Genomic DNA, 1,153,433 nt, shown 5'->3' with positions numbered 1-1,153,433 from the left:
AGCTCATAGATAAACTGGCTTCTGCTAAGTTTTTGAGCACATTTGATTTGACAGCTGGCTATTGGCAAATCAGGTTAGCTGAGGAGTCTAAGGCCAAAACAGCATTTTCAACCCCAGGAGGACACTACCAATTTTTGGTGATGCCCTTTGGTCTGAAGAATGCACCTGCCACCTTCCAAAGGTTGGTGAATCAAGTCCTTACTGGGTTGGATGACTTTTGTGCAGCATATCTTGATGACATTGCTGTCTTTAGCTCCACCTGGGAGGATCACCTGATCCACCTGAAGAAGGTACTTGAGGCTCTGCAAAAGGCAGGCCTCACTATCAAGGCTACTAAGTGCCAGATAGGGCAGAGTAAGGTTGTGTATTTGGGCCACCTTGTAGGTGGAGGCCAAGTTCAACCACTGGAGAGTAAGATACAATCCATCAAGGACTGGTCTCCTCCAACCACCCAGACTCAAGTTCGAGCTTTCTTGGGCTTGACTGGGTACTACAGGAAGTTTGTTAAGAACTATGGGTCCATTGTGACTCCTCTTAATGATCTGACATCCAAGAAGATGCCCAAAAAGGTTCAGTGGACAGTAAGCTGTCAAAAGGCATTTGATGACCTGAAGAAGGCCATGTGCTCTGCACCTATCCTGAAAAGTCCTGACTACTCCAAAGAGTTTATTGTCCAAACAGATGCTTCTGAGTTGGGTGTGGGAGCTGTGCTGTCACAACTTAATGTAGATGGTCAAGACCAACCCATTGCTTTTATTAGCAGAAGGTTGACCCCCAGAGAGAAGAATTGGTCAGCTATTGAGAAGGAGGCCTTTGCTGTGGTGTGGGCCCTGAAGAAGCTGAGGCCATACTTGTTTGGCACTCACTTCAAGATTCAGACCGACCATAAGCCCCTCTTGTGGCTAAATCAGATGAAGGGTGAAAACCCCAAACTGCTTAGGTGGTCCATTTCCCAACAGGGGATGGACTTTACAGTGGAGCACCGGCCAGATACAGACCATGGGAATGCAGATGGTCTCTCCAGGTACTTCCACTTAGGACATGAAGACGAGACTGGTCAAGGCTAGTTTAATGTCCCTGCGTTTGGGGGGGGTTGTGTAGGAGAGTAGAGTCTGCCATCCTATGGTCACCCCAAATTTTTGCTTTTTGCTTCACTGGCTATTGACATACTGAGGCTGTGGGCCTGCTAATCAGACCCCCGGCCTGCTGTTCTCTCTACTAAATTGACACTATGCACTATAGGTGCATAACCAATTGGACTTGGATCACCCTGTGAGCCCCTGTACCAGTGTACACTAGGTACCCAGGGCATTGGTGTATCTAAGGCCTACCAGGGGCTGAAGCATGTATTGTGCCACCCCTGGCCTGGCCTAACAATTTGACACAACTGGCTGATCACTCAGCTGGGGTAAGTTGGTGTAACCACCTCTTACTTAGGTGTAGTATACCTATACCTAACCTTAAATGGAACACATGTTAACCTATAAATCACTCCTATGGCAGGCCTTAACAATCCTGAAGGCAGAGTGCTTGGTTCCATGTGAGATGGTGCTCTGGCATGAGCTGAGCCTGTCTGCAGTGGTCGGAACAACTTCCTTCTACCGTTTCCAGATATCGCCATACCATATACTCTTAAGTGCATTATGAACCTCGCGGTTAAATGCTATCTTTGGTTTGGCTTTATCAAAAACATGTCGAGTAAGGTGTCATACGAATTGGAATACTAACCCCTCGCCAATTCTGGTGACGGGGTTAGCATTCCACCCTTCTAGAGGGACACGACATGTACAGTACCTGAAACCCGGGTAAAATCAGACATAGCCTCAGCTCCACAAAATGGATGCTGCCACCACAGACACAAGTCTGCCCTCCTGCTGCTGAGAGTCCTTCCAGCTTGGGAGACGTGGAAAAAGGGTTTCCTGCCAGGGGAGGTGCGAGCACCACCCCAGGCAGGATTTTGTGTATTGGTCAGGTAGGGCTTGAATGGAATCAGACATGCCTGAGGCTCACAAGGAGCCTCGGTGCATATGCCAGTTCAAACCGGTCCTGGGGCACACCAGCCCCAGACCTGGGGTGAGCTAGACAAAGGATTGGGGGTGTAACCACCCCCCTTCCTGGTCCCACCCTTAGGGAGGGACCTAGCAGGTAGTCCGGCCCCTAGAATCCGCTTAAAGGTAGGAGCTGTGTCCTAAGACTTCAGACATCCTGGAATCAACTTACTACAAAGAAGAAGACGGTAACTTCGACGATCTGCTGCACAGAGGACTGAAGGAAATCTCCCCTATGGTCAGGGAGTGACCATCTTGCTAACGCAAGCACCAACAAGCTACTCGACATCTGCTTTGCTGCCACCTCCTGCCGGAGCCGGAGCCCAGAGCCCGACAAGACCTGGACCTCCAGACGTCTCACTGCCCGATCCACAGTCCCTGAAAAGAAGGAACCCGTGGAGGCACCGAGACACGTGGAGCCAGCCATCTTGAAAGACCCACGACAAGCTGCAAGCGCGACAACAGAGGCTCCCTCCAAGTTGTGCTTTGGGTCCTGAGAAGCCCAACATCCGAGCAGCATCTGCACCAAAGGTGAGCCCTCCAGCATCTCCACGATCTGCGTGGGGCCCCTCTGCACTTTGCAACTCGACACGCCTGCTCGGTCCCTGGCCCGCTGGCTAGTGGCCATTTCGTCAACGAACCTTGAAATCTACGACACTGGTCTGGTTGCCCCAGACTGGCCCTTGCTCCCCTCCAAAGGAGCTGCCCCTCTGACCTTGCTGGTCAGAGTAATCAGCTTTCTTCATTCTTCACGACTTCTGCTTTTGCCAAGGCTTGTTTGCTTCCTTCGAGTCGACGACACTGCTGACAGCGAGAGCCTGCGTGGGACAGCTCGTGAACCGACTCCTGGATGTCGTTGACCTTCAGGGACCACGTGGCTGCGGAGACAAGCTACCCCTCATCACCTGTTTGCACCCGACATCGCCTGGTACCTACCTGGTGCCACGCTGGTCACTGGTTAGTGACTGTGAACACTGTCCCCTCTGCTTTCAGGTCTTCTACAACTCCGATCCACTCTTGGATCCACCGCATCTCTTTCTGGTCCGGCCGCCTGCAGCATCTTTGTCATCAGGCTCCATTGAACAGATAGACGAAACCCGACGCACTTCGAGACCTATGCACCCGCTTCCTGTGGGTGGAGTAAAGCTGGCACTCCAGTGCCCAAGTGTAGAGAAACATCTCTAGTGTCTGTGTTTTAAGTCTTAAGTTCGTAGTCCATCCAGAAGACCTTTCTAGCAGTAACTTTTGAACTTTTACGCACCCATTGAAAACCTATGGGAGCCCGCGTGTAACTTTCCTCACTGCACACGCGACCCGTGGACCTCCTGGTGACTAACTGAAGTTAGCTCCTTGTAGGCCCAGCGATTCTAGAGGCCCTAGGCCTTTTCCCTTTCCTGTTCGTGGTACTTATACCACTATTTTAGTATATGGTTTGAGTGGCCACCAGGGCCCAGCCATATAAAGTGCAACTTCTGTATATTGTAATACTTTCTTGTTTAACGATTTGTGCTCCTGTGCTCATAAAGAGTCTAGGGGATACTTTGAGTAATAAATACATATATATTTTGAATATATATCTGTGTGGTGTCCTTTCATTGGTATAAAGGGGGGTTACATATGGTAAAACAGCCTGCTTAACACGCTTTAACAAGTTTAGCCTCAAAGACTGCTTAGCCTACGCTACCACTAGGGCAGCTGGTCCGAAAAGGTTGACTTACAACCACACCATAAGGGTTGCTTGGCATGGTACAAGGTGGTCACTTTAACTAGTGAACATCATATACCAGGCCAACTTCTCACACTCACTAAATGCTATGTATGTACAGTGGTACTCACTAAATACCAGGTATTTACAGAGGTGCTTCCTAAATACCAAGTATGTTGAGTGGTACTAGCTAAATAACAAGTATTTACATTGGCACTCGCTAAATACCAAGTGTGTACAGTGGTACTCGCTAAATGCCATGTATGTAAAGTGATTCTCGCTAAATACCAAATATGTACAGAGGTACTCGCTAAATACCAAGTATGTACAGTGTTTCTCGCTAAATTCCAAGTATGTGCAGTGGTACTCGCTAAATACCAAGCATGTAGAGTGTTACTAGCTAAGTAACAAGTATGTACAGTGGTACTCACTAAGGAACAAGTATGTACAGTGGTACTCGCTAAATGCCATGTATGTACAGTGGTACTCTAAATACCAGGTATTTACAGATGTGCTTACTAAATACCAAGTATGTACAGTGGTACTCGCTAATTGCCATGTATGTAAAGTGATTCTCGCTAAATACCAAATATGTACAGAGGTACTCGCTAAATACCAAGCCGGGACAGTGTTACTCGCTAAATAACAAGTATGTACAGTGTTTCTCGCTAAATTCCAAGTATGTGCAGTGGTACTCGCTAAATACCAAGCATGTAGAGTGTTACTAGCTAAGTAACAAGTATGTACAGTGGTACTCCCTAAATAACAAGTATGTACAGAGGTACTCGCTAAAGACCAAGAATGTACAGTGGTACTATCTAAATGCCAAGTATGTACAATGGTACTCGCTAAATAGCAAGTATGTACAGTGGTACTCGCTAAATGCCATGTATGTAAAGTGATTCTCGCTAAATACCAAATATGTACAGAGGTACTCGCTAAAAACCAAGCCGGGACAGTGTTACTCGCTAAATAACAAGTATATACAGTGTTTCTCGCTAAATTCCAAGTATGTGCAGTGGTACTCGCTAAATACCAAGCATGTAGAGTGTTACTAGCTAAGTAACAAGTATGTACAGTGGTACTCACTAAGGAACAAGTATGTACAGTGGTACTATCTAAATGCCAAGTATGTACAGTGGTACTCTCTAAATAGCAAGTATGTACAGTGGTACTCACTAAATGCTATGTATGTACAGTGGTACTCACTAAATACCAGTTATTTACAGAGGTGCGTCCTAAATACCAAGTATGTTGAGTGGTACCAGCTAAATAACAAGTATTTACATTGGCACTCGCTAAATACCAAGTGTGTACAGTGGTACTCGCTAAATGCCATGTATGTAAAGTGATTCTCGCTAAATACCAAATATGTACAGAGGTACTCGCTAAATACCAAGTATGTACGGTGTTACTCGCTAAATAACAAGTATGTACAGTGCTGGTCGCTAAATTCCAATTATGTGCAGTGGTACTCGCTAAATACCAAGCATGTAGGGTGTTACTAGCTAAGTAACAAGTATGTACAGTGGTACTCGCTAAATAACAAGTATGTACAGAGGCATTCGCTAAATACCAAGTATGTACAGTGGTACTCACTAAATGCCATGTATGTAAAGTGATTCTCGCTAAATACCAAATATGTACATAGGTACTCGCTAAATACCAAGTATGTACAGTGTTACAAGCTAAATAACAAGTATGTAAAGTGCTGCTCGCTAAATTCCAAGTATGTGCAGTGGTACTCGCTAAATACCAAGCATGTAGAGTGTTACTATCTAAATACCAAGTATGTACAGTGGTACTCACTAAATAACAAATATGTACAGTGGTACTCGCTAAATGCCATGTATGTACAGTGGTACTCACTAAATACCAGGTATTTACAGATGTGCTTACTAAATACCAAGTATGTACAGTGGTACTTGCTAAATGCCATGTATGTAAAGTGATTCTCGCTAAATACCAAATATGTACAGTGGTACTCACTAAATTCCAGGTATTTACAGATGTGCTTACAAAATACCATGTATGTTGAGTGGTGCTCGCTAAATAACAAGTATTTACATTGGTACTCGCTAAATACCAAGTATGTAAAGTGGAACTTGCTAAATGCCATGTATGTAAAGTGATTCTCGCTAAATACCAAATATGCACAGAGTTACTCGCTAAATACCAAGCATGTACAGTGTTGCTCGCTAAACTCCAAGTATGTGCAGTGGTAGTCGCTAAATACCAAGCATGTAGAGTGTTAGTAGCTAAGTAACAAGTATTGACAGTGGTACTCGCTAAATAACAAGTATGTACAGAGATACTCGCTGAATACCAAGTATGTACAGTGGTTCTCGCTCAATACCAAGTATGTAGAGTGGTACTAGCTAAATAACAATTATGTACAGTGGTACTCGCTAAATAACTAATATGTACAGTGGTACTCGCTAAATGCCAAGTATGTACAGTGGTACTGGCTAAATACTAAGTATGTAGAGTGGTACTAGATAAATACCATGTATGTACAGTGGTACTAGATAAATACCAAGTAGGTACAGTGGTACTCACTAAATAACAAGTATATACAGGGGTATTCGCTAAATACCAAGTATGTACAGTGGTACTAGCTAATTACCAAGTTTGTACATTGGTTCTCGCTAAATAACAAGTATGTACAGTGGTACTCGCTAAATGCCATGTGTGTAAAGTGATTCTCGCTAAATACCAAATATGTACAGAGGTACTCACTACATACCAAGTATGTACAGTGTTTCTCGCTAAATAACAAGTATGTACAGTGGTCCTCGCTAAATGCCATGTATGTAAAGTGGTCCTCACTAAATACCAGGTATTTAAAGAGGTGCTTGCTAAATACCAAGTATGTTGAGTGGTACTCGCTAAATAACAAGTATTTACATTTGTACTCCCTAAATACCAAGTATGTACAGTGGTACTTGCTAAATGCCATGTATGTAAAGTGATTCTCGCTAAATACCAAATATGTAGAGAGGTACTCGCTAAATACCAAGTATGTACAGTGTTGCTCGCTAAATTCCAAGTATGTGCAGTGGTACTCGCTAAATACCAATCATGTAGAGTGTTAGTAGCTAAGTAACAAGTATTGACAGTGGTACTCGCTAAATAACAAGTATGTACAGAGATACTCGCTGAATACCAAGTATGTACAGTGGTACTATCTAAATGCCATGTATGTACAGTGGTACTCGCTAAATAACAAGTATGTACAGTGGTACTAGCTAAATACCAAGTATGTACAGTGGTACTCGCTAAATGCCATGTATGTACAGTGGTACTCGCTAAATACCAAGTATGTTGAGTGGTACTAGCTAAATAACAATTATGCACAGTGGTACTCGCTAAATAACTAGTATGTACAGTGGTACTCGCTAAATGCCAAGTATGTACAGTGGTACTAGCTAAATACTAAGTATGTTGAGTGGTACTAGATAAATACCATGTATGTACAGTGGTACTAGATAAATACCAAGTAGGTACAGTTGTACTCGCTAAATAACAAGTATATACAGGGGTATTCGCTACATACAAAGTATGTACAATGGTACTAGCTAATTACCAAGTTTGTACATTGGTACTCGCTAAATAACAAGTATGTGCAGTGGTACTCGCTAAATGCCATGTATGTACAGTGGTAATCGCTAAATACCAGGTATTTACAGAGGTGCTTGCTAAATACCAAGTATGTTGAGTGGTACTCGCTAAATAACAAGTATTTACATTGGTACTCGCTAAATACCAAGTATGTACAGAGGTACTCGCTGAATACCAAGTGTGTACAGTTGTACTCGCTAAATGCCATGTATGTACAGTGGTACTCGCTAAATACAAAGTATGTTAAGTGGTACTAGCTAAATACCAAGTATGTACAGTGGTACTCGCTAAATGCCATGTATGTACAGTGGTAATCGCTAAATACCAGGTATTTACAGTGTTACTCGCTAAATAGCAAGTATATACAGAGGTGCTCGCTAAATACCAAGTATGTTGAGTGGTACTAGCTAAATAACAATTATGTACAGCGGTACTCGCTAAAAACCAAGTATGTAGAGTGGTACTAAATAAATACCAAGTATGTTGAGTGGTACTCTCTAAATACCAAGTATGTACAGTCGTACTAGATAATTACCAAGTATGTCCATTGGTACTCGCTAAATAACAAGTATGTACAGGGGTACTCGCTAAATGCTAAGTATGTAGAGTTGTACTCACTAAATAATAAGTATGTACAGTGGTACTCGCTAAATAACAAGTATGTACAGTGGTACCAGCTAAATACTAAGTATGTACAGTGGTACTCGCTAAATGCCATGTATGTACAGTGGTACTCGCTAAATACCAGGTATTTACAGAGGTGCTTGCTAAATACCAAGTATGTTAAGTGATACTAGCTAAAAAACAAGTATGTACAGTGGTACTCGCTAAATAATAAGTATGTACAGTGGTACTAGCTAAATAACAAGTATGTACAGTGGTACTAGCTAAATACCAAGTTTGTACAGTGGTACTCGCTAAATGCCATGTATGTACAGTGGTAATCGCTAAATCCCAGATATTTACAGAGGTGCTTGCTAAATACCAAGTATGTTGAGTGGTACTAGCTAAATAACAATTATGTACAGTGGTACTCGCCAAATGCCAAGTATGTACAGTGGAACTATCTAAATGCCAAGTATGTACAGTGGTACTATCTAAATGCCAAGTATGTACAGTGTTACTCACTAAATAACAAGTATGTAAAGTGGTACTCGCTAAATGCCATGTATGTACAGTGGTACTCACTAAAAACCAGGTATTTACAGACGTGCTTACTAAATACCAAGTATGTTGAGTGGTACTAGCTAAATAACAAGTATTTACAGTGGTACTCGCTAAATAGGAAGTATGTAGAGTGGTACTAGGTAAATACCATGTATGTACATTGGTACTAGCTAAATGCCATGTATGTACAGTGGTACTCGCTAAATACCAAGTATATACAGAGGTGCTCGCTAAATACCAAGTATGTTGAGTGGTACTAGCTAAATAACAATTATGTACAGTGGTACTCACTAAATAACTAGTATGTACAGTGGTGCTCTCTAAATGCCAAGTATGTACAGTGGTACTCGCTAAAAATCAAGTATGTAGAGTGGTACTAAAGAAATACCAAGTATGTACAGTGGTACTCGCTAAATAATAAGAATGTACTGTGGTACTCGCTAAATACCAACTATGTACAGTGGTACTCGCTAAATAACAAGTATGTACAGGGGCACTCGCTACATAACAAGTATGTACAGAGATACTCTCTAAATACCAAGTATGTTGAGTGGTACTCGCTAAATAACAAGTATGTACAGTCGTACTAGATAATTACCAAGTATGTACATTGGTACTCGCTAAATAACAAGTATGTACAGGGGTACTCGCTAAATGCCAAGTATGTAGAGTGATACTAGCTAAATGACAAGTATGTACAGTGGTACTCGCTAAACGCTAAATAACAAGCATGTACAGTGGTACCAGCTAAATTCTAAGTATGTACAGTGGTACTCGCTAAATGCCATGTATGTATAGTAGGCCTGGGCGGTAAATTCCGTTCCGTTCGCGGAATTTGCGGAATTTGGGTAATTTCGCGTTCCGCGGAGAACGCGAAATTGCCCAAAAATCTGCGTTCCGCGACTTCGCGAAATTTTTTGCTTGTTCGCGTTCTCAATATGCGTGTTCACGAGATATTTCACCCCGAGCACGCAAACAGCGATCGCGAACAGGAAAAAAGTATCGCGAACAAGCAATTCCGCGTGTTCGCGGAATTTCTGCGTGTTCGCGGAGATTTTTTACCGTTTCGCGGAGATTTGCGTAACGCGATTACGCAAATTCCGCCCACCCCTAATGTATAGTGGTACTCGCTAAATACCAGGTATTTACAGAGGTGCTTGCTAAATACCAAGTATGTTAAGTGGTACTAGCTAAAAAACAAGTATGTACAGTGGTACTCGCTAAATAATAAGTATGTACAGTGGTACTAGCTAAATACCAAGTATGTACAGTGGTACTCGCTAAATGCCATGTATGTACAGTGGTAATCGCTAAATACCAGGTATTTACAGAGGTGCTTGCTAAATACCAAGTATGTTGAGTGGTACTAGCTAAATAACAATTATGTACAGTGGTACTCGTTAAATGCCAAGTATGTACAGTGGTACTATCTAAATGCCAAGTATGTACAGTGTTACTCACTAAATAACAAGTATGTAAAGTGTTACTCGCTAAATGCCATGTATGTACAGTGGTACTCACTAAATACCAGGTATTTACAGACGTGCTTACTAAATACCAAGTATGTTGAGTGGTACTAGCTAAATACCAAGTATTTACAGTGGTACTCGCTAAATAGGAAGTATGTAGAGTGGTACTAGGTAAATACCATGTATGTACATTGGTACTAGCTAAATGCCATGTATGTACAGTGGTACTCGCTAAATACCAAGTATATACAGAGGTGCTTGCTAAATACCAAGTATGTTGAGTGGTACTAGCTAAATAACAATTATGTACAGTGGTACTCGCTAAATAACTAGTATGTACAGTGGTGCTCTCTAAATGCCAAGTATGTACAGTGGTACTCGCTAAAAATCAAGTATGTAGAGTGGTACTAAAGAAATACCAAGTATGTTCAGTGGTACTCGCTAAATAATAAGAATGTACTCGCTAAATACCAACTATGTACAGTGGTACTCGCTAAATAACAAGTATGTACAGGGGCACTCGCTACATAACAAGTATGTACAGAGATACTCGCTAAATACCAAGTATGTTGAGTGGTACTCGCTAAATAACAAGTATGTACAGTCGTACTAGATAATTACCAAGTATGTACATTGGTACTCGCTAAATAACAAGTATGTACAGGGGTACTCGCTAAATGCCAAGTATGTAGAGTGGTACTAGCTAAATGACAAGTATGTACAGTGGTACTCGCTAAATAGCAAGTATGTACAGTGGTACTCGCTAAATACCAAGTATGTACAGTAGTACTAGCTAAATACTAAGTATGTAGAGTGGTACAAGATAAATACCATGTATGTACAGTGGTTCTAGATAAATACCAAGTAGGTACAGTGGTACTCGCTAATTAACAAGTATATACAGGGGTATTCGCTAAATACCAAGTATGTACAGTGGTACTAGCTAAATGCCAAGTATGTACAGTGGTACTCACTAAATAGGAAGTATGTAGAGTGGTACTAAGTAAATACCATGTATGTACATTGGTACTAGCTAATTGCCATGTATGTACAGTGGTACTCGCTAAATACGAAATATATACAGAGGTGCTCGCTAAATACCAAGTATGTTGAGTGGTACTAGCTAAATAACAATTATGTACAGTGGTACTCGCTAAATAAAAATTATGTACAGTGGTACTCGCTAAAAATCTAGTATGTACAGTGGTACTCGCTAAAAACCAAGTATGTAGAGTGGTACTAAATAAATACCAAGTATGTTGAGTGGTACTCGCTAAATACCAAGTATGTACAGTCGTACTAGATAATTACCAAGTATGTCCATTGGTACTCGCTAAATAACAAGTATGTACAGGGGTACTCGCTAAATGCTAAGTATGTAGAGTTGTACTCACTAAATAATAAGTATGTACAGTGGTACTCGCTAAATAACAAGTATGTACAGTGGTACCAGCTAAATACTAAGTATGTACAGTGGTACTCGCTAAATGCCATGTATGTACAGTGGTACTCGCTAAATACCAGGTATTTACAGAGGTGCTTGCTAAATACCAAGTATGTTAAGTGATACTAGCTAAAAAACAAGTATGTACAGTGGTACTCGCTAAATAATAAGTATGTACAGTGGTACTAGCTAAATAACAAGTATGTACAGCGGTACTAGCTAAATACCAAGTTTGTACAGTGGTACTCGCTAAATGCCATGTATGTACAGTGGTAATCGCTAAATCCCAGATATTTACAGAGGTGCTTGCTAAATACCAAGTATGTTGAGTGGTACTAGCTAAATAACAATTATGTACAGTGGTACTCGCCAAATGCCAAGTATGTACAGTGGAACTATCTAAATGCCAAGTATGTACAGTGGTACTATCTAAATGCCAAGTATGTACAGTGTTACTCACTAAATAACAAGTATGTAAAGTGGTACTCGCTAAATGCCATGTATGTACAGTGGTACTCACTAAATACCAGGTATTTACAGACGTGCTTACTAAATACCAAGTATGTTGAGTGGTACTAGCTAAATAACAAGTATTTACAGTGGTACTCGCTAAATAGGAAGTATGTAGAGTGGTACTAGGTAAATACCATGTATGTACATTGGTACTAGCTAAATGCCATGTATGTACAGTGGTACTCGCTAAATACCAAGTATATACAGAGGTGCTCGCTAAATACCAAGTATGTTGAGTGGTACTAGCTAAATAACAATTATGTACAGTGGTACTCGCTAAATAACTAGTATGTACAGTGGTGCTCTCTAAATGCCAAGTATGTACAGTGGTACTCGCTAAAAATCAAGTATGTAGAGTGGTACTAAAGAAATACCAAGTATGTACAGTGGTACTCGCTAAATAATAAGAATGTACTGTGGTACTCGCTAAATACCAACTATGTACAGTGGTACTCGCTAAATAACAAGTATGTACAGGGGCACTCGCTACATAACAAGTATGTACAGAGATACTCTCTAAATACCAAGTATGTTGAGTGGTACTCGCTAAATAACAAGTATGTACAGTCGTACTAGATAATTACCAAGTATGTACATTGGTACTCGCTAAATAACAAGTATGTACAGGGGTACTCGCTAAATGCCAAGTATGTAGAGTGATACTAGCTAAATGACAAGTATGTACAGTGGTACTCGCTAAACGCTAAATAACAAGCATGTACAGTGGTACCAGCTAAATTCTAAGTATGTACAGTGGTACTCGCTAAATGCCATGTATGTATAGTAGGCCTGGGCGGTAAATTCCGTTCCGTTCGCGGAATTTGCGGAATTTGGGTAATTTCGCGTTCCGCGGAGAACGCGAAATTGCCCAAAAATCTGCGTTTCGCGACTTCGCGAAATTTTTTGCTTGTTCGCGTTCTCAATATGCGTGTTCACGAGATATTTCACCCCGAGCACGCAAACAGCGATCGCGAACAGGAAAAAAGTATCGCGAACAAGAAATTCCGCGTGTTCGCGGAATTTCTGCGTGTTCGCGGAGATTTTTTACCGTTTCGCGGAGAGTTGCGTAACGCGATTACGCAAATTCCGCCCACCCCTAATGTATAGTGGTACTCGCTAAATACCAGGTATTTACAGAGGTGCTTGCTAAATACCAAGTATGTTAAGTGGTACTAGCTAAAAAACAAGTATGTACAGTGGTACTCGCTAAATAATAAGTATGTACAGTGGTACTAGCTAAATACCAAGTATGTACAGTGGTACTCGCTAAATGCCATGTATGTACAGTGGTAATCGCTAAATACCAGGTATTTACAGAGGTGCTTGCTAAATACCAAGTATGTTGAGTGGTACTAGCTAAATAACAATTATGTACAGTGGTACTCGTTAAATGCCAAGTATGTACAGTGGTACTATCTAAATGCCAAGTATGTACAGTGTTACTCACTAAATAACAAGTATGTAAAGTGTTACTCGCTAAATGCCATGTATGTACAGTGGTACTCACTAAATACCAGGTATTTACAGACGTGCTTACTAAATACCAAGTATGTTGAGTGGTACTAGCTAAATAACAAGTATTTACAGTGGTACTCGCTAAATAGGAAGTATGTAGAGTGGTACTAGGTAAATACCATGTATGTACATTGGTTCTAGCTAAATGCCATGTATGTACAGTGGTACTCGCTAAATACCAAGTAAATACAGAGGTGCTTGCTAAATACCAAGTATGTTGAGTGGTACTAGCTAAATAACAATTATGTACAGTGGTACTCGCTAAATAACTAGTATGTACAGTGGTGCTCTCTAAATGCCAAGTATGTACAGTGGTACTCGCTAAAAATCAAGTATGTAGAGTGGTACTAAAGAAATACCAAGTATGTTCAGTGGTACTCGCTAAATAATAAGAATGTACTCGCTAAATACCAACTATGTACAGTGGTACTCGCTAAATAACAAGTATGTACAGGGGCACTCGCTACATAACAAGTATGTACAGAGATACTCGCTAAATACCAAGTATGTTGAGTGGTACTCGCTAAATAACAAGTATGTACAGTCGTACTAGATAATTACCAAGTATGTACATTGGTACTCGCTAAATAACAAGTATGTACAGGGGTACTCGCTAAATGCCAAGTATGTAGAGTGGTACTAGCTAAATGACAAGTATGTACAGTGGTACTCGCTAAATAGCATGTATGTACAGTGGTACTCGCTAAATACCAAGTATGTACAGTAGTACTAGCTAAATACTAAGTATGTAGAGTGGTACTAGATAAATACCATGTATGTACAGTGGTTCTAGATAAATACCAAATAGGTACAGTGGTACTCGCTAATTAACAAGTATATACAGGGGTATTCGCTAAATACCAAGTATGTACAGTGGTACTAGCTAAATGCCAAGTATGTACAGTGGTACTCACTAAATAGGAAGTATGTAGAGTGGTACTAGGTAAATACCATGTATGTACATTGGTACTAGCTAATTGCCATGTATGTACAGTGGTACTCGCCAAATACGAAATATATACAGAGGTGATCGCTAAATACCAAGTATGTTGAGTGGTACTAGCTAAATAACAATTATGTACAGTGGTACTCGCTAAATAAAAATTATGTACAGTGGTACTCGCTAAAAATCTAGTATGTACAGTGGTACTCGCAAAATGCCAAGTAATTAGAGTGGTACTCGCTAAAAAGCAAGTATGTAGAGTGGTACTAAATAAATACCAAGTATGTACAGTGGTACTCGCTAAATACCAAGTATGTACAGTGGTACTCGCTAAATAACAAGTATGTACAGGGGCACTCGCTAAAGAACAAGTATGTAGAGAGGTACTCGCTAAATACCAAGTATGTTGAGTGGCACCCGCTAAATGCCAAGTATGTACAGTCGTACTAGATAATTACCAAGTTTGTACATTGGTACTCGCTAAATAACAAGTATGTACAGTGGTACTCGCTAAATGCCATGTATGTACAGTGGTAATCGCTAAATACCAGGTATTTACAGAGGTGCTTGCTAAATACCAAGTATGTTGAGTGGTACTAGCTAAATAACAATTATGTACAGTGGTACTCGCTAAATGCCAAGTATGTACAGTGGTACTATCTAAATGCCAAGTATGTACAGTGTTACTCACTAAATAACAAGTATGTAAAGTGGTACCCGCTAAATGCCATGTATGTACAGTGGTACTAACTTAATACCAGGTATTTACAGACGTGCTTACTAAATACCAAGTATGTTGAGTGGTACTAGCTAAATAGCAAGTATTTACAGTGGTACTCGCTAAATGCCATGTGTGTAAAGTGATTCTCGCTAAATACCAAATATGTACAGAGGTACTCGCTAAATACCAAGTATGTACAGTGTTTCTCGCTAAATGCCATGTATGTACAGTGGTACTGACTAAATACCAGGTATTTACAGAGGTGCTTGCTAAATACCAAGTATGTGGAGTGGTACTCGCTAAATAACAAGTATGTACAGTGGTGCTTTTTAAATGCCAAGTATGTACAGTGGTACTCGCTAAAAATCAAGTATGTAGAGTGGTACTAAAGAAATACCAAGTATGTACAGTGGTACTCGCTAAATAATAAGAATGTACTCGCTAAATACCAACTATGTACAGTGGTACTCGCTAAATAACAAGTATGTACAGGGGCACTCGCTACATAACAAGTATGTACAGAGATACTCGCTAAATACCAAGTATGTTGAGTGGTACTCGCTAAATAACAAGTATGTACAGTCGTACTAGATAATTACCAAGTATGTACATTGGTACTCGCTAAATAACAAGTATGTACAGGGGTACTCGCTAAATGCCAAGTATGTAGAGTGGTACTAGCTAAATGACAAGTATGTACAGTGGTACTCGCTAAATAGCATGTATGTACAGTGGTACTCGCTAAATACCAAGTATGTACAGTAGTACTAGCTAAATACTAAGTATGTAGAGTGGTACTAGATAAATACCATGTATGTACAGTGGTTCTAGATAAATACCAAATAGGTACAGTGGTACTCGCTAATTAACAAGTATATACAGGGGTATTCGCTAAATACCAAGTATGTACAGTGGTACTAGCTAAATGCCAAGTATGTACAGTGGTACTCACTAAATAGGAAGTATGTAGAGTGGTACTAGGTAAATACCATGTATGTACATTGGTACTAGCTAATTGCCATGTATGTACAGTGGTACTCGCCAAATACGAAATATATACAGAGGTGATCGCTAAATACCAAGTATGTTGAGTGGTACTAGCTAAATAACAATTATGTACAGTGGTACTCGCTAAATAAAAATTATGTACAGTGGTACTCGCTAAAAATCTAGTATGTACAGTGGTACTCGCAAAATGCCAAGTAATTAGAGTGGTACTCGCTAAAAAGCAAGTATGTAGAGTGGTACTAAATAAATACCAAGTATGTACAGTGGTACTCGCTAAATAATAAGTATGTACAGTGGTACTCGCTAAATACCAAGTATGTACAGTGGTACTCGCTAAATAACAAGTATGTACAGGGGCACTCGCTAAAGAACAAGTATGTAGAGAGGTACTCGCTAAATACCAAGTATGTTGAGTGGCACCCGCTAAATGCCAAGTATGTACAGTCGTACTAGATAATTACCAAGTTTGTACATTGGTACTCGCTAAATAACAAGTATGTACAGTGGTACTCGCTAAATGCCATGTATGTACAGTGGTAATCGCTAAATACCAGGTATTTACAGAGGTGCTTGCTAAATACCAAGTATGTTGAGTGGTACTAGCTAAATAACAATTATGTACAGTGGTACTCGCTAAATGCCAAGTATGTACAGTGGTACTATCTAAATGCCAAGTATGTACAGTGTTACTCACTAAATAACAAGTATGTAAAGTGGTACCCGCTAAATGCCATGTATGTACAGTGGTACTAACTTAATACCAGGTATTTACAGACGTGCTTACTAAATACCAAGTATGTTGAGTGGTACTAGCTAAATAGCAAGTATTTACAGTGGTACTCGCTAAATGCCATGTGTGTAAAGTGATTCTCGCTAAATACCAAATATGTACAGAGGTACTCGCTAAATACCAAGTATGTACAGTGTTTCTCGCTAAATGCCATGTATGTACAGTGGTACTGACTAAATACCAGGTATTTACAGAGGTGCTTGCTAAATACCAAGTATGTGGAGTGGTACTCGCTAAATAACAAGTATGTACAGTGGTGCTTTTTAAATGCCAAGTATGTACAGTGGTACTCGCTAAAAATCAAGTATGTAGAGTGGTACTAAAGAAATACCAAGTATGTACAGTGGTACTCGCTAAATAATAAGAATGTACTCGCTAAATACCAACTATGTACAGTGGTACTCGCTAAATAACAAGTATGTACAGGGGCACTCGCTACATAACAAGTATGTACAGATACTCACTAAATAACAAGTATGTAAAGTGTTACTCGCTAAATGCCATGTATGTACAGTGGTACTCACTAAATACCAGGTATTTACAGACGTGCTTACTAAATACCAAGTATGTTGAGTGGTACTAGCTAAATAACAAGTATTTACAGTGGTACTCGCTAAATAGGAAGTATGTAGAGTGGTACTAGGTAAATACCATGTATGTACATTGGTACTAGCTAAATGCCATGTATGTACAGTGGTACTCGCTAAATACCAAGTATATACAGAGGTGCTCGCTAAATACCAAGTATGTTGAGTGGTACTAAAGAAATACCAAGTATGCACAGTGGTACTCGCTAAATAATAAGTATGTACAGTGGTACTAGCTAAATAACAAGTATGTACAGTGGTACAAGCTAAATACCAAGTATGTACAGTGGTACTCGCTAAATGCCATGTATGTACAGTGGTACTCTCTAAATACAAGGTATTTACAGAGCTGCTTGCTAAATACCAAGTATGTTGAGTGGTACTAGCTAAATAACAATTATGTACAGTGGTACTCGCTAAATAACAAGTATGTACAGTGGTACTCGCTAAATACCAAGTATGTACAGTGGTACTAGCTAAATACTAAGTATGTAGAGTGGTACTAGATAAATAACATGTATGCACAGTGTTACTAGATAAATACCAAGTAGGTACAGTGGTACTCACTAAATAACAAGTATATAATATACAGGGGTATTCGCTAAATACCAAGTATGTACAGTGGTACTAGCTAAATGCCAAGTATGTACAGTGGTACTCACTAAATAGGAAGTATGTAGAGTGGTACTAGGTAAATACCATGTATGTACATTGGTACTAGCTAATTGCCATGTATGTACAGTGGTACTCACTAAATACGAAATATATACAGAGGTGCTCGCTAAATACCAAGTATGTTGAGTGGTACTAGCTAAATAACAATTATGTACAGTGGTACTCGCTAAATAACAAGTAAGTACAGTGGTACTCGCTAAATAGGAAGTATGTACAGTGGTACTAGCTAAATACCAAGTATGTACAGTGGTACTCGCTAAATGCCATGTATGTACAGTGGTACTCTCTAAATACCAGGTATTTACAGAGCTGCTTGCTAAATACCAAGTATGTTGAGTGGTGCTAGCTAAATAACAATTATGTACAGTGGTACTCGCTAAATAACAAGTACGTACAGTGGTACTCGCTAAATAACAAGTATATACAGGGGTATATCCTAAATACCAAGTATGTACAGTGGTACTAGCTAAATGCCAAGTATGTACAGTGGTACTCACTAAATAGGAAGTATGTAGAGTGGTACTAGATAAATACCATGTATGTACAGTGGTATTAGATAAATACCAAGTAGGTACAGTGGTACTCGCTAAATAACAAGTATATACAGGGGTATTCGCTAAATACCAAGTATGTACAGTGGTACTAGCTAAATGCCAAGTATGTACAGTGGTACTCACTAAATAGGAAGTATGTAGAGTGGTACTAGGTAAATACCATGTATGTACATTGGTACTAGCTAAATGCCATGTATGTACAGTGGTACTCGCTAAATACCAGGTATTTACAGAGGTGCTTGCTAAATACCAAGTATGTTGAGTGGTACTAGCTAAATAACAATTATGTACAGTGGTACTCGCTAAATGCCAAGTATGTACAGTGGTACTATCTAAATGCCAAGTATGTACAGTGTTACTCACTAAATAACAAGTATGTACAGTGGTACTCGCTAAATGCCATGTATGTACAGTGGTACTCACTAAATACCAGGTATTTACAGACGTGCTTACTAAATACCAAGTATGTTGAGTGGTACTAGCTAAATAACAAGTATGTACAGTGGTACTCGCTAAATGCCATGTGTGTAAAGTGATTCTCGCTAAATACCAAATATGTACAGAGGTACTCGCTAAATACCAAGTATGTACAGTGTTTCTCGCTAAATGCCATGTATGTACAGTGGTACTGACTAAATACCAGGTATTTACAGAGGTGCTTGCTAAATACCAAGTATGTGGAGTGGTACTCGCTAAATAACAAGTATGTACAGTGGTGCTCTCTAAATGCCAAGTATGTACAGTGGTACTCGCTAAAAATCAAGTATGTAGAGTGGTACTAAAGAAATACCAAGTATGTACAGTGGTACTCGCTAAATAATAAGAATGTACTCGCTAAATACCAACTATGTACAGTGGTACTCGCTAAATAACAAGTATGTACAGGGGCACTCGCTACATAACAAGTATGTACAGAGATACTCACTAAATAACAAGTATGTAAAGTGTTACTCGCTAAATGCTATGTATGTACAGTGGTACTCACTAAATACCAGGCATTTACAGACGTGCTTACTAAATACCAAGTATGTTGAGTGGTACTAGCTAAATAACAAGTATTTACAGTGGTACTCGCTAAATAGGAAGTATGTAGAGTGGTACTAGGTAAATACCATGTATGTACATTGGTACTAGCTAAATGCCATGTATGTACAGTGGTACTCGCTAAATACCAAGTATATACAGAGGTGCTCGCTAAATACCAAGTATGTTGAGTGGTACTAAAGAAATACCAAGTATGCACAGTGGTACTCGCTAAATAATAAGTATGTACAGTGGTACTAGCTAAATAACAAGTATGTACAGTGGTACAAGCTAAATACCAAGTATGTACAGTGGTACTCGCTAAATGCCATGTATGTACAGTGGTACTCTCTAAATACAAGGTATTTACAGAGCTGCTTGCTAAATACCAAGTATGTTGAGTGGTACTAGCTAAATAACAATTATGTACAGTGGTACTCGCTAAATAACAAGTATGTACAGTGGTACTCGCTAAATACCAAGTATGTACAGTGGTACTAGCTAAATACTAAGTATGTAGAGTGGTACTAGATAAATAACATGTATGCACAGTGTTACTAGATAAATACCAAGTAGGTACAGTGGTACTCACTAAATAACAAGTATATAATATACAGGGGTATTCGCTAAATACCAAGTATGTACAGTGGTACTAGCTAAATGCCAAGTATGTACAGTGGTACTCACTAAATAGGAAGTATGTAGAGTGGTACTAGGTAAATACCATGTATGTACATTGGTACTAGCTAATTGCCATGTATGTACAGTGGTACTCACTAAATACGAAATATATACAGAGGTGCTCGCTAAATACCAAGTATGTTGAGTGGTACTAGCTAAATAACAATTATGTACAGTGGTACTCGCTAAATAACAAGTACGTACAGTGGTACTCGCTAAATAGGAAGTATGTACAGTGGTACTAGCTAAATACCAAGTATGTACAGTGGTACTCGCTAAATGCCATGTATGTACAGTGGTACTCTCTAAATACCAGGTATTTACAGAGCTGCTTGCTAAATACCAAGTATGTTGAGTGGTGCTAGCTAAATAACAATTATGTACAGTGGTACTCGCTAAATAACAAGTACGTACAGTGGTACTCGCTAAATAACAAGTATATACAGGGGTATTCGCTAAATACCAAGTATGTACAGTGGTACTAGCTAAATGCCAAGTATGTACAGTGGTACTCACTAAATAGGAAGTATGTAGAGTGGTACTAGATAAATACCATGTATGTACAGTGGTATTAGATAAATACCAAGTAGGTACAGTGGTACTCGCTAAATAACAAGTATATACAGGGGTATTCACTAAATACCAAGTATGTACAGTGGTACTAGCTAAATGCCAAGTATGTACAGTGGTACTCACTAAATAGGAAGTATGTAGAGTGGTACTAGGTAAATACCATGTATGTACATTGGTACTAGCTAAATGCCATGTATGTACAGTGGTACTCGCTAAATACCAAGTATATACAGAGGTGCTCGCTAAATACCAAGTATGTTGAGTGGTACTAGCTAAATAACAATTATGTACAGTTGTACTCGCTAAATAACTAGTATGTACAGTGGTACTCGCTAAATGCCAAGTATGTACAGTGGTACTCGCTAAAAACCAAGTATGTAGAGTGGTACTATATAAATACCAAGTATGTACAGTGGTACTCACTAAATAATAAGTATGTACAGTGGTACTCGCTACATACCAAGAATGTACAGTGGTACTCGCTAAATAACAACTATGTACAGGGGCACTCGCTAAATAACAAGTATGTACAGAGGTACACGCTAAATACCAAGTATGTTGAGTGGTACCCGCTAAATACCAAGTATGTACAGTCGTACTAGATAATTACCAAGTATGTACATTGGTACTCGCTAAATACCAAGTATGTACAGGGGTACTCGCTAAATGCCGAGTATGTAGAGTGATACTAGCTAAATGACAAGTATGCACAGTGGTACTCGCTAAATAATAAGTATGTACAGTGGTACTAGCTAAATAACAAGTATGTACAGTGGTACAAGCTAAATACCAAGTATGTACAGTTGTACTCGCTAAATGCCATGTATGTACAGTGGTACTCTCTAAATACCAGGTATTTACAGAGCTGCTTGCTAAATACCAAGTATGTTGAGTGGTCCTAGCTAAATAACAATTATGTACAGTGGTACTCACTAAATACCAAGTATGTACAGTGGTACTAGCTAAATACTAAGTATGTAGAGTGGTACTAGATAAATACCATGTATGTACAGTGGTACTAGATAAATACCAAGTAGGTACAGTGGTACTCGCTAAATAACAAGTATATAATATACAGGGGTATTCGCTAAATACCAAGTATGTACAGTGGTACTAGCTAAATGCCAAGTATGTACAGTGGTACTCACTAAATAGGATGTATGTAGAGTGGTACTAGGTAAATACCATGTATGTACATTGGTACTAGCTAATTGCCATGTATGTACAGTGGTACTCGCTAAATACGAAATATATAGAGAGGTGCTCGCTAAATACTAAGTATGTTGAGTGGTACTAGCTAAATAACTATTATGTACAGTGGTACTCGCTAAATAAAAGTTATGTACAGTGGTACTCGCTAAAAAACTAGTATGTACAGTGGTACTCGCTAAAAACCAAGTATGTAGAGTGGTACTAAATAAATACCAAGTATGTACAGTGGAACTCGCTAAATAATAAGTATGTACAGTGGTACTCGCTAAATAACAAGTATGTACAGTGGTATTCGCTAAATAACAAGTATGTACAGGGGCACTCTCGCTAAATAACAAGTATGTACAGGGGCACTCGCTAAATAACAAGTATGTACAGAGGTACTCGCTAAATACCAAGTATGTTGAGTGGTACTCGCTAAATACCAAGTATGTACAGTCGTACTAGATAATTACCAAGTTTGTACATTGGTACTCGCTAAATAACAAGTATGTACAGTGGTACTCGCTAAATGCCATGTATGTACAGTGGTAATCGCTAAATACCAGGTATTTACAGAGGTGCTTGCTAAATACCAAGTATGTTGAGTCGTACTAGCTAAATAACAATTATGTACAGTGGTACTCTCTAAATGCCAAGTATGTACAGTGTTACTCACTAAATAACAAGTATGTACAGTGGTACTCGCTAAATGCCATGTATGTACAGTGGTACTCCCTAAAACCAGGTATTTACAGACGTGCTTACTAAATACCAAGTATGTTGAGTGGTACTAGCTAAATAACAAGTATTTACATTGGTACTCGCTAAATACCAAGTATGTACAGTGGTACTCGCTAAATGCCATGTGTGTAAAGTGATTCTCGCTAAATACCAAATATGTACAGAGGTACTCGCTAAATACCAAGTATGTACAGTGTTTCTCGCTAAATAACAAGTATGTACAGTGGTCCTCGCTAAATGCCATGTATGTACAGTGGTACTCACTAAATACCAGGTATTTACAGAGGTGCTTGCTAAATACCAAGTATGTTGAGTGGTACTCGCTAAATAACAAGTATTTACATTGGTACTCGCTAAATACCAAGTATGTACAGTGGTACTTGCTAAATGCCATGTATGTAAAGTGATTCTCGCTAAATACCAAATATGTACAGAGGTACTCGCTAAATACCAAGTATGTACAGTGTTGCTCGCTAAATTCCAAGTATGTGCAGTCGTACTCGCTAAATACCAAACATGTAGAGTGTTAGTAGCTAAGTAACAAGTATTTACAGTGGTACTCGCTAAATAACAAGTATGTACAGAGGTACTCGTTGAATACCAAGTATGTATAGTTGTACTATCTAAATGCCAAGTATGTACATTGGTACTCGCTAAATAACTAGTATGTACAGTGATACTAGCTAAATACCAAGTATGTACAGTTGTACTCGCTAAATGCCATGTATGTACAGTGGTACTCGCTAAATACCAAGTATGTAGAGTGGTACTAGCTAAATAACAATTATGGACAGTTGTACTCGCTAAATACCAAGTATATACAGAGGTGCTCGCTAAATAATAAGTATGTACAGTGGTACTAGCTAAATAACAAGTATGTACAGTGGTACTAGCTAAATACCAAGTATGTACAGTGGTACTCGATAAATGCCATGTATGTACAGTGGTACTCTCTAAATACCAGGTATTTACAGAGCTGCTTGCTAAATACCAAGTATGTTGAGTGGTACTAGCTAAATAACAATTATGTACAGTGGTACTCGCTAAATAACAAGTACGTACAGTGGTACTCGCTAGATACCAAGTATGTACAGTGGTACTAGCTAAATGCCAAGTATGTACAGTGGTACTCACTAAATAGGAAGTATGTAGAGTGGTACTAGGTAAATACCATGTATGTACATTGGTACTAGCTAATTGCCATGTATGTACATTGGTACTCGCTAAATAACAAGTATGTACAGGGGTACTCGCTAAATGCCAAGTATGTAGAGTGGTACTAGCTAAATGACAAGTATGTACAGTGGTACTATCTAAATGCCAAGTATGTACATTGGTACTCGCTAAATAGCAAGTATGTACAGTGGTACTCGCTAAATGCCATGTATGTACAGTGGTACTCGCTAAATACCAGGTATTTACAGAGGTGCTACCTAAATACCAAGTATGTTGAGTGGTACTAGCTAAAAAACAAGTATGTACAGTGGTACTCGCTAAATAATAATTATGTACAGTGGTACTCGCTAAATAATAAGTATGTACAGTGGTACTAGCTAAATAACAAGCATGTACAGTGGTACTAGCTAAATGCCATGTATGTACAGTGGTACTCGCTAAATACCAAGTATATACAGAGGTGCTCGCTAAATACCAAGTATGTTGAGTGGTACTAGCTAAATAACAATTATGTACAGTGGTACTCGCTAAATAACTAGTATGTACAGTGGTACTCGCTAAAAATCAAGTATGTAGAGTGGTACTAAAGAAATACCAAGTATGTACAGTGGTACTCACTAAATAATAAGAATGTACTCGCTAAATACCAACTATGTACAGTGGTACTCGCTAAATAACAAGTATGTACAGTGGTGCTCTCTAAATGCCAAGTATGTACAGTGGTACTCGCTAAAAATCAAGTATGTAGAGTGGTACTAAAGAAATACCAAGTATGTACAGTGGTACTCGCTAAATAATAAGAATGTACTCGCTAAATACCAACTATGTACAGTGGTACTCGCTAAATAACAAGTATGTACAGAGATACTCACTAAATAACAAGTATGTAAAGTGTTACTCGCTAAATGCCATGTATGTACAGTGGTACTCACTAAATACCAGGTATTTACAGACGTGCTAACTAAATACCAAGTATGTTGAGTGGTACTAGCTAAATAACAAGTATTTACAGTGGTACTCGCTAAATAGGAAGTATGTAGAGTGGTACTAGGTAAATACCATGTATGTACATTGGTACTAGCTAAATGACATGTATGTACAGTGGTACTCGCTAAATACCAAGTATATACAGAGGTGCTCGCTAAATACCAAGTATGTTGAGTGGTACTAGCTAAATAACAATTATGTACAGTGGTCCTCGCTAAATAACTAGTATGTACAGTGGTGCTCTCTAAATGCCAAGTATGTACAGTGGTACTCGCTAAAAAGTCAAGTATGTAGAGTGGTACTAAAGAAATACCAAGTATGCACAGTGGTACTAGCTAAATAATAAGTATGTACAGTGGTAATAGCTAAATAACAAGTATGTACAGTGGTACAAGCTAAATACCAAGTATGTACAGTGGTACTCGCTAAATGCCATTTATGTACAGTGGTACTCTCTAAATACCAGGTATTTACAGAGCTGCTTGCTAAATACCAAGTATGTTGAGTGGTACTAGCTAAAAAACAATTATGTACAGTGGTACTCGCTAAATAACAAGTATGTACAGTGGTACTCGCTAAATACCAAGTATGTACAGTGGTACTAGCTAAATACTAAGTATGTAGAGTGGTACTAGATCAATAACATGTATGTACAGTGGTACTAGATAAATACCAAGTAGGTACAGTGGTACTCGCTAAATAACAAGTATATAATATACAGGGGTATTCGCTAAATACCAAGTATGTACAGTGGTACTAGCTAAATGCCAAGTATGTACAGTGGTACTCACTAAATAGGAAGTATGTAGAGTGGTACTAGGTAAATACCATGTATGTACATTGGTACTAGCTAATTGCCATGTATGTACAGTGGTACTCGCTAAATACGAAATATATACAGAGGTGCTCGCTAAATACCAAGTATGTTGAGTGGTACTAGCTAAATAACAATTATGTACAGTGGTACTCGCTAAATAAAAATTATGTACAGTGGTACTCGCTAAAAAACTAGTATGTACAGTGGTACTCGCAAAATGCCAAGTATGTAGAGTGGTACTCGCTAAAAAGCAAGTATGTAGAGTGGTACTAAATAAATACCAAGTATGTACAGTGGTACTCGCTAAATAATAAGTATGTACAGTGGTACTCGCTAAATACCAAGTATGTACAGTGGTACTCGCTAAATAACAAGTATGTACAGGGGCACTCGCTAAATAACAAGTATGTAGAGAGGTACTCGCTAAATACCAAGTATGTTGAGTGGTACCCGCTAAATGCCAAGTATGTACAGTCGTACTAGATAATTACCAAGTTTGTACATTGGTACTCGCTAAATAACAAGTATGTACAGTGGTACTCGCTAAATGCCATGTATGTACAGTGGTAATCGCTAAATACCAGGTATTTACAGAGGTGCTTGCTAAATACCAAGTATGTTGAGTGGTACTAGCTAAATAACAATTATGTACAGTGGTACTCGCTAAATGCCAAGTATGTACAGTGGTACTATCTAAATGCCAAGTATGTACAGTGTTACTCACTAAATAACAAGTATGTAAAGTGGTACTCGCTAAATGCCATGTATGTAGAGTGGTACTCACTAAATACCAGGTATTTACAGACGTGCTTACTAAATACCAAGTATGTTGAGTGGTACTAGCTAAATAACAAGTATTTACAGTGGTACTCGCTAAATAGGAAGTATGTAGAGTGGTACTAGGTAAATACCATGTATGTACATTGGTACTAGCTAAAGGCCATGTATGTACAGTGGTACTCACTAAATACCAAGTATATACAGAGGTGCTTGCTAAATACCAAGTATGTTGAGTGGTACTAGCTAAATAACAATTATGTACAGTGGTACTCGCTAAATAACTAGTATGTACAGTGGTGCTCTCTAAATGCCAAGTATGTACAGTGGTACTCGCTAAAAATCAAGTATGTAGAGTGGTACTAAAGAAATACCAAGTATGTACAGTGGTACTCGCTAAATGCCATGTATGTACAGTGGTAATCGCTAAATACCAGGTATTTATAGAGGTGCTTGCTAAATACCAAGTATGTTGAGTGGTACTAGCTAAATAACAATTATGTACAGTGGTACTCGCTAAATGCCAAGTATGTACAGTGGTACTATCTAAATGCCAAGTATGTACAGTGTTACTCACTAAATAACAAGTATGTACAGTGGTACTCGCTAAATGCCATTTATGTACAGTGGTACTCACTAAATACCAGGTATTTACAGACGTGCTTACTAAATACCAAGTATGTTGAGTGGTACTAGCTAAATAACAAGTATGTACAGTGGTACTCGCTAAATGCCATGTGTGTAAAGTGATTCTCGCTAAATACCAAATATGTACAGAGGTACTCGCTAAATACCAAGTGTGTACAGTGTTTCTCGCTAAATGCCATGTATGTACAGTGGTACTGACTAAATACCAGGTATTTACAGAGGTGCTTGCTAAATACCAAGTATGTGGAGTGGTACTCGCTAAATAACAAGTATGTACAGTGGTGCTCTCTAAATGCCAAGTATGTACAGTGGTACTCGCTAAAAATCAAGTATGTAGAGTGGTACTAAAGAAATACCAAGTATGTACAGTGGTACTCGCTAAATAATAAGAATGTACTCGCTAAATACCAACTATGTACAGTGGTACTCGCTAAATAACAAGTATGTACAGGGGCACTCGCTACATAACAAGTATGTATAGAGATACTCACTAAATAACAAGTATGTAAAGTGTTACTCGCTAAATGCCATGTATGTACAGTGGTACTCACTAAATACCAGGTATTTACAGACGTGCTTACTAAATACCAAGTATGTTGAGTGGTACTAGCTAAATAACAAGTATTTACAGTGGTACTCGCTAAATAGGAAGTATGTAGAGTGGTACTAGGTAAATACCATGTATGTACATTGGTACGAGCTAAATGCCATGTATGTACAGTGGTACTCGCTAAATACCAAGTATATACAGAGGTGTTCGCTAAATACCAAGTATGTTGAGTGGTACTAAAGAAATACCAAGTATGCACAGTGGTACTCGCTAAATAATAAGTATGTACAGTGGTACTAGCTAAATAACAAGTATGTACAGTGGTACAAGCTAAATACCAAGTATGTACAGTGGTACTCGCTAAATGCCATGTATGTACAGTGGTACTCTCTAAATACAAGGTATTTACAGAGCTGCTTGCTAAATACCAAGTATGTTGAGTGGTACTAGCTAAATAACAATTATGTACAGTGGTACTCGCTAAATAACAAGTATGTACAGGAGTACTCGCTAAATACCAAGTATGTACAGTGGTACTAGCTAAATACTAAGTATGTAGAGTGGTACTAGATAAATAACATGTATGCACAGTGTTACTAGATAAATACCAAGTAGGTACAGTGGTACTCACTAAATAACAAGTATATAATATACAGGGGTATTCGCTAAATACCAAGTATGTACAGTGGTACTAGCTAAATGCCAAGTATGTACAGTGGTACTCACTAAATAGGAAGTATGTAGAGTGGTACTAGGTAAATACCATGTATGTACATTGGTACTAGCTAATTGCCATGTATGTACAGTGGTACTCACTAAATACGAAATATATACAGAGGTGCTCGCTAAATACCAAGTATGTTGAGTGGTACTAGCTAAATAACAATTATGTACAGTGGTACTCGCTAAATAAAAATTATGTACAGTGGTACTCGCTAAAAAACTAGTATGTACAGTGGTACTTGCAAAATGCCAAGTATGTAGAGTGGTACTCGCTAAAAACCAAGTATGTAGAGTGGTACTAAATAAATACCAAGTATGTACAGTAGTACTCGCTAAATAATAAGAATGTACAGTGGTACTCGCTAAATAACAAGTATGTACAGTGGTACTCGCTAAATAACAAGTATGTACAGGGGCACTCGCTAAATAACAAGTATGTACAGAGGTACTCGCTAAATACCAAGTATGTTGAGTGGTACTCGTTAAATACCAAGTATTTACAGTCGTACTAGATAATTACCAAGTTTGTACATTGGTACTCGCTAAATACCAAATATGTACAGAGGTACTCGCTAAATACCAAGTATGTACAGTGTTGCTCGCTAAATTCCAAGTATGTGCAGTGGTACTCGCTAAATACCAAGCATGTAGAGTGTTAGTAGCTAAGTAACAGGTATGTACAGTGGTACTCGCTAAATAACAAGTATGTACAGAGGTACTCACTGAATACCAAGTATGTACAGTTGTACTATCTAAATACCAAGTATGTACAGTGGTACTCGCTAAATAACAGGTATGTACAGTGATACTAGCTAAATACCAAGTATGTACAGTTGTACTCGCTAAATGCCATATATGTACAGTGGTACTCGCTAAATACCAAGTATGTTGAGTGGTACTAGCTAAATAACAATTATGGACAGTTGTACTCACTAAATACCAAGTATATACAGAGGTGCTCGCTAAATAATAAGTATGTACAGTGGTACTAGCTAAATAACAAGTATGTACAGTGGTACTAGCTAAATACCAAGTATGTACAGTGGTACTCGCTAAATGCCATGTATGTACAGTGGTACTCTCTAAATACCAGGTATTTACAGAGCTGCTTGCTAAATACCAAGTATGTTGAGTGGTGCTAGCTAAATAACAATTATGTACAGTGGTACTCGCTAAATAACAAGTACGTACAGTGGTACTCGCTAAATAACAAGTATATACAGGGGTATTCGCTAAATACCAAGTATGTACAGTGGTACTAGCTAAATGCCAAGTATGTACAGTGGTACTCACTAAATAGGAAGTATGTAGAGTGGTACTAGATAAATACCATGTATGTACAGTGGTATTAGATAAATACCAAGTAGGTACAGTGGTACTCGCTAAATAACAAGTATATACAGGGGTATTCGCTAAATACCAATTATGTACAGTGGTACTAGCTAAATGCCAAGTATGTACAGTGGTACTCACTAAATAGGAAGTATGTAGAGTGGTACTAGGTAAATACCATGTATGTAAATTGGTACTAGCTAAATGCCATGTATGTACAGTGGTACTCGCTAAATACCAAGTATATACAGAGGTGCTCGCTAAATACCAAGTATGTTGAGTGGTACTAGCTAAATAACAATTATGTACAGTTGTACTCGCTAAAATACTAGTATGTACAGTGGTACTCGCTAAATGCCAAGTATGTACAGTGGTACTCGCTAAAAACCAAGTATGTAGAGTGGTACTATATAAATACCAAGTATGTACAGTGGTACTCACTAAATAATAAGTATGTACAGTGGTACTCGCTACATACCAAGAATGTACAGTGGTACTCGCTAAATAACAACTATGTACAGGGGCACTCGCTAAATAACAAGTATGTACAGAGGTACACGCTAAATACCAAGTATGTTGAGTGGTACCCGCTAAATACCAAGTATGTACAGTCGTACTAGATAATTACCAAGTATGTACATTGGTACTCGCTAAATACCAAGTATGTACAGGGGTACTCGCTAAATGCCGAGTATGTAGAGTGATACTAGCTAAATGACAAGTATGCACAGTGGTACTCGCTAAATAATAAGTATGTACAGTGGTACTAGCTAAATAACAAGTATGTACAGTGGTACAAGCTAAATACCAAGTATGTACAGTTGTACTCGCTAAATGCCATGTATGTACAGTGGTACTCTCTAAATACCAGGTATTTACAGAGCTGCTTGCTAAATACCAAGTATGTTGAGTGGTCCTAGCTAAATAACAATTATGTACAGTGGTACTCACTAAATACCAAGTATGTACAGTGGTACTAGCTAAATACTAAGTATGTAGAGTGGTACTAGATAAATACCATGTATGTACAGTGGTACTAGATAAATACCAAGTAGGTACAGTGGTACTCGCTAAATAACAAGTATATAATATACAGGGGTATTCGCTAAATACCAAGTATGTACAGTGGTACTAGCTAAATGCCAAGTATGTACAGTGGTACTCACTAAATAGGATGTATGTAGAGTGGTACTAGGTAAATACCATGTATGTACATTGGTACTAGCTAATTGCCATGTATGTACAGTGGTACTCGCTAAATACGAAATATATAGAGAGGTGCTCGCTAAATACTAAGTATGTTGAGTGGTACTAGCTAAATAACTATTATGTACAGAGGTACTCGCTAAATAAAAGTTATGTACAGTGGTACTCGCTAAAAAACTAGTATGTACAGTGGTACTCGCTAAAAACCAAGTATGTAGAGTGGTACTAAATAAATACCAAGTATGTACAGTGGAACTCGCTAAATAATAAGTATGTACAGTGGTACTCGCTAAATAACAAGTATGTACAGGGGCACTCGCTAAATAACAAGTATGTACAGAGGTACTCGCTAAATACCAAGTATGTTAAGTGGTACTCGCTAAATACCAAGTATGTACAGTCGTACTAGATAATTACCAAGTTTGTACATTGGTACTCGCTAAATAACAAGTATGTACAGTGGTACTCGCTAAATGCCATGTATGTACAGTGGTAATCGCTAAATACCAGGTATTTACAGAGGTGCTTGCTAAATACCAAGTATGTTGAGTGGTACTAGCTAAATAACAATTATGTACAGTGGTACTCTCTAAATGCCAAGTATGTACAGTGTTACTCACTAAATAACAAGTATGTACAGTGGTACTCGCTAAATGCCATGTATGTACAGTGGTACTCCCTAAAACCAGGTATTTACAGACGTGCTTACTAAATACCAAGTATGTTGAGTGGTACTAGCTAAATAACAAGTATTTACATTGGTACTCGCTAAATACCAAGTATGTACAGTGGTACTCGCTAAATGCCATGTGTGTAAAGTGATTCTCGCTAAATACCAAATATGTACAGAGGTACTCGCTAAATACCAAGTATGTACAGTGTTTCTCGCTAAATAACAAGTATGTACAGTGGTCCTCGCTAAATGCCATGTATGTACAGTGGTACTCACTAAATACCAGGTATTTACAGAGGTGCTTGCTAAATACCAAGTATGTTGAGTGGTACTTGCTAAATAACAAGTATTTACATTGGTAATCGCTAAATACCAAGTATGTACAGTGGTACTTGCTAAATGCCATGTATGTAAAGTGATTCTCGCTAAATACCAAATATGTACAGAGGTACTCGCTAAATACCAAGTATGTACAGTGTTGCTCGCTAAATTCCAAGTATGTGCAGTCGTACTCGCTAAATACCAAACATGTAGAGTGTTAGTAGCTAAGTAACAAGTATTTACAGTGGTACTCGCTAAATAACAAGTATGTACAGAGGTACTCGCTAAATACCAAGTATGTATAGTTGTACTATCTAAATGCCAAGTATGTACAGTGGTACTCGCTAAATAACAAGTATGTACAGTGATACTAGCTAAATACCAAGTATGTACAGTTGTACTCGCTAAATGCCATGTATGTAGAGTGGTACTCGCTAAATACCAAGTATGTAGAGTGGTACTAGCTAAACACCAATTATGGACAGTTGTACTCGCTAAATACCAAGTATATACAGAGGTGCTCGCTAAATAATAAGTATGTACAGTGGTACTAGCTAAATAACAAGTATGTACAGTGGTACTAGCTAAATACCAAGTATGTACAGTGGTACTCGCTAAATGCCATGTATGTACAGTGGTACTCTCTAAATACCAGGTATTTACAGAGCTGCTTGCTAAATACCAAGTATGTTGAGTGGTACTAGCTAAATAACAATTATGTACAGTGGTACTCGCTAAATAACAAGTACGTACAGTGGTACTCGCTAGATACCAAGTATGTACAGTGGTACTAGCTAAATACTAAGTATGTAGAGTGGTACTAGATAAATACCATGTATGTACAGTGGTACTAGATAAATACCAAGTAGGTACAGTGGTACTCGCTAAATAACAAGTATATACAGGGGTATTCGCTAAATACCAAGTATGTACAGTGGTACTAGCTAAATGCCAAGTATGTACAGTGGTACTCACTAAATAGGAAGTATGTAGAGTGGTACTAGGTAAATACCATGTATGTACATTGGTACTAGCTAATTGCCATGTATGTACATTGGTACTCGCTAAATAACAAGTGTGTACAGGGGTACTCGCTAAATGCCAAGTATGTAGAGTGGTACTAGCTAAATGACAAGTATGTACAGTGGTACTCACTAAATAATAAGTATGTACATTGGTACTCGCTAAATAACAAGTATGTACAGTGGTACTCGCTAAATGCCATGTATGTACAGTGGTACTCGCTAAATACCAGGTATTTACAGAGGTGCTTCCTAAATACCAAGTATGTTGAGTGGTACTAGCTAAAAAACAAGTATGTACATTGGTACTCGCTAAATAATAATTATGTACAGTGGTACTCGCTAAATAATAAGTATGTACAGTGGTACTAGCTAAATAACAAGCATGTACAGTGGTACTAGCTAAATGCCATGTATGTACAGTGGTACTCGCTAAATACCAAGTATATACAGAGGTGCTCGCTAAATACCAAGTATGTTGAGTGGTACTAGCTAAATAACAATTATGTACAGTGGTACTCGCTAAATAACTAGTATGTACAGTGGTGCTCTCTAAATGCCAAGTATGTACAGTGGTACTCGCTAAAAATCAAGTATGTAGAGTGGTACTAAAGAAATACCAAGTATGTACAGTGGTACTCGCTAAATAATAAGAATGTACTCGCTAAATACCAACTATGTACAGTGGTACTCGCTAAATAACAAGTATGTACAGTGGTGCTCTCTAAATGCCAAGTATGTACAGTGGTACTCGCTAAAAATCAAGTATGTAGAGTGGTACTAAAGAAATACCAAGTATGTACAGTGGTACTCGCTAAATAATAAGAATGTACTCGCTAAATACCAACTATGTACAGTGGTACTCGCTAAATAACAAGTATGTACAGAGATACTCACTAAATAACAAGTATGTAAAGTGTTACTCGCTAAATGCCATGTATGTACAGTGGTACTCACTAAATACCAGGTATTTACAGACGTGCTTACTAAATACCAAGTATGTTGAGTGGTACTAGCTAAATAACAAGTATTTACAGTGGTACTCGCTAAATAGGAAGTATGTAGAGTGGTACTAGGTAAATACCATGTATGTACATTGGTACTAGCTAAATGCCATGTATGTACAGTGGTACTCGCTAAATACCAATTATATACAGAGGTGCTCGCTAAATACCAAGTATGTTGAGTGGTACTAGCTAAATAACAATTATGTACAGTGGTCCTCGCTAAATAACTAGTATGTACAGTGGTGCTCTCTAAATGCCAAGTATGTACAGTGGTACTCGCTAAAAAGTCAAGTATGTAGAGTGGTACTAAAGAAATACCAAGTATGCACAGTGGTACTAGCTAAATAATAAGTATGTACAGTGGTACTAGCTAAATAACAAGTATGTACAGTGGTACAAGCTAAATACCAAGTATGTACAGTGGTACTCGCTAAATGCCATTTATGTACAGTGGTACTCTCTAAATACCAGGTATTTACAGAGCTGCTTGCTAAATACCAAATATGTTGAGTGGTACTAGCTAAATAACAAATATGTACAGTGGTACTCGCTAAATAACAAGTATGTACAGTGGTACTCTCTAAATACCAAGTATGTACAGTGGTACTAGCTAAATACTAAGTATGTAGAGTGGTACTAGATAAATAACATGTATGTACAGTGGTACTAGATAAATACCAAGTAGGTACAGTGGTACTCGCTAAATAACAAGTATATAATATACAGGGGTATTCGCTAAATACCAAGTATGTACAGTGGTACTAGCTAAATGCCAAGTATGTACAGTGGTACTCACTAAATAGAAAGTATGTAGAGTGGTACTAGGTAAATACCATGTATGTACATTGGTACTAGCTAATTGCCATGTATGTACAGTGGTACTCGCTAAATACGAAATATATACAGAGGTGCTCGCTAAATACCAAGTATGTTGAGTGGTACTAGCTAATTAACAATTATGTACAGTGGTACTCGCTAAATAAAAATTATGTACAGTGGTACTCGCTAAAAAACTAGTATGTACAGTGGTACTTGCAAAATGCCAAGTTTGTAGAGTGGTACTCGCAAAAAACCAAGTATGTAGAGTGGTACTAAATAAATACCAAGTATGTACAGTAGTACTCGCTAAATAATAAGTATGTACAGTGGTACTCGCTAAATAACAAGTATGTACAGTGGTACTCGCTAAATAACAAGTATGTACAGGGGCACTCGCTAAATAACAAGTATGTACAGAGGTACTCGCTAAATACCAAGTATGTTGAGGGGTACTCGTTAAATACCAAGTATTTACAGTCGTACTAGATAATTACCAAGTTTGTACATTGGTACTCGCTAAATACCAAATATGTACAGAGGTACTCGCTAAATACCAAGTATGTACAGTGTTGCTCGCTAAATTCCACGTATGTGCAGTGGTACTCGCTAAATACCAAGCATGTAGAGTGTTAGTAGCTAAGTAACAAGTATGTACAGAGGTACTCGCTGAATACCAAGTATGTACAGTTGTACTATCTAAATGCCAAGTATGTACAGTGGTACTCGCTAAATAACAAGTATGTACAGTGATACTAGCTAAATACCAAGTATGTACAGTAGTACTCGCTAAATGCCATGTATGTACAGTGGTACTCGCTAAATACCAAGTATGTTGAGTGGTACTAGCTAAATAACAATTATGGACAGTTGTACTCACTAAATACCAAGTATATACAGAGGTGCTCGCTAAATAATAAGTATGTACAGTGGTACTAGCTAAATAACAAGTATGTACAGTGGTACTAGCTAAATACCAAGTATGTACAGTGGTACTCGCTAAATGCCATGTATGTACAGTGGTACTCTCTAAATACCAGGTATTTACAGAGCTGCTTGCTAAATACCAAGTATGTTGAGTGGTACTAGCTAAATAACAATTATGTACAGTGGTACTCGCTAAATAACAAGTACGTACAGTGGTACTCGCTAAATACCAAGTATGTACAGTGGTACTAGCTAAATACTAAGTATGTAGAGTGGTACTAGATAAATACCATGTATGTACAGTGGTATTAGATAAATACCAAGTAGGTTCAGTGGTACTCGCTAAATAACAAGTATATACAGGGGTATTCGCTAAATACCAAGTATGTACAGTGGTACTAGCTAAATGCCAAGTATGTACAGTGGTACTCACTAAATAGGAAGTATGTAGAGTGGTACTAGGTAAATACCATGTATGTACATTGGTACTAGCTAAATGCCATGTATGTACAGTGGTACTCGCTAAATACCAAGTATATACAGAGGTGCTCGCTAAATACCAAGTATGTTGAGTGGTACTAGCTAAATAACAATTATGTACAGTGGTACTCGGTAAATAAAAATTATGTACAGTGGTACTCGCTAAAAAACTAGTATGTACAGTGGTACTAGCTAAATACCAAGTATGTACAGTTGTACTCGCTAGATGCCATGTATGTAGAGTGGTACTCGCTAAATACCAAGTATGTTGAGTGGTACTAGCTAAATAACAATTATGAACAGTTGTACTCGCTAAATAACTAGTATGTACAGTGGTACTCGCTAAATGCCAAGTATGTACAGTGGTACTCGCTAAAAACCAAGTATGTAGAGTAGTACTATATAAATACCAAGTATGTACAGTGGTACTCACTAAATATTAAGTATGTACAGTGGTACTCGCTACATACCAAGAATGTACAGTGGTACTCGCTAAATAACAAGTATGTACAGGGGCACTCGCTAAATAACAAGTATGTACAGAGGTACACGCTAAATACCAAGTATGTTGAGTGGTACCCGCTAAATACCAAGTATGTACAGTCGTACTAGATAATTACCAAGTATGTACATTGGTACTCGCTAAATACCAAGTATGTACAGGGGTACTCGCTAAATGCCGAGTATGTAGAGTGATACTAGCTAAATGACAAGTATGCACAGTTGTACTCGCTAAATAATAAGTATGTACAGTGGTACTAGCTAAATAACAAGTATGTACAGTGGTACAAGCTAAATACCAAGTATGTACAGTGGTACTCGCTAAATGCCATGTATGTACAGTGGTACTCTCTAAATACCAGGTATTTACAGAGCTGCTTGCTAAATACCAAGTATGTTGAGTGGTACTAGCTAAATAACAATTATGTACAGTGGTACTCGCTAAATAACAAGTATGTTCAGTGGTACTCGCTAAATATCAAGTATGTACAGTGGTACTAGCTAAATACTAAGTATGTAGAGTGGTACTAGATAAATACCATGTATGTACAGTGGTACTAGATAAATACCAAGTAGGTACAGTGGTACTCGCTAAATAACAAATATAAAATATACAGGGGTATTCGCTAAATACCAAGTATGTACAGTGGTACTAGCTAAATGCCAAGTATGTACAGTGGTACTCACTAAATAGGACGTATGTAGAGTGGTACTAGGTAAATACCATGTATGTACATTGGTACTAGCTAATTGCCATGTATGTACAGTGGTACTCGCTAAATACGAAATATATACAGAGGTGCTCGCTAAATACCAAGTATGTTGAGTGGTACTAGCTAAATAACTATTATGTACAGTGGTACTCGCTAAATAAAAATTATGTACAGTGGTACTCGCTAAAAAACTAGTATGTACAGTGGTACTCGCAAAATGCCAAGTATGTAGAGTGGTACTCGCTAAAAACCAAGTATGTAGAGTGGTACTAAATAAATACGAAGTATGTACAGTGGAACTCGCTAAATAATAAGTATGTACAGTGGTACTCGCTAAATAACAAGTATGTACAGTGGTACTCGCTAAATAACAAGTATGTACAGGGGCACTCGCTAAATAACAAGTATGTACAGAGGTACTCGCTAAATACCAAGTATGTTGAGTGGTACTCGCTAAATACCAAGTATGTACAGTCGTACTAGATAATTACCAAGTTTGTACATTGGTACTCGCTAAATAACAAGTATGTACAGTGGTACTGGCTAAATGCCATGTATGTACAGTGGTAATCGCTAAATACCAGGTATTTACAGAGGTGCTTGCTAAATACCAAGTATGTTGAGTGGTACTAGCTAACTAACAATTATGTACAGTGGTACTCTCTAAATGCCAAGTATGTACAGTGGTACTCGCTAAATAACAGGTATGTACAGTGATACTAGCTAAAAACCAAGTATGTACAGTTGTACTCGCTAAATGCCATATATGTACAGTGGTACTCGCTAAATACCAAGTATGTTGAGTGGTACTAGCTAAATAACAATTATGGACAGTTGTACTCACTAAATACCAAGTATATACAGAGGTGCTCGCTAAATAATAAGTATGTACAGTGGTACTAGCTAAATAACAAGTATGTACAGTGGTACTAGCTAAATACCAAGTATGTACAGTGGTACTCGCTAAATGCCATGTATGTACAGTGGTACTCTCTAAATACCAGGTATTTACAGAGCTGCTTGCTAAATACCAAGTATGTTGAGTGGTGCTAGCTAAATAACAATTATGTACAGTGGTACTCGCTAAATAACAAGTACGTACAGTGGTACTCGCTAAATAACAAGTATATACAGGGGTATTCGCTAAATACCAAGTATGTACAGTGGTACTAGCTAAATGCCAAGTATGTACAGTGGTACTCACTAAATAGGAAGTATGTAGAGTGGTACTAGATAAATACCATGTATGTACAGTGGTATTAGATAAATACCAAGTAGGTACAGTGGTACTCGCTAAATAACAAGTATATACAGGGGTATTCGCTAAATACCAATTATGTACAGTGGTACTAGCTAAATGCCAAGTATGTACAGTGGTACTCACTAAATAGGAAGTATGTAGAGTGGTACTAGGTAAATACCATGTATGTACATTGGTACTAGCTAAATGCCATGTATGTACAGTGGTACTCGCTAAATACCAAGTATATACAGAGGTGCTCGCTAAATACCAAGTATGTTGAGTGGTACTAGCTAAATAACAATTATGTACAGTTGTACTCGCTAAATAACTAGTATGTACAGTGGTACTCGCTAAATGCCAAGTATGTACAGTGGTACTCTCTAAAAACCAAGTATGTAGAGTGGTACTATATAAATACCAAGTATGTACAGTGGTACTCACTAAATAATAAGTATGTACAGTGGTACTCGCTACATACCAAGAATGTACAGTGGTACTCGCTAAATAACAACTATGTACAGGGGCACTCGCTAAATAACAAGTATGTACAGAGGTACACGCTAAATACCAAGTATGTTGAGTGGTACCCGCTAAATACCAAGTATGTACAGTCGTACTAGATAATTACCAAGTATGTACATTGGTACTCGCTAAATACCAAGTATGTACAGGGGTACTCGCTAAATGCCGAGTATGTAGAGTGATACTAGCTAAATGACAAGTATGCACAGTGGTACTCGCTAAATAATAAGTATGTACAGTGGTACTAGCTAAATAACAAGTATGTACAGTGGTACAAGCTAAATACCAAGTATGTACAGTTGTACTCGCTAAATGCCATGTATGTACAGTGGTACTCTCTAAATACCAGGTATTTACAGAGCTGCTTGCTAAATACCAAGTATGTTGAGTGGTCCTAGCTAAATAACAATTATGTACAGTGGTACTCACTAAATACCAAGTATGTACAGTGGTACTAGCTAAATACTAAGTATGTAGAGTGGTACTAGATAAATACCATGTATGTACAGTGGTACTAGATAAATACCAAGTAGGTACAGTGGTACTCGCTAAATAACAAGTATATACAGGGGTATTCGCTAAATACCAAGTATGTACAGTGGTACTAGCTAAATGCCAAGTATGTACAGTGGTACTCACTAAATAGGATGTATGTAGAGTGGTATTAGGTAAATACCATGTATGTACATTGGTACTAGCTAATTGCCATGTATGTACAGTGGTACTCGCTAAATACGAAATATATAGAGAGGTGCTCGCTAAATACTAAGTATGTTGAGTGGTACTAGCTAAATAACTATTATGTACAGAGGTACTCGCTAAATAAAAGTTATGTACAGTGGTACTCGCTAAAAAACTAGTATGTACAGTGGTACTCGCTAAAAACCAAGTATGTAGAGTGGTACTAAATAAATACCAAGTATGTACAGTGGAACTCGCTAAATAATAAGTATGTACAGTGGTACTCGCTAAATAACAAGTATGTACAGGGGCACTCGCTAAATAACAAGTATGTACAGAGGTACTCGCTAAATACCAAGTATGTTAAGTGGTACTTGCTAAATACCAAGTATGTACAGTCGTACTAGATAATTACCAAGTTTGTACATTGGTACTCGCTAAATAACAAGTATGTACAGTGGTACTCGCTAAATGCCATGTATGTACAGTGGTAATCGCTAAATACCAGGTATTTACAGAGGTGCTTGCTAAATACCAAGTATGTTGAGTGGTACTAGCTAAATAACAATTATGTACAGTGGTACTCTCTAAATGCCAAGTATGTACAGTGTTACTCACTAAATAACAAGTATGTACAGTGGTACTCGCTAAATGCCATGTATGTACAGTGGTACTCCCTAAAACCAGGTATTTACAGACGTGCTTACTAAATACCAAGTATGTTGAGTGGTACTAGCTAAATAACAAGTATTTACATTGGTACTCGCTAAATACCAAGTATGTACAGTGGAACTCGCTAAATGCCATGTGTGTAAAGTGATTCTCGCTAAATACCAAATATGTACAGAGGTACTCGCTAAATACCAAGTATGTACAGTGTTTCTCGCTAAATAACAAGTATGTACAGTGGTCCTCGCTAAATGCCATGTATGTACAGTGGTACTCACTAAATACCAGGTATTTACAGAGGTGCTTGCTAAATACCAAGTATGTTGAGTGGTACTTGCTAAATAACAAGTATTTACATTGGTACTCGCTAAATACCAAGTATGTACAGTGGTACTTGCTAAATGCCATGTATGTAAAGTGCTTCTCGCTAAATACCAAATATGTACAGAGGTACTCGCTAAATACCAAGTATGTACAGTGTTGCTCGCTAAATTCCAAGTATGTGCAGTCGTACTCGCTAAATACCAAACATGTAGAGTGTTAGTAGCTAAGTAACAAGTATTTACAGTGGTACTCGCTAAATAACAAGTATGTACAGAGGTACTCGCTGAATACCAAGTATGTATAGTTGTACTATCTAAATGCCAAGTATGTACAGTGGTACTCGCTAAATAACAAGTATGTACAGTGATACTAGCTAAATACCAAGTATGTACAGTTGTACTCGCTAAATGCCATGTATGTAGAGTGGTACTCGCTAAATACCAAGTATGTAGAGTGGTACTAGCTAAACACCAATTATGGACAGTTGTCCTCGCTAAATACCAAGTACATACAGAGGTGCTCGCTAAATAATAAGTATGTACAGTGGTACTAGCTAAATAACAAGTATGTACAGTGGTACTAGCTAAATACCAAGTATGTACAGTGGTACTCGCTAAATGCCATGTATGTACAGTGGTACTCTCTAAATACCAGGTATTTACAGAGCTGCTTGCTAAATACCAAGTATGTTGAGTGGTACTAGCTAAATAACAATTATGTACAGTGGTACTCGCTAAATAACAAGTACGTACAGTGGTACTCGCTAGATACCAAGTATGTACAGTGGTACTAGCTAAATACTAAGTATGTAGAGTGGTACTAGATAAATACCATGTATGTACAGTGGTACTAGATAAATACCAAGTAGGTACAGTGGTACTCGCTAAATAACAAGTATATACAGGGGTATTCGCTAAATACCAAGTATGTACAGTGGTACTAGCTAAATGCCAAGTATGTCCATGGTACTCACTAAATAGGAAGTATGTAGAGTGGTACTAGGTAAATACCATGTATGTACATTGGTACTAGCTAATTGCCATGTATGTACATTGGTACTCGCTAAATAACAAGTGTGTACAGGGGTACTCGCTAAATGCCAAGTATGTAGAGTGGTACTAGCTAAATGACAAGTATGTACAGTGGTACTCACTAAATAATAAGTATGTACATTGGTACTCGCTAAATAACAAGTATGTACAGTGGTACTCGCTAAATGCCATGTATGTACAGTGGTACTCGCTAAATACCAGGTATTTACAGAGGTGCTTCCTAAATACCAAGTATGTTGAGTGGTACTAGCTAAAAAACAAGTATGTACAGTGGTACTCGCTAAATAATAATTATGTACAGTGGTACTCGCTAAATAATAAGTATGTACAGTGGTACTAGCTAAATAACAAGCATGTACAGTGGTACTAGCTAAATGCCATGTATGTACAGTGGTACTCGCTAAATACCAAGTATATACAGAGGTGCTCGCTAAATACCAAGTATGTTGAGTGGTACTAGCTAAATAACAATTATGTACAGTGGTACTCGCTAAATAACTAGTATGTACAGTGGTGCTCTCTAAATGCCAAGTATGTACAGTGGTACTCGCTAAAAATCAAGTATGTAGAGTGGTACTAAAGAAATACCAAGTATGTACAGTGGTACTCGCTAAATAATAAGAATGTACTCGCTAAATACCAACTATGTACAGTGGTACTCGCTAAATAACAAGTATGTACAGTGGTGCTCTCTAAATGCCAAGTATGTACAGTGGTACTCGCTAAAAATCAAGTATGTAGAGTGGTACTAAAGAAATACCAAGTATGTACAGTGGTACTCGCTAAATAATAAGAATGTACTCGCTAAATACCAACTATGTACAGTGGTACTCGCTAAATAACAAGTATGTACAGAGATACTCACTAAATAACAAGTATGTAAAGTGTTACTCGCTAAATGCCATGTATGTACAGTGGTACTCACTAAATACCAGGTATTTACAGACGTGCTTACTAAATACCAAGTATGTTGAGTGGTACTAGCTAAATAACAAGTATTTACAGTGGTACTCGCTAAATAGGAAGTATGTAGAGTGGTACTAGGTAAATACCATGTATGTACATTGGTACTAGCTAAATGCCATGTATGTACAGTGGTACTCGCTAAATACCAAGTATATACAGAGGTGCTCGCTAAATACCAAGTATGTTGAGTGGTACTAGCTAAATAACAATTATGTACAGTGGTCCTCGCTAAATAACTAGTATGTACAGTGGTGCTCTCTAAATGCCAAGTATGTACAGTGGTACTCGCTAAAAAGTCAAGTATGTAGAGTGGTACTAAAGAAATACCAAGTATGCACAGTGGTACTAGCTAAATAATAAGTATGTACAGTGGTACTAGCTAAATAACAAGTATGTACAGTGGTACAAGCTAAATACCAAGTATGTACAGTGGTACTCGCTAAATGCCATTTATGTACAGTGGTACTCTCTAAATACCAGGTATTTACAGAGCTGCTTGCTAAATACCAAGTATGTTGAGTGGTACTAGCTAAATAACAATTATGTACAGTGGTACTCGCTAAATAACAAGTATGTACAGTGGTACTCGCTAAATACCAAGTATGTACAGTGGTACTAGCTAAATACTAAGTATGTAGAGTGGTACTAGATAAATAACATGTATGTACAGTGGTACTAGATAAATACCAAGTAGGTACAGTGGTACTCGCTAAATAACAAGTATATAATATACAGGGGTATTCGCTAAATACCAAGTATGTACAGTGGTACTAGCTAAATGCCAAGTATGTACAGTGGTACTCACTAAATAGGAAGTATGTAGAGTGGTACTAGGTAAATACCATGTATGTACATTGGTACTAGCTAATTGCCATGTATGTACAGTGGTACTCGCTAAATACGAAATATATACAGAGGTGCTCGCTAAATACCAAGTATGTTGAGTGGTACTAGCTAAATAACAATTATGTACAGTGGTACTCGCTAAATAAAAATTATGTACAGTGGTACTCGCTAAAAAACTAGTATGTACAGTGGTACTTGCAAAATGCCAAGTTTGTAGAGTGGTTTTTGCAAAAAACCAAGTATGTAGAGTGGTACTAAATAAATACCAAGTATGTACAGTAGTACTCGCTAAATAATAAGTATGTACAGTGGTACTCGCTAAATAACAAGTATGTACAGTGGTACTCGCTAAATAACAAGTATGTACAGGGGCACTCGCTAAATAACAAGTATGTACAGAGGTACTCGCTAAATACCAAGTATGTTGAGTGGTACTCGTTAAATACCAAGTATTTACAGTCGTACTAGATAATTACCAAGTTTGTACATTGGTACTCGCTAAATACCAAATATGTACAGAGGTACTCGCTAAATACCAAGTATGTACAGTGTTGCTCGCTAAATTCCACGTATGTGCAGTGGTACTCGCTAAATACCAAGCATGTAGAGTGTTAGTAGCTAAGTAACAAGTATGTACAGAGGTACTCGCTGAATACCAAGTATGTACAGTTGTACTATCTAAATGCCAAGTATGTACAGTGGTACTCGCTAAATAACAAGTATGTACAGTGATACTAGCTAAATACCAAGTATGTACAGTAGTACTCGCTAAATGCCATGTATGTACAGTGGTACTCGCTAAATACCAAGTATGTTGAGTGGTACTAGCTAAATAACAATTATGGACAGTTGTACTCACTAAATACCAAGTATATACAGAGGTGCTCGCTAAATAATAAGTATGTACAGTGGTACTAGCTAAATAACAAGTATGTACGGTGGTACTAGCTAAATACCAAGTATGTACAGTGGTACTCGCTAAATGCCATGTATGTACAGTGGTACTCTCTAAATACCAGGTATTTACAGAGCTGCTTGCTAAATACCAAGTATGTTGAGTGGTACTAGCTAAATAACAATTATGTACAGTGGTACTCGCTAAATAACAAGTACGTACAGTGGGACTCGCTAAATACCAAGTATGTACAGTGGTACTAGCTAAATACTAAGTATGTAGAGTGGTACTAGATAAATACCATGTATGTACAGTGGTATTAGATAAATACCAAGTAGGTTCAGTGGTACTCGCTAAATAACAAGTATATACAGGGGTATTCGCTAAATACCAAGTATGTACAGTGGTACTAGCTAAATGCCAAGTATGTACAGTGGTACTCACTAAATAGGAAGTATGTAGAGTGGTACTAGGTAAATACCATGTATGCACATTGGTACTAGCTAAATGCCATGTATGTACAGTGGTACTCGCTAAATACCAAGTATATACAGAGGTGCTCGCTAAATACCAAGTATGTTGAGTGGTACTAGCTAAATAACAATTATGTACAGTGGTACTCGGTAAATAAAAATTATGTACAGTGGTACTCGCTAAAAAACTAGTATGTACAGTGGTACTAGCTAAATACCAAGTATGTACAGTTGTACTCGCTAGATGCCATGTATGTAGAGTGGTACTCGCTAAATACCAAGTATGTTGAGTGGTACTAGCTAAATAACAATTATGAACAGTTGTACTCGCTAAATAACTAGTATGTACAGTGGTACTCGCTAAATGCCAAGTATGTACAGTGGTACTCGCTAAAAACCAAGTATGTAGAGTAGTATTATATAAATACCAAGTATGTACAGTGGTACTCACTAAATATTAAGTATGTACAGTGGTACTCGCTACATACCAAGAATGTACAGTGGTACTCGCTAAATAACAAGTATGTACAGGGGCACTCGCTAAATAACAAGTATGTACAGAGGTACACGCTAAATACCAAGTATGTTGAGTGGTACCCGCTAAATACCAAGTATGTACAGTCGTACTAGATAATTACCAAGTATGTACATTGGTACTCGCGAAATACCAAGTATGTACAGGGGTACTCGCTAAATGCCGAGTATGTAGAGTGATACTAGCTAAATGACAAGTATGCACAGTTGTACTCGCTAAATAATAAGTATGTACAGTGGTACTAGCTAAATAACAAGTATGTACAGTGGTACAAGCTAAATACCAAGTATGTACAGTGGTACTCGCTAAATGCCATGTATGTACAGTGGTACTCTCTAAATACCAGGTATTTACAGAGCTGCTTGCTAAATACCAAGTATGTTGAGTGGTACTAGCTAAATAACAATTATGTACAGTGGTACTCGCTAAATAACAAGTACGTACAGTGGTACTCACTAAATACCAAGTATGTACAGTGGTACTAGCTAAATACTAAGTATGTAGAGTGGTACTAGATAAATACCATGTATGTACAGTGGTACTAGATAAATACCAAGTAGGTACAGTGGTACTCGCTAAATAACAAGTATATAATATACAGGAGTATTCGCTAAATACCAAGTATGTACAGTGGTACTAGCTAAATGCCAAGTATGTACAGTGGTACTCACTAAATAGGATGTATGTAGAGTGGTACTAGGTAAATACCATGTATGTACATTGGTACTAGCTAATTGCCATGTATGTACAGTGGTACTCGCTAAATACGAAATATATAGAGAGGTGCTCGCTAAATACTAAGTATGTTGAGTGGTACTAGCTAAATAACTATTATGTACAGAGGTACTCGCTAAATAAAAGTTATGTACAGTGGTACTCGCTAAAAAACTAGTATGTACAGTGGTACTCGCTAAAAACCAAGTATGTAGAGTGGTACTAAATAAATACCAAGTATGTACAGTGGAACTCGCTAAATAATAAGTATGTACAGTGGTACTCGCTAAATAACAAGTATGTACAGGGGCACTCGCTAAATAACAAGTATGTACAGAGGTACTCGCTAAATACCAAGTATGTTAAGTGGTACTCGCTAAATACCAAGTATGTACAGTCGTACTAGATAATTACCAAGTTTGTACATTGGTACTCGCTAAATAACAAGTATGTACAGTGGTACTCGCTAAATGCCATGTATGTACAGTGGTAATCGCTAAATACCAGGTATTTACAGAGGTGCTTGCTAAATACCAAGTATGTTGAGTGGTACTAGCTAAATAACAATTATGTACAGTGGTACTCTCTAAATGCCAAGTATGTACAGTGTTACTCACTAAATAACAAGTATGTACAGAGGTACTCGCTAAATGCCATGTATGTACAGTGGTACTCCCTAAAACCAGGTATTTACAGACGTGCTTACTAAATACCAAGTATGTTGAGTGGTACTAGCTAAATAACAAGTATTTACATTGGTACTCGCTAAATACCAAGTATGTACAGTGGTACTCGCTAAATGCCATGTGTGTAAAGTGATTCTCGCTAAATACCAAATATGTACAGAGGTACTCGCTAAATACCAAGTATGTACAGTGTTTCTCGCTAAATAACAAGTATGTACAGTGGTCCTCGCTAAATGCCATGTATGTACAGTGGTACTCACTAAATACCAGGTATTTACAGAGGTGCTTGCTAAATACCAAGTATGTTGAGTGGTACTTGCTAAATAACAAGTATTTACATTGGTACTCGCTAAATACCAAGTATGTACAGTGGTACTTGCTAAATGCCATGTATGTAAAGTGATTCTCGCTAAATACCAAATATGTACAGAGGTACTCGCTAAATACCAAGTATGTACAGTGTTGCTCGCTAAATTCCAAGTATGTGCAGTCGTACTCGCTAAATACCAAACATGTAGAGTGTTAGTAGCTAAGTAACAAGTATTTACAGTGGTACTCGCTAAATAACAAGTATGTACAGAGGTACTCGCTGAATACCAAGTATGTATAGTTGTACTATCTAAATGCCAAGTATGTACAGTGGTACTCGCTAAATAACAAATATGTACAGTGGTACTCGCTAAATAAAAATTATGTACAGTGGTACTCGCTAAAAAACTAGTATGTACAGTGGTACTTGCAAAATGCCAAGTTTGTAGAGTGGTACTCGCAAAAAACCAAGTATGTAGAGTGGTACTAAATAAATACCAAGTATGTACAGTAGTACTCGCTAAATAATAAGTATGTACAGTGGTACTCGCTAAATAACAAGTATGTACAGGGGCACTCGCTAAATAACAAGTATGTACAGAGGTACTCGCTAAATACCAAGAATGTTGAGTGGTACTCGTTAAATACCAAGTATTTACAGTCGTACTAGATAATTACCAAGTTTGTACATTGGTACTCGCTAAATACCAAATATGTACAGAGGTACTCGCTAAATACCAAGTATGTACAGTGTTGCTCACTAAATTCCACGTATGTGCAGTGGTACTCGCTAAATACCAAGCATGTAGAGTGTTAGTAGCTAAGTAACAAGTATGTACAGAGGTACTCGCTGAATACCAAGTATGTACAGTTGTACTATCTAAATGCCAAGTATGTACAGTGGTACTCGCTAAATAACAAGTATGTACAGTGATACTAGCTAAATACCAAGTATGTACAGTAGTACTCGCTAAATGCCATGTATGTACAGTGGTACTCGCTAAATACCAAGTATGTTGAGTGGTACTAGCTAAATAACAATTATGGACAGTTGTACTCACTAAATACCAAGTATATACAGAGGTGCTCGCTAAATAATAAGTATGTACAGTGGTACTAGCTAAATAACAAGTATGTACAGTGGTACTAGCTAAATACCAAGTATGTACAGTGGTACTCGCTAAATGCCATGTATGTACAGTGGTACTCTCTAAATACCAGGTATTTACAGAGCTGCTTGCTAAATACCAAGTATGTTGAGTGGTACTAGCTAAATAACAATTATGTACAGTGGTACTCGCTAAATAACAAGTACGTACAGTGGTACTCGCTAAATACCAAGTATGTACAGTGGTACTAGCTAAATACTAAGTATGGAGAGTGGTACTAGATAAATACCATGTATGTACAGTGGTATTAGATAAATACCAAGTAGGTTCAGTGGTACTCGCTAAATAACAAGTATATACAGGCGTATTCGCTAAATACCAAGTATGTACAGTGGTACTAGCTAAATGCCAAGTATGTACAGTGGTACTCACTAAATAGGAAGTATGTACAGTGGTACTCGCTAAATACCAAGTATATACAGAGGTGCTCGCTAAATACCAAGTATGTTGAGTGGTACTAGCTAAATAACAATTATGTACAGTGGTACTCGGTAAATAAAAATTATGTACAGTGGTACTCGCTAAAAAACTAGTATGTACAGTGGTACTAGCTAAATACCAAGTATGTACAGTTGTACTCGCTAGATGCCATGTATGTAGAGTGGTACTCGCTAAATACCAAGTATGTTGAGTGGTACTAGCTAAATAACAATTATGAACAGTTGTACTCGCTAAATAACTAGTATGTACAGTGGTACTCGCTAAATGCCAAGTATGTACAGTGGTACTCGCTAAAAACCAAGTATGTAGAGTAGTATTATATAAATACCAAGTATGTACAGTGGTACTCACTAAATATTAAGTATGTACAGTGGTACTCGCTACATACCAAGAATGTACAGTGGTACTCGCTAAATAACAAGTATGTACAGGGGCACTCGCTAAATAACAAGTATGTACAGAGGTACACGCTAAATACCAAGTATGTTGAGTGGTACCCGCTAAATACCAAGTATGTACAGTCGTACTAGATAATTACCAAGTATGTACATTGGTACTCGCTAAATACCAAGTATGTACAGGGGTACTCGCTAAATGCCGAGTATGTAGAGTGGTACCAGCTAAATGACAAGTATGCACAGTTGTACTCGCTAAATAATAAGTATGTACAGTGGTACTAGCTAAATAACAAGTATGTACAGTGGTACAAGCTAAATACCAAGTATGTACAGTGGTACTCGCTAAATGCCAGGTATTTACAGAGCTGCTTGCTAAATACCAAGTATGTTGAGTGGTACTAGCTAAATAACAATTATGTACAGTGGTACTCGCTAAATAACAAGTATGTACAGTGGTACTCGCTAAATACCAAGTATGTACAGTGGTACTAGCTAAATACTAAGTATGTAGAGTGGTACTAAATAAATACCATGTATGTACAGTGGTACTAGATAAATACCAAGTAGGTACAGTGGTACTCGCTAAATAACAAATATATAATATACAGGGGTATTCGCTAAATACCAAGTATGTACAGTGGTACTAGCTAAATGCCAAGTATGTACAGTGGTACTCACTAAATAGGACGTATGTAGAGTGGTACTAGGTAAATACCATGTATGTACATTGGTACTAGCTAATTGCCATGTATGTACAGTGGTACTCGCTAAATACGAAATATATACAGAGGTGCTCGCTAAATACCAAGTATGTTGAGTGGTACTAGCTAAATAACTATTATGTACAGTGGTACTCGCTAAATAAAAATTATGTACAGTGGTACTCGCTAAAAAACTAGTATGTACAGTGGTACTCGCAAAATGCCAAGTATGTAGAGTGGTACTCGCTAAAAACCAAGTATGTAGAGTGGTACTAAATAAATACCAAGAATACACAGTGGAACTCGCTAAATAACAAGTATGTACAGTGGTACTCGCTAAATAACAAGTATGTACAGGGGCACTCGCTAAATAACAAGTATGTACAGAGGTACTCGCTAAATACCAAGTATGTTGAGTGGTACTCGCTAAATACCAAGTATGTACAGTCGTACTAGATAATTACCAAGTTTGTACATTGGTACTCGCTAAATAACAAGTATGTACAGTGGTACTCGCTAAATGCCATGTATGTACAGTGGTAATCGCTAAATACCAGGTATTTACAGAGGTGCTTGCTAAATACCAAGTATGTTGAGTGGTACTAGCTAACTAACAATTATGTACAGTGGTACTCTCTAAATGCCAAGTATGTACAGTGTTACTCACTAAATAACAAGTATGTAGAGTGGTACTCGCTAAATGCTATGTATGTACAGTGGTACTCACTAAATACCAGGTATTTACAGACGTGCTTACTAAATACCAAGTATGTTGAGTGGTACTAGCTAAATAACAAGTATTTACATTGGTACTCGCTAAATACCAAGTATGTACAGTGGTACTCGCTAAATGCCATGTGTGTAAATTGATTCTCGCTAAATACCAAATATGTACAGAGGTACTCGCTAAATACCAAGTATGTACAGTGTTTCTCGCTAAATAACAAGTATGTACAGTGGTCCTCGCTAAATGCCATGTATGTACAGTGGTACTCACTAAATACCAGGTATTTACAGAGGTGCTTGCTAAATACCAAGTATGTTGAGTGGTACTCGCTAAATAACAACTATTTACATTGGTACTCGCTAAATACCAAGTATGCACAGTGGTACTTGCTAAATGCCATGTATGTAAAGTGATTCTCGCTAAATACCAAATATGTACAGAGGTACTCGCTAAATACCAAGTATGTACAGTGTTGCTCGCTAAATTCCAAGTATGTGCAGTCGTACTCGCTAAATACCAAACATGTAGAGTGTTAGTAGCTAAGTAACAAGTATTTACAGTGGTACTCGCTAAATAACAAGTATGTACAGAGGTACTCGCTGAATACCAAGTATGTATAGTTGTACTATCTAAATGCCAAGTATGTACAGTGGTACTCGCTAAATAACAAGTATGTACAGTGATACTAGCTAAATACCAAGTATGTACAGTTGTACTCGCTAAATGCCATGTATGTACAGTGGTACTCGCTAAATACCAAGTATGTAGAGTGGTACTAGCTAAATAACAATTATGGACAGTTGTACTCGCTAAATACCAAGTATATACAGAGGTGCTCGCTAAATAATAAGTATGTACAGTGGTACTAGCTAAATAACAAGTATGTACAGTGGTACTAGCTAAATACCAAGTATGTACAGTGGTACTCGCTAAATGCCATGTATGTACAGTGGTACTCTCTAAATACCAGGTATTTACAGAGCTGCATGCTAAATACCAAGTATGTTGAGTGGTACTAGCTAAATAACAATTATGTACAGTGGTACTCGCTAAATAACAAGTACGTACAGTGGTACTCGCTAGATCCCAAGTATGTACAGTGGTACTAGCTAAATACTACGTATGTAGAGTGGTACTAGATAAATACCATGTATGTACAGTGGTACTAGATAAATACCAAGTAGGTACAGTGGTACTCGCTAAATAACAAGTATATACAGGGGTATTCGCTAAATACCAAGTATGTACAGTGGTACTAGCTAAATGCCAAGTATGTACAGTGGTACTCACTAAATAGGAAGTATGTAGAGTGGTACTAGGTAAATACCATGTATGTACATTGGTACTAGCTAATTGCCATGTATGTACATTGGTACTCGCTAAATAACAAGTATGTACAGGGGTACTCGCTAAATGCCAAGTATGTAGAGTGGTACTAGCTAAATGACAAGTATGTACAGTGGTACTCACTAAATAATAAGTATGTACATTGGTACTCGCTAAATAACAATTATGTACAGTGGTACTCGCTAAATGCCATGTATGTACAGTGGTACTCGCTAAATACCAGGTATTTACAGAGGTGCTTCCTAAATACCAAGTATGTTGAGTGGTACTAGCTAAAAAACAAGTATGTACAGTGGTACTCGCTAAATAATAATTATGTACAGTGGTACTCGCTAAATAATAAGTATGTACAGTGGTACTAGCTAAATAACAAGCATGTACAGTGGTACTAGCTAAATGCCATGTATGTACAGTGGTACTCGCTAAATACCAAGTATATACAGAGGTGCTCGCTAAATACCAAGTATGTTGAGTGGTACTAGCTAAATAACAATTATGTACAGTGGTACTCGCTAAATAACTAGTATGTACAGTGGTGCTCTCTAAATGCCAAGTATGTACAGTGGTACTCGCTAAAAAACAAGTATGTAGAGTGGTACTAAAGAAATACCAAGTATGTACAGTGGTACTCGCTAAATAATAAGAATGTACTCGCTAAATACCAACTATGTACAGTGGTACTCGCTAAATAACAAGTATGTACAGTGGTGCTCTCTAAATGCCAAGTATGTACAGTGGTACTCGCTAAAAATCAAGTATGTAGAGTGGTACTAAAGAAATACCAAGTATGTACAGTGGTACTCGCTAAATAATAAGAATGTACTCGCTAAATACCAACTATGTACAGTGGTACTCGCTAAATAACAAGTATGTACAGAGATACTCACTAAATAACAAGTATGTAAAGTGTTACTCGCTAAATGCCATGTATGTACAGTGGTACTCACTAAATACCAGGTATTTACAGACGTGCTTACTAAATACCAAGTATGTTGAGTGGTACTAGCTAAATAACAAGTATTTACAGTGGTACTCACTAAATAGGAAGTATGTAGAGTGGTACTAGGTAAATACCATGTATGTACATTGGTACTAGCTAAATGCCATGTATGTACAGTGGTACTCGCTAAATACCAAGTATATACAGAGGTGCTCGCTAAATACCAAGTATGTTGAGTGGTACTAGCTAAATAACAATTATGTACAGTGGTCCTCGCTAAATAACTAGTGTGTACAGTGGTGCTCTCTAAATGCCAAGTATGTACAGTGGTACTCGCTAAAAAGTCAAGTATGTAGAGTGGTACTAAAGAAATACCAAGTATGCACAGTGGTACTAGCTAAATAATAAGTATGTACAGTGGTACTAGCTAAATAACAAGTATGTACAGTGGTACAAGCTAAATACCAAGTATGTACAGTGGTACTCGCTAAATGCCATTTATGTACAGTGGTACTCTCTAAATACCAGGTATTTACAGAGCTGCTTGCTAAATACCAAGTATGTTGAGTGGTACTAGCTAAATAACAATTATGTACAGTGGTACTCGCTAAATAACAAGTATGTACAGTGGTACTAGATAAATAACATGTATGTACAGTGGTACTAGATAAATACCAAGTAGGTACAGTGGTACTCGCTAAATAACAAGTATATAATATACAGGGGTATTCGCTAAATACCAAGTATGTACAGTGGTACTAGCTAAATGCCAAGTATGTACAGTGGTAATCACTAAATAGGAAGTATGTAGAGTGGTACTAGGTAAATACCGTGTATGTACATTGGTACTAGCTAATTGCCATGTATGTACAGTGGTACTCGCTAAATACGAAATATATACAGAGGTGCTCGCTAAATACCAAGTATGTTGAGTGGTACTAGCTAAATAACAATTATGTACAGTGGTACTCGCTAAATATAAATTATGTACAGTGGTACTCACTAAAAAACTAGGATGTACAGTGGTACTTGCAAAATGCCAAGTATGTAGAGTGGTACTCGCAAAAAACCAAGTATGTAGAGTGGTACTAAATAAATACCAAGTATTTACAGTAGTACTCGCTAAATAATAAGTATGTACAGTGGTACTCGCTAAATAACAAGTATGTACAGTGGTACTCGCTAAATAACAAGTATGTACAGGGGCACTCGCTAAATAACAAGTATGTACAGAGGTACTCGCTAAATACCAAGTATGTTGAGTGGTACTCGTTAAATACCAAGTATTTACAGTCGTACTAGATAATTACCAAGTTTGTACATTGGTACTCGCTAAATACCAAATATGTACAGAGGTACTCGCTAAATACCAAGTATGTACAGTGTTGCTCGCTAAATTCCAAGTATGTGCAGTGGTACTCGCTAAATACCAAGCATGTAGAGTGTTAGTAGCTAAGTAACAAGTATGTACAGAGGTACTCGCTGAATACCAAGTATGTACAGTTGTACTATCTAAATGCCAAGTATGTACAGTGGTACTCGCTAAATAACAAGTATGTACAGTGATACTAGCTAAATACCAAGTATGTACAGTAGTACTCGCTAAATGCCATGTATGTACAGTGGTACTCGCTAAATACCAAGTATGTTGAGTGGTACTAGCTAAATAACAATTATGGACAGTTGTACTCACTAAATACCAAGTATATACCGAGGTGCTCGCTAAATAATAAGTATGTACAGTGGTACTAGCTAAATAACAAGTATGTACAGTGGTACTAGCTAAATACCAAGTATGTACAGTGGTACTCGCTAAATGCCATGTATGTACAGTGGTACTCTCTAAATACCAGGTATTTACAGAGCTGCTTGCTAAATACCAAGTATGTTGAGTGGTACTAGCTAAATAACAATTATGTACAGTGGTACTCGCTAAATAACAAGTACGTACAGTGGTACTCGCTAAATACCAAGTATGTACAGTGGTACTAGCTAAATACTAAGTATGTAGAGTGGTACTAGATAAATACCTTGTATGTACAGTGGTATTAGATAAATACCAAGTAGGTTCAGTGGTACTCGCTAAATAACAAGTATATACAGGGGTATTCGCTAAATACCAAGTATGTACAGTGGTACTAGCTAAATGCCAAGTCTGTACAGTGGTACTCACTAAATAGGAAGTATGTAGAGTGGTAGTAGGTAAATACCATGTATGTACATTGGTACTAGCTAAATGCCATGTATGTACAGTGGTACTCGCTAAATACCAAGTATATACAGAGGTGCTCGCTAAATACCAAGTATGTTGAGTGGTACTAGCTAAATAACAATTATGTACAGTGGTACTCGGTAAATAAAAATTATGTACAGTGGTACTCGCTAAAAAACTAGTATGTACAGTGGTACTAGCTAAATACCAAGTATGTACAGTTGTACTCGCTAGATGCCATGTATGTAGAGTGGTACTCGCTAAATACCAAGTATGTTGAGTGGTACTAGCTAAATAACAATTATGAACAGTTGTACTCTCTAAATAACTAGTATGTACAGTGGTACTCGCTAAATGCCAAGTATGTACAGTGGTACTCGCTAAAAACCAAGTATGTAGAGTGGTACTATATAAATACCAAGTATGTACAGTGGTACTCACTAAATAATAAGTATGTACAGTGGTACTCGCTACATACCAAGAATGTACAGTTGTACTCGCTAAATAACAAGTATGTACAGGGGCACTCGCTAAATAACAAGTATGTACAGAGGTACACGCTAAATACCAAGTACGTTGAGTGGTACCCGCTAAATACCAAGTATGTACAGTCGTACTAGATAATTACCAAGTATGCACATTGGTACTCGCTAAATACCAAGTATGTACAGGGGTACTCGCTAAATGCCGAGTATGTAGAGTGATACTAGCTAAATGACAAGTATGCACAGTGGTACTCGCTAAATAATAAGTATGTACAGTGGAACTAGCTAAATAACAAGCATGTACAGTGGTACTAGCTAAATGCCATGTATGTACAGTGGTACTCGCTAAATAGCAAGTATATACAGAGGTGCTCGCTAAATACCAAGTATGTTGAGTGGTACTAGCTAAATAACAATTATGTACAGTGGTACTCGCTAAATAACTAGTATGTACAGTGGTGCTCTGTAAATGCCAAGTATGTACAGTGGTACTCGCTAAAAATCAAGTATGTAGAGTGGTACTAAAGAAATACCAAGTATGTACAGTGGTACTCGCTAAATAATAAGAATGTACTCGCTAAATACCAACTATGTGCAGTGGTACTCGCTAAATAACAAGTATGTACAGTGGTGCTCTCTAAATGCCAAGTATGTACAGTGGTACTCGCTAAAAATCAAGTATGTAGAGTGGTACTAAAGAAATACCAAGTATGTACAGTGGTACTCGCTAAATAATAAGAATGTACTCGCTAAATACCAACTATGTACAGTGGTACTCGCTAAATAACAAGTATGTACAGGGGCACTCGCTACATAACAAGTATGTACAGAGATACTCACTAAATAACAAGTATGTAAAGTGTTACTCGCTAAATGCCATGTATGTACAGTGGTACTCACTAAATACCAGGTATTTACAGACGTGCTTACTAAATACCAAGTATGTTGAGTGGTGCTAGCTAAATAACAAGTATTTACAGTGGTACTCGCTAAATAGGAAGTATGTAGAGTGGTACTAGGTAAATACCATGTATGTACATTGGTACTAGCTAAATGCCATGTATGTACAGTGGTACTCGCTAAATACCAAGTATATACAGAGGTGCTCGCTAAATACCAAGTATGTTGAGTGGTATTAGCTAAATAACAATTATGTACAGTGGTACTCGCTAAATAACTAGTATGTACAGTGGTGCTCTCTAAATGCCAAGTATGTACAGTGGTACTCGCTAAAAATCAAGTATGTAGAGTGGTACTAAAGAAATACCAAGCATGCACAGTGGTACTCGCTAAATAATAAGTATGTACAGTGGTACTAGCTAAATAACAAGTATGTACAGTGGTACAAGCTAAATACCAAGTATGTACAGTGGTACTCGCTAAATGCCATGTATGTACAGTGGTACTCTCTAAATACCAAGTATTTACAGAGCTGCTTGCTAAATACCAAGTATGTTGAGTGGTACTAGCTAAATAACAATTATGTACAGTGGTACTCGCTAAATAACAAGTATGTACAGTGGTACTCGCTAAATACCAAGTATGTACAGTGGTACTAGCTAAATACTAAGTAAGTACAGTGGTACTAGATAAATAACATGTATGTACAGTGGTACTAGATAAATACCAAGTAGGTACAGTGGTACTCGCTAAATAACAAGTATATAATACACAGGGGTATTCGCTAAATACCAAGTATGTACAGTGGTACTAGCTAAATGCCAAGTATGTACAGTGGTACTCACTAAATAGGAAGTATGTAGAGTGGTACTAGGTAAATACCATGTATGTACATTGGTACTAGCTAATTGCCATGTATGTACAGTGGTACTCGCTAAATACGAAATATATACAGAGGTGCTCGCTAAATACCAAGTATGTTGAGTGGTACTAGCTAAATAACAATTATGTACAGTGGTACTCGGTAAATAAAAATTATGTAAAGTGGTACTCGCTAAAAAACTAGTATGTACAGTGGAACTTGCAAAATGCCAAGTATGTAGAGTGGTACTCGCTAAAAACCAAGTATGTAGAGTGGTACTAAATAAATACCAAGTATGTACAGTAGTACTCGCTAAATATTAAGTATGTACAGTGGTACTCGCTAAATAACATGTATGTACAGTGGTACTCGCTAAATAACAAGTATGTACAGGGGCACTCGCTAAATAACAAGTATGTACAGAGGTACTCGCTAAATACCAAGTATGTTGAGTGGTACTCGTTAAATACCAAGTATTTACAGTCGTACTAGATAAATACCAAGTTTGTACATTGGTACTCGCTAAATACCAAATATGTACAGAGGTACTCGCTAAATACCAAGTATGTACAGTGTTGCTCGCTAAATTCCAAGTATGTGCAGTGGTACTCGCTAAATACCAAGCATGTAGAGTGTTAGTAGCTAAGTAACAAGTATGTACAGTGGTACTCGCTAAATAACAAGTATGTACCGAGGTACTCGCTGAATACCAAGTATGTACAGTTGTACTATCTAAATGCCAAGTATGTACAGTGGTACTCGCTAAATAACAAGAATGTACAGTGATACTAGCTAAATACCAAGTATGTACAGTTTTACTCGCTAAATGCCATGTATGTACAGTGGTACTCGCTAAATACCAAGTATGTACAGTGGTACTAGCTAAATACCAAGTATGTACAGTGGTACTCACTAAATGCCATGTATGTACAGTGGTACTCTCTAAATACCAGGTATTTACAGAGCTGCTTGCTAAATACCAAGTATGTTGAGTGGTACTAGCTAAAAACCAATTATGTACAGTGGTACTTGCTAAATAACAAGTACGTACAGTGGTACTCGCTAAATACCAAGTATGTACAGTGGTACTAGCTAAATACTAAGTATGTAGAGTGGTACTAGATAAATACCATGTATGTACAGTGGTATTAGATAAATACCAAGTAGGTACAGTGGTACTCGCTAAATAACAAGTATATACAGGGGTATTCGCTAAATACCAAATATGTACAGTGGTACTAGCTAAATGCCAAGTATGTACAGTGGTACTCACTAAATAGGAAGTATGTAGAGTGGTACTAGGTAAATACCATGTATGTACATTGGTACTAGCTAAATGCCATGTATGTACAGTGGTACTCGCTAAATACCAAGTATATACAGAGGTGCTCGCTAAATACCAAGTATGTTGAGTGGTACTAGCTAAATAACAATTATGTACAGTGGTACTCGGTAAATAAAAATTATGTACAGTGGTACTCGCTAAAAAACTAGTATGTACAGTGGTACTAGCTAAATACCAAGTATGTACAGTTGTACTCGCTAGATGCCATGTATGCAGAGTGGTACTCGCTAAATACCAAGTATGTTGAGTGGTACTAGCTAAATAACAATTATGTACAGTTGTACTCGCTAAATAACTAGTATGTACAGTGGTACTCGCTAAATACCAAGTATGTACAGTTGCACTCGCTAGATGCCACGTATGTAGAGTGGTACTCACTAAATACCAAGTATGTTGAGTGGTACTAGCTAAATAACAATTATGTACAGTGGTACTCGCTAAATGCCAAGTATGTACAGTGGTACAAGCTAAATACCAAGTATGTACAGTGGTACTCGCTAAATGCCATGTATGTACAGTGGTACTCTCTAAATACCAGGTATTTACAGAGCTGCCTGCTAAATACCAAGTATGTTGAGTGGTACTAGCTAAATAACAATTATGTACAGTGGTACTCGCTAAATAACAAGTATGTACAGTGGTACTCGCTAAATAACAAGTATGTACAGGGGCACTCGCTAAATAACAAGTATGTAAAGAGGTACACGCTAAATACCAAGTATGTTGAGTGGTACCCGCTAAATACCAAGTATGTACAGTCGTACTAGATAATTACCAAGTATGTACATTGGTACTCGCTAAATACCAAGTATGTACAGGGGTACTCGCTAAATGCCGAGTATGTAGAGTGATACTAGCTAAATGACAAGTATGCACAGTGGTACTCGCTAAATAATAAGTATGTACAGTGGTACTAGCTAAATAACAAGTATGTACTGTGGTACAAGCTAAATACCAAGTATGTACAGTGGTACTCGCTAAATGCCATGTATGTACAGTGGTACTCTCTAAATACCAGGTATTTACAGAGCTGCTTGCTAAATACCAAGTATGTTGAGTGGTACTAGCTAAATAACAATTATGTACAGTGGTACTCCCTAAATACCAAGTATGTACAGTGGTACTCGCTAAATACCAAGTATGTACAGTGGTACTAGCTAAATACTAACTATGTAGAGTGGTACTAGATAAATACCATGTATGTACAGTGGTACTAGATAAATACCAAGTAGGTACAGTGGTACTCGCTAAATAACAAGTATATAATATACAGGGGTATTCGCTAAATACCAAGTATGTACAGTGGTACTAGATAAATGCCAAGTATGTACAGTGGTACTCACTAAATAGGACGTATGTAGAGTGGTACTAGGTAAATACCATGTATGTACATTGGTACTAGCTAATTGCCATGTATGTACAGTGGTACTCGCTAAATACGAAATATATACAGAGGTGCTCGCTAAATACCAAGTATGTTGAGTGGTACTAGCTAAATAACTATTATGTACAGTGGTACTCGCTAAATAAAAATTATGTACAGTGGTACTCGCTAAAAAACTAGTATGTACAGTGGTACTCGCAAAATGCCAAGTATGTAGAGTGGTACTCGCTAAAAACCAAGTATGTAGAGTGGTACTAAATAAATACCAAGTATGTACAGTGGAACTCGCTAAATAATAAGTATGTACAGTGGTACTCGCTAAATAACAAGTATGTACAGTGGTACTCGCTAAATAACAAGTATGTACAGGGGCACTTGCTAAATAACAAGTATGTACAGAGGTACTCGCTAAATACCAAGTATGTTGAGTGGTACTCGCTAAATACCAAGTATGTACAGTCGTACTAGATAATTACCAAGTTTGTACATTGGTACTCGCTAAATACCAAATATGTACAGAGGTACTCGCTAAATACCAAGTATGTACAGTGTTGCTCGCTAAATTCCAAGTATGTGCAGTGGTACTCGCTAAATACCAAGCATGTGGAGTGTTAGTAGCTAAGTAACAAGTATGTACAGTGGTACTCGCTAAATAACAAGTATGTACAGAGGTACTCGCTGAATACCAAGTATGTACAGTTGTACTATCTAAATGCCAAGTATGTACAGTGGTACTCGCTAAATAACAAGTATGTACAGTGATACTAGCTAAATACCAAGTATGTACAGTTGTACTCACTAAATGCCATGTATGTACAGTGGTACTCGCTAAATACCAAGTATGTTGAGTGGTACTAGCTAAATAACAATTATGGACAGTTGTACTCACTAAATACCAAGTATATACAGAGGTGCTCGCTAAATAATAAGTATGTACATTGGTACTAGCTAAATACCAAGTATGTACAGTGGTACTCGCTAAATGCCATGTATGTACAGTGGTACTCTCTAAATACCAGGTATTTACAGAGCTGCTTGCTAAATACCAAGTATGTTGAGTGGTACTAGCTAAATAACAATTATGTACAGTGGTACTCGCTAAATAACAAGTACGTACAGTGGTACTCGCTAAATACCAAGTATGTACAGTGGTACTAGCTAAATACTAAGTATGTAGAGTGGTACTAGATAAATACCATGTATGTACAGTGGTATTAGATAAATACCAAGTAGGTACAGTGGTACTCGCTAAATAACAAGTATATACAGGGGTATTCGCTAAATACCAAATATGTACAGTGGTACTAGCTAAATGCCAAGTATGTACAGTGGTACTCACTAAATAGGAAGTATGTAGAGTGGTACTAGGTAAATACCATGTATGTACATTGGTACTAGCTAAATGCCATGTATGTACAGTGGTACTCGCTAAATACCAAGTATATACAGAGGTGCTCACTAAATACCAAGTATGTTGAGTGGTACTAGCTAAATAACAATTATGTACAGTGGTACTCCCTAAATAACAAGTATGTACCGTGGTACTCGCTAAATAACAAGTATGTACAGTGATACTAGCTAAATACCAAGTATGTACAGTTGTACTCGCTAAATGCCATGTATGTACAGTGGTACTCGCTAAATACCAAGTATGTTGAGTGGTACTAGCTAAATAACAATTATGGACAGTTGTACTCACTAAATACCAAGTATATACCGAGGTGCTCGCTAAATAATAAGTATGTACAGTGGTACTAGCTAAATACCAAGTATGTACAGTGGTACTCGCTAAATGCCATGTATGTACAGTGGTACTCTCTAAATACCAGGTATTTACAGAGCTGCTCGCTAAATACCAAGTATGTTGAGTGGTACTAGCTAAATAACAATTATGTACAGTGGTACTCGCTAAATAACAAGTACGTACAGTGGTACTCGCTAAATACCAAGTATGTACAGTGGTACTAGCTAAATACTAAGTATGTAGAGTGGTACTAGATAAATACCATGTATGTACAGTGGTATTAGATAAATACCAAGTAGGTACAGTGGTACTCGCTAAATAACAAGTATATACAGGGGTATTCGCTAAATACCAAATATGTACAGTGGTACTAGCTAAATGCCAAGTATGTACAGTGGTACTCACTAAATAGGAAGTATGTAGAGTGGTACTAGGTAAATACCATGTATGTACATTGGTACTAGCTAAATGCCATGTATGTACAGTGGTACTCACTAAAAACCAAGTATATACAGAGGTGCTCGCTAAATACCAAGTATGTTGAGTGGTACTAGCTAAATAACAATTATGTACAGTGGTACTCGGTAAATAAAAATTATGTACAGTGGTACTCGCTAAAAAACTAGTATGTACAGTGGTACTAGCTAAATACCAAGTATGTACAGTTGCACTCGCTAGATGCCATGTATGTAGAGTGGTACTCGCTAAATACCAAGTATGTTGAGTGGTACTAGCTAAATAACAATTATGTACAGTTGTACTCGCTAAATAACTAGTATGTACAGTGGTACTCGCTAAATGCCAAGTATGTACAGTGGTACTCGCTAAAAACCAAGTATGTAGAGTGGTACTATATAAATACCAAGTATGTACAGTGGTACTCACTAAATAATAAGTATGTACAGTGGTACTCGCTACATACCAAGAATGTACAGTGGTACTCGCTAAATAACAAGTATGTACAGGGGCACTCGCTAAATAACAAGTATGTAAAGAGGTACACGCTAAATACCAAGTATGTTGAGTGGTACCCGCTAAATACCAAGTATGTACAGTCGTACTAGATAATTACCAAGTATGTACATTGGAACTCGCTAAATTCCAAGTATGTACAGGGGTACTCGCTAAATGCCGAGTATGTAGAGTGACACTAGCTAAATGACAAGTATGCACAGTGGTACTCGCTAAATAATAAGTATGTACAGTGGTACTAGCTAAATAACAAGTATGTACAGTGGTACAAGCTAAATACCAAGTATGTACAGTGGTACTCGCTAAATGCCATGTATGTACAGTGGTACTCTCTAAATACCAGGTATTTACAGAGCTGCTTGCTAAATACCAAGTATGTTGAGTGGTACTAGCTAAATAACAATTATGTACAGTGGTACTCCCTAAATACCAAGTATGTACAGTGGTACTCGCTAAATACCAAGTATGTACAGTGGTACTAGCTAAATACTAACTATGTAGAGTGGTACTAGATAAATACCATGTATGTACAGTGGTACTAGATAAATACCAAGTAGGTACAGTGGTACTCGCTAAATAACAAGTATATAATATACAGGGGTATTCGCTAAATACCAAGTATGTACAGTGGTACTAGATAAATGCCAAGTATGTACAGTGGTACTCACTAAATAGGACGTATGTAGAGTGGTACTAGGTAAATACCATGTATGTACATTGGTACTAGCTAATTGCCATGTATGTACAGTGGTACTCGCTAAATACGAAATATATACAGAGGTGCTCGCTAAATACCAAGTATGTTGAGTGGTACTAGCTAAATAACTATTATGTACAGTGGTACTCGCTAAATAAAAATTATGTACAGTGGTACTCGCTAAAAAACTAGTATGTACAGTGGTACTCGCAAAATGCCAAGTATGTAGAGTGGTACTCGCTAAAAACCAAGTATGTAGAGTGGTACTAAATAAATACCAAGTATGTACAGTGGAACTCGCTAAATAATAAGTATGTACAGTGGTACTCGCTAAATAACAAGTATGTACAGTGGTACTCGCTAAATAACAAGTATGTACAGGGGCACTTGCTAAATAACAAGTATGTACAGAGGTACTCGCTAAATACCAAGTATGTTGAGTGGTACTCGCTAAATACCAAGTATGTACAGTCGTACTAGATAATTACCAAGTTTGTACATTGGTACTCGCTAAATACCAAATATGTACAGAGGTACTCGCTAAATACCAAGTATGTACAGTGTTGCTCGCTAAATTCCAAGTATGTGCAGTGGTACTCGCTAAATACCAAGCATGTGGAGTGTTAGTAGCTAAGTAACAAGTATGTACAGTGGTACTCGCTAAATAACAAGTATGTACAGAGGTACTCGCTGAATACCAAGTATGTACAGTTGTACTATCTAAATGCCAAGTATGTACAGTGGTACTCGCTAAATAACAAGTATGTACAGTGATACTAGCTAAATACCAAGTATGTACAGTTGTACTCACTAAATGCCATGTATGTACAGTGGTACTCGCTAAATACCAAGTATGTTGAGTGGTACTAGCTAAATACCAATTATGGACAGTTGTACTCACTAAATACCAAGTATATACAGAGGTGCTCGCTAAATAATAAGTATGTACATTGGTACTAGCTAAATACCAAGTATGTACAGTGGTACTCGCTAAATGCCATGTATGTACAGTGGTACTCTCTAAATACCAGGTATTTACAGAGCTGCTTGCTAAATACCAAGTATGTTGAGTGGTACTAGCTAAATAACAATTATGTACAGTGGTACTCGCTAAATAACAAGTACGTACAGTGGTACTCGCTAAATACCAAGTATGTACAGTGGTACTAGCTAAATACTAAGTATGTAGAGTGGTACTAGATAAATACCATGTATGTACAGTGGTATTAGATAAATACCAAGTAGGTACAGTGGTACTCGCTAAATAACAAGTATATACAGGGGTATTCGCTAAATACCAAATATGTACAGTGGTACTAGCTAAATGCCAAGTATGTACAGTGGTACTCACTAAATAGGAAGTATGTAGAGTGGTACTAGGTAAATACCATGTATGTACATTGGTACTAGCTAAATGCCATGTATGTACAGTGGTACTCGCTAAATACCAAGTATATACAGAGGTGCTCGCTAAATACCAAGTATGTTGAGTGGTACTAGCTAAATAACAATTATGTACAGTGGTACTCCCTAAATAACAAGTATGTACCGTGGTACTCGCTAAATAACAAGTATGTACAGTGATACTAGCTAAATACCAAGTATGTACAGTTGTACTCGCTAAATGCCATGTATGTACAGTCGTACTAGATAATTACCAAGTTTGTACATTGGTACTCGCTAAATACCAAATATGTACAGAGGTACTCGCTAAATACCAAGTATGTACAGTGTTGCTCGCTAAATTCCAAGTATGTGCAGTGGTACTCGCTAAATACCAAGCATGTGGAGTGTTAGTAGCTAAGTAACAAGTATGTACAGTGGTACTCGCTAAATAACAAGTATGTACAGAGGTACTCGCTGAATACCAAGTATGTACAGTTGTACTATCTAAATGCCAAGTATGTACAGTGGTACTCGCTAAATAACAAGTATGTACAGTGATACTAGCTAAATACCAAGTATGTACAGTTGTACTCACTAAATGCCATGTATGTACAGTGGTACTCGCTAAATACCAAGTATGTTGAGTGGTACTAGCTAAATACCAATTATGGACAGTTGTACTCACTAAATACCAAGTATATACAGAGGTGCTCGCTAAATAATAAGTATGTACATTGGTACTAGCTAAATACCAAGTATGTACAGTGGTACTCGCTAAATGCCATGTATGTACAGTGGTACTCTCTAAATACCAGGTATTTACAGAGCTGCTTGCTAAATACCAAGTATGTTGAGTGGTACTAGCTAAATAACAATTATGTACAGTGGTACTCGCTAAATAACAAGTACGTACAGTGGTACTCGCTAAATACCAAGTATGTACAGTGGTACTAGCTAAATACTAAGTATGTAGAGTGGTACTAGATAAATACCATGTATGTACAGTGGTATTAGATAAATACCAAGTAGGTACAGTGGTACTCGCTAAATAACAAGTATATACAGGGGTATTCGCTAAATACCAAATATGTACAGTGGTACTAGCTAAATGCCAAGTATGTACAGTGGTACTCACTAAATAGGAAGTATGTAGAGTGGTACTAGGTAAATACCATGTATGTACATTGGTACTAGCTAAATGCCATGTATGTACAGTGGTACTCGCTAAATACCAAGTATATACAGAGGTGCTCGCTAAATACCAAGTATGTTGAGTGGTACTAGCTAAATAACAATTATGTACAGTGGTACTCCCTAAATAACAAGTATGTACCGTGGTACTCGCTAAATAACAAGTATGTACAGTGATACTAGCTAAATACCAAGTATGTACAGTTGTACTCGCTAAATGCCATGTATGTACAGTGGTACTCGCTAAATACCAAGTATGTTGAGTGGTACTAGCTAAATAACAATTATGGACAGTTGTACTCACTAAATACCAAGTATATACCGAGGTGCTCGCTAAATAATAAGTATGTACAGTGGTACTAGCTAAATACCAAGTATGTACAGTGGTACTCGCTAAATGCCATGTATGTACAGTGGTACTCTCTAAATACCAGGTATTTACAGAGCTGCTCGCTAAATACCAAGTATGTTGAGTGGTACTAGCTAAATAACAATTATGTACAGTGGTACTCGCTAAATAACAAGTACGTACAGTGGTACTCGCTAAATACCAAGTATGTACAGTGGTACTAGCTAAATACTAAGTATGTAGAGTGGTACTAGATAAATACCATGTATGTACAGTGGTATTAGATAAATACCAAGTAGGTACAGTGGTACTCGCTAAATAACAAGTATATACAGGGGTATTCGCTAAATACCAAATATGTACAGTGGTACTAGCTAAATGCCAAGTATGTACAGTGGTACTCACTAAATAGGAAGTATGTAGAGTGGTACTAGGTAAATACCATGTATGTACATTGGTACTAGCTAAATGCCATGTATGTACAGTGGTACTCACTAAAAACCAAGTATATACAGAGGTGCTCGCTAAATACCAAGTATGTTGGGTGGTACTAGCTAAATAACAATTATGTACAGTGGTACTCGGTAAATAAAAATTATGTACAGTGGTACTCGCTAAAAAACTAGTATGTACAGTGGTACTAGCTAAATACCAAGTATGTACAGTTGCACTCGCTAGATGCCATGTATGTAGAGTGGTACTCGCTAAATACCAAGTATGTTGAGTGGTACTAGCTAAATAACAATTATGTACAGTTGTACTCGCTAAATAACTAGTATGTACAGTGGTACTCGCTAAATGCCAAGTATGTACAGTGGTACTCGCTAAAAACCAAGTATGTAGAGTGGTACTATATAAATACCAAGTATGTACAGTGGTACTCACTAAATAATAAGTATGTACAGTGGTACTCGCTACATACCAAGAATGTACAGTGGTACTCGCTAAATAACAAGTATGTACAGGGGCACTCGCTAAATAACAAGTATGTAAAGAGGTACACGCTAAATACCAAGTATGTTGAGTGGTACCCGCTAAATACCAAGTATGTACAGTCGTACTAGATAATTACCAAGTATGTACATTGGAACTCGCTAAATTCCAAGTATGTACAGGGGTACTCGCTAAATGCCGAGTATGTAGAGTGACACTAGCTAAATGACAAGTATGCACAGTGGTACTCGCTAAATAATAAGTATGTACAGTGGTACTAGCTAAATAACAAGTATGTACAGTGGTACAAGCTAAATACCAAGTATGTACAGTGGTACTCGCTAAATGCCATGTATGTACAGTGGTACTCTCTAAATACCAGGTATTTACAGAGCTGCTTGCTAAATACCAAGTATGTTGAGTGGTACTAGCTAAATAACAATTATGTACAGTGGTACTCCCTAAATAACAAGTATGTACAGTGGTACTCGCTAAATACCAAGTATGTACAGTGGTACTAGCTAAATACTAAGTATGTAGAGTGGTACTAGATAAATACCATGTATGTACAGTGGTACTAGATAAATACCAAGTAGGTACAGTGGTACTCGCTAAATAACAAGTATATAATATACAGGGGTATTCGCTAAATACCAAGTATGAACAGTGGTACTAGATAAATGCAAAGTATGTACAGTGGTACTCACTAAATAGGACGTATGTAGAGTGGTACTAGGTAAATACCATGTATGTACATTGGTACTAGCTAATTGCCATGTATGTACAGTGGTACTCGCTATATACGAAATATATACAGAGGTGCTCGCTAAATACCAAGTATGTTGAGTGGTACTAGCTAAATAACTATTATGTACAGTGGTACTCGCTAAATAAAAATTATGTACAGTGGTACTCGCTAAAAAACTAGTATGTACAGTGGTACTCACAAAATGCCAAGTATGTAGAGTGGTACTCGCTAAAAACCAAGTATGTAGAGTGGTACTAAATAAATACCAAGTATGTACAGTGGAACTCGCTAAATAATAAGTATGTACAGTGGTACTCGCTAAATAACAAGTATGTACAGTGGTACTCGCTAAATAACAAGTATGTACAGGGGCACTTGCTAAATAACAAGTATGTACAGAGGTACTCGCTAAATACCAAGTATGTTGAGTGGTACTCGCTAAATACCAAGTATGTACAGTCGTACTAGATAATTACCAAGTTTGTACATTGGTACTCGCTAAATAACAAGTATGTACAGTGGTACTCGCTAAATGCCATGTATGTACAGTGGTAATCGCTAAATACCAGGTATTTACAGAGGTGCTTACTAAATACCAAGTATGTTGAGTGGTACTAGCTAAATAACAAGTATTTACATTGGTACTCGCTAAATACCAAGTATGTACAGTGGTACTCGCTAAATGCCATGTGTGTAAAGTGATTCTCGCTAAATACCAAATATGTACAGAGGTACTCGCTAAATACCAAATATGTACAGTGTTTCTCGCTAAATAACAAGTATGTACAGTGGTCCTCGCTAAATGCCATGTATGTACAGTGGTACTCGCTAAATACCAAATATGTACAGAGGTACTCGCTAAATACCAAGTATGTACAGTGTTTCTCGCTAAATAACAAGTATGTACAGTGGTCCTCGCTAAATGCCATGTATGTACAGTGGTACTCACTAAATACCAGGTATTTACAGAGGTGCTTGCTAAATACCAAGTATGTTGAGTGGTACTCGCTAAATAACAAGTATTTACATTGGTACTCGCTAAATACCAAGTATGCACAGTGGTACTTGCTAAATGCCATGTATGTAAAGTGATTCTCGCTAAATACCAAATATGTACAGAGGTACTCGCTAAATACCAAGTATGTACAGTGTTGCTCGCTAAATTCCAAGTATGTGCAGTCGTACTCGCTAAATACCAAGCATGTAGAGTGTTAGTAGCTAAGTAACAAGTATTTACAGTGGTACTCGCTAAATAACAAGTATGTAGAGAGGTACTCGCTGAATACCAAGTATGTACAGCTGTACTATCTAAATGCCAAGTATGTACAGTGGTACTCGCTAAATAACAAGTATGTACAGTGATACTAGCTAAATACCAAGTGTGTACAGTTGTACTCGCTAAATGCCATGTATGTACAGTGGTACTCGCTAAATACCAAGTATGTTGAGTGGTACTAGCTAAATAACAATTATGGACAGTTGTACTCGCTAAATACCAAGTATATACAGAGGTGCTCGCTAAATAATAAGTATGTACAGTGGTACTAGCTAAATAACAAGTATGTACAGTGGTACTAGCTGTCGTGTACCCCACAATGCTTACCTCGGCTTGTGGAGTGATTCCGCAGGGATGACAAGAGCGCCCACCCCTGCACCCACCTACCCCTTAAGGACAGCAGAACCCAGCAGGGATGAGATGGAAGCAGGGAAGGGAGCCAGTGGGAAGGCAGGAGGCGGCGGGTTGGGTCGATGGACGGTGGCTGGAAGACAGGGAAACAGACCTAGTTAGTAGGTAACCCCACTCTCTCTTGTTCCACCACCGTAATCCACACACAAGAAGAACCTCGTTGTTTCCTCTAGCGAGGACTCACCAGTGTTGGACAGGCTACGGGCCTTAATCCTTATGCCGCTTCGGGCAAAGAAGGTGAGGGGCTGTAACGCTGATCAAATGCCCTCCAACTGTACCTCGCTTCTGAAGGCGCCCGACGGCGCTTGGACAAAGTATGTACGGGCTCTTCCCCTTGGCTGATGGTGAAGCAAAATAAGTAAAACCCAGAAAGCGCTCCTGCGCGATGCTAACAAAATAACTACGAGGCGCTCCTGCGCGGTTCTAACAAAATAACTAAAAAGCGCTCCTGCGCGGCGAATAACAAAAACAAGCCCCGCAACACTCCTGTGTTTGCTAGGCTCCAGTTGGGGAGGAGAGGAATTACCTCGCCTCGATGTTTGGCGTCAATTACCTCCCCTCGATGTTTGGCGTCGATCAGTCAGAAGGCTTACCCAACGGTTCTTCAGATGAAAAGGGTCGGCTCTTGATCGGCGCGACTGGGCTCCAGATACGATCTCCGCTCCTCGGGAATCAAGAAGGAATTCAAAGCGGTGAGTTGGCGGGAAGGCGCGATGATATGCGTTCTTCCCGGAAGTGCTTCTCATGACCTCACGTCCGTGGTGAGGACTAGACCGGGAACCTGCTTTGGACCGGAAGTGAGTCTCCCGGTTCGTGTCTGTGTGTGTGGATGCGGGAGTGCCGGCAAATGCCGCGACCATGACAGTACCCCCCCCGAAATAGATCCCCCACCCGCACCTCCGGAGACCCAGGAAGAGGAAGCAGGACGGGGGCTAAAGGGATGACCCAGATGGAATGCCCGGACTAGGTCGGGAGCATGGCGAACATGAGACAAAGGCTCCCAGGACCGCTCGTCCGGGCCATAACCCTTCCAGTCCACCAGGTAGTAAAGTTTACCCTTAGTACGACGGGACCCCAGGATGGCCCTGACCTCGTACTCAACATGACCCTCCACTACCACCGGAGATGGGGGAGACAGAACAGTGCCACCCGGGCGGACCGGCAGCAGAAGGGACACATGGAAGACTGGGTGGATCTTCATGTGCGGGGGCAGCGAGAGCCGCATAGCCACGGGGTTAACCACCTTATCAATGACATAGGGACCCACGAAACGGGGTAGCAGTTTCTTGGGACCATGCACGTTGAGGTGCCGAACAGAGAGCCACACCTGATCACCCACGCTGTACATGGGTTCTTTTTGACAATGAGCGTCAGCGTGAGTCTTGTATGTGTCTTTCGCTTTGGCCAACTCAAACCGAGCTTGCTGCCAAAGGCTGCGCAGGGCGTTGTGGTAGGCCCGCACTGTCGGCAACAAGCTGGCCCGCGGTACCTCCCAGGAGGAGGTGCGGGGGTGATAGCCGTGGAGACAAAAGAATGCCGACATACCGATGGCTGAATGTTTTCCGTTGTTGTAGGCGTATTCTGCCATCCAGAGTACTTCGGACCATTCCTTCTCGACAGTTAGCAGTAAACAACGGAGGTACTGCTCCATGGTGTGATTCGTTCTTTCGGCCTGCCCGTCGGTCTGGGGGTGGTATGCAGAGGACAGGCGCACCTCCATGTCGAGGATCTTGTACACCTCCTTCCAAAAGTGGGACACAAATTGCGAACCCCGGTCCGTTATGACGGCTGAAGGGATGCCATGGAGGCGCACCACCTCCTGTACAAAGATCAGAGCCAGCTCCGCCGCCGTGGGTAACTTCGCCAAGGGCACGAAATGCGCCATTTTCGACAGGTGATCGACAATGGTGAGTACCGTGGTATGCCCTGTTTTGGTACGGGGTAGGTCCACCACGAAGTCCATAGAGATCGTGTGCCACGGGTATGGTGGCACAGGGATGGAATGCAGAAGACCAACCGGGGGTTCCGAACTATTTTTACTCAATAGACAAACGGTACAGTTCTTTACATGGTTCTTCGTGTCAGACACCATAGACGGCCACCAGAACTGCCGTCGCACAAGTTCAAGCGTTTTGTGGAAGCCGGGGTGGCCTGATAAGACATGATCGTGGCACAGGCTGACTGCCGTCCGCTGGCTGGTACACCCAGGAAGGTATAACCTGGCACCGTGGTACAGCAATCCATCCACGCATGTTACCCCAGCGTTTTCCGCCACCAGAGCTCCCCGGTTTGCATGCTCCGTGTCCTTTTCCAGAAACTCCGAGGATGTCACAACTCCCTGGAAGCGATCCTCCGAGAGTATGGGACCCGGTTCGATGGGGTCGGGTTCCACGTCAGACTCCCCTAGGCGTGATAGGGCATCGGCCTTGGCGTTTTCCTTCCCGGGGCGAAACGTGATGACGAAGTCGTATTCGTTAAAGAATAAGGTCCACCGAAGCTGTCAGGCAGTGAGGGCACGTGCCGATCGTAGGAATTGAAGGTTCCTGTGGTCCGTGTAGATGGTGACCGTGTGCTTCGCGTCCTTCAGGAAATGGCGCCATTCTTCGAACGCGGTCTTGATAGCCAGAAGTTCCCGGTCGGACACCGTGTAGTTGCGTTCCGCTGGTTCGAGTTTCTTGGAATAAAAAGCCACCGGATGTAATAGTCCTGTGCTGGTGTTCCGTTGGGAGAGGACCCCTCCTAAGGCGTCTTTTGAGGCGTCAGCTTCCACCACGAAGGGCTGTTCGGTGACGGGGTGCATCAGAACAGGGGCTAGGGTAAACCGTCTCTTCAGTTCCCGGAACGCGTGGTCCGCTTCCTGATTCCAACCAAACGGCACACCCTTGCGCAACAAGCGTGTAATCGGGGCTACCATCTCCGAGAAACCTGTGATAAACCTCCGGTAGTAGTTGGAGAAACCGAGGTACCGTTGAACCCCCTTTACGGATTCAGGAGGAGGCCACGATAGGATGGCGTCTACCTTCTTATCGTCCAGCTAGATACCCGCAGGAGTGATGATGTGCCCCAGGAACTCAACAGAGGTGACATGAAAAGCGCTTTTTTCCAGTTTGACGTACAACCGGTGTTTCCTTAGTTGTTGAAGGACGGAACGGACATGCTGGACGTGTTCTGCGGAGGACTGGGAGAAAATCAGGATGTCGTCTATGTAGACAACACAGAAGATGTCTATGAATTCCCTCAACACCTCGTCTATGAAGTACTGGAACGCTGCGGGGGCGTTACAGAGTCCGAAAGGCATGACCTGGTATTCGAACAGACCGAACTTCGTCCGAAAGGCGGTTTTCCATTCGTCACCCTTTCGGACTCTGACAAGATGGTAAGCGCCCCGCAGGTCCAGCTTCGTGTAAATGGTGGCGTTTTTCACCTGTTCCAGTAGGTTGGTAATCAAGGGCAGCGGGTAACGGTTTTTCACAGTGATGGTGTTCATTGCCCGGAAGTCTATGCAGGTTCTTAAATCTCCCTCCTTCTTCGATACGAAGAAAAGAGGAGAGGAAACCGGGGACCTGGAATGGCGAATGAACCCGTTGTCCAGAAACACGTCCAAGTACGACCTTAGGTGGAGATTCTCTTTCTCAGTAAGGGAATATATTCTGCTGCATGGCAGCGTAGAGCCGGGAATCAGGTCTATCCGGCAATCAAAGGACCGATGCGGTGGCAGAGTGTTGGCCCCTTTCTTGTCGAACACATCGGCTAGGTCCAGATATTCTTCTGGTATCGCTGCTTGGGACACCACCCCCACACCCTGAAACGGCAGGGAGCGTGCTTGTATGGAGCGATCTCCCAGGATGTTGTCCGTAGCGTAACAGGTTCCACAACAATGTTCGGAATCCAAACTTATCACTCTGGTCACCCAATCAATGCGGGGGTTGTGTTTCACCAACCATGGTAAACCCAATATCACCTTGAATTGAGGAGCATCAATGACGTCAAAGCTGATGAACTCAGCGTGGTGATTTGCAAAGGACATAGTCATGAGCTCGGTTTGATGTCTGATAGGGCCGGAGGTCAAGTCCGTTCCATCGACAGCCTTAACATTTTCGGGTTGGGCCTTCGACACCTTGTTCATGCCCAACGCCCTCGAGTAAACGGCATCAATGAAACAGCCCGTAGCACCGGAATCCACCATAGCAGTCACCTGCCAGGTTCTGCCCGCCTGATTCTGTAATGAAACTTCCACCCCTATGTGGTGGTTACCGTCGAAAACGGCAGGGATCGCTATGGAGCAATACCGAGAACCCAGAGGACGGATCCCTTGGTCTACTGGGTTACCTCGTTTCCCTTCTAGTCGACTTTGGTGATAGGCAGGGCAAAGGGCCTTCGACCCCGAGGTTTTGATGGTTTTACGGGACATTCCCTGACGAAATGTCCGCTTTTGCCGCAGTATAGGCATTGGTCCTGCTTCCTCCTCCGTTCTCGTTCCTGACTGGTCAAGGGCCCTCTTACGCCCCCTATCTGCGTGGGTTCTGCCACCTCTCCCTGGGGAATGGGTTCCTCTCTGGCTTTGTCTGTTCCTCTGTCTCCAAGGGCCAAAAACCGGTTGTCACCGCCCTTTCCTTTCTCGGATCTTCGTTCCTGGAGTCGGAAGTTCATTTTTACTACGAGATCGATGAAGGGGCCGATTTCGTCCGGTGGGTCGGGTAGTTGCGAGATGAGATCCTTCAGGTCATCGCGTAGTCCCCGATAAAACACCGATACCTTTTTGTCCTCAGGCCAGTGGGACTCAATCACTAGTCTACTGAACATGGTGATGTAGTGAAGCAAATCCTGGTTGCCTTGCTTTAGGTTCAGCAACTCATTGTCCGCTGCTTGCACGAAGGTGTGACGAGCGAACATGCGTCGCATGGCTTCCGTGAACGTTGGCAGATGGTGTAGCATGGGATCATCATGTTCAACCAGCGCTATGGACCATTGAGCAGCTTCTCCCCCCATGTATGACAGGATGTAGGCTACCTTGGACGTGTCATCAGGAAAGGCTGAGTTTCTGAACATGAAATGCAGGTGGCATTGATGGATGAAGATACCATACTTGGTGCTGTCACCGTAGAAACGTTCGGGTGGTGCCAGCTGTACGGGATGAGGGGCGATGACTTGAATGGCATTGTTCGGGTTGGTGGTAGCGGTGGACCCCCCAAAGAGGAATGTGGGCTGTCTTAACACGCCTTCTTGCACGGCCCTAGGACTAGGGGTAGTTCCCCACGGGTTGGTGGCCCCAGCTGCTACCTGGCTCTGTAGGGCTGTCATATCTTGACGTAAGGCATGGTTTTCTGCCTGCATAGCAGCTAGCATAACGGCTATGTCGTTTAACGTAACCTCCGGGTCGCCCATGTCATCCAGGTGGAATGGTAAACGTGGGCTTCGAATTCTGTCGTGTACCCCACAATGCTTACCTCGGCTTTTGGAGTGATTCCGCAGGGATGACAAGAGCGCCCGCCCCTGCACCCACCTACCCCTTAAGGACAGCAGAACCCAGCAGGGATGAGATGGAAGCAGGGAAGGGAGCCAGTGGGAAGGCAGGAGGCGGCGGGTTGGGTCGATGGACGGTGGCTGGAAGACAGGGAAACAGACCTAGTTAGTATGTAACCCCACTCTCTCTTGTTCCACCCCCGTAATCCACACACAAGAAGAGCCTCGTTGTTTCCTCTAGCGAGGACTCACCAGTGTTGGACAGGCTACGGGCCTTAATCCTTATGCCGCTTCGGGCAAAGAAGGTGAGGGGCTGTAACGCTGATCAAATGCCCTCCAACTGTACCTCGCTTCTGAAGGCGCCCGACGGCGCTTGGACAAAGTATGTACGGGCTCTTCCCCTTGGCTGATGGTGAAGCAAAATAAGTAAAACCCAGAAAGCGCTCCTGCGCGATGTTAACAAAATAACTACGAGGCGCTCCTGCGCGGTTCTAAAAAATAACTAAAAAGCGCTCCTGCGCGGTGAATAAAAAAACAAGCCCCGCAACACTCCTGTGTTTGCTAGGCTCCAGTTGGGGAGGAGAGGAATTACCTCGCCTCGATGTTCGGCGTCAATTACCTCCCCTCGATGTTTGGCGTCGATCAGTCAGAAGGCTTCCCCAACGGTTCTTCAGATGAAAAGGGTCGGCTCTTGATCGGCGCGGCTGGGCTCCGGATACGATCTCCGCTCCTCGGGAATCAAGAAGGAATTCGAAGCGGTGAGTTGGCGGGAAGATGCGATGATATGCGTTCTTCCCGGAAGTGCTTCTCATGACCTCACGTCCGTGGTGAGGACTAGACCGGGAACCTGCTTTGGACCGGAAGTGAGTCTCCCGGTTCGTGTCTGTGTGTGTGGATGCGGGAGTGCCGGCAAATGCCGCGACCTTGACACTAGCTAAATACCAAGTATGTACAGTGGTACTCGCTAAATGCCATGTATGTACAGTGGTACTCTCTAAATACCAGGTATTTACAGAGCTGCTTGCTAAATACCAAGTATGTTGAGTGGTACTAGCTAAATAACAATTATGTACAGTGGTACTCGCTAAATAACAAGTACGTACAGTGGTACTCGCTAGATACCAAGTATGTACAGTGGTACTAGCTAAATACTAAGTATGTAGAGTGGTACTAGATAAATACCATGTATGTACAGTGGTACTAGATAAATACCAAGCAGGTACAGTGGTACTCGCTAAATAACAAGTATATACAGGGGTATTCGCTAAATACCAAGTATGTACAGTGGTACTAGCTAAATGCCAAGTATGTACAGTGGTACTCACTAAATAGGAAGTATGTACAGTGGTACTAGGTAAATACCATGTATGTACATTGGTACTAGCTAATTGCCATGTATGTACATTGGTACTCGCTAAAAAACAAGTATGTACAGGGGTACTCGCTAAATGCCAAGTATGTAGAGTGGTACTAGCTAAATGACAAGTATGTACAGTGGTACTCACTAAATAATAAGTATGTACATTGGTACTCGCTAAATAACAAGTATGTACAGTGGTACTCGCTAAATGCCATGTATGTACAGTGGTACTCGCTAAATACCAGGTATTTACAGAGGTGCTTCCTAAATACCAAGTATGTTGAGTGGTACTAGCTGAAAAACAAGTATGTACAGTGGTACTCGCTAAATAATAAGTATGTACAGTGGTACTCACTAAATAATAAGTATGTACAGTGGTACTAGCTAAATAACAAGCATGTACAGTGGTACTAGCTAAATACCAAGTATGTACAGTGGCACTCGCTAAATGCCATGTATGTACAGTGGTAATCGCTAAATACCAGGTATTTACAGAGGTGCTTGCTAAATACCAAGTATGTTGAGTGGTACTAGCTAAATAACAATTATGTACAGTGGTACTCGCTAAATGCCAAGTATGTACAGTGGTACTATCTAAATGCCAAGTATGTACAGTGTTACTCACTAAATAACAAGTATGTACAGTGGTACTCGCTAAATGCCATGTATGTACAGTGGTACTCACTAAATACCAGGTATTTACAGACGTGCTTACTAAATACAAAGTATGTTGAGTGGTACTAGCTAAATAACAAGTATTTACAGTGGTACTCGCTAAATAGGAAGTATGTAGAGTGGTACTAGGTAAATACCATGTATGCACATTGGTACTAGCTAAATGCCATGTATGTACAGTGGTACTCGCTAAATACCAAGTATATACAGAGGTGCTCGCTAAATACCAAGTATGTTGAGTGGTACTAAAGAAATACCAAGTATGTACAGTGGTACTCGCTAAATAATAAGTATGTACAGTGGTACTAGCTAAATACCAAGTATGTACAGTGGTACTCGCTAAATGCCATGTATGTACAGTGGTAATCGCTAAATACCAGGTATTTACAGAGGTGCTTGCTAAATACCAAGTATGTTGAGTGGTACTAGCTAAATACCAATTATATACAGTGGTACTCGCTAAATGCCAAATATGTACAGTGGTACTATCTAAATGCCAAGTATGTACAGTGTTACTCACTAAATAACAAGTATGTAAAGTGTTACTCGCTAAATGCCATGTATGTACAGTGGTACTCACTAAATACCAGGTATTTACAGACGTGCTTACTAAATACCAAGTATGTTGAGTGGTACTAGCTAAATAACAAGTATTTACAGTGGTACTCGCTAAATAGGAAGTATGTAGAGTGGTACTAGGTAAATACCATGTATGTACATTGGTACTAGCTAAATGCCATGTATGTACAGTAGTACTCGCTAAATACCAAGTATATACAGAGGTGCTCGCTAAATACCAAGTATGTTGAGTGGTACTAGCTAAATAACAATTATGTACAGTGGTACTCGCTAAATAACTAGTATGTACAGTGGTGCTCTCTAAATGCCAAGTATGTACAGTGGTACTCGCTAAAAATCAAGTATGTAGAGTGGTACTAAAGAAATACCAAGTATGTACAGTGGTACTCGCTAAATAATAAGAATGTACTCGCTAAATACCAACTATGTACAGTGGTACTCGCTAAATAACAAGTATGTACAGGGACACTCGCTACATAACAGGTATGTACAGAGATACTCACTAAATAACAAGTATGTAAAGTGTTACTCGCTAAATGCCATGTATGTACAGTGGTACTCACTAAATACCAGGTATTTACACACGTGCTTACTAAATACCAAGTATGTTGAGTGGTACTAGCTAAATAAGTATTTACAGTGGTACTCGCTAAATAGGAATTATGTAGAGTGGTATTAGGTAAATACCATGTATGTACATTGGTACTAGCTAAATGCCATGTATGTACAGTGGTACTCGCTAAATACCAAGTATATACAGAGGTGCTCGCTAAATACCAAGTATGTTGAGTGGTACTAGCTAAATAACAATTATGTACAGTGGTACTCGCTAAATAACTAGTATGTACAGTGGTGCTCTCTAAATGCCAAGTATGTACAGTGGTACTCGCTAAAAATCAAGTATGTAGAGTGGTACTAAAGAAATACCAAGTATGTACAGTGGTACTCGCTAAATAATAAGAATGTACTCGCTAAATACCAACTATGTACAGTGGTACTCGCTAAATAACAAGTATGTACAGGGGCACTCGCTACATAACAAGTATGTACAGAGATACTCGCTAAATACCAAGTATGTTGAGTGGTACTCGCTAAATAACAAGTATGTACAGTCGTACTAGATAATTACCAAGTATGTACATTGGTACTCGCTAAATAACAAGTATGTACAGTGGTACTAGCTAAATAGCAAATATGTACAGTGGTACTTGCTAAAAAACAAGTATGTACAGTGGTACTAGCTAAATATCAAATATGTACAATGGTACTGGCTAAATAACAAGTATGTACAGTGGCACTAGCTAAATACCAAGTATGTACAGTTGTACTCGCTAGATGCCATGTATGTACAGTGGTACTCGCTAAATACCAAGTATGTTGAGTGGTACTAGCTAAATAACAATTATGTACAGTTGTACTCGCTAAATAACTAGTATGTACAGTGGTACTCGCTAAATGCCAAGTATATTCAGTGGTACTCGCTACATACTAAGAATGTACAGTGGTACTCGCTAAATAACAAGTATGTACAGGGGCACTCGCTAAAAACCAAGTATGTAGAGTGGTACTATATAAATACCAAGTATGTACAGTGGTACTCACTAAATAATAAGTATGTACAGTGGTACTCGCTACATACCAAGAATGTACAGTGGTACTCGCTAAATAACAAGTATGTACAGGGGCACTTGCTAAATAACAAGTATGTACAGAGGTACACGCTAAATACCAAGTATGTTGAGTGGTACCCGCTAAATACCAAGTATGTACAGTCGTACTCGATAATTACCAAGTATGTACATTGGTACTCGCTAAATAACAAGTATGTACAGGGGTACTCGCTAAATGCCGAGTATGTAGAGTGATACTAGCTAAATACCAAGTATGTACAGTGGTACTCGCTAAATGCCATGTATGTACAGTGGTACTCTCTAAATACCAGGTATTTACAGAGCTGCTTGCTAAATACCAAGTATGTTGAGTGGTACTAGCTAAATAAAAATTATGTACAGTGGTACTCCCTAAATAACAAGTATGTACAGTGGTACTCGCTAAATACCAAGTATGTACAGTGGTACTAGCTAAATACTAAGTATGTAGAGTGGTACTAGATAAATACCATGTATGTACAGTGGTACTAGATAAATACCAAGTAGGTACAGTGGTACTCGCTAAATAACAAGTATATAATATACAGGGGTATTCGCTAAATACCAAGTATGTACAGTGGTACTAGCTAAATGCCAAGTATGTACAGTGGTACTCGCTAAATACGAAATATATACAGAGGTGCTCGCTAAATACCAAGTATGTTGAGTAGTACTAGCTAAATAACAATTATGTACAGTGGTACTCGCTAAATAAAAATTATGTACAGTGGTACTCGCTAAAAAACTAGTATGTACAGTGGTACTCGCAAAATGCCAAGTATGTAGAGTGGTACTCGCTAAAAACCAAGTATGTAGAGTGGTACTAAATAAATACCAAGTATGTACAGTGGTACTCGCTAAATAATAAGTATGTACAGTGGTACTCGCTAAATAACAAGTATGTACAGTGGTACTCGCTAAATAACAAGTATGTACAGGGGCACTCGCTAAATAACAAGTATGTACAGAGGTACTCGCTAAATACCAAGTATGTTGAGTGGTACTCGCTAAATACCAAGTATGTACAGTAGTACTAGATAATAACCAAGTTTGTACATTGGTACTCGCTAAATACCAAATATGTACAGAGGTACTCGCTAAATACCAAGTATGTACAGTGTTGCTCACTAAATTCCAAGTATGTGCAGTGGTACTCGCTAAATACCAAGCATGTAGAGTGTTAGTAGCTAAGTAACAAGTATGTACAGTGGTACTCGCTAAATAATAAGTATGTACAGTGGCACTAGCTAAATACCAAGCATGTACAGTGGTACTCGCTAAATGCCATGTATGTACAGTGGTAATCGCTAAATACCAGGTATTTACAGAGGTGCTTGCTAAATACCAAGTATGTTGAGTGGTACTAGCTAAATAACAATTATGTACAGTGGTACTCGCTAAATGCCAAGTATGTACAGTGGTACTATCTAAATGCCAAGTATGTACAGTGTTACTCACTAAATAACAAGTATGTAAAGTGTTACTCGCTAAATGCCATGTATGTACAGTTGTACTCACTAAATACCAGGTATTTACAGATGTGCTTTCTAAATACCAAGTATGTTGAGTGGTACTAGCTAAATAATAAGTATTTACAGTGGTACTCGCTAAATAGGAAGTATGTAGAGTGGTACTCGCTAGATTCCATGTATGTACAGTGGTACTCGCTAAATACCAAGTATGTTGAGTGGTACTAGCTAAATAACAATTATGTACAGTTGTACTCGCTAAATAACTAGTATGTACAGTGGTACTCGCTAAATGCCAAGTATGTACAGGGGCACTCGCTAAAAACCAAGTATGTAGAGTGGTACTATATAAATACCAAGTATGTACAGTGGTACTCACTAAATAATAAGTATGTACAGTGGTACTCGCTACATACCAAGAATGTACAGTGGTACTCGCTAAATAACAAGTATGTACAGGGGCACTCGCTAAATAACAAGTATGTACAGAGGTACACGCTAAATACCAAGTATGTTGAGTGGTACCCGCTAAATACCAAGTATGTACAGTCGTACTAGATAATTACCAAGTATGTACATTGGTACTCGCTAAATAACAAGTATGTACAGGGGTACTCGCTAAATGCCGAGTATGTAGAGTGATACTAGCTAAATGACAAGTATGCACAGTGGTACTCGCTAAATAATAAGTATGTACAGTGGTACTAGCTAAATAACAAGTATGTACAGTGGTACAAGCTAAATACCAAGTATGTACAGTGGTACTCGCTAAATGCCATGTATGTACAGTGGTACTCTCTAAATACCAGGTATTTACAGAGCTGCTTGCTAAATACCAAGTATGTTGAGTGGTACTAGCTAAATAACAATTATGTACAGTGGTACTCGCTAAATAACAAGTATGTACAGTGGTACTCACTAAATACCAAGTATGTACAGTGGTACTAGCTAAATACTAAGTATGTAGAGTGGTACTAGATAAATACCATGTATGTACAGTGGTACTAGATAAATACCAAGTAGGTACAGTGGTACTCGCTAAATAACAAGTATATAATATACAGGGGTATTCGATAAATACCAAGTATGTACAGTGGTACTAGCTAAATGCCAAGTATGTACAGTGGTACTCGCTATATACGAAATATATACAGAGGTGCTCGCTAAATACCAAGTATGTTGAGTGGTACTAGCTAAATAACAATTATGTACAGTGGTACTCGCTAAATAAAAATTATGTACAGTGGTACTCGCTAAAAAACTAGTATGTACAGTGGTACTCGCAAAATGCCAAGTATGTAGAGTGGTACTCGCTAAAAACGAAGTATTTAGAGTGGTACTAAATAAATACCAAGTATGTACAGTGGTACTCGCTAAATAATAAGTATGTACAGTGGTACTCGCTAAATAACAAGTATGTACAGTGGTACTCGCTAAATAACAAGTATGTACAGGGGCACTCGCTAAATAACAAGTATGTACAGAGGTACTCGCTAAATACCAAGTATGTTGAGTGGTACTCGCTAAATACCAAGTATGTACAGTAGTACTAGATAATAACCAAGTTTGTACATTGGTACTCGCTAAATACCAAATATGTACAGAGGTACTCGCTAAATACCAAGTATGTACAGTGTTGCTCGCTAAATTCCAAGTATGTGCAGTGGTACTCGCTAAATACCAAGCATGTAGAGTGTTAGTAGCTAAGTAACAAGTATGTACAGTGGTACTCGCTAAATAATAAGTATGTACAGTGGTACTAGCTAAATACCAAGTATGTACAGTGGTACTCGCTAAATGCCATGTATGTACAGTGGTAATCGCTAAATACCAGGTATTTACAGAGGTGCTTGCTAAATACCAAGTATGTTGAGTGGTACTAGCTAAATAACAATTATGTACAGTGGTACTCGCTAAATGCCAAGTATGTACAGTGGTACTATCTAAATGCCAAGTATGTACAGTGTTACTCACTAAATAACAAGTATGTAGAGTGTTACTCGCTAAATGCCATGTATGTACAGTGGTACTCACTAAATACCAGGTATTTACAGATGTGCTTACTAATTATCAAGTATGTTGAGTGGTACTAGCTAAATAACAAGTATTTACAGTGGTACTCGCTAAATAGGAAGTATGTAGAGTGGTACTAGGTAAATACCATGTATGTACATTGGTACTAGCTAAATGCCATGTATGTACAGTGGTACTCGCTAAATACCAAGTATATACAGAGGTGCTCGCTAAATACCAAGTATGTTGAGTGGTACTAGCTAAATAACAATTATGTACAGTGGTACTCGCTAAATAACTAGTATGTACAGTGGTGCTCTCTAAATGCCAAGTATGTACAGTGGTACTCGCTAAAAATCAAGTATGTAGAGTGGTACTAAAGAAATACCAAGTATGTACAGTGGTACTCGCTAAATAATAAGAATGTACTCGCTAAATACCAACTATGTACAGTGGTACTCGCTAAATAACAAGTATGTACAGTGGTGCTCTCTTAATGCCAAGTATGTAGAGTGGTACTCGCTAAAAATCAAGTATGTAGAGTGGTACTAAAGAAATACCAAGTATGTACAGTGGTACTCGCTAAATAATAAGAATGTACTCGCTAAATACCAACTATGTACAGTGGTACTCGCTAAATAACAAGTATGTACAGGGGCACTCGCTATATAACAAGTATGTACAGAGATACTCACTAAATAACAAGTATGTAAAGTGTTACTCGCTAAATGCCATGTATGTACAGTGGTACTCACTAAATACCAGGTATTTACAGACGTGCTTACTAAATACCAAGTATGTTGAGTGGTACTAGCTAAATAACAAGTATTTACAGTGGTACTCGCTAAATAGGAATTATGTAGAGTGGTACTCTGTAAATACCATGTATGTACATTGGTACTAGCTAAATGCCATGTATGTACAGTGGTACTCGCTAAATACCAAGTATATACAGAGGTGCTCGCTACATACCAAGTATGTTGAGTGGTACTAGCTAAATAACAATTATGTACAGTGGTACTCGCTAAATAACTAGTATGTACAGTGGTGCTCTCTAAATGCCAAGTATGTACAGTGGTACTCGCTAAAAATCAAGTATGTAGAGTGGTACTAAAGAAATACCAAGTATGTACAGTGGTACTCGCTAAATAATAAGAATGTACTCGCTAAATACCAACTATGTACAGTGGTACTCGCTAAATAACAAGTATGTACAGGGGCACTCGCTACATAACAAGTATGTACAGAGATACTCGCTAAATACCAAGTATGTTGAGTGGTACTCGCTAAATAACAAGTATGTACAGTCGTACTAGATAATTACCAAGTATGTACATTGGTACTCGCTAAATAACAAGTATGTACAGGGGTACTCGCTAAATGCCAAGTATGTAGAGTGGTACTAGCTAAATGACAAGTATGTACAGTGGTACTCTCTAAATAACAAGCATGTACAGTGGTACTAGCTAAATAGCAAATATGTACAGTGGTACTTGCTAAAAAACAAGTATGTACAGTGGTACTCGGTAAATAAAAATTATGTACAGTGGTGCTCGCTAAAAAACAAGTATGTACAGTGGTACTCGGTAAATAAAAATTATGTACAGTGGTGCTCGCTAAAAAACTAGTATGTACAGTGGTACTAGCTAAATACCAAATATGTACAGTTGTACTCGCTAGATGCCATGTATGTACAGTGGTACTCGCTAAATACCAAGTATGTTGAGTGGTACTAGCTAAATAACAATTATGTACACTTGTACTCGCTAAATAACTAGTATGTACAGTGGAACTCGCTAAATGCCAAGTATATACAGTGGTACTCGCTAAAAACCAAGTATGTAGAGTGGTACTATATAAATACCAAGTATGTACAGTGGTACTCACTAAATAATAAGTATGTACAGTGGTACTCGCTACATACCAAGAATGTACAGTGGTACTCGCTAAATAACAAGTATGTACAGGGGCACTCGCTAAATAACAAGTATGTACAGAGGTACACGCTAAATACCAAGTATGTTGAGTGGTACCCGCTAAATACCAAGTATGTACAGTCGTACTCGATAATTACCAAGTATGTACATTGGTACTCGCTAAATAACAAGTATGTACAGGGGTACTCGCTAAATGCCGAGTATGTAGAGTGATACTAGCTAAATGACAAGTATGCACAGTGGTACTCGCTAAATAATAAGTATGTACAGTGGTACTAGCTAAATAACAAGTATGTACAGTGGTACAAGCTAAATACCAAGTATGTACAGTGGTACTCGCTAAATGCCATGTATGTACAGTGGTACTCTCTAAATACCAGGTATTTACAGAGCTGCTTGCTAAATACCAAGTATGTTAAGTGGTACTAGCTAAATAACAATTATGTACACTGGTACTCGCTAAATAACAAGTATGTACAGTGGTACTCGCTAAATACCAAGTATGTACAGTGGTACTAGCTAAATACTAAGTATGTAGAGTGGTACTAGATAAATACCATGTATGTACAGTGGTACTAGATAAATACCAAGTATGTACAGTGGTACTCGGTAAATAAAAATTATGTACAGTGGTGCTCGCTAAAAAACTAGTATGTACAGTGGTACTAGCTAAATACCAAATATGTACAGTTGTACTCGCTAGATGCCATGTATGTACAGTGGTACTCGCTAAATACCAAGTATGTTGAGTGGTACTAGCTAAATAACAATTATGTACACTTGTACTCGCTAAATAACTAGTATGTACAGTGGAACTCGCTAAATGCCAAGTATATACAGTGGTACTCGCTAAAAACCAAGTATGTAGAGTGGTACTATATAAATACCAAGTATGTACAGTGGTACTCACTAAATAATAAGTATGTACAGTGGTACTCGCTACATACCAAGAATGTACAGTGGTACTCGCTAAATAACAAGTATGTACAGGGGCACTCGCTAAATAACAAGTATGTACAGAGGTACACGCTAAATACCAAGTATGTTGAGTGGTACCCGCTAAATACCAAGTATGTACAGTCGTACTCGATAATTACCAAGTATGTACATTGGTACTCGCTAAATAACAAGTATGTACAGGGGTACTCGCTAAATGCCGAGTATGTAGAGTGATACTAGCTAAATGACAAGTATGCACAGTGGTACTCGCTAAATAATAAGTATGTACAGTGGTACTAGCTAAATAACAAGTATGTACAGTGGTACAAGCTAAATACCAAGTATGTACAGTGGTACTCGCTAAATGCCATGTATGTACAGTGGTACTCTCTAAATACCAGGTATTTACAGAGCTGCTTGCTAAATACCAAGTATGTTAAGTGGTACTAGCTAAATAACAATTATGTACACTGGTACTCGCTAAATAACAAGTATGTACAGTGGTACTCGCTAAATACCAAGTATGTACAGTGGTACTAGCTAAATACTAAGTATGTAGAGTGGTACTAGATAAATACCATGTATGTACAGTGGTACTAGATAAATACCAAGTAGGTACAGTGGTACTCGCTAAATAACAAGTATATAATATACAGGGGTATTCGCTAAATACCAAGTATGTACAATGGTACTAGCTAAATGCCAAGTATGTACAGTGGTACTCACTAAATAGGACTAATGTAGAGTGGTACTAGGTAAATACCATGTATGTACAATGGTACTAGCTAATTGCCATGTATGTACAGTGGTACTCGCTAAATACGAAATATATACAGAGGTGCTCACTAAATACCAAGTATGTTGAGTGGTACTAGCTAAATAACAATTATGTACAGTGGTACTCGCTAAATAAAAATCATGTACAGTGGTACTCGCTAAAAAACTAGTATGTACAGTGGTACTCGCAAAATGCCAAGTATGTAGAGTGGTACTCGCTAAAAACCAAATATGTAGAGTGGTACTAAATAAATACCAAGTATGTACAGTGGTACTCGCTAAATAACAAGTATGTACAGTGGTACTCGCTAAATAACAAGTATGTACAGAGGTACTCGCTAAATACCAAGTATGTTGAGTGGTACTCGCTAAATACCAAGTATGTACAGTCGTACTAGATAATTACCAAGTTTGTACATTGGTACTCGCTAAATAACAAGTATGTACAGTGGTACTCGCTAAATGCCAGGTATTTACAGAGGTGCTTGCTAAATACCAAGTATGTTGAGTGGTACTAGCTAAATAACAATTATGTACAGTGGTACTCTCTAAATGCCAAGTATGTACAGTGTTACTCACTAAATAACAAGTATGTACAGTGGTACTCGCTAAATGCCAAGTATGTACAGTGGTACTCGATAAAAACCAAGTATGTAGAGTGGTACTATATAAATACCAAGTATGTACAGTGGTACTCGCTAAATAACAAGTATGTACAGGGGCACTCGCTAAATAACAAGTATGTACAGAGGTACACGCTAAATACCAAGTATGTTGAGTGGTACCCGCTAAATACCAAGTACGTACAGTCGTACTAGATAATTACCAAGTATGTACATTGGTACTCGCTAAATAACAAGTATGTACAGGGGTACTCGCAAAATGCCGAGTATGTAGAGTGATACTAGCTAAATGACAAGTATGCACAGTGGTACTCGCTAAATAATAAGTATGTACAGTGGTACTAGCTAAATAACAAGTATGTACAGTGGTACAAGCTAAATACCAAGTATGTACAGTGGTACTCGCTAAATGCCATGTATGTACAGTGGTACTCTCTAAATACCAGGTATTTACAGAGCTGCTTGCTAAATACCAAGTATGTTGAGTGGTACTAGCTAAATAACAATTATGTACAGTGGTACTTGCTAAATAACAAGTATGTACAGTGGTACTCGCTAAATACCAAGTATGTACAGTGGTACTAGCTAAATACTAAGTATGTAGAGTGGTACTAGATAAATACCATGTATGTACAGTGGTACTAGATAAATACCAAGTAGGTACAGTGGTACTCGCTAAATAACAAGTATATAATATACAGGGGTATTCGCTAAATACCAATATGTACAGTGGTACTAGCTAAATGCCAAGTATGTACAGTGGTACTCACTAAATAGGACTTATGTAGAGTGGTACTAGGTAAATACCATATATGTACAATGGTACTAGCTAATTGCCATGTATGTACAGTGGTACTCGCTAAATACGAAATATATACAGAGGTGCTCGCTAAATACCAAGTATGTTGAGTGGTACTAGCTAAATACCAATTATGTACAGTGGTACTCGCTAAATAAAAATTATGTACAGTGGTACTCGCTAAAAAACTAGTATGTACAGTGGTACTCGCAAAATGCCAAGTATGTAGAGTGGTACTCGCTAAAAACCAAGTATGTAGAGTGGTACTAAATAAATACCAAGTATGTACAGTGGTACTCGCTAAATACCAAGTATGTACAGTGGTACTCGCTAAATAACAAGTATGTACAGAGGTACTCGCAAAATACCAAGTATGTTGAGTGGTACTCGCTAAATACCAAGTATGTACAGTCGTACTAGATAATTACCAAGTTTGTACATTGGTACTCGCTAAATAACAAGTATGTACAGTGGTACTCGCTAAATGCCAGGTATTTACAGAGGTGCTTGCTAAATACCAAGTATGTTGAGTGGTACTAGCTAAATAACAATTATGTACAGTGGTACTCTCTAAATGCCAAGTATGTACAGTGTTACTCACTAAATAACAAGTATGTACAGTGTTACTCGCTAAATGCCATGTATGTACAGTGGTACTCATTAAATACCAGGTATTTACATACCTGCTTACTAAATACCAAGTATGTTGAGTGGTACTAGCTAAATAACAAGTATTTTCATTGGTACTCGCTAAATACCAAGTATGTACAGTGGTACTCGCTAAATGCCATGTGTGTAAAGTGATTCTCGCTAAATACCAAATATGTACAGAGGTACTCGCTAAATACCAAGTATGTACAGTGTTTCTCGCTAAATAACAAGTATGTACAGTGGTCCTCGCTAAATGCCATGTATGTACAGTGGTACTCACTAAATACCAGGTATTTACAGAGGTGCTTGCTAAATACCAAGTATGTTGAGTGGTACTCGCTAAATAAAAAGTATTTACATTGGAACTCGCTAAATACCAAGTATGCACAGTGGTACTTGCTAAATGCCATGTATGTAAAGTGATTCTCGCTAAATACCAAATATGTACAGAGGTACTCGCTAAATACCAAGTATGTACAGTGTTGCTCGCTAAATTCCAAGTATGTGCAGTGGTACTCGCTAAATACCAAGCATGTAGAGTGTTAGTAGCTAAGTAACAAGTATGTACAGTGGTACTCGCTAAATAACAAGTATGTACAGAGGTACTCGCTGAATACCAAGTATGTACAGTTGTACTATCTAAATGCCAAGTATGTACAGTGGTACTCGCTAAATAACAAGTATGTACAGTGGTACTAGCTAAATACCAAGTATGTACAGTCGTACTAGATAATTACCAAGTTTGTACATTGGTACTCGCTAAATAACAAGTATGTACAGTGGTACTCGCTAAATGCCAGGTATTTACAGAGGTGCTTGCTAAATACCAAGTATGTTGAGTGGTACTAGCTAAATAACAATTATGTACAGTGGTACTCTCTAAATGCCAAGTATGTACAGTGTTACTCACTAAATAACAAGTATGTACAGTGGTACTCGCTAAATGCCATGTATGTACAGTGGTACTCACTAAATACCAGGTATTTACAGACCTGCTTACTAAATACCAAGTATGTTGAGTGGTACTAGCTAAATAACAAGTATTTTCATTGGTACTCGCTAAATACCAAGTATGTACAGTGGTACTCGCTAAATGCCATGTGTGTAAAGTGATTCTCGCTAAATACCAAATATGGACAGAGGTACTCGCTAAATACCAAGTATGTACAGTGTTTCTCGCTAAATAACAAGTATGTACAGTGGTCCTCGCTAAATGCCATGTATGTACAGTGGTACTCACTAAATACCAGGTATTTACAGAGGTGCTTGCTAAATACCAAGTATGTTGAGTGGTACTCGCTAAATAACAAGTATTTACATTGGTACTCGCTAAATACCAAGTATGCACAGTGGTACTTGCTAAATGCCATGTATGTAAAGTGATTCTCGCTAAATACCAAATACGTACAGAGGTACTCGCTAAATACCAAGTATGTACAGTGTTGCTCGCTAAATTCCAAGTATGTGCAGTGGTACTCGCTAAATACCAAGCATGTAGAGTGTTAGTAGCTAAGTAACAAGTATGTACAGTGGTACTCGCTAAATAACAAGTATGTACAGAGGTACTCGCTGAATACCAAGTATGTGTAGTTGTACTATCTAAATGCCAAGTATGTACAGTGGTACTCGCTAAATAACAAGTATGTACAGTGATACTAGCTAAATACCAAGTATGTACAGTTGTACTCGCTAAATGCCGTGTATGTACAGTGGTACTCGCTAAATACCAAGTATGTTGAGTGGTACTAGCTAAATAACAATTATGGACAGTTGTACTCGCTAAATACCAAGTATATACAAAGGTGCTCGCTAAATAATAAGTATGTACAGTGGTACTAGCTAAATAACAAGTATGTACAGTGGTACTAGCTAAATACCAAGTATGTACAGTGGTACTCGCTAAATGACATGTATGTACAGTGGTACTCTCTAAATACCAGGTATTTACAGAGCTGCTCGCTAAATACCAAGTATGTTGAGTGGTACTAGCTAAATAACAATTATGTACAGTGGTACTCGCTAAATAACAAGTACGTACAGTGGAACTCGCTAGATACCAAGTATGTACAGTGGTACTAGCTAAATACTAAGTATGTAGAGTGGTACTAGATAAATACCATGTATGTACAGTGGTACTAGATAAGTACCAAGTAGGTACAGTGGTACTCGCTAAATAACAAGTATATACAGGGGTATTCGCTAAATACCAAGTATGTACAGTGGTACTAGCTAAATGCCAAGTATGTACAGTGGTACTCACTAAATAGGAAGTATGTAGAGTGGTACTAGGTAAATACCATGTATGTACATTGGTACTAGCTAATTGCCATGTATGTACAGTGGTACTCGCTAAATACCAAGTATATACAGAGGTGCTCGCTAAATACCAAGTATGTTGATTGGTACTAGCTAAATAACAATTATGTACAGTGGTACTCGCTAAATAAAAATTATGTACAGTGGTACTCTCTAAAAAACTAGTATGTACAGTGGCACTCGCAAAATGCCAAGTATGTAGAGTGGTACTCGCTAAAAACCAAGTATGTAGAGTGGTACTAAATAAATACCAAGTATGTACAGTGGTACTCGCTAAATAATAAGTATGTACAGTGGTACTCACTAAATATCAAGTATGTACAGTGGTACTCTCTAAAAAACTAGTATGTACAGTGGTACTCGCAAAATGCCAAGTATGTAGAGTGGTACTCGCTAAAAACCAAGTATGTAGAGTGGTACTAAATAAATACCAAGTATGTACAGTGGTACTCGCTAAATAATAAGTATGTACAGTGGTACTCACTAAATATCAAGTATGTACAGTGGTACTCGCTAAATAACAAGTATGTACAGGGGCACTCGCTAAATAACAAGTATGTACAGAGGTACTCGCTAAATACCAAGTATGTTGAGTGGTACTCGCTAAATACCAAGTATGTACAGTTGTACTAGATAATTACAAAGTTTGTACATTGGTACTCGCTAAATAACAAGTATGTACAGGGGTACTCGCTAAATGCCAAGTATGTAGAGTGGTACTAGCTAAATGACAAGTATGTACAGTGGTACTCACTAAATAATAAGTATGTCAGTGGTACTCGCTAAATAATAGGTATGTACAGTGGTACTAGCTAAATAACAAGTATGTACAGTGGTACTAGCTAAATACCAAGTATGTACAGTGGTACTCGCTAAATGCCATGTATCTACAGTGGTACTCGCTAAATACCAGGTATTTACAGAGGTGCTTGCTAAATACCAAGTATGTTGAGTGGTACTAGCTAAAAAACAAGTATGTACAGTGGTACTCGCTAAATAATAAGTATGTACAGTGGTACTAGCTAAATGACAAGTATGTACAGTGGTACTAGCTAAACAACAAGTATGTACAGTGGTACTCGCTAAATAATAAGTATGTACAGTTGTACTCGCTAAATAATAAGTATGTACAGTGGTACTAGCTAAATAACAAGTATGTACAGTGGTACTAGCTAAATACCAAGTTTGTACAGTGGTACTCGCTAAATGCCATGTATGTACAGTGGTAATCGCTAAATACCAGGTATTTACAGAGGCACTCGCTAAATACCAAGTATGTAGAGTGGTACTAGCTAAATACTAAGTATGTACATTGGTACTAGCTAAATACCATGTATGTAAAGTGGTACTAGATAAATACCAAGTATGTACAGTGGTACTCGCTGAATAACAAGTATATACAGGGGTATTCGCTAAATACCAAGTATGTACAGTGGTAGTAGCTAAATGCCAAGTATGTACAGTGGTACTTGCTAAATAGGAAGTATGTAGAGTGGTACTAGGTAAATACCATGTATGTACATTGGTACTAGCTAAATGCCATGTATGTACAGTGGTACTCGCTAAATGCCAAGTATATACAGAGGTGCTCGCTAAATACCAAGTATGTTGAGTGGTACTAAAAAAATACCAAGTATGTACAGTGGTACTCGCTAAATATTAAGAATGTACTGTGGTACTCACTAAATACCAATTATGTACAGTGGTACTCGCTAAATAACAAGTATGTACAGGGGCACTCGCTATATAACAAGTATGTACAGAGGTAGTCGCTAAATACCAAGTATGTTGAGTGGTACTCGCTAAATAACAAGTATGGACAGTCGTACTAGATAATTAGCAAGTATGTACATTGGTACTCGCTAAATAACAAGTATGTACAGGGGTACTCGCTAAATGCCAAGTATGTAGAGTGGTACTAGCTAAATGACAAGTATGTATAGTGGTACTCGCTAAATAACAAGTATGTACAGTGGTACTAGCTAAATACTAAGTCTCTACAGTGGTACTCGCTAAATGCCATGTATGTGCAGTGGTACTAGCTAAATGACAAGTATGTACAGTGGTACTCGCTAAATAATAAGTATGTACAGTGGTACTCGCTAAATAACAAGTATGTACAGTGGTACTAGCTAAATGCCAAGTATGTACAGTGGTACTCGCTAAATAGGAAGTATGTAGAGTGGTACTAGGTAAATACCATATATGTACATTGGTACTAGCTAAATGCCATGTATGTACAGTAGTACTTGCTAAATACCAAGTATATTCAGAGGTGCTCGCTAAATACCAAGTATGTTGAGTGGTACTAGCTAAATAACAATTATGTACCGTGGTACTCGCTAAATAACTAGTATGTCCAGTGGTACTCGCTAAATGCCAAAGTATGTACAGTGGTACTCGCTAAAAACCAAGTAGGTAGAGTGGTACTAAATAAATACCAAGTATGTAGAGTGGTACTAGCTAAATGACAAGTATGTACAGTGGTACTCGCTAAATAACTAGTATGTCCAGTGGTACTCGCTAAATGGCAAGTATGTACAGTGGTACTCGCTAAAAACCAAGTAGGTAGAGTGGTACTAAATAAATACCAAGTATGTACAGTGGTACTAGCTAAATACCAAGTATGTACAGTCGTACTCGCTAAATGCCATGTATGTACAGTGGTACTCGCTAAATACCAAGTATATACAGAGGTGCTCGCTAAATACCAAGTATGTTGAGTGGTACTAGCTAAATAACAATTATGTACAGTGGTACTCGCTAAATAAATAGTATGCACAGTGGTACTCACTAAATGCCAAGTATGTACAGTGGAACTCACTACAAATCAATTATGTAGAGTGGTACTAAAGAAATACCAAGTATTTACAGTGTTACTCGCTAAATATTAAGTATGTACAGTGGTACTCGCTAAATACCAACTATGTACAGTGGTACTCGCTAAATAACAAGTATATACAGGGGCACACGCTAAATAACAAGTATGTACAGGGGTACTCACTAAATACCAAGTATGTTGAGTGGTACTCGCTAAATACCAAGTATGTACAGTCTTACTAGATAATTAGCAAGTATGTACATTGGTAGTTGCTAAATACCAAGTCTGTACAGTGGTACTCGCTAAATGCCATGTATGTACAGTGGTACTAGCTAAATAACAAGTATGTACAGTGGTACTTGCTAAATAATAAGTATGTACAGTGGTACTCGCTAAAAAACAAGTATGTACAGTGGTACTAGCTAAATACCAAGTATGTACAGTGGTACTAGCTAAATGGCAAGTATGTACAGTGGTACTCGCTAAATAGGAAGTATGTACAGTGGCACTAGCTAAATACCATGTATGTACAGTGGTACTCGCTAAATACCAAGTATATACAGAGGTGCTCGCTAAATACCAAGTATGTTGAGTGGTACTAGCTAAATAACAATTATGTACAGTGGTACTCGCTAAATAACTAGTATGTACAGTGGTACTCGCTAAATGCCAAGTATGTACAGTGGTACTCGCTAAAAACCAAGTAGGTAGAGTGGTACTAAATAAATACCAAGTATGTAGAGTGGTACTAGCTAAATGACAAGTATGTACAGTGGTACTCGCTAAATAATAAGTATGTACAGTGGTACTCGCTAAATAACAAGTATGTACAGTGGTACTAGCTAAATACCAAGTATGTACAGTGGTACTCGGCTACTCGCTAAATGCCATGTATGTACAGTGGTACACGCTAAATACCAAGTATGTACAGTGGTACTCGCTAAATAACAAGTATGTACAGGGGCACTCGCTAAATTTCAAGTATGTACAGAGGTACTCGCTAAATACCAAGTATGTTGAGTGGTACTCGCTAAATACCAAGTATATACAGCCGTACTAGATAATTACCAAGTATGTACATTGGTACTCGCTAAATAACAAGTATGTACAGGGGTACTCGCTAAATGCCGAGTATGTAGAGTGATACTAGCTAAATGACAAGTATGCACAGTGGTACTCGCTAAAATAATAAGTATGTACAGTGGTACTAGCTAAATAACAAGTATGTACAGTGGTACAAGCTAAATACCAAGTATGTACAGTGGTACTCACTAAATGCCATGTATGTACAGTGGTACTCTCTAAATACCAGGTATTTACAGAGCTGCTTGCTAAATACCAAGTATGTTGAGTGGTACTAGCTAAATAACAATTATGTACAGTGGTACTTGCTAAATAACAAGTATGTACAGTGGTACTCGCTAAATACCAAGTATGTACAGTGGTACTAGCTAAATACTAAGTATGTAGAGTGGTACTAGATAAATACCATGTATGTACAGTGGTACTAGATAAATACCAAGTAGGTACAGTGGTACTCGCTAAATAACAAGTATATAATATACAGGGGTATTCGCTAAATACCAATATGTACAGTGGTACTAGCTAAATGCCAAGTATGTACAGTGGTACTCACTAAATAGGACTTATGTAGAGTGGTACTAGGTAAATACCATGTATGTACAATGGTACTAGCTAATTGCCATGTATGTACAGTGGTACTCGCTAAATACGAAATATATACAGAGGTGCTCGCTAAATACCAAGTATGTTGAGTGGTACTAGCTAAATAACAATTATGTACAGTGGTACTCGCTAAATAAAAATTATGTACAGTGGTACTCGCTAAAAAACTAGTATGTACAGTGGTACTCGCAAAATGCCAAGTATGTAGAGTGGTACTCGCTAAAAACCAAGTATGTAGAGTGGTACTAAATAAATACCAAGTATGTACAGTGGTACTCGCTAAATACCAAGTATGTACAGTGGTACTCGCTAAATAACAAGTATGTACAGAGGTACTCGCTAAATACCAAGTATGTTGAGTGGTACTCGCTAAATACCAAGTATGTACAGTCGTACTAGATAATTACCAAGTTTGTACATTGGTACTCGCTAAATAACAAGTATGTACAGTGGTACTCGCTAAATGCCAGGTATTTACAGAGGTGCTTGCTAAATACCAAGTATGTTGAGTGGTACTAGCTAAATAACAATTATGTACAGTGGTACTCTCTAAATGCCAAGTATGTACAGTGTTACTCACTAAATAACAAGTATGTACAGTGGTACTCGCTAAATGCCATGTATGTACAGTGGTACTCACTAAATACCAGGTATTTACAGACCTGCTTACTAAATACCAAGTATGTTGAGTGGTACTAGCTAAATAACAAGTATTTTCATTGGTACTCGCTAAATACCAAGTATGTACAGTGGTACTCGCTAAATGCCATGTGTGTAAAGTGATTCTCGCTAAATACCAAATATGTACAGAGGTACTCGCTAAATACCAAGTATGTACAGTGTTTCTCGCTAAATAACAAGTATGTACAGTGGTCCTCGCTAAATGCCATGTATGTACAGTGGTACTCACTAAATACCAGGTATTTACAGAGGTGCTTGCTAAATACCAAGTATGTTGAGTGGTACTCGCTAAATAAAAAGTATTTACATTGGTACTCGCTAAATACCAAGTATGCACAGTGGTACTTGCTAAATGCCATGTATGTAAAGTGATTCTCGCTAAATACCAAATATGTACAGAGGTACTCGCTAAATACCAAGTATGTACAGTGTTGCTCGCTAAATTCCAAGTATGTGCAGTGGTACTCGCTAAATACCAAGCATGTAGAGTGTTAGTAGCTAAGTAACAAGTATGTACAGTGGTACTCGCTAAATAACAAGTATGTACAGAGGTACTCGCTGAATACCAAGTATGTACAGTTGTACTATCTAAATGCCAAGTATGTACAGTGGTACTCGCTAAATAACAAGTATGTACAGTGGTACTAGCTAAATACCAAGTATGTACAGTCGTACTAGATAATTACCAAGTTTGTACATTGGTACTCGCTAAATAACAAGTATGTACAGTGGTACTCGCTAAATACCAAGTATATACAGAGGTGCTCGCTAAATACCAAGTATGTTGAGTGGTACTAGCTAAATAACAATTATGTACACTTGTACTCGCTAAATAACTAGTATGTACAGTGGTACTCACTAAATAATAAGTATGTACAGTGGTACTCGCTACATACCAAGAATGTACAGTGGTACTCGCTAAATAACAAGTATGTACAGGGGCACTCGCTAAATAACAAGTATGTACAGAGGTACACGCTAAATACCAAGTATGTTGAGTGGTACCCGCTAAATACCAAGTATGTACAGTCGTACTCGATAATTACCAAGTATGTACATTGGTACTCGCTAAATAACAAGTATGTACAGGGGTACTCGCTAAATGCTGAGTATGTAGAGTGATACTAGCTAAATGACAAGTATGCACAGTGGTACTCGCTAAATAATAAGTATGTACAGTGGTACTAGCTAAATAACAAGTATGTACAGTGGTACAAGCTAAATACCAAGTATGTACAGTGGTACTCGCTAAATGCCATGTATGTACAGTGGTACTCTCTAAATACCAGGTATTTACAGAGCTGCTTGCTAAATACCAAGTATGTTAAGTGGTACTAGCTAAATAACAATTATGTACAGTGGTACTCGCTAAATAACAAGTATGTACAGTGGTACTCGCTAAATACCAAGTATGTACAGTGGTACTAGCTAAATACTAAGTATGTAGAGTGGTACTAGATAAATACCATGTATGTACAGTGGTACTAGATAAATACCAAGTAGGTACAGTGGTACTCGCTAAATAACAAGTATATAATATACAGGGGTATTCGCTAAATACCAAGTATGTACAATGGTACTAGCTAAATGCCAAGTGTGTACAGTGGTACTCACTAAATAGGACTAATGTAGAGTGGTACTAGGTAAATACCATGTATGTACAATGGTACTAGCTAATTGCCATGTATGTACAGTGGTACTCGCTAAATACGAAATATATACAGAGGTGCTCACTAAATACCAAGTATGTTGAGTGGTACTAGCTAAATAACAATTATGTACAGTGGTACTCGCTAAATAAAAATCATGTACAGTGGTACTCGCTAAAAAACTAGTATGTACAGTGGTACTCGCAAAATGCCAAGTATGTAGAGTGGTACTCGCTAAAAACCAAATATGTAGAGTGGTACTAAATAAATACCAAGTATGTACAGTGGTACTCGCTAAATAACAAGTATGTACAGTGGTACTCGCTAAATAACAAGTATGTACAGAGGTACTCGCTAAATACCAAGTATGTTGAGTGGTACTCGCTAAATACCAAGTATGTACAGTCGTACTAGATAATTACCAAGTTTGTACATTGGTACTCGCTAAATAACAAGTATGTACAGTGGTACTCGCTAAATGCCAGGTATTTACAGAGGTGCTTGCTAAATACCAAGTATGTTGAGTGGTACTAGCTAAATAACAATTATGTACAGTGGTACTCTCTAAATGCCAAGTATGTACAGTGTTACTCACTAAATAACAAGTATGTACAGTGGTACTCGCTAAATGCCAAGTATGTACAGTGGTACTCGATAAAAACCAAGTATGTAGAGTGGTACTATATAAATACCAAGTATGTACAGTGGTACTCGCTAAATAACAAGTATGTACAGGGGCACTCGCTAAATAACAAGTATGTACAGAGGTACACGCTAAATACCAAGTATGTTGAGTGGTACCCGCTAAATAACAAGTACGTACAGTCGTACTAGATAATTACCAAGTATGTACATTGGTACTCGCTAAATAACAAGTATGTACAGGGGTACTCGCAAAATGCCGAGTATGTAGAGTGATACTAGCTAAATGACAAGTATGCACAGTGGTACTCGCTAAATAATAAGTATGTACAGTGGTACTAGCTAAATACCAAGTATGTACAGTGGTACTCGCTAAATGCCATGTATGTACAGTGGTACTCTCTAAATACCAGGTATTTACAGAGCTGCTTGCTAAATACCAAGTATGTTGAGTGGTACTAGCTAAATAACAATTATGTACAGTGGTACTTGCTAAATAACAAGTATGTACAGTGGTACTCGCTAAATACCAAGTATGTACAGTGGTACTAGCTAAATACTAAGTATGTAGAGTGGTACTAGATAAATACCATGTATGTACAGTGGTACTAGATAAATACCAAGTAGGTACAGTGGTACTCGCTAAATAACAAGTATATAATATACAGGGGTATTCGCTAAATACCAATATGTACAGTGGTACTAGCTAAATGCCATGTATGTACAGTGGTACTCACTAAATACCAGGTATTTACAGACCTGCTTACTAAATACCAAGTATGTTGAGTGGTACTAGCTAAATAACAAGTATTTTCATTGGTACTCGCTAAATACCAAGTATGTACAGTGGTACTCGCTAAATGCCATGTGTGTAAAGTGATTCTCGCTAAATACCAAATATGTACAGAGGTACTCGCTAAATACCAAGTATGTACAGTGTTTCTCGCTAAATAACAAGTATGTACAGTGGTCCTCGCTAAATGCCATGTATGTACAGTGGTACTCACTAAATACCAGGTATTTACAGAGGTGCTTGCTAAATACCAAGTATGTTGAGTGGTACTCGCTAAATAAAAAGTATTTACATTGGTACTCGCTAAATACCAAGTATGCACAGTGGTACTTGCTAAATGCCATGTATGTAAAGTGATTCTCGCTAAATACCAAATATGTACAGAGGTACTCGCTAAATACCAAGTATGTACAGTGTTGCTCGCTAAATTCCAAGTATGTGCAGTGGTACTCGCTAAATACCAAGCATGTAGAGTGTTAGTAGCTAAGTAACAAGTATGTACAGTGGTACTCGCTAAATAACAAGTATGTACAGAGGTACTCGCTGAATACCAAGTATGTACAGTTGTACTATCTAAATGCCAAGTATGTACAGTGGTACTCGCTAAATAACAAGTATGTACAGTGGTACTAGCTAAATACCAAGTATGTACAGTGGTACTAGATAATTACCAAGTTTGTACATTGGTACTCGCTAAATAACAAGTATGTACAGTGGTACTCGCTAAATACCAAGTATATACAGAGGTGCTCGCTAAATACCAAGTATGTTGAGTGGTACTAGCTAAATAACAATTATGTACACTTGTACTCGCTAAATAACTAGTATGTACAGTGGAACTCGCTAAATGCCAAGTATATACAGTGGTACTCGCTAAAAACCAAGTATGTAGAGTGGTACTATATAAATACCAAGTATGTACAGTGGTACTCACTAAATAATAAGTATGTACAGTGGTACTCGCTACATACCAAGAATGTACAGTGGTACTCGCTAAATAACAAGTATGTACAGGGGCACTCGCTAAATAACAAGTATGTACAGAGGTACACGCTAAATACCAAGTATGTTGAGTGGTACCCGCTAAATACCAAGTATGTACAGTCGTACTCGATAATTACCAAGTATGTACATTGGTACTCGCTAAATAACAAGTATGTACAGGGGTACTCGCTAAATGCTGAGTATGTAGAGTGATACTAGCTAAATGACAAGTATGCACAGTGGTACTCGCTAAATAATAAGTATGTACAGTGGTACTAGCTAAATAACAAGTATGTACAGTGGTACAAGCTAAATACCAAGTATGTACAGTGGTACTCGCTAAATGCCATGTATGTACAGTGGTACTCTCTAAATACCAGGTATTTACAGAGCTGCTTGCTAAATACCAAGTATGTTAAGTGGTACTAGCTAAATAACAATTATGTACAGTGGTACTCGCTAAATAACAAGTATGTACAGTGGTACTCGCTAAATACCAAGTATGTACAGTGGTACTAGCTAAATACTAAGTATGTAGAGTGGTACTAGATAAATACCATGTATGTACAGTGGTACTAGATAAATACCAAGTAGGTACAGTGGTACTCGCTAAATAACAAGTATATAATATACAGGGGTATTCGCTAAATACCAAGTATGTACAATGGTACTAGCTAAATGCCAAGTATGTACAGTGGTACTCACTAAATAGGACTAATGTAGAGTGGTACTAGGTAAATACCATGTATGTACAATGGTACTAGCTAATTGCCATGTATGTACAGTGGTACTCGCTAAATACGAAATATATACAGAGGTGCTCACTAAATACCAAGTATGTTGAGTGGTACTAGCTAAATAACAATTATGTACAGTGGTACTCGCTAAATAAAAATCATGTACAGTGGTACTCGCTAAAAAACTAGTATGTACAGTGGTACTCGCAAAATGCCAAGTATGTAGAGTGGTACTCGCTAAAAACCAAATATGTAGAGTGGTACTAAATAAATACCAAGTATGTACAGTGGTACTCGCTAAATAACAAGTATGTACAGAGGTACTCGCTAAATACCAAGTATGTTGAGTGGTACTCGCTAAATACCAAGTATGTACAGTCGTACTAGATAATTACCAAGTTTGTACATTGGTACTCGCTAAATAACAAGTATGTACAGTGGTACTCGCTAAATGCCAGGTATTTACAGAGGTGCTTGCTAAATACCAAGTATGTTGAGTGGTACTAGCTAAATAACAATTATGTACAGTGGTACTCTCTAAATGCCAAGTATGTACAGTGTTACTCACTAAATAACAAGTATGTACAGTGGTACTCGCTAAATGCCAAGTATGTACAGTGGTACTCGATAAAAACCAAGTATGTAGAGTGGTACTATATAAATACCAAGTATGTACAGTGGTACTCGCTAAATAACAAGTATGTACAGGGGCACTCGCTAAATAACAAGTATGTACAGAGGTACACGCTAAATACCAAGTATGTTGAGTGGTACCCGCTAAATAACAAGTACGTACAGTCGTACTAGATAATTACCAAGTATGTACATTGGTACTCGCTAAATAACAAGTATGTACAGGGGTACTCGCAAAATGCCGAGTATGTAGAGTGATACTAGCTAAATGACAAGTATGCACAGTGGTACTCGCTAAATAATAAGTATGTACAGTGGTACTAGCTAAATAACAAGTATGTACAGTGGTACAAGCTAAATACCAAGTATGTACAGTGGTACTCGCTAAATGCCATGTATGTACAGTGGTACTCTCTAAATACCAGGTATTTACAGAGCTGCTTGCTAAATACCAAGTATGTTGAGTGGTACTAGCTAAATAACAATTATGTACAGTGGTACTTGCTAAATAACAAGTATGTACAGTGGTACTCGCTAAATACCAAGTATGTACAGTGGTACTAGCTAAATACTAAGTATGTAGAGTGGTACTAGATAAATACCATGTATGTACAGTGGTACTAGATAAATACCAAGTAGGTACAGTGGTACTCGCTAAATAACAAGTATATAATATACAGGGGTATTCGCTAAATACCAATATGTACAGTGGTACTAGCTAAATGCCAAGTATGTACAGTGGTACTCACTAAATAGGACTTATGTAGAGTGGTACTAGGTAAATACCATATATGTACAATGGTACTAGCTAATTGCCATGTATGTACAGTGGTACTCGCTAAATACGAAATATATACAGAGGTGCTCGCTAAATACCAAGTATGTTGAGTGGTACTAGCTAAATACCAATTATGTACAGTGGTACTCGCTAAATAAAAATTATGTACAGTGGTACTCGCTAAAAAACTAGTATGTACAGTGGTACTCGCAAAATGCCAAGTATGTAGAGTGGTACTCGCTAAAAACCAAGTATGTAGAGTGGTACTAAATAAATACCAAGTATGTACAGTGGTACTCGCTAAATACCAAGTATGTACAGTGGTACTCGCTAAATAACAAGTATGTACAGAGGTACTCGCAAAATACCAAGTATGTTGAGTGGTACTCGCTAAATACCAAGTATGTACAGTCGTACTAGATAATTACCAAGTTTGTACATTGGTACTCGCTAAATAACAAGTATGTACAGTGGTACTCGCTAAATGCCAGGTATTTACAGAGGTGCTTGCTAAATACCAAGTATGTTGAGTGGTACTAGCTAAATAACAATTATGTACAGTGGTACTCTCTAAATGCCAAGTATGTACAGTGTTACTCACTAAATAACAAGTATGTACAGTGGTACTCGCTAAATGCCATGTATGTACAGTGGTACTCATTAAATACCAGGTATTTACAGACCTGCTTACTAAATACCAAGTATGTTGAGTGGTACTAGCTAAATAACAAGTATTTTCATTGGTACTCGCTAAATACCAAGTATGTACAGTGGTACTCGCTAAATGCCATGTGTGTAAAGTGATTCTCGCTAAATACCAAATATGTACAGAGGTACTCGCTAAATACCAAGTATGTACAGTGTTTCTCGCTAACTAACAAGTATGTACAGTGGTCCTCGCTAAATGCCATGTATGTACAGTGGTACTCACTAAATACCAGGTATTTACAGAGGTGCTTGCTAAATACCAAGTATGTTGAGTGGTACTCGCTAAATAAAAAGTATTTACATTGGTACTCGCTAAATACCAAGTATGCACAGTGGTACTTGCTAAATGCCATGTATGTAAAGTGATTCTCGCTAAATACCAAATATGTACAGAGGTACTCGCTAAATACCAAGTATGTACAGTGTTGCTCGCTAAATTCCAAGTATGTGCAGTGGTACTCGCTAAATACCAAGCATGTAGAGTGTTAGTAGCTAAGTAACAAGTATGTACAGTGGTACTCGCTAAATAACAAGTATGTACAGAGGTACTCGCTGAATACCAAGTATGTACAGTTGTACTATCTAAATGCCAAGTATGTACAGTGGTACTCGCTAAATAACAAGTATGTACAGTGGTACTAGCTAAATACCAAGTATGTACAGTCGTACTAGATAATTACCAAGTTTGTACATTGGTACTCGCTAAATAACAAGTATGTACAGTGGTACTCGCTAAATGCCAGGTATTTACAGAGGTGCTTGCTAAATACCAAGTATGTTGAGTGGTACTAGCTAAATAACAATTATGTACAGTGGTACTCTCTAAATGCCAAGTATGTACAGTGTTACTCACTAAATAACAAGTATGTACAGTGGTACTCGCTAAATGCCATGTATGTACAGTGGTACTCACTAAATACCAGGTATTTACAGACCTGCTTACTAAATACCAAGTATGTTGAGTGGTACTAGCTAAATAACAAGTATTTTCATTGGTACTCGCTAAATACCAAGTATGTACAGTGGTACTCGCTAAATGCCATGTGTGTAAAGTGATTCTCGCTAAATACCAAATATGTACAGAGGTACTCGCTAAATACCAAGTATGTACAGTGTTTCTCGCTAAATAACAAGTATGTACAGTGGTCCTCGCTAAATGCCATGTATGTACAGTGGTGCTCACTAAATACCAGGTATTTACAGAGGTGCTTGCTAAATACCAAGTATGTTGAGTGGTACTCGCTAAATAACAAGTATTTACATTGGTACTCGCTAAATACCAAGTATGCACAGTGGTACTTGCTAAATGCCATGTATGTAAAGTGATTCTCGCTAAATACCAAATACGTACAGAGGTACTCGCTAAATACCAAGTATGTACAGTGTTGCTCGCTAAATTCCAAGTATGTGCAGTGGTACTCGCTAAATACCAAGCATGTAGAGTGTTAGTAGCTAAGTAACAAGTATGTACAGTGGTACTCGCTAAATAACAAGTATGTACAGAGGTACTCGCTGAATACCAAGTATGTGTAGTTGTACTATCTAAATGCCAAGTATGTACAGTGGTACTCGCTAAATAACAAGTATGTACAGTGATACTAGCTAAATACCAAGTATGTACAGTTGTACTCGCTAAATGCCATGTATGTACAGTGGTACTCGCTAAATACCAAGTATGTTGAGTGGTACTAGCTAAATAACAATTATGGACAGTTGTACTCGCTAAATACCAAGTATATACAAAGGTGCTCGCTAAATAATAAGTATGTACAGTGGTACTAGCTAAATAACAAGTATGTACAGTGGTACTAGCTAAATACCAAGTATGTACAGTGGTACTCGCTAAATGACATGTATGTACAGAGGTACTCTCTAAATACCAGGTATTTACAGAGCTGCTCGCTAAATACCAAGTATGTTGAGTGGTACTAGCTAAATAACAATTATGTACAGTGGTACTCGCTAAATAACAAGTACGTACAGTGGAACTCGCTAGATACCAAGTATGTACAGTGGTACTAGCTAAATACTAAGTATGTAGAGTGGTACTAGATAAATACCATGTATGTACAGTGGTACTAGATAAGTACCAAGTAGGTACAGTGGTACTCGCTAAATAACAAGTATATACAGGGGTATTCGCTAAATACCAAGTATGTACAGTGGTACTAGCTAAATGCCAAGTATGTACAGTGGTACTCACTAAATAGGAAGTATGTAGAGTGGTACTAGGTAAATACCATGTATGTACATTGGTACTAGCTAATTGCCATGTATGTACAGTGGTACTCGCTAAATACCAAGTATATACAGAGGTGCTCGCTAAATACCAAGTATGTTGATTGGTACTAGCTAAATAACAATTATGTACAGTGGTACTCGCTAAATAAAAATTATGTACAGTGGTACTCTCTAAAAAACTAGTATGTACAGTGGTACTCGCAAAATGCCAAGTATGTAGAGTGGTACTCGCTAAAAACCAAGTATGTAGAGTGGTACTAAATAAATACCAAGTATGTACAGTGGTACTCGCTAAATAATAAGTATGTACAGTGGTACTCACTAAATATCAAGTATGTACAGTGGTACTCTCTAAAAAACTAGTATGTACAGTGGTACTCGCAAAATGCCAAGTATGTAGAGTGGTACTCGCTAAAAACCAAGTATGTAGAGTGGTACTAAATAAATACCAAGTATGTACAGTGGTACTCGCTAAATAATAAGTATGTACAGTGGTACTCACTAAATATCAAGTATGTACAGTGGTACTCGCTAAATAACAAGTATGTACAGGGGCACTCGCTAAATAACAAGTATGTACAGAGGTACTCGCTAAATACCAAGTATGTTGAGTGGTACTCGCTAAATACCAAGTATGTACAGTCGTACTAGATAATTACAAAGTTTGTACATTGGTACTCGCTAAATAACAAGTATGTACAGGGGTACTCGCTAAATGCCAAGTATGTAGAGTGGTACTAGCTAAATGACAAGTATGTACAGTGGTACTCACTAAATAATAAGTATGTCAGTGGTACTCGCTAAATAATAGGTATGTACAGTGGTACTAGCTAAATAACAAGTATGTACAGTGGTACTAGCTAAATACCAAGTATGTACAGTGGTACTCGCTAAATGCCATGTATCTACAGTGGTACTCGCTAAATACCAGGTATTTACAGAGGTGCTTGCTAAATACCAAGTATGTTGAGTCGTACTAGCTAAAAAACAAGTATGTACAGTGGTACTCGCTAAATAATAAGTATGTACAGTGGTACTAGCTAAATGACAAGTATGTACAGTGGTACTAGCTAAACAACAAGTATGTACAGTGGTACTCGCTAAATAATAAGTATGTACAGTTGTACTCGCTAAATAATAAGTATGTACAGTGGTACTAGCTAAATAACAAGTATGTACAGTGGTACTAGCTAAATACCAAGTTTGTACAGTGGTACTCGCTAAATGCCATGTATGTACAGTGGTAATCGCTAAATACCAGGTATTTACAGAGGCACTCGCTAAATACCAAGTATGTAGAGTGGTACTAGCTAAATACTAAGTATGTACATTGGTACTAGCTAAATACCATGTATGTAAAGTGGTACTAGATAAATACCAAGTATGTACAGTGGTACTCGCTGAATAACAAGTATATACAGGGGTATTCGCTAAATACCAAGTATGTACAGTGGTAGTAGCTAAATGCCAAGTATGTACAGTGGTACTTGCTAAATAGGAAGTATGTAGAGTGGTACTAGGTAAATACCATGTATGTACATTGGTACTAGCTAAATGCCATGTATGTACAGTGGTACTCGCTAAATGCCAAGTATATACAGAGGTGCTCGCTAAATACCAAGTATGTTGAGCGGTACTAGCTAAATACCAATTATGTACAGTGGTACTCGCTAAATAACTAGAATGTACAGTGGTGCTCTCTAAATGCCAAGTATGTACAGTGGTACTCGCTAAAAATCAAGTATGTAGAGTGGTACTAAAAAAATACCAAGTATGTACAGTGGTACTCGCTAAATATTAAGAATGTACTGTGGTACTCGCTAAATACCAACTATGTACAGTGGTACTCGCTAAATAACAAGTATGTACAGGGGCACTCGCTATATAACAAGTATGTACAGAGGTAGTCGCTAAATGCCAAGTATGTAGAGTGGTACTAGCTAAATGACAAGTATGTATAGTGGTACTCGCTAAATAACAAGTATGTACAGTGGTACTAGCTAAATACTAAGTCTCTACAGTGGTACTCGCTAAATGCCATGTATGTGCAGTGGTACTAGCTAAATGACAAGTATGTACAGTGGTACTCGCTAAATAATAAGTATGTACAGTGGTACTCGCTAAATAACAAGTATGTACAGTGGTACTAGCTAAATGCCAAGTATGTACAGTGGTACTCGCTAAATAGGAAGTATGTAGAGTGGTACTAGGTAAATACCATATATGTACATTGGTACTAGCTAAATGCCATGTATGTACAGTAGTACTTGCTAAATACCAAGTATATTCAGAGGTGCTCGCTAAATACCAAGTATGTTGAGTGGTACTAGCTAAATAACAATTATGTACCGTGGTACTCGCTAAATTACTAGTATGTCCAGTGGTACTCGCTAAATGCCAAAGTATGTACAGTGGTACTCGCTAAAAACCAAGTAGGTAGAGTGGTACTAAATAAATACCAAGTATGTAGAGTGGTACTAGCTAAATGACAAGTATGTACAGTGGTACTCGCTAAATAACTAGTATGTCCAGTGGTACTCGCTAAATGGCAAGTATGTACAGTGGTACTCGCTAAAAACCAAGTAGGTAGAGTGGTACTAAATAAATACCAAGTATGTACAGTGGTACTAGCTAAATACCAAGTATGTACAGTCGTACTCGCTAAATGCCATGTATGTACAGTGGTACTCGCTAAATACCAAGTATATACAGAGGTGCTCGCTAAATACCAAGTATGTTGAGTGGTACTAGCTAAATAACAATTATGTACAGTGGTACTCGCTAAATAAATAGTATGCACAGTGGTACTCACTAAATGCCAAGTATGTACAGTGGAACTCACTAAAAATCAATTATGTAGAGTGGTACTAAAGAAATACCAAGTATTTACAGTGTTACTCGCTAAATATTAAGTATGTACAGTGGTACTCGCTAAATACCAACTATGTACAGTGGTACTTGCTAAATAACAAGTATATACAGGGGCACTCGCTAAATAACAAGTATGTACAGGGGTACTCACTAAATACCAAGTATGTTGAGTGGTACTCGCTAAATACCAAGTATGTACAGTCGTACTAGATAATTAGCAAGTATGTACATTGGTAGTTGCTAAATACCAAGTCTGTACAGTGGTACTCGCTAAATGCCATGTATGTACAGTGGTACTAGCTAAATAACAAGTATGTACAGTGGTACTTGCTAAATAATAAGTATGTACAGTGGTACTCGCTAAAAAACAAGTATGTACAGTGGTACTAGCTAAATACCAAGTATGTACAGTGGTACTAGCTAAATGGCAAGTATCTACAGTGGTACTCGCTAAATAGGAAGTATGTACAGTGGCACTAGCTAAATACCATGTATGTACAGTGGTACTCGCTAAATACCAAGTATATACAGAGGTGCTCGCTAAATACCAAGTATGTTGAGTGGTACTAGCTAAATAACAATTATGTGCAGTGGTACTCGCTAAATAACTAGTATGTACAGTGGTACTCGCTAAATGCCAAGTATGTACAGTGGTACTCGCTAAATAACAAGTATGTACAGTGGTACTAGCTAAATACCAAGTATGTGCAGTGGTACTCGGCTACTCGCTAAATGCCATGTATGTACAGTGGTACACGCTAAATACCAAGTATGTACAGTGGTACTCGCTAAATAACAAGTATGTACAGGGGCACTCGCTAAATTTCAAGTATGTACAGAGGTACTCGCTAAATACCAAGTATGTTGAGTGGTACTCGCTAAATACCAAGTATATACAGCCGTACTAGATAATTACCAAGTATGTACATTGGTACTCGCTAAATAACAAGTATGTACAGGGGTACTCGCTAAATGCCGAGTATGTAGAGTAATACTAGCTAAATGACAAGTATGCACAGTGGTACTCGCTAAAATAATAAGTATGTACAGTGGTACTAGCTAAATAACAAGTATGTACAGTGGTACAAGCTAAATACCAAGTATGTACAGTGGTACTCGCTAAATGCCATGTATGTACAGTGGTACTCTCTAAATACCAGGTATTTACAGAGCTGCTTGCTAAATACCAAGTATGTTGAGTGGTACTAGCTAAATAACAATTATGTACAGTGGTACTTGCTAAATAACAAGTATGTACAGTGGTACTCGCTAAATACCAAGTATGTACAGTGGTACTAGCTAAATACTAAGTATGTAGAGTGGTACTAGATAAATACCATGTATGTACAGTGGTACTAGATAAATACCAAGTAGGTACAGTGGTACTCGCTAAATAACAAGTATATAATATACAGGGGTATTCGCTAAATACCAATATGTACAGTGGTACTAGCTAAATGCCAAGTATGTACAGTGGTACTCACTAAATAGGACTTATGTAGAGTGGTACTAGGTAAATACCATGTATGTACAATGGTACTAGCTAATTGCCATGTATGTACAGTGGTACTCGCTAAATACGAAATATATACAGAGGTGCTCGCTAAATACCAAGTATGTTGAGTGGTACTAGCTAAATAACAATTATGTACAGTGGTACTCGCTAAATAAAAATTATGTACAGTGGTACTCGCTAAAAAACTAGTATGTACAGTGGTACTCGCAAAATGCCAAGTATGTAGAGTGGTACTCGCTAAAAACCAAGTATGTAGAGTGGTACTAAATAAATACCAAGTATGTACAGTGGTACTCGCTAAATACCAAGTATGTACAGTGGTACTCGCTAAATAACAAGTATGTACAGAGGTACTCGCTAAATACCAAGTATGTTGAGTGGTACTCGCTAAATACCAAGTATGTACAGTCGTACTAGATAATTACCAAGTTTGTACATTGGTACTCGCTAAATAACAAGTATGTACAGTGGTACTCGCTAAATGCCAGGTATTTACAGAGGTGCTTGCTAAATACCAAGTATGTTGAGTGGTACTAGCTAAATAACAATTATGTACAGTGGTACTCTCTAAATGCCAAGTATGTACAGTGTTACTCACTAAATAACAAGTATGTACAGTGGTACTCGCTAAATGCCATGTATGTACAGTGGTACTCACTAAATACCAGGTATTTACAGACCTGCTTACTAAATACCAAGTATGTTGAGTGGTACTAGCTAAATAACAAGTATTTTCATTGGTACTCGCTAAATACCAAGTATGTACAGTGGTACTCGCTAAATGCCATGTGTGTAAAGTGATTCTCGCTAAATACCAAATATGTACAGAGGTACTCGCTAAATACCAAGTATGTACAGTGTTTCTCGCTAAATAACAAGTATGTACAGTGGTCCTCGCTAAATGCCATGTATGTACAGTGGTACTCACTAAATACCAGGTATTTACAGAGGTGCTTGCTAAATACCAAGTATGTTGAGTGGTACTCGCTAAATAAAAAGTATTTACATTGGTACTCGCTAAATACCAAGTATGCACAGTGGTACTTGCTAAATGCCATGTATGTAAAGTGATTCTCGCTAAATACCAAATATGTACAGAGGTACTCGCTAAATACCAAGTATGTACAGTGTTGCTCGCTAAATTCCAAGTATGTGCAGTGGTACTCGCTAAATACCAAGCATGTAGAGTGTTAGTAGCTAAGTAACAAGTATGTACAGTGGTACTCGCTAAATAACAAGTATGTACAGAGGTACTCGCTGAATACCAAGTATGTACAGTTGTACTATCTAAATGCCAAGTATGTACAGTGGTACTCGCTAAATAACAAGTATGTACAGTGGTACTAGCTAAATACCAAGTATGTACAGTCGTACTAGATAATTACCAAGTTTGTACATTGGTACTCGCTAAATAACAAGTATGTACAGTGGTACTCGCTAAATGCCAGGTATTTACAGAGGTGCTTGCTAAATACCAAGTATGTTGAGTGGTACTAGCTAAATAACAATTATGTACAGTGGTACTCTCTAAATGCCAAGTATGTACAGTGTTACTCACTAAATAACAAGTATGTACAGTGGTACTCGCTAAATGCCATGTATGTACAGTGGTACTCACTAAATACCAGGTATTTACAGACCTGCTTACTAAATACCAAGTATGTTGAGTGGTACTAGCTAAATAACAAGTATTTTCATTGGTACTCGCTAAATACCAAGTATGTACAGTGGTACTCGCTAAATGCCATGTGTGTAAAGTGATTCTCGCTAAATACCAAATATGTACAGAGGTACTCGCTAAATACCAAGTATGTACAGTGTTTCTCGCTAAATAACAAGTATGCACAGTGGTCCTCGCTAAATGCCATGTATGTACAGTGGTACTCACTAAATACCAGGTATTTACAGAGGTGCTTGCTAAATACCAAGTATGTTGAGTGGTACTCGCTAAATAACAAGTATTTACATTGGTACTCGCTAAATACCAAGTATGCACAGTGGTACTTGCTAAATGCCATGTATGTAAAGTGATTCTCGCTAAATACCAAATATGTACAGAGGTACTCGCTAAATACCAAGTATGTACAGTGTTGCTCGCTAAATTCCAAGTATGTGCAGTGGTACTCGCTAAATACCAAGCATGTAGAGTGTTAGTAGCTAAGTAACAAGTATGTACAGTGGTACTCGCTAAATAACAAGTATGTACAGAGGTACTCGCTGAATACCAAGTATGTGTAGTTGTACTATCTAAATGCCAAGTATGTACAGTGATACTAGCTAAATACCAAGTATGTAAAGTTGTACTCGCTAAATGCCATGTATGTACAGTGGTACTCGCTAAATACCAAGTATGTTGAGTGGTACTAGCTAAATAACAATTATGGACAGTTGTACTCGCTAAATACCAAATATATACAGAGGTGCTCGCTAAATAATAAGTATGTACAGTGGTACTAGCTAAATACCAAGTATGTACAGTGGTACTAGCTAAATACCAAGTATGTACAGTGGTACTCGCTAAATGACATGTATGTACAGTGGTACTCTCTAAATACCAGGTATGTACAGTGTTACTCACTAAATAACAAGTATGTACAGTGGTACTCGCTAAATGCCATGTATGTACAGTGGTACTCACTAAATACCAGGTATTTACAGACCTGCTTACTAAATACCAAGTATGTTGAGTGGTACTAGCTAAATAACAAGTATTTTCATTGGTACTCGCTAAATACCAAGTATGTACAGTGGTACTCGCTAAATGCCATGTGTGTAAAGTGATTCTCGCTAAATACCAAATATGTACAGAGGTACTCGCTAAATACCAAGTATGTACAGTGTTTCTCGCTAAATAACAAGTATGTACAGTGGTCCTCGCTAAATGCCAGGTATGTACAGTGGTACTCACTAAATACCAGGTATTTACAGAGGTGCTTGCTAAATACCAAGTATGTTGAGTGGTACTCGCTAAATAACAAGTATTTACATTGGTTCTCGCTAAATACCAAGTATGCACAGTGGTACTTGCTAAATGCCATGTATGTAAAGTGATTCTCGCTAAATACCAAATATGTACAGAGGTACTCGCTAAATACCAAGTATGTACAGTGTTGCTCGCTAAATTCCAAGTATGTGCAGTGGTACTCGCTAAATACCAAGCATGTAGAGTGTTAGTAGCTAAGTAACAAGTATGTACAGTGGTACTCGCTAAATAACAAGTATGTACAGAGGTACTCGCTGAATACCAAGTATGTGTAGTTGTACTATCCAAATGCCAAGTATGTACAGTGATACTAGCTAAATACCAAGTATGTAAAGTTGTACTCGCTAAATGCCATGTATGTACAGTGGTACTCGCTAAATACCAAGTATGTTGAGTGGTACTAGCTAAATAACAATTATGGACAGTTGTACTCGCTAAATACCAAGTATATACAGAGGTGCTCGCTAAATAATAAGTATGTACAGTGGTACTAGCTAAATACCAAGTATGTACAGTGGTACTAGCTAAATACCAAGTATGTACAGTGGTACTCGCTAAATGACATGTATGTACAGTGGTACTCTCTAAATACCAGGTATTTACAGAGCTGCTTGCTAAATACCAAGTATGTTGAGTGGTACTAGCTAAATAACAATTATGTACAGTGGTACTCGCTAAATAACAAGTACGTACAGTGGAACTCGCTAGATACCAAGTATGTACAGTGGTACTAGCTAAATACTAAGTATGTAGAGTGGTACTAGATAAATACCATGTATGTACAGTGGTACTAGATAAGTACCAAGTAGGTACAGTGGTACTCGCTAAATAACAAGTATATACAGGGGTATTCGCGAAATACCAAGTATGTACAGTGGTACTCACTAAATAGGAAGTATATAGAGTGGTACTAGGTAAATACCATGTATGTACATTGGTACTAGCTAATTGCCTTGTATGTACAGTGGTACTCGCTAAATACCAAGTATATACAGAGGTGCTCGCTAAATACCAAGTATGTTGATTGGTACTAGCTAAATAACAATTATGTACAGTGGTACTCGCTAAATAAAAATTATGTACAGTGGTACTCTCTAAAAAACTAGTATGTACAGTGGTACTCGCAAAATGCCAAGTATGTAGAGTGGTACTCGCTAAAAACCAAGTATGTAGAGTGGTACTAAATAAATACCAAGTATGTACAGTGGTACTCGCTAAATGATAAGTATGTACAGTGGTACTCACTAAATATCAAGTATGTACAGTGGTACTCGCTAAATAACAAGTATGTACAGGGGCACTCGCTAAATAACAAGTATGTACAGAGGTACTCGTTAAATACCAAGTATGTTGAGTGGTACTCGCTAAATACCAAGTATGTACAGTCGTACTAGATAATTACAAAGTTTGTACATTGGTACTCGCTAAATAACAAGTATGTACAGGGGTACTCGCTAAATGCCAAGTATGTAGAGTGGTACTAGCTAAATGACAAGTATGTACAGTGGTACTCACTAAATAATAAGTATGTCAGTGGTACTCGCTAAATAATAGGTATGTACAGTGGTACTAGCTAAATAACAAGTATGTACAGTGGTACTAGCTAAATACCAAGTATGTACAGTGGTACTCGCTAAATGCCATGTATCTACAGTGGTACTCGCTAAATACCAGGTATTTACAGAGGTGCTTGCTAAATACCAAGTATGTTGAGTGGTACTAGCTAAAAAACAAGTATGTACAGTGGTACTCGCTAAATAATAAGTATGTACAGTGGTACTAGCTAAATAACAAGTATGTACAGTGGTACTAGCTAAAAAACAAGTATGTACAGTGGTACTCGCTAAATAATAAGTATGTACAGTTGTACTCGCTAAATAATAAGTATGTACAGTGGTACTAGCTAAATAACAAGTATGTACAGTGGTACTAGCTAAATACCAAGTATGTAGAGTGGTACTAGCTAAATGACAAGTATGTACAGTGGTACTCACTAAATAATAAGTATGTCAGTGGTACTCGCTAAATAATAGGTATGTACAGTGGTACTAGCTAAATAACAAGTATGTACAGTGGTACTAGCTAAATACCAAGTATGTACAGTGGTACTCGCTAAATGCCATGTATCTACAGTGGTACTCGCTAAATACCAGGTATTTACAGAGGTGCTTGCTAAATACCAAGTATGTTGAGTGGTACTAGCTAAAAAACAAGTATGTACAGTGGTACTCGCTAAATAATAAGTATGTACAGTGGTACTAGCTAAATAACAAGTATGTACAGTGGTACTAGCTAAAAAACAAGTATGTACAGTGGTACTCGCTAAATAATAAGTATGTACAGTTGTACTCGCTAAATAATAAGTATGTACAGTGGTACTAGCTAAATAACAAGTATGTACAGTGGTACTAGCTAAATACCAAGTATGTACAGTGGTACTCGCTAAATGCCATGTATGTACAGTGGTAATCGCTAAATACCAGGTATTTACAGAGGCACTCGCTAAATACCAAGTATGTAGAGTGGTACTAGCTAAATACTAAGTATGTACATTGGTACTAGCTAAATACCATGCATGTAAAGTGGTACTAGATAAATACCAAGTATGTACAGTGGTACTCGCTGAATAACAAGTATATACAGGGGTATTCGCTAAATACCAAGTATGTACAGTGGTACTAGCTAAATGCCAAGTATGTACAGTGGTACTTGCTAAATAGGAAGTATGTAGAGTGGTACTAGGTAAATACCATGTATGTACATTGGTACTAGCTAAATGCCATGTATGTACAGTGGTACTCGCTAAATACCAAGTATATACAGAGGTGCTCGCTAAATACCAAGTATGTTGAGCGGTACTAGCTAAATACCAATTATGTACAGTGGTACTCGCTAAATAACTAGTATGTACAGTGGTGCTCTCTAAATGCCAAGTATGTACAGTGGTACTCGCTAAAAATCAAGTATGTACAGGGGCACTCGCTAAATGCCAAGTATGTAGAGTGGTACTAGCTAAATGACAAGTATGTATAGTGGTACTCGCTAAATAACAAGTATGTACAGTGGTACTAGCTAAATACTAAGTCTCTACAGTGGTACTCGCTAAATGCCATGTATGTACAGTGGTACTAGCTAAATGACAAGTATGTACAGTGGTACTCGCTAAATAATAAGTATGTACAGTGGTACTCGCTAAATAACAAGTATGTACAGTGGTACTAGCTAAATGCCAAGTATGTACAGTGGTACTCGCTAAATAGGAAGTATGTAGAGTGGTACTAGGTAAATACCATATATGTACATTGGTACTAGCTAAATGCCATGTATGTACAGTAGTGCTTGCTAAATACCAAGTATATTCAGAGGTGCTCGCTAAATACCAAGTATGTTGAGTGGTACTAGCTAAATAACAATTATGTACCGTGGTACTCGCTAAATAACTAGTATGTCCAGTGGTACTCGCTAAATGCCAAAGTATGTACAGTGGTACTCGCTAAAAACCAAGTAGGTAGAGTGGTACTAAATAAATACCAAGTATGTAGAGTGGTACTAGCTAAATGACAAGTATGTACAGTGGTACTCGCTAAATAACTAGTATGTCCAGTGGTACTCGCTAAATGGCAAGTATGTACAGTGGTACTCGCTAAAAACCAAGTAGGTAGAGTGGTACTAAATAAATACCAAGTATGTACAGTGGTACTAGCTAAATACCAAGTATGTACAGTGGTACTCGCTAAATGCCATGTATGTACAGTGGTACTCGCTAAATACCAAGTATATACAGAGGTGCTCGCTAAATACCAAGTATGTTGAGTGGTACTAGCTAAATAACAATTATGTACAGTGGTACTCGCTAAATAAATAGTATGCACAGTGGTACTCACTAAATGCCAAGTATGTACAGTGGAACTCACTAAAAATCAATTATGTAGAGTGGTACTAAAGAAATACCAAGTATGTACAGTGTTACTCGCTAAAAATTAAGTATGTACAGTGGTACTCGCTAAATACCAATTATGTACAGTGGTATTCGCTAAATAACAAGTATATACAGGGGCACTCGCTAAATGCCATGTATGTACAGTGGTACTCACTAAATACCAGGTATTTACAGACCTGCTTACTAAATACCAAGTATGTTGAGTGGTACTAGCTAAATAACAAGTATATTCATTGGTACTCGCTAAATACCAAGTATGTACAGTGGTACTCGCTAAATGCCATGTGTGTAAAGTGATTCTCGCTAAATACCAAATATGTACAGAGGTACTCGCTAAATACCAAGTATGTACAGTGTTTCTCGCTAAATAACAAGTATGTACAGTGGTCCTCGCTAAATGCCAGGTATGTACAGTGGTACTCACTAAATACCAGGTATTTACAGAGGTGCTTGCTAAATACCAAGTATGTTGAGTGGTACTCGCTAAATAACAAGTATTTACATTGGTTCTCGCTAAATACCAAGTATGCACAGTGGTACTTGCTAAATGCCATGTATGTAAAGTGATTCTCGCTAAATACCAAATATGTACAGAGGTACTCGCTAAATACCAAGTATGTACAGTGTTGCTCGCTAAATTCCAAGTATGTGCAGTGGTACTCGCTAAATACCAAGCATGTAGAGTGTTAGCAGCTAAGTAACAAGTATGTACAGTGGTACTCGCTAAATAACAAGTATGTACAGAGGTACTCGCTGAATACCAAGTATGTGTAGTTGTACTATCTAAATGCCAAGTATGTACAGTGATACTAGCTAAATACCAAGTATGTAAAGTTGTACTCGCTAAATGCCATGTATGTACAGTGGTACTCGCTAAATACCAAGTATGTTGAGTGGTACTAGCTAAATAACAATTATGGACAGTTGTACTCGCTAAATACCAAGTATATACAGAGGTGCTCGCTAAATAATAAGTATGTACAGTGGTACTAGCTAAATACCAAGTATGTACAGTGGTACTAGCTAAATACCAAGTATGTACAGTGGTACTCGCTAAATGACATGTATGTACAGTGGTACTCTCTAAATACCAGGTATTTACAGAGCTGCTTGCTAAATACCAAGTATGTTAAGTGGTACTAGCTAAATAACAATTATGTACAGTGGTACTCGCTAAATAACAAGTACGTACAGTGGACCTCGCTAGATACCAAGTATGTACAGTGGTACTAGCTAAATACTAAGTATGTAGAGTGGTACTAGATAAATACCATGTATGTACAGTGGTACTAGATAAGTACCAAGTAGGTACAGTGGTACTCGCTAAATAACAAGTATATACAGGGGTATTCGCGAAATACCAAGTATGTACAGTGGTACTCACTAAATAGGAAGTATGTAGAGTGGTACTAGGTAAATACCATGTATGTACATTGGTACTAGCTAATTGCCATGTATGTACAGTGGTACTCGCTAAATACCAAGTATATACAGAGGTGCTCGCTAAATACCAAGTATGTTGATTGGTACTAGCTAAATAACAATTATGTACAGTGGTACTCGCTAAATAAAAATTATGTACAGTGGTACTCTCTAAAAAACTAGTATGTACAGTGGTACTCGCAAAATGCCAAGTATGTAGAGTGGTACTCGCTAAAAACCAAGTATGTAGAGTGGTACTAAATAAATACCAAGTATGTACAGTGGTACTCGCTAAATAATAAGTATGTACAGTGGTACTCACTAAATATCAAGTATGTACAGTGGTACTCGCTAAATAACAAGTATGTACAGGGGCACTCGCTAAATAACAAGTATGTACAGAGGTACTCGTTAAATACCAAGTATGTTGAGTGGTACTCGCTAAATACCAAGTATGTACAGTCGTACTAGATAATTACAAAGTTTGTACATTGGTACTCGCTAAATAACAAGTATGTACAGGGGTACTCGCTAAATGCCAAGTATGTAGAGTGGTACTAGCTAAATGACAAGTATGTACAGTGGTACTCACTAAATAATAAGTATGTCAGTGGTACTCGCTAAATAATAGGTATGTACAGTGGTACTAGCTAAATAACAAGTATGTACAGTGGTACTAGCTAAATACCAAGTATGTACAGTGGTACTCGCTAAATGCCATGTATCTACAGTGGTACTCGCTAAATACCAGGTATTTACAGAGGTGCTTGCTAAATACCAAGTATGTTGAGTGGTACTAGCTAAAAAACAAGTATGTACAGTGGTACTCGCTAAATAATAAGTATGTACAGTGGTACTAGCTAAATAACAAGTATGTACAGTGGTACTAGCTAAAAAACAAGTATGTACAGTGGTACTCGCTAAATAATAAGTATGTACAGTTGTACTCGCTAAATAATAAGTATGTACAGTGGTACTAGCTAAATACCAAGTATGTACAGTGGTACTCGCTAAATGCCATGTATGTACAGTGGTAATCGCTAAATACCAGGTATTTACAGAGGCACTCGCTAAATACCAAGTATGTAGAGTGGTACTAGCTAAATACTAAGTATGTACATTGGTACTCGCTAAATAACAAGTATGTACAGGGGTACTCGCTAAATGCCAAGTATGTAGAGTGGTACTAGCTAAATGACAAGTATGTACAGTGGTACTCACTAAATAATAAGTATGTCAGTGGTACTCGCTAAATAATAGGTATGTACAGTGGTACTAGCTAAATAACAAGTATGTACAGTGGTACTAGCTAAATACCAAGTATGTACAGTGGTACTCGCTAAATGCCATGTATCTACAGTGGTACTCGCTAAATACCAGGTATTTACAGAGGTGCTTGCTAAATACCAAGTATGTTGAGTGGTACTAGCTAAAAAACAAGTATGTACAGTGGTACTCGCTAAATAATAAGTATGTACAGTGGTACTAGCTAAATAACAAGTATGTACAGTGGTACTAGCTAAAAAACAAGTATGTACAGTGGTACTCGCTAAATAATAAGTATGTACAGTTGTACTCGCTAAATAATAAGTATGTACAGTGGTACTAGCTAAATAACAAGTATGTACAGTGGTACTAGCTAAATACCAAGTATGTACAGTGGTACTCGCTAAATGCCATGTATGTACAGTGGTAATCGCTAAATACCAGGTATTTACAGAGGCACTCGCTAAATACCAAGTATGTAGAGTGGTACTAGCTAAATACTAAGTATGTACATTGGTACTAGCTAAATACCATGCATGTAAAGTGGTACTAGATAAATACCAAGTATGTACAGTGGTACTCGCTGAATAACAAGTATATACAGGGGTATTCGCTAAATACCAAGTATGTACAGTGGTACTAGCTAAATGCCAAGTATGTACAGTGGTACTTGCTAAATAGGAAGTATGTAGAGTGGTACTAGGTAAATACCATGTATGTACATTGGTACTAGCTAAATGCCATGTATGTACAGTGGTACTCGCTAAATACCAAGTATATACAGAGGTGCTCGCTAAATACCAAGTATGTTGAGCGGTACTAGCTAAATACCAATTATGTACAGTGGTACTCGCTAAATAACTAGTATGTACAGTGGTGCTCTCTAAATGCCAAGTATGTACAGTGGTACTCGCTAAAAATCAAGTATATAGAGTGGTACTAAAGAAATACCAAGTATGTACAGTGGTACTCGCTAAATATTAAGAATGTACTGTGGTACTCGCTAAATACCAACTATGTACAGTGGTACTCGCTAAATAACAAGTATGTACAGGGGCACTCGCTATATAACAAGTATGTACAGAGGTAGTCGCTAAATACCAAGTATGTTGAGTGGTACTCGCTAAATAACAAGTATGGACAGTCGTACTAGATAATTACCAAGTATGTACATTGGTACTCGCTAAATAACAAGTATGTACAGGGGTACTCGCTAAATGCCAAGTATGTAGAGTGGTACTAGCTAAATGACAAGTATGTATAGTGGTACTCGCTAAATAACAAGTATGTACAGTGGTACTAGCTAAATACTAAGTCTCTACAGTGGTACTCGCTAAATGCCATGTATGTACAGTGGTACTAGCTAAATGACAAGTATGTACAGTGGTACTCGCTAAATAATAAGTATGTACAGTGGTACTCGCTAAATAACAAATATGTACAGTGGTACTAGCTAAATGCCAAGTATGTACAGTGGTACTCGCTAAATAGGAAGTATGTAGAGTGGTACTAGGTAAATACCATATATGTACATTGGTACTAGCTAAATGCCATGTATGTACAGTAGTGCTTGCTAAATACCAAGTATATTCAGAGGTGCTCGCTAAATACCAAGTATGTTGAGTGGTACTAGCTAAATAACAATTATGTACCGTGGTACTCGCTAAATAACTAGTATGTCCAGTGGTACTCGCTAAATGCCAAAGTATGTACAGTGGTACTCGCTAAAAACCAAGTAGGTAGAGTGGTACTAAATAAATACCAAGTATGTAGAGTGGTACTAGCTAAATGACAAGTATGTACAGTGGTACTCGCTAAATAACTAGTATGTCCAGTGGTACTCGCTAAATGGCAAGTATGTACAGTGGTACTCGCTAAAAACCAAGTAGGTAGAGTGGTACTAAATAAATACCAAGTATGTACAGTGGTACTAGCTAAATACCAAGTATGTACAGTGGTACTCGCTAAATGCCATGTATGTACAGTGGTACTCGCTAAATACCAAGTATATACAGAGGTGCTCACTAAATACCAAGTATGTTGAGTGGTACTAGCTAAATAACAATTATGTACAGTGGTACTCGCTAAATAAATAGTATGCACAGTGGTACTCACTAAATGCCAAGTATGTACAGTGGAACTCACTAAAAATCAATTATGTAGAGTGGTACTAAAGAAATACCAAGTATGTACAGTGTTACTCGCTAAATATTAAGTATGTACAGTGGTACTCGCTAAATACCAATTATGTACAGTGGTATTCGCTAAATAACAAGTATATACAGGGGCACTCGCTAAATAACAAGTATGTACTGGGGTACTCACTAAATACCAAGTATGTTGAGTGGTACTCGCTAAATACCAAGTATGTACAGTCGTACTAGATAATTAGCAAGTATGTACATTGGTAGTTGCTAAATACCAAGTCTGTACAGTGGTACTCGCTAAATGCCATGTATGTACAGTGGTACTAGCTAAATGACAAGTATGTACAGTGGTACTCGCTAAATAATAAGTATGTACAGTGGTACTCGCTAAAAAACAAGTATGTACAGTGGTACTAGCTAAATACCAAGTATGTACAGTGGTACTAGCTAAATGGCAAGTATGTACAGTGGTACTCGCTAAATAGGAAGTATGTACAGTGGCACTAGCTAAATAACATGTATGTACAGTGGTACTCGCTAAATACCAAGTATATACAGAGGTGCTCGCTAAATACCAAGTATGTTGAGTGGTACTAGCTAAATAACAATTATGTACAGTGGTACTCGCTAAATAACTAGTATGTACAGTGGTACTCGCTAAATGCCAAGTATGTACAGTGGTACTCGCTAAAAACCAAGTAGGTAGAGTGGTACTAAATAAATACCAAGTATGTAGAGTGGTACTAGCTAAATGACAAGTATGTACAGTGGTACTCGCTAAATAATAAGTATGTACAGTGGTACTCGCTAAATAACAAGTATGTACAGTGGTACTAGCTAAATACCAAGTATGTACAGTGGTACTCGGCTACTCGCTAAATGCCATGTATGTACAGTGGTACTCGCTAAATACCAAGTATGTACAGTGGTACTCGCTAAATAACAAGTATGTACAGGGGCACTCGCTAAATTTCAAGTATGTACAGAGGTACTCGCTAAATACCAAGTATGTTGAGTGGTACTCGCTAAATACCAAGTATGTACAGCCGTACTAGATAATTACCAAGTATGTACATTGGTACTCGCTAAATAACAAGTATGTACAGGGGTACTCGCTAAATGCCAAGGGCTCGATTCACAGAACTAACTTAAGACAAAATCCTAAACTTACTACTTTTGGTATTCATAGAAGTTAGGATTTTGTCTTAAGTTTGTCTTAAGACAAACTTAAGACAGACTTAAGACAGTCTTAGGACAGACTTAAGACAGTCTTAAGACAGACTTAAGACAAACTTAAGACAGACTTAAGACAGACTTAAGACAGACTTAAGTTAGGATTTTGTCTTAAGTTTGTCTTAAGTCTGTTTTAAGTCTGTCTTAAGTCTGTCTTAAGTCTGTCTTAAGTTTGTCTTAAGTTTGTCTTAAGTCTGTCTTAAGACTGTCTTAAGTCTGTCTTAAGACTGTCTTAAGTCTGTCTTAAGTTTGTCTTAAGACAAACTTAAGACAAAATCCTAACTTCTGTGAATACCAAAAGTAGTAAGTTTAGGATTTTGTCTTAAGTTAGTTCTGTGAATCGGAACCCAAGTATGTAGAGTGGTACTAGCTAAATACCAAGTATGTACAGTGGTACTCGCTAAATAACAAGTATGTACAGGGGTACTCGCTAAATAACAAGTATGTACAGTGGTACGAGTTAAATGCCAAGTATGTACAGTGGTACTCGCTAAATAACAAGTATGTAGAGTGGTACTCGCTAAATACTAAGTATGTACAGTGGTACTCACTAAGTGCCAAGTATGTACAGAGGTACTCGCTAAAATTGCAAGTATGTACAGGGGTACTCGCTAAATACCAAGTATGTACAGAGGTACTCGCTAAATACAAAGTATGTACAGTGGTACTAGCTAAATACCAAGTATGTACAGTGGTACTCGCTAAATACCAAGTACCTTAGTCTGGCTGTGGCCCTGCTAATCAGGACCACAGCCTAGCTGCTTCCTTTCTAAAATGGTTTCCATGTACATTAGGTACATATATAATTGGATTCAGGAGTGCCTTATAAGCCCCTAGTATATGGTATACTATGTACCTAGGGCATAGGTTCCTCGGAGGCCTACCAGGGGCTGCAGCATGTATTATGCCACCCCTGCAAAGCACTCGAAAATAACACCACAGGTCTGCTACTGCAGCCTGGGTAAGGGTGTGCTTGCACCCCTTACTGTGGTATAGGCTACCTATATCACTACCCTATACAGACACATATAAACCTATAAGCCCCTCCTATGTCAGACCTTGACAATCCTGAAGGCAGAGTGATTGGTTTTATCGAGAGGGTGTTAAAGCATGAGCTAAGCCCCTCTGCAGCTTTCAGAAATTCTTCCTTATGGCTGGTCTGTGATACAGCCATACCATATACTCTTAAGTGCATTATAACCTCGCGGTAAATGCTAACTTTCGGATGGCTGTATCAAAACATGTCGTCTTTGGTGTCAAATACTTTGGAATACTTGCCCCCGCCAGTTCTGGCGGCGAGGGTAGCATTCCACCCTTCTAGAGGGAGAGACATGTTCACACTGGCTAAACCCGGCAGGACTTTTCTGAGCCCTGGCATCACAAAATGGATGCCTCTGCCACAGACACGGTTCTGGCCTCCTGCTGCTGACCGAAACTCCAGCAGGGGAGGCCTGGACAATAGGTTTCCTGTTGAGGGAAGGTGTCCCCACCTCCCCAGACAGGCTGATGTGTATTGGGGCTGGGCGGGAGCACTCTCTGGTGCTTTGAAGTCCTGCACTGGGGGCGCACTTGGTGTCCCTGTGCATACTCCAGTTCAAACCGGCTGCAGGGGCTACCTGCCCCTGCTCTGGTGCGAAACTGGACAAAGGAAATGGGTGTAACCAGCCCTCTTTCCTGGCCCACCCATAGGTGGGGCCTTAGAGTTAGTTCATCCCCTAAACTTACTATAAATATAGGAATCCAGTCCCTAGGACTTTAAATTAGCCTGGACGAAACTCTGCAATGGAAGGTAAAAACAAGGACCCCCTGAACAGTAAATAGTTTAATTCCTAGGACAGGGTAATTTTAGTATAGTGAGATAAATTCCTAGGCAATCATCGTACAATATGTAAAAAACATCTGTCGTATTATTTTATAGGGAAACAGGAAAGAAATTGTTCTAGACAATTTTCTAAAAGTAAATGATTTATTTTCACATTAATCTTTTCTTGAAGAAAGGAATCACATAACACATTACATGCAATCCTCCATTAAAAATTATATATAAAAATTCTACAGTAATCAAAAATCAATATGACATAAACATAAAGAGTGGCAGCTTTAGAATAGTCGACGCGCGTTTCGGCGTGAACAACGCCTTCATCAGGAGTAGCCACAAAAGTATTTCGAATTTAATTAATTGATTTTATAAAAGGAAGACTGCACTTCTGATATTTTCTTCCCACTTTGGACAATTGTTCAACAGAAGTTTAGTTCACGTCTTTCTTCTGAGTGTGACCTTATTTAGTTACGCATTTATTAAAAACCCTTTTGTTTGAAGAGGAATCGCTAATCAGGACTCCAAAATAGTCAGTATATAAAAATATTTTCCTTAGTTGATAATTCAGTTTGATGGATACGGAGGTTCTTAAAAGGCGCAATAGTATGGATGTGCGCTGGTGTGAAGGTCTTGTGTAGCTTCAGATATACATTATTAAAAACGTTAATTCTGGTTCCGTAGTAGTCGGGCTAAAAGATGGCCTCTGGCGTCTAGCGCACACAACGGGAAACGGGATAACACTGGTATATACTGACTATTTTGGAGTCCTGATTAGCGATTCCTCTTCAAACAAAAGGGTTTTTAATAAATGCGTAACTAAATAAGGTCACACTCAGAAGAAAGACGTGAACTAAACTTCTGTTGAACAATTGTCCAAAGTGGGAAGAAAATATCAGAAGTGCAGTCTTCCTTTTATAAAATCAATTAATTAAATTCGAAATACTTTTGTGGCTACTCCTGATGAAGGCGTTGTTCACGCCGAAACGCGCGTCGACTATTCTAAAGCTGCCACTCTTTATGTTTATGTCATATTGATTTTTGATTACTGTAGAATTTTTATATATAATTTTTAATTGAGGATTGCATGTAATGTGTTATGTGATTCCTTTCTTCAAGAAAAGATTAATGTGAAAATAAATCATTTACTTTTAGAAAATTGTCTAGAACAATTTCTTTCCTGTTTCCCTATAAAATAATACGACAGATGTTTTTTACATATTGTACGATGATTGCCTAGGAATTTATCTCACTATACGAAACTCTGCAATGTACATCCTGAACCTTCGACGTTCTATCCGGACTAGAAGACTGAAGAGATCTCCCTTGGGGTCAAGGAGTGACTCCCCTGCTTGGCAGGCACCAAAAAAGCAATTGACCGGTCTGCAAATCTGAAGCTCCTGCCGGACGCTGAAGTCTCTGTATCCCCAGAGGTGGATTTCCAGACTTCTCCGAGGCTACCCTGAGTCCACAGCAAAGCTGATGCCCATGGCTATCGTGGGTGACGTGGAACCGTGACCCCTGGACACCATGAACTGTTGCAGCAACAGTATCTTCCTGGTGCTCCTTGAAGTTGTGCTTTGGGCTCAGAGTAGCCCCAGCCTTGAGCACCTCCTGCATCAAAGATTTTTGGCCTCCACTCCACGAGTGACCCATGGGCCAGCTTCCAGTGCGACCACTCGAGGCTCCTTTGCGATCACTAGCCCGTTGGCTAGCAGGTCCCCACAAAGGCAACTCCTTGTCTGATTGAGTTTACCTGGTTGCTCCAGACGTGCTCCGACTTACCCTCACTGGGTGAGTCCCTCAGACCTTGCTGGTCTGCACCGCAGTCCTTTCTCTAAATTCCAGTGACTTGCCGTTGCCAAGGCTTGTTGGGTCCATTCTGGTCTCTGACACCACAGCACTCGACAAACTTTAAGGCACAGCTCGAATCTGGCTCGTGGACTTCGTCGACACCTCCTGGACCTCGTGGCTGAAGAGTCAAAACACCCATCAACTCACCTGAAGCACCCGACATCTGTGGGCATTGGTCCATCCTGCCGTAGGTCACTGGCAAGTGACCCAGACTCTGTCCCCTCTGCCTTCATGTTCCTTACATCCTAGATCCAGGCTTGGATCTCTCCGGACACTTTTCCCCTTTACAAGGCAGCAGCAGTTCTTTGCAGGCTTCCATTGAAGTAAACGACACGACCCGACACCAAAAGACACCTATGCACCCGGCTTCCCTGGGTGAGGTAACTCGAATACGCCGGTACTCTCGTGGGTGCTAGCCCTAGTACTTCTTAAGTCCAAAAGGTTTTGGTCCTGACTCGATTAGTGAGCTCCTTCCCTATAATTATGAGGATTTCACCTTTGCTCAGCTTAGGGCCTTATGTTCCATTAGGAAGCTGAAGACAGACAAAAGTCCATCCACCCAGCATCTCATAAAGATACTGAAACTGGATGATATCACAGGGCCAAGTGGGCCTTATGATGTAGACAGTGTGGGTGAGGCAGCACCTGAGGGTGGGTTTAGGGGTGGAAACTCCCCTGACCCTCACTCTAATGCTGGCCAGACTGGTGACAATGACCAGACTCTGGTGAACACAGACCACCAGGATGAGGATGAGGAGGAGGACAATAATGCCTCTTCCTTTATTCCTCCTGGTAGGCCTGACAACAGGGCTAGAAGGAATAGATCTCTGTCAAGGGGATCCATCCAGTCTAACTCCTCTATAGTAACCTCTGTTTCTTTTCACAGAGGGAGGGACACCTCCCAGGTGAGGAGAGAGAGACTGCTGAAATATGAGCAAGACAAGTTCAACCTCAGAAAGCAGCAGATGGCCTTAGATAGGGAAGCCCTGGAGCTCTACAGAGCAAGTAAAAAGGAGGGACTAGAGTCCCTTGGTAGCAGCAATTTCCCTAGAGATAGGGAGAGGTCCTATGACCATAGAAACCTAAATAAGATTGTCCCTCCCTACCAGAGTGGAGATGACATCCACAAATGGATAACTGCCTTGGAGGGTGCCAGTAAAGTACAAAAGATCCCTCCAGGTCAGTGGGCAGCAAACTTATGGCTCTCCTTTTCAGACAAAGGTAGTGGCAAGCTCCTCACTGTAAGAGAAGAGGATGCTGATGACTACAAAGTCTTGAAAAGTGCTGATAGATGGGTTTGGCCTAACCACTGAACAATACAGGTTAAAGTTCAGAGACACCCAAAAGACAAAAAATCAGGACTGGGTTGACTTTGTTGACTGTGCTGCTATGGCTCTGGAAGGATGGTTATTGGGCAGTAAAGTGTGTGACTTCAAAGGATTGTATAATCTGATAATGAGGGAGCAGATTCTTAATAACTGTCAAAATCAGCTGTTGCACCAGTACCTAGTAGACTCGGATCTGACCTCTCCCCAAGAAGTGGGAAAGAAGGCAGACAAATGGGTCAGAACCAAGGTGAGGCAGAAAGTACAGAACCAAGGTGGTGACCCTAAGAAGCAAGATTCCAAAAACTCTGATAAGTGTGGGGAAAAAGGTAAAGACCAGAAGTCTTCACAAAGGCCCCAAAAATCTTCTTCAGGTGGGGATTCACAGGCTAACAAAGGGAAAGGCCAAAAGAAACCTTGGTGCAAAATCTGTAAACCTAAAACTCACTGGACTAGTGACTGCACCCAGGCCAAAGAAAATACTCCAACCACCACCAATGCCCACAAGGCACCTGCTCCCCCTAGTGCAGTTACAATTGGTGGTGGGAATACACAGAATAAGGGTGTAGTAGGGTTGACCCTGGGTTCTGAGATGGACTCTGGCCTAGTCAGAGTACCAACTCAGGCTGTGCTTGTCAGTGTTTTGGGCATGGATATGTCCCCCTTTGTGAGCCCCAGTAACCTGGGCAAATACAGACAGCAGCCTTTAATTAATGGAGCAGAAGCTTGGGCATTCAGGGACACAGGAGCAAGTGTCACAATGGTGACAAAAGATCTTGTGGATCCTGGGCAGATTATACTTGGTGAAATGTAACAAGTGACCAATGCTAGCAAGGTCAGAACAGACCATTCTCTGGCAGTTGTTAACTTCTCCTGGGGAGGGGTAACTGGCCTTAAGAAGGTTGTGGTAAGTGCGGTCCTACCAGTACAGCTCTTGCTTGGCAATGATCTGGAAACTTCAGCTTGGGCTGAAGTGGAGCTTAGGACACATGCAGAAATGTTAGGGATCCCTGCACATGTCTTTGCTGTGACCAGGTCACATGCAAAAATGTCAACAGCTGGACAGGCCCTGGATTCGGGAATAATGGGGTACAAAAGGGGGTGGTGATGGACGGAGCATCAGAACCAATCAAACACTCACACCCAGTCAACAGATCTGGGTTTGATCCATCACTGTTCTTTAGCCCACTCTGTCACCCCAGTTCAGACATGGCCATATGCAAATCAGTCTGACCCTGTGCCACATGGGAACAGTCCAGCCCGAACTGCCAAGCCATGCCTTCCCTGGACCGGAAACAAGCTTCCTAGGACCGGTTTCTGGCATTTCAGCCGTCTTCAGCCAGGCTCGCTTGAATCCAGTGGCAAAGTGAGCAAGGGACTCACCTCTGAGCATACCCTGCCAACCTATGGCGAACAAAGCGGTACAAAAGGAAGTGGTGATGGACGGATCATCAGAACCAATCAAACACTCACACCCAGTCAACAGATCTGGGTTTGATCCATCACCGTTCTTTAGCCCACTCTGCCACCCCAGTTCAGACATGGCCATATGCAAATCAGTCTGACCCTGTGCCTCATGGGAACAGTCCAGCCCGAACTGCCAAGCCATGCCTTCCCTGGACCGGAAACAAGCTTCCTAGGACCGGTTTCTAGCATTTCAGCTGTCTTCAGCCAGGCTCGCTTGAATCCAGTGGTAAAGTGAGCAAGGGACTCACGTCTGAGCATACCCTGCCAACTTATGGCGAACAAAGCGGTACAAAAGGAGGTGGTGATGGACGGAGCATCAGAACCAATCAAACACTCACACCCAGTCAACAGATCTGGGTTTGATCCATCACCGTTCTTTAGCCCACTCTGCCACCCCAGTTCAGACATGGCCATATGCAAATCAGTCTGACCCTGTGCCTCATGGGAACAGTCCAGCCCGAACTGCCAAGCCATGCCTTCCCTGGACCGGAAACAAGCTTCCTAGGACCGGTTTCTGGCATTACAGCCGTCTTCAGCCAGGCTCGCTTGAATCCAGTGGCAAAGTGAGCAAGGGACTCACGTCTGAGCATACCCTGCCAACTTATGGCGAACAAAGCGGTACAAAAGGGGGTGGTGATGGACGGAGCATCAGAACCAATCAAACACTCACACCCAGTCAACAGATCTGGGTTTGATCCATCACTGTTCTTTAGCCCACTCTGCCACCCCAGTTCAGACATGGCCATATGCAAATCAGTCTGACCCTGTGCCTCATGGGAACAGTCCAGCCCAAACTGCCAAGCCATGCCTTACCTGGACCGGAAACAAGCTTCCTAGGACCGGTTTCTGGCATTTCAGCCGTCTTCAGCCAGGCTCGCTTGAATCCAGTGGCAAAGTGAGCAAGGGACTCACGTCTGAGCATACCCTGCCAACTTATGGCGAACAAAGCGGTACAAAAGGGGGGGTGGTGATGGACGGAGCATCAGAACCAATCAAACACTCACACCCAGTCTTTTAAATAGATCATTCAAGAGATTATAGACTGGTAATACAAGCTGCTTTACATTCCTTCAAGACTTAGCCTGAAGGCTGCTCTCCATAGGTACCACTACGATAGCTTTCATATAAGGTTGTCTTTAACCATTCACCATTAGGGGATGTTTGGACTGATACTAGTTGCCCACTAAAACTAATGGACAGCATATATCAGGTCACCTTCTCACACTTGCTAAATACCAAGTATGTAGAGTGGTACTCGCTAAATAACAAGTATGTACAGTGGTACTCGCTAAATGGCAAGTATGTACAGTGGTACTCGCTAAATAACAAGTATGTACAGTGGTACTAGCTAAATACCAAGTATGTGCAGTGGTACTCGCTAAATAACAAGTATGTACAGGGGTACTCGCTAAATACCAAGTATGTACAGAGGTACTCGCTAATTACCAAGTATGAACAGTGGTACTCACTAAATACCAAGTATGTACAGTGGTACTAGCTAATTACCAAGCATGTAGAGTGGTACTAGCTAAATACAAGGAGGTACAGTGGCACTCGCTAAATACCAAGTATGTACAGTGGTACTAGCTAATTACCAAGCATGTAGAGTGGTACGCGCTAAATGCCAAGTATGTACAGTGGTGCTCGCTAAACACCAAATATGTAGAGTGGTACTTGCTAAATAACAAGTATGTACAGTGGTACTCGCTAAATAACAAGTATGTCCAGTGGTACTCACTAAATGGCAAGTATATACAGTGGTACTCGCTAAATAACAAGTATAGTACACTGGTACTCGCTAAATAACAAGTATGTACAGTGGTACTAGTTAAATAGCAAGTATGTACAGTGGTACTTGCTAAATACCAAGTATGTACAGTGGTACTGGCTAAATACCAAGCATGTACAGTGGTACTAGCTAAATACCATGTATGTACAGTGGTACTCGCTAAATAACAAGTATGTAGCGTATGTAAAGTGGTATTGGCTAAATAGCAAGTATGTACAGTGGTACTAGCTAAATACCAAGTACGTACAGAGGTACTCGCTATATACCAAGTATGCACAGTGATACTTGCTAAATAAAAAGTATGAACAGTGGTACTAGCTAAATACCCAGTATGTACAGTGTTACGAGCTAAATAACAAGTATATACAGTGGTACGAGCTAAATAATAAGTATGTAAAGTGGTACGAGCTAAGTAACAAGTATGTACAGTGGTACGAGCTAAGTAACAAGTATGTACAGTGGTACTCGCTAAATAACAAGTATGTACAGTGATACTAGCTAAATAGCAAGTATGTACAGTGGTACTTGCTAAATACCAAGTATGAACAGTGGTACTGGCTAAATACCAAGTATTTACAGTGGTACTAGCTAAATACCATGTATGTACAGTGGTACTCGCTTAACAACAAGTATGTACAGTATGTAAAGTGGTATTGGCTAAATAGCAAGCATGTACAGTGGTACTCGCTAAATACCAATTATGTACAGTGGTACTCGCTAAATAACAAGTATGTACAGTGGTATTCGCTAAATGCCAAGTATGTACAGTGGTAGTCGCTAACTGACAAGTATGTACAGTGGTACTCGCTAAATAACGAGTATGTACACTGGTACTAGCTAAATACCAAGTATGTACAGTGGTACTCACTAAATAACAAGTATGTACAGTGGTACTAGCTAAATACCAAGTACGTACAGAGGTACTCGCTTTATACCAAGTATGTACAGTGATACTCGCTAAATATCAAGTATGTACAGTCGTACTAGCTAAATACCCAGTTTGTACAGTGGTACTCTCTAAATAACAAGTTTGTACAGTGGTATGAGCTAAGTAACAAGTATCTACCGTGGTAGTCGCTAAATAAAATGTATGTACAGTGGTACTAGCTGAATACCAAGTATGCACAGTGGTAGTCGCTAAATAACAAGTATGTACAGTATGTAAAGTGGTATTGGCTAAATAGCAAGTATGTACAGTGGTACTCGCTAAATAGCAATTATGTACAGTGGTACTCGCTAAATAACAAGTATGTACAGTGGTACTCGCTAAATGCCATGTATGTACAGTGGTATTCGCTAAATAACAAGTATGTACAGTGGTACTCGCTAAATAACAAGTATGAACACTGGTACTAGCTAAATAGCAAGTATGTACAGTGGTACTCGCTAAATATCAAGTACTTACAGAGGTACTCACTTTATACCAAGTATGTACAGTGATACTCGCTAAATACCAAGTATGTACAGTCGTACTAGCTAAATACCCAGTATGTACAGTGGTACGAGCTAAATAACAAGTATGTACAGTGGTACGAGCTAAATAACAAGTATGTACAGTGGTACTCGCTAAATAACAATTATGTACAGTGGTACTCGCTAAATAACAAGTATGTACAGTGGTACTCGCTAAATGCCAAGTATGTACAGTGGTATTCGCTAAATAACAAGTATCTACAGTGGTACTCGCTAAATAACAAGTGTATACACTGGTACTAGCTAAATAGCAAGTATGTACAGTGGTACTCGCTAAATATCAAGTACTTACAGAGGTACTCACTTTATACCAAGTATGTACAGTGATACTCGCTAAATACCAAGTATGTACAGTCATACTAGTTAAATACCCAGTATGTACAGTGGTACGAGCTAAATAACAAGTATGTACAGTGGTACTCGCTAAATAACAAGTATGTACAGTGGTACGAGCTAAGTAACACGTATGTACAGTGGCACTCGCTAAATAACAAGTATGTACAGAGGTACTCACTAAATACCAAGTATGTTGAGTGGTACTCGCTAAATACAAAGTATGTACAGTCGGACTAGATAATTAGCAAGTATGTACATTGGTAGTTGCTAAATACCAAGTCTGTACAGTGGTACTCGCTAAATGCCATGTATGTACAGTGGTACTAGCTAAATGACAAGTATGTACAGTGGTACTCGCTAAATAATAAGTATGTACAGTGGTACTCGCTAAAAAACAAGTATGTACAGTGGTACTAGCTAAATACCAAGTATGTACAGTGGTACTAGCTAAATGGCAAGTATGTACAGTGGCACTAGGTAAATACCATGTATGTACATTGGTACTAGCTAAATGCCTTGTATGTACAGTGGTACTCGCTAAATACCAAGTATGTACAGAGGTGCTCGCTAAATACCAATTATGTTGAGTGGTACTAGCTAAATAACAATTATGTACAGTGGTACTCGCTAAATAACTAGTATGTACAGTGGTACTCGCTAAATGCCAAGTATGTACAGTGGTACTCGCTAAAAACCAAGTAGGTAGAGTGGTACTAAATAAATACCAAGTATGTAGAGTGGTACTAGCTAAATGACAAGTATGTACAGTGGTACTCCCTAAATAATAACTATGTACAGTGGTACTCGCTAAATAACAAGTATGTACAGTGGTACTAGCTAAATACCAAGTATGTACAGTGGTACTCGGCTACTCGCTAAATGCCATGTATGTACAGTGGTACTCGCTAAATAACAAGTATGTACAGGGGCACTCGCTAAATTTCAAGTATGTACAGAGGTACGCGCTAAATACCAAGTATGTACAGTGGTACTCGCTAAATATCAAGTACTTACAGAGGTACTCACTTTATACCAAGTATGTACAGTGATACTCGCTAAATACCAAGTATGTACAGTCGTACTAGCTAAATACCCAGTATGTACAGTGGTACGAGCTAAATAACAAGTATGTACAGTGGTACTGGCTAAATAACAAGTATGTACAGTGGTACGAGCTAAGTAACAAGTATGTACAGTGGCACTCGCTAAATAACAAGTATGTACAGAGGTACTCACTAAATACCAAGTATGTTGAGTTGTACTCGCTAAATACCAAGTATGTACAGTCGGACTAGATAATTAGCAAGTATGTACATTGGTAGTTGCTAAATACCAAGTCTGTGCAGTGGTACTCGCTAAATGCCATGTATGTACAGTGGTACTAGCTAAATGACAAGTATGTACAGTGGTACTCGCTAAATAATAAGTATGTACAGTGGTACTCGCTAAAAAACAAGTATGTACAGAGGTGCTCGCTAAATACCAAGTATGTTGAGTGGTACTAGCTAAATAACAATTATGTACAGTGGTACTCGCTAAATAACTAGTATGTACAGTGGTACTCGCTAAATGCCAAGTATGTACAGTGGTACTCGCTAAAAACCAAGTAGGTAGAGTGGTACTAAATAAATACCAAGTATGTAGAGTGGTACTAGCTAAATGACAAGTATGTACAGTGGTACTCGCTAAATAATAAGTATGTACAGTGGTACTCGCTAAATAACAAGTATGTACAGTGGTACTAGCTAAATACCAAGTATGTACAGTGGTACTCGGCTACTCGCTAAATGCCATGTATGTACAGTGGTACTCGCTAAATAACAAGTATGTACAGGGGCACTCGCTAAATTTCAAGTATGTACAGAGGTACTCTCTAAATACCAAGTATGTTGAGTGGTACTCGCTAAATACCAAGTATGTACAGCCGTACTAGATAATTACCAAGTATGTACAGAGGTAATCGCTTTATACCAAGTATGTATAGTGATACTCGCTAAATATCAAGTATGTACAGTCGTACTAGCTAAATACCCAGTTTGTACAGTGGTACTCTCTAAATAACAAGTTTGTACAGTGGTATGAGCTAAGTAACAAGTATCTACCGTGGTAGTCGCTAAATAAAAAGTATGTACAGTGGTACTAGCTTAATACCAAGTATGTACAGTGGTAGTCGCTAAATAACAAGTATGTACAGTGGAACTAGCTTAATAGCAAGTATGTACAGTGGTACTTGCTAAATAACAAGTATGTACAGTGGTACTGGCTAAATACCAAGTATGTACAGTGGTACTAGCTAAATACCACGTATGTACAATGGTACTCGCTAAATAACAAGTATGTACAGTATGTAAAGTGGTATTGGCTAAATAGCAAGTATGTACAGTGGTACTCGCTAAATACCAATTATGTACAGTGGTACTCGCTAAATACCAAGTATGTACAGAGGTACTCGCTAAATACCAAGTATGTACAGTGTTGCTCGCTAAATTCCAAGTATGTGCAGTGGTACCCGCTAAATAATAAGTATGTACAGTGGTACTAGCTAAATACCAAGTATGTACAGTGGTACTCGCTAAATGCCATGTATGTTCAGTGGTAATCGCTAAATACCGGGTATTTACAGAGGTGCTTGCTAAATACCAAGTATGTTGAGTGGTACTAGCTAAATGCCATGTATGTACAGTGGTACTAGCTAAATGACAAGTATGTACAGTGGTACTCGCTAAATAATAAGTATGTACAGTGGTACTCGCTAAAAAACAAGTATGTACAGAGGTGCTCGCTAAATACCAAGTATGTTGAGTGGTACTAGCTAAATAACAATTATGTACAGTGGTACTCGCTAAATAACTAGTATGTACAGTGGTACTCGCTAAATGCCAAGTATGTACAGTGGTACTATCTAAATGCCAAGTATGTACAGTGTTACTCACTAAATAACAAGTATGTAAAGTGTTACTCGCTAAATGCCATGTATGTACAGTGGTACTCACTAAATACCAGGTATTTACAGACGTGCTTACTAAATACCAAGTATGTTGAGTGGTACTAGCTAAATAACAAGTATTTACAGTGGTACTCGCTAAATAGGAAGTATGTAGAGTGGTAATAGGTAAATACCATGTATGTACATTGGTACTAGCTAAATGCCATGTATGTACAGTGGTACTCGCTAAATACCAAGTATATACAGAGGTGCTCGCTAAATACCAAGTATGTTGAGTGGTACTAGCTAAATAACAATTATGTACAGTGGTACTCGCTAAATAACTAGTATGTACAGTGGTGCTCTCTAAATGCCAAGTATGTACAGTGGTACTCGCTAAAAATCAAGTATGTAGAGTGGTACTAAAGAAATACCAAGTATGTACAGTGGTACTCGCTAAATAATAAGAATGTACTCGCTAAATACCAACTATGTACAGTGGTACTCGCTAAATAACAAGTATGTACAGTGGTGCTCTCTTAATGCCAAGTATGTACAGTGGTACTCGCTAAAAATCAAGTATGTAGAGTGGTACTAAAGAAATACCAAGTATGTACAGTGGTATTCGCTAAATAATAAGAATGTACTCACTAAATACCAACTATGTACAGTGGTACTCGCTAAGTAACAAGTATGTACAGGGGCACTCGCTACATAACAAGTATGTACAGAGATACTCACTAAATAACAAGAATGTAAAGTGTTACTCGCTAAATGCCATGTATGTACAGTGGTACTCACTAAATACCAGGTATTTACAGACGTGCTTACTAAATACCAAGTATGTTGAGTGGTACTAGCTAAATAACAAGTATTTACAGTGGTACTCGCTAAATAGGAATTATGTAGAGTGGTACTAGGTAAATACCATGTATGTACATTGGTACTAGCTAAATGCCATGTATGTACAGTGGTACTCGCTAAATACCAAGTATATACAGAGGTGCTCGCTAAATACCAAGTATGTTGAGTGGTACTAGCTAAATAACAATTATGTACAGTGGTACTCGCTAAATAACTAGTATGTACAGTGGTGCTCTCTAAATGACAAGTATGTACAGTGCTACTCGCTAAAAATCAAGTATGTAGAGTGGTACTAAAGAAATACTAAGTATGTACAGTGGTACTCGCTAAATAATAAGAATGTACTCGCTAAATACCAACTATGTACAGTGGTACTCGCTAAATAACAAGTATGTACAGTAGGCCTGGGCGGTAAATTCCGTTCCGTTCGCGGAATTTGCGAAATTTGGGTAATTTCGCGTTCCGCGGAGAACGCGAAATTGCAAAAAAACTACGTTCCGCAACTTCGCGAAATTTTTTGCTTGTTCGCGTTCTCAATATGCGTGTTCGCGAGATATTTCACCCCGAGCACGCAAACAGCGATCGCGAACAGGAAAAAAGTATCGCGAACAAGCAATTCCGCGTGTTCGCGGAATTTCTGCATGTTCGCGGAGATTTTTTACCGTTTCGCGGAGATTTGCGTAACGCGATTACGCAAATTCCGCCCACCCATAATGTACAGGGGCACTCGCTACATAACAAATATGTACAGAGATACTCGCTAAATACCAAGTATGTTGAGTGGTACTCGCTAAATAACAAGTATGTACAGTGGTACTAGCTAAATACCAAGTATGTACAGTGGTACTCGGCTACTCGCTAAATGCCATGTATGTACAGTGGTACTCGCTAAATAACAAGTATGTACAGGGGCACTCGCTAAATTTCAAGTATGTACAGAGGTACGCGCTAAATACCAAGTATGTACAGTGGTACTCGCTAAATATCAAGTACTTACAGAGGTACTCACTTTATACCAAGTATGTACAGTGATACTCGCTAAATACCAAGTATGTACAGTCGTACTAGCTAAATACCCAGTATGTACAGTGGTACGAGCTAAATAACAAGTATGTACAGTGGTACTGGCTAAATAACAAGTATGTACAGTGGTACGAGCTAAGTAACAAGTATGTACAGTGGCACTCGCTAAATAACAAGTATGTACAGAGGTACTCACTAAATACCAAGTATGTTGAGTTGTACTCGCTAAATACCAAGTATGTACAGTCGGACTAGATAATTAGCAAGTATGTACATTGGTAGTTGCTAAATACCAAGTCTGTGCAGTGGTACTCGCTAAATGCCATGTATGTACAGTGGTACTAGCTAAATGACAAGTATGTACAGTGGTACTCGCTAAATAATAAGTATGTACAGTGGTACTCGCTAAAAAACAAGTATGTACAGAGGTGCTCGCTAAATACCAAGTATGTTGAGTGGTACTAGCTAAATAACAATTATGTACAGTGGTACTCGCTAAATAACTAGTATGTACAGTGGTACTCGCTAAATGCCAAGTATGTACAGTGGTACTCGCTAAAAACCAAGTAGGTAGAGTGGTACTAAATAAATACCAAGTATGTAGAGTGGTACTAGCTAAATGACAAGTATGTACAGTGGTACTCGCTAAATAATAAGTATGTACAGTGGTACTCGCTAAATAACAAGTATGTACAGTGGTACTAGCTAAATACCAAGTATGTACAGTGGTACTCGGCTACTCGCTAAATGCCATGTATGTACAGTGGTACTCGCTAAATAACAAGTATGTACAGGGGCACTCGCTAAATTTCAAGTATGTACAGAGGTACTCTCTAAATACCAAGTATGTTGAGTGGTACTCGCTAAATACCAAGTATGTACAGCCGTACTAGATAATTACCAAGTATGTACAGAGGTAATCGCTTTATACCAAGTATGTATAGTGATACTCGCTAAATATCAAGTATGTACAGTCGTACTAGCTAAATACCCAGTTTGTACAGTGGTACTCTCTAAATAACAAGTTTGTACAGTGGTATGAGCTAAGTAACAAGTATCTACCGTGGTAGTCGCTAAATAAAAAGTATGTACAGTGGTACTAGCTTAATACCAAGTATGTACAGTGGTAGTCGCTAAATAACAAGTATGTACAGTGGAACTAGCTTAATAGCAAGTATGTACAGTGGTACTTGCTAAATAACAAGTATGTACAGTGGTACTGGCTAAATACCAAGTATGTACAGTGGTACTAGCTAAATACCACGTATGTACAATGGTACTCGCTAAATAACAAGTATGTACAGTATGTAAAGTGGTATTGGCTAAATAGCAAGTATGTACAGTGGTACTCGCTAAATACCAATTATGTACAGTGGTACTCGCTAAATACCAAGTATGTACAGAGGTACTCGCTAAATACCAAGTATGTACAGTGTTGCTCGCTAAATTCCAAGTATGTGCAGTGGTACCCGCTAAATAATAAGTATGTACAGTGGTACTAGCTAAATACCAAGTATGTACAGTGGTACTCGCTAAATGCCATGTATGTTCAGTGGTAATCGCTAAATACCGGGTATTTACAGAGGTGCTTGCTAAATACCAAGTATGTTGAGTGGTACTAGCTAAATGCCATGTATGTACAGTGGTACTAGCTAAATGACAAGTATGTACAGTGGTACTCGCTAAATAATAAGTATGTACAGTGGTACTCGCTAAAAAACAAGTATGTACAGAGGTTCTCGCTAAATACCAAGTATGTTGAGTGGTACTAGCTAAATAACAATTATGTACAGTGGTACTCGCTAAATAACTAGTATGTACAGTGGTACTCGCTAAATGCCAAGTATGTACAGTGGTACTATCTAAATGCCAAGTATGTACAGTGTTACTCACTAAATAACAAGTATGTAAAGTGTTACTCGCTAAATGCCATGTATGTACAGTGGTACTCACTAAATACCAGGTATTTACAGACGTGCTTACTAAATACCAAGTATGTTGAGTGGTACTAGCTAAATAACAAGTATTTACAGTGGTACTCGCTAAATAGGAAGTATGTAGAGTGGTAATAGGTAAATACCATGTATGTACATTGGTACTAGCTAAATGCCATGTATGTACAGTGGTACTCGCTAAATACCAAGTATATACAGAGGTGCTCGCTAAATACCAAGTATGTTGAGTGGTACTAGCTAAATAACAATTATGTACAGTGGTACTCGCTAAATAACTAGTATGTACAGTGGTGCTCTCTAAATGCCAAGTATGTACAGTGGTACTCGCTAAAAATCAAGTATGTAGAGTGGTACTAAAGAAATACCAAGTATGTACAGTGGTACTCGCTAAATAATAAGAATGTACTCGCTAAATACCAACTATGTACAGTGGTACTCGCTAAATAACAAGTATGTACAGTGGTGCTCTCTTAATGCCAAGTATGTACAGTGGTACTCGCTAAAAATCAAGTATGTAGAGTGGTACTAAAGAAATACCAAGTATGTACAGTGGTATTCGCTAAATAATAAGAATGTACTCGCTAAATACCAACTATGTACAGTGGTACTCGCTAAGTAACAAGTATGTACAGGGGCACTCGCTACATAACAAGTATGTACAGAGATACTCACTAAATAACAAGAATGTAAAGTGTTACTCGCTAAATGCCATGTATGTACAGTGGTACTCACTAAATACCAGGTATTTACAGACGTGCTTACTAAATACCAAGTATGTTGAGTGGTACTAGCTAAATAACAAGTATTTACAGTGGTACTCGCTAAATAGGAATTATGTAGAGTGGTACTAGGTAAATACCATGTATGTACATTGGTACTAGCTAAATGCCATGTATGTACAGTGGTACTCGCTAAATACCAAGTATATACAGAGGTGCTCGCTAAATACCAAGTATGTTGAGTGGTACTAGCTAAATAACAATTATGTACAGTGGTACTCGCTAAATAACTAGTATGTACAGTGGTGCTCTCTAAATGACAAGTATGTACAGTGGTACTCGCTAAAAATCAAGTATGTAGAGTGGTACTAAAGAAATACTAAGTATGTACAGTGGTACTCGCTAAATAATAAGAATGTACTCGCTAAATACCAACTATGTACAGTGGTACTCGCTAAATAACAAGTATGTACAGTAGGCCTGGGCGGTAAATTCCGTTCCGTTCGCGGAATTTGCGAAATTTGGGTAATTTGAACTAATTTCGCGTTCCGCGGAGAACGCGAAATTGCAAAAAAACTACGTTCCGCAACTTCGCGAAATTTTTTGCTTGTTCGCGTTCTCAATATGCGTGTTCGCGAGATATTTCACCCCGAGCACGCAAACAGCGATCGCGAACAGGAAAAAAGTATCGCGAACAAGCAATTCCGCGTGTTCGCGGAATTTCTGCATGTTCGCGGAGATTTTTTACCGTTTCGCGGAGATTTGCGTGACGCGATTACGCAAATTCCGCCCACCCATAATGTACAGGGGCACTCGCTACATAACAAATATGTACAGAGATACTCGCTAAATACCAAGTATGTTGAGTGGTACTCGCTAAATAACAAGTATGTACAGTCGTACTAGATAATTACCAAGTATGTACATTGGTACTCGCTAAATAACAAGTATGTACAGGGGTACTCGCTAAATGCCAAGTATGTAGAGTGGTACTAGCTAAATGACAAGTATGTACAGTGGTACTCTCTAAATAACAAGCATGTACAGTGGTACTAGCTAAATAGCAAATATGTACAGTGGTACTTGCTAAAAAACAAGTATGTACAGTGGTACTAGCTAAATACCAAATATGTACAATGGTACTGGCTTAATAACAAGTATGTACAGTGGTACTAGCTAAATACCAAGTATGTACAGTTGTACTCGCTAGATGCCATGTATGTGCAGTGGTATTCGCTAAATACCAAGTATGTTGAGTGGTACTAGCTAAATAACAATTATGTACAGTTGTACTCGCTAAATAACTAGTATGTACAGTGGTACTCGCTAAATGCCAAGTATGTACAGTGGTACTCGCTAAAAACCAAGTATGTAGAGTGGTACTATATAAATACCAAGTATGTACAGTGGTACTCACTAAATAATAAGTATGTACAGTGGTACTCGCTACATACCAAGAATGTACAGTGGTACCCGCTAAATAACAACTATGTACAGGGGCACTCGCTAAATATCAAGTATGTACAGAGGTACACGCTAAATACCAAGTATGTTGAGTGATACTAGCTAAATGACAAGTATGCACAGTGGTACTCGCTAAATAATAAGTATGTACAGTGGTACTAGCTAAATAACAAGTATGTACAGTGGTACAAGCTAAATACCAAGTATGTACAGTGGTACTCGCTAAATGCCATGTATGTACAGTGGTACTCTCTAAATACCAGGTATTTACAGAGCTGCTTGCTAAATACCAAGTATGTTGAGTGGTACTAGCTAAATAACAATTATGGGCAGTGGTACTCGCTAAATACCAAGTATGTACAGTGGTACTAGCTAAATACTAAGTATGTAGAGTGGTACTAGATAAATACCATGTATGTACAGTGGTACTAGATAAATACCAAGTAGGAACAGTGGTACTCGCTACATACCAAGAATGTACAGTGGTACTCGCTAAATAACAAGTATGTACAGGGGCACTCGCTAAATAACAAGTATGTACAGAGGTACACGCTAAATACCAAGTATGTTGAGTGATACTAGCTAAATGACAAGTATGCACAGTGGTACTCGCTAAATAATAAGTATGTACAGTGGTACTAGCTAAATAACAAGTATGTACAGTGGTACAAGCTAAATACCAAGTATGTACAGTGGTACTCGCTAAATGCCATGTATGTACAGTGGTACTCTCTAAATACCAGGTATTTACAGAGCTGCTTGCTAAATACCAAGTATGTTGAGTGGTACTAGCTAAATAACAATTATGTACAGTGGTACTCGCTAAATAACAAGTATGTACAGTGGTACTCGCTAAATACCAAGTATGTACAGTGGTACTAGCTAAATACTAAGTATGTAGAGTGGTACTAGATAAATACCATGTATGTACAGTGGTACTAGATAAATACCAAGTAGGAACAGTGGTACTCGCTAAATAACAAGTATATAATATACAGGGGTATTCGCTAAATACCAAGTATGTACAGTGGTACGAGCTAAATGCCAAGTATGTACAGTGTTGCTCGCTAAATTCCAAGTATGTGCAGTGGTACTCGCTAAATACCAAGCATGTAGAGTGGTACTAGCTAAATAACAATTATGTACAGTGGTACTCGCTAAATAAAAATTATGTACAGTGGTACTCGCTAAAAAACTAGTATGTACAGTGGTACTCGCAAAATGCCAAGTATGTAGAGTGGTACTCGCTAAAAACCAAGTATGTAGAGTGGTACTAAATAAATACCAAGTATGTACAGTGGTACTCGCTAAATAATAAGTATGTACAGTGGTACTCGCTAAATAACAAGTATGTACAGTGGTACTCGCTAAATAACAAGTATGTACAGGGGCACTCGCTAAATAACAAGTATGTACAGAGGTACTCGCTAAATACCAAGTATGTTGAGTGGTACTCGCTAAAGACCAAGTATGTACAGTAGTACTAGATAATTACCAAGTTTGTACATTGGTACTCGCTAAATACCAAATATGTACAGAGGTACTCGCTAAATACCAAGTATGTACAGTGTTGCTCGCTAAATTCCAAGTATGTGCAGTGGTACTCGCTAAATACCAAGCATGTAGAGTGTTAGTAGCTAAGTAACAAGTATGTACAGTGGTACTCGCTAAATAACAAGTATGTACAGAGGTACTCGCTGAATACCAAGTATGTACAGTTGTACTATCTAAATGCCAAGTATGTACAGTGGTACTCGCTAAATAACAAGTATGTACAGTGATACTAGCTAAATACCAAGTATGTACAGTTGTACTCGCTAAATGCCATGTATGTACAGTGGTACTCGCTAAATACCAAGTATGTTGAGTGGTACTAGCTAAATAACAATTATGGACAGTTGTACTCGCTAAATACCAAGTATATACAGAGGTGCTCGCTAAATAATAAGTATGTACAGTGGTACTAGCTAAATAACAAGTATGTACAGTGGTACTAGCTAAATACCAAGTATGTACAGTGGTACTCGCTAAATGCCATGTATGTACAGTGGTACTCTCTAAATACCAGGTATTTACAGAGCTGCTTGCTAAATACCAAGTATGTTGAGTGGTACTAGCTAAATAACAATTATGTACAGTGGTACTCGCTAAATAACAAGTACGTACAGTGGTACTCGCTAGATACCAAGTATGTACAGTGGTACTAGCTAAATACTAAGTATGTAGAGTGGTACTAGATAAATACCATGTATGTACAGTGGTATTAGATAAATACCAAGTAGGTACAGTGGTACTCGCTAAATAACAAGTATATACAGGGGTATTCGCTAAATACCAAGTATGTACAGTGGTACTAGCTAAATGCCAAGTATGTACAGTGGTACTCACTAAATAGGAAGTATGTAGAGTGGTACTAGGTAAATACCATGTATGTACATTGGTACTAGCTAATTGCCATGTATGTACAGTGGTACTCGCTAAATACCAAGTATATACAGAGGTGCTCGCTAAATACCAAGTATGTTGAGTGGTACTAGCTAAATAACAATTATGTACAGTGGTACTCGGTAAATAAAAATTATGTACAGTGGTACTCGCTAAAAAACTAGTATGTACAGTGGTACTAGCTAAATACCAAATATGTACAATGGTACTGGCTAAATAACAAGTATGTACAGTGGTACTAGCTAAATACCAAGTATGTACAGTTGTACTCGCTAGATGCCATGTATGTACAGTGGTACTCGCTAAATACCAAGTATGTTGAGTGGTACTAGCTAAATAACAATTATGTACAGTTGTACTCGCTAAATAACTAGTATGTACAGTGGTACTCGCTAAATGCCAAGTATGTACAGTGGTACTCGCTAAAAACCAAGTATGTAGAGTGGTACTATATAAATACCAAGTATGTACAGTGGTACTCACTAAATAATAAGTATGTACAGTGGTACTCGCTACATACCAAGAATGTACAGTGGTACTCGCTAAATAACAAGTATGTACAGGGGCACTCGCTAAATAACAAGTATGTACAGAGGTACACGCTAAATACCAAGTATGTTGAGTGGTACCCGCTAAATACCAAGTATGTACAGTCGTACTAGATAATTACCAAGTATGTACATTGGTACTCGCTAAATAACAAGTATGTACAGGGGTACTCGCTAAATGCCGAGTATGTAGAGTGATACTAGCTAAATGACAAGTATGCACAGTGGTACTCGCTAAATAATAAGTATGTACAGTGGTACTAGCTAAATAACAAGTATGTACAGTGGTACAAGCTAAATACCAAGTATGTACAGTGGTACTCGCTAAATGCCATGTATGTACAGTGGTACTCTCTAAATACCAGGTATTTACAGAGCTGCTTGCTAAATACCAAGTATGTTGAGTGGTACTAGCTAAATACAATTATGTACAGTGGTACTCGCTAAATAACAAGTATGTACAGTGTTATTCGCTAAATACCAAGTATGTACAGTGGTACTAGCTAAATACTAAGTATGTAGAGTGGTACTAGATAAATACCATGTATGTACAGTGGTACTAGATAAATACCAAGTAGGTACAGTGGTACTCGCTAAATAACAAGTATATAATATACAGGGGTATTCGCTAAATACCAAGTATGTACAGTGGTACTAGCTAAATGCCAAGTATGTACAGTGGTACTCACTAAATAGGACTTATGTAGAGTGGTACTAGCTAATTGCCATGTATGTACAGTGGTACTCGCTAAATACGAAATATATACAGAGGTGCTCGCTAAATACCAAGTATGTTGAGTGGTACTAGCTAAATAACAATTATGTACAGTGGTACTCGCTAAATAAAAATTATGTACAGTGGTACTCGCTAAAAAACTAGTATGTACAGTGGTACTCGCAAAATGCCAAGTATGTAGAGTGGTACTCGCTAAAAACCAAGTATGTAGAGTGGTACTAAATAAATACCAAGTATGTACAGTGGTACTCGCTAAATAATAAGTATGTACAGTGGTACTCGCTAAATAACAAGTATGTACAGTGGTACTCGCTAAAAACCAAGTATGTACAGAGGTACTCGCTAAATACCAAGTATGTTGAGTGGTACTCGCTAAATACCAAGTATGTACAGTCGTACTAGATAATTACCAAGTTTGTACATTGGTACTCGCTAAATAACAGGTATGTACAGTGGTACTCGCTAAATGCCAGGTATTTACAGAGGTGCTTGCTAAATACCAAGTATGTTGAGTGGTACTAGCTAAATAACAATTATGTACAGTGGTACTCTCTAAATGCCAAGTATGTACAGTGTTACTCACTAAATAACAAGTATGTACAGTGGTACTCGCTAAATGCCATGTATGTACAGTGGTACTCACTAAATACCAGGTATTTACAGACCTGCTTACTAAATACCAAGTATGTTGAGTGGTACTAGCTAAATAACAAGTATTTTTATTGGTACTCGCTAAATACCAAGTATGTACAGTGGTACTCGCTAAATACCAAGTGTGTAAAGTGATTCTCGCTAAATACCAAATATGTACAGAGGTGCTTGCTAAATACCAAGTATGTTGAGTGGTACTCGCTAAATAACAATTATGTACAGTGGTACTCGCTAAATAACAAGTATGTACAGTGGTACTCGCTAAATACCAAGTATGTACAGTGGTACTAGCTAAATACTAAGTATGTAGAGTGGTACTAGATAAATACCATGTATGTACAGTGGTACTAGATAAATACCAAGTATGCACAGTGGTACTTGCTAAATGCCATGTATGTAAAGTGATTGTCGCTAAATACCAAATATGTACAGAGGTACTCGCTAAATACCAAGTATGTACAGTGTTGCTCGCTAAATTCCAAGTATGTGCAGTGGTACTCGCTAAATACCAAGCATGTAGAGTGTTAGTAGCTAAGTAACAAGTATGTACAGTGGTACTCGCTAAATAACAAGTATGTACAGAGGTACTCGCTGAATACCAAGTATGTACAGTTGTACTATCTAAATGCCAAGTATGTACAGTGGTACTCGCTAAATAACAAGTATGTACAGTGATACTAGCTAAATACCAAGTATGTACAGTTGTACTCGCTAAATGCCATGTATGTACAGTGGTACTCGCTAAATACCAAGTATGTTGAGTGGTACTAGCTAAATAACAATTATGGACAGTTGTACTCGCTAAATACCAAGTATATACAGAGGTGCTCGCTAAATAATAAGTATGTACAGTGGTACTAGCTAAATAACAAGTATGTACAGTGGTACTAGCTAAATACCAAGTATGTACAGTGGTACTCGCTAAATGACATGTATGTACAGTGGTACTCTCTAAATACCAGGTATTTACAGAGCTGCTTGCTAAATACCAAGTATGTTGAGTGGTACTAGCTAAATAACAATTATGTACAGTGGTACTCGCTAAATAACAAGTACCTACAGTGTTACTCGCTAGATACCAAGTATGTACAGTGGTACTAGCTAAATACTAAGTATGTAGAGTGGTACTAGATAAATACCATGTATGTACAGTGGTACTAGATAAGTACCAAGTAGGTACAGTGGTACTCGCTAAATAACAAGTATATACAGGGATACCAAGTATGTACAGTGGTACTAGCTAAATGCCAAGTATGTACAGTGGTACTCACTAAATAGGAAGTATGTAGAGTGGTACTAGGTAAATACCATGCATGTACATTGGTACTAGCTAATTGCCATGTATGTACAGTGGTACTCGCTAAATACCAAGTATATACAGAGGTGCTCGCTAAATACCAAGTATGTTGAGTGGTACTAGCTAAATAACAATTATGTACAGTGGTACTCGCTAAATAAAAATTATGTACAGTGGTACTCACTAAAAAACTAGTATGTACAGTGGTACTCGCAAAATGCCAAGTATGTAGAGTGGTACTCGCTAAAAACCAAGTATGTAGAGTGGTACTAAATAAATACCAAGTATGTACAGTGGTACTCGCTAAATAATAAGTATGTACAGTGGTACTCACTAAATATCAAGTATGTACAGTGGTACTCGCTAAATAACAAGTATGTACAGGGGCACTCGCTAAATAACAAGTATGTACAGAGGTACTCGCTAAATACCAAGTATGTTGAGTGGTACTCGCTAAATACCAAGTATGTACAGTCGTACTAGATAATTACAAAGTTTGTACATTGGTACTCGCTAAATAACAAGTATGTACAGGGGTACTTGCTAAATGCCAAGTATGTAGAGTGGTACTAGCTAAATGACAAGTATGTACAGTGGTACTCACTAAATAATAAGTATGTCAGTGGTACTCGCTAAATAATAGGTATGTACAGTGGTACTAGCTAAATAACAAGTATGTACAGTGGTACTAGCTAAATACCAAGTATGTACAGTGGTACTCGCTAAATGCCATGTATCTACAGTGGTACTCGCTAAATACCAGGTATTTACAGAGGTGCTTGCTAAATACCAAGTATGTTGAGTGGTACTAGCTAAAAAACAAGTATGTACAGTGGTACTCGCTAAATAATAAGTATGTACAGTGGTACTAGCTAAATAACAAGTATGTACAGTGGTACTAGCTAAAAAACAAGTATGTACAGTGGTACTCGCTAAATAATAAGTATGTACAGTGGTACTAGCTAAATACCAAGTATGTACAGTGGTACTCGCTAAATGCCATGTATGTACAGTGGTAATCGCTAAATACCAGGTATTTACAGAGGCACTCGCTAAATACCAAGTATGTAGAGTGGTACTAGCTAAATACAAAGTATGTACATTGGTACTAGCTAAATACCATGTATGTAAAGTGGTACTAGATAAATACCATGTATGTACAGTGGTACTCGCTGAATAACAAGTATATACAGGGGTATTCGCTAAATACCAAGTATGTACAGTGGTACTAGCTAAATGCCAAGTATGTACAGTGGTACTTGCTAAATAGGAAGTATGTAGAGTGGTACTAGGTAAATACCATGTATGTACATTGGTACTAGCTAAATGCCATGTATGTACAGTGGTACTCGCTAAATACCAAGTATATACAGAGGTGCTCGCTAAATACCAAGTATGTTGAGCGGTACTAGCTAAATAACAATTATGTACAGTGGTACTCGCTAAATAACTAGTATGTACAGTGGTGCTCTCTAAATGCCAAGTATGTACAGTGGTACTCGCTAAAAATCAAGTATGTAGAGTGGTACTAAAGAAATACAAAGTATGTACAGTGGTACTCGCTAAATATTAAGAATGTACTGTGGTACTCGCTAAATACCAACTATGTACAGTGGTACTCGCTAAATAGCAAGTATGTACAGGGGCACTCGCTATATAACAAGTATGTACAGAGGTAGTCGCTAAATACCAAGTATGTTGAGTGGTACTCGCTAAATAACAAGTATGGACAGTCGTACTAGATAATTACCAAGTATGTACATTGGTACTCGCTAAATAACAAGTATGTACAGGGGTACTCGCTAAATGCCAAGTATGTGGAGTGGTACTAGCTAAATGACAAGTATGTATAGTGGTACTCGCTAAATAACAAGTATGTACAGTGGTACTAGCTAAATACCAAGTCTCTACAGTGGTACTCGCTAAATGCCATGTATGTACAGTGGTACTAGCTAAATGACAAGTATGTACAGTGGTACTCGCTAAATAATAAGTATGTAAAGTGGTACTCACTAAATGCCAAGAATGTACAGTGGAACTCACTAAAAATCAATTATGTAGAGTGGTACTAAAGAAATACCAAGTATGTACAGTGTTACTCGCTAAATATTAAGTATGTACAGTGGTACTCGCTAAATACCAACTATGTACAGTGGTACTCGCTAAATAACAAGTATATACAGGGGCACTCGCTAAATAACAAGTATGTACAGGGGTACTCACTAAATACCAAGTATGTTGAGTGGTACTCGCTAAATACCAAGTATGTACAGTCGTACTAGTTAATTAGCAAGTATGTACATTGGTAGTTGCTAAATACCAAGTCTGTACAGTGGTACTCGCTAAATGCCATGTATGTACAGTGGTACTAGCTAAATGACAAGTATGCACAGTGGTACTTGCTAAATAATAAGTATGTACAGTGGTACTCGCTAAAAAACAAGTATGTACAGTGGTACTAGCTAAATACCAAGTATGTACAGTGGTACTAGCTAAATGGCAAGTATGTACAGTGGTACTCGCTAAATAGGAAGTATGTACAGTGGCACTAGGTAAATACCATGTATGTACATTGGTACTAGCTAAATGCCATGTATGTACAGTGGTACTCGCTAAATACCAAGTATATACAGAGGTGCTCGCTAAATACCAAGTATGTTGAGTGGTACTAGCTAAATAACAATTATGTACAGTGGTACTCGCTAAATAACTAGTATGTACAGTGGTACTCGCTAAATGCCAGGTATTTACAGAGGTGCTTGCTAAATACCAAGTATGTTGAGTGGTACTAGCTAAATAACAATTATGTACAGTGGTACTCTCTAAATGCCAAGTATGTACAGTGTTACACACTAAATAACAAGTATGTACAGTGGTACTCGCTAAATGCCATGTATGTACAGTGGTACTCACTAAATACCAGGTATTTACAGACCTGCTTACTAAATACCAAGTATGTTGAGTGGTACTAGCTAAATAACAAGTATTTTCATTGGTACTCGCTAAATACCAAGTATGTACAGTGGTACTCGCTAAATGCCATGTGTGTAAAGTGATTCTCGCTAAATACCAAATATGTACAGAGGTACTCGCTAAATACCAAGTATGAACAGTGTTTCTCGCTAAATAACAAGTATGTACAGTGGTCCTCGCTAAATGCCATGTATGTACAGTGGTACTCACTAAATACCAGGTATTTACAGAGGTGCTTGCTAAATACCAAGTATGTTGAGTGGTACTCGCTAAATAACAAGTATTTACATTGGTACTCGCTAAATACCAAGTATGCACAGTGGTACTTGCTAAATGCCATGTATGTAAAGTGATTGTCGCTAAATACCAAATATGTACAGAGGTACTCGCTAAATACCAAGTATGTACAGTGTTGCTCGCTAAATTCCAAGTATGTGCAGTGGTACTCGCTAAATACCAAGCATGTAGAGTGTTAGTAGCTAAGTAACAAGTATGTACAGTGGAACTCGCTAAATAACAAGTATGTACAGAGGTACTCGCTAAATACCAAGTATGTACAGTTGTACTATCTAAATGCCAAGTATGTACAGTGGTACTCGCTAAATAACAAGTATGTACAGTGATACTAGCTAAATACCAAGTATGTACAGTTGTACTCGCTAAATGCCATGTATGTACAGTGGTACTCGCTAAATACCAAGTATGTTGAGTGGTACTAGCTAAATAACAATTATGGACAGTTGTACTCGCTAAATACCAAGTATATACAGAGGTGCTCGCTAAATAATAAGTATGTACAGTGGTACTAGCTAAATAACAAGTATGTACAGTGGTACTAGCTAAATACCAAGTATGTACAGTGGTACTCGCTAAATGACATGTATGTACAGTGGTACTCTCTAAATACCAGGTATTTACAGAGCTGCTTGCTAAATACCAAGTATGTTGAGTGGTACTAGCTAAATAACAATTATGTACAGTGGTACTCGCTAAATAACAAGTACGTACAGTGGTACTCGCTAGATACCAAGTATGTACAGTGGTACTAGCTAAATACTAAGTATGTAGAGTGGTACTAGATAAATACCGTGTATGTACAGTGGTACTAGATAAGTACCAAGTAGGTACAGTGGTACTCACTAAATAACAAGTATATACAGGGGTATTCGCTAAATACCAAGTATGTACAGTGGTACTAGCTAAATGCCAAGTATGTACAGTGGTACTCACTAAATAGGAAGTATGTAGAGTGGTACTAGGTAAATACCATGTATGTACATTGGTACTAGCTAATTGCCATGTATGCACAGTGGTACTCGCTAAATACCAAGTATATACCGAGGTGCTCGCTAAATACCAAGAATGTTGAGTGGCACTAGCTAAATAACAATTATGTACAGTGGTACTCGCTAAATAAAAATTATGTACAGTGGTACTCGCTAAATAACAAGTATGTACAGTGGTACGAGCTAAGTAACAAGTATGTACAGTGGTACTCGCTAAATACCAAGTATGTTCAGTGGTACTAGCTAAATAACAATTATGTACCGTGGTACTCGCTAAATAACTAGTATGTCCAGTGGTACTCGCTAAATGCCAAAGTATGTACAGTGGTACTCGCTAAAAACCAAGTAGGTAGAGTGGTACTAAATAAATACCAAGTATGTAGAGTGGTACTAGCTAAATGACAAGTATGTACAGTGGTACTCGCTAAATAACTAGTATGTCCAGTGGTACTCGCAAAATGCCAAGTATGTAGAGTGGTACTCGCTAAAAACCAAGTATGTAGAGTGGTACTAAATAAATACCAAGTATGTACAGTGGTACACGCTAAATAATAAGTATGTACAGTGGTACTCACTAAATATCAAGTATGTACAGTGGTACTCGCTAAATAACAAGTATGTACAGGGGCACTCGCTAAATAACAAGTATGTACAGAGGTACTCGCTAAATACCAAGTATGTTGAGTGGTACTCGCTAAATACCAAGTATGTACAGTCGTACTAGATAATTACAAAGTTTGTACATTGGTACTCGCTAAATAACAAGTATGTACAGGGGTACTTGCTAAATGCCAAGTATGTAGAGTGGTACTAGCTAAATGACAAGTATGTACAGTGGTACTCACTAAATAATAAGTATGTCAGTGGTACTCGCTAAATAATAGGTATGTACAGTGGTACTAGCTAAATAACAAGTATGTACAGTGGTACTAGCTAAATACCAAGTATGTACAGTGGTACTCGCTAAATGCCATGTATCTACAGTGGTACTCGCTAAATACCAGGTATTTACAGAGGTGCTTGCTAAATACCAAGTATGTTGAGTGGTACTAGCTAAAAAACAAGTATGTACAGTGGTACTCGCTAAATAATAAGTATGTACAGTGGTACCAGCTAAATAACAAGTATGTACAGTGGTACTAGCTAAAAAACAAGTATGTACAGTGGTACTCGCTAAATAATAAGTATGTACAGTGGTACTAGCTAAATACCAAGTATGTACAGTGGTACTCGCTAAATGCCATGTATGTACAGTGGTAATCGCTAAATACCAGGTATTTACAGAGGCACTCGCTAAATACCAAGTATGTAGAGTGGTACTAGCTAAATACAAAGTATGTACATTGGTACTAGCTAAATACCATGTATGTAAAGTGGTACTAGATAAATACCATGTATGTACAGTGGTACTCGCTGAATAACAAGTATATACAGGGGTATTCGCTAAATACCAAGTATGTACAGTGGTACTAGCTAAATGCCAAGTATGTACAGTGGTACTTGCTAAATAGGAAGTATGTAGAGTGGTACTAGGTAAATACCATGTATGTACATTGGTACTAGCTAAATGCCATGTATGTACAGTGGTACTCGCTAAATACCAAGTATATACAGAGGTGCTCGCTAAATACCAAGTATGTTGAGCGGTACTAGCTAAATAACAATTATGTACAGTGGTACTCGCTAAATAACTAGTATGTACAGTGGTGCTCTCTAAATGCCAAGTATGTACAGTGGTACTCGCTAAAAATCAAGTATGTAGAGTGGTACTAAAGAAATACAAAGTATGTACAGTGGTACTCGCTAAATATTAAGAATGTACTGTGGTACTCGCTAAATACCAACTATGTACAGTGGTACTCGCTAAATAGCAAGTATGTACAGGGGCACTCGCTATATAACAAGTATGTACAGAGGTAGTCGCTAAATACCAAGTATGTTGAGTGGTACTCGCTAAATAACAAGTATGGACAGTCGTACTAGATAATTACCAAGTATGTACATTGGTACTCGCTAAATAACAAGTATGTACAGGGGTACTCGCTAAATGCCAAGTATGTAGAGTGGTACTAGCTAAATGACAAGTATGTATAGTGGTACTCGCTAAATAACAAGTATGTACAGTGGTACTAGCTAAATACCAAGTCTCTACAGTGGTACTCGCTAAATGCCATGTATGTACAGTGGTACTAGCTAAATGACAAGTATGTACAGTGGTACTCGCTAAATAATAAGTATGTACAGTGGTACTCGCTAAATAAATAGTATGTACAGTGGTACTCACTAAATGCCAAGAATGTACAGTGGAACTCACTAAAAATCAATTATGTAGAGTGGTACTAAAGAAATACCAAGTATGTACAGTGTTACTCGCTAAATATTAAGTATGTACAGTGGTACTCGCTAAATACCAACTATGTACAGTGGTACTCGCTAAATAACAAGTATATACAGGGGCACTCGCTAAATAACAAGTATGTACAGGGGTACTCACTAAATACCAAGTATGTTGAGTGGTACTCGCTAAATACCAAGTATGTACAGTCGTACTAGTTAATTAGCAAGTATGTACATTGGTAGTTGCTAAATACCAAGTCTGTACAGTGGTACTCGCTAAATGCCATGTATGTACAGTGGTACTAGCTAAATGACAAGTATGCACAGTGGTACTTGCTAAATAATAAGTATGTACAGTGGTACTCGCTAAAAAACAAGTATGTACAGTGGTACTAGCTAAATACCAAGTATGTACAGTGGTACTAGCTAAATGGCAAGTATGTACAGTGGTACTCGCTAAATAGGAAGTATGTACAGTGGCACTAGGTAAATACCATGTATGTACATTGGTACTAGCTAAATGCCATGTATGTACAGTGGTACTCGCTAAATACCAAGTATATACAGAGGTGCTCGCTAAATACCAAGTATGTTGAGTGGTACTAGCTAAATAACAATTATGTACAGTGGTACTCGCTAAATAACTAGTATGTACAGTGGTACTCGCTAAATGCCAGGTATTTACAGAGGTGCTTGCTAAATACCAAGTATGTTGAGTGGTACTAGCTAAATAACAATTATGTACAGTGGTACTCTCTAAATGCCAAGTATGTACAGTGTTACACACTAAATAACAAGTATGTACAGTGGTACTCGCTAAATGCCATGTATGTACAGTGGTACTCACTAAATACCAGGTATTTACAGACCTGCTTACTAAATACCAAGTATGTTGAGTGGTACTAGCTAAATAACAAGTATTTTCATTGGTACTCGCTAAATACCAAGTATGTACAGTGGTACTCGCTAAATGCCATGTGTGTAAAGTGATTCTCGCTAAATACCAAATATGTACAGAGGTACTCGCTAAATACCAAGTATGAACAGTGTTTCTCGCTAAATAACAAGTATGTACAGTGGTCCTCGCTAAATGCCATGTATGTACAGTGGTACTCACTAAATACCAGGTATTTACAGAGGTGCTTGCTAAATACCAAGTATGTTGAGTGGTACTCGCTAAATAACAAGTATTTACATTGGTACTCGCTAAATACCAAGTATGCACAGTGGTACTTGCTAAATGCCATGTATGTAAAGTGATTGTCGCTAAATACCAAATATGTACAGAGGTACTCGCTAAATACCAAGTATGTACAGTGTTGCTCGCTAAATTCCAAGTATGTGCAGTGGTACTCGCTAAATACCAAGCATGTAGAGTGTTAGTAGCTAAGTAACAAGTATGTACAGTGGTACTCGCTAAATAACAAGTATGTACAGAGGTACTCGCTGAATACCAAGTATGTACAGTTGTACTATCTAAATGCCAAGTATGTACAGTGGTACTCGCTAAATAACAAGTATGTACAGTGATACTAGCTAAATACCAAGTATGTACAGTTGTACTCGCTAAATGCCATGTATGTACAGTGGTACTCGCTAAATACCAAGTATGTTGAGTGGTACTAGCTAAATAACAATTATGGACAGTTGTACTCGCTAAATACCAAGTATATACAGAGGTGCTCGCTAAATAATAAGTATGTACAGTGGTACTAGCTAAATAACAAGTATGTACAGTGGTACTAGCTAAATACCAAGTATGTACAGTGGTACTCGCTAAATGACATGTATGTACAGTGGTACTCTCTAAATACCAGGTATTTACAGAGCTGCTTGCTAAATACCAAGTATGTTGAGTGGTACTAGCTAAATAACAATTATGTACAGTGGTACTCGCTAAATAACAAGTACGTACAGTGGTACTCGCTAGATACCAAGTATGTACAGTGGTACTAGCTAAATACTAAGTATGTAGAGTGGTACTAGATAAATACCGTGTATGTACAGTGGTACTAGATAAGTACCAAGTAGGTACAGTGGTACTCACTAAATAACAAGTATATACAGGGGTATTCGCTAAATACCAAGTATGTACAGTGGTACTAGCTAAATGCCAAGTATGTACAGTGGTACTCACTAAATAGGAAGTATGTAGAGTGGTACTAGGTAAATACCATGTATGTACATTGGTACTAGCTAATTGCCATGTATGCACAGTGGTACTCGCTAAATACCAAGTATATACCGAGGTGCTCGCTAAATACCAAGAATGTTGAGTGGCACTAGCTAAATAACAATTATGTACAGTGGTACTCGCTAAATAAAAATTATGTACAGTGGTACTCGCTAAATAACAAGTATGTACAGTGGTACGAGCTAAGTAACAAGTATGTACAGTGGTACTCGCTAAATACCAAGTATGTTCAGTGGTACTAGCTAAATAACGATTATGTACCGTGGTACTCGCTAAATAACCAGTATGTCCAGTGGTACTCGCTAAATGCCAAAGTATGTACAGTGGTACTCGCTAAAAACCAAGTAGGTAGAGTGGTACTAAATAAATACCAAGTATGTAGAGTGGTACTAGCTAAATGACAAGTATGTACAGTGGTACTCGCTAAATAACTAGTATGTCCAGTGGTACTCGCAAAATGCCAAGTATGTAGAGTGGTACTCGCTAAAAACCAAGTATGTAGAGTGGTACTAAATAAATACCAAGTATGTACAGTGGTACACGCTAAATAATAAGTATGTACAGTGGTACTCACTAAATATCAAGTATGTACAGTGGTACTCGCTAAATAACAAGTATGTACAGGGGCACTCGCTAAATAACAAGTATGTACAGAGGTACTCGCTAAATACCAAGTATGTTGAGTGAAACTCGCTAAATACCAAGTATGTACAGTCGTACTAGATAATTACAAAGTTTGTACATTGGTACTCGCTAAATAACAAGTATGTACAGGGGTACTCGCTAAATGCCAAGTATGTAGAGTGGTACTAGCTAAATGACAAGTATGTACAGTGGTACTCACTAAATAATAAGTATGTCAGTGGTACTCACTGAATAATAGGTATGTACAGTGGTACTAGCTAAATAACAAGTATGTACAGTGGTACTAGCTAAATACCAAGTATGTACAGTGGTACTCACTAAATGCCATGTATCTACAGTGGTACTCGCTAAATACCAGGTATTTACAGAGGTGCTTGCTAAATACCAAGTATGTTGAGTGGTACTAGCTAAAAAACAAGTATGTACAGTGGTACTCGCTAAATAATAAGTATGTACAGTGGTACTAGCTAAATAACAAGTATGTACAGTGGTACTAGCTAAAAAACAAGTATGTACAGTGGTACTCGCTAAATAATAAGTATGTACAGTTGTACTCGCTAAATAATAAGTATGTACAGTGGTACTAGCTAAATAACAAGTATGTACAGTGGTACTAGCTAAATACCAAGTATGTACAGTGGTACTCGCTAAATGCCATGTATGTACAGTGGTAATCGCTAAATACCAGGTATTTACAGAGGCACTCGCTAAATACCAAGTATGTAGAGTGGTACTAGCTAAATACAAAGTATGTACATTGGTACTAGCTAAATACCATGTATGTAAAGTGGTACTAGATAAATACCATGTATGTACAGTGGTACTCGCTGAATAACAAGTATATACAGGGGTATTCGCTAAATACCAAGTATGTACAGTGGTACTAGCTAAATGCCAAGTATGTACAGTGGTACTCACTAAATAGGAAGTATGTAGAGTGGTACTAGGTAAATACCATGTATGTACATTGGTACTAGCTAATTGCCATGTATGCACAGTGGTACTCGCTAAATACCAAGTATATACCGAGGTGCTCGCTAAATACCAAGTATGTTGAGTGGCACTAGCTAAATAACAATTATGTACAGTGGTACTCGCTAAATAAAAATTATGTACAGTGGTACTCGCTAAAAAACTAGTATGTACAGTGGTACTCGCAAAATGCCAAGTATGTAGAGTGGTACTCGCTAAAAACCAAGTATGTAGAGTGGTACTAAATAAATACCAAGTATGTACAGTGGTACTCGCTAAATAATAAGTATGTATCGTGGTACTCACTAAATATCAAGTATGTACATTGGTACTCGCTAAATAACAAGTATGTACAGGGGCACTCGCTAAATAACAAGTATGTACAGAGGTACTCGCTAAATACCAAGTATGTTGAGTGAAACTCGCTAAATACCAAGTATGTACAGTCGTACTAGATAATTACAAAGTTTGTACATTGGTACTCGCTAAATAACAAGTATGTACAGGGGTACTCGCTAAATGCCAAGTATGTAGAGTGGTACTAGCTAAATGACAAGTATGTACAGTGGTACTCACTAAATAATAAGTATGTCAGTGGTACTCACTAAATAATAGGTATGTACAGTGGTACTAGCTAAATAACAAGTATGTACAGTGGTACTAGCTAAATACCAAGTAGGTAGAGTGGTACTAAATAAATACCATGTATGTACATTGGTACTAGCTAAATGCCATGTATGTACAGTGGTACTCGCTAAATACCAAGTATATACAGAGGTGCTCACTAAATACCAAGTATGTTGAGCGGTACTAGCTAAATAACAATTATGTACAGTGGTACTCGCTAAATAACTAGTATGTACAGTGGTGCTCTCTAAATGCCAAGTATGTACAGTGGTACTCGCTAAAAATCAAGTATGTAGAGTGGTACTAAAGAAATACCAAGTATGTACAGTGGTACTCGCTAAATATTAAGAATGTACTGTGGTACTCGCTAAATACCAACTATGTACAGTGGTACTCGCTAAATAGCAAGTATGTACAGGGGCACTCGCTATATAACAAGTATGTACAGAGGTAGTCGCTAAATACCAAGTATGTTGAGTGGTACTCGCTAAATAACAAGTATGGACAGTCGTACTAGATAATTACCAAGTATGTACATTTGGTACTTGCTAAATAACAAGTATGTACAGGGGTACTCGCTAAATGCCAAGTATGTAGAGTGGTACTAGCTAAATGACAAGTATGTATAGTGGTACTCGCTAAATAACAAGTATGTACAGTGGTACTAGCTAAATACCAAGTCTCTACAGTGGTACTCGCTAAATGCCATGTATGTACAGTGGTACTAACTAAATGACAAGTATGTACAGTGGTACTCGCTAAATAATAAGTATGTACAGTGGTACTCGCTAAATAACAAGTATGTACAGTGGTACTAGCTAAATGCCAAGTATGTACAGTGGTACTCGCTAAATAGGAAGTATGTAGAGTGGTACTAGGTAAATACCATATATGTACATTGGTACTAGCTAAATGCCATGTATGTACAGCTAAATACCAAGTATATTCAGAGGTTCTCGCTAAATACCAAGTATGTTCAGTGGTACTAGCTAAATAACAATTATGTACCGTGGTACTCGCTAAATAACTAGTATGTCCAGTGGTACTCGCTAAATGGCAAGTATGTACAGTGGTACTCGCTAAAAACCAAGTAGGTAGAGTGGTACTAAATAAATACCAAGTATGTACAGTGGTACTAGCTAAATACCAAGTATGTACAGTGGTACTCGCTAAATGCCATGTATGTACAGTGGTACTCGCTAAATACCAAGTATATACAGAGGTGCTCGCTAAATACCAAGTATGTTGAGTGGTACTAGCTAAATAACAATTATGTACAGTGGTACTCGCTAAATAAATAGTATGTACAGTGGTACTCACTAAATGCCAAGAATGTACAGTGGAACTCACTAAAAATCAATTATGTAGAGTGGTACTAAAGAAATACCAAGTATGTACAGTGTTACTCGCTATATATTAAGTATGTACAGTGGTACTCGCTAAATACCAACTATGTACAGTGGTACTCGCTAAATAACAAGTATATACAGGGGCACTCGCTAAAATAACAAGTATGTACAGGGGTACTCACTAAATACCAAGTATGTTGAGTGGTACTCGCTAAATACCAAGTATGTACAGTCGTACTAGATAATTAGCAAGTATGTACATTGGTAGTTGCTAAATACCAAGTCTGTACAGTGGTACTCGCTAAATGCCATGTATGTACAGTGGTACTAGCTAAATGACAAGTATGTACAGTGGTACTCGCTAAATAATAAGTATGTACAGTGGTACTCGCTAAAAAACAAGTATGTACAGTGGTACTAGCTAAATACCAAGTATGTACAGTGGTACTAGCTAAATGGCAAGTATGTACAGTGGTACTCGCTAAATAGGAAGTATGTACAGTGGCACTAGGTAAATACCATGTATGTACATTGGTACTAGCTAAATGCCATGTATGTACAGTGGTACTCGCTAAATACCAAGTATATACAGAGGTGCTCGCTAAATACCAAGTATGTTGAGTGGTACTAGCTAAATAACAATTATGTACAGTGGTACTCGCGAAATAACTAGTATGTACAGTGGTACTCGCTAAATGCCAAGTATGTACAGTGGTACTCGCTAAAAACCAAGTAGGTAGAGTGGTACTAAATAAATACCAAGTATGTAGAGTGGTACTAGCTAAATGACAAGTATGTACAGTGGTAGTCGCTAAATAATAAGTATGTACAGTGGTACTCGCTAAATAACAAGTATGTACAGTGGTACTAGCTAAATACCAAGTATGTACAGTGGTACTCGGCTACTCGCTAAATGCCATGTATGTACAGTGGTACACGCTAAATACCAAGTATGTACAGTGGTACTCGCTAAATAACAAGTATGTACAGGGGCACTCGCTAAATTTCAAGTATGTACAGAGGTACTCGCTAAATACCAAGTATGTTGAGTGGTACTCGCTAAATACCAAGTATGTACAGCCGTACTAGATAATTACCAAGTATGTACATTGGTACTCGCTAAATAACAAGTATGTACAGGGGTACTCGCTAAATGCCAAGGGCTCGATTTACAGAACTAACTTAAGACAAAATCCTAAACTTACTACTTTTGGTATTCATAGAAGTTAGGATTTCGTCTTAAGTTTGTCTTAAGACAAACTTAAGACAGACTTTAGACAGTCTTAGGACAGACTTAAAACAGTCTTAAGACAGACTTAAGACAGACTTAAGACAAACTTAAGACAGACTTAAGACAGACTTAAGACAGACTTTAGTTAGGATTTTGTCTTAAGTTTGTCTTAAGTCTGTTTTAAGTCTGTCTTAAGTCTGTCTTAAGTTTGTCTTAAGTTTGTCTTAAGTCTGTCTTAAGACTGTCTTAAGTCTGTCTTAAGACTGTCTTAAGTCTGTCTTAAGTTTGTCTTAAGACAAACTTAAGACAAAATCCTAACTTCTGTGAATACCAAAAGTAGTAAGTTTAGGATTTTGTCTTAAGTTAGTTCTGTGAATCGGCCCCCAAGTATGTAGAGTGGTACTAGCTAAATACCAAGTATGTACAGTGGTACTCGCTAAATAACAAGTATGTACAGGGGTACTCGCTAAATAATAAGTATGTACAGTGGTACTCGTTAAAAAACAAGTATGTACAGTGGTACTAGCTAAATACCAAGTATGTACAGTGGTACTCGCTAAATAATAAGTATGTACAGTGGTACTCGCTAAAAAACAAGTATGTACAGTGGTACTAGCTAAATACCAAGTATGTACAGTGGTACTAGATAATTAGCAAGTATGTACATTGGTAGTTGCTAAATACCAAGTCTGTACAGTGGTACTCGCTAAATGCCATGTATGTACAGTGGTACTAGCTAAATGACAAGTATGTACAGTGGATACATAGGTAAATACCATGTATGTACATTGCTACTAGCTAAATGCCATGTATGTACAGTGGTACTCGCTAAATACCAAGTATATACAGAGGTGCTCGCTAAATACCAAGTATGTTGAGTGGTACTAGCTAAATAACAATTATGTACAGTGGTACTCGCTAAATAACTAGTATGTACAGTGGTACTCGCTAAAAACCAAGTAGGTAGAGTGTTACTAAATAAATACCAAGTATGTAGAGTGGTACTAGCTAAATGACAAGTATGTACAGTGGTACTCGCTAAATAATAAGTATGTACAGTGGTACTCGCTAAATAACAAGTATGTACAGTGGTACTAGCTAAATACCAAGTATGTACAGTGGTACTCGGCTACTCGCTAAATGCCATGTATGTACAGTGGTACTCGCTAAATACCAAGTATGTACAGTGGTACTCGCTAAATAACAAGTATGTACAGGGGCACTCGCTAAATTTCAAGTATGTACAGAGGTACTCGCTAAATACCAACTATGTTGAGTGGTACTCGCTAAATACCAAGTATGTACAGCCGTACTAGATAATTACCAAGTATGTACATTGGTACTCGCTAAATAACAAGTATGTACAGGGGTACTCGCTAAATGCCAAGGGCTCGATTCACAGAACTAACTTAAGACAAAATCCTAAACTTACTACTTTTGGTATTCATAGAAGTTAGGATTTTGTCTTAAGTTTGTCTTAAGACAAACTTAAGACAGACTTAAGACAGTCTAAGGACAGACTTAAGACAGTCTTAAGACAGACTTAAGACAAACTTAAGACAGACTTAAGACAGACTTAAGACAGACTTAAGTTAGGATTTTGTCTTAAGTTTGTCTTAAGTCTGTTTTAAGTCTGTCTTAAGTCTGTCTTAAGTTTGTCTTAAGTTTGTCTTAAGTCTGTCTTAAGACTGTCTTAAGTCTGTCTTAAGACTGTCTTAAGTCTGTCTTAAGTTTGTCTTAAGACAAACTTAAGACAAAATCCTAACTTCTGTGAATACCAAAAGTAGTAAGTTTAGGATTTTGTCTTAAGTTAGTTCTGTGAATCGGAACCCAAGTATGTAGAGTGGTACTAGCTAAATACCAAGTATGTACAGTGGTACTCGCTAAATAACAAGTATGTACAGGGGTACTCGCTAAATAACAAGTATGTACAGTGGTACGAGTTAAATGCCAAGTATGTACAGTGGTACTCGCTAAATAACAAGTATGTAGAGTGGTACTCGCTAAATACTAAGTATGTACAGTGGTACTCACTAAGTGCCAAGTATGTACAGAGGTACTCGCTAAAATTGCAAGTATGTACAGGGGTACTCGCTAAATACCAAGTATGTACAGAGGTACTCGCTAAATACAAAGTATGTACAGTGGTACTAGCTAAATACCAAGTATGTACAGTGGTACTCGCTAAATACCAAGTACCTTAGTCTGGCTGTGGCCCTGCTAATCAGGACCACAGCCTAGCTGCTTCCTTTCTAAAATGGTCTCCATGTACATTAGGTACATATATAATTGGATTCAGGAGTGCCTTATAAGCCCCTAGTATATGGTATACTATGTACCTAGGGCATAGGTTCCTCGGAGGCCTACCAGGGGCTGCAGCATGTATTATGCCACCCCTGCAAAGCACTCGAAAATGACACCACAGGTCTGCTACTGCAGCCTGGGTAAGGGTGTGCTTGCACCCCTTACTGTGGTATAGGCTACCTATATCACTACCCTATACAGACACATATAAACCTATAAGCCCCTCCTATGTCAGGCCTTGACAATCCTGAAGGCAGAGTGATTGGTTTTATCGAGAGGGTGTTAAAGCATGGGCTAAGCCCATCTGCAGCTTTCAGAAATTCTTCCTTATGGCTGGTCTGTGATACAGCCATACCATATACTCTTAAGTGCATTATAACCTCGCGGTAAATGCTAACTTTCGGATGGCTGTATCAAAACATGTCGTCTTTGGTGTCAAATACTTTGGAATACTTGCCCCCGCCAGTTCTGGCGGTGAGGGTAGCATTCCACCCTTCTAGAGGGAGAGACATGTTCACACTGGCTAAACCCGGCAGGACTTTTCTGAGCCCTGGCATCACAAAATGGATGCCTCTGCCACAGACACGGTTCTGGCCTCCTGCTGCTGACCGAAACTCCAGCAGGGGAGGCCTGGACAATAGGTTTCCTGTTGAGGGAAGGTGTCCCCACCTCCCCAGACAGGCTGATGTGTATTGGGGCTGGGCGGGAGCACTCTCTGGTGCTTTGAAGTCCTGCACTGGGGGCGCACTTGGTGTCCCTGTGCATACTCCAGTTCAAACCGGCTGCAGGGGCTACCTGCCCCTGCTCTGGTGCGAAACTGGACAAAGGAAATGGGTGTAACCAGCCCTCTTTCCTGGCCCACCCATAGGTGGGGCCTTAGAGTTAGTCCATCCCCTAAACTTACTATAAATATAGGAATCCAGTCCCTAGGACTTTAAATTACCCTGGACGAAACTCTGCAATGTACATCCTGAACCTTCGACGTTCTATCCGGACTAGAAGACTGAAGAGATTTCCCTTGGGGTCAAGGAGTGACTCCCCTGCTTGGCAGGCACCAAAAAAGCAATTGACCGGTCTGCAAATCTGAAGCTCCTGCCGGACGCTGAAGTCTCTGTATCCCCAGAGGTGGATTTCCAGACTTCTCAGAGGCTACCCTGAGTCCACAGCAAAGCTGATGCCCATGGCTATCGTGGGTGACGTGGAACCGTGACCCCTGGGCACCATGAACTGTTGCAGCAACAGTATCTTCCTGGTGCTCCTTGAAGTTGTGCTTTGGGCTCAGAGTAGCCCCAGCCTTGAGCACCTCCTGCATCAAAGATTTTTGGCCTCCACTCCACGAGTGACCCATGGGCCAGCTTCCAGTGCGACCACTTGAGGCTCCTTTGCGATCACTAGCCCGTTGGCTAGCAGGTCCCCACAAAGGCAACTCCTTTTCTGATTGAGTTTACCTGGTTGCTCCAGACGTGCTCCGACTTACCCTCACTGGGTGAGTCCCTCAGACCTTGCTGGTCTGCACCGCAGTCCTTTCTCTAAATTCCAGTGACTTTCCGTTGCCAAGGCTTGTTGGGTCCATTCTGGTCTCTGACACCACAGCACTCGACAGACTTTAAGGCACAGCTCGAATCTGGCTCTTGGACTTCGTCGACACCTCCTGGACCTCGTGGCTGAAGAGTCAAAACACCCATCAACTCACCTGAAGCACCCGACATCTGTGGGCATTGGTCCATCCTGCCGTAGGTCACTGACAAGTGACCCAGACTCTGTCCCCTCTGCCTTCATGTTCCTTACATCCTAGATCCAGGCTTGGATCTCTCCGGACACTTTTCCCCTTTACAAGGCAGCAGCAGTTCTTTGCAGGCTTCCATTGAAGTAAACGACACGACCCGACACCAAAAGACACCTATGCACCCGGCTTCCCTGGGTGAGGTAACTCGAATACGCCGGTGCTCTCGTGGGTGCTAGCCCTAGTACTTCTTAAGTCCAAAAGGTTTTGGTCCTGACTCGATTAGTGAGCTCCTTCCCTATAAATATGAGGATTTCACCTTTGCTCAGCTTAGGGCCTTATGTTCCATTAGGAAGCTGAAGACAGACAAAAGTCCATCCACCCAGCATCTCATAAAGATACTGAAACTGGATGATATCACAGGGCCAAGTGGGCCTTATGATGTAGACAGTGTGGGTGAGGCAGCACCTGAGGGTGGGTTTAGGGGTGGAAACTCCCCTGACCCTCACTCTAATGCTGGCCAGACTGGTGACAATGACCAGACTCTGGTGAACACAGACCACCAGGATGAGGATGAGGAGGAGGACAATAATGCCTCTTCCTTTATTCCTCCTGGTAGGCCTGACAACAGGGCTAGAAGGAATAGATCTCTGTCAAGGGGATCCATCCAGTCTAACTCCTCTATAGTAACCTCTGTTTCTTTTCACAGAGGGAGGGACACCTCCCAGGTGAGGAGAGAGAGCCTGCTGAAATATGAGCAAGACAAGTTCAACCTCAGAAAGCAGCAGATGGCCTTAGATAGGGAAGCCCTGGAGCTCTACAGAGCAAGTAAAAAGGAGGGACTAGAGTCCCTTGGTAGCAGCAATTTCCCTAGAGATAGGGAGAGGTCCTATGACCATAGAAACCTAAATAAGATTGTCCCTCCCTACCAGAGTGGAGATTACATCCACAAATGGATAACTGCCTTGGAGGGTGCCAGTAAAGTACAAAAGATCCCTTCAGGTCAGTGGGCAGCAAACTTATGGCTCTCCTTTTCAGACAAAGGTAGTGGCAAGCTCCTCACTGTAAGAGAAGAGGATGCTGATGACTACAAAGTCTTGAAAAGTGCTGATAGATGGGTTTGGCCTAACCACTGAACAATACAGGTTAAAGTTCAGAGACACCCAAAAGGCAAAAAATCAGGACTGGGTTGACTTTGTTGACTGTGCTGCTATGGCTCTGGAAGGATGGTTATTGGGCAGTAAAGTGTGTGACTTCAAAGGATTGTATAATCTGATAATGAGGGAGCAGATTCTTAATAACTGTCAAAATCAGCTGTTGCACCAGTACCTAGTAGACTCGGATCTGACCTCTCCCCAAGAAGTGGGAAAGAAGGCAGACAAATGGGTCAGAACCAAGGTGAGGCAGAAAGTACAGAACCAAGGTGGTGACCCTAAGAAGCAAGATTCCAAAAACTCTGATAAGTGTGGGGACAAAGGTAAAGACCAGGGGGCCGATTCACAGAACTAACTTAAGACAAAATCCTAAACTTACTACTTTTGGTATTCACAGAAGTTAGGATTTTGTCTTAAGTTTGTCTTAAGACAAACTTAAGACAGACTTAAGACAGACTTAAGACAGACTTAAGACAAACTTAAGACAAACTTAAGACAAACTTAAGACAGACTTAAGACAGACTTAAGACAGACTTAAGTCTGTCTTAAGACAAACTTAAGACAAAATCCTTACTTCTGTGAATACCAAAAGTAGTAAGTTTAGGATTTTGTCTTAAGTTAGTTCTGTGAATCGGGCCCCAGAAGTCTTCACAAAGGCCCCAAAAATCTTCTTCAGGTGGGGATTCACAGGCTAACAAAGGGAAAGGCCAAAAGAAACCTTGGTGCAAAATCTGGAAACCTAAAACTCACTGGACTAGTGACTGCACCTAGGCCAAAGAAAATACTCCAACCACCACCAATGCCCCCAAGGCACCTGCTCCCCCTAGTGCAGTTACAATTGGTGGTGGGAATACACAGAATAAGGGTGTAGTAGGGTTGACCCTGGGTTCTGAGATGGACTCTGGCCTAGTCAGAGTACCAACTCAGGCTGTGCTTGTCAGTGTTTTGGACATGGATATGTCCCCCTTTGTGAGCCCCAGTAACCTGGGCAAATACAGACAGCAGCCTTTAATTAATGGAGCAGAAGCTTGGGCATTCAGGGACACAGGAGCAAGTGTCACAATGGTGACAAAAGATCTTGTGGATCCTGGGCAGATTATACTTGGTGAAATGTAACAAGTGACCAATGCTAGCAAGGTCAGAACAAACCATTCTCTGGCAGTTGTTAACTTCTCCTGGGGAGGGGTAACTGGCCTTAAGAAGGTTGTGGTAAGTGCGGTCCTACCATTACAGCTCTTGCTTGGCAATGATCTGGAAACTTCAGCTTGGGCTGAAGTGGAGCTTAGGACACATGCAGAAATGTTAGGGATCCCTGCACATGTCTTTGCTGTGACCAGGTCACATGCAAAAATGTCAACAGCTGGACAGGCCCTGGATTCTGGAATAATGGGGTACAAAAGGGGGTGGTGATGGACGGAGCATCAGAACCAATCAAACACTCACACCCAGTCAACAGATCTGGGTTTGATCCATCACTGTTCTTTAGCCCACTCTGTCACCCCAGTTCAGACATGGCCATATGCAAATCAGTCTGACCCTGTGCTACATGGGAACAGTCCAGCCTGAACTGCCAAGCCATGCCTTCCCTGGACCGGAAACAAGCTTCCTAGGACCGGTTTCTGGCATTTCAGCCGTCTTCAGCCAGGCTCGCTTGAATCCAGTGGCAAAGTGAGCAAGGGACTCACCTCTGAGCATACCCTGCCAACCTATGGCGAACAAAGCGGTACAAAAGGAAGTGGTGATGGACGGATCATCAGAACCAATCAAACACTCACACCCAGTCAACAGATCTGGGTTTGATCCATCACCGTTCTTTAGCCCACTCTGCCACCCCAGTTCAGACATGGCCATATGCAAATCAGTCTGACCCTGTGCCTCATGGGAACAGTCCCGCCCGAACTGCCAAGCCATGCTTTCCCTGGACCGGAAACAAGCTTCCTAGGACCGGTTTCTGGCATTACAGCCGTCTTCAGCCAGGCTCGCTTGAATCCAGTGGCAAAGTGAGCAAGGGACTCACGTCTGAGCATACCCTGCCAACTTATGGTGAACAAAGCGGTACAAAAGGGGGTGGTGATGGACGGAGCATCAGAACCAATCAAACACTCACACCCAGTCAACAGATCTGGGTTTGATCCATCACTGTTCTTTAGCCCACTCTGCCACCCCAGTTCAGACATGGCCATATGCAAATCAGTCTGACCCTGTGCCTCATGGGAACAGTCCAGCCCAAACTGCCAAGCCATGCCTTACCTGGACCGGAAACAATTTTCCTAGGACCGGTTTTTGGCATTTCAGCCGTCTTCAGCCAGGCTCGCTTGAATCCAGTGGCAAAGTGAGCAAGGGACTCACGTCTGAGCATACCCTGCCAACTTATGGCAAACAAAGCGGTACAAAAGGGGGGGGGTGGTGATGGACGGCGCATCAGAACCAATCAAACACTCACACCCAGTCTTTTAAATTGATCATTCAAGAGATTATAGACTGGTAATACAAGCTACTTTACATTCTTTCAAGACTTAGCCTGAAGGCTGCTCTCCATAGGTACCACTACGATAGCTTTCATATAAGGTTGTCTTTAACCATTCACCATTAGGGGATGTTTGGACTGATACCAGTTGCCCACTAGAACTAGTGGACAGCATATATCAGGTCACCTTCTCACACTTGCTAAATACCAAGTATGTAGAGTGGTACTCGCTAAATAACAAGTATGTACAGTGGTACTCGGTAAATACCAAGTATGTACAAAGGTACTAACTAAATACCAATTATGTACAGTGGTACTCGCTAAATACCAAGTAGTGCAGTGGTACTCGCTAAATAACAACTACGTACAGGGGTACTCGCTAAATACCAAGTATGTACAGAGGTACTCGCTAAATACCAAGTAGTGCAGTGGTACTCGCTAAATACCAAGTTTGTACAGTAGTACTAGCTAATTACCGAGCATGTAGAGTGGTACTAGCTAAATAACAAGTATGTACAGTGGCACTCGCTAATTACCAAGTATGTACAGTGGTACTAGCTAATTAACTAGCATGTAGAGTGGTACTCGCTAAATGCCAAGTATGTACAGTGGTGCTCGCTAAATACCAAATATGTAGAGTGGTACTTGCCAAATAACAGGTATGTACAGTGGTACTCGCTAAATAACAAGTATGTACAGTGGTACTCGCTAAATGGCAAGTATTTACAGTGGTACTCGCTAAATAACAAGTATAGTACACTGGTACTAGCTAAATACCAAGTACATACAGAGGTACTCGCTATATACCAAGTATGTACAGTGATACTCGCTAAATAACAAGTATGTACAGTGGTACTAGCTAAATACCCAGTATGTACAGTGTTACGAGCTAAATAAGAAGTATGTACAGTAGTACGAGCTAAATAACAAGTATGTAGAGAGGTACGAGCTAAGTAACAAGTATGTACAGTGGTACTCGCTAAATAACAAGTATGTACAGTGGGACTAGCTAAATAGCAAGTATGTACAGTGGTGCTTGCTAAATAACAAGTATGTACAGTGGTACTGGCTAAATACCAGGTATGTACAGTGGTACTAGCTAAATACCATGTATGTACAGTGGTACTCGCTAAATAACAAGTATGTACAGTATGTAAAGTGGTATTGGCTAAATAGCAAGTATGTACAGTGGTACTCGCTAAATAACAATTATGTACAGTGGTACTCGCTAAATAACAAGTATGTACAGTGGTACTCGCTAAATGCCAAGTATGTACAGTGGTACTCGCTTAAGAACAAGTATGTACAGTATGTAAAGTGGTATTGGCTAAATAGCAAGCATGTACACTGGTACTCGCTAAATACCAATTATGTACAGTGGTACTCGCTAAATAACAAGTATGTACAGTGGTATTCGCTAAATGCCAAGTATGTACAGTGGTAGTCGCTAAATAACAAGTATGTACAGTGGTACTCGCTAAATAACAAGTATGTACACTGGTACTAGCTAAATAGCAAGTATATACAGTGGTACTCACTAAATATCAAGTACTTACAGAGGTACTCACTTTATACCAAGTATGTACAGTGATACTCGCTAAATACCAAGTATGTACAGTCGTACTAGCTAAATACCCAGTATGTACAGTGGTACGAGCTAAATAACAAGTATGTACAGTGGTACGAGCTAAATAACAAGTATGTACAGTGGTACGAGCTAAGTAACAAGTATGTACAGTGGTACTCACTAAATAACAAGTATGTACAGTGGTACTAGCTAAATACCAAGTATGTGCAGTGGTACTCGCTAAATAACAAGTATGTACAGGGGTACTCGCTAAATACCAAGTATGTACAGAGGTACTCGCTAATTACCAAGTATGAACAGTGGTACTCACTAAATACCAAGTATGTACTGTGGTACTAGCTAATTAGCAAGCATGTAGAGTGGTACTAGCTAAATAACAAGGAGGTACAGTGGCACTCGCTAAATACCAAGTATGTACAGTGGTACTAGCTAATTACCAAGCATGTAGAGTGGTACCCGCTAAATGCCAAGTATGTACAGTGGTGCTCGCTAAACACCAAATATGTAGAGTGGTACTTGCTAAATAACAAGTATGTACAGTGGTACTCGCTAAATAACAAGTATGTGCAGTGGTACTCACTAAATGGCAAGTATATAGAGTGGTACTCGCTAAATAACAAGTATAGTACACTGGTACTCGCTAAATAACAAGTATGTACAGTGGTATTGGCTAAATAGCAAGTATGTACAGTGGTACTTGCTAAATAACAAGTATGTACAGTGGTACTGGCTAAATACCAAGCATGTACAGTGGTACTAGCTAAATACCATGTATGTACAGTGGTCCTCGCTAAATGGCAAGTATGTACAGTGGTACTCGCTAAATAACAAGTATAGTACACTGGTACTAGCTAAATACCAAGTATATACAGAGGTACTCGCTATATACCAAGTATGTACAGTGATACTCGCTAAATAACAAGTATGTACAGTGGTACTAGCTAAATACCCAGTATGTACAGTGTTACGAGCTAAATAAGAAGTATGTACAGTGGTACGAGCTAAATAACAAGTATGTACAGTGGTACTCGCTAAATAACAAGTATGTACAGTGGTACTCGCTAAATAACAAGTATGTACAGTGGGACTAGCTAAATAGCAAGTATGTACAGTGGTGTTTGCTAAATAACAAGTATGTACAGTGGTACTGGCTAAATACCAAGTACGTACAGAGGTACTCGCTATATACCAAGTATGCACAGTGATACTTGCTAAATAAAAAGTATGAACAGTGGTATTAGCTAAATAGCAAGTATGTACAGTGGTACTTGCTAAATACCAAGTATGAACAGTGGTACTGGCTAAATACCAAGTATTTACAGTGGTACTAGCTAAATACCATGTATGTACAGTGGTACTCGCTTAACAACAAGTATGTACAGTATGTAAAGTGGTATTGGCTAAATAGCAAGCATGTACACTGGTACTCGCTAAATACCAATTATGTACAGTGGTACTCGCTAAATAACAAGTATGTACAGTGGTATTCGCTAAATGCCAAGTATGTACAGTGGTAGTCGCTAACTGACATGTATGTACAGTGGTACTCGCTAAATAACGAGTATGTACACTGGTACTAGCTAAATACCAAGTATGTACAGTGGTACTCACTAAATAACAAGTATGTACAGTGGTACTAGCTAAATACCAAGTACGTACAGAGTAACTCGCTTTATACCAAGTATGTACAGTGATAGTCGCTAAATATCAAGTATGTACAGTCGTACTAGCTAAATACCCAGTTTGTACAGTGGTACTCTCTAAATAACAAGTTTGTACAGTGGTATGAGCTAAGTAACAAGTATCTACCGTGGTAGTCGCTAAATAAAATGTATGTACAGTGGTACTAGCTTAATACAAAGTATGTACAGTGGTAGTCGCTAAATAACAAGTATGTACAGTGAAACTAGCTTAATAGCAAGTATGTACAGTGGTACTTGCTAAATAACAAGTATGTACAGTGGTACTGGCTAAATACCAAGTATGTACAGTGGTACTAGCTAAATACCACGTATGTACAATGGTACTCGCTAAATAACAAGTATGTACAGTATGTAAAGTGGTATTGGCTAAATAGCAAGTATGTACAGTGGTACTCGCTAAATACCAAGTATGTACAGTGGTACTCGCTAAATAAAAAGTATGTACAGTGGTACTAGTTAAATACCAAGTACGTACAGAGGTACTCGCTTTATACCAAGTATGTACAGTGATACTCGCTAATTACCAAGTATGTACAGTGGCACTAGCTAATTAACTAGCATGTAGAGTGGTACTCGATAAATGCCAAGTATGTACAGTGGTGCTCGCTAAATAACAAGTATGTACAGTGGTACTCGCTAAATAACAAGTATGTACACTGGTACTAGCTAAATAGCAAGTATATACAGTGGTACTCACTAAATATCAAGTACTTACAGAGGTACTCACTTTATACCAAGTATGTACAGTGATACTCGCTAAATACCAAGTATGTACAGTCGTACTAGCTAAATACCCAGTATGTACAGTGGTACGAGCTAAATAACAAGTATGTACAGTGGTACGAGCTAAGTAACAAGTATGTACAGTGGTACTCGCTAAATAACAAGTATGTACAGTGGTACTAGCTAAATACCAAGTATGTGCAATGGTACTCGCTAAATAACAAGTATGTACAGGGGTACTCGCTAAATACCAAGTATGTACAGAGGTACTCGCTAATTACCAAGTATGAACAGTGGTACTCACTAAATACCAAGTATGTACTGTGGTACTAGCTAATTACCAAGCATGTAGAGTGGTACTAGCTAAATAACAAGGAGGAACAGTGGCACTCGCTAAATACCAAGTATGTACAGTGGTACTAGCTAATTACCAAGCATGTAGAGTGGTACGCGCTAAATGCCAAGTATGTACAGTGGTGCTCGCTAAACACCAAATAATGTGAGTGGTACTTGCTAAATAACAAGTATGTACAGTGGTACTCGCTAAATAACAAGTATGTGCAGTGGTACTCACTAAATGGCAAGTATATACAGTGGTACTCACTAAATAACAAGTATAGTACACTGGTACTCGCTAAATAACAAGTATGTACAGTGGTATTGGCTAAATAGCAAGTATGTACAGTGGTACTTGCTAAATAACAAGTATGTACAGTATGTAAAGTGGTATTGGCTAAATAGCAAATATGTACAGTGGTACTCGCTAAATAATAATTATGTACAGTGGTACTCACTAAATAACAAGTATGTACAGAGGTACTCTCTAAATACCAAGTATGTACAGTGGTACTATCTAAATGCCAAGTTTGTCCAGAGGTACTCGCTAAATACCAAGTATGTACAGTGGTACTCGCTTAATACCAAGTATGTACAGTGGTACTTGCTAAATGCCAAGTATGTGCAGAGGTACTCGCTAAATACCAAGTATGTATGTACCACAGTAGAGTGGAACTAGCTAAAGAACAAGTATGTACAGTGGTACTCGCTAAATAAGAAGTGTGTACAGTGGTGCTCGCTAACTGCCAAGTATGTACAGTGGTACTCACTAAATAACAAGTATAGTACACTGGTACTAGCTAAATACCAAGTATGTACAGTGGTACTCACTAAATAACAAGTATGTACAGTGGTACTAGCTAAATACCAAGTACGTACAGAGGTACTCGCTATATACCAAGTATGCACAGTGATACTTGCTAAATAAAAAGTATGAACAGTGGTACTAGCTAAATACCCAGTATGTACAGTGTTACGAGCTAAATAACAAGTATATACAGTGGTACGAGCTAAATAATAAGTATGTACAGTGGTACGAACTAAGTAACAAGTATGTACAGTGGTACGAGCTAAGTAACAAGTATGTACAGTGGTACTCGCTAAATAACAAGTATGTACAGTGATACTAGCTAAATAGCAAGTATGTACAGTGGTACTTGCTAAATACCAAGTATGAACAGTGGTACTGGCTAAATACCAAGTATTTACAGTGGTACTAGCTAAATACAATGTATGTACAGTGGTACTCGCTTAACAACAAGTATGTACAGTATGTAAAGTGGTATTGGCTAAATAGCAAGCATGTACACTGGTACTCGCTAAATACCAATTATGTACAGTGGTACTCGCTAAATAACAAGTATGTACAGTGGTATTCGCTAAATGCCAAGTATGTACAGTGGTAGTCGCTAACTGACAAGTATGTACAGTGGTACTCGCTAAATAACGAGTATGTACACTGGTACTAGCTAAATACCAAGTATGTACAGTGGTACTAGCTAAATACCAAGTACGTACAGAGGTACTCGCTTTATACCAAGTATGTACAGTGATAGTCGCTAAATATCAAGTATGTACAGTCGTACTAGCTAAATACCCAGTTTGTACAGTGGTACTCTCTAAATAACAAGTTTGTACAGTGGTATGAGCTAAGTAACAAGTATCTACCGTGGTAGTCGCTAAATAAAATGTATGTACAGTGGTACTAGCTTAATACCAAGTATGTACAGTGGTAGTCGCTAAATAACAAGTATGTACAGTGAAACTAGCTTAATAGCAAGTATGTACAGTGGTACTTGCTAAATAACAAGTATGTACAGTGGTACTGGCTAAATACTAAGTATGTACAGTGGTACTAGCTAAATACCACGTATGTACAATGGTACTCGCTAAATAACAAGTATGTACAGTGGTACTCGCTAAGTAACAAGTATGTACAGTGGTATTCGCTAAATTCCAAGTATGTACAGTGGTACTCGCTAAATAAAAAGTATGTACAGTGGTACTAGTTAAATACCAAGTACGTACAGAGGTACTCGCTTTATACCAAGTATGTACAGTGATACTCGCTAATTACCAAGTATGTACAGTGGCACTAGCTAATTAACTAGCATGTAGAGTGGTACTCGATAAATGCCAAGTATGTACAGTGGTGCTCGCTAAATACCAAATATGTAGAGTTTTACTTGGCAAATAACAGGTATGTACAGTGGTACTCGCTAAATAACAAGTATGTACAGTGGTACTCGCTAAATGGCAAGTATATACAGTGGTACTCGCTAAATAACAAGTATAGTAAACTGGTACTAGCTAAATACCAAGTACGTACAGAGGTACTCGCTATATACCAAGTATGTACAGTGATACTCGCTAAATAACAAGTATGTACAGTGGTACTAGCTAAATACCCAGTATGTACAGTGTTACGAGCTAAATAAGAAGTATGTACAGTGGTACGAGCTAAATAACAAGTATGTAGAGCGGTACGAGCTAAGTAACAAGTATGTACAGTGGTACTCGCTAAATAACAAGTATGTACAGTGGGACTAGCTAAATAGCAAGTATGTACAGTGGTGCTTGCTAAATAACATGTATGTACAGTGGTACTGGCTAAATACCAAGTATGTACAGTGGTACTAGCTAAATACCATGTATGTACAGTGGTACTCGCTAAATAACAAGTATGTACAGTATGTAAAGTGGTATTGGCTAAATAGCAAGTATGTACAGTGGTACTCGCTAAATAACAATTATGTATAGTGGTACTCGCTAAATAACAAGTATGTACAGTGGTACTCGCTAAATGCCAAGTATACAGTGGTATTCGCTAAATAACAAGTATGTACATTGGTACTCGCTAAATAACAAGTATGTACACTGGTACTAACTAAATAGCAAGTATGTACAGTGGTACTCGCTAAATATCAAGTACTTACAGAGGTACTCACTTTATACCAAGTATGTACAGTGATACTCGCTAAATACCAAGTATGTACAGTTGTACTAGCTAAATACCCAGTATGTACAGTGGTACGAGCTAAATAACAAGTATGTACAGTGGTACTCGCTAAATAACAAGTATGTACAGTGGTACGAGCTAAGTAACAAGTATGTACAGTGGTACTCGCTAAATAACAAGTATGTACAGTGGTACTAGCTAAATACCAAGTATGTGCAGTGGTACTCGCTAAATAACAAGTATGTACAGGGGTACTCGCTAAATACCAAGTATGTACAGAGGTACTCGCTAATTACCAAGTATGAACAGTGGTACTCACTAAATACCAAGTATGTACAGTGGTACTAGCTAATTACCAAGCATGTAGAGTGGTACGCGCTAAATGCCAAGTATGTATAGTGTTGCTCGCTAAACACCAAATATGTAGAGTGGTACTTGCTAAATAACAAGTATGTACAGTGGTACTCACTAAATGGCAAGTATATACAGTGGTACTCGCTAAATAACAAGTATAGTACACTGGTACTCGCTAAATAACAAGTATGTACAGTGGTACTAGCTAAATAGCAAGTATGTACAGTGGTACTTGCTAAATAACAAGTATGTACAGTGGTACTGGCTAAATACCAAGCATGTACAGTGGTACTAGCTAAATACCATGTATGTACATTGGTACTCGCTAAATAACAAGTATGTACAGTATGTAAAGTGGTATTGGCTAAATAGCAAGTATGTACAGTGGTACTCGCTAAATAATAATTATGTACAGTGGTACTCACTAAATAACAAGTATGTACAGAGGTACTCTCTAAATACCAAGTATGTACAGTGGTACTATCTAAATGCCAAGTTTGTCCAGAGGTACTCGCTAAATAACAAGTATGTACAGTGGTACTCGCTTAATACCAAGTATGTACAGTGGTACTTGCTAAATGCCAAGTATGTGCAGAGGTACTCGCTAAATACCAAGTATGTATGTACCACAGTAGAGTGGTACTAGCTAAAGAACAAGTATGTACAGTGGTACTCGCTAAATAAGAAGTGTGTACAGTGGTGCTCGCTAAATGCCAAGTATGTACAGTGGTACTCGCTAAATAACAAGTATAGTACACTGGTACTAGCTAAATACCAAGTATGTACAGTGGTACTCGCTAAATAACAAGTATGTACAGTGGTACTAGATAAATACCAAGTACTTACTGAGGTTCTGGACTTTTAAGAGTCCAGAGGTGTCAGGGAAACAACACCCGAAGACCCCTGAGTTCCTTCCTGTCTCGGTGCACAAAATAAACAGAGACGCGGGTTTCTCGATGGTGGCGTCAAAGACCAAGGTTTATTTACTGCAGGGACACAGAAGTCATAGGAACCACACAGAGGCAGAATCTACAAGACTGTTCAAATTGCATTAAGTGGGTTGCGCCTTAAATACACGAAATATGTCTTTAGGCAACATTGCACAAATATTTCTCATGCCCAACCCGGTATCCCAAACAGACAATAAATATACATCAAACAATAATTAGTCGTAGGTTTTCGGTATTCGATCAGGTCTTCTTGTCACTTCTCCATTCTTTGCTCGATCCTCCCCATCATAAAAATCGTAACCTCCCCATTGTAAAAGCCCAGAAGGAGAGGAGGAGCAGCACCAGGTGTAAAGGATTGAAAAGTAGGATAAGAGGTGTTTATGGATCGTAAACGGGCATGGCTACCGTCTTCGGCCTCTTAATCATGATCAGGACAATGGACACGAGAACCAGTATAGCAGGACTGGCCTCAGGCAGGGGAGGCGGCTTGATTCTGCCTAGTCATGCAGCGTAAGCCTTTCTCGGGGCTCGAGCTTACGTGTCCCTAACAAGGTGATTCTGCCGGGGTCATCGTCCGTTCATTGACTATGTGAGGGCAAGAAACAAAATGGATGCCATATCTAAAATGGATGCCATGACTTAACAACAGAATGCCCTATTTCTCAGTGAATTCATGCTCGTTGCGTAGCGAAAACACTGTCATGTATATAATGGATCATTTGCGGTTCATTGGTACCAAAATCGTGTCAGTACTACGATACCGAATACACGGGTTCGGTTTGCTACGGAACCTCAGACCGTCCTTTTGCCCTTACATAGGCAATGGCTTACTCTATGTCAGAGTCCATTTCTATGTTCATCAGGTCACTGATATGTTGCTGAAGCATTACTCTATCCCGTGGCGTATCTCTAAAAACAGGTGGTCTTCTTACGCATGACGAAACACAAACGCTACATAAGGCAGGACCACACTGAACGATGAGACAGCACGAACGCAACACCAGTGACCATCAGAACCTTCCATCCCCACGCAGATAATAGACTCCAGAACCATCCCATTAATGACCAGTCACCTTCCTCTACATGAATGGAGTCAGAGATTTTGTGTAACTTAGAGATGGCCTTGTATACCGTTGGCGCATTATCTGGGATTAAAACACAGCAACTTGATTGGATCATCTTGCATACCCCACCTCGATCTGCAAGTAACACGTCAAGGACCATACGGTTCTGTAACGTCATGAGGCGATCCGGTTGAAGCTCAGCTGTTAGGTTACTAAGGGCACCCGCGGTTTCGGTAATAGTGGATTCAACTACCCGTGTTAGTTGACGTAAGTTTCTACTGTTGGCCATAGGCCCCCAGAACGGGAGGAAACCTTTGAAAAAGTCTCCTGCTTCTTGGCCAGCAGTATCTTCTTTACTGAAAACACCTCTCACAACTCTCGTTTTGTGATAGTCCGGTGCATCAGTGTATGTCGGAGGTAACAGTTGAGCGATATAACATGAGCCTGAGAAGTCAGCGGGCAGCCATGTGTATGCTCTGTCTTGACAAACAAAATAGGTACCCTTAGCAGCTAAAAATGCAGGGGAAGACTGTGACGGGAAAACGTATGTTTCGATACAGTCACTCTTCCCTAGTCGAGCTTTCGGATTCCTCCCATTTCCTTGCAAGCAGACTTGACCTTGGTGGGGTACGACCCAGATCGGAGTCAAGCTTTTACGTTTGTTCTCACCCAAAGTAATGCCATATTCCGTAACGTTCCACCCCATGTAAACTCGCAATTCATCCTTGGGAATAAACGGAGTGTTATTGACGTCTCTAACCATGTCAGTAATTCCCTTTACCAAGGCTCTGTTAGCGGAGTTATACCTAGTGGAACGCGGAGGTCGTGGAGGATAGGTCTCTAGAGCATAGGCGAACATGGTCTGAAATGCCCAGAATGATCCATTATAACTAAAGGGTAGAACTAGATAAGGGATGCCCTTATCCATGGTATGTGGTATCAAGCCACATACTGAGCAGTTCGTTGTGTTTACCACTAGTTGATGTTGGTGCAAGAGCTGAATGAAAGTGTTATTTATAAACTCGGAGCGTCGAGCTTGCTCGTGTGCAGGAAAAGGATGGAAAGAATAAATAGAACCAATAGTCGGGGAGACAGAAACATGGGGAGATATTGTAGACGTAACAGGTGCAAAGATCATTTGAATACCAAAAATAATTCCGCCTACCAAAGTTATAAAAACAATCAGAAGTGTCAGGGCACATTGCATTAGGAAACATTTGCTATATAATATATCATATAGTTTGGTCTTGTGCACATTTATGACGTTAACCCGTCGCAGTTCAGGAAGCTCCATCTTCTACAACCGTTCGCAACGGATGGTTTGTACCTGTTAAAAATTGCCTCTGTTTACCTTGGGAGTTCCCAAAGTAGACAGAAGAAACCGACCTTGTGTCTGGTTCCCTGCAAGTTTAAAACAAGGCACACGTTACGACCCTACGGTAACCCAGACGGCAAGGTGAGAGAACATCAAAAACAAAAAGATAAAGAATTTAAAGCAAACTTCCTGACTGAATGGAATGCGGCAAGATCAGCACAGTTTTCAAACAGAAAAGTAATTATGCAACGTCATTAGTTCATAGCATGAGAACGTAGATTATATCTGTACTTTCCAGGTCTTGTCTGGTCTTGAAATAGCTGGTCTACAGGTGCAGAAATGTTCGACTCCACAGGTGGCAAATGTTCACTTTGTACAACACTCTGTTCAGGGTTTGAAAGAGCAGTTCCTGCTGAGGTGTCAGAGTTTTGCGTTTCAGTTCGTTTGTCCGTTATGTACTCTGCACCACTGAAAGGGATGAGCCTAGGAACAGGTTCTGTCTCGGATACACCAAATCCCTGTCTAATCCAGTTGTCGTAGGGGAGTGGGAGAGGGACACGTTTTGTATGGCTAGCGTGTACCCAGTTCTTTTTCCCAGCTAGTCGTACAGCAGTTCTCGTTGCCAGGAGCACCTGGTACGGGCCCACAAATCTTGGCTGGAGGTTCCGAGTTTGTTCGAAATTCCGTACAACCCCCTGGTCGCCTGGTTTCAACGTGTGGCCTGGACTCTCTGGCAGTTTAGGCAAGGATTCGAATACCTGTTGATGAATAAGGCTTAATTTAGTAGTCAGATCAAAAAGGTAATCAATTAACATGGGATATTCGATCTGTTTGAATTCCTTTGGCCTAGGGACTCCCCAAACATTGGCAGGATGACCGAACACAATCTCATATGGGCTAAGCCCTACTCGAGAGTGTACAGTCGCTCTGGTGGACAGTAGAGCTAAAGGCAGTGCGTCTGGCCAGGAAAGACCAGTGGAAGCTTGAATTTTAGCAAGTTTCAGCTTCAAGGTACCGTTGTACCCTTCAACCAAACCTGCTGACTGTGGGTGATTCGCACTGTGGAACTTCTGAACAATCCCCAGACCCGCACACACACTCTTCATAACTTTCCCTACAAACTCACTTCCGTTGTCCGACCAAACAATCCGTGGCATACCATACCTAGGGAAGTACTCTTGGAGGAGGATTTTGGCAGTGGACATAGCAGTGTTATCCTTTAATGGATATGCCTCAATCCATCTTGAAAAGGCACAGACTACCACTAGGACATACTTAAGATTGTTACACCTGTCCATGTGGATATAATCCAACTGAATCACTTCAAAGGGACAAGAAGGGGGAGCAAAATGACCGACTGGGGTTGGGGTTCCCTTGCCAGGATTATGCGTCAGGCATATCATGCAATTTTTCACCACTCTTTCCGCACACTTAGTAATTCCATCATTCTTCCATACTGGAGCTAACATTTTACAGATCCCTTTCGAACTGATATGCGCCGCTCCGTGCGCCATCGTGACTACTGCAAGCACATACGCATCAGGTAACATCCAACGCTGCTGTTCAGACAGATCAACCCAACATCCACTCAAATCCAATTTACCCGTTCTTTCCCTCCACGCATTCTTCTCATTTTCAGTTGCTTCATTCTGGATTGCCTTCACACTTTCAATCGTGTTCTCACACATCCCTGATTCAGCAATCCATCTCGCAGACGTTGCAACGTACATCCGGCTCGTCATGTTTTTGGCCGTCTCTTTGGCAACCTCATCAGCAAACGCATTCCCACGGCCAACATCATCCGTAATCTTTCGATGTGCACTGCACTTCACAATCGCAACTTCATTCGGTAGGGTCAGAGATTCCAATAGATCGCTGACTAACTGTCCATGTTGGATCTTAGACCCATGGGACGTGAGAAAACCTCTTTCTTTCCACAGGCGTCCAAAGCTATGTGCTACGCCGAAGGCGTATTGGCTCTCAGTAAACACATTCACTCTCTTTCCCTCAGCTAAAACACACGCTCTTGTTAGTGCAATTAATTCTGCAGCCTGGGCAGAATTCTGACTCACTCTTGCGGTCTCCACAATTGTACTCAAAGTCGTAACTGCATACGCGGCCGTCACATCACCATTCTGTAGTTTAAAACAAGAGCCATCGACATATAAAGTGCCATCTGGATCTAGTAACGGAGTGTCTTTTAAATCAATCCGACCTTTTGTCTCTTCCTCAGTTCTGAAACAACAGTCATGAGGCTCTGAATCACTCGACTCCTGAGTAGTCGGCAACAGCGTTGCTGGATTCAGTATGTTGCATCGCTTGATCTGAATGTGACTTGCCAAAAGTGTCAGCTCATAGCCTGATAATCTAGCACTGGTGAGGTGCTGAGTTTTCGTTCGATTCATGAGTGTATCCACAGCGTGTGGGACCATAACTACTAACATGTTGTTCATGACTAGTCCAGCAGACTGTCGGATAGACACTGCAGCTGCTGCTGTAGCTCTCAAACAACTTGGCAACACTCTGGCTACCGGATCTAATGTAGATGAGAAATACGCACAAGGCCGCTGTTTGTCACCAAATTGTTGCGTTAATACACTCAATGCACAACCTTCTCTTTCATGGACATATAAAGTAAACGGTTTACTGTAGTCAGGAGTACCCAACACAGGAGCTGAACACAGCGCATCACGTAAGTTGGAGAAACTCTGTTGACATTCATCAGACCATGGCAAAGGGCTTGGAACACCTTTTCCAGTCAGGGCTACCAATGGTTTTGCCATGAGAGAAAAATTTGGGATCCATTGCCTGCAGTATGACGTAATACCCAAAAACGCACGCACTTCTCTCTGTGTGCTTGGTACAGTCATCTGCGAAATTGCTTTGATTCTCTCTGGGGTCAACCTTCTTCCCTCCTTTGACAAAAGATGACCAAAGTAGGTCACTTCTTGGCAACAATATTGCAGTTTAGAAGGTGACACCTTGTGATGTAAGTCGGACAAATGACGTAATAAAGAAATTGTAGCTGTTTTGCAAGTTTCCTTGTCATCGGCAGCCAGTAAAAGATCATCTACATATTGGATCAGAGCAACACCAGGAGGAAGTACAAGAGCATCTAATTGACTTTTCAATGCTTGGCTGTAAATTGAAGGGCTCTCACAATAGCCTTGTGGAGCGCGTTTGAACCTGAAACTGCGACCTCCTAGGGAGAAACCAAAAATGTCTCTACTTTCCTCGGCTATCGGGATGCTGAAAAATGCATTTTTCAAATCGATCACTGTAAACCATGAGGCCGAGGCAGGAATCAACGTTAATAATGCAGTATTATCTGGTACCACTGGAAACTGCGGAATCACAATTTTGTTAACCTCTCTGAGGTCGATCACAAATCTGTAGATTGGAGGTTTGGAAGGGTCAGTGCGTTTCAAAATCGGCAGAACAGGACTATTGCAGACATTTCCTCTGGTTTCCTCTATCACATCTTTCTGTATTAAGTCTTTCACAATCAGTAAAAGTGCACGTTCCCCTTCATTCGAGATCCGATACTGTGGGATTCGTGGGAATCTAACATTCGCTTTCAGACTTACCACATAAGGGGGAATTTCCAAAAGGCCTACATCGTTAGGACCAGTCGCCCAAAGAGTATCAGGGAGAGAACGCAGCTCCGGTGGGAGCTTATCCATCGACATGTACATTGGAGAAATAACTCTTTTGCCTAATGTGAGCTGCACTCCCGAAGGAGAACAGTACAGTGTCGCATGCAGGCGTTTCAACAGATCTAAACCAAGCAGATTCTCATTACAACCGGTTGTTAGAATAAGGGGTGCTTCTAGTTCGCATGGCCCAACAGAGATTGATAAAGGACTAGAAACAGGATTGTGAACAGGGGCGCCTGAGAAACCTACTGAAGTGTTCGTTAAGCCAGACAAAGGTGCGCCAGGGAGTTTCGCATGCATGATTGAACTTTTTGCCGCACCAGTATCCAACAGAAACGGTTCGACCACGCCTGATGTAACTACTGCGACATAAGGTCCACTCTGATCAACTGGAACTGATACTACTCCCTCTCTTTGCCTGTGGCTGTCCTAGTACTCGCTTCTCTGAATCTGTTCATTATGATCATAGTAATCCTCAACATGATACTGTGAAGATCTACCTGGTTGCGCAGGTTGTACATTTCGCTGATCGAAATAATTTGATGGGCGATCTGCCTGTGGTATCATAGTACCACGTCCTCTACCTCTAGGAGCTTGCATAGACCCAACACTACCTCTCTGAGCTGGGACACCACTGGTCTGTGCGTGCAGTACTGGACACTCGTTCTTATAATGGCCCTCCTTTTTACAATAGGCACACTGATTCCATGCTAACTGTTGTCGAGGAAATCCATAATTAAATCTTTGGGACGTTCCTTGCTGGAATTGTGGCTGTTGCTGAAACTGGGGTCGCTGCTGTAAATCTGACTGATTCGAGCGAGGCGGATATGCCTGTTGCAATAGTACTTTAGTTTTAAATCTTTTGTTTTCTTTTCTGACTTTTCCTTCTCTTCTTTCTCTCTATTCTCGTAATACTGAGCAGTTGCAAGTATCTGTGCTGTCGTCGATACTGCCCATGCGCTTTCGGAATCCTTTAACTTATTACTAAGCTCAGGTAGTAAATTAAACATGAACTTATCGACAAACAACCTCTGACCTCCCTCAGTACTCATATCTTGCCCACTGTGGTCTACGAAGGTCTCTTCAAATCTAGTGAAGAAGTCAGAGACGCTTTCGTCCTTCTTCTGTTTGCATGCCGATAGTTTATCCCAATTTACCCGTAACGCTGGCATCAGCGTTTTCATCAGATTAATTATTCTGCCAGGTAAGGCAGCAATCAGAGGTTCAGGTTTAGCACCGCCAACTTGTTGTGCGTCTGCCGCTACAATAGCTGGCCAATCACCTCCTAGGGCGACTGGGTGGTTCTCTTGCCGAATCTTGGCCCATATAGGCTGTGGCACTACGTTGCCAAATAGCATTTCAATATCTGCCAAATTCATGATACACGCTTGAACTGTCTGCGTTAACTCTTTATAATAACCAGCAGGATTTTTACGCGGGTCTGGTAACGCTTGTTTTACTGCTAATACTTCAGCTCGCTTCCAAGGGATGTGTATCCACACTCTCTGGAATTGTGCTGGAGCGGCTACGATACCATTAGCCCCATCAGCGGCAACTGCTTCGCGCCATATGGGCGGAACTTCCCTCATCGGATATTGACCTCGTCTTTTCCTAGTAATCGGTGAACCATCAGGGTCCCTTGGCGCTCGAAGATGGGAATCATCCCTATATGTTAAAATCAGTTCTATCGCTTTCCCTACTTCTGAACCTATCACCATTCCTGCGGCGAATTTCTGTTGAACATTTATTAAATCAGAGGGGACAGAATCTAAGTCATCATCATCCCATTCCTCACGCACAAGAGAACACATCACGTCAAAAACATAACGTTGAGTTGGTTCGTTCCATTGCATAAAGGTATCTAACACTCTTCGTGCATCATACCTCGCAGCTTTCGACATCCACCTAAGAGCTGTCGAGTCTAACATTTCTCGTTCCTGGGGACCAGGAAGCTGGCTACGTCTCTGTATAGAGTCAGAAACGGGGGTCCCAATTAAAGACCTGTAGAGAGGAGTTAAGATGTTAGTTACAGAGTCGGTTATTTTCCGACTAACAGAAAGCGGAGTCAGAATGTTTACAGGGTTCGGGAACAGGGCAGCTGGAGCAGATGAAATAGTAAGGGTGGGTGTAGCAGGTAAAGCAGTTTGCGAAACGACAGGCAAAGGCGGAATAGGCGACCCAGGAAGAGGGGGTGCCGTGGGAACATTACCCACAGGAAGGACAGGAGCTGGAATCAAAGGAAGTGGAGCACCTATTCCAGGCTGGCCAGCAGCTGGCTGTACAACAGGTAGTAACTGTGGTGCTGTAATACCCTGTGCATACGGTGGAGGTGAGCTCAACAGGTAAGACAACAGAGGATCCTTTTCAAGGTCCTCTATCGGCTTAGCAGGACAAGATGGCAATACAGGGTAACATTTATCAATTGCCAAATTATATTTTCTATTCGCCATCTCCATTGCTTTCTCAGTCTCGTTGACATGCAGCTGCCTAGCAGACTCCATTAAAGTCAACCCTTTCTCTTTCTGTTCTTTCTTCGTCTTCCTAATTTCTCTCTGTTTGGCTTCTTTACGCCATACGCGAAAAGAATCAAACATTGCCGGCCGGGCTTTCCTTTTAAACAACTTCATTTCAAGATTGTCTAGAATTTCACTTTCGAAGCTACCATGCGGTGGCCAACTAAGGACACCATCTTTTCTGGTATAACGAACCCATACTTCATTATACGTAATAGGACCTACACCATGTTTACAATAGAGCTCATAAGTAGGAGTTCCAATCGGAGGAACCGTACACGAGTCCTCCAACCGGGAATCCCCGTTGCAACGTAACCAGGACAAGAAACAATTACTACTTTTAGTCATGACAAACAAAGACAAATTCCAACCAAAATGCGCAGAGAACTTAGGCCTACCAAAATGAACCGATACCAAAGCAAAGATTATCCTAACAAGAGCAACCAATGATAATCTATGAATTCAAAACAAACGTATCCAGACAACCAAACTGAGCACGACCCACTTAATACTTAACTGAAATGTGGAAGACGTCACCAAGGAGAACCCGTCTACGTCTCGCCGTACTAAGGTCTGCACCTCGGGTCCAAGACAGGGCGACAGTCAGGGCAGCGGTCCTCTGTAGCCGTCTGGGAACGGGAACCCTCGTGGAAGAGATCATCGGGCCACTTTTACGACATGCAGGGATCGATGAAGCGGGGTACCTCCCTCCGGAATCTTCACACGAAGCTCCTCGAACTTTTCAGGCTTTGGACCAGTACCGGATGACGTCGCCCCACGTTGGGCGCCAATTTGAGGTTCTGGACTTTTAAGAGTCCAGAGGTGTCAGGGAAACAACACCCGAAGACCCCTGAGTTCCTTCCTGTCTCGGTGCACAAAATAAACAGAGACGCGGGTTTCTCGATGGTGGCGTCAAAGACCAAGGTTTATTTACTGCAGGGACACAGAAGTCATAGGAACCACACAGAGGCAGAATCTACGAGACTGTTCAAATTGCATTAAGTGGGTTGCGCCTTAAATACACGAAATATGTCTTTAGGCAACATTGCACAAATATTTCTCATGCCCAACCCGGTATCCCAAACAGACAATAAATATACATCAAACAATAATTAGTCGTAGGTTTTCGGTATTCGATCAGGTCTTCTTGTCAGTTCTCCATTCTTTGCTCGATCCTCCCCATCATAAAAATTGTAACCTCCCCATTGTAAAAGCCCAGAAGGAGAGGAGCAGCACCAGGTGTAAAGGATTGAATAAAAGTAGGATAAGAGGTGTTTATGGATCGTAAACGGGCATGGCTACCGTCTTCGGCCTCTTAATCATGATCAGGACAATGGACACGAGAACCAGTATAGCAGGACTGGCCTCAGGCAGGGGAGGCGGCTTGATTCTGCCTAGTCATGCAGCGTAAGCCTTTCTCGGGGCTCGAGCTTACGTGTCCTTAACAAGGTGATTCTGCCGGGGTCATCGTCCGTTCATTGACTATGTGTGGGCAAGAAACAAAATGGATGCCATATCTAAAATCGATGCCATGACTTAACAACAGAATGCCCTATTTCTCAGTGAATTCATGCTCGTTGCGTAGCGAAAACACTGTCATGTATATAATGGATCATTTGCGGTTCATTGGTCCCAAAATCGTGTCAGTACTACGATACCGAATACACGGGTTTGGATCACTACGGAACCTCAGTACAGAGGTACTCGCTATATACCAAGTATGCACAGTGATACTTGCTAAATAAAAAGTATGAACAGTGGTACTAGCTAAATACCCAGTATGTACAGTGTTACGAGCTAAATAACAAGTATATACAGTGGTACGAGCTAAATAACAAGTATGTACCGTGGTACGAGCTAAGTAACAAGTATGTACAGTGGTACGAGCTAAGTAACAAGTATGTACAGTGGTACTCGCTAAATAACAAGTATGTACAGTGATACTAGCTAAATAGCAAGTATGTACAGTGGTACTTGCTAAATAACAAGTATGAACAGTGGTACTGGCTAAATACCAAGTATTTACAGTGGTACTAGCTAAATACCATGTATGTACAGTGGTACTCGCTTAACAACAAGTATGTACAGTATGTAAAGTGGTATTGGCTAAATAGCAAGCATGTACAGTGGTACTCACTAAATACCAATTATGTACAGTGGTACTCGCTAAATAACAAGTATGTACAGTGGTATTCGCTAAATGCCAAGTATGTACAGTGGTAGTCGCTAACTAACAAGTATGTACAGTGGTACTCGCTAAATAACGAGTATGTACACTGGTACTAGCTAAATACCAAGTATGTACAGTGGTACTCGCTAAATAACAAGTATGTACAGTGGTACTAGCTAAATACCAAGTACGTACAGAGGTAATCGCTTTATACCAAGTATGTACAGTGATACTCGCTAAATATCAAGTATGTACAGTCGTACTAGCTAAATACCCAGTTTGTACAGTGGTACTCTCTAAATAACAAGTTTGTACAGTGGTATGAGCTAAGTAACAAGTATCTACAGTGGTAGTCGCTAAATAAAATGTATGTACAGTGGTACTAGCTTAATACCAAGTATGTACAGTGGTAGTCGCTAAATAACAAGTATGTACAGTGGAACTAGCTTAATAGCAAGTATGTACAGTGGTACTTGCTAAAAACCAAGTATGTACAGTGGTACTGGCTAAATACCAAGTATGTACAGTGGTACTAGCTAAATACCACGTATGTACAATGGTACTCGCTAAATAACAAGTATGTACAGTATGTAAAGTGGTATTGGCTAAATAGCAAGTATGTACAGTGGTACTCGCTAAATACCAATTATGTACAGTGGTACTTGCTAAATAACAAGTATGTACAGTGGTATTTGCTAAATTCCAAGTATGTACAGTGGTACTCGCTAAATAACAAGTATGTACAGTGGTACTAGCTAAATACCAAGTACGTACAGAGGTACTCGCTTTATACCAAGTATGTACAGTGATACTCGCTCATTACCAAGTATGTACAGTGGCAGTAGCTAATTAACTAGCATGTAGAGTGGTACTCGCTAAATGCCAAGTATGTACAGTGGTGCTCGCTAAATAACAAATATGTAGAGTGGTACTTGCCAAATAACAGGTATGTACAGTGGTACTCGCTAAATAACAAGTATGTACAATGGTACTCGCTAAATGGCAAGTATATACAGTGGTACTCGCTAAATAACAAGTATAGTACACTGGTACTAGCTAAATACCAAGTACGTACAGAGGTACTCGCTATATACCAAGTATGTACAGTGATACTCGCTAAATAACAAGTATGTACAGTGGTACTAGCTAAATACCCAGTTTGTACAGTGTTACGAGCTAAATAAGAAGTATGTACAGTGGTACGAGCTAAATAACAAGTATGTAGAGAGGTACGAGCTAAGTAACAAGTATGTACAGTGGTACTCGCTAAATTACAAGTATGTACAGTGGTACTCGCTAAATAACAAGTATGTACAGTGGGACTAGCTAAATAGCAAGTATGTACAGTGGTGCTTGCTAAATAACAAGTATGTACAGTGGTACTGGCTAAATACCAAGTATGTACAGTGGTACTAGCTAAATACCATGTATGTACAGTGGTACTCGCTAAATAACAAGTATGTACAGTATGTAAAGTGGTATTGGCTAAATAGCAAGTATGTACAGTGGTACTCGCTAAATAACAATTATGTACAGTGGTACTCGCTAAATAATAAGTATGTACAGTGGTACTCGCTAAATGCCAAGTATGTACAGTGGTATTCGCTAAATAACAAGTATGTACAGTGGTACTCGCTAAATAACAAGTATGTACACTGGTACTAGCTAAATAGAAAGTATGTACAGTGGTACTCGCTAAATATCAAGTACTTACAGAGGTACTCACTTTATACCAAGTATGCACAGTGATACTCGCTAAATACCAAGTATGTACAGTCGTACTAGCTAAATACCCAGTATGTACAGTGGTACAAGCTAAATAACAAGTATGTACAGTGGTACTCGCTAAATAACAAGTATGTACAGTGGTACGAGCTAAGTAACAAGTATGTACAGTGGCACTCGCTAAATAACAAGTATGTACAGAGGTACTCACTAAATACCAAGTATGTTGAGTGGTACTCGCTAAATACCAAGTATGTACAGTCGTACTAGATAATTAGCAAGTATGTACATTGGTAGTTGCTAAATACCAAGTCTGTACAGTGGTACTCGCTAAATGCCATGTATGTACAGTGGTACTAGCTAAATGACAAGTATGTACAGTGGTGCTCGCTAAATGTTAAGTATGTACAGTGGTACTCGCTAAAAAACAAGTATGTACAGTGGTACTAGCTAAATACCAAGTATGTACAGTGGTACTAGCTAAATGGCAAGTATGTACAGTGGTACTCGCTAAATAGGATGTATGTACAGTGGCACTAGGTAAATACCATGTATGTACATTGGTACTAGCTAAATGCCATGTATGTACAGTGGTACTCGCTAAATACCAAGTATATACAGAGGTGCTCGCTAAATACCAAGTATGTTGAGTGGTACTAGCTAAATAACAATTATGTACAGTGGTACTCGCTAAATAACTAGTATGTACAGTGGTACTCGCTAAATGCCAAGTATGTACAGTGGTACTCGCTAAAAACCAAGTAGGTAGAGTGGTACTAAATAAATACCAAGTATGTAGAGTGGTACTAGCTAAATGACAAGTATGTACAGTGGTACTCACTAAATAATAAGTATGTACAGTGGTACTCGCTAAATAACAAGTATGTACAGTGGTACTATCTAAATACCAAGTATGTACAGTGGTACTCGGCTACTCGCTAAATGCCATGTATGTACAGTGGTACTCTCTAAATACCAAGTATGTACAGTGGTACTCGCTAAATAACAAGTATGTACAGGGGCACTCTCTAAATTTCAAGTATGTACAGAGGTACTCGCTAAATACCAAGTATGTTGAGTGGTACTCGCTAAATACCAAGTATGTACAGCCCTACTAGATAATTACCAAGTATGTACATTGGTACTCGCTAAATAACAAGTATGTACAGGGGTACTCGCTAAATGCCAAGGGCTCGATTCACAGAACTAACTTAAGACAAAATCCTAAACTTACTACTTTTGGTATTCATAGAAGTTAGGATTTTGTCTTAAGTTTGTCTTAAGACAAACTTAAGACAGACTTAAGACAGTCTTAGGACAGACTTAAGACAGTCTTAAGACAGACTTAAGACAAACTTAAGACAGACTTAAGACAGACTTAAGACAGACTTAAGTTAGGATTTTGTCTTAAGTTTGTCTTAAGTCTGTTTTAAGTCTGTCTTAAGTCTGTCTTAAGTTTGTCTTAAGTTTGTCTTAAGTCTGTCTTAAGACTGTCTTAAGTCTGTCTTAAGACTGTCTTAAGTCTGTCTTAAGTTTGTCTTAAGACAAACTTAAGACAAAATCCTAACTTCTGTGAACACCAAAAGTAGTAAGTTTAGGATTTTGTCTTAAGTTAGTTCTGTGAATCGGCCCCCAAGTATGTAGAGTGGTACTAGCTAAATACCAAGTATGTACAGTGGTACTCGCTAAATAACAAGTATGTACAGGGGTACTCGCTAAATAATAAGTATGTACAGTGGTACTCGCTAAAAAACAAGTATGTACAGTGGTACTAGCTAAATACCAAGTATGTACAGTGGTACTCGCTAAATAATAAGTATGTACAGTGGTACTCGCTAAAAAACAAGTATGTACAGTGGTACTAGCTAAATACCAAGTATGTACAGTGGAACTAGATAATTAGCAAGTATGTACATTGGTAGTTGCTAAATACCAAGTCTGTAGAGTGGTACTGGCTAAATGCCATGTATGTACAGTGGTACTAGCTAAATGACAAGTATGTACAGTGGTACTCGCTAAATAATAAGTATGTACAGTGGTACTCGCTAAAAAACAAGTATGTACCGTGGTACTAGCTAAATACCAAGTATGTACAGTGGTACTAGCTAAATGGCAAGTATGTACAGTGGTACTCGCTAAATAGGAAGTATGTACAGTGGATACATAGGTAAATACCATGTATGTACATTGGTACTAGCTAAATGCCATGTATGTACAGTGGTACTCGCTAAATACCAAGTATATACAGAGGTGCTCGCTAAATACCAAGTATGTTGAGTGGTACTAGCTAAATAACAATTATGTACAGTGGTACTCGCTAAATAACTAGTATGTACAGTGGTACTCGCTAAAAACCAAGTAGGTAGAGTGGTACTAAATAAATACCAAGTATGTAGAGTGATACTAGCTAAATGACAAGTATGTACAGTGGTACTCGCTAAATAACAAGTATGTACAGTGGTACTAGCTATATACCAAGTATGTACAGTGGTACTCGGCTACTCGCTAAATGCCATGTATGTACAGTGGTACTCGCTAAATACCAAGTATGTACAGTGGTACTCGCTAAATAACAAGTATGTACAGGGGCACTCGCTAAATTTCAAGTATGTACAGAGGTACTCGCTAAATACCAAGTATGTTGAGTGGTACTCGCTAAATACCAAGTATGTACAGCCGTACTAGATAATTACCAAGTATGTACATTGGTACTCGCTAAATAACAAGTATGTACAGGGGTACTCACTAAATGCCAAGGGCTCGATTCACAGAACTAACTTAAGACAAAATCCTAAACTTACTACTTTTGGTATTCATAGAAGTTAGGATTTTGTCTTAAGTTTGTCTTAAGACAAACTTAAGACAGACTTAAGACAGTCTTAGGACAGACTTAAGACAGTCTTAAGACAGACTTAAGACAAACTTAAGACAGACTTAAGACAGACTTAAGACAGACTTAAGACAGACTTAAGTTAGGATTTTGTCTTAAGTTTGTCTTAAGTCTGTTTTAAGTCTGTCTTAAGTCTGTCTTAAGTTTGTCTTAAGTTTGTCTTAAGTCTGTCTTAAGACTGTCTTAAGTCTGTCTTAAGACTGTCTTAAGTCTGTCTTAAGTTTGTCTTAAGACAAACTTAAGACAAAATCCTAACTTCTGTGAATACCAAAAGTAGTAAGTTTAGGATTTTGTCTTAAGTTAGTTCTGTGAATCGGCCCCCAAGTATGTAGAGTGGTACTAGCTAAATACCAAGTATGTACAGTGGTACTCGCTAAATAACAAGTATGTACAGGGGTACTCGCTAAATAACAAGTATGTACAGTGGTACGAGGTAAATGCCAAGTATGTACAGTGGTACTCGCTAAATAACAAGTATGTAGAGTGGTACTCGCTAAATACTAAGTATGTACAGTGGTACTCACTAAGTGCCAAGTATGTACACAGGTACTCGCTAAAATTGCAAGTATGTACAGGGGTACTCGCTAAATGCCAAGTATGTACAGAGGTACTCGCTAAATACAAAGTATGTACAGTGGTACTAGCTAAATACCAAGTATGTACAGTGGTACTCGCTAAATACCAAGTACCTTAGTCTGGCTGTGGCCCTGCTAATCAGGACCACAGCCTAGCTGCTTCCTTTCTAAAATGGTTTCCATGTACATTAGGTACATATATAATAGGATTCAGGAGTGCCTTATAAGCCCCTAGTATATGGTATACTATGTACCTAGGGCATAGGTTCCTCGGAGGCCTACCAGGGGCTGCAGCATGTATTATGCCACCCCTGCAAAGCACTCGAAAATGACACCACAGGTCTGCTACTGCAGCCTGGGTAAGGGTGTGCTTGCACCCCTTACTGTGGTATAGGCTACCTATATCACTACCCTATACAGACACATATAAACCTATAAGCCACTCCTATGTCAGGCCTTGACAATCCTGAAGGCAGAGTGATTGGTTTTATCGAGAGGGTGTTAAAGCATGAGCTAAGCCCCTCTGCAGCTTTCGGAAATTCTTCCTTATGGCTGGTCTGTGATACAGCCATACCATATACTCTTAAGTGCATTATAACCTCGCGGTAAATGCTAACTTTCGGATGGCTGTATCAAAACATGTCGTCTTTGGTGTCAAATACTTTGGAATACTTGCCCCCGCCAGTTCTGGCGGCGAGGGTAGCATTCCACCCTTCTAGAGGGAGAGACATGTTCACACTGGCTAAACCCGGCAGGACTTTTCTGAGCCCTGGTATCACAAAATGGATGCCTCTGCCACAGACACGGTTCTGGCCTCCTGCTGCTGACCGAAACTCCAGCAGGGGAGGCCTGGACAATAGGTTTCCTGTTGAGGGAAGGTGTCCCCACTTCCCCAGACAGGCTGATGTGTATTGGGGCTGGGCGGGAGCACTCTCTGGTGCTTTGAAGTACTGCACTGGGGGCGCACTTGGTGTCCCTGTGCATACTCCAGTTCAAACCGGCTGCAGGGGCTACCTGCCCCTGCTCTGGTGCGAAACTGGACAAAGGAAATGGGTGTAACCAGCCCTCTTTCCTGGCCCACCCATAGGTGGGGCCTTAGAGTTAGTCCATCCCCTAAACTTACTATAAATATAGGAATCCAGTGCCTAGGACTTTAAATTACCCTGGACGAAACTCTGCAATGTACAGCCTGAACCTTCGACGTTCTATCCGGACTAGAAAACTGAAGAGATCTCCCTTGGGGTCAAGGAGTGACTCCCCTGCTTGGCAGGCACCAAAAAAGCAATTGACCGGTCTGCAAATCTGAAGCTCCTGCCGGACGCTGAAGTCTCTGTATCCCCAGAGGTGGATTTCCAGACTTCTCCGAGGCTACCCTGAGTCCACAGCAAAGCTGATGCCCATGGCTATCGTGGGTGACGTGGAACCGTGACCCCTGGACACCATGAACTGTTGCAGCAAAAGTATCTTCCTGGTGCTCCTTGAAGTTGTGCTTTGGGCTCAGAGTAGCCCCAGCCTTGAGCACCTCCTGCATCAAAGATTTTTGGCCTCCACTCCACGAGTGACCCATGGGCCAGCTTCCAGTGCAACCACTCGAGGCTCCTTTGCGATCACTAGCCCGTTGGCTAGCAGGTCCCCACAAAGGCAACTCCTTTTCTGATTGAGTTTACCTGGTTGCTCCAGACGTGCTCCGACTTACCCTCACTGGGTGAGTCCCTCAGACCTTGCTGGTCTGCACCGCAGTCCTTTCTCTAAATTCCAGTGACTTGCCGTTGCCAAGGCTTGTTGGGTCCATTCTGGTCTCTGACACCACAGCACTCAACAGACTTTAAGGCACAGCTCGAATTTGGCTCGTGGACTTCGTCGACACCTCCTGGACCTCGTGGCTGAAGAGTCAAAACACCCATCAACTCACCTGAAGCACCCGACATCTGTGGGCATTGGTCCATCCTGCCGTAGGTCACTGGCAAGTGACCCAGACTCTGTCCCCTCTGCCTTCATGTTCCTTACATCCTAGATCCAGGCTTGGATCTCTCCGGACACTTTTCCCCTTTACAAGTTAGCAGCAGTTCTTTGCAGGCTTCCATTGAAGTAAACGACACGACCCGACACCAAAAGACACCTATGCACCCGGCTTCCCTGGGTGAGGTAACTCGAATACGCCGGTGCTCTCGTGGGTGCTAGCCCTAGTACTTCTTAAGTCCAAAAGGTTTTGGTCCTGACTCGATTAGTGAGCTCCTTCCCTATAAAGATGAGGATTTCACCTTTGCTCAGCTTAGGGCCTTATGTTCCATTAGGAAGCTGAAGACAGACAAAAGTCCATCCACCCAGCATCTCATAAAGATACTGAAACTGGATGATATCACAGGGCCAAGTGGGCCGGATGATGTAGACAGTGTGGGTGAGGCAGCACCTGAGGGTGGGTTTAGGGGTGGAAACTCCCCTGACCCTCACTCTAATGCTGGCCAGACTGGTGACAATGACCAGACTCTGGTGAACACAGACCACCAGGATGAGGATGAGGAGGAGGACAATAATGCCTCTTCCTTTATTCCTCCTGGTAGGCCTGACAACAGGGCTAGAAGGAATAGATCTCTGTCAAGGGGATCCATCCAGTCTAACTCCTCTATAGTAACCTCTGTTTCTTTTCACAGAGGGAGGGACACCTCCCAGGTGAGGAGAGAGAGACTGCTGAAATATGAGCAAGACAAGTTCAACCTCAGAAAGCAGCAGATGGCCTTAGATAGGGAAGCCCTGGAGCTCTACAGAGCAAGTAAAAAGAAGGGACTAGAGTCCCTTGGTAGCAGCAATTTCCCTAGAGATAGGGAGAGGTCCTATGACCATAGAAACCTAAATAAGATTGTCCCTCCCTACCAGAGTGGAGATGACATCCACAAATGGATAACTGCCTTGAAGGGTGCCAGTAAAGTACAAAAGATCCCTCCAGGTCAGTGGGCAGCAATCTTATGGCTCTCCTTTTCAGACAAAGGTAGTGGCAAGCTCCTCACTGTAAGAGAAGAGGATGCTGATGACTACAAAGTCTTGAAAAGTGCTGATAGATGGGTTTGGCCTAACCACTGAACAATACAGGTTAAAGTTCAGAGACACCCAAAAGGCAAAACATCAGGACTGGGTTGACTTTGTTGACTGTGCTGCTATGGCTCTGGAAGGATGGTTATTGGGCAGTAAAGTGTGTGACTTCAAAGGATTGTATAATCTGATAATGAGGGAGCAGATTCTTAATAACTGTCAAAATCAGCTGTTGCACCAGTACCCAGTAGACTCGGATCTGACCTCTCCCCAAGAAGTGGGAAAGAAGGCAGACAAATGGGTCAGAACCAAGGTGAGGCAGAAAGTACAGAACCAAGGTGGTGACCCTAAGAAGCAAGATTCCAAAAACTCTGATAAGTGTGGGGACAAAGGTAAAGACCAGAAGTCTTCACAAAGGCCCCAAAAATCTTCTTCAGGTGGGGATTCACAGGCTAACAAAGGGAAAGGCCAAAAGAAACCTTGGTGCAAAATCTGTAAACCTAAAACTCACTGGACTAGTGACTGCACCCAGGCCAAAGAAAATACTCCAACCACCACCAATGCCCCCAAGGCACCTGCTCCCCCTAGTGCAGTTACAATTGGTGGTGGGAATACACAGAATAAGGGTGTAGTAGGGTTGACCCTGGGTTCTGAGATGGACTCTGGCCTAGTCAGAGTACCAACTCAGGCTGTGCTTGTCAGTGTTTTGGGCATGGATATGTCCCCCTTTGTGAGCCCCAGTAACCTGGGCAAATACAGACAGCAGCCTTTAATTAATGGAGCAGAAGCTTGGGCATTCAGGGACACAGGAGCAAGTGTCACAATGGTGACAAAAGATCTTGTGGATCCTGGGCAGATTATACTTGGTGAAATGTAACAAGTGACCAATGCTAGCAAGGTCAGAACAGACCATTCTCTGGCAGTTGTTAACTTCTCCTGGGGAGGGGTAACTGGCCTTAAGAAGGTTGTGGTAAGTGCGGTCCTACCATTACAGCTCTTGCTTGGCAATGATCTGGAAACTTCAGCTTGGGCTGAAGTGGAGCTTAGGACACATGCAGAAATGTTAGGGATCCCTGCACATGTCTTTGCTGTGACCAGGTCACATGCAAAAATGTCAACAGCTGGACAGGCCCTGGATTCTGGAATAATGGGGTACAAAAGGGGGTGGTGATGGACGGAGCATTAGAACCAATCAAACACTCACACCCAGTCAACAGATCTGGGTTTGATCCATCATCATTCTTTAGCCCACTCTGTCACCCCAGTTCAGACATGGACATATGCAAATCAGTCTGACCCTGTGCCACATGGGAACAGTCCAGCCCGAACGGCCAAGCCATGCCTTCCCTGGACCGGAAACAAGCTTCCTAGGACCGGTTTCTGGCATTTCAGCCGCCTTCAGCCAGGCTCGCTTGAATCCAGTGGCAAAGTGAGCAAGGGACTCACCTCTGAGCATACCCTGCCAACCTATGGCGAACAAAGCGGTACAAAAGGAAGTGGTGATGGACGGATCATCAGAACCAATCAAACACTCACACCCAGTCAACAGATCTGGGTTTGATCCATCACCGTTCTTTAGCCCACTCTGCCACCCCAGTTCAGACATGGCCATATGCAAATCAGTCTGACCCTGTGCTTCATGGGAACAGTCCAGCCCGAACTGCCGAGCCATGCCTTCCCTGGACCGGAAACAAGCTTCCTAGGACCGGTTTCTAGCATTTCAGCTGTCTTCAGCCAGGCTCGCTTGAATCCAGTGGTAAAGTGAGCAAGGGACTCACGTCTGAGCATACCCTGCCAACTTATGGCGAACAAAGCGGTACAAAAGGAGGTGGTGATGGACGGAGCATCAGAACCAATCAAACACTCACACCCAGTCAACAGATCTGGGTTTGATCCATCACCGTTCTTTGGCCCACTCTGCCACCCCAGTTCAGACATGGCCATATGCAAATCAGTCTGACTCTGTGCCTCATGGGAACAGTCCAGCCCGAACTGCCAAGGCATGCCTTCCCTGGACCGGAAACAAGCTTCCTAGGACCGGTTTCTGGCATTTCAGCCGTCTTCAGCCAGGCTCGCTTGAATCCAGTGGCAAAGTGAGCAAGGGACTCACGTCTGAGCATACCCTGCCAACTTATGGCGAACAAAGCGGTACAAAAGGGGGGGTGGTGATGGACGGAGCATCAGAACCACTCACACCCAGTCTTTTAAATTGATCATTCAAGAGATTATAGACTGGTAATACAAGCTGCTTTACATTCCTTCAAGACTTAGCCTGAAGGCTGCTCTCCATAGGTACCACTACGATAGCTTTCATATAAGGTTGTCTTTAACCATTCACCATTAGGGGATGTTTGGACTGATACCAGTTGCCCACTAGAACTAGTGGACAGCATATATCAGGTCACCTTCTCACACTTGCTAAATACCAAGAATGTAGAGTGGTACTCGCTAAATAACAAGTATGTACAGTGGTACTCGGTAAATACCAAGTATGTACAAAGGTACTAACTAAATACCAATTATGTACAATGGTACTCGCTAAATACCAAGTAGTGCAGTGGTACTCGCTAAATAACAAGTATGTACAGGGGTACTCGCTAAATACCAAGTATGTACAGAGGTACTCGCTAAATACCAAGTAGTGCAGTGGTACTCGCTAAATACCAAGTATGTACAGTAGTACTAGCTAATTACCGAGCATGTAGAGTGGTACTAGCTAAATAACAAGGATGTACAGTGGCACTCGCTAATTACCAAGTATGTACAGTGGTACTAGCTAATTAACTAGCATGTAGAGTGGTACTCGCTAAATGCCAAGTATGTACAGTGGTGCTCGCTAAATACCAAATATGTAGAGTGGTACTTGCCAAATAACAGGTATGTACAGTGGTACTCGCTAAATAACAAATATGTACAGTGGTACTCGCTAAATGGCAAGTATGTACAGTGGTACTCGCTAAATAACAAGTATAGTACACTGGTACTAGCTAAATACCAAGTACATACAGAGGTACTCGCTATATACCAAGTATGTACAGTGATACTCGCTAAATAACAAGTATGTACAGTGGTACTAGCTAAATACCCAGTATGTACAGTGTTACGAGCTAAATAAGAAGTATGTACAGTGGTACGAGCTAAATAACAAGTATGTAGAGAGGTACGAGCTAAGTAACAAGTATGTACAGTGGTACTCGCTAAATAACAAGTATGTACAGTGGGACTAGCTAAATAGCAAGTATGTACAGTGGTGCTTGCTAAATAACAAGTATGTACAGTGGTACTGGCTAAATACCAAGTATGTACAGTATGTAAAGTGGTATTGGCTAAATAGCAAGTATGTACAGTGGTACTCGCTAAATAACAATTATGTACAGTGGTACTCGCTAAATAACAAGTATGTACAGTAGTACTCGCTAAATGCCAAGTATGTACAGTGGTATTCGCTAAATAACAAGTATGTACAGTGGTACTCGCTAAATAACAAGTATGTACACTGGTACTAGCTAAATAGCAAGTATGTACAGTGGTACTCCCTAAATATCAAGTACTTACAGAGGTACTCACTTTATACCAAGTATGTACAGTGATACTCGCTAAATACCAAGTATGTACAGTCGTACTAGCTAAATACCCAGTATGTACAGTGGTACGAGCTAAATAACAAGTATGTACAGTGGTACTCGCTAAATAACAAGTATGTACAGTGGTACGAGCTAAGTAACAAGTATGTACAGTGGTACTCGCTAAATAACAAGTATGTACAGTGGTACGAGCTAAGTATCAAGTATGTACAGTGGTACTAGCTAAATACCAAGTATGTGCAGTGGTACTCGCTAAATAACAAGTATGTACAGGGGTACTCGCTAAATACCAAGTATGTACAGAGGTACTCGCTAATTACCAAGTATGAACAGTGGTACTCACTAAATACCAAGTATGTACAGTGGTACTAGCTAATTACCAAGCATGTAGAGTGGTACTAGCTAAATAACAAGGAGGTACAGTGGCACTCGCTAAATACCAAGTATGTACAGTGGTACTAGCTAATTACCAAGCATGTAGAGTGGTACGCGCTAAATGCCAAGTATGTACAGTGGTGCTCGCTAAACACCAAATATGTAGAGTGGTACTTGCTAAATAACAAGTATGTACAGTGGTACTCGCTAAATAACAAGTATGTACAGTGGTACTCACTAAATGGCAAGTATATACAGTGGTACTCGCTAAATAACAAGTATAGTACACTGTTACTCCCTAAATAACAAGTATGTACAGTGGTACTAGCTAAATAGCAAGTATGTACAGTGGTACTTGCTAAATACCAAGTATGTACAGTGGTACTGGCTAAATACCAAGCATGTACAGTGGTACTAGCTAAATACCATGTATGTACAGTGGTACTCGCTAAATAACAAGTATGTACAGTATGTAAAGTGGTATTGGCTAAATAGCAAGTATGTACAGTGGTACTCGCTAAATAATAATTATGTACAGTGGTACTCTCTAAATACCAAGTATGTACAGTGGTACTATCTAAATGCCAAATTTGTCCAGAGGTACTCGCTAAATACCAAGTATGTACAGTGGTACTCGCTTAATACCAAGTATGTACAGTGGTACTTGCTAAATGCCAAGTATGTGCAGAGGTACTCGCTAAATACCAAGTATGTATGTACCACAGTAGAGTGGTACTAGCTAAAGAACAAGTATGTACAGTGGTACTCGCTAAATAAGAAGTGTGTACAGTGGTGCTCGCTAAATGCCAAGTATGTACAGTGGTACTCGCTAAATAACAAGTATAGTACACTGGTACTAGCTAAATACCAAGTATGTACAGTGGTACTCGCTAAATAATAAGTATGTACAGTGGTACTAGCTAAATACCAAGTACGTACAGAGGTACTCGCTATCTACCAAGTATGCACAGTGATACTTGCTAAATAAAAAGTATGAAGAGTGGTACTAGCTAAATACCCAGTATGTACAGTGTTACGAGCTAAATAACAATTATATACAGTGGTACGAGCTAAATAATAAGTATGTACAGTGGTACGAGCTAAGTAACAAGTATGTACAGTGGTACTCGCTAAATAACAAGTATGTACAGTGATACTAGCTAAATAGCAAGTATGTACAGTGGTAATCGCTAAATAAAAAGTATGTACAGTGGTACTAGCTAAATACCAAGTACGTTCAGAGGTACTCGCTTTATACCAAGTATGTACAGTGATACTCGCTAATTACCAAGTATGTACAGTGGCACTAGCTAATTAACTAGCATGTAGAGTGGTACTCGATAAATGCCAAGTATGTACAGTGGTGCTCGCTAAATACCAAATATGTAGAGTGGTACTTGCCAAATAACAGGTATGTACAGTGGTACTCGCTAAATAACAAGTATGTACAGTGGTACTCGCTAAATGGCAAGTATACAGTGGTACTCGCTAAATAACAAGTATAGTACACTGGTACTAGCTAAATACCAAGTACGTACAGAGGTACTCGCTATATACCAAGTATGTACAGTGATACTCGCTAAATAACAAGTATGTACAGTGGTACTAGCTAAATACCCAGTATGTACAGTGTTACGAGCTAAATATGAAGTATGTACAGTGGTACGAGCTAAATAACAAGTATGTAGAGCGGTACGAGCTAAGTAACAAGTATGAACAGTGGTACTCGCTAAATAACAAGTATGTACAGTGGGACTAGCTAAATAGCAAGTATGTACAGTGGTGCTTGCTAAATAACAAGTATGTACAGTGGTACTGGCTAAATACCAAGTATGTACAGTGGTACTAGCTAAATACCATGTATGTACAGTGGTACTCGCTAAATAACAAGTATGTACAGTGGTACTAGCTAAATACCCAGTATGTACAGTGTTACGAGCTAAATATGAAGTATGTACAGTGGTACGAGCTAAATAACAATTATGTACAGTGGTACTCGCTAAATAACAAGTATGTACAGTAGTACGCGCTAAATGCCAAGTATGTACAGTGGTATTCGCTAAATAACAAGTATGTACACTGGTACTAGCTAAATAGCAAGTATGTACAGTGGCACTCACTAAATATCAAGTACTTACAGAGGTACTCACTTTATACCAAGTATGTACATTGATACTCGCTAAATACCAAGTATGTACAGTCGTACTAGCTAAATACCCAGTATGTACAGTGGTACGAGCTAAATAACAAGTGTGTACAGTGGTACTCGCTAAATAACAAGTATGTACAGTGGTACGAGCTAAGTAACAAGTATGTACAGTGGTACTCGCTAAATAACAAGTATGTACAGTGGTACTAGCTAAATACCAAGTATGTGCAGTGGTACTCGCTAAATAACAAGTATGTACAGGGGTACTCGCTAAATACCAAGTATGTACAGAGGTACTCGCTAATTACCAAGTATGAACAGTGGTACTCACTAAATACCAAGTATGTACAGTGGTACTAGCTAATTACCAAGCATGTAGAGTGGTACGCGCTAAATGCCAAGTATGTACAGTGTTGCTCGCTAAACACCAAATATGTAGAGTGGTACTTGCTAAATAACAAGTATGTACAGTGGTACTCACTAAATGGCAAGTATATACAGTGGTACTCGCTAAATAACAAGTATAGTACACTGGTACTCGCTAAATAACAAGTATGTACAGTGGTACTAGCTAAATAGCAAGTATGTACAGTGGTACTTGCTAAATAACAAGTATGTACAGTGGTACTGGCTAAATACCAAGCATGTACAGTGGTACTAGCTAAATAACAAGTATGTACAGTATGTAAAGTGGTATTGGCTAAATAGCAAGTATGTACAGTGGTACTCGCTAAATAATAATTATGTACAGTGGTACTCACTAAATAACAAGTATGTACAGAGGTACTCTCTAAATACCAAGTATGTACAGTGGTACTATCTAAATGCCAAGTTTGTCCAGAGGTACTCGCTAAATACCAAGTATGTACAGTGGTACTCGCTTAATACCAAGTATGTACAGTGGTACTTGCTAAATGCCAAGTATGTGCAGAGGTACTCGCTAAATACCAAGTATGTATGTACCACAGTAGAGTGGTACTAGCTAAAGAACAAGTATGTACAGTGGTACTCGCTAAATAAGAAGTGTGTACAGTGGTGCTCGCTAAATGCCAAGTATGTACAGTGGTACTCGCTAAATAACAAGTATAGTACACTGGTACTAGCTAAATACCAAGTATGTACAGTGGTACTCGCTAAATAACAAGTATGTACAGTGGTACTAGATAAATACCAAGTACGTACAGAGGTACTCGCTATATACCAAGTATGCACAGTGATACTTGCTAAATAAAAAGTATGAACAGTGGTACTAGCTAAATACCCAGTATGTACAGTGTTACGAGCTAAATAACAAGTATATACAGTGGTTCGAGCTAAATAACAAGTATGTACAGTGGTACGAGCTAAGTAACAAGTATGTACAGTGGTACGAGCTAAGTAACAAGTATGTACAGTGGTACTCGCTAAATAACAAGTATGTACAGTGATACTAGCTAAATAGCAAGTATGTACAGTGGTACTTGCTAAATAACAAGTATGAACAGTGGTACTGGCTAAATACTAGGGGTGGGCGGAATTTGCGTAATCGCGTTACGCAAATCTCCGCGAAACGGTAAAAAATCTCCGCGAACACGCAGAAATTCTGCGAACATGCGGAATTGCTTGTTCGCGATGCTTTTTTCCTGTTCACAATCGCTGTTTGCGTGCTCGGGGAGAAATATCTCGCGAACACGCATTTTGAGAACGCGAACAAGCAAAAATTTCGCGAAGTCGCGGAAAGCGGAATTTTGGGCAATTTTGCGTTCTCTGCGGAACGCAAAATTACCCAAATTCCGCAAATTCCGCGAACGGAACAGAATTTAGCGCCCAGGCCTACTAAATACCAAGTATTTACAGTGGTACTAGCTAAATACCATGTATGTACAGTGGTACTCGCTTAACAACAAGTATGTACAGTATGTAAAGTGGTATTGGCTTAATAGCAAGCATGTACAGTGGTACTCACTAAATACCAATTATGTACAGTGGTACTCGCTAAATAACAAGTATGTACAGTGGTATTCGCTAAATGCCAAGTATGTACAGTGGTAGTCGCTAACTAACAAGTATGTACAGTGGTACTCGCTAAATAACGAGTATGTACACTGGTACTAGCTAAATACCAAGTATGTACAGTGGTACTCGCTAAATAACAAGTATGTACAGTGGTACTAGCTAAATACCAAGTACGTACAGAGGTAATCGCTTTATACCAAGTATGTACAGTGATACTCGCTAAATATCAAGTATGTACAGTCGTACTAGCTAAATACCCAGTTTGTACAGTGGTACTCTCTAAATAACAAGTTTGTACAGTGGTATGAGCTAAGTAACAAGTATGTACCGTCGTAGTCGCTAAATAAAAAGTATGTACAGTGGTACTAGCTTAATACCAAGTATGTACAGTGGTAGTCGCTAAATAACAAGTATGTACAGTGGAACTAGCTTAATAGCAAGTATGTACAGTGGTACTTGCTAAATAACAAGTATGTACAGTTGTACTGGCTAAATACCAAGTATGTACAGTGGTACTAGCTAAATACCACGTATGTACAATGGTACTCGCTAAATAACAAGTATGTACAGTATGTAAAGTGGTATTGGCTAAATAGCAAGTATGTACAGTGGTACTCGCTAAATACCAATTATGTACAGTGGTACTTGCTAAATAACAAGTATGTACAGTGGTATTCGCTAAATTCCAAGTATGTACAGTGGTACTCGCTAAATAACAAGTATGTACAGTGGTACTAGCTAAATACCAAGTACGTACAGAGGTACTCGCTTTATACCAAGTATGTACAGTGATACTCGCTAATTACCAAGTATGTACAGTGGCACTAGCTAATTAACTAGCATGTAGAGTGGTACTCGCTAAATGCCAAGTATGTACAGTGGTGCTCGCTAAATACCAAATATGTAGAGTGGTACTTGCCAAATAACAGGTATGTACAGTGGTACTCGCTAAATAACAAGTATGTACAATGGTACTCGCTAAATGGCAAGTATATACAGTGGTACTCGCTAAATAACAAGTATAGTACACTGGTACTAGCTAAATACCAAGTACGTACAGAGGTACTCGCTCTATACCAAGTATGTACAGTGATACTCGCTAAATAACAAGTATGTACAGTGGTACTAGCTAAATACCCAGTATGTACAGTGTTACAAGCTAAATAAGAAGTATGTACAGTGGTACGAGCTAAATAACAAGTATGTAGAGAGGTACGAGCTAAGTAACAAGTATGTACAGTGGTACTCGCTAAATAACAAGTATGTACAGTGGTACTCGCTAAATAACAAGTATGTACAGTGGGACTAGCTAAATAGCAAGTATGTACAGTGGTGCTTGCTAAATAACTAGTATGTACAGTGGTACTGGCTAAATACCAAGTATGTACAGTGGTACTAGCTAAATACCATGTATGTACAGTGGTACTTGCTAAATAACAAGTATGTACAGTATGTAAAGTGGTATTGGCTAAATAGCAAGTATGTACAGTGGTACTTGCTAAATAACAATTATGTACAGTGGTACTCGCTAAATAACAAGTATGTACAGTGGTACTCGCTAAATGCCAAGTATGTACAGTGGTATTCGCTAAATAACAAGTATGTACAGTGGTACTCGCTAAATAACAAGTATGTACACTGGTACTAGCTAAATAGCAAGTATGTACAGTGGTACTCGCTAAATATCAAGTACTTACAGAGGTACTCACTTTATACCAAGTATGTACAGTGATACTCGCTAAATACCAAGTATGTACAGTCGTACTAGCTAAATACCCAGTATGTACAGTGGTACGAGCTAAATAAGAAGTGTGTACAGTGGTGCTCGCTAAATGCCAAGTATGTGCAGTGGTACTCGCTAAATAACAAGTATAGTACACTGGTACTAGCTAAATACCAAGTATGTACAGTGGTACTCGCTAAATAACAAGTATGTACAGTGGTACTAGATAAATACCAAGTACGTACAGAGGTACTCGCTATATACCAAGTATGCACAGTGATACTTGCTAAATAAAAAGTATGAACAGTGGTACTAGCTAAATACCCAGTATGTACAGTGTTACGAGCTAAATAACAAGTATATACAGTGGTTCGAGCTAAATAACAAGTATGTACAGTGGTACGAGCTAAGTAACAAGTATGTACAGTGGTACGAGCTAAGTAACAAGTATGTACAGTGGTACTCGCTAAATAACAAGTATGTACAGTGATACTAGCTAAATAGCAAGTATGTACAGTGGTACTTGCTAAATAACAAGTATGAACAGTGGTACTGGCTAAATACTAGGGGTGGGCGGAATTTGCGTAATCGCGTTACGCAAATCTCCGCGAAACGGTAAAAAATCTCCGCGAACACGCAGAAATTCTGCGAACATGCGGAATTGCTTGTTCGCGATGCTTTTTTCCTGTTCACAATCGCTGTTTGCGTGCTCGGGGAGAAATATCTCGCGAACACGCATTTTGAGAACGCGAACAAGCAAAAATTTCGCGAAGTCGCGGAAAGCGAAATTTTGGGCAATTTTGCGTTCTCTGCGGAACGCAAAATTACCCAAATTCCGCAAATTCCGCGAACGGAACAGAATTTAGCGCCCAGGCCTACTAAATACCAAGTATTTACAGTGGTACTAGCTAAATACCATGTATGTACAGTGGTACTCGCTTAACAACAAGTATGTACAGTATGTAAAGTGGTATTGGCTTAATAGCAAGCATGTACAGTGGTACTCACTAAATACCAATTATGTACAGTGGTACTCGCTAAATAACAAGTATGTACAGTGGTATTCGCTAAATGCCAAGTATGTACAGTGGTAGTCGCTAACTAACAAGTATGTACAGTGGTACTCGCTAAATAACGAGTATGTACACTGGTACTAGCTAAATACCAAGTATGTACAGTGGTACTCGCTAAATAACAAGTATGTACAGTGGTACTAGCTAAATACCAAGTACGTACAGAGGTAATCGCTTTATACCAAGTATGTACAGTGATACTCGCTAAATATCAAGTATGTACAGTCGTACTAGCTAAATACCCAGTTTGTACAGTGGTACTCTCTAAATAACAAGTTTGTACAGTGGTATGAGCTAAGTAACAAGTATGTACCGTCGTAGTCGCTAAATAAAAAGTATGTACAGTGGTACTAGCTTAATACCAAGTATGTACAGTGGTAGTCGCTAAATAACAAGTATGTACAGTGGAACTAGCTTAATAGCAAGTATGTACAGTGGTACTTGCTAAATAACAAGTATGTACAGTTGTACTGGCTAAATACCAAGTATGTACAGTGGTACTAGCTAAATACCACGTATGTACAATGGTACTCGCTAAATAACAAGTATGTACAGTATGTAAAGTGGTATTGGCTAAATAGCAAGTATGTACAGTGGTACTCGCTAAATACCAATTATGTACAGTGGTACTTGCTAAATAACAAGTATGTACAGTGGTATTCGCTAAATTCCAAGTATGTACAGTGGTACTCGCTAAATAACAAGTATGTACAGTGGTACTAGCTAAATACCAAGTACGTACAGAGGTACTCGCTTTATACCAAGTATGTACAGTGATACTCGCTAATTACCAAGTATGTACAGTGGCACTAGCTAATTAACTAGCATGTAGAGTGGTACTCGCTAAATGCCAAGTATGTACAGTGGTGCTCGCTAAATACCAAATATGTAGAGTGGTACTTGCCAAATAACAGGTATGTACAGTGGTACTCGCTAAATAACAAGTATGTACAATGGTACTCGCTAAATGGCAAGTATATACAGTGGTACTCGCTAAATAACAAGTATAGTACACTGGTACTAGCTAAATACCAAGTACGTACAGAGGTACTCGCTCTATACCAAGTATGTACAGTGATACTCGCTAAATAACAAGTATGTACAGTGGTACTAGCTAAATACCCAGTATGTACAGTGTTACAAGCTAAATAAGAAGTATGTACAGTGGTACGAGCTAAATAACAAGTATGTAGAGAGGTACGAGCTAAGTAACAAGTATGTACAGTGGTACTCGCTAAATAACAAGTATGTACAGTGGTACTCGCTAAATAACAAGTATGTACAGTGGGACTAGCTAAATAGCAAGTATGTACAGTGGTGCTTGCTAAATAACTAGTATGTACAGTGGTACTGGCTAAATACCAAGTATGTACAGTGGTACTAGCTAAATACCATGTATGTACAGTGGTACTTGCTAAATAACAAGTATGTACAGTATGTAAAGTGGTATTGGCTAAATAGCAAGTATGTACAGTGGTACTTGCTAAATAACAATTATGTACAGTGGTACTCGCTAAATAACAAGTATGTACAGTGGTACTCGCTAAATGCCAAGTATGTACAGTGGTATTCGCTAAATAACAAGTATGTACAGTGGTACTCGCTAAATAACAAGTATGTACAGTGGTACTAGCTAAATAGCAAGTATGTACAGTGGTACTCGCTAAATATCAAGTACTTACAGAGGTACTCACTTTATACCAAGTATGTACAGTGATACTCGCTAAATACCAAGTATGTACAGTCGTACTAGCTAAATACCCAGTATGTACAGTGGTACGAGCTAAATAACAAGTATGTACAGTGGTACGAGCTAAATACCAAGTATGTACAGTGATACGAGCTAAGTAACAAGTATGTACAGTGGTACTTGCTAAATAACAAGTATGTACAGTGGTACTAGCTAAATACCAAGTATGTGCAGTGGTACTCGCTAAATAACAAGTATGTACAGGGGTACTCGCTAAATACCAAGTATGTACAGAGGTACTCGCTAATTACCAAGTATGAACAGTGGTACTCACTAAATACCAAGTATGTACAGTGGTACTAGCTAATTACCAAGAATGTAGAGTGGTACTAGCTAAATAACAAGGATGTACAGTGGCACTCGCTAAATACCAAGTATGTACAGTGGTACAAGCTAATTACCAAGCATGTAGAGTGGTACGCGCTAAATGCCAAGTATGTACAGTGGTGCTTGCTAAACACCAAATATGTAGAGTGGTACTTGCTAAATAACAAGTATGTACAGTGGTACTCGCTAAATAACAAGTATGTACAGTGGTACTCACTAAATGGCAAGTATATACAGTGGTACTCGCTAAATAACAAGTATAGTACACTGGTACTCGCTAAATAACAGGTATGTACAGTGGTACTAGCTAAATAGCAAGTATTTACAGTGGTACTTGCTAAATAACAAGTATGTACAGTGGTATTGGCTAAATAGCAAGTATGTACAGTGGTACTATCTAAATGCCAAGTTTGTCCAGAGGTACTCGCTAAATACCAAGTATGTACAGTGGTACTCGCTTAATACCAAGTATGTACAATGGTACTTGCTAAATGCCAAGTATGTGCAGAGGTACTCGCTAAATACCAAGTAAGTATGTACCACAGTAGAGTGGTACTAGCTAAAGAACAAGTATAGTACACTGGTACTAGCTAAATACCAAGTATGTACAGTGGTACTCACTAAATAACAAGTATGTACAGTGGTACTAGCTAAATACCAAGTATGAACAGTGGTACTGGCTAAATACCAAGTATTTACAGTGGTACTAGCTAAATACCATGTATGTACAGTGGTACTCGTTTAACAACAAGTATGTACAGTATGTAAAGTGGTATTGGCTAAATAGCAAGCATGTACAGTGGTACTCGCTAAATACCAATTTTGTACAGTGGTTCTCGCTAAATAACAAGTATGTACAGTGGTATTCGCTAAATGCCAAGTATGTACAGTGGTAGTCGCTAACTAACAAGTATGTACAGTGGTACTCGCTAAATAACGAGTATGTACACTGGTACTAACTAAATACCAAGTATATACAGTGGTACTCGCTAAATAACAAGTATGTGCAGTGGTACTAGCTAAATACCAAGTACATACAGAGGTACTCGCTTTATACCAAGTATGTACAGTGATACTCGCTAAATATCAAGTATGTACAGTCGTACTAGCTAAATACCCAGTTTGTACAGTGGTACTCTCTAAATAACAAGTTTGTACAGTGGTATGAGCTAAGTAACAAGTATGTACCGTGGTAGTCGCTAAATAAAAAGTATGTGTAGTGGTACTAGCTTAATACCAAGTATGTACAGTGGTAGTCGCTAAATAACAAGTATGTACAGTGGAACTAGCTTAATAGCAAGTATTTACAGTGGTACTTGCTAAATAACAAGTATGTACAGTGGTACTGGCTAAATACCAAGTATGTACAGTGGTGCTAGCTAAATACCACGTATGTACAATGGTACTCGCTAAATAACAAGTATGTACAGTATGTAAAGTGGTATTGGCTAAATAGCAAGTATGTACAGGGGTACTCGCTAAATAACAAGTATGTACAGTGGTATTCGCTAAATTCCAAGTATGTACAGTGGTACTCGCTAAATAACAAGTATGTACAGTGGTACTAGCTAAATACCAAGTACGTACAGAGGTACACGCTTTATACCAAGTATGTACAGTGATACTCGCTAATTACCAAGTATGTACAGTGGCTCTATCTAATTAACTAGCATGTAGAGTGGTACTCACTAAATGCCAAGTATGTACAGTGGTGCTCGCTAAATACCAAATATGTAGAGTGGTACTTCCCAAATAACAGGTATGTACAGTGGTACTCGCTAAATTACAAGTATGTACAGTGGTACTCGCTAAATGGCAAGTATATACAGTGGTACTCGCTAAATAACAAGTACAGTACACTGGTACTAGCTAAATACCAAGTACGACCAGAGGTACTCGCTATATACCAAGTATGTACAGTGATACTTGCTAGATAACAAGTATGTACAGTGGTACTAGCTAAATACCCAGTATGTACAGTGTTACGAGCTAAATAAGAAGTATGTACAGTGGTACGAGCTAAATAACAAGTATGTAGAGAGGTACTAGCTAAGTAACAAGTATGTACAGTGGTACTCGCTAAATAACAAGTATGTACAGTGGTACTCGCTAAATAAAAAGTATGCACAGTGGGACTAGCTAAATAGCAAGTATGTACAGTGGTGCTTGCTAAATAACAAGTATGTACAGTGGTACTGGCTAAATACCAAGTATGTACAGTGGTACTAGCTAAATACCATGTATGTACAGTGGTACTCGCTAAATAACAAGTATGTACAGTATGTACAGTGGTACTTGCTAAATAACAATTATGTACAGTGGTACTCGCTAAATAACAAGTATGTACAGTGGTACTCGCTAAATGCCAAGTATGTACAGTGGTATTCGCTAAATAACAAGTATGTACAGTGGTACTCGCTAAATAACAAGTATGTACACTGGTACTAGCTAAATAGCAAGTATGTACAGTGGTACTCGCTAAATATCAAGTACTTACAGAGGTACTCACTTTATACCAAGTATGTACAGTGATACTCGCTAAATACCAAGTATGTACAGTCGTACTAGCTAAATACCCAGTATGTACAGTGGTACGAGCTAAATAACAAGTATGTACAGTGGTACTCGCTAAATAACAAGTATGTACAGTGGTACTCGCTAAGTAACAAGTATGTACAGTGGTGCTCGCTAAATACCAAGTATGTACAGTGGTACTCGCTAAATAACAAGTATGCACAGTGGTACTAGCTAAATACCAAGTATGTACAGTGGTACTCACTAAATAACAAGTATGTAGAGTGGTACTAGCTAAATACGAAGTAGTACAGTAGTACTCGCCAAATAACAAGTATGAACCGTGGTACTCGCTAAATAACAAGTATTTAGAGGGGTACTAGCTAACTACCAAGTATGTACAGTGGTACTAGTTAAATACCATGAATGTACAGCGGTACTCGCTAAATGACAAGTATGTAAAGTGGTACTGGCTAAATAGCAAGTATGTACAGAAGTACTCGCTAAATGCCAAGTATGTACAGTACTCGCTAAATGCCAAGTATGTACAGTGTTACTCCTGTATTACAAGCACTAGCACTTTTCTTTTCTTCTCCACCTTTCACTCTGATGTTTAATGTCTGAGAACACTGTTTGGAGCTCATCTTTCCGCTTAACTTTATCAATATGAAGCTTTGTTTTATTATGATATATGTAAGCTTAGTCGACTCTACTAAAGGAGCTACTCAGATGAACCAAGATAACTGTGCTTATTAGACGTTAGTTGCATGTTTTTAATATATGTTTATTGCTATTGTATGTTTTTAGCGACACGTTCCAATTTCTCTTTTTTCTTTTTAAATTCACAATGTTTTATCTATGTTTAACCTTCTTATGAAGATGTATTTATTGTCAGCTAATGTTGTTTATAATAACATCAGTAATCATTGTAAGTGTTGGTGAATCTACCATCCTGTACCCATTATACTTTGATAAATTTAGTTTTTTTGACTGACCTCTCACACAAACACTCACGCACGTGCACGCACACAGTCACACACACACTCTCTCCTCAACCACCTCTCTGACTCAGACATGCATGCACCTGCAAGCTCTCTAAGAGCTACACCCATGACGGAAACCGGTACGTGAAAGGCATCAAGCCTCTAACCCCTCTGCCCTCTACACATCTCTCAGCTCTGTGGTGCCCCCTCCAGTACCTTCAGTCCCTCCAATACTCCCAGTGCCTTTAGTATTTCCAGTACCTCCAGCCCCTCCAGTCCCTCCAGTCCCTCCAGTCCCTCCAGTCCCTTCAGTCCCTCCAGTACCTTCAGTCCCTCCAGTACCCCCAGTGCCTCCAGTCCCTCCAGTACCTCCAGTTCCCCCAGTCCCTCCTGTCCCTCCAGTACCTTCAGTCCCTCCAGTACCCCCAGTGCCTCCAGTCCCTCCAGTACCTCCAGTACCCCGAGTCCCTCCTGTCCCTCCAGTACATTCAGTCCCTCCAGTACCCCTAGTACCTCCAGTACCTCCAGTACCCCCAGTACCTCCAGTACCCCCAGTACCCCCAGTCCCTCCAGTCCCTCCTCTACCTCCAGTGCCACCAGTCCCTCCAGTACATCCAGTACTCCAGTACCCCCAGTACCCCTAGTCCCCTGTCCCTTCAGTAGCTTCAGTCCTTCCAGTACCCCCAGTGCCTCCAGTACCTCCAGTACCCCCAGTACCCCTAGTCCCTCCTGTCCCTCCAGTACCTTCAGTCCCTCCAGTACCCCCAGTACCGCCAGTACCTCCAGTACCTCCAGTACCCCCAGTCCCTCTATTCCCTTCTGTACCTTCAGTCCCTCCGGTACCCCCAGTGCCTCCAGTACCGCCAGTTTCTGTAGGCGCAAAAATGACGCATTGCTGGAGTGTGTCACAAAAGTGACGCAACTCCATTAATGGGTCATTACACATGGGCAAGTCCCATGTGAAATGTGCCTGCATCAGTCTTACACCTGCCATGAGGCAGGCATAAGATATTGACACATTTGCATCCTAGAAGTGACGCTGTGAAATCTCATAGATTTCACTGCGTCACTCCTACAACGCTTTCTTGCGTCGGAACGTCCACCCTGCATGCATTACATCTGGCGCAGGTAAAATGTGGCTCAGGGGTTAACAAAGTTACGCATATACCTAGATTAGTCACTTTTTATTTATGACGCAACATGGCACATTTTTTACTCTGCTGGTGTGTCACAAAAAGTGACGCACCGGTGGCGCAAAAGTGACACAGGGGCTCATAAATAAGCCCCTAAGTGCCCAACTGTGTGAGTATCCGCTACTCTGACTTTTACTTCTAAGTCTGTGGCTAGCCTTGTTCCTCAATATGAGCCATGGACTGTCCTGTAACCTGGAGGGACACAACATGCAAGGCCTCATGGTAGAAAGAGAGATTCAGTCCCTTTCCCGGGTATATCACATGAAACGATAGTGGAAGCTTACCTTGCTTTCGAGTCTGAGTACTGAAGCCAAAGGCAGCCAATGTGGATGCCCCTGGTTTGGCTTGGCCCAACTACCTCTCCTATCACTCACTGACTTTTTGCTTGTCTTTCACCCTGTTCAGTGCTCTGCTGCCTTTGGGCTTGGTTTGCACTATAGAAGTTGTTGGCAGGGCCTGCTGGTTCTGCCTTCCTGAGCACTGGTACAAGATTGATGGCAGGGATGAAATTGGGGCCTGCAGTTTCTGCCACTTCTAGGTCGGGCCCGCCCATTTGTAGATTCCTGATTAGCACTTCGAGAGGCTGTTAACGGGCCAGGTCCGATACCTCACACTACCGTGTGCCTGTGTTGTGAGTGCAATAGTTTGGATGCAACCCAGTGCTGACTGCTGTGAGAAACAGCACTCTGCACACAGGATAATAATGTAGAGCAGCCTGGCAAGGATACTAGGATCAAGACCCACCTCCACACTGTTCGTGTTGGAGACGGAGCATCCGAATTCCCTGTCTAGAAAATGTGTATGGAAGTGGGATCCAAGCTACACTTCTTTGTCACAGTTCCACATCCTTCATGGCCTAAGAAAAGAAGGGAGTGTTCTGCAGAGTACTCATAAAGGAGTGCTGTGTGACCCGGGGTGTTGTCTCCCTGCCAGCCAGTCTGCCCGAGGGGAAAGCACATCATCTGAAGTCAACAGATTCTGCTGGAGGAGCATGTCTAGTGCCTAGAAGACGTCCTACTTTCAGAGAGCGAAAGAATTTGCCTGGTCCTACAAGAATAGAGAATTCCAGGAGGAGAAAAACAGTGTGTACCTGGGACTGGAGCTAGGAGCAACCTATGCTGCAGAGAGGCCCCCGGTCAAACAAGACGGTTCCTGACTAAATCACTACAAGCTCTTGCGGTTGCGAATGCCTGACCAGGGTTTTAACTGCTATGATGATTACCTTGGTAGATCCAGACAACACTTTCCGGGGTGACTGTGAGGATCTGTACCCGTTTTGGTGAAAGCCAATTAGCCCAGTCAGGATTAGCACAATTTCTGTTGCCAGATTGTTGACAGTAACCAGCCGGCACCTGTGCATAAGTGCAGGTGCCGCCACTGACCTATGATCTGAGCCAAGGGGTAGAGGATGTAGCCATACGGCTAGAGCGGTCGACTTTGAAGCTGGGGAACCAGGTTCGAGTCTCAGGAAGTACGCTCAACATCCTGTGATTCTGGGCAAATAAAAACTAATGTGTCCATCTGTAACAAAACTAGTGCTCATGTAAAGCGCTCTGATACCCGATTTCTCGGTCTAGTTCGCGCTATATTAAACTCTAAAAAAAGAAGAAAAAAAGTGGATGTGTGTACACACTCACTAGCTGCATCTTGCTTCCTCAGTAGTCCTTAAGGCTCCCTTCAATCGTCGCTTTTAGTTACCTGTGGGAGGATGGCAAGGCCGCCGGATCTGCCCTGAATGAATGTGAGAGACAAACTCATTATCTACAAAACCACTACCTACAAGAACCCCTAACACATGACTTGAGTGCCCATTTGACTTGTGGTGTGCCACAACACTGCGCCTGAGCCTGGTACGTGCTTTTGCCAAAATTTGCCTGGGGGCAAGACTACTGGTGGTCCCTCTGGAGAGATTAACAAGAGGAGACTCAATGGGGGCAGCACCTCATGGGAGAATTGTAACCAGGATCACTGCTCTGCATGGGATTGAATTGTTGAGTGTTTAGTACTGCTGTGTCATTAAAAAGTACTTTCTTTCCTAAAAAAATACTAGCAGTGGGCATTGAAGCTATTGTGTCTGCTGGTTGATTGTTGAGTTCTGAGCTTGTGCACGCTCATCCTCGCTACCCTGAAAGTCAAGTATACAGAAAGCGTTGTGTTATCATGGTCCAGTTTGGTGTACCGTATTGTGGGGTTCAATGTGATGTTAGTGCTTGGAACTGTAACATGGAACATTGGAGAAAGGCGTGGGGTGGAATGTCGAGGGTGGCAGTTGGTAAGGAGTAGGAGCATGATGTACTATTGGTCGCAGTTTCAGATACGTGGATTCATAAACTTCCTCATCAGAGACATCCTTTTTGGTTGAGTATACTCCGTTTTACTGGCAACGAGCATACCTACATTGGATAACTACATTGAAAAGATGCTTTTGAGGCATATTTAGTTGCTTTCTATGGTGATACATTTACCAGTAAGGAAAAAAAGGCTTTATTGATTAATAATTTTGTTGCTGAAGGCAGGTTAAGATTGAGAACATCATCTTTATTTGAAGTATATACACAATTAGTTGAAGTGGGTGCATCGGGTGAAGTGATGGCATCTGTAGTAGTGGATGAATAATATTCATCAGTCATCAAAACATTCCACAAAACATTTTCAACGACCAAGAATGTTGTAGTAGAGAGGAATGATTATATTTTTGTTTCTTGTCTTTTGGAGGACCTTATAGGTACCTTTTGTGTCACTCAAAACGCCTTAAGTGATCACAATCCTCTCACTATCGAAATTAATATTAAGGCTTTGACGAGGGTTAATCCTCTGCCTACGATTGCTAACTTAAACTTAGTTTCTATAAATCAGGGAAGACGTTTGAGATAGGATGTTATCACCCTGGCTGATTTCCTCGAGAATTTGTACAATAGTAATATCTTGGATTTAAGTATATGTTTGTCAATAGAGTCGCAACCAGTGGAAATCCTTGGTGCTTTCGAGAGAATAACAAAACAGGTAGAGGGCAATTTAACCCACCACGGGAGACCAAGGCCTAAGAAATTTAAAAATTGGTTTGATCATGCCTGCTCTAGTGCTCATTCTGCACTCCTGTCGGCTCTAAAAGAAAGTGGGAAAGACGCAAGTAAGATTGTGGAGGCAAGAAGGTCCTATAAAAAAGTAATAAAGGCAAGGAAAATTTAGTTAAGAAATATGGCATGGGATGAATTATCAGAAGCAAGTGTTTTAAAAAATAGCATCCAATTCTGGAAGGTGATTAATAGTCCACTATTTGACGAGTTGGAGAACACAAATAGAGACTGTCTTATCCCACCAGATAAATGGGTGGCCCACTTTAGTGGTCTTTATTCTGAAATTCTTCAATTTAACCCAGTAAACTATGGGGATATTAACCAGGCCTCGAGAATTCATTTTAAGGAAGACGAAGTCCAGGACGCCATTGAGTCAATGGCAAAAGGTAAAGTGTTAGTAACTCAGGTCAATGTTCTGGGTTGTCTACACTGCCTCCTCGTGGTCAACATGTTTCTCGCTATAACTGAGGTGTGCTCAAGCGATTCGTCAGGACCTAAAAAGTTCTATCTACAAGTATATACAGAATGGGTTGTATGATTAACATTAAGCATTCTCCTATACAGCTGGTATTTTTACCTGCGGCTCGGTCTACCCTATATACTCCATAGGATAAACCACTGCAGTCCCTGGTAGGCTGCGCAAGGAGTTCCTTGCGTTTGACACGCCGAGTCCGTGTCGCCCGTCGACCTACCCCGCACTACCAGTCCTAGGGGGCAGTGTAGACAACCCAGAACATTGACCTGAGTTACTAACACTTTACCTCATATTTTTAATTAGGTGAGGAGACATCATAATAAAATTGTTGAGATAGTCCTTCCTCCCCTATTTTAATATTCATCTACATTATCAATGAGCCCCACATTTCCACTTGAACTATCGGCTATCTTGGATATAAAAGATCTCCACAAGAGTGCTCTCTAACAAGAGCCCGTCGGGTATTGCACCAGCCGACTCGACGTAGGAGCAGCCCGATGATGTTACATTACATCCTGAAGGGTATGTGATTCACAATATCCTGATGGCTGTGTGAGGGTTTCAATATCCATACCAGACCTTACATGGTACGTCCTCTTCCCATCCCATTTAGGAACAGCTTTGTCACTTTCATATCATTGTCTCTTGACAAAGCCATGTCTATTCCATGGTTTCGATATATCAAAACTAACTTGGAGTCACTTGGCTACCTCGAATTGTTTGATAAACGAAGCGCGCTGACTAAAATAGAAATAAAGGCCTTTAAGACTCAGTTCTTGAGTAGAGCAATGTTACTGAGGGAAGGAGGGGAACTGGGAGAGCCGGCAGTCAGGAGGTTTGTCACGCTAAGTATAGGTAGGGAGATTCAGCCATACCTGACCTATATAAACAATCCATTCCATCTGTTTTTGTTAATAAGGTTCAAGCATGGCATGCTTCCCTGGCTTTTAGCTTACCCTAAGGGTTTTTTCAAAAAGGGAACCCTGGGGCCCTGTCCTTGTGATAACACCTCAGAACAAAACACGCTGCATTTGGTTTTCTTTTGCAAATTTTACGCTTTGCAGCGTAAGAAATGTATCTTTCCTATTTTTAAGAACCGTAATTGTTAGCAAGTGAGGCCCGCACTGGTTTATCTGCAAATGCTAGGGTCACCACTGGTATGTTTTGGGGTAGCCAGCTACATCACAGGGGCTATCAGGTGTAGAAATAGGGCGCAGTCCTTTTAGTAATCTCCCCTTATTTTTAGTACTGTTTAATAGTTGGAGAATGTGGATTAATGAATTAGTTTTGGTTTTATGGGATCCGTAAAAACTGCAGAATCATTTGGATGATATACTTTTTATTGTGATTATGTGCCAATCATATTGTATCATTTATTATTCATGAAATGTTGTTAATTGTGTTTAATTGGTATTGTATTAGTGGACTTATTAGATTACTGTAACTGTAACTATTTGCAACATGAAATATCGTCGTATGCTTTGATGGTTTTAAAATTTTTAACCGAATAAAGCTATTCTTGATTGATTGATTGATTGATTGATTGAGAGGAATGCATTTTTTCAGAGGTCGCAGCAACATGGTGAATCTACTAATGATTTTGTATCTGCATTGAGAAAATTGTAATTATAGTGAGTTCAAAGATAAGATTATTCGTGACTAGTTAATCGAGAACATTTGTAACAGCAAAATCCAGGAACACCAACTCTCCAAGGAGGATCCAGATCCTAAGTCTGCAATATACCTGCATGGGCAATCGAGAATTTGGATTCCTACTTCAAGGAGATGTCAAAGCCCTGCGAACTAAGGACCAATAGCAAAGTGTATATGGTGAAAGCAAAGGAGAAGCACAAAACTATTAAGAAGGGACAAAACTCCAAAAGTAAGTAATATGTAGATAGCAAGACAGATTAAATGAAAAACAATGAAGGCAGTTTATGGTTTAAGTGTGGTAGCCTCACACATGTTGCCTCAGCAAACAATTGCCTAGCCACAGTTCAAGTGTGTTTAAATATCATTGCAAGGCACACATTACAAGAGTATGTGTCTCAGTTGGAAGAATGTAGTTTAAAGCATGAGAGTGAAGATAGTTGTGATGTGGTGTTAACTGTTGAAGTTATTGATGCCACATTTAACGAGTTTGCTGGTAGTACTGATAATAGGGACTTTAAGAGCAGTGTTGTAATGTTTAAACCACTTAGGAGGAAACCTCCTTATTGCAATGGCACATTTAATGGTGTGAGTGTGTGCTTAATGGCTGATTCAGGATCACCTTTTGTGTTGATTGATCCACAAGTTTTTAAGAAGTTTATACCACAAGCACACAGGCACTTAAAGGTTCAAATTTGAAGAGTCGAATACAAGTAAAAAGATTGAGAGTGAAGGTCAGTTTGATGGGTTGATTGATTTGAAGGGAAAGAAAGCATTGTGTGTTGTTTGTGTAGTAAAATAAGGGTCTTGCCTTTTAGGTTGGCGTGAGCAAGGGGAATTGGACATTATTCTAAATCCCAACCATCCTTACAGTGTCATTTCCAAGTCCAGGTGGATATGTTTGAATATTTCAGGTGAAAGCCAGTGGTTGAAGACATTTCCTGATGTTTTTCTAAACATCTAAACAGATTGGGAGGTTTCCAGCTCAAGATAATGTTAAAAACTTGATCCACGCCTTTTGCACACAATAACCCTAATTACAATGTCGGGCGGACTTGTGTCTGCTTGACACCGTTTCGGTGTGGGAACTGACCGACCGTAGGTCAGCGGTTCCAAAGACTCTATTACAATGTGACCGCACATGGTGCGGTTGCAAACTCCCATTTCCTTATGGGAGCTTGTGCAGCGGTCAGAAACCGGTCGCAGCACAAGCTCCTATAGAGAAATTGAAGTTCCTGGTAATCCCCTCACTGTGTGGCAGGCACCTGATGGTGCCTGCCACACGGTGCGGGGAATTCCAGGGTTTGGTGCCATTGGTGAATCCTGGCCCCAAACCGGAGGCCGCAGAGGCATGGGGGCCCTGCTAAGGGCCCCGAAAGTCACTTTCCAACAGGCTTTTCATGTCAGAAATCCTGACATGAAAAGCCTGTCTTAAACCGACATAATATTCCTGACGGCGGAGACGCCGTCCATAGGGGATTATGTTTGGCCTCCCACTGGTCGAAAGCCAGTCAGCCCGACCAGCCAGTTTAAACTCTGGCTGCCTACAATTAGGCAGTCTGACTTTAAACCAAGGATGTTGGAGGCTTTCTGACTGACATACTATGAGTCCCTATGTGTGCAAGGTACCTTTATCCTCAAGGGAAGATTTATGCAAGGAGTTGGATAAGGTGTGCAGCATGGATGTAATAGAGCCCATAAAAGGGTTGGAATGATTGGCTCCAATAGTATTAGCTCTCAAATGTGACAATTCACCTCATTTGTGTGTGGATTCATGTGATTTGAATCAAAGAATATGGGTGGATAGGGAACCTCTACCCAATATAAATGAGATGCTGAACATTTTAGAGGGAGTATCAATTTCTACTACAATTGACATGTGTAGGAGAGTAGGGTCTGCTATCCTATGGTCACCCCAAATTTTTGCTTTTTGCTTCACTGGTTTTTGACATACTGAGGCTGTGGGCCTGCTAATCAGACCCCCAGCCTGCTGTTCTCTCTACTAAATTGACACTATGCACCATAGGTGCATAACCAATTGGAATTGGATCACCCTGTGAGCCCCTGTACCAGTGTACACTAGGTACCCAGGGCATTGGTGTATCTAAGGCCTACCAGGGGCTGAAGCATGTATTGTGCCACCCCTGGCCTGGCCTAGCAATTTGACACAACTGGCTGATCACTCAGCTGGGGTAAGTTGGTGTAACCACCTCTTACTTAGGTGTAGTATACCTATACCTAACCTTAAATGGGACACATGTTAACCTATAAGTCACTCCTATGGCAGGCCTTAACAATCCTGAAGGCAGAGTGCTTGGTTCCATGTGAGATGGTGCTCTGGCATGAGCTGGGCCTGTCTGCAGTGGTCAGAACAACTTCCTTGTACCGTTTCCAGATATCGCCATACCATATACTCTTAAGTGCATTATGAACCTCGCGGTTAAATGCTATCTTTGGTGTGGCTTTATCAAAACATGTCGAGTAAGGTGTCATACGAATTGGAATACTAACCCCTCACCAATTCTGGCAACGGGGTTAGCATTCCACCCTTCTAGAGGGACACAACATGTACAGTGCCTGAAACCCGGGTAAAATCAGACATAGCCTCAGCTCCACAAAATGGATGCTGCCACCACAGACACAAGTCTGCCCTCCTGCTGCTGGGAGTCCTTCCAGCTTGGGAGACGTGGACAAAGGGTTTCCTGCCAGGGGAGGTGCGTGCACCACCCCAGACAGGATTTTGTGTATTGGTCAGGTAGGGCTTGAATGGAATCAGACATGCCTGAGGCTCACAAGGAGCCTCGGTGCATATGCCAGTTCAAACCGGTCCTGGGGCACACCAGCCCCGGACCTGGGGCGAGCTGGACAAAGGGTTGGGGGTGTAGCAGGTAGTCCGGCCCCTAGACTCCGCTTAAAGGTAGGAGCTGTGTCCTAAGACTTCAGACATCCTGAAATCAACTTAACTACAAGAAGAAGACGGAAACTTCGACACTCTGCTGCACAGAGGACAGAAGGAAATCTCCCCTATGGTCAGGGAGTGACCATCGTGCTAACGCAAGCACCAACCAGCTACTCGCCGTCTGCTTTGCCGCCACCTCCTGCTGGAGCCCGAGCCCAGAGCCCGACAAGACCTGGACCTCCAGACCTCTCACCGCCCGATCCACAGTCCCTGAAAAGAAGGAACCCGTGGAGGCACCGAGACACGTGGAGCCAGCCATCTTGAAAGACCCACGACAAGCTGCAAGCGCAACAACAGAGGCTCCCTCCAAGTTGTGCTTTGGGTCCTGAGAAGCCCAACATCCGAGCAGCATCTGCACCAAAGGTGAGCCCTCCAGCATCTCCACGATCTGCGTGGGGCCCCTCTGCACTTTGCAACTCGACGCGCCTGTCCGGTCCCTGGCCCATTGGCTAGTGGCCATTTTGGCGACGAACCTTGAAATCTACGATGCTGGTCTGGTTGCTCCAGACTGGCCCTTGCTCCCTTCCAAAGGAGCCGCCCCTCTGACCTTGCTGGTCAGAGTAATCAGCTTTCTTCATTATTCACAACTTCTGCTTTTGCCAAGGCTTGTTTGCTTCTTTCGAGTCGCCGACACCGCCGACAGTGAGAGCCTGCGTGGGACAGCTTGTGACCCGACTCCTGGACACCGTCGATCTTCAGGGACCAGGTGGCTGCAGAGACAAGCTACCCCTCATCACCTGTTTGCACCCAACATCGCCTGGTACCTACCTGGTGCCACGCTGGTCACTGGCTAGTGACTGTGAACACTGTCCCCTCTGCTTTCAGGTCTTCTACAACTCGGATCCACTCTTGGATCCACCGCATCTCTTCTGGACCGGTCGCCTGAAGCATCTTTGTCATCAGGCTCCATTGAATTGATAGACGAAACCCGACGCACTTCGAGACCTATGCACCCGCTTCCTGTGGGTGAGGTAAAGCTGGCACTCCGGTGCCCAAGTGTAGAGAAACATCTCTAGTGTCTGTGTTTTAGTCTTCAGTTCGTAGTCCATCCAGAAGACCCTTCTAGCAGTAACTTTTGAACTTTTACGCACCCATTGAAAACCTAAGGGAGCCCGCGTGTAACGTTCCTCACTGCACACGCGACCCGTGGACCACCTGGCCACTAACTGAAGTTAGCTCCTTGTAGGCCCAGTGATTCTAGAGGCCCTAGGCCTTTTCCCTTTCCTGTTCGTGGTACTTATACCACTATTTTAGTATATGGTTTGAGTGGCCACCAGGGCCCATCCATATAAAGTGCAACTTCTGTATATTGTAATACTTTCTTGTTTAACGATTTGTGCTCCTGTGCTCATAAAGAGTCTAGGGGATACTTTGAGTAATAAATACATATATATTTTGAATATATATCTGTGTGGTGTCCTTTCATTGGTAAAAAAAGGGGGTTACATATGGTAAAACAGCCTGCTTAACACGCTTTAATGAGTTTAGCCTCAAAGACTGCTTAGCCTACGCTACCACTAGGGCAGCTAGTCCGAAAAGGTTGACTTACAACCACACCATAAGGGTTGCTTGGCATGGTACAAGGTGGTCACTTTAACTAGTGAACATCATATACCAGGCCAACTTCTCACATTGGTGAGCAGCGGTTGGATTTGAGCTTGCTGTGTTTTACCTCTGTAATCTCTTTGTTACCAATTGAAAGATCATACAAGTACCTTTAGGTACATATAAAACAAGAATAGATATACTTAAGTTCTACTGAACTTAGTTTTTGTAAAGCAAAGGGAGTAGCACACCCTGACTACAACTACTAGATAGGTTTAGTAGGAAAACCCAAGTGTAGGTAGTTGCAACACATCCACCCACACTTAAGAGCAATGGCTGGGGCAGAGGGGTCCAATGTACCCATCTCTGTCGAGAGTGACCCCCAGAGGGCACCAACCATCTTTGCTACCCTAAATCAAAATGAGCTCAGGCAGTTGGCAAATATCAGGGGCCTTAAATAGCCCAGGAACCCTACCTCTGCTGAACTCAGAGAACTCTTACAAGCTGATGAAGATCAGAGAGCTCTCAAGAAAGCCTCCCAGTTAGACCCCTTAGGGACAGGAACAGGAGACCCTCCTTCTGAAGATGCCACTGAAGTACCCCTTTCCCACAGTCGCCCCTTAGTTGAGAATCTGACTGCAGGTGATGAGAATCAGCATAGGGACAGGGATGACAAAGGGGGTGAATCTGACAGTAGTAGTAGTTCAGATGGGAGAGATAGCCCAGTGCCAGGTGCCAGACCTGGCTCAGCTAACTTAAGGCTACTGGGGACTGATAATGGGTTCACCCCATTGGATCTCCCTAGTGGACTTAACCAGGGGTTTGGGAGGCAGAGGAATCACTCAGGTGACTCTAATGCTTCTCATGCCTCTAGAGGCTCTCACGGTCACTCCAGGAGAAGGATGACCAGCCCTCAGAGGAGGGAGCATGAGGCCAGAATGAAGGAAGCTCAGCTGAGGATCAGGAGCTAGAGGTAGCCCTGATGGAAGAGAAACTGAACAAGGCTAGGCAACCTAGAGAGAGTGGGTCTATACCCACTGGTGGCAGCATTGTCCCTAAGGACAAAGATAGGGTCTTTGACAATAGGAACCTGTCCAAGGTTGTGCCCCCCTACAAAAGTGGGGATGATATCCACAAGTGGATGACTGCTCTTGAGAGAGCCTGCAAAGTGCAGCAGGTTCCCGAAGACCAGTGGGCAGCAATCTTATGGCTCTCCTTTGAAGGTAGAGGCAGAGATAGACTCCTCACTGTTAGGGAGGAGGATGTCAGAAACTACAGAGCCCTGAAGAGTGTCCTAGTTGATGGGTTAGGCTTAACCACTGAACAGTACAGGTTAATGTTCAGAGATACCCAGAAGACACAGACTCAGGACTGGTCTGAATACATTGAATGTGCCACTAAGGCTTTGGAGGGTTGGTTGCTGGGAAGTAAGGTATCTGATTATACAGGATTGTACAATTTGATGATGAGAGAACAGATTTTAAATAACTGTCAAAACCAGCAACTGCATCAACACTTGGTTGACTCAGATCTGACCTCTCCCCAAGAATTGGGAAAGAAGGCAGACAAAAGAACCAGAACCAGGGCCAAGGGGGTGATCAGAAGAAAACAGACCAAAAGGGTGGAGATCAGAAATCCAAAGACCAGAAGTCTTCAACAGGGCCCCAAACTAGTACTAACGAGGGTGGGTCCCAACCTAAAGGGAAGAAGAAAGAAGGTCCAAAGAAACCCTGGTGCAAATCTTGCAAGAATACAACTCACTGGACTAGTGATTGTAAGAAGGGTGGAGCCCCCAACACTGTTGCCCCTAAGGCACCTGCTCCCAGTACTACTGTTAGCAGTGTTGGTCCCCAGACAAAGGGTGTAGTGGGAATCACTATGGGAACTGAAGGAGATTCTGACTTAGACAGAACCCTTACACAGGCAGTCTTGATCTGTGATGGGGACATGGATTTGTCCCTGACTGTGAGCCCCAGTAACCTGGGCAAGTACAGACAGACTCCTTTAATAAATGAAAAAGTGGTTCAAGCCTACAGGGACACATGTGCCAGTGTCACTATGGTGACACCAGGCTTTGTGGACCCTGGACAGTACATACCAGGTGAGAATTACCTGGTGACCAATGTGATGAATACAGGCCCCAGCTAGGCCCGTAGAATACTAGGGTTCGCTCTCCTGTAACGTAAACTAGAAGGAAGTTGGCACGGAAACTGCAAATACAAAGACAAAGTTTATTAACCCTTAAGGGTGGTCCTACAACCCATACAACACTCTTCAGTATTGCATAGAGTAGCACAAAGAACTTGCGTACACGGTCCCCTTTTATACACAACAGAGGGGCTCATAAGTGGGTGGATACAACATGAGACGAAAAGCATTACCTTTTATGGACATTTTTGATACATAATCAATATGTGGGCGGAGTTAACACACTCCTAAGCCCGCGAAAACATGGTCAAGCAAGGACTAACTGATAACAGATGTGGTCAAGTCTGGACATGCGCCAGACGGACAAAGGAACTATTTATAGACTGTTACTAGGCAGATTACAAGAGCAACTAACACGAAGATAGGACTCTGCTCGTGCTGGGCACGTGGAGACATGACAGTACAAAATGGAGTCCGGATATTAGGCAACATAAGACGAAAGACATGTTTTAACTGGAGAGAATTCATGTCTTTAGTGAATGCTTAATCATATCGCCATTTTAGTTTTCAACAGACGACCCTTTCAGCATTTACTGAAGACATTCGGCTTATTAGGATAATCATCATATATGTCAATTTTCATCATCTCTTCCACCTCTTTGGTTAAATGTTTCTGATAGGTGACATTGGCAATAGCTTTCTTATCAGGAATACAGAATGACACACATAAAGAACAGAGTAAAGGACCACACTGGACACAGATGCAGCAGGAAAACAAAATTGCCACAATAATGCAGAGACCAGTTAAAACCTTCCATCCCCATGTAGTGATCAATGCCCAAAACCATCCAGAAAAGGTCCAAGTGCCATTTTCTGTATGAATCTCAGCTGCGATTTTATGCAATTTATTAATAGCATTATAAACTGATGGCGTATGGTCAGGAATAAACACACAACAACTACTTCCGATAATTTTACATGCTCCACCTCTGTCAGCTAACATAACATCTAATACCATACGATTCTGCAATGCAACAATTCTAGTGATTTGTAATTCTTCCGTAAGATTCCCAAGAGCAGCAGCGGTTTGATTCGTCACAGCCTCTACAACTCTCGTTAACCTTCGAACCTTCCTACTATTTAGGGCAGCTCCAACAAAGAAAAACAATCCTAAGTTAAAATTAATATACTGCTGTAAGCTAGTATCAGTTTGATCAACATCATCAATAGATAGAGTACGTTTATATCTATTTACAGTTACATTGTTCAACAATTTCAAATCTCTATGATAAGATGCAGGTGCCAAAAATACATGAGGTAATAAGAACGCTACATAACATACTCCGGACCAGCCGGCTGGCAAACGATAATAACCCTTATTCCCACATACAAAGTATGTGTTATGGGAGGCTAAGAAAGTACTATTATTTAGACCATCTATATTCAAAACAATAATACAGTCACTAACACCAACTGGAATATAACCCACACTCTGGACATACAGGTCCGCTTGAGCTTGTGCCACTTGAATCACAAATTTTTCTTTCCCTACTGTGTCTCTAGTGTTCGTGAAAATGTAGGGGATCGATTCATTGTCTGGTCGATATTCTTCCCATTCCCATATTGTCCCATTCGCTTGTGGATAGCCTTCTTTATCCTGATGACATTCCTTATTAAGTCTGGAAGAGGAAGAGGTATAAATGGCGTTCCTCCTTTCTTCTGATGAGCTGGCATCATACCACATATCCAACAGTTCGTAGCATTTGTAGCAACATGGGTATGATGCAACATCTGGATGAAAGTGTTATTCAAATAAGACTGACGATGCTTCAATTCTTGATACGGGAGGGTATAAAAGTAGTGCTCCTCAGGCACTGGAGTGGTCAAGACAAGCAACTCACGAGCAGGAGTCACGTCTTCAACAAACCATGTGGTTATACCAACAATAGCTACACTGATAATAAAACTCGTCGCACAAACAATCTTCTTCTTTTCCATCTTGTAGTAAAAAAAAAGTCAATATCTTCCTGAAACTAAAAGGTTGTCAGAACTCTTCCCCTTAGGCAGCCGTTGATTTCTTCACCAGCGGGCCAAGACGGGTGTCACTACACTAATGCAGGGCTGATCCCCCCCCCTTGCCACATTGGCTCTCCGTTTCACTAACCTAAGGGCCGTTCTGACAACATCTTTGGATACACAAAGAAAATCACTTCCTCGGTCTGAGATGATATCTTCCTCCTCCAGGAATCGATTGGTCCGGGAAGAGCTCCTCAGTATCGTTCGGTTCCACAGCACGGCCTTTCTCTGCAGTCAGGATTTCTCGATGGTCGGTCAACACAGCAGGCTCAACCAATCCAGGCGGCACTTTACGACAGTGCAAAGAGTGGATACAGTTCTTCCGATTGGAAACTCGCACAGCTGTCCTCGTTGCAAGCAGGACCTGCTCAGGACCAACCCATCTCGGTTCCAGACTGTTCGTCCTTTCGAATACCTTGATCATAACCTGATCACCAGGTCGGAGATTATGACCTTCACCTGTGGACCGATCAGGGAGCGCTTCTCGAACCTGTTGATGAATAGAAACCAAATTATCCGTTAACTGTGCCAAATAATCATTAATCATTACACAAGGTACATCATACACTGACCTTGGTTCTGGTGGACCCCAAATATTCATTGGGCGTCCGAATACAATCTCGTAGGGTGTGAGACCGGTCCGAGAATGCGGTATCGATCTAATTGACAATAATGCCAGCGGTAAAGCGTCTGGCCAAGTCAAAGAAGTCGAAGCTTGAATCTTCGCGATCTTAAGCTTCAGAGTACCATTATATTTCTCGACCAATCCCGCAGACTGAGGGTGAAACACTGCATGAAATGTTTGGGTAATTCCCAGGCCTTTCAGGACATACTTAATAACGTCTGCTATAAAATGAGGTCCATTATCACTCCACAACAATCTGCAAACACCATATCGAGGGAAGAACTCCTTCAATAGCATCTTGGCTGTAGTCATTGCAGTATTGTCTTTCGTAGGGTATGCCTCAACCCATTTGCTGAAGGCACAAACCACTACTAGAACGTACTTCAGATTGTTACAGCGCTCAAGCTGAATGTAATCCATCTGCAAAACCTCAAAGGGTGCAGTAGGTGTCGCAAATCCTCCTGCTGGAGTTCGTGTACCCTTTCCCGGGTTATACCTCAGGCAAATCATGCAGGTCTGCACTACCCTCTTTGCCGTGCTAGCGATCTCCGGATGCTCCCAAACTCGTGTGAGTAATTTATCAATTGCGGAAGCTGCGACATGCGCTAGTCCATGTGCCATCTGAACCATAGGTTGTACGAAGGCAGTGGGTAACTTCCACTTATCCATCTGCTTACTTCTCCAACACCCTTCATCATCTAATTCTCCATCATTGGACCATTGCTCCCGTTCCTTATCGGAAGCGGTCCTCTGTATCTCCAGCACTTCTCTCCTAGCATCGTGCCGTCTTTCTGCCTGTGACTTCACAACATACATTGCAGTAGCACCAGGCTGCATCGCAGTCTCTCGTGCCACCCGGTCTGCTAAAGCATTCCCTTCTCCAACTTTATCAACCACTTTCTTATGGGCACTACATTTGACTATAGCAATCTTCTTTGGATATGTTAATGCAGTCAAAAGGTTGTGAACTAAATCCCCGTACATTATCTGTGCTCCATGTGACGTTAGAAACCCTCTCTCCTTCCAGAGTAGGCCGAAATCGTGCGCTACTCCGAAGGCATAGCGGCTATCTGTATAAACATACACACACAATCCTGCACTGAGCTCACATGCTCGTGTTAATGCTATCAGTTCCGCTGCTTGAGCTGATTTCTGCGGTATGCGTGCTGTCTCCACTATTGTTTGTAATGTGGTAATTGCATACGCTGCTGAAGTCGTACCATCGGGTAGCTTCAGGCATGATCCGTCCACCCACAGTTCTCCATCTACATCTGTAAAGGGCGTATCCTGGAGATCAATACGACCCTTTGTCTGTTCCTCAGTCACAAGAATACAGTCATGTGCTTTTCGTGCTTCAGACTGAGTTTCCGGGAACGGCAACAATGTGGCTGGATTTAACGTTGCACATCTCTTTAACGTAATATGAGGAGCCAAAAGCGTCAACTCATATCCCGTTAAACGAGCACTGGTCAAATGCTGCGTCTTTGTCTGATTAAGCAGGGCATCAACAGCATGGGGGACTAATACCAACAACTTATGGGATAACACAATTCCCTCGCTTTGGCGTATTGACACAGCTGTCGCCGCAACCGAGCGAAAACAACCAGGCAACGCTCGGGCAACAGGATCAAGTACAGCCGAAAAATATGCACAAGGGCGCTGCTTGTCGCCGTGCATCTGCACTAAAACTGAGAATGCACATCCATCTTTCTCATGCACGTACAGTGAAAAGGGCTTCGTATAATCAGAGGTACCTAACACTGGTGCTGAACAAAGGGCTTGTCGTAATTGCTGAAAAGCAATTTCACACTCATTTGACCAGGGAAGAGGGATCGGTGTGTCTTTTGTCAAAAGTGCTAACAACGGCTTAGCTATATGTGAAAATCCCAATATCCATTGCCTACAGAAAGAAGCAAGACCCAAAAATGCACGCACGTCCTTCTGTGTGGAAGGTACTGGCGTGTCCAAAATTGCTTGAATACGATCTGGTGTGAGTGCACGCCCCTCCTTAGACAAAAGGTGACCCAAATAAGTCACCTTTGGTCTACAGAATTGCAATTTCTTCTTCGACACTTTGTGATTGTGTGATGCCAAAAAGGAAAGCAAGGATAACGTACACTTTTCACACAACTCAGGAGTGTCGGCCGCCAACAAGATGTCATCGACATATTGTATAAGGGCGACACCCTCGGGCAGAACAAAGGAATCCAATTGCCTTTTCAATGCTTGACTGTAAATGCTAGGGCTTTCTGTATAGCCCTGAGGGACTCTACAAAATCTATAAGACCTATTATTCAGAGTAAAACCGAAAAGGTATCGGCTATCAGGGTGAATAGGGATCGAAAAGAAGGCATTTTTCAAATCAATAACTGAAAACGTGGTCGCCGTTGGCGGGACCAGAGTAAGTAACATCGTGATATCAGAAACCACTGGATACTGAGGTATCACTATCTTATTCACTTACCTTAAGTCAATGATAAAACGATAAACTCTGGTATCAGTATCTTTCTTCAAAATGGGTAAAATAGGACTGTTGCAGACATTATAGGGAACTTCTTCCACTACTCCCACCTTAATCAAATCCTGCACAATCTGTATGAGTGCCTCCTCCCCCTCCTGGGAAATACGATACTGAGGGAGGCGCGGTAACACCGCACCCTCCTGGACACTAATGTGGACAGGCGGAATCACCATCTGTCCCACATCAGTATCCGAAGTAGCCCACAAAGTACGAGGGAGGGAAGCTAAGACAGTATCCTCTGCAACCACACACATCCGTTCTGTCATGGGGTGATTATCATTTAAGATCACACGTACTCCAGTAGGGGAGCAGCGGATCGTTGCTCTGAAGTACTTGAGCATATCAAGACCCATAATGTTGTCGGGCGTGTTCGGGGCAAGCAGAAACGGACAGGACGCAGAAAGGTTGTCAACATGGAATGCAAGGGGTCGGGAAAGAGGGCTTCGAGAGAGTGTACCATCAAACCCTACCGATGTAACCATTAAGCCAGATGGGGGAGCCCTCGGAACCAATTGTTTGGACAGCGCACTGCGAGTAGCTCCTGTATCGACTAGGAACCGATCAGTAGAACCCAAAACATTTGCTGAAACATAAGGACCCTTCTGATCAACCGGCACTTCAACTGATTCAAACCCCCATCCAACGCAATCCTACGCATGCTGTGAGTCATGATACCCAGAACGGTCGTTCCCAGACATTTGATACTGGTGTTGCCTATCAAACACATTAGGCCTATCCCGTTGCTGTACGCTAGGCTCAAATCGAGTATGATCATTAGAGTTCCCTCTATAATTCGAAAAGCCCCCTCTACCTCTCGGTGATTCCTCACCACGTCCCTGACGAGATGCATACAACACCGGACAATCTCTGGCCCAATGACCCGACTGTTTACAATACGCACATTGATTTCTATTTACATCTGACCGACCCGAAGGGGGACCATAGAATCCTCCCCTACCTCTTTCTACACCCCGACGAGGCGGACCATATACTTGTGCTAACATCACCTTAGTTTTCAAATCTTTCGATTTTTTCTCCTCATTCCCCTTCGCTTCTTGTTCCTGACGCTCATAATACTGAGCCATAGTCAGGAGGGATGCCGGAGACGAGGTGGACCAAGAACTTTCACTCGCTTTTAAACGAGCTGCTATTCCTGGTAATAAATTCGCCACATATTTATCCACAAAAAGATGTCGGCCCGTATCATCCGTAAGCGACTGACCACTGAAATCATGAAATGTGTCCTCAAAGCGTGTAAAGAAATCTGAAACTGATTCATCAACCTTCTGTTTACACGAGGCTAACATATTCTAATCAATCTTTTTAGGGGGAATAATCGTTTTCAACTTGGTCAAGATAGCAGTGGGGAGATCTAAAATAATCTGGGGCGGTTTTTGCGCGGGTTTTCTCTCCCTATCCTCATCCTCAATCTCAGACCATTTGGCCTTAAAAACGGCTAGATCATCCACCTTCCGCACAGATCGCCACATATCCGGTGGTAAAATAAGCCCAAAGAACAAATCTATATCTGCTAAAGTCATAGTACAAGAATTCAAGGCCCCTTCGACTTCTTCGTAAAAGGCCGCTGGATTCTTGCGGGGGTCAGGCAATGCATTCTTTAATGCCATAACATCAGCTCTATGCCAGGGAGTATAAACCCAATTATACACAAAATAACCCCTAGCATCGGGGGAAGACATATCCGAGCTAGTTCCTGCTCCTTTAGGAGGAACATACAAAGGTGCTGCCTCTCGCATTGGTTTAGCATGCACTAGTTCGCTCTTATCTGAGTGGGAGGTAGATGATTGGTCGCCACCGATACGTGAATCCGATTGCTCCTCCTCCCCTGTCTTTAGGCGCGCTCTCTCTTTAAGTTCACTCGCCGCGTCCCGTAATGCAAACAGCCGCCGGACCGCATCAGGTGCCTTAGAGGGAGAAAAAACACCGTTACGTAATGCTTTAGCATCTAATACTACATCATCAGGCTCAAAAACTTCTGAATATTTCCGAAAGGCAGTAATCACTTCATCAGAAAAGGTTTCAAGAATATACAACTTCTCTCTATCCCGCCACTTTTCCAAAGAGTCCAACAATTCAGCAAGGGATAACTTGCCCTTAAGTGCACGAAGAGAAATTTTCCGAAGCTCACCCATACGCTCAACTGATAACATGGACCGCGTGTCTACCTTATCCAAAACCAATCCAGAATCCCGTGATCTCGGGGCAGACGTGCCAACATAAGGGGGCGGAGAGCGATCTAATAAATAAAAATCATCGTCAAGATTAGTAAGGACAGGATAAAGTGGCTGGCGGACAGCATATTAACCCGAGACTTGCAACCTACGTTCTTTCTCTTGTTTCCCCGCCAGTTCTCTTTCCTCCTGACGCTTCGCTTCCTGCGCTCTCACATGATCATTTTTCCGTTGCTCTTTATCCAACAGCGCTTTCTCACGTTTCTCTCGCTCACGCACTTCCTTCACCCATAACCGTACACATTCAAACATGTCTTGCCGAGCACGCCGTTTACACATACACTGTTCCACATACTCAATCTTGCGCATATCAAACGAGCCATACAAAGGCCATCGTAACTCAGGATCCTTTTTGGTGTATTTCCTCCACACTGTGCTGTACATTATAGAGGAAAGACCATGCTTCACATACATATCCCTATTAGGAGTCCCCTCTGGGGGGGCTGGAGCAGATTCCTCGAGGTTTAACCGGTTTCCAAAACAGCAGCACCACTTACGGAGTGCGCTAAAAGCAGGCATGCTCAAAAATAATGCAAAATATGCAGTATTATCAAAAAAATGGCACTTAAACTTTGCGCCGTTCAGATTTACACAGCTCCGGAGAAATATCTCCACATTACCTGCCTATATGTGTTGCAACGCATATATTCTCACAATAATCAATACAAAATATGACCAGTCATCACAAATCAAACTCAAATAGCCAACCCAGGCTTCAAAACTCGGAGCAAGTACCGTACAACGGTTCTTACCAATCAAGAGTGTCCAGGTTACAACTGCCAAGTTCCAAAATTCGCCCAAACGGCTGTCGCGGCAAACCGACAGAAGAGGTCTCAGTCGAGGACCGGCGCCACCCAGAAGGTAAGTTCGGAAGGGAAGGAAGAAAACCTCGGGATGCCAGGACTAAAAAAACGCCACTGGTAGTGATCACATCCCTGGCCAAATTCCTCACCTTCGTCACGACCAGTCCTTCGAGCATCCGAGTCGCCGATGAGCCCCACGTGACGGGCGCCAATTGATGAATACAGGCCCCAGCTAGGCCCGTAGAATACTAGGGTTCGCTCTCCTGTAACGTAAACTAGAAGGAAGTTGGCACGGAAACTGCAAATACAAAGACAAAGTTTATTAACCCTTAAGGGTGGTCCTACAACCCATACAACACTCTTCAGTATTGCATAGAGTAGCACAAAGAACTTGCGTACACGGTCCCCTTTTATACACAACAGAGGGGCTCATAAGTGGGTGGATACAACATGAGACGAAAAGCATTACCTTTTATGGACATTTTCGATACAGAATCAATATGTGGGCGGAGTTAACACACCCCTAAGCCCGCGAAAACATGGTCAAGCAAGGACTAACTGATAACAGATGTGGTCAAGTCTGGACATGCGCCAGACGGACAACGGAACTATTTATAGACTGTTACTAGGCATATTACAAGAGCAACTAACACAAAGATAGGACTCTTCTCGTGCTGGGCACGTGGAGACATGACAGTACAAAATGGAGTCCGGATATTAGGCAACATAAGATGAAAGACATGTTTTAACTGGAGAGAATTCATGTCTTTAGTGAATGCTTAATCATATCGCCATTTTAGTTTTCAACAAATGCCAGCAATGCCACTACTTCACATAGTGTGGCAGTTGTTAACTTCTCATGGGGAGGGGTAACTGGCCTCAAAAGGGTTGTGGTTAGTGCAGACCTCCCAGTAGAATGTTTGTTGGGCAATGACCTAGAGAGTTCTCTATGGTCAGAAGTGGAGTACAGGACACATGCAGAGATGTTAGGTATATCACCACATGTCCTTGCTGTGACCAGGTCACAGGCCAAAAAGTGCCTTACTGAACCACAGGTTTTGGATCCTGGAACAATGGACCAAGCACCTACCAATAAGAAGAACAGGAGGGTTAAGGCTGTGCCTTCCCCCCTGCCTCCAAGTGATGATCAGCCTTCCCAGGAAGATGATCTAGAGGACCCTGAAGGAACTGTTCCCGAAGAGCTTGAACCTGATCAGGTTGAGTTTCTGGGGACAGGGGGACCTTCCAGGGCTGACTTGGGGCAGGCTCAGTTAACCTGTCCTTCTCTTGAACCCCTCAGACAGCTGGCTGCTGCTGAGGCTGCTGGGAATGCTCAAGGTACCCATAAAGTGTATTGGGATGATGGGCTCCTTTATTCAGAGGCTAGAGACCCAAAACCTGGTGCAACCAGGAGGTTGGTTATACCTCTGCAATTTAGGGGCTTCCTTCTTACCTTGGCCCATGATATTCCTTTAGCAGGACACTTAGGCCAGAACAAGACTTGGGACAGGCTTGTCCCTCACTTTCACTGGCCTCACATGAATGAAGATACCAAGGAGTTTTGTCGCTCCTGTGTAACCTGCCAAGCCAGTGGCAAATCAGGTGGCACAACAAAGGCCCCCCTAATACCACTACCTGTGGTGGTGGTCCCCTTTGAAAGAGTGGGAATAGATATAGTGGGTCCCATGGATCCTCCCACTGCATCTGGGCACAGATTTATACTGGTGGTAGTGGATCATGCCACCAGGTATCCAGAGGCAATTCCCCTTAGGACCACTACAGCTCCTGTTGTGGCCAGGGCCCTGCTGGGAGTATTCTCCAGAGTGGGGTTTCCTAAGGAGGTGGTTTCTGACAGAGGTACCAACTTCATGTCAGGATACTTGACAGCTATGTGGAAGGAATGTGGTGTCAACTACAAGTTCACCACTTCTTATCACCCACAATGCAATGGGCTTGTTGAGAGATTCAACAAGACCCTAAAGGGTATGATCAAAGGATTACCTGAAAAGCTCAGGCGAAGATGGGACATCCTTATACCCTGCCTTCTGTTTGCTTACAGAGAGGTCCCACAAAAAGGAGTTGGCTACAGCCCCTTTGAATTGTTGTTTGGGCACCCTGTAAGAGGCCCACTGCGTTTAGTGAAGGAAGGATGGGAGTTACCTCTCAAAAAGCCTAAACAAGAGATAGTGGACTATATACTTGGTCTCCGCTCCAGGATGGCTGAGTATATGGAGAAGGCATCCAAAAACCTTGAGGCAAGCCAGGCCTTACAGAAAGCTTGGCATGACCAAAAGGCTGTCTTGGTTGAGTATCAGCCAGGACAGAAGGTATGGGTGTTGGAGCCTGTAGCCCCAGCAGCACTCCAAGACAAATGGTCTGGACCCCATACAATCCTGGAAAAGAAGGAAGAGGTTACCTACTTGGTGGACCTAGGAACTCCCAGGAGTCCCCACAGGGCACTCCATGTTAACAGGTTAAAAGCATATGTTGACAGGGCAGACATGGGCTTGCTCATGGCTACAGATGAGGGACAGGAGGAAGAGAGTGACCCTCTCCCAGACCTGTTGTCTCAGAACCCTGAAGATGGTTCAGTTGAAGGAGTGACCCTTGGAGGCAACCTCACTGATCATCAGCAGATTGAATGTAGACAGGTAGACAGGCCATGTTCAACCACTGGAGAGTAAGATACAATCCATCAAGGACTGGTCCCCTCCAACCACCCAGACTCAAGTTCGAGCTTTCTTGGGCTTGACTGGGTACTACAGGAAGTTTGTTAAGAACTATGGGTCCATTGTGACTCCTCTTAATGATCTGACATCCAAGAAGATGCCCAAAAAGGTTCAGTGGACAGTAAGCTGTCAAAAGGCATTTGATGACCTGAAGAAGGCCATGTGCTCTGCACCTATCCTGAAAAGTCCTGACTACTCCAAAGAGTTTATTGTCCAAACAGATGCTTCTGAGTTGGGTGTGGGAGCTGTGCTGTCACAACTTAATGTAGATGGTCAAGACCAACCCATTGCTTTTATTAGCAGAAGGTTGACCCCCAGAGAGAAGAATTGGTCAGCTATTGAGAGGGAGGCCTTTGCTGTGGTGTGGGCCCTGAAGAAGCTGAGGCCATACTTGTTTGGCACTCACTTCAAGATTCAGACCGACCATAAGCCCCTCTTGTGGCTAAATCAGATGAAGGGTGAAAACCCCAAACTGCTTAGGTGGTCCATTTCCCTACAGGGGATGGACTCTACAGTGGAGCACCGGCCAGAAACAGACCATGGGAATGCAGATGGTCTCTCCAGGTACTTCCACTTAGGACATGAAGACGAGACTGGTCAAGGCTAGTTTAATGTCCCTGCGTTGGGGGGGGGGGTTGTGTAGGAGAGTAGGGTCTGCTATCCTATGGTCACCCCAAATGTTTGCTTTTTGCTTCACTGGTTTTTGACATACTGAGGCTGTGGGCCTGCTAATCAGACCCCCAGCCTGCTGTTCTCTCTACTAAATTGACACTATGCACCATAGGTGCATAACCAATTGGAATTGGATCACCCTGTGAGCCCCTGTACAAGTGTACACTAGGTACCCAGGGCATTGGTGTATCTAAGGCCTACCAGGGGCTGAAGCATGTATTGTGCCACCCCTGGCCTGGCCTAGCAATTTGACACAACTGGCTGATCACTCAGCTGGGGTAAGTTGGTGTAACCACCTCTTACTTAGGTGTAGTATACCTATACCTAACCTTAAATGGGACACATGTTAACCTATAAGTCACTCCTATGGCAGGCCTTAACAATCCTGAAGGCAGAGTGCTTGGTTCCATGTGAGATGGTGCTCTGGCATGAGCTGGGCCTGTCTGCAGTGGTCGGAACAACTTCCTTCTACCGTTTCCAGATATCGCCATACCATATACTCTTAAGTGCATTATGAACCTCGCGGTTAAATGCTATCTTTGGTGTGGCTTTATCAAAACATGTCGAGTAAGGTGTCATACGAATTGGAATACTAACCCCTCGCCAATTCTGGCGACGGGGTTAGCATTCGACCCTTCTAGAGGGACACAACATGTACAGTACCTGAAACTCGGGTAAAATCAGACATAGCCTCAGCTCCACAAAATGGATGCTGCCACCACAGACACAAGTCTGCCCTCCTGCTGTTGGGAGTCCTTCCAGCTTGGGAGACGTGGACAAAGGGTTTCCTGCCAGGGGAGGTGCGTGCACCACCCCAGACAGGATTTTGTGTATTGGTCAGGTAGGGCTTGAATGGAATCAGACATGCCTGAGGCTCACAAGGAGCCTCGGTGCATATGCCAGTTCAAACCGGTCCTGGGGCACACCAGCCCCGGACCTGGGGCGAGCTGGACAAAGGCTTGGGGGTGTAACCACCCCCCTTCCTGGTCCCACCCTTAGGGAGGGACCTAGCAGGTAGTCCGGCCCCTAGAATCCGCTTAAAGGTAGGAGCTGTGTCCTAAGACTTCAGACATCCTGGAATCAACTTAACTACAAGAAGAAGATGGGAACTTCGATGCTCTGCTGCACAGAGGACAGAAGGAAATCTCCCCTATGGTCAGGGAGGGACCATCTTGCTAACGCAAGCACCAACCAGCTACTCGCCGTCTGCTTTGCCGCCGCCTCCTGCCGGAGCCCGAGCCCAGAGCCCAACAAGACCTGGACCTCCAGACCTCTCACCGCCCGATCCACAGTCCCTGAAAAGAAGGAACCCGTGGAGGCACCGAGACACGTGGAGCCAGCCATCTTGAAAGACCCACGACAAGCTGCAAGCGCGACAACAGAGGCTCCCTCCAAGTTGTGCTTTGGGTCCTGAGAAGCCCAACATCCGAGCAGCATCTGCACCAAAGGTGAGCCCTCCAGCATCTCCACGATCTGCGTGGGGCCCCTCTGCACTTTGCAACTCGACGCGCCTGTCCGGTCCCTGGCCCATTGGCTAGTGGCCATTTTGGCAACGAACCTTGAAATCTACAATGCTGGTCTGGTTGCTCCAGACTGGCCCTTGCTCCCTTCCAAAGGAGCCGCCTCTCTGACCTTGCTGGTCAGAGTAATCAGCTTTCTTCATTCTTCACAACTTCTGCTTTTGCCAAGGCTTGTTTGCTTCCTTTGAGTTGCCGACACCGCCAACAGCGAGAGCCTGCATGGGACAGCTCGTGACCTGACTCCTGGACGTCGTCGACCTTCAGGGACCAGGTGGCTGTGGAGACAAGCTACCCCTCATCACCTGTTTGCACCCGACATCGCCTGGTACCTACCTGGTGCCACGCCAGTCACTGGCTAGTGACTGTGAACACTGTCCCCTCTGCTTTCAGGTCTTCTACAACACCGATCCACTCTTGGATCCACCGCATCTCTTCTGGACCGGTCGCCTGCAGCATCTTTGTCATCAGGCTCCATTGAATTGATAGACGAAACCCGACGCACTTCGAGATCTATGCACCCGCTTTCTGTGGGTGAGATAAAGCTGGCACTCCGGTGCCCAAGTGTAGAGAAACATCTCTAGTGTCTGTGTTTTAAGTCTTAAGTTCGTAGTCCATCCAGAAGACCCTTCTAGCAGTAACTTTTGAACTTTTACGCACCCATTGAAATCCTATGGGAGCCCGCGTGTAACTTTCCTCACTGCACACGCGACCCCTGGACCTCCTGGTCACTAACTGAAGTTAGCTCCTTGTAGGCCCAGCGATTCTAGAGGCCCTAGGCCTTTTCCCTTTCCTGTTCGTGGTACTTATACCACTATTTTAGTATATGGTTTGAGTGGCCACCAGGGCCCATCCATATAAAGTGCAACTTCTGTATATTGTAATACTTTCTTGTTTAACGATTTGTGCTCCTGTGCTCATAAAGAGTCTAGGGGATACTTTGAGTAATAAATACATATATATTTTGAATATATATCTGTGTGGTGTCCTTTCATTGGTATAAAAGGGGGTTACATATGGTAAAACAGCCTGCTTAACACGCTTTTACGAGTTTAGCCTCAAAGACTGCTTAGCCTACGCTACCACTAGGGCAGCTAGTCCGAAAAGGTTGACTTACAACCACACCATAAGGGTTGCTTGGCATGGTACAAGGTGGTCACTTTAACTAGTGAACATCATATACCAGGCCAACTTCTCACAACATGTCAGCTGCATACCATCAATTGGTTTTAAATCAAAAGTCTAGAAATCTAAATTCCTTTGTAACTCTTGAAGGTGCATACAGCTTTAGGCATCTGCCATTTGGCTTGGCATCTGTCTCACCTCTATTTCAAAGGCTCATGAAAGAGTATTCAAAGGTGTGTAGGTGTTTCACTACTTTCAGGATGATATTCATGTGTTTGGCACCTGTGTGGCGCAGCACAACATATGACTGAATAAGGTACTGCAAATTTTGCAAGAGAAGTGTATAACTTTAAGACACAACAAATGCAAGTTTGAAAAAGATAGTGTTGATTACCTTGGGCACCATATATCTAAGTGTGGGGTTAAACCCCAAAATGAAATTATTGAGAGCAATTGAGGAAGCCGCACCACCTTCCAAAAAGGACCAATTAAGATCCTTTTCCATTTTGACAGAATTCGATTAAAAATGATTCCACATTTTGCCAGTAAAACTGAACCATTAAGCCAGTTACTAAAAAAAGGTATTACGTTTTTATGGAGTGAAAAGTGTTAGAATGCTTTTGATGATATACATGTGAACATAATTTCTGCTAAACCTTTGTAGTTTTTTAACATTAGGGATGCTACTATTATCAATCAATCAATCAAAAGGTACTTTATTTGGCAACTCAATGCCATAAAAGTGAATGCTTCTATCATCATTACTGATCCAGCAACTGTGGCTTGGGAGCTGTATTGTTGCAATGCAGAAGGGATGGTAGGGAGGGTATGGAAGCCTGTGCATCGAGAGCACCTAGGGGAGAAGAACATACTTACTCCCCTACTGAAAAGGAAGCTTTGGCTTTGTGGTGGGGTGCACGTCATTTTTTGACATACATGTGGGGAGTATCATTCGCTCTCTGCACCAATCATAAACCTGTAAAAATATCCCTACTTTCATGAGACTACAGTTATGAACCAACTGACCTTGCATTTTCATTTATTTCCCCGGTTTCATGAATTTAATATTCACAGATTAAACACTCTTTTTGCCTATGTGTTTCTATAGATACTGTTAGCTCCTGGGATTAAACAATTCATACACTTCAATAGTCACACTATGTCATAAAAATGTAAAGATACAAATGTGTACTTTAACAACTTGAAAGTTATTTTGATAAGGTATTGTTTTAACAGAAATATATTCAGCTGAGGGCAAAGTATTATCATTTTTTAACAGATTTTCTGTTCTTTATCATAACGATACATCTAAATGGGTTTCTTTATGAAGAGGAATATACTTTCATGCTCCTCGCTTTGAAGAAGATAAGCGCGCACCATCCGTGCGGCGGAAGTCCTTGGAAAAAAGGCACCGGTATCTGGGAAACCCCTGGTGCACTGGAGTGGATGCCGTAGACTGTGTACACTTGTGGCCCAGGGGCACTGTAAAGTGCAGCTACTAGAGAGCAATGCTAAAAAACGAGCCAGGCTGGAAATGCAAAGGCAGGGGGAACAACTGTGTGTAAGGACTGCTTGCATGTTGCTGCTCGTTCCCAAGCCACCACTATAGGAGAGTCAACTTTAAAAATAGCTGGGGCATGCAACACCCATCAGCTATCACAACACTCGCATTTTTAAATGACACTTCGATAAGCCAATACTAAGCAAAGGAGGAGTCCGACTCCACAAACTAGATACAACAGATCGCCTACAGCACAAGTGCTGTTTAGACTCGACCTAAAAAGTAAGGGTATCGGTTTATATTTATATTGTGAGTGCTCACGAGAAAAATCATGCACTACTCCGCCTCCTAGTGAGATTTCTCATTGCAGGCGGCCGTGGCAGGTTGCAACTGCTTGCACTGAGAAATCTGCCACTTGCATTGAGGAAGTTGCTGCTTGGGTAGAATGTTGAAGCAGCGCCATTTGGCACAACGTGTAGTGTCTTCACTCTGATTTTACAGTGTACGACAAACTCCTGGCACTAAAATTCAGCGCGAGCAGCGCGACTTACCAGACTCCGCAACTAGCGGAACTCTGCGGATCGCAACAGAGTTTTTCTGTCACTTTGCGGAGTTCCGCAGAGTAAAACTACGTGAACTCCACCCACCCCTACCCCTAGAGGTGACTGTGGGAATACATTCTTTGGAACTGTATTCCAACCAAAGAATAAAAATAATAAAAAATAAAAAAGATGGCAATAGTAACCAAAAGACGTGTCCCTGTGGCAAGGGCATCAGTTCCTTCCTGACTCCTGGGCATATGACACACTAGTGCAGCCAACTGAAGCCTGATTATGGCTGTATTTCATATGTCAAACAGCGGCCAGGGACTCCATTTCCATTCCGTTCTTGCACATGGGCCCGTGACTAGGGCTGGATTCAGCCCTAACGTCATCAGTGCAACAAATCTTTTTGGCACCCCTCTATGACCTCCTTATTCCAGGAGTCCCTCACAACCGCCCTCCACCAGTGCCCTTCATCTCCCATAGTCCCTCTCACATGCATTTCATTTGTTGTAAAGTGCTGGTGGTGGTTGACTTTGCTGATATTTCTACCCAAACTAACTCATTCCCTTTTCAGTAACATTAGAATTAGAAAATTAAACACAGGGGGAAAAACATAACATCCTATCCACTATGATGCAGTTTGCATGTAACTCTTTGATGACAGAACATAAGTCATTGTGACATATTAGGATTGCAACTTTTGAACTACAAGTAACGAAGGCATTTCTATGACAACAGCAGGAACCCACTGAGCTGTACACATAAAATCCAGTTCTGTGATATGTATGGTGCATGTTGTTTGTAGGCATATTAACACTCTGCACTACTTTAAGCGAGTCAAAACTGCCGCTAGCCGAAACTCCGATCTCTCTCCAGAAGGAACATTAATCACCAGAGTTCTATGAACATTTTTATAGTTGCCTGAAAACTGCTGGGCACACAGAAAACTCTGCAGCAAGTGCTTGTACACCCAAAATTATTTCTAACAAGAATTTGCAATGGAACAGGTCTCGCATTAACAAGAGTTCATGCTACTGGCAATGCAATAGCTTAAACTCTCGCAAATGCGAAACTTATTGCATTGCAAATATTTGTTTTTTACTAGCGCCCATGTGGCGCTTTCACATTCATGAAGACCGTGCCCCTTTGTTTAAATAAGCCGCGTCTAAAGAAAGGGGTGTGTCCGACATTAAAGTGACTCCGTGGCATGGGGCGCTTTGACAAAAAAAAGCATCTGTTTATCATGTTCACAAACAGATGTTTTTTGGGGGTAAAAGCGCCCAAGCAGTGATTTGTCTTTAATGCTGGCCGCATAACTTTCTTTAGATGCGGTTTGTGTAAAGAAAGGGGCGCGGCCTCTATGAATGTGAAAGCGTCACATGGGCGCAAGTAAACAAAATAAATAAGTAAGCACAGCCACTAAATGTTGACCGCGCTGCTAAATTTTTTTTTTTAATTCAACCGATATAGTTAAAGCGAACCGCCATTCGAAAAAATTTAAATAAAAGCGGGCGGCGTGCTGCGAGGTAGTGGGCAGAATAGGAGAAGAGCATTAAATAAAATAGTGCTCAGAACTTATAAAGCAAACCATGTAACAAGACAAGTAAAAGGTCCAGTTGTTGTGGGAGGGTACAAATGCAGATGAGGTAGTACCAATGAGGGACTAACAAGCCCATTAGCCACTCAGAAGACAGCGTTAACGAAGGACGATGACACCAGCCAATTGAAAATATGGGGGAAGAGTGGGTGGGACTACAAAGCCATACTCCACTACTGCATGCCTCGCAGCAGCGCATGCCTCACCCAGGCTCGACCTAAAAAATAGAGGCAGAAGAGTATTCAAAACGATATGGTAAGCAGGCATTGGCAAAGTCAACATATCTCATATTGACTTTGCTTGTTTTTCCCCTTTCTGTCAAATTTAAAGAAATAAAACCAAAATCCTTCTAAAGCCTTAGAAAGTAAGCAAGACCAGCAAAATGAAAGCAGCTGCCGCTGACCAATGAAAAGCAAAGGGAGGAGGGCAGCGAGCATGCCCACTGATGGTAAGGAACGGGTGAGCTATTTACAGAATAGACATCCAAGTGACATGCGCTGTCTCAGGCAAGAGTTCAAGAGGCTCTCACTGCACAGCTGAGACTGGTGTAGGCTGGTCTGAGACGTTTGCGTTTCTCGCCAAACACCCTCTCCATCTCAGTGAAAGAAGCTCACATTCAATCATCACAACTGTCAATAACTCTAGAATTGCGTCATCGTCTTGGTTGCCGACGTGAAATGTTGTGTTCACGAAAAGAGAATGAAATGGATAGATCTGGGGGCAGCTGGACTATTCCCTCCGGACCTTGAGTTTGTATTCACCATGGCCTGACCTAATCTCAATACAGCTCTCAGAGCAGCAGGTGGCCCCTTGCAGTGCCTGGAGTAGAGTGCGACTGGTGCTGCCTGAGACACCAGGGCTCTGGCACAGGAAGTGGACGCGCGGGGGCCACAGCTTTGGCCCGACTGTTGCCTGAAGTGGTCGAAGTGCTGTCCAAGTGCGATCCCACCACCTAAGAAAGTGCTCAATGAATACTGGTCACAGACACCTTGAAGGCACGGGCTCATTTGGCTGGAAAAATAGCAGCGTCTTCTGACATATGTAAAGTGAAAACATGACATGGTACCTCACAACAAAACAGAACACAACTCAAAACTGCACTACAACAAAACCGCATCACATTGCAATATTGCAGCGCAAAAAACAACGCAGCACTAGCACCACAAATTGTCGCACAACAAACGTGCACACACGGTCTTACCACGCATTGCCACCTCCAGAATCCTGTTTTCATACCACTGTGGTAAACGGTCTTAACACCAACACTACTTTAGTAGCACCAGTCAAAACTGTTTTGAGATCCTTCCGGAAATGTGTAATGTAGGCAAATCCAAGTCTCTGGTGTAATAAATATTAGCAGAACTTTCATATTTTGGAGTGGAATCACGGGTAATTATATTTTTACTGTGCAACACCTCCACAAGATGCTTGGACAGAATCCATGTTTAAGAAACAAGGGGCATATTAACAAGGGCCGGCGATAAATATCGCAAAGCGCACTTAGCGCTTGCATATTTATCGCCGGCTATCTCTGGAATTTATCGCCCGGTTAGCGCGTTATCAACAACGCGCATCGCCGAGGCAATAAAATTCCAGAGATAGATGGGATATCGCCGTTTTCCATGGTGGAAAAGGGCGATATCCTAGATAATAGGGCCTGTGGTCTTAGCCACACAATCCACCCCCCATGTTAGGTATAACTTAGTCAGGAATTTAACAGACGTTAAATTCCTGAGTTAAGGCATACTTAACGCGATTTTATTTATCGCTAACCCTCCTTGATAATATCGCGAAGCTTCCTTCGCGATATTATCCCATGTTTCTTTTCACAGCCACGCCTCTTTTGCATCTCATTATCGATGCGAGGCGAGGCGTGTGAAAAAGGGGCGATACATCAAGTAATCAAGCGCTAGCGTGCCCTTGATGATACTGCGATAATATTATCGCCGCTTTCCGCCCGAAAACGGGCTCCAAAGTGGCGATAATATTATCGTCGCCCCTTGATAATATGCCCCCACGTGTATTTAAAAAACAACAACTTTGGGGCATATCATCAAGGGCTTTATCTCCGCTTTTCTGGCTTTAAAAGCCAGAAAAGCGGAGATAAAACCAACGCCCTATCAGCAAGAGGTGCAAACATGCGTATTCGTATGTTAGCACCCATTTACACTACGCGTACCTTTGTATCTCTAATGCAATGCAAAGTGGGCGTTCCTGACATACACTACATGTCAGGAGAGGAATAACGTGTCTTTGCGCTATTAGCAAGGATGCCCTTGCATTTTAGCAGACGTTAGTTTTTGGAGAAGACTGCTGTTTTCTCCAAAAACTAACGTCTGCTAAAATCCTGACTAAGCCACCCCTAACAATGGGGGTGGATTATGCTGATACGACCACAGGGTCATATCAACAAGGTTATCGCCCTTTTGCAGGGAACATCGCTGGGAAACCAGCGATGTTCCCTGCAAAACGGCAATAACATCGCTATCTCTGGAATTTTTATCGCCCTGGAGCAGTGTGTTGATGATAACGCGCTACCAGGGCGATAAAAAGCAGAGATAGCCAGCGATAAGAAAATTATCGCTAAAGCACGGCCAGCGATAATTATCGCTGGCCATTGATGATATGGCTCTTTGTGCACAAAGCGTTCCTTATGGCTCATTACGCATGTGAACCTGCTGTTGTTTATGCTGCTGTTCAAAGCATTTACATTAATGCAACGTGGCGAAACATAACTCCTCTTCCTGTCCTCATGAGAGAGAGTTTCCCTGCTGACACTGCAGACACCAAGCTTCTACCATACCCATCCCTAATGCCTGCCCAGGCCACCACACTGTAGATGCAGGGAAAGTAATGAAGGCGGTGGGGTGGTGGCTGCCTCCTCCTGTAATCCGTGCATCTTTTTGTAAAACTAAAGAAAACAACACGATGAGTAATATATATGTGTGCTTTGTTTTCAGACTGCTGGATCTCTGGCAGCACCTGCTGCTCTGTGGGTGGCCCTGCCAGGAACATGTCATTTTAGAAACATCCAGTGTGACTGGCACACATGTAGAAGTACACAGCAAGTCCCTCAACAGAGTGAATACCTACACTGGCCTCAAGAGTGTGAGCTGAAGTCGGGCCTTTCTGCTGTGGCGTTTGAGTCAAATTTTGGAATTTCAAGCACAGCACAGTCACAGTTGCTTTCTATAATAACAGGAAATTATCCTGTCCTGTAAATTCTGCTCCACCCCTTTTCCAGCAGGGTGCCATGTCCCCAACCCACTCTTAGCATGATAACGCCAGGATCTTTTTCACGGTGGATGTTCTCGTGATTGAAGGGCTCAATATGAAAGTTGACCTTCCATCTGGATACGGAAATGGCACATGCCGAATCTTCCGACACACACAATATCGCCATCTTAACATGGGATAAAGAGCGGTAGAAAGGAATGTAACTACATTAAGAACAAGTCGCACCGGTCCCAGCCCCATCACCTCACGACATGCAGCAGCTCCTCGCTCCGCTGTAGTTCCCGGGAGAAAAATATTTGCAATGCTATAGGTTTCACATTTAAATGCGAGACCTATAGCATTACAAACAATCAGCCGCCATTGTCTCGGCTGCTTCGAAAGTGAAAGCGAGCATGGTCCGCTGAATTTGAGTAAAGCACTGCATCGTGCCTAATGTCGGAAAAACTGAATAAAGAAAATAGTACATGTACTGTGTAACAACCAAGTAAAGAGGCCAGCAGCCATGGGAGGTTACAAACCAAGAAATGGCCTTACGCAGGAGGGACCAACAAGCCTATTTAGGAGTCAGAAGACAGCTTTTAGGAAGGACAAAGACACAAGCCAATGAAAATAATGGGCGGGGGAGTGGGCGGGGCTTCTCTCCCATTCTGTACTACAACAGATCATCACCAGAGCAGCGCTTGCGCGCTGGCTCAGGCTCGACCTAAAAACACTGCCCCCCAAGGACACATTCAACTGCAGCTGCATCGACTGCCTATGGCACTCTAGGTCACTGCTGCTGGTCACGAGCTCCGAAGGTGAATATTTCAAAGGGGGCCCCGAGTTTACTCGAGTTGTGACAACTTATGACACCCCGCTCCCACTTTCATCTTTCACTCTCGTTCTTGTTCATATCAGGTGACTCTCGGCTTCAGTAAGATTCAAAGACACATTTGTTGAACTTGCTTTTAGATGAAGCTGTTTTGCTTTTTATTGAATAGAATTACCCTTTTACACAGCTTTATGAATTTTGACATTATAGTGTTTTCAAAATGTCATGAAAAAGAGAAGAGTTTATCAAATACCCGTGTTGAGCCTTTGTTTTATTACTGCAGATAAACGCGTCTTCCGTACCCAAGGCAGATAAAAGGATTTATTTTCTCTTTAAAAGTGGCGGTGTAGGTGTAGAGGTGCTGACGGTTTGTAGCGTCGTAGAAGGACACCAGTCCCTCCTCGTAGTCCACGAAAATCCCCACTTTGCTAAGCACGCCTATAAACTGGTGATCTCTGTCCATCTCATCGGAAACTTTGTACACTAACCGTTCTTGGCTGAGAAGCCAGAAGCCGTTCTTGGGGCTCGGGGTGTTCGTCGTTCCTTTTACGGATGCGCTGGTGATCCCCAGCCTCCACTGCAGGTCAGCCATATACTGGTTCCTCACTCCCTGGTCTATGGTCACCACCCAGTACCACTTCCCAGAGATGACCCCCGTGGACCCCCGGACACAGCATTTCGCATCAAGGCCGGTGTTGCGAAGCTCCCTCCCATCACTGCTGATGAAGAGGGACCTGACTGCAGTCTTCGGATCCACCGACAGGGGCGCTGCGGAGACACAGGAAATATCATGAGGACACTCACCCAACTTGTCAACACTTTCCAAGAATGCATAGAATTTTCTGGCAGAGAAAATATAATAATTACTAAGGGGCTTATTAATGAGCCCTTTATGCTTCCGTTGAGCCACTTTTTCTGGCGCTGCGGAACCGCAAAATACACGCCACACTGCGCCTTATTTAGAAAGTGACACATCTAGGTTGATGCATCACTTTGTAAAACCCTGCACTACATTATACCTGCATCAGATGTAATGTATGCAGAGTGGGCATTCCCCCACAAAAATGGCTTGTAGTAGTGGCGCAGTGAAATCTACCAGATTTCACTACGCCAATCCTAGGACACCACTTGCATCGAAACCTGCCTCACAGTAGGTGTAAGACTGATGTAGGTGCATTCAACATTAAGGCTTGCCTGTGTGTAATGACCCATTACTGGAGTTGCGTCACTTTTGCAACACACTCCAGCAATGCATTATTACTGCGCCTACAGATATGTCAGGAATGCTGACGTATCTGTAACTCCTATTAGAAAAGGGCAATTCCTGTCATTTTGCCCGGCCTCGGCGCACAATAGGCTGCCGTGCATCAACGCAGGCAGCTGTGCACCGTGGTGTAACGGTGCCTGCGTTGAGGAGATGATTGTTTTTGTGCAGAAAGGGAAATCTTTCCGTTCAAAAACAATCACAGCAGACTTTTTCCTCTTTCTATGTGTGCTGCCGAATGCACCACACATAGAAAAAGGAGAAATACAGACATTTTTCCTCTTTGTGTCTCCCATACGCCTCCCCTGGGGAGGTGTGAGTTTTTGGTACTGCCTCAGATTTATGTATTCTCCTAAATCTGGGGCAGTGTCAAAAAGCCATGGATGTTGCTGGGAACACGCCGAGCAACACCCATTGCACGCCCCTTTAATGCAAAAAGCTGCATAAAGGGAACACTATTTATCAGGCAGCATTAGACCCAAAAAAGTGGCGTACTGATGCCTGATAAATATCACGCAGGCTCCTGCACCACAAAAAGTGTCGGGAGGGGATTCATCATTTACAAGCCCCTTGCACCGTCTCTGCGTCACTTTTAATATGGGAAAAAGTGATGTACGGCAGCACAGGAATCTTGAAAATAAGCCCCTAAAAGCGCCAATGAATGGCGTGTCCCTCACTGGAGAATCCCACATTAACTGTGTGAGGGACTGACAGACCTCTTCAGATGAGTGAGGAGCCCTGGTGCAGCTGTTGCAGTGGCCCAAGGCACCAGCGGTGAGGCAGCACCTGTACCAGTGCAGTGTGAGCAGCAGCAAACCTATCAATGATTCAGCAGGTGCAGTGGCACCAGGCCCAGCTAGCCAAAGTCCTGGACTTGTGCAGTGCAGTCAGAGGCGTAGGTCTCAATGGTGCAGCAAGTGCAGTAGCACCGGGCACACTCAGTGGCACTCCTTTACTAGTGTGAGGGGCAGCAATCAATGGTGAGGAAATTGCAGTGGAACCAGCGGCGATTCCTCTGTGGGAGCGGGGGAGCACTGCCCCCCACACTTCTGGGCAGACAGTGACAAAATATAAAATGGTAATGAAATGATTTTATTACCATTAGATTTTTCATGCTTTTTGCCAGCAAACAGGGTACAAGGGCAGATCCAGTGTATCACTGCTGCCAATGTTTGGCAGCAGTGAGGAGTGGCCTCTTAACTTTGAAGTACGTATGTTGGTTTGTCCGACTACCTTATGAAAGGCCAAACTCACATGCGCAATTCAAACATCTCTAACCCGCCTCTCTTGGACAGCTGGGCTGGAGAGCAGGCACAGGCTTACAGTGATTTTTGTAGCATGGAGACAGCTCTCTCTGACCAATCAAGATGCTTTACGTATGCTGTTTCACAGAATGAGAACAGAGTCTTGATTGGATGAGAGATTTGCCTGTGGGATTCACACTCGTGCTGCTGCACACACAGTCTCATGTGATCTCACATTCTCAGGGAATGCCCATCCGCAGTTCTTTCTCCAGCACATAGGAAGGCCAAAAGAACTAATTTTTGAGGTAAGTAACACTTTTTAAGGCAGACACTGTGTGTGTTGCTGTGGTGAGAAAGTAGCCACCCACCCTTCTGGGGTGTCTCTCTAGACATGGAGAGTTTCTAATATATGTCTTCTGTGTAACAAGTGACATTTTTCGCATATGGTTGTGCATACTGTACAAGGCATAACTGTACCTCCGAAGGTTGTTGGGTCAAAAACACGACTCTCTGCAAAGATAAAAGAGAAACATAACAAGATATTATTTATAGATGTTATTCCTCGGTTTTACGCAGGTAATTAGCATTATTCAGCTGTATCCTTCTGCTTTCCTGCACCGCTTCCCATCCAGGGAGGCATTACTGTAATTACCATCCTCTCCATCCTGGGACCTAAAGTGAAGAATACATATCCAGTGGCGTAATGAAACCATTGGACCCCCTGCATAGTTCTCTGAGGGTCTCCACATAAAATTACTTGTCCACCCACCTGCACCCGCCCTTCCAAGGAGGCATTACCACATTTACCATGTTTGCTTCTCATGTCTAGCTCTCATAATGTCAACAATGAAAGGAGAGCCAGGGTCATTTATGAGTGGTTCACGCCGCCGGCGTCACACTCTTTTTGACGCTCCTGCAAAGCAGGCCTCTCACTCATATGTATGAGGCCATGCAAAGCAACTCTGAGGGGCTTTGCATGGCCTCACAGATATCGAGTAAGAGAAAGCAGCGCAAGTCACTGCTTTGCCTTGCTCTCCGCCCCAAGGAGGTGATCCACGGGCATTGTGGGGGGCTTTCCTATGCAGCACCGATGGAGTTTAATGCTGCTCCAGATTTATTTAATCACGTAAACCTGGGGGAGCGCCAAAACCTTACGCCTCCCCAGAGCAGGTGTAATAAGGAGAAATATGTTTATTTCTTCTAGTTATTTCCATTTTCCATGTGTGCTGCATTTATGCAGCATACAGAGAAAGAGGAAGAAGCCTTTTGGGCTGGTGTTTGTGCAGGAGGTGTCCTTTCCTGCACAAAAACAAACTTTCCTGCATGCGAAGCACCCTTGCACTAAATTGCAAGGGTGCCTACATTGGCGCTATGCAGAAAATTGTGCACCACTGCAGGGTGAAAGGCCACAAATGCATTCCTGCCCTTTCACATTGGAGTAGTGCGGCATAGTAAGGAGATGTGTAGCTCTGCCCTACATCAACTCCTCATAAATTAGGTCCTCAGTGCGAAACACCACCCCTAGGTTTTATTAAAAGATCTCTAATCCCACCAACCTAGTTGGTTGGATGCTTCATCATTGATGTCCCACCGCAGCACCTCGCACATCAAGGAAGTGCTTCAATGCTTGATTACACTGGAGCAGGTTTTTGGGGGCAAGGAGGGGGGTTGTTTATCTCACAAGTGGAAAAAGGAGAATTAAAGCTGACTTAGGGTTACCCACTGATGTGGTATATTTTTAATAGTGGCAACCTGGACAAGGGTTAAGAGCAGAGGTGGATGTGTTGTGAAAAACCAATAAACTCTCACATCCACAATAAGGGTCGATGTTTCAGCCATAATGTCTACCAACAAACTGAGGGGCTTATTTAGAAGTAAAAAAAGAAACCTTCCCAGGAAGGGAAAGAGAATCACCTGCCTAAGGATAAATTAGAGCGCTAGGTGTCTCTGGTGGACTGAAGATAGGTTCTAAACCCGGGGAGCAAAGTCAGAGATGTGTCAAAAAGAGACAGTAAATAACAAATAGTAAACTAAAGAAAATGGTAGAGAAAAATATATATTCCATTTATTCAACATATAAGAATTTCAACAAAAATAAATAATTTTTTATATTTTAGTTTCAAATGTGCATACATAGGTTGTCAAACAATACAAATAATGTCAAAGCAGTAATATATAATTACTTAAGGTCCCAACAGGAACAAGTGAGAATAAAATTGCAAACAATGGCATTTAGCAATACATTAATGGCAATGGATGATACTTAAAGTGGCATATACTTGGTATAATGTGTATTTGGTTGTTCTTGTATTTGTACCACCGTATGGTTTTTGTCCAGCGCAGTGCCGACGAGCGTTTTGGTGTGGGCTAGGGTCTAGCCGTCACCTTCTTCAGGGCACAAATATATAAGCAATCCAAACAATAGGCCATGCAGTTCGGGGATGGAAAACAGGATATATATCTATATCTATTCACTGAAAAAACCATAGGTTTCAGGCACGTTATAGTTAGGAATTAGCATTTAAGAAACCTTAGAAATTCACTGAAAAAACCATAGGTTTCAGGGGCGTTATAGTTAGATGGACTTTTCACTCGTACAAAACCATTGACATTACCCCGTTATAGTTAGTTCAGCTAACTATAACTCGTGCGCCCGCAATGCACTGCTGATGACGTCACATAATACATCACTCATGACATGGTCAGTGACATCACTCATGACATCACTGATGACATCTCAAATGGCATCACTTATGACATCACTGATGACATCATCCAGTGAATGTGTGTTTTTCTGAAAATTACATATGTTTTATATATGTATATCTCAAGGTCGATGGAAGAATACATGGGTATTTAAGTGTCTATATGGATGACTTGTTTTTGAAAAATTGATTGTATAACTGACTGATTAAGTGTATCTTAGTGAATACATGGCTTAATGAGTAATGTTTAAATATGTAAATAACTGTATCAGTCTCTCACTTTGTGTATAAGTGGCTGCATGGGTTGGTGAGTAGCTACATGAGTGTCTATATAGGTTATTAGTTGGTTTTTTGAGTAGCAGTATGAGTGTCTGAGTGTCTGTATGGTTCAGTGGGGGTATTACGTAGTGCATAGATCCATGAATGAGTGACTCACTGTTTGTATGTGTTGAAGACTGTATGGGTGGATGAGTGTGTGCATGGGTGTGTTAGTGAGTGAATGACTGTCTCAATAGTGTCTTTATGAGTAACTACATATGTTTTTGTAGGACCTGGGGTCACCTGGCCCTAAGGGGGTAACGTGACTCGAGCGGGTGGGCACCCGAAGGCTTAAGTGTAAAGCGACCATACAACACACACATCCCCTGAAGCAGGAAACGCACACAATAATGGACACCACACAATAGGTTCGATGAAAATCAATCAAGTTTATCTAAGCAGTTAGATGCAAATGCAGTTCATTAGATGGCAATGGGCATTGTTTGAGTACATTAGCGTCAGATTCACCAGCATTTCTTTATGGTGCCATAGGCAACACCTGTATACATTAGCGTCAGATTCACCAGCAATTCATTATGATGCAATAGGCAACACCTGTATACCTTAGCGTCAAGAGCGCTTCAACAGCGGACTGGGAAGCGTAGCGCCCCACCTGGGAAACTAATAGCGTTTCAAGGCACAACTTGCGGGCTTACCGCTACTCCTGACACCGCTGGCACTTCAGAGCAAAACTGGAGATCACAGCGCTACACGGAATAAACAGGCATTAAGCACCTCGGAGCAGAACTTGAGAACACAGCGCTACTCGTATTAATCAAGCATTAAGCACTTCAGAGCAGAACTTAAGAACACAGCGCTACTCGTAATAATCAAGCACTAAGCACTTCAGAGCAGAACTTAAGAACACAGCGCTACGTGTAATAATCAAGCATTAAGCACTTCAGAGCAGAACTTAAGAACACAGCGCTACTCGTAATAATCAGGCCTTAAGCACTTCAGAGCAGAACTTGAGAACACAGCGCTACTTGTAATAATCAGGCCTTAAGCACTTCAGAGCAGAACTTGAGAACACAGCGCTACTCGTAATAATCAGGCCTTAAGCACATGGTCCCCTTGTACGCGGCAGTCTAGAAGCAAGGGGGTAATCCCACGGAGGGGAACCAGAGTCTCGGTTGGGCACCGGGAAGCGGTCGCAAGTAGTGCGGTGCCGCTCCCGATCGCTAGGGGGTGCACCGGGTCCTCCTTAGACCTCCCGGGGAGCAGGGGGGTGAGTCCCAGGCCTCAGCACGGCCACGCTACCTCCCAGCCCCCGGGGGTTACCTTGATCTCGGCATCCTCCACAGGCAGACACTCTGGGGATCTTCACTGTTCCGGCCCCGCAGTCAGAGCGCTCAGCGGCGGGGGCGGCGTCGTGCAGTCCGCCTCTGTCACGTGGGTGCGGGGGCCGGCTTCACGGCCTTCCACGACTCTGGCAGCAGCTGCGACGGCAGCGGCGGGGCCCCGGGCTTCTCTGCGGGCCTCGGTTCGATGAGGGGCAGACTTCTGGGTCCTGGGCCGCGGCGGTGAGTGCGCCTCTGGTCCCCGCGCCAGGGGGGGTGACAAGTTAAGCAGGGGCGACGGCGGGCTCAGCGCTCAGCGCCCGATGTGGGACTGACACGGGGGGATCTCAGGCAAGGTCGGGGAGCGCAGGGGTCACAGCGCTAGTACCTGGTTGATCCCCCAGCAGTCCAGCAGTCACTTTCAGCTTAGGTTTCAATACGGAGCTTCAGCATTGGGTTGCAGCATTCAGTTTCAGCATGAAGTTCCAGCGTTTAGTTTCAGCATTCAGTTTCAGCATGAAGTTCCAGCGTTTAGTTTCAGCATTCAGTTTCAGCATGAAGTTCCAGCGTTTAGTTTCAGCATTCAGTTTCAGCATGAAGTTCCAGCGATCTTAATGGCGCAGATGTCTCTGGCGCCCTTAAGGGTTCTGTTTCTTGGGGTTAGGGATTGAGTTGGTGACTAGTTCCCTCCTAGTCAAGTTTGGCAGATGGCCCCTTGGTCCTCCTACCGCTGGGCTAGATCAGTGGGCTGTGCAGGATCCCTCACTCACTTAAAAGGCAGTACCTAAGTCCTGTCACTTTCAGAGGCATAAGTCCCTGGCTAGGCCCTACCGCCTAAAACTCCTGCGTGGATTCTCTAGGTCTGCTTTACCCCAACTGGCCAACTGACTAGAAAATGTTCCCTCCCTCTGTTAAGTAGCCCTAGGTCAGGTGACCTCTATCCAAGGCAGCAAAAGTAAAAACCCCACCTCCCTTCTAGAAGGTTCCAGCACATTCCAGGAGCTTCCCCATTCTACCTATGGGACAAAAAAGGCCGGCTGGTGTCGCAACATTGTTGTGGGGTTACAGCCAGCTCCTGGCAGCTAGGGTGCTACTAGAAAGACCACTCTGCAGTAGCAGGGGCCTGTGGCAGCCATCTTGGGAGAAGGGAGCACCTGGACCTTAACACTGATTGGCAATGAAAAGGCGCCTGGAGAGCTAAGTCCAACCTAAAAATGAGGGTGGAAAAAATGAGGCACGATCAAAAATAGAGGGGGAGACCACCCTAGGGCTGACAGGTCTAACAGTTTTAAACTAGCATATGTGACTATTGGTGTATATAAGTGAGTATATGTGAGAGTGAGAGATTGAAAGAGTTCCTGTATGAATAAGTATGTGTTTCTATAAGTGATTGTTTAAAAGACTAAGTATGTGTAAGTTTCTGTAGAAGTAAGTGTGGTGGTGTGTGTATAACTGTATATGCAAGTAAATGGATGTTTAATTCTTTATTAGCATGAGTGACTATGTGTGTGAGTTACTCTATGGATGAGTGGCGTTGTGTAACAGGATGTATAGGTGTATGAGTACATATGATGAGTGAGTACATGTATGAGTGACTGTATAGGACTGTTGGTGAATGAGTTTATGTGTATGTGGATCTTAGAATTACTGAATAGGTTGTTGTAACTGATATTGGTATGTCCATTGTTTTGAACATTTTAGTTTCTATTTTTGAATGTGTGAATCAAAGGTTATATTAGGGGGAGAGGAGGTCTGACACTCTATCACAAGGATGATGTCATCAGTGATGTCATTTGAGATGTCATCAGTGATGTCATGAGTGATGTCACTGACCATGTCATGAGTGATGTAATATGTGACGTCATCAGCAGTGCATTGCGGGCGCGCGAGTTATAGTTAGCTGAACTAACTATAACGGGGAAATTTCAATGGTTTTGTACGAGTGAAAAGTCCAGCTAACTATAACGCCCCTGAAACCTATGGTTTTTTCAGTGAATTTCTAAGGTTTTTTAAATGCTAATTCCTAACTATAACGTGCCTGAAACCTATGGTTTTTTCAGTGAATTTCAAAGGTTTTTTAAATGCTAATTTCTAACTATGCCTACAGAGATAGGACATGTGAAGAAAGAAGAAAAAAACGTACAGAAAGAAAAAAAATTCTAAGTGTACTTACTAGTGACTTGTATTTCCTTCCATAGGAATCCATTGTGTGGTTTTCAGCAGAAAAGTTTCTAAGTGTCTATTTTCACGAACTAAAAATATTCCTAAAAAATCGTATGTATGACTTAAACACATTCTTTCAACTGTTTACAGGAGATTCACCTGTGCTGGATCCAGGATCCACCACTGAGTAAGAAAAAGTAACGATAACACTACTTACCTGCTAAGTGAATTTTCTGCCATAAGATAACATTGGTGATTCTATGTGAAAACGTTTTCTAAGTGTCAACTTTTAAAATACAATAATAATCCTTAAAAATCACTACTGTAACCAAAACGCTTTTACTCAACTGTTTACAGGAGATGTCCAAGGATTGAATCTAGCATCCAGTCCTGTGGTTAGAAAAATAATCCAGAAAGTAACTAATTGCATTTGACTAGAAATTCACATTGAACTCAATGTTGCTTTGTGTTTGAAATTGTGTTGCCCATTGCAACAACTGTAACTACTGTACTTTAAAGTCTATTGCCTATTTGCAAAGTATTTAAACTAAAGTAATTCATTCTGAGAAAGTATATTTTGTATTGTAATGTATCATATAATTAAAAAAATAAAATATCTAAAAATAAACAGTTTATACAATGTAGTAAATCAGTATAAAAAAAATCAGTATAACAATTAATACATTAAAAATTGTCATTTACAAAACCTTTGAAATTCACTGAAAAAAACATAGGTTTCAGGCCTGATATAGTTAGGAATTAGCATTCAAAAAGCCTTAGAAATTCAATGAAAAAACAATAGGTTTTAGGGGTGTTATAGTTATCTGCACATTTCACTCGAACAAAACCATTGAAATTCCTCCGATATAGTTAGTTGTACTAACTACATCTTGCGTGCCCGCAATCCACTGCTGATGATGTCACATATTACATCATTCATGACATGGTCAGTGACATCACTGATGACATCACTGATGACATCACTGATGACATCACTGATGACATCATCCATGTGACAATCAGATACACCTCATCATACACTAGTATAACCTTTCATCACTCACTGTAAAATACAGAGTGCCAGATTTAAAACCACTGACACACCAATACAAGTTTCTAAACACCCACTCAGTGATTCCTAGATCTATACACACATCTAATCACTTACCTATCGATTCACTCATACATGCTGTCAATAATCAATAGAACACTATCAAATATACTTATACACCTATTTCGACATTACACACCAGCACACATCCTAATCACTTATGAAGTCATCCTACTCACTTATGCAAACAATAGATCATACATACTTTTACCTAGCTATACACTTATAAAAACACCACTTCATTTATTCATATAGATAATAGTTCATACTTAGTGTATTTTAAAATCACTATCACAACTATACAGTTATCCATACAGTCACTCATACAATCACTGAGTCTTATGTATACTTATTTATATACAACAACTGACACATACATTGGCTTTTATTTTTCTAGTTTGAAGTAGTAGTTTCAACCAGTAGAATCTCATGGCCAAAGCCCGTGAGATTCTACTGGTTGAACCATTATTCATAAGTCAAAGAGATTGCAACTCAAATTTAGTGAAAAAAATGTGCATCAGAGTGGTTCATTAAAATAGAGTGGCACGTTGTGTGAGTAAGAAAAATGATGTGCATCTGGGTGCGATTCCGATCCTGTAAAACCCGGGTACGAACCGTCGGACGGAGCGTTTTCTCCGTCCGACTCGTACCCGGGAAAAAGACCTTACAGACCCGCAAGTACGATTCGTACAGAAACACAATTTCCGTACGCATCGTAAAAAACACCGACCGGCTAAAATATACCCACAATTCCGATCCGGGAAACCGCGTACGCGACATTCGCACGGAGTCAGGCAGCGTTTTACGGACCAGAAAGTACGATTCGTACCCACAGCACTTCGCACAGCAATATTTTTACGGGACCCAAAAAGTGCCGGAAAAGCTAAGTACGCCACGATGCACGGCGAAAAGGGGCCCTGGTACACACTGTACCCCCATCCCTACACGTCCGCACCGTACCCCCAGCCCTCCCCATGTCTGCGCCGTACCCCAGCACCCCCCCATGTCCGTGCCGTACCCCAGCACCCCCCCATGTCTGCGCCGTACCCACAGCCCCCCCATGTATGCACTGCACCCCCACCCCACCCCCGTAGGTACGGAGCGTACCCCCACCCCCGTAGGTACGGAGCGTACCCCCACCCCCGTAGGTACGGGGCGTACCCACACCCCCGTAGGTATGGAGGTGTGGGTACGCTCCGTACCTACGGGGGTGGGGGTACGCTCCATACCTACAGGGGTGGGGGTACGCTCCGTACCTACGGGGGTGTCTTCCTTGAGTTTTATTCTTGAGACTCAGGAGCACATTTACAAGCCCTTATCGCCACCGGAGCATCACTTTTCGTGAAGCTGCAGTGGCATAGAGGCATAGCCCATATTCACAAGGTGGCGCTAAGCCACATAACTTGGCTTAACTCCATTTGTAAATTTGCCCCTTTCTGCCCTTTAAGGCAAAGGGGCATGCAATGAGTGTTGTAGTGAGCGTTCCACCGCAACACCCATTGCTTTTTGACACTGACCCAGATTTACAAGGCTGGGACATCGCCAAAAACTAACAACAAGAAATAGCTAGCCTTAGGATAGTGATAGGAGGAGAAATTATTAATTTCCCCTCGTAGTTTTTGATCTCTCTATGTGTGCTGCATTGTGCAGCACACATAGAAACAGCAAATCGTCATAATTGATTGTTTATGTCCAGGAAGGTGTCCCTTCCTGCACATAAACAATCACCCCTGCAGGGCAGGCACCCTTGCAACATGGCGGCAGGGTGTCTGCGCTGTTGTGAGGCAGCTTTTTTGCACATGAGCTAGGAAAAACACATGAGTGTGCTGAAAACTTGTGAATACGGCACATCCCTGTGTTTTAAAATGTCAGAGTGCGGTGTTGTCAAAGTTGGCGTAGCAACGCAGTCCGACAATCTTTTTTAAATATGCCCCTCAATCTCAAATACAGCTCTTTAACAAGAAACAACCATTCAAGGGAAGACAGAGTAAAGTGTGTAATTACTTGGAAATTGTGTTAAATGGGGAATTATTACACTACAATAAGTGCTTCATTTGGGCTGGTGCTCGCAGGTGGAACCCACAGGATCTCTATATTGGTACCTGGAATTATTTTTAATTATCAGACTTTGACCCAGAACAAGAGAGAAAAAGAAGCAAATGTGCAAGAAGGAAGACAAAGATCGGAAAACAGTGACAAACAGAGAAAGCACTAATGAAAAGGAACAAGCACAAGTTAGATAACAATGCAGGGAGAGTGTGTTGATGGAAGAAAGAGTCATGAGGTGAAATTAAACTGCACAGCCTTGGTATTCATCTATCCCATGGTTCTGCTCTGGCATCTTTGGTTCCGGCGCTTATTGTTTTACAAATTAATCACTGGTTGTAGGAAGGTGGATATCTGACTATGGTTACCCCCAACTTTTTGCCTAGTGTCTAGCTGGTTTTTCGACTTAGTTGGCCTGAGATCCTGCCATTCAGGATCTCAGCCTGTCTGCTCTCTCTTTAAAATGGACTCCATGTACCCTAGGTACATACACAATTGGTAAGGATCACCTTATTGGACCCTGTACAGTGTACCCTAGGTACCCAGGGCATAGGTGTACCCTAGGCCTCCCAGGGGCTGCAGCATGTATTATGCCACCCCTGGTCTGGCCTTCCAATTTGACACAACTGGCTGATCACTCAGCTGGGGTAAGTTGGTGTATCCACCTCTTACTTAGGTGTAGTATGCCTATACCTAACCTTAAATGGGACACATGTTAACCTATAAGTCACTCCTATGGCAGGCCTTAACAATCCTGAAGGCAGAGTGCTTGGTTTCATGTGAGATGGTGCTCTGGCATGAGCTGAGCCTGTCTGCAGTAGTCGGAACAACTTCCTTCTACCGTTTCAAGATATCGCCATACCATATACTCTTAAGTGCATTATGAACCTCGCGGTTAAATGCTATCTTTGGTTTGGCTTTATCAAAATATGTCGAATAAGGTGTCATACGAATTGGAATACTAACCCCTCGCCAATTCTGGCGACGGGGTTAGCATTCCACTCTTCTAGAGGGACACGACATGTACAGATCCTGAAACCCGGGTAAAATCAGACATAGCCTCAGCTCCACAAAATGGACGCTGCCACCACAGACACAAGTCTGCCCTCCTGCTGCTGGGAGTCCTTCCAGCTTGGGAGACGTGGACAAAGGGTTTCCTGCCAGGGGAGGTGCGAGCACCACCCCAGACAGGATTTTGTGTATTGGTCAGAGAGGGCTTGAATAGAATCAGACATGCCTGAGGCTCACAAGGAGCCTCGGTGATTATGCCAGTTCAAACCGGTCCTGGGGCACACCAGCCCCGGACCTGGGGCGAGCTGGACATAGGATTGGGGGTGTAACCACCCCCCTTCCTGGTCCCACCCTTAGGGAGGGACCTAGCAGGTAGTCCGGCCCCTAGAATCCGCTTAAAGGTGGGAGCTGTGTCCTAAGACTTCAGACATCCTGGAATCAACTTAACACTAAGAAGAAGACGGGAACTTCGACGTTCTGCTGCACAGAAGACTGAAGTAATTCTCCCCTATGGTCAGGGAGTGACCATCTTGCTAACGCAAGCACCAACCAGCGAATCGACATCTGCTTTGCCGCCGCCTCCCGCCGGAGCCCGAGCCCAGAGATCGACAAGAACTGGACCTCCAGACCTCTCACAGCCCGATCCACAGTCCCTGCAAAGAAGGAACCCGTGGAGGCACCGAGACACATGGAGCCAGCAATCTTGGAAGACACCCGACAAGCTGCAAGCGTGACAACAGAGGCTCCCTCCAAGTTGTGCTTTGGGTCCTAAAAAAGCCCAACATCCGAGCAGCATCTGCACCAAAGGTGAGCCCTCCAGCATCTCCACGATCTGCGTGGGGCCCCTCTGACCTTTGCAACTTGATGCGCCTAACCGGACCCTGGCCCGTTGGCTAGTGGCCATCTTGGCGACCATCTTTGAAAACTACGATGCTGGTCTGGTTGCTCCAGACTGGCCCCTGCTTCCCTCCAAGGGAGCAGCCCCTCTGACCTTGCTGGTCCGAGTAAACAGCTTTCTTTAATTTCTACAACTCCTGCTTTTGCCAAAGCTTGTTTGCTCCTTTCGAGTCGCCAACACCGCCGACAGCCAGAGCCTGCGTGGGACAGCTCGTGAACCGACTCCTGGATGTCGTCGACCTTCAGGGACCACGTGGCTGCAGAGACAAGCTACACTTCTTCACCTGTTTGCACCTGACATCGCCTGGTACCTACCTGGTGCCACGCTGGTCACTGGCTAGTGACTGTGAACACTGTCCCCTCTGCTTACAGGTCTTCTACAACTCCGATCCACCCTTGGATCCACCGCATCTCTTCTGGACCGGCCGCCTGCAGCATCTTTGTCATCAGGCTCCATTGTACAGATAGACGAAACCCGACGCACTTCGAGACCTATGCACCCGCTTCCTGTGGGTGAGGTAAAGCTGGCACTCCGGTGCACAAGTGTAACATCTCTAATGTCTAGATCTGAAGTCTTGATTTTGTAGTTCAACCAGAAGACCCTTTTAGCAGTAACTTTTGAACTTTTACGCACCCATTGAAAACCTATGGGAGCCCGCGTGTAACTTTCCTCACTGCACACGCGACCCGTGGACCTCCTGGTCACTAACTGAAGTTAGCTCCTTGTAGGCCCAGCGATTCTAGAGGCCCTAGGCCTTTTCCCTTTCCTGTTCGTGGTACTTATACCACTATTTTAGTATATGGTTTGAGCGGCCACCAGGGCCTATCCATATAAAGTGCAACTTCTGTATATTGTGATACTTTCTTGTTTAACGATTTGTGCTCCTGTGCTCATAAAGAGTCTAGGGGATACTTTGAGTAATAAATACATATATATTTTAAATATATATCTGTGTGGTGTCCTTTCATTGGTATAAAGGGGGGTTACCTATGGTAAAACAGCTTGCTTAACACGCTTAAACGAGTTTAGCCTCAAAGACTGCTTAGCCTACGCTACCACTAGGGCAGCTAGTCCGAAAAGGTTGACTTACAACCACACCATAAGGGTTGCTTGGCATGGTACAAGGTGGTCACTTTAACTAGTGAACATCATATACCAGGCCAACTTCTCACACTGGTGATGTTCCTTTTGTTTGTGTCAGTTTTCTTTGGTCCTTGGATCTACACAAAGCTGTGTCACACTACTTTGATTGATGTTAGTAGACGTGGAATTGCATTGAATCTGAGGGGTGCATGCACTGGGACTGCTCCATTACCTCCTCTTTGTACAGATTATCAGAGGTTTGGGCCTACATGATGCAATAGGGATTACTGCTGCACCCATCTCCTTTCGGCACAAACATCCGTTCATGTTTGACCCCTTCGCTGCGGCGGGAATTCCGCCGCAGCGCTGGGGGGTGCGGGGGGGCAGCGCGGTGGCGCTGTGCTCATGACGGAGCCACTCCGTCATGAGCCACGGTTGAGCTGTGCTCATGACGGAGCGGTTCCGTCATGACTCCGCCCAGTTGCGCTGTCCCCCCGCACAGGTGGGGAAACAGCGCCGCGTGGGCGGAGCGGCCGCCAACGGTCGTGGCATGACGGAACCGCTCCGTCATGAGCACACGGCAACCGTGGCTCATGACGGAGCGATTCCGTCATGAGCGGGGAAGGGGTTAAAATCCGACTTGCTGAACAGCTGGTCCACTCTGTGTCATGATATCACCTTCAATAAACTTTAATAATTATGGGACTCATGTATCAAAAAAGCATTTTGCGATTACCAAAATAGCGATTTTTACCGAATTGCTATTTGCCAATCGCAAAATGCTATGTATGCAAGGAATCGACAACGATTTAGCGATTACTTAAAATTACCAAATAGAGTTTCAGTAAATAGGTAATCACTACTAGGTAATACTAATCCATTCGCTCCTATGGTCCTCATCGGTAATCGTAAATTAGGTAATGCAAAGCCAAAGGTGCCCGGGGTCCTAAGCCCCTATGAAGCACCCCCCAAAAATAAAATTTACACATGTAAAGCACACACCTGCCCTAGGAGCATGTGTGCGCTACATGGCACCTTGAAAAATTTATTTTTGAGCATTTTTCAAAATTTGCACATGGTTGCCATCGACTTGGAGTTGATGGTAATAGCATTTTCCTAAAGGCGCAGTTGACATTTAGGAAATGCCTGATACATGTGCTAAGAAAATCGCAAATTGCGATTCCCTATTTGTAGTTGCAATTTTAGGAAATTGCTATTTTTACGATTACCTAAAATTGCAACCACAAAGCTTTTCATACATCTGGGAAAGCTATTTTGCATTTGCAAACAAGCAAAATTACCGATTCACACAGTTTGCGGATGCAAAATTGCTAGGCTACATTTGGCCCTACAAACATCTGCAGCATTCTGTGAAGAAAACTGAATTCAACTAATATCCACTGGATGGCACACTTTACCATTCAAATAACCGATGTTTGAGATTTAACGTTCCATATCAGTGCCTTGAGCAAAGCCTCAGGGGTGAAGTCACGTGTACTTAGGGCAGATCTAGATAGGGTAGATGGGACATCGACTATTTTTGACACTCCACATATTATTCTGTCTTTTTTGGCTGTGACTCCATAAAACATAAACCAATTATAATCAGTTTAAATGCAATGATTAAATTGGACCAGCATTGTTATAATACTGGCCTTATTCAAAGTTCTTGGTTAGGAAGCACTGTGATATGTCTTCTGAAAAAAAGCTCCCACCTCTCTCCAAGTAACTATTGGAAAATTGCCCTCCTAGATGCTACAGGGAAGATCTTTGCAACCAGTCTCTTAGACCATCTAAATGACTGTGCTGCATCCAGGAGGGCAAGCTCTATGTTCCAAGCAGATTTTCATCAAAACCATTCAGTAACTGATAACATCTCAATTTTGCAAACCATAATCAATAAATATGTAACCAGTAATTCTCAGGTAGTTTATTGTCTATTGATAAGGTGGACAAGCCCACCCTGTGGAGAAAATTAGTGAAAATGGAAGTCCCTGCAAACTTGCTGAGGCTAATAGAAGCCCTCCACACATTAACATGGTGTAGGGTCCAGATTGGAGGGGATAAGGGACTTTCACAGGAGATTCCCACTCGGAACAGTCTTAAGCAGGGATGAATCCTTGCTCTCCTTCTATTCTCATTGTTCCTTTGTGACTTACCTGATTGCTTTCTTGAGGTAAACCAATTTCCCACCACAAATAGCATCTAAAAAAATACATTTATTAATGTACGCTGATGACGTGGTCATCTTTGACCTCACTCCAATCAGTCTACAGCGCAACATGGAAGATCTTTTTAATTATTCAGAAACTAACTTTTTGAAAGTAAACATTTCAAAAACGAAAATAATACCACCTAGGGGAAGGAGAAATGCCAGATCCTTCGTTTGGATGTTTGAGGGAAACCCAGTTGAGGTAGTATCAATATACACCTACCTGGGGAGAGTGTTTTCTTAGTCACTTGAAACTGCTCATCACTTCGAACGTACTGAACTAAAAGCTGTAGCTCACCTCAGTGCAATACAAAAATTCTATCTATCTTCTGGGAGTTGGCACTTTACCGACCTCCTTGAGATTTAATGCACTAAGATTACCCCTATTTTAATTTACGCATTAGAGCATATTCCCATAAAAAGGTGGGGTATTCTAAATTTCAAAGAAGGAAATGAGGAAAACTACTATGTTAGTTCACTTCCACAGGACAAGCTATACCTGTACAAGTATGACGACTAGAACAAGAAATAATCAGTGCATACACAAGAGCTTAGGCAAACCTTATTAGATGGGTTTATAATCTGCTTCACGCACCTGAAGGCTCACTGAGAGCGCTTCTAAGACAGGAAACTTTTAAGGTGGTTCAGGGAAAAAAACCTTTAAAGGAAGCCTAGAGACTGCTATGGAGTCTTTTCAATGCTCTACTAAACTCCTACCCTCTTTGTCACCAGGACTTTTGATATTTTTCCTGAAAAATTCTACCCCAAGATTGAGATTTGACTCTGATAAGGCACATTGCTTACAGTTATCCGATTATAAGCTGTATATAGCTAGTATAGAATGTAAAGTGAGTCCAAAATATTTGAGAATTACATTAGAACATTAAGTCAGGTGTTACATCTTTATGCTGCGATTAAGGACTCTACCATTAGAAGACTTAACCAAAAACTGGGGTGGCACACTATATAAATCAGACTCATGTGATCTGTGTGGAGGAGGTGCTCAACATATGGTACATGTACTTTATGTTTGCCAAAATAAACTCCTGGTTGAAGCTTGTAGCCATTTTATAAATCCCATATATGTTAAAGTCAATATTTTTAGAACTAATGATTTGATTGAGCTAATAAGAGTCCTCCAGATGAATTTGTATTTTATAATTTGTTTACATTTTTTAAAACCTTTTTACCACTGTTTCAAAGGTGTCAAATCTATGAATAATTATATTATCTTTATATACTGTAATTTTATATTGTGGATCTCTGATGAGGTCTAAATCAATTTGAGAAAGAATCTTAAAAATATATAGATTTTTTTGTAGTGTTGTTAATCTGCAGCATCGGGGGCGTGGCTTGGACGGCAATGGGTTTAGACGCCTGACACCGGCGCTCCGCTGATCCTGGAGGCGAGCAACAAAAAGAACACGCAAGAGCTAATCACAACAAAGAAAGGAGCACACCAAATGTTAGCGGAACTATGAAAGAAGAGAACGACTCGAACTGCAAGTTTCAGCCACAACTGCAAAAACGAGAAAATTAATGAGAAGAGGAACGCCCGGAGCTAACGGCAGAAAATCAAGATGGTGCCCGCGAGGGAGCCCCTCCGCCGTTGCGCGATCTGCTGATGCTGAAGGTGCCCAAAATCTACAATTGAACACCGGGGTACGAATTGAGAGACAACGTAGGGTCAGTGCGGTAGACCGCCCATGGCGAGCATCGATGCATCGAGGATAATAGCAAGGAAACTATAGTTGAGGAGGATACACGCTCTATTATAATGAAAACGAAACCACCGATGGGGTCCGCCATCTTAGTTTTGTATATCGGGTAAACAACTCAGGACCTTACGATCTTGCTGATCGTTTTTAAAAGAGAGAGATAGGAGGAGCGCACCAGAGGTGGCACACCCAAGTAACCCCTTGAAGAGACACGCCGATACCACAAGCTCGGTGGCTACCGACAATCGCAAAGCTCCTACAAGTGAACAACGGAGGTCCGAGCACCGGAGGTCCGTTTGAGAGCCAAGTAAGGTCTACTACTGTAGGTGCCCAAAAACATACAAAAACGTACAAAAAGAACACCGGAGGTCCGTTTGAGAGTCAACGTAAGGACAGTGCTGTAGACCGCTTATGTGAACATCGTGACATCGAGGATAATAGCAGCTCCTACAAACGAACACCGGAGGTCCGATTGAGAGCCAACATAAGGGCGGCGGGTAAGGTGCCCAGAAACCAAAAACCTACAAGTGAGCACCGGAGTTCCGATTGTGAGCCAGCGTAAGGTCAGCGCTATAGACCACCCATGGCAAACAACAACACATCGAATATAATAGCAGGGAAGCTCTAGTGAAGAGGACACGCACGCATTTATAACGAGAACGAAACCACCGATCGGGTAAACAACTCTGATCTAACAACGTTGCTGAACATTTTAAAGCGAGTGGAAGAGACACACAGATACCACAGCACGTTCGCCCAGGAAATTCTACAACTTGACCACCGGAGTTTTCCGATTTCTACAAGTGATCACCAAAGGTCTACTACTGAAGGTGCCCAAAACATACAAGCGATCACTGGAGGTCCGATTGAGAGCCAACGTAGGGGCAGTGCTGTAGACCGCTTATGGTGAACATCGTGACTTCGAGAACGAAACCACCGATGGAGGCCGCCATCTTAGTTTTGAATATCGGGTAAACAACTCAGGATCCAAAGACCTTGCTGTGAACACCGGAGGTCTGAACACCGGAGGTCCGATTGAGAGCCAAGTAAGGTCTGCTGCTGAAGGTACCCAAAAACACACAAGTGAACACCGGAGGTCTGATTGAGAACCAACGCAGGGTCTGCTGCTGCAGATGCCCAGAAAAATCTACAACTTGATCACGGAGTTTCTGATTTCTACAAGTGAACACCGGAGGTCCGATTGAGAGCAAAGTAAGGTCTGTTGCTGAAAGTGCCCAAAAACATACAAGTGAACACTGGAGGTTCGATTGAGAGCCAACGTAAGGTCAGTGCTGTAGACCGCTTATGGTGAACATCGTGACCTCGTGAAGCAAAATCACCGGTGGAGGCTTATGGTGAACATAGTAACTTCAAGAACTAAACCAGCGATGGGGGCCGCCATCTTAGTTTAGAATATCTGGTAAACAACTCAGGATGTAACGACCTTGCTGAAGTTAAAGAGAGTGAATAGGAGGATCGCAGCAGAGGTGACACACCGAGGTAACTCCTGGAATAGACGCGCCGACTACACAACACTGTAGCTATCGATTTACGCAAGCTCCGACAAGTGATCACCGGAGGTCCAACTTAGAGCCAATCGTAGGGTCCGCTGTTGTAGGTGCCCAAGGCGATCAGCGAGACATCATTAATAATAGCAGGGAAACTCTAGTGGGGATACTCGCTCATCTATAACGGAAACAAAACCACCAATGGGGGCCGCCCTTTTTAGTTTTGTATATCGGGTAAACAATTCAGGGCCTAACGATCTTGCTAACCCGATAAAGAGAGTGGTTAAGAATAACGCTTTAGAGTGGGCACACCGGGGCTACTCCTGGAATAGGCGCGCTGGCAACACAAACACTGCCGCTAACCGACAATTGCAAACTCCGCTATCTCGCCGCGCACTCAAAAACGAAAGTAAAAGAGAAGGGCTAGCAGCCATTGCAGTCACCACAGGCAGTAAAGCGGCATACCCATTAAACAAAGGGGGCAATAATCAAAGTACAATCACACTAAGACTAGAGAACAAGAGGCAACAAAAAGAACCAGAATCTAACGCCAAGCTTGGGAGTCAAGAGACTAGCCATAGAGCTGTATAAGAGAGGAAGGGGCAGAGAGCAGCAAAAGAGAGGAAGGATACTAGAAATGGCTGGCGCAGAGGGTAGAATCACGCAGCAGACAAAAAAGAACAAGAGTGACCCTCTGGAATCTCCTATCAAACAAAAGAATGACATCAATACTACGCTGGACATGATCCTAAAAAAACTGGCTGATGTACACGACCTAGCAAAGTTGACTAAACTAACGACGCATGCTATACAGCTGGAACTGGCTGCAGTCAGAGCCGGCATCCACGCGGCGAACAACAGACTGACGGAAGTAGAGCAGAGGGTGAGCGATATAGAAGACGGTGACAAAAAAGCAAACAAAACCCTGCTAGAATTATCCAAAACAACAGCAGTACTTCTGAGACAAACAGCAGAATTAGATGATCGGAACATTAGAATACTGGGGGTCGCCGAGGGAGAGGAAGAGAAAAGTGTATCGTGCATCACTTTTTTCCAAAACATGATTCCAAAAGTAACAAACATAAAGTTTGACCTTCCTTTCCAGCTTGATAAGGCATACAGAGTACCGGCCTTCAAATCCTCAAACAAAACGACCCCGAGGCCCATTATATGCAAACCTCTCCGCTTACAACACACAGACGCCATTTTCGCAGTGGCCAGGAAGAACCATAACATACAGTGGAACGGACAGAAAATAATCCTCACCCAAGACTACTCCAAGCACACAGTGGACTTAAGGAAATGCTTTCGGTGCAGCGCGAAATGCTAAGAAAGGAGAACATCACTTTCTCTTTCACGGGCCCCTCAAAATTCAGAATCACCGACAAAGGAAGAACAAACGTATTCGAAGACCCCAAAGATCTGACTAGATACCTTCAAGGTCCTACTCAGAAAGAAATGGAACACTCTAAGGCAAACACGATCAAGAGAAGTGCCTCGCCAGACTTAAGAGTGGAATGAAGGAGTGTACGAAACCCCAAATAAGGACTAGGGGATCAGCCTACTCAACTTTGGACTTACCGCTACCTTTAGAGACGCGACACGCGATCTACCTCATACAAGACTCTATCCAAACACTAACAACCTCGAGTGCTCAAACGGCTGTGCCAACATCAACATAGAATCCGGAGACAGCTGCAGAAGCAAGGAAGAATTACATAAGAACAGTGTTAACACTAATATCCTTTTTATAACTTGTATCAGAAAATTATACAATGTGAATGTAGTAACCTTGCACATATGCCAACATAGATCTTTTAGAAACTCTAAGTTGTTAGACAAGATATGCAGTAATAACAAGGCTGGGAAATAGAACTATAAGACGCTTTGGCATACAAACATATGGATCCAGGAGATGGCGGAGCAGGATCTTTGCTGTCGCACGTTCAAAATTCTATGTGCAGGAACGGGGGGTTGGAGGGGAGGGGTATTTTTTTTTTTTTAATGTTTGTTATGTAATGTCAGTAATGTTAGTATTGTACGGGAGGCACTCGTGTTTCTTTTTCTACCCAACTACACACTTTCACTCAAGGCAGAGATCCACACCAGGCATTGGGAGGGTTCATGGAGGAGGGATCAATGGAGGTATCTCACACCCGAGGTCTCGAATGGAGGGGGACTATACCGATCGAAAAAGGGGGAAGGACATGATCAAACAACCGGTACCTAGCAGAGCAAAATGAAAATAGATAACACAAAATCACTAATGTCCAACCTAAAGATAGTATCCTTAAATGTTAAAGGGCTCCACCACCCAGTGAAAAGGAAATCATTTTTAGACTACCTAGCTAAAACTAAAGCAGATATCTTCCTCCTGCAGGAGACCAGATTATCCCTTGACGATGCAGAACGGATTAGGGCGAGATGGGTTGGGCAGATGGCATGCTCTCCAGCCGTAGGGAAGAAACGGGGTGTGATCACTCTGATAAATAGGAACTCCAAAATAAAGATAGAAGCCCAACATAGCGATGATGAGGGGAGAACACTGTTGACACATCTGAAAAGGGGGGAAGAAAACATCCATGTACTCAACATCTACGGTCCAAACGCTGGTGACTCTGAATTCTGGGTGGACATCTCTAAAAGATTGGAGGCAATCCCACAAAATGACCTAACAGTGATGGCAGGCGACTTCGATTTGACACTAGACTACACTTTAGACAGACAGTCTCAGTGCCACTCACTCCCACCAAGCGCACACAACATACTACGAAATGTATGTACAAGATTTAATCTTAAAGACACATGGCGGCTACAACACCCGGACACAAGAGACTACACATTTTACTCCAACCCACACAATTCATACAGCAGAATAGACTACATCCTGATCACAGGAACACACACCCACTTAATAGAACACATGGACATAGCCACGAGAACCGTCTCGGACCATTCCTGCATTAGTCTACTGTTATGTGGGCGGCACAGCGAGAACCACCCACGTAGATGGAGATTTAACACTGATGTCTTGTCAGACCAAGCCAACAGATTCAAAATAGAGGAGGCCATTAGAGAATATATTAACTTTAATGACAATGTAGGCACCGATCCTAAAACCATGTGGGACGCATTAAAAGCCACAATTAGAGGGACAATTATGGACATTAAAGCCAAGATGAACAGAAATGCGAAGGCACAACTACGCCAACTAGAGAAGGATATACAAAGATTAGAGACAATCCATATCTCAGATCCAAAGAATGTAGGTGCACTCACAGAACTCACAAAGAAGAAATATGAATTCAACAGAATTTTTGAGCGAAAGAGCGGGTATGTGGATAAACAAATTTAAAGCAATAAACCTATGCGAAGCTAACAAAGCGGGGAAGCTCCTGGCCTCTTACCTAAAACACAAACAGAGCCAACATACCATCTCATCAATCACAGACTCACAAAATATCTCACACACAAGACAAACAGAAATTCCACGGACATTTAGTGAATTTTATCAAGACCTCTACAAAAAAGATCTAACGCTAGAAGAAAACGGCTGCACTGAGTACCTAAACAGACTAAATCTTCCAAAGCTAACACCAGAAGATTCACACACCCTAGGGAGGGAGATAAGCGCTACTGAAATTGAGATGGCAGTCAAGTCCCTTAAAGCTAACAAGGCACCTGGACCAGATGGATACACAGCCGCCTTTTATAAGACATTCTTAACTCAATTACAACCCACTATGAAAAAAGTTTTTAACTACTGCGAATGGGCGGGGATGGTCTCACAGACCATGTCCGAAGCTAATATTATAGTTATCCCCAAAGAAGGCAAAAACGTTCAGCTGCCCCAAAATTACAGGCCTAGCTCTCAGATTAACGTTGATTGCAAGATATACGCAAAAATCCTGGCATCTAGACTTAATGAGGTACTGCCTCAATTGATAGGTAACTCACAAGTTGGTTTCCTCAAGACACGCAAGTCACACGACAACACCAGACTTCTATGTCATATACTAGATAATGCCGCCAAGTCCGACAAACAAGCTGTGACCATCACACTAGACGCTGAGAAGGCATTTGATAGGGTATCGTGGCATTTCCAAGAACAGTGCATGCGAGCCTTCTGCCTGGGGAACTCCTTCATGCGGAAAGTAATGGCACTATACGTAAAGCCCGTTGCCCGTTGCCCGTATCGTAGTCAATGGAGCGATATCAGAGCCCTTCAGCTTACAGCGAGGCACAAGGCAAGGCTGCCCCCTGTCCCCCTCACTTTTCCTGCTAGCTCTTGAGCCTCTGATTAAAGATATAGAGTCCAATGAAGAGATGAAAGGGGTCACCATCAACGAGACCACAATTAAACTAGCCGCATACGCTGATGACATTCTCATTGTCACAGAGAGCCCTAAATCCTCTATCACGGCCATCATGGACTCCATAGACAGATATTCAGGCTACAAACCCAACAAAAACAAGTCAGAATGCAAACCACTCAACATACACACCACAAAAGACATACTGGGGGACTCGGGCCTTGCCTGGCAAACCAACTTCATAAAATACTTGGGTATATACTTCGGGACTGACCTCAAAAGCACACTAGAACAAAATGAGAAACTAATGTTGGACAAGATAAAGGTGCTGCTGGAGGGCTGGTCTCCCAAATTCATTATTTGGTGGGGAACCTTTCAGAAACCTATCTGCCGCTAAAGTACTCCTGCTGCCTAGAACAAGCATCTGAGGAAGCCGAGTCTTCGCCCACCCGTCTCCCGCCGCCTGACCCTTGTTCCATCTGTGGGTCGGACCGCTGAGCGGAGCGCGGTGCTGCGGCTTGCCAAAACTACATTTCCCAGCATTCCCGGCGACGCTGACCGCGTCAATCGAGCGCCAGGAGGCGCATAAAATTGTTGTCACCCCGGTCGAGTGGGGAACCTTTCAGAAACCTATCTGCCGCTAAAGTACTCCTGCTGCCTAGAACAAGCATCTGAGGAAGCCGAGTCTTCGCCCACCCGTCTCCCGCCGCCTGACCCTTGTTCCATCTGTGGGTCGGACCGCTGAGCGGAGCGCGGTGCTGCGGCTTGCCAAAACTACATTTCCCAGCATTCCCGGCGACGCTGACCGCGTCAATCGAGCGCCAGGAGGCGCATAAAATTGTTGTCACCCCAGTCGAGTGGGGAACCTTTCAGAAACCTATCTGCCGCTAAAGTACTCCTGCTGCCTAGAACAAGCATCTGAGGAAGCCGAGTCTTCGCCCACCCGTCTCCCGCCGCCTGACCCTTGTTCCATCTGTGGGTCGGACCGCTGAGCGGAGCGCGGTGCTGCGGCTTGCCAAAACTACATTTCCCAGCATTCCCGGCGACGCTGACCGCGTCAATCGAGCGCCAGGAGGCGCATAAAATTGTTGTCACCCCCGTCTCGCGGGACGCCGGGCGAAGCCCGGGCCAAGGGCGGGCCCGTTTTAGCCCGTTCTAGACTGTGAGAGACTGGACTGGGCCAGCCCTCTTTCCCCTAACCTCAAATTCACCTGTGGTAAGACGATATATATTCATATTCAAAGTGTAATTGACTTATTATATTTACCATCAGGGCATTTCTGCTCAGGTTTGGCTGATCATAATGTCGAGACAAAAAACACCTGTCACCCTGGCAAACACAATGGACAATTATTTGGTCCAGGTAGTGGCAAAGATTAATAATGATCGGAGGTCTTCCCTGGGACTTATGGATTCCCCACCTTGTGCCCAAATTAACCAATCAGGGATATTCCAGTCTGCTAGAGATGAAATCACCACCATCGACCCGATTGAGGACCCCTATGATTCCTCCACAATAAATGTATCCACGGCTTCTATTGTCCAACAACTTGATCCCTTTGTTGATCTACTCATCCTACAAGAGCCAAATAAATCTGACACAATTGTGGAGCTAGATCCAGAGAGCAACACTCCTCCCACTCCTGTCCCTGCACCAAGAGCTAAAAAAGGGATTACTAAGGTACCTCCTAGAAGAGGTGGCCTACGTTCCTGTAAAACTAAATCTGTAACCCCACCAAGAAGAGCAAAGAAAAGGGTGGAAGAAGGGATAAGGAAAGAAGAGAACGAAAGTGTAGATTGGGAGGATACCTTTTTAAATAAGCTCATGGGAACACTGGAGTCCAAATTATCAGGGTTAATGAAACCTCTTATATCAAAAGTAGACCAATTAGCTAATAAAGTTAATAAATTAGAGACCCTCCTAAGAAAAACCAATGAGGGGGTGGGGGAAATATCAAACCTAATAATAACCAAATTTGAACATATAGAGGCTGCAGGGAAAACACTTGGGGGAATTATAAATACAGGCCTACAAATTCCACCTGACCATATTCATCAAGCCTGCTCTGGACATGGTGAGACTCCTAATACCGCCTCAACATTAGAAACAGTACAACCAGTAGGCAATACTACCTCTGAGACTCTTAATCCAGAAACTGGCCCAGTTGAATTAATCGTTGAAGCTTCCCCCTTGATTCTAGTACTCGCAAACACACCAACGCTGAAAATAGGGCAGATCGAGTCCTCGGACTCCTTACGAAATAAGGCTTTGCAGTGGCTTAGAAATAACATGCACATATCCCCCTGGGGTAAGGAAAAATTATCTGATGATCTGCTCATAGCAAGAAGGGTTAAGTGGATAGGCACTAAGGCAAAGAAATTTCAAGGGGATTGTGTGGTTTTGAATTTTAAGGGCCCTGAAGTTTTATCTGATGTCCTACGGAACATCTTCCCTCCACAACTTAGAACAGCAGAAATAATACCACTGACACTGGATTTCTTCTATAGTAGAAGAGGACTAGTAGCTAAACCTAGCATATTGAGAACAAAGTGGACAGTTGTGGGAAATAGAAGGGCCAGGACTGACCCATTATGCGAGTGGGGGTTAAGGTTGGATAACCACTACTCCGCGCTATCTGACCTAAACGAGTGTGATTGACTCGCATGTGCTTTTCCTGTCGCTCCTGAAATCCAGCTGCACCAGGGACATGATAGGACTCTTATTTCTAATGAGCCTGTATTAGATAAATTGACCCCGGTCTCTAAGGCATTCCCCACTCCCTCCCCAGAGGATCTAAGTAGAGTTTGGATGGGGCAAAAAAGAACACTAGAGGTAATTGAGAATCCACCAATATTAAATGGTGACTTAGTGCCAGGTATAGAACTCGAAGATCGAATATACACTTCTGATATTGATCAGATTCAGCACCAACTGGACATATTGCCATTATCTATTATTTCTTGGAATATAGCTGGCATTACAAACAAGCTAAACATCCCAGATTGGGTCGATTTTATCGACCTTTACGATATAATAATGTTGCAAGAAACTTGGGCGCTCACCCCAATTTTCCGGCAAGGGTATTTGAACTTTCATGTCCCAGCCATAAGAAACCGAGTGGGTCGACACTCTGGGGGCCTGTTAATTTGGGTACGTCAAACATTGAATTGCTCAGTTAAACAAAGGTCTATACCCTCTAATGATATTATAGCTCTTGACATTAGTTGGCAAAATGGTCAACAACTAGCCCTGTTCAATCTCTATTCCAGGGGAGTCGGTAGGGGTAAACCATCAGAGACCCTAACGACCCTCGAGCACTATATTGAAATGCTACCAGTGCTACCCCATGTAATAATAGGCGGGGATTTTAACACCACCTTCGAACCTTTGGGCGAAGAGGATAGGACCCTGGCCGAAGATGAGGATACCAAGTGGAGAATTCCCCAACTGGATATCCCAGCAATTAGAAAATGGAGCACAGTAGCAATCCAACTGAAGAGTCTTTGTCTATCAAGAGGGCTCAGAGCAGTAAATGGACGGGCATCCTCTGATTTAATGGGGAAAAATACATTCGATAACGGTCGAGCAGCCAGCAGAATAGATTATATACTACTGGACGTAAGGGCTTGGGATAAATTGGTGGATATGGAAGTGAAAGACAAAATAGAAAGTGATCACAATCCACTGTGCCTGACACTCCATCCCTACCATGGAATGTCGGATCTTCCAAGAGGGAACCAAATGGTGACGCAAGATCTTGTAAGCTCAAACAATCTTCGCCACCTGAAGTGGAGTATGCTCTTAGAAGATGTTGTCAATCTAGAGACTCTAAAGGAATTAGTGGTGACCGAGGTATTCAAGATTAAGTGCCATTATGGGAGGACTGATTTTACAGACTACATGATGGCTGCCCACGAGAAACTATTTTCGAAAATTCAAAGTTTCTTTGTCAAAACAGTAGCCTCAAATAAAAAGAAAAAAGTCCAAGAGAGTAAAGGGTGGTATGACAGGAGTTGCAGGATAGCACGAGATAACCTTAGCGTGGAACTGAGAACAGGAAATGCAACAGCAGTAAGGTTGGCGAGAAACCAGTATAGACAGGTCCAAAAACTGGCAAAGAAGCGTTGGGATGAGGAATGTTGGCGCGAACTCAAGGAGGCGTGTGCCTCCAAGGATTCTAAGCGCTTCTGGACCACAGTAAAATGGGAAAAGGGTGGCACAGCACTCCATCCTACGAACCATGTTCCGAAAAGCAATTGGGTGGAATACTTCCAACCACAGTATGCTTGTAATCCCATATTTATCATTGGTTGTCCGCCTCCACAAGTCTTCTACAAATCTCCAATATTTGTTGAAAAGGATGTGAGTATTGTACTGGATTGTGTGGCTGGGGGCAAAGCTCCAGGCATGGATGGAATTCCGGCTGATATATTTTTATCGGATCGTAATTCCTGGTGTACCTATTTTGCAATGCTGGCTAATGCGGTGGCAATGGGAGGGAAAGTGCCTGCCTCATGGAAGGGAGCCGAAATTATTCCCATATTCAAGAAAGGTGATAGAACCCTGGCCAAAAATTATAGACCCATTAGTCTGATTGATACAGCACAAAAACTAATGGGCCGATTAGTCCAAAATAAACTGCAGCAATGGATCAACGAAAATAATATCTTGTCATCTTATCAAGCTGGATTTCGCCCTCTAACTAGCAGCGTTGATCAAGTCCTCCACTTTTTAACCATCTACTGGAGAAACGTTACTCTAAAGAAGGGGACATTGTATGCAGTTTTTGTGGACCTAAAAGCCGCTTTCGACTTGGTCCCCAGAGAAAAACTCTGGCAGACCTTGGCGGACGTGGGCTTAAGCCAGGAATTGCTTACACTCCTTGTTCGTCTCCACGAAAATAATTTTGCAAGAATAAGGTGGGGCAAGCAAGGAGAAGTAACTGATCCCTTTCCGGTAGAACGTGGGGTGAGGCAAGGGTGTGTCCTAGCACCGACTCTCTTTTCAATTTATATAAATGGCATCGTTGAGCATCTAGAGAAGATTGCTAGTGACGCCCCAGTAATCGCAGGCTCTCGTGTACCTGTCCTCATGTTCGCGGATGACACGCTCTTACTTTCCCGCACCCCCAGTGGGCTTCAAAAAGTGGTTGATGCCTTTGGTATATTTTGTGACGAGAGGGGCCTTGAACTGAACACCTCCAAAACAAAATTCATGTGCCTCAACCAGCAGTCCACCTTCAAAGGTGTAATAAAATATAAAGGTACACCCTTAGAAAGGGTGGACTCTTTCTCTTACCTAGGTATCACTCTGCAAGGAAAAATGAGTTGGAAACCACACATAACCACAACTTTACTAAAGTTTAGGCAGCTAGCAGGCGCAATTACCCTAAAACACCGCTCCTCGCTGACAAAGCCAGTAAATTGTGTGTTGGAAATATATTCTATGAAAGTACTGGGGGCTTGCTTATATGGCTCTGAATTATGGGGGTTTTCTAATTTGAGAGAACTGGGCCGAGCAGAAAACAGGTTTTTACGAGGGATTGTGATGGTCCCCCAAAGCACACCCACAATCCCACTAAAATTGGATATGGGAAGAAAAGGAATAGAGGACATAGCGAGGCTACGCCCTCTTCTATATTGGAGACGGATTATGGTGACCCCAGAATTAAGCCATTATGCGGCGGCATTGACGGACGTTATTAAATTCGACCGTTTCCATACTATCCCATGGCTAAGGGAGCTCCGGGGACTCCTTATAAAATTGAATTTGAATCATCTATGGGACACCAAAGACGTAACCTGCTTTCCTACGAAGGCAAAGCTGAAAGATCTATATTGGGAAATGGTATATCTTACAATGTTTAGTGGCGGCACAAGCACAAGCCTAACATCTCGCTTCTTAGACATAAAAATGTACCCTTCTTGCGAAATTTTTTGGGATATTATTGAAAAACCCTATGATAGAAAACTTTATTTTCAATTTCGCATAGGTACACTCCCGGTGAATGCGTTTAAGAAGCACTGGTCCCCAGCATGGGATGAACATTGCCACCACTGTAATGAACAAATTGAGCACATTTCCCATCTTTTGTTCTGTTGCCCATTGTACTCGTCCCCCAGACGTAAATGGTTAAAACCTGTGTGCTCTAGTTTGGGAACCCGCAGCCAATCCGTAGCCCTAAGGATACTTGAAACAGATTGTTCCATATTGCTTGTGGTTGGGGTAGCAAAATTTCTGGCTTGGTCATGGTTAATTCGTACTCGTTCACTTATGGCAATTGCATCATAATGAAATTATGTATATTCCTAATCTTGCACTTTGCCATATGGATTATTGTATTTTATTTATAGAAAAATCTATATTTTAAGAAATCTGATAAATTGAAGTACTTGTATTCTTATTATGTATTTATTCGACATTTCATGTTTAATATGTATTTTTAGAAGTATTTTTTATATGTAGTATTTATTGTATTAGGGATAGGGGAATGCTTTTATGACAAATGTCGAATAAAGCTTTAAAACCAAACCATTATTTGGTGGGGAAGGATAGAGACAGTAAAGATGATGGTCACCCCTATGGTCAAGTACCTGGTAAACATGCTCCCTCTAGTACTCACAGACGATTTCCATTGCAAAATAGACAAGCTGCTGAATAACTTCAACTGGCGAGACAAAAAACCAAGGATGAGCCATAAAAAACTAAGACTGGGGAAAACTCTAGGGGGATTAAACCTAGCGGACTTGGAGAACTGAAAAGAACGATGAGGGGAGTATATTGAAAAGAGCTGCAAAAGACGACGTTTGGCCGAATAAAATAAAGAAATTGAGATATCGACTGACACGAGTAAATTCACCAAGGGCTGATCAGGTGAAAGAAGTGATGAGTCAGGAGAATTCAAAAGAAGAAGAAACAATTGTGATTAAAGAAGGCAAAAGGAAACCTAACCAAAAGTAGAAATCGCCAGAATGGACATATGTGGCCCTGCCTGAAATAGGAGAAGAGGCTGATAGCCAAGGAAATCCAGAGGTGGTTGTACCAGAAGTGGTTGAGGAAGACGAAGAATCAGAAATCCTGAGAGTTATCTTGTCCGATATTGGAGAAGAAGCGGATGTTCAGGACATTCTGTATACAGATCATGGAGGAAAAGTGAAAGATGATGAAATGCCAAACTGAATGAGTTAAGAAAACTATTGATGAAAAGACAATATATATACAAAAAGGAGAAAAACTGGTAGAACCAAGTAGGTGCTTAGAGCCTTGGGTTAGGAAAACTAGTTGTGAAGTAGAAGAGGCTAAGTCAAAAGACACGGTCCATTTTAGAGATAGTAGAAAAGGTAGATGTACATTTTTGAGGAGATGGTGTAAAATGTGTTGCTGTTGTACAGGATTACTAATGCTTCTGTGGAGCATACTTGCTCTTCTGATCTCCTTTAACGTTACTATAGATACACTAGAAGGACATAGTGGGAACAAAACTAATATAGGAAAAATTCAAAGGGTAGTACTGACTGAAATAGATAAAAACTATTTACATAAAGATAGGTCTATAACTCATTTTTCCAACAATGTGTTTTCAAAATTGTTGTATGAATATGTAAAGACAATGGACGTAAGGGACTGCTACGTTGGTGACTTATCACCACCTTCCACTAACATATGGAATAACATGTAGTGTAATAGCTAGTCTATTCTATCAAACAGGAAAATTAGAATATTATTTTTCAGATGTAGATACTATATTTTCACAAGTACCATCAATAAACAAGCTAAACAAGGTAAAACCTGCAAAGGTATTAGGTGAATGTTTCTTGGAAACTAAAGAATTAACATTAGAAAATATATTTAAGAACAATTTGACATGCAGTTTAAAGAAAGAGGAAAAGACATTTTTGGATATGGTTGAAGAAAGGAGACTGAAAATGCAACGAAAAGCATCTGAAGGAAGGGTGGAGAAGACAGTCTGGGATGTAGAAAAGGAAAAACATCTGAAAGGAGAAATTAGTCCAACTATGGCTTTAGATTGGCCTCAGAAAGGGAAATTGTGTATCAGAAGGAATCAAACTGCATATGATATTTATTTTTTAGGTAATAGTGAGTGCTATGATACATACCGAATCATGGGTGGATGGGGATTTAAAGGTGGAAAAGATCCAGATTTCCCTGGGTTATATTTTATTTGTGAAAACAGGGCATATTATCGTTTGCCAGACCATTGGTATGGCACATGGTATGTAGGCCTGGTTTCTCCAAAGATTTTTCATATGGATAGAGGAGAAGATGGTGTACATAGATTAGGTAGTTATTTAGCACGTAATAAGAGAGAATCTTGGACAGAAATTGTGGGTGACATCTTTGGAGCATTGATACCAGCAGTGGGAATATCTCTGAATGCAAACAAAATTAGAAGACTTTCCACAGTAGTGGATCGCTTATCAACAAGCACCGCTGGAGGATTTTTATTAGTAAACACTGAAATGGTTGTCATGCGTGCTATGGTAATGCAAAATCGACTTGCCCTTGATATATTATTGGCAAAAGTGGGTGGAGTCTGTGGAATGTTGAAAGTTCAACACTCTTGTACTTACATTCCTGATGAAAGTAAAGATCTGAAAATTTATATTAAAATATTACAGAATTGCATGATGAAATTGCACCACTGGAGGTAGAAGGGTTTTGGGAAAAGATTGGAAAGAAAATATTAGCTATTAAAGATTTTTTAGTATACTTTGGTAGTACGTATTTAGGTAAAATATTATTTCCATTAACATGTGTAATTTTCATAATATTAGTAACAAGATTAGGATGTATCTGTTGTAAAAAGAATAAAAATCAGAAAAAGTTAAAAAGAGAAAAATTAAGGAGAAGAGAGAAAAAACAAGAAAGAGAATTTGAAGAGATAGAATTGGAAGAGTTTAAGGAAAGCATGTACAAATCAGCAAAAAGAGAAGAAACAGGGGAAACAGAATTATGAATAAAAGCAAGAAATTACTTTGAAATTCTGTAAAAGAAATACAAAATGTTGATGGTGTGGTGATAAAATCACCAAAGGGGGGATTGATGGAGCGGGTAGTACAAAATGTTATATACCCCCCCAATTTGCATGTGCATACTAATTAGAATAATCAATTAATTATAACCATATTAATGTTTGAAGTGGAATGCTAACCAATCCTATTAATGTATGAATTACATGAGGGATTTGCATTTGCATGGCCAAAATAATTCGTAAACTAAAATATGTATGCATACTAATATTAGAAAATTAGAATATTGCATGATATATGTTGCTTAGTGACGTAATTGTAAGTCGCACCAGATGACATCACTGGGTGAATATAAACGCTTTGAATGTTGCTATTATGCTAGGTAATTACATACACATAGGGGAATTAGTGAGGGGTTAACATTTTATTAGCCATTTCCATGTTTTAATTACTTTTTATGTTTGTTTTCCTTAAGTTGACCGTTTGGGCCTATCATAAAATGGCCGCGTTTCTGACTCGACGCGACTGACAACACTCCACGTGGTTTTGGGTGAAGTGCGCCTGCGCCACCGAAAGCAACAGTGGCCTCGTCTTGACCCTAGGCAAGATGTACTAATTTAAGGACGCTACGGGAGAATTGCCAAGGCACACCACAACGAAGTGTCTTTAAACCGGAACCAGCAAGTGCGATGACCTAATAAACTGAACTATATCAGAACTTTACCGAATGACCCTAAACCATCCAATCAGGATTGCCGAAAACCAATATTTGTTACTTTTGACAGTGATTTTATTATAAAAAGATGCTAGAATAGTGAGTTGCGCGCTCTCATTTATTTTTCCTGACGTTATGCTGATGGAGAGGACGGTGACACTGCTGGACAGCTGTTTCCCCGAATCTTTGACAGACTGAATGGCGGCCTGACTCTGATGAATTTGACAGTTTTTCCACGACTTGATTAACTTAGAGATCGACAATTAGCCAGATTAGGTAAATATGATTGACTAATGGTTTATTGAACTTTACAATTAATTAGATAAATGAAGATTTGAATAATAACCCAGTGTGTCGAGTTGTTTATTGAAGAAATTAGATTCAATTTAAGTATAAAATAGATGAATTGAGTCACCAATTATCAAATAACTAACTGATCCATTGACTAGATGGAGGGAGTATCTCGAGATTCAGAGTCTTATAAAGGTATTTCAATTTATGTTTATGTAAATAAGGCTCTTTAGGTGAAAAGGTATTCCTTTCATTTACAGCGCTTAGAAAAGCTTATCCCTCCCGTGAGAACAGATCAGAGAAGTGTGAGTGTTGGTGTTATGGGCCCCACCAATCAATGTATTGAGTGAATGTGCTATTTGCGATATTTGGTCTGCAACGAAGGGAGGATTTGGAAGATTTCCACGCTGCATCACAACCAATCCAACTAATTGGTCCGTCGACCAAGTGGGTGGAGTGCCTTGATGTTTAGGATTAGGGATCTATAGACGATGAATGTTAATGTATACATTTTGTTGAAATAACTATTCTCTCCCTATAGGTTATAAGGTGTTCCTCCCACATGTCCAGCGCTTGAATTACTCATTCCTCCTGTGTGTGTAGACTTGTGAATGGTGACATGTGTGAGTTGGTGTTATGGGCCCCACCAATGAATGCATGTATGAATGAGTGTGTGTGACGATGGGTTTGCGACGCAGGGAGGATATCAGTGTATGTTGTTCCCTATTTCCCAGGCTTGCTCTGGATCAATACCATGTTTGGTACCAGCATAATGGTCATCATTTTTTGCCTAGGGCAAGTGTTCAACTCACTATTAACACTTAGCATCAATGGGAACCTTGCCCGACACCACCAAAGTGTAGTTCTGCCACATGTGCACTGAAGTTTGCATACTTTTCAGGGTTTAATACATAAGATCTTTGATCTCCAGTTGGCAAGGTCCTCGGCAGAGATACAGACTCTGGTCTGTACGAACTTCCCACTCCATTTCGGAGAAATGGTCCATCGTATCTTTAACATGGCTGATACGTGGGGGATAGTGCACTTATTTAAGAGCATTGGATCAGGTATGTTAACATCCATCATTCATACACTCCGTACATGTAAGCGTTTTTGGAGGGCTTCCTTTGGTCCTGCTTCAGTAGTGGGCATTCTGGTTTTAATTCTATTGCTTCACAATGGATGTCATCAACATCAATTGAGACATGAAGAGAACACTGCTGGAGCTACGTTGTCATGAGCGATTGGTGTTCTTTGTGGGTATACTTCAGCTACGAGAGCTGAGTGAGCATTGGTTCCTGTCTTGCAGACCGGCCTGGCTTGTCTGCATCCTGCCAGTATTCTCATCTTTTGCAGATTCGGACACGTGTTGGACCGCTGTCTAACACTTCCATCGGTTGGGCCGCCGGATATAGACATGCTCCTGGAGCCTTTGCAGGCCCATGTGCACAGTTGTCCACAGCGTATTCCCATGTTGATGATGGCATTCCTAGAGCCTCCACAGGATGCTTCAGCTCTGTTGGAACGGAGATCAGCTCCACCACGAATGTGCAGGCACCGGTCTCAGGTGAACAGGCATCTAATTCTTTCCCGACGGCTGCGTGGGAACCAGAGTTGACCACCTCTGCCTACTTGATATCATACTGGAAGTACTGGAGGGACTGCTTCCTGCGGATGCAATGTTCAGTGATGTCAGTGATGTTGAGTCTTCAGCGCAGGGTTCTTAAACAATCTCGCCTCTGCTGTGCTGGGAACCGTTTGGCAAATTTTTAAATTTGTAACAATCTGAAGGTCAAACTGACTTTATTCTTCTCCGCTCTATCTGAACATAGTGGGTTTCAAGGTGCTCAGAAAAACAATGACAATATATTCAAACATATAAAGGACCTTTTATGAACGCTTTTTAAAGAAGAACGATTTTAATATAGACCTTGCTTCCATGGACATCTTTAAGATTTTTTTTTTAAAGTGCTTTTAGTATATTTTAATATACATCTTTTTATGCCCTTTTTAGCTTTGCTAGCATTACTTTTCTAACCTTGTTGACCTTTTGATGAGAAGTGGGTGTCATGTCCTTTAGGATAGTCCATCATGTACATACTGATTACATACATTTTATCCCATCCACACGACATAACGGTCATACACAGGTGACCTTTTACCTAGTAACTTACTCCTGTCTCTCCTACATCAGGCTCTTCTTACTATATCCTAAACCCTGTACCTGACATACATAAACATGTCCCCAGGCACGGCAGATTTATTTTGCATAAGGGTCACCACTTTTTTCATCCATGGTCAACAGCCAGCTGTGCATTGGTGTTTTTGTATAGAAAAGGATTAGTGAATGTTTTAAAAAACATATTGATTCTTGAAGAATCCCTGGAGTAACTACTTTAGTATAAATGACCCTCACTGCCCCTTACAGAAGAGAGGAGAATTCCTTCCAGGCTAGACCGATGCTCTGCAGGCTGATCCTTAGACAGGCAGAGACCTGACATCCCTTGCGGGGTGCCATCCTCGACGCAGAGACGGAGTCCTTCTTTCAGAACCATCAGGTGAGGGGTTAGCACTTCCCTGGGGTATTCTTGGCTCCAATAGGATATATCCAAGCACTTACCTACACGTGCTTCACCTACATATCTAGGCTAGGTACATTTAGATGGGCTATGCATCGTAGCAGTACGCCAAATTGCGTTTATTCATATTATTAGCACTATGGTAGAAATGTATCTATCTTTTACAATATTGGAACTAGCTAACACATTTGTCTGCTCCTGTCTTTTGATTGACGCAGCGAATATGTTTCATACTAGACTGATGCTTGATCAATGAATAATTATTGAAACCATTCCAATCGTCATTCTATGTGTTTTCTGAGAAAAGTAAGCACAAGATTCAGTATTGTTTTCCACGATACCTGAGGAATCAGGGCTGTCATGTTCAGCGATTGCCAGAAACTACCTACACCACTGTATAATACAGGGGGGTGGCAGTGGCACTGTAGAGCTAGCTGGTCTAACGGCTGAGTCATCCCTTGGGGTCTCCAGAGTCTTTCTGCACACCAAGCCCTCAGTTTAGGTCATCCAAAATGTGCAGATCATGGGGGATCCTAGAAACTAAATGACACAAGAGACCCCTACCCCCGTTACATCTACCACAGAGCCCCAGCCATCATTGCCCTCAAGCTTCAATGAATCATCAACCGCTCCCTCGAGACTGCCTCCTTCCCCAATAACTGGAAACATGCAGAGAACCACCCTCTCCTGAAAAAACACTTGGCAGACTGCACCGACCTCAAAAATTTCAGACCGACCGCCATACTCCTGTATCCGGCAAAAGTCATGGAAAAAGTCGTCAATAGTCAAATCTCCTCCTTCATAGAAGAAAACGAAATTTCACAACTCCTCCTACTCAGGCTTCGGGAAGAATCACAGCACTGAAAATTCCCTTCTTGCCGTGCCAGATTACATCCGCTCCCTTCTCGACAGAGGAGAGACTGTGGCCCTCATCCTCCTGGACCTCTCTGCTTACTTTGACACAGTCTCACACTGCACCCGAGCCTGCAGACTTTATGATGCAGGAATCCGGAAAAAGGCCCCCGACTTGATCCGCTCATTCCTCTCTGGCTGAACGCAGCAAGTCAGACTCTCTCCTTTCCACTCAAAACCCTCACCTACCACCTGTAGAATCCCCCAAGGATCCTCCATCAGCCCCACCCTTTTTAATGTCTACATGGCCCGCTCGCATCCATCGTCAGATCTCATGAACTCAAAATCGTATCGTAGCAGATGACACCCAGCTCATCCTCTCACTATCCAACAACTTTCAAGAAGGAATGGAAGCAGTCACCAGATGGACGAATAACAGCTAACTACAACTCAAAGTATTCATTATGGGCTTGCACTCCGATGCCTGGAACAACACCTGGTGGCCCCCCGCCCTCTGGAAACCTCCCTCCCCCACAAACAACGAACAAAACCTTAGAATCATCCTGGACTCCGAGATCAACGCTGTCACCTCTTCCTGCTACCATACCCTCCACCTACTCCAAAAGACCTTCAACTGTATTCCCCTCGGACACAGGAAAACCATCACCCACGCATTCATCATCAGCAGACTGGACTACGGCAACGCACTGTATGCCAGGATCAACAAGAACCTCACTCGCCTACTCCAGAACATCCAAAACGCCACCGCCAGACTATTCCTCAATCTACCACACCACTGCCACATCAGCCAACACATACGGCCCCTAAATTGGGTCCCCGTCGAGAAGAAAATCACCTTGAAACTTCTCACCCACGTCCACAAAGCCCTCCACAACACTGGACCCGCCTACATGAACCATCGCCTCTTGTTCCACACATCCCAAAGATCACTCCACTCAGACCAGCTCTCTCTCATGACGGTACCACGCATCAAGAAGACCACAACAGGAGGACGCTCCTTCTCCCACCTCGCAGCCAAGGCATGGAACACCCTCCCTCTCCACCTCTGACAGACACCAACACTCCAAGTTCTTGAAGGACCTCAAGACCTGGCTCTTCCACGAATCACCGTGAACATCCAGGGGCTACGCATTCCCCGGCCCCTCTCCAGCGCCTTGAGACCCTCTCAGGTGAGTAGATGTGCTTCACAACCCCTTGATTGATTGTATGATATTTATTTGAAATGCCATTTAAAAAGTCAGAAAAATGATTTCAGCTCCTAAAATGTGAATAATACATATTTAAAAGCATTTTAATGGTTCCAAATACTGAATTGGAGCATTTGTGAATTCTTCCACTTTGTTACTTTGCTTACTAAAGAGTATGTTAAGAGTAGGGCTCCTGGTCCATTGCCCACTCTTAAACTTTTTTTATACATTTTTCCTACATTTTTGTTTTCAACAAAGAAAACTTTAAAAAACACAACCTTATTGGAAACAGGGTAGCGTAAAAAAAGTGTTTTTCTAAAGTTGGTTTTGGACTCGGCAGTGGTCCCCAGTTCCAATACTGATTCTTGAACAAGTTTAAAAAAAAGTTTTTTATGCATCCCTCTTTCCTGCAGGCTGTTTTTAAAAAAATGTGTTCTTTGCTGAAAAGCATTCACAGGAATGGTAGCCTGCAGACCCCTGCATCCCGTTGGATCAAATCAGATTGAGCCACAATTTATGGCCTACCCAATCAACATTAATAAGTTAGGTTGGAGTGCGACTCTATCTGAAACTGTTTTTATGAACCAACATTATCATGCATTTGCTAGTTTGCAAAATATTTACTAATTGCAAAAATATGGCTTACAAATTGCTGTCAATAAATAGTATATATATATATATATTCAAACTTTATTTCGGTCTTTTACGACCACAAAAGTGAAAATGCATATGGTACAATGTTGGGTGAGTCAGTTCATCAGAATAATACATTAAGTATGCCACAATCAAAAGTGCAAGTGCATAATACAAGTCTTTAAGTTTGAATACATGAAAAATGTCCACTCGATACATTTAAAAAATCGTTAATAAAAGTTATGTCAATCGGATAAAAAAGTAATCGGAATGCCAACTAAAATGGACAAAAATTGGTATAGCAAACATGAAAGCCTCGTTTGAATGCATTTGGTTTCCCACTGTAAAATGATTGCCATTATCTAGGCTTTGACACGACCGCTCATGTCGTAAAAGCTATAATAATGCCATATTTAGTGTATAAAACAATGTAAACTAGTTGCATCAGGAGCGTGTTACGACAAGTGCGTGCAACCGGGCCACACTAGTGTTGTGCTGAAACCGGAGAGTGTCATGCTGTCAAGGGTAACACTATCAATGACGCAAGTTAAAAAAAAATGTATATACGTAATTTACATTTTCAAAAGGAATTGGGTCGTGGCACTAAAAACTTCCTTTTTATCGTACAATTTCAAATAGACCCGACTAGCAAACACCCCTCCTGGAAGCATTATCAATAAGATAAGAGCAGTGAAGTGCACTTGCAAAACAAGTGAAGAGCCCTTGGTTTGTTATCTTGGGAATCCAGCAACAGCCACACGTGGGCCTTCTATGGCTATGGGCTGCCGCATTCCTGTCTCGGCCTTCCTCCTAATTAACCATCCATGGCTTAGGAACTTAGCCATACTGCAGGCAAAAAGCGGTCTAGGGTCCGATCTAAAAATGCGCAGGGCAACATGATGCTCCCGTGTGCCCAATTGCCTGCAAAGAGTATGCCTGGCAAACAAACAGAACATGGGAAACACTTTCCACAGGTGCCCTGGAGCACGGACAATCCTTAGACACTGGGCTGCATGTGTGCCATTTGGCTGTAGTTTCGTTGACAGGAAGTGTGCCAAACCTAAAATGGATATATAGGAGCCTATCCTGCGGGACCAGGATTATATCTAGAAAGGGTTCTAATAGCCTTTGCTGCTTGTGGAGATAGAATTCTGCAGTGAGTCTCCACAGTTTAGGGTTACTGGATTTTTGCTGGTCCACCCAATCCCAGTAGAGGCGCTTGAGTTCTTCCTTCCTCGGTGGATCTAGTTTGTCCCAATGGGCTCTAAGCCCTATGGCTGTCCTTAGTTTCTTAATGTTAGCAATCCAGCCCACTTTGCTACTCATGTTTAGTCTGATGACCTCAGAAAGGGCTTCCGCATAAGGCAGAAGCTCTTCACTTCTCCTAACGTAAACCCAAAAAAGCAGAGGTCGTAGCCTTGCTACGTCACCTATGGAACATCTGCTCATGTCAAGCATGAGGGGCGTGAGGGGAGCATATTTTGGCAGCATCACTATTTCCCTAAGAAATGTGTGGTCTGATCTGCAGAGATCATGGGTCTTCTCAAATCCCCACAGCTCGACCCCATACAATGCTGTACTCTCAGCCTTTGCTTCGTAGCCCTTAAGGGCTGGCACTACCAGTCTGCTGTGCAATGTGCAGTGTTCCTTCCTGAGTGATCTTGTTACCCTTTTGTGGTTCATTACCATCATTGCAAGATGTATTTTCCAGGACTTATCGTCTGCGAGGCGGATCTCTAGATAATCGAAAGTGCACACTCTTTCAAGAGGTTTTCCGCCAAGCAGAAGACTGCCTCAAACGACTTGTGATGGTTAAAGGCCATGAGTTTTGTTTTTGTAGTATAAATCACCAGCCCTCTTGCATTGCAGAAAAGTTTGCACTGATTTAAAAAACGTTGTAACCCCATTGGGTTCTTTGATGCCAACAAGGTGTCGTCTGCGAACCAGAGGGTCGGTACCTTAACTCTCCCCAAACTCGGTGCATCTGCGTGGTCTTCTTGCAGAAAGTTTACTACTCCGTTCACATAAACTGAAAATAAGGTGGGGGCCAGTGCACAGCCCTGTCGGACTCCCCTGCTTACAGGGACACGGTCGGTCAACTGGCCCTGCGTCCTCCACCTGATCTGTGCATAAGTATCATTGTGCAGTCTAATTAAGAGGTCGAGGATGAACTAAGGGATCCCCAGGTCTTTGAGCACTAACCATAGTTGTTTCCTCACAACTAGGTCAAAGGCGGTCTTTAAAGACTGCCTTTGCTAATCGCCACCTCGTTCCAGTAAATAAGTTGCAGCCTAAAGACCAGGTCAATAGTCCCTGTCCTGGTCTTAAAGCCGGCCTGAAACTGTGATAAAAGATCGTGATCGTCTGCCCACTGCTGGATCCTCTGTAACAAGACGCTACTAAACACCTTCTGGAGGGCATCGATGAGGCTTATAGGCTTATAATTTGAGAGGTCATCTTTGGCTCCCTTTTTATAAATTGGAACCACCTCTGCTCCTTTACAGGACATGGGGACTGGGGCACCTTTGGCTATTGCATTCGCCAAGAGAAGGATATAGCAGGCCCAATTAGGAATATCAGATAAAAAGAGATCACCCGATACACCGTCAGGCCTGCTGCCTTGGACTGCACTATTCTGACCATTGTAGCTTCAATTTCACCTAGGGTGAAGAGCTCATCATCTGCATGATGGCCTACAAGCTCAATCGGCTCCTCCAAGTGAGAGCCCTCCACGCCTGAATAGAGCTTCAGGAAATGGTCCTACCATACTTGGGCGGAGATGTAGTTAGGTGGTAAGGGTGCACCTAATTTGCTACCCCAAGTGACAAAAGTCCAAAATAGGTTAGCCTCCTTTGCCACACTTGCTTCCCTCAGTTTCTGCTACTGAGAATCATCCCACGCTATCTTTGCCGCATGCAAGGTGGCCTTATAGTGTTTCCTGGCAATTCGTATCAAAGGGCAATTTTTAACTTTAATTGCTGCAGCCAGAATGGATCCATCACGATAGCAATCCTTAGTACACCATGAGTAAACCCCTTTTGACTGCTCATTGGGCTTACGATCCGATCCAGGTACTTCAAAGTGGGCATTGATTCGATCAAAAGTACAGGAATGAACTGCAGTTGCATCGGCCGGATCGCTTCCGCTATCAACCGCAGACTCATGTTTCCATGTACCTACTGCCAAATTGTGCCGTATGGCTAAGATCTGTTCTCAGTGCAATGCCACCTTCTGCCATTTTAGTGATCTCTTGTTATTCGTAGGTAAGACATCCCTGGTAAATGTTGGGGCTGATCAAGTCATGGAATAATAAGGGGCTTCCTACAGGGGGTTCATAGTTAAACATTGAGGATTATGGTCACTCTCTGTGGTATTGCTGATGCTCATATCGACTAAATCTTCCCATAACCGTACATCTAAATAATATAATCGATTCGAGAGGGGCAGCTAACTCTATTGTATGTGTTAGCACCCTGCATGTCCGAAGAAGTTCTGCCATTTACTGCCCTTAGACCGAATTCCACACTTAGGGCATTAAGCTGTCTGTGTCCATTTTTAACTGGTGCTAAGAGTAAAGAACGGACAGCCTATTTATCATCGATGGCCTTGGTGCCCAACAGGTCTTCTTTGTCAAGTGGCTCAAAAGTGCTATTAAAATTACCTGTGACTATTACTCTAGAATGGGGATGTTAGATCTGGTACCATTGGCGTGGGTCTCCCTTCCATTTTTTGCTGTTGCCTCATGTGTTTTTGCTGGTTATAGATGCTTTGGGTACTGTGCCACTGCTGTTCAGTGCTCCCTATGGTAAATTGATGTATGGATTAGTGACTCCATGATTGGCTTGATTGGTTTACTTGTCAGACCCTAGTACAGTGCACTGCGTGTGCCCAGGGCTTGTAACCAATGCTGCTGGTGGGCTTGCAGCACTGATTGTGCCACCCACCGGAGCAGCTTGTAAAGTGTGTCTCAGGTCTGCCACTGCAGGGCCTGTGTGTAGTCTGGTACTGCCATGCTGACAGGGCAAGTGCACCCACTTGCCAGTTCCTAAACCTTCCGTTTTATACATATTAGTCACCCCTATGGTAGGCCCAAGGGCAAGGTGCATTGTAGGTAAAAGGTAGGACATGCCCTGGTGTGTGTGGCATGTCCTAATAGTGAATTACAGCCATTTTCGTTTTTCGCTATTGCAAGGCTACCTGTTCTCCATAGGCCAGAATGGGCAGTTTGATTATTACATTTTATAATCCTAACTGACTCAGGGAACATGGTAGAAATTCGAGTTTAGTATGCCTGATCTCAGAATGATAAAATACATCTTTTAGTGAGGTTGATTTTAACATTCTGTGTTTGAAAATGCCACTTTTAGAAAGTAGGCATTTCTTGTCTAACCATCCAAACCTGCCTCTGCTAGGCTGTGTATTCCTCGTCTGGAGTTTGAGTGACAGGGCTGGGAAATTCCAGGAGACAGGGTGAGTCAGCCCAGTGGTGAATAGAGAGATCTGCATCTAGATGGGAGGGAGGAGTTGCACCTGGGACCTGAATAGGGCTGTGCCTTCCCTCCGCAATGCTGGCTCCACCTCCTGTGGTGCGTCTGATGTCTCTTCCCTGCACTCTGAAAGGAAAGAAGGAGAGATGTCAACAAAGTGCTCCAGGACTGACCAGAACTGGTTTGGACTAGGCAAAGGCCTCTCTGCCTTCAGAGAACAAAGGAAAAAGGAGTATAAATATTGGGACCCAGACCCAAGAATTTAAGATCACTTCTGGGAATCAAGACAAACCTTTGCAGAGGAGAAGAACCAGGAAGCTGAAGGAGACTACCCCTGTGCTGTGGGTTTGGGGGTTGGCCTGCAGTGGTTGCTTCATTGCCAAAGAGCGGAGAAAAGGACTGAGTGTGCTTTCTATCAACTTGAAGAAGAATCTCCAAGGGCTTGAACTAGAGCTTGCCTCCTGCCTGAAGTCTCAGGGATACAAGACTTCACCATCCAGCTCCCCCCTGAATTCCCTTGCTGGAAATTGAAGTGCCTACTGTTGTGCTGGGCCTTCTGAGAGACTGCGTTTCGCTGGGAGCTGGAAGCGCGATGCAACAACGAGAAGCGTGTCATCTCCGCAGCCGCTGTCATCGCATTGCTGAGGAAGCGAGCTGCCACTGTCCTCATCGCATTGCCGAAGTGCGGCGCATCGCCGTAGAAGCGGGACGCTGCCACAGAGGTCATTGTCGCATCACCGGTGAAGTGCATCGCAGGGCCTGTCGTGGCTCCAAAGAATATCGAGTCGCCACACGGCACCATTTTTTTGCATAGCACCGGAGTGGAGTATTGCATCGAGGTGCCAGCGTGTCGCACCACACCGGAGAGCAGTAGGAAATCGACGCATCCACTCCCCTGCGTGTAAGGAACCGATGCATCCCCTTCCCGGCAACCCTTTTGTTTTCTTTGCGCTACCCATGTAAGGTACATTGAGAGTAAAGTGTTGCATTTACAACTTGAGAGAACTGAGCTATTTTATAGCATTTCAGAGACTATTTTTGAGTACAGTATTGTGGATTTGTGTCGTTTGGTATTGTTAAGTCTATATAAAAATACTTATTTTTATAATACAACCTGTGTGGTGTCCATTTGTAGGGTTGTCACCTATTCCTGTATGTGTTCACAAATACTTTACAGACTGCCTCTGAGATATGCCTGCCTGCCTGCTCATGCCAAACTACCAAGGGGGTGACAGGGGTTATTTTAGGAGTGTAGCCCCTTACCCTGACTAGACGCAAGGGTCCCTATTTGTCACAGGTACCTACCTATGCCAACTAGAGACCCCCAAATCTAACAGGAGTGAACATCTAGCTAAACTTTCTTTCATCAAGGTGATAGTGGGCAAGGTCCTACCGCCTTTGGTCCCTCTAGCATAGATGTTAAACAAGTAAATTTGAGCTCCACCCCTAGGTCCCCTGATCCTTAATCCCAAAATATCCGGATTTATGCTTGGATGGAGTGTAATCCAGCAGCCCAAAGTGATGCTCACCCAAATGATCAAACCCCCAGACGGGTGCCCTCTCCCTGATGTCATCGCGGGTAAGCAAAAGCACATAAATCCTGACTTAAACAGGGGGACCAAGCTCCATTTCTTCTGCAAAATACAGCTATCATAGCTCTCGACTAGGTTGTGCCAGTGGGGAAGAGCCATTTTGCTGTTTAACCCAGCCACGTTCCAAGAAATCACCCTAAGTTGGTGACAAAGGGCTGGGATAGGGGACTCTACAGCATTTGAGTTGATATGGCGATGACAAAGGCCAGTCGGGACCTGGGATGGAGCCTGAGGGCTATAACTTGTGCCTTGCTCTACCCGTGCCATCCAATTGCTGCTAAGGGGGGTGTGACGCGTGCCTGATTCACCTGAAAATCTATTATCCATTGGGGGAGATACCGACTGATGGTTCACATCAACTGGGCAGTTATCTATGCAAAGGGGAAAAGGAGCAAAAGGCCCGGAAGGCTGGTTAACTTCCTTTACAAGGTATACTATCGAGGTAACCGGTATACCGAGCTTTGAAGAACACGTTTGAGGCACGTCTTTTGTACCAAGATGGTCTTTCATCATTAGACTCATTTTGAAGAGAAGAATTAACCGATCTATTTATCAGTTAAAGAATCAATAAGAAAAAATAGAGCACAGCTCCACACTAATTCCTAGTGTAATTAGACACGCTTGGTCCCCCCCCTTTTTTTGCCTCATCGTGTTCCGTTATCAAGTAAATACATACCAAGGATGACTGGTAGACATCTACACTATTCATAAGTGAACTTCATATTTTTAATAACAATCTTTACAAAGCATCATCGTCTAATCCATTCTTACAAGAAATTTGTGTGGCTTTCCTGATGAAGGCGCTAGTGCGCCGAAACGCGCGTCGAAGACTATCTACTGCTGCATTTTATTTGTTACTTTTTATGAATTTTATATTTGTATTGTTGAGTTTGTACCTGTTTTTCAATAATTTCTTGATGATTATATTTGAAATATACAGTGTATTATTTTTATAATGTATGAAACATTTTGATAAAAACTTGTTTCTTTTTAAATGTGCTATCGTATAACATTTCTATATGAAAACACCACCTTTTTTTATAATAAAGAAAAAAAGTCTTTTCACTATTCCGTTGCGGTACACTGGTCCTTATTAAAAGTAAATCTGTTTTTTTTGGTTTTATAGAGCAGGTAAGGGTAGTATTCCCTGGTGAGAGTTGGCGCGAGCATATACGAGAGGGACAGCGGTCTCATCGTCAAGAATGCCTTCGCACTCACTAATCAGGCTGTCAATACGGTCCATGTGTTCCAGAACACAGTTGTTCTTTATGCTCTTTGCCGATGTTGAAAATGTCTTCCCTTTCCCTATCTGATTCCCCCCAGAACCCTCCATAGTTTTTTAGGTCTCGCCAACGCAGCGCACATGTGCTTCTTAGGAGGAGACCTCTTGATATCGATTTGCTTTTTGGGCCAAAAAAGTGCACGCATTGCATTGCTTTCAATGGCAACGCGTGCACGTAAGGCGATTCCCTTGTGGGAGCGAGCTTTGAAACCATCTGTTTGTAATTAACAGATGGTTCCTTCTCGCTCCCGCAAGGGAAACAGACGCAGGCCCCCTCCTCTCTCCCCTGCCCCTGCTGCCTCCTCCTCTCCTCGTGAAACTTGTTTTTTTTTTACTTTCAGCGCGAGACGCGCGTGCTTGTTGCTACATTTTCCAGATTCCATTGGAGACCATGGCTCCCTTACTGTGCATCTTCTGGCAACCAAAACACATTCAAATGGCCAACATTTTCCTTTCTTGCATCAGAGCCGCCATGATGTTCAGTTAGCCCTGATACAACATTGCCAATTCACTGCACTTATCATAAAAAACCTAATAAATGAATGCATGCTCTGCCTCGTGCTTGTCTGACGCATCACTACCTTGTTAGGTAACTTTTCTTTCTTAATTCTTTGCCTAATTTAATTTTCAAGCTATTTTTTGTTATCGAACTCCGATATGACTTTTACCATGGACTGGCTATCGAGTAATTTCATAATACATAATTGTAGCACGATGTTCCCAAGTTCGAAGCTGCCAAATCCTATCCATCGGTCAATGAAATGGAAATCGAGTCTTAATCGACCATACAACTGAGAAGGAAGGGAGAAATCCGCGCTCAGAATGTGCTGGTATTCAGAAAGTGTGGAATGCATGTGAATGAATCAAAAAGGGGCTGTTCCCACATTCTCTGCCTGCATCTAGAAAAGCAAGCTGCCTTCAGTCAGTCTGATGGACCATGTGACGGGGGACATCTCCGTCGAGACTCATCTGGTATCAATGAGGGCTTTCTGCCCGACCTTGACAAGCTCACTTTAAGCCCCATCACCTTCTCAGGAGGTCTCATCGCGCTCCCCAGGCACCAGATGATCAGACATGGATGGGCTAGCAGCGTCCTGCGGGCCCTCAGCAGGAGATTGCTGCTCAGCAATCCACTGCGGATTCGCAAAGCTTCACTACATCAAACATTCATGCTTTCAAGCTGCGCACGAGGAGAACAGCCTAGGATGCCCTCAACCTGAACTGTCCATAATTAGGAAATTAGGCCACCCCCGGAGATGGCGCCCTAGGTCCGCCTTGTCCGCCGACTATCGTGGGCTTTACTCTGCTCTCGGACCGCACTGTTTTTGGTTTTCGCATATTTGTGGAACAGGAAAAGCAGTGTATTGGCGTTGTAGACTTGTAACTGTGATGTAGAAGGTTTATCTCTTTAATAGAAAACAGCTTCCACAAAAACCTAGAAAGTCCACCAAGGAGGCCGATAGTCTCGGGATGTGACTCAATATTAGAGCCAATTGCAAAATATTTGGATTTTTTCCTGAAGCCATTTCTTGCTGAAGTCCCGTCATATCTATGTGATACGACCGACTTCATAACAAGGATTGAAGGAACTTCATTCAATGAACAAACTCAAATAATGGTGACATTCAACGTCACCTTCCTTTACACCCAGATATCCCAAGAGGAAGCCCTGGAAGTCATTCAGCTGTACCTGGAGAAAAGAATGCGACCCCATAGGGTCCCAACATCATTCATTGTCCAACTAGCAGAGCTGGCATTGAAGAAAAACTACTTTAAATTTGAAGATCAATTTTATATACAAGTGAAGGGGACCGCCATGGGATGTCCTTTTGCTCCAGAGATGGCGGTCCTCTTCATGGCTCAAGTTAATTGAAAACAACAATCCCTATGAAAAGAATATAATTCAACGGCTATGGTACATTGATGACGTCTGGTGCCTATGGCAAGGTAGCCAGACTGAGTTGACATCCTTCCATGAATGGATAAACTCAAGAGATGCAGACATAACATTTTCTGTACAATCCAGCATAACCAATTTACCCTTCCTGGACGTAGAGGTTATACATGTAGAAAATGCATTTATGACTACACTGTACAAAAAGCAGACAGATAAGAACACAATTTTACATTTCAAAAGCGCACACCCGAAGAGTCTAAAAGAGAACCTCCCATATGGGCAACTACGTCAGAATTCGAAGAGCATGCTGCGCGCTTCTGTGAAGACATGCAAAAGAGAGGTTACGCTAAAAAACTGCTTAAGCACTCAAGCAAAAGAGCCTGATTCACGCCCAGAGAATGTCTGCTCCAAGTAAAAGAAAAAAATACCTTGGAAAGACTAGTGTGTGTATCAACCTATGGCCTGGACACGAACAGATTAAAACAAACCACCTTGAAGAACTGGCATCTATTGGAGAACTTAGAATTCCCGTTTCCCAAACCACTCTTTGAATGGAAAAGAAATCCAAGCATTGGCCAACAAATAATTAGAGCTGACACCGCATTGCCTAAACCCAAAAGTGATTTAATGACTCAATGGAATTTAAAGCCTATTGAAGGACATCGAAGATGTGGAAACTGCATCGCCTGTGGGAACACCATAGAAGGTACAGAATTTGTTCACGACAGTATAAGATGGAAACATACTGAGTTCACAAACTGCAAGACAAAAAATGCAGTTTATGCAATAATCTGCCCCTGTAAAAAAATGTACATAGGGAAAACCAACCAACAGGTCAACACAAGAATCACCCAACACCGCTCCAGAATTAAGAAAAAAGTTTTGACGGCACCCATGGTTGAACACTTTGTGGAAAAATGCCACAATGAAACGCAATTCAAATGGATAGTATTGAAATGTAATAGCCCCACCGTGGGTTTAACAATATGACAGAATTGACAAGAATATAAGCACTACAACGCCCAGGATGCACTGCTCTGCTGCACCTAAGCTTGCTAGCCCAAATGGATGAATATGGTGATGAAAAACCATAACACCCATGATTCAAAGCTAGAAGCCATTACTGGGATGTTTCAAACTGAAAAGGCCATCGCCTCACTTCGAAAAACGTGATGAGAGCGAACAGAAGAATGTAAGGTACTGCGCTTGCCCCGGAGCTCCGCTTTTCAGATAAACACAAGCAACCTAATATTATGAACTAAACTCTGTTTTTCAGAAAGACGTGCCACATTAACTGAAAAGTACATCACAAGGACGGGAGCGCACACACGAAGCTTTTAAAGGTATGCCTTAGCCTCAAAGGATTTGAAAACACTGTCAGTAACCCCTAAATAATGAACACTTTAGTAAATCAAGCGTTATGCTTGTTCACAGCTCACAAATGTTCCTGTAAGTAAATTAACGCGAAGAAAAGTTCCCCGCTGTTTAATAGAGAACACAGCTTCCAGGTATGCTAAAAGCTTTTTAAGTATATTCATTAGCGAAAGCTCGAAGTCTTTACTTAATTAATGGCGTGTCACCCTTTAAACAGAATCGATAACTGAAACAAAAAATAGGCAGAAGTTAAACAACTCGGGCTTGAAGAAAAGGTAGGCTTTTTTATTTGCATGGTACAGTTTAGTAATGAACCACTTGCACATGCATACAATAGAAAGAAACAACACTAAAATGTGGCCTCTTCTCCTGTACAGATAGAGACAACTGAGCTGACAGAAAACACACTGCTGCCCAGGTGTACCTATCAGTGTGCAGAGCTAAAGAAAAAGTTAACATTTTAAATGGGAGCCAAAGTTATATGTTTCTTTAAAACATTTTTTTCTTTATACATCCTAGGGCAGATTTACAAGCCCCTTGCACCACTATTGTGTCACTTTTAACATGGGAAATGTGACGCAAAAGTGGCGCAAGGGGCTTGTAAATCTGCCCCCCTGTTTTTAGAAACAAGCAGTGCTGCCAAAAAATCAAGAGCCCTGATGAGAGTCCACATATTCATTATTAAATACTCGAAATGTGTTGGCTTAATCATGACATAGGGTACGAAAATGGAGGAATTATGAAATTATTTTTTGTCTATATAGAGAGCAAAGTCCCATGTATTTGACACCAATGTTTTCCCTGTGTTCCCTCTTTCTTAATTGAAACGTTGATGCAGATAACATCTTTGAAATGTCTGTGAAATAATAATTAGATATGAAATAATACTCAGACCTTGATGCTAAAGGTAACACAAGATCATCAAGATAATAGGATGTATGGTTTATGACTTTTCTCACTCATGTTTGTTTATATTGTGTATTCGAAACACAATATCGCTGCTTAATGTTTTGTGAACCACATGTACAAAAGCACTTTCTGTATAAGGACTTTATCGCCTCTTTCTGTTTCGAGTATATCATTTTTTTAAAGTGGAATAAAAGGTATAAATAAAGAACCAGATCTGGACTAGAGTTAATTTAACCCCTTCGCTGCTAGGCCTTTTCCCCTCCTGTGCTAAGCCCTTTTTGGGCTATTTGAGGTAGTGCGCGCTTAGGCCCCTGTAACTTTTTGACCACATTAGGTATCCACGCCAAATTTGCGTCCTTTTCTTCCAACATCTTGGGGATTCTAAAGGTACCCAGGGTTTGTGGATTCTCCTAGAGGGTTCCCAGAAATTAGTCAAAATACAGCAATTTTTTTTTTTTTTTGTGAAAAATGTGAAAAATGGGCTGCAAATGAAAGCTTCTGGGTTTTTCTCTGCAAATGGTATCAAAAAAGGGTTTGTGGGGCTGAAATCACAATTTCTCCAGCTTTTAGGGAATGACAGACTTTTGTTAGAAAACCAACATTTTTTACACAGTTTTGGCATTTTTCTGGGACATACCCTATTTTTGCTATTTTTTGTGCTTTCAACCTCCTTCCAGTTAACGGTAGAAAAGGGTAACAAAACAATAATGGATCCTGGAAAGCTATACATTTTTGAAAAGTAGACAAAATTCTGAATTCAGCAAGGGGTCATTTGCGTAGATCCATCAAGGTTTCTTTATAGAAATTTACAGGCAAATATATGAGAAATTAAAAATTTGTTGAAAAAAGCAGCCTCTTGAGTCAACGTTTTTACCTGTAACTTCTTCGAATTATGACATCTCTTTGAAAGCAATGTACCGTTACATCCGGTAGACCTTCCTGGTTGTGTGGACATATAGGACTTGTAGGTTCATCAAGAGCCCAACGAACCCAGAGTAGAAAAATGAGCAGCATTTTGTAATGTTTTTTTTTTTTGGTCCGGGTATATAGCAATTATTGTGGGAAAATGTATACTTGGAAAAATCGGTATGAAAGTCACCTATGTATTTCTGAAATGGGAACAAATTACAGAGTTCAGAAACAGTGCATATTTGCACATTTTCGAAATTGGGAATACTCATATTTGCATGACAATTATTGGTCATTTTTCAAAATGACTTTTTTTTTACACAATGTCTTTCATTTGGAAGGGAGAAATGCATCAAAAATCAACAGGTAATAACAGTAGCTTTACAAATTTGAACTACCCTAAGTCTCCCGAGAAAAATGGTACCTCACTTGTGTGGGTAGGCATAGTGCCCACGACAGGAAGTGGCTCAAAACCTAAGGTGAACACACCACATTTTCACACTGAAAATTTACACTTTTTTTGCAAAGAGTCTAGCTGTAGTTTTTGAACCCTAGCCCTGCCGGCACCTAGGGAAACCTAGCAAACCTATACATTTTTGAAAACTAGACACCCAGGGGAATCCAGGATGGGGTGACTTGACTGCCTCCCACCATGGTCTGTTACCCAGAATCCCTTGCAAACGTAAAAAATTGAAAAAAAAACCACATTTTCCCCACATTTCTGTGATGCAAAGTTCTGGAATCTGCGTGGATCCACAAATTTCCACCCACCCCGCGTTCCCCAAAGTCCTACAAGAAAAATGGTACCTCACTTGTGCGGGTCGGCCTAGTGCCCGCGACAGGAAACGGCGCAAAACGCAACGTGGTTTTGGAGTGAAAAATGACCCTTTTTTTGGCAAAGTGACTAGCTGTAGATTTTGTACCCTAGCCCTGCCGGCACCTAGGGAAACCTAGCAAACCTATACATTTCTGAAAACTAGACACCCAGGGGAATCCAGGATGGGGTGACTTGACTGCCTCCCACCATGGTCTGTTACCCAGAATCCCTTGCAAACGTAAAAAATTGAAAAAAAAAACACATTTTCCCCACATTTCTGTGATGCAAAGTTCTGGAATCTGCGTGGATCCACAAATTTCCACCCACCCCGCGTTCCCCAAAGTCCTACGAGAAAAATGGTACCTCACTTGTGCGGGTCGGCCTAGTGCCCGCGACAGGAAACGGCGCAAAACGCAACGTGGTTTTGGAGTGAAAAATGACCCTTTTTTTGGCAAAGTGACTAGCTGTAGATTTTGTACCCTAGCCCTGCCGGCACCTAGGGAAACCTAGCAAACCTATACATTTCTGAAAACTAGACACCCAGGGGAATCCAGGATGGGGTGACTTGACTGCCTCCCACCATGGTCTGTTACCCAGAATCCCTTGCAAACGTAAAAAATTGAAAAAAAAACCACATTTTCCCCACATTTCTGTAATGCAAAGTTCTGGAATCTGCGTGGATCCACAAATTTCCACCCACCCCGCGTTCCCCAAAGTCCTACGAGAAAAATGGTACCTCACTTGTGCGGGTCGGCCTAGTGCCCGCGACAGGAAACGGCGCAAAACGCAACGTGGTTTTGGAGTGAAAAATGACCCTTTTTTTGGCAAAGTGACTAGCTGTAGATTTTGTACCCTAGCCCTGCCGGCACCTAGGGAAACCTAGCAAACCTATACATTTCTGAAAACTAGACACCCAGGGGAATCCAGGATGGGGTGACTTGACTGCCTCCCACCATGGTCTGTTACCCAGAATCCCTTGCAAACGTAAAAAATTGACAAAAAAAACACATTTTCCCCACATTTCTGTGATGGAAAGTTCTGGAATCTGCGTGGATCCACAAATTTCCACCCACCCCGCGTTCCCCAAAGTCCTACGAGAAAAATGGTACCTCACTTGTGCGGGTCGGCCTAGTGCCCGCGACAGGAAACGGCGCAAAACGCAACATGGTTTTGGAGTGAAAAATGACCCTTTTTTTGGCAAAGTGACTAGCTGTAGATTTTGTACCCTAGCCCTGCCGGCACCTAGGGAAACCTAGCAAACCTATACATTTCTGAAAACTAGACACCCAGGGGAATCCAGGATGGGGTGACTTGACTGCCTCCCACCATGGTCTGTTACCCAGAATCCCTTGCAAACGTAAAAAATTGACAAAAAAAACACATTTTCCCCACATTTCTGTGATGGAAAGTTCTGGAATCTGTGTGGATCCACAAATTTCCACCCACCCCGCGTTCCCCAAAGTCCTACGAGAAAAATGGTACCTCACTTGTGCGGGTCGGCCTAGTGCCCGCGACAGGAAACGGCGCAAAACGCAACATGGTTTTGGAGTGAAAAATGACCCTTTTTTTGGCAAAGTGACTAGCTGTAGATTTTGTACCCTAGCCCTGCCGGCACCTAGGGAAACCTAGCAAACCTATACATTTCTGAAAACTAGACACCCAGGGGAATCCAGGATGGGGTGACTTGACTGCCTCCCACCATGGTCTGTTACCCAGAATCCCTTGCAAACGTAAAAAATTGACAAAAAAAACACATTTTCCCCACATTTCTGTGATGGAAAGTTCTGGAATCTGCGTGGATCCACAAATTTCCACCCACCCCGCGTTCCCCAAAGTCCTACGAGAAAAATGGTACCTCACTTGTGCGGGTCGGCCTAGTGCCCGCGACAGGAAACGGCGCAAAACGCAACGTGGTTTTGGAGTGAAAAATGACCCTTTTTTTGGCAAAGTGACTAGCTGTAGATTTTGTACCCTAGCCCTGCCGGCACCTAGGGAAACCTAGCAAACCTATACATTTCTGAAAACTAGACACCCAGGGGAATCCAGGATGGGGTGACTTGACTGCCTCCCACCATGGTCTGTTACCCAGAATCCCTTGCAAACGTAAAAAATTGACAAAAAAAACACATTTTCCCCACATTTCTGTGATGGAAAGTTCTGGAATCTGCGTGGATCCACAAATTTCCACCCACCCCGCGTTCCCCAAAGTCCTACGAGAAAAATGGTACCTCACTTGTGCGGGTCGGCCTAGTGCCCGCGACAGGAAACGGCGCAAAACGCAACATGGTTTTGGAGTGAAAAATGACCCTTTTTTTGGCAAAGTGACTAGCTGTAGATTTTGTACCCTAGCCCTGCCGGCACCTAGGGAAACCTAGCAAACCTATACATTTCTGAAAACTAGACACCCAGGGGAATCCAGGATGGGGTGACTTGACTGCCTCCCACCATGGTCTGTTACCCAGAATCCCTTGCAAACATAAAAAATTGACAAAAAAAACACATTTTCCCCACATTTCTGTGATGGAAAGTTCTGGAATCTGCGTGGATCCACAAATTTCCACCCACCCCGCGTTCCCCAAAGTCCTACGAGAAAAATGGTACCTCACTTGTGCGGGTCGGCCTAGTGCCCGCGACAGGAAACGGCGCAAAACGCAACATGGTTTTGGAGTGAAAAATGACCCTTTTTTTGGCAAAGTGACTAGCTGTAGATTTTGTACCCTAGCCCTGCCGGCACCTAGGGAAACCTAGCAAACCTATACATTTCTGAAAACTAGACACCCAGGGGAATCCAGGATGGGGTGACTTGACTGCCTCCCACCATGGTCTGTTACCCAGAATCCCTTGCAAACGTAAAAAATTGACAAAAAAAACACATTTTCCCCACATTTCTGTGATGGAAAGTTCTGGAATCTGCGTGGATCCACAAATTTCCACCCACCCCGCGTTCCCCAAAGTCCTACGAGAAAAATGGTACCTCACTTGTGCGGGTCGGCCTAGTGCCCGCGACAGGAAACGGCGCAAAACGCAACGTGGTTTTGGAGTGAAAAATGACCCTTTTTTTGGCAAAGTGACTAGCTGTAGATTTTGTACCCTAGCCCTGCCGGCACCTAGGGAAACCTAGCAAACCTATACATTTCTGAAAACTAGACACCCAGGGGAATCCAGGATGGGGTGACTTGACTGCCTCCCACCATGGTCTGTTACCCAGAATCCCTTGCAAACGTAAAAAATTGACAAAAAAAACACATTTTCCCCACATTTCTGTGATGGAAAGTTCTGGAATCTGCGTGGATCCACAAATTTCCACCCACCCCGCGTTCCCCAAAGTCCTACGAGAAAAATGGTACCTCACTTGTGCGGGTCGGCCTAGTGCCCGCGACAGGAAACGGCGCAAAACGCAACGTGGTTTTGGAGTGAAAAATGACCCTTTTTTTGGCAAAGTGACTAGCTGTAGATTTTGTACCCTAGCCCTGCCGGCACCTAGGGAAACCTAGCAAACCTATACATTTCTGAAAACTAGACACCCAGGGGAATCCAGGATGGGGTGACTTGACTGCCTCCCACCATGGTCTGTTACCCAGAATCCCTTGCAAACGTAAAAAATTGACAAAAAAAACACATTTTCCCCACATTTCTGTGATGGAAAGTTCTGGAATCTGCGTGGATCCACAAATTTCCACCCACCCCGCGTTCCCCAAAGTCCTACGAGAAAAATGGTACCTCACTTGTGCGGGTCGGCCTAGTGCCCGCGACAGGAAACGGCGCAAAACGCAACGTGGTTTTGGAGTGAAAAATGACCCTTTTTTTGGCAAAGTGACTAGCTGTAGATTTTGTACCCTAGCCCTGCCGGCACCTAGGGAAACCTAGCAAACCTATACATTTCTGAAAACTAGACACCCAGGGGAATCCAGGATGGGGTGACTTGACTGCCTCCCACCATGGTCTGTTACCCAGAATCCCTTGCAAACGTAAAAAATTGACAAAAAAAACACATTTTCCCCACATTTCTGTGATGGAAAGTTCTGGAATCTGCGTGGATCCACAAATTTCCACCCACCCCGCGTTCCCCAAAGTCCTACGAGAAAAATGGTACCTCACTTGTGCGGGTCGGCCTAGTGCCCGCGACAGGAAACGGCGCAAAACGCAACGTGGTTTTGGAGTGAAAAATGACCCTTTTTTTTGGCAAAGTGACTAGCTGTAGATTTTGTACCCTAGCCCTGCCGGCACCTAGGGAAACCTAGCAAACCTATACATTTCTGAAAACTAGACACCCAGGGGAATCCAGGATGGGGTGACTTGACTGCCTCCCACCATGGTCTGTTACCCAGAATCCCTTGCAAACGTAAAAAATTGACAAAAAAAACACATTTTCCCCACATTTCTGTGATGGAAAGTTCTGGAATCTGCGTGGATCCACAAATTTCCACCCACCCCGCGTTCCCCAAAGTCCTACGAGAAAAATGGTACCTCACTTGTGCGGGTCGGCCTAGTGCCCGCGACAGGAAACGGCGCAAAACGCAACGTGGTTTTGGAGTGAAAAATGACCCTTTTTTTGGCAAAGTGACTAGCTGTAGATTTTGTACCCTAGCCCTGCCGGCACCTAGGGAAACCTACCAAACCTATACATTTCTGAAAACTAGACACCCGGCGGTTTCCAGGGAGGTATGGCTTGCGTGGATCCCCCAACGTTTCCTTACCCAGAATCCCCTGCAAACCTCAATTTTTGCTCAAAAAATCACTTTTTTAACACATTTTGGGGTGGGAAAGTAGTGGCATCACCGGGCTCACACAAATTTACCACCACCCAGCGTTCCCCCAGGTCTCCCGGTAAAAATGGTGCCTCACTTGTGTGGGAGGCCCAAGTACCCGCGGCAGGCAAGGGCCCCAAAGGTAGTGAGGCCACCTCAAGATGGCCTATCGCCAAACCACCTGGTTTTGCAAGGGGGGTCACTTTGGTTTTTGGCCCGGTGCGCGGCGGCCATCTAGGGAAACCTACCAAACCCAGGCATTTTTGAAAACTAGACACCCGGCGGCTTCCAGGGAGGTATGGCTTGCGTGGATCCCCCAACGTTTCCTTACCCAGAATCCCCTGCAAACCTCAATTTTTGCTCAAAAAATCACTTTTTTCATACATTTTGGGGTGGGAAAGTAGTGGCATCACCGGGCTCACACAAATTTACCACCACCCAGCGTTCCCCCAGGTCTCCCGGTAAAAATGGTGCCTCACTTGTGTGGGAGGCCCAAGTACCCGCGGCAGGCAAGGGCCCCAAAGGTAGTGAGGCGACCTCAAGATGGCCTATCGCCAAACCACCTGGTTTTGCAAGGGGGGTCACTTTGGTTTTTGGCCCGGTGCGCGGCGGCCATCTAGGGAAACCTACCAAACCCAGGCATTTTTGAAAACTAGACACCCGGCGGCTTCCAGGGAGGTATGGCTTGCGTGGATCCCCCAACGTTTCCTTACCCAGAATCCCCTGCAAACCTCAATTTTTGCTCAAAAAATCACTTTTTTTCACACATTTTGGGGTGGGAAAGTAGTGGCATCACCGGGCTCACACAAATTTACCACCACCCAGCGTTCCCCCAGGTCTCCCGGTAAAAATGGTGCCTCACTTGTGTGGGAGGCCCAAGTACCCGCGGCAGGCAAGGGCCCCAAACGTAGTGAGGCCACCTCAAGATGGCCTATCGCCAAACCACCTGGTTTTGCAAGGGGGGTCACTTTGGTTTTTGGCCCGGTGCGCGGCGGCCATCTAGGGAAACCTACCAAACCCAGGCATTTTTGAAAACTAGACACCCGGCGGCTTCCAGGGAGGTATGGCTTGCGTGGATCCCCCAACGTTTCCTTACCCAGAATCCCCTGCAAACCTCAATTTTTGCTCAAAAAATCACTTTTTTCACACATTTTGGGGTGGGAAAGTAGTGGCATCACCGGGCTCACACAAATTTACCACCACCCAGCGTTCCCCCAGGTCTCCCGGTAAAAATGGTGCCTCACTTGTGTGGGAGGCCCAAGTACCCGCGGCAGGCAAGGGCCCCAAACGTAGTGAGGCCACCTCAAGATGGCCTATCGCCAAACCACCTGGTTTTGCAAGGGGGGTCACTTTGGTTTTTGGCCCGGTGCGCGGCGGCCATCTAGGGAAACCTACCAAACCCAGGCATTTTTGAAAACTAGACACCCGGCGGCTTCCAGGGAGGTATGGCTTGCGTGGATCCCCCAACGTTTCCTTACCCAGAATCCCCTGCAAACCTCAATTTTTGCTCAAAAAATCACTTTTTTCACACATTTTGGGGTGGGAAAGTAGTGGCATCACCGGGCTCACACAAATTTACCACCACCCAGCGTTCCCCCAGGTCTCCCGGTAAAAATGGTGCCTCACTTGTGTGGGAGGCCCAAGTACCCGCGGCAGGCAAGGGCCCCAAAGGTAGTGAGGCCACCTCAAGATGGCCTATCGCCAAACCACCTGGTTTTGCAAGGGGGGTCACTTTGGTTTTTGGCCCGGTGCGCGGCGGCCATCTAGGGAAACCTACCAAACCCAGGCATTTTTGAAAACTAGACACCCGGCGGCTTCCAGGGAGGTATGGCTTGCGTGGATCCCCCAACGTTTCCTTACCCAGAATCCCCTGCAAACCTCAATTTTTGCTCAAAAAATCACTTTTTTCACACATTTTGGGGTGGGAAAGTAGTGGCATCACCGGGCTCACACAAATTTACCACCACCCAGCGTTCCCCCAGGTCTCCCGGTAAAAATGGTGCCTCACTTGTGTGGGAGGCCCAAGTACCCGCGGCAGGCAAGGGCCCCAAACGTAGTGAGGCCACCTCAAGATGGCCTATCGCCAAACCACCTGGTTTTGCAAGGGGGGTCACTTTGGTTTTTGGCCCGGTGCGCGGCGGCCATCTAGGGAAACCTACCAAACCCAGGCATTTTTGAAAACTAGACACCCGGCGGCTTCCAGGGAGGTATGGCTTGCGTGGATCCCCCAACGTTTCCTTACCCAGAATCCCCTGCAAACCTCAATTTTTGCTCAAAAAATCACATTTTTAACACATTTGGGGGTGGGAAAGTAGTGGCATCACCGGGCTCACACAAATTTACCACCACCCAGCGTTCCCCCAGGTCTCCCGGTAAAAATGGTGCCTCACTTGTGTGGGAGGCCCAAGTACCCGCGGCAGGCAAGGGCCCCAAACGTAGTGAGGCAACATCAACATTGCCTATCCCAAAGGTCGCCTCACTACGTTTGGGGCCCTTGCCTGCCGCGGGTACTTGGGCCTCCCACACAAGTGAGGCACCATTTTTACCGGGAGACCTGGGGGAACGCTGGGTGGTGGTAAATTTGTGTGAGCCCGGTGATGCCACTACTTTCCCACCCCAAAATGTGTGAAAAAAGTGATTTTTTGAGCAAAAATTGAGGTTTGCAGGGGATTCTGGGTAAGGAAACGTTGGGGGATCCACGCAAGCCATACCTCCCTGGAAGCCGCCGGGTGTCTAGTTTTCAAAAATGCCTGGGTTTGGTAGGTTTCCCTAGATGGCCGCCGCGCACCGGGCCAAAAACCAAAGTGACCCCCCTTGCAAAACCAGGTGGTTTGGCGATAGGCCATCTTGAGGTGGCCTCACTACGTTTGGGGCCCTTGCCTGCCGCGGGTACTTGGGCCTCCCACACAAGTGAGGCACCATTTTTACCGGGAGACCTGGGGGAACGCTGGGTGGTGGTAAATTTGTGTGAGCCCGGTGATGCCACTACTTTCCCACCCCAAAATGTGTGAAAAAAGTGATTTTTTGAGCAAAAATTGAGGTTTGCAGGGGATTCTGGGTAAGGAAACGTTGGGGGATCCACGCAAGCCATACCTCCCTGGAAGCCGCCGGGTGTCTAGTTTTCAAAAATGCCTGGGTTTGGTAGGTTTCCCTAGATGGCCGCCGCGCACCGGGCCAAAAACCAAAGTGACCCCCCTTGCAAAACCAGGTGGTTTGGCGATAGGCCATCTTGAGGTGGCCTCACTACGTTTGGGGCCCTTGCCTGCCGCGGGTACTTGGGCCTCCCACACAAGTGAGGCACCATTTTTACCGGGAGACCTGGGGGAACGCTGGGTGGTGGTAAATTTGTGTGAGCCCGGTGATGCCACTACTTTCCCACCCCAAAATGTGTGAAAAAAGTGATTTTTTGAGCAAAAATTGAGGTTTGCAGGGGATTCTGGGTAAGGAAACGTTGGGGGATCCACGCAAGCCATACCTCCCTGGAAGCCGCCGGGTGTCTAGTTTTCAAAAATGCCTGGGTTTGGTAGGTTTCCCTAGATGGCCGCCGCGCACCGGGCCAAAAACCAAAGTGACCCCCCTTGCAAAACCAGGTGGTTTGGCGATAGGCCATCTTGAGGTGGCCTCACTACGTTTGGGGCCCTTGCCTGCCGCGGGTACTTGGGCCTCCCACACAAGTGAGGCACTATTTTTACCGGGAGACCTGGGGGAACGCTGGGTGGTGGTAAATTTGTGTGAGCCCGGTGATGCCACTACTTTCCCACCCCAAAATGTGTGAAAAAAGTGATTTTTTGAGCAAAAATTGAGGTTTGCAGGGGATTCTGGGTAAGGAAACGTTGGGGGATCCACGCAAGCCATACCTCCCTGGAAGCCGCCGGGTGTCTAGTTTTCAAAAATGCCTGGGTTTGGTAGGTTTCCCTAGATGGCCGCCGCGCACCGGGCCAAAAACCAAAGTGACCCCCCTTGCAAAACCAGGTGGTTTGGCGATAGGCCATCTTGAGGTGGCCTCACTACCTTTGGGGCCCTTGCCTGCCGCGGGTACTTGGGCCTCCCACACAAGTGAGGCACCATTTTTACCGGGAGACCTGGGGGAACGCTGGGTGGTGGTAAATTTGTGTGAGCCCGGTGATGCCACTACTTTCCCACCCCAAAATGTGTGAAAAAAGTGATTTTTTGAGCAAAAATTGAGGTTTGCAGGGGATTCTGGGTAAGGAAACGTTGGGGGATCCACGCAAGCCATACCTCCCTGGAAGCCGCCGGGTGTCTAGTTTTCAAAAATGCCTGGGTTTGGTAGGTTTCCCTAGATGGCCGCCGCGCACCGGGCCAAAAACCAAAGTGACCCCCCTTGCAAAACCAGGTGGTTTGGCGATAGGCCATCTTGAGGTGGCCTCACTACGTTTGGGGCCCTTGCCTGCCGCGGGTACTTGGGCCTCCCACACAAGTGAGGCACCATTTTTACCGGGAGACCTGGGGGAACGCTGGGTGGTGGTAAATTTGTGTGAGCCCGGTGATGCCACTACTTTCCCACCCCAAAATGTGTGAAAAAAGTGATTTTTTGAGCAAAAATTGAGGTTTGCAGGGGATTCTGGGTAAGGAAACGTTGGGGGATCCACGCAAGCCATACCTCCCTGGAAGCCGCCGGGTGTCTAGTTTTCAAAAATGCCTGGGTTTGGTAGGTTTCCCTAGATGGCCGCCGCGCACCGGGCCAAAAACCAAAGTGACCCCCCTTGCAAAACCAGGTGGTTTGGCGATAGGCCATCTTGAGGTGGCCTCACTACGTTTGGGGCCCTTGCCTGCCGCGGGTACTTGGGCCTCCCACACAAGTGAGGCACCATTTTTACCGGGAGACCTGGGGGAACGCTGGGTGGTGGTAAATTTGTGTGAGCCCGGTGATGCCACTACTTTCCCACCCCAAAATGTGTGAAAAAAGTGATTTTTTGAGCAAAAATTTAGGTTTGCAGGGGATTCTGGGTAAGGAAACGTTGGGGGATCCACGCAAGCCATACCTCCCTGGAAGCCGCCGGGTGTCTAGTTTTCAAAAATGCCTGGGTTTGGTAGGTTTCCCTAGATGGCCGCCGCGCACCGGGCCAAAAACCAAAGTGACCCCCCTTGCAAAACCAGGTGGTTTGGCGATAGGCCATCTTGAGGTGGCCTCACTACGTTTGGGGCCCTTGCCTGCCGCGGGTACTTGGGCCTCCCACACAAGTGAGGCACCATTTTTACCGGGAGACCTGGGGGAACGCTGGGTGGTGGTAAATTTGTGTGAGCCCGGTGATGCCACTACTTTCCCACCCCAAAATGTGTGAAAAAAGTGATTTTTTGGGCAAAAATTGAGGTTTGCAGGGGATTCTGGGTAAGGAAACGTTGGGGGATCCACGCAAGCCATACCTCCCTGGAAGCCGCCGGGTGTCTAGTTTTCAAAAATGCCTGGGTTTGGTAGGTTTCCCTAGATGGCCGCCGAGCCCTGGGCAAAAAACAAAAGTAACCCCCCTTGCATAACCAGATTACCTATTGTTACTACAGCGTGAGAATTTAGGAATAATACTGCAAAGAAAATGTGGCAGACAATTTGAGGTTTACAGGACAATGGGGATAAAAAATATTTTTCAAATCACTAGAGAGACATCACCATGAACTCCCAAAGGTTTTCGACAATATCTACAGTTGGTGGGTTATTCTTACATGGAAAGTGTACCTTGGCAGAGAAACAAAAAAAAAAGATTCCTGCACAACCATCTATTCCTCAAACACACACACATACTGGTTGGATTTGGCACGAGGGCAAGTCATGGTTCAGTGTATTAAATTTTATTAACAAGAGATTTCACAAATATGAAATGCACTGTCAATAATTAAATTCACAAAAATCCAAACCAATGACTTGCAGCTCGTGAGCTGTAAAGCCACGTCAAGGCACCAACCGCTTTACAGGCCATTCACACACCTTTCATACGTGATACAAACAAGACCATTCGCACCACCAGGTACAAAAGCAACACAGTACAAAAATCACCAAAAAGGGACAAGGTACACCCTGCTTCAAAAAAACAAATATTACTGCACAGTCATCTAACCCGCAAGCACACGCACATACTGGTTGGATTTGGCACGAGGGTGAGTGATGGTTCAGTAGATAAAATTGTATTACCAAGTGATTTCACAAAAAATGAAATGCACTGGTAATAATTGAAAGGGCAAGAAACTGAACCATTGACTCACAGCTCGTGAGCTGTAAAGCCACGACAAGGCACCAACCTCTTTACAGGCCATTCATACACCTTTCATACGTGTGAGACATACAAAACCATTCACACCGCCAGCCGCGGGCCCATCACATAACAAAACTCACACCGGCACACAGCGCCATTCAAGGGCCCATCACTTTCACACGCCCACAATCCAGACACAGCAACTACACAGGCAGAAGGATTGCGTGGAGTGGCACTCAGCTAGCAGTGTGTGTAGTGACCAGCAGAAAGTCACTACTCACACACAGCCAGCCAAGCACCGGTCGACACACACCGCTAGCCAAACGCCAGTCCACGCACACCGCTAGCCAAGCGCCAGTCCAGGCACACCACCATCCAATCGCCAGTCCAGGCACACCGGCAGCCAATCGCCAATCCACCTACACCGCCAGCCAAGCTCCAGTCCACGGACACCACCAGACAAGCACCATTCCACACACACCGCCAGCCAAGCTCCAGTCCACACACACCACCAGACAAGCTCCAGTCCACGGACACCACCAGCCAAGCTCCAGTCCACGGACACCACCAGCCAAACACCAGTCCGCACACACCACCAGTCCACACACACTGCCAGCCAAGAACCAGTCCACGCACAGCGCCAGCCAAGCACCATTCCACGCACACCACCAGCCAAGCACCATTCCACGCACACCGCCAGCCAAGCACCATTCCACGCACACCACCAGCCACGCACACCACCAGCCACGCACCAGTCCACGCACACCGCCAGTCCATGCACACCGCCAGTCCACGCACACCGTCAGCCAAGCACCATTCCACGCACACCACCAACCAAGTGCCAGTCCACACACACCAACAGCCAAGCGCAAGCCTACACACACCGCCATCACATTTTGGATTTTTTTAGAAAAAAATAAAAACACAAACAAATCGCAAATAGATACAAATTTTCTAACAGAAAATCAGCAACTAAATACATTGCACTAACACCAACCTTGAAACAGAATCAAATTATCCAAAGAATACAGACCAGCCAGTTCACTTTACCACTCAAGAATCCTCCCAAAAATTTTTTCGCGTGTGGTACGCTCTAAAACAAGCAGAGAGACACAGTGCAGGATGAGAGGGACAATCGGGGCAGTACATACGACACTCCTTCCGCGTACCTCTTCGCCAACAGACTCTACATCTCCTACTGGGAAAATCTTTTGCGGGTGTGGGAGGAATGTGATCTGGAAAGTGGCGTTCTTTCAATCTAGCAACATCCTCCACCAGTCCAACTCTAGGAACACTTGCCTGTTCCACTACAACAAGGCTGCCTATTACAGACTCCTGAAACTTAACAAAAGTCATCGTTGACTCAGGGCAAGAATCCTGGAACACAACAAAAGCATTAAACATTGCCAAGTGGAAAAGATGGATAGCCAACTTCTTGTACCAAATGTAAGCCTTACGAAGAGCAGTGTAAGGTTCCAACCTCTGATCTACTCTGTCAACACCACCCATGTACCTATTATAGTCTAAAACACATACAGGTTTGCGCGCTTCAGCGACCTGACCCCAAACAGTCACAGGTGCAGTGCTTTCATCATGGATGGAAGTCAGCATGTAGACATCTCTCCTGTCTGTAAACTTCACAGCAAGAAGCTCCTGGCAACGCAACGCACTGCACTGTCCCCGCACAAGCTTTTGACAAACAAGTTCTTTCGGAAAACCTTTACGGTTACAGCGGACTGTGCCACAAGCAAAAGTGTCCACTTTGGCCAATTCCCTGAACAACCGTACACCAGTGTAGAAGTTATCTACATATAAATGGTGGCCTTTGTTAAAAAATCCTCTTCCAAGTTCCCAAACAATTTTCTCAGTCACTCCAAAAGTGGACGGACAACCAGGGAGGTTAAACCTAGATTCCTTACCGGTGTACACCCTGAAATTGGAGACATATCCAGTCCTACTGTCACACAGCATATACAGCTTTATTCCATAGCGTGCCCTCTTACTAGGAATGTATTGCCTAAAAACCAAGCGGCCCTTGAACAACACCAAAGACTCATCCACTGCAATTTCTCTACCAGGGGCATAAATCTCAGAAAATCGATCAACAAAGTGATCAAGGACAGGCCTAATCTTAAAAAGACGGTCACAATCAGGGTGATCTCGTGGCAACGCTAAACCATTATCTACAAAGTGCATCATCCGAAGCAGAAGCAAATACCTGTCACGACTCATGACTGCCGGAAAAATAGACGTTGCCATCAAGGGACTGCTAGACCAATATGAAGCCAATGATGGCTTCCTTAGCAAGCCCATCAAAAAAGTTAAACCCAAGAACTTCTTCATCTCTTCAACATTTGTGGGAGTCCACCGGGTAGCTCTAGAGTGTGGCTTAAGACTGGCACTGTTGTCCCTCAAAAACTGTTCGGCATACAAATTAGTCTGCTCAACAATCTCTGCCAAAAACACATCGTCCATAAACAACTGAAAAAAATTTACAGGCAAAAAGTTCTCGGTATTCACTCTAGACCCTGGAACACCAGTAAACTCAGGAAATTCCGGCTGCACCATGCCAGGGGCAACCCAGAGGTCATCACTTTCAACGGGAAGACTTTCAGCCCCAGCCTGCAGCCCAGATGTCTCTTGCCGCACTACACCAACGGAAAGGCTTGCAGCCCCAGCCTGCAGCCCAGATGTCTCTTGCCGCACAACACCAACGGGAAGCCTTGCAGTCCCAGCCTGCAGCCCAGATGTCTCTTGCCGCACTACACCAACGGGAAGCCTTGCAGCCGCAGGCTGCAGCCCAGATGCCTCTTGCCGCACTATCGGCACATCAGTCTCCTCCTCTAACACAGGCACTTCATCCGCACTAAGAGTATCTTCATCATCCGATGACCCCATACGGAGAGAAAACTCACTGCCAGAATCTTCCCCTGCCCCCTCTCCCTCAGAAGCAGAGTCAGTCTCTGACCCAATATCAGAGGAAGACTCAAACAGCAAACCAACAACCTGCTGAGCAGTCATCCTGCGGCTAGCCATTATACCTACTAAGATGGAAGACTGCACAAACAAGTCAACAACAACCAACAATGTGCACACCAAGTAAGTAAAGAATTGTGTACCTTTATCACAAAGATCAATGTACTCAAAAACTATACAATCCAATTACAAGAGACAGCTGCACTCACCAGAAATAAACTCTGCAGTGACACAGCAAAGACCAACGATATCAAACTAGAAAGAAGAAAAAAAAACAAATTACTCACAAGACAACAAAATACACATCGAGCACCAATGCAAAAAGTTTTTGACACTCAAAAACCAAACATACTGCTATTATTACACCATTTGCAAAAAAAAAACAGGCAGAGAAATCAAACACATTTACATTGTACAAAAATAAGTCTCTTACCAAACTACACAAACAGCAGAACCACCAGCCACAAAACGGCAACGTGAAAAGAAGAAAAGCCTTCACCTAGAACAAAAAAGTAAACAAAAAAAAAACATTACAATTGGAAATCACAAAAAATATAACAATAAACATTCTAACATGCTATGTCACTACCCAAATGGTCAATCGGGTTGTGTGCCAGGTGGGGCAGAAAACAAATTGCACCCTGGAAGCGAGGGGTCACTTCTATTTTTATTTGAACTAATTCCCTGGGGTCTAGTGGGCTTTTCTGCCCCCCGTGGGAGCAGAAACGGCGAAAAAATAAAACCGATCCCCCGGGCAGAAAAGTCTTCAAAAAATTTAGGGGCCCAAGGAAGCGACCCTTGCCCAAGGGGTCGCTTCCTACAATAATATTTATATCCCTGGTGTCTAGTGGGCTTTTCTGCCCCCCCCCCCCCAGGAGCAGAAATGGCAAAAAAATAACACCGATCTGCCCCCAGTGGGGGCAGAAAAGTCTTCCAAATATTTAGGGGCCCTAGGAAGCGACCCTTGCCCAAGGGGTCGCTTCCTTCATAAATACTGATATCCCTAGTGTCTAGTGGGCTTTTCTGCCCCCCCCTGGGAGCAGAAACGGCGAAAAAAAAACACCGATCTGCCCCCAGAGGGGGCAGAAAAGTCTTCAAATAATAAATGGCCCCAAGGAAGCGACCCTTACCCAAGGGGTCGCTTCCTACATAAATACTAATATCCCTGGTGTCTAGTGGGCTTTTCTGCCCCCCCCTGGGAGCAGAAACGGCGAAAAAAAAACACCGATCTGCCCCCAGAGGGGGCAGAAAAGTCTTCAGATATAAATTGGCCCCAAGGAAGCGACCCTTACCCAAGGGGTCGCTTCCAACATAAATACTAATATCCCTGGTGTCTAGTGGGCTTTTCTGCCCCCCCTGGGAGCAGAAACGGCGAAAAAAAAACACCGATCTGCCCCCAGAGGGGGCAGAAAAGTCTACAGAATAATAATTGGCCCCAGGAAGCGACCCTTACCCAAGGGGTCGCTTCCAACATAAATACTAATATCCCTGGTGTCTAGTGGGCTTTTCTGCCCCCCCTGGGAGCAGAAACGGTGAAAAAAAAACACCGATCTGCCCCCAGAGGGGGCAGAAAAGTCTACAGATAATAATTGGCCCCAGGAAGCGACCCTTACCCAAGGGGTCGCTTCCAAAATAAAAAAAAACACATCCCTGGTGTCTAGTGGGGCATCCCTGCTCCACGATCGCGACGCTGTGCGCGATCGTGGAGCAGGAATGCCCTGTATTGAGACATCAGGGGAGAGGAAATACTCTTTCCTCTCCCCCGACGCCTCAATACACTCTACAAGGCCCCCGCCACCCCACCGGAGCAAACACCACTCACCTTCCTCTATGGACGCCTGGAAGCAAATGGCTTCCAGGCGTCCGAGCACTTCCTGATGACGCCAGCGCGCGCTGTGCGCGCTGACGTCACCAGGAAGCGTGGGGGGGCTCGGGGGTGGCAGCGGAAACTCTTCCGCTGCCATCCCCGTCTGTGGGGGCACGATCGGTGCCCCAGGGGGGGAGCGCCAGCGCTTCCCCCAGGGGCTGTCCTCATGACGGAGCGGTTCCGTCATGAGCACAGCCCAACTGATGCTCATGACGGAACCGCTCCGTCATGAGCATCCAAGGGGTTAAAGACGCCAAAACAAAACAGGTCCTGGCCTTCCCCCCTGTTACACGTTCATATACGGCCCAGTCCGAACCTAACTCCCCTTGTTACCTACTTTTAGAAAGTAGCCATTTTCTTCTCCAAACCATTTGTGTCTTCTCCCAGTGTCCTGTGTCACATGACTACTGCTTTTTTCCAAAAATCTTCAGGACAGTGATAAAATGGGCTTAGGTGTGTCCAGGATAGGCAAACTTGAACTTCGAAGGGCTCTGCCACACACACTCAAAGGAATCTGACAAGATGTGAGGGTAAGACAAGGAGTCCCCCCACACAAAGGCTGGTACCTGGTATAAATACTGGAACTATAACGCCTTTCATCAGAGAACTCCTGGACCTGTGAAAGACTCAGAATAAGGAATTCTTTTCTGCCCTGCTGCTGGAAAGACTGAGGAAGACTGGACCTGTTCCCTTCAACCCAGGACCACCACAGTGATTCTTAGGTCTAGCTGACCAGTCTCCTGTGTGAGCTACAGGGGCACAACAAGCTTCAGGACCTGCCCTGCATCTGCCCAGCTGACCAAACTCAACTGAACCAGCCTGTATCCTGCTGCTGGCCTCTGCAGGAGTGAGTCCTGATCCCCAAGAGGTGCCCCCCAGGCCCTGGACCTTTGCCTGGCATCGGAATGTACTCCTCCATGTCCAACTGATCGTTCCCTAAAAACTAAACTAAGAACTTGCATCACAGCACCTTGCAGCTCTTGACCGGTGGCCTCATCAGAACCAACGCAGGGGCGTAACACAGGCCCCCGCAGCCCCCGCGGTGCGGGGGGGCCCCCACGCTCCAGGGGCCCCCTCACTGTCACTGGGTCACCGTCTTCGGGAATCGGAAATAAATGGTTATAAATATGGTGCTTGGACTTCGTGCGTGCGGCGAGTGCGCAGTTTTGAGCACTGTCTGCCTCCTCGGGGCCCCCACCACGCTCCATTCAGGGGCCCCCTCACTCTCGGAGACGGGCAAAACTGAGCTCATGGCACGCACTGTCAGCCTCCTCGTGGCCCTGCCCCCACGCTCCAGGGGCCCCCGACCCCTCACTCTGGGCTGGCAGACTCACTGGCGGCGCGCAGAAGTTGTTGTTAATACGTCTGCGCGCCGTGCGCGGTACCGCGATTTTCCGGGTGGGTGCGGGGCTTGTGCCATTGTCATGCGCATTGTAATTTTAAAGTGCGTGCGCGTGACTTTGGGTGCGGCCGCCGAGGTGCCAGGTCAGAGCCTAGAGGAATTAATTTATAGAAAGAATAGACGAGTAGTAGTACAGTAGTACTACTAGCCCCCCCTGCCTGGTGGCTAGTCACTGGACTCTCTCGCCGACGCCAAGTGAAGTCGCCCTGTGTCTTCTGCTGCCCGGCCCGCTCGCCTCCTCCGAAGCTGCACTGCAGGCCAGCCAGGCCTAAGGAGGTGAGAAATAAAGAGGGAGGGATAAAAAGAGAGAGAGCGCGGCCCTGTATACACGGCGCTTTGAAGGGCCACACACTCCATGGGCTGCGGGCCCTTCAGATATAGAGAGAGGTGGAAAGAACGAGAAAACAGAACCCTCCCTAGAACGGTGCCCATAAGGGGCACACATTACACGTGATTCCTTACAGGAATACAGCGAGAAGGCAGGAACCTCTACGGGACCTGGACAGCAGGGTCACGCGTTACAGGGCCGCCGCCGCGGTGATCTTTAAAAGCAATACACAGAGGGGCCTGCGCTGCAGGCAGAGGGGCCTGCGCTGCAGGCAGAGAGACCGTGTGCTGGTGGGAGCCCATCATGTACGTTTCAATACCACACTTGCATCCTTAAAAGCAATGAGGACAGCTTGACATTGTCAAATTAGATGGGCCGTAATGGCCTGATATCTGCTGTATTCAAAGGAAAATTATCAAGCTAAGAATATAACCCTTACACTGTACAGATTGTTTGTGCGCTATTATGTACGGTGGCAACACTGTTGTAAGAAACATGGCTTATACAACGTCAAAATCGCTTTAGATTTTCGAACTTTAGTACTCGACTGATATGGAGCTATTGGCTCCATATCATTGATTTAATAATTTATCGGTTTTAAATATCGAGCATTCTTTAGATGATGTCAAGTCCCCTACATTAACAACAGAAAGTGAAACAGAATAAATCTGCAGTGGAGTGGCAGGGGGCATGGGGCCCTGCCACTCCACTGCAGATTTATTCTGTTTCACTTTCTGTTAGTTATACATTTGCGCTAGGATGCGCTTTCCTTCTATGCTCAATCTGTCAATCATGCTTAATTGAAGGTCGTACAGCCAGGGCCGGCTCTAGGGCAGTGCGATCGGTGCCACCGCACCGGGCGTTGACTTGGGGTGGGGGCGCCCTGTTTGCAAATATATTATGGCTTCGCCGTTCCGTGCCTCCAGCATTTTTCAGACCTCATTACAAATTTCAGGATAACTACGGTGATTAATGCTCTTCCTGGAGAAGAGAGAGGAGTTTTGTCTAGTGGAAGTTCGACTCCTCCTAAGGTAGCTCAGCAGGTTAATATTCCTGCTGCTAAGAACGTCTGCAATGCAGATCACGAAGTGCATATAATGTCAATAGGTCAATGGGTTACTGCTTTTGTCAGAGAGATCTTCTTGATACTTGCAGTTTACAAGTTAAAATCCTAAAATGGAACAATGAGCTATTAACTGTCTTTAAAGAGGTGCAGCAAACTGCAAGGTGTGTATATTAGACCTACATGTTTTTTTGCCCTGTCTTTCCTTAACCTAATCTTGCAAAATGGGTTCAGTTGGGTAGAAATGAATTATTATTATTAAAGAGAAACCCTAACAATTAGTGCTATGTTTTTAAATTCTGAATTTGTGCATTTCCAGACCAAGTACTCCTAAGCTATACTACCTACCAGCATGGATGACATTTGACTCCCACATCTTGTAATCCTCTGTCTTATTTAACATTTCCTATACACTGATTGATATGTGTGATTGTCTCTGTTAAATGTGCGTAAAATGTAAAGTGCTCTGATAATTCACACTGGTATGAGTGGCGCTATAAAACTAAATGAATCTGAGAGACTGGTGTTGGAGACTTGAGGAGCACTGTTAAAGGGTGGTTGTGAGGGAATCTTTAGCAGCGGCGGTCATTGGGGGGGCTCCAACAAACATTTTGCACAGGGTGCCACCAGTGCTAAAGCCGGCCGTGCGTACAGCAGGCCCGGTTCTAGAGGGTGGGCCGGGTGGGCCAGGCTCACCCAAAATGAGCCTGGCCCCGCCGCCCACCCAAACATGAACCTTGCCCCTCGCAGTGAATCTGCCAACGATGCACAACAACAATAAAACAAATTCAGATAACTTGAGATTTACGATCCTGCTGCAGAGCAACCATGTGTCTGTTGGTAGTTTTTAAATGCTGATAAACTGATTTTTATGAGAATAGCTCAGTGGGTTACTGCCTTTGTCACAGAGATCCTCGTGTTACTTGCAGTTCAGAAGTTACAATCCTAACATAGGACAGTGACCAATGAACTGTCATCAAAGAGCTGCATACAAACTTCGCTTTTTTGTGTTGTGATATAGTTAGAACTTCTCCAGTCTTTCATCATTTTAATGTTACTAAAAGGAGTTTGTTTGGGCAGTTATACATTTTTATCAGTAAAGCCAACCACTGGAGTACTCTTTAGTTTGTGTTTGTGCTTCTCCAGACCAAACCCTCGTAAAATATATTGCCCACCAGTATGGATGACATGCGATTCCTACACCCTGTAATCCTCATTGGCTTATAAAACATTCCCCGTAGACTGATTTATTGTCTCTGTATAATGTGTGCTGTTATGTAAAGCACTGTGACACCCTACACTGATATGAGTAGCGCTATACAACAAATGAAATGGATATGAGAGAGGGGCAACGGAGAGATGAGGGGCACTGGTGGAGGGTGACAGTGAGGGAAGCAGAGGAGGATGTCATGGGGCATGGGGAAACTACAGAGAGATGAGGGCACTAGAGGAGGGTTGCAGTGAGGGAATCCGAGAAGGAGGTCATGGGGTGGGTGGGGGGAGCTATGGAGAGATGAGGGGTGCTGGTGGAAGGTGGCAGTGAGGGAATCTGGGGGGGCGTGGGGGGAATACAGAGAGATGAGGGGCACTGGTGGAGAATGGCAGTGAGGGAAGCCGAGGAGGAGGCCATGAGGGGGAGGGGCTACAGAGTGATGAAGGGCAATGTTGGAGGGTGGTAGTTAAGTTATCTACAGATAAAGAGGTCATTGGTGGTGAGCCAAAAAAGAGCACTAAAGCCGGCCCTGTCATGGCCTTTCTGTTTTCCTTTATTTAATTAACAGTCAGGTGATTAGGACAACTTTGGAGCATACTTTAAAGTGCGTGCTAATTACATTCACTGCTGTATTCAATTTTTTAAGTTTGAAGATGATTTTATTATTGTTTTCTACTGGGAATAATGAAAGTGGAACTGGATGGTGGCTGATATTGGGCTGGGGCCCAAGGTCAGCTGTGAGATAAGGTGCAATGGAGAGGGGTAGTAGAAAAGTGGATAATCAAGCCTGTAAGGGAGCGTGCTGCAGAATCAGGGGTCAGGTGGAGATGAAGAGGGTTTCTCCCTGAAGGCTCGCACAGAGGGAGCCTGAGTTGTGTCACTTGCCTCATACTCCCACCTTAGAAACCTCCTCTTCCCATCAAAGGGACATTACATGGAAAAAAACACTTTTTGAGAGTGATTTTTTGTTGTTGTCTCAACTGTTGTCCTGCCTGGCATTAAATCCTCTTGTTCCAGCCTGAACAGCCGCCTCAGTTCACGTCACAGAGCGCTCAGGAATGGAGGTAGACGTGTATTTACAGTCACTCAGGGCAGCTTGTAAAATTCCGAGCCCAGTTTGCTGCTGCTAGGGCGTGCTTGATGGACTCTGGCATTTGTGTCTGTTCCTTCAGGCTCCCGAGATTTCAGCAAGAGTTTGGCCACTTTCCCTTCCTATACACATTCTGCATAAGTCTGACAGGCCAGCCCTTGATGAATTGGGGCATTTAATGTGGTGAGAACAGGGGGCCTCTGCATGCAGACATTCAGGCCAGCGAGGAATCCAGAGTAAGATGGGGTAGCACAGGCAAGGTGATACCATGAAAGCAGAGAGGGGGGGGGGTGGCGAGAGAGAGAGAGATGGGGAGAGAGAGAGGAGGGGTGATAGAGAGAGGGGGAAGAGAGAGAGAGAGAGAATAGACATGTTGATTTCTGGGACATATATAGGGTAATGGTGTGGACGAACATGAAAGATGCAGTATCTGTACAACCAGGATAGCCCCCAACAAGTGTAGGTAGGTGGGAATAGGAGAGCGTGGGCCAGGCATGACTAGAGAATGCAGGCAGCACAAACCATGGGCCTGAGGCATGATGACACCCGAAAGCCTAGGAATGCTGTGACCAAAAAAAGAGGGCCCCCACTCTGCCTATTCCTTACATTTGAAACTTGCATTTAGTGCTGTAGAAGTGTGGAAATGCTTGTCATGAAAAGGAATATAAAGTAGGGTTCCCAAAGAAAAATGCCAGCCATGATGATGTGTTGTTTAAAGACACTCAAAGACCTCGTCTTGACAGTAAATAGGGTTATCGATAAAAATGTATGTATTCATTTGAAATGGACTTTTCTGTATTTGTTCCCTTTAATTAGCAGTCATGGATCATTCAAGCAGCCCTAGAACACAATTAAAAGTGTTTTCTATTTTATATTTGCTGTTCGAAGTATGTCCAGATAAGTGCTGAAAATACAGCTTTAGGTGACTGCTTATTTTTGTCCTGTGTGGGGCATCAAAATAATGAACAGGCAACCCTAACCATAGGAGTAGACTGGAAGTTTGTTGCAGGATCAGCACATTATTTCCTTCACCCTCGATCCCTATCAGTGCCAGAATAACAATAGTTTAACTTGTACCTCAAACCTTACGCTGCCGTCAATAACATGCTGAGTTACTTCAAGTGTCCGGGAATGAACCCTGCATTCAGACAACTCACTCCTCATTTTCGCCCTTCATTTTTACGCTCACCTGCACTCACAGTAATCACAATGCACTCACACTGGCCACCATGCACTCACACCATTCACCCGCTCACCCTGCACTCAGTCATTACTCTGCACCCGCAATGCACTTGCGCTGTTCACCCTGTACCTCACCCTGCAGTCACACAAGCACACTACTCACCCTGCACTCATGTCACACTTCACTCACCTGTCCCCCTCACTGCTCAATCTGTAATCTCACTCAAATAAGCCCATTACTAACAATGCATTCTTTCGTCCAAATCTGCACTTGCATATGGTCACCTCACTCACCCTGCAGTCACTCCTATTACCCTACTCTCACACTGTTGCATCACTCACTGTGTACTCTTTAATCTATGGCTACTCAGGACCATTAACTTTAAACACTAGGCATAGTATTTTCAGAATGGACGACTCCGTGGAGTAATCACCAAGGTGGGATTATGAACAAAATATATACCATAAAGGGACCTGCAGAGATGAAAAACAAAATAGTGTGCATATCTCTCACCTCTTAAGCCATTGCTAAGCGCTGCATCCTATTGCACAATAAGCTGCAGGCACCCCAGTCAGTGGTCCCCATGCACAACATGGACTGGGAACACTTCTAACATAGCATCAAATTCAAAACAAATACAGCGCCCTTCCAACCACACACCCTACGCATATAGTAGCTTGCTACTCATGTAGGCAAGCGCTTCAGTGCTCCCCATGGGGGTAGTAAGCCCTCTATAAATATAACAATACAATGCATTCAAGACTGCTCCATCCCCTGTCTTCTTGGCTCTGTCCTTTAGCTCCTGCCTCCTTGCAGCCGTCCATTCAGTTCATGCCTTCTTGCATCTGCCTTCAACTCCTGCATTCTTCGCTCTCACCATCCTCATCCAACTGTTGAGTGATTACCTCCTCAATCCCATCCCTTCTGCTATTTCATTCTTGGTTTTTGTTCTGTTTTTTTACGGAGTTTTATATAGCACAAACTTGTCCCAAAGGTATTGGGGATCAGAGCGCTTTACATAGCACCAGTTGCGTTACATGAGGACACATTCATTTTTGTTAGGCACGGGGACATTAAGCGATTTGCCCAGAATCACAGGATGTTCAGCGTCATTGCCGAGACACAAACCGATTTTTGAGGTCGACCACCCTAGCCGTTAGGCAAACTCCTCTCCTCTCCTCTCTTGTATCTCTCCCTTGAGTAATTACCTTCTTGCATCCATTCCTCCAGTGCTGTAGTTATCAGTCACTTCGAAATATGTGTGCCTTTATGCACACACCAAACAGGGAATTGTTTAACTAACCTGGCTTCATTTTTGCATATTGCAGACTTGTTTTTACCATGCACTTTGAACATATTTTCACCTTGATGCAAGAAGAAAGTTGGATTGTTTTACAAAACATGCTTGATTTTTGTATATTGCTGGACTGGTGATTGCTTTATTGTGCACTTTGAAAGTATTTGCACTTTTTCTTTTGCTTTACCAACTACAGTTTGTATATAGATTGTCATTAGGTACTTGCTGATAGGGTTTGTTTTTATTCTACATGCAGTGTTATTTATGGTGTTGCTTGCACTTGTCTGTAATACGTCTACCTTAAATCTTGTATTTAGCATTGTTTACACTACAGAAATGATAAATCAAAGCAGACAAACATCTGAATCAATGTTCTGAAGCATCCAATCAGTTTTCTTCCTCAGCCTTGTTTGCCTGCGTGTTTTGCAGTGCTTACTAATAAAGTCATTATGATTGAAATTGCTTCCTCAGTACACGTTATTATCATTCACACCCCTTGACAGTCGCTAGTGTGTGGCATGCAGATAATTCACCAGTCTACTTCTCTTGACTTTCGCAGTATACTGAGTTATTGCTTGTGTACTTCTCATGTATATTGTCACTTGAGTTTTTATGGAATTTCATGTTTAGGTTGGTCTTTCAAAGTTTCAAGGTATTGTCAATTCTATTTGAGACCCTTCATAGTTGTTCTTTGTTCTCCAGCCATAGTCATTTCCTGAGATAATAGGATCGCTCCTTGGCATTGTTCTGATTACTGCCTCAGTTAAATAATCTGCTTTTGACAGTATTGTTACAAATGGCGTAGCTTGTATGCAAAGAGTGTTTCCCACTTTCTCATTAGAACTTAGAGAAAGACAATATGGAGGCATTTCATTTAAATGTTGGAGGTTTCAAATAAAAAATGACCGATTTCTGGGTGGTAGGGCAAAGTGGTAGATGATGGGCCGTGCCGCCGGGGGAGGGGGGCCCCCTCCATGTGCTTTGCAGGGGGGCCCCCTCAAGTTTCGTTACGCCACTGGTTTGCCTCTGTGCCCGGGTCCATAATAGGGCACGGGAGAAGAGGCAAAGTGATTCCCTCATTTACGTGGGGCACATCCCCATGTAAAAGAGCTTAATAACGAGGGAATGTCTTCTCAAGATAGTGCTAGCACTACATTCCACCAGCGCTATCAGTGATACAGAATGGGTCACACAAGAGTCCGCGGCCCCTTCTGTAAAATCACAATGACGTGGGGGCATACGGCTGTTGAGCTTCTGTGGCACTATGTATAATAAGGTTCCTGGCGGATTGTTGTCATAGGAGCTCCCTAAAGTCAGGGGAGGAAGTACATTGTTCCTGGAAAAGTGACCAGTTCCAGAGTTACTCCTCACAGGTTCTCCGCATAAAGTGACTCTAGACATACATCTCACAGCTCAGAATGGTGCAGAATTGTTATTTGGATCAAAGAGAAGGAAAGCTGAAGGGTTCTTCAAATAATGAATGTGGAGAAAGTTTCTTGTGGAAAATTACCAGCAAAGTATATTTCCTACAATGCGTAAATTATGTACACATAAGATTAGGAAGCACATAGGTACCCATGAAATGCATTTGAATTACTTAGCTATTACAAGTGGTTATATAGTGTAATCAAGTAGAGAACAAGATTTCCAGGCATTGAAGCATCTAGATTGCTATGTGCAATTTGAAATGATGGTTGTTTAGGGTCTTACAGAATAGTGGTAGATTACATTAGATTTAGCTTCTCTGGGAGTTGGTGATCTCTATCCCACCTGGCTCACCCCAAACCTCATTTTACTACTATGATCTCCCAAACAGCCCTTTCTAAATAGTTCCCTCATCTATATCTCCTTTGACTCATCCCAAACCTCATCTTACTACTATGATCTCCCAAATAACACTTTCTAGACTCTTCCCTCTTCTATCCTATTCGTTTATCCTATTCAATCCAACTAACAAACTCACGTGTCCACTGCTCAAATAAACTCATTTTCGAATACTAATCCACCACTAATCCTTTAGGGTTCCGGAGTAGTGAGCTACTTACTGAAAAGAGCTTAGACGCCTCGTCAGGGATAGAAAGCACTATATAATTACAATTTCATACTGGCATTGGGTGAGAAAATGGCAGTACAATAAAAGTTAATTCATTTTCAGTGTTTCAATCTGAAAAATATTCTCCAATTTACTCGCCTGGAAATATAAAAGATTCTTAAAGAATGCTCTGAGAAGTTCTCACATGGATTACTGCAAGTCTTTATGTCAGCATCACAACGTTGCCTCACCTGCAAGTGGGTGAGAAGGCAGCTGTCAGAATGATGTGAGGACGTAGCAGATGTGATCATCTGCTCAGCCCTAAGTTGCGCCCACTGACTCCCCAATGTGAGCAGAATTTCTGTGATGGCGACTTATCTGGTTAGAAAAGGTCTCCTTGCTCTTGCAACATCCCTCCCTGCCGACTTCCCCAACTTCAAACCTCACTGCAATGGGAAATGAAAATGACCTACAAATTATTAAGATTGCATTTCGAGCCTAAACTCGGGGGGGGGGGGGGGGGGGTGGGGGGGTGGGGGGGGAATAACTTGCAAACCTTTATTTATCTGTTCATCCTTTCCTTGAAGCAGTGCTGTCAAACTCATTAGCCCAACAGATAAGACAAGCAAACTCTCAACCGGTCTCCGGTAAACTCCTCACTGTGCAGTGATTTTTGTGATGAGGCAGGAGAGCCCAGCACTGGGAGTACACAGGCAGCGTAAATTACTCGGGCGGTGAAATAGTCGCCCATTGAAATTGTTATTACAAACTGGGATAGCTTAACACCATCAGCGGGTCATCGTGCCAGCTCCCCATGCAACAGTTCAGTTCTCCTGTCCAGCTTGCCCGCAGTCCGCTACTCTCTGCTGCCCGTCTGCCTGCTGCCCTCTTTTTGTGCCTCTTCTGCCTGTTCCTTGTTCTGTTTTGCCTTTTTCTCCTCATTTTTCTGCCCTCTGCTTTTCCTTTTCTACTCGTTTTTCTACCCTCTGTTTTGCCTCTTTCTGCTGGTTCCTTCCCTCTTTCTGAAGTTTCCTCAAGACTTGGCTTTCGATGGAGACCCCACACCCCAGCAACCAGATACCAGGTCACCACAAATGATGAACGGTAACCACTTTCCTGATAAAACGTTTTGCGGATCTCAGTCACCCTAAAAACGGAGCCTGCCGTTCCTTTCCGAAGCCCGGATGAGACACCGAGAAACAACTCTCCAATATCAATATGGAAAAATCTGGTCTATAACGATTGGGATTCAGAGCAGACCTCAGCATGAATTTCAGATCTAACACAAATGGGGTGTCACTGAAGTGCTTTAGGAATGTTAAATTTAAAGAATAAGGAGTATGTAACATTAAATAAGAAGTCAAGAACTCTCCATAGCCTAAACAGAAATAGCTGGTTTACATTTATTTCACAAAGACAGATTTAGAATTTTGACATGGTTATTTTCCTTTGGATTTATCATTTCATAGTCGTTTCTTACATGCGGCATATGACTTTTTTTTATTTACTAACTATCCACTGAAGACAAGAACCCATAAGAGGGCGTGCACATTATTCCCAATCCTGGCCACTGCACACGGTGCTCACCGTCACTTCCGCCCTGGAGTTCCTTCCTGTTCACGACCCTCGGATCCTGGGCTGAGCTTCAAGGATCAGGACTCCAGAGCCCATGGAAAGCCTGGCAGTGGGCGTAAGGGGCCGATCCAATAAAAACACAGCGCAAATTCTGTCGCAGTGCAAAGGCAAGCGGTGCTTTTAAGCATAGTATGTTAGTGCACCCTCGTGTCCAGCAGCACTGTGATCATGCACCATAACAACAGTGCACATTTATGACACGGACAAGAACAGCACCGGTAAGCGCTAGATTGCTCAGTGGGTTAAGTGCCTGAGTTAGAAGTGCGTGCCACCAAAAGGTCACAGATTTGACTTCCAGGAGGTCCAACTCTGCCCTGAACCTGTCTTGTGTACATCATTATGTCTTACTATATTAAGCCCGAGTAACTCCTAATACTTGACCTGTGACCCTGACCTTTGTCATACTTTCTTTTGCATATTGTCATTTGTGATGATGTAATGCGATTATTAGTTTGTATTTTCACAAGTGTGCTTATGTTTCATTTATAGTATGGCCTTCCTTTTTATAATCTACATGAGACAAATACAATAAATCAGTAAACCATAAAAGTAAGTACACTCCATCCGCGAATTTTCACCCTTCTCGTGCACTTTTTCCTTATGCAAAGAGGGCACATATTTGCTATTGGCAGCATAATTGTGATTTTTGCTACATATTTTCTGCGCTAGATTGGGTCATAAAATAGATCGATGGCATATCGATCTATACATCTGGTGTGTCTGCTACCCTGGGGGTTAGCTGAAGGGAGCTGACTGATCAATAACCTGCCGAGTATCACACAAGACGGGTTTGTACATCCCCATGTGATATGGTTGAAGCAGGGGGCAATGGCCAATGAAAAGAAACTGGCCCATACAGCTGGGATTCAGAACAGACCACAGCATGAATTTCAGATCTAACACAAATGGGATGTCATTCTCTGGGGTGTCATTGGAGTGCTTTAGGAATGTTAAAATGAACGCATCAGGGAGCAGTAACATTAAATAAAAAGTCAAGAACTCTCCAAAGCTGAGCGGAAATAGCTTGCTGAGTGGAGGAAACGAACAGGTGCTCCATGACTCAAGACTGGTGGGTATATCTTTTCATTCTGGGGGCCAAGAGAAATCACAAATCTCATCACATCAGGCTAAAGTAAGTAAACCATCCAGCAGGGGTGAGATGATTATTAACCCTTCCTAGACAATCCACTTTGGGGTGTATACTGTATATATGATCAAGATCTTTATGGCTGGTCTACACCACCAACAGAGTGTCTTTGGTTCAGACTGAATCGTACAGAATCACGTCGCAGAGTTTTTAATGTACAAAATGAGGAGGGGAAGCGCGGTGTACGTAAAGAAGGCGCCACTTCAGAATAACATAGGCACATTTTTGCTACTTTGAAGTTGAGCTCATTTGTGCAGTGGGTATTTTGAGTGATCTATTTTGTGTGTTTACTCCTCAGCGTAAACAATGCGTATATAGCAAGGATCGCATGCACGATAATAGGAAGCCTCCCACTCCCAGGCGAAATAGACATGGGATGCTCTTAGCTGTATCCCATTCCAAGGAGGGCAAAGCTGGTGTCCTTGTGGATACCTCACACCGCGGCCATGCACAGCTTCTCTCAGGCAACCACAGTGATTACAAGCTGGACCAAGACAGGGGAGGCTACCGCCCTTCACTGAATGTCCGCGGGGGCTGAAATAACGTGCTTAAGGGAAACATCCTAAAACTTACCAAACCAGAGTGGGTCACATGTTGCACACACCCTGAAAGCAATAAAGCTTGCCTCTTGCATCACATACAATACGACTAGGTTTATATAAAGTAAGTGACTGCTACATTTAATGGGAATTTAAGATACCTGCTTAAGCACATACAACAGAGTTCCCTTGGATTACAGGCAAGTAACTACCCTCACTTCGCCAGAAAAGGATCCCGTCGGAGCCCAACTGGTGCATTCATAGCAATAAACCAGCAGAAGAATCCCAAGACGGTCATTATAAGCTTCACGGAGGCAAAAGCATACGGGGCCCAAACTGAATTTGGAAGAAACGGATACAGGAAACCCCCTTCCTCACAACTCTAGGTCTACACGCCAAGAAATTAATATGTCACACCAACATTGTTGTTTAGGTGGGACTTCTACTCTAACATCTATTGGTCAAGAGACCGGCTGGTCACAGACTAGTTAACAATCTAATAAGAAGTGCTACATGACAGATCAAAATATGCATTTGTTCTTTAAAATCTTTATCAAGTGACTCGTAGTTAAAATAGGTAGACTTTGTGATGGGGGTCAGAACAGAGATTGCACACTTGAATGAGATTCTGAAAGTGACCAGTCAACCCACAACTGGGAGGTACATACAGTCAGTCTTCTTGGAACACTTCCCTTACTAGGATCCCAAAATGGAGGGTGGCCAGAGGTTGGAATACCAGTTCCAAGGCTAGTAGCGGATTTCAGTCTTCGACTAGCGAGCAGAAGTTCTGATGACGGAGGAAGAGGATTCAGAGCGCCCAATGCATAGTTAGCTCTTGAAAGATGCAAAAGGTTACTCAGGGTACTTATCATATTGAGGCTCGTCCATGCTGGAGTAACAGGAATCATTTCAATCTTTGATGCGAAGTAGTAGCAGTACAGTGACGAGATGGGGGTGGAAGGTGTGTACAAACTGTGTCAAAAGGAAACAGGCAGCCTCAAAATACACTGAACTGCTGGAACCTGTACTTCAGTTTATTCAAATGTGAAAAATGCGTGCATCAGCATGTGGGCACGTTTGTTTAAATATGTACATATTCATGAATGCACAATAACACATTATTACAACACAAATGAAATGTGTGGGCGCAGGGTGAAGCACGGCAAGCGGGAACATGGGATGTTCCGTGCAAGACCAAGATAAAGCTTGTACCAAACCCCAAAGTAGGTCACGGAGCAGTAACAGGGCGCCTAATAGACCGGGCATCAACGTCACAGAGTTTACTAAAAACATATGCTGAATCTCATTAACCTAAAACAACCTAGGAGAACAGAAGGGCCACGCCTCTCCTGAGGCTTGAGCCGGGAGACGGCAGGCTGGCTGGCTGTTTACTCGCGCTAGTTACTTTGCACATTTCCGTTGCTCTGAGGTACTATTGCTGCTATTTTGTTTTAACAACTTTTAAAATTTGGTTTTAATCTGGGGCAGGAATAGTTTTAACTTGCACTTAATTTTACCTGAGTCCCGGGGAGCTATACTTTACTGTAGGGGCGGGGGCTGCCATCTTGGGGGAATCGCGGTCGGCGGTTCAGTCTCTTTGGCCCTGACATCATTTAGACTTACATGACGCAAGCGCGCAGCGGGCGCTGCGAAGGCGCGCCTAAGGCAAGCCCGTCTGCGCTCGGAACGCGCTCTGCGCTAAAACCCCTGGTCGTACAATCATAGGTAAGATACCTTCCCGTATTTACTCTAGCGAGCAGTTATTGGCACTGAATAGGTGCACAAGGACATCTGGCTGTGTTTCTTTCGAGCCTAGTACAGAGTCTGGACCAATAATAAGGTCCTGTACGGTGTGTCAAACAACCCTCCCAGGGTTAGGCATTACATATTTATCCAGGGAGTCTCTGAAGATGGTTTCGAACAAAAAGGCTGATTCCGCACTTAATTGTTTACTGGTAAACGCACGCTCTTTGGTGAAACATAGTGTTGAATGCGCAACCCTAATAGAGGGTAGTAATGTCAAAATAGCTTTTATAACAGAAACATGGACTGATGAGGCGTCTGGCCCAGACCTTGTGAAAGCAACTCCTCCTGGATTTTTATGCTACACTGCAAATAGACCTTTAAAAAAAGGGAGGAGGACTGGCAGTTATTTATCATAGTTCCATCAAAGCTAGTTTCGACACAATGTTTAACTCTTTTTATGAAGCGTTATTCTTCTCGTTTAGCCTTTCTTATCATCACATGTTTAGGGGTATCCTAGTGTACAGACCCCCTGGTCCTAGCAATCCGTTTTTAGCAGAGGTCGGCACACTTTTGGAAGCTGGCTTGAGTCTTGACTCACACACAATATTGGGAGATTTTAACTTTTATTTAGAGGCTGACGCTGATAAAGACACGGTAAACTTTTTAGATTTAATGAATAGTGTCGAGTTAAAACAACTAGTGAAGGGACCTACTCACTTGGCAGGGCACACACTGGATGGGATTTTTTCAAATTCCCCATTCCTTTCTGTTACAAATGTACTGCCTCTATCCTGGTCGGATCATGCGGCCATTATGTTTGAGCTGGCCATCCAGGAAGGCCAGGGTAGGGACCCCTCTTCTAGGAAAAAAAAGGAAATTAGAGCCTGGAATAAGGTAGGAGGGAAAGAATTAATTGAGCTGCTCCTTTCAACGCAGGTTTCTCTGCCCTCGGAGGTGGAGGAAGCTTCCGTTGTGTATACTGCTTGGGTAGAGGACGCCTGCCACATTCTAGCTCCTAAGAAAGTAATTACTCCCAAAAGGACACAGCCCACGGCTCCTTGGTACTCTCAGCAACTAAGGACCCAAAAATTGAAATGTAAACAACTGGAACGGTCCTGGAGGAAGGACTATCATCCAGCTGAAAGAGCTTTATATAAACAAGGCCTCCTATACTATCAACAGATGCTTTTTGAAACTAAACGTGAGTTTTTTGCCGGACAGATTAAATTAGCTAGCAACTCTTCTAAGGAATTATACAAAGTACTTACTAGGCTTGCACATCCACCGCCTGCAACTATCTCTACCAGCCAGGAATTCTGCGAAGAAATTGCTACTTTTTTTCAATCCAAAGTGGAAGCTAGTATACCAGCTGATCGGACTCATGACGCCGAGGTAGGGCCTGGATTAAAATTTAGTATGGATTGTTTTTCTCCAATATCCTACCTAGACACACTCAAGCTTCTTGTATCTGCCAAATCAGGCTAACCCTACGATCCGTGTCCAGTAGCAATTGCAAAATTGGCCTCAGAACCTTTAGCTGGGACTCTTACTCCCCTTTTTAATGCTATGTTTTCTGAAGGACTTTTCCCTAAACTATGGAAAACTGCTTCTGTCCTGCCGCTTTTAAAAAAACCTAGCTTAGATAGTAAAGACCCAAGCAGCTTCCGCCCCATCTCACGCCTCCCTCTGCCCTCCAAACTGGTGGAGAAATACATGAACACTGAATTGAGCTCTTAGCTATGTGAAGCCAAGGTTTTGGACCCCACCCAATTTGGGTTTAGAGAAGGAACTGCCCTTCTTAAATCCACGGAAGAGATTAGGAGAGGGCTGGACCAGGGAGGAAAGGCGGTGTTGATCTTGCTTTACCTCTCCGCTGCCTTCGATACGGTCCATCATGGAGTATTGATGGATCGTTTATGGGATTGCGGAGTCAGGGATAAAGCCTGGTCTCTCCTTAAATCTTTCCTCTCAGACAGATGCCAGACAGTCTCACTAGGTGAGTTTGTTTCCAAACCTTTTTCGCTCCCTTGTGGGGTTCCTCAGGGGTCTTCCTTGAGCCCTACGCTCTTTAATGTCTACGTTTCCTCTTTGGCCCCTTTGATTGAATCCTTCGGCTTCTGCTTAACATCTTACGCCGATGATACCCAAATTGTGATCTCCCTGCAACCAGATCAGGAGAAGGCAACGGGTGAGAGTCTTCATGACTGTATGGGAGCAGTGGGAGGCTGGATGTTGCAAAATTGCTTAAAGTTGAAAGCTGGCAAAACAGAGGTGATACGGTTTGGGAATAACGCTAATCTCTGGACTCCTAGTTGGTGGCCAGAGGCCATGGGGACTCTTCCAGTACCCACCAGAAAAGTCAAGAACCTGGGGGTGGTGCTGGATGAACACCTTGACATGCGTGATCAAGTAAATGCCGTGGTCTCTGCTACTGCCTACATCCTCAGGACCACGAGGAAAATGTTGCCTCTTCTGCCGGCTGACTGCAAGCGTACAGTGGTTACGGCCTTGATTATGTCAAGACTTGACTATTGTAACAGTCTTTACTTAAATATCCATGAGCGCAGTCTACAAAAACTTCAAATGCTCCAGAATTCAGCTGCCAGGCTGCTCACGGGGACCCCGAAATTCGCTTCTATCTCGAGCTCAATAAAAAAACGTCATTGGCTGCCCATAAAAAAGCGAATACTTTTTAAATCCCTTTGTTTAGTTTTTCGAGCGCTTCAGGACACAGGCCTATTTCATCTGAAGCAACAATTCCAGTGGTATGTGCCCAGAAGATCGTTACGCTCATTAGGAGCAAAACTTACTGTAGTACCCACCACAAAGAGAGCTAGATGGGGAGGCAGAAGTTTTTCCGTTGGGGCAGCTAAGGACTGGAATGATCTTCCTTTTAGCCTAAGAAACTGCAAGGATCTATTTGCTTTTAGGAAAGCGCTCAAAACATGGCTGTTTTAATTCTGCTGGCCGGAACCTCAGTTAGGAGGACTGTGGCAAGTGCCAGGACACCTTTGGGTAACCGTGCGCTATATAAGTTTTACTAACATAACATAACATAACGCCCAGAAGAAACAACAAAGCATTGGCAAAGCCAATGCATCTAGTTTTAATGTGCTAATTGATACAATGAGAGGCGTGCATAAAAAAAATATTTTTGCATGCAGCAGCAATTTAAATGTAGATCTATTGGCTTTGCCAAATCAAATTCTAAGTTTTTGTTTTTTTTAGCAGATTTATATAGCGCAAACTCGACCTGAAGTTATTGGAGCTCTTTACATGAGCACCAGTTACGTTACACAAGGACACATTCATTAATTCATTCATCTTTAAACAAATGGGTTACATATTCTTGTACAGGCACAGTGTAGGTGCGCTTTCTTACTCCCCAAGAATGTAAGAGTGATTTTTCAAAAGGACTGCTATTATGCAGATCTCTTGTAGACAAGAATCGAAGTCTCTGCACATGATATATGCATATCCATCCTCAGGGAGTGGGGCAACTCGATGATTGCAGCGCAGTGCTTAATTTGAGCCGGTGCTTTCCTGTGCTCAGCAGTAAATCAACACCGGCGCTTTTCATGCGCACCAGTTAAGGACACGTTCATTCATGGTAGACAGGGGGATGATTAAGTGATTTGCCCAGAATCACAGGATAGGACCCGAGGCTCGAGCTTGATTGTCCAGCTCCGAAATCGCCCATTACACCATGTCCTCTGCCCACTTTCATGGTTAGTGGTTGGTTCTGTTTTTGGTGACTAACAGGAGAAATGGGCTGGTGAAACCTTCCTCCTGACGAGAGGCCCGGCACGTATGTTTTTTTTTTTACAAATTAACCACTGTCGCAGCAGCAAGGGGAAGATGGAGGAAGTAGCAGAGTGGAGACCCTGGCTGCCAAGAGAGAGGAAGACGGACCTTGTGTGTCCTGGTGGTGAGAGGAGAAGAGAGGCAGAGGTTGGGAGGGACCAGTGGCAGACCTTCAGCAAAGGAGAAGAGAGGAGGAAGGATCGGCAAGAGAAGGAGGGGACAAGGGCAGAGAGGAGTGAGATGCACCTAAGATCAGGGGGTGAAGAAGGCAAAGAAGTGCAGTTTCCCGAATCAAAGGTTGAGGACCAAAGTCTCACGCGTCTCAAGGCTTTGGGCAACTCCATTGGGGTCAAGTATCCCAATCTGCAAAGGGAGAATGCAGGATGGTCATATTTAGATCAAGCTCACAGTCAAGTGCTGGTAAAGGCACTAAAAGGCTGCTGTGGTGAAAAATAACCAAGAAAGGGTACAATAATTGTATGTTTGATGAATAAGTGCACTTTTTAAATGTAAAACAGTCCCTGATGCATAGCAAGCACTGCATAGGAGGCAGAATGATACCCCACCCCAAACAGTATGCGGTGAAAGAGTAATATTCACGTGGGTGGGACAGAAAGCACCCCGCTTGTATCTCTCTAACAATTAGTACCAGAACGTTTAAAGCCTGAAAAGAAAACAAGGGCAATAAAAGAAGAGAAGAAGGCAACTTAAATGACCATCGAATTGCGAGTTAAATGCAAACACAAATTTACTAGTATTTTTTATAAATCCCTTAATTGCAGCTCAGCCAATTCATAAGACACTGCATTTTTGTACGAGCATAGAACGCACGCAGAATTGTTGAGATTTATTTTTTCAGGATCACACAATGTGGTCAAACAGAAAAATGAGGACTTCCGGGGTCCTGGTTCTATAGTTAACAATGTAACATCGTAACAGGCGGCCATCGCTCCTTTCTATATAATGAGGTCAGTGGAAGGGTAATGGAGATTTAAGATTCAAGTTAGAGGAGATTAAGGAAAAGCAAAGATGGAACCACCAAGTAGTACAACAAGGGGCGAGGAAAAAGTTGCAGGAGACAAAGTAGGAGTGGTAGCCCTCATAGGAGAGAAGATGAGGGGAGAGCCCCTACGAGAGAAAAAGGAAGACTAAGAGAAGAGCTGCAGAAGGAGAGAGGAGCAGAAGAAGAGTCACAGAAGACAAAAGTAGGATCTAGGAACAGACACAGAGGAGGAAAATGACTAGCTACAAGCTTAAGGAAAATAAGAAGAAGGGGTGAAAGCTGGGAGGTTAAAAAAAAGACACAAGGGAAGAACTACAGAGGAGAAAGGGATACAGCAACTGAAGAGCCCAGGTGTTACAAAATATAAGATCCAGGGAAGCAGAGGAAAAAGGGAGGGATGGCGTATCCCCCCATGAAGAAAAGGAAAGTGAAGTAAGGGAATAGAAATAAAAAAACAAGCCTGGGGGAGGAACACAGAAGATAAACAAAAGGAGAAAAGTAACAGTTATAAGAGAAAAACAAGCTTTCAAAAATGCAAAATGTCTGGTTTCTATTATGAGCCCTCAGTAGGAGATAAAGAATATAGTTTATGATTCAGTGTAATTATGGGATGTGAACTAGGCAATGTCACACAAGCACTCCAATAGAGTCTGACTGATCCATCACACAGCCAATAGAATGAGGTGAGAGGATTACACTCCTTTATGGCAGTGCCAAAACCCCACTACGTAAATGTTAAAGAATTGGCAAAAATAGGTCCTATGCACAGTTGTGTGGTCTCGTAAACTGAAAGCGGGTGACAGGGAAGATTCTCCAGAGAAGATCAGCAATGATACATGTAATACATATGACTTTGTTACAGTGCTACTACGCATGTCTGTGTGTGCCTATGGCCTGGAATAAATACCAAGTATCAGAAGTCGTAGAACATAAAGTGCCCCGGTGGTGCAACAGGCAGGTGCACCGGGTTTGTGTGTCACTGGGGCTTACAGAGGTCGACGCAGACTCTTGTGCACAAGCATGAGCCCAAAGGACGTGTCCTTATTTGCATGGGGGCGTGACCTCATAAAAATGAGTGAACTATTACATTTGTGCCTGCAATGCACGACTACTGGCACAGGAGCAGAGGCAAATAGACCATCAGGAAGCATACTGACTGCCGTGTGCACTCCTTGGGAGGAGTGCACAAGGGCCCCAGGGATCCCACAGGCACCTGCAGACAGGTGCAGTCATTCACTGCTCCCCTTTGAAACACTGGCAGTGATGCTGCCGGCAGTGAACGGTGGCCAGTCCACCTTTGACTAATGCACTGTTCCTAGTGTAGGTTCGCACATGCACTGGGAAAAGCGCATTTACTGTAATAGGCCCCACTGTCCCAGCTGGGCTTAGCGCACCCAGCTGAAGGTGTGTTGTAGTACAGACAAGGGCAGCGTGCCCTAATATGAAATATGGGCCTAGCATTCTGTGGGATTGAGAAATCACACGTTCTAGTGTTTTACTTGTACTGTTGCAGCGCTATAGAAGCGCTGGATGCCCGTCTAGCTGCAGACAGAATATGAAGTTGTGACAGCAGGGCCTGGAGGACACAAAGTGTCTCGGACTTATCTCTGCTTCCCCTAATCTGCAGCAAAGGTACACAGGCACTCAGACCACGCGCACAGCAACCAGGCTAGATTCCCCTTCCACAGCCGATGGCCTATCTTGCCCCATTTGAGGACATTACACAATGGTTTAGGCGTGGCGGCCTCATCAGAACCGAAGCAGTGCGATGCAGGACCTCGCATCTCAGCCCCAAGTACAGCTAGGAACACTTTCCAGCGGGCCAAACTCATTCCATCGCAGTCAGCCTGAATTTGTGACTTTTTCCCAATCCAGCGCAACCAGATAACCACAATTGACATTTTCTTATTTTGGGAACTATTTTCCCTCGAAACTTTAAAATCAATAACTCTGGATATTCATTTATTCAAATTTACTACATTTTTCTAAATTGGTGTGGCATTTTCCTTGTGTTGTATTTTCATGTTATTACTGTTTGTGTGCTGCATAACTACTTTACACATTGCCTTCAAGTTAATAGTGCTTTTGTGCCAAGAAACCAGAGGGTAAACCAGGTTAATTGACTTTTTGTGGTTCACCCAAACAAGGATTGTGTTTAATATTTGAGTGGAGCATCCAACCCTCTCAACTAATAATTCAATTTCTTAAAAAAGGCAATATGACCTGTGTTATAAAGGAAACATAAGCCCTCAGCACCACTTTGTCAGGAACGTTGGAAGAAGGTGGTATACCGGGGTTGAAATGTCACTGGCTGCACCTCTTAAGTAGTGCGCTGAGTCAATCGCAACAAGAAACACTGTCTTGCTGGGGAGCAGCAGCAGAGAACAACTCTGCATGGACTCTTAAGAAGTGCATATCACGAAAGACCAAGTTAAGGTCCCACTGAGGCATTATGAAAGGAGTTAGTGGGCGCTGAAATATCAGTGATTTAAAAGCCCCCCCCCCTCCTTTTTTTTAACAACTTTATTGCGAAGTTGACAAGAGATTACAGGACGCCAGCAAAATGTTTACAATAAAGTGAATCTTCTCAAAACGAGCAGGTGACAGCCCGGTGCATCTTATAGGTCCATTGTTGTCATTGTAGAACGTGATGTCAGTAGGAGTCAGCTGTCCAGCCCACAGGACATATACCACCAACATACACACCAGCAAAACACACTACACACATATACCCCACCAACACACATCATATCGCAACTCACCACTACATTCTACACCATGCCACTGCCCTTACGTCACTGCACTAATCACAACTTACACACAAACTTTACAGTACTGAACACAGCAGCTACATTGCCCTACAACATACCTTAAAAACATTGCCAATATTGCTGATTAAACACATATAAGGTCCAAAAGGCGAGACCTATTGGCTATGCCAATGCTTGTTCTCTTTCCCATCGTCCCACAGCCTTAAACAACAATCTGAGCTGGCAAGGGCAGGCCAAAATCGACAACAGACTACCCCATGGTCAATAATGAATGCCAGGATATGACATCAAAGTGGCAATAAGTGGAAGGATAGGTGCAATTCCACCCTCGTAAGTACCCTCAAAGGATACCTCCTACGCCAACGGGTGTCTAAATTGGGGGAAGAGGAGCTCAACCAGGGCTATCTATTAAGAACACTTCATCAATTTAAGAAGGCGAACAATCAGTCAACATCAACAATAGCAGTACATGAAAATGTCCAAAGTCCCAGGATGATTTGAGAGGCGAATCCCACTATTTGTAGTCGGGGGGAACAGGACTAGGCCTTAACCAGTACCCACAATTTGTTGAAGAGGGAGGGGAGAAAACACAGTACCTTATAAATTAGGTGGCGACCTGGAGTTGGCTTCCGTAATGACGAGATGCAAGGGGGGTGGCCCTGCCCTGCCTCTTACTGGCCCGCCCTTGGCCTGGGCTTTGCCCGGGTGCGGCCCGCATGTGTCCCACGCCACGGAGAGACTGGTGTTTTTGAGCACGTCAGGTGGCCCCTCAATCCTGGGAGAATGAAGACTTGTGGGGTATGGAGTCCCCGGTGTAGCCACAGCGGCAAGGAAATCCGCATTCCACGTCCTGTGCCGCGGAGAGACTGCGGCACTTTTGAGCGTATCTGGTGGCCCCTCCTTCCTGGGAGAATGAAGATTTGTGGTGTCTGGAGTCACCGGTGCAGCTACAGCGGCAAGGAAATCAGCGTTCCACGTCCCACGCAGTGGATAGAGTGTGGTCCTTTTGAGCGCGTCTGGTTGCCCCTCCCTCCAGGGAGAATGAAGACTTGTGGAGTATGGAGTCCCTGGTGCAGCTACAGTGGCAAGGAAATCGACATTCCGCATCCTGCAGCGCAAAGAGACTGTGGCGCTTTTGTGCGCGTCTGGTGGCCCCTCCCTCCTAGAAGAATAAAGACTTGTGAGGTATGGAGTTCAAATTGCAGCTACAGCGCCTGAGGAAATTCGATTTTCAATCTCGCTTGTATTCAGCCAACATTTTTTTTTGTGTTCCACCGCCATTTTGTGTTGCCCTCACTCAGGCAGCACAATGAACGAAGTTTTTCTGCTGATCTTACTGCGACGTGTCAAATAACCTTCTGCCTCTGTTTACGAGACTGATGTCAGGGACTGGCTGAGTCCACAAATCCTCGTCTGGTTTGACTAAACCCTGTCTCAACTGTCTGTCGGTTCACACCATTCTTTCCTGACTTTATCTTATCTTCTGGCCTTCGCCATTCTCTACTTGTATTCTCTCATTTCACAACTGTCCTCCAAAGCATACAAATATGTCCTGCCACCTGCAAGTTTAGTTGTAGACACTACCACTGATTAACTTGTGGGGAGGGGTGACAAAAACAGTTGGAAGAGAGGTTTATTTGGGTTACTTGATATCTTGTTTTCAAACTTTTCTCATTGGTTATATCTTGTTTTCAAACTCTTCTCATTGGATAACCATGTATGCATTGGGAGTGTTCTTGGTGAATCTATGTGCTATAAAAGATTGTGCGCCACGGAGTAAAGTGGCAGTCTCCTAAGAACATACTGAGTGTACTTCTGGGACAACTGTACTTAGCTGCAGCTAACAAACCTGATCTTCTACGCTCAACAGAATGTCCTGTGTCTCTGTTCAACAAAGCAGGTGAACTCAGGAGATTAAGGCGTGCCCTGCGCCGCCAGGCCCATAAGGCCTTGGTTCTTCAATTGGTGTCCTCTGTGAAGCGGCTTCAGAGGTAGCGATTTTGCCTGAGGGTCGTGAGGAACCCTGCAAGCAAATTCTGGAGGAATCGCGAACCACGTCAAGCGACCCCTGTATGTCGAAATGGTCCGAAGATCTTTTTCAGCGCAGTTTCTCCTTCCTGACGCCTGCTGACGACTGCGGCCCTGACTGCCGCCTTGATTTGGCCCCTTTTGGTGATGTATGGTATCGCGAGACGTTAGACGGGCCTCTGTTGGCGTAAGAAGACACTTAGTTAAGTATTGGTGGGTAGCTTCCACTATTTCGTTTTTTTTGTTTTGGGTCTTTGATTCGGCTATTGCAAAAGCCAAAGCCGAGGGGTGAGTACAGATTGTGCTGTGTTATTTGATTTAACCCCTTGATGTTTGTGAACAGTCCAGTGAAATAACGATGCCTGGTCTGAGTAAGTTTAGAAAGTTTTGTTGTTTTGGTTGTGATAGGGATTCCCGGCTGGAGGACTCTTGTCCAATTCCTCCGGTTGGAACTCCCACTTATGAGCTTTATTCTAAACATGGTGTTGGCCCCATTGCCTTTAATGAGGCATCGATCCGATACACAAAGAACGATGGTGTTCTACAGTGGCCACAGAATGGTAGCTTTGAGCCTGACATATTAGATAATTTGGAAGCAATTTTGTTTAAAAGAAAAGCCCGGCCGGCAATGTTTGACTCTTTCCGCCTCTGGCGTAAGGAAGCCAAACAGAGAGAAATTAAACAGGCAAAACAAGATAAGAAAACACAAAGTATGACGATTATACAGGCTGCCCAGCAGTTTAAAGATAATGAGATTAATCATGAAATTGAAATTTCAGAGAGACAGCATCGTATGGCGATAGATAAATACTATCCGGTGTTGCCTATTTCCCCTTCTGATAAAAGTAAGAATCCGGAGGAAGACCCTTTGATGTCTCACTTATTGAGATTGCCTCCTCCCTATGTACAAGGTGCTAATGCACCCCCGTTGTTACAACCAGTTCAGCCATTAGTTGCGCCTCCGCCTGCTCCGGCTCTTCCGCATTTGTCCCTTCCGGTAGTGCTACCCCCACCTCTTCCGCCACCGACTTCTTTGCCTCCGTTTCCTGAACATCAATCTCCTTTGCCTTCAGCTCCCCTTATAACTGTTAATTCTTCTGTTAGTTCACCTAATACCTTGTCCCCTGTTCTTATGTCTAATTCTCCTACTGTGCGCAAACGAATCACAGATACTGTCTCTGGGTTTCTGTCTCCTTTCTTTGAGACTTTGAATATGTCTCCGGCTTTTTCTCGAAGACAGTCTCGTAGTCAACTCTCAGGTTCCGACGAACGGGTGGTATTGGACTCTCTCGCTCACAAATGGATCGAGAAGGGTCCCCAGTATAGTGTGAAAGATATCATGACCGCCTTTCATCAGTGGGAGGCGCCCACGCAGAGATATGTATTTAATGTTATGTGTGACACTCTCGCTAAAGAATGGGAGGATATGGATTTGGGTTTACTTCCTCAGGGTTTGTTAGATGTTCAGGCTAATTTCGATAAGGGACTCACTGTGGGTTCTAAGGTTGAGGATGCCGTAAGGACTCTTGTCACTTTTAGGTCCTTATTTCCCTCACAGACTTTTTTTGATTCCGATCCTGCTGTTAGGCTGACATCCAAACATTATCCCATGAGAGAGGTTCCTCCAGTGTGGAGAGAAGCGGTTGCACAAGCAGGTGCTAATCCAGCTGTTCCCGCGCACTTCCAGCATATATGGGTACATGTCCCCTGGTAGAGATCTGAAGTTTGGGCTCTTAAACAGTCTCTACCGGATCCCCGTAAAAACCCTGCTGGCTACTATAAGGAGTTGTCCCAGACTGTTGATGCCTGTATTATGAATTTAGCCGATATTGATATGTTGATGGGAAATGTAGTCCCACAAGCATTATGGGCTCGGATTCGTAGAGAGGATCACGCCCAAGCATTGGGTGGCGATTGGGCTGCTATAACTGCCACGGATGCAGCCCAAGTGGGTGGTGCTAAGCCTGATGTTTTGATTTCAGAACTCCCTGGTAGGATTATTACTTTAATGAAAACGATGATGCCCGCCTTGCGAGTTAATTGGGATAAATTAGCTGCGTGTAAGCAGAAGAAATATGAGAGTGTCTCTGATTTCTTCACTCGTTTTGAGGAGACGTTTATTGATCACAGTGGTCAGGATATGACTACGGAGGGTGGACAGCGATTATTTGTAGATAAATTCGTATTTAATTTGCTTCCCGAACTGTCACATAAGTTGAAAGACTCCGAGAGTTCATGGGCTGTTTCTTCTTCTGCCCAGATATTGGCTACTGCTCAATATTATGAGGACAGGGATAAAGAGGAGAAAGATAAGCAAGAGAAGAAGACGAAAGAATTAAAAATGAAGGTTCTTCTGCAACAAGCTTATCCTCCTCGTTATACTCAGCGCCAGTTTCAACAGCCTCCACAGTTTCAGAGGGTGTATCAAAAGCCTGAGCCCTTTATTCCACGACCTTTATTAGGTCCTAACCAATGTGCCTATTGTAGAGAGGAAGGTCATTTTAAGAATAGCTGCCCGGTTTTATTGCAACGTAAGGGAGAACTATCTGCTCCACGAGGCCTTGGTGGTTTCCAGATAATATACAGGGGTAGAGGTCGAGGTGTGATGCCTCAAGAACAGCGTTCCTTACCCCTTCCGAATTCTACGAACTACTTCGATCAGCAGAATACTCAGTCTACACATTATTACAATGATGATTATCATGTTGAAGGTGAAAATGAAAGCCTTCACGCTAACTAGGACAGCCATAGACAAAGTGAGGGAGTTGTATCGATTCCAGTAAATCAGGATGGGCCTTATGTCAATGTCACTACAATGGGTGTTTCAGAGCCATTTCTTTTAGATACTGGTGCGATGAGAAGTTCTATCATTCACTCTAAACTCCCTGGGGCACCTTTGTCTGGCTTAACAAATGTATCGGTAGGATTCTCTGGCGCCCCAGTTCGTAACCCGGTCTCCTGTCCTTTGCCTATTTCAATTGGCCCTTATGATATGGAAGCTCCTCTTCTTTTAACGACTGGTTGCGGCGAGAATCTGTTGGGTTTGGATCTATTGAAAAGAATGCATGCAACGATATATTGTTCTCCTTCTGGTGTGCATCTTACTTTAGGGCAGAAATTGACTTCTTCAATGTATTTGTCTAAAGATCAATTCCCACCTGAATTGCTCTCTTCCTGCAACGCTCTGGACTACGGGTCCAAATGATGTTGGTTGTCTTGAGATCCCGCCTTATGTTGTTACTCTCAAGCCCAATGCTAAATTGCCACGCATTCCTCAATACAGAATTTCCAATGAAGGTGAAAGAGCGCTTTTGGATATCATTTATGATTTGGTTCAGAAGGGTGTGATTGAGGAAACGAGAGGAAATGTATGTAATAGTCCTATTCTTCCTGTTCTTAAACGCACTGATCCTTCTAAGCCTCCTGTTTATCGTTTTGTGATTGATCTTCGGGAGGTCAATAAAATTGTTGTACCACAGTTTCCTGTTGTTCCAGATTTCACTGCCCTGTTAACTATGATACCTGCCTCAGCGGCTTGGTTTTCTGTTATTGATCTGAAAAATGCTTTCTTCAGCATTCCCATTGCCAAAGAGAGTAGGGATATTTTTGGTTTCTCTCTAGGAGGCCGAAGTTTCAGGTTCAAGCACGCACCCCAAGGCTAATGTGAAAGCCCCTCCATTTATAGTCAAGCTCTGAAATGTCAGCTTGATGCTTTTCCTTTGCCCCCAGGTGCTACTCTTGTTCAATATATGGATGATTTGTTGATTGCTGCTGATTCAGAGGATGTCTGCAAGAATGTGACTGTTGCGCTGTTGCGTCACTTGTCTGATCTTAATCATAAGGTTTTGCCTTCTAAACTACAATATGTCCACCTAGAGGTTACCTATTTGGGTCATCTCTTATCAAAGGAGGGAAGGCGATTAACCCCAGAACGTATTCAAGCAATTGCACAAATGTCTGTCCCATCCACACAAAGAGAGGTGCGTGCTTTTCTGGGCATTACCTCTTATTGTAGACAATGGATTCCAAACTTCTCCTTGTTGGCCAAACCTTTGTTGGCACTCACTTTGAAAGACACACCCCAACCCCTTCCGTGGACTGACGAATGTCAGAAAAGTTTTTCTGATTTACAACTTGGGAAATGTACTAAGTGATCTAGTGCTTAGATTTGCTAATTTTACTGTGTTAGGAGATCTAAACCTGCATCTTGATTCTCCTTCAGCTCCTGGAGTTGACTGCTTTATGGAGATCATTAATGTCCTGGGACTTACTCTCTTGACCCATGAAAGCACACATTCAGGAGGTCACCTCTTGGACTGTATTTGCTCTAACTTCACTAGACTTGTTGTAAAATCACCTTGTCCCCAGATCTGGTCTGACCATTTTTTTATACCTTTTTTTATACCTTTTCATATTTCATTAAATTACAAAAATATGATACCTAATACCAACAATAAACTCACTTCCAAGGTTATATGTAAACCCAATTGGAAGAAATTATCCAATAGACCTGATGTGATTGAATCTCTCACATCTAGTGCACCTAGGACAACAGGGAATACAACCGGAGACAATCAAGGTTTCTGCGATTGGTTAACCAAGGCAGGTCACCAATTAGATCCTATCAGGTCTCAGACCTCAAGCTCTAATACTAGAACAACAAAGAGGAGAGCCCCTTGGTTCTCATCTGCTTTGCGATTAGAACTGGAACGGAGATGGCGCAGGCTATATGAAGCCTCTGCTCGTGACAACTACAAAAAAGCAAGAAGAATCTATCATGCTAGCATAAAGTCAGCTAAGAAAGCCCACTTTCTTCAGGCCATTTCTATGGCAGCTCAAGGTAAAAAAGAAAAAGAAATTTTTAAAATAGTTAAGGACTTTACCAATCCTTCAGTCCTCCTGCAGGAAATCCCTCCATCTCAGAAACTCTGTGATGAAATCTCAGTGTACTTTGAAAATAAGATTCTTGACATTGTTAGGACCTTCCCCCAAACATCGTCCATTTTAGAAATCACTGAAAACACAGAGAGCAAGAAAAGTGTAACCATTCTGGAAACATTTTCTTACGTTCCGCTGGAAGATTCTCTAAAGGCCATTCTTGCCTGTAAATCGGGCTCTCCTTTTGATTCCTGCCCTCCATCAGTCTTACAGACCTTAGCTACAGTAATGAATCCCATTATCAACGGGATCATTAATTCATCTCTAGCCACAGCGGATGTTCCAAACGATTGGAAACTTGCTGCTCTTAAGCCTCTTCATAAAAAGGCACTAGCTGACCCGACCACCCTCTCCAACTTACGGCCAATATCCCTGCTCCCTGCTTTATCCAAAATGACTGAGAAGTTCGTGAATTACCAATTCACGAGTTTCTTGGAAGAAAATAATATTCTGCATCCTAATCAGTCAGGGTTTCGGTCTAATCACTCTACCAAATCTGCCCTGCCGTTTACAGCAGAGACCCTTCGGATGGCTTTGGACCAGGGCAAGAAAGCTGTATTAATCCTACTCAACCTGTCGGCAGCCTTCGATACGGTTTCTCATAACATCCTTCTGAACTGTCTGGCTGCCGCAGGAGTAGGTGGGGTGGTTCTGGCTTGGCTAAAAAATGTCCTCACAAATAGACGACAAATTACAGTGCTAGGTGATTTTCAATCGGAGGCCAGGCCCCTTAGCTCTGGAGTTCCCCAGGGTTCAAGCCCGAGTCCTCTGCTTTTTAACTTGTATATGGTCCCCCTGATGAAACTAATCACAAGCTTCCAGATTAGTAGTATCTCGTATGCTGATGATACTCAGCTTATTTTAGTACTGGATAGTGACCAATCAGATATCGAGGAAAATCTCAGACAGTGCCTAGCAGCTACTTTTCACTGGATGACGGACAATCACCTTAAATGCAATGCTGGCAAAACCGAAATTATTCCCTTTGGAAAACAAAATCTGTTCTCTCCAACAACTTGCTGGCCCGATGATACAGAGGCTCCCCCTATGACCATCACCTCTGCTCGAAACTTGGGCATTAGGTTCGATTGCCAGTTATCCTTCAAACAACAAGCGCTGACTGTAGCGGGCTCATGCTTTTGCATAATAAAAACTTTAAGGAAGTTTTTCGACCTTCTGCCCTTGCCAGCTAGGAAGACAGTCGCAGTTGCCCTGATTTCCTCCAGGCTGGACTATTGTAATAGTCTATACGCTGGAGCCAACAAATCAGTACTACGTAGACTACAAATAGTCCAGCATGCTGCGGCTCGTTTAGTACTACGCTGGCCTCGCAAATCATCAGCATCAGCGGCATTGAATACGCTTCATTGGCTTCCTATCAGTAAAAGGATTCTTTTTAAGATCCTTCTACTTACTTTTAGGGCCTTCCATCAACGAGGTCCTAAATATCTGTGTAATGGCTTTAAACGCTACCACCCGACACGCTGTCTGAGATCTTCAGGACTGAATCTGCTTACTATCCCTAAATTCAGGCTAGCCACTAAAGGTGGCAAATCTCTTTTTGTCTTGGGCGCTAAAGCCTGGAATAATCTTCCTTCTTCCATTCGATCCTTGTCTCAGGAGACTCAGTTTAGAAAGGCTCTGAAGACATGGATTTTTTCTCTTACTGATGCAGCCTGCTTAGCAATGGTGTAGTTATTGGTGTTAGCGTGAAATTTGTCTGCCTCCCCCAACCATTCCATCTGGTTGACTTAGCGCCAAGATACTCCTTGGAGTGGTAGCCGCGCTTTATAAATTCACCCTTACATTACATTACATTACATTACTGCTCTGTGTTCTGCTCCTGTGTTGGGTACTCCAGATTACAGTAAACCCTTCACGCACTATGTCCATGAAAGAGAGGGTTGTGTGTTGTCAGTCCTAACACAACGATTTGGAGACAAACAGCGGCCATGTGCCTATTTTTCAGCTACGTTAGACCCAGTAGCCAAGGCATTGCCTAGTTGTCTTAAAGCTACAGCAGCAGCAGCGATTTCTATTCGTCAGTCTGCTGGAGTGGTGCTAGATAATACTCTCATTGTTATGGTACCACATGCAGTGGATACCTTGCTAAATAGGACGAAAACACAACATCTTACAAGTGCTCGATTGTCTGGATATGAGCTGATGCTCTTGGCTAGTCATGTGCACATCAAACGATGTAATATTTTAAATCCAGCCACACTGTTACCTCTTCCAGAAGAGAAAGATATTCGGAAACAAGATGATTGTTTTCTCCATACTGAGGAGGAGACAAAAGGCAGGATTGATTTGAAAGATACGTCATTAGTGGATCCAGATGGGATCCTATGGGTGGATGGGTCTTGTTTCAAACTCCCAAATGGTGAGACAACTTCAGCTTATGCTGTTACCACCTTGTATACAATCGTGGAGACAGCACGCATCAGACATAATTCAGCTCAGGCAGCTGAACTGATAGCTTTGACCAGAGCGTGTGTGTTATCTAAAGGAAAGAGAGTGAATGTGTATACCGACAGCCAGTATGCGTTCGGTGTGGCGCATAGCTTCGGTCGTTTGTGGAAGGAAAGAGGATTCCTTACCTCCCACGGTACTAAAATACAGCATGGTCAATTGGTAACTGATCTTCTTGAGTCACTAGTTTTGCCTACCCAGATAGCAATTGTGAAATGTAGTGCGCATAAGAAGATTACTGATGATGTTGGTCGCGGAAATGCTTTTGCGGATGAGGTAGCAAAAAGGAGAGCCAGAGATGCTACAAGTCGCATGTATGTTGCGGGCCCTGCGAATTGGGTCAGGGAAAGAGGGATGTGTGAGGACACAATAGAAAGTGTGAGATCGATTCAGGGAGATGCTACAGAGAAAGAGTTGAGAAAGTGGAAAGAGAGTACAGGAATGTTAGACGCAACAGGATGTTGGATAGAATTGTCAGAACACCAGCGTTGGCTGTTACCAGACGCCTACGTACTGCCTGTAGTTACTATGGCGCATGGTCCAGCCCACATCAGTGCAAAAGGAATATGTAAACTTCTGGCTCCAGTGTGGCTGAACGAAGGGATTCCAAAATGTGGTGAAGCATTGTATCATTTGCTTGATGTACAATCCGGGAAAGGGAACCCCAACTCCGGCAGGTCATTTTGCTCCCCCAACATATCCTTTTGAGGTGTTGAAAATCAACTACATTCACATGGATCGATGTCACAATCTTAAATGTGTTCTGGTAGTGGTATGTGCCTTTTCCAGATGGATAGAGGCTTACCCCCTGAAAGACAACACTGCTTTGTCCACTGCCAAGGTTCTTCTAAAAGAGTTCTTCCCTAGGTTTGGTTTGCTGCGCATTGTCTGGAGTGACAATGGAAGTGAATTTGTAGGCCAAATTATGCAAAAGGTGTGTACCGGTCTTGGTATAAGGCAGAAGTTTCATGCAGCAAATCATCCTCAGTCCGCGGGTTTGGTAGAGTGCTATAACGGCACTCTCAAACATAAGCTTGCAAAAGTACAAGCCAGCACAGGTCTTAATTGGCCTGATGCTTTACCTTTGGCTCTCCTGTCCACTAGAACAGCTGTACATTCTCGTTTGGGACTCAGCCCATACGAGATTGTTTTTGGGCGCCCAGCTAATGTATGGGGAGTCCCTCGCCCTAGAAAGTATTCTGATATACAGTTTCCAATGCTGATTGACTATTTACATGACCTCACCACTAAAGAATTTGGAACCTCGCTGGAAGGCGCCTCGACAAGTTCTTCTGACAACTCGCACAGCAGTAAAAGTCGAAGGGAAAAAGAACTGGATCCACGGCGTGCACTGCAAGAAAGTGCCCTTGCCCCTGCCTTTTGATCAGTGGGTTCGTAAGGGTATAGGTGATTCTGAAGGAGAAAAAGTCCCCCGATTCATACCTTTCAGTAGTGCACACCTGGATGGAATTCGATCGGAGAAAGAAGATGACGACATTCTACAAGAAGCTGTACCTTCCCATCTCGGATTAAACACTACAGAGCCACAGACCATATTTCAAGACCAAACTGTACCAACAAGGACTAGATACAATTTAAGACCTAGATTGTTCAAGGACACCTGAGATTTCCATCTCTTCTGCTACATTTATCATCTGTCCAGGTTGCAGGGTCACGGTAGGAGTCTTGGTTTGTGACCTGTATAATGGCTAGGCCCCCAGGACTTGCAGTGTCATAGGACGGCTAATAATCACAGCCAAGTGAGTAAGGAAGATTGCCGTGAGCAACAATTTTAGAGGATGGATGTTAAATTAGGAAAGAAGGATAATAAGGAAGAGATGAGAAAGAAATATTGTAAAATATTGTACAGTCGATGTGGCGTAACATTGTGTGTTTCTATATTTTTGTGTATCTTATTGGCTTGTGTAGGTTGGGTTATTGATGCTATGCAGCAAAAAGTTGTCCCTAATTCTATCTCCTTGCCTCTTCATTCTATTATCTCCCCACATCAATTATATACACTTCCCCAACATGAACTAATCAGGAGAACAGAATATTTTAATAACTCATTTATCCAATTGTTGCACCAACACCAATTGGTAGTCAACACAACCGACTGTTGGGTGTGTGGACTTATGCCTCATACCACAGATAAAGGGATGCCATATTTAGTCCTTCCATTTTCTTATGAAGGTTCCACTTGGGCCTATTTTGTAATATTCTCAAATGCATATCAGAGCCGATTTAGACGTCCAGTGGTTCCTATGGTAGTAAGCCAGATTTTAGTCATAATTCTCTGATAAAGGTAATGGTGGCTATGACTAAAATTGTGGAGAATAATAAGGTTCCTGTTGACGAGAGACAAACATATACTAATTGGAACGTGACTCGTTACATTACTAGCCTTACAGATAAAACTAAACAGGGAAAATCTCCACCAATTTGGACTGTCCCTCATCAAGGTAATTTCTGTTTACAAATGAATGGCCAGACTACTGACACTGGACAAAGAAAAAGCTTTTGTTCCCATACATACATCTACACGTCTCAGAATTCACCGCCGTTAGTGCCATCCCAGGGCACATATTTTGTCTGCCACAATAGAGCTTACACGTGGCTACCAACGGATTTTTCAGGAACATGCTATATAGCTTTTCTTCTCCCTCCTACATACACTGCTACTTCAGGCCATCATAGAAACAGATATAGCAGAGGGATTATTGATTCTAAAGACACGGCAGGACAAGAGGGAAGTGATTTCCTCAAAGGATTTCTTCCTTTTTGGGGCCCAATGGCCAACAGCAGAAACATGAGACAGCTGGTTCATGTTGTTGAGACTACCATAGATGTCACTGTGGGAGCCTTGAGTAATCTCACAGCTGAACTTCAGGCGGATCGTCTCATGACTTTGCAGAACCGGATTGCACTACTGTCAGGGCTCCTAGGGGCGCTTGGACAATAGCGGGTACAGTGTTGGGCAGAAGTTATGGGTCAGGAAGAAGAATGCGGGCCAGAGGCAATGGCTGGACCAGGCTGAATCAGAAATGGAACCGAAGAAAGGCCGCCGCTTTCTAATCAACGCAGCGGTCTAGTTTATTTATTCCCCACAGGTGTTCAGAGGCAGCTTGAGGCGCGCGCGCTGGAGCCAACGCGCACTTCACTGAGGAAGTTTCAGAGCACGCAGGTTAATTCTTAGGCTCCTCAGATTTAGTCAGAGAGCAACCTCGTCGGGTTTCGCCCGGTATCTCGTCCGCTACCTCCGTCGGAAGTAGTCAGAAGCAGTCTAAGTTCGTAGCAAGGTTGAGAAGGAGAAGTTGCTGAGGTAACAGTTTGTGGCGCCTCTTCCCAATTTCTCGGCTTCAGCTGGTGAAAGCAACTCGTCGATGGATACCTAGCGCTACCAGAACCTGAAGGAAGAAAGAAGTCATAAGCTAAGTCACACAGAAAATTATAGAATTACTCTGAATGAAATGTAAAATAAAATGTTGTATATAGTTAGAGACAAGACAGTACTTACCAGAAAAAATCTAGATTAATGGCAAAATCCTGCTAAGAAGGAAAAGGTCGTCAAAAGGGAATTCCAGAACAGTTAAGAAAAGTCGTTAGAAAATAGATACTATTAAGAAGAGTCCTTACAAGTTAAAGGCATACACACTCAAGTAAGTGAATTAGATTACCTAAAGTGTAAGAGAGTTTCAAGGGGTAAATAGGAAATAAATACATTAAGCGATATCTTGCTGACAGGTAAATTCCAGAGGTGCCTTTTCAAGAAAAAGAAAGAACAGAAAGAGAGATAGAAACAAGAATGATAGAAGAGGGGCACAGTACTTGGAGCTAAGGGTAGGTAAAGAACAAGGGAGCGGAATAGAATATAAAGTTCAGCTAAGTGTAAGAAATAATAACTTAATGCTTGGTTTCTAGATTCTCTCAGTTGACACGCAGTCTGCAGATAGAACGAAGAAGTAGACGAAAGAGAGAAGACAAGCTTCAGGACCAGTCTCTTCTTGTTTATTATTTTATCCACTCCCCCTTCCCCCTTGGGGGTAGATTTGTGGGTCTAGAAATTAAACTGGACTGCAGAAATATCCTTGAAGGGGAGTTGGGAATCAGCGTCTCTGTTCCTGTGCAAGATACTGAAAGAATACTCTTAAACCCTTGACAGAGTGAAGTGCCCACGTTTAAAAACTTGCACCTGAGCAGAGATGGCTGAAGGAATAAATTTGCAAACCTTAGGAACAGTTTTAGAGACAATACAGAAGGAGTTGGTGGCAGTAAGGGAGGAAAATCAGAGTCTTAGACAGGAGGTGGTCAACTCTAGGAAGGAGACAGCAGAAGTAGCTCAGAGGTTAAGACAGCCATTTAGTACAGGACGAGAAACCGGAGACCCTCCTATAGAAGGTCCAAGTAGAATAGCAACACAAGTAATTCATTCTCTGTCCCCAGTCATACCGTTAGCTTCCCCAGAGCGATTCAACGGAGACCCACAAAAAGCACAGATATTCATCACTCAGTGCTCACTACACGTCATGTGCGGCCCTTCGATTTTCCCAGATGCACAGTCAAGAGTAGCCTTCGTGTTGTCATACTTAAGCGGAGACGCGGCGTCCTGGTCAATGCCCTTGGTCTCCCGTGATGAACCCCTACTGCATAATTACGAAGCATTCAAACAAGAATTTCTTCGGATCTTTGACAGACGGAGAATCTCTCAAGCGGTAGATAACGAATTACTTGACTTAAGACAAGGAAACCGAGATCTCGTGGCATACTTGGCACAATTTAACAAACTAGTGGTGGAGACTGACTGGCCAGAGAGTAAAAGAGCAGCAGTCTTCTATAGAGGGCTAAAAGACGAACTCAAAGATGTGTTGGCGCAAATTCCAAATCGACCCACCCAAATCTCAGAGCTGGTAGATCTGGTCTTAGAAATAGACTTCCGCCAAGGAGAGAGAAAAGGAGAAAAGAGAAGAGATTTTAAACCAATAGTTCCAAGATTTGACAGGGCTCGGTCAGAAGGAGTCAAGTTTGCGGACGGACAAGTGGTGTCAGAACCGATGCAAATAGGAACTATAAGGGGTCCTTTGACCAAGGAGGAGAAAGAAAAGAGAAGGACAGGCAATTTATGCATGTACTGCGGCTCCAGTGGACATTTCGTTAGGGGGTGTCCAAAGAAACCAAAGACTTCTTTCAAGCCGAAGGAAAACTTGCAGCACCACCAGTAGCGGGAGTTGGACCGGTGGATGCTAATCAAAAATCAACTCCAACTGAACATCAAGTAGCAAATACCCTGCAGTCATCGGCCCCACACTTGATTTTGTCAATGATAATTAAGTTTCGGCAAGTAACATTGACCGAGGTTTCAGTAATGATAGATTCCGGAGCTACTTGAAACTTTTGCGACTTAAATTTGCAACCAAGGTAGGGTTACGAGCAATATTGAAATCTAGGAGCGAACCCGTCCGGGCGGTGGACGGAACGAATCTTTCCTCCGGACCCATAGTGAGCCATACAGAGCAAGTACAACTGATTTCCAGTGACGGACACCAAGAAGTGATCCAATTCAATTTACTTGACGCACCCCAGTTTCAACTCATCTTAGGCCTACCCTGGCTTACTGAACACAACCCAACAATTAATTGGAGCTCCAGGACAATAGTAATGGATTCAGAGTATTGTAAGAAGAATTGTTTTGAAGCAAAAGAAAAAAACAATGGGTGTAATCCAGCTCATTCTTTGTGTATGACTGCAGAATCTGTTTGCGTCATCAATTCTCAAGAAATTCCACAAGAGTATCGAGATTTTGAGGATGTGTTCAATGAAACGGAAGCAGAACAATTGCCACCACATCGGGTGTATGATTGTAAGATAGACCTGGAACCGGGCTCAAATCTGCCTTGCAGTTGAGTTTATGCCTTAACAGAAAAAGAACATCGTCATTTAAAAGAATACTTAGACAAATATCTGGCAAATGGTTTCATCAGGCCATCGCAATCTCCAGTGTCTTCGCCTCTATTCTTCGTGCCGAAGAAGGAAGGTGATTTGAGAACTTGTATCGATTATCGCGCAATTAACAGAATCACCAAGAAAAATCGGTACCCGCTTCCACTTATTTCCGTCCTTTTGGATCAGGTGAAAGGAGCACAGATATATACGAAACTCGACCTTAGAGGGGCTTACCATCTTGTCCGAATGCGAGAAGGAGATGAATGGAAGACAGCTTTCAGAACAAGATTTGGGCTATTTGAATACCAAGTTATGCCGTATGGTCTCTGCAACGCTCCAGCAGCTTTCCAACATTTTATTACTGACATCCTCCATGAATACATTGATCAGTGTGCAATAGTCTACATTGACGATATTCTGATTTATTCATCCGACAAGAATAAGCATCGAGGAGAAGTGAGAGGCGTTTTACAGAAGCTCCGAGAAAATAAGCTGTTTGTGAAACTAGAAAAATGTGTGTTCAACGTTTCCCAGGTGGAGTTTTTGGGCTTTGTCCTTTCACCAACCGGAATAAACATGGACGAACGGAAAATCAAGGCAGTGGTCGACTGGAAGTCCCCCGAAAGTGTTAAGGAGGTTCAGAGCTTTATAGGGTTCGCAAATTTCTACAGAAGGTTCATAAGTGAATTCTCACGGAAAATACTTCCTCTAACAAAACTACTCAGGAAGGGAGTTCGCTTTGATTGGACAGAAGAAACCGAAGAAGCTTTTAAATCTCTGAAGAAAGACTTTACCACTGCTCCAATACTTTTACATGCAGATCCCTCGGAACCATTTTATGTTGAGACTGATGCCTCCGATTTAGCAGTTGGGGGAGTGCTATCTCAACGACACAAGGAAACAGGTCAGCTGCATCCAGTAGCTTACAGATCGAGAAAACTAACGCCAGCTGAAGTAAATTACACTATAACAGAAAAAGAGTTACTGGCCATTAAAGACGCCTTTAAAGAGTGGCGACACTACCTCATGGGAGCTCAGCATATCGTGACAGTTTTCACGGACCATCGAAATTTAAAATTTCTAAAATCAGCTAAGACACTAACAACAAGACAACTTAGATGGTCATTGTACTTTGCCGATTATGACTTTGTAATCACCTACAGACCTGGGGCACAGAATGGGAAAGCAGATGCCTTGTCCAGACTAGGAACCAATAACCAAAAAAGTAACACGGAAAATCAAGCCATAATTCCAAGTACCAGAATCATAGGCGCCACCACCTCAACTGACCTGAAGAAACAAATAATCGAAATCATGAGTCCAGAAGAAATGCAAGGTTGGGCCGAAGAGGGCGCTGGAAGGGAAATCCAACATCAGTTGCCATATTTTAAAGGAGCTTTGTATTTGCCTACCAAAGAGTTACAAGATCAAGCGCTGTACGAGTGCCATGATGCTCTTTTAGCTGGGCACAAAGGAGAAGCTAAAACCGAAGAATTAATTAAAAGACTTTATTGGTGGCCTCAAATGACCAGGGACGTGGAGCAGTATGTCAAGACCTGTGAAATCTGTGCTCAGGGAAAATCAGAACGGCAGGCTCCTAAGGGATTGTTACAACCTTTGCCTACACCACCCTTTCCATGGCATACAGTTACGTTAGACCTCATTGTAGATTTACCCCTTAGTCAAGGGTACAACACCATCCTAGTGGTGGTGGACACATTTTCTAAAATGGCACATTTTAGGGCTCTAAAAGGGGTTCCCACAGCTAAGCAACTTGCCAGACACTTCAGTACACAAATTGTGAAGATTCACGGAATTCCGAAGATTGTCATTTCAGATAGGGGTACACAGTTCGTATCCCATTTTTGGAAGGCTTTTCTGGAAGGTCTGGGAATCGAAGCTAGGTATTCAACCAGTTATCACCCAGAGACAGATGGGCAAACAGAGAGGGTGAACCAAGAATTAGAGCAGTACCTAAGGTTGTATCTTTTGAAACAAGATGGAGAGTGGGCAGATTATTTATGGGCAGCTGAGTTTGCACACAACAATGCCAGGAATGTTTCCACAGGCTATTCCCCATTTTACTTGAACTATGGCCGACACCCAAATTTCACCATAGGGCAGACTGATGTTCTAGTCCCAGCAGTGAAAGACCTAGTATCTCATTTGAAACAAGTCCATCAGACGGTCATACAAAACTTAGAACAGGCTAAGAAAAAATACAAGACCTATGCAGATAAAAAAAGACGAGAGGGTCCCCCCTTAGAGGCAGGAGATTGTGTTTGGTTAAGTACAAAGAACCTAAGGTTAAAAGGTAACAGGAAATTTCAACCAAGATTCATAGGGCCCTATCGAATAGAAGAAAAGATGTCTCCGGTTACTTATCGGTTGAAACTACCCACCAAATTGAAGGTTCATCCAGTGTTTCACGTATCATTGTTGAAAAAGGCACCACTAGAACTGCGAAAAAACAGAATTTGAAGTCAAGAAGATTTTAGACTCGAAGGAGGTAAAGGGCAAATTGTACTACTTGGTGGACTGGAAGGGCTATGGGCCAGAGGAGCGATCTTGGGAATTGGAGTCCAATGTGCATGCTCCGAGATTAGTAAAATCCTTTCATCAAAGATTTCCTACAAAGCCACGATTGAGAGGACCTCCTTTGTTGGGGGGTACTGTCAGGGCTCCTAGGGGCGCTTGGACAATAGCGGGTACAGTGTTGGGCAGAAGTTATGGGTCAGGAAGAAGAATGCGGGCCAGAGGCAATGGCTGGACCAGGCTGAATCAGAAATGGAACCGAAGAAAGGCCGCCGCTTTCTAATCAACGCAGCGGTCTAGTTTATTTATTCCCCACAGGTGTTCAGAGGCAGCTTGAGGCGCGCGCGCTGGAGCCAACGCGCACTTTACTGAGGAAGTTTCAGAGCACGCAGGTTAATTCTTAGGCTCCTCAGATTTAGTCAGAGAGCAACCTCGTCGGGTTTCGCCCGGTATCTCGTCCGCTACCTCCGTCGGAAGTAGTCAGAAGCAGTCTAAGTTCGTAGCAAGGTTGAGAAGGAGAAGTTGCTGAGGTAACAGTTTGTGGCGCCTCTTCCCAATTTCTCAGCTTCAGCTGGTGAAAGCAACTCGTCGATGGATACCTAGCGCTACCAGAACCTGAAGGAAGAAAGAAGTCATAAGCTAAGTCACACAGAAAATTATAGAATTACTCTGAATGAAATGTAAAATAAAATGTTGTATATAGTTAGAGACAAGACAGTACTTACCAGAAAAAATCTAGATTAATGGCAAAATCCTGCTAAGAAGGAAAAGGTCGTCAAAAGGGAATTCCAGAACAGTTAAGAAAAGTCGTTAAAAATAGATACTATTAAGAAGAGTCCTTACAAGATAAAGGCATTCACACTCAAGTAAGTGAATTAGATTACCTAAAGTGTAAGAGAGTTTCAAGGGGTAAATAGGAAATAAATACATTAAGCGATATCTTGTTGACAGGTAAATTCCAGAGGTGCCTTTTCAAGAAAAAGAAAGAACAGAAAGAGAGATAGAAACAAGAATGATAGAAGAGGGGCACAGTACTTGGAGCTAAGGGTAGGTAAAGAACAAGGGAGCGGAATAGAATATAGAGTTCAGCTAAGTGTAAGAAATAATAACTTAATGCTTGGTTTCTAGATTCTCTCAGTTGACACGCAGTCTGCAGATAGAACGAAGAAGTAGACGAAAGAGAGAAGACAAGCTTCAGGACCAGTCTCTTCTTGTTCATTATTTTATCCACTCCCCTTCCCCCTTGGGGGGTAGATTTGTGGGTCTAGAAATTAAACTGGACCGCAGAAATATCCTTGAAGGGGAGTTGGGAATCAGCGTCTCTGTTCCTGTGCAAGATACTGAAAGAATACTCTAAAAAGAGTCCCGTTTCTTTTGAAATATCATAGGATGGACTCCGGTAAAAAAGGGAACCACCTAATGGAGACTGCCAGAAACTTCAGGAATATCAACAGCGACTCTTTCAAGCCCTGGGCTGCAAGCCTTACTATCACTGGCCTTGATAACGTACAGACTGCAGTCACTCACTTTGAACAGGTCACCACCGAGGCCTTGTATAAACTGGCCCCAGTACAATCTCGGCGCCGAGCCAGAAAAAGACCATCTGCCCCCTGGTTCTCCGACTCCCTTAGGCTCCTTAGGCAAGAAGAGAGGCTTTGGCATACTAGTTGGGACCTCAAGAACAAGGAAGCTCACAAACTCCTTATTAAAAAATACAAAGCTGAAATTGTGCAAGCTAAACAAGAATACTTTGTTACTGTGACCACCTCGCTTTCCTCCCTGAAGGAGCTTTTTAAAACTGTTGATTCCTTGGTCAAACTGCAAGTCCCTGACCCTGTTATTCCTTCGCAGGATCTATGTGATAAGATTGCCTCCTTCTTCCACACCAAAATCCAGGATATCCACTTGGCCCTCGAGGAACAAAGAGCTGGTCTCAGTGCATCCACATCCGGGGTAGAGATGAGTTTAACCACCACAGAAATCCCCCCCTCAAGCACCCTGGACTCTTTTCCCCCGTTGGTCTTGCAAGATCTTGAGCTATTGCTAACTAAGTTCAAATCTGGTTCTCCCTTGGATACCTGCCCACTGAAAGTCATCAAGCAGTGTAGGGATACCCTCTTACTTCCGCTGCTAGAAGTAATGAATCTAGCCATTAGAGACGGTATTTTCCCTATAGAATGGAAGAAGGCGGTAGTAAAACCCCTGTTGAAAAAGGTCTCCCTGGACCCGGGGGTCTTAAAGAACTTCCGGCCTATCTCTCTGCTCCCTGCCCCAGCGAAGATGCTTGAGACTCATCTTAACAGGCATCTCGCTGTTTTTGTGGAAAGCTCAGGATGCCTAGACTCCTCCCAGCATGGATTTAGGAGAGAATTTAGCACCGAGTCAGCCCTCACCATCGTGCTTGATAAGATCCGCACGACAGTAGATGAGGGCCAGACCTCTCTCCTGGTCCTGCTCGATCTAACTGCGGCTTTCTATACCCTCTCCCCCTCAGTCCTTACATCTCGGCTGAGGGAGGTGGGGGTGAAGAACGCAGCTCTGGATCTTTTGACCTCTTTCCTCACGGGGAGGGAACAAAGGGTCAAGCTGGGGGAGTTCCTATCTCCATCCCGATCTGTGCTATGTGGGGTCCCTCAAGGGTCAGCACTTAGCCCGACCCTCTTTAATATCTATGTTACCCCACTAGCCAAACTTATAAGATCTTTCGGGATGGAGGTAGTCTCTTATGCAGACGACACTCAAATCCTCGTCTCTCTTCCCCATTCAGATGAACTAATCGCCTCCAGGTTTAGATCTTGTATGGAGGCGGTTGGTCATTGGATGATTCAGAACTCTCTTAAACTGAATGGGGAGAAGACTGAGGTGATGGTGTTCGGGGGGAAAGAAAACATCTGGTCAGCCAACTGGTGGCCTGACTCACTAGGAACATGCCCTTCCCCTACAACATCTGCCAAGAACCTCGGGGTGCTGATAGACCCTGCCCTCGATTTAGGCAGCCAGGTGAGCAGAACTGTCTCCACCTGTTGGGGTTTGATTCACACCCTACGAAGGATCAGGAAATATCTCTCCTTGCAGGCAAGAAAACAAATAGCTGTTGCCCTCATCGGATCGCGCTTGGACTACTGTAATGCACTGTATGCTGGGCTTAACAAAGGCCTGCTGCAGCGCTTACAGGTAGTCCAAAATGCTATAGCCAGATTTGTCCTGGATATCCCCAGATGCTCTTCGGCCACTGCAGCCAGGAAAACGCTGCATTGGCTGCCGGTAGAACACCGAATCCGGTTCAAAGTTCTATGCATGACCTACAGAGCCATTGCCAAAAATAGCGACATAGGAATTGGGTCCATCATTTCCCGCTATATCCCCGGAAGGAACTTGCGTTCCTCCGGGAAATTGCGTCTGACAGCCCCCCGTGTACGAAGAGCCAAATGGGGTGGTAGAGCTTTTTCCACTCTTGCTCCTAAGTGGTGGAATGACCTTCCCCTGGACCTGAGATCTCTCCAGTCTTTACAGCACTTCGGCTCTGCTCTAAAAACCCTTCTCTTTCAGCAAGCATATATGTAAGGTTTCCTGTCTCCTTCTTTGATCATTCTCTGATCATTTTTGTTAGGCGCCTTGATACCTGCGGGTTACTGTTCTGCGCTATATAAATCGCCATTCATTCATTCATTCATTCATTGAACCCTTGACAACTAGATGTTATTCTTGCAGATCGTGGTGGAGTCTGTAAATTGATCGGATCTAGCTGTTGTATTTATATACCTGACGACGCCCCTACGGTATACCAAGCCATCTCCAAATTACACATGATCTCCGAATCGATTCATAAAGACGAAGGAGATTGGTCTTTATTAGGATAGTTTTGGGGATTGCTAACTAAATGGGGATGGAAGGTACTAACCTTCCTTGGAGTGGTTTTGCCCATCATTTTTTCCTGTTGTCTCTGTATGCAGTGTGGCCCCGCCATCTGCGGTCGTTGTGCCACTCTGTGTGTCCCAAGACCTGAGTCACAGAAAACAGAGAACATTAAAATGATGTTGCAGCAACTGTTTGACGACCTCATGGCTATTGACATTGATTCAGATTAACGTGAATCTGTCTGTTTTGCCAGAGTTATGGCAAAAGGAGGGTCTGAGGAAATTCGATTTTCGATCTCGCTTGTATTCAGCCACCATTTTTTTTTGTGTTCCACCGCCATTTTGTGTTCCCCTCACTCAGGCAGCACAATGAACGAAGTTTTTCTGCTGATCTTACTGCGACGTGTCAAATAACCTTCTGCCTCTGTTTACGAGACTGATGTCAGGGACTGGCTGAGTCCACTAATCCTCGTCTGGTTTGACTAAACCCTGTCTCAACTGTCTGTCGGTTCACACCATTCTTTCCTGACTTTATCTTACCTTCTGGCCTTCGCTATTCTCTACTTGTATTCTCTCATTTCACAACTGTCCTCCAAAGTATACAAATATGTCCTGCCACCTGCAAGTTGAGTTGTAGACACTACCCCGGATTAACTTGTGGGGAGGGGTGACAAAAACAGTTGGAAGAGAGGTTTATTTGGGTTTCTTGATATCTTGTTTTCAAAATTTTCTCATTGGTTATATCTTGTTTTCAAACTCTTCTCATTGGATAACCATGTATGCATTGGGAGTGTTCTTGGTGAAACTATGTGCTATAAAAGATTGTGCGAAACGGAGTAAAGTGGCAGTCTCCTAAGAACATACTGAGTATACTTCTGGGACAACTGTACTTAGCTGCAGCTAATAAACCTGATCTTCTACGCTCAACAGAATGTCCTGTGTCTCTGTTCAACCAAGCAGGTGAACTCAGGAGATTAAGGCGTGCCCTGCGCCGCCAGGCCTATAAGGCCCTGGTTCTTCACGGCAAGGAAATCAGTGAGAGACTCTTGCGCTTTTGAGCGCGTCTGGTGGTCTCTCCCTCCTGGAAGAATGAAGACTTGTGGAGTATGGAGTCCCTGGTGCAGCTACAGTGGCAAGGAAATCAGCGTTCCACGTCCCTTGCTGCGGAGAGACTATGGCGCTTTTGAGCGCGTCTGGTGGCCAATAGTACATTAGGGGCCAGACATACAACCATACGAAGGGAAGTCGTCCCTTTTGTGACTACAAAATTGGTCTGCCCCATGTACAAATCCTATTTTGCGAATTGGTAATCTATTACTGACTCAAAAAAAATAGTGTTTGTGACTCGCTAATAGGAAGGGTAAAGCCAAGGGCATCCCTTCCTAATAGAGAGTTGCACTTCAATGTATGATTGTTTTGCGACTGCAATTGCAGTCGCAAAACACTCGCAGTTTACTACCTACTTCAAGAAGGTAGTTAGCCACTTGCAAATGGAAAGCGGGTCCCAAGTCGACCCCTTCGCCTTTGTGAGTGTGTGCAAAATATTTTTAAAGAGCGGGCAGTGGTTCCACGGACCACTGGCTACTCTCAGTGGCGGCTGGTGACATTTGAAAGTGGTGAGGCGTTAAATTATGACAGTTCTGCACTTCGGGGTGTTCGGGGATTCTCCCCGGAAATTTTTTTGAAAAAATAGAGGATAAATGGAGCATTTACAAGCAAATATGAGGAAGCAGGAAGGTTATTAATGCAATACACCCAGCAATGCCCCAGCCTCCTCCTTATGACCCCTATTACCCTCCCATCTCTCTCCTTTGCTTCTCTGCACCTCTCTCAAGGACCGGAAGAGCAGCAGCACTTTAATCAGGTACTCTGGAATTATGCAACAGGAAGTACCAAATTATGCAGCAGGGTTGACTACATTTTACAGTGTAATGCAGGGTAGTATTTCATTATTATGTCACTTTCTGCACATGTTAACACTATGTGAAGGGCCATCCACTGTGCAGCAACATATTACTGCATTTTTAGTAACATTTGATCCTTTTTCTGATGGTTTTTGTTAAAATCTTCAATTTAGGCTGTAGATGATGGATTATATAGCTAAGGTATCAAATCCATAATCATAATGGGCCCATAAAATCCACACTGGCATATCAAACCCTTGACTTCTCTGCGGAGAGATGTTCTCATATATGTCAATTGTGATTTCTATTTTAGAAATAAGTGTGTAAAGGAGTAATATGCACATTCTGAAATATTGATTGCATAAAAACTAAAATTGTGTGTTTAAAGTTAAGGAAAGAGCGAGTGGGTGCATATGTGGTGATGGGGCCATACAAGTGGTGCATGCAGGACTCAGTGAAAAACAGGTGAGGATGAGGAAAGAGATTACACAAGATTAAGGATTACAAAAAGAAGCAGAGAAAAAAAAGAGGCACCAAGTGGCTAACTGTGAAAGACTGCGGATGAAAGCAGTGTGAAGAGAGAACAGGAGCGATCTGACACTCCGAAGACCAGAAGCCTTTTCACAGATCTTGGTAATGGTCATGCGGCATTATGCTCGGCAACAGCTGTTGCTGTGTTTTTACTAACTTTTGAACCGCTTGAGCTAGAAGCAAGTTTTTTTGTTAAAATCTGCAGATTATGTAGCAGACTATGGATTATGTAGCAAATGGGGAAAATCTACAATCATGCGGAAATCACTGCAGCCACAAAATCGCATAATTCCAATGCACACTAAAACCACCAAAATGACACAATTGAGTAGTCTGCAAACTTGGCAGCTATGTTTCTGGTGCTTTGAATCAGTTTTAAAATCTCTTAGAGTTTCTAGTTGCTCAAATGGGTGCAATTTCTGATATTTATACGTTTCCCATGTCTTCATAGCTTGATTTCTGCTCGCGATAAAGTGTCACTCATAGTCGTTGAATGTCACTCGTAATTACAATGAAAATGTCACACTAAAGCTGTTTTAAACCTTGGCAGCTATGGAATAGTCTTACAAAGAAGTAAACCCTATTAAGATTTTATTTTACATATTGATATGTAACGGAGTACGAAGACATTCAACTCGTTCTTGACACGTCGGTTCTAACGATAGATAAATCTAATCTCACGACAACATACACATAATCTGTATACCTTACTTTCGTAATTGTCACAGCAAATGTGAAACACTTTAAATGTAATCATAGTAACAAGACATTGTCACTTTCTTTCTCAGACAACACAAACTAAATTCACTTCGTTAAATTTGCCCACACACACACCTTAGGATAAACTTGGCAATTTACACAGACTTTTTAATGATGCATTAAACTTACTTCACAGATAGGAACGAGGTGATCAGTCGTTTGTTTATAATCGCAACACCGACAAAATTAAAAAGCTCAGAACTGTGACGCTCACGCCCTAGAAACCATACCGAAATACTCCATTTCAAACAAACCTAATTTTTTGTTTTACATTAAAACAACTTGCCCCAAGTCACTCGGTCACCTGTACCGAAGTAACGTTGACACACCGAGCACAGAAATAAAAAAAATAATAATAAAACACAATTTCTTCCAACAACAAGAGCAGTCGCGGCTCGCAGTGAGTACTCGCGGGGGTGGGGGGCCGAGGGAGAAAATGTAAAAAATGAAAACTTACCTGACCGCCTCTCTCTGCTCCTGGTCCGCGTTGGCAATGGCGCCTCTTGGAAAAGGACTGGAGTGACACACACCCCTTCAGCCAATCCTGGCGCTGCTGCAGCGCCAGGATTGGCTTAGGGCACGGTTGCTCTTTGCCCGCCGCCTGCACATTAGGAGACCGAGGGGCTCCTAATGGGCATGCGCAAGCCAGTGGAAACGCAAGTGCGCATGAAAAACGGGTGAAAGATTCACTCACTTCCCCACTCATGCGCACTTGTGCTGCTGCCTGTCCCTGGCTGCTGGTCTGACAATGCATGTCAGTCAACATGACGCCGGACCGCCCACCCCCTTCAGACTCTGAAGGGGGTGGGCAGTCCGACGTCATGCTGACTGACATGATTGTCAGTTCTCCCTCGGCGATCTGAACTTAAGTAAACTAAGTTCAGAGACGCCGTCGCCGAGGGAGCTGTGAGTGCGGGCGGGGGGGCAACGCCCTAAATGGACGCACCGCCACTGGCTACTCTTATAAATGAAACAGTAACGTATAATATTTCTTTTCTAAATGCATCCAGTTTTCCTTTAAGGAAAACGGGTTGCATTTAAAAAACAGAAAAACTTCTTTATTCAAAGCAGTCACAAACATGGTGGTCTGCTGACCCCAGTAGACCGCCATCCCTGGGAGTGCTAGCCATTCCCAATGGGGTCGCAAATTGCACCTGCCTCATGAATATTAATGAGGCAGGCAATTTGCAGTCCCATTAGGATTTGCAAAAATTGTCTAAGACACTGCTGTAAATTACATTTTGTGAGTCGCAAATTGCGAATCACAAAACAACGTAATTAGCGTCTTGCAAATTGTAAGGGTCGTACATCTGGCCCAAAGCTCCATGTATTGGAAGATTCCATTTTTTAAGCAGCTTTTTTTCCAGGGAAGTTTTCAATTTATTAAGGATTTTGTACAGAAATATTAATGTTAACCTTAGAATGAATTTATAAACCATATAGAAGCACAGTTTGTGTCCATATATATCTAAGCAGAATGAGATAAAATCTCACCTGTTACTGCATCTGACGCAGGCAGGATTTAGACGAGTGCACAGCACAGAATCAGTCTTAGTGCCAGCTGTTGGATCAAGATGGCTGTGAAGCTTGGATCCTTTTTGAGCTCTTGGCCACCTTCAACATCACTTCCTATGGCATTTATTAGCAAGACTGAGGGACATTGCCCTCACTGATGGTTACAAGGCAATGGCTCGAATCCTATTTGTCTAATCATCAATAAAAAGTAAGATGGGTTCTTCACTGTCCAAAGCCTCAGGGGTGCTTCAGGGTTTGTCATTCTGCCCCACTCCTTTTAATACCTGTGTAACACGTTTGGCAAAACTCAAGATCAAATGAGTTGCAATTTATGAAGTTTGAAGACAATCAGCAGCTTAATATGGATGAAGCCAGGACTGTAGTTGTACCATTTCCAGATTCTGTTTATCAAATACAACGGCTCAGATTTACTGAATTCTCATACAGCACAGAAGCCAAAAATGCTGCTTTGCGTTGCGTGAGTTGGAGAGAGCAAGAGGGAGCCATATTTAAGAAATATAGCACTCTTTAAACATGTTCCCAATATATATGTACTGTACAGTGCCCCACACATGCAAAGTCGAAAATGAAAGGAGAAGCATTTCTCTAAACTTGTACCTATCCGAAATGGGTGCTAATTTGTACACAAAACCCTGTCTAGTACTTATTTTAGTAAATAGGGTTTTAGGTAAAAACCTTGAGCGGCTTCATGGGAACGTCCATGCACCACCCTTGTACTGCCCCCTTGGCACTAAGTAATGTGATTAAGCACAATGTACTGCTTTGCATTACTTTCACATGATTTTTCAGGTGCAAAACAAGTTTTATGCTGGAAAGTAAATAGGGAAAAAGATTTGCATCAACACAATGTGAAATCTTAGTGAATATACCCCATATATTGGATGGGGATCAATGCACTGAAGAATAAAATCAACAAAACAGAGGTTCTGATTGGGTGTCATGATAAGTTGGTCTGATCGGGCACCTGGGGGACATCAGATCAGGGCCTATTCTCCTTTCTAAAGAAATGTTGTTAAGGATATGTGGGGTTACTTAAGTGAGGCCCTTTCCCTGCAATTCTGATTTAGCATAGTTGTTTTTACCTACTTCCTTCATCCGAGAATTTTAAAGCGAATTTTCCCATTCCTTCGTTTAGAAGGTTAAAAAAATATTCAGCAAAACCTTAATTCTATTCCAGGAATGGTAATCACAAAATCATGTACTGGGGAGGGCCTAAAACAGAGATTAAGTGGCTTCCTCTAATTCAGAATAACCCTGGGCATAGGACTACGCTACGCTTGCGTAGTTTGCACAACTACGCGCTACGCAAATTGCAATTAGATATCAACATAAGGATGCGTCGGTTGTAACAGATGCACTTTCAGTTGAGGAAGGTGAACCACCTGAGGAAGAAATAATTAATTTAAATAAAAACAAATATGATTTACCTAACTGATAACTCAGTAAAAATAGCACTGTTCTTCAGCACATGTTTGGGGATATTTCGGCCAAATTCTATCAAAAAATCCTGGCCCTGCTTTGGTGTTTAGTGGATGGTACTCTGCCCATCAAATGGCAGAGGACATTACCTCAATCATGCTAATGCAGATGGACTACCGGCAGCTCAGTTGATGGAAAACGTAAGGGGCCTCATTTACGAGGAATTGACCTAGGGCAGCGCTGCAAGACTTCACCAATGTCAAAGTGCAGGAATTTATGAAATACTGTGAATTCTTGTCCTTCCCTGGAGGGGGGAGGATGGCTGCGCAGAACCACGCCTCCGCGTAGCCACCGGTGACCGCTGCTCCTCCCCCGGCAATGGAGTTTGCTGGTCTCCGTACCTGAGCAGTAACGTTGAACGCGGAATGAAGTTATCATCGGCTGCTGTCTTTGGTGTTTTCTGGTGTGCTCAGTGTGTCTAGTGTCCAGTGCGGCTCATGCGGAGATGATGGCGGAGCTGCACGGAAGGAGTCAAGATTGAGGATTCCACGGCCTCTTGGGCCTCTGGACGACTGGGTGAAGTGCGGCGTCTGAGCCGAGCTGAGTCTGCTAGAAGGTTGACGGCGACGTGCTGGAGGGCCAAGCCAATTTAGGGAGGTGAGCCTGCCTTGCGATGTTTCAGCTCCAGCTGATACAGGCTGTTTGACATAATTAGAACAGACTGGGGGAGAGCCTGCATCGTCTGCCTGAGGTCTGCACTTCCTTTTCTTTTTCTGGTGCGCTTAAGTTCTTGTGTTAGAAGCCTTCCCCTCTCCAGCACCTGAATTATGAGGCTGAAACCAGGACTCATTAACTAGTAATCACTTACTAATTTGGGTCATTGAATACCGCGCTAACTTGACTAAAATCCAGGATTCAAGGGTGAAAGAGAGGGAAAAAAACAGACAAATGCTATTTCAAAGGTTGACTCTGCGGCTGGGTTGAAAGCCAAAACTTGCTTAGTCCAGGCGAAGGCAACAACTGGGGTGGCCAGAACTAAACAAACATCAAATCGACCTGTCCTCAATTCTAGTTTTGAGAGCTCTGAAGAAGAGCCACCCATGTTGCAGTCACACTCAGAAGGTGGGTGCTTGCTACACAGAAGCAAATGGATGGGACAGTTAGTCTCGAGAAGGAACAGGTAGACGGGTCTACATCAGGGGTCAACAAGGACGAGATGAAAAGTTCTAAGGACTTTCCTTTATTCTTTAAAAAAGCATCTCAGTCGGCTCCTCCTAAAATTACAGCAAAACCGCAGCTATTAATGGAGGCCGGGCCAGAAGATGCACCAATTGGCTCTTTACATCTTCATCACCACAAGCTCAGATGCTTGGGCAGGCTCCCTCTACGGTTTCTCTGGTAGTACAAGAGTCCGGTCAACCCTTGGATGGGCAGGTTATACCTTCAACCCCAAAATCATCAATGTCACAGACTCAGCCAGTTCAGTCATCTCCTGAAGATACTATAATGCTGCAACCAGAAGCTCAAACACAGCCACAGATCCAGTCCCGGATGCCTTGTAGTCCCGGCTTGGAATCATCGGGTCAGCCTCCTGGGAACCAGAAGCTAGATGGTAGAGTACAACAGGACAATTCAGAATCCTCGATAGAAAGAGCTATTACTCAGCATATCGATATAAAGACCATGCTGAACCTTATCTTGGAGGACATAGGAGAAATGAAGAAATTTCAAGAGAATAAGATAGCCTCCCTCCATCAGCGTCTTGGGGACATTGAAGAGGCAGTGGCTTGTTTTCCAGCAAAAATCCAAGAAGCTGGATCAAGGATCACCCTGTTAGAAGATCAAATGAGTAATATGCTTTTGAAAGTGAACGAAGCTGCAAAAGATAAAATCATTCTAGAGAATAAGCTCGAGGAACTTGAAAATCACTCCCGACGGTCGAACGTACGAATAGTGGGGGTACCCAAGTGGAGTGTGGGATCCCACACTCTTCAATGGGCCGACTTGTTTATTAAACAGAAGGTCTTGCCCGAATTTACAGGAGACCTTACTATTACAAGGGCACACCGAGTCCCCGCACACCCTCTGCCTAACTCAAAGATACCACGTACCATCTTGATTAACTTTGCTGACTTTCTTATTAAGGAGAGGATTTTGGCCGAGACAGTAAAGCAAAGACAATTTTCTATCAATGAAGTCACAAAATGGCAAATATTTTCTGATATGTCAGCTGGTGCAGCTCGCAGGCGCAAGGAGTTTTTTAAACTCTTATATCTTTTCAAAGCTCAAGGGGCGCAGGCTTCAATAGTTCAGTAATCCAAGCTTCTCGTCCTCGTGAGGGGGAAATTTCATATGTTTTCAAATATGGAGGATGCTCAGGGATTGCTAAAAGAGATCTCTTCTCCAAATTGAAATTACATGTAGTGTGATGTGAAAGCTCTATACGGCACGGGGTAGGAGAGTCACCCAGGGTGTAGCATCACGACACCCAACAGTGAAGTGGGGGGGTGAGATCTAGCTAGAGGGGTTTTCACATTTCTGGGGCGGATCCCTGGGGGGGTGGATGGGTGGTAAGAGGGGTGTATCGCAGTAAAAAGAGCAGTAGCAAATGGGGCAAGGAAAACAGGGTTTTGAGTTGAAATGATTTTTGCCACAATTTAAATCTTAGAAATGGCTAGTAAATGTTGTATATGTCAGTAAATGTTAATGGGATGTTAAACAAACAAAAATATGGAGGGCTCCTAAGGTGGCTGGCCTCTTTTACACTGCAAGTTTTATTTCTTCAGGAAACCCACCTTAAAACAAATTCTCCTAAGCTCTTTCTCCCTAGAGTTTTTTCAAACGCTTTTTTTGCATCAGCTGGCCTGGCTAAGAGAGGAGTAGCTATTTACTTTTGTAGAAGTATGGCATGGTAGTTTGTCCAAGTCTGGAGAGACCCTCATGGAAGATGGCTATGGGTAATGGTTAAGTTAAATGGGACGATATTAAAATTTGTGAATTATTATGGCTTAGTCATGGACGATTCCTCAGCTTTAACGAAGGTTAGTGAGCAACTTAGGGGGGCTCCTGGACAGATTATTGTCAGAGGGGATTTCAACATTATCCAAGACCTGAAAAAAGATACTTCTAACAAAAATAAGAAGCAATTGAAGCCAAAAACTAAAAAAGTCCTAGATGCCATAAAGCAGGAGTATCAGTTGATAGATCCATGGCGTAAAGCCAACCAGACACTATGCGAGTATACATGCTACTCCCGTCAATTTCAAACAGTTTCTCACATTGACTTTTTTTTAATATCTCGGTCTTTGAATTATGTAGATGCTGAAATTGGGGCTAATTCATTCTCCAACCACTCCTATGTAAAATTAGATCTGGAAATTGAAGAGGGAAAGAGGATGAGATCCAAGTGGCAGATGGATTATCTCATCCTCCTTGATCTTTAATGGGTAACCGATTTAAGAGAGTGGATAACGGAATATTTTAAGATAAATGAAGGAACGGTGGAACCAATTTCAGTTTGAGTGGGTTCAAGGCGGTTGTACATGGGCAAATGATTACCTTTTCGGCTGCTCTGTTCAAAATACGTCACAATAAAATTGCCGAACTTCAGCAGGCTGTCGACAGTGCCTTGAACCAGAGAAATGCCCCTCTACAGGGAGACGGGGTAGCAGGGAGTCAGCTTGAAAGGGCTAAAAGGGCGCTTAGGGATTTTTTTTTAATTGAAGAAATAAATAGCTCCAGGACTTTCCAACAACACGTATATGAGGAAAGCAAAATGGTTGGTAAATTGCTAGCTGGGTTATCTAAGACTAGTCAGGAAGCGGCCTTAATTACCGAGGTCATAGATCCCAAGACTAGAGTTGCGGTAATGGATAGGGACAGAAATACCCAAGTCTTCATGGAGCATTATCAACAGCTCTATGATACCAAATACGCGGTTAGGCAGGATTCAATTCAGGAATCTTTTGAGAGTGTAAATCTTCCAAGTTTATCTAATTCCCATACGGAACATATTCAACTCGATATATCAGGCGCGGAAACTTTGGCAGCTCTGAATTCTATTGCGGGAGCTACGGCCTGTTGAAATGATGTGCTGCCTATAGAATTTTATAAGACATTTGCTAAGAAATGGGTCCCCTTCTTGATAAAGCTGTTTAATTTTACAATCTTCAAAGAAGCTATAATTGTAAGCTTTGTGAAGCAGGGTAAAAATCCCAAGGACGTTAATTCTTATAGCCGGATTAGCCTGCTAAATGCTGACTATAAAATTCTAATGAAAATTTGGGCCCAATGTTTCACTCCCTTAGCACAGGAAGAGATTCATAGAGATCAGTCTGGGTTTGTCGCCGGAAGCTCAATGTCCTCTAATACTGTGTTTTTAATTTAGGCTCTTGATGTTTTTTAATAATAACTATACTCCAGCGCTGATGGTGGAAGCTGAAAAGGCGTTTGACCTGGTTAATTGGCACGCACTCTTTTTTGATCTGGGCAAGTTTGGTGTCCCTTTCCAGGTCATAGAAATGCTTAGAAATATTTACCATGGGGCCCAGGCTCAGGTGGTGATAAACGCAAATCAAGCAGGGATAGTAAATGTCAATTGAGGGACTAGACAAAGGTGTACGCTGTCCCCCCTATTGTTCACCTTCTTTATTGAACCCCTGGCCATAAAATATGCGACAATGAGGAAATTAGAGAGCCGATACCGGGTATGGCAAGATTGAAGTTGTTCGCAGATGATATTATTCTATATCTAAGTCCTGTGAGCCTGAATCTTGATCAGGTATTAACAGAATTCAGTCAATTTGAATTGATTGGGGGCTATAAAATAAATCAAAACAAAACTGAGAGTTTAACTTTAAATACTGACTGTGATTGTCTTCCCTCAAATATTAAACATCAGGCTTTAAAATCGGAACCAATACATTATTTGGGGATATTTGTTCCCAATCATTATGGGCATCTATTTAAATGAAACTATCAAACAGTGCGGGGTAAAATTAAATATTGCTGAATAACTGCTCACTTTTGCCTCTAACCTTGACAGGTGTGTAGCCCTCATTAAAATGTCCATACTCCCTCTACTTGTTTTTCATTTCATAAACTTACCATTTTAAATCAACACTAGCTACTTTAACCTGTTCGTTGCGCCCGTCGGCCAACGGCCGTCGCGAGCACTACCTCAGTAGTGATGCACACGTCCGTTGGCTGACGCGGCCCCGCCCACTTAATGGAATGCTCCGCACCGCGGCGGAATTATCGCCGCAGTAAACAGGTTAAAGAGCTAGAATCTATGTTTAGAAAGTTTGTCTGGAGCCAGAAGGCTTACAGGGTTAAACTTCCAGCACTTAGATATTAATCAGGGTGGGTTAGCACTGCCGAAAATTCGAACATATTAGGAGGCGGCTATTTTAGATCTAACAGCTCGTTTGCTGGAATCAAATGGATTATTAAATAACTTTTTCTTGGACAAAATGGTACAGGAATCTGGTTCACAAAACCCGATATTTTTAAGAACATCTGAACTCCCAAAGAGGACTGGATGTAAGACTCTGCAGGACTATGCCTCTAGACCACAGTTCTTTTTTAAGCAAGCGGATTCTCCTGGATTCCACTATTTAAAATTAGGTGAATGCAAACGTTTGGGTTTTCAAATTCAATCCAGTCACCTTAGAAATTGGAAGGATTGTGGTTTGGAAGACCTGTGGCACTTTTTGATGAAGAATAAAGTAATCACCTGCCAAGAGGTTCAGACTAGATGTGGTGAATGGAACAAGCCTGTTTTTTTTAATATTTACAGATTATATATTATATAAACAGATCTAATCTATCGTCTAGTGGCGCCCCGACTAAGTTGGTGACCGCTCTATTTCGAGCCAAACTAAGAGGCTTGGGCAATTGGTACTCTCAGTTGTGCAATCAAAATAAATCTCCTCTGGTTGAGAAATTTCTAGAAAGAATAACTCGAGAAACTAATTCCACTCTGTCAAGTCAGGAGTGGCAGTCTATACCCCAGCTAGGGAGTAAGGCATTAAGAGTAGCCAATTTTAAAATAATGGCCTTCTTGTCCCGGTGGATGGCACCTGCTGAAATACTCAACAAAAAATATCCTGAAGTGGAGAATAGATGCTTCCGCTGCTTGGCAGAAGGGGAAGGGACTTGGCTACATATATTCTTCACGTGTCCAAAATTAGAGCCATTGTGGGTTAAGATTTATTTGGCCATAAGCCAGGCAATCCAGAAGAGGCTAGATCCAGAGGCCAAGGTAGCCCTTTTTTGAATTACTAGAGTTAGGGAAAACTCGTCAAAAGCAGAGGAGCTTTTTATAGCGATTTACTCCCTTGTTGCTCGCTCTCTAATTCTCCAGAATTGGAGGTCGGCGGAAGTACCATCATACTCGAAGTGGCTAAATAAAATGAAACAAACTATGATGTTTGAAGAAGCATACGCTAGGAGGGTGGACGCTATAAGAAAGTTTACTGCTGTCTGGAAATATTTAGGGAACCGCGAAACTACGGTGGAAATAGAAGTCCTATAGATATTTTAAGCAGGATTTAAAAAAATAACACACGTATTTGAATTCTGGCTTATCCTGTGGAGATATGTTGCTTGGTGACAGATAGTATGTTTATGGTTGTTTTGTGTTTTATAGCACTGTAGAACGTTTGCACTTTAGTATGCTAGATTTGCACATCTACAATAAGTAGGGTCTTTGACCAAAGCACTTCTGAAAATTGAGGATGCTGCCAGACTATTGTTGCAATTTGTTCTGTTGTACTTATTCTGTGTTGGTTTTATTTTGGGTAAAAGATAACTTATTCTGATTCTTTCCATTTATTATAGCACTTTAGCACCTTAGCACTTTAATATGTAGATTTGTCAGGATAAGTACTTTTGAAATTCAAGGATGTAGCCAGATTATTGTTGTAATATGCTTTTTTTTTCTTTTTCATTTTCTTCTTGTACTTTGGTTTTATGCATAACGTTCAGGTTTTGATCTTAGAATGTTAGATAAACTCCCTGTTATCGATTGTTCTTGCTATGTCTCATTTGCTCTGCTCAATAAAATGTAAAAAATAAAAACCGCTGGGTCGGTGACGTCAAGCGGATGCGGTGAGCTATACTGAAAGGGAAAGAGGAAGCACAGCTACAACCTGGATTGAGAGAACTGGCCCCAATGGGGAAAGATCTGGGGTGCTTTAGTGGGATGGGTGCTTGTGTTCTGTGGGCACTGTGATATATATAACAAAACGAGGTGTCTGGTGCTACGTACAGAGTGGAGAACATCACAGTAAATTGCAGGATCACGCTTTACCCTTGTTTACTCCGATAATGGGGCGCACCAAAACCAAACAACCGGATCCACCACTTCAGGAGGCAACAGAGAGCAACATGTGGGATACTTCGATGCGCAGTACAGAGGAGGATGTGATACCGCCTATGGGACCAAGTCGCCAGGATGACAAGCTGGACTTGATCTTAAAGAAATAAGAGACACGTATTCTGCTATAGATGCCCAAATAGGTACACCAACTTCACACTGTTGAAAGCGGACCACACAAAACTGGCGGACAAGGTCAAATCTAATAAAATAGCACTAGATGACCTCTTACCACAACAAACAATACATACCACGCAAATAGACCAGCTACAATGGCAATTGAAAGGCTTACAGGACAGAGTGGATGGGGCGGAAGGGAGATCCTTCCGCAATAACATGCGCATACTGGGAATACCGGAAAAGACTGAGGGGTCTAATCCTCCCCAATTTGTTGAAAAATGACTGTGTGAACAAGTGGCAATGATGGGCCTGACGGAGCACTATACTGTAGAGTGAGCTCATTGAGTCCCACTTAGACCTCCTGTCCCGGGTGCACTGCCCAGACCACTTATAGCACGGATACTAAATTATAAAGACCGAGACACAATACTACCCGCTGTTAGGGAGAACGCTCCAATAAAATTTGAAAACAAAACTATCTCACTCTATTCGGACTTTACTTTAGCGGTCCAGATAGCGAGAGCCACATTCCAAAACGTTAAAAAGTAACAACGGGCCCATAACTTAAAGTATGCTTTGTTATTCCCGGCTCGACTAAACATTATCTATGACCAGAAAACCCTGTTCTTTGATGACCCAGAAGAAGCAGCGGACTGGGTAGAAATTACTTTGACACCGCTGGCTTCACAGGCTTCCTCTCACACAAGTCAATAGCAGCAGTCCAAACCACAGCGCATTAGAGGATCGAGAACGGACAAGAGACGGCAACTGGGAGCTGGGTCCAGTGTGAACCCATTGTCAGAGCAGACCACGGAAAGTCAAAGAGAAGCCTTCCTGACAGCGGTGGCACTGGCGGAGCACGACTCCACGTCCGTTGCGGAAACTGTGAACTCTTCCGAAGATACCGCTGCTCATTCTGACTCCGAGAATAGCGTGGCGCTGTTCCCTCTGGTTACCCCACTGACTGCCAATGATTACTAAAGTTGAATGCTGAGATTTTTGTTACTTAGTCTGAAGCCTTTACCAGATGAGTATGTAACTCCCTATAATTTGTTGCCGGATCGTTTTGCCGATCATTGTAATTGTACCAGGATAGGGCCCTTGCTGGAGCTCCACAGATGTTAGAAATTGAGTATAGACTGATGTGTGTAATAAGGTTGATGGTTATCACTCCCCCTATAGCGAATGCACCATGTTATAGAAGTTATGAAGTTCCTGTTTAACTTTTTTTCATGGTTTGGTCCTCTAGTGTTTTATGGGGGAACCTAGTATTGGGAAAATTATCAGGATATGGGGTCTCAGCTGCCCTTAGGGTATTTTACAGCCAATATGCAGGGACTTGTGTCCATGTTAGTCCGTTCTATAGCGAAACCAATGACGCAGCCTAGTAAATATACGTACACATCCTAGAATGTTAGGGGCTTGGGCTCCATACATAAGACACAGGATTCTGGCACAATTCAAATGTAGGAAGACACATACAGTATTCCTTCAAGAATCCCATGTAACTAGTACAGAAGCCGCGAAGTTACAGAAGAAATAGAGGGGGCAATTATTTTACAGAACTTACTCCGCATTCGCCCATGGGGCTGCAGTATGGGTCAGGAATGGCACCTCCTTCACCCTACCAGAGCAGAGGGTTGACTCCAGTGGTAGGTATGTGCTGCTGCATGGTTTACTGGGCGGTGAGCACATAGTGCTAGGTAGTGTCTACGCTCCAAATACAGAGCACGATAAATTCCTTGAGGTACTTAGCAATGTACTGCTAGGGTGGGAGGAGTATCCTTGTGTGTTGGGAGGTGCCTTAATGCGGTGATGAATATCGAACTGGACAGGTCAGACCCCCCATATGAGGCCATGGGGTGCAGAAAGCAAGCAGATGCCCTTAAGAGCTGGGCGGAGGGCTGGGGCATGGGAGATGCATGGCGTATGGCGCATCCCGGTGATAAAGAATATTCGGGTTTTTTCGGCACCACATGGACTCCATACATGCATCTATCGAGTATTCTGCTTGTTAAATCTTATTGCTAATGTTACAGACACCATGTACCTAGGCAAAACCTACTTGGATCATAACCCCATTGAAGTCACACTAGTATGGGGCAAAGTCCCCACACCAATACCGACCTGGAGGTTACACCCATCATTGTTGGAGGAGCCGGTGTTTCAGAAGGCCATTTCCACAGCCATAGTTAATTATTTTAACGCCAATATAGACACTACTAGTACACGTCAAATCGAAAGGGATGCTTTTAAAACTGTGATGCGAGGGGTGGCGAATAGCACACGGGTGGGAGCGCACATTGTCTTACTGGAAAAACTCAAAGTTACAAGAGGCACATATTACACACGCTGAACTACTAGAAGACCTTCGTATTTTAGACTATCGCTCATACACACCGAAGCAGCATGCAATAGCAGATAGAGCAGGCCCATTACTCACTAGAATCATTAAAGATGCACCACCAATGTCCCCTATTCTTGAAATTAACACTATAGACAGTGATGCTGTACGTATCCAATTAGAAATAAATACTGCTTTTAAGAATTATTACGAAAAGTTGTATGTGGCGCCGGAAGAGCTTGGTGTTGATGAATACGAATCCTTTTTGAGAGACTGCAATTCCCACAGATATTAAACGATCACAAGACAGACCTGCAGAGGCCTATAACTAACATGGAAATAAGGGCGGCAATAAAGGCTCTCCCTCCCAACAAAACACCAGGCAATGATGGACTGTCCATTGAGTTCTATGCAACATATTCAGATGTTAGTCCCCCTTCTCCAGAGACTATATCAGGCCTCACTAGACACCTGTTCACTTCCTAACACCACACTACAAGCGACAGTGGTCTCGCTCCCGAAGCCAGGCAGGGATAATAAAGATATGGCAAGCTGCCGCCCCCTCTCACTTTCAAATACAGATTATAAGATCCTGAGTAGGTTATTGGCAAATAGAATCCTTCAGTTTATCCCTCCATTGATTCACATTGATCAATGTGGATTTGTGCCGGATAGAAGTACAGCCCTTAATATTAGGAGACTACATCAAATGGTGTCTTGTACACCGGCGGCAGCCACGGCACAGGGGTGTATCTCACTAGACCTACCTCAAGCGTTTGACTCGCTGCAGTGGCAATAAATGTTATGTACTCTCCCAAAGTTCAGAATTCTGGAGGAATTTGTGAATTGGATACAGCTGCTACATACAACCCCCACAGCACGTGCGCGCACGGGTGCTCATATCTCACAATCATACGCGATAGCAAAGGGGACCAGACTGGGCTGCCCGCTTTCACCTCTATTATTTATTTTGTCCCTTGAGCCTCTACTTCTTAAATTGCGTGCTCTGGCAGGACATAGGGGATACGAATGGGAAGAGAGACACTCATTGTTTCGGCATATGCGGATGACCTCATATTATATTTCAATAATCTGAATGAGTATTATGACCCAATTCCCGCAATTTTTGCTACATTTCAGCGGCTCTCGGGTCTTTCCATGAATGAAAACAAATCATATGCGTATTTTTTTAATGGCATGACACAAGTTGATCCGGTCTGGTTTGGACACTGGACATTTCAAACAGCGGCTGTTACCTTCAGATATCTGGGATTACTGATATATAGAGTAACGGAGGATATCCTAGAAGGAAATCTAAACTGAGGTATAGCGGCGCTCAAGGTGCAAATATGATTCTGGACCTCATTGCCACTATTGGTGCTGGGACGGGTAGCCATTGCTAAAATGGTGGTCCTCCCTAGGCTGTTATATTACTTCACCAATTTGCCTATTATTATTGCAGCACAGGTGTTTAAGCTCCTAGATTCTCTCCTAATAGAATTAATATGGGGTGCGGGCAGAAGACGGATAGGGCTCACTAAATTGAAACTGGATACGAAACAAAGGGGTCTGGTAGTGCCAGGTCTGAAAGCTTATTACTATGCAGGTCAATTACAGTGGTTGGCATATTGGATCACAGGATGCAATCTGTAAGAAATCGCCATGACGTGCCAGGCCTGGGAGCGGGGAGAATTATATAGGCTTTTAATGCCAAGCAGCAAAATTCCTCCGAAAGCACCACCCCTGCTAATAACTGTATTGTTGTACTGGAGAAAGTTGACACAATACACAAATCTACAGGCCCCTTATGCACCCAATATCCCTCTAATGGGACTCCCTTTACCAACAGGGATGGTAACAGTTAGGCATATATCGGTCTGGGAGGAGCCGGGTGTGAACAAAGTGGGCATGTTATTTACAGATGGTGCATTGATGAACCTCGACACATTCGTGAGCCCACAGGGGGGGCCAAATATACTAATTCCTGCTCCATGCAAATATCACTAGATACAGTTGAACCGTTTGGGCCCCAGAGAGGACAGAGCCTCCAAATCATGCGTTGACTCACATGCAATACTTGATGGGAAATGGTAGCCATCTGACACAATGGTTTTGCCAAGGGATCCGGTCACACGCTGCAGTGTCCCTTCAGACCACTCAAGATAAATGGAACATGGACATAGGTCGTATCCTCAATGATAAAGAATGGGGAAAATTACTAGAGTACCCACGGAAGGTATCCAGGAATCCAACATTTTAATTCATACAACTCATAATCGTCCACCGTGCCTATTTGACTCCGCACAAATTAAACTTAATGTTCCCGGACATGGCAGATACTTGCCCTAAATGCCATTCCTCAAATGCAAATTTACTACATATGGTATGGGACTGCCCGAGATTGATCCATTACTGGCCAACAGTATACCAAATAGTGAATGGTGTTGCCCCTGTAAGGAACAGGGACTTATTGGAGTATTGTATATTAGGATTAGGCCCAAGTGGAAGAAGGGAAGGCACGGTCTGCAAATTCGCAAATTTGGCTTTGATATTGGCTAAGAGAAATGTTACTATGAGGTGGAAGACTACCAGATCACCATTGGTACTTGACTGGTATAATGAAATGGTTAGATTGGGTAGGGCAGAGGGGGCGGAACCTATCGGGAGGAACATAGAGGACTTCGTAAAATCCCATTTCGTTGGACTGGAATGCGATGCTGGAAGAATTTATAGCCACGGATGTACAGATACAGTAAGGGGGCCCAATCACACTTACTGGGGTCAGTTGCAACAACATGTGTGGCAAGTTCCTGGATGATGTACAGACATTCTATTCTAGAAAGGCTATGGAATATGACTGTGTTTGTATATACCAATGTCCGTACTGCAGTGCTGGCTGCCGAATATACATAACAATATAAGGCTGAGTCTGTAAGGGGGTGGGAGTGGGTAGAATAGTTCTATATTTGTAATCGCTATTATAGTGTGATATACAAGCTATGCACAACTGTTTGTGTGAAATTGTACTGTCAAGAAAATTAATAAAAATATGTTACAAAAAAAAAGGTTTGAAAGAAAAACGAATCTGTTCCAACTCTTGATTGTGCCTTGCGATGGACACTTCTTCACCTGATAACCTGCACACACTGAAGGGACAGAATGACAAGGTCAGATGCTAGACATATGTCATCTGCATATAGGGTTCCCATGCTATGCCTCCTTCTGTATTTGTTGCCTTCTCTAGCTCCTAATAAATCCAATTCAGCTTATGAGAATGCTTTTCTGCATTTATTAAGATTAATATTGTCTTGTTTCATTCATTTTCTTTCCTATGATTTTCAATAGTAATGAGTTGTTGTTTTTTAAAAATCCAACTATTCTTTTTTTTATTAGTTTTTGACTTTTTGATGGAGTTGAAGGATTGCTGTGGGTTTCTCTTACCTCTGCACTGCACTCCACCATCGCTACTGGACGTGCAGCTGTTGAATCCCAAGGAAGCGCGTGGACAATCGAAGATAGACTTTTCTGCTCCTGTGCATTTGACGTCACTCATCCATACGGGGAAGACACCATTTAGAAATATAGTATTTCTTGTTTCTGCCCTGGATGCTGATCCACAGTTCAGTTGTCTACAGACCACCTCAGCATCCTTCACATCCCAGTCTCTATCACAGATCGTCCCCCAGCGATTCTCGTGTTTGATCTCCACCCTTCCGCGGCAGGCGTCCCCGGAATTCACCAACCGGATAGTATCAGCTCCCCCTATGAAGAAAGGACCAGAAATAACCAGGTCAGAAAATTGGTTTCAACGGAATCTCATTTGTGAGACATTTGTCATCAAATCATTTGAACATCCATCTGCCTCTATTGTCATCTCTTAGTGACTACTGTGACAAGTGTGCTGCCAGATTACACTCAGTGGCTAGTACTAATAATCAACTCAGAACTCTTTTGGGCTACCTAAATGACACAGTTTATGATGACTCAGTTGACTGGTCTGATGACCAATATTTTACAAGGCTATAGAAAGCACAAAATATATGTGTGCCTTTTGGAGAGCCCCCACTGGTGAACCCCCAGATTGATCACCTCTCTACAAACATGTTTTAAAAAAACATACAACTTGCACCCTCATCTGACCTCCTGTAGTTCTAGGTGGTTTATTAAAATCCATCTCAGACTGTGAAATCCAGTGTACCTGGTGGACTCAAATAAACCTTCAGAAATGACAGATTTATAGGGCTCAGAGGGTGGGTTGATTGAGACTTCTGTGGTAGAGGATAAGGGCCCTCTTTTAAGCACAGAGGGATGTCTGTGAGCCTTGCTGAGACGGTGGGAACCCCCTCCCTGCCATCACAACAGGTGGACAACCCACCTTATCTAGAGCTCTGTTCCTGTCTGACAGAGAGATCTGTGTAGTCAGCGGCTCCACCAGAGCAGGATATGCAACAAATGCTGACCTGGCCACCGTGCTTCTTTTAACCCTCCCAACATGTATTCAGTGTTCACATCTACACTCCCAACGCAGAGTTTATATGGGCCCTTCTTTGTATTCTATTCCTGGGAATGCCAGATCAGTCAAAGTTGCCCCACTTTAGATGGGACTGGGTATCCCTGAAATGTTTTACTTTTTATGGAACTTGGGGCAGACACTAGCTGTTTAATAGATAGATAGATAGATAGATAGAAAGATAGAAAGATAGATAGATAGATAGATAGATAGATAGACAGACAGATAGATAGATAGATAGATAGATAGATAGATAGATAGATAGATAGATAGATAGATAGATAGATAGATAGATAGATAGATAGATAGATAGATAGATAGATAGATAGATAGATAGATAGATAGATAGATAGATAGATAGATAGATAGATAGATATTGAAAACTTGGATGGATGGATCTATCGATGGATAGATCGATAGATTTTAGTAAATCACAATGATTTTTCAAACTTGGACCGATTTCTCTCTCCGCTGAGGGACTTTCACTCCTACATTGTGCCCAACTTTCACACACACATTCTTTTCCACCCTTTTTCTGTTATATTTTACCTTCCTTTTCCTGTCAAAATTCTTCCTACACCACTCAGCCTTCGTGTTCAATCTAACTAGATATGTATGCCATCTCACCCAATCTCTTTCAGACCCTTGTGTTGATTTTTTTCATTATCAATAGCTCCTGTGTGTTGTGTGGAGTCATTCTACATGTTACAACTCAATTCTGTAATTCCTCTCTCCAACTTATGCCTGTCAATCTGAATTTTTTAAGCAGCTTTTCTGAGTTTCCAGATCACCGTGTTTGCATCAGGATGGTATAGAGCACTCTATTTGTGCCTAATTTCCATTTCAGATAATTTTGTCTTTCTCAAGAAATAATGTGCACCTCATTCTCTCCCAGGATTGTTGTGCATAAACTTCCCAATCTGTAGGTCATATAAATAATGTAAAAAGATTGTGTTTTTAATATCATGATACAAAAATATTAGTGCATGAATATTGTGGTGTAGAAAGTATTGTCAAAAAGATTCTTGCAGGGAAGAATATAAATGTTTTAGTGTTATTTTCAACATACATGGTAAAATATATTGTTAAAAATTGTTGTTAGTAATATCATTTCTTTCAATATTACATTTTTGATAAAAATAGAAAAATAGTTTGATAGTATAATGATCTTCTTCGAGTGTTAGCCTATTAGTGCAGCAAATGATTTCTTGTGGAGGACTTTGAAAGTGCCAAAATACTTGATGGCGCATTCATATTTCCAGTTATTTCTCCCCCTGTTCTCGAGCATATGATATTCAGAAACAGAAATCAACACTTTTTGGGAAAAAAACTGAATTCATGTTGGGAATATAAGCTTATAGGAATATAAAGAATACATAATCAGCTTTAAATTCAACTCCTTCTTTAAATTTAATAGACATTATACATTGATCCTGTTTCTAAGAGAAAACTCACACAGCACAAGAGCTGAAAATTCAACAGTCAGAGACAATCATGTACTGTTCTACCTTGAGCTTAGTCTAGTAAATCCAAAATACTGCACAGCAACACTAGGAATAACTTTAAGAGCTGTAATCTCGTCTACAAATCTCAGTGAAACAACTGACCTTCAGTGTGCCTTCTCCCAGGAGGTGTTCATCCTCAGCAGTAATGCTTCCATTGTGATGGAGTATACATACCGCCAGCATTTAATTCGGGCTATTAGTCTCTTTTTTGGAAGTCTAAAATCTCCAGCAGGAAGAAGCTGCCATTTGTAGCCAACAAGGGCTCCTCAGGTCAGAGATCTCTTATGCAAAGAGACGTTAAACAGGATTTGCTGCTGAGGAGAAGAATGTTGTGGGAACTACACCAAAGTCAGGACAACCAGATTGCGCCTTGAGCAGATTGGTGAGCAGGCAGATCCTGGTCCCTTCTCAAAGCACCTTTTAGCTGAACATTTTTTAAGACCCACACTTTGGTTTTAGCCTGTTTGGGCACCGTCAGCACAATTTCCAAGGGTCCAGGATTGGCTGGACACCATGTAGAGGGTTGGAACTATTTTAGGCTGGGTCCAGTTGGAGGGTTCAAGTTGTTAGAGCTTTTTTGTGTCCCTGTAGCTGAGAACAGGAGGCCAGCCAAATAGCCCTTGGAGTCACTCTGGTAGTCTTGGGTTCAAGCAGCAAAGAAGGCCCCAAGTAGCAGGGCAGTCCTCTGAGGGTTTAAGGCAGACTTATAGCAGCAGGACAGTCCACCTAAGGACAAAGCTGGCCTTTAACAGCAAGACAGTCCTCTGAAGTGTAGGGTGCCTTCTAAGTGTTCTCTGCTGGCCCAGAAGTGAACTGAAGAGAGGGTCTGAGGGCTCAGTGTTTATACCTGATACCAGTTTTGCAGTGGAAAAAATTCTGAAGATTTGCCCCCATATGCTGCACAGACTTAAACTTGTCTGGGGTGACAAAAGGCTAGTATAAACATCTGTGTATGTGTGACCGAAGATACCAGTGTACAGGTTGCAGGCACCAGATTGTTATGGCAAAAAAATGACAACTTTGTAAATAGAAAAGGAACAAATGTTGGTTGGAATGCTGAAAAAACTCCTTTGGCATAGTAAGCAAAATAACGATGGATTAAACCTAGATCTGTGACTGTGGGTGAGTGGTTCTAAAGCTTCAGCACTCTGCCCATCATCTCCTTGTGTTTGCTATGTTCTCCCTAAGTGTCCACGTCTATGCCCAGATGTGGGTCCCTTGCTCACTGTGCCACTGGATTTAAGCTAGCCTGGCAGATGAGGGGTGAAACAGGTCCCAGGATGTTGGTTTCCGATCCACGGAGGACCTGGCCTAGCAGTTCAGGCTGGACTGTTCCCCTGACTGTTACTCCACTCATCCTGAGCAATTTGGTCTGCTGATTCCTTCTCTACCTGGCCCTGTTTTCCTGGTTCTCCTAGGTATGGGAATCCTCGTCCTTGTATGGATCATCCACATCATCCTCACCCTGATCCCTTTCCTCGTGGACCATCAGGTACTCCATTTTCTGGTCCTGATCTTTCTTATTAGGTCTTCTTTTTTTTAGATTCTTTTTTTTTAGATTTATATAGTGCAAACTCGACCCAAAGGTATCGAAGAGCTTTACATGAGCACTCTTTTTACAGACAGACAGATTGTTGAGCATGGGGAGATTAAGTGATTTGCCCAGAATCACAGGATGTTGCTTGTCCTCCCAATCTTCCTCACCCTGGTTTTGCTACTCTCACGGCCTGGTGCTTTTGCTCCGCTTGGTTCTCTGGGCTCTGGTCTTAAGGTCATGGTCCCTTTGGCACTTCTAGGCCTGTTCCTGGTCCTCATGTCCTGAGTCTTTGTTTTGACTTTATTGTTCATTTTCAAATACAAAACATCAAAAAACAAGGCCTTTCTCTGCAATCATCATACAGAAATCAATCTCTGACAATATGGAGACAAGGAGGGAGATACTACAAGTTGTGCTGCATACAGACAGACACATTGTAAAATTAATCATCAGGTGTTGGAGAGTGATGGTGGTCAAGTTATTTTACTGGCTCATAGGTCTGCAACTCCAATAGCACATAGTTGGTGGGGTAAAGCATGGGGTAACAGGGTTGAAGTTCTGGTTTGCTCTGCAGGGGAGGGAGTAAGCTTTCAAGTCAGCAGGCATATCTGCTTCCAATATAAGCAAATAGTCACATATGGGTTTCCAAATGTCTTTTGGATAGGAGTGGGTGGCTGTTATGCGTCCTAGATCTCGCTAGTAATGTCGCAGTATACCATACTTTGCAGCCATTCTGATTTAGTGGGACAATATTTGCTGCCCAGGTGCAATGCTGATCCTCATTTGGCAAGCACTAACACAATTGCAGTGAGTCTACTGACATTTTTCAGGACATCTTTGACACATCCCAAGAGGAACAGCAAGGGATTGTGTTTAAGTATGGGCTCAATCATGGTGGATATCAGGGAGACCACTCTCATCCAGTGTTCCTGTATATGAGGGCAGTTCTGGCCAGTAGCATGAAATCGGCATCGTCTGCCTTGCATTTGCGGCATTTGGATGTTCATGTGGGGTCAATTCTAGCCAGATCATGAGGTGTGGTATATGCATGGTATAAAAAATTACAATGTATAAGTTTATGTCTGTGATTATAACCCTGATCCTACCGCTCTGCTCGGGTTTCATGGCGACACATGCCTGGTACAGTCTGGAGACCAGTCACCCCCGTCCAACACAGTAATGGCGAATGTCAGTGGAGGGAAGACATCCTGGACCAAAGGGCACAGGGGCAGCCAGGCACACAATGTATTGTCTATATGCTGAAGTATAAAAAGATCCATATGTGTGGCCTCACCAAAGTGAGTAGAATCAGTGCGCGTGATGCCATGGGATGGGAAGAGGTCTCCAATCATGTGTAAATTATGGGTGAAGAGAGTACATGATACCAGCTTTTTTGTGTGAGGGTAAGCCAGGGTATTTGCACTAATGGAAGAAAAGATGATCAGAGAATACCACCAATGAGAAGGAGTCCGAGCTTCCTCTGACGTCCAGCTAGTAGTAGACAACGTCTGGTTATTGAAAGGGTCCCTGCCTGGTCCCTCTCTGATCTTGCATACAGTAGGTGGGTGGCGGCATGATACCAATGGTATACAAACTGACATTGTGCTGTAAGGGAATACAACTGTAGGTTGGGCACTCCAAACACCCCCCAACTCACAGGGGAGCTCCAAGGTGTCATATTTTCACCAAGGTCTGCGTCCTGCCCAAGCAAGTTGGGTCAAAAGGCTTCTCACAGGGCAAAGAAGATGTTAGGGGAATTGGTATGTTCATGAATAGGTATAGGAAATGAGGGAAGACGACCATCTTAACGATGGCTATGTGGCCCACTATGGGCAAGGGCAGCTGGATCCACCATTCTATCTGTGTGGTCAGTTTGTTAGCAGCTGGATCACCATGTCTTTCTGCCTATGTAGTACTATTCCCAGGTATTTCGTGGACAATGGGAATTCTAATGTGTCTGGAATTGTAGCTGTGGTGAAAACAAAGAGTTCCAAATTCGGCTCACTTAATGATGAGGCCAGAGATACTGCTGATGGGAATAATTTCTCATATTAGGGGGGCTAGATTGGCTGTGGGGTGTAGTGCAAAGAGCAGGATGCCGACTGCATACATGGATGTCAACAAGGGGCCCAGGTCAAATTGTAAACCATAGTGGAGGTGCCTCTCCAGTAGGTGGCGGTTTGTGAGGGTCCAGGGAGATGATGAAAAGGAGCTGTAATGGGATATCCCAAATGGGTCACTCTAAACACCAGGAATGGGTCTATGAGAGAGCCATTGACCCTCAATCATGCCATTAGGTGGGAGCAGATTAGCATGATAAGTTTAGTGTATCCACTAGGCAATCCCAGTTTGTTCAGAAAAGCCTTTATAAAGGAATTTACAAAGAGTCAAATGCCTTTTTGGTGTCTAAAAGGGCACCCGCCGCTGGGATGTACAGATCAATCCAGTTAAACACATTGAAGATAGTCCGTGGATTCATGGCAGTGAACATATGTGGGACAAAGCCAGTCTGTACAGGGGAAATGATCTGTTCCAGCATTTGAGCCAGCCTTGTTGCAATAACCTTAGCCAGTATTATATTAGCAAGGCTATGTAATGAGAGTAGGAAATATGAATTGTATAGGTAGGGTGCTGTCCTAGGCTTTAAACGTAGCATGATCACATCCTCCTAAAGTGTGGATGTAAGAACCCCTGTCTCAAAGGCCTCAATGTACACCTCCAGGAGATGTGGGTCAAAAAAATGCTTATACATCTTATAAAATGCTCCCATGGGCCCATCGAGCACCAGGGGTTTAGTCCCACCAAGGGCATCTATCACCTGTATCATCTCCTCACTAAAGATGGGCTCACTCGGGAACTGCCTCTGCCCCTTCGAGAACAAGAGCAATTCAATGCAATCTCAGAAAGATATTCTGTAATTTAGCTGCATTATCCTTGGTCTGGAAGGAGTATAAACCCTCGTAATATTGCAAAGGTTCTATAGTAATGCTTTGGTTTGTCATGACTCGTCCCTCTTCCCCTGATTACTATTCAGAGATGCATCTGCTGTGTCTATTAGGATGTAGTAACCAGTCAAAGGCTTGGCCTGGGTGTTCTCCTTCCCATAGGTTCAGGCCCAGAAATACTTCCCCATATAGGCCATCTGCCTGCCGGCCAAGGCTCGAAATTCATCCATTTGGATGGCACGGCAGTGCATCTGAGTCCTGCAGCATTGACAGGAGTCTTCTCAATCGATACAAAGCAACTCTGCTTCAATGCAGGAGAGAAAAGCACAAATGTCACGCAACATCTCCACATGCTTTGAGATTCTTAACCCACAAGTCGGTTGAAAAGCCTCTGACTGCTCATAGAAAACTTACCGATGCAGTCGGAGACTTTCCGACCGACATCATAATATGGCACATAATATAATTAATATACAAAATACCCTACACACACACAATGGTGCCGATTCCGATCCGTCAAAAATATTCCCCGTACGAATCGTATCCGTATTTTTTTACGTACGAATCGTATAAGTCCCGTACAAACTGGCAAGTACGATTCGTATGTGAAAAAATCCATACGAATCGCATTGGGAAAATTCCCCGACACGTCCTCGGGTCGGAAAAAGTGTCCGACACGTCCCCGGACATTTTTACGTACGAATCGGTAAACTGAAGTCCGAGCGCGCAAGTACGATCCGTCCCGTCCGTCCGAATGCACAACCGTATCGAAAAAACACCGTACGGAGCGAACTCCCATAGCAACCTTGGAGACGTCCAAACATGTGCCCGCATACGCGCCGAACACCCCCCCAGCCCACCTCCCCATGTACGCGCCGTACCCCCACCCCACCCCGTAGGTACGGAGCGTACCCCCACCCGTGTAGGTACGGAGCGTACCACCACCCCCGTAGGTACGGAGCTACCCCCACCCCACCCTGTAGGTACGGAGCGTACCCCCACCCATGTAGGTACGGAGCATACCCCCACCCCACCCCATAGGTACGGAGCGTACCACCACCCCTGTAGGTACGGAGCGTACCACCACCCCCGTAGGAATGGAGCGTACCCCCACCCCACCCCGTAGGTACGGAGCATACCCCCACCCGTGTAGGTACGGAGCGTACCACCACCCCCATAGGTACGGAGCGTACCCCCACCCCACCCCGTAGGTATGGAGCGTACCCCCACCCGTGTAGGTACGGAGCGTACCCCCACCCCACCCCGTAGGTACGGAGCGTACCACCACCCCCGTAGGTACGGAGCGTAAATGTAAATGTGTATGTGCTTATATAGCGCCGAATCACCCCTGGGGGTATCTCCGCGCTGTACTCATACCGCTGTAGGAACCCTTCCTGGCTATCCGTGTGAAGTTTCCACTCCTGGGCACCCCCATGGTGAAGCCAGGCATCCCAGCGCTGTTGGGGCCGTTGTGGAGACTAAGCAAGCTATTGCCCAGAGTTGCAGCGTGGGACCCATGATTAGGATAGGCACTGATGCGAGAATATCAGGTCCGAGGAATTTATAGCCCGAGACCCTGCCGCGTCGGGAATCGAACCCTGGTCCCGGACCAGTGCTCTGCATCGAGGTCTGCCACTCTTCTCCACCCGTACCTACGGGGTGGGGGTACGCTCCGTACCTACACGGGTGGGGGTACGATCCGTACCTACGGGGTGGGGTGGGGGTACGCTTCGTACCTACACGGGTGGGGTGGGGGTATGCTACGTACCTACGGGGGTGGGGTGGGGGTACGGTGCATACATGGGGGTGCTGGGGTACGGTGCGGACATGGGGGGCTGGGGGTACGGTGCGGACGTGTAGGGATGGGGGTACGGTGCGTACCGGGCCCCCTTTTCGCCGTGCATCGTGGCGTATCGGATCGTGCATCGTGGCGGATCGGAATTGTGGGTATATTTTAGCCGGTCGGTGTTTTTTACAATTCGTACGGAAATGGTGTTTCTGTACGAATCGTACTTGCAGGTTTGTAAGGTGTTTTTGCCGGGTACGAGTCGGATGGAGAAACCGCTCCGTCCGACGGTTCGTACCCTGGTTTTACCGGATCGGAATCGACCCCTAAATGATAAACTAAATATAATCCTTTTAATACTAAATAATACACCGCTAAACAATATCTAACCTCACTATCATAATCAAATAAATACATTTAACAAAAAAAGTAAATAAATAAAAATAAATATTTTATGCATATACTACATTAATACCTTCCATATAACAAAACATAAACATATAGCAAAATAAACCGTTATTTAAAATTTTCAAAATAAGTAAACAACTGCCAAAAAAGTGTAAACCCACACTTTAAAAACCAATAAAAAAGAAGTACAAACCAAATCAACCAATAAAAATGAAACTTCAATTAAATAAACAACATATAAACAAATCAAAAATCAACACAAATCTGTAATATTCCAGAAAATACAAGAGTGACCTAATCTTCCTATAAACTATATTTCCTCTACCGGTTGTCCCAACTACATTCTACTAACTACAAACAAGATCCAAGAACCTCCTCCAAAGAAAGTAAGTATAAATTAAATAAAGCCTATTCCAACAATTAAAACTCCTAAGCATAAATACCCTCTACCTACCCACTCTCCAAAATACAAAAATTATTATTGAACTAATTAATTAAAAAAACATTTTTCTTCAACAGAAAAAACCACAAGTACTGCAACCAAAGAACAACAGCAAACTTCACAAAACCCAAAATTATTAACAGTCCCAAACATGTAAGTAAATGGAAAAAGCTTACTCTTTTCAATACAATCAATGCATATAAAATATTGAACATTTTCTCTATAAATGTCTCATTACAGTACAAATATCAAAATGACTGAAGGTACAAAATTCATAACGTCGCAAAAAAGGAAACTTTTACTTTGCTACATGAGTTATGTCTATACGCAAGAGAAACAAACAGCTGACAAGAATAATTGGAAATGCACCAAATACTATTCCAATGCATGTTATGGGAGGGCAACAACAAAGGAAACTACTGTAACAAATGTGAACGAGCATAACCACACCTCTACCATAGCAGAAATAGAAGTTAGAGATGTTTTAGAAGCTATTAAAGAGGCTAGTACTAGCTCTGAGAAACCCACAACACAAATACTAAAAGACATCCTATCCCGTGTTCCTGAACATGTAACTGGGTAATTAACCTCCATCCCAACTTTAAAAAAGATTAATTACCAGAACTAAAAAAGCTGCTCCTGACACCCCACCTGCCCCCAAAACATTCAGTGAAGTTCAAATACCACCTGAACTGACTGTAACTCATAGCACAGAACAGTTCCTTCTTTATGATAATAAATCTCATGAAAAAAGAATTCTAATCTTTGCAACTACCATAAACCTACTAAAACTTCAATCCTGTGAAACATGGATGATGTATGGTACATTTAAAAAATGTCCCAAAACATTTTTCCAGTTATACACAATCCGTTGACAAGAGCATAATAGAAACATCCCCTTCATGTATGCACTGTTGCCTAACAAACAAACAACTACTTGGATAGAGCTGCTAACAAAAGAAAAGCAAGAAACTAATAACTACTACCCCCCCCAAAATTACCACTGACGTTGAACAGTCAATCATACAAGCCATCCTGAAAAATTACCCTCACACAGCAATACAACGTTGCTATTTCCATCTTAATCAAAGCCTGTGGAGACACCTTCAAAAATCTACACTTAGTATAAAATATGCAACTAACAGAAACTTTGCATATAAGATTTAAAAAACGAATTGCACTAGACTATATCCCAATAACAGCAGTCGCTGAACATTACAATTTATTACCTGAAAGCCCCTATTACTAAGCCAATAAACATAAACTAAGGGGCCCATTACGATGGAGCAACGATGCGACCGTCACGCCATCGCCAGGCCATCGTAACGTGAATTACCCACCGCCATATTACGATGGCGGTGGGTATCGCGGCGGACGGAAAGTCCATCCGACACTATTCCGCCGGTCAGCAATCGTTGAGATTGACGGCCAAGCGGAGCAGGGGCTCAAATATGGTGGCTGTGCCTAGCAGGCACTGCCAACCATATTAGGATGTAGAGATTTTAAGGCCTTTCTATGGAGGTGATGCCGCCATGGAAAGGCTGGCGGGGATTTGCTTTGGAGGCCCATTGCAGGCCCCTGGGATGGGGGGTGCACTTGGGGTACCTATAGTAACCCCCAAGGCGGCATTTCACCATTGCGGCGGGTGCTGCAGCCAGCAGCACCCAACGCAATGTTGAAATGCCAGATGCGACCGCCGCAGTGGCAGTCGCATCATGATAAGGGGGGCGGGCTCACCGCATGGCAGGTGGGCAGGCCCGTTCTGCTAGAATGGCGGGCGGACCTGAGTCCACCCGCCATCCTAATAGGCCCCAAAGTCTCAACTACTTTGAGGACACCTGGGTAGGAAGACTACATAGGTCTGGACATAGAAGACAACCAAAATTCCACTTTCCATGGTGGAATGTGTACAACAGTACCCTAGCCGAGGAAGCCAAAGCCAAGAATGTGCTGGAAGGATGGCATAATGCTTTCCAATCCACATTGGGAAGATCTCAACCCACCCTACATAAATTACTACAATCGATCCAAAAAGAACAAAGCTACCAACAACTAAGACTAGAGCAATCTGTAACACAACTATGGGGCTGAGTACAATGTCATGTGGAAAGCCTCCGACCAACAGTCGAATTTCCCTAGACCGTGTTGGAACCCTTCCGCCTGACTTGATCAGTAACAATTCCGATCGACCGATTAAGATGATGGCGATCGGAAGGGGAAACGTTTGGTCATTCCGAATCGGTTCTGACCGGTATCCAGGGAAGCTTATTCAGTCGGAGCCAATTTATACAGGTCAATGGACAGCGTTTACGACTGACTGATTACGATGTCAGATTCAGACAGCCTTTCCGAGTCAGCCTGTCTAACAAAAAAAAGGCTGTCGTAAACAGACTTTGGGGGCCACTAGAAGGCCCCCCTTCATTCTGAGGTCTTCAGTTGGGATCTATGGGGATATCCAAGGGACCCCCTGTAAAACCATACACAGTGTGGCAGGAACCATGAGGGGCCCGCGACAGGGTGCAAGGTTTTCTGCTGACACCCATTTTCCCCATCGGAGCCTGTGTTGTCGGTCAGAACACAGGCTCCCATTGAAGTCAATGGGAGTCCTTCCGAATGTTGTTTAGATTCATCATAATCGGTCGTGCAGAACCGCAGACCACGAGTCGGTCGGGTCCCAAATCTGAGCTGTTGTTGGGCGTAAAGTTTCCACCCGACATCGCAATGAGGACCATAGTCCTAAACTCACAAAACAAACTATAACAATGTATGAGCATTTACAATTCAAAGTAAGACTCTACTCAAACACTAAAGAACTGGAATACTTAGAAACCATTGTAAAATTCATGCTCTAAAAACTTACTACATCTACATAAAGAGCACTAAATTTAAAATAAAATTAATAAGTAAACCCTAAATATTTTTTAAGATACAAAATATAAAGATTGGGGCCGATTACAGTGTAGGTGGAAACCCTCAGACTGTGTCGGAAAATCTCCAATGAGCGTTCAGAGGCCTTCCGACCGACATCGTAATAAGCCGCTGTATATCCAACTTAAACAAGCTTACAATTACGCAACACATACTACTCTACATATTATTAACATTCTAAAACCTACCATGCCAGTAAAATTATGTTGCACTAACTTTACTTCACATAAAGTAGTACACTACATAACAACAACTGAAAGCACAACATAGAAACCATAAACAGTACCAAACTACCTTCTCTCCTTCAAAAGTAATTAAAATAAACGTACCTTAACCGATGCGACACAACTTCCAACCGCGAGCTTGTCCCATATGAAACAACCAAAAAAGGACACCGATAGCCTAAAAAAATCCAGCTTACTGAAAACTAAAACAGCTGTCTAATTAAAGTAAAAGAAGTCTATTCCCCATTGAATGCAAAATGAAAGGCTTAAATAAAAAATGTATTAAAAATACAGAACAATGTCAGAAGTTCAAAAATATTTTTAATGTTATACTACAAATTGTAGAATATATAGTAATAAATATTGCAACATAATATTTTTTACTATATATTCTAAAAATATATATATATTTGTATTAAAATATTAAAAATATCATTCACATACTTTCAAAAAAGTTGTAATGTGTTTACAAAAATATATTTTTATACTATGCTTTTCTAACTATGTAAAGTGTATGTTTCTTATACATTAAATAATATTATATAAAAATATAATAATATTTATTATCAAACATATTAAGTATAAAGCAAAAAAGAATATATCACACAAAAATATTTTTAAAATACATATTAAATAACAATATACATTCTATATATGTATTAAATATATTAATAAAATATAAAAAATTGTGTACAATGTTCCATAGGTATCTGTCACAAATTCAATATCAAATCAAATCAAATAATCTTTATTTTCGATCATTTAGATCATCAAAGATTTAAATACTTGACAATTATTAAAATTTAAAAGTTTCCAATGTTCTAAACATTTAAATATAAACAATGACTTTCAAAAATTTCATAGAACAGACGTTTAGAAGCATGAGAAGGGGTGTTCTAAAATCATTTAACATTATACGACCCCCCTTCTTTTTAAAAGACTAGATCGGACATACCACATGGCCATTAAAAACTTTGCCACTGCAAAGACAATCGGAGGTGACAAATCAGATTTTAATATTCTAAATGCAGGCAAGAATTTCCTAAACCCCATGTTTTTAAGAATGGGTAGGAGCCAGTGCTTCCTCGCTCTTCGATAGGCTTTACAGAAAAGGACCACATGTAAATCGCTTTCCCGAGGATATGTACAGGCTGGGCATTGTTCACTTGTTGGAGGTTGGGACCAAGTGGAGGTGAAAGCCCTCAAGGGTAGAGAGCCGTATCTCCACTGTAGGTAGAGCTTTCTTGCCAACACAGGTGCCATGCCATCCAAAACACTTTCCATTAGGTAGGAATCTTTTGATTGTATGAATAAATTAGTCAGTGAGCCCACCCGTGTGTTGTCTAAAGCGGTGTTCAACTTCGACTGATAGTAGAATTTAGAAAGTGTCTTTCGAGGGATCCTCGTGCATGAGTTTGCGGGGTCGGTCCATAATTCCGTTAGACCTAAGCTTTCACAAGATCTTTTTATGTAGGTTAGCCATGGGATATTACTAATGTTAGGTAAGGCCAGGAACTCCTGTAGCTCACTTCTGTAATCGCTTAGATCCTCACTACTCCATAATCATTGCCAAAAAGATAATGGTTTTAGGCCAAGTTCCTCGGCGATGGGCCTAAGTCCTAGGTCCAATCTCAGAGGGAACAAAGGCGTGCTAGGAGGGAGAGCCACCAACTGCCTGAGAAATTTATTCTCTGTGTTTGTTAGGTTTTTAGTAGGAGTGTGACCCCACAATTCGCCGCCGTATGTAACTGAGCCCCGAGCTTGGGCTTTATAAATCTGTACCATGGGGCCCAGTGGGCGGTATATAGATTTTCCCACCATTCTGGAAATACCACCCACTTTCTGTGAGAGCTTCATGTTAGCCTTGATGATATGTGTCCCCCATGTCATTTTCTCATTCAGGGTTACCCCCAAATATTCAAAAGTGGAAACCCTCTCCAAACGCACTGTGCCCAACAATGGGTTGGGACGTGTTGAGGGGGTAGGGTTCAGAATCAAATATTTTGTCTTGGAGGCATTAATTTCAAGGCCCCTCTAAGTACAAAATTGCAAGAACCCATCCACTATCCGTTGAATTCCCATAGGGGATTTAGACAGCAGCAGAGTGTCATCCGCAAACATTATAGCGGGCACCCTGCTGCCATTCAATCTGGGGGCGTCAGTGTCTTCTATCCTTTTCAGGTGGGCAATTACCCCGTTGACAAAGAGACAGAACAGGGTAGGTGCGAGTACGCATCCCTGCCTCACCCCCCTGTCAACGGGGAATCTTTCTGTTAAGCCCCCCATCCTGCCGCACCTGACCCGCGCATAATTGTCCTGGTGTAGTTTAATCGGGATGGCCAGGATGTCTGGCGGGACTCCCAGATCCTCAAGGACATTCCAGAGTTTGGATCTAGGCACCAAGTCGAAGGCGGCACGCAAGTCCATGAACACCGTGAACAAGCTGCCCCCCTCGACAAGTGCCGTCCTCCAATAGATGAGGTTGAGGCGAAAAATTTGGTCTATGGTGGATACCCCCTTTCTAAACCCGGCCTGATATGGGCTCAGGGTGGCGGTTTCCCCTATCCAATTCTGGAGACGATCTAAAATAAGTCTCCCAAAAAGTTTTTGGGACACATCTATCAGGCTGATGGGCCTGTAGTTGGATGGGAGCAGAGGCGAGCCTTTCTTGAAAATCTGAACCACCTCTGCGCCCAGCCAAGTACAGGGCACCTCCATCCCTTTTAGAACCGCATTGAACAATACCAGGAGATAAGGGGCCCATATATCTGGCTCCTGTTTGAAAAGGTCGCCAGGGAGACCATCCAGACCAGGTGCCTTGCCAGTTGACAGGCCTAATATGGCAGCCCGGACCTCCTTTTCGGTGAATGGGTCCCCTTCCGGGTAGTTATATACAAGCGGGGTTTTACAGTCTCCATGCCCTGCTTCCACTGTATATAGAGACTTGAAGTGCTCCTGCCATGACTTAGGGGAGATATTCGGTTCTATTGCCGAGACGAGTTCCTCAGAACCTGTGTTGACAATTCTCCAAAACCTCCGTGAGTCCATGGAGGCTAGGGAGCTAGTGAGTTCTTCCCATTTGTTCTGGTCCCACTCAATCTTTGCATTGAAGACCAACTTCTTGTATTCACGTCTCCTGGCTTGAATCTCAGGCCTACTTTTACGATTCTTGATACTTGACAAAAGATCCCTGTAGGAGAGTAGGGTCTGCTATCCTATGGTCACCCCAAATTTTTGCTTTTTGCTTCACTGGTTTTTGACATATTGAGGCTGTGGGCCTGCCAATCAGACCCCCAGCCTGCTGTTCTCTCTACTAAATTAACACTGTGCACCCTAAGTGCATAACCTATTGGAATGGGATCACCCTGTGAGCCCCTGTACCAGTGTACACTAGGTACCCAGGGCATTGGTGTACCCAAGGCCTGCCAGGGGCTGAAGCATGTATTATGCCACCCCAGGCTTGGCCTAGCAAATTTGACACAACTGGCTGATCACTCAGCTGGGGTAAGTTGGTGTAACCACCTCTTACTTAGGTGTAGTATACCTATACCTAACCTTAAATGGAACCCATGTTAACCTATAAGTCACTCCTATGGCAGGCCTTAACAATCCTGAAGGCAGAGTGCTTGGTTTCCATGTGAGATGGTGCTCTGGCATGAGCTGAGCCTGTCTGCAGTGGTCGGAACCACTTCCTTCTACTGTTTCCAGATATCGTCATACCATATACTCTTAAGTGCATTATGAACCTCGCGGTTAAATGCTATCTTTGGTTTGGCTTTATCAAAACATGTCGAGTAAGGTGTCATACGAATTGGAATACTAACCCCTCGCCAATTCTGGCGACGGGGTTAGCATTCCACCCTTCTAGAGGGACACGACATGTACAGTACCTGAAACCCGGGTAAAATCAGACATAGCCTCAGCTCCACAAAATGGATGCTGCCACCACAGACACAAGTCTGCCCTCCTGCTGCTGGGAGTCCTTCCAGCTTGGGAGGTGTGGACAAAGGGTTTCCTGCCAGGGGAGATGCATGCACCACCCCAGACAGGATTTTGTGTATTGGTCAGGTAGGGCTTGAAAGAAACCAGACATGCCTGTGGCTCACAAGGAGCCTCGGTGCATATGCCAGTTCAAACCGGTCCTGGGGCACACCAGTCCCGGGCCTGGGGCGAGCTGGACAAAGGATTGGGGGTGTAACCACCCCCCTTCCTGGTCCCACCCATAGGGAGGGACCTAGCAGGTAGTCCGGCCCCTAGAATCCGCTTAAAGGTAGGAGCTGTGTCCTAGGACTTCAGACATCCTGGAATCAACTTGAAACTAAGAAGAAGACGGGAACTTCGACATTCTGCTGCACAGAAGACTGAAGGAAATCTCCCCTGTGGTCAGGGAGTGACCACCTTGCTAACGCAAGCACCATCCAGCGAATCAACGTCTGCTTTGCCGCCGCCTCCCGCCGGAGCCCGAGCCCAGAGACTGACAAGACCTGGACCTCCAGACCTCTCACCGCCCGATCCACAGTCCCTAAAAAGAGGAGACCCGTGGAGGCACCGAGACCCGTGGAGCCAGCCATCTTGGAACGACTACGACAAGCTGACAAGTGCAACAACGAGGCTCCCTCCAAGTTGTGCTTTGGGATCTGAGAAGCCCAACACCCGAGCAGCATCTGCACCAAAGGTGAGCCCTCCAGCATCTCCACGATCTGCGTGGGACCCTTCTGCATTTTGCCACTCGATGCGCCTAACCGGTTGCTGGCCCGCTGGCTAGTGGCCATCTTGGCGACGAACTCTACGAAATACACCGCTGGTCTGGTTGCTCCAGACTGGCCCTTGCTCCCCTCCAAAGGAGCAGTCCCTCTGACCTTGCTGGTCAGAGCCATCAGCTTATTTCCTTTCCTACAACAATTGCTTTTGCCAAGGCTTGTTTGCTTCGATTAAGTTGCCGACACCGCCGACAGCGAGAGCCTGCGTGGGACAGCTCGTGACTTGACTCCTGGACGTCGTCGACCTTCAGGGACCACGTGGCTGCAGAGACAAGCTACACCTTTCTTCCTGTTTGCACCCGACATCGCCTGGTACCCACCTGGTGCCACGCTGGTCACTGGCTAGTGACTGTGAACACTGTCCCCTCTCCTTACAGGTCTTCAACATCTCTGATCCACTCTTGGATCCACTGCATCTCCTCCGGACCGACCGCCTGCAGCATCTTTGTCTTCAGGCTCCACGGAACAGATAGAAGAAAACCGACGCACTTCGAGGCCTATGCACCCGCTTCCTGTGGGTGAGGTAAAGCTGGCACTCCTGTGCCCCAGTGTAGTATTACATCTCTAGTGCCTGTGTTCCAAATCTTGAGTTCCTAGGTCATCCGGAAGATTCCTTTTGCAGTAACTTTGTACTTTTTACGCACCCATTGAAACCTATGGGAGCTCGCGTGTGACTATTTGCTCTGCACACGCAACCCGTGGACCTCCTGGTCACTAACTGAAGTTAGCTCCGTGTAGGCCCAGCGATTCTAGAGGCCCTAGGCCTTTTCCCCTTTCTGTTCGTGGTACTTATACCACTATTTTAGTATATGGTTCGAGTGGCCACCAGGGCCTATCCATATAAAGTGCAACTTCTGTGTATTCTGTGATAATCTTGTTTGACGATTTGTGCTCCTGTGCTCATAAAGAGACTAGGGGTTACTTTGAGAAATAAATACATATATATTTTGAATATATATCTGTGTGGTGTCCTTTCATTGGTATAAAAGGGGGTTGCTATTGGTAAAACAGCTTGCTTAACACGCATCACGAGTTTAGCCTCAAAGACTGCTTAGCCTACGCTACCACTAGGGCAGCTAGTCCGAAAAGGTTGACTTACAACCACACCATAAGGGTTGCTTGGCATGGTACAAGGTGGTCACTTTAACTAGTGAACATCATATACCAGGCCAACTTCTCACATTGGTGAGCAGCGGTTGGATTTGAGCTTGCTGTGTTTTACCATTGTAATCTTTTGGTTACCAATTGAAAGATCACATAGGTACCTGTAGGTACATATAAAACAAGATTAGATATACTTAAGTTCTACTGAACTTAGTTGTTGTAGAGCAAAGGGAGTAGCACACCCTGACTACAACTACTAGATAGGTTTAGTAGGTAAACCCAAGTGTAGGTAGATTGCAACACATCCACCCACACGTAAGAGCAATGGTTGGGGCAGAGGGGTCCACTGTACCCATCTCTGTTGAGAGTGACCCCCAGAGGGCACCATCCATCTTTGCTACCCTTAATCAGAATGAGCTCAGGCATTTGGCAACTCTTAGAGGCCTTAAACAGCCCAAGAACCCTTCCTCTGCTGAGCTCAGAGAACTCTTACAGAATGATGAAAATCAGAGAGAACTCGAGAAAGCTTCCCAGTTAGCCCCCTTAGGGACAGGAACAGGAGGCCCCCCTTCTGAAGATGCCACAGAGGTACCCCCTTCCAATAGTCACCCCTTAGATGGGATGCCTACCACAGAGGAAGAAAGTGATGGGGATACAGATGTGAGTGGGGATGAAGGGAGAACTAGCCCAGTGCCAAGTGTTATACTTGGCCCAGCTAAACTAAGGCTATTGGGGACTGACAGTGGGTTCACCCCATTGGATCTCCCCAGTGGACTTAACCCAGGGCTTGGGAGGCGAAGGAATCGCTCAGGTGACTCCAATGCTTCCCATGGCTCTAGAGGCTCTCAAGGTCACTCCAGAAGGAGACTGACCACCCCTCAGAGGAGGGAACATGAGGCCAGAATGCAGGAAGCCCAGTTGAGGATCAGGAAGCAGGAGCTAGAAGTAGCCCTGATGGAAGAAAAACTGAACAAGGCTAGGCAACCTAGAGAGAGTGGGTCTATACCCACTGGTGGCAGCATTGTCCCTAAGGACAAAGATAGGGTCTTTGACAATAGGAACCTGTCTAAGGTTGTGCCCCCCTACAAAAGTGGGGATGACATCCACAAATGGATGACTGCTCTTGAGAGAGCCTGCAAAGTACAGCAGGTTCCTGAAGACCAGTGGGCAGCAATCCTCTGGCTCTCCTTTGAAGGAAGAGGCAGAGACAGACTCCTCACTACTAGAGAAGAGGATGTCAGAAATTACAGAGTCCTGAAGAGTGTCCTAGTGGATGGGTTAGGCTTAACCACTGAACAGTACAGGTTAATGTTCAGAGACACCCAAAAGACACAGACTCAGGACTGGTCTGAATATGTTGAATGTGCCACTAAGGCTTTGGAGGGTTGGTTGCTGGGAAGTAAGGTATCTGATTATACAGGATTGTACAATTTGATGATGAGAGAACAGATTTTAAATAACTGTCAAAACCAGCAACTGCATCAACACTTGGTTGACTCTGAGCTGACCTCTCCCCAAGAATTGGGAAAGAAGGCAGACAAATGGGTCAGAACCAGGGTTAAGCAAAAGAACCAGAACCAGGGCCAAGGGGGTGATCAGAAGAAAACAGACCAAAAGGGTGGAGATCAGAAACCTAAAGACCAGAAGTCTTCAACAGGGCCCCAAACTACTGCTAAGGAGGGTGGGTCCCAACAGTCCAAAAAGAAGAAAGAAGGTCAAAAGAAACCCTGGTGCAATCATTGTAAAAATACAACTCACTGGACTAGTGATTGCAAAAAGGGTGGAGCCCCCAACACTGTTGCCCCTAAGGCACCTGCTCCCAGTACTACTGTTAGCAGTGTTGGTCCCCAGACAAAGGGTGTAGTGGGAATCACTATGGGAACTGAAGGAGATTCTGACTTAGACAGAACCCTGACACAGGCAGTCTTGATCTGTGATGGGGACATTGATTTGTCCCTGACTGTGAGCCCCAGTAACCTGGGCAAGTACAGACAGACTCCTTTAATAAACGAAAAAGTGGCTCAAGCCTACAGGGACACATGTGCCAGTGTCACTATGGTGACACCAGGCTTTGTGGACCCTGGACAGTACATACCAGGTGAGAACTACCTGGTGACCAATGCCAGCAATGCCACTACTTCACATAGTGTGGCAGTTGTTAACTTCTCATGGGGAGGGGTAACTGGCCTCAAAAGGGTTGTGGTTAGTGCAGAGCTCCCAGTAGAATGTTTGTTGGGCAATGACCTAGAGAGTTCTCTATGGTCAGAAGTGGAGTACAGGACTCATGCAGAGATGTTAGGTATATCATCACATGTCCTTGCTGTGACCAGGTCACAGGCCAAAAAGTGCCTCACTGAACCTCAGGTCTTGGATCCTGGAACAATGGACCAAGCACCTACCAAGAAGAAGAACAGGAGGGTCAAGGCAGTGCCTTCCCCCCTGCCTCAGAGTGATGATCAGCCTTCCCAGGAAGCTGATCTAGAGGACCCTGAAGGAACTGTCCCTGAAGAGCTTGAACCTGATCAGGTTGAGTTTCTGGGGACAGGGGGACCTTCAAGGGCTGACTTGAGGCAGGCTCAGTTATCCTGTCCCTCTCTTGAACCCCTCAGACAGCTGGCTGCTGCTGAGGCTGCTGGGAATGCTCAGGGTACCCATAAAGTGTATTGGGATGAAGGGCTCCTTTATTCAGAGGCTAGAGACCCCAAGCCTGGTGCAACCAGGAGGTTGGTTATACCTCTGCAATTTAGGGGCTTCCTTCTTACCTTGGCCCATGATATTCCTTTAGCAGGACACCTAGGCCAGAACAAGACCTGGGACAGACTTGTCCCGCACTTTCACTGGCCTCACATGAATGAAGATACAAAGGAGTTTTGTCGCTCCTGTGTGACCTGCCAAGCCAGTGGCAAATCAGGTGGCACAACAAAGGCCCCCCTCATACCACTACCTGTGGTGGGGGTCCCCTTTGAAAGAGTGGGAATAGATATAGTGGGTCCCATGGATCCTCCCACTGCATCTGGGCACAGATTTATACTGGTGGTAGTGGATCATGCCACCAGGTATCCAGAGGCAATTCCCCGTAGGACCACTACAGCTCCTGTTGTGGCCAGGGCCCTGCTGGGAGTATTCTCCAGAGTGGGGTTTCCTAAGGAGGTAGTATCTGACAGAGGTACCAACTTTATGTCAGGATACTTGACAGCTATGTGGAAGGAATGTGGTGTCAACTACAAGTTCACCACCCCTTATCACCCACAATGCAATGGGCTTGTTGAGAGATTCAACAAGACCCTAAAGGGTATGATCAAAGGATTACCTGAAAAGCTCAGGCGAAGATGGGACATCCTCCTACCCTGCCTTCTGTTTGCTTACAGAGAGGTCCCACAAAAGGGGGTTGGCTACAGCCCCTTTGAATTGTTGTTTGGGCACCCTGTGAGAGGCCCACTGTGTTTGGTGAAGGAAGGATGGGAGTTACCTCTCAAAAAGCCTAAACTAGACATAGTGGACTATGTACTTGGTCTCCGCTCCAGGATGGCTGAGTATATGGAGAAGGCATCCAAAAACCTTGAGGCAAGCCAGGCCTTACAGAAAGCTTGGCATGACCAAAAGGCTGTCTTGGTTGAGTTTCAGCCAGGACAGAAGGTATGGGTGTTGGAGCCAGTGGCCCCAGCAGCACTCCAAGACAAATGGTCTGGACCCCATACAATCCTGGAAAAGAAGGGAGAGGTCACCTACTTGGTGGACCTAGGAACTCCCAGGAGTCCCCACAGGGTACTCCATGTTAACAGGCTTAAAGCATATGTTGACAGGGCAGACATGGGCTTGCTCATGGCTACAGATGAGGGACAGGAGGAAGAGAGTGACCCTCTCCCAGACCTGTTGTCTCAGAACCCTGAAGATGGCTCAGTTGAAGGAGTGACCCTTGGAGGCAACCTCACTGCCCATCAGCAGACTGAATGTAGACAGGTTCTACAATCATTTTCACATATGTTTTCCTTGATACCTAGTCAAACTGACTGGTGTACCCATGTTGTGGACACTGGTGACAGTCTGCCTGTAAAGAACAAGCTTTACAGACAACCTGACCACGTCAGGGACTGTATAAAGGCTGAGGTACATAAAATGCTGGAATTAGGTGTCATTGAACCCTCAGAGAGCCCCTGGGCTAGCCCAGTGGTTCTGGTCCCCAAACCTCACACCAAAGATGGCAAGAGAGAGATGAGGTTCTGTGTGGATTACAGAGGACTCAATGCTGTCACCAGGACAGATGCACACCCTATTCCAAGGGCAGATGAGCTCATAGATAAACTAGCTTCTGCAAAGTTTTTGAGCACATTTGACTTAACAGCTGGCTATTGGCAAATACGATTAGCTGAGGAGTCTAAGGCCAAAACAGCATTCTCAACCCCAGGTGGGCATTATCAGTTTGTGGTGATGCCCTTTGGTCTGAAGAATGCACCTGCCACCTTCCAAAGGCTGGTGAACCAAGTCCTTACTGGGTTGGATGACTTTTGCGCAGCATATCTTGATGACATTGCTGTCTTTAGCACCACCTGGGAGGATCACCTGATCCACCTGAAGAAGGCTCTTGAGGCTCTGCAAAGGGCAGGCCTCACTATCAAGGCTACTAAGTGCCAGATAGGGCAGAGTAAGGTTGTGTATTTGGGCCACCTTGTGGGTGGAGGCCAAGTTCAACCACTGGAGAGTAAGATACAGTCCATCAAGGATTGGTCCCCTCCAACCACCCAGACTCAAGTTCGAGCTTTCTTGGGCTTGACTGGGTACTACAGGAAGTTTGTTAAGAACTATGGGTCCATTGTGACTCCTCTTAATGATCTGACATCCAAGAAGATGCCCAAAAAGGTTCAGTGGACAGTAAGCTGTCAAAAGGCATTTGATGACCTGAAGGAGGCCATGTGCTCTGCACCTATCCTGAAAAGTCCTGACTACTCCAAAGAGTTTATTGTCCAAACAGATGCTTCTGAGTTGGGTGTGGGAGCTGTGCTGTCACAACTTAATGTAGATGGTCAAGACCAACCCATTGCTTTTATTAGCAGAAGGTTGACCCCCAGAGAGAAGAATTGGTCAGCTATTGAGAGGGAGGCCTTTGCTGTGGTGTGGGCCCTGAAGAAGCTGAGGCCATACTTGTTTGGCACTCACTTCAAGATTCAGACCGACCATAAGCCCCTCTTGTGGCTAAATCAGATGAAGGGTGAAAATCCCAAACTGCTTAGGTGGTCCATTTCCCTACAGGGGATGGACTTTACAGTGGAGCACCGGCCAGGTACTGACCATGGGAATGCAGATGGTCTCTCCAGGTACTTCCACTTAGGACATGAAGACGAGACTGGTCAAGGCTAGTTTAATGTCCCAGCGTTTGGGGGGGGGGTTGTGTAGGAGAGTAGGGTCTGCTATCCTATGGTCACCCCAAATTTTTGCTTTTTGCTTCACTGGTTTTTGACATATTGAGGCTGTGGGCCTGCCAATCAGACCCCCAGCCTGCTGTTCTCTCTACTAAATTAACACTGTGCACCCTAAGTGCATAACCTATTGGAATGGGATCACCCTGTGAGCCCCTGTACCAGTGTACACTAGGTACCCAGGGCATTGGTGTACCCAAGGCCTGCCAGGGGCTGAAGCATGTATTATGCCACCCCAGGCTTGGCCTAGCAAATTTGACACAACTGGCTGATCACTCAGCTGGGGTAAGTTGGTGTAACCACCTCTTACTTAGGAGTAGTATACCTATACCTAACCTTAAATGGAACCCATGTTAACCTATAAGTCACTCCTATGGCAGGCCTTAACAATCCTGAAGGCAGAGTGCTTGGTTTCCATGTGAGATGGTGCTCTGGCATGAGCTGAGCCTGTCTGCAGTGGTCGGAACCACTTCCTTCTACTGTTTCCAGATATCGTCATACCATATACTCTTAAGTGCATTATGAACCTCGCGGTTAAATGCTATCTTTGGTTTGGCTTTATCAAAACATGTCGAGTAAGGTGTCATACGAATTGGAATACTAACCCCTCACCAATTCTGGCGACGGGGTTAGCATTCCACCCTTCTAGAGGGACACGACATGTACAGTACCTGAAACCCGGGTAAAATCAGACATAGCCTCAGCTCCACAAAATGGATGCTGCCACCACAGACACAAGTCTGCCCTCCTGCTGCTGGGAGTCCTTCCAGCTTGGGAGGTGTGGACAAAGGGTTTCCTGCCAGGGGAGGTGCATGCACCACCCCAGACAGGATTTTGTGTATTGGTCAGGTAGGGCTTGAAAGAAACCAGACATGCCTGTGGCTCACAAGGAGCCTCGGTGCATATGCCAGTTCAAACCGGTCCTGGGGCACACCAGTCCCGGGCCTGGGGCGAGCTGGACAAAGGATTGGGGGTGTAACCACCCCCCTTCCTGGTCCCACCCATAGGGAGGGACCTAGCAGGTAGTCCGGCCCCTAGAATCCGCTTAAAGGTAGGAGCTGTGTCCTAGGACTTCAGACATCCTGGAATCAACTTGAAACTAAGAAGAAGACGGGAACTTCGACATTCTGCTGCACAGAAGACTGAAGGAAATCTCCCCTGTGGTCAGGGAGTGACCACCTTGCTAACGCAAGCACCATCCAGCGAATCAACGTCTGCTTTGCCGCCGCCTCCCGCCGGAGCCCGAGCCCAAAGACTGACAAGACCTGGACCTCCAGACCTCTCACCGCCCGATCCACAGTCCCTAAAAAGAGGAGACCCGTGGAGGCACCGAGACCCGTGGAGCCAGCCATCTTGGAACGACTACGACAAGCTGACAAGTGCAACAACCGAGGCTCCCTCCAAGTTGTGCTTTGGGATCTGAGAAGCCCAACACCCGAGCAGCATCTGCACCAAAGGTGAGCCCTCCAGCATCTCCACGATCTGCGTGGGGCCCTTCTGCATTTTGCCACTCGACGCGCCTAACCGGTTGCTGGCCCGCTGGCTAGTGGCCATCTTGGCGACGAACTCTACGAAATACACCACTGGTCTGGTTGCTCCAGACTGGCCCTTGCTCCCCTCCAAAGGAGCAGTCCCTCTGACCTTGCTGGTCAGAGCCATCAGCTTATTTCCTTTCCTACAACAATTGCTTTTGCCAAGGCTTGTTTGCTTCGATCAAGTCGCCGACACCGCCGACAGCGAGAGCCTGCGTGGGACAGCTCGTGACTCGACTCCTGGATGTCGTCAACCTTCAGGGACCACGTGGCTGCAGAGACAAGCTACACCTTTCTTCCTGTTTGCACCCGACATCGCCTGGTACCCACCTGGTGCCACGCTGGTCACTGGCTAGTGACTGTGAACACTGTCCCCTCTGCTTACAGGTCTTCAACATCTCTGATCCACTCTTGGATCCACTGCATCTCCTCCGGACCGACCGCCTGCAGCATCTTTGTCTTCAGGCTCCACGGAACAGATAGAAGAAAACCGACGCACTTCGAGGCCTATGCACCCGCTTCCTGTGGGTGAGGTAAAGCTGGCACTCCTGTGCCCCAGTGTAGTATTACATCTCTAGTGCCTGTGTTCCAAATCTTGAGTTCCTAGGTCATCCGGAAGATTCCTTTTGCAGTAACTTTGTACTTTTTACGCACCCATTGAAACCTATGGGAGCTCGCGTGTGACTATTTGCTCTGCACACGCAACCCGTGGACCTCCTGGTCACTAACTGAAGTTAGCTCCATGTAGGCCCAGCGATTCTAGAGGCCCTAGGCCTTTTCCCCTTTCTGTTCGTGGTACTTATACCACTATTTTAGTATATGGTTCGAGTGGCCACCAGGGCCTATCCATATAAAGTGCAACTTCTGTGTATTCTGTGATAATCTTGTTTGACGATTTGTGCTCCTGTGCTCATAAAGAGACTAGGGGTTACTTTGAGAAATAAATACATATATATTTTGAATATATATCTGTGTGGTGTCCTTTCATTGGTATAAAAGGGGGTTGCTATTGGTAAAACAGCTTGCTTAACACGCATCACGAGTTTAGCCTCAAAGACTGCTTAGCCTACGCTACCACTAGGGCAGCTAGTCCGAAAAGGTTGACTTACAACCACACCATAAGGGTTGCTTGGCATGGTACAAGGTGGTCACTTTAACTAGTGAACATCATATACCAGGCCAACTTCTCACAATCCCTCCTTGCCCTGCGGCACGTTGCATTATACCATGAGCGCTGGGTCATACCACCCGCCCTCCTTGGTCCATTATTGAATAAGTCTGCAGTCAGAGTCTTAACGACTTCTTCATGCATAAACCATATTTGATTATTTTTCTCCCTTGAGCTAGGTTCTTCATTTAAGCTGCCCATTTTTTCCAATATAGGGATAAAGTTATTGTAGAACCGAGGGAGCTTAACTGTGCTTGCAGCTAATTTCTCCCACTTGATTCTCCTCCTGTTGCTTTCTAGGGCTAGGTCCGGGTTTATATTCGGCAATTCTGCTTCCCCATGATCCCGGCCAGGAAGGAGAAAGTCCAATTCCAAAGCATTGTGGTCGCTGTCTTCTCTGTCTATTACCCTAAAGTCAGTGACATGCGACCACGAGGATAATTGTACTAGAATGTAATCTAATCTTGACTCCCTTCCCTTCCGGTTGAACGTGGGTTTACTCGGGATATCCGATTTAACACGCCCATTACAGGCCCTCACCCCATGTTTCAGAGTTAGGGCAGTGATCTGGAGTGCAAGAGGGGTCCAAGCTTTGGGGGGTATAGATGCTGTCGGTGGTACTCGCCATCTTGCATCTTCCTCTAGGGAAGCCCCATCCAAGAGACCAGCTAGGGGCTCGAAGTGTGAGTTCAAGTCCCCACCCACTACAAAAGGGGTCCCCTTGGGGAGTTCACCCAGAACATCCGACAGTTCTTCAATGGTAGGGGACTCTTGCGAGATAGTAACCGGCCTCGAATATACATTTACCACTGCTAATCTGCAGCAGTTGGACCATTCCAGTATAACCACAAGTATGTCCTCTGATGCCACTGGGAAACGTGTAGCCTGACATCCCAAATGGGCTGCAACCCAAGTTTCAAGGCCTCCCGATGGATGACCCCTGCCCCCCCATTTCGCAGGAATGGAGAAAACTGCGAAACCCTGCCTTGGGTGTTCCTCCCTCTCCCAAGTTTCTTGGAACATGCATAAATCTTTAAAGTTGGTATATTCAATCCATTCCTGGCAATTGGACTTGTTTCCCAGGCCTGCCACATTCCATGACAGTATTTTTAGTGGGAGAGGCCTGTTGTTTGCAATAGTGGTGTAGATGGAATCATTCCCTTTGTCACTGGCCGTGGTCTCTGTATGTACTAGGGGGTAGCTTGTTTCTTCCCCCACATTGTTTCGTGACTCACCAGTAAAATTACCCAAATCGCCATAATGTGCTTGGGCATCGTCCAACTCTATCTCTGATCTATTTCCCACCACCACCCCCTTCGATGGTATATAATTCCACTGGCTGCTTGTACGTGTGGATAGTCAGTCTACCATATCCAGTTGGCTATACCTGTTCTGCATTGGGAGATAAAATGGCTCGGCAAATCTCCGGGAGTTATAATATTGCTCGTTTGAGCCCCAGTTGCCTCCCCTCCTATAGCATGTTTCCCATCCCTCGTCATCCATGTTCGTGGTGTAGTGGGTTTGCTGGTGTCTTCTGGAGTTGGGGAATTCTCTCCATCCACTTGTCAACCCCCCACCCCCTCTCTCTGTGTTGGTGGACTGAGCATTAATTTCAGGGGAACCTTGATATTGGCTTCTGGGATGATAAAAAACTCCCCTTCTATTCCCATCCTTCCAGCCAGCCAGTGTTTGTGTGCGAGGCCCCCAAATCTCGTCCTCTCTATCAAAAACCCGAGGGGGATAAAAAAAAGAAAGAGGTAAGGATTGAATGGTGCTCCCCTCATCCTCTGATATCCATCCGCATATATGCTGGACTGTCCTATGATCTCTAAAATTAACTATAACACAATCACCATTTATAGATTTAGTTGAGCTACCCAGCCAAGGCACCCTTCGAACCATGAGGACTGTGCTCGATATGCCTTCCGGGAGTGGTATGTGTGTAGATAGTCAATTTATCACCTTGTTCTTCAGTGAAGCGGTGGATTCTTTGGAGGAAGTATTCAATTCTGGTATCCCTGCTAGAACTACAGTATATGGTGCTGCCTCTGGGGGAAGATGTACTAGTCTAATCTTCGTTCTCTTATTAACATCCTCAGCCATTTGTTCTGCAACATTCCGTGGTTTGGTAGGGGCGGGGTTATTATCCCTGGTTTGTTTAGCACTAGTTGGGGAAGAGGATAAGTGGTTATACTGTTCTGCCGAATTTTGAGGGACAGTAACCTCAGGGAGTATATTAGTGCATGTGGGCGGGGTGGATTTTGCCTGCTGCGCAGTGTAAATAACACTTTTGGCCTGGTTAGTAGCCTGGGAAGGTCCCTCTTTAGTCTCTATGGCGGAAACCTTAGCCCCACCACTGCTAGCTGCTTTAAAACTATCAGCTAGTTGCACTGTCGACTTTTCTATGGCCACTAACCTGGCCTCAATTTTGATTAGCCTTTCTTCCAGGGGGCTTAAAAGGTTTCTTATAAGTACGCCTATATCAGCAAGGGTGATGTCCTCCTCAGTGGGCTCAGGAGAATTCTGATTGGGGTGGGTGCTTTTCTTCCCCTGTAAGTTCAAAGGCGTGGCCTGAGCTCTAGCAGTTTGCGTTCTTCCCCTTGTGTTTAGACATGGACTATTTAATAGCGGGTGCAGGGGAGAGATATTCGGCTTCCGACCACCCTTGTTCTTGGTCCCTCCTCTCTTTTTCGGAATTGCACCTTCTCTAATCCCCTTCCGCTTATTCACATTAGGGCCTGTAGAATTAACCTTTTCAGGGTCAGGATTAGGGGCGGTAGTAAGTATGAGGTGGGGTTGAGCTGGCAGGAGGGTTAGCATACTAAGATCTACAGAATCACTAAGATCTTTCATGCTTAACTGGGAGGTACAATTTAAAATGTCCAAAGTCCCAGAGGGGTCATTTGTGCCTTCTACCCCCATATCCAACACAATGAGATCTGGGCTTACCACAGGAGACTTTGCCTGAGCTAGAGGACCCATTGACGATCTCCTCACCCGGTCTAATTCCTGAGATATTCGCCTCTCGAGAAGCGTAATGTCCTCTATTAGTAGGGAGCCAGCTTTCACAAAGTAATTATCCAATGTTCCCTTTGTTGTAGCAGCAACAGCCGATACGCTTTTGCTCCTTGTTTCCCTGGTCGTCATCTCTGAAGTAAGTCAGCAAAAGTTACCCTTTCAATCCAAGTACAGTCCCGCAGTGGGTCAGGGGGGCTGGCACAGGCCCAATCTCTCACGGCCTCAAACGGCCCGCTCTTTGCCCGGTCTTCGCCCCGGACTGCGGCCCGCACGCGTCCCGCACGCTTCCCGCTCACGCGGTAGAAGGCTTGGCTTAAATAGGAGGGGGAGGAGGGGCCGGGAAGAGGCGCCAGGTGCGATGTCCAAAAGCACCCTGGGCCTCGCAGTCCCAGCGTCGGGTAACAGCCTTTCAGGTATAGAAGCGCCGAAAATCCCGATATCCCCGCTGCTCCTGGAAAGGTCACGGAACACCACAGCACAACCAGATGGCCAAGTCCTCTCCTACGAACGGCTCCCGCGAAGCGGGGGCCGTGAGGCGTATTAAAGGAGAGTTAATGAGGGGAGGGGCCGGGAAGAGGCGCCAGGTGCGATGTCCAAAAGCACCCTGGGCCTCGCAGTCCCAGCGTCGGGTAACAGCCTTTCAGGTATAGAAGCGCCGAAAATCCCGATATCCCCGCTGCTCCTGGAAAGGTCACGGAACACCACAGCACAACCAGATGGCCAAGTCCTCGCCTACGAACGGCAGAAACTAATTTCTTCAAGAAGGCTCATTGAGCAGAGAAAGTTTTAAAAGGACGAACCTAAAATAACACATTTTTTTTAATTAACAAAATTGGAAGTCTCGACATGTAGGATAGTGACGTACCCATAAGGTGTCAATATAAAATGTATATATGTCTTCTAAAAACTCAATTACATATAACTTTCTAAACATACTATAAATAATGTTAATTACCGAGTAAAATAAAAATGTTAATATTACATTTAAAATATTTCAAAATATGTTACATTCCTCAAACAAACAATTGACTATTATTTTGCTCTTTGAAAAATACCTAAACAATACTGTACATAAAAGAGAATGCACTCAACTACTTTTTTATCATTAGTTTAATAAACTTAAATGAAAAAACCAAATGCATTTTTTTTCTCTTTTATCTATTTCTATTTTGCTGTATTATAATTGCAATAAACTTCATTTTCTTAAATGCAAAACCTGTTTTGAATGATTGTTTCTATAAATAACAATATTATTTTTATATCATATATATAATTAATAAAACAAATGACAAAAACCTGCACAAACACAACTTAGAACACTCACCCTAACATATCTTCATTTATATATATATAGTGCTACAAACAACACATACATATTTTAATTTTTCCACTCCCACACTACTTACATATAAAAAAATATCTAATCATAAAATAACATAAACTACTGTTCCCCAGTCTAACCAAACTAAATTTTGGAAATTGCTGGACAATAAACATACATTATTTACTATTCCCACTCCAAGATACATTAAATCAGGGAGGGTGCTGAACACTAATATACACAAATTACTATTCCCACTCCAATTTACATTGCATCAGGGAAGGTGCTGGACACTAAACACATCTAATTTACTATTCCCACTTCAGCCTAACTTGATTTAAAGAAAGTGCTGGACACTAAACATACTTAATTTGCTATTTCCACTCCAACCTACAATAAGTTATGGAAGGTGCCGGAAACTAAGAGCCTGATTACCATGTCGGTCGGAAACCAAACTGTCCGACTCCTCGTCGGATTCTGTTCCGACTGACTCGCGATCGGCAGTTCCTCACGATCAATTACAATGCTCCCAAACACCGTTTGGAAGGACTCTCATTTACTTTAATGGGAGCCTGAGTTCTGTCCAACAACACAGGCTCCTAAGGAGAAAATGGGTGTCTGCGGAAAACACTTTACCATACACCCTGTTGTGGGCACCCCATGGTGCCTGCCACACTGTGCATGGTTTTACAGGGGCGGCTCTATGTGATTACAGGCCAACTCAGAAAGGCTGTCTGAAACTAACTTTGTAATCAGTCGTCAAAAATGATGTCCATTGAGCTGCACGAATTGGCTCCGACCGACTCAGACTCTCCAAATTCCGGTCAGGACCAATTAGGAATGACCGAACGGTTCCCCTTCCGAGCACGCGCATCGTAATCGGTTAGTCGGGATTGCTTCCCACCAAGGGACCGGAGTCTGTCCGACAGCGGTCAAGTACTGGAACCGAACAACCACTTGTCATTGGTTCCAGTGGTTCGGTCGCAATCCTATACTTGATAATGGTAGCATGCATTCCCAATGGAATGCATGCTTGCATTGTTAAGTGCAGAGGTGCAGTTCATCCCTGCACCCAATGGCAGGCACCCCAGGGTGTCTGCCACTGGGTGCAGGGATCAACAGGGGGGCACCATTGGTGTCCCCTCGGCCGCCATTTAGCAGTCTTGCACCCATGGGGGCCCTGCTGGGGGCCCAAAAGACAGTTTCTGAATGTATTTCTGTGTCAGGATGGCCGCCACAGAAAGGCAGTGGGAAACTGCCATCGTAATCCCTCAGCTGGAACCAGTCGGCGGGGAGAGTACTGAAGGGTTTCTGGATGGCAGACGGCCTCGGAGAGCCTGTCAGAAGCCATTCGTCAAACTGAATTGGCTTCCTTTCCGACCAAGCCCATTGGAATGGCTCAGCCGGAAAGGAATCCAAACAGGCAAGTCCGATGCAGTTAGGATGGCTCCGACCGAGGGTCAGAGCCATTCCTTACCGCATCAGATCGGGCCCCAAGTCGGGCAGATGGGTTCTGACATATCTATGGGAATCCGACTGTCTGTGGGAGCCTTTCCGCCCGACATTGGTCATAGGTCTTCCTAGGTTTTGCTCGGCCGGTCAATCTTTGCGAGCCTTGCATTGGTTACCCGTTAGGCAGCGGATCCACTTTAAAGTTTTGTGCCTTTCCTTCAAAATTCTGAAGGGCCTATCACCTCCCTTACTGCACCAACTCTTGCGCCCTTACATCCCGGGCCGCACTCTGCGCTCGCTAGACCAAGAATTAGCGGTAGCCCCTCGGTTCAAACTCAGTCGGGTGGGGGGTCGCTCTTTTAAGGTGCGGGCAGCCGCACTCTGGAACGCTCTCCCTTTGAAACTCCGGACCTTTGGTGACCTGCTCTCCTTCCGCAAGGCCGCTAAAACTCATTTATTTTCTGAGCTTTGTTAAATCCTTCACTCCCCAATTTCTTAATAATTATTTCTGTTCCCCAGTTGTGTTGTGTTCGCCACCTTGTCGGTGCGCCGGGACGCTCCTTCGCTGGAGCAGCCGTGCGCAATACAAATAGCACTAACATAACATAACATAACATAACATTGTAATCAGCCCATAAACATGCATAGTTGACTATTTCCAACTCAAAATCTTTTACACATTTTTTTCTATTTTCCATATTTTTTAACAATATTTTAAAATGCTCCCCACCCATATCCCCTAAAAACCGAACATCCCACTCCTAAATCTTTTTTAAAATATTTTTTTAATTAAAATAATTTAAAAAAAAATATTTTAAAACACTCCCCACCCTAATGCCCGATAAGCCCAAAATCCCACTCTTACAAATTTGTAAAAAAAATATTGTATTAAAATTAAATTTAAAATAGTTTAATTTTTATTTTTACTATTTTAAAACACTCCCCACCCTTATCCCCTAAAAACCCAACATCGCACTCCTAAAAAGTTGTAAAAAAAACATATTATATTAGACCTCAATTTAAAATATTTAACCTTTTTTTTTAAATATTTTAAAACACTCTCCACCTTTATCCCCTGTAAACCCAACATCCTGCTCCTAACAATTTGTAAAAATAACATTTAATTTAAATATTTAAAATAGTTGATTTAAAAAAATAAATATTTTACAATGCTCCTCACCCTTATCCCCTATAAACCCAATATCCCACTCCTAAAAAATCAATAAACCAAAAATAATATTGACATTATTAAAAAGTTCTAAAATAAAATATGAATTACTACACTAAAAACAATAAAACTACACAATTAAAACTATATAACATTAAACTATCAATATTTTTCACAACAATATTTTCTACTTCGATATTTTAAACATCGATATTTAATAAAAAACCTAATTTCAATATTCTTGACCACCATATTACATACCACATACCACAATATTTTCAAACAAAGATATTTTCAAAACAATATTTATGTCACATGATATTTTCAATTCAATATTCTAAATACCATCCCAATGCTTTTATTCTTCCAAATCTTCCTGAATCTGGTCCTGATCCTCTTGACCCAGTTTCTCCTACCCCTTATCGCGTGGTTTTAAATCAGCAGGTCCTTATGCCAGCTCCCCGAGGCAGTTTTCCTGTTTTTTGCTGAAACAACAAGGAAAAACAAAGAAACACATAGCAACTCCCTCTGGCTTTGCTGACAACGAGGTGGCCGGAAGTTAGCCTTGAACAAAATGGGGGTCCTTACGATAGCAGCACCATAGGGCAAATTACGATGCGATCCCCTCCGCGGTCACATTGACCATGTTTTGTATTGCGGCGGGTGCTTCGCTCTGCAGCACCTGCCACAAGACAAAACAGACAACCCACACATATCCTGCACTGCATGGCAGGCACCATGCTGTCCCTACAACATTGTATAGGGATATGTAGGGGGCACCATAGGTGCCCCCATGCCTATTTCCCTGGCCCAGGGGAGCCTGCTACGGGCCCCAAAAATCCGTTTCCACCTGCCGGTTTGTGCCGGGTTGACTGCCGCAGAACGAACTGCAGAAAGGGATATTGTAATCCCTACGGCAGTGCCTGACAGGCATCCCCCCATTCTGGGACTACAGGAAGGTCCAACAGGTGGTCGGATACAGACCACCTGCCGGGCTGTGGCAGTCAGAGTTTACGACTGCCACCTGTCCAGAAGCCATTCGGGGGCAGTTTCCCCGCCATTATAATCAGGCCCAATGTGTGTATCTACACCATTCAGTTCAGACTGAACGAGTAACATATTGCCCTGATGATGAACTCAAAACAAGTTTATATATACCCCAGCATGTTCTGAGGTCGAAACGCATTGACATATTCCTGGAGATTTAAGAGGAGAACCTTCTCTGCTTAGAGCCATTCATTTCAGTTATGAGATCTGAAAATTCACTGCACCTAAAGAAATAGGAATGCGATTGGTCTTGGCAGAGAAGCGATTATGGAAACGGGCCTTGAACCCCATGTGATAATAGGAGTAATAATTTGACTAGAATGAGTTTATTTGGACTCAACATCGATAACTCACAGAGTTTAGTAACTGCTGGATCTGTATATAACCTTTTCAAATCGTTTTATGAGGCTGAAGTGGCCACTCATGACCTGGCACTAATAAGCATTTATTCCTGAAAATCACTCTGCAACATGAATAGGATGAACAAATGTGTTTATTCAGCTTACTGCTGAGTGAATAGACACATCTAGGGTTGCCACACCTTCCAAGAGAAAAATACTGGTCACATGTCCATGTGTAAGATTCTGCAGAGGCCCAGACTTAATTCTTGAAAATAACTTTGGAAGAATTATTTCCAATTCTTGTTAAACATGTCTTTTCTGTCTTTGTATACATCAATTATCAGCCAGGTATCGTTAAGGCAGCACTAGAATTCATTTTAAAGTGTTTTCTTCTTACATTCACTATTTAAAATATGCACTGAAGAGGTGAAAATATACAGACTTCAGGTGATTTCTTCATTTTTGTACTAGCTGGGACACTAAAATACCAGTCATGTTGGTATGAAAATGGTCAGGTGGCAACCCTAGACACACCTCCCATGAATCAAGTCGATGCCCTCCTTACCTGTCGCCTGCTTCAACTTCCTCTGTTCCACAAAGTCTACATTATTTTGCCTCACTTCATTTACCTCCTGTAAATGTCTGAAAACACTGTGCTCCCAAGCACAAACTGCTACTTTAGGTTTCCCTCCTCCTGTGGCCCAGATGCCACCTGTATCACTACATTCCCTGTTCGCTGCTGCCCATTGACTGCTGTTGGGTTGCGAAGTTTGAAGTACAATCTTCCTACAAATGAAGCCTAAAACTAGCAAAAGACCTTCCATGGGAAGCCCAAAATGAGCACAGACCTCACAAATCAACAAAAAGAACACCATGAACATTAGAAATCAAGTACATGCTCATAATTGAAGAAAATATTGATGTAGCATGCTTCAAACCCATACTCATTGACTACAGCAAAAATATCTGTGTGATATATCCTGAAGAACATGAAACAGCATTGTGGTTTCTATATTTCATATTTTAATTTCATACTCACATAAATGACTTTATTAAAAATTGATTTTACTGTTTTCCATCTGTAAACAAATTACCCTATTTCATGCACTTGCCTTTGTACATACTCTTGGGGGTTTGTATATGCACCTACTATGAAATGCTCCACACATGCTACTAGTTTGAATCCAGTGGCAAAGTGAGCAAGGGACTCACGTCTGCGCATACCCTGCCAACTTAGGGCGAACAAAGCAAACACAAGGAGATGATGGATGGAGTGCTGAAACTTTTCAGTCACTCACCACTAGTCACTGATCTGGGTTGAAACAATCATCATTCTTTAGCTTGCTTCGCCACCTCAGTTCAGACCCAGCTATATGCAAATCAGTCTTGACCCTGTGCCTCATGGACACAGTCCAGCCCAAATTGCCAAGCCAGGTCTTCCCTGAACCAGAAATAAATATCCTGGGGCTGGTTACAGCCCTCATCAACTTGGTTAGCTTGAGTCCAGTGGCAAAGTGAGCAAGGGACCCACGTCTGGGCATACCCTACCAACTTAGGGTGAACAAATCAAACACAAGGTGATGATGGAGGGAGTGGTGAAACTTTTCAGACACTCGCCCCAAATTACAGTTCTGGGTTGAATCCATCATCGTTCTTTAGCTCACTTCGCCATATCAGTTCAGACTCCGCTATATGCAAATCATTCTTGACCCTGTGCCTCATGGGAACAGTCCAGCCCAAACTGCTGAGCCAGGTCTTCCCTGAATGGGAAACAAGCAGCCTAAGACTGGTTTTGGGGTTACACCCCTCTCCAGCCATGTTTGCTTGAATCCAGTGGTAAAGTGAGTAAGGGACCCACGTCTGGGCATACCCTGCCAAATTAGGGTGAACAAAGCAAGGAGATGGTGGACTGAGTGCTGAAACTTTTCAGACACTCACCCCCAGTCACACATCTGGGTTGAATCCATCATCGTTCTTTAGCATACTTCACCACTTCAGTTCAGACCCAGCTGTATGCAAGCATCCTGGGACCGGTTTTGCGGTCCTGGCTGATGAGGGGTGAAACCCCGAAACCAGTCCTAGAATGCTTGTTTCTGGTCCAGGGATGACCTGGCTTGGCAGTTCGGGCTGGACTGTTCCCATGAGGCAAAGGGTCAAGACTGATTTGCATATGGCCAGATCTAAACTGTGGTGGCATGGTGAGCAGAAGAATGATGGATTTAACCCAAACTGTCTCTGCAAAAAGAGACATTTACAACAATACAAATTAATTTTCTCAGTAAATCAGATAAAGGAATATAGGCATCAAGGACATAGAAAACAGAAATGTGCATAGATTTTTATTCATTGGCTGTTTTGCTAATATTGTAAGAAATGAGACACAGAATAAACAGAGACACTTTGGGGCTGATTCCAATCCTGGAAAAAGGCTGTACGAATCGTTGTACAGAGCATTTTCACCGTACGACTCAAACCCGGTAAACTTTCCGTACAACCTAGGAAGTACGATTCGTACAGAAAGCCTATTTCCGTACGTTTCGTTCAAAAGCCCGTACGGGTCAAAAAAACCTACGATTCTGATCCGGAACAGCTTGTACGTGACGTCCGGACGTATTCAGGCAGCTGTTTCCGGCCCAGCAAGTACGAATCGTCCCTACGTCACTCCGTACAGCTCTTTTTTTACAGGAGCCAAACACAGCCGGAAAAGCAGAGTCCTACGCGAACCGCTACGCAACGGAGCCCCGGCATGCGACGTACACGTCATGAACCCCGTCGTACGTGTCATCCCGGTCCTCTTGGCCTACGACCTGGTGCACTAGACCCGATGCACACCCCGCAGAAGGTGAGAACAACACCCAGGGGCCAGGGTGGGGGTGAGGGGCAGGAAACATACCCCATACCCAAAGTCAAACCTATAATATGGAGCCCATACATTACCACCAGGGTATGGTCACTTGGGGGGGGCGTGTCCAGCATCCCCTGCGTACCGCATCAACGGAAGTGGACATGTACGGTGCATTGCACACGTACCCCGAGGCACCATTAGAACTGTGATACAGACCGTACACACGCAGTGAATGCGTGGGTACGGTGCGTTTCACACGTACCCTTACAGCACCATTAGAACTGTGATACGGACCGTACACACGCAATGAATGCGTGGGTACAGTGCGTTTCACACGTACCCCTACGGCACCATTAGAACTGTGATACAGACCATACACACGCAATGAATGCGTGGGTACGGTGCGTTTCACACGTACCCTTAAGGCGCCATTAGAACTGTGATACGGACCGTACACACGCAATGAATGCGTGGATACGGTGCGTTTCACACGTACCCCTACGGCACCATTAGAACTGTGATACAGACCGTACACACGCAATGAAAGCGTGGGTACGGTGCATTTCACACGTACCCCTATGGCACCATAAGAACTGTGATACGGACCGTACACACAAAATGAAAGCGTGGGTACGGTTCGTTCCACACGTACCCCTACGGCACCATTACAACTGTGATAAGGACCGTACACACGCAATGAATGCGTGGGTACGGTGAATTTCACACATAACCTTACGGCACCATTAGAACTGTGATACGGACCGTACACACGCAATGAATGCGTGGGTAGGGTGCGTTTCACACGTACCCCTACGGCACCAGTACATATGGGATACGAGGCGTACAAACCCCAGTAATGTGGGCTTTACGGACTGGCCCTGCATGTTACCTTCATATTGGTGTGTGTGTAGGTCCAGGCCAGCAGTGTACTGCTCCAAGGGGGTGCGTGGGTGGGTGCAGAGGATTCCCAGCAGTGGCCAGCCATATGGGGGTGGCTGCAGATCAATACCAGCAGTGGCCACACATATAGGGGTGGGTGCATATGACTCCCAGCAGTGGACAGACATATGAGGGGTGGGTGCAGAGGACTCCCAGCAGTGGACAGACATATGAGGGGTGGGTGCATATGACTCCCAGCAGTGGACAGACATATGAGGGGTGGGTGCATATGACTCCCAGCAGTGGACAGACATATGAGGGGTGGGTGCAGAGGACTCCCATCAGTGGACAGACATATGAGGGGTGGGTGCATATGACTCCCTGTAGTGGACAGACATATGAGGTGTGGGTGCATATGACTCCCAGCAGTGGACAGACATATGAGGGGTGGGTGCAGAGGACTCCCAGCAGTGGACAGACATATGAGGGGTGGGTGCATATGACTCCCAGCAGTGGACAGACATATGAGGGGTGGGTGCAGAGGACTCCCAGCAGTGGACAGGCATATGAGGTGTGGGTGCAGAGGACTCCCAGCAGTGGACAGACATATGAGGGTTGGGTGCATATGACTCCCAGCAGTGGACAGACATATGAGAGGTGGGTGCAGAGGACTTCCAGCAGTGGACCGACATATGAGGGGTGGGTGCAGAGGACTCCCAGCAGTGGACAGACATATGAGGGGTGGGTGCAGAGGACTCCCAGCAGTGGACAGACATATGAGGTGTGGGTGCATATGACTCCCAGCAGTGGACAGACATATGAGGGGTGGGTGCAGAGGACTCCCAGCAGTGGACAGACATATGAGGGGTGGGTGCAGAGGACTCCCAGCAGTGGACAGACATATGAGGTGTGGGTGCATATGACTCCCAGCAGTGGATAGACTTATGATGGGTGGGTGCAGAGGACTCCCAGCAGTGGACAGACATATAAGGGGTGGGTGCAGAGGACTCCCAGCAGTGGACAGACATATGGGGGGAGTGTACATCATTATCAGATGACCACACCTACATGGTGGTATGGACGCATCCCTAACTTTGGACTATGATGATAGTGCTATTACAAAACATCACTGACAGCAGTGTCCCACTCCCAGGAGGATGGATGTCTTTCACACACTGCATGACACACCACATGTGGGTGTGAGGACATATAAAACATGCATACCCACCCATGGCGGATGCAGCACAATACACACCCTGATTTCATGCCACCAGACTGTATAGTCATGTAACTGCATACAAAACTAAGATAGCCAAAGGGAACACACACTGTCACGCACATCCTGGGAGTGATAGGAATGTTCAGGTGCTGGTCCAGCCACCAAGATGTTGTCTCTCATGGAAGAAATAGGGTTGAATTCCACTAGATACAATGCCCACAATTGTGAGTCAGGTGCCCAAATACCCTGCATAACAAGTACCATTTGTGTGGTAGGCCGTGATTACACACATGCATAGTGCTGAAAAGGGGCAATTTGTCCCTGAATGCATTCCTACATACCCAAAACACAAGTACAGTGACTAGCAAGGATGGCACAGACGATTCAGCAGGAGACATCGGTGAGCAGGCATGGCCATTGTTGAAGGGATCCGTCACCAACAAAGGAAATGTTGACACAGGTCAGCACAACAATTGTGCAACTGTTTGCAGGGAAGATGTCAGGTGCCACAGAGGAAGGAACACTCCTTGGGACAATGTCTTCAAACAAAATGAACACTCTCTACCAATGATTCTTTGCAGAGACATTGTGATGGCACACAGATACCATGGTCCACCTCATGACCATCATACAAAAACATTTCTCAGAACCCTAACACATTACCAGAACACCAATTCCCGGAGCCTCATCACCAACATCAAGTACCTGAAATGCAATAGTCTTGAAAGTAAAAGAAAAGGCTTTATTCAGCACAAAAACAAAACCCCCAAATATACTATTTACAAAGGCCAGTGGCCAGTCCATTTCTCAAGTCCAAGGGGGGACGTGGGGGACCGCGTCCACCCCTACCTTGCCTGCACAAAGGAACCTCAAGGTTTGTCGACCGGGGGGGGGCATCATCTGTGGCAGTACCAGGCACCGCAGGGACATGAGGGGGATGGGTAGGTGTGGTGCGTGCAGGGGTGGACGTCTCCACCACAGGGGGTGGGGCAGCGCCAAAGGTGGAGGTGAGCTCGGCACTGCACACTGCTGCTAGGACGTCCACCCTAACCTCTGCACCTGAAGATTCCCCAGGGCCAACGGAGGGTGTGGTGGGCGAGGGATGGGGTGCAGCGCTCTTGGGGGAGGGGGTGGACATGGTGGGGGACTCAACTCCCGTGCCCGGGGACTTCCTCGCCCGTTTGTGGGGTGGTGGCTCAGTGGGGGCGAGGTCAAGCCCACCCATAAAGATCTCCTTGGGTGAGAGTTTGGCAGGGGAGGTAAGGGGAGTGGTTTTGGAGGAACAGGGTTGTGAGGACCCTGTGGGTGTGCCTACATCCCCCTGAGTGTGCGTGCCAGGAGGTATGCGCCTTGCCTTACTTGGGGGTGTGCTGCCTGTGTCTGGTGAGGTGCGTGCCTGTGACTGTCTGGGTGTGCGTTGGGCAGGCATGGGAGAGGGCAGTGTGAATGGGTCTGGGGTAGAGGGGGGGGACGGAGCGCTGCAGGAGAGTAACTGCTGCCGTCAGGGAAGAGTCCATGGACCGCAGAATCCTGCGTTGGTCAGACATCGTTGCTGACATGCCCTCCATGAATGACACCTTCTTTGTGAGCAGTTTAGTGTGTCCATGGAGGACATTCAGCACCGATGCCTGCCCAACCTGCAACTGCCGCAGTGTGTCCACAGACTCTTCACTGAGGGCAGCAGGGGTGACAGGGGCAGGGGGTGTGGCGCCTGGGCCGAAGGAGACATGGTGGGCCTCTGCACGAACAGAAGGGACAGGAGCAACTGGGAGGGCGGAGATGGTAACCGAGGAGGTGGGGACAGATGTGGGGATGCTGCCAATTGGTGTTGCAGCCTCTGCCTCCTCAAGGAGGTCAGCCTCGGACCTGTCGGCGTCGTAGCTGCTCTCGCCTCCAGACAGGGCCTCCGACTGACTCCCCTCGCCCTCCGTGCCACTGGCTCCTTCTGACTCCACAGCACTAGTGGCACTGTCGCTGGGTCCCTCCTCCAGATCCATGCAGGTGTCTCCCTTGGTTGCGGATGATGATGCTGTGGGCAAGGAGAAGAAACCGAAATGCATCAGTCACCTGTATACATCTGAAACATGAGCACAAAAACAATTGGTCACAGTGCATATCAGGCAATGCATCATGAGTGACAACTAGATTACTCCGCACATATGTAAACCCTGTACTGCCCAGTTGGTAGACCCACTATGCCACTTGGACACCAGGAAAAATAGAACACACCAGGCCACAACTTGAATGAGAAATACACTGAGAAGCTAGTGTCTGTGAACCGGTGAGCACAGCAATACAATGAAGTCATGCCACCTCTTGTTTACCCTAAAAGAAACAGTAGTGGTGCACCCAAGGTAAACTAACACACCTCAATACTCAAGGTGTCACCACACTCAGAGACCTGTAAGTACTTTGGAACACAAAACAAAAAAATGTTGTTACCTTGGGACTCACAATACTTTACACAATCGACATGTTTTGAATGTTGCAATTCGCCATTTCGTGAAAAGAACACTCATGTGCCTGCATGAAATATGTCGCACAAGGCAGCACACAAAAGTACATTTGCACTGTCATTGAAGAAGCTGGCACCTTTTCTAAGAAGCCACTGTTAGAAATAAATGGTGTTGCAGAAAGTACATATACATGGGCCCAAGGAAGTCTGGATGTCTTGAGACTCGTTAGTTTGTATCACCAACAACAAAGGAGTCTCACAAAATAAAGACCACTGTGGGAACATGTATATGGAGAATCTGCAACACCATTTAATTCTAACAGTGGCTTCTTTGAAAAGGTGCCAGCGTGTTCCATGAAAGTGGAAATGTCGTTTGGTGTGCACTTCCTTGGGAGACATTTTTCATGCAGGCACATCAGTGTTCTCAGCACAAATCATCAAATTACCACATTTAAAACATGAAGAACTGTTGCCAAGTGTTGTGAGTGCCAAGGTACAATTTATTTAGAGTAACAACTTGAATTATGTCAGTTGTCACATGGCCATCCGTCACCTGATTACACAGTTGGCTACACATATGACCTACTGCCTGTCATCTGGAGTGGCACAACTTTCCACACCCAGGACAATGCATAAGCTAATGGGCCTGCAATTGGGTTGTAAAAAAGCCTAGCTGTACTGTGGGGACACCCTAATGGCAAGCCAGAATGTACCCACAGATGTCAGCACACAAAGTCCAAACTGCGTTGCATCTGAACCACACACAGGTGCCAAAAATGTATGAGCAGGATTCATGTTTTAAAATACTGAGACAGGCTGCAAAGCACGAACCTTAAGCACTGGCCAGTATCACAGGGGCACTGCATGCTGATTCTTTGTACAGCCAATTCTCACACACAGGTCAGACCTGGCAAGGAAAAATCAGGGTTGCCCAAGTAGGCCTCTCCCGCACCCCCACCCCCATACCTGAGTGAATGTGATTGATAAGATCAAGAAGTGACACCTCTTATTCAGGGTTACAAAAACTGTGCAGCTAAAATAGCTACATTTACACACCATCACCTCGTGGGGCTGGCAACACATATTTGTGATAAACAACGATCAACAGATTGTTGTGAATAGCCACACAGGCACTGTAGGATGGGTTAGCCACTCCCTATTTACAACACTAAGTTAGCATAACCGAGCCAACTGTTAGAAAGCCAGCTTGCCGTTTCTGCTGCTTTGCACGCGACACTGTTGTTATATGTTATTCATTTTAGAGATGCTTACTCGACTTTGCCTTACAGGATAACAGTTTGTTGTTTAACATTCTTTTTTTTTTTATTTTTTTTTTTAAGAAGAAACCTTTATTGCACATTAAAGAGATACAAACAAGGGCCTACAACCACAAGGGCCGGCCGCTAGAAAGCTCGGGAGCCAACAAGGCAACTCCATACATTCAAATGAACCAGAGGCAAAAGCTCCCGAAAGTTCGAAAGCACATATAACAGGCCGCGGCCATAGTCCAAGGGCAATCAAAAAAGGACGGTTTCATATTTTCTAAAAAAAGAAGGAAAAAAAACCAACAATAACACACAAACAAGGCAATGAGAGTCCGTAATAGCAGCGTGCGCTCCCCAGGACGGGGGAAGATCCACAGTATCTGGAATAACTCCTGACAGGAGGTGGTAGTGGGGGGCGGCGGAGAAGAGGACAAAGCATGCACAATTACGTAGAATGTGCGGCTAGGGGGACAAAGCGACGTCGATCTCTCGCGGCAGAGGCGGAGCGCAGATATTCCCATGATAGGAATTCCATGGACCCCACACCTTAGTCCACCTCCCAGGCTTGCCTCTCGCCACATACACCGTCTTCTCCCTGAACATACACCAATCCATATTCTCCTTCCATACCGAAATCGTAGGCGGCCTCGAGGAACCCCACAACTGTGCAATATTGCGCTTAGCCACCATGTACCCCAAAGTCACGCACTGCGTCTTCGCCGCATTATAGTCATTTGGTTCCCAGACATTCAGCAAACACCTCCTGGCCTCTGGTAACAAAGCGACATGCGTGACTTCCTCCATTACAGTATGTACCCCGTTCCAAAATCGTACGACCTCCGAACATTCCCATAGGATATGAAGTAAGGTACCCAACAAGCCACAGCCACGCTTACACTGTCCATCCCTCGAATAACCCATACGTATCAAACCAGGCCCTGTGACATACACTCTATGGAGTATCTTCAGCTGCACAAATCTAAGGCGGGCCGGGATCGCCACCTCTTTCGGGGAGGCCACCGCCGATACCCAATCCTCATCGTCCAGTTCCAATCCGTCGGCCGTCCACGCTTCCCGCAGATGGGTCAGCAAGTCCGTACGATCATTAATAAGTTTTTTATAGACCAGGGAAATTGTGCTGTCGGGCACATAGCCGTCTAACACCCTATCTTCCAACGGGGAATATTCTGGGATAGCAGCAACATCCGGAAAAACCGAACACAGCACATGGTGGACCTGTGCATATCGGAAGTACTCCCTATCATTTAATTTGTATTCAGTTTTGAGCATTTCAAACGTTTTAAAGGATCCTTTCGCCCAGAGGTCACCCACCTTACTTATACCAATCATATCCCATTTCTCAAAGCCTTTCGTTTTCCACAGACAACCCAAGCGCTGGGAGGCATACAACGGCGTCGCTCGAGTCAAGCGATCCCTCCACCCCATCGCAGCATTCGCCGCATGCCACACGCGTACCGCAACTTGTGTTGGTCCTGTCAACCGTGCATCCGGAGTCGCCGAATACAGTGCCCGATTGTAATCCCCGCCCGGAAGTAATAACTTATCCATCTCGAAGGCCGGATTCAAAGCAGGACCGTATATCCCGTGGTTCACCGCCGCCAATTGAGACGCCCAATAGTATCTTTTAATATCGGGGAGAGCAACACCCCCATCATACCAAGGGAGTGTCAACTCGGCGAGAGCGATCCTCGGTCGCACGTCCCAAAACAGTTGGCGCTGAAGACCCTCCACCTCCCGGAAGTAACGGGCCGGCACGACATCTAGCGTATTTTGTAAAGCGTACAAAAAACGAGGCAGGGACATCATTTTAAACAATGCCGCCCGTCCGAGCGGCAAGAGCGGAAGCCGTCGCCACCTCGTGACGTCGGCCTTCAATCGCTGGAGTGGAGGGAGAAGGTTTCGCTCATAGCGGACCGCGGGGTCCAGTGATATGAAGATTCCCAAATATTTGAACCGCAATGTAGCAATCTGAATAGGGCACCCCCGCAGCAGGAGAGGGGCCTCGCCCGAGAGGCCGTAAACACATGACTTGGCCCAGTTGATAACCAGGCCAGAATTACGATCGAAGGAGTTCAATACGTCCACCAATACAATTAGCGACTGTCGAGGAGAGGTGAGATACAGAAGAATGTCATCCGCATAAAGGGAGACACGGTCCTCAAATTCCGGCGTCCATCTAATGCCCCGCAACGACGGCTCCCAACACAACCAGGCAGCGAGAGGTTCCAAAGAAAGTGCGAAGAGAAGGGGCGACAACGGACAGCCCTGTCGCGTACCTCTCCCCAGCGCGAAGGAAGCCGACGCCCTACCATTCACCACAACCTGCGCCAATGGGTCAGCGTACAGCAATTTTACCCACCCAATGAATTCAGGGCCAAACCCGAATTTAGCTAACGCAGCCCAAATATACGGCCACTCTAAAGTATCGAACGCCATGGTAGCGTCCAAAGACGCCAAGATGGCCGGCTCACGCATAAACTCCGCTCTAGCAAGCACACCATGCAACCGCCTCAGGTTCAGGGCGGTATTACGATGAGGTATAAAACCGGACTGGTCCTGATGAATCAAGTCGCCCACGACCCGAACCAGTCGATTGGCCAATACCTTAGCCAGAATTTTGCGTTCCGCGTTCAACAACGAGATAGGCCTGTAGGAGGCACAGCAGTCTCGCGGCTTCCCCTCTTTATGTATCACAACTATGGTAGCGAGACATTGGTCAAGGGGGAGGGAGTCCGCCGCCCGTGCAACGAGGAACATGTCACGGAGATATGGTGCTTTCTTATCTGGACGCAACTTATATAGTTCAATGGGGAGACCATTGGGACCCATGGCCTTACCAGAAGCGATCGAGCGAATGGCCAGAGCAATCTCATCCGGCGACAACTTCGCCTCCATCAATATGCTATCAGCCTCCGAGAGGGACGGCAATGCAATATCTCTAAGTAACAGATGAGAGTCCTCCTCCGAGCACCCAGAGACCGGAGAGTATACCCCACGGAAGTAATCCGCAAAGCAGTCAACAATTTTTACCGGGTCAGTCACACACGCCATCCACTCTCTCCACAACCGGCACCACTCTACTCGCTCTCTCCTTCCTGTCCAACCAAGCAATCAACTTTCCGGCCTTATCTCCCACATCATACAGTCGTCCTTGTTGCTCTCTACTCATCCTTTTAGCAGCATCCGTGACCAGCTCTCTATAATTTGACTGTTTAAGGCTGAGAACGTGCAATTTCTCATCCGTGACACCCCGCTCCAAATCCCCCTCCATCTCAGCTATGTCAGTGTCCAGGCGGACCACCTCTTCCCTTCCGCACCTCCTAGCATGGGAAATAAGAGACAAGGCATGCCCCCGGATCACCGTTTTATAACCTTCCCATAGGGAGACAGCAGACGACACTGACCCTACATTATCGTTGAAGTAGTGATCAATGGACTTAACCAGTTCAGCGTGAACCTTAGGGTTACGTAAATACCAGGGGTTAATTGGCGCTACTCTTCCCTCTGCCCCAGGAACAACCTCCATCTGCAACAATAGAGGGGAATGGTCAGAAATACTTCGGGCCAAATGACGCACCTCCCCGATCATTCCAGCCTGGAACGCTGGCATAAGTATATAATCAAGTCTCGAGAGACTCCCGTGGGCCCCCGAGTGGAAGGTATATTGTGCCTGTCCCGGGTGCATCAGTCTCCAGCAATCTATAAGTCCTAAAGTATCTAGAAAGCCACTCAGCCAGGCCTGGGCTCTAGGGAGATCCCTGGGGGGGGTGACGGTCCTCCATACCGGATACAACAGTGTTAAAATCACCCCCTAACACCAGAACCCCCCCAGGGAGTCCCAGGACCAAACGCCCCAAATCCGCAAATGTAGCCGTCTGCAATCCCGGTGGCACATAAACAGCAACGAGCGAAACAGTTCTACCCTCCCATCTCCCCACCAATGCTGCATATCGCCCTCTATCATCGTGGAGCACCTCGTCCACCTCCAATGGGAGAGCGGTCCTGACCAAGATACCCACTCCCCTAGAGCCAGAAGTGAAACCAGAGTGAACAGCAAGGCGATAGCCCCGCCTATTCAGGGCATGGAAGGAGTTCCCAATCAGATGTGTCTCCTGCAGGAAAACAATGTCGGGCGAGATCCGTTTCAAAAACTGCAACACCACCCCGCGCTTAATCCTATCCCCCAGTCCGTTCACATTCCACGAAAGTATTCTTAATCCCTTACCCCCCACCCCGCTCCCGTGCATGATGCCCACATCCCGGAGAACACAACCAGGACAAATCAGCCGCTAACCTCACATTGCCTTGTGAAACAAACAAACATTCCCCAACTCCCCCCCTCCCCACCAACCTTCCCGTTACAACTCCCCCCACCCTGCACCCCTGCGTGAGCCCATGCAGCCCCCCCAACTTGCAGTGTGCCTGTCGCCCTAACATTAACTACGCTACAAAAGAAAACCCAGAGGAGGAAAGAGCCTCACTGAGCACCCCACAACCCCCGGGCATTGAAGGATAAGGCGCTGAATAGAAACACCAAACCAAAATATGGAAGTGCCATCACAATAGTCAGTCACCGGGAACCAAAAGTCTACTCCTGTTCAGCCGAGCCCACTCCGTTCCCTTCGGTCTGTCCCTCTCGACGTCGTTGCTGAGGCAAGGTATCAAGCCAATCTCCAACCTCCTCCGGCCGATCAAAGAAGTGCGTCCGATCCTCAAACTCAACCCGCAACCTGGCCGGAAAGAGCATTGCATATTTCAGGTCCATGTCTCTCAGTCGCCGTTTGACACCCATGAACTCCTGTCGCTGCTTTTGGACCAATTGTGTGAAGTCCGGGTAGAAACTTATATGAGTGTTCTCGAACTTCGTCGGCCCACTCACCCTCGAGGCCTGCAGTATAGATTCCCTGTCCCTGAAATGAAAAACTCTGGCGATGATGGGCCGTGGGGGAGCGCCCGGTTTGGGCTTACCACCCGGAACTCTATGGGCCCGCTCAACCGCAAAGAATTTACTCAAGCTTGTGGGTGCGAGATGGTTGATCACAAGGTCTTCCACAAAGAGGTCAGCTGCAGGGACCTCCGATTTCTCCGGCACCCCGATTATGCGCACATTATTCCGCCGAGCCCTACTTTCAAAATCCTCCAGTCGACGGACAGACAAAGCAGTGGACGTCCGCAGATTACGGACCTCGGCTTGCAGGTCTGACACGTCCGTTACCAGACTCAACGTCGTCAGACCCAAGGATTTGACCTTTTCATTCGTTTGTGAAAGGTCCGCTCTGACTAGTTTAACATCGATCAAAACTGTGTCCAATTTATGGGCCAATGTATCGAATCGCTGGCCGACCGTCGCTTTCATCTCCTCGATGGCACCCATGACGTCCTGCAATGTTAACTCCGTCGACGATCCCGGGCCATCCTTGGGTCTCTCCGGCGACTTATGCGGGCCAACAGGGGAACCTCTCGACTGGGTATAGCGGTCCATGTTGTTAGCTTGGGTATGAGCTCCCCGCCTAGTCGTCTTAGATTTTTGCTTGTCTCCGTCCAATCTAGCCGCCATTGTCTGATGGTCGTCAAGGGTGTCGGCCACCAACACGATGAGCGATCACCGGAGAACCAATCTAGGGAGCCTCGGAGATCCCAAGGGGTAGTCCCAGCTAGTGTCCAAGAGCAGGCAGGTTACCCAATCGTCCCACTATAAATGTGTGCTGACAATCCAAGGCCCCTCAGTTTCAGCGAGGAGACCCGAAACCGAAAGTGAAAGTAGGGGGTGCGCACCGGCCCAAGTCCTGCGTGCCGTTGTTGTTCACTTTCTGCCCGGGCACCATGCCAACTCGAGTCCGGAGCAAGGTCCGGAGTGGGCCGCCAACTTGGAATCGATACTATTCCGGCTCCCGATGTCCGATTTGAATTTGGACAGCAGGTATCACCTCCACGTAGGTTCGCCCGTAGAAGCCCGTCGATAGAATCAGGATAAATTCAGGATAGACGTGGGAAGTTGTGGAGGCCCTCGGTAGCCCTGTGCCTACGCGGCCATCTTGGTTGCGCGCTAGGCTCCTCCTCCCTTGTTTAACATTCTTAACAGTGTGCTGCGACCTTTGTCTGTACATCATGTAAAGAACAAGTCTAGGACTCTAGACGGTGCAGAGTGTTGTGTTCAGATTGATCGTACCACTTTTTAGACATATCATACATGCAGCTGCCAATATCTGAAGGACAAGTGCTTTTAATATTGCAGCACAGAATGTTTTAGATTCATTCGAACAGAAGAGCTGATGCATGAGAGAGCCTAGCTGATCCTGTGATGTGATTCTACTAAGCTGATCTATACGGTATGGGGTTCCCCCTGTTAGCCTAAGAGACCTTCTATTAGTATAATAAACTTATTAGTTACTAGAGAAAGGAGTGTGGCTGTTTACCATTGTCATTATTATTATGATTGCTCCTTTCATTGTGTATGGTATTGTAACAATGCTGATGGTTCTGATCTTAACCATTTGTCTACTAGTGTTAGCCAAAGTACTGCATCTTAGGACACGAGGTTTATACAATAAACTCTTTAAACTTTACCGTGTCTGTATTATTTTGTTGTGGACTGCTAAATAAGTACAAACAGGTATTTCGGATTCCCACCACTCCTGAGAAATATCTAAGTCGCATGTTCTGGGTTGTCTATACATTGGGACCGCCTAGCTAGATCTAGGCTAACGAATGGGACACTAAGCTAGTCGGATATGGGGTTCTTGGTTCTGAGGGGAGTTTCTGGTACACCACAATTCTCTGAGGTCCTGGTTTCCTGCGCATAGTTCTGTGCATAAGCAGAATCCCTGCAACATGGCGCCCAACGTGGTTATGATCTAATACGCCTTATTAGTACTTTTATTAGTCCACAACGCCCTCACTCTGGTTTCCGGATAACGGGAGTGACGGCTTAATCTACCTAGGTTTCGACTAAAGGTTCGTTCAAGCTTGATAATTAAAAAGATTCGTTTTTACTGAACCCAAGTGCTACTGTAGAACTTGTCGTTATTCTTTAGTGTGTCCTAATAGCAGTCGATATAGCCGCGCATAGTCGGGTTCCTCTACGTCAGCATTTTAGGACGTATGGAGTGCCTGATGACGGGCTGGCTGTGGTCTTTGTGGTTGCTGCTGACGCAGCACACCCTTATGAGTTGTTCTACTCTTGGGTGACTTTTCCAGAGGTGAATGTGGACGATGATACGTTCCACACCTACACTGCCACACAAGTTCCTGCAGCTTATGCTCCGCATAGGACACTAGAAATACCTATTTCTTCCTGGCAGCATACCATTTGGTTTAATGGCGCCCTTCCCCATACGGTGGCACCGCCAAGACTGGGCCCTTTGTCAATTGCAGGGGCTGATTGGCCGGTGCTGGCCGGTTTTACACCCCATACCAACTACTTGACGGTTGGGGTGGCAGACTTACAGGTACTACACACTGCCCTGATTACGGTCCATAGGACTTTAGTGCAGTACGTGCCTCGCAACGTGCAGGTGGGGGTACCTGCAGTTGCGGGTCACACGAATGAACACCGAGCCGTGGTCATTAGTCCTGTGATGGTTAATGCGGTTGTAGGCAAGCGCCCCCAAAGTAAGGATGAATTTCCTTACTGGCTTGCTGAAAAGTTTGATCAACTGGAAGCCGTGTTTCCAAACACTTCTCCTGTGGATAAACACAGGATACTCACCATTACTTTGCCGAAAAATCTAGTACCTGATATTGTCGATTGTAACAATTGGGGCAAGGTCTTTGCTGCGACCTATTCGAAGTGCTATGGCACTCCGTCTATGTCTGTACTACCCTCTGTCATCAAGAAAGTTCAGGAAAATCATGGTGCAGAGGCGGCCATTGAATTGGGAATGAGGCTTGTCGACAGCTTCGATGTGGTTAGTTCCATGGTGATGGGGAACCTAAAAGGAGATGCCATGCAGTTCCAAGTAGGCAATATGCTGGAACTTGTGGATCCTGCCGACAGGCCCAGGGAATTTGCAAAAATTATTGCAAAAGCCTACAGGATGGTGGGACGTAGCGCCCTAGGCGTGAAACCCACCGTTAAGATTCCTGATGTAGTACAGCAGACTAAGGTGAGTTCGTCTACAAAAGACGAGAAGCCCAAGTTTCCGAAGAAAAGTTGGCGAACCAAAAAACAGGGGAAACAGCAACAGAAGCGTAGGTCGCGTTCTGCTTCACCAGTTCAGTCCTCTACTGAACGTAAATACGATTTGCGCGATCTTTCTAATATTAAGTCACCTGATAGATTTCAGGTTTCTGAACGCTCTCCTCGTTCTTCACAGGAAACATCGGCTTCACAATCCGGTGGCGGAGACCGTGGAAGAGGAAGGGGTGCTCAAGGTCGTGAGCAACCCCGCCAGACTGACGTAAAAGGCAAGCAGGACGACGCTGCGCGTCAACGACCTCCGTTTCAGAAAAAGAGGGTTGCTGCTCTAACAGCGAGATATGCCTCAGATGGTACGGACACTGCTTCAGAACCGGACATGGGCTCTAACGGTGTTAGACAGCGCGGCGGAAGTTACAGTAGTGCGGCAAGCACTGCGTCCGTATCTGGAGGTGACAGCAACTGATACATATGTGAGTGTTGAAACTGCTGATACTCGCATAGCTCCCCCTGAACAGATGTTTGACATAATCCTTAAAATAGAGGGTGACATACATCATAGAATTAGAGTAGTTTTTTGGGATAATTTGTCCTCCGCTTATGACATTCTGTTAGCGGAGGAAGATTGGCCTCCGGCTTTCATTTTGAATGCTCCTAGAGGGGAGGTGGTGATCCTCCCCTCCTTTGGGCACACAGTGCCTATGGAACATTCTAACAGGTTGGCCGGGGAGTGGGCGCAGGTGCAAGCGCCTGCGTTGTATCGCAATCAAGTGGGCTGGGATAAAATTTCTCCCGACCATACGATTCCGTTGCGGTCCGATCCCCAGCCTCAACCCCAATATCCCATGCGTCGCGAGGCTAGATCTCACGTCGCGACTATCCTTGAGCAATTGGAATATCAGGGAGTTATTGAAACTTGTGTGTCACCTATGAATAACCCTTTATTCACTGTGACGAAGCCTGACGGGTCGTACCGCCTAGTTTTGGATTACCGGCACTTAAACTCTCACTGCCGGACTTGCGCGGTACAGAATACTCACGGTTCGGCTCTCGTCGATAGTCTTGTGAGAAAACGGTTTAAAACCACACTTGACATTTCCAATGGCTTTTACAGCCATAACCTGTCCCCTCAGAGTAGTGAGTGGACGGCTTTTACCTCGGGCGGTAAACAAAGAAAGTTTAAAAGGCTACCTATGGGCTATAAGAACAGCCCTGGGGTCTTTGCTGCTCGAGTGGTCTCGCTCCTAGAGTATATGGACCCGGATGCATACTCGTATGTTGATGACATCTATCTCACAGACGACGAGTTGCTTCCACACCTTGCTTGCGTGGATAACTTGGGGGCATATCAACAAGGGCTTTATCTCTGCTTTTTTGGCTTTAAAAGCCAAAAAAGGAGAGATAAAACTAGCGCCCTATCAACAACAGGGTGCTAACATGCAAATTTGCATGTTAGCACCATTTTACTCTACGCTTCCCCTTGCATCTCTAATGAGATGCAAAGGGGGTGTTCCAGAGTAAAATAATAGGAGAAATGTCGCTAAGCGACATTTCTCCTATTATCAAGAATGTCGCTAACCCTGTTAGAGACAAAAAAAGCAGCGCTAACCGCGGTTAACGCTGCTTTTTTACGTCTGGTATTTTTCAGACTTAGCCATGATATCCTATGGAAGAAGGATATCATGGCTAAGTTTGCCTGTCCCTATCAACAAGGTAACGTGAGATTATCGCTGGGTTTCCAGCGATAATCTCACGTTAGCCTGTTAGCGTGAGGATTTTTATCGCTATTGAGATAAGCGTTGCTAATAGCACGCTATCTCAGCGATAAAAATTCACGCTAGCCGGCGATAATTATCCTAGCGCTAAGTGCGCTTAGAGATAATTATCGCCGGTTGTTGTTGATATGCCCCATAATTACTATGTTTGTGGACTTCGGATACAAATTCAATTTTGCGAAGTGCCACATTGCCGAGCTCACAGTGTTGTTCTTGGGGTACGAACTCATTAGTGAGGGTCGCGGCTTGGCTCCGCACTTCCTTGAGAAGTGCGCACACCTTTGTACTCCTACAACGCTGAAGAAATTGCAATCATTGCTGGGTTTTCTGAATTTCGGTCGTACCTACATTCCTGATTATGCCCAGCGTATCAAGACGCTTTATGCCTTGGTACAACCTACTTTTACCAAATCATGCTGGCTGCCAGAGCATACAGCTGCATTGCAAACTTTGCAGTCTGATCTTCTTGCTTCAAAATACTTACAAACTCGTGATAACCACACTAACCAGGTCATTAGAATTGTGCCAGGCGCAGTGGGTTTCACGTTCTTAACGTTCAATGAGGGCGACACCGTTCCCATTGCTTACAAATCTCATCTGTACACTTCAGCTGAGCTGCGCTTTTCCGCTGTGGAAAAAGTACTGACAGCAGTTCAGATGGCGATCCTGAAAGAACGAGCGCTATCACAAGGAAAGCACATGCTGGTGGTAACACCGTGCCCTGCCCTCGAGGCAGTCACTAAAGCTAGTGCACCAAATTCTAAGGCTTTGCATCCAAGGTGGATACAATGGGCAACTTCCTTAGCTTCACAAGGCGTCACATATATCTATGACGCGGCGTTGCAGTCTCAGGAGTTCTTGGATTATGAATTTGTTCATCCGACTCCTTCGACGTTGCGCCCACTTGAGGAGTACCGTTGTGTCATTTACACTGATGGGTCTGCGCAACCCGCTACTGGATCGAAGCACGCCTATTCAGCTGCCTGCACAATCGTTGTGGGTACTTTCGTGAATGGAGAGTTCCAATCTGAAGCAGTGCATACACAGACATTGGGTGATTGTACCGCGCAGTTGGCTGAAGTTCGTGCTCTAGTGCTTGCACTGGAGTATGCTGATCTTCGGGTCCCCACTCTCGTGGTGTGTGACTCGTTCTATGGTGTTCAATCTTACAATGACAATCTACATTTTTGGATTCAGAATGATTTTCATGATTCCAAAGGTAGCACAATAAAGCATAAAACGCTTTGGGTTTGAGTGGCAGCACTTAAAGAACTGCTGCCACTCGTGAATGTAATTCACACTCTTGGTCACCAAAGAGTTGGCGTCCATGCTGTCGGTAACAGTTTGGCTGACGAGGCAGCAAAAACAGCAGTGGCGACATATCTAGTAGCATCAGTTACAAGATCAAAAAGTAAGATCGATGACGAAATCTTGGCGGCTATTGCTGCTTCCGAGACCGGGAAAAACTTTCCGAAGGGTTTCCCTTCTCGCTACCATTATCGCTTAAGTCCTGATAACGTCCCGTTAGTGAGGATTAACGACGTTGGTGACAGATTGATTCCCAACGCGGACTGCAGACCATCTTTGATATCAGCTGCCCACGAGGGTGTTGCGTCTGCGCATGCCGGAGTGTCGGCTACTATATCTCTTTTGCAGCAACGTTACTGGTGGTACGATTTGTACAAACAAGCGCGGGCATACGTTCTTGATTGTGACATTTGCCAACAGATTAAACCTTCTTCTGCAGCGCGTCCACCACAAACACAGTTGCATATATCTAATCAACCACTTGCGTGCGTTTATTTAGATCACTGCGGTCCTATTACCTCTGATACTGCATACAAATATATCTTGGTTGCAGTTGATTCGTGCACACGTTTCCTGTGGGTATGGCCACAAAGGAGTGCTGATGCCAGAACTGTCATCAAGGATTTGTGTGTCTTTATAGGGAGTTTTGCATGTGGCACCCTTCATTCTGATCAGGGTCCGGCGTTCGCCTCAAGGGCGTACAAGGAGGCCATGAGAGAACTGGGGGTCCAAGTCAAATTTTCGTCTCCATACCGGCCTGAGGGCAATAGTGTTGTGGAGCGGATGAACCGTGACCTAAAGCAATCTTTGACAGCGAGAGTATTAGGTACAGGCCGGAACTGGCTGTCCCACTTGTATGACGTACAACGTGCACTTAATAATCTCCCTAGAAGGTCTCTGGGTGGGAGGACCCCGTACATGATGCTCTTTGGAGTGAGAATGTTTGTCCCGGACCTTGATAGTCTAGACATGGCGGCAGCAGCCGCCCCTTTTGACCTAGATGACCACTGTGCTGTATTGCAGAATCTACAAGAAGCCAGAGACACTCTAGCGAAAGGACACGTACCCTCTACATCCGAAGCTGCACTCCAGATTCCGGTAGTCGGCTGGCTACCTCGAGTTGGTGATCTGGTCCGTGAGAAGTTGGAGAACAAGAAGGAGTTCGGCCCCTCTTATCGTGCACCGGTCCCGGTGCTTGGAGTCCTGGGTACGCGTACAGTTGTTTTACCTCCACTTCCTGGTCGCAAGGATAACAGGTACATCTCGATTGACAATGTCAAGCTACAGCGGGTGGCCAATTCTCCATATTATGACACCTTCAGTTTCTTGCCCTTCAATGCTGAGAAACTCTGATGTGGTGCCACCCTCTAACATCTTGCCTGAAGTTTCCATTGAGCTTGCAGTTACTGGTCCTTCTATGCCATCTAATGCTGGTGGTTTACCTGATGATCCTGAGTATGCTTATCCAACAGAAGTACCTTTGCCTCTATTACATTCAACAACAATTGCCCAGCCACATTCTTCCTTTGAAACTGAATCATTGACTTCCACAGCCCCTTCCAAATTTTCTAAATTTTTTGCCTGGTTCAAGAGACATTTTTTGGTTGCACCTTGGACTTACATCTGGCTGGTGCTAATAAGTATTTTTTTGTTCATGACCATTGGCTTTGTGGTAGTGTTTTTTAAATTGATCAATGGACACTACCTGAATGAACGATCTACAATTCGATTAATTGATGGAACTTTAGCTCCCCATTCCTCATCACACATCATGAAAAGGGACCAGACGTTTGTGAACATCACCGCCTGGCCTGTACGTGATGGAATTGCTTGGGATGCTGTGAACTTTCAAATTCATGGTCACACCGAAGTGATTAACGTACCAACTGTTTTTCGTGTTTCTATGGGTGATGTAGTTAAACAGAACATCCGATCAGATGATTGGGATGTACACGCGATAGAAGCACTGTTTTCTGATTTGAAATATTATGCTGCATTTGATGCTGAAGATTTATATTTAAATAATGCAAATTATGATGAACAATTTTGCTATCAACATTATGGCACACATTTCCTACACAGGGCAAATACCTTTCGGAATTTTGTTAATTTCACTCAGTGGGAACATTGTCCTGTCCCTATGCCTGGCAGTTCTGCCACTTTAGTGAAAAAATTCACATACTTTTTGGATTTTAGTGTGTCTCACCCTGCCTCTTTTTATTTTAAGGTGGCGGTAGATCCGGCTTCTAAGGTTAGACTGACACACACCAAATTATTATATTCCAAATCCTTTATGGATAAATTGGCTATTGGAGGTTATGACCTCTGGAAAGCTACTGTCGATCTTAAATCGGTTTGGGGAACTAAACCGTGGCAGGTACAAGGTGCAGAAGCTTTGCATCGTGCCTGTCTTATACCAAATCATATGTTATTTTTAAATTCAACTATTTTTCAGACCACCTGTTTTGGATTGGCTATATCTAAAAAAATGAATTCCCCCACAATTCCGGATCTGGGTGCTTATCCTAATTGGGTGAATCACACAGATCTGTCCCTTACTATGTTGCAGTCCCTCGTCTCCAATACCACCTTCAATATTTCAGCAATAGATCCCAAAGGATGGTTGGTATGGCAGACGGGTTCAGATTCCTGTCAACGTCGGTTTCTGGATTTGACATCAGGGTATACACAACTTAGAGTAGACCCTCGTTTTTCATCGTCACACACGGTAACTACCTACTCGGTAGGTAAGTTATGCCAGTCATGGTTGCAACATTCCACATTAGCTTCAGTTAAGATTCATTTATCACGGTTAAATGACAAAATAGATTTAAATGATTTTATTAAGGGTCCTGCGACTGGCAGGTCCAAGAGATGGGTTTATGCTATTTACAATGAAGTTTGGAAGTTATCGCAAATTGAAGCTGCTTCCAGGCTACGTGCTATTGACCAGGGCAATATGGAGAAAGTATTGGCTGTTATAGATAATAGTATTAACACCTTGTCTTCTAGAATTTATACATTAGATAATATTGTTTCATCTGTCGTAGACATTGTGCAAGATGATGTGTCTGTGTTATATCATGGTCAAAGTCAGTTTGCATGGACCTTGCAAACGTTAAAAGCAGGGAAAGTCCCTTGGGATTACATGAATACGTCTTCGTTATTCCTTCCTTTTAATTTGACCGATAAACAGCAGTTCATGTCCATGAAAGACGCAACTTACGCATTACTGCACATTGAAAAACTAGAACCTTTACCTTTTTCTATTGCTGAGTTGAATTCGGCTGTGTGGCTTGTACACAGATTGATCACGTTGCCTTTTTCTCGGTTTAAGTTTAGTTCGTTCATGAAGCATTATGCCATAGGCAGATATGAACAGCTTGGTAATGCCTTCCTGCACGAAGTTTGGTCACTTCCTTTCACATATAGATGTGTGAGGGATGGCAAGGAAGTTTACTTGAAAGGTGAAGAATGCACTTCCGCTCCTGATCATTCTGTGGTTTGTAGACATATACAATTACATGGCGCTTGCAATATACACGCTCCTAATTTAGCTTGTGTCCTAAAAGGTATTCCAATGCCAGTTATAACGTCTTCTATTAAGCTGCTTGCCAACGGTAGTTATTTGCTTTTAAATAATGAAGCTTGCTGTGGGATGCTAGTGGGTATTTCTTACATAGTCACCGTTTCACAAAGGGTGATTTGCTGTAATAACGTCCTTTTCCCACCCCCGCACGGCAGGATCGATATATCCATCTGGCCGGCGATTCCAACCTTGAACGCAGAGTTCAACAGGATGAGTAGAATAAGAGCTCTTTTGTCTCAGAAAGAAGTTTCTTTGACTTCGTCCCGTGAAACATTTCTTCTTCACATAGCAAACACACGCACTGAAGTACAAGCTCTTTTAAATACTGACCTCCCCCTACATTTTGGAACGTTGATACAGACTATCTTTAATGCTTCGTCTACGACTGGCCTTGTTCATTTTTTTAAAATTGTCGGCTCAGGCCTCGTGACATCTTTCCAAACTATTTTTGGTGTGATCCCAGCGTTTTTACATTCTATTTTTTCAAGTGTCTTCGGTGGGTTTCCCTTGCTCCTCGCTCTTGGGGCCGGGATTCTCTTGTTTATCTGCGCATTTCGTTATGGCTGCACGCCTGGGGTTACAAGACAGAATGCTCCGCCTGCTCCATCTTCATAGCCGGATGCTTGATTACTACGGCACTTTATGGATTGTCATTCCGGTTTCCTTACTTTACCTGTGTGCAGCCTGTCTTTCATTGCCTAGATTGTCCCTTCCAATGGGCTCTGGACTTGTGTCTGTCAAACTTGGTGTCACCTGACCCGGATTTTGATGAACTAATGTGTCCATTACTGGATCATGAGTTTGCTTGTTCTGGAATTGGGTTTGTGGCTTTGGGTGCTACACAAGGAGTCCTTGGTAACTGGGATATCAGAGAGGCCGCTATTGAATTCCTTGAACGAAGTTATCTCGAGGATGGTGACAGTTGTCCTGTTATGGTGCTGGATGCTCCGATAATTGAAGAACACGTGTGTTCCTTTCCCTTGCTAAATTGGATGGCAGATACTTTTGCGGCACGCTCCAATGATTTCCTCTTGGAAGCTGTTGCAACTTATGGTGCATATACCTTGATGGATTGACTGTTTCACATAGTCAAGACAGGCTGCATCCATAGATGTAAATTTTTTTTATCAATATTTTTTTAATGTTTTTTTCTCTAGGACATCGTTTTTATTTTTTTTTACACGATTTTTTTTTCTCGAACTTTACACTTACCTTATATGGACTTATAGTTCATGCCCTTGGTTCTGTTCTATATCACTTGAACTCTGCGTTCTTGATAAGTGCGCCCCTAGTGGTTAGTAGTCCGATCAAGGGGGGGGTGTAGGATGGGTTAGCCACTCCCTATTTACAACACTAAGTTAGCATAACCGAGCCAACTGTTAGAAAGCCAGGTTGCCGTTTCTGCTGCTTTGCACGCGACACTGTTGTTATATGTTATTCATTTTAGAAATGCTTACTCGACTTTGCCTTACAGGATAACAGTTTGTTGTTTAACATTCTTAACAGTGTGCTGCGACCTTCGTCTGTACATCATGTAAAGAACAAGTCTAGGACACTAGACGGTGCAGAGTGTTGTGTTCAGATTGATCGTACCACTTTTTAGACATATCATACATGCAGCTGCCAATATCTGAAGGACAAGTGCTTTTAATATTGCAGCACAGAATGTTTTAGATTCATTCGAACAGAAGAGCTGATGCATGAGAGAGCCTAGCTGATCCTGCCATGTGATTCTACTAAGCTGATCTATACAGTTTGGGGTTCCCCCTGTTAGCCTAAGAGACCTTCTATTAGTATAATAAACTTATTAGTTACTAGAGAAAGGAGTGTGGCTGTTTACCACTGTCATTATTATTATGATTGCTCCTTTCATTGTGTATGGTATTGTAACAATGCTGATGGTTCTGATCTTAACCATTTGTCTACTAGTGTTAGCCAAAGTACTGCATCTTAGGACACGAGGTTTATAAAATAAGCTCTTTAAACTTTACCGTGTCTGTATTATTTCGTTGTGGACTGTTAAATAAGTACAACCAGGTATTTCGGATTCCCACCACTCCTGAGAAATATCTAAGTCGCATGTTCTGGGTTGTCTATACATTGGGACCGCCTAGCTAGATCTAGGCTAACGAATGGGACATTAAGCTAGTCGGATATGGGGTTCTTGGTTGTGAGGGGAGTTTCTGGTACACCACAATTCTCTGAGGTCCTGGTTTCCTGCGCATAGTTCTGTGCATAAGCAGAATCCCTGCAACAGCACTGCCCAGTGTGAGTATGCACAAGCAAAATGGTGTATCCCTGTCCAGTGGACACATGTAGCACCCATTTTAAAAATACAAACTAGGCCAGGGAACAATGCCACAGAGGCAGACCCCTGCTGAACCCACAGAGAATGTGCACAGTGTTGGATGACACACATGATTAGGAGGCCAGGGTGTCTCAGGGGACTGTAGTGGGCACATGGCTCCGTGTTCCAGGAATGAGCTGACTGTACCATGATCAACCGTCATGGCACTATGCATATCTCCCACTCATGCACATCATGTCTGAGGCCACAACATTGGTCATGCATGGTGCAAAGGTGTTCAGTTGAAACCTCACACTCCTATATTGAGAATCATCATCAGTGCCAAAAAATATAGACCCCCAACATAGTGAACAGGTCATGGCACAGGCAAGGTACCAACACAAGTCACTGACCACCCTCCCACATGATGCAGAAAGCAATGTGCAATTGATTTCCTGGCAGCCTAGATGACCATGTGCAAATGTTATTACACACAGACCAGGGGACACATGTCAAGGAGGGGAACGGATGAAAAAGAGCACCAGGTGACATTGGGGAACAGAACATGCACTGCAAATATAAACTCTGGGAGTGTATCCAGGCTGCAGAGCACTTCCAAAAGCTGGTGACACATAACACAACATACAGCCATGTACCTACCCCCTACTTGCTGCAGTCTGTCCTGTAACTGCCTATCAAGGTCAGGGAAGACCACCGCCAGGACACGGCTCATTTGGGGGGTCAGGCATCAGCGGCCGCCGTGGGGGCGAGGAGGGTCGAGCCCCAGCTGGACCTGGGCGATCCTCCGGGTCCAGCACCGGATGTCCTGCCACCTCTTGCGGACCTGTGGCAGCTGCCGACTGCGCTCCCCCCGCAGATCTCACGGCCCTGACGATGTTGTGCCAGATCACACCCTTCTTGTAGGCAGTTACCTGTCAGGATGACAAAGTGACACAACATCAATACACCTGCTCCATGTCCCAGAGACACACATTTGAACATCTTTGAAATGTTGAACAGGGCATAGGATGCTGACAGGAATTGCTTCATTCACAATAGGAAATTGGCCTGTGTGCAAGCCCCAATGCACTACATGGCATTGAAAGTCAACAGGTGGCATGAGGGGTGCGACACACTCACTGATCATGCCACACACTGTGCAGCACATGCAACAGCAGGCTGATGGCCAGCACGTGCCAAGCACTCACATGTCCCACTCCACTGACGCACCCTCAGCAGACTAGACAGACACACCCAGGCACATATCACTCGCCTGTCATTGACAACAGCGGATACAACCCCCACTCTGCACATGTGCCATTTGCCAGTGGGGTGTCACAGGTGTCGTGCTAGCTCTGCAAGTCAGACACACAGCACGGCTTACTTGTCACATCAGATGGATAGATCTGTTGCCTCCTCCATGCAGCTGTGGTGCAACACTTCACATAGACACTCACCCACATGACAAGGAACATTCACACACATCAATGTCCATGAGGTCGTACACATCATTTGGACACTCTCACCACAGGTCCACTCAACTCATACACATCTGTGGGTACAGTCACCTGTCACACCGGGGGGACCACTGAATCACCTCAGGACAACAGGAAAAAAAGCCACCAAGGATTTGCCAGGCTGAATGTGTCATGCACTATGCAGTGAAAGTCACAGTAAGCACTATGCAAGTGATGAGTGCACACAGGAACTACATCATGCTCTGCATGAGAGACATAAGCATGTCCCCCCCCGGGACCCACTCTAAACAACATTGCATGTCTGTCCCACCTGGACACAATATTGACAGTCACACAACAGGTGCATAGGCAAAGGTAGTGGAGTCAGCACTCACCTGCTCCCCTGGTCTCCCATACAGCTTGGGGTACTGTCAGAGGAGGCAGTCCAGCAATGCTTCATTCTCCTCATTGGTGAATGGCTGGGCCCTCTCCACAGTACGTGACATGGTCCTGGAGAAGCAGAGACAGCAGCAGTGTGGTCGACTCTAAAGTTGTGCAGGCAAGTGCCCTCTCAGGGGTTCTGGCTGCCATATATTTGTGTTGCTGAGGGGCATTCATTTTGTGGAGTACATAGTGATTGGTCTGAATCATTGGCATCATACGTTTACTCCAATCTCTTTAACCCCTTGTGTGCGCATGACGGCTCCCGGCCGTCGTGCATTACGGTGGGCGTGTGCGCACGACGGCCGGGAGCCGTCGTAATCACGCACTCGTTTATTTCTCCCGCACAGCGGGAGAAATAAACTTGCACACAAGGGGTTAAACATACACCAATGACACGCATTCGCATCGTTCAAATTTTGAGCATCATGTCAAGTTAACAACCACTTTGCAACATTGTATTTTGTGGCCAACTGACTGTTCCAGGACACCTGATGGACACATTTCAACTGAAAACTCTGTATCCATGACAACCAGCATGCATTTAGGGCCTAAAACTTGTCCCTTATGTGTCCCCTATATAAATTTGAAATCCACACACAGGTACGGTGCGTTCCACACGTACACCTACGCCAATAGTTGTGCGGGGCTTCTCAAACGTACATGTGTGCACTAGTTGAACGGTGCGTTTCACATGTACACCTACGCCAATAGTTGTACAGTGCTTCTCAAACGTACATGTATGCACTAGTTGAATAGTGCGTTTCACATGTACACCTACGCCAATAGTTGTACGGTGCTTCTCAAACGTACATGTACGGACTAGTTGTACGGTGCTTCTCAAACGTACATGTACGCACTAGTTGTACGGTGCTTCTAAAACGTACATGTATGCACTAGTTGAACGGTGCTTCTCAAACGTACATGTACGCACTAGTTGCACGGTGCGTTTCACACGTTCGTGTACGCACTAGTTTCACACGTACACCTACGCCAATAGTTGTACAGTGCATTTCACACGCTTACAATGGTAATACAGGCGTACACATGCCAGGAATGGAGGGCTACGAGTCGCACAAGGATGTCCATCAAGTACTTGTCATTGCATACTTACATGTGCAGGCCCTAGGTGTGGCAGACATTGATATTGCACAGGTCATCTCATCTAGTTGCATAATTGGTGTGTGATGACCTGTGGACACATGTCATGTGTGATGGGGCACTATGTGGCACACATCACCTTGACACTTGACACATGTGTGTCTGTAGTCCAACTGTGTCATGCACAGCAGCAGTGGGATGGCACAGTCAACAACATCCGCACCTGTCTCCTGATGCCAGGGACAGGGACACTCTATCAACTGGCATGTCACGATCAGTGTGCCCCTTTGTGACTATGTCAGGTGTGTGTCATGTGTTCCCATGAGCTTGCTGTCAGTGTTCCGTCAACTGCATCTGCTGTTGGTGCATCCAACATTGGTCTGTGTGGAGATGGGCATGGCACACATCTACGCACACCATGCCACATGTTTATTCCCACGGCTGTAGGATCTGTGTGCATCGGACATCATATTTTCCCAGGCATACATGTCTGCGTTGTTTAAATGGCTGTGTTTTTCTATTGTCACGTGTACCCTTTCATCGCAATGTGTTTGACATGTACATTTGACATTCCATGTGACCTGTGCGTGTGCCTTGCATTCAGCTGTCTGGATGAGATGACATCCTTCCAATGCAGCTATGTGGTTGTGTGTCACTCCGATGATATCTCTGGCTGTTCACTCATACTGGCCCCCAGCTCATTTCAGGGCATGTCATGTAGACTTGACAATAAACAGGTGTATCTGGCTTTTTGTAGGAGTGCCAGCAAGCTGGCATATGTGTCCTGGAAGTATTGCACACACCCGACTCCATAGTTAACTGATGTGTATTAGCAGTGTAGCACGTGCTATGTTCATTGATGTTGCCCGACTCTCAATCTTCATTCTTCCAAACAATGTTTTGCAGGGCACCGCCTGTCCCAAGATCAATGCCAGACTTGGGTGCCATGAGGGAACGAGCCTGCATCCGCCGTTACAGAGTCACTCAACAGTTGATTGAGGACTTGACAAACAAGCTGGCACCACACCTCCAACCGCAACACAGGTATCCTACTGCGCTGACCCCCAAGATGAAGGTGATGGCAGCCCAATATTTTTTTGCCACAGGTACGTTTCAATTGACCATAGCTGATGTTGGTGGGATATCACAGACAATATTCAGCAGTGTCCTGCATGATGTTTTGACAGCCATGTTGGAGCACCTTGATGAATTCATCACATTTCCTACTCCTGAGGAGTTGACAGATGTGTAGGGTGATTACTATGCCCTGGGAGGGATGCCCCATGTAATTGGGTCCATTGATGGGACACATGTGGGACACATGTGGCTTTGGTACCACCACAGGCACAGGAGCAAGCCTATCGCAATAGAAAACATTACCACTCGATAAATGCCCTTGTGGTGTGTCTTGCTAACATGCTGGTTTCCCATGTCTGTGCACGTTTTCCAGGATCAGCACACGATGCCTACATCATGAGGCGTAGCAGGGTGCCACAAATGATGCTGCGGCTGCACAACAAACGAGCATGTCTTGTTGGTGGGTATACTCTGTTTGTCCTGTGTGTTGGGGTATCTTTGTCTCTTACGGCATCTCCTGACCCACTTATTTACATGATGTTTCCCTGTAGGGGACTCTGGCTATCCCAACATGCCATGGCTGCTGACACCGCTCCGCAACCCAAGAACAGCTGCAGATCACCGGTACAACAATGCACACGGGCAGACCAGGAAAGTGATTGAGAGGACGTTTGGACTCCTGAAGAGCCGATTCTGGTGCCTTGACAAAACAGGCGGGTCCCTCCCATATGCACCGGAGAAGGTCTGCCAAATCTTCCTCGTGTGCTGCATGCTGCACAACATGGCTATTGAGAAGGCAGTGTCACTCATCCTGGATCCGGATGAGCAGGAACATCCACCCGTGGAGGATCAAGGGCTTGGTCACGAGGCTAGTGATGAGGAGGAGGAGGATGATATCCGGAGTCAGCTCATACGCAACTTCTTCTCATAATGGTGAGTCACTGGGTATGAGTGTGCAAGCTTGTAGCATTGAGTGGCATGTGTTGCAATGTGTGTGTCCAGCTGACTGAATGCAAAGTGACTTTGATGTGTGTTCTGATGTGTCACTCAAGTGATGATGTCATGCCACACAGTTTAGAGGAGAGACTTTCTTTGAAATTCGCATGTGTTCAACATTGTTCATGTTTCGTAAATGTCCATGTGTGCGGCGAGAATTGTCTCAGGTGACTTTTTGTGTGTCTGTCATTCCCAGGGTTTTGCGCCTGTTGTCTGCCCGTGTCATCGTTGTCCTCCTGCTATTCCTCATGAGGATTGCAACGTGTGCTGAATCAGCGTTCCATGCACGGACATGTGGAAATGTCAGTTTGAGTAAGGATTGCAGCAAGGCTTTTTGGTGTTGGTACGGGTTGGGAATGTGTGGGCCTACTTCTGTGCATGTTGTGGTACCATGCATACATGTCTTCTCACCATGGAGCATATCACATGTAGCATCACTCCCATGATATTTAAGTCACCCTTCTTGACAGTCATCTGTAGTGGAGTGTGGCGTCTGATGAAGGCATCAATGTGTGTAAACCTTGCCTCTGAAACATTGCGGATGCTACGGGTGGACATAGTGTGGGACATCACAACAACAGGCTCTATGGGGAATTGCAGCCTCTCCGTGTGCAGCAGGATGTGTTTGGCTCATCCCCTTAACTTGTGTGCCAGTTCATTGGGAGTTACTTCATCCGAATTGTGAAGGGGGGTCCAGCGTATGTCCCACATGTTATGTCAACTGACCTGTGAGTCTCTTCATATGGATGCTTTTCCCTTTGTGTGTGTTTGTGGAATAAAGGTGTTCAGCACAATCCAAAGAGCCTCATCTCTATCAGTGCAGCTCTCTTGCCAGTTTGCATGCATCATCTTTGGCATAATTGTCAAAGATTGAGCATATGAGTGTATGTGTACTTCAGAAACATGCATGCAGTTCTTCATGGCTGATAATATCTATTGCGCATGAAGTACCTGGTTGTGTATGTATTTGTGCAGGTTGCTCCACACAACGGGACGTCAACGCCTGCTGACGGTGTGTCTCCTGTGTGCAGCTCTGCATTTTGTTGCCTGATCCTGTGTCCATAATTTTTGGGGATTGTTCATACATTTTGAGCCATGAGTAACCTGACACTCCTTCCTTTACTTTCACCTGTTGCACTGGGCCTTTCTGACCTCCTTGTCTTTGTGTGCTACTTTTTGCCTAATTTCTCACCCCTTCCGCCTGCTGCTGCCTCACCTGAGGCAACGCCCCACCGAGTGCCCAGATTCTGCAACCCGCACACCTCCAAAACGCTCCTCCCTTCCCCCTCCACCCATTCTAAATGCAGCCAGCAGTTTTTCTGTGCCACTGTTGCGCCAACGCTATGCCAAAGGCAGGGCCGTCTGCACCTACAACGTGCACAGTGCACGACCCTCTGGTCTTTGCATTACCCACGTCACACAACAGGCTCATGCTGCAGCCACCCTCCATGCAATGTCCTCCAGACAATCAACCGCCTGCTATCAGGCAACCCCTAAGCACACACACAACACCTTCGCATGCTGAGTGTGCAACACCAACTGCCTACACAGCGCTGCCCAGCCTACCAGACCCTGTCAGAACAAACAGGTCATGTGCCTCCAACTCCACACCCGCTCCGTCCACCAGCACACCATTGGACTCTGTTACCTCCTCAACACAACAGCCCCACACATCACCTTCATGACAGTAACCTGGACTAAAGCATCCTCAGCACACAACTTCTTCATTGCCATCTCAGACGGATACAAGATCACCCGCAGGGACGGCACCAACAATCCCGGAGGATGAATTGCAATTTATTCCCAAGTACACCCTCAGAGTCACAAATCCGGTTTAGCACCAACCCCCTGGCACCCCTCAGAGTAACACTCATCTACACATCTCCAGGCCTACATCCACAATTCTGCTGAGCCATCAACACGTACATCTGCACGCACGCCCTCACCTCCACAGGCTACATGTGGCTGGGGGCCAGTAACTTCTTGCTGGAGGAGAACCACACCACCATCCATCATTGGTCCATCAACATTTGCATCCACGTCTCCGACAAGCAACACACTGCCCCACACCCCGCTACCGATCCCCCAAAAATGCTTGATGTAAATCACTACAGACAAGCTGTGTGGGACACTCAAAACAACACCACCGCCACACCCTGCAACCTCACACACTGGATCAGCAACTGATCCAACAATCTTGCCACATTGACGGACTTTCCTGTGAATCACAACAACAGTTAAGCCACCTGGGACAAGGCAGACCTACTGGACTCATAAAGATCTAGCCGGACTCTTGTGCAAACCTTGCAACACAAAGAACTATCAGTTACCTTACAGCCCTTGAAAACACCACACACAGCCATCACCATATCATCAGCAAGGACAAGTGGAGATCCTTCAGATAGGTCCGAGGCACCAAAACACACGACATCAAGGTGCTCATCAGCATTGTGAGTGAACTGACAGCAGATCTCCATCAAAAAGACACCCCATCCTTGCAAGGCAGATCACATCCCTTGCAACTTTCTACCACTGCAAGCTTATGGTCATACACGGCTGCATTGACACACAGAGGCAGACAGCACTATTATCCGCAGGACAAACCCCACTCAGGTTCTGGAGTCCCGTCAGCAGCAAATACACCACCTGGCTCATCTGCACCATCCACTCTGGCTCTCCATCAGGCCCCTTCCCACAGAACATCTCAATCACATCATTACCCATCCTTGAAGCCCACGTCCAGCGCGTCATGAATGTCTCCTTTGAGTTAGCCACATTCCATGGGAGCTGGAGGCATGCAGAGACCCAGGCCCTTGTTAAACAACGGACAGCAGTCCCGCAATTTCTCCTGGGACATCACCCTGCTTCCCTACCCAGCAAATGTCTTCGGGAAGACACTCAACGAGCAACTGACAAACTTCCTCCATGCAACCAGCTCCAGGCAACCGGCACCAGACCATCTTCCACAGTAATCACACCACTGCAACCGCCATCATTGCCAACACCAATGACAACTTTGCCCTGCTCATCAATGGTGAGCCCACCCCCCTTGACCTCTCAACGGCATTCTACACCATGTGCTACCACACTGTCAGCTCACACATCTCCTGCACTGGTATCCAGAGGAGGGCCCAGGATTAAATCAACAAGTAGCTCACCAGCAAGGCCCAGGGAGTCGGCCTCCACCCTGCAGCATGTAGTACACTGGGGTCATCTGGCCCATGCCCCAGGGCTCTTCTCTCAGCATGACAATCTTCAATGTCTCCATGACCCCCCTCTCCATCATCACATGCGCACACGACCTCATCATCATCTCGTATGCCATTGACACCCAGCTGCTCCTCAAACTCACCAAAGACCCAGCCATTGCCAGATCCAAACTCCAAGAAGGTATGAGATCCGTTGACGAATGGCTGTACATCAGCCACCTTAGACTGGACTTGGATAGGACTGAGGTCATCATCTGAGGATTGTCCCCTTACGGCTGGGTCAACTCCTTGTGTCCCACTGGTCTGGGCACCGCACCTGCACCCAGTGGCCACGCACGCAAGCTGGTGTTCATCATGGACCCATCACTCACAATTACCATGTAACTCACCACCATCTGTACCTCATGCTGCAACACCCTCCGCATGCTGCAAATGATCCACAGATAGATCCACTCCAAGGCAAGACAGACCGTCCCCCAGATCCACAACACCAGCCGGCTCAACTACAGCACCGGCCTCTATGGAGAACAACAGCAAAACTGCAGGAGAACTTGTCAACATCCAGGGTGCATCGCACACCTCATCTTCAACATTACCCGCCCTAGCCACATCACCGTCCACCTGAGATAGCTACAATGGCTCACTGTCTGCAGCAGGATCACCTTCAGACTCCTCAACCACACTCATGAGGCAGTCCACAACCCCAGACCCAAAACAAACCTTGGACATCTGTCATCCAACACCCCGTTGGCCCAACTCCATGCAGCCCACCTTGCCCTGGCCACCATTCATCACATCCACATAAAAACTGCATGCAGGAGATAGTTCTCCCACCTCGCCAAACAGACCTGGGACTCCCTCCCCGGGCACATCAACATGACACATGACCTCTACACCTTCATGATACTCTTCCAAATTGGTCTGTCTGAGCAGTATTGCAAGCCCCCCCTCAGCAGCTTGAGGCCATCACGGGTGAGTATTGGGCTCCATTTCTGTATTTGGTGATACATAGTGACCCATGTGTGTCCTCGACCGGACTCAGATCCAAGTGTATGGATGGCTGGAGTTAGTTCCACACTCAGGCATACTTTGACATATCCCCACACGTATGTTGTGGACTCATGCTAAATGACTGCAACATAAAATTTCAAGTAATATTTTTTTAATTATAGCTCTGGGGCGTGATTTGTGCACAGAAAAAGGTGAAATGTAGGGACCATAGAATCTAAAGTTCACAGGGGGAGATGGGATCCTTGCCATTTGAAGTCATCAGAGTCCAGACCACAGCATCATTGGTCAGACTGTGACCAGCAGGTCCATGTGGCAGATGATGTCAGTCAATGAGGTGATGCTGTCGCACATGAAGGCCAGGTGCCAGGCCAGGTGTCCTGGGAGATGTGGATGGGCCTCTGCCTCTCACGGTCTTTTCCGTGGAGGACTCACCTTCCTCAGGGGACCCTCAGATGCAGGCCTTGACGATGCTTGGGACGCTCCGTTGGACGAATCCTCCTCCTCCTCCCTGCCTGTGGCTGGTGGCGGTCTTCACCTGGTGGCACAGGGAGGGTTGCCCATGTTGTCGGAAATCCGATGGAGTGAATGGCTTATGTCCCTTTGCACCGCCAGGAGCTCAACAAGTCTTGCCTCCATCCGTCCTTGGTGTTCTTGTTGACTGGCGTGTTGCTCGGCCTGCTGGTTCTTGATCTCTGTGAGGGTCACCACTACCTGGCTGAACTCCCTGGTGATACGCCGGTATGCATCCATGATGTTGTGTATGTGTGACATACCGGTCCCTTCAGCTGGCTGGTCAGGTTCTCGCCTCCGCCTTCCTCCACTCCCACCACCCCTGCCCACACGAGCCTGGCCGGCCGCTGTGGGCACATCGGGTCTAAGGAACCCCAGAGGGATGGCAGAGCCGGTGTTGTCTGCCTCCTCCTGGCTGCCCGCCGCACCTTGTCCCTCCTGGTCAGACTGGCTCAGTTGTTCACTGCGGGCAGGGCTCCTCTGTGTCTCCCGGGATGTGGCAGGAATGTGGGTGGTGGTTGGCACAGATGTTCCTGAACCAGGTTCTGCAGGAGCTTGGACACCAGAGGGTCCAGGTCGGTCGGGCTCATCCGCGGAGTATTGAAGGGCGTCGCTGCCGGTGGGATCAGGTTCCTCCCGAGCCAGGGACTGTGAATCTTCACCCCCATTGTTGGGGGGAGATTCATCAAGTTGCCCTGTGTGTGAGAGACAGACAATGTTAATGCTGTTTCATGCAACATGCATGTTTCATACACATTCAAGTTGGCACTGTTCCTCCAGGTAGTTGTATGTGCCTAGCATTCTCCTCTATGTTCACTTGTGGATGGGTATGTTGCGGGGGACAGATTGATATGTTCTCCTGAGTCTTTGACATGTAGATTTTTGGCTTGGATGCTTGTTCGGCTATGTATTGGTCTTGTTGTGTTACATGTCCATTGTGACAGTGGGTAAATCCATTGCCTGCCCCGGGGGTGTCTGCTTGTGTAAGGGGTGTGTGTGACAAGGCCTGCTGGTGTGTGTAGTGTGATTTGGCCCTGGGGCTCCCAGGTGATGTAGCTGTTCCCCCATGGAGCATGCTGCCATGACAGTGAGTGTGAGTTTCTGTCCTAGATATCTGACCTTGTTGTCTTGGTGTTTGTGTTTGCACTGGTCACAGGAGGGCCTTGTGCTGCCTACATCCGGTCCGAGTGTGAGCTATCTTGTCAGTACTTTCCCAATCCCTGTGCATTGCGCATGGTGCATGGATATGTACCTGTGCCATAGGGATGAGGGCAATTGTGTCTGATTTGGAGTTCAACAATGTGTTTTGTGCCACCCACCCTCCCAGCATACCGGACATCCATTCTTGGGTTGGTGCTTCGTGTAGCATGGGACATAGCATGGCCTTGCTTTCTCAATGGAGCATACACATGTTAGTGGCATTAGCGTTATTTTTGACTGTGGTTCTGGCCGGTGAGGGCTTGGGGGTAGTTGCGTGCATTTGGTGTAGTTGGGGTGTGGATGCCATTACCCCCATGTTACCTAAGTTGTTTGTGTACTCACCAGGCTCTGGAACTCCTTGCGGTCCATGTACTCTCACCGGCGGAAGCAGGGCCATCACCTTCTCCTCCCAGGGATGGAAATGTACTGGTCTGCGGGGCCCACCACCTCCAGTGATGTTGATCTGGGTAGTAATCATCATTCATATTGCACTTGACCGCCCTCCGCAGATCGTACCACCTGGCTTGGTATTCAGTCCTCGTCCTTCTGATAGGTGCAACAGCATTCACCCTATCAACGATCCTCTGCCACAGGCGTGATTTTTCGGCTATGCTGGTCTGTCTGACCAATGTTCCAAACAGCTGTGGCTCGACTCTGATGACTTCATTGACAAGGATCTCCAGCTCCTCCCTTGTGAACTTTGGATTCTTGTCTGTGGGCATGGTGTGGGCTGAGGGTGTGGATGGTTGTGGGTGTGTGGGTCTGAATGTGACGGCGTGGGTCTGAATGTGAAGAGGGGGTAAGTGTGAAAGAGGTTGTGTGAAGGTGTATATGTTGGTGAGCAGTCTATATATCGACTTTTTAATATCGAGGGACAGAAATATCGAGTCAAAAATATCGAATGTACAAAATATCGAAATAGATAATATCGATGTGAAAAATATCGTTTTTTTTTTTTACTTATATGTCGATGTAAGTAATATCGTTAGTAATAATATCGACATGTGAAAATATCGTCGTTGTATGTTTAGTAAATATTTTGAAGTTGTTTGTATAAATAGTTAAAATGTATATAATATGAGAAATATTTATATTGTTTTAGGGGCGGGATGTTGGGTTATAGGGGATAAGGGTGGGGAGTGTTTTAAAAAAGTTAATTAATTTTTTTAATATATTGTAAAATTTAATTCGAATTTTTTTTTTAAAATGTGAAATGTATATTTAATTTTAGGAGCGGGATGTTGGTTTATAGGGGATAAGGGTGGGAAGTGTTTTAAAAATGTTTATATATTGTTTAATTTACAAAAAAAATAATTTAGAAATTGTAAATTAAATTTATAATTTTAAAAATAATTTTAGGAGCGGGATGTTGGTTTATAGGGGATAAGGGTGGGAAGTGTTTTACAAATCTTTATATATTTGTTAATATAAAAAATAAAATATTTAGAAATTGTAAATTAAATTTAGAATTGTAAAAAAAATTTTAGGAGCGGGATGTTGGTTCATAGGGGATAAGGGTGGGAAGTGTTTTAAAAATGTTTATATATTGTTTAATTTTTTTAAAAATTTATTTAGAAATTGTAAATTAAATTTCGAATTTTACAAATATTATTAGGAGCGGGATGTTGGTTTATAGGGGATAAGGGTGGGAAGTGTTTTAAAAATGTTTATATAATGTTTAATTTTTAAAAAAAATTATTTAGAAATTGTAAATTAAATTTCCAAATTTAGAAATAATTTTAGGAGCTGGATGTTGGTTGATAGGGGATAAGGGTGGGAAGTGTTTTAAAAATGTTTATATATTTGTTAATTTTTAATAAAAATTATTTTGAAATTGTAAATTAAATTTATAATTTTAAAAATAATTTTAGGAGTGGGATGTTGGTTTATAGGGGATAAGGGTGGGAAGTGTTTTAAAAATGTTTATATATTGTTTAATTTAAAAAAAAAATAATTTAGAAATTGTAAATTAAATTTATAATTTTAAAAATAATTTTAGGAGCGGGATGTTGGTTTATAGGGGATAAGGGTGGGAAGTGTTTTACAAATCTTTATATATTTGTTAATATAAAAAATAAAATATTTAGAAATTGTAAATTAAATTTAGAATTGTAAAAAAATTTTTAGGAGCGGGATGTTGGTTCATAGGGGATAAGGGTGGGAAGTGTTTTAAAAATGTTTATATATTGTTTAATTTTTTTTTAAATTTATTTAGAAATTGTAAATTAAATTTCGAATTTTACAAATATTATTAGGAGCGGGATGTTGGTTTATAGGGGATAAGGGTGGGAAGTGTTTTAAAAATGTTTATATAATGTTTAATTTTTAAAAAAAATTATTTAGAAATTGTAAATTAAATTTCTAAATTTAGAAATAATTTTAGGAGCTGGATGTTGGTTGATAGGGGATAAGGGTGGGAAGTGTTTTAAAAATGTTTATATATTTGTTAATTTTTAATAAAAATTATTTTGAAATTGTAAATTAAATTTAGAATTTTACAAATAATTTTAGGAGCGGAATGTTGGGTTATAGGGGATAAGGTTGGGAAGTTAATTTAAAATGTTTATATATTTTTAAATTTGAAAAAATAATTATTTAGAAAATTTAAATATAATTTAGAATTTTACTAATCCCATAATTAAATATAGATTTCAGTCAGGATAGTAAATTAATTAAGTTCAGTGTCCAGCACTTATCTTAATTAAATATAGACTGGAGTGGGAATAGTAAATTAATTCAGTTCAGTGTCCAGCACATACTGTAATTAAATATAGGTTGGAGTGAGAATAGTAAATTTATTAAGTTCAGTGTCCAGCACTTATCTTCATTTAATATAGACTGGAGTGGGAATAGTAAATAATTTTAGTTCAGTGTCCAGCACTTATCTTAATTTAATATAGACTGGAGTGGGAATAGTAAATTATTTTAGTTCAGTGTCCAGCACCTACGCTAATTTAATATAGGTTGGAGTGAGAATAGTAAATTAATTAAGTTCAGTGTCCAGCAGTTATCTTAATTAAATATAGACTGGAGTGGGAATAGTAAATTAATTAAGTTCAGTGTCCAGCACCTACTCTAATTTAATATAGGTTGGAGTGAGAATAGTAAATTAATTATGTTCAGTGTCCAGCACTTATCTTAATTAAATATAGACTGGAGTGGGAATAGTTAATTAATTAAGTTCAGTGTCCAGCACCGGCTCTAATGTAATATAGACTGGAGTGGGAATAGTAAATTAATTAAGTTCAGTGTCCAGCACCTACTCTAATTTAATATAGGTTGGAGTGAGAATAGTAAATTAATTATGTTCAGTGTCCAGCACTTATCTTAATTAAATATAGACTAGAGTGGGAATAGTAAATTAATTAAGTTCAGTGTCCAGCATCTACCCTAATTAAATATAGATTGGAGTGAGAATAGTAAATTAATTAAGTTCAGTGTCCAGCACTTATTTTAATTAAATATAGATTGGAGTGGGAATAGTAAATTAATTAAGTTCTGTGTCCAGCACATACTCTAAGAAAATATAGGTTGGAGTGAGAATAGTAAATTAATTAAGTTCAGTGTCCAGCACTTATCTTAATTAAATATAGACTGGAGTGGGAATAGTTAATTAATTAAGTTCAGTGTCCAGCACCTACTCTAATGTAATATAGACTGGAGTGGGAATAGTTAATTAATTAAGTTCAGTGTCCAGCACCTACTCTAATGTAATATAGGTTGGAGTGAGAATAGTAAATTAATTAAGTTCAGTGTCCAGCACTTATCTTAATTAAATATAGACTGGAGTGGGAATAGTAAATTAATTCATTTCAGTGTCCAGCACATACTCTAATTAAATATAGGTTGGAGTGAGAATAGTAAATTTATTAAGTTCAGTGTCCAGCACTTATCTTCATTTAATATAGACTGGAGTGGGAATAGTTAATTATTTTACTTCAGTGTCCAGCACTTATCTTAATTTAATATAGACTGGAGTGGGAATAGTAAATTATTTTAGTTCAGTGTTCAGCACCTACCCTAATTTAATATAGGTTGGAGTGAGAATAGTAAATTAATTAAGTTCAGTGTCCAGCAGTTATCTTAATTAAATATAGACTGGAGTGGGAATAGTAAATTATTTAAGTTCAGTGTCCAGCACCTACTCTAATTTAATATAGGTTGGAGTGAGAATAGTAAATTCATTATGTTCAGTGTCCAGCATTTATCTTAATTAAATATAGACTAGAGTGGGAATAGTAAATTAATTAAGTTCAGTGTCCAGCATCTATTCTAATTAAATATAGATTGGAGTGAGAATAGTAAATTATTTAAGTTCAGTGTCCAGCACTTATCTTAATTAAATATAGATTGGAGTGGGAATAGTAAATTAATTAAGTTCTGTGTCCAGCACATACTGCCAACTCAGTGAATTGTGGTGTACCAGAAACTCACCTCAGAACCCAGAACCCAGTCTCCGGCTAGTATTAGTGTCCCATTCCTTATCCGAGATTAGGCTCAGAGATCCCAATGAAAAGACAACCCAGAACAAGTGACTCAGTATACTCTCAGGAATGGTGGGAATCGGAAATACCTGTTCGTATATTATTCTCACATCAGTCCACAACAAGAATCAACAGAGACACGGTGAAAATAAAAAGAGTTTATTTTTATAGACCACGTGTCCTAAGATGCAGTAGTTTGGCTAATACAAGCAGACAAATGATTAAAATCAAAACCATCAGCATCGTTACAATACCATAGAATATAAAAGGGGTGATCATATTATAATGACAGTGGATAATACCACCTTCCCTTTACTAAGAAGCTAATATTATTATTATGCTAATAGAAGGTCTCTTAGGCTTCAATAGGGGACCCCATACCTCAAAGATCAGCTTAGTGAAATCACATCACAGGAGCATCAGGAGTCTTCTCGCAGGAAGGCTCGTCTTCGGTCTGAATAATAATCATGATGTCTGTGTTATTAAAAGCACCAACTTTTAGGTATTTACAGCTGCCTGTGTGTTATGTCTAAATAGTGGGTCGATCAATCTAGAGTAGAAAACATGTATTGTCTAACAAACCAGACTGTTTTGTCACGCCATGTACAGACCAAGGTCGCTGCGCAGAGCTCGGGATGGTAACAACAGATTGCTTCCGTGTGAGGCAAAGCTCGAGTCAGCAGTTTGTTTAAGCAATAACATGTAAACGCAGTGTCGTGCGCAAAAGCGGCAAGATGGCTTTCTAACATCTAACGCGGTTATGCTAACTTAACAATGTATGTACGTATTAAGGGAGTCCTCACTACATGCCCCCTTGATCTAAGCACTATACAGTAGGCAAGAAAAAAGAGAATGCAAAGTTCAGTTTCGACAGAGCAGAACAAGGCGTATTCAATTAATAAACAATTTATAGTTCAGGCAAAAGCCGAAAACATGAAAACCGAAAAGGGGAGAAAAAAACCACAAACGTGTGATGGGAAAAATTAAAAAATGTTGCTGTGGACAGCAGTCCAAAGGCACGGGAGAAAAAACATAGAGGACCACAGTTTACTCAATCCATGAACGTATATGCAGCATACGTGGCCACTGCTTCCAACAAGAAATCGTTTGCAGAGCCACGAAAAGTTTTAGCCATCCAATTAATCAAAGAAAAGGAACATACATGTTCTTCAATGAGCGGAGCCTCTAGCACAATCAGAGGGCAACCCAATTGTTCCTCCAGATAGCTCATATTCAAGAAATCATAGGCTGCTCTTGCGATGTCCCAATTACCCAGGATACCATGCGCCGCACCACAGGCCATAATCCGAACACCAGAACAGGCAAACTCGTGAGACACTAAGGGCCTCATCAGTCGATCATAATCTGGCACCGGAGACACCGTGTTGGTTAAGCACAAATCCAAAGGCCATTCAAAGGGACAATCTAGGCAGTGAAAGACTGGCTGTACGCAGGTGAAGTAGGAATACCGGAAGGATAATCCATACGCCAGGCTCAAAGTCGCCAATGGCAGCGTACCATAATATTCAAGCATCCTGTCACGGAGAAGATGCAGACGGGACAGGTTGTCGTGTGGCACAGAAAGAGCAGCCATTTCGCAGTATGAAAAGTAAAAGCAGCACTCCTGCCACAAGCGCCAGAATCAGCGGGACACCTCCAAAGATGCTCGAGAAAATAGAATGAAAAAATGCCGGAATCACACCAAAAATAGTTTGGAAAGAGGTCACGAGGCCCGAGCCCACAAGCTTAAAAAAATGAGCCAGGCCCGTCGTGGACGAGGCATTGAAAATTGTTTGGATCAAAGCACCAAAATGTAGGGGGAGGTCAGTATTCAAAAGCGCCTGTACCTCAGTACGCGTATTTGCAACGTGAAGGACAAATGTTTCACCGGAGGAAGTCAATGGCACCTCCTTTTGGGACAATAGCGCCCTTATTCTGCTCATCTTGTTGAACTCTGCCTTCAAGGTCGGAATCGAAGGCCAGATGGAAACATCCAGCCGCCCATGCGGGGGTGGAAATAGAACATTATTGCAGCAGACAACTCTCTGCTATACAGTCACTATGTAAGGGATTCCCACTAACATCCCGCAGCAAGCTTCATTGTTCAAAATTAAATAACTACCGTTTGCAAGCAGCGTGAAAGATGGCGTAATCACTGGCACTGGGATACCTTTCAGGACGCAGGCCAAATTTGGAGCTCGTACATTGCATGCACGTGTAATTGAATGTGTCTACATACTACAGAATGATCAGGTGTCGTTGTACATTCCTCACCTGTCAGATAAACCTCAGTACCGTCCCTTGTACATCTATACATAAAAGGGAGGGACCAAACCTCATGTATGAAAGCGGTGCCCAGCTGTTCATATCTACCCAGAGCATAGTGTTTCATACAGAACGTAAACTTGAAAAGCGCGAACGGGAGAGTGATCAACCCATGTAATAACCACACGCCTGTATCCAATTCCGCTACAGAGAAAGCTAAAGGTTTTAATTTTTCAATATGTAACAATGAATATGTAGCATCTTTCATGGACATTAACTGCTGTTTTTCAGTAAGGTTAAAGGGAAGAAATAAAGATGTTGTATTAAAATAGTCCCAGGGGACCTTCCCTGCCTTTAACATTTGTAATGTCCATGTTATTGGTTGTTTTCTGTATGTGGCCTTTCTATTGGATGGTTTGATTTTTTTTTAGTTAATTGGTTTCCTTTTATGGAAAATGCTAAGTAAGAGTATATTTAGTTTTAAAGGAGGAGAGTTTTAAATCATTATATATAAAAAGATTGTTTATAATGTGTAGTGAATGTTTTTTAAATGTGTTCGAAATGCTATTGTGATAATTATTTCAGTGTTTTTTTATTATGTTGTTAAATATTGAGATCGCTATAAATGTTATGTTTATGTTTAACCTCTTCAGTGCCCATGACGAGATAGTCTCGTCATGGAGCACGGTTGCGCTGTGCCCATGACGAGACTATCTCGTCATGAACCCCACCCACTAATGCAACGCCCGGCACAGGAGGGGGAAAGGGCGTGGCACTGAAGGGGTTAAGTAGAATCTCATTTGAAAAATGTATGTTTTGGGAAAATATTGTTTTTATTAGTGTTAGAATTGTCGATATATTTTAAAAAAACGATATTCTTGATGTCTATATTTTGGTTATCGATATTTGTGACATGTGTCATATTTATTTACTCATGTCAATATTTAGTATTGCGATATTTATGTGTGTGATTTTTGTGTGATCGATATAATTGTATTACGATATTGTAGTGTCGATATTAGTGTCGTTTTTTAAATAAGTATACAATGTCGATATTTTTGATGTCGATATATTTGATGCGATATTTGTGTAGTTCGATAATGTGTCTGTCGATAATATGTCAGAGATCCGTATATGTTAAGGTGGATGGGTGCAGTTGTTGGTGTGTGCTCTCTAGCTGCAGTGAGTCTGTTGCAAAGGCTCATGGTTTGTGTGTGTGGGCCCTTTTTATTGGTCCATTTGTGGGTACGCCTCAGTATGAATTTTTGGTGGGTGTGTTATAAGGGGTGGTTGTGAGTTTGCCCCTCTGTTTGCCTGTTTGGATGTGTCCAGGTCAGCCATTTCCATTTTTTGTGCAGTGTAGACGTGTTTTGTGGTGTTGTGCGAGTCGAATAGACTCTCCTTGTGCTGTTTTACAGTGTCCGTGGTTCAGTAAGGTACAGGTGTACGAGTCGTACAGGCACACACCCCCATGCGTTGTGTATGTACGGTGCGTACATGGACATTGCTATGTATGGTGCGTACACCGCTATTGCGTATGTACAGTGCGTACACCGCCATTGCTATGTACGGTGCGTACACCGCCATTGCGTATGTGCGGTGCGTACTACAATATTGGTGCGCACAACAACATTGCGTATATACGGTGCGTACACCGACATTGCATATGTACAAGTCATTCCCCGTGTACGGGACGTTTTCCGTACAATTCGTAAATCGGAAAGCCGGTCCGGATCATACTTGTACGGTCGGACTGTATTTTTAGGCTTCGTACGGAAATGTGTCCGGGTCCGTCTCGTACAACTTTTCCTGATACGATTCGTACGGATCGGGCCGATCCGTATGTATTTTTCCCGTACGAATCGTACTTCACGGGTCGGACGTGACTTGCACGATTCGTACGGAAAAAATTACGGATATGAGTCGTACGGAAAAAAAAATACAGGATCGGAATCAACCCCTTTGTTACCTCCATTCTTGTGACCTATATAGTGATCATTTCACAGGTCCACTTTTATAATCATTTTCCACATGGGGATGTGGAGGCACTATTGAGGTTTGAAAACTGATTTTTCAATTATCATAACTCCTGTGCTGTCTTGGATCACAGATATGGACACTTTGAGGGTTTCGGATCTCAGTAACCAGGCTAGCATAAAATCTGCCTTATCACCCTCCACATGTTGCTGAGTCTCGATAGTCTCAGCAACTGAGTCTGCACTGCGCAGCTCTATAGTCTACCGAGGTGGTCTGTGTCTTTCTCTGAACAGCACATTCGTTGGTTCCCTGCTTAACATCTGTATTAACACATATGCTGTTTTAATACAGAGACAGCGGATCACTACCTTAAATATGTCCCACTGAGTGTATTTTTGTCAATTAATTAACCCGGAGGAGAATAAGTTGGAGATTAAACTGGTTTTCTAGAGGCATGGAAAGTGGGTGTAGCTCCTTTTCAGATAGCTGTGAATTCTATAACAACTTGCAGCAGTAGCCATGTTATGTCACTAATGTTCCAAGTCGAAACCTTATAACTAGGCCTGGGAAAAATTCTAATTACACCAGAGAAACCAAAGTCATTTCAGTAATTACGCATTACTCTTGTGATGCAAAATGACTCAAATTATGCTCTTATTCTCGCCTGAGTAAAAAGGACATAAATCCTACAGCAGGAGCACAGGAACAACAAATTAAGAAAGAGTGAGAAGTTGCAGTCTACAGCTTTAATTGTCCTCTGGCGTATTATCACAAAATGCATCCACAGGCCCATTTTGGATGCAAGGGTACATTTTACATTACGAAAATAGCTCCAAATGCTGGATAAAGCTAGTTGCATAATTATGCATAGTTTCAAGTCATTTTGCAATAAATAGGGAGAATTACGGCAGTTGTCCCTCCCTTACTTATAACAGGTGGGGATGTTTCTATAAATTCCTGCCATGAACTCTTAGGAGGGACAAATAGCCATCTACCTGCTCCTCTTTCCCCCTACCCTGCCCACGTTTCTACCTGATCATGAAAGGTGATAGTGGTCAATCCTGGCAAGAAAACAAAAACCCCCCTAATTCCATTCCCTGGTGGGGGGCACAGAACGTGCCTCACAATGTAGTAAGAATGGGAAAACTGTGCAATAACCTGATTAGGCATCCTGATGTCTCCATCCACAACAATATCTTTGCAATGTCCCCCTCCCACATGAAACAGAGGATTCTGAAATTAGGAGCAATCCTCAGCATCCGTTACAACCTCTCCCAAATGGGAAGCTTTGATGCCCCTTGGTGGCCACACTTATGAAATATACTGTGATTCTATTTCCTCTACTACTTTTCTCTAGTGGTTTGTCATCCAGCATAGGAATCCAGTAGTCCATTTGGTCATGACTCTCCTTTGGATTTAAGCCACGTCCAGACCTCAATTGGGGTGGTAAAGTATTTAGTGGTCGTGCCATCTAGTACGCAGAACTTGGCTGAGAACATCAATGAATAGCATATGTTCCGCTGGCATAGTCGCTTCTTGACCTCCAGGAACAATTTGTGTTTTTTCTGGTTCTCTGTCATGAGATCCTGAAGTATGTGTACTTTGCACATCTCAACAGTCCAGGATCTCTTGCTGTGAGAGACCTGGAGGATGTGGTTTCTATCTTAGTAGTTAAATAGCAGTGCAACCACTGGTCTGGGAGTGGCCCCATATAGTGGTGCTCATCCAGATACCCTGTGTGCTCACTCTATGGAGAAGAATGTGAATTGATTACTGGGTAGTACTGTTGTGGGAGCCATTTGTCCAGGTATAAATCCATGCTGGAGCCCTCCACTCTCTTCGGTAGCCTAACACGCACACATTATTCCTACGAGATTGAACCTCCGCATAGTCTGCTATCTCCACTTGCAGCGCCTGAATTTTTGTCTGCATGACTTGCACTGAAGGTTTCTTGGTTGCTATTGCAGATTCATTGATTGCCACATGATGTTTCGACAAAGTTATGTGATCCACTTTAAATACCCTAGTTTGCTCCTACGTAGACTTAACATTCAATATGGCTTGTAGGCTAGCCTCAAATTTGCCATGTGCTTTTTAAGGAAATTGCATCAGTAGCTGTGGGGGAGTCATTCACCTCCATCACAACCGGATCAGTGTCCCCCTGTTCCCGACATCTTTTGGGTCCCTAGGCTTGCCCATGATAGCTCATAAACCACCCAGTAAGGCAATCACTTCACCGGTATGAAATCAGTCCTCCAAATATGGAGGGGGTGGCAGCTATGGTCAGCGCTCACGATGCTTCATTGGAGGCAATTACTATGAGCTGCTATTAGCTTCCCAGTAAAGCAAACTTGTCGATGTGGCCCCAGTTTGAGGCTAAGGGTGCATATTGCGGTATATTGCTGCAGTCACACTATGCATAGATGCCTTGTGTGAGCCAATAGGAGCATAGGTCAAGGCAGGTATCAGTAGGGGATGGGGTGTTCCACTCCTCCAAGTGGGCAAGTGGGGAGCTTCAACCCCATGGCCAACAGAGGCAGAACACTGCAGGGTCCCGGTCGCTCACCGGCCCTGATATGGATCTGATGGCACCTCTCCTGTCTAAGTCTCAGAACGCAACATCACGGTCCAGTGTGGTGGGCTGAGCAGTAGTAGGAAAGTGCCCTTTTTGGATGTTCGCTGCCCACTTTTTGCTCCAGTGCTAATGGCTATGACTCTTAAAGTGCCCTGGAGGCTGCGGCCCAGGCCCCAGTGCTAGTGCTCACACCCTAAAACTGGGATGTGTGAATTGGAAATCCCAATTAACTCCTGTTATTGTAAGTCCCTACTATATGGTACATGTTGTACCCATGGTATAGGTGGTAAAGGGGTCCCCAGGGCTTGTGACACTGTTTGTGTCAACCTGAGGGACCCAAGTAAAATACTGACAGCAGACGTGACACTGAAGACTGCAAGAACAGTGTAAACTACTCCATTTTCAACTTTGCCCTCACCATGTGTGGCAAAGTAAATGTACTGCTTTTAATATATGTCAGTCACCCCTAAGGAAGGTCCCCTGAACCCAGGAGGCAGGGTGCCTTATATTGAAGGTTTGGGCATGTAAGTGCAAGTATATATGTCCCTATAATGGCCTTTACCATTAAAGTACACTATAAGTAATAATCAGTCCAGAGGATGACATGGACTTGCACCTGGCTGATCTGGGGTTTCTAGCTCCATTATGATACCACCTAAATATGTTGATTTTGGTTTCAAACAACATCCCTTCTTACCTCTGACATGAATCTGGTGCCAACGGCAGTGTGGCATAAACCCAGGCGGCTACCTTAGAGATTGCCCACCCGGTTGTCTCAACTTCTCTGTGCTCTGACTGGCAGCCTGTGCTTGCTTGCACCAAGACAGGATTCTGACCTCCTGCCAGGCAGTGTGATCACTTACAGGAGTCCGGAACAAGGGCCTAAACAGAAAGGAGGCCACATATCCTCCCTCCAGGAAGGCTAGTAAAGTGGCACATCAAAGCGGTGAGCCGCAAAAGCTGCACTGCCTCTGATATGCATCCAGGCTTTCTCCCAGAGGATTAAACAGCCCTCCCACTTCCCAGGCACATTTGCACCCAGGAACATGGGAACATTAGGTATCCTACATCTCTAGGATGGGCTGCATGGTCTGTACCCCCGAGGAAGACTTCTGTTATTTTTAAAAGTGGTAGAAATAGTGGGTTCCGAGTGCAAAAGGTGACCTACAGCCCCAGTTATGATAATCTCAGGGGCAGATTAGCTGCAGGGATTATAGCCCATTGATCACTAGCTTCTACCACAATCTCCCCTAAATCTAGGATTTAAAGGACCCCCAGTTCCATAACCTCAGATACAACTCAACTGCACTGAAGAGTATGCCTGAAGAGACCTGTGTTAACGTCAACAGGACTTTGCACAATGCAAAAGAGGGATACTCTGTCCCTTTGGCAACACACCTGGAACTGCCTCACCAAGACTTGTTTTAGGCAATCTCTTGGATCCCCCAGGCAGAAGAATACCTGTGAGAACCTGAAGCACCCTCAGGTGCCTATGGACTAGTGGCACTTGTCCCCTGTAAACTGCAGGTAAAACAACGCCCCAGATTCAAAGAGTGCTGATCATCAGGCTCCCAAGGAATCACACAAATTCAGATAGGCTAGTGCACTGTTTCAGGCAGTTACTGTGTTGCCTTGGACCATCGGACATTGAAGTAACCATATGCTCTACTTATGGCCGCCAAGACTCAGGTGCCGATCACGATCCGGCAAAAACCGGGTACGAACCGTCAGACGGAGCACAATCTCCGCCCGACGCGTACCCGGCCGTCAATTTCTACAAACAAGGAATTACGAATCGCACGGGTACACCATGACCGTACGATTCGTAAAAAAGCCCGACCGAACAAAAAAACACCTACCAATGCGATCCTGGAAAGCGCCGACCTGACGTCGGGACGCTCGCAGCCAGCCATTCACGAACCAGGAATCACGATTCGCACCGACGTCACCCCGCACGGTGAATATTTTGCGGCAGCCAAAAACTGCCGGGAAATCAGGACGACGCGAACAAGGACCACCAGTACGCGACGGACAGACGACGACGCGAACAAGGAGGACCAGTACGTGACGGACACACAGGACGACGCCACCAAGGAGGACCCGTACGCGACAGGACGACGCCACCAAGGAGGACCCGTACGCGACAGGACGACGCGAGCAAGGAGGACCCGTACGCGACAGGACGACGCGATTGGAGTACCAGTACGCGACGGACAGACATGGACCCGAACCTACGAGTCATCCCTGCCCTCATAGCAGTCCACCTCCTCTACAGGTTACGACGCAGACGCCGCAGAAGGTCAGAATAACTAAGGGAGGGGGGAAAGTGGGGTGGGGGGGGGGTGGCACGACCAGGGCAGGCCACAAAACAACCACATAAGTCACACACCACACATGGCCTGGACATACCTGACTCCCATGCCCTGGTCACCACGAGGGGGTGGGGGCGTGTCCTGATAAGCCCGCGACCGCCACAACGGAAGTCCGTCACCACGCGAACCGGCAACACAACCAGACAGGTACGTCCCGTACCCACGCCTGAAGAGCGTGGGTACGAGTCGTACCATGCCCACACACACGTCACCCCAACAATGGCGGGACGGATCGTACCCACGTGGCAAAGGCCTGGGTACGGCCCGCACAAGCATCACATAGCGTGGGGACGGATATGTACGGACCCTACCCCCACCCCGTACGCATGGAGCGTACCCCCCATGCCAACAGTGTAAGTACGACTCGAACCCTCACCCGCGGACCTACGGACCGTACCCCCACCCCAACAGTGTAAGTACGACCCGTACCCTCACCCGCGTATGCATGGAGCGTACCCCCACCCCAACAGTGTAAGTACGACCCGTACACCCAACCGCGTATGCATGGAGCGTACCCCCCACCCCAACAGTGTAAGTACGACTCGAACCCTCACCCGCGTATGCATGGAGCGTACCCCCCACCCCAACAGTGCAAGTACGACCCGTACCCCCAACCGCGTATGCATGGAGCGTACCCCCACCCCAACAGTGTAAGTACGACCCGTACACCCAACCGCGTATGCATGGAGCGTACCCCCCACCCCAACAGTGTAAGTACGACTCGAACCCTCACCCGCGTATGCATGGAGCGTACCCCCCACCCCAACAGTGCAAGTACGACCCGTACCCCCAACCGCGTATGCATGGAGCGTACCCCCACCCCAACAGTGCAAGTACGACTCGAACCCTCACCCGCGTATGCATGGAGCGTACCCCCCACCCCAACAGTGCAAGTACGACCCGTACCCCCAACCGCGTATGCATGGAGCGTACCCCCACCCCAACAGTGTAAGTACGACCCGTACCCCCAACCGCGTATGCATGGAGCGTACCCCCACCCCAACAGTGTAAGTACGACCCGTACCCCCAACCGCGTATGCATGGAGCATACCCCCCACCCCAACAGTGTAAGTACGACCCGTAGCCTCACCCGCGTATGCATGGAGCGTACCCCCCACCCCAACAGTGTAAGTACGACCCGTACCCTCACCCGCGTATGCATGGAGCGTACCCCCCACCCCAACAGTGTAAGTACGACCCGTACCCTCACCCGCGTATGCATGGAGCGTACCCCCCACCCCAACAGTGTAAGTACGACTCGAACCCCCAACCGCGTATGCATGGAGCATACCCCCACCCCAACAGTGTAAGTACGAACCGTACCCCCACCCGCGTATGCATGGAGCGTACCCCCCACCCCAACAGTGTAAGTACAACTCGAACCCTCACCCGCGTATGCATGGAGCGTACCCCCCACCCCAACAGTGTAAGTACAACTCGAACCCTCACCCGCGGACGTACGGACCGTACCCCCACCCCCACCAGTGTAAGTACGACCCGTACCCCCAACCGCGGACTCACGCACTGTACACCCACCCCAACAGTGGAAGTACGACCCGTACCCTCACCTCGAAAGCATGGAGCGCACCCACACCGTGTATGTTCCAAGCGTACATATCCAGAAATAGGAGGTGTGTGTGCAGAGTCCACCCAGCTGTGCCCAGACACAGGAGGGGTGGGTGCCTATCACTCCCAGCAGTGCCCAGAGACAGGAGGGGTGGGTGCCTATCACTCCCAGCAGTGCCCAGAGACAGGAGGGGTGTGTGCAGAATCCTCCCAGCAGTGCCCTGAGACAGGAGGGGTGTGTGCAGAATCCTCCCAGCAGTGCCCTGAGACAGGAGGGGTGGGTGTGGAGTCCTCCCAGCAGTGCCCTGAGACAGGAGGGGTGGGTGTGGAGTACTCACAGCAGTGCCCTGAGACAGGAGGGGTGTGAGCAGAGTCCTCCCAGCAGTGCCCTGAGACAGGAGGGGTGCAACACATGTGTGTGAGGGCGGAATTACCCACATCCATACTGCCTACAAGGGAACATGTCCCTATGAACTCATGTCAACAGACTCCACACACAAGTACAGTGAACACCAAGGATGCCACGATTGTTGCAGGTGGAGACATGGCCATGCATGCATGGCCAAAGTAGAAGGGCTCCGTCACACACACAGCTCATGTACACACAGCTCTGCGCTAAACATTAGGAACACCCTGCAGGGAAGAAATCTGGGTACACAGAGGAAGGAATACACCCTGGGACAATTGCACCATGCAGTAACTGCTCACATGAACAAAGAAAGTTAGCCAACACCTTGTGATGGCACACAGATCCCAGGGTCCCCCCAATGAGCAGCACACTACTACATATCCCACACACCCAAACCCTTAAACACCACCCAAAACCATGTAGCAGCCCCACCAACACCAATACCACCATAGCAGGAGTGTGAGAATGAAAACAAAATTAAGCTTTATTCAGCATGAGCACAATGTCCGTGGATCAAAGGCAGTTAAATTGTCACAGAGGCCATAGGGCAGTCAATGAGTCCCAGCTGGATGGGGGACACAGTGGGATGTGTGTCCCCTACCTTGCCTGCACAGTCAAATGGCATCGTCTTCCATACTGGTGAGGGCATCAGGGGGGGGGGAAGCAACAGGCACCGCAGGGACATCAGGGCAAAGGGGCGGCGTTGTGGGTGCAGGGATGGAGGACTCAACCACAGGGGGGGTGTCATGGCCAAAGGCGGAGGCCAGGATGGCACTACACACCTTAGCAAGGTCCTCCAGGGACTCCCCTGCACCCGAAGGGACCTCAGGCCCCAAGGAGGGGGGGGGGTCAGAGGGATGGGTTGCAGCGCCACCGGGGGAGGGTGGAGACAGGGGGGGAGACTCAACCACCCTGACCGAGGACTTCCTTGACCGCTTGCGTGGTGGTGGAACTGTGGGGCTCAGGGACAGAGCGGCCATGAAGGAGTCCTTGGGGGAGATGTGGCCAGGAGAGCTGAGGGGAGGGGATTTGGAGGGAGTGGATTGTGTGGAATGCGGACTCCCACTCTGGCTGCGTGTCACACGTTTGCCCCCCGACCCAGTGGGTGTGCCTATCTCACCCTGTGTGTGCGTGTCAGGAGGAGTGCGGTGGACCTTCCCTGCTGGTGTGGTGCCTGTGTCTGTTGTGGTGTGTGCATGCCGACGTCTGGGTGTACGTGGGACAGGCATGGGAGTGGGAAGTGTGGATGGGGCAGGGGTAGGTGGGGGGAGGTCGCGCTGCAGGAGACCCACTGCTGCAGTCAGTGTGGAGTCTAAGGACCTCAGCAAGTTGCGTTGGTCAGCCTGCAATGAATGAATGCCCTCCAAGAATGCCTCGATGTTGGTGAGGGTTTTCCCGTGGGCATGGAGGACATTAAGGATCGCAGCCTGACCAACCTGCATTTGCCGCTGGATGTCCATAGACTCAGCATTGGCGGCAGCAGTGGAGACAGGGGCAGGGGGTGCGGTGCCTGGCAGGAAGGAGACATGTGGTGACCGGGCACGTTGGGAAGGGACACGAGCAAGTGGGAGCCGGCTGATGGGATCTGAGGGGGCGGTGCAAGGTGTTGTTCCGCTGTCAGCTGCTGGTGCAGCCACCGCCCACTCGGAGAACTCCTCCTCGGACCTGTCAGCTTCGTAGTCTGACGTGCCAGTCGACAGGTCCTCGGCAGCACTATCCTCCACCTCTGTCCCACTCGATGTACCAGCCCCGATGTCACGGCTGGCACTGGTGCTCGGTCCCTCCGCCTTGCCTGTGTCCATGTCTCCCTCTGTGTCCCCCGACGATGCTGTGGGCAGGGTGGAGAGACAGAAATTAATCAGACAGCTGTACACATCAGTCACATGAGTCCAAACGACATAGGTAACATTGCATAGCCTGAAAAGGAAGACCCCTAACATCTGCAAAACAAGGTACCCATGTAGGGCATGAAACACACAGTTGGTTGAGCCACCATGCCACTGAAATACCATGAAGAGCATGAGACAATAGCTAAAGACAGGAAACGGAGTCTGACAAAGCACCCAGGCCCTGGGGACAATCCAGCACTGCATCTGCACCACACAGCATTGGCGAAAATACCGATGACCAGGGACCATATCCATGAACTTTAGACACATGCTGCATAGGTAATGCTGAAAACATGCCCAACATGACTCGGTCACTGCACCTTGCGTGTGTGTCCAGTAACATCACACACTGGCCAGACCCAGCAAGTAGGAATCCGGATTTGACACATAGGCATTGCCCGCCCCAACTAACACCCACACGAGGCAAATTGTTGAGACACAGGTGGCACCAACATCTCATAGTCTGGGTGATAAACACAGGGGCAGGCAAAAAGCAAGATTGGACGCCAAACAGCCAAGGTGCGCCTGAACAAATAATGAGGTACCAGTGCACATCCTCAGATGAGTATGACAAGACACACAGGCACTGGCAACTGTGAGTATGAAGAAGGACAATCAGGTCAGGCTGCACAGTGGACACCTGTACATAATAGCACGTCTATATACATGGTGACAGGGGACAATGGCACAGAGCACAACCTACGCTGTAGACAGTGAGAGTGTCCACGTTGATGATGACACAAACAACACTGAGGATAAGGTGCCCCAGGGGACAGTAGTGGGCACGCAACTACATGCTACTGAATGGTAATGACTGCTACACACGTCACCATCCCTGCACTATGCGTATCGCACAATTATGCACATCATGTCACAGGCCACTACATAGGACATGCGCGCTGTGAGGCATGACACATGAGAGGCCAACTCCCATGTCTGGAGTCAGCATCAGTGCCAACTGACATGGAACCCACATGCAGTGAACTTGACAGTGCACAGGCAAGGTCCCACAACCTGTTACACACCACCCCCACACATGATGCCACTGTCATTGTTCTCGTGGACAAAGCGCCAGCCTACATTACCTTGTGAAGGAGTGACTACACACAGACCAGGGAACACATTGCAAGGAGGGGAAGGGTTGCAGGGGCGCAGCGCTATACTGGGGCAAACTGGATCTGCACAGCACCCTTAAACCCTGCCAGTGAATTCATGCCACTGTGCCCTTACAAATGCCGGCGACACACAACAAACGCACATGTACCTACCCCCTTCCGGCTGCTGCATCGCCTGTAAGCGCCTCTCCAGGTCTGGAAAGACCACCGGCAGCACACGCCTGTGGAGGTGGGTCAGACGGCGGCGGCCGCGGTTCTTGTGGCTCTCAGGTGAGTCCCCCAGCAGGAGCCGTGCAATCCTCCGCGTCCAGCACCGGATATCCTGCCAGCGTTTCCTCACCTGGGACAGGCTCCGCCTCCGCCCATCCACACGCCTCACGGCACTGACGGCGGTCAGCCAGATCTGCTCCTTGGCAGTGGCGCCTACCTGTGAGGAAGTACAAGTGACACCACATCAATACACCAGCCACATGTCACAGAGAGACATATGAGAACATAATAGCTGGTTACTACATGGCATGTCATGCAGCCAACGCATTGCACCTCTGTCATAGGGACATCATCCTCTGGTGAGGGAAAAGGCAGTACGTGCCATAGTGGGTACACAGGTGGAATGATGGCAATGTCACAATCAATGATCAAGGCTCACACTGTGCATCACACCCACCCCTCCTGTCTCAGGGCACTGCTGGGAGGACTCCACACCCACCCCTCCTGTCTCAGGGCACTGCTGGGAGGACTCCACACCCACCCCTCCTGTCTCAGGGCACTGCTGGGAGGACTCCACACCCACCCCTCCTGTCTCAGGGCACTGCTGTGAGGACTCCACACCCACCCCTCCTGTCTCAGGGCACTGCTGGGAGGACTCCACACCCACCCCTCCTGTCTCAGGGCACTGCTGGGAGGACTCCACACCCACCCCTCCTGTCTCAGGGCACTGCTGGGAGGACTCCACACCCACCCCTCCTGTCTCAGGGCACTGCTGGGAGGACTCCACACCCACCCCTCCTGTCTCAGGGCACTGCTGGGAGACATCAGGCACCCCCCCCCTGGTACCCCCCCGACAGTACATGGCATGTGTGTCACACCAGGACACAATGCCTGAAGACACAGTCACAACATAGGGACAGTCTGTGGCAGTGGCCTATGCACTCACCTGATACCCTGGTCGCCCATACAGCATGGGGTACTGTGGGAGGATCACATCCAGCAGAGCCATGTTCTCCTCCAGGGTGAATGGCTGTGTCCTCTCCACAGCCCTTGACATGGTTCCAGGGAATCAGAAGCAGCAGCTTGGTCGACAAATGCAAAGATGTGCAGGCAAGTAATCCCTCATGGGACCTGGCTGCCTTATATGTGCCCTTCTGCCCAGTCTCATGCACAGGAGTACAGAGTGATTGGTCACTCACATTTGCATCCTATGTTTCCACCAATCCCTTCAAACCTAGCAGTCTGTGGCTTCTCTATCGGTTTCATTCTCCTGCATGATGTCAGCCCCACAAACACATTGCAACAAAGTAGAAGAATTCCAACTGACTTCTGCTGTGCACCTTCCAGAACAATTTCGAAATTTGAACCTGGTCTCCATGAGAACCAGCATGCATGTAGGCCTTAATACTTGTCCCCTATGTAATTAGGAGAATCACACACAGGTACGGTGCGTTTCCGGGCCCTAGGGCACCCCAAAAGCATGGCAACGGCCCGTACATGCATGCCTATGTTCAAAATCACTATGGGTCTGCACGCGTATGCGTACCCGTAGTGGTACGGACCGTACACACGCATGTACGCTCACTATCACTATGGGTCTGCACGCGTATGCGTACCCGTAGTGGTACGGACCGTACACACGCATGTACGCTCACTATCACTATGGGTCTGCACGCGTATGCGTACCCGTAGTGGTACGGACCGTACACACGCATGTACGCTCACTATCACTATGGGTCTGCACGCGTATGCGTACCCGTAGTGGTACGGACCGTACACACGCATGTACGCTCACTATCACTATGGGTCTGCACGCGTATGCGTACCCGTAGTGGTACGGACCGTACACACGCATGTACGCTCACTATCACTATGGGTCTGCACGCGTATGCGTACCCGTAGTGGTACGGACCGTACACACGCATGTACGCTCACTATCACTATGGGTCTGCACGCGTATGCGTACCCGTAGTGGTACGGACCGTACACACGCATGTACGCTCACTATCACTATGGGTCTGCACGCGTATGCGTACTCGTAGTGGTACGGACCGTACAAATGCCTGTATGCGCACCATCACGATGGGTACACATACGGCAGCACTCCCACAGTGATTTGGGAACATACACAGGCCCTCTTAGCAGCAGTACGGCGGTTTTTACACATCACTGTGGTGATAGGCGACACACAGGTAGGAATAGGGAGGACATACTCGTCCATGGATGGACATACTTGTCCAGGAATGGACATCAAGGCATCGTCTGTGCATTACTACATGTGTGGGGCACAGGTGTCACAGGCTGTGATGTGGAACATGCCTCCTGAGTGGAGAAGGCACCAGATGTATGATGAGATGTGTACAGGTGTACTGTGTGAGGGTGCTATGTGTGCCAGCCATGCCCTTGACTCCTTTGACATGTGTGCATGTCGGACTGCGCACTTGGGGTGAGCGTCACTGGAATGGCACGGACAACAACACACGGAAGTGTCCCATGATGCCCGGAACAGGGGTCATGACACATGACTTGTCACTACCCACAGTGCACAATGTGACTATGTCATATATGTGTCCGGGATTTACATCAGGTTGATGTTGTAGCACCCTCAAAAGCTGCAGCAGTTGCAGCAACCAACATGTGTCTGTGTGTAGATTGTCATTGCACACTGTTCCGCACACCATGCCACATGTGTTATTGGATGTGAGGTGCACATGTATGCATGGGACACGGAGTAGCGTGACAAGGCCATGTCAGCATCCTCACAAGGAATGTGTGGTGAGTCATGACATGTGCACCTTCATGGCAAGGTGTGTGGGCTGGACTAGTGTAATGTCATGTGACCTGTGGCTCCAGTGTTCCGCTACCAGTCTCTGCAATCGGCATCCCACTTCTGCTGATGTGTGGGTGTATGTCACTCCTGTCTTGCGTCGGGCTGTTCACTTGCACTGGGACACAGCCATTCCCATGGCGTGGCATGGGGAGGTTCTCAATCACCTTGTGTAGCTGGGTCTTGGAAGGAGTGTCACCATGCATCCATACGTGTCCTGGGCATGTAGCACATACCTCACTCCCTATGTAGCATGTGTGTATTGCCAGATTTACATGTGCTCAGTAGACATGAGTTGTTGTGGTAGTGCACTCACTCTTCCTTGTCACTTCCTCATTACTGCAGAGCACCGCCTCTTGCCCGGATAATGCCAGACTTGGCTGCCATGCAGGGGAATGACAGCATCCGGCTCTACCGCTTCACCCAACCGTTGATTCAGGAGTTGACGGCGAGACTGACACCACACCTGCAACCGCAGCACAGGTATCCTACGGCACTGACACCCCAGCTGAAGGTAATGGCTGCCCTACATTTCCTTGCCACGGGTACCTTTCAAAATACCATAGCGCATGTTGGTGGCATGTCCCAGAGCACGTTCAGCGGTGTTCTGCATGATTTCTTAGAGGCCATGTTGATTCACCTGGATTACTTCATCAAGTTCCCAACCCCTGAACAGATGACTGAGGTCAAGCGTGGATTCTATGCCCTGGGAGGGATGCCCCATGTCATTGGGTCCATTGATGGGACACATGTAGCTTTGGTACCACCACACGCACGGGAGGTGGCGTACCGAAATCGGAAGCACTACCACTCCATCAATGCCCTTGTGGTGTGTCTGTCCAACATGGTGATTTCACATGTCTGTGCTCGTTTTCCAGGATCAGCACACGATGCCTACATCATGAGGCGTAGCGGGATGCCTGATATGATGATGCAGCTGCGCAACGAACGGGCATGTGTTGTTGGTGGGTACAGTCTGTCTGTCCTGTATTTTGCATAGCCTACCAGCACGACCGCTTCGCCAGTTCTAACGATATCCATGTGCTTTCCATGTAGGGGACGCTGGCTATCCCAACATGCCTTGGCTGCTGACACCTCTCCGCAACCCCATCACGCCGGCCCAGCTCCGCTACAACACCGCCCATGGCCGGACAAGGAGGACGTTTGGCATGCTGAAGAGCCGATTCCGGTGCCTCCACAAGACCGGCGGTGCACTCCCATATGCCCCGGCGAAGGTTTGCAAGATCTTCATGGTCTGCTGCATGCTGCACAACATGGCAGTTGAAAGAGCTGTGCCACTCATCCTGAATCAACATGACGAGGACCATCCACCCGTGGAGGACGAAGGCCTTGGCAATGGGGCTAGTGATGTGGAGGATGTGGAGCCGCAAGAGGACATCCGGACTCGGCTCATACGCGACTTCTTTGCTTAGTGGTGAGTACCAGTGTCTTGAGTGTGCACGCCTTGGTCCCCGTGTGGCATGTGTTGTGATGTGTGTCTCCACCTGCATGTATGGCACGTGAGTCAGAGGTGTGTGTGGGTGTGTCACTGGAGTGATGGTGGCAGTGATGGCAGTATTTCCCCACTCATAATTGTGACCTAGCATGTTGTCATCCTAACATGTGTCGACTACATGCACATGCAAGTGGCTGTGCTTTTTGTGGCTGACTTCTTGTGTGTCTCTCTTCCCCAGGTACCTGCGCATGCCATCTGCTGGTTGCATTGTTGTGGCACTGCTATTCCTCATGGACATGGCATCGTGGGCTGACTCAGCGTTACAGGCACGGACACGTTTGGAAGTCTCCATGGGGTAAGGGATGCATCAGGGGTGTATTGGGTGTGGCAGTTGTTCACGATGTGTGCACACTGCCCCGGTCGGGGTTTGGTTCCTCTGCAGACATGGGGCATCCCCATGGGACACGACATGCAGCTGGGTACACCAGAATAGATGGGCTGCCTGGTTGTCAGTCATCAGTGATGGGATAGTGGATTGTGATGATGGCATCAATGTGTGTGACACTGCCCTCGGACACATACGGTTAACATTGGCTTGACATGGCGTGGGACTTCCACATCAGCGGATCTATGGTGTATGTTAGGCTCTCCGTGTGCAGCTGTGGGTATTTAGCTGTTGGCCGACGCTTGTGTGCCAGTACCATGGCTATCACGCATTTTTGCTGCAGAAGGGGGGTGCCAGTGTTGGACCCACATGTTACTCCACATGAAGTGTTCATGTGTACTTCAAGTTGCCTCTGCAATCCCAAAAACATGACTAATAAAGGTGTCCCTATGCCTCCAAGGTGCCTCTTCTCAGTCAATGCTGGTGTGTTGGCACGGTGCATCCTGCATGTCTGGCATGGTATTCCCTGATTGTGGCTATGTGTCAATGTGTCGAGTGGCGAGATGCAAGCTGTGTGTGTGGGCTGACACTGTGTATTGGGCATGATGTCCATGCCTGCGTGGGTATTGTGACATGTGCCATCCCCATGCATCCAACGTTGGACAGGCCCCCATTCTCTGCATCCACCGGACTCAAGCTTGCAGGACATGGTTCTGCCACCTGTCTACACATACCTGGGTGCCCCCCAGGACACTGGACAGGATCCCTGACCTCTGCGCATGACTGTTGCTGTACTGAATGTGTCTGTCAGCACGGTTGTTCGGCCACCCCCTCAGCTGGTTGGGCCCATCACGGGTGTGTATGGTGCTCCATGTCTGTCTTGCCTAATAGACTGGGACCCATGTGTCCTGTGCCAGACTCAGGCCCCAGGGTGTGGATGGTTGAAGAGAACAGATAACTCAGGCATGTTTCGACTTTACAAGACACATGTTAGGTAATAATGCTACCAGCAGGCATCTACTCTTAGTAGTGTGATTTATTATTGGGGGGGGGGGGGGGGGGACAAAGTGAGGTGCTTTCCGGGATTAGGGAATCCAAAGTTCAGTAGGGGAGTTGGTGTCCTTGCCATTGGAAATCCTCAGAGTCCATGCCACAGTCTTTGTCAACATTGGTCAGCCAGTGACCAGCAGGGCCATGTGGCAGAGAATGTCTCTTGATGCTGTGATGCTGTTGCTCCAGTGGGCCAGGTGCCAGGCCAGGTGTCCTGGGAGATGGTGATGTAGCAGCCACCCTCACGGTGCTTTCCGTGGACGACCCGGCCTCCTGCGGGGAACATCACCAGCAGGCCGTGACGACGTCTGGGATGCTCCGTCGGATGTTTCCTCCTCCTCCTCCTGATCCCTCCCTGTGGGTGGTGATGTTCTCCGCCTTCTGGCACAGGGAGGGTCGGCCATGGTGTCGGCCATCCGACGGAGTGTAGCGTGAATCCCCTGGAACGCCGTCACTTGCTCAGCCTGTCTGTCCTCCATCCTCCGTTGGTGTACCAGTAGACAGGCTATTAGGTCCGCATGTTGCTGGGCCTGCTGGGTCTTGATCCCCTCGAGGACGGACACTACCTGGCCCATGCCCGTGGTGTCCTGCCGGTATGAGTCCAGGATGTTACGGACATGGGAAAATACCGGATCCCCAGCCAACTGGTCAGGCTCGCGCCTCCGCCGTCCTCCACTCCCACCACCCCTGCCCACTTGCGCCTGGCCTGCACTTGTGGGCACATCGGGTCTCCGGGACCCCTGAGGGGTGGCATTTGCGTTGTCGCCTGCCTCCTCCTGGGTGCCCGGGACACAGTGTCCCTCCTGGCGAGCCTGGCTGCATTGTGGTGTTGGGGCAGGGATCCTGGGTGTCTCCTGGGATGTGGCAGGAGTGGGGGTGGTGGTTGGCACGGTTGTACCTGACGCAGGTGCTGCAGGTGGTTGGACACCAGAGGGGCCAGGTCGGTCGAGGTCGTCCGCAGAGTGGTGAGAGTGGTCGCTGCCGGTGGGATCGGTCTCCTGCAGATCCGGGTCCTGTGAGTGTTCCCCCCCAGTGTTGGGGGGTGCAGCACGACGTTGACCTGTGTGTGAGAGAGACAATGTTAATTTTGGTCCATGAAACATCCATGTTTCATCAGTTTCAAAGTTGGCACTTTTCCTCTTGGAATTAGGATCTGTCTTGCATTCCACTCACAGTGCACTTGTGCATGGGTGTGTCCCTTGGGCACCACTTTGGCCCCTTTAACTATGTGTGGCACAGTCTTACTTGCTGCGTCAAGTGTGACTGCAGTCAGCAGTGGAGTGTGCAGGTGTGGCGAGCCATGCATTTGCGCCTTCCTTGTAGCACTGTACATGTGCACATGGAGTGGATCCACACACTTATACGATGCAGGTAGCTATCCTTGTGCTCGTGTACAGGTTGTGACATGGCCCTGCGTTTGGCCCTGATGAAGAGGGGGGGTTCTTGCACTGGCCACCCATGTCTACATGCACGCGGTCCACCTGCTTACGAGCAGACATTCCCACACACCAAAGGACTAATTTGCTCTCCCTGTGTCTCCCTCCTTCTCTGTCCCCCTCTCCCTCCCTCTCTGTCCCCCTCTCCCTCCCTCTGTGTGTCAGCCTCCTCCCTCTGTCCGTCTCCCTCCCTCTCTGTCCCCCTCTCCCTCCTTCTCTGTCCCCCTTTCCCTCCCTCTGTGTGTCCCCCTCTGTCACCTCGGCCCAGCTTCCTGGGCACAGACTGTTAGCAGATCTTTGAGTGGCCCTTGGCTTGTTGATGTGAGTTTGTTTCTGATCTCCAGGCACCCATTTGGTGTGATGTGTGTCTGTGCGCTGCTGCTGTGGTGGTGTGTGCTGCCACTCTTTCACAATGTTGGCTGTTCATTAGCTGCCGTCATGTGCAAACCAGTGCCTTCACCCCCATGTGTTGATGCAAGGCGTCCGCCATTTGCTGGCAAGTCATTCCTGTGTTGGGACACACTGTTTGTCTGGCTGTGACCTAGGCCATATGGGCAGAGGGCATTGTTGTCTGCTTTGGAGTCGTACTATGTGATTTTTGGTGCCCAGCCTCCCGCCATCCGGGTTACCGTGTCATGTGTTGTTGTCTTCTGTGGCCTGTGACTTGACATTGTCCAGCTGGGTGCATGGGGCATGGTGGCAGCAGTGGCATGTGCCTGCTCATGGAGTGTGGTTGAGTCATGCGATGGCTTGTGGTAGTTGCGTGCCTGTTAGTAGTTTTGGTTGTGGTTGCAGTTCCCCCCATGTGAGGTGCGTTGTTTGTGTACTCACCCGGGTCTCGGAGTCCTTCTAATCCTTCTACTGCCTCCACCGGCAGTATGGCCATCACCCTCTCCTCCCAGGGATGGTACTGTACGGCTCTGCGGGAGGGCCCTCCTCCGGTGGCGTTGGCCTGGTCGTGTTCCTCCTGTCTCTTGGCTCTGACCCTCCTCCGCAGATCGTACCACCTGTTCTGGCAATCCTGCTTGGTCCTCCTGGTGTCCGCAACAGCATTCACAGCATCGACGATGGTCTGCCACATGGCTGTTTTGGCTGCCTGGCTGGTGCTTCTGACCAATGTTCCAAAGATCTGTGGCTCGACTCTGAGGATTTGATCAACAAGGACCTCCAACTCTCGGTGACTGAACTTTGGATTCTTGGTAGTGGGCATGGTGAGGGGTGTGGGTGGGGATGGTGTGGGTGCGGGTGGTGTGTGGATGTTGGGGGTGTGTGTGGATGGTTGTGTGTGTGTGTGAATGTGATGAGAGGGTGTTTGTGAGGGTGGTTGTGTAAAGGTGTGCAAGTGTAAGGTGTGGTGTAGCTTGTAGTGTGGTTCTGTGGTGTCTGGCAGCAGTGAGTCTGTTGCAAAGGCTCATGGTTTGTGTGTGTGGGCCCTTTTATTGGTCCATGGGTGGGTGTGGCAGTGTTTGAAGTTTGGGTGGGTGTGTTATAAGGAGTGGTGGTGTATTGGGCCTCTGTTTGTTTTTGGCAGTTGCAGGTCAGTGATTGTGTTATTTTAGTGGTTGTTGGCCATGTTTAGTGGCTTTGTGCCTTTCGAATGGTGTATTCTTGTGTTGTTTTGTTTTGTCCTGGTTGTGTCCGTGCGTTTTGAGCGTGTGTACGGTGTGTACATGGGCCATTTGGTTGTACGATGATGTCCTTGTGTGTGGCTTTGTACGACTCGTACATGCGGTTGTGATGTTGGGGCATGGGGTGCGCTCCGTACTTAGGTGGTTGTGTTGGGGGTGCGCTAGGAACTACTGGGGTGTAGGTACACGGGGGGACGACACGTACTGGGGTGTGGGTACGACTGGAACGTACTGGGGTATGGGTAGAGGGGGGATATGACACGCACTGGGGTGGGGGTGGTGCTCGAACGTACTGGGGTGTAGGTCCACGGTGGTACGACACGTACAGGGGTGGGGGGGTGTACATTGACGGTGGTACGACACGTACCGGGGTGGGGGGGTGTACATTGACGGTGGTACGACACGTACAGGGGTGGGGGGGTGTACATTGACGGTGGTACGACACGTACTGGGGTGGGGGGGTGTACATTGACGGTGGTAGGACACGTACTGGGGTGGGGGTACGACTGGAATGTACTGGGGTGTCGGTAGACGGGGGATATGACACGTACTGGGGTGGGGGTACGACTCGAACGTACTGGGGTATCGGTAGACGGGGGATATGACACGTACTGGGGTGGGGGTACGACTCGAACGTACTGGGGTATCGGTAGACGGGGGATATGACACGTACTGGGGTGGGGGGGTGTACATTGACGGTGGTACGACACGTACAGGGGTGGGGGGGTGTACATTGACGGTGGTACGACACGTACTGGGGTGGGGGGGTGCACATTGACGGTGGTACGACACGTACAGGGGTGGGGGGGTGTACATTGACGGTGGTACGACACGTACTGGGGTGGGGGGGTGTACATTGACGGTGGTACGACACGTACAGGGGTGGGGGGGTGTACATTGACGGTGGTACGACACGTACTGGGGTGGGGGGGTGCACATTGACGGTGGTACGACACGTACTGGGGTGGGGGGGTGTACATTGACGGTGGTACGACACGTACTGGGGTGGGGGGGTGTACATTGACGGTGGTACGACACGTACAGGGGTGGGGGGGTGTACATTGACGGTGGTACGACACGTACTGGGGTGGGGGGGTGTACATTGACGGTGGTACGACACGTACAGGGGTGGGGGGGTGTACATTGACGGTGGTACGACACGTACTGGGGTGGGGGGGTGTGCATTGACGGTGGTACGACACGTACTGGGGTGGGGGTACGACTGGAATGTACTGGGGTGTCGGTAGACGGGGGATATGACACGTACTGGGGTGGGGGGGTGTACATTGACGGTGGTACGACACGTACTGGGGTGGGGGTACGACTGGAATGTACTGGGGTGTCGGTAGACGGGGGATATGACACGTACTGGGGTGGGGGTACGACTCGAATGTACTGGGGTATCGGTAGACGGGGGATATGACACGTACTGGGGTGGGGGTATGACTGGAACGTACTGGGGTGGGGGTACACGGGGGGTACGACACGTACTGGGGTGGGGGTACGACTCGAACGTACAGGGGTGTAGGTACACGGGGGTATGACACGTACTGGGGTGGGGGTTCGACTGGAACGTACTGGGGTGTACCTAGACGGGTGGGGGTATACATACACGGGGGGTACGTGTCGGATGTACGGGGGCTGGGGGGAGTGTTGGGCGCGTATGCGGGCACATGTCTCCATGGTTGCTATGGATGTTCGGTGCGGACGGTGTTTTTTTCCATACGGTTGTACGCTCGGACGCACGGGATGGATCGTGATTCCTCGGTCGGACTTGGCTTTTCACGTTTGTAAGGTAAATCGTCCGAGGACGTGTCGGACACATTTTCCGACCCGAGGACGTGTGAGGAATGATTACCAGTGCGGGTCGTATGGACTTTTTACCATGCGAATCGTGATTGCCAGTTCGTACGGCACTTGTACGATTCGTACGGTAAAAAGACCCGATACGAGTCGCACGGGGACATTTTTTGCCGGATCGTGATCGGCACCCTATTCTTTGCCAGTTACTGGATGCTGCACCAAGAGGGCACTCCATCCAATGCTCTTCTGAGCTGCACAGCTGTTTTGCTTTTGCCCCTTATTCTCAGCAGCACCGTGTAAGTAGTAAAAGCAGCTCTTAAGCTGTTCCTGTTTAGCATCAAGGACAGCCACAAATACTCTGCACCAGGGGCTCTACGGGCCAGGTAAAATTGAACTGACTGTCATAGCTGTACCCTGTAGGGGTTCCACGCAGTTTGACCTGTCAATAGTGATTCTTCCCATTGACCGCAATGATAACGTTTCACAGTCTTATATTGGATTGACTTTTTTTTGTTTCTAAAATCGATAACTCTGGCTATAGGTATTCTATCTCATTTATTTTGGTGTCTAAATTAAGATAGAAATACACTTTATTTTTATAAATTTGTATAAGATATTTATCGAGTCGTCTCAATTACTTATCGTCCATGATCCTCTAGTAAAGCCTGGCTGCTCTTTGCCACTCTACCAGGGCTTAGCTAAGGATTTATCAGTGTGAGTCTAAACAGCATCTTTGGGGTCTACAAAAGTATTGCATGGTGAAGTCTAACCGGCAGTGCAGAGAAAGAATATCGATGTAAAAATATCGAATGGCAGAAATATTGTGGTAAAAATAATGTGGGTCAAGAAACTTGACAGTAAAATCCTCGTGGTCAAGAATATCGATTTTAGGTAAGTGATATCGATTTTTTATTAATGTTATGTATTTTAGTATATATTTTATATGTGTGTGATGTTTGTTTTTTTGTATAAGAATTATTTGTATTTTTATTATATGTGTTGAAATGGTAGTAGTTAATAAAACAAATTATAGAATTTTGCGTTTTTAGTTCTGTAGCGGGTTGTGGGTTTATAGGGGAATAGTGTGGGAAGTAATTTAATTATATAAAATGCATTGAATAATTTTCATTCATTAATATTTGTTTAATTGTGATGTAATAGTGTAAAATGTGTAAATTAATTTATTCAGAATTGTTTAATAATTAGTTGTTAATTAATTTAAATTAATTAATTACTAATTAATGATGGTAATCATGTAATCATTTTAGGTGTGTGTTGTGGTGTTAATGGTGAGAAGGGGAAGACATTTATTTTTTATTGATGAATTATTAATTTGTTGTTAATTAATTTAAATTAGTTAATTAGTAATTAATTATGGTAATTGTGTAATTAATTTTAGGTGTGTGTTATGGTGTTTATTAGGTGTAAATGGTGAAAAGGGTGGGAAGAAATTTATTATTTGTTGATGAATTATTAATTAGTTGTTAATTAATTTAAATTAGTTAATTAGTAATTAATTATGGTATTTGTGTAATTACCTTTAGGTGTGTGTTGTGGTGTTTATAGGTAGAAATGGTGGGAAGGGTGGGAAGTAATTTATTTTTTATTGATGAATTATTAATTATTAATTATTTGTTAATTAATTTAAAATAATGTTCTCGCAATTAATATTCGTAATTGTGTAATTAAATTTTAGATGTAAGTTCTGGATATTATAAAGTTAAAAGAATGTGTACTCAATGAATGTTTATTATTATTTTTTATTAATAATATATTTTAAATTCATTATTAATTATGTTAAATATGGAAATACATTTCAATAAAAATCTTGATTACTTTTTTTATTGGTGTGGTATTATAGGGTAGGAAATAAAATAAATACATTTACATTTTAAATAATTTGTGTGTGAATATTTTTTCCTTTTAAATAAATATTGTTTATAAATGTATTTATTATTTTTTTATATGTCATATTTGTAGGTTTTTGTTATATGTAATTAACATTATAATATATGTTTAAGATATTGTATATTTACTTTTAAGATTATTTAATTTCATTAAATTGTTTAAATGTTATTAGTTATTTTTGTTTTTCTGGTATCCAATACTTTCCCTACTGTTGCACTCACTGGAGTTGGGAATTGCAATTTTTACCTCTCTACTATCTAATACTTTCCCTACTGTTGCACTCACTGGAGTGGGAATAGTAATTGTTAACCCTCTGCTTTCCAGCACTTTCCCTACTGTTGCACTCACTGGAGTGGCAATAGTAATTTGTACCCCTCTGCTATTCAATACTTTCCCTACTGATGCACTTATTGGAGTTGGAATAGTCAATTTAATTGTTTCGCTATCCAACATTTTCCCTACTGTTGTATTTAATGTGTTGTGAAATGTATGTTTCAATCTTGTTTTAATAGTTTAATGTTTTCATTAATTAGAGATTTTTTTAAAATAATTGATATATGTGTATATTTTCTTTTATATAATTTAAAAGTTTAAAAATTAAATGAAGATAATAGTTAATAAATGACTTTAAAGTAAATATATGTAAATGCTTAAAATTATGTTTGTGTGTTTATATATTTTTTTTAATTGTTTAATTTTGATATTTAGTTAAAATGTATATTACATTTAATTACTTTTGTTAACTATAATATCAATATTTTATATTTGTAATATATATTATTTCATTTATATTTTTAAATCGATATTATTTACATCTATATATTTTCTTACCTGTTTAGGTATAGGGAGTCAATATTTTTTCTCTTTATTTTTACCATCAATGTTTTTACCATCGATGTTCTATCAGTGAACCTTTCTGTGGTGCCATTTGCTTTACTGAATCATTAGTACTTTCAGATCTCATTTGTTACTGCTCACTATGGATATGTGTTATGAGCAAGTTGCAAATCTACTTCACTTTCTGTCCATACATTGCTAATTTGTGGTTGGCCAGGGTGTTGCTCTACACTCTCCATTTCCACTCTTCATTTGAATGGACAATCTGAGTTGCATTGCCTTTGAGCAGTGTTGTGAAAAAAGTGTACAAAGCAGTGCTTTGCGCTGCGATGTTTTACACTGTGTCAGGGGAGGAGTTTTGAATGTATTTACTGAAGCAGCAAACCTGGTTTTGTGGAAAGATGGTGTGCCCACCCAAGAGAGGCATAACGAGGAGAAATATCTTCATTTCTTCTCATTAGTTCCTCTAGTGTTCTGCAGCAGACATCGAAAGTGGACTATGTCTCTCAGGATTTTGTTTTGTGCAGGATGATATCCCTGCCTGTAAAATAGGCACAATGAGAGAACGGAAGTACATCATATCTTAGTGCAGAGTGCTCTCTCTATCACTCAATTCAGCACAGGAAGTTATGTTATGTTGCACTGCATGAAATGTTAGTAAATTGGGCCTGGATTTATGCCAAGGTTGCAGTGGTCATTCTGGTGTCTACATATCAGAGACAGAGCAGAAGGAATGCTATAGAGACCATCACGACTAGCTCGACATGTGTGGTGATCCCTGCACTGAAGGGCCTATGGAAGGCTCTGATCCTGGGGTGCCCTCCTGGTACACATGCCCAGGTTAAGCCACACCAGGTCAGGGGGTGTTCCATCTTGGTTCTGGCTGCCGGGGAGTGGAACTCCCTTCTTGTCCAGTTTTGCCATATTAACAATGAGTCTTCACACAAAAGATCCTTAAGACAAGACTATTCACTATGGTTTCATCAGGAATTGGTGGCGTGATTTTTGTGCCTTTAGAATAGCGCCGGGACACCCCATAAGGTAGCTGTCATGCTCTATAAAACCATTCATTCATGTTTTTTACTCATTTATTCATTCCTGTTAAGTCACACACTGGATTTATGAGTTTTGTGTTTTCATCAGACTCACGTGCAATAAAAAATGCACATCCTGTTAATTGATGAAAGGGATATGCAGATTTTCTTTTGGTGAGCACCAAAGTGTGCACATTTCTCCTCATAAACCCATAATAGACAGGTCTCATCCGCATAATGAGGGCCTTTATCTCATGAGATTCCTCCTGACTGCCACTCAGGGGTGAGGGTTCACTAATGCTGGCGTCTCCCTGACTTCAGGATTCCTTACACTGTCAAGACCCTTGCAGGGCCCCACTCTAGGGCCACTAGAGAAAGCTAAGGTGGTTAGCTGCTTCCCCATGGCGGAGAGAGGTGCCGATCACGATCCGGTAAAAAATTCCCCCGTGCGACTCGTATCCGGTCTTTTTACCGTACGAATCGTACAAGTGCCGTACGAACTGGCAATCACGATTCGCATGGTAAAAAGTCCATACGAACCGCATTGGGAATCATTCCCCACACGTCCTCGGGTCGGAAAATGTGTCCGACACGTCCTCGGACGATTTACCGTACATACGTGAAAAGTCAAGTCCGACCGAGGAATCACGATCCATCCCGTGCGTCCGAGGTTACAACCGTATGGTAAAAACACCGTCCGCACCGAACTCCCATTGCAACCATGGAGATATGTGCCCGCATACGCGCCCAACACTCCCCCCAGCCCCCGTACGTCCGACACGTACCCCCCCGTCCATGTACACCCCAGTACGTTCGAGTCCTACCCCCCACCCCTGTACGTGTCACACCCCCGTGTACCTACACCCCAGTACGTTCGAGTCCTACCCCCACCTCTGTACGAGCCGTACCACCGTCTATGTACACCCCAGTACGTCCGAGTCGTACCCCCACCCCTGTACGTGTCGTACCATCGTGTACCTACACCCCAGGACGTTCGAGTCCTACCCCCACCCCTGTACGTGTCGTACCACCGTGTACCCACACCCCAGGACGTTCGAGTCCTACCCCCACCCCTGAACATGTCATACCCCCGTCAATGTACACCCCAGTACGTTCGAGTCGTACCCCCACCCCTGTACGTGTCGTACCACCGTGTACCCACACCCCAGTACGTTCGAGTCGTACCCCCACCCCTGTACGTGTCGTACCACCGTGTACCCACACCCCAGTACGTTCGAGTCGTACCCCCACCCCTGTACGTGTCATACCCCCGTGTACCTACACCCCAGTACGTTCCGGTCCTACCCCCAACACAACCTCCTAAGTACGGAGCGCACCCCAGGCCCCAACATCACAACCGCATGTACGAGTCGTACCAACCCACACACAAGGACAGCACCGTACAACCAAATGGCCCATGTACACACCGTACACACGCTCAAAACGCACGTACGCAACCAGGCCAAAACTAAACAACACAATAATACACCACACGAATGGCACAAAGCCACTAAACATGGCCAACAAACACTAAAAAAACACCTTCACTGACCTGCAACTGCCAAAGACAAACAGAGGCCCAAAACACCACCACTACTTATAACACACCCACCCAAACTTCAAACACTGCCACACCCACCCATGGACCAATAAAAAGGGCCCACACACACAAACCATGAGCCTTTGCAACAGACTCACTGCTGCCAGACACCACAGAACCATACTACAAGCTACACCACACCTTACACTTGTACACCTTCACACAACCACCTTCACAGACACACCCTCATCACATTCACACACACACACACCCACAACCATCCACACCCCCCCCCAACATCCACACACACCCCCCACCATCCACACCCACACCCCTCACCATGCCCACTACCAAGAATCCAAAGTTCAGTAACCGAGAGTTGGAGGTCCTTGTTGATCAAATCCTCAGAGTCGAGCCACAGATCTTTGGAACATTGGTCAGAAACACCAGCCTGGCAGCAAAAACAGCCATGTGGCAGACCATCGTCGATGCTGTGAATGCTGTTGCGGACACCAGAAGCACCAGGCAGGAATGCCAGAACAGGTGGTACGATCTGCGGAGGAGGGTCAGAGCCAAGAGGCAGGAGGAACACGACCAGGCCAACGCCACCGGAGGAGGGCCCTCCCGCAGACCCGTACAATACCATCCCTGGGAGGAGAGGGTGATGGCCATACTGCCGGTGGAGGCAGTCGAAGGATTAGAAGGACTCCGCGACCCGGGTGAGTACACAAACAACGCACCTCACATGGGGGGAACGGCATCCACAACCAAACCCACAAACAGGCACGCAACCACCACAAGCTATCGCATGACTCAACCACACTCCATGAACACGCACATGCCACTGCTGCCACCATGCCCCATGCACCCAGCTGGACAATGTCAAGTCACAGGCCACAGAAGACAACAACACATGACACGGTAACCCGGATGGCGGGAGGCTGGGCCCCAATAATCACATAGTGCAACTCCGAAGTAGACAACAATGCACTCTGCCCATATGGCCTAGGTCACAGCCAGACAAACAGTGTGTCCCAACACAGGAATGACTTGCCAGCAAATGGCGGACGCCTTGCATCAACACATGGGGGTGAAGGCACTGTTTTGCACATGACAGCAGCTAATGAACAGGCAACATTGTGAAAGAGTGGCAGCACACACCACCACAGCAGCAGCGCACAGACACACATCACACCCAATGGGTGCCTGGAGATCAGAAACAAACTCACATCAACAAGCCAAGGGCCACTCAAAGATCTGCTAACAGTGTGTGCCCAGGAAGCTGGGCTGAGGTGACAGAGGGTGACACACGGAGGGAGGGAGAGGGGGACACAGAGGGAGGGAGAGGGGGACACAGAGGGAGGGAGAGGGGGACAGAGAGGGAGGGAGAGGGGGACACAGAGGGAGGGAGAGGGGGACAGAGAGGGAGGGAGACGGACAGAGGGAGGAGGCTGACACACGGAGGGAGGGAGAGGGGGACAGAGAGGGAGGGAGAGGGGGACAGAGAGGGAGGGAGAGGGGGACAGAGAGGGAGGGAGAGGGGGACAGAGAGGGAGGGAGACGGACAGAGGGAGGAGGCTGACACACGGAGGGTGGGAGAGGGGGACACAGAGGGAGCGAGACACAGGGAGAGCAAATCAGCCGTGTGGCATGTGCGAATGTCTGCTCGTCAGCAGGTAGACTGCGTGCATGTAGACAAGGGTGGCCAGTGCCAGAACCCCCCCTCTTCACCATGGCAAAACACAGGGCCATGTCACAACCTGTTCACGAGCACAAGGACAGCTACCTGGATCATATAAGTGTGTGGATCCACTCCATGTGCACATGTACAGTGCTACACAGAAGGCGCCAATACATGGCTCGCCACACCTGCCCACTCCACTGCTGACTGCAGTCACATTTGACGCAGCAAGTAAGACTGTGCCACACATAGTTAAAGGGGCCAAAGTGGTGCCCAAGGGACACACCCATGCACAAGGGCACTGTGAGTGGAATGCAAGACAGATCCTAATTCCAAGAGGAAATGTGCCAACTTTGAAACTGATGAAACATGGATGTTGCATGGACCAAAATTAACATTGTCTCTCTCACACACAGGTCAACGTCGTGGTGCACCCCCCAACACTGGGGGGGAACACTCACAGGACCTGGATCTGCAGGAGCCCGATCCCACCGGCAGGGACCACTCTCACCACTCTGTGGACGAGCCCGAGCGACCTGGCCCCTCTGGTGTCCAACCACCTGCAGCACCTGCGTCAGGTACAACTGTGCCAACCACCACCCCCACTCCTGCCACATCCCAGGAGACACCCAGGATCCCTGCCCCACCACCACAAAGCAGCCAGGCTGGCCAGGAGGGACACGGTGTCCCGGGCACCCAGGAGGAGGCAGGCGACAACGCCAATGCCACCCCTCAGGGGTCCCGGAGACCCCATGTGCCCACAAGGGCAGGCCATGCGCAAGTGGGCAGGGGTGGTGGGAGTGGAGGACGGCGGAGGCGCGAGCCTGACCAGTTGGCTGGGGATCCGGTATTTTCCCATGTCCGTAACATCCTGGACTCATACCGGGAGGACACCACGGGCATGGCCCAGGTTGTGTCCGTCCTCGAGGGGATCAAGGCACAGCAGGCCCATCAACATGCCTGTCTACTGCAACACCAACGGAGGATGGAGGACAGACAGGCTGAGCAACTGACTGCATTCCAGGGGATTCACGCTACACTCCGTCGGATGGCCGACATCATGGCCGACCCTCCCTGTGCCAGAAGGCGGAGAACATCACCACCCACAGGGAGGGTTCAGGAGGAGGAGGAGGAAACATCCGACGGAGCATCCCAGACGTCGTCACGGCCTGCTGGTGATGTTCCCCGCAGGAGGCCGGGTCGTCCACGGAAAGCACCGTGAGGGTGGCTGCTACATCACCATCTCCCAGGACACCTGGCCTGGCACCTGGCCCACTGGAGCAACAGCATCACAGCATCAAGAGACATTCTCTGCCACATGGCCCTGCTGGTCACTGGCTGACCAATGTTGACAAAGACTGTGGCATGGACTCTGAGGATTTCCAATGGCAAGGACACCAACTCCCCTACTGAACTTTGGATTCCAAAATCCCGGAAAGACCCTCACTTTCCCCCCCCCCCCCATAATAAATCACATTATGAACAGTAGATGCCTGCTGGTTGCATAATTACCTAACATGTGTCTTGTAAAGTCTAAACATGCCTGAGTCATCTATTGTCTTCAACCATCCACACCCTGGGGCCTGAGTCTGGCACAGGACACATGGGTCACAGTGTATTAGGCAAGACAGACATGGAGCACCATACACACCCGTGATGGGCCCAACCAGCTGAGGGGGTCGCCGAACAACCGTGCTGACACACACATTGAGTACAGCAACAGTCATGCGCAGAGGTCAGGGATCCAGTCCAGTGTCCTGGGGGGCACCCAGGTATGTGTAGACAGGTGGCAGAACCATGTCCTACAAGCTTGAGTCCGGTGGATGCAGAGAATGGGGGCCTGGCCAACGTTGGATGCATGGGGATGGCACATGTCACAATACCCACACAGTCATGGACATCATGCCCAATACACAGTCTCAGCCCACACACACAGCTTGTATCTTGCAACTCGACACATTGACACATAGCCACAATCAGGGAATACCATGCCAGACATGCAGGATGCACCGTGGCAACACACCAGCATTGACTGAGAAGAGGCACCTTGGAGGCATAGGCACAGCTTTATTAGTCATGTATTCGGGATTGCAGAGGCAACTCGAAGTACACATGAACACATCATGTGGAGTAACATGTGGGTCCAACACTGGCACCCCCCTGCAGCAGCACACATGCGTGTTTGCCATGGAACTGGCACACAAGCGTCGGCTAACAGCTAAATACCCACAGCTGCACACGGAGAGCCTGCCATACACCATAGATCCGCTGATGTCGAAGTCCCACACCATGTCAAGCCAATGCTAACCGTATGTGGCCGAGGGCAGTGTCACACACATTGATGCCATCATCACTATCCCCTATCCCATCACTGATGCCTGTCAACCAGGCAGACCATCTATTCAGGTGTACACAGCTGCATGTCGTGTCCCATGGGGATGCAACATGGCTGCAGAGGAACAACACATCGACAGGGGCAGTGTGCATACATCGTGAACAACTGCCACACCCAATACACCCCAGATGCATCCCTTACCCCATGGAGACTTCCAAACGTGTCCGTGCCTGTAACGCTGAGTCAGCCCACGATGTCATGTCCATGACGAATAGCAGTGCCACAACAATGCAACCAGCAGACGGCATGCGCAGGTACCTGGGGAAGAGAGACACACAAGAAGTCAGCCACAAAAAACACAGCCACTTGCATGTGCATTTACTCGACACATGTATGGATGACAACATGCTAGGTCACAATTATGACTGGGGAAATACTACCATCACTGCCACCATCACTCCAGTGGCACACCCACACACACCTCTGACTCACGTGCCATACATGCAGGTGGATACACACATCACAACGCATGCCACACGGGGACCAATGCGTGCACACTCAGACACTGGTACTCACCACTAAGCAAAGAAGTCGCGTATGAGCCGAGTCCGGATGTCCTCTTGCGACTCCACATCCTCCACATCACTAGCCCCATTGCCAAGCCCTTCGTCCTCCACGGGTGGATGGTCCTCGTCATGTTGATTCAGGATGAGTGGCACAGCTCTTTCAACTGCCATGTTGTGCAGCATGCAGCAGACCATGAAGATCTTGCAGACCTTCGCCGGGGCATATGGGAGTGCGCCGCCGGTCTTGTGGAGGCACCTGAATCGGCTCTTCAGCATGCCAAACGTCCTCTCTATCACTCGCCTTGTCCGGCCATGGGCGGTGTTGTAGCGGAGCTGGGCCGGCGTGATGGGGTTGCGGAGAGGTTTCAGCAGCCAAGGCATGTTGGGATAGCCAGCGTCCCCTACATGGGAAGCACATGGTCATCGTTAGAAGTGGTGAAGCGGTCGTGCTGGTAGGCCATACAGAATACAGGACAGACAGACTGTACCCACCAACAACACATGCCCGTTCGTTGCGCAGCTGCATCATCATATCAGGCATCCCGCTACGCCTCATGATGTAGGCATCGTGTGCTGATCCTCGAAAACGAGCACAGACATGTGAAATCATCATGTTGGACAGACACACCACAAGGGCATTGATGGAGTGGTAGTGCTTCCGATTGCGGTACGCCACCTCCCGTGCGTGTGGTGGTACCAAAGCTACATGTGTCCCATCTATGGACCCAATGACATGGGGCATCCCTCCCAGGGCATAGAATCCACGCTTGACCTCAGTCATCTGTTCAGGGGTTGGGAACTTGATGAAGTCATCCAGGTGAATCAACATGGCCTCTAAGAAATCATGCAGCACACCGCTGAACATGCTCTGGGACATGCCACCAACATGAGCTATGGTATTTTGAAAGGTACCCGTGGCAAGAAAATGTAGGGCAGCCATTACCTTCAGCTGGGGTGTCAGTGCCGTGGGATACCTGTGCAGCGGTTGCAGGTGTGGTGCCAGTCTCGCCGTCAACTCCAGAATCAACGGTTGGGTGAAGCGGTAGAGCCGGATGCTGTCATTCTCCTGCATGGCAGCCAAGTCTGGAATTCTTCGGGCAAGAGGCGGCGCTCTGCAGTAATTTGGAAGTGACAAGGAAGAGTGAGTGCACTACGACAACAACTCATGTGTACTGAGCACATGTTAATCTGGCAATACACACATGCTACATAGGGAGTCAGGTATGTGCTACATGGCCAGGACACGTATGGATGCAAGGTGGCACTCCTTCCAAGACCCAGCTACACATGGAGATTGAGAACCTCCCCATGCCACGCCATGGGAATAGCTGTGTCCCAGTGCAAGAGAACAGCCAGAAGCAACACAGGAGTGACATACGCCCACACATCAGCAGCAGTAGGATGCCGATTGCAGAGACTGGTAGCGGAACACTGGAGCCACAGGTCACATGACATTACACTAGGACAGCCCACACACCTTGCCATGAAGGTGCACATGTCATGACTCACCACACATTCCTTGTGAGGATGCTGACATGGCCTTGTCACGCTACTCCATGTCCCATGCATACATGTGCACCTCACATCCGATCCCACATGTGGCATGGTGTGCGGAACAGTGTGCAATGACAATCTACAAACAGACACATGTTGGTTGCTGCAATGGCTGCAGCGTTTGAGGGTGCTCCAACATCAACCTGATGGGAACCCCCACACATACATGACATAGTCACATTGTGCACCGTGGGTAGTGACAAGTCAGGTGTCATAACCCCTGTACCGGGCATCAGGGGACACTTCCATGTGTTGGTGTCCGTGCCATGCCAGTGACGCTCACCCCAAGTGCGCAGTACGACATGCACACATGTCAAAGGAGTCAAGGGCATGCCTGGCACACATCGCACCATCACACAGTACATCTGTACACATCTCATCATCCATCTGGTGCCTTCTCGACTCAGGAGTAATGTTCCACATCACAGGCCGTCACACCTGTGCCCCACACATGTAGTGATGCACAGACGATGCCTCGATGTCAATTAATGGACAAGTATGTCCATCCATGGACAAGTATGTCCGCCCTATCCCTACCTGTGTGCCGCCTGTCACCACTGTGATGTGTGAAAACCGCTGTACTGCTGCCAAGAGGGCCTGTGTACGTTCCCATATCACTATGGGAGTGCTGCCGTATGTGTACTCGTAGTGATAGGGAGCGTACAGGCGTGTGTACGGCCCGTACCACTATGGGTGGCCTCGCGTATGCGTACTCGTAGTGGTACGGGCCGTACACACGCCTGTACGCTCCCTATCACTATGGGTGGCCTCGCGTATGCATACTCGTAGTGGTACGGTCCGTACACACGCCTGTACGCTCCCTATCAGTATGGGTGTCCTCGCGTATGCGTACTCGTAGTGATAGGGAGCGTACAGGTGTGTGTACGGCCCGTACCACTACGAGTACGCATACGCGAGGCCACCCATAGTGGTACGGGCCGTACACACGCCTGTACGCTCCCTATCACTATGGGTGGCCTCGCGTATGCATACTCGTAGTGGTACGGTCCGTACACACGCCTGTACGCTCCCTATCAGTATGGGTGTCCTCGCGTATGCGTACTCGAGTACGCATACGCGAGGCCACCCATAGTGGTACGGGCCGTACACACGCCTGTACGCTCCCTATCACTACGAGTACGCATACGTGAGGACACCTATAGTGATAGGGAGCGTACAGGCGTGTGTACGGCCCGTACCACTATGGGTGTCCTCGCGTATGCGTACTCGTAGTGATAGGGAGCGTACAGGCGTGTGTACGGCCCGTACCACTACGAGTACGCATAAGCGAGGCCACCCATACTGATAGTGAACGTAGTCACGCGTGTACGGGCCGTTGCAATGCATTTGGGGTGCCCTAGGGCCCCGGAACGCACCGTACCTGTGTGTGAAGCTCCAAATTACATAGGGGACACATGAGGGACAAGTATTAAAGCCTACATGCATGCTGGTTGTCAGGGAGACCAAGTGCAAAATTCGAATTTCTTCTGGAAGGTGAACAGCAGAAGTCAGTTGGAATTAAGATACTTTGTTGCAATGTGTTTGTGGAGCTGACATCATGCAGGAGAATGAAACCGATAGAGTACACACAGACTGCTAGGTTTGAAGGGATTGGTGGAAACATAGGATGCAAATGTGAGTGACCAATCACTCTGTACTCCTGTGCATGAGACAGGGCAGAAAGGCACATATAAGGCAGTCAGGTCCCATGAGGGAGTACTTGCCTGCACATCTTTGAATTCGTCGACCCAGCTGCTGCTACTGATTCCCTGGAACCATGTCAAGGGCTGTGGAGAGGTCACAGCCATTCACCCTGGAGGAGAACATGGCATTGCTGGATGTGATCCTCCCACAGTACCCCATGCTGTATGGGCGACCAGGGTTTCAGGTGAGTGCATAGGCCACTGGCACAGACTGTCCCTATGTTGTGACTGTGACTTCTGGCATTGTGTCCTGGTGTGACACACATGCCATGTACTGTTGGGGGGATCCCAGGGGGGGGAATGCCTGATGTCTCCCAGCAGTGCCCTGAGACAGGAGGGGTGTGTGCCTATCACTCCCAGCAGTGCCCTGAGACAGGAGGGGTGTGTGCCTATCACTCCCAGCAGTGCCCTGAGACAGGAGGGGTGTGTGCCTATCACTCCCAGCAGTGCCCTGAGACAGGAGGGGTGGGTGTGATGCACAGTGTGAGCCTTGATCATTGATTGTGACATTGCCATCATTCCACCTGTGTACCCACTATGGCACGTACTGCTTTTTCCCTCACCAGAGGATCGTGTCCCTATGACAAAGGTGCAATGCGTTGGCTGCATGACATGCCTTGTTGTTACCAGCTAATTTGTTCTCATATGTCTCTCTGTGACATGTGGCTGGTGTATTGATGTGGTGTCACTTGTTCTTCCTCACAGGTAGGCGCCACTGCCAAGGCGCAGATCTGGCTGACCGTCGTCAGTGCCGTGAGGGGTGTGGATGGTCGGAGGCGGAGCCTGTCCCAGGTGAGGAAACGCTGGCAGGATATCCGGTGCTGGACGCGGAGGATTGCACGGGTCCTGCTGGAGGACTCACCTGAGAGCCACAAGAACCGCGGCCGCCGCCGTCTGAGCCACCTCCACAGGCGTGTGCTGCCGGTGGTCTTTCCAGACTTGGAGAGGCGCTTACAGGCGATGCAGCAGCCGGAAGGGGGTAGGTACATGTGTGTTTGTTGTGTGTCACCGGCATTTGTAAGGGCACAGTAGCATTAATTCACTGCCAGGGTTTAAAGGTGCTGTGCAGATCCAGTTTGCCCCAGTATAGCGCTGCGCCCCTGCCACCCTTCCCCTCCTTGCAATGTGTTCCCTGGTCTGTGTGTAGTCACTCCTTCACAAGGTAATGTAGGCTGGCGCTTTGTCCACGAGAACTATGCCTGTAGCATCATGTGTGGGGGTGGTGTGTAACAGGTTTTGGGACCTTGGCTGTGCCCTGTCAAGTTCACTGCATGTGGGTTCCATGTCAGTTGGCACTGATGCTGACTCCAGACATGGGAGTTGGTCTCTCATGTGTCATGCCTTACAGCGCGCATGTCCTATGTAGTGGCCTGTGACATGATGTGCATGAGTGTGCGATACGCATAGTGCAGGGATGGTGGCGTGTGTTGCAGTCATTACCATTCAGGAGCATGGAGTTGCGTGGCCACTACTTTCTCCTGGGGCACCTTTTCATCAGTGTTGTATGTGTCATCATAAACGTGGACACTCTCAGTGTCTACAGCGTAGGTTGTGCTCTGTGCCATTGTCCCCTGGCACCATGTATATAGACGTGCTATTTTGTACAGGTGTCCACTGTGCAGCCTGACCTGAATGTCCTTCTTCATACTCACAGTTGCTAGTGCCTGTGTGTCTTGTTATACTCATCTGAGGATGGGCACTGGTACCTCATTATTTGTACAGGCGCACCTTGGGTGTTTGGCGTCCAATCTTGCATTTATCCTGCCCCTGTGTGTATCACCCAGACTATGAGATGTTGGTGCCACCTGTGTCTCAACTATTTGCCTCGTGTAGGGGGTGGTTGGGGCGGGCAAAGCCTATATGTCAAATCCAGATTTCTACTTGCTGGGTCTGGGCAGTGTGTGATGTTTGTCTGGACACACACGCAAGGTGCAGTGACCGAGTCATGTTGGGCATGTTTTCAGCATTACCTATGCAGCATGTGTCTCAAGTTCATGGATATGGTCCCTGGTCATCGGTATTTTCGCCAACGCTGTGTGGTGCAGATGCAGTGCTGGATTGTCCCCAGGGCCTGGGTGCTATGTCAGACTCCGTTTCCTGTCTTTAGCTATTGTCTCATGCTCTCCATGGTATTTCAGTGGCATGGTGGCTCAACCAACTGTGTGTTTCATGCCCTACATCGGTACCTTGTTTAGTAGATGTTAGGGATCTTCCTTTTCAGGCTATGCAATGTTACCTATGTAGATTGGACTCATGTGACAGATGTGTACAGGTGTCTGATTAATTTCTGTCTCTCCACCCTGCCCACAGCATCGTCGGGGGACACAGAGGGAGACATGGACACAGACAAGGCGGAGGGACCGAGCACCAGTGCCAGCCGTGACATCGGGGCTGGCACATCGAGTGGGACAGAGGCGGAGGATAGTGCGGCCGAGGACCTGTCGACTGGCACGTCAGAATACAAAGCTGACAGGTCCGAGGAGGATGTCTCTGAGTGGGCGGTGGCTGCACCAGCAGCTGACAGCGGAACAACACCTCGCACCGCCCCCTCAGTTCCCATCAGCCGCCTCCCACTTGCTCATGTCCCTTCCCAGTGTGCCCGGTCACCGCATGTCTCCTTCATGCCAGGCACCGCACCCCCTGCCCCTGTCTCCACTGCTGCCGCCAATGCTGAGTCTGTGGACATCCAGCGGCAACTGCAGGTTGGTCAGGCTGCGACCCTTAATGTCCTCCATGCCCACGGCAAAACCCTCACCAACATCGAGGCATACTTGGAGGGCATTCATTCATCGCAGGCTGACCAACGCAACTTGCTGAGGTCCATAGACTCCACACTGACTGCAGCAGTGGGTCTCCTGCAGCGCGACCTCCCCCCACCTACCCCTGCCCCATCCACACTTCCCACTCCCATGCCTGTCCCACGTACACCCAGACGTCGGCATGCACCCACATCAACAGACACAGGCACCACACCAGCAGGGAAGGTCCACCGCACTCCTCCTGACACGCACACACAGGGTGAGGTAGGCACACCCACTGGGTCGGGGGGCAAACGTGTGACACGCAGCCATAGTGGGAGTCCGCATTCCACCCAGTCCACTCCCTCCAAATCCCCTCCCCTCAGCTCTCCTGGCCACATCTCCCCCAAGGACTCCTTCATGGCCGCTCTGTCCCTGAGCCCCACAGTGACACCACCACGCAAGCGGTCAAGGAAGTCCTCGGTCAGGGTGGTTGATTCTCCCCCCCTGTCTACACCCTCCCCCGGTGGCGCTGCGACCCATCCCTCTGACCCCCCCCCCCCTCCTTGGGGCCTGTGGATCCTTCGGGTGCAGGGGAATCCCTGGAGGACCTTGCAAAGGTGTGTAGTGCCATCCTGGCCTCCGCCTTTGGCCCTGCCCCACCCCCTGTGGTGGAGTCCTCCATCCCTGCACCCACAACGCCTCCCCTTTGCCCTGATGTCCCTGCGGTGCCTGGTGCTTCCTCCCCCCATGATGCCCTCACCCCTGTGGAAGACGATGGCATGTAACTGTGCAGGCAAGGTAGGGGACACGCATCCCACTGTGTCCCCCATCCAGCTGAGACTCATTGACTGCCCTATGGGCTTTGTGAATATTGAGCTGCCTGCGATCCACGGACATTGTGCTCATGCTGAATAAAGCAAAAAAATGTTTTCATTATAACACTACTGCTATGCTGGTATTGGTGTTGGTGGGGCTGCTACATGGTTTTGGGTGGTGTTTATGTGTTGGGTGTGTGGGATATGTAGTAGTGTGCTGCTCATTGGGGGGACCCTGGGATCTGTGTGCCATCACAAGGTGTTAGCTAACTTTCTTTGTTCATGGAAGCAGTTACTGCATGGTGCAATTGTCCCAGGGTGTATTCCTTCCTCTGTGTACCCTGATATCTTCCCTGCAGGGTGTTCCCAATGTTTAGCGCAGAGCTGTGTCTACATGAGCTGTGTGTGTGACGGAGCCCTTCTACTTTGGCCATGCATGCAGGGCCATGTCTCCACCTGCAACATTCGTGGCATCCTTGGTGATCACTGTACTTGTGTGTGGAGTCTGTTGACATGAGTTCATGGGGACATGTTCCCTTGTAGGCAGTATGCATGTGGGTACTTCCAGCCTCACACACATGTGTTACACCCCTCCTGTCTCAGGGCACTGCTGTTAGTGATAGGCACACACCCCTCCTGTCTCAGGGCACTGCTCTTAGTGATAGGCACACACCCCTCCTGTCTCAGGGCACTGCTGGGAGGACTCCACACCCACCCCTCCTGTCTCAGGGCACTGCTGGGAGTGATAGGCCCCCACCCCTCCTGTCTCAGGGCACTGCTGTTAGTGATAGGCACCCACCCCTCCTGTCTCAGGGCACTGCTGGGAGTGGTAGGCACACACCCCTCCTGTCTCAGGGCACTGCTCTTAGTGATAGGCACACACCCCTCCTGTCTCAGGGCACTGCTGGTAGTGATAGGCACACACCCCTCCTGTCTCAGGGCACTGCTGGGAGGACTCCACACCCACCCCTCCTGTCTCAGGGCACTGCTGGGAGGACTCTGCACACACACCTCCTATTTCTGGATATGTACGCTTGGAACATACACGGTGGGGGTGCGCTCCATGCATTCGAGGTGAGGGTACGAGTCGTACTTACACTGGTGGGGGTGGGGGTACGCTCCATGCATACGGGGTGAGGGTAGGAGTCGTACTTACACTGGTGGGGTGGGGGTACGCTCCATGCATACGGGGTGAGGGTACGAGTCGTACTTACACTGGTGGGGGTGGGGGTACGGTCCGTACGTCTGCGGGTGAGGGTAGGAGTCGTACTTACACTGGTGGGGGTGGGAGTACGGTCCGTACGTCCGCGGGTGAGGGTAGGAGTCGTACTTACACTGGTGGGGTGGGGGTACGCTCCATGCATACGGGGTGAGGGTAGGAGTCGTACTTACACTGGTGGGGTGGGGGTACGCTCCATGCATACGGGGTGAGGGTAGGAGTCGTACTTACACTGGTGGGGTGGGGGTACGCTCCATGCATACGGGGTGAGGGTAGGAGTCGTACTTACACTGGTGGGGTGGGGGTACGCTCCATGCATACGGGGTGAGGGTAGGAGTCGTACTTACACTGGTGGGGGTGGGGGTACGGTCCGTACGTCCGCGGGTGAGGGTAGGAGTCGTACTTACACTGGTGGGGTGGGGGTACGCTCCATGCATACGGGGTGAGGGTACGAGTCGTACTTACACTGGTGGGGGTGGGGGTACGGTCCGTACGTCCGCGGGTAAGGGTAGGAGTCGTACTTACACTGGTGGGGTGGGGGTACGCTCCATGCATACGGGGTGAGGGTACGAGTCGTACTTACACTGGTGGGGGTGGGGGTACGGTCCGTACGTCCGCGGGTGAGGGTAGGAGTCGTACTTACACTGGTGGGGTGGGGGTACGCTCCATGCATACGGGGTGAGGGTACGAGTCGTACTTACACTGGTGGGGGTGGGGGTACGGTCCGTACGTCCGCGGGTGAGGGTAGGAGTCGTACTTACACTGGTGGGGGTGGGAGTACGGTCCGTACGTCCGCGGGTGAGGGTAGGAGTCGTACTTACACTGGTGGGGTGGGGGTACGCTCCATGCATACGGGGTGAGGGTAGGAGTCGTACTTACACTGGTGGGGTGGGGGTACGCTCCATGCATACGGGGTGAGGGTAGGAGTCGTACTTACACTGGTGGGGTGGGGGTACGCTCCATGCATACGGGGTGAGGGTACGAGTCGTACTTACACTGGTGGGGGTGGGGGTACGGTCCGTACGTCCGCGGGTGAGGGTAGGAGTCGTACTTACACTGGTGGGGTGGGGGTACGCTCCATGCATACGGGGTGAGGGTACGAGTCGTACTTACTCTGGTGGGGGTGGGGGTACGGTCCGTACGTCCGCGGGTGAGGGTAGGAGTCGTACTTACACTGGTGGGGTGGGGGTACGCTCCATGCATACGGGGTGAGGGTACGAGTCGTACTTACACTGGTGGGGGTGGGGGTACGGTCCGTACGTCCGTGGGTGAGGGTAGGAGTCGTACTTACACTGGTGGGGGTGGGAGTACGGTCCGTACGTCCGCGGGTGAGGGTAGGAGTCGTACTTACACTGGTGGGGTGGGGGTACGCTCCATACGTAGGCGGGTGGGGGTAGGGTCCGTACATATCCGTCCCCACGCTGTGTGATGCTTTTGCGGCCCGTACCCAGGCCTTTGCCACGTGGGTACGAGCCGTCCCGCCATTGTTGTGGTGACGTGGGTGTGGGCGTGGTTCGACTCGTACCCACGCTCTTCAGGCGTGGGTACGGGACGTACCGGTCTGGTTGTGTTGCCGGTTCGCGTCGTGACGGACTTCCGTTGTGGCGGTCGCTGGCTTATCTGGACACGCCCCCACCCCCTCGTAGTGACCAGGGCATGGGTGTCAGGTATGTCCTGGGCATGTGTGGTGTGTGACTTTGGTGGGTGTTTTGTGGCCTGCCCTGGTCCTGCCACCCCCACCCCACCCCACTTTCCCCCCTCCCTTAGTTATTCTGACCTTCTGCGGCGTCTGCGTCGTAACCTGTAGAGGAGGTGGACTGCTATGAGGGCCGGGATGACTCGTAGGTTCGGGTCCATGTCTGTCCATCGCGTACGGGTCCTCCTTGTTCGCGTCGTCCTGTGTGTCCGTCGCGTACTGGTGGTCCTTGTTCGCGTCGTCCTGATTTCCCGGCAGTTTTTGGGTGCCGGAAAATATTGTCCGTGCGGGATGACGTCGGTGCGAATAGTGATTCCTGGTTCGTGAATGGCAGGCTGCGAGCGTCCCGACGTCAGTTCGGCGCTGTCCCGGATCGCATTGGTAGTTTTATTTTGTTCGCTCGGGCTTTTTTACGATTCGTACGGAAATGGTGTTCCCGTGCGAATCGTAATTCCTTGTTTGTAAAATTTGACGACCGGGTACGCGTCGGACGGAGATTATGCTCCGTCCGACGGTTCGTACCCGGTTTTTACCGGATCGTGATCGGCACCAAAGTGTACAGAGGCAGGAGAGGGGAATCCTCCTTGTCGGAACTAGAGTCCTCACACACCAAGCAAGCTAGATAGGTGTCATGCTTCATCATATGGGCCTGCTCCTCGTCTGGTCGGTGCTGCAATACCCGACGGGCACCCATAAAGGGGCTCTTTAGCGGAGATCTTTTGTTCCTTGCCATATGGTGCAGTGCGTGTGAGGGGCCTAGTGCTGTAGATGTGGTGTGGGCGACAAGGGCAGGGCAACTGTAATCCAGTCTACCACAGACTATGACACAGAATGTAGATGCCAGCTTGAGAATACCAGACATTACACACCCCTGTCATTAGACCCTCAGAGATAGCGATAATGGTCTTCGAGGCTGAAAACAATGGCTGGATCAGAAAGAAGGAGGCTGACTTCCTTATAACAAAAGATCCCAAGACACCATACTGCTATACCCTCCCTAAAATTCACAAAAACACAACACCAGTGCCAGGGAGACCTATAGTGTCTGGGATAGGGTCACTGCTGGAACCACTGTCCAGGTTCTGCGACCACTTCCTCCAGCCCTCGGTGAGGAAAATACCCTCCTTTGTGCAGGACACAACAGACGTACTAAGTATCATTGATAACACTGAGAGCCTTAATGAGGTTAATATTTTAGTGACACTTGACGTGGAAGCGTTATACACTAACAATTCACAACGAGCGACCCTGGATGCCATTGAGGTCAGTCTATTGAAGGAAGAATGGGATTCACCAACTCCGGTCTCCTTCATCATGGGGTGTGCTTCATTAGCACTAACGGAAAATTTCTTCGAGTATGAGAAACAACTATTTCATCAGTCCCAGGGTACTTCCATGGGGAGTACATTCGCCCCAAGTGTGGCCTGCCTGTACATGGCAACTTTTGAGGAGGAAGTCATCATGAAACCCAACAACCCCTACAGAAATAACCTGACTCTATGGAAAAGGTTCATAGATGATATCCTTATTCTGTGGAGGGGTGAGTTAACAACTTGTGAGGCATTCTGCCAATTGGTCAACACACATAATGTGTTCCTCAAATTCACTTACACTATATCAGACACAAGTATCCCCTTTTTAGACCTAAGGATAAGACTTACCAATGAAGGACTGAGTACCACCCTCTATAGAAAGGAAACAGACAGGAATAGTCTCCTTCTATACAATAGTCATCATCCGATGGCCCTCAGAAACAACCTGCCGTTTGGACAGTTTTTCCGCATCAGGAGGAATTGTAGTACCTTGACTGACTAAAAGACAGAGGCCCAACTCTTACAACAGAACCTCAGAGAGAGGGGTTACCCTGCACGCCAGGTCAGGAAATCTTACAAGAGGGCTATGAGCAACCCTCAAGAATCATTACTCCACGGTACTACCAAAGAGCAGACTGAAGTTCTAAGGTGCGTCACATCCTTCACATCCCATTCCACACGAATCAAGAGTATTATCAACAAACACTGGGGAATAGTAAACACAGGAGACCTGAACCTCCCTAGACCCAGGTTTGCTTTCAAACGCACACAAAATCTTAAAGACATCCTATAACACACCAGGCCCAAGGTTAAGGAATCAATGGTCCAGAGAACATTATGGGACCTCCCGCCTGTGAAGGGGCACCATCCCTGTGGTACATGCTCAGTGTGTGACCAAACTGGATCCGTCAGAGAGATTACATTGACTGACACGTTCACATGGAGGCTGAAGCGGCATACCAACTGCAATACATCAAAATGTATATACATGATGACATGTTCCTGTGAAAAAAGTATGTAGGAATGACAATGAGGGCTGTGACGTTACGCATCACTGAACATAAGAGCAATGTTAGATGCATGAGAGTAACCACCAAATTGTACAACACTGCAAAGACCTAAACCATTCCGCAGAATCCCTAAAGTGGGTGATCTTTGAGGCACACCCCAAGATCACACAACAGGCCCTCTTTAAAATAGAACAAAGATGGCTACACCGACTATCTACCAACACACTCGGTCTCAATGATGACATACATTGGGCCTCGCTGGCTGGGAGATAGTCGCATCCCTATCCTATGCATTTCGCAGTAGTCCTTCATCTAGTCTATGGCCATGGCCAGTCGACAGCTGTGTGTATGCATACTTGACACATGCCCCTACAATGCATGGGTCACACCTGCACTCTTGCTGCACCACATGAGCGCATGGGTGAACGTGCCAGGCAGTCATAACGTGTGTGGGCATTGCTGGTTGGGGCTTCTGTGAAAAACGATCATGTCTCTGTGCCTACAATGTATAGAGTTCTCTGGTGTGCGTACCGTTGGCCAAACAGACTGTTTTGATGACACGTGCACATTGGTGTCCTGACGCCGTGAAGGACCTCGCATTGGTTGTCTTAATTGTATGATCACTATGACCCGTCAGTATACGGGAAACAAGTAGCCAGCTTTAATATTCACCTATAACAACATACTCCCCATACACACTCTAAGATGGCCACCCTGTTTCCAGTGCTAGCTCTTGCCAGGCAGCTGAGACGCTACCTGTACCACGTGTCACTACGCAGCGTTACGCGCCCCCCCAACTTTACGGGCCGCGGGAAACATGGAATTCTTAAAGCACCACCCGTATGCAAGCACCTGTATTTTCTGGCTTTGCGGCTCGGCACGCTGTAGGTGGACTGGCGCACGTCCCATGAGGGCAGACAAGAGATTGGGCTGCTTTGGGGAGCCGCACAAATAGATCAATTGTCGTACAGACCGAGTGGGTCGAGTATGGATGGAGGTCGGGATGCCTTGACAACATCGTGACTCCTGCCACGGCTAATTTTGTGGCTTTAGGTCGCTGTGGCTTCCGGCGCGCACTTGTGGATGGAGGCAGGGCGGGCTACCTCTCTCCCCCAGGCTGCAGGTAGACCCACCATGGATGCCGCAGACCGTACTTGCTTTGCTGGGGGCAGCCGTGTTACACAGCTTCTGTGACAGGGGAGGGGTGGTCAGTGTGTATCCAACCTCCTCACCCATATTTAGACACCATATTCAGCCGTGATCCATGTCTTGCTGGACTGGTTAACTAGTGTTAACTTACTGTTATTTACCTTGCCTCCAATTTTTTAGGACACCACGATACTGGTGTCTGGAGCCCAAATACCGAATGGAGTGAGTTTTGCCTGACAGTTCGGTGAGTTATCCTCTGGAAATTTGACTCCCTATCTATGGAATACTATCAACATTTTTTACCACTAGCCTCTCTTTTAGACTTCTTAGCAATCCGGTCTCCCATCGCTCCCCTTTTTAATCATACTACGCTTTCTAGTAGGGGTTAGACTACACAATTTCTGTTTACTCACTAGATGGACAACAGTTACGAGGATGTCGAGGTGATATGACCTGTCTGCACGATCAAAGTATCTAGTGACAACATACTGTTTTCATGTCATCCCCTTATAGGTCACCACTAGGATTGGTGGGACTTCACGCTCACATCCATGAAGTGTGGTAGGTAGGAGCTTACCCACCACCTCGTGTAGATAGTATAAACACTAGGTCCTGATGAAATGCGATGGATCAGTATTGACCACAATGCATGAAACATGTCGACCATACTATGAGAGTTGAGCTAAGCTCCACTGGACCATAGAGCCAGAGAGCAGCCACTCTGTTTTCTTTTAAGAGGGTGGATAACCACCCCAATAAAAGTTTATGTGGAATATCCAACCTTTTTTAACGTCACTCACAGACACCACATCTACACTGTTTTAGGGCCCTCACACCCACAGCACCATACGGCAAGAAACAAAAGATCTCTGCTAAAGTGCCCCTTTATGGGTGCCGGTCGAGTATTGCAGCGCCGACCCGACGAGGAGCAAGTCCATATGATGAAGCATGACACCTAGCTTGCTGGGTGTGTGAGGACTCTATTTCCGACAAGGAGGATTCCCCCCCTCCTGCCTCTGTAACACGTTGTCCGCCCTGGGGAATGGCATACTCTTCTTGTAAAGTATTGACTGGGCACGTTTGCTGGACCCCGTTAACAAGCCCTAACAGTCCACTCCTTTGCGAGAGGTCTGTCTGCAAGATTCCAGGTTACACATCGCAGTAACAGCTGTTCTCAGAGCAGGGTTAATAAAAACCCTTTTCTAAGGATGTCCCGCAGATTCAGATCAGCTGAGGAAGCCTTGCCACCTGCATGCATCTGGCTTGAAATCAATTAGTAGAATTTGAAATCAACATTCAGTCGTTTGAGATTCAGGTGGCGGCAGCAAGAAAAGATGGCCACTCACTAGAGCCCCTTCGAAGCATCGAGGAGCCGTCTTTCATAGAGGGACATCTAATCAGCACAACGCGGCTGTAAAATCATGAAAAAGGATGTCGGTAGCTCCTGGGAGCGGCGAGGTAGGTTAGTAGACCCTTAATCGGTCTAGTTGCTACCTTTTTTCTTTTTTTCTTGACGCTTCCGGCGCGCTCCGCACATCAGTCGCCATTTTACCTTCTCCGGCGATCGTTTCACCTCAAGAGTCAGCTCACTAGTGATTTTTTCTATTACCCCACTAGAATTGTGGGCTTACTGGCGATAATAAGACTATCCAAATTGGACAAACACATATTCATCCTTATTTTCTTGCCCTCTCCATGGTTTTTGATATTTTGGGGCAACTTTCAAAGACTTCAAGATAGGTGTATTTCAAGGAAATTCTATGAGAGCGTACTAGTTCCTACTGATTAGTTTGCTTTTATGGTGACTCAATACAATATTTCTCACTAAATAAGTCTATCTTTATCAGACCACTTGGTCAACAGCTGCGCATCCAGTTTCAATTTCGCCTTGGTGGTTATTGAGGGACTATAAAAGCTATCCTGCTGCTCTTTGGCTAACACAAACATGTATTCTATGCACTCAAGTAAATCTCAAGCTTCTATCAATTCTAATGCCAATGGGTGCAAGGAATATGGTGGCAACACTAAAAAAAGGGATAGAAAAAGATGCCTCTTCTCCAAAGAAATCACCTCTGCCTTTGACACTGAGGACATTGTGGATGAGCTGAGAAATATACAACCTTTTATGGCAGATAATACTACGACGCTTCAAAGAATTGAGGAAAAGTGGTCACATTTGGATTCAAGACTTACTGAGGTTGAAAAAAGGATTAGTGATGCTCAGGATGTTGTCAATAAGGTGGATATTTTATCTAAAGAGGTTACTCAGTTAAAGAAGTTATCAGAAGATTGGGACAACCGTAACAGATGCAATAACGTATGAATTTATGGCATAGCTCAATAAATGTATACACATGCACGAAGGAGAAGACAAGGAGCTTAGTAAATCTTAAATGTTCTCAATCTCTTATTTACCAGTCAGTCTGTTCTTTTTCTCTTTGCAGGTCCCTATCCTTCCCTTCATATGATGAAGATATCTCTGTTCAATATTCTCCATTTATTCCAATGTCCATGTCGCGCTGTCTCATTAAAGTATGCTAAGTCCCTATGGTGCCATGTTGGTTACGTTTTCTTCTGTTTCACATTGTCCTTCCACTACTTTTTCTTATCATTTGCACTTATATACGGTGCTTCATTTCAGAGCGGTGTCTGTTTTTCTTGTTCCCCCCTTCTCAATATTATTGTTCTTTTTGTTCTTGAATTTCATGGGATGCATTTAAAAAAAAATATGTTTTTGTTTCATTTTTTAAGGGCAGGCAGTGGTCCCTGGGACCCCGTACCCCCCCCAGCCCCCGTGAGTACGCGCCGAACCCCCCCGTGTATGTACACCCATGTACGTTCGAGTCGTACCCCCCGTGTATGTACACCCGTGCTACGCGCTGGGGGTACGCACCGTACATACACGGGTGGGGGTACGACTCGAACATACACGGGTGTACATACACGGGGGGTTCGACACGTACACGGGTGTACATACACGGGGGGTTCGACACGTACACGGGTGTACATACACGGGGGGTACGACTCGAACGTACACGGGTGTACATACACGGGGGGGTTCGACACGTACACGGTGGGGTTCGACACGTATACGGGTGTACATACACGGGGGGGTTTGACACGTACTCACGGGGGCTGGGGGGGTGGTTCGGCGCGTATGTGGGCACATGTCTCCATGGTTGCAATGGGAGTTTGGTGCGGATGGTGTTTTTTCCATACGGTTGTGACATCGGGGCACACGGGATGGATCGTACTTGCGCGGTCGGACTTCACTTTTCACGTTTGTACGGTAAATCGTCCGGGGAAGTGTCGGACTCATTTTCAGACCCGAGGACGTGTGGGGAATTATTCCCAATGCAACTTGTATGGAGTTTTTCCCATGCGAATCGTATTTGGCAGTTTGTACGGCACTTGTACGATTCGTACGGTAAAAAGACCGGATACGAGTCGTACGGGGAATGTTTTTTACAGGATCGTAATCGGCACCAAAGTATTGCAGACGCAATTAGGAAGGGATTGCTACTTCCTAATTGCGACTCGCAATTCCTAAATAGCAAGTCTCAAATAAATTGTGACTCGCTATTTGGGAATTGTAAATGGCCAACAGTGATTTTCCATGCGCAAACAGGTTTGCAAACCCGTTTGCGCATGCAAAATCATGTAGTACATCTGGCACTTAGAGATTCAACACAAACTAAAAACCTAGAACATGAATATATTTTTCAAATCACACAGATACCTTGCCTAAACTCATTAAAGCTAAAATGCAATATAATAAGCAGTCCTGGGATAGTACTTGCGGTAGTTTGCTTAAGTTTAATGCTAAAATAAGGCTGGCAAATCTCTGGCTCACTACCTTAAAATTAAAAAAACAAAAGTCCAAGATTGTTGCTATTACGGATAATACTGGGGCCAGGCACATTAGTGACCCCAAGATATTAGAGTGCTTCACAACATACTACACTAATTTAAAACCCCCGAATCCTCTCCTTCAACTGATCAGATTGATGCTTATTCTCAATCCAATTCCCAAATCTCCAGAAAACACTGTTGACTTGTCATCTCTTAATAGTCCAATTTCGGAACAAGAAATTTCAAGCGCCATTCATCACCGGATGTATGACGTAACAACGCGAGTCATTACAACGCGTGCAGTTACATCGCGGTCGTTACAACGACTGCGATGTTACTACGCTATGCCATTACAACGCAAGTCTTTACATCGACTTGCGCTAGATGGCGTGCTAACATTAGAAAAGCGTAATTTACTATTCCAACTCCAGTCCACTTAACAGTAGGGAAGGTGTTGGGATAGTAAACTACACTATTTGTAATGTTAGCACGCCATCTAGCGCAAGTCGATGTAAAGACTTGCGTTGTAATGGCATGTGTTGTAAATCCACTTGCATTGTAAAAGTTTCGTTATAATGGTAGTGCGTTGTAAAAGTTGCGTTGTAAAGGTTGTTTACCTTCATCACCTTTCAAAAGATAGACCTCCTGATCCTGAAGGTTTTTCTGTACGTTTTTTTTTTCATTTCAAGCACATGTTTGTTTGTAAACTGTTGATTCTTATGACTTATTTTTCAAATATGGGAAGGACACAAGGCTCTTTTACTCAGGCCATACTTTGTCTCATCCCTAAGAAGGACAAGGATCTATCTCAGTGTAGTAACTACAGACCTATCTCATTAATTAACATGGATCTTAAGATTTTTGCCAAATAATTGGCTCTCTGTATTAATCAGGTCATCCCTGATTTAGTTGATAAACATCAGTCAGGGTTTGTGAAGGGATGTTCTATTGTGGACAATTCTAGATCTTTCCTTAATATAAATCATTTGGCTTCAAAGTTGAGCTCACCTGTGGCTGCCATTACTCTAGCTGCTGAAAAGGCATTCAATAGAGTGACCTGGGAGTTCACATCATTTAATACATTCAGATAATATACTCTGCACCTTCCACCTCTATTTGAGTTAACGGAGATCAGTCCAATTATTTTTCCCTCCAAAGGGGAACTAGACAAGGTTGCCCTTTATCTCAACTTTTATTTATTTTAACTTTAGAACTCTCCTTGGAAAAAATGTGCTGTTCTCCAAAGTTCACTGGCTTTCAATTTAAGAACATTGACATTAAATTTACAGCATATATGCGGATGGTATCTTATTATATCTATCTAACCCAAACACGTCTGTACCAACATATTTCTCTTTATTAAATGAATATTTTATAGTTTGTAGATATAAAATTATTATAGATAAATCAAAGGTCCTGCCCCTAAATAAATATTGGCTACCAGATACGTTTAAAGTTACAGGGTTTACATGGAATTCAAAAAGTATTAAGTGTTTAGGTATCCTATATACAAATAACATAAAAGAAAACATTAAGATTAACCTTAATGAAATTATTATGAAAATCACAGCAATGATGGAGGGTTGGTCCCCATTATTTCTATCTTGGTGGGGTAGATTAGCAACGATTAAAATGATGTTGCTACCAATAGTTAATTTCTACTTGTCCATGCTACCTGTTACTCTTCCACTCTCTTTCTTTAAAACCTTTAACCTTTCCCTGATTAAATTCTTGTGGAACAAGTGCAAGCCTAGAATCTCATTAAACCGTCTTCAACAACCCTAAAACTCTGGAGGGGTCATTCTTCCTAACCTTAGTCGTTCCGCCTTTATACTGACACAGAGTTGGACTTCTCTTTCGGCTAACCCACACACAACATTAACTACCTAGGGCCAATGGGAGCAAGCCTAACTTACTCCATTTTCTTTAAACATGGCGGTTCATATCTCTCAATCCCCTTGGACCTTTTTTTCTCCTATACTTACCCATTCTGTAGCTGTTGCTAAACCTTTAATTGGCTCCTATAATTCCCATATAGATATTTTTTCACAAACTCTTATTTGGTACAATACATACTTAAAGCTAAATAATAGAGTTCTTTCTTGGAAAGAATGGATTAACAAAGGTATTATAACCATTGGTCATATACTCACTGATGGCTCTCTTATGGACTTTTCCGAGATTCAGAGAAAATATGGCACATCCTTCATAAAAAGACTGTTGATGCTCCCAAAATGTGCTCCCACAGCATTCTGCCATTCTGAGGTAGAGATGGGCTTTATTGAAGATCTGATTCATGTTGCCCCTTTGATTCTGTGGGCCAAAGTCTGGCAGTCATTAGATTTGCAGGGCCTTGGATAATGCCAAGGCCATTCCCTGGCTTACATACGTGAAAGGTACATTTAACAAAATAGGCCTAGGACAATCTTATGATAATCCTTGTTGTATTGACAGAAATATGAAATCGATCATAAAAAACACCTACTTTGCTGAGCTGGATAACCGGGAACAGCATTCAGGTGTGCACCCCCATACAGACCGACACCTTTCTCACCATCAACAATTTTACCTGTCTTTTACCATGAACTGTCACTATAGATTTTTATTGACTAGGTTTCGGCTTTGCACATTGCACTTTTTGGTGGGCTTCCCCAAACAGGCCGGCTGGTGCAATAATCTTACTCCTTGCCCCTGTGATGGCTAAACTCACCAAAGCACTCTGCACTTTATTCTCTTCTGCGCACTGTAGAGTGAGCAAAGGTCATGGTTCCTTAACCCTTTTTTAGGAAAAGCCCGCACTCGCACTTACCAAGAAGGCTTCAACCTCCTGTGTTCATTGTCCTCTGAAGCTATTTGCTCTGCAGTATTAAATTGTATTAGATCTGCATTTCTAATAGGGAAACAATATGAATTGTAAATGAAATGGCTGTTTGTCCTTTTAGCAATTTGATTTTTAACTTTTTGAACAAGAAGACTTTTTAGAGCTTTTGAGTCAAATGTTATATGGTGGACATGTGCATTTTATCGATTCTATATGCATGTATGAACGTTATACTTTTATGGTCAATTGTATTGAACCGAATAAAGTTATCCTTGACTTGACTTGACACATCCTCTCATCATGTCACTCTTTATCTACATCTTAAGACTTCTCTTCTCCTTCTCCTCTCCCAGGATTCCTCCTCGGTCCCACAAAGTCAGCCTCCCTCTCTCACATTGGATCTCTCCTCTCATATGAAAGCATCTGGCTCCAGGCGTTCTCTTTCCAGACCTGGGGCTTCATCTGGGCTAAGATTCATACTTCCTGTCACTTGGCAAGCACAACACAAACGTTATACTATTTTTATAATAGGATTTTCCTGATTCCTGAAGACCTTCATAAGTTCCACCTGACTAATAATGCAAAATGCTGATTTTGTTCCCATGATAAAAGTGACTTTTTACACATGTTTTTTCTTTGCCCTTTGGTTGAAAAGCTTTGGCTGCTTGAAGCTGAACGAAATGTTGCACACAACCACTCTTGTGATATTTTGCATATTTTATTAGGATGCTCTTCCCCCACATGGTGCTCTCAAGGGAGTGTAGGAAAGTGTATTGATTTGATAATAGCTATTGCCCTACAGATTATTGACACAAATCGGAAAGACGCCACTAAAATTAATTGTTCTGGTTGGTAGAATCTTTTATGTCATCAGCATAGATTGGACAGGGCACATGCTACTTCTACTCCTTTAATGATAAAAAAAGATTTATTATGGTTACCACTTACATCACTCTTATCCAGACAAGCTGTTCTATCCACATCTAATATTACCAGTTATCAGCCTCCATAAATATTGAAAAAGCTTTAAATGGTTAATACTGTTATAACTGCAATGCTGTTATTGCTTATTATTTGCTTTTCCTCTTTCTCTTTTCCTTTCTTTTTCTTCTCTTTCTTTTCCTTCTCTGTCTCTTTCTCTTCTCTTATTTTTTTAAATGAATATTGTTTTGTTATTTGTTTATATTTTTCAATTTGGGTTCTGGTCTATGGAACTGATAGGCATTCATATTTCTTTCTTTTATTCACCATGCTTGAATTGAATTGTTTGAATATTAGGTGTATATTTTGTATTTGCTTCTCCATATTACCTCAATAAAGCATTCTGAACAACAACAAAAAACATTCAGTCGTTTCTTAGAAGACACCTTGCAGTCACCACAAGTCACCAATCTATGGTACATCCAGGCGTTAAGCAGCGAATTAAAAGAAATACTTCATACAACTTCCAGTCTCCTCTCCATGCAAGAAGACAAAGCGACCCTAAAACCGAAGCTCTATTTCCACCTTTGGACCCCATCTCATGCAAAGCTCAAGTTCATGTGTCTTCGTTTAGGAAACCAACCAGCTCCGGAATACCTACCCACCTGGTGTAAAACTACAGAGAGCCCAGAATGCAGACCCTGTGGCCTGAGAAAGGAGACCCTCACACATGTCCTTAGTACTTGTCCAGCCATGCTGCTCAAATGATAAAGATGCTGTGTGGAGCTCTCAGCCACCCTGCCATTCTACTACGCAGGCAAACCCTCACTGCCATATTTAATCCAGGACAAACATGCCTAAATATACATATGATAAAGTTCCTAAGAATATTCAAAGCTAGAACAAAGGCCAACGTGGGCTAGTGATGAGCTGCTTTCCCACTATTGATGAAGTAGTAACTGCGATTTTATAACTGTAGATAAAAAAAGCGCACAAGGCTTTATGAGGCCCTGACCTACAGCAGGACATCAGCTACCCTTAAAGGATGGTGTGGCCAGGCATTGCCATGTTAGTAATCTCTGCATAGCAGCAGTTATGCCTCATTTATTCAACTTCAGCAGTTGAAAATGGTGAATTTCTGTAATATGGCCAATAGGAGCACAATGGTCCAGCAAAGGCCGATATGGCCGCAGGGGTGGCCAACATGGCTCACGGGTGGGGGGCAGGCATGGGGGAGGGAAGAGCAGGGGGCAGAGGCTGCTTTAAAAAAATAAAAAAATAAAGGAATAAAACTTACCTTGCTGCCGCTGCCGGGTCCCGCATCTTCTTTCCTGCTCGCCTGTGTCCGACTTCAGGAAGCAGGCAGGGAGGCTCCCACCCCTAAGTCAATCACAACGCTGCAGCTTTGCGATTGTTCTGAACGCTGTGATACGGCGCTCAGCCAGGGTTGGAGGGGTGGGCATTTTCTCCATGCAGGCTGCATTGCATGGGGACCAGGAGAGTGTGCATGACTGTTTTGGGCAGACCAAGAGGGCCGACCCAACAGTCATTGCACACAGGAGTGTTCTACCACTCGTACCTTGCAGCTCCACCACGCTCCCTCATGTACTGCTGCAGCAGGAGGAAAATATAAAATGATTATGACATTCCATTATTATCATTTTTTTTTTCTTTGTTTGGTGCTCCTGGGAGTGGGCGACACTCCTCCGCCTTGGCAGACACTGTATTGCCAAGTTCTGACACTTTAGTGGATAGTTACGCAAAAATAGTTCATCCTATGCCCTTGATTGCAGTCTTAGACTTGAACTATATATTTTTATCTTTCAGTGTTTTACTTTGTGAAAGTGAAACGGTTTAGTTAACTTTGCAAATTGAAATAAATTTGACATTAACGTTGCAGTTGGAAACCTCTGTTGAATCCGTGGTGCAATCCGAGGGTCAGATGTATGAAAAATCCATTTTGCAATTTCCTAATTGCGACTTTTAGTGACTCACACGTAGGAGATCACAAAACAGCATGTACACAAGATGCCTGGCCTCAAAATGTGACTCGGAAAAGAGTCACTTCACGAAATAAGAAATCACTAAGTGGAATTACCAATTCAGTTGCACATAGCAAATTTATTCGCAAATAGCAACAGTATTATACCAGTAGTAAAGCTGATTCCTGATTCAAGGAGATGATCCCCAGAAACTGGAAGTGCAGGATCCAGCAGCCAGGAAGGGAAGCAGGGGGGACAAAGCTGAAAGTCACTGAAAGCCCAGAATCACATCATTTTGAGCCGATGCTGAGTCTCCTTACCCCCATGTTGAAGATGGAAGGATTGTGCAAAAAAATATAAAAGCAGCAGCGCTGAGGGAGTTAGTGAGGGACTGATCAAGGAAGTAAGCAGTAGAGGATGAGGGAATGGGCAAGAAATGATAGAGAGGGTGGGGGGAAGCAACACATCAAAACCACCTTAGTTGAAGCAGGATCAGCGACAAAATGAATGTGTCATTGTTGAATGTAACTGGCGAGCACTTAAAGTGCTCCAATAGCATTGGTTCGTGTTCACACTATGACAATACAGAGGATGGAGTGAGGGCTCCAATACCATCGGCTCGTGTTCACTCTACAAAAATACAGAGGATGGAGTGAGTGCTCCAGTACCATCGGCTCGTGTTCACTCTACAAAAATACAGAAGATGGAGTGAGTGCTCCAATACCATCGGCTCGTGTTCACTCTACAAAAATACAGAGGATGGAGTGAGTGCTCCAATACCATCGGCTCGTGTTCACGCTACGACAATACAGAGGATGGAGTGAGGGCTCCAATACCATCGGCTCGTGTTCACTCTACAAAAATACAGAGGATGGAGTGAGTGCTCCAATACCATCGGCTCGTGTTCACGCTAAGACAATACAGAGGATGGAGTGAGGGCTCCAATGCCATTGGCTCTTGTTCACTCTACAAAAATACAGAGGATGGAGTGAGTGCTCCAATACCATCGGCTCGTGTTCACTCTACAAAAATACAGAGGATGGAGTGAGGGCTCCAATACCATCGGCTCGTGTTCACTCTACAAAAATACAGAGGATGGAATGAGTGCTCCAATACCATCGGCTCGTGTTCACGCTACAAAAATACAGAGGATGGAGTGAGTGCTCCAATACCATTGGCTCGTGTTCACTCTACAAAAATACAGAGGATGGAGTGAGTGCTCCAATACCATCGGCTCGTGTTCACGCTACAAAAATACAGAGGATGGAGTGAGTGCTCCAATACCATTGGCTCGTGTTCACTCTACAAAAATACAGAGGATGGAGTGAGTGCTCCAATACCATCGGCTCGTGTTCACGCTACGACAATACAGAGGATGGAGTGAGGGCTCCAATACCATCGGCTCGTGTTCACTCTACAAAAATACAGAGGATGGAGTGAGTGCTCCAATACCATCGGCTCGTGTTCACTCTACAAAAATACAGAGGATGGAGTGAGGGCTCCAATACCATCGGCTCGTGTTCACTCTACAAAAATACAGAGGATGGAATGAGTGCTCCAATACCATCGGCTCGTGTTCACGCTACAAAAATACAGAGGATGGAGTGAGTGCTCCAATACCATCGGCTCGTGTTCACTCTACAAAAATACAGAGGATGGAGTGAGTGCCGCTGCCCGCGTCCCACGCAGTGGGACATCAGCGGGGCAGCTCTCTAGTGGCCGCCCGTCGCAGCCTTCCCCCTCCCCTTGTTCCGCCTCGTGAGCGAGGCCGCGCCCAGGGAGGGGATCTCCCAATGAGTGTGCCGGTAGGAGGCGGGCCGATAGGGGGGCGAGGCTAGCCCCCCCCTACTTAGGCATCCCTCTCGCCCAGTTCCTCCTCTGCTTCCTGCGCGCCGCTCCTGCCTGGACACACGTATTCTGCTGTCCGCACCACGCGATTGCGACCGGGGCCCATTCAGCGTCGTCGTGCTCGTCGAAATACCAACTATACTGCTGGTGAGTCGTGCTAACCTCTCCCACCCCGGCCCTGTCCCTGGGCATGACCAGGTGAACGGGGCCCTGTGGCCCGGATGGCCATGGGTGTGGGGGGCGCAAGCGGTGCTCCGCGTCCCCGAGGGGTGATGCGGCTGGTTTATGGGCATCTTGCGTGGTGCGGTTCCGGTGGGGCAGGCGATGGGGGTGGCCACAATAAGGGTAGGGCGGCAGGTTGCGAGTGGGTCGGTTCGGCCACGTGCGGTTTTCGTGTTGGATGTATTAACGTGGCAGAACGGTCTAAGTAGCTGGATTTAGGCTCCCGTCTCTCTGGAGGCATGGATTCGGATCCCACCGCTGCCAAAGTCTATCACCGTCGCATCCAGCGCGGCTATCTTCCGGTGTAGCCATCTGGTTGTTTTCGAGCAATGTCCCCCTTGATCTCTATACACGAGACAAGAAATCAAGCAATGTGCCCGCTTACAGCCCGAACTTCCTCTCATTGGCCCGCCTCCCCATGCTCACCTGTCCTGCTGCAGACTGCTTGTAATCTGCTGTTCCGGGGTGAGTGCTCCCGCGGGGGGGGGGGGGACATTTGAGGCGGCACGTCTGCGGGAGGGCACCCTGCTCGTTTGCCGGGAGTGGGGGGCGCGGCGCTCGCTTGGGGCGCACAGCCGGGGCAGTTTGGGGCCTTACCTGGTCGAGGCTTCGGTTGGGTCTTGTGGACATGGGCAGTGGAGATCTTGTCGATGCCGTGCTCGCCCACCAGTGGGCGGTGCCGATTGCGGACCCTCGTGTCGCGGGGTGGTCCTGGGCTTGGGCGGGCACCACGGCGGGCCGGTTTGGGAGTCGGGAGGAGGGCGCGTTCGCTAGCTTGCTACAGGTGCGGGGCTGCCCTGCGGGGAACAGAAAAAGCAGCCTGCTTCCTGAATACGGAGAGACGGGGTGGGCTCCCACACTCCGCCGTGCGTCCCGGCGTCGGGTTTCCCTCGCGGGGCTTCCCTCCCTGGAAGCCCCGCCCTCTGAGCCGGACAGCTCATTTGATACGCGGTAAGCGCGACTTGACAAGGTGCGAGGGTGAAGCGGTACGAGCTGGGCCTGTGTGGGCCATGTTCACCGGTGCACAGTTTTGGTTTTACAAAGGGGGCTTCGAAACGGATACCTAGCGGCCTCGTCCAGTGCCCCGGCACAGGCAGTCCGTTTGTCCCGGTGCAGTGACAGCAGGCACATCCGTGACATCCGTGTGCGGTCACGGCTCACATCGCACTAGTGGAGGTTACGGCAGGACGCATGCCGGTGCACGTTCTCCATGGAATATTCTCCTCCTTTTGAAGCACAGGAGCAGCAACACTTACGTGGTGTCACCAGGGCTTTAAGTGGGAACTTCTTGCATATTAGATACATTACGGAATCGATAGAAACAATGACGGCGACTTAACACAGGGGGGCACCTAATCAATTATAAATAAATAAAAGCATAAGGTCAGCAAGAGCCTCACCACAAATGGCAAGTTATGGCATCTTATACACTGGATGCCCACTGCAGGCAGAGGGTTCGAATCGCGACCGGGCAACGTCTTGCATCCCCCCGGGCACACCCACGATCATGCAGCGCAACCCGCCCCCTCCTGCGCCCACGCTCCTATGAACTGTAGCGTCCTCCCCCCTGCCACATGCACCGCGGTTAGACCGGCGGCCCCATGGTGCGCGAGTGGTGGCAGTCACTGGGTCACCGTGATGTATATGTGGCTTGATTGTACGAGGATAACCAACGGAGGGAAGCGGTCTCGTGGGTCGTGACTGCGCTGTATAAATGTGCAGAACATTTGTGGTCTAGCTGATCCCGCGTTGGGGCCTCGGACGCACGGACATGCCTCCTTGAATGCACCTGATCTCGCCCGATCTTTGGTGCTAAGCAGGGCGGGCATGGTCAGCTCTGGGATGGGAGACCACCTGGGAATACCAGGTGTGGTGAGCATTTCCAATACCTCAGTAGCGATATATCAGTAGGCAGCATTATATTTAAAAGCCAAGTTCGCATATTTAGTTTACTATGCTGGCCTGCTGCCTGTACGCATTGTTTTTTGCCATGATAGCATACGTTTTAGTTTTCTTTTGATTCAGACCGTCGGGGATCTGCGGTTGCACAATCTGCAAGTGGAAGGTTTTGGGCTTATGTTACTTACCTTTACTTGAGCTGGGCCATGTTCAGTGTATCCCATTCTAATCTTGCGGTTCCCGGTGCCGGGGCAGCAATGCGGCAACTCTAAACGCACTTTTGCTTGCGCCCAAACCAGCCTTGCTTTTATTTACTGGGTACACCCAGACACTTCTGTTACTGGGGAAGGGGTAGGTGTGTGCACCCAAACCACACTAAATTGGGGTACACCTTGGGGCATGACAATGCACTCAGATTTTAATTACTTTTGCTGGTGTTGGGCCTTTACACTACAGTCCGAACCATTCTTGCATTTACATACTACTGGGCATATTTCTTGCACCCTAATGTTGTTTGGTATTGGGTTTTGTTTTGTTACTTGCAAGGTGTATCTTAAAGCCCTAATACTCAACAGTGAGCTACGACCGCTCATCCTAGAGCTGCACACACACCGCAAAACATTCATTATCAGAACATTGCTTAATGTTGCAAAGGGGGTTATTTTGGAGAGAAACCGCCTGAGCTTGTGCTTCTCCACACCAAGCAACCTTACACTACACTGGGTGATCTATGATGAGTCTGTACCCATTACGGTTTATGGTAAGCGTTTTGAGAAACATAGGGCTAGCTAGGGCTGTAGGCAGACAGCATTTCTCGTCCTAGAGCAATTCCAATGTGCATCCCCTTTGCAACTCTTCCTTGTGGGGCGGCCAGGAATATTCAGACAATATGGTGGGGCTCTCGCATAATTATACAGTGCATGGCGGCCGAATTCTAACGTCTGCGGTTGCAAATTTAGGCAGGACAAGCGTTGGGAAGCTCAATGGGTCTAGTTTTACTGGTTTTCGCTTTGGCCAATGGTAGTTGTCGTTAGCCAGATTCGGAATAGATGACATGGCAGGACGCTAGAAGCGGATGTCGGTATGTCCAAGTTGGGGCAGGTTTTCTTGTGATACAGGCAAGCTTGCATTGTGGCGCACCAGTGCCAATAGCCTTCGGTATCGGCCCGGCAACATCGTGCATAGGCACGCATTTAATAGGAATAAAAACCCACATTGCTTATGCCCTTATGCAGTGTCTTATGCAGACTCCTGCGCCGCTGGCAATACAGCAGCTTTTCCGTAGCTCCACATGGAGGGCTTCATCTTTGTGTTGTCAGTTAAAATAAATTTTGAGGGCCAGCCGTACACAAAAGTCGTGAGGCCACTTCACCCAGCCATGTCTCTGGAACCATGCAACGCCGTGGCTCATTTTGTATATCCTTGGGCCGGCCACATATTCCTTCATTTCCAGCATGCTTTGCTGATTAATTGATTAAATAAATACCGTTGCATGTTCTAGCTCGAACAGAGCACCAGTTACTAATCGCAATGACATGGGTCACACGCACTGGCGAGCCCCTTTGCATTTATTCCCTGGTATCTTTGTCCCAAAATACAGCATTTATTAGGATTATCCGGTACTAGGGGGGAATCTCTTTGGCATTAGTTCCATGCCGGTAGGTACGAAGGGACGAAGTTATGTGTCCCAAGTGGTGCAACAGGATAAGAAAAGGTATATATATATATATATAGATATATGTTCCCTTGGCAGCAGGAGTACGAATATGCCAAGGTTCAGCCTAAAACCCAGTCTCAACCATGATGCAATGGTCAGCTTGTGGGAAGGTGTAACACAGAAATTGAGCTAACAATGTTATTATTGTAAGATTCAACGCTTGAGTCACGAGATGCTGCTGTCTTTCAGCTTTGCCTTGCTATTAGAAAACAGCTGGGGGAAGGTTTCTCTCAAATCAGTCATAGTGGCAGCTGAGTCTGTAGCGAAAAGTCAGCAGCCTGAGCTGTGTTGAGGCAAGTTGTAGGCCTGGGTTTGTGTGTTATACAGAACACCTTGAAGGTATTTTTGTGAGTTCCACGCTTAAGTCAAGAGATGCGGCTGCCTTTCATCTTTAGCCTTGCTATTCGGAAACAGCTGGTGTGATATTTTCTGCAACTCAGTCATAGTGGCAGCTTAGTCTATACAGGAAAGGCAGCAGCCTGAGCTGTTTGAGACATGCGGAAGGCCGGGTTTGTCTATCATACTTAACATCTTTGAGGTTCTTCTCCCTGTTCCACAGGGAGGCCAGGGAAAGCTCAGATTGACATGGTTTACCGAGACTTAGCCTGGCTTGCCGCTTCTGCGACCTTGTGAGGTTTGTTTATGTATTGTATGAAGGTAACAGAGGCTGTCACTGTTGTTTGATAGGCACCAGGGCCAGATGACATTTAAGTGCATTGTGTGCTGGAAACTAAAGGAGCGGGTCCATTTAGTAAGCACAAGGAGCACGGGGGGCGCTTCTAGCTCTAAATGGAAAAGTTGAAGACAACCCAGTTAAGTTTCAGTGCAAGGCCACATTTGGTGGGGCAATACCAGGCGTAAAGCATTAAGCCAGACAGCCCTGGGAATTAGGCAGGCGTACGATTAGCTAAGATTTTGTTCAAACTGAGGGAGAGCATATCGACCACAATAAATTGGGGAACCAGAAAAAGCGTTACAAAGCAATGCTGTAGATTTCCGGTAGAATGCTGTATGGCTAGGCTTCAGGGATAAGGCCATGACCTTTCCGGAAGGGGCATTCTTCTTCGACCTGTGTCGAACTGGGAAAGGAAGTAAGGCGGGTGGATAACTCTTTATTCTACCTGCGTTGGCGCATCTTGCCAGGAGTGATTGTCAAAGGTTTTGCCTTCAGCCAGTCTAGGTCAACCCATCCACTCCAAGCCAATTGTTCATGGTGATATTGGGCCGCATTTACACAGCCCAGTATCTGGCCCCTGGGGTTGTCAGTGTCGTGAATTACTAAATTTCACTGAACTGGAGGTGGGGCCGGGTTTTACACTAGCAGAAGTTTGGACGTGCAAACCTCCACCTAGGGGGTGGCTGGCTGAATTTGATGAACTACTTCAAACGTTTCACAGCACTGCACGTGGGAGAGTGTCAATGACCTGTGCATACTTCAACCAGACACCCCAGAATGAGTGTCAATTAACTGTGCATTCTTCAACCAGACACCCGTGAATGGCATGCCCTCATCTACATAGTAATAATTGAGAGCGCAGAGAGCGACCATACCTCTTGAATTTTGCACTTAAACTTTCTAGTAAGGGAAAGGGCTTAACACCTCCTGAAATGAGCATGACCAGAGATGTTCTGCTCTCCACTGACATTTGACAGGTTAATGGGCAAGGCTAGCGGAAAAGCCAGATGTATTGTCATCATTTAAGGCAGACGTGACCCAGGTATTGGCAAGATAGAGACACTGTCAACTATGAAGATATGAACGAAATCATAACTGGGGCTCACAACAAATTATTTGATAAAATAAGAAGTTTCCTTTTCAAGCCACTATGGCGGTGCCACGAATTACCTATAGCACAGCAACACCGGTATAACAAGGACTGTAGGCAAACCTATTGACCCTTTCCAGCAGCAATAAAGTCCGAAAGCTAGCTTCTATTCAACAAGCAAGGCAATTGGATACGCTGTCCCAGTGGAGAGCAAGAAAAGATTGGGATGGACAGCGGGACTAGTATAAGACTCTATCGTCCAATTTAATGTAACTTAATTTGCAAGTAGAAAGGCTAAAACGAGGAGATGTTGCTAAGATATGGGTCAGTTTGCAGTAAACAATAGGATAATACCATGTGAAAGGAAGCAAATTTATATACCCGTGATGTCAGCTTGTGTTTATATACGTAGGTAAAGTGGCTGACTCACACGCTACCTTCACCCTGCTTGTTGTGCTGTAGCTGTTGGGAACACAATTCCAAGCCAGGAAGGCACTTAATTTGGCCAATTGAAAAATCTTAATAGGATTGCAGGTCCATAAGCGCCTAATTGACCTATGCCTTGTTACCAATGCCATATTGTCCAGCCTGAGAAACAGATTTAGGTGTTGCTCTTCTCGCTCAGCCTTTCTTGGAGCCAGGGAGTTGGGAAACATTCACAAATTTGGGTCCCCGGGCTGAGAGATGTATTCTTCGGCAGCTCAGTCAGTCATATTGGCTTTATCCGGAGTCATGATAAAAGGCGTCCGATTAGCAGTTGCGTTAAAAATGTTTTGCCCAGCCGAGAAATCATGCAATCCTCGCAGTAGCAGCAGCAACTCAGGAACCATGACGCTATCAATACATCACCTTTGTAGATAGAGTGGAAATTAAAACCTTCGTGCTAGGATATGAAGGGAATCGATGGATTAAAGAATTCAGCTATGGTTCAGTTCTGGCTCCATATGCAGGTGCTAGATCTTCCCATAATTACGTTAGGATGATCTGCTGTGGCATCGCTTAGAAGGTTAGGAACACCAGTCACGTCTAAGCTTACGGCAGTGGGGCCAAAAGACATCCTTTGTTAGTCTGCCCTGGGCTTCTGAGTAATGTTGCAAATTAATGCCGTCTTTTACGGGTTACAGAACAGGACCCCTAATTTAGCCCATTATAAGCTGGCTCACAGGGGCAGGGCACATATAACAGCAAAGGGAGGAAGGGGGGGCTCTGGCAGCGACGGTAGCCTCCCCAGAGCTGTGGCGGAGTTACTGGGCGATCTGGATGCAGACGGGTACAGTAAGGGTACCTCTGCGACAGGCGGTACAGTAAGGGTACCCCTGTCCGGCACAGTAAGGGTGCCCGAGCCAAGGTCCACGAGCCGAAGGGGGTTCTGGGAAGACCGCGACGGCGCCCCGTTAGTCCTTCGGGCGGTTGGGGGGCCTGACCAGCCGGGGGTGTGCCACAACATGCTCCGCCCCTGTCAGAAGGGGCGGGAGTAGGAGACAGATCACGTGACCCAGTGGATGATCTGAAAATAAATATGTGCCGCACGGCCGGGCATCGACCCACCGTGCGTGCTGGCTCACCAGGCGGGCGGAGCAGCGAGGGGCTGCTTGCCCTGGGTCGCCCGTAAGATAACCCATTTATCGTCATACTTATGTTGTATGAAATAAACCTGCAGCAGTTCTTCACCCACAATGAAATTGTCAGTGTAATCCTTGGGTGACGTCTGTGCATGCGTGTTGAATGAAGCGGATGACGGTGTGGTCACTATGCTCCAATACCATCGGCTCGTGTTCACGCTACAAAAATACAGAGGATGGAGTGAGTGCTCCAATACCATCGGCTCGTGTTCACTCTACAAAAATACAGAGGATGGAGTGAGTGCTCCAATATCATCGGCTCGTGTTCACGCTACAAAAATACAGAGGATGGAGTGAGGGCTCCAATACCATCGGCTCGTGTTCACTCTACAAAAATACAGAGGATGGAGTGAGGGCTCCAATACCATCGGCACGTGTTCACGCTACAAAAATACAGAGGATGGAGTGAGTGCTCCAATACCATCGGCTCGTGTTCACGCTACGACAATACAGAGGATGGAGTGAGTGCTCCAATAGCATTGGTTCGTGTTCACACAATGACAATACAGAGGATGGAGTGAGGGCTCCAATACCATCAGCTCGTGTTCACGCTACAAAAATACAGAGGATGGAGTGAGTGCTCCAATACCATCGGCTCGTGTTCACTCTACAAAAATACAGAGGATGGAGTGAGTGCTCCAATACCATCGGCTCGTGTTCACGCTACAAAAATACATAGGATGGAGTGAGTGCTCCAGTACCATTGGCTCGTGTTCACTCTACAAAAATACAGAGGATGGAGTGAGTGCTCCAATACCATCAGCTCGTGTTCACGCTACAAAAATACAGAGGATGGAGTGAGTGCTCCAATACCATCGGCTCGTGTTCACGCTACGACAATACAGAGGATGGAGTGAGTGCTCCAATACCATCGGTTCGTGTTCACGCTACAAAAATACAGAGGATGAAGTGAAGGCTCCAATACCATCGGCTCGTGTTCACGCTACAAAAATACAGAGGATGGAGTGAGTGCTCCAATACCATCGGCTCGTGTTCACTCTACAAAAAATACAGAGGATGGAGTGAGTGCTCCAATACCATCGGCTCGTGTTCACGCTACAAAAATACAGAGGATGGAGTGAGTGCTCCAATACCATCGGCTCGTGTTCACGCTATAAAAATACAGAGGATGGAGTGAGGGCTCCAATACCATCGGCACGTGTTCACGCTACAAAAATACAGAGGATGGAGTGAGTGCTCCAATACCATCGGCTCGTGTTCACTCTACAAAAAATACAGAGGATGGAGTGAGTGCTCCAATACCATCGGCTCGTGTTCACGCTACAAAAATACAGAGGATGGAGTGAGTGCTCCAATACCATTGGCTCGTGTTCACGCTACAAAAAATACAGAGGATGGAGTGAGTGCTCCAATACCATCGGCTCGTGTTCACGCTACAAAAATACAGAGGATGGAGTGAGTGCTCCAATACCATCGGCTCGTGTTCACTCTACAAAAAATACAGAGGATGGAGTGAGTGCTCCAATACCATCGGCTCGTGTTCACGCTACAAAAATACAGAGGATGGAGTGAGTGCTCCAATACCATTGGCTCGTGTTCACGCTACAAAAAATACAGAGGATGGAGTGAGTGCTCCAATACCATCGGCTCGTGTTCACGCTACAAAAATACAGAGGATGGAGTGAGTGCTCCAATACCATCGGCTCGTGTTCACTCTACAAAAAATACAGAGGATGGAGTGAGTGCTCCAATACCATCGGCTCGTATTCACGCTACAAAAATACAGAGGATGGAGTGAGTGCTCCAATACCATCGGCTCGTGTTCACGCTACAAAAATACAGAGGATGGAGTGAGTGCTCCAATACCATCGGCCCGTGTTCACGCTACAAAAATACAGAGGATGGAGTGAGTGCTCTAATACCATCGGCTCGTGTTCACACTACGACAATACAGAAGATGGAGTGAGGGCTCCAATACCATCGGCTCGTGTTCACACTATGACAATACAGAGGATGGAGTGAGTGTGGAGTTTCTATTCAATGCTGTAGAACTCAGTGATGTCATTAGAGTGACATCACTGAGAGACTCTGTGAATGCTGCCAGTTGAATAAGCTGGAGGTTACTCTATTGATGTGTACTGATCATCTTGAGAAATAAAGGACTTAAACTACAACAACTGTCCCTGTGGTTACTACATTTTTATGGCGACGAGGAGAAAACTGCGCAGGGGGCAGATAATTGAGTGACCTCCACCCCTGGAAAAGCAGGTTGACATTGGAAGTACTGCTGATGAACTGAGAGTAAAAGAAATATTTCATCTTCACATTGAGTTTGTCAATGCTTGTTTATACGTGAAGCAACAAGCAAAAGAAGCTGTATATTTAATTGATTTTACCAAATTTATACATAATGGGAAACTTCAACATATTGAATAGAAGAAGTGAATAATTGTGGAGTTTCAATATTCATATTTACAGCCAATGGTGAAGATAATTTAATTAAACTTGATGTTAAATTGTGGCCAAACGTAAAAAAAGAGTTAAGTGACACAAAGCTGGTGAAGATTTAATTTATTAAACTTCAAATCAAACGTTTTGTCTGAAAACTGTGAAGATTTAAACAATTCTGAAGCACTTAACCTTTCAAAATACAAAGCGTGTGCAAGCAAGCGTGTAGAAAGCCATTAGCAAGGAGGCTAATGTAAAGTAAACAAATAAGCACTCAAAATACTAAAAGTCAACATCGCATCTAGCGCGGGACTGCTAATGGAGCTAAGCACTCAGGCAAATTAAAAGTAAACATCGCGTCTAGCGCGCGAGCTTGAAAGGACACGAGGCATCCAAGAACAAAGCCAAGCACTTAGGCTAATTGAAAGTAAACATCGCATCCAGCGCACGAGCTTAAGGAACAAGTTTAAAAGGATTTCAATTGACAGTGTGAAACAGAACAGAGGGAAGCAAGCTTAATAGCTATTTAATGGGAAATGAAGCCTAAGTGAAGTCGCGTGTGAAAAAACATCACGTTCCGAAGCAAATATTGTCAAAGTGAAATGTATACTGCTGGTTATCATAATAACTGATCCTTCTTCAACAAATTATTCACAACACTGACTCTTACCCAAATTAATTATTTTTGGAGCTCTGCAAAGTAATCCATGTCGTCTGATGTGACTCCCTGAAATAGGTGAAAGGAAAGAAGGACTTATTCTAAAGTACTTTTAGTTGTGGAAAGAAAAGAACGACTTATATCTACAACTTATATAGAGAAATATATGCAGGAATGTAATTATTTTAGATTGTTATTTTAGATTGTTATTTTAGATAATTATTTTAGATAATTATTTTAGTCTATTTTTATAGATTATTTTTTTAATTAATTTTGTTAGCTTGTTATTTGTCTTTTGAATTGCAGGAATGTCTGATCAAGGTATGTCTGCTCCACCTTCGTTCTTACCGATACCTGGTGAACCTACAATTCCATGGAAACAGTGGAAAAACATTTTTTTAACTTATATTTTAGCCATTGGTGGTGATAAATATGGACCATTAAGAAGACAAGCTATTTTATTACATCATCTAGGGACAGAGGGAAGGAGAATATATGACGATCTTCCCGGAATTTCTTTAGGTGTAGGTAATGGCCAACCTATAAATGTTTATGAGATGTCAATACAGATGCTGGAGAAACATTTTACCCCAAAACTCAGTGTGGTGTTTGAAAGACATAAATTCTTTTGTCGTGTGCAAGCACATGATGAGGATATAATGACTTATGTGGCATCATTACGCGGACTAGCTGTAACATGCGAATTTCAAATGCTGACGGAATCTTTGATTCGCGACCAGATTGTGAGGTGCACCAACAATAGAAAAATAAAAGAAAGACTTCTATCTCTAGATCCTACCTTAGATGAAGCAGTACAGATTGCTAGAAGCTTAGAACACACTGATGTGTGGATGAAAGAAATTGACATTGGGAAATTAAATATGAAATCTTCAGAAAAGGAAGTAGTTAATCTTGATGTGGAAGAAGTAGGTCTGAAAAAAGTAACTAAACCAGAAGTTTCACATTCTCATTCATCTAATTTTAAAAATGAAAAAAGTACTAATATGCTCAATACCTTTAATGCATCGAGTGGAACTGTTAGAAAAAGAATTACATGTTACAGGTGTGGGTGTCCTGGACACATTGCGTCTAGCCTAGCATGTGGTGCTAGGAGCGTAACGTGTAGGTTGTGTGGAAGAAAAGGTCATTTAGCGAAAATGTGTAGAACTAGAGGTCAAACTTCCAGTGTAAAAATGGTGGAAAATTTGGGGGAAGTAAGAGAGGAATTAATGCTTTCCATTGATGAATGTGATCTATCAGAACGTAAAGAAAGTATTAGTGTGGTTAGTAACAATAATATAAAAATGGAAAGTACTGAGAAATTAGAAAAACCCCATTGTGACATTATTTTAGAAAAGACGGAAGTCAAAGTGTTAGCAGACTCAGGTAGTTTGTTTACACTAATTTCAAGGGAATTAAAGTTGAGTTAAAGAAAAATTTGGCTGAATTACAAAATTCGGATATAAGTGCTGTGGGGTATGGTGGAAAGAGAATAAACATCATAGGGATGTTGTGGATGGATATCTTTTTTAAAGGTAACAGCGTTCATGGTAGAATATACATAACTGAAGATGGATCAAATCTTTTAGGGTGGCGACACCAAAAAGATCTCAATATAATTCTGGATCCCAATGCCAAGGAACCAGTCATGATAGTTGAACCTGCTCATGAATGTAGTTTGCCTATTTCTGATGGTAATTCTGAGTGGGGAAGAAAATTAATGTTGTCATTTCCGCAGGTTTTTTCTGATGATTTGGGCATGCTCAAGAATTTTAGTCACCGGATTATTTTAAAGAAGAATGCTCGCCCAGTGGTACATAAGGTCAGATCCATACCTTTACTAATGAGGGAACCTTTACAGAAGGAACTTGACAAACTTTTGGAATGTAAAATTATTGAACCCATTGAGTCATCGGAGTGGCTTTCTCCGATCGTTGTCGCACCGAAGGATGGAAACAAAATTCGTCTCTGTATTGATTTAAGAGATTTAAATCAAAATATATGGGTGGATCGACAACCATTGCCAAATATAACAGAAATGCTAAGTGTTATGGGTGGTGGAAAAGTATTTAGTGTCTTAGACATGTCAGCTGCTTACCACCAGATAAATCTGCATCCTGAGTCACGAGCCCTAACCTCTTTTGTTACACCGCTGGGGGCTTTCCGCTATCGACGCATGCCTTTCGGTCTAGCTTCGGCATCTGCCGTGTTCCAAAGGATCATGCAAGATATTTTTAAGGGGATGGATGGTGTGTTGTGCTTTCAGGATGACATCATGGTGGTGGGAAGATCTTTTATGGACCATGATGAATTGTTAAATAATGTTTTGAAAAAGATTGCTAGTCATGGGTTGACCATCAAGAAAGAAAAGTGTCAGATAAGAAAGGAAAAAGTGGATTATTTAGGGCATGAGATATCTGCTGAGGGGATTAAACCTAAGAGAAGCATAATAAAGGCAATTGTAGATGCTCCACAACCAACTGATAAAGATTTATTGAAATCATTCCTTGGGTTAGCGGAGTATTGCTCAAAATTTATATCAGGGTTTTCAGAGATTGTGGAACCTATGAGGATGTTGTTAAAAAAAGGAGTATTATTTAATTGGAATGTTTCATGCGAAGAGGCGTTTGAAAAGATTAAATCGTCATTGGTTAGTGCTCCTACTCTAGCCCATTTTGATGTGACTAAGAAAACAATTCTGACAACTGATGCAAGTAATATAGGATTGGGTGCTGTATTAACTCAAAAATCAATGGAGGGTGAAAGTGTGATTGGGTTTGCATCGAGACGTTTGCAGGGAGCAGAGAAATCCTACTCCGCCATTGAGAAGGAAGCGTTGGGTTGTTGTTGGGCAATAAACCATTTTAAATTTTATTTGTGGGGTTTACCATTTGTTCTAAAAACAGATCACAAACCATTGGTACACATTTTTAAAGGTGGAAAGGGGCTTGAAGGTGGTGTGACTCCAAGGATATCCCGGTGGCTTTTATCAATATTAGATTATAATTTCTCGATTGAGTTTGTAAGAGGTAAAAAAAATATCATTGCTGATTGTTTGTCGCGTATGCCAGTTGAGGGACAGGAGGAAGATTCATTCTTGGTATATGAAGTAGAATCTATGTGCGACATTAATGATTTGAGTTTAGCATTAAAACAGGAAGAATGGAATGAAGCTTTAGACAAGGATGAAGAGTACATGGTGCTTAAAAAAGTCATACGTGATGGTTGGAACAGTGAAGTTGATATAAATGAAGAGTTGAAAAAGTATTTAAAAGTTAAGGACCAGTTAAGCATTCAAAAGAACAGAGTTTTGAGATGCAACCGGGTGGTTCCTCCTAAGATGTTGAGAGGAAAGTTACTTAAATTGGTACACGAAGGTCACCTAGGTAGAAGCATGTGTAAAAGAAGGTTGAGGCAGAGTTTTTGGTGGCCTGAAATGGACAGAGATGTGGAAGCAATTGTAAAAGAATGTCAGCCATGTTGCAATAGTGATAAATGCAGAGTAATTCGTCAGCCTCCTCTGGGCTCCCTTGACGTTCCGGATCGGCCATGGGAGAAAGTGGCAATGGATTTTTTGGGTCCTATTAACAGGCTGGGTATGAGAAGTAGATTCTTAATAGTTCTAGTTGATTACCATAGCAAGTGGTTTATGATAAAGCCTGCAGAACATATTACATCTGAGGTGGTCATTGATTTTTTAAAGAGTGCATTTTTGGAAGAGGGAATACCTAAATGCTTAGTTACAGACAATGGAGTGCAACTTGTTTCCACGATAATGGCAAGGTTTCTTTCTAATCTTGGTATCAAACATGAAAGGGTGGCAGTATTCAGGCCTCAAGCTAACGGGTTGGTTGAGCGAGTGAATCGTATTATAATGGACAATATCCAATTGTCATTAAGTAATGGATTGAGATGGAGAGAAGAGTTAAATAAAATGGTGTGGGCACACAGAGTAACTCCACATTCTGTCACAGGTGTATCCCCTTTTGTGGCTTTAAAAGGGAGAGAACCAGCAACAAAAGAGTCACCTGTATGGTTACAAAAGAAAAATCAGGTGTGGGTAGATCGAGAAAGAATTGCAGAAAGAGTTAGAGAGTCTCAAGAAAGAAATAAAGATGATTATAATAAGAGAAAAGGAGTGAAGGATATAAAAATTGTAGTTGGTGACTGGGTGATCACTAAAAGAATGGGCTTGGTTAAAAAAGGGGAAAGTAAGTTTTCCAAACCTCAAAAAGTGGTAAAGGTAATGAATTATGTGGTAACTCTTGCTGATGGGAAAATATGGAGCATGGGGAACTTGTGCAAGATTGATGTCCCAAATTCTTTTGAATGATTATATTTCTGTATCTCTTAGGATTAATGAGTGTTTTGTTATTCCTATGAATGCTAACCTGTACAGTTCTTGTTGTTTTTGGATTGTTTTATTGTAAACGCTTTGTAAGGGGGGAGATGTGTGGAGTTTCTATTCAATGCTGTAGAACTCAGTGATGTCATTAGAGTGACATCACTGAGAGACTCTGTGAATGCTGCCAGTTGAATAAGCTGGAGGTTACTCTATGGATGTGTACTGATCATCTTGAGAAATAAAGGACTTAAACTACAACCACTGTCCCTGTGGTTACTACAGTGAGGGCTCCAATACCATCGGCTCGTGTTCACGCTACAAAAATACAGAGGATGAAGTGAGGGCTCCAATACCATTGGCTCGTGTTCACACTACGACAATACAGAGGATGGAGTGAGTGCTCCAATACCATCGGCTCGTGTTCACGCTACAAAAATACAGAGGATGGAGTGAGTGCTCCAATACCATCGGCTCGTGTTCACACTACTCTACTTCTGTGAGTATTTATTTTCTTTCACTAGAACTACACCCTCCTTCCCTGTCGCCTCTTGCTTCCCTCTGTCCTGCAAGTGCCAAGCTTATAGAGGTCCCAAGAAAATAAAGATGGGAGGGAGGGAGCGAGGGAGGGAAGGACAGAGGGAAGGACAGAGAGAGGGAGGGAGGGATGGAAGGGTGGAGGGAAGGCGAGATGGACAGAGAGAGAGAAGGACAGTGGAAGGGAGAGAGGGAGGGAGGATAGGAGGCAGGACATGATGGACAGAGGGATAGAAGAACAGTGGGAGGGAGGGAGTGAGCGAGGGAGGGAAGGAGGCAAGACAGGACAGAAAGAGAGTGGAAGGAGGGCAGGATAGATGGAAGGAGGGAGGTAAGAAGGCAAGGGAGGGAGGGAAGGGGCAGGATGGAAGGAGGGAGGGAAGAACAGAGGGAGAGAGGGAGGGAGGGAAAGAAGGAGGGAGGGAAAGAAGGAGAGAGGGAAAGAAGGAGGGTGGGAAGGTGGGGTGGGCAGAGGAAAGGGAAGGACAGGGGAAGGGAGGGAATAACAGAGGGGGAGAGCAGAAGGAAGGAGAGTGGGAGGGAAGGGTAGAGGAAAGGCAGGATGGACAGAGGGAGGGAAGGTAGGATGGAGGGAGGGAAGGAGAGACAGATGGAAGGGTGGAGGGAAGGCAGAATGGACAGAGTGAGGGATGGAGGGTAGTAAACTATGCTGGGTAAGACTCGGGCTCAGGGTAGTGAAGATTACCGATAAGTTTTAGTATCATCACTAGGTGCTTCAAATTGAACAAAGCGTCAGTAGATGATGTCGACTAGACTCAGGCAAGAAACCTTATAGGTGGATCGACACAGAGCAGTGATTGACTGGTGAGGAAGGGGTCTTTAACTTCACCCTTGGCTCCAGAGTGGAGTTATGTTTAATGAAGGGCAGTCATGGTTCATCCAGCCCCACCTGATGAAATGCTTGCCACCAGAGGTCACTTTTGTGTTTTGACAGTAGTGTTTAAAGTCTTCACATGCGAGCAAGTTTGTTTTTAGACACAGGTTCCACCTCTTACCTGTACAGGTCACTCCAGCGTTCCTCCCCGTTGGACAGGTATTAACATTCCAGCCTCGCTGGGCACATTTCCAGAGGGCATGCTCATCTCCTTGGCATTGGACATTACTCATCAGAACTGGTGATGGGCTGACCCCGAATGATGAATTATACTGATAGCTTTGTACAGCTCCACATCCAAGCTGTCTGCAGACCACCGACGCGTCCTTCTGATCCCAGGCGTCGTCACAGACTTTACCCCACACTCCATTGTGCACGATCGCCACTCTCCCAGCACATAGAGAGGGGCCGTTTATTAACCTGATCTGATCTGGACCTGGGAAGAGATTAAAAAGGCATTGGAAAGGAATGCAAAGAAAATGAACGAATATAACATAATATTTTTCATCAATAAAAAAGGTTCTGTTCAATGACATAGAATGTGAGTATAAATCCTCTCAAAATGTAACTATTCTTTTTTTATTCTTCAATCAGATATGTTGGCAGCATCCTCTATTTGCACCCATGCATTCCTCATTTGAATGGAATCTAAGGCATGGGAACAGAGAGTCCATAATCCATACATTGGGCGTCTCTCTGGACACAGCTCCACTCATCAGCTTTTTACCATGGTGGTCGCAATGATACAATCCTTCTGACAGGGACATTGGTCATTGGTCAGCGATTATTCCCTCGACACCCTCACACTTCTAAGATGTTATCTCAAGTGTGAGATTCTAACATACGTCCATATGGCGGTGAGATAAACCTTTCTGATTGACTTTGAATATGAGAGCAGGAAGGCTCTACCTACGTGTAAATGTTTGCTGCCCTGCATCTATCTTGGCTCTCAATCTTTACTGAAGACTTGGTGAATCTTGAGGGCTTGATACCTGTCATGCTCAGATGACACTTAACATCAACAGCACACTTTCACTGTGATAACCCTTCCTGCATCAGCAATAAAATACAAACACACAGCCCTCCCCTTTAACTCCTGCGTCAGGGCTGTTGCTGAATGGATGGAACTCAACTCTTTAAGAGTCAACTCTGATTTATGGGGCTTTTAGCACTAGGAGTGCTATAGGTGCAGGGGTAGGCACATTAAGAACAAAGGCATTTTTTAATTCTAATGCTCTTTAGGAGTCTTGGGTGGTGATGGTGACTAACCTCTGAGGACCCCATAATCCTTAAGGATTTACCACCAGTTATACTATGCCTGGGTGTAATTTTTATTATACAGCATAGTTTTCCAGGATCTGGGGAATTTTGTGATGTGAAAATGTCATGTAATACCTGAGAGTCTGTCATTGCACTGCCTCATGTTAACAAGATGTCAGTTTGAGGAAACATTCTCCTTCGAGCAAGGAAACAGCAGCATTTCCTAAATGTGTTCACCAATAATATTACTCGAAAAGTCATGTAGTGTTTTTTTTGTTTTTACCCAAGCGGACTGTGGGTGGATGAGTATGTGAGTGGGTCCATGAGCGGGCTCAAGAGTCTCTAAGTAGGTATGAGACTATACACATGAGTCTATTACTGAGTCTCTAAGTAGGTGTGTGAGTCTGTACATGGGTGTGTCACTCTCTGATTGAGTCTGTAAGTGGGTGCATAAGTACCTGGATAGTTATGTGAGTGAGTGCATGAGTAGCTGACTGGGTATGTGACTGGTTGTGTACATATGTGACTAGGTATGTGAATGGGTGTATAGATATCTGAGTGAGTTTGTGAGGGTATTCATTAGTGTGTGACTGTGACCAGCAAGGTTGTGTGTATAGAGATATATACTTTTTGCTTTATATTTCCACCAATATTCGCAAAAATATTGCATGTGATTAAAAAACTCAATTTTGGACACATATTTTGTGTCACTAACACCCCCATTTTCAACCATGGGGTCAGAGTACCTCTAATCTGACCCCATCTGTAACCAGTAGTGTGCCCCAGGAGGCCCCATTGCAAAGTGGTTGAGAAAGGGGACAGGGCCTCTGACGAGTTCTGAGCAATTCCGCTGTGAGGAACTTACTTTGGCAACAATATTGGTTCTTCACCTCAAATGACCCTCTGCATCCAAGGGGAATTCATCCCCAACCAGTAGTGCACCAGAAGGTCTCTTCTTACAGTGGTTGAGAAAGGTGACCAGGTCGTAGCAATCCTGCTGTGGGGGACTTACTTGTGGGTGTTACTTAGACCTGGTAAGGTGGTTGTCCGCAGGGCTCAGGGGGTCTGCGCACTCCCATTGATCTTTCTTTAGCCCCGGGGCGGTGGTGGTCCCCATATGTATATATATATATTATGTTCAGGTGGCCTATAATCAGAGATGCTGGACTTATGCAGCAGGGGAACAACAAATTACATGGCATGGCTAAGTAAATTAAGTGGAAGGAAAGGCAAATTATGAGGCATAATGCAACACATTTTTTGAAAGTATTACTTCATTATTTTGTCATTTTTACACAAGGTGATACTGTCTTGGCAACAATTTCACCACTGGCAGCCGGTCCCAGCACCACTAGGGTGGCGGGTGGACGGAAGTCCGCCCGCCATCCTATTGGGCCTCCAAGGGAGTTGTACGTGCTAATATACAATTTGTTGTTCCCCTGCTGCATAAGTCCAGCATCTCTGGTTATAGGCCACCTGAACATAATATATATATACATATGGGGACCACCACGCAACGCGGCCCCCAAGGCCAAAAAATTAGAAAAAGAAGGGGGGCTACACAGCTGCAAATGTGCCCCCTGGTGCGTTTGCAGAGGGGGAACAAATTCCCCTTGAATACTGGGGGTCCCTGGGGCCAACTAGCCCACCAGGTACCTCCAGTATGCGCCAGGGAATTGCGTTGCAGAGAGTTGTTTTGAAGCCATGCCCCTTTTTACACCTCTCTACAACGCAGCTCTGTTGCTCTTACTGGAGGTAGCTGGTGGGCTAGTTGCACCCCAGGGACCCTCAGTATTCAAGGTGAGTTAATCCCCCAACTTAAAACGCACCACGACACATGTGAACTCAGGCCCCACCCCCTCCCTTCACCACTGTGTAAACGCGCCCCGTGGCGCGTTTTAAATTGGGGAATTAATACTCTTTCAATACGGACGGTCCTTGAGGGCCAAATAGCCCAACAGTTATCTCCAGTATGCGCCAGAGAGCTGCGTTGCAGACAGGTGTTCAGAGGCCACGCCCCTTTTTACACCTCTCTGCAACCCAGCTCCCTGGCGCATACTGGAGGTACCTGCTGGGCTAGTTGGCCCCCAGGGCACCTCAGGATTGAAGATGAATTAATTTCCCATTTTAAAAGGCGCCACAGGGCGTGTTTGCACACGTCACCTCAGGCCCCGCCCCCTTCCATTACCATTGTGCAAACGTGCCCTGTGGTCAGAGACATCTTAAGGATTTTGGGGGCCCTGGGCCAAACATATTTTGGGGGCCCCTGTGCAGAACAGCTTTGAATTTATGATACAAATTGAGCCCCTGTTTCCCACGCAGTTTCCGCTTCCTCAGCTGCGTTAGCGATCTAGTTTGCATCATGGGCATTAGGCTATATTTTCCCCGATGTAAACAGATGCGCGTAGCTGACAGCGGTAGGATTTAGTGTTCCCTGCCCTGCTACTAGGTTTTTAATACTTTTTAACTTGTATATATGTGGCTGAATTACTCTGTGCTTTTTAACAATTTCTCCTACCTATGCGCACTTGCACTTTACTTGATTCTGCTTGCCTACACCTCCTTAGCTGCTCCGATTCGCATCTCGCTTTTCCTCCAGTCCTTGTCCGCCGCGGCTGATACACCGATTGAGCGGAGGGCTGGGGCTACTATTGGGGCCCTCACTTCCGCCGTCACAGTTTCCGCTTCCTCAGCTGCATTAGCGATCCAGTTTGCATCATAGGCATTAGCCTAAATTTTCCCGATGCACACAGACGCCCGTCAGCATCCTGGAGGCGTCCGGCGCCAGCCATGCTGCCCAGTTCCCCCCCAGTGAGTTTCTTCCACTATATTACATTAGGGAAAAACCGCTTAGCCTTAGGCAGCTACCATTATGTCAGTGTACAGCGGCTGATCCGAGCTTGGAGGTAGACTTTCAACGCAATAAGTGCAACTGGTCTCGTCCAGCCAAGGAAACGTGTACCCAAGATCCTCCCACGCAACAATAAGTGTAAAAACAATAAGAAAACAGAGGACTTAAAGGCCACACTTTTAAATTGTCGCTCCATGCAAATGCATGAACCACACATTTATGACCTACTTTTAGATGAACAGCCTTATCTCTTATTTCTCACTGAGACCTGGCTGTCTGAAGCCACCAACCCTACTATCACCTCCGCCATCCCTACGGGTTATAAAATCCTTAGGAGGGAACGACCGAGTGGGAAGGGGGGCGGTGTCCCCATAATTTACAATAAAAAACTAGACGGCTCTCCCATCCCGATGGAAAACATTGAGGGCGCAGAGTCCTTAGGCTTCCGCTCAACCTTATCCCCCCATCATAGCATAGCTGGTTTTCTGATTTACAGACCTCCCAGTGCAATTGGAAATTTTATTACTATGCTTAATACATCCACCACCTCCCTGGCCTTAAAATACAACTGCCTTGTTGTGGGAGATCTCAATATACATATGGATAATAGAAAAGACCCTCAAACAATTTCCCTTATTGGAGACGCTGCAGGCCTGCAACATGTTTCCATGTATTTCTTCAGCCACCCATGAGAAGGTCCATACCCTCGACCACATTTTTCACAACTTTGACAGATCAGTAAGCTTACTTCTTCTCATTACCTGGTCTGACCACCACCTATTAAAATTCATCATTCCCAACTCTGCCACTGCCCCTCGGGCTAACGCAGGGCAGAGGGTCCCTAATTACAGGACATTCCATAAAATATCCATCCCAATGTTAGCAGACGCCCTCAGTTATTCCTCACCGGAGCTGTCTGGCTGCCCCGACTCGGACGCCCTCTCAATAGATTCTTGGCTCCGTACCAACATTGGTACAGTGGTACCGGTTGTTTCCCGCTCCTCAAAGAGGTGGGCCCCACCAGCTCCATAGTTTTACGGTTCCCTTAGATCTAGCAAAAACAATTGTAAAAAAATGGAAAGGAAATGGCGTAAATCCTATGCACCTTAGGACAGGAAGGTGTATAAAGACACCTTAAAAGCTCATTACATTCTCGTGAAGGCAGCCAAGAAAAACTTCTTTCAAACCAAGATAGAAAATGCCCAAAATAAGAGTAAGGAAATCTTTAGCATAGTTAAATCCTTTACCGCCCCGAAAGCCGGGACAAAGGAAGGGCCATGCACAGAAGAATGGTCTAAGCAAATAGCTCAATTCTTCCACAAAAAGCTCTCTCGTGATCAAACAAGCATTCACTAACATCTCAGAGGAAGAACTGACCTTCTACCTTAGTTCTAATAACAAATTTCACCTCTTGGATCCTCCATCTTTACTAGCTTTCCCTAAGTTTCAGCTTGAAGAGTCACTGACCCTTCTCCAAAGCATTAAGTCTGGCTCTCCTACTGACCCATGTCCAGGGAATATCCTGAACCTATTAGCTCCCACCATAAACCCCACGGTAAAACAGCTCTTTAATGCTTCCCTCTCCTCAGGGAACATGCTGAAATTATGGAAGAATGCTAAGATTCTTATACTGATAAAAAAGGCTAACACCAAACTGACGGACCCTGCCAACTACAGGCCAATCTCCCTTCTTCCTGCTCTCTCCAAAGTATTAGAGCAGCATGTAAACAAGGCCCTCCAAAAACACATTGAAGATGGGAAGCTCCTTCCTGAGTCCCAATCCGGTTTTAGGGCTATTTACAGTACGGAGTCCGCTTTGCTGGAAGTGTCTGAATTTATCAAGGGTAAGCTGGAACAGGGAGGCAAGGCAGTCCTGATAGTGCTCGATCTGTCGGTGGCCTTCGATATGGTCCCACATGAGAGGCTCCCGGAGAGACTTGCTAACATCGGTCTGGGGGGGGGGGACCGCCTTAACATGGATGTCATCCTTCTTGGCAAATAGATCTCAGGACATCTGGCTCCCCCCTTTCTTATCCCCGGTTCCGGCCATGAATGTAGGTGTCTCTCAGGGCTCCATTCTCAGTCCTACCCTTTTTAATATATATCTATCCCCCCTTGCATTTCCAGTAGAGGAAGAGGGCGTCAAAATAGTTTCCTGTGCTGATGACACTCAGCTGAGTTTTACATGTGAAAAAGGAACCAACTTTGACGGGCAATGATTAGGACTTTCCTCACAAAGGTTTTTAACTGGCTTAAGATCCATCAGCTGAAGTGCAATCCTGACAAAACTGAAGTTGTTTTCTTTGGTAATCCAGAAACGCTCTTGGTGACAAAAAGATCAGCCACCCCCGCCTGCAGAAAAGGAGAAAGTCAAAAACTTGCGCTTGCTTTGGCATGCTCCGGATGGCAACAAAATTCCTGCCACTGTTACCGCTTGAGAGTAGAAAGATTGTGGAGCAGGCTCTGATTACATCAAAGCTTGACTATGTCATCAGCTTGTACCTCGGTCTTCCCAAATCCATAATCCAGCGTGGGTGTTACCCCGCAAGAAGCCTTGCAGAAGTGGCGCATTGAAATCTATGAGAACTCAGTGCGCCGCTTCTTGGACCCCATTGCGTCAATATCTTACCCCTGCCTCACGGCAGGTGTAAGACTGATGCATTCTCTTTCACGTGGGGCTGTCCCATGTGAAAAGACACATCGCTAGATTTGTATCTATTTTCAAACACACCCCAGCAATGCATCACTGTTGCGCTTACAGATACGTCAGAAATACTGACGTATCTGTAACTCCTTGCGACATGATGCGTCATACAGTAACTATGATGCATCCATCATGTCGCAAGGAGGGCGCACTAAGAATTGACGCATCCCTGTTTTCACACAGCGATGCATCACTTCTCATAAATAAGGCCCTGAATGTGTTTACATCTAATATTCAGGGATAGTTATGTGTGTTTTAAATATTGTACCACACCAGCAGCTCACCAATATTACTGCAAATAATCCCTGTGATGCCCTCCCATTTCTTATATGTTAGGCCTTGTTTGATATAAAAGAAACTTTTTTTTATGTATATTGCATGAAACATAAACACAACATTTCTCTGCAAAATGGCTGTACTAGACTCTCACACACCAGCTACATAAAAAATAAAGTAAAGGAAAACAGTATTTAAAACAATCTGTTTAAGAAATTTGCAAGGTCATGAGGGCAAAAGTCTGGAGAATGGAGATGACTGCCAGGGGGCCCCCTGAAAGGCTGGGGCCTGGGGCCAGAGCCCACTTGGCCCATGCATTAAAACGTCTCTGCCTGTTGTGCATTTTAAGTTGAGTAATTAATTCCTCTTCAATCTTGAGGGGTCCCTGGGGGCCAACTAGCCCACCAGGTACCTCCAGTATGCGCCAGGGAGCTGCGTTGCAGACAGGTGTTCAGAGGCCACGCCCATTTTTACACCTCTCTGCAACACAGCTCTGTGGCGCTTACTGGAGGTACCTAGTGGGCTAGTTTGACCCTAGGGACCCTTAGAATTGAAGGGGACTAATCTCTCAACTTAGAATGGTGACAGGGTGCGTTTACACAGTGGTGAAGCGAGGGGACGGGCCCTTACGTGATGTGTGCAAACATGCCCTGTGGCGCGTTTTAAGTTAGGGAAAAAATTCCACTTCAAACCTGAGGGACCATGGGGGCCAAATAGCCCACCAGGTGCTTCCATGAGGCGCCACTTCGCTGCGTTGCAGAGAGGTGGTGCAGGCCGTGCCCCTTTTGACATCTCTCTGCTACGCAGCTCTGTGGCGCTTACTGGATGTACTACGAATTCCGATTTACTCACCTGTTATCAGGAGAGACCTCAGTGCTGCATCTTTGAGCCCAGTACTGATCCTGAAAAGTAATTCTAACCATACTTACCTGTTACTTGAATTTCCTTCCATAGGCTAACATTGACTGGTTTCACTTGGAAATTCTTCTAAGTGTGGAGTTTTGGAATTTTTAAATTTTCACCTAAAATCATCCGAAGAACAAATTCCAAATTACTCACCTGTTATCAGGAGAGAACCCAGTGCTGCATCTTTTAGCGCAGCACTGACCCTGAAAAGTAATTCTAACCGTACTTACCAGTAACTTGTATTTCCTTCCATAGGAATCCATTGTCTGGTTTTCAGCAGAAAAGTTTCTAAGTGTCTATTTTCACAAACTAAAAAAAAAACTAAAAAATCGCCTGTAAGACTTAAACGCATTCTTTCAACTGTTTACAGGAGATGCACCAGTGCTGGATCCAGGATCTACCACTGAGTGAGAAAAAGTAACGATAACACTACTTACCTGCTTAGTGAATTTCCTTCCATAGGGTAACATTGTCTGGTTTCACTTTAAAATTCTTCTAAGTGTGGAGTTTTGGAACTTTAAAATATTCCTATAAAATCAGCAGAACTACGAATTCCGATTTACTCACCTGTTATAAGGAAAGACCTCAGTGCTGCATCTTTGAGCCCAGTACTGATCCTGAAAAGTAATTCTAACCGTACTTACCAGTAACTTGAATTTCCATCCATAGGCTAACATTGACTGGTTTCACTTGGACATTCTTTTGTGTGTGGAGTTTTGGAACTTTAAAATATTCACCTAAAATCATTCGAAGAACGAATTCAGATTTACTCACCTGTTATCAGGAGAGAACCCAGTGCTGCATCTTTTAGCCCAGCACTGACCCTGAAAAGTAATTCTAACCGTACTTACCAGTAACTTGTATTTCCTTCCATAGGAATCCATTGTTTGGTTTTCACCAGAAAAGTGTCGATTTTCACAAACTACAAATATTCCTTAAAAATTGCCAGTATGACTTAAGCACATTCTTTCAACTGATTACAGGGGATGCACCAGTGCTGGATCCAGGATCCACCACTGAGTAAGAAAAATTTGCGATAACACTACTTATTTCCTCCCATAGGATAACATTGGTGATTCGATTTGAAAAAGTTTCTGTGTCAACTTTTAAAATACAATAATATTCCTTAAAAATCACTACTGTAACCAAAACGCTTTTACTCTACTGTTTACAGGAGATGTCCCAGGACTGAATCTAAGATCCAGTCCTGTGGTTAGAAAAGTAATCCATAAAGTAACTATTTGCATTTAACTAGAATTTCCCATTGAGCTCAATGTTGCATTGTGCTTGAAATGTTGTTGCCTATTGCAACAACTGTAACTACTGTACTTAAAAGTCTATTGCCTATTTGCAAAGTATTTATACTAAAGTAATTCATTCTGAGAAAGTATATTTTGTAATGTAATGTATAATATAATTATAATGTAATTTAAAAAATAAAATATCTAAAAATAAAGTTTAAAAAAATGTAGGAAATCAGTATCAAAAAAATCAATATAACAATTAATACATTTAAAAATTGTAATTTACAAAACCTTTGAAATTCACTGAAAAAACCATAGGTTTCATGCACGTTATAGTTAGGAATTAGCATTTAAAAAACCTTAGAAATTCACTGAAAAAACCATAGGTTTCAGGGGTGTTATAGTTAGCTGGACTTTTCACTTGTACAAAACCATTGAAATTCCCCCGTTATAGTTAGTTCAGCTAACTATAACTCGCGCGCCCGCAATGCACTGCTGATGACGTCACATATTACATCACTCATGACATGGTCAGTGACATCACTCATGACATCACTGATGACATCTCAAATGACATCACTGATGACATCACTGATTACATTATCCTTGTGATAGAGTGGCAGACCTCCTCTCACCATAATAGAACCTTTGATACACACACTCAAAAATAGAAACTAAAATTTTCAAATGAATGGACATAGCAATACCACTTACAACACACCAATTCAGTAATTCCAAGATCTACATTCATATCCACTCATTCACCAACAGTCCTGTACAGTCACTCATACATGTACTCACTCATCATAAGTACTTATGTAACTATACATCCTGTTACAAAGTGACACTCATCCATAGAGTTACTCAGACACATAGTCACACATGCAAACAAAGTATCAAACATCCATTAAATTGCATATGTACAGTTATACACACACCACCACACTTACTGCTACAGAAACTTACACATACTTACTCACTTAAGCAATCACTTATAGAAACACAGACTAATTTATACAGGAACTCTTCCAATCTCTCACTCTCACATATACTCACTTATATACACCAATACTCACAGATACTAGTTTAAAACATATGTAGTTACTCAAAAAGACACTATTGAGACAGTCATTCACTCACTAACACACCCATACACACACTCATCCACCCATATAGTGCTGCACACATGCTGTCTTCAACACATACAAACAGTAAGTCACTCATTCATGCATCTATGCACTTTGTAATACCCACCACCGAAGCATACAGACACTCAGACACTCATAATGATACTCAAAAAACCAACTAATAACCTAGATAGACACTTATGTAGCTACTCACCAACCCATGCAGCCACTTATACACAAAGGTGCCATTTCCGATCCGGTAAAAACCGGGTACGAACCGTCGGACGGAGCCTTTTCTCCGTCCGACTCGTACCCGGTGCGAAATCCATCCGAAAATGCAAGTACGATTCTTACGGAAACACCATTTCCGTACGAATCGAACAAAACACCGACCGAACAGAATCGAAACACAATTCCGATCCTGAAAAGCGCCGACCTGACGTCGGTACGCATCCAGCCTACGTTTCACGAACCAGGAAGTACGATTCGAACCGACGTCATCCCGCACGGAAAATATTTACCGGCTGCCAAAAACTGCCGGGAAATCAGGACGACACACGCAAGGAGCAGAAGGACGCGACGAACAGACATGGACCCGAACCTACGTGCCATCCCTGCCCTCCTAGCAGTCCACCTGGCGTACAGGAACTGACGCAGATGCCGCAGAAGGTCAGCACAACAACCAGGGGCAAAGGGGGGGGCAGGGGCAGGACACACAACACCAACACATGGTACCAAATCACACATGGCCTGGACATACCTGACCATCAGGGCCTGGTCACTTCCAGGGGGTGAGGGCGAGGCCAGCAACGCAAGCGTCCGCCACAACGGAAGTGGATGGTCACGCGAACCGGTACGTACCCTACCCAGGCCGCAAGAGCGTGGGTACGGAACGTACCACACGTCCCCCTACGTCACTCCAACAATGGCGGTACGGCCCTACCCACGTCAGAAAGGCCTTGGTACGGCTCGTACCAGCATTGCTGGGGTCATGTAGGGGTACGCGTGGTTCGACCCGTAGCCACGCCCCCAAGGCCTGTGTACGGTGCGGACCCCACGGCACCACAACAATGGGGGGACGCACCGTACCCACCCACCAAAGGCATGGGTACGGGCCGTACCCAGGCACGCAGAGCGTGGGTAGGGGTATGTACGGACCGTACCCCCACCCGTGGAAGTACGGCCCGTACCCCCACCCGTGTATGTACGCCCCGATCCCCCACCCCAGCAGTGTATGTACGCCCCGACCCCCCACCCGTGTATGTACGCACCGAACCCCCACCCCAGTGGTGTATGTACGCCCCGACCCCCCACCCGTGTATGTATGCCCCGAACCCCCACCCGTGTATGTACGCACCGAACCCCCACCCCAGCAGTGTATGTACGCCCCGAACCCCCACCCGTGTATGTACGCACCGAACCACCACCCGTGTATGTACGCCCCGATCCCCCACCCCAGCAGTGTATGTACGCCCCGACCCCCCACCCGTGTATGTACGCCCCGATCCCCCACCCCAGCGGTGTATGTACGCCCCGACCCCCCACCCGTGTATGTACGCACCGAACCCCCACTCGTGTAAGTACGCCCCGATCCCCCACCCCAGCAGTGTATGTACGCCCGACCCCCCACCCGTGTATGTACGCCCCGATCCCCCACCCCAGCAGTGTATGTACGCCCCGACCCCCCACCCGTGTATGTACGCCCCGATCCCCCACCCCAGCAGTGTATGTACGCCCCGACCCCCCACCCGTGTATGTACGCACCGAACCCCCACTCGTGTAAGTACGCCCCGAACCCCCACCCGTGTATGTACGCACCGAATCCCCACCCCAGCAGTGTATGTACGCCCCGAACCCCCACCCGTGTATGTACGCACCGAACCCCCACCCCAGCAGTGTATGTACGCCCCGAACCCCCACCCGTGTATGTACGCACCGAACCACCACCCGTGTATGTACGCCCCGAACCACCACCCGTGTATGTACGCACCGAACCCCCACCCCAGCAGTGTATGTACGCCCCGAACCCCCACCCGTGCATGTACGCACCTAACCTGCAATAAGAATGGTGTGTGCCTAACACCCCCAGCAGTGCCCAGACATAGGAGGGGTGGGTGCAGAGTCCTCCCAGCAGTGCCCAGACACAGGAGGGGTGTGTGCAGAGTCCTCCCAGCAGTGCCCAGACACAGGAGGGGTGTGTGTAGAGTCCTCCCAGCAGTGGCCAGACGCAGGAGGGGTGGGTGCAGAGTCCTCCCAGCAGTGGCCAGACGCAGGAGGGGTGGGTGCAGAGTCCTCCCAGCAGTGCCCAGACACAGGAGGGGTGGGTGCAGAGTCCTCCCAGCAGTGCCCAGACACAGGAGGGGTGGGTGCAGAGTCCTCCCAGCAGTGCCCAGACACAGGAGGGGTGGGTGCAGAGTCCCCCCATCAGTGCCCAGAGACAGGAGGGGTGGGTGCCTAACACTCCCAGCAGTGCCCAGAGACAGGAGGGGTGGGTGCAGAGTCCTCCCAGCAGTGCCCAGACACAGGAGGGGTGTGTGCAGAGTCCTCCCAGCAGTGCCCAGACACAGGAGGGGTGTGTGTAGAGTCCTCCCAGCAGTGGCCAGACGCAGGAGGGGTGGGTGCAGAGTCCTCCCAGCAGTGGCCAGACGCAGGAGGGGTGGGTGCAGAGTCCTCCCAGCAGTGCCCAGACACAGGAGGGGTGGGTGCAGAGTCCTCCCAGCAGTGCCCAGACACAGGAGGGGTGGGTGCAGAGTCCTCCCAGCAGTGCCCAGACACAGGAGGGGTGGGTGCAGAGTCCCCCCAGCAGTGCCCAGAGACAGGAGGGGTGGGTGCCTAACACTCCCAGCAGTGCCCAGAGACAGGAGGGGTGGGTGCAGAGTCCTCCCAGCAGTGCCCAGACATAGGACAATATACCCCATCAACAAGTTCAGTGACCAACAAGGGTGAAACCCCAGATGCAGGTGGAACCATCGCTGAGCCAGCATGGCTATATTGAAAGGCAACCCTCACACATCCAGGAAATGTAGACACAGCACAGCACAGCATTTGGAAGACACCCTGCAGGGAAAATGGCCTGCTCCACAAAGGATGGAACACACCTTGGGACAATGTCACCATACAGTGAGAGCAAACATGACCAAATACCATTGGCAGAGACCTTTGTGATGGCACGCAGATGGCAGGGTACACCCCATGAGCAGCACACTCCAACATTTCACAGACCCCTAACACATTATCACCACCCCAACTCAGGTAACACCAGCACCAACAGCAAGTCCAGGAAAGCATCAGTGTGCAAAACCAAAAGAAAATGCTTTATTCAGCAGGAAAATATCTCTGAGAAAATGTCCACTATGTACAAGGGCCATGGGCCAGGCCAGCAGCAAAGTCCGGGGGGGGTACACATCGGGACGTGTGTCCCCTAGCTTGCCTGCACAGTTCACATGTCCATTTCATCCACAGAAGAGGGGGCATCAGGGGGGAGGGTGGAAACAGGCACCGCAGGGACAGGAGGGGCAAGGGTAGGTGTTGTGGGTGCAGGGAGGGATGATTCTGCCACAGGGGGGGTGCCAGCGCCAAAGGTGGAGGACAGAATGGCGCTGCACACGTCGGCAAGTTCCCCCAGCGACTCCCCCGCACCCAATCGAACCACAGGCCCCAAGGAGGGGGGGGGCAGAGGGATGGGTCGCAGCGCCACTGGGGGAGGGTGTGGACAGGGTGGGGGACTCAACTCCCCTGGCCGGGTCCCGCCTCCACCGCTTGCGGGGTGGTGTCATCCTGGGGCTGGGGGGCACACTTGCAGTGGATGATGCTGTCACCGACTGTTGGCCAGGAGAGCTAAGGGGAGTGGATTTGGAGGGAGTGGGTTGTGTGGACTGCGGACTCCCACTGTGGCTGCGTGTTGTACGTTTCCCCCCCGACCCATTGGGTGTGCCTTCCTCACCCTGTGTGTGCGTGACAGGAGGTGTGCGCTTCGACTTCCCTGGTGGTGTGGTGCCTGTGTCTGTTGGGGTGCGTGCACGCTGACGTCTGGATGTGCGTGGGACAGGCACGGGAGTGGGAATTGGGGATGGTGCAGGGGTAGGGGGGGGTAGGCAGCGCTGCAGGAGATCCAGTGCTGCAGTCAGTGTGGAGTCTATGGACCTCAGCAACTGCCGTTGGTCAGACTGCGCAGCCGACATGCCCTCCATGTATGCCTCCATCTGGGTCAGCACCTGGGTGTGGGCATGGAGGACATTTAGCATCGCAGTCTGACCAACCTGCAACTGCCTCAGGATGTCCACAGACTCCGCACTCACCGCAGCAGTGGTGACAGGGGCAGGGGGTGCGGAGCCTGGCAGGAAGGAGACATGTGGGGACCGAGCACGGAGGGAAGGGCCACGAGCAGGTGGGAGGCCGGGGATGGAAACTGGGGTGGCGGAGGGATGTGGAGGGCTGCCTTCAGCTGGGTGGGCAGACTCCGCCACCTCTGGGAGCTCAGCCTCGGACCCGTCTGCGTCATAGTCTGTGTTGGCAGTCAACAGGTCCTCTGCCTCACTCTCCTCGGCCTCCGTGCCACTCCATGTGCCAGACAGGACAGCACTGCTGGCACTGGTGCTCAATCCCTCCTCCCGGTCCGTGCTAGTGTCTCCTTCCGTGTCCCCCGGCGATGCTGTGGGCAAGGTGAAGAGACAGGAGATAATCAGACACCTGTACACATATGTCACATGAGTCAAATATACATAGGTCACATTGCATAGCCTGAAAAGCAACAGGAGTTACACCTACAAAACAATGTACACATGTAGGCCATGGAACACACAGTTTGTCGACCCACCATGCCACTGAGAAACATTGGAGAGCATGACACAACAGCAAATCACTTCACTTCAAATTTTACAGAGGAGCCAGCCTCTGGGGACAAATGTGCACAGCATCTGCACCACACTGCGTCGTCAAAAAGGGATGAGCAGGAATCATATCCATTTACTCTTGGCACATGCTGCAAAGGCAATACATGAAACCATGCCAAACATGACTGGGTCACTGCACCTTGAGCGTATGTCCAGTCAAACATCACACACAGGCCAAACCCAGCAAGGAGGATGGAGCTTTTGACATGTAGGCCTTGTACGCACAAACCACCCACACCTGAGACAATCTCATTGAGACGGAGAAAGTATGTACACCTCTTACTCTGGGATGAAAACACATGGCCTCCACTAATTCATGACTGTACACACACTGCCCCTGGTGCGCCTGTCCACACATCATTGACAAGCAAACATCATCAGATTGTCTTAACAACACACACAGGTAATGCCCACTGTGAGTATGCACAAGCAAAATGGGTCCCCCTGTACAGTGGACACATGTAGCAACCTGTAGGTCATAACAGTTGAGCCCAGGGTACAATGCCACCCTACCCAACCCCTGGCAAAGACACAGTGAATGTCCATATTGTTGGATGAGGCACATGATACCTAGGAAGAGGTGCCCCAGGGCACAGTAGTGCCCACACTCCTCCATGGTCCAGGATGGACATGACTGCAAATTAAGCAACCGTCCCTGCACTTAGCAGGCCTCCCACTCAGGCACATCATGTCAGAGGGCACACAATTGGACATGCATGCTGGAAGGCTGTACACTTTGGAGACACACCCCTATGTCGTGATTCACAATCATTGCCAAGTGACATGGACCCCACAATGACTGAAATTGGCCATGGCACACGCAAGGTCCCCAGACCTGTGACACATCACCCCCACACATGATGCTGCTAGCATTGGGCACCAGCATAAACTGCCTGCCTAAATAACCTTGTGCAAGAGTGGCTACACACAGACCAGGGAACACATGGCAAGGAGGGGAAGGGAGGGAGTGAGAACAGCACCGGGCTACTTTGGGGACAAGTTGACGCACTGCACAATCAAACCCTGGCAGTGTAACCATGCAACTGCGCACTTACATTGGCTGGGGACACACAACTGACACACATGTACCTACCCCCTTCCTGCTGCTGCTTCTCCTGTAGGCGCCTGTCCATATCGGGGAAGACCACCGCCAGCACACGCTTCTGGATGAGGGTCAGACGACGGCGCCCACGGTTCTTACGGCTCTCAGGTGAGTCCCCCAGCAGGACCCGTGCAATCCTCCTCGTCCAGCACCGGATGTCCTGCCAGCGTTTCCTCACCTGAGACAGGCTCCGCCTCCGACCCTCTGTACCCCTCACGGCACTGACGGCTTCCCTCCAGATCTCCCCCTTGGCAATGGCGCCTACCTGTGAGGATGCAAAAGTGAGAATACATTAATCCACATGAGCAAAGACACAGAGACACACATATAGAACAATCCTCTTTATGAACAGGCCATGGTATGCATGCAACTCATTGCACCTTTGTCATAGGGACATTATCCACTGTGGAAGGCCAAATGCACTACGTGCCATTGAAAGTACATGGGTGGCATGAGGGGTACCACACACTCACTGACCAGGGATCACACTGTGCCTCACAGGCTACACCAGGATTATGTACAGCAGTCACCTGCCCCAGCACACTGATGCTACCTCAGCAGAGTACACAGACACACACAGGTACAGGACAATCACATGGCATTGCCAACTGCGGGTTCACACCTCACTCTGCCCATGTGCCAGTAGACGGGGGGTGTCACAGGTGTGGGGCTGGCTCAGCACGGCATGCACACAGCACTGCTCCCTGCTCACATCGGATGGCCAGGCTATATCCATCCCTCATGCTGCTTGTGTGCAACACTCCCCATATGCACTCACCCACATGACAGGGGACTTACACACACACCAATGTGCAGGGGACGAACACGGCCTTTGGACACTCACAGCACAGGTACACTGAACAAACACACATCCATGGGTACTGTCACCTGTCACACTGGGGGGAACACAGGATCACATCAGGACTGTGGAAACAACATCCCCAGGAGGAGTATGCAGGCAGAATGTGGCATGCACCATGCATTCATTGTCACAGTAGGCACTATGCAAGTGAGGAGTGCACACAGGAAACACAGCATGCTCTGCATGGGTGACATGAGGCCTTCCACACCCTGGGACCCACTCTAAACAACAGTGCATGTCTGTCACACATGGACACAATGCCAGAAGTCACTGTCACACAAAAGGGGCACAGTCTAAGCTAGTGGAGTCTGCACTCACCTGAACCCCTGGTCGACCATACAGGCTCTGGAACTGTGGGAGGATCACATCTATCAGGGCAAGGTTCTCCTCCTGGGTGAATGGCTGTGACCTCTCCACAGTCCTGGACATGGTGCCAGAGGAATCACTATCAGCAGCAGTGGTCATGGATGAATGGATGTGCAGGCAAGTGCTCTCTCATAGGACCTGGCTGCCTTATATATGCCTGGCTGGCCTGTTCATGTACAGGAGTACAGATTGATTGGTCAATCACATTTGCATCCTACGTTTCATCCAATCCCTTCAAACCTACCCCAGTGTGTGGCTTTGCATGGTTTCAGTTTTGATGATGATGTCAAGTCAACATCCACTTTGCAACAATGTAGATTCTTTCAAACTGACTTCTGCTGGGCACCTGGTGCTCAAATTCAAAAATCTAACTCAGTCTCCATGGCAACCATCATGCATTTAGGCCCTTATACTTGTCCCTCATGTGTCCCCTATGTGTTTTCATACATTTACACACAGGTACGGTGCGTTCCACGCCCTAGGGCACCCCACAAGCAGTGATACGGACCGTACACGCGCTTGTACGGTCCGGATCACAATATGGGCGCTGGCGTATGCGTACGCCACAGTAGTACGGACTGTACACGCGCTTGTACGGTCCGGATCACAATATGTGCGCTGGCGTATGCGTACGCCACTGTAGTACGGACTGTACACGCGCTTGTACGATCCGGATCACAATATGTGCGCTGGCGTATGCGTACGCCACAGTAGTACGGACTGTACACGCGCTTGTACGATCCGGATCACAACATGGGCGCTGGCGTATGCGTACGCCACAGTAGTACGGACCGTACAAGCGCTTGTACGGTCCGTACTACTGTGGCGTACGCATACGCCAGCGCCCATGTTGTGATCCGCACCGTACAAGCGCGTGTACAGTGCGAACTACTGTGGCGTACGCATACGCCAGCGCACATATTGTGATCCGGACCGTACAAGCGCGTGTACAGTCCGTACTACTGTGGCGTACGCATACGCCAGCGCCCATATTGTGATCCGGACCGTACAAGCGCGTGTACAGTCCGTACTACTGTGGCGTACGCATACGCCAGCGCCCATATTGTGATCCGGACCGTACAAGCGCGTGTACGGTCCGTACTACTGTGGCGTACGCATACGCCAGCGCCCATATTGGCCCAGGGACCCTATACACGCACTCAGAGCGTATGTACGGTGCGTTTCACACCTGTCAGTGGTGACAGGCAGCACACAGACAGGAATGGAGCGGTCAGATTTTGCCAAGGGTGGACACCAATGCATTGTCTGTGCAATACCACATGTGTGTGACACAGGTGTGTCAGGATGTGATGTGGCACTTTACCCCTGAGGTGTGGGCAAAGCATATGTACGATGAGCTGTGTACACATGTCGTGTGTGATGGTGCGCATTGTACCACACATCCCCTGCACTCCTTTGACATGTGTGCATGTCGTACACACTAGTGGAGCCATGAGTCACTTGCATGTCCCAGTCACGGACACCCGCACCTGTCCCCTGATGCCAGGTACACGGAATATTACACATGACATGTGTATGGCTGCGTTGCAGCCATGTCATGTGTGTGGCATGTGTTTCCATGATTTTGCTGTAGGTGTGTGGTCCAATGCATCAGCAGTTGCTGCTGCCAACATGTGTCTGTGTGTAGATGGCCATGGCACACTGTTCCGCACACCAGCCCACATATGTGATCTGCCATGAGGTGTGTATGTATGCAACTACACGGAGTATCAAAACAAGTACATATCCACATGCTCTCTATGTATGTTCTGTCTCGACATGTACTCCTCCAAGGCAATGTGTGTGGCCTGTCCTTTTCCTATGACATGTGACCAGTGCATATCGCATCCACCAACCTGTCTGTACCATACGCATACTACTTCTGCACATGTGTGGATGTCTGTGAATCCTGTGATGCGTGTGCATGTTCACTTACACTGGCCCACAGCTAGTCTCATGCCATGTCATCGTGAGCTTGCCCCACTCCGTTAGTGGCTGTCCCTTGGTAGGAGTGTCACCTGACTGGCGTACGTGTCCAGGAAATGTGGCACAGACCTGACTCAGAATGTGGCATTTGTGTATTGGCTGTGTAACATGTGCTCAGTGCATTGACAATGTCGTTGTACAGTGCTCACTCTTCGGTGTTCCTTCCATTTCACTGCAGGGCTCCGCCTCTCCCTCGACGTATGCCAGACATGGCTGCCCTGCATGAACGGGACTGTATACGCCGCTACAGATTCAGCCAACGGTTGATTGATGAGTTGACTGGCCGGCTGGAAGCACAACTTCTCCCGCGCCACAGGTATCCCAGTGCACTGACACCCAAGTTGAAGGTGATGGCAGCCCTACATTTCCTTGCCACGGGTACGTTCCAACATACCATTGCTGACGTCGGGGGCATGTCCCAGACGATGTTCAGCCGTGTTCTGCATGATTTCTTAGAGGCCATGTTGGTTCACCTGGATGAGTACATTAAATTCCCAATTCGTGAGCAGTTGACAGATGTCAAGCGTGAGTTCTATGCCCTGGGAGGGATGCCCCATGTCATTGGGTCCATAGATGGGACACATGTTGCGTTGGTACCACCACAGGCACAGGAGGTGGTGTATAGGAATCGCAAACATTATCACTCCATTAATGCCCTTGTGGTGTGTCTGTCCAACATGGTGATTTCACATGTCTGTGTTCGCTTTCCAGGATCAGCACACGATGACTTCATCATGAGGCGTAGCAGGCTGCCTGAAATGATGCTGCAGCTGCGGAACGAGCGAGCATGTATTGTTGGTGGGTAGACTCTGGCAGTTCAGTGTTTGGCGTCATCTTCCAATCTCACTGCCTGTGCTGACACACTTCTGTCCATGATGTTTCCTTGTAGGGGACACTGGCTATCCCAACATGCCATGGCTGATGACGCCTGTCCGCAACCCCAGCACGGCTGCCGAGCACCGCTACAACAACGCCCATGGGCGGACCAGGAGAGTCATTGAGAGGACGTTTGGACTTCTGAAGAGCCGATTCCGGTGCCTCCACAAGACCGGCGGAGCACTCCCATATGCCCCGGTGAAGGTGTACAAGATCATCATCGTCTGCTGCATGCTGCACAACATGGCAGTGGAGGAAGCTGTTCCACTCATACTGGATCAAGATGACCAGGACCATCCACCCGTGGAGGATGAAGGCCTTGGTGACGGGGCAAGTGATGTGGAGGAGGAGGAGGCTGTGGAGGACATGCGGAGTCGGCTCATACGCAACTTCTTTGCTTAGTGGTGAGTTCCAGTGTCTGAGTGTGCACGCATTGGGCCGTGTGTGGCATGTGTTGCAATGTGTGTGTCCATCTGCATGTCTGCCAAGTGAGTCAGTGGTGTGTATTGAAGTGTCACTCGAGTGATGGCGCAATGGAAGGATGTTGTCAGAGAGTCATCATTGTCACCTGTCATGTTGACAACATGATACGTGTTGAGTATATGCTTGCGGATGTGCTCCTTTGGGCTGACTCCTTGTGTGTCTCTCTTCCACAGGTCCATGGGCATGCTGTCTGCTGGTGGCATTGTTGTGCTCCTGCTACTCCTCATGAACACAGCAACATGTGCTGATTCTGCGTCACATGCACGGGCAAGTTTGGAAATCTCCTTAGGGTAAGGGATGCCTCACGGCGTTTTGGGTGTGTAAATTGTTTGTAGTCTGTGTGCACTTCTCCGGTTCATGTGTGGTCAATTTGCATACATGTGGATCCTACATGGGGAACATGACATGGGGCAGGCTTCACCTGGAGCCATGGTCAGACTTGGTGACTGTCATGTGTCAGGGGATTGGGGATTGTGATGAGGCCATCAATGTGTGTAACACTGGCCTCGGGAACATACAGGTTGCACCGGGTTGACATGGTGTGTGATTGCCCCATCAGGGCCTCAATGGTGTATAGCAGCCTCTCCGTGGCAGCAGGGGGTGTTTAGCTGTTATCCGTCACTTGTGTGCCAGTTCAATGGAATACCAGCATCTGTGTTGCAATGGGGGGTGCCAGTGTTGCTCCCACATGTTCATCCACATGACCTGTGTATGTGTTGACAGAGTATCATTGTCATTCCAACACACATGACTAATAAATTTGTCCCTCTGTCTCCAAGGTGCCTCTTCCCTGTCAATGGTGGCCTGTTGCCACTGTGCGTGCAGCATGTCTGGCATAGTTTTCAGAGGTGGTGCATATGTGTCTATGTGTAGAGTGACAAGATGCTAGCGGTTTGTCAGGGAGTGGAAACTGTATTATGCACAAGATGCACAGTTCCATCCACCTCAAGGCAAGAGAGACCATCCCCCAGGGCAACTACAACATCCGTGTCGAATCCTACCCTGCAGTCTACGGACATGTGCCTTACGACTCCCATGATACTTGTCCATATCCGGAGTGCATCTGCACAGCTCTGCTACTGCATCGGGCAACCAGGCCACATCAACATCCAAACGGGATGGGGGGAATGATTCACAGCCATCTGCAGGATGACCTTCTCGATCCACGCCCACACTCATGATGCAGCCCACAACCCCAACACAACCATGTGGCACTGTGATCCAAAACTGCATTCTGGCATCTCCATGCATCCAACCTTGGCCTAGCCACCATTCTCAACATCCGCCTGACGCAAGCATGCAGGACATGGTAGGGACACATGTCTAGACATACCTGGGAGCGGCAAGCCAGGTCACTCCACATGATCCCGGACCTCTGCGCATGACTGTTGCTCCCCTGAATGTGTCTGTAGCCACAGTTGTGCGGGAACCACTCAGCTGGTTGGGCCCAGCACAGGTGAGTATGGTACTCCATGTCTGTATCAGATGATACATTGGGACCCATGTGTGTCCTGGGCAAGACTGAGACCCCACGGTTTGGATGGTTGGAGTTAATTCTGAGATCAGGCATGCTTTGACTTTACGACACACACATGTATTGTAATAATGCAGAATCACGGCATCATCTTGTAAGTGTGATTAATTTATTTGTGGTGGGGTACGGGTTTGTGGGGATGACAAGAGGTGCACAGCGGGAGTGTAGAATCCAAAGTTCACTGGGGGAGTTGGTATCCTTGCCGTAGCAAAATGTCAGAGTCCATGCCACAGTCTTCGTCAACATAGGTCAGACAGTGACCAGCAAGTCCATGTGGCAGAGAATGTCATGTGCTGCTATTGGGCCAGAGGGCCAGGTGCCAGGCCAGGTGACCTGGGAGATGGTGATGTTCTGCTGACTCTCACAGTCTTTTTCGTGGACGACCCACCTTCCTGTGGGGACCCTCGGAAGCAGGCCGTGACGATGTCTGTGACGCTCCGTCGGATGAATCCTCCTCCTCCTGATCCCTCCCTGTGTCTGGTAATGGCCTTCGCCTGGTGCCACAGGGAGGGTTGCCCATGTTGTCGGCAATCCGACGGAGTACACCGGTCATTTGGGTTTGCACCGCCACGAGCTCAGCCTGTCTATCCTCCATCCTTCCTTGGTGTTGCAGTTGACAGGCATGTTGCTGGGCCTGCAGGGTCTTCATCTCCTCGAGGGTCCCCTTGATGTCATTGAGGGTGGACGCAATCTGGTCCATGCCCCTGGTGTCACGCCGGTATGTATCCAGGATGTTGCTGACCTGGGACACTACCGGGTCCTGAGCTCCCTGGTCAGGTTCGCGCCTCCGCCGTCCTCCACTCCCGCCACCCCTGCCCACGTGCACCTGGCCTGCCGTTGTGGGCGCATCGGGTCTCCGGGACCCCTGAGGGATGGCATCTGCGTTGCCGCCTGCCTCCTCCTGGGTGCCCGGAGGACCGTGTCCCTCCTGGGCAGACTGGCTGGGTGGTCGTGTGCGGGCAGGGCTCCTGGACGTCTCCTGGGATGTGGCAGGAATGGGGGTGGTGGTTGGCACAGTTGTACCTGACGCAGGTGCTGCAGGTGGTTGGACACCAGAGAGCCAGGTTGGTCTGGGTCATCCACGGAGTGGTGAGAGTCGTCGCTGGCGGTGGGGTCCTCATCCCGCGGAGCCTGGTCCTGTGAGACTTCCCCCCCAGTGTTGGGGGGTGATCGTCGACGTTGACCTGTGTGTGAGAGAGACAATGTTAACAGTGTTACATGTGGCATCCATGTTTCATGCATTTCTGATTTGGCACTCTTCCTCTGGGTAGTTGGATCTGTCTTGCATTCCTCTCACAGTGCACTTGTGCATGGGTATGTCCCTTGGCCACAGCTGTCAGGGCTTTACGCATGTGTGACACAATCTTAGTTGATGCATCTATTTGGGTACACAGTCAGCAGTGTGGTGTGCGGGCGTAGCGAGCCATGCAGAGGCGCCTTACGTGTTGCACTGTACGTGGCCAAATGGTGTTTTGCAAAGGCAATTTGATGTTGCAGGTAGGTGACTGAAGCATTTGTGACAGGGTTCTTACCGACACAGTGGGTGGGTATACTGGGTGTGTGGTTAGGTCTGTGCCTGCAGCACGGATGGACTCGTGCACAGATTGACACATGGACCGGTCTTCATCTACGGTAGGGGGGGGTTGAGGCACTGCCAGACCTTGTCTGCATGCACACAGTCCACCGGCTGACGAGTGGACATGGCCACACCACCCAAGGGTGATTTAGTCTCCCTGTGTCTCCCTTCATCCCTCCCTCTGTCACCCTCCTCCCTCTGTCGGTCTTCCTCTGTCACCCTACTCCCTCCCTCTGTCTGTCTCCCTGTGTCCCCCTCTGTCTCCTTCCCTCTCATTCCCCCTCTCCCTCCCTCTATTTGTCACCCTCTGTCACCTCAGGCCAGCTTCCTGGGCACACACAGTTAGCCGGTCTTTGAATGGCCATTGGCTTGTTCATGTGAGTTAGTTCCTGTTCTCCGGGCACCCATTGGGCAGTGTGTCTGAGTGTAGGCTGCTGCTGTGGCGGTGTGTGCTGAGACTCTATCAGAGCGATGCATCTTCATTGTCTGCTGTTATGTGCAAATTGTGCCTTCAGACCCATGTCATCCTGCATGGCAGCCACCATTTGCAGGCAAGACAGTACTGTGTGGGTACACACAGTTTGTATGGCTGTGCCCTGGGCCATATGGGCTGAGGGCATTGTTGTGTGCTTGTGAGTTGCTCAATGATAGTTTTGATGCCCCCACTCCCAGCATCGGCCACATCCTGTGTTGTGTTGGTGTTTTGTGTGGCCTGTGACTTGGCATGGCCCTGATTGATGCATGGGGCATGGAGGCGCTAGTGGCATGTGTGTGTTTGTGGAGTGTTGTTGTGTCCGGTGGTGGCTTGGGGGGGGTGGCATGCATGATTGATTGTGTATGGCATCCCCCCCATGTGAGGTGAGTTGTTTGTGTACTCACCAGGGTCTGGGAGTCCTGGTAGTCCGTGTAGTCCCTCCACCGCCAGCGTGGACATCACCTTCTCCTCCCAGTGATGGTATTGTACCGGTCTGGGGGGCGGCCTTCCTCCAGTGATGTTCCCCTGGTTGTGATTGTCAGTCATCTTCCTCTTGACCGTCCTCCGCAGATCGTACCACCTGGATTGGCACTCGTGCCTGGTCCTTCTGGTGGTCCCAACAGCATTCACAGAATCGACAATCCTCTGCCACATGGCCGTTTTTTCGGATATGCTGGTCTGTCTGACCAAGGTTCCAAAGAGCTGTGGCTCGACTCTGAGGATTTCGTCGACAAGGATCTCCAGCTCCTCCTTTGTGAACTTTGGATTCTTGGTGGTGGACATGGCGTGGGGTGTGGGTGTGGATGGTTGTGGGGGTGTGGGTGTGGATGGTTGTGGGTGTGTGGGTGTGGTAGTGTAGGTGTGTGTGTGAATGTGATGAGGGGGTGTTTGTGTAGGTGGTTGTGTGAAGGTATGCAAGTGTGAGGTTCAAGTATGGTGGTGTGGGTCGTCTGTGGGCTCTGGCAGCAGTGGGTCTGTTGCAAAGGCTCATGGTTTGTGTGTGTGGTCCATTTTTATTGGTCCATTTGTGGGTGTGGCTGTGTTTGAAATTTGTGTGGGTGTGTTATGAGGAGTGATTGAGTTTTGGGCCTCTGTTTGGCAGTTTGGCAGTTGCAGGTCAGTGTATGTGATGTTTGTGGGGTTGTTGGGCATGTTTGGTGGTGTGAGGAAACTCTATTTGACTCTCCTTGTGTAAATATGGTTTGTCCTGGTTCAGTACGTGTGTTTTTGGCGTCAGTACGGTCCGTACATGCACTGGTGGGGGTACGGTCCGTACATTCCCTGGTGGGGTGTGGGTACGGCCGTACTTCCACGGGTGGTGGTTCGTTGCGTACATACACGGCTGGGGGTTAGGTGCGTACATACACGGCTGGGGGTTAGGTGCGTACATACACGGGTGGGGTGGGGGTTCGGTGCGTACATACACGGGTGGTGGTTCGGTGCGTACATACACTGCTGGGGTGGGGGTTCGGTGCGTACATACACTGCTGGGGTGGGGGTTCGGTGCGTACATACACGGGTGGTGGTTCGGTGCGTACATACACTGCTGGGGTGGGGGTTCGGTGCGTACATACACGGGTGTGGGTTCGGTGCGTACATACACAGGTGGGGGTTCGGGGCGTACATACACTGCTGGGGTGGGGGTTCGGGGTGTACATACACTGCTGGGGTGGGAGTACGGGCCGTACTTCCATGGGTGTGGGTACGGTCCGTACATACACGGGTGGGGGTTCGGGGCGTACATACACGGGTGGGGGTTCGGGGCGTACATGCACTGCTGGGGTGGGGGTTCGGTGCGTACATACGCGGGCGGGGGGGTGGTGGGGTGTTCGGCGCGTATGCGGGCACATGTCTCCATGGTTGCTATGGGAGTTCTGTTCGGACGGTGTTTTTTGCGTACGGTTGTGAAATGGGGAGGACGGGAGGGATCGTACTTGCGCTGTCGGACTTTATTTTTCCGCACGGTGGGTTTTTCGACCGGGGACGTGTCGGTGAATTTTCCCGACCCGAGGACGTGTGGGGAAATCTTCCCAATGCGATTCGTATGGACTTTTTTCCGTTCGAATCGTACTTGGCAGTTTGTACGCTACTTTGACGAATCGGACGGAAAAAAATCCGGATACGAGTCGGACGGGGAATTTTTTTACCGGATCGGAATTGGCACCAAAGTGAGAGACTGATACAGATATTTACATATTTAAAGATTACTTACTAACCCATGTATTCACTAGGATACACTTATTCAGTCAGTTAAAAAAAACTTTTTTCCCCCAAAAATTCATCCATTTAGACACTTATATACCCATTTATTCTTTAATCGAACTTGAGATATACATATATAAAACATATTTGATTTTCAGAAAAACACACATTCACTGGATGATGTCATCAGTGATGTCATGAGTGATGTCATTTGAGATGTCATGAGTGATGTCATGAGTGATGTCACTGACCATGTCATGAGTGATGTCACTGACCATGTCATGAGTGATGTAATATGTGACGTCATCATCAGTGCATTGAGGGCGCGCGAGTTTTAGTTAGCTGAAATAACTATAACAGGGGAATTTCAATGGTTTTGTAAAAGTGAAATGTCCAGCTAACTAGAACACCCCTAAAACCTATGGTTTTTTCAGTGAATATATATATATATATATAAATATATTACCTACTGGCGGTCGCCAGTAGGTAGTTATAGTTAGGACCACGTTTCCATAGGAAATCCGCAACATTCTATTTTGAATAACTTTGGCGCCGGTCGACGAATCCTCGCGAATTTTTCAAAATAGGTGGGGCGCTACGCTCCGCTCCTTCCCTGAAAGTCTCGGGGGGATTCGTCAAGCGGGGGCTGAGATAAAAGGGGGGTCCCAAAACGCGTTTTTCCCATGCATTTTTCCATAGGACCTTTAGACAGGGCTACAGCCCGAACGGCTGAACAGAATTACTAGAAATTTGGCAGAGAGGTAGTCCTCAGGTCAAGGAAGTGCCTTTTGTAGGTTTGGTGTAAATCTGTTCAGTAGATTCTGAGAAAATAGCCTTTAAATCAATATATATATCTGAGCCAGCTTACGGTGCGCTTACGGTACGCTTACCGTACGCGTACGGTGGCGTGCGCGAGCGCGATTCTGATTGGCTCTTAGATCTTAGTAAACATTCGAATCGGTCGAAACCAGGAAGCGGCGGCCGCCATTTTGTGTTTCACTCAGAAAAAAAAGAGTGATAACAAGAAAAGGGGGCAAGGAGGAGAGTTACAGACCCCCTAACATTTGTAAGGGGGTCAAAGAAGGACAGAAAAGTACAAAGAAAACATTTATTGATTTTAAAAAAAATCGCGGGGTACGCGTACGGTAAGCGTACGGTAAAAAAAAAAAAAAAAGTAATGAAATGCAGATTTAAGTGTTTAGATATTAGGGGGCTCTAAAAAGAGCCGTTGTGTTTATGAAGTGATTTTTTAGTGGTACCTACAAGTAAGTACCGATGCAGAGTCTAAGGTTCAAGAGGAAGACTCTGTTCCCTTCATCATTGAAGTGCACACCATCTCCTCTATAAATGTCTTGCATGTCGTAACGCAAGTTGTTGTGGTAAATGGAACCCATACCATAGTCACGGAGGAAAGCAGAAACAGATTTGTTGACGTGCTTTCTTGCTTTGTCAATCTGTGGACAGAAATGATTGGACCAGTTCCATTTTTGCCTTTGGCATATGTTAGAAAACACAAAGGCAGTTTTAGGGAAAAGTGAAAACAGTTGTGCAAAGGTGTCCTTCATAAGCATTTCCAGACCTACCCCAGTCAAAGTGCCTGGGTCATTGCCACCGCAGTGCACTATTATGAGGTCAGGGTGTTGGATTTGCATGAAGGATTTCACCAATGGCATCAATTGGTGCCACTTTAACCCTCTCTGACCTATCCATTTAATGTCTACATTTGGCAAAGCAAGGTCTCTCACCATACCTGTTTTCTCTGCAAACTTTTCACTCCAGAAGACATAGCTGTGTCCTACAATCCACACTGTGAACATCTTCAAAGGAGATCTGGATGCACTCAGGAGGTGTATTTCAGTAGAATGGTAAAAAGAAATGAAAGACAGTTTGGAAATGGAGGCATACATGTTTTTTTTTTAAAAAAAGAACTGATTGGCTGTTTCATACCATTCTACACTAAAAACTAGGCTGTATGTGTAAATTTATAGAAGCATGTTTTGTATTGGTACAGAAAAATGTGTTACCAAAGAACAGTACTATGGATTTGCTGTTAGGTTAGAAAAGTCAAGCACTCTTGCTCTGTGGAATTGAAACATTGTTTGGCGAACTTCTGACCTAACTCCACACAGCAGTGTTCCATGAGCTGTTGCTATGGTAGCAGGCAGAAGTCAAGTTGGGGGAAGGGTACTAGGCAGAAGTCAAGTTGGGGGAAGGGTACTTTTGGAAAAGGGTTGGTTTTCAACCAATAGAAATGTGTGATTACATTTGAAAAAAAAGGGAAGCACTGAGATTTGAAATTAACATGTATATATGTGGAAAAAGAGAGGGAAAGTTTGCCATTATCTGGTTCTGCTGAGAGGAGAGAGGTGTAAAGAACAGAGATCCTGGCTCTGATAATCTGCTGTTTGAGTGCCACATTTCTTTCACAACTAACTAATTTTAAAGGTGAGTTTAGAGTTTGAGAGGGGATGTATATGGTAAATTAAGAAATGAATAATAGAAATGCAATTCTTTTTGTTGAAGTTGTGTTTATTATTTTCTGTTTTGGGAGAAATTTAAATGTGAGGAACATGTAAAATAATATGGACTATGTTTTCACAATAAATTAAGGTGTACTGGTATAAAAAAAGAATAGTTTAAGGGTTTGAGGTTGGACTCAGTAATGCAAATACATTCAGCATCACTAAGGCTGGTTGCCCTTGCTGGAATGTAGGCAGTCACCCAGGTTACACATGGTGGTGGACTGAAAAAGCAGTTTGGACATGTGCTTTTTAAAAAATCTGAAAAGTGGATTCATAATGTGTCAGTCTGTAAAAGTGATTATCACTTGCCAAAAAAAAGAGCAGTAAGTGTGCTTTCAAATTGGCAAAGAAATTTCGTTTTGTGACTAATGTGAAAACATGACTCTGTGTGCAAATAGGAATTACAGGCAGAGATTTATTGCGTATTGCTCTGGTGATTTCACAGTTGCATTAGATGGAAAGGGGGAGGCATTTTTTGGTGCAGAAGCAGACTCTTAGCACACACCCAGCTGCTTACCATGTGGAATCATGCACAGTATTTACAAGCGAGTGGGGTTTGAGGTTTCAGTCAGTAATGCAAATACATTCAGCATCACTAAGGCTGGTTACCCTTGCTGGAGTGTAGGCAGTCACCCAGGTTACAAATGGTGCTGGTCTGAAAAAGCAGTTTGGACATGTGCTTTTTAAAAAATCTGAAAAGTGGATTCATAATGTGTCAGTCTGTAAAAGTGTTTATCACTTGCCAAAAAAAAGAGCAGTAAGTGTGCTTTCAAATTGGCAAAGAAATTTCGTTTTGTGACTAATGTGAAAACATGACTCTGTGTGCAAATAGGAATTACAGGCAGAGATTTATTGCGTATTGCTCTGGTGATTTCACAGTTGCATTAGATGGAAAGGGGGAGCCATTTTTTGGTGCAGAAGCAGACTCTTAGCACACACCCAGCTGCTTACCATGTGGAATCATGCACAGTATTTACAAGCGAGTGGGGTTTGAGGTTTCAGTCAGTAATGCAAATACATTCAGCATCACTAAGGCTGGTTGCCCTTGCTGGAGTGTAGGCAGTCACCCAGGTTGCAAATGGTGCTGGTCTGAAAAAGCAGTTTGGACATGTGCTTTTTAAAAAATCTGAAAAGTGGATTCATAATGTGTCAGTCTGTAAAAGTGATTATCACTTGCCAAAAAAAAGAGCAGTAAGTGTGCTTTCAAATTGGCAAAGAAATTTCGTTTTGTGACTAATGTGAAAACATGACTCTGTGTGCAAATAGGAATTACAGGCAGAGATTTATTGCGTATTGCTCTGGTGATTTCACAGTTGCATTAGATGGAAAGGGGGAGGCATTTTTTGGTGCAGAAGCAGACTCTTAGCACACACCCAGCTGCTTACCATGTGGAATCATGCACAGTATTTACAAGCGAGTGGGGTTTGAGGTTTCAGTCAGTAATGCAAATACATTCAGCATCACTAAGGCTGGTTACCCTTGCTGGAGTGTAGGCAGTCACCCAGGTTACAAATGGTGCTGGTCTGAAAAAGCAGTTTGGACATGTGCTTTTTAAAAAATCTGAAAAGTGGATTCATAATGTGTCAGTCTGTAAAAGTGTTTATCACTTGCCAAAAAAAAGAGCAGTAAGTGTGCTTTCAAATTGGCAAAGAAATTTCGTTTTGTGACTAATGTGAAAACATGACTCTGTGTGCAAATAGGAATTACAGGCAGAGATTTATTGCGTATTGCTCTGGTGATTTCACAGTTGCATTAGATGGAAAGGGGGAGCCATTTTTTGGTGCAGAAGCAGACTCTTAGCACACACCCAGCTGCTTACCATGTGGAATCATGCACAGTATTTACAAGCGAGTGGGGTTTGAGGTTTCAGTCAGTAATGCAAATACATTCAGCATCACTAAGGCTGGTTGCCCTTGCTGGAGTGTAGGCAGTCACCCAGGTTGCAAATGGTGCTGGTCTGAAAAAGCAGTTTGGACATGTGCTTTTTAAAAAATCTGAAAAGTGGATTCATAATGTGTCAGTCTGTAAAAGTGATTATCACTTGCCAAAAAAAAGAGCAGTAAGTGTGCTTTCAAATTGGCAAAGAAATTTCGTTTTGTGACTAATGTGAAAACATGACTCTGTGTGCAAATAGGAATTACAGGCAGAGATTTATTGCGTATTGCTCTGGTGATTTCACAGTTGCATTAGATGGAAAGGGGGAGGCATTTTTTGGTGCAGAAGCAGACTCTTAGCACACACCCAGCTGCTTACCATGTGGAATCATGCACAGTATTTACAAGCGAGTGGGGTTTGAGGTTTCAGTCAGTAATGCAAATACATTCAGCATCACTAAGGCTGGTTGCCCTTGCTGGAGTGTAGGCAGTCACCCAGGTTACAAATGGTGCTGGTCTGAAAAAGCAGTTTGGACATGTGCTTTTTAAAAAATCTGAAAAGTGGATTCATAATGTGTCAGTCTGTAAAAGTGTTTATCACTTGCCAAAAAAAAGAGCAGTAAGTGTGCTTTCAAATTGGCAAAGAAATTTCGTTTTGTGACTAATGTGAAAACATGACTCTGTGTGCAAATAGGAATTACAGGCAGAGATTTATTGCGTATTGCTCTGGTGATTTCACAGTTGCATTAGATGGAAAGGGGGAGCCATTTTTTGGTGCAGAAGCAGACTCTTAGCACACACCCAGCTGCTTACCATGTGGAATCATGCACAGTATTTACAAGCGAGTGGGGTTTGAGGTTTCAGTCAGTAATGCAAATACATTCAGCATCACTAAGGCTGGTTGCCCTTGCTGGAGTGTAGGCAGTCACCCAGGTTACAAATGGTGCTGGTCTGAAAAAGCAGTTTGGACATGTGCTTTTTAAAAAATCTGAAAAGTGGATTCATAATGTGTCAGTCTGTAAAAGTGTTTATCACTTGCGAAAAAAAAGAGCAGTAAGTGTGCTTTCAAATTGGCAAAGAAATTTCGTTTTGTGACTAATGTGAAAACATGACTGTGTGCAAATAGGAATTACAGGCAGAGATTTATTGCGTATTGCTCTGGTGATTTCACAGTTGCATTAGATGGAAAGGGGGAGGCATTTTTTGGTGCAGAAGCAGACTCTTAGCACACACCCAGCTGCTTACCATGTGGAATCATGCACAGTATTTACAAGCGAGTGGGGTTTGAGGTTTCAGTCAGTAATGCAAATACATTCAGCATCACTAAGGCTGGTTGCCCTTGCTGGAGTGTAGGCAGTCACCCAGGTTACAAATGGTGCTGGTCTGAAAAAGCAGTTTGGACATGTGCTTTTTAAAAAATCTGAAAAGTGGATTCATAATGTGTCAGTCTGTAAAAGTGATTATCACTTGCGAAAAAAAAGAGCAGTAAGTGTGCTTTCAAATTGGCAAAGAAATTTCGTTTTGTGACTAATGTGAAAACATGACTCTGTGTGCAAATAGGAATTACAGGCAGAGATTTATTGCGTATTGCTCTGGTGATTTCACAGTTGCATTAGATGGAAAGGGGGAGGCATTTTTTGGTGCAGAAGCAGACTCTTAGCACACACCCAGCTGCTTACCATGTGGAATCATGCACAGTATTTACAAGCGAGTGGGGTTTGAGGTTTCAGTCAGTAATGCAAATACATTCAGCATCACTAAGGCTGGTTGCCCTTGCTGGAGTGTAGGCAGTCACCCAGGTTACAAATGGTGCTGGTCTGAAAAAGCAGTTTGGACATGTGCTTTTTAAAAAATCTGAAAAGTGGATTCATAATGTGTCAGTCTGTAAAAGTGATTATCACTTGCCAAAAAAAAGAGCAGTAAGTGTGCTTTCAAATTGGCAAAGAAATTTCGTTTTGTGACTAATGTGAAAACATGACTCTGTGTGCAAATAGGAATTACAGGCAGAGATTTATTGCGTATTGCTCTGGTGATTTCACAGTTGCATTAGATGGAAAGGGGGAGGCATTTTTTGGTGCAGAAGCAGACTCTTAGCACACACCCAGCTGCTTACCATGTGGAATCATGCACAGTATTTACAAGCGAGTGGGGTTTGAGGTTTCAGTCAGTAATGCAAATACATTCAGCATCACTAAGGCTGGTTGCCCTTGCTGGAGTGTAGGCAGTCACCCAGGTTACAAATGGTGCTGGTCTGAAAAAGCAGTTTGGACATGTGCTTTTAAAAAAATCTGAAAAGTGGATTCATAATGTGTCAGTCTGTAAAAGTGATTATCACTTGCCAAAAAAAAGAGCAGTAAGTGTGCTTTCAAATTGGCAAAGAAATTTCGTTTTGTGACTAATGTGAAAACATGACTCTGTGTGCAAATAGGAATTACAGGCAGAGATTTATTGCGTATTGCTCTGGTGATTTCACAGTTGCATTAGATGGAAAGGGGGAGCCATTTTTTGGTGCAGAAGCAGACTCTTAGCACACACCCAGCTGCTTACCATGTGGAATCATGCACAGTATTTACAAGCGAGTGGGGTTTGCGGTTTCAGTCAGTAATGCAAATACATTCAGCATCACTAAGGCTGGTTGCCCTTGCTGGAGTGTAGGCAGTCACCCAGGTTACAAATGGTGCTGGTCTGAAAAAGCAGTTTGGACATGTGCTTTTTAAAAAATCTGAAAAGTGGATTCATAATGTGTCAGTCTGTAAAAGTGTTTATCACTTGCGAAAAAAAAGAGCAGTAAGTGTGCTTTCAAATTGGCAAAGAAATTTCGTTTTGTGACTAATGTGAAAACATGACTCTGTGTGCAAATAGGAATTACAGGCAGAGATTTATTGCGTATTGCTCTGGTGATTTCACAGTTGCATTAGATGGAAAGGGGGAGCCATTTTTTGGTGCAGAAGCAGACTCTTAGCACACACCCAGCTGCTTACCATGTGGAATCATGCACAGTATTCACAAGCGAGTGGGGTTTGAGGTTTCAGTCAGTAATGCAAATACATTCAGCATCACTAAGGCTGGTTGCCCTTGCTGGAGTGTAGGCAGTAACCCAGGTTACAAATGGTGCTGGTCTGAAAAAGCAGTTTGGACATGTGCTTTTTAAAAAATCTGAAAAGTGGATTCATAATGTGTCAGTCTGTAAAAGTGTTTATCACTTGCCAAAAAAAAGAGCAGTAAGTGTGCTTTCAAATTGGCAAAGAAATTTCGTTTAAGGGCCTAATGTGAAAACATGACTCTGTGTGCAAATAGGAATTACAGGCAGAGATTTATTGCGTATTGCTCTGGTGATTTCACAGTTGCATTAGAAGGAAAGGGGGAGCCATTTTTTGGTGCAGAAGCAGACTCTTAGCACACACCCAGCTGCTTACCATGTGGAATCATGCACAGTATTCACAAGCGAGTGGGGTTTGAGGTTTCAGTCAGTAATGCAAATACATTCAGCATCACTAAGGCTGGTTGCCCTTGCTGGAGTGTAGGCAGTCACCCAGGTTACAAATGGTGCTGGTCTGAAAAAGCAGTTTGGACATGTGCTTTTTAAAAAATCTGAAAAGTGGATTCATAATGTGTCAGTCTGTAAAAGTGATTATCACTTGCCAAAAAAAAGAGCAGTAAGTGTGCTTTCAAATTGGCAAAGAAATTTCGTTTTGTGACTAATGTGAAAACATGACTCTGTGTGCAAATAGGAATTACAGGCAGAGATTTATTGCGTATTGCTCTGGTGATTTCACAGTTGCATTAGATGGAAAGGGGGAGCCATTTTTTGGTGCAGAAGCAGACTCTTAGCACACACCCAGCTGCTTACCATGTGGAATCATGCACAGTATTCACAAGCGAGTGGGGTTTGAGGTTTCAGTCAGTAATGCAAATACATTCAGCATCACTAAGGCTGGTTGCCCTTGCTGGAGTGTAGGCAGTCACCCAGGTTACAAATGGTGCTGGTCTGAAAAAGCAGTTTGGACATGTGCTTTTTAAAAAATCTGAAAAGTGGATTCATAATGTGTCAGTCTGTAAAAGTGTTTATCACTTGCCAAAAAAAAGAGCAGTAAGTGTGCTTTCAAATTGGCAAAGAAATTTCGTTTTGTGACTAATGTGAAAACATGACTCTGTGTGCAAATAGGAATTACAGGCAGAGATTTATTGCGTATTGCTCTGGTGATTTCACAGTTGCATTAGATGGAAAGGGGGAGCCATTTTTTGGTGCAGAAGCAGACTCTTAGCACACACCCAGCTGCTTACCATGTGGAATCATGCACAGTATTCACAAGCGAGTGGGGTTTGAGGTTTCAGTCAGTAATGCAAATACATTCAGCATCACTAAGGCTGGTTGCCCTTGCTGGAGTGTAGGCAGTAACCCAGGTTATAAATGGTGCTGGTCTGAAAAAGCAGTTTGGACATGTGCTTTTTAAAAAATCTGAAAAGTGGATTCATAATGTGTCAGTCTGTAAAAGTGTTTATCACTTGCCAAAAAAAAGAGCAGTAAGTGTGCTTTCAAATTGGCAAAGAAATTTCGTTTAAGGGCCTAATGTGAAAACATGACTCTGTGTGCAAATAGGAATTACAGGCAGAGATTTATTGCGTATTGCTCTGGTGATTTCACAGTTGCATTAGAAGGAAAGGGGGAGCCATTTTTTGGTGCAGAAGCAGACTCTTAGCACACACCCAGCTGCTTACCATGTGGAATCATGCACAGTATTCACAAGCGAGTGGGGTTTGAGGTTTCAGTCAGTAATGCAAATACATTCAGCATCACTAAGGCTGGTTGCCCTTGCTGGAGTGTAGGCAGTCACCCAGGTTACAAATGGTGCTGGTCTGAAAAAGCAGTTTGGACATGTGCTTTTTAAAAAATCTGAAAAGTGGATTCATAATGTGTCAGTCTGTAAAAGTGATTATCACTTGCCAAAAAAAAGAGCAGTAAGTGTGCTTTCAAATTGGCAAAGAAATTTCGTTTTGTGACTAATGTGAAAACATGACTCTGTGTGCAAATAGGAATTACAGGCAGAGATTTATTGCGTATTGCTCTGGTGATTTCACAGTTGCATTAGATGGAAAGGGGGAGCCATTTTTTGGTGCAGAAGCAGACTCTTAGCACACACCCAGCTGCTTACCATGTGGAATCATGCACAGTATTCACAAGCGAGTGGGGTTTGAGGTTTCAGTCAGTAATGCAAATACATTCAGCATCACTAAGGCTGGTTGCCCTTGCTGGAGTGTAGGCAGTCACCCAGGTTACAAATGGTGCTGGTCTGAAAAAGCAGTTTGGACATGTGCTTTTTAAAAAATCTGAAAAGTGGATTCATAATGTGTCAGTCTGTAAAAGTGTTTATCACTTGCCAAAAAAAAGAGCAGTAAGTGTGCTTTCAAATTGGCAAAGAAATTTCGTTTTGTGACTAATGTGAAAACAAATGTAGTAATATATTTAAATAAAATAAAGGAATTTTTTTTTAGTTTTTTTCAGGTATTGCTGAAGAGCAGTGAACAAAATTTAAGATGCCTACAAAATCCAGAGTAAAAAAAGACCACAAAAAAAACCTATATTTGAAGACAACTGGAGGACCTAAGTTAGTTGAAGATGCTCATGTTGGGAAAAAGAAAAAATCTTCTGGTAAGCAGACAAAAAATTTTCTAAAGAACATATTCAAAAAAAGGAAAAATGTACAAAATGTCTGTACTGGAAAGAATGATTTCAATCGAAAAGGACAGGAAAAAATTGAGAATTTAGTTAATGCAAATATACCTTCTGCAACTAAAAAGATTAACTTAAACAGAAAAACAGCGTTTAAAGAGATACGTAGAAAAATGTTTCAGAGAAGAGTTATGTCCAATTTGATAAAGGATGTGAAGAAATATAAGCAAAAGGCTAAGTTTTATAAGAGAAAAAAAGAAATTGAAGCCATTGCAGCAAAGGCATTAGAATTAAAAAGGAAACTATTCATTTTAATTTTGAATAGGATGCGTACATTAGACAAAATGGTTAATGTACTGAAATCACATAGCAAAAGGAAAAGAGTAGTGAACAGAACAAACTTTTCTAAAGTGTTTTTAGGAAAATGGATGCATAGTTCAAGTAGTGAACCTTTTTTTAATGAAGAGAGTTATTTTCAAAGTAATAGTTTGCTGCATGCAGTTGACACCAGAGGTCGTGCTTATGAAGTGAAAAATGGTTGCATAATGGAGAATGAGATAATGGTTCCAAGAGATGAGGTACAAGTGATGGCGGATGAGGCTATGGGGAGACGTCCTAAAGCCCCAGTGTACACTTGGAATTGTAGTAGTATTTGCACTGTGCGTCAGGAATCTATTGATAAATTTCCTGAGTTTCTAAGAGAATATAGTAAAAAAAGTGTAAAACAGAAGATTAAGGTGCTTCAAAGTCTGGATCCATGCAGAGTGAGAGAGAATACTGGTTTGCAGGGTCATTCTCTGGCTTGTCTATCTAGAAAAGTGTGTAATAGTGTTTTCCATCATTTTAGGATGCTGGCTGTTCATCATACTGAAATGAGAATGTTAGACCTGTCAGCCCTTTGGGTGGTCCCTCCTCATCATTATTTATTTTGTCCCACTTTTGCCTCAAACCCTGTTAGTATTTTTCCTTTTTGGGAACCACCAGACTTTTTAGTGTTGATGCAGGGTCAGGGAGCCATTTTCCCTACCCCTGGAACTTCTGTCTGAGGGCCTGAGACACAAAATGGTGGCCACCCATTGTCACCTGTGACATCATCAGAACCCACTGGAACCTACTAGAACCTTCTGCAACATTCTGGAACCCTGTGACAGTTGGAGGCGGTTTGGAATGTTGGGAAGCTAAGCCAGAGTTGACAGTTGGAGCTGGCAGTTGGCACCTGACTGGTGAAGGGAGAGCAGCAGAAACCTGAAGGAGGAAGGAGTGAGGCAGCAGGGGTGGAAACTTGTGCCTGGAGTGGGGTCCATAAACCCACCCTTGATACTAGTCCCTACTGACTGAGCCCAGCCTGGAGCCCTGTGTGGGAAGAAGCAAGAAAAACCATCTTAAGGACCTGGACAGCAGGAACAGGCCTTAGAAGCAAAGAACAGCAAAGTCCTGACCTGATTATTGGTTTTCCTGGAGTCCGACGTCGAGAAGCCTGGAGACCTGGAGCCCGAGGTGGAGAAGCGGCGCTGACTGGAAAAGCAGACGTCGTACCCGGAGCCGCCAGAGGTCGAGAGAGGACGCCGGCGGAGGTCGTAGAGAGTACCAGAGGTCAAGGAGGAAGTCACCCGAGGTCGAGTGAGCGGCGTCGACGGGGGAGTGAAGTCCGCCCTCCGGAGTCGCCGGAGACCGAGGTGAAGCGTGCCGGAGGTCGGGAGTGGAGATCGCACTCCGGAGTCGCCGGAACCTGAAGAGAATCGTGCCGGAGGTCGGGAGTGGAGGTCGCACTCCGGAGTCGCCGGAACCCGAGGAAAGGAGCACCGGAGGACGGGAGTGGAGGTCGCACTCCGGAGCCGCCGGAAGTCGACATCGAGCCAAGGCCGCCCGACGTCATCGAACCGGAGCCGCCCGAGGTCGACATCGAGCCAAGACTGCCGACGACATCGAGCCGAGGCCGACGTCATCGAATCGGAGGTCGACATCGAGCCGAGGCCGCCGACATCGATCCGGAACCGACTACCGGCGTCGTCAAGAACTGACATTGTGCCGAGGCCGCCGACATCGAACCGGAACCGCCTAACGGCGTCGACACGACTCCAGCGGCGTCGGAGCTCCATAAAAAGGGCAGTAAGTGGAGTAGAGGGCGCCTAAGGCCCTGTGGAGCCCTAAGAGACTATCCTAAGGGGCTAGAGGGGTGTTGGGACCAGCCTGAGAGTGCCAGGGGTGGACTGAGACTGATACAGTGACCTGTGTGAGGGGTTGTGTAGTTTGGGAGAGCCAGATTCCTAGATTACCTTTGATCTACCTCAGTTTTAGCCTCAGCCTTATCCAGGTTAGGTGAGACACCCTCAGGCCATCCACATAACCACAAGCTGTGACTGGGCCAAATCAGCCCATAGTATTTTAAATGTGATCTGATTTTACAAATGTTATTGTTGGCTGATATTATTTATTGAGGGTACTGTATTTATTGTATTTATCTAAGTTATTCCTGTAATGTATTTATTGTCCTGAGCTAACTTATTCCTGCACAGTATTTATTCCCTCACAGTATTTATTTGACCTGATCCTATTTATTGCACCTGTAAAGTGTTGTTATTTATTTGACCTGCACTATTTAAGGAGAAGCCTTGTGTATTGTGATTGTATCATTATTTAATTAATCAGCAACTAAGAGAAAAGAAGATAAAGAGAGATATTTTCATAATTTTTACGGTGTAGAGTCGTTTTTGGAACGGATGCACGCATGGTTATTGTATGGGTATGGCGTATGCTTAGCACGGTGCCTGATTCCTGACCACTCGAGCCAAGCTACCACAGAGTGTCTGGGAGACCACCACCACCACCCTTCTGGTGTGGGAGTGGGTTTTTCCAACAGAGAAAGTTTGTGAGACGGTTGTATTTTGCTAAAAGTCCAGCAATAAAGTTAGATGAATTGAATAGGGCTCTGTTCCGTGGAACGGTATCAGATGTAGAGAAGGTTGTTGATGAAATTCAGTTTTGTTACTTTGGTCCTGAACAAAACAGTGCAGAGAAGGACACAGTAAATGAGGAAGAAGTGGAAGAGAATGTAGAACCCTCTGTAAGTAAGACATTTAATGATCACATAACAAAATTTGCAATAATCTCTAATGAAAGACCAAATATTACTTGTATTTGTTGCCGCAGAACTCATTATAGAAAACAAACTAGGAATGTTGATCTCTACAGAAAGAGTGAAAATGAAGATAATTATAAGTGGAAGGATTTTGCCACATATATATTTCTTGAAAATTGTTTTGAATTGGGTGAAGATCAGCGTATTTGTAAATACTGTTACAACAAGTTAGAGGAAAATAGAATGCCGACCAGAGCTGTACATAATAATTTAGAACTGGATGCTATTCCTGCTGAACTTTCTGAATTAAATACATATGAGTCTATACTCATTCAATGTGTTCATCCGTTCCAGACCATAGTACGTATGGAGCCCAAAACTGGTAAATTACCTCCTTCAGATTTACTGAGAGGTTTAAAAGGTAGAGTGGTGTATTTGCCCTTGGATTTGAAAAAAAATATGGAAACTATTGATGTGGATACTTTGGAAACTGAACCATTAATTATTCTGGTTAATGGTGTACCTACAAAGAATAAGAAGATTTGGCAGGAGCTGGTAGATGTACGGAAAGTACAAAGAGCAAATTTGTATTTGAAAAGGAATAACAAATGGTATGAATCAATTTATATAGAAGAAGAAGAAGAAGAAGATTTACAAGAAGACACAGAAACACCAACTGGACAAATTGAAAAAGTGGACAAGTCAAAGGAAGAAGAAATTTATGAACATTTTAGCATACATCCTCTTCATTCAAAAGAAGTTATGGGAGACAATATTGATCTATTTCAGATGAAGAAAGCAAAAGGAACTCCCGTGAGTGTATGGGAGGAGAGCTTGGAAGCTCGATGTTTTCCCCAGCTGTTTCCTAAAGGAAAAGGAGGACGATACGATGAACGTCCGGAACAGATTCCAGCTTCTGAGTATCGGACTACAAGACTATATGCTGAAGATCCCAGATTTCGACAAAGTATTCCTTATTTGTTCCATCTTTTATTTGAAAGCGACTTGTCTGCATTGTCTTATGCAGTAAATCACATTTTAAAAAGTGGAGTACATTTGCAAAATGTGTCTGCTAAGGATTTTATGGAGAAAGTGCAGCACCGAGATGATCATTTGGAAACACAACTGATCAATCTGATGGCTTGTCAGCGTGGGACAAATGAATATTGGTACCGACGCCATGGTGAATTAAAATGCATGTTACGGAATTTAGGAACACCAACATGGTTCGTTACCCTAAGCTGTGCCGAGTACGCTTGGGATGATTTACTGGATTTTCTACGAGAGGCAAATTCAAACATTAAAAACATCGAATACAAGACAGCAGGAGAACTGTGCTCATTGGATCCGGTTAATGTTTGCAGATATTTCAATCATAGATTTGAGGCTATGATGTCCTTCATCTGCAATAAAAAAAATCCACCTCTAGGAGAAGTAGTGGATTTCTTTTGGAGAAAAGAGTACCAGGCAAGAGGTGCTCCTCATATTCATATGCTGTTGTGGATCAAGGATGCCCCAAAGTTTGGAACAGATACTGATGAAGCAGTGTTATCTTACATTGAAGAATATGCAACATGTGCTATACCAAAAAGCACAGAAGAGAAAAAGTTAAAGGAGCAAGTTTTACGTTTCCAAAGTCATCGGTGTGGAAAATACTGTCGACGGAAATACAAGAGCAAAGATAAATACTACACTAAATGTCGTTTTGGATTTCCTAGACCTGTTCTTTCAAATGGAAGAGTTAACAGTTTTATGTCATCTGTGAGACATACTATCACAAGAAAATCACCTAAGAATACCTACAACCTTAAAAGAAAAGAAGAATCAAAAAATATAAATGACTACAACCCAGTGATTTTATCCATGTGGAACGCTAACATGGATATACAGTATGTAGCTGACAATTCCATTGCTGTTGCTCGATATGTAACGTCTTACATTACGAAATCAGAAAAAACAGAATTGAAGGAAATGTGGGAAGAGATTTCTCACGAGAAAACTGTCAGTAAGAAGCTGTACAGTTTCAGTTTGAAGATGTTATCGCATCGAGAAATTGGATCCTACGAATGTTCAGATAGGTTATCTTCTGCAAGTCTCTACTCGAAATCAAGAAGAATAATTTGGGCAAGTTTAGGCCTTGCAGCAATGAGAAATCGGGTACTGAAATCTGTTGGAGAAATTGAATATTTGGCCGAGAATGACCCAGAAAGTACAGATATTTTGAAATCAAACATGTTGGACACATATTATCCCAAGAGAAGTCATCATCTGGAGAACATGTGTCTCTATGAAGTGCTGCAGAACTACATTTATTCACGGAAAGCCGCAGAAGACATCAACAATGGAAAATATAAAGTCATTGGTGAGGAAGGATGTTTGGTGAAGCAAACAAAAGGAAGTTTGATAAATCACAGGAAGCTTAGTTGCGACACTACTGACAAAAAGGAATTTTACTACTTGGCTCTTTTACAGCTGTTTAAACCGTGGCGTACAGAGGATGAACTACTGGGAGAATTTCAAAGCTATGAAGATTCTTTTAATGCTTGCAAAGACAGCATACAATGCAGTACATTCTCAACTTATCTGCAAATGTTAAATGAAGAAATTGAACAGGAAACTACAATTGCAGCAGAAATAGCTAGAGACAGTTCTCAGGACAGCCAAAGTTCAGGAACACTCAGTCAAGATCCCCTAGGACAACCAATCGTTGAAAATGAAGCATCAATAGCCATGAATGAAGTGGAAACGGCTATGAATCAAGCTCAAGAAGAATTTATAGACTTACAAAATTTGGAAAGACAACTGAACGAAGAGCAGCAACAAATTTATGAAGAGATCAGAAACAAAATTGATCACGGATTTCTACATGTAAAAAAAGAGTGCTCATGCACATCATTTCATCCAATCAGGATGTATGTAAGCGGACAAGCTGGAACTGGAAAAAGTTTCCTAATAAAAGTCATCAGAAGCTACCTACAGCAAAAAACGGATTCTACTTTGTCTTGTGTGGTTACTGCTCCAACTGGGTTAGCAGCATATAACATAAAAGGAATCACTTTACATCGTTTGCTAATGTTACCAGTGGAGCATGAGAACAAAATACAATACAACAAGCTAACTGGAGAAGCATGCTTGGAAGTTTCAAGAGTATTGAAGAAGATGCAAGTTCTCATTATTGATGAGGTGAGCATGGTATCAAACTTAATGCTTGCCTTTGTGCATTTAAGAATGCAGCAAATTCTGAAGACAGACTATGACGTGTTATTTGGAGGAAAACACGTCATAGTTTTTGGAGATCTTTTGCAACTTACTCCAGTTAAAGGACAACCAGTGTTTAATACTGTGACACATGAAGACACGAAGAAGTCATTGGGAAGCATTGGTAATACAAATATTTGGTCCTTCTTTGAGTACAAGGAACTTACTACTAATATGAGGCAAGCAAACGATGAAGAATATGGAAGTATTCTGAAAGATATCAGAATTGGACTACTCACTGAAGCTGGCAAAAAAGCATTACAGAGTCGGCTGCTACATAATTTATTTCCAAAGGAAGAAATAGTTGCAGAGAAGATATACAAGAACATTGCAGAAAACAAAAGTGTCATCTGCTTAATGCCAACTCTACGTGAATGCTCAATATTCAATGAGGAGCTTTTGAAATTGGAAAAGGAAGATATCAGGAAATTGGAAGCAGTGGACAAAATTGAGGATGGAAGAATTACTGTCACATTAACAGGCACACTGAAAAATAAATTGGATTTACTAGAGAAGAACATTTCCAAAACAGCTGGATTAGAAAAAAATCTATATGTTTGCATGAACTGTAGAGTATTTTTAAGGAGAAATTTGGATGTTGAAAAAGGTTTAGTTAATGGAGCTATGGGAAGAGTTGTGGGTTTTATTAATTATCAGAAAAAAGATGGAAGTGAATGTTTAAAAATAAAATTTGATCAGATAGAAGAAGTTAAAGACATTTGTCGTTGTTCAGTTCGTTTCATGCTTGTGAAAGACTTATATGTACGTAGGAAGCAGTTTCCGTTTTCGCTAGCATATGCTGTAACTATTCACAAGTCTCAAGGATTGACTGTAGATTGTGCATTTGTGAACATTGGTTCAACTGTGTTCAAAGAAGGTATGGCATATGTTGCTTTGTCACGAGTGAAAACATTATCAGGTTTATTCATGATAGACTTTGATGATTCAAAAGTTAGTGCTGATACAAATTGTGTAAAGGAGTATAATAGATTAAGAAGAAGCTATGCTCCTCATTTAGGTCAGTATCCTGTGTTGGAGAAACGTGTAGTTTCTCGTAAAAGGAGAAATGAGAATATCTTTAATGAAGATGTAGAGAGGAGGAAAAAAAAGAGGAGTGATGTAATTGCAAGCAAAAAGAATAAGGAAAATGAAGAACAGGTTGTAGGATGTCATTTTGAAAATAGCTCTGGTGTCAACTGCTACGCTAATGTAGTGCTGAATGTTGCATTTTATCTGGAAAGTTTGCAAGAGCAGATAATAGTAAATCGGGGAGAAAGATTCTGTTCTGTGCTGAGTCTCCTTTTTGAAAAGCTGAGTAATGATAAAACTCAAATAGAAAGTGCTACTGAAATTAGAAAACTTTTAGATGTATGTTCAGGACGAACACAGTTTTCTCAAAATGTACAGCAAGACGCACAGGAATTTTTGATGTATTTTCTTCAGGTACTGGAAGAAGAAGGGGTTCCCATTGAAAATTTATTTGGTCTCTCTTATAAATGGGAACATAGTTGTGAAAACTGTTATAATATATGTGGCTCTAATGTTGATAATGAAAGGTTTATTTATTTAACATTGCCAGAGAGTAAAACAGTCACTTTTGCTAAATTAGTTAAAGATGCTAATCATAGCATGCAATGCGGTGAGTGTAAATCTGACATGTTTTCAACGTTAATTTTAAAGGAATACGGACAGTATGTAATTTTAATAATGCAACGATGTAGAGCTGATGGTTCAAAATTGGATACTTTAATAAAGAATTTACAGGACAGCAATTATCAATTTCAGGAAAAACTTTTGTAACAGTTGCAATAATTTTCCATGAAGGACCTACTGTTACTTCTGGACATTACACAGTTTATCTTAAATGTGAAAAAGGCTGGACACTGTGTAATGATTCCCAATTGATTTTTAAGCAACGTTTGCCTTTTGATTTAGCAAATTCCTATCTAATCTTCCTGAAACCTAAATTTTAGAGAGATTTGGCAACATCTGGACAAAACAATTTTACCATTTTATTGGATTACCATTTGGAATTTACAAATAAAAAGATTTAACAAATTATCATTTGGCCTAATGGAAAGGTAACCAATTGTAATGTGGAATTTTTCCATTTTTTAAGAAAACTTTGGAAAACCAAAAATTTAGAAAAAATCGGTAACATCTGCACAATTTAAATTTTGGAATGTTATTGGATTGCCATTGGAAATTTTTTCAAAAAAGATTTTTAAAATTACTATTTGGCCATGCGGAAAGGTAAACAATTCTATTGTGGACTTATTTAATTATTAATAAATCTTTCGGAAACCAAAATGTTACAGAGAATCGGTGAGATCTGTACAATTTAAACTTTAGATTTTTATTGGATTACCATTGGAAATTTAACCAAAAAAGAATTTTAAAATTACTATTTGGCCTAAAGGAAATGGAACCCGATGTATTGTGGAGTTATTTGAGATATATTATTGTGATTATACTTCTGAAACAAAAATATCAGACGGTATTTTAAAGAAATAAGTATTGATATTAGATGATATTTTTTAAGAATATTATGCATTTCTATAAAGTTATGTTTATGCAAAAAGAGATTGTAGGCTTTTTTAAAACAATCTTTGAGATTGTTAATTTTTTTTTTGCCTGCTGTTAAATGATGAATGCAATTGCTTTCACAATTTATAGTGAAATGCAATATATTCTGAAAACAGCAAAAAAAAGGCAAAAATATTTTTTGAAAAATATGTAAATATGTGTACTGTATTATAAAATGTTTTATTAAATATTAATACTTTTTTCTTTTTTTTCAGATTGAGATAGAAAATTTTCGAAAACTAGAACCATTTTTAAAGCAATTACAAAAAAATTTAAATGAATAAATATTTTTTTGAGTGGGTATGGTAAGTCAATAATATCATGGTCCCTTTTTTCCACTTCTCTACAATCACATTTTCAGTTTTTCATTGTAGTCTCTCAAGGACCTTGTAATGTGATAATTGATTTTTAGTGTTTTTTTAAAAAAAATTACGTGCACCGTACGCGTACGGTAAAAAAAAATTAAAAAAAAGTTTTTAAAAACATATATAAAAAATAGATGAAAGGTAAGGTTGGCTCTTAAAAGAGCCGTTGTGTTCATGCAGGGACAGAGGAAAGAAAGATTGGGAATATTAGATGGTACGACAAGTGTGCTGATCTATTTTATTGTTCACTAGGGAAATACTGGTCTCCCTATAAGTAATTAGATCATGACAAGTGGCGCACCGTACTTCAACCCTCGCAAACCGAGGGTTAATTTCCAGAGGACCAGAAAAAGGAGATGCTCCCCCCACAGATGAAGGGCTCACCTGACCTGCAGAAGAAGGACTCGGCCCTGCAGATGATGGTCCAGGCTGAGCTGCTGTGGATGTGCTTGGTTGATTTACTGAAGGGTTACCTTCAGTAAGTCGAGCATGTGTCCTTCTGTGTACATCCTTAAGGTGTCTCATCATGGTGTGATTCCCAAAGGAATACTTCCTGTCAGGATTCCCTCTTGAAAGTACACGCTTACACAGCTTACAAGTCACTAAGGGTGCATTTACCTTTTGCTGGCCTTCTGGAAAAGTAAAATAATCCCATACGTAAGAGGTCTTTTGTTTCCTCGCTCTCTGCCTCAAGGTAGTGCTGCTAGCCTCACTCTCAGAAGAGCTCTGCTGTTCTGCCATCGTATCACAAAGACAACCCAGCTCCTTCTCCTAAGGGATCACAAGCAGAAATGAGGGGAATGGGTGTGGTGTAGGAGAGTTCTAGAACTGAAAGTAGTTTCAACCAATCAAAAGTTGTGTTTCATGATCACATGACCTACCGTACGCTTACGGTACGCTTACGGTGCGCTTACGGCAAAAGTACGCATGCGCGTAAAAAAGACACACGCACGCGCCCATGCGCACAACAGGCACGCCCCTTCACTTCCGCGTAACGTGCGCGTGCAGCGTACGCGTTACGCGCTGTGCGCGCGTGACGTGCGTATACGCAAATTGCGTAAACAAACGCAAACAGCGTAGAAATCTAACATAATTAAAGCAACACGTGCGCTTACCGTACGCGTACGTTAAAAAAATAAAAAAATAAAAAAAAAGGAAAAACAAAAAAAAAAGTTATACTAATAAATCTTACCTGTTTATTTTATAAAAATGGTAAACAAAAACATATTGTAGAATTTTTAAAACTTAACCATAGTCTTTAAATAAGGATAGAAAATTAAAATAAAAATATGTAAAAAAAAAAAGAAAAAAAAAAAAAATTAGCATTTTAAAAACCTTGCAAATTCACTGAAAAAACCATGGGTTTCACTCACGTTATAGTTAGGAATTAGCATTTAAAAAACCTTGCAAATTCACTGAAAAAACCATGGGTTTCACACACGTTATAGTTAGGAATTAGCATTTAAAAAACCTTAGAAATTCAATGAAAAAACCAAAGGTTTCACACACGTTATAGTTAGGAATTAGCATTTAAAAAACCTTAGAAATTCAATGAAAAAACCAAAGGTTTCACACATGTTATAGTTAGCTGGACATTTCACTCGTAAAAACACCAATGAAATTCCCCCGTTATAGTTAGTTCAGCTAACTATAACTCGCGCGCCCGCAATGCACTACTGATGACGTCACATATTACATCACTCATGACATGGTCAGTGACATCACTCATGACATCACTGATGACATCTCAAATGACATCACTGATGACATCATCCTTGTGATAGAGTGGTAGACCTCCTCTCACCCTAATATAACCTTTGATACACACATTTAAAAATAGAGACTGAAATTTTCAAAAAAATGGACATACCAATAACAGTTACAACAACCTATTCAGTAATTCTAAGATCCACATACACATCCACTCATCCACCAACAATCCTATACAGTCACTCATACATGTACTCACACATCATATGTACTCATACACCTAAACATCCTGTAACACAATGCCACTCATTCATAGAGTTACTCACACATAGTCACTCATGCTAATAAAGAATCAAACATCCATTTACCTGCATATACAGTTATACACACACCACCACACTTACTTTTACAGAAACTTACACATACTTAGTCTTTTAAATAATCACTTATAGAAACACATACTTATTCATACAGGCACTCTTCCAATCTCTCACTCGCACATATACTTACTTATATACACCAATAGTCATATATACTAGTTTAAAACATATATAGTTACTCATAAAGACACTATTGAGACAGTCATTCACTCACTAACACAACCATACACACACTCATCCACCCATACGGTCCTACACACATGTTGTCTTCAACACATACAAACAGTGAGTCACTCATTCATGCACCTATGCACTACATAATAACCCCCACCGAACCATGAAGACACTCAGACACTCATACTGATACTCAAAAAACCAACTAATAATCTATATAGACACTCATGTAGCTACTCACCAACCCATGCAGCCACTTATATACAAAGTGAGAGACTGATACAGGTATTTACACATTTAAACATTACTCACTTAGCCATGTATTCATAAAGATACACTTAATCAGTCAGTAATACAATCAATTTTTCAAAAACAAATCATCAATTTAGACACTTATATACTCATTTATTCTTCCATCGACCTTGAGATATACATATATTAAACATATTTAATTTTCAGAAAAACACACATTCACTGGATGATGTCATCAGTGATGTCATTTGAGATGTCATCAGTGATGTCATGAGTGATGTCACTGACCATGTCATGAGTGATGTAATATGTGACGTCATCAGTAGTGCATTGCGGGCGCGCGAGTTATAGTTAGCTGAACTAACTATAACGGGGGAATTTCATTGGTTTTTTACGAGTGAAATGTCCAGCTAACTATAACATGTGTGAAACCTTTGGTTTTTTCATTGAATTTCTAAGGTTTTTTAAATGCTAATTCCTAACTATAACGTGTGTGAAACCTTTGGTTTTTTCATTGAATTTCTAAGGTTTTTTAAATGCTAATTCCTAACTATAACGTGTGTGAAACCCATGGTTTTTTCAGTGAATATATATATATATTCACTGAAAAAACCATAGGTTTCACACATGTTATAGTTAGCTGGAAATTTTACTGATAAAAAACCAATGAAATTCCCCCGTTATAGTTACTGTAGGCAACTATAACTCACGCGACCGTAATCCTCTGCTGATGACATATGTGTCTTTATGAAAAAAAATATTTGTAATATATGTATAGCTAAAATTTAATGGAAGAAGACATGGGCAAATAAGTGTCTAAATACAGTATTAGCATCAGCAGAGGATTACGGTCGCGTGAGTTATAGTTGCCTACAGTAACTATAACGGGGGAATTTCATTGGTTTTTTATCAGTAAAATTTCCAGCTAACTATAACATGTGTGAAACCTATGGTTTTTTCAGTGAATATATATATTACCTACTGGCGGTCGCCAGTAGGTAGTTATAGTTAGGACCCCTTTTCCATAGGAAAACCTCAACATTCTATTTTGAATAACTTTGGCGCCGGTCGACGAATCCTCGCGAATTTCTCAAAATAGGTGGGGCGCTACGCTCCGCTCCTACCCTGAAAGTCTCGGGGGGATTCGTCAAGCGGGGGCTGAGATAAAAGGGGGGTCCCAAAACGCGTTTTTCCCATGCATTTTTCCATAGGACCTTTAGAACGAGCTACAGCCCGAACGGCTGAACAGAATTACTAGAAATTTGGCAGAGAGGTAGTCCTCAGGTCAAGGAAGTGCCTTTTGTAGGTTTGGTGTAAATCTGTTCAGTAGATCCTGAGAAAATAGCCTTTAAATCAATATATATATCTGTGGAAGCTTCCGGTGCGCTTACGGTGCGCTTACGGTAAGCTTACGGTACGCGTACGGTGGCGTGCGCGAGCGCGATTCTGATTGGCTGTTAGATCTTAGTAAACATTCGAATCGGCCGAAACCAGGAAGCGGCGGCCGCCATTTTCTCTCTCGAACTGTCAGGGGGGTGAATAAAAAAGGTGGATAATGTGAAAAGGGGGCAGGCTCGACAGTTCCTGACCCCCTAGCCTTGGTCAGGGGGTCCCAGAAGGACCCTCAAGGGCAAAAATGAATTTTTTTTTTTTTTCAAAAAATCGCCGTTTGCGCGTAGCGTACGCGCACGGTGACCTGCGGAATTACGCGTACCGTGCGCGCACGGCAAAAAAAAATTTGCGAAAAGGAAAGCTTAAAAACAAATAAAAAAAATTGTGAGGTAAGGTTGGCTCTTATAAGAGCCGTTGGGTTCATACAGGGATGGAGGAAAGAAAGAATGGGAGTATTATGAGCGTCTACAAACATGCTGGTCTATCTTATTGTTAATAAGGGGAAGACTGACCTCCCCAAAAACAATAAGACCACCACATTTTGTACACCTCATTTCAACACTCGCAAATCGAGGGTTGATGTCCAAAGGAAAAGAAGAAGGTGATGCTCCAACAACCGAAGGAGGGCTCAGCTGAGCTGCCGATGATGTACTCGGCTGAGCATCTGAGGCTGGGCTCTGGTGACTTACTGAAGAGTTTTCTCCAGTATGTCGAGCAAAGGTCCTTGGGTGTTTGTCCTGAAGGTGTCTCATCATAGAGTGATTTCCAAAGGAATATTTCCTACTTGGATTTCCTCTTGATAAAACACGATCACAAAGTATGCAAGTGACCTTTGGAGCATTGACCTTTTTCTCCCCCTCTGGAAAAGTGAAATACTCCCATACAAAAGAAGTCTTTTGTTTCCTCCTTCTCTGGATCATGGTGGTGCTGCTGGCCTCACTCTCAGAAGAGGTGTGCTGTTCTGCCATTGTATCCCAATGTCAATCCAGCTCCTGCTCCTAGAGAATCACAAGCAGAAATTAGGGGAATGGGTGTGGTGTGGGAAGAATCTGGAACTGAAAGTAGTATCAACCAATGAAAAGTGTTCTTTCAAGCAGTAAAGAGGGGAAGGGGTGTGGTGTGGGAAGTTTCTGGAAGTGAAAGTAATTTCAACCAATAAAAAGTGTTCTGTGTAAGTCACATGACCTACCGTGCGCGCACGTGACGCTTACGGTGCGCTTACGCAGCGCTTACGTCACTTTTGCGCATGCGCATTACACGCCCCTGCGTAACCGCGACGTTGCTTCCGGGTGTACGCGTACGGCACGCACGTATCACGTATCGCGCATGCGCATTACACGCCCCTGCGTAACCGCGACGTTGCTTCCGGGTATACGCGTACGGCACGCACGTATCACGTAGGCGCGCTGCACTAATTACGTTCAGAGCGCTTACCATACGCGTATTTTACAAGCGCGTAGCGTCAGCTTACCGTACGCGCACGGAAAAAAATGCATAAAAAAAAACCTTTCGATAGTGCAGGATTTAGTACATAAATTATTAAAATAAAAAAAAATTGCATTAAATTATAATGAAATTATAAAATCGAAATAAAAAACCACTATCCACATTGACCCCACCCCCTGTGCTTTTGGTGGCGTTAAGTGGGCGCGCTTGCCACGAATGGCGTAAAGTAACTTAGCATTTAAAAAACCTTGCAAATTCACTGAAAAAACCATAGGTTTCACACACGTTATAGTTAGGAATTAGCATTTAAAAAACCTTGCAAATTCACTGAAAAAACCATGGGTTTCACACACGTTATAGTTAGGAATTAGCATTTAAAAAACCTTAGAAATTCAGTGAAAAAACCATAGGTTTCACACATGTTATAGTTAGCTGGACATTTTACTCGTAAAAAACCAATGAAATTGCCCCGTTATAGTTAGTTCAGCTAACTATAACTCGCGCGCCCGCAATGCACTGCTGATGACGTCACATATTACATCACTCATGACATGGTCAGTGACATCACTCATGACATCACTGATGACATCTCAAATGACATCACTGATGACATCACTGATGACATCATCCAGTGAATGTGTGTTTTTCTGAAAATTAAATATGTTTTATATATGTATATCTCAAGGTCGATGGAAGAATAAATGGGTATATAAGTGTCTAAATGGATGATTTGTTTTTGAAAAATTGATTGTGTAACTGACTGATTAAGTGTATCTCTCACTTTGTGTATAAGTGGCTGCATGGGTTGGTGAGTAGCTACATGGGTGTCTATATAGGTTATTAGTTGTTTTTTTGAGTATCAGTCTGAGTGTCTGTATGGTTCGGTGGGGGGTATTACGTAGTGCATAGGTGCATGAATGAGTGACTCACTGTTTGTATGTGTTGAAGACAGCATGTGTGCAGGACTGTATGGGTGGATGAGTGTGTGTATGGGTGTGTTAGTGAGTGAAAGACTGTCTCAATAGTGTCTTCAGGAGTAACTACATATGTTTTAAACTAGTATATGTGACTATTGGTGTATATATGTGAGTATATGTGAGAGGGAGAGATTGAAAGAGTTCCTGTATGAATAAGTATGTGTTTCTATAAGTGATTGTTTAAAAGACTAAGTATGTGTAAGTTTCCGTAGAAGTAAGTGTGGTGGTGTGTGTATAACTGTATATGCAGGTGAATGTATGTTTGATTCTTTATTAGCATGAGTGACTATGTGTGTGAGTAACTCTATGGATGAGTGGCATTATGTAACAGGATGTATAGGTGTATGAGTACATATGATGAGTGAGTACATGTATGAGTGACTGTATAGGACTGTTGGTGAATGAGTGGATGTGTATGTGGATCTTAGAATTACTGAAGAGGTTGTTGTAACTGGTATTGGTATGTCCATTGTTTTGAAATTTTTAGTCTCTATTTTTGAATGTGTGTATCAAAGCTTATATTAAGGTGAGAGGAGGTCTGCCACTCTATCACAAGGATGATGTCATCAGTGATGTCATCAGTGATGTCATTTGAGATGTCATCAGTGATGTCATGAGTGATGTCACTGACCATGTCATGAGTGATGTAATATGTGACGTCATCAGCAGTGCATTGCGGGCGCGCGAGTTATAGTTAGCTGAACTAACTATAACGGGGCAATTTCATTGGTTTTTTACGAGTAAAATGTCCAGCTAACTATAACATGTGTGAAACCTATGGTTTTTTCACTGAATTTCTAAGGTTTTTTAAATGCTAATTCCTAACTATAACGTGTGTGAAACCCATGGTTTTTTCAGTGAATATATATATATATAGATATATATATATATATATTCACTGAAAAAACCATAGGTTTCAGGGGTGTTATAGTTAGCTGGACTTTTCACTTGTACAAAACCATTGAAATTCCCCCGTTATAGTTAGTTCAGCTAACTATAACTCGCGCGCCCGCAATGCACTGCTGATGACGTCACATATTACATCACTCATGACATGGTCAGTGACATCACTCATGACATCACTGATGACATCTCAAATGACATCACTGATGACATCACTGATGACATCATCCAGTGAATGTGTGTTTTTCTGAAAATTAAATATGTTTTATATGTGTATATCTCAAGGTCGATGGAAGAATAAATGGGTATATAAGTGTCTAAATGGATGATTTGTTTTTGAAAAATTGATTGTGTAACTGACTGATTAAGTGTATCATAGTGAATACATGGCTTAGTGAGTAATGTTTAAATATGTAAATATCTGTATCAGTCTCTCACTTTGTGTATAAGTGGCTGCATGGGTTGGTGAGTAGCTACATGGGTGTCTATATAGGTTATTAGTTGGTTTTTTGAGTATCAGTCTGAGTGTCTGCATGGTTCGGTGGGGGGTATTACGTAGTGCATAGGTGCATGAATGAGTGACTCACTGTTTGTATGGGTTGAACACAGCATGTGTGCAGGACTGTATGGGTGGATGAGTGTGTGTATGGGTGTGTTAGTGAGTGAATGACTGTCTCAATAGTGTCTTTATGAGTAACTACATATGTTTTAAACTAGTATATGTGACTATTGGTGTATATATGTGAGTATATGTGAGAGTGAGAGATTGAAAGAGTTCCTGTATGAATAAGTATGTGTTTCTATAAGTGATTGTTTAAAAGACTAAGTATGTGTAAGTTTCCGTAGAAGTAAGTATGGTGGTGTGTGTATAACTGTATATGCAAGTAAATGTATGTTTGATTCTTTATTAGCATGAGTGACTATGTGTGTGAGTAACTCTATGGATGAGTGGCATTGTGTAACAGGATGTATAGGTGTATGAGTACATATGATGAGTGAGTACATGTATGAGTGACTGTATAGGACTGTTGGTGAATGAGTGGATGTGTATGTGGATCTTAGAATTACTGAAGAGGTTGTTGTAACTGGTATTGGTATGTCCATTGTTTTGAAAATTTTAGTCTCTATTTTTGAATGTGTGTATCAAAGGTTATATTAGGGTGAGAGGAGGTCTGCCACTCTATCACAAGGATGATGTCATCAGTGATGTCATCAGTGATGTCATTTGAGATGTCATCAGTGATGTCATGAGTGATGTCACTGACCATGTCATGAGTGATGTAATATGTGACGTCATCAGCAGTGCATTGCGGGCGCGCGAGTTATAGTTAGCTGAACTAACTATAACGGGGGAATTTCAATGGTTTTGTACAAGTGAAAAGTCCAGCTAACTATAACACCCCTGAAACCTATGGTTTTTTCAGTGAATTTCTGAGGTTTTTTAAATGCTAATTCCTAACTATAACGTGCCTGAAACCTATGGTTTTTTCTGTGAATTTCAAAGGTTTTTTAAATGCTAATTTCTAACTATGCCTACAGAGATAGGACATGTGAAGAAAGAAGAAAAAATGCACAGAAAGAAACAAAAGAAGTGCAGAAAGAAGCAACAGAAGTCCTCAAATACGAAGATAAGTGCAGGAAGAAGGATAACGTGCAGAAAGAACAAAAAGAAGAGCAGAAAGAAGCCTTGTTGCAAAATCATCCTGTACCCTCAACTTTTTCAGACGGATACTGGTGGTAACTGAGTCTGACTAACCAGTCCTAGAGCCAGTGCTATGTTAAAAGACACTTAGAATACAGTGAAAACACCTACATACACTAGGGAACATTATGCGTTGGGGTCCCCCTGTGATTAGCATGACCTCCTCTGTAAGCCCCTAGTATATAATAGGGCATGGGGATTAAAACTACCTCTTAAAACAGGCCACAGGGCGTTTTTGCACACGTTAACTCAGGCCCCGTCCCCTCCATTCACCACTGTGTAAACACGCCCTGTGTCCATTTTTAGTTGGGAGATTAAGTTCATTTGAATCCTGAGGGTCCCTGGGGTCCAACTAGCCCACTAGGTACCTCCAGTAAGTGCCACAGAGCTGCGTTGCAGAGAGGTGTAAAAAGTGGCACGGCCTGGACCACCTCTCTGCAATGCAGCTCAGTGGCGCTTACTGGAAGCACTTGGTGGGCTAGTTAGCCCCCAGGGGCCCTCAGTATTGAAGGGAAATTATATCCCCAATTTAAAACGTGCCATAGTGCGTGTTTGCACACGTCACCTCAGGCCCCGTCCCCTCCCTTCACCACTGTGTAAACGCGCCCTGTGGCTGTTCTAAGTTGAGAGATTAAGTCCCCTTGAATCCTAAGGGTCCCTAGGGTCAAACTAGACCACTAGGTACCTCCTGTAAGCGCCACAGAGCTGCGTTGCAGAGAGGTGTAAAAAGGGGCTTGGCCTCAGAACACCTGGCTGCAGCGCAGCTCCCTGGCGCATACTGGAGATGCCTGTTGGGGGCGCGTTTGCAGAGTGCTGCACGGAGGGGGCATGGCCTCCGGCACGATGCCAGTCTTTTATTTATTTTAGTTTTTTAAGAAGGGGGGCTGTTTGGTTCCCCTTCTTATTCTAATTTATTGGCCCTGATGACCCCATCCCCCAGGGCCAGTCTCCTAATTATATTTTTTTGACCCCAATCCCCAGGGCCGGCCACTGTTTTTTATTATTTTTAAAAAATATATATTCATAGACACACCTAGGACATGCTGGACAAACCGTACGTACCTATCACCATGACGATTTGCGTGATATTCATTAAAAGGCGACTATGCATGCAATGAATCCACGTGGAATGTATTTACACCACTAGTGAAGCTCTGACATGTCTGATGCCCTACCGTGCCTAATCCTGGTAGACACCCTTGTCGTTTATTTATACAAACATGGGTAGCTATTGACGGGCACATTTAATACACATGCACACCAAGCCATTCAAAGGGGATTCGACAAAAATTCGACCAAAACTATGCAAGAAACCCCCCTCCCGGTTAATAAAACACACATCCACTGCCGGATGTGTAATACTTTTTATTTTACTCTCTGGAAAGGGGACGAACATCACTTGAGAGTCACAGCGTGCTCCTGACAGAGCCCAATGCTGTGTTACACCCACCATTGCCTGCCGAGTGCCACACACCTCTGTGTTGTATTCCACTAGCTAGTGCATATGCTATGACACTCTCTAGCCCATGCGCACTGTAACACCACCCCGTGAATATGTCATGCCACACTTGTCTTCGCACGGGTTATATTGCCCCATCTAACGTGCCTTTCTCGATGCCTATGTTATAACGCACAGTGCTATGCCATACATATTACAATCTGGGATCCATATCTTTGTCACAGTGCATATGCAACGTTACACTCCCCAGCACATATTTTATATTACAACTTTAGAGACTAGTTAGGTTACACAACACTGCCCTGTGCATATTACACTCCAAGGCGCATATCGCATAGCACGCGCTAGTGCCTGTGCTATCTCGCGCTCTCCAATGAATCTGTCATTGCGCACAATGTATTGCATATTATATTTCACGCCCGGTTCATCTTATATCACACTTTTTGGTGCATAGTTTATACCATACACTATATCTAGTTTTCATTTTCAATCGTGCTCTCAGGACTATGTTCTATATAACACTGTGTTCACCTACCCTTTTCACGGGCATTACATTTTGCGATAGGGGGTGGAGGGTCAGGGGGTGTTTCTGCCAAGTGAGCCCGGAGTCACAGTCACAAACGTCCTCTTCTTCCTGAATAAAAGTGAGATTATGCTGCATACTTGTTCATATTTTAAGTAGTTCGCACAGACACAATGTTTTAAAAACAATAAAGTTCCTAATACCCGCCTTCTCTGAACAGTTAGCTTGCTGCCCCATCCCCTTCCTCCCTATCCTCTGTTGTGTGAATCCATGGACTAGCCTCCTCCCTCCTGCCATGCATGGTCTGATGTGCTGCCACTGCCCTCAATTTAGTATGATGTACCAGTCCACTCCTCCTGCCCTCCATTGCCCAATTCTATGCCCCATCATTGACCTCCTGCTTAAACTCTGTGCTTAGCTTGCTGCCCCTATTCTCCTTCCCCCTGCCCTCCGATGTCTTTGTGCATGCCCCTGCTCCATCCTTTTTGCCCACCATGTCCCATGGACCTGCCACTCCTATCTACTCTGAGTGTTCTGTTGAGCTGCCACTCCCCTCCCACCTGCCTAGCATTGTCAGATGACTGTAACCTGTCCCTGCCACCTCCACCCTGCCTGTCCACATGCCATGCCCCTATCCTCTTCCTCCTGTCCTACATGGTCCATTGTACTGCCACACCCTTCTGCCCTCCCTGGTCTGTTGTGCTGCAACTGCTCCTCCTGCCTGCCCCGTGTGGTCTGTTGTGAGGTCCCTTCCCCTGAACTTTCTTGTCTGTGCACAGGTCCTGACCCTCCCTTCTATCCTCCATCGTCCTTTGTGCATGCCCCTCCACCCTCCTTCTTGCCCATCATAGCCATTGTGCTGCCACTAACCCTCCCACTTGCCATGCATGGTCTTCTGTGCTGCCATGGCCCCTCCCACCTTCCCTGTGTGGTCAGTTAGCTGCCCCTGACCCCCTCCCACCTTCCCTCCATGGTCTGTGTGTATGCCATCACAGTCTCACTGTTGCTCTTCATGGTGTGTCTTGCTTCTAGTGCCCATCCTGCCTGACCTCCATGGCTATCTTGCTGCTCCTGCCCTGCCCCCTTGCCCCCAGCCCTACTCCCTCCCTCCTGGCTTGTCTGTTCCATTGTAATACCCCTGATCCGTCCCTCCTGCCCTTTATGGTCTGTTATGCTGCAGCTTTCTCTCCTGTCTGTCCATTATGGTCAGTGTTAGAATGGGGAACCTCTGGTTGGCACAGGCAGGTGCTTGTGACAAGCAGTGGTCCCTTCTTCTATTCAGGGCGAGAGGATTACCCCTTCAGAACAACCCCTGCTCACCCTATAGGTAGTGTGGCGCGAGCAGTCAGGGCTAAACTTCAGGGCGCTAGTCAGTTAAGCATTTATGATAACACACAGTAAATCACAACGATCCCCCACAAACGGACACCAGGCGTAAGTTGTATCAAAAATACGGATGCTTTATATAAAAGATTCTTTGTTACGCAGGCATGTACAAGACCATAAATAACGGTTGCGAAATGGAAGCCACAAGATGATAATTAGGCACTGTTCTTAGTCTTTGGTATGTTCTTCGATCACGAGCGCTTCACAGGGCTCGGTTGAGTCGGTCCAGTCACGGTGATGCGCAGGGCACCCGGGATACAGTGATACGGGGAAATCAGAACGTTGCGGACCCCGAGTCCGATAGAGAGTTCACTGTACCTGGGGACGTGCGATGTGTTTGGACGAGTCTTCAGGAGAGATGCAGGTGCTGCACCTCGTGGGTCTCCGGATCAAGAATTCAGCGGGCGGCTCTCGGTAGACAGGTGCGGCCCAGGGCCTCCGACACGGACTGTGCGGGAGGTCACTGCAGAGGGCGGCACGGTCAGACTCAGGCTGGGAGGTGAAGCGGGGCGGCCGGGTACGTTACGACGTACGGGCGGCCGTCTGAGGCTTGAGTTCACTTCCCCACTAGAAATCCGGCGGGAGGGCGAGAGGGCACCAAGCGCGCTCCAGTAGCAGGCAGGTGACAGGGAAGCGGGACGGCCAGACTCGATGGGTCCAGAGCGACTCAGGTAGAGCGGGGCTCTCGGCGAGTGGAGGCGGCCAGGCTTCTGGGTGTCACGGCCCTAGGAGGGATGCGAAGGTGCGCAGAGCACTCCGGCGGGAGAAAGCACACGGCTCGAATTCTCAGACGAGCGGAGACACGGTGAACCCACTGGTCCTGGGGTTCAGTTCAGGGGGCAAGCTCTTCTTTCAAGCCCTTGGAGATCGTTGAAGAACAAAGTGCAAAAGTCTCTTTCAGTCTTTTTCCTCTCCTTCCTCAGCAAGGCACCTACTGCAGGCCAGTCCCTCAGGTCAGGGAAAGTTACTCCTCCTTCAGCTTCTTCCAGGTCCTTCTAGTCGGGCAGAGTTCCTTCGTGGTTCAATCTGGATCTGATTTCTTAGGAGCCAGGCTCCTACTTTTATACAGGGATTCTTTTGTTCTTTAGCGCCAGGGGGCCTGGGCCTGGCTCAGTCCAGTTTTGGAGCACTCTGTTGTGGTGACTCGGCTTGTTCCTTTCAGCAGCAGGGCAGAGACATCAGCCGCTCCACAGGGGGCGGCGCCGGCTTTGTGGTGGCAGAGCACAGGTCTATTCAAGAGTCAGGGTGTACTCCTCCCACCCATCCTGGTGTAATCTCTCTACCCACCACCTGGCAGCCAACCTGTCTCCTGGAATCCCCCAGCCCTGCTCCTATACTGTTGCTAGGCAGAACACACACACACAGCAGAGGCGGACTGAGATGGTTAGGCACGCAAAGGCTAACTTTCTAAAAGTAGCATTTGCAAACCCAGGATATTAAAATAACCTTTACTAAAAGATGTATTTTATTATCCCGAGTTCAGGCATACTAAACACGACTTTCTACCATGCTCTCTGAGTCCACTGGGGTCACAGCGTGTAGCGATCCCAGCAGCCCATTCTGGCCTATGGAGAGCAGGTAGCCTTCAATAGTGAAAAACGAAAATGGCTGTAATTCACTATTAAGACATGCCACACACATCAGGGCATGTCCTACCTTATGCCTACAATGCACCCTGCGCTTAGGCCTACCAGAGGGGTGACTAACATGTAGTTAAGGGAAGGTTTAGGGACTGGCAAGTGGGGACACTTACTCAGTCAGCGCGACGGTACCAGACCGCGCGCAGGTTCTGCAGTGGCAGACCCTAGACACATTTTACCCCGCTGCTTTGGTGGGTGGCACAATCAGTGCTGCAAGCCCACTAGCAGCATTTGGATATACAAGCCCTTGGCACCCCTGGTGCACTCTACTAGGGACTGATAGTAAACCAAATAAACCAAACGTGGAAGTCAATTCACATAATACATTTTAACATCGGGAGAGCATATGCACCTTAGCACTGGTCAGCAGTGTTAAGGTGCCCAGAGTTATAAAACAGCCAACACCAGGTCAGAAAAGATACAGGAGGAAGGCAAAAAGTTTAGGGATGACCCTGCAAAAAGGGCCAAGTCCAACACAACCCCCTTCCAGCCAAAACGCAGGGTAGACCAATCACCACCGTGATGGTCTTCCCTGCTTGGGGCGATAGAACAAGGACCTGGCCCGCAACTGCAGGGGCAGACTCCAGTTCTACGCCAATCTGAACCTATTGGCATCCCTCTGTCCATACTCTCAGGGCTCACCAAGCCAATCCATGGGGAACCCTTCTCCTCACCTGTGGACACCACCTGTGCAACACCTAACCTTAACCGGCCCACAGGTGTGTCCCAACAGACAGACAGCAAAATGCTACAGTGGCCACTGACAGTAGTCAGGGATGAGACCCAGGCCGTATGCCTCTCAGGGCTCTCAAACCTCTGTGGCGCCAGGGAGCGGGGGGCAGTAGCCCCAGGTGCTTGGCACCCTTTGTCTATTCTCCCCCTTGTCAGGTCAGGTATGACATCCTGGCACTGACCCACCAGCCCCAGGACTGTACCCGGCGGCTGGACTAAAGACTGGGGTGGCCTGTCCCACACCCGGTCTTCCCTCTTGGGGCTCTGTACCCTCCCACCTGGAGTGGTACCCCCTTCCAGAATTGCCAGGGCACCTGGGGCAGGTGTCCCGCGCAATTCGCCCACCAGTTCAGGGGTTCTATCCTGCAACTGGGCGTCCAGGTCAGGGGGGACACCCTGAACCTGGCCCTCCAACCTAGGGTCTAAACCCTTCAGTTGAGCCGGGGTCAGAGGCGAGGACTCCCTCCCTCTGCACCCCCTTCCAGAGTACTGCCCACCCCCAACTGGCGTGGTACCCCTAGAAGCAACATGGGTCAGGACACTGCTTACAGTGGTCCCACCCTCCAGGTCAAACAACACCTGAACCTGGCTTCCCAACCCTGGGTCCAACCCATGCGGTTGAACGCTCGCCTGGCGCACCAGGACTTCCCGGGGAGCACGCATGCCCCCCCTGAGGGTGACACATAACTCATGTGTCGTGTGACAGTCTGCCTGGCGCTGATCTCCCGACCCCTGTCCATCTGACAGTGCCTGAAGATCCCCCAGGACAGAAGTGGTGTCACCATGGTCATTCACTGGTGACACAGCCCTTCTGGCTGGCCCCTGACCCACTGGTTCTTCCACTGGGGACTCTTTCCCCCTCTCACCCCTCACTCTGGACTTCTGCACCCTCCCAACTGGAGCGGTACTGCCAGACACCAGAACCGAGGGAGGCCTGCTTACAGACACTCCCCGTCCACTAGACACTAGGGGATCCCCCTCAACGGGCGGCCCATCAGGACAGCCTAGGCTCCCCGCCCGGTGTTCCCTTAAAGATCCATCCAGGCCCTGAGACTGGGTTTCGGGCACCTGGGGGCACGCAGCCCCACACTCACTCCTTCTCCACTGAGACAGGACGTGAGCCCCTACACCCCTCCCACTACCAGAGGACCTAGCTGGGCTACTCTGCACCACTTCCACCACTCTGGGTTGGAAGATACCTGAGCCACTCCCCACGGGGTCACTCCCCAATGCCTCTCCAGACCCTCTGGAATCCACCAAAAGGTCTGCCTCCAATGTGGGCTCTCTGCGGTCAGAGAACTCACCCTCACACAGGTGTTGGCATAGCTCTGGAAAACAGGGACTTACAATATGCTCTCCCACAATTGGATCACACAGCCCCCTAGCAGGGTTAACCAAACTATCCTTCACCTTACCATCCAGTGCCTCACACACGTACTCCACACCACTCTCCTGAGACTGGCAAGACAGTATCTGACTGTCTCTGTCACACAACCCACACTCTTCTGGGCGGTCTTCACACTCACCCACCAGGACTTCAATTTTGGGGGAACCCTTCTCCCTGCACCTCTCAGCTAGAGTCAGTATAGTGTCCCTCCCTCCACTAGGACTATGAACCCCTGCGCCAGTTACCCTATTCCCTTCAGGGATACTGCGCACTACTGGAGCTACCTCATGCCCTTGAACCTCCTGGTGTATGTTAACCCCCTCCTTCAAGTCAGGCGCCACATCTCTGGGTGTGTGTACTACTCTCTCAGCACTATAAAATTCAATATTGCTGCCACCAGAGGGAAAGTTGTCTAAACTCTTGGCCTCGAGATCCAACTCCCTCATTCTTACTTCATGCTCCATGGCCAGCCTTTGTCTTTCCATTTCCATTCTCAGTTTTGCCATCTCCACTTCATGTGCTCTTGCAGCCCTCCTGTCGGCCATCTCCTCTGGCGAGAGGCCTCTGCCAGGCTTAGAAGCACCTTCTGGGGGTGTCACCTCCAGCACATTCTCTGGGAACTTGGATTCGTACCAGGCCCTCAGCGCCTTTGTGTACTGCTCCTTGTTTTTCAATTTAGTTTGTTTAATTCTGTACTTGGAGAGGTATCCTTTCAAGACTTCACTTGTGCACTTCAGCAGTGCCCTCTCCTCCCAATCTATGTCATCAACTCCAGAGAATGTAGAGGGCGCTCCGCCTCCACTGACTGAGCTAGGCATGGTTTCTTAAAGTGGAGATTCTTCTTTAGCAACAACTGTCAATCAATCTGTGGCTGCGTTATCGGTCTGCTCTACGTGGTGATCAATAATTCACTGTATGTAAATCATAAATGCAAATTCGAAATCCCACCGCTGCCACCAATGTTAGAATGGGGAACCTCTGGTTGGCACAGGCAGGTGCTTGTGACAAGCAGTGGTCCCTTCTTCTATTCAGGGCGAGAGGATTACCCCTTCAGAACAACCCCTGCTCACCCTATAGGTAGTGTGGCGCGAGCAGTCAGGGCTAAACTTCAGGGCGCTAGTCAGTTAAGCATTTATGATAACACACAGTAAATCACAACGATCCCCCACAAACGGACACCAGGCGTAAGTTGTATCAAAAATACGGATGCTTTATATAAAAGATTCTTTGTTACGCAGGCATGTACAAGACCATAAATAACGGTTGCGAAATGGAAGCCACAAGATGATAATTAGGCACTGTTCTTAGTCTTTGGTATGTTCTTCGATCACGAGCGCTTCACAGGGCTCGGTTGAGTCGGTCCAGTCACGGTGATGCGCAGGGCACCCGGGATACAGTGATACGGGGAAATCAGAACGTTGCGGACCCCGAGTCCGATAGAGAGTTCACTGTACCTGGGGACGTGCGATGTGTTTGGACGAGTCTTCAGGAGAGATGCAGGTTCTGCACCTCGTGGGTCTCCGGATCAAGAATTCAGCGGGCGGCTCTCGGTAGACAGGTGCGGCCCAGGGCCTCCGACACGGACTGTGCGGGAGGTCACTGCAGAGGGCGGCACGGTCAGACTCAGGCTGGGAGGTGAAGCGGGGCGGCCGGGTACGTTACGACGTACGGGCGGCCGTCTGAGGCTTGAGTTCACTTCCCCACTAGAAATCCGGCGGGAGGGCGAGAGGGCACCAAGCGCGCTCCAGTAGCAGGCAGGTGACAGGGAAGCGGGACGGCCAGACTCGATGGGTCCAGAGCGACTCAGGTAGAGCGGGGCTCTCGGCGAGTGGAGGCGGCCAGGCTTCTGGGTGTCACGGCCCTAGGAGGGATGCGAAGGTGCGCAGAGCACTCCGGCGGGAGAAAGCACACGGCTCGAATTCTCAGACGAGCGGAGACACGGTGAACCCACTGGTCCTGGGGTTCAGTTCAGGGGGCAAGCTCTTCTTTCAAGCCCTTGGAGATCGTTGAAGAACAAAGTGCAAAAGTCTCTTTCAGTCTTTTTCCTCTCCTTCCTCAGCAAGGCACCTACTGCAGGCCAGTCCCTCAGGTCAGGGAAAGTTACTCCTCCTTCAGCTTCTTCCAGGTCCTTCTAGTCGGGCAGAGTTCCTTCGTGGTTCAATCTGGATCTGATTTCTTAGGAGCCAGGCTCCTACTTTTATACAGGGATTCTTTTGTTCTTTAGCGCCAGGGGGCCTGGGCCTGGCTCAGTCCAGTTTTGGAGCACTCTGTTGTGGTGACTCGGCTTGTTCCTTTCAGCAGCAGGGCAGAGACATCAGCCGCTCCACAGGGGGCGGCGCCGGCTTTGTGGTGGCAGAGCACAGGTCTATTCAAGAGTCAGGGTGTACTCCTCCCACCCATCCTGGTGTAATCTCTCTACCCACCACCTGGCAGCCAACCTGTCTCCTGGAATCCCCCAGCCCTGCTCCTATACTGTTGCTAGGCAGAACACACACACACAGCAGAGGCGGACTGAGATGGTTAGGCACGCAAAGGCTAACTTTCTAAAAGTAGCATTTGCAAACCCAGGATATTAAAATAACCTTTACTAAAAGATGTATTTTATTATCCCGAGTTCAGGCATACTAAACACGACTTTCTACCATGCTCTCTGAGTCCACTGGGGTCACAGCGTGTAGCGATCCCAGCAGCCCATTCTGGCCTATGGAGAGCAGGTAGCCTTCAATAGTGAAAAACGAAAATGGCTGTAATTCACTATTAAGACATGCCACACACATCAGGGCATGTCCTACCTTATGCCTACAATGCACCCTGCGCTTAGGCCTACCAGAGGGGTGACTAACATGTAGTTAAGGGAAGGTTTAGGGACTGGCAAGTGGGGACACTTACTCAGTCAGCGCGACGGTACCAGACCGCGCGCAGGTTCTGCAGTGGCAGACCCTAGACACATTTTACCCCGCTGCTTCGGTGGGTGGCACAATCAGTGCTGCAAGCCCACTAGCAGCATTTGGATATACAAGCCCTTGGCACCCCTGGTGCACTCTACTAGGGACTGATAGTAAACCAAATAAACCAAACGTGGAAGTCAATTCACATAATACATTTTACCATCGGGAGAGCATATGCACCTTAGCACTGGTCAGCAGTGTTAAGGTGCCCAGAGTTATAAAACAGCCAACACCAGGTCAGAAAAGATACAGGAGGAAGGCAAAAAGTTTAGGGATGACCCTGCAAAAAGGGCCAAGTCCAACAGTCAGCTAGCTACCATTGCCTCTTGCCCCTCTGTTCTCTGTTGTCCATGTGCATGGTCCTGTCCCCTCCCTCTTGCTTTCTATGGATTGTTGTGCTGCACTCCCGTCCTGCATGCCCTGTGTGGTGTATTGTGCTGCTGCAAACCCTGATGCCTGCCCTGCAGGGTCAGTTTGGTGCACCTCTCCATGTCCCTCCTGTCCTCTGTTATCCAAGTCCATGTCCCTATCCCATTTCCTTCCATGATCCAATGTACCATACTTGCGAACATTTTGAACTTGGTAAGAGGGAGATTTTGAAAAAAAACTGGGGTATTGATTTTCCCCTTTGAGTTACATTGAAAAAGAGGATATTGTAGACAGGAGACAGATCAAATAAAGCCCATTTGAGCTTAAAAACATTGGACGTTTCCTGGCTGAATCGGGTCTGTTGGCATGTATGGTTGTACTACCATTGCCTCTTCCTTCTGCCCACAATGGTCTATTACATTGCCACAGCCTTGAAGGAGGGTAGATTTTGTATCACAGGGGGCCCCTGGCCCGTTCTGTCCACACCTGAAGTATGAGACCCTTGTCCTTGCCCTGCCAGCTGCATTTGTAGGCCGTATTAAATTGACCAGCGGGTCCTGTGTTGCTATATAATTATCCTGAGACATCCTTACCACTCAGCCAGCATAAAACCCCTGTGTAGGCCCTTCTGTTCAATATGTAGGCCTCTTTGTTAAATTGACCATAGCTCTGCAATTTTAGTGTATAGCAGTCTGAAGGCAGGTCTGCGAGGCCTTCTGATCCAAACTAGTAGCCCCCACCCTACCCGAGTGCTCCGTGCTCGGTATCAAAGTTCAACATCCCCCTGAAGCTGTCGACATACAGTAGGCTGCATCCTGGACTGGTACTTGCTTCCTGGGCAGGTTTCCCGCTTTTAAGGAAGTGGCAACCGCAGAGCGTCAAGTTAGGAGAACTGAGGAGATTTTATACATGAATATATTGAATTCCCGTACAATACCCATTATTTTCTGCTTGCTCTATGGAACTTACGATAAGCGATTGGCCTGAGAGACTGACCTTTTCACCCAGTCCATTGTCAGCATTAAGTGGGTAAATGACGAAATGTCTGGTAAAATCTGCAGACGAAGCTTTTGGGTAGCATACGTAGGTAGATGTAGCGTGCAAGGGAGCCCACAAAATGATATAAAAAGGGAGCACCCACAGATATCGACGGACTACCTCGCCGTCTGTATGTAGGTTAACAGGCAGTGCAGGTTTTCCCCAAGAGCTGGGAGCTCTTGTCTTCCTTTGCTTAAAATGTCTTGCTCTGCTTTGCTTGAAGTATCTTATTCTATTTTACCTATATGAAATGTCATGTTATGTTTAACCATTGTTCTCTTTACTTTTGCATTTAAAAGATTTTGTATTGTAATTGCAGGAATGCTTGCTCTAAGAGTAAACGTGAGTGTTCCTAGGTAACATTTTCCTTGGTGTAACTTGTTTCTCATGATGCATTTATAGATGTGTTTTCTCTCTCTCTCTGTCAGTACATTAATTGAGATACAGAGAATATTATGACAGCTGTATGATTATCTGGATTCTGTATTTTGTACTTTATGTCTCTATTCTGCGGTTTCTTTGAAGTTGCATCTTCTCATTAAACTGCCATTGTATTCTGCCTCCAATTCCATGTCTCATATGTCTGTTTTCTTCATTTTTGGAGCAAGCGTTCCTAGGCACCCCGGCTCAAATTAAGGTGCCCCTTTTGTCCCTGACTCACTCTCCTGCTCAGTTCTGTGGTGGCTCCCGGGGATCTGGGGACCGCCCCTAGCTTCCTTGACCCGTAATAGATCTTCCCTCCAACAGCCTCTCTTGCAAGTCCTGTATTGTTGGTTTGTTGCCCCTGCCCCCCTTTCCACTGCCCTCCATAGTCTGTTGTGCTTCCACGGCCCTTCCTGCCTGCTCAGTGTGGTTAAATTGTTGCCTTTGCACCCTCCTACCTGCCTACAATTTTCAGAGTCCGTGCCCCTGGCCTCTGCCTCTCAACAGTATCCTAATGAACAACTAGATTGCTAACATTCTATATTTATTACAAAAGTGTGGAACGCCTGACATCATCTTGATGTAATCAAAACTGTAATACCTAGAGCATTTCCTTTAGAAATTACATATATGAGAGGGTCTTATTGGCATCAAAATTATGGTTAGTGCTCTAAAAGACTAAAATAAGGACATATTTTCTGAGTTTTCAAATAGCGACAAAGCACTTTTAAATTATTTGTTATCTTTATGTTTTTTTATCCAGTTGACCACTTGATTAAATGTTGCACTTAGGGGAGAGGATGTGGTGTTACTTCCAGAACTGCAGACTTTGCAACTGGGGAACCAGGTTGAAGTTTCTGCTTCACCTCGACATTCTGTGATTCTGGTCAAATCACTTAGTCTCCCCATGTCTACAACCAAAATGAATTTGTTCTTGTGTGATGTAACCAATGCTCATGTAAAGCACTCCAATACCTGACAAGTCTGCACTATATAACACTGCAAAAACACAAAATAATAAGTGTTTTGCACACTTCTGTCATTGGGCTATATTTGGGCTACATCTGGGTGATTTTGGGCTACATTTGGGCTCTTTTGTCTCCGGTGGCCATCTTGGGAGATTTATTTGTTATGAAGTTTCCTAATTTCCTCATGTACTGCAGTCTCCTCAGTAGGAAATGCTTTCAGTTTTTTACTTTGATTCCATCATGAAGGTATTCAGATATGTCACACATTTGCCATAAATTCTGAATGTTAGCACTCTAGTTGCTCATTAGATCACTGTAGTAAAACTACTGCACCATGGAAGTCTGCTCCTGGTATTAAAAGTGCATGTTTCAGTCTGCATGTCAGAATTTTTTAATGAAATAGAAGAGGATTTGAGAAGTCACTCAAAATGTGCCCTCATTTTCTTTCTTCAGCATTAATCATAATTTCTATGGCAAAATGAACCTCCTCATTGTGTTCCTTTTTAAATTAAATGTTTTAAGTGTTACCAGTTTATTCCAATCAAGATGGCTTCAGGTGTGCCATACTTTTGTCATAATGAAGACAGTAAGCGCTCTAGTTGTTTTTAAGAACATTCTGGGACATTCTGTCATTGGGCTATACTTGGGCTACATCTGGGTGATATTTGGGCTACATTTGGGCTCTTTTGTCTCTGGTGGCCATCTTGGGAGACTTATTTGTTATGAAGTTTCCTAATTTCCTCATTTACTGCAGTCTCCTCAGTAGGAAATACTTTCAGTTTTTTACTTTGATTCCATCAAGAAGGCATTCAGATGTGTCACACATTTGCCATAAATTCAGAATGTTAGCACTCTTTTTGCTCATTAGATCACTGTAGTAAAGCTACTGCTCACCAGGGAAAACTGCTGCTGGTATTGAAAGTGCATGTTTCAGTCTGCATGTCAGAATTTTTTAATGAAATAGAAGAGGATTTGAGAAGTCACTCAAAATGTGCCCTAATTTTTCTTTCTGCAGCACTAATCATACTTTTTATGGAAAAATGAACCCCCTCATTTTGTTCCTTTTTAAATTAAATGTTTTAAGAGTTACCACTTTAATCCAAGCAAGATGGCTTCAGGTGTGCCATACGTTTATCATAAGTAGGACTGTTAGCGCTCTAGTAGTTCTTTGGAACACTCTGGGAAGCTGCAGTAGAACACAAAGAAATCAACTGACAGTCTCTGCCCTTGTTGGATGTACATGTTTTACTGAGAATGTCAGACTTCATTCTCACATGACTGAGAAAGATAATGTGAATTTACAGAAAATAAGCTCTCAGTTTAGCCTATAGATCACCTTCCAAACCTCTGTGGTAAAAGCATGAGAATATATTTTTCTCTCAATCATGATATCCCAGCAGAAGGCTTTTTCACATGGTGAAATCACCTTAGAACATACCACAATTCCTAAAATGAGTATGGTACCATCAACAAATGATTTATAATGTAACTAAAGTCTTAAAACCTTCTATTAACTGCAATGCTTTTTAATGAGGTGCTATCATGTATATTGGTCCCAAGATGGCTGCCAACACTTCTTGGATGAAGTGCTGACGGCCAATCAGATCTCAGGATGAGATGTGTGGTTAGGCTCCGCCCACATATATATATGCTTTTAAATGCTATTTTCTCAGGAAATACTGAACAGATTTACACCAGACCTGCAAAAGGCACTTCCTTGACCTTATGGCTACCTCTCTGCCAAATTTCAAGTAATTCTGCTCAGCCGTTCGGGCTGTAGCTGTGTCTAAAGGTCCTATGGAAAAATGCATGGGGAAAACGCGTTTTGGGACCCCCCTTTTTTCTCGGCCCCTGCTTGACGAATCCCCCCGAGACTTTCAGGGTAGGAGCGGAGCGTAGCGCCCCACCTATTTTGAAAATTTCGCGAGGATTCGTCGACCGGCGCCAAAGTTATTCCAAATAGAATGTTGCGGATTTCCTATGGAAACAGGGTCCTAACTATAACTACCTACTGGCGACCGCCAGTAGGTAATATATATATATATATATATATATATATATATATATGGCACTGGGTGAAGTTTAATGTAGGACACTTAGATATATGGCACTGGGTGAAGTTTAATGTAGGACACATACATATATGGCACTGGGTGAAGTTTAATGTAGGACACTTAATGCAGGACACTTAGATATATGGCACTGGGTGAAGTTTAATGTAGGACACTTAGATATATGGCACTGGGTGAAGTTTAATGTAGGACACATACATATATGGCACTGGGTGAAGTTTAATGTAGGACACTTAGATATATGGCACTGGGTGAAGTTTAATGTAGGACACATACAGATATAGCACTGGGTGAAGTTTATGTAGGACACTTAGATATATGGCACTGGGTGAAGTTTAATGTAGGACACATACATATATGGCACTGGGTGAAGTTTAATGCAGGTCACTTAGATATATGGCACTGGGTGAAGTTTAATACAGGACACTTAGATATATGGCCCTGGGTGAAGTTTAATGCAGGACACTTAGATATATGGCCCTGGGTGAAGTTTAATGTAGGACACTTAGATATATGGCACTGGATGAAGTTTAATGTAGGATACATACATATATGGCACAGGGTGAAGTTTAATGTAGGACACTTAGATATATGGCACTGGGTGAAGTTTAATGTAGGACACTTAGATATATGGCACTGGGTGAAGTTTAATGTAGGACACTTAGATATATGGCACTGGGTGAAGTTTAATGCAGGACACATACATATATGGCACTGGGTGAAGTTTAATGTAGGACACATAGATATATGGCACTGGGTGAAGTTTAATGTAGGACACATATATATATATATATATATATATATATATATATATATATATATATATATATTCACTGAAAAAACCATAGGTTTCAGGGGTGTTATAGTTAGCTGGACTTTTCACTTGTACAAAACCATTGAAATTCCCCCGTTATAGTTAGTTCAGCTAACTATAACTCGCGCGCCCGCAATGCACTGCTGATGACGTCACATATTACATCACTCATGACATGGTCAGTGACATCACTCATGACATCACTGATGACATCTCAAATGACATCACTGATGACATCACTGATGACATCATCCAGTGAATGTGTGTTTTTCTGAAAATTAAATATGTTTTATATATGTATATCTCAAGGTCGATGGAAGAATAAATGGGTATATAAGTGTCTAAATGGATGATTTGTTTTTGAAAAATTGATTGTGTAACTGACTGATTAAGTGTATCATAGTGAATACATGGCTTAGTGAGTAATGTTTAAATATGTAAATATCTGTATCAGTCTCTCACTTTGTGTATAAGTGGCTGCATGGGTTGGTGAGTAGCTACATGGGTGTCTATATAGGTTATTAGTTGGTTTTTTGAGTATCAGTCTGAGTGTCTGCATGGTTCGGTGGTGGGTATTACGTAGTGCATAGGTGCATGAATGAGTGACTCACTGTTTGTATGTGTTGAACACAGCATGTGTGCAGGACTGTATGGGTGGATGAGTGTGTGTATGGGTGTGTTAGTGAGTGAATGACTGTCTCAATAGTGTCTTTATGAGTAACTACATATGTTTTAAACTAGTATATGTGACTATTGGTGTATATATGTGAGTATATGTGAGAGTGAGAGATTGAAAGAGTTCCTGTATGAATAAGTATGTGTTTCTATAAGTGATTGTTTAAAAGACTAAGTATGTGTAAGTTTCCGTAGAAGTAAGTATGGTGGTGTGTGTATAACTGTATATGCAAGTAAATGTATGTTTGATTCTTTATTAGCATGAGTGACTATGTGTGTGAGTAACTCTATGGATGAGTGGCATTGTGTAACAGGATGTATAGGTGTATGAGTACATATGATGAGTGAGTACATGTATGAGTGACTGTATAGGACTGTTGGTGAATGAGTGGATGTGTATGTGGATCTTAGAATTACTGAAGAGGTTGTTGTAACTGGTATTGGTATGTCCATTGTTTTGAAAATTTTAGTCTCTATTTTTGAATGTGTGTATCAAAGGTTATATTAGGGTGAGAGGAGGTCTGCCACTCTATCACAAGGATGATGTCATCAGTGATGTCATCAGTGATGTCATTTGAGATGTCATCAGTGATGTCATGAGTGATGTCACTGACCATGTCATGAGTGATGTAATATGTGACGTCATCAGCAGTGCATTGCGGGCGCGCGAGTTATAGTTAGCTGAACTAACTATAACGGGGGAATTTCAATGGTTTTGTACAAGTGAAAAGTCCAGCTAACTATAACACCCCTGAAACCTATGGTTTTTTCAGTGAATTTCTGAGGTTTTTTAAATGCTAATTCCTAACTATAACGTGCCTGAAACCTATGGTTTTTTCTGTGAATTTCAAAGGTTTTTTAAATGCTAATTTCTAACTATGCCTACAGAGATAGGACATGTGAAGAAAGAAGAAAAAATGCACAGAAAGAAACAAAAGAAGTGCAGAAAGAAGCAACAGAAGTCCTCAAATACGAAGATAAGTGCAGGAAGAAGGATAACGTGCAGAAAGAACAAAAAGAAGAGCAGAAAGAAGCATTGTTGCAAAATCATCCTGTACCCTCAACTTTTTCAGACGGATACTGGTGGTAACTGAGTCTGACTAACCAGTCCTAGAGCCAGTGCTATGTTAAAAGACACTTAGAATACAGTGAAAACACCTACATACACTAGGGAACATTATGCGTTGGGGTCCCCCTGTGATTAGCATGACCTCCTCTGTAAGCCCCTAGTGTATAATAGGGCATGGGGATTAAAACTACCTCTTAAAACAGGCCACAGGGTGATTTTGCACACGTTAACTCAGGCCCCGTCCCCTCCCTTCACCACTGTGTAAACACGCCCTGTGTCCATTTTTAGTTGGGAGATTAAGTTCATTTGAATCCTGAGGGTCCCTAGGGTCCAACTAGCCCACTAGGTACCTCCAGTAAGTGCCACAGAGCTGCGTTGCAGAGAGGTGTAAAAAGTGGCACGGCCTGGACCACCTCTCTGCAATGCAGCTCAGTGGCGCTTACTGGAAGCACTTGGTGGGCTAGTTAGCCCCCAGGGGCCCTCAGTATTGAAGGGAAATTATATCCCCAATTTAAAACGTGCCATAGTGCGTGTTTGCACACGTCACCTCAGGCCCCGTCCCCTCCCTTCACCACTGTGTAAACGCGCCCTGTGGCTGTTCTAAGTTGAGAGATTAAGTCCCCCTGAATCCTAAGGGTCCCTAGGGTCAAACTAGACCACTAGGTACCTCCAGTAAGCGCCACAGAGCTGCGTTGCAGAGAGGTGTAAAAAGGGGCTTGGCCTCAGAACACCTGGCTGCAGCGCAGCTCCCTGGCGCATACTGGAGATGCCTGTTGGGGGCGTGTTTGCAGAGTGCTGCACGGAGGGGGCATGGCCTCCGGCACGATGCCAGTCTTTTATTTATTTTAGTTTTTTAAGAAGGGGGGCTGTTTGGTTCCCCTTCTTATTCTAATTTATTGGCCCTGATGACCCCATCCCCCAGGGCCAGTCTCCTAATTATATTTTTTTGACCCCAATCCCCAGGGCCGGCCACTGTTTTTTATTCTTTTTAAAAAATATATATTTATAGACACACCTAGGACATGCTGGACAAACCGTACGTACCTATCACCATGACGATTTGCGTGATATTCATTAAAAGGCGACTATGCATGCAATGAATCCACGTGGAATGTATTTACACCACTAGTGAAGCTCTGACATGTCTGATGCCCTACCGTGCCTAATCCTGGTAGACACCCTTGTCGTTTATTTATACAAACATGGGTAGCTATTGACGGGCACATTTAATACACATGCACACCAAGCCATTCAAAGGGGATTCGACAAAAATTCGACCAAAACTATGCAAGAAACCCCCCTCACGGTTAATAAAACACACATCCACTGCCGGATGTGTAATACTTTTTATTTTACTCTCTGGAAAGGAGACGAACATCACTTGAGAGTCACAGCGTGCTCCTGACAGAGCCCAATGCTGTGTTACACCCACCATTGCCTGCCGAGTGCCACACACCTCTGTGTTGTATTCCACTAGCTAGTGCATATGCTATGACACTCTCTAGCCCATGTGCACTGTAACACCACCCCGTGAATATGTCATGCCACACTTGTCTTCGCACGGGTTATATTGCCCCATCTAACGTGCCTTTCTCGATGCCTATGTTATAACGCACAGTGCTATGCCATACATATTACAATCTGGGATCCATATCTTTGTCACAGTGCATATGCAACGTTACACTCCCCAGCACATATTTTATATTACAACTTTAGAGACTAGTTAGGTTACACAACACTGCCCTGTGCATATTACACTCCAAGGCGCATATCGCATAGCACGCGCTAGTGCCTGTGCTATCTCGCGCTCTCCAATGAATCTGTCATTGCGCACAATGTATTGCATATTATATTTCATGCCCGGTTCATCTTATATCACACTTTTTGGTGCATAGTTTATACCATACACTATATCTAGTTTTCATTTTCAATCGTGCTCTCAGGACTATGTTCTATATAACACTGTGTTCACCTACCCTTTTCACGGGCATTACATTTTGCGATAGGGGGTGGAGGGTCAGGGGGTGTTTCTGCCAAGTGAGCCCGGAGTCACAGTCACAAACGTCCTCTTCTTCCTGAATAAAAGTGAGATTATGCTGCATACTTGTTCATATTTTAAGTAGTTCGCACAGACACAATGTTTTAAAAACAATAAAGTTCCTAATACCCGCCTTCTCTGAACAGTTAGCTTGCTGCCCCATCCCCTTCCTCCCTACCCTCTGTTGTGTGAATCCATGGACTAGCCTCCTCCCTCCTGCCATGCATGGTCTGATGTGCTGCCACTGCCCTCAATTTAGTATGATGTACCAGTCCACTCCTCCTGCCCTCCATTGCCCAATTCTATGCCCCATCATTGACCTCCTGCTTAAACTCTGTGCTTAGCTTGCTGCCCCTATTCTCCTTCCCCCTGCCCTCCGATGTCTTTGTGCATGCCCCTGCTCCATCCGTTTTTGCCCACCATGTCCCATGGACCTGCCACTCCTATCTACTCTGAGTGTTCTGTTGAGCTGCCACTCCCCTCCCACCTGCCTAGCATTGTCAGATGACTGTAACCTGTCCCTGCCACCTCCACCCTGCCTGTCCACATGCCATGCCCCTATCCTCTTCCTCCTGTCCTACATGGTCCATTGTACTGCCACACCCTTCTGCCCTCCCTGGTCTGTTGTGCTGCAACTGCTCCTCCTGCCTGCCCCGTGTGGTCTGTTGTGAGGTCCCTTCCCCTGAACTTTCTTGTCTGTGCACAGGTCCTGACCCTTCCTTCTATCCTCCATCGTCCTTTGTGCATGCCCCTCCACCCTCCTTCTTGCCCATCATAGCCATTGTGCTGCCACTAACCCTCCCACTTGCCATGCATGGTCTTCTGTGCTGCCATGGCCCCTCCCACCTTCCCTGTGTGGTCAGTTAGCTGCCCCTAACCCCCTCCCACCTTCCCTCCATGGTCTGTGTGTATGCCATCACAGTCTCAATGTTGCTCTTCATGGTGTGTCTTGCTTCTAGTGCCCATCCTGCCTGACCTCCATGGCTATCTTGCTGCTCCTGCCCTGCCCCCTTGCCCCCAGCCCTACTCCCTCCCTCCTGGCTTGTCTGTTCCATTGTAATGCCCCTGATCCGTCCCTCCTGCCCTTTATGGTCTGTTATACTGCAGCTTTCTCTCCTGTCTGTCCATTATGGTCAGCTAGCTACCATTGCCTCTTGCCCCTCTGTTTTCCGTTGTCCATGTGCATTGTCCTGTCCCCTCCCTCTTGCTTTCTATGGATTGTTGTGCTGCACTCCCGTCCTGCATGCCCTGTGTGGTGTATTGTGCTGCTGCAAACCCTGATGCCTGCCCTGCAGGGTCAGTTTGGTGCACCTCTCAATGTCCCTCCTGTCCTCTGTTATCCAAGTCCATGTCCCTATCCCATTTCCTTCCATGATCCAATGTACCATACTTGCGAACATTTTGAACTTGGTAAGAGGGAGATTTTGAAAAAAAACTGGGGTATTGATTTTCCCCTTTGAGTTACATTGAAAAAGAGGATATTGTAGACAGGAGACAGATCAAATAAAGCCCATTTGAGCTTAAAAACATTGGACGTTTCCTGGCTGAATCGGGTCTGTTGGCATGTATGGTTGTACTACCATTGCCTCTTCCTTCTGCCCACAATGGTCTATTACATTGCCACAGCCTTGAAGGAGGGTAGATTTTGAATCACAGGGGGCCCCTGGCCCATTCTGTCCACACCTGAAGTATGAGACCCTTGTCCTTGCCCTGCCAGCTGCATTTGTAGGCCGTATTAAATTGACCAGCGGGTCCTGTGTTGCTATATAATTATCCTGAGACATCCTTACCACTCAGCCAGCATAAAACCCCTGTGTAGGCCCTTCTGTTCAATATGTAGGCCTCTTTGTTAAATTGACCATAGCTCTGCAATTTTAGTGTATAGCAGTCTGAAGGCAGGTCTGCGAGGCCTTCTGATCCAAACTAGTAGCCCCCACCCTACCCGAGTGCTCCGTGCTCGGTATCAAAGTTCAACATCCCCCTGAAGCTGTCGACATACAGTAGGCTGCATCCTGGACTGGTACTTGCTTCCTGGGCAGGTTTCCCGCTTTTAAGGAAGTGGCAACCGCAGAGCGTCAAGTTAGGAGAACTGAGGAGATTTTATACATGAATATATTGAATTCCCGTACAATACCCATTATTTTCTGCTTGCTCTATGGAACTTACGATAAGCGATTGGCCTGAGAGACTGACCTTTTCACCCAGTCCATTGTCAGCATTAAGTGGGTAAATGACGAAATGTCTGGTAAAATCTGCAGACGAAGCTTTTGGGTAGCATACGTAGGTAGATGTAGCGTGCAAAGGAGCCCACAAAATGATATAAAAAGGGAGCACCCACAGATATCGACGGACTACCTCGCCGTCTGTATGTAGGTTAACAGGCAGTGCAGGTTTTCCCCAAGAGCTGGGAGCTCTTGTCTTCCTTTGCTTAAAATGTCTTGCTCTGCTTTGCTTGAAGTATCTTATTCTATTTTACCTATATGAAATGTCATGTTATGTTTAACCATTGTTCTCTTTACTTTTGCATTTAAAAGATTTTGTATTGTAATTGCAGGAATGCTTGCTCTAAGAGTAAACGTGAGTGTTCCTAGGTAACATTTTCCTTGGTGTAACTTGTTTCTCATGATGCATTTATAAATGTGTTTTCTCTCTCTCTCTGTCAGTACATTAATTGAGATACAGAGAATATTATGACAGCTGTATGATTATCTGGATTCTGTATTTTGTACTTTATGTCTCTATTCTGCGGTTTCTTTGAAGTTGCATCTTCTCATTAAACTGCCATTGTATTCTGCCTCCAATTCCATGTCTCATATGTCTGTTTTCTTCATTTTTGGAGCAAGCGTTCCTAGGCACCCCGGCTCAAATTAAGGTGCCCCTTTTGTCCCTGACTCACTCTCCTGCTCAGTTCTGTGGTGGCTCCCGGGGATCTGGGGACCGCCCCTAGCTTCCTTGACCCGTAATAGATCTTCCCTCCAACAGCCTCTCTTGCAAGTCCTGTATTGTTGGTTTGTTGCCCCTGCCCCCCTTTCCACTGCCCTCCATAGTCTGTTGTGCTTCCACGGCCCTTCCTGCCTGCTCAGTGTGGTTAAATTGTTGCCTTTGCACCCTCCTACCTGCCTTCAATTTTCAGAGTCCGTGCCCCTGGCCTCTGCCTCTCAACAGTATCCTAATGAACAACTAGATTGCTAACATTCTATATTTATTACAAAAGTGTGGAACGCCTGACATCATCTTGATGTAATCAAAACTGTAATACCTAGAGCATTTCCTTTAGAAATTACATATATGAGAGGGTCTTATTGGCATCAAAATTATGGTTAGTGCTCTAAAAGACTAAAATAAGGACATATTTTCTGAGTTCCAAATAGCGACAAAGCACTTTTAAATTATTTGTTATCTTTATGTTTTTTTATCCAGTTGACCACTTGATTAAATGTTGCACTTAGGGGAGAGGATGTGGTGTTACTTCCAGAACTGCAGACTTTGCAACTGGGGAACCAGGTTGAAGTTTCTGCTTCAGCTCGACATTCTGTGATTCTGGTCAAATCACTTAGTCTCCCCATGTCTACAACCAAAATGAATTTGTTCTTGTGTGATGTAACCAATGCTCATGTAAAGCACTCCAATACCTGACAAGTCTGCACTATATAACACTGCAAAAACACAAAATAATAAGTGTTTTGCACACTTCTGTCATTGGGCTATATTTGGGCTACATCTGGGTGATTTTGGGCTACATTTGGGCTCTTTTGTCTCCGGTGGCCATCTTGGGAGATTTATTTCTTATGAAGTTTCCTAATTTCCTCATGTACTGCAGTCTCCTCAGTAGGAAATGCTTTCAGTTTTTTACTTTGATTCCATCACGAAGGTATTCAGATATGTCACACATTTGCCATAAATTCTGAATGTTAGCACTCTAGTTGCTCATTAGATCACTGTAGTAAAACTACTGCACCATGGAAGTCTGCTCCTGGTATTAAAAGTGCATGTTTCAGTCTGCATGTCAGAATTTTTTAATGAAATAGAAGAGGATTTGAGAAGTCACTCAAAATGTGCCCTCATTTTCTTTCTTCAGCATTAATCATAATTTCTATGGCAAAATGAACCTCCTCATTGTGTTCCTTTTTAAATTAAATGTTTTAAGTGTTACCAGTTTATTCCCATCAAGATGGCTTCAGGTGTGCCTTACTTTTGTCATAATGAAGACAGTAAGCGCTCTAGTTGTTTTTAAGAACATTCTGGGACATTCTGTCATTGGGCTATACTTGGGCTACATCTGGGTGATATTTGGGCTACATTTGGGCTCTTTTGTCTCTGGTGGCCATCTTGGGAGACTTATTTGTTATGAAGTTTCCTAATTTCCTCATTTACTGCAGTCTCCTCAGTAGGATATACTTTCAGTTTTTTACTTTGATTCCATCAAGAAGGCATTCAGATGTGTCACACATTTGCCATAATTTCAGAATGTTAGCACTCTTTTTGCTCATTAGATCACTGTAGTAAAGCTACTGCTCACCAGGGAAAACTGCTGCTGGTATTGAAAGTGCATGTTTCAGTCTGCATGTCAGAATTTTTTAATGAAATAGAAGAGGATTGGAGAAGTCACTCAAAATGTACCCTAATTTTTCTTTCTGCAGCACTAATCATACTTTTTATGGAAAAATGAACCCCCTCATTTTGTTCCTTTTTAAATTAAATGTTTTAAGAGTTACCACTTTAATCCAAGCAAGATGGCTTCAGGTGTGCCATACGTTTATCATAAGTAGGACTGTTAGCGCTCTAGTAGTTCTTTGGAACACTCTGGGAAGCTGCAGTAGAACACAAAGGAATCAACTGACAGTCTCTGCCCTTGTTGGATGTACATGTTTTACTGAGAATGTCAGACTTCATTCTCACATGACTGAGAAAGATAATGTGAATTTACAGAAAATAAGCTCTCAGTTTAGCCTATAGATCACCTTCCAAACCTCTGTGGGAAAAGCATGAGAAAATAGTTTTCTCTCAATCATGATATCCCAGCAGAAGGCTTTTTCACATGGTGAAATCACCTTAGAACATACCACAATTCCTAAAATGAGTATGGTACCATCAACAAATGATTTATAATGTAACTAAAGTCTTAAAACCTTCTATTAACTGCAATGCTTTTTAATGAGGTGCTTTCATGTATATTGGTCCCAAGATGGCTGCCAACACTTCTTGGATGAAGTGCTGACAGCCAATCAGATCTCAGGATGAGATGTGTGGTTAGGCTCCGCCCACATATATATATGCTTTTAAATGCAATTTTCTCAAGAAATACTGAACAGATTTACACCAGACCTGCAAAAGGCACTTCCTTGACCTTATGGCTACCTCTCTGCCAAATTTCAAGTAATTCTGTTCAGCCGTTCGGGCTGTAGCTGTGTCTAAAAGTCCTATGGAAAAATGCATGGGGAAAACGTGTTTTGGGACCCCCCTTTTTTCTCGGCCCCTGCTTTACGAATCCCCCCGAGACTTTCAGGGTAGGAGCGGAGCGTAGCGCCCCACCTATTTTGAAAATTTCGCGAGGATTCGTCGACCGGCGCCAAAGTTATTCCAAATAGAATGTTGCGGATTTCCTATGGAAACAGGGTCCTAACTATAACTACCTACTGGCGACCGCCAGTAGGTAATATATTACCTACTGGCGGTCGCCAGTAGGTAGTTATAGTTAGGACCACGTTTCCTTAGGAAATCCGCAACATTCTATTTTGAATAACTTTGGCGCCGGTTGACGAATCCTCGCAAATTTTTCAAAATAGGTGGGGCGCTACGCTCCGCTCCTACCCTGAAAGTCTCGGGGGGATTCGTCAAGCGGGGGCTGAGATAAAAGGGGGGTCCCAAAACGCGTTTTTCCCATGCATTTTTCCATAGGACCTTTAGACACAGCTACAGCCCGAACGGCTGAACAGAATTACTTGAAATTTGGCAGAGAGGTAGTCCTCAGGTCAAGGAAGTGCCTTTTGTAGGTTTGGTGTAAATCTGTTCAGTAGATCCTGAGAAAATAGCATTTAAAAGCATATATATATGTGGGCGGAGCCTAACCACACATCTCATCCTGAGATCTGATTGGCTGTCAGCACTTCATCCAAGAAGTGTTGGCAGCCATCTTGGGACCAATATACATGATAGCACCTCATTAAAAAGCATTGCAGTTAATAGAAGGTTTTAAGACTTTAGTTACATTATAAATCATTTGTTGATGGTACCATACTCATTTTAGGAATTGTGGTATGTTCTAAGGTGATTTCACCATGTGAAAAAGCCTTCTGCTGGGATATCATGATTGAGAGAAAAATATTTTCTCATGCTTTTACCACAGAGGTTTGGAAGGTGATCTATAGGCTAAACTGAGAGCTTATTTTCTGTAAATTCACATTATCTTTCTCAGTCATGTGAGAATGAAGTCTGACATTCTCAGTAAAACATGTACATCCAACAAGGGCAGAGACTGTCAGTTGATTCCTTTGTGTTCTACTGCAGCTTCCCAGAGTGTTCCAAAGAACTACTAGAGAGCTAACAGTCCTACTTATGATAAACGTATGGCACACCTGAAGCCATCTTGCTTGGATTAAAGTGGTAACTCTTAAAACGTTTAATTTAAAAAGGAACAAAATGAGGGGGTTCATTTTTCAATAAAAAGTATGATTAGTGCTGCAGAAAGAAAAATTAGGGCACATTTTGAGTGACTTCTCAAATCCTCTTCTATTTCATTAAAAAATTCTGACATGCAGACTGAAACATGCACTTTCAATACCAGCAGCAGTTTTCCCTGGTGAGCAGTAGCTTTACTACAGTGATCTAATGAGCAAAAAGAGTGCTAACATTCTGAATTTATGGCAAATGTGTGACACATCTGAATGCCTTCTTGATGGAATCAAAGTATTTCCTACTGAGGAGACTGCAGTAAATGAGGAAATTAGGAAACTTCATAACAAATAAGTCTCCCAAGATGGCCACCAGAGACAAAAGAGCCCAAATGTAGCCCAAATATCACCCAGATGTAGCCCAAGTATAGCCCAATGACAGAATGTCCCAGAATGTTCTTAAAAACAACTAGAGCGCTTACTGTCTTCATTATGACAAAAGTATGGCACACCTGAAGCCATCTTGATTGGAATAAACTGGTAACACTTAAAACATTTAATTTAAAAAGGAACACAATGAGGAGGTTCATTTTGCCATAGAAATTATGATTAATGCTGAAGAAAGAAAATGAGGGCACATTTTGAGTGACTTCTCAAATCCTCTTCTATTTCATTAAAAAATTCTGACATGCAGACTGAAACATGCACTTTTAATACCAGGAGCAGACTTCCATGGTGCAGTAGTTTTACTACAGTGATCTAATGAGCAACTAGAGTGCTAACATTCAGAATTTATGGCAAATGTGTGACATATCTGAATACCTTCATGATGGAATCAAAGTAAAAAACTGAAAGCATTTCCTACTGAGGAGACTGCAGTACATGAGGAAATTAGGAAACTTCATAACAAATAAATCTCCCAAGATGGCCACCGGAGACAAAAGAGCCCAAATGTAGCCCAAAATCACCCAGATGTAGCCCAAATATAGCCCAATGACAGAAGTGTGCAAAACACTTATTATTTTGTGTTTTTGCAGTGTTATATAGTGCAGACTTGTCAGGTATTGGAGTGCTTTACATGAGCATTGGTTACATCACACAAGAACACATTCATTTTGGTTGTAGACATGGGGAGACTAAGTGATTTGACCAGAATCACAGAATGTCGAGCTGAAGCAGAAACTTCAACCTGGTTCCCCAGTTGCAAAGTCTGCAGTTCTGGAAGTAACACCACATCATCTCCCCTAAGTGCAACATTTAATCAAGTGGTCAACTGGATAAAAAAACATAAAGATAACAAATAATTTAAAAGTGCTTTGTCGCTATTTGAAAACTCAGAAAATATGTCCTTATTTTAGCCTTTTAGAGCACTAACCATAATTTTGATGCCAATAAGACCCTCTCATATATGTAATTTCTAAAGGAAATGCTCTAGGTATTACAGTTTTGATTACATCAAGATGATGTCAGGCGTTCCACACTTTTGTAATAAATATAGAATGTTAGCAATCTAGTTGTTCATTAGGATACTGTTGAGAGGCAGAGGCCAGGGGCACGGACTCTGAAAATTGTAGGCAGGTAGGAGGGTGCAAAGGCAACAATTTAACCACACTGAGCAGGCAGGAAGGGCCGTGGAAGCACAACAGACTATGGAGGGCAGTGGAAAGGGGGGCAGGGGCAACAAACCAACAATACAGGACTTGCAAGAGAGGCTGTTGGAGGGAAGATCTATTACGGGTCAAGGAAGCTAGGGGCGGTCCCCAGATCCCCGGGAGCCACCACAGAACTGAGCAGGAGAGTGAGTCAGGGACAAAAGGGGCACCTTAATTTGAGCCGGGGTGCCTAGGAACGCTTGCTCCAAAAATGAAGAAAACAGACATATGAGACATGGAATTGGAGGCAGAATACAATGGCAGTTTAATGAGAAGATGCAACTTCAAAGAAACCGCAGAATAGAGACATAAAGTACAAAATACAGAATCCAGATAATCATACAGCTGTCATAATATTCTCTGTATCTCAATTAATGTACTGACAGAGAGAGAGAGAAAACACATCTATAAATGCATCATGAGAAACAAGTTACACCAAGGAAAATGTTACCTAGGAACACTCACGTTTACTCTTAGAGCAAGCATTCCTGCAATTACAATACAAAATCTTTTAAATGCAAAAGTAAAGAGAACAATGGTTAAACATAACATGACATTTCATATAGGTAAAATAGAATAAGATACTTCAAGCAAAGCAGAGCAAGACATTTTAAGCAAAGGAAGACAAGAGCTCCCAGCTCTTGGGGAAAACCTGCACTGCCTGTTAACCTACATACAGACGGCGAGGTAGTCCGTCGATATCTGTGGGTGCTCCCTTTTTATATCATTTTGTGGGCTCCTTTGCACGCTACATCTACCTACGTATGCTACCCAAAAGCTTCGTCTGCAGATTTTACCAGACATTTCGTCATTTACCCACTTAATGCTGACAATGGACTGGGTGAAAAGGTCAGTCTCTCAGGCCAATCGCTTATCGTAAGTTCCATAGAGCAAGCAGAAAATAATGGGTATTGTACGGGAATTCAATATATTCATGTATAAAATCTCCTCAGTTCTCTTAACTTGACGCTCTACGGTAGCCACTTCCTTAAAAGCGGGAAACCTGCCCAGGAAGCAAGTACCAGTCCAGGATGCAGCCTACTGTATGTCGACAGCTTCAGGGGGATGTTGAACTTTGATACCGAGCACGGAGCACTCGGGTAGGGTGGGGGCTACTGGTTTGGAGCAGAAGGCCTCGCAGACCTGCCTTCAGACTGCTATACACTAAAATTGCAGAGCTATGGTCAATTTAACAAAGAGGCCTACATATTGAACAGAAGGGCCTACACAGGGGTGTTATACTGGCTGAGTGGTAAGGATGTCTCAGGATAATTATATAGCAACACAGGACCCGCTGGTCAATTTAATACGGCCTACAAATGCAGCTGGCAGGGCAAGGACAAGGGTCTCATACTTCAGGTGTGGACAGAACGGGCCAGGGGCCCCCTGTGATACAAAATCTACCCTCCTTCAAGCCTGTGGCAATGTAATAGACCATTGTGGGCAGAAGGAAGAGGCAATGGTAGTACAACCATACATGCCAACAGACCCGATTCAGCCAGGAAACGTCCAATGTTTTTAAGCTCAAATGGGCTTTATTTGATCTGTCTCCTGTCTACAATATCCTCTTTTTCAATGAAACTCAAAGGGGAAAATCAATACCCCAGTTTTTTTTCAAAATCTCCCTCTTACCAAGTTCAAAATGTTCGCAAGTATGGTACATTGGATCATGGAAGGAAATGGGATAGGGACATGGACTTGGATAACAGAGGACAGGAGGGACATGGAGAGGTGCACCAAACTGACCCTGCAGGGCAGGCATCAGGGTTTGCAGCAGCACAATACACCACACAGGGCATGCAGGACGGGAGTGCAGCACAACAATCCATAGAAAGCAAGAGGGAGGGGACAGGACCATGCACATGGACAACAGAGAACAGAGGGGCAAGAGGCAATGGTAGCTAGCTGACCATAATGGACAGACAGGAGAGAAAGCTACAGCATAACAGACCATAAAGGGCAGGAGGGACGGATCAGGGGCATTACAATGGAACAGACAAGCCAGGAGGGAGGGAGTAGGGCTGGGGGCAAGGGGGCAGGGCAGGAGCAGCAAGATAGCCATGGAGGTCAGGCAGGATGGGCACTAGAAGCAAGACACACCATGAAGAGCAACAGTGAGACTGTGATGGCATACACACAGACCATGGAGGGAAGGTGGGAGGGGGTCAGGGGCAGCTAACTGACCACACAGGGAAGGTGGGAGGGGCCATGGCAGCACAGAAGACCATGCATGGCAAGTGGGAGGGTTAGTGGCAGCACAATGGCTATGATGGGCAAGAAGGAGGGTGGAGGGGCATGCACAAAGGACGATGGAGGATAGAAGGGAGGGTCAGGACCTGTGCACAGACAAGAAAGTTCAGGGGAAGGGACCTCACAACAGACCACACGGGGCAGGCAGGAGGAGCAGCTGCAGCACAACAGACCAGGGAGGGCAGAAGGGTGTGGCAGTACAATGGACCATGTAGGACAGGAGGAAGAGGATAGGGGCATGGCATGTGGACAGGCAGGGTGGAGGTGGCAGGGACAGGTTACAGTCATCTGACAATGCTAGGCAGGTGGGAGGGGAGTGGCAGCTCAACAGAACACTCAGAGTAGATAGGAGTGGCAGGTCCATGGGACATGGTGGGCAAAAAGGATGGAGCAGGGGCATGCACAAAGACATCGGAGGGCAGGGGAAAGGAGAATAGGGGCAGCAAGCTAAGCACAGAGTTTAAGCAGGAGGTCAATGATGGGGCATAGAATTGGGCAATGGAGGGCAGGAGGAGTGGACTGGTACATCATACTGAGGGCAGTGGCAGCACATCAGACCATGCATGGCAGGAGGGAGGAGGCTAGTCCATGGATTCACACAACAGAGGATAGGGAGGAAGGGGATGGGGCAGCAAGCTAACTGTTTAGAGAAGGCGGGTATTAGGAACTTTATTGTTTTTAAAACATTGTGTCTGTGCGAACTACTTAAAATATGAACAAGTATGCAGCATAATCTCACTTTTATTCAGGAAGAAGAGGACGTTTGTGACTGTGACTCCGGGCTCACTTGGCAGAAACACCCCCTGACCCTCCACCCCCTATCGCAAAATGTAATGCCCGTGAAAAGGGTAGGTGAACACAGTGTTATATAGAACATAGTCCTGAGAGCACGATTGAAAATGAAAACTAGATATAGTGTATGGTATAAACTATGCACCAAAAAGTGTGATATAAGATGAACCGGGCGTGAAATATAATATGCAATACATTGTGCGCAATGACAGATTCATTGGAGAGCGCGAGATAGCACAGGCACTAGCGCGTGCTATGCGATATGCGCCTTGGAGTGTAATATGCACAGGGCAGTGTTGTGTAACCTAACTAGTCTCTAAAGTTGTAATATAAAATATGTGCTGGGGAGTGTAAGGTTGCATATGCACTGTGACAAAGATATGGATCCCAGATTGTAATATGTATGGCATAGCACTGTGCGTTATAACATAGGCATCGAGAAAGGCACGTTAGATGGGGCAATATAACCCGTGCGAAGACAAGTGTGGCATGACATATTCACGGGGTGGTGTTACAGTGCACATGGGCTAGAGAGTGTCATAGCATATGCACTAGCTAGTGGAATACAACACAGAGGTGTGTGGCACACGGCAGGCAATGGTGGGTGTAACACAGCATTGGGCTCTGTCAGGAGCGCGCTGTGACTCTCAAGTGATGTTCCTCCCCTTTCCAGAGAGTAAAATAAAAAGTATTACACATCCGGCAGTGGATGTGTGTTTTATTAACCGTGAGGGGGGTTTCTTGCATAGTTTTGGTTGAATTTTTGTCGAATCCCCTTTGAATGGCTTGGTGTGCATGTGTATTAAATGTGCCCGTCAATAGCTACCCAAGTTTGTATAAATAAACGACAAGGGTGTCTACCGGGATTAGGCACGGTAGGGCATCAGACATGTCAGAGCTTCACTAGTGGTGTAAATACATTCCACGTGGATTCATTGCATGCATAGTCGCCTTTTAATGAATATCACGCAAATCGTCATGGTGATAGGTACGTACGGTTTGTCCAGCATGTCCTAGGTGTGTCTATAAATATATATTTTTTTAAAATAATAAAAAACAGTGGCCGGCCCTGGGGATTGGGGTCAAAAAAATATAATTAGGAGACTGGCCCTGGGGGATGGGGTCATCAGGGCCAATAAATTAGAATAAGAAGGGGAACCAAACAGCCCCCCTTCTTAAAAAACTAAAATAAATAAAAGACTGGCATCGTGCCGGAGGCCATGCCCCCTCCGTGCAGCACTCTGCAAATGCGCCCCAACAGGTATCTCCAGTATGCGCCAGGGAGCTGCGCTGCAGCCAGGTGTTCTGAGGCCAAGCCCCTTTTTACACCTCTCTGCAACGCAGCTCTGTGGCGCTTACTGGAGGTACCTAGTGGTCTAGTTTGACCCTAGGGACCCTTAGGATTCAAGGGGACTTAATCTCTCAACTTAGAACAGCCACAGGGCGCGTTTACACAGTGGTGAAGGGAGGGGACGGGGCCTGAGGTGACGTGTGCAAACACGCACTATGGCATGTTTTAAATTGGGGATATAATTTCCCTTCAATACTGAGGGCCCCTGGGGGCTAACTAGCCCACCAAGTGCTTCCAGTAAGCGCCACTGAGCTGCATTGCAGAGAGGTGGTCCAGGCCGTGCCACTTTTTACACCTCTCTGCAACGCAGCTCTGTGGCACTTACTGGAGGTACCTAGTGGGCTAGTTGGACCCCAGGGACCCTCAGGATTCAAATGAACTTAATCTCCCAACTAAAAATGGACACAGGGCGTGTTTACACAGTGGTGAAGGGAGGGGACGGGGCCTGAGTTAACGTGTGCAAAAACGCCCTGTGGCCTGTTTTAAGTGGTAGCTTTAATCCCCATGCCCTCTTATATACTAGGGGCTTACAGAGGAGGTCATGCTAATCACAGGGGGACCCCAACGCATAATGTTCCCTAGTGTATGTAGGTGTTTTCACTGTATTCTAAGTGTCTTTTAACATAGCACTGGCTCTAGGACTGGTTAGTCAGGCTCAGTTACCACCAGTATCCGTCTGAAAAAGTTGAGGGTACAGGATGATTTTGCAACAAGGCTTCTTTCTGCTCTTCTTTTTGTTCTTTCTGCACGTTATCCTTCTTCCTGCACTTATCTTCGTATTTGAGGACTTCTGTTGCTTCTTTCTGCACTTCTTTTGTTTCTTTCTGTGCATTTTTTCTTCTTTCTTCACATGTCCTATCTCTGTAGGCATAGTTAGAAATTAGCATTTAAAAAACCTTTGAAATTCACAGAAAAAACCATAGGTTTCAGGCACGTTATAGTTAGGAATTAGCATTTAAAAAACCTCAGAAATTCACTGAAAAAACCATAGGTTTCAGGGGTGTTATAGTTAGCTGGACTTTTCACTTGTACAAAACCATTGAAATTCCCCCGTTATAGTTAGTTCAGCTAACTATAACTCGGGCGCCCGCAATGCACTGCTGATGACGTCACATATTACATCACTCATGACATGGTCAGTGACATCACTCATGACATCACTGATGACATCTCAAATGACATCACTGATGACATCACTGATGACATCATCCTTGTGATAGAGTGGCAGACCTCCTCTCACCCTAATATAACCTTTGATACACACATTCAAAAATAGAGACTAAAATTTTCAAAACAATGGACATACCAATACCAGTTACAACAACCTCTTCAGTAATTCTAAGATCCACATACACATCCACTCATTCACCAACAGTCCTATACAGTCACTCATACATGTACTCACTCATCATATGTACTCATACACCTATACATCCTGTTACACAATGCCACTCATCCATAGAGTTACTCACACACATAGTCACTCATGCTAATAAAGAATCAAACATACATTTACTTGCATATACAGTTATACACACACCACCATACTTACTTCTACGGAAACTTACACATACTTAGTCTTTTAAACAATCACTTATAGAAACACATACTTATTCATACAGGAACTCTTTCAATCTCTCACTCTCACATATACTCACATATATACACCAATAGTCACATATACTAGTTTAAAACATATGTAGTTACTCATAAAGACACTATTGAGACAGTCATTCACTCACTAACACACCCATACACACACTCATCCACCCATACAGTCCTGCACACATGCTGTGTTCAACACATACAAACAGTGAGTCACTCATTCATGCACCTATGCACTACGTAATACCCCCCACCGAACCATGCAGACACTCAGACTGATACTCAAAAAACCAACTAATAACCTATATAGATACCCATGTAGCTACTCACCAACCCATGCAGCCACTTATACACAAAGTGAGAGACTGATACAGATATTTACATATTTAAACATTACTCACTAAGCCATGTATTCACTATGATACACTTAATCAGTCAGTTACACAATCAATTTTTCAAAAACAAATCATCCATTTAGACACTTATATACCCATTTATTCTTCCATCGACCTTGAGATATACATATATAAAACATATTTAATTTTCAGAAAAACACACATTCACTGGATGATGTCATCAGTGATGTCATCAGTGATGTCATTTGAGATGTCATCAGTGATGTCATGAGTGATGTCACTGACCATGTCATGAGTGATGTAATATGTGACGTCATCAGCAGTGCATTGCGGGTGCCCGAGTTATAGTTAGCTGAACTAACTATAACGGGGGAATTTCAATGGTTTTGTACAAGTGAAAAGTCCAGCTAACTATAACACCCCTGAAACCTATGGTTTTTTCAGTGAATATATATATATATACATATATTATCTACTGGCGGTCGCCAGTAGATAGTTATAGTTAGGACCGAGTTCCCATAGGAAATCTGAAAATTCTATTTTGAATAACTTTGGCGCCGGTTGACTTATCTTCGTGAAATGTTCAAAACTAATGGGGCGCTCCGCAAAGCTCCTACCCTGAAAGTCTCGGGGTGATTCGTCAAGCGGGGGCTGAGAAAAAAGGGGGTCCCAAAACGCGTTTTCCCCATGCATTTTCCCATAGGACCTTTAGTCGAAGGTACAGCCCGAACGGCTGAACGGAATTACACCAAATTTGGCAAAAAGGTAGCCCTTGGTTCACACTCGTGCCTTTTGCTTAAATGGTGTAAATCCGTTCAGTAGTTCCTGAGAAAATCTAAAGTAAAATCACATATATATCTGGGCGGAGCCTAACCACACATCTCATCGTGAGATCTGATTGGCTGTCAGCACTTCATCCAAGAAGTGTTGGCAGCCATCTTGGGACCAATATACATGATAGCACCTCATTAAAAAGCATTGCGGTTAATAGAAGGTTTTAAGACTTTAGTTACATTATAAATCATTTGTTGATGGTACCATACCCATTTTAGGAATTGTGGTGTGTTCTAAGTGATTTTAAAATGTGAAAAAGTCTTCTGCTGTGATATCATGAATCATGTTTGCGAGATAAGTATTTTCTCATGCTTTTCCCACAGAGGTTTGGAAGGTGATCTATAAGCTAAACTGAGAGCATTTTTTCTGTAAATTCACATTATCTTTCTCAGTCATGTGAGAATGAAGTCTGACATTCTCAGTAAAACATGTACATCCAACAAGGGCAGAGACTGTCAGTTGATTCCTTTGTGTTCTACTGCAGCTTCCCAGAGTGTTCTAAAGAACAACTAGAGCGCTAACAGTCCTACTTATGACAAACGTATGGCACACCTGAAGCCATCTTGGTTGGAATAAAGTGGTAACTCTTAAAACATTTAATTTAAAAAGGAACAAAATGAGGGGGTTCATTTTGCCATAGAAAGTAGGATTAGTGCTGCAGAAAGAAAATGTAGGGAACATTTTGAGTGACTTCTCAAATCCTCTTCTATTTCATTAAAAAATTCTGACATGCAGACTGAAACATGCACTTTCAATACCAGCAGCAGACTTCCCTGGTGAGCAGTAGCTTTACTACAGTGATCTAATAAGCAACTAGAGTGCTAACATTCTAAATTTATGGCAAATGTGTGACACATCTGAATGCCTTCTTGATGGAATCAAAGTAAAAAACTGAAAGTATTTTCTACTGAGGAGACTGTAGTAAATGAGGAAATTAGGAAACATCATAACAAATAAGTCTGCCAAAATGGCCACCAGAGACAAAAGAGCCCAAATGTAGCCCAAATATCACCCAGATGTAGCCCAAGTATAGCCCAATGACAGAATATCCCAGAGTGTTCTAACGAACAACTAGAGCGCTAACAGTCTTACTTATGACAAAAGTATGGCACACCTGAAGCCATCTTGATTGGAATAAAGTGGTAACACTTAAAACATTTAATTTACAAAGGAGCAAAATGAGGGGGTTCATTTTGCCATAGAAATTATGATTAGTTCTGCAGAAAGAAAAATTAGGGCACATTTTGACTTCTCAAATCCTCTTCTATTTCATAAACAAATTCTGACATGCAGACTGAAACATGCACTTTGAATACCAGCAGCAGACTTCCCTGGTGAGCAGTAGTTTTACTACAGTGATCTAATGAGCAACTAGAGTGCTAACATTCAGAATTTATGGCAAATGTGTGACACATCTGAATGCCTTCTTGATGGAACCAAAATAAAAAACTGAAAGTATTCCCACTGAGGAGACTGCAGTAAATGAGGAAATTAGGAAACTTCATAACAATAAATCTCCCAAGATGGCCACCAGAGACAAAAGAGCCCAAATGTAGCCCAAATATCACCCAGATGTAGCCCAAGTATAGCCCAATGACAGAAGTGTGCAAAACACTTATTTGTTGTGTATTTGCAGTTTAATATAGTGCAGACTTGTCAGGTATTGGAGTGCTTTACATGAGCATTGGTTACATCACACAAGATCAAATTCATGTTGGTTGTAGACATGGGGAGATTAAGTGATTTGACCAGAATCACAGAATGTTGAGCTGAAGCAGAAACTCCAACCTGGTTCCTCAGTTGCAAAGTCTGCAGCTCTGGAAGTAACACCACATCCTCTCCCCTAGGTGCAACATTTAATCAAGTGGTCAACTGGATAAAAAAACATAAAGATTACAAATAATTTAAAAGTTCTTTGTCGCTATTTGAAAACTCAGAAAATATGTCCTCATTTTAGTTTTTTAGAGCACTAACCATAATTTTGATGCAAATAAGACCCTCTCATATATGTAATTTCTAAAGGAAATACTCTAGGTATTACAGTTCTGATTACATCAAGATGACGTCAGGCGTTCATCACTTTTGTAATAAATATAGAATGTTAGCAATCTAGTTGTTCATTGGGATACTGTTGAGAGGCAGAGGCCAGGGGCACGGACTCTGAAAATTGAAGGCAGGTAGGAGAGTGCAGATGCAACAATTTGACCACACTGGGCAGGCAGGAAGGGCAGTGGCAGCACAACAGACTATGGAGGGCAGTGGAAAGGGGGGCAGGGGCAACAAACCAACAATACAGGACTGGCAAGAGAGGCTGTGGCAATATAATAGACCATTGTGGGCAGAAGGAAGTGGCAGTGGTAGTACAACCATACATGCCAATAGACCCGTTTCAGCCAGGAAACGTCCAATGTTTTTAAGCTCAAATGGGCTTTATTTGATCTGTCTCCTATCTACAATCTCCTCTTTTTCAATGTAACTCAAAGGGGAAAATCAATACCCCAGTTTTTTTTCAAAATCTCCCTCTTACCAAGTTCAAAATGTTCGCAAGCATGGTACATTGGATCATGGTAGGCAGGAGGAATTGGGGTAGGGACAGGGACTCGGATAACAGAGGACAGGAGGGACATGGAGAGGTGCACCAAACTGACCCTACAGGGCAGGCATCAGGGTTTGCAGCAGCACAATACACCACACAGCGCATGCAGGACGGGGGTGCAGCACAACAATCCATAGAAAGCAATAGGGAGGGGACAGGACCATGCACATGGACAACAGAGAACAGAGGGGAAAGAGGCAATGGTAGCTAGCTGACCATAATGGACAGACAGGAGTGAAAGCTGCAGCATACCAGACCATAAAGGGCAGGAGGGACGGATCAGGGGCATTACAATGGAACAAGCCAGGAGGGAGGGAATAGTGGTCTGCACATGGAAAAAGAGGGCTGGGGGCAAGGGGACAGGGCAGGAGCAGCAAGATGACCATGGAGGTCAGGCAGGATGGGCACTAGAAACAAGACACACCATGGAGAGCAACAATGAGACTATGATGGCATACACACAGACCATGGAGGGAAGGTAGGAGGGGGTCAGGGGCAGCTAGCTGACCACACAGGGAAGGTGGGAGGGGCCATGGCAGCACAGAAGACCATGCATGGCAAGCGGGACGGTTAGTGGCAGCACAAAGGCTATGATGGACAAGAAGGCGGGTGCAGGGGCATGCACAAAGGACCATGGAGGATAGAAGGAAGGGTCAGGACCTGGGCACAGACAAGAGAGTTCAGGGGAAGGGGCCTCACAACAGACCACGCGGGGCAGGCAGGAGGAGCAGTTGCAGCAAATAGACCAGGGAGGGCAGAAGGGTGTGGCAGTAAAATGGACCATGGAGGACAGGAGGAAGGGGATAGGGGCATGGCATGTGGACAGGCAGTGTGGAGGTGGCAGGGACAGGTTATAGTAATCTGATAATGCTAGGCAGGTGGGAGGGGAGTGGCAGCTCAACAGAACACTCAGAGTAGATAGGAGTGGCAGGTCCATGGAACACGGTGGGCAAAAAGGATGGAGCAGGGGCATGCACAAAGACATCGGAGGGCAGGGGGAAGGAGAATAGGGGCAGCAAGCTAAGCACAGAGGCTAAGCAGGAGGTCAATGATGGGCCATAGAATTGGGCAATGGAGGGCAGGAGGAGTGGACTGGTACATCATGCTAAATGGAGGGCAGTGGCAGCACATCAGACCATGCATGGCAGGAGGGAGGAGGCTACTCCATGGATTCAGACAATAGAGGATAGGGAGGAGGTGGATGGGGCAGCAGGCTAACTGTTCAGAGAAGGTGGGTATTAGGAACATTATTGTTTTTAAAATGTGTGTCTGTGCGAACTACTTAAAATATTTACACGTATGCAGCATATTCTCACTTTTATTCAGGAAGAAGAGGACGTTTGTGACTGTGACTCCGGATTCACTTGGCAGAAACACCCACTGACCCTCCACCCCCCATCGCAAAATGTAATGCCCGTGAAAAGGGTAGGTGGACGCAGTGTTATATAGAACATAGTCCTGAGAGCACGATTGAAAATGAAAACTAGATATAGTATATGGTATAAACTATGCACCAAAAAGTGTGATATAAGATGAACCGGGGGGTGAAATATAATATGTAATACATTGTGCGCAATGACAGATTCATTGGAGAGCGCGAGATAGCACAGGCACTAGCGCGTGCTATGCGATATGCGCCTGGGAGTGTAATATGCACAGGGTAGTGTTGTGTAACCTAACTAGTCTCTAAAGTTGTAATATAAAATATGTGCTGGGGAGTGTAACGTTGCATATACACTGTGACAAAGATATGGATCCCAGATTGTAATATGTCTGGCATAGCGCTGTGCGTTATAACATAGGCATCGAGGAAGGCACGTTAGATGGGGCAATATAACCCGTGCAAAGGCAAGTCTGGCATGACATATTCACGGGGTGGTGTTACAGTGCACATGGGCTAGAGAGTGTCATAGCATACGCACTAGCTGGTGGAATACAACACAGAGGTGTGAGGCACTCAGTGATGCCATGAGTGATGTCACTGACCATGTCATGAGTGATGTAATATGTGACGTCATCAGCAGTGCATTGCGTGCGCGCGAGTTATAGTTAGCTGAACTAACTATAACGGGGGAATTTCAATGGTTTTGTACGAGTGAAAAGTCCAGCTAACTATAACGCCCCTGAAACCTATAGTTTTTTCAGTGAATATATATATGCTTTACATTTTATACAAAACACACACTCTTTGTGACTACCGACATCACCGCAATTACGTCGTTATTAGCAAATATGAAAGTTCTTTGTAAAGGTGGATTTCTCCTCAATTGATCACAGAAAGAAAAGTTACAGCAATATCTTACTAAATATTTAGACTTACGCTTTATTTAAATTATGTCTGTAAGTTTATTTATCAGTATGTCAAATGCTTTGCTGATCACAGATTCTCCACAGAAATGTGACAATGTTATACCTCCTTCAAAAATTCTTAAACAAAAATGTTTCTGATAAACACATACCAAATAAAAAAAGAAGTGCCATATAATATAAATATCATATACAATATCAAATAATTGAAAGTAAATACTAAAATCTTAGAGGTCACTAATGGATATTACAATTATAAACTAGAATTTAAAAAACCTTAGAAATGTACTGAAAAAGCGAAGGTTACAGTGATGTTATAGTGAGGAATTAGCATTAAAAACCCTTAAAAATTCACTAAAAAAACAAAGGTTACAGGTCTATTATATTTAGGCTGACATTTAATTTGTGCAAAACCAGAGAAATTCAGCAGTTATAGTTAGTCAAGCTAACTATTATTCATGCACTGCTTATGACCTCACATATTACATCACTCATGGCATGGTCAGTGATATCACTGAGGGAATCATCCAGTCACTGTGAGTGTTTCTAAAAGGTTTATGAGTGTTAGAAATAAACAGCAAGGTGTATTGGCGAATCAGTAGGTAAAAGTGCCTGTATGGATGATTCAGTGGGTGCGTGACTAACTATAAGTGAATGATTAGGTGTCTATGGTATGTATGGGTAAGTGACTAGGTTGTTTGAATTTCTGTATCAATCTGTCAGTTGGTGTCTAAGTGGCTTTATGGGTTGGTGAGTGGGTGAGTTGCTGTATGGGTGATTGATTGGTTGTCTGAGTACCTGAATGAGTGCCTATGTGGGTGAGTGAGGGTGTGTGTGACTGCAGCATGGATGAGTGAGTGGGTGAGTCAGTGGCTGTATGGATTTGTATTTGCATCTGTGAGGGGCTAAATGGGTGACTGAGTGTGTGTATGGATGTGTCGGTGAGTGAATGGATGTGTTAGTGGTATATGGGTGAGTACCTGGGTATGTGAAAGGCAGTATAGATGAGTTTTGGAGTATATGAGTGACTATATGTGTGAGTGAGGAATTGTGATACTGTTTGTATGTGTTAGTGAGTGTGTGGGTGGGGGGATGTATGGATAAGTGATTGTGTTAGTATCTGTATGAATAAGTGAATGGATGTGTGTATAACCGTATAGGTGAGTAAATGGCTCTGTGATTGACTCTATAGGTGAGTGAGTAGGTGTTTGAGTAGCTCTATGAGTGACTGACAGTGTGTGAGCAGCTATATGGGTAACAGAGTATGTATGTGTAGACCTATGAATCAGTGAGTATGTGTGTAACTACTGGTATATGTGTGTCACTGGTTTTGAGAATGCTAGTGTGGAAGTTGGAGTGGGTGTATGAAAGGTTATATTTGGGTGTGAGAATGTACATCAGTTATTCTGTGGATGATGTCATCGGTAATGTCATCAGTGATGTCATTTGATAGTTCATCAGTGATGTCACTGACCATGTCATGAATGATGTAATATGTGAGGTCATAAGCAGTGCATTGCGGGGTGCAAGTTATAATTAGCTCAGCTAACTCTAACTACTGAATTTCACTGGTTTTGTATGAGTGAAATCTGACCCTAACTATAATATCCCTGGAACCTTTGTTTTTTTCAGTGAATTTAAAAGGTTTTTAAATGCTAATTCTTAACTATACTGTCCCTGTGACCTTCGTTTCTTCAAAGAATTTTTAGTTTTTTTTTTAATTAGTAGTCACGTTTGCAGAATGGTGGAGAAAGGGGGGATGGGCCTCTGACCAGCTCTCAAGAATCCTGCTGTGTAGGACTTACAGGAGGTACCAGGATAGCTTCTTGGCCCCCAAGGTCTCTAGTAGTAGTGCTCCACGTGCCGCATTTGCAGAGTTGTGGAGAAAGACCTCTTAGCAATCCAGCTGTGTGGGACTTATCAGAGATAACAGGTGGGGTAGTTGGCCCCCAAGGATGTCCTTGGGGCCAACCATGCCTCCTGTTACCTCCAGTAAGACCTACACAGCAGGATTGCTAAGACTTGGTAGGACACCATGCCCCCTTTCTCTACCAGCACTCTGCAAGTGACATCCCCTTGGCTCTTGAGGGTCCTTGGGGGCCAACTAGCTCACCTGTTACCTTCAGTAAGACCCACACCATGGGATTGCTGAGACGTGGTTAGAGGCTACGCCCTCTTTTCCCACCACTCTGCAAACGCGCCTCCTGGTGCACTGCTGCTTGGGGAAAGAAGTCCACTTTAGTCCTGAGACCCTCAGGAGGCCAGGGAACCTGTAAATATACTGTATGGTCAAGTGACTAAGGGGCTCATTACGATGGCGGATGGATATTGTCCACCCGCCACTGTTACAGTAAACGGGACCGACCGCCAGGGGTGCGGTGGTCCCGCTATGCCAATTAGGATGCGCCCACCACCCTGGTGGTCGCATCCTGCATATTATGCATTGTGGCACCCAGTGCTGTCAGCAGCACCTGCTGCAATGCACAAAATGTATGTTTTGCATTGGCATGCACAATGTGACAGGCACTGCGTGGTTCCTGCCACCTTGTGTATGCCAATGATGGGGGGTACCATAGGTACCCCCAAGTGCACCCTCCACCCTCCAACACCCTCGGGGCCCGCAACGGGCCCCCAATTTTAAAGAACGCATGCCTTTCCATGGCAGAATCGCCAGCATGGAAAGGACTATTCCTACATGCATCATAAAATGGATGACGGTACCTGCAAGGCACCGCCACCATGTTATATGCCTTTTCCGCCCAGCCGGCAATCCGACTGGCGGAAAAGTGGCAGACGGTCTTTCCGTCCGCCGCGGTGCCCCTCGCCATACTAATATGGCGGGGGGCGTCACAGCGACATTTGGTGGGCGGCGGTGGCGATCCGCTTGTGATCGTAATAGGCCCCCAAGTGTTTGAGTAAAAGTTTGGTTAAGTGAGTTGCTGAGAGAATGATTGGACTGGAGACTATTTCAAATGGGTGTACAGGTGAGTGAGCGGATGTGTGAGAACTTGTATAGAGGTGTGAATGGATATATTGATGGTTATGTGGGTATGTAAGCAAATGTGTGATTGGTTGATTGAGTGAGTGACTGGGTGTGTTGAGAGGCTGCAAGGGTGAGTGAAAGGGTGTGTGAGTGGCTGTATAGGTGAGTGACTGGGTATGTCAGTACCTGTTTGTATGACTATATGGCTGTGTGAGTGACTATTTGTGTGACTGACTGGTTGCATGGATAACTATATGGGTGAGTAACTGGTTGTGAGACTGGTTGTTTGAGTGAGTCAATCAATCAATCAGGGGTTATTAGAATCCGGGTTCTCTGGTTGGCACAGGTAGGGACTTGTGACAAGCAGGGAACCTTTCCTCTAGTCAGGGTAAGGGGTTACACTACTAAAACAACCCCTGCTCACCCTCTAGGTAGCTTGGCGCGAGCAGACAAGGCTTATCTCAGAGCGTTATAGGTTAAGCATTTGTGAACACATACAGTAACCAAGTGACAACTCTACAAATGGACACCACACAGGTTTTTATATTAAAGATAAGGATTCTTTATATAGGATTATCACAAGACCATTAAACGATTAAAAATACACAATACGGTTGCTTAGTTGGTAGAAGATTGCTTAGTTTCTCTTAAGTTCTTAAATGCGACCCTTTAAGTCAATGTACCTTAGATGCAACACGCAGGGCAACGAAAGTGTTGCAGCGATGCAGATGCGTTGAAGTTCTTGGTGCAAAAGAAATAAAGACGGGATCTTCCAGATGCGTTACGCTTCTCCGATGTTGCGAGAAGGCTCGACTCGATGCGTCAGCTACAGCGGCGTCAACTTTAGCGAGATGCTACGACAGCGGCCTTGGCAGCGGCACTCTTCTCTGACACTGTGAGACGCTTCCGCTCGATGCGATGCTGCCGCGGCGACACCCCTTCTGCGAGATGCAACGACAGCGGCTCCGACGGCGGCACGCTTCTCCGTGGATGCGAGGCGCTTTTCTGGATGCGGTGCAATGCAACAACTACGATGGCTGCGATGGCGACACGCTTCCTCCTCGATGCTAGACTCTTCTCTCGATGCGGTGCAATGCGACAGCTACGATGGCTGCGATGGCGACACGCTTCTTCGGCGTTGCGAGACACTTCCGGAATGATGCGAGACGCTTCCGCTCGAAGCGATGCTGCAGCGGCGACACTCTCTGCGAGATGCGACGGCAACTGCTCCGACGGCGGCACACTTCTCTTCCTTGTGTCGCGCTTCCAGCTCCTGCGACACGCAGTCCCTCAGAAGACCCAACAACAACAGCAGGCACTTCCAAAAAGACTCTGGGGAGCTGGGGGTGAAGTCCACTGGTCCTGGGACTTCGTTCAGGGGGCAAGCTCAGTTCAAGCCCTTGGAGATCTTTTTAAAGCACAAGTTGAAGCAAAGTCTTTAGTAGTCTTTCTCCTCTCCTTCAGCAGCAAGGCAACCACTGCAGGCCAATCCCCCAGGTCAGGGACAGTACTCCTCTTACAGCTTTCCCAGTTCCTTCTCCTCTGGCAGAGGTTCTTCTTGTTTCAGCAGGATCTGATTTCTTGGGAGCAGGGTCCCAATACTTATACCCCTAATTCCTTTCTTCCTCTGGGGTAGAGGGGCCTTTGCCCAGTCCAAACCAGTTCTTGAGCACTTTGTTGATATGACTCTGCCTTTCTATTCAGGGTGCAGGGCAGAGACATCAGCCGCTCCGCAGGAGGTGGAGCCAGCATTGTGGTAGCAGAGCACAACCCTATTCAGAGCCCAGGTGTACTCCTCCCACCCATCTGACTGCCAATCTTCCTATTCACCACCAGGCTACCAAGCCCTGCCCCTCTGGGTTTCCCCAGCCCTGTCACACACACAACCAGACAGGCAGATACACATCATAGCAGAGGCGGGCTTCAATGGTCAGGGGAGCAAATACCAACTTTCTAAAAGTGGTATTTGCAAACAAAGAATATTAAAATAAACTTTACTAAAAGATGTATTTTATTATTCTGAGTTCAGGCATACTAAACTCGAATTTCTACCATGTTCCCTGGGTCTGTTAGGATCATAGGATGTAACAATTCATACAGCCCATTCTGGCCTATGGAGAACAGGTAGCCTTACAATAGTGAAAAACGAAAATGGCTGTAACAATTCATACAGCCCATTCTGGCCTATGGAGAACAGGTAGCCTTACAATAGTGAAAAACGAAAATGGCTGTAATTCACTATTAGGACATGCCACACACATCAGGGCTTGTCCTACCTTATGCTTACAATGCACCCTGCCCTTGGGCCTACCGTAGGGGTGACTAATATGAAGTTAAGGGAAGGTTTAGGGACTGGCAAGTGTGTGCACTTGCCCAGTCAGCATGACAGTACCAGACTGCACGCAGTCCTTAGATACATTTTACCAGGCCGCTTCTGTGGGTGGCACAACCAGTGCTGCAAGCCCACCAGCAGCATTTGCAAGCCCTGGCACTCCTGGTGCACTTTACTGGGGTCTGACAGTAAACCAAATAAGCCAATCATGGAATCCAACATTTTAAATAGGGAGTACTTGCACTGTGGCACTGGTTGGCAGTGGCACAGTGCTCTGAGCAGCTAACACCAGCAAAACACATGAGGCACAGCGACAAAAAGTGGAAGGGAGACTCACGCCAAGGTGCCAGGTCTAACACGTGTCCCCTCCAGCTGAAAAGTGGGGGAACTACCCTACCCCAGGGAGTTCCTCATCACTAAGGCAGATAAATCTGGACAGACCGTCAGCATTGGCGTGATCTGTACCAGGGTGATGTTCCACCGTGAAATCCATACCCTGTAGGGAAATGGACCACCTCAACAGCTTTGGATTCTCACCCCCCATATGCATCAACCATCTGAGGGGCCTGTGGTCTGTCTGAACCCGGAAGAGAGACCCAAACAGGTATGGTCAATCAATCAATCAATCAATCAATCAATCAATCAATCAACAAAATTTGTATAGCGCGCTACTCACCCGTTAGGGTCTCAAGGCGCTGAGGGGGGGGGGACGGACGCTACTGCTCGAACAGCCAGGTCTTGAGTTGTTTCCTGAAGGAGAGATGGTCCAGGGTCAGCCGTAGGTGGGTGGAGAGGGAGTTCCATGTCTTGGCCGCCAGGTAGGAGAAGGATCTTCCTCCGATGGTGGATTTGCGGATTCGTGGGACGGAGGCGAGGGCGGGGCTGGCGGAGCGGAGTTGGCGGGTGGGTGTGTAGAATGTAAGTCGGCTGTTGAGATACTTCGGGCCCGTGTTGTGGAGAGCCTTGTGTGCGTGGGTGAGGAGTCTGAACGTGATCCTCTTGCTGACGGGGAGCCAGTGCAGGTCTTTTAGGTGGGCAGAGATGTGGCTGTGGCGGGGGATGTCCAGGATGAGTCGTGCTGAGGCGTTCTGAATGTGCTGGAGTCTTTTCTGGAGTTTGGCAGTGGTTCCAGCGTAGAGGGTGTTCCCGTAGTCCAGACGGCTGGTGACCAGGGCCTGAGTAACGGTCTTCCTGGTATCAGTGGGGATCCATCGGAAGATCTTTTGGAGCATGCGCAGGGTGTTGAAGCAGGATGAGGAGATAGCGTTGACTTGCTTGGTCATCGTGAGGGAGGAGTCCAGGATGAAGCCTAGGTTGCGAGCGTGGTCCGTTGTCTTGGGTGCAGTTCCCAGGGCGGGGGGCCACCAGGAGTCATCCCAGGCAGTGGGAGATGGTCCGAGGATGAGGACTTCCGTCTTGTCTCAGTTCAGTTTGAGCCGGCTGATCTTCATCCATTCCGCGACGTCTTTCATTTCTTCCTGGAGGTTGGCTTTGGCGGAGGCGGGGTCGTTGGTGAGGGAGAGGATCAGCTGGGTGTCATCGGCGTAGGAGATGATGTTGAGGTTGTGTTGGCGTGAGATGGCTGCGAGAGGGCTCATGTAGACGTTGAAGAGGGTGGGGCTGAGTGAGGATCCTTGCGGAACGCTGCAGATGACTTCGGTGGCCGAGGAGCGGAACGGGGGGAGGTGGACTCTCTGCGTTCTTCCGTCGAGGAACGAGATGATCCACTCCAGGGCCGCTCCTTGGATTCCGGTGTTGCTGAGGCGCTGTATCAGGGTGAGGTGGCATACGGTATCGAAGGCTGCTGAGAGGTCCAGGAGGATGAGGGCGGTTGTTTCCCCGTTGTCGAGCAGGGACCTGATGTCATCGGTGGCTGCGATGAGGGCGGTCTCGGTGCTGTGGTTTGCTCGGTAGCCGGACTGTGAGGGGTCGAGGGATCCGTTGGTTTCGAGGAAGGCGAAGAGTTGTCTGTTGACGGTCTTCTCGATGACTTTGGCTGGAAAGGGAAGGAGCGAGATGGGGCGGAAGTTCTTGAGGTCCGTGGGGTAGGTGGTGGGTTTCTTCAGGAGGGCGCTCAGCTCGGCATGTTTCCAGCTCTCCAGGAAGATGGCGGATGCGAAGGAGCTGTTGATGATGTTCCGGAGTTGGGGTGCGATGATGGAGTCGGCTTTGTTGAAGATGTGGTGTGGGCAAGGGTCGGTAGGGGAGCCGGAGTGGATGGTGTTCATCAGGCGGGTGGTGTCTTCAGTGTTGATCGGGGTCCAGGTGCAGATGGTGGTGGTGGGGGGCATTGGTTCGGTGGTTGGGTTCGTGGTCTGCGCGCCGAAGCTGTTGTGTATATCGGCGATCTTGCGGTGGAAGAATGAGGCGAGTGAGTCGCAGAGGTCTTGTGAGGGTGTGATGTTGTTGTTGCAGGCGCTGGGGTTGGAGAGCTCTTTGACGATGCTGAAGAGTTCCTTGCTGTTGTGGGTGTTGTTGTCCAGACGTTCTTTGAATGTTGCCTTCTTGGTGGTGCGGATCAGCTGGTGGTGTTTTCGGGTGGCGTTCTTGAGGGTGGTCATGTGTTCTGCTGTCTGGTCGTGGCGCCAGGCTTTCTCGAGGGTGCGGCAGGTTTTCTTGGAGTTCTTGAGTTCGTTGGTAAACCACAAGGCCTTTCTGCTGCCGGGTCTGCTTGGAGGATTCTTCAGTGGTACGAGTTCGTCGGCGCAGTTGATGAGCCCCTGTGTGAGGTTGCGGGCTGCTTCGTTGGGGTCCGTCGTGTTGGTGGGCGGGTTCTGGCTGAGGGCGGTGCTGAGCTGGTCGGTGGTGATCTTGCTCCAACTTCTGCGGGGAACCTGTTGCAGATGGTGGTGGGTCGGGGTTCTCCTGAAGCTGAAGTGGACGCAGCTGTGGTCTGTCCAGTGTAGTCCTGTTGAGTGGCTGAAGGAGATGTGCTTGCTGGAGGAGAAGATGGGGTCGAGCGTGTGGCCGGCGTAGTGGGTGGGGGTGTTCACCAGTTGCTTGAGTCCGAGGTTGGCGAGGTTCTCCAGTAGGGCGGCGGTGTTGCAGTCCTTGTTGTTCTCCAGGTGGAAGTTGAGGTCCCCTAGGAGGATGAAGTCTGTGGAGGTGAGGGCGTGCTGACTGATGAAGTCGGCGATGGCTTCGCTGAATTGTGTGCGAGGTCCTGGGGGTCTGTAGATGAGAGTGCCTCTGAGGGTGGTCTTGGGGTCGGTGTGTATCTGGAAGTGTAGGTGCTCGGCGGCAGTGAGGGTGTCGTCGTAGTTGGTCATGATGCGGATGGAGTTCTTATGGACGATGGCGATGCCTCCTCCAGTTTGGTTGACGCGGTCCCTCCGGATGATCTTGTAGCCCTCCGGGATGGCTATGGCGATGTCGGGTGCTGAGGAGGCGTTCATCCATGTTTCAGTGAGGAAGGCGACGTCTGGAGATGTTGAGTCGAGGAGGTTCCAGAGTTCGATGGCGTGCCTGTGGGTGGAGCGGGTATTGAGCAGGATGCACTTGAGGTGGTTGTTGCTGGTGCTCGGCTTGGCGGGTGCGGTGCAGGTTCAGAGGCAGGTGAATTTGCAGACTTGGCAGGTAAAGGGTCCGTGGGTGCGTTTCGGGGTGGCTCGGTAGCAGGCGGGGTTCCGGCCGGCGTTGAGTGCGAGGAGGGATGCGGCATTGTAGCTTTGTCGGGTGCGCTGGCATCGACGAGGACCAGGGGTTCTGGCGCTGGGCGCGGTCCAGGCGCGGACGGGCGTAGACGGGCTTGCCTTTGAGGCGCCTTCGGCGCACAATCGGTGCTCCCGCTGCGCGTGACCGCTGCGCGTACGCGCGGACTCCATTTAAGGCGAAGTGGGAGGGAGGAGCAGCTGGGAGGTAATTGAGTCCTCAAGCAGTCCTTGGGCCAGCCCAGTGGTCTTGGTCCCAAAGGCTGCAGCGCCGGGAGCCACACCCGAACTTCGGTTCTGTGTGGACTACAGAGGACTCAATTCGGTCACCAGGAGACCTCCTCCTTGATGCAGGCCCTTACCCTGTCAGTCACCCTGTAGGCCTTGTGCCTCACAGGTGTACCATCCCCAGTGTCCACATCATGGACGCACCAATCAGTGACACCGGGAACCAGGGAAAACAGATCAGAAAATTGTCCCAGCAGGTGGCGACAATCATTCTGTTGCTCGGGGGTCAGGGCGGAAGAGAGGATGACACCATCCACTGACCCATCTTGCTCCTTGACTGACAGGAGGTCAGGAAGAGGCTCGGTCTCCTCCTCCATCCCAGCATCTGTCGCTAAGAGCATGCCCACTTGGGACCTCTCCAAGTGGGGCTTGAGGCGGTTGACATGGAGGACCCTTAAGGGGTTTCTTGGAGACCGCAAGTCCACCAAGTAGGTAACCGGACTCTTGCGCTCCACCACCTCAAAGGGACCGGTCCACTTATCCTGGAGCGCACAGGGCACCATGGGGGCCAAGACCCATACCTTCTGTCCAGGCTGAAGCTCTACCAGAGTGGCATTCCGGTCATACCACCGCTTCATCTCTTCCTGGCTGGCTTCCAGGTTTGCCTCAGCAAGTTCCCTGAAACGCCTAGTCTGGTTTCTGAAGGCCAGCATGTAGCTATATACATTCTGGGGAGGTTTCCTGGGAGATTGCTCCCAGCCTTCCTTGACCAGACTTAGATGTCCTCTCACTGGGTGTCCGTACAGAAGCTCAAAGGGACTGAACCCTAGAGACTTCTGTGGCACCTCTCTGTAAGCAAAGAGGAGGCATGGTAAGAGGACGTCCCACTTACGCCTCATGGGTCCTTCCAGGCCCATTATCATGCCTTTGAGGGTTCGGTTGAATCTCTCAACCAACCCGTTTCCTTGGGGGTGGTAAGGGGTGGTGAACTTGTAGGTTACACCACACTCTTGCCAAAGGGATTTCATATATTTAGATATGAAATTGGCATCTCGGTCAGACACCACCTCTAGAGGGAATCCCACTCGGGAGAAAATTCCCATCAGCGCACATCCCACCACGGGGGCCGTCACTGTCCTCCGAGGGATGGCTTCCGGGTACCGGGTGGCATGGTCCACCAGGACCAGGATGAACCTATTGCCCATCGCTGTCCTGGGGTCCAGTGGCCCTACAATGTAAATCCCCACTCGCTGGAATGGGGTAACGACCACAGGGAATGGTTGGAGTGGAGCCTTCTGCTTCCTTCCACTCTTCCCACTTGCCTGGCAAGTTTGGCATGTTCTGCAGTGAGTATCTGAACTACTGCACATTTGGGGCAAAAAGAAGTGGGTGACAAGCCTTTCAAAGGTCTTTTCCTGCCCCAAATGTCCTGCTAAGGGTACATTGTGAGCCAGCCCCAGTAGGAAGGCTCTGAAGCGCTGGGGTACCACCAGCACACGGGCTGACCCAGGCTCAGCAACCTTAGGCTCAGAATACAGGAGGTCGTTCTCCCAGTAAATGAAATGTGTTCCGGACTGATCACCGTTGGCCTGGTCTGCAGCCTGCTGCCGCATACCCACAAGAGAAGGGCATTCTTTCTGCTCCCTGCAGAACTCTTCCCTGGAGGGTCCTCCTTCTTGCTGCCAATGGGGCAGCTCAGGCAGGTCCCCCAGTTCAGCTATCTGTTCCCCTGTAGGTTCCAGGGCATCCCCCTCAAGGTCTGCTTCCTCCTGGACCGTGGGAACATCAGGGGCCGGTTTCCCGCGCCCCCTGCTCCTTCTCTCTAAGGCCGGTCCCTGGGCCTCCCTCTCAGGCTCCAGGTCCTCTTGAGTACCTCTACTGGCTGCCATGGACCGTGTGGTGACACACGCCCAATCCGGCATACCCAACATCTCCAGGTGAGCGCTCCGCTCCACCTTAGCCCAAGGTGAGCTCTCCTAGTCGTTCCCTAACAGACAGTCTACAGGCATGGCGGGCCTCACAGCTACCTGAAGAGTACCAGAGACCCCCCCCCCACTGAAAGGGAACCTGAGCCACTGGGCAGTGACTCTCGGTGTTATCGGCGGCAACAACCGGATAGAATGCTCCTGGGACAACCTGCTCCTGAGACACCAGGTGGCGCTTGACAGCCGTCACACTGGCTCCTGTGTCTCTGAGAGCTTCAACCCTATGGCCATTTATGGTCAACCACTGCCTGTATTTTTTAGTGTTCTCAGGCAGCTGGGTATGGGGGACCACTTCACAGTCTCCTAATGAGACAAGGGACATCTCTGTGGGACCCCACCCACCTTGGACACCCATCTCCTCCCCCAGGGCTACACTAGTCACCTGCCGGGAGGGAGCACCAGTGGGTGCTGGTTTACCAAACAATGGACACTTCACATCAGAGGCAAAATGCCCCATGTTACCACACTTGTAACATTTGATGGGCCCCTTCTGAACAGGTGTACCTGTCGGGCCCCTGTCGGTTTCTGTGGTGGGGGAGTGTTAGAAATGGCGATTTCTGGTTGGCTAGGGCTTGCGCCAAAGCCAGGCAGAAACCACCACTCTAGTCAGGGCTGGGGAGTTACACGCCAAAGATAACCCCTGCTCACCCCCTTGGTAGCTTGGCACAAGCAGTCAGGCTTATCCCGGAGGCGATGTGTAAAGCGTTTGCGCGCGCACCCAGCAACAACACCCAAGGCCCACCGCAAAGGAAACTCCACACAAGGTATTATATAAAAATAACCTTTGTATTATACCAACACATTAGATAAGAACACACACTCTACAATGTGCCAACAGGCACGGGCAGAATTTACAAGGGATTACATGTACAGGGGACAGGGCCACATGGACCACTGTCAGGAATTAGCACTCTTAGAACATAAAATTACTATAGCACAAAATAACGTATGTAGCACACAAACCAGTAACTACTGGTATCAGGTAAGTATCACCTACGCAACCCTAACCACCTTAGGAAAATATTACGCCTGGAATCAGGACCTCACTAGTACCACCTGTACTAGGAGAAAAGCAACCACCTAAGTATCACAATACCTGTAGGGGTCTAAGCACATAAACACATGATGCATAACATTCAGAGGTGTAAAACAAAGCACATGACGCATAAAAACACATTCAGCGGTGCAGGTTAGGAAGAATAGCGCAAGAACTCACATAAGCCACCACCTGTGGCAGTCCCTAGGCCAACTGGCCTTGTAGGGGGCTAGGACGCCCTGTGTCCCAATGTCAGGGCAAGACTGCGCACGCAGTCAGGGCAAAGCACAAGGGGCCCCAACCTAAACGTTGCAGCTGCCCACTAAGTGCTGGGCAGCTGTGGAAGGACCCTGGGCACCACTGTGCCTGTACATCAATTGTGCAGCGCGAAGGGGGGGGGGGCTCATGGGCTTTAGTTCACCCAAGGAGAAATACGCCCCCCATCATTGGAGCGGGCTGCTCTTATCACACTGAAAATGCCCCCGTAACGTTGGAGCCTTCTCGGGGCTCGTGAGCCTTCCCCAACTGGAGCCTCACTGGGCGCGTGCACAACACTGCGGTGCGTGGGAGCCTCGTGGGCTCCACACACCAACGAAATGCCCCCGGTTGTGTAGAGCGTCCTCGCTCTTTAAGGCAAAGAACACTAGCCCCCGTCGTTGGAGTCCCTCTGGACTCTGAAACACAATGGCCCCAACCGTTGGAGCGCACTTGCGCTGTTAGCAAACTCTGTCCCCAAGCGCTGCCAATGCCCACTGTCAGGCGGGGCAGCGGGAGGGATGAATGAGCACTGCGCCCGCAGTGCTCGACTTCAATACGGGGACGGCACCGGACGACGCGCCTCACCACACCCCCAGCCACCCAAGCTTCGCCGCACTCACCGGCTCACGGGCAGGAAACACATGGAGGCGGGGTGGGCTCCTGGTCCTCTTCTCGACGGAGCTGGGGGCAGTCACGGCGCTTCCTCTGCACCGGCGAAGGCGGGGTAGGCTCCCACCCTTCTACTTCCGGTTGCGAGTGTCCCAGAGGCCCGCCCCCGGCCCGCCTGACTTCCTGGTCGGGCGCCGGAGGGCGATTCACGGGGCAAATGCCGGGTGGGCACCGGCGCTTTTCGAATTCAATAAATCGAGGTGGGCACTCGATATTGCGGCAATGTCCCTGGCAGGGTGGGCACCTGCCAGGGGACCTCAGGATCAGTCCAGAACGGGGCAAATGCCGGGTGGGCACCGGCCTGCAGCAACAAAGCGCTCCTGAGCGCTGAAGGAAAATAAAAGCGCTTCCAGGTGCTTAGGGATGCCCAAAGACACCAAGTCCAGCAAAGTTCTCCCCTGCATGCAGCAGGGGTGGGGGGCAAGGCTGGACCCAGAGCCAGCTCACTGGGCCTCCAGGCAGGGAAGTAGTCCAAGTGGCGGTCCTCTGGTCCAGCGGCAGCAGCCCCCCTCCGGTAAGATCCTGGCAGAGAACAGTTTCTGTGGGGACACAGCCCCATTTTTATACAGTAAAACCGTTTGTTCTTGGTTCAGGGTGAGGGGGAAAACCAGTCGCAGCTGGTTGGGGAGCACCCTTGATGTGCTCAGCCCCTCACTCTATTCACTGGCAGGGCTAGGGTCGTCAGTCGCACCACAGGGGGCGGAGCCAGCATTGTGTGGCGAAAGCCCTGCCCTATTCAGGTCCAAGGTGCACTCCTCCCCAGCCATCAGCATGCTAATCTCACACTCACCACTGGGGCAGACCCAACCAGACTCCTGGAGCCAGGCTCACCAGCCAGCTCCAGCCAATCACACGCCAGACACACTTTACACTAATATGCCAACCCCTAGAAGTGGCACTTCCGCACATGACATAGTCATGCATTATATATCATTGCGAAGCATTCGATCACACGAGTCCGCACATACCAAACTCGGGCCTGCACACCCCACGCATCAGGAACTACCAGGGACACATACATTCCCCATGCATTCCTATGGGAGGGCAGGCCTATCTCACCGCATGCACTCAGAGTGCACACGCACTTTACCCTGGGACACAGGGAAAGTGCGCAGAAACCAAAACCACTATCACCAAGTCACCAATAAAAGAAAAAAAGTTCAGGGGTGAACCTGCCAGAAGGGCCAAGTCCAACACAACCCCCTTCCAGCCAAAACGCAGGGCAGACCAATCACCACCGTGATGGACTTCCCGGCTTGGGGCGACAGAACACGGACGCGGGCCCGCAACTGCAGGGACACCCTCCGGTTCTACGCCATGGTGAACCCATGGAATTTTTTCTAAAACCACTGTCTGGACCAACTGGGCTACCCCACTGGTACTCCCAAGCTGTCCGCGGCCAAGACCAGGCCCTAGGCCACCCAGGTGCCACCGGTCCTTGCCTAATCACAGAGTGGGGGGTAGTAACCCCTGGCACATAGCATCCATTCTCCACTCTTCCTGTCTGCAAGACAGGACTAGACTGCCACTGGTTCTCCAGCCTAGGTTCTACACCCTCAGGCGGACCAGGAGTCTCAGGGAAGGCTCTCCTCCCCCTACCTCTTCTCCTAGGGTTCCTCCTCCTCGGGCGAGGGGTACGCCTAGAACGCCATTCCAACCCAGGGTTTAACCCCTCAGGTTGTACCGGGGCCAGAGGTGGGCTCTCCCACCCTCTGCACCCCCTTCCAGTGCCCTGCTCCCTACCAACTGGGGCGGTACCTCTGGAAGAAGAATCGGTCGGGACGCTGGTTACAGACATCCCACCCTTCAGGTCAGGCTGATCCCGAACCTGGCCTTCCAACCTCCGGCCTAGAACCTTTGGTGGAATAATCGCCTGGCACTCCAGGACTTTTGGGGATTTACACTCCATCCCCCTGAGGCTATCAAATGACACATATGTCGAGCGACTGTCTGTCTGGCGCTGATCTCCCCTCCCCTGTCCACCTGACAGTGCGCGGAGATCCCCCAGAACAGAAGTGGTGTCCCCATGGTCACTACACGGGATCCTAGCCCAACTGGGAAGTCCCTGACCCACCAGCTCTTCCACTGGGGAACTCATCCCCCAATCACTCCTCACGCTGGACTCCTGTACCCTCCCTACCGGAGCGGCACTGCCAGACTCTAGAACCACAGGAGCCCTGGTTACAGGCGCTCCAGGTCCTCTACTCACTAAGAGATCTTCCTCAAGTGGAGTAACAGGACAGCCTAGGTCCCCAACTTGGTGTTCCCTCAAGAAACCATCCAAGTCCTGAGGCAGGGTTTCGTGCGTCTGGGGACCCTCGGTCACCCTCTCACTCCTGCTCCACTGAGCCAGGCAGTGAGCCCCTACACCCTCCTCGCTATCCTGGGACCTAGCTGGGCTACACTGAGCCTCTTCCACCACGCTGGGCTGGAAGATACCTGAACCACTACTTTTGGATTCACTCCCCAATGACTCTAGAGAACCTCTAGCCCTTTCCCAGCGCTCTGCTTCCTCCGCAAGCTCCCAAGGACAAAAAGAGTCATACCTCAGCAGGTGTTGGCGCAACCCTGGAGAACAACTACTGAGCATCTGCTCTTTGATAATCATTTTGACCACTGCCTTCAAATCCTCTTCCGGGTTAACCATCAGCCACTCCACCAGTGCATCCTGACAGTCATCCACAAACTCCTCCCAAGACTGGTGAGACAGTTTCCTACTGCCCCTGAATTTCAACCTATACTCCTCCTCTTGGGAAACAGGTACCATACCCGGGGAACTGGGCGTGGGACTTCTCGCACGGGACTCTATATAACTGCCCCCACTGGACTCAACCCTCCCTGGGGAGCCCAGAAAATTAAAACTGCGCGCAGGGGATAGTCTACCCTCCAGAGCTACTGTGCCTCTGGTGGAGGCCCTCTCAGCCTCCTCTATCCTCTCCTGCGCCAAGACCCTCTCAGTCTCTAGCTGTTGCTTCTTGACCTCCAGCTGCGCCATAGCCTGAGCATGCTCTAACCTGAGCTTTTCTAATGCCAGCTGGTGCTCTCTTTCTTTCCTCCTATCTTCCCACTCCTCTGGGGACAGGGAAAGGGATGAGGCGCTGCCTCCTACGCTGGACCCAGCAAGGGACGCCCTACCTATGGGGTCCTCACTCTCTACTGGCGTCCAGGTACTGTCATCTTCTTCCTCCTCTTCTGGATCTTCAAGGCTCCCCACAGACCCACCACCCTCCAGGTGTGAGGCCCGGGCCCTTTCCGTACTGCGCTCAAGATCCCTTTGATTCGTAACCCACTGGATCAGGTGGTACCTAAGGTCGTCCGGAGTGTCTGACTCTCTCACCCCTATGTCTCTCTCTCTACAGAACCTTTCCAACTCCTGCATATTGTACCAAACTAGATCACAGAGATCAAAAGCAGGCTCCATTCTGGCGGACGTTCTGGTGAAAAGATTACACAGGGAACCTAGGGGTCTGAGCTTAACAGGAGCACACAATTCACAAAAAGGATTCAGCAAGCTCTCTATCCCAGAGAACTCACACTCACTTGCCTAGTGCCACACACCATTCATCCACACACAACCCTCCCCTCGGACTGGTAAGGCAGTTTCTACCACCCCTGATCCCTCAACCTGACCACAAGTGACACAGGTACCAAACTCTGGGCGCAGGGCGGGGGACAAATGTACTGGACACTATTACGATGCCACCACTGGATCCCACCCTCTGGTGAATCCAGAAAACACACTTAAAAACAATTTAGCACAATAATCCCTATACCATGTGACTATCTATTATTATTATTATTATTTAAAGATTTGTAAAGCGCCTGGTGACCCGGAGGCATCCCCGCGCTGTGAGAGCTTGAAATTGGCCAAGAGGGGAGGAAAAACTTTTTTAGGGAAAAGCAGAGTTTTAAGCTGCTTGCGAAAACGCAAGTAGCAGGGTTCCAACCGCAAACTGCGGGGAAGCGAATTCCAGCGTGTGGCTGCCTTTACGGAGAAGCGACGGCCTCCAGCACGCACCCTCCTAAACTTGGGAACAATTGCCAGTCGCTCATTGTCCGAGCGCAGAGATCTCGCGGATTTGTACGGGGTAACCATATCTCCTAGGATCGAAGGGCCTTGTCCATTAAGGAGCTTGTGAGCGATGCACATTGCCTTAAACTCGATCCTCTCTCGCACTGGCAACCAGAGGAGAGCCTTAAGCGCAGGTCTGGCAGAGGTTCTGGAAGGAAGACCCATCAGCATCCGGGCAGCTGCATTTTGGGTTCGTTGTAGCTTGCCCAGAGTAGCTTCGGGGGCTCCTAAATAGACAGCATTGCTGTAGTCCAAACGTGCAAGGACCAGTCCTTGAACCAGGAGTTTCCTGGATTGAAGGGGAAGCAGAGGAAGGATCTTGCGGACTGACCGCATAAGTCCAAAGCAGGTTCCAGCTGTTTTAGTTGCCTGGGTTTTCATTGATAAGTCCGGTTCGAGCCAGACCCCAAGACTCTTGATTTCTTTCTTGGGGGCGGGTGCCTCACCCATAATATCGGGCCAAACAGATGATGGAATTGCTGACCACTTCTTGCCCATCAGCATAACTTCTGTTTTGGACCCATTAAGTTTGAGTGAGGACTCGCACATCCAGAGATGGATTTTCTGGAGGCAGTGCAGGAGATTATCTGGGCATTGATCAAGATGTGAGAGAGAGACGACCAATTGCGTGTCTTCCGCATAACTCACAATCTTGATGCCGAAGGGGGCAACTACATCCTCCAGATGGGCCATATATGCGTTAAAAAGAGTGGGACTAAGTAAGGAACCCTGGGGAACCCCACTTGTTAAAGGAAAAGAGTCAGAACGGGAGTTGCCATCCCAGACCTGGAACGAACAGCCCGACAGGAATGACTCTATCCAGGCCAACGCAGTGCCCCCGAGTCCTGCCCTGGCCAGCCGGTGGAGCAGGACACGGTGATTCACCGTGTCAAAGGCTGCACTAAGGTCCAGGAGGATCACTGCCACTGACCCCCCTGAATCCAAAATGCACCTTGCCTCCTCGATGACGGCGAGGAGGGCAGTGTCCGTACCTTGGCCAGGGCGAAACCCCGTTTGGGAACGTCGCAGCAGGTTGTTAGATTCCAGAAACTGGGACAGCTGGACGTTAACCAGTTTTTCAGCAATTTTGCTGATGCCCGGGAGGAGCGAGATCGGCCTGTAGTTGGCCAGATCAGCGGGGTCCAATTGGGGTTTTTTGAGAAGGGCTTTAACTACCGCCCCCTTCCAACTAGGAGGGACGGAGCCTTGGGACAGTGAGGCATTAATCAACTCCAGAACTGAAGGAACAATCGCAGAGGCGACTGCTTTCAAAAACCTCATGGGAGCAGGGTCACGGGGAAAGCCACTTTTCATCTTGGCCAGAGTTTTTTCAACTTCGTCCGATGAGGCCGCCCTAAAAGCATTAAGCTGCGGGCGAGGGTCGCCTACTGGACAAGTGTCAGGCGTAACGTTGTCCCAGCAGGGTAGCTGGTTAGGCTGTGGAAGTGAAGTTAAAATGTGGGCGACTTTAGAGTCAAAGTATTTTGCAAGTTCATTACTCCTGTCCAGTAGGGCCCTGGTCAATGAAGGGGGTTGTGGTATCTTTAGGAGTTCTTTGACGATGAGATAGGATTCTCTTGCGGGGTTTGTGGCATTTTTTATCCTATCGTCATAATAAGAGGCCTTAGAAAGTTTCAAAGCAGATTTGTATGCTCTCACAGTCCTCCGGTAGGAGTCTTTACTAGAGTGGAGCCAGTCCTTCCTCCACAGTCGCTCCGCTTTCTTACATTCCTTGCGGAGGGCTCTGAGTTCCAGGCTAAACCAGGGGGCCGAGCCTGTCTTTCCGCTCTTGTCTTCACGGGCTTTTATAGGTATGATAGAGTTGAGTGAGTCGGAAATCCACTTCCTAAAATTGCTATCAGCTACGACAAGGTCCCCCGAGGGGGCAGGGGTCGTCAATTCCAGAGCTCTGGCCCAGTCCTCAGTTGAGAGTCTGGACCATGCCCTGTCCTGGGTGTATGTGACGGGCTTGTGGAGCTTCCTGAATTCTCCTGGCCAGAAAAGAGGAACCAAAAAATGGTCTGTCCAAGGGAGGGGGCAAGAAGGTTTGGCCTGGAGGGTGCGAACATTTGTAAAAACTGGGTCTAGCAGGTGGCCCTTGATATGGGTGGCTCCGGTATTGGCCAGTTGGAGGCCGTAAGCAGCCAGGTCTAGTATCAGATCAGCCGCCCCTGTGTCTAGGGGATCATCAAAGTGAATATTGAGGTCCCCTAGCACAGTAAAGTTAGGTGTAGAGTGGGCAAGTGCTGAGATAGATTCTAGTAGGGCGCTAACAAAGGGACCAGAATGGCCGGGGGGGCGATACACCAGAAGACCTACCAGAGAGGTTGTCGGGGCCAGATGGATGGTAAAATGGCAGCTCTCTGAGTCTGTGATATGAGCATCGCTAATTCTGCAAGAGAAATAATCTCTGTGCAAAATGGCCAGTCCGCCCCCTCTACCAGAGGGACGTACTTGGGACTGGATAAGAAAACCTGGGGCCAGAGCCAAGACCACATCCGAGTCCGAGTGTGTTGTAAGCCAAGTTTCCGTAAGAAACAGGATGTCTAGCTCATGGTCCACGAGTAGGTGGTTAATAAGCAGGGCGTGCATGGGGGGCGACCTACAGTTCAATTCTGCTAATTTCAGGCCAGAGTGTAAAATTGGTGCCTGAGTCAGTTGTAAGTTGACCGGGTGGCAGAGTACACAATTTATAAAATGTCCATCTGATTCGTGTACATAATTACACTGTGCGTTCTTAGTAGGTCTAAAACTTAGTAAGGCACGACGCGAATAGCTCACCCTACCGGTGTCCACGCCTGGCATAGGTTCTGGCCCTAACCCCGTTCGTGCGCGGACGGGCGCAGACGGGCTTGCCTTTGGCGCGCCTTCGGCGCGCTGTCAGCGCGCCCGCTGCACTCGTCCGCTGCGCTTCCGCCAAAGGCACATATCTAACGGCAGGGGGAGGGCACTAGTTGGGGGGTGTGGCCTCGAAGGGGCGTGGCCTCAGTGCACGCCGTCAATGGCGTCCGTCAGAATAGTTTGTTGACAGAGACCGCGATCAGCGAAAGGATCCGCTGTGCGGGATGTCAAGTAGGATGCTAGTCCTAGAAGGTGCCCAAGGTAAGGTGGGGTTAAAATCAGACAAGCAAAGTGACACTCAAAGGTTAAAAACAATACAGTACAGTACCGCTCCCGGCTTCCGCCTCAGGAGTAAATGTTCTGAAGGCGCGCTAAATCTCCGCGCCTTTAAACAACGAAGGGGGCGTGGCCTCTAAGGGGCGTGGCCTCAGTGCACGCCATCAATGGCGTCCGTCAGAATAGTTTGTTGACAGAGACCGCGATCAGCGAAAGGATCCGCTGTGCGGGATGTCAAGTAGGATGCTAGTCCTAGAAGGTGCCCAAGGTAAGGTGGGGTTAAAATCAGACAAGCAAAGTGACACTCAAAGGTTAAAAACAATACAGTACAGTACCGCTCCCGGCTTCCGCCTCAGGAGTAAATGTTCTGAAGGCGCGCTAAATCTCCGCGCCTTTAAACAACGAAGGGGGGCGTGGCCTCGAAAGGGCGTGGCCTCAGTGCACGCCGTCAATGGCGTCCGTCAGAATAGTTTGTTGACAGAGACCGCGATCAGCGAAAGGATCCGCTGTGCGGGATGTCAAGTAGGATGCTAGTCCTAGAAGGTGCCCAAGGTAAGGTGGGGTTAAAATCAGACAAGCAAAGTGACACTCAAAGGTTAAAAACAATACAGTACAGTACCGCTCCCGGCTTCCGCCTCAGGAATAAATGCAGAGTTTTGTGGTGCAGCCAGTCGCTGGTGCGATACAGCGCAAACGCAAGTCCAAATCCCACCGCTGATCACCAATGTTAGAAATGGCGATTTCTGGTTGGCTAGGGCTTGCGCCAAAGCCAGGCAGAAACCACCACTCTAGTCAGGGATGGGGAGTTACACGCCAAAGATAACCCCTGCTCACCCCCTTGGTAGCTTGGCACGAGCAGTCAGGCTTATCCCGGAGGCGATGTGTAAAGCGTTTGCGCGCGCACCCAGCAACAACACCCAAGGCCCACCACAAAGGAAACTCCACACAAGGTATTATATAAAAATAACCTTTGTATTATACCAACACATTAGATAAGAACACACACTCTACAATGTGCCAACAGGCACGGGCAGAATTTACAAGGGATTATATGTAATCGTGGAGAAGTGTGGCTCACTGGTTAGAGTAGGCAGACCTGGAAGCAGAGGTCAGCCCGGGACCAGGGTTCAATTCCCGGCTCGGCTGGGTCTTGAATCCATAAATTGTCCATGGACTCGATAATTCTAGCTCCAGTGCATACTCGATTCATGGGTTCACACTCTGCGACTCTGGGCAATAGCTTGCTTAATCTCCACAATGGCCCCTCGCGGCGGGATGCCTGGCTTTCACCTTGTGGATGCCCTGCTGGGTTATCTCATAGGGGAATACTAGGACGGGTTCCCTAAGCAAGCGCTTAGAGACCAGTTGGTGATTTGCGCTATATAAATATCTTTACATTTACATTTACATTTACATATGTACAGGGGACAGGGCCACATGGACCACTGTCAGGAATTAGCACTCTTAGAACATAAAATTACTATAGCACAAAATAACATATGTAGCACACAACCAGTAACTACTGGTATCAGGTAAGTATCACCTACGCAACCCTAACCACCTTAGGAAAATATTATGCCGGGAATCAGGACCTCACTAGTACCACCTGTACTAGGAGAAAAGCAACCACCTAAGTATCACAATACCTGTAGGGGTCTAAGCACATAAACACATGATGCATAACATTCAGAGGTGTAAAACAAAGCACATGACGCATAAAAACACATTCAGCGGTGCAGGTTAGGAAGAATAGCGCAAGAACTCACATAAGCCACCACATGTGGCAGTCCCTAGGCCAACTGGCCTTGTAGGGGGCTAGGACGCCCTGTGTCCCAATGTCAGGGCAAGACTGCGCACGCAGTCAGGGAAAAGCGCAAGGGGCCCCAACCTAAACGTTGCAGCTGCCCACTAAGTGCTGGGCAGCTGTGGAAGGACCCTGGGCACCACTGTGCCTGTACATCAATTGTGCAGCGCGAAGGGGGGGGGGGCTCATGGGCTTTAGTTCACCCAAGGAGAAATACGCCCCCCATCATTGGAGCGGGTTGCTCTTATCACACTGAAAATGCCCCCGTAACGTTGGAGCCTTCTCGGGGCTTATGAGCCTTCCCCAACTGGAGCCTCACTGGGCGCGTGCACAACACTGCGGTGCGTGGGAGCCTCGTGGGCTCCACACACCAACGAAATGCCCCCGGTTGTGTAGAGCGTCCTCGCTCTTTAAGGCAAAGAACACTAGCCCCCGTCGTTGGAGTCCCTCTGGACTCTGAAACACAATGGCCCCAACCGTTGGAGCGCACTCGCGCTGTTAGCAAACTCTGTCCCCAAGCGCTGCCGCTGCCCACTGTCAGGCGGGGCAGCGGGAGTGATGAATGAGCACTGCGCCCGCAGTGCTCGACTTCAATACGGGGACGGCACCGGACGACGCGCCTCGCCACACCCCCAGCCACCCAAGCTTCGCCGCACTCACCGGCTCACGGGCAGGAAACACATGGAGGCGGGTTGGGCTCCCGGTCCTCTTCTCGACGGAGATGGGGGCAGTCACGGCGCTTCCTCTGCACCGGCGAAGGCGGGGTAGGCTCCCGCCCTTCTACTTCCGGTTGCGAGTGTCCCAGAGGCCCTCCCCCGGCCCGCCTGACTTCCTGGTCGGGCGCCGGAGGGCGATTCACGGGGCAAGTGCCAGGTGGGCACCGGCGCTTTTCGAATTCAATAAATCGAGGTGGGCACTCGATATTGCGGCAATGTCCCTGGCAGGGTGGGCACCTGCCAGGGGACCTCAGGATCAGTCCAGAACGGGGCAAATGCCGGGTGGGCACCGGCCTGCAGCAACAAAGCGCTCCTGAGCGCTGAAGGAAAATAAAAGCGCTTCCAGGCGCTCAGGGATGCCCACAGACACCAAGTCCAGCAAAGTTTTCCCCTGCATGCAGCAGGGCAGGGGTGGGGGGCAAGGCTGGACCCAGAGCCAGCTCACTGGGCCTCCAGGCAGGGAGGTAGTCCAAGTGGCGGTCCTCTGGTCCAGCGGCAGCAGCAGCAGCCCCCCTCAGGTAAGATCCTGGCAGAGAACAGTTTCTGTGGGGACACAGCCCCATTTTTAAACAGTAAAACCCTTTGTTCTTGGTTCAGGGTGAGGGGGGAAACCAGTCGCAGCTGGTTGGGGAGCACCCTTGATGTGCTCAGCCCCTCACTCTATTCACTGGCAGGGCTAGGGTCGTCAGTCGCACCACAGGGGGCGGAGCCAGCATTGTGTGGGGAAAGCCCTGCCCTATTCAGGTCAAAGGTGCACTCCTCCCCAGCCATCAGCATGCTAATCTCACACTCACCACTGGGGCAGACCCAACCAGACTCCTGGAGCCAGGCTCACCAGCCAGCTCCAGCCAATCACACGCCAGACACACTTTACACTAATATGCCAACCCCTAGAAGTGGCACTTCCGCACATGACATAATCACGCATTATATATCATTGCGAAGCATTCGATCACACGAGTCCGCACATACCAAACTCGGACCTGCACACCCCACGCATCAGGAACTACCAGGGACACATACATTCCCCATGCCTTCCTATGGGAGGGCAGGCCTATCTCACCGCATGAACTCAGAGTGCACACGCACTTTACCCTGGGACACAGGGAAAGTGCGCAGAAACCAAAAACCACTATCACCAAGTCACCAATAAAAAAAGAAAAATTCAGGGGTGAACCTGCCAGAAGGGCCAAGTCCAACAGGGAGGCGGAGAGCCGTTCCCTTGGTTCCCTTGGGGATTACTTTGGGGCCTCTTCTGGAACTCCCTCTGTTTACCCTTGTCCCCCCACTCTTCTGCTGGGGACCCTGCCCACCTTTGGCGGAATCTTCCACTTGACCCTTGTGGACCCTGGTACTGACCCAGCGGTCCGCCTCCTCAGCAAGCTTCCTAGGGTTAGTCAGCCTACTATCAATCAGGTGCTGGCGTAGCTCAGGAAAACAATTACTAGACAAGTGCTCCCATGCCATTAAATCAAGAAGCCCTTGAAAATCATTAACTTTGCTACCCTTTACCCAACCATCCAATGCTCTGCAAAAGAATGTCACATACTCAACACATTTACTGTTTGGAATCTTGGTGCAACCCCTGAACCTTTGCCTATACAACTCAGGGGTCAACCCATACCTAGACATCAAAGCAGCCTTCATATGGGATAGGAATTATAATCATCTGAAGGAAAATCCAGCAGTGTGTCCCGCCCCTCACTAAGGAACCGTCCCCACAACCCCGCTCCCCAATCTTTCTCAGGGACCCGGTGGGAAGACATGGCTACCTCATAGGCCTTAAATCACTGCCCTATATCATCATTTTTGAAAAATTCTTTCACCACATCTTTGGGTATGTATACTCTTGGTTCCGCCTGCACTGATGGTGTGCTGCCACCAGAGAGAGCTTTTCTCTAAATTCTGGGCTTTCAGCTCCATCTCCCTCAAAACTTTTTCATGTTCATATTGCAGCTTCTTTTCTTCCAGGGCTAACTTCCTACTTTGCATTTCAAATTCTAACTGCCCTAATTCATGCATCCTACACTCTTTTCTATCTGCCAGCTCCGCTGGAGATAGACTGTGGTTAGAAACACTGCTACCAGCAGGGGAAGGAGTTCTTCTTCCAATTAGACCTCCTGGCCCATCTAACTGTTCCTCTGCATTATCATCATCAATGGCATTCCTTGCTTCTACCCAGGCCCTCAGCGCCTTGTAGAACTCTGCCTTGTTTTTACATCCAGTTGTAGAAACTTTAAACTTTTTGCAAAAGGATTTCAGCTGCTTGGCAGTGTAGTTTTCCAATTTCTCTTCTTCCCATTCCAACTCAGTATTCACAGAGACTATGGATGCTGCTTTCTCCACCATGGTTAAGTTTGGCAGTACTCAAAAATAGAAAGTCCCAAAAAGAAATCTACCAACAAGTATTGGTTGCGTTTAAGGTCTGCACTCACTAACTAGTGTTCACCCATCACTGTACATGAGTCACAAATGCAAGTCCAGAATCCTCACCGCTGACCACCAATGTTAGAATCCGGGTTCTCTGGTTGGCACAGGTAGGGACTTGTGACAAGCAGGGAACCTTTCCTCTAGTCAGGGTAAGGGGTTACACTACTAAAACAACCCCTGCTCACCCTCTAGGTAGCTTGGCGCGAGCAGACAAGGCTTATCTCAGAGCGTTATAGGTTAAGCATTTGTGAACACATACAGTAACCAAGTGACAACACTACAAATGGACACCACACAGGTTTTTATATTACATGGGGGTTGCCTTCCTGGACACCGAGAAGGCTTTTCATAGAGTGTCATGGAGCTATTTATGGAAGGTTTTGGAAGTTAATGGCTTGGGGGATTCATTTGTCAATGCGATTCAGGTTTTGTACACCAACCCCACAGCACGTCTACGAATAATGGGGGAGGAATCGGAGGCATTTTCAATCGGCAGGGGGACTAGGCAGGGCTGCCCGTCCTCATCCTTGCTATTCACACTATATATAGAACCCTTTCTTAGACGGTTGGAGACCTCCGCTGATATTATTCCTGTTAGTTTGCATGGTTGGGATACTAAGCTCCTGGCGTATGCCGATGATGTGGCCATAATTACATCTGACCCCGATGGAGCAATGTGTGCTGTGGAAAACATTGCAGAAGATTTTGTGACTCATTCGGGCTTTTTGTTGAATAGAGTTAAAACACAGATTGTGATAAATAGATTTGCTGCAGCTTCGGATACTAGGATTCTGGAGAAAGTGGCCTATCTAGGGATATACATTACTGCGAAGCTGGAGGATATTGTAGAGCTAAACGTGGCTCCCATAATGGGGAAAGTTAAAAATGACCTCCAGTGGTGGGACAATTCGAGGTTGTCAATAATGCGCTGGTGTAATCTCATCAAAATGATGATCTTGCCAAAACTGTTGTATATATTCCGCACAGTCCCCTTGGAAATACATATTTTATGGTTTCGGCAAATTGAGAGGGAGGTAGCGAGATGTATCTGGTCCTATGGCAGAATGAGGAGAACCAACGCATTCCTATCACTCGCAAGGAAGAGAGGGGGATGGGTACTCCCTCATTTTAAGTTATATTATTTATCTGCAGTTTTGCAATATTATGGGCCTCTCCTTGGTGTCAAGGCTAGGGATGGAAACGGCCCTAGTTATGTCCCCTCAATATATGAAATTTTGATAGGCACATGAGCTAACGGCTGCCCTTTGCAATTCTATGATCCAAGTTACTTTAAAAAAACTTGGTTTAAGGTCTTAATTACTGCCTTTCATAACTGGGCTGGTGTAAGGAAAAAACTAGGGATAAGTAGGTTTAGTAGGTATAGCTCCTTGATTGGAAATTATCAGCTCCCGATGGCCCTACAAGATGTGTGCTTGGCAAGGTGGGAAAGAAGTGGCTTTTATAGGATCTGGCATCTTCTGGCTGGGGAATACATAGCTTCGTTTGACATAATTTGGGTAAGATTTAGCATAGGCCCCAGGGGATTTTCGGAAACTTTTTACAGCTAAGGGACTTCCTTCTTAAAAAGCTGGTGGTGCTGCGGGCTTTGGGGAGGTGGCTTTAATTGAATTGTTAATTCGTAGCACGGGTTCCTCAATTTCACAACTTTATTGCTGCCTGCTGGAAGGGCTGCCAGACAATTTAGATAAGCACAGGTTGAGATGGCAGGACAAACTGGGGGTTGTGGATTCTTGTTTTCTGAAATCAGCAGAAATGGGGAATTCTGTGCTGTGCTCTGCTAATTTGCAGTCACAACATTTTAAGACCCTGTTCGACCTCTACATCACGCCTGCGAAAATTGTGAAATGGGGAGGAGTGGAGGAAATTTACTGTTTTAGATGTAAGGCGCATGGTGCAGATATAATACACATTTTCTCCACTTGTCCCTGCATTGAGCCATTAGGCCGAGAAATATCCACTTTTTTACAGCAGGTATTAAATGAGGAGGTTCCTTTGTCACCTCAATTTATGCTATTAGGGGTGAATGAATTAATAGGGAAAAAGGGAGAAGAGCTTATCTTTATCGCGATGTGAGTTTATAGACTTTGGAGGATATTCACAAGGAGCTATCGCCAAATTAACGGCACTTTATCGCAGCCAAAGTAGTGATAAATTTACCTCCCCATTCACAAGCTGGTGGTAACAGCCCACAGCGCCAGTTTACCAGCGATAGCAGCCACAAAAAACATCGCCACAGAGGACCCCCGCAACTATCGCTAATGAGATGCAGAGTGGGCGTTCCCATGCCAAAAGCCGCAACAACATCATACTTCAACATTCTCAACGACCAGCCACATCGGCGATAAGAACACAAAACAGGCGATAAAGCACGTTAGCACCAGGAAATTTACACCTGCTCTGATCTGGTGTAAAGTCAGATGGCAGCCTGTACCACAAAAGGAAGCACAGCCCAGAGCCACACATGGAGAACAACAGATGCCCATGAGCAACTGAACATGCAGCACGGACACCCAAGAGGGCCACAACACCAACCAACACCACACCCAGGCCCGCAACAGCCCCCCCCGTCTGTCCCCCCCAACCCTGGACTAAGAAGCTGCACACCAACACCACGAATCCCAAAACAAACATTTTGCCTGATGTCACACAAGCAGGAAAATCAACATACATGCGTGGCCAGAAAATGGAGAATCAGTCATACAGCAATGCAATCACCAACACAAAACATAATACAAACAAAAGTCAAAACAACCATTCGGATGAGTCCTAGCAGGTCCTCACTGGACAATCCGTAGCACACAGCCTGGAAGACCAAATCCAAGAGAAGAAGGTGTGTCATGCGACCAACAAAGGAAAGAGAGAAAGAGAGCGAGGGAGAGAGACAGAGTGAGATTGCACAAGCAGCGCAATGCCCTCAGGCACCTGGCTACACATGCCAACATGTGTGTGTGTATTGCCATCTGTGCACCATGAGCCCAAGGCCGTATCCCAATCTCAGTGCCAAAGCCACATCACATTCCGAAAACGCAAGTAGTAGTCAGAAAAATATCAGGGATGAAAGCCCCATTGTCCCAATGCAGAAGGCGGGAGGACACCTGCACCTCTGACCTTGGTCCAGAACGCGCCTGGAACACCCCGAGAGAGATGCCATGGCAGATGGGGACGACTCCCACACCATGCATTCCGCAAATGAACTATCCGACTCATCCACACCCCACACACAGAAGCCCCTGCCTGTGGTACCCCCGCATGGGATGCTCTTGACACTCACGGAAAAAGCAACCCATTCTCCCCAATGTTGCACACACATTCGAATCATTGCTCAGAGCTGTGGCATATCCTCCACACAACTGCCACAGTTCAGAAGAGTGCCAGTTCCACGAGACACGCCAACGCAATGGCAGGCCATACCGGGCACATGCAACACCCCCGTCACGTGGAATAGTACCGTGCACGTATGCTGCATTTACTGGGCGCACTGCCAATGGGTGTGCTGCGGATCAGTTACCGGCTCAGCTTCCGCATTGCCTACGTCACCTGCGCCCAGCCCTGGTTCCACTGCCGAACATGCACATTCGAGTGTCCCATGGATGTCTGCCTATCCAACACAACTGTTGATGAATTGGACTATGACTTGTGTTTGAGCCCCCTGTTTCACGAACAGGAGTGTAACCGAGACAGCATGCATGGGATGCCTTGACATACTGCGTATGTATTGGTAGTTGTGCATGGGAGATTGCACAATTCCTCCTGTGCAGTGACCACATCGAGGCGCACCACTATTGGGCTGTGTTGCAGATTGGTGAATTGGCATGGGCTGAGCACACCTGCCCGGACCACTTAATGGATTGGCTCACCCTGGTGTTCCTTAAACACGACAACAACGTACTATTGGAACACATTGCACATGAAGCTGCACTGGCATTCTTGGACAAGTAACTATGTTCCTGCAGCCACATCCGATTGTCACCCACAGCACATGTCCCGACAACCTGTTGCATCGTGGGGATTGCTCACATATCCCACCACAACAGGGGACATGTCTGCCTTCATCCGGGCTCTGGATGCATGTGCATGGAACAACGCATGTGTACACACACATGTGCAAGGTGATGCAGGTCCATGGTCGGAGCAACATAGCGTTGTTTGTTAATTTTGCTAATTCCAACACACTGTTGGGGGAGAGCACACACATGGCAATGTAGTACGACATGTGAACCTTCCGGACCCTCACACCTGATCGCTGTCAGCAGAGCAGACAATCGGGGCACTCCGGAGGCAGAGCACCATGCAGATCCCATGTGCAGTGAGTCATGCCCCCTCGCACGGGGCAATGGGCAGATGCCAAACAACACATGACTCATCCAGCAAAGCAAGGTGGGCTGAGAGCGTTGCCATCCGTGATGAATGTTCTCCATTTCAGCCCCAACATTTACTGAACCTAGACATGTACCCATGCTGCGTGTAAGTGCCTTAAGCATGTCCCTGCCTGTTGTGGCCGTTGCCTCGTCCGTACTGACACACACATGCCAATAAAGTCTTTGCCACTCCACTGCTAACTGTGAAGTGTGTTGTGTCGATTGTCCACTTGTGTGCCACAATGAGAATCGTCCCTACACAGGGAGGAACTGACTGACGCATGTGCAATGGGGGGGTGTCCCTTTGGCAAGCTCCACCTCTGTGGGCCAGACATTGTTTTTGGATAGGGGCTGGACGACATGTGCACTTACATGACTTCAGCAATGTGAGTATGCTGTCCAACCTCTGACCATGTGGAGCAAAGTCATATATCACAACAGAATGTGTCCACACAGATGTGTGCAAGTAGGTATGCGATCTGAAGTTCTGTTGTCACACGTGGTGTAGGACACCACTCCTGGCCTGCTACCGTTTTGGTCACTCCTACACACAGCCCTATTCAAGACATGTACCTGTGCCTACGTTGGGGGGTTGTGAGATTGTTGTTGATGTGCAATGGGGACACAGCTAGTACTCACCTTCACAGCCATCCAATTGGCCATGTGTCTCAGGGATAGACATGAGCATAGATGTCACTTACCAGGGTGTACCTTCATGTGCATTCATTGTCCCTACATCCAGCCATACTTCCATATGTGAGTGAACATAGTGATGACACAGATCTGTGTGATTTAGAATGTTTAATTCACATTCAGGTGATTGGTGGAGCTGGAGCTGTACATGGCCATCCAAGCCCACATCACATGGAAGCCCAGTGGTGGGCCAACCAGAGTCCTTTGGGGATTGCACAGTGATTAGGAAGAGGGAGAGTGCAGTCCACAGCAGAAAAGTTGTGTAATTGGCCAGCAGTGAAGAAATGGCAGTCCGTGTCGGGGTCCGGGTGAATGTCGCTGAGTGTTCCGGGGGTCCAGTAGGAGGTATTGTATTCTATTCATGGAACCAGCGAGGTCAGCCAAGGTCTGTGGTGTAGCATGGTGCGTACAGGGGTTATCCGATAGGGACTGTACGTGGTCCCGGATGGGACTCAGACACCCACATATGGCATCGAGTTTGGCTGCCACAAGCTCGAAACCCACCCGCAGCTGATCAGCCAACTCCACCTGACAACCCAACACACGCTGCTGGAATTCCATGTATTGGTCGGTGGGTCCTGGGAGACAGCTGTGGTGGTGTGTGTTTCCTGCTGTGTGGTCTGTACAGGTGGTGGGGTCACCTCGAGGCAGCTGCTCCTGGGAGTGGGGTGCTGAGACTGTCCATTATCCGTTGGAGGGTGTCTTAACATATGTGCAGGTTGTCATCCTCCTCATCAATGATTGGAAGGGTGGTGTGCTCTGCAGGGAGTGTTATTTGTCCCTCTGCAATGTAAAGGGGAGATGCAGGTTAACAGAGTTTCACATGTATGTTGATGCTTTGCATATGTTTACATTCAGACTGCATGCCAATGTACATTGTCACTGTTTTGGGTGAGCTGGCTTTTTAATGGCAGTCAATGTGTTTTTTGACTACATGACGGATGTCTGGTAGTATTCGTACATTATCATCACACAGTGTCAGGCAATGCCATATGTGAGTGGACAGTTACTACGAACGAGCGGAACCTGTTGTGAGCTCTGTCCTGTGGTGCTGGTGTTGCACTTTGTGCCACATTGGCATCATTGCTGATGTTCTGTGATTCCTATGTGTGTGTGCTGCATTGTGGGATAGTTTCCCCTGCAGCTCTGATTTCGTGTAGCCTTCTCCCTTTGAGGCTGGGTGCCTTTGAATTGTGTGCTTTTTGGGGCATGATTTGCCTTTGAATTGGGTCATATGTGCTTTCGGACAGATTTTGTGGCCTGTTGCATTGTTTGTCTGCTGTGTGTATTGTATGGTATGGGTTGTGGGTGCACATGGACATGTCAGAGTGTGACCTGCTCCTTTATGGATGTGATCCACACTGGGCTACCTCCATGTCGATTCGTGGGCCATGTCATTTTTTTCTGCTGCTGCCATGCTATCGGGCATGCAGTGTTACTTGTATAGTCAGTGTGGGTCACAGAGACGCTGCGTTGCTGGATTCAGCACATGTGCATGGATCGGTTGTGATATTGGTGATATGGGGGGGCCCTCTGTGCACATTGTGGATGGGGGCCTACATTGCGTTTCTATGTGTGCTGCAGTGTGCCAAGGCAATCCGGGACATGTTCCACGATCATTGTGGGTGTGCAGTGTGCTACAAATATTTGTGCATGTGTGCCATTGCGCCCTTCTCCCCCCATCCCCCCGTCCCTGGCGGTTACTCACCCTGTTGCTGTTGGGTCAGGTCATATCGTGTTGTGTCCAGGCCCCCCAATCCTGCCTCCATCTCCAAAATGCTGACTGTGGCCACCATTTGCTCCAGCTCATCCAGCTCCTCCTGTGCCGCAGGACTCCCATCTTCAGTCGGCGTTGCTGCCTTCCAGTTGGCGGCGAGCTTCTCCTTGGTTTGGCTGTGCACTTCATGCCAGCGCCTCTTGACCTCCTCAAGTGACCTCCTCGACACTCCTACTGCGTTGACATTGGTAACGATGGCCTGCCATATTTCCATTTGGGTTGCCAGTGCCGCAGTGGAGGTGCCGAACAGTTGCTGATGGTGTTCTGTCACCTCCATGATGATGATCCGGTCTTCCTGCGGACTGAACCCCGTCTTCCTCATCCTCTTGTCCTTGCCCTTCCCCGACCCCGGGGTTCCTGGCTGGTCCTCCGTGGGGCTTGTGGAGTTTGACTTTTCCTCTGCACTCGTTTCGGGTGCATCCATGTTGCTATGCAGTTTTAATTGGTTTTTGGCTTTTTTTTTTTTTTTCTTTTATGGTGCTTTTTCCCAACAGAGGTGTGGAATTTGCAGGCATGTGGCTGGTGTTCGCTGACAAGATTAACAAGATTGGCCTCATCGCATGTTTTTTTGCGTTACGCATTTTTGCGGCATCACGTTGATTTTCACGCTGACATTTGACGCGTTATCTGGTGACTATCGCATGCTACTGGCTTGTTGTGAATTCGGCGTTGTTATGAGGTTATTTTCCCGCGATGGGCTGCAATGCTGAAAGTTGCGTTACGTTACTCTTGCTGTAGTTATCACATGTTCTTGTGAATATACCCCATTGTGTGGACTCAGCCTGGTTAGATCTGCAACCCCCAACTTTTCAACAGTGGAAAGGCGATTTCTACACATTTACAATTTAGAAAAATCACTTTATGAGAGAAGAGGTAGAAAGGGTAGGACATTCACCTAGTCAGAATGAATTGTATAGTAATAATTATGGTAATAACTATTTAGGAGAAGGTCTATATAATGAATTGTTGATATATCCTTTCTCTTTTATTTTCTTTATTGTATTTAGCTCTGTTTACCTGAAGAGACAAGTGTAATTGTTATAACCTTTAAATATTTGTACTGCCTGTATATAGCCTTTAATATCTTAATTTCTCTAGCCTTTGGAATACTGTTTTAGCTGATTATGGTTTTTATTAGCTATATATTGAATTTTTATTTATGGTATAATAAGCATCACAATTTATTGCTGCAGTTGCACTGTTCTTTATGGCAAAATAAAAATATATTTAAAAAAAATAAAAAAATTGTATACAGAAATATACCGGGTCTGTGACTTGTTAAAAGGGATACTTCTATGCATTGTTTAGTTGTAAGTGTCAATTTTTTACTAGATTTATGAATGGCCGCCTCAGTCCCTACGTAGGGGTCTGTTTCTATATGTAGGAATGTTTCCTGGTACATTGGTGGCTCTTGTTGTAAGTGTATGGCTGTGTAAATGGATATGTTGGAAGTGGCATGATTGCCTCTTGGTTGTGTTACTATTGGGTTACTCAAGTGAGTATGCCATTGCCTCCATTAGTGCCACATGCATAAGATTTAGTTAGTGCATGTGAGTGAATGTTTAGATAGCCGTGAGAGTGTCTGAGGAGATGATTTAGAGGATGTGCCCTTTTGTATGTGCTTACATGAGATTGAAATCAGAGTGAAAGTCTGGATACATAACTCAGCATGTGGGCCTGAAAGTGTGAATGTAGGTTAGTGAAATGTCTAACTACATGTGTTAGCTTTTTTGCACATGGGAGCATAATGTATCTCTGCCAGACTCCCTGGCTGCTTTATCGTGCCTTAAATCAGGCTCTCCGCATGATCATTGCCCCGCAAAACTTATGGCTACTGCTGCGGTTGTGGTTAATCCCTTTGTGAACCAATTGATTAATACCTCACTTTCTCTTGCTTGCGTGCCTATTGACTGGAAACAGGCGTTGCTTGTTCCTCTCATAAAAAAAAACACTCTTGATCCCCATCTCCCCTCCAGCTATCGCCCCATCTCTCTGCTCCCTGCAATTGCCAAAGTCTGTGAATAAGTGGCTAACAAGCAGCTTACATCCTTCATAGAACAGCATGGCCTTCTCCACCCTGCACAATCAGGCTTCAGGGCCACTTACAGTACTGAGTCTGCCCTTGTGGAAGTGGCAGAGGCTATCCGTGAGACCTTGGATCCAGGGGGCAGGGCTGTTTTGGTCCTGCTGGACCTCTCGGCCACATTGATACTGTCCCCCGTTCACTTCTCCTTGCCCGTCTGCATATGCTTGGCATCATTGGCACTGCTTGGGAGTGGTTAAAATCCTTTCTGGAAAATAAAACTCAACAAGTTTGGATTCGCCCTTTTGTGTCAACATCTTAAGATCCGCTGACAGGGGTTCCTCAGGGGTCTATTCTTAGTCGCCTATTATTCAACCTTTATATGACCCCTCTTATTCAACTGGCTGAGGATCTGGGTGCCAAAGTGGTTGCCTATGCAGATGATACGCAACTCCTGTTTACCTGAAAGAAACACAAGGTTGACACATCTTATGTCAAGCTTGCTTGTCTGTGGTATTCAGCTGGCTTGTGTCAGCTCAGTTAAAATGTAACGCAGACAAAACTGAGATTCTTTTCTTTGGGGACTTTCCCCCTCTGTTTTGGCATCACTTCTGGGCGACTGAGTCTCCCTGTCCTTCCCCTTCTGGCCATCCTGTGAAAAATCTTCGCATCTGGTTTGATGAGAAGCTTTGTTTTGGTAACCAGACTGGCAAACTTACTGGCATTTGCTTTGGTATTTTAAAACTTCTCCGTAGATTTCTACCACTATTGCCTCTCTCTGCGAAAGAGACGGTTGTCCGTGCTCTGGTCACCTCTCACATAGATTATGCGAATGCACTTTATGCCGGTTTGCCCTGTAACCTGCTGGACAAACTTCAGGTGGTTCAGAATGCCGCCGCTCATCTTCTACTGGATCTTCCTAAGCTAGTGTCAGGCATCACTAGCGTAATCTACACTGGCTGCCAGTTAAGGCTAGGATAATTTTTAAGGCTGTAAGCATTGCTCACGCTGCACTTTACGAGTATGGCCCTGCCTATTTTAGGAAACGCTTTCAGTTTTATACCCCTGGCAGGTGTCTGCGCTCTTCGAATATGCTTCTAGCATCTGTCCCCAGGTTTCGATTGAAACGTAAGGGTGGCAGTTCTCTATCCTATCTAGCAGCAACTCACTGGATCTACGTAACCTTAAGAATCCCTCCCAGTTTAGGAAAAAGCTAAAAATGTTCTTGTTCAAGTAGCTTGTCCTCTGCTTTCTCTGCTTTGGTTTCCTCTGTTGATTTGGCTCGCGCCGGGACACTCGATTGAGTAGCTGTGCGCGTTATAAATCCCATAAATAAATCGTAAATAAATGTATGGACCAGCCATAGGCTACCTTAGCAGTGACGTATATGTGGTAGAACAGCAGGTTGACACTAGTCAAGAGGTTTGAATTGCCAAATCATCCGAGTGGTTGATCTGGATGCACAGCTGAGATATGTTTAAAGAGTTTCTTCTCTGGATGTGTGACTTGGTAGTGTTAGTTGTTTACTAGATGAATGTGTATCTCAGACCCTATTTGTGGGTGTCTTTATATATGTAAGCAAGTTGTTTGGTAAAACACTGGCTCTCTTTGTGAATGTATTGCTCTGTAAATGCATATGTAAGGGGCAGCAATGGATAGGCTCTTGGGTGTGTTAGTGCATCTCCCTTTTTCTATGTGTATATGAGATTCAAATTAAAGTGGAAAACAGGATAAATAATTGATTATATGGGCATGTAACTGCATTCACTTCACTGACACTTCTACTATATATGTTTCATTTTATATATATAGTAACCCTGGGTGGAGTTTGCATAGTTGCTCCTTGAAGTGAAAATAAAAAACTCTGCCGCATTACGTGGAGCTCCGCAAGCGCCGGAGTACAATATAAAAATACTGTTCATGGTGATTTCACAGTGCTGGATGCTTGTGTGCACTGTGCAATCATTGCGAACTGGTCCATGCACAGCGCAAGCGGGCGCTGCTTTCCTTTTCTGCCGCTCAAGTAGATTTTTACTCGAGCGGCAGCTTTCTCAACTCGAACGGGCAGCTTTCTCAACACAAACAGGCAGTTTCTCAATGTGAGACCTGCCCCCCCTGCATTGAGAAATCTCACCGGGAGGTTGATTTTCCTCACTCGCGCTCGCCAACTTGACGTTGAGGAATGCGAGTGAGGAAAAAAACTAAATCCCCGCTAGTGGAGCAGAGATCACAGCCCAGGCTTAATATATAGTAGTCTACTATATGACATAGGTACAGGCTACTTTAGAGGTGACTTTTATGTGGTAGGACAGCAGGTTAACATGTGTGAAATAGTTTTAAATACCAAGTTGACTTAGCAGTAGAACTGCTTGCACACGGGTAAGTGCACTAGGCCTGTAACGTTGAAAATTCTACTTCTCTGAATGGTTTACATATCTTGATAATTGTATATGTAGTAACGTCTGTTTGTACATTGCTGTTTGTGACTGTTTGGTTTTGTTAATTTATGTGTAAGGGGTGGAATTGATTGTGAGTGTCAGTTCACTTGCTACTTTCAGACCTTTTCTAGATATTATTTTAATGTGTCAGTTTGCATGTGAAGTTGTTTTTGTGTAGGTACTAAAGTTTCTTAGTACATTGATCACTCTATTTGTCTATGTATAAGAAGTACTATGGATTGTGCCTAGGGTGTCTTAGTCATTAGAGGGTTATTTAATTGAGTATGTCACTATGTGTGTTAGTGGTACATACATAACAGTTGCGTCTGTGCATATGTTTACCTGTTTGTTCATGGTAGCTTGCTGTTTAAGATGGAATCAAGGTTGGGGGTGTGGTCTGTTTGTTGAGACCCTGTGTCATTCCATGGCAGGATATAGTTCCAAAAGATGAAGACTTCGATTTAGTCCATGCTTATGCTGAAACAGTTGTTTCTATGCAGTTGGCGATGTTCAGCGGACATCTGTAAAAGTTGGCTTTGGTGGTTGGAGGATCTTCTGATAGATCAACCTCTCCCTACATATGTTAGCTTTTATGCACATAGGTGTGTATAATACGCACTACCTACAGGCAATATTATGGGTGATTTTTAAATGGTGGAACAGCAGGTAAACATTATGAAGGAGTTTTAAATACCAAGTAGAACTGGGTCACATCCTCTTTTGTACCATGCCTGAGACTTGTTTAAAGGACTACTTTTCAGGATGATTCACTTGATAGTTTGAGTGTCTCAGTTCTTATCTGCAGGTATGTTTGTAAATGCAAATAATTTTAATGGTGCATCGTTGCTTCTGTTCCTATTACGTTTAAGCACATATGAGTGTGTCATATTGGATAGCTTCAGCTTACATTGGGGTGAGATATAAGTGGTAGAAGACCAGATGAAAATGTATTATGCCACTCATGAGAGGCCATGCAAAATGGAACTACAGACCTGCCATTGCAAACTGTGTATGTTGGTGCATGCACCACTTACTTAAGATATAGGTTTACTATATCTAAGGGTCACTCCACTTAAAACCTATAAGTCACCCCTATAGCAGGCCTTTACAATCCTGAGTGCAGGGTGCATGCTTCTAAGTGAGAGGGTGGCTGTGTACGAGCAGGACACCCCTGCAACCTTCGGAGTCCATGCACCATGCTTCCCTGGGATAGGTAACTTGGGTACCTTGGTATCCACGGGTGGGGTGACTCACCAACCTTCTGTCTTCCACGGGGTTTCTTCAAAGTCCACTGGGAAGGGTCCTTAAACTCTAAAACTTCAACCGTTACTTTCCCATAGACTTGTATGGAGTACCCGGTCTTGTTCCCACACTACACATGCACTCCTTGGGGTCCCCATCAACTTACCTTGGGAGGTTCCTTAGGGTCCCAGCAATTCTACATCCTCTCAACACTATCTTGATGCGAATCATGGTTTTTATACCACTTACTTAGTATATGCTTTAGTCCCCCCCCCGGGGCCCACTGTGTTTTAGTGCAATTTCCTGTCATTTCTGTGCTTAAGTATTGTATGATTTGTGTAAGAGATACTGTGTCATATTAGATAGTGTTAAACTAATAAATAAATATTCTTATAACTACTGTGTGGTTCTCCTTTCATTTAGTCAATACTATAAGGTTGCATTCTGGTACAACATGCTGCTTTACACTCCTTGAAGACTAAGCCTGAAGGCTTCTCTCCTCTGCTAACACTTGGATAGCTTTCTAAGGTTATCTTTGACCTTTTAAATCACCATAAGGGTTGTTTGGACTGGTGCAAGGTGCCCACTTTAATAAGTGGACAGCCTACTCCAGGCCAACTTCCCATATTGGGGTGCAGCAGTTGGGATTCAAGCCTGCATTGTTTTAACAGAGAAATCTTTGTCTTGATTAACTGAAAGACCACTAGTACTAGGTACATATAATACAAGCTTAGAATAAGTAAGTTCTACTGAACTTAGGTTTCGGTAAGTCAAAGGTCTAGCACACCCTTTCTCCAACCTCAGAGAGTTTAGTTCCCACTAGGTTAGGTAGGTGCAACACCACACCATGCTTAGTATGTCTGCTAAAGGAGATGCCGGTGGCTCTCTGCCTTCTAGATACAGTGAGCTTTTGTTCCAGGAACTGAAAGCCCTGTGTGCCTTTAGAAAGTTGAAGACAGGGAGAAGTGCAAACACTCAACGCCTGGCAGTGATGTGACTTCTAGATGACGTAAGGAAAACAACTGGGTCAGATGAACAGGAGAGAGTGGGTGGGACAGGAAATGAGGACAGGTCAGGAGGTGATTCCTTTTATGACCTAGACTCTAACCCCGACGAGGGGGAACCTGATGGCTCTCACCTAGATAACTCAGATCTTCAAGAGGGTAATGGAGAAGGCCATGAGGCCCCCCCCTTTACCCCTCCTGGAAGAGTGCAGTTTAGCAGGCAGATCTAGATCTCCCTCTGCAGAATCTAATCACTCAGGACAGTCTGTAGGGACCTCTGTATCTAGCAAGAGGGACCACGCTTTTGATAAGGAGTACCAACTTTTTGAGCTTGAGAAAGCTTGGCTCAGGCAAGAGCAGTTGGCGCTTGACAAGGAGTCCCTAGAAGTCCAGAGAGCTAGAAAAAAGTTGGAACTAGAGTCCCATGGTGGCAGCAACAGTGCCCCTAGTGTTAAGGAACATTCCTTTGATAATTGGAACCTGAGCAAGATTGTTCCTCTCAACCATGGTGGGGATGACATCCACAAATGGATAACTGCTTTAGAGGGGGCCTGTAAAGTACAGAGGGTCCCTCAAGAGCAGTGGGCAGTTATCCTGTGGCTTTAATTTGCTGACAAAGGTAGAGGTAAGCTCCTCACTGCTAGAGAAGAGGATGCTGACAATTACTCAGTTTTGAAGAGTGCTCTCATTGATGGGTTTGGCTTAACCACTGAAGAGTACAGGAATAAGTTTAGAGACACCCAGAAAGCACAGACTCAGGACTGGGTAGACTTTGTGGATAGTGATATTAAGGCTCTGGAAGGCTGGTTGCTTGGCAGCAAAGTACATGATTTTGATGGATTGTATAATTTGATTATAAGGGAGCAGATCCTTAATAATTTCCAAAATCAGTTATTGCATCAATACCCGGTGGACTCTGATTTGACTTCTTCCCAATAATTGGGAAAGAAGGCACATAAGTGGGTCAAAACCAGGGTGAAGCAGAAAACCCAGAAGAATGGTTGTGACCAAAAGAAATAGCATTCTAAAACTCCAGATAAGGGTGGGGATAAGGGTAAAGATCAAAAACAGTCTTGATCAGGGCCCCAAAAACATGCATCTGGGGGGGGGCGGGGGGCTGGAAGGTAAAAAGAAACCTTGATGTTACTTTTGTAGAGTAAAGACCCTTTGGACAAAGGATGCTGATCGTCCAAAAGCCAGGGAATATCCTCCCACCACCACTGCCCGTAAGGCAGCAGTGCCCCCTAGTACAAGTTCAAGTAGTGGTACAGGGAACAAGGGATTAGTAGGGTTAACCTTGCACTCTGAGATAGGTTCTGACCTTGTGAGAACTCCAGTTCAGGCTGTGCTTGTCTGAGATGGTGGCATGGATATTGCCACCCTATTTGTCAGTCCCAGTAATCTGGGGAAATACAGACCACAGCCTTTAATAAATGGTAAGGAGGCCACGGCATGCAGAGACACAGGTGCAAGTGTCACTATGGTGACAGAGAAGCTTGTGGCCCCGACCAAATCATACTTGGAGAAATGTCCCAAGTGAGCAATGCAAACAAAGTCAGGACTGACCATTCCTTGGCAGTTGTTAATTTCAGCTGGGGAGGGGTAACTGTCCATAAAAATGTTATGGTAAGCTCGGACCTACCAGTAGAGTGTTTGTTGGGCAATGATTTGGAAACTTCAGCTTGGGCTAAAGTGGAACTGAGGACTCGCGCAGCAATGTTGGGCATCTCTGCAGATGTGTTTGCTGTGACCAGGTCACATGCCAAACTGTCAACCACTGAACAGATGCTGAATCCTGGAACAATGGACCAGGAGCCTTCCAAAAGAAGGAGCAGGAGGGATAAGGCTGTGTCTTCCCCCCAGACTCAGTGAGTGAGGATCAGTCTCTTCAAACAATCAATCAATCAGGGGTTTTATAGAGCGTAATACTCACCCATGAGGAAGAAGACTCTTTCGTTGAGGTATTTGGGTGCGATGTTGTGGAGGGATTTGTAGACGTGGGTCTGTAGCTTGATGGTTACTCTCTTCTCAATGGGGAGCCAGTGGAGGTCTCGTAGGTGCTGGGTTATGTGCTCATGTCATGTGGTTCCAAGAACAAGTCTGTCTGCTGTGTTCTGGATGGTTTGGAGCTTGTGTAGCAGGGTTTTGTTCATTCCAGCATAGAGGGCGTTACCGTAGTCCAGTCTGCTGGTTATGAGTGCATGGGTCATGGTCTTTCTGCATTCGGGGGGATTCACTTGAAGGTCTTGTGGAAGATGCAGAGGGGGATGAAGCAGGTGGAGGCAATGGCGTTGATCTGGCGGGTCTTGGTGAGGGAGGAGTCTAGAATGATGGTGAGCTTTCGGGCATGGTCTGATGGAGTGGGTGGGTTTCTGAGGTTGGAGGGCCACCAGCTGTTGTCCCAGGCAGTGGAGGAGGGTCCAAGGACGAGGACCTCTGTCTTCTCAGAGTTGAGCTTAAGGAATATGTTGTTCATCAAGGCTGCAACCTCTTTCATTCCTTCCTGGAAGCTGAGTCTGGTGTTCTTCAGGTTCTTCATGAGGGAGAGAATGAGGTGGGTGTCATCGGCGTAGGATACTATGCTGAGCCCCTGCTTTCTAACAATGGCGGCAAGTGGGACCATGTAGATGTTGAAGAGCATGGGGCTGAGAGAGAATGCTTGGGGTATTCCGCAGTTGATCTCTGTGGGTTCAGAGAGGAAGAGTGGGAGTCTGATCCTTTGGGTTCTGCTGATGAAAAAGGAGTGGATCCAGCCGAGGGCGGTTCCCCGTATGCGGGCATCATGGAGTCTGGTGTCGAGAGTCCGGTTGGGAGATGGTGTCGAAGGCTGCAGAGAGGTCTAGTAGGATGAGGGCCGCTATGTGGCCCAAGTCGAGTAGCATGCGGATGTCATCAGTGGCAGCGAGGAGGGCAGTCTCGGTGCTGTGGATCCTGCGGAATCCGGACTGGGAGGAGTCAAGGATGGCGTTCTCTTTGATGAAGGTTGTCAGCTGGGTGTTGCCAAATCTCTCGGTGACTTTGGCTATGAAGGGAAGGAGAGAGATGGGCCAGTAGTTTCTCAGGTCCGTCCGGTCAGCTGAGGGTTTCTTGAGGAGGGGATTGACCTCTCTCCGCTTCCAGTCATCAGGGAAGATGCCAGATTCTAAGGAGGTGTTAATGGTCCGGCATAGTTCGGGTGCGATGTGTGGTGGACAGGGGTCCGTGGGGGCTCCTGAGTGGGTGTTCTTCATGGTCATGCCAGTGTCTTCGGTGGTAGCTGGTTTCCAGGTGGTGATGGTGGGCTGGCTGTTGGTGGTGGTGAGGAGGGTGGTGTCTGTAGTCTGTTCGGTGAAGTTGTCGTAGAGGGCCTTGATTTTCAGGTGGAAGTAGGAGTTGAGCTTGTTGCAGAGGTCCTGGGATGGTGTGACATCCGTGGCTTTGGAGGGTTTGGTGAACTGCTGTGTGACATTAAATAGTTCTTTAGCATTACTGGAGTTAGTGTGTATTTTGTTCTGGATAAAGGTCCTCTTGGTGGCTCTAATGCGCTGGTGGTATTCAGTCATGGCGTTCCTGTAGGTGTTCTGGTCTTCAGTGGTTTTCCTGTTCCTCCAGAGTTTCTCACAGCATCTGCAGGAGCATCTGGCTTCTTAGAGGTTTGTGGTGAATCAGGCGGCCTTCAGGGGGTATTGTCTGACAGGGTGGCGGAGGGGTGCAAACTTGTCTGCGCAGCTGGTGATCAAGCAGTGTAGTTCTTTGACTGCAGAGTTGGTGTCGGTCGTGGCAGAGAGGGGTCGTGGAAGAGGGTGGTGTTGAGGTGTTCCTCTGGGTCCTTGCTCCAGCTACTTCGTGGTGAGTACAGTGGGGGCTTGAGTGCGATGGTGGTGTTGAGGGTGAAGTGTACACAGTGGTGGTCTGTCCAAAGGGGCTGCGTGGTGTGGCTGAAGTAGATGTTTTTCCCTCCTGCGAAAATAGGGTCATGGATGTACCCGTCTTTGTGGGTGGGGGTTGTGACGAGCTGCTTTAGTCCGAGGTTGGTGTGGTTGGCCAGAAGGGTGGTGGAGTCGGGGTCGCTGCAGTTATCGAGGTGGAAGTTCAGGGTTCCGACGAGAATGTAGTCCGTGGAGGTGAAGGCGTGGGGTGCGACAAGGTCAGCAATGGTAGTGGCGGAAGAGGTGCAAGGCCCAGGAGGTCTGTAGGTGAGGGTCCTGCGCAGTGTGGTTTTGGGACTGGTCAGGAATCAGAAGTGGAGGTGCTCTGTGTTGGAGAGGTGGGTGTTCGTGCTGAGATGGAGAGTCGGATGGAGCTCTTGTGCGCAATGGCGAGTCCTCCTCCTGGGTGGCAGTCCTTTCTCCGGATCTTGCATCCATCAGGGATGGGGGTGGCGATGTCTGAGGCAGAGGTGGTGTTGGTCCATGTTTCCTTGAAGAAGGCAAAATCTGGTGAGATGGTGTCGAGCAGGTCCCAGATCTCTACGGCGTGTCTGTGTAAGGAGCGCACATTGAGTAGGATGCACGTCAGGACTTCGGTGGTACAGGCGTCCAGCGTGGGTTCAGCGGTCCTGGGGGGGCTGTCGATGGTGAAGGAATGTCAGCAGTCACAGCAGGAGAACTGGCCGAGGGTGGTGTTCAGTCTTACTCACTAGCAGCTGTCGTTCCTTCCGGGGTTGAGTGCAAGGAGGGCAGCAGAGTTGTAGTGGTGGGAGGTCGTAGAGTCAGGGTTCCTGGCCCTGGCCAAGGTCGGGTCGTGGACGGGCGCAGACTGGCTTGCCGTTGGCTCGACAGTGGCCCGGCCGCGCAGCAGCCGCCATTCAGTAGAGGAGGCGGAGGGAAGAGCAGCTGCGAGGCAGGAAGCAGGAACCAGCAGGGGGGAGGGGCCGCAGGGTCAGTGGTAAGGGTACGAGAGGGCAGAGGGGCACGGAGACAGAAAACAGCTAAATAGCACAGGGGACACACGTACAATAACTGGCACAATAAAGGCAGGTACAATAGCGATAGAGAGAGGAGGCTAGAAAGAAGACAGAAAATGGACAGAGCAAGACAGAATAACAGCACCGGCACATTTTGAGATGCAGTGAGAAGGCTGGAAGAAAAACGGCCACAGAAAGACAGAAAAATAGCACAGAGACAGAGACAGGCACAGAAAGACAGAAAAACAGCACAAAGACAGACACGGACAACAGCAGCCAGCAGTAGAGCAAGGCTCTCCCACTGGACCACCAGGGATGAGGCGCAGGCAGGAGCCTACGGGTGGAGGAGGGCCTCGAACATCTACCTTAGCGAGCAGGTCTACTGTTAAGTCTGCGGGAGGGAGATGACCTTAGTCCTTGTGAAGGAACTGTCTCAGATGAACTTGAACCTGACCAGGTTGAGTTCTCGGCGACATGGGCCCTTTGCAGGATAGACTTGAGTTTGGAGCAGCAAACCTACCCCTCTCTTGAACCCCTAAGACAGCAAGCTGCTGCTGAGGCTGCTGGGAGTGTCAGTGGATCCCACTGGACCTATTGGGATGAGGGACTCCTTTACTCAGAGGGTAGAGACACCAAGCCTGGTGCCACCAGGAGGTTGGTAATACCTCTGAAGTTTAGGGGCTTCCTACTTACCTTGGCACATGACATTCCCTTAGCAGGACACCCAGGCCAAAGTATGACTTGGGACAGGCTTGTCCCTCACTATTGTACTGGCCTCACATGTCTGAGGACACCAAGGAGTATTGTGACTGCTGTACCACCTCCCAAGCCAGTGGTAAGTCCGGTGGTACCACAAAGTCCCCCCTCATCCCACTACCAGTGGTGGGGGTTCTCTTTGAGAGGGTTGGGATTTATATCATTGGTCCCATGAACCCTCCTATAGCTCCTGGACACAGTTACATACTAGTGGTGGATGACCATGCCACTAGGTGTCCAGAAGCAATACCCCTTAGAACCACCACAGCCCCTGTGGTGGCAAGGGCCCTCCTGGGAATCTTTTCCAGAGTGGGTTTCCCTAAGGTACAAACTTCATGTCAAGCTATATAACTGCAATGTGGAAGGAGTGTGGAGTGAACTATAAGTTTACCATTCCCTATCGCCCAAAATGCAATGGGTTAGTTGAAAGGTTCAACAAAACGGGCATGATCATGGGCCTCCCAAAAAAGCTTAGGCAAAGATGGGATGTACTGTTGCCCTGCCTTCTCTTTGCCTATGCAGAGGTCCCACAGAAAGGGGTTGGCTACAGCCCTTTTGAACTTCTGTTTGGGCATTCAGTTTGGGGTCCCCTGTGTTTGGTGAAGGAGGGATAAAAGTTACCTCTCAAACTTCCCAAACAAGACATTGTGGTCTATGTACTTGCTGCTCCAGGATGGCTGAGTACATGAAGAAGGCCAGCAAAAACCTTGAGGCTTGGTACATCCGGACCAATCGGGGTTCATGCCCCATCGGAACACCGCCTTGAATTTGATAAGACTACACAGTGTGCTGGGGCGTAGGGAAACGATTCAAGAAGATGCGGTTGTGGTCTCGTTGGATGCAGCGATGGCCTTCAACACAATAGAGTGGGTGTATATCTTTGCTGTCCTGACCAAAATGGGTTGTGGGCCCAATATCATCGGATAGGTGCACCTTTTATATGCAAAGCCCTTGGCGAAAGTGGTAGTTAATAATAAGAAATCAGAGGTCTTTGAGCTGAGTAGGGGGATGCAACAGGGGTGTCCGCTGTCTCCCCTCCTCTTCGTCCTTACACTAGAGCCACTGGCGGCCTGGATCCGTAGAGATCCAGTAATCCGGGGGTTACAGTGGGCTGATACATGGGAGGACCACATCTCCTTGTATACAGATGATATCCTTCTATAAATTGCATCCCCCAGGTCATTGCTACACAGAGTTCTGGATATCTTCACAATCTTTGGTAGGTACTCTGGATACACGATTACTTGAGCAAATCTTTGATGTTTGTTCTAAGTGGTGTGGCGCCTCCATTGCCTAGAGGCTGTCCCATGCAGAAACCGAAAGATGGCTTTCTGTACTTGGGAATTTTTATCACAATGGATCCCAAGACTAAATATGATTGGAATCTATCCCCCCGCTGCAGAGGCAGAAAAATAATGTGGCCAATTGGAGGAACTTGCCGCTTTCATTACTAGAGAGGGCGGCATTGTGTAAAATCATGTCCCTTCCGCGGTTCATATATGCGCTCCAGAATTTCCCGGATCTAGTCCCCATGGGATACTCTAAGGAGGTGGAAAGTCTCCAGAGGGAATTGCTCTGGGATTTCCACCCCCGTATTGTTCCTCTAAACCTAGTATTGAGTTGGTATGATGGAGGGATCGGGCTACCGTATATCAGGAAATACTATTGGGTGGCCCATTTGGCTGCCAGAAATCAATCCACCTATCGAAGGGGAGACAACCCTGGCTGCAGTATGGACAGGTGGTTACTGCCTGGGTGCAACTACAACTCAGCCCTTTATTCCAAACCCAAGAGCGTTCCCCTCACGGGACCAACCAGGCATTCAGTGCAGGTGTGGCACGCAGTAAATAGGAATCTGGGGTGGGATCAAAAGCTAACGATGGTGACCCTTTTGTGAGACTCGGAACAACTGGGCACCTTGAGACGCTCGAAGGAATTCAATAAATGGGATCTAATTGGGATCACTAAAATAGGAGACCTATAGAAAAAAGGAGATGTGCTCTCCTTCACCACTTTGCAACAAGAATACAGATTAGCCAACTCTGAATACTTTTGGTATTTACAGGTGAGACATGCATTGACAACTAGCCTGAAATGGGGAACATCCCTCCCAGATGCTTCACTGTTGGAGGACAGATTGCTAGACAGGTACTTACCGGCTAAGGCGGTGTCTTTGACATACAAGAAACTGGTCAACAACACACTAGACCTCCTCTAGGTGTTTCGTGACCGCTGGGGGAATGATGGGTTGGAATTTGACGATGAGAAGCGGCAAGAGGCAGTGGCCTCTCTAAGGGGAAGTGGCAATTTCATCCAGGCTAAGTTTGGTCCAACTGATCATCCTACATAGAATTTACGTTACGGGAACTCAGCTTTTCCGTATGGGTGGAACGGGTGGGGGCCTGTGCAGGAGATTGTGTGGACGGGAAGGCACGTTCCTCCATATCCTGTGGGAGTGTGAGCATATCCAGGGGTATTGGAGGGAGCTGTACACCTGCCTGGGGGAGGTCCTTGTCCTCCCTAACCTAGGGAGAGAACCAAGCAGATGCCTGGCAAGTGGCACAAAAAGCACATCATGCTGAATGATTCGGTGGTGGTCCCATCCTCCTGGGACCACCCCAAACACAGTTATGGGCAAAAATACAATCCAAACCGAAGGCCCTGCAAAGCATTACGGGACGAGATTTTAGAGTGCAGTGAATATTATAGTATCCAATATCAAAACATTCCTCAAGGGGCAGCAGGTCTCCCGGCTCAGCTGAGAGCTAATACTATAATATTCACTGCACTCTAGAATCTCGTCCCATAATGCTTTGCTGGGCCTTTGCTTGGCATTGTGGCCCACGGTCACCCGGGACAGGGTAGGCCTCTGATCTTCAGAGAGATTCCTGCTGGAGGCCTGGACAACACGTGGTCTGTGTTACCACCCATTCTAATATTGACCATAAGATCAGGCAAATCATCAATAATGATTGGCATATTTTGAATTCTGATCGCTCTAAAAACATCATACCGAAACCCATCTTTGCGTTCAGACGCAACAAAAATCTAAGGAACTCTTTGGTTAAGTCCAAAGTATCTACTGCCAACCCATTTGTCCAGAAATCCATCACTGGAGCTAGACCCATAAGTGGAACACACAAATGCGGTAGTTGCCATGCTTGCCAGTTTGCCATTGTAACCAGCGAACTAATCTGGGACAAACGCACCTTTTCATTCAAGGACATGACTAATTGCCGCACCCGCCATGTGGTCTACCTTATCCTTTGTCCATGTAACAAAGGATACGTAGGCGAAACGAGCAGAGAATTTCGTGTACGCTTCAGCGAACACAAGTCAGCTATTCTGAATAAACGCGAAGGGGCCCCACTGGTTGCCCACTGGACTGAGAAGCAACACACCATTTCTGACCTCAGGTGGCTAATCTTGGAACATGTACATCCATCTAACAAAACCAATGTGGATGCCATTAGACGCAAAAGAGAGGTCTTCTGGATATATGTCCTTCGGACACAAGAGAAAGGACTTAATGAACATCTCCCTTGGGAAAATGCAATTATATAAATATATGTATATATTTTTTCCAACTTGTCTGTCATCACATGGAAAATATACACATTATCCGTCCACTCTGGTCCCTAAATCATACCCTGAGACCTATGGTCATTCTACATGATGCCTTGTACCTATCCTTTGGCCACATACCACACTTTTTCAATTTCCATAATTGCTCTATACACACATGTTTCTGTACATTTGTGATACAAATAGGAGCTAATATAAAAATGATTATGCTCTGTATTATAATTTATCATGTGTTCGACTGTATTCTGTTTATCACGTGCCACTATTTTTCAAACGCTCACTTTGGTAGCTTTTATCAATCTTCAATGGAGTTTCTAGGCAGTTTGAGTTACCTATCTCCATACGCTAGCAAACTCGTTCGTAGTCCGTTGTTCATTTTAAGTAAAACTCCCCTACAGACATTCTGAGTCCCACCTTAGTGTCTATGACCCCTTTTCATCACTTCCTGGTCCTCCATATAAGGAAGACGCCAGAACTCATACCGTTCTATGCAGAGAGCGGCAGCAGCGGTACCTGTGACTTGTAACTTTGAGAATCTCCGGTAAGGACTTTATCGACGCGTTCAGAAGCCGTTTTATTATTCTTTTGAATTATGCTCACGCCATCAGTCTATGCGTAGTTTACACTACGTGTATTTCTTGTTTTATAAACAACTCAAATGGTTCGTACCACATACGTCCAGTCCCTTTTCCACTTTCTTAAAAATACCGGCTTGTTAAATTATTGCATAGAAATCTACTCAAGTATACTATGTACCGTCTATCTAATTACTAGAGGCTATAACCTGCAATTACTTCCCTCATGGTGTAACAGTCTGTTTTATATACTTTCAGGCCTGGCTTAACCCGGCGAATATCCATATCCTTGTATTTTTACACCGCGACGGGACTACGAATGTTAATAAGAAATCCCTCTGACTGATTCTATATATATCCAGGTTCGGACACAACTAACGTGGTCAGTTTTGACCCAGAATGGTAAGCAATTTAGATTGTATACTATTACGTCAACCTTGCTAATACATCGCGCAAGTTTTTCTTTCACTCAGTTTGTTCACTATATACTTTCAGGTTATTGCTAACTACGTGACTATTCATATCCGATTCCTTTGGTACTATTAAGTCTCTGCACTATCAATCTGGACAAATTCAGTTACCGTCTTTGAAGCCCATTGGCTCGAACACTGCCACCACACCTGATGATAACCTAACTGAGTAAGTTATTGGGTTAGTAATTTTCACCCTCTAGCCCACTGAGCCTAACGCGCCACCCCCATATCGTTGCTCGAACATATCATCACAGTTAATCGCCATTCATGGTTTTAGTCCTAGGCATACCTTTAGGATAAACATGTTCGCTGACTATTCTTTATAAAATGTGCTGTTAAACGCAGGTTAGTCTTATAATCTTAATCACGGGTACAGCAGCGGCTGGCAATCCTTTCCATGTTTGATAAGACCCTGCGTTAATATATTACGATAATTTATCTCCATCTATATGCTTAGTTCAAATCTACTCTTAGAAGAAAACATGTCACTGTACTACTCTTGGTAAACATGTTATTAGATGTAGGTTTGCTATATCCTCTGAATCACGGGTATAGGTTTGATAGGTAACTCTTCCCACCTTCAATAAGAACCCGTTTTATACCTACAGGCAAGGTCTGGCCACTCTCAGAGGTTTCCAAACCCTCACACTTAACTTCCCAGATATACACTTATGTACCTGTTATGTCCTTAGATTTCTAAAGGGTCATTGTCTTGTTTCTTTCATTTATTTTTCGAGTCTCTTTTATAAAAGCTAAAACAAAGAACGAAGTGGCTGCCCACCTGTTATCCTCTCATAAAAAAGTCGTTGTATGACAAGTATGTGTTTATATATTTATTCTAATAGTCCTGCTATGTGCATTTAGGTGATTGGCACTTGGATCTTTGCTTCCTCACAAAAATGTTTTCCTTTCTTGGTGACCGTTCTTGATCACGGGTCTATATGAGTTTCTAATTTCTTTATTCTCTGATTAAGCTCCCTCTACCCTCCCTATAAAATTGAAAATTTAAATGATTATTATAATTACTTATTGAGGTTCTTTCTACCCACAGACCAACGGCTGTTAATGTTGAATTTGTAATTTTATCGTATGAGGTTGGACACCAAACTAGGCCTCGAAGCCTTGTTTTTTTTGAAAGACCACCTAAACACGCCCTGAAGAAGGAGCCTGTAAAAGCCACATATGAGCTCCGAAACGCGCGTTGGCGCTGGTCTCATGTTTATACCTTACAACCTATGGTTTTAACCACCATTACATTGTTGTCTTTGTGTTTTTCAGGCCTATTGTCTTGATTGTTTAGCAATTTATGTTGTATATATGTTTTAAAAAATGTCATGATTGTATATTGTCTTAGATTGTTACAATTGTGTTCCATTATTGTGATGCTATATGCACTTTATGCATCAAGAGATATTTCCAAACATATGTGTATATGTGTCCAGAAAAAACAATGAAAAAATGAAAAAATGAAAAAATGAATTAATAAATGAAGTAATACTGCTTTGTACACCATTGTCTGTGGGTTCTATCTTATCTTGTGGACATATTGCCTTTAAGAATTAAATAAGTGTAGGAAGTTTTGTTTTTTGCACAACACGTGGTCCAATGCACAGGTTTGTAGAATGTTGTGAAGGGGTTTCACTCGAAAATAGTGCATGGTACCCAGGTATTGCGGTTCCTCGTCACTCGTGAGGTCCACTTGCCTCAGCATCGCTGGGGACTCACGATGGCCTTGGAGAAGTCAGGAAATCCTCTTTCTGGGCTGCAGGGACTTCGGGCTCCAGCTGGAGCGATCGAGTTTGCGACCGTTGATTGCAGTTTTTGGTGCCGGCCAAGCAGGGGAGTCCCTCCTTGACTCAAAGGGAGATTCTTCCATCTTCCAGACGTAGTGGAATGTCGAAGGTCCAGGATTCTTCTTCAGAGCATCGTCCAGGGATATCTAGTTTGCAATGGCAAGGGTTCCCTAACTTATACTGAAAGGAAGGGAGGGACTAGCTCTACGACCACACCTATGGAAGGGTCAGGGGAGTGGGTGGCTACACCCACTTCCCTTTGTCCAGTTTCACGCCAGAGCAGGGGCAGGTAGCCCCTGAGCTGGTTTGAACTGGTGTATGCACAGAGGAGCCTACTGCTCCCCCAGTGCAGGACTTAAAAGCACTCTAGGAGTGCACCCACCCAGCCCCATTACACTAAACCCTGTCTGGGAGGTGGTCACACCTCCCTGTGACAGGATACCTATTGTTGGGTCTCCTCCACTGCGAGTTTCGGTCATCAGCAGGAGGGCAGCCCAGTGTCTGTGACTGGTGGCATCCATTTTGTGATGCCAGGGCTCTTCAGGATTCTACCGCGTTTCCACAGTAGGTACATGTCTACCCCTCTAGAAGGGTGGGATCATACTCCCACACCAGTTACTGGTGTGGGGGTATGATTCCAAAGCGTTTGACACCAAACACAACATGTTTTGATGCAGCCATTCCAAAGTTAGAATTTACTGCCAGGTTATAATGCACTTAAGAGTATATGGTTTGACCGCATTCACAAACAGCCCCAGAGAATGGACTCTGAGAGCTGCAGAAGGGCCCTGCTCAGACAGAGGCACCCCCTCACATGGAAACCAAGCACCCTGCTCTCAGGATTGTTAGGGCCTGCCTTAGGGGTGACTGATAGGTTTAAAATGTGTCTGCAGGGGAGATATAGTGAACTTATATCTCAGTGAGGAGTGCTAACACTACCTCACCCAGGCTGCAGTAGCAGGCCTGTGGTGTCAGATTGAGTCTGCTTCCCAGGGGTGGCATATTACATGCTTCAGTCCCTGATAGGCCTGTGAAGTACCTTTGCCCTTGGTACCTAAGGTGCCATATACTAGGTACTCATAAGGCACCTCAGTATCCAATCACTAGTGCACCTAATATGCACTCCATGTTGTTTAGAGAGAACAGAGAGGCTGGGGCCCTTATTAGCAGGGACCCAGCCAGACTATAGCCAGAAACCAGTGTTAACATCAGAAAAAAAGTGGGGGCAACATAAGAGGCAGTTCGTACTCTCCTACAGCATCCTGTCACAGGGAGGTGTGACCACCTACCAGACATGATTTAGTGTGTTAGGGCTGGGTGGATGCGCTTGCCAGTGACTGAAGGTCTGCATGAGGGACACATTTGGTGTCCCTGTGCATAGTCCAGTTCAAACCATTCCTGGGAGCTGTTGGCTCCTGCAGTGGTGCGAAACTGGACAAATGACATGGGAGTAACCTCTACCCTGTCCAGACACTCCCCTGGGAGTGTCTCCTGAATCTTTCCAACACTGTCCCATGGGTACTTAAGGGCTTACCTGGCTGTAGGTCCTTAGATTCGCCGTGGATAAGATTCTGAACAAGAAACCACTGCACTTCCACCTTCTGGACACTCTGGACTTCGCTGGACTTTGTTTGCGGCCGGCTATGTCTTTCTCTCAGTCTGTTTCATCCTCTGTGCCGGTGTACCATACAGGATCCGTGTTCGGACCTGTGGAGCATCAAGGACAACTGAAGATAATCTCTCTTGAGTGAAGGAGTCACTCGCCTGATTTCACAGACACCTTTACACTATTGACCGGTCTGCTGATCCTGAGCTCCTACAGACTCTGAAGGGTCCAGCAACACAGGAGGTGGGTTTCTATGTCCCTTAAGGCACAAGCTGCCCTCTTACTGAGCTTGAGGCCAGTTTCCCTCATGGACACCCGAACCCCTGTGCATCGTGTGTATTTGCACATGTATGTGCTTGTTGGCAATTCCTTAACAAGTGCATTGGGCTCCTAGTCGCCCTAACCTCTGGTACAATTTCCTAACAAGAACTTTAACCTCCTCACGCTGAGTGCTCCTTGGGCTGTTATTTGGTGAAATCGCTCAAGGTCCTCTTGCGACTCCTGTGCCTCCGGCCTGTGGGTCCAATTGAGAGTCAACTTTGTTTTCCTTGGGCACCCCTGATTGCTCAGGGCCTGCCCTGACACCCCTGTGTGTGGTGAGAGTCCTGGGCCTTGCTGGTCCAAATCGTTCACTTCCTTGACCTTCTGCGTGGGTTGCCATTGCCATGGCTTGTTCGTGCTCCTGCCAGACACCGACCCCTCACCAGTCAGTCAGTCAGTCAGTCAGTCAGTCAAAATACACTTTATTCGATTTTTAAAATCATAAAAGCCATAAAACAGCAATATATACAATTTAGAAAATACATAGCTCTTGATTTAACACGTCGAGGCACAATCATCATATACAAGGATACAAATACAAAAATACAAATGTGGAGTGCAAGACAAAACAGAATTATATTGTCACACTTCACAATTTTCCCAGTTCATACCATTTCCATAGTGGGCAGAGCCCTTTTTTTAATTCTATATGCTGCTACCAAAAAACTAGCCACAGAAAATATAGTGGGAATACTGCCAAGAGACTGCAGATAAACTAGGGCTGGCCTAACTTGGACAAACCCAGCTTCTTTTAAAATGGGTAACAGATATTTGTTCCTGGCAACCCTATAAAAACTGCAAAACATCATAAAATGCATAGTGTCCTGGATGGAGAAATCATCACATTTACATGGCGGGCCCCTTTCTGGTTTGCTCCAAGACTGATAGCAGCCTAGGGTATATGGGATTAAATTAAATCTGAATTTAATTAACAAATATCTGTGGAAGGGCTTTGTTACAAGAGTAAGATAAGGCTCTAGGGACGGGGAAGATAACATATATTGCGATCTGACTGTTGTTTTTGTAAGTTCGTTTTCCTCACGAGCCAGTCTCGCCTTTCCCATAAAATTAATTTTAATCCAGTTAATATCCTCCTTCCTAATAGAAGACGGTAAATTAAATAGATTGGGGCGTTCTAACTGGGCAAAAGTGTGTCTCACGTACTCCAACCACGGCATTTTATTCATGTGATCGAGAGACATAACATCCTGCAGGATGGCTTGGTTAAGGGATAATTCATTGTTTAACCATGTCTTCAGCCAGCATAATAAGGGTGCCAGTCTAAGCTTATCTGTTACATAGTCTAATCCCACTTCGCCGTGGATCGAGAAGGTAGGAGTAGACTGGGGAACAGAGAGAAGATGTCTTAAAAACTTATTTTCCACTCGTTGTAAAGTTTCCTGGGTAACATACCCCCATAATGACGAACCATATGTAGCTATGGAGATACACTTAGCGTTATATATTTTTAAAAGGGCCTCCATGGGCCTTGCCCCCAACCTATTAGCAAACCCCAAAAGGGCCGATGTGGCTCTCGCCATTGAAAGATTCTTTATCTTAATCTGGGGACCCCAGGTACCCCTCACATCGAATGTTACCCCCAGGTAGGGAAAAGATGCAACCCTGGACACTACCTCGCCCTTGCAAGAAAAGGAGATATTTTTACCCTTCTTACAGTGGCGAGTCGCCACCATAGTATGGGACTTGTTGGCATTAATTTTCAGGTCCAGCTGGTCCACGAACACCCCAAATGAGTCCAACAAACGCTGGAGGGCCACCCCGGTACGTGCTAACAGGACTGCATCGTCCGCTTATAGGAGAGCAGGTATTCTTATCTCTCCTACACGCGGCACGTCCCCCTCCATGGCCTCAAGATGTTTACCTAGGCCGTTTATATAGATGGTGAAAAGGAGGGGAGCCAAGATGCAGCCCTGCCACACTCCTCTCTCCGATATGAAATGGCTGGTGCTTCTTCCCTCTTTTGTAACCCTTACTTTTGCAAAAAGTTCCTGGTGGAGTGATGCCATGAAGTTCACAAGCGACTTATCAACCCCTAGTACTAATAGGGCAACCCACAATTTTGACCTATTCACTAAGTCGAATGCCGAGGAGAGGTCCATGAACGCCTTGAACAAGGACCCCTCCTTGGCAACTGTGTATTTAGATATTAACATGTGGAGGTTTAAGCACTGGTCCACAGTGCCCCTCTTTTCCCTGAAGCCATATTGCACATTTGAAAGACCTCCCCTCCTCTCGATATTTCCTCTAAGTTGATAGAGTAAGACTCTGCCTAAGATCTTAATAGCAGAGTCTAGGAGGGAGATAGGCCTATTGCACCCCGGGTCATCGCTCTGGCCCGTCTTAAAAATTGGCACGATGACTGATGTGACCCAGCTGCTAGGAAAGATGTTACTGTTAGCAGCTGTAAAAACATGGCTCAAAACCCCTGCCCAAAGTTTTGGGGAGTGCATATAAAAGTCGCCCGGGACCCCGTCCGGCCCAGGGGCTTTATTTTTGGACGTCTCCAAAATTGCTCTCTCCACCTCCGCTGGAGTAAAAACTAATGGAGCACACTCTTAGGGCTCCCACCCATTGTTGGTGGTGCCCAAATCGCTAGCACCATAGACTCTTCTAAAGTGGTTAAGCCATTTTTCGTCCGGGATAACACAATCCATTGCTTTATTATCCACGTCTGAAAAAAAGGATTGATTCACCGTGGCCCAAAACTGAGAACCATTGCGCAGAACGTCGTTTGACATTAGTTTCTCCCACGCCGTCTGCTTTATAGCTTGCTTTCTCCCCGTAATGGTGGCCTTATATACCTTTCTTGCTTTAGTGATCTCGGTCCTAACTCTCGGGTTTCTTTTCAGAGCCGTCATTAGCGCCTTATGGGGTTTAGAGCACTTTACATCAAACCACCTATGCTGTTTTTCCACCCCCCAGGTGCGTTTAGCCGTTAGAGCGTTGGAAACCTGTGCACAGATTCCTTCAAATGCCCCCATGACTTCATGTGCTGGGGCACCCTCCTCCTGACAAATCCCCATAAGCCCCTCTATTTTAGGGAGTAAATCCTGCATAAAATTTCCGGGCACCACATTGGTCCATTTAAGCCTTCTCCCTTGATCTATAGGGCGTAGGGCTGGTCCCGGAATGCTAAGGTGAGACTTGACGCCCAGCCGTTCACCCCATATGACTACAAGCAAAACAGGGTTATGGTCACTGTGGATTGATACTATTGCCCCGTAAGACACTACTCTAGGTAGAAAGCCTGCGCTCCAAAAAATAAAATCGAGTATGGAGCCAGGGATTGATCCTTTATAAGTGACAATTCTTGCGCCTTTCTCCGAAGTAACGGCTTCATACAAATTGTGATTAGCGAGTTTCTCCTCAAGGGCTTCTCCCCCCTTGGAGTGCTCTAAGTGGGGTATCTGTGAGGCCATCAAGTTCTCCTCATCTACTACCACACACAGATCGCTACATGGGTGAACATTAAAATTGCCTAATAAAACCAACTCACAGTTCGTGTGATTGTTTTGACTACACATAGAAAGGAAAGTATCCAGGCAATCTAGGTGACCTGTTTCCGTATCTCTATCCCAAGAATTGTACAAATTAATAATGAGGACGTTGCGGTTCGCTGAAACGGCCCATTCTACAACTAAAAGGTTTAATGAACCACTTCGAACCTGCCTAAATGTACCTTTCAAATTCAGAGAAAAGAGGGACATAAGGCCTCCCTTAGCCCTACCAGACTTACTAGGGACATCTGGAATAGCAAAGGTAATAAAACCATCTAACCAGAAGTCAGGAGAAGTATCCCAAGTTTCCTGGCACGCTATGATGTCATGGGCACTGATAAAGTCGGTCCAGTCTACATCTCCCCTCTTGGATCTTGCCCCTGCGATATTCCAACTAATCAATTTACATACTTCAGGCTCACCAAGTGTCAGAAGTGTCTCCAACTTGCGTAGGACTGTACAGGAGCAGAATGCTGCTAGATACCAATGCTCCTCTCAGAACTTCTCGCTAGGTTTTAGAATTCCATCGCAGGTAAGTTCCAAGGGGGGAAAGGGGAATGGGACAAGAAGAGACAGCTCCAAAAACTCTGCCAAATCTGCTTCGTCTTCTATTGTTCTTTTTCTTCTGGCTATAACATTTATCTTAATTATTAACTGTCCTTTGTTTACACTTAACTTACTGTATCTTTTACTATAGATAACTTATCTTACCAGGGTGGTGTTTTTGGGCTTGCTACTCTTCTACCTCTCTTGTGTGTAGTTCTACGTGAGGTGACATCTTCACGCTGTTCTCTTGTTCTTTTCTTTTACTGGTTAAATCTCTCTCGTCTGATTCAGCACTGTAGTGAGAGAAAATCAGGGTGAGTATATTCCTATCACTGACATGTGTCTGTGGCCTCTTTTAATTCCTCTCTCTTTCCACTCACTGTATGAGAACTGGTGAAGCCTTGGTATGAATGTTGCAGGATGATTGATTCAAATCCCCTATATCTGCAGAGTCCAGGAATTGCTCCTCTGTTATTCTGCTAGCAATGGTTTAATGTTACTGGGCTGAGAAGAAAAGCTTTTGACCTTTATGGGTTCTTTGACGTTCTTTTTACTCTCATTAATCGCCTTACAATGCGCCTCCTAACATAATAGGGTTCTTTTATTTGGACGCGTTTATTTGCTCTACACGCGTTACAAATATCACCTTTTGAACTTGGCAACTGAAGAGTAAATTGCCATAGAGCCTGCCTCGCGTTTCTTTATATATATGCCTTTCTTTTATCCAAATAACACGAGCCCTTCTCAATATCACACTTTTATGTTTGCCTTCCGATCAAACGCTGCTTAAAATACGCGAGCGTTTATCAGTTATTCTTCCGGTTTGGTTTTTGCTGTGAGGAGACCGCCTGCGTAGTCTCCGTCTCAGGTTTCAAGGACCTTCGCATACGAGCCGACTGTCAGCTTGACAATGGCTCCCTCTGGATGACTGCGTTCAAGATTAACTGGAAGTTAACCTTGAACGCTTACTCTGAATTCTTTTGTCAAGTGCAGCGTAATAAATAAACGGAACGCTCGCATTTGAATTACAGGATTAATATTATGCTGCAAGGCCAATAGGAGGCTCAAGTAAAACTACAGTTTCTGAAGTGCTCAAGAGACGATTTAAAAATCGTGAAAACGATTTTTAACAGGTTGAATTTTATTAGAATAAATTCTCTCTGATTAGTTTATTTCACAGATGGATATTAATGCTAACCTGAATCTTGAAATGTATGTTGACCGGCGAATCTAACCCCGAGAAACCGCTTCTACCCTGACTATCTTCCACGACGACTTGTAAACAGGTGTTCTTCTGGTAATCTCTTCAGGTGAAGTGCACTGAGGAATGTCGAAGAACATTCCTCAGGCATTTGGTACTAAAAACACTAGACTGCTAAACAGGATTGTCAAGGGGTTTTAAATGCCTAGTTGGCCTAACAGCAGAACTTGATGCACAATCTTAAGTGTACCAGGCCTGAGGAGTTGGCCTAATGGCTAGGGCGGACAACATCGAATCTGGGGAACTGGGTCTGAGTCTCAGCAATGACGCAGAGCATCCTGTGATTCTGGGCAAATCACTCAATCTCCCCGAGCCTAACAAAAATGAATGTGTCCTCATGTAATGCAACTGGTGCTATGTAAGGCGCTCTGATACCGGATTCGGGTCAAATTTGCGCTATATAAAATTCTGTAAAATAAATAAAAATAAAGGTCTACTTCTATGGATGAGTGACTTGGTAGTGGCACTTCTTTACTAGATATGTGAATGAGTGTCTCAGTCCCTTTGTGAGGGTCTGTGTCCATGTATAAATATACGTTTGTAGGTACATTGCTGGCTCCGTTGTTTACCGTATGGTTCAATTAAATGTATATGTGAGTGTTGGCATGGATTGGCTCTGGGGAGTGTTAGTTACTATAGGGGTTATTTAGGTGAGTGGGCCATTAGCTAACATGGGGGCATATTTACAAGCTGGCGATAAAAAATTATCGCCTAATTAGCAAGGCCACGCTAACGCGTGAAACCTTGCTTTAGCGTGGGGATGTCTAACGCCCAGCTTTGCATCTCTAATGAGATGCAAAGTGGGCGTTCCTGACCTAACATGAAAGGAGAAATGTCGCTAAGCGCCATTTCTCCTATCATCAAGCCCCACGCTATGAAGCATAGCGGCAGGAAAAGTAGCGATAACCCCTGTTATCGCTACTTTCCTTATGCCTGCTTCAGGACTGACTTAGCCATGATATCCTATGGAAGGTGGATATCATGGCTAAGTTTGTGAGTCCCTATCAGCAAGCTAATGCCACACTACGTGAGATTATCGCTGGATTTCCAGTGATAATCTCACGTTAGGCAGTTAGCGCTTGGATTTTTATTGCTGAGGAGATAAGCGTTGCTAATAGCACGCTATCTCAGCAATAAAAATCCACGTTACCCGGCGATAATTATCCTCACGCTAAGAGTGCTGAGCAATAATTATCGCCGGGTGTTGCTGATATGCCCCTTACTGCTAGATACATAAGAGTTGTGTCTGTGCATCTGAGTGCATTTTTAAATGCTTCTAATAGTGTGTGAGAGGTTGTATTAGTGCCTCTACTCTTTTGTATGTGCTTAGATGAGATTCAAATGAAGGTGGAACTCTGGATGTATGACACAGCATATGGTCCTAAAAGTGTGAATGTAGCTCACTGAAACTTCAATCAACATATGTTGGGCCTCATCTACAAAAAAATGACACAATGCAGTCTTGCAAGCCATTCAGCTGTGCCATGCTACGTCATTTTCAAAGCACAGGGATGCGTCGTATTAACAACAATAAAATGTATCCTATGCTTTCCCCTGTACTGACGCACAATTGGCTGCCATGCGCCAGCACAGACACCCTTGTGTCATTTTAAGGGTGCCTGTGCTACGGGGGTGACAGTTGTTGTGCAGTTAGGGACACCATCCTGCACACAAACAATCAGTAAAGCATTTTCTTCTTTCTATGCATGCTGCAAAATGCAGCAAACAGAGAAATAGGAAAAAATGAGGAGAAATAAAAATATTTCTCCTCGTCGTGCCATTCCTATGGCTCAATGGGGAGGCATAGAATTCTGACACACTCCCAGTATTGCGAATTGTTGTACATCTGGGAATACGTCAAATTCCATGGATGTTGCCTGGAAACACCCACATTAACACTCATGAAATGCCCGATTAATGCAGAGTAATGCATGAAAGGGGCCCATATTTACAAGACCATGATAAGTCACACATGTTGACATTTTACGTGGCCTTGAAAATATGGGCAAGCCCATTGTGCTACCAGTGCGTCAGAAAAAGACACACAATGGTGGCGCATTGGCTCGTAAATACGCCCTGTTATCTTTTAAGCACATAGCGGCATACCGAATGGAATAGCTCCAGGGTAGCTTAAGGGTGAATTATATGTAGTAGAAGAGTAGGTAAAGGCTTCTGAAACAGGTTTAGATGCCAGCTCAGCCAAACAGTAGAACTTGACACATAGGCCGAAATGTACCAGGCCAAAAACATATTTAAAGACCTGCTTCCCTGCATGGGTGACTTGCTTTTGTCGTTTCTTTATTAGATATCTGTAAGAGTGCCGCAGTTCCTATGCGAGGGTGTGTTTCCATAAGTAAGTAAGTTTGTTGGTACATTACTTGGTTTGTTTGGTATTGCATGGCACCGTAATGTATAGGTAAGGGTGACATGGATTATCTCCTGGGTGTGTTGGTTACTATTGGGTTATTTAACTGAGTGTGTCTCTGCCTCCATCAGTGCTATATACATAAGAGTTCTGTCTTTGCATGTGAGTCCATGTTAAGACACTTTTGAGAGTGACTCAGGGGGTGTTTTGCGTATTGTAGCGAGTCTCCCCATTTGTATGTGTTTATATGAGATTGTAATTAGTAGGGGTGGGCGGAATTTGCGAAATCGCGTTACGCAAATCTCCGCGAAACGGTAAAAAATCTCCGCGAACACGCAGAAATTCCGCGAACGCGCGGAATTGCTTGTTCGCGATACTTTTTTCCTGTTCGCGATCGCTGTTTGCATGCTCGGGGTGAAATATCTCGCGAACACGCACATTGAGAACGCGAACAAGCAAAAAATTTCGCGAAGTCGCGGAACGCAGATTTTTGGGCAATTTCGCGTTCTCCGCGGAACGCGAAATTACCCAAATTCCGCGAACGGAACGGAATTTACCGCCCAGGCCTAGTAATTAGGGTGGAAGATTAGATGCATAACTGAGCATATGGGCCTGTCAGTGTATATATCTCTCACTGAAATTTCTAAGTACATTAATGAGCTTTTATACAGAAAGGAGCGTACCCTATGGTCTAGCTATGGGATACCTTAAAAAGGTTGAAACTTCAAAGGGGTTTTAAATGCCAAGTTGGCCTAGCAGCTGAACACGATACACAGCCTGAAGTGTACCAGGCTTGAGATATGTTTAAAGGCCCACTTCCCTGGATGGGTGACTTGCCTTTGTCAGTTGCAAGATATCTGAATGAGTGTGTCAGTTCTTATGTGGTGTGTGTGTTTCCATATGTCAGTAAGTAAGATACAAAATGTATTTTGTACATCTTAGAATGCTGAACTTTTATCATTATTAAAAAGAAAAATGCAGAAATATATTAGCATGTGACTTTTAAAAATACAGTATTATTACAATACATATTTCTTATACTGTACCACTATATTAAAATGTGAGAAAAGTGTTACTTTCCTGTTTTTACTGTTCTCAACTTTCATACTACTTTACCCTAAACAGTGGTCTGTATGTAGCTTAATCTTCGCCCAGTGGGGAAAAAAACTATCCTATAGATTGTAGAAAAAAAAACAGAACTGTGCAGTACATCATTGTAAATATGTGTTGCTATGATTGAACTCCCTACAATCTGCTAATTAGTTCATATACCTAGACTTAGTATACTATTGAACACAAATGCATTAACATTTTCTATTATTATTATTATACCTGGTACAGTACTATAAATAAATTCATACTTTAGTTACATTTCCAAATGTTTTATCAAATTATCCCTCCAAGTGGGCTGATTGAGGTGTAAAATACTTGTAGTTCATGCTGATCAAAAACAATACATTTTTTGTAGAACTATCATGAAGCACATTCTTTGAAGGAAGAAAACATAACTTATTCGTACTTCAAAAGATATTTTTCAAATCAATTGAAGGTTGCTATGATTCTATTGCGTTCTTCCAGTATTAAACCTTAATTAGACAGTGTTATCTATCCATGTTATATGAACTCCTTTGCAAAAGATAAAAGGACTGTTGCATTGGAGACTACTTTTTAGGCACATCACCCCCAATAGGCCGCAATAAGTCCTTAGAACTTTGGTTGACAAATCAAGAGATAAGAATTTCATAGTTTGAATGGTAGTTTAGCTTTGAATTTAAGGTAGCTATCATTAAAAGTCGTCCTTCCACAGTCAGTTTTTAAATAAACAGTGTAGTGTACAGATGTTATATTAAGTCCTTAATGAAAGATGATAGCCATTGTTGTGTACGTTTTCCCAGAAATTAATACATGACCTGCTTTGAAGTTTGTAATTTCAGTTTCCAACTTAGATCCATCTGTTCTACATCATTGCAGCACTAAAATGAGGTATTTTCCACTTATCTGTTTTTGCAACGTAGACATCACATCAAACCTACAATTTAGACACGTCATATTTTGGTTTGCAATTTTAATCCATCTTTCAAAAGACACTGTTTTTCACTCTGGTAGTGTTAAGTATAAGAATCGCTCAGCAAATATTTCAGTAGTAGATGTCAGTCAGTTAAAAAGATTGTTTATTTAGACCGTAGGTCCTTAAACGTTTACGAACATACAAACATAGCAGTCTTTGATTTAAAAACGATCTCAAGCTATAGACTATATAACAACTGTATAAAACTACAAATCCATTAAAAAAATCTTCTAAAAATATATTCCATATAATAATTATTTAAATTCCAAGTATCATTTATAAAAACTGGAGAATATTTCAATACCAGTGATAAAACATCCACTCTACACATTTTTAAAAACTTTTTTAACTTCAAGCATAAACTTCCCTATTGCATATGCTACATCTAGTGAGTACATTTCAGTTAAAAGTCTACTGCCTGTGCATGATTCCTAATCTCATATTTCAGGAAGATTGGTCATAGCCACCGTTGCGTCACTTTTGTGATGCAGCGGCGGCGCAATCCTGCACCATGGTGCGGGGTACTTACAACGTGACGCATCTGGGAGATGCGTCACGTTGTAAAGCCCTGCGCCACATGTAGGCGTTCCTGTGCAGGGGGGGCGTTCCAGCGCAGGAACGCCTCCTAAAAGTGGCTGAGTGAAATCTATAAGAATTCACTCAGTCACTTTTAGGCCCATGCTGCGTCAAAACCCTGTGCCTGCCTGAAGCAGGCGTAAGGATTGACGCAGCATTAGCAAGATAGGGCCCCCCAGAGCATTGCTGAGCTGCGTCGCGCTTGCGTCGCAACTCCAGCAATGTGCCACTTTTACGGCACAGATGCGTCACGCATCTGTGCCGTTTTTGCCCCATGGTAAATGCAGCGCATCCCTGGTGGCGGAGCTGTGGTGCACAATAACTGGCGCATCCCTGCTGATATGCAGGGATGCGCCAGGTATTGTAAATATGCCCCTTTGTGCCTAGGTAACTGGTACACTTGCCTTCGTGGTAAGTCACGGTCCTCTTTTTTTTTTTTAAAGAATTTTAGATAGCGCGAACTAGACCTGAGACATCGGGTATCAGAGCGCTTCATATGAACACCAGTTTTGTTACATGAGGACAGATTCATTTTTGTTGGGCACAGGGAGATTAAGGGATTTCCTTGAGTGTTGTTGTCAAGATTGGAACCCGGTTTCCCAGTTTCCAGGTTGACAGCTCTAGCCGTAAGGCTACATCCTCTCCCCAATCATTCATATAACATGGATTATTCCCAATCCTTATTTTTAATAGTTCTTTCCAAAACCAACGATTTGGAAGTAAATCGATAAATGGGAACTGTTGACCGTTTTAACAAGATTTAATCAAAAAACATACATATATTTTCCCTTGCAAGTATTGCCTATCCTGGTCCCATGATATTTCCTTCCCTAATGTTCTAAGTTCCTTCTTGCTTGTGGTAGGATGAAATTTCTGCTGGCATACGTCAACCCTCAATTCCCTACATACCATAACAACCATTTCTTTGCCCACTTCATTTCACTCTGTAGTGTCTCACATTTACATCAAAAGGAAAAATTTAGCTCCTCTTCACAGCCGAGGCGTTGCCAGATTCTTATTAGTGCCATACTGGCCATTTTCTCCCATGAAACCATTCTGGTTTCTAATCTTATTGCCTGGATCCTGGAAGATCTGGGTAAGGACAATCATTTATCTAGGCATTTCCCTTCGTCACCATCCCACTTCCTCTTACCACTTAAGAATAGCAATTCAGCTCTGTATAAGAACTGAGGAGGTACCATAGCCATGTAAGCTTTCAGAGCTGGTCAATCCGTTATTTCTCCATAGGTGTTATTAAATTTACTCAGGCCACTAACTGAGGATGAGACCCAAATTCTTAGTGTATACAGGTGTACTTTCCAGTTCATAGATTTCTCAAACCAGATTCCTAGGTATTTGTACTCCTTAACTATCTCCAGTTTTATGGAGCATAGGAACTAGCTACAATTCTTCCTCTTTTTGCTTAAGTACAGAATCTTAGTTTTTTTTCAAGTTTACTGTTAACTTCGTATGACTACAGTACTCACCAAACACTTTGAGCTTTCTTTGCAACCCTATCTCTGTTTGGTCCACAATCACCAAGTCGTCTGCATAAAGTAAGCATGCAATATATTTCCCATCTATTTTTGGGCTGGCACCTGCACCATTCTGGGAATGGCTGGCAAATCCGCTATAAATAAGGAAAAAAGCAACAGGGCCAAGACACACCCCTGTCTTAAGCAATTTCCATTCGATATCTTCTGTGACAGTGTTCCCTCTGTGTCCAGAATAACCTTGGCCCAATACTGACTATGTAACCCTTGTATTATGGACAGGAGACTCTTAGGGATATCCAGGTCACCTAGCATCTTCCATAGCCATTCTCGGTCTACCAGGTCAGTGGCCCTCCCTGAAGCCACCCTGCTCTGGAGTTACAATTTGATTGTCTTTGTCCCACTCCTTAAATTTTTCCTAAATTATTTTTGCAAACACCTTTTCACTGATATCCAAGAGATTAATTGATCTGTAATTTTTGGGTAACATTATATTTCCTCGTTTATGAATAGGTCTAAGAATTGCCCCTGTCCAGTTTTCCGGCATTGTCCCAGAATCAAGGATGCTATTAAACATTTTGCTGAAGAAATCTGCCCACCAATCTGGTTTATTTTGTATAATTACTGCCAGGAGATTATCTGGGCCAGCTGCCCGGGTTAGTGTTAACTTGGATATAATTCGTCTTACATTGCATACTGTGAAATATCTTGTTCCACCTCTTTCCATGATGTATCTTTCTGTCTTTCTTGCCCAACGCCTTTCCCATATAGTTCTCCCAGGTAACTCTCCCAGGCGTCTTCAGTCACCACACTGTTCATAGCCCCCTGTTTCCTACCGGAGCCATCTTGGACTAATTTCCAGAACATTTTTACATTTCTTGTTTCTATAGCGTCCAGTAATCTTTCCCAGCACTTCTCTTTATATATTCTTTTGTGCTTTCCAATGGAGTTTTTATATTTTTTCCTTAGTTTCTGTAGGCTATTAAACGTGTATAAATCATACTTTAATCTCAAATGTATTTCCTTTTTCCTTATATTCAATTATAGTTTCCAACATTCCTTATTAAGCCAGTTCTTATTTTTACACTGAGTTCCCCCCTTTCTATAGTCCGTGTGACTATTTCTTCTTAGGTCCATCCTTAAACATTTCACCGTTTTGGAAATAACATTTTTAACCATCCTATATTTTCAGTGTTAGGGATGATCTCTGGTGTCTGGACCTGCTGGAACGCCGCTAGTTTTCCTATACACTCCTCTGTCAGACGAGTAGTGAGTCGTGTGGGGTAGTCCTATTTCAGAGGGATAATTGAGTATCTTGAATTATTATTGCGTCCTACAATCCTAAGTATTAGTGGCCAATGGTCACTTCCCTCCTCTTTCCTTACCTCAAAAGCTGTAATGAGTTCAAAGTCCCAAGCATGGATAAAGATGTAATCTATAGGACATAGTTAATTACCTATCCTGAATGTGCGATTTGCTGGCCGATCTAATTCCATTCTTCCATTTATACAAACTAGGCCCAATGAGCCCAGAATTTTCCCATGGGCTATATCTCGTGCTAAACATCCCCCCTAGGAAAACAAGCGGGTGTAATCTTGCAAGCTGCCAGTAACTCTTTATACTACTGGTCGACTCCATGACAGTCTAGTTTATGGTTAAAGTCTCCCATCAGTATAAACAGATCTCTATGGTGTACAACGATTATACCTTGCACATTTTTTTCGAATTTTTCCAGTTCTAATTGATACTTTTTATCTCCAATCCCCTGCATATACACATTAACTATGAAGATACCTTCATACTCTGGGGTGGGATACAAGAGAGTCACTCTACCTGCCACTAGCCATTTACACATTAATTTCAGGGAGACCACCTTCTTGGCTATTTTAGTCGATGAATTTAATTAGGCATAACCTTGAATCAGAGGGGTTTCATCCCATAGCTAAGTTTCCTGTAGGCATACAATTAATTTTTTTTAATTTTTTGATTTTGATATCCTGCTAAATCTATTTATACTCCAAGTAAGCATGTCCAGGCTATGTGGCGACCCTCCCCTCTCATCAATTTCACTTAGCCAGCTTTTTTCCCAATTTTCTGACAGTGCTAACACGTTGTATCTATTTGCTAAGGTTAAACCTCCTCCAGCTGCATCCATTGCATAGGGTCTTATAACAATTTTGAGGTCCTCCTTATCTTTGCATCCCTACTTAATCAGCCTAATGTGTCTTAATTCTAGCCGTGCATGGTTTAACAGAAAGGGTTTTTCACATTTATCCCCTACCAACATTTCTTGTCTGGGGGTAAATCTAATCCCTTCTGTAAGTAACTCCTTCTCCCCATTTAATAGTGCTGACTGAACCAGTCCGGAGTAAAACAAGACCTTTGTTATTTCTTTTACCATGCTGTTTACAATGAATCCCACTTGTCTTAGGTCATTAGTCCCTATATCACTCAGGTTTGCACACTTGGAGAAGGAGAAAATAAGATGAGACCGATTTAATGTGCTCAATTTCTTTACCTTTTTTCCCTCTTTCTTTTGATGTGTTATTTCAAGATGTAGCCATAAGCCATTGTCTCATGGAGTTTCTTTACCATTCCCTTTCCCCTTTTTTATTTTCTCTCGTTACTTTCCACTGATATATTCATACCTTTAGCACACTCATTTGCACTTGTAGCCTATGATCCGGATTCTTTGATCTATTTAACAATTTATTTACTCACTGCCCTTCCACTCCGTATCCATTACAATCCCAATGCCCTTTTTTTATCTCTGCATTTCTTACAATGTGCTCTTTTGGTGAGGGTTTACTGTCTCACTGAACCCTCCTTCTATATTAGTGATTTTCTTTTCCTTATATTTTATATCCATATTGTTCACCTTCCTACACCTTTTCACGAATATCTTTGTCCAAGGTATGTATTAGTTATATCTCCTTGCTACTCCCAGTTTCTTTATAAGCATTGGATATTGTGAAATAAACACACATTGTTTTTCAATCTGCGGAGATACTTCTTTCTCCCCTCCCCTCTGATGATGTATACCTTCCACAAACGTTTCTTCAATAACTGGTCTAACTATAGAGGGCATATGATCTTTAATTTGTTTCAGTTCCCCCACAATCAGTTGTTACTACTCTTTCTGGGTTTTTAAAATGTCATTGTTCCTCATCATACTTCAAAAAGTCCTTGCAAAGTTTTTTGAAGGATCAGCATTACTTGCAGCATTGAGACACTTTAGGTAGCTGTCAACTCGAGGTTTGATATTGAGCCTTCTGTCAGGTCATTCACTATAGCTGGGGGCGATTCTATGCTTTTATTTATCTCCATGTGAACTCCTTCTTGGTTAGTTGACCTCATGCTACTATGTTCTCTATGTATGCTCCTCTCCCCCTCTGAGTTGCGTAGCTCAAGGTTGGTGAAGAAGCAGGGCAACAAGGACAGTCTTGGCTCTAGCAGAAGATCACTTATATTTGGTATATAATGCTGGCAAATGTAAGAGGACTCTTCATAAAGTGTTTACCTACAAACTATTTTATCGACATGGTGACTGATGCTCCATTTATTGTTCCTTTTATTTTGTATTGTTTGGGAGTTTTAGACTGGGGTTGTTTGGTGTGGCTTTTACACAACTTGTCCCTGGGGTAACTTCCTCCACCCAGCTGTTGTTCCCTTCCCTCTTATTTTTTGTTCCTTCCAATGCTTTTCCGTCTTCTAAGGTTCTGGTGGCCTTTATACTGGTATTTTGTCCCTAGAGCCATATCTTTCTTTCTGTTAACTTGCCCACCCTGGCTCGAAGGATATCCACTGACCACTTTCTCTGGATATAAATCATGCTTTTTCTGTGACCGCACTGCTCAGGTTAGGGTAGGTTAGGATAGGACAATTGGCATTCACCAGCCATTTTCAGACTTATCTCTCGCTCTCATATACTTTCCATGTACTTTCCAGGTACATACCTCTGCTCACCGATCGCCTTACCGACTGACTGCCTTGCGACCCGTGACTCCACTGTCCGAAGAAGTAACTTCACTTGAACCTCCCAAATTCCAATTTTAATATCCTGTCCTTCAGTAGGCAGCTGCTCCCCACAGCCCCTTGCTGGGGGGCCACTCAAGTGAACCCCTGTCTCTGCTAGGGGTAGATGGCACTCGATCTCCAGATACTCAATCTGCGGACTCTTCAGGGTGAGTACCAGTCCTGCTTGGGGCTGGCTAATGCACCAGGTCTCTTCTGCAGACTGGTACCTTGGTGGCAGGGCATTTATGGAGACCGTGGGCTCCACCACATGTCTCCTATATCATATTCGGCTTCAGCGGCCAGCCACCAGCAAATTTGCGGACTCAGGCTGCCAGTATCCGCGGTCTGAGGCCTCCGGGGTTTCAACGTTTTTGGCCGCTGGTGTTTTGCCATTTTCGGCGCCTTGACACTGCTTCCGGGTTGCAGGTCATGTGGGTTATGTCAGCGGGTTCACTGCCGAGTTCTTCAGCAGTCAGCGATCAGGTGAGCAGAGATAGATGACTCACTAAACCAGCCAAAGAGCTGCCAGTAGTAGATCTAATTAAGCAATTTTCTCAGTCATGCATCCATTTGTAGTTTAGCCCACATAACTCATCAATATTTACTTGTTTTTCTTCTAAAACTGCATGCTTATCCATTATAAGTTACTCTGCATCTTGCTGAATGCTGAGACTAAATCTTACTGATCAACAAAATGTATCCAAAATATCTCGAATACCTGAAGTAGTATGTATTTTACTTCTGTCTCTGAGTAAGTGTTCAAGTACATCGTACAGTAAAGAACAGAACCTTTTTTTAAATTTTTGTTCAACTTCATTAACAAGATATGGTAAATTAAATACCACATTGAGAACCACATTTATGTAGCTGTTGATATCTGAACTGTTTTTCCAATTGGTATCCTACAATATTTCCTTCAATTTCCACTTTTTTCTTTTTAGCATCTTGTATATTGTTCCTGCTTCTTTTCTTCTGTTGGACTTCAGTTGAGTGTTGTGTATGTTTTCGTTTTGTACATATGATCTGTTTATCGTAAATAGGATACTAACCTAAGTGAAGAGCATTGAGATGTCTTCATTAATTGTACTCTCTTAGACAATTTCCATCCACACTGATTTTCTTGTCCTCAAATTCCATCATATTTAAACACACTTCTATCAATGTTTATAAAAGCTCTGTCTACACTTAAATCTTGAGAATTGTGGAGGGTTACATCTTATGCTAGAGACAGTGGGAACTGCTTCAGTCAGACAAACCAGTTCTTTACAAGCAAAATACATACAAAACATCACCCAATTTGCTTTAAGCTATCAATCTAATCACATTTTACTGACAGGATTTCTATCGGATCCCTATTTGGAAAAGTAAGAAAATCAATAACTTTACCCATAGCACCATTAACTAACCCTTCTAGGTTCAAATTACTTGCAAAATAGTTTTTCTAAACCTGCAGCCTTTGATACAGACTTTCCCAAGGAATCCAATTTTGCTTGAGGTTTTTCAGTTAGTACTATTGTTCCTCCCTGGTGTTCCATTTTATCAATAGCTGTAATTTCCAAAATATATTGGTTTTCCATGTTAGTAGTTCTTCATTACAGTTACAGCACTCTTGTAGTATAGGCATTGAATAAAGCATAGATCTGTCTTCTGCAATGAAATTATATATATTATATGTGCTGCTGTGTTTTGAGATATAACCAGTCTTAATTAGTGGACTTTCCAAAGGTCTTTTATTGCCTTTTGATAAAACTCTTATTCTTATGTCCTTTAGAATATTTCCATATTCCACATCAGACGCTTGTCTCATATCCTTTACCAGTTCCTTGCATTCAAACTTTAGCCAAATATTTACATTGTCAATGCTGCCCAAATAATTTCTTGTTTCATTATGGAGAAGAGTCTTGAAAACAGGTTGTCCTTTACCAGGAGTGAGTTGTAGTAGGTCACCGAAGACAATTAAATATTTTCCGTCAAACAGCACGTTGTACTCTGTTTTTAAAATCTGCTGCATTCTTTAGTGTACAAAGGCAAGCATTAATGTTGAGACCATGCTCACCTCATCAATGTTTAAGAGCTTCAATTATTGTTCGAAGACAGCCAACGCTCCGTATAGCGATCTGCTGCATCCACAGTCAGTATACTAACAAGCTACTCAACAGCTGTGATCTTGACCTCGAACACGATTAAAACGGACAAGACTACATTAATCATTCTATGTAGTTCTCTTAGGGTCATTCAACATATGAATTTACCATCCTGAAGATGATCTAGCAGATGCCTTCACAACATAGACCCAAACATCGACAACTACACCTAATTTCTTTGTGACATTTTTCACTTAAGGATTCGTTTTCTGTATGATCAGTCACAATTTCCTTTTGTACATACTTTTGGGAATAGGTGACCACATTAGTGGCAACAAGATGACTAGAGTAACAAATATCTTCCAAATCTCAGACACTGTGTGATGATGTATGTTCATATATGTAACATGTTTTGTATCCTTTAATATTGTCTCAACATACATTTTTGTTTCAAGAAGCATACACCCGTCTGGAATATTTTCTGCAGATCTGTTCATGTTGAAATAAGTAATTTAGCTTCTGAAATAACTTAATGTAAGCTACTGTGTAGAGCTTATGACTGACGATTGTTTGAAAACATGAAAATAATTCTTGAAAAAGAATCCCTTTTAGGCACGTTTACCGGTTGATACATTAATCACCCAAGCCTCTAAGGGTCTATTGGGTTTTCCACCCCTCCTTTCAAGGTATTTTCAGCAACGTGTTTGGGGATTATACATGTTACATACTGTTTGATGAAAGAGAAAACAGCCTCATCAATATCTGTCCCAACTTTTGGTGCATCCTTTATCCATAATAGCATGTGTATATGAGGAGCACCTCTGGCTTGGTACTCTTTTTATCAAATGAAATCAATTACTTCGCCAGGAGCAGGATTTCTTTTATTGCTGATGAAAAACATCAATACTTCAAACCTGTGGTTAAATTATCTTCAAACATTGGCTGGATCTAAGGAATACAGTTCTCCACTGTCTTCAGTTTGATTTTCATTATGTTTTAATGCACTTCTTGCAAGAATTCAAGCAGGTCATTTGATGATTACTCAGAACAACTGAGTGTTAGAAACCAAGTATATGCTTCTATTTTTCACAACATGGATTTGAGTTCCCCATGGTGATGATACCAATACTTGTTTGTGCCACGTTGACACGCCATCAAATTGATTAGGCGATATTCCAAGTTTTCATCCCTTCCAGAATCTTTGTCCATGAATTCTCTTGCAGAGAGATTTTGGAGATTTAGTCTAGTCTTCAATATATGGTTAATTAGATAAGTAAAACCAGATAAATCACTTCAAATGGAAGATGAAATATGTATGGGATGCAGTGCTGATTTCTTGGATCTTCTGAGTATAATCTTGTTGACCGGTATTCATATGACAGTGTGGTCATCGAAGCGTCCATCTTCTCCACTGGGGCAGAGTTGTGGAAAACACCCAGCTTCCAAACTTTTCTCCCATATACTCATGGGAGTTCCTTTTGCCTGCTTCAATTGAAACATTTCAATGGCATCACCAATCACTTCTTTTGAATGTAGAGAATAGATGCTGTAGTGTTCATAAATCTCTTCTGATCTGGATCGATCTACTTTTTCAAAGTGCCCACTTAATGATAATGTTTCATCCTGTACATGTCACATCTTCAAGAACATCAACATTCTTATAAAAAACATTATTTAATACCAGGTATAATGTTGCATTTTTAACTTTATTAATATCTACTATCTCTTGCCAAATTATTATTTTCTTTTTGGGCACACCATTTACTAAAATGACAAATGGCTCATTATACTCCCTGTCTACATCAACAGTTTTAATATTCTGATTAAAATCTAAAGGTAAGTACACAACTCTTGCTTTAAGGCCTTTTTGAAGGTCAGTTTCTGGTGCCTTTCCTGTTTTAGGCTCCATATGAACTACAGCCATACAATGGGTGTACACATTGGATCAGAAGAGACTCGTAAACATTTAAATCTGCTTGTTCTTGAGGAATGGGTACCAACTCTAAGTTGTACTGCTTTAACTGGCATTTTATTTTCTTCTAACTTGTTGTAACAGTACTTGCATATAAGTTAATGAATGGATATGTCAAAAATCATTTTTCTACAAAAAAAAGCAAATTGTTGCCACTTATAATTGTTCTTTTTTCATGTTTTAAATAAAAAACAACATTCCTAGTTTGCCTTTTGTAGTGAGTGCTTCGACAACAAATACAAATGCAGTTTGATTTTTCAGAGGAAGCTATGCTGAACTTTGCAATCTCTTCTACAAAGTTATCAATAGTAGTCTCTTTGTCCTCTTCTACTACAGCTGCAGATAACAAGTATTCACTTTTTGTACACTCCTCCTCAAGCCCAAAGAAACGATACTGAACATCATCACAAACTTTTTCCACATCTGCTACTCTACCATGCAAAAGAGCTGTATTCATTTCTCCCAAATATAGTGCAGAAGTTTTAATTTAGTAAAGTCTCCTAACTAACTTCCACATTTCAGAGTGATGAACAGCTAACATTCTCAAAATGATGAAAAACACTTTGACGTACTTTATTGTATGACATGCCAGTGAATTTCCTTGTAAATTACTAAACTTTCTCACTTTGCATGGATCTAAACCCTTCAAAATCACAGTTTTTTCCCTAAACGTTCTGCAAGAAAACTGACATAGAAAATGTCTCATTACATCAATAGATCCTTGTTGAACACTACAAATACTGCTACAATTCCATTTATATACAATTTTGTACTCACAGAACATGATTACTTCCGCTGTCTTTAAGAAAGAACCAGTAATGACAATTGTCCCCTCTCTTTTTCCACTGATACACATACACTTATGTCTCCAGCAGTTAGGGGTTGAAATCTTCAACTATGCTGATGACATGCAGCTAATTTTCACTCTGGAGAGCACTACTGAATTGAATGATTTTGTCAGGAGCTCCATGATGCATGTACAAACCTGGATGGACAAGAACCAATCGAAACTCAATTCTGAAAAAACTGAGATAATCATTCCCAACAATATTGGACACCCTCCTACTGGCCCCCTGCGCTAGGTCTGGCCCAATTCCTAAACATGTGATAAAGAGCCTTGGTCTCCATATTGATTCAGACCTCTCTATGAGCGCCCAAATCAGTTCCGTTACTTCTGCCTGCTTAGTACAACTCCGCAAATTGCATAAGATTAGACGGTTCTTTAGTAAAGAGGCCAGTATTCAAATCGTGATTGCCTTTGTTCTCTCAAAAATCGATTACGGTAATGCCCTCTACCTTGGTATCCCACTTTATTTGAGGCATCATCTTCAGATAATTCAAAACCAAGCAGCAGAATCATCTATCTTAAGGATAGAAGATGCCACATCACTCCGCTGCGTAAAGATCTCCACTGGCTTCCAGCGGAGCAGCGCGCGATGTTTAAAACTGGTCCAAGGTTCACTTCCTCATGCATTAGTAAGCATCTGCCCAAGCGTGCTCTGAGATCAATGCATCTGAATCTTTGGACAGTCCCCAAAATCAGACGCAAGCACATTGGTGGGACCCGGTTCCCTTTTTTGGGCCCGAAGCTTTGGAACTCACTGCCCACCTCTATTAGGCTTGAGGCGGATTATGTGCGGTTCAGGAAACTTCTCAAAACGTTGCTATTCACCCTGGGGTATAACTAGCTGTTTCTTTGCTCTTCCTTCTCTGTGCCCCCTTAGCACCAAGAGACCTGTTGGTGAACGAGTGCTCTATAAATCACCATGTAACATAACATAACTTATCAAATGAAAACATTACCTTCAGTTTTTTTCATATTTGTATACTACTTATTGGTCAGTTTCCTTTAACCCTGTATTACCCTTATTAATAGTGAACTGTGGTGGCAATGACCCAAGCACTGCTACTGGGGTTGGTTTGGAAATGCAATGAAAGAGGCCTTTGTCCAATTAATGAGACATTTGCCTCGCACTGTCCTGGTGTATTCCAACATATGCAAAAAGCAGAAATGGAAGTGGTCAAACCATTTCTGTCCACAGATTGACAAAGCCAGGAAACATTAATAATGTGTTCCCCTTCGCCAGGCTGCTTTTAGGTGCCCTGGTTCCACCCAGAGCACCCAGTTTTTCACATATGGGACCACGGGGGAAACCTGAAGGCCCATGTTGTGCCTGCTGGCTCTTTGCTTCAAGAAACAAGAGCAACCCATACGTCCTTGTGAACTGGGTAAGCACTAATGCCAAAAAAACAAATGTTCACAAGGAACTCATTTGGTTAAACAATTTTTGATATGCAAAATAGAATTATTTGCTCAGACTTAATCAAAATCACACTATTTATATTCAATACGACCTTTGGATAGGTCCAGGTACGCATTACCATAAATTGTGTCTTAAAAAGCCCATCACATCAATAAATCAATTTTAATTCAGCCGAAGTAAGTCACATTTATTTTGCATTCACCACTCATACCAAAAATGTAATCGCATTATACAAAAAGCATTTGGTAGTTATGCATATAATAGCACATTGTGTGTGATACGTGAGTCCCAGTGAAGTGACCATAACCTAACTTAGTGAACATTGAGTGAAAATAAGTGAAGAAATGGGGAATTGGTTATTGGAAAAACAACATCAAAAGGAGAGCTGTATACAATAAGGAATACATTATTTTAGGCTCTCTCTTCTGTTTTTGTGTCGACGACGTTTCGACCCTCTCTTGATACGGGGTCTCTTCAGGACAGCGTTTCTGGGGACAGTACAGCACAGGGCATCTATTTCTGGAAGGTTCTTAGCAGAACGGATAAATGCTGTGGAATCTTAGGGAACCGAGGGTCTGGTCAGCATAATAGCTGAACTTTGGAAGGAACCCTTGAATATAACCTTGATGCAATGTTTTTCACAAAATGCAGTGCCGGGACAAATAAAGCGTCGCTATGGGGACCTCTCAATCGATCGATATTCCTTGAGTCCTGTGAGAGCCGGCATTGCTATAGGACAGAGGGAGCTGCTGTACATGCAGCTTCCGCTATCAGAAAGCAATTCTGCTCTGCTTTGAGTAAGCAGGAGCATTTGACATGGTCTCGCTTAGTCGAAGCAGAGCAGAATTTGCTATGGCTTTAATCAATCAATCAAATTTTCTGAAGTGCGGCTAGTCACCTGTGAGGGTCTCAAGGCACTGGCTTGGTGGGAGTGGTGCCGCAGTTGTTGACTTTGGTGCGCACATGGACAAAGGCCTGCACTTTATGGTGGACCACTCCTTTACACATGGGGCTACCAACTTTGGCATGTGGACTACACATCTGAACTCGAACTCGAATGTCTCAAAGATTGCCCAGTACTATCTATTCCAAGATTTCTGCTGGGTCTTGCTTCCCGGGTGCTCTCCTCCTTCTTGCAGGATCCAGTGGTCTTGGCAGACAGTCAAAAGTCTCTTGCTCCAGGCTCAAGGCAAGTGGTCATCACTTCCTAAGGGATAGCCCCTCACCCAGAAGAGAGACTAGCAGATCTTGGTCCATAGTCCTTGTTCCACCTAGAAGTCGTGGTGTTTTCTTGGTTGATGAACAGTAATGTTTAAGGACTCATGCCTCCACCACAATTGTCCCAATCCAGACACATATGCGGTTTTGTGTCTGAGCCTTTGAAATTCGAGTTGTGGGTATCAACTTCTTTGAAGTGCTCTCCTCTCTGCTCTTTCCTGAGTCAAAACGAAAATCTGCCACAGTGAGAGGGACTACAATTCTGATTGACCTTCAAATCCCACCAAGGAAATAACTGGAGATGACACCTGGCTGTCAGCTTCCAATCAAATATGACCCATAATGATTCAAAGCATACGTTTTCCTCCCTATAAAGGTTTCCTTGTCCACTGTATCAGTCCCATCATGTTCCTGACAATGAGCCCAGGCAACAGTAACCAGTAACTCTTCCTGAAACCGAAGTGACATTTGATACACTGAGGATGCTATGCTCCCCTACCTTCAGGGTGTATTCCCACCACAACATTCAGGAATGCCAGTAATCCACATCTCCTGTCTGGAGGTTACAGTCCTCACCTGCACTAGCCTTTCCAGGTCCTGAGATTCCAAAATGGAAACCACAGGCCTTCCTGTTGTATAGCATGAAAAGTCACCCATACATCCCAGCATGTACATGCAAGTATCACACACTGTCCTGAGCTACACACAATTTGCTCAGGCCAAAGATGAGTTAAGCATGCAACCATGGAACTTTACATGAGTGGACCGGTGAGCACCACTCTAGTAACACAGGTAGAAATGTCTCTTCACACTGATTCCAATGAAAAACAAAGTGGGTATGCTGCCACTACTGCTCTCATTTCACTTAACTCCAGGTAAGGGCAGTAGCCCTCTACTACTAGGCAGGTGGACCTTGGTGTGCTGTAACAAGGCTGCATTACTATGAGACAGGTCCACCTCATAGCGCAGGCGCCCTGTTCGTCCGTGACTAAAAATCATCATTAGATATCCATGCAGCTGGGGCATGTATATGAGTTACCATGCAGAGAAGTTTTCAGTCCCAACACTTGGACATATCCCTTGGTGGTTACAGAGGCTCTGCACAAGGGAGGAAGGGTTCCCGCATTTTGGATTTTAGGAGTAAGAAGTACTGTGGGATTGTTTTCAAAAGGGTGAAAAGGAACTGCTGAACACGTGGGTAAGATAAACCCTGAGAACGTTTACCCCATAGGTTAGAAATGAGCGAGAAATCACCCCAACCATTAGCTACTGCAAACCATAATTGTGGTACCCAAAGGCACCCTCCTCAGAACTCTTTATGAAGATGAGAAAAGGACTGAACCCTCATAGCTGTAACCAGAAATGAGCCCTCAAGGTCTGCACCTGCTCTTTCTCGTACCCATGGCAAAGAAGTAGTCTTCAAGGGTCAGTTTGCTGACCTTCTGCTTATCACTAGGGACACAACAAGCTGAAGGACCACATTTTGCTGATTTTCCTGATTGTTCAGTTGGCCATTCTCAACTGGATCTTTACTGAACCAAAAGTGACAGCTCTGCTGGAATGTCCTGACCTTGTGTGCATAGGCTCTGGTCTCCTAGACTGATTTCAATGGTTCACCGTCTTTGATTATTCTTGTTATGATGACATTCTTTTTACTAAAATCTACTCTATTGATCACATTAAGTTTATTACTGTTTTGATACTGCATAAATTCTGTATGCATTGCCCTAACTTGAGCTTCATGCTGGTGCCAAAGCCACAGGGGGCTGAGCTCAGGCTAGTCTTGTGGCTTTGGCTTTTACTCTGAGAGGTAGTGTTATTATTCCTTGCAGCAGGAGACTGCCCACTCCAAAGAATATTCCCCCTTGTTACTTACTTCAAATGTGGCTCTGCAGATGGAAATACAATCACATTATTCAAAGAGCTTTTAATTATAAAGGCAAGACCCCCTCCTTTCTTGTCAGAGCTCTGATCTTGACAGATTGAGAAGCCCTCTGGTGTAAGGTCTTTGCAAAGGTCTGATGTAGAATCAATTTTGAATGCATTTATCGTTACTTTTTTGTACCTCTCATTTTGAGATGATGCACCTATGATGCACTTATGGCTATTTGCACTTTTGCATGTTGAGATGATGGCTAAACTGAGTCTTCTGTTTTTTTCTTTAATGATCTTATCTGTGGGTGTTGTGATGAAGATATCGCTCTTTGTAAAATGTGACGATTGTTTTTACATATGTTTTTATATTTTTATTGTGCTTTTATGGCAGTATGCCGAAATATAGTTTTCAAATGGAATAGAACCGAGTATCCAGATTTCGGTGTGAGTTGAAATATCTAAGTTAAGAACCATAATAAGTTCTTTAATAGAGGTAGCATTTCGAAAAGCTGATCAAGCTTGAATAAAAGACCATATTTCATAAAGATATGACTGGATGTGGAGGGAGGAAGGGGGAAGGGAGGTGGAAGCATTTCAACATTCAGACCTGGATCCCTCAGACTTGATTCAACTCCTTCATCAGCCCCATAGAGAGGGGGGTGGAGTAAACACACAGAGGCATGGATGACAGGGAGAAGCACAGGAGACTGACACAAGCTGGGATGAAACTGGCCACTGTCTCTGGCAGTTTCAATCTACTACCCCCCTCAACAGTGATAATTACATAATTATGGTCTATTTTGCAAAATCTAAGATTTGCTAACCAGCTTTTAGAAAAAAAACATGTTCCATGAGGGCACAAAATGGAAGGACAGTAGCCGGGAGAGCCAGATCTTTATTGCCTCAACCAAAGGACTCTCCTCCTGGTTAGAATTCGGGAAGTGGGAGGGAGTGAAGAGTTTGTATAGAACAGACCAAAAAAACAAAAATGTCACAAACCAGCACTGTACAAGAAAGGAAGAGGAAAGACGCACAGGAAGCTGTCTGGTTGTCACAATTTACTACCATAGAATTTCACCTACATTTGGATAAACGTCTGATTTGTTGAAATTACCTTGTAGAATCTGACGCATTTTCTTACCTGTGCAGTGTACCGACGCATCCCGTCTTTGGTAACAAGATGGTTGTGGATTGGAGCTGTAGGAACACTGTAACACGCTGGACTCGTCTCCTCTGCAGCCCACATTGCTTATTATAGAAAACGTGTTTCGGGGGGCTCCAAAGACAGACCCTCCAGGCGCTGAGATTGGTGCTCCGCACCCCAGCTGTCTGCAGACCACAGCGGCATCGTTCATATCCCAATACAAGTCACAAATTGTTCCTTCAATGAAGTTTATAGTAACCAGCACAACCCCAGCACAAGGATCCGCAGCATTAGCGAGGCGAACAACATCTGTATCAACTGCAAAGAAACAGAGAGAAATACAAAGTTCACTTATATTTCAAACCATAAGGGTATGTATTATGTACATCTCCCAGTACAGTGTCTCCTTATCAATTTCACCCAATTACAGGGAAGCAGGGTGAGAGAAAGAGAGGATGGAAAAGACAGAGAAAGTTAAAGAGAGCCTGACAGATAGCGAGGGGGTGAGAGAGATTAAAAGGAGGAGCAGGAGAGAGATGAGAAAGCGAGGGTAAGACCAAGAGAGGAAGAGAAAGAATGAGAGAAAGGGAGAGTGAGCAAGAAAGAGAGATGGAGAGAGAAAGAGAGAGAATAAGAGAAGGAGAGAGAGGGAGAGAGGACAGGGAAGATGGAGAGATAGATATGGAGCAAGAGAAAGAGGGGAACAGAGACCAAGAGAGGGAGGAAGAAAGGGAATCACAGAACACAAGAGAAGGAGTGAGAACAAGAGATACTGAAGGGCAAGAGACAGAAAGAGATAAGAGAGAGAACAAGAAAGGGAGGCAGAGTCCAAAAGTGTGAAATAGGGAGTGAGAGATAACAGTATAAAGGGAAAGAGAGAGAGGGAAGGGAGAGAAAGAAAGAGAGTGATAGAAAAAGAGAGAGAAAGCAAGAGTGTTACTGAGGGAGAGAACAGAATGAGAATAGGAGAGAGCATGAGAGAAAGAAAGAGGGCAACATAGAAAAAGAGAGGGAGGAAGGGAGAAGAAGAGAGATAGTGACAGAGAAATAAAGAGAAGTGGAGCAAAGAAGAGAGAGATAAAGAAAGAAAAAGATAGGGAGAGAACAAGAGATTGAAAGAAAAATAGAGAGGGCAGAGTAAAAGAGTAAAGGAGAGAAAGAATGAAAGAGAAGGGTCTACAAAATAAATCTTTGCTTTTCACAAAACAAAGAAATAGAATGTGAATGCCATGGATGGAGAGATCAGGATATTTGATACAATTCATATTACAAATCTGTATTTAGAGTGTTGTGATGTTTACAAAAGCAGGCACTCAGGGGAATAGCACACATACAAAGAGCCCTTAAGGGATGATGATTTGGCCCCAGGTCCTGTCATAGAATTTGAGAAACTGAGCAGAAGCTCAAACACTGCGCACCAACATCTTGGGGAGAAACTGGAGCCCACATTCATAATACTTTCCAAAGTTGCTGAACTGCATTGTGTGAAGAGGGGAACAGCATGAGGCCATATTGACCAGGACTGGCCTGCTGTCTTTTCATCCCGTGGGCAGGCGCACTGGAAAGGCTGCTTTGTAATGCACAAACTGACACCAAGGTGCAGAGGTTAGCATGTTCTGTCTAGCACAGGAGTTGTACTGAAAACAAACCCATCAATTGCGTAGTCCGATGGTACGAAAAACTATCACTTCAGCACACATGCAATTCATGGGTTGCTTAGAGAAATGGAAGATTTCCCTTTTTTACGTTGTCTTACAATGAAGTATTATTTATTGACCCAAACTCAGCCTGGTTTGCCAATCTTAGCAGATTGGACTTCGCTTCCAAAAACTATGGGCATTTGCGCTGAGCTGTCCAAGTTACACCTTTGACGCAAAATGACACAAGGCAATGAAAAGTAGTTATAAGCACTATTTTCACTGAGAACGAGGCACATTTCCATCACAAATACCCAGTGCTTCAGAACAGAGGATTGGGGCAGTGTCATCACAGTTAATTGAAGAGGGCCTTGGTCAGCCAGTTGCCTTTATTAGCAGGAGGCTTCTTCCCAGAGAGCAGAGGTGGAGTGCCATTGAGAGAGGGGCCTTTGCTGTGGTGTGGACCATATTTGATTGGGACTCACCTTCGTGTTCAAACTGACCACAGGCCTCTCAGATGGCTCATGCAGATGAGAGGGGAGAATCCCACGCTGCAGTAGAACACAGACCTGGGGATGCCCATGCCAATACTGGTAGACTTACCAGGTTTTTCCACTTAGCTGATGAGGACTACCTGAGTGTAGGCTAGTAACCCATCACCTTTCGTTTGGGGAGAGCGGGCAATGTTGCAAAGTTATCCTGTGACCTGGGCACCCTCAACTTTTTTGCTGACTGGTACTGATGGTAACTGACTCTGACTGACCCTGGGATCTGCCTAACCAGCCCAGGCCAGTGCTATGCTGAGAACACACTTTGAATACAGTGAAGACACCTACACTAGGGTACACTATGGGCTAGGGTACTCCTGTGATTGGCATGACCTCCCCCATAAGGCCCTGGTATAAATATGCCTGGGGGATTGAAACTACCTTTAACCCCTAGTATAGAGTAGGGCATGGCAGTTTAGAGGCCATCAGCCCTTTCTGCACTTGCATGTGTGCACTGCGAAGGCCTGAGGTCAGTTGAAAAGCAGCCCTGTGTTGCGGGAATGCTTCTAAAATGCAAATTGTGCCCAAACTTGACGTTGTTGTTTGGGGCACCTAAATATGAATACACTACAATAATTTGGCATATTGGGTACCCCATGGGTCTCCCCTAGGTGTCCCAGGGATGGGGGATCAAGTACTTATAAGGAGGACGCCAATAAAATAGGTTTTATGTGCCACGGGGGTTAGTGAAATTGCACATTTCATTCACCAATCGTACTAAAGGGCTTCCCAAAATCAACTCTTGTGCCTGCAGCACTGCGGAGTGAGGATCTCCAATATTTGTACATATTCAGAACCCCTTAGGTCTTCCCTAGCTGTTCCAGGGGTGGGGGATCCTGTAGATCTAGACAGGGCCTTGATTGCCCCGTTCATTTTCCCAATTGCAGATCTCCAGCCACATAGGTCAACATGGCAAGAAGTTAATCATTAATAACTAACGGCAGGGATGCCATAAAAATATAATTCAAGACTTACTAGAACGGTATAGATACATCCAACAATATGCCATTGTTGAATTTATCCTAAAATGTACAGACAAGAAGTTACAAGACTTTCTTGTCTGTAAGCCAAATTCAGCCTTCACGTGCTCTGGCCTTAATTGGCCGGAGTTAAGTGGATTAGCCAGGCTTCATTGAAGACGTGATAAGTGGCCCCTTGACTTAAGGATCCCTTCTGGGGGTAGAGTGTGCTGGTGCATAGGAATGCCAGAGCAAGGGGTAGGGGCAGTAAATAGTGCCTTTAAAGGGAGGAGGGACAGGCTGAAGAAACCAGTTTCTTTTACACCTCTACTTTCTGCCCGCAGCTAAATAGCAATCTTAAGGAATTCATGTGAAGATTACCAGGGGGAGGGAGAATATGGAGATGAGCCATCCTGAGGGTTGAATTTAGCCGGCTCTGCTGAGAAATTAGCCATAGTGAATTTTGGAGAAATGGTGCTCTCTGAGAGACTATAGTTCCTCACTTTAGAGGATATCTTCATACTCTGGGGTGTTGTCCTGCACCTCATTGGACATGAGTGCCCTCCTGCATGACCCACAGAACCTAAATGAAGTATCTGAGAGGGACAGAGCCTCTCTGATCTGATGCTTGAAACAAGAAGAAGAAAAATGGTCCATGCTGAGAAGTTTGATTTGCACCAACCAGGCCCTGCACGCCGAAGACTGAACCTGCTACACAATCTGGAACTACAGCTCTGTGGACCTAACTTGCTTCAAAAGAACTAAAGAGTGGACTACCTGCAAGCTATAGGTTAATAGAGCTCACCAGGACCATTATCGCCAAGAATCCCCAGCCTGGAGTACTACCAGTGGATTTGCAAGGGCTCTGTCCAAGTGGATTGTGGGAACAATAGTTCCAAACTTTCAAGGACTATCTTGCAGCTTCTAGATTCTTGGAGAAAGTTTTGGACACTTTGGGACTCTCTGGGAAGCTCCGGAGGTACAACTTGACCGGGAGCTTGCCAAACCAAAGCAGGTGAACCCTCACAGAATCTGGCCTGGTGAAAAGCAGTAACAGACCCCTGGAGAGAAAACTCTGTAATTGTTTCTGAGTATGAACATAAAGGAGGTGAACTGGACCAACCACGAGAGTCAAGCCGCCGACATTCAACCGTGCACCAGCCTGGATATCTGGTTTGTCCCTCTGGAAAGCTCCAGAGGACTTGGTTCCGTAAGTTTGACTGAGAACTTGTTGCAAGGCAAGCCAGCAAACTCTCATCGAATCCAGACTGGCTAAGACCTTCAAGGGACTCCGGGAACAAAAGCTTCAGAAACGATTCTAAGTCAGAAGGTTAAAACTTTGACCAAGTCCTACCGTGAGGGGCAGCCGTGCAGGGCTCCATTGCTGTCAGCCTGAAACTTTGACTTTGTCCCTCTCTAGCGTGACCAGATGTCCCAATAGGCACTATACGTTTCTAAGTGCTATATAGTGCTAAATCTTTAAAAATGTATATTTCTGGTGCCCTACATTGGATTCTTTTTGTTTTGGTGTCATTTTAAAAGTAAACATATTTCCTATTGTTATAAATTGATATTGGATTTTTATTGTGTGTTCTATCTTAATTATTTACTGAATTGGTGTTTTTAAATACTTTACATACCTCTCTCTGAAGTTAAGCCTGCCTGCTTGCAGCCAAGCTACCAAGGGTTGAGCACGGTTATAATTTTCTGAGATCTATTCTGAGCCCTAGTTTGTATTTGTGGCCTTATTGTCAGTGGTAGATGTATATTTACCACTACTAATAATTCACTTTCCAACATGTTGTCTCTCCTTTTTAAGTGTGTGCTCTGTTGTTACCTCTTTGTGCATTTTTCTGCAGTTTTTAAATAGTGGTAAATAAACCTGAAGTTGTGGAGGTGCTGCACACGAGCATCAGTTACCTGACATAAGGTCACATTCTTTTTTATAGGTATGGGTAGATTGAATGCCTGATTAGGACTTTGGCAGTGTGGGAGTAGGCCGCCACACTGCCGCCCCACTCCTACACCACCAAAGCTCCCTGTTGGCCTCCCACTAGACAACAAGCATTTGTGTAGTCTGGCGGGCAGTCCTTCGGTGTTCCCACGGTGGTCCCTTTCAAAGGCTGTTCCTGCACTGTTAACAGTCCATGCCGTGCAGGAACAGGGGTGCTTGTACACAGTGGGTCACCCATGTGCCCCCCTGCATGTGTCTCCAGGCTGACAGGCACAATGGGATCCTGGATCAATGGTGTGGCAGTTCACGACTGCCGCCGCACCTCCATCGCGGGTTCGACGATCTAATGGATCACCAAACTCGTACTCAGCTCATTATGGGCTTGAGGTTTCAACAGGGCCTTGAGCTGAGCAGGGCCGACCTTGGGCATGGGCGAGCTGGGCCCAGGCCGTGGGTGCCTGGGTTTAGCGCGGACACACAATGGGCTGATGTAATTGCTTATTTTTATTTAATTTTCTTATTACTCACTGCCTGAGCAATTCATTTTCTCAATAAATGATTCCACTCTCTTTCACTCTTGTACCTTCTATGGCCTCTCACCTCCAATTCAGCACCCTAATAGGTGACTCAGGAAGGAGGGACTTGACTGACTGTGAACACAAAAGGCTCCCCCATAAGGTCAGGAGCGGTGAAGGTGGCTCAACATTGCCCTGTTTCTCCCCCGGGTTTGCCCCACAACGCCCCTGCTAGGGATCTGCTGATGAAGATAGTGGATCCAGTTAGAATTGCAGCAGTGAGTATTTTACTCATGCATTAATGAATGAGTAATATCTATGCAGCACAAAGTTACCCTCAGGTGGCAGTCCTGGATCTATGCAGCCCACTTGGGTACCACATACAAGATCATCAGACAGCACAGCATGGGTTTCACACTCCCATGCAAAACATAACACAAAGGCAGCAGGATTAAATTGTGTAATAGTCACCACTATTATATCCTGAGCTTGCAAAAGGCTCAAGTGCAGCTGTGAGGAAGGGGGTCGTTGAGGGGGGGTGGGAAAGGAAGGAGCGCCCGAGCCGAGCCAGGCTTCAGGCTCAAGTGCAGCTTTGAGGAAGGGGGTCATTGAGGGGGGTGGGAAAGGAAGGAGCGCCCGAGCCGAGCAAGGCTTCAAGCTCAAGTGCAGCAGCGAGGGAGGGGGCCATTGAGGGGGGTGGGAAAGGAAGGAGCGCCCGAGCCAGAGCCAGGCTTTAGGCTCAAGTGCAGCGGTGAGGGAGGGGGTCATTGAGGGGGCTGGGAAAGGAAGGAGCGCCCGAGCCCGAGCTAGGCTTCAGGCTCAAGTGCAGCTGTGAGGGAGGGGGTCATTGAGGGGGTGTAGGAAAGGAAGGAGCGCCCGAGCCGAGTCAGGCTTCAGGCTCAAGTGCAGCGGCAAGGGAGGGGGTCATTGAGGGGGGTGGGAAAGAAGGTGCGCCTGAGCCGAGCCAGGCTTCAGGATCAAGTGCAGCAGTGAGGGAGGGGGACATTGAGGGGGGGTGGGAAAGGAAGGAGCGCCCGAGCCGAGCCAGGCTTCAGGGTCAAGTGCAGCGGCGAGGGAGGGGGTCATTGAGGTGGGTGGGAAAGGAAGGAGCGCCCGAGCCAGAGCCAGAGGCAGGCTTTAGGCTCAAGTGCAGTGGCGAGGGAGGGGGTCATTGAGGGGGGGTGGGAAAGGAAGTAGCACCCGAGCCGAGCCAGGCTTCAGGCTCAAGTGCAGCGGCGAGGGAGGGGGTCATTGAGGGGGGTGGGAAAGGAAGGAGCGCCCGAGCCAGAGCCAGGCTTCAGGCTCAAGTGCAGCTGTGAGGGAGGGGTCTGGGAAAGGAAGGAGCGCCCGAGCCGAGCCAGGCTTCAGGCTCAAGTGCAGCGGCGAGGGAGGGTGTCATTGAGGGGGGGTGGGAAAGGAAGGAGCGCCCGAGCCAGAGACAGGCTTTAGGCTCAAGTGCAGCCGAGATGGAGGGGGTCATTGAGGTGGAGTGGGAAAGGAAGGAGCGCCCCAGCCGAGCCAGACTTCTGGCTCAAGTGCAGCGGCGAGGGAGGGGGTCATTGGGGGGGTGGGAAAGGAAGGAGCGCCCGAGCCAGAGCCATGCTTTAGGCTCAAGTGTAGTGGCGAGGGAGGGGGTCATTGAGGGGGTGGCAAAGGAAGGAGCGCCCGAGCCAAGCCAGGCTTGAGGCTCGAGTGCAGCGGCGAGGGAGGGGGTCATTGAGGGGGGTGGAGGGGGGGGGGAGGAAGGAGCGCCCGAGTTGAGACAGGCTTTAGGCTCGGGCCTGGATCCAGATTTCAGTGGCTCGCTCGCCTCTGTGCTAGTTCTCAATACGAGGTACACCCTCAAGTACAAATTCAAATCCAAAGGTAGTCATCCACAAGTAAGCTGCGTAAAATGATGTATGATGCGTTTACATCAGAAAGCATCTCCTTGTGCAGCGCAAATGCCTTCAGAATTGTCTAGTGATGCTGGTTCCAAGTGTCCTGTTAGTGCCCAGGTACAAAATATCTGCCTCAAGGAAATGAGCGCCCCTTGCACTTTTTAGGTCTGGCCTGAGCCAGCGCTTTAGCGCTGCTCTGGCGAGAGTTTTAGTAAGCAGGATTTGGAAGTGCAAACTAGTGCATGTGCGCCGGGCGCGTGCACCAATTGTCAGCCTGCGTGATCACTTTCGCGGCTGCTTTGATGTTCTCAGTGAGCCATGCGGCCACTGAGAGCATCAAAGCTGCAGCGAAAGTGCACACCATTTGCCAGCCTGCGTGCCTCTCTCCGCCTACCCCCTCCCTTAGCCCCCTTCCTGCTTGTCAGCTGTTTTCTCTTGTATCGCGTGAACCTCCTGACATTTGTTTCTTCTTTGGGCCATAACTGCATCTTCACAGTGTGGGATATTTTTTAGAGCTTGTCCCAACAAACTGAGGAGAACTGCCTCAGACCCACCCGCCCCTACCTTCAGCTTCCGGTTACTATTACTGAAGACAGACATCAGTTAAAGTGACACAGGCACTTTACTGTCGGATGGTAATATCCTAGTGGCCAACTTTAACTATGTGCTGCAGTGGACAAATCCCTCCTATATGGTATATTTCATTTTATCACTTAGTCCTTTCTCAGATATTATACTTCCTTCATCCCTCTCTTCCTCATGGCCTCACTGTTTTCCTTCTTTATTTTGCATTTCTATCACACCTTGCACATAACTGGTCCTCTCACAGTAACCCATGAGAGACAATTTAAAGAACAATCAGGGATGGCAATGAACGAGAATGCGGGGGACATCCTGCTACACAACTGGGGGTCGAGGAGGACTTCAAAGTTGAGATTGCTTAGCTGTTTGTCTGGAGGAGGCGGGTCCCTGTGCTATGGCACTATGAAGCGCACTTCTATCTACCGCTGCACTGGAGGCGCATGGGATGCGCCTGGGCACTGCCCGGGTGAATCTCAGGCTAAGACTGGGAACATCTGTACCCGTCAGCCCCCTGAGGAGACTAAAAAGGCCAATCCCCGTTCCATCTTAAATCTCGTTCTTACACCTCCCGACAGGGGCAAATAGAGAACTGCTCATAACTCAAGCCCTCATACGAAGGGGTCAACTATTGATAATTGTTTTGAGCGCCCTGTCTCTACCCTAATTAAGGAGATTGAGCTCACAGAAAGGAGACTCTCACTTGAAGGGGGTGCGCTTTTGTGTCAACAAGCACGTGTTTTAGAATCTGTAACTTGTGCCAAAACTGATGTTTTTGATAAGCTTAGCTCACATCTGGGTACAGCAGGTATTGCTACCTCACTCTCTATTGAGCACAGAGTCAAGTATAAACAAGCATTGGCATAGCCAATAGGTCTCGGTTTTGGGACCTTATAAGTATTTAGTTATGCAGCACAATATTCTTGGTGCAACAACATCAACTGTTGCATGGCTAGACACTTATAAGGTCCCAAAGGCGAGACCTATTGGCTATGCCAATGCTTGTTTCTTTACCTTTCTATAACTTGCTACTTGGCAGTGACTTGGTTACACCAACGGCCATTCATGGTACTGCACTGAAGCTGAGGAGACCAGGGCACTGGTGACCCACAAATCAGAAAAGCATACACTGAACAAGTGACATCACTGTGTGTGGCTTAGCAAACATGGTTCAGTGAATCGATTGAGGAGGGTACACCCTGGTGTCGTGGCACGGCCAATCAGCTACAAGCAGCAGCTGAGCAGCAAAGACAGCAATAAAAGCAGCAGGGGGAAGACTGATGCATTACTAAACTGAACACGTCATGACAAATCATTAGCTGCTTCCTTCCGGAACTTTACGACTCAGGTGTTCAAGGAATAAAATTCCATTTCAGTTTCATAAATACGGTTTGAAAAATTAGCACATGCCATAAATACATTTATGAAACTGAAAATAAATGTGACAGCCCGGTAGGCCCTAGCTGTGTATTTTCCACAGTTTATTCTAAGATGGGAAACTGTGCTAGTAGTATGCTTTCCAAGATGTTGGTCAAAGATGTATTTATCTCTTGAAATACATATTGTACGGCTCTCATCTTTGTGTTCCTTAAGTCCCCATCTGGGGGATGGGGCACAAATGGGCAGAGCCAGCTCTCCGGGCACGTCTGCCTCTAACTGCAGCTGCCTGGGAGATTTCCGGGTGATGAGGAGGCGTGAGGGGCATTATGACTATAACCCACTTTGCCACCCAGTCCCGGCTCTAGTACTGTGTTGTACCCTCGTGAAGAGCGTCATCCTCTGCTCTCTGATATCCCCGATAAAGCAGGCTTAAAAAACAGGCTTTTCAATAACAGAAAAAAAGCTATCTTTAGACACCCACAGTGATATACACTAGTGGCACAAAGCAGGTTAAAGTAAGAGAGGGATGAACTGGGAAGCTTTTCACTCAGATGCTGCCTGTGACCATCTCATTGAATATCACGATCACTGCTGGCGAGGCATGAAGGGAGGCTCTAAGAAGCAGTGAGGGCCTTTCACTCCGAAAGGTCACCAGGCATGTCCCATGTGCAATATTCATGGTTTGTAAACAATGAGTGACAATGCTCCAGTTACTTTATATGTTGCAATCACGAATGATTGTTCAGTGAAAATCTATCGATAGTGATTGAGCAGCTGCTCTGTCGCTGTTAGTACACCTTTCCATAGTTAGTGACAAGCATAATGGCTGCTCTTTGTTGCTGTCAGGTGTCTTTTCCATACTCAGTGAGAAGCGTCATGGCAGCTCTTTGTTGCTGTCAGTTTTCCTTTCTATAGTCAGTGAGAAGCATCATGGCTGCTCTTTGTTGCTGTCAGTTGCCCTTTCCATAGTCAGTGAGAAGCATCATGGCAGCTCTTTGTTGCTGTCAGTTTTCCTTTCTATAGTCAGTGAGAAGCATCATGGCTGCTCTTTTTTGCTGTCAGTTCTACTTTCCATAATCAGTGAGAAGTATCATGTCTGCTCTTTGTTGCTGTCAGTTGTTCTCTCCATAGTCAGTGAGAAGCGTCATGGCTATTCTTTGTTGCTGTCAGTTTTCCTTTCCATAGTCAGTGAGAAGCATCATGGCTGATCTTTCTTGCTCTCAGTACTCCTTTCCATAGTCAGTGACAAGCATAATGGCTGCTCTTTGTTGCTGTCAGGTGTCTTTTCCATACTCAGTGAGAAGCGTCATGGCAGCTCTTTGTTGCTGTCAGTTTTCCTTTCTATAGTCAGTGAGAAGCATCATGGCTGCTCTTTTTTGCTGTCAGTTCTACTTTCCATAATCAGTGAGAAGTATCATGTCTGCTCTTTGTTGCTGTCAGTTGTTCTCTCCATAGTCAGTGAGAAGCGTCATGGCTATTCTTTGTTGCTGTCAGTTTTCCTTTCCATAGTCAGTGAGAAGCATCATGGCTGCTCTTTGTTGCTGTTAGTACACCTTTCCATAGTCAGTGAGAAGCATCATGGCCGCTTTTTGTTGCTGTCAGTTGTCTTTTCCATAGTCAGTGAGAAGCGTCATGGCTATTCTTTGTTGCTGTCAGTTTTCCTGTCCATAGTCAGTAAGAAGCATCATGGCTGCTCTTTGTTGCTGTCAGTACACCTTTCCATTGTCAGTGAGAAGCATCATGGCCGCTTTTTGTTGGTGTCAGTTGTCTTTTCTATAGTCAGTGAGAAGCGTCATGGCTATTCTTTGTTACTGTCAGTTTTCCTTTCCATAGTCAGTGAGGAGCATCATGGCTGCTCTTTGCTGCTGTCAGTTCTCTTTTACATAGTCAGTGAGAAACGTTATGGGTGTTCTGTGTTGCTGTCAGTTTTCCTTTCCATACTCAGTGAGAAGCATCACAGCTGATCGTTGTTGCTGTCAGTACTCCTTTCCATAGTCAGTGAGAAGCATCATGGCTGGTCTTTGTTGCTGCCATTTGTCTTTTCCATAGTTAGTGAGAAGCATCATGTCTGCTCTTTGTTGCTGTCAGTGCTCCTTTCCATAGTCAGTGAGAAGCATCATGGCTTCTCTTTGTTGCTGTCAGTTGTTGTTTCCATAGACAGTGAGAAGCATCATGGTTGTTCTTTGTTGCTGTCAGTTTTCCTTTTCATAGTCAGTGAGAAGCATTATGGCTGCTCTTTGTTGCTCTCAGTTGTCCTTTAAATAGTCAGTGAGAAGTGTCATGGCTGATATTTCTTGCTGTCACTTGGCTGCTCTTTGTTGATGTCAGTTGTCCTTTCCATAGTCAGTGAGAAGCATCATGGCTGCTCTTTGTTGCTGTCAGTTGTTGTTTCCATAGACAGTGAGAAGCATCATGGTTGTTCTTTGTTGCTGTCAGTATTCATCTCCATAATCAGTGAGAAGCATCATGGCTGCTCTTTGTTGCTCTCAGTTGTCCTTTAAATAGTCAGTGAGAAGCGTCATGGCTGATATTTCTTGCTGTCACTTGGCTGCTCTTTGTTGATGTCAGTTGTCCTTTCCATAGTCAGTGAGAAGCATCATGGCTGCTCTTTGTTGCTGTCAGTATTCATCTCCATAGTCAGTGAGAAGCATCATGGCTGCTCTTTGTTGCTGTCAGTTGCCCTTTCCATAGTTAGTGAGAAGCGTCATGGCTGCTCTTTGTTGCTGTCAGTACTCCTTTCCATAGTCAGTGAGAAGCATCATGGCTGCTCTTTGTTGCTGTCAGTATTCATCTCCATAGTCAGTGAGAAGCATCCTGGCCACTCTTTGTTGCTCAGAGGAAAAAGGGGGAAAAAAGGTCCCAAACCCTTAGTAACCATATTATTGAGTTGAATATAAGTGAGGTATTTGCCCTTGACAGTGGGAAATCCCCTTTCCCACTGGCGAAAACAGATTTTTAAAGGGGTGTCAGGACAAATCTTGGTTATTTTTGATTTCTTGCGGATCATTTTTTATCAGAGGGCAGTTTCATCTTTTGCAAACGTGATTTTTTTGCAGTTTCTGGGATACTAATACTTTCTCTTGAGTGAGCAACACCAAGTTACAGCCAACACATTTTTCACCCCTCTACATGGCCATCAGGCCTGGGGCTTTTTCACGGCGTACAGTAATATCGAGGCACACCAAATTGTCCCGTGTTGTCTGATGAAAAGTCCTTTGTGTCTAGTATCATGAAATGAAGGGTGCATTGCCTGCATGCAGTCTGTCCTTTCGGTCGGCATCACCCGCTCTTTGTTGCTGTCAGTTGTCTTTTCCATAGTCAGTGAGAAGTGTCATGGCTGTTCTTTGTTGCTGTCACTTTGCCTTTCCATAGTCAGTGAGAAGCATCATGACTGCTCTTTTTTGCTGTCTGTTGTCCTTTTCATAATCAGTGAGAAGCATCATGTCTGCTCTTTTTTGCTGTCAGTTCTCCTTTCCTTAGTCAGTGAGAGGCATCATGTCTGCTCTTTGTTGCTGTCAGTACTCCTTTCCATAGTCAGTGAGAAGCATCATGGCTCCTCTTTGTTGCTGTCAGTTGTTCTTTCCATAGTCAGTGAGAAGCATCATGGCTCCTCTTTGTTCCTGTCAGTTGTTCTTTCCATAGTCAGTAAGAAGCGTCATGGCTGCTCTTTGTTGCAGTCAGTTGTTGTTTCCATTGTCAGTGAGAAGCATCATGGCTGCTATTTGTTGCTGTGAGCTGTTCTTTCCATAGTCAGTGAGAAGCGTCATGGCTTTTCTTTGTTGCTGTCAGTTGTCCTTTCCATAATCAGTGAGAAGCATCAAGGCTGCTCTTTGTTTCTATCAGTTGTCTTTTCCATAGTCAGTGAGAAGCGTCATGGCTGATCTTTCTTGCTCTCAGTACTCCTTTCCATAGTCAGTGACAAGCATAATGGCTGCTCTTTGTTGCTGTCAGGTGTCTTTTCCATTCTCAGTGAGAAGCGTCATGGCAGCTCTTTGTTGCTGTCAGTTTTCCTTTCTATAGTCAGTGAGAAGCATCATGGCTGCTCTTTTTTGCTGTCAGTTCTACTTTCCATAATCGGTGAGAAGCATCATGTCTGCTCTTTGTTGCTGTCAGTTGTTCTCTCCATAGTCAGTGAGAAGCGTCATGGCTATTCTTTGTTGCTGTCAGTTTTCCTTTCCATAGTCAGTGAGAAGCATCATGGCTGCTCTTTGTTGCTGTTAGTACACCTTTCCATAGTCAGTGAGAAGCATCATGGCCGCTTTTTGTTGCTGTCAGTTGTCTTTTCCATAGTCAGTGAGAAGCATCATGGCTATTCTTTGTTGCTGTCAGTTTTCCTGTCCATAGTCAGTAAGAAGCATCATGGCTGCTCTTTGTTGCTGTCAGTACACCTTTCCATAGTCAGTGAGGAGCATCATGGCTGCTCTTTGCTGCTGTCAGTTGTCTTTTACATAGTCAGTGAGAAACGTTATGGGTGTTCTGTGTTGCTGTCAGTTTTCCTTTCCATACTCAGTGAGAAGCATCACAGCTGATCGTTGTTGCTGTCAGTACTCCTTTCCATAGTCAGTGAGAAGCATCATGGCTGGTCTTTGTTGCTGCCATTTGTCTTTTCCATAGTTAGTGAGAAGCATGATGTCTGCTCTTTGTTGCTGTCAGTGCTCCTTTCCATAGTCAGTGAGAAGCATCATGGATACTCTTTGTTGCTGTCAGTACTCCTTTCCATAGTCAGTGATAAGCATCATGGCTGCTCTTTGTTGCTGTCAGTTGTTCTTTCCATAGTCAGTGAGAAGTGTCATGGCTGTTCTTTGTTGCTGTCAGTTTTCCTTTCCATTGTCAGTGAGAAGCATAATGGCTGCTCTTTGTTGCTGTCAGTTTTCCTTCCCATAGTTAGAGAGAAGCATCATGTCTGCTTTTTGTTGCTGTCACTACTCCTTTCCATAGTCAGTGAGAAGCATCATGGCTTCTCTTTGATGCTGTCAGTTGTTGTTTCCATAGACAGTGAGAAGCATCATGGTTGTTCTTTGTTGCTGTCAGTTTTCCTTTCCATAGTCAGTGAGAAGCATTATGGCTGCTCTTTATTGCTGTCAGTATTCATCTCCATAATCAGTGAGAAGCATCATGGCTGCTCTTTGTTGCTCTCAGTTGTCCTTTAAATAGTCAGTGAGAAGCGTCATGGCTGATATTTCTTGCTGTCACTTGGCTGCTCTTTGTTGCTGTCAGTTGTCCTTTCCATAGTCAGTGAGAAGCATCATGGCTGCTCTTTGTTGCTGTCAGTATTCATCTCCATAGTCAGTGAGAAGCATCATGGCTGCTCTTTGTTGCTGTCAGTTGCCCTTTCCATAGTCAATGAGAAGCGTCATGGCTGCTCTTTGTTGCTGTCAGTACTCCTTTCCATAGTCAGTGAGAAGCATCATGGCTGCTCTTTGTTGCTGTCAGTATTCATCTCCATAGTCAGTGAGAAGCATCCTGGCCACTCTTTGTTGCTCAGAGGAAAAAGGGGGAAAAAAGGTCCCAAACCCTTAGTAACCATATTATTGACTTGAATATAAGTGAGGTATTTGCCCTTGACAGTGGGAAATCCCCTTTCCCACTGGCGAAAACAGAGTTTTAAAGGGGTGTCAGGACAAATCTTTTTCCTTATTTTTGATTTCTTGCGGATAATTTTTTATCAGAGGGCAGTTTCATCTTTTGCAAACGTGATTTTTTTGCAGTTTCTGGGATACTAATACTTTCTCTTGGGTGAGCAACACCAAGTTACAGCCAACACATTTTTCACCCCTCTACATGGCCATCAGGCCTGGGGCTTCTTCACGACGTACAGTAATATCGAGGCACACCAAATTGTCCCGTGTTGTCTGATGAAAAGTCCTTTGTGTCTAGTATCATGAAATGAAGGGTGCATTGCCTGCATGCAGTCTGTCCTTTCGGTCGGCATCACCCGCTCTTTGTTGCCGTCAGTTGTCCTTTCCATAGTCAGTGAGAAGCATCATGGCTGCTCTTTGTTGCTGTCAGTACTCATCTCCATAATCAGCGAGAAGCATCATGGCTGCTCTTTGTTGCTGTCAGTTGTCCTTTAAATAGTCAGTGATAAGCGTCATGGCTGATATTTGTTGCTGTCACATGGCTGCTCTTTGTTGCTGTCAGTTGTCCTTTCCATAGTCAGTGAGAAGCATCATGGCTGCTCTTTGTTGCTGTCAGTTGTTCTTTCCATAGTCATTGAGAAGCGTCATGTCTCCTCTTTGTTGCTGTCAGTTGTTCTTTCCATAGTCAGTGAGAAGCGTCTTGGCTGCTCTTTGTTGCTGTCAATTGTTCTTTCCATAGTCAGTGAAAAGCATCATGGGTGCTCTGTGTTGCTGTCAGTTGTTTCCATAGTCAGTAAGAAGCATCATGGCTGTTCTTTGTTGCTGTCAGTTTTCCTTTCCATAGTCAGTAAGAAGCATCATGGCTGCTCTTTGTTGCTGTCAGTTGTTCTTTTCATAGTCAGTGAAAAGCATCATCCGAAGAAATTGAATTAGCATTATTCAAAATGCCCTCGGGCAAGGCTGCTGGGCCAGATTCTCTCCCGATGGAGGTTTATAAGGTATTTTTTTCTGAACTGCGGGAAGATATGTTATGTGCTTTCGAGGCGGCCAGACAAGGATCTCCCCCCCGTTCTTGGGATGAAGCACATATCGTTATTTTTCCTAAAAAAGGGAAGCCTACGGATCAACCAGGGTCTTACCGCCCGATTTCTTTGATCAATTGTGACGGTAGATTGTATGCTAAGCTTCTTGCTAACCGAATGGCTCCGCTTGTCCCTGAATTGGTTTCACCACTGCAGCACGGGTTTGTCCCGGGCCGAGGTACAGTCGACCATGTTGGCCGGGTTGTCACTCTCCTCGACGTCGCGCGGGTCGAATCCAGACCTCTGGGTCTCGCCCTGCTCGACGCCGAGAAGGCCTTTGACCGGGTCGCATGGCTGTTCCTTTGGGAAATAATGAAGCGCATGGGATTCGGTGCCGGTTTTATACGTGCTCTCCAGATATTCTACCGAGCCCCCACAGCAAGGATTTGTGCAATGGGAATCAAATCGGAGGTGGTTCAGATCTGCAGGGGGACCCGTCAGGGATGTCCTTGCTCTCCTCTCCTTTTTGCTTTCTACATTAACCCTTTTGTGAAAATGCTTGAGTTGAATGCCCAAATTCCCCCTTTTGTAGTTCAGAATCTGCCATATATAATCCTTGCTTATGCGGATGATATTACGGTTATCACCTCCAATTTAGAGGTCGCTCTTCCAGTTATTGAACAGCTTGCGGCTTCCTTCGGTAGATACTCTGGTTACAAATTAAATACCACCAAGACTCAATGTCTTTGTTTGAATTTACCCACAGTTTCCGATCCCAGGTGGTCGAAGAGGTGGTGTACCTTGGAATTAAGATCAGATCCAACCTGGACGATTTGGTTTCTGTCAATTGGAATGATATCTTGGACAAAACCAAATCCACGTTGGAATCTTGGCAGAGTCTACATCTTACACTTGTGGGCAGATCCAACCTTCTAAAGATGGTTATCCTTCCAAGAGTACTTTATTTTTTCCGCGCCGTCCCTCTATTGGTTTCCAAGTATCAGATCCAACAATTGCAATCCCTTTGTGAAAGATACATTTGGGCTCCGGGGAGAATTCGGAGAGCTTCACGTTGGATGACATTACCATTTGATCGTGGGCGATGGAGAATCCCGGATTTTGCGTTATATCAAATCTCTTGTTTACTCTTAAAGATGCGTATTTTGCTTACGGGGGAGGAGGTTAGTAATTTGGCAGAAGCACCTTCAATCTATCAAATGGCGCTTGGTAGCTATACCAAGAATTGTCTGCAAATTGAAGTTGATGGCAGCTACTATAAGCGCACCCGCTTTAAGGTACTCTCCTCTGCTTTTTCTGTTTGGAAAACTCTTAAAAAGATGTTTCATATCCCCAAATACACTATTTATACTCCTTTAATTGCTTCACATCTCCTACCCTCTATCTTCTACGATTCAGTTGGTCGACAATGGTATTTCAAAGGGATTGTACGGTTAGGGGCTTTCGTTTCTGCAAGGGGAATTTGTCTTTCTATTGACGAATTTAGAAAGAAATTTGATTTAGCTAATAATCAGTTTTTTAAATTTCTTCAGATCCGGGATTTCCTTCACAAACATACTTTTCATCTAGTCTCTATCCGTATTATTGATGCCATAAGCTCTCAGTTACGAATTGGCTCTATTTACCATATACTATTGGATTCTAGAGTAGATGACTTGGATAAAATCAATTTGAAGTGGAGAACCTGGCTAGCCTCTCCTCTTATCCACGTCGAAGACTCTATCGGTGACCCACTGTGCCCTCACGGCCGGTCACTCCTTACCTCTGCTCTGCTCCGCTGACGACGCCGCCTGCTGCCTGCCACTGCCTGCTGCCTGCCGCCGCCCGCTGCCTGCTGCCGCTGCCTCTCTCCCTCAGGTGGGGGTCTACTCCTGCTCCCCGCCGGACGCGTAGCTTCTTTTGGCGCCTTTTCCCGCCACCGCTGCCCCTGGTGAGTCGCTTCTCCCGCCGCTGACCCCAGACCCGCCTCCCCTCGCCTCCCATTGGTCGCCCAGCCTCCCGCCTCCCAGCCGACCCTCCCACACGGCTACCTACTTAAGGGGACCACGGGGGACCGGTCAGTGTGACCCACTGTGCCCTCACGGCCGGTCACTCCTTACCTCTGCTCTGCTCCGCTGACGACGACGCCTGCTGCCTGCCACTGCCTGCTGCCTGCCGCCGCCCGCTGCCTGCTGCCGCTGCCTCTCTCCCTCAGGTGGGGGTCTACTCCTGCTCCCCGCCAGACGCGTAGCTTCTTTTGGTGCCTTTTCCCGCCAGCGCTGCCCCTGGTGAGTCGCTTCTCCCGCCGCTGACCCCAGACCCGCCTCCCCTCGCCTCCCATTGGTCGCCCAGCCTCCCGCCTCCCAGCCGACCCTCCCACACGGCTACCTACTTAAGGGGACCACGGGGGACCGGTCAGTGTGACTCACTGTGCCCTCACGGCCGGTCACTCCTTACCTCTGCTCTGCTCCGCTGACGACGACGCCTGCTGCCTGCCACTGCCTGCTGCCTGCCGCCGCCTGCTGCCGCTACCTCTCTCCCTCAGGTGGGGGTCTACTCCTGCTCCCCGCCGGACGCGTAGCTCCTTTTGGCGCCTTTTCCCGCCACCGCTGCCCCTGGTGAGTCGCTTCTCCCGCCGCTGACCCCAGACCCGCCTCCCCTCACCTCCCATTGGTCGCCCAGCCTCCCGCCTCCCAGCCGACCCTCCCACATGGCTACCTACTTATGATGCCCCCTCAGCGACCGCGCAGCGGACGCGCGCAGCGGGAGCGCCGACTGAGCGCCGAAGGTAAGCCCGTCTGCGCCCGTCCGCGCCTGGACCGCGCCCAGCGCCAGAGCCCCTGGCCCCCGCGCCCGCCAACCCCCCCGCAGGACCTACGATGCCGCCACACTCATCGTGCTCAAAACCGCCCGAGCACCCGGGTGCTACCGAGCGTCCCCACGACGCACCCATGGACCCTTCGCCTGCCGATCCTGCAACTTCTCCTGCCTCCAAACAAGCACCACGCCCACCAAGACGGACAACAGCAACCACCTCAAGTGCATCCTGCTCAACACCCGCTCCATCCACAGACACGCCGTGGAACTCTGGAACCTCCTCGACACAGCATCTCCAGACGTCGCCTTCCTCACGGAAACCTGGATGAACGACTCTTCAGCCCCAGACATCGCCATAGCCATCCCGGACGGCTACAAGATCATCAGGAAGGATCGCGTCAACCAGACCGGAGGGGGCATCGCCATCGTACACAAGAGCACCATTCGCATCTCGACTGACGCCATCGACGTATTCAACGCCGCCGAATACCTGCACTTCCAGATCCACACCGACCCCAAGACTACCCTCAGAGGCACCCTCGTCTACAGACCCCCGGGACCACGCGCACAATTCTGCGAGGACATCGCAGACTTCATCAGCCCTCACGCCCTCCCCTCCGCCGACTACATCCTCCTCGGGGACCTCAACTTCCACCTGGAGAACAACAATGACCGCAACACCACCGCCCTGCTGGATAACCTCGCCAACCTCGGACTTCAGCAACTGGTCAACACCCCCACCCACTACGCCGGCCACACGCTCGACCCACTCTTCTCGTCCAGCAAGCACGTCACCTTCAGCCACTCCACCGGACTTCACTGGACTGACCACAGCTGCGTCCACTTCAGCTTCAGAAAGAACACGGTCCACCATCACCCGAAGCAGGCTCCCCACAGAAACTGGAGCAAGATCACCGCCGACCAGCTCGCCACCTCCCTCAGCCAGAGCCCACCTGTCAGGACTACGGACCCTAACACAGCAGCCCTCGACCTCACGCAGTGGCTGACCTCCTGTGCCGACGACCTCGCCCCACTGAAGAACCCCCTCACCAGGCCCAGAAGCAAGAAGGCCCCCTGGTTCACCGACAAACTTAAGGACTCCAAGAAGGCCTGCCGCACCCTCGAGAAGGCCTGGCTCCTCAACAAGACCGCCGACAACAGAACAGCACTCAAACTCGCCACTCACAGACATCACCAGCTCATCCGCACCACCAAGAAGAAATCTCTGAGGGAACGACTGGTCAAGAACGCCCATGACAGCAAGGAGCTCTTCAACATCGTCAGGGAGTTCTCCAACCCCAGCACCGGCAACAACGACATCACTCCCTCACAGGACCTCTGCGACTCCCTCGCCTCGTACTTCCACCGCAAGATCGCCGACATCCACAACAGCTTCGACATTTCACCCCCGCACCCATCGGTCGAACCTTCGCACCCCGCCGCCACCCTCCAGACATGGACCGAGGTGACCCCCGAAGACACGTCACGCATGATGAACACCATCCACTCCGGATCTCCGACCGACCCGTGCCCCCATCATGTCTTCAACAAGGCAGCCTCTACCATCGCACCCCACCTCCGAGACATCATCAACACCTCCTTCAACACAGCAACCTTCCCGGAGAGCTGGAAGCACGCCGAACTCAGCGCTCTGCTGAAGAAACCAACAGCGGACCCGACCGACCTCAAGAACTTCCGCCCCATCTCGCTCCTTCCTTTCCCTGCCAAAGTCATCGAGAAGGTCGTCAACAAGCAACTGGCAGCCTTCCTCGAGGCGAACGGATCCCTCGACCCATTGCAGTCCGGATTCAGAGCCAACCACAGCACCGAGACCGCCCTCATCGCAGCCACCGACGACATCCGAACCCTGCTCGACAACGGCGAAACAGCGGCACTCATCCTCCTAGACCTCTCCGCAGCATTTGACACTGTCTGCCACCGCACACTAGTCCAACGCCTCAACGACACCGGCATCCAAGGGAAGGCTCTGGAATGGATCATCTCATACCTCTCCGGCAGAACACAGAGAGTACGCCTCCCTCCGTTCCGCTCCGAGGCCACCGAAGTCATCTGCGGCATCCCGCAAGGATCATCGCTCAGCCCCACTCTCTTCAACATCTACATGAAACCCCTCGCTGCCATCGCACGCCAACACAACCTCAACATTATTTCCTACGCCGATGACACCCAGCTGATTCTCTCCCTCTCCAGAGACCCCGACACCGCCAAAGCCAGCCTGCACGAAGGGATGACAGACGTCGCTGAATGGATGAACATCAGCCGCCTGAAACTGAACACGGACAAGACAGAAGTCCTCATCCTGGGACCATCACCCTCCGCATGGGACGACTCCTGGTGGCCTCCGGCACTAGGCACCGCACCTGAACCGACGGGCCACGCACGCAACTTGGGCGTCATACTGGACTCCTCCCTATCGATGACCAGACAAATCAACGCCGTCTCCTCAGCTTGCTTCCACAACCTCCGCATGCTCCGAAAGATCTTCCGATGGATCCCGACAGAGACCAGGAAGACGGTCACCCAGGCTCTCGTCACCAGCAGACTAGACTACGGAAACACCCTCTACGCCGGTACTACAGCCAAGCTTCAGAAAAGACTTCAGCGTATCCAGAACGCCTCCGCCCGACTCATCCTGGACGTCCCCCGACGCAGCCACATCTCGTGCCACCTGAGAGACCTGCACTGGCTCCCTGTCAACAAGAGGATCACGTTCAGACTCCTCACCCACGCACACAAATCCCTCCACGACCTAGGCCCAAGGTACCTCAACAGCCGCCTCACCTTCTACACGCCCACCCGCCAGCTACGTTCCGCTAACCTCGCCCTCGCCATCGTCCCTCGCATCCAGAGAGCCACCGCCGGAGGAAGGTCATTCTCCTACCTGGCAGCTAAGACTTGGAACTCCCTACCCGTCCACCTGCGGATGACCCAGGACCACCTGGCCTTCAGGAAACAGCTCAAGACCTGGCTGTTCGAGCAGTAGCAGACCCCCTTCCCCAAGCGCCTTGAGACCCTTACGGGTGAGTAGTGCGCGATATAAGTTCCATGATTGATTGATTGATTATCAGTATTGCCCACAGAACTTTGTACTCTGCCTCATTAAAAGCCCAGCATTTTAAAACCTTGTTTAACTTATGTCGCACCCCTGCGGTTATTAGAAAATGGGGCAATTCTTGTCAATTCCCCAATTCAGTAGTTTGTTGTCATTGCCAAATGGACAATGCCGATATTGTACATGTTTTTTACTCCTGCCCTTCTCTACGATGTTTGTTTAACCAAATTGAAAGCTTTTTGTCTCAAATTTTAGGCAAACCGGTCTCTGTTTTTTCAAGCTGGATCTTATTAGGGATTGGAGGAGAGTTATCGGAGGGACAATGTTTATTTAATTTTCGATACTTTTTGTTTATTGTCGCTGCTGTAACCCGACTCACTATTGCAACTGCTTGGTTACAACCTGAGGCTCCGAGCTTTGATCAATGGCGGGCCAAACTTTTCAACTTGTATAATTTAGAAATCAGTATGTATAGGCTAAAAAAAACACGCAAGAGGAAATTTGGTATTACAATTTGGCAACCGCTAATTGATCATTTTTCTGACTAATCTTTTTCTTTTTGTAATATTTTTCTGTTTTTATCTGTCTTTGTAAAATTCAGTTGTATTGTTTTCCTCGTGTGGATTTCTGTGGAGCATTAATACAAAAATCAAAAAAAAAAACAAAAAAAAAGAAAAGCATCATGGCTGCTCTTTGTTGCTGTCAGTTGTTTCCATAGTCAGTAAGAAGCATCATGGCTGCTCTTTGTTGCTGTCTGTACTCCTTTCCATAGTGTGAGAAGTTAGCCTGGTATATGCTTGTCACTAGTTAAAGTGGCCACCTTGCACCAGTACATTTCGACTCTTATGGTAGATAGGTTTAAGACAACCTTTTAAAGAAAGCTATCCTAGTGGTAGCTGTGGAGAGCAGCCTTCAGGCTAAGTCTCTGAGGAATGTAAAGCAGCTTGTTTTACCTTATAATCTCTTGAATTACCAAATGAAAAGGACACCACGGAGGTATATATATCAAATATATATGTATTTATTATTTCTAGATACACTCTACTAATCTCTTTATGAGATTAGAACCCAGATACACATTCAAATGTAAACAGTTCTCAATAAATTAAGCACAAATATGGCTGTAGCCCTAGGGGCGTACCAGACCATATACTAAGAAAATGGTTTAACAAAGTTGACTTGCAAAATGACAAAGCCTAGGGCCTTAGGAATCGCTGGGGCTTCACTACTGCAGTGTTAGCAGGTAAGTAACAAGCCCATGGGAGACGCGTGCAGTGTCTAAACACAGCCGCGGGTTTCGCATAGGTTACAATGGAGCAAGTCGCGGTTTGTATTTTAAAGTTTTAGGGCACTTCGAAGAAGTCAACAAGCAAGCCACTTACAGGGTAAGTATTTCGAGGGCCAACACACACTTGGGCACCAGAGTGCACGAGTTACCTCACCCACGGAAGCCGGGTGCATAGGTGTCTTTTGGTGTCGGGTCGCAATGCTGTTTTCAATGGAGACCAATGAAGACTTGCTGCTTGAGACGACTGAAGAGGTGTCCGCTGGAATCCGAAGGTGGAATAAAGATGAAGAGGACCTGAAAATTGAGGGGACAGTGTTCAAAGTCACTTGCCAGTGACCGGTGGCCAGCAGGATGGATGACCACTGATGTCGCGTCGTTTCATGTCATCGATGGTGATTTGTCTCTTTGCTCACGAGGTCCAGGAGGGATCGGAGACAACCAGCAGCTGGATCCGGAGTGTCCCACAACGTTTGCAGCTGATGACGGTGACGGTAACCGGATTGGACCCAACAAGCCTTGGCAACTGCAAGTCTTGTGTGGACTAAAGATTGGCGGTGATGCAGACCAGCAAGGTCTGATGGACTTACCCAGCGCGGGTAAGTGAGGGCTGGCCTGGAGCAACCAGAAGAGCCCTTGAAGTTGGTTAGAAAGTCTTCGGGTGAGTCACTAGCTAACGGGCTAGTAACTGCAAAGATGCCTTCACAGGAAAAGTTTCACAGGAGCCCACGGTAACTTGGGATGGGGTAGGCCACTGATTTTTAGAACAAAACCTGCTAGGGACTTGGACTACAGATGGTTCAAAGCACAAGTTCGTAGAACGTTGTTTAGGGTTTGCACTCAAAATCAGTGCACGGTTCCCTGGTATTGCAGTTCCTCATCACTCGTGGGGTCCAGATGCAACAGCTTCACTGGGGACTCAAAATGGCCATCAAGAGGTCAGGAAATCTACTTCAGGGGACGCAGGGACTTCGGAATCCGGCGGGAGCGGTGAAGTTTGCAACTGTTGATTGAAGTTACAGGTGCCTGCCAAGCAGGGGAGTCACTCCTTGACTCCAAGGGAGATTCTTCAGTCTTCCAGAGATAGTGGAACGTCCAAGGGCCAGGATTCTTCTTTGTAGAGCATCATCCAGGGTAATCTGAATTGCATTGGCAATGCTTGGTATCTTATAGTGAAGATAGGGGAGGGACTAGCTCTATGACCACTCCTCTAGGAGGGTCAGGGTAGTGGGTGGTTACACCCACTTCCCTTTGTCCAGTTTCGTGCCAGAGCAGGGGCAGGTAGCCCCTGAACCGGTTTGAGCTGGCATATGCACAGAGGAGCCTACTGCTCCCCCAGTGCAGGACTTCAAAGCACTGTAAGAGTGCACCCACCCAGCTCCAATACACTAAATCCTGTCTGGGAGGTGGCGACACCTTCCTGTGACAGGATACCTTTTGTTGGGCTTCCTCCACTGCGAGTTTCGGTCAGCAGCAGGAGGGCAGCCCAGTGTCTGTGCTGGTGGCATCCATTTTGTGATGCCAGGGCTCTATGAAATTCATCCCGTTTAGTACAGTGGGTACATGTCATCCCCTCTAGAAGGGTGGGATCATACTCCCACACCAGTTACTCGTGTGGGGGTATGATTCCAAGTTGTTTGACACCAAAGACGACATGTTTTGATGCAGTCATTCCAAAGTTAGCATTTACCGTGAGGTTATAATGCACTTAAGAGTATATGGTTTAACCGCATCCACAAACAGCAGCAGAGAATAGACTCTGCCAGCTGCAGAGGGGTCCTGCTCATGCAGAAGCACCCCCTCACATAGTAAACCAAGCACCCTGCCCTCAGGATTGTTAGGGCCTGCAATAGGGGTGACTGATAGGTTTTTATGTGTGTGTATGGTGAGATATAGGAACCTATACCTCAGTGAGGAGTGCTAACACTACCTCACACAGGCTGCAGTAGCAGGCCAGTGGTGTCAGATTGTGAATGCTTCCCAGGGGTGGCATAATACATGCTGCAGCCCCTGGTAGGCCTGTGAAGTACCAATGCCCTAGGTACCTATGGTACCATATACTAGGGGCTCATAAGGTACCACAGTATCCAATCACTAGTGCATCTAATATGCACACCAAGTTGTTTAGAGAGATCAGTGAGACTGGGGCCCTGATTAGCAGGGACCCAGCCAGACTATTGCCAGAAACCAGTGTATAAGTGGGGGCAACATAAGTGCAGATCCTACTCTACTACAATATTTGTGCTGCATTTGGGCTCTTTTGTCTCCGGTGGCCATCTTGGGAGATTAATTTGTTATGACGTTTCCTAATTTCCTCATTTACTGCAGTCTCCTCAGTAGGAAATGCTTTCAGTTTTATTACTTTGATTCCATCAAGAAGGTATTCAGATATGTCACACATTTGCCATAAATTCTGAATGTTAGCACTCTAGTTGCTCATTAGATCACTGTAGTAAAGCTACTGCTCACCACGGAAGTCTGCTGCTGGTATTAAAAGTGCATGTTTCAGTCTGCATATCAGAATTTTTTAATGAAATAGAAGAGAATTTGAGAAGTCACTTAAAAGGTGCCCTAATTTTTCTTTCTTCAGCACTAATCATTATTTCTATGGCAAAATGAACCCCATCATTGTGTTCCTTTTTAAATTAAATGTTTTAAGTGTTACCAGTTTATTCCAATCAAGATGGCTTCAGGTGTGCCATACTTTTGTCATAAGTAAGACAGTAAGCGCTCTAGTTGTTCTTATGAACACTCTGGGACATTCTGTCATTGGACTATACTTGGGCTACATCTGGGTGATATTTGGGCTACATTTGGGCTCTTTTGTCTCTGGTGGCCGTCCTAGGAGATTTATTTGTTATGAAGTTTCCTAATTTCCTTATTTACTGCAGTCTCCTCAGTAGGAAATACTTTCAGTTTTTTACTTTGGTTCCATCAAGAAGGCATTCAGATGTGTCACACATTTGCCATAAATTCTGAGCACTCTAGTTGCTCATAAGATCACTGTAGTAAAGCTACTGCTCACCAGGGAAGTCTGCTGCTGGTATTCAAAGTGCATGTTTCAGTCTGCATGTCAGAAGTTTTTTTACGAAATAGAAGAGGATTTGAGAAGTCAAAATTCGCCCTAATTTTTCTTTCTGCAGCACTAATCATAATTTCTATGGCAAAATGAACCCCCTCATTTTGCTCCTTTGTAAATTAAATGTTTTAAGTGTTACCACTTTATTCCAATCAAGATGGCTTCAGGTGTGCCATACTTTTGTCATAAGTAAGACTGTTAGCGCTCTAGTTGTTCGTTAGAACACTCTGGGACATTCTGTCATTGGGATATACTTGGGCTACATCTGGGTGATATTTGTGCTACATTTGGGCTTTTTGTCTCTGGTGGCCATTTTGGGAGACTTATTTGTTATGAAGTTTCCTAATTTCCTCATTTACTACAGTCTCCTCAGTAGGAAATACATTCAGTTTTTAACTTTGATTTCATCAAGAAGGCATTCAGATGTGTCACACATTTGCCATAAATTCAGAATGTTAGCACTCTAGTTGCTCATTAGATCACTGTAGTAAAGCTACTGCTCACCAGGGAAGTCTGCTGCTGGTATTCAAAGTGCATGTTTCAGTCTGCATGTCAGAATTTTTTAATGAAATAGAAGAGGACATGAGAATTCACTCAAAATGTGCCCTAATTTTTCTTTCTGCAGCACTAATCATACTTTCTATGGCAAAATGAACCCACTCAATTTGTTCCTTTTTAAATTAGATGTTTTAAGAGTTATCACTTTATTCCACTCAAGATGGCTTCAGGTGTGCAATACGTTTGTCATAAGTAGGACTGTTAGCGCTCTAGTTGTTCTTTAGAACACTCTGGGAAGCTGCAGTAGAACACAGAGGAATCAACTGACAGTCTCTGCCCTTGTTGGATGTACATGTTTTACTGAGAATGTCAGACTTCATTCTCACATGACTGAGAAAGATAATGTGAATTTACAGAAAATATGCTCTCAGTTTAGCTTATAGATCACCTTCCAAACCTCTGTGGGTAAAGCATGAGAAAATAGTTTTCTCTCAAACATGATTCATGATATTACAGCAGAAGGCTTTTTCACATGGTAAAAATCACCTTAGAACACACCACAATTCCTAAAATGAGTATGGTACCATCAACAAATGATTTATAATGTAACTAAAGTCTTAAAACCTTCTATTAACTGCAATGCTTTTTTAATGAGGTGCTATCATGTATATTGGTCCCAAGATGGCTGCCAACACTTCTTGAATGAAGTACTGACAGACAATCAGATCTCACGATGAGATGTGTGGTTATGCTCCACCCAGCTATATCTATCTTTTTAACTCAAATTTTCTCAGGAACTACTGAATGGATTTACACCATTTAAGCAAAAGGCACAAGTCTGAACTGAGGACTACCTCTTTGCCAAATTTGGTGTAATTCCGTTCAGCAGTTCGGGCTGTAGCTGCGTCAACAGGTCCTATGGGAAAATGCATGGGGAAAATGTGTTTTGGGACCCCCCTTTTTTCTCGGCCCCTGCTTGACGAATCACCGTGCAATTTGCAGGATAGGAGCGGACCGGAGCTGGCCAAAAGTTTGGAAAATTTCGCAAAGATTTGACAATCGGCGCCAACATTATTCCAAATAGAATGTTGCAGATTTCCTATGGAAAATAGGTCCTAACTATAACTACCTACTGGCGACAGCCAGTAGGTAATATATATATATACACAACCCTACTTAATAGTGGTACAAAGTAGCTTCTCTTGTATGCTTTTGGCCCGTTTTCGCAGTGGGTCTTTCTTTAGATTGGTTACTTTCCCTGAGGTTAATGACTGATCTAAACGTCATCCTATATGCCCCTGTGACGATACCTCCATCATGACCACTATGCATTGCACTTTATTTTGTAAATACTATGCTGTACCAAGGAAAATATTTTTATTGCCCATACTTAGAAGCTGGAAATTAAAACAATGCAGAATAGCCTTCCTAAAACTTCAGATGCTGGAAAATGAACTTATAATGATGGCCATTTCCTCTTTTTTAAAAGCCGTTTTCAGATTTCGGAATACCATGTGAAAAGAAAAAAATTGCAAATACCTGGCACGTCAACAACCCTCCGCTTTTAATTATGCATCTGTGTTTTTATAATCAAATGTATTTTTATGTTTGTGTTGAACAGTGCTTAACTTAAAAAAATTGTACATATGACCTAGCGTGGCTCTCAGCATGGCCCTCTAGTGTGCACACGAGGGGTACACGGCTCCTACCGCGAAAAGCTATATGGCCCGAAGGTTTCGGGGAGCCGACAGGACCGTGGGGGCATTGGGGCTCCCCCCACGGCCCCCAACGTATCAGATAGGCCCCGGGGATGGGGTCCCCGGGGCGAATAGAAATTAATGGTAGGAGCTGGGTTTTTTTAATGGGAAAATAAGGAGTCGTGTACCTAGCGCGGCGCTCAGCGCGGACCCCTAGTATGCACGCCAGGGATATGCGACTCCTACAGGGAGAAGCTATGCCGGCTCCCGAAGGACGTGGGGAGCCGGCGGGATCGTGGGGCATTGGGGCTAGTGTGCACGCGAGGGGTACGCGACTCCAATTCGCGCTGGGTGCGCGACTCCAAGCAAAAATATGTAAAAATTTTTTAATAAAAACCTAGGTTATATGTTATGATATTGGGTGGCTCTAAAAAGAGCCCTTATGTTTATTGGGAGATTTTTGTAGCTACATGTAAGTGCCAATGCAGAGTCTTAAGTTGTTGAGAAGGACTCTGTTTCCCTTATCTGTGAAATGTACACCATCAGTCCTGTAGATGCCATCCATATTAAAACGCAGATTGTTGTTGTGTATGGACCCCATACTATGGTCTCTGAGATAAGCAGAAACAGCTTTATTGACATTTTTTTCTAGCTTTCTCAATCTGTAGACAAAATTGATTGGGCCTGTTCCATTTCTGTCTTTGGCATATGTTAGAGAACACAAAGGCAGTTTGGGGGAAAAGCAACATCAATTCTGCAAAGGTGTCCTTCATTAGCATTTTCAGAGCTAACCCAGTCAATCTGCCTAGGTCATTGCCACCACAGTGCACAATCATGAGGTCAGGTGGTTGGAGATGCAAAAAGGATTTAACCAATGGCCTCAATTGGTGTGACTTTAATCCTCTCTGTCCAATCCATTTAATGTCTACATTTTGCAAAGCTGGATCTTTGTCAATAACCTCTGCTTTCAGCATACCTTTTGCACCAGAAAATATAGCTGTGTCCAATAATCCACACAGAAAGCATCTTGAAGGGATATCTGTAGGTAATCAGAAAAGGTCTGCAGCTGAGGTAGGCAGGTGGAAGATTAAAATGGTGGACAAGATGCTGTTTTTAAGAAAGTAGAGATTTGATTGGCTGTTTCACAACACTCTACATTCAAAAACAGGGTGCATTTTACTTTGTTTAGAAAGCATGTTTCTTATTGGTTATTAACAAATGTTGGAAAAGTACAGCAGAAAGGATAAGGGCAAGCATTGCAAAGCCAACCACACCTGCTGTTGTCATTTGTAACATTGTGTGGTGAACTTGTGATCTGGCAGCTAAGTTGAATGTGGCATGATCTGTTGCTATGGAAACTGACATTAAGGACAAGGGGTGAAGATGTCAGTTGAAAAGCATTATTCTCTATGACCAATGGAAATTCATTTTTCAATTTGAAAAACACTGGGAGCAATGCCATTTGTTGTTTATGTCTATAAGTATGGAAAAAAAGAGGGAACATTTGCCAATACTGGTTCACCCTTGCAGAGTGTATTGATCTACATTCTCTGTGTGAAAAAGTAAATCCTGAGTGAGTGTGTGAGATTTTTCATTCAACCGATTTATTTAAAGGTGAATTACATATTTTTTAGGTTACTTTAAAAAAGATTTGACATTTTTATGAAACTATGTTGTTTGAAATATATTATAAAATGCACAGATGTATATTGGGATTATTTCTATAGTACTTGAAGTTTGCTTAAAAAACAGTATGTACAGTAATATATTTATTTAAGTGTGTTGGAAGATATAGTTGAATGAAGGCTCTTATTTACTATTAATTGGTTAAATGTGTCCTAAGCAGGTGTATTTTCAAAAATATTCATATAAGGTGTAGTTTATTAGGCATGATTATTTCTTCTGTGTAAAAAGGTATAGTTTAAAAATATTGCATTATTATAGATAGTGTGGTGAAATGAGGTACAATTGTGCTGTTTGCAAGATGATCATATAAGGTGTTAATAATTATGAATCTGTTATTAGTTGGTACAGTTTCTGCAGTTTTAAAAATCCTTATAAAAAAAGTGTTCTTTATTACTGTTCTTCATTAAGTCTGTTGAGAGGTACAGTTTGATGAAGTTGCATATTTGTAGATTTAAAGGACAATATGAAGCTCCAAAGAAAGTCAGTACATTTTATTCTTTCTAGTATGTAGTAGTTGGTATGTCATGAGTCAGGTATTTGTTTATATTTATATTAGTATGAATTAATGAGAGGTATCTAATATATTAGAGGACTGCAAAGGTGGTGAAAATGTGATTTTATAAGTGCACGAGAAGTGATTTTGTGGCTTTATAATGTGTAATTTCATAGTTAGTATATAAGTAAATGTGCACATTCTATGCAGTGCTTTAACCCCCTGCACACTACTGATTCACTCCTGCAAAAATCCATACAGTAGCCATGCAGATAAGCAATCACACTGTCATTCCCTGTCCAATCCTCCTATCATCCTGACAGCACCATGTCTGTATCTACTCTCCGTGCTGAAACACACGCACTTACAAACTCACCCTTCTGTCAACTACCACCACTCTTACTATCTAGTCACTGTGCATACACCTGTAGAATGCCTCAGGCATTAAGACACACAGTGTACAGTGAAATATGCGCAATGTATGCAGGCTTGTAACCCCCTGCAGACTACTGATTCACCCTTGCAATAAGCCAGGTAGTATTCATGCAGTGCTCCAATCAGCCTATCAGACTCTGTCCACTCCTGCAATTATCCTGACAGAAGCATGTCCTTATCTAATCGCTGTGCCAACACACAAGTACTTATAAACTGTCCCTGCTGTCAACTACCACCACTTTAACTATCCTCTCCGTATTCATGCACTTGTAGAACGGCTCAGGCATTAAGACAAGCAGTGGTACAGTGAAATGTGCACAATCTATGCAGGTCTCTAACCCCCAGCAGACTACTGATTCACCCTTGTAATAAGCCAGGTAGTATGCATGCTGTGCCCCAATCAGACTGTCACTCTCTGCCCACTCCTGCAATCATCCTGACAGAAGCATGTCCTTATCTAATTTCTGTGCCAACAGACAACTACTTAAAAACTCACCCTCCTGTCAACTACCAACACTCTCACTATCTAGTCACTGTGCATACACTAGGGGTGGGCGGAATTTGCGTAATCGCGTTACGCAAATCTCCGCGAAATGGTAAAAAATCTCCGCGAACACGCAGAAATTCCGCGAACACGCGGAATTGCTTGCTCGCGATGCTTTTTTCCTGTTCACAATCGCTGTTTGCGTGCTCGGGGAGAAATATCTCGCGAACACGCATTTTCAGAACGCGAACAAGCAAAAAATTTTGCGAAGTCGCGGAAAGCAGAATTTTGGGCAATTTCGCGTTCTCAGCGGAACGCGAAATTACCCAAATTTCGCAAATTACGCGAGCGGAACGGAATTTACCGCCCAGGCCTAGCATACACCTATAGAATGCCTCAGGAATTAAGAAACATAGTGCTACTGTGAAATATGCGCAGTGTATGTAGGGCTGTAACCCCCAGCAGACTACTAATTCACCCTTGCAATAAGCCAGGTAGTATTCATTTAGTGCCCAATAAGCCTATCAGTCTCTGTCCACTCCTGCAATTATCCTGACAAAAGCATGTCCTCATATAATCGCTGAGCCAACACACAAGCACTTAAAAACTCACCCTCCTGTCAAGTACCAGCACTCTCACTATCTAGTCACTATCCATACACCTGTAGAATGTCTCAGGCAATAAGACACATAGTACTACAGTGAAATGTGTACAATCTATGCAGGCCTCTAACCCCCTGCAGACTACTGATTCACCCTTGCAATAAGCCAGGTAGTATTCATGTAGTGCCCCAATCAGCCTGTCACTCTTTGTCCAATCCTGCAATCATGATGACAGAACCATATCCTTATCTAATGTCTGTGCCAACACACAAGCACTTATAAACTCTCCCTGCAGTCAATGACTAGCAGTGTAACTTTCCAGTCACTATCCATGCACTTGTAGAGCGACTCAGGCATTAAGACAAGCAGTGCTACAGTCAAATGTGCACAATCTATGCAGGCCTCTAACCACAAGCAGACTACTGATTCACCCTTGGAATAAGCCAGGTAGTATTCATGCAGTGCCCCAATCAGACTGTCACTCTCTGTCCACTCCTGCAATCACCCCGACAGAAGCATGTCCTTATCTAATATCTGTGCCAACACACAAGCACTTAGAAAGTCTCTCTGCTGTCAACTACCAGCAGTGTAACTATCCAGTAACTATCCATGTATTTGTAGAATCACTCTGGCATTGAGACAAGCGGTGGTACAGTCAACTGTGCACAATGTATGCAGGCCTCTAACCCCCAGCAGACTACTGATTCACCCTTACAATAAGTCAGGTAGTATTTATTTAGTGCCCCAATCAGACTGTCACTCTGTGTCCACTCCTGCAATCATCCACACAGAATCATGTCCTTAACTAATCACTGTGCAGAAACACAAAGGTTTAAAAATTTACCATTCTTTTTCATTGCAGAACTCAAATGATCCAGTCAGTACCTATGTACTCATACAATGACCCCGAAACTAATACATGTAGTATTGCAATCTTCTATTCAGTATTGATCCACTCCTCTAAACACGTAAATAATAGTTATTGAGTTCTGCAATTACCCAGGTAGTACCTGTGTCTTGCAATAAATGGATAGTGATTTTAAAAGAAAACAATTAAATGATTTTTAGATACAATGTCTTTGTTTAGTAATACAATAGTATATTTTATAAATTTATATATATATTTTTAAACAGATATTGCTCATCTTCAATTAAAAAAAAACTTACAATGACTAGAATAACTCAAAAGAAGGAACAACAAAGAAAGGAATAATATTTGAAGGAAACACAACAGAAAAATTTAGAGGAACTACAACATGTGGTAAGAGAACCAAAGAAGTTATTAAAAAACTTTCAAAGGCTGGAAACAGTGTGCATAATATGAAAAGTAGAAAGAATGCCTCAATAATTAACAAGAATAAAAAGAAACAAGAAGACATTAATGGGAAAATATGTTCAGATAAATCAATGTATGGTAAAAGAAGAAAGAATCAGTATGAAGAAATTAGAAAGAGAATGTTTTACAATAGAGTTATCTTTAATTTGTTGAAAGATGTGAAGAAATATAAAAGAAGACCAGCATTTTATAAAAAGAAGAAACAGATTGAAACTATTGTTCAAAAGGCTTTTGAATTAAAAAGGAAATTATTCATTTTAGTATTAAACAGGATTCGAACACTGGATAAACCAATACGTTTTATGAAAGCTAAAAGTAAAAAAAAAGAGAATAATTAACAGAACTAACATTTGTGATATTTTTTTGGGTGAATGGAAACACAGTTCAAGTTCAGAGCCTTTCTTTAATGAAGAAAGCTATTTTCAAACCAATAGTTTATTGCATGCGATTGATACCTTTGGTTGTGTTTATGATGTTAAAAATGGTTGCCCAATTGAAAAAGAAAAAATGGTTCTTATAAATGTTGAAGAAGTGGTACTGATGAAGTTCTAGGGAGCCGTACTAAAGCCCCAGTGTATTATTGGGATTGTAGTAGTATATGCAGTATACGTCAGGAATCTATTGATAGTTTTCGGAATTTCTTACAAGAGTATAGTAAAAAAAAGTCTTAAACAAAAGATTAAGATGTTGCAAGGACTAGATCCTTGCAGAGTGAGAAAAAATTCTGGTTTGCAAGGTGATTCTCTGGCTTGTCTTTTAGAAAAGTATGTCAAAGTGTTTTTCATCATTTTAGAAAGTTAGCAGTACATCATTCTCAAATGGGGAAGTTAGTCACAAGATTTTATTATGCAAAAAGTCCAGCAATATTTTTAAATGAATTAAACAGTGCGCTTGTGCATGGGTCAGTATCAGATGTAAAAAACGTTTGTGATGAAATTGAGTTTCGTTACTTTGGTCCTGAAGAAGAGAGTAGACAAAGTGAGACATTGATAGAAGTAGGCATTGAAGAAAACATGCAAAAGATTAGTACAGAGAAATTTGAAGAAGAAATTACAAAGTTTAAGGTAATTTCATGTGAAAGGCCAAATTGTACTTGTATTAGTTGTCGACTACCTCACTATAAGAATCAGACTAGGACTGTTGATCTGTATTTAAAAAGTGAAAAAGAAAATAATGATAAGTGGAAGGAATTTGCAACTTATTTGTTGATAGAGGATTGCTTTGATTTGGGTACTAATCAACGTATTTGTAAATATTTTTATAACAAATGAGAGGATAATAAAATGCCAGGAAGAGCTGTCCATAATGATCTGCAGTTGGTACCTATTCCTCAAGAACTGATGGATTTAAACACGTATGAGTGTTTTCTAATTCAATCTGTGCACCCGTTTCAGGCTATTGTTCATATGGAGCCTAAAACAGGTAAATTGCCTCCCACAGATTTACAGAGAGGATTAAAAGGAAGAGTTGTATATTTAACTCTAGATTTAAAGAAAAATATTGAAACTATTGGTCTAGATAAAGAAGAAAGTGACCCCTTAATTATTCTTGTGAATGGTGTTCCTACTAAGAGTAAGAAAATCTAGCAGGAATTAGTGGATGACAGGAAAGTGCATAAGGCAACATTGTATCGTATAAAGAATAATGAATACTACAAAAATGTGTATGTGGAAGAAGAAATACTTTTAGGGGATGATAGTGAAATGTCAAGTGGTCAAATTGAGAAAGTGGACATATCCAAAGTGAAGAAATGTATGAACATTATAGTGTACATCCTTTACATTCTAAAGAAGTGTTGGGGAATACTATTGAATTATTCTAAAAGAAGAAAGCAAAGGAGAATCCCTTGAGTGTTTGGGAAAAGAGTTTGGAAGTTCGTTGGTTTCCCCAGCTGTTTCCAACTGGAAAAGGTGGACGATATGATGAACGATCAATACAGATTCCTGCATCAGAATATCGGATAACAAGATTGTCTGCAGAAGATCCTAGATTTTGACAATGTATCCCATATATTTTTCATTTTTTGTTTGATAGTCAACCATATATTAAAAAAGGAGTACATCTTCAAAATGTTTCTGCAAAGGAATTTATGGAAAAAGTACATCAGAGAGATGATCATTTGGAATCTCAACTGATTAATTTGATGGCATGTCAGCGTGGTACTAATGAGTATTGGTATCATCATCATGGAGAACTTAAATGCATGCTAAGGAATTTAGAAACTCCAACGTGGTTTGTTACACTAAGCTGTGCTGAATACACATGGGATGATTTACTTCAATTTCTTCGAGAAGCAAATTCAAACATTAAAAACATTGAATTCAAAGACTCCTGGAGAATTGTGTTCTTTGGATCCTGTAAATGTATGCAGACATTTCAATCATAGGTTGGAAGCTATGATGTCTTTTATCTGCAACAAAAAGAATCCTCCACTTGGAGAAGTTATTGATTTCTTTTGGAGAAAGGAGTATCAAGCTAGAGGTGCTCCTCATATACATATGCTTATATGGCTCAAGGATGCACCCCAATTTGGAACTGATTCAGATGACACTGTTTTATCTTTTATTGAAGATTGTTTTATATGTGCTATACCTAAAAGAACAGAAGAAAATACCTTAAGGCAACAAGTTTTACGATAACAAAGTCATCGATGTGGGAAATACTGGAGACGGAAATACAAGTCGAAGGAAAAGTTTTATACCAAATGTCGTTTTGGATTTCCACGTCCAATAATAGCCAAAGGAAGAGTTAACAGTTTCATGTCAGCGGTGAGACATACCATCACTAGAAAATCTCCAAAAAATAAGTACAATTTGAGAAGAAGTGAAGAATCAAAGTATATAAATGATTATAATCCAGTTATTCTGTCAATGTGGAATGCTAATATGGATATCCAGTATGTTGCGGATAATTCCATTGCTGTGGCTCGGTATGTAACATCATACATAACAAAATCAGAAAAGACGGAGTTGAAAGAAATGTGGGAAGAATTTCCCCACGAGAAGAGTCTCAGTAAGAAATTGTACAGCTTTAGTTTGAAGATACTGTCACATCGAGAAATTGGATCGTAGGAATGTTCGGATCGGTTATCGTCTGCAAGTTTATATTCAAAGTCAAGAGGAATTATTTGGGTTAGTCTAGGTCTTGCTGCAACGCAAAATCGAGTACTTAAATCTACACAGGAAATTGAATTTTTAGCATTAAATGAACCGGAAAACACAGATATAGTCAAAACAAACATGTTGGATACATACTCTCCAAATAGAAGTCCTCATCTTGAGAACATATGTCTCTATGAAGTACTGCAATATTACAGTTTTAAGAGAAATACTACAGAGAATATAAATGAAGGAAATATGCAGTGATTGGTTCAGAAGGATGTTTGGTGAAACGTACTAAAGGAAATATCATTAATCATAGAAAACTGAGCTGTATTACTCCTTATAAAAGAGAATTTCACTATTTAGCACTTTTACAACTCTTCAAACCTTGGCGTACGGAACTGGAATTACTTGGAGATTTTGAGTGCTATGAAGATTCTTTCAATGCATGTAAAGATAGCATTGAATGCACAGTTTTTACAAATTATCTTAAAATGTTGAATGAAGAAATCAATCAAGAAGCTACTATTGCAGCTGAGATTGCTAGAGACAGTTCTCAAGAGAGGCAAAGTTCTGCTCCACTGAGTCTGGATCCTCTAGGAGAACCAATTCTTGAAAATGAAGCAGCCATCTCCATGAGTGAAGTGGAAAGAGCAATGCATCAAGCTCAAGAAGATATGATGGACTTGGGAATCTTGGCCGAACAACTAAATATTGAACAGAAAGAAATATACCAGCAAGTGAAACAACAGATCGACCATGGTTTTCTTCATGAAAAGAAAGAATGCACATGTACATCATTTCAACAAATCCGAATGTATGTCAGTGGTCAAGCTGGTACAGGAAAAAGTTTCTTAATTAAAGTTTTGACCGGTTATCTACAGAAAACAACGGACTCTGATTTGTCTTGTGTTGTAACTGCTCCAACTGGGTTGGCAGCACACAACATTAAAGGAATTACATTGTTTACTAATGCTACCTGTAGAGCATGAAAATAAATTGGAATATCACAAGCTATCTGGAGAAGCTTGTTATGAAGTTTCAAGAGTGCTAAAGAAAATGAAACTTCTAATTATTGATGAGGTGAGCATGGTCTCAAACTTAAGGCTTGCCTTTGTGCATTTAAGAATGCAGCAAATTTTAAAAACAGAATACGGTGAGTTATTTGGAGGAAAACATGTCATAGTTTTTGGTGATCTACTTCAACTTACTCCTGTAAAAGGACAACCAGTATTTAAAACATTTCTGCATGAAGACACCAGAAAGTCTTTGGGAAGCATTGGAAACGTTAACATTTGGTCTTATTTTGAATACAAAGACCTTATTAAAAATATGCGACAGGCAAATGATATAGATTATGGAACTATTATTCAAGATATAGGAATTGGAGTATTGCCAGAACATGGCAAACAAGCTTTGGAAAGTTGGCTACTTACTACCTTGTTTGCAAATGAAAATATAGTTCCTGAAAAAATATACAAGCAAATTTCAGATAACAAATCTGTAATCTGCCAAATGCCAACACTGCGAGAGTGTTCTACATTCAATGAAGAACTTTTAAGGCTTGAAAATGAACAAATAATAAAAATGGAAGCGATTGATAAAATAGAGCATGAAGGAGTTACTATTATTTTAACAGAAAAATTACAAGCAAAATTGGACAATTTGTAAAAATCTATATCTAAAACTGCTGGTTTAGAAAAAAAATTATATGTATGTGCAAACTGTCGGGTCATTTTAGGGCGTAATTTGAATGTAGAAAAAGGTTTAGTAAATGGAGCAAAGGGAAAAGTGGTTGAATTTGTCAATTATCAAAAAAGAGATGGGATTGAATCTTTGAAAATCAAATTTGATCAGATTGAAGAAGTAAAGCAAATTGGTCGTTGTTCTGCTCGTTTTTTGCTAGTTAAAGATTTGTATGTTCGTAGGAAACAGTTTCCTCTTTCTTTGGCATATGCGGTGACTATTCATAAATCTCAAGGTTTAAGTGTAGACAGTGCTTTGGTAAACATTGGGAGTACCGTATTTAAAGAGGGTATGGCATATGTTGCTTTGTTCCGAGTCAGAACTTTATCTGGCCTGTAATTGATTGATTTTGATTAGAGAAAGATTAGTGCAGATTCAAATTGGGTAAGAGAGTATAATCGGTTAAGAAGATTATATGCTCCCAATTTAGGTGAATATCCTGAATATGAAAAGCATGTAGTTGGTCGAAACCGGAGATTTGAGAATATCTGTAGTGAAGTTAATGAGAAGAAAAATAATCAAGATAATGTTGAAATTCCAAGCAAAAAGCACAAGGAGACTATTGAAGAGACTGTTGGATATTAATTAGAAAATAGTGCAGGTATCAACTGCTATTCAAATGTAGTGGTTAATGTTGTATTTTCTTTAGAATATCTGCAACAGCAAATGATGGAGCATCGAGAAAAACAGTTTCGTTCTTTGTTGCAATTCTATTTTTGAAAAATTGAAAACTGATAAAAGTAAAATCCAAAGTGTTTCTGATATTCAGAATCTTCTGGATATATGTAGTGATTCTACACAATTTACACTGAATGTGCAACAAGATGCTCAGTAATTTCTAATGTATATGCTTGCAGTATTGGAAGATGAAGGAATACAAATTGAAAATCTATTTGGACTTCGTTATAAATGGCAACATGAATGTGAAAATTGCATATTTACTTCTACAACTAACACACACACTGAAAGATTCATATATTTGACAATACCAGACTGTAAAACAGTGTCTTTCAACAAATTAGCTAAAGCAGCAAATCAAAACATGGAGTGTAGCCAATGCAAATCAGAAATGTTATCAACATTATTTATAGAAAGGTTTGGAGAATATATAATTTTAATTATACAACGTTGTACAGCTGATGGAAGAAAATTGGAAACTTTAATTAAAAAAATTGTAGCAAGTCAACTATCAATATCAGGAAAAACTTTTGTAGCAGTAGCAATTATTTTCCACGATGGACCTTCTACAACATCTGGACATTGCACAGTCTATTTAAAATGCAATAAAGGATGGACATATTGTAATGATGCTCATTTGGTTTTTAAATATTGTTTGCCTAAGGAATTACCAGATTCATACCTAATATTTTTAAAGCCAGAGTTCTAAGAACTTAATTCGGCCTATTGGGAATATGTTAATATGTATTAATACCAATACTTTGGACAATTTCAGTATGAAGGATTTCAGGAATATCATTTGGCCTACAGGAAAGATATTAATATAAATTAAGCGGTTTTTCAGAGATATTCTGTCAGCAAATATTTTAAATGACATCATTTAGAGTATATGGAAATTATAAAGAATTGTTGATTGAATTATTGTTTATCTTCTTTGATATTATATTGACAAAATTATCATAGAAAGAAGCATTTTATATATACAAGAGTTGCATTATATACTATGTTATTGAGGATATTATTTATATGCAATGTGCAGAGATAGTTGACTATGTTTAAAATATTTTTGACACAGATTTGTTTTTTTTTAAACAATCTTACTGATTGTTTTGCCCGCTGTTATGTGATGAGTAACATTGAAATCACTATTAATAGTGAAATTCAATATATTCTGAGAACAGCAAAAAAGGCAAACTAAATCATTTATATAATGGTAAAATTATGTTGTGTTGCAAAAATTATAAGATTATATTTCATAACTGTATTTTTTCTTCTCTTTTACAGATCCTAATTCTAAATTTGCACAATGACTCAGTAATTAAGATACGAAGTGCTCCAGTCAAATGTGCGCAATGTATGCAGACCCCTAACCCCCAGCACAGTACTGATTCACATTTGCTATAAGCTAGGTAGTATTCATTTGGTGCCCCAGTCAGACTGTCACTCTCTGTACACTACTGCAATCATCCTGGCAGAAGTATGTCCTTATTGAATCTCTGTGCCAACACACATGCAGTTATAAACTCTTCCTGCAGTCAACTACCAGCAGTGTAAGTATCCAGTCACTATCCATGCACTTGTACAACGACTCAAGTATTAAGACAAGCAGTGCTACAGTCAAATGTGTGCAATCTATGCAGGCCCGTAATCTCCAGCAGAATATTCACCTATATAGTTATACACACACCAGCTCACTTACTCATAAAAATACTACCACATTCTTACACTCTTATACAATCACTGATACAAGCACACACTCATCTATACAGCCACTCTCACAATCACACACTGTCACTTATAGCCATTTATATACTCTAACACACATATATACTGCCTGGTTGTCTGCGTATCTGTATGGGTGCCTGAGTGTTTGTGTGGGTGAGGTGTGTGTGACTCTGTGCATAGATGTGTGAGTTGGTGATTCTTTGGGTGCATGGTTTCAAGAGTGCATCTGTGATGAACTGTATGGGTGGGTGAGTGTGTGTATGGGTGTGTTAGTGAGTGATGTTTTGATTTCTCTGGCCTCTGGTTCTTTAATCATATGAGCCTGAGCTTCCTTTGTCCCGAGGCATCCCTTTTTGTTAGCTTTAATTGGTACTATGTTTGTCGGATCACATGTTTCATATTCCGTGGGTCCCTCAAGAGATTGTTTATCTGGGCCCTGCGTGGACTTTTGAATTTGAGTGCACAAGTCATTCAGCATTGCTGGGAGTGAGGTCAATTTATCAATAATTGGACCACATCCACAACTTATATTTACACCTTGTGAATGGTCGTACTTATTTTGTAGAAGTGTGTTTAATGTACCCAACTTCCCATTGATGGCAACCACAAAGACAGCCAAGGTGTCTAATAGCGTCAGTTGGCTGTCCATTTTGTCAGATTGGTAATGGAGGGCCTCTACCAAGAGTTGCATTGTTTTTAGCAAACTAGGCCAAGCACTTTCCAAATTTTTATTCATTAGTGATCCCTCCTGGCTTACTTGATTTATTGTCACATTTTGGTCTTCTTTGCATTCCCCCCCCATATGTTGTTTACATTCAGTTGTCATTCTCGAGGTATTCACAGTAGGCCCACTCCTGCACTTATCCTGGGAATAGGCGGCCATGAGATCTTCCCACTCTTCCTTTCCCAGGTATGAAGAGACTTCTGTCATTTCTACTGAATCAATGGCTGGCATATCCTCTTTTTCTCTCCCCCCCCTGCCTTTAGTGTTCTATTATAAACTGTTGCTTGTTCGTTCTGATGAAGAAATGGAGATGGGGCTGCCAGAGAAATTTCTATTCCTCTCCGTTCCTCCCTTGCCCTTGTTTGGTTAATTTTATTATTCGTGGAGTGCAATTTTGCCTCTGGCCTTTGCAGATCGTTGGTACATCAATTGTGCCACAGTTACCAATAATATTTTTGTTTTGGGTTGGTCCACTGGCACCAACTGTATCATCGACGTTTGTTGGCTTGTCTTCTAGATCCTCTCCAGACATTCCTTGTGCTTCCATTGATCTGTGTACTTGGATCAAATCAGTGTCAATTGTCAGTTCCTTGCCGGTGGTAATAGTATCATATGTCGTCCGAGTTTTGTTACAGTGTGGAGTTGAGGTTACTTGTAATCAGCTGATGGCTGTCGTAATAATCGTGCTAGGACTTCTCTTTTTGTGAGTAAATCTCTGCGCGACAGTACATTGTAACGGTTGTATTGGCTGTACTGGCTGAAGTGGTGATTGAAGGCCCGGTACTTCTCTCACGTTTGAAAAAAGAGTGTCCCCTGCATTCTTGAAAAAGCAAAATTTCGTGTAGATTTTTGGTTGGAATGAAGTTTGGCAGTTTTTTGGTTTATTGATTGTTTCCGAATTTGAAGGCTGCCCACTCTTTTGTATCCCTGAAATATTTACATCTGTAGTTATTTCAATTAGGGAGCAGTCCTTCTGTGTTGCAGGCCTGGTTGTGGGTGGTGGTTCATGCCTTCAGCCCTCAAGCATCTTAGAGGTTCGCTTTCACTTCTTTGTACCTCCTTTATCCATTGTGCCTCTTCGGACCAGACCTGACCTCATGTTACTCTTTGGTCCAACGATATCCAACTATATTGTTCCCTGACAGTTGGTATCTGTTACTAAATTTGGGTTGGATTTGGAGAACGGCCACGTCAGACTTGACAGAGTTGACAGGCTTGACAGCCTCACCGGTCCCTTGTTGTAGACACAGCTACAGTTGGTTGTCTCTTATGTAGCGTGATGCTGCTACTGCTTCTGCCGATTCTGCCACTCGCGATTTCTGTTCACCGCACACAATAGTTTACTGTGGTGCCAAGAACGGGTCTATGACTGTAGCTTAACTTAACTTGTGGCAGTTGTTTCCTAACAATTGATTGGCTACAGATGTTGGGAGTTTAATTTTTCTTCCACACAGAGCGGGGCCTCCTAGTCCTGAGCCAGGATCCAGGCGAGGTGAGGTCCGTTCCTCGATCATTACGGGTAAGCCCCCTAACACAAGGCTGGGTACGAATACTATATTGGGAGTACTCTTATTTTTAAAGACTGAGACACTTTCCATTTGTTCTCTTGACAGATGCACGCTGCATCCTTTTGAGGCAGAGGATCTACCTAAGGTGGTACATTGTGCCACTTTTATATGATAGTGAGATAAATTCACATTTTTATCTTTCCTTTTCTTCACTATACATTTTCACTTGTTTGCAGTAGCGAAAATCTAACAACAAGGGTCCTGAAGAAAGCCGCAGGGGTAAATGTATCTCATTAGGCTGAAACATGTCGACCTCTCTATACAGCAGTTATTTGTTTAACACTGCTTTTTGCACTGTTGTTTTACTTAGAATGCGAGACACATATTAAATTAGTAGTGTTTTCTCACAATTCTATTTTAACCCACCACTCTATTTTCTTTTGTTAGCACTGCACTCCTTTCGATTGTTCTATCATCCTACTATGGTTGGTCTTCTTACTCCAATCCGCTGACAACCTTGGACCATCCTTGAGGGAAATCACTTCCATTTAGATGCTCTCTATGATCAAGAGAAGCATCTTATTTTGGATTGGATGACCAGATGATAAGATTGATCACACAGACAATTGATGGGTATCCAAATTTCCGCTCTAAGGTCCTCTTAGATTGCATTTGGTTGTCTCTTTCTCTTTCTTTTTTTTTTACTCCCTCCTCTGCTATGTGGGACTAATCAGCCCTCTATTTCATATTTCCGCTCAATTTGCAGGATTTTACGAGACCCCCAGTTCCTTGATTTGTTTTTCAATTATAGGATTAGGGGATTAGAACTGAGGCAGGTCATTAAACTTTCCCTTAGACCCTATCATACTTTTTTAGTGCTTGGCTACAGATTCTGCAATATGCACTGTGCACTATGCACTATGCATTATTCTGCACTATCCTGCTTCCTCAGCTTCTGCAGCGTCTGCCGTTTGCTGTATGTTTGCTGTATGCTGGGTGCTAGATGCTGGGTACTGGGTACTGGGTGGTGAAAAGGCAAGGCAAGGTATTCTACTTGTTTTCAGAGTGGACCCCAGCTCTCTCTGCTCACCTCTGCTTTCCCCTGCCCTCCTCAGTGCACACCACGCTGGAACCTTTGGCCTTTGGCTCACGCACACTCTCCTAGGTGGCTCTCGTGGCTTCCCCTCGCTTCCTCTCGCTGCGGGGGAATCGCGGCTCCCACCCTAGCTGCTCCAGCTGGTTCAGGTCACACCGCTGCCTGCCTCCTCTGTGAGGACACTCTCCTGCCACTGCGGGGAATGCTTGAGGGCTTTTAGGGCTCCTGCTCCCACTGCCCACCGCCATCGCCGCTGCCGCCAGGCTCCCCCGCCTGTTAGCAAGGTCCAAATCCAACCCGGCAGCCCTTAAGCGGCAAGCGGCAAACCGCGGACACCACCTGCGCGTGAAGCCCCAGCAGAGCCCCAGCTCAAGCTCGAGCTGCGCTCAATGTATCCCTGATGGCAACGGCAGCGGCTGAGCGCCATAAGTAAAAGGGAGCTGCAGGAGCGGAGCGGCGTGGGGCGGCAGCCTCCTAGCGCCTTGCTCTCACTCGATCGCTCGCACAACGTCTGGCATGTGGCATCTGGCGAACCACAATGCCCGGCAACTGGAGTAACTCCGATTAGGAAATGGCCAAACTGGTAGGAAAGTATGGGCACCACTGGCCCTCAGGACCCCCACTGGGGCCCTTAAAAACAAATAGGCCATCGTTGGAGCGCCCTGGCTCTTAAAACAAAACATGCCCCCTCGTAGGAGCGGCCCGCAATGGTGGAACCGCTCAGGCACCGACAATTTGCCTCGGTCTCGGGGCCCTCAATTCCCAAAGAAACTGCCTCCCAAATGTTGGAGCGGCCCGCTGCCAGACGGGGCCACTCAGACTCTCAACACTCAGGCCTCAGCACAAAGAGCGGTAACTTACCCGCTCTCCGGCTCCCTTGCGCTGGGTCTGCCTTGCTGCTCTTCACCCGGGTCTCCTCCTGGGACCCGAGACTTCTCTTTTCTGGCGGCCGCCACCGCGGGGCTCTCCCTCTCTTATGGGAGCCCCGTGTCACCACCTGCGCCAGACTCCTTACTCGCACGGCTTCCTTTCCATCTCGGAAGCCATGCCCACTGAAACACAGCCTTGCCTGCCTTCCGGGTCATGCTGGGCAGCGGCCTGGAAGATATTCCTTTAGCGGCTCGGGGCATGGTGGTGATTTTGTCTTGGGCAATGCGGGGTGGGCTCCCGCTAAGTAAATATGCAAAAGCGGGGTGGGCACCCGCATTTCTAAATCCATAAGCGGGGTGGGCTCCCACGTTTCAAAATAATCTATAAGCGGAGTGGGCTCCCGCACGATACACAAAGAATGCGGGGTGGGCTCCCGCCTCAGCCGCATCACGAGGGATTCCCTCACGTCGGGATTCCCTCGATCTCCACGTGCAGTGCTGTGGTGCAACAGCCCGCGCTCTCTTCTTCATTCAAAATCAAGCGCTCACAAGGCGCTAGAAGCAGGCAAAGGTCCTGCAGCAAAAAAATCAGTCCTTAGATGAAGGGGCAATGCAGGGCCCAGGGAGGCAGGCCCTCCTGGCAGCTCCCTCTGGGCCCCAGCAGCAGCAGGCCCCACAGGTTTGGGAACAAATACAGAACCACATTAAGGGGCCACAGCCCCTACTTTTATACACCCTTTCTCCTTTGTTTCACAGCACAGGGCTTGGGAATACCAGTCAGAATTGGTTTAGGGGGGATTTGGAGCACTTTGCTTGCCAAGCTCCTCTTCCCCTTTGTCAGGTGGGGGCTCGCCATCAGACACACCACAGGGGGGCGGAGCCAGCATTCACCAGGGAAGCACCATCCTATTCAGAGTCTGGGCATTACCCCTCCCACCACTCTTCATCCAGGTGTCCCATTCAGCTCAGTGCTGACTCACTCTGCACCTCTTGGAGCCACCCACACCTCCAGCTCCTGTCAGTCACAAGCCAGACATGCAATTCACATCAGGCAGGCAGACACATAGCACACAGAAATGCCAACTTCGAAAAGGGGCATTTCTCCTCCAGTCACCATAAATCTGCACACACCATTGCGCAGCATTTATCCTCACGAGTTCATACATACTCAACTCGACCCTGCACTCCTCTCACCAGGAATTACCATGGACACACATATCCCACATGCATTCCTATGGGAGGGCAGGCCAATCTCACCACACGTACACAGAGAGTGCACGCACTTTACACTGGACCACAGTGCTAAAGTGCCCAGAGACCTAAAACCACCAATACCATGTCACAGAAAAGGCAAAAAGTTTAGGGGTGAACTTGCCAAAAAGGGCCAAGTCCAACAATGCTGTTATACACTATTATTTCACATCAGCATTAGTACTATTCCATCCTAGAGTCATTGAACACTCTTCCTAGTGCCCTGGAGAGGATGTGAGGCAACAAATGCTTTTGCTGCACAAAGCTCACAATACATACTTACAAACATTAGATCATCACTTTAATTGGGGAGTTCTCTTACACTAAAAGCTGTACATGTACAAATCATCAGACAGTGTCATTAAGCTGTCAGACAAACAGCACTTACCACAATCAGGACAGAATGCAGACGCCCTCAGGGCAAGAAGCAGGAACACAATGTGCCCCCACATTTTGAAGATCTGAAAGAAAGGGCACACTTTGTCAATGTTAGTGCGAATGTCATCGTTTGCTCCTGTTCCTTAGCCACTCTCGATTGGTGATGTTGTAGATTGAATGATTTTGGTTATCATTGATGTAAATATGCACACCTCTCCTCTCCTGCCTTTGTACAATCCTAGTGACCTGGACACATCAGGTGATGGTGAGTGTCCAGTGCTGTGGGACATGCTCTGCGTGAGATGAGCCTCACCACTTCTAGTCTTTGGTGGATGACTGCCCATGTCTCCCCATGGACAGTGAGCGACACAGATGGAGCCAAGGGTTACATGGGTCCAGCGTGACTTCATTTCTTATACTGCAGATGTGTCAGGCATGAAGCAGAGATGCCAATGTACACTACACATATCTAGGGCTACTTGGTAACTTTGACATGTGTAGGTGCAAGGGTAAGCAGATGGGTGTTTGTGAGGTGTAAGTTGAGAGAGTTTGAGGTAGGCATTAGCTTTGTGTACGTAGCTGTCAGTAGGGGTAAATTATTAGAAATGTGTGATGGTTGTGCACTGACCCTTATGGAAGTGAGGTTATTATTTGTTAGCCCCCTCCTCAAATCTATTTATTACCTATGTCACTCTATTTAGATGTGCGTTGTACCTGCTACTACCATTGTAAAAGTAGTTGTAAATACTTGCAATAAAATCATCTGTAAATTCATTGTAAGCTCATTAATCATATTATGGGAGATCAATATACATATTCCTACATTACACCCCTAAAAGGTATGCACGCTCTATATTTGTTTTGTGAGAAAATGCCAAAGTTGCATTGTGTGGTCTTTAAATGACCACCTCTCTGACCCTGTCTTAGGTGTGTCCATGTGTTGAGCATTTAAATCGGAATGTAAAGCTGCTTCAGTCTTGCATTATATTAATATAGGCTCATATACTGTACATAAATACTGCGTAGATTGTGTTAATTAAATAGGCAGTCATATAATATTTTGCATACATCTAACTCACTCTTGCATGACTAGACTGAGCTCAGAAATCTTTGAGAATTATAACTAATTTACACATCTGTTCACCATATGTTGAGATATGACTCTTTGCTGCAGTCTTGAGTCCTACTGCCAGCATATCATTCTCAGAGATTTAAATGTCATTGACCTATTCACCTGCTCTCTCCATTGCGCTGCCGTTCCTGCTGTCACTCCTCCGAGAGGTGAACCCCACATACTCACTTTGGGGAAATCTCCTGCGCTGTCCAGAACACTGCTGCCGCTTAAGCGAAGAGGAGCATTTATATCTTACTAACTTACTCACTCTGCTGTTATCCCCTCAGGAAGATAGATACCTCCCACCCACTCTGCTGTTACCCCTTAGGAAGATAAATACCTCCCACTCACTCTGCTGTTACCCCCTCAGGAAGATAGATACCTTCCACTCACTCTGCTGTTACCCCCTCAGGAAGATAGATACCTCCCACTCACTCTGCTGTTACCCCCTTAGGAAGATAAATACCTCCCACTCACTCTGCTGTTACCCCCTCAGGAAGATAGATACCTCCCACTCACTCTGCTGTTACCCCCTTAGGAAGATAAATACCTCCCACTCACTCTGCTGTTACCCCCTCAGGAAGATAGATACCTCCCACTCACTCTGCTGTTACCCCCTCAGGAAGATAAATACCTCCCACTCACTCTGCTGTTACCCCCTCAGGAAGATAAATACCTCCCACTCACTCTGCTGTTGCTCCTGCAGAGAGGTATGTACCTCCTACGCACTCTGCTGTTACCCCCTCAGAAAGATAAATACCTCCAACTCACTCTGCTGTTACCCCCTCAGGAAGATAAATACCTCCTACTCACTCTGATGTTACCCCCTCAGGAAGATAGATACCTCCCACTCACTCTGCTGTTACCCCCTCAGGAAGATAAATACCTCCCACTCACTCTGCTGTTACCCCCTCAGGAAGATTAAATACCTCCCACTCACTCTGCTGTTACCCCCTCAGTAAGATAAATACCTCCCACTCACTCTGCTGTTGCTCCTGCAGAGAGGTACATACCTCCTACTCACTTTGTGGGAATGGGCAATATCTCAGGCACTTCCATTTCTTTGGAGAGAGTTAAGTTCCCCCTTCTTGATGTCTTAAATCCACAATCATGCATATCACTTGTTTATCCATTGTCTCAGGAACATTAAGAAAAGAAAACTGTGGTGCAAGTTCTTGTACTCGATGATGCTAAATGTGTGCTGTGTCCTGTCCTGTATCTAATGTTGACATCTTTTTCTGAGAGAGTTAAATACCACAAATGCACTCTCTCATATCCTGTACTACCTCCAACTCTTCCATCTCTTTCTTATCGAATTAAATACCCCATGTACACTGTCTGATCTCTTGTACCCCACAACTGCAATTCTACCATTTATTCTTTATCAGATTAAATACCCCATACTCACTGTCTCTAATCTCTTATACCTCATACTCATTGTCTCTAATCTCCTGCACTGACTACAATGCTACCATATCTTCATTACCACTTTAAATATTTAATACTACTGTCTCTGTCCTCTTGTACCCCATATTCATTGTCTAATCTCCTGCACTGCCCCCAATGCTGCCATATCCTCATTGTTGAGTTAAATACCCCATACTCACTGTCTCTATTCTCCTGTAGCCCATACTTACTGTATCTAATCTCCTGTACACCACACTCACTTTTCCTAGCCTCATGTACCCCATAGTCATTATCTGCAATCTCCTGTACCTGATACTCACTGTCTTTAATCTCATGTACCTCATACTCACCGTCTCCTGCACTACCTTCAATGCTATCATCTCTTTCTTATTGAGTTAAATGTCCCATACTTACTGTCTCTGCTCTGTACCCCATACTCACTGTATCTAATATCCTGTATCTCATACTCACTCTCTCTGGTATGCTGTACTCCATACTCACTGTCTCTAATCTCATGTACCACATACACAATATCTGTAATCTCCTGTCCCCCACATTAAATGATTCTTATTTCCTGTATCCCCTACTCACTGTCACTAATCTTGTGCTGCAATCTCTTTCTTATCAAGTCACTGTCTCTAATTGCCTGTACCCTTAATGCACCATCTCTTACCTCTTGTACCCCTTACTCTATGTTTCTCATCTGTTGAATCTCATGATCACTTGTCCTAATCTGTTATACCTCATACCCTTTGACTGTAAACTACTGTACTCACTAGTTCCAATCTCCGATATGCAATATTCACTGTCTCTAATCTTTTCTTCCCCATACTCACTGTCTCTAATCTCTTCTACCCGATACTCACTGTCTCTTATCTCCTTCACTACCTCTAGTCTTATCATCCCTTCCTTATTGACTTAAATACTCCATACTCCCTGTCTATAATCCCCTGTATTCCCCATACTCACTGGGGTATGTGTACAAGAACTGCCGCTAACTAGCATTAGAATTAGTTAGCTGCATTTTTCTTAACGCTGCCTAGCACCAAAACCTATCACCCTGTTAGCAATGTATTTACAATGCATGGCTACATGGCAATAATTTCAGGTAGCCACGGTGCAAACTGCCGCTAACATTAGTGTGAAAGTGATACAAAGTCTGACGTCAGCTGGCGAAAACTGACGAAAGGTTGATTTGCGGGCTGAAAACTCATGTTAGTCAGCAGAACTTCACCTTTTAGCCAATAAGTCCACCTCCAATGAAAATCATACAAGAAAAACAATGGAATGCAGAATGGAGCAGGCAGTGACAAGTGCAGCACAGATCAACAACATTCCCAAACCCCACTACAGCCAGGATAACCAGACAGAGTCCCAGGGGAAGAGGAAATACAGATTCCGGGCTATATATATGAAAAGAGGTGCATCGCTGGGGAAAACCTGTGATGCATCAGATTTCATAGTGACCTCCTCCCAACATCATGGAAGCCAAAACCTTGAAAGCGCGGACAGTCCCTGGGGCCCGCAGGCCTCTCTGTGCCTGCGTCTAGGACTCAGAGTGGGATGCGAAGGGGCTGTGAGTTCCTTGGCCGTAGTGGTAGACATTGAGGTGTCGGCAATCGCCCTAACATGGTGGTGAAGTCTGCTAGGTCACATGGAGACATGTTGCTGACCTGTGTGATAAGTCCGCCTGGTGCCCCTGGAGCTGTGAATGGTGGAGGCGCTCCTGCGCACCAACATAGGGAGGTCAGCATTGCATACCACGTGCCACCACTACACCGGGGTGCATGGAGGAGATTTACCAATGGGGGGCAGCGACTCTCTGAATCACAGGCCGGAAGATGTTGAGCTGGCTGGACGCTGTGGAGGGTGAGGCCCCTGAGCTGCACAGAACTCGTGTGGCAGGAGTGCTGCATCTTCATGCATAAGGGGGCCCTGTTGCATCACCTGCATTGGGAGGTTCCCCAGCAGACTTGGTGGTGACTGCCGTATTTAGGCTTGTGAAATCCCGCCTGGCTGAGGCTCCAGCTGGCTGAGTCACAGATTTGGAGAGAGTGCAGTGGATTGCGCCATGTTGTCAATGTCTAGGTGAGGAGAAGGGTGGATACATAGCAGAGGAGGCCCCAGTGGTCAAGTCGGGCCCAGGCCTAGCGGCTGTGGGTGATGCACCCCCAGTGGCGGCTCCTCCGCTATGGCAGAAAAGCATCGCCCCACTGCTTTCAAGCCATGCAGGAAGGGGAAACATAACATGATGATAACTTCCTGATAGTCTCATGCTATGTTTCCTTTGTGTGACGTTCTCCTGCTGCCCAGCCGACCAACAGCACAGCAGACCGGCTCTACTGCATACTCCTCAACGTGCAGTCCCTCCACAAAACATGCAACAGAAATGTGGTCCTCTATGCCACCTCTTCAGAAATCGCCTTGTTCATGGAAACCCGGACCAACCTCTGCTCTAGACCAAACATCGCCATCACCATCCATGAAGAGATACAAGTCACCTGCACGGACCACCCTGAGCACCCAGGAGGAGGGATTGCCATTGTCTAAAAAAGCACACTCCGACAGACCAAGCACTCTAATGACCCGACAGCTACCATGGAACACCTCCACTTCCAGATCCTGACCAATCCAACCCCACCCTCCGAAGCATCCTCGTCTACAGGCCCCCCAACCCAGAAACCCCAATTCACCAATGCCATTGTAGACCTCATCGCACCCCAGGCTCTCCCATCCACTGACTACATCCTACACGGACACCTCAACTTCCTACTGGACAACCCCACTGACCAGAACACCATCACCCTCCTTGCAAACCTCACCAACATCGGATTCAAGCAGCTAGTCACAGCACCAACCGACATAGCCGGACACACGCTCGACCCCGTCTTCTCGCCAGCCAGAAATCCAACTAGAGAAACACCCAGAACTCTCCTGGACCGACCATCATTGTAAACATCACGCCTTCATCACACCCACCTTACACGACTGCCATCATCGCCCCCCCAGCCGCAGATGTATCAAGGCCATCAAAGAAATCTTCCGCAACTCCCTCAGCACCACCACTACGCCAACACTTACAGATGCCAACACCGCAGCACGCAAACTCCACCGATGGAGCTCCAACTGCACCGACACCCTGGCAGCTCCTCTGTGTCAGTGGACCGAGCATCTGGGGGTCACTGGCCGCCGGGTAAGGTGACAGCAGACACCTTGGACACCGAACTAGACTCTGTACAAAGGGATACATCTAGGCATATGCGTGACCTTGTGAACACCTATGCCACATTATACCTGCGTCAGGTAGGATGTATGCAGGGTGGGCGTTCCCATGTAACAAGGCCTCATAGGATTAGCGCAATTCTAGGATGCCACTGCGTGAAAACCTTACGTCTGCCTCATGGAGGGAATAAGGGTGACCAGTTCCATAGGGATAGGCCTGCCCCATGCATTGCTGAAGTTGCGTCATGCTTGTGATAAAATTGCAGCAATGCGTGACTTTGGTGCTGACAAATACATCAGGAATTCTGACATATCTGTAAATCCTTATGAACTGGAGCGCCGTACAGAAAATACGGCGCATCCATGGTTGTCTGAAGGGGGAAAATTGAAAAGTGTTGCATTACTGTTTTGTCGCAGTGATGCAACACTTTTCATGTATGAGGCCGAGGACTGTGCCCTATCTTATTGAGGGGCGCATTGCTGAGCTTATGTTTTGGCGCAGGGCAGCGCAGCAATAGTCTTTGCTGCGCTGTCCAGCACCAAAACCTCTAAAATGAGGCCCCAAGTGGTTGCACCAATTGTAAGAGCAGCTATTTTCTGGTCTTAAACAACTGCCTCTAACTGAACTAAGAGGCAGTTTTTTGGGTTTTGCACCATACAAGGAATTCCTTGTAAATAGCGCAAAGTGGGGTTAGTGGCATTTTTTTCACACGAACGCCCACCTTGCATCTCATTTTCGCTAACTCTCACTAACAAAAGTGGCGATCTTTAAATTTGATGTTTTCATCGGAAAAGTGCTGCTATCTTCAGTTAGCGACAACTTGTAAATGAGGCGATGAAAAAAAAACCCGCCGTAACATCAACAAACTGACGCTACGGCGGCAATATGTCCTTGTACATATGCCCCTCTGTCTTTAACCTCCTCTACCCCGTGCTCAGTGTCTCTAATCTCTTGTATCCCATACTCACTGTTTGTAGTCTCCTGCACTACCTTCAATGCTATCACCTCTCTCCTATTGAGTTAAATACCCCATACTTACGGTCTCTAATCAGCTGTACCCAGAGATTAATTTGCAAAATATAAGTGCCAGGGCCCTGGTCAGGAGGCCACCCCATCTGGCACCACCCATTACCACTGCCAGAGCTGCAAATGACAGTACATACACAACTACCACGGTTACAATACAGATTGTTCGAGGCTCCCCAAAGCTGTGAGAATGGCTTGAGAGGTCGGTATTAGTAGTTTTAATGTCTGTTTGACTAATAAAATACTCCTGTGACAGCTGCCATAACTGCCGGTGCCAAGCACCGGAAACCACCGGCTTAAATTAAACATAGCGCACCCCATGTTCACTGCTTTAATCTCTTGTACCTCATACTCACCGTCACTAATCTCCTTTCCCATACACACTGTCTGTAATCCCCTGCCTTACCTCCAAAGGTGCCACCTCCTTCTTATCGAGTTAATACTCCATATGCACTGTTGAGAATCTCCAGTCATATCTGACAAGTTCAACTCTTGCTCATACTGGGAAATGTGGCACATTCTGAACATCCAGATCTCTTCCTCGGGGTGAAACCCATCCCCTGTCTGGAATTGTCTTTCTAATCTCTCCCTGTCTGGAATAGTCTTTCTAATTTCTCCCTGTGTGGAATTGTCTTTCTAATCTCTCCCAGTCTCTCTCCCAGTCTGGAATTGTCTCTCTAATCTCTCCCAGTTCCACCTCATCCTATAAAATTGAAACACATAATACTCACTCTCCGGAGATCTACAGGTCTGTCCGGTACCCACAGATGTGCAGTGATGGCGGGAGTGTTCTATACCTTATTTTGAGGCAGACTGCCCTTATATACCTGACCCTGCACGTGGGAGGGACCTGCCACTCCTCCAGCGTCCAATTGTATCCCTTAATTGTTTCAATCCTTTGCAGCTTCATCACTGACATCAACTCCACCCACCTACATCTGTTTGAACATGTGGATCTCTTCCACGCGTTACCTACCTGGAAAAACGCCTTTTCATGCGCCCACGAAGACACACACAGAACAGCATAGACACATACACTCACATACACTCACACACGTGTGCTCATGAGAACAGATACACACAAACATAAGGAACACAGGTACATTCACTGGAACACAAGAGCAAACAAACATACATGTGCATACACACTAATTCCCACAGCACCTCAGACACAAACAAATGCATATGCATACAGAGGTACAAACTAAAATATATATAATTAATGGCACACTTCTTATGGGCCATATAAACACAAACACACATGGAGACAAAGAGGGTAATTTAGACTTTGGGGGAGCTCCCCTCCTCCCACAAAACTCGAAGTTCTTCTGCTTCAATCGGGTGTGTGGGGGAGTTTGAGCGAGTTCTTGAGCTGGTGTCTATTGGCCATCAGACACCATGTCCTTGTGACAACTGCACACAAATGCAGGCCTGTTTGTGTTTCTACTGCAGGTTTAGCGCTCTCAGATTCAGAAAGTCATATTAATTCAACTTAGAAATATTTCCATGCATTACATTTTTAATTCAAAATACATTCGATAGAACTGTAGAAGTTTTCTGTATTCAAAGTAAATGCATCTAATAATTGACATTATCATGTTGTGAAGACATATTTTGAATATTTCATTTTAATAAGAATAAGTGTTCTTATTTTCCACAATACTTTACAATGCCTAGATCCCCACCGCAGCTGTGCATTTCCCTATGTTACTGTTGAAACATACACTCAGAGGGCCTGTTTCACAATGGTAATTTACACTTTGAGCAGTTTGCTCTGTGAGTTCCACTTTTGACTTATTCACAAACTCTGAGTGTATGCTTCTGCTAAAAACAAACACATTGTAGTAAATCCATCACCGCTGGCTCTGTGACACCTCCCATCAGCGTTCCCCGGGCTCCGGCAATTCCGAAAATCCCTCAATTTTCCAAATGAGTGTAATCAGCGCCAAGACACCCTACGGGTAATTGAGCGCTTAATAAAATTACAACATAACATTAGAAAATAAGCGGCATATGTATCAAACCCTTTTCCCGTTCGCAAACGGGCCGATTCTCAGAATTGGCCCGTTTGCGAACGGGAAAAGGCCTTTTGGGATGTATCATCCCAAAAGGGCATCGCAAATTAAAGAATCGCAAAATTTGCGATTCTCTATTTTGCGATTGCATTTAAGGAATCACAAATTGAGATTCCTTAAATGCAATGTATGAAGCCTAGAAAAATTGCAATTTGGCCGTAAGAAATCGCAAATTACCACCAACTTCAAGTTGGTGTTAATTTGCGATTTCATTGAAAAATGCACTTTCTGGCATTTATCAAAGTGCCATGTGATGCACAGACATGCCCTTAGGGCATGTATGTGCGCCACATGTGCATACATACATATTTCAGGGGTGCAACAGGGTGTCCTTTTGACACCCTAGCACCCTTGAAAATTCCATTCTCATTTTGTGATTCTCAAATTGCGAATCGCAAAATGAGAATGTCTTCCCATTCATTCCTATGGGCCTCCTAGCCCATAGGAATAAATGGGAAGGTTTTCCTTAATTGCGATTAGCAATTTGCTAATCGCAATAAAGGAATGCCAAGGAAACGAAAAACATTTGCAAATTTTTTATTACATACCGTTTTGAAATTCTCAAATAGCGATTCCTTAAATATCGCTATTTGAGAATTGTAAAAACGGAACTTGATACATATGCCCCTAAGAGAGGTAGGATTTAATCTGATAGCCTCTGCCCAGGGGTGTCCCAGAATGAGAGCAAATATACCTAAAACAGCAATTATTGAGGACAACCATAGAATACAACAGGTAAATACTGGCTTATGTCCTTTAAGTTTATTAGCAGAAGAATGCCAATTAAAATTAATATAGTAATAGTTTTGTACACATTTGGCACACATGTGTACATATCATGCTTGAGTCCATTTATGTGCAATTATACAGGGATGTTACTTCAGGCACACTAGAAATCAGTGGGTAGAGACATTGGGGCAGATTTATGTTAGACTTGCGCCACTTTTACGCCGCCGTTGCGTCACTTTTGTGACGCAGCGGTGGCGTAAACCCTGCGCCACGTTGCGCCCTATTTACATCCTGACGCATCTATGGAGATGCGTCACGGTGTAAAGCCCTGCGCCACATTAAACCTGCGTCAGGTTTAATGTTTGCAGGGTGGGCGTTCCGGCGGAAAAAGCCTCGGAAAAGTGACGCAGTGAAATCTACAAGATTTCACTCAGTCACTTTTCCGATGCTGCTGCGTCAAAACCTTGCGCCTGCTTGAAGCAGGCGTAAGGCATGACGGAGCATGTAAGGTATGGGCAGCCCCTAAACATTGCTGGAGTTGCGTCATGCTTGCGACACGACTCCAGCAATGCGCCACCCTTATGCCATCAGATGCGTCACGCATCTGTTTATCCTTGTGCCACGATGTGCTGCATTGTAAATGCGGTGCATCTGTGGTGGCGCAAGGGTAAACTTGCGTGACGCATCTTCCCTGGCGCATCCCTGCTGATTTGCAGGGATGCGCCAGGAAACATAAATCTGCCCCATTTACTGTAACTGTGAATGGGGGAAGAAGGTGGGAGCAGTGGATTCCAAAGACGCTTTCTGCCAGCCCTGTATGCGTCTAACTGCACCTATAGCAGGCACTCACCCCGGCACTTCAACAATACAGCCTGCCCACTAACCTGGTATCAATATGTTTCAGCTGCAGCCATCACCACAGGCTCCTTTTGGCATTAGGAAGGTAATGTGACCCTGAGACTCTGCACAATCTGTCAGTGATTACAATTTGACTCAATTCTCCTTTCAGTGTGTACCACTGATGTTTGCTCAAACTGCTTTAGACCACAAAAAGCATAGGAGAAATACTGTTACTTCTTGGTCACAATATGACCCTGGCAGTGTGATGCTCAGGGGAGAACAAGAAAGAATGGTTCAATTGCATAGATTCTCTCAGGTATACCCAGAGGGATTGGAACCACTGTGCATCTTTGTGCAAATGTGCACCCTGGACAGATTCCCACAAGTCCTCAAATGTCAGGTCTGTAGTTGGAGAGGATATCCATAAGAGCCAATCAGAGTACATTTCTCTTTGCTTCTCCCCTTTAAACATTTGACTCATTGTAACAATAAAGAGCCCCCACAATGTCCTTTGTGCAGTGGCCGGCCAGACACAATCCGGCTGCCAAGGTGTAGAACGCTTGAGTCCAGAGGCCTGCTGAGAAAGGGCTGCTAGTGCCTGCATTTTCAAGCTTTGTTACGTTATGCAATGAGGAGTTGTGTAGCACACTGTCCCTGGGAAGAGGGTCCTGGCACTGAGCAGCTGTGAGCCAAGCTCCTCCTAGGGCAGAAGAGAAACTCTTTGAACAGCTTCTTCCAGACCTCTGGAAACTATGATGGAATCTAGCAGGTCATTCCATCACAGAGTCTGACTGCCAGATTTGGATCTGCGCATGCGTGGGGTGTGTGCAGGTAGTGCTTGAAAATATGATTGAGTAGTTTGAACTATTTTTGTTTGTGTATGGGAAGCTCGTGGAACTCCATGAGGTGTGGTATGATGAATGTGTGGAATGGGAAGTTGAGAGTCATTCTTGCTGCTGAGTTCCGAATGGTTTGCAGTCATCTGGGCCTTCGCTTACTGATTCTGGCGTAGAGGGTGTTTCTATAGTCCTACTTGCATGTGCTGAGAGAATATGCGATGGTTTTTCGGGTACTGGTAGGTGGCCATTTGAAAAGAGTCTTCAGCATCTTCAGAGTGTGGAAGCAGGAAGCTGTGACTGCACTGAACTGGGCAGTCATATTGTGTTGATTGTCGGTGATGATACCAAGGTGAGGATACTAGTTTAGAAAGGTAGCGTCGCACTCTGATGTGTTAGTCTTGAAGATTATGACTTCTGTCTGTCAGTGTTCAGTTTGATGTTCATACCTTTGAGACTTCCATCAGACAGACACTTGTTTGGGTGAGGGGAGTCTTGATCGAGAGGGAGAGTATAAGTTGACTTCCCTGTCATGGGCTTGGATGTGCTTGCCAGTTGGGTCTTGGGTGGGTTGAAAACGTGCAAGCTAAGTGATCATCTTTAAATACACCATGGCTAAGGGCACAAGACTCCGATGAGTAGGCCATTAGTGAACAGCAGCCCCAGCAGAGCGCGGGTTCTTGGATTCCAATGTCATGCAAATGTTGAATGAGGATGGGGTGTGAAACTGTGGTGAATCTGCAGACAGGCCCATGTATTTCCTCTGCCTAGGATTTCCTCTCTGACTGGGATTACGGCTGTTTCTGTGCTGTGGTTGGGTCTGAATCCAGACTGTGTTATTTTGAGAGGTTGGTTGTCACTGAGGTGGTCAGTGAGCCATATATTGACAAGCTTCTCTAAGTCTTTAGGTGGGTCGAGTAGCAGAGAGATTGGCCTGTACTTCATGCGCATTGGTGGGCCTGTGGAAGGGTTCTTGAACAGTGTGAGCAGTGTGGCATGTTTCCATGTGTCTGGGAAAATAGCTGCTGAAATTGAGGAGTTCGGGATGGGTGTCTTTGCTGCACTGATGGGTTTGTAGTCGTATGGTGAAGGCGTGGTGTGGCAAGGGACGGATCACAAGGGTCCAGAGTGGATGGACGGCATGATGGTAATGGTTTAATCCGTGGTGATGGATGGCCACATGGTAAAATGTTTTCTTTAGATGCGAAGGGGGGACGGACACCTTACGAGGTCTTTGGGATACAGGGTCTTTCAGCTCAGAATTAGAAAATGAAAGTAAGGGATGAAGATAGGGGTCATATGTGCACACCACACTCTGCTGTCTTTGAATGTCATTAAGTCATCAGACAAGCTGCGGCTGCCTCTGATGACCCTGGAGCATGGAGCCTGCATAATCACTGCTGCTGCACAGGCCCGGCACAGGCTATACCTTCATTTCCTCCTTGGACACAGCAGTGTCCCCACCCAGGGTGGTCATGCCGGTGTGATTCTTCAAATATGCCCAACTGGGCTCTATGATGATCTGAATTGCAGCTCATGCAGTTGCCTACCTTCAAGCTTCCTTCCACCTGTGCCAGCCTGCCAGCATCACCAGTGCAAGGAGAATGAGACTGGTATTTTCTCTTTAATTCCTTCTTTAATTTCAGGCTTTTTTGTGAGAAATATGTCTTGTGTTTGATTCATATTCCATGGGATCTGTGTATTTGTTTCAGCTCTTGGGAGAACCAAATAAGAAATGCTGTCCTTTAGTGTTAGTTGCATTGTTGTACGCGCTGGATGCCAACAGAGCATAAATGAGGCCCTAATGGATGTATTGTTTATATGGCTTTTCATAACCCTAATGAGGCCTCACGCGCATTCCTAGATGGTCCAGATCATAAGTTATATATCGTCTCATAGCCTTGGTGAGGTCACCAATGTATGGGCATCAGTGGGGGATTCTCCCCCCTGCTCTGCAGATGCGTGAGGTTTTGGTGAGGAGGGGGTTTGTAGATCAGAGGTTTTGTTTGGATACGTGGAGGGTGACTCTGTCGTTGAGGTATTGGGGTGCAGTGTTGTGTAGGTATTCATAGGCATAGGTGAGTATCTTGAAGGTGACTCTTTTCTCGATAGGGAGCCAGTGGAGACTTTGTAGGTGTTGGCTGATGTGTTCATGTCGGGGGATGCCGAGGACGAGTCTGGCGGCAGTGTTCTGTATTGTCTGGAGCTTGCGCAGGAGGGACTTGTTGATGCCGGCGTAGAGGGCGTTTCCGTAGTCCAGCTTGCTGGTGATGAGTGCGGGGGTGACTGTCTTCCTTGCCTCGGGGGGATCCATTTGAAGGTCTTACGGAGGATGCGGAGGTTGTTGAAGCATCTGTAGGTGACGGCGTTGACATGTCGATTCATGGAGAGGGAGGAGTTGAGTACGATGCCGAGGTTATTGCCGTGGTCTGTGGGGGTTGGTAGTCTGCAGAGGGCGGTGGGTCACCAGGTGTTGTTCCATGCTGAGGGGGTGGTTCTGAGGACGAAGACGTCTGTCTTCTCCGAGTCGAGTTTTAGGCAGCTATTGCTCATCCAGGTTGTAACATCCCGCATTCCTTCCTGGAAGTTGAGTCTGGTGGTGGTGGGGTCCTTGGTGAGGGAGAGGATGAGCTGGGTTTTGTCGTTGTAGGAAACTATGCTGAGGCTGTGCTGTTGGACGATGGCGGCGAGTGGAGCCATGTAGATGAGGAACAGTGTTGGACTCAATGATGATCCCTGTGGGACTCCGCAGATGATTTTCATGGGTTTGGAGAGGAAGGGTAACAGTATAATCCTTTGGCTCCTGCCGGTGAGGAACGATCTGATCCAGTTGAGGGCGGTGGCTTGTTTGCCGGCTTTGTGTAGTCTGGTTACGAGTGTGCGGTAGGAGACTAATTTACACTCATATCACTCTAGCAATTTGGGGGAGGTCCAGTGTGGTGGTGCAAAAGTCCAAATCCATCACTAAGATCCCTTATAAAGGGAGGCATTCTATTCCCTGAAATGTAATTATTTGTGTTAAATATCAGCGGACCAACCCTTAAAGCTTTCAGTCTCCTGGCTGAAATTCCCCTTTCTTGAATCCCTCAAAGGGCAAACTCATCCGATCATTCTTCTGAGAATAATAATTTGAGTATCATTAAACTGGGCAATATTAACATCAAATATAATGCAGTTTAAACAAGCACTGACTAAGCCAAATTATTTAACTTTTTTGTTGAACGTGCACAAAAAATATACATGTTCATTTACATAGATGACACATGCCTGCAGAACAGAAATACGAAAACACCCAGTAGCGGTGCCTCCGCTAATGCAAAGAAGCGTCACCCCATTGTTAGGAGCAGAAAAGAAAGGAAAAAACATTATCATTTTATTTTTTCCCTCAGCTGCGGCAGTGCGTGAGGGGGCAGAGCTGGGCGGCATAGGAGGAGAGGTAGAACACTCCAGTGTGCAATGACTGTTTGGTCGGCCCTCCCTGCATTGTAGCGTTGTGATTGGCTTTGGGGCAGGAGCCTGTCTGCCTGCTTCCTGTTCTGACCTGAAGTCGGACACAGGTGAGCAGGAGAGAAGACGTGGAACACAGCAGCCACAGCAAGGTGTTTTATTTTATTATTATATATTTTTTTAAGCAGCCCGTAACACCCCACCCCCGTGCCCACCCTTCCATCAACGCGCTCTTCCAGCGGCCCCTGAAAACACCTAGAGACATCCAAGCACATAGATCAACAGAAAAACATGCACCCCTGCAGACAGACCCACAGGCACCCCTACACATAAACAACCTAGCGAGCAATCACCCATACACACAGACCACATGATATGTGTTTAAATAGCACTTAATGCTGTAGGAAGGCTGTTGAAAAGTGCTGGATGTGACAGGAGAGTAGACAAAATGGAAGAAAAGTGAGGGAGTGAGGAAGGAGCTTAATCAACAGCATGATGCTTTCTGCTATAGAAGAAAGCTGCACTTTATAAATAAAATCAGTTTTCAATAGTGCCACTAGAATTCTCAAATATAAATTAGAGGTAAATCCTCACGTACATCATTTAATACATAATTTAATAAATATTTTACTTAAAAATGATTGAGTGAGGAAGATAACACTCCCATGATCTATCAATGCAAACAAAATACTGATTGCTGGAAACTCTTACAGGTATTGCAGAAGTGTGTTATACAATTGTAAGTTATAAAACTCACTGCAGTTGCATGTTATGGATTGGAGCACATAGTACCTCAAAGCTGCAGAATGCGCTGATTGCCTTTTGTCAAGGAGGCATCCTGACGGTGGTGCATGGGCATTCCAATGTGTTTTATGCAAATCCCCCTCTACAAAGAGATGCCAACAGTGATTTGCACCAAAATCCTGCACCTCCACTAAGCCACCATAAAAGGAGAATTGTTAACAATATGCCTCATTTTATCCTCTTTGCATCTGTGTTGCATTCTGCAGCACATGTGTAAAGTAGAAACACCTTAAAGCATAGTCTTTCAACTTGGAGAACTCCTTTCAGTAGAAAAGGCTATGCTGCACACAACATAGACACTATGTTAATAAACAGTTCACCAACTATGTTGAAGGTTCTGGCCTGCTCCATTTTGCCCAATCGGGCTTCAGAGCCTCATATAGTACTGAAGAGGCCCTGGTCGAAATCTCTAAACCTATTCGGGATTGTTTGGATGCTGGTGGCTCTGATTTTGTTGGACCTCTCTGCGGCATTCGATACTGTGCCTCACCCCTTGTTACTGGCTCACCTCTCGGATATCAGTATCTCTGGGTCTGTGTGGAACTGGCTAAAATCATTCCTTGAGGACAGATCGCAGCAAGTTTGGCTTCCCCCTTCTTCATCGGCCCCTCAAAGTGGGACTACAGGAGTGCCTCAGGGCTCCACCTTAAGCCCCCTCCTTTTCAATATATCTGTCACCCCGCTAATTCAGCTGGCGCAGGGGTTGGGTGCCAAGATCATCACATATGCTGATGATACCCAGCTCCTATACACTTGGGAAAAAAATGATTCATCCACCTCTCAAGCTAAAACATGCCTTACGGCTATTTTTCAATGGCTTCTCTCCACGCAGATCAAGTGTAACACGGACAAATCAGAGATCCTTTTCTATGAGACTTTTCCTCCCCCGTTTAGGGAATCCCTCTAGCCGGTTGACTATCCACTGCCCAAATCTTGGGGTCAGCCTACCAAAAACCTCAGAATTTGGTTTGACGAAAACCTCTGGTTTTCCACACAGATTAAAAAGCTGGCTGGGCAGTGCTTTGGCACCGATAAATCACTTAGGAAATTCCTTCCCCTCCTCCCTAGGGCAGCCAAGGAAATGATCACTCGTGCCTTAATCCTCTCACACATTGATAATGCGAATGCCCTGTATGTTGGCCTGCCAGGGTACCTGCTGAGGAGGCTGCAGGTAGCCCAGAATGCTGCAGCAAGGTTTCTTCTTAACTTTCCGGTGAGATCTAGTATAAAGCGACATCTACACGATTTTCACTGGCTTCCTGCGACTGAAAGAGTAACATTTAAAGCCCTTACTTTGGCTCACTTAGCCCTGTATGAACTTGACCCTGTTTACCTCAGAAAGCACTTTAAGTTCTATGTCCCCACGAGACAGCTGCGCTCAGCGGCGCAGCACCTGGTGGTCATTCCACAATTTTGCCTTACGAGAATTGGTGGTAGTTCTGTGGCTTATAATGTAACGGTGGCTTGGAACTCTCTTCCCCTGGACCTTCGCAGCATCCAGGACCCGAAGCTCTTCAGGAAACAGTTGAAAACTCTGCTTTTTATCTGACGATCCATTGATCTCCGCCCTGTCTGTTTTTGCGCTGGGACACTCTTTGAGTAGCTGTGCGCGTTATAAATGCTAATAACAGAACATAACGCTATGGCACAAGGGTGTCGGTGTTGGTCCATGGTTCCCAAAAGTGCGCCAGAGAAGGGAGAGAGAGAACAGTGCCACATGTTAGTAGATCTGGTGCTGTTCTGATCTCTCTCCCGTTCATGCAAAACAGCAGAGTGCTGCAAATGTATTTGCTTCACTGAGTTGCATGATTTATACATGAATCTGGGCCTTGGTGTTTTCTTTACAAAAATCCCAGTTTAGATAAACATAACAGAGTGAAAGATGGGTGTTAAATGTGTAGTTTAAAACCAACATTTCTGCTTTCATCTCATGTAACACCTAGGTAAACTAATTCATCATAGAGTTAATGACAGGTATGGGCAGTGGAGCTCAGATAATAATGGGCGTTACTCGCGTAATTCTCTCTAGTGTCATTACTTGTAATTACAGCGCAATCACACTTAATTGTGCGTAATTAAGCGAGAAGTGTAATCCAGCATTTAGTGCTATTGTCTTGGTGCAAAATACACCATTGCTTCCAATATTGGACAGAGGGTGTTGTTTGAGCTCAGAAAATGGCACTATATGCTACAGGACATGAACAGCAGTAGCCGGCAGCGGCTCACTCGCTCTTAGAACGTTGCTCCTGTGTACCTGTTCTCCTGCAGTAGGTTTTTTACCCTACATTACTTTTAATTACTCTCACAGGCATAATTGCATAATTTCTGTAAATCTGCATGACGAGTAATGCTTAATTACTGAAATTACTCTGATTACTCCCAGGAGTAACAATAACATGCTTGGATGCATTATTCAAGTCTGAAGAACTCATCTCCATCAATGCAGGTGGTTTGAGTGCCCAGTGACTATTCAAGATGGTACACCAGCAGCACTGCGCAGATCTAAGAGCAACAAACAATGCCCGTCGGTGCAGAACTATCCTGGTCGTCAGTCCTCATTCTGCTAGCAATGTACCATTCACACTGTTCCTTATACACAGTACACACCGACCAGGGGAGTCCACTCTGCTTTGTTTGCTTTCATCTGTCATTACTAGGTGCAGATGACACATTATGGTCACAGACGTCATTGTTAGATGGTTAGCAGTACCCTTAGTGCCTTCTGCAAGAACAGAGTGTCTTCAGTGCCACCGGCAGGGACAGAGCATCCTTAGGGTCACCGACAGGACAGAGCATCCTTAGGGCCACCGGCAGGGACAGAGCATGCTTAGTGCCACCGGCAGGGACAGAGCATTCTTAGTGCCACCGGCAGGGACAGAGCATCCTTAGGGTCACCGACAGGACACAGCATCCTTAGGGCCACCGGCAGGGACAGAGCATGCTTAGTGCCACCGGCAGGGACAGAGCATGCTTAGTGCCACCGGCAGGGACAGAGCATCCTTACTGCCACCGGCAAGACAGAGCATCCTTAGTGCCACCGGCAGGGACAGAGCACCCTTAGTACCACCGGCAGGGACAGAGCATGCTTAGTGCCACAGGCAGGGACAGAGCATCCTTAGTGCCACCGGCAGGGACAGAGCATGCTTAGTGCCACAGGCAGGGACAGAGCATCCTTAGTGCCACCGGCAGGGACAGCGCATCTTTAGTGCCACCGGCAGGGACAGAGCATGCTTAGTGCCACCGGCAGGGAGAGAGCATGCTTCGTGCCACCGGCAGGGACAGAGCATGCTTAGTGCCACAGGCAGGGACAGAGCATGCTTAGTGCCACCGGCAGGGACAGAGCATCCTTAGTGCCACCGGCAGGGACATGTCAACCTTAGTCCCGCAGGCAGGGGCATGTCAGCGTTAGTGCCTCCGGCAGAGACAGTTCTTCCTTAGAGCCACTGGCAGGAACAGCGCATCCTTAGTGCCACCGGCAGGGACAGAGCATGCTTAGTGCCACCGGCAGGGACAGAGCATGCTTAGTGCCACCGGCAGGGAGAGAGCATGCTTCGTGCCACCGGCAGGGACAGAGCATGCTTAGTGCCACAGGCAGGGACAGAGCATGCTTAGTGTCACCGGCAGGGAGAGAGCATGCTTAGTGCCACCGGCAGGGACCGAGCATCCTTAGTACCACCGGCAGGGAGAGAGCATGCTTAGTGCCACCGGCAGGGACCGAGCATGCTTAATGCCACCGGCAGGGACAGCGCATCCTTAGTGCCACCGGCAGGGACAGAGCATCCTTAGTGCCACCAGCAGGGACATGTCAACCTTAGTCCCGCAGGCAGGGGCATGTCACCGTTAGTGCCTCCGGCAGAGACAGTTCTTCATTAGAGCCACTGGCAGGAACAGAGCACCCTTAGTGCCACCGGCAGGGACAGAGCATGCTTAGTGCCACCGGCAGAGACAGAGCATCCTTAGTGCCACTGGCAGGGACAGAGCATGCTTAGTGCCACAGGCAGGGACAGAGCATGCTTAGTGTCACCGGCAGGGAGAGAGCATGCTTAGTGCCACCGGCAGGGACCGAGCATCCTTAGTACCACCGGCAGGGAGAGAGCATGCTTAGTGCCACCGGCAGGGACCGAGCATGCTTAATGCCACCGGCAGGGACAGCGCATCCTTAGTGCCACCGGCAGGGACAGAGCATCCTTAGTGCCACCAGCAGGGACATGTCAACCTTAGTCCCGCAGGCAGGGGCGTGTCACCGTTAGTGCCTCCGGCAGAGACATTTCTTCCTTAGTGCCACTGGCAGGAACAGAACATCTCTTCTGTTTGAATGCAGTAAACACCTATTGGCCACTTTTCAACTTTCAGCAGCCGAACATGCTTTTTATTAACCTGAAACCAGCAGTGCTAGAATTTCTCACCTATCCATTTTTTTATATTTAGAATAAATTATTTATTACTCACTGTAAGGAACTGTAAAAGTCACTATATTAACCTGAGCCTACCCCCATAGTAGCTATGGCACAGTGCAGACATTCTTAACTTGGAGGTAATGAGTAAAGTCTGTATAGTACGTCATCGTGGGCATCCTTTACTATTAGTCCGATTTTTAAAAAGGGCCAGAGAGGGGACCCTCGTTGTTATAGGCCAATTTCACTAATGGACTCCACAGTGAAAGTCTTAGGGAGAGTGAATTTAACGAAATTAATGGACTGGCTAGAAGAAAACAAGGTTTTATATAATCTACAATATGGATTTAAAAGTGACAGGGGTACCATGGATCAGTATCTTAATTTATATATACTAGCAGGCAAATACACTATAGCTGAAGCAGGGACGCTACAGCTGGCTATTATGGATCTCTCAACGGCTTTCGACCTGATAAATAGATCGAAACTTTGGCATATCCTATTAGATATGGGCATCGACCCAAGCTTAGTCTACTTCCTGGCTGACCTACACAGGGTACTCACCGCAAGGGTGAGGGTCAACCAAGAAGGAAAATGCACAATACACTTTACATTGGGTAGAGGTGTTCACCAAGGCTGTAGCACCACTACTTTTTACCTTGTATATCAATAATTAGGGCAAGGTTTTAGAATTGGCTAGCTTGAACATACCCCAGGTAGGGGACAGGCTCATTCCTGTGCTCCTCTACGCGGACAATGCCGTTCTATTAGCCCACACAGCTGTAGGGCTCCAAAGGCTTTTAGACTCCTTTGGGGCCTACATGAATTCTTTGGATATAGTGGTAAACATAGCCAAATCCCACGTAATGACCTTGGGCAGGAAACCTAAAAAACCTAAAACGTTTTTCTGTGAAAGTGCAGAATTGACCAGGGTGATCTCTTTTACTTATCTAGTAGTACTTTTTGATGAGAGGGGTTCCTGGGTACCTCAACAGAAAGTAAAAGTAAATTCGATGGCAAGGTCAGCGACCACTGTGAATAGATTTGCACAGCGACTGGGGGCTAAACCAATGGGTGCACTGCTTAATATTTGTAGGTCTAAATGTATAGCCATTGCATTATATGGCTCGGCTATTTGGGGATATAATTCAATGGAGGGGATACAGACAGTTGAAAATAGATTTCTACGCACCCTCCTGTCTGTACCTCAATCCACTCCTACGTTTTCAATTCACCAGGAATTAGGGGTTGGATATGTGGCAGACAGGTTGAGGCTGGCTCCGGTGCTTTGCTGGCTTAAAACCTGGCTTAACCCCCAATTAACGCTGAACCATAAGATAATAAGGGATTGTGTCACTCTGGACCGAGCTAACAAAATTCCATGGCTAAACTATGTTAAGAATACTTTAACTAAGCTTGGTCGTCCAAACTTATTTGATTCCCCGGATAAAGTAAGAAAAGATGATTTGGCATTGGTAAAACACACTTACTTGAATGGATGAAGGTAGAGCGGGAGGAGAGCTAATTAAAGAAACCGACAGTTAAAGTCCTTATTTTGCTAAAAAACACCCCTGAGACTGAACCTTACCTAAGGATTGTCACGAAACCGTTCCACCGCCTGCTTTTAACCAGATTTTGTTTTAACCTAATTCACTTTTTTTCTGGGTAATATGCAAGGCTGGAGTGGGACTTGTGATTCAGGTCCTTGTACCTGTGATCATTTTTCAATACAGGATACAATGCATTTTATTGTTTTGTGACCACTATAGCGCTATCCGCAGGAGGTTCGTAGTCCCAATTTTAAAAGGGAAAGGTTTTATTTAGGTTAAACCCGCTTTAATGTACTTACAAATGCTTAATGATCCATGGGAGATTTTTAACATTGCAAGCTTTATCGCAGCTGTGAGACTTAGGGAAAATCGGCACCCTACGTTAGCATCAGAGTATTTGTAAAGTTCATGTTAATACTCTTTTAATACTTGCCTTTCTATTACTAAATTATTTTTATTGCAATGATGTACTGTTTTAATGGTTTTAACCACAGTCAAGATTTTTAAGGAACCTCGTGAACATTGTCTTATTCCTTCCCTTATTTTCTCAATTCGCCCTATTACTGATGATTTGGTTATGATGTTTTACTGTGTAATGTATGTGTTTTTATTGGGTACCGTATGTGTTTTACGTATTGTATTGAGATTAAATGCATGATACTTTTATGGTTTTTAGAAACCGAATAAAGTGGTTTTGAATTGAATACTAAGGCCCACATGCATCAAAGCAAAAATCAGAATCTTCCCCTTTGCGACCGGTATTTTTGCATTTGGGATGCATCATCCCAAATGCAAAAATCGCAATTTAAGTAATCTCTAAATTGCGATTACTTAAATTGCGATTGCATTTAAGGAATCTCAAATTGAGATTCCTTAAATGCAATGCATTAAAGTAAAAATATTAGCGATTTCGCTAATAGGGGGAGCAAATTACCATGAAGTTGAACTGTGTGCAAGATGTACTCATATGCAGATTTCAGGGGTGCAACAGGGTGTCCTTTTGATACCCTGGCACCCTTGAAATTGCATGAGCAATTTGCGATTCTCTTTGAGAAAGTCTTCCCATTCATTCCTATGGGCCTCTAGGCACATAGGAATAAATGGGGAGGTTTTCCTTAATTGCGAGTCGCAATTTGCGAGTCGCAATTAAGGAATGTTTAGAAATCACTATTCTGTAAGCAATTTCTACATGCATACTGGCACATGCATCAAGCAAAAATCACCTCGCAAAAATACCGAATAGCTAAAATCTCCCGTTAGCGAGTGGCAAACAACGAATTCCAATGCATCAACACCAATAGCGAAAAAATAAAAAATCGCAAAAATAATCCCCGTTAAAATAAAGAATCGCAAAAATTATCCCCGTTAAAATAAAGAATCGCAAAATAAAGAATCGGCAATGCCGAAAATACAAATAGCGCCTGGCATTAGCGAATCGCAAATAAAGAATCGCAAAAGAATGCATCAAAACTCACAAATACCAAAAATCTCCAAAATCACTATTTAGCATGAGCAGATTAAGGGGAATCAGAACCAGGAGATAGAGTTGCAGAAAAAGAAAAAAAAAATGCACAAGTGTACCACAGATGCAATCAATCAGCAAGCCATAAAAATGGGGACTGGAGACTAGGCCTGGGCTAAAATTCCGTTCCGCTTGCGGAAATTGCGATAATTTGACATTTTTGCGTTCCGCAACCCGCATTTTACCGGAAATGTTTTGCTTGCTCGCGCTGTAAAATAAAACATTCTCGCGTGCGCGCGATCGCCTTACCTGAATCCCCGCGTTCGCCGACAAGTTTTCCCGATCCCGTCGCGTTCTCCACGAGATGTTGGATTGTTGGTAGCAATTTGCGCTGTCTCGCGACAGTTCGCACCTGCAATAATGTCATTCGTCGCGCGATCACGTCTTTCTTCTCGCGATCATGCACCGCGAGACAAGTGAAAACAAGATGGCCGCGCCCGCGAGCTACCGCATGGGTAAGTTGGCGAGCCGCGACCACGCAGAAAATACCGCGAACTGGCGGGAGAAAAACTTCCGCATCTTCGCGATATTTCCGCGTGTTTGCAGAGATTTTTAACATTTTCGAGATAATTTGCGAAAGTGAATTTCGCAAATTCCGCCCACCCCTACTGGAGACCCTGTTTCCTTTCACAAAATGGCAGCCCTCTACGTGCTTGCAAGGAGGATGAGAATAAATGCAGCAGCACAGCGCAGGAGAAGGATCCAGGAGAGAGTATTCAGAGTGCGCATTACATTGCTTGGCCAAAATGAGGATGAAGTATACGACAAGTACCGTCTCAATCGTGCAATGATAATGCGCCTAATTGCTGACCTGGAACCACTACTGCAGCACCAGACACGTTGGACCAAAGCCATTCCTGCGCACGTCCAGGTCCTATGCAGCCTGCACCTACTGGCGTCTGGAAGTTTCCAGGTGGTCATAGCGGTAGCGGGAGGCATATCACAAAGCGCACTTTCACGCTTCTTCTGTAAATTCATTGATACCATGCTGACAATGATACATACCCACATCAGCTTCCCCACAACCCCACAGCAGATGCACCAAACCAAACAGGAATTCTACCAGGTGGCCCAATTCTCCCATGTCATAGGATGCATTGACTGCACGCATGTCCCCATCTGTCCCCCCTCAGCCAATGAGTACATCTTCCGTAACAGGAAGTCCTATCACTCCATCAACGTGCAGGTCGTGTGCGATGCCAAGCACATCATCACGAACATAGTGGCACAATTTCCAGGGAGCACACGTGACTCCTATATATTCAGACACAGTGGCATCCACAGGCGTCTGCTCAATGGAGAATTCGGAGAGGGACTCCTGCTTGATATGTACTCATACCTATTCATAACATCTGTATCACACATGTATCATCATAACTGACGCTAAGCCTGTGCTTCCACCCTGTAGGTGACAGTGCATACGCCCTGCGTGTATATATACCCCCCCCTACATCAACCCAGCTACACCACAGGATCAACGCTACAATGCAGCCCATATTAGCACCAAAAATGTGATTGAGTGGACATTCGGGATCCTGAAGAGACGCTTTCGGATCTTACATAAGACTGGTGGTGCTTTGCAATATAAACCAGACACCTGCTGCAGGATTTTAGCAGTATGTGCCATGCTGCACAACATTGCAACCAGAAGGGGGATACCCATAGAGGTGGACAGGAATGACAACTATCGGGATGATCAACCACCCGCACAACACCGACAGTCACACGTTCCAAACACAGCTGAAGGTCAAAGGAGGCGGACATACATCACACAACATCATTTCAGAGCCTGGTAAGAATGAGCCATGACGATATCATTAGGAGTGCTACTGTTTACTTCACATGAGCACTCATGTAAGTAATGTTACATTAACATGCAAATTAGAGTTCCCCCACACATTGTGGGCAAAAACATGACCGTTGGCATCATGGGAGTGCAAATGCAAAATTAAAGTGGCCCATGGTTACCCCACCATGGTCAGGGATGCAGGACTAAATGTCTAGTGGCGCTTCCCACGAACACCCAGCCTCCTATCGCGTGTCTCCTCCACCTCACCACGCTGTGTCTCTGTGGCTGTGGAGCAGCGTGAACTGCACCTCCTGGTGCAGGTCTCCAGCACCGACACGCTGCTCACACTGGATGCAGCCTCACTGCCATCCTCGCCTCCCAAGTTGCTGCCACTGAATGTCCCTGACTGCAAGTGTTCCACTGCAGTGGTCACCTGGCCTAAGGCCTTCGCCACGTCCCCACAGTAATGGCCGAGGTCCACCAGCAGTGACACGGAGTGGCAGGATAAAACAGCAGTGCTATTGCAGAGCTATATGATGGCCCTGGTCGATGCTGTGGTACGGAGCAAGTTCTGCCTATGCCTCCTGCGCTCGCTGTGTTGTCCTGCTCGGATGGCACGGGTGAGCTCCTGGAGGTTCTGACTTATGTCCCTATTGCCCTCTGCCACAACTGTGGTCATGTGCCACACCGCGTCAGTTAGTGTGCACATATGTTTAGCGAGTTTTGAAATATTGAGGTTCATTGTCCCCATGTGTCTTCTCTGCAGGCGCTGAACACGCAGCATCTGGGCCTCGACACCACCATAAATGTTCCTTGGCTGGTCGCCTCCCTCTGCAGAACTGCGCATGGACATGCGCCGCTGCGTGACTCTGCCACGTGCTGGTGGTGGTGCTGGCGGTGTGACACGTGTCTGACTTTGCCCACTTGTGGGTGCAGGACTCGGGCCTGCATCCATCACCTGCAGGGAGGGGACATGTGCCCTGCGTCTTGGTGGTATTATCGCTGGTGGTGTTGGTGGTGGTGGTATTGTCACTGGTGGTGGTGGTGGTGGTATTGTCGCTGCTGGTGGTGGTGGTGGTGGTATTGTTGCTGGTGGTGGTGGGGATTGGCCTTCCTGCGGAGTGTCGCCATCGGTATCTGCCGGTGTCTCGGAGATGACGAGGCGCTCACTATCATCAGAATCCCCAGGAGATGCATCTGTGTATGAAACAGTGCATTGTTAGTTTTTTTGGTGACTACTTCTGTTTGTCATTCTGCATTTATTTCCTACAATGAATTACATGAATTGACACTCTGTTGGCCCTGTACTGCTGATCTCATTTATTGTGCATTGGTGACTATACATGCACACTTGGCTGACATGACTACGACTCCCATGATGCAATACTAATGTGAGGGCATATGTGTTATGCACTTCTCCCTGCACACTGTGATTGACCTGGGGGGATGGGGATGGGTATACGATACGCAGCGTATGGGTGCAGGCATGCATCTTACCTTGTTCTGTGGTAGCTGCGCCGGAGGTGTCCATCTGCGTTACTCCGATGATGGCCTCTGGCTCAATGGTCCCCTCAACAAGCTCCTCCAGGGCAGTGTGTAGGCAGGTACTGTGGATGGCCCCCCTCCTGTGCCAGCTGCCTCCTTGACCCTTTCGGCAATTCTTTCCTTTGCCCTCTTCCTGAGGTCATACCACCTCTTCTTTAGGTCATCGATGCTGCGGTGAGTCACTCCTACAGCATTCACCCTCTCCCTGATGCGAAGCCAAATTTTCCTCTTCTCAGCCTCGGGCACCTTGAGTGACAGCTTGCCAAACAGCTTGTCATGCTTGCTGCTCACCCCCTCGATCAGGTGCTCAATTTCCCTGTCAGAGAACTTTCTCTTCCTCTTCCTGGGCGTGTTTGAAGTGGCAGGTGCATCCTTGTCTATCCTGGATGAAGGTAGGGTGGATGGTTTCAATGTGTGAAGTCTCTTGCCTCAGCCTGTATGCTCTGCCTCCTCCTGTGAGCTCCTCAGGGCAGTGAATGAGGGTGGGGCTGGTTGACTTCCTGGTTGTGATGTCATCAGCCCGCTTCTTGTGCGACCCGTTTTTAGCGAATTTGCTAATTCCGAACTCGCTAATACCGAATTCGGTAATACCGATTTCGGTAATTGCTAATCTTTATTTTCAGGAATCGCTATTGAGTTTTCGGTAAATATTAGAGATTTTAAGGAAACGCTAAGAATTACCGAATCTGTTCATGCATTCCGAAAAGCGAATCCTTAATAGCGATTCTTTATTTTTCGCAATTAAGGATTCGCTTTTCAGGATGATGATGCATGTGCACCATAGCCTTTTGCTATTCCTTACTAGCGAATCCTTATTTTTCGCTAATAAGGAATCGCAAATGGCGTTGTTGATGCATGTGCCAGTAAATGAATAATACAATCAAAATGCACAACAATAAAAATCCCAAACTGGATTAGAAAATATAAACTAAAGTTTACTAAAGAAAATTACACCTAATAAAAATCTAATAGGGGTAAGGTTTATGCAAAAATAATACCGAGAAGCAGTAAGTGCTAATGATAGTCAATGGTTGGTTAAATTACTACAAATGAGCATAGGTTGGATACAATAATTAAGTTCACATCAGTCAAAGAATTTGCATTTAGACTTTTAGTCAATCAAGTGCCAATTTACCACAGGAGCACACTTCTAAAGCCCTCCAATACCTCAGGGGAGGCACTGAGAAACTCAGAATGTGTCAGACTGAGGCCAAACAGTAGGGTCCATGACAGGTCTAGTTGGCACTGGTCAGCTGGGCAGTTGCAGGAAAAGGCCTCTTAAAGTTTCATTTGTCCTTGTAGCTTTAAAAGGAGGTCAGCCTTATGACCCTTGGAGATTGTTTCGTTGTTCTGGGCACAGAGGGAAGTGAAGGTCCTGTTTACTAGGCTGTTCTCAAGTCTCAGCAGGTCTAATCCTCTTTTGATTTTCCACAGGAATGTTCTGGAGGGTAAACAGTCAAAATATCAAAAATAAAATTTCGACCTACACTAATATCGAGTTTTAAATATCGAAGGGACAGAATATCGATGTCAATAATATCTATGGACAGAGTATCGACCCTAAGGTAAGTATTTTTATATCGATGTTAGTAATATCGAAGTTAGTAATATCGATATCAAATATATCGATGTTACTAATATTGATGTTACTAATATCGATATTTATATTATTGTTATGTATTTTATTATGTATTTAATATGCATGTGTTATATGTTTTTTGTTAAGTGTTTTACTGGTTTTAAAATATATGTATACAATTTTTATATGTTAATAATGTTATTTTAAGTCAATTTTGTGTTTTACTACTGTAGCGGGTTGTGGGTTTATAGGGGAATAGGGTGGGAAGTAATTTAATTATATGAAATTAATTATATATTTTTAGGAATTATAAATTAATTTTAATAAATTTTTGCGTTTAAGTTCTGTAGCGGGTTCTGGGTTTATAGGGGAATAGGGTGGGAAGTAATTTAATTGTAATTAAGTAATAATTTATTTTCATTTATTGGTATTGATAATTATATTATTGTTAATTAAGTATTCATTGGTAATTAATTTTTATTAATTGGCAATTAGTTTTTATTAATTGATTAATTGATAATTATGTTAAGTGTATTATTTTATTATTGGAGTGTGTTGTGCGTTTATAGGGGAATAGTCTTGGAGGTAATTGAAATCTTATTAAGTAATTATTAAATTTGTTGTTGGGTGTTGATAATTAATTAATTGGACATTAATTATTAATTGGTAAATATTTTAAATTATAAAATTTTGGTTATGAAAAATAATTTGTTGTTGATCAATCATTAATTGTGAATTAAATATGATTAAATATTATGGTGCCGATTACGATCCTGTAAAAACCGGGTACGAACTGTCGGACGGAGCATATTCTCCGTCCGACGCGTACCCGGTCGGAACAATATACAAACATGGAAGTACGATTCGCACGGAAATACTATTTCCGTACGAATCGTACAAAACCCCGACCGACGAAAATAAACATACAAATGTGATCCGGGAAAGCGCCGACGTGACGTCGGGACGCACGCAGCCTGCCATTCACGAACCAGGAAGTACGATTCGCACCGACGTCATCCCGCACGGAGAATATTTTCCGGCAGCCAAAAACTGCTGGGAAATCAGGACGACGCGAACAAGGAGTACCTGCACGCGACGGACAGACATGGACCCGAACCTACGTGTCATCCCGGCCCTCATAGCAGTCGACCTCCTCTACAGGTTACGACGCAGACGCCGCAGAAGGTCAGAACAACAAAGGGAGGGGGGAAAGGGGGGTGGGCAGGAGCAGGGGCAGGCCACAAAACCCCCACCCAAGTCACACAGCCCACATGCCCTGGACATACCTGACCTCCATGCCCTGGTCACTACGAGGGGGTGGGGGCGTGTCCAGCAAAGCCAGCGTCCGCCACAACGGAAGTGGTTGACGACGCGAACCGGCAACACAACAATACAGGTACGTCCCGTACCCACGCCTTAAGAGCGTGGGTACGAGTCGTACCACGCCCACACGTACATCACCCCAACAATGGCGGGACGGCTGTACCCACGTGGCAAAGGCCTGGGTACGGCCCGCACAAGCATTCCACAGCGTGGGTATGGATATGTACGGACCGTACCCCCACCCCGTATGTATGGAGCGTACCCCCACCCCAACCGTGTATGTATGACCCGTACCCTCACCCGCGTACGTATGGAGCGTACCCCCATGCCAACAGTGTACGTACGGACCATACCCCCACCCCGTATGCATGGAGCGTACCCTCCACCCCAACAGTGTAAGTACGACCTGTACCCTCACCCGCGTATGTATGGAGCGTACCCCCACCCCATCCGTGTATGCGACCCGTACCCTCACCCGCGTACGTATGGAGCGTACCCCCATGCCAACAGTGTTTGTACGGACCGTACCCCCACCCCGTATGCATGGAGCGTACCCCCCACCCCAACAGTGTAAGTACGACCCGTACCCTCACCCGCGGATGTATGGAGCGTACCCCCACCCCAACCGTGTATGCGACCCGTACCCTCACCCGTGTACGTATGGAGCGTACCCCCATGCCAACAGTGTACGTACGGACCGTACCCCCACCCCGTATGCATGGAGCGTACCCCCCACCCCAACAGTGTAAATACGACCCGTACCCTCACCTGCGTATGTATGGAGCGTACCCCCACCCCAACCAAGTATGCAACCCATACCCTCACCCGCGTACCTATGGAGCATACCCCCCATGCCAACAGTGTACGTACAGACCGTACCCCCACCCCGTATGCATGGAGCGTACCCCCACCCCAACAGTGTAAGTACGACCCGTACCCTCACCCACATATGTATGGAGCGTACCCCCACCCCAACCGTGTATGTACGACCCGTACCCTCACTCGCGTATGCATGGAGCGAACCCACACCCGTGTATGTCCTAAGCGTACATATCCTGAAATAGGAGGGTTGGGTGCAGAGTCCTCCGAGCAGTGCCCAGACACAGGAGGGGTGGGTGCAGAGTCCTCCCAGCAGTGCCCAGACACAGGAGGGGTGTGTGCAGAGTCCTCCCAGCAGTGCCCAGACACAGGAGGGTTGAGTGCAGAGTCCTCCCAGCAGTGCCCAGACACAGGAGGGGTGGGTGCAGAGTCCTCCCAGCAGTGCCCAGACACAGGAGGGGTGGGTGCAGAGTCCTCCCAGCAGTGCCCAGACACAGGAGGGGTGGGTGCCTAACACTCACAGCAGTGCCCCTGCAAAGAAAAGGGTGGAGTACCCACAGATCCAATGCCCACAAATGTCAGTCAGGTGCACAAAGATCCTGCAGTACATGTACCACACGTGGGCGAGGCTGGGAGTATACACATGCATAGCGCCGAAAAGAAAACATGTCCACATGAAGTCATGACAACAGTCTACATACACAAGTACAATGACCACCAAGGACGCCACGAATTATGCAGGTGGAGACATCGCTCAGCATGCATGGCCCAAGTCCAACAAGTCCGTCACACACCCAGCCAATGTAGACACAGCTCAGCACCACATATTGGAAAGACCCTGCAGGGAAGATGTCAGGTTACACAGAGGAAGGAACACACCTTGGGACAATGTCACCATGCAGTAACTGCTTACATGAACAAAGTTATGTAGCCAACAGCTTGTGATGGCACACAGATACCAGGATCCACCCTATGACCAGCACAAGACTACAATTCCCACACACCCAACACATTATCACCACCCAAAATAATGGGGCCGGTCCACCAACAGCAATACCAGACAGACAGTAGTGTACTAAAGAAAAAGAAATTGCTTTAATCAGCATCCAAAAAACTGTTTGTCCCTTGAAAGTTCAAAATGTACAATGGCCATAGGGCAATCCAAAGTTCAAATCCAGGTGGGGGACACAGTGGGACGCGTGTCCCCTAGCTTGCCTGCACAGTCAGACTCCGTCGTCTTCCAGAGGAGGGAGGGCATCATGTGGGGGGGAAGGACCAGGCACCGCAGGGACATGAGGGCGAAGGGTAGGCGTCGTGGGTGCAGGGATGGAGGACTCCACCACAGGGGGTGGGGCAGGGCCAAAGGCGGAGGCTAGGATGGCGCAGCACTCCTTAGCAAGGTCCTCCAGCGACTCCCCTGCACCCGAAGGAACCACTGGCCCCAAGGAGGGGGGGACAGACGGATGGGTCGCAGCGCCACTGGGGGAGGGTGTGGACAGGGGGGGGGGGACTCAACCACCCTGACCGGGGACTCCCATGACCGCTTGCGGGGTGGTGTCACTGTGGGGCTCAGGGACAGAGCGGCCATGAAGGAGTCTTTGCCGGATATGTGGCCAGGAGAGCTGAGGGGAGGGGATTTGGAGGGAGTGAATTTGGTGGAATGCGGACTCCCACTCTGGCTGCGTGGCTTACGTTTTCCCCCCCGACCCAGTGGGTGTGCCTACTTAACCCTGTGTGTGCGTGCCAGGAGGTGTGCGTTTGACCTTCCCTGCTGGTGTGGTGCCTGTGTCTGTTGTGGTGGGTGCATGCTGACGTCTGGGTGTACGTGGGACAGGCATGGGAGTGGGAAGTGTGGATGGGTCAGGGGTAGGGGGTTGAAAGAAGCGCTGCAGGAGACCCACTGCTGCAGTCAGTGTCGAGTCAATGGACCTCAGCAAGTTGCGTTGGTCAGCCTGCGATGAGAAAATGCCCTCCAAGTATGCCTCCATGTTGTTCAGCACTTGGCTGTGGCCATGGAGGACATTAAGCATCGCAGCCTGACCAACCTGCAACTGCCGCTGGATGTCCACAGACACGGCATTGGCAGCAGCAGTGGAGACAGGGGCAGGGGGTGCGGTGCCTGGCAGGAAGGAGACATGCGGTGACTGGGCACGCTGGGAAGGGACACGAGCAAGTGGGAGGCGGCTGATGGCAATGGAGGGGGCAGGGAGAGATGTTGTGCCGCTGTCAGCTGCTGGTGCAGCCTCCGCCCACTCGGAGAGATCATCCTCGGACCCGTCAGCTTCATATTCTGTGGTGGCAGTGGACAGGTCCTCAGCCTCACTCTCCTCCGCCTCAGTTCCACTCGATGTGCCAGGCACGATGTCCCAGCTGGCACTGGTGCTCGGTCCCTCCGCTCCGTCTGTGCTGATGTCTCCCTCCGTGTCCCCCGACGATGCTGTGGGCAAGGTGAAGAGACAGGAATTAATCATACACCTGTATACATATGTCGCATGAGTCCAATCTACATAGGTTACAGTGCATAGCCTGAAAAGAAAGATGAGTAACATCTACAAAACAAGGTACATATGTAGGGCATGCAACACACTGTTGGTTGACCCACCATGCCACTAAAAAACTGTGGAGAGCATGACACAATAGCAAATGACATGAAATGGATTTTGACAGAGGAGCCAGGCCCTGGGGACAATCCAGCACTGCATCTGCACCACAAAGCGTCGCCGAAAATAGGGATGAGGAGGAACCATATCCATGAACTTGAGGCACATGCTGCATAGGTAATACTGAAAACATGCCCACCATGACTGACTCACAGCACCTTGAGTGTATGTCCAGACAAACAGCCCACACTGGCCAGACCGAGCAAGGAGATTTCAGGTTTTGACATGTAGGCTTTGCCCGCACCAACCACCCCCTACATGAGACAATTAGTTGAGACACAGGAAGCATTTACATCTCTTAGTCTGGGTGAAATACACATGGGCTGCATAAATGCAAGATTGGACACCAAATACCCAAGGTGCGCCTGTCCAAATAATCATGTACAAATGGTCATCATCAGATGATTGTAACAAGACACACAGGCACTGGCCACCGTGAGTATGAACAAGGAAAATCAGGTCAGGCTGTACAGTGGACACTTGTACTACATTTTACGTCAATATACATGGTGCCAGGGGACAATGGCACAGAGCACAACCTATGCTGTGGACACTGAGAGTGTCCACATTTTGTGATGACACACATGACACCTAGGAAAATATGCCCCAGGGGACAGTAGTGGCCACACAACTCCATGGTCCTGAATGGGAATGACTGCAACACATGCCACCATCCCTGCACCATGCGTATTGCACACTCATGCACATCATGTCACAGGCCACAACATAGGACATGCGTGCTGTAAGGCATGACACTTGAGAGACTAACTTCCATGTCTGGACTCTGCATCAGTGCCAACTGACATGGAACCCACAAGTACTGAACTGGACAGGGCACAGGCAAGGTCCCAAAACCTGTTACACACCACCCCCACACATGATGCAACAGGCATTGTTCACGCGGATAAACTGCCAGCCTAGATAACCTTGTGAAGGAGTGACTACACACAGACCAGGGAACACATTGCAAGGAGGGGAAGGGAGGCAGGAGAGCACCACTATACTGTGGGTAACAGGATCTGCACAGCACCTTTAAACCCTGGCAGTGTATCCATGCAACTGTGCACTTACAAATGCTGGTGACACACAACAAACACACATGTACCTACCCCCTTCCTGCTGCTGCTTCTCCTGTAAGCACCTGTCCAAGTCTGGAAAGACCACCGCCAGCACACGCTTGTGGATGTGGGTCAGACGGCGGCGCCCGCGGTTCTTATAGGTCTCAGGTGAGTCCCCCAGCAGGACCCGTGCGATCCTCCGCGTCCAGCACCGGATATCCTGCCAGCGTTTTCTCACCTGGGCCAGGCACCGCTTGCGACCCTCCGTCCTCCTCACGGCACTGACGGCGTTCATCCATATCTGCTTCTTGGCAGAGGCGCCTACCTGTGAGGATGAACAAGTGACACTACATCAATACACCTGGCACATGTCACAGAGACACATATTAGAACAAATTTGCTGTTTACAACAAGGCATAGTATGCATCCAACGCATTGCACCTTTGTCATAGGGACATGATCCTCTGGGGAAGGGCAAAAGCAGTACGTGCCATTGAAAGTACACAGGTGGAATGAGGGCAACGACACAATCAATGATCCAGGCTCACACTGTACATCAGAAGGTACACCAGGATTATGTGCAGCACCTCTAAGCAGTCACATGCCACAGGCCACTGACGCTACCTCAGCAGAGTACACAGACACACACAGGCACAGGACATTCACCTGCCATTGCCAAATGCAGCGACAAACCTCACTCTGCACATGTGCCACTAGACGGGGGGGGGCTCACAGGTGTGGGGCTGGCTCTGCACGTCAGACACACAGCACTGCTCCCTGCTCACATCAGATGGGCAGGGTATACCCATCCCTCATGCAGCCCGGGTGCTACACTCCACATATGCACCCACCCACATGACAAGGGACTTACACACACACCGATGTCCAGGGTACCAACACATCATGTGGACACTCTCAGCACAGGTACACAGAACTAACACACATCTGTGGGTACAGTCACCTGTCACACTGGGCTGACCACATAATCAAATGAGGACTGTAGAGGCTACATTCCCAGGAGGACAAGACAGGCAGAATGTGGCATGCACCACGCAGTGATTGTCACAGTAAACACAATGCAAGTGAGGACGGCAGACATGCACCACAGCATGCTCTGGCTGGGAGACATCAGGCATTCCCCCCCTGGCACCCCCCCTACAGTACATAGCATGTGTGTCACACCTGGACACAATGCCAGAAGTCACAGTCACACAAAAGGGACACAGTCTGTGCTATTAGACTCTGCACTCACCTGATACCCTGGTCGCCCATACAGCAGGGGGTACTGTGGGAGGATCACATCCAGCAATGCCAGGTTCTCCTCCAGGGTGAAAGGCTGTGCCCTCTCCACAGACCTTGACATGGTTCCAGGGAATCAGGAGCAGCAGCTGGGTCGTAGAATCCAAAGATGTGCAGGCAAGTGCTCCCTCATGGGACCTGGCTGCCTTATATCTGCCTTGCTGGCCTGTTTCATGCACAGGAGTACAGAGTGATTGGTCACTCACATTTGCATCCTATGTTTCCTCCAATCCCTTCAAACCTAGCACAGTCAGTGGGTTTTAATTGTTTTTTTTCTTGAGCATGATGTCAACTCCAGAACCACATTGCAACAAAGTAGATTCATTCAAACTGACTTCTGCTGTGCACCTTCCGGAAACAATTCAAACTTTAAACTTGGTCTCCATGACAACCAGCATGCATGTAGGCCTTTATACTTGTCCCTCATGTGTCCCCTATGTAATTTGGAGTTTCACACACAGGTACGGTGCGTACCGGGGCCCTAGGGCACCCCAAATGCATAGCAACGGCCCGTACAGGCGTGTGTACGGTCCGTATCGCTATGGGTACGCATACACGAGAACACCCATAGTGATAGTGAGCGTACAGGCGTGTGTACGGTCCGTATCACTATGGGTACGCATACGCGAGAACACCCATAGTGATAGTGAGCGTACGCACGCGTGTACGGTCCGTATCACTATGGGTACGCATACGCGAGAACACCCATAGTGATAGTGAGCGTACGCATGCGTGTACGGTCCGTATCACTATGGGTGTGCTCGCGTATGCGTACCCATAGTGAGACGGACCGTACACACGCCTGTACGCTCACTATCACTATGGGTGTTCTCGCGTATGCGTACCCATAGTGATACGGACCGTACACACGCCTGTACGCTCACTATCACTATGGGTGTTCTCGCGTATGCGTACCCATAGTGATACGGACCGTACACACGCCTGTACGCTCACTATCACTATGGGTGTTCTCGCGTATGCGTACCCATAGTGATACGGACCGTACACACGCCTGTACGCTCACTATCACTAAGGGTGTTCTCGCGTATGCGTACCCATAGTGATACGGACCGTACACGCGTGCGTACGCTCACTATCACTATGGGTACGCATATGGCAGCACTCCCATAGTGATAGGGAACGTACACAGGCCCTCTGAGCGAATGTACGGTGCCTTTCACACATCACAGTGGTGACAGGCAGCACACAGGAAGGAATAGAGCTGACATACTTGTCCATGGATGGACATCAAGGCATTGTCTGGGCAGTACTACATGTGTGGGGCACAGGTGTGAAAGGCTGTGATGTGGCACATTACTCCTGAGTCGAGAAGGGAACAGATGTATGATGAGATGTGTACAGATGTTATGTGTGACGGTGCAATTTGTGCCAGGCATGCCCTTCACTCCTTTGACATGTGTGCATGTCGTACTGCACACTTGGGATGAGCGTCACTGGCATGGCACAGTCAACAACACACGCAAGTGTCCCCTGATGCCCGCTACAGGGGTTACCACACCAGACATGTGACTACCCACGGTGCACGATGTGTCTATGTCTTTTATGTGTGGTGCGTTCCCATTAGCTTGATGTTGGTGCTCCCTCAAAAGCATCAGCTGTTGCAGCAACCAACATGTGTCTGTGTGTAGATGGACATGGCACACTGTTACGCACACCAGGCCACATGTGGCATCGGATGTGAGGTGCGTATGTATGCATGTGACACGGAGTAGCGTAACAAGGACCTGTCTGCATCCTCTCAATGAATGTGTGGTGAGTCATTACATGTACACCTTATTGGCAAGGTGTGTGGGCTGTCCTAGTGTAATGTCATGTGACCTGTGGCTCTAGTGTTCCGCTACCTGTCTCTGAAATCGACATCCTACTTCTGCTGATGTGTTGATGTATGTCACTCCTGTGTTGCGTCTGGCTGTTCACTTACACTGGGACACAGCTAATCCCATGCCATGGCATGTGGAGGTTCACAATCTCCGTGTGTAGCTGGGTCTTGGTAGGAGTGTCACCTGGCAGCCATACGTGTCCAGGGCATGTGGCACATACCTGACTCCGTATGTAGCATATGTGTATTGACAGATTAACATGTGCTCAGTACAAATAAATTGTTGTTGTAGTGCACTCACTCTTCCTTGTCACTTCCAAATTACTGCAGAGCGCCGCCTCGTCCCCGACCAATTCCGGACTTGGCTGACATGCGGGAGAATGACTGTATACGGTGCTACCGCTTCCCCCAACCATTGATTGAGGAGTTGACGGCAAGGCTGGCACCACACCTGCACCGCTGCACAGGTATCCTACGGCACTGACACCCAAGCTGAAGGTAATGGCAGCCCTACATTTTCTTGCCACGGGTACCTTTCAATATACCATAGCTCATGTTGGTGGCATGTCCCAGAACATGTTCAGCCGTGTGCTGCATGATTTCTTAGAGGCCATGTTGCTTCACCTGGATGAGTTCATCCATTTTTCAACTCCTGAACTGTTGACTGGGGTCAAGCGTGGATTCTATGCCCTGGGAGGGATGCCCCATGTCATTGGGTCCATAGATGGGACACATGTGGCTTTGGTACCACCACAGGCACAGGAGGTAGCGTACAGGAATCGCAAGCACTACCACTCCATCAATGCCCTTGTGGTGTGTCTATCCAACATGGTGATTTCACATGTCTGTGCTCGTTTTCCAGGATCAGCACACGATGCCTACATGATGAGGCGTAGCAGGGTGCCTGAAATGATGACGCAGCTGTGCAACGAACGAGAATGTGTTGTTGGTGGGTACACTCTGTCTGTCCTGTATTTTGCGTAGACTTCCAGCACGACCGCTTCTCCTGTCCTACTTATGTCCATGTGGTTTCCATGTAGGGGACGCTGGCTATCCCAACATGCCATGGCTGATCACACCTCTTCGCAACCCCAGCACGCCGGCCCAGCTCCGCTACAACACCGCCCATGGCCGGACAAGGCGAGTGATAGAGAGGACATTTGGCCTCCTGAAGAGCCGATTCAGATGCCTCCACAGGACCGGCGGCGCCCTCCCATATGCCCCGGCGAAGGTCTGCAAAATCTTCATGGTCTGCTGCATGCTGCACAACATGGCAGTTGAGAAAGCTGTGCCACTCATCCTGGATCAAGATGATCAGGACCATCCACCCGTGGAGGACGAAGGGCTTGGCAATGGGGCTAGTGATGTGGAGGATGTGGTTCCGCAAGAGGACATCCGGAGTCGGCTCATACGCGACTTCTTTGCTTAGTGGTGAGTACCAGTGTCTGTGTGTGCACGCATTGGTCCCCGTGTGGCATGTGTTGCAATGTGTGTGTCCATCTGCATGTATGCCACGTGAGTCAGAGGTGTGTGTGGATGTGTCACTGGATTGATGGTGCCAGTGATGAGTGTATTTCCCCAGTCATAATTGTGACCTAGCATGTTGTCATCCTTACATGTGTCGTGTACATGCACATGCAAGTGGCTGTGCTTTTTGTGGCTGACTTCTTGTGTGTCTCTCATCCCCAGGTACTTGCGCCTGCCGTCTGCTGGTTGCATTGTTGTGGCACTGCTATTCCTCATGGACACGTCATCGTGTGCTGACTCAGCGTTACACGCACGGACAAGTTTGGAAGTCTCCTTAGGGTAAGGGATGCATCAGGGGTGTATTGGGTGTGGCAGTTGTTTACGATGTGTGCACACTGCCCCTGTCGATGTTTGGTTCCTCTGCAGACATGTCGCATCACCATGGGACACATGACATGTAGCTGGGTACACCTGAATAGATGGTCAGACTTGTTGACAGTCATCTGTGATGGGATAGTGGATTGTGATGATGGCATCAATGTGTGTAACATTGCCCTCGGACACATACGGTTTGCATTGGCTTGACATGGTGTGGGACTTCCACATCAGAGGATCTATGGTGTATGGCAGCCTCTCTGTGAGCAGCAGGGGGTGTTTAGCTGTTATCCGACACTTGTGTGCCAGTTCCATGGCTATCACGCTTTTGTGCTGCAGAAGGGGGGTTCCAGTGTTGGACCCACATGTTACTCCACATGACCTGTTTATGTGTACTCCGAGTTGCCTCTGCATTCAGGAATACATGAATAATAAAGGTGTCCCTATGCCTCCAAGGTGCCTATTCTCAGTCAATGCTGGTGTGTTGCCGCGGTGCATACGGCATGTCTGGCATGGTTTTCCCTGATAGTGGCTATGTGTCTAAGTGTCGAGTAGCAAGATGCAAGCTGTTTGTGTGGGATTAGACTGTGTATTGTGCATGATGTCCATGACTGTGTGGGTATTGTGACATGTGCCATCCCCATGCATCCAACGTTGGCCAGGCCACCATTCTCTGCATCCACCTGACTCAAGCTTGCAGGACATGGTTCTGCCACCTGTCCACACACACCTGGGTGCCCCCCAGGACACTCCACATGATCCCTGACCTCTGCGCATGGCTGTCGCTGTACTCAATATGTCTGTCGGCACGGTTGTGCGGCCACCCCCTCAGCTGGTTGGGCCCATCACGGGTGTGTCTGGTGCTCCATGTCTGTCTTGCCTAATACATTGTGACCCATGTGTGTCCTGTGCCAGACTCAGGCCCCAGGGTGTGGATGGTTGAAGTCAAATGAGGCATGGTTAGACTTTACAAGACACATGTAAGGTAATAATGCAAAATGTAGGCATCATCTCTTTATCGTGTAACTTTTTATTTTTGTTGGGGTACGTGGGGGGGGGGGGGTATGACATGCGGGGCTTTCCGGGTGTGTGGAATCCAAAGTTCACTAGGGGAGTTGGTGTCCTTGCCATTGGAAATCCTCAGAGTCCATGCCACAGTCTTTGTCAACATTGGTCAGACAGTGACCAGCAAGTCCATGTGGCAGAGAATGTCTTTTGATGCTGTGCTGCTGTTGGTCCAGTGGGCCAGGTGCCAGGCCAGGTGTCCTGGGAGATGGTGCTGTTGCGCTGACCCTCACGGTCTTTTCCGTGGACGACCCGCCCTCCTGCGGGGACCCTCAGAAGCAGGCCGTGACGATGTTTGGGATGCTCCGTCGGATGTCTCCTCCTCCTCCTGATCCCTCCCTGTGGGTGGTGATGTTCTACGCCTGGTGGCACAGAGAGGGTTGCCCATGTTGTCGGCTATCAGACGGAGTGAACGGTTAATTCCTGTGAGCACAGTCACGAGCTCAGCCTGTCTGTCCTCCATCCGCCCTTGGTGTCGCAGTAGACAGGCATGTTGCTCCGCATGTTGCTGGGCCTGCTGGGTCTTGATCTCCTCGGGGATGGACACAACCTGGGCCATGCCCGTGGTGTCCTGCCGGTATGTCTCCAGGATGTTTCTGACATGGGAATATACCGGTTCCGTAGCCAACTGGTCAGGCTCGCGCCTCCGCTGTCCTCCACTCCCACCACCCCTGCCCACTTGCACCTGGCCTGCCCTTGTGGGCACATCGGGTCTCCGGGACCCCTGAGGGGTGGCATTGGCGTTGTCGCCTGCCTCCTCCTGGGTGCCCGGTACACCGTGTCCCTCCTGGCCAGCCTGGCTGCATTGTGGTGGTGGGGCAGGGATCCTGGGTGTCTCCTGGGATGTGGCAGGAGTGGGGGTGGTGGTTGGCCCAGTTGTACCTGACGCAGGTGCTGCAGGTGGTTGCACACCAGAGGGGCCAGGTTGGTCGGGGTCGGGTTCGTCCACAGAGTGGTGAGAGTCGTCGCTGCCGGTGGGTCCGTCATCCCGCCGAGCCGGGTCCTGTGAGTCTTCCCCCCCAGTATTGGGGGGTGATCCACGACGTTGACCTGTGTGTGAGAGAGACAATGTTAATTTTGTTCCATGCAACATCCATCTTTCATACGTTTCTAAGTTGGCACATTTCCTCTGGGAATTTGGATATGTCTTGCATTCCACTCACAGTGCACTTGTGCATGGGTATGTCCCTTGGCCACAGCTTTTGCGACTTTACCTATGTGTGGCACAGTCTTACTTGCTGCGTCAATTGTGACTGCAGTCAGCAGTGGAGTGAGCAGGTGTGGCGAGCCATGCATTGGCGCCTTCCGTGTTGCACTGTACGTGGGCACATGGAGTTGTTCCACACACTTATGTAATGCAGGTAGCTGGCGTTGTGCTCGTGCACAGGTTGAGACATGGCCCAGTGTTTTGCCATGGAGAAGAGAGGGGGATTCAGGCACTGGCCACCCTTGTCTACATGCACGCAGTCCACCTGCTGACGAGCAGACATTCCCACACCCCCCAAGGCTGAATTGGTCTCCCTGTGTGTCCCTTTCTCACTCACTCTCTGTCCCCCTCTCCCTCCCTCTGTGTGTCACCCTCTGTCACCTCAGCCCAGCTTCCTAGACACACACTTTTTCCAGTCCTTTGAATGGCCCTTGGCTTGTTGATGTGAGTTTGTTTCTGATCTCCAGGCACCCATTGGGTGTAGTGTCTGTGTCTGCGCTGCTGCTGTGGTGGTGTGTGCTGCCACTCTTTCACAGTGTTGGCTGTTCATTAGCTGCTGTCATGTGCAAAAACGTGCCATCAACCCCATGTCTTAATGCAAGGCGTACGCCATTTGCTGGCAAGTCTTTCCTGTGTGGGGACACACTGTTTGTCTGGCTGTGACCTAGGCCATATGGGCAGAGGGCATTGTTGTCTGCTTCTGAGTTGCACTATGTGATTTTTGGGGCCCACACTCCCGCCATCCGGCTTACCGTGTCTTGTGTTGGTGTTTTCTGTGGCCTGTGACTTTGCATTGTCCAGCTGGGTGCATGGGGCATGGTGGCGCCAGTGGCATGTGCGTGTTCATGGAGTGTGGTTGAGTCATGCGATAGCTTGGGGTGGTTGCGTGCCTGATTGTGAGTTTGGTTGTGGATGACGTTCCCTCCATGTGAGGTGAGTTGTTTGTGTACTCACCCGGGTCTCGGAGTCCTTCTAATCCGTCCACTGACACCACCAGCAGTATGGCCATCACCCTCTCCTCCCAAGGATGGTAGTGTACGGGTCTGCGGGGCGGCCCTCCTCCAGTGACGTTGGCCTGGTTGTGGTCGTCGGTCATTTTGGCTCGGACCCTCCTCCGCAGATCGTACCACCTGGCTTGGCATTCATGCCTGGTCCTTCTGGTGGCCGCAACAGCATTCACAGCATCGACAATCCTCTGCCACATGGCTGTTTTTTCGGACATGCAGGTCTGTCTGACCAATGTTCCAAAGAGGTGTGGCTCGACTCTGAGGATTTCGTCGACAAGGACCTCCAACTCTCGGCTAGTGAACTTTGGATTCTTGTTAGTGGGCATGGTGAGGGGTGTGGGTGTGGATGGTTGTGGGGGGTGTGGGTGTGGATGGTTGTGGGTGTGTGGGTGTGGTTGTGCAGGTGTGTGTGTGAATGTGATGAGGGGGTGTTTGTGAAGGTGTGTGTGTGAAGGTGTGCAAGTGTAAGGTGTAGTAAAGGTTCAAGTATGGTGCTGTAGGTTGTCTGTGGGGTCTGGCAGCAGTGAGTCTGTTGCAAAGGATCATGGTTTGTGTCTGTGGTCCCTTTTTATTGGTCCATTGGTGGGTGTGGCTGTGTTTGAACTTTGGGTGGGTGTGTTATAAGGAGTGGTTGTGTTTTGGGCCTCTGTTTGGGATTTTGGCAGTTGCAGGTCAGTGAATGTGTTGTTTTTGTGCTTGTTGGACATGTTTTGTGGGTTTGTGCCATTCGAATGGTGTATTCTTGTGTTGTTTTGCTTTGTCCTGGTTGTGTACGTGCGTTTTTAGCGTGTGTACGGTGTGTACTTCGGGAATTTTGTTGTACAGTGCTGTCCTTGTGTCTGGCTTGGTACGACTCGTACATGCGCGATGTTGGGTGAAGGTGCTGGTGTTGGGGCCTGGGGTGCGCTCCGTACTTAGAATGTTCTTCGACAACCGGAGCCTCTAGCACCATCAGAGGACAACTTGCGTGTACTTCAAGATAACTTCTCGCCAGGAAGTCATATGCTGCCGCATATATATCCCAATTCCCTAGGACTCCGTGCGCCGCTCCACAGGCCATAATCCGAATACCAGAATAGTCCAACTCATGAGCCACTAAGGGACTTATTAGTCGATCATAATCCGGGGCAGGAGACGCCGTGTTCGACAGGCACAAATCCAGAACCCATTCGAGTGGATAATCAAGGCAATGGAAAACTGGTTGCACGCAAGTAAAGTATGAGAACCGGAAGGATAATCCATAGGCTTCGCTTAAAGTGGCCTGTGGTAATGTTCCATAGTATTCTAGCATCCGGTTGCGCAGTTGAAGCAGCCGGGGCAGGCTGTCTAGTGATACAGATCGTGCAGCCATTGCGCAGCAAGCAAACCAACAGGAGCACACCAGCAGTCAAGGCGAGAATCAACAGAAACCCGCCAAAGACGCTGGAAAAAATAGAAAGAAAAATGCCGGTATCACACCAAATATTGTTTGGAAGGAGGTCGCAAGGCAGAAGCCCACAACTTTGAAAAAATTTACCAAGCCAGTTGTTGACGAAGCATTGAATATAGTATGAATCAGAGCACCGAAATGAAGGGGGAGATCAGTATTTAAAAGCGCATGCACTTCGGTGTGGGTGTTTGCTACGTGAAGGACAAATGTTTCACGGGAGGAAGTCAGGGCGACTTCTTTTTGAGACAATAGAGCCCTTATTCTGCTCATCTGTTGAACTCTGCTTTCAAGGTTGGTATGGAAGGCCAGATGGATACATCCAGTCTCCCTTGCGGGGGTGGGAAAAGGACATTCTTACAACAGACTATTCGTTGAGAGACAGTTACTATGTACGGAATCCCCACTAACATCCCCCAGCATGGTTCATTAATTAAAAGCAAATAAGAAACGTTAGCTTATAACGTGAAAGTGGGTGTAATTGCTGGCACAGGATTTCCCTTCAGATGCAAATGCAAGCTAAATTTGGTGCGTGAACGTTGCAAGCGCCATGCAATTGGATGTTTCTACAGACTACTGAGTGATCAGGTGTGGAAGTGCATTCCTCTCCTTTTAAATAAACCTCTCTCACGCATCTGTATGTAAATGGGAGTGACCAAACTTCATGCAGGAAAGCGGTACCCAATGTTTCATACCTGCCTAAAGCATAGTGTTTCATACATGAACTGAACTTAAACAATGGAAATGGTAAAGTGATCAATCCATGGATAAGCGACACAGCTGAGTTCGATTTGGCCACAGAGAATGGTAAAGGTTCCAACTTTTCAATATGCAATAATGAGTAAGTTGCATCCTTCATGGACATGAACTGTTGTTTATCAGTCAGATTAAACGGCAGGAATAAAGATGACGTGTTCATGTAGTCCCAGGGAACTTTCCCAGCCTTCAATGTTTGTAAAGTCCATGTAAACTGCATTATAGAACGCAATTGATTTTGACCATGGTATAAAACAGACATATCATCCTGAACAATATCCAGATGAAACAATATTATCTAACGTGTAAATTCTGAAAGAAAGGGTGGTAATGCTATTTCAATGACAGCTACCACCTTTTCTAAATTGGCTTGATCAATAGCTCTTAATCTAGAAGCAGCTTCAATTTGAGATAATTTCCAAACTTCGTTGTAAACAGCATATACCCATCTTTTGGACCTGCCACCCACAGGGCCCTTAACAAAATCATTCAAATCTACCTTGTCATTCAATTTGGATAAATGAAGTTTAACAGATACCAAGTTGGAATGTTGTAGCTAGGCCTGGGCAAAATTTCCATTCCGTTCGCGGAATTTGCGATAATTTGGCATTTCCGCGTTCCGCGGAGAGCGCGGAAATGTCAAAATTTCCGCATTCCGCAGCTTTGCGATAATTTGGTTCTTGCTCGCGCTGTAAAATAATACATTCTCGCGCGCGCGCGCGATCGCCTTACCTGAATCCCCACGTTCGCCGACAAGTTTTCCCGATCCGGTCGCGTTCTCCATGAGATGTTGTATTGTTTTAGCCATTTGCGCTGTCTCGCGACAGTTCGCGTCCGCAGTGACGTCATGCGTCACGCGATCACGTCTTTTTTCTCGCGATCATGCACCGCGAGACAACTGAAAACAAGATGGCCGCGCCCGCGAGCAACCACAGGGGTAAGTTAGCGACCCGCAACCATGCAAAAAATATTGCGAACGGGCGGGAAAAAAACTTCCGCATCTTCGCGATATTTCCGCTTGTTTGCGGAGATTTTTAACATTTTCGCGATAATTTGCGAAAGTCGCTTTCGCAAATTCCGCCCACCCCTAGTTGCAGCCAGGTTTGACATAACTTTCCTACAGAATAGGTAGTAATAGAATGGGAAGATTCAAATCGGGGGTCCACCCTAACCTGTATATAGCCGGGGTACAGACCCAGAAAACGATGTTGACAAGAATCTGAACTTTTCAGCCATATTAACCATCCTTCAGGATCTAAGTTGGAAATGTTGAAGGATGTATTTGTAATGAATGATTGTAATACATCAAGGGACAACTCTGTGCGATTATACCATTTCGGATAAGCACCCAGATCAGGAATAGTAAGGAAATTCATTTTTTTAGAAGTAGCCAATCCAAAGCAGGTGGTCTGAAAAATGGGAGAATTCAAAAACAACAAGTGGTTTGGGATAAGGCACGCACGATGTGGTTTGGGATAAGGCACGCACGATGCAGAGCTTCTGTACCTTGTACCTGCCAAGCTTTAGAACCCCAAACCGATTTAAGATCAATGGTATCTTTCCACAGCTCATAGCCCCCTCTAGATAATTCATCCATAAAGGACTTGGAATACAATAATTTAGTGTGGGTCAGTCTAACTTTGGAAGCTGACTCAGCAGCCATTTTAAAATAAAAGGCTTCAGGTTCAGATACACTGAAATCAGTAAAATATGTAAATGTTTTCACTAGAGTTTTGGAGCTGCCCTCAATTGGAGCTGGACAATGTTCCCATTGTGTATAATTGACGATATCTCTAAATGTATTAGCTTTATACAGGAAATGATTACCATAGTGTTGGTAGCAAAACAACTCCCCATAATTTGCTGTGTCTAAATACAAATCTTCAGCATCAAAAGCAGCATAATATTTCAAATCAGAAAAAAGAGCCTCTACATCTTGGACATCCCAATTATCAGGACGTATGTTTTGTTTCACAACATCCCCCATAGAAACACGAAGTACATTGGGGACTTTAATCATGTCTGTGGGACCCTGAATTTGAAATTTCACAGCATCCCATACAATCCAATCCAACACAGGCCAGGCAGTAATATTTACAAAAGTCTGGTCCCTCTTCATGATGTGTGATGAGGAGTGGGGAGCCAAAGTTCCATCAATTAATCTAATTGCAGATCTTTCGGTGAGATAATGTCCATTTACTAGACGAAAAAATACAACCACAAATCCAATCGACAGAAACAAAAAAATAGATATGAGCACCAGCCAAATGTAAGTCCAAGGGGGAATTAAAAAATGTCTTTTAAACCAAACAGCAAAAATAGAAATTTTCGATGGGGCATTTGAAGTTATAGAGTTAGTGTCAAATGAAAAGCGTGACTGGTCAACTGCACTTGATTGTAAACCAGGCAACAACACATCTGTGGGGTAAGCATTCTCAGTATCTTCAACTGGACCACCAGCCGGTGGAGGCAATAAAGGATTTGTAACTGTATGCATCTCAATGGCAACGTCAGGCCTGATGGTATTTGCTGGAGCCAAAACAGAATTTCTCCGCATTGCTGGAGAAGAGACCGCTGGAGTCATACTAAGAAGAATCGGCCACTCGTTGTAGTTTGACATTCTCAATGGAGATGTACCTGTTATCCTTGCGACCAGGAAGTGGAGGTAAAATGACTGTTGTACCCTGCACGCCAAGCACTGGAACTGGAGGATGATAAGAGGGGCCAAACTCCTTCTTGTTCTCCACCTTCTCACGGACCAGGTCGCCAACTCGAGGTAGCCAGCCAACTACCGGAATCTGAAGTGCAGCATCAGTTGTGGAGGGCATGTGTTCCTTTGCAAGACTGTCTTGGGTCTCTTGTAGATTCTGTAATACAGCAGAATGATAATCTACGTCAAAGGGTGCAGCAGACGCAGCCATCTCTAGACCATCAAGGTCCGGGACAAACATCTTTATGCCAAAGAGCATTTCATATGGGGTCCGCCCACCCATAGACCTTCTAGGGAGATTATTAACTGCATGTTGAACGCTATACAAATGGGCCAACCAGTTCCTGCCAGTACCTAAAACCCTAGCTGTCAGGGATTGTTTTAAGTCATGGTTCATTCGCTCCACAACACTGTTGCCCTCAGGCCGGTATGGAGATGAAAATTTGACTTGGACCCCCAAAGATCTCATTTCATCCTTGTACGCCTTCGAGGCGAACCCTGGACCCTGGTCTGAATGAAGGGTACCACATGCAAAAAATCCAACACAGACACGCAAATCCCTGATGACAGTTTGAGCATCAGCATTCCGTTGTGGCCAGACCCATAGAAAACATGTGCACGAATCCACTGCAACTAAGATGTACTTATACGCAGTATCAGAGGAGAAAGGACCGCAGTGATCTAAATAAACACACCCAAGTGGTTTATTAGATATGTACAACTGTGTTTGAGGTGGACGCTGTTTATACAATCCGCGCCACCAGTAACGTTGTTGTAAGATAGTAACAGTCGCAGAAATGCCAGCATGGGCAGAAGCCATACCTTTGTGAGCAGCTGTTGTCAAGGAAAGTCTGCAGTCTGTGTTGGGAATCAATCTGTCACCAACGTCGTTAATTCTCACATAGGGAACATTATCAGGACTTAAATGATAAGAGTATTTAGAAGGGAAACCCCAAGGGTAATTATCACCCTTCTCTGTCGCAGCAATTGCTACCAAGATGACATCATCGATTTTACTTTTGGATCTTGTAACTGCTGCTACTAGATATGTTGCCACTGCTGTTTTCGCTGCTTCGTCAGCTAAACTGTTGCCAACAGCGCGGACACCCACGCGCTGGTGCCCAAGAGTATGAATTACATTCACGAGCGGCAGACGTTGTTTAAGTTCTGCGACTCAAACCCAAAGCCTTTTATGCTTGATTGTGCTACCTTTGGAATCACGATACTCATTTTGAAACCAAAAGAATAAATTGTTGTTGTAAGACTGAACACAGTAAAAAGAGTCACTCACTATAAGAGTAGTCACACGAGGATCAGCAAACTCCAGTGCAAGCACCAGAGCACGAAGCTCTGCCAACTGGGCAGTACAATCCCCCAATGTCTGCGTGTGCACGACATCAGACTTGAATTCACCATTCACGAAAGTACCAGCCACTATTGCGCAGGCCGCTGAATCAGCATGCTTAGAATCCATCGCCGGTTGCGCCGAACCGTCAGTGTAAATGATACAATGGTAATCCTCAAGCGGGCGCAAGGACTGAGGAGCTGGATGAACAAATTCATACTGCAAATACTCCTGAGTCTGCAATGAGGCATCACAATTATAAGTGACATCCAGAGATGTCAATGAAGTGTCCCATTGTATCCAACGCGGATGCAAAGCTTTAGAATTTGATACACTGGCTTTCGTTACTGCCTCTAGGGCAGGATACGGTGTGACAACCAACATGCGTTCCCCTTGCGACAGCGCTCTCTCTTTCAGAATCGCCATCTGCACTGCAGTCAAAACTTTTTCGACAGTGGAAAAGCACATTTCAGCCGTAGTGTACAGGTGTGACTTGTAAGCAATAGGGACTGTGTCGCCCTCATTGAACGTTAAGTACGTTAAACCCACTGCGCCAGGCACAATTCTTATTACCAGGTTTGTGTGGTTATCAAGCATCAGTAAGTATTTAGAAGCAAGAAGATCAGCCTGCAAAGATTGCTGAATGTTCTGGCAGCCAGCTCGATTTGGGAAAGGTAGGTTGTACCAAGGCATATAGCGGCTTGATACGCTGGGCATAATCGGGAATATAAGTATGCCCGAATTTAAAAAAAAACAGCAAAGATTGTAGTTTATGGGAGCACGCAAACATGCGCATTTCTCCAGGAAGTGAGGTGCTAAACCTCAACCTTCGTTGTTTTGTTCATAGCCCAAAAACAACACTGTACACTCTGCAATGTGTGATTTAGCAAAGTTGAATTTGTAACCGAAGTCCGCAAAAATAACAATGATGCGGTCAACGCAAGACAGATGCGGCCATAATTCGTCGTCTGTGAGATAGATATCATCAACATACGAGTACGCATCAGCGTCAATGCTCTCCAACAGAGAGACTACATGCACGGCAAAGACACCAGGGCTATTTTTGTAGCCCATGGCCAACCTTTTAAACTGTTTCTGTTTGCCGCCTGATGTAAAGGCTGTACATTGACTACTAATAGAGGACAGGTTATGGCTATAAAAGCCATTGGAGATGTCAAGTGTGGTTTTAAACATTTTTCTCACAAGACTATGAACGAGGGCAGAACTGTGGTTAGTCTGTACTGCGCACGTTCGACAATGAGAGTTCAAATGCCGATAATCCAAAACCAGGCGGTACGACCCATCAGGTTTAGTTACAGTGAAAAGAGGATTATTCATGGGTGACACACATGTTTCAATTACACCTTGATATTCCAATTGTTCAAGGATTTCTGCGACGTGAGATCTAGCTTCGCGGCGCATGGGATATTGGGGTTGTGCCTGGGGCATAGACCGTAATGGAATCTCATGGCTCGGCGACAATTTATCCCACCCAACCTGAGTACGGTACAACGCAGGAGCAAGCACCTGTGCCCACTCTTCTGCAAAGTTCCGAGCTTGCTCCTTCGGTACAGTGTGCGCAAAAGATGGGAGGATTACCTCCTCCCCTCTAGGAGTGGCCAAAACGACAGCTGGGGGCCAGTCTGCCTCTGCTAACAGAATGTCTTACGTAGAGGTCAGATATTCCCCAAAAATTCCTTTTATTGTTTGTTGTATGTCACCTTCAATTAAAAGGACTATGTCATATAGTCTATCTGGGGGAGCCACTCCAGTGTCAGCAGTTTCTACAGTAATAAATGTGTCAGTTGCTGTCGCCTTCAGATATGGACGCAGTGCTTGCCGCACTATTGTAACCTCAGCTGCACTGTCTAGCAGCGTTAGTGTCCATTTCAGGTTCCGAAGCTGTGTTCTCACTATCTGTGGCATGCCTCGCTGGTAGTGCAGCAACTTTCTTTTTCTGAAACGGGGGTTGCTGACATGCAAACTCTTCTTGTTTGCCTTTACCGTCAGCTGGGCGGGGCTGCTCACCTCCTTGTTGGGCACCCCAACCTTTGCCAAGTTCTCCTCCACCGGACTGGGATGCTGATTTTTCCGTGAAGAACGAGGAGAACGTTGTTCAGGAACCTGAAATCTATCAGGACACCTAATTCTAGTGCGATCGCGCAATTCATATGTGCGTTCAGTAGTCACTTGTACTGGTGACGCGGGTCGAGATACCTGTTTCTGCTTCCCCTGTTTCTTAGTTTTCCAATTTGTTTAGGAAAAACTGGACGGTCGTCTTTAGTAGATGTAACAGTCTGAGTTTTGCGCTGTTGTTTTAGCAAAAGGCTTAAGCCATAAACTATTGCGGCCAATGGTTTTATAAGCCTCCGCAATATTTTTTGGCAACTGTCGGGGTTTATCGACGTCGGTGACTAGGCGCGGTTCATTCGACACTTGAAAGTTAACCGCATCTCCTTTGACATTAGCAAAGATGAGATCAGCAATTACGTCAAACACACGACAAGCCTCATTCCTAACTCGACCTCCGCCTCCGGACCGTGTTGATCCTGAACACGCTTGATCATGGAGGGCAGTACAGTCATAGACGGGGTGCCAAAGCACTTCGAGTAGACTGCTGCAAACACTTTACCCCAGTTCTGACAATCATTTACCTCTGGGACCAAGTCTTTCTGCAAACTAATGGTAAGGATCCTGTGTTTTTCCGCGGAAGTAGAATTTGGAAATACTGCTTCCAGCTGGTCAAATTTCTCAGCAAGCTAATAAGGCATATCGTCCTTATTCTGGGGGCGCTTGCCCATTACCGAATTAACCATGACGGGACTAATAGTAATCCCGGCCAGGCCAGCTGGTTGCGCCGCAACTCCAGGTGCCCCCACCTGGACATTGCGAGAGACGTATTGTACTAAAGCCCTATGTACCGTAATCAGGGCGGAATGGAGCTGACGTAAGTCATCTAGCGGGGCTAGCAAATAACGTGGATGTGGTGTAAACCCAGCCAAGACTGGCCAAGTGGCCCCTAGAATGGACAAACATACCGGTGTAACGGTGTGCGGGAGGGCGCCATTGAACCAAATATGATGCTGCCAAGTAGAAATGGGAATTTCCTGCATCCTATATGGCATGTAATTAGCTGGGACTGCCGTAGGAGTGTATGTGTGAAATGTGTTATCATCCACATTCACCTCCGGCAAAGTAACCCAAGAGTAAAACAGCTCATAGGGAAATGATGCATCGGCACTCACTACAAAGATAATAGACATCCCATCATCAGGCACCCTGAACTGCGTCAAATGACGCCGGAGAGGTGCGCGACTATGCGCTGCAATTGCAACTTCAGCCATAAGGATGCAAAGAAGAAAATCAATCTATATTAAACTGTAGCACAAAAGGGTATAATTTAAAATGAAACCTTTTTAATTGTCAAGCTTGAGAGAACCTATATATTAACTATTTAGGTAGGTTAAAACCGTCACTCCAGTCAACCGGAAACAAGAGTGAGGGTGTTGTGGACAAATATAAGCACTACTAAGGCATCTCAATCATAAGACCAAAACGTTAGGTGCCTCATGTTGCGGGGATTCTGCTCATGCACAGAGCTATGCACAGGAAACCAGGACCTCAGTGAATTGTGATGTACCAAAAAACTCACCTCCGTACCCAGAACCCCTATCCGACTAGCATCAGTGTCTCATTCGTTCTCCGTATCATCTCGAAGCTATTAATGATTAGACAACCCAGAACAAGCGACTTAGAGTACTCTCAGGAATGGTGGGAATCAGAAACACCTTTTTGTTATTATTCTCATATCAGTCCACAACAAGAGTAATCAGAGACACGGAAATCTTTATTTTTAACTACATGCTCTAAGGAGCAGTACTTTGGCTAATATAAGCAGGCAAATGATTAAAAACCAAACCATCAGCATTGTTACAATACCATAGAAAATGAAGAAAGAAATCATATTACAAATGATAGTGGAAAACAAGTCCTATAATACTTTGTGAACCACCCTCCCTTGGCTAGTAAACTAGTTTTATAAACAAATAGAAGGTCTCTAGGTTTGAATGGGGAACCCCATACGTCAAAGATCAGCTTAGGTGAATCACATCACAGGATCAGCTCTGCTCTCTGTGTCTGGAAAGGTTTTCTCCAAGTGCCTGAATCATGCATCCAAATGCAATATTAAAGGCACCCGAGTTTCAGATATTTGCAGCTGTGTGCGTGTTGTGTCTAGAGCGTGGGCCGATCAACCTAAATTCAACAGCATACATTTTTATTTGACCTTGACGGCTTCTGCACACAGTGTTCAGACTAAGGTCATGGTGTACATCTAGGGATGTGAACAACAGACCGTTCTCATGTGAAGGAAAAGCAAGCAAGCAGTTTTACTTGTAATAACAGATACCTGTAGTGTTGTGTGCAAAAGCAGCAAAGTGGCAAGATGGCATTTAGCTTCTAAAACGCTTATGCTAACATAGCAATGTGTGTACATAAAACCCTGTCTTCACTACATGGGGTGGTGTCTGGCATCTGTTCGCTGACGTTGTCGTAAAGCGCCTTGATTTTCAGATGGAAGTAGGAGCTGTGCTTGTTTCAGAGTTCCTGGGATGGTGTAATGTCCATGGCTTTGCTGGGGGGTTTGGTGAATTGCTGTATGACATTGAAGAGTTCTTTAGTGCTGGTTGCGTTGGTGTGGAATCGGATTCTGTTCCTGAAGAACGACCACTTGGTGTCTTTTAAACGCTGGTGGTACTCCTTCAGGGCGTTCTGGCAGCTGTTCAGGTCTTCCGTGATTTTCCAGTTTTGCCAGGTTTTCTCGAGGCGTCTGCAGGAGCACCTGGCTGCTTGGAGAACAGTGTTGAACCAAGCTGCTTTCAGGGGGTGTTGTTTGCCAGGGTGGCAGAGGAGTGCGAGCTTGTCAGCACAGCTGGAGATCCAGCAGTGAAGTTCTTGGGCTGCAGAGTTGGCTTAGGTCGTGGCGCAGGGTGGGTCTAGGAGGAGGGTGGCGTTGAGGTGCTGTCAGGAATCACGGAAGGTTTCCTCCTCCCACTGCTTCCGTGGCCTCTATGCTCTCATTACAAACTGAGAAAGCAGTCAATCCTTTGAGTTGGAGTGCTTGTTGGCATCGTAGAAATTCCAACATGGCTGCCAACTTGCTGCAATAGCATATTGCTGTTTAGCAGTCTAGTCTTGCAGTGAATGACAGTTGGTGAGGTGTGCTCAAACATTCCATGGTGCACTTCACCGAAGATTCTTCAGGAGCAGCACCTGCTTCTTGCATCGAGGAAGTTAGTCAAGGTAGTGGCGTCATTCTCGGGGTTAGTTTCGTCGGTTAAAATCTAAGGTCAGTGTGAAATATTAAAATGTAATTGAGCATTTCTGAATTAGCATTGAATATTCAAAACTCGTCAGGTGATAAGTCTAAATATAATTATCATATACCTGCAGAAACAAAAACTGTGAACAACTATTAATTTACGAAAATCCTCCAGCAGAAGGCTTTCTGAATTAATTAAAAGAAAACTGTGGTTGAAGCATTAGGAAAGAAACGCGGGCGATTACTTTCATTTTCGCCGCATTTACAAATAATTCACTCAGTGTAAAATAGTTGCATAAACGAAGAGCATTTCAGGCACAGAGTCTTGGTGCCTTTGTTCAGAGGAAGAGATTTAACACACGCGAGAGAATTAATTCGTTAACGTCTTGATTGTCTGACAGGAATTCTTGTTGGCTAAATGTTACAAGTGAGCTTAAAATAAAGGCTTTTCTCGCTCTGGCAGAAACACCAGCTGGCAATAATAAAACCATTAAATAGATAAGGTCACGTTTGAAGCAATCTTCTGAAGTTGAGGAAATATTCTCGCTTGCGTTTCTAAAAATATACTTTAAAGACTGTGGATGCTTGCCAGTCCCCTTTAAGTCATAAATACCTTCTCGTTGGCTAAACCTATAATAACGTGGGGGTCTTTTCTTACATCTGAAAATATTAAACCAAGTTAAGAATAGTTCCAAAAGAAGTCAAGAGAATACTCTGGAACTGTTTACCAATAGACTCCAATTATAAAATACAACTCTATAACTATCCAGTGAGTATACATAGTGAAAAGGAAAAGACGCAATTCACAGATTATGTAAAAAACAACGATGCACACTTACCTTGTCTTCTCATTTTCCATAGAGCAGGGAATACATGGCTTCCTGTGAAGATAGAACAAACATAGAGTTAAACTTCTCTCCAGACACATACAACGAAGTTGAGAAGTAGAAGAGGGGCAAGTCCAAAAACACTTCCTGGTAAGATAAGTTATCTTAGATTTAAAAAGTAAGTTATAGTTGTTTCGCCATTTGATTCATGTCATGTTTGCAGCAGACACTACCAGAGAGGAAGGAGGTTCGTACTGAACCGCAGTGTTTTGGAGCTGTCTCTTCTTTGTCCCATCTCCTTTCCCCCCTCGGTACTCACTTTTTAAGGTGAAATTAAAGAAGCCTGGTGTGGAAAGTTCCGAGAAGGGCATTGGGAGCTAGCGTCACTCTACTCTTGTGTGTTCGCAATAAAAGGACGCCTCTGACAGGTGCTCCTCTGTGATCTTGCTCCAGTTCCATTGAGGTGGGTGTGAGGGGGGGGTTTGGATCCAGTGGATGTGTTGAAGGTGAAATGTATGCAGTGGTGGTCCATCCAGGGGGGCAGCGCGGTATGGCTAAAATGGAAGTTTGACCCTCCTGCGAAGATGGGGTCAAGAGTGTGTCCGGCTCTGTGCGTGGGAGTGGTGATGAGCTGCTTCAGTCTAAAGTTGGAGAGGTTGTCAAGGAGGGTGATGGAGTCAGGGTCGATGCGGTTGTCGAGGTGGAAGTTGAGGTATCCGAGTAGAATGTAGTCCGTGAAAGCGATGGCGTGGGGTGCGACAAGGTCGGCGATGGTGGTTGAGGACTGGGTGCGTGGTCCGGGGGTCTGTAGGCGAGGGTGCACCAAAGCGTGGTCCTGGGATTGGTCTGGATCTGGAAGTGGAGGTGTTCTGTGTTAGAATAGGGGTCGCTAGTGTTGGAGGTGAAGAGACGCATGGAGGTCTTGTGAGCAATGGCGAGTGCTCCTCCCGGGCAGTGGGGGCGGTCCTTTCTCTGGATCATTTATTCGTCAGGGATGACGGTGGCGATGTTGGGCCCAGAGGTGGCATTTGTCCAGATTTCTGTGAGGAAGGTGACGTCGGGTGAGAGGGTGTCGAGCAGGTCCCAGATCTCTATGGTGTGTCTGTGTAGGGAGCGTACGTTGAGGAGGATGCATGTCAGGGCTCCTGTGGTGCGGGCATCCAGCGGGTTTTCGGCGGTCTTGGGTGCGCAGTCAATGGTGAAGGCTCGTCGGCAGTGTCTGCAGGAGAACTGTCCTTGGGTGGTGTTCGGTGTAGCTCTTTGGCAGCTGCTGATTCTTCCGGGGTTGAGTGCATGGAGGGCGGAGGACATGTATCGACGGGGATCTTGAGATCCAGGGTTCCTGGCACTGGCCACGGGCGGGTCGCAGACGGGCCAGATGGACTTGCTTAGGCGCTCCTTTGGGGTTCCAGCAGCGTGACCGTGCAGTGGCCCCCATTAAGTAGGGGAGGGGGGCGGGACTAGAGGAGGGGAGGCAGAAGCGGGGCTGAGTCTGGAGTAGAGGACGCAGGGGCAGCAGCGGCGGGAACCGGCTGAGTCCAAGAGTGAGAATAGATTTAAAATAAAATTAAGGCAGTGGCGGAGAATGCCAGAGAGGATTGCAATTAAAATTAAAATAAAATGAAGGCAGTGGCGGAGAAAGCGAACAAAAGATAAAAGTCAGAATAAGCACGCAGCACTTTGGCTGACTTCAGCGCGGGAGAAGGTCACGGCGCAAACCCTGCTCTGGGGAGACTCTCAGATCACAAGCTGAGTGGCGTGGAAGGTGGAGCTGCTGGGGAGAGTGCTGGCCTTGACCGAGGTCGAGGTTCCTTATTTACACGGCAGCGTTAAGCCACGTTAAGTGGCTTAACGCTGCCTCGTAAATAAGGAGAAGCCCCTATTGCCACAGGAACATCGAAGTGACGTTCCTGTGGTGATAGAGGCTTGTAAATATGCCCCCAGTCCCGAACTACTACAAAGCTGTTTCCTCTAGGTTTACAATGTGAGTCTGTAAAACTATTTAAGATGAATGACTTGTTTCAATACTCTCTTATGATGAATGACTTCTATTATCTTGCACTGTTTTTTTAAGGAAAATCTTTCAAAATAAACCAAACTACCTTGGAACCAATGGTTAGTAAACTGTCACATTGCTTTAAGTTGACATGTGCACTGCGAGAGCTGACCCAAAAAATTCAGAAGTAACACATCTCCCCATTATGTATCAGTCAGGCCTGCCATACAATCTGTTGTGGTGCAATGCAACAATTAAATTGCTTTGGAAGAAACTTCCAATCATAAGGAACAACAAATGGAAAGTTGTATGGGCAGAGGTGTTCTGTTTTATCATTTGTATTTGTTTTAATCCTCCACAGAGTATATGAGTAATGATGTACATTAGAAATGAGCTGCATAAAAGAAAAATCGAAGTCCCAATAACCACACATGTGCAATGATACAGTCTCTGACCCTACCACACCTCTTTTCGTTCATAACTCAAAGACATCTCTAAGGCCCTTGTTCTGAAGAGAGCGGCCCAGTCATCACAATGGGGCTCGTAGCAGAAGTTACTGGTGCATCAGGATGAAAACATTGATTATTTTGCTCAGAGTCTTTAGTTGCATAAGTAATAGACAAAAATATTAGCCATTGTGTGCGGAAATACTGATCCTTGCGTTTCGTTTCCTCAAATCCTGTATATTTGGCCAGGGAATGCTCAGACGTGGGTCCTTTGCACACTTTGCCACTGGATTCAAACTAGCCTGGCTGATGAAGGGTGATACAATGAAACCGGTCCCAGGATACTTGTTTGTGGTCCAGGGAGGACCTGGCCTGGCAGTTTGGGCTGGACTGTTCCCATGAGGAGCAGGGTCAAGACTGATTTGCATATAGCTGGGCCCAAACTGGGGTGGCATGGTGAGCAAAAGAACAATGATGGATTCAACCCAGATCTGCGACTGGGGATGAGTGTCTGAAACGTTTCAGCGCTCCATCCATCATCTTCTTGTGTTTACGGTATACCAAATGTAACCATGTTTAGAAGAGAGAGCACAGGCACTTTAGCACTGGTTAGAAGTGATAAAGTGCTCAGCGTCCGAAAGTCAACAAAAAGGAGGTCAGAAAAAGAGGAGGAGGAAGGCAACAAGTTAGACAAGAGGCATATTCCATTTGATACACAGTAATTCCAATTCTATTTGCACAGTTGTTACCCATGTCCCATGCTATTGCAAAGTACAGCATTCTTGGTCCAATCTAACTTGCAGAGCCATGGAGGAGGCTGGTGACTGCCCAGGGGTGTTTCTAGGATAAAGAACAATCCCTCCGACCACAGTTCCAAAGGTTCTGCTTCATTGGGAATAGGGCTGGGGTAGCTGGAGTGTATCCTGCGATCAATGGCCCTTTCTACCTTAGGTCACTCTCATCACTTAACTATGAATGTTTGACTGCACCTTGGTGCCTTTCAAAATAATAACATTTCTGAACCCTCCCAACTGCCCTTTCTAAGAATAACGGCTAGGGTGCACAACCTCGGACGTGGGGAACTGGGTTCGAGTCTCGGTAATGACGCTGAACATCCTGTGATTCTGGGCAAATCACTTAATCTCCCCGTGCCTAACAAAAAAAAATGAATGTGTGTCCCCAAGTAACATAACTGGTGCTATGTAAAGCGCTCTGATACCTGATTGGATTCGGGTCAAGTTTGCGCTATATAAAACTTTGCAAAAAAAGAAAATCGTGCGAAAAGGCCCATTTTAGCTTTACCCCTCAGGGAATGAAGCACTGTTAGTGAGCACAGCCAAGGCAAGGTAATGCTAACTAGCCTACTAAACCTTCAGGTAGGAAAAATCTAACTTTTAAAAAGTTTGTTTCCAGTATATTTATTAAAATTCAATGTCACCATCAAATTGTATTTTTAATAAATATTATAAACAGCAGTTGAATGGACTTTGTCTAGGGACCTTTACAGTGAAAATAGCTTATTACATCTGCCAAGTGCCAATGCAGGCACCCTTGCACCATAGTGCACCGGGGCCTATGTTGTGGGAATTATTGTTTATGTGCAGGATGGTGTCCGTTCCTGCACATAAAAAATCTTAAATGGCGAGTTGTAACTTCTATGTGTGCTCCTTTGTACAGCACACATTGAAGTTGAACTCATCATTTTTAAAAAGATTGTTTATGTGCATGAAGGGACACCTTCCTGCACATAAACAATCATACATAACGTTTTGCTGTTTCTATGTGTGCTGTGCAGCACACATAGAAACAGCAAAATGAGGAGAAATAAAGCAATTCTCCTTGTTGCCCCATGTTAAGACCATGTTTTATTTGGTTTTAATTTTGGCGCCGCCCCATATTGACGCCACCCTCGTAAATATGGTGCAGCGTTAAAATCAATGAGTGTTGCGGCAGAATGCCCACTGCAACACCCGTTGCCCTCCCCTTTCATGCTACATATAGCGTGAAAGGTTCCTTATAATGAATATTAAAAACAGCAGTTGAATGGACTTTGTCTAGGCTTTAGGGAGCTAGCCACAGTAGGGAATTCCAACCTTACATTCTTACATTTTTCTGCTTTTAAATATCAGGTACTCTACCTTGTGGGCTCAATTATCTGCGAAAAAATTATGCGTAATTTCACAAAATACAAATCTGTCATTTAGCGTTATGATTTAGTACAAAAGGCTAAAACATAGATAGTGGCAAAAACATAATTGCGGTAAACAACAGTCACTCGTGTTTTGGTTGTTTGCATGGTTCCTGCATTCCTGCACATGTATGTTGCACCAATGGCCAGTGTAACCATGCGACTTCATGTCATAGCATTATACTGGTCATTTTGTGTAATAAACATAACACTCAAATACAATATGAATGCATTATTTTGTCCCGGCCTAATGTTGACTGGAGAATGGGCAGGAGATTTCTGTTTGCCCCCAACTATTTCAGAAAAGAGGATTGTCTTAGACGCTCAGAGAAGACCAGGAGGTGGCCCCTTATTAAACAAGGGAGGGTTTCTACAGCACTCGACTGCGCATTTTGCCATAGTATATACACTGGCGTAACGAAACTGGAGGGGGCCTCCCTGCAATGAAGGTGGAGGGGCTTGAACAGGAGCTCTGCAGCCAGAGTGCTGTCCTGAGGGGGGCCCCCCACGCACTGCGGGGGCTGCGGGGGGCCTATGTTACGCCCCTGAGTATATAAGTGACACCAGCTAGGACGCGAATCCTAGACTCTGAGCCTTGACAAAGATCATCCAGTCATGAGCAATGTGAGCATGCCTCATTGCATCTTAGATTATCTTGCCGCACCAGACTCTGCCGGGTTCAAACTGATGTCACAATGAGCATGCGCGGTATGGTGAGCGAGGCTCCAGGCAGATACAGCGCGAACATAAGCTCAGGGACCGAAATAAAGCAATGTTTCTCAGATTCAAACAACGGGCCCATCTACACACACATTCACACACACCTTCCAAGTCCCTGAATAATTTGGGCTGTGAGAGATTCTTTGCTACGGGCTCATCTAAGTACCTTAACCAAAATAACTGAACCCGCTGATCAACTCTCTTCCTTTTGGCCGACGGAGCAATTAGTTGAGAAGTTGATGGTAATAATATGTACTCATCTAGCTATCTATTAAACTATGGGCCATATTATCAAGAACGGGCGATAACACTACCGCCACTTTAGCGGCAGGAAACTGCCGCTAAAGCGGAGATAAGGGGCTTGATAATATGCCGCAGAGAATTCCAATAGAAGCCCAGTTTCCGGTGGGAAGGACATCAAACCTGGGCTTCTATTCGAATTCTCAAGGGCATATTATCAAACCCATTATCGCCGCTTTAGCAGCAGTTTCCTGCCGCTAAAGCAGCGATAATGTCATCGCCAGTCTTGATAATATGCCCCCAAATGATCACAGACTCTTGATAAGTTTTATCCCAGAAATAAAGTTAACTAGTGACTCATTTCTACATACAGGTTTCAGTGAAAACAAAGGAAACCACATGAGAGAAACAACAAATATTACATAAATGCAACTTATAGATTCAATGTCATCCAAACAACGAAATAAATGAAAGAGTGGATAGGCGAAGAGACATACGGTTTCAAAGGGAAAATATACATTTGCAGAATTATGCTACATACAATTTGTGCTATCTAATATACAAACCTATCAGTATTTCAGAGAGAAAACTACACCCATGGCCATTGGGAATAGTGGAGGTTTCCCCAAATAGGGTCAGCGAAACAAAGAACAGCAGGACAGGATTCTGGACGGGATCGGACAGGAACAGCTAGGCCTCTCTGCGGGGCATATCAACAAGGGCTTTATCTCTGCTTTTTTGGCTTTAAAAGCCAAAAAAGGAGAGATAAAACTAGCGCCCTATCAACAACAGGGTGCTAACATGCAAATTTGCATGTTAGCACCCTTTTACTCTACGCTTTCCCTTGCATCTCTAATGAGATGCAAAGGGGGCGTTCCAGAGTAAAATAATAGGAGAAATGTCGCTAAGCGACATTTCTCCTATTATCAAGAATGTCGCTAACCCTGTTAGAGACAAAAAAAGCAGCGCTAACCGCGGTTAACGCTGCTTTTTTACATCTGGTATTTTTCAGACTTAGCCATGATATCCTATGGAAGGAGGATATCATGGCTAAGTTTGCCTGTCCCTATCAACAAGCTAACGTGAGATTATCGCTGGGTTTCCAGCGATAATCTCACGTTAGCCTGTTAGCGTGAGGATTTTTATCGCTATTGAGATAAGCGTTGCTAATAGCACGCTATCTCAGCGATAAAAATTCACGCTAGCCGGCGATAATTATCCTAGCGCTAAGTGCGCTTAGAGATAATTATCGCCGGTTGTTGTTGATATGCCCCTGCAACCCGACGAACAGCGACAGTCGCCCTCTATCTCTGCTCCTCGATGGACGCTTACTACCTCACCCGCCAAAGGTACCCCAGATATATCCTTAGATTTACATATCCATCCCACAAATGTTGCTAAACTTTTGAAAACTCATTCTGGGATTGGCCAATTTGGTGGGTGTTGAAGTCATACCACTAGGTTCTCATGCATTAAAACATCCCCATTACGTCTCTTATTTCTTATGAATGCCTGCAACATTATTTTATTTTAACAACAATACTGTCGTTCACATTTGGACATTTCGATGGGGCACGATTTCTTGGCAGACAAACAAAGACTTCCGCCGAACTGTCCTTGACTTCTGGACATCTCCTACCGTGTTCAGCAGCACATTCATGCTCGCGCTTCTAATGTTTGCGCATGCGCTCTGTGGCCCTTGCTCACTTGCGCGACGCTTAGTCAGGCCTCATTTTATCCACAATAACAGAACAAACAAACAATTATTCATTTCGTGAATTATAGTTTTCACTATTAACAACCCACCATAATGTTCACCCATGTTAAGAATCCTTCAGCAAAGCGTTAATTTAAAGCAGTATTTCTCACTGTTAGTGGAAAACTCAAAATGTGCAAAGTACAACATAACTTATTCATGCAGGGTTATGGTTTTTCAATGCGTAAATTAATAAAACATGAACTCGTGCTCTAATGCATTAGTTATATTATTGCGCACATGCAGAAAGCAGTCTACCCATGTGTATATGTTGATGTGTGCATTAGTTACACTTCACTCATATTAGTAAAATTACGGGGGAGTTTAATCCAAGCAGGTTGACTTTCTGCATACCTGCTCCATCACTATGGGGCATATCAACAACAACCGGCGATAATTATCTCTAAGTGCACTTAGCGCTAGGATAATTATCGCCGGCTAGCGTTGATTTTTATCGCTGAGATAGCGTGCTATTAGCAACGCTTATCTCAATAGCGATAAAAATGCTCACGCTAAGTGGCTAACGTGAGATTATCGCTGGAAACCCAGCGATAATCTCACGTTACCTTGTTGATAGGGACAGGCAAACTTAGCCATGATATCCTCCTTCCATAGGATATCATGGCTAAATCAGAAAAATACCAGACGTAAAAAAGCAGCGTTAACCGCGGTTAGCGCTGCTTTTTTTGTCTCTAACAGGGTTAGCGATATTCTTGATAATAGGAGAAATGTCGCTAAGCGACATTTCTCCTATTATTTTACTCTGGAACGCCCCCTTTGCATCTCATTAGAGATGCAAGGGGAAGCGTAGAGTAAAAGGGTGCTAACATGCAAATTTGCATGTTAGCACCCTGTTGTTGATAGGGTGCTAGTTCTATCTCTGCTTTTTTGGCTTTTAAAGCCAAAAAAGCAGAGATAACGCCCTTGTTGATATGCCACTATATCTTCTGATTTGTGTGATGAGATAACAGCATCTTCTAATCACCACCTCACCAACACACAGACACACAGACCAGGTAGTTGTGAGTCCTCTCTCTATCACAATGTCCAACTCCCTGCCCACTACATCCTCATTTACGCAGGGATCAGAGCCCTGCCCCATTCCCTACATCCTCATTCACGCAGGGATCAGAGCCCTGCCCCATTCCCTGCACCCTCATTCACGCAGGGATCAGAGCCCTGCCCCATTCCCTACATCCTCATTCATGCAGGGATCAGAGCCCTGCCCCATTCCCTACATCCTCATTCATGCAGGGATCAGAGCCCTGCCCCATTCCCTACATCCTCATTCACGCAGGGATCAGAGCCCTGCCCCATTCCCTACATCCTCATTCACGCAGGGTTCAGAGCCCTGCCCCATTCCCTACATCCTCATTCATGCAGGGATCAGAGCCCTGCCCCATTCCCTACATCCTCATTCACGCAGGGATCAGAGCCCTGCCCCATTCCCTACATCCTCATTCATGCAGGGATCAGAGCCCTGCCCCATTCCCTACATCCTCATTCATGCAGAGATCAGAGCCCTGCCCCATTCCCTACATCCTCATTCCTGCAGGGATCAAAGCCCTACCCCATTCCCTACATCCTCATTCACGCAGGGATCAGAGCCCTGCCCCATTCCCTACATCCTCATTCATGCAGGGATCAGAGCCCTGCCCCATTCCCTACATCCTCATTCACGCAGGGTTCAGAGCACTGCCCCATTCCCTACATCCTCATTCACGCAGGGTTCAGATCCCTGCCCCATTCCCTACATCCTCATTCCCTACATCCTCATTCATGCAGGGATCAGAGCCCTGCCCCATTTCCTACATCCTCATTCATGCAGGGATCAGAGCCCTGCCCCATTCCCTACATCCTCATTCACGCAGGGTTCAGAGCCCTGCCCCATTCCCTACATCCTCATTCCCTACATCCTCATTCATGCAGGCTTCAGAGCCCTGCCCCATTCCCTACATCCTCATTCATGCAGGGATCAGAGCCCTGCCCCATTCCCTACATCCTCATTCACGCAGGGATCAGAGCCCTGCCCCATTCCCTACATCCTCATTCACGCAGGGTTCAGAGCCCTGCCCCATTCCCTACATCCTCATTCACGCAGGGATCAGAGCCCTGCCCCATTCCCTACATCCTCATTCACGCAGGGATCAAAGCCCTGCCCCATTCCCTACATCCTCATTCATGCAGGATTCAGAGCCCTGCCCCATTCCCTACATCCTCATTCACGCAGGGTTCAGAGCCCTGCCCCATTCCCTACATCCTCATTCCTGCAGGGATCAGAGCCCTGCCCCATTCCCTACATCCTCATTCACGCAGGGATCAGAGCCCTGCCCCATTCCCTGCACCCTCATTCACGCAGGGATCAGAGCCCTGCCCCATTCCCTACATCCTCATTCACGCAGGGTTCAGAGCCCTGCCCCATTCCCTACATCCTCATTCACGCAGGGATCAGATCCCTGCCCCATTCCCTACATCCTCATTCACGCAGGGTTCAGAGCCCTGCCCCATTCCCTACATCCTCATTCACGCAGGGATCAGAGCCCTGCCCCATTCCCTACATCCTCATTCACGCAGGGTTCAGAGCCCTGCCCCATTCCCTACATCCTCATTCACGCAGGGATCAGAGCCCTGCCCCATTCCCTACATCCTCATTCACGCAGGGATCAAAGCCCTACCCCATTCCCTACATCCTCATTCACGCAGGGTTCAGAGCCCTGTCCCATTCCCTACATCCTCATTCCTGCAGGGATCAGAGCCCTGCCCCATTCCCTACATCCTCATTCACGCAGGGTTCAGAGCCCTGCCCCATTCCCTACATCCTCATTCACGCAGGGATCAGAGCCCTGCCCCATTCCCTACATCCTCATTCCTGCAGGGATCAAAGCCCTACCCCATTCCCTACATCCTCATTCACGCAGGGATCAGAGCCCTGCCCCATTCCCTACATCCTCATTCATGCAGGGATCAGAGCCCTGCCCCATTCCCTACATCCTCATTCACGCAGGGTTCAGAGCACTGCCCCATTCCCTACATCCTCATTCACCAGGGATCAGAGCCCTGCCCCATTCCCTACATCCTCATTCACGCAGGGTTCAGATCCCTGCCCCATTCCATACATCCTCATTCCCTACATCCTCATTCATGCAGGGATCAGAGCCCTGCCCCATTTCCTACATCCTCATTCATGCAGGGATCAGAGCCCTGCCCCATTCCCTACATCCTCATTCACGCAGGGTTCAGAGCCCTGCCCCATTCCCTACATCCTCATTCCCTACATCCTCATTCACGCAGGGTTCAGAGCCCTGCCCCATTCCCTACATCCTCATTCATGCAGGGATCAGAGCCCTGCCCCATTCCCTACATCCTCATTCACGCAGGGATCAGAGCCCTGCCCCATTCCCTACATCCTCATTCACGCAGGGTTCAGAGCCCTGCCCCATTCCCTACATCCTCATTCACGCAGGGATCAGAGCCCTGCCCCATTCCCTGCACCCTCATCCACGCAGGGATCAGAGCCCTGCCCCATTCCCTACATCCTCATTCACGCAGGGTTCAGAGCCCTGCCCCATTCCCTACATCCTCATTCACGCAGGGATCAGAGCCCTGCCCCATTCCCTACATCCTCATTCCTGCAGGGATCAAAGCCCTACCCCATTCCCTACATCCTCATTCACGCAGGGATCAGAGCCCTGCCCCATTCCCTACATCCTCATTCATGCAGGGATCAGAGCCCTGCCCCATTCCCTACATCCTCATTCACGCAGGGTTCAGAGCACTGCCCCATTCCCTACATCCTCATTCACCAGGGATCAGAGCCCTGCCCCATTCCCTACATCCTCATTCACGCAGGGTTCAGATCCCTGCCCCATTCCATACATCCTCATTCCCTACATCCTCATTCATGCAGGGATCAGAGCCCTGCCCCATTTCCTACATCCTCATTCATGCAGGGATCAGAGCCCTGCCCCATTCCCTACATCCTCATTCACGCAGGGTTCAGAGCCCTGCCCCATTCCCTACATCCTCATTCCCTACATCCTCATTCACGCAGGGTTCAGAGCCCTGCCCCATTCCCTACATCCTCATTCATGCAGGGATCAGAGCCCTGCCCCATTCCCTACATCCTCATTAACGCAGGGATCAGAGCCCTGCCCCATTCCCTACATCCTCATTCACGCAGGGTTCAGAGCCCTGCCCCATTCCCTACATCCTCATTCACGCAGGGATCAAAGCCCTGCCCCATTCCCTACATCCTCATTCATGCAGGGATCAGAGCCCTGCCCCATTCCCTACATCCTCATTCACGCAGGGTTCAGAGCCCTGCCCCATTCCCTACATCCTCATTCCTGCAGGGATCAGAGCCCTGCCCCATTCCCTACATCCTCATTCACGCAGGGATCAGAGCCCTGCCCCATTCCCTGCACCCTCATTCACGCAGGGATCAGAGCCCTGCCCCATTCCCTACATCCTCATTCACGCAGGGTTCAGAGCCCTGCCCCATTCCCTACATCCTCATTCACGCAGGGATCAGATCCCTGCCCCATTCCCTACATCCTCATTCACGCAGGGTTCAGAGCCCTGCCCCATTCCCTACATCCTCATTCACGCAGGGATCAGAGCCCTGCCCCATTCCCTACATCCTCATTCACACAGGGTTCAGAGCCCTGCCCCATTCCCTACATCCTCATTCACGCAGGGATCAGAGCCCTGCCCCATTCCCTACATCCTCATTCACGCAGGGATCAAAGCCCTACCCCATTCCCTACATCCTCATTCACGCAGGGTTCAGAGCCCTGTCCCATTCCCTACATCCTCATTCCTGCAGGGATCAGAGCTCTGTCCCATTCCCTACATCCTCATTCACGCAGGGTTCAGAGCCCTGCCCCATTCCCTACATCCTCATTCACGCAGGGATCAAAGCCCTACCCCATTCCCTACATCCTCATTCACGCAGGGATCAGAGCCCTGCCCCATTCCCTACATCCTCATTCATGCAGGGATGAGAGCCCTGCCCCATTCCCTACATCCTCATTCACGCAGGGATCAGAGCCCTGCCCCATTCCCTACATCCTCATTCATGCAGGGATCAGAGCCCTGCCCCATTCCCTACATCCTCATTCACGCAGGGATCAAAGCCCTACCCCATTCCCTACATCCTCATTCACGCAGGGATCAGAGCCCTGCCCCATTCCCTACATCCTCATTCATGCAGGGATCAAAGCCCTACCCCATTCCCTACATCCTCATTCACGCAGGGATCAGAGCCCTGCTCCATTCCCTACATCCTCATTCATGCAGGGATCAGAGCCCTGCCCCATTCCCTACATCCTCATTCACGCAGGGTTCAGAGCCCTGCCCCATTCCCTACATCCTCATTCACGCAGGGATCAGAGCCCTGCCCCATTCCCTACATCCTCATTCACGCAGGGTTCAGAGCCCTGCCCCATTCCCTACATCCTCATTCCTGCAGGGATCAAAGCCCTGCCCCATTCCCTACATCCTCATTCACGCAGGGATCAGAGCCCTGCCCCATTCCCTACATCCTCATTCATGCAGGGATCAGAGCCCTGCCCCATTCCCTACGTCCTCATTCATGCAGGGATCAGAGCCCTGCCCCATTCCCTACATCCTCATTCACGCAGGGTTCAGAGCCCTGCCCCATTCCCTACATCCTCATTCCTGCAGGGATCAAAGCCCTGCCCCATTCCCTACGTCCTCGTTCATGCAGGGATCAGAGCCCTGCCCCATTCCCTACGTCCTGATTCATGCAGGGATCAGAGCCCTGCCCCATTCCCTACATCCTCATTCACGCAGGGTTCAGAGCCCTGCCCCATTCCCTACATCCTCATTCACGCAGGGATCAGAGCCCTGCCCCATTCCCTAAATCCTCATTCACGCAGGGATCAAAGCCCTGCCCCATTCCCTACATCCTCATTCATGCAGGGATCAGAGCCCTGCCCCATTCCCTACATCCTCATTCACGCAGGGTTCAGAGCCCTGCCCCATTCCCTACATCCTCATTCCTGCAGGGATCAGAGCCCTGCCCCATTCCCTACATCCTCATTCACGCAGGGATCAGAGCCCTGCCCCATTCCCTGCACCCTCATTCACGCAGGGATCAGAGCCCTGCCCCATTCCCTACATCCTCATTCACGCAGGGTTCAGAGCCCTGCCCCATTCCCTACATCCTCATTCACGCAGGGATCAGATCCCTGCCCCATTCCCTACATCCTCATTCACGCAGGGTTCAGAGCCCTGCCCCATTCCCTACATCCTCATTCACGCAGGGATCAGAGCCCTGCCCCATTCCCTACATCCTCATTCACGCAGGGTTCAGAGCCCTGCCCCATTCCCTACATCCTCATTCACGCAGGGATCAGAGCCCTGCCCCATTCCCTACATCCTCATTCACGCAGGGATCAAAGCCCTACCCCATTCCCTACATCCTCATTCACGCAGGGTTCAGAGCCCTGTCCCATTCCCTACATCCTCATTCCTGCAGGGATCAGAGCCCTGCCCCATTCCCTACATCCTCATTCACGCAGGGTTCAGAGCCCTGCCCCATTCCCTACATCCTCATTCACGCAGGGATCAGAGCCCTGCCCCATTCCCTACATCCTCATTCCTGCAGGGATCAAAGCCCTACCCCATTCCCTACATCCTCATTCACGCAGGGATCAGAGCCCTGCCCCATTCCCTACATGCTCATTCATGCAGGGATCAGAGCCCTGCCCCATTCCCTACATCCTCATTCACGCAGGGTTCAGAGCACTGCCCCATTCCCTACATCCTCATTCACCAGGGATCAGAGCCCTGCCCCATTCCCTACATCCTCATTCACGCAGGGTTCAGATCCCTGCCCCATTCCATACATCCTCATTCCCTACATCCTCATTCATGCAGGGATCAGAGCCCTGCCCCATTTCCTACATCCTCATTCATGCAGGGATCAGAGCCCTGCCCCATTCCCTACATCCTCATTCACGCAGGGTTCAGAGCCCTGCCCCATTCCCTACATCCTCATTCCCTACATCCTCATTCACGCAGGGTTCAGAGCCCTGCCCCATTCCCTACATCCTCATTCATGCAGGGATCAGAGCCCTGCCCCATTCCCTACATCCTCATTCACGCAGGGATCAGAGCCCTGCCCCATTCCCTACATCCTCATTCACGCAGGGTTCAGATCCCTGCCCCATTCCCTACATCCTCATTCACGCAGGGATCAGAGCCCTGCCCCATTCCCTGCACCCTCATTCACGCAGGGATCAGAGCCCTGCCCCATTCCCTACATCCTCATTCACGCAGGGTTCAGAGCCCTGCCCCATTCCCTACATCCTCATTCACGCAGGGATCAGAGCCCTGCCCCATTCCCTACATCCTCATTCCTGCAGGGATCAAAGCCCTACCCCATTCCCTACATCCTCATTCACGCAGGGATCAGAGCCCTGCCCCATTCCCTACATCCTCATTCATGCAGGGATCAGAGCCCTGCCCCATTCCCTACATCCTCATTCACGCAGGGTTCAGAGCACTGCCCCATTCCCTACATCCTCATTCACCAGGGATCAGAGCCCTGCCCCATTCCCTACATCCTCATTCACGCAGGGTTCAGATCCCTGCCCCATTCCATACATCCTCATTCCCTACATCCTCATTCATGCAGGGATCAGAGCCCTGCCCCATTTCCTACATCCTCATTCATGCAGGGATCAGAGCCCTGCCCCATTCCCTACATCCTCATTCACGCAGGGTTCAGAGCCCTGCCCCATTCCCTACATCCTCATTCCCTACATCCTCATTCACGCAGGGTTCAGAGCCCTGCCCCATTCCCTACATCCTCATTCATGCAGGGATCAGAGCCCTGCCCCATTCCCTACATCCTCATTCACGCAGGGATCAGAGCCCTGCCCCATTCCCTACATCCTCATTCACGCAGGGTTCAGAGCCCTGCCCCATTCCCTACATCCTCATTCACGCAGGGATCAAAGCCCTGCCCCATTCCCTACATCCTCATTCATGCAGGGATCAGAGCCCTGCCCCATTCCCTACATCCTCATTCACGCAGGGTTCAGAGCCCTGCCCCATTCCCTACATCCTCATTCCTGCAGGGATCAGAGCCCTGCCCCATTCCCTACATCCTCATTCACGCAGGGATCAGAGCCCTGCCCCATTCCCTGCACCCTCATTCACGCAGGGATCAGAGCCCTGCCCCATTCCCTACATCCTCATTCACGCAGGGTTCAGAGCCCTGCCCCATTCCCTACATCCTCATTCACGCAGGGATCAGATCCCTGCCCCATTCCCTACATCCTCATTCACGCAGGGTTCAGAGCCCTGCCCCATTCCCTACATCCTCATTCACGCAGGGATCAGAGCCCTGCCCCATTCCCTACATCCTCATTCACGCAGGGTTCAGAGCCCTGCCCCATTCCCTACATCCTCATTCACGCAGGGATCAGAGCCCTGCCCCATTCCCTACATCCTCATTCACGCAGGGATCAAAGCCCTACCCCATTCCCTACATCCTCATTCACGCAGGGTTCAGAGCCCTGTCCCATTCCCTACATCCTCATTCCTGCAGGGATCAGAGCTCTGTCCCATTCCCTACATCCTCATTCACGCAGGGTTCAGAGCCCTGCCCCATTCCCTACATCCTCATTCACGCAGGGATCAAAGCCCTACCCCATTCCCTACATCCTCATTCACGCAGGGATCAGAGCCCTGCCCCATTCCCTACATCCTCATTCATGCAGGGATGAGAGCCCTGCCCCATTCCCTACATCCTCATTCACGCAGGGATCAGAGCCCTGCCCCATTCCCTACATCCTCATTCATGCAGGGATCAGAGCCCTGCCCCATTCCCTACATCCTCATTCACGCAGGGATCAAAGCCCTACCCCATTCCCTACATCCTCATTCACGCAGGGATCAGAGCCCTGCCCCATTCCCTACATCCTCATTCATGCAGGGATCAAAGCCCTACCCCATTCCCTACATCCTCATTCACGCAGGGATCAGAGCCCTGCTCCATTCCCTACATCCTCATTCATGCAGGGATCAGAGCCCTGCCCCATTCCCTACATCCTCATTCACGCAGGGTTCAGAGCCCTGCCCCATTCCCTACATCCTCATTCACGCAGGGATCAGAGCCCTGCCCCATTCCCTACATCCTCATTCACGCAGGGTTCAGAGCTCTGCCCCATTCCCTACATCCTCATTCCTGCAGGGATCAAAGCCCTGCCCCATTCCCTACATCCTCATTCACGCAGGGATCAGAGCCCTGCCCCATTCCCTACATCCTCATTCATGCAGGGATCAGAGCCCTGCCCCATTCCCTACGTCCTCATTCATGCAGGGTTCACAGCCCTGCCCCATTCCCTACATCCTCATTCACGCAGGGTTCAGAGCCCTGCCCCATTCCCTACATCCTCATTCCTGCAGGGATCAAAGCCCTGCCCCATTCCCTACGTCCTCGTTCATGCAGGGATCAGAGCCCTGCCCCATTCCCTACGTCCTGATTCATGCAGGGATCAGAGCCCTGCCCCATTCCCTACATCCTCATTCATGCAGGGATCAGAGCCCTGCCCCATTCCCTACATCCTCATTCCTGCAGGGATCAAAGCCCTGCCCCATTCCCTACGTCCTCATTCATGCAGGGATCAGAGCCCTGCCCCATTCCCTACATCCTCATTCACGCAGGGATCAGAGCCCTGCCCCATTCCCTACATCCTCATTCACGCAGGGATCAGAGCCCTACCCCATTCCCTACATCCTCATTCACGCAGGGATCAGAGCCCTGCCCCATTCCCTACATCCTCATTCCTGCAGGGATCAAAGCCCTGCCCCATTCCCTACGTCCTCATTCATGCAGGGATCAGAGCCCTGCCCCATTCCCTACATCCTCATTCACGCAGGGATCAGAGCCCTGCCCCATTCCCTACATCCTCATTCACGCAGGGATCAGAGCCCTACCCCATTCCCTACATCCTCATTCACGCAGGGATCAGAGCCCTGCCCCATTCCCTACATCCTCATTCCTGCAGGGATCAAAGCCCTGCCCCATTCCCTACGTCCTGATTCATGCAGGGATCAGAGCCCTGCCCCATTCCCTACATCCTCATTCACGCAGGGATCAGAGCCCTACCCCATTCCCTACATCCTCATTCACGCAGGGATCAGAGCCCTGCCCCATTCCCTACATCCTCATTCCTGCAGGGATCAAAGCCCTGCCCCATTCCCTACGTCCTGATTCATGCAGGGATCAGAGCCCTGCCCCATTCCCTACATCCTCATTCATACAGGGATCAGAGCCCTACCCCATTCCCACAGTGTTTTCTATTTTTGATGCTGCTCAAGTTGGTTTACAGTGTCAGCATCATGGGATTCAAGAAGGTGCTACTGTGAGGGACCAAAGCATCTTAGTCAGGGTGAGGTAGACACCGGTTCTCCAGCACTGAACCTGCAAGTGGATGTCATTGAACAGTGGTGGGCATCCAATTGTGTAAGCAAGAATACCGTCCCAAAGTCCCATTAACAGCATAAAAGAATGTCTCTGAGCAATCAGTCGCTTGTTCCATGTCCTTCAGCTGAGGAAAATTCAGCAATGGATAAAGGTCCCAGCCGTTTCAGCAGAATTCGCTCTCCATCTATCCTTTTCTGCCCCATCTTGCCATCTGAGATCTCTCAGGAAAGGACAGAGTTACTCCCTTTCTTCACCAGTGCCTGTCACACAGTAGGGTCTCACTGCAGTGGAGCTGTGAACTCTACTCTTATCCACCATCTATCACTGTGGTGCAAATGCTGAGACTGTGGGATGAACAAACAGGGTTGATAGCAGACCTTGGCTCTTTGGTTGCTGTTTCATTCTCATGTGCTTCACATTGGAGTCGGCCACAGATTTGTAAGTGCCCTCTTTCCTGTGCAACATCGAATATTACCTCCAGATCACTCACCTTCCCAGTATCAGCCCAAAAAGGTCACTGCAAAGACAGAACTCAGAGGTACGAAGCTATTTGAGAAACTGACAAGCCCCACACATTGAACAGAAACAGGGCAAGCCATGCGTTCCACAATCACTTTCCTTATAAAAATCTAATTTCCACAGGCTTCTACCAAGACACCAATGTTAAATTGAGGGAAATTCGGGCCTTGCACCCCTTACTACCAAATTGGACATTAGGGGTCTGATCTGGAGTTTTGACACCTTCCTGAACAAAAGCAATCCTAGAGGCATTTTTATTTCTGTAAGTGTTCTGCAGAATGCATCACACTTAGAACAAGGAAACAACGAGGAGAAATAATGTTATTTCTCCTTGTTACGCCTCTGGTAGGAAGGTGCACAATTCTGACATATTTCAAGGTCTATCAGTGTTGGAAAATCTGGAAATGCTTCAGAATACATGGCTGAATGCCTGGGAACACCCATGCTCCACCCATGTAATGAACCCACTACACAGAGGAAGGGAAGGCAGCGACTTGCTGCCTTTCGTTTTTCCAGATTCACCAGGCCACACAGGATCGGCTTCACTCGATTCCACTCTTCACACCATTACACAATCTCTCTACTGTTCACCAAGTACACCCTCTACTATTCCGGTCATCAGATTGAGTACTCACCCGCCACCCTCAAAAAAAGTGAATCCCCAGAATCTTAAACATGTCACTATCGCCTTTGCACTGAAGTGTACATCCATCCCCACATCTCTCCATTCCCTACACAAAAACAATCCTGCCTGTAACACAGGCACTGTTGCTCCATGGTGCAAGTGTCCAAGCAAAGGTGCCCTGCTGCAGATTGTGTGCCAGTGCAGGCAGAGAGCAGGAGTGCGCCATAGCTACATAGATATGGCACATTCCTGCCCTCTCCCTTTTAAGCAGCACAAAAACTTGTCTTGCTGCGTTGTGTGAAAACTTTATACATTTGGCCCTCTATGTGGAACTGAAGGTGGACATCTGATAAATACTGATGTGGGTGTATGCACCTGAAGAAACCAAACCTTTCATTCATGACTACAAACTGTGACACACTCCCTGGTCCTCTCCCAGATTGACTATGGAAACTCACTTCTGGCCACCACCCCCAAGTTGACTTGGGGCCAATGAGGGTGACACTCCAGGCCGCAATGAGACTAGCAACTAGAAAGGTCTGAGCACATGCATAAAACACCCCTGTACTCTTCCTGGTTCTGACCAGTGCTTCATAAAAATCACAAATAAATAAAGAAATATCTCTGAAGCGCTGAGGGAAACCATTTACCCTCCCTAAACCTTAAGAGAAGAATGGGGCACAGTGCACTTATGAATATGTGAATGTAATATCATGATGCAGTTCAAATGTGTAAATCCCTGATTAATGTACACAGTTGTATAGTTTCCTAGGTCCTAGATTAATGTACTTTAATGTACTTTGCTCTTGCTAGACAGCTGGGTCCATACTTCATAAACACTACTGTGCACAAAATGCACACGAGATTCAACCCCCTGCTTGGCACAGACTGAACACAGAATTGGGAAATTACATTTGACCTGTGATATCTAGGCTGCTTACCTCTGAGACAGTTACAAATGCCTTGTGCGGGTGCTCGTTCAGCGGGTGTTGCCCTGGGAGAGGTCCTGTTCCTTCAGTGCAGGAACAGGACCTGCTTTCATACCCCCACTGTGTACGTACTTCAGTTTACAGAAGAGGGGTCATACTTTAAGGAGTGAACACAAACCCCTTACAGCTCTGGCACTCTGAGGACGGGGTCATCATGAGATAGATTCCGACAGAGAGAACAAAACAAGCACTCCAACACCTTGGGGCATATCAACAAGGGCTTTATCTCTGCTTTTTTGGCTTTAAAAGCCAAAAAAGTAGAGATAAAACTAGCGCCCTATCAACAACAGGGTGCTAACACGCAAATTTGCATGTTAGCACCCTTTTACTCTACGCTTCCCCCTGCATCTCTAATGAGATGCAAAGGGGGTGTTCCAGAGTAAAATAATAGGAGAAATGTTGCTAAGCGACATTTCTCCTATTATCAAGAATGTCGCTAACCCTGTTAGAGACAAAAAAAGCAGCGCTAACCGCGGTTAACGCTGCTTTTTTACGTCTGCTAATTTTCAGACTTAGCCAAGATATCCTATGGAAGGAGGATATCATGGCTAAGTTTGCCTGTCCCTATCAACAAGGTAACGTGAGATTATCGCTGGGTTTCCAGCGATAATCTCACGTTAGCCTGTTAGCGTGTAGATTTTTATCGCTATTGAGATAAGCGTTGCTAATAGCACGCTATCTCAGCAATAAAAATCCACGTTACCCGGCGATAATTATCCTCACGCTAAGAGCGCTGAGCGATAATTATCGCCGGGTGTTGCGGATATGCCCCCTTGTTCTTTCTCCAATGTCATTTCAACGTTTGTGCAACAAGGACGTGAATTGATTCCAGCATCCTTTATTTCCTTTGCATCAGCTTCAGAGCACTCATCCTCCGGGGAACGTAACACAAGACAGTTGCACTGCGATCCACGAGCAGGAATCCCCACTAGGGAAACTTAGTGAGTGTCAGCCCTTGGGAAATCGGCCAGCTCCCAACCCGGGGGAACATTTTTTTTTTTTTTAAACTGTTTTTTCAAATGTAAAAACATTAATATAAAATTGCCCTCTTACACACGATCTGACCCCCTGTGGGCCCCAAATTCCTTTGGGGGAAATATGTGGTTCCTCTCTGGTTCGCAAGCAGCTCCCAGATGAACCACACCCTTCCCTCCAAAAATTAAATAAAGCAATGTTGGGGGATATATATATATATATTATCTACTGGCGGTCGCCAGTAGATAGTTATAGTTAGGACCGTGTTTCCATAGGAAATCCGCAACATTCTATTTGGAATAACTTTGGCGCCGGTTGACGAATCCTCGCGAAATTTTCAAAATAGGTGGGGCGCTCCGCTCCGCTCCTACCCTGAAAGTCTCGGGGGGATTCGTCAAGCAGGGGCTGAGAAAAAAGGGGGGTCCCAAAACGCGTTTTCCCCATGCAATTTTCTATAGGGACCTTTAGTCCAAGGTACAGCCCGAACGGCTGAACAGAATTACTTGAAATTTGGCAGAGAGGTAGTCCTCAGGTCAGGGATGTGCCTTTTGCAGGTCTGGTGTCAATCTGTTCAGTAGTTCCTGAGAAAATCAAAAGTAAAATCATATATATATGTGGGCGGAGCCTAACCACACATCTCATCCTGAGATCTGATTGGCTGTCAGCACTTCATCCAAGAAGTGTTGGCAGCCATCTTGGGACCAATATACATGATAGCACCTCATTAAAAAGCATTGCAGTTAATAGAAGGTTTTAAGACTTTAGTTACATTATAAATCATTTGTTGATGGTACCATACTCATTTTAGGAATTGTGGTATGTTCTAAGGTGATTTCACCATGTGAAAAAGCCTTCTGCTGGGATATCATGATTGAGAGAAAAATATTTTCTCATGCTTTTCCCACAGAGGTTTGGAAGGTGATCTATAAGCTAAACTGAGAGCTTATTTTCTGTAAATTCACATTATCTTTCTCAGTCATGTGAGAATGAAGTCTGACATTCTCAGTAAAACATGTACATCCAACAAGGGCAGAGACTGTCAGTTGATTCCTTTGTGTTCTACTGCAGCTTCCCAGAGTGTTCCAAAGAACAACTAGAGCGCTAACAGTCCTACTTATGATAAACGTATGGCACACCTGAAGCCATCTTGCTTGGATTAAAGTGGTAACTCTTAAAACATTTAATTTAAAAAGGAACAAAATAAGGGGGTTCATTTTTCCATAAAAAGTATGATTAGTGCTGCAGAAAGAAAAATTAGGGCACATTTTGAGTGACTTCTCAAATCCTCTTCTATTTCATTAAAAAATTCTGACATGCAGACTGAAACATGCACTTTCAATACCAGCAGCAGTTTTCCCTGGTGAGCAGTAGCTTTACTACAGTGATCTAATGAGCAAAAAGAGTGCTAACATTCTGAATTTATGGCAAAGGTGTGACACATCTGAATGCCTTTGGAATCAAAGTAAAAAACTGAAAGTATTTCCTACTGAGGAGACTGCAGTAAATGAGGAAATTAGGAAACTTCATAACAAATAAGTCTGCCAAGATGGCCACCAGAGACAAAAGAGCCCAAATGTAGCCCAAATATCACCCAGATGTAGCCCAAGTATAGCCCAATGACAGAATGTCTCAGAGTGTTCTTAAAAACAACTAGAGCGCTTACTGTCTTCATTATGACAAAAGTATGGCACACCTGAAGCCATCTTGATTGGAATAAACTGGTAACACTTAAAACATTTAATTTAAAAAGGAACACAATGAGGGGGTTCATTTTGCCATAGAAATTATGATTAATGCTGAAGAAAGAAAATGAGGGCACATTTTGAGTGACTTCTCAAATCCTTTTCTATTTCATTAAAAAATTCTGACATGCAGACTGAAACATGCACTTTTAATACCAGGAGCAGACTTCCATGGTGAACAGTAGTTTTACTACAGTGATCTAATGAGCAACTAGAGTGCTAACATTCAGAATTTATGGCAAATGTGTGACATATCTGAATACCTTCATGATGGAATCAAAGTAAAAAACTGAAAGCATTTCCTACTGAGGAGACTGCAGTACATGAGGAAATTAGGAAACTTCATAACAAATAAATCTCCCAAGATGGCCACCGGAGACAAAAGAGCCCAAATGTAGCCCAAAATCACCCAGATGTAGCCCAAATATAGCCCAATGACAGAAGTGTGCAAAACACTTATTATTATGTGTTTTTGCAGTGTTATATAGTGCAGACTTGTCAGGTATTGAAGTGCTTTACATGAGCATTGGTTACATCACACAAGAACAAATTCATTTTGGTTGTAGACATGGGGAGACTAAGTGATTTGACCAGAATCACAGAATGTCGAGCTGAAGCACAAACTCCAACCTGGTTCCCCAGTTGCAAAGTCTGCAGTTCTGGAAGTACACCACATCCTCTCCCCTAAAGGCAACATTTAATCAAGTGGTCAACTGGATAAAAAAATATAAAGGTAACAAATAATTTAAAAGTGCTTTCTCGCTATTTGAAAACTCAGAAAATATGTCCTTATTTTAGTCTTTTAGAGCACTAACCATAATTTTGATGCCAATAAGACCCTCTCATATATGTAATTTCTAAAGGAAATGCTCTAGGTATTACAGTTTTGATTACATCAAGATGACATCAGGCTTTCCACACTTTTGTAATAAATATAGAATGTTAGCAATCTAGTTGTTCATTAGGATACTGTTGAGAGGCAGAGGCCAGGGGCACGGACTCTGAAAATTGAAGGCAGGTAGGAGGGTGCAAAGGCAACAATTTAACCACACTGAGCAGGCAGGAAGGGCCGTGGCAGCACAACAGACTATGGAGGGCAGTGGAAAGGGGGGCAGGGGCAACAAACCAACAATACAGGACTTGCAAGAGAGGCTGTGGCAATGTAATAGACCATTGTGGGCAGAAGGAAGAGGCAATGGTAGTACAACCATACATGCCAACAGACCCGATTCAGCCTGGAAACGTCCAATGTTTTTAAGCTCAAATGGGCTTTATTTTATCTGTCTCCTGTCTACAATCTCCTCTTTTTCAATGTAACTCAAAGGGGAAAATCAATACCCCAGTTTTTTTTTCAAAATCTCCCTCTTACCAAGTTCAAAATGTTCGCAAGTATGGTACATTGGATCATGGAAGGAAATGGGGTAGGGACATGGACTTGGATAACAGAGGACAGGAGGGACATGGAGAGGTGCACCAAACTGACCCTGCAGGGCAGGCATCAGGGTTTGCAGCAGCACAATACACCACACAGGGCATGCGGGACGGGAGTGCAGCACAACAATCCATAGAAAGCAAGAGGGAGGGGACAGGACCATGCACATGGACAACAGAGAACAGAGGGGCAAGAGGCAGGACCATAATGGACAGACAGGAGAGAAAGCTGCAGCATAACAGACCATAAAGGGCAGGAGGGATGGATCAGGGGCATTACAATGGAACAGACAAGCCAGGAGGGAGGGAGTAGGGGTCTGCACATGTAAACAGAGGGCTGGGGGCAAGGGGGCAGGGCAGGAGCAGCAAGATAGCCATGGAGGTCAGGCAGGATGGGCACTAGAAGCAAGACACACCATGAAGAGCAACAGTGAGACTGTGATGGCATACACACAGACCATGGAGGGAAGGTGGGAGGGGTTCAGGGGCAGCTAACTGACCACACAGGGAAGGTGTGAGGGGCCATGGCAGCACAGAAGACCATGCATGGCAAGTGGGAGGGTTAGTGGTAGCACAATGGCTATGATGGGCAAGAAGGAGGGTGCAGGGGCATGCACAAAGGACGATGGAGGATAGAAGGGAGGGTCAGGACCTGTGCACAGACAAGAAAGTTCAGGGGAAGGGGCCTCACAACAGACCGCACGGGGCAGGCAGGAGGAGCAGTTGCAGCACAACAGACCAGGGAGGGCAGAAGGGTGTGGCAGTACAATGGACCATGTAGGACAGGAGGAAGAGGATAGGGGCATTGCATGTGGATAGGCAGGGTGGAGGTGGCAGGGACAGGTTACAGTCATCTGACAATGCTAGGCAGGTGGGAGGGGAGTGGCAGCTCAACAGAACACTCAGAGTAGATAGGAGTGGCAGGTCCATGGAACATGGTGGGCAAAAAGGATGGAGCAGGGGCATACACAAAGACATCGGAGGGCAGGGGGAAGGAGAATAGGGGCAGCAAGCTAAGCACAGAGTTTAAGCAGGAGGTCAATGATGGGGCATAGAATTGGGCAATGGAGGGCAGGAGGAGTGGACTGGTACATCATACTAAATTGAGGGCAGTGGCAGCACATCAGACCATGCATGGCAGGAGGGAGGAGGCTAGTCCATGGATTCACACAACAGAGGATAGGGAGGAGGGGGATGGGGCAGCAAGCTAACTGTTCAGAGAAGGCGGGTATTAGGAACTTTATTGTTTTTAAAACGTGTGTCTGTGCGAACTACTTAAAATATGAACAAGTATGCAGCATAATCTCAATTTTATTCAGGAAGAAGAGGACGTTTGTGACTGTGACTCCGGGCTCACTTGGCAGAAACACCTCCTGACTCTCCACCCCCTATCGCAAAATGTAATGCCCGTGAAAAGGGTAGGTGAACACAGTGTTATATAGAACATTGTCCTGAGAGCACGATTGAAAATGAAAACTAGATATAGTGTATGGTATAAACTATGCACCAAAAAGTGTGATATAAGATGAACCGGGCGTGAAATATAATATGCAATACATTGTGCGCAATGACAGATTCATTGGAGAGCGCGAGATAGCACAGGCACTAGCGCGTGCTATGCGATATGCGCCTTGGAGTGTAATATGCACAGGGCAGTGTTGTGTAACCTAACTAGTCTCTAAAGTTGTAATATAAAATATGTGCTGGGGAGTGTAACGTTGCATATGCACTGTGACAAAGATATGGATCCCAGATTGTAATATGTATGGCATAGCACTGTGCGTTATAACATAGGCATCGAGGAAGGCACGTTAGATGGGGCAATATTACCCGTGTGAAGACAAGTGTGGCATGACATATTCACGGGGTGGTGTTACAGTGCACATGGGCTAGAGAGTGTCATAGCATATGCACTAGCTAGTGGAATACAACACAGAGGTGTGTGGCACTCAGCAGGCAATGGTGGGTGTAACACAGCATTGGGGTCTGCCAGGAGCGCGCTGTGACTCTCAAGTGATGTTCGTCCCCTTTCCAGAGAGTAAAATAAAAAGTATTACACATCCGGCAGTGGATGTGTGTTTTATTAACCGTGAGGGGGGTTTCTTGCATAGTTATGGTCGAATTTTTGTCGAATCCCCTTTGAATAGCTTGGTGTGCATGTGTATTAAATGTGCCCGTCAATAGCAACCCATGTTTGTATAAATAAACGACAAGGGTGTCTGCCGGGATTAGGCACGGTAGGGCATCAGACATGTCAGAGCTTCACTAGTGGTGTAAATACATTCCACGTGGATTCATTGTATGCATAGTCGCCTTTTAATGAATATCACGCAAATCGTCATGGTGATAGGTACGTACGGTTTGTCCAGCATGTCCTAGGTGTGTCTATAAATATATATTTTTTAAAAATAATAAAAAACAGTGGCCGGTCCTGGGGATTGGGGTCAAAAAAATATAATTAGGAGACAGGCCCTGGGGGATGGGGTCATCAGGGCCAATAAATTAGAATAAGAAGGGGAACCACACAGACCCCCTTCTTAAAAAAATAAAATAAATAAAAGACTGGCATCATGCCGGAGGCCACGCCCCCTCCTTGCAGCACTCTGCAAACGCACCCCCTGGCGAGTTGTAAGTTGGGGAATTAATTCCTCTTCAATACTGAGGGTCCCTGAGGGCCAACTAGCCCAACAGGCATCTCCAGTATGCACCAGGGAGCTGCGCTGCAGACAGGTGTTCTGAGGCCAAGCCCCTTTTTACACCTCTCTGCAACGCAGCTCTGTGGCGCTTACTGGAGGTACCTAGTGGGCTAGTTGGACCCTAGGGACCCTCAGGATTCAAATGAACTTAATCTCCCAACTAAAAACGGACACAGGGCGTGTTTACACAGTGGTGAAGGGAGGGGACGGGGCCTGAGTTAACGTATGCAAAAACGCCCTGTGGCCTGTTTTAAGAGGTAGTTTTAATCCCCCTGCCCTATTATATACTAGGGGCTTACAGAGGAGGTCATGCTAATCACAGGGGGACCCCAACGCATAATGTTCCCTAGTGTATGTAGGTGTTTTCACTGTATTCTAAGTGTCTTTTAACATAGCACTGGCTCTAGGACTGGTTAGTCAGACTCAGTTACCACCAGTATCCGTCTGAAAAAGTTGAGGGTACAGGATGATTTTGCAACAAGGCTTCTTTCTGCTCTTCTTTTTGTTCTTTCTGCACGTTATCCTTCTTCCTGCACTTTTCTTCATCTTTGAGGACTTCTGTTGCTTCTTTCTGCACTTCTTTTTTTTCTTTCTGTGCATTTTTTCTTCTTTCTTCACATGTCCTATCTCTGTAGGCGTAGTTAGAAATTAGCATTTAAAAAACCTTTGAAATTCACAGAAAAAAACATAGGTTTCAGGCACGTTATAGTTAGGAATTAGCATTTAAAAAACCTCAGAAATTCACTGAAAAAACCATAGGTTTCAGGGGTGTTATAGTTAGCTGGACTTTTCACTTGTACAAAACCATTGAAATTCCCCCGTTATAGTTAGTTCAGCTAACTATAACTCGCGCGCCCGCAATGCACTGCTGATGACGAAACATATTACATCACTCATGACATGGTCAGTGACATCACTCATGACATCACTGATGACATCTCAAATGACATCACTGATGACATCACTGATGACATCATCCTTGTGATAGAGTGGCAGACCTCCTCTCACCCTAATATAACCTTTGATACACACATTCAAAAATAGAGACTAAACTTTTCAAAACAATGGACATACCAATACCAGTTACAACAACCTCTTCAGTAATTCTAAGATCCACATACACATCCACTCATTCACCAACAGTCCTTTACAGTCACTCATACATGTATTCACTCATCATATGTACTCATACACCTATACATCCTGTTACACAATGCCACTCATCCATAAAGTTACTCACACACATAGTCACTCATGCTAATAAAGAATCAAACATACATTTATTTGCATATACAGTTATACACACACCACCACACTTACTTCTACGGAAACTTACACATACTTAGTCTTTTAAACAATCACTTATAGAAACACATACTTATTCATACAGGAACTCTTTCAATCTCTCACTCTCACATATACTCACTTATATACACAAATAGTCACATATACTAGTTTAAAACATATATAGTTACTCATAAAGACACTATTGAGACAGTCATTCACTCACTAACACACCCATACACACACTCATCCACCCATACAGTCCTGCACACATGCTGTCTTCAACACATACAAAGAGTGAGTCACTCATTCATGCACCTATGCACTACGTAATACCCCCCACCGAACCATGCAGACACTCAGACTGATACACAAAAAACCAACTAATAACCTATATAGACACCCATGTAGCTACTCACCAACCCATGCAGCCACTTATACACAAAGTGAGAGACTGATACAGATATTTACATATTTAAACATTACTCACTAAGCCATGTATTCACTATGATACACTTAATCAGTCAGTTACACAATCAATTTTTCAAAAACAAATCATCCATTTAGACACTTATATACCCATTTATTCTTCCATCGACCTTGAGATATACATATATAAAACATATTTAATTTTCAGAAAAACACACATTCACTGGATGATGTCATCAGTGATGTCATTTGAGATGTCATCAGTGATGTCATGAGTGATGTCACTGACCATGTCATGAGTGATGTAATATGTGACGTCATCAGCAGTGCATTGCGGGCGCGCGAGTTATAGTTTGCTGAACTAACTATAACGGGGGAATTTCAATGGTTTTGTACAAGTGAAAAGTCCAGCTAACTATAACACCCCTGAAACCTATTGTTTTTTCTGTGAATATATATATATATATATTCACTGAAAGAACCATAGGTTTCACACAAGCTATAGTTAGCTGGACATTTCTCTCGTAAAATACCATTGAAATTCCCCCGTTATAGTTAGTTCAGCTAACTATAACTCGCGCACCCGCATTCCACTACTGATGACGTCACATATTACATCACTCATGACATGGTCAGTGACATCACTCATGACATCACTGATGACATCTCAAATGACATCACTGATGACATCACTGATGTCATCATCCATTGAGTATGTGTTTCTGAACAATTTTAATATGTTTAATATATATAGGGAAAGGCCTGTTGAAGAATGAGTGGGTGTACAAGTGCGTAAATGTATGATTTTCTTTGGTGCGTAACTGACTCTATAAGTGAGTCATTAAATGTATCTTACTGCAGACTAGTGACTAAACTGTGTGAATGTCTGTATGTTTCTGTCTGTTGGTGTATAAGTGGCTGCATGGTTTTGTGAATAGCTATATGAGTGTCTATATGGGTTATCGATTGGTTGAGTATCTGTATGGGTGCCTGAGTGTTAGTGTGGGTAGGCTGTGTGTGACTCTGTGCATAGATGTGTGAGTGGGTGATTCTATGGGTGCATGGTTTTAAGAGTGCATCTGTGATGGACTGTATGGTTGAGCAAGTGTATGTATGGGTGTGTTAGGGATTTAATGTATATCTCAGTGGTACATTTGTGACTAACTACATATGTGAAAGGCAGTATATATTTGTGTAAGAGTATATAAGTGGCTAGATGTGAGAATGTGTGATTGTGACAGTGACTGTATGGATGAGTGTGTGCTTTTGTCAATGATTCTAATAGAGCATAAAAATGTGATACTATTTTTGTGAGCAAGGGAACTTGAGTGTGTATAACTGCATAGGTGAGGAAATGGCAGTGTGATTATTTGTATGAATGACTAGGTGTGAGAGTACCTCTATGGATGATTGGTAGTGTGTGAGTGTCTATATAGGTGTGTGTATAAATTCATATGATACTTTTTTATGGAGTGACTGTAACTATGAGTGACTTTACAGGTGAGTGTGTGGAGGTGTATGAAGACCTAAAAGTTAATATGTGGGTATGCAGTTATTGATATTGCACTATTTATGGATATGAGAATGGAACTCTGTAATTTTGAGTTGGTATATCAAAGGTTTTATAAGGGTGTGAGAAGATGTGGTAATTTATCACATTGATGACGTCATTAGTGATGTCATCAGTGATGTCATTTGAGATGTCATCAGTGATGTAATGAGTGATGTCACTGACCATGTCATGAGCGATGTAATATGTGACGTCTTTAGCAGTGGATTGCGGGTGCGCGAGTTATAGTTAGCTGAACTAACTATTTCGGGGGAATTTCAATGGTTTTTTACGAGAGAAATGTCCAGCTAACTATAACGTGTGTGAAACCTATGGTTTTTTCAGTGAGTTTGCAAGGTTTTTTAAATGCTAATTCCTAACTATAACGTGTGTGAAACCTATGGTTTTTCCAGTGAATTTGCAAGGTTTTTTAAAAGCTAATTTCTAAATATAACGTGTGTGAAACCAATGTTTTTTTCTGTGTTTTTGCATGGTTTTTTGAATTCTAATTCCTAACTATAATGTGTGTGAAACCTATGGTTTTTTCATTGAATTTGTTTGTTTTTTTACATAATTTTTTTTTTTTCCTTTAAACACTATTCTACTTATGTATATATTCATGGTTTTAATGCATTCTTCAATATAGAAAGATTCACCTTTTTTAAATAAATGGTTAGATATAGTTGTATAACATAGTTAATATCTTCAACAAACCTTTATCTTTTTTTTATTTTTAAGTTTTTTTACCGTGCGCGTACGGTAAGCTTACCGTAAGCGCACGCTTCGCTTTATGTACGGTGAGCGTACGTAATATTTATACTCCGTGTGCGCATGCTTACGCAATTTGCGTACGCGTCCGTACTTCCTACGCGACGCGTAAGCGCATGCTTCATACGCGCACTCGCGTGCGCACGTTACGCGGAAGTGTACGAGCGTGCCTGTAATGCGCATGCGCACGTGCGCGTGTCTTTCGTACGCGCATGCGTACTTTTACCGTACGCGCTCGGTAAGCTTAACGTGCGCGTACGGTTGGTCATGTGATCAAGAAACAACACTTTTGATTGGTTTAAACTACTTTCAGTTCCAGAATCTTCCTACGCCACATCCATTCCCCTCATTACTGCTTGTGATTCTCTAGGAGAAGGAGCTGAATTGTCTTTGGGATACAATGGCAGAGCAGCAGACCTCTTCTGAGAGTGAGCAGGGCAGCAGCATCATCAGACAGAGAAGGAGGAAACAAAAGAATTCTTTTGTTTGGGAGTATTTCACTTTTCCAGAGGGGCAGAAAAAGGTAAATGCTCCATTAGTCACCTGCTCACTTTGTGAGCGTATCTTATCTAGAGGTAACCCAAGGAAGAAGTATTCCTTTGGTAATCACACTATGGTGAGACACATTAGGGATGTACATCCCAGGACTTTTGCTCGACATACTGAAGCAAACCCTTCAGTAAGTCACCCGAGCACACCCGCAGAAGCTCAGCCGAGTACATCTTCGGCAGCTCAGCCGAGCACTTCCTCTGCGGTGGGAGCATCACCCTCTTCTGCTCCTCTGGAAACGAACCCTCGATTTCAGAGGGTACAAATGAGGTGCACCAGATGTTATGGTCTAATTGTTCATGGGGAGACCAGTGTTTCCCTAATAAACAATAAGATAGACCAGCACATCTGTGGTCCTTGTTAATATTCCCATTCTTTCTTTCCTCTGTCCCTGTATTAACACAACGGCTCTTTTAAGAGCCAACCTTACCTCACAACTTTTTTTTAATTTTTTTAATGAATTTTTTAATTTTTTTTTTTTAACCGTGCGCGTATGGTACGCGCATTTTTTTTTTTTTTTTACCCTACAAGGTCCTTGAAGGAGTACAACGGAAATGAGAAAAGCAGAGAGAGGAGAAGTGAAAAAAAGGGAGCATGAAACTAAATGTGTGATAAATACAGAAATTTCGCACTTACCTGACCAACAAAATAACGTATTTATTAATAAATGGTTTATTTAAATCGCTGGAAAAAAGGTTTATTTTTTCCTAAATTTTCTTTCTCAATCTGAAAAAAAAGAAAAAAGTATTAATATTTAATAATACATTTTAGAATACAGTACACATATTTTCATATTTAAAAACAATTGTTTGCCCTTTTTTTGCTGTTTTCAGAATATATTGCATTTCACTGTAAATCGTGAAAGCAATTGCATTCATCACTTAACAGTGGGCAAAAAAAAATAACAATCTGAAAGATTGTTTAAAAAAAAGCCCAGAATCTCTTCTCACTAAAACATACCTTTATAGAAATGTAACATATTCTTTAAAAATATCATCTAAGAACAATAACTATTTCCACTAAATATCATCTGAAAATTTTTGTTGCATAAGCATAATCACCAAAATAATATGTGTCAAAGAAGTCCACAATACAAATTGTTACCTTTCCTTTAGGCCAAATGGTAATTTTTTAATTCTTTTTTGATGAAATTTCCAATGGTAATCCAATAAAATTGCAAAAATGATTTGTACAGATGTTGCAAATTCAATCTAAAATTTTGGTTTCAGAAAAATTAAATAGGAATTTGCTAAATCAAAAGGCAAACGTTGCTTAAAAATCAATTGAGAATCATTACACAGTGTCCAGCCTTTTTCACATTTAAGATAAACTGTGTAATGACCAGAAGTTACAGTAGGTCCATCATGGAAAATTATTGCAACTGTAACAAAAGTTTTTCCTGAAATTGATAATTGCTGTCCTATAAACTTCTTTATTAAAGTGTCCAATTTTGAACCAGCAGCTCTACAACGTTGCATCACTAAAATTACATACTGTCCGTATTTCTTTAAAAATAACGTTGAAAACATGTCAGATTTACATTCACAGCATTCCATGCTATGATTGGCATTTTTAACTAATTTACTAAAACTCACTGATTTACTCTCTGGCAATGTTAAATAGATAAACCTTTCTGAATCAACATTAGAGCTGCATGTGTAGAAACAGTTTTCACAAGTATGTTCCCATTTATAAGAGAGACCGAACATATTCTCAACATCTATGCCTTCATCTTCCAGTACCATAAGGACATATATCAAGAATTCCTGTGCATCTTGCTGAACATTTTGAGTAAACTGTGTACGTCCTGAACATACATCTAAAAGTTTTCTAATTTCAGTAGCACTTTCTATTTTAGTTTTATCAATACTCAGCTTCTCATAAAGGAGACTTAGCACATAACAGAATCTTTTTTCATGATTTACTATTATCTGCTCTTGCAAATTTTCAAGATAAAATACAACATTTAGCACTACATTAGCGTAGCAGTTGACACCAGAGCTATTTTCAAAATGACAACCAACAACCTCTTCAACATTGTCCTTTTTCTTTTTGCTTGCAATCACATGACTCTCTTTTTGTTTTGTCTTCTCTACATCCTCATTACAGATATTCTCAAATCTCCTTTTCCGAGAAACAACACGTTTTTCCAACACAGGATACTGACCTAAATGAGGAGCATAGGTTCTTCTTAATCTATTATACTCCTTTACACAATTTGCATCTGCACTAACTTTTGAGTCATCAAAGTCTATCATGAATAAACCAGATAATGTTTTCACTCGTGACAAAGCAACATATGCCATACCTTCTTTGAACACAGTAGAACCAATGCTTACAAAAGCACTATCTACAGTTAATCCTTGAGACTTGTGAATAGTTACAGCATATGCTAGAGAAAACGGAAACTGCTTCCTACGTACATATGTCTTTTACAAGCAAAAAACGGACTGAACAACGACTAATCTCTTTAACCTCTGCAATCTGATCAAATTTTATTTTTAAAAATTCAATTCCATTTTTTTCTGGTATTTCACAAAACCCACAACTTTACCCATAGCTCCATTCACTAAACCTTTTTCAACATCCAAATTTCTCCTTAAAAATACTCGACAGTTCATGCAAAGATATAGATTTTTTTCTAATCCAGCTGTTTTCGAAATGTTCTTCTCTAGAGAATCCAATTTATTTTTTAGTTGGCCTGTTAATGTAATAGTAATTCCTTCATGCTGAATTTTGTCAACTGCTTCCATTTTCTTAATCTCTTCCTTTTCCAATTTCAAAAGTTCCTCATTGAATATCGAGCATTCACGTAGTGTTGGCATTAAGCAGATTACAGTATTATTTTCTGCAATGTTCTTGTATATTTTCTCTGCAACTATTTCTTCCTTTGGAAATAAATTATGTAGCAACCGACTTTGTAATGCTTTTCTGCCAACTTCTGTGAGTAGTCCAATTCTGATATCTTTCAGAATACTTGCATAATCTTCATCGTTTGCTTGCCTCATATTGGTAGTAAGTTCTTTGTACTCAAAGAACGACCAAATATTCGCATTACCAATGCTTCCTAATGACTTCTTCGTGTCTTCATGTGTCACAGTATTAAACACTGGTTGTCCTTTAACTGGAGTAAGCTGTAGAAGATCCCCAAAAACTATAACATGTTTTCCACCAAATAACACGTCATAGTCTCTCTTTAGAATTTGCTGCAGTCTTAAATGCACAAAGGCAAGCATTAAGTTTGATACCATGCTTACCTCATCAATAATGAGAACTTGCATCTTCTTCAACACTCTTGAAACTTCGAAGCATGCTTCTCCTGTTAGCTTGTGATATTCTATTTTGTTCTCATGCTCCACTGGTAACATTAGCAAGCGATGTAAGGTAATTCCTTTTATGTTATATGCTGCTAACCCAGTTGGAGCAGTAACAACACAAGACAAAGTTGAATCTGTTTTTTGCTGTAGGTAGCTTCTGATGACTTTAATTAGGAAACTTTTTCCAGTTCCAGCTTGTCCACTCACATACATCCTGATTGGTTCAAATGATGTGCATGTGCACTCTTTATTTTCATGTAGTAATCCGTGATCAATTTTTTTTTCTGACTTCTTCATAAATTTGTTGTTGTTCTTCATTCAGTTGTTGTTCCAAATTTGGTAAGTCTATTAAATCTTCTTGAGCTTGATTCATAGCCGTTTCAACTTCATTCATGGCTATTGCAGCTTCATTTTCTACGATTGGTTGTCCTAGGGGATCTTGACTGAGCGTTTCAGAACTTTGGCTGTCTTGAGAACTGTCTCTAGCTACTTCAGCTGCAATTGTTGCTTCCTGTTCAATTTCTTCATTTAACATTTGCACATAATTTATGAAAGTACTGCATTCAATCGTATCTTTACATGCATTAAATGAATCCTCATAGCTTTGAAATTCTCCAAGTAGTTCGTCCTCTGTACGCCATGGTTTAAACAGCTGTAAAAGTGCCAAGTAGTAAAATTCATTTTTGTCAGTAGTGTCGCAACTCAGCTTCCTATGATTAATCAAACTTCCTTTTGTTTGCTTCACCAAACATCCTTCCTCACCAATGACTTTATATTTTCCATTTTTGATGTCTGCTGTGGCTTTCCGTGAAAAAATGTAGTTCTGCAGCACTTCATAGAGACACATGTTCTCAAGATGACAACTTCTTTTTGGGTAATACGTGTCCAACATGTTTGTTTTCAAAATATTACTTTCCGGGTCGTTCTCGGCCAAATATTCAATTTCTCCAACAGATTTCAGTACCCGATTTCGTATTGCTGCAAGGCCTAAACTTACCCAAATTATTCTTCTTGATTTCGAGTACAGACTTGCAGATGATAACCTATCTGAGCATTCGTAGGATCCAATTTCTCGATGCGATAACATCTTTAAACTGAAACTGTATAGCTTCTTACTGACAGTTTTCTCGTGCGAAATCTCTTCCCACATTTCCTTCAATTCCGTTTTCCCAGATTTAGTAATGTACGATGTGACATACCGAGCAACAGCAATAGAATTGTCTGCCAAATACTGAATATCCATGTTAGCATTCCACATGGATAAAATGACTGGGTTGTAGTCATTTATATATTTTGACTCTTCTTTTCTTCTTAGGTTGAACGTATTTTTTGGAGATCTTCTTGTAATAGTATGTCGCACAGCTGACATAAAACTGTTTACTCTTCCTTTTGAAAGAACAGGTCTGGGAAATCCAAATCGACATTTTGTGTAGAATTTATCTTTGCTCTTGTACTTCCGTCGACAGTATTTTCCACACCGATGACTTTGGAAACGTAAAACTTGCTCTTTTAGCTTTTTCTCTTCTGTGCTTTTAGGTATAGCACATGTTGCATATTCTTCAATGAAAGATAAAACTGCTTCATCAGCATCTGTTCCAAATTTTGGGGCATGCTTGATCCAAAACAGCATATGAATATGAGGAGCACCTCTTGCTTGGTACTCTTTTCTCCAAAAGAAATCCACAACTTCTCCAAGAGGTGGATTTTTTTTATTGCAGATGAAGGACATCATAGCCTCAAATCTATGATTGAAATATCTGCAAACATTTGAGGAAATATGAATTTTATGATCAATTATGTCCCCTATCTTAGACCCCAACGGCTCCATGTACATGCTACAAGTACATGTATGTTCCCTCCAGTTCCAGCTATGAAGACGCAAATACATGTGCGTCCAACGTCAACATGTCCTCTTTCAGATCCGCCATGAATGGGTCGGATATTCCGTTCCTAAGTATGATTGGCCACCGACTTTATATGGTACACTTTTCACGTTTTACAGTTCAGGCGAGTAGGCCCTGAATTCTGCCATCAAGCCTTTTTCTCTCTTTTTTTGTGTCTGAAAGCTCCAGCCTGAGCTTGCATCTGTATCCATGAACTTTGTCCTACTCCCTGCGCGGCTAACGGTGCCTGACGCGGCCTGTTGCCTGCCAAAAGACTATATTTCACCTTCAAGTTATCTGCTTCGCTCCTCATCCAATGCATTCCTGTCTAGTAGTTTAGGTAAACATCCTTCCAGCTACCGAGCAAAGGGCCCGGCTTCACTGTCTTTATGCAAGTAATTCATAGCCCTGTTACCATGCCCCCTCGCATCTCATGTAGACACTTAGACGCTTGTACACGCACTAACAGTTAGTATAGAATAGATTCTGTCCGAGAGATCTTTCCTTTTGGATAATACAGTTCCTTAAACATAAGATATTAAATATGATTTAGGATTAGGTTGACCTGACCCCCCAGACTTCTGTCTCCACATGTAGAGCTAAATGTCAAGTCCCCTGCATCCTCTAGTTGCACGTCAATCACACGTCATGCGGCTGCGCGCGCATCTCTGCCAAGTATTTCTGCTGACATTGCAGGATTCTCTTATGGATCCACCCATTTGTGACATCACTTTTAATGACGTTCCTAATATACGCCTATTGTCACGCCTTTCTTCATTACGTATGTGTATGCTTATCTGTATTATCAGCTGTTACGCCTCCTGCATCTGTCTCAATGTAATGCTTTTCTTATATATGTCGTTACTTGTCAATAATGTATCGTCTATCCCTTCTTGAACCTTCGTGGTGATGGAATATGATACCTATGGTTCGAACCATAATTCCTTTGTAAAGGAATAAAGCCTTTTAGAACCTCTAATACCACGGATTCTGCCTCTTATTTTTACTGAGTTATTCTTACTAGACTTTACCGCATAAAAAAATAGTACAGGTAATTAAATATTTACCACATAAATTGGCGCCCGAACAGGGACACTTTCCCATCTCACGCGCCGGAGGTGCGTTGCAGGCCCGGTCTCCTGCCACAGCTGGACGGACAACTACGCGTACCCGCAGGATTCCTGTATCTCCTTCCGGCCAAGCGGGGGTGACTGAGGCTGCGATCAACACCCAGACGAGGCGGTGAGAAGTGCGAAGTATCCCGACCAGAGCCTAGCTGAGAGAGCAAGATCCGAGGTATACAGAGGCCCGCCAGGTTCCGAAGTTCCGAGTCGAGTCCAGTCCAGTCCAGTCGGGTCCAGTTCAGTTCCGAGGCCTTCCGTTCCGTGCTACCCGGTGAGTACCGTTGCCGGGGAGGCATTTAGACGTGCACATTGGTTCGTGCCGGTCAAGACGGGTTTGGGTACACAGATCCGGTCTGCACTGTTTCAGCAGTGTATCTGTACTGTTTAGCAGTATATCTAGTATGTCTTGTATATGATCCAGTATTATTTAGTATTAGTATTATGTCAGTAACTAGTTTTCTTCTAATTATCATCGTTCGTTCTAAATGTTAAATGTTTTTATATGTTTTAAAATTGTGGTATGAATGATTGTACATTATTGTGTTTATTGTTGTGTTCAAAATCAAATAGCAAGGTTTAAAGATGTCGTTCTTTTCAAAATTGAGACAGATCAAAACTAGAAAAGGGGTACTCGAAGAAGCTGTTCCCATTCCACCTAGTGACACTCCAGGGTACTTTATGTATCATAAGCATGGCCTAGACGCCGTATTATTTCTTGATTTATGGGTGGACTACACCAAGGATTTACCAGAAAATCAGAGATGGCCCGCAGCTGGGACATGGGATGCAGATTGCATCATGAGAGTAGAAGAAGAGTTATGGAAAAAGAAAGCCAGACAGTCACAGAAAGATGCCATTGAATTATGGCGTAAAGAATCGCATAGACGCGCAGAGAAAGCGTTCAGAAAGGAAGAGAAAAGTAGGGAGAAGTCAGACAAAGCCCGAGAAAATATATTAATTGAGGAAGGTACCCGAGTAAAAGCAGAACAAGTAGATAGACAACGAAAGACTCTTATGAATGGTATGTATCCTCTTCTGGCCGAAGGTTTACCTAAGGCCACCCCGGAAATACCGAAAGATCTGCCCCCCCCATTACTCCCGATAAAAGCACATCCCAAGACCGCAAAAGATGTTTTCCTTTCTTCCTATTTAGACGATGTAGCTCCCGAATATGTTAATATTCCACCACCCGCGCCGCCTGTCGATGGTGCTCAACGCCAAGATCATCCGTCCCTACCTCCGCAACAACAAACTCCTCCGCACATTTCCGCAGGTCCATCTGTTTCTACCGCTTTTCCTGCATCTACAGTTTCTACCTTACATCCAACAAATCCTTTCGTGCCTAGCACCTCAGACGGTGCGACAGGAGGTGCGACAGCAATTTTTTCCACGCCACCGCGACGAAGTAAATTGTCCCTTAGAGATTTAGCATACCAACGTACACCCCAAATAGCAACTTCCGACATGTTTAAGGAACATCTTGTGGATTGTAGATATGATCCAGTGCCCGGTAAACAGGACAGAATGCTGCTGTCATCGCTACGTATACGACGAGCTTCAATGTATTTAACGACGCTACCAGGAATGGTTGCATATCTAGACAATATATATCATTTTGTCCAATCAGGGCGAGGCCCTGAAAGTATAGACGAAGCCATGAAATACCAGAAAGTGGATATACAGAGACAACTGTTACGCTTCTTCATAAACTGCGTGATCAGAAACCAAGACAGGGCTGGGGTAGATCAGGATGAAATGCAAGTACTTACCAGATGGGGTCAGAATATATCAGAAGGGAAACATGATAGACAGACGTGTATAGTAGTTATGTGCCGAAAGATCCGCAAGGAAGTAGAACGAATACATAAAGACAGATTAGAGGCAGACAAAACTGAATCAGAGGGAGAGGAGGAGGAAGAATCAGAATTGCCCACAGGACAATTAGAAACGATGGCTTATGTAGGTAAAGGAAGATCTTTTAATAATACCAGATGCTTTAATGATCCAATACGTCCGATACGTCCAGAATGTAATAGAAATTTTCAAGCCCCTATGTTAAATACAAGGTCCCCTGAACACTTATTCCAGGCTGCTGATAAATTACTCCGAGACCGAAGGGGGTATCATATACTCGATTCTATGGATGAACAAGAATTAGCCAGGTCAGCAGTACAATGGGCTGACAGTTCTGAGAAATACAGTGATGATGCGCTAGCACACACGTTTCTGAATCTTACCCCAGACGAACAGCGTTTAGCTGGTATATACATGATTCAACACCTCCTTATATTATATAGAAGCCAACACTCCGATCCAGGTCCCCTACCTGACATATTGATAGAACTACTCACGAATAAATGGAGAGGTTCAGGTACTGATCTAATTAAAGAAATTCTAGAATATCGAAACCAGTACATTGTTTTTGTATGCCCAGACCATGTTTCAGTTCCCATCAAGGAAAGAAAAACGTATTACATAGACAGACAGAATCCCTTACGCGAAGTGCACCCAATCAAAGGTGATGACAATATTTTTAAACGCGTGTTTGTGTACACGCCCATAACTAAAATTGAATTATTGGAAATGAAGAAAGTAGTACCTAGCCATGACAAAGACCCAGCAGGTTTCCACCGTGAGATAAAAGACATGTTACTCATGGGAGAGTATACTTATCCTGACATTATGAAAATATTAAAAGTATTAATGCCTGCCGGTATTTACGAGAAACTCAAAGAAAAGGAATGGGAGGTGGGAGACCAAAAGATAGATTGGACAGCATTAGAAAACGAAGAAAAGGCCCGAGCTGCAGGTTCAGGGCTTGGGGAAAAGACTACAGCATTACCAGGATTACTAGTGCAAGTATTGCCACGTTTATTAACTACGAAAAAGGAAGACTGGGGTGCAATCTCAGCCTGTAAACAAAAACAAGATGAAGACACTAGTGATTTCTATTCCCGTTTTGAAAAATGTTTTGGTATTAATAGTGGCATAAAAGCAAATAGCGAGTCGTATCCACATCTGTTTGTGACAAAATTAGTTGAAAATTCCCTGCCCCAAGTTAAGAATAGAGTATTAAAATTTGAGAGTACCTGGCAAGGTAACACCCCGTCACAGATGTTACAAATGTTACAATATCACCACAATAGAATTAGGGAAGAACAAGAACATGAACAAAGACGTATGAAAGACACGAAAATGAAAATGCTTGTTGCTCAGTCAGTTCCAGCTGACGGTCATAGAAAGGGTATGACACAGTCCAGTGATTCAGCGGGTCCTGTAAAAGGGACCTGCAACTATTGTAAACAGCCAGGTCATTATATACACGATTGTGCAGTTCTGAAACATAATATCTCTACGGGTAAAACCAAGGAGAGACCACGTCCACCTAGACAGGATCAGATCCAACAACAAGTCCCTCAGCATGTACAATCTATGCCAGCTCCGCAACAGGCAGCTCCACGACAGACCGTAGCAACATCACAGGCGCAGCCTATTGCTGCAACACAAACTACGACACAACAGATGTACCAGTATGCACAAGCTGACTATCCCGATTATCAGCGATACACATGAAATAGCCTAGAGAAGGAAGTTGGCTTACCCCTTATTGAGGTTCCTGTAGACCAAGAGGGACCTTATGTACACAGTCAAATATTAGGGAAAGACAGAAAGTTTTTACTTGATACAGGGGCAAGCAGAACAACTATAAGTCACAGCGAAGTTCCAGGGGCACCCCTCTCAGGCTCACAGAATATTTCCCTTGGATTCTCAGGAAAGCCTATTATTAATGAAGTATCACTACCTCTTCCACTTACGGTTGGTACATTGACACGAACTACAGATTTATTACTTACTAAATCATGTCCAGAAAACTTGTTAGGTATAAAAACATTGAAAGCTCTAGGAGCTATAATATGTTGTTCTCCGGAAGGAGTACGACTATTTTTGCGTGACTTTAAAGGTCACTACGTGTCCAGAGACATGGATCCCCGGTTACAGAGTTTACCTGCACATTTATGGGCACAAGGCCCCACTGATGTAGGTTGTATGCACATTACACCATATCGAGTCACACTCAAAGCAGGAGTGGTATTACCACGAATGCGACAATACAAGTTACCGCCAGTTGCTGTAGTGGCTTTACTGCAAATCATTGACGAGCTCATTGCACAAGGAGTGGTTGTGGAAACAGACTCCAATGTATGTAATTCCCCGATAATTCCGATTCTTAAACGAACTGATCCAAAGACACCTCCAGTTTATCGATTAGTTATTGATCTGCGCGAATTAAATAAATGCATTATACCACAATATCCCGTGGTCCCAGATATCTCTTCATTATTGACAGCTATTGATTCAGAAGCAACGTTCTTTACTGTAATTGATCTCAAGAACGCCTTCTTTAGCGTCCCAATCGATCCGGAAAGTCAATATTTGTTCGGATTCAGTTTAAATGGACGAAGTTTTAAATTCGCACGCGCACCTCAAGGATTCACAGAAAGCCCCAGCATCTATAGCCAAGCACTGAAAAGAGAACTTGACAGTATCCACATGCCAGTTAACACTGCCTTGCTTCAATATGTCGATGATCTACTGATCACCGCCCGAAGCGAACCCGAGTGTGAAAAAGCATCACTGACGGTTTTACATTTTCTGGCCGACAAGGGACACAAGGTGTCCCCTTCGAAGCTGCAATTCTGTGTCCAGCAAGTTGTGTACCTTGGGCACTTGCTGTCCAAGGGGGGAAGACAGCTCACACCTGACCGCATCCAGTTAATTATAAACATGCCAACACCCAAGACACAAAAGGAGGTACGGGCCTTCATAGGCCTCACTTCATACTGTAGGCAGTGGATCCCCCAATATGCATTTCTAGCAAAACCACTCATTCAGTTGACAACCCAGGAGGCAGCGACATCGACTGTCCTCCCTTGGACTCAAGAACATACACAAGCCTTTGAAAGCTTAAAGAAAGCTTTATGTCAAGCACCTGTTTTAGCAACACCATGTTACAGTAAGCCTTTTACACTATTTGTTACAGAACGAGAAGGTACTGCATTGTCAGTACTCACTCAAGAACAAGCAGGATCACACAAACCGTGTGCTTACTTTTCTAGCACATTAGATCCAGTAGCTCAGGCTCTTCCTGCGTGCCTGAAATCAGTCGCAGCAACAGCTTTAGCAATCAGACAAAGCGATGCCATAGTATTAGGACATCAATTGACAGTACAAGTACCACACGCAGTAGAGGTTCTTTTGAATCGAACACAAACACAACACTTGACTATAGCAAGACTGACGGGCTACGAACTAACATTGTTTCAGCCACACATAGAAATTAGACGTTGTAGTACATTAAATCCTGCCACACTTTTGCCATTAAGTGGAACAGACCCATTGGCACATGATTGTATTGAAGTCATTACTATTACGACGAAACCCAGACAAGACCTGACAGATATTCCATTACTAGATCCAGATCTGACATTGTATGTAGATGGTTCATGCATGAGAACAAGTACAGGAGAGTTAGTGGCCGCTTATGCAGTAACGACAGATACTGAAATCATTGAAACAAATTGTATTAACACCCTGTCAGCTCAAGCAGCAGAGCTCATCGCTCTGACACAAGCCTGCATTCAAGCTAAAAATAAGAAAGTCAACATATACACAGATTCACGTTATGCATTCGGAGTCGTCCATGACTTCGGCGTGCTTTGGCGAGAGAGAGGTTATTTAACTTCTCACGGTGCCAACATTCAACACGGTCCCCTCATTCAAGCCCTATTAGATGCAATACATTCGCCTACTGCGATATCTATTATGAAATGCAAGGCCCATACGAAAGTGACTGACATTATTTCTCAGGGTAACGACCTAGCTGACAGGACAGCTAAACAGACTGCTCAGAATCAGACTCATACAACTGACTTGACAAAGACAATAGTTCCGACACCGACACATTGCATGACAGTTAAGGATCCCGCTCTTGATGTTATTGACATACAGACACATGCTACACCAGAAGAAATAAAGAAATGGACTGAATTAGGAGGGATCCAAACAGATCAGGGATGGATGACGAAGGGAAAATCTATATGGTTTCTCCCCGACTCCATGGTTCAAGTTATTATTAACACAATACATAGTCCAGCGCACCTAGGAGAAAAAGCTATGCTAGATAGTATTCAACACATTTGGTTCAACAAACACCTACGAGCAGCAGCCAAACAGAAAGTGCGTACCTGCATGATATGTTGTCAGTTCAACCCAGGAAAAAGCATTCCCGTAGATCAAGGTGGATTTCAACCTCCCGATCACCCTTTTGAAGTCCTCCAGATGGATTATATCCAGATGGAACGATGTCGAGGATTCAAATATGTTCTCGTAGTTGTCTGTGCTCTTTCCCGTTGGACAGAAGCCTACCCGGTTTCAGATTACACTGCCCCGACTACTGCCAAACAGTTAGTTCGAGAATTCTTCCCACGGTACGGTTTGCCCCGTGTCGTGTACTCAGATAACGGTCAGCCATTCTCATCCGAGCTCATGAAACACATTTCACTCTTGTTAGGCTATCAATGGAAATTCCACTGTGTCCGACATCCCGAGGCAGCAGGTCTCGTGGAGCGGCATAACCAAACTCTGAAAATAAGACTCTCCAAAGTATGTAGAGAAAAAGGTGTCGACTGGATAGTAGCCTTACCAGTTGCGCTCTTTTACATGAGAATGGTAGCACACTCTCGAACAGGGCTATCCCCGTATGAGGTGATCTTCGGTAGACCACCAAATATGTGGGGGACGCCTATACCTCGTAAAATTACTGATGTTGATTGTAATATGCTGACAGATTACCTGGCTTCCTTGATGTCTGCACTACAATCTTGTCGTTCACAGGTAGCTGCAGCTTTTCCCGATAACACTGAGGTGAAGCCGCATGAAGTGGTTCCAGGTGACCTCGTGCTTGTAAGGAATTTCGACAGGAGGAGCCAGTTGGAGCCTCGCTGGCAGTCGCCGAAACTCGTTTTACTGACCACAAGGACTGCCGTGAAGATTGAGGGACGTAAAGGGTGGTTGCACTCGAGCCATATCAAAAAATTTTATGGACTACCGTCTGATGTGAACACTAAGCCCTGCATTCCTTCACAGACTGACTCAAAACTCCCCCTGGTTGAAAAATCAGATAAAGAGAACTATAAACTGAAACTAAGGTCTAGCAAGTCAGACAATTTGATTGTTTAAGTCCTCTCCAAGGTGAATCAGTTGAATTTGTCTCTGACATGTATGCTCTAGACCGAAATAGAGAGAGAAATAGACAGAAACAGCTCAAGAAAAATGCGTATTGTAAATCACTTCGTAGTCACTGTACCGTGACATTATTAATTATGTTTTTTCTATGTCTTCTCATCATCGCTGCAAGTATACTGCTACACATGTATTATCCTATTTTCAAGCGTGCTTTCAATGTTACTGCCGAACATTCTTTTAGCGAATTACCTCCGCATGAGTTGTCCTATAGATTTGCGCTGCGCAACAACACATTCATTAGTATGTTACATCATTCCCATCAGACCAGCAATGCGACCAATTGTTGGATATGTGGCCGACTCCCTCCCTACCAGAAATACAAGGGAGTTCTGCCCCTCTTCCGGTATCCATTCACACACAATGGCTCCTGTGGAGCATGGTTTAGTTTGATTAACTCCTTAGATTCAAATTCCGTAATTTACCAAGACAACTGGGTATGGGGAAACCTGAACCTAGTTTTGCTTAAAGTCTGTTACCCTAACAAGGAGGGACGTCCCAAAAGAACAGGAACTGATCTAGAAAATGAAGTATATGGATTAGGTAACTTTACACTTAACCTCATGATTCTGAACGTTGAATCCGAAGCGGTACCAGTCTTGCCCGTTATGTCAGTATTTCCAGTTCAAGGTGAATTATGCGTAAGAAAGAATGGTTCAATATACATGGGTCATAGTAAATGCACTACTGTGATCGAATTCAGTGATCAAGGCAAGTCTACATTTAAAGCTTCTCGTCATTCTTACTTCGTATGTGGTCAGACCGCATATATACGTTTACCTCTAGATTGGGATGGTACCTGTTACATTGCATTCCTTCTGCCACCTGTTTTCCTAGCACCTCCTGATTACCATAGGAATACCCATTTAGTACATAATAGACAGCAAAGAGATCTCCCGATTGTCGACTATACTGAAACGGCATGGGAGCAATACACAGATTTCAATAAAGGTTTCTTTCCTTACATAGGTGTTGTCACTAATAGTAAACTGATACGTAGATTAACTAGAACCCTTGAAGCAGTAGTGAATGAAACTACTTCCGCCCTAGGCAACTTAACAGAGGAGCAGTCTGCGATGCGGATAGTTGTTCTTCAAAATCGTCTTGTCCTTGACGTCATCCTGGCTGATAGGGGCGGAGCTTGTAGGGTCATCGGATCAAGTTGCTGTGTTTTCATTCCAGAAAACGCGCCGTCAGTATATAAAGCCATAACTCGCCTTCACAAGATTGTAAGCCAGATACACCAGAATCCTGGCACCTGGACTTGGTCCGGTTGGTTCTGGAGCGTGTTGTCAGCCTGGGGATGGAGGATCCTATCCTTCCTAGGTATTGGCTTTCTCACACTATTCAGTTGCTGCTTGTGTCTCCAATGTGGGCCAACGATCTGTGGTCTGTGTGCCACATCGTGTATCCCGCATTCAAGTGTTCATTCAAGATCCCGGAAGAAGAAAGAAGAACAAATTATGCTATATGAGCAGATTGATGGATTAATGAAGATCGATATTTCATGAAGGGTCCGTAGGGGACAAGGAGGGAATGAGGAAATATGAATTTTATGATCAATTATGTCCCCTATCTTAGACCCCAACGGCTCCATGTACATGCTACAAGTACATGTATGTTCCCTCCAGTTCCAGCTATGAAGACGCAAATACATGTGCGTCCAACGTCAACATGTCCTCTTTCAGATCCGCCATGAATGGGTCGGATATTCCGTTCCTAAGTATGATTGGCCACCGACTTTATATGGTACACTTTTCACGTTTTACAGTTCAGGCGAGTAGGCCCTGAATTCTGCCATCAAGCCTTTTTCTCTCTTTTTTTGTGTCTGAAAGCTCCAGCCTGAGCTTGCATCTGTATCCATGAACTTTGTCCTACTCCCTGCGCGGCTAACGGTGCCTGACGCGGCCTGTTGCCTGCCAAAAGACTATATTTCACCTTCAAGTTATCTGCTTCGCTCCTCATCCAATGCATTCCTGTCTAGTAGTTTAGGTAAACATCCTTCCAGCTACCGAGCAAAGGGCCCGGCTTCACTGTCTTTATGCAAGTAATTCATAGCCCTGTTACCATGCCCCCTCGCATCTCATGTAGACACTTAGACGCTTGTACACGCACTAACAGTTAGTATAGAATAGATTCTGTCCGAGAGATCTTTCCTTTTGGATAATACAGTTCCTTAAACATAAGATATTAAATATGATTTAGGATTAGGTTGACCTGACCCCCCAGACTTCTGTCTCCACATGTAGAGCTAAATGTCAAGTCCCCTGCATCCTCTAGTTGCACGTCAATCACACGTCATGCGGCTGCGCGCGCATCTCTGCCAAGTATTTCTGCTGACATTGCAGGATTCTCTTATGGATCCACCCATTTGTGACATCACTTTTAATGACGTTCCTAATATACGCCTATTGTCACGCCTTTCTTCATTACGTATGTGTATGCTTATCTGTATTATCAGCTGTTACGCCTCCTGCATCTGTCTCAATGTAATGCTTTTCTTATATATGTCGTTACTTGTCAATAATGTATCGTCTATCCCTTCCTGAACCTTCGTGGTGATGGAATATGATACCTATGGTTCGAACCATAATTCCTTTGTAAAGGAATAAAGCCTTTTAGAACCTCTAATACCACGGATTCTGCCTCTTATTTTTACTGAGTTATTCTTACTAGACTTTACCGCATAAAAAAATAGTACAGGTAATTAAATATTTACCACACATTAACCGAATCCAACGAGCACAGTTCTCCTGCTGTCTTGTATTCGATGTTTTTAATGTTTGAATTTGCCTCTCGAAGAAAATCCAGAAGGTCATCCCAAGCGTACTCAGCACAGCTTAGGGTAAGGAACCATGTAGGAGTTCCTAAATTCCGTAACATACATTTCAATTCTCCATGGCGTCGGTACCAATATTCATTTGTCCCACGCTGACAAGCCATCAGATTGATCAATTGTGATTACAAATGATCATCTCGCTGCTGCACTTTGTTCATAAAATCCTTAGCAGACACATTATGTAGATGTACTCCACTTTTTAAAATGTGATTTACTGCATAAGATAGTGCAGACAAGTCACTTTCAAATAACAGATGGAACAAATAAGCAATACTTTGACAAAATCTGGGATCTTCTGCATATAATCTTGTAGTCCGATACTCAGAAGCAGGAATCTGGACTGGACGTTCATCGTATCGTCCACCTTCTCCTGTAGGAAACAGCTGGGGAAAACAACGAGCTTCCAAGCTCTCCTCCCATACACTCACGGGAGTTCCTTTGGCTTTTTTCATCTGAAACAGATCAATAGTGTTTGCCATAACTTCTTTTGAATGAAGAGGATGTATGCTGAAATGTTCATAAATTTCTTCTTCTTTTGACTTGTCCACTTTTTCAATTTGCCCAGTTGGTGTTTCTGTGTCTCCTAGTAAATCTTCTTTATCTTCATCTATATAAATTGATTCATACCATTTATTATTCCTTTTCAAATATAAATTTGCTCTTTGTACTTTCCGTACATCTACCAGCTCCTGCCAACTTTTCTTATTCTTTGTAGGTACACCATTAACCAGAATAACTAATGGTTCAGTTTCCAAAGTATCTGCATCAATAGTTTCCATATTCTTTTTCAAATCCAACGGCAAATAGACAACTCTTCCTTTTAAACCTCTCTGTAAATCTGAAGGAGGTAATTTACCGGTTTTGGGCTTTATACGTACTATAGTCTGGAACGGATGAACACATTGAATGAGTATAGACTCATACGTATTTAAATCAGAAAGTTCTGCAGGAATATCAACCAATTCTAAATTATTATGTACAGCTCTAGCTGGCATTTTATTTTCTTCTAACTTGTTATAACAGTATTTACAAATACGCTGATCTTCACCCAAATCAAAACAATTTTCAAGAAATATATATGTTGCAAAATCTTTCCACTTAAATTATCTTCTTCTTCACTTTTTTTGTAGAGATAAACATTCCTTGTTTGGATTTTATAATGGCTTCTCCGGCAACAAATACAAGTAATATTTGGTCTTTCATTAGAGATGATAGCAAATTTTGTCATTTGATCTTCAAATTTCTTACTTACGGAGGGTTCTTCATTCTCTTCCACATTTTCCTCAATAACTGTGTCATTCCCTGCACTTTCTTGTTCCGGACCAAAGTAACTAAACTGAATTTCATCAGAAACCTTCTCAACATCTGATACAGTTCCACGGAACAGAGCCCTATTCAACTCATTTAACTTTAGTGCTGGACTTTTAGCAAAATAAAATCTTCTCACAAATTTTCTAATTTCAGTATGATGAACTGCCAGCATCCTAAAATGGTGTAAAACACTTTGACAAACTTTCCTAGATAGACAAGCCAGAGAGTGTCCTTGCAAACCAGTATTCTCTCTCACTCTGCATAGATCTAGTCTTTGAAGCACCTTAATCTTCTGTTTAACACTTTTTTTACTATATTCTCTTAAAAACTCACGTAATTTATCAATAGATTCGTGTCGCAAAGTACAAATACTACTACAATTCCAAGTACACACTGGGGCTTTAGGACGTCTCCCCATAACCTCATCCGCCATCACTTCTTCCTCATTTCTTGGAACCATTTTCTCCTTTTCCATTATACAACCATCTTTCACTTCATAAGCTTGTCCACTGGTGTCAACTGCATGCAGCAAACTATTACTTTGAAGATAACTCTCTTCATTAAAAAATGGTTCAGTACTTGAACTATGCATCCATTCTCCTAAAAACACTTTACAAAAGTTATTTCTTTTCACTACTCTTTTCGTTTTGCTTTGTGACTTCATTACATTGACCATTTTTTCTAATGTACGCATCCTGTTCAAAATTAAAATGAATAGTTTTCTTTTTAATTCTAAAGCCTTAGCTACAATGGCTTCACTATCTTTTTTTCTCTTGTAAAATTTCGCTTTTTTCTTATATTTTTTCACATCCTTTAGCAAATTGGACATCACTCTTCTCTGAAACATTTTTCTACGGATCTCTTTAAATGCTGTTTTTCTTTTTAAGTCAATCTTTATTGCCTCTGATTGTACATTAGCATTTAGTAAATTCTCACTTTTGTCCTGTTGTTTTCTACTTGAAACAGTTTTTCCAGTGAGGACATTTTTAAAATTTTTCCTTTTTTTGAATATATTTTTAAAGAATTCCTTTGTCTGCTTACCAGAAGACTTTTTCTTTTTTCCAACATGAGCATCTTCAACTAACTTGGGTCCTCCAGTTGTCTTCAAATATACATGTTTTTTCTGTTCTTTTCGCTTTCTTGATTTGATAGGCATCTTAAATTTGCTTCACTGCTCTGCAGCAATACCTGAAAGAAACTAAAAAAAAATACCTTTTTGTAATTTAAATATATTACTATATTTTTTATGAGCTTTTCAAATCTTATAATACTATCTACCCCTTTCCTACAAGTGAAAAACACAATAAAACCAACACAAATTAAATCTCTAAGAACAATTCCTGTATGCACACAGACTCTTGGTGTGATTCTAGGCAGAAAACGATATTTGATTTGCAATTCAAAAGCACACTTACTACTGTTTTTTTGCAAGTGATAATTACTATAACAGTCTGACACATTTTCATTATAGTTTTCAGAAGCAGAAAAAAGAACATGTCCTAACAGCTACTTGAGACTATAACCCGGTGTAACCTGGGTACGTGACTACACTCCAGCAAAGGAAATGAGCCTTGGTGATGTTGAATGTATTAGTGTCACTCACTCCAAACTGAAACACCACACAGTGCTGATTAGTAAGTATAACTGTGCATAAGAAGCTGCTGGCTGTGTGCTAAGACTGTACTTCTGGAGACTGTTTATTGTGAGGTGCAAGAGACATTTGCATTGACGCTTGCACAACTGCCTCATCACTAGATAGATATATGTAAGAGTACATGTGTGATAAGGGTTAATTTGAGTTTTGAACATGTGGGAACTAGATGACCCATTCCACGAGTGGAAGGAAAATATACCATGTTGATTTCAAATATGTTAGCATTTGCCTCTCATTTGAGAGATACTGATTTGGGCTGAATGCTAACCAACACACTTCATGAAAACAAGCTTCCCCTTTCCTACGAATGCAATTCTAAAAGAACCAGAGTAATACGAATTAAATCTCTGACAACAATTCCTGTGTGCACACAGACTCATGGTGTGATTGTAGGCAGAAAACGAAATTTGATTGGCAATTTGAAATCACACTTACTACTGTGGTAGAGCAAGTGATAATTACTCTAACAGTCTGACACATTTTCCTTATAGTTTAGAGAGGCAGAAAAGAGCACATGTCCAAACAGCTTTTTCAGACCATGTACATGTGTAACCTGGCTGACTGACTACACTCCAGCAAAGGTAATGAGCCTTGGTGATGTTCAATGCATTAGCGTTACTCACTCCTACCTAAAGCACCACACAGTGCTGATTAGTAAGCATGAGTGTACAGGAAAAACAGCTAGCTCTCTGCTAAGAGTGTGGTTCTGGAGACTGTCTACTGTCAGGTGCAAGAGAGACTTGAATGGACCCTTACATAACTGCATAAACACTGTAAACATGTATGTAAGACTACATGTGTGGTAAGGGTTAATGTGAGTTTTTAGCATGTAGCAACTACATGACCCATTGCACGAGTGGAAGAAAAATCTACCATGTTGATTTCAAATATGTTAGCATTTGCCTCTCATTTGAGACACTGATTTGGGCTGAATGCTAACCATCACATTTCCAGAAAACAAGCTTCCCCTTTCCTACGAATGCAATTCTAAAAGAACCAGAGTGACACGAAATACATCTCTGACAACAATTCCTGTGTGCTCACAGACTCATGGTGTGATTCTAGGCAGAAAACGAAATTTGCTTGCCAATTTGAAAGCACACTTACTACTGTTTTTTTTGCAAGCGATAAGTACTCTAACAGTCTGACACATTTTCATTACAGTTTTCAGAAACAGAAAAGAGCACATGTCCAAACAGCTTTTTGAGACCATGAACATGTGTAACCTGGGTGACTGACTACACTCCAGCAAAGGAAATCAGCCTTAGTGATGTTGAATGTATTAGCCTTACTCACTGATACCTGAAACACCACTCACTTGTGAATACTAAGCATGATTCTACAGGATAAACAGCTGGGTGTGTGCTAAGAGTGTGCTTCTGCAGACTGTGTATTTTCAGTTACAAGAGACATATGCATGCATGCATCCATAACAGCATAAACATTGTAGTAATGTATGTAAAAGTACATGTGTGGCAAGGGTTGATTGGAGTTTTGTATATGTGGGATCAAGCTCAGCAATTGCATGATTAGAAGCAAAATCTACTATATCAATTTCAAATGTGTTAGCATTTGCCTCCCATTTGTGTGATACTGATTTATGCTGAATGGAAACCATCACAGTTCCAAAAAAAAAGCTGACCCTTTCCTACAAATGCCATTCTTACAGAACCAGGCCAACAGAAATAAAATCTCTGACAACATTCAAAACCTCCCCTTTCCTACCAATGCAATTCTAAAAGAACTAGAGTAACACAAAATACATCTCTGACAACAATTCCTGTGTGCACACAGACTCATGGTGTGATTCTAGGCAGAAAACGAAATTTTATTGCCAATTTGAAAGCACATTTACTTTTTTTTTTTTGCAAGTGATAAGTACTCTAACAGTCTGACACATTTTCATTACAGTTTTCAGAAACAGAAAAGAGCACATGTCCAAACAGCTTTTTGAGACCATGAACATGTGTAACCTGGGTGACTGACTACACTCCAGCAAAGGAAATCAGCCTTAGTAATGTTGAATGTATTAGCGTTACTCACTGATACCTGAAACACCACTCACTTGTGAATACTAAGCATGATTCTACAGGATAAACAGCTGGGTGTGTGCTAAGAGTCTGCTTCTGCAGACTGTGTATTTTCAGTTACAAGACACTTATGCATGCATGCATCCATAGCAGCATAAACATTGTAGTAATGTATGTAAAATTACATGTTTGGCAAGGGTTAATTGGAGTTTTGTATATGTAGGACCAAGCTCAGCAATTGCATGATTAGAAGCAAAATCTACTATATCAATTTCAAATGTGTTAGCATTTGCCTCCCATTTGTGTGTTACTGATTTATGCTGAATGGAAACCATCATATTTACAAAAAAAAAGCTGACCCTTTCCTACAAATGCCATTCTTACACAACCGGACCAACACTATTAAAATCTCTGACAACAATTCCTGTGTGCACACAGACTCATGGTTTGATTCTAGGCACAAAACAGTATTCCTCAGTGATACCAGTACACCTTAACTTATGATGAAAACATACTCCATAATATTTTACAAGTTCAAGACAGTTAAATATCTCCCAAACCACAAAATGTTAAACATAACTTTTAAAGAAGAATCACAATTCTAATATTTATATCAAAAATCACCACATACATCCCCTCTCAAACTCATATCTCACCTTTAAAATTAGTTAGTTGAGAAAGAAATGTGGCACTCAAACAGCAGATTATCAGAGTCAGAATCTTAGAGCTCTACACCTCTCTCCTCTCACCAGAACCAGTAAATGGCAATGTTTCCCTCTTTTTTTTCACACATATACAAGTTGATTACAAATCTCAGTGCTTCCCACATTTTTTCAAATGAAATCACACATTTCTATTGGTTGAAAACTTCAACCCTTTTCCAAATGAACCCTTCCCCCAACTTGACTTCTGCCTGCTACCATAGCAACAGCTCATGGAACACTGGTGTGAGCAGAGAGGTCAGAAGTTCAGCACACAATGTTTCTATTCCAAAGAGCAAGAGTGCTTCACCTGTCAAACCTAACAGCAAATCCAAATTAATCTTCTGTGGGAACACCATTTTCTGAACCAATACAAAACATGCTTCTATAAATGTACACATACAGCCTAGTTTTAACTGTAAAATGATTTGAATCAGCCAATGAGTTCTTTTTATTTAAAAAAAATATGTATGCCTCCATTTTACAACTGTCTTTCATTTCATATTGCCATTCTACTGAAAGAAACCTCCTGAGTGCATCCGGATCTCCTTGAAAGATGTTCACAGTGTGGATTGTAGGTCACAGCTATGTCTTCTGGAGTGAAAAGTATGCAGAAAAAAGAGGTATGGTGAGAGACCTTGCTTTGCCAAATGTAGACATTAAATGGATTGGTCAGAGAGGGTTAAAGTGGCACCAATTAATGCCTTTGGTGAAAACCTTTCTACATCTCCCACAGCCTGACCTTATTATTGTGCACTGTGGTGGAAATGACCTAGGCACTTTAACTGGGGTAGGTCTGGAAATGCTTGTTAAGGACACCTTTGTGCAATTGATGTCGCTTTTTCCTCAATCTGCCTTTGTATATTCTAATATATGCCAAAGGCAAAAGTGGAACTGGTCCAACCAATTTTGTCCACAGATTGACAAAGCAAGAAAGCACGTCAACAAATCTATTTCTGCTTTCCTCAGAGACTATGGTATGGGTTCTATATACCACAACAACTTGCGTTACAACATGCAAGGCATGTATAGAGGAGACGGTGTACATTTCACTGATGAAGGCAACAGAGTCTTCCTCTTGAACTTTAGACTCTGCATCAGTACTTACTTGTAGGTACCACAAAAAAAACACTTCATAAACACAACGGCTTTTTTTAGAGCCCCCTAATATCTAAACACTTAAATTTGATTTTTACTTCTATTTTTTTTATTGTTTTTTTCTACCGTGCGCGTACGGTAAGCTTACCGTACGCGCACCCCGCGATTTTTGTAAAAAATTTTTACATGTATTTTTCATACTTTTGGGACCTTCTTGGACCCCCTGACAAACGCTAGGGGGTCTGCAACTCTCTTCGTTGCCCCCTTTTCACGTTCTCCACCTTTGTTTATCAGTGTGAGACACACAAAATGGCAGCCGACACTTCCTGATTTCGACCGATTCGAATGTTTACAGTCATGTAACCACCAATCAGAATTAAGCTCGCGCACGGCAGCGTGCGCGTACGGTAAGCTTACCGTACGCGCACGGAGCGCGCTTATAGATATATATATTGATTTAAATGATATTTTCTCAGGAAATACTGAACAGATTTACACCAGACCTGCAAAAGGCCCATGCCTGACCTGAGGACTACCTCTCTGCCAAATTTCAAGTAATTCTGTTCAGCCATTTGGGCTGTAGCTTGGACTAAAGGTCCTATGGTAAAATGCATGGGGAAAACACGTTTTGGGACCCCCCCTTTTTCTCAGCCCCTGCTTGACGAATCCCCTCGAGACTTTCAGGGTAGGAGCGGAGCGGAGCGCCCCACCTATTTTGAAAATTTCGCGAGGATTCGTCAATCGGCGCCAAAGTTATTCAAAATAGAATTTTGCGGATTTCCTATGGAAACACGGTCCTAACTATAACTATCTACTGGCGACCGCCAGTAGATAATATACATATATATATTCACTGAAAAAACCATAGGTTTCACACATGTTATAGTCATTTGAGATGTCATCAGTGATGTCATGAGTGATGTCACTGACCATGTCATGAGTGATGTAATATGTGACGTCATCAGCAGTGGATTGCGGTCACGCGAGTTATAGTTAGCTGAACTAACTATAACGGGGGAATTTCAATGGTTTTGTACGAGTGAAATGTCCAGCTGACTATAACATGTGTGAAACCTATGGTTTTTTCAGTGAATTTGCAAGGTTTTTTAAATGCTAATCCTAACTATAACGTGTATGAAACCTATGGTTTTTTCAGTGAATTTGCAAGGTTTTTTAAATGCTAATTCCTAACTATAACGTGTGTGAAACCTATGGTTTTTTCAGTGAATTTGCAAGGTTTTTTATATGCTAATTCCTAACTATATTGTGTGTGAAACCTATGGTTTTTTAAGTGAATTTGCAAGGTTTTTTAAATGCTAATTTCTAACTATAACGTGTGTGAAACCTATGTTTTTTTAGTGAATTTGTAAGGTTTTTTAAATGCTAATTTATGTATGTATTATTATATTTTTTATATGTTTATTTTACAATAAACTACCTATGTATATAGTTATAGATTAACTGTATCCTGTAATATGGAATGGCTCAGCTCTTTTTTTTTTAATTTGGATAAAGTTGAACAGCATAGTTAATATCTTCTATAAACTTATAAACAGTTTAAAAATTTTTTTTTTAAGGGTTTTTCACGGTGCGCGCACCGGCAATTTTTATTTTTATTAAACAAAATGTTTTTTTTTTATTTACGAGGTCCTTTAGGGACCCCCTGAGAAGGTCTAGGAGGTCAGGGAGTGTCTTCCCTGCCTCCTTTTCATGTTTTAGAAATCGGGTTAAAGTAATTCATAACTATATACTGGCGACCGCCAGTAGATAATATATATATATATATATATATATATATTCAGTGAAAAAACCATAGGTTTCACACACGTTATAGTTAGGAATTAGCATTTAAAAAACCTTAGAAATTCAGTGAAAAAACCATAGGTTTCACACATGTTATAGTTAGCTGGACATTTTACTCGTAAAAAACCAATGAAATTTCCCCGTTATAGTTAGTTCAGCTAACTATAACTCGCGCGCCCGCAATGCACTGCTGATGACGTCACATATTACATCACTCATGACATGGTCAGTGACATCACTCATGACATCACTGATGACATCTCAAATGACATCACTGATGACATCACTGATGACATCATCCAGTGATTGTGTGTTTTTGTGAAAATTATATATTTTTTTTATTTATGTATAACTCAAGGTTGATGGAAGAATAAATGGGTATATAAGTGTCTAAATGGATGATTTGTTTTTGAAAAATTGATTGTGTAACTGACTGATTAAGTGTATCTTAGTGAATACATGGCTTTGTGAGTAATGTTTAAATGTGTATATATCTGTATCAGTCTCTCACTTTGTGTATAAGTGGCTGCATGGGTTGGTGAGTAGCTACATGGGTGCCTATTTAGGTTATTAGTTGTTTTTTTGAGTATCAGTCTGAGTGTCTGCATGGTTCGGTGGGGGGTATTACGTAGTGCATCGGTGCATGAATGAGTGACTCACTGTTTGTATGTGTTGAACACAGCATGTGTGCAGGACTGTATGGGTGGATGAGTGTGTGTATGGGTGTGTTAGTGAGTGAATGACTGTCTCAATAGTGTCTTTATGAGTAACTACATATGTTTTAAACTAGTATATGTGACTATTGGTTTATATATGTGAGTATATGTGAGAGTGAGAGATTGAAAGAGTTCCTGTATGAATAAGTATGTGTTTCTATAAGTGATTGTTTAAAAGACTAAGTATGTGTAAGTTTCCGTAGAAGTAAGTATGGTGGTGTGTGTATAACTATATATGCAAGTAAATGTATGTTTGATTCTTTATTAGCATGAGTGACTATGTGTGTGAGTAACTCTATGGATGTGTGGCATTGTGTAACAGGATGTATAGGTGTATGAGTACATATGATGAGTTAGTATATGTATGAGTGACTGTATTGGTCTATTGGTGAATGAGTGGATGTGTATGTGGATCTTAGAATTCCTGAAGAGGTTGTTGTAACTGGTATTGGTATGTCCATTGTTTTGAAAATTTTAGTCTCTATTTTTGAATGTGTGTATCAAAGGTTATATTAGGGTGAGAGGAGGTCTGCCACTCTATCACAAGGATGATGTCATCAGTGATGTCATCAGTGATGTCATTTGAGATGTCATCAGTGATGTCATGAGTGATGTCACTGACCATGTCATGAGTGATGTAATATGTGACGTCATCAGCAGTGCATTGCGGGCGCGCGAGTTATAGTTAGCTGAACTAACTATAACGGGGAAATTTCATTGGTTTTTTACGAGTAAAATGTCCAGCTAACTATAACATGTGTGAAACCTATGGTTTTTTCACTGAATTTCTAAGGTTTTTTAAATGCTAATTCCTAACTATAACGTGTGTGAAACCTATGGTTTTTTCAGTGAATTTCTAAGGTTTTTTAAATGCTAATTCCTAACTATAACGTGTGTGAAACCCATGGTTTTTTCAGTGAATTTGCAAGGTTTTTTAAATGCTAATTCCTAACTATAACGTGTTTGAAACCCATGGTTTTTTCAGTGAATTTGCAAGGTTTTTTAAATGCTTTTTTTTTTTTTAATTCTTCATTTTTTTCAAACATATTTTTAATTTAATTTATTTATCTTTTATAAAGACTATGCTTTTGGACAGGAGCTGGGTGTGTGCTAAGAGTCTGCTTCTTCCCCCAAAAAATTGCTCCCCCTTTTTCCTACTAATGCAACTGTGAAATCACCAGAGCAAAACGCAATAAATCTCTGCCTGTAATTCCTATTTGCACACAGAGTCATGTTTTCACATTAGTCCCAAAACGAAATTTCTTTGCCAATTTGAATGCACACTTACTGCTCTTTTTTTTTGGCAAGTGAAAATCACTTTTACAGACTGACACATTATGAAACCACTTTTCAGATTTTTTTTAAAAAGCCCATGTCCAGACTGCTTTTTCAGACCACCACCATGTGTATCCTCGGTGACTGCCTACACTCCAGCAAGGGCAACCAGCCTTAGTGATCCTGATTGTATTTGCATTACAGACTGAAACCTCAAAACCCCACTCGCTTCTAAATACTGTGCATGATTCCACATGGTAAGCAGCTGGGTGTGTGCTAAGAGTCTGCTTCTTCCCCCAAAAAATCGCTCCCCCTTTTTCCTACTAATGCAACTGTGAAATCACCAGAGCAAAACGCAATAAATCTCTGCCTGTAATTCCTATTTGCACACAGAGTCATGTTTTCACATTAGTCCCAAAACGAAATTTCTTTGCCAATTTGAATGCACACTTACTGCTCTTTTTTTTTGGCAAGTGAAAATCACTTTTACAGACTGACACATTATGAAACCACTTTTCATTTTTTTTTAAATTGCACATGTCCAGACTGCTTTTTCAGACCACCACCATGTGTATCCTCGGTGACTGCCTACACTCCAGCAAGGGCAACCAGCCTTAGTGATGCAGAATGTATTTGCATTACAGACTGAAACCTGAAAACCCCACTCGCTTGTAAATACTGTGCATGATTATACATGGACAGGAGCTGGGTGTGTGCTAAGAGTCTGCTTCTTCCCCCAAAAAATCGCTCCCCCTTTTTCCTACTAATGCAACTGTGAAATCACCAGAACAAAACGCAATAAATCTCTGACTGTAATTCCTATTTCCACACAGAGTCATGTTTTCACATTAGTCCCAAAACGAAATTTCTTTGCCATTTTCAATGCACACAAACTGCTCTTTTTTTAAAATTTATTTAAATGCACATGTCCAAGCTTTTTTTTTTTTTCAGACCACCACCGTGTGTATTCTCTGTGACTGCCTACACTCCAGCAGGGGCCACCAGCCTTAGTGATGCTGAATGTATTTGCATTACAGACTTAAACCTGAAAACCCCACTCGCTTCTAATTACTGTGCATGACTATACATGGCAAGCACATGGGTGTGTGCTAAACCTCTGCTTCTTCCCCCAAAAATTCGCTCCTCTTTTCCATCTACTGCAACTGTGAAATCACCAGAGCAAGACGCAATAAATTTCTGCCTATAATTCTTCTATGCACACAGAGTCATGTTTTCACATTAGTGCCAAAACGAAATTTCTTTGCCAATTTGAAAGCACACTTACTGCTCTTTTTTTTTCGGGCCAAGTGAAAATCTCTTTTTACACTTTGAAATCACTTTTACAGACTGACACATTCTGAAACCTTTTTTTTAAATTTATTTAAATGCACATGTCCAAGCTGTTTTTTTTTCAGACCACCACCGTGTGTATTCTCTGTGACTGCCTACACTCCAGCAGGGGCAACCAGCCTTAGTGATGCTGAATGTATTTGCATTACAGACTTAAACCTGAAAACCCCACTCGCTTCTAATTACTGTGCATGACTATACATGGCAAGCACATGGGTGTGTGCTAACCCTCTGCTTCTTCCCCCAAAAATTCGCTCCTCTTTTCCATCTACTGCAACTGTGAAATCACCAGAGCAAGACGCAATAAATTTCTGCCTATAATTCTTCTATGCACACAGAGTCATGTTTTCACATTAGTGCCAAAACGAAATTTCTTTGCCAATTTGAAAGCACACTTACTGCTCTTTTTTTTTCGGGCCAAGTGAAAATCTCTTTTTACACTTTGAAATCACTTTTACAGACTGACACATTCTGAAACCTTTTTTTTAAATTTATTTAAATGCACATGTCCAAGCTGTTTTTTTTTCAGACCACCACCGTGTGTATTCTCTGTGACTGCCTACACTCCAGCAGGGGCAACCAGCCTTAGTGATGCTGAATGTATTTGCATTACAGACTTAAACCTGAAAACCCCACTCGCTTCTAATTACTGTGCATGACTATACATGGCAAGCACATGGGTGTGTGCTAACCCTCTGCTTCTTCCCCCAAAAATTCGCTCCTCTTTTCCATCTACTGCAACTGTGAAATCACCAGAGCAAGACGCAATAAATTTCTGCCTATAATTCTTCTATGCACACAGAGTCATGTTTTCACATTAGTGCCAAAACGAAATTTCTTTGCCAATTTGAAAGCACACTTACTGCTCTTTTTTTTTTTGGGCCAAGTGAAAATCTCTTTTTACACTTTGAAATCACTTTTACAGACTGACACATTCTGAAACCTTTTTTTTTAAATTTATTTAAATGCACATGTCCAAGCTGTTATTTTTTCAGACCACCACCGTGTGTATTCTCTGTGACTGCCTACACTCCAGCAGGGGCAACCAGCCTTAGTGATGCTGAATGTATTTGCATTACAGACTTAAACCTGAAAACCCCACTCGCTTCTAATTACTGTGCATGACTATACATGGCAAGCACATGGGTGTGTGCTAAACCTCTGCTTCTTCCCCCAAAAATTCGCACCTCTTTTCCATCTACTGCAACTGTGAAATCACCAGAGCAAGACGCAATACATTTCTGCCTATAATTCCTCTATGCACACAGAGTCATGTTTTCACATTAGTGCCAAAACGAAATTTCTTTGCCAATTTGAAAGCACACTTACTGCTCTTTTTTTTTCGGGCCAAGTGAAAATCTCTTTTTACACTTTGAAATCACTTTTACAGACTGACACATTCTGAAACCTTTTTTTTAAAATTTATTTAAATGCACATGTCCAAGCTGTTTTTTTTTCAGACCACCACCGTGTGTATTCTCTGTGACTGCCTACACTCCAGCAGGGGCAACCAGCCTTAGTGATGCTGAATGTATTTGCATTACAGACTTAAACCTGAAAACCCCACTCGCTTCTAATTACTGTGCATGACTATACATGGCAAGCACATGGGTGTGTGCTAAACCTCTGCTTCTTCCCCCAAAAATTCGCTCCTCTTTTCCATCTACTGCAACTGTGAAATCACCAGAGCAAGACGCAATACATTTCTGCCTATAATTCTTCTATGCACACAGAGTCATGTTTTCACATTAGTGCCAAAACGAAATTTCTTTGCCAATTTGAAAGCACACTTACTGCTCTTTTTTTTTCGGGCCAAGTGAAAATCTCTTTTTACACTTTGAAATCACTTTTACAGACTGACACATTCTGAAACCTTTTTTTTTAAATTTATTTAAATGCACATGTCCAAGCTGTTTTTTTTTCAGACCACCACCGTGTGTATTCTCTGTGACTGCCTACACTCCAGCAGGGGCAACCAGCCTTAGTGATGCTGAATGTATTTGCATTACAGACTTAAACCTGAAAACCCCACTCGCTTCTAATTACTGTGCATGACTATACATGGCAAGCACATGGGTGTGTGCTAAACCTCTGCTTCTTCCCCCAAAAATTCGCTCCTCTTTTCCATCTACTGCAACTGTGAAATCACCAGAGCAAGACGCAATACATTTCTGCCTATAATTCTTCTATGCACACAGAGTCATGTTTTCACATTAGTGCCAAAACGAAATTTCTTTGCCAATTTGAAAGCACACTTACTGCTCTTTTTTTTTCGGGGGCAAGTGTATATCTCTTTTTTCAATTTGAAATCACTTTTACAGACTGACACATTATGTAACTACAACAAAAACAATTCCCATTTCTATTATTCATTTCTTAAGTTACCACATACATCCCCTCTCAAACTGTAAACTCACCTTTTAATTTAGTTAGTTGTGAAAGAAATGTGGCACTCAAACAGCAGATTATCAGAGCCAGGATCTCTGTTGTGTTCACCTCTCTCCTCTCAGCAGAACCAGATAATGGCAAACTTTCCCTCTATTTTTCCACACATATACATGTAAGTTTCAAATCTCAGTGCTTCCCCCTTTTTTTCAAATGTAATGACACATTTCTATTGGTTGAAAACGAACCCTTTTCCAAAAGTACCCTTCCCCCAACTTGACTTCTGCCTAGTACCCTTCCCCCAACTTGACTTCTGCCTGCTACCATAGCAACAGCTCATGGAACACTGCTGTGTGCAGTTAGGTCAGAAGTTCGACACACAATGTTTCAATTCCACAGAGCAAGAGTGCTTGACTTTTCAAACCTAACAGCAAATCCATAGTACTGTTCTTTGGTTACACATTTTTTTGTACCAATACAAAACATGCTTCTATTAATTTTCACATACAGCCTAGTTTTTATTCTAGAATGGTATGAAACAGCCAATCAGTTCTTTTTGTTTTGAAAAAAATATGTATGCCTCCATTTCCAAACTGTCTTTCTTTTCATATTGCCATTCTACTGAAAGACACCTCCTGAGTGCATCCAGTTCTCCTTTGAAGATGTTCACAGTGTGGATTGTAGGGCACAGCTATGTCTTCTGGAGTGAAAAGTTTGCAGAGAAAACAGATATGGTGAGAGACCTTGCTTTGCCAAATGTAGACATTAAATGGATTGGTCAGAGAGGGTTAAAGTGGCACCAATTGATGCCATTGGTGAAATCCTTCATGCAAAACCAACACCCTGACCTCATAATAGTGCACTGTGGTGGAAATGACCTAGGCACTTTGACTGGGGTAGGTCTGGAAATGCTTATGAAGGACACCTTTGCACAACTGTTTTCACTTTTCCCTAAAACTGCCTTTGTGTTTTCCAACATATGCCAAAGGCAAAAATGGAACAGGTCCAATCATTTCTGTCCGCAGATTGACAAAGCAAGAAAGCACGTCAACAAATCTGTTTCTGCTTTCCTCCGTGACTATGGTATGGGTGCCATTTACCACAACAACTTGCGTTACAACATGCAAGACATTTATAGAGGAGATGGTGTGCACTTCAATGATGAAGGGAACAGAGTCTTCCTCTTGAACCTTAGACTCTGCATCGGTACTTACTTGTAGGTACCACTAAAAAAATGACTCCATAAACACAACAGCTCTTTTTAGAGCTCCCTAATTTCTAAACTCTTAAATCTGATTTTCATTTATTTTTATTTTTTTTTTTTTACCGTACGCTTACCGTAAGCGTACCCCGTGATTTTTTTTAAAATCAATTAATGTTTTTTTTGTACTTTTCTGTCCTTCTTTGACCCCCTTACAAATGTTAGGGGGTCTGTAACTCTCCTCATTGCCCCCTTTTCTTCTTTTCACTCTTTTTTTTTTCAGAGTGAAACAGAAAATGGCGGCCGCCGCTTCCTGGTTTCGGCCGATTCGAATGTTTACTAAGATCTAAGAGCCAATCAGAATCGCGCTCGCGCACGCCACCGTACGCTTACCGTAAGCGTACGGTAAGCGTACCGTAAGCGGGCTCAGATATATATATTGATTTAAAGGCTATTTTCTCAGAATCTACTGAACAGATTTACACCAAACCTACAAAAGGCACTTCCTTGACCTAGGGACTACCTCTCTGCCAAATTTTGAGTAATTCTGTTCAGCCGTTCGGGCTGTAGCTCGTTCTAAAGGTCCTATGGAAAAATGCATGGGAAAAACGCGTTTTGGGACCCCCCTTTTATCTCAGCCCCCGCTTGACGGATCCCCCCGAGACTTTCAGGGTAGGAGCGGAGCGTAGCGCCCCACCTATTTTGAGAAATTCGCGAGGATTCGTCGACCGGCGCCAAAGTTATTCAAAATAGAATGTTGAGGTTTTCCTATGGAAACGTGGTCCTAACTATAACTACCTACTGGCGACCGCCAGTAGGTAATATATATATATATAAATATATATATATATATATATATATATATATATATATTTATATATTACCTACTGGCGGGCGCCAGTAGGTAGTTATAGTTAGGACCAAGTTTCCATAGGAAGAGAATTTTTTGTTTTGCTTATAACTTTAACGTCGTTTGATGAATCTTCATGAAATTTTCCAAACTAATTCTTTGTCCATATCAGCTGAAATGTTGGGGGGGATTTGTCAAGGGGGGGCTGAGAAAAAAAGGGGGGTTCCAAAACGTGTTTTCTCCATGTTAATTTCCATAGGAAACTTTAGACCAGGCTACAGGTCGAACGGGTCTAGAAAGCACGCTTTTGTTTATTTGGTGTAAATCCATTCAGTAGTTTTGGAGAAATTTCAAAATTTACAGATATCGATATTTGGGAATTCTGCCATCCGATTGGCTGGGGCATTACGAGCACGAGCTTGCTGCTTATTGGCTGCGAGCGGTGCGAACAATTGCAACTAGGAAGTGTTGGCAGCCATTTTATGATTCTGTTGAAGCAAGTAAGGGGAAAAAAGTGCGAAAAGAGTAGGAAAGAGGAGGGTAGGAGCGCTGTGAGCTCTGTGGGGTGGTTAGGGTGTGCTATACAGGGATTGTGAAGCGATGTAGTCACCCCTACTGGTGTGAATGTGCTGTTTTGCTCAGAGTGAGATGGTGCTGAGGTGAGGTGCTGGTACACTCGGGGATGAAACCGTGAGCTGATTGCTGCAAAGTGATGTGCTCTGGGCGCTGTAGCATACTGGCCGCTGTAGCATAGCTGTGCAAGTGGTGTTAGTATGGGTTTAGACTATAGCAGGAGTGGGAAGCAAACTACTCACCCCTACCGGTCTGAAGACTCGAATGGAGTGTTTTAGCAAGCAGGAATAAAGAAATAATCATGAAGAATATAATGCAGAATGTTGCAGTGCCACAGAAGACAAGTGGTGAAATCAGGTGTGTTTAAGAAAGTGGCTGTGTGGGATAAAGCGATGGAGTCTGCAAGTTATATAAAAAGTGTCTTTGTCTTTATTTAAGTGCCATAAATGGACCTACTGGTGCAAGAGCTAAGGCATCCAGCTGAGGCAAACTTCAACCGCTTCTGCTGTATTCAAACCTAAGCTCCTGCATCAGTCAATTCCACATTACATGTTACAGACCCATGTGACATAAACAATACCTATTAGACATGAATGACTGTAAATTGTAGAATGAAAATAAAGGTAGGATACGATGACCACACTGTGCCAACCAGTTCCTAAACAATGCCTTGTTTTTTGATCTTGATCGCCAGCTCATGAGCAGAGGCTGAGGATTAGGGGTGGGCGGAATTTGCAAAATTCACTTTCGCATATTATCGCGAAAATGTTAAAAATCTCTGCAAACACGCGGAAATATCGCGAAGATGCGGAAGTTATTTTCCCGTCCGTACGCGGTATTTTCTGCATGGTCGCGGCTCGCCAACTTACCCATGTGGTTGCTCGTGGGCACGGCCATCTTGTTTTCACTTGTCTCGCGGTGCATGATCGCGAGAAGAAAGACGTGATCGCGCGACGAATGACGTCACTGCGGGCGCGAACTGTCGTGAAACAGCGCAAATGGCTACCAACAATCCAACATCTCATGGAGAACGCGACCGGATCGGGAAAACTTGTCGGCGAACGCGGGGATTCAGGTAAGGCGATCGCGAGCACGCGTGAATGTATTATTTTACAGCGCGAGCAAGCAAAACATTTCCGGTAAAATGTGGATTGCGGAAATTTTGACATTTTCGCGCTCTCCGCGGAACGTGAAAATGTCAAATTATCGCAATTTCCGCGACCGGAACGGAATTTTAGCCCAGGCCTACTGAGGATGAGCTAATTTGTGTGAAAGGGATTCGTGGATAACAGGCAGGCAGAGAGACGTGTGTACGAAGAATAGACATGGTTTCAAAATGGATGTCGGGTTTAGGCTAATTTAGCATGTAAATAGCATATTTACATAGGCCATACATCTCCCATTCCTGGTTAGTCTGGAGACGTAAGGGGCAATAATGAAAACATTAAATGCCTAAGCATACTTATAAAGTTATTATATGAAAATAGTTCAATTGAAGTTTATTAAAAATTCTTCTATGAAAAAGTAAAAACAATTTGGAAAAAAATCAATCCAAATCTTGGAGATTGCAGTCCGGAAGTTCTTCAGCTGCTTGAGATGTGTAATGTTCCAAGAGGTGATTGTTGCCATCGTGTGAGAAAAGCGAAGCAATCCAATTCATATCCTCGAAGGGACAGCAATTTGAATTGGCAGGCAATCTGCGATGTTGTCAGAGGTCGCATGTTGCAGGAGATCTTTCGTGGCTGCGCAGAAATCCCATTGTGCCAGGATACCTTTTTGCGTTGCATCCGACATTGCTCCACTGTCCGAACAATTAAGTTCATGTTTTTCAAGCTACTCCATTACCTGCTGGATATCGGGAACGTTTGCTGGGATGTTGGCAAGGCATAGATCCATTCGCCAGTCGAATGGGCAAGTTTTGCAATAAAAAGTTGGTTGCACGCAGATTGTTTATGTGTAAATAAATGTCATGTTGTAGCTGGCTCCGATAATAGATAGAGGCACGCAGCCGAAAAGTTGTTCCATTTTTTCACGGTATTGATGTAGCTTTGCGTAGAGGCGTATTCTGTCAGACATGCTTGTTACCACAGGAAGCGCAGCCATTTTTTACAAGCTAAAATAGTAGTAGGATGGCCGCAAACAGAGCGAGAATTATGGGCACTGTTCCTGTTATTCCAGAGATGATCGAATGAATGAAGTCTGGTATTATACCAAAAACAGTTTGAAAGCCCGTGATAAGGCCGGAGGAGACAATTTTAAAAAAGTGTGCCAGAGTTTAAATGTCAGATGTGTTGAAAATTGTGTAACAATTCACAAAGTGTGATGGGAGGTTTGTATTTAAAAGGGAGTGTATTTTACTTGAAGTTCATGCTATTTGCAGTCGATAAATTACTTTTGGAGAAGTGAGGGACACTTCTGTTTGAAACAAAAGCGCTTTCAGTTTGCTCCGTTTAATAAAATCTGTTTTCAAAGTAGGTATTGAAGGCCAAGTTGAACTTTAGGAGTTACTTTGTGAGGGTGGGAATAGAGATTGCCACAGGAAGTTATCCGGTTTGAAACAGTAAGGACATACGGTATGCCAGCTCACATTGCGTAGCAGTCCATGTTATTAAGAACCAGATAACTGCCTTGAATGTTGGTCTGATTGTGGGAGTTGGTGTGCTTTTAAGAAAGCACGCAAGATTGGGAGCTGGAAGGTTAAAAGCGTTGTGCAGTTGGACATTCTTGCATAGTAATGAATGACTGCCATTGTGGTCCCACTTTTCACCTGTGAGAAAGTTCTGTATCCTCTTTAACACAGTGATATGTAAATGAGAGAAACCAGTGCTCGTAAATAAACGCACTACCTTATGTAATCACATACAACTAACCCCGGGCGTAGCACTACGCTTCGCCCACGTAGTGTATGTAGCGCTGCCTGCTTCGCACTTTCCGAAGTAGGCGAAGCAGGGCAGCGCTACGCACACGCCGAGGGCGAAGCGTAGCTGCTTGCCACCCGCCACCCACCTCCCGCCTGCCCTCCTTTTAATAATATCAGCAATGAAAAATAAATTAAAGTAAAGCGACTTACCGTAAGCGCGGCGTCTCCGGGGCTCCCTCTTTCTGTTTCTAATTTCTTCTGGCAAATGCGCATGCGCGGACACCCGTGCATGCGCATTTCTTGCGAGAAATGCGCATGCGCGGACACCCGCGCATGCGCATTTGTCAGAAGAAATTAGAAACGAAGAAGAGGGAGCCCCGGAGACGCCGCGCTTACGGTAAGTCGCTTTACTTTAATTTATTTTATATTGCTGATATTATTTAAAAGAAGGGCGGGCGGGAGGTGGGTGGCACGTAGTGGGGCTACGCGAAGCGCGTAGTGTGCGTAGATTTGGGCACACTACGTGCTGCTTCACGTAGCCCCACTACGCCCACTACGCCCACCCTTACATACAACATGACAAACAACATGTACACCTAGCAGGCACAACGACACTACGTACTGTGGGAACCGTGGCTAGCCATGTACCCAAACCAAACATAGCACCTCTGCCACGCAATGCAAAATGCGGGGAGAGATGTGAGCAAAGTATGTGCGAAGGTGGCAAGTGATTCTCGATTATAAAAGTATACAATGCAAAGTGTTGAGGGAATGTGCCGACCAGACTCATGATAGTACAGTCAGTAGGGAAGTTTACGAAAACATAGCACGTACGTGCCCCCTCCCCCCCAAATCTTTAGCGTAGTGGGCTGGCTCGGCGTACACAAGGATAGCGTAGGGGTATGAATAAAAGGCACGTTTCTCTGGGTGTGGTTCTCTTCCGGAATGGAGAACATGTCTGTCAGGTCTGTGCAGTGTATACCACCACGAGGCTGACACCGTGAGTGAAGGTGGCTGCGGGAATAATGCTCTCAGCCTGCTGGTACCCAGAAACCGTCATGGCCACTGCAATGCACATATGCCCCACAGTTCACCTTTCGACATCGCCGTATGTGAAAGAGGGCCCACCATGTGCCAGCGGTAGCTTTTGGGCCGAGGTCTGCGAGCTGGGAAGGCTCCTGAGATCAACGCTGGCTACCGCGACACAGGCAGACAGCACCCAGCCTGAGGTCCAGCACCGTGGCGTGCTCTGTATACTACTAACACAGTAGTTCAACAGGTACCAACAGTGGAACGATGTCTTGATCCCACAATGTACGATGTTAGAACTGCATCTGAGAGTGGAGATGAAGGTACTCCCTTCGACCAGGTGCAACCAACTCTAGTTCCCAACAGTGGAACAGTGTCTTGATCCCACAATGGACGATGTCCAATATTACCTGCTCCTTGTTGGTTTTCACAGAACTCCCTCCGTTGAGGTGCATCAGACTCTGTGCTTCTGTAGCTAACTGCTGCACATGATTATTGGGCTTGGCTGACTGCAGTTGCTGGAGTACACCGCGGTACAGCATGTCCGAACAGTGAAACGGGGTCTTGATTCTGTGTTTGAAGATGTCAGAAGTTAAAGTCTGTGATGATTTGTGTGTACCCCTCAACCAGGTGCAACCAACTCCGTGCTTTCGAATCCAACGGCACGTGGCTGTGAGGCGTTAATGACCACTGCTAAGGCCTACACTGCGGTCAGCAGGGCTCACAATTCAGATCGAGTGGTGATTGTTTAATAACAGAATCCAGTAGGCAACTAACTACAACGTCTATTGAAATATACACAATAGCCTTTTAGTTTACTTGTTTTAAGAACTCTTTTTAGATGACTTATAGGTCTAGTACAATGACCAAATTCTTCTTGGTAGTGGTAAAGAACACTGAATAACAGTCTACACTGTGGACAGCAGAGATCGTAATTCGAATTGTTTTGATTTATTTATTGCAGAGATTTTGTAATTTATGTGGTTGTATTATGTGAAGAGGAAGTGAGAAAAAGTATTCATAGATGACTGTGCTCACTACTGCCTTCAATTTATACTGCAGACAGCAGTGTTCACAATTCGGATTGAGTCGCTATAGTAGATGACGCAGTCCTGTAGGCAAAAGACATTGCTCCAGTGCGCTCTGCCCGCACCATGCATACGCATCATCACAGGGTCCGCACACGGTTTTTGTTGCTTCGTGTATGACAAACTGGGCAGCTCAAGTCAACACCACATGACTGGGGGCCCTTGCTGACCACTCTCTGGCCTACATTGCAGACAGCAGTGTTTACAATTCAGATTGAGTTGATATTGCAGATGAGGCAGTCCTGTAGGCAACAGACATTGTTCCTAGTACGGCGCGCCCATGGCACGCATCATCGCTGGCTGTGCACAAGCTGAATGCTTTTGATGTGGCTATCTGAGTGCACTAGACCTGATGGACCCTTTATGATACAATCTTTTTGTGTATTATTTCAGATCTACTGCCTGTATCTCAGTATACCACAAGTTATGGTTCTTTTACGATAGAATCTTTTCTGTATTATTTCACATCTAGTGTCCCTACCTTACTGCAGCACAAACTATTGACCCTTTTATTATTGAATCTCTGTGTGTGATCCAATGATTACTGTTGTAGTTGATGCTAGCAGCAACCATTCCCTGAGGGCTGGTTTACACTCACCCCACACGCATTCAGCACAGACGTCACTGGATATGTGACCCTGGTAATAAAAAGGAGTCGAGCACACGTGCCCGTACCCACTTCCACTATCTATCTGTGTCCGTGTGTTCATTATCTATGCATGATACTGCCCCTGGGCCGTACCACATTACATTGTGCTGTGGACAGCGTATAGAACCATGTTACCTCTGGCAGTGGGGAAAACTTCTGTTATGTAGCTTTTAGATGCATGGCTATCACAGGTGGAAGGCTACTTTACAGAGCATGAATATTGATGAAGATGATGGTTGCATGTTGTGTCAGATATGTGTACATAGCAAAAAGTTTTCAAAAAAGCTCTCTAAGCAGAAGAGGAGTCTCTCATCAAATGCAATAGAGAGAATGACTAAAATGGGTGGGGTCCTCCAACTGTTACAATGGGAAATGTTATGAACCAATCAAATGCTTTTCTTTAAGGTCACATGGCAATCGTGCACCGAGCACGCAAGAAGGTCGCACCCGATGCGATTTTGAGAAAATAATATACGTTTATTACAGTTAGAAATATATAAATGTTAAAAATATTTTAGATTATCGGTTGTATTCTCATATACACTTTAAACTTATTTAGATATAGTTTTGAGACAAAAATAAAAATGAGGCAATGGCGTACCCAGTGCGACACCATACGTCTATGACGTAACACATGGCCTGGCAGCGTGCACTCGTCGCATACGCAACGCGCAGCGGGCGCGACCCCATACGTACATGACTTAAGGCATGGCATGGTACTGCGTACCCATCACATACCAAAGTAGCAGCTGACACGACTACATATGTATATGATGTTACGCGGGACGCGGTGCCACGAACCTGTCTGATACGAAATGCGCATCCTTTACGAGTTTAGCAATATGGCAGATAGGATTCGCTTGCTGATGGAGCTTGGTACACTTCCGGTACTGGACTTCAGTTTTCTCCCCACAAAAAAAAGATATAGATACTTTTTTTGAAGATATAAATCATTACAGATTTTTTTTAATTATTTTAAAAAAAAGGATAATAGAGTTTCAAAATATTACCCAAAAAAATAGAAAAAATATAGGTTTAATAAATATTAAAATATGAAATTAAGATTTAAAAAAACTTTCGAAATTCACTGAAAAAATCATTGGTTTTACAGATGTTACAGTTAGGAATTAGCATTTAAAAAACCTTTGAAATTCACTGAAAAAAACGTAGGTTTTACAGACGCTACAGTTAGGAAGAGTTAGAGTTTATATTAGGCCATCAGTATGTGCATCAGATTATCACATGGATGATGTCATCAGTGATGTCATCAGTGATGTCATTTGAGATGTCATCAGTGATTTCACTGACATAGGTTTTACAGACGTTATAGTTAGGAATTAGCATTTAAAAAACCTTAGAAATTCACTGAAGAAACCATAGGTTTCAGGGGCATTATAGTTAGCTGGACTTTTCACTCGTACAAAAGCATTGAAATTCCCCCGTTATAGTTAGTTCAGCTAACTATAACTCGCGCGCCCGCAAAGCACTGCTGATGATGTCACATATTACATCACTCATGACATGGTCAGTGACATCACTGATGACATCACTGATGACTTCCCAAATGACATCACTGATGACATCACTGATGACATCATCCAGTGAATGTATGTTTTTCTGAAAATTACATATGTTTTATATATGTATATCTCAAGATCGATGGAAGAATAAATGGGTATATACGTGTCTAAATGGATGATTTGATTTTGAAAAATTGATTGTATAACTGACTGATGAAGTGTATCTTAGTGAATACATGGCTTAGTGAGTAATGTTTAAATATGTAAATATCTGTATCAGTCTCTCACTTTGTGTATAAGTGGCTGCATGGGTTGGTGAGTAGCTACATGAGTGTCTATATAGGTTATTAGTTGGTTTTTTGAGTATCAGTATGAGTGTCTGAGTGTCTGTATGGTTCAGTGGGGGTATTACGTAGTGCATAGGTGCATGAATGAGTGACTCACTGTTTGTATCTGTTGAAGACAGCATGTCTGCAGGACTGGATGGGTGGATGAGTGTGTGCATGGGTGTGTTAGTGAGTGAATGACTGTCTCAATAGTGTCTTTATGAGTAACTACATATGTTTTAAACTAGTATATGTGACTATTGGTGTATATAAGTGAGTATATGTGAGAGTGAGAGATTGGAAGAGTTCCTGTATGAATAAGTATGTGTTTCTATAAGTGATTGTTTAAACGACTAGGGGGCATATCAACAACAACCGGCGATAATTATCGCTGAGCGCACTTAGCGCCAGGATAATTATCGCCGGCTAGCGCCGATTTTTATCGCTGAGATAGCGTGCTATTAGCAACGCTTATCTCATCAGCGATAAAAATCCTGGCGCTAACTGGCTAACATGAGATTATCGCTGGAAACCCAGCGATAATCTCACATTAGCTAGTTGATAGGGACTCACAAACTTAGCCATGATATCCACCTTCCATAGGATATCATGGCTAAGTCAGTCCTGAAGCAGGCGTAAGGAAAGTAGCGATAACAGGGGTTATCACTACTTTTCCTGACGCTATGCTTCATAGCAGGTCTGTGGTATGTGTAATAGGTGTATGGCGCCTCAGAGAAAGTACACAATAGTTCCAAATCTCTAATATGACGGTACTGGAAGGTGTAGAGAAACCACACACTCTACAAATGTAAGCCAAAGCTTAACGTCACTTATTACTGAAGCCTCAGCACACATAAATGGTATATTTCTCGTCGTCTATTTCATACATGAGAATATGAGTACATAAAAGGCAAATCATACGACAGAATACAGTCTTCTTCTTGTCTTCTTTATTAAGACGTGTTCAGGTGAAGTATCAGGGTTACAGCCATTCACAGCCAACACGTGTTTCGTCGCAACGGGAGTGTACTCCCACGACTTCCTCAAGGCTGTGCAAACAAACAGATAAATGCCAACTCATACCGTGAAGGTCAATACAGGAATTAAGAATCCACAGTAAACAGCATTTTGTTTTTGAAAACATAAACGAAAGTGAATAATTGCGTGCTGGAAAATTAGTTCCAAAGTGACAAGCGAAAAGAACCAACGGGGGATTTATGACAAATAGTCTCGAAAGCAAACCAAACGAATGGATAGCAAGAACGCCCGATTGTGAGTTGAAGTGATTATTTTGTGAAACTTCTAATTCAGTGAAATAATGGTAACACTAATGCCGTCGTGTGAAGTAAGCACCGTACCATAGTTCACCAAAGGTGACTGAACAAATTATATCAAGGTGCTGAGGTTGAATATTTACCTCTCTTCGTATTTGTGGAAAGTTCTGTTCATATAAGGAGAAACAAATAAGAATGGTCTATTGTCAGAAGGATCTCGAACCGTAAGATAGCAAGAAAGTCTTGTGGTACAAAAATGACTCAGACCTACTTTAAATGTGGTTGTAATTCCGGCCCACATGGGGGTCTATATTCAATGCAGGGAACGAGGGATGTCACAATTAGGCCTGGGCGGTAAATTCCGTTCCGCTCGCGGAATTTGCGGAATTTTGGTAATTTCGCGTTCCGCGGAGAACGCAAAATTGCCCACAATTCTGCTTTCCGCGACTTCGCGAAATTTTTTCTTGTTCGCGTTCTCAAAATGCGTGTTTGCGAGATATTTCTGCCCGAGCACGCAAACAGCAACTGTGAACAGGAAAAAAGCATTGCGAACAAGCGATTCCGCGTGTTCGCGGAATTTCTGCATGTTCGCGGAAATTTTTTACCGTTTCGCGGAGATTTGCGTAATGCGCTTACGCGAATTTCGCCCACCCCTAGTCACAATTCTACCAGAGAGGTGTTCGTGTTCGATACTTCTCTATGAAAATGAGAGATATACGCGTCAGGATCGAGAAAAACTAGAATTTAAACCTTATTGCTCAAAACTCCTCTCAAATCTGTAGCTGAATCCGGAGTCTACGCCCCTCTCCCCGTACTGAATAAACAAAACCTACTTACTTCAAATGTTCCACCACAAACAGAAACTATAATTAAAATAGTGTAAAATCGTCGTAGGTTTCGTTTAAGATGCTTAATATCATGTGTATATTATCAATGTTTCTGGTGAGATTCCGTTAACTATTCTACGTTGACCCGGAGTCTCTCTAAAGCTGTGCATCAATCCAAAATATATGTTCCTCACTCTATATCCAAACTAATACTCATTAAACTTCAGAAGAGTGACTACAAAGAAGACCGCAAAACTTAATCGCTATTCTCTCATTCCATCTTCCTGTTTCTAAACGTAGCTTCACCCTTACCTGGCGTACTCCTAAAATTCTTGTGCCCTCGTCCTCACTCCAGGCAGCGGTACGCAATCGTCGGGTTCGCCGAGTGTAGCAACCCGTACTATGAGTGTTTGTTCCACGCAACGAGGGTCAAGCCATAAGTATATCCGGGTTGCTCGTCATAGTGCGCGTCACTACAAGTGACATAGAGAACAGACTCTATGTTGTTCCAAAGTTTCCCATCTTTCGTATTGGGATTAAAACTCATGAGTACTAAATAATGTCACTGCTATAATATTTCCCTAATGACAATTACTGGACCTTATCGTATGCACTATATTATGTATTCCAAAATTAATAAGGATCAACCCATAGTCTACACATGCCGAAGTCGAGTGGGGGTGTTGAGTATTTGCGTCCCAGTGATCCTGAATTAAATATTCACCAGTTGGAATCTTTAGAGGCCTAAATTCGCACATTGTTGATTCAAAGCCGGTCGCGACTTATATATAGTCGGAATATGATCGTGATGTGTACGTGAATCGGCTGCAGTTGTGCCGGTCAATGCATTTATTAAAAATAAATAATCGGTGTCCTTTAGTCTCTCCACCAGTTCGATCGAGAATTTGTTTAATTAATGCGCAAATTCAGCAGTAGGTCATAGTATTGTTTGTCTATGGCCAAAATTATTCAAACAAGTAAATAATAAGCATATGTTGTTCGTTACTATATTTCTGCGTCTGGAAATACACACACAAAAGGACATAAACTTTTAGAGTCATAAGAGAAGTATTTAGAGATATAACCTTTTCTGCCACAGTTGTTATCAGATTATTCAGCTAAACATACACAGTTCGCCATTATGTTTGAGAATATCATTTGTAGTAAATTTTTAGAGTCATAGGTGAAGTATGTAGAAATATAACCTTGCGTGCCACAGTTATTATCGGATTATTTAGCTAAACATACACATTCCACCATTATGTTTGGGTATATCGTGTGTTATGTTTATCGTTACAGCTGCTTGACTGTGGTTGTCAGTACAGTCTATCTGCCCAAGAAGTAATGTAACTCATGGTCGATATTCAAACCACATTCAGTACTTCTCAATTTTAAAATCCTTAGTGCCTCTTTGCGTCTCAGTGTCAATTCCCTATTACCGCCCCGGGGGTGTCTAGGTATGTAGTCAATTCCATAGAATTCAAAACGTTTCATGTTTGTTTGTTGTGTGCAGATAGACATATGAGCAGCTATGGGGTATCTCATATCCCCATTTCTAACTGCTCTGATGTGTTCTCTGATCCTGTCTCGTAGTGGCCTGATGGTACTGCCAATGTATCTTTTCCCACATTTGCACTCTATAGCATAAATCACGAATTTGGTGAGACATGTGATGTTGGTCCTGATTTTGTAAGTCTTGCCACCTGGGCCCTGAAATTCTGTGATTCTAGCGTGTGCCCATTTGCATGCTGTGCACTGTCCACAGCCAGAAAAACCACATGAGTATGTGGTTAACCAGTTATCTGTATTTTTGGGTGTGGGATAACTCGGACTTAAAATATTCTTAAGTGAGATGCCCCGTCTGAAAGTGATGTCCGGTTTGTCATTGATGTAGTCTCTGAGTGATCTATCTGCCTTCAGTAAGTGCCAATGTTTGGTGAGACTTTGTCTCAAGATCCCAGACCAGTCATTGTAGCTTGTCACTAGTCTGATCTTATTTTCCTGTTTGGCCGCCACCGTTTTTTCTTTCAGAGTATCTACCCTAGTGATCGTGTCAATTCTCCGCTCAGCCCTTTTTAGGATCTCCTGATTATATCCACGATTCCTAAATCTAATAAGGGTCCTTCTCTTGTGTGTTTCGAAGTCAGTGTTAGTGCTACAATTCCGTCTCACCCTCACTAGTTCTCCATATGGGATCGACCGAATTTGATGTTGCGGATGTGAACTGGATGCATGGAGTACAGAGTTACATGCTGTTGCTTTTCTGAATAATCTACTCTGTAAGCATCCGTCCTCTACATAAAATTCCACATCCAAAAAGGAAATTTTATTCTTGCTCTGTTCTGAGGTGAAGTGGATATTCTGATCATTGAAATTAAGATGTTTTATGAATTCGGTCAGTTTTGTTTGAGACCCTGTCCATATCATAAAACAGTCATCAATGTACCTTCCCCAGTATAGTATTGAATCATTCCAATTGGTGCCCAATGGGCCCCAGATCATCGTCGCTTCGAACCATCCCATATAGAGATTGGCGTACGAAGGAGAAAATCTGGAGCCCATTGCAACACCCTGCTTTTGTCTGTACCAGTCACCTTGAAATAGGAACACATTGTTGTCTAGTAGCAGTGTCACCATTTCCATCAGCATCTCGGTATGTTCCCAAGTGGTTGCTGATCTATTGTACAGCATTTTTCTTACCGCCATCCTCCCTGTCTCCCTCTTAATGCTGGTATACAGCGCTGTGACATCCAAGGTAACCAAGATCATCTCATCTTCCCAAGTGAAATCAGCTAAGGTACTCAGAATATGTTTTGTGTCCCTGATGTAAGACGGGAGGTTGGCTACCATGGGTTTTAGAAATGTGTCAACGTATTCTGAGATTTTTTCTGTTGGACCCCCAATGCCCGAGATAAGGGGTCTTCCAGGAGGAAAAGGACAGGCCTTATGAACTTTAGGTAGAGTATATATGCATGGGAACCTAGGTCTGTCCACTTTTAGAAAGGTCAGTTCGTCATCGTCAATTAGGCCCTGCCCATGCCAACGCCTAAGTTGTGTGTTTATGTGATCTGTGAGGACCCAAATTGGATTAGTATGTAGTGGCTCATAACATTCCGGGTCTGCGAGTTGTGATCTGATCTCGTTGTTGTAGTCTGTACTACGCATGATCACCATGTTGCCCCCTTTGTCTGCCTCGCGTATGGTAAGGTCATTGTTGTTGCTTAAGTCTTTCAGTGCAGTACGTTCTTTTCTAGATAGATTATCATGTGTTAAGTGGGTAACGGTATTGGTATCTTCATGTCGGTCTAGATCAGCTAGTACTAATTTGTGGAATATATCCACATTGTTGCCAGCAATTAGTGTAGGAGTCCATTTGGACTTATCTTTTAAGTTACTGGAGATATTGTAATCGGTGGTGATATTTAAATCTCTTAAAATAGCATCTGTAGTTACGGCTTCATCTTCACACTCCGTTAGTGACAAGAGCAGTCTGGTGTCTAAGATGTCTTGTATTGAATTTTCAATCAGTGTAGACATGCCCAAATGTTTATTCACACGTTCATTGACAATATTCGTGGATTCAAAATGCTTTTTAAGTTTCATGCGTCTGACGGATTTAAACAGATCAATCTTTACATCACATACATTGCCAGTGACTTTAGGACAAAAATTCATTCCTCTGGTTAATACTGACATGGCATCCTCAGACAATTGTGTGTCACTTAGATTAATAATGTTTACGTTATCTATTTCCTCTGGTTCCAGGACCTGGTTCTGACCCCTGGGGTGTCTTCTGTTCGTTCCTCCTCTCTTCCCCCTCCTGGTTTTTCTCCTTGAGGTGCCCACCTGTACTCCTTGTTCCCCCTTTTTATTCTTGCTACCTCTGCTAAAAAACCACTTCCAGTATTACTGGCGTTACTCTCTTCCTCTGCTTCACTGCCACTCGGATATGTAGTACTCAGGGAGGTGGAGCTCGAACCTAGTGAGCCACTTACAGTTTGGGTCTGGTGTCTATTCTGAGGTATGAGATGATCATACTTCTTGGCGAAGGTGAAAATACGCCCTTCGCAATAGTCGCGCTCATCTCTTCTTAGCTTGCGTGCCTTACGTATCTTTATCTCCGCTACGTGGCGTTCAATTATATCATTCAGAATGGCATAGTTCTTAAAAGTGCCTTCCGGTATATTAAGCTCCTTAATCTCTGACTCTAACATGTCTATGTCTCTCTGTAACTGTGTGACTTTCCTTTCACAGTTTTCTATTAGTATGGTCATTAATTTGTTTGAGTTGTTACATAGTTCCTTCTCCCATTCATTCAATAGATCCACTTCCAAATCCTCATAAGTAGGAAGGATTTGTGATCTCAGACACCTTGGAATCCTTTTCAGCTTTATATACTGTTTCAGGGTGGCAGCATCCCACCACCGTGAGAGTTCAGTTTTCTTTAATTTTTCTAATCTAACGAATTTCTCCCTTAGACCTTCTTTCCTAGCAGTAGATCCACCCTGTGATAACGTACTCAGGGGTGTATTATTAGCGATGTTGTTAAACAGATCCTCAGCCTCTTTGTCCCTATTTGGTCTTTCTCCCATATTTGTAGTCATGGTGTTCTCTGTGCAGCCACCTATTAATAAACTCTTTTAGCAGGTCTGTGGTATGTGTCATAGGTGTATGGCGCCTCAGAGAAAGTACACAATAGTTCCAAATCTCTAATATGACGGTGCTGGAAGGTGTAGAGAAACCACACACTCTACAAATGTAAGCCAAAGCTTAACGTCACTTATTACTGAAGCCTCAGCACACGTAAATGGTATATTTCTCGTCGTCTATTTCATACATGAGAATATGAGTACATAAAAGGCAAATCATACGACAGAATACAGTCTTCTTCTTGTCTTCTTTATTAAGACGTGTTCAGGTGAAGTATCAGGGTTACAGCCATTCACAGCCAACATGTGTTTCGTCGCAACGGGAGTGTACTCCCACGACTTCCTCAAGGCTGTGCAAACAAACAGATAAATGCCAACTCATACCGTGAAGGTCAATACAGGAATTAAGAATCCACAGTAAACAGCATTTTGTTTTTGAAAACATAAACGAAAGTGAATAATTGCGTGCTGGAAAATTAGTTCCAAAGTGACAAGCGAAAAGAACCAACGGGGGATTTATGACAAATAGTCTCGAAAGCAAACCAAACGAATGGAGAGAAAGAACGCCCGATTGTGAGTTGAAGTGATTATTTTGTGAAACTTCTAATTCAGTGAAATAATGGTAACACTAATGCCGTCGTGTGAAGTAAGCACCGTACCATAGTTCACCAAAGGTGACTGAACAAATTATATCAAGGTGCTGAGGTTGAATATTTACCTCTCTTCGTATTTGTGGAAAGTTCTGTTTATATAAGGAGAAACAAATAAGAATGGTCTATTGTCAGAACGATCTCGAACCGTAAGATAGCAAGCAAGTCTTGTGGTACAAAAATGACTCAGACCTACTTTAAATGTGGTTGTAATTCCGGCCCACATAGGGGTCTATGTTCAATGCAGGGAACGAGGGATGTCACAATTCTACCAGAGAGGTGTTCGTGTTCGATACTTCTCTATGAAAATGAGACATATATGCGTCAGGATCGAGAAAAACTAGAATTTAAACCTTATTGCTCAAAACTCCTCTCAAATCTGTAGCTGAATCCGGAGTCTACGCCCCTCTCCCCGTACTGAATAAACAAAACCTACTTACTTCAAATGTTCCACCACAAACAGAAACTATAATTAAAATAGTGTAAAATCGTCGTAGGTTTCGTTTAAGACGCTTAATATCATGTGTATATTATCAATGTTTCTGGTGAGATTCCGTTAACTATTCTACGTTGACCCGGAGTCTCTCTAAAGCTGTGCATCAATCCAAAATATATGTTCCTCACTCTATATCCAAACTAATACTCATTCAACTTCAGAAGAGTGACTACAAAGAAGACCGCAAAACTTAATCGCTATTCTCTCATTCCATCTTCCTGTTTCTAAACGTAGCTTCACCCTTACCTGGCATACTCCTAAAATTCTTGTGCCCTCATCCTCACTCCAGGCAGTGGTACGCAATCGTCGGGTTCGCCGAGCGTAGCAACCCGTACTACGAGTGTTTGTTCCACGCAACGAGGGTCAAGCCATAAGTATATCCGGGTTGCTCGTCATAGTGCGCATCACTACAAGTGACATAGAGAACAGACTCTATGTTGTTCCAAAGTTTCCCATCTTTCGTATTGGGATTAAAACTCATGAGTACTAAATAATGTCACTGCTATAATATTTCCCTAATGACAATTACTGGACCTTATCGTATGCACTATATTATGTATTCCAAAATTAATAAGGATCAACCCATAGTCTACACATGCCGAAGTCGAGTGGGGGTGTTGAGTATTTGCGTCCCAGTGATCCTGAATTAAATATTCACCAGTTGGAATCTTTAGAGGCCTAAATTCGCACATTGTTGATTCAAAGCCGGTCGCGACTTATATATAGTCGGAATATGATCATGATGTGTACGTGAATCGGCTGCAGTTGTGCCGGTCAATGCATTTATTAAAAATAAATAATCGGTGTCCTTTAGTCTCTCCACCAGTTCGATCGAGAATTTGTTTAATTAATACGCAAATTCAGCAGTAGGTCATAGTATTGTTTGTCTATGGCCAAAATTATTCAAACAAGTAAATAATAAGCATATGTTGTTCATTACTATATTTCTGCGTCTGGAAATACACACACAAAAGGACATAAACTTTTAGAGTCATAAGTGAAGTATTTAGAGATATAACCTTTTCTGCCACAGTTGTTATCAGATTATTCAGCTAAACATACACAGTTCGCCATTATGTTTGAGTATATCATTTGTAGTGAATTTTTAGAGTCATAGGTGAAGTATGTAGAAATATATCCTTGCGTGTGACAGTTATTATCGGATTATTTAGCTAAACATACACATTCCGCCATTATGTTTGGGTATATCGTGTGTTATGTTTATAGTTACAGCTGCTTGACTGTGGTTGTCAGTACAGTCTAGCTGCCCAAGAAGTAATGTAACTCATGGTCGATATTCAAACCACATTCAGTACTTCTCAATTTTAAAATCCATAGTGCCTCTTTGCGTCTCAGTGTCAATTCCCTATTACCGCCCCGGGGGTGTCTGGGTATGTAGTCAATTCCATAGAATTCAAAACGTTTCATGTTTGTTTGTTGTGTGCAGATAGACATATGAGCAGCTATGGGGTATCTCATATCCCCATTTCTAACTGCTCTGATGTGTTCTCTGATCCTGTCTCGTAGTGGCCTGATGGTACTGCCAATGTATCTTTTCCCACATTTGCACTCTATAGCATAAATCACGAATTTGGTGAGACATGTGATGTTGGTCCTGATTTTGTAAGTCTTGCCACCTGGGCCCTGAAATTCTGTGATTCTAGCGTGTGCCCATTTGCATGCTGTGCACTGTCCACAGCCAGAAAAACCACATGAGTATGTGGTTAACCAGTTATCTGTATTTTTGGGTGTGGAATAACTCGGACTTAAAATATTCTTAAGTGAGATGCCCCGTCTGAAAGTGATGTCCGGTTTGTCATTGATGTAGTCTCTGAGTGATCTATCTGCCTTCAGTAAGTGCCAATGTTTGGTGAGACTTCGTCTCAAGATCCCAGACCAGTCATTGTAGCTTGTCACTAGTCTGATCTTATTGTCCTGTTTGGCCGCCACAGTTTTTTCTTTCAGAGTATCTACCCTAGTGATCGTGTCAATTCTCCGCTCAGCCCTTTTTAGGATCTCCTGATTATATCCACGATTCCTAAATCTAATAAGGGTCCTTCTCTTGTGTGTTTCGAAGTCAGTGTTAGTGCTACAATTCCGTCTCACCCTCACTAGCTCTCCATATGGGATCGACCGAATTTGATGTTGCGGATGTGAACTGGATGCATGGAGAACAGAGTTACATGCAGTTGCTTTTCTGAATAATCTACTCTGTAAGCATCCGTCCTCTACATAAAATTCCACATCCAAAAAGGAAATTTTATTCTTGCTCTGTTCTGAGGTGAAGTGGATATTCTGATCATTGAAATTAAGATGTTTTATGAATTCGGTCAGTTTTGTTTGAGACCCTGTCCATATCATAAAACAGTCATCAATGTACCTTCCCCAGTATAGTATTGAATCATTCCAATTGGTGCCCAATGGGCCCCAGATCATCGTCGCTTCGAACCATCCCATATAGAGATTGGCGTACGAAGGAGAAAATCTGGAGCCCATTGCAACACCCTGCTTTTGTCTGTACCAGTCACCTTGAAATAGGAACACATTGTTGTCTAGTAGCAGTGTCACCATTTCCATCAGCATCTCGGTATGTTCCCAAGTGGTTGCTGATCTATTGGACAGCATTCTTCTTACCGCCATCATCCCTGTCTCCCTCTTAATGCTGGTATACAGCGCTGTGACATCCAAGGTTACCATGATCATCTCATCTTCCCAAGTGAAATCAGCTAAGGTACTCAGAATATGTTTTGTGTCCCTGATGTAAGACGGGAGGTTGGCTACCATGGGTTTTAGAAATGTGTCAACGTATTCTGAGATTTTTTCTGTTGGACCCCCAATGCCCGATATAATGGGTCTTCCAGGAGGAAAAGGACAGGCCTTATGAACTTTAGGTAGAGTATATATGCATGGGAACCTAGGTCTGTCGACTTTTAGAAAGGTCAGTTCGTCATCGTCAATTAGGCCCTGCCCATGCCAACGCCTAAGTTGTGTGTTTATGTGATCTGTGAGGACCCAAATTGGATTAGTATGTAGTGGCTCATAACATTCCGGGTCTGCGAGTTGTGATCTGATCTCGTTGTTGTAGTCTGTACTACACATGATCACCATGTTGCCCCCTTTGTCTGCCTCGCGTATGGTAAGGTCATTGTTGTTGCTTAAGTCTTTCAGTGCAGTACGTTCTTTTCTAGATAGATTATCATGTGTTAAGTGGGTAACGGTATTGGTATCTTCATGTCTGTCTAGATCAGCTAGTACTAATTTGTGGAATATATCCACATTGTTGCCAGCAATTAGTGTAGGAGTCCATTTGGACTTGTCTTTTAAGTTACTGGAGATATTGTAATCGGTGGTGATATTTAAATCTCTTAAAATAGCATCTGTAGTTACGGCTTCGTCTTCACACTCCGTTAGTGACAAGAGCAGTCTCTTGTCTAGGATGTCTTGTATTGAATTTTCACTCAGTGTAGACATGCCCAAATGTTTATTCACACGTTCATTGACAATATTCGTGGATTCAAAATGCTTTTTAAGTTTCATGTGTCTGACGAATTTAAACAGATCAATCTTTACATCACATACATTGCCAGTGACTTTAGGACAAAAATTCATTCCTCTGGTTAATACTGACATGGCATCCTCAGACAATTGTGTGTCACTTAGATTAATAATGTTTACGTTATCTATTTCCTCTGGTTCCAGGACCTGGTCCTGACCCCTGGTGTGTCTTCTGTTCGTTCCTCCTCTCTTTCCCCTCCTGGTTTTTCTCCTTGAGGTGCCCGCCTGTACTCCTTGTTCCCCCTTTTTATTCTTGCTACCTCTGCTAAAAAACCACTTCCAGTATTACTGGCGTTACTCTCTTCCTCTGCTTCACTGCCACTCGGATATGTAGTACTCAGGGAGGTGGAGCTCGAACCTAGTGAGCCACTTACAGTTTGGGTCTGGTGTCTATTCTTAGACATGAGATGATCATACTTCTTGGCGAAGGTGAAAATACGCCCTTCGCAATAGTCGCGCTCATCTCTTCTTAGCTTGCGTGCCTTACGTATCTTTATCTCCGCTACGTGGCGTTCAATTATATCATTCAGAATGGCATAGTTCTTAAAAGTGCCTTCCGGTATATTAAACTCCTTAATCTCTGACTCAAACATGTCTATGTCTCTCTGTAACTGTGTGACTTTCCTTTCACAGTTTTCTATTAGTATGGTCATTAATTTGTTTGAGTTGTTACATAGTTCCTTCTCCCATTCATTCAATAGATCCACTTCCAAATCCTCATAAGTAGGAAGGATTTGTGATCTCAGACCCCTTGGAATCCTTTTCAGCTTTATATACTGTTTCAGGGTGGCAGCATCCCACCACCGTGAGAGGTCAGTTTTCTTTAATTTTTCTACTCTAACGAATTTCTCCCTTAGACCTTCTTTCCTAGCAGTAGATCCACCCTGTGATAACGTACTCAGGGGTGTATTATTAGCGATGTTGTTAAACAGATCCTCAGCCTCTTAGACACCAGACTGCTCTTGTCACTAACGGAGTGTGAAGACGAAGCCGTAACTACAGATGCTATTTTAAGAGATTTAAATATCACCACCGATTACAATATCTCCTGTAACTTAAAAGATAAGTCCAAATGGACTCCTACACTAATTGCTGGCAACAATGTGGATATATTCCACAAATTAGTACTAGCTGATCTAGACAGACATGAAGATACCAATACCGTTACCCACTTAACACATGATAATCTATCTAGAAAAGAACGTACTGCACTGAAAGACTTAAGCAACAACAATGACCTTACCATACGCGAGGCAGACAAAGGGGGCAACATGGTGATCATGCGTAGTACAGACTACAACAACGAGATCAGATCACAACTCGCAGACCCGGAATGTTATGAGCCATTACATACTAATCCAATTTGGGTCCTCACAGATCACATAAACACACAACTTAGGCGTTGGCATGGGCAGGGCCTAATTGACGATGACGAACTGACCTTTCTAAAAGTGGACAGACCTAGGTTCTCATGCATATATACTCTACCTAAAGTTCATAAGGCCTGTCCTTTTCCTCCTGGAAGACCCATTATATCGGGCATTGGGGGTCCAACAGAAAAAATCTCAGAATACGTTGACACATTTCTAAAACCCATGGTAGCCAACCTCCCGTCTTACATCAGGGACACAAAACATATTCTGAGTACCTTAGCTGATTTCACTTGGGAAGATGAGATGATCATGGTAACCTTGGATGTCACAGCGCTGTATACCAGCATTAAGAGGGAGACAGGGAGGATGGCGGTAAGAAGAATGCTGTACAATAGATCAGCAACCACTTGGGAACATACCGAGATGCTGATGGAAATGGTGACACTGCTACTAGACAACAATGTGTTCCTATTTCAAGGTGACTGGTACAGACAAAAGCAGGGTGTTGCAATGGGCTCCAGATTTTCTCCTTCGTACGCCAATCTCTATATGGGATGGTTCGAAGCGACGATGATCTGGGGCCCATTGGGCACCAATTGGAATGATTCAATACTATACTGGGGAAGGTACATTGATGACTGTTTTATGATATGGACAGGGTCTCAAACAAAACTGACCGAATTCATAAAACATCTTAATTTCAATGATCAGAATATCCACTTCACCTCAGAACAGAGCAAGAATAAAATTTCCTTTTTGGATGTGGAATTTTATGTGGAGGACGGATGCTTACAGAGTAGATTATTCAGAAAAGCAACAGCATGTAACTCTGTACTCCATGCATCCAGTTCACATCCGCAACATCAAACTCGGTCGATCCCATATGGAGAACTAGTGAGGGTGAGACGGAATTGTAGCACTAACACTGACTTCGAAACACACAAGAGAAGGACCCTTATTAGATTTAGGAATCGTGGATATAATCAGGAGATCCTAAAAAGGGCTGAGCGGAGAATTGATATGATCACTAGGGTAGATACTCTGAAAGAAAAAACAGTGGCGGCCAAACAGGACAATAAGATCAGACTAGTGACAAGCTACAATGACTGGTCTGGGATCTTGAGACGAAGTCTCACCAAACATTGGCACTTACTGAAGGCAGATAGATCACTCAGAGACTACATCAATGACAAACCGGACATCACTTTCAGACGGGTCATCTCACTTAAGAATATTTTAAGTCCGAGTTATCCCACACCCAAAAATACAGATAACTGGTTAACCACATACTCATGTGGCTTTTCTGGCTGTGGACAAGGCACAGCATGCAAATGGGCACACGCTAGAATCACAGAATTTCAGGGCCCAGGTGGCAAGACTTACAAAATCAGGACCAACATCACATGTCTCACCAAATTCGTGTTTTATGCTATAGAGTGCAAATGTGGGAAAAGATACATTGGCAGTACCATCAGGCCACTACGAGACAGGATCAGAGAACACATCAGAGCAGTTAGAAATGGGGATATGAGATACCCCATAGCTGCTCATATGTCTATCTGCACACAACAAACAAACATGAAACGTTTTGAATTCTATGGAATTGACTACATACCCAGACACCCCCGGGGTGGTAATAGGGAATTGACACTGAGACGCAAAGAGGCACTATGGATTTTAAAATTGAGAAGTACTGAATGTGGTTTGAATAACGACCATGAGTTACATTACTTCTTGGGCAGATAGACTGTACTGACAACCACAGTCAAGCAGCTGTAACTATAAACATAACACACGATATACCCAAACATAATGGCGTAATGTGTATGTTTAGCTAAATAATCCGATAATAACTGTGGCACGCAAGGTTATATTTCTACATACTTCACCTATGACTCTAAAAATTTACTACAAATGATATACTCAAACATAATGGCGAACTGTGTATGTTTAGCTGAATAATCTGATAACAACTGTGGCAGAAAAGGTTATATCTCTAAATACTTCACTTATGACTCTAAAAGTTTATGTCCTTTTGTGTGTGTATTTCCAGACGCAGAAATATAGTAACGAACAACATATGCTTATTATTTACTTGTTTGAATAATTTTGGCCATAGACAAACAATACTATGACCTACTGCTAAATTTGCGTATTAATTAAACAAATTCTCGATCGAACTGGTGGAGAGACTAAAGGACACCGATTATTTATTTTTAATAAATGCATTGACCGGCACAACTGCAGCCGATTCACGTACACATCACGATCATATTCCGACTATATATAAGTCGCGACCGGCTTTGAATCAACAATGTGCGAATTTAGGCCTCTAAAGATTCCAACTGGTGAATATTTAATTCAGGATCACTGGGACGCAAATACTCAACACCCCCACTCGACTTCGGCATGTGTAGACTATGGGTTGATCCTTATTAATTTTGGAACACATAATATAGTGCATACGATAAGGTCCAGTAATTGTCATTAGGGAAATATTATAGCAGTGACATTATTTAGTACTCATGAGTTTTAATCCCAATACGAAAGATGGGAAACTTTGGAACAACATAGAGTCTGTTCTCTATGTCACTTGTAGTGACGCGCACTATGACGAGCAACCCGGATATACTTATGGCTTGACCCTCGTTGCGTGGAACAAACACTCGTAGTACGGGTTGCTACACTCGGCGAACCCGACGATTGCGTACCGCTGCCTGGAGTGAGGACGAGGGCACAAGAATTTTAGGAGTACGCCAGGTAAGGGTGAAGCTACGTTTAGAAACAGGAAGATGGAATGAGAGAATAGCGATTAAGTTTTGCGGTCTTCTTTGTAGTCACTCTTCTGAAGTTGAATGAGTATTAGTTTGGATATAGAGTGAGGAACATATATTTTGGATTGATGCACAGCTTTAGAGAGACTCCGGGTCAACGTAGAATAGTTAACGGAATCTCACCAGAAACATTGATAATATACACATGATATTAAGCGTCTTAAACGAAACCTACGACGATTTTACACTATTTTAATTATAGTTTCTGTTTGTGGTGGAACATTTGAAGTAAGTAGGTTTTGTTTATTCAGTACGGGGAGAGGGGCGTAGACTCCGGATTCAGCTACAGATTTGAGAGGAGTTTTGAGCAATAAGGTTTAAATTCTATTTTTTCTCGATCCTGATGCGTATATCTCTCATTTTCATAGAGAAGTATCGAACACGAACACCTCTCTGGTAGAATTGTGACATCCCTCGTTCCCTGCATTGAACATAGACCCCCATGTGGGCCGGAATTACAACCGCATTTAAAGTAGGTCTGAGTCATTTTTGTACCACAAGACTTGCTTGCTATCTTACGGTTCGAGATCCTTCTGACAATAGACCATTCTTATTTGTTTCTCCTTATATAAACAGAACTTTCCACAAATACGAAGAGAGATAAATATTCAACCTCAGCACCTTGATATAATTTGTTCAGTCACCTTTGGTGAACTATGGTACGGTGCTTACTTCACACGACGGCATTAATGTTACCATTATTTCACTGGATTAGAAGTTTCACAAAATAATCACTTCAACTCACAATCGGGCGTTCTTTCTCTCCATTCGTTTGGTTTGCTTTCGAGACTATTTGTCATAAATCCCCCGTTGGTTCTTTTCGCTTGTCACTTTGGAACTAATTTTCCAGCACGCAATTATTCACTTTCGTTTATGTTTTCAAAAACAAAATGCTGTTTACTGTGGATTCTTAATTCCTGTATTGACCTTCACGGTATGAGTTGGCATTTATCTGTTTGTTTGCACAGCCTTGAGGAAGTCGTGGGAGTACACTCCCGTTGCGACGAAACACGTGTTGGCTGTGAATGGCTGTAACCCTGATACTTCACCTGAACACGTCTTAATAAAGAAGACAAGAAGAAGACTGTATTCTGTCGTATGATTTGCCTTTTATGTACTCATATTCTCATGTATGAAATAGACGACGAGAAATATACCATTTACGTGTGCTGAGGCTTCAGTAATATATGCTTCATAGCGTTAGGCTTGCTGATAGGAGAAATGTCGCTTAGCGACATTTCTCCTGTCATGCCAGGTCAGTAACGCCCACTTTGCGAGTTATAGTTAGCTGAACTAACTATAACGGGGGAATTTCAATGGTTTTGTACGAGTGAAAAGTCCAGCTAACTATAACGCCCCTGAAACCTATGGTTTCTTCAGTGAATTTCTAAGGTTTTTTAAATGCTAATTCCTAACTATAACATGCCTGAAAGCTATGTTTTTTTCAGTGAATTTCAAAGGTTTTTTAAATGCTAATTTCTAACTATGCCTACAGAGATAGGACATGTGAAGAAAGAAGAAAAAACGCACAGAAACAAAAAAAAGAAATGCAGAAAGAAGCAACAGAAGTCCTCAAAGACGAAGAAAAGTGCAGGAAGAAGGATAACGTGCAGAAAGAACAAAAAGAAGAGCAGAAAGAAGCCTTGTTGCAAAATCATCCTGTACCCTCAACTTTTTCAGACAGATGGGCTATTTGGCCCCCAGGGTCCCTCAGGATTGAAAGTGAATTATTTCCCCAACCTAAAATGCGTCACAGGGCGTGTTTGCACACGTCACCTCAGGCCCCGTCCCCTCCCTTCACCACTGTGTAAACGCGCCCTGTGGCCGTTCTGAGTTGAGAGATTAAGTCCCCTTGAATCCTAAGGGTCCCTAGGGTCAAACTAGCCCACTAGGTACCTCCAGTAAGCACCACAGAGCTGCGTTGCATAGAGATGTAAAAAGGGGCGTGGCCTCAGAACACCTGTCTGCAACGCAGCTCCCTGGCGCATACTGGAGATACCTGTTGGGCTAGCTGGCCCTCAGGGACCCTCAGTATTGAAGGGGAATTAATTCCCCAACTTACAACTGGACAGGGGGCGCGTTTGCAGAGTGCTGCAAGGAGGGGGCGTGGCCTCCAGCGCGATGCCGGTCTTTTATTTTATTAATTTTTTTAAGAAGGAGGGCTGTGTGGCCCCCCTTCTTTTTCTAATTTTTTGGCCCTGGGGACCCCATTCCCCAGGGTCTGCACCCTAATTTTTTTTAGTTGAAAAAATATATTTGGAAGGGGGCCGTGTGGCCCCCCTCCCAAGGCCTTAATCGGCCCTGGGGACCCAAACCCCCGGGTCATGGCCTTTTTTTTTTTTATTATTCTTTAGGAGGGGGGCTGCGTTGCCCCCCTCCTCAGGCCACTTATGGCCCCGGGGACCCCATCCCCCGGGGCCGGCCTTTGTTTTTTATTATTTTAAAAAAATATATATTTATAGAAACACCTAGGACATGCTGGACAAACTGTATGTACCTATCACCATGACGATTTGCGTGATATTCAATAAAAGGCGACTATGCATACAATGAATCCACGTGGAATGTATTTACACCGCTAGTGAAGCTCTGACGTGTCTGACGCCCTACAGTGCCTAATCACGGCGCCCCCACCGGTGGGTACTCTCCAAGTAGACACCCTTGTTGTTTATTTATACAAACATGGGTAGCTATTGATGGGCACATTTAATACACATGCATACCAAGCCATTCAAAGGGGATTCGACAAAAATTCGACCAAACTATGCACGAAACCCCCCTCACGGTTAATAAAATACACATCCACCGCTGGATGTGTAATACTTTTTATTTTACTCTCTGGAAAGGAGACGAACCTCACTTGATAGTCACAGCGTGCTCCTGGCTGAGCCCAATGCTGCATTACACCCACCAGTGCCCGCCGAGTGCCACACACCTCTGTGTTGTATTCCACCAGCTAGTGCGTATGCTATGACACTCTCTAGCCCATATGCACTGTAACACCACCCCGTGAATATGTCATGCCACACTTGCCTTCGCATGGGTTATATTGCCGCATCTAACGTGTCTTCCTCAATGCCTATGTTATAACTCATAGCGCTATGCCATACATATTACAATATGGGATCCATATCTTTGTCACAGTGCAGATGCAACGTTACACTCCCCAGCACATATTTTATATTACAACTTTAGAGAGTTAGTTAGGTTACACAACACTGCCCTGTGCATATTACACTCCAAGGCGCATATCTCATAGCACGCGCTAGTGCCTGTGCTATCTCGCACTCTCCAATGAATCTGTCATTGCGCACAATGTATTGCATATTATATTTCGCGCCCCAGTTCATCTTATATCACACTTTTTGGTGCATAGTTTATACCATATACTATATCTAGTTTTCATTTTCAATCGTGCTCTCAGGACTATGTTCTATATAACACTGCGTCCACCTACCCTTTTCACGGGCTTTACATTTTGCAATGGGGGGTGAAGGGTCAGGGGGTGTTTCTGCCAAATGAGCCCGGAGTCACAGTCACAAACGTCCTCTTCTTCCTGATTAAAAGTGAGATTATGCTGCATACTTGTTCATATTTTAAGTAGTTCGCACAGAGACACATTTTAAAAACAATAAAGTTCCTAATTCCCACCTTCTCTGAACAGTTAGCTTGCTGCCCCATCCACCTCCTCCCTATCCTCTGTTGTCTGAATCCATGGACTAGCCTCCTCCCTCCTTCCATGCATGGTCAGATGTGCTGCCACTGCCCTCCATTTAGCATGATGTACCAGTCCACTCCTCCTGCCCTCCATTGCCCAATTCTATGCCCCATCATTGACCTCCTGCTTAGCCTCTGTGCTTAGCTTGCTCCCCCTATTCTCATTCACCCTGCCCTACGATGTCTTTGTGCATGCCCCTGCTCCATCCTTTTTGCTCACCATGTGCCATGGACCTGCCACTCCTATCTACTCTGAGTGTTCTGTTGAGCTGCCACTCCCCTCCCACCTACCTAGCATTGTCAGATGACTGTAACCTGTCCCTGCCACCTCCACTTTGCCTGTCCACATGCCATGCCCCTATCCCCTTCCTCCTGTCCACCATGGTCCATTTTACTGCCACACCCTTCTGCCCTCCCTGGTCTGTTGTGCTGCAACTGCTCCTCCTGCCTGCCCCGCATGGTCTGTTGTGAGGCCCCTTCCCCTGAACTCTCTTATCTGTGCCCAGGTCCTGACCCTCTCTTCTATCCTCCATGGTCCTTTGTGCATGCCCCTGTACCCTCCTTCTTGCCCATCATAGCCATTGTGCTGCCACTAACCCTCCCGCTTGCCATGCATGGTCTTCTGTGCTGCCACAGCCCCTCCCATCTTCCCTGTGTGGTCAGCTAGCTGCCCCTGACCTTCTCCCACCTTCCCTCCATGGTCTGTGTGTATGCCATCATAGTCTTACTGTTGCTCTCCATGGTGTGTCTTGTTTCTAGTGCCCATCCTGCCTGACCTCCATGGCCATCGGGCTGCTCCTGCCCTGCCCCCTTGCCCCCAGCCCTCTGTTTCCATGTGCAGACCCCTATTCCCTCCCTCCTGGCTTGCCTGTTCCATTGTAATGCCCCTGATCCGTCCCTCCTGCACTTTATGGTCTGTTATGCTGCAGCTTTCTCTCCTGTCTGTCCATTATGGTCAGCTAGGTACCATTGCCTCTTTCCCCTCTGTTCTCTGTTGTCCATGTGCATGGTCCTGTCCCCTCCCTATTGCTTTCTATGGATTGTTGTGCTGCACTCCCGTCCCGCATGCCTTGTGTGGTGTATTGTGCTGCTGCAAACCCTGATGCCTGCCCTGCAGGGTCAGTTTGGTGCACCTCTCCATGTCCCTCCTGTCTTCTGTTATCCAAGTCAATGTCCCTACCCCAATTCCTCATGCCTTCCATGATCCAATTTACCATACTTGCAAACATTTTGAACTTGGTAAGAAGGAGATTTTGAAAAAAAACTGGGGTATTGATTTTCCCCTTTGAGTTACATTGAAAAAGAGGAGATTGTAAACAGGAGACAGATCAAATAAAGCCCATTTGAGCTTAAAAACATTGGACGTTTCCTGGCTGAATCAGGTCTGTTGATATGTATGGTTGTACTACCACTGCCTCTTCCTTCTGCCCACAATCGTCTATTATATTGCCACAGCCTCTCTTGCCAGTCCTGTATTGTTGGTTTGTTGCCCTTGCCCCCCTTTCCACTGCCCTCCATAGTCTGTTGTGCTGCCATGGCCCTTCCTGCCTGCCCAGTGTGGTCAAATTGTTGCCTCTGCACCCTCCTACCTGCCTTCAATTTTCAGAGTCCGTGCCCCTGGCCTCTGCCTCTCAACTAGGCCTGGGCTAAAATTTTGTTCCATTCGCGGAAATTGCGATAATTTGACATTTTCGCTTTCCGCGGAGAGCGCGAAAATGTCAAAATTTCCGCTTTCCGCAGCTTGGGGATAATTTGTTTCTTGCTCGCGCTGTAAAATAATACATTCTCCCGCGCGCGCGATCGCCTTACCTGAATCCCTGCGTTCGCCGACAAGTTTTCTTGATCCGGTCGCATTCTCCATGAGATGTTGTATTGTTTTTAGCCATTTGCGCTGTCTCGCGACAGCTCGCGCCCGCAGTGACGTCATGCATCGCGCGATCACGTCTTTCTTCTTGCGATCATGCACCGCGAGACAACTCAAAACAAGATGGCCGCACCCGCGAGCAACCAGATGGGTAAGTTGGCGACCCGCAACCATGCACAAAAATGTCGCGAACATGCAGGAAAAAAACTTCCGCATCTTCGTGATATTTCCGCTTGTTTGCGATAATTTTAAACATTTTCGCGATAATTTGCGAATGTGGATTTCGCAAATTACGCCCACCCCTACTCTCAACACTATCCTAATGAACAACTAGATTGCTAACATTCTATATTTATTACAAAAGTGTGGAATGCCTGACATCATCTTGATGTAATCAAAACTGTAATACCTAGAGCATTTCCTTTAGAAATTACATAAATGAGAGGGTCTTATTTGCATCAAAACTATGGTTAGTGCTCTAAAAAACTAAAATGAGGACATATTTTCTGAGTTTTCAAATAGCGACAAAGCACTTTTAAATTATTTGTTATCATTATGTTTTCTTATCCAGTTGACCACTTGATTAAATGTTGCACTTAGGGGAGAAGATGTGGTGTTACTTCCAGAGCTGCAGACTTTGCAACTGGGGAACCAGGTTGGAGTTTCTGCTTCAGCTCGACATTCTGTGATTCTGGTCAAATCACTTAATCTCCCCATGTCTACAATCAAAATGAATTTGTTCTTGTGTGATGTAACCAATGCTCATGTAAAGCACTCCAATACCTGACAAGTCTGCACTAAACTGCAAAAACACAAAAAATAAGTGTTTTGCACACTTCTGTCATTGGGCTAAACTTGGGCTACATCTGGGTCATATTTGGGCTACATTTGGGCTCTTTTGTCTCTGGTGGCCATCTTGGGAGATTTATTTGTTATGAAGTTTCCTAATTTCCTCATTTACTGCAGTCTCCTCAGTAGGAAATTCTTTCAGTTTTTTACTTTGATTCCATCAAGAAGGTATTCAGATATGTCACACATTTTCCATAAATTCTGAATGTTAGCACTCTAGTTGCTCATTAGATCACTGTAATAAAGCTACTGCTCAACACAGAAGTCTGCTGCTGGTATTAAAAGTGCATGTTTCAGTCTGCATGTCAGAATTTTTTAATGAAATAGAAGAGGATTTGAGAAGTCACTCAAAATGACCCCTAATTTTTCTTTCTTCAGCACTAATCATAATTTCTATGGCAAAATGAACCCCCTCATTGTGTTCCTTTTTAAATTAAATGTTTTAAATGTTACCAGTTAATTCCAATCAAGATGGCTTCAGGTGGGCCATATAAAATAAAGATGATCGGGAACACTTCGTTGCTCGTAAGTGTCGTTTAATTTATCGTAATGAAATACCCACAACCAGGTGCTCACGCCGCATACCAGGATCTCCGACAACTGAATAACGTTGTCAGAATCCTGGCATGCCACGTTCGGCACCTGATCCTGGAACAATACTTGAAGGAAAACATATTACTCAATCAACATCCTCGAGCCACGCTACCGACACGAGGATGCCAGTAAGCGCATATATTACAACTTCTCCCTCCCCACAAGGAACTAAACACAAAGAAAAACTCAACCAAATACACAGAATCCATTACAGTACAAAAAGGCATGAATACAATATAACAAAGCTTATAAGAAGCGATAACTTACAGCATCATGACAAAATATAGTCATTCAATTTTGTGGGTAATCTCCTAAAAAGAACTCCCAATTCTGAACAAGAAACACCAGCATCCGAGTGTGTAACAACAGTGTGAGCATCCACACAATGTTCCAAACTAGGATGGGTAATGGGAGAGTGAGTGGAAGAATTTCCAACATCAGGAGGTAAATCATGTAATAAATGGACCCAATCAGAATCCTCTAATTCTTGACTGGATAATTTAAGTAATGAATCAGCCTGAGAATTAGAAAGATGAACCAGCAATATTTTATTCCACCACCCTTTATGACCAAGCAAGGCTAATCCCTTACTGACACCAGTGACCTGCACGGGAGGAGAAAATCTTGAAGTCCCCTTTGGCACTTTTTTAGGATTCTTAATGAGAACCCAACTACCAACTTCTAGGTGTGATGAATTGAAAACGTTACCTTCATCATGAATACTTTTCATGAAACTCAGTTTTTGAGCAACTCTAGAAGCTACCTCACTGTTGCAAGGAAAGTTTTTGTTATGTTTGTTAACCAACAACTTTGGACACAAATTAGTATGAGCAGCTCTACCTCTTAGAAGCGAAAATGGTGACACCCCAGTGGTACAATGAGGAGAGATTTTGTAAGCCCAAAACATGTGATAAATCCACTTAGAGTGGTAATCAATCAACAAAATGATATATTTTAGATCGTGTTGCAACAGATCATAAGGGCCAGAAAAATCTAAACCAACTTTGTCCCAAGGTTTGGTAGGATAAGGTACAGGATGCAGTGGAGTATTCATAACTTTCCATTTCTTATCCGATAATAAACACTCCGGGCATAAGTCAATAAAATATTTAACTTGTGACTCTAAGGATGGCCACCAATAGTATAACTTGATGAGTTGAGAAGTTTTTGAAATTCCTAAATGACCTTTGTGAGCAAATTTAATAATGTCATTCCTAAGAGCGGCAGGAGGAACAAAGCAATCATGTCGCATGACTATGTTGTTAACTAAAGATAATTCAGGTGCAACCATGGCAAAAGCTTTCAACTCATTTGAAAGTTTCCTACTTTCTGGCCAACCTTTTACAATATACTGAGAAACAAGTTTAAGATTATCATCTTTATGCTGTGCCTCTAGCCAAGATTCTTACGTAATATTTGGGCAAGAGGATACAGCATCAAGAGTAGCAATGACACATTCCGTATCTTCTGAATTCTCAACCTCTGAGGGATCATGAAAAGCCATGCGAGCAAGGCAATCAGCCCTAAAGTTCCTCCCTCCAGATATATGTTTAATGGAGAAGTGAAATTCTTGCAATTTAGACAGCAATCTAACTAACCTAGCCGATGCTTTGCCAAGACGATTCCCAGTTAATAACTGCGTCAGAGGTTTGTGATCAGTGAAAAGATCAAACTGACGACCCCAAATGTAATTCCTGAACTTTTCAATGGCCCAAACACAGGCAAGAGCCTCCCGTTCGATATTGCTATCATGAGTTTCAGATGGTTTTAACATTCTAGAGGAGACAGCTATGGTGTGCTCTTTACCTGAAACCCATTGACCCAGAACAGCACCTAACCCAGTGAGGCTAGCATCGACCATAATGAAGCATTTTGAGGAATCATGAAAAGGGTGTAGGGCAGGTGCATCCATAATAAGTTTCTTAACTTGAAAGAAAGAAGAAGAAACTTCTTCAGACCACTCGAATTTTGAACCTTTACGGAGGAGAGAGCGTAAAGGCTCCACAGTTTGTGCGTACCCTTCAACAAAGCGGGCGTAATACTCCGCTAAGCCTAAGAAAGACCGAAGTGCGTCTTTGTCTTTGGGAGGAGTAGCATGACTAATGGCTTTGACGAGAGACATTTTTGGCTTGATACCCTCAGGAGAAAGTGTATGACCCAAATATTCCAACTGCTGTGTAGCGAATTTACATTTTTCTGCCCTGATTGTCATGCCTGCCTGGTCTAACTTGCTTAAGACAGAGGATAAATTGTTCAAATGAGTCTCCCAGTCCTCAGCATAGACCAGAATATCATCTTGATAGGCTTGTACCCCTGTAATGTTTTTAAACAGATTGTCCATGGATTTTTTGAAATACACTGGCTGCAGAAGCTAAGCCGAAAGGTAACTTAAGGTACTTAAACACGCCAAATGGTGTGACAAAAGTTGTGAACTCCTGAGAATCAGCTGTTAAGGGAACCTGATGATAAGCTGAACGCAAATCAATGAGTGAAAAAAACTTGGCCCCTCCCAGATTGGCAAGAAGTTCATGAATCTTGGGAATGGGATGACAGTCAATAAGAATGTTGTTATTCAAAGTGCGTAAGTCCGCACATAATCTGACCTCACCGGATTTTTTGCGGACAATAACTATGGGAGAAACCCACTCAGAGGAGTCACAAGGAGCAATGACGCCATCATCACATAGTTTTTTAAGAACAGCTTTAAGTTCGTCCTTAGCACTAAGAGGCAGGGGGCGTACTTTATGCACAAAAGGTTGGGTATCAGATTTCAACCTAATTTGGTGTTGATAACCTTTAACAGTTCCTAACTTTTCAGAAAATAACTTTGGAAATTTATCCAAGAGATTTTTGATGTCAGAATTGTGATCTGTAAGACATTAACAATCAGTGATGGGCTGCGAATCATTCCTAAAGCCAGCAGGGCTATAGCCCTGAGGGGATCACCAAGAGCAATTGGATTATCAGAACCTGGAATAAGGCGCAAACCCATTTTGGCCAAATCCTGCCAGCCAATGATATTATGTCCTCTAACTGCAACGTAAATCTTAGTAAAAATTGATCTTCCTAAGCATTCCAGTCTGTAATTAAAATACCCCAACATGTCTATGTCAAACTCCTCGAAAGCCTTTGGGTTGATGTCAGTTTGACATAGAGTGATTGAACCTTTCCATTTATCATGAAATATAACATCCGATAAAATTGTTATAGGAGAACCAGAGTCTGCCATTATGGGAATTTCCACGATACCAAAGTATGCAGTTCCTAAAGAGCCTTTCAATTCAATTCAATTTGTCTTTATTTCGATTAAATTCATCATAAAAGACAGTACAAAATAAAAAAAGGTTCCATAAATATACAAAGAGGATAAAATCATTACAGGAATAAAAACAAGATAAAAACTAGATAAAAGCACTTCACATGGCTACCATTAAATCCTATTTCTAATAATCCAAACCCATCCTAGAAATTTGGCCACAGCAATTACAATGGGTTCGCTAGTGTCATATCTTAAAATTCTTAGGGCCACGAACCCCACCCTAGTGCCCATGTTGCGGCAAATGGGTTTGAGCCATTTCGCCCGAGGAGCTGCATAGGCCGGCCATTCAAAAAATATATGACCAACCGATTCCCTGCAATCAATACACCAACGACAGGATTCGGTCATCTCCCCCTTCCAGTTTTTGGTAAACAATCTGGTGGGTAGGGAACCAACCCTTAGCTGGTGGTAAAGTTTCCTGTCGCTGGACCTGCTAATAATATCCCAGTAATCTTCTAGTAGTGGGTCACTTTTACACTCAAGGAACTTGCCGGTCAGTGACGTTGCCAAGGTTTGATTGGACTGTTTCTGGTGTAACTGGGACCAATATAAACTTTTAAATATTTTTTTGGGAGGAAAGGGGTTGTCAGCAGGGTCAGACCACAGGTTTCCCAGGCCCATAGATTCCAGAAGCAATCTAACTTGCTTAAACCATGCTATATTTCCAGAACCCAGGATAGAACGAACATCCAGGAAGGACTTAGCATAAGGGGCTATTTCCGGTGTAGTCCACAATCTTCTCCATAGGGCCAATGGTTTAAACCAGGCAATATCATCAATTGAGTGACAACCAATATCCAATAATAATGGTTTCACGGGGCTTGAACTGGGGAGACCCGTAAGGTTCTTCAAAAATTTATTTTGCACCTTGACCAAAGAAGATAGGTCTGCAAAACCCCAGAGTTCCGCGCCATAAAGAATCTGGAGTTATAAATCTTTATTGCTGGACCTATCCTTTTGGTCTGTGACAGTCTCTGTTCTTTCACCAAACACCCTGAAAGCTGGGCAAACTTGAGGGATGGAATGTCAATTTGGGGCTTCCAGCTCAGTTTACTTTCTAGGACAATCCCCAAATAGGCCATAACGTTTGTATGTTCTAGCTTTTCATTATTCATCGTAACATGACCTGCCACACGTCTTCCTTTATTAAAAACCATATTCTTGGTTTTAGAAACATTTACTTGCAGATCATGATCGAGACAGAAAGTGTCAAACTTGTTCAAGGCCGCCTGTAACCCCATCTGTGTCTGAGACAATAAAAGGGTGTCATCAGCAAACATGAGCAGCGGGAGCTTGTTACCACCCAGGGAAGGGGCGTCAGTTGAAATGGATGAAAAATACTGCACAACCCTATTTATAAATAGCAAAAAAAGAGTTGGCGCTAGGACGCACCCTTGCCTGACACCCCGTGTTACTTTAAATCTGTCTGTGACCTGCCCTTGGTTCCCCCATCGGACTTGGGCAAAGTTATCATCGTGCAACCTAATCACAATATTCAAGAGATCAGCGGGCATCCCTAGCCCATCTAGGACCCCCCATAGTTTAGTCCTGGGAACTAGGTCAAATGCTGATCTAAGGTCGACAAAGGCGGCATATAATGTGCCGCCACCTAAATAGACCGTTTTCCAAACGATCAATTGGAACCTGAGGACCTGGTCAATGGTGCTAATACGGGATCTGAACCAAGCCTGTAGGGGTGATAAAATGTCCTCTTGCTCAATCCATAACTGAATTCTTGCCAGAATCATCCTGGCAATGATTTTTGGGATCGAGTCGATTAGACTGATCGGGCGATAATTCCCTGGGCTCGAGCGACCACCCTTCTTATAGATGGGCAATATCTCGGCACCTTTCCATGATTCGGGAATAACCGCCCCCTTTGCTATGGCGGTAGCCAAGATGGCGATATAGGGCACCCAGTTGCTTCCATCAAATTTGAAAAGATCCGCCGGGACACAATCAATACCCGGGGCCTATCCACTGGGTATCTTTCTTAAAGCCGTCTCAACTTCTCTACAGTCAAACGAAAAATTTTGGGTGGTAGACATATCCCGAGAAATTTGGGGGATTGTCTCTGCAGTCAAGTTAGTACCAGAAAACTGGGACTCAAAATGTTCCACCCATATCTCAGGAAGAACATGATTAGAGGGAACCTGCAAGTTCGGGGAATTACCCCACTTCACAATATGCCAGAACTTGGTCACATTTTTAAGTTTGCTGGCGACTAAAAGGTCTTGCCAATGGTCATTGTCCCATTCTTGTTTGGCCATAGTTTTGGCCTTACAGTAATTACACCTAGCTGTTCTAATATTGGCCATATTTTTAGATTTTATTGCGGATTTCAATTTGCCGTAGGTCTCTCGGCACAATTTGTTGTACCAGTGATTGCGCTTTGGTTGAGTTTGTTTCTTTGGTTTACTGGGTTTGGAGAAATAGGTTTTTAAGCCCAAGAATGGAGTTTCATGAATTTGGGTAGTCTCCCTATTAACAGCTTCTTGGGATGGGAGGGAGGGCAGGGCTTCCAAAGCGCCAGTGACTTGTGTGCTGATTTCGGCTAGTGCTTCAGTGTCAATAGCTACCCTATCCCAGCGCACTCTCCGTAGATTATTAGTGAGGAAGGCGTCTGCGGTGACTATCTCGGTTTGTTCGTTGCTTCGGTGATCAGCACAGAACAGAAAACTTAGAACGAGGGGGTTATGGTCACTCTCAGGGCAATCTAAAATCACCATATCTCCTAGGGTAGACCAGAACTCCACTTTGATGAGAGCATAATCAATTCTGCTGTTGCGAAGACCGTCAACAAAAGTGTCGCTACCCATTTTGTCTGAGACGGTCCGTCCGTTTGCCGCCCTACAGCCACGCCCCAAACACAGACTCATCCACTGGATGGCAGATTCGGTCCACTTCTTGATGGGTGGAAGATCGAGAAGAGGGATGTTCCAAAGAACATCCACTTCCATCGTGAGTGAATCCCCGGTAGTATTCAAAGGCTCAAAACAACAGTTCAAATCCCCCACAATTATTACATTAATGCCGGGGTTAACTGTTTCCAGAAACCCATCTAGTTGTAAAAAAGTATTAGTGCCGCGCCCTCCTGGTTGACCTCTATTGTAAACATTGATAATCATAATATCTGGACTATCATGGAGGTGCAGCAGTAATATTAGGAGATCTGGGCTGTCTACAACCAATTCAAAGGGTCTGCACTTAAGGGTTTGCCTGACCCAAATACTAAGACCTCCCGAGGGTCAGCCCTTTGCCCCTCTAGTAGCTGCTTTATAAAAGTTGATGAAGCCGGGTGAATAAACCGGGTCCACTGCCCACGTTTCCTGGAAAACCAGAATATCATATTTGTCCACCCATGTTGACCACTCATCTATTGAGGTTTTACTCCTTAGGCCAGCTATATTCCATGAGACCAAGGTGAAAAAAAATGGTGGTCACTGTCAACAGGCGATTGGTCCGAGGACAAAACCTGAGGGGCAGTATGATTTTCGGTCTCGCCGGGAACTGAACACTCTGACTCACTGAGGCTAAGTTCTAAGCCCATATGATTTACCTTGTCTAGTCGAGCCTCACTAACGTAAGGGGCTGCCACTAGATCAGCGGGCAAAGGGCAGAGATAGTTTCTACCCTGTGATCTCTCAGAGAAATCGAGATCTAGCAAGGGAGAATCTGGTTCACTACGGGGCACGAGGGATAGAGAAGGTGCGGTATTTAATCGCTCACCACCAGCTCCTATGAGTCCCCCCGTAAAACAACTACAGGTTACTTTCCCCATCCTGATAATACTTCCATACCCATTTTTATTTACACAAGCAAGGCCTATATTATTGTAAGCCAGTCAATCCACCCCTTCCATGCTGCTCAGTGGTCCGAAACGATTATACAAAGGGAGGTGGAAATCCTGTCTAGATGGACCTTGTTGGCCTCTATAAACCCTTTCCCACCCAACTGGCTGGGCATGATGTGTGCCACTGAGGGCGGTAGAGTAAAAATACTACAAGTCAAGAGTAAGTATTCCTCTGGAACTCTGAGTATTAGGGTGGCAACATATGTGCCTCACTACTCTAGGGTCCCTAAAATTGATAATAATACAATCACCCTCCACATCCTTGGGTTTGGTGCCTAGCCAGCTCACCCTTCGTACAAACAAAATTTCTGCGCGCAGGTTGGGAGGGAGAGGCCTATTGCCATTAAGCCAATGTATAACCTTATTCTTAAGCTCTCTATGGGACTCTGTCTTATCATGTGGAATCCTTGTGACGCCTGCCAGGATTACCGTATAAGGTGATGACTCGGGAGGTAGGTTAATACATGGGAATTTGGAGAGCGAACCATCACTCTGGGGGACAGTAATCCCTCTTATACTGGGCTCAGAATTAGAGTCATTTGTAGCCAACTTCTTCCTACCAACTCGATTTGTGTATGGGCATCTTCCCTAACGGGGTCCAAAGCAGAAGTGTTTGCAGGCTCTTTAGATATGGAGGGTATAGAGCAATTAGGAGGTTTACTAGACAGTGTAGAGTGGATAGTGCCATTCGAAACAATCTTTACTTTTGCGACATTACCAGGAAGTGATGTAGTCCCAAGGCCAGGATAGGGCTCTAGGGTTTTTTCCAAAATGGCCGTGTTGCCAAGCACAATACTTTCCAGTTTCCCTATATTTGTACTAAGTTGCTTAACTCTCTCAAGTATTGGTGACAAAAGTGATTTTAACAATTGTTGGAGAGTTTCCAAAAAGCCATTGGGGGGTAGGTTAACACAGGACTGGCAGGGTATGGTCTTGTTAAACATAGGGCTGGGGTTGACTGGGGGTATATTACAGTGGACTAGGGGGGGGGTTAACTTAGGAGGAATGTCGGGTTTAGACACTTTAGCGCGTCTACCCTTGTTAATCCCACCCGCACGTTTCCTTTTTCCAACTTTAGACTGGGTCATACTCCCCTTTTCCAAGGTGACATCCGGTGGTGTTTTTACAAGGGGCAGTGGAGGAATAGTGCTATGTTTCACAATGGGAGGTCTGTTCTCTAAGATGGATATAATATCGGGGGTAGAATCCAGGGTGCTGTGGTTAGTTATATCCGACCCCACTATCTCGGTACTTAACGCCAGGTCAGATTCGATACGAATCGGCAAGCACTCAGGAGAAGCAACAGTCATTACTTTACCCAAGGACGATCTCTTTCCCGTTAAGTCCAGAGACAATCTTTTTTCGGTGAGGATAATTTCATGCTCAAGAACACGAACTGCTCTGGAGATAAAGTGATCTAGAGTCCCAGATACTGAACCCCCTATACTATCCTGTACGATCTTTCTCCCAGACCTTAAAGAAGTTGCCATTTTTAGACGTGTCGTGTATATTATGTGGAATAACTACAACCACGTCAATATCAACAGCAAATGGGCATTAGTCGCACAATATATGGCAAGGAATTTCACATACACATGTGGGAAACAATATATCGTAACAAAGCGCCACGAGCTTAATAACAGTTTCATAGTGAAATCTCAGGGGAAATAATAGTTTCTCACATCAAAGGTATACGTCCAGGGTCGCCGATGAAGAGGGGGTGGCCCGTCCCATCCTCTTTCGGCCCATGACGGCCGCAGACGGCCCGCCCTTTGCCCGGGCTTAGCCCGGCGCGTCCCGCGCGCGTCCTCGCGGGACGAAGGTCCCAGCTGTCTCTTAAGCGCCTCCTGGCACGCTGCGGTGGGCGATGTGCCCCGGGTCCTCCTGGGGATTGTAGTTCAGGCCGGCGGAGACAAGCCCGGCCAGACGTACAGGTCACACAACCCCCGGTAGCAAGCAGGCGCAGAGTGTTGGGGGCGGAGCCAAGCCCGGCCCGAGAAGAGCGAAAAGCAGCAGGCAGCACCCGCAGAACAACAGCACACAAAGGGACTCTGCTCCCAGCTGTCTCTTAAGCGCCTCCTGGCGCACTGCGGTAGGCGACGTGCCCCGGGTCCTCCTGGGGATTGTAGTTCAGGCCGGCGGAGACAAGCCCGGCCGGCCGTAGAGGTCACACAACCCCCGGTAGCAAGCAGGCGCAGAGTTTTGGGGGCGGAGCCAAGCCCGGCCCGAGAAGAGCGAAAAGCAGCAGGCAGCACCCGCAGAACAACAGCACACGAAGGGACTCTGCTCCCAGCTGTCTCTTAAGCGCCTCCTGGCGCGCTGCGGTAGGCGACGTGCCCCGGGTCCTCCTGGGGATTGCAGTTCAGGCCGGCGGAGACAAGCCCGGCCGGCCGTACAGGTCACACAACCCCCGGTAGCAAGCAGGCGCAGAGTGTTGGGGGCGGAGCCAAGCCCGGCCCGAGAAGAGCGAAAAGCAGCAGGTAGCACCCGCAGAACAACAGCACACCTTTCACAACGTGAGAAGTAAAAAGGGAATTGCATTCAATAGAAACTACCAGGTCTTGAAACTGGTCTGAACAATCATTAGCGGCTCCAGAGTAATCTACACTATTGATGCTGGTGGGTCTTTTTGAGGATCTACATGAACCTTGAAAATGACCAATCTTTTTACAGAGAATACATCTTTTACCAATACCTGGGCACATGGGATAATTGCTTAGGCGCGATTTGGAACCACATCTATAGCAGAACGTATTTCCTTTCTTGAACAATTGTTTAGTAGGTTTATGTGTGGAAATAGCGTTCACAGAGTTGACGACGTCTTGTGTAGGAGTCTTAAACGAGTTGAGAGATTGATCTTGTTGAAGGACCTTAAAGGTAACGATGGATCTCTCAATACTCTTGGCGATGTCAATTGTCTCTTGGAGAGATGGTTTTCTACAACTGAGAAGGCGTTGCTGAATTTTTCTTGAGAAACTAGCAAAAACAAATTGATCGCGAATGTAAATTTCAGGGTCAGCTTCAAACTCGCATGTTGAAGCTAAAACTCGCAAATGTGCAATATACTCTTCCACAGATTCTTCTTCACCTTGTTTTCTTCTAAAGAAATTATGTCTCTCAAGCATAACGTTTGACTCCTGATCGTAGTGATTTGCAAGTCGTGATAACGCCTCTTTATACACGTTCCAATGATCAGCATCACCAGCTTCACCAGCAGGAGTTGGGAATTTAGGTAAATTCTCAAAAACATGTTGTTCAGCAAGACCAAGACAACCATAAAGAATTGCTACCTTACGCTGAGGAGAAAATTTAACGGCATCAATAGCTACTATATGATTTTCAAAAGCTTTTACCCATTGACGCCATGGAATGCTTGGTTTCCCAGGTTGCTGCAAAAAAGTAGGCGGTTGTGCAAATTGCTGAGAAGAAGGCATTGTTCTGAGAACAATTAACAATGAAACGTAGAGAAGGTGTAAAAATGAAGACCAAATAGTTTACATATAAAAAAAAAATACAATTGGTGATGTAAAAGGTATATTAAAGCAAAACAAGGTGAGCAAAAGTCAGTAAAAATATGTAAATGAGTAATTGTAAGGTGAGCCTGTCACCGAATTTGAAGGCTCCAACGTGCATATGAATCAGAACTTTTAAATAGATAAGGTGTGCCTGTCACCGTAGAAGCGTGCAGGCTGAATCCTACCTGAACACGAAGCAAATGTGAATGAATCAGCTGCTTCTCCACTGCGTGGCGTTGTGTTTCTAGGGTTACCAAGGTAACGAATAGACGAAACACAATATGGCTGCTAGCGTCGATGCGCGTACGCGTCATGCGTTAGTGCGCATGCGCGAAGACGCGCGTGAAGACCACCAAGCGTTGAGGGCAAGTGACGCTGGGAACGTGAAGATTCCCAATTTAATTCACCAAAACGATGTTCGAGGGGCCAGCAAAATCGTTGTGTCCACGAGGAGTGACCTCCGAGCTGGAACCGATGAAGACCTCTGCTTGGGAAACGCTATGAAAGGAGAGCTGAACACAGCTGATTGATGCGAAGTCCTGGCTGGTGGGTGTTGGACGCGTAGCTTCGTCCGCTCGTCGACAGATGAAATAAAGATGATCGGGAACACTTCGTTGCTCGTAAGTGTCTGTCACGGAGCCACGGGGTCGTGTGGCCCCATGTGTGAAGCTACTTGTCCTTTTCACCCACAGGGATGGGATGGCCCCTTTAACTACGATCCCGACCCGTCGGAGGTGGAGTTTGCCCCTGTGACGTCACCAGTGACCGACCAATCCCACACCTCGCTGGTCATAAAGAAGGTGGAAGCGGAAGACGCCAGGGCGAAAGCCGGGAGAGCAGCAGGTGAAGACGTGCAGGAGAAAGAAACCGGAGGAGTGCAGCGAACCGGGGAGCGGATCCAGGCCCCTTCCACGGAGGACGAGTGCAGGGAGACATCGTGGGTGGAGAAGCCGGGAGACCAACGACAACGCGTAGCGCCCAGCCACACTTCAGGAGAAGTGTGGCTGCAACAGGTACGGAGAAAACTCCGGGGCATAATACACAGCAAGGGAGGGAATGGATAGGGGTTAGCGGGAGGTCACTTGGGACGACAGCGTCCTTTCTTCCGTTGGTTGTCTTATCTTAAGTTCCACTCGGTGGTGGCCGGTGAAAGCGTTGGAAACCCCTCACTCCCTTCCCTGTTTTTCGCTGTAAGCAGAGTACATAACACTAAAACCCCCTCTCCTCTTTTTTCTGGGAACGGACTCTTGCATCCCGAGAGAGGAGACCGGACGACGACTCGTACCACAGAAGAACGCCGTAGCGGACTGCACACCCCGCCTATTGTACAGAGGATAAATAAAGAACTCCGTTAGCCACAACTCTCGACTCCGCTACTTCTTTCACTCTGTCCTACCTCCCCTCCCCTGACGGTTTACAAGTGGCGAGCCAGATAGGAGACCGCCATCTGCCAAGATGGAAGCCTTACTTGCGCAAATGAGAGAAGGACAGGCCAAACTCGAATGGGCTGTGGAAAAGACCTCGAGTCAAGCAGAACAGGATCGAGCAGTCTTTAAATCTGCTTTACAGACTCAGCAGAACAATATCGTTGCCCTGGCTGAAGGACAGTCTCAACTCATAGCAGCGATTGGGCAAACACGTACTGCTGCTCCCCCTGGGGCCGTCGTCCCCCTCCAAAAGTATGTCCCAGGTGACGATCCCATGTCCTTTTTTTTAAATTTTGAAAGGGCAGCAAGGGCAAGTGCATGGCCCGGGGAACGGTGGCCGTTTTATTTGGCCCCCCTTTTGTCAGGAGAAACACAAGCCGCTTATCAGATGGCCAACAGAGATGGGACTGCCACGTACGGACACATAAAGCAATTCATCCTAGACAGGTTGGGGGTAGACGACGAAAGCCACCGTATACGATTCCGACAGGAGAGAGGGTTGTCAGGGGACACCCCAAAAGCCCTTTTCTTTAAGATCAAAGACGCTGCCGATAGGTGGCTGAAGCCCCTCGAATCAACAATGGAGGAAGTCATGAATAAAGTGTATTTGGAGCAGTTTCTCGAAGCCTTGCCATATGGGACTCAACGGTGGCTCCGCCAACATGCCGGACTGTCTTTAGAACAGGCTATCGACCTGGCCAACTCCTATGCCAGAGCACAGTCCAGTAACTGGAGCAAGGAACGGGAGAAGTTGAGTAAGGGTCCCCAACCGCCCCCCAGGCAGGACAAAAGACTCGGAAAACCGTACCTTGAGCCACCTCCTAAGATACGGTACAACAAACCGGAGACTCCAGCCCCTTCCGGGCCACAGTGTTATGAGTGTGGCGAATGGGGGCACATAGCCCGGTATTGTAGAAAAAGGAAAGAAAAAGGGGATGAGGAACCCATGGAAGTCGGCTATATGCCCCGAGCTCTCATGTACGCTCAAGAGACTGGACCCACGTTCTATGTAAGTGTGACCATGGATGGCAAGCACGTAAGAGCTCTGTTGGATTCGGGGTGTCGTCATTCAGTTGTGAAAGAACACCTTATTTCCCCCTCCTCCATCATACCAGGACGTACCGTAGGTATCAAGTGTGTGCATGGGGATGTCAAGAACTACCCCGTAGCTAGAGTCCACATAAAAGGCCCGAGAGGGGGAGGGAACCGGTGTATTTTAGGTGTCCTCCCTGAGTTGCCTGAACCACTTATCCTAGGCGCTGACATTCCCTGTTTCCCCACCCTAATGTTAGAAACTTTACGTACGACTGACGGGACGACCAAGCAGTCCTCATCCCTCCTAGCAGCAGAGCCCTGGGCCAGTGACACACATTTTAGGACAGCCCAGCTGAATGACGCAAGTCTTGCGAATGCTTGGCAGAATGCCCAGGATAACAAAAACAACCCCCAGAGGGCCTATCCTGGGTTTATTGAGAAAAACGGACCCCTATATCGGCTGGGAAGTGAGAGCGCCCAACCCCAATTGATTGTACCCACTGATTTTAGGGATCAAGTCATGTTTTATGCGCATGCCCATATCTTGGCAGGACATTCGGGGGCCGAGAAAAGCACGGACTCCATTGTCCAGAACTTCTTTTGGCCCGGCATATATGCTCAAGTAAGGAAATATTGCCAAGAATGCGACATATGCCAAAAACGGAATCCCTACATTCCCCCTAAGGTCCCCTTAGTACCCATGCCAATCATAGGAAAACCATTTGACCGACTGGGGGTTGACATCATAGGTCCCCTTCCTAAATCGTCCAGAGGGTTTCAATACGCCATGGTCATCGTAGATTATGCCACCCGATATCCGGAGGCATTTCCTTTACGATCGGCCACCTCCCAGGCCATAGCACAACGGTTGGTCGAAGTATTTTCTCGGATGGGGTTTCCGAGGGAATTAATTACAGACCAGGGTACTCCATTCGTATCTCGTCTGATGAACCAAGTATGTAAACTGCTCCACGTGAAACATCTACGTACGTCGGTTTATCATCCTCAAACCGACGGATTGGTGGAGCGTTACAACGGCTCTCTGAAGTTGACACTAAAAAAACTCCTAACGGGAGATGGAAAGCAGTGGGACCAGCTGCTTCCCCTGGCTTTGTTTGTTCTGCGAAGCCAGGTGCAAAGCAGTTTGGGATCCTCTCCGTTCGAGCTTCTGTTTGGTAGAAAACCCCGCACCCTCCTGGAGATTACTAAGGATAGTTGGGAACGAGAAGGGGCCATAGACTCCCAAGACCTGATTGACTACACGCGAAACCTCAAAACAAGACTGCATAAATTAAGGACTCTCGCTCATGAGTCGTTAGAGAAGGCCCAACACAAACAAAAAACCTTTTATGACCGGGGAAAAAAATGGAGGGAATTAGATGTGGGAGATTGGGCTCTCGTCCTCTTGCCCTCCTCGACCCACAAACTTAAGAAAGAGTGGCAAGGACCATATCCCATTCAGCGAAAGATAGGGAAAACATCCTATGTGTTACAACTCTCCCCCTCACGTACCCAAACTTACCACATAAACATACTAAAGAAGTGGTTAGGAGCAATCCCTCGCGCACAACATACGGTAGCCACTGGGGTCCCGGTTGTAACAACCGTGGGTGATACCCTCATTAATCCCAACCTAGATAAAGAGAAGAAGGAAGAAGTACTGTCCGTCCTTTTCGAAGCCCAGACAGTGTTTTCAGATCAACCTGGGAGAACCACATTAGCCACTCACTTCATTCCTACGGACAAAGGGGTAATCGTAAAACAAAAACCCTACCGGGTCCCCGAAGCCCGTCGCCTTACGCTTAAAAAGGAAGTGGAACAGATGCTGGCATCGGGTATTATCGTACCCTCAAAAAGTAACTGGTCTTCTCCTGTGGTTCTTGTCCCGAAACCCGACGGGACCACGAGATTCTGTATTGACTTTCGTGCGGTTAACCGGGTCTCTAAACAAGACGGGTATCCATTACCCCGGGTAGACGAGCTTATAGAACGCCTTGGTGAGGCTCGATATATAACCACTATCGACCTCACCAAGGGGTATTGGCAGGTTCCCCTTCATCCTCCCGACCAGGAGAAAACAGCATTTGCAACCCCTGACGGCCTCTTCCACTTTACAGTTCTCCCTTTTGGATTACATGGGGCCCCGGCGACTTTTCAACGCCTCATGGACACTCTCTTGACCCCCCATTTTAAATATGCTTCAGCATATCTAGACGACATTGTCGTATTCAGTCCATCTTGGACCGAGCATATGCAACACCTGAAGCAAATCCTACGAGCCCTTCAAGATGCAGGGTTACACATAAATGCAAAGAAGTCTAGGTTCGCCTTCACTCGTGTCAATTATTTAGGATATGTTCTCGGCGAAGGCCGTATTTTTCCCCAACAAGAAAAGGTAAAGGCCATAAGCTCCCAATCTTTCCCTACGACGAAAAGAGACCTAAGGGCATTTCTGGGACTGGTGGGATACTACCGCCGGTTTATACCCCACTTCGCCAGTATTTCTGCTCCCCTCACTGATCTGCTAAAGAAATCGGCTCTCTCATCACACCTCACCCATCCCTTTCCCCCGGTACAGGCCGCCTTTCAGACCCTCAAAAAGGCCTTAACGACAGCTCCCGTCTTGATTACTCCGGACTTTACCAAACCCTTCCTCTTACAAACAGATGCGTCAGGGGTCGGACTGGGGGCGGTACTCTCCCAGTTAGATGAGGAGAATAGAGAGCGACCCATCCTCTATCTAAGCCGTAAGTTGTTCCCCAGGGAAACCGTTTATCCCACCATTGAGAAAGAGTGCCTGGCCCTAAAGTGGGGAATCGACAAACTACGGTACTACCTGGAGGGACGTCGATTTACTCTTTTCACTGATCATGCCCCCCTATCCTGGCTACAGCAGAACAAAGGACGCAATGACCGCATCCTCCGTTGGTTTTTGGCCCTTCAGCCCTATGACTTTGTCGTTCACCATCGGAAGGGCTCCGATCAGACAAATGCCGACTATTTGTCCCGCTACCCCCTTTCCCCCGAGCGGGGAAAGCTGGGTGAGGAGATGTGTCACGGGGCCACGGGGTCGTGTGGCCCCATGTGTGAAGCTACTTGTCCTTTTCACCCACAGGGATGGGATGGCCCCTTTAACTACGATCCCGACCCGTCGGAGGTGGAGTTTGCCCCTGTGACGTCACCAGTGACCGACCAATCCCACACCTCGCTGGTCATAAAGAAGGTGGAAGCGGAAGACGCCAGGGCGAAAGCCGGGAGAGCAGCAGGTGAAGACGTGCAGGAGAAAGAAACCGGAGGAGTGCAGCGAACCGGGGAGCGGATCCAGGCCCCTTCCACGGAGGACGAGTGCAGGGAGACATCGTGGGTGGAGAAGCCGGGAGGCCAACGACAACGCGTAGCGCCCAGCCACACTTCAGGAGAAGTGTGGCTGCAACAGGTACGGAGAAAACTCCGGGGCATAATACACAGCAAGGGAGGGAATGGATAGGGGTTAGCGGGAGGTCACTTGGGACGACAGCGTCCTTTCTTCCGTTGGTTGTCTTATCTTAAGTTCCACTCGGTGGTGGCCGGTGAAAGCGTTGGAAACCCCTCACTCCCTTCCCTGTTTTTCGCTGTAAGCAGAGTACATAACACTAAAACCCCCTCTCCTCTTTTTTCTGGGAACGGACTCTTGCATCCCGAGAGAGGAGACCGGACGACGACTCGTACCACAGAAGAACGCCGTAGCGGACTGCACACCCCGCCTATTGTACAGAGGATAAATAAAGAACTCCGTTAGCCACAACTCTCGACTCCGCTACTTCTTCCACTCTGTCCTACCTCCCCTCCCCTGACGGTTTACAGTGTCGTTTAATTTATCGTAATGAAATACCCACAACCAGGTGCTCACATACCAGGATCTCCGACAACGGAATAACGTTGTCAGAATCCTGGCATGCAACATTCGGCACCCGATCCTGGAACAATGCTTGAAGGAAAACATATTACTTAATCAACATCCTCGAGCCACGCTACCGACACGAGGATGCCGGTAAGCGCATATATTACACATACTTTTGTCATAAGTAAGACAGTAAGCGCTCTAGTTGTTCTTAAGAACACTCTGGGACATTCTGTCATTGGGCTATACTTGGGCTACATCTGGGTGATATTTGGGCTACATTTGGGCTCTTTTGTCTCTGGTGGCCATCTTGGGAGGATTTATTTGTTATGAAGTTTCCTAATTTCCTCATTTACTGCAGTCTCCTCAGTAGGAAATACTTTCAGTTTTTTACTTTGGTTCCATCAAGAAGGCATTCAGATATGTCAAATATTTGCCATAAATTCTGAATGTTAGCACTCTAGTTGCTCATTAGATCACTGTAGTAAAGCTACTGCTCACCAGGGAAGTCTGCTGCTGGTATTCAAAGTGCATGTTTCAGTCAGCATGTCAGAATTTTTTTATGAAATAGAAGAGGATTTGAGAAGTCAAAATGTGCCCTAATTTTTCTTTCTGCAGCACTAATCATAATTTCTATGGCAAAACGAACCCCCTCATTTTGTTCCTTTGTAAATTTTATGTTTTAAGTGTTACCACTTTATTCCAATCAAGATGGCTTCAGGTGTGCCATACTTTTGTCATAAGTAAGACCGTTAGCGCTCTAGTTGTTCGTGGGACATTCTGACATTGGGCTATACTTGGACTACATCTGGGTGATATTTGTGCTACATTTGGGCTCTTTTGTCTCTGGTGGCCATTTTGGGAGACTTATTTGTTATGACGTTTCCTAATTTCCTCATTTACTACAGTCTCCTCAGTAGGAAATGTAGGAGAGTAGGGTCTGCTATCCTATGGTCACCCCAAATTTTTGCTTTTGCTTCACTGGTTTTATGACTTAGTGTGGCTGTGGGCCTGCTAATCAGACCCACAGCCCTGCTGTTCTCTCCCTAAATTAATGCCAATGCACACTAGGTGCATTACCAATTGGAACCGGTTCACCTTATTGGACCCTGTAACAGTATACCCCAGGTACCCAGGGCATAGGTGTATCCAAGGCCTACCAGGGGCTGCAGCATGTATTATGCCACCCCTGGCCTGGCCTCACTATTTGACACAACTGGCTGATCACTCAGCTGGGTTAAGTTGGTGTAATCACCTCTTACTTAGATATAGTATATCTATATCTAACATATATGGACACATGGTAACCTATAAGTCACTCCTATGGCAGGCCTTAACAATCCAGGAGGCAGAGTGCTTGGTTTCATGTGAGATGGTGCTCTGGCATGAGCTGCGCCTGTCTGCAGCTTTCGGAACAACGTCCTTTAGCTGTTTCCATGATATTGCCATACAATATACTCTTAAATGCATTATGAACCGCGCGGTCAAATGCTAACTCTGGTTTGGCTCTATCAAAACATGTCGAGTAAGGTGTCATACGATTTGGAATACTACCCCCTCGCCAATTCTGGTGACGTGGGTAGCATTCCACCCTTCTAGAGGGACACGACATGTACCTAACCTGAAACCCGGGTAAAGTTAGACAGAGCCTCAGCATCACAAAATGGATGCTGCCACCACAGACACAAGTCTGCCCTCCTGCTGCTGGGAGTCCTTCCAGCTTGGGAGGTTTGGACAAAGGGTTTCCTGTCAGGGGAGGTGCTTGCACCACCCCAGACAGGATTTTGTGTAGTGGGTTAGGGAGGGCTGAATAGATTGAGACATGCCTGGGGCACACAAGGCCAGTTCAAACCGGAGCTGGGGCTCTCCAGCCCCAGCCCTGGCACGAAACTAAACAAAGGAGAGGGGGTGTAACCACCCCCCTTCCTGGTCCCACCCAGAGGAGGGACCTAGCAGGTAATCCAGCCCCTAGATTTGGAATAAGAGTAGGAGCTGTGTCTCAGGACTTTAGATCATCCTGAAACTCGACTTGAAGAAGAAGAATCACTGGACTTCGACATTCTGCTGCACAGAAGACTGAAGAGAATCTCCCTTGTGGTCAAGGAGTGACCACTCTGTGAACACAGGCACCATCCAGCAACTCGACGACTGCTTTGCCGCCGCCTCCCGCCAGAGACCGAGCCCAGAGCCCGACAAGACGCAGACTCCCAGACATCTCAGAGCCCGATCCACAGTCCCTGCAAAGAAGAGACCCGTGGAGGCACTGAGAGACGTGGGACCGGCCATCTTGAAATGTCCACGACAAGCTGACTGCACAGCACCCGAGGAATCCTCATCACTGTGCATAGGGCCCTGAGAAGCCACAACACCGAGCAGCATTTGCACAAAAGACCATCCCTCCAGCATCCACGAGATCTGCGTGGGGCCCTTTTGCTTTTTGCCACTCGATGCGTCATCCCGGTTACTGGCCCGTTGGCTAGTGGCCATCTTGGCGACTAAATCTACACACAACACAGCTGGTCTGGTTGCTCCAGACTGGCCCTTGCTCCTGTGAAAAGGAGCAGCCCCTCTGACCTTGCTGGTTAGAGCTCCAAGCTTCCATCGACTCCTGCGTGGCTTGCATTAGCCAAGGCCTGTTTGCTCCAATCGAGAAGCCGACACCGCCATCAACTAGAGCCTTCGTGGTACAGCTCGTGAGTGACTCCTGGACGTCGTCGACATCTTCACTTCCACGTGGCTGCACAGACAAGCTTCACTTTTTCACCTGTTGGCACCCGACATCGCCTGGTTCCTTCCTGGTTCCACGCCGGTCACTGGCTAGTGACTCTGAAAAGTGTCCCCCTGCTTTCAGGTCTTCTACTCTTCAGATCCACCCTTGGATCCACTGGAACTCTTCTCGCCAGGCCGCCTGCAGCATCTTCATCTTCAGGCTCCATAGACCTGCGCGACGAAACCCGACGCACTTTGACACCTATGCACCCGCTTCCTGTGGGTGAGGTAACGCTGGCACTCCGGTGCTCCTGTGTAGAGAAACATCTCTAGTGTCTAGGTTTCCAGTTGTTAGGTTCTGGTCCATCCGGAAGACTCCCTTTGCTTTAACTTTGTGACTTTTATGCACCCATTGAATCCAATGGGTGCACGCGTGTAACTTTCAGCACTGTGGGCCTCCTGGTCACTAACTACTGTTAGCTCCTTGTAGTCCCAGCAATTCTCAAGGCCCTAGGCCTTCTTGCTTTTCTATACGTGGTTCTTATACCACTATTTTAGTATATGGTTTAGCGGGCCACCCGGGCCCATCCATAATTGCGCAACTTTTGTATATTTAAACATTGCCTTGTTTTAACGAATGTGCTTCTGTGCTCACAAAGAGTATAGGGGATACTTTTAGTAAATAAATACATATATATTTTGAATATATATCTGTGTGGTGTCCTTTCATTTGGTATTCAAGGAGGTTACATATGGTAAAACAGCTGGCTTCACATGCCCTCAAGATTTTAGCCTGATGACTGCACTGTCCACGCTACCACTAGGATAGCTGGTCTATCTAGGTTGACTTCAACCACCACCATAAGGGTTGCTTGGCATGGTACAGGGTGATCACTAGAAATAGTGAGCAGCATATACCAGGCCAACTTCTCACAGGAAATACTTTCAGTTTTTTACTTTGATTCCATCAAGAAGGCATTCAGATGTGTCACACATTTGCCATAAATTCAGAATGTTAGCAGTCTAGTTGCTCATTAGATCACTCTAGTAAAGCTACTGCTCACCAGGGAAGTCTGCTGCTGGTATTGAAAGTGCATGTTTCAGTCTGCATGTCAGAATTTTTTAATGAAATAGAAGAGGATATGAGAAGTCACACAAAATGTACCCTAATTTTTCTTTCTGCAGCACTAATCATACTTTCTATGGCAAAGTGAACCCCCTCATTTTGTTCCTTTTTAAATTAAATGTTTTAAGAGTTACCACTTTATTCCAATCAAGATGGCTTCAGGTGTGCAATACGTTTGTTATAAGTAGGACTGTTAGTGCTCTATTTGTTCTTTAGAACACTCTGGGAAGCTGCAGTAGAACACAAAGGAATCAACTGACAGTCTCTGCCCTTGTTGGATGTACATGTTTTACTGAGAATGTCAGACTTCATTCTCACATGACTGAGAAAGATAATGTGAATTTACAGAAAATATGCTCTCAGTTTAGCTTATCGATCACCTTCCAAACCTCTGTGGGAAAAGCATGAGAAAATAGTTTTCTCTCAAACATGATTCATGATATCCCAGCAGAAGGCTTTTTCACATGGTAAAATCACCTTAGAACATACCACAATTCCTAAAATGAGTATGGTACCATCAACAAATGATTTATAATGTAACTAAAGTCTTAAAACCTTCTATTAACTGCAATGCTTTTTAATGAGGTGCTATCATGTATATTGGTCCCAAGATGGCTGCCAACACTTCTTGGATGAAGTACTGACAGCCAATCAAATCTCACAATGAGATGTGTGGTTAGGCTCCGCCCAGATATATCTATCTTTTTAACTCTAATTTTCTCAGGAACTACTGAACGGATTTACACCATTTAAGCAAAAGGCACGAGTCTGAACTGAGGACTACCTCTTTGCCAAATTTGGTGTAGTTCCGTTCAGCAGTTCGGGCTGTAGCTGCGTCAACAGGTCCTATGGGAAAATGCATGGGGGAAACGTGTTTTGGGACCCCCCTTTTTTCTCGGCCCCCGCTTGACTAATCACCGTGAAATGTTCAGGTTAGGAGGGACCGGAGCTGGCCAAAAGTTTGGAAAATTTTGCGAAGATTTGTCAATCGGCGCCAACGTTATTGCAAATAGAATGTTGCGGATTTCCTATGGAAAATAGGTCCTAACTATAACTACATACTGGCGACTGCCAGTAGGTAATATATATTATCTACTGGCGGTCGCCAGATGATAGTTATAGTTAGGACCGAGTTCCCATAGGAAATCAGAAAATTCTATTTTGAATAACTTTGGCGCCGGTTGACTTATCTTCGTGAAATTTTCAAAACTAATGGGGCGCTCCGCTCAGCTCCTATCCTGAAAGTCTCAAGGTGATTCGTCAAGCGGGGGCTGAGAAAAAAGGGGGGTCCCAAAACGCGTTTTCCCCATGCATTTTCCCATAGGACCTTGAGTCGAAGGTACAGCCAGAACGGCTGAACAGAATTACTTGAAATTTGGCAAAGAGGTAGTCCTCAGGTCAGGCATGTGCCTTTTGCATATATGGTGTCAATCTGTTCAGTAGTTCCTGAGAAAATTGCAGTTAAAAGTACATAAATATCTATATGCGCACACCGTGCGTGCACGGTGCTCGCACGGGGCGCGCACCAAATGTCCGCGAGCGTAATTCTGATTGGTGGTTAGATGTCAGTCAACATTCCAATCGGTCGAAATCAGGAAGTGTCGGAAGCCATTTTGTGTGTGACAGTGAAAAAGAAAGGTGGAGAACGTGAAAAGGGGGTAGGGTAGAGAGTTCCTGACCCCCTAGCCTTTGTCAGGGGGTCCCTGAAGGACCCCGAAGGGTGAAAAAAACATTTTATTTTTTTTCAAAAAATCTCGGGGTGCGCGCATGGTGCGTGCACCCCCCAGCCGCCATTTTGAGTTTTAGAGGCAGAAGAGAGCTAAAAACACAAGTGGAGAACGTGAAAAGGGGGCAGGGTAGAGAGTCCCTGACCCCCTAGGCCTTCTCAGGGGGACCATAAAAGACCCCTAAGGTCCCAAAAAAAAAAAAATTATAAATATTGGCCAGTGCGCACACGGTGCGCGCACGGTGGCAAAAAATTCATTAAAAAAATAGAATTACAAATCACGTTTAAGTGTTTAGATCTTGGTTGGGTCTAAAAAGAGCAGTTGTGTTCACTGAGTGTTTTTTTGTACCTACAAGTAAGTACCGATGCAGAGTCTAAAGTTCAAGAGGAAGACTCTGTTCCATTCATCTGTGAAATGTACACCGTCTCCTCTATAAATGCCTTGCATGTTGGTATATAGAACCCATACCATAGTCTCTGAGGAAAGCAGAAACAGACTTATTGACGTGCTTTTTTGCTTTCTCACTCTGCGGACAATATTGGTTGGACCAGTTCCACTTTTGCCTTTGGCATATATTAGAATATACAAAGGTAGTTTGTGGAAAAAGTGACATCAATTGCACAAAGGTGTCCTTAACAAGCATTTCCAGACCTACCACAGTTAAAGTGCCTAGGTCATTTCCACCACAGTGCACAATTATAAGGTCAGGCTGTGGGAGATGTAGAAAGGATTTCACCAACTGCATTAATTGGTGCCACTTTAACCCTCTCTGACCAATCCATTTAATGTCTACATTTGGCAAAGCAAGGTCTTTCACAATACCTCTTTTTTCCGCATACTTTTCACTCCAGTAGACTTAGCTATGACCTACAATCCACACTGTGAACATCTTTCAAGGAGATCTGGATGCACTCAGAAGGTGTCTTTCAGTAGAATGCCAATATGAAAAGAAAGATAGTTGTAAAATGGAGGCTTACATACTTTTTTTAATAAAAAGAACCTTTTTGTCTGTTTCAGACCATTCAACACTAAAAACTAGGCTGTATGTTTAAATTTTTAAAAGCATGTTTTGTATTGGTTCAGAAAAATGTGTTCCCACAGAAGATTACTTTGGATATACTGTTAGGTTTGAAATGTTGGGGGTAGGAATCAATTGGAAAGGGTTAAAAGTTGCAACCAATAGAAATGTGTGTTTCCATTTAAAAAAATGTGGGAAGCAATGTGATTTGAAGTTAACATGTATATGTGTGAAAAAAGAGAGGGACATTTTGCCATTTAGTGGTTCTGGTGAGAGGAGTACAGCTCAGAGATTCGGGCTCTGATTATCTGCTGTGTGAGTGGCACATTTCTTTCTCAACTAACTACTTTTAAAGGTGAGTTAGGAATTTGAGAGGGGATGTATGTGGTGTATTTTGCTATAAATAATAGAAATGGGTTTCTTCTTTTAAAGTGGTGTTTTACATTTGATGTTTTGGAAGATATTTAACTGCCTTGAACTTGTAATATATTATGGAGTATGTCTTCACCATAAGTTAAGGTGTACTGGTATCACCCAGGAATACTGTTTTGTGCCTAGAATCACATCATGAGTCTGTGTGCACACAGGAATTGTTGTCAGAGATTTAATTCGTGTTGCTCTTGTTCTGTAAGACTTGCACTCGTAGGAAAGGGGCAGCTTGTTTTCTTGAACTGTGATGGTTAGCATTCAGCAGAAATCACTATCTCACGGGTGAGAGGCAAATGCTAACACATTTGAAAACAACAGGGTAGATTTTCCTTTCACTCCTGCAATGGGTGAGGTAGTTCCTACATGTTCGAAACTCCAATTAACCCTTACCACAGGTGATCTTACATACATCTCTGCAGTCTTCATGCAGTTGTGCAAGCGTCCATGCAGATCTCTCTTGCACCTGACAATACACAGGCTCCAGAAACACACTCTTAGCACACAGCCAGCTGCTTCTCCTGCACTCCCATGCTTACTATTCAGCACTGTGTGGTATTTCAGATAGCAGTGTGTAACGCTAACACATTCAACATCACCAAGGCTCATTTCCTTTGCTCTAATCTAATCACTCACCCAGGTTCCACATGCTCATGGTCTTAAGTAGCTGTTAGGACATGTGCTCTTTTCTGCCTCTCTAAACTATAAGGAAAATGTGTCAGGCTGTTACAGTAATTATCACTTGCTCTACCACAGTAGTAAATGTGCTTTGAAATTGCCAATCAAATATCGTTTTCTGCCTAGAATCAGACCATGAGTCTGTGTGCACACAGGATTTGTTGTCAGAGATTTAATTCATTTTGCTCTTGTTCTGTAAGACTTGCACTCGTAGGAAAGGGGCAGCTTGTTTCCTTGAACTGTGATGGTTAGCATACAGCACACATCGCCATCTCACAGATGAGAGGCAAATGCTGACACATTTGAAAACAACAGGGTAGATTTTCCTTGCAGTACTGTAATGAGTGAGGTTGTTCCTACATGTTCATAAGCCCAATTAACCCTTACCACATGTGTTCTTACATACATCTCTGCAGTCTTCATGCAGTTGTGCAAGCGTCCATGCAGATCTCTCTTGCACCTGACAATACACAGTCTCCAGAAACACACACTTAGCACACAGGCAGCTGTTTCTCCTGCACTCCCATGCTTACTATTCAGCACTGTGTGGTATTTCAGATAGCAGTGTGTAACGCTAACACATTCAACATCACCAAGGCTCATTTCCTTTGCTCTAGTCTAATCACTCACCCAGGTTCCACATGCTCATGGTCTCAAGTAGCTGTTAGGACATGTGCTCTTTTCTGCCTCTCTAAACTATAAGGAAAATGTGTCAGGCTGTTACAGTAATTATCACTTGCTCTACCACAGTAGTAAATGTGCTTTGAAATTGCCAATCAAATATCGTTTTCTGCCTAGAATCACACCATGAGTCTGTGTGCACACAGGAATTGTTGTCAGAGATTTAATTCGTGTTGCTCTTGTTCTGTAAGACTTGCACTCGTAGGAAAGGGGCAGCTTGTATTCTTGAACTGTGATGGTTAGCATACAGCACACATCACCATCTCACAGATGAGAGGCAAATGCTAACACATTTGAAAACAACAGGGTAGATTTTCCTTGCAGTACTGTAATGAGTGAGGTAGTTCCTACATGTTCATAAGCCCAATTAACCCTTACCACATGTGCTCTTACATACATCTCTGCAGTCTTCATGCAGTTGTGCAAGCATCCATGCAGATCTCTCTTGCACCTGACAATACACAGTCTTACACAGTCTCCAGAAACACACTCTTAGCACACAGGCAGCTGCTTCTCCTGCACTCCCATGCTTACTATTCAGCACTGTGTGGTATTTCAGATAGCAGTGTGTAACGCTAACACATTCAACATCACCAAGGCTCATTTCCTTTGCTCTAGTCTAATCACTCACCCAGGTTCCACATGCTCATGGTCTCAAGTAGCTGTTAGGACATGTGCTCTTTTCTGCCTCTCTAAACTATAAGGAAAATGTGTCAGGCTGTTACAGTAATTATCACTTGCTCTACCACAGTAGTACATGTGCTTTGAAATTGCCAATCAAATATTGTTTTCTGCCTAGAATCACACCATGAGTCTGTCTGCACTTAGGAATTGTTGTCAGAGATTTAATTTGTGTTGCTCTTGTTCTGTAAGACTTGCACTCGTAGGAAAGGGGCAGCTCATATGATAGGAAAGCTAAAAAAAATATAGTAATATATTTAAATTACATAAAGTTATTTTTTTAGTTTCTTTTAGGTATTGCTGAACAACACTGAAATAAATTAAACATGCCTATAAAATCAAGAAAGAGAAAAGAAAAGCAAAAACATCTATATTTGAAGACAACTGGACAACAAAAATTAGTTGAAGAACCTCATGTTGGAAAAAAGAAAAAGTCTTCTGGTAAGCAGACTAAGGATTTTTTAAAAAATATCCTCAAACATAGAAAAAATGTACAAAGTATATCCACTGCAAATAGTGTTTCAAGAAGAAAACAACAAGACAATAGAAAGCAAATACTAAATGCTAACGTACAATCAGAAGCAAGAAAGAATGACTTAAAAAGAAAAACAGAATTTCAAAACATTCGTAAAAAAATGTTTCAGAGAAGAGTGGTGTTCAATTTGCTAAAGGATGTGAAAAAATATAGGAAAAAAGCAATATTTTATAAGAAAAAGAAACATATTGAATCAATTGTTGCAAAGGCTTTGGAATTAAAAAGAAAACTATTCATTTTAATTTTGAACAGGATCCGTACATTAGATAAAATAGTCAATGTAATGAAGTCAAAAAGCAAAAGGAAAAGAGTAGTGAAAAAAAATAACTTTTGTAATGTGTTCTTAGGAGAATGGAAGCATAGTTCAAGTACTGAACCATTTTTTAATGAAGAGAGTTATCTTCAAAGTAATAGTTTGCTGCATGCAGTTGACACCAGTGGTCGAACTTATGAAGTTAAAGATGGTTGTGTAATGGAAAAGGAGAAAATGGTTCCAAGAAATGAGGAAGAAGTGTTAGCTGATGAGGTTATGGGGAAAAGTCCTAAAGCCCCAGTGTACACTTGGAATTGTAGTAGTATTTGTACTGTACGACAAGAATCTATTGATAAATTACGTGACTTTCTAAGAGAATATAGTAAAAAAAAGTGTTAAACAGAAGATTAAGGTGCTTCAAAGACTAGATCCATGCAGAGTGAGAAAGAATACTGGTTTGCAAGGACATTCTCTGGCTTGTCTTTCTAGGAAAGTTTGTCAAAGTGTTTTTCACCATTTTAGGATGGTGGCAGTACATCATACTGAAATGAGAACGTTTGTGAGAAGATTGTGTTTTGCTAAAAGTCCAGCACTAAAGTTAAATGAGTTGAATAGTGCTTTGTTGCGTGGATCTGTATCAGATGTAGAGAAGGTTACTGATGATATTCAGTTTTGTTACTTTGGTCCAGAACAAGAAAGTGCAGGAAATGACACAGTTATTGAAGAAAATGTGGAAGAGAATGTAGAACCCACTGTTAGTAAAAATTTTGAAGCTCAAATGACAAAATTTACTATCATCTCTAATGAAAGACCAAATATTACTTGTATTTGTTGCCGGAGAAGCCATTATAAAACTCAAACAAGGAATGTAAATCTCTATAAAAAAAGTGAAAAAGAAAATAATTATGAGTGGAAGGATTTTGCTACATATTTGTTTCTGGAAAATTTTTTGATTTGGGTGAAGATCAGCGTATTTGTAAATACTGTTATAACAAGTTAGAAGAAAATAAAATGCCAGCTAGAGCTGTACATAATAATTTAGAATTGGTTGATATTCCTGCAGAACTTAGGGATTTAAATACGTGTGAGTCTATACTCATTCAATGTGTCCATCCGTTTCAGACTATAGTTCGTATGGAGCCCAAAACAGGTAAATTACCTGCTTCAGATTTACAAAGAGGTTTAAAAGGAAGAGTTGTCTATTTGCCATTAGATTTGAAAAAAAATATTGAAACAATTGATGCAGAAAGTTTGGGAACTGAACCATTAGTTATTCTGGTTAATGGTATACCTACAAAGAATAAGAAAATGTGGCAGGAGCTAGTAGATGTACGAAAAGTTCAAAGAGCAAATTTATATTTGAAAAGAAATAATAAGTACTATGAATCAATTTATATGGATGAAGATGAAGAAGTTTTACTAGCAGACACAGGAATACCAACTGGGTAAATTGAAAAAGTGGATAAGTCAAAAGAAGAAGAAATTTATGAACATTTCAGCATACATCCTCTTCATTCTAAAGAAGTTATGGGAAACACTATTGATCTGTTTCAGATGAAAAAAGCAAAAGGAACTCCCGTGAGTGTATGGGAGGTGAGCTTGGAAGCTCGTTGTTTTCCCCAGCTGTTTCCTACAGGAAAAGGTGGACGATATGATGAACGTCCAGTACAGATTCCTGCTTCTGAGTATCGGACTACAAGATTATATGCAGAAGATCCAAGATTTCGTCAAAGTATTCCTTATTTGTTCCATCTTTTATTTGAAAGTGACTTGTCTGCACTTTCTTATGCAGTAAATCACATTTTAAAAACTGGAGTACATCTACATAATGTGTCTGCAAAGGATTTTATGAACAAAGTGCAACAGCGAGATGATCATTTGGAATCTCAATTGATTAATCTGATGGCTTGTCAGCGTGGAACTAATGAATATTGGTACCGACGCCATGGAGAATTGAAATGTATGTTACGGAATTTAGGAACTCCTACATGGTTCCTTACCCTAAGCTGTGCTGAGTACGCTTGGGATGATTTACTGGATTTTCTTCAAGAGGCAAATTCAAGTATTGAAAACATCCAATACAAGACAGCAGGAGAATTGTGCTCATTGGATCCGGTTAATGTTTGCAGATATTTCAATCATAGATTTGAGGCTATGATGTCCTTCATCTGCAATAAAAAAAATCCACCTCTTGGAGAAGTTGTGGATTTCTTTTGGAGAAAAGAGTACCAAGCAAGAGGTGCTCCTCATATTCATATGCTGTTGTGGATCAAGCCTGCCCCAAAATTTGGAACAGATGCTGATGAAGCAGTTTTATCTTTCATTGAAGAATATGCAACATGTGCTATACCTAAAAGCACAGAAGAAAAAAACTTAAAAGAGCAAGTTTTACGTTTCCAAAGTCATCGGTGTGGAAAATACTGTCGACGAAAGTACAAGAGTAAAGATAAATTCTACACAAAATGTCGATTTGGATTTCCACGACCTGTTCTTTTAAAAGGAAGAGTAAACAGTTTTATGTCAGCTGTGCGACATACCATTACAAGAAAATCTCCGAAAAATACCTACAACCTAAGAAGTAAAGGAGAGTCAAAATATATAAATGACTATAACCCAGTCATTTTATCCATGTGGAATGCTAACATGGATATTCAGTATGTAGCTGACAATTCTATTGCTGTTGCTCGGTATGTCACATCTTACATCACTAAATCTGAGAAAACGGAATTGAAAGAAATGTGGGAAGAGATTTCTCACGAGAAGACTGTCAGTAAAAAGCTATACAGTTTCAGTTTAAAGATGTTATCGCATCGAGAAATTGGGTCATACGAATGCTCAGATAGGTTATCATCTGCAAGTCTGTACTCCAAATCCAGAAGAATAATTTGGGTAAGTTTAGGCCTTGCAGGAATGCGAAATCGGGTACTGAAATCTATTCGAGAAATTGAATATTTAGCAGAAAACGAACCAGAAAGTACAGACATTTTGAAAACAAATATGTTGGACACATAGATATTACCCAAACAGAAGTCATCATCTTGAGAACATGTGTCTCTATTAAGTGCTGCAGAACTACATTTTTACACGGAATGCCACAGAAGACATCAACAATGGAAAATATAAATCATTGGTGAGGAAGGATGTTTGGTGAAACAAACAAAAGGAAGTTTGATTAATCACAGGAAGCTGAGATGCGACACTACTGACAAAAAGGAATTTTACTACTTAGCACTTTTACAGCTGTTTAAACCATGGCGTTCAGAGGATGAATTACTTGGAGATTTTCAGAGCTATGAAGATTCCTTTAATGCATGTAAAGATAGCATAGAATGCAGTACTTTCACAAATTATGTACAAATGTTAAATGAAGAAATTGAACAAGAAGCTACCATTGCAGCTGAAGTAGCTAGAGACAGTTCTCAAGACAGTCAAAGTTCTGGCACGCTCAGTGAAGATCCCCTAGGACAACCAATCGTAGAAAATGAAGCTGCAATAGCCATGACTGAAGTGGAAACAGCTATGAATCAAGCTCAGGAAGATTTAATATACTTACCAAATTTGGAACAACAACTGAATGATGAACAACAACAAATTTATGAAGAAGTCACAAAACAAATTGATCATGGATTACTACATGAAAATAAAGAGTGCTCATGCACATAATTTGAACCAATCAGAATGTATGTGAGTGGACAAGCTGGAACTGGAAAAAGTTTCTTAATTAAAGTAATTAGAAGCTACCTACAGAAAAAAACTGATTCAACTTTGTCTTGTGTTGTTACTGCTCCAACTGGGTTAGCAGCATATAACATAAAAGGAATTACCTTACATCGTTTGCTAATGTTACCAGTAGAGCATGAGGACAAAATAGAATACCACAAGCTAACAGGAGAAGCATGTTTTGAAGTTTCAAGAGTGTTGAAGAAAATGAAAGTTCTCATTGTTGATGAGGTAAGCATGGTATCAAACTTAATGCTTGCCTTTGTGCATTTAATAATGTTAATGTTAATGTTAATGGGAATTTGTAAAGCGCTCGTACGCCGATTGGCTTCATGGCGCTAGGGTTCAAAGCTAACATTGAGGCAGAGACTAACCCTGGGTAAACAGCCAAGTTTTCAGGAGTTTTCTAAATTGGAGAAGGTTAGTGCAGGATCGAATTGCAAGTGGAAAAGTATTCCACAATTTGGGAGCAAGAATGGTAAATCTGCGTCCTCCTAGGCGTACCCTTTTAAAGTCCGGGGTGGTAAGGAGACATTGATGAGCGGACCTCAGGGCACGTGTAGGGAAATACCTGAGTATCAGATTATTAATGAACTCAGGGCTAGTGCCATGCAAGGATTTAAAGACAAGGCAGCCCGTCTTGAAAGCACACCGCTGAGCAATTAGAAGCCAGTGTAGTTTCCTCAGCAGTGGGGAGGCAGAATGCCATTTAGGTTGATGGAAGATCAATCGCGCTGCCTGATTCTGAACCAGCTGTAGACCCTGGAGCAGGTAATGAGGCAGTCCCAGGTAGACAGAGTTGGAGTAGTCTAGATGGGAGAGAACCGTAGAAATCGTAGCCTGAATCAAGGCATCGTGAGTGAGGAAACAATGGATTTTCCTAATTTTCCGCATTTGAAAGAAGCATTTAGACACCACAGCTCCAACCTGGGTTTTTAATGACAGATCACTGTCCAGAATTACTCCTAGCGTTTTAGCAGAGATGGAAGGGGTGGATGAAGGGCCGAGTTCTAGGAGCCAATAGTGGGGGCCCCAGTGCTTATGGCTATCACCAGTAAGGACTATTTCCGTTTTCCCAGGGTTCAGCTTCAGATGATTAAGGTCCATCCAAATTTGGATGAATAGCATAGTATCCTGGAATCCCGTAACAGCGTTATAGGAACTATCGACCCTGAGAAGGAGCTGGAGATCGTCAGCATAGTTAAGAACCGTCACGTTTCTGTCTTTAAGTGACTTGATCAGGGGGGCCATATAGATATTAAAAAGGTGAGGAGAAAGGGCAGAGCCCTGGGGTATGCCACAGGTGGTAAAATGAGGATGTGAAGAAAACTGGCCCAGACGAACCGCTTGTGAGCGGTCCTCCAAAAAGGAGGTGAGCCAGTGGGCCGCGATCCCCCGAACTCCCGCACTCCTCACACGGTCGACCAAAATGCTATGGTCGACCGTGTCGAAGGCCGCAGACAAGTCCAACAAGACCAGGGCTCGAGGGCAGCCTATATCAGCAAAGTTCCGCAGGCTGTCCACCGCCGATAGAATCACCGATTCGGTGGAATGGGCGGCCGGAAGCCGGCCTGATGTGGGTCCAAATATTTGGACATCTCTAAGAAATTAGAGAGACATTTTGCTATGTAGCCCTCCAGGATTTTAGACAGGAAGGGTAGCAAGAAAATCGGACGGTAGTTGGAGAGAAGCGCAGGGTCGGCTCCCAGTTTTTTCAAGAGAGGAACAACTGTAGCTCTTTTAAAATCCGAGGGGACTGATCCCGATGTAATGGATTTGTTCAACAGTGTAAGAGCAGGACCAAGATGAATTAGAAGGCATTCTTTAAGAATGCGAGGGGGGCAGTGATTTAATTTCTACCAATAGATCTTGGAAGGTCTATCACTAATGATAGGAAAGATGCTTAGGATTTTATCGTTACAATGTGAACTAGGGGGACCCAGAGGAGACAAATGAGTTGGGATACTAGCATTAATTAAACAGATTTTATCGATGAAATAGTCATTCAGTGAATCACACAGGTCTTCGGAGGGGTCAGCCTTCAAGAGGGTGCGCTCAGGATTAGAAAGTTCGTCTATTACAGAAAAGATGACCTTAGAGCTTTTATTGGATCGCAGAATGCGATCAGAGAAGAAGGCTGCTTTGGCAGTTGGAATGCTTTTCTTGTACTCTTTCTGAGCAGCCGTGTATTGTAATCTTTTTTCTGGGGCATATTGCTGACGCCGTTGTCTCTCCAGTTGGCGCAAAACCAATTTCTGAGACTTGAGGTCATCTGAAAACCATCTATTTGCTTCCGCCCGACGTACTAATTTAATTTTTGTATATGGGGCGTGTTTATTACTGGCGTCAAGAAGCCATTTGGATACTTTCGTTTCCAGAATGGTGACATCATCATGGTCAGGAAGTGGGGCAGTAACGGCTAGAGTATTGAGGAAGTCTTCTTTATTAATGAGATTCCATCTTCTAGCCAAGCCACCTTCAGTGGCATTAATTTTCAGAGGCAATGGTTGTGTGAGTGAAAATTGAAGGAGATAGTGGTCGGACCAAATACAGGGTGAGGCAATAGGGATAGAAATGTTTGCGCCAATAACCCAAATTTGATCCAAGATACGTCCCTTAGAATGGGTCGGAGAGGAAACCATCTGGGAGAAGTTTAGACTCTTGAGCAGATCAGACATTTCTGCGGATTAAGGCCCTTCATTGGGGTCACCGTACCAATAGTTAAAGTCTCCCACAAGAAGGACCTTAGCGTGCTCCGTCACCAGTTTGGCTATCTGTTCACTAAGAGCCAGCGGGAAAAGAGGCATCTGCTTAGGTGGCCTATACAATAAGACACAGACCAGAGAGTCGTTGGTAGATTCTAGTTTTATCACTAGATTCTCTGTGTCAGTGAGAGGAAGACAAGTCAAAGAGCAGAATCTTAAGTCAGTGTGGATAACAGCAGCCACTCCCCCCCTGACTTGCCCGTACACCTATTAGCAGACATGATGTAATAGTCAGAGGGAAGTGCTGCAAGTATATCTGAGGCGGAGTCATTAGTGAGCCAGGTCTCAGTCAAGAGCAATATATCAGGTTTGTCAGTTGCCAAGAGTAGAAAGATCTCCAACTGATGCTTATCCAGGGATCGGGTGTTTAGATAATAAATTAACATGGAGGCAGCTCTGTGAGGGGACTGGATCGGGGGTCCCTGAATGTGAGCAGCAATAGACTTTAATTCCGGAAGACAGCCCCGTTTAAACAGTAAATTGTGGGCGACTATGGAAGACAAAGTAGCTTTAGAAGGTTGCCATACGAAAGAGTGCATATTCCTCAAGGTAGCTGCTGAGTAGGAGAATAGTTGTCCATGATGACTGGCCCCTTGACACGGAAGGGCGCGGATGGGCGCAGACGGGCTTGCCTTTAGCGCGCCTTCGGCACACTGTCGGCACGCCTGCTGCGCGCGTCCGCTGCGCGCTCACGTAATCATCATTTTTATGCCCCCAAGCTGATAGCATCTGGAGCGCTGTCCACACTCCCACCCAATATGTCTGCCGGTATTACTGCCTGACTCCTCCTGCACCGCGAAGAACAGCGCCGATGCAGGTTCCGGACGGCGAAATAAGGTCTAATGAGGTAAGCCCTGAATAGGAGTACTGGGGAAATGGAGAGGACGCAGCTAGGTGAGCAAACTTAAAAAGATAAACGCCAATAGTTTAAAAAAACTCCCGGCTTCCGCCTCAGGAGTTAAGCTTTGTGCCACGCGCTCGCGCAATCACCGCTTTTATGCCCCCAAGCTGATAGCGTCTGGAGCGCTGTCCACACTCCCACCCAATATGTCTGCCGGTATTACTGCCTGACTCCTCCTGCACCGCGAAGAACAGTGTCGATGCAGGTTCCGGACGGCGAAATAAGGTCTAATGAGGTAAGCCCTGAATAGCAGTACTGGGGAAATGGAGAGGACGCAGCTAGGTGAGCAAACTTAAAAAGATAAACACCAATAGTTTAAAAAAACTCCCGGCTTCCGCCTCAGGAGTTAAGCTAATGCAGCAAATTCTAAAGACAGACTATGACGTGTTATTTGGAGGAAAACATGTTATAGTTTTTGGGGATCTACTGCAGCTCTCTCCAGTTAAAGGACAACCAGTATTTAATAACCTTGCACATGAAGACACGAAAAAGTCATTAGGAAGTATAGGTAATGTGAATATTTGGTCATACTTTGAGTACAAAGAACTCATTACCAATATGCGGCAAGCAAATGATGATGATTATGCAAGTATTCTCAAAGTTATCAGAATTGGACTACTCACAGAATATGGCAGAAAAGCTTTACAGAGTCGATTGCTATGTAATTTGTTTCCAACAGAACAAATAGTTCCAGAGAAAATATACAAGAAATTTGTAGAAAAAAATACTGTAATCTGCTTAATGCCAACACTACATGAATGCTCTATATTCAATGAAGAACTTTTGAAATTGGAAAATGAAGAGATTATGAAAATGGAAGCAGTGGATAAAATACAGCATGAAGGAATAACTATTATATTGACAGGAAAATTGAAAACTGGTTTAGAAAAGAATCTTTATGTATGTATGAACTGTCGAGTAATTTTAAGACGTAATTTGAATGTAGAAAAAGGTTTAGTGAATGGAGCTATGGGTTAAGTTGTGGGTTTTGTTAATTACCAGAAAAAAGCTGGAATTGAATTTTTAAAAATAAAATTTGATCAGATTGAAGAGGTTAAAGACATTAGTCGTTGTTCAGTTCGTTTTTTGCTTGTGAAAGACTTATATGTACGTAGGAAGCAGTTTCCGTTTTCTCTAGCATATGCTGTAACTATTCACAAATCTCAAGGATTAACTGTAGATAGTGCTTTTGTAAACATTGGATCTAGTGTGTTTAAAGAAGGTATGGCATATGTTGCTTTGTCACGAGTGAAAAAATTATCTGGTTTATTCATGATAGACTTTGATGACTCAAAAGTTAGTGCTGATGCAAATTGTGTAAAGGAGTATAATAGATTAAGAAGAAGCTATGCTCCTCATTTAGGTCAGTATCCTGTGTTTGAAAAACATGTTGTTTGTCGGAAAAGGAGAATTGAGAATATCTGTAATGAGGATGTACAGAAGAGAAAACTAAAAGAGAGTGATGTGATTGCAAGCAAAAAGAAAAAGGACAATGTTGAAGAGGTTGTTGGTTGTCATTTTGAAAATAGCTCTGGTGTCAACTGCTACGCTAATGTAGTGCTGAATTTTGTATTTTATCTTGAAAGTTTGCAAGAGCAGATAATACTAAATCATGAAAAAAGATTTTGTTCTCTGCTGAGTTTCCTTTATGAGAAGTTGAGTAATGATAAAACTAAAATAGAAAGTGCTTCTGATGTTAGAAATCTTTTAGATGTATGTTCTGGATGTACACAGTTTACACAAAATGTCCAGCAAGATGCACAGGAATTCTTAATGTATATGCTTATGGTACTGGAAGATGAAGGGGTAGAAATAGAAAATATGTTTGGTCTCTCTTATAAATGGGAACATTGTTGTGAAAGCTGTATGAACACATGCAGCACTAATGTTGATTCTGAAAGGTTCATACATTTAACATTACCAGAGAGTAAATCAGTGACTTTTAGTAAATTAGTTAAAGATGGAAATCACAACATGTAATGTTCTCAATGTAAATCAGAAATGTTATCAACGTTATTTTTAAAGAAATATGGACAGTATATAATTTTAATGATGCAACGTTGTAGAGCTGATGGAACAAAATTGGACACTTTAATAAAGAAGTTTGTAGGGAATAAATTATCAATATCAAGAAAGACTTTTGTTGCAGTTGCAATAATTTTCCATGATGGACCTTCTATAACTTCTGGTCATTACACAGTTTATCTAAAATGTAAAAAAGGCTGGACACTGTGTAATGATTCTCAATGAGGTGTGGTGCCGCAGCCAGGGCGACTGACTCTGGAATCTGGGGATCACGGTTCGATCCCCGGCGCCGGCGGCAGATTAGCCCAGCACCATGTGACTCTGGGCAATAGCTTGCTTAATCTTCCTGACAGCGCCTAGAAACCCTTGCGGGTGATTGTTCGCGCTTTACAAATGTGGATTATTATTATTATTATTATTATTATTGATTTTCAAGCAAAGTTTGCCTGCAGAATTACCAAATTCCTACTTAATTTTTCTAAAACCAAAATTTTAGATACAAATTGCAGCATCTGAAGAAACCATTATTTCAATTTTACAGGATTACCATTGGATATTTCACCTAAAAAGGATTTAAAAATTACCATTTGGCCTCATGGAAAGGTAAATGTTTCTATTGTGGACTTCTTTGACAGATATTATTTTGGTGTATGTGCTTAAGCAACAAGATTTACAGACGTTATTTATTGCAAATAGTTATTGTTCTTAGAAGATATTTTTAATATATATGTTACATTTCTATCAAGGTATGTTTTACTGAGGATAGATTCAGTGCTTTTTTAAACAATCTTTCAGATTGTTTATTTTTTTGCCCGCTGTTAAGTGATGAATACAATTGATATCACTATTTTCAGTGAAATTCAATATATTCTGAAAACAGCAAAAAAAGGGCAAAAAATTACTTTGTTAAATATGAAAATATGTGTACTGTATTCTAAAATGTATTGTTAAATATTACTACTTTTTTTCTTTTTTTTCAGATCTAGAAAGAAAATTTAGGAAATTGAATCCATTTTTCTTGTAATTAAAAAAAAACATGTATTTCTAATTAAGTTATTTTGTTGGTCAGGTAAGTTTAAAATATCTGTATTTCTCACCCCTTCACTTTCATGCTCCCTTTTCTTCACTTCTCCTCACTCTGCTTTTCTCATTCCCCTTCCCTCTCTCTTCTTCCTTTACTGCTCTTTCGTAACTCCCTCACTCCTTCTCTACTACTCCCCTAGCTTTACTGCCCCATCACTATTTTTTCAACCATGTTTCTCTCCCTGTCTCCATATGTCTCAGTCATTCTAACTGCCTTACTCCTTCTCAGTTCCTTGCTCTCTGTCTCTGTTTCTGTCTCTCTCCCTTTGTCTGTCATACCCTTAATTTCCTTAACATCTCTGTTTCTACCACTCCTCCTTTCTCCATCACTCATTTTCCATCTATGTTAATTTTTTAACCTTCTCCGTCATTCTCCTTCCCTCACCTCCCCTAACTGTCACTATCCTTTACTCATAGTCACTCCTATTCTCCTACTTCACTTCCTCCTGTCTGTATCTCACACCCCTTCACCTTTTCGCATTCTTTCCTTCACTCCCCCTCACTCTCCTTTGCTCATTGAAATCCTGACTCCCTTTCTCTCACTCCAGTTTCCTAAATTCCTCCATCCCCTCACTCCCCATCTCTCACTTTCCCTTACCCCCTTTTCTAATCCTCATACCCCTTATCTCACCATCACTCCACTTCTCTTACTTTCAATCCCTTTACCCTGCTGTACTTCATCCGCTTCATCTGTTACTCCCTTTTCCTATCTCCGTCCCTTACTGCCCTTTTCTCACTCCCCCTCCATCACTCTCCATTACTCACTGCCATTCCCTTACTCATTCACTCTTCTTACCTGTATCCTCTACCCTTAGTCCTTTTGCTGCAATCAGTCTTTCACTTCCCTTTCATGACTGATCATACTTTCCTTTTCTCACACATTCTGTCTGTCCTTTCCTCCTCTTCACTCAGTCATTTCAATCATTTCAATCATTCATGTATACACTACACATTCATTCAACAAAATTACAACACAGTATATTAGGAATATAGCTCTTCTTGTAGAAGTGAAGTGAGTTCTGAAAAGAACTGTTTTTTTTGTCTTTTTTGTTTTGTATTTTGTTTTTAGTTTTTTAACAATTTTGTATATTTTTTTTTATTTTTTTAGAGCACCAAAAAAACACTGGCAATGAAAAACTGTTCAACAGGAACAAAAACAATAAATGAAAAAAATTATGGGCTGGAGCATGTGTGCTGCTGTATTTTGTTTTCGATCAAGTTAATACTGCTCTCAGCGTAGCAAAGAACAGCATTGCACACATTACAATGTATGTGCACCTTCTGGAAAAGTGGGCGGATGTCCAGCGACCTGGTACACGGAGAATCTGCGGCCGCAGATGATGTGCTCGGCTGAGCAGGTGGAGGGTTGTCTCTTAGGGCTCTAGTTGACTCTCGAGCATAAGGCACAGGATGCACTGTCTTGAAGTGTCTCAACATTGAATAAATACTAAACAAGTATTTCTTGGTGGGATCTCCTCTGGATAACACACTTTCACAAATAGTGCATGTCACCTTCGGGGCATTGACCTTCTTTTGGCCCTCTGGAAAGGTGAAGAATTTCCAGATAAAAGAGTCTTTTTGTTTGGTCTGCCTTGGTGGTACCACAAAGGTCTCCTCCTCACTCCCTGAAGTAGACTGCTATTCTGCCATTTTCAAGTAAAATTGTACTACAATAGCTGTTCAGCTACTTGTCCCAGGAAATAAGAAGAAATAGTGAGGGGAGTGGGTGTGGTGTTTGAAGATTCTGGAACAGAAACTACTATGAACCAATGAAAAGTGTTGTTTCGTAATCACATGACTTGCCGTGCGCGCACGGTGCTCGCACGTATGCGCGCACGGTGCACGCACGCATCAGAAATGAATTACTTTTAACCCGATTTCTAAAACATGAAAAGGAGGCAGAAAAGACACTCCCTGACCCCCTAGACCTTCTCAGGGGGTCCCTAAAGGACCCCGTAAATAAAAAAAAAACATTTTGTTTAATAAAAATTTAAATTGCCGGTGCGCGCACCGGGAAAAACCCTTAAAAAAAAAAAAAATTAAACTGTTTATAAGTTTATAGAAGATATTAACTATGCTGTTCAACTTTATCCAAATTAAAAAAAAAAGATCTGAGCCATTCCATATTACAGGATACAGTTAATCTATAACTATATACATAGGTAGTTTATTGTAAAATAAACATATAAAAAATATAATAATACATACATAAATTAGCATTTAAAAAACCTTACAAATTCACTAAAAAAACCATAGGTTTCACACACGTTATAGTTAGAAATTAGCATTTAAAAAACCTTGCAAATTCACTTAAAAAACCATAGGTTTCACACACATTATAGTTAGGAATTAGCATATAAAAAACCTTGCAAATTCACTGAAAAAACCATAGGTTTCACACACGTTATAGTTAGGAATTAGCATTTAAAAACCTTGCTAATTCACTGAAAAAACCATAGGTTTCATACACGTTATAGTTAGGATTAGCATTTAAAAAACCTTGCAAATTCACTGAAAAAACCATAGGTTTCACACATGTTATAGTTAGCTGGACATTTCACTCGTACAAAACCATTGAAATTCCCCCGTTATAGTTAGTTCAGCTAACTATAACTCGCGCGACCGCAATCCACTGCTGATGACATCACATATTACATCACTCATGACATGGTCAGTGACATCACTCATGACATCACTGATGACATCTCAAATGACTATAACATGTGTGAAACCTATGGTTTTTTCAGTGAATATATATATGTATATTATCTACTGGCGGTCGCCAGTAGATAGTTATAGTGAGGACCGTGTTTCCATAGGAAATCCGCAACATTCTATTTGGAATAACTTTGGCGCCGGTTGACGAATCCTCGCGAAATTTTCAAAATAGGTGGGGCGCTCCGCTCCGCTCCTACCCTGAAAGTCTCGGGGGGATTCGTCAAGCGGGGGCTGAGAATAAAGGGGGTTCCCAAAACGCGTTTTCCCCTTGCAATTTTCCATAGGGACCTTTAGTCCAAGGTACAGCCCGAACGGCTGAACAGAATTACTTGAAATTTGGCAGAGAGGTAGTCCTCAGGTCAGGGATGTGCCTTTTGCAGGTCTGGTGTCAATCTGTTCAATAGTTCCTGAGAAAATCAAAAGTAAAATCATAAATATATGTGGGCGGAGCCTAACCACACATCTCATCCTGAGATCTGATTGGCTGTCAGCACTTCATCCAAGAAGTGTTGGCAGCCATCTTGGGACCAATATACATGATAGCACCTCATTAAAAAGCATTGCAGTTAATAGAAGGTTTTAAGACTTTAGTTACATTATAAATCATTTGTTGATGGTACCATACTCTTTTTAGTAATTGTGGTATGTTCTTAGGTGATTTCACCATGTGAAAAAGCCTTCTGCTGGGATATCATGATTGAGAGAAAAATATTTTCTCATGCTTTTCCCACAGAGGTTTGGAAGGCGATCTATAAGCTAAACTGAGAGCTTATTTTCTGTAAATTCACATTATCTTTCTCAGTCATGTGAGAATGAAGTCTGACATTCTCAGTAAAACATGTACATCCAACAAGGGCAGAGACTGTCAGTTGATTCCTTTGTGTTCTACTGCAGCTTCCCAGAGTGTTCCAAAGAACAACTAGAGCGCTAACAGTCCTACTTATGATAAACGTATGGCACACCTGAAGCCATCTTGCTTCGATTAAAGTGGTAACTCTTAAAACATTTAATTTAAAAAGGAACAAAATGAGGGGGTTCATTTTTCCATAAAAAGTATGATTAGTGCTGCACCAAAAAAACACTGGCAATGAAAAACTGTTCAACAGGAACAAAAACAATAAATGAAAAAAATTATGGGCTGGAGCATGTGTGCTGCTGTATTTTGTTTTCGATCAAGTTAATACTGCTCTCAGCGTAGCAAAGAACAGCATTGCACACATTACAATGTATGTGCACCTTCTGGAAAAGTGGGCGGATGTCCAGCGACCTGGTACACGGAGAATCTGCGGCCGCAGATGATGTGCTCGGCTGAGCAGGTGGAGGGTTGTCTCTTAGGGCTCTAGTTGACTCTCGAGCATAAGGTACAGGATGCACTGTCTTGAAGTGTCTCAACATTGAATAAATACTAAACAAGTATTTCTTGGTGGGATCTCCTCTGGATAACACACTTTCACAAATAGTGCATGTCACCTTCGGGGCATTGACCTTCTTTTGGCCCTCTGGAAAGGTGAAGAATTTCCAGATAAAAGAGTCTTTTTGTTTGGTCTGCCTTGGTGGTACCACAAAGGTCTCCTCCTCACTCCCTGAAGTAGACTGCTATTCTGCCATTTTCAAGTAAAATTGTACTACAATAGCTGTTCAGCTACTTGTCCCAGGAAATAAGAAGAAATAGTGAGGGGAGTGGGTGTGGTGTTTGAAGATTCTGGAACAGAAACTACTATGAACCAATGAAAAGTGTTGTTTCGTAATCACATGACTTGCCGTGCGCGCACGGTGCTCGCACGTATGCGCGCACGGTGCACGCACGCATCAGAAATGAATTACTTTTAACCCGATTTCTAAAACATGAAAAGGAGGCAGAAAAGACACTCCCTGACCCCCTAGACCTTCTCAGGGGGTCCCTAAAGGACCCCGTAAATAAAAAAAAAACATTTTGTTTAATAAAAATTTAAATTGCCGGTGCGCGCACCGGGAAAAACCCTTAAAAAAAAAAAAAATTAAACTGTTTATAAGTTTATAGAAGATATTAACTATGCTGTTCAACTTTATCCAAATTAAAAAAAAAAGATCTGAGCCATTCCATATTACAGGATACAGTTAATCTATAACTATATACATAGGTAGTTTATTGTAAAATAAACATATAAAAAATATAATAATACATACATAAATTAGCATTTAAAAAACCTTACAAATTCACTAAAAAAACCATAGGTTTCACACACGTTATAGTTAGAAATTAGCATTTAAAAAACCTTGCAAATTCACTTAAAAAACCATAGGTTTCACACACATTATAGTTAGGAATTAGCATATAAAAAACCTTGCAAATTCACTGAAAAAACCATAGGTTTCACACACGTTATAGTTAGGAATTAGCATTTAAAAACCTTGCTAATTCACTGAAAAAACCATAGGTTTCATACACGTTATAGTTAGGATTAGCATTTAAAAAACCTTGCAAATTCACTGAAAAAACCATAGGTTTCACACATGTTATAGTTAGCTGGACATTTCACTCGTACAAAACCATTGAAATTCCCCCGTTATAGTTAGTTCAGCTAACTATAACTCGCGCGACCGCAATCCACTGCTGATGACATCACATATTACATCACTCATGACATGGTCAGTGACATCACTCATGACATCACTGATGACATCTCAAATGACTATAACATGTGTGAAACCTATGGTTTTTTCAGTGAATATATATATGTATATTATCTACTGGCGGTCGCCAGTAGATAGTTATAGTGAGGACCGTGTTTCCATAGGAAATCCGCAACATTCTATTTGGAATAACTTTGGCGCCGGTTGACGAATCCTCGCGAAATTTTCAAAATAGGTGGGGCGCTCCGCTCCGCTCCTACCCTGAAAGTCTCGGGGGGATTTGTCAAGCGGGGGCTGAGAATAAAGGGGGTTCCCAAAACGCGTTTTCCCCTTGCAATTTTCCATAGGGACCTTTAGTCCAAGGTACAGCCCGAACGGCTGAACAGAATTACTTGAAATTTGGCAGAGAGGTAGTCCTCAGGTCAGGGATGTGCCTTTTGCAGGTCTGGTGTCAATCTGTTCAATAGTTCCTGAGAAAATCAAAAGTAAAATCATAAATATATGTGGGCGGAGCCTAACCACACATCTCATCCTGAGATCTGATTGGCTGTCAGCACTTCATCCAAGAAGTGTTGGCAGCCATCTTGGGACCAATATACATGATAGCACCTCATTAAAAAGCATTGCAGTTAATAGAAGGTTTTAAGACTTTAGTTACATTATAAATCATTTGTTGATGGTACCATACTCTTTTTAGTAATTGTGGTATGTTCTTAGGTGATTTCACCATGTGAAAAAGCCTTCTGCTGGGATATCATGATTGAGAGAAAAATATTTTCTCATGCTTTTCCCACAGAGGTTTGGAAGGCGATCTATAAGCTAAACTGAGAGCTTATTTTCTGTAAATTCACATTATCTTTCTCAGTCATGTGAGAATGAAGTCTGACATTCTCAGTAAAACATGTACATCCAACAAGGGCAGAGACTGTCAGTTGATTCCTTTGTGTTCTACTGCAGCTTCCCAGAGTGTTCCAAAGAACAACTAGAGCGCTAACAGTCCTACTTATGATAAACGTATGGCACACCTGAAGCCATCTTGCTTCGATTAAAGTGGTAACTCTTAAAACATTTAATTTAAAAAGGAACAAAATGAGGGGGTTCATTTTTCCATAAAAAGTATGATTAGTGCTGCACCAAAAAAACACTGGCAATGAAAAACTGTTCAACAGGAACAAAAACAATAAATGAAAAAAATTATGGGCTGGAGCATGTGTGCTGCTGTATTTTGTTTTCGATCAAGTTAATACTGCTCTCAGCGTAGCAAAGAACAGCATTGCACACATTACAATGTATGTGCACCTTCTGGAAAAGTGGGCGGATGTCCAGCGACCTGGTACACGGAGAATCTGCGGCCGCAGATGATGTGCTCGGCTGAGCAGGTGGAGGGTTGTCTCTTAGGGCTCTAGTTGACTCTCGAGCATAAGGTACAGGATGCACTGTCTTGAAGTGTCTCAACATTGAATAAATACTAAACAAGTATTTCTTGGTGGGATCTCCTCTGGATAACACACTTTCACAAATAGTGCATGTCACCTTCGGGGCATTGACCTTCTTTTGGCCCTCTGGAAAGGTGAAGAATTTCCAGATAAAAGAGTCTTTTTGTTTGGTCTGCCTTGGTGGTACCACAAAGGTCTCCTCCTCACTCCCTGAAGTAGACTGCTATTCTGCCATTTTCAAGTAAAATTGTACTACAATAGCTGTTCAGCTACTTGTCCCAGGAAATAAGAAGAAATAGTGAGGGGAGTGGGTGTGGTGTTTGAAGATTCTGGAACAGAAACTACTATGAACCAATGAAAAGTGTTGTTTCGTAATCACATGACTTGCCGTGCGCGCACGGTGCTCGCACGTATGCGCGCACGGTGCACGCACGCATCAGAAATGAATTACTTTTAACCCGATTTCTAAAACATGAAAAGGAGGCAGAAAAGACACTCCCTGACCCCCTAGACCTTCTCAGGGGGTCCCTAAAGGACCCCGTAAATAAAAAAAAAACATTTTGTTTAATAAAAATTTAAATTGCCGGTGCGCGCACCGGGAAAAACCCTTAAAAAAAAAAAAAATTAAACTGTTTATAAGTTTATAGAAGATATTAACTATGCTGTTCAACTTTATCCAAATTAAAAAAAAAAGATCTGAGCCATTCCATATTACAGGATACAGTTAATCTATAACTATATACATAGGTAGTTTATTGTAAAATAAACATATAAAAAATATAATAATACATACATAAATTAGCATTTAAAAAACCTTACAAATTCACTAAAAAAACCATAGGTTTCACACACGTTATAGTTAGAAATTAGCATTTAAAAAACCTTGCAAATTCACTTAAAAAACCATAGGTTTCACACACATTATAGTTAGGAATTAGCATATAAAAAACCTTGCAAATTCACTGAAAAAACCATAGGTTTCACACACGTTATAGTTAGGAATTAGCATTTAAAAACCTTGCTAATTCACTGAAAAAACCATAGGTTTCATACACGTTATAGTTAGGATTAGCATTTAAAAAACCTTGCAAATTCACTGAAAAAACCATAGGTTTCACACATGTTATAGTTAGCTGGACATTTCACTCGTACAAAACCATTGAAATTCCCCCGTTATAGTTAGTTCAGCTAACTATAACTCGCGCGACCGCAATCCACTGCTGATGACATCACATATTACATCACTCATGACATGGTCAGTGACATCACTCATGACATCACTGATGACATCTCAAATGACTATAACATGTGTGAAACCTATGGTTTTTTCAGTGAATATATATATGTATATTATCTACTGGCGGTCGCCAGTAGATAGTTATAGTGAGGACCGTGTTTCCATAGGAAATCCGCAACATTCTATTTGGAATAACTTTGGCGCCGGTTGACGAATCCTCGCGAAATTTTCAAAATAGGTGGGGCGCTCCGCTCCGCTCCTACCCTGAAAGTCTCGGGGGGATTTGTCAAGCGGGGGCTGAGAATAAAGGGGGTTCCCAAAACGCGTTTTCCCCTTGCAATTTTCCATAGGGACCTTTAGTCCAAGGTACAGCCCGAACGGCTGAACAGAATTACTTGAAATTTGGCAGAGAGGTAGTCCTCAGGTCAGGGATGTGCCTTTTGCAGGTCTGGTGTCAATCTGTTCAATAGTTCCTGAGAAAATCAAAAGTAAAATCATAAATATATGTGGGCGGAGCCTAACCACACATCTCATCCTGAGATCTGATTGGCTGTCAGCACTTCATCCAAGAAGTGTTGGCAGCCATCTTGGGACCAATATACATGATAGCACCTCATTAAAAAGCATTGCAGTTAATAGAAGGTTTTAAGACTTTAGTTACATTATAAATCATTTGTTGATGGTACCATACTCTTTTTAGTAATTGTGGTATGTTCTTAGGTGATTTCACCATGTGAAAAAGCCTTCTGCTGGGATATCATGATTGAGAGAAAAATATTTTCTCATGCTTTTCCCACAGAGGTTTGGAAGGCGATCTATAAGCTAAACTGAGAGCTTATTTTCTGTAAATTCACATTATCTTTCTCAGTCATGTGAGAATGAAGTCTGACATTCTCAGTAAAACATGTACATCCAACAAGGGCAGAGACTGTCAGTTGATTCCTTTGTGTTCTACTGCAGCTTCCCAGAGTGTTCCAAAGAACAACTAGAGCGCTAACAGTTCTACTTATGATAAACGTATGGCACACCTGAAGCCATCTTGCTTCGATTAAAGTGGTAACTCTTAAAACATTTAATTTAAAAAGGAACAAAATGAGGGGGTTCATTTTTCCATAAAAAGTATGATTAGGGCTGCAGAAAGAAAAATTAGGGCACATTTTGAGTGACTTCTCAAATCCTCTTCTATTTCATTAAAAAATTCTGACATGCAGACTGAAACATGCACTTTCAATACCAGCAGCAGTTTTCCCTGGTGAGCAGTAGCTTTACTACAGTGATCTAATGAGCAAAAGGAGTGCTAACATTCTGAATTTATGGCAAATGTGTGACACATCTGAATGCCTTTGGAATCAAAGTAAAAAACTGAAAGTATTTCCTACTGAGGAGACTGCAGTAAATGAGGAAATTAGGAAACTTCATAACAAATAAGTCTGCCAAGATGGCCACCAGAGACAAAAGAGCCCAAATGTAGCCCAAATATCACCCAGATGTAGCCCAAGTATAGCCCAATGACAGAATGTCCCAGAGAGAAACAACTAGAGCGCTTACTGTCTTCATTATGACAAAAGTACGGCACACCTGAAGCCATCTTGATTGGAATAAACTGGTAACACTTAAAACATTTAATTTAAAAAGGAACACAATGAGGGGGTTCATTTTGCCATAGAAATTATGATTAACGCTGAAGAAAGAAAATGAGGGCACATTTTGAGTGACTTCTCAAATCCTCTTCTATTTCATTAAAAAATTCTGACATGCAGACTGAAACATGCACTTTTAATACCAGGAGCAGACTTCCATGGTGAACAGTAGTTTTACTACAGTGATCTAATGAGCAACTAGAGTGCTAACATTCAGAATTTATGGCAAATGTGTGACATATCTGAATACCTTCATGATGGAATCAAAGTAAAAAACTGAAAGCATTTCCTACTGAGGAGACTGCAGTACATGAGGAAATTAGGAAACTTCATAACAAATAATTCTCCCAAGATGGCCACCGGAGACAAAAGAGCCCAAATGTAGCCCAAAATCACCCAGATGTAGCCCAAATATAGCCCAATGACAGAAGTGTGCAAAACACTTATTATTTTGTGTTTTTGCAGTGTTATATAGTGCAGACTTGTCAGGTATTGGAGTGCTTTACATGAGCATTGGTTACATCACACAAGAACAAATTCATTTTGGTTGTAGACATGGGGAGACTAAGTGATTTGACCAGAATCACAGAATGTCGAGCTGAAGCAGAAACTCCAACCTGGTTCCCCAGTTGCAAAGTCTGCAGTTCTGGAAGTAACACCACATCCTCTCCCCTAAGTGCAACATTTAATCAAGTGGTCAACTGGATAAAAAAACATAAAGGTAACAAATAATTTAAAAGTGCTTTCTCGCTATTTGAAAACTCAGAAAATATGTCCTTATTTTAGTCTTTTAGAGCACTAATTATAATTTTGATGCCAATAAGACCCTCTCATATATGTAATTTCTAAAGGAAATGCTCTAGGTATTACAGTTTTTATTACATCAAGATGACGTCAGGCGTTCCACACTTTTGTAATAAATATAGAATGTTAGCAATCTAGTTGTTCATTAGGATACTGTTGAGAGGCAGAGGCCAGGGGCACGGACTCTGAAAATTGAAGGCAGGTAGGAGGGTGCAAAGGCAACAATTTAACCACACTGAGCAGGCAGGAAGGGCCGTGGCAGCACAACAAACTATGGAGGGCAGTGGAAAGGGGGGCAGGGGCAACAAACCAACAATACAGGACTTGCAAGAGAGGCTGTGGCAATGTAATAGACCATTGTGGACACAAGGAAGAGGCAATGGTAGTACAACCATACATGCCAACAAACCCGATTCAGCCAGTAAACGTCCAATGTTTTTAAGCTCAAATGGGCTTTATTTTATCTGTCTCCTGTCTACAATCTCCTCTTTTTCAATGTAACTCAAAGGGGAAAATCAATACCCCAGTTTTTTTTCAAAATCTCCCTCTTACCAAGTTCAAAATGTTCGCAAGTATGGTACATTGGATCATGGAAGGAAATGGGGTAGGGACATGGACTTGGAGAACAGAGGACAGGAGGGACATGGAGAGGTGAACCAAACTGACCCTGCAGGGCAGGCATCAGGGCTTGCAGCAGCACAATACACCACACAGGGCATGCGGGACGGGAGTGCAGCACAACAATCCATAGAAAGCAAGAGGGAGGGGACAGGACCATGCACATGGACAACAGAGAACAGAGGGGCAAGAGGCAGGACCATAATGGACAGACAGGAGAGAAAGCTGCAGCATAACAGACCATAAAGGGCAGGAGGGATGCATCAGGGGCATTACAATGGAACAGACAAGCCAGGAGGGAGGGAGTATGGGTCTGCACATGTAAACAGAGGGCTGGGGGCAAGGGGGCAGGGCAGGAGCAGCAAGATAGCCATGGAGGTCAGGCAGGATGGGCACTAGAAGCAAGACACACCATGAAGAGCAACAGTGAGACTGTGATGGCATATACACAGACCATGGAGGGAAGGTGGGAGGGGTTCAGGGGCAGCTAACTGACCACACAGGGAAGGTAGGAGGGGCCATGGCAGCACAGAAGACCATGCATGGCAAGTGGGAGGGTTAGTGGTAGCACAATGGCTATGATGGGGAAGAAGGAGGGTGCAGGGGCATGCACAAAGGACGATGGAGGATAGAAGGGAGGGTCAGGACCTGTGCACAGACAAGAATGTTCAGGGGAAGGGGCCTCACAACAGACCGCACGGGGCAGGCAGGAGGAGCAGTTGCAGCACAACAGACCAGGAAGGGCAGAAGGGTGTGGCAGTACAATGGACCATGTAGGACAGGAGGAAGAGGATAGGGGCATGGCATGTGGACAGGCAGGGTGGAGGTGGCAGGGACAGGTTACAGTCATCTGACAATGCTAGGCAGGTGGGAGGGGAGTGGCAGCTCAACAGAACACTCAGAGTAGATAGGAGTGGCAGGTCCATGGAACATGGTGGGCAAAAAGGATGGAGCAGGGGCATACACAAAGACATCGGAGGGCAGGGGGGAGGAGAATAGGAGCAGCAAGCTAAGCACAGAGTTTAAGCAGGAGGTCAATGATGGGGCATAGAATTGGGCAATGGAGGGCAGGAGGAGTGGACTGGTACATCATACTAAATTGAGGGCAGTGGCAGCACATCAGACCATGCATGGCAGGAGGGAGGAGGCTAGTCCATGGATTCACACCACAGAGGATAGGGAGGAGGGGGATGGGGCAGCAAGCTAACTGTTCAGAGAAGGCGGGTATTAGGAACTTTATTGTTTTTAAAACGTGTGTCTGTGCGAACTACTGAAAATATGAACAAGTATGCAGCATAATCTCACTTTTATTCAGGAAGAAGAGGACGTTTGTGACTGTGACTCCGGGCTCACTTGGCAGAAACACCCCCTGACCCTCCACCCCCTATCGCAAAATGTAATGCCCGTGAAAAGGGTAGGTGAACACAGTGTTATATAGAACATAGTCCTGAGAGCACAATTGAAAATGAAAACTAGATATAGTGTATGGTATAAACTATGCACCAAAAAGTGTGATATAAGATGAACCGGGCGTGAAATATAATATGCAATACATTGTGCGCAATGACAGATTCATTGGAGAGCGCGAGATAGCACAGGCACTAGCGCGTGCTATGCGATATGCGCCTTGGAGTGTAATATGCACAGGGCAGTGTTGTGTAACCTAACTAGTCTCTAAAGTTGTAATATAAAATATGTGCTGGGGAGTGTAACGTTGCATATGCACTGTGACAAAGATATGGATCCCAGATTGTAATATGTATGGCATAGCACTGTGCGTTATAACATAGGCATCAAGGAAGGCACGTTAGATGGGGCAATATAACCCGTGCGAAGACAAGTGTGGCATGACATATTCACGGGGTGGTGTTACAGTGCACATGGGCTAGAGAGTGTCATAGCATATGCACTAGCTAGTGGAATACAACACAGAGGTGTATGGCACTCAGCAGGCAATGGTGGGTGTAACACAGCATTGGGCTCTGTCTGGAGCGCGCTGTGACTCTCAAGTGATGTTCGTCCCCTTTCCAGAGAGTAAAATAAAAAGTATTACACATCCGGCAGTGGATGTGTGTTTTATTAACCGTGAGGGGGGTTTCTTGCATAGTTTTGGTCGAATTTTTGTCGAATCCCCTTTGAATGGCTTGGTGTGCATGTGTATTAAATGTGCCCGTCAATAGCTACCCATGTTTGTATAAATAAACGACAAGGGTGTCTACCGGGATTAGGCACGGTAGGGCATCAGACATGTCAGAGCTTCGCTAGTGGTGTAAATACATTCCACGTGGATTCATTGTATGAATAGTCGCCTTTTAATGAATATCACGCAAATCGTCATGGTGATAGGTACGTACGGTTTGTCCAGCATGTCCTAGGTGTGTCTATAAATATATATTTTTTAAAAATAATAAAAAACAGTGGCCGGCCCTGGGGATTGGGGTCAAAAAAATATAATTAGGAGACAGGCCCTGGGGGATGGGGTCATCAGGGCCAATAAATTAGAATAAGAAGGGGAACCACACAGCCCCCCTTCTTAAAAAATTAAAATAAATAAAAGACTGGCATCGTGCCGGAGGCCACGCCCCCTCCTTGCAGCACTCTGCAAATGCGCTCCCTGGCGAGTTGTAAGTTGGGGAATTAATTCCTCTTCAATACTGAGGGTCCCTGAGGGCCAACTAGCTCAACAGGCATCTCCAGTATGCACCAGGGAGCTGCGCTGCAGACAGGTGTTCTGAGGCCAAGCCCCTTTTTACACCTCTCTGCAACACAGCTCTGTGGCGCTTACTGGAGGTACCTAGTGGTCTAGTTTGACCCTAGGGACCCTTAGGATTCAAGGGGACTTAATCTCTCAACTTAGAACAGCCACAGGGCGCGTTTACACAGTGGTGAAGGGAGGGGACGGGGCCTGAGGTGACGTGTGCAAACACGCACTATGGCACGTTTTAAATTGGGGATATAATTTTCCTTCAATACTGAGGGTCCCTGGGGGCTAACTAGCCCACCAAGTGCTTCCAGTAAGCGCCACTGAGCTGCATTGCAGAGAGGTGGTCCAGGCCGTGCCACTTTTTACACCTCTCTGCAACGCAGCTCTGTGGCACTTACTGGAGGTACATAGTGGGCTAGTTGGACCCTAGGGACCCTCAGGATTCAAATGAACTTAATCTCCCAACTAAAAACGGACACAGGGCGTGTTTACACAGTGGTGAAGGGAGGGGACGGGGCCTGAGTTAACGTGTGCAAAAACGCCCTGTGGCCTGTTTTAAGAGGTAGTTTTAATCCCCCTGCCCTATTATATACTAGGGGCTTACAGAGGAGGTCATGCTAATCACAGGGGGACCCCAACGCATAATGTTCCCTAGTGTATGTAGGTGTTTTCACTGTATTCTAAGTGTCTTTTAACATAGCACTGGCTCTAGGACTGGTTAGTCAGACTCAGTTACCACCAGTATCCGTCTGAAAAAGTTGAGGGTACAGGATGATTTTGCAACAAGGCTTCTTTCTGCTCTTCTTTTTGTTCTTTCTGCACGTTATCCTTCTTCCTGCACTTTTCTTCGTCTTTGAGGACTTCTGTTGCTTCTTTCTGCACTTCTTTTTTTTCTTTCTGTGCATTTTTTCTTCTTTCTTCACATATCCTATCTCTGTAGGCATAGTTAGAAATTAGCATTTAAAAAACCTTTGAAATTCACAGAAAAAACCATAGGTTTCAGGCACGTTATAGTTAGGAATTAGCATTTAAAAAACCTTGCAAATTCACTTAAAAAACCATAGGTTTCACACACATTATAGTTAGGAATTAGCATATAAAAAACCTTGCAAATTCACTCAAAAAACCATAGGTTTCACACACGTTATAGTTAGGAATTAGCATTTAAAAAACCTTGCAAATTCACTGAAAAAACCATAGGTTTCATACACGTTATAGTTAGGATTAGCATTTAAAAAACCTTGCAAATTCACTGAAAAAACCATAGGTTTCACACATGTTATAGTTAGCTGGACTTTTCACTTGTACAAAACCATTGAAATTCCCCCGTTATAGTTAGTTCAGCTAACTATAACTCGTGCGCCCGCAATGCACTGCTGATGACGTCACATATTACATCACTCATGACATGGTCAGTGACATCACTGATGACATCACTGATGACATCTCAAATGACATCACTGATGACATCACTGATGACATCATCCTTGTGATAGAGTGGCAGACCTCCTCTCACCCTAATATAACCTTTGATACACACATTCAAAAATAGAGACTAAACTTTTCAAAACAATGGACATACCAATACCAGTTACAACAACCTCTTCAGTAATTCTAAGATCCACATACACATTCACTCATTCACCAACAGTCCTATACAGTCACTCATACATGTATTCACTCATCATATGTACTCATACACCTATGCATCCTGTTACACAATGCCACTCATCCATAGAGTTACTCACACACATAGTCACTCATGCTAATAAAGTATCAAACATACATTTATTTGCATATACAGTTATACACACACCATCACACTTACTTCTACGGAAACTTACACATACTTAGTCTTTTAAACAATCACTTATAGAAACACATACTTATTCATACAGGAACTCTTTCAATCTCTCACTCTCACATATACTCACTTATATACACCAATAGTCACATATACTAGTTTAAAACATATGTAGTTACTCATAAAGACACTATTGAGACAGTCATTCACTCACTAACACACCCATACACACACTCATCCACCCATACAGTCCTGCACACATGCTGTCTTCAACACATACAAAGAGTGAGTCACTCATTCATGCACCTATGCACTACGTAATACCCCCCACCGAACCATGCAGACACTCAGACTGATACTCAGAAAACCAACTAATAACCTATATAGACACCCATGTAGCTACTCACCAACCCATGCAGCCACTTATACACAAAGTGAGAGACTGATACAGATATTTACATATTTAAACATTACTCACTAAGCCATGTATTCACTATGATACACTTTATCAGTCAGTTACACAATCAATTTTTCAAAAACAAACCATCCATTTAGACACTTATATACCCATTTATTCTTCCATCGACCTTGAGATATACATATATAAAACATATTTAATTTTCAGAAAAACACACATTCACTGGATGATGTCATCAGTGATGTCATTTGAGATGTCATCAGTGATGTCATGAGTGATGTCACTGACCATGTCATGAGTGATGTAATATGTGACGTCATCAGCAGTGCATTGCGGGCGCGTGAGTTATAGTTAGCTGAACTAACTATAACGGGGGAATTTCAATGGTTTTGTACAAGTGAAAAGTCCAGCTAACTATAACACCCCTGAAACCTATGGTTTTTTCAGTGAATGTATATATATATATCGTCCTTTTTCCCACAACGGGTTTCCCCGCGCACTCACGAGTCAGGAGACAGTTGTGCAGTGATGCAAATTGATTTTTGTTCCATATTATTTCTTCAGCATGCCAGTTCTGTTAACTCTAAGCGTTTCGGTCACCACTGAGACCTTGTTCACGAGACTGATCACAGGGACTGCCATTTGTTCAAATTATAAAGCACACACAATACTCATTACGTCATTTCCTTTTTGATTTTTGCCCTACCAATAAAATCGATTTGGCAGACACAAGAATAGATTTACACAAATTTATTCGAAAAATTAAACTAGCGAAACTCTTTGCGGAAAATCCCAAGATGGCAAAATACAGCAAAAAGATCACAACTCCTGATATGGACCTCATGGTGAAAGATTTGGAACACTTTATCACCCTAATGGAACTAGAACACAGCCAATAGCATGGAAGAGAGGAACTGCGGGCACACTGCACACAATTGGGAGCTGGATGCAGTAAAAAAAAACCTCAATCCAAGTTCTATCCGCAACTTGCACAGGGAAACAAAATCGACCTATTCCATGAATGTGTGATAAAGGACCTATACCAACTGAATCACCCAAAGAAAAAGGACAATCTCTCCTTTGAAGAGCGTAGATCATTGCAAAGTTTGCAAAATGATGACACAATTGAAATGGCAGACAAGGGAGGAAACATCATCATCCTGAACAAAGATGCATATATGCGGGAAGCATATTCGCAGCTGAGGAACAAAGAATATTAGGAAAAATTAAAATTGAATCCCACAAAACAATGGAAAGAGGAGCTGGATATAAAATTGAATCACTGGATGGAACTAAATTTACTAGATGAAGAGGAAGTAAAATATCTCAATATGGAACATCCCAAGATGGCGACGATATATTTCTTACCGAAAATCCATAAAAATCCCACTAAACCACCAGGGAGACCGATTATATCGGCGAAAGGGGCACTACTAGAACCCATGGCCAACTTCTTGGATGTATTTCTGTTACCTTATGTCAAGAACTTAACATCATACCTACAAGACACTGGTGATTTATTGAGACATCTGCAGGAAACACCCTGGCAAATAACATATAGGTGGCAATTACGATCCGGTAAAAAAAATTCCCGTACGACTCGTATCCGGTCTTTTTACCGTACGAATCGTACAAGTGCCGTACGAACTGGCAATCACGATTCGCATGGTAAAAAGTCCATACGAACCGCCTTGGGAATTAGTCCCCACACGTCCTCGGGTCGGAAAATGTGTCCGACACGTCCTCGGACGATTTACCGTACAAACGTGAACAGTCAAGTCCGACCGAGGAATCACGATCCATCCCGTGCGTCCGATGTCACAACCGTATGGCTAAAAGACCGTCCGCACCGAACTCCAATAGCAACCATGGAGACGTCCAAACAGGTGCCCGGTACGCGCCGTACCCCCCCAGCCCCCGCATGTACGCGCCGTCCCCCCCCCAGCCCCCGCATGTACGCGCCGTCCCCCCCCCAGCCCCCGCATGTACGCGCCGTCCCCCCCCAGCCCCCGCATGTATGTGCCGTCCCCCCCCAGCCCCCGCATGTACGCGCCGTCCCCCCCAGCCCCCGCATGTACGCGCCGTACCCCCCCCAGCCCCCGCATGTACGCGCCGTCCCCCCCAGCCCCCGCATGTATGCGCCGTACCCCCCGTGTATGTACACCCGAGTACGTGTCGAACCCCCCCGTGTATGTACACCCGAGTACGTGTCGAACCCCCCGTGTATGTACACCCGAGTACGTGTCGAACCCCCCCGTGTATGTACACCCGAGTACGTGTCGAACCCCCCCGTGTATGTACACCCGAGTACGTGTCGAACCCCCGTGTATGTACACCCGAGTACGTGTCGAACCCCCCGTGTATGTACACCCGAGTACGTTCGAGTTGTACCCCCCCGTGTATGTACACCCGAGTACGTGTCGAACCCCCGTGTATGTACACCCGAGTACGTTCGAGTCGTACCCCCCCGTGTATGTACACCCGAGTACGTGTCGAACCCCCCGTGTATGTACACCCGAGTACGTGTCGAACCCCCCCGTGTATGTACACCCGAGTACGTTTGAGTCGTACCCCCCCGTGTATGTACACCCGAGTACGTGTCGAACCCCCCCGTGTATGTACACCCGAGTACGTGTCGAACCCCCCGTGTATGTACACCCGAGTACGTGTCGAACCCCCCGTGTATGTAAACCCGAGTACGTGTCGAACCCCCCCGTGTATGTACACCCGAGTACGTTCGAGTCGTACCCCCCGTGTATGTACACCCGAGTACATGTCGAACCCCCCGTGTATGTACACCCGAGTACGTGTCGAACCCCCCCGTGTATGTACACCCGAGTACGTGTCGAACCCCCCCGTGTATGTACACCCGAGTACGTTCGAGTCGTACCCCCACCCGTGTATGTACGGTGCATACCCCCAGCGCGTACTCGGGTGTACATACACGGGGGTTCGACACGTACTCGGGTGTACATACACGGGGGGGTTCGACACGTACTCGGGTGTACATACACGGGGGGGTACGACTCGAACGTACTCGGGTGTACATACACGGGTGGGGGTACGACTCGAACGTACTCGGGTGTACATACACGGGGGGGTTCGACACGTACTCGGATGTACCTACACGGGGGGTTCGACACGTACTCGGGTGTACATACACGGGGGGGTACGACTCGAACGTACTCGGGTGTACATACACGGGTGGGGGTACGACTCGAACGTACTCGGGTGTACATACACGGGGGGTTCGACACGTACTCGGGTGTACATACACGGGGGGTTCGACACGTACTCGGGTGTACATACACGGGGGGGTTCGACACGTACTCAGGTGTACATACACGGGGGGTTCGACACGTACTGGGGTGTACATACACGGGGGGTACAGCGCGTACATGCGGGGGCTGGGGGGGGACGGCGCGTACATGCGGGGGCTGGGGGGGTACGGCGCGTACATGCGGGGGCTGGGGGGGGACGGCGCGTACATGCGGGGGCTGGGGGGGGTACAGCGCGTACATGCGGGGGCTGGGGGGGGACGGCGTGTACATGCGGGGGCTGGGGGGGGTACGGCGCTTACCGGGCCACCTACTCTGGTCATTTCGCGCCGTACTTCGCATTTCCGGCACTTTTTGGGTGCCGTAAAAATATTGCCGTCCGGACTGCTGTCGGTTCGAATCGTAATTCCTGGTTCGTGAAACGCGGCCTGAGAGCGTCCCTACGTCACGTCGGCGCATTCCCCGGATCCCATTTGTATGTATCTTTTTGTCGGCCGGTGTTTTGTACGACTCGTACGGAAATGGTGTTTCCGTGCGAATCGTGATTGCATGTTTGTAAAGTTTTACGACCGGGTACGAGTCGGACGGAAAAAAGCCTCCGTCCGACGGTTCGTACCCGGTTTTTGCCGGATCGTAATCGGCACCATAATCTTATCACCATGGATGTGGTATCGTTATACTCTAATATTCGTAATGATATCGGCATCAAAGCGTGCGAACATTTCTTGCAAGAGAGAAACATCCAGTTTGCAGATCATAACAAAATGTTGCTGGAAATGATTAACATCTGTTTGGAACACAATACATTCATGTTTGGAGAAGAGATCTACCGCCAGGTGAAGGGTAAGGCGATGGGTTTTTCTTTTAGTCCCAGCTACGCCTGCCTCACCATGGGGCTGTGGGAAAAAACATGGGCCTGGAGAAGTGAAAATGTTCAATATGTCAACAAGACCATAACATGGTTGAGATACATTGACGATTTGCTTATAATATGGGATGGAACCAGGGAAGAATTCGCCGAATATTTTGAAATATTAAATAAATCTGAGTTCAATCTAAACTTCACATACGACATCATTGATGAACGGGTGGTATTTCTAGACACCGAGATCTATATTGCCAATGATTCAGTTCATACCACCTTGCATCGTAAAGACACGGCCACAAATGCGGTATTACATGCTGAAAGCTTTCACCAAACTAGTTTGATCAAAAACATCCCATATGGGGAATTCCTCAGAATTAAAAGAATATGCTCTCAAGAGGAAGAATGGAAACAACATCGCGGTCTAGCAATACAAAGATTCACCAAAAGAAAATACAACTCTAAAACCATCCATGAAGCATTGCAACGGTCACAAAATGTTCAAAGAACTGATTTAATAAAAGAGAAATCAAACCATGAAAAAGAAAAAGATAACAAAATAAGGCTTATAACAACATACAGCACAGAAAATCAACAACTGATGAAAATATTGCGCAAGAACTGGCACGTTTTACATATGGACCCCACGGTATCAAAAATAGTGGGAGACCATCCAAACATCATTTACAGGCGAGCGAAGAACCTACGGGATCAATTAGTCCACAGCCATTTTCAAGACCAAAAGAAGCCAGAAACATGGCTGAAACCGAAGGGCTTCTTTAAATGCACCAGCTGCAAGGTATGTTTAATCGCTCAGAACAAAAAAGAAGTAATGATGACAAACAACCGGATGTGGAAAATCCAACAGCTGATCAATTGCAAAAGTCAGTTTGCGATATAAGTAATTGAGTGCCCCTGCGCAATGAAATACATAGGCAGCACAAAATGTGAATTAAAAAAACGCATCTTAGAACATGTGCGGGCCACAATCAACATGGACAGAAGCAACGCTGTAGCGAAACACATGGAGAAGGAACATGGTGGAGACTGGAAAAAACTAAGATTTTATGCGTTGGAAACAGTGGGATTACACCCAAGAGGTGGTGACAGAGAAAGAACTCTGAGACAGAAGGAATCGCGACACATTCTGAATTTTCGAACATTAATGCCGGATGGTTTAAACCAGGATGAGGAGCATCATTATCATCTATGAACTGTCTGGGATAAGGTTCCACTATCAAATAAATGCTGATTATGTAAAATTGTAGTAGAGCTGAAACTAAAATGCGTCTCATGTACATAGCACATAAAAAAACGTTTTTATACAAATTATGCTAACACAATTGCTAACAATTTATGGCATACGTTCCAGATGATTAGAAGGGCAGAAGTTAGAATGAATATGGTAGATAAACTTAAAACTGACTTAATTCCCTCCCTGTATGAAGTCAAATTGTTAATACTAGAAGTAAATATGTCATTATATAAAATCAGATCTAAAGTATCCGATCCAAGTCAAAAACAGGCCCACCAGGGGGCTAGAATGTATGAAGGTCGTTACAAATGAATGATGAAATCAACTGCCCACCAGAGGGCTTTATTTTGGGTTTTGGGCTTTTGCAGAATTGTTAAATCAAGTATTGGTGGATAATAACGCGAGGAAGTGGTAGATACGCGTAGTGCATAACTTGTAAAAAATGGGCCTAAGAATTCATTTGATATGATTGAACTATACATATATGAATTGTGTAAAGAATTGTGGGAAGGGTGATGTCAGTGATTGTTAGAAAGCATTAACGAAAAAAACAATTTAGAAACTACCATTACCATGATGCTTAGCTGTTCAAACAGGAAATGAAAAAGGAAAAAGGAAAAAGGATGATTATTAACGGCTTGGCTCTGCCGTACCTCTGACGCACCGTCAACAGAGCGCCCAGGAGCCGTAAAGTGGGCCGTTTTGGAAGAACATATATATATATATATATATATATATTATCTACTGGCGGTCGCCAGTAGATAGTTATAGTTAGGACCGTGTTTCCATAGGAAATCCGCAACATTCTATTTTGAATAACTTTGGCGCCGATTGACGAATCCTCGCGAAATTTTCAAAATAGGTGGGGCGCTCCGCTCCTTCCCTGAAAGTCTCGGGGGGATTCGTCAAGCGGGGGCAGAGAAAAAGGGGGGTCCCAAAACGCGTTTTCCCCATGCATTTTTCCATAGGACCTTTAGTCCAAGCTGCAGCCCGAACGGCTGAACAGAATTACTTGAAATTTGGCAGAGAGGTAGTCCTCAGGTCAGGGATGTGCCTTTTGCAGGTCTGGTGTAAATCTGTTCAGTATTTCCTGAGAAAATAGCATTTAAATCAATATATATATCTATGGGCGCGCTCCGAGCGCGTACCGTAAGCTTACCGTACGCGCACGCTGCCGTGCGCGAGCGCGATTCTGATTGGTTGTTAGATCTTAGTAAACATTCGAATCGGTCGAAACAAGGAAGTGTCGGCCACCATTTTGTCTCTCGCAGTCTGAGGGGGTGAAAAACAAAGGTGGATAACGTGAAAAGGGGGCAGGCTGGACAGTTCCTGACCCCCTAGCCTTGGTCAGGCGGTCCCAGAAGGACCCCCAAGGGCAAAAATGTATTTTAATTTTTTTACGAAAAATCGCCGAATGCGCGTAGCGTACGCGCACGGTAGAAACGGAAAAATTCCGCGAACTACGTAACGTGGGTGCGCGGTGCGCGCACGGTGAAAAAAAACTTTAAAAAAAAATAATAATAAATAAATAAATACATAAATTAGCATTTAAAAAACCGTACAAATTCACTGAAAAAACCATAGGTTTCACACACGTTATAGTTAGGAATTAGCATTTAAAAAACCTTGCAAATTCACTTAAAAAACCATAGGTTTCACACATGTTATAGTTAGCTGGGCATTTCACTCGTGAAAAACCAATGAAATTCCCCCGTTATAGTTAGGTCAGATAACTATAACTCGCGCGCCCGCAATCCAGTGCTCATGACGTCACATATTACATCACTCATGACATGGTCAGTGGCATTACTCACGACATCACCGATGACATCATCCTTGTGATAGAGTGGCGGTCGCGCGAGTTATACTTATCTGACCTAACTATAACGGGGGAATTTCATTGGTTTTTCACGAGTGAAATGCCCAGCTAACTATAACATGTGTGAAACCTATGGTTTTTTAAGTGAATATATATATATATATATATATATATTCACTGAAAAAAACGGTAAATAGACATAATATCAAAAAAAAAATATCGAGTGGACAGAATATCGAGTTTTTAATATAGAATGGACAGAATATCGAATTGCCAAAATATAGTAGTGAAGAATATCGAAAAACAGGTAAGAAATATCGATTACAATAATATAGAAGTAAGTAATATCGACAGTCATAATATAGTTGTTGTTGATTAATTATTAATTGGTAAATAATTTGTATTAATTGGTAATTATTTTGTATTAATTGTTTAATTGATAATTATGTTAATTGTATGCATTTAATATTTGTAGCGGGTAGTGTGTTTATAGGGGAATATGGTGGGAAGTAATATAGTTGAAAATAAATAATTATTAAATTAATTTGTGTATATTGTTAATTAATATATCTTTAATTTAATTTTGCGTTTAACTTCTGTAGCGGGTTGTGGGTTTATAGGGGAATAGGATGGGAAGTAATTTAATTGTTATTAGTTAATTATTAATTGGTATTGAAAATTTATTGGTTGTTGATTAATTATTAATTGGTAAAAGATTTGTGTTAATTGGTAATTAATTTGTATTAATTGTTTAATTGATAATTATGTTAATTGTATTCATTTATTATTTGTAGCGGGTAGTGTGTTTATAGGGGAATATGGTGGGAAGTAATATAATTGTAAAAAAATAATTATTTAAATAATTTGTGTATAGCGTTAATCAATATATTATTAATTAATTATTAATTGGTATTATTAGCATTTAATAATGTTTGTTATTGAAAAACAATTGGTTGTTAATTAATTATTAATAGGTAATTAATTAAACAAAAATGTATTGGTATTTATAAATAATCAATTATTAAATCTTGTGTGATTGGTAATTAATTGTAATACTTGTTTTGATATTAATAAATAATTATTTTATAAAAAAATATCAATTTATTATTTTCCTTACTTTAGCACTTACTTGAGTGGGAATAGTAATTTTTACCCCTAAGCTATCCAATGCTTTCCCTATTATTGCACTCTTTGGAGTAGGAATAGTAATTTTTACCCTACCGCTATCCAACGCTTTCCCACTGTTGCACTTTCTGGAGTGGGAAAAGTAATTTTTACCCCTACGCTATCCAATGCTTCCCGTACTGTTGCACTCACTGGAGTGGGAATAGTAATTTTTACCCCTACGCTATCCAACGCTTTCCCTACTGTTGCACTCACTGGAGTGAGAATAGTAAATTTTACTCTCCCGCTATCCAACACTTTCCCTACTGTTGCACTCTCTGGAGTGGGAATAGTAATTTTTACCCCTACGCTATCCAATGCTTTCCCTATCATTGCACTCTCTGGAGTGGGAATAGTAATTTTTACCCTCCCGCTATCCAACGCTTTCCCTACTGTTGCATTCTCTGGAGTGGGAATAGTAATTGTTACCCTACCGCTATCCAACGCTTTCCCTACTGTTGCACTCACTGGAGTGGGAATAGTAAATTTGACACTCCCGCTATCCAACGCTTTCCCTACTGTTGCACTCTCTGGAGTGGGAATAGTAATTTTTATCCCTACGCTATCCAATGCTTTCCCTACTGTTGCACTCTCTGGAGTGGGAATAGTAATTTTTACCCCAACGCTATCCAACGCTTTCCCTACTGTTGCACTCACTGGAGTGGGAATAGTAAATTTTACCCTCCCGCTATCCAACGCTTTCCCTACTGTTGCACTCTCTGGAGTGGGAATAGTAATTTTTACCCCTACGCTATCCAATGATTTCCCTATTATTGCACTGTTTGGAGTGGGAATAGTAATTTTTACTCTCCCGCTATCCAACGCTTTCCCTACTGTTGCATTCTCTGGAGTGGGAATAGTAATTTTTACCCTCCCGCTATCCAACGCTTTCCCTACTATTGCACTTACTGGAGTGGTAATAGTAAATTTTACCCGCCCGCTATCCTACGCAGAAAATATTGAATATTTTTAATAAATATTACGTTAATATATATGTATTTTTTTTTTTTTACTTACATTAAATATTTATTAATTTTAATGTTATTTAGGTACTTTTAAGTATGTGTCAGTTAATTATATGTATTATTTCATTAATTTTACATTACTTTTAAAACATTTAAAAAATTCGATATTTTGACTAACTATATTATTTACAACGATATTTTGGATTCTATATTTTTGTACTTTCCTGTTTGGAGATAGAGAGTCGATATTTTGGTATTCTATATTTTGGCATCGATATTTTTGTAAGTCTATATTTTTGTAGTCAATATTATGTCAGTGATCCGAAAAAACCATAGGTTTCAGACATGTTATAGTTAGGAATTAGCATTTAAAAAAGCAGAGAAATTCACTGAAAAAACCATAGGTTTCAGGGCTGTTATAGTTAGCTGGACATTTTACTCGTACAAAACCATTGAAATTCCTCCGTTATAGTTAGTTGTACTCACTATAACTCGTGCGCCCGCAATCCACTGCTGATGATGTCACATATTACATCATTCATGACATGGTCAGTGACATCTCTCATGACATCACTGATGACATCTCAAATTACATCACTGATGACATCATCCAGTGACTGTGGTTTGGTTTGTTAGCTAAATATGTATGATATATATAGCAATCTGCATTGAAGAATAAGTGGATATATAAATATAAATATCTGGATGGAGGATTTAGTAGCAGTGTGATTGACTGTGTATCTGACTATTTTATAGTGTCTCACTAAATACATTGTATAGTGACTAAACTGTGTAAATATCTATATCACTTTGTCAATTGTTGTGTAAACTGCTGTACCAGTTTGTTACTAGCTATGTGAAAGTCTATATTAGTTGTTGATTAGTTAACTGAGTACTTGTATGGGAGAGTGAATGTGTGTGTGGTTCGGTGGGGGGTGTGAGACTGCCAAAAGATGTGTGAATAGTTGATTCAGTAGGTATATGAGGTTAGGACTACATGTTATAACAGTTGTTTGGGTGAGTGAATATCTTTATGGGTGTGCTGATGAGCAAATATATCTCTTAATGGTGCATGTCCAACAAACTAGAAAAATAAAAGACAGTGTATGTAACCGACTCAGTGATTGTATGAGTGACTGTATGGATAACTGTATACTTGTAATAGTGATTTTATAACACACTATGGGGCCGATTCCGATCCTGGAGAAACCGGGTACGAATCGTAGGACGGAGCGTTTTCTCCGTCCGACTCGTACCCGGTAAAAACACCATACAAACATGCAAGTACGATTCGTACGGAAACACCATTTCCGTACGAATCGTACAAAACACCGACCGACACAAAAATACATCCGAATGTGAACCGGGACAGCGCATACGCGACATGCGGACGGAGTTAGGCAGCCTTTTACATACCGGCAAGTACGATTCGTACCGACAGCACTCCGGACGGCAATATTTTTAAGGCACCCAAAAAGTGCCGGAAAAGCTAAGTACGCTGCGAAGCGTGAGGAAAAGGGGGCCCGGTACGCGCCAAACACCCCCCCCAGCCCCCCGTATGTACGCGCCAGACCCCCAGCCCCCCGCAAACGGACGTGCCAGACCCCCCGCCCCCCCGCAGATGTACGTGCTGGACCCCCCGCCCCCCCGCAGATGTACTGTGCGGACCCCCACCCCCGTATGTACGGTGCGGACCCCCACCCCGTATGTACAGTGCGGACCCCACCCCCGTATGTATGGTGCGGACCCCCACCCCCGTATGTACGGTGCGGACTCCAAGCGCTACACGCTGGGGGTCTGCACCGTAAATACATGGGTGGGGGTCCGCACCGTACATACGGGGGTGGGGGTCCGCACCGTACATACACGGGTGGGGGTCCGCACCGTACATACGGGGGTGGGGCTCTGCACCGTACATACACGGGTGGGGGTCCGGCGCATCTGTCCATGGGGGGCTGGGGGTCCGGCGCATACATCCGCGGGGGGCTGGGGGTCCGGTGCGTACATCCGCGGGGGGCTAGGTGTCCGGCGCGTACATCCGCGGGGGGCTGGGGGTCCGGCACGTACATCCGCGGGGGCTGGAGGTCTGGCACGTACATCTGCGGGGGGCTGGGGGGGTGTTCGGCGCGTATGCGGGCACATGTTTGGACGTCTCCATGGTTGCTCTAGCGGTTCGCTCCGTACGGTGTTTTTACCATACAGTTGTGCATTCGGACGGACGGGACTTATCGTACTTGCGCGTTCGGACTTCGGTTTCCCGATTCGTAGGTAAAACTGTCCGGGGACGTGTCGGACACTTTTTCCGACCCGAGGACGTGTCGGGGAATTTTCCCAATGCGATTCGTATGGAGTTTTTTACATACGAATCGTACTTGCCAGTTTGTACGGGACTTGTACGATTCGTACGTAAAAAAAAACGGATACGATTCGTACGGGGAATATTTTAAACGGATCGGAATCGGCCCCTAAGTATGAGTTACTATCTATATGAATAAATGAAGTGGTGCTTGTATAAGTGTGTATCTGAGTAAATGTAAGTAGGATTCGTTGTTTGCATAAATGAGTAGGATGACTGCATAAGTGAATAGGATGTGTGCCGGTGTGTAATGTCGATATAGGTGTATAAGTATATTTGATAGTGTTCTATTGATCATTGACAGCATGTATAAGTGAATCTATAGGTAAGTGATTAATTGTGTGTGTAGATCTAGGAATCACTGAGTGGGTTTTTAGAAACTTGTATTGGTGTGTCAATGGATTCAAATATGTTACTCTGTATTTTACAGTGAGTGATGAAAGGTTATACTAGTGTATGATGAGGTGTATCTGATTGTCACGTGGATGATGTCATCAGTGATGTCATCAGTGATGTCACTTACCATGTCATGAATGATGTAATATGTGACATCATCAACAGTGGATTGCGGGCGCGCGAGTTATAGTGAGTACAACTAACTATAACGGAGGAATTTCAATGGTTTTGTACAAGTGAAATGTCCAGCTAACTATAACAGCCCTGAAACCTATGGTTTTTTCAGTGAATTTCTAAGGTTTATTAAATGCTAATTCTAACTATAACATGTCTGAAACCTATGGTTTTACTTTTTTCAGTGAATTTCGAAGGTTTTTTAAATGATAATTATTAAATGTAATAATAGTTATATGTATTTTTTATACGGATTTCTACCGTTTTTTAACTGTTTATTTTTACATATTTATTTTTTAAATTACATTATATATTTTTAATATAAATGGAAATAAAAATGTTTTTTAAAATATTGAAACTGAAATATTGTTTTTTTGTTGAATGTATAAGTGCAGAACTATGAGTGTGTTGGTTACTTAGGATACTGCATGCATAGTGGATAGGGGTTTGAAGCAGTACATGTGCTAATGTCTGGCTCGCTGCATGAGTACTTGGATACTGACTGAATGATTAGAGTACTGCAAGGAGAGTGCCTGGGTGAATTTATAAGTGTTAGAATTACTTTTCAGAATCAGTACTGGGCTGAAAGATGCAGCACTGAGGTATCTCCTGATAACAGGTGAGTAAATCGGAATTTGTAGTGCGGCTGATTTTAGATGAATATTTTAAAGTTCCAAACTGCACACTTAGAAACATTTCCAAGTGAAACCAGTCAATGTTAGCCTTTGGAAGGAAATTCAAGTTACTGTTAAGTACGGTTAGAATTACTTTTCAGGATCAGTACTGAACTCAAAGATGCAGCACTGAGGTCTCTCCATGTTCACGGGAGTACTATTAAACAGGATCAGGGGTGAGAGCACACCGCTTCAAATCCCAGCAAGGTTCGCCTCTGGCATTGTAGTAAAGGCAGTTTCAGTTACTTGCTTGCTTCAAGATTGTTCAAGTGTTTCGCCACAGTTGGCGCAGATAGTGCTGATCTCTAGACACGTGGTTCTGGTTCTTTAACCGTCATCACTAGAGATTACAGTCTTTCAAATGTGGGGTTTGCTGAGTATGCTGCCAACATCTTTCTCAGGTCAGGTACCTCTCACAGGCATGCGGGTGCTTCATCCACCAGCTCGTCAGCTCAATGACTCACGGGAGAACTATTAAACAGGAACAGGGGTGGGAGCACACCACTTCACCTCCCAGCAAGGTTCACCTCTGGCATTGTGGTAAATGCAGTTTCAGTTACTTGCTTCCTTCAAGAGTGTTCGAGTGTTTCGCCACAGTTGGCGCAGATAGTGCTGATCTCTAGAAACGTGTTTCTGGTTCTTTAACCATCATCAGTAGAGATTACAGTCTTTCAAATTTGGGGTTTGCTGAGTAGGCTGCCAACATCTTTCTCAGGTCTGGTACCTCTCACAGGCATGCGGGTGCTTCAGCCACGAGCTCGTCAGCTCAATGACTCACAGGAGTACTATTAAACAGGAACAGGCGTGGGAGCACACCGCTTCACCTCCCAGCAAGGTTTGCGACTGATGTTGTGGTAATTGCAGTTTCAGTCACTTGCTTGCTTCAAGAGTGTTTGAGTGTTTCGCCACAGTCGGCGCAGATAGTTCTGATCTCTAGACACGTGGTTCTGGTTCTTTAACCGTCATCAGTAGAGATTACAGTCTTTCAAATGTGGGGTTTGCTGAGTATGCTGTCAACATCTTTCTCAGGACAGGTACCTCTCACAGGCATGCGGGTGCTTCATCCACGAGCTTGTCAGCTCAATGACTCACGGTAGTACTATTAAACAGGAACAGGGGTGGGAGCACACCGCTTCACCTCCCAACAAGGTTCGCCCCTGGCATTGTGGTAAATGCAGTTTCAGTTACTTGCTTGCTTCAAGAGTGTTCGAGTGTTTCGCCACAGTTGGCGCAGATAGTGCTGATCTCTAGACACATGTTTGTGGTTCTTTAACCGTCATCATTAGAGATTACAGTCTTTGAAATTTGGGGTTTGCTGAGTAGGCTGCCAACATCTTTTTCAGATCCGGTACCTCTCACAGGCATGCGGCAGCTTCATCCACCAGCTTGTCAGCTCAATGACTCATGGAAGCACTATTAAACAGGAACAGGGGTGGGAGGCAATGATATCCTATGGAAAGAAATTCAAGTTACTGGTAAGTACGGTTAGAATTACTTTTCAGGATCAGTACTGGGCTTAAACATGCAGCACTAAGGTCTCTCCTGATAACAGGTGAGTATATCGGAATTCATAGTTCGGCTGATTTTAGAGGAATATTTGTACGTTCCAAAAATCGACACTAAGAAACTTTTCTGCTGAAAACCACACAATGGATTTCTATGGAAGGAAATACAAGTTACTGGTAACTACGCTTAGAATTACTTTTCAGGATCTGTACTGGCCTTAAACATGCAGCACTGAGGTCTCTCCAGATAACAGGTGAGTAAATGGGAATTCGTAGTTCGGCTGATTTTAGAGGAATATTTGTAAGTTCCAAAACTCCACACTTCGAAGGATTTCCAAGTGAAACCAGTCAATGTTAGCCTATGGAAGGAAATTCAAGTTACTGGTAAGTACGGTTAGAATTACTTTTCAGTATCAATACTGGCCTTAAAGATTCAGCACTGAGGTCTCTCCTGATAACAGGTGAGTAAATCGGAATTCGTAGTTCGGCTGATTTGAGAGGAATTTTTGTACGTTCCAAAAATCGACACTTAGAAACTTTTCTCCTGAAAACCACACAATGGATTCCTATGGAAGGAAAAACAAATTACTGGTAAGTACGCTTAGAATTACTTTTCAGGGTCAGTGCTGGGCTAAAATATGCAACAGTGGGTTCTCTCCTGATAACAGGTGAGTAAATCGGAATTCGTAGTTAGGCTGATTTTACTTTGGTCCAGTATATATAGAGCCACTTTCCTACACCATCCCCTCCCTTCGCCATTGTGCAAACACGCCCTGTGGCGCATTTTAAGTGGGGGAAATAATTCCCCTTCAATCTTGAGGGTCCGTAGAGTCCAACTAGCCCACTAGGTACATCCAGTAAGCGCCACAGAGCTGCATAACAGAGAGATGTAAAAAGGCGCACGGCCTGCACCACCTCTCTGTAACGCAGCGGCACTTCCTGGAAGCACCTGGTGGGCTACTTGGCCCCCAGGGTCCCTCAGGATTGAAGAGGAATTTTTTCCCCAACTTAAAACACACCACAGGGCGTGTTTGCACACGTCACCTCAAGCCCCGTCCCCTCCCTTCACCAGTGTGTAAACGCGCCCCATGGCGCATTTTAAGTTGGGAGATTAAGTCCCCTTAAATCCTGAGGGTCCCTAGAGTCAAACTAGCCCACTAGGTACCTCCAGTAAGCGCCACAGATCTGCGTTGCAGAGAGGTGTAAAAAGGGGCATGGCCTCTGAACACCTCTCTGCAACGCCACTCCCTGGCGCTTACTGGAGGTACCTGGTGGGCTAGTTGGCCCCCAGGGACCCTCAAGATTGAAGGGGAATTAATTCCTCAACTTAAAACGCGCCACAGGGTGCGTTTGCACAATGGTGAAGGAAGGGGGCGGGGCCTGAGGTGACATGTCTGCAAACACGCCCTGTGGCGCATTTTAAGTTGGGGAATTAATTCCTCTTCAATCCTAAGGTCCCCTGGGGGCCAACTAGTCCACCAGGTACCTCCAGTATGCGCCAGGGAGCGGCATTGCAAAGAGGTGTTCAGAGGCCATGCCCCTTTTTACAACACTCTGCAACGCAGCTCCGTGGCGCTTACTGGAGGTACCTGGTGGGCTAGTTGGCCCCCAGGGGACCTCAGGATTGAAGACGAATTAATTCCCCAACTTAAAACGCACCACAGGGCGTGTTTGCAGACCTGTCACCTCAGGCCCCGCCCCCTACCTTCACCACTGTGGAAACACACCCCGTGGCACATTTTAAGTTGTGGGATTAAGTCCCTTTGAATCCTGAGGGTCCCTGGGGTCCAACTAGCCCACCAGGTACCTCCATTGAGCGCCACAGAGCTGCGTTGCAGAGAGGTGTAAAAAGGGGCGTGGCCTCAGAACACCTCTCTGCAACACAGCCCCCTGGCGCATACCGGAGGTTCCTGGTGGGCTAGTTGGCCCCCAGGGACCCCCAGTATTGAAGGGGAATTCGTTCCCCCTCTGCAAACGCACCAGGGGGCTCGAGCCCCCCCACACAGGTATTTCATTTATTAAACAAGCCCCGGGGGTGGCGGTCCCCGGGTCTGCGGGTGGGCCGTAAGCCCCCCCCACAAATATGTAAATAAAGCCCCAGGGGTGGCGGTCCCCGAGGCTTGGGGGGGCCTTTGAGCCCTCCACCCATTTTTTGCAATGCCCCGGGGGGTGGCGGTCCCCGGGGCTGGGGGGGCTAAAAGCCCCCCCCACATATTTCACAAAAGCCCCAGGGGGGTGGCGGTCCCCGGGGCTGAGGGGCCCCTCTGAGCCCCCCATTACTATAAAATATTGCCCCCGGGACTGTGCCCCCCAGAGGCTAATTGTAAACGAAGCGCGGGAGGCCACGCTTCATTTTTTTTGGGGGGGAGCGGGATGCGCGGATCCTAAGCGCATCCGCAATTTTAAAACAAAATTGCATTTTTTGCGGGTTTTTTTGTGCTTTCTTGTGCCTCGGTTCTACCGAGCCACAAGATGGCTGCCAACACTTCCTGATTCAGCGTGGTGACAGCCAATTAGCAGAAAGCTCGTGATCGGGAGGGTGCGCCGATCCACCGCGCCCATAGATATATCTATGATTTTACTTATGATTTTCTCAGGAACTACTGAATGGATTTACACCATTTAAGCAAAAGGCACGAGTCTGAACTGAGGAATACCTCTTTGCCAAATTTGGTGTAATTCCGTTCAGCAGTTCGGGCTGTAGCTGCGTCAACAGGTCCTATGGGAAATTGCATGGGAAAACGTGTTTTAGGACCCCCCTTTTTTCTCGGCCCCCGGTTGACGAATCACCACGAAACTTTCAGGTTACGAGCGGACTGGAGCTGGCCAAAAGTTTGGAAAAGTTCGCGAAGATTCGTCAACTTGCGCCAAAGTTATTCCCAATAGAATGTTGAAGATTTTCTATGGAAAATAGGTCCTAACTATAACTATCTACTGGCGACCGCCAGTAGATTATATATATATATATATATTTATATATTCACAGAAACAACCATAGGTTTCACACACGTTATAGTTACGAATTAGCATTTAAAAAACCTTGCAAATTCACTTAAAAAAACCATAGGTTTCACACATGTTATAGTTAGCTGGACATTTCACTCGTAAAAAACCAATGAAATTACCCCGTTATAGTTAGTGCAGGCAACTATAACTCACGCGACCGCAATCCTCTGCTGATGACGTCAGATATTACATCACTGTATTTAGACACTTATTTACCCATGTCTTCTTCCATTAATCTTTAGCTATACATATATTACAAATATTTATTTTTCATAAAGACTCATATGTCATCAGTGATGTAATATCTGACGTCATCAGCAGAGGATTGCGGTCGCGTGAGTTATAGTTGCCTGCACTAACTATAACGGGGGAATTTCATTGTTTTTTTATGAGTGAAATGTCCAGCTAACTATAACATGTGTGAAACCTATGGTTTTTTAAGTGAATTTGCAAGGTTTTTTAAATGCTAATTTGTAACTATAATGTGTGTGAAACCTATGGTTTTTTCAGTGAATTTGTACGGTTTTTTAAATGCTAAGTTATGTATTTATAATTTTTTTTTTTTCAGGTTTTTCACCGTGAGCGCACTGTGCGCTTCGCGCACCGAGCACCCACGGTTCGCAGTGCATGCCGTGCGCGCGCGGTGCGCGCACCTCGCGATTTAAAAAAAAAAAAAAAAGTTTTTTTCTCCCTTGGGGGTCCTTCTGTGACCCCCTGACCAAGGCTAGGGGGTCAGGAACTGTCCACTCTGCCCCCTTTTCACGTTCTCCACCTTTTTTTTTCACCCCCTCAGACTCCGAAAGACAAAATGGCGGCCGATACTTCCTGGTTTCGACCGATTCGAATGTTTACCGACATCTAACAACCAATCAGAATTGCGCTCGCGCACGGCAGGGTGCTCGCACAGTGCGCGCACGGTGTGCGCGTATAGATATTGACATGCTTTTAAATGCTATTTTCTAAGGAAATACTGAACAGATTTACACCACCAGACCTGCAAAAGGCACTTCCTTGACCTTATGGCTACCTCTCTGCCAAATTTCACGTAATTCTTGTCAGCCGTTCGGGCTGTAGCTGCGACTAAAGGTCCTATGGAAAAATGCATGGGGAAAACGCGTTTTGGGACCCCCCCTTTTTCTCGGCCCCCGCTTGACGAATCACCCCGAGACTTTCAGGGTAGGAGCTGAACGGAGCGCCCCATTTGTTTTGAAAATTTCGCGAGGATTCGTCAACTGGCGCCAAAGTTATTCAAAATAGAATTTTGAGATTTCCTATCGAAACTAGGTTGTAACTATAACTATCTACTGGCGACCGCCAGTAGATAATATATAGATATATATATATTCACTGAAAAAACCATAGGTTTCAGGGGTGTTATAGTTAGCTGGACTTTTCACTTGTACAAAACCATTGAAATTCCCCCGTTATAGTTAGTTCAGCTAACTATAACTCGCGCGCCCGCAATGCACTGCTGATGACGTCACATATTACATCACTCATGACATGGTCAGTGACATCACTCATGACATCACTGATGACATCTCAAATGACATCACTGATGACATCATCCAGTGAATGTGTGTTTTTCTGAAAATTAAATATGTTTTATATATGTATATCTCAAGGTCGATGGAAGAATAAATGGGTATATAAGTGTCTAAATGGATGATTTGTTTTTGAAAAATTGATTGTGTAACTGACTGATTAAGTGTATCATAGTGAATACATGGCTTAGTGAGTAATGTTTAAATATGTAAATATCTGTATCAGTCTCTCACTTTGTGTATAAGTGGCTGCATGGGTTGGTGAGTAGCTACATGGGTGTCTATATAGGTTATTAGTTGTTTTTTTGAGTATCAGTCTGAGTGTCTGCATGGTTCGGTGGGAGGTATTACGTAGTGCATAGGTGCATGAATGAGTGACTCACTGTTTGTATGTGTTGAAGACAGCATGTGTGCAGGACTGTATGGGTGGGTGAGTGTGTGTATGGGTGTGTTAGTGAGTGAATGACTGTCTCAATAGTGTCTTTATGAGTAACTACATATGTTTTAAACTAGTATATGTGACTATTGGTGTATATAAGTGAGTATATGTGAGCGTGAGAGATTGAAAGAGTTCCTGTATGAATAAGTATGTGTTTCTATAAGTGATTGTTTAAAAGACTAAGTATGTGTAACTTTCCGTAGAAGTAAGTGTGGTGGTGTGTGTTTAACTGTATATGCAAGTAAATGTATGTTTGATTCTTTATTAGCATGAGTGACTATGTGTGTGAGTAACTCTATGGATGAGTGGCATTGTGTAACAGGATGTATAGGTGTATGAGTACATATGATGAGTGAGTACATGTATTAGTGACTGTATAGGACTGTTGGTGAATGAGTGTATGTGTATGTGGATCTTAGAATTACTGAAGAGGTTGTTGTAACTGGTATTGGTATGTCCATTGTTTTGAAAATGTTAGTCTCTATTTTTGAATGTGTGTATCAAAGGTTATATTAGGGTGAGAGGAGGTCTGCCACTCTATCACAAGGATGATGTCATCAGTGATGTCATCAGTGATGTCATTTGAGATGTCATCAGTGATGTCATCAGTGATGTCACTGACCATGTCATGATTGATGTAATATGTGACGTCATCAGCAGTGCATTGCGGGCGCGCGAGTTATAGTTAGCTGAACTAACTATAACGGGGGAATTTCAATGGTTTTGTACAAGTGATAAGTCCAGCTAACTATAACACCCCTGAAACCTATGGTTTTTTCTGTGAATTTCAAAGGTTTTTTAAATGCTAATTTATAACTATGCCTACAGAGATAGGACATGTGAAGAAAGAAGAAAAAATGCACAGAAAGAAAAAAAGAAGTGCAGAAAGAAGCAACAGAAGTCCTCAAAGACGAAGAAAAGTGCAGGAAGAAGGATAACGTGCAGAAAGAACAAAAAGAGGAGCAGAAAGAAGCCTTGTTGCAAAATCATCCTGTACCCTCAACTTTTTCAGACGTATACTGGTGGTAACTGAGTCTGACTAACCAGTCCTAGAGCCAGTGCTATGTTAAAAGACACTTAGAATACAGTGAAAACACCTACATACACTAGGGAACATTATGCGTTGGGGTCCCCCTGTGATTAGCATGACCTCCTCTGTAAGCCCCTAGTATATAATAGGGCAGGGGGATTAAAACTACCTCTTAAAACAGGCCACAGGGCGTTTTTGCACACGTTAACTCAGGCCCCGTCCCCTCCCTTCACCACTGTGTAAACACGCCCTGTGTCTGTTTTTAGTTGGGAGATTAAGTTCATTTGAATCCTGAGGGTCCCTAGGGTCCAACTAGCCCACTAGGTACCTCCAGTAAGTGCCACAGAGCTGCGTTGCAGAGAGGTGTAAAAAGTGGCACGGCCTGGACCACCTCTCTGCAATGCAGCTCAGTGGCGCTTACTTGAAGCACTTGGTGGGCTAGTTAGCCCCCAGGGGCCCTCAGTATTGAAGGGAAATTATATCTCCAATTTAAAACGTGCCATAGTGCGTGTTTGCACACGTCACCTCAGGCCCCGTCCCCTCCCTTCACCACTGTGTAAACGCGCCCTGTGGCTGTTCTAAGTTGAGAGATTAAGTCCCCTTGAATCCTAAGGGTCCCTAGGGTCAAACTAGACCACTAGGTACCTCCAGTAAGCGCAACAGAGCTGCGTTGCAGAGAGGTGTAAAAAGGGGCTTGGCCTCAGAACACCTGTCTGCAGCGCAACTCCCTGGCGCATGCTGGAGATGCCTGTTGGGCTAGTTGGCCCTCTGGGACCCTCAGTATTGAAGAGGAATTAATTCCCCAACTTACAACTCGCCAGGGGGCGCGTTTGCAGAGTGCTGCAAGGAGGGGGCGTGGCCTCCGGCACGATGCCAGTCTTTTATTTATTTTAATTTTTTAAGAAGGGGGGCTGTGTGGTTCCCCTTCTTATTCTAATTTATTGGCCCTGATGACCCCATCCCCCAGGGCCTGTCTCCTAATTATATTTTTTTGACCCCAATCCCCAGGGCCGGCCACTGTTTTTTATTATTTTAAAAAAATATATATTTAGAGACACACCTAGGACATGCTGGACAAACCGTATGTACCTATCACCATGACGATTTGCGTGATATTCATTAAAAGGCGACTATGCATACAATGAATCCACGTGGAATGTATTTACACCACTAGTGAAGCTCTGACATGTCTGATGCCCTACTGTGCCTAATCCCGGTAGACACCCTTGTCTTTTATTTATACAAACATGGGTAGCTATTGACGGGCACATTTAATACACATGCACACCAAGCCATTCAAAGGGGATTCGACAAAAATTCGACAAACTATGCAAGAAACCCCCCACACGGTTAATAAAACACACATCCACTGCCGGATGTGTAATACTTTTTATTTTACTCTCTGGAAAGGGGACGAACATCACTTGAGAGTCACAGCGCACTCCTGGCAGAGCCCAATGCTGTGTTACACCCACCATTGCCTGCTGAGTGCCACACACCTCTGTGTTGTATTCCACTAGCTAGTGCATATGCTATGACACTCTCTAGCCCATGTGCACTGTAACACCACCCCGTGAATATGTCATGCCACACTTGTCTTCGCACGGGTTATATTGCCCCATCTAACGTGCCTTCCTCGATGCCTATGTTATAACACACAGTGCTATGCCATACATATTACAATCTGGGATCCATATCTTTGTCCCAGTGCATATGCAACGTAACACTCCCCAGCACATATTTTATATTACAACTTTAGAGACTAGTTAGGTTACACAACACTGCCCTGTGCATATTACACTCCAAGGCGCATATCGCATAGCACGCGCTAGTGCCTGTGCTATCTCGCGCTCTCCAATGAATCTGTCATTGCGCACAATGTATTGCATATTATATTTCACGCCCGGTTCATCTTATATCACAATTTTTGGTGCATAGTTTATACCATACACTATATCTAGTTTTCATTTTCAATCGTGCTCTCAGGACTATGTTCTATATAACACTGTGTTCACCTACCCATTTTCACGGGCATTACATTTTGCGATAGGGGGTGGAGGGTCAGGGGGTGTTTCTGCCAAGTGAGCCTGGAGTCACATTCACAAACGTCCTCTTCTTCCTGAATAAAAGTGAGATTATGCTGCATACTTGTTCATATTTTAAGTAGTTCGCACAGACACACGTTTTAAAAACAATAAAGTTCCTAATACCCGCCTTCTCTGAACAGTTAGCTTGCTGCCCCATCCCCCTCCTCCCTATCCTCTGTTGTGTGAATCCATGGACTAGCCTCCTCCCTCCTGCCATGCATGGTCTGATGTGCTGCCACTGCCCTCAGTTTAGTATGATGTACCAGTCCACTCCTCCTGCCCTCCATTGCCCAATTCTATGCCCCATCATTGACCTCCTGCTTAAACTCTGTGCTTAGCTTGCTGCCCCTATTCTCCTTCCCCCTGCCCTCCGATGTCTTTGTGCATGCCCCTGCTCCATCCTTTTTGCCCACCATGTTCCATGGACCTGCCACTCCTATCTACTCTGAGTGTTCTGTTGAGCTGCCACTCCCCTCCCACCTGCCTAGCATTGTCAGATGACTGTAACCTGTCCCTGCCACCTCCACCCTGCCTGTCCACATGCCATGCCCCTATCCTCTTCCTCCTGTCCTACATGATCCATTGTACTGCCACACCCTTCTGCCCTCCCTGGTCTGTTGTGCTGCAACTGCTCCTCCTGCCTGCCCCGTGCGGTCTGTTGTGAGGCCCCTTCCCCTGAACTTTCTTGTCTGTGCACAGGTCCTGACCCTCCCTTCTATCCTCCATTGTCCTTTGAGCATGCCCCTGCACCCTCCTTCTTGCCCATCATAGCCATTGTGCTGCCACAAACCCTCCCACTTGCCATGCATGGTCTTCTGTGCTGCCATGGCCCCTCCCACCTTCCCTGTGTGGTCAGTTAGCTGCCCCTGACCCCCTCCCACCTTCCCTTCATGGTCTGTGTGTATGCCATCACAGTCTCACTGTTGCTCTTCATGGTGTGTCTTGCTTCTAGTGCCCATCCTGCCTGACCTCCATGGCTATTTTGCTGCTCCTGCCCTGCCCCCTTGCCCCCAGCCCTCTGTTTACATGTGCAGACCCCTACTCCCTCCCTCCTGGCTTGTCTGTTCCATTGTAATGCCCCTGATCCGTCCCTCCTGCCCTTTATGGTCTGTTATGCTGCAGCTTTCTCTCCTGTCTGTCCATTATGGTCAGCTAGCTACCATTGCCGCTTGCCCCTCTGTTCTCTGATGTCCATGTGCATGGTCCTGTCCCCTCCCTCTTGCTTTCTATGGATTGTTGTGCTGCACTCCCGTCCCGCATGCCCTGTGTGGTGTATTGTGCTGCTGCAAACCCTGATGCCTGCCCTGCAGGGTCAGTTTGGTGCACCTCTCCATGTCCCTCCTGTCCTCTGTTATCCAAGTCCATGTCCCTACCCCATTTCCTTCCATGATCCAATGTACCATACTTGCGAACATTTTGAACTTGGTAAGAGGGAGATTTTGAAAAAAAACTGGGGTATATATTTTCCCCTTTGAGTTACATTGAAAAAGAGGCGATTGTAGACAGGAGACAGATAAAATAAAGCCCCTTTGAGCTTAAAAACATTGGACGTTTCCTGGCTGAATCGGGTCTGTTGACATGTATGGTTGTACTACCATTGCCTCTTCCTTCTGCCCACAATGATCTATTACATTACCACAGCCTCTCTTGCAAGTCCTGTATTGTTGGTTTGTTGACCCTGCCCCCCTTTCCACTGCCCTCCATAGTCTGTTGTGCTGCCACAGACCTTCCTGCCTGCTCAGTGTGGTTAAATTGTTGCCTTTGCACCCTCCTACCTGCCTTTAATTTTCAGAGTCCGTGCCCCTGGCCTCTGCCTCTCAACAGTATCCTAATGAACAACTAGATTGCTAACATTCTATATTTATTACAAAAGTGTGGAACGCCTGACGTCATCTTGATGTAATCAAAACTGTAATACCTAGAGCATTTCCTTTAGAAATTACATATATGAGAGGGTCTTATTGGCATCAAAATTATGGTTAGTGCTCTAAAAGACTAAAATAAGGACATATTTTCTGAGTTTTCAAATAGCGACAAAGCACTTTTAAATTATTTGTTATCTTTATGTTTTTTTATCCAGTTGACCACTTGATTAAATGTTGCACTTAGGGGAGAGGATGTGGTGTTACTTCCAGAACTGCAGACTTTGCAACTGGGGAACCAGGTTGGAGTTTCTGCTTCAGCTCGACATTCTGTGATTCTGGTCAAATCACTTAGTCTCCCCATGTCTACAACCAAAATGAATTTGTTCTTGTGTGATGTAACCAATGCTCATGTAAAGCACTCCAATACCTGACAAGTCTGCACTATATAACACTGCAAAAACACAAAATAATAAGTGTTTTGCACACTTCTGTCATTGGGCTATATTTGGGCTACATCTGGGTGATTTTGGGCTACATTTGGGCTCTTTTGTCTCCGGTGGCCATCTTGGGAGATTTATTTGTTATGAAGTTTCCTAATTTCCTCATGTACTGCAGTCTCCTCAGTAGGAAATGCTTTCTGTTTTTTACCTTGATTCCATCATGAAGGTATTCAGATATATCACACATTTGCCATAAATTCTGAATGTTAGCACACTAGTTGCTCATTAGATCACTGTAGTAAAACTACTGTTCACCATGGAAGTCTGCTTCTGGTATTAAAAGTGCATGTTTCAGTCTGCATGTCAGAATTTTTTAATGAAATAGAAGAGGATTTGAGAAGTCACTCAAAATGTGCCCTCATTTTCTTTCTTCAGCATTAATCATAATTTCTATGGCAAAATGAACCCCCTCATTATGTTCCTTTTTAAATTAAATATTTTAAGTGTTACCAGTTCATTCCAATCAGGATGGCTTCAGGTGTGCCATACTTTTGTCATAATGAAGACAGTAAGCGCTCTAGTTGTTTTTAAGAACACTCTGGGACATTCTGTCATTGGGCTATACTTGGGCTACATCTGGGTGATATTTGGGCTACATTTGGGCTCTTTTGTCTCTGGTGGCCATTTTGGGAGACTTATTTGTTATGAAGTTTCCTAATTTCCTCATTTATTTTCAGTTTTTTACTTTGATTCCATCAAGAAGGCATTCAGATGTGTCACACATTTGCCATAAATTCAGAATGTTAGCACTCTTTTTGCTCATTAGATCACTGTAGTAAAGCTACTGCTCACCAGGGAAAACTGCTGCTGGTATTGAAAGTGCATGTTTCAGTCTGCATGTCAGAATTTTTTAATGAAATAGAAGAGGATTTGAGAAGTCACTCAAAATGTGCCCTAATTTTTCTTTCTGCAGCACTAATCATACTTTTTATGGAAAAATTAACCCCCTCATTTTGTTCCTTTTAAAATTAAATGTTTTAAGAGTTACCACTTTAATCCAAGCAAGATTGCTTCAGGTGTGCCATACGTTTATCATAAGTAGGACTGTTAGCGCTCTAGTTGTTCTATGGAACACTCTGGGAAGCTGCAGTAGAACACAAAGGAATCAACTGACAGTCTCTGCCCTTGTTGGATGTACATGTTTTACTGAGAATGTCAGACTTCATTCTCACATGACTGAGAAAGATAATGTGAATTTACAGAAAATAAGCTCTCAGTTTAGCTTATAGATCACCTTCCGAACCGCTGTGGGAAAAGCATGAGAAAATATTTTTCTCTCAATCATGATATCCCAGCAGAAGGCTTTTTCACATGGTGAAATCACCTTAGAACATACCACAATTCCTAAAATGAGTATGGTACCATCAACAAATGATTTATAATGTAACTAAAGTCTTAAAACCTTCTATTAACTGCAATGCTTTTTAATGAGGTGCTATCATGTATATTGGTGCCAAGATGGCTGCCAACACTTCTTGGATGAAGTGCTGACAGCCAATCAGATCTCAGGTTGAAATGTGTGGTTAGGCTCCGCCCACATATATATATGATTTTACTTTTGATTTTCTCAGGAACTACTGAACAGATTGACACCAGACCTGCAAAAGGCACTTCCCTGACCTGAGGACTACCTCTCTGCCAAATTTCAAGTAATTCTGTTCAGCCGTTCGGGCTGTACCTTCGACTAAAGGTCCTACGGAAAAATGCAGGGGGAAAACGCGTTTTGGGAACCCCCTTTTTTCTTGGCCCCCGCTTGACCAATCACCCCAAGACTTTCAGGGTAGGAGCGGAGCGGAGCGCCCCACCGATTTTGAAAATTTTGTGAGGATTCGTCAACCGGCGCCAAAGTTATTCCAAATAGAATGTTGCGGATTTCCTATGGAAACACGGTCCTAACTATAACTATCTACTGGCGACCGCCAGTAGATAATATATCACTGAAAAAACCATAGGTTTCACACACGTTATAGTTAGGAATTAGCATTTAAAAAACCTTGCAAATTCACTTAAAAAACCATAGGTTTCACACATGTTATAGTTAGGTGGATATTTCACTCGTAAAAAAACAATGAAATCCCCCCGTTATAGTTAGTTCAGATAACTATAACTCGCGCAACCGCAATCCTGCTCATGACGTCACATATTACATCACTCATGACATGGTCAGTGGCATCACTCATGACATCACTGATGACATCATCCTTATGATAGAGTGGCGGTCGCGCGAGTTATAGTTATCTGAACTAGCTATAACGGGGGAATTTCATTGGTTTTTTACGAGTGAAATATCCACCTAACTATAACATGTGTGAAACCTATGGTTTTTTAAGTGAATTTGCAAGGTTTTTTAAATGCTAATTCCTAACTATAACGTCCTGAAACCTATGGTTTTTTCAGTGACTTTGTACGGTTTTTTAATTGCTAAGTTATGTATGTATTTTTTTTTTATATATATTTATTTTACAATAAACTACGTATTAAAAATTGTATATATTTTTTGGGGCTTTTCACCCCCGCGATTTAAAAAAAAACAAACAAAAAACATTTTTTTCTGCCTTCGGGGTCCTTCAGGGACCCCCTGACTGTCAGGATCCCTAGCTCCAGTCCCAAAAAGACTTGCAAACGGTTACACACTAGTGATCATTCAGGGTTGAAAACCAGGCGTCAGTGGTCGAGTTGCTGGCAAGTTCGCAACTCCAAGATGGCCGCTAAGGTGCTGGGGTCTGCGGTCTAGTTGATTACAAGATTCTGGAGCGAGCTGATGTGACGCGCGCACACCTGAAGTATTGCGCACTTTACTGAAGCGTTTCCACAGAGAAGACAGATTTTAGGAGCGTCCGTAGTTTAAGGTATAAATACTCTTAGAGCTCGAGTTTAGGAGAGTTTATCAAGCGTCCTAGTTAGTAGTCATAGAATCACCATAGTTACCAGAGGTGAGAGAAAGGAGTCATTCGGAAATTCCGAGCGGAAAGAAACTTATCGACATCCTGACAGCGCTTTGTTGTTCAAGTCTTCGAGTCAAGTGGCGAAGCAGCAAAACCTGAAGAGAAAAGAAGAAGAAGAAAGCTAAGTGAACTTCTGAGAGAATTCCTAGAGTGATAAGATATAATAAGTAAATGTAAGAATACAATGTCGTTAAGGTAGATACTTACTTACCATTGACAGCAGATTTTGAGACTCAGTAACCTGTAAGAAAATAAGATAAATGATTATTGGTTGCGAGAAGTCCTAAGAGAAACGACATTAATAAGACATTAAAAACAGTAAAAGAAAAGATAAAAGGCAATACCTGAGGAGAATAATCCAGTATAGAACTAGAACTGAGAATTCCTGTGGAGAGAAGCCGAACCAAGAACAAATAAAGAGGCAAGAAATGAAAACGACCTAAAAGACAATAGATAAAACCATAAGGAAGAAGCAACGACATATAAGGAGAAAAACCCAGTTAATTCTCATCTGGTAGGTTAAAGAGTAGAAGGGGAACACATTAGGAAGTAAGGAATAAATAGATAATAACCAATAAAATATATTACAGGAAAGAACGCCAACTCGAACCAGAGAGAGAAGAAGGCAGCATAGCGCCAGGAGAGGGGCACAGAGTTTTAGGATCTCGGGTAGGTAGCATTTTCAAAGAAAAAAGTAAAAGCAAGAAGTAGGATAGAGTAGAGGAGGGAAAATAAATAATTGTTGTCTGCTTAGTTTTTCTAGGGAGACATCAGCTAGCCAGAACAAAGGCGGAAGAAGGTTTCCAGATAGAAAAATCTGAAGGTCCAGAACCAGTCTCTCTTATTGTTTGTTATTTTATCCACTTTCCCCCTTCCCCCTTGCTGATCAGTTAGCGCCAAGTATTCTTTTGGGGCTGAGTGGTTGGTAGTGGGAGTTGGGAAGCAAGCAACTTCTGTTCCTGTGCAAGACTACAGAACCAGCGAGAAGCTGAAGGTGAGCTCTGACAGAGTGAAGTGCCCACGTCGTAAATCTTGCACCCGAACAGAAAAGAAATGGTTGAAGGAATAAACTTACAGACCTTAGGGTCGGTCCTAGAGGCTATACAAAAGGAATTGGTAGCGGTTAAAGAACAGAATCAAAGTTTAAGGCAGGAGGTCATGAATTCAAGGAAAGAGACGGCAGAACTAGTACAGAGAGTTAGGCAACCGCACACTACTGGAAGGGAGGGTCCAACCACATCTATGGGAGACACAAATAAGCTAACTACACAGGTGATACATTCCTTGTCACCAGTAATACCTTTGGCAGCACCCGAGAGATTCAGTGGGGACCCACAAAAGGCGCAGGTGTTTATTACGCAATGCTCCATTCATTTCATGTGTCGCCCTTCTATTTTTCCTGATGCGCAATCTAAGGTGGCCTTCATTTTGTCATACTTGAGTGGTGACGCTGCGGCATGGTCGATGCCGATAGTCTCACGAGATGATCCATTGCTGCAGAATTTTGACGAGTTCAAAAGAGAATTCCTGAGAATCTTTGACCGAAGGCGGATCTCTCAAGCAGTAGATAATGAACTATTGGAGCTGAAGCAGGGAAATAGAGACTTAGTGGCTTACTTAGCTCAGTTCAACAAGCTTGTAACGGAAACGGACTGGCCGGAAAGCAAGCGGACTGCAGTTTTCTATCGAGGCCTGCGGGACGAATTAAAAGATGGGTTGGCTCAGATACCCAACCGTCCAACTGAGATATCCGCCCTTATAGATCTGGTTCTAGAGTTGGATTTCAGGCAAGGGGAGCGAAGAGGAGAGAGAAGACGAGAGTATCGAAGTACCGTTCCACGTTTCGACAGAGCAAAGACTGAAGTTGGAAAGAGCGCAGAAGCCTTCTCAGGACCAGAACCTATGCAAATAGGAACTATTCGGGGGCCGCTTACTAAAGAAGAGAAAGAGAAAAGGCGAGTCAGCAACCTATGTATGTACTGCGGTTCTAGTGGGCATTTTGTGCGAAATTGTCCAAAGAAGCCAAAGGGGTCATTTAAGCCGAAGGAAAACTCGCAGCACCACCTGTAGAAGGAGTTGGTCAGGTGGATGCGAATCAGAAATCAACTCCCCAGGAACATCGGTTGGCGAATACGTTACAGTCGTCATCACCGCATTTGATCTTATCCATGACAATACGATTCCGTCAAGAAGTAATGCAAGGAGTAGCGGTTATGGTGGACTCGGGAGCCACAGGCAATTTCTGTGATCTGAAGTTCGCGGCTAAGATTGGACTGCAAGCAATCGCCAAGGCAAAAGGTGAACCAGTTAGAGCAATTGATGGTACCAATCTATCCTCAGGGCCTATAGTCAGTCATACGGAATTGGTAGAGTTGATTCAAGAAAATGGGCATAAAGAAGCAATACACTTTAATCTAATCGATGCCCCTCAGTTTCAACTCATATTGGGGCTTCCATGGCTCACGGAGCATAATCCTTCTATAAATTGGAATGATAGGACAATTGAAATGAATTCAGCGTATTGTAAAGAACACTGTTTTGGAACTTTAAAGGAGACGAGTAAACAGAACCTGGCTCACGCCTTATGTTCAGCCGAAGTGTCAGTGTGCGTAATCAATACGCAATCAATACCACCGGAATATCAAGATTTCGAAGATGTTTTCAACGAGCAGGAAGCCGAACAACTTCCACCTCATCGTGTCTACGACTGCAAGATAGACCTAGAGCCAGGGGCAAACTTGCCTTGCAGTCGGGTGTACGCATTAACGGAACAAGAGAATCACCACCTGAGAGAGTATATCGACAAGTACCTCGCAAATGGATTTATACGTCCTTCCCAATCCCCAGTGTCTTCACCACTGTTTTTTGTGCCTAAAAAAGAGCAGGGCGAGCTGAGGATGTGTATCGACTATAGAGCCATCAATCGCATCACAAAAAAGAACAGGTATCCTCTTCCACTTATCTCTGTCTTATTGGACCAGATTAAAGGGGCGCGGATATTTACGAAGTTGGATTTAAGGGGAGCTTACCACCTTATTCGAATTAGAGAGGTTGATGAGTGGAAGACGGCATTCAGGACACGTTTGGGGCTATTTGAGTACCAGGTGATGCCCTATGGTTTGTGTAACGCTCCCGCAGCGTTCCAGCATTTCATAAATGATGTACTCAGTGAATTCATTGATCAATGCGCAATCGTGTATATTGATGACATACTGATCTACTCAGTAGATACGCAGGAGCATCAAACACAAGTTCGAGGAGTCCTACAGAAACTGCGAGAGAACAGATTATTTGTCAAGTTGGAAAAATGTGCCTTTGGAGTTTCGCAGGTGGAATTTCTGGGCTTTGTGATCTCGCCAACTGGAATCCATATGGACAGACGGAAGATTCAGGCTGTACTTGAATAGAAGTCACCCACCAGTGTCAAAGAAGTCCAAGCGTTCATTGGATTTGCAAACTTCTATTGGAGGTTTATTGGAGAATTTTCTCGACGAATCCTACCTCTTACGCGATTACTGAAGAAGGGGGTACGATTCGAGTGGTCAGATGAAGCAGAGCAAGCATTTGAGGAACTAAAGAGTGAGTTCACCACTGCACCTGTCCTCCTACATGCTGATCCGATGGAGCCCTTTTATGTAGAGACAGATGCCTCTGATTTTGCGGTTGGTGGAGTGCTTTCTCAAAGGAATAAAAAAACTGGCCAATTACACCCGGTGGCCTATCGATCTAGGAAGTTGACGCCAGCCGAAATAAACTATACGATTACGGAAAAAGAGTTGTTGGCTATAAAAGACGCTTTCAAGGAGTGGAGACACTATCTAATGGGAGCTCACCATGTAGTAACAGTTTACACAGACCATCGCAATTTGAAATTCCTGAAGTCTGCTAGAACCTTGACACCTCGCCAACTTCCTTGGTCACTTTATTTTGGCCATTATGACTTTGTGATAACTTATCGGCCTGGAACACAAAATGGAAAGGCGGACGCCTTGTCCAGGATGGGAACTGGAGAAGAAAAGAACTCACTTAGTGCTCAAGCGATCATACCAGATACTAAAATTATTGGCGCCACAGACATTCTGAACTTCAAGGAGAGGGTGATCCAAGCTTTGACCCCCGAAGAAATGCTGACTTGGCCGCAGCAAGAGCATGGAAGAGAAGTTCGAGATGAACTGCCTTACAAGGAAGGTGCTTTGTATTTGCCAACAATAGCATTGCAGAACCAAGCCTTACAGGAATGTCACGATCATTTGTTGGCAGGACACAAGGGAGAGTTCAAGACGGCATATTTAATAAAAAGAAAATATTGGTGGCCACAGATGAATAAGGATATAGAACAATATGTGAAAACCTGTGAAATATGCGCTCAGGGAAAATCAGAACGGCATGCTCCCCAGGGGCTGTTGCAACCTTTGCCCAATCCTCCTCATCCTTGGCACACAATCACATTAGATTTAATCACAGATTAACCATCATGCCATAGAATAAACACAATTTTGGTAGTAGTAGATGCATACACGAAGATGACACATTTCTTGGCTCTAAAGGGAATTCCTACAGCGAAACAGTTAGCAAGTCATTTTAACACACAGGTTGTAAGGTTGCATGGGATACCCAAGGTCATAATATCGGACCGGGGCACTCAATTTGTCTCACATTTCTGGAGGGCCTTTATGAAAGGATTAGGAGTTGAAACTCGCTTTTCCACCAGTTTCCATCCGGAGACGGATGGGCAGACGGAACGAGTGAACCAGGAATTGGAGCAATATTTACGATTGTTTTCCTTGAAACAGGATGGAGAATGGCCTGACTACCTGTGGACAGCAGAATTTGCTCACAACAACGCGAAGAATGTGTCCACTGGGTATTCACCGTTCTATTTAAATTACGGAAGACATCCCAATTCCGCAGTACAAGATGTTGAGCTCTCAGTCCCAGCAGTCAAGGACTTGGTGGTTCATTTAAATTCTGTACATGAATTAGCATCAAGAAACCTAGAACAGGCTAAGGAAAAGTATAAGAAGTATGCAGACAAGAAAAGAAAGGAACCTCCTCCTTTAGAAATTGGAGACGAAGTTTGGTTAAATACCAAAAATCTAAGACTAAAAGGGAACCGAAAATTTCAGCCCCGGTTCATCGGTCCTTACCCCATTGCAGAGCAGATTAATCCGGTGACCTATAAGTTGACTTTACCCTCCAAATTAAAAATTCACTCGGTGTTTCATGTTTCCCTATTGAAAAAGGTAGTTCCAAATTTGAGAAAAGAACCGATTCCGCACCCAATTCAGTTAGATACAGGAGTGGAGTTTGAGGTAAAAGAAATCTTAGACTCAAAACTAGTCAGAGGAAGACTGTATTATCTGGTTGATTGGAAAGGCTATGGTCCAGAGGAGCGATCTTGGGAATTAGATTCAGATGTGCATGCTCCTAGACTAATAAGACTTTTTTATCAACGCTATCCAACCAAACCCAGGGTGGGAGGACCATCTTTGGTGGGGGGTACTGTCAGGATCCCTAGCTCCAGTCCCAAAAAGACTCGCAAACGGTTAGACACTAGTGATCATTCAGGGTTGAAAACCAGGCATCAGTGGTCGAGTTGCTGGCAAGTTCGCAACTCCAAGATGGCCGCTAAGGTGCTGGGGTCTGCGGTCTAGTTGATAACAAGATTCTGGAGCGAGCTGATGTGACGCGCGCACACCTGAAGTATTGCGCACTTTACTGAAGCGTTTCCACAGAGAAGACAGATTTTAGGAGCGTCCGTAGTTTAAGGTATAAATACTCTTAGAGCTCGAGTTTAGGAGAGTTTATCAAGCGTCCTAGTTAGTAGTCATAGAATCACCATAGTTACCAGAGGTGAGAGAAAGGAGTCATTCGGAAATTCCGAGCGGAAAGAAACTTATCGACATCCTGACAGCGCTTTGTTGTTCAAGTCTTCGAGTCAAGTGGCGAAGCAGCAAAACCTGAAGAGAAAAGAAGAAGAAGAAAGCTAAGTGAACTTCTGAGAGAATTCCTAGAGTGATAAGATATAATAAGTAAATGTAAGAATACAATGTCGTTAAGGTAGATACTTACTTACCATTGACAGCAGATTTTGAGACTCAGTAACCTGTAAGAAAATAAGATAAATGATTATTGGTTGCGAGAAGTCCTAAGAGAAACAACATTAATAAGACATTAAAAACAGTAAAAGAAAAGATAAAAGGCAATACCTGAGGAGAATAATCCAGTATAGAACTAGAACTGAGAATTCCTGTGGAGAGAAGCCGAACCAAGAACAAATAAAGAGGCAAGAAATGAAAACGACCTAAAAGACAATAGATAAAACCATAAGGAAGAAGCAACGACATATAAGGAGAAAAACCCAGTTAATTCTCATCTAGTAGGTTAAAGAGTAGAAGGGGAACACATTAGGAAGTAAGGAATAAATAGATAATAACCAATAAAATATATTACAGGAAAGAACGCCAACTCGAACCAGAGAGAGAAGAAGGCAGCATAGCGCCAGGAGAGGGGCACAGAGTTTTAGGATCTCGGGTAGGTAGCATTTTCAAAGAAAAAAGTAAAAGCAAGAAGTAGGATAGAGTAGAGGAGGGAAAATAAATAATTGTTGTGTGCTTAGTTTTTCTAGGGAGACATCAGCTAGCCAGAACAAAGGCGGAAGAAGGTTTCCAGATAGAAAAATCTGAAGGTCCAGAACCAGTCTCTCTTATTGTTTGTTATTTTATCCACTTTCCCCCTTCCCCCTTGCTGATCAGTTAGCGCCAAGTATTCTTTTGGGGCTGAGTGGTTGGTAGTGGGAGTTGGGAAGCAAGCAACTTCTGTTCCTGTGCAAGACTACAGAACCAGCGAGAAGCTGAAGGTGAGCTCTGACACTGACAAAGGCTAGGGGGTCAGGAACTCTCTACCCTGCCCCCTTTTCACGTTCGCCACCTTGCGTTTTGGGACCCCCCTTTTTTCTTGGCCCCCGCTTGACGAATCCCCCCCATACTTTTAGGGTAGGAGCTGAGCGGAGCGCCCCATTAGTTTTGAAAATTTCGCGAAGATTCGTCAACCGGCGCCAAAGTTATTCAAAATAGAATTTTCAGATTTCCTATGGAAACACCGTCCTAACTATAACTATCTACTGCCGACCGCCAGTAGATAATATATGCATATATACACCTATATTACCTACTGGCGGTCGCCAGTAGGTAATTATAGTTAGTTATAGTCAGGACCTAGTTTCCATAGGAAAAGCGTTTTTTGTTTTCCCAATAACTTTGTCGCCGGTTCACGAATCTTTGAGAAATTTTTAAAACGTATGCCCGCTCCGGTCAGCTCCTATCTTGAAAGTTTCGGGGTGATTCGGCAAGCGGGGACAGAGAAAAAAGGGGCATCCCAAAACGTGTTTTCTCCATGTTAATTCCCATAGGAAACTTTAGACATGGCTACAGCCCGAACTGCTGAACGGAATTACACCAAATTTAGCAAAAAGGTAGCCCTTGGATCAGAAAGCACCACTTTTTCAAATGGTGTAAATCTGTTGAGTAGTTGCTGAGAAAATCAAAAAATAAAAGTTGCGATATTTAGAGGCACGGAGGATCCGCATACCCTCCCGACCACGAGCTTTTTTCTAATTGGCTGTCAACACTCCAAACCAGGAAGTGTTGGCAGCCATCTTCTGCCTCAGTAACCAAGGCACAAGAAAACAGGAATTAAGTGAGCTATTGCCCAGAGTCACACGGTGCTGAGCTGCGCTGCACCACACCTCGTGCAATGCTCCTGTCCATGTGGCACCCAGGGAGTGCATTAAAGAAACCATGAGAGTATTTCATAAATGAAAAGCCAAATGTTTTATTTGTTGGTTTTCCGCTTTCATACATGTCAACAGAGCCCATTCAGGCGGGACAGTCACAATTTTAGAAGTTTAAAATTGCTTCATTGTAGCTGGCTTCCTCCTCTGCTACAATTTAAAACACTGGGAAAATCCATTCTCCCGATTTTGTTTTTAACATATTCCACTTTCCTATTGTAAAATGTTGGCATGCATGGTCTTTTCTGTTTTTTTCCCCATTCTCCTTTTATTCTTACACCGAACTCTGGTCATTTTCTTTTTGTTTTGCATATTTCCTTCCAATCACTGGTACCGTTGTGTCTCCTTGTTTGCCTTTCCTTTGGGTTAATGTCTTTCTATTTCATTTAAAAAAGAAAAGAAAAACATTTTGTGTTAAGGTCTCCTCATATTCCCCGTTTCCTTTGCGTTTTATTATCTATATTTTTTACTCTCCTATGAGGTTGTCATTGGATGGAAGGGTAAACACACCTTGCCCGTTCAGTGCTTTCTGGGGCTCCTCACTGATGGGCACTATGTACATTTGATCAGTGTATTTATTTTTCAGTAGTAGGTCTGCTGGAAGAGCTGCTGCTTCTGTCTGCCCAGGCTGAGACAGGTCTGAGATGCTGCACTCCTGAAGAGTTGTCTAAGCAGGCCAATGGGGCGGAGCTCCAAAGACAGCTGAAGTGCAGGGGATACACGACCCTGAGGGGTACCAGATTTTATCCCACACCAGTGTGCTCGTGGTCAGTGGCCCCTGTTTCAGGACCACTCTGGGGGAAGAAGGTTTCTGTTTTAAACTGGGTCGCCCTTTGTTTTACTCCAACAATTGTTCTGGCGTCTACAGCCTGGAGCTGTAGCTCTGCTGGGCAGACGTTTGCCTGTGCCCTGGGACCCCCCGCCGGGACAAGGGCTCGTACCCCGCTCCAGGGGTCACTGCTGCAAGAGTGAACTATGGGGTTCACTTGCTTACAGAGAGTCGGGGACACGCCCGAGTTAAGATGAGTTTAGAACTAGGATGATGGGAACAGACAGAGCTGCCAAGGTTTCAGAATGCTTATGTGTGCCAGTTTCATAATTTCAGAGTAATTATGAGTGACATTCAAAGACTATGAGTGACACCTTCTCGTGAGCAAAAACAAGCAATGAAGAGGAGAGAAACACGTAAATATCAGAAATTACACCCATTTGAGCAACGAGAAACTCTAAGGAGATCTTAAACTAGTGCAAAGCACCAGAAATGGAAGGGCCCCTTGGTGCCTGCTCTGTCGGGCTACGAGATACTGCAGGCCATAGAGGGGCTGGTAAAAAACGACAGCCAGGAGCCGCCAGAAGGATCCACGTGAGGGTACTGTCTCTGCCGGTGCCGCCGGTCCAGATAAATGTTTATTTGTATCAAGCGCTTCACTGAGAGAAACATGAGAAATATGATTCACTCACTCTGCACCGGACGGGCTGACTCTGGTTCATTGTGCAACCTAACAATTCACTGTGCAAAATATTTAGTGGAGCAACAATATCACCCTCAATCCCTGAGCTCCAGCGGGCTCCCTCCAACACTGTACATGGGCAGTGGACCCCTAGCCTGACAGCTCCTGACTGGATCCCGAGTGGGGAGGGCTCCCTCCGGCACTGTGCACAGACAGCGGGCCCCTAGCCTGGCAGCTCCTGACTGAGTCCGGAGCGTGAGCAGGGGGCCCCCTCAAGTTTTGTTACCCCATTGAATATATTCCCAAATGTTTGCAGACCATTAGCGGCGAGTTGGGTTCACTGCTCTGCAGAAGCTTCTAAAATGAGTTAACTTTATCGTGGACGGCCTCTGCACACTACAGCAGGCACACTGAGCTGAGCCCAGCTGAGCGGCACAGTGACACAGGGCCTGATCTAGGTCTTGGGGTTTACTCTGTCATGGCGGGACGGGTATCCCGTCCTTCTTAATATAAATCCTATTGGATATAATGGGATTTATATTTCGGCAGACATTATATCCGCCCCTGTTGTGACGGAGTAACCCATCCTCCAAGTTCTAGACTAGGCCCGCTGTCTGTGACAGTACTGTACACACTAGGGGTGGCTGTACAGTCAGGTCTGCAAAGCAGCAGTGGGGGGCGGTGGGTGGATGGAGCGGCAGTGCCAAGGGACCTACTAAGACTTCAAGAGCCCTCCTGCAGCGAGATGATCATGAAAGGGCTGCTGGTGCGGCAATAAATGTAAAGGCAACGGCTCCAGGGGTCGACTCCCTGGGCTCTGCTCACTGCAGCTTGCAGACACACTCTCATGGAATGCTCCTTGGTCCTGTCATAGCCGCCCTGGCACAGCACATGGCCGAGCAGGACTCTGAGCCAGCTGCCTGTGCAGCCGTGCCACGGCTTTGCGCCAACCCTGGCTGCCCCGACATTAACTCTCACAGTGAGAGTCTTGGACACCGCGCTGCCGCAGTGTGACCGCGTCGCCACAGTCACTACCTGCTTTATTTGACCTGGGCTAGGCGCACACAGGTGGTCAAGTTGCTACAAATGTGTGATGACGCCTTTTAATGCAGTGATGCGAACCACCACATTAAAATGTATTAGTCTAACGCCTGATGCAGGGTACTTGACAGGGCTGTTTATCACGAGTAAAACCAAGCAGTGAAGTCCGCTGAAATACATATTATCGGGATGTAGTAGAGTGGCATCGACTGCATAGTTGCCCCCAACTTTTTGCTGATGTTTTGACTGTTTTATGACTCTAGCCAGGCTGTGGCCCTGCTATCCAGGACCCCAGCCTATCTGCTTCCTCTCTAAACCGATGTGAGTACCCTAGGTACATACCAATTGGATGGTGAGGACACCCTATCAGCCCCTTGTAGAGGGTACCCTAGGTACCCAGGGCATGGGTCCCTCAGAGGCCTACCAGGGGCAGCAGCACTTATTGTGCCACCCCTGGGACAGCCATACATACTGACACCACCAGACCACTACTGTAGGCTGGGTAAGGTGGTGCTTGCACCCCTTAGAGGGATACAGGTACCCTGTATCCCACTCCATTACAACACATATATCCCCATTGGTCACACCTAAAGCAGGCCTTGCTAATCCTACAAAGCAGGGTGCTGAGATATGTGTGAGTGGGAACCCCTACCTGAGAAGGGCCCCTCTGCAACATTCGTAAAACTATTGCTGGGTTGTTTGTAGTGCAGCAATACCATATACTCTTAACCGCATTATAAGTAATCGCGATAGCGTGATAACTTGAGAGTGGCTGCACAGAACCATGTTGTGTTTGGTGTCAAACATGTAGGAATCATACCCCCAGTCCAGCCATGGGCATGAGGGCATGAGGCCCCTGCTAGAGGGGTGATATGGTAAAAGCGGCAGAATTTAGACACCAATTTAAAAGTGCACACGTAATACAAAATGGATACTACCCGCCACCCACACGACTCTGGCTGCCTGTTGCTGGGCAGAACTCCAGCCAAGGCAGCTGGACAATAGGGATCTTGTTGCAGGGAGGTGTTCCCACCTCCCCAGACAGACTATGTGGATTGGAACTGGGTGGGTGCACCATAGGATGCCTTTCAGAGTTGCACGCGGCTTCTCCAGTGCCTACATTCTGCATACACCGCCTGGAACCGGTTCAGAGGCATCCTGTCCCCTGCCCTGGCGGGAAAAACACAAAGGGGAAAGGGTGTAGCCACCCTTTCCTGCCTGAACTCTCATTGGTGGGCTCTGATTTAGCCACCCCCCTATACCTCTGGATAAAGGTGGGTGCAGGGTCCCCAGAGCCTCAGATTATTCTTGGACTTCACAGACTTGAACTTTGACTTGCTTCCGCACAGCTGAATGAAGAAATCTCCCTTGGGCTAAAGGAGTTACCCCCCTGCTTGGCAGGTACCTGAAACACTGCAAGTGACCCAGTTGGAACTTTGCTGCTCCTATGGACATCGACGACTCCTATCTTCCTTGAGGTGGGTTTCCAAGCATCGCAGAGGCCAGTGAGTGTGCACAGCAAAGCTCAGCACCGTGGACCCCGTGGGTTCCGAGATCCCCAATACCCCAGGACACCAGCCACCTCTTGCACAGCACACGAACCCAACAAGTGGGGAAGTTGTGCTTTGGCCCATTATTGAGCCAACCTCTCAGCATCACCTGTGCCAAAGATCGAAACCCAAGCCCGCTCCGGTGACCAGTGGGCGCATCTTTACACACGCCAAATTGCTGCCTCTCGTGGTCCCTTGTCTCTCAACTGGTGGGCCCTAGCAGAGGTCAATCTTTACTTTAAAGGCTCCCCTGGTTGCTCCAGGCCTGCTCTACAGTCTCCTTGCTGGAGACCTTGCTCAGATCTCGTGGGTCTGCACCGTAGCTGTTTTGTGATTCTTGTGTGGGTTGCAGTTGCCAAGGCTTAGTGCATCCAATCCGGACATTATCACCGCAGCAACCCTCATCCTTTGTGGGACAGCTACCCTCCAGAAGCTGGCCTTCCTTGAAGCCTCCCGGAGCCCGTGGCTTGTGGTACTCAAAAATTTCTTTCTCAGGGTAATATAACAAAGAACTTGGCAAAGAAGCTGAAATATGAAAAGACATCTTTATTAAACTCAAATGAATGAGGCTACGTCGCCCAGAAGCACCTAAAGCAACTGAATGAGGCAGTCTCTAGAAAGGTCTTAGCTCAGACCTTTTATACCATTTACTATGCCCTAGGCATACAAGGGTGTTGTACCAGTCACATTCCTAAACAAATGAAAAAGCTAGAGAGGCAACATTATAATTACAGGGTTTCAGTTGACAAAGGTAAAAAAGCCGGACAAAACCAACATTCTTCTTTAGACACGCTGGATAAACCCATAATAAAAATGGTCACCTCCCCATCGTAAATAGACCATAAAAGCAGGAACAGAAACAGATGAGAGGCAGGATAAGGGGTGTGTATGTGCATACCAAACTTTACAATCTCCTGTTCTTTGATCTCTATCTGACCAGCTGCCTAACAAGGAACTGGCTCAACGAGGTCAGCTTCAGGCAACAGGGTCAGTTCACTCAGGTCATTCAAAAGTCAGCTAAAGTCATCAGCCTATGTGAGGGCAACCACAAGATGGCTGCTATGCACAAAATGGAACCCATGGTTCAGAACGAAATCTCCAAATACACAGTGAATCTATCGGTGTAACATGACGAAAACACTCATGCATACCGCACTCATCATTTGCGGTTCGCTGATACCAAAATCGTCATGATACGACGATGTTTATAATACGGGTCCAGAATTTTCAGTACCACAGACCCTCCTTTTGCCCTTACATAGGCAATAACCTAAACTCATGTCAATCTGAATCCAGGTCTATATTCATCAGATCATCAAGATGTTGCTGGAGCATAATCCTATTACTTTGCAACTCTCTCGGGACACGTCTCCTTACACATGTAGTAGCACAAAGGCCACATATGGCAGGACAAAATAAGGAATACCTCTGTCTGTAGTAGGCGGCATAACATCACACACCCAACAATTAGTGATGTTCACTACTAACTATTGTTGATGCAGAAGCTGTACAAAAGAATTGCTTACGAATTCTGATCTTCTAACCTGCTCATGTTCAGGAAAAGGGTGAAAAGAGTGCAAAGAAGCAGTAGTAGGAAAAGACATAGGTTGGGAAGTGGGTGCAGAAGTCAAGTGAGTAGAGAAAAAGAATCCCACCCATAAATGACAACGTCATGTTTAAAAAAACACTAGAAAACACGTTATTAAGAACATATAGACAACGGGAGAAAGTAGTGACCACTATTACAAATGAAATATTAATTTTTCACAACCCTAAGCAAAAAGCAAATCCTAAAATTATCTAGTAACATTTTTAGGGCTCCTATGCAATTCAGTAATTTTTGTATGTTCAGGTGAAACAGTGGTGACCCTCATCAATGCTCTGAGGTGAAAAGGGGGTACTCTTTCCACAGAAAATGGACTTTATTCTGCTTTTACTAAACAGAATAGTACTTTAAAACAATGCCAGCAAAACAATCAGTCTCCTAACACCTAGTCTATACAATCACACGGAAACCTCTTGTGAAACCAACTATGCCCAGAGTCCGTTCAAAAAGCCTCTCTGGCAGGCTTCTATTGTCCATCAAATCTTTTTTTGTTGTTTTCTTTCGCATGGGCCTCTTCATTCAAGCCTTTCATGAGAAAAGTACTGCTTAGTTGGAGTGCCCTCCTGGCAAACACCCACAGCTCACTCGAAAGTCTCAATGTCTCAAGGCAGTGCACCAGTATCTCTCCTTTGCGGCAGGCACTACAGGTAGTGTGCTCTCCATTGATCAAGGGCACAGGTCATCTCGTGCAGACCCGGGACCATTCTCAGGCTCCAACACTCATCATTCAGTGTCAGAGGACGCTCAGGCTGCTCTTTCATGGGCACCAGAATATAGTGCCTTTTGTCAATCTTGGATCCGCCGGTGCACTGCACTTCCATTGGAGCAAAGGAAAAAGGGGGGGAGTGTGGCCAAAAACTCAGGCCAAGGGGCTCAAGGGACTGCACACTGTCAGAGGTTACCAGCACATGACAGGCGCTCTTTTGCACTGAAATTCTGGTTCTGTGGCAAAACCAGCTCCTCCTTCTTTTCTGATGTTGAACGCCTTCTGATGAAGCAAGTGCGATGCTTTAAACAGTTCATTGTATAACAAGGGGACTGCAAACAGGTGGCCTGCGGTCTTTCAAAGGAGTGGCCACACGCCATGGGCCAATTTTGGTCTAGAATACACTGTCCTTCTCAAAAAGCAATACAAATATAAAGGCAGTAGGCAAAACAGTGTCTCTAGGCTTTTCAATTGGGTTTCCGTGTGAGAGCCTCCATCATCTAAGGGTAGATACCTACACGAGAATTCTATCTAAATGAATGTCTTCACATAGGGTGGCATTGTCTAATGGGGCAAACACATTTTTTTCTCAATGATTACATCTAGGTGTTCCTAAATTCCTTATCCAGAACATCTCAATAGAGAAATCACATGGTACAGATTATCATGGGCATGTAGAAAACTTTCACATCAGGTGCACTATGCAATACACAGGCTAATAGTCAAATATGCAAACAAAAGACAAGAACTAGAGGGTCCTGATATTTGCATGATCCCACCAAAAATGAGAGCAGCAGGAACAGAAGGGAACTGAAAACCAAATTAAAATAGACATTGATAATTCGTCATGTTCAAAAAGGTAAACATAAGATATCTCCTATTGAGATGGAAAACTTGTCTTATTATAATATTGACAGTAGATCACCAGGCAATGTAAATCTGCTGTCAAATATAACTTTACTGTTTCTCTTCTAACATACAGGACCAGCAAAAACAATTCATGATAGGACCAAATACACAAAAATAAATTTCCATTACTTAACTGTTACCCTCTTGTCAGTTACCTCGCAACATCAAGCCACCTTAGTTTTACCTTTCTAAAAGTAAAAATTGTTACACTGACACTTCATATTAATTTGGCACCTACAATTTCCACTGTGAAAAATAAGTCTTAAATGGCAAATCGTTCTCACTTAGGCATGTAGCCTTCAAAATTTTTGAAAAGGGCTGCATCTTAGTTTCTGTCTAAGACTTAATGCCACACTTCGTTTTCTGTCCAATAAAAGCAACTAGCAGGCATCATTTTTTTTTTTGAGAGCGGAGACACAAATGTATCAGTTCTGCAGAGCATTTAACATGATGTTGGGACTTTCGAAGAAACCCTTTTTTTATATTTTCCCTTTGGAATTAGGTTCTTTAATTGTATTGATGTTCTTATGGAGAAACCAGAAACCCCACCTTTAGAGGCCCGTTTAGCAAGGTCATTCTGCATTCCACAGAGACAAGGCCCTAATTTAAAAGGTCATAAATGTCAACGTGACAGCCTACTCCATTGTTTACGGGAAAACTAAAGATAGCATCTCAGCGCGGCTTGAGCCAGCCTCTGCAGCTCTCCTAGCCCCCAGCTTCTGCCACTCTGAATTCGTCAAAGCCAGAAGGCCTTTCTAATTCCTCCTAACTTGCAATAATTTACTCTATTTTGAAAAATAATTTCTCCTTTTTAGGCGCTAAAAAAATGTATCTCTATTCCTAGATTATTAAACTACATTTACTGTGAATTATTCACAAAACTTAATAACACACATACCAGTTTTTAGAATAAATGCTTGTTGCAATCCTATGCAATGGTACACATTTCATCAACCTTAAATAAATGAACGTCTCAGTAGGCCCAGCTGAAGTTAGAACCTTCAACCCTGATATTAAAACAAGCTTTTGTACTGGCACATTGACTCATTGAATCATAAGAAGGCACAACCTGTAAATATATATCAAACCTAAATGTATGCATTTACTGAAGCCTGAGACACTTTAAAAAGTACTCTGAATGAAAGAAAATGCAGTTTAAATAGTGCTTTTACCCAAATTCGACTTTGATATTTTAGGCATTAAAAAATGAATATCCTACAATTTTCCTGCATAATATGCATTACCAGAATGTCTATTACACAACCCATGAGTCAGGCATTGGAAATGATAACTTATACTTTATAAAAATGAGCTTGTTTGCGCCTGCGCCAAGGGAAAATTGTACACACGAATGCTTGTCATTTTAGTGATGCAACACAACTTAAATCAAATATTAATGCTAGGAGGTCATAGTATGAGTATTAAGCTTTATAAATATTAAAAAACGATTTTGAAAAGCACTTATTTTTTTTTTTAAATCATTTTTCCATGATTAACATTTTTCTTTAAAAAAAATAATTTTCTTCTAAACAAACCAATTATTCGTTTTTGTGATAATTCCACATATAAAAGCAAGCTGCATCCCTTGCCTATCATTTTGGACACATTAACTCACAAGCCTAAGCGCATAAGCCTAACTTGAAACGCGTCACAATTTTGCGCCACTGCAAAATTCCACCCGTGTTTAACTGGGAAAGTGCTGGCTGAATGAACATTCCTATCAAATATACTGCAGCTGAAAAGTTTGCCTGTGAACATCTAATAGAATGCATCTAAGGAAAATGCTGTAAATGTATTTATTTTTGCAAAAATAGATAATTTCGTTTTTGGGGCCTTATTTATATCTATTGAATGTGTTTTCTAATTTTATCCTTTAAGCATTTAACGGCAGTTTTGTATATGTGCACAATTGCTCATTCTATAAATTAAAGAGCAACATATAGCTATTTTAGCACATCACATGGTTCATTTCTGGATTTTTCCTAAGTTTCTACTTAATATTAATTAACCAACATTTTACTTAACAGACTGAAAACATCAAGAAGACCCACAAACACACATTGAGCTCATTTCAGACATAAACAGAAAGGGGTCAAACACTCAGGACACATAATACAGCGCGCTTTTAGCCATTTTTCATAAATAGCGCCGTCGCAATTTACTCACAGAACCGTTTGCAGATACTAGTTGTAAGTCATATTTACAAGAGAAAAGAAAACTTTTCTCAATAGTGTTCCAAAAACTGCAAAAACAGCCTCACAGACCTTTATTGCCAAGAATAGCGGACCCATACTTTATTAAACGTGATGGGGCCCACGCCGTGTTTAAAATAGAGCTCATAAGTTGGAGTTCCAATCGGAGGTATCAGACATGAATCCTCCAATCGGGAATCGCTGTTGCAACCAAAACAAAACCAAGTACCAAATTTGCTACGATTAGGCATCTTCACTCACTAACCGAGCTTCAAACTTCAAGGGGCTATCTCTATCGATACACTCGCAAATGTACGAGACCCTCGGTTTTTGAAAATTGCAATCTTCAAATAAAACTAAGGACCAATACTAAGAACCAAGAACCAAAAACTAAGAACCAAAGGACCAAAGAAGTAAGGACTGGGAGCGACCCACTTATACTTCAACTAAAGCAGATGGAGAAAAAGTCTCTTCATTACCTGCCTACACAAATTGCAATTCACGTATACAAACCTATACAAACCTATCAAAGCTATACCAAACAAATAGTTGTCCAAATTCTAATTGCCAAGTTCTAACTCCCAAGTTCTAAATGACCTAACAGTCTTTTTTTTTAAAATACTTACGCCAAAAAAAAAAGGTTCTCAGTCAGGAGTGACATCTTTTGGAGAGTCAAAGTCAGAAAGATCAGAGATATACTGGGCTGCAGAGACGAAGAATACCCAGAACCCCTGTGCACACAGTACCTGCTTAGTGGATTTCTGTCCTGTTCTCCCCAGTAGTTTTCTGTCCTCTGACAAGATCACTCATCCAGATAGCCACTTCTGATGAGGCCCACTGTTGGGGGCCAACTGTGGTACTCAAAAATTTCATTCTCAGGGTAATATAACAAAGAACTTGGCAAAGAAGCTGAAATATGAAAAGACATCTTTATTAAACTCAAATGAATGAGGCTACGTCGCCCAGAAGCACCTAAAGCAACTGAATGAGGCAGTCTCTAGAATGGTCTTAGCTCAGACCTTTTATACCATTTACTATGCCCTAGGCATACAAGGGAGTTGTACCAGCCACATTCCTAAACAAATGAAAAAGCTAGAGAGGCAACATTATAATTACAGGGTTTCAGTTGACAAAGGTAAAAAAGCCGGACAAAACCAACATTCTTCTTTAGACACGCTGGATAAACCCATAATAAAAATGGTCACCTCCCCATCGTAAATAGACCATAAAAGCAGGAACAGAAACAGATGAGAGGCAGGATAAGGGGTGTGTATGTGCATACCAAACTTTACAATCTCCTGTTCTTTGACCTCTATCTGACCAGCTGCCTAACAAGGAACTGGCTCAACGAGGTCAGCTTCAGGCAACAGGGTCAGTTCACTCAGGTCTTCAAAAGTAAGCTAAAGTCATCAGCCTATGTGAGGGCAACCACAAGATGGCTGCTATGCACAAAATGGAACCCATAGTTCAGAACGAAATCTCCAAATACACAGTGAATCTATCGGTGTAACATGACGAAAACACTCATGCATACCGCACTCATCATTTGCGGTTCGCTGATACCAAAATCGTCATGATACGATGATGTTTATAATACGGGTCCAGAATTTTCAGTACCACAGGCTGCTGATCCAAGCTACCCCTTTTCCACCTGGAAGCACCCGACATTGAAGGGCTCTTTCTCCTGAGCTCCCTGGTCACTGTGCCGTGACCCAGACTCTGTCCCCTCTGCTTTCAGGTCCTTCTCTTCAAGATCTACATCTTCAATCTTCACAACATCGACGACGCTTCTTGCTAGCAGCAGTTCTTCACTTTTTCCCATTGAAAACCAGCCCGCGACCCGACATCGAAAACGACCTATGCACCCGGCTTCCCTGGGGCAGGTAACAGTGGTACCTCGGTACTCTCGTGGGTGTGGGCCCTTCAAAAGCTTAACTCTAAACTCTTGAACTTGAACTCCTGCTAGAAGTGTTTTTAATCTTGTAAATTTCAACCGCGATATTCTCCATAGGGTTTAATAGAGATCCCGACAGTAGCTTATACAACTGCACGCGTCTCCCTTGGGTCCCCTTCCTCACTACCTTGTGTGGTTTCTTAAGGGGCCAGCGACCCTAAATGCCCTAGGCATTGTCTGTAGAATTGTCGTGATTCAATCAATCAATCAATCAAAGGCATTTATAACGCGCACTAATCACCCGGAGGGTCTCTAGGCGCTTGGGGGGGGGTCCGCTACTGCTCGAACAGCCAGGTCTTGAGCTTCTTCCTGAAGGAGAGGTGGTCTTGGGTCAGGCGTAGGTCGGGAGGGAGGGAGTTCCAGGTCTTGGCGGCCAGGTGGGAGAAGGACCTTCCTCCTGTTGTCGCTCTTCGGATGCGGGGGAAGGCGGCGAGGGCGTGACTGGTCGATCGGAGATGGCGTTTGGGAGCGTAGAAGTTGAGGCGGCTGTTGAGGTAACTCGGGCCTTGGTTGTGTAGGGCTTTGTGTGCATGGGTGAGGAGCCGGAAGGTAATTCTCTTGTTGACCGGGAGCCAGTGCAGGTCTCTCAGGTGTCTGGAGATGTGGCTGTGTCTGGGGATGTCGAGGATGAGTCTCGCTGAGGCGTTCTGGATCCGCTGGAGTCTCTTCTGGAGCTTGGCGGTGGTTCCGGCGTAGAGGGTGTTGCCGTAGTTCAGACGGCTGGTGACGAGGGCCTGGGTGACCGTCTTCCTGGTCTCGGTGGGGATCCACCGGAAGATCTTACGTAGCATGCGCAGGATGTTGAAACAAGACGAGGAGACGGCGTTGACTTGTCTGGTCATGGAGAGGGAGGAGTCCAGGATGAAGCCCAGGTTGCGTGCGTGGTCTGTCGGTTTGGGTGCGGTGCCCAGGGCGGGGGGCCTCCAGGAGTCGTCCCAGGCGGAGGGCGAGGAGCCCAGGATGAGGACTTCCGTCTTGTCTGAGTTCAGTTTCAAGCGGCTGGTCGTCATCCATTCGGCTACGTCTTTCATCCCTTGGTGTAGGTTGGCTCTGGCGGTGGCGGGGTCGTTGGTGAGGAAGAGGATCAGCTGTGTGTCGTCGGCGTAGGAGATGATGTTGAGGTTGTGTTGGCGTGCGATGGCCGCAAGGGGGCTCATGTAGACATTGAAGAGGGTGGGGCTGAGCGAGGAGCCTTGGGGAACGCCGCAGATGACTTCTGTTGCTGCAGATCTGAACGGGGGTAGGCGAACTCTCTGTGTCCTTCCAACGAGGAAGGAGATGATCCAATCCAGTGCCTTCTCCTGGATTCCGACGTTGTTGAGGCGCTGCACTAGGGTGCGGTGGCAGACCGTGTCGAATGCCGCGGAGAGGTCTAGGAGGATGAGGGCCGCTGTTTCTCCATTGTCCAGGAGGTGTTGATGATGTCCAGCAGGTGGGGTGCGATGACAGCGTCGGCCTTGTTGAAGACGTGGTGAGGGCAGGGGTCGGCTGGGGATCCGGAGTGGATGGAGTTCATCGTGCGGATGGTGTCTTCAGTGTTGATCGGTGTCCAGGCGCTGAGGGTGGTGGTGGGGGGCGTTGGTGCGGTTGTGGGGGGCGTTGTTTGTGTGCTGAAGCAGTTGTGTATGTCAGCGATCTTGTTGTGGAAGTACGAGGCGAGGGAGTTGCAGAGGTCTTGCGATGGGGTGATGTCGTTGTTACCGGCGTTGGGGTTGGAGAGCTCTTTCACGATGTTGAAGAGTTCCTTGCTGTTGTGTGCGTTGTTGTCCAGGCGGTCCTTGAATGCTGTTTTCTTGGTGGCGTGGATCAGTTGATGGTGCTTTCGGGTGGCGAGCTTGAGGGTAGTCATGTTGTCCGGTGTTGGGTCTCTTCTCCAGGCTTTCTCGAGGGCTCGGCAGTTCTTCTTGGAGCATTTGAGTTTGTCGGTGAACCAAGGGGCCTTCTTGCTGCCGGGTCTGCTGGGCGGGGTCCTCAGAGGGGCGAGTTTGTCCGCGCAGTTGCTGATCCACTTCGTGAGGTTGTCGGCAGCCTGGCTGGGGTTCGCTGAGCTGGCGGGAGGGTGCTGGCTCAGGGATGCGGCGAGTTGGTCGGCTGTGATCTTGTTCCAGCTTCTTCGTGCAACCTGTGGCTGGTGGTGGTGGATCGTGGTCCTTCTGAAGCTGAAGTGGATGCAGCTGTGGTCCATCCAGTGGAGTCCGGTGGCGTGGCTGAAGACGATGTCCTTGCTGGATGAGAAGACGGCGTCGAGTGTGTGTCCGGCGAGGTGGGTGGGGGTGGTCACCAGCTGCTTGAGTCCGAGGTTGGCGAGGTTGTCAAGCAGGGTGGTGGTGTTGCGGTCGTTGTCGTTCTCCAGGTGGAAGTTGAGGTCCCCGAGGAGGATGTAGTCAGTGGAGGGGAGGGCGTGCGGGCTGATGAAGTTGGCAATGTCTTTGCTGAATGGTGTGCGGGGTCCCGGGGGTCGGTAGATCAGGGTGCCTCTGAGGGTGGTCTTGGGGTCGGTGTGGATCTGGAAGTGCAGGTGTTCGGCGGTTGTCAGGGTGTCGTCGGTGTTGGTCGTGATGCGGATGGTGTTCCTGTGGATGATGGCGATGCCTCCTCCGGTCTGGTTGCCGCAGTCCCTCCGGGTGATCTTGTAGCCCTCTGGGATGGCGATGGCGATGTTGGGCGCTGAGGAGGCGTTCATCCATGTTTCCGTGAGGAAGGCGACGTCAGGAGCTGTGGTGTCGAGGAGGTTCCAGAGTTGGACGGCGTGTCTGTGGACGGAGCGGGTGTTGAGCAGGATGCACTTCAGGTGGTTGCTGCTGGTGTTCGGCTTGGTGAGTGTTGGTGCAGTGCAGGTCTGGATGCAGGTGAACTTGCAGGAGTGACAGCTGAAGGGTCCGTGGGTGCGTCTCGGGGTGGCTCGGTAGCATCCTGGGATTCGGCCGGTGTTGAGTGCGTTGAGGGTGGCGGCGGCGTAAGTCCGGCGGGTGGGCTGGGGTCTGCGGGGGCCAGGGGTCCTGGCGCGGGGCGCGGTCCAGGCGCGGACGGGCGTAGACAGGCTTACCTTTGGCGCACCTTCGGCGCTCAATCGGTGCTCCCGCTGCGCGCGTCCGCTGCGCGGTCGCTCAGGGGGCGTCATAAGAAGGGAGCCGGGAGGGAGGGTCCGCTGGGAGGCGGGGAGCGCGGGGGCCAATCGGCAGGCGGGGGGGCGGGGTCGCGGCAGGGAATGGCGGGAAAACCTATGCGGGCTTGGTGGGCGGCCCTGCGGCGGCTGGTGCGCCGGGGATCTGAGGTCGGGCGGCCCTGCGGCGGCTGGGGCGCCGGGGATCCGAGGTCGGGCAGGCAGCAGGTAAGGAGGCAGGCAGAGCAGGCGGGCAGCGTGGGGGCGACCAGGCCGTGGAGGGCGCAGTGGTCACTCCTGAATCGAGGTCTGGGTCCCCTTAAGAAGGGAGCCGGGAGGGAGGGTCCACTGGGAGGCGGGGAGCGCGGGGGCCAATCGGCAGGCGGGGGGCGGGGTCGCGGCAGGGAACGGCGGGAAAACCTATGCGGGCTTGGTGGGCGGCGCTGCTACACAGGGCTGTGTGAGGCCAGGCCCCCTTCCCAGAGTGACTGTACAGGAAGGTGGACAGTTTTGGAAGGACAGGCATTGAGGGAGAAGCGCGTGCCAGATCTCATGAGCACAGAGCTCAGACCAGCAAGTGGGCAAGGACCGGGGGCGTCCAGGGACATGTCGCAGCAGCCAGGGGGTGCTACCCCAGGTACATCAGAGCACAGCTTCCACATGTCATTGAAGGTGCAACCGCCATTTAGTCAGCTGGCTGATCTGGCGACAGCTGCACCAAGGTAGCGCAAATGGATTGGGCAACTAGAAAATTATTTCATTGCCACGAGGGAGAAGGACAACGCTGTGAAGCGCTCCACCATGCTACACATGGGAGGGGAGGAGTTGTATGAGCTTCTCCAGGATCTTGCTGATACAGGGAATGGCGACGACTACCAAAATGCCGTCAGAGCACTCAACTGCAATTTTGAACCCTCAGGTCAACCCGGACTTTGAACACTTCAAACTGCCCCAGGCGAAGCAAAAGGAGGAGGAATCAGTGAATATGTTCCATGCGCATCTCATGAGTTGGCAAGCTCGTGTGTGGGCATTGATCGGCCCTTTGAGATCAGAGCACAACTTATATTAGGGTGCAAGTCCTCGGAACTGCGCAAGCTCAACTTACGCCAGTCGGGAATATCTAAGGATGATATCTTGGTGTTGGGAAGAGCTCACGAACTGGCAGATGCTAGAGCGGGTGAAATGGAATCTACGCTGGCGAGGAAACCGGCCGCCCAGCAGCCTCTGTACCCACACCCAAAGAAGAACGCATGGAAGCCATCCAGAAGTTCAGCGGCCGTGGCAGGGAAGGTGCCAGCGGCAGAGGGGAGCTCCCAGGAAAGAAATGATGTGGAAATTGCAGCCATGACAGCCAACCACCGAGGGGGTGTCCGGCCCAGGGCAAGCAATGCCTGAAGTGCAACAAGAATGGTCATTTTGCTAAAGTCTGCATCGGTGCAGCCAGGTCAGAGGCAAGGGGAGGCCGACAGAGAAGACAAAAGCCCACGGTGCGCACTGTGGAGGAAGTGGAAAGCATGTGCCGCAGGATGAATGTCACGGAGGATGACGAGGAGGACGATGTGTTCATGATATCACGCACCCCAAGGGCTGTTACCAAGAAACGTCCAACCCCAACCCCAATGTGTCAACTGTGGGTGGGTGACAATTGCATCAGAGCACTCATCGACACAGGGGCTTCCATGAATATCCTCAATGAGGCTCAGTATGAGCAACTGGAGCAAAGACCGGTACTTCAAGCCCAAAGCGAAGATCTTCACCTATGGGGGAGACATTCTGATTCCACTCCTAGGTGTCATCGAGGTAAAGGCGAGGCATGGTGAACAAGCGGCACTCATACGATTCCATATAACACAAGATAGCGCCAGATCAATCCTAGAATGCCACTCTGCCGAAGACCTGGGGCTAGTGATGTTTGCGAGACAAGTTCACCAATTGCACGCAGAGTCGGTGATGGCAGAGTTTCCTGAGCTGTTCAAGGGCCTCGGCTGTTTGAAAGGGGGTAGAGATCAAACTTCATATAGATGACAAGGTCAAGCCGATAGCCCTCAGGCATCGCAGGGTACCATTCCACCTGAGGCCTCTAGTGGAAGCGGAGTTGGAGTGGCTGGAATGTGATGGAGTCATTGAGAAGGTGTCAGGCCCTACCTCCTGGGTGTTCGCCATTGGTGATTGCTCCCAAACCTAAGCAACCATGGGCAATTTGCCATGTGACATGAGGTTACCCAACAAGGCCATCAAGAGGGAGCGGCATATCACACCTATGATCGATGAGATCGTTGCTGACATTAACTGAGTCAAATAGATTTCTAAAGTGGACTACAAATCTGGCTATCACCAATTGGTTCTGGAGGAGAGCAGTCGCTACATCAGGCACATTCTCAACCCATGTGGGTTTCTGGATATTCAAGTGCCTCAGCTTCAGAGTGTCGTCGTCGGTGGAGGTACTCCAGGATGCAATTAGGGAGGCGCTCTCAGGTCTGGTGGGAGTCATCAACGTCAGCGACGACATCCTGATTTTCTCCATTTCTCTCTAAGTACATCACGTAAGACTTCGAGCTACAATGCAACAGCTCGTGGAGCAGGGTCTAACTCTCCACAAAGGGAAGTGCGAGTTCTACATCAATGAAGTGGAGTTCTTTGGGTACCGATTCTCGGTTCGAGGGCTGCAAATGGATCCGGCTAAGGTGGAAGCCATTCGGGCGGTGGTGGTCCCCCAGAATCAGTCCGAGGTAATGAGTTTTCCGGGGATGGCCAATTACTGTGGATGCTTTATCCCTCACCTAGACACGCTGTCGGAGCCGCTAAGAACTCAACGAAAAAGAATGTCAAGTGGCGATGGTCCAGCAAGGAGGCAAAGGCATTTACCGACATCAAAGAAGCGCTGCTGTTGGTAGAGACAGTGGCATACTTCAAGTCTGGACAGCTGATGGAGGTGGTGGTCGACGCCAGCCCGGTGGGACCCAGAGCGATCTTGTTGCAGCAGGTTGATGACGAGGAGTGGGTTCCCATTGCGTATGCCAGCCGTGTGCTTACACCTGTGGAGACGCGGTATGCCCAAATTGAAAGAGGAGCGTTAGCCATTTGGTGGGCCTGCCAACATTTCGATATCTACCTGTGTGGCCATAAGTTTACAGTGGCTATCGATCACAAGCCACTGGTACCGCTATTCAGTAGCACGGCCATAAATGGGCCGCCAAAGATCGAGAGGTGGGCCGTACAAATACAACACTATGACTTTGACGTCATCTACCACCCAGAGTGAACAACCCCGCTGATTACCTGTCCAGGCACCCGATGACAGATCGGCAAGTGGCACCATCCGAAGTTGATGAAGGGTCGGAATTGTTCATAAGGCAGATTGTGGATGCAGTGTGTCCCCGAGCGCTGTCCATGGAGGAAATCATACAAGCCACCAACGAGTATGTCTGCCTTCAATCAGTCAAAGAAACATTGCACCGCCATCACTGGAAGACCTTTCTTCAAGAGTCAAGTGGGTTGACAGACGAGGAAAGGGAGACGAGGATCGGTCTATGGAGATGTCGCGAGGAGCTGAGTGAAGGCTGCCAAGGTGTAATTCTCAGGGGTGCTCGCCTTGTCATACCCTCGCGACTCTGGACAAGGACAGTGGATCTGGCTCATCCGGGACACCAAGGGATCGAGAAGACAAAGGCCCGGATTAGATCCAAGGTGTGGTTCCCCTGTGTTGATCGGATGGTCGAAGACAAAGTGAGGGGTTGCCATGCATGCCTAATAACAGAAGCGGAACCTCCAACTCTTCCCATAATCACAGAAGCAACCTGCACCAAGCCATGGGCCAACGTAAGCATGGACTTTGGGAGTTTCCCAGACGGGAGGCACACTGTAGTCCTGATGGATAGCTACTCTAAGTTTCCAGTGGTGGAGGTGGTACAATCAACGGTGTTTCAGACCCTGAGGCCGATACTTGACAAGACTTTCGCTCTGTTGGGCACGCCCGAGGTGATCCAAACTGACAATGGACCGCCTTTGCAGGGGCAGGAATTCCGAGAGCATCTGAAACTCCACAACGTCCGTCATCGTAAAATAATTCCTCAGTGGCCCCAGGCCAATGGCGATGTGGAAAGGTTTATGAGGACTGTGAATAAAGCCTTGCGGATTGGGGTAGACCAGGATGAGGACCTCGAAGGGTGCTTACAGATGTTCTTGGTGCATATCGTCAGACCCCACACTCTACCACGGGGTGTGCCCCCAGCGACATGTTGGTGAGCAGGGACGTGAGACACATCTTGCCAACCAGCCTGAGGTGGGAGCCTTTGGTGCTGGACAGTGGGCATGCACAGGTCAGGCGACAGCAGACCAATGATAAAGCGAGCCAAAAGAGGAATGCCAGGGAAGGTCAGATTCGCCGAGGAGACCAGATGGTTGTCAAGAACCGACACCCTGGATCGAAGTTCCTTACCCCCTTTTTAGAGGGAACCGTGGGAGGTGATACGTGTTCAAGGATCTATGGTCACGGCTCGAAGGGGAAGACAGCAAATAGCCAGAAACGCTTCCTGGTTTAAGAAGGTAGTGGGCCAGGGACCAGTCAGGGCGGAAGAAGTGGATGCTCCAAAGGAAATAACCGCAGCACCGAGTACAGAGGAGGCTCGGCCGCCTGAGATGGAAGAGGCACCGGTGGACAAGGAAGAACCTCCAGGAGAAGAGCCGCCATCAGGAGCTAACAGTGAGCCGGCAGAGGGTCCCCACAGCCGAGGAGGATATCCATATCGGCTGTGGAGTAATCCATCACCCAGTACACGTTTGAAGGACTTCCTATGCTGAAATGACTTTAATGAGCTTTGCTGTTGAATTGTACCTGATTGCTGCCACTGGGAGAGGACTTCAGTACCCAGAAGGCCCTGAACCCGCGCCTGGGGGCGCCAACGCTGTTGCTGTGCACCTGGGGGCTTTAAAAACCACTATCGGCACCCACTTCGCGGGAGCCACTTCGCTGTTGAATTGTACCTGATTGCTGCCACTGGGAGAGGACTTCAGTACCCAGAAGGCCCTGAGCCCGTGCCTGGAGGCACCGGCGCTGTCGCTGTGCGCCCGTCGGCTTTAAAAACGACTCGCGGCACCTGCGTCGCGGGAGCCGCTTCACTGTTGAATTTTACCTGATTGCTGCCACTGGGAGAGGACTTCAGTACCCAGAAGGCCCTGAGCCCACGCCCGGAGGAGCCAACGCTGTTGCTGTGCGTCGGTGGCTTTAAAAACAACTTGCGGCACACGCTACGCGGGATGTACGCGGGCCAAGGGCGGGCGCGCCTGAGCCCGTCCGAGACCGAAAGAGGCCGGTCTGGACCACCACCCCCCCCGGTCGCTGCAGTTATTGATATCGAACTGAGGCATACGGGTAAGCTAATTACAATTATATTATTTTACCCATTGTTGTGAGGTACACTGAGGCGTTAATTGAAAATAGGTAAAAGGAAACTACCGATAAGTAAGGGAAAGACCGACGAAAAAACTGTATCAATAACTAATTATCTAAAAAGCACTATGGGCATTATACACAATGAGATTTTACAAGTGGAGGAACAACTAGCAGCTGCTAAGACGGCGTTAGATGCTGTTCAAAGGGAGGCAAAGTCCGCTGTGGAAGAGCATGATCGGAGCAGTACTCATAACCCCCAAATCGCCGACTTGGAACAGAGTCATATTATTCTAATAAATAATAGCCCAAATAATATCCAGCTGGATAATGCGATTAAGTCTGGCCCTTGCGTATCAACAATTCCTCTAGAAATTACAAATGTTTTGGACACACTTGAACTGGACTCGCCACCTGCGAAAAAATGTGAACGAAATATAGCACCAAGGAGCCCTAGTCATCCAAGACTAGTACAAAAAAAGGGAAAATCTTCAAAATTAGTTGGCAATGGTCAAGAACCAAAACCCGTGGAGTTATTATATGATAAACATACTATAGATACTCTTTTAAAAAAACTGCACGGGAAAATTGACACCATTGAAAGGCGGGTCCTGAATTAAATAATATTAGTGCAAAAGGACATTTTAAAATTGCTGGATCTGGTTACTGTTTTACAGCCATCTAATGTATTTAATATGTTACAGTGTGCCATATCAAATAACAAAAGTGATTACAAAATGGTTTAAGTAATACGAAATTACTAGACAGGGGTAGTGTTTTACAACCTACTGTAATACATGGACCGGAAGCACATGGGCTACTAATACAAAACCCTGCGGTAACTGCCAGGTTTGTAATAGGAAAATCGGAGGCCAAGTTCAATACGAGAGTCATCAGGATGTATGTCTTAATCTACCCCCACAAGCTACACCATATGTGGTTGTTTAAAAAAATGTACCTAAATTGTCTGGAAATTATAAAGAAACTTGGGATTCTTTCAAAAATAGGGTGATTCATTGGCTCTCTGTAAATACTTCTTGTAGCACTGGGCGTCTATCACAGGAAATTAATATGGTAAGAAGAGTGAGCTGGGTGGTAAAACAGTAAAGGCATGCGAGGGGGACTGTGTGTCGTAATTTATTCGCTGCCCCCATGTGGTGGGTTCCCTCCTGGAAGAGGTCAAAGTTAATCAAGAACGGAAATTTAACAGTAAAGAATATACCATCACTGCATTACCCCATGGATGCTTTTATAGACCCAAAATGGAGCTGGCCCACCCTTTTGGTAGAGCCCAACTAAGTATCAGTAATCCAAGTCAATATATGATACCATCGATGCCAAATCGGTTTGCACCCCTAGGGAGTTGTAGTGAGGTGGACTGACTGGTACACAATAGAGGGCATCTAAAAGTAGGCGATCAAGAAGACAGAGCCCATGCCATATCCCAGTCTAGTAAACTGGTAGAAATAGTTATGTGGACCAGGCACAATTTCCTGAAGGCAATGAAATTAAATCCCCCCTTAGTAGTAAATGTGGAACCTCTGTAGAAGCTGAGATACAAAGTGTTAGAAATGAAACCACCCCGTCGACAAGGGACTGTAATTCTATCAGCCGTACACTGCAGGATTCACTATATATTATGACATGGAACGTTGCAGGGGTAAATAATAAGTTGCATGATATAACTTGGCTCAAAAGCATTCAAAACTGTGATTTAGTATTAATACAAGAAACATGGCTTAAAGAAATTTTGTTCATTAATGGTTTCAAGACAATTTTTACTAAAGCAAATCCATCAAAGGCTGGGCGAGCGAGTGGAGGTTTGGCAGAACTAATATCGGTATCTTCCCCTCTGACCTTAAAGAGAACATTTACTAAAGCGCAACATTTTTAGCCTGTATTATTTTCAGTTAAAGGTAAACAGGACATCCTAGTGATTAATTTTTATAACAACATTTTTAACGCTTCAAGACATGAGATCATTTTACTAATGGAGGTAGAGCTGGTTAAATTTGTAAAAAGTGCAGCGGCGGATTGCATTTTAATCTGGGCGGGGGATTTTAATATTGAACTTTGTAAACTTGCATCTGGAATTCAATGCGGTTATGAGGACGAATTGGGTGAAAAACCTTCACATTTTCCTCACAATAATTATGGGGAAATTATTAATTACGCTATGTATAAACATAATTTGGAAATTATGGAGATGGAGGCACGTGATGGAACGTGTGTTAATTACACATTTGAGGGAGCTAGATCATCTTCATGCATTGATCACTTCTTAATTTCAAGGAATTGTAGGCCCCTTGTATATAAACGTAGTGTACTGCCCAGCTTACTTTGAGATTATCATCGCCTGTTACTAATATTAAATTCTACTATATTCCAAATAGCAAAACTATGTGCCCATGCTGCTGATAGAGACACAGGGTAAAAAGGGGACCTCTATAAAATGTACGGGAGTTGATCCTACTGTCTTTTCAGAAAGGATAGTTCAAAAAACTAATCACCGTACAGTAACATGTCTCAAAAATTCTTCCAGTAGTACTGACATTGTTACGGCCTTCTTAAATATTTTGGCCGAAATCTCGCAAGAATTGAAACGTAAGACTAAGATACACAGGGAATATTGCCCAAGATGGTTCAATCAGCAGTGCTCAAGAATAAATAGGGAACTAAAGGTAGCATTAAAAGCAATCCCCAGGAATAGGGAAGATTTTAGTACCCTACGGAAAATATACAAACAAGCAATAGCCCAAAGAAAAATGGAAATTAGACAAAATGCTTGGGACAATTTGATCAAAGATGCTGAGACTAAAGACTCTATACTTTTTTGGAAAACTTTGGACCAGCCACTATTTAAAGATACCCAATCCGTTTAAGTTGATACAGTAATGACGCCCGATGACTAGCTAAGTCATTTTGAAGCCATTTTTAACGTGACACAGCAGCGTAATATATTAGTTAAAAATAATGGTATTCTTTTATTAAATAACACAAAACTAGAAAGTATTTCCGGCGGGGAGATTGAAACAGCTCTTATGAATAGGGCCAGCGGAAAACCGGCAGGCCCGGATGGGGTCCCAATCGGTGTCTGTAGGAGAGTAGGGTCTGCTATACTATGGTCACCCCAAATTTTTGCGTTTTGCTTCACTGGTTTTTGACATACTGAGGCTGTGGGCCTGCTAATCAGACCCCCAGCCTGCTGTTCTCTCTACTAAATTTACACTATGCACTTTAGGTGCATAACCAATTGGAACTAGATCACCCTGTGAGCCCCTGTACCAGTGTACACTAGGTACCCAGGGCATTGGTGTATCTAAGGCCTACCAGGGGCTGAAGCATGTATTGTGCCACCCCTGGCCTGGCCTAGCAATTTGACACAACTGGCTGATCACTCAGCTGGGGTAAGTTGGCGTATCCACCTCTTACTTAGGTGTAGTATACCTATACCTAACCTTAAATGGGACACATGTTAACCTATAAGTCACTCCTATGGCAGGCCTTAACAATCCTGAAGGCAGAGTGCTTGGTTTCATGTGAGATGGTGCTCTGGCATGAGCGGAGCCTGTCTGCAGTGGTCGGAACAACTTCCTTCTACCGTTTCCAGATGTCGCCATACCATATACTCTTAAGTGCATTATGAACCTCCCGGTTAAATGCTATCTTTGGTTTGGCTTTATCAAAACATGTCGAGTAAGGTGTCATACGAATTGGAATACTAACCCCTCGCCAATTCTGGCGACGGGGTTAGCATTCCACCCTTCTAGAGGGACACGACATGTACAGATCCTGAAACCCGGGTAAAATCAGACATAGCCTCAGCTCCACAAAATGGACGCTGCCACCACAGACACGAGTCTGCCCTCCTGCTGCTGGGAGTCCTTCCAGCTTGGGAGACGTGGACAAAGGGTTTCCTGCCAGGGGAGGTGCGAGCACCACCCCAGACAGGATTTTGTGTATTGGTCAGGTAGGGCTTGAATGGAATCAGACATGCCTGAGGCTCACAAGGAGCCTTGGTGCATATGCCAGTTCAAACCGGTCCTGGGGCACACCAGCTCCAGACCTGGGGCGAGCTGGGCAAAGGATTGGGGGTGTAACCACCCCCCTTCCTGGTCCCACCCTTAGGGAGGGACCTAGCAGGTAGTCCGGCCCCTAGAATCCGCTTAAAGGTAGGAGCTGTGTCCTAAGACTTCAGACATCCTGGAATCAACTTGAAACTAAGAAGAAGACGGGAACTTCGACGTTCTGCTGCACAGAAGACTGAAGGAAATCTCCCCTATGGTCATGGAGTGACCATCTTGCTAACGCAAGCACCATCCAGCAAATCGACGTCTGCTTTGCCGCCGCCTCCCGCCGGAGCCCGAGCCCAGAGACTGACAAGAACTGGACCTCCAGACCTCTCACCGCCCGATCCACAGTCCCTGCAAAGAAGGAACCCGTGGAGGCACCGAGACACGTGGAGCCAGCCATCTTGGAAGACACTCGACAAGCTGCAAGCGCGACAACAGAGGATCCCTCCGAGTTGTGCTTTGGGTCCTAAGAAGCCCAACATCCGAGCAGCATCTGCTCCAAAGGTGAGCCCTCCAGCATCTCCACGATCTGCGTGGGGCCCCTCTGCACTTTGCGACTCGACGCGCCTACCCGGTCCCTGGCCCGTTGGCTAGTGGCCATCTTAGTGACCCTTTTTGAAAACTACAATGCTGGTCTGGTTGCTCCAGACTGGCCCCTGCTTCCCTCCAAAGGAGCAGCCCCTCTGACCTTGCTGGTCAGAGCTACAAGCTTTCTTCAATTCCTGCGACTCCTGCTTTTGCCACGGCTTGTTTGCTTCTTTTGAGTCGCCGACACCGCCGACAGCGAGAGCCTGCGTGGGACAGCTCGTGAACCGACTCCTGGACGTCGTCGACCTTCAGGGACCACATGGCTGCAGAGACAAGCTACACCTCTTCACCTGTTTGCACCCGACATCGCCTAGTACCTACCTGGTGCCACGCTGGTCACTGGCTAGTGACTGTGAACACTGTCCCCTCTGCTTACAGGTCTTCTACACTTGCGATCCACCCTTGGATCCACCGCATCTCTTCTGGACCGACCGCCTGCAGCATCTTTGTCGTCAGGCTCCATTGAACAGATAGACGAAACCCGACGCACTTCGAGTCCTATGCACCCGCTTCCTGTGGGTGAGGTAAAGCTGGCACTCCGGTGCACAAGTGTAGAGTAACATCTCTAATGTCTAGGTTTGAAGTCTTGATTTCGTAGTCCAACCAGAAGACCCTTCTAGCAGTAACTTTTGAACTTTTACGCACCCATTGAAAACCTATGGGAGCCCGTGTGTAACTTTCCTCACTGCACACGCGACCCGTGGACCTCCTGGTCACTAACTAAAGTTAGCTTCTTGTAGGCCCAGCGATTCTAGAGGCCCTAGGCCTTTTCCCTTTCCTGTTCGTGGTACTTATACCACTATTTTAGTATATGGTTTGAGCAGCCACCAGGGCCTATCCATATAAAGTGCAACTTCTGTATATTGTGATACTTTCTTGTTTAACGATTTGTGCTCCTGTGCTCATAAAGAGTCTAGGGGATACTTTGAGTAATAAATACATATATATTTTGAATATATATCTGTGTGGTGTCCTTTCATTGGTATAAAGGGGGGTTACATATGGTAAAACAGCTTGCTTTACATGCCTAAACGAGTTTAGCCTCAAAGACTGCTTAGCCTACGCTACCACTAGGGCAGCTGGTCCGAAAAGGTTGACTTACAACCACACCATAAGGGTTGCTTGGCATGGTACAAGGTGGTCATTTTAATTAGTGAACATCATATACCAGGCCAACTTCTCACAATGTCTTTAAGCATAACAAGGATTTCTGGATACCCATTGTGAGAAGTTGGCCTGGTATATGATGTTCACTAGTTAAAGTGACCACCTTGTACCATGCCAAGCAACCCTTATGGTGTGGTTGTAAGTCAACCTTTTCGGACCAGCTGCCCTAGTGGTAGCGTAGGCTAAGCAGTCTTTGAGGCTAAACTCGTTTAGGCATGTAAAGCAAGCTGTTTTACCATATGTAACCCCCCTTTATACCAATGAAAGGACACCACACAGATATATATTCAAAATATATATGTATTTATTACTCAAAGTATCCCCTAGACTCTTTATGAGCACAGGAGCACAAATCGTTAAACAAGAAAGTATCACAATATACAGAAGTTGCACTTTATATGTATAGGCCCTGGTGGCTGCTCAAACCATATACTAAAATAGTGGTATAAGTACCACGAACAGGAAAGGGAAAAGGCCTAGGGCCTCTAGAATCGCTGGGCCTACAAGAAGCTAACTTTAGTTAGTGACCAGGAGGTCCACGGGTCGCGTGTGCAGTGAGGAAAGTTACACACGGGCTCCCATAGGTTTTCAATGGGTGCGTAAAAGTTCAAAAGTTACTGCTAGAAGGGTCTTCTGGTTGGACTACGAAATCAAGACTTCAAACCTAGACATTAGAGATGTTACTCTACACTTGTGCACCGGAGTGCCAGCTTTACCTCACCCACAGGAAGCGGGTGCATAGGTCTCGAAGTGCGTCGGGTTTCGTCTATCTCAGGGGTACTCACAAACTTTCTCTTGGGGGTCAAATTTACAGTGTGGTTTGTGGCCGAGGGCCGCACCTTGGGGGCGGGGTCATTGGGGGAGGGGGCGGGGCTAAAGCAACAACAAAAAACTGTGACCATGAGGTGGAACACAGGTCCCTGCAGCGGACGCCTTCGTCCACTGAGCCATCGGACCCGGCATACACATATCTCTCTATCTCCCTCCCTCCCTCTTCCATCTCCCTCCCTCCCTCTTCCGTCTCCCTCCCTCCTCCGTCTCCCTCCCTCCCTCCCTCTCCCTCCGTCTCCCTCCGTCTCCCTCCCTCTCCCTCCCTCTCCCTCCCTCTCCCTCTGTCTACCTCCCTCTCCCTCCGTCTCCCTCCTTCTCTCTCCGTCTCCCTCCCTCCTCCATCTCTCTCCCTCCTCCATCTCCCTCCCTCCTCCGTCTCCCTCCCTCTCTCCTTCTATCCGTCTCTCTCCCTCTCCGTCTCTCTCGGTCTCCCCCTCTCTGTCTCCCTCCCCCTCTGTCTCCCTCCCTCCCTGTCTCCCTCCCTCCCTGTCTCCCTCCCTCTCTCTCCCCCTCTCTCTCTCCCTCTCTCACTCCCTCTCCGTCTCCCTCTGTCTCCCCCCTCTTTCCCTCTCTCCCTCCCTCTCCGTCTCCCTCCCTCTCCCCATCTCCCTCCCTCTCAGTCATTGTTACCTTTTTCCTTTTACACATTATTCTGAAATTAGTGAGTGCTTTTGCATGAAAAGGTAAGGCCATGACTACAGGGCCCGGAAGGGACCCGTTTCAGTGCCCATTGCTTATATTCTTTCAAAACATAGGCAGTATGGTATAAAAAGACCACATTCGTAAACACACAGTCGCTGTACACATTTTGTTTTCAAATTCACCCATCAAGCAGGTATTTCAGTACCTCCAGGCAAGGTGCACTTTCCCTCACAGGGAAAACTATGTTGTTCAAAGAGAGAGGAGTAAACAAAAGTATCATTTCACTGGCAAACACTGTAAAGTGGCACTAATGTGTTTAGGTGTAAATAAATCAATCTGGACATCTTGCAACCGCTCTGTCTTGCTTTAATTAGTTATTTATTTTTCACATTGGGAATGTTTTATTTCTCTCCTCCCGGAGGCTGCACTTGTGTCAGAGAAAGACAACGTTTCCAGCAAAAATGTTATTCTTTTTTGGATCCATTTCACAGGGGAGCAAATAAACGAAAGGAGGAAAGAGAGGGTAATACCCATTTCTTGAAGTCTCGGTTTTCACTAACTGAGGAGCGAGACAGAATGAGAGGGAAGATTCTGAGGCTTAGATGCCGTCACCGTGGTGTGCGCACACAGTTTAATTTATGGGGACTTGGGGAGGATTGCTTCCAGGCACAGCCGTCTCCCTCGCTTAGAGTGAGGGGGGCCCCTGGAGCGTGGGGGCCCCCCACACCGCGGGGGCTTTGTTATGCCCCTGGCAGCTGAGGCAGCTTCCCTTCCAGGGCACACACACAGCCCCACCCGAGTACTTCACAGGTCTTTAAGAGACCATTTGCATGATAACGAGGCTTTGTTGTATTTCACCTCTTAGCGCCCCAGCAGCTGCACGTGTTTGCTGACACTGTTAAACAAACACCGGTACAATGTCTGCAAGGTCCGCGGGCCGCCAAGAAAGGCTTGCCGGGCCGCTCGCGGCCCGCGGGCCGTACTATGAGTACCCCTGGTCTATCTGTTCAATGGAGCCTGACGACAAAGATGCTGCAGGCGGTCGGTCCAGAAGAGATGCGGTGGATCCAAGGGTGGATCGGAAGTGCAGAAGACCTGTAAGCAGAGGGGACAGTGTTCACAGTCACTAGCCAGTGACCGGCGTGGCACCAGGTAGGTACCAGGCGATGTCGGGTGCAAACAGGTGGAGAGGTGTAGCTTGTCTCTGCAGCCACGTGGTCCCTGAAGGTTGACGATGTCCAGGAGTTGGTTCACAAGCTGTCCCATGCAGGCTCTCGCTGTCGGCGGTGTCGGCGACTCGGAAGAAGCAAACAAGCCTTGGTAAAAGCAGGAGTCGCAGGAATTGAAGAAAGTTGTTAGCTCTGACCAGCAAGGTCAGAGGGACTGCTCCTTTGGAGGGAAGCAGGGGCCAGTCTGGAGCAACCAGACCAGCATTGTAGTTTTCAAAAAGGGTCGCCAAGATGGCCACTAGCCAACGGGCCAGGGACCGGTTAGGCGCGTCAAGTCGCAAAGTGCAGAGGGGCCCCACGCAGATCGTGGAGATGCTGGAGGGCTCACCTTTGGTGCAGATGCTGCTCGGGGGTTAGGCTTCTTAGGACCCAAAGCACAACTCAGAGGGAGCCTCTGTTGTCGCGCTTGCAGCTTGTCGAATGTCTTCCAAGATGGCTGGCTCCACGTGTCTCGGTGCCTCCACGGGTTCCTTCTTTGCAGGGACTGTGGATCGGGCTGTGAGAGGTCTGGAGGTCCAGTTCTTGTTGGTCTCTGGGCTCGGGCTCCGGCGGGAGGCTGCGGCAAAGCAGACGTCGATCCGCTGGTTGGTGCTTGCGTTAGCAAGATGGTCACTCCCTGACCATAGGGGAGAATTCCTTCAGTCTTCTGTGCAGCAGAACGTCGAAGTTCCCGTCTTCTTCTTAGTTTCAAGTTGATTCCAGGATGTCTGAAGTCTTAGGACACAGCTCCTACCTTTAAGCGGATTCTAGGGGCCGGACTACCTGCTAGGTCCCTCCCTAAGGGTGGGACCAGGAAGGGGGGTGGTTACACCCCCAATCCTTTGTCCAGCTCGCCCCAGGTCCAGGGCTGGTGTGCCCCAGGACCGGTTTGAACTGGCATATGCATCGAGGCTCCTTGTGAGCCTAAGGCATGTCTGATTCTATTCAAGCCCTACCTGACCAATACACAAAATCCTGTCTGGGGTGGTGCTCGCACCTCCCCTGGCAGGAAACCCTTTGTCCACGTCTCCCAAGCTGGAAGGACTCCCAGCAGCAGGAGGGCAGACTTGTGTCGGTGGTGGCAGCGCCCATTTTGTGGAGCTGAGGCTATGTCTGATTTTACCCGGGTTTCAGGTTCTGTACATGTCGTGTCCCTCTAGAAGGGTGGAATGCTAACCCCGTCGCCAGAATTGGCGAGGGGTTAGTATTCCAATTCGTATGACACCTTACTCGACATGTTTTGATAAATCCAAACCAAAGATAGCATTTAACCGCGAGGTTCATAATGCACTTAAGAGTATATGGTATGGCGATATCTGGAAACGGTAGAAGGAAGTTGTTCCGACCACTGCAGACAGGCTCAGCTCATGCCAGAGCACCATCTCACATGAAACCAAGCACTCTGCCTTCAGGATTGTTAAGGCCTGCCATAGGAGTGACTTATAGTTTAACATGTGTCCCATTTAAGGTTAGGTATAGGTATACTACACCTAAGTAAGAGGTGGATACACCAACTTACCCCAGCTGAGTGATCAGCCAGTTGTCAAATTGTTAGGCCAGGCCAGGGGTGGCACAATACATGCTTCAGCCCTTGGTAGGCCTTAGATACACCAATGCCCTGGGTACCTAGTGTACACTGGTATAGGGGCTCACAGGGTGATCCAATTCCAATTGGCTATGCACCTAAAGTGCATAGTGTCAATTTAGTAGAGAGAACAGCAGGCTGCGGGTCTGATTAGCAGGCCCACAGCCTCAGTATGTCTAAAACCAGTGAATTTGGGGTGACCATAGGATAGCAGACCCTACTCTCCTACACCCATCCTACATAATTTTTTTAACGCAACCATTAGTGGGGTGATACCTGCAACCTGGGCAGAGACTGTGATAGTCCCCATATTCAAAAAAGGTGATAGAGGCAGTGCGAGCTGCTATCGTCCAATATCCCTTCTTGACTCAACATCAAAGGTAATGGGCAGAATGATGTTGGCCAGATTGGAACGCTAGGTAAAGGAAAAAAATGTTCTGCCTGTTGCACATTATGTTTTTAGAAGGGGTATTTAACGATTGAGCAGTGCATTAATCTCGAGCGCTGATAAGAAAATACACCCTTGCCAGGGATGGCTCCCTTCACCATTGTTTTGTTTTATCGAGTTCTTTCGACTTGGAAAATCACTCTAAGTTATGGCAGACGCTTGAAGGAATGTGTGCCCCACAGGATATTATCAGCTTTTTATCACAAATTTATGCTCACCTGACCTCAAAGATACGTTTCGGGGAAAATGGGGAATGCACAAAGCACTTTAGTATTACCCGTGGGATCAGACAAGATTGTACCCTTGCCCCCATTTTATTCTCACTTTATATTAATGGTGTGGACTCGTTACTACCGAATCTAAGAGCTGATGCCCCTAAAGTTGGCGAGCGGGTTACCCCAGTATTATTGTATGCCGATGATGCTGTCCTAATTTCTAGGACAGCAAACGGCCTGCAATTGTTGATGGATAACTTTACCACCTTCGTGACGGAAAAACATCTAAAAATAACTTGAGTAAAACTTTAGTCATGTCAATCGGGAAAAGGGAAATTAAGAATAGAACACATTCTATTAATGGTGTATCTATAGAGAAGACTTCTACCTTTTCGTATTTGGGGATTCCTTTTAATAGTAAGGGAACATGGAATTCCCATATAAATTTATGTAAACTGAAAGTTATGAGATCTGTTGAGGCCATAATCAGATTTTCCCAAAAAATTGGTAGAAAACCAGTACGGGAAATTTTAAAATTATATGAGTCTTAGTGTATTACCGGGGCCTGTTACGGAGGAGCCCTGTGGGGTATAGCAGATACCTCCCCGTTACAAACTCTGGAAAACCTCTTTTTAAGAAGATTGTTATCAGTACCAACCTCTACTGCCACTATTATATTGCATAGGGAGACTGATGCACTATATGTCAATGACTTGATCAGTACAGCCGCTCTAACATTGCGGCATCGTATCTGGACTAGGGAGGAGACACATTTTACGAGGGACATTATTTTGGATTGTCTCACTCAGGATTATTGAAAGAAAATAACATGGTAAAATCATATTAGTGGTCTTTTAAATGAATGTAAGGTAGCCGTGAATCTTAAGACCCCTGAGGACATCCAAAAGTTTTGTAAAAAAGAACTAAAAAAGAGGCTTTCTAATGCCAGGGCTTCATTAAGGGGGGTTGCCTCGAGCACAAAATCAAGTATAACCTTCAATCTTGAAGGACCCTTAGCAGTGGGCATCCAGCCGTATCTTATTTTTATAATAAACATACAGCACAGATTGTATTTAAATAGATTATAGCTGAATACGCTCCACTATCAGGTTGCATTTCCAAAGATGGGTAAGTGGAGTACAAACTTACCAAAATGCCCGTGTGATGGAAGATCTCTTCAGACTACCCTCCATTTTTTACTTTTCTGTAATTTTTATAGAGACATTAGGTAAAAGCCTTTTTACGCCCCATTTTTATTGCAAACAATCTGGACTCTTTTAAAACTCCTTTTAATCAAATCCGAAAATTGAAAATGTATTCACTTGTAATGCGGTAATTTGCTTTATAGTGTCGGCCATTAAACAAAGAAAGGTCCTTACCTATTTGGAGAATTTTAATTATGAAACTGATTAAATCACATTTTGTTAAGCTGTATTTTTAACTTTTTGGAATATTTGTATATAAATGTATATTGGTGTTTGATGTATCTTTTTTACATTATAGTATGCTTTTATGGACATTTTTAATGTAGCGAATAAAGCTTGATTTGAATTTGAATTTGGACTTTAATGAAAATCCTGGTGACTTAACAACCAGTGTTAGACAGTTATATGTTTTGATTAAGTTCTCAGTGTGTTGTTAGACCACCCGTTGGTGGGATGGGATGGAGTGAGCCACCCGGCTCCTACCATACAATGTTGCCACCGCAACTCCCTGGGCCGGATGCGGGCCAGGGAGTATAAATAAAGTGTGACGCCGGCGCTCGTGGCTGACGGCACGGACTATCACAGAGTGTGGTCATGTCTGTGTCTTCCTCCCACCCCCAATAGGCCCTAACTCTATAGTGAGCTTGTTCCCCTAATTCGTCCTGCTTCCCCAGAGCCCCCAACTTACACCGCCCTCTACAGCCCTGGGCCTGGCTCACGCTGTGGCTGCCGGCAGCACACATAGCAGAGCTATTAAGTTTGAGGTGCTAAAGCTGCACAGACACAAGCACTGGAGCGCCTTGACCAATTAAGGGCATTAAATGCGTTATATTTAATGCCAGCGCGGTGATGTAGGACTAGGCATTAAAATGCGTCAACCTAACCCACGATGCGTGGCACTTGGCAGGGCTGAAGAGATCATTTCTGGGAGTATCTTTCCGAGACTGTTACAGCCGATGTTGAGCCATGCGCTGCACGTTACCTTGTAATTGGCACACACAACACTGTGCTTTTGTGGGCAAAACACTTTTGGCTTATTTATAAATTTAAAGGATTTCATTGCAAAATCTAGGTTGGTGCATCATCTCAACATCATGTGATTCTGGGCAAATAACTTAATACCCACATGCCTGTAAACTATGAGTTTGACCTTGTTCAGTGTTACTGGTGCTCTAGTAAAGCTCTCCAAGACCTTCGGTGCGAGATCAATTTTGCCGTAGTTTAAAAGGGGGAGTTTTCTGATGCTATATATGTGTCCAAAGTTATAGAAAGAGCCATGAACATCCATTCATCAAAATACCAGGTGTAGCAGAAGTGACATCACATGCCATGTGAACCCTGTCTGAGGTCACAGGAAGTGACATCCCACAAACTTTCACCCAGTGACATCACAGGAAGTGACATCACCTACTCTTTGGCCCACCCCAGAGATGTCGCAGGAAGTGACATCACAAGGCATTTGAGCAGATTACATCACTGGAAATGATATCACATGACCCTTGGACCTCATGAAATCATAGACAGCAACATTGCATGACCTTTTGCTTGGTGCTATCACAGGAAGTGATGTATCTAACTTTTGGTTACTTACATCACACACAGAGGTTGGCAACTCTCTACAGATACAAACGTTGTCCCCTACAAACAGACATACTTTAAATCCTATTGAAAATTAGGCTGCATACATTATTTCGGGTAGTATCTTCAGATATGCAATTAAGATAATGTAGCATTGATTAGGAGCCTATCAAATAGTGTACAAATATGAAAAATGCACTAGTCACATTGAGATCAGCCATAATCAATAGCAAATAACAAACTGTGAAGGTTGATGGGCCTACAATGCTCAAAACAAGTTCACTTTATTATTTGCTTTATTAACTCAGAGTACTGTGCCTCTCAGTCTTGGAGTACAGAGAACAGTGTTGTTTAATGCAGGTTACGATCTCCCAGCATCCCTACTTTCCATGACATGGTACACATACTTCTATTGTACATATCCCCCTTGTGCCTCTGTCTTGGAGTGCAGATAACAGCGCTGCTTAATGCAGGTTAAGTTCTCCAGCAACCTTCCTTTCCATGATGATGATATGGGGCTTATTAAGCGCTGGAATGCGAGGCATCTTGGCGCTGATGAGTGTAGGCAAAAGCAGGGGCTGAGCCAAATCTACTCAGGGGTAAACAGCCGGGTTTTCAGGGCCTTCCTAAAAACGAAAAGGTTGGGTTGTAGTGTCAGTGCCGCTGGCAGCTTATTCCACAGTTTTGCCGCACAGCAGGACAGGGATCGGCCACCCCATCTGGCCCTTCGGAACTTGGGGGTGCAGATCAGGCCAAGACTGGCTGATCGTAGGTTTCGAGAAGGAATATAGGGCCTGAACATTTCCTGACAATCATCCCATATTGTGCCTTGTGCCTTGTGCACCAGACAGAGTGCCTTGAATTCGATTCTCTGCCGCACGGGGAGGCAATGTAGTGCTCTTATTCCATGTGACGTAGGGTGACCCTTAGGGAGCTTTAGAATTAATTGTGCCGCCGCATTCTGCAACGATTGCAATTTGTTAATCTGGTGTTTATCGATGTACAAAAACATCGCATTGCAATAGTCCAATTTGGACAAAAAAGAGCTGCCATAACCGTCTTCTGTAGTTTGGGGGGGATGAAAGGGAAGATTTTGCGAAGGGTCTTTAGCAGGGGAAAAACCTGCAGAAGTTAAGCTGTTGACCTGTGCTGACATGTTAAATTTATCATCGAAAATAATTCCGAGATTCCTAACCTTCCTGACAGGATGCGGGCATTCCCCAGCCTCTAGCGTCCACCAGGACTTGTTCTATAATGATGATGTCCCATTTCCAAACTCGATCACTTCAGTGTTTCCTGTGTTTATCTTCAAAAAGCTCAGACTCATCCACTCCATGATGTCCTTTAGGCAGGAGTGGAAACTGGCAGCTGTAGCCTCAAGCCTATCTGACAGGGATATCACCAACTGAGTCTCGTCGGCATATGACACAAACGTGAAACCATGTTTCCTCACAAGTCTTGCCAGTGGTTTCACATAGACGTTGAACAACGTCAGGGACAGAGCTGACCCTGCGGAACACCACAGGGTAAATTGAAACTGTCCGATTCTAAGCCGTCCCACTTCAAACTCTGTTTCCTATCCTGCAAAAAGGAGGAGAAGCCAGAGCCGAGTCAACAATTCCCACCTCCCGTAGTCGCCGTGCTGGAGCAGAGTTTTCTATTGAAAATTTATTGAGATTTAAGCTCCAGTTTTGTTTATATGTTATGATTAAAATTACTGATTTATAATCATTAATTACTAACTTTGTTAAAAGTCTTGACTAATCAACATTACTAATGAAAGAATTATACGCGGGAATGCATTTATGTTGCTTTATTAACATGTGAACTAAATTGGTGAGTGAATTATTTAGATATGTGTGGTTAATGTGCTATTTTGTTATTTGTTTAAAGCGCAAACGCTTTTTAAAATAACGTGCTTTAATTCTTCTTTGTGTCGCAGATGGCTAGGTAATTACATACACATAAGGGTATTAGTGGGGATTAACACTGTATAATCATTATGATGTGGTAACGTTGTTTTGTGTTTCTTCTAATTAAGATGGTCCGTTTTGGCCTAAACCAAGATGGCCGCTATTCACAGCCTGCACTCGAGTGATTGAAATGTGACGAGAGGCCTTGCTGAACATGGTTGACAGTCACCTGACCATGGTTTCTGGCTGAATTAAAAGTTTCCGTGAGGACAGCAGCTCCAGGCTTGCTGCCAATTGCCCTTGGAGAAGAATAAAGCCACAATGAACTTTGATAACTTGCGGTGGCTTCGCTATGATTCCAAGGAAGAGCATTCATGAATGTATCGTTTCCTAACTTGAGTTTCCTTCTTCCGTGTTTTTATTTTTGTGATTTTTGTGAGCGGAGGTTTTCCAAATGTTGCGAGTATACATCCTTTCCTGCTCGCTCTGCTCAGCGGCTCAACGGACGTTTAGAGTTTGTTTGTTACTTTTATTTTGTTAGTTTTGTTATAAATAATGTTAGACTAGAGAGGGTCTAAGGCCACTTCTTCCTGAACCTATGCTCGTGAGGATCGATGCTGATCGAGAGGACGGCGACTTGGGAGACTTTACTGAGAGACCTGTCCTGACCCATTTAGCTAGAATAGGTAACTATGAGAATAATGATCTTGCTAATGTTTGACTTTCATTTGAACTAATTTAGATAAAAGATAACCTTTGTTTGAATACCAGTGTCAGGTGGTTATTTCTTTGTGATTTATTGAGTTCCGAATGTATTTCCTGTGTTTAAAATCATGACTCAAGACATGTCTTTATGGTCACATTGACCTCGCACTGGATGCAGATTGGTATAGGTTTTCTCTCGTATACGCAGCGTGGATAGAGTAATAGTTATGAATGTTAGTGTGATGGGCCCTAGCGTATGATGTGTGTATGTGCGTACGACTGTAGATTTACTCTGTCCGTGGCAGTAGGGAGAATTTATATGCGCCGATCTGCAGCAGTTTCCTGGTAGCAGAGGATGGTTAGAGATTATTGTCTTGATCTGATAAATTGCTTGTACATAGGCTTTTTGATTCATTGATTTATTGATTGATGTTGGTATATGTACTAATATTATATGTTGAGGTCGTCGTATTAAGTTTTATGTAGTGTGTACGGCTTCTGGAACATGGGGAGCTGGTGACGGTTCCGTAGTAGGGCAGAGGGAAGTGAGTGCTGCTCTCGGGAAAAACGGGATTGTTGGCCCTGTACGTATGCGGGGAAAAACGTGTGACAATTGAAGTTGCGCGTCACATTGTCTGGGTTCGGAATCAGTGACATCGTCGTGTGTTACTATTAGGGACATATTTTCAGTATAAAAGGAGTGCGTATGGTAGTGAAGGTTATCTGTGAAACTCTGGTCGTAAGTCCCAGGGATCCGTGAGGTTTGCCGTTAAAGCTTACCGCTGGAGAAGTAATAGGTATTCTCTGAGCTTGTCTGAAGGACTGGGCAGAGGTAAGTGCTGCTTGGTTAACGTGTGTTATAATTCTGTAGTGGGACAGACTGTTCGCTGTTCTCGGGAAAGGCAGGATTCTGTGTGGTTGTGCTACATTTTTCTGGTATGAAAGTGCGTGAGTGTATGAGCATTTAGTTGATTGTAAGACTCTTTGAAGCAGTCCTAGAGGAAACAGTTAATGGACGCATGTTAGAAGGGCAGAGTAGAGGGATGTGCTACTGTGTCAACGAAAGTATTAATTCCGTGGTAGAGCAGAGGTAAGCGCTGTTCTAGAGAGAAGCGGGATTCTTGTGAGCAAGATTTCTTCTACTATTCTGTGGTTAGCGAAGCAGACAATGGAGATGTTTATATGTTGTAACTAATAGATTTTGTGGAATCTGAAACGAAGTCTACTGAAAAAGCTTTGTAAAGGAGGGGTAGACGAGTGACAGGAGACAGAGCAGAAGCGACTGCAGCGACCATTGACGTCAGAGACAGACCGCGCTGTGATTGGGTAGTAGATCAGAACAGTGCTCGCGCTGGGATTGGTGCGTTGGTGTGAGCCGCGCAGGGATTGGAAGGAGTACAGGATGACGTAGACGCTCCAGGATTGGTGCGTTAGTGTGAGTCGCGCTGTTATTGGACAAAAGATCGTACAGTTGCGGAAGGGATTGGAAAATAGTGGTAAACGTTAAAATGTATTACCAAACTGAGGAAAAGAAGAAGAAATCCTTGTTCGGTAAAATTAAAAGGTGGTTCGACAAGGATAAAAACATAATAACTAGAGAAGGTGAATTGCTACCTCCGACAAGAACTCCTGCATCCTTCATGGTTGCGAAATATGGGTATCATACCTGTATATGGTTAGATAACTGGGCTAAGTACACTAAGGATGACGGTGTTTTAGCGTTCCCGGAACATGGTTCATTTAATCTGGCCGTGTTGAGAAATTTACGGGAAAAGATGATGTGTCTAGAGCCTAGACCAAGGCCGACACAGTTCGAGGCTTTGGTGGAATGTGAAGATGAGGTGCATGAGCGAGAAAAGCAGAGGAGTGGAGGCAATTATAGGTATATGTTCGGGAGGAAATATGATCGTGAAACTCATCATGATCGAATGAGGAGATGGCGAGATGCTAGTATGTCAGAGGGATTATATCCTATGAGGACAGTTGACGAGAAGGAAGAGAGGAAGGGTACAGAAAGGGTGCCTGATGCAGAAGTAAGAAGGTATGGGGTTAATGATTATGAGGATGAGGTCTTAGATGACATGATTTACAAGAGACCACCTCCATATAGACCAGAACCAGAAGAGAGCACGCCAGTTGCTACTCCAATAAGAGATACTTTGCGAATTGTTAAAACTGAGGTTGTGACACCTGATCTGATAAGTGGTAGCTCTTTCATGGAAAGGGAAAGAGAGAGAGAGCGGGAGAGAGAGAATCGAGTCAGTGACGAGAAAACAAGAGAATTAGCCAGAACCACATCTGAGCTGACTGAGAAAATTAGAGAGCTGACGAAAAATCTGGAAGCTGTTACAGTGCCTGTAACCATAGGTCCGGTTGTGCCTATTTTTGGTAAGCAAAGAATGGGTGAAAATGGTTTGATAGTTCCCTATGTTGGAAATGGTTTGGTTGGTACTTGCTCTTTGGAGGAATCAGTAATGAGGACGGAAGGAAATAATTTGAGACAGTTGAGACATGACATATGTAGTGGGGGATCAGATGTGCAGCCTAATTCAGGATTGAATACTGGTTGTTTGGGAGGAACGATTTTGGAACCACAAGAGGATGGCAGAACAAGTGGGTGCAGTGAAAAAGTCTACAGAAATAACAGCTGAGGATTTGAATGATTGGTTGAAAGTTCTTCAAAAGAAGGATAAAGATTCACAGGCAATTGATGTAGCCAGGTTGCGCATAGAATTGGAGGAGCTTATTGCAGGAACAATTCCTACAGAAATACTGAAAAATAATCATGATGGAGAATTGTTATTCATGTGCAAGAGTATCACCTGGAGGGCAAAGAGTACACATGACAGGTTAAGAGCAATAGCGAGTGAACAAGGAGTTGACATGGATAAGGTAAAAGCTTTGCAGAAGCCTTACAGGGTGGATTTCACCGACAAGGACATTGAGAATCTAAATGGTGCTGGCAGAACAGGGCAGATTAAGGAAATGATTGCCTTATTGCGAAAATGGGGTGATGTGGAAAGGTGGAAGGATAGATGGTACAAGAAAAGGGAAGATTCAGTGGACAGGACTTACTCAGCTTTCCCTATGAGAGAAAAAGAAAAAACAGTGGATGCTTATCCTATGAGAGAGATTCCTGGAGGAGGATATGTACATGTCCCATGGACTAGACAGGATATTTTGTCATTTACGAATGATTTCCCTCGACTGAGAGAAAAGCCCGTCGAGTGGTATAGGCAGGTAGACAGGTTTGTGAAATTGTCAAAATTGCTGTGGATTGACCTGAATAGTCTGTTTGATATAATTGTTCCAGCAGACTTGTGGGCAGAGTGTAAAATAGTTGTAGATTGGCCTGCAAAGGAGTATCCGAGAGATCCGAAAACAGGAGCACCAGATCCAGAGGTTATGAAGAAGTATGACCAAGTTATTGTGTTCCTGAAAAATAAAGTACCCCCGAAAGAGACAGACTGGGTTAAGATAGATCGAACACATCAGGAAGCGAAAGAATCAGTTCATGTTTTTTACGAAAGGCTGATACTGGCTTTCAAACAGTTCAGTGGAGATGAACACCTGGGTGATAAGGATTTGAGTCATTTTGTATACAGATTTGTATATGGCTTGAGACCTGAAATCAGTGAAAGGATTCGTGAGCATACAGTTGATTGGCAGAGTAAAAAGATTGATGAAATCTTGAGACATGCAAAGTACTTCAGTGATGAGATTGAGGCAAAACAGAGAAAGCTGAAAGAGAAAGCAATGTGGGCACAGGTGAAAGTTGCTGAAAGACAAGAAGCACAGTTGGTGGAACAGGCAAATAATCCAGGAAATAGGCCCAGATATGCAGGAAAAGGAAAGGGGAATCTAGAGGAGGCAAAGAAAAAGTTCCCTTGTCACAACTGTGGACAATTGGGGCATTGGAGATCCGAGTGTACCAATCCATCATTAGTGAGTAATGAGAATAAATCCTTGAATCAACAGGTGCAGAACGAGGGGTGTAATCATCAACAGCAACAGCAGAAGGTTGTCAGACAGCAGCAGAGTCAAGAGCCAAAACCGCCCTTGCCGCAGAATAGAGGGTCCCAAAAGCATAACCTGGACTCGGGATTCTACAATGATGAGCAGGTAAACAGAGACGTTCAAACCCGGTACAGCAGTACTGGTTAAAAAATGAGGGGAGTGAGTCTGAAGGGGACTATTGACGGTGCCGAAGAGAGGAGGAAGAGTGCATACTTGGTGCTACTCTAGAAATAGACCAGGCAGGACCATTTGTAGATGGGAAAATAAATGGGGAGAGTGTTACTTTTTTGGTAGACACAGGAGCGACAAGATCAACTGTCAGGTCAGCAGATATAAGAAATCTTCCTCTCTCGGACGAAGCAATCCAAGTAGTTGGTGTAGCCAATACACAGATTAAGACTCGTCTTACCAAACCAGTAAGGGTAAGAATAGGGAAATTTTCAGACATGCACAGATTTGTAGTCTGTGACACTAGTCCAGTGAACTTGTTAGGTAGGGACTTATTGTGTAAGATGAATTGCACAATTTTTTGTACTCCGGATGGAATAGCTTTTGAAACACCAGATGAGGATGTTTTGTACAGGATGACTCTAGATAATAGAGAGAGTGAGGTTGTTGGTACATATGCTGTGTTTAATCCAGATGACTTGCCTCAGGAGTTGAGACACACAGTAAAAACAGCGGTTTGGGATTTTACTGGAGAAGATGTGGGATTGATGAATAATGTAGATCCAGTGAAGATTTCAGTGAAAGAGGGGATTGTTTATCCTAATATTCCTCAGTACAGATTGACACCAGAAATAATTGAGGGAATAACCCCTATAATTGACAAGATGATTCAACAGGGTGTTTTGAGGGAGTTACTGAGTAGCCCGTGTAATTCACCGATAATGGGGCTAAAGAAACCTAATGGAAAGTTCAGGATTGTACAAGATTTGAGAAAAGTTAACAAAATTGTGGTGGCATGTTGTCCCATTGTGCCAAATCCGTCAGTGATTTTGTATCAGATTCCTCATGATGCTGAGTGGTACACGGTAATTGATTTGTGTCATGCTTTCTTTTCAATTCCATTGCATCATGACAGCCAGCCGATTTTTGCATTTCGGTTTGGACAGCGTATTTTAGCATGGTGTCGTATCCCACAGGGGTATACAGAGAGTCCTTCGATATTCAATCAGTTACTGAAGAAATCATTGGAGAGTTTGATCATGCCTGAAAGCTCAGTACTAGTGCAGTACATCGATGACCTACTTGTGGCATCGAAGACACGTGAAGCTTGTGAAGTAGATACCATAGCTTTACTGAATCATCTGGCAGATGGAGTGTTAAAGGTATCTCCAGCCAAATTGCAATTTTGCAAGAAAGAGGTGCATTATCTTGGACACAATATTGAAAAGGGTCTGAGAAAGGTGACCGATGACAGGATCAAAATTATCAGAGGAATGAGAGCCCCGATGACCCAGAGAGAAGTGAGGATGTTTCTGGGGATGGTGGGTTATTGTCGTCAGTGGATAAGTAATTTCTCCCTGATAGCAAAGCCACTGATTAAATTGACTAAAAGTGAGGTGAGAGACCCATTGGAATTGGATGGAGAACAAATGGCAGCATTTGAAGAGTTGAAAAGCAGAATGTGTGAAGCCCCTGCTTTGGGAATGCCAGACTATGAGAAAGAGTTTGAGTTGTATTGCAGTGAAAGAAACGGATGTGCACTTTCAGTGTTAATTCAGAAGCATGGACAACTGAGTAGGCCAATTGCGTACTTCTCATCAACACTTGACCCCGTAGCTGTGGGTTTGCCAGGTTGCCTGAAAGCAGTAGCTGCTACATGCAGAAGCTTGGAGCAGAGTGAGGGTATAATAATGGGATATCCTGTAAGGGTATTCGTACCTCATGATGTGGCAATTCTTTTGACAAGAAGCAGAACTCAGTACATGTCACATAGTCGGCTGACTAAATATGAGAAAATCATTCTGGGAGCATCAAATGTGACTCTTGAGAGATGTGTGAATGTGAATCCAGCAACTCTGTTACCAGATGCTGAATATGTGAATGTGGGAGATGATGTTGATCATGATTGTTTGGATGTGCTTGACTACTGTACAAAACCTAGACCAGACATAAGAGATTTACCATTGCCTGAGAGTGATCATGTGCTGTTTGTGGATGGATCATGTCTAAGAACTGATGATGGTGTGCTGAGTGCAGCATATGCAGTGTGCAAGGTTTCAGAAGTTATGGAAGCTTCGCCTTTGAAAGGAGTGAGATCTGCTCAAGTGGCTGAATTGGTGGCATTGACGAAAGCTTGCAAGATTGGGAAAAATCTGAGAGTGACTGTGATGACTGATAGTCAGTATGGATTTGGAGTCGTTCATGATTTTGGCCAACTTTGGCTAAAGAGAGGTTTCTTGACGTCGAGTGGGACTCCAATAAAGAATGCTGAGGTGATTGGGAAGTTGCTTGAGGCGATACAGCTGCCTAAAGAACTAGCGGTTGTAAAGTGTGCTGCTCATGGACAAGGAGATGATTTTGTTACTCTTGGTAATCGTTTTGCTAATGACATAGCACAGTATTGTGCAAAGAACAATCATTCGATTAACAGGGGACGAGAAAGGGAAATGTCTTTTTGTTCTGTGATGTTTACTAATGTCCTAGAAACGTGGGATGAAGTGAAACAGTTGCAGGATGAGGCAGGAGATGAGGAAATGAGAGATTGGATTAAGGCAGGTTGTGCCCCAAGAGAGACAGATCATGTTTGGATCTATAGAGATGGAAGACCAGTCATGCCAAATAGCATGTTGTCGACAATGGCGAGAATGTATCATGGCCAGGGACATCTGGGGAGGGATGCAATGATTAGGTCTTTCAAACAAACCTGGTACAATGCAAAGTTCAGGCTAATTGCAGAGAGCATCTGTCAGAGATGTTTGATTTGTCAGCAGTTCAATACTGGGAAAAAGACAGTGGTGAGCCTAGGAACAATAGGCAGAGAAGGAGGTCCTTTTACCATGATGCAAATAGATTTCATTGAAATGCCCCAAGTGAACAGATTGAGGTATGTTTTAGTAGTAGTCTGTTTGTTCTCAAGATGGGTGGAGGCCTATCCGACTAGGAGAAATGATGGAATAACAGTGGCAAAGTTACTGTTAAGAGAGTTGATTCCTAGGTACGGGTTCCCAGTGACAATTGAGTCAGACAGAGGTGGACACTTCTACAATGAGCTCATGGGTTTAATTTGTGAAGCATTGAGCATACAGCAGAAGCTACATTGTGCATACAGACCAGAGGCTTCTGGTGTCGTTGAACAGATGAATGGCACAATCAAAAATCGAATTGGTAAGATGTGTTTAGCCACTGGAATGAAATTGCCTGATGTCTTGCCTCTAGTGCTAATGACTATTAGGTCTACTCCAGATAGAACCACAGGGTTGAGTCCACATGAAATATTAATGGGACGTGCGATGAGACATGCATTCGTGCCTGTCAACAAGTTGATGACAATAACTGATGACATGATTTTGGATTACTGTAAAGGCCTGGCTGACGCAGTTCATTCTGTGTTTCACCAGGTTGGAGAAGACGCTACTACACTTGAAAAGAAGCAAGCCCATGATCTGAGTCCAGGGGACTGGGTGAGGATAAAAGTGCACAGAAGAAGAAATTGCTTGGTTCCAAGGTGGGGAAGGCCAAGACAAGTTATTCTGACTACGACAACTGCAGTGAAGTGTGCTGGTGTGAAGAACTGGGTTCATGCAAGTCATACTCTGAGAGTTCCAAATCCAAAGGATGGGACTGGTAAAGAATATTTTGAAGAGTCAGATTCCAGTGATGATGCAGAAACTGAACCAGTGAGAAGAAAAAAGAATCCTGAAAGGGGGGAAGGAGAAAGAGAGTCAGGTGATTCTTTTTTCTTTCCAAGAGAGGCTTCAAGGGAAACATTGAGAGTCTCAGAGGAGAGATCGGATTCTGTAAGAGTGCCTGAAGTTCCAACAAGCAGTAGAGAGGAAAGAAGAGAGAAGAGCAATTCCACAGTGACTACACCTGAATCAGATGAGGAGGTTGAAAATCCACTTGAGATTACACCTGAAGAGGCAGGGTCAGAAGAAGTTAGAAAGGGACAGATTGCGGAAGGCCCCCGAGGAGGTGTAGGGAACATTCCTGATAAGCTAGGTGAAGGGACAAGTAGACAGCAAGAAGATTGCGTGTCGGAGACCCGAGGAGGGACAGAATTGGGGAAATCTCAATCGGTGGTGGAAAGAACTGTGGAGCAAAAAAAATTGTTCATGAACAAGAGGCAAATGAAACAGAATCCGATGAGAGTGAGAATGAGAAATCAGAGGGTCGAGTTCTGAGAAAGAGAACTTGGATCGGAGAAAGAAATAATAAAGAAGTGAGACCAAAGAGGGTTGTAAGAGGAGATCTTTGGCCTAACAGAATAAAGAGGCTAAGGTACAGACTGACACGAGCAAATTCATCGAAAGCTGAACAGGTGAACGAGGTGTCTATTCAGAATCAAGCAAAGAGTGATAAACAAAAGGTCACAAAAGAACCGGAAGAGATCAAGAGAATCAGAAAACCTAACCAGAAGTATAGGTCACCGGAATGGACGTACGTGGCACTGTCTGAAGGTGAAGAGGCAGAAAGTCAAGGAAATCCAGAGGGGACCGTACGAGAAGTGGTTGAGGAGAAAACTGTTGGAATCCTGAAAGTTATCCTGACTGACATTGGAGAAGAGTCGGATGTTCAGGATGTTGAAGATTTGATACAATTCGATGTTGCTGAAGAAGAAGTGAAAAGTGATGAAAATCCAAATTGAGTGAACTAAAGGAGTCACTTGGAGAAAAGTGAAAAGAAGAAAGTCTGAAATTAGCTGTTTGAGATAATATAGGGATCTAAAAATTTCAGTAGTGGAGTAGAAGAGGCTAAGTCAAAAGACACTGCCAAAGTAGTAAAATGGCTAACACAGAGAATAATCAAAGTAGATGTGCCTTCTTGAAAAGATGGTGTAGAATGTGCTGCTGTTGTACTGGATTATTAATGCTGTTATGGGGTTACTTTTAGAGTTACAATAGATACTTTTGGAATACATACTGAAAATGTGACTAGCATAGAGAAGAGTTTGCAGAAAATAGTTCCAACTAGAATTAGTAACATTTACATACATAAAGATAGGTCAATTAATGATTTTTCTAGCAATGTTTTTTCAAAGTTGTTGTGCGAATACGTAAAGACAATGGAAGTAAGGGATTGTTACGTTTGTATGCAATTGCCTGCTTCCGTTTCAGAGGGTGTTACTTATCACCATTTACCAGCTACGTATGGAATTTCATGTAGTGTGTTGAGTAGTATTTTTTATTTGTTAGGGAAAATAGATTATGAAATGTCTAACAAAGATAACATTTTTGGGCAATTGCCAATGAATAAAAAGCTGAATCCAGCTAAAGAAGTTGACATTTTTGGTGAGATTTTTATTGAGACAGAAGAATTAACATTAGATTACATTTTTAGAAACAATTTAACTTGCAGTTTGAAAGAAGAAGAAAGGAGAATGAAAATGCATGAAAAGGCAGGGAAAAATAAAGTGAGTGAGACAATATGGGATATTGAGATGGGAAAGGAATTGAGAAATGGGGCCAGTCCAACTTTGGCTTTAGATGCACCACAGAAGGGTAAACTATGTATTTCCAGAAAGAAATCCCAATATGATAGGTATTTTGTTGGGACTAGTGAGTGTCATGATACATACTTTATTGCAACAGGATGGGGTTTCAAGGGAGGAGAAGATCCAGTTTTCCCGGGAGTGTATTATGTTTGTGGAAACAAGGCTTATTACAGGTTGCCTGACCATTGGTATGGCACGTGTTATGTGGGCCTGGTCTTTCCAAAGATTTTTCATATAGATAGGATAGAAGATGTAGAACCCATTAATCTGCTAACACGTTTTAAGAGAGAAACTTGGTCAGAAATTGTAGGTGATATTTTTGGAGCTTTAATTCCAGCAGTGGGAATTTCTTTAAATGCATATGGAATTCGGAAACTGTCAACAGTGGTGGATCGCTTATCGACAAGTACCGCTGGAGGGTTTCTTTTGGTAAATACGGAGATGATTGCCGTCCGTGCCATGTCTATGCAAAATCGACTTGCCCTTGATATTCTATTGGCCAAGGAGGGTGGAGTCTGTGGAATGCTGAAAGTTCAACATTGTTGCACTTACATTCCTGACGAAAGCAAAGATCTAAAGGTCTATATCAAAAATATTACTGATTTGCATAAAGAATTAGTACCACTGGAAGCTGAAAGTATCTGGACTAAAATAGCTAATAAGATAATTGCTGTTAAGAGTTTTATTGCTAAGATAGGTAGTACCATTATTGGTAAAATATTATTTCCATTGACATATGTAATTGTTGCTTTATTGATACTAAGATTGGGGTGTTTGTGTTGTAAAAACAGGGGAGGGAAAAAGAGAATAATTAGAGGAAATACTGAAAAGAAACAAAAGAGGTCAAAAAGAGACCCACAAGAAATAGAATTAGAAGAATTGAGGGAGAGTGTTTACTTAGAGTCGAAAAGGGATGATGAGAGAGAGTCTGGTGTGTAGTGTTGTGAAAAGACATTTCAATTTCTCCTAAAAATTGGGACTACATTTTTTTTTTTTTGGGTTGGTTTTTGTGGTGATAATATATCACCAAAGGGGGGATTGCTGGAGCAGAGTTTTCTATTGAAAATTTATTGAGATTTAAGCTCCAGTTTTGTTTATATGTTATGATTAAAATTACTGATTTATAATCATTAATTACTAACTTTGTTAAAAGTCTTGACTAATCAACATTACTAATGAAAGAATTATACGCGGGAATGCATTTATGTTGCTTTATTAACGTGAACTAAATTGGTGAGTGAATTATTTAGATATGTGTGGTTAATGTGCTATTTTGTTATTTGTTTAAAGCGCAAACGCTTTTTAAAATAACGTGCTTTAATGCTTCTTTGTGTCGCAGATGGCTAGGTAATTACATACACATAAGGGTATTAGTGGGGATTAACACTGTATAATCATTATGATGTGGTAACGTTGTTTTGTGTTTCTTCTAATTAAGATGGTCCGTTTTGGCCTAAACCAAGATGGCCGCTATTCACAGCCTGCACTCGAGTGATTGAAATGTGACGAGAGGCCTTGCTGAACATGGTTGACAGTCACCTGACCATGGCTTCTGGCTGAATTAAAAGTTTCCGTGAGGACAGCAGCTCCAGGCTTGCTGCCAATTGCCCTTGGAGAAGAATAAAGCCACAATGAACTTTGATAACTTGCGGTGGCTTCGCTATGATTCCAAGGAAGAGCATTCATGAATGTATCGTTTCCTAACTTGAGTTTCCTTCTTCCGTGTTTTTATTTTTGTGATTTTTGTGAGCGGAGGTTTTCCAAATGTTGCGAGTATACATCCTTTCTTGCTCGCTCTGCTCAGCGGCTCAACGGACGTTTAGAGTTTGTTTGTTACTTTTATTTTGTTAGTTTTGTTATAAATAATGTTAGACTAGAGAGGGTCTAAGGCCACTTCTTCCTGAACCTATGCTCGTGAGGATCGATGCTGATCGAGAGGACGGCGACTTGGGAGACTTTACTGAGAGACCTGTCCTGACCCATTTAGCTAGAATAGGTAACTATGAGAATAATGATCTTGCTAATGTTTGACTTTCATTTGAACTAATTTAGATAAAAGATAACCTTTGTTTGAATACCAGTGTCGGGTGGTTATTTCTTTGTGATTTATTGAGTTCTGAATGTATTTCCTGTGTTTAAAATCATGACTCAAGACATGTCTTTATGGTCACATTGACCTCGCACTGGATGCAGATTGGTATAGGTTTTCTCTCGTATATGCAGCGTGGATAGAGTAATAGTTATGAATGTTAGTGTGATGGGCCCTAGCGTATGATGTGTGTATGTGCGTACGACTGTAGATTTACTCTGTCCGTGGCAGTGTGGAGAATTTATATGCGCCGATCTGCAGCAGCCGCACCAACACCATGTGATTCACGGTGTCGAATGCGGCCGACAAGTCGAGGAGAACGAGAATTGCCCTGCCACTGCCATCCACCACTGTCCGGATCCCCTCAGAGACACACAGTCAAGGCGGACTCAGTGGAGTGTCTTGGCCGAAAACCATGTTGAGTCGGATCTAATAACCTGTTGCTCTCTAAGTATTCTGTCAGTGTCTTATTGACAGATTTTTCGAGGACTTTAGCTACAAATGGTAGACACGAGATCGGACGGTAGTTATTAGGTTCGGTAGGCTCTAATGTGAACTTCTTCAAAATTGGCCTAATGCATGCGGTCTTCCAGGCCGTGGGCTAAACCCCTGATGCCAGGACTTGGTTAATCAGAAGGGTGAGGATCTCACTGATCCTCTCGGCGGCCAGATGCATAATAGCAGGAGGGCAGGGGTCGTTCGGAGATCCAGATTTGATCGATTTTAGAAGGTTCGTAACCTCCTCAACAAGCAGGGGTCTAAAACAGGTTAGCTTAGACTGCGCTATCTCTACCATGGAGTAGGATTGGTAGTTGGCTGCCTGAACGTTTAAAGAGTTAGCAAGGCTTTCATATATCACTTGCACCTTGTTCTGAAAGAAGGCAGCCAATTGGCTGCAGAAAGCCTGATAAGGTTTAAACGAATTAGCCTGCTGCAGTTGTTAGAAATGAGGGGGCTCTGGTTGATGCAGGTGTGTACCCACAACAAGCAGGGACCCTTTACTTCTTGTCAGGGCGAAGGATGACTCCCCAGAATAACCCCTGCTCACCCTCTAGGTGCGTGGCGCGAGCAGTCTAGGCTAAGTATCAGGCGTACACGGTTAAGCAAATGCAATTACACATACAGTAAACCCCTTGCATGCACCACAAACGGACACCAATCAGGAAGTATATAAAAATAAGTTTTTATGTAGATTCAGCAGATTCAAATACAAGGCCCAGTAACGTTAAAACTGATGGGGCCACAACTCTTGGAAATACGGTAAAGTTCTCTTTGTTACGGAAAGTTCTTTAGGCGGGCACAAGGTAACTGTGGGCCTCAGCGCACTTCGTGCTGAGGCGGCGTCCGGGAAGCACACGGCAGATGACAGGGAAATCAGAACGTTGCGGACCCTGGATCCGATGCGAGCTCGCGGTCGAGTTCGTAAGTACAGTACCTTGTTTCTTGACGCGAAGGCGGGTGCGGGATTTCAGCGGCTCTGCGACAGAAGGGCGAGGCGGCGTCCGGGGCTCCCACACTTCACGATGGGGGTCTGATCTTCAGGCTCACGACAAGAGCGGGGTGTTGCAGGTGGCGGGTGAACAAAGCGGGGCAGCCGGGCACGCAGATTACGTCCGGGCCGTCCGAGGCTTGGAGATGCTCACAACGCCGATTCCGGCGGGAGGGTGAAGGTGCGCAGCGAGCCTCCAGCGAGCGAGGTGACAGGGGCAGCCCAGCACAGCGTAGGGGCAGCGGCTCCGATCGAGCGAGGCTCTTCCCAAGGCGGGGGTGGCTAAGCAGTCCTGGTCATGGCTCAGGGAGGGACTGGGGCACGAGGGTCACAGCTCCGGCGAGGGAAAGGACACCACAGTCCAGCGGCAGGCGAGTGAAGATCAGGTAGAGCCCAATGGTCCTGGGGCTCAGTTCAGGGGACAAGCTCAGTTCCAAGCCCTTGGAGATCGTTTTGGAAAGCACAAGTCTTGAAAGTAAAAATAAAGCAAAGTCTTCAGCAACAGTTTCTCTTCTCCCCTTTGGCAGCAAGGTCACCACTGCAGGCCAATCCCCTAGGACAGGGACAGTCTTCCTCCTACAGCTTTCCCGGTGCCTCCTCCTCAGGCAGAGATTCTTCTTGGTCAAAAGCGGATCTAGTTTCTTAGGAGCAGGGCTCCTACATTTATACAGCAAATCTTTTGTTCTCCCAGGCCAGGGGGGCCCTTGCCTAGTCCAGTCCGGTTTCTGAGCACTTTGTTTACGCGATGCAGGCTTCTTCTTTCAGAGTGCAGGGCAGAGTCATCAGACGCTCCACAGGGGGCGGAGCCGGCATTGAGGTGGCAGAGCACTGTCCTATTCAGAGCCTAGGAGTACTCCTCCCCCCCATCTACCTGTCGATCGTCCTATTCACCACCAGGCTACCTAGCCCTGCCCATCTGGGTTCCCCCAGCCCTGTCACTCACACCAGCCAGACATCAGATACACATCACGCAGAGGCGGGCTGAAATGTTTAGGCAAGCAAAGGCCAGCTTTCTAAAAGCGGCATTTGCAAACGCGGAATATTAAAATAAACCTTGGAAAAAGATGTACCCTATTATTCCGAGTTCAGGCATACTAAACTCAATCTTCTACCATGTTCCCTGGGTCGGTTAGGATCATAAGGTGTAACAATCCAAGCCGCCCATACTGGCCTATGAGAACAGGGAAGCCTTGCAGTAGTGAACAACAAGATGGCGGTAATTCACTACTAGGACATGCCACGCATCTAGGCTTGTCCTACCTTATGCTTACAACGCACCCTGCCCGTGGGCCTACCAGAGGGGTGACTAACATGAAGTTAAGGGAAGGTTTAGGGACCGGCAAGTGTGGGCACTTGCCAGTCAGCATGTCAGTACCAGACTGCACGCAGGTTCTGCGATGGCAGATCTTAGACATATTTTACCGGCCGCTTCTGTGGGTGGCACAACCAGTGCTGCAAGCCCACCAGCGGTGTTTGCATTTACATGCCCTGGCGCTCCTGGCGCACTTTACTGGGGTCTGATAGTAAACCAAACAATCCAATCATGGAATCCAACCAACATATACAATTTACATAGGGAGCACTCGCACCGCGACACTGGTTGGTAGTGGCACAGCGCGCTGAGCGGCCAACACCATAAAAGCACATGAGGCACAGCGACAAAAAGAGGAAGGGAGACTCACGCCAAGGTGCCAGGTCTAACACGTGTCCCCTCCAGCTGAAAAGTGGGGAGAACTACCCTACCCCAGGGAGTTCCTCATCACTAAGGCGGAAAAATCTGGACAGACCGTCAGCATTGGCGTGATCTGTACCAGGGCGATGTTCCACCGTGAAATCCATACCCTGTAGGGAAATGGACCACCTCAACAGCTTCGGATTCTCACCCCTCATATGCATCAACCATCTGAGGGGCCTGTGGTCCGTCTGAACCCGGAAGTGAGACCCAAACAGGTAGGGTCTTAGCTTCTTAAGCGCCCAGACCACAGCAAATGCCTTACGCTCAATAGCACTCCACCTCTGTTCCCGTGGAAGTAACCTCCTGCTAAGAAAGGCTACGGGTTGATCTAGGCCCTCCTCATTAATCTGTGAAAGAACAGCCCCCACACCATGCTCTGAAGCGTCTGTCTGAACTATAAACTCTTTGGAGAAGTTGGGAGCCAAGAGCACGGGCGCCGTGCACATAGCAGTTTTCAAGGCCTCAAAAGCTTTCTGACAGGTGTCAGTCCAAATCACTTTCCTGGGCTGCTTCTTCGAAGTCAGCGCTGTCAAGGGGGCAACCATGTTGCCATACCCCTTGACAAACCTCCTGTAGTACCCGGTGAGACCTAGGAAGGCTCTCACCTCTGTCTGGGTTTTGGGCGACTCCCAATTCAGGATGGTTTCTATCTTGGGCTGAAGGGGTGCCACCTGGCCACTCCCAACTTGGTGTCCCAAGTACACCAAGGAACCCTGCCCGATCTGGCACTTACTAGCCTTGATCGTGAGGCCTGCCTTGCGCAGCGCCATCAACACTTCCCAGAGGTGGCGCAGGTGTTCTTCCCAAGTGGATCTGAACACCGCGATGTCATCCAGGTAGGCTGCACTGAACGAGTCCAGCCCAGCCAACACCTGGTTGACCAATCTCTGGAAGGTGGCAGGGGCATTCTTCATCCCAAAGGGCATAACCCGGAACTGGTAGTGCCCATCTGGGGTGGAAAATGCTGACCTCTCTTTGGCCCCCTCGGTCAAGGCGATCTGCCAATACCCAGATCTATGAGCTCATCAGCTCTGGGGATGGGGTGTGCGTCGGTCCTAGTGACCGAATTGAGTCCTCTGTAGTCCACACAGAACCAGAGTTCGGGTGTGGCTCCCGGCGCTGCAGCCTTTGGGACCAAGACCACGGGGCTGGCCCAAGGACTGCTAGAAGACTCAATTACCCCGAGTGCAAACATCTTGGAGACCTCCTCCTTGATGCATGTCCTCACCCTGTCAGTCACCCTGTAGGCCTTGTGCCGCACAGGTGTACTATCCCCAGTGTCCACATCATGGACGCACCAATCAGTGACACCAGGGACCAGGGAAAACAGATCAGAAAATTGTCCCAGCAGCTGGCGACAATCATTCTGTTGCTCAGGGGTCAGGGTGGAAGAGAGGATGACACCATCCACTGACCCATCTTGCTCCTTGGCTGACAGGAGGTCAGGAAGAGGTTCTGTCTCCTCTTCCATCCCAGCATCTGTTGCCAAGAGCATGCCCACTTGGGACCTCTCCAAGTGGGGCTTGAGGCGGTTGACATGTAAGACCCTTAAGGGGTTCCTAGGAGACTTCAGGTCCACCACGTAGGTAACAGGACTCTTGCGCTCCACCACCTCAAAGGGACCGGTCCACTTATCCTGGAGCGCACACGGCTCCACGGGGGTCAAGACCCATACCTTCTGTCCAGGCTGAAGCTCTACCAGAGTGGCATTCTGGTCGTACCACCGCTTCATCTCCTCCTGGCTGGCTTCCAGATTTGCCTCAGCAAGTTGCCTGAAACGCCTAGTCTGATTTCTGAAGGCCAGCATGTAACTATATACATTCTGGGGAGGTTTCCTGGGAGATTGCTCCCAGCCTTCCTTGACCAGACATAGAGGTCCTCTGACTGGGTGACCATACTGAAGCTCAAAGGGACTGAACCCCAGAGACTTCTGTGGCACCTCACGGTAAGCGAAGAGAAGGCATGGTAAGAGGACGTCCCACTTACGCCTCATGGGTCCTTCTAGGCCCATTATCATGCCTTTGAGGGTTCGGTTGAATCTCTCAACCAACCCGTTTCCTTGGGGGTGGTAAGGCGTGGTGAACTTGTAGGTTACACCACACTCTTGCCAAAGGGATTTCATGTACCTGGACATGAAATTGGTACCTCGGTCAGACACCACCTCTAGAGGGAATCCCACTCGGGAGAAAATTCCCATCAGTGCACGTCCCACCACGGGGGCCGTCACTGTCCTCAGAGGAATGGCTTCCGGGTACCGGGTGGCATGGTCCACCAGGACCAGGATGAACCTATTGCCCATCGCTGTCCTGGGGTCCAGTGGCCCTACAATGTCAATCCCCACTCGCTGGAATGGGGTACCGACCACCGGGAATGGCTGGAGTGGAGCCTTCTGCTTCCTTCCACTCTTTCCACTTGCCTGGCAAGTCTGGCATGTCCTGCAGTGAGTATCCGAACTCCTGCGCATTTGAGGCCAATAAAAGTGGGTGACAAGCCTTTCAAAGGTCTTGTCCTGCCCCAAATGCCCTGCCAATGGCACATCATGAGCCAGCCCCAGTAGGAAGGCTCTGAAGTCCTGGGGTACCACCAGCGCACGGGCTGACCCAGGCTCAGCAACCTTAGGCTCTGTATATAGGAGGTCGTTCTCCCAGTAAACGAAATGTGATCCTGACTGATCACCTGCGGCCTGGTCTGCAGCCTGCTGCCGCATACCCACGAGAGAAGGGCACTCCTTCTGTGCCTTGCAAAAGTCCTCCCTGGTGGGACCTCCTTCCTGCTGCCAATGGGTCAGCTCCGGCAGGTCTCCCAGTTCAGCTATCTGCTCCCCTGTAGGCTCCAGGGCATCCCCCTCAAGGTCTGCTTCCTCCTGGACCGTGGGAACTTCAGGGGCCGGCTTCCCGCGCCCCTTGCTCCTTCTCTCTGAGACCGGTTCCTGGGCCTCCCTCTCGGGCTCCAGGACCTCTTGAGTACCTCTACTGGCTGCCATGGACCGTGTGGTGACACACGCCCAATCCGGCATACCCAACATCTCTAGGTGAGCACTCCGCTCCACCTTAGCCCAAGGTGAGCTCTCCAAATCGTTCCCTAACAAACAGTCTACAGGCATGGCGGGCCTCACAGCTACCTGAAGAGTACCAGAGACCCCCCCCCCCCACTCACAGGGAACCTGAGCCACCTTGCAGTGCCTCTCTGTGTTGTCAGCGGCAACAACGGGATAGAATGCATTGGGGACCACCTGCTCCTGAGACACCAGGTGACACCTGACAGCTGTCACACTGGCTCCTGTATCTCTAAGAGCTTCCACTCTATGGCCATTTATGGTCACCCACTGCCTGTACTTCTTAGTGTTCTCAGGCAGCTGGGTTGGAGGGACCACTTCACGGTCTCCTAGCGAGACAAGGGACATCTCTGCGGGACCCCACCCACCTTGGATATCCCTCTCCTCCCCCAAGGCTACACTAGTCACCTGCCGGGGTGGAGCACCAGTGGGTGCTGGTTTACCAAACAATGGACACTTTACATCAGAGGCAAAATGCCCCAAATTGTTACACCTGTAACATCTGACGGGCCCCTTCTGAGCAGGAGGACCTGTCGGGGCCCCGGTCGGTTTCTGCGGTGGGGGAGGCTGAGAACCCTTCCCTTGGTTCCCTTGGGGACTACTTTGGGGCCCTTTTGGGAACTGCTTCTGTTTACCCCTGTCCCCCCCACTCTTCTGCTGGGGACCCTGCCCACCTTTGGCGGAATCTCCCACGGGACCCTTGTGGACCCTGGTACTGACCCAGCGGTCCGCCTCCTCAGCAAGCTTCCTAGGGTTAGTCAGCCTACTATCTATCAGGTGCTGGCGTAGCTCAGGAAAACAATTACTGGACAAGTGCTCCCATGCCATTAAATCTAGAAGCCCTTGATAATCATTCACCTTACTACCCTTTACCCAACCATCCAGCGCTCTGCAAAAGAAAGTCACATACTCCACATACGTACTATTGGGAATCTTAGTGCAACCCCTGAACCTCTGTCGATATAACTCAGGGGTCAACCCATACCCAGTCATCAATGCTTCCTTCATATGGGCATAAGAATTATGAACATCAGCAGGTAAATCTAACAGTGTGTCCCGCCCTTCACTCAGGAACCGTCCCCACAACCCCGCTCCCCAATCTCTCTCAGGGACCCGGTGGGAAGACCTGGCTACCTCGTAGGCTCTGAACCACTGCCCGATGTCGTCATTCTTGAAGAACTCCTTCACTACATCCTTGGGAATATAAACTCTTGGTTCCGCCGGTACTGGCCGTGTGCTGCCACCAGAGGGATTAAGCTCCAAACTTTTTGCTTTCAGCTCCAGCTCCCTCAGCTTCATGTCATGCTCTAATTGTAGTTTCTTTTCTTCCATGGCTAATCTTTGTTTTTCCATATCCATCTGCCCATGAAGTCTTGCCATCTCCACTTCGTGTGCCCGGGTTGCTGCCCTGTCTGCCAACTCTTCTGGCGACAGGCCTCTGCCAAACTCATGGACACTTTCTGGTGGAACCATTTCCACCTGATTCTCTGGTGCCTTTGACTCATACCAGGCCCTCAGCGCCTTCACGAGTTGGTCCTTCTTTTTCAATCCAGTTTGGGCAATTCTGAACTTGGAGCAAAAACCTCTCAACTCTTCATTGGTATGATTCTGAAGTGCGCTTTCTTCCCAATCTATGTCCTCAAATCCAGAGATTATAGAAGCTACCCTTCTGGCGGGAAGTGAACCAGGCATGGCTCTAACAACGGAGATTCTTGGCAAAACAAAAACAATTGCTAGTCTTGTGGCTGTGTTACTGGTCTGCTCTCACTACGTGGTGATCAGTGGTTCACTATACGCAAACCACAAATGTAAATCCGTAAATCCTCACCGCTGCCACCAATGTTAGAAATGAGGGGGCTCTGGTTGATGCAGGTGTGAACCCACAACAAGCAGGGACCCTTTACTTCTTGTCAGGGCGAAGGATGACTCCCCAGAATAACCCCTGCTCACCCTCTAGGTGCGTGGCGCGAGCAGTCTAACCTAAGTCTCAGGCGTACACGGTTAAACAAATGCAATTACACATACAGTAAACCCCTTGCATGCACCACAAACGGACACCAATCAGGAAGTATATAAAAATAAGTTTTTATGTAGATTCAGCAGATTCAAATACAAGGCCCAGTAACGTTGAACTGATGGGGCCACAACTCTTGGAAATACGGTAAAGTTCTCTTTGTTACGGAAAGTTCTTTAGGCGGGCACAAGGTAACTGTGGGCCTCAGCGCACTTCGTGCTGAGGCGGCGTCCGGGAAGCACACGGCAGATGACCGGGAAATCAGAACGTTGCGGACCCTGGATCCGATGCGAGCTCGCGGTCGAGTTCGTAAGTACAGTACCTTGTTTCTTGACGCGAAGGCGGGTGCGGGATTTCAGCGGCTCTTCGACAGAAGGACGAGGCGGCGTCCGGGGCTCCCACACTTCACGATGGGGGTCTGATCTTCAGGCTCACGACAAGAGCGGGGTGTTGCAGGTGGCGGGTGAACAAAGCGGGGCAGCCGGGCACGCAGATTACGTCCGGGCCGTCCGAGGCTTGGAGATGCTCACAACGCCGATTCCGGCGGGAGGGTGAAGGTGCGCAGCGAGCCTCCAGCGAGCGGGGTGACAGGGGCAGCCCAGGACAGCGTAGGGGGAGCGGCTCCGATCGAGCGAGGCTCTTCCCAAGGCGGGGGCGGCTAAGCAGTCCTGGTCATGGCTCAGGGAGGGACTGGGGCACGAGGGTCACAGCTCCGGCGAGGGAAAGGACACCACAGTCCAGCGGCAGGCGAGTGAAGATCAGGTAGAGCCCAATGGTCCTGGGGCTCAGTTCAGGGGGCAAGCTCAGTTCCAAGCCCTTGGAGATCGTTTTGGAAAGCACAAGTCTTGAAAGTAAAAATAAAGCAAAGTCTTCAGCAACAGTTTCTCTTCTCCCCTTTGGCAGCAAGGTCACCACTGCAGGCCAATCCCCCAGGATAGGGACAGTCTTCCTCCTACAGCTTTCCCGGTGCCTCCTCCTCAGGCAGAGATTCTTCTTGGTCAAAAGCGGATCTAGTTTCTTAGGAGCAGGGCTCCTACATTTATACAGCAAATCTTTTGTTCTCCCAGGCCAGGGGGGCCCTTGCCTAGTCCAGTCCGGTTTCTGAGCACTTTGTTTACGCGATGCAGGCTTCTTCTTTCAGAGTGCAGGGCAGGGTCATCAGACGCTCCACAGGGGGCGGAGCCGGCATTGAGGTGGCAGAGCACTGTCCTATTCAGAGCCTAGGAGTACTCCTCCCCCCCATCTACCTGTCGATCGTCCTATTCACCACCAGGCTACCTAGCCCTGCCCATCTGGGTTCCCCCAGCCCTGTCACTCACACCAGCCAGACATCAGATACACATCACGCAGAGGCGGGCTGAAATGTTTAGGCAAGCAAAGGCCAGCTTTCTAAAAGCGGCATTTGCAAACGCAGAATATTAAAATAAACCTTGGAAAAAGATGTACCCTATTATTCCGAGTTCAGGCATACTAAACTCGATCTTCTACCATGTTCCCTGGGTCGGTTAGGATCATAAGGTGTAACAATCCAAGCCGCCCATACTGGCCTATGAGAACAGGGTAGCCTTGCAGTAGTGAACAACAAGATGGCGGTAATTCACTACTAGGACATGCCACGCATCTAGGCTTGTCCTACCTTATGCTTACAACGCACCCTGCCCGTGGGCCTACCAGAGGGGTGACTAACATGAAGTTAAGGGAAGGTGTAGGGACCGGCAAGTGTGGGCACTTGCCAGTCAGCATGTCAGTACCAGACTGCACGCAGGTTCTGCGATGGCAGACCTCAGACATATTTTACCGGCCGCTTCTGTGGGTGGCACAACCAGTGCTGCAAGCCCACCAGCGGTGTTTGCATTTACATGCCCTGGCGCTCCTGGCGCACTTTACTGGGGTCTGATAGTAAACCAAACAATCCAATCATGGAATCCAACCAACATATACAATTTACATAGGGAGCACTCGCACCGCGACATTGGTTGGCAGTGGCACAGCGCGCTGAGCGGCTAACACCATAAAAGCACATGAGGCACAGCGACAAAAAGAGGAAGGGAGACTCACGCCAAGGTGCCAGGTCTAACAGCAGTTTAGCTAAAAAGTTCACAGACTTAAAGAGTTTGTCAGGGATCGCGATCCGCGCGCCTGCCCAGCCTACAACCCCCAGAAGTCCATGGGAGATGGGGAGGAGTTGCATCCATAAAAGGACGTAACGCACACAGGACGCTGTGCGTAATTTTAGTCACGGGCCGTCATTTGGTGTCCCGTTCCTTCCGTGTGGGAAGGAAGCCGCCGATTCTACGAGAGTCCTGCAGAGTCAAAGAGACCTCGCTCCCAGCTGCATCACTGCTGGCGCTGCCAGAAGTATCCCCACCTAGTAGCTACTGGCCTTTCCTGATTGAGAGACGTGGCCGGTACTCTCGTTCACCTTAGACGACCGCCGTCTTCGTCACAGCCATCAAGAAGACTACGCCAAAGCCAGTGACACGCTTTCACTATCTGGGCGGCCTCTTGATTTCCCACTACCCCAACCTCCGTGCTCTGGACCGCGGGCCCGGGGGGGAAAAGGAGAGCTGTTGGCAGGTTCTTCAGAACTGTGAGTAAGGCCCCCCTACCCAACACCTGCCAGGTATTAGGGAAGCTGGACACTTCAGTAGTGTTTTTTCTGTTTTTGTTGGATTTGTTCCTCAGGGCGGTGACGTAACCGCAGTTAAAGGAACGCCTGCTATCGGAACAGGTCTTCAGTGTGAGACAATAACACTGGGTTTCCCCCTTAAACATATTGCACGACATTATACCTTCCTTGTGTAGAGAATTTCTCCGAGACTTGGTCCTGTGAAGGGTGCTGGATTGTGGGGAACCCTTCAGGCCCTACGGCCACGGATAACTTTCCCTCCCGGTGAGGGTTCTTCCCTCCAAGGCTCTAGGGGGGACACATAGAGTGATGTCTGGTGTGTTGACAGCCTAGTAACTCTTCTGTGTCTGCTTGCTAGTATGATGGTAATACTATGGCTGACAGGAGAGACAGGACTAAGCACCTGGTGGCCAGATTAAGGGTGTGTCCTTCCTAGCGAGAATTTACTGAGAGTAGTGTTGCATGTCTTTGTAATACTTTTGTGGTGTGCCTTTTGTGTTTTTTTGCAGGTTCTACTCCCCGCTGTTCCATTCCTACCTTTCTCTCGCTTGATCGCTCTAACCCTCCGTGCAATAACTGCTGGAGTTGGAGATGTCAAGAGGTGGATACCCTATAACATCATCCGAATCCTGAGGAGTACTGGACTGGGGACGGAAGCGTAACAGAGTTCTTTGGCTGAATTGCCTGCCTCTTGAATCTTAGCTTTAAAGTATATTCGTTTAGCTTCCAGAATAGCCTCCTTGTAGTGTTTGAGAGCCTCATTGTAAGCATCTTTGCTCTGTCTACTATAATCTACTCTCCAGAGACGTTCAAACCTCCTGCATTCCACCTTTAGCCCTTTAAGTTCAGGGCCATACCAAGGTCTCACCGCCGGACGCCTCTTAGCTGTTCCGGTATGTTCAGGGGCAACGCAGTTAGCCGCATTCAGGATCCACTCATTGAACTGGGAGGACGCAACCTCATTGTCACTGTCTAATATCGGGGGGAAATATTAAGAGCATCCTGTAGGTCCCTACTTTTTACCTTGTTCCAACGTCGGAACGTCACCCTGGTTGTTTTAGGGCAAGCCTCAAAAAAGACTGCCTTATGGTCTGTCCAAGTAAGTGGCTCCACTCTTACAAATATAATATCGGGGTTGTTAGAGAAAAGCCCGTCCAAAATATGCCCCCCTTGATGTGTAGGCACGGACACTAACTGGCCCAAGCCATATGCCTCCAGATGGTCTAGGAGTCTAGCAATCTCAGAGTTTGTACCCAGTTCCAGATGATAATTGAAGTCTCCAAGTATTGTGAAGAATTCAAAATCTGTGCAAGTTTCCATGTAGGTCAAGAGAGCCTGTGAAAAAGCAGCTCTAGGGCCCAGCGGACGAGAGACCAATAGTCCCTGAAACTTAAAGGATTCTTTGAGCCTGACGCAGAAATACATAGCTTCTGCCGGGATGTCCCTCACTGCCTCCACTTGAACCTTCCTGAAATCCTTGTAAATAATAGCTGTGCCACCCCCTCTGTTTCCTTGTCTGTCTTGATTACATAGTGCATAGTCAGATGGCAAGGCAGCATTCCAATCCAGGACAGAGGTGTCATCTGTCCAATTCTCTGTAAGAAAGACTATATTGGGGTTATGTGTATTCAATAGGATTTCTAGTTCGTGTATATGCTTAACAACCGAACGTGTGTTGAGGAGTATACAGTGGAGGGTTTTTCCTCGTGTATCAACAGTACCTCTTGTCGGCCCTTGATCTCTAGAAGTAGAACCTGTACAGCCCTCAACCAAAGGTCCCACCCGACTCCCCCCCGCTCCGCTAGCCCCCCGTCTCTGTGTCATTAATATCAAATCCCCCTACCTGATAGAAGCAGTGTGTGCAAGGTGGCGCTACCATCTTATCCCCAGGCTGAAAGTGTCGCAATCACTGCAGCGTTCACCCCGAAGCTTCAGCAAAGCCTCTCTGGTGTAAGCATGGACCCTGGAACGGCCAAGGGTCCTGGCACTGGGCGCGCTCCGGGCGCTGACGGGCGCAGACGGGCGCAGACGGGCTTTTTGTAGTCCGGTGGGCGGGAGGACTAGAACGCTGACCCAGGCAAGGCGGGCCCGCTCTTTCAGACGGGCACCGCGGGTCAAGCAGAGGGAATATGGCTTCCAGGGGAAGGGTTCTAACAAATGGATATGTGCAAACCAGCAATTCTTAAAAACAAATTACAATTTCATACAGTTCAGTTTTGCACTTGCACCGAATAGCAGCCTAACAATTCAATTTTAAAATAAAATGTTGGACTCGCACCGGATCGCAGCACAACGAGCCTCAGCCTAACAAACACAGTACACATACTTCTAAACCTGTGGAGCCATTGAACCTCTCCAGGTTTACTGCCATTAATTTCTTCTACAGAAAACATGCACATCACTGGTACAGTACTTGTGTTGATCAATGATATGCATGTTCTTCATTAGCATGTTTAGAGAGTGTTAAGAATATTTGGGCAGATTTTACTCACTGGAGGGACATACTGTCTGTCATGTTGATGCTGCATTACTGATAAGAAGAGATGCTGCTGCTCAGCTTCCTGGAAAAGAAGGCGGGGCTGACTGGGTGGATAGAAAGAGGATAACAGTTCACATGTCCCCATCTAGAATTTCTCACAGTGAAGTTGTGTGCACTTACACGCACCACACACAGAGCTTTGTCTAAACAAATCTGCTCCCATAGCTGAAAACCATACACAGAGACAGGTTTTTAAGATAAAACAGAATGGCAGGATCCCCTTGCATGTATGCAAACCCTTCAAATGTTTCCTGCCCTCTCACCCCATGCTAGTCCACTCTTCGGCACACGTCACTCCAAACCAACTTGGTACCCAAAAAAGTCAAAACAGCACTTGCTAAATCTCTCTCAAGCAAACTGCTTTCTTGGCTGAGAACCTCTACAGCGAAAGGTAAACAAATACTTCCTGAACACTGTACCCTATGGAATAAACAACAAATGCATCAATGCTCTCTCTAATGAACTATAAACCTCAAGTAACTTCCACATATGCATGAGGTGCCAAGCCTCAGCTGGGGGAAATGTAGCACGTGGTAGATCTGAAAACTGCTGTTGACTGAAATGTGTACTATACTGTTTTGCAGAGTTTGTTAGGCACCTTACTAAGCGTGCATGGCTGGTTGGGTGTTGTATTTGATCAGAAGTGGGAAGCATTATTGGTGCACTGCATGCGTGACTCGAGGGGGGACAGCGACTAGCTGTAGGTTGGAAGAGGTTTGAGAATTATCGCTGTGTCATGGTTGCAAACTAGTAGTATTAGATGTAATGAGGCTCCAAGACATAGAGCAGCCTCTACTGGAAAGTACCTTTGACCCACATGGGCACATAAGTGATATTTGATTCCTATTGTAAACCATCAGTACATCTGATGGGTTAACGTGAGCTAAAACTCCCCAGAGACCCTGTGTTATCTGAGACATGAAAATAATTAAAACACAGATTCCACTGGTTGACCTTGCTCCACACCACCTGACCTTTAGGTGGTCCAGTTTTAACATGCCTCCAGCCTCTATTGAGTACCTATTTTATTTTTAAAGTTTAGGGGTTCAACTCTTCCGCCCCTTCTTTTATTTTTTATGACCATTTGGCAGAACTGTGTCCACGTTCACTGGAAATACATATCGATTAGATCTGGGCGGTGAACTCCGCTCTGTTCACAGACTTTTCCGCACTCCGCGCAGCATGCGTAGTTCCAAAAAATAGTAGTTCCAAAAAATAGAAACGTTTTTTTCCTCACTTGCCAATGTCAAGATGGCAAGCTCGAGCAAGGAAAACCCACCTCCCAGCGAAATTTCTCTATTCGGGCGGGCTTCTCAACGCAGACGGTTAAGGGCGGACACGACCGCCCACGTTGAGAAGCCTTCCGTTTGCTTTGAGAAAGCTGCCACTCGAGTAGAAAATCTACTCGCGTGGCAGCAACAAAGCAGCGCCCTCTTGTGATGCACATTGTGCTGTTCGCGTTGATTTTCCAGCAAGGGATAAACACCCGATGCTGTAAATCAACGCGACTGGCATGACCAAACGCACTCCCCCGCTTGTTGAACTCCGCATAAACCGGCAGATGTTTTTGGTCACTTATAGCAGAGCTCCGCAAACTCCACCCAGGCCTAACATTGATGCACAGTTTAACTCGGAGAATTGGCATGGAGTGGGCTTTAACGCCACCTGCTATGGGAAATATTTCTGCCTTCTATAAAGTATTTATATTACGGTGCATGATGGAATAGTTTACATCTGAAAAGTACCTTGAAGCATCACACAGCTTGTCATATTCAGTTTATAACCCATGTGTATTATATCCAGAAGGCAATTTATTTTGCTACTCCGCCGCCATAACCATAAGAGCATGTGCACATGCAGCAGCTCATGCTAAAATGAATCAAGAAAACCTTTGACACTTTAACCCAAGACTTGTGGCTTTGCAACTGCTTGTGTATAAATAATGGAGCCAAGATACAAGTTTCCATAGTACATGCGGTTCTTTGTTTTGCAACTTATATTGAAATACCAGTGATCTGTTATTTTCAAATCTCAGCAGTGATATTACATATACTTTTTTCCAACTTCTAGGTAGCAATACCGATGCCTACATAAGTTGTAGAGTTATTAGCAAGCTGTTAGGTCGTCTATAGCAGACATACTGGAATCAGGCACACGCTGAGTGATGGTAAAGCGCTCTACTTGTCGTGTAATTGTATTTACATATCCCTTATTACCCCTGACGAGTAGTTGAAGCACTTTACGGTAAGTAGAACTCTACTGTGGAACCCAAAGGGTTAGTGGTGGATTCGTATGAGGAAATATAAGTTGATAATGTGAGCGGTGGACATGTGAGTCTGTTAGTTTGATTGAACAGGATAAAGGAGGGATAGAGGAGGAAAGAGTCTGGAAAGTGTTATTAGAGACACCATAGTAGTAAAATGAGTTTTTCTTATTTCATTTACAGAGTTTTATATAGTGCGAACTTGACCCGAATCGGATATCAGAGCGCTTTACATAGCACCAGTTGCATTACATGAGACACATTAATTTTTGTTAGGCACAGGGAGATTAAGTGATTTGCCCAGAATCACAGGATGTTCAGCGTCATTTCTGAGACTCGAACCCAGTTCCCCGGATTCGAGGTCGACCGCCCTAGCCGTTAGGCCAACTCCGGTTTGGTATGGGTCAAGGAGGGATACAGAACGAAGGGACTGGAAGGGTTATTGGGAGACCATTATAGAAAAATGAGGTTTGGTATGAGTCAAAGGAGGGATACAGAAGGGAAGAGTCTGTAAAGGGTTATTAGAGGGATCATAGTGGTAAAATGAGGTTTGGTATGAGTCAAAAGAGGGATACAGAAGGGAAGCGTCTGGAAAAGGTTATTAGAGGGATCATAGTAGTAAAATGAGGTTTGGTATGAGTCAAAAGAGGGATACAGAAGGGAAGCGTCTGGAAAAGGTTATTGGGAGACCATAGTAGTAAAATGAGGTTTGGGATGAGACAAAGGAGGGATAGAGGAGGGATGAGCTTGGAAAGGGTTATTAGAGGCTCCATAGCAGTAAAATGAGGTTTGGTATGAGTCAAAGGAGGGATACAGAAGGGAAGAGTCTGGAAAGGTTATTGGGAGACCATAGTATTAAAATGAGGTTTGCTATGAGTCAAAAGTTTGATAGAAGAGGGACGAGCCTCAAAATGTTATTGGGAAACCACAGTAGTAAAATAAGTTTGTGATAACTCAAAGGAGGGAAACAGAAGGGAAGAGTCTAGAGAGGTTATTAGAGAGATCATAGTGGTATATGCGTGTTCATTTTAAATTTATGACATGAGTTGAGGTATTTATAATTAATTCATGTGCTAGGAGATGGGTTTAACGTGATTTTTGCTATGTTCATAAAGCGTACCAGTCTACATGCTAATTGGATGCCTCCTTCAAAACAGGCTTTTAATGCTTGTCTACGTGTTCGTATCCATCTTTGGTTCCAAGGTGGTTTTAGTAATAGTCTTCGCTCTTTCTCCAGACCTTTGCAACTGCACAGTAAATGCAAAACCTCCTCTTTTTGGTGGCTGCAGAGTCTGCAGTTTATTGTTGTTTCTAAACGTTTCCATGGGGGAGGTGTTGTTTTGCCGGTCAGACTCCCATCCTCAGTTGCAGGTAAGATTCAATCACGGCCCTTGAAAACCCTATTCCCAAATAAGCTTGAGGCCAGGACCTGGTATAACTCTGGATGACAAACCATCCCTGGGCCCTCCTGGTAAGTGTAGCTTTGTCTTCTTCCAGAGATAATATGTTAAATATTTTATTTACGAGCTGCTTGAGTATTTGTGGGTCCCACTGGCTTCCCCGAGGTTTGTAATGCAAGAGAACTTATAGCTGTCTGAAGATAGACAATTGCTGGGCTGTCTTTGTTCCTTTCCAGCTCTTTCCATAAATATGAATTCAGGGTAACTGTCTCAGCTCCTTTTATTTTGTGCCAGCACTTGGTAGAGGCCCTTACGTGCCATTTGCTGTTTTTGGAGGCCGAACTCAAGCCTCAATTGTGCTGGAGAGGTGTACTGTGGGAATATTGTTCGTATTCCTTTGGACACCGCTTTATCCAAGATGGTCTCGTCTCTCCCTCTCATACATTATATAAATGCAAAACGTGTACCAATAAAAGTATACATTTATTTCTACGCGAAGGTCAAATTGAACCGTATTACAACACTAACATGCAATTAACTTGGGAAGCCACCGCTTACCGCCGTGCAGACTGTTTCTATCAATTTATAGAGGAAGAAAACCGGGACACGCAAGGCTTATTGAACCAGATCCTGTCACATCATATCCTCTGGTTAAATATCTGTATTTAGGAATGGAAAAACAGCAAGGCATAAGCTCTATTTACAGCTCAAGTGTGTAATATCCTCTCTATTATTATCGAGGGATTACTGCGGAGCATGTCCAAGGGGGGGCTTCCCCTCTCATGAGTCATTGACCCTCCTGCACTCAATACTGGAAGAAATATACCCCTCACAGGCGGGGTTTCCACATACCATAGTTAACAATTCAAGGTGGTTGGTGTCAATCATCGTTTTAACGCGTCATGCCCCATCGAAGCTTCAAGGAACTTGAAAGTTTAAATAAAACCCGTAATCTCCTGGCAGCTTTGGTGAGAGCTTTGTAAATACTGCAGAGCCGGAAGGGGCTTCTCTGCCAGGTCTGAACCTCCATTGAGCCATCATGGCTAGCTAATATTACAGTATTAATCCTCCATTGAGCCATCATGGCTAACTAATATTACAGTATTAATCCTCCATCGAGCAGTATTGGCTAGCTAATATTACAGTATTAATCCTCCATCGAGCCATCATGGCTAGCTAATATTACAGTATTAATCCTCCATTGAGCCATCATGAGCCATCATGGCTTGCTAATATTACAGTATAAATCCTCCATCGAGCCATCATGGCTAGCTAATATTACAGTATTAATCCTCCATCGAGCAGTTTTGGCTAGCTAATATTACAGTATTTATCCTCCATCGAGCCATCATATCTAGCTAATATTACAGTATTAATCTTCCATCGAGCCATCATGGCTAGCTAATATTACAGTATTAATCCTCCATCGAGCAGTTTTGGCTAGCTAATATTAAAGTATTTATCCTCCATCGAGCCATCATGTCTAGCTAATATTACAGTATTAATCTTCCATCGAGCCATCATGGCTAGCTAATATTACAGTATTAATCCTCCATCGAGCAGTTTTGGCTAGCTAATATTACAGTATTAATCCTCCATCGAGCCATCATGGCTAGCTAATATTACAGTATTAATCTTCCATCGAGCAGTCTTGGCTAGCTAATATTACAGTATTAATCCTCCATCGAGCAGTCTTGACTAGCTGCAGGTGGCTGTGCCCTGAACCTGCACTCACTCCGAGGCCCAAACTCCGCTTGGAAGTTTAACTCAGTGCACAGGTGTGATCTAAGGGCACGGCGTGTTGTGGAAAGGGCTGGTCTCATGCCTTACCTGCTGTAAATACTTCTTCACCAATTGTGAATGGTTTCTACTGGATCCACTGGCACCAGACGGAGGTTTGAGGATGAGACCATGGTAGATACTGAGCGCAGAATTAGTAATGTGTCTGGAATTGTAATCTGGGTTTCTATAAGCGCCTTACATATTCCACAATAAAATGTCCTCTTTCACCAGGCCTTGAATGTGCAAGCCAGAGCTCACATACATACAACACTCCTGCTGTGGCACTTCCTCTGAATAATCGACATAATCGCAGACATATAAAGACCCGTCGCGTCCAGCTCCGGTCCGGGCATGGGACATTTCTGACGGCGGGTTCACTTCCGTGTTTGTCCACTATGTGCCGCGTTCCCAGCTCCAGGGAGGAGCTACTCTTGGAAATGTAGGCACAAGAGGCCAGTGGGTGTGGATTAATACACGGTCATGAAACATCTCAGAGAGAGAGACAAAGTCAACAGAAGCATCACCTCACTTCAAGGTAACAAAAAATCAGTAAAACACCACATGTGAGACACCGGTAGAGGGTGGTGTAATTGTGCAATGCAAGAAAAGTGAGCGGTGCAGTTCTGAAACAATGCTCTTATCTTAAACCTGAAGGAACTATTTACATTTAACACATTTTAAGTGAGCCAAAACAAAAAAGTGGAAATGTAAAGGAAAACTATCTCTACAAAAACTCTACTTCCAGGAGAGGCTACCTCTAGGGTGGGGACCTCTGACCTACCTCTAGGAGTGGACCCTCAGACCTACCTCTAGTAGTGGACCCTTGGACCTACCTCTATGAAATGGGCCCTCAGACCTACCTCTAGGAGGGGCCCTCAGACCTACCTCTAGGAGTGGCCCTCAGGCCTACCCCTAGGGTTGAAACCTCTGACCTACCTCTAGCAGTGGACCCCCAGACCTACCTTTAGGGGTGGGACCTCTGACTTAACAATCAATGAATCAATCAGGGGTTTAAAGAGCGCGGCTACTTACCAGTGAGGGTCTCATGGTGCTCGGTGGGGCTGCTGATTCGTCTGGGCACTGGGGTTCAGTCGAAGAGCCAGGTCGTAAGATCCTTCCTGAATTGGGTTAGCTATGGGGATTGCCTGAGGTGGAGAGGCAGGGTGTTCCAGGTCTTGTGGGATGGTGGCCAGGGCCAGTTCAGCGGAGCAAAGGTGTCTGGTAGGTACGTGGAATGAGAGATGACTGTTCAGATATGCTGGTCCTACATCATGGAGGACTTTGTAGACATGCGTGAGGAGCTTGAAGGGGATTCTATTGTTGACTGGGTGTCAGTGGAGTTCTCGAATGTGTTCTGTTAGAAATGGGATTTCTGGTTGGCTAAGGCTTGCGCCAAAGCCAGGCAGAGACCACCATTCTAAGTCAGGGCTGGGGAGTTACACGCCAAAGATAACCCCTGCTCACCCCCTTGGTAGCTTGGCACGAGCAGTCAGGCTTATCCCGGAGGCAATGTGTAAAGCGTTTGCGCGCGCACACAGCAACAACACCCTAGGCCCACCACAAAAGAAACTCCACACAAGGTTATATATAAAAAAAATAGCCTTTGTATTATAATAAACACACTAGATGATAATCACATAATTTACACGGTGCCAACTGGCACTGGGCAGAATTTTACAGGGGACTATTTACACAAGACATGGCCACATGGACCACTGTCAGAATTAGCACAAATCACCAATTATAATTGTAGAACATATACTAACTGTAACACAAATTATAACTGTAGAGCACAACCAGTGACTACTGGCGCAATAATGACCTCAGCATTTTCAATCTCTCACAAGTCTAACGCATTAGACCCTGACCTCCTAAGTATAACTACCTTAGGGAATAATTCTCACTAGCATAAACCATCATATGCGAACCAACCTCATAATCATGAATCACATTTAGAGGCATCAACAGGGGTGCGTAAATCCTACTACACACATTACATTTCCTAGCACCAAAATCACATTAGGGCCTGGCGCCCTATAAACCTAACAATCCCAACAGCCCCCCTGGCCAACTGGCCATCGCAACGGAGGGGCTCAAATGCCCTGTGTCCCAACAGTCAGGGCGCGCTGCAAAGGCAGCGAAAGTCAAGGTGCGCACTTTAGCGTAGACCTAAACGGTGCAGCTGCCCACTACTTGCTGGGCTGCTGGGAATATTCAAATGAGGCATGGGCTCTCAATGGCCCTTAACAAGTATGCCAGGCGTTGGAGCCACACGGGGCTCTGAAAGGAAATAATGTGCCCAGACCATAAAGCATGGGCCCCTCTGGGCCTGGGTAACCACGTATGACCACACGCTGGAGCCACCTGGCTCTAAGAATAATTTAGGCTAAGCGTTGGAGCCACACAGGCTCTGTAAACAAATACATGCCCCCTATTCGTTGGCAGGCATGGGCACCATTGGCCGGTGGGGCCCTTAAACAAAATATGCCCATAACGTTGGAGCGGCCCGCAACGGCGGGCCCGCTCAGGGAATGAATCGGGTGTTGGGCCTCATACGGCACCACGAGGTGCCCAGGGAGCTCCCCCTCCCAGGCTGTCTCCCCATCGGCCCCACTCACCGGGCCTCAGGCAGGACTTCTGGCGAGCTAGGCTCCTATTCACCCGGGCCCCCTCCTGGGACCCGGGACTCTTCAGGGGTTGGCGCAGGGCATCCGCGGGGCTCTCTCCTCTCTAGGAGAGCCCCCCCTCGTAGGAGCCTCGCGCTGCCATTGGCGGCTTCAGCCGCCCACCCTCTTCACCCGGGCCCCCTCCTGGGACCCGGGACTTGGTTGTGGAGCCCGTAAGGCTCCGGGGGCATTTTCCTCTTCTCCTGTCTCCGGGAGGCGGGGTGGGCTCCCGTCCTCCCTCATGACGTAAGCTCCGGGGCTCCCATCGGCTCACGGGAGCCCCGCACCGACGCGACACAGCTTCCGGTCCTGCCGCGGCCCGCCCACGTACCAGGCCAACTCGCCTGACTTCCGGGCGGCCGCGGCAGGGCAGCAGCGGCGGTTTTCCAGCATAACGAGGGGTAGGCTCCCTCTTAATCAGCGATCTAACGCGGGGTGGGCACCCGCTAAAATAAAGCAAAGTCGCGGGGTTGGCACCCGCGCACTATAATAAAAATAAGCGGGGTGGGCACCCGCAAGATAAAGCGAAGTCGCGGGGCATCCGCAAGGCTCACGAGGAGGGGGAATCCCTACGATGGGAATTCCCTTAGCCAGGGCTACAGCGCCGCGCTGCTCAGCCCCCAGGCTCTCCCTCTCCTGGAGAAAAGCACAGCGCACCCAGGGCGCAAAAAGTCTGGATAAAGTCTTGAAAGCATCCAGGGGGCAATGTAGGGCCCAGGGGCCAGCACACAGGGCCCTCCAGCAGGGAGGCAGCCCCCATGGCGGTCCCTCCTGGGCCCCACCAGCAGCAAGCCCCTTCCTGTCAGGATCCAAGCACGAAGAAGCAATAAAGCGCTCACCAGGCGCTAGAAGTAAAGTCCTTGAAGTCCATCAGGCATCCAGGGGCTGGGCAGGGCCCAGGGAGGCAAGCCTTCCCCTGGGCCCCAGCAGCAACACGCCCCTGACAGATTCGAGTCCAAGAACAAGAACATTTTCATGGGGTCACAGCCCCTCTTTTATACACAGAATCCTTTGTCTCCAAAGGTGCAGGGAAGGGGCGAACCAGATGCAACTGGTTCCTGAGCACTTTGTTTTGCTCAGCCCCTCTCCCTATTCACAGGACAGGCCAGGGACATTAGACGCACCACAGGGGGTGGAGCCAGCATAGTGTAGGGAAAGCCCAGCCCTATTCAGGTCCCAGGTGTACTCCTCCCTGCCATCACATGCAGATCTCTCCATTCACCACCGGGGCAGACCCATTCTGACTCCTGGAGCCAGACACACCAGCCAATCACAAGCCAGACAGTCACTGCACATTTATTACACAGACATGCCAGCTTCTAGAAGTGGCACTTCCACACTAGACACAGTAACGCCACTCACATCATCGCGCAGCATTCAATCTCCCGAGTTCGCACATACCAAACTCGACCCTGCACTCCTCTCACATCAGGACTTAACATGGTCACTCAGATCCCCCATGCATTCCTATGGGAGGGCAGGTCAGTCTCACTCCTTGGGGCTGAGCAAGTAGTCAGCAGCCGTCCGCTGCAGCTAGGGTCCAGTGATCTCTGCCGCCACCGTGGAGCGGCCCACTGTCCTGCGGGGCCGCTCAGGACCCTCCGGCCCGAGTGCTCTTCTCGTGTCCACGTTGTCCGGGTAGCAGCGTTGCGCTGCCTCTCTCCTCTCTGTGGGGCACGCGGGGCTTCCCTCACTGATACAGGAGCCCCGCCTCACATCACGCACTGTGCCGGGCTGTTTTCCTCACCGGCTGCGGGCTTCCCTCATGCCAGGGAGCTTCTGGCCTGGAGCACGCACCGCTCCAACTTCTGTGTAACTGCGGGGCTCTCTCTGATTCACAAGAGCCCCGCGCAGGCCCACACCCCTTCTGGCTCCTTTCTCAACTGGACGTCCTGCAGGGCGAGTAGCGGCTCTCTCCCAAGGCCTCGGTATGCTGCTAGGCAATGTAGGGATTCCCAGGTTCCCTTGCCGCCACCGCAGCTTCACTTCCTACTTTTCGGCCGGCAGCCACTCCCACTACCAGGCCACAACTGCCTGGCTTCCTGGCCAGCTGTGCTTCTCGGAGCAAAGTCTCCGCTGCTCCTGTGACTCCTTCTCTTCTTCCACGAGCAGGGAATTCACGAGCCCTGGCAGGCGGGAGCCCCTTTCTAGGGCTCCAAGGAAAACAGTTCAAAGAGTGCCGACCACACGCTCCTGTTACGAAGGCACAGTGCTAGGGACACAGTGGGGGGCAAGGAGCAAAAACCGCTCAGCCCGCGCTCTCAGCCGATCACTTTCCTCACTCCTGGCAGTGTTCTCCTCACACCGAGTGTGCTTCTTCAGTGTAATGGCAGGCAGCTCCCCAGCAAACCAGGGGGAAAGTCCAATGCACCAAGACAAGAGATGGGCACAGGCAGGCCAGCACGTAGGGACCCCCAGGTAGCAACAGCTGGGTCCCACGGCGGTTCCTCCTTGCCCAGCAGTCCTTCGGCCTCACGGCCCCTAGTATGCACCCAAGCACACCAGAACAAATTCATGGGGTCACTGCCCCTTCTTTTATACACCCCTTTCCTTTGTGACAGCACAGGGCTGGGGGAAAAACCAAATGAAACTGGTTTGGGGGAGCTTTGTTGCACTTAGTTGTGCTCAGCTCCTCTCTGCTTTGTCAGGTGGGGGCTAGGTGCTCAGACGCACCACAGGGAGCGGAGCCAGCATTGTGGAGGGAAGGCACAGCCCAGGTGCAACTCCTCCCTCGCATCTAGATGCAGATCTCTCTATTCACCACTGGGCTGACTCACCCAGGCTCCTGGAATTCCCCACACCAATCAGCGCCTGTCAATCAAAAAGCCAGACATGCACTCCACATCAGGCAGGCAGACACATAGCACACAGAAATGCCAACTTCTAAAAGTGGTATTTCTCCTATAGTTATAATAAATCTGCGCCCACCCTTGCGCAGCATTTATTCTCACGAGTTCGCACATACTAAACTCGACCCTGCACTCCTCTCACACCAGGAATTACCATGGACACACATATCCCACATGCATTCCTATGGGAGGGCAGGCCAATCTCACCACATGCACTCAGAGAGCGCACGCACTTTACACTGGACCACCAATACCAGGTCACAGGAAAGGCAAAAAGTTTAGGGGTGAACTTTCCAAAAAGGCCAAGTCCAACAAGCCTTTATTGACTAAGTGACCATATAAGGAAGAACCTGCACTAGCATGGCTACCCACTGTCTTATGGTCCACTAAGCAATCCCTAACTCCAAGGGTATGGGATGATCTCCACCATTTGGAGTCACTACCTGTAGTGTGTTTTGGAAAAGTAAAAGGCTGGTGGGGTGGTAGGTGTGAGAAGTTGACCTGGCATATGCTGGTCACTAGTTATAGTGGCCACCTTGCACAAGTCCAATTCGACTCTTATGGTAGATAGGTTTAAGACAACCTTTTAAAGAAAGCTATCCTAGTGGTAGCTGTGGAGAGCAGCCTTCAGGCTAAGTCTCTGAGGAATGTAAAGCAGCTTGTTTTACCTTATAACCTCTTGAATTACCAAATGAAAAGGACACCACACAGGTATATATATCAAATATATATGTATTTATTCTTAGATACACACTACTAATCTCTTCATGAGATTAGAACCCAGATACACATTCAAATGTCAACACTTCTCAATAAATTAAGCACAAATATGGCTGTAGCCCTAGGGGCGTACCAGACCATATACTAAGAAAATGGTTTAACAAACTCGACTTGCAAAATGAAAAGGCCTAGGGCCTTGGGAATCGCTGGGGCTTCACTTCTGCAGTGTTAGCAGGTAAGTAATCAGCCCACGGGAGATGCGTGCAGTGTCTAAACACAGCCGCGGGTTTCCTATTGGTTTCAATGGCACAAGTCGCGGTTTGTCATTTAAAGTTTTAGGGCACTTCGGAGAAGTCAACAAGCAAGCCACTTACAGGGTAAGTATTTCGAGGGCCAACACACACTTGGGCACCGGAGTGCACGAGTTACCTCACCCACAGAAGCCGGGTGCATAGGTGTCTTTTGGTGTTGGGTCGCGATGCTGTTTTCAATGGAGATCACTGAAGACTTGCTGCTTGTGACGACTGGAGAGGTGGCCGCTGGAATCCGAAGATGGATTGGACTTGAAGAGGACCTGAAAATTGAGGGGACAGAGTTCAAAGTCACTTGCCAGTGACCGGTGGCCAGCAGGATGGATGACCACTGATGTCGTGTCGTTTCAGGTCGTCGATGGTGATTTGTCTCTTCGCTCACGAGGTCCAGGAGAGATCGACGATGACCAGCAGCTGGATTTGGAGGGTCCCACAACGTCTGCAGCTGATGACGGTGTCGGCAACCAGATTAGAGCCAACAAACCTTGGCAACTGCAAGTCTTGTGTGGAGTGAAGATTGAAGATGATGCAGACCAGCAAGGTTTGATGGACTTACCCAGCAAAGGTAAGTGAGGGCAGACCCAGAGCAACTAGGAGAGCCCTTGAAGTTGATGAGAAAGTCTTCGGGTGAGTCACTAGCCAACGGGCAAGCAACCGCAAAGACGACTTTGCAGGAAAAGTTCCACAGGAGCCCACGGTCACTCAGGATGTGGTAGGCCGCTGATTTTCGGTACCAGACCTGCTAGGGACTTGGACTACAGATAGTCCAAAGCACATGTTTGTAGAACGTTGTTTAGTGTTTGCACTCAAAATCAGTCCAGATGCCACAGCTTTGTTGGGGACTCAAAATGGCCGTCGAGAGGTCAGGAAATCCACTTCAGGGGATGCAGGGACTTCGGACTCCGGCGGGAGCGGTGAAGTTTGCAACCGTTGATCAAAGTTACTGGTGCCTTCCAAGCAGGGGAGTCACTCCTTGACTCCAAGGGAGATTCTTCAGTCTTCCAGAGATAGTGGAACATCGAAGGGCCAGGATTCTTCTTTGTAGAGCGTCGTCCAGGGTTAATCTGAATTGCATTGGCAATGCTTGGTATCTTATAGTGAAGATAGGGGAGGGACTAGCTCTATGACCACTCCTCTAGGAGGGTCAGGGTAGTGGGTGGTTACACCCACTTCCCTTTGTCCAGTTTTGCGCCAGAGCAGGGGCAGGTAGCCCCTGAACTGGTTTGAGCTGGCATATGCACAGAGGAGCCTACTGCTCCCCCAGTGCAGGACTTCAAAGCACTCTAAGAGTGCACCCACCCAGCTCCAATACACTAAATCCTGCCTGGGAGGTAGTGACACCTCCCTGTGACAGGATACCCTTTGTTGGGCTTCCTCCACTGCGAGTTTCGGTCAGCAGCAGGAGGGCAGCCCGGTGTCTGCGCTGGTGGCATCCATTTTGTGATGCCAGGGCTCTAGAAGATTTCTACCGTTTAGTACAGTGGGTACATGTCGTCCCCTCTAGAAGGGTGGGATCATACTCCCACACCAGTTACTGGTGTGGGGGTATGATTCCAAGTTGTTTGACACCAAACACGACATGTTTTGATGCAGTCATTCCAAAGTTAGCATTTACCGCGAGGTTATAATGCACTTAAGAGTATATGGTTTAACCGCATCCACAAACAGCAGCAGAGAATAGACTCTGCCAGCTGCAGAGGGGTCGTGCTCATTCAGAAGCACCCCCTCACATAGTAAACCAAGCACCCTGCCCTCAGGATTGTTAGGGCCTGCAAGAGGGGTGACTGATAGGTTTATATGCGTGTGTATGGTGAGATATAGGAACCTATACCTCAGTGAGGAGTGCTAACACTACCTCACACAGGCTGCAGTAGCAGGCCTGTGGTGTCAGATTGTGAATGCTTCCCAGGGGTGACATAATACATGCTGCAGCCCCTGGTAGGCCTGTGAAGTACCAATGCCCTAGGTACCTAAGGTACCATATACTAGGGGCTCATAAGGTACCACAGTATCCAATCACTAGTGCATCTGATATGCACACCAAGTTGTTTAAGGGAGTAAGCAGATAGGCTGGGGTCCTGGATAGCAGGATCCCAGCCAGACTAGTCAAAAAACATTCAAACACCAGGACAAAAGTGGGGGCAACCATATAGTCAGATTCCACCTTCCTACATAACCCCCCCCCCCCCCCGCCCCCCAAACGAAAGGAGATAAGGCTAACCTTGCCCAGTTAAGCCTTTATTTCCTGAGTGGCCATATAAGGAAGAACCTGCACTAGCATGGTTGCTCCCTGTCTCATGGTCCACTTGGGAAATCCTACCCCAAGGGGTTTTGGAGTTTCTCCAAAGTCTAGGGAAATTATCTGTATTGTTTTCAGGTACAGAAGTAGGCTGGTGGGGTGTCTGAGTGTGGAAGTGAGGCCCTATTTGGGGTGGTCTCAACTTCCTCAGCACACTGGTCACCATGGAAGCCTTTCTGTCCATGACTGTGTCATATCTGGCCCTAAGGGTCAACCTCTGGCTGCCTACAGCTGGGGGTTGGGTCCCTCTGGTTGGAGTAGTGGAGGGCATTAGAATGTTTGGGGCAACTATGCCCCAGGTTTCCCTGTGCCCAACAAAGTCCATCTGGGGGGTACCTGTACCTAGGGGTAAGGGGAATCCCTCAGTTTGTAGAGGAATATTCACCTGGCTAGAACTACTCTGCTGGGTGTCCCTAATCTGCTGATGAGGGGGTTCCTCTGGACAGGGGCTCATTAAGGGTCCACTGACCTCCCTGACCTCTGCAGCCCTGGGCCGACTGAGGCAGGGTAGAGAGGGGCAGGATACCTGCTCCAGACTGGGTGCCACCTTGGAAGGATCTCCTGCCATCAGAGTTGTGGCCAGGACAGGCCTGACCACTTCTGGGGCAGTTACTTCACAAGGGGCAGGGTCAGTTCCCTTAGAAAGCTGACCCTTACCTTTAGTCTGGTGGGGGGAGGACTGTTCCTCACCCCCTATGCTCTCTGTTTGTGTGGGGTGATCCATAGTTTCAGGCTTCACTCCCCTTAGTTTCTCCTGGGGTGGAGGTGAGGCCCTCAGGGTCTCATCCACTCTCTCAGGGATGCCTAACATTCTTAAATGGGCATTGTGGTCTACCTCAACCCAGCCTGAGATTTCCAGATCATTCCCCAGTAGACAATCCACAGGCAAGGTTGGGGACACTGCCACTCTCTTTGGGCCAGTGACCCCTCCCCAGCTGAGATTTACCACTGCCATGGGATGGTCTGTCCTAATCCCATCAATATTGGTCACCTGGTAGCTAAACTCAGGTAAAAGCTGTTCTAGTGGCACTAGTCTCTTTGTCACCATGGTGACACTAGCCCCTGTGTCCCTGTAGGCCACAGCCTTCTGACCATTGATCATGGGCTCTTGTCTGTACCTGCCCAAGATATTGGGACTCATGGTAAAGTTGGCAAACCCCATGCCACCATCACAGACTAGAGTTGCTTGTGTAGGGGACCTGGTTAGGCCAGAGTCCACCTGAGTTCCCCAAGAAAACCCAACTAAGTTTTTGGGTGCACTCCCACCACCTGGGGGATTACTACTGGTAGTAACAGGAGGTGTTGGAGCTGCAGTGGGAGGAACATTTTCTTTATTGCCATTCTTTGGACAGCTGGAGTCAGTTTTCCAGTGTCCAGGTTGCTTGCACACATGGCAATATGGTTTCTTATTGGAAGAGGAAGGATTTTGGGACCCACCCCCAGAACTGGGTTTTTGGGGCCCTTCAGAGGACTTTTCTGTTTTATTATACCCACCTTTCTCTTTGGCTTAGTGGAATCTTTCTTCTGGTCACCACCTTGGTTCTTGGGCCTAACCCTGGTTCTGACCCATTTGTCTGCCTTCTTTCCCAATTCTTGGGGAGAGGTCAGATCAGAGTCCACCAGGTACTGGTGTAAGAGTTGGTTTTGACAATTATTAAGGATCTGCTCTCTCATAATCAAATTATACAATCCTTTAAAGTCAGTGACCCTACTGCCAACTATCCAACCCTCCAGAGCCTTGGTAGCACAATCTACAAAGTCCACCCAATCCTGAGTCTGTGCTTTCTGGGTGTCTCTGAACTTAAACCTGTATTGTTCAGTGGTTAAGCCAAACCCATCTATCAAAGCACTCTTCAGGGCTTCATAATCATTAGCATCCTCTTCTCTAACAGTGAAGAGCTTGTCTCTACCTTTATCTGAAAAGGAGAGCCACAAGATTGCTGCCCACTGTTTCTGGGGGACCTGTTGAACTTTACAGGCCCTCTCCATAGCAGTTATCCATTTGTGGATATCATCCCCACTCTGGTAGGGAGGAACAACCTTGGACAGGTTCCTATGGTCTGGAATGTAATCTCTGCCTCTAGGGACACTGTTGCTGCCACCAGGGGTATCTAACCCCTTCTTCTTAGAAGCACTTTGGAGCTCGAAGGCTTCCCTATCTAAGGCCAATTGCTTGGTTCTGAGGGCAAGCCTAGCTTCCTCATACTGGAGCATCTTGAACCTTCTTTCAGAGGAGGACTCCCTGGGATAGGTGGAGTTCCTCTGTTGAACAGATTATCTTCCTGAGTGGTATGAATGGTTAGAGTCCCTTGAGAGGGACCTAGGCCTTTCTCCCACTTTGTCAGTTCTCTTAAGGAGAATTCCTCTGTTCTTTTCAGACCCTTCTGGGCCTGGCCCTTCAATGACACACTCCAGGTCATCTTGATTTTCATCATCAGACCCAGAGCCTATGGCTGACCCACTCCCTGATGCAGACCCACTTGCTCCTAGAGCTTTTCTCAGGTCATCTGCTACTAACAGATCTATCAGGTGTTGTGATGAGGGACTCCTGCCCACCCTCAGTTGTCTTTCAAAGCATAAGGCCTTCAGTTCAGTGTAGGCTATATCTTTGTACTGAGATGGGGTGAACCCACTGGCTCCACCTTGGTGAGACATACTAGTGTTGTGCAGTGTTGTACTACCTACACTAGTTGTGGCCTACTAAACCTAGCTTGAGCTGTAGCAAGGGTGTGCTTATCCCTTCACAAACAGCTCTAAGTTCAGTAGAACTTATTGATACTAGCTTGACTTTATAAGTACCTTGAGTACCTTTAGTGGTTTTCAGTTAGTAATTCAAATAGAGATTTTCTGGTAAAACAATGGCAAGCTGGAATCCCACACGCTGCCCACCAATGTGAGAAGTTGGCCTGGCATATGCTGGTCACTAGTTATAGTGGCCACCTTGCACCAGTCCAATTCGACTCCTATGGTAGATAGGTTTAAGACAACCTTTTAAAGAAAGCTATCCTAGTGGTAGCTGTGGAGAGCAGCCTTCAGGCTAAGTCTCTGAGGAATGTAAAGCAGCTTGTTTTACCTTATAATCTCTTGAATTACCAAATGAAAAGGACACCACACAGGTATATATATCAAATATATATGTAATTATTCTTAGATACACTCTACTAATCTCTTCATGAGATTAGAACCCAGATACACATTCAAATGTCAACACTTCTCAATAAATTAAGCACAAATATGGCTGTAGCCCTAGGGGCGTACCAGACCATATACTAAGAAAATGGTTTAACAAACTCGACTTGCAAAATGAAAAGGCCTAGGGCCTTGGGAATCACTGGGGCTTCACTTCTGCAGTGTTAGCACGTAAGTAATCAGCCCACGGGAGACGCGTGCAGGGTCTAAACACAGCACCGGGTTTCCTATTGGTTTCAAAGGCACAAGTCGCGGTTTGTCATTTAAAGTTTTAGGGTACTTCGGAGAAGTCAACAAGCAAGCCACTTACAGGGTAAGTATTTCGAGGGCCAACACACACTTGGGCACCGGAGTGCACGACTTACCTCACCCACGGAAGCCGGGTGCATAGGTGTCTTTTGGTGTCGGTCCGCGATGCTGTTTTCAATGGAGATCACTGAAGACTTGCTGCTTGTGACGACTGGAGAGGTGTCCGCTGGAATCCGAAGATGGATTGGAGTTGAAGAGGACCTGAAAATTGAGGGGACAGAGTTCAAAGTCACTTGCCAGTGACCGGTGGCCAGCAGGATGGATGACCACTGGTGTCACGTCATTTCAGGTCATCGATGGTGATTTGTCTCTTCGCTCACGAGGTCCAGGAAAGATCAACGATGACCAGCAGCTGGATTCGGAGGGTCCCATAACGTCTGCAGCTGATGACGGTGTTGGCAACCAGATTGGAGCCAACATACCTTGACAACTGCAAGTCTTGTGTGGAGTGAAGATTGAAGATGATGCAGACCAGCAAGATTTGATGGACTTACCCAGCAAGGGTAAGTGAGGGCAAGCCCGGAGCAACCAGGAGAGCCCTTGAAGTTGATGAGAAAGTCTTCGGGTGAGTCCCTAGCCAACGGGCAAGCAACCGCAAAGACGCCTTTGCAGGAAAAGTTCCACAGGAGCCCACGGTCACTCAGGACGGGGTAGGGTGCTGATTTTCAGTACCAGACTTGCTAGGGACTTGGACTATAGATGGTCCAAAGCACAAGTTCGTAGAACGTTGTTTAGGGTTTGCACTCAAAATCAGTGCACGGTTCCCTGGTATTGCTGTTCCTCGTCACTCGTGGGGTCCAGATGCCACAGCTTTGCTGGGGACTCAAAATGGCCGTCGTGAGGTCAGGAAATCCGCTTCAGGGGACGCACGGACTTTGGACTCCGGCGGGAGCAGTGAAGTTTGCAACCGTTGATCAAAGTTACTGTTGCCTGCCAAGCAGGGGAGTCACTCCTTGACTCCAAGGGAGATTCTTCAGTCTTCCAGAGATAGTGGAACGTCAAAGGGCCAGGATTCTTCTTTGTAGAGCGTCGTCCAGGGTTAATCTGAATTGCATTGGCAATGCTTGGTTTCTTATAGTGAAGATAGGGGAGGGACTAGCTCTATGACCACTCCTCTAGGAGGGTCAGGGTAGTGGGTGGTTACACCCACTTCCCTTTGTCCAGTTTCGCGCCAGAGCAGGGGCAGGTAGCCCCTGAACCGGTTTGAGCTGGCATATGCACAGAGGAGCCTACTGCTCCCCCAGTGCAGGACTTCAAAGCACTCTAAGAGTGCACCCACCCAGCTCCAATACACTAAATCCTGTCTGGGAGGTGGTGACACCTCCCTGTGACAGGATACCCTTTGTTGGGCTTCCTCCACTGCGAGTTTCGGTCAGCTGCAGGAGGGCAGCCCGGTGTCTGCGCTGGTGGCATCCATTTTGTGATGCCAGGGCTCTAGAAGATTTCTACCGTTTAGTACAGTGGGTACATGTCGTCCCCTCTAGAAGGGTGGGATCATACTCCCACACCAGTTGCTGGTGTGGGGGTATGATTACAAGTTGTTTGACACCAAACACGACATGTTTTGATGCAGTCATTCCAAAGTTAGCATTTACCACGAGGTTATAATGCACTTAAGAGTATATGAATAAAACAAAAGCTAAGATGCACCACACATTTGTAAAACAATCCAATAATAACAATGTATATAGGTCAAATTCAATTCAAGAAGACAGAGTATTCCTCGATTTTAGTCTCTTTATTCCAAGTTCAATGGACAATACAGTGCGATACAGCCGACGCGTTTCGTCCTGAGACAGGACTTCTTCAGGGCTGTTAAAAATACATAGACATATAATTACAATTACAAAAATGTGTAGCAATTAAAAATATCATACAATAGATGACAGTCTAACAAACAAAACCTACACTACGACAAACATTTCTCAGAAATCTCTAATTTCAGAGAAGTGTGTTATGACCCAATACAAATATAATGAAGGTTATTACGTCATTCCACATGTCCATAATCTCTCAATGAACCCCACACTAAAAACAAAGGTGTACAATATTACATTTCGTATTTGGGATGTTCTCCCGATAATCATCTTGCATAAGCATCAAGTAGTCAAAGAATTTAAGAAGGAAGGAAGGAAATAAAGAAATAGGTCTATACTGTCATATGTTGTGTTTATTCGATCTACACTGACTCATTTAGATAGGGTAGTAAAGTAATTACAGATTTAGTGCATATTTCACCTAGAAATCCAAACGATACCATAAATATAGTGAGTGTGTATTATACCTACCAAATTGTGAAAGAAAATTAGATCGCTCCTATATGTAGTAATCATAACTCATACGGTGGGGACAGAAAGTCTCCTATCCAGTTTCTTATCGTCCATACAGAGTTATCTGTGATATGAAACAAATGCTATCATTGAAAAATGGTATACATATTGTATATGTTTATGTAGCATATAGATGGGCACGAGATGTTTTATAAGTAGGCATAGCTGTATTCATATAGCATAATGTCAACATAGAGACATATTGATCTCTATAACAGAGATTATTTAATTTAATTTAGAGTTTAGTACTAGAGGCACATGGTTAGTCCATGTATAGCATACCTTTTCTATGTATGGGATGTCCAGGACCTTGAAATTTTTCAAGAATTTTTTCAATAAAATTAATGAAGGGATGTAATCCACTCAGATATTCGAGAAAAGAAATAATCCGATCTAGAATGAGAGAGCCAAACAATAAACGATTCGTAATATATTGTATCCAAATCCTCTCATATGTGCTACCATATACTGGACACGCAGTTATATAAGTGTGTCCAGACCGCAACTACTTCACTGTTGTAATGACTGATAATTGTATTACATCTAAGCTCTCTCATAAGCTCTTCTGCACGCTTGACATTTGCTCATCACAGTATCATCGGGCTATAACTACTTCTTTATTACGAATAACAATCAAAAATGGGGTACATATAATTCACTATGTCCCAAATTTTAAATTTTCCCTAATTATGAGCCAGTCTGCAATACTAATCTCTGGCATCCAAGGCGATCCAAGAAACGTTCAACCCTTTGTACATAACCACCCTGTGCTAAAAAACAACAATTCATAACCGCTGTCATAATGCAGCAAGCACATATCTGAGCGGCATCCCATCCCAGAGCTCCATGGCGTTTTAAACGGAGCCCATCTGAAAAAGAGAGTAAGAAAATCCTCTCTCTTAATTACTAGTCTCAATAAACTTATAACAGAACCTACAGTGGAGATATGGAGCCTCTAGCCCCATTGATGCAAAAGTCCCAGCGTGTGCTTACCGCAATATGCTAGTCGCGACCAATAGCAGCAAACAGTCTACGTCAAAGACATATAATTACAATTACAAAAATGTGTAGCAATTAAAAATATCATACAATAGATGACAGTCTAACAAACAAAACCTACACTACGACAAACATTTGTTATTCGTTATTTAGAAAGAATAGTTTGTATGGATTTGATACTAGGTTCCATGTATGTGGAAAAGAAGATGATCAAGAAAAAAAGGAGAAAGTGGACGATAGAAATGAAAGAGTATGAAGACAACTTTACATAGTTTCAGTTCAATATACATATAATTTTAACAACGACTAATAAAGACAATGCCAAAGTCAGAACCAGGAGATGCATTTAAATATCTTATAAGAAATAATGCATCTCATTATCGCTGTTATGTCCCAACTCTACACTCCGTAATCTGCATATCCAGCCTGCTTCCTTCTTTCTGAGTGCCAGCTCTCTGTTTCCACTCCTGGGGTGGGCTGGAACATGGTCTATACCTATAAACCAAAAATTATCTTCACTAGAGTGTTTTTCCTGCATGTGAAAAGTCAGGGGGTACCTCATATCCCTATTCCGAATGGCTCGGGCATGTTCTTGAATTCTAGCTTTTAGGGGTCTTTTTGTGCTGCCCACATAGATTTTATTACAGGGGCAGCCTATTATGTACACTATGTATTTCGAGTTACAATTAATGAGGTGTTCTATTGTATTGTACTGTATTGTACTTTACTACCCTATCTAAATGAGTCAGTGTAGATCAGTGTAGATCGAATAAACACAACATATGACAGTATAGACCTATTTCTTTATTTCCTTCCTTCCTTCCGTTCTTAAATTCTTTGACTACTTGATGCTTATGCAAGATGATTATCGGGAGAATATCCCAAATACGAAATGTAATATTGTACAGCTTTGTTTTTAGTGTGGGGTTCATTGAGAGATTATGGACATGTGGAATGACGTAATAACCTTCATTATATTTGTATTGGGTCATAACACACTTCTCTGAAATTAGAGATTTCTGAGAAATGTTTGTCGTAGTGTAGGTTTTGTTTGTTAGATTGTCATCTATTGTATGATATTTTTAATTGCTACACATTTTTGTAATTGTAATTATATGTCTATGTATTTTTAACAGCCCTGAAGAAGTCCTGTCTCAGGACGAAACGCGTCGGCTGTATCGCACTGTATTGTCCATTGAACTTGGAATAAAGAGACTAAAATCGAGGAATACTCTGTCTTCTTGAATTGAATTTGACCTATATACATTGTTATTATTGGATTGTTTTACAAATGTGTGGTGCATCTTAGCTTTTGTTTTATTCATTTGATTATGTTCCCCAGGGAACTAGCATTGTAACAATGGGTGCTATTCAGAATGCACACATCCCCTTAATCTATGTGTGATAACACTTTATTGAGGGAAAGACGTTAAAGGGTGACATTAACATCAGGTGCTGGTAAAATAGAAGGTCCCATTGTTAATTCCGTTAGTATTCTGGTATTATTTCCCTTCTGTGGCACTGGTTAAACCCTGGATGACTTTATATGAATTAACTTGAACTTTAATTATTTTTCTAAAGATCAATCATGCCTACATTTAAAGACAGACGACAGGAGTTGGCCCAAGATTTATTTGCCACTGGACAAAAACAGAGTGGCTCCAATACAAATGCCCCAGTTATGGAGGGCTTGAAAATAAAATTTCAACGACTAGAAAAGTTAAAAAAACATGAGATGTCCAGGTGGTGGGACGGCACCACCCTGGAAAAATATATAGAGAATGAAAAGATTCCACGAGGTCTTCGGATCTTAATCTTCCCCACATTTGAGGATTTAAGCAAAGAACAGCTGGAAGATTGGGAGGGTAACCTTCGCAATGCGTCATTTAACATGATGAGAATTTTGATAAAGAATGCAGAGATCAAGGGAGCAAAATTACAACAGGAAATCGAAGAACTAGAAAAAGAAATTGAAACATCAGAACTTAAGGATACCGTCAAAAAGAATTATGCAGTTTTGGATGGAATCCTTGAGGGATATCAAATATATCTAAGAGACAAAAAGGTAAAGAAGATAAAGAGGGATGATAAGGATTACAAAGACGGTAGGGTCTATACATTCTCCCACAAATATGATAATATTAAGACACCAGGGGAGGGAAAAAGACAAAGGGAGGAGACGTTAGAACTGGCCTCTGCAAGTAGCATAACCTCTATTTCATCGGCAGTCAGCTCAGCAACCACAGAAAACTCGGTGGGGGCTGTAGAGGGTGAAACAAGGTCCAATACTTTTTTATTGGAAACGGAGAGGCTAAAACTAAGTGCAAAAACTATGCCAAGAGATCAAAGACAAGAAGGGGAGGGAGGAAATGGCAGGAATCAAAACAAAGACAACGACAACAAGAAATCGAAACTAGAGCCAGGGGCCAGAGTCACGAGATCCAAGAGAACAGGAAAATAATGGGAGTCAATGAGGAGGGGACATTGAAAACATTAATTGTAAACCTTTCAAATAGAGAACTGTCTAGAGATGAAATATGTGTCTTAACCCCTTCAGTGCCCATGACGAGATAGTCTCGTCATGGAGCGCGGTTGCGCTGTGCCCATGACGAGACTATCTCGTCATGAACCCCGCCCGCTAATTCAACGCCCGGCACAGGGTGGGGAAAGGGCGGGGCACACAAGGGGTTAAATAAGGGACTGGGATTTTGTCCTAATCAACTTGGTGGTGATGTTGATATTTTTGTGGTCTTATTCAAGTTTGTCAGATTGCTTAAACTTAAAGATCATTTCATACGTAACCCACCGATTTGTAACCAACCTCCTAATGAAATAACTTTGTCTACGTATACTGTACAAGAAATAAAAACAATTCAAACAATGATGTCCATAGAGTTGGAAACTTCAATTGATATGGAATCTGTATGTGATGAACTCAATGTTGTTGAAAATACATGTATCGATAGTGGGTTGAAATCAAAATCTAAGTTTATACCCATTGGCACACATCCCAACATAGATATCTTTTTTGAAAAGGTCACACAAGGTTTTCATAAACTCTCAGTGAATCCAATTCGTGCAAACAAACATGCCCATAACTTGACATCTGGGGAAAAGGCGGCCCTGAAAGATCTGAGAACTGACCACACTATTGTCATCCGCGAGGCGGACAAGGGGTTTAATGTGGTTTTGATGGAAAAGGGTAGTTATATGAAAGAAATAGAACGGCAACTTATGGACACCAATTGTTACAGGAAAATCACAATAAACCCTATTAAGGCGCTGGGGGACCACATTAATATGAGACTAGTGGAGTGGCGGGAGGATGGTTTGATTAGTGATGACGAATGTAGATATCTTAAAGTGACAGAGCCATCTTTCCCTTGCATCTACATATTACCCAAAATACATAAGGGCGGCCCTTTTCCACCTGGCCGCCCTATCATTTCAGGGGTAAATTCACCGACAGAAAAACTATCAGAATATGTGGACCAATATATTCAACCCTTGGTACAGAATTTACCTGCGTATATAAAAGATACGAAGGACATCCTAGGTAAATTTGAGGGCTTTACATGGTCTGAAACCCTAATGTTTGTTACCTTAGATGTAACAAGCTTGTATACCTGTATTAAAAAAGAGTTTGGTATTATAGCTTTACAAACCTTTTTGGGACAGAGAGCTGCGGATCACTTTCATCATAATGAGATGCTATTGGAAATGACAGACATCATCCTATCTAAGAACTATTTCCTCCACGATTCTAACTGGTATCACCAAATTCAGGGCACTGCCATGGGCTCCAGGTTTGCTCCTGCTTACGCCGGGCTCTTTATGGGCTGGTTTGAGCGGGGGCATGCCTGGGGTAGACATGCGACAACATGGATGCAACATGTAATTTTTTGGGGCAGGTATATTGATGACGTCATCATACTCTGGGATGGACTTGTAGAGGATCTGATGTCATATTATGACTACCTCAATGACAATCCATTCAATGTCAAATTTACCATAAACCACAGCTCTGAAAAAATCGACTTTTTGGATATAACCTTTTTTATCCAAGATAATCACATCCATAGCCGAACACATAGGAAGACCACAGCCTGTAATAGCACTCTATACTTTCGAAGCTCACATCCACAACATGTGATTAAGAATATCCCCTACGGGGAAATGATCCGCATGCGACGGAACTGCAGCATGGATGAGGACTTTACATTAAATCTAAGGGAAACAGAAAGACTGTTTTTGGAGAGGGGATACCCTAAACATATTCTGAGCGAAGCACAGAAGAAAGCAAAAAAGATCTCCAGAACCACTACACTAGCTGTCAAGCAAAAAAGGGCACCCAACAAAGGTCATATTTCATTTAATACTCAGTTTAACGAACAAAGTAGTAGGGTGTACAATACTCTTAGGAAGCACTGGCATTTACTAACAGATATACCGGGTTTAAATGAGCAATTGGATAAAAGACCCAAAGTGACATACAGAAGAGGACAAAACCTGCGTGATATGCTTTGTCCAAGTTATGTCACAACCCCTAATAAACAAACCTGGCTTATCACAAAAACATTAGGGTTTTATACATGTAACAAATGTAGTGTCTGTAGTTTAGGCATTAATAAGACTAGGAACTTCAGCTTCAATACCAGACGCGAATATACAATAGAACACCTCATTAATTGTAACTCGAAATACATAGTGTACATAATAGGCTGCCCCTGTAATAAAATCTATGTGGGCAGCACAAAAAGACCCCTAAAAACTAGAATTCAAGAACATGCCCGAGCCGTTCGGAATAGGGATATGAGGTACCCCCTGACTTTTCACATGCAGGAAAAACACTCTAGTGAAGATAATTTTTGGTTTATAGGTATAGACCATGTTCCAGCCCACCCCAGGGGTGGAAACAGAGAGCTGGCACTCAGAAAGAAGGAAGCAGGCTGGATATGCAGATTACGGAGTGTAGAGTTGGGACATAACAGCGATAATGAGATGCATTATTTCTTATAAGATATTTAAATGCATCTCCTGGTTCTGACTGTGGCATTGTCTTTATTAGTCGTTGTTAAAATTATATGTATATTGAATTGAAACTATGTAAAGTTGTCTTTATACTCTTTCATTTCTATCGTCCACTTTCTCCTTTTTTTCTTGATCATCTTCTTTTCCACATACATGGAACCTAGTATCAAATCCATACAAACTATTCTTTCTAAATACCACTACCTTATCATATGATATATTCTTGGTGTAGACATTTAACCACACAGATTACAATAATCTCAAAATCTAAAACAATTAAGATGTAGATATAAAAGACTGTTATAAATTAAAACATGAATGTATACAAAACAGGCCTATCTGCTGACTCTATAGTATATGCATACTTAGATTTGCCTGCACGATTACCCACACGGACACACTCTAAGATGGCCGCCATATAGTGAGCAATTCCCATATGATCTTAGTTGATCACTTCACTTATATTTTATTAGTAATAATTGGGGACAATATACAGATCTTATTATATAATCGACATGCAGATATGATATATCACCATGGGTAGACTTTGTACGTGTACTACTGGGATCGCTTTAATTCTCGCATGATCTGGATTTCATCGGCATAGAATGAGAACCATGAATGGTTCTGAATTACGTCTATCTTTCTTTTCATACACAATCAATAAATCATTTTGAGGTTATTTAAACGCTAAGCATAAAATCAGGCCGTTTTAGATACACATTGTCGTTGTCTTCTACCTCCCCATGGGTGTCTTATACAATCTAAGATGGCCACGACGTTCGCGCTGGTGGTCATGTGACTCACAAGGGTGCTCTACTTTGTGACTGGACAGAGGTGCTCATAATAGGAGAGTGCTATACCGTGAATTAATCCTAAAGCATATTAGCACTCTCTTAAATGAAATATGTCGGACTCAAAATATCGATGTCCGATTGACAGGCCGTTCTTATACATATCGCCGTTTTCTTTCTACCACTGTTATGGGTCTATTATACAGCTTAAGATGGCCACGATGTTCACGTAAAGTGTCATGTGACTTATAAGAGGGTGTTACTTTGTGATCTAACACAGGTGCTCGAATTTACCGGGCCCCTTGAAAAGTATATAATGAGAGTGCTTTCTGTTTAGGAGGTTGCCGGATCGAGGGACCTATCTCTTTGACGTAGACTGTTTGCTGCTATTGGTCGCGACTAGCATATTGCGGTAAGCACACGCTGGGACTTTTGCATCAATGGGGCTAGAGGCTCCATATCTCCACTGTAGGTTCTGTTATAAGTTTATTGAGACTAGTAATTAAGAGAGAGGATTTTCTTACTCTCTTTTTCAGATGGGCTCCGTTTAAAACGCCATGGAGCTCTGGGATGGGATGCCGCTCAGATATGTGCTTGCTGCATTATGACAGCGGTTATGAATTGTTGTTTTTTAGCACAGGGTGGTTATGTACAAAGGGTTGAACGTTTCTTGGATCGCCTTGGATGCCAGAGATTAGTATTGCAGACTGGCTCATAATTAGGGAAAATTTAAAATTTGGGACATAGTGAATTATATGTACCCCATTTTTGATTGTTATTCGTAATAAAGAAGTAGTTATAGCCCGATGATACTGTGATGAGCAAATGTCAAGCGTGCAGAAGAGCTTATGAGAGAGCTTAGATGTAATACAATTATCAGTCATTACAACAGTGAAGTAGTTGCGGTCTGGACACACTTATATAACTGCGTGTCCAGTATATGGTAGCACATATGAGAGGATTTGGATACAATATATTACGAATCGTTTATTGTTTGGCTCTCTCATTCTAGATCGGATTATTTCTTTTCTCGAATATCTGAGTGGATTACATCCCTTCATTAATTTTATTGAAAAAATTCTTGAAAAATTTCAAGGTCCTGGACATCCCATACATAGAAAAGGTATGCTATACATGGACTAACCATGTGCCTCTAGTACTAAACTCTAAATTAAATTAAATAATCTCTGTTATAGAGATCAATATGTCTCTATGTTGACATTATGCTATATGAATACAGCTATGCCTACTTATAAAACATCTCGTGCCCATCTATATGCTACATAAACATATACAATATGTATACCATTTTTCAATGATAGCATTTGTTTCATATCACAGATAACTCTGTATGGACGATAAGAAACTGGATAGGAGACTTTCTGTCCCCACCGTATGAGTTATGATTACTACATATAGGAGCGATCTAATTTTCTTTCACAATTTGGTAGGTATAATACACACTCACTATATTTATGGTATCGTTTGGATTTCTAGGTGAAATATGCACTAAATCTGTAATTACTTTACTACCCTATCTAAATGAGTCAGTGTAGATCGAATAAACACAACATATGACAGTATAGACCTATTTCTTTATTTCCTTCCTTCCTTCTTAAATTCTTTGACTACTTGATGCTTATGCAAGATGATTATCGGGAGAACATCCCAAATACGAAATGTAATATTGTACACCTTTGTTTTTAGTGTGGGGTTCATTGAGAGATTATGGACATGTGGAATGACGTAATAACCTTCATTATATTTGTATTGGGTCATAACACACTTCTCTGAAATTAGAGATTTATGAGAAATGTTTGTCGTAGTGTAGGTTTTGTTTGTTAGATTGTCATCTATTGTATGATATTTTTAATTGCTACACATTTTTGTAATTGTAATTATATGTCTATGTATTTTTAACAGCCCTGAAGAAGTCCTGTCTCAGGACGAAACGCGTCGGCTGTATCGCACTGTATTGTCCATTGAACTTGGAATAAAGAGACTAAAATCGAGGAATACTCTGTCTTCTTGAATTGAATTTGACCTATATACATTGTTATTATTGGATTGTTTTACAAATGTGTGGTGCATCTTAGCTTTTGTTTTATTCATTTGATTATGTTCCCCAGTGTAGGAGAGTAGGGTCTGCTATCCTATGGTCACCCCAAATTTTTGCTTTTTGCTTCACTGGTTTTTGACATATTGAGGCTGTGGGCCTGCCAATCAGACCCCCAGCCTGCTGTTCTCTCTACTAAATTAACACTGTGCACCCTAGGTGCATAACCCATTGGAATTGGATCACCCTGTGAGCCCCTGTACCAGTGTACACTAGGTACCCAGGGCATTGGTGTATCTAAGGCCTACCTGGGGCTGAAGCATGTATTATGCCACCCCTGGCCTGGCCTAACAAATTTGACACAACTGGCTGATCACTCCGCTGGGGTAAGTTGGTGTAACCACCTCTTACTAAGGTGTAGTATACCTATACCTAACCTTAAATGGAACACATGTTAACCTTTAAGTCACTCCTATGGCAGGCCTTAACAATCCTGAAGGCAGAGTGCTTGGTTTCCATGTGAGATGGTGCTCTGGCATGAGCTGAGCCTGTCTGCAGTGGTCGGAACCACTTCCTTCTACTGTTTCCAGATATCGTCATACCATATACTCTTAAGTGCATTATGAACCTCGCGGTTAAATGCTATCTTTGGTTTGGCTTTATCAAAACATGTCGAGTAAGGTGTCATACGAATTGGAATACTAACCCCTCGCCAATTCTGGCGACGGGGTTAGCATTCCACCCTTCTAGAGGGACACGACATGTACAGTACCTGAAACCCGGGTAAAATCAGACATAGCCTCAGCTCCAGAAAATGGATGCTGCCACCACAGACACAAGTCTGCCCTCCTGCTGCTGGGAGTCCTTCCAGCTTGGGAGGTGTGGACAAAGGGTTTCCTGCCAGGGGAGGTGCGTGCACCACCCCAGACAGGATTTTGTGTATTGGTCAGGTAGGGCTTGAATAGAACCAGACATGCCTGAGGCTCACAAGGAGCCTCGGTGCATATGCCAGTTCAAACCGGTCCTGGGGCACACCAGTCCCGGACCTGGGGCGAGCTGGACAAAGGATTGGGGGCGTAACCACCCCCCTTCCTGGTCCCACCCTTAGGGAGGGACCTAGCAGGTAGTCCGGCCCCTAGAATCCGCTTAAAGGTAGGAGCTGTGTCCTAAGACTTCAGACATCCTGGAATCAACTTGAAACTAAGAAGAAGACGGGAACTTCGACGCTCTGCGCACAGAGGACTGAAGCCAATCTCCCCTGTGGTCAGGGAGTGACCACCTTGCTAACGCAAGCACTATCCAGCGAATCAATGTCTGCTTTGCCGCCGCCTCCCGCCGGAGCCCGAGCCCAGAGACTGACAAGACCTGGACCTCCAGACCTCTCACCGCCCGATCCACAGTCCCTGAAAAGAGGAGACCCGTGGAGGCACCGAGACCCGTGGAACCAGCCATCTTGGAACGACTACGACAAGCTGACAAGTGCAACAACCGAGGCTCCCTCCAAGTTGTGCTTTGGGATCTGAGAAGCCCAACACCCGAGCAGCATCTGCACCAAAGGTGAGCCCTCCAGCATCTCCACGATCTGCGTGGGGCCCTTCTGCATTTTGCCACTCGACACGCCTAACCGGTTGCTGGCCCGCTGGCTAGTGGCCATCTTGGCGACGAACTACAAGAAATACACCGCTGGTCTGGTTGCTCCAGACTGGCCCTTGCTCCCCTCCAAAGGAGCAGTCCCTCTGACCTTGCTGGTCAGAACCATCAGCTTATTTCCTTTCCTACAACAATTGCTTTTGCCAAGGTTTGTTTGCTTCGATCAAGTCGCCGACACCGCCGACAGTGAGAGCCTGCGTGGGACAGCTCGTGACTCGACTCCTGGACGTCGTCGACCTTCAGGGACCACGTGGCTGCAGAGACAAGCTACACCTTTCTTCCTGTTTGCACCCGACATCGCCTGGTACCCACCTGGTGCCACGCTGGTCACTGGCTAGTGACTGTGAACACTGTCCCCTCTGCTTACAGGTCTTCAACATCTCTGATCCACTCTTGGATCCACCGCATCTCTTCCAGACCGACCGCCTGCAGCATCTTTATCTACAGGCCCCACGGAACAGATAGAAGAAACCCGACGCACTTCGACGCCTATGCACCCGCTTTCTGTGGGTGAGGTAAAGCTGGCACTCCGGTGCCCAAGTGTAGAGAATCATCTCTAGTGTCTGTGTTTCCAATCTTAAGTTCCTAGGTCATCCGGAAGATCCTCTTTGCAGTAACTTTGTACTTTTTACGCACCCATTGAAACCTATGGGAGCTCGCGTGTGACTATTTGCTCTGCACACGCAACCCGTGGACCTCCTGGTCACTAACTGAATTAGCTCCTTGTAGGCCCAGCGATTCTAGAGGCCCTAGGCCTTTTCCCTTTTCTGTTCGTGGTACTTATACCACTATTTTAGTATATGGTTCGAGTGGCCACCAGGGCCTATCCATATAATGTGCAACTTCTGTGTATTCTACTGTAATCTTGTTTGACGATTTGTGCTCCTGTGCTCATAAAGAGACTAGGGGTTACTTTGAGAAATAAATACATATATATTTTGAATATATATCTGTGTGGTGTCCTTTCATTGGTATAAAAGGGGGTTGCATTTGGTAAAACAGCTTGCTTAACACGTTTCACGAGTTTAGCCTCAAAGACTGCTTAGCCTACGTTACCACTAGGGCAGCTAGTCCGAAAAGGTTGACTTACAACCTCACCAAAAGGGTTGCTTGGCATGGTACAAGGTGATCACTTTAACTAGTGAGCATCATATACCAGGCCAACTTCTCACACCCAGGGAACTAGCATTGTAACAATGGGTGCTATTCAGAATGCACACATCCCCTTAATCTATGTGTGATAACACTTTATTGAGGGAAAGACGTTAAAGGGTGACATTAACATCAGGTGCTGGTAAAATAGAAGGTCCCATTGTTAATTCCGTTAGTATTCTGGCACTTAAGAGTATATGGTTTAACCGCATCCACAAACTGCAGCAGAGAATAGACTCTGCCAGCTGCAGAGGGGTCGTGCTCATGCAGAAGCACCCCCTCACATAGTAAATCAAGCACCCTGCCCTCAGGATTGTTAGGGCCTGCAAGAGGGGTGACTGATAGGTTTATATGTGTGTGTATGGTGAGATATAGGAACCTATACCTCAGTGAGGAGTGCTAACACTACCTCACACAGGCTGCAGTAGCAGGCCTGTGGTGTCAGATTGTGAATGCTTCCCAGGGGTGGCATAATACATGCTGCAGCCCCTGGTAGGCCTGTGAAGTACCAATGCCCTAGGTACCTAAGGTACCATATACTAGGGGCTCATAAGGTACCACAGTATCCAATCACTAGTGCATCTAATATGCACACCAAGTTGTTTAAGGGAGTAAGCATATAGGCTGGGGTCCTGGATAGCAGGATCCCAGCCAGACTAGTCAAAAACCATTCAAACACCAGGAAAAAAGTGGGGGCAACCATATAGTCAGATTCCACCTTCCTACAGTTGGGTAAATAAGTGAGGCCCTAATAAAGTTGGTCTCAGCTTCCTCAGATCGCTGATCACTATGGAGGCCTTTCTTTTCATGACTGAGTTGTATCTGGCTCTAAAGGTCAAACTTTGGCTGTTTACAGCTGGGGGTTGGGTCCCTTTGGTTGGAACACTGGAGGGAGAGGTTAGGTTTGGAACCATTTGGTCCAGGTTTGCCTTTGCCCAACAGAGTCCATCTGGGGGAGGTCCTTACCCAAGGGTAAGGGGGATCCCTCAGTATGTTGAGGAATGTTCACCTGGCTAGGGCTACTAGACTGGGTGCCCCTAATGTGCTGATGGGGGGGTTTCTCTGGACAGTTGGCCCTGTGGGGTCCACTGACCTCCCTGACCTCTGCAGCCTTGGGCTGACTGAGGTAGGGTAGAGAGGGGCAGGTTACCTGCTCCAGACTGGGTACCACATTGGAAGGGTACCCTGCCATCAGGGGTCTTGCTAGGACAGGCCTGACTACCTCTGGGGCAGTTCCTTCACTAGGGGTAGGATCAGTTTCCTGAGGAGGCTGACCCTTACCCATAGTCTGGGGTGAAGAAGACTTCTTCAACCCATGTGCTCTCTTGTGGAGGAGAGTGGGCCATTCTTTCAGGCTCCATCACTCGAAGATTTCCCTGGGGTTGGGCTGTGGCCTTCACAGCCCCACCAACTCTCTCAGGGAGGCCTAACATTCTTAAATGGGCCTGGTATTCAACTTCAGCCCAGGCTGAAATTTCCAGATCATTGCCCAACAGGCAGTCTATAGGCAAGTTTGGGGATATTGCCACCCTCTTTGGGCCAGTGACCCCTTCCCAGCTGAGATTTACTATGGCCATGGGATGATCTGTCCTGATACCGTCTATGTTGATCACCTGGTACTTGAACTCAGGAAAAAGCTGTTGAGGGGGGGAGTAGTTTCCCTGTCACCATGGTGACACTAGCCCCTGTGTCCCTGAATGCCAAAGTTTTTTGACCATTAATAAGGGCTCCTGTCTGTACTTGCCCAAAGTATTGGGACACATAGTAAACGTGGCAAATCCCATGCCACCATCACAGACTGAGGATGCCTGTGAGGGGGACCTCTCTAAATTAGGGCCCACCTCTGTTCCCCTTGAGAATGCACCTAACCTTTTGGATGCACTACCACCACCTGGGGGATTACTACTGGTAGTACCAGGAGTAGTAGTAGTAGTATTACTTGGAGGAACATTTTCTTTATTACCAACCCTAGGGCAACTGGGATCATTTTTCCAGTGGCCAGGCCTTTTGCAAACATGGCAAAAGGGTTTCTTTTAAGGGGATGAAGGAGCTTGGGGCCCACCCCCAGAAGAGGACTTTTGGGGCCCTGTAGTGGACTTATCTTTAGACTTATCCCCACCTTTCTCTTGGGTCTTGGAAGAATCTTTCTTCTTGTCACCACCCTTTGTCTTTGGATTTACTCTGGTTCTGACCCATTTGTCTGCCTTCTTTCCCAATTCTTGGGGAGAGGTCAGATCAGAGTCCACCAGGTACTGGTGTAAAAGCTGTTTTTGACAATTATTAAGGATCTGCTCCCTCAATCAAATTGTACAATCCTAAAAAGTCATGCACCTTGCTGCCATGTATTCAACCTTCCAGAGCCTTGGTAGCACAATCTACAAAGTCAACCCAGTCTTTAGTCTGAGCCTTTTGGGTATCTCTGAACTTCAATCTGCACTGTTTAGTGGATAGGCCAACCCCATCTATCAGTGCACTCTTCAAGACTCTGAAATTGTCAGCATCCTCTTCTCTAACAGTGAGGAGCTTGTCTTCAAAGGAGAGCCACAAGATTGCTACCCATTGCTCCTGAGGGACCCTCTGTACTTTACAGGCCCTTTCCAGTGCAGTTATCCATTTGTGTATGTCATCCCCACTATGGTTCAGAGGGACAATCTCATTCAGGTTCCTATGGTCATGTGTATGCTCTCTACATCTAGGGACATTGTTGCTGCCACCATGGGGCTCTAGCCCCCATCTATGTGAATCTCTCTGGAGCTCCAGGGATTCCCTGTTTAATGCTAACTGTTCCCTCTTTATCCTAAGCTTAGCTTCTTTAAACTGTATCAGTCTGCATTTTCTCTCATAAGAGGACTCCCTCTTCTGGGGGAAATGGTCCTATGAGAGACAGAGGTCCTTCCAGATGCACCAGAATGATTAGACTCCAGGAAAGGAGATCTTGATCTTCTTGGCACACCACCAACCATTCCAGGTGGGGTATAGAGAGGACCACTGAGGCCTTCTCCCTCACGTTCAGGATGGATTGTATTTTCCAGGTTAGAATCATCTTGATCCTCCTGGTCAGCATCAAAGTCCTGGTCATAGGTGTGGTCACCTCTTGGCCTTTTCTCTTCTGCTGCCCCACCCGCTCTGCCTACCTCATCAGACCATGGGGTCTTTCTGAGGACATCTGCCAGCAACATCTTTATGAGATGTTGTGTGGTTGAGCTTTTCCCTGTCTTCAATTTCCTTGAGGCACACATAGTCCTCAATTCTTGATATGTAGCATTGTCATATTTAGTTGGGAGAGGCCCACTGGCTTCTGCCCTTGAAGACATGACTAGTGTAGTGTGGTGTATGCACCTACCTACTCTAGTGGGGCCTAATAAACTCTCTTGAGTTGTAGAAAGGGTGTGCTAAGCTCTTGACACACAACTCTATGTTCAGTAGAACTTACTGTATTCTAAACTTGATTTACATGTACCTATGTACTTATAGTGGTTTTCAGTTAGTCACTCAAAGAGACTATCTGGTAAAGCAATAGCAAGCTTGAATCCAACCACTGCACACCAATGTGAGAAGTTGGCATGGCATATGCTGCCCATTAGTTATAGTGGGCACCTTGCACCAGTCCAAACAACCCTTATTGATGATAGGTTAAAGACAACCTTTATTGAAAGCTATCCTAGTGGTAGCTATGGAGAGCAGTCTATAGGCTAAGTCTTGAAGGAATGTAAAGCAGCTTGTTTTCCCAGTCTATAATCTCTTGAATGATCAAATGAAAGGACAACCACACCAGGTATATATTTAAAATATGTGTATTTAGGTTAACGCACACCTCTCTAGTCTCTTTATGAGACTGGAGTTCAAAGTACTTAAGTTACAAGTCAGCAATTACCAGTAATAGCACAAATACACGTTTGGGCCCTAGGGGCGTACCAAACCACATACCAAAAAAGTGGTATAAGAACCACGACTGAACTAGACACAAGGCCTAGAGCCTATAGAATCGCTGGGACCCCAAGGAACCACCCAAGGTAGTGACACAGAGGACCAACGGGGACTGTATGCAGTGTGAGAACACAACCGTGGGTTCCCGTTATCTTCTATGGGCAATGTCGCGGTTGGAAATTTAAAGATTAGTGACACTTCTAATCGAGTCAGGACCAAACCCTTTTGGACTTAGGAAGTTCTAGTGCAAGCACTAAGCCTGGGCAAAGCACTACGCTACGCTCGCGTAGTTTGCGAAGTTCGCGCTACTTCGCACTACGCGAACTGCATGTAGCACATTGCGAACACGCGTAGCATAGTGTTGCGTAGTGCTGCGGTAATTTTTGGCTTGCTCGCGGTCCTCAACGTCAAGTTGGCGACAGCGAGCAAGCAAAATGACATCCCGGGGAGACTTTTTCCTTGTTCGCGATCAGCAACTTCAAGTTGTCGATCGCGAGCATGGAAAATAAACCTCCCGGCGAGATTCCCAACGCGAGGAGGACAGGTTTCTCATTGCGAGTGGTCGCGTATGCTCGCGACCGCTCGCGATGAGAAACTACCAGTTCGCGTTGAGAAAGCTGAAGCTCGAGTAAAAATCTACTCGAGCAGCAGAAAACTACAGCTCGCACTGTGCAAGATGCCATTTTCAATGATTGCACAGTGCCGGTTGCTTGTCCGCACTGTGCAATCATTGAAAACGACATCTGGCACAGTGCGAACAAGGTACTACGCAGTTCGCGAAGTGCTACGCGTAGCTCGCGTAGTGCGAACTTCACTTTGCGTAGCTTCGCGAAGTGCTACTTTGCGAACTACGCCCAGGGTTAGCAAGCACCCACGGGAGCACCGGAGTACTCGAGTTACCTCACCCAGGGAAGCCGGGTGCATAGGTGTCTTTTGGTGTCGGGTCGCGTCGCCGATTTCAATGGCAGCCTGCAAAGAACTGCTGTTGCTATGAAGAGGAGAAGTGTCCGAAGAGATCCAAGCCTGGATCTAGGATGTGAGGAACCTGAAAGCAGAGGGGGCAGAGTCTGGGTCACTAGCCAGTGACCAAGGGCAGGATGGACCAATGCCCACAGATGTCGGGTGCTTCAGGTGAGTGGATGGGTGTCTTGACTCTTCAGCCACGAGGTCCAGGAGGTGTCGACGAAGTCCATGAGTCGGATTCGAGCTGTGCCACAAAGTCTGTTGAGTGCTGCGGTGTCGGCGACCAGATTGGACCCAACAAGCCTTGGCAACGGCAAGTCACAGGAATTCAGAGAAAGGACTGCGGTGCAGACCAGCAAGGTCTGAGGGACTCACCCAGTGAGGGTAAGTCAGGGCACATCTGGAGCAACCAGGAAAGCCCAAGCAGATAAGGAGTTGCCTTCGTGGGGACCTGCTAGCCAATGGGCTAGTGATCGCGAAGGAGCCTCAAACGGTCGCACTTGAAACTGGCCCATGGGTTACTCGTGGAGTGGAGGCCAGCAATCTTTGGAGCAGAAGGTGCTCAAGGCTGGGGCTACTCGGAGCCCAAAGCACAACTTTGAGGAAGCTCAAGAAGATGCTGTTGCTGCAAAAGATCACGGTGTCCAGGGGTCACGGTTCCACGTCACCCACGATAGCCACGGGCCTCAGCTTTGCTGTGGACTCAGGGTAGCCTCGGGGAAGTCTGGAAATCCACCTCTGGTGATGCAAAGACTTCGGCATCTGGTGGGAGCTTCAGCGATGCAGACTGGTCAGTTTCTTCTTTGGTGCCTGCCAAGCAGGGGAGTCACTCCTTGGCCCCAAGGGAGATTTCTTCTGTTTTCTAGTCGTGATAGAAATTCGAAGGTCCAGGATATATGTTGCAGAGTTTCGTCCAGGGTAATCTAAAGTCCTAGGGAATGGATTCCTATACTTATTGTAAGTTTAGGGGATGGACTAACTCTAAGGCCCCACCTATGGATGGGCTTGGAAAGAGGGGTGGTTACACCCATTTCCTTTGTCCAGTTTCGCACCAGAGCAGGGGCAGGTAGCCCCTGCAACCGGTTTGAACTGGACTATGCGCAGGGACACCAAGTGTGCCCCCAGTGCAGGACTTCAAAGCACCGGAGTGTGCTCTTGCCCAGCCCCAATACACATCTGCCTGTCTGGGAAGGTGGTTACACCTCCCTTCGACTGGAAACCTATTGTCCAGGCCTCCCCTGCCGGAGTTTTGGTCAGCAGCAGGAGGCCAGACTCGTGTCTGTGGCAGAGGCATCCATTTTGTGAAACCAGGGCTCAGAAAAGTCCTACCGGGTTTGACCAGTGTGAACATGTCTCTCCCTCTAGAAGGGTGGAATGCTACCCCTGCCGCCAGAATTGGCGGGGGTAGTATTCCAAAGCGTTTGACACCAAACACATCATGTTTTGATGCAGCCATTCCAAAGTTAGCATTTACCGCGAGGTTATAATGCACTTAAGAGTATATGGTAGGGATGTATCACAGAACAGCCATAAGGAAGGATTTCCGAAAGCTGCAGCGGGGCTTAGCTCATGCTTGGGCACCCTCCCACACAAAACCAAGCACTCTGCCTTCAGGATTGTCAAGGCCTGCCATAGGAGTGACTTATAGGTTTATATGTGTCTGTATATATATGTGGATATAGGTAGCCTATACCACTGTAAGGGGTGCAAGCACACCCTTACCCAGGCTGCAGTAGCAGACCTGTGGTGCCATTTTGGAGTGCTTCCCAGGGGTGGCATAATACATGCTTCATCCCCTGGTAGGCCTCTGAGGTACCTAAGCCCTAGGTGCATAGTATACCATATACTAGGGGCTTATAAGGCACTCAAGAATCCAATTAGATATGTACCTAATGTACATGTAAACCATTTTAGAGAGGAATCAGCTAGGCTGTGGTCCTGTATAGCAGGGCCACAGCCAGACTAAGGTCGAAAAACAGTGAAACACCAGCAAAAAGTGGGGGTACCCATGTGAAGCAGATCCTACTCTCCTACAATAACCTCTTGAATTACTAAACGAAAGAAGAACCACACAAGGTATATATATAAAATATATGTATTTCTAAACACTCTCTACTAACCCCTTTATGAAGTTAGAGAGCAAGGCACACAATAATACAGTTCTAAAACGACAGTAAATAGCACAATATACAATGGGCCTCAGGGGGAGACCAAACCATATATTGAGAAAGTGGTATAAGAACCACGACTTGACTGACACAGTGCCTAGAGCACGTAGAATCGCTGGGACCCCAAGGAACCACCCAAGGTAGTGACAGAGGAGATCCTCGGGGGACGCGTGCAGTGTGCGAACACAGGCGCGAACCCCGTACTATTATGTGGGAAAGTCACGGTTGGAATTTTTGAAGTTAAGGACACTTAGGAGAGGACTTTGAGCAAACCCCTTTAGACTTAGGGGGTTCTAGGGCCAACACCCATGGGAGCACAGGAGTACTCGGGTTACCTCATCCAGGGAAGCCGGGTGCATAGGTGTCAAATGGTGTTGGAAATCGTCGTTGATTTCAATGGTGATCTGCTGCAAAGTGCTGCTGCCGGGAAGAAGAAAAGTGTCCGGTGTGATCTAAGCCTGGATCGAAGATCAGAAGAGCCTGAAAGCAGAGGGGACAGAGTCTGGGTCACTTGCCAGTGACAAGGAGCACAATAAACAAATGCCCACCGATGTCGGGTGATTCAGGTGCGAAGAGGTGAAGCTTGACTCTGCAGCCACGAGGGCCAGGAGGCGTCGATGATGACCAGGAGCTGGATTTGAGCTGTCCCACGAAGGATGTCGAGTGCGGAGTGTCGGTGCTCGGATTGAGCACAACAAGGTGGCTACAGCAACCCACGCAGTAAGAGAAACGATGCTTCGGTGCGGACCAGCAAGGTCCTGGGGACTCCCCAAGCGATGGAGAGTTAGGGCACGTCTGGAGCAACTAGGTAAGCCCAATTAGCAGTAAAGTTGCCTTCACAGAGACCCTCCCCAGTCGACGGACTAGGGATCGCGAAGGGACCTGAAGAGAAAACACAAAGGGCCTGCTCACGGAACACTTGGGGAGTGTAAGCGGGCAATCTTCGGTGCAAATGCTGCTTGGGGTCAGGGATACAAGTATCCCAAAGCTCAGCTGCAGGAGTCGCTGGAAAGCTGATGCTTCTGCAAATGGTCACGGTGTCCAGGGGTTCGGGCTGCACGGTCTTCCACAAGGGATACAGGCCTCAGAATTGCTGAAGAGAAAACACAAAGGGCCTGCTCCCGGAACACTTGGGGAGTGTAAGCGGGCAATCTTCGGTGCAAATGCTGCTCGGGGTCAGGGCTACAAGTATCCCAAAGCTCAGCTGCAGGAGTCGCTGGAAAGCTGATGCTTCTGCAAATGGTCACGGTGTCCAGGGGTTCGGGTTGCACGGTCTTCCACAAGGGATACAGGCCTCAGAATTGCTGAGTGCACAGATCGACCTCAGAGACCACGTAAACCCACATGTGTTGCAAAATTCTTCGGTGTTCGGCAGGAGCTTCGGAGATGCAAACTGGACAGATGCGTCTTTGGTGCCTGCCTTGCAGGGGAGTAACTCCTTTACTGCAAGGGAGATTCTTCAGTCATCTAGTTCAATGTAGATCGTCGAAGTTCCAGGATTATGTATCAGAGTTTCGTCCAGGTGTAATCTAAAGTCCTGTAGTCAGGGGTTCCTTCTTAATACCCAAGAAAGAGGTTGGACATACTCTGGGGAACCACCTATAGGAGGGTCAGGAAAGAGGGGTGGCTCCATCCATTTCCTTTGTCCAGTTTCGCGCTAGAGCAGGGACTGGTAGTCCCTGCAACCGGTTTGAGCTGGAATACGCACAGGGACACCAAATGTGCCCCCAGTGCTGATCTTAAAAGCACTCTTGGAGTGCACCCTCCAAGCCCTAATACACTAAAGCCTGTCTGGGAGGTGGTGACACCTCCCTGTGACAGGAAACCCATTGTCCAGGCCTCCCCTGCCGGAGTTTCGTCCAGCAGCAGGAGGGCAGACTCGTGTCTGTGGCTGGCAGCATCCATTTTGTGATGCCAGGGCTCTGTTAGCTGGTACCGGGTATACCGGTGCTGTCATGTCTCTCCCTCTAGAAGGGTGGGATCATACTCCCACACCAGTTACTGGTGTGAGGGTGATTCCAAGGTGTGTGACACCAAACACAACATGTTTCCATGCAGCCATTCCAAAGTTAGCATTTACCGTTTGGTTATAATGCATTTAAGAGTATATGGTTTGGCTGCATTACAAACAACCCCAGAATAAAGGTTCTGAAAGCTGCAGAGGGGCTCTGCTCATGCATTGGCACCCTCTCACATCAAACCCAGCACCCTGCCTTCAGGATTAGTAAGGCCTGCCATAGGGGTGACTAATAGGTTTATATGTGCAGTGATCTGGAGAGATATAGTGAACCTATATCTCAGTAAGGGGTGTATGCACCACCTTACCCAGGCTGCAGTAGCAGTCCTGTGGTGTCATTTTGGAAGGCTTCCCAGGGGTGGCATAATACTTGCTGCAGCCCCTGGTAGGCCTCGGGGGTACCTATGCCCTGAGTACATCGTATACCATATACTAGGGATTTATAAGGGTACCCCAGAATCCAATCTGGAGTGTACCTAAAGTACTTGTAATCAATTTAAAGGGAGAAAGCAGATAGGCTGGGGTCCTGAATAGCAGGATCCCAGCCAGACTAAGTCGAAAACCAGCAAAACACCAGGAAAAAAGTGGGGGCAACCATGCAGTCAGATTCCACCTTCCTACAGGTGACCAAACCAAGAAGAATCATCAGACCCAGACACATTGTCACAGAGGATGGAAGTATCCTACTCAGAGCATCGGTAGGCCCATTCTCCTTCCATGTAAGATAGACTGCAGAGAGATCCAGGAGATGGATTCAGCCCAAAGGCAAATCCTATAGGAAAGGAGAAACAGAGATGGATGCATGCCGCCCTCCCATTTCAGATAGGAACGGACAATGAGATTGTTCGTCTGCACAAACACTGCAATGTGCCCCAACAGGGGACGGAAAAAGAAAGAGGCCTTCAGAACTGCCTCCAGCTCTTTCTAATTTGAAGACTGAAGAGCCTCCATCCGATTCCACCTCCCCTGTGCAGCGGCATCCCACAGTGTGGCACCTCATCCCATCCCACTGGCATTGGTTGTGAGAACAAAACAGGAAGAGGGACCAATGAAAAATCTCTCCTCAGATGAGCGCAGTAAGAAGTTATAATATTTTCTTCTTATGGACCCTCCGCCGATAAGCCAAGGCCCAGCGCATCCCCCCTGTAAGGGGAAGAAAGTCAGTCCCGTTTCGCTGAGTGGGGAGACGATAAGCCCCTCTCTGTTCCTATCCAAAAAATTATAACTTCTTACTTCACTCACGATAGACTATCGTTTGGGTTTTGACCCTGGAGACTTTTGTTTACTACTTGTAGACTGGGCAGATGTTTACACTTAAAGATGACCAGCGGAGAACTTATTAAGGATTGAGTTCCTATCATGGAAGTTATTTGCATATGAATATCGTTTGGGACGGAAATATCACCATAGAAGAAGTGATACATACAAAAGATTGAGCCTTGAAAAAGTCACGGGACAGTGTGCCCACCAGGCGACGAAACACATGTTGGCTAAGTATTCAGCGGAACAACTAAAGAAAAAGAAAAAAATAAAGAAAGAAAAGAATAACCAAAGAGTATTGATTTATTGTGTACTTGGGCACTTACATACATGTGAACTACTATTTCAGTGTGTGCTGGGGACTTTTGTTAGTTTAGGGTGGCCTAGGCCACACCTGAGGGAGCCAGGTGGTTCTTCCTACCTTTCAGCACCGCCTTTATATCGGGACAGAGCTTATTAGCTTGTGAACATTCCCAGGGGCACCAATTCCCTATAGAAGCACCACCGACTCACAACGGATTAAAAAACTGTGTTTAAATCAATGAAGGATTTATAGAGCATGGCAAATCACCCATGAGGGTCTCAAGGCTCTGGAGTTGGAGCTTGCTTTGTGGTGATCTGTTAATTTGAACAGCCAGGTCTTAAGCCCTTTCCTGAATTGATGGAGTGAGGTGCAGGGGGAGGTTGTTCCAAGCTGTGGCTTCCAGGTCAGAGAAGGAGCGTCCTCCACTGTTGCTTCGGCTGATCCATGAGTGTCTGCGAGGAAGATGTAGGTGGATTGTAGGTGTCTGAATGGTTGGTGGAAGGTCTGTTGTGGAGTTTCAGCACGAGGAAGACCGTGCCACGTATACCGTAACAAGCCGATATTGAGTGCTTCCTCGGCACCATTTCCGGGTATAATATATCCGTTTACTTACACCCGATGAAGGCACGGTAACTCACCACTGAGACAGCATTTAAGGTCTCATGAAATCCTTTAAATAAACATAGACTGTATCCAGTTTGAAGTAACGTTGTCCTGAGGTCCATTTAGACCCGGATTTGATCAATACAAGGGAGTACTTCACTAAGGAATCTCCGAAGAAAATACATATAAATTAAATGTACAGAACTGTTGGCAGGATCCACATGGACATTGCTGACTGAAGGACATATGATTCTAATTATTGGGACTTTATTGTGCTTTTCCTGAAGAAGGTGTTGGCTATGAATCTTGGCCCACCGAAACGCGTCGATGCTTTTAAAAAAGGAAACCACTCAAAATCTATGACTATTGGTCTGTGTGACACATATTCGAAAGGGATATTAATCTGGGTCACAATTGATAAACCTCTTGATTTGGTGATTTCCTTAAGTTAATAGGATTATTATTATTATTTTTTCCTTTTATGTTGTTCCCAATTTTATATGCTGTGTTGTTTATTATTGTATAGGTCTCTCTTATCTTTGATCAGACTGACTGCTTTTTAATATTTGTATATTGATATGATGACATTGTCCTTGTTTCATTATTAACTATTTGACTCTGTACATCGTGTGTATCTGTATATTATTTTATACAATGTCTAATAAATTTGTCTGATTTATTTCTTCTTATTGGTTTTTATGCTGGTGCTGTCCATCCTCATCCCCTTGGTGTGAAAGGTGTGTTGGTTTGAATGTTTTGGTGACAAGGAGGTTTTTTCTTGACTAAAGTCACATTTGGTGCCCCTCTCCTTTGTCATAGGGGTCCCTCTCCCTTTTTTGAAAGAGTTTCATTTGTGGCCAGGGACATTGTCTGCCAAAAGGGTATTGTTCTGGTCTGACAACATGATGGTGGTACCAGCCATAAATTCTCTATCTGCCAGCTGCCCACTGGCACAACCTGTTGAGGTGATGAAGTTATGGCTCAATGATTAGAGCAGCAGACCCTGATGCAGAGGTCTAGCCCGGACCTGATAATTCTCGCCTCGGTGCCATTCCAATCATGGAGCGCCACTTTGCAACTCTGGGCAATAGCTTGCTTAATCTCCACAACGGCCCCCAAAACGCTAAGGATGCCTGGCCTCCACCTTGGGGGTACCCAGGAGTGGACTCCTCACAGGGAAAGCCAGGATGGGTTCCACAGCGGTATTCGTACAAGCGCCTTGAGACCCTTGCGGGTGAGTAGTGCGCTATACAAGTATCAATTCACATTTGAGGTAACCTGTGAGGAGTTGCCTGCGTAGCGATGTAGTGTTTCATGCGTGACACATTGAGGAGGTAAAGAACATGGCTACTGATGCTCTCTCTCGTTTTCATGGCTCTGTTTCTTGTAAGGTTGCCGCAAGAGTAGAGATGACACCATTCTCTACGCAGCTTTGGCACCTTCTTGTGAGAAGTTGGCCTGGTATGTGATGTTCACTAATTAAAGTGACCACCTTGTACCATGCCAAGCAACCCTTATGGTGTGGTTGTAAGTCAACCTTTTCGGACCAGCTGCCCTAGTGGTAGCGTAGGCTAAGCAGTCTTTAAGGCTAAACTCGTTTAGGCATGTAAAGCAAGCTATTTTACCATATGTAACCCCCCTTTATACCAATGAAAGGACACCACACAGATATATATTCAAAATATATATGTATTTATTACTCAAAGTATCCCCTAGACTCTTTATGAGCACAGGAGCACAAATCGTTAAACAAGAAAGTATCACAATATACAGAAGTTGCACTTTATATGGATAGGCCCTGGTGGCCGCTCAAACCATATACTAAAATAGTGGTATAAGTACCACGAACAGGAAAGGGAGAAGGCCTAGGGCCTCTAGAATTGCTGGGCCTACAAGGAGCTAACTTTAGTTAGTGACCAGGAGGTCCACGGGTCGCGTGTGCAGTGAGGAAAGTTACACGCGGGCTCCCATAGGTTTTCAATGGGTGCGTAAAAGTTCAAAAGTTACTGCTAGAAGGGTCTTCTGGTTGGACTACGAAATAAAGACTTCAAACCTAGATATTAGAGATGTTACTCTACACTTGTGCACCGGAGTGCCAGCTTTACCTCACCCACAGGAAGCGGGTGCATAGGGTTCGAAGTGCGTCGGGTTTCGTCTATCTGTTCAATGGAGCCTGACGACAAAGATGCTGCAGGCGGTCGGTCCAGAAGAGATGCGGTGGATCCAAGGTTGGATCGGAAGTGTAGAAGACCTGTAAGCAGAGGGGACAGTGTTCACAGTCACTAGCCAGTGACCAGCGTGGCACCAGGTAGGTAGCAGGCGATGTCGGGTGCAAACAGGTGACGAGGTATAGCTTGTCTCTGCAGCCACGTGGTCCCTGAAGGTCGACGATGTCCAGGAGTCGGTTCACGAGCTGTCCCACGCAGGCTCTCGCTGTCGGCGTTGTCGGCAACTCAGAAGAAGCAAACAAGCCTTGGCAAAAGCAGGAGTTGCAGGAATCGAAGAAAGCTGTTAGCTCTGACCAGCAAGGTCAGAGGGGCTGCTCCTTTGGAGGGAAGCAGGGGCCAGTCTGGAGCAACCAGACCAGCATTGTAATTTTTCAAGATGGTCGCCAAGATGGCCACTAGCCAACGGGCCAGGGACCGGATAGGCGCATCGAGTCGCAAAGTGCTAAGGGGCCCCACGCAGATCGTGGAGATGCTGGAGGGCTCACCTTTGGTGCAGATGCTGCTCGGATGTTGGGCTTCTCAGGACTCAAAGGACAACTCGGAGGGAGCCTCTGTTGTCGCGCTTGCAGCTTGTCGAGTGTCTTCCAAGATGGCTGGTTCCACGTGTCTCGATGCCTCCACGGGTTCCTTCTTTGCAGGGACTGTGGATCGGGCGGTGAGAGGTCTGGAGGTCCAGTTCTTGTCAGTCTCTGGGCTCGGGCTCCGGCGAGAGGTGGTGGCAAAGCAGATGTCGATTTGCTGGATGGTGCTTGCGTTAGCAAGATGGTCACTCCCTGACCATAGGGGAGATTTCCTTCAGTCTTCTGTGCAGCAGAACGTCGAAGTTCCAATCTTCTTCTTAATTTCAAGTTGATTCCAGGATGTCTGAAGTGTTAGGACACAGCTCCTACCTTTAAGCGGATTCTAGGGGCCGGACTACCTGCTAGGTCCCTCCCTAAGGGTGGGACCAGGAAGGGGGGGGCTGGTGTGCCCCAGGACCGGTTTGAACTGGCATATGCACCGAGGCTCCTTGTGAGCCTCAGGCATGTCTGATTCTTTTCAAGCCCTACCTGACCAATACACAAAATCCTGTCTGGGGTGGTGCTCGCACCTCCCCTGGCAGGAAACCCTTTGTCCACGTCTCCCAAGCTGGAAGGACTCCCAGTAGCAGGAGGGCAGACTTGTGTCTGTGGTGGCAGCGCCCATTTTGTGGAGCTGAGGCTATGTCTGATTTTACCCGGGTTTCAGGATCTGTACATGTGGTGTCCCTCTAGAAGGGTGGAATGCTAACCCCGTCGCCAGAATTGGCGAGGGGTTAGTATTCCAATTCGTATGACACCTTACTCGACATGTTTTGATAAAGCCAAACCAAAGATAGCATTTAACCGCGAGGTTCATAATGCACTTAAGAGTATATGGTATGGCGATATCTGGAAACGGTAGAAGGAAGTTGTTCCGACTACTGCAGACAGGCTCAGCTCATGCCAGAGCACCATCTCACATGAAACCAAGCACTCTGCCTTCAGGATTGTTAAGGCCTGCCATAGGAGTGACTTATAGGTTAACATGTGTCCCATTTAAGGTTAGGTATAGGCATACTACACCTAAGTAAGAGGTGGATACACCAACTTAACCCAGCTGAGTGATCAGCCAGTTGTGTCAAATTGCTAGGCCAGGCCAGGGGTGGCACAATACATGCTTCAGCCCCTGGTAGGCCTTAGATACACCGATGCCCTGGGTACCGAGTGTACACTGGTACAGGGGCTCACAGGGTGATCCTGAGGTTCTGTCTCGATCCAAACCCGTGTGTTCGGTATCGCAGCACTGACACGATCTTGGTACCAGCGAACCGTAAATGATCCATATAGTATGTGACAGTGTTTTCGCTGTGCTACGAGCATGGATTCACTAAGAAATAGGGCATTCCGTTGTCACTTCATGGCATCCATCTTAGATACGGCATCCATCTTGTTTCTTGCCCTCACATAGTCAATGGACAAAGCAATGACCCTGGCTGAATCGCCTTGTTAAGGACACGTAAGCGTTAGTCCAAAGAAGCTGATGCTGCATGACTAGGCAGAAGCTACCTCCCTTGCCTGAGGCCAATCGTGCTATACTGGTTCTTGTGTTCGTTGGCCTGATCACGATTAGGAGGCCGAAGCCAGTAGCCATGCCCGTTTATGACCCACAAGCATCTCTTATCCTACTTATCAATCTTTCCCACCTGGCTCCGCTCCTCTCCTTCTGGGCTTTTACTATGGGGAGGATACAATTTTTATGATGGGGAGGATCGTCGAAGAATGGGAAACTGACATGAAGACTTGATCGAACACTGGAAACTTACAAATAATTATTGTTTGATATATGTTTATTGTTTGTTTGGGATACCGGGCTAGGCATGAAAGATATTTTTGCAACATTGCCTGAGGACACATTTGGTGTATTTAAGGAGCGACCCACTTTATACAATTCGAACAGTCTCCTAGATTCTGCCTTTGTGTGGTTCCTACGACTTCTGTGTCCCTGCAGTAAATAAACCTTGTGTCTGACGCCACCATCGAGAAGCCCGTGTCTCTGTTCATTTGTGCACCAAGGCAGGAAGGAACTCAGGGGTCTTTTGGGTGTTGTTTCCCTGACACCTCTGGACTTCGGAAAGTCCAGAACCTCATTTGGCGCCGAGCGTGGGGCGACGTCAACCGGTACCGGTCCAAAGCCTGAAGATTTCGAGGAGCTTCGTGTGAAGATTCCGGAGGGGGGTACCCCACTTCATCGATCCCTGTGTGTCGTAAAAGTGGCCCGACGATCTCTTCCACGAGGGTTCCCGCTCCCAGACGGCTACAGAGGACCGCTGCCCTGACTGTCGCCCTGTCTTGGACCCGAGGTGCAGACCTTAGTACGGCGAGACGTAGGCGGGTTCTCCTTGGTGACGTCTTCGAAATCTCAGTTAAGTATTAAGTGGGTCGCGCCCAGTCTGATTGCTCTTAGTTGCTCTTGTAAGGATTTATCACTGGTTGCTCTTGTTCGGATAATCCTTTTTGCTCTCTGGGTACGTTTGTTTTGGATTTGTAGATTATCACTGGTTGCTCTTGTTAAGATAATCTTTGGTTTGGTATAGGTTCATTTGATAGGCCTAAGTTCTTTGCGCATTTTGATTAAAATTTGTCTTCAGTTCGTAATGGCTAACCGTAGTAATTGTTTCTTGTCCTGGTTAAGTTGCAGCAGGGATTCCCGGTTGGAGGACTCGTGTCCGGTTCCTCCAATCGGAACTCCTACATATGAGCTCTATTGTAAACATGGTGTGGGTCCTATCACTTATAATGGAGTGTGGGTCCGTTACACCAGGAAAGATGGTGTCCTTAGTTGGCCACCACATGGTAGCTTTGAAACTAAAATTCTAGACAATCTAGAAGTGAAGTTGTTTAAAAAGAAAGCCCGGCCGGCAATGTTCGATTCTTTTCGCTTTTGGCGAAAAGAAGCTAGACAGAGAGAAATTAGAAAAATAAAGAAGGAACAGAAAGAGAAAGGGTTGACTTTAATGCAGTCTGCTAGGCAGTTGCATGTCAACGAAACTGAAAAAGCAATAGAGGTAGCAAATAGAGAACATAATTTGGCGATTGACAAGTGCTACCCTGCCTTGCCATCGTGTCCTGCTAAGCCAATAGAGGACTGTGAAAAGGATCCCCTGTTGTCTTACCTATTGAGATCACCTCCACCGTACGTACAGGGTATTGCAGCGCCCCAGTTACCACCCGTTGTGCAACCGGCTGCTGGTCAGCCTGGAATAGTTGTTCCTTTTCCTTTGAATCAAGCTCCTATTCTTCCTGTGGTTAATGTTCCTTCGGCACCCCCTCTGCCCGGGTTGCCTATTCCGCCTTTGCCTGCCGTTTCGCAAACTGCTTTACCTACTACTTCTACTACTTCTACCCCTACAATTTCATCTGCTCCAGCTTCCCTGTCCCCGAACCCTGTAGACATTCTGACTCCGCTTTCTGTTCGTCGGAAAATAACCGACTCTGTAACTAATATTGTTAGACCTGGCACCTTGGCGTGAGTTTCCCTTCCACTTTTTGATGGTGTGCCTCGATTGTTTTGCTGGTGTTGTCCGCTCAGGGCACTGCGCCACGGCTAATCCGTGCCGCAGTGCAGGTGCTCCCTAGGTAAAGTGTACCTGTAATTGATGTTCATGATTGGTTTATTGGATTCACTGTCAGTCCCCAGTAAAGTGCACCAGGGGTGCCAGGGCTTGTGAATGCCAATGCTGCTGGTGGGCTTGCAGCGCTGGTTGCGCCACCCACAGAAAGCGGCCTTGTAAAATGTGTCTAGGGTCTGCCACCGCAGACCCTGCGCGCGGTCTGGGACCGTCGCACTGACTGCGCAAGTGCCCCCACTTGCCAGTCCCTAAACCTTCCCTTACCTACATATTAGCCACCCCTCTGGTAGGCCCGAGGGCAGGGTGCATTGTAGGCATAAGGTAGGACATGCCCTGATGTGTGTGGCATGTCTTAGTAGTGAATTACAGCCATTTTCGTTCTTCACTATTGAAGGCTACCTGCTCTCCATAGGCCAGAATGGGCTGCTGGAGTCACTACACGCTGTGACCCCAGTGGGCTCAGAGAGCATGGTAGGATATCAAGTTTAGTATGCCTGAACTCAGAATAATAAAATACTTCTTGTAGTCAAGTTTATTTTAATATCCTGGGTTTGTAAATACTACTTTTAGAAAGTTAGTATTTACTGACCTGGCCATTCAGTCCGCCTCTGCTGGGTGTGTGTGTTCTGCCTAGCAACAGTAAGGAGCAGGGTTGGGGAATCCCCAGAGACAGGTTGGCTGCCAGGTAGTGGGTAGGGAGATGACACCAGGATGGGTGGGAGGAGTACACCTTGACTCTTGAATAGACCTGTGCTCTGCCACCACAAAGCCGGCGCCGCCCCCTGTGGAGCGGCTGATGTCTCTGCCCTGCTGCTGAAAGGAAAGAGCAGAGTCACCATAACAAAGTGCTCCAGAACTGGACTGAGCCAGGCCCAGACCCCCTGGCGCTAAAGAACAAAAGAATCATGGTATAAAAGTAGGAGCCTGGCTCCTAAGAAATCAGAATCCTTTTTACCACAAAGAACCTCTGCCCGACTAGAAGGAGAAGGAGACGCTGGAGGAGCTGGCCTGCTGCCTGCCTTGCTGAGAAAGGAGAGGAAGAGACTACTGAAAAGACTTTGCTACTTTGTGCTTGAACATTCTCCAAGGGCTTGATCTGAGCTTGCCCCCTGAACTGAACCCCAGGACCAGTGGGTTCTCTGTGCTTCTTGCTCGTCCTCCAATTCGAGCCGTGTGTGCATCCCGCTGGAAAGGAGACTGCGCCCCTCATCGCCCCGCCTAGGGCCGTGACACTCAGGAGCTCGCCTGCCGCAACCCCGTGAGAGCCCCACTCCGTCCGGAGCCGCTCTCTGCCCCCGGGCTAGGCCGCCTGCACCCCTGTCACCGCCTGCCACTGGAGCGCGCTGACCGCGCTATCACCCCTCCCGCCGGAAGCCGTCCGACGACTGTGATCTACGCCGGGTCATCCAGCTGCACTGACTGTGCCCTGTGACCCCGCTTCGCTATCCCCGGACATCTCAGGCCGCGCCGCCCCCGCTGTGGAGACCCCCCTGCACCGCCGTGCTAAAGGGTCGCGGGCCGCGCCTGCCTACTTGCCCACACCTGCTGGTTGAGGACCCAAGAACACTTCCAAAGCTGAGAGTCGCACCGACCTGTGCCGACTCTCCACATCACGAAAGCAGTTCCAGTATCGGGCTCGGGGCCCGCAACGCCTTATTTCCCCGTTCGCAGGAGCCGATCTCTGTGAGTACTGGAACCACAAGTAACATTTACAAGAGACTACAAAGTATCCATTTGAAACTACAAACCCAGAACATTTGCCTGCTTTATAACCTGGTGGCATAGCGAAAACGTTATTGGTCTTGTGATAAGTCTGCTGAGATATATATACCTATTTTTACATAAAGAAGCATATTTTTATATATATCCAAGTCTGGTGTCCGTTTCTGGGGGGATTGATGTATTTACTGTGTGTGATTGTAAGTGCTTAACCAACAACGCCTGAGGAATCGCCTTGGCTGCTCACGCCACGCACCTAGAGGGTGAGCAAGGGTCATTCACAAGGGGTTATCCTGCGCCCTGACGTGGAGGAGAGGGTTCCTGCTTGACACAAGGGCAACCTTGCGCCAACCAGAGATCCCCGACTCTAACATTGGTGGCAGCGGTGGGATTTCGGATTTGCACTTGTAGTTTACATACAGTGAATTATTAATCACCAGATAGTGAGAGCAGACCAAATAACGCAGCCACAGGTTTTCATTTGTTGAACTTTGTTGAGACATCTGCCGTTACTGCAACCATGCCTAGCTCACTTTCCGCTGGGAGAGCACTCTCTGTGATTTCTGGAATAGATGAGGTGGATTGGGAGAGACTGGAAGGCTACACGATAGAGCAATTGAAAGGCTACAGTGTAAAATTCAGAGTCCCCCATGCTGGATTCAAGAGGAGAACCCAGTACGCCAAGGCACTGAGAGCCTGGAAGGAGTCACGAGACCCACGGAATGCGGGGGACATCGTTCCACCCGACAACCTTGAGGAGCCCAGCAGAGTCCGGTCGCCAGAGGAGCTGGCGGACAGGGCAGCAGACAGGGCGCATGCAATGGAGATGGCAAAGTTGGCAGGACAAATGGAAATGGAGAAGCAGAAGTTGGCCCTGGAGGCACAACAACGCCAAATGGATCATGATATCAGATTGAAGGAGTTGGAGCTGAAGGCGAAAAGTTTGGACACCGCTCCTTCTGGTGGCAGCACTCCACCGGTGCAGGTAGAGTCCAAGGTGTACATCCCCAAAGATGTAGTAAAGGAGTATTTTAGAAAGGATGACATAGGGCAGTGGTTTAGAGCCTATGAGGTGGCCATGTCTTCACACCGGGTCCCTGAGAAAGACTGGGGAGCGGGGTTGTGGGGAAGGTTCCTTGCTGAAGGGCGTGACACACTGTTAGATTTACCCTTAGATCTCCAAGCCTCATACCCCCATATGAAGGAAGCTTTAATGACCAGGTATGGGTTAACTCCTGAGCTATATAGACAGAGGTTCAGGGAGACTAAGAAGATCCCTGAGAGTACGTATGTGGAGTATGTAACTTTTTTCTGCAGAGCACTGGATGGTTGGGTGAAGGGTAGCAAGGTGAATGATTATCAAGGGCTGCTTGATTTAATTGCATGGGAGCACTTGTCCAGTCAATGTTTTCCTGAGCTACGCCAGCACCTGATTGATAGCAAGCTGTCCAACCCGAGGAAGCTTGCTGAGGAGGCGGACCGCTGGCTCAGCACCAGGGTCCACAAGGGTCAAGTGGGAGACTCCGCCAAAGGTGGGCAGGGTCCCCAGCAGAAGAGTGGGGGGGACAGGGGTAAACAGAAGGGGTTCCAAAAAGGCCCCCAAAGTAATTCCCAAGGGAACCAGCAGAAGGGTTCTCAGCCTCCCCCACCCCCGCAGCAGAACGGGGCCCCGACAGGTAGACCTGTTCCAAAGGGGCCCTTCAATTGTTATAAGTGTGGTGACCCGGGTCACATTGCCTCTGATCCTAAGTGTCGCCTGTTGGGTAAGACCGCACCCACTGGTGCCCCACCCCGGCAAGTAGCTAATGTTAATTTTGGGGAGGGGGTAGCAGTCCAGGAGGGTGGGGGTCCCGGGCAGATGACCCTAGTCTCGCTAGGAGACAGTGAGATGGTCCCTGTAACCTACCTGCCCTCTAACACTAAGAAATATGGGCAGGTAGTGACCATCAATGGAAAGAAGGTTGAGGCTCTTAGAGATACAGGAGCCAGCGTGACCTCGGTGAGGCAACACCTGGTGTCTCAAGAGCAGATTGTACCCAATGCCTACTGTAGGGTTGTCAATGCTGACAACATAGAGAGTCGTTGTCCAATGGCTCAAGTTCCCTTTGAGTGGGGGGAGGTCTCTGGTACTCTACAAGTCGCTGTGAGAACTGACATGCCTGTAGACTGTCTGCTAGGGAACGACCTGGAGAGCTCCCCTTGGGAAAAGGTGGAGAAGACCACGCATCTGAGGATGGTGGGTCTACCCGACTGGGCATGCGTGACCACCCGGTCCATGGCAGCCAGTAGGGGTGTTGAGAGGGTCCTGGAGCCTGAGGGAGAGGTCCAGGAACCGGCCTTAGGGAGAAGGCGCAGGAGGCGCGGGAAACCGGCCCCCGAAGTTCCCACGGCCCAGGAGGAAGCAGACCCTGAGGGGGATGCCCTGGAGCCTACCGGGGAACAGATTGCCGAACTGGGAGACTTGCCTGAGCTGACCCATTGGCAGCAAGAAGGAGGTCCCTCCAGGGAGGAATTCTGCAGGGAGCAGAAAGAATGCCCTTCTCTCGTGGGTATGCGGCAACAGGCTGCAGACCAGGCCAATGGTGTTCAGGCCAAAACACACTACGTGTACTGGGAGAGTGACCTCCTGTATTCCGAGCCTAAGGCTGCTGAACCTGGGTCAGCCCGTGTGCTGGTGGTACCCCAGAAGTTCAGAACCTTCCTACTGGGGCTGGCTCATGATGTGCCGTTAGCCGGACATTTGGGGATGGACAAGACCTATGACAGGCTTGTCACCCACTTTTACTGGCCCCAAATGCACAAGAATTCAGATTCCTACTGCAGAACCTGTCAGACTTGCCAGGCAAGTGGTAAGAGCGGAGGGAAGCACAAGGCTCCTCTGCAACCTTTCCCTGTGGTCGGTACGCCATTCCAACGAGTGGGTATTGATATTGTGGGGCCTCTGGACCCCAAGACAGCCCTGGGCAACAGGTTCATCCTGGTCTTGGTGGACCATGCCACCCGGTACCCTGAAGCCATCCCTCTGAGGACAGTGACGGCCCCCCTGGTGGGACGAGCACTGATGGGAATTTTCTCCCGAGTGGGATTCCCTCTAGAGGTGGTGAGCGACAGGGGGACCAATTTCATATCCACATATATGAAATCCCTGTGGAAGGAGTGTGGGGTAACTTACAAGTTCACCACTCCTTACCACCCCCAAGGAAATGGGTTGGTTGAGAGATTCAACCGAACCCTCAAAGGCATGATCATGGGCCTGGAAGGTCCAATGAGGCGTAAGTGGGACATCCTCTTGCCATGCCTGCTCTTCGCTTACCGAGAGGTGCCACAGAAGTCTCTAGGATTCAGCCCCTTTGAGCTTCTGTATGGTCACCCGGTAAGAGGACCTCTGAGTTTGGTGAAGGAAGGCTGGGAGCAATCTCCCAGGAAACCTCCCCAGAATGTATATAGTTACATGCTGGCCTTCTGAAACCAGACTCGGCGTTTCAGGCAACTTGCTGAGGCAAATCTGGAAGCCAGCCAGGAGGAGATGAAGCGGTGGTACGACCGGAATGCCACTCTGGTAGAGCTTCAACCTGGACAAAAGGTGTGGGTCTTGGCCCCAGTGGAGCCTTGTGCACTTCAGGATAAGTGGACAGGTCCATTTGAGGTTGTGGAGCGCAAAAGTCCTATCACCTACTTGGTGGACATGCAGACTCCCAGGAACCCTTTGAGGGTCCTACATGTTAACCGCCTTAAGCCCCACTTAGAGAGGACCGAAGTGGGCATGCTGCTGGCCACTGATGATGGAATGGAAGAGGAGACTGAGCCTCTTCCTGACCTCTTAGTGGCCTCTGAGAAAGATGGGTCAGTGGATGGAGTTAACCTCTCACCCACCCTGACGCCCGAACAACAGGAAGACTGCCGCCACTTGCTGGGACAGTTTTCCGACCGATTCTCCCTGGTTCCTGGTGTCACAGATCGGTGCGTCCATGATGTGGACACAGGAGACAGCTTACCTGTGAAGCACAAGGCTTACAGGGTAACTGACAGGGTCAGAGCTTGCATCAAGGAGGAGGTCTCCAAAATGCTTGCGCTAGGGGTGGTTGAGTCCTCCAGCAGTCCTTGGTCCAGCCCCGTGGTCTTGGTCCCCAAAGCTGCTGCGCCGGGAGCCACACCTGAGCTCCGGTTCTGTGTGGACTACAGAGGACTCAATTCAGTAACGAAGACTGACGCGCACCCCATCCCCAGAGCTGATGAGCTCATTGATCGGCTAGGGGCTGCCCGGTTCCTCAGCACGTTTGATTTAACGTCTGGGTACTGGCAGATCGCCTTGACCGATGGGGCCAAAGAGAGGTCAGCATTCTCTACACCAGATGGGCACTTCCAGTTCCGAGTCATGCCATTTGGGATGAAGAATGCCCCTGCCACCTTTCAGAGGTTGGTCAACCAGGTACTGGTTGGGCTGGATGCGTTCAGTGCCGCCTACCTGGATGACATCGCAGTGTTCAGTGCCACCTGGCCCGAACACCTGCGCCACCTCTGGGAAGTGTTGATGGCTCTGCGCCGAGCAGGCCTCACGATCAAGGCAAGCAAGTGCCAGATCGGGCAGGGTTCCGTGGTGTACTTGGGACACCAGGTGGGGAGTGGTAAGGTGGCACCCTTGCAACCCAAAATTGAGACCATCCTGGCTTGGGAACCCCCCAAGACGCAGACCGCAGTGAGGGCCTTCCTGGGGCTCACTGGGTACTACAGGAGGTTTGTCAAGGGCTATGGAACGATCGTTGCCCCCTTGACAGAGCTGACTTCTAAGAAGCAGCCCAGGAACGTGATTTGGACTGACACCTGTCAGAAAGCTTTCGACACCCTGAAGACTGCCATGTGCACGGCGCCCGTGCTCTTGGCCCCTGACTTCTCCAAGGAATTCCTAGTCCAGACAGACGCTTCAGAGCATGGTGTAGGGGCTGTTCTTTCACAGATGACTGAGGAGGGCTGGGACCAACCCGTAGCCTTCATCAGTAGGAGGTTACTTCCACGGGAAAGTAGGTGGAGTGCAATTGAGCGAGAAGCATTTGCTGTGGTCTGGGCGCTGAAGAAGCTAAGACCCTACTTGTTTGGGTCTCACTTCCGGGTTCAGACGGACCACAGGCCCCTCAGATGGTTGATGCAAATGAGGGGTGAAAACCCGAAGCTGTTGAGGTGGTCCATCTCCCTACAGGGTATGGACTTTACGGTGGAACACCGTCCTGGTACAGATCACGCCAACGCTGACGGTCTGTCCAGGTATTTCCGCCTTAGTGACGAGGAACCCCCTGGGCAAGGGTAGTTCTCCCCACATTTCAGCTGGAGGGGACACGTGTTAGACCTGGCACCTTGGCGTGAGTTTCCCTTCCACTTTTTGATGGTGTGCCTCGATTGTTTTGCTGGTGTTGTCCGCTCAGGGCACTGCGCCACGGCTAATCCGTGCCGCAGTGCAGGTGCTCCCTAGGTAAAGTGTACCTGTAATTGATGTTCATGATTGGTTTATTGGATTCACTGTCAGTCCCCAGTAAAGTGCACCAGGGGTGCCAGGGCTTGTGAATGCCAATGCTGCTGGTGGGCTTGCAGCGCTGGTTGCGCCACCCACAGAAAGCGGCCTTGTAAAATGTGTCTAGGGTCTGCCACCGCAGACCCTGCGCGCGGTCTGGGACCGTCGCACTGACTGCGCAAGTGCCCCCACTTGCCAGTCCCTAAACCTTCCCTTACCTACATATTAGCCACCCCTCTGGTAGGCCCGAGGGCAGGGTGCATTGTAGGCATAAGGTAGGACATGCCCTGATGTGTGTGGCATGTCTTAGTAGTGAATTACAGCCATTTTCGTTCTTCACTATTGAAGGCTACCTGCTCTCCATAGGCCAGAATGGGCTGCTGGAGTCACTACACGCTGTGACCCCAGTGGGCTCAGAGAGCATGGTAGGATATCAAGTTTAGTATGCCTGAACTCAGAATAATAAAATACTTCTTGTAGTCAAGTTTATTTTAATATCCTGGGTTTGTAAATACTACTTTTAGAAAGTTAGTATTTACTGACCTGGCCATTCAGTCCGCCTCTGCTGGGTGTGTGTGTTCTGCCTAGCAACAGTAAGGAGCAGGGTTGGGGAATCCCCAGAGACAGGTTGGCTGCCAGGTAGTGGGTAGGGAGATGACACCAGGATGGGTGGGAGGAGTACACCTTGACTCTTGAATAGACCTGTGCTCTGCCACCACAAAGCCGGCGCCGCCCCCTGTGGAGCGGCTGATGTCTCTGCCCTGCTGCTGAAAGGAAAGAGCAGAGTCACCATAACAAAGTGCTCCAGAACTGGACTGAGCCAGGCCCAGGCCCCCTGGCGCTAAAGAACAAAAGAATCATGGTATAAAAGTAGGAGCCTGGCTCCTAAGAAATCAGAATCCTGTTTACCACAAAGAACCTCTGCCCGACTAGAAGGAGAAGGAGACGCTGGAGGAGCTGGCCTGCTGCCTGCCTTGCTGAGAAAGGAGAGGAAGAGACTACTGAAAAGACTTTGCTACTTTGTGCTTGAACATTCTCCAAGGGCTTGATCTGAGCTTGCCCCCTGAACTGAACCCCAGGACCAGTGGGTTCTCTGTGCTTCTTGCTCGTCCTCCAATTCGAGCCGTGTGTGCATCCCGCTGGAAAGGAGACTGCGCCCCTCATCGCCCCTCCTAGGGCCGTGACACTCAGGAGCTCGCCTGCCGCAACCCCGTGAGAGCCCCACTCCGTCCGGAGCCGCTCTCTGCCCCCGGGCTAGGCCGCCTGCACCCCTGTCACCGCCTGCCACTGGAGCGCGCTGACCGCGCTATCACCCCTCCCGCCGGAAGCCGTCCGACGACTGTGATCTACGCCGGGTCATCCAGCTGCACTGACTGTGCCCTGTGACCCCGCTTCGCTATCCCCGGACATCTCAGGCCGCGCCGCCCCCGCTGTGGAGACCCCCCTGCACCGCCGTGCTAAAGGGTCGCGGGCCGCGCCTGCCTACTTGCCCACACCTGCTGATTGAGGACCCAAGAACACTTCCAAAGCTGAGAGTCGCACCGACCTGTGCCGACTCTCCACATCACGAAAGCAGTTCCAGTATCGGGCTCGGGGCCCGCAACGCCTTATTTCCCCGTTCGCAGGAGCCGATCTCTGTGAGTACTGGAACCACAAGTAACATTTACAAGAGACTACAAAGTATCCATTTGAAACTACAAACCCAGAACATTTGCCTGCTTTATAACCTGGTGGCATAGCGAAAACGTTATTGGTCTTGTGATAAGTCTGCTGAGATATATATACCTATTTTTACATAAAGAAGCATATTTTTATATATATCCAAGTCTGGTGTCCGTTTCTGGGGGGATTGATGTATTTACTGTGTGTGATTGTAAGTGCTTAACCAACAACGCCTGAGGAATCGCCTTGGCTGCTCACGCCACGCACCTAGAGGGTGAGCAAGGGTCATTCACAAGGGGTTATCCTGCGCCCTGACGTGGAGGAGAGGGTTCCTGCTTGACACAAGGGCAACCTTGCGCCAACCAGAGATCCCCGACTCTAACAAATATCTTAACTCCTCTCTACAGGTCTTTAATTAAGACACCCGTTTCTGACTCTACACAGAGACGTAGTCAGCTCCCTGGTCCCCATGAGCGAGAAATATTAGATTCGACAGCTCTTAGGTGGATGTCGAAAGCTGTGAAGTATGATGCACGAAGAGTGTTGGATACATTTATGCAATGGAATGAACCAACTCAGCGTTATGTCTTTGACGTGATGTGTTCCCTTTTGCGTGAGGAATGGGATGATGATGACTTAGATTCCGTTCCCACTGACTTGATACATATTCAGAGAAGGTTCGCTGCAGGAATGGTAATAGGTTCGGAAGTAAAGGAAGCGATAGAACTGATTCTAGCATACAGGTCTGATTCTCCTCTTCGAGCACCAAGGGACTCTGATGGTTCTCCGATTACTAGGAAGAAGCAAGGTCAGTATCCGATGAGGGAAGTTCCGCCGATATGGCGCGATGCAGTTCAAGCTGATGCGGCTAATAATATTTTAGCTGCTCCAGCACATTTCCATAGAGTGTGGATACACATCCCTTGGAAGCGGGCCGAAGTATTAGCAGTAAAACAGGCGTTGCCGGACCCGCATAAGAATCCTGCTGGGTATTATAAAGAGTTAACACAGACAGTTCAAGCATGCGTCATGAATTTGGCAGACATCGAAATGCTATTTGGCAACGTAGTGCCACAGCCTATATGGGCCAAAATTCGCCAGGAGAATCACCCAGTTGCTTTAGGGGGTGATTGGCCAGCTATCGTAGCAGCAGATGCACAACAAGTTGGTTGTGCTAAACCTGAGCCTCTGATTGCTGCTTTGCCTGGTAGAATAATCAATTTGATGAAAACACCGATGCCAGCGTTACGGGTCAACTGGGATAAATTATCAGCATGCAAGCAAAAGAAGGACGAAAGCGTCTCTGATTTCTTCACTAGATTTGAAGAGACCTTCGTAGACCACAGTGGGCAAGATATGAGTACTGAGGGAGGTCATAGGTTGTTTGTCGACAAGTTTGTGTTTAATTTATTGCCTGAGCTTAGTAACAAGTTGAAGGATTCTGAGAGTGCATGGGCGGTATCGACGACAGCACAGATACTCGCAACTGCTCAGTATTACGAAAATAGAGAAAAAGAAGAGAAGGAAAAGTCAGAAAAGAAGACAAAAGACTTGAAAACTAAAGTTCTTTTGCAACAGGCGTATCCGTCTCGCTCGAATCAGTCAGACTCGCAGCAACGACCTCAGTTTCAGCAACAGCCACAATTCCAGCAAGGGATGTCCCAAAGATCTGACTATGGTTTTCCCCGACAACAGTTAGCATGGAATCAATGTGCCTATTGTAAAAAGGAGGGTCACTATAAGAATGAGTGTCCAGTTCTGCACTCACAAACTAGTGGTGTCCCAGCTCAGAGAGGTCATGGTGGGTCTATGCAAGCTCTTAGAGGTAGAGGACGTGGTACTATGCCTCCACAGACTGATCGCCCATCTAATTATTTCGATCAGCGAAATGCACAATCTACACAATCAGGTAGATCTCCCCAATACCATGTCGAGGATTACTATGAAGGTAGTGAAGAAGTTCAGCACAGTGAGTACTAGGACAGCCACAGGCAGAGAGAGGGAGTAGTATCCGTTCCAGTTGATCAGAGTGGACCTTATGTCGCAGTAGCTACATCAGGCGTGATTGAACCGTTTCTGTTGGATACTGGTGCAGCAAAAAGTTCAATTATGCACGCGAAACTCCCTGGCGCACCTTTGTCTGGCTCAACGAACATTTCAGTAGGTTTCTCAGGCGCCCCTGTTCACAACCCCGTTTCTGGTCCTTTGTCAATTTCTGTTGGGCCATGTCAACTAGAAGCACCCCTTATCCTGACGACCGGTTGTAATGAGAATTTGCTTGGTTTAGATCTGTTGAAATGCCTGCATGCGACATTGTACTGTTCTCCTTCGGGAGTACAGCTCACGTTGGGCAAGAGAGTCATCTCTCCAATGTACTTGTCGATGGATAAGCTCCCACCGGAGCTGCGTTCTCTCCCTGATAACCTTTGGGCGACTGGTCCTAATGATGTAGGCCTTCTGGAAATCCCCCCTTATGTAGTGAGTCTGAAGGCAAATGTTAGATTCCCACGAATCCCACAGTATCGGATTTCAAATGAAGGTGAACGTGCGCTTTTACTGATCGTGTAAGATTTGATACAGAAAGATGTGATAGAAGAAACTAGAGGAAACGTCTGCAATAGTCCTGTTCTGCCGATTTTGAAACGCACTGACCCTTCCAAACCTCCAATCTACAGATTTGTGATTGACCTCAGAGAGGTTAATAAAATAGTGGTTCCACAGTTTCCGGTGGTCCCAGATATCACTGCATTATTGACGTTGATTCCTGCCTCAGCTACATGGTTTACAGTGATCGACTTGAAGAATGCCTTTTTCAGCATTCCGATAGCCGAGGAAAGTAGAGATATTTTTGGTTTCTCCTTAGGTGGCCGTAGTTTCAGGTTCAAGCGCGCCCCACAAGGTTATTGTGAAAGCCCTTCAATTTACAGCCAAGCATTAAAAAGTCAATTAGATGCTTTTGTACTTCCACCTGGTGTTGCTCTGATCCAATATGTAGATGATCTTTTAATAGCTGCGGACGACAAGGAAACTTGCAAAATAGCTACAATTTCTTTGCTGCGTCATTTATCAGACTTGCATCACAAAGTTTCACCTTCTAAACTACAATATTGTTGCCAAGAAGTGACCTACTTAGGTCATCTCTTGTCAAAGGAGGGAAGAAGGCTGACCCCAGAGAGAATCAAAGCAATTTCACAGATGACTGTACCAAGCACACAGAGAGAAGTACGGGCGTTCTTGGGTATTACGTCATATTGCAGACAATGGATCCCAAATTTTTCTCTCATGGCAAAACCATTGGTGGCTCTGACTGGAAAAGGCGTTCCGAGTCCTTTGCCATGGTCTGATGAATGTCAACAGAGCTTCTCGGAATTGCGTGATGCGCTGTGCTCAGCTCCTGTGTTAGGTACTCCTGACTACGGTAAGCCGTTTACACTATATGTCCATGAAAGAGAGGGTTGTGCGTTGAGTGTCTTGACGCAACAATTTGGTGGCAAACAGCGACCTTGTGCGTATTTCTCATCTACATTAGACCCGGTAGCCAGAGCGTTGCCAAGTTGTTTGAGAGCTACAGCAGCAGCTGCAGTGTCTATTCGACAGTCTGCTGGATTGGTCATGAACAACATGTTAGTAGTCATGGTCCCACATGCTGTGGATACACTCATGAATCGAACGAAAACCCAGCACCTCACCAGTGCTAGACTATCAGGCTATGAGCTGACACTTTTGGCAAGCCACATTCAGATCAAGCGATGCAGCATATTGAATCCAGCAACGCTGTTGCCGACTACTCAGGAGTCGAGTGATTCAGAGCCCCATGACTGTTGTTTTAGAACTGAGGAAGAGACAAAAGGTAGGATTGATTTAAAAGATACTCCGTTACTAGATCCAGATGGTACTTTGTATGTCGATGGATCGTGTTTCAAGCTACAGACTGGTGATGTGACGGCTGCATATGCAGTTACGACTTTGAGTACGGTTGTCGAGACTGCAAGAGTGAGTCAGAATTCTGCCCAAGCTGCAGAATTAATTGCATTGACAAGAGCGTGTATTCTAGCTGAGGGAAAGAGAGTGAATGTGTTTACTGACAGCCAGTATGCCTTCGGCGTAGCACATAGTTTCGGTCGCTTGTGGAAAGAAAGAGGTTTTCTCACGTCCCATGGGACTAAGATCCAACATGGACAGTTAGTCAATGACCTGTTGGAATCTCTGACCTTACCGAATGAAGTTGCGATTGTGAAATGCAGTGCACACCGGAAGATTACGGATGATGTTGGCCGTGGGAATGCGTTTGCTGATGAGGTCGCCAAAGAGACGGCCAAGAACATGATGAGCCGAATGTATTTGAATCCTTGCCTAAGCTGCCAGAGAGTCCAGGTCACACATTGAAACCCGGTGATCTGGTTGTGGTGCGGAACTTTGGACGGACCCGGAACCTCCAGCCAAGATTCGTGGGTCCGTTTCAGGTGCTCCTGGCCACAAGAACTGCTGTACGCCTGGCTGGCAGGAAAAATTGGGTGCACGCTACCCATACGAAGCGTGTGCCTCTCCCACTCCCCTACGATAACTGGGTTAGACAGGGATTTGGTGTATCCGAAACAGAACCTGTTCCTAGGCTTATCCCGTTCAGTGATGCAGAGTGCATGACGGACAAACGATCTGAAATACAGAACTCTGATACTGCACCGGGAACGTTTCCGTTGAACCCTGAACAGAGTGTTGTACAAAGTGAACATTTGCCACCTGCGGATTTGAACATTACTGCACCCGCGGATCCGCTGTTTCAAGATCAGACAAGACCCGGAAAGTACAGATATAACCTACGTTCTCATTCCAAGAACCAATAACATAGCATAATCACCTTTCCGTTTGAAAACTGTTTTGATCTTATCACGTTGCATTCAGTCAGGAAGTTTGCTCTATAATTTTTGTCCTTTTGTTTTTTGTTGTTCTCTCGCCTTGCCATCTGGGTTACCGTAGGGTCGTAACGTGTGCCTTGTTTTAACTTGCAGGGGGCCAGACACAAGGTCGGTCTCTTCTGTTTATTTTGGGAACTCCCAGGGTAAGCAGAGGCAATTTCTCACCAGGTTCAAACCATCCGTTACGAACGGTTGTAGAAGATGGAGCTTCCTGAACTGCGACGAGCTAACGTCATAAATGCTCGTAAGACAAAACTGTATAGAATTCTGCATAGCAAATGTTTCATGATGCAATGCGCTCTAACCTTTCTGATTGTTTTATTAACTTTGGTAGGCGGAATCGTTTTTGGTACCCAACTGATTTTTGCACCTGTTACATCTACAGTGCCTCCCCCTGTTTCTGTTTCTCCGACTGTTGTTTCTCTTCATTCTTTTCACCCTTTTCCTGCACACGAGCAAGCACGACGCTCTGAGTTTATAAATAACACTTTCATTCAGCTCTTGCACCAACACCAACTAGTAGTAAATACAAGGAACTGCTGGGTGTGTAGTCTGATACCACATACTATGAACAAGGGTATCCCCTATCTGGTTCTGCCCTTTAGTTATAATGGATCAATTTGGGCATTTCAGACCATGTTCGCTTATGCTCTAGAGACCTATCCCCCGCGGCCTCCGCGTTCCACTAGGTATAACTCTGCTAATAGAGCCTTGGTAAAGGGAATTACCGACATGGTTTGAGATGTCAGTGACACTCCGTTTATTCCCAAGGATGAGTTACGAGTTTATATGGGTTGGAATGCTACGGAGTACGGCATTAGTTTGGGTGAAAACAAGCGTAAAAGCTCAACTCCGATTTGGGTCGTACCCCACCAAGGTCAGGTCTGTTTACAAGGGAATGGGAGGAATCCGAGAGCTCGACTAGGGAAGAGTGACTGTACTGAAACGTACGTTTTCCCATCACAGTCTTCCCCTGCATTTTTAGCTGCTAAGGGTACCTATTTTGTCTGCAAAGATAGAGCATATACATGGCTGCCTGCTGACTTTTCAGGCTCATGTTATATTGCCCGACTATTACCTCCGACATACACTGCCGCACCGGATTATCACAAGACTAGAGTTGTGAGAGGTGTCTTCGACAAGGAAGATACAGCTGGCCAAGAGGCAGGAGACTTTTTCAAAGGTTTCCTTCCATTTTGGGGGCCCATGGCCAACAGTAGAAACTTGCGTCAACTAACACGGGTAGTTGAATCCACCATTACTGAAACTGCTGGTGCCCTTAGTAACCTGACAGCTGAGCTTCAAGCGGATCGCCTCATGACGTTGCAGAACCGTATGGTCCTTGACGTATTACTTGCAGATCAAGGTGGAGTATGTAAGATGATCCAATCGAGTTGCTGTGTCTTTATCCCAAATAATGTGCCAACAGTATATGAGGCCATTTCCAAGTTACACAAGATCACTGACTCTATTCATGTAGACAAAGGTGATTGGTCGCTGATGGGATGGTTCTGGAATCTGTTATCTGCGTGGGGATGGAAGGTTCTGATAGTCATTGGTGTTTTGTTGGTATTTCTATTTTCATGTTGTCTCATCGTTCAGTGTGGTCCTGCCTTATGTGGCCTCTGCGCTGCAACCTGCGTAAGAAGACCACCGGTTTTAGGAGATACGCCACGGGATAGAATAATGCTCCAACAACATATCAGTGACCTGATGAATATAGAAATGGATTCTGACTAGAGCAAGTTATTGCCTATGTAAGGGCAAAAGGACGGTCTGAGGTTCTGTCTCGATCCAAACCCGTGTGTTCGGTATAGCAGCACTGACACGATCTTGGTACCAGCGAACCGTAAATGATCCATATAGTAAGTGACAGTGTTTTCGCTGTGCTACGAGCATGGATTCACTAAGAAATAGGGCATTCCGTTGTCACTTCATGGCATCCATCTTAGATACGGCATCCATCTTGTTTCTTGCCCTCACATAGTCAATGGACAAAGCAATGACCCTGGCTGAATCGCCTTGTTAAGGACACGTAAGCGTTAGTCCAAAGAAGCTGATGCTGCATGACTAGGCAGAAGCTACCTCCCTTGCCTGAGGCCAATCGTGCTATACTGGTTCTTGTGTTCGTTGGCCTGATCACGATTAGGAGGCCGAAGCCAGTAGCCATGCCCGTTTATGACCCACAAGCATCTCTTATCCTACTTATCAATCTTTCCCACCTGGCTCCGCTCCTCTCCTTCTGGGCTTTTACTATGGGGAGGATACAATTTTTATGATGGGGAGGATCGTCGAAGAATGGGAAACTGACATGAAGACTTGATCGAACACTGGAAACTTACAAATAATTATTGTTTGATATATGTTTATTGTTTGTTTGGGATACCGGGCTAGGCATGAAAGATATTTTTGCAACATTGCCTGAGGACACATTTGGTGTATTTAAGGAGCGACCCACTTTATACAATTCGAACAGTCTCCTAGATTCTGCCTTTGTGTGGTGTCTACGACTTCTGTGTCCCTGCAGTAAATAAACCTTGTGTCTGACGCCACCATCGAGAAGCCCGTGTCTCTGTTTATTTGTGCACCAAGGCAGGAAGGAACTCAGGGGTCTTTTGGGTGTTGTTTCCCTGACACCTCTGGACTTCGGAAAGTCCAGAACCTCATTCCAGTTCCAATTGTGTATGTACCTAGGGTACATGGAGTCCATTTTAAAGAGAGAGCAGACAGCCTGAGACCCTGGATGGCAGGATCTCAGGCCAACTAAGTCGAAAAACCAGCTAGACACTAGGCAAAAAGTTGGGGGGTAACCATAGTCAGATATCCACCTTTCTACACTTCTACAGTGGACTAATGCCTCATAAAACTAGATGAGCTATCGCTCGCCCCAGGACAAGGAGTTGGCACAAGAACTGCGTTTCTGCATTCTGCAGGGTGACAAGGGCCTAAATAGGTGGTGCAGCAACCCTTGAGAGCCAGGTGCAGCACTTTGTTTTATTAGCTAGGGTTCAGAAAATGAGCAAATAATGGGTAATTGGTACCCAGCAGCTATCAACCACCAAGCTAAACTGGGAGGCTACCTGGAGGCTACCTGGAAGCCACTAGAGCATTCCCCATAAGAGTGGCACTTAAAGGCTGGGCCAGATGGGAGGAGAAAGTCCGAAATTACAGGTCATCCGTTAAGTTTCACATTCTACAGGGGTTGATTGATTGTGGTCACAAGGCCACATATTCGTTCCAGGAGGCCACCCTGTTTGCAGCAACATTCTGCTTGGCATTCTTTGGGGCATTCAGAGTTAGAAAGTTGGCTGCCAGTTTAAAGAAAGATAAAACCATGGAATTGTTATGTGTACAGGACATTAGTGTGGAAGCGGGTGCCTTACAAATAATGCAGCAGAGGTCTATAACAGACCAGAAGGGGCTCCGGAAGTCTATAGTGCTACACCACCTGGGCACCAGAACCGACTACACTGTTGCACTGGTCACAGCTTACCTGTTGGAATGCATCTCAAGGTGGCTTTACCTGCTAGTGCATGCAGACCATTTCCTCTTTGTCGAATACCTGTTTGGGATGGCCTTAAAATCTTGTTTGGAGCTGTCCGTAAACATGGGCAAACATAACTCTACACCCTCCTTCCGGATCGGGACAGCCCCACAGCTTACAAGGTTGGGCTTCCCCCAACAGCATTCCGAAGAGCATTAAGTAAAAAAATGTTTAGGTGGTTTATTCGTGTGTTTTCATTTAGCAACAATGATTTGTGATTAGTGTGACCGGCATTGCGCCATTTACGGGTGAGTTTGTTGACAAAAATAGGTATTTCTTCATTTTACTAGAGTTCATGGTGTGGGTGATCGGCCACTCATTCATAACTAGGGTGACAAGATGGGCAGAGACCAGGACCTGGAAGTACAGCTTCTCCTTCACACGAATAGCATGGCTGGGTTTTCCTGGCATGCACTGGCACAGTTTGATCCCCAAGCTACAACGAAGTCTAGCAGGGGATGGGCCCCAGTCTCACATTTTAGTAATCCACTAAGGGGGCAATGACCTTACCTCCCTGTGGCGCTGCACACTAAACAAGGCAATGAAGTCTACCATGGGGGCAATGTCCTTACCTCCCTGGGGTGCTGAACACTAAATAAGGCAATGAAGTCTACCATGGGGGCAATGACCTTACCTCCCTGGGGCGCTGCACGCTGGACAAGGCAATGAAGTCTACCATGGGGGCAATGACCTTACCTCCCTGGGGCGCTGCAAGCTGAACAAGGCAATGAAGTTTACCATGGGGGCAATGACCTTACCTCTCTGGGGCACTGCACGCTAAACAAGACAATGAAGTCCACCAGGGTGAAAATGACCTTACCTCCCTGTGGCACTGCACACTAAACAAGGCAATGAAGTCCACCAAGGGGCAATGACCTTACCTCCCTGGGGCACAGCACACTAAACAAGGCAATGAAGTCTTCCATGGGTGAAATGACCATACCTCCCTGGGGCGCTGCACGCTAAACCAGCAATGAAGTCTACCATGGGTGAAATGACCTTACCTCCCTGGGGCACTGCACGCTAAACAAGGCAATGAAGTCTACCATGGGTGCAATTACCTTACCTCCCTGGGGCGCTGCACGCTAAACAAGGCAATGAAGTCTACCATGAGGGCAATTACCTTACCTCCCTGGAGCGCTGCACACTAAACAAGGCAATGAAGTCTACCATGGGGACAATGACCTTACCTCCCTGGGCGCTGCACGCTAAACAAGGCATTAAAGTCTACCATGGGGGCAATGACACCTTCGTGGGAAACTGCATGCTATACAAGGCAATGAAGTCCACCAGGGGGGCAATGACCTTATCTCCCTGGGGCACTGCACGCTAAACAAGGCAATGAAGTCCACCAGGGGGGGCAGTGACCTTACCTCCCTGGGGCACAGCACGCTAAACAAGGCAATGAAATCTACCATGGGTGAAATGACCATACCTCCCTGGGGTGCTGCACGCTAAACAAGGCAATGAAGTCTACCATGGGTGAAATGACCTTACCTCCCTGGGACACTGCACGCTAAACAAGGTAATGAAGTCTACCATGGGGGCAATGACCATACCTCCCTGGGGCACAGCACGCTAAACAAGACAATGAAGTCTACCATGGGGGCAATGACCTTACCTCCCTGGGGCGCTGCAGGCTAAACAAGGCAATGAAGTCTACCATGGGTGAAATGAGCCATTTCATGGGGTATTGCAAGTTATGGTGGTCTGAGATAATCCCGCACAGGGCCTGGCATGGAGCCAGGTGAGGGGATGCCATTGAACATTAACACCGAAGCCATGAGCCACACTGGAGAGCCCATCCTCTCTTATCCTCATCCTATCTAGGCCTTCTTTCCCAAGCTGTTATTTCATGCAAACGAGAGACATGCATAGCACAAAAGTCACAAAAACTTAGGCTTAGATTTACTATGGACTTACATTGTCCTTGCATCACGGACGTCCAAGAAATTAAAACAGCAGCAATGTGAACCACTCAGTAGTGGGAAGCTCCGTGCCTCAGGGGCATTCTTATATTTATAAACAACCCCCATTTTTAGCATTTGTTTCTGAAAAACAAAAACATGCCGACGAGGACACCATCAAACTGTTAGCACGGCTGTCACCTAGCTTTGTCCCAAGTATTTTTGCCGTTTGCTGAGTCACTTTCGATGAAAAGGTTCCACCAACATGGTGGAGAACTTTACGTTGTGTGGGAAGCCATGGTGGTACAGGCAGAGGAGCGATTAGTGCCAACCCAGGGGCCCGGAAGCCTGTCTAATGAACTCCAGATGAGTTCCTTTACATGTAATGAGTTTTATTTCTCCCATCAGCCAAAACAAATCAACTTTTAGATCTAATTCTCTCTCCACCATTGAGCAACAGATGTGGAATAGTAAATAACTACCAACAACTGTTATTTCTCTGCAATTCTGGGGTGTGTTTGAAGATTTCCCGTTCCAACATCACACTTAAAGAAATATGATCACATTTCACCAATCGATTTACTGTTAGCGTCTGCAGACAAGCCTAATTGTAAAATAAAACAGTTCACTTTGCTCTCATTGCTTCTTCCTTTGCAAAAAGAGGTCCAGCTGCCGGGCCCTTCATACACTTCACATGTACCTAGGGAATAAACACGTTTCGATATCATTTCCACTTGGTGTGTTATATACAGTGATACCAGTACATACATTAACCTAACCTAGTGCCGTGCTCGGTGCTTGTAGGACCAGCACATACATTAACCTACCCTAGTGCCGTGCTCGGTGCTTGTAGGACCAGCACATACATTAACCTACCCTAGTGCCGTGCTCTGTGCTTTTAGGACCAGCACATACATTAACATACCCTAGTGCCGTGCTCTGTGCTTGTAGGACTAGCACATACATTAACCTACCCTAGTGCCGTGCTCTGTGCTTGTAGGACCAGCACATACATTAACCTACACTAGTGCCGTGCTCGGTGCTTGTAGGACTATCACATTTATTAACCTACCCTAGTGCCGTGATCGGTGCTGGTAGGACCAGCACATACATTAACCTACCCTAGTGCCGTGCTCTGTGCTTGTAGGACCAGCACATACATTAACATACCCTAGTGCCGTGCTCGGTGCTTGTAGGACTAGCACATTTATTAACCTACCCTAGTGCCGTGCTCTGTGCTTTTAGGACCAGCACATACATTAACCTACCCTAGTGCCGTGCTCTGTGCTTGTAGGACCAGCACATACATTAACCTACCCTAGTGCCGTGCTCTGTGCTTGTAGGACCAGCACATACATTAACATACCCTAGTGCCGTGCTCGGTGCTTGTAGGACTAGCACATTTATTAACCTACCCTAGTGCCGTGCTCTGTGCTTTTAGGACCAGCACATACATTAACCTACCCTAGTGCCGTGCTCTGTGCTTGTAGGACCAGCACATACATTAACCTACCCTAGTGCCGTGCTCTGTGCTTGTAGGACCAGCACATACATTAACCTACCCTAGTGCCGTGCTCGGTGCTTGTAGCTCCCTGGAGGGTGAGCTCTTGTCTGGTGCTTCGCTCTGGTGTGCCGCTAACTGGCAAATATTTACTCACAGAGAATGCTTCACTTCAAACCTTGGTACAATTGTTGCCCGAGGCTGATCCCTTGTTTGCATGACTGTCAGGCCTCAAACCTTAGGCGCGTCACTCTGATGCCAGTTCTGGAACCTTCTAGTGCTGAGAAGGTGTGTAGTGCCAAACAATGCACAACAAAGCCTCCTTGGGGATTCTCCATCCATCTCAGCCGTCGGCTTGTATTTTTCAGACATTAAAGGACCCCGGTTTAGACTGCGGCGCAGTGGCCGGTGGTTATATGCAGAGACCATTTTAGACACCTCTGACTCTCTCCCAGTAAGATTTAACGCAGACCACAGGCCTCAGGTTTCCAACATTTCAACAATTTTAACTTTCGGATGAGGACTTCCTATTTATGCTGCTTTGAACAAGCTAGTTAGTGTTATACCATACATGATGATATGTCAGCATACAGTATTATTATTATTAGTTAACATATCTTGAGCTCATAGCTACCCAAAGGCATCCCAGCGCTAGCAGCATAGCAGAAGGAGTGGAGTTTACAGGTTGATGTTCTGAAGTAACCATGTTTCCATGTGCTTTCAGAAGGTGACATGATGGGTCTCTAAATGCAACTGCAGGGGAAGAGTGTTCCAGAGTCTGGCTGTGCTATACGTGAAGGAGCTGCCCCCACTGCGCATCCTTTGGATTTTGAGGATGACAGCCAGGCTCAGGCTTGCAGAGCGGAGGGGTTTCCTGGGATGATAGAAGGTAGTGAGGGACTTACATATAGAAGGACCTTTCCCCATCAGGTTTTTATGAGCTATATAGCGGGATTTGAATGTAATCCTCTCCAGAATGGGTAGCCACTGTAAGGTCTTCAGGCATGGCTTCGCCAATAGAGTTCTGGGAGTTCTGAGCAGCATCCTAGCGGTGCAATTCTGGGCAACTTGGAGTTTCCTGATGGTAGATTTAGGCGTGCCCAGGAACAATGAATTACCATAGTCCAGTCACAAGACGACCAGGGCCTGGACCATAATTCTCCTAGCCCCCATGGGGAGGAGGGTAAGAATTTTCCTCAGCATTCTGATGATGGCGTAACAAGTACCGGCAACTTCCACAGCTTGTTGATCAAATTTTAATGATTTATTGAGCACACCCCCAGGCTTTTAATCTTAGTCTTTGGGGTGGGTGCGTATCCCAGACATGTTGGCCATTGCAGTTTGAGGTCCGTGCTGGGTAGATTGCCCAGATACAATATTTCGGATTTGTCGCCCTTAAGTGTTGCATCCAGGTTGCCACCTTCTCAAGGCAGGATTCGAGGTCAGAAGGAGCATTGTGCGGATGATTTAGAGAAAAACACCAGCTGGGCATCATCCACATAGGTGACAATTTTTATCCTAGATGGCAGGACGATATCCGCCAGCAGCCTATATACACGTTGAATAAGGTAGGACTTAGGGAAGATCCCTGAGGAACTCCGTATCTAAGGGGTAGACACCTGGAGGCAGATTCTCCAGCAAACACTTGGAATGTTCTGCCACTGAGGTATGATTGGATCCATGCGATTGCTCCCCCCTACACTCCTATACTCCTAAGCCTATTGAGGAGGATATGGAAATTGACAATGTTAATGGCGGCACTCAGGTCAAGGAGAATGATTGCTCCTGCTCCTCCCTGGTCAATTATCTTTTTTGATTCCTCCACTATGGTGATAAGTGATGGTTCCGTTCCCAGAAGGAGACAGAAACCGGTCTGACAGTGGTATAGGAGATTATGGGATTCTAAGAAAGCTGAGAGGATGCAGTTGACATGTTTTGCCAGGACCTTACAAAACATTAGTAGCAGAGATATTGGGCAATAATTACTCAGGACATCTGGATTTAGGCTTTGTTTCTTCAGTAGAACTCACCATGGCGTGTTTCCAAGAGGGTGGAACCTGGCCATTGGTGATGGAGAGATTTATGACTTCCAGTATTACTGGAAGCACCACCTCTTTGACCTTGCCCAGCTGGTGAGGGGGGGGCAGGGTCACACAGGGTGCCCAACTTTATCTGGACAAAGAGTGTGTCCTGGTCTAGAGGTGGGAATTTCTCCAAGGAATACCGAATGGGGTCTGGAGTCCTGGTGATATCGGAAAGGTCAAGGAAAAGGACTAGAACTGGAGGGTCGCTGGGACATGGAGAGGCAGGTTTATAGATGGTCTGAATTTTTCCCTGAAAGTAATCTGCAAATTCATTGCACCGATCAATGGAGATTGTGGTCAGAGTTTCTGGGGCCGGGAGCTCTAGCAGGGTCTTCGCTATGCGGAAGATTTCTCTAGGAGTATTAACAGCAGAAATGATTTTTGCTTCATAATAAAGAGCCTGGGCTTTTTTTAATTTCCGCTTGGTAGCATTTTATGGACTCTCTAAAATCCCTTTTACTTGTCTCACTATAATCCTTCCTCCATTTTCTTACTCGTCATTTACAGGCCTTTTTGAGCACTCTAAGGTGGGGCGAGTACCATGGTGTTGTCCTCTCTCTCATCCTATGGGGGATCTCTTTAACAGGATTCACTTTGGCCAGTGAGGATTCTATACAGTGAGAGAATTTTCCTAATGATGAGGTAGGGTTGGAATCTAAAATGGGTTTAGAGCTCTTCAATGCACTAGACTATGACTTTTTGGGCAATTTTGCCTAGGGGCGGTCTTTCCTGATGCTGATTTCCATCGAACTGCGTTGCATTGCAGTTTTTAAGAAGATGGGAATCAGTGAGTGGTCCGACCAAGGCAGGGGGTGGGAGTCCCCACTGACAGATAATTGTTATTCGTAAACACAGGGTCGAGGGTGTGGCCTTAGATATGTGTAGGGCCTGTCAAATTATAATTCACTTGGATAGCTGATAGGTCTTGGGAAAGTTCTGAGGCCTGTATGGTATTTTGGTTGTCAAAGTGTAAGTTAAAATCTCCTAACAGTGTGATGTTGGAGGATGAGCTTAATAATGACGCTGCCACTTTCGGGAGAGAGTTAATTTATTGCCCCACCGCTCCTGGAGGGCGATATACAAGTACTCCTGGGAAGGAGCACGTTGCAGAGAATAAAATAGAAAAGAACAGTCTTTCACAATCGGATACGGGTTTGGGCTCAACCCGACACTTAAAAGAGTCTTTAAATGTGACTGCAATACCGCCCCCATTCCTCTTCTCGTGATCTCTACGCAGGATGCAATATCCTGGAGGAAGAGTTTGAATCACCTCTGGGGCAGAGTCCTTATGAAGCCAGGTTTCTGTTACGAACAGACCATCTGGACGTTCCTCAGCAAGAAATATGTTTAATTTGACCGAATGTACAGGTAGTGACTTACAGTTCAAAGCAAACATTTTATAGGTGTGGGGAGGTATCAGTATTTTGCTGAGTATTCACCATCAGGTGGAGCCTAAGTGTGCGCATGACAGATTGTTTTTATCCAAATGCATGGAGTGGAGACACTCGACTTTACCCCGATCCTTTAGCCCTACGAGTTGGGCTTGTAAGTATACCAGTTTTCCTACTGCTGGGGGGCAGGGTTTCTGGCCCCTGGACCCGGTCGGGCACGGAAGGGCTTGCCTTTGGCACATCAGCGGCACATCAGCGGCGCACCAGCCGCACCAGCAGCAGACCAGCAGCGCGCGTCCGCGCTGCCATGCGGCTTATGCAGAGGCTACCTGGAAGTGAAGCCCCCAAGACCCTGCCTCCTCTCCTACGGTCCCTCCCATCAAACGGAAGAACAGCAGTGGACCGGGGATCGCAGGGAACGGAGCCTAAAGTGCAGCAAGCCGATGAGATTTCTGCTGGCTCACCCAGTAGTCAATACAAAGTTAAACAGTAAAATCAATTTTAAAAAGCTTACTCACCTTTCGCTGCACCACATAAAAAGACAGACACACACACAGACCCATGCACACAGACACTGACAGAGACACAGGCACACACAGACACACATACACTCAAAGACAGACAAACACACACAGAGAAAAGCACACAAACAGACAGATAGACACACAGACAGACATACACACATACAGACATACACAAACACTGACAGATAGATAGATACACACAGACAGACATAGACACACACACAGGCCCACGCACAAAAAAAAGACAGAGACACAGACAGGCACACAAAGACAGACAGATACACACAAACATACACACAGGCAGACACACACACACACAGAAACCACACAAAGAGACAGCTAGACACACAGACAGATAGACACACACACAGATAGTCACACAGACACAGACACATGCACACAGACGCACACAAATAGACACACAGACAAACACACACAGAGACTCAGACAGATGCGCAGAGAGACAGGCACACAGAGAGACAGACACCCAGAGAGACAGACACCCAAAGAGACAGACACAAACAGACAGATAGTCACACAAACACAGACACACACACATAAATAGACACACACACAGATAAACAAACACTGTTAGACGTGTCATCCTTAGGGTGGACTTACACCCGACCTCTTGCCTCTCACTTTTGCTGATTCTTTTTATTAGCCTTAAGACTCTGAGCACTTTGCCATTGCTAACCAGTGTTAAAGTGTGCATGGTTCTCAACTAAACATAATGACATTGGTGCATACCTGATTGGCATGTTTGTTGTACTGGTAATATCCCTTGTTAAGTGGCATACCATATATCCAGGGCCAGTACTTCAAATATGTAGGAGAGTAGGGACTGCTTCCTATGGTCACCCACACTTTTTGCTTTTGCTTCACTGGTTTTCGACTTAGATGGGCTGTGGGCCTGCTAATCAGACCCACAGCCCAGCTGTTCTCTCTCTAAATTCATACTATGTACTTTAGGTACATAACCCAATTGGTAAGGATCACCTTATAGGGCCCTGTACAGTGTACCTTAGGTACCCAGGGCATGGGTGTACCCTAGGCCTACCAGGGGCTGCAGCATGTATTATGCCACCCCTGGCTGGCCTCCCATCATGACACAACTGGCTGATCACTCAGCAGGGGCAAGATCGTGTAATCACCCCTTGCTTAGGTATAGTATCCCTATACCTACCTTATGTATAGACACATGGGTAACCTTTCAGCCACTCCTATGGCAGGCCTTAACAATCCTGGAGGCAGAGTGCTTGGTAACATGTGAGATGGTGCTCTAGCATGAGCTGAGCCTGTCTGCAGCTTTCGGAACCATGTCCTTATAGCTGTTCTATGATATAGCCTACCATATACTCTTAAAGTGCCTTATAATCCTCGAGGTTATGGTAACTATGGTTTGGCTTTATCAAAACATGTCGTGTACACTTTGGAATACTACCCCCACATCATTTCTGGCGATGAGGATAGTATTCCCCCCTTCTAGAGGGAGAAGACATGTTAAAAATCTACTACCCGGTTAAAGTTAACCAGATCCCCAGAATCACAAAATGGATGCTGCTGCCACAGACACAAGTCTGACCTCCTGCTGCTGGGAGTCCTTCCAGCGAGGGAGGCTTGGACAATAGGTTTCCTGCCTTGGGAGGTGCGAGCACCACCCTAGACAGGGCTTAGTGTATTGGGGCAGGGAGGGATGAAAGAAACGAGAAACTGCCTGGGGCACACAAGGTGTCCCATGCATAGTCCGGTTCAAACCGGTTCTGGGGCACTCCAGCCCCAGTCCTGGCACGAAACTGGACAAAGGGAAGGGGGTGTAACCACCCCCTCCCTGGTCCCACCCATAGGAGGGTCCTAGCAGGTAACCCAGCCCCCAGATTAGTATAAGAGTGGGAGCTGAGTCCCTAGGACTTTGGACTATCCTGAACTGAAACAAGACACGAAACTCTGGACCTTCGACATTCGACGACAAGAAGACTGAAGAATCTCCCTTGTGGCAAAGGAGTGGCCACCCTGTGCAAATAGGCACCAACAAACGACCTGCCGTTTGCTTTGCCCAAGTTCTACGAGGAACCGACTGCAGAGCCCGACCAGCACCTTGACCTCCACACTTCTCTGACCCTGATCCACATCCACAGCCAAGCTGAGATCCGTGGAGGCGACGAGAGACTTGGGACCGGCTACCTGGGAAAATTGGCGAGTAGCTTCCAGCGCAGCTTCTGAGGCACCCTCAAAGTTGTGCTCTGGGGATTGAGAAGCCCCAACCCCGAGCACCATCTGCACCAAAGATCAGCCCTCCACACTCCACGAGTTCTGCGTGGGGCCCTTCTGCATTTTCCTGCTCAACGTGTCTGTTCGGTTGCTTGCCTGTTGGCTAGTAGCCTCAGTGACGACGAACCCTTGACTTTCCACCACTGGTTTGGCTCCTCCAGACTGGCCCTTGCTTCCCTGTCGAAGAGAAGCACCTCAGACCTTCCTGGTCTGCACCTGAAGCGAATTTCCATTTCTGCGTGGTTTGCCTTTGCCAAGACTTGTTGACTCCAATCGGGACGTCGACTCTGCCAGCAGCAAGATCCTTTGTGGGACAGCTCGGACCCTGGTTCTGGTTGTCCTCTACACCTCCTGGTCTATGCAGCTACAGAGACAAACTTCAAGACATCACCTGTGTTCTGCACAACATCGCCTGGTTCCTTCCTGGTTCCACACGGTCACTGGCTAGTGACCCAGATTTTGTCCCCTCTGCTTGCAGGTGTTCTTCCTTCAAGATCCATCCTTGGATCCACCGGACATCTTCCTCCTGGCCGCCTGCCAGCATCTGTTATTCAGGCATCCATAGGATCCAGCGACGACACCCGACACATCTTCACACCTATGCACCGTCTCCTGTGGGTGAGGTAACGTGAGTACTCCAGTGCTCCAGTAGATATTGACTATCCAAGTGTCTAAGTCTTTAGTTGCTTCCTCCTAGTTACTTCGGAAGTGTCCTTATTCTTCCTATTTCTAATTGCTACATTCCCATTGACTTTAATGTAACCCGCGTGTGTGTTTCCACACTGCACACGCTTCCCGTGGGCCTCCCACTTCCTAACTATTGGTAGGGTAGTGTAGCCCCAGCGATTCCCTAGGCCCTAGGCCTACTCCCTGTTCGTGACGTGGTACTTATACCACTTTCTTAGTATATGGTTTGCGTGGCCCCTGGACCTAACTGTATTTTTCCTGTGTAACTTAACGTATGCTACTTAAGAAATTGTTGTGCTTAGACCTCTGAACTCATAAAGAGTGCTGAGGGTATATGTTAGAATAAATACATTCTAATTTTATATATATCTGGTGTGGTGTCCTTTCATTTGGTATTCAAGGGATTATAATGGTATAACAGCTGGCTTCACATGCCATACAGAGTTTAGCCTAAGACTGCTCTTGTCCATGCTACCACTAGGATAGCTGGTCTATAAGGTTGACTTTACAACCAATCACCATAAGGGTTGTTTGGACTGAAACAAGGTGTACACTAGAACTAGTGACATCATATATCAGGCCAACTTCTCACATTGGTGGGCAGCGGTTGGGATCTGAGCTTGCTGTTGTGATACCATTATAATCTTGAGATATCAAATTGAAAGATCACATTAGGTACTGTAAGGTACATATAAAACAAAATCTTAGAATACTTAAGTTCTACTGAACTTAGTTGTTGTAGGTTGAAGGGCCTAGCACACCCTGACTACAACTAATAGAGAGGTTTTAGTAGATACAACTAGTGTAGGTAGGTGCACACACCACACCCTCACTAGATCATGTCTCTGAGAGGAGATCAAGATGATTCTCTCTCAGGAGGGGGATATCCTAGAAAGATACCCTCTAGATATGATACCATAACTTTTCAGGAGATGAGACAATTGTGTACCTCCAGAAAGTTAAAACAGGGTTCCAACCCTACCCTCATTTATCTAGTGGAGATCTTAGAAGAGTATGATGCTCAGAGAGCCTCCCAGGATGGTACCTTAGGTACAAATGAGGGCCTGCCCTCTACAGAAGACTCCCCTCACAATACTGATCAAGATGAGTCAGAAGGGACTTCAGGAGATGAGGTAGACAGCCAGGTCCAAGTTGGAAGACTTAGTCAGGCTAACTTAAGCCTACATGGGAGTCAGAATGGGGTCCCCCATTCAGACCCTCAAGTGGACTTAACCAGAGAAATAGGAGAGGAAGATCCCCTTCCAGGGAATCTATCCACTCCCATATCGCTAATGGCTCCAATGCCTCTTCTCACAGGGGAATGACTTCTCCACAGAGAAAAGAGCATAAGGCCAGAATGAGGGAAGTCAATCTGAGGATTGAAAGGGAAGAACTTGCCCTTGCCAAAGAGAGACTTGCACTGGCCAGAGAGCAAAAGTTAAGTGGGTGAGAACCCACTGGTGGCAGCACTATCCCTAAGGATAGAGACAGGACCTATGACAATAGAAACCTGAGCAAGATTGTCCCTCCCTACAAGTGTGGGGATGACATCCACAAATGGATAACTGCTTTGAAGAGGGCTTGCAAAGTACAGCAGGTACCCCAAAGTCAGTGGGCAGCTATCTTGTGGCTCTCCTTCTCTGAGAAAGGTAGAGACAAGCTCCTCACAGTTAGTGATGAGGATGCAGATAATTACACTGTCCTGAAGAGTGCTCTAATTGATGGGTTTGGCCTAACCACTGAACAATACAGGTTGTTGTTCAGGGATACCCAGAAGACACACACTCAGGACTGGACTGACTTTGTAGATTGTGCCACTAAGGCTTTGGAAGGCTGGTTATTGGGTAGTAAGGTTAAGGACTATACAGGGTTGTATAATTTGATCATGAGAGAACAAATCCTTAACAACTGTCAAAACCAGCTGCTGCATAAACACTTGATTGACTCTGATCTGCCTTCTCCCCAAGAATTGGGAAAGAAGGCAGATAGGTGGGTCAGGACTAGAGTTAAGCAGGGTAATGAGCAGAAAGCAAAAGACCAGAAGTCTTCACCAGGCCCCCAAAAGGCTCAGGGGGAGGGTGGTCCCAAAAAGGATAAAAAGAAAGATGGAAAAAAGAAACCTTGGTGTAACTATTGTAAGTCCAATTCCCATTGGTTTAGTGAATGCACCAAAAAGGATAAGCCCCAGCCACCATTGCCCCTAAGGCAACTGTACTCCCTACTCCAGCTGTAAGTGGTGGTTCCCAGCAAAAGGGTGTAATAGGGTTAACCCTGGGAACTGAAGTGGATTCTGGCCTAGTCAGAATACCAACTCAGGCTGTTCTGATCTGTGATGGGGACATAGCTTTGTCCTCTACTGTAGGCCCCAGTAACCTGGGCAAGTACAGACAGACTCCTTTTATCAACCAAAGAATGGCTCAGGCCTACAGGGACACAGGTGCTAGTGTCACAATGGTGACCCCTGCCTTAGTGGACCCTGGACAGATCATGCTAGGTGAGAATTACCTAGTGACCAACGCTAGCAATGCCACTACCTCCCATAGTGTGGCAATTGTTAACTTCTCCTGGGGAGGGGTAACTGGCCTCAAGAAAGTTGTGGTAAGTTCAGACCTTCCTGTAGAGTGTCTGTTGGGAAATGACCTTGAAACTTCAGTTTGGGCTGAAGTGGAGTATAGGACCCATGCAGAAATGCTGGGAATAGATGCACATGTCCTTGCTGTGACCAGGTCACAGGCAAAAAAATGCAACACTGAACAAGTGCTGGATCCTGGGACAATGGACCAGACACAACCCAAGAGAAAGAGCAGTAGGGTAAAGGCTGTGCCTTCCCCCCTGCCTCAGGTGGTGGATCAGCCCTCACAGGAGGATGATTCTGAGAGCCCTGAGGGAACTGTCCTGGAAGAACTGGAACCTGACCAGGTTGAGTTTCTTGGGACAGGGGGACCTTCAAGGGCAGATCTGAGGCAGGCACAATTAGACTGTCCTTCTCTTGAACCCCTCAGACAGCAGGCTGCTGCTGAGGCTGCAGGGAATGCTCAAGGTACCCATAAAGTGTATTGGGATGAAGGGCTGCTGTACTCAGAGGCTAGAGACCCCAAGCCTGGTGCGTCCAGGAGGTTGGTCATACCATTGAGTTTCAGAGGCTTCCTTCTTACCTTGGCCCATGATATTCCCCTTGCAGGACACTTAGGCCAGAATCAAATCAAATCAAATCAAGGAGTATTTATTTAGCGCACACAACACCCGAAGGTCTCATGGCGCTGGTGAACGACTCCCCTATTGTCAGCGGAAAAGAGCCAGAGCTAGTGGTCAAACAGCCAAGTTTTTAAATTTCGGCGGAAACAATTATGATCAGAAATAGTACGTACATTGTGAGGCAATTTATTCCAAAGATTAGGAGCAAGAAAAGAGAAAGCCCGACCCCCATTTCTGACAGAACGTACTCTAAGTTGGGTAAGGAGAGATTTGTTACAAGATCGCAGAGGCCTACTTGGCTGGTACCAGCTGAGTTTTTTCCCCCAATAACCAGGACCCCTGCCATACATGTTTTTGTGTGTTAAGCATAAGATCTTAAAACAAATTCTCTTCTTCACAGTTAACCAGTGAAGATGTCTAAGGCTAGGCGCTGAGGGAGTTCTAGGTGGAAGGTTCAGCACCAACCTGGCCGCAGTGTTCTGCAGGACCTGAAGTCTGGAAAGGAGATCGATGTTTATTTCTGACAGCAGAGCATTGCCGTAGTCCATGCGGCTAACAATTAGTCCCTGTACAAGAGGTTTCCTGGCTTCCAATGGTATCCACTTAAATACCTTGCGCAGGTTGCGCATGATACCAAAACAGGTCCCAATTATGTGGTTGACCTGTTTTTTCATTGATAGCTGATTATCAATTTGGATTCCCGAATTCCTCACAGTCTGTTTAGGGGGAGGACAGGGACCTAGGTTTGGGGGCCACCAATCGTCTGACCAATACTCATGGGCTTTACCAAAGAGAACTATCTCGGTTTTACTTCCATTTAATTATAAATGGTTGGTGTTCATCCATTCAACTATATGAAGCATACAGTTCCTGAAACGTGACTTTGTCTCGATGGGATCAGGACCAAGGGTGATCAGTATCTGAGTATCATCTGCATACGACACTGCATCAAAGCCGTATGTTCTGATCACTGAGGCCAGGGGAGTCATATAAAGATTGAATAGTGTGGGGCTCAAAATTGAGCCCTGAGGCACACCCATCCTAACAGACCTATTACAGGAGATTAGGTCGCCGATCTGTACTGCAGAGACTGGATCCCTCAAATAACTTTTAAGCCATTCCAAGGCTGTCCCTCTGACACCAATATCCCAGAGTCGTTGTTCAAGAGTGCTGTGGGATATGGTGTCAAAGCAGCTGTTAAATCCAGCAGGATGAGAATAGATGACTGACCTCTATTTAATGCAATTCGGATGTTATCCGTAACTTCTACCAGCGCGGTTTCCGTGCTATGAGCGGCCCTGAAACCGGACTGTGAAAGGTCTAATAGGCCATGGCTCTCAAGATGGTCTACGAGCTGCCTGTTGACCAAAGACTCGAGTACTTTCCCAAAAAATGGGAGCAGCGAGATAGGGCGATAGTTGGTTAAAAGTTTAGGGTCTGCAGTGGGCTTTTTCAAAATTGGTCTGACTCTGGCTGCTTTCCAAATCTTTGGTACAACTGCTGTTGAGAGTGACCTGTTAAATAAAGTTGTGATGTCGTCCAATAGCACCGGAAGAATTTTGGACAAAAAACGAGGTGATACTGGATCGACTGGTGAGCCTGATTTAATTTTTCCCAGTGCCTTGGCCACTTCCTCAGAGCTATATTGAAAGAAAACCTCTAAGAGGGGAAAGGGGTCATCTGGGGGAGCATGATGGTTTTCCTGAATGTTTAAAAGCTGTTGCACAGGGAATGAGTTGTGAATAGTGGCAATTTTGGTTTCAAAGAATTCGGAAAGGGAGTCTGCCCACTCCTGTGAAACAGGAATTTCTGGCTGACTAGGGGGCTTTGTAAATTCCTTAACGATGTTATAAAGTTCTTTGTTAGAGTTTTCCGCCTTTTCAATACGATTTAGGAGAAAATGTATTTTTGTTTGCTTAATGGAGTCCATGTAATTACGATGTATATATTTATAGTTTTCCCGGTCAGTTCGGGCTTTGCTCTTTCTCCATTTGCGTTCTGCTGTTCTACAGGAGACCTTTAACGTTTTTAATTGCTTAGTAAACCAAGGGGCAATTCTAGCTTTTATATTGACCGTGGTAAGAGGAGCAATTTGATTTAGAGCCATTGTTATTTCCCCCTCAAAAAGAGAGGCAGCCTGGTCCATATTCCCCTCTTTACATAGCAGTGGGAGGTTATAATGAGCAGCAAAAGTGGTGGGGGTAACTTTCCTCCATGATCTTCGCCACATTTTCTTACTCCTTGACTCATTTTGACTGATTTTAAAAGGGATAGTGAACTTCAGTAGATCGTGATCTGACCACAGTAGCGGGAGAGGAGGTTCTACTATGATGTTTGTAACATTCGTAAACAAAAGATCAAGCGAATGGCCTGCAACATGAGTGGGGTCAACCACCATTTGAGTCAATCCCAGAGTGTTCATAGTGGTGATCAGCTGATTTGTATCTGAGTCCGAAAGAATCTCCCCGTGATAATTAAAATCACCTATTAAAAGAAAAACATCTGCATCCAGAGCATAAGGAGTGATAGCTTCTAACAAGTTATGGACAAAATCATTTTTCGGACCTGGAGGTCTGTATATTAAGGCACCTCTCATAGTACCTTGTTGAACCATGCCCTTTAAACTGAAAATATAGAGTTCGAATTGTTCTGTACTCATGGTTTCTAGGGAGATGACTTCCATGCCCGTAGTGGTTGCTATAAGAACCCCTCTCCCTCTTTTCCCCTTCCTATCCAGTCGGTTTATATTGTAGGAAGGTGGAAATGCGGTAACTACATCCGTAGAGGCATTTTCATGCAGCCAGGTCTCTGTTATAAAACAAATATCTGGCGCTTCCATATCAAGAAGATTCCAGAGCTCTACCGCGTGTTTAGGGATGGAACGCGCATTCAAATAGATTGCCTTTAGTAAATTAATAGGTGTGGTGTTGTCAGATTTAGACTGTGGTCTAGATGGGTCCCATGGTATATGGACTTGCGAACAAAGCTTTACAGGTGAACAAATGTTGGTTATTTCCCTTAAGTCAGATGATACTTCAAGATAGGGTTTGTTTAAATTTTTTAACTCCTCACTGGAGTATGATAATCTGGCCATAGTTAAAAACACACAAACAGTGCCGAGATGTATAACACTAAGATAAATAAAAATACCTGAATCGAAACGAGCCCCAGACCTGGCAGCGTCCTGGTGCGGACGGGCGCAGACGGGCTTGCCCCTCACTTTCACTGGCCTCACATGTCAGAAGATACCTCGCTCCTGTGTCACCTGCCAAGCCAGTGGCAAATCAGGTGGCACCACAAAGACCCCCCTAATACCACTACCAGTGGTGGGGGTTCCCTTTGAGAGAGTGGGGATAGACATTGTTGGACTAATGGACCCCCAAACAGCATCTGGGCACAGATTCATACTGGTGATAGTGGACCATGTCACCAGGTACCCAGAAGCTATACCCCTGAGGACCACAACAGCTCCTGTTGTGGCAAGGGCCCTACTTGGAGTGTTCTCCAGAGTGGGGTTTCCAAAGGAGGTTGTCTCTGACAAAGGTGACAACTTCATGTCAGGATATTTAACTGCAATGTGGAAGGAGTGTGGTGTTAACTACAAATTCACTACCCCCTTTCACCCACAATGCAATGAGCTTGTGGAAAGGTTCAACAAGACCCTAAAAGGGATGATAAAAGGTTTACCAGACAAGCTTAGGCGAAGATGGGACATCCTTTTACCCTGCCTTCTGTTTGCTTACAGAGAGGTCCCACAAAAGGGGGTTGGCTACAGCCCCTTTGAACTTTTGTTTGGGCATCCTGTGAGGGGACCCCTATGTCTAGTAAGGGAAGGATGGGAGAGACTTCTCAGACAACCCAAGCTTGATATAGTGGATTATGTGCTTGGTCTCCGCTCAAGGATGGCAGAGTACATGAAGAAGGCTTCTAAAAACCTTGCGTCAAGCCAAGAACTCCAAAAAGCTTGGCATGACCAAAAGGCTGTGCTGACTGTGTACCAGCCAGGACAGAAAGTGTGGGTTTTGGAGCCAGTGGCCCCAGCAGCACTCCAGGACAAATGGTCTAGACCCCACACTATTGTTGAACAGAAGGGAGAAGTCACCTACTTGGTGGACCTTGGGACTCCCAGAAGCCCCCATAGGGTGTTTCATGTCAACAGGTTAAAGGCATATGTTGACAGGGCAGACATGGGCTTGCTCATGGCTACAGATGAGGGGCAGGAGGAAGAGAGTGACCCTCTCCCAGACCTGCTGACTCAGAACCCTGATGATGGTTCAGTTGATGGTGTGGTCTTTTCTGACAGCCTCACTAACCATCAGCAACAGGACTACAGGCCTATAGACATATGTTCTCTCTGACCCCAAGTCAGACAAACTGGTGCACCCATGAGGTGAACACTGGTGACAGTCTGCCTGTGAAGAGAAAAATCTACAGGCAACCTGACCATGTCAGGGACTGCATAAAGATTGAGGTGCAAAAGATGTTGGAGCTGGGAGTCATTGAACCTTCAGAGAGCCCTTGGGCTAGTCCTGTAGTTCTTGTGCCAAAACCTCACACCCAAGATGGTAAGAGAGAGATGAGGTTTTGCGTGGATTACAGAGGTCTCAATGCTGTCACTAAGACAGATGCCCACCCAATACCTAGGGCAGATGAGCTCATTGACAGATTGGCAGCTGCCAAGTTTTTGAGTACATTTGACCTGACAGCAGGCTACTGGCAAATCAGACTAGCTGAGAGTGCAAAGGCCAAAACTGCTTTCTCAACCCCAGAAGGACATTATCAATTTGTGGTAATGCCCTTTGGCTTGAAGAATGCACCTGCCACTTTCCAAAGGTTGGTGAATCAAGCCCTTACAGGCCTGGACGACTACTGTGCAGCTTATCTTGACGATATTGCTGTCGTTAGCTCCACCTGGGAGGATCACCTGGTCCACCTGAGGAATGTTTTAGAGGCCCTGCAAAAGGCAGGCCTCACTATCAAGGCCACCAAGTGCCAGAGAGGGTAAAACAAGGTTGTGTACCTGGGCCACCTAGTAGGTGGGGGTCAGGTTCAACCACTGGATCCAGACCATAAAGGACTGGACTCCTCCAATTACCCAGACACAGGTCAGAGCTTTCTTGGGCCTGTCTAGGTACTACAGAAAGTTAGTTAAGAACTATGGGTCCTTTGTGACGCCACTTAATGACTTGACCTCCAAGTAAATGCCAAAGAAAGTTCAGTGGACAGTAAGCTGTCAGAAGGCATTTGATGTCCTGAAGCAGGCCATGTGCACTGCACCTATTCTGAAAAGTCCAGATTACTCCAAAGAATTCATTGTCCAAACAGATGCTTCTGAGTTGGGTGTGGGAGCTGTTCTTTCACAACTGAATATAGATGGTCAAGACCAGCCCATTGCTTTTATTAGTAGAAGGCTGGCCCCTAGAGAGAAACGTTGGTCAGCTATTGAGAGGGAGGCCTTTGCTGTGGTTTGGGCCCTGAAGAAGCTGAGGCCATACCTGTTTGGCACTCACTTCAAGATTCAGACAGACCATAAGCCCCTCTTGTGGCTAAATCAGATGAAGGGTGAAAATCCCAAACTTCTTAGGTGGTCCATTTCCCTACAGGGGATGGACTTCACAGTGGAACATAGACCTGGGACTGACCATGCCAATGCAGATGGACTCTCCAGGTATTTCCACTTAGAACATGAAGACTCAACTGGTCAAGGTTAGTTTGATGTCCCTAAGTTTGGGGGGGGGGGTTGTGTAGGAGAGTAGGGTCTGCTTCCTATGGTCACCCCCACTTTTTGCTTCACTGGCTTTCAACTTAGATGTGGCTGTGGGCCTGCTAATCAGACCCACAGCCCAGCTGTTCTCTCTCTAAATTCATACTATGTACTTTAGGTACATAATCCAATTGGTAAGGATCACCTTATAGGGCCCCGTACAGTGTACCTTAGGTACCCAGAGCATGGGTGTAACCTAGGCCTACCAGGGGCTGCAGCATGTATTATGCCACCCCTGGCTGGCCTCCCATCATGACACAACTGGCTGATCACTCAGCTGGGGCAAGGTCGTGTAATCACCCCTTGCTTAGGTATAGTATCCCTATACCTACCTTATGTATAGACACATGGGTAACCTTTCAGCCACTCCTATGGCAGGCCTTAACAATCCTGAAGGCAGAGTGCTTGGTAACATGTGAGATGGTGCTCTAGCACGAGCTGAGCCTGTCTGCAGCTTTCGGAACCATGTCCTTATAGCTGTCCTATGATATCGCCTACCATATACTTTTAAAGTGCCTTATAATCCTCACGGTTATGGTAACTATGGTTTGGCTTTATCAAAACATGTCGTGTAAGGTGTCTAACACTTTGGAATACTACCCCCACACCATTTCTGGCGATGAGGATAGTATTCCCCCTTCTAGAGGGAGAAGACATGTTAAAAACCTGGGCGAGGAGCCTAGCGTGCAACCAAGATGGCCGCGTAGGCTTACGGCTCTCGAGGGCCTCCGCAACCTCCCACGTCTATCCTGACTGAATCCTGGTTTATTTGAGGGGCTTTTGCAGATGAACTTGCGCTGAGGCGCCACCCGTTTTCCAAATTCAGATCGGACGCCGGGAGCCGGAATGGTTGCACTCCGAAGTTTGCGGCCTGCCCTTGCCTTGGTCCCGATCTCGAGCTGGTGAAGTGCCCGGGTACAAAGTGAACAACAGCGGCTGGCTGGGCTTGACCCGTCACGGACCCCGCACTTTCACTTTCGTTTTCAAGCTTGTGTTCTGGTATCGGCTGAGAGACTTTGGTGTTTCAGAGGGGTGCGGACGGCGGAGTGTCTGGCCTGACTCTCGGACTATACATGGGCTTACTGTCGGCGTTCAATTGAATTAGCTACCTGGTCCCCTTTTTCCTGGTGCGGGCGGGTGCCAACCCTGGTGGCCTCCGGGTGATGGCGGCGAGACTAGACGGCGACAAATCGAAACACAAGTCAACCCGGAGGGGTGCCTATACCCAGGTCAATAATATGGATCGATATGCGCAGGCAAAGGGATCATCTAGTGGCTCGCATAAATCGCCTGAGAGGTCTAAGGAGGTCTCAGACCCATCGTCCGAATTGACTTTGTTGGACGTCATGGGCGCCATTGAGGAGATGAAGACCGCTGTGGGTCAGCAGTTTGATACCCTGGCTCATAAATTGGACGCGGTCCTGATCGATGTGAATTTGGTCAGGGCAGACCTGTCCAAAACTAACGAGCGGGTCGACTCCTTGAATCAAGCGGCGTCGAGCTTAACTGTGGACGTGGCCGCCCTGCAGACGGAGGTCCGTAGGTTGCGGCTAGCCAGTGACCTGACGGACCGTCGACTTGAGGACTCCGAAAGCAGGGCTAGACGGAACAACGTTCGTATCATTGGAGTGCCGGAAAGATCGGAGGAATCTGCTGCGGTGTCAAGGCTCACCTTCAGCTTCCCGCTGGTTGCCGTTGTCTTGCACAGGAACAGAAGCTGCTAGTTTCCCGACTCCCACTACCAATCATTCAGTCCCAAGGAATGTCTTGGGCTCTAACTGATCAGCAAGGGGGAAGGGGGAATTGGATAAAATAACAAACGAGAGAAGAGACTGGTTCTGGACCTTCTGGTTTTCCTATCTGGAATTCTTCTTCAGCTATCTCTCTGCTACTGAAGATTCCTGAGGTAACTAAGCACACAACATTATATTATTATTATTCCTCCTCTACTCTACTCTGTCTCTTTTCTTCTTTCCTGTAATGGTGTTTCCTACCTACCCAGGTATCCTGAACTCAGTGCCTCTCTTCTTGTTCAACTCTGCCTTTTTCTTCCTTCTTGTTATTGATGTCACTAATTATCTGTAAAACATATATTCGTTATTATCCCTATTTATCTTGTAGTCTTAATATCTTTTAACCCTCTCTCTTTTGACCTACCATCAATCTTTCTTCTCGTGAATTCTCTTCTTTATACTAATAACTGTAGAATTCTAGAGGATTCTTTATGCTTGAACTTCTCCAGTTGCTTCCTCTCCTATGGTTACTGCGGATTGTTATGGCTCTGGTAAGTCTTACTCCTTACTTTCTTAGTTGGCTGTTCTATAGTCTTTAATATGTTTTTTCCCTTAGTAACCTTTACTGTAAAACTGCAATGTACTTCTTTTCTTTTCAGGACTCGGTAACTGATCTCAGCTGTCCCTGGTAAGTCTTTATTTATTGCGTCACCCAACACTACTTATCTTTTAATGTGACCTTTGATAATCTATCGATAATTCACTTAGCTTTCTTCTGTCTTCTCTTCAGGTGCTGTAGAAGTCGTGTCTCGTTTCCTGAAGCGACGAGGAAAAACTCCGAACTCTACTCTCAGTAAGTTGCCTCTACGGACTCTGCGACTTTTTCTGTTCTCTTCGGTAAGTATCGACACAACTCTCTTGCGTCACTCTGGAAAACTTCTTCGACAAAGTATTCTCTTCAGAACTGGGAACTCTCTCTAACACGTCTCCGCTGAGGAAAAATCTTGCTGAAGTGCGCACTACCTCAGGCGCGCGCGCGTCACATCGTCTCCCTCTAGATCTGTTAGCAACTAGACCGCCGACCCCAACGTCTGCGCGACCATCTTGGAAATGCGGGCATGCCACAAACTCGACCATTGAAAACCATTCAAAACTGAAGCGCCCATAGAACTTAATTCCTTGCGCTTCGTTTTGGAACTCACATTAGGGATCCTGACATGCGGATCTTTTTGTGGAGGATCTGGTGACCAATCGTCTCGCGCCCAAGGGACTGAGCAAGTTCTTTGCGGTGGAGCGGGCCCACAGGATTCCGGGTGGTGCGCCAAAAGTGGGTGCTCCCCCGCGGCCTATAATCGCCCTGCTCTTTAACTTTCGGGATAGGGATGCTATCCTTCAGGCGTCGAGGGTGACCGGGCCGCTGAAGTTTGAGAACTCTAACGTCAGCTTTTACCCGGACTTCACGCAAGCGGTCCAAAAACAACGGCTGGGATTTTGGGACATGGAGCTGAAATATGCGATGTTATTCCCGGCTAGGCTGCGGGTTGAGTTCCGGGGTTGCTCACACTTTTTCGACCGGCCGGAGGCAGTTGGAGACTGGTTGGATGCCCTGCCTCGGGGACAGGACCGAGACAATCGGACGACGGAGAGCGGACAGGACTTGGTGGAGCAGGACTAGAACTTGGTTCCTGGTGATGGACTGGACTGGTGACGTTTTGTACCTTGGCACAACTGGACCCTAGTTTGGCACACTATGCCCTTCAAGTGCCCGGGGATTGTGGGGAGCTTATTGGGGTCCTTTCCTCCTTCAGGGGTTCTTTTTGTGGTATATGTTAGGGCGACAGGCACACTGCGAGTTGGGGGGGCTGTTTGGGCTCATGCAGGGGTGCAGGGAGGGGGGAGTTGGGGTTTGGGGATTGTGGGGGAGGGGGGTTGTTGGGGATTGTTCGTTTGTTTCGCAAGGCAATGTGAAGTTCTCTGCTGACTTTTTTTGGTATGTGCTTTCTGGGATGTGGGTATCATGCACGGGAGTGGGATTGGGGGTAGGGGATTGAGGATCCTTTCGTGGAATGTGAATGGACTGGGGGACAGGATCAAGCGCGGTTTGGTGTTGCAGTTTTTGAAACGGATCTCGCCCGACATTGTTTTCCTGCAGGAGACACATTTGATTGGGAACTCCTTCCATGCCCTAAATAGGAGGGGCTATCGCCTTGCCGCTCACTCTGGTTTCACTTCTGGCTCTAGGGGAGTGGGCATTTTGATTAGGGCCTCTCTCCCCTTGGAGGTGGATGAGGTGCTTCACGATGATAGGGGGCGCTATGTGGCACTGGTGGGGAGATGGGAGGGTAGGACTGTTTCGCTCGTTGCTGTGTATGTGCCTCCGGGGTTACAGACGGCTACATTTGCCGATTTGGGGCGTTTGGTCCTGGGACTCCCTGGGGGGGTTCTGGTGTTGGGGGGTGACTTTAATGCTGTTGTCTCTGAGTCGGAGGACCGTCACCCCCCCAGGGATCTCCCTAGGGCTCAGGCCTGGTTGGGTGGCTTTTTGGACACTTTGGGACTTGTCGATTGCTGGAGACTGATGCACCCGGGACAGGCGCAATATACCTTTCACTCGGGGGCCCATGGGAGTCTCTCGAGACTTGATTACATGCTTATGCCGGCGACCCAAGCTGGTATGATTGGGGAGGTGCGTCATTTAGCCCGAGGTATTTCTGACCATTCCCCTATATGGTTGCAATTGAAGGTTGTCCCTGGGGCAGAGGGGAGAGTGGCACCCATTAGCCCCTGGTATATACGTAACCCTAAGATCCGCGCGGAACTGGTCAAGTCCACTGATCACTACTTCAATGAGAATGTGGGGTCGGTGTCGTCGGCTGTCTCCCTATGGGAGGCTTATAAAGTGGTGATCAGGGGGCAGGCCTTGTCCCTTATCTCCCATGCTAAGAGGTGCGAGAGAGCAGAGGTGGTTCGCCTAGAAACCGAACTAGCTGAAATGGAGGAGGACTTGGAGCGGGGAGTTACTGATGAGAAACTGCACGTTTTCAGCCTCAAACAATCAGATTATAGGGCGCTAGTCACGGAAGCCACTAAAGAAATGAGTAGAGAGCAGCAAGGACGACTGTATGATGTGGGGGATAAGGCCGGAAAGTTGATTGCTTGGTTGGATAAGAAGGAGAGAGCGAGCAGGGTGGTGCCCGTTGTGGAGAGAATGGATGGAGTGCGTGTGACCGACCCGGTGGAGATCGTTGACTGCTTCGCGGATTATTTCCGTGGGGTATACTCTCCAGTTTCTGTGCGCTCGGAGGAGGACTCTCATCTGTTGCTTAGAGACATTGCATTGCCAACCCTATCGGAGGCTGATGCAGTGTTGATGGAGGCGAAGTTGTCGTCAGATGAGATCGCTCTGGCCATTCGCTCTATCGCATCGGGTAAGGCTGTGGGTCCTAATGGTCTTCCCATCGAATTATATAAGTTGCGTCCCGATAAGATAGCGCCGTATCTTCGGGACATGTTTTTCGCGGCACGTGCGGCGGGCTTCCTCCCCCCTGACCAACGCCTCGCCAACATAGTCGTGATACACAAAGAGGGGAAGCCGCGAGATTGCTGCGCCTCCTATAGGCCCATTTCGCTGTTGAATGCAGAACCCAAAATTCTGGCTAAGGTACTGGCTAATCGACTGGTTCGGGTCGTGGGCGACTTGATTCACCAGGATCAGTCCGGTTTCATACCCCATCGGAATACCGCTCTGAATTTGAGGCGGTTGCACGGCGTGCTTGCTCGAGCGGGGTTTATACGTGAGCCGGCCATCTTGGCATCTTTAGATGCTACTATGGCGTTCGACACCTTGGAGTGGCCGTATATTTGGGCCGTGTTGGCGAAATTTGGGTTCGGCCCTGAGTTTATTGGTTGGGTAAAATTACTCTATACTGACCCACTGGCTCAGGTGGTGGTGAATGGTAGGGTTTCGGCTCCCTTCGCACTGGGGAGAGGTACGCGGCAGGGATGTCCGTTGTCACCCCTTCTCTTTGCACTTTCTTTGGAGCCTCTCGCCGCCTGGTTGCGTTGGGAGCCGTCGCTGCGAGGCATTAGATGGACGCCGGAGTTTGAAGACCGTGTCTCCCTTTACGCGGATGACATCCTTCTGTATCTCACCTCTCCCCGACAGTCGCTAATCGTATTGGTGGACGTACTGAATTCCTTTGGTCGCAACTCTGGCCTGGTTATCAACTGGGCCAAGTCGTGTGTTTACGTCCTCTCGGGCGAGGCCCCCCTCCTGCCACGGGATTGCCCCATCCAGATTGCTACACTGGGGTTCAAATATTTGGGAATCTTTATCTCTCTGGATCCCGCGGTCCGCTATGAGCGAAACCTTCTCCCCCCCTCCAGCGACTGAAGGCCGACGTTGCGAGGTGGCGACGACTTCCGCTTTCGCCGCTCGGACGGGCGGCATTGTTTAAAATGATGTTGTTACCTCGCTTCTTGTATGCTTTGCAAAATACTCTAGACGTCGTGCCAGCCCGTTATTTCCGGGAGGTGGAGGGTCTTCAGCGCCAACTGTTTTGGGACGGGCGGCTGCGGATCGCTCTCGCCAAGCTGACGCTCCCTTGGTACGATGGGGGTGTCGCCCTCCCCGATATTAAACGATACTATTGGGCGTCTCAGTTGGCGGCAGTGAACCATGGGATATATGGTCCTGCCTTGAATCCGGCCTTCGAGATGGATACATTTCTGCTCCCGGGTGGGGATTATAATAGGGCGCTGTACTCGGTGACCCCGGACACGCGGTTGACGGGACCCACGCGGGTTGCGGTACGTGTGTGGCACGCGGCGAGTGCTGCGATGGGGTGGAGGGATCGCTTGACTCGGGCGACGCCGTTGTATGCCTCCGGGCGGCTGGGCTGTTTGTGGAGATCGAAGGGCTTTGAGAAATGGGATATGATTGGTATATGTAAGGTGGGTGATCTTTGGGCGAAGGGGTCCTTCAAAACGTTCGAAATGCTTAAAACTGAATACAAATTAAATGATAGAGAGTACTTCCGGTATGCACAAGTCCCGCGCAGTGTTCGGTTTATCCGGACGTTGCTGCTATCCCCGAGTATTCCCCACTGGAGGATAGAGTGTTGGATGGCTATGTGCCCGACAGCACTATTTCTCTGATTTACAAGAAACTCATTAATGATCGCGCGGACTTGCTTCTCCGTCTGCGGGAGGCATGGACGGGCGATGGCTTGGAACTGGACGATGAGGACTGGGTGTCGGCGGTGGCCTCCCCGAAAGAGGTGGCGATCCCGGCCCGCTTACGATTCGTACAGCTGAAGATCCTTCATAGAGTGTATGTCATGGGGCCCGGTTTGCTGCGTATGGGTTACTCGAGGGATGGACTGTGTAAGCGTGGATGTGGCCTGCCGGGTACCTTTCTTCATATCTTATGGGAATGTTCGGAGGTAGTGCGATTTTGGAACGGTATCCACACCGTAATGGAGGAGGTCACGCACGTTGCTCTGTTGCCGGAGGCCAGGAGGTGTTTGTTGAATGTCTGGGAACCGAATGATTGTAATGCGGCACAGACGCAGTGGGTGACTTTGGGGTACATGGTGGCTAAGCGTAACATTGCGCAGCTGTGGGGCTCCCCGAGGCCGCCCACGATCGAGGTATGGAAGGAGAACATGGACTGGTGTATGTTTAGGGAAAAGACGGTGTATGTGGCGAGAGGCAAGCCAGGGAAATGGACTAAGGTATGGGGTCCATGGAACTTGCATCGTGGACGTATCTGCACCCCGCCTCTGCCATTAGAGGTCGATATTGCTTTGTCCCCCTAGCCACACGTTCTGCGGGATTGTGGGAGGGGTGTTCCCTGCTTTGTCTTCCCATGGCCCCCTACCACCGCTTCCAGACAAGAACTGCTTTGGATACTATACGTTGTTCCCCGTCCTGGGAAGAGCACGCTGCTATTTCGGACTCTCATTGCCTTGAGTGTGTTTTGTATTTAATAGAAAATGAAACTGTTTTTTCCGATTGCTCCTGGCCTATGGCCACGGCCTGTTATATGTGCTTACGAACTGCCGGGAGCTTTGCCTCTGGCTCATTTGAATGTGTGGCGTCGCATTGCGGGCCCTCGGGCTCTATAGCGGCCGGCCTTGGTGGTTGTAGGCCCTTGTCTGTATTTTATCGTGTAATAACGGTTTCTAATAAAAACATTTACAAAAAAAAAAACCTACTACCCGGTTAAAGTTAACCAGAGCCCCAGCATCACAAAATGGATGCTGCTGCCATAGACACAAGTCTGACCTCCTGCTGCTATGAGTCCTTCCAGCGAGGGAGGCTTGGACAATAGGTTTCCTGCCTTGGGAGGTGCTAGCACCACCCTAGACAGGGCTTAGTGTTTTGGGGCAGGGAGGGATGAAAGAAACGAGACACTGCCTGGGGCACACAAGGTGTCCCATGCATAGTCCGGTTCAAACTGGTGCTGGGGCACTCCAGCCCCAGTCCTGGCGCGAAACTGGACAAAGGGAAGGGGGTGTAACCACCCCCCTCCCTGGTCCCACCCATAGGAGGGACCTAGCAGGTAACCCAGCCCCCCAGATTAGTATAAGAGTGGGAGCTGAGTCCCTAGGACTTTGAATTATCCTGAACTGAAACAAGACACGAAACTCTGGACCTTCGACATTCGACGACAAGAAGACTGAAGAATCTCCCTTGTGGCCAAGGAGTGGCCACCCTGTGCAAACAGGCACCAACAAGCAACCTGCTGTTTGTTTTGCCCAAGTTCTACTAGGAACCAACTGCAGAGCCTGACCAGCGCCTTGACCTCCAGACTTCTCTGACCCTGATCCACATCCACAGCCAAGCTGAGATCCGTGGACGCGACGAGAGACTTGGGACCGGCTACCTGGGAAAATTGGCGAGTAGCTTCCAGCGCAGCTTCTGAGGCATCCTCGAATTTGTGCTCTGAGGATTGAGAAGCCCCAACCCCAAGCACCATCTGCACCGAAGATCAGCCCTCCACACTCCACGAGTTCTGTGTGGGGCCCTTCTGCATTTTCCTGCTAGACGCGTCTGTCCGGTTGCTTGCCCATTGGCTAGTAGCCTCAGTGACAATGAACCCTTGACTTTTCACCACTGGTTTGGCTTCTCCAGACTGGCCCTTGCTTCCCTGTGAAAGAGAAGCACCTCAGACCTTCCTGGTCTGCACCTGAAGCGAATTTCCATTACCGCATGGGTTGCCTTTGCCAAGGCTTGTTGACTTCAATCGGGACGTCGACTCCGCCAGCAGCAAGATCCTTTGTGGGACAGCTTGTACCCTGGTTCTGGTCATCCTCGACGCCTCCTGGTCCATGCAGCTGCAGAGACAAGCTTCAAGACATCACCTGTGTTCTACACGACATCGCCTGGTTCCTTCCTGGTTCCACACGGTCACTGGCTAGTGACCCAGACTTTGTCCCCTCTGCTTGCAGGTGTTCTTCCTTCAAGATCCATCCTTGGATCCACCAGACATCTTCCTCCTGGTCGCCTGCCAGCATCTGTTATTCAGGCATCCATAGGATCCAGCGACGACACCCGACACATCTTCACACCTATGCACCCGTCTCCTGTGGGTGAGGTCACGCGAGTACTCTGGTGCTCCAGTGGATATTGACTATCCAAGTGTCTAAGTCTTTAGTTGCTTCCTCCTAGTTACTTCGGAAGTGTCCTTATTCTTCCTATTTCTAATTGCTACATTCCCATTGACTTTAATGTAACCCGCGTGTGTGTTTCCACACTGCACACGCTTCCCGTGGGCCTCCCACTTCCTAACTATTGGTAGGGTAGTGTAGCCCCAGCGATTCCCTAGGCCCTAGGCCTACTCCCTGTTCGTGACGTGGTACTTATACCACTTTCTTTTTATATGGTTTGCGTGGCCTCTGGTCCTAACTGTATTTTTCCTGTTTAACTTAACGTATGCTACTTAAGAAATTGTTGTGCTTAGACCTCTGAACTCATAAAGAGTGCTGAGGGTATATGTTAGAATAAATACATTCTAATTTTATTACCTACTGGCGGTCGCCAGTAGGTAGTTATAGTTAGGACCCTGTTTCCATAGGAAATCCGCAACATTCTATTTGGAATAACTTGAGGTATGGAAGGAGAACATGGACTGGTGTATGTTTAGGGAAAAGACGGTGTATGTGGCGAGAGGCAAGCCAGGGAAATGGACTAAGGTATGGGGTCCATGGAACTTGCATCGTGGACGTATCTGCACCCCGCCTCTGCCATTAGAGGTCGATATTGCTTTGTCCCCCTAGCCACACGTTCTGCGGGATTGTGGGAGGGGTGTTCCCTGCTTTGTCTTCCCGTGGCCCCCTACCACCGCTTCCAGACAAGAACTGCTTTGGATACTATACGTTATTCCCCGTCCTGGGAAGAGCACGCTGCTATTTCGGACTCTCATTGCCTTGAGTGTGTTTTGTATTTAATAGAAAATGAAACTGTTTTTTCCGATTGCTCCTGGCCTATGGCCACGGCCTGTTATATGTGCTTACGAACTGCCGGGAGCTTTGCCTCTGGCTCATTTGAATGTGTGGCGTCGCATTGCGGGCCCTCGGGCTCTATAGCGGCCGGCCTTGGTGGTTGTAGGCCCTTGTCTGTATTTTATCGTGTAATAACGGTTTCTAATAAAAACATTTACAAAAAAAAAAAACCTACTACCCGGTTAAAGTTAACCAGAGCCCCAGCATCACAAAATGGATGCTGCTGCCACAGACACAAGTCTGACCTCCTGATGCTATGAGTCCTTCCAGCGAGGGAGGCTTGGACAATAGGTTTCCTGCCTTGGGAGGTGCTAGCACCACCCTAGACAGGGCTTAGTGTTTTGGGGCAGGGAGGGATGAAAGAAACGAGACACTGCCTGGGGCACACAAGGTGTCCCATGCATAGTCCGGTTCAAACCGGTGCTGGGGCACTCCAGCCCCAGTCCTGGCGCGAAACTGGACAAAGGGAAGGGGGTGTAACCACCCCCCTCCCTGGTCCCACCCATAGGAGGGACCTAGCAGGTAACCCAGCCCCCCAGATTAGTATAAGAGTGGGAGCTGAGTCCCTAGGACTTTGAATTATCCTGAACTGAAACAAGACACGAAACTCTGGACCTTCGACATTCGACGACAAGAAGACTGAAGAATCTCCCTTGTGGCCAAGGAGTGGCCACCCTGTGCAAACAGGCACCAACAAGCAACCTGCTGTTTGTTTTGCCCAAGTTCTACTAGGAACCAACTGCAGAGCCTGACCAGCGCCTTGACCTCCAGACTTCTCTGACCCTGATCCACATCCACAGCCAAGCTGAGATCCGTGGACGCGACGAGAGACTTGGGACCGGCTACCTGGGAAAATTGGCGAGTAGCTTCCAGCGCAGCTTCTGAGGCATCCTTGAATTTGTGCTCTGAGGATTGAGAAGCCCCAACCCCAAGCACCATCTGCACCGAAGATCAGCCCTCCACACTCCACGAGTTCTGTGTGGGGCCCTTCTGCATTTTCCTGCTCGACGCGTCTGTCCGGTTGCTTGCCCATTGGCTAGTAGCCTCAGTGACAATGAACCCTTGACTTTTCACCACTGGTTTGGCTTCTCCAGACTGGCCCTTGCTTCCCTGTGAAAGAGAAGCACCTCAGACCTTCCTGGTCTGCACCTGAAGCGAATTTCCATTACCGCATGGGTTGCCTTTGCCAAGGCTTGTTGACTTCAATCGGGACGTCGACTCCGCCAGCAGCAAGATCCTTTGTGGGACAGCTTGTACCCTGGTTCTGGTCATCCTCGACGCCTCCTGGTCCATGCAGCTGCAGAGACAAGCTTCAAGACATCACCTGTGTTCTACACGACATCGCCTGGTTCCTTCCTGGTTCCACACGGTCACTGGCTAGTGACCCAGACTTTGTCCCCTCTGCTTGCAGGTGTTCTTCCTTCAAGATCCATCCTTGGATCCACCAGACATCTTCCTCCTGGTCGCCTGCCAGCATCTGTTATTCAGGCATCCATAGGATCCAGCGACGACACCCGACACATCTTCACACCTATGCACCCGTCTCCTGTGGGTGAGGTCACGCGAGTACTCTGGTGCTCCAGTGGATATTGACTATCCAAGTGTCTAAGTCTTTAGTTGCTTCCTCCTAGTTACTTCGGAAGTGTCCTTATTCTTCCTATTTCTAATTGCTACATTCCCATTGACTTTAATGTAACCCGCGTGTGTGTTTCCACACTGCACACGCTTCCCGTGGGCCTCCCACTTCCTAACTATTGGTAGGGTAGTGTAGCCCCAGCGATTCCCTAGGCCCTAGGCCTACTCCCTGTTTGTGACGTGGTACTTATACCACTTTCTTTGTATATGGTTTGCGTGGCCTCTGGTCCTAACTGTATTTTTCCTGTTTAACTTAACGTATGCTACTTAAGAAATTGTTGTGCTTAGACCTCTGAACTCATAAAGAGTGCTGAGGGTATATGTTAGAATAAATACATTCTAATTTTATTACCTACTGGCGGTCGCCAGTAGGTAGTTATAGTTAGGACCCTGTTTCCATAGGAAATCCGCAACATTCTATTTGGAATAACTTTGGCGCCGGTCGACGAATCCTCGCGAAATTTGCAAAATAGGTGGGGCGCTACGCTCCGCTCCTACCCTGAAAGTCTCGGGGGGATTCGTCAAGCAGGGGCCGAGAAAAAAGGGGGGTCCCAAAACGCGTTTTCCCCATGCATTTTTCCATAGGACCTTTAGACACAGCTACAGCCCGAACGGCTGAACAGAATTACTTGAAATTTGGCAGAGAGGTAGCCATAAGGTCAAGGAAGTGCCTTTTGCAGGTCTGGTGTAAATCTGTTCAGTATTTCCTGAGAAAATAGCATTTAAAAGCATATATATATGTGGGCGGAGCCTAACCACACATCTCATCCTGGGATCTGATTGGCTGTCAGCACTTCATCCAAGAAGTGTTGGCAGCCATCTTGGGACCAATATACATGATAGCACCTCATTAAAAAGCATTGCAGTTAATAGAAGGTTTTAAGACTTTAGTTACATTATTAATCATTTGTTGATGGTACCATACTCATTTTAGGAATTGTGGTATGTTCTAAGGTGATTTCACCATGTGAAAAAGCCTTCTGCTGGGATATCATGATTGAGAGAAAAATATTTTCTCATGCTTTTACCACAGAGGTTTGGAAGGTGATCTATAGGCTAAACTGAGAGCTTATTTTCTGTAAATTCACATTATCTTTCTCAGTCATGTGAGAATGAAGTCTGACATTCTCAGTAAAACATGTACATCCAACAAGGGCAGAGACTGTCAGTTGATTCCTTTGTGTTCTACTGCAGCTTCCCAGAGTGTTCCAAAGAACTACTAGAGCGCTAACAGTCCTACTTATGATAAACGTATGGCACACCTGAAGCCATCTTGCTTGGATTAAAGTGGTAACTCTTAAAACATTTAATTTAAAAAGGAACAAAATGAGGGGGTTCATTTTTCCATTAAAAGTATGATTAGTGCTGCAGAAAGAAAAATTAGGGCACATTTTGAGTGACTTCTCAAATCCTCTTCTATTTCATTAAAAAATTCTGACATGCAGACTGAAACATGCACTTTCAATACCAGCAGCAGTTTTCCCTGGTGAGCAGTAGCTTTACTACAGTGATCTAATGAGCAAAAAGAGTGCTAACATTCTGAATTTATGGCAAATGTGTGACACATCTGAATGCCTTCTTGATGGAATCAAAGTAAAAAACTGAAAGTATTTCCTACTGAGGAGACTGCAGTAAATGAGGAAATTAGGAAACTTCATAACAAATAAGTCTCCCAAGATGGCCACCAGAGACAAAAGAGCCCAAATGTAGCCCAAATATCACCCAGATGTAGCCCAAGTATAGCCCAATGACAGAATGTCCCAGAATGTTCTTAAAAACAACTAGAGCGCTTACTGTCTTCATTATGACAAAAGTATGGCACACCTGAAGCCATCTTGATTGGAATAAACTGGTAACACTTAAAACATTTAATTTAAAAAGGAACACAATGAGGAGGTTCATTTTGCCATAGAAATTATGATTAATGCTGAAGAAAGAAAATGAGGGCACATTTTGAGTGACTTCTCAAATCCTCTTCTATTTCATTAAAAAATTCTGACATGCAGACTGAAACATGCACTTTTAATACCAGGAGCAGACTTCCATGGTGCAGTAGTTTTACTACAGTGATCTAATGAGCAACTAGAGTGCTAACATTCAGAATTTATGGCAAATGTGTGACATATCTGAATACCTTCATGATGGAATCAAAGTAAAAAACTGAAAGCATTTCCTACTGAGGAGACTGCAGTACATGAGGAAATTAGGAAACTTCATAACAAATAAATCTCCCAAGATGGCCACCGGAGACAAAAGAGCCCAAATGTAGCCCAAAATCACCCAGATGTAGC

General features: G+C 44.8%; 1 protein-coding gene across 1 annotated transcript; it reads right to left on the bottom strand.

Annotated features, from left to right (window-relative positions):
• Positions 1-248,389: 248,389 nt before the first annotated feature.
• Positions 248,390-761,152, bottom strand: LOC146783140 (CD5 antigen-like). The gene is made up of 7 exons (XM_085633903.1): positions 761,095-761,152; positions 753,604-753,676; positions 706,980-707,300; positions 532,965-533,279; positions 380,854-381,174; positions 251,177-251,209; positions 248,390-248,959 (listed from the first exon to the last, which is right to left on the bottom strand). Exons 2-7 carry the CDS (start codon positions 753,665-753,667, stop codon positions 248,466-248,468), a joined length of 1,548 nt encoding a protein of 515 aa, XP_085490029.1. The 5' UTR covers positions 753,668-753,676; positions 761,095-761,152; the 3' UTR covers positions 248,390-248,465.
• Between the last annotated feature and the right edge of the window lie 392,281 nt (positions 761,153-1,153,433).

The sequence above is a fragment of the Triturus cristatus genome, chromosome 11, assembly GCF_964204655.1.
Source record: "Triturus cristatus chromosome 11, aTriCri1.1, whole genome shotgun sequence".
In the NCBI taxonomy this organism is placed as follows: domain Eukaryota; kingdom Metazoa; phylum Chordata; class Amphibia; order Caudata; family Salamandridae; genus Triturus; species Triturus cristatus.
This window is presented reverse-complemented; position numbering and strand designations above follow the sequence as displayed.

What these genes read in the sequence shown, in the direction of transcription:
- LOC146783140 (XM_085633903.1), bottom strand. Translation starts at nt 753,667, where the DNA reads ATGTGGGGGCACATTGTGTTCCTGCTTCTTGCCCTGAGGGCGTCTGCA. An exon ending in TGCGTCGGTACACTGCACAG is followed by an intron (nt 533,280 to 706,979) that starts GTAAGAAAATGC and finishes ATCTCTTCCCAG; the next exon opens with GTCCAGATCAGATCAGGTTA. An exon ending in CGCTGGAGTGACCTGTACAG is followed by an intron (nt 381,175 to 532,964) that starts GTAAGAGGTGGA and finishes CTTTCTTCATAG; the next exon opens with GGGGAGCTGATACTATCCGG.